Source organism: Mchenga conophoros, linkage group LG19 (genome assembly GCF_057382185.1).
Source record: "Mchenga conophoros isolate Kocher_MC1m ecotype Shallow Benthic linkage group LG19, M_conophoros_male_GT1.1, whole genome shotgun sequence".
Lineage (NCBI taxonomy): Eukaryota > Metazoa > Chordata > Actinopteri > Cichliformes > Cichlidae > Mchenga > Mchenga conophoros.
In genome coordinates, this window is record NC_140544.1 from 15200026 (window position 1) to 16350201 (window position 1150176).

Below are 1150176 nucleotides of genomic sequence, written 5' to 3' on the forward strand. Positions count from 1 at the left end.
TGCCACAATTTCAGTTTAAAAATGACACAAAGTACTTGCTCACTAGGGTTTCTTATTATTGGCTAGTGCACAAAATGAAGCTGGTTGTAATTCGTTTCAATTGTCCAAAAATGAAACTGCAGTCCCTCTAATGGCCACGTGAGGCTGGCTCCAAATGTGAGTCCATCAACAGGACAATAACTAAATAAAAGCGAATGCATGAGGGCATAACGCACTGATGCTTTCATCAACGAATAAAAGCAAGATGACAATATTCTCGAATGACGAAAACCAATCTAGAACTAATTAAGTTGTGTAGAAAGGCGGGACAAGTTTGGAAGTGGTCCAATCAGAAATAATCTCTATGTGCATTAAGGTTAGGCAGCAGCAGATTTGATCTGCTCCTGGGAAACAGTACAACAGGCCCAGTGTTTCTCATGAAAATACAACAAAATGAACATTTAAGGAAAATAAGACTCATTGTAAACCATGTGGAGCAATTGATAAAGACACAACAAACTTTACACTCACATTTAGTCTGCTATAAACTTATCATGTTTATTCGGCTAAAACTGAAAGAATTTAGATGCCTAAATTATAACTAAAACTAAATCAAAACCCCCCGGCAACCACAGGTCACTAAGAAAAAATGTGTACTCTTCGACCAGTTGCCAAGTGGTTGCTGGCGGTTGCTAGGTTGCCACGGTCACCTGCAGTCTGCGTGAGTGATGCGAACTTGTCTGCAAACACCGCTGCAGCAATCATATTTCTAAAGGAAGGGCGTTTACTTTGAAGGCGAATGATCTTTTTCCAAGGTTTGCTGCCACTCAGAGACTAGTTGGCAAGTGTTTGGAGGTAAAGTTAAGCCAATCTACTAGCAACCAAAGCAGTCACAAGGAAATAAGCCAGCAGCCACTCCCCAACCAGTCAGGGGAATACACATTTTTCCCTAGTGACCAGAAGTTGCCAGGAAGTTGTCATCCGGTTTGACTCGCTTCTGTAGTCAGCCTCTAGTGGCCACTAGAAGAAGTCCAGTTGCTGGAAGTTGCCGCAGCTAGTCTGAGGCTTTAGGAAGGGCTGAAGCAATGATGCTGAAACTCTGCACAAGATAGGAAGTGAAATGTGATGCTTTTTATTTTTTGCATGCAGCTGTGAACAAATAAAAACATGATTATGGTTCAGTGCGTTGAGTTGTTGCTTTTACAAACATTTCTTGAATGCAAATGTGCAATGTGTGTGAGAGTGTGTGTGTGTAGGGTGTCAGAGGGACTTTTCCAGATCGCCCAGAATGTCTTGTCTGCAGATGAAGAGCTGTTGCTAGGCAACAGAGCCAGAGCCAGGGACAGGATGGGCAAAACAGAACAAGAGGAGGGAGCAGAAAACTGTGGGAGCTGGAGGAAAGAGTGGGAGAAGGAATTGGAGGGGGGAGGGGGGCAAGGCTGGACTGGGACAAAAAATCGGCCCGGGCATTTTGACTAGAGACCGGCCCACCAGGATAAAGATTGAAAATGTGACGTCATTCAGGGGTAAAACCGCAAAGGATTCTGGGAACTTGTGGCAAGAGGTACTGGCGCACGCAGGCTTTCAATTGAACTCAGTTACACAGCGATAAAAAGAAACCCAAAAAATGGCAAGAAGCTGTTGTATTATTAACTGCAATAGCCGGTCACATGACAGCCACGGGAAGCCGACGGGTAAAGAGATCGTTTTTTTTTTTATCGGATTAAGTCGTTGAAGAGAAATTTTTTAAGCCATGTTTCCGAAGTAAGAGCCGACGGATGGTCTGGATATACCAAATATAACGTCTCAGAACACTCCAGCTCACATGTTAGTCTGCTCCAAGCATTCCCTCAAAGGTCAGAGTTTTGTAGTAGTTAATACGTCATTTTTCTTAACATAATTGGTGATATAGGTTACAAGCAAGTCTGGCGCTGAACAGAAATTGTTGCGCTATGCTCCTTTGTTTATTGTGTTTATTGTGCATTAATAGTGAATTGTCCTGACACAATATTGCGTTTCGCTTCTGTTATTACCGTGGTACATTGACAAAAATATATACTTTTATTCACAGGATAAAACAGTTGTTTTGTATCACTAATTGTCCAGTGCGATTACAGCATACAATATTATTGTCACTGCTACATTTCTGTAATGCTACCAGAAATTATTTCCACTACTAATTAATTACCGTTGAGCTCAAAGGTTATATTAATAAACGGTTAACGAATGTGTATCTATGAGACGATTTGTGAGACTGGTAAACTTACCTTTGTTCATACGATGGTCTTTCGTTCTACACGGTGCATTTCAAGGTCCTGTACCCATCCGTCGGTAAACTGTACCTGGGCTTGTTGCAGTGACCTGAAGTTACTAAACTTCATGAGTGCATGCACTCACTCCAAGAACCGTATAATTATAAATATGAGCGTGGTGAAAGTTGGGCAGCACGCTAACGTCTTTTGTCCACTCTGTGTGCTCGTAAGGGTCTAACCCTTTCACTCCTTTGATTTTTTCCTCGAATCTTTTCTTTGTCTTTTCGTCGAGTCTGTCTTTGTACGGACTGGCATTGTTCTCCTTTTGTTTTTGTACATTCCTTTTTGTGCGTCAAAGAAAAAACAAGAAGGCATTGGAACCGGAGAATGAACGTTTTGCGGTGCTGCAAATGCTTGCATTTGATGCGGTACTTGGATTGTTTTGCCACGAGTTCCCGGCATGCAATGCGCGAAAATCACGTGATTGCTAAACAAGGGAGAGGGTGCATCCGGCCTCCTCGGCTGTAATTGGTCCAGCCCAGAGTCGATCATGACCAATCCGGTTGTTCAGTGATGACGCGACGAATCCTACTTCCGGGTCTAAAGTTGTCTGCGTTTAATATGGCTTTTGTGTTGTTAACATGTTTAATGTTATGTATTTTCTTCTATTTGATCTCAAAAAGCTCCTAAAACAGTCAGTGATCACTGTTGACCTCCCTCGGCTTTTATTACCGCTAATCATTTATTTAAGCTCAGTTTTTAAAACCTTACGATGTAACTACAGCCCAGCCCATGCAGCAGTATATGAATGACTAACCTCGTATTGTGGATGGATTATCTCAGTTGTTCTCCTGGTTGAAGTTTGGTCCTTTTACAGCATCCTGCCATGCGATTACATTTGTTCCTGACCACCGAGAACACTCACGTTAACTTTTATCGAGTGGAAAAAAAGTTAGCTTGTTTATATTATGCTAACATAGCTGTGTCGCTAGCGGTCACGTAGCACATCATTATATACCAGCTAGCCCAACTTCAGTAACCCTACAAACGTCACTGCTGTTTAGTTTTCTGTCTTCATTTATGCTGGAAGTGATAGCAGAGCTGTACGTTTTAATTTGTTTCCAAAACCCCGCAGTCAGGACATGCTATATTGTATTTAGATAGAAGCTAGCGAGCTAACTCCCTGCTAACTTCTAACTCCGTTAAATGTCATAAATTCCGTTTTCATGGATGCCTGGATGTTAAACTCAATTGTTACACCTGGTAGAGCAGAACGCTGATCATTTTATTAAAGATGAAAGACTTTAGACAGTTTTTCAACTCTCAGTAATGCCATAGTGATCGTTTGATATATGGACCTGCAGCGGAGTTTAGACCCAGACACGGCTAGTGACGTCAGACTGAACAACAGGATTGGCCAATCCAACACCTTTCATTATATATACCCTTCCTAAAAAAAAATATAAAATCCAAAAAATCGCCAGCGGCCCACCGGGCAAATGCCCGGTATGCCCGATGGCCAGTCCAGCTATGGAGGGGGGGGGCTTGAGCCATGATGAAGACGACTTGTATGAGGAGGTCAAAATGAAAAGCTTCATCTTGAATATTTAAGACTGAGGTGGCGATTGTGGGATTGCAGAGGAGCAGACAGGGGGACGGGGAAGTGTAGGAGGTGTTGGATGTATCCTCTGTCACACACAGAGTTAGTAGCTGGAGTTATGTAACAGTCTGAAGTGTATTAATACATCTTGCTGCTCTTTGCTTGCTATTAGTGAGCTGCCACTCCAGCATTAATAACGGGCTTTCCAGTGCAGAAGATTCTCCCCTCGCCTTCAGCTCTGCTGGCTCCAGATTGCTCTCATAAATATTTCAGCCTTTCACCTGACAGCCAGAAGAATGTAGTGAGGAGCGAGTGTCTGAGGGATTTACTTATATGGGGGTACTGCAGAAGACGAAGATTTTACTCACCTACCCCTCAGATGGAGGTTTAATCATTTAGTTCCCATTTTTGATTTTGTTTGTTTTCTTAAATTTCTGCTACATTTACAGGATTATCGTGGCCAGCTGATCACAACTACTCTGTCATTACCAAAAAAACAAAACACATTTTTGCCAGGCACATCAGGCGGTGCTGTGATTTGCTCATACATAGAGGTCAGAACTGTTATTTATATGATTATTTCTGCTCCTAAGTTGGGGATTTTAACATGAGTATCTATGGTCTTGCCTTGTGCCTAGTCTATAGCCTATGGTGCCATCTGCTAATCTGAGTTACTAAAAAGGAGTGACAGTGCCCTATGAAGCATTTAGATTGGAAATGGCAAATAAAATCTCCCTATAGTACCCAGAATTGATCAGTTATGGTAAAAATAAACACAAATGTTTTGGTCAGGGCTAATACCCTCCATCCCTTAGAGTGAGATGGAGGGTATTAGCCCTCAAACATTTGGTAGTCCTCATATCAGAGCTGGCACCGGGATGGACCCTGGACAAACTGGAGAGATAACATGTGTCAGCTAGCCTGGAAACACCTCTGTATTCCCCTGGATCAGCTGAGGGAAGTAGGACCTGGCCCAAAGAACTGGTAGATGACTGAATGGATGGTTCACTAGTGGATTTGTAAAATATACATTCATTAACAGTTGATTTTCTTAGACTTTATTTACCTTCAATGGTCTGGCAATAAATGAATGTGGGTTTACTAACGAGTCAGTGAAGTAAGACTGAAACAAAACATCACAAACTGAAGCCAACAGCTGACGTGACTTTCTAGCCAATAATGGAAGTGTAAGTTGATAAACCCACCCTGTTATCGATATATGGCTCCCAAACACCATCTTTTTTTATACAGTCCATGGTTGCATCCTTTTATCACAGTCTTGTGCTTTCGCAGAAAGTAGTTTTTGTTAATCTCATCCCAAAATATGTTAGGTGGGTTTCAGAGTCTGTGCTCACAGTAAGACATCACACCGATCACCAATGAGTCATTTTAAAGCAGTACGTCCCCCACAGAGTTGCAGGAAAACACACAAGTCAGCTTTTAAAAAAAACAAAACAAAAAAACCCACACACACAAAGTGGCATCTCAGTTCATGTTTGTGTTTTTATTGGAAAAACAAAATGTAAAGACGAGCATGTACATCTTGGAATGCAGATCAACTGAACCAAACAGAACAGCTGGACTGGGCCGGGCCTCGCCGCACCCATACACACACCCACACACACACGCACGCACACGCACGCACAAACAGAAGATAGAAACACCGCAAAGCACCGACCCCCGTCCCCACTAAAGTGAACTTGTGTACACACACAGCATTTGAGGCAATGACATTTTATTCTTTCATCACTTCCTGTTAATCTAAAACCATTTGTTTACTCAATGTTGCGTCAAAAGCTGCTTGTGTATGTCGATCATCTTTAACCAACCGCCCTGAAACCCTACGACACACTCGCCGCCCAACATGGCTCAAAATCGTCACCCTGCCTTGAACAAAAGGTGAACACACGAAGGAAAAGTGACATGCCCGAAACACAAGATCTAAAATGACTTCTTATTTATTCTATTTTTATGCTTTTCTTAAAAATATCTGACTTCACTCAGGTAAGCAAACTGTGAAAGCTTCTTCCTTCGCTCAGCTAACCAACACCTCCTAGGCCGACCTGAGGACCACCGACTGCTTTCTCCTGCTGTGCTCTCGACGCTAACCCACGAAAAGCCTCATGCATGAAGAACAGAAATGAAAGAAGACAGGAAGTCGAGGAAGAAAGGCGATCGGCCGTCCCGAAACATCGCAGTGACGTCAGGAAGCCAGCTGCGCGGCGACCGCTCGGCTGTTGAGTTGAGATCTGATTGGGCAGCTCGGCGCTGAGATGGGAGAGGGGAGTGGGACGGAGAGGTGGGGGTACAAGCCAGTACATGCAGATTCAGTTAGTTTTTGTTTTTTTTCCTTTTTGTGAACTTGTTTAATATGGACAGATCTGAGATTTTGAACATTCAGTTTAAGTTGTTGATACAGAACAGTATGATTAAATGTAGATTTTTGCAATAAGAGGTAAGTGAAACTTTTGACAGATTCTTTGTCTTTAACGCGAGCCCAGTTCACTTGGCGGTCATCATCTGGACAAATTCTGTGGAGAACGAAGAGGCGGAGAAAGAAAAGCCATCAGGAATTATAACACAGCAAGCCTCAGGACCAATCAGAGCTCTGGAGCTTCTAATAACACTCATGACCAAGCTCACCTTCGTAGTTGACCTGTCCGTCCCCGTCGATGTCTGCTTCCCTGATCATCTCGTCTACTTCCTCGTCTGTCAGCTTCTCTCCCAGGTTAGTCATCACATGACGCAGCTCTGCTGCACTGATGTAGCCATTTCCATCCTGACAAAGAGATGGGGAAAAGTGATCAGACCAACACGCATGCCATTTCAGTGTTTCTCCGCATATCTACTCTGGATTTGTGAGGCAGGAGGTCAAATCCAAAAAAAGATCCCGTTTTACTCTTCACCACATCCTCCAACGAGGAGCACGCTGGATTAGTTAAGAGTCATTTACAGTGAGGAGCTGTGGCTTCATATCAGAAGTGTTGTTATGAAAAGGGAATTTTATTTTGAAAACTGACTGGCCACTTCCTTCATTCCTATTTCTGACTTCCTGCTTTGAATATGACATGAGGCGAGTCAGTTTCCCCACACAGACTTAAGTCGAGTCGTTTAAATGCTTCAAATGCATCGGGACGAGTGCTGAGAACACACCGAGGGCTCGTATGGAAGTTTTTTTTCCCACAAGAATTTACCAGCTCTTTTCTACTTTTCTTATCAACAGGACGTCTATAAAGACCTACGCAATTTCTCTTGTTTCCAGTGACTGGAAATGGCTAGGAAAAGCAGCATAGTATGCCATCTTTCATAAATTTCCAACCATCAGAAATTAGACCGCGAGTGCCACCGATTGTTGGAGTGTTCTGATACCTTGCAAAGTGCCTTGACGCAGCTGTTATACTGACTGCAGCATTCATACGTCAAAATATGTATGAAAAACACTTAAACCAGGCCCACCTTATCAAAGACTCTGAATGCCTCCCTGATCTCCTCCTCACTGTCAGTGTCCTTCATCTTCCTCGCCATCATTGTCAGGAACTCGGGGAAGTCGATGGTCCCGTTGCCTAGGAGTAGGAGGTAAATATGACTCATCATTGATAAAAGGGTTATTTAAAAAAAGACAAGTTAGACAGATGAATCCTTCCCCCGTGTCGAGGGAGGACAGCAGCGTACCATCAGCATCCACCTCGTTGATCATATCCTGGAGTTCTGCCTCGGTCGGGTTTTGACCCAGTGACCTCATGACAGTGCCCAGCTCCTTCGTGGTAATGGTACCATCTCCGTCTTTATCGAACAGGGAGAAAGCCTCCTTGAACTCTGAACAGGCAAACGAAGAGAAGAAGAAAGGACATTTACACTGCAGCTGTAAAGACGCGAATAAAATTAGAAGTGTTTTATGGCATCACCTTACCAGCAATCTGCTCTTCTGTTAGTTGGTCAGCCTAAAAAAACAAAACAAAAACACCAAAGAGTGAATTAATATGCTATGTTATTACCAAGATTGATTAAGAAAAAAAAAAAAGAAATCCAATACAATCGTTTTGGTTCAACAAACTAAGCATTTTTTTTTCTTTTAATGAGACTTGATTATCTTTTAAATTGAGATTAATCAGATCCTGCCTCATCAGGCATCACAAACAGTGGTGAGAACTGCTTCTGTAAGCACTTTGTTGTGGTCGACTTGTGACATGCAAGCTTTGCCTGACAGAACTCTTCATCTTCGGTCATCATCTTCACAGTTTACCATAGCTTACTGCTTTTACTGTCATTTAATGATCTAAAATTTCCTTATTTCGAAAGGCTCATTTTAAAACTCCAGGATTATGTTACTTTGAAAGAGAGAAAGAAAGACAAACTCCTCACAACATCAACAAAAACACTGACAAGGCTTCAAGGCTTTTGATAATGACATTAGGAAGCAAATGCGGGGATTAATCAGGGATCTCATTACTTGAATCCAACCTTTATATCATCAAAGTGGATATCTGTTAGGTCTGCCACCAGCTTCGCTGCTTTTGGTTCTGTTTTTTTCACATCCCTGCCTCCACCTCCTATTCCTCCATCCAGTCTTAACCCTCCAGGCCCTCTGCGCTGCTTCAGATCCACACCTCTTCCTGCTCCACCACCACCTCCTCCTCCAGTTTTTATGGTCAGCCCATCGAGCGCTCCCCGCACCATCACCAAGCCCTCAGCCAGGCACTCAGCCTGCTTGCTGGTCTGGACGCCCTGCTTTTTTACTTCAGCCAGCTCGGCTTTGGTTCTCTGCAGGCAGTTCCTCAGGTCCTGCATCTCTCTGACAAGGCCATCCATGCGGCTTGATGACGAGTCCATCAGCATCTGCAGGAAGGCCCTGTAGCTCCTCTCCTGCTGCTGGATCAGCTCTTTATAGTAGTGCTGCTGTTCGTCCAGGAGGTCATAAACGGTGGACAAGCTCACCAGCTCGTCTTCTGCTGGGTAGACGGCGATTTTCTTGGGCAGCATGACGAGTGGGTGATAGCAGGAAGGGCAGGAACTGGGAGGAATGGGTGGATGAAAAAAATGGTTAGACATCTATCCGTCGCTTCTGATTGGCAGAAAGGATGGAAGGAGGAGACTTTGCCATGTTTCTGAATAGTTACATATTCAGGAACATGGATTATAAGATGCTAAAAGATGTTTTTAGTTGTCCTGGATGGGCAGACGGATGCATCAGTCGTCTCGTCTTTCAGTCATTCCAGTGTAGGTGGATGACAGAAGTTTTCCCCAGAGCAGAAAGAGTCAGCAGATTGGCACTGACCAGCCAGGTTGATGGAAAAGTTGCTCCACCTGTTGACGTTTTCCTGTGTGTCAGTCTCTCAGCCAAGCTTTCTATCCAAGTGACCAGGCACTGTTCTACCCTGGCTTCAACTGCCTCCAACAACTTTGGAGAACCCCTCTCTTAGCAGTGTTTCAGCCTCCCCGACACATGGACATTCAAAACCTCCTGCGGAGGCTCAACACATGAAGAGCAGCGGAACAAAGAAATCGAGGCTGGAGGAGGTCAGTGAAACTTATCAGTAAAATTGACATTAGGTGTGTGAGAGTAACGGGGTCCAGACCAGGGGGGAGGTCATGAGAGTTCAGTGTGTGTGTGCGTCTCCACATGTATATGCTAATCTGTCACCTGTCATCTCACTGCTACATTTGCAGCTCCCAGGGAGGATCGGTTGGCTAGTCATCTGACCTCCTGCAAAGCATCATGGTTCACACCAGGTGGACCCCTCGGGAAGTTCCCCTTTCTCCACTTACTAATTTGTCCCCAAAGCAGGCCAAACTTACACCTTCTCCTCAATGCAGATGTTTGTTTTTTTTAATTTTCAGTTTGTTTCTAGATTAAATTTACTACAAAAACTGTCTAAGGTGCCAAAACTATCAAAATCTATGCAGCTTTAGGGAATTCAGTTGCACTTTTGAATCACAAGGGTCATAAATAACGATAAGAGTGCCTGTAATTGATTACTACGTCTTCTACAATGAACATGTAGCTTGCAAAGGGGGAACAACAATAGGACATGCATCCTGTTCATTTGTTTAGTTTTCCATTCCATTAATATGATACAGGTATTGGGTTAATAAGCTATAATCCTCACTGGGAAGACAATATCAAGCCTGACCTCATCATTGCTTTGCTCGTGAAAGATCTTATCATCTTTATATTTGTTTTTGGATGAACTTTATTGTGTTCATGGGAAGAAATGGTAGTTTAGATAAAAGCTATAGAAATACAAAAATATTATCATGATATTACGGCCCTAATTATTTAGCACAATTGCAGACTGGTTAACTAATTAGAAATCTATTTTTTAATAAAGTAGATTTCCTTGAACTTTGTGGATATGCTCAAAGGGAAAGCGAGAGGTCGGGCACATTAACAGCACTATCTACATGATCCTGTTTTAATAATAAAAACTGCCGGAAGCCAAACCTGAAACTGAAACTAAAATGGTAAAATGATCAATTACCTGATATCTGAATCAAAATATGCTGTGTACTCATGTGACCCAAGGGAAAGGCGGACACTAATGACGGCACTGATCTGTGTCAGGCCGAGCGATGGTTAACAAGCTGCTAACACCTCTAATATCCAGGCCAAATTCCTCTCAAGGCGCCTGGCAATAGAGCCGCGTCAAGTATGAGGGCTCTATGATTTCCTTCTACAGCACCCATGGGTATTATTCTGAAATGTAAAATTAAACTCCGTGCAGATGGCTTTGATTAAAGCCGAACACAACAGCTTCTGTTCCCTGTACTTTGACAGTTAAAGTGAACTCATGATGGACATGTCACGCAAGACAAGTCTGTCTGCTTTTAAACGAATCCTGCATATGTAAGGAAGTACAAGGAAGTACAGCTTCAGCCTACTTCCTGTGTCAACTTTCTCACGTACGTAGCTATAGCAACCACAAACTAACCACAGGGTAATTTCCCCCGCAGGAAATGGCCTTGTAAAGCAGCTTTTAGAGGTCATTATTAGGTGCGGGGACTAGATAATTAAAGTACAAACTCTGGAGCTTGAATTACATCAACCAATCAGAAGCAAGACTGAAACAAACATTAACAATGTCAAATCTAAGATAAAGCCAACAGTCTTCACTGGGGGTCATTCGACTAACTTGAACCATTCAGGACCTGAAGCGATTTCCCCCCTCAAATTCTTTCTTAGAGGGTTGATCAGCGCCAGGTGGGCAGCTTGAAATAACAGGTGTGCACCTTGAACCTGAAGGCTGTTGGTTTGTGTTCCTTTTCAGATGCAGGCATCTCTCAGATGACTAATGTTTTTGGACATGATCTCACAATGACAAAAATAAACATTATGAAGAACAGCCAGAGTAAACTATATTCTGATCTACAGGCTGAAGAACGCCAGTCAACATCTGCACGCTTGTTTCTCTATATGTCTAATACAGTAAATACACACACAGATACAGAGCTTTACATCTCCTGTGTCAAAACACTTTTTTTTAAAAAAACAAACACTACTAATTAATCCATTATGCAGCCCTAATAAAAACAAGCTGAAAAATCAAACGCTCCCCTTCTGTAAGGAGTTGTTTTTCTGCTTATTCCTACAGAAAAAAAAAAAAAAAGCCAAGTTCAGAGCCCTGTAGCCAATCCAAAAAAATTCAAATAAGAGAAGCTCCAACAACAATTATCTAACACTAACTTTAAATGTGCTACTGCAGAACAGAAATATGAAACGTAAGGCCAAGAAACACTCAAAACCGGCCCACTCAAGTAGGGCATAAACCTCTCCCAGTCGATGTGTAATGAGTTTGACTTCCCTGCTGCAGTGCTAACCAGGACAAAAGCTGCTACAACAGGTAAAGTGGAACTTTAATTACCTGGGACTGCTGTTTGCACTACTGTTAAGAGTCTGGGGTTTTTTGTTTTTTTGTTTTTTGCCCCTCACATAATTATATCATGCATATTTATATTTTTAGGCAGCAGTTTATGGTTGCATGTATTTGACTTCCTCTCTTTGAAGCCTAGACACATGCTAGCTTTATTATAGACTTTACACTGGGAAGTTCCACACCTTAATCTTATTTGTAGACATAATTTTACCTGATCGGACCGATATGTAAAGATTCACACTAGAAACTACAGCCAGAGTCATAAAAGAAAGAAATGTTTACAGTTTTATTTTAAATATGTTATTAAGTATCATCAGACTACCTGGTTAGGTTAAGGTACTGTTTTAAGGTCAGGTAGTAGTACCTGGTTAGTTACCAGTTAGGTTATGGCACTCTTAAAAACCACCTGGTGAAGTTATGACACCAAAGAGAACTCTGTTAGGTTTAGGTAATAAGGGGTATTTGGTTAGGGTATGCAGTAAAAACATAACCAGGCAAGTTACAACACTAAAAGCCACGCAGAGAGGTTTAGGTGCATTTATGTGCTTTAACCAAAAATGTTTTTTCAGTAAATGTTTTTTAAAAACATGACATCAAATACACACTGAACAAAAATATGAACTACAAAAGGATCAATTTTTATACTTAACAATAGGGTCCCGAATGTGTAAACGCAAGCAACTCCCTCCACAAGCTATAAACGACAAACCTGGGTGGGATGCTACCACTCCCCTGGAGACTGGCACAGTGCATTCATGGACACACAACCCAGGAACAGTGGTGTATGTGCGTGTTTAAATAGTATAAATAGTGTAACATGGTGATTGCAGTGTGCATCCACTGCAGATCAGACTTTTCATCTAGGATCATCAATCTGTACTTAAAAATGTGACGTCAAAACAGGTCAAACACGTTTTATTCTACGCAAAGCGTATGCATGTATGTACACCATAACCTCTGGCCTAATTAGGACTATCAGCGGCTTTTACAATGGTTGCACGTTGGACTTTGACAGCTCTTATCTACAACTGTTAAGCTAACGCCTATGATAATATGCACCCTTACATAAATGGTCTGAACATGAAGGGCAGATGTGCACCTTTATTTTACAGCTCCATGTCTCAGAATAATCAGCAGAGAGAGGCAACTCTCCTCCTGAGAAAATTAGCCATCCTTACTAAAAAACAGAAGAAAAGAAACCACCGGAAAATCAGACTATCGGCGAGGGGATCACTGTTAGCTGTGATGCTAACCAGCCAAAAGCTCCACCACAACTACCAACTGTGGCCACCTGTAACGAGTACTACCTCTCAGTTCTCAGTTTGTGAAGGTGCTTACGGCACCAAAATCTGCTGCAATTTCACAGAGTGGGCTCTTAAAGAGGGGGGGAGGAAAAAGCCGCGGTGGTAATAAACTGCTCCGCCCGCAGAGTCTCTGTCTAGTACCGCCACAGTATTAACATTCGTCCCTGAGCGCTCTACTACGGAGATATTTCAACCCCGCATCTGGCTTCCAGTCAAGTTCACACAGCTTAAATCCACACACATCTCAAGGCACGGCTGGTTAAAATACTCACCATGTCTGTGCGGAGTTCCAACAGCGGGTCTGCTAACGCTACGGGGGAACAGAGGGAAATGGACGGTCGCCACAGAGCAGGAGGGCTGGCTGCTGCTTGGGGGCGGGTACGCAGGACAAAGCACCGCCGCACAGCTCTCACGGTATTCCTCCGCAAAGACCAGTGAGTATGGCTCCCGCGCTCGCTGCACGCGTTCATACGCACCATCTTGTCATTTTTAATTTAAATCCAGAGAAGTTAGGAGTTGGAATAACCGCACTTAGTTAGAAATCAGGAAGGAAATCAAAGTGGAACTGTTTTTCAATTGAATGGTAAGGTCTATATTATTACAATGCTTGGGTAGGTTGGTGGTGTTGGGAGTACATATACTTTAGGAAAGGATGTGATACAAGAGGTCCAGGCTTCGTTTCTTTTTATTTTGCCAGGAAAATAGGAAACGGCTTCGGAAATGTAATGAAACATGTGCAAATATGCACAAAAATATAGTACACAAGTCTTGTCCTGTCTTCCTCCATTTGCCACTAGCCAGTCATGGCAGATGGCTGCCCCTCCCTGAGCATGGTTCTGCTAGTGGTTTCTTCCTGTTGAAAGGGAGTTTTTCCTTCCCAAGGTCGCTAAATGTTTGCTGATGGGGGGTAGACACTCACTGTTGTACTCTCTATTCTGTATATATTGACAAACACTCCAAAAGACCAGTTGTGTAATTTTGTTCTGTTTCTCTTCATTAAGAATAACTTCTTGACAGCCAATCTTCCACAGAGACCGTTTCTGATAACGCTTTAATGAACAGGAGATGGATCTACTGAAGCTCCAGATGCATCTCTCAGGTCCTGTGTTAGGTCTTTACTGGATTTTTTGTTCCCCTGTTTCTTAAATACTTGACTCTTGGATATGGTTCATCTGCTGTAGATATTTTTTAAGGTCGGCACTTCTTCTCTTGTCTTTGACTTGTCCCATTCTCTCATTATTTTCTAAGGAACCACAATGCTGAGATGCCTAAAGATACAAATGATCTGTAGACACAACACTGGTCTGGTTCATCCTGTGAGTGAGGTGCCTTTTCATCCTTGAATGATTCACTGCTCAGTATTGAGTGGCTTGATAAACAAGTAAAATATGTTATTTTGAAAATGGTCGGGTACAAACAGCCAATGTCCAAAGAAAACAAGAAAGATCTTCAGAAACTCTGGAGAACTATAACTTCACTGTCAATGTAAATGTGCTTTTGCAGAACATTTGCTGCTTGAGTTTCAAAATTTAAATGTAGGAATAACATAAAATGTTGCTTTTTAAATGACTATAAGGACTTTTTTTTTATGTATTTAAAACATGAATGTGAATGACAAATATGCTTTAGGCTTTAAATTTTTTAAGTGGGACACCTGGTCACCCTAGTTGCAGGAAATGTTGAGCTTTAAGTATCCATCACCTGGACATGGTATGTTATTTCACCATTTTTGACAATGTGGTGGAGTCGGGGGATCATAGCACTGAGCTTACATCATGGTGGATGACCCACTCTACCTGTTAAACCACAACCACTCATATGCTGCTCTCACACCACATTTCTTATTGTGTGACAAAAGATCACGCTCCAGGAAATAGGGGGGGAAAAATGCTACAGCCTGAAAAGAAATGGTAAACATAGATAGATGTAGCTTCCGGCTCTGCAAAGTGGTGTTCTCATGAAGTCCCCCAAAACCATTCTTTCATTATACTGGCCACCAGGGCGGGATACCTGTGATTGACTTAATATCCCATTTCGGGTCATCACTAATAAAACGTTTGGTCAATTTTTGTAAAGTTTGGTTACTCTGAAAGGAGGATTATGCAGTACATTCTCATGGACATTAGCAAAGGCAGTGCCAAAATGCCTTAAACATTTTGCAATGGTCACCTACTGGAAAAGTTAGAAACATCTTCATGGCCTCAGTTGCTTTTTTCAGGTCACAATGAAAAAAAAAAAAAGATTTTGGAAACTTTAAAGATTACCAGGATGATTATCCACAACATGAGTTTGCAGTGTACCTGGTTTACACTCATATCTACCGCTCGGGTGTCACGTCTGATTTCAACACACTAGCATGTTCAGATTACCAAGTTTAGAGGAGAAATAAACATATTTACCGCACAATACAGACCATCAAGTCTTAATTTGGGATCTAATTAATTAAATGTAATTAATTACACATGGTGAGGTTAATGTTAACTAGTGAAACCAGCAGGACTGGCCTCATGTGTCAGTCAAGCTTCACTTTCCTCCCATTAGTTATTGCTGTAATACTAAAAACATTTAAATCAGCATGTTACCTGCCCACTTTTTGCCATCGCCACCAAATACAGGTTAAGGTTTAATTATTATTTTTTTAATTGCAGTTTAAAAAAAATTACAAAATAACATTGCTCACAAGCATAGCATGGTATGTGTTTTGGTGTTGTTTATGGCCATTAATTATTTTCTGTATTTACTTTAGGGTTAGATGGAACAATGGCGCTTACTTAATTTTCCAACAGCTGGTTACGTGAATATGTGGATCTTATATCGTTTGGCTTTAAACATTAGTCTGCCCACTGCACAAAACTTGCAGTTTCACTCTGTACAATTTGACTGTTTAAGAGCATCGACAGTCCCATTAGGTTGAGGCATCAGTTGGTGAGTCAGCCCAGACATTTCAAATGTCATCTGTCGCGAGAATAATGAGAGGAGCTTTCTGAATATGGTTTGCTGTTTTCAAAATGTAAAAAAGGCTTAAAACATTAGTTTTTTCCTTTTATGCTGAAGCCACTGGAATGATTTCTACATATGGTTTTGGATTGCTCTGTATTTATTGGTCACATTAACACATATTAAAGTGATTAGGAATAGTACTGCAGGTTATGTATATGCAGAAATAATATACTTACATTTTCATCACATAATTTAGGAGCTGCCAGCCTACATTTTTGGCTTTGAGAAACTCTCTATTAAACCTTATCCAGTCTAAGTATCCATGATAAAGTATCATTTTAAATAGAGTGCTGTTACCTGTCAGCACCTGTCCACTCTCCAATTAAATAAAAACCTCTCTTTATGGCGTCCGTTCAATCTCAAGGTGGTTTCTCTTTTATATATATTTACATTTAAGGCAAAATTAATGTCATCTGGCGATCCATTGGCGTCATTATGTTTCATGACAATTAAAAATATAAAAAAATATATCAATATCAATAATTATTATGACCTCAATAACGCGACACTAACACGCTAGCGCGGCCGCGCAGAAACTGACGGACTACTTTGTGTAACGATCTTTTATACAGGCGGAAGGATACGCTCTAAACAGCGCGGCTGACGGCACTGGGTACAGTTGCAGTTTTGATTTTGAGAGCCGGATTCTGATTGGACAGCGCGGACCCGCAATGTGCTGCATGCTGTAAGGAGGCTGCTGATTGGCAGGAGGGGATCTGCAATGCGTCAAACCACAACGCGTCTCCACCGCAGTTGTAGACAGACCGGAAGGCGGGTAAGATGTGCCAGGTAGTTTACAGGTGTGTGGCAAGCAGAAATTAAGACGTGTTATCCTCTTTTTATTTAAAATTGCACTTTTAAATGTATTTGTAACAAAGTTTGTTGTACAATTGTTGAGTAATAGAATAAAACTGATATCCACCTGAAAGTTAAAACTGTCTGCATGAATGTTTTGTTTGTTTTCTGACTCTGTTTGAAAAACTAATTGCCCCCTGCTTTTAAATCATGAATTAACTGTGATTAACAACACAAGTTAAATTTTACGAACCACACTCAAGAGAAGTAGACTAAAGATGTCAAAAATATGTATTGGTGTCACTTTCCCATATATTTATCATCATGTCACATTTTAAAGAAACCAAGTAACATACATCTATCAGTCTGGAAATAGTTATAAAGTTTATAAAGTCTAAAAATTTTTGGACTCCAGCAAACGCCGGAACAAGTCTTCATAAGTTAGATAGTATCATAGATAGTATCTTAGCCCCAATATCAGGGGCTAAGACTCTGCACAGGTGCGTTTACTGCTGCTGTTGGAGTCGTTTTAAAGGTAGAAATGCCATTAGAAATCAGAAGAGAGCAGTTAATACTGAACTACTGGGACATGGTCAAGATCTTTCAACAAAAACTATTCTCCAACCCTGCTGGGAAAAAGAGAAAAGAGAATTGAAGAGCTTTGGGTGAACAGTGAGGCAGGAAGCAGCTGAACTTAATCTGAACAACATCAGCATGAATCAATCTCTACCATTACCTGTAATACCACAATGGATACTCCCTGATGCTGTAGCAGATTTCAAACTATTGGACAAAAAGAACAAGAATAGGGGTTTTATATTAAACTCGCATACAATGCAGACATACAAGTTATGTCAAAATCTACACAGATGCGTCAAGGAATTCATCCAACCAAAGCGGGACAGTATTTATTGTTCCTGAGTTTAATGTCAAAGTAAGGAAAAGGATCAGTGACGGACTATCAGTGTATAGTTTCAATACTGTTAGCTGTCCAGTGGATTGAAGATGCAAGACCACTAAGATCTGCGATATGCTCAGACTCGAATTCAAGACAGTCACTCAGCATATAGAGAAGAAGAAACAATAGAGCATGTTTTAATGCACTGTCAGAAACATGATGCCAAAAGAAGACAACTGATCAAAAACCTTGGTGATATGAAAGTGAAACTGGACTTAGTTGATTTATTTTGTAAGAAGTTGAAAAGTGAAAGTTATCAGGCCTTTTTTTTTTAAGGCAGACTAATTTGTTTGGGGGGGATTTGAATTATCGATTTTTTAAATGTTTTTTTTATATATATATTTTTATTATTTTTTTTACTTTTTCTTTCTTTTCTTTTTTTTTTACATTTTGGTCCACGCTCCACACCAAATGGTGGCGGTAATGCAACATTTTGCTGTTTGCCAACCCCCAATAAATAATATAGAGAAGAAGACTAGAAAACTTCAGTGGGATGTTTTTGTCCACAAATGGAGAAAACTTGGGACCGTGGTGAACCTTCCCAGAAGTGTCCGGTCCACCAAAATTACTCCAACATGGACAGCTAATCCAGGTGGTCACAGAAGAACCCATAGTAAAATCTGAAGAACATCTAATGGGGGAGTTTCATGGCAAAAAGCAGTGCTGACCAAAAAGAAGACAAAAATTCATCTCACATTTGCCCAAAAAGATCTTCAAAATGTACGAGACTTTGGGGAAGATATTTGGTAAAATCTGAGGTTTTTGGAATGGTTGAATCTCATTACATCAGACACAAATCTAACAAAACATTTTATCACAAGAACACAGCAACAGTCAAACATCGTGGGGATAGTTCAGTGGTCTGAGGCTACTTAAATGGTTCAGGACCTGAACAACTGAACAACTTAATTGATGGAGTCATGAATTCTGCTCTCTGCCAGAAAATCCTAAAGGAGATCATCATTTTGTTTCCTTATGCTCATAAACTGTGTTACCCTGCAAGAGTAGTAATGGGTAGATGACGTCTCATGGAGTGTATGAAACCTTACTGTGTCGACACTGTGTTAGTGTGCTGCTCAATAGCGACATCTGCTGGATATTAAAAACAATCCCATGCAGCTCGGATTCAAAGGAGCTTGCAAAGAAAGATCGGATAAAAAAGTATGGAGAGACTGAAACAGCTAACTGTAAAAGTATGTCAAATGTAGATTTTACAGAAATCTTTGTTGCAAAGAAATGTAAGTAAAAAAAAAGTGAAATAAAAGTGAGTTTTGTTGGGAAAAATACATGCTTGTGACAGTGGGAGTGGTTGTGTACTTGTAAGTGAGGGGTAAAGGCACAGTTTACACAATTTTTATTAAAAATGTGACGTTTTTGTAATATGTTGGGACCAAGGTGAAAGTGGTTATACACACTTTACATCTCTTTCTCATACCTTTCTGAAAGGGAAGGTCAAGGAGGTGAAGCAGCTTCTGAACCCCTCATCTTCTATAAAGTTATGCGGCTGACAGTATTTAATGATCATGTTCAGCACAGCCTGCTTGCTTTCTAGAAATTTAGACCCCAAAATGGAAATATATGTCTCCCAATCTACAGACTTTAAACACCATTTCTGCACACACCCTGTATCACACTCCTCTATACTCAGTTCTATGTATCAGTCCATTACAGGATAGTGGTCACCTCCTACAAACACCTGCAAGTGAATCTGACACTAATGTGTGATTGTCCTTCCAAAGAGACGCCAGATCTGCTTGACCACCTGAAGATTGATGATCTTATTAAAAAAGAAACACCAGGCATGTTGCCAAGGGACTGTAAAAGATGCCCTGGGCAACATTCAGACAATGCCTGCAGATGCTGGGGTTAATGGCATCTTTATTGGCAATCATGCCACTAGGTGGACTGCATATGAGGGAGCGTCAGAGATGGGTTACATCACTGAACCTTTGCCAAAAGCGCCACATCAGAGTGACAACAGACTGTGCCGCAGCACTTACACCACTGGAGAAATCCCACAACCAGGAAGGTGGAGACTATGCCTGTCTCATGGGCTGGAGAGCCACACATGAGGGTAGTTAAAAACAGAAATTATCTGATATATGACGCTAAAATTTACAGCAATCATTATAAACGTTAAACTTTTCTACTGTGAACAGTTGAGCAGAAGGTTTGGTTTTGACACAGAATGATCACTATATCAAATTATACTGTAATACATTAAAATACAAGTACTGATGACCAGAGTACACATATGCTACACTTTTTTAATTTGTGGTTGACATCAAGAAAAGACAACAAAAGTCACCTTGTTTTTAATTTTGATTTCTTTTTTTTTAATTTCATGATAGTGCAAATTAACTTGGATGAGTGACAAAACGTTTCTCCCACAAAACGCTACGTCCAGATGAACAGAATCAACTTTTGGAGATTTACTTTCCTGGATGATTGAAAATGCATCAAGACCAGTTTTTGGATAATTTCTGCTTCAAGATTTTGAGAGAAGCAAGGCAGTGGAAAAGTCAAGGTCTTTAGTCATCGCTGCCCTTAAAACAGCATCTGAAGGGATACATAATAGCTCTTCCCACTGCTCCAAAGAACCTGGCAATTTTGGACTTTTGTGGAGGACTTGTGAGGACACCCAAATTGATTTTCAAATGCTTCAAAATAGCCTCATCAAATGAACTATCACCTGCCCAAGCAGCATTCATGACCTGTTCTGTGGAGCCAAACTCCTTGATGAGTCCTTTAAACAATTTTTTGGTCAATTGACTCACATTCTTGTCCAGATTTGTTATAGACTCCTCAATGCTGATTTCAGGTTGCACCAAGTTCTTGACATGTTCAATAATGTCTTCTAAGTTTTTGTTAGCTAATGAAAGCAGAGGCTTTTTTAGGCTCTTTTTGTACTGAGCCATGAGTCTAGCTATTAGACACATGGCAAGGTACTCGGCTGCTGCCTGAGATGACACTGACAATTCTGAGAGCTTTTCCTCTAACTTTTCTGAGGGTTTCTCTTTAGACATTTCAGACAGTTTTTCCTCTAACTTTTCTGAGGTTTGCTCCTCAGACATTTCCGAGGGTATGTCCTCTGAGAATCTGTCCTCTGACTTTCCAGACATTTCCTCCTCCATCCTCTCGAGAACTGGTGTTGAACTTGAACAAGAGGATGTTGAGCGTTTCTCTGGTGACTTGACCTGCTTTTCCAGAGACGCTGGTCTAGAAGGACAGGGTTTTTTAGATTCTCTGCCACTTTTCTGAGAATAGTCTGATTCTGTGTCTCTTGCCCGTTTCTGTCCCTTTGCAATGACCTTTTGGATCTCTTCAACAGCATCAGACACTTTTTCGCTCTGAACAATTTCATCTATTGTTTCATCATCAACCAAAAGCAGAATATTTTGCAAAAACTTTCCAACTGCGTCTTCTATGATTACATAGAGGACTTCAGGAGAAAAGAAAACTCTCGATTCAGCTACTTGCTGTGGTGTCCTGGAGATGACGGAGTCTGATAGACTTCTACCCATAACAATTGTGGGAATTTGGTATACACGACTTATCACTAAATGGTCGTACAGTTTCTCTGTCAATTCTCTCGAGAAATTCTTCACTTTCTCGCTTATGTTAATGTTTTCGAGCCTTTCTTGGATAATGCCATGTTCTTTCTCCTTTGTGAACTCGCTGTATATGTCACTAAGTTCAGATTTGATGACATTAAAGCTAGTTGGAGTAGCAGATTTTATCATGTTTCCCAGAGTAGATGAGCTTCTAGAAGGGGCACGGACAGACATGCTAGAATTTGAACGAGGAGTTTCGCATGCTGAACCTGGGAGGCTGACACTCATACTGTCATGGGAACCTATTCTCTCAGTTTCAGGGGAGTGGGTTACCTTTGACAGACTAATAAAATAGTCTTTGCTCTTCTTTGCTGTTGTTTTCAGCTCCCCTTTCATCTTTTCAAAATGTTTTCCTGCAATCTTGGAAAAATGCAGTTTGCGTGATTTTTGCGGTGCGGAAGGAGCACGTGAGGTAAAAAACTCTCTCACTTTATCAAAGATGATTCCCCCGTTGAATCCAGATTTGGGTGAGGTACATTTCTCACTGTGACAAGAATAATCAGTGTCAGTGCACTGGAGATTGTCAAGTACAATATTGACAATGTCAGCTGCAATTTTTTCTACTCAGGTGGAATACTTTCTGCCTGCCTTTCAGCTTCTGCACATTCCCCACTTTCTGAACTTTCTTTCTTTTCTGAAAGTTGCTCTATTTTAGCGGGTGGCTCACTTTCCATATCTCTGTCATCATCCGATAATTCATCATCTGTAAAATCTGAATCTTGACACCAATTGGTCAGAATCTCACTAACCTCCTGGGTGGCTGATTTGACTGAGATGCTGGACTCAATGCTATCTTTGCTGGACTCAGACTTACTTGAATCGCTTTCCTTTCCCATGCACGGGCATTTCAGTTTACTTGCATATCTTTTCAAGCATGAGAGAGCATGGGAAACCATGACACGCAGTTTTCTAATATTACGAATTGCCCCACTGACGTAAACAGCGGGGTCTGATGGTAAATTGAAGTGCTCTCTGACCAGGGTGACTATCAATTTGACCTTATTTGAAATCTCCTCCTCAACCATCTTTGTCAGCTTTTTAGCACTGTCACATATCTGCTTTGGGATGTTGAGCAGGTTTGCAATAGTGATTGAGATGGAGTCACAAAATGATGGATTTGTTTCTATTTCTGCAGATGCATCGCTCTGAATGACGGGAAGAGCACGTCTCAAAATGTTGGCTGAGGTGATCTGTATGATTTCAGAAATCATATCAGCCAAAACTGCTTGAATATCAGAATCCCAAGCTCCATTTTCTATTAAAGTCCACTGTGCATCAGAGAGCGTGTTGAAGGCGTTATTGATAATCGGTAACAGCTCATCTGGTGATACGACCAGTGGGGTTTGAGTATTATAATCTTGTGTTGCAGACATTGTTATTTCACACGGATTCTCTCTGTGAAAATCTTCCTGAAATGCTAAACTTTCTGAATTGAAAGAGCGTGGTAAGTTTGACATGTAACTACTGTCGAGGGGGTCTCTGGTAGTGATAACGTTTTGACTTGGCTCCTATTTAAGGACTCCCGGATCAAAGGAAAACCACATTAAAGGACTTCTTTGACATAACACATCAAAATCTTCTATGACTTAAGTCGTTCAAATGCACGAGAATTCGCGCATGCGCAAACGCGTTAAGCTCTTTTTCTTTTTAACTTTATTTAACAAACAATGAGTATACAACATACGAACAGATGAAGTATACAAAACAACCGAACATGAACACAAAAAGCCAAGGGTAAAAGAAAAAGGTAACAATTATAAGAATACACGCAAAGATTCACATACATATATTGTTTTGAGAGCCTTTTCGTTGGTGGAGTCTGATATTGATTGTATGTACATTTCCACATCCTTAAAATAATGACAGAAATATGGTGTTTTGTTAGTAAATTTACATTTATGGATAAAAAATTTAGCTAAAAGTATTAACAACTTTATCATAAAAAACATTTCTCATACTTCTTGGGGAACTTAAAGAAACAGAATAAAACATTTTCCCAACGTAAAGAAAACTTCCTTAAAATATGGACAATAACAAACCTGCTAAATTCCTTCCAGAATCTCTGTGTAAAAGAACAGTACCAAAAAAGATGTGTCACAGTTTCTGGATGATCCCCACAGAAAGTACAATTAGTAGTTATGTCCCTTTTAAATTTTACCATGTAGTGACTGGCTGGATAACATTTATGTAGAATTTTAAATGAGACTTCTTTCACCTTATTTACAATCAAATATTTATGGGGGACCATCCAGACTGTCTTCCACTTGATATCTGGAACATATCGGTTCCAATAAGATGTTATATATGGGAGAGAGACGATATCTTCTTGGAATAAACTACATATTCTCTTATTGCTGTTACCAAGTTCCTGTGAAAAGCAGATTTTTCCTATTGGTGACTCAGCTGGATCAGGGAGAGTGACTGAGGTAGATATTGAGCTGTCAGTGTTTTTATATAACATTAAAGACCCTGAGGGTATGGCACCAAGCACCATTGAGAATTCCTGAACACTGATTGGAAAATGATATAGTGCAATAAAGTCGTTGTAAGCAAGTAGTTTTCCCTCTTTACTAACCAGCTGAGCCACCAATAGGATCCCATTCTGGACCCAAGTTTCCAGGAAAAGTGATTTATTTTTATATAAAATATCTCTGTTGTTCCAGATAAGCTATTTGTGAGGTGAGAAGTTGTGTTTATAAATGAGGGTCCACGCTAAGAGGACCTGCTTATGGAAGGATGAAAGCTTTACAGGGAGTTTCTCAACATTGTAATTACAATTTAAAATAAAATTAAAGCCACCAAAACGAGAGAAAATATAATATAGTATAAAGTTCCAGATAGAGGTAGGGTTTTTAAGAAAATGTTTAGCCCAATTAATTTTGAAAGTGTTATTTAAAGTAGAAAAGTCTAAGACGTTAAGCCCACCTGATTCGTACTTATTCATCACAACAGTTTTTCTAATATAATGCGTACGGTTTTTCCATATACAATTAAAGAGCATACGGTCAATATCTTTACAAATTTTCTTATCCAGATGTAAGGAGAGAGCAGCATATGTTAATCGGGATATCCCTTCTGCTTTAGTAATTAACACTCTACCTTTCAAAGACAAGTCCCTTTGCAGCCACTGGTTGAACTTTTTTAGGGTTTTCTGTATAATTGGAGTGAAGTTTGAAGAGCATCTTGATTTTTGGTCTTTGGATATTAACAGTCCCAAGTATGTGACTTCTTGTTTAACAGAGATATTACAGATAGTATTTGCAAGGCAGTCTTTAATTGCTAGTAACTCATACTTTTTTAGATTTAGGCATAAACCAGAGGCCTCAGAGAAGCCCGCGTTAAGCTCGTAACTCGGATGCGCATGGCAGAAGAAATCGCACGGAAATCCATGTTCTGTCAATGAGAAACTGTTTTTTTTTCTCAAACCTTTACTTAAACATCAGTACAATACAAAATGGAATTAAACAGTACCACAATAATGGTGTTGTATTTACAAAAGAATTGTATGCATAATAATTGAGTTAAGATACTGTACAAGTTCAAAGGAGAATACATAAAAAGAGAGATGTCGTCCTAAACATTTGGACTTGTAAATCAATGAGAAACTGATCCAGTGAGCTCTCACGTGTTCGGCTGCGGTCATGTCGGCCGCACTTTGAATTTTGTTGCTCTTTTTCTCTCCATAATACGGTTACTCGGAAACACAGCAGAGTTCGTCTTTTTTTTATCCTGCAAGTTTGTCCCCATTTACTCCGCAGTGCAGTAGATGTTTGTTAACAAAGAAAATATAATCCTTACTTGATTTATTATGATTAAAAAAAAAATATTAAAAACTCTTTAAGAGGTGGCAACATGGTAATATGCTGAGTGGCAGCATTTTCCTTTCTCACTTCCACAGAGTTTTTCTTAATAAGTTGGAATGTAACAACTTCCGGTATAAATTTTACATGTTTTATTAAGGCATGTCACATAGATCAATCTTGTATTTATTGACAATATCAAGTAAAAGAAATACAGTTTTAGTGGTTTGTTGTGGCAATTAAAGCATTTTGTGTCACTTTATACAAAAAAACCAAACAAACAAAACCCAGCTCTTTTCTCAAATTACTGCAGCTGTATATGTGTCGAGTTTGCCTTTGTGCTTGTCCTTTTCTTCCCATCAAATTTGACAATTTGAACACACACTTGAATTAAGATTGTGTGTGTGCTCAGTCTTCCAGCAGTATGTCCAATTCTTCTAAAGGCAGTCGCACTCGCAGTTCTTTCTCTGTCAACAGGTCTACAAACTCCTGCAGGTGATCGGGGAACAGCTGCGCTGCGTCCATATACAAACCCTGATCACTCACACACACACACACACACACACACACACACACACACACACACACACACAGAGAAAGAAAAGGAGGGAGAATTTTATGTACTAGCAACATACATACAGCACTGATGTTGATTTAGTTTGCAATGATGACTACATGACACAACAACAGGGCGATAAGTTTAGTTTGGTAATAATATGCTGAGCAAGGCAGCATATTGATCAAGTGGCAACATCTTTAATGAAATCATATAACAAATAGTGTTGCCTACTGTGTGGCTAATTGTACTAACTTAGTTTCACTCGTACAACAACACCTGACGACTCTGCAGGGACTCAGCACAGAACTACAAATCAAGCTTTGGGAAATATCACTTTCACAGTATATGTGTGCCTCACCTTACACCAGGGGATATTCTGTAAGGCCTTGTAGAAGATTCCTGTGGCTTTATCCACTTTTCCTTCACACACCTACAAATTCACACGTACACACGTTACACGCACAATATAAGCATGGATGATATTGGTGTATCCACATGCACAGAAGCACTTCTACACTTTTGTTTCCATGTTTAATATTTTTTTAAAAAGAGGACATTTTAGTCCTTATTCCTAAAATGCACATAATAATATTCCTAAAATGTTTTTTTTTTCCTTTTTAAAAACGACACTAAAGCTTTCAGATACAAAATTTATTTTTCTCATTCAAGCAGGATCGGGTCTCTACAATCTTCCTAAAACTTTTAGTGCTCCAGGGCAGAACAGCATCAATGTGAGTTTGTATGACTGGTCTCACCAGGAAGTAGATGTACATTCTCCAAAGTAAAGGACAATGAGCCCCAGTTTCTGTTGCTATGGCGTTTTCAAACAGTCCACGGATGCGGTTGCTGAGGCCATTCTCCGGCAGGATGGATAAGGGATCATCATGTAAACACGATCTATAAATACCGCAGACATGTACAGTTTAATGTGCAGTAAGTGCTAATTATCAGTTGATAATGTGCAAACTGTTTCTGTTTCTATAAAAGCTGCATTAAGTAAAACTAAAAGCGAGACTGCAAATCACTTAAATCTGCATTTAAACAACATTAAACACTGAAACTTTTTGAGATGCTCTTTTTTCATCATGCTACTTATGAATCGCTTTTGTGTTGTGATGTTCCATCAGATGGATTTATTAACGTTTTTGAGCATTAAACAACTTTTATACTCTTTGTTGTCCTTCACTGGACTTTTTTGAAACGAGCAATTTAAATGTAGTTTTTGTAAATACTTTTGAAATCATCACCTTCTGTTTTTATTTGTAGTTTACATGGCATTTTGCTTTTTTGGACACAAGGATGTAAATGATATGTGAACTTTGATGTGATCCTGCTGTCTAATGTTTGTGATCATCTTTTGTCGTTTTACCTCTGAGCTGCATCTACCAGCTGCTTCCTTTGCTGTTCAGCAACAATGGCAAAGAGACGCGGCACCACGCTGCTGCAGTTTCTGGTTACAGAGTGAAAAAACCGGCGTGCACGGCCAGCGGTATGGTAACGGTTCTCCACCTGAAGCACACATCACATGGAAATGTCAGTCAGGCCAAAATAAACAAATAAGGTTAGGGCTCAAAAGGCTTTGGGAAACATATCTAGAGAAGAATGGGGGAAAATGTGCTTTTATTAGCCTGACCTGTACATAAATGCTCCACAGAGGGACGCTGGTGGTCCAGACTGGGAGGGCCGATGTCAGCGTTTGCCTCAGTGTCACCAGAGGAAACACAGCGACGGTGTTGTGGTACTTGAGCAGTGCCGCCTGCTGCCAGGCCAACGCCTCACACTCAGCAGCTACTCTGCTGACACAGGGCCTGTTTGAGTCAGCGTCAGCTCTTGCGAGCTTACCCTCCTTGCTGCTGTTCAGCTGCTGTTCAGCTGTTAACGTGCGGTGTAGTTCCTCCATCTTCTCTCTAACCTGGGTGTAGACTGCGTTGGCTGCTTGCACGCTCACCGTGAGGTACTGGAAAAGAGCGTAGCAGCCAACCAGACCTCTCAACCTCAGCTTCTCTGCCATCAGGTCATCTTGGACTGGAGAAGACAGGATAAGACAAAAAGCTCAAGCACAAAAAGAGAAGGGGCTCATTTTTAACTACTCTTACATTTTCAACAAGATATATTAGTTTGGAAGATGGTTTCCACCAGAAAAGCTTGGTTCAGGTGTATCCAATAGGTAACAAGAGAGTTCACATACAGCAAAAAGCATGACCCAGTCAAGCACAACGCTCTCAGCTTTTAGGACAAGAGCAAGCTAAATGAATGAGTGAAAAAATATTTTGGTTAACTGATATGAAATAAATTTTAAAAAAAAAACCCTGGATGTTTGTTTTCTGGATATTTTTTCTGGAAATAAAAATATCCAGAAAATCTCTGATCTAGTCAAATCTGTAAACAACCAGGCGGAGGAAGCTTTGTCTCAGATATTTAAGACTTCAATGTCCAATGGAATCAATGCATTTATAGCACATCGCTTTGTCCCTGACTACTGGTTGCTACAGGCTCTGGCTGCCTATGTAACCCTCTAATGTATTTACCATCCTTTCAAATTTAAAACAATTGTATCCTCCACTCTCATTGGCAGCTCCGATGTTGAGAAAAAGTTCAACTCGGGAGCCATTTCACATTTGTTGCTTTAACTCGCTGAACGCCATTATCTTTGGTTGCTACGTTGCTTCCTGTGTTTGTCATGTTTCATTTTATTATTATTATACTGTTCTGCCCTTCTTAAGTAATGATAAATCGTCTAATAAATATGCCAAGCACTTACTAAATTAAGCAAAATGAAACACAAAAAAAATAAAGTGGAGTAAACTAAAAAGAGAAAAAATTAAAGAGAAAATACAAAATTACTACTACTCTGATTGTGCAGTGAGTGCGGATTTATAGTAAAAATGTTCACGGCAGGTCTCTGAGAAGTTAAACAGTTGGAAACGGGTCAGAAAACAAACCTTTACTGTTTTGGTCCAGTGCTGATAAACTGGCAGCCAGAGTCTGGTCGTACGATTTTCTGGCTTTCAGGATGGAAACCGTGGAGAGGGAGGATGAAGTGGACGATGCAGAGGTTCCTTCTGCTAGCCGGGTCAGTACAGACACAGCCGGGGATGCTGTTACATCAGCCGGTTGACCCCCTCGCTCTTTCGCTCCATCCTCCAACTCCAGCTGGGACCACAGCAGGCAGAGATCACACAGAGCGAGACTGCTCAGCCCTTTGGTTCCCCCAAGCGCTGTTGCAGTGGAGAACACTTTGCGGGCCTCATCCAGGTTGCCCAGTAGCCATTCCAGGTGGCCGTACTCCCGCCACAACACTAATGATGAGCGATTGTCTGGTTCTTTGAGCAGCCGCTTGGCAACTCGCTTGCTGCTCTTCCCCTGAGAACGAAGGCGCTTTTTATTTCCGCCATGCAAGCAGCGCATGACCTGACGCAAACACCAAGAACCAGAAGAGTGTAAGGGTTAGTTTGACCTCACTTTGAGTTTGAATGTAGTCAAATGAACCAACTCCTACCTTGAGTTTCTCGTACTGGATCCAGCTGAGTGACAGGAAGGCTCGGTGGTGGGGCGGAAGCACAGGCTGAAGCATATTGAACAAGTTCGTGAGGAACTTCTCACCCTGTTTCCCAAGCCCCACCCACTTCCGTGTTCCTTGGAGAGTGGTCATGTGACCGACAGAGTTAATGCCACCATCAGCTAAATCATAGGAGGTCAGAGGACGCTGGGGAGCATTACCTAGGATGGAAAAAGTTGCTTTTTTTAAGACTCCTCTCACCTCAGTGAGATTTGAAAAAATTAAAGCTTGTTTAGACTGTTTTACCTTGAGTGAGCAGAGAAAGGTTCTCCAGCAGCAAGCCAGGCTGACCTGGGGAAACCGAGAGCACTGAGTCCACAGGCAAACCCAAAAAGCTCAAGAAACGGAGAAGCAGGCGGAGATGGAGCTCTGGCGAAGACAAACAAATCAGTGACGGGCCAATGTCATCAAACAACACCTGGAATTAGAGATAGAGGTCAGCAGAGAGGTCAACCTACATGGTAAAGTTCAACAAAAAGAATATTTTGTCTTAAAACAATCAAACACATCACCTGTCTGTCAGGATCCTCACAGTCCTCCTCTGACTGGCCCTTGGCTTTGTCGGGTCTCCAGGGCAACCAGTCTGTGGCTTCACGAGATGACTCCACATCCAGCCAGATGGTACCTCTGGGCTGGGTCCTGTCCTTCACCTCCTCTTCATCCTCTTCCTCTTCTTCCTCCTCTTCTGTGGAAACAAAAAGAAAGATTAGATTAATTACATCCCCATAAAGAGAGCTTGGATCACACAAACTGCAATAACTCTTCACAGACAGAATTTGTAGGTGCAGTCATATAGCAGAGTTTCATCTTCTTTGGTCTCAGAGAGAGAGGGAGGTCTGGGGATCTCTGCTTAAACTGTTGGCTCATGAGCCAAACCCAGATAGACAGTATAAAATTGATGGATAAATGAAATGGCACGTGCACTGTAAAGTGTGTGTGTTTTACCTACCTGCAGTGGGTTGTAGCCAACCTCCTCGCTCTTGTTGGAGCATCCAGGCTTTCCAGCCTCTGGCGTCCAGCTCCCCGATCCTTGCTTCGCCGCTGTCCCAGAACGGCTCAAAGAAGTCAACCTGTGGACACAGAGGCAGAAATGTAACTACACGAGGTTAGAATTTATTTTTTTTATTATTTAAATGACCAGCCAAGGCCACTTCACTGATCATCACATTCAACTCTGAGCAACAAATACAGTGGCTTGCAAAAGTATTCGGCCCCCTTTTACTTTCTGCCCACGTGTACACCACTTTGTGTTGGCCTTTCACGTGGAATTCCAATAAAATTGATTCATGTTTGTGGCTGTAATGTGACAAAATGTGGAAAAGTTCAAGGGGGCCGAATACTTTTGCAAGCCACTGTATAACTCCTGAAATGTCACACAAGTCCTCTAAGAGTAGATTACAACATTAAAACTCAGCGAGAACATACCTGCTGCTTAGTGGACAGCTCTCGCACGCTGTCAGGCTTGAAGAAAGTAAAGTCGATCATTGCCTGAAACATGGCAGTCGACTTCTCCGAATGACCACACTGACGCAGAAAGTGACACTGCTGCATGAAGATATCTGGGCAGAAAGTAAAAGGATGTGGGATTTGTAGTCATACAAAGCAAGCAGGACTGAATAATGAATGAATCTCATGCTGAAATGTCTGTTACCCAACATATCCTCCTCTATTCCTGGCAGAGCCGGGTGAGACACCATGCTGCCGTCTCGGACAGCACTGAGCGTGCTCAGACACTTGCCGTACGCAGCGTTGACCTTGGACACGGTGAAGCTGCTGAAATAGCTCTGGGTGAAGAGCAGATACTCCCTCCACAGGGGGGTGCTGTTTGGGTGGAGAAACACCTGAAACACAACAAATAAAGAGCAACTTTGTTACTTGTATGTGACATTTATTTTTTTTGATAGAAGCAGTAAGATTCCGACACTCTTGAGGGTTTCCTCTGCATTTTAGGGACTTGTTGTGACCTTCATACATAGACATACCAGTTTCTTCCACTCTTTAGCCAGAGCAGAGGGCTCCCAGAGCTCCTGGCAGATGCGGAGTCTCTCGAGTTGCAGAGCTATGCAGAGGGGGTTGGTGGCCACGGCGCGCTCTGCAATGCTTAGCTTTTTCTCCAGCACTGCCCTGTAGGAAGACTTGCGGCGCTCAGCAGCATCACTGCCCTGCTGCTCCTCCTCGCCTTTGAACACAGCTGCACTCGCCTCATCCTAGAGGATGAAGTAGGCGATGAAGTACCCAAACCTTATCTGATAAGCCAAAGAGCATGTTGGAGGAAACTCCGTGCTTCTTGCTTTTCTGTGACTGATTGAGGGCTTTATGCACACAAGAAGACTTTGTGAAACTTGCAATGAAAATGAAATGAAAGCATATCAATTAACTAATTATGTCTGTCCCCTGTTGTGTTGATTTCCTATTGCGGCTAGTAGTGACACTGAGTTAGACTCCTGGTTTGACTTATGTGTATGATTTAACCAGCGTAACCCTTTACCAGCACATCTCTAAAACTTTAGAAGCATTTTGAACAGTTGCTGCAGGCAATTTAGATGAATGAGCCTCTGAGGAGTTCATCAAATCTACTTCTGAATTACCTAAATGGTTCTTCAGTGGATGAACGTTATTCAAGTAAATCAACCCTCTTGTACTTTCATTGCTGTTTTGGTAATAATAAAGAACGTCAAACACTAAATATTCAATCTTTGTGAGAGTGTTTTGGAGCACCAGTGTGAGGAGTGCAGTTTCAGAGATGCAGAAGGAGCCCACGCTGCAGGATTTCCTCTCGGTACAGTGAGTGATCACTTGCCTCAGAGAAACATTCCTCCTGAAAGTTCACTGGCACTTTCAGAGTCCAGGATAGGAGTAGAGGGAAGGTTCAGATGTCAGACAATAAAATGCTGTCAGTCAGAAAAAAAACATTTCCACTGTCTTGATGCATTTGATTACTGCTTCTTGTGATGTTCTCATGAGAGGTGAGCACACATCAGGAGTCCGTAAACTTTTGTTAAAAGAAAGCACGTTCTGAAGCCCTGACATTCCTGCAGCAGTATTATAAAGCAGCGTGTGTACCTGATATCGTATGAACTCTATCCACAGCTGTGTGTCTGCTGGCTGCTCTCTCAGCCGCCTGTTGAAATCTTCGGTCCTGCCACCCAAAAGTGCAGTGCCCTCCTCTGTGTGAGCGTCCTCCTTTTGCTGGTCTTGCTGTCCTTTCCCCTGCAGCCAGAGGGCCGTCGAGGAGTCATACACACCGAGGGGATTCACCGATGACGTCTGCCCTATGTGAGCTAAAAAGATAAATACATTTTTAAAAATCAGTTACATTTTAAGGAATAAATGGAATAAATGTGGCACAGTGATGTTACATCTTTTTAAGCTTAGCACATTTTATACCAGCCCGTTTATACAGATGTCCCCTAAACACATCACAAGTTTTGAAAAGAAGAAAGCTATAACAATACACTCGCTGAATATGTGAGCTTGTTTTATCATACCAGCATGACAAACAAAGGCAATTACTGGCTTTTAACACACTTTGACCAAAACATTTTGGTTTTAACAGCCTTAGTTGTTGTTTTAGTTGTTTTTATTGAGTTATTTTATTTATTTTTTTCTATATTTTACTGCATCATTATTTTACATTTTATTTGTTTTAGTGGCATTTTACATTCTTAAGCATTTTGTGCAGCATGGACTGTTTGGAAATGGGCTATAGAAAGAAACTTGACCTACTGGTTTTAGTTCATCAGAGTCTCAAAGCTACATAAAATTGAGACCATTTAATGTTTCCACACCCATTAAAGGTCTGTTTGGGGGTTAAAGGATGAGTGTTAAGCGTTTTTTTGTTTTTTGGATGATTTAACTTGGGGGTAAGAAGATTGGGACATGGATGTGCATGCAGATAAAGATCCTAACAAAGCCACACAAAAAAACCCAAAAGCATAACTGTGTGACTACTAATACATATTCTAACAGAGAAAATTATTTTAGCCAAAAATATGAGAACTGACAACAGCCAAACAACCTCAAACTCACTGAGATCTCACTCACTCAGATCTCCAAAGTTTGAGGGAGATGAGATAAACAGAAAAGTCAAAGAAATGTCAAACAGACTCATAATTTTCTCAAATTAGTGGTGCCATGGCCCGTTAAAAATGTGAAGGTCTAATCTTGTTTTCTTTCCTTGAGACAATCATCAAACGCTGCTGACATTTTCTGGATTAATCTGCTTCTTCTTGGTCACTTGCGCAAGTCTAAATGAGACTTTCAGTTCAAAAAGGATCAGCACTATAATGGCACATTAAGCATGAAGTGGCTGAATTCTTTCTTTGCCACACCCAGCTAGACCCCGTACCTTTCTCCCCTTCTTTATTGTCTGCCTCATCATCACACAGAGGGAGGAAGATTGCAGAACTGGTGCCATCGCTACCATCAAAACTCGCTGGTAATGCAGGAAGAGCAGGCGCTGCCTTCAGCAGCTGTCGACTGACTGTAGAGTAGTATCTGTCCGCTGCCTTCTTCCCGTCGCCGCCTTTCTTCTTCTTCTTATTAGTCACCTCTGAGTCCTCCCAGCTGACCCCCTGCTTGTGAAAGTCCAAACCCAGAGCCGAGCTGCCTTTCCTTCTATACCTGGAACACAAAAATAGTGCAGCTCATCTCAGATTGTAGCTTTTATTCTGTACTCAACTATACAGTCCATGTAACTTTATAATTTGGTTCAAAATAAAACCTTCAGCCAGTCATTTATAAGTAAAAAACAAACAAACGGATGAATCCCAGGTTTTGGGAGCATGGTTTAACTACAGACATTACAGTCTCAGCTCTCCTTAAACTGTATGAGGATTCCTAAAAGACACATCTGATGGACAGAGGAGAAAGGAGAGAGGAGGCTTATAGGAAGAGCACAAGTGTATCCTTTGCAGAAGTGTTTTTACCTTCAGAGTATAAAAAAAGGCATCTCACATGGCTGGAAAATACAAACCACGCCTTGAACAAAACTCTTTAAACAACTCATCCTTTTTATTCTTACACTGCTTCATTTATTGAAAGTGATCAAACTTTTTCCCCTTTTTCTTTGTGAGATTAAAAAAATAAAGTATAATGTCCTGTCATATTGCACCATGTTGGGAAACTATTCAAACGCAGTCTTAAATGTGAGCATGGCTACACCTGAGATCAATTTAAGTTAAGTTTAAAGAGTTAAGCTTTTAAAGACCAACGTGGGAAAAATCAGAAGGTGCCAGGGATATTTCAGTCCACTTAAATCCTGGAATAAATGTGACACCGTGATGTTACATCCTTTTAAGCTTAGCACATTTTTTACCAGCCCGTTGATACAGACGTCCCTTAAACACGTCACAAGTTTTGAAAAGAAGAAAGCTATGACAATAAACTCGCCGAATATGTGTGCTTGTTTTTATCATACAAGCATTACAAACAAAGGCAATTACTGGCTTTTAACACACTTTTACCAAAACATTTTGGTTTTAACAGCATTAGTTGTTGTTTTGGTTGTTTTTATTCAGTTATATTGTTTATTTATTTATTTGTTTTTTTCTATATTTTACTGCATCATTATTTTGAATTGTATTTGTTTTAGTGGGATTTTACATTGTTGAGCACTTTGTGCAGCATGGACTGTTTGGAAATGTAGACACAGTTGGGCTATAACGACACTGTTTATGATGTAATTGTGTCAAATGTTTGCATAAACGTCACTTTCTTTGTGTCTCTTCTTGTGTGCAAGTCTTTTCTGTGAAGGGCTAAAAAGAAAAAAGAGTCATGTGTCTTTTACCTGGCTACGTCTCCTCTGTACAGAGACTTGTAAGTCCAGTTGGCGGGGTCTGCTTTTCGGTCCACACAAAACAGCTGCTCTGTGGGCAACTGGAGGTCATCCAACCAAGAGAAATGGCTCGCTAACTGAGGAGCCTCCTGCCTGTTTCCCACAAACATAATTACAGAACAGAAGCGAGGTTATACTCAGTGTATAAAATTACAAGTGTATGCCTCAGTGATGTTAAAGATGTTTGTGTACCTTTTGGCTTCTTGCTCCTTTTTGAGATCACTCGGGTAGATGGTTTCAGAGTCAGATGCGCTGCTGTGCGAATACCTCCCACTCTTTTTTTTGTGCTTTTTCTTCTGTTTCTTCTTCCTTTTCTTCTTTCTGGGTGCCACACCATCCTCTCTGTCCTCTTCAGAGCTGACATCTCTGCTGACACTGGGAGTCAATGAGGAAGAGAGGAAGAGTTTGATTTGGCAGATTTTTAGAGCTGGATGCTCTTCCTGACATAACCCAAAGGAGGTTTGTGTCTCCTTCTGCGACTGAACTGGGCAGCGATGAATTTCTAAGGAAGAACCAACACATTTCACAGTTCAGTGATCAGAGTTGTGATTCTTTTACCTTGGTTCCTTCTTGTTTTGCTCCTCGCTGGTCTTCTCTAGAAATCGACCGTGAAGAGAGAGCGCATCTCCTGTCTGAAAACTCTTATTCTTCAGCCAATCAAACTCTGAAAATGAGAGCAGACAAGACATAATTACAAGATAATCAGGAGGACTTAGAAATCATGAACAATGCAATCTGTCTATCCCAAGTAGTGATACTGCACTGTGCGAAGGTTTTGGACCACAACACGTCTAACAGACATAACATGGCATTTTTGCGCCAACAACACGATTCTTCCCTAAGGGGCATTAGCTGAAAATATGGCATATCTCTGGATGTTGTGCAGGGAAAACTGAGGGCAAAACTGAGGAAACTGGACGAATGGAGAACAAAAGTAACAGGCCTAAAAAAAACTATCTGCAGATGAACTGCATTTTGCCCAGCAGTATTGAAGATCTTGTCAAAGCTGATGAAATTATGAACACAGAAGTACCATCAGATTCTCACCCACCATGTAATACAATCTGAAAAATGTATGACTGGCAACAGCTTTCTTTTTAAGCACGACAATCATCCCAAACTTACTGTGAATGCAGTTAAACTACAACTGGGTAGAAAAACACACAATGAAACACTATGAGTCATGGATTGGCTGCCCCAGAGCCAAGACCTCAATTATTGAAACAGTGTGGGGTCATCTAAACGTGGCCAACATTAAAAGAAGAGCTTTGAATGTCCTTCAAGAGGCCTGTAAAACTATTCCTAAAGGGTACTTAAAGAAATTACAAGAAAGCTACCTCAGAGACATGTTTTCTAAATGTGAACAAACTGAGTTTTTACCATATATACTGTACCTCCATGTATTTTCCCACATATTTCAAGAAATCACTCAGTCTATTTTCCATTTTTAAAGCAGAGAAATATCAAAAACCAAGTGTGGCTCAAGACTTTTATACAGTATTATAATTTTTTTTGAAATACCAACTCTGAAAATATTCATAGTAGTAAGTCAAAATTTCGTCCTCATTCATTTTTTATTCATTAAATAAAAAAAGTGAAATGAGACAAAAAAAAAAAATCCTCTAGAGAGGGGAGGGAGGGAGGCACTAAATGATTATTCATTAAATGAACCCCGAAGCTTCAATACGTCAATAAAACGTTAGTGTAATGACACGAGCAGGATGGGTAAAGAGTATCTAAAGATACTGACAAGTCGTTTAGATTATAAAGACGTAAAATCGTCGCTGTTTTAGCTAAAAGATAGCGAGTTTCTTGGACTTCCAAGAGGAACACGTATCGTGAAATGAGAGATAAAGCTAAAAGAGGTTAAGATGTTTTGTGTCATTCAGTTCCAGCGACGAGCGGCTGATCTGACATTGAATATCAGGTCGTTGTTTCGGTCAGATTTTAGTTTTCGGCAGACTGTCAGTCTAACAGAGCGTCCAGGTGACTGCTAACTGACATTAAAAACCGTGTATTACAGGAAGCCGGGATCACCTGTGGAAGAATCTCTAACTTTGTTGCTCGCCTCTTCTGCAAACGCTGGAAACAGCGCCATGATGCTGCGTCACTTAGAAACAGGGCGCAGGGATATGACGTCACAACGGCGTTTGGGCTCGCCAAAGTAAAACATAATGCTGTTTGGGGATTTTTCAAACGTTAAAAAATTAAAATCCCATTTCTGTTGAAGCGTATTATACTCACTTAATTTTTTTTGTCTTGTGTAAACATATAATACATTTGGAAATAAGAAGGAAAAACTTCGGATTTTATTTTAATGTATTATTTTCTCATTTAAAACGTTAAAAGAGCCCCTGTTGGCCTGAAAGCTCGAATTCATGACTGCGTTGGCAGCTTTGGCTATTAGTTCACAAATATAATCTCTCCTGCCCACGTGTACTTAATATAAAATAATCCAGTGGAAAATAATACTATTCAAACTACAGCACTGGCACAGATGGTTGGCAAGGGAGAGTTGATTTTTTCACTTCCTGTTACTAAATAATGTGGTAAATTATGGCTTCTCTGGCACTTCACTGAAATTGTTGCAAAGCTATTTGACAAATCATAGGCAGACTATCAATGATAAGGCATTTAACATGTGGAGTACCTAGCTGTTTGGGGAAATTATTATTTTCAGGTCGTTTTTATGAGCTTTCATTTGTTTTAAAAACTGGCTCAGATTCTTTTGTATACTGATGACTCACCAGTATATGGATCTGAAACCTCAACTGATCAATTAAGCTTATTAATGCTTAATGAGTGACTGAACGCTGTAAAAGATGCGTTTATAATATTCCTACTAAAAAAAGAGGAGGCAAAACTGTTATTATTATTAGTGTATTCGTTGCTTTTAAAATAAAATACGTATATTGATAATACTGTAAGTAAAATAGGTAAAGGTCTGTCAGTGATTAGAAGAAGTGTACAATTAATGACACCAGAGTTTATAAAGGAGGTTCTAAATGCATTAGTGTGATTATTGCTATGTAATCCGTTCCAGTGCTTCAGCAAAAGAAATTTTAAAAAATGAAATAGGTTGGCACTTTTTACAGTTTATATTGCACATCCGATAACTAAAGAAACATATTTGTTAAAATCGTATTAGCAAAATCAATATGAACTTGGCTAAAAATTGTTTGGATAGTGAAGACAGCTGACAGGCAGTCTGTAAAAAAAAATATTTGCCCCTTTCCAGATTTTTAAGTTACCAGTTTTTTTTCTTTTATTTTTTTGCATATTTGTCACATTTAAATGTTTCAAATGCTTATCCTATTTTTAATATTAGAAAAAGCTAAAACTCAGTAAATACAAAATGCAGTTTTTAAATGATCAGTTTCACTGACTCGTCTGAAACTGAGTGAAAAAAGAGCCAATGTCCAAATAAAATTTCCTCCAGAAAGCCTGGAAATGTAATGCTCAAGATGACTTTTAGAAACACACAAATGCCTGGCTCCTTGGAAGCAAAGTATAAAAAAATGAGGGATGACTCAACACCTTTCCACAGTACTGTCAAAAATAAAATTAGAAATGCTCCCACATCGTCATAAAACCTGGTATTTAAATTTGAATTACTTCCGATTGAATGACTGAATGCACATCGCACTGTAATTTTATATGTAAGCCAGAAGTTAGAAAGTGCTCTCGCTGACTCTAAAATATAACGACTATGTCACATGGTAACTACAAACGATCGCCTCGTTTGGCGTTAAGATTCAGTCTCCATATTAGGTTTCATGTCGTGAGCTCGTGTATCGGGTAGAAAATGAAGTTGATTCTGAAAAGTCTTTCCTGGGTTTGTTATTCAAACCTGAGTGACGCGCACGCAGAGCTTTTGCGCGTCTCCAAGAGACGCGTTGTGTGCTGAATGTGTGCGCCGTTCTCTCCGTGTTACCGAGGTAACGGACCTCCTGGGATCGCTATCCAATCAAAACCCGAAAGCAAGGTGTTTGGGCCAATCCGATTCCCAGTCTGTTTTGTTTGACACTTAGTTCCTCCAATTGCCTTCTCGGTGTCTCTATAGCTGGCAACTCTCCTACCTTCTCAGGTTAGTCCGTTGTTGGTTGAACGCTGGATCAGTGTCTACGCTTGGCTGTTCCGAAGTTTTTCATTTCGACCAAAAAATGAGGGAAATAGTTCATCTGCAGGCCGGCCAGTGCGGCAACCAGATCGGCGCGAAGGTGAGAGTGATAGTGGTTTTAAAGTTGAGTTTGAGTGTTTGAAGTTCGAGTACGCGGGCCACTAAATTAAATTAGCGCCAGAGCTAATCATAGCGCTGCTGAGTTTGACTGAGCCGACTGATTTAATCGTTTTATTCCGTCCCTGTGTGTGTGTTCTAGTTCTGGGAGGTTATAAGTGACGAACATGGCATCGATCCCACCGGGACTTACCACGGAGACAGCGACCTACAGCTGGAGCGAATCAACGTGTACTACAACGAGGCTACAGGTTAACTTCACACTGCACAGTCTGATCTAATTTCTGGGTGAGCTGAGGTAATTCAATAGCCAGCAGAAACCTGGTTAATACAGCCACCGTCCAGTAGGGGGGGCATTAATCAACCCCCCTTTCAGAGTCAGGGGGCTTTTTCTTGGCTCTCCTTCCTGGTTACCGTCACTCAGTTTCCAAGACAAAACAACAAAAACAAACCCTTGCCTAGCAATGGTGCCCACAAATTAGACTGTTCCCGCTTTAAGTCACACTTCGGACTGGGATAATATTATCACTAAGTTAAAGAGGCAAAGCATTGAGTATGTTCATGCAGTTTATGACAAAGTAAAGTTTTTATAGTTAAGTACAGTAAGTATGTGTATACTAGTTTCTGCAGTGGGTTTGCTCATGTCATAGTCTGGGTCATTCTACGGTGACGTCTGTCTCTGCCCCACCCCCGGCCTTTGCAGAAACATTTTAGGGTTACAGTTTGTTTCTGTGTTTAAAATAAACATGTTATTTAAACAGTTCCTGAGCTATCAGTTTGGCAGTGTTCGTTTTTAATCTGTCATAGAGTGGCCCAAGCACCACAGTCAGCTATAGCGGCTAAGCGCTGTGATTTCACATAGTTCAGAAGTGAATGAATGAATGAATAAATAAATAAGTTATACAATAGACACAATACACACATAGAAATGTAAGATATGTAGAACAAATATAAAATGTATAAAGAAAGTAATGATCCTATGAAGTTGCCTCACCGGTGTTACTGTGGAAAAACGGCCTATTATGAGTTCACTTCCTATTACTAATTTCCTTAAGCTCTGTAAAGAATTCATCATACCACCTCCCAATTTTGTGAGCACAATATGACAACGTGGATTTTATGAAAGGGACTATTAAAAACAGCCATTACTTACTCAGTAACACCAGTGGCTCCTATGTTCAGAGGAACTTTTTGCATAAACTATTTGTATTTTATGCAAATGCTAAGTTTTTTTTATCATAATGAATCCTCTTTTTGTCTGGTATGGCTTAACTGAGTAGCATGATGATTAATACGTCACTGGTGTTACCGTATGGGGTTTATTATTTCTGTCACATCAAACTGATATGATAATAATTTCACATCAATTGAATTTTGTTACAAGTAAGAGTTAAGATATAAAGGATTACATCACTTCTCATTTTTAATTGTTCTTCAAATTATTTTTATTGTTATAGCAAATAAACAATTCCACGAATGGACAAATATTGGGTCACATTTTAACAAACAAAACTGATAATAATAATAATAATGACAATACTAAGAGATAATCCCCAGATCCATTATTATTGACATTCTTCTGTCTGAAGAGAATTGGGACCAAGTATTTAATTAAAGCGTTTTAAAGCAGTCCAAAGAAATGTTCACATACCTTCAGAAAACCTGGAAAATTGAAACCGCTTTTACCAAAGTTGCTCCTTTGGCAAACACCACTTACAAAAGAATTCAAGTAGATGTAGATAAAATATATATTTTTTAAATCAACAAACTGTCTTTTGATTTTTTTTTAAATTCATAAATGAGCAAGTTCTATAATGTGGTTTAGGGTTAAATATTTTAAAATAAATCAATTTTAAGATCTTGCGCTATCTCAACATCAGACATTTCTGTAGAAGGACCCCTCTGTTTCTTTTTACTTTTTTCTTTTTTTATAAAGATTACACCAAAAGAAGCGTTTTCTGGGTTGAAGATTTGAGAAATTTAGATGGTTACTGGTAATTAAACATATCTGTCTTGATTTGAAAAAACAAATTAACAAATTGAAACTGAACATGTTTTGGTTTTTGTTAGTTTTTCTAAATCATAATATCTTCTGGTTGTTTTTGGTGTGATTTTCACCTCTTATTAAAGTTTTTTTTCCTCTGTAGTTACCTGTGATAATTTGGGCTTTTTTAGTTTTTGTATTTCTTTGCACTTCGCGTAGTTTGCTGATAGAGCTCGGAGGATTATTAAGGATTTATAACTGATATTAAACAGGTGCCCTATCCCTAAACTAATTATATAATCTTGAAGTTAAAAGTGTGGCTTTTTTTGGTCATCTGTTTTCACCAGGTGGGAAGTATGTCCCTCGTGCGGTCCTGGTGGACTTGGAGCCGGGAACAATGGACTCTGTGAGGTCCGGCCCCTTCGGTCAGGTGTTCAGACCTGACAACTTTGTCTTTGGTGAGCCTTTGAAAGCTGAACATTCATTCATTCATCATCCTGGCTTTAGAAAAGTAAAATGGAAAGTATTTTGACCAAAGGAAAAAAAAAATCTGTGTTTGTTTGTTTTAATTTGTCTGTATGTACTTATTTGTTTGTTCAAAAAAAACCCAGTGGAATAGTACGTTTTCAAGTGATGTTTCATGTTTGGCTGCTCACTGTAAGTAAATTGTGTTTTAAATATGGAAATGGAGTCAGTGGTGTCAGATGCCTATATTTGCTTGTGACACACAGGTCAGAGCGGGGCAGGGAACAACTGGGCTAAAGGCCACTACACTGAGGGGGCGGAGCTGGTGGACTCAGTCCTGGATGTGGTGAGGAAGGAGGCAGAGAGCTGCGACTGCCTCCAGGGCTTCCAACTCACGCACTCCCTGGGCGGAGGTACGGGCTCCGGCATGGGCACGCTGCTCATCAGCAAGATCCGCGAGGAATACCCGGATCGCATCATGAACACTTTCAGCGTGGTTCCCTCCCCCAAGGTCCGTATTCGACATCCACATCATTCCAGATTAACTGTGTGGGGCCCTGCCCGCCCTTAATGGCGCCTTCTCCTTCTTCAGGTGTCCGACACGGTGGTGGAACCATACAACGCCACCCTCTCCGTCCACCAGCTGGTGGAGAACACGGACGAGACTTACTGCATCGATAACGAGGCCCTGTATGACATCTGCTTCCGCACGCTGAAGCTCACAACGCCCACCTACGGCGACCTTAACCATCTCGTCTCGGCCACGATGAGCGGCGTTACCACCTGCCTCCGCTTTCCAGGCCAGCTCAACGCAGACCTGAGAAAACTGGCCGTGAACATGGTGCCGTTTCCCAGGCTGCACTTCTTCATGCCGGGCTTCGCACCCCTGACCAGCCGTGGCAGCCAGCAGTACAGGTTAGAGCAGCCGGATGCTGTTAGCAATGCCTATTTCGAGTTTGAATTATATCTCAACTAAAATATCTGTTCATTTTCCTAGGGCGTTGACCGTTCCCGAGCTAACCCAGCAGATGTTCGACGCCAAGAACATGATGGCAGCATGCGACCCACGCCACGGGCGCTATCTCACAGTTGCTGCCATCTTCCGAGGCCGCATGTCCATGAAGGAGGTGGACGAGCAGATGCTGAACGTGCAGAACAAGAACAGCAGCTACTTCGTGGAGTGGATCCCCAACAACGTCAAGACGGCCGTCTGCGACATCCCGCCGCGCGGCCTCAAGATGGCTGCCACATTCATTGGCAACAGCACGGCCATCCAGGAGCTGTTCAAGCGCATCTCTGAGCAGTTCACCGCCATGTTCCGCCGCAAGGCCTTCCTTCACTGGTGAGAGACACCCCGGTCCGTTTGTAGCCTGAGTGCATGCCCTCATGCGACGTGTTAATCACCTCACCGCTTCTGTTTCAGGTACACGGGCGAGGGCATGGACGAGATGGAGTTCACGGAGGCCGAGAGCAACATGAACGACCTGGTGTCCGAGTACCAGCAGTACCAGGAGGCCACGGCCGAGGAGGAGGGAGAGTTCGAGGAGGAGGGTGAAGAGGACATGGCCTAAAAATCAGCACGGCTCTTCTTTTTCTCCCTTTTCTTCTTTCTATGCAACAGTTTCAGGTCAATGCGGTTCAGACGTCAAGAAGTTAAACAACTTTTTTCTTTTCTTTTCTTTTTTTTAAGAACAAAAGTTGTTATATATCACCAAGTTATTTAGAGCGTACAGGTGGTCTCCATGCTTTTATGTGTTACATGTTTGCTTTTGTTCCCCATCTTTAAATATGAATGTTTTCAGCCTGTTCTTTCTTTTCTGGTTAGTATCACCTCATCATTGCGCTGTTTCTAAATGGATGGTGTTATTAAAGGGAGCCTGACGCTTATTACAGGAGGTGTGATCAAAAAAACTCCATTAAAAAAAAGATGTAGCAGTAAATAGAACACTAAATAGAACACTAAGCCCACTAAGCCCCGGGCGCCTGCTTAGTGGGCTGCCCACTGCTTCACTGAGTGAATGGGTCAAATGCAGAGAAAAACAAGTAATTTCCCCATGGGGATCAATAAAGTATCCATTATTATTATTATTATTATTATTAAATGTCCTGTTTGTGTAGATCACTTACCCTTTTGCACTGTTTGATGTCACCACAGATTTTGAACATGACCCAGCTCCAGCTTTAACATGTACTAATGAGAGAATGTAACACTGACTAATTCATGGCACTTTCTTGCGATTTTTAACACTTAACGTTTAATGTAGAATATAATTATTTTATTTTATTTTTAAGTGAAATTAAATATTTAAGATTTATTCTAAATGAAAGAAAACACTGAGAGCGTCAGGAACTCATCACTCCCACCTAACTTTGTGTGCTTGTTCTGATTTTGTAGAAGAATTTAAATAAAGTTTGTCTTTTTTTTTTTTTTTTTTGTAGAGGGGTTCAGTACAGCCATGATATTTTTACATTATCATGAGCCATCTTTCTGCTCATATCCCTTCTATCCTAGCGTGTGACATCCAAAACTTCCTCAATCTGAAATTGCGAATTCCCTGTTGGGGTTAATAAAGTTTGGTGCTACATATGGTGGATTACTTCTACTTTTGTCTTTTTGTCTACTTAAAAACAAATGAGTCAGACGTGCTCTTGGCATGATGAGTGCAGGTGTTTGTGCAGTAGTACAGTGGGGGTAAAGATGAGCCATATTTGAGTTCACTTTTAGCAAAGAAAACATTTAATATTCCGATTTTTTTTTATACACACATGGGTGCTGACTAAATTCCCCTTTTTTAAAAGGAAAAAGCTAAGTTAAATTTAAGGTCCAATGTGAAATATGTGTGTATTTGATTCTGACCTCTCTAATTACTGGTGGCTCGTTTTAAATCATAGAACTAAAAACAATGGATATATTTTACAGATAGATATATTTATGATTTAGCATTACCTTTCCCTAATTTTTAACAAATTTCATCATTTTCACAGAATGCTGGATAATTGTAGTTAAATGTTTATATCTGAATCACTGGTTAGCCTGATGTGGCCAAGTCTGCTCATCTCCTGCTGTCAAACTTAAGGGGTGGAGTGAGGAACAAAATGCAGACGGGGGAACAAAGTGGATGTAATTAAGAGGAGATGATAGCAGCAGTGAATGAGGAAAGAAGCAGAGAGCTTGGACATAACCAGAGAATGCAATGAGTTGAAAGCTCTCTATGTAACATCTTACTTAGCCTTTCCAAGGCAGAAACACCTTCCCGTCTGCTGTGCTCTGGGAGTTGGACACTCACACACATCCTGAGCTGCTATGTCAAGGCCCTTGGGGACGGTTGCTATGGGTCGCTCCCCAGCTGTGACAATAAACAGGCTCTGCTGTCCCCTTAGGAAACACGTAACATTTGTCAAAGTGGGAGAGCAACTGAAACTGCTGCAGGTCTACTTTCCATCATGAACACTGGCAGGTAATGGTAGACTTGAGCCAGGGACTTCAAAACAGATTTCTTTTGAAGCATTTCTGTCAGCAATCTGGGAAGATTGTACCGAGCAGGCGTTTCAAGAGGAAGCTGGCCAAGTACCAGGGGCTTCTGGAAGATCGCAGGAGACAGAACAACTAGAAAACCCACAGATCAAAACACCTGGTGCAGCAGGTGTAACTTAAATGAGACATTTCATCCTGTCTGTGTAAATGTGGTCAGAAGTTTATATCATGGGTGTTGAACAACTGCAGATTTTTGCATCATCAGTTCAACCAACTGTACATAATTTGATGTTATCCCTGCCATGAACTGGAAACTGCTGGAACTCCTGCATCTCTGTCCACAGAGAAGCGAGTTTAAAATCTCCATTGATGGAGAGGATGCTGGAGAAAGGTTTTATGATCAGGCGAGACAAACAGAGAGCTTTTTGGCCACTGTGCCAAGTGATATCTTTGGAGGCGTAAGTGAGGCTTTCAAATCTAAGAACACTGTGAACTGTCAGGCATGGTGGTGGTAGCATCATGCCAGTGGTACTGGTACATTACACAATAGGTATGGAATAATGAAGGAGGATTACCTTGTAATTCTTCTGTTTCACTTTAAATCAACAGCTAGAAATAAAATCTTGTTTTACATCATGTATGTTTTATAACATGTATGCTGCACAATCATTACAGAAATCTATAAAATCCCCAAAATAACACGACATTCACGCTCATGACAAGTGGATGTAAACTTCAGACCACAGCTTTATATATGTCAGTCAGTTTTGGTGCAAAAGATTTCCCTGCAACATTCAGAGGTCTTTTTTTGTTCTAAACTACGGCTTGACCCATGTTTTTAGGTGCATACTCAGATATTTTACATCAGGGGGAATTTTGCATTTGGCGATAACCTCTGGTTCAGATCTGTTCATGCAAAATAAAAGCTGCTTATGTGAAATTTGTTTCCTCGTCCTGTCCGGACATGCCACAGATTTGATCTTTATCCACCTTCATCAGTATAATGGCTACTTTCCTTTAACCTTTGTCCAGCTGCACAGCCACACAGCTAACAATAGCATGTTTTTGTGCGTGTTTGAATAAAGCTCAGTGCAAACACTCATCCATGTCGGTATTTGACTTCATCTCTCAGTCTGCTTAACCTGCTATAATTATTATGGCCAGAATAATGCACCATTGTGAAAAGTTTACAGGAAATTTTGCAGTGTGTCGGGTAAATTAGAGTAAATATAATGAAAGACTGAAGAGAACAAGACAAAATTCAGATTTGCAAACTGTTTCTTTTGAAAACTGGGGAAATCTAACTGCATTTGATCATGAGAAGATTTTACATCTAACTAATTCAAAGGGATTTATCAGAAGCCATCGGAGAGAACAAGAACCTGCCGATTGCAGATGAAGGGAAATAATCCACCATTTCTCGCTTTTCCTCTCCAAAAAATGAAATGTACACGCATGCAGAAGTTGCAGTAACAGCAGAGGGAGATATTTTATTTCAACCAACATGAAAATAATCATGAGAAAGTTTTTAAACAGACATTATTAACACATTTACATGTATATACATATTAGCCCCCGAGCTAAATCGATTCTAAAGATTAAGGATCCTGGTATGTACTTCATACTTTTCTTGCTCACTACCGACTTTGTGGATTTAAATACATTATCCTGAATATTTAAATGACAGATAACAAACAAATGTCATTATGATTGGACACTTCCTGGTCCCGTTTCTTTCCTTTACATGGAACTAAAAAAAAGAAAATCAGCAGCATGCACATCATTTACAAAGTTCTCAGCTCTCAGTCCACAAACTGCTCCCCTTTTTTCCTCTGGTGTGCCTGTAGTTTCTGCTTTTTATTCATATATACACAGGAATGATCATGAATGCTTTCAAACCTATATAAGATGATATAAAGATAAGTTAGAGCATTGTTTTTGAAGTCAAAGTAAAGCTGACTGTTTGTTATCTAATGCACTGAGTTTATTTGATCTTTTTTCCTCTCGTCTGTTTTTTTTAAATCCAGTTTTGGGATTTATCAGCCGTTAAGGTGTCTGCCTCCTCTTGAATAAAAGGAATGCCTGTTTTCCAGAAGTCATGAAACCGCGACTCCATTATGCAGCTGACCCATGACACAAGGATTTAGTAAACATTAATCGACCTTCTGTGCCTTACCTTATTTCCTGCCGTGTGTATACCAAACAAACTTGAAACAGCAGTTTCACATACAGACACTACTAGTCGTGCCTGTTTTGTTTTTCCATATAAACCACACTGATAAGCCACATATGTACGCTCACCACTCACTTTCTAGTACTTGCTTGGACACCGTTTTGCCAGGGCCACCTTAATTATTCGTGGCATAGATTCAACAACGTGCTTTTTGGTCCATGTTGGCACAACAGTGTCACACAGTTGCTGCAGACTTGTCAGCTGCTCATCCATGATGGGAATCTCCTGTTCCACCACATTCCAAAGTTTCTCTATTAGATTGAGATCTGGTGACTGCGGATGAAATTTGAGTACAGTGAACTCATTGTCATGTTGAATGAACCAGTTTGAGAGGAGTTGAGCTTGAGTTTTCCCACCGGGTGCAGCCATCAGAAGATGTGTACACTGTGGTCATAAAGGGACGGTCATGTTCAGCAGCAATACTCGGGTAGGGTGTGGCGTTTGAATGATGCTCAGCTGATACACAGCGTGCCAAGAAAATAGCATTACACCAGGCAGGATAGATCCATGCTTTCATGTTGTTCACATCAAACTCTGACCCTACTGTCTGAATCCGTCCATCCATCCAGCAGAAATCAAGACCCATCAGCTCCAGTAACATTTTTCTAATTTCCTAGAGTCCAATTTTGGTGAGGCCATGTGAAGTCTCACCTCAGCTTATATTTCTTAGCTGACAAGAGCACTGTAGCGTGGTCTTCTGCTGCTGTAGCTCATCTGCTTCAAGGTTGACGTGTTTTGTGCATCAGAGATTCTTCTGCATACTTAAGTTGAGTCGAGTTACTCCTCTGACCTCTGGCATCAACAAGAGATTTTCACCCAGAGAACCGCCTCTCACTGGGTATTTTCTCTTATACAGACCATAAAACCATGGAGACTGTAGAGCCAACACGTCCCAGCAGATCAGCTGTTTCTAAAATACTTAAATAAAAATAAAAATACTTGCATCCACCTGGGACCAACACCCAAGTCACATGTCCAAAGTCACTTAAAGAAATAAGAATAAGAAAGAAATGTGATGAAATATGATGGATTTTGTTTTATTTGTTGTCATTTTTTTTAAATACTTAATGGCAGTTCAGCATTTTGTGCATGACATAAAACATCACACCATCTTTGGGCCTCTTCTCACTGAAAAATCATGAAGAAATAAAAAGAAATAAAAAAGGAGGTTTCAGACAGCAGCTGTAATATTGAGACAGTAATATTTCATTTACACCAGCAATGGTGACAGTTATGCTCTCTGTGTGTTAATTCACCATCAGTAAACACTGTAAGTGCTGGAAAATGTCAGCGAGTGGCTAGTTTACACCGCAACATCCATCCATCCATTAACAAAAACAATATGAGTAACAACGAAGGCTGTACGAACGCAACTGCTCCCCGACGTCCACAACGAGAACGAACAAATTCATATTTTCATTAGGTCAACAGAGCAACACACCCCAGTTTATCCCAGAGGTTTTCCCTAAGTTCCTGCTCAAACAGAACTGTGAACTGCTCATGAAAGGAAGAAGCAAAATACAATCAAAACAATTGGGTTTAGGCCTAATAACGTCCAGCATGTGGGGACACGCCTGGGTGTGGCAACAAAGATAAAACAACCACAGAGTTCATTCCTCATCAAAAGTCTCTCACAGAAAACCGGAATGACTCCAAACAAAGAAAAGCACACATAGAGTTTAAAATACAGAAAACCTCTGGTTTAGGAGTTAGTAAGAGTATTGTTTTTATACTTTTGATTTGTCTGCTGCTCTTCTAAAATCTGCCAACTCCTTAAGTTGGGAACCAGCTGGTGGGAGTGAAAAACAAGAAGGACAGAGGGGATAAAGTGGAGAGGAAAGAAAGGAGACAAGGGAAAGTCAGCCTCGGGGTTTGAGAATTTAGCCGATTGTATACTCGTAGTGAGCCGTTCACTACAAGAAGGAGACAGAAAATATCAACGGATTCTCCTACAGCACGGAAAATGGAAAGTCCATAGCAGTGAAATAAGGCCACATGGGACATATATATGAATAAATAAAGAAATGGGGGAACTATATCATATCTGATAATTCATTAAAAAAAGAAGAAAAGATGAGAGGCACTGTGCATTTTTTGCTGTTAACAGAAGGATTACACTGATCAATATTAAAGGGGACCTATTGTGCTCTTATAGGGTTTTACAGTAGCGGGTTATTATTTTAACGATGGCCAGTCTGTGTGTGCAAGATTACGAACCCAGTGAGAGCAGAAAGCTCTGACACAAGCTTCTGGCTGTGAAAACAGAAACTCCGCCCACTTTCTCTTTACAAGGAGCTGCCAATGAGAAGATAGCTGGGCTAAAGGGGGAGGAGCTACTTGAGCAAGAGATGGCTTATTTCAACCTGATATCACAGTCCACCATTTCTCGCTTTTCCTCTCCAAAAAATGAAATGTACACGCATGCAGAAGTTGCAGTAACAGCAGAGGGAGATATTTTATTTCAACCAACATGAAAATAATCATGAGAAAGTTTTTAAACAGACATTATTAACACATTTACATGTATATACATATTAGCCCCCGAGCTAAATCGATTCTAAAGATTAAGGATCCTGGTATGTACTTCATACTTTTCTTGCTCACTACCGACTTTGTGGATTTAAATACATTATCTCCCCCTGCTGGTAATGCAACTTCTGCAGGTGTGTCCATTTCACATTTTGGAGAGGCAAAGCGAGAAATGATCAAGGTGGTCCAGTGTCTCTATTACATGTTTTGCTTTGAAACTGGGTTGCTTACTTTGAACCACGAATCATGCAAAGCTATTTTAGTAAAGGAGCAGAATAGGTTCACTTTAAAGTTTTAATCAGATCTCAACCATTAAGAGTCATCCACATCCAAAGTGATGGGTATGATGCGGGATTTACACTCGACATGTAATGCAGTTTAACGGATTAAAATACAAGGTGTGAGTAGAAGGTCTGTCCATAAAATATATTAAAAAAACCACACCTGACATTTGGCCCATCTGCCCTTCAAAGTTTGAATTTTGGCTTTTCTTGGATCTCTCCCTGGAAGTCCCGTTACTAGCTTTGGGAGACCTCGAAACTTTTGTGTCAAAATGAGTTGTTGAGGAGAGCTCGGTGTTCAGGTACAGCCAATTTTCAGCTGAAAAATGAACGCATCAGGTCAGGAGCGAGTTGGACTTTTTAAGGCAGAGATATTCACTGTGAACTGCGAATAGTTCACACAGCCGCTATAGACTTGTGGCGGTGTTTGCAATGGGCCTAAATTTCATTTATTTTCTCTAAATTTTGCTATTTTTAGTATAGCACATTTAGTACATTTCACAATTTCTTCTGGAAATTTTTCCATTTTTGGGACATTAGGGGCTGAAATAATGCATAAAATTAAATTTTAATCCTAATAATCACCTTTCTGTGAGTATTTGGGATGTCAAGGTAACACCTCCTAGGTGAGGTGCGCCAGGCATGTCCTATCGGGACGAGGCTGTGGGATGGACCCAGAACACGCCCCAACTCCAGTTAAGCTGGAGGAAGTGGCTGGAGAGAGGGAGGTCTGGGTTTCTCTGCTTAGGCTGTTCCCGCCACAACCCGGCCCTGGATAAGAAGAAGAACGACAGATGGCACTACAACCAGCTGCTTTGAATACGGCGAGTATGTTTTTTTTTTGTCTAGTAGCAGGTGTAAATAATTATTTTAGGGATTTAGCATGTGCACCTCCAACCAGTTTCTGTACAAATGGATAAACACTTTCCAGGTGGACTGGGACCATCTTTTTGCTGTAGATCTGTATCAGATGTGGTAAAAATATACCTCATAACGAGAAGAAACAGTTGCAGAAACTTCTGGATAAATCTGAAAGCGAGTGGCATCAATCACCAGTCACGCCAGCACAAGCTTTGCTCAGCATCCGCCCTTGTCGTCACACCCGGCGCTCTGTGACTTCATCATCTTCCTCAAAATTAAGTTGTAGGGTCACTGAGGGACAGAACGGGGCTTCCAGGGAATGATCTGGAAAAAGCAGCCCCTTTAACTGAGGGGCAGCAGTGCACAAACACACAACAGTATCTGCTCAAAATGCTGTTATCGATCATGTGACGTGTTGCCAGAAAGGCAACCTTCTGCGTCGGGTTCACTATTCTCCACAAAAAGGGTTGAAGCAAAAAAAAGGTGACACTAATAAGACAACTCAGATGGGCGTCACCTTTCACCAGTCTGTATCTGAAATAAAAAGCACATCTGACGTCCCGGGCACTGAAAGCTGTGTGAGAGATTCCTGCCTAATAACATCAGATGTTTGTAAACTCGTTGTGCGTTTCTGTGACTGCTGCTGAGGTAACAAACCCGAAGCGTCCGTTCATCGCGTCTCTGTTCGCTCCGTTTCCCTGTCAGCCTCCGTCCGATGTGACCGATGAGCACAGTTTTAATTCGCCGCTTGGCATCATTGTAAGCCGCCACATTCGGCAGGCGCAGACGAGGACGCGAGAACCACTGCTTCCTCTTCCTGCTGAACCTCTCTGACAGCCAAGATGCGAGTGAGCATGCTCTGTAGAGTGGCAGCATCCAATGGCTGAGAAGTGTACCAGTGGGGACTGTTGAGGTTAAAATGGAAATGATAAAAAACATTATTTTCACTTTACAGTGTCAACATAAAGTTTTTTCTGTTTGCTGATCTTTGTGAAATTTTATGGACAGAAAATTTCACATTTTTTCACCTCAAAAAAATTATGGGAAATGACAAGGAAATTCTGTGTCGTTAGCTTGTGTTGATCACACAGCATTGAAATGCTTGCTGAAGTGTTACTTTTGTAGAAAATACAGAAACAAAAATAACAAGACACCCATAACCAATTCAAGAAGCAACGCCTACACGAATGGTTTCACAGCTAAGCTCGGGGTAATAACGAAGCTCTGACCTGTGTGTGTGGACGTTCTGTTCGGGCTGCAGGTAAAACATGTTGGTCTTTTTCTTCACAGACTCCGGGCTGTGGTGCACAAAGAAAGTAATGCGCTCAGTTTTCATTCCTGCAGCAGTGATTGCAAGTTTGTCTGTGTGTGAGTCTCACCATCTGGAGAGGTAGAACTCATAGAGTCGGACAGGACAGTGCAGAGGGTTGGTGACGTTCTCCATCATCTCCAGGTCCCCCTCGTTCTCCGTCTGCCTTTTTCTGAGTCGTTCTGGACATAACGGGACACAAAAACCCAGCTGATCTCTACTTCTGTGCATACTTTAGTTAAAGTCATTCACATGATTTCAGTCAACGACGCCCACCTGTCTCTTCAGAGCTGGGCGCACTGGCACTGCTTCTCTGGAATTGGAGGTAGTAGACTTTGCCGGCTCGGCTGCAGGGTTTAGAGTGGCGGGTGAAGTTGGAAAAAGACAGGCGCTGGTGCTTCTCCACGGTGTTGAAGTGGAAGTATTTGGTGCAGAAGAAGAGCAACGTGTTGAGCAACACTATGGGTGAATAGGCGCCCAGCTGCTTACACTCCCACAGGTAGGACTCCTCGACACGGGAGGAAACAACGCCACCTGGAGGAAGAGAGATGTCTGGCTCTTTTTGTTTGCTGGTTGGTGCTTAAAGCAAGATAAACATACTGTAAATATGTATCAAGATAATACCCTAGAGTGAATTAATTCGTAGTTTTGCTACAATGCTATGTCCATTAAAGAAAATAGATGAGGAATAATTGAATAAAATCTATTTTATTCATCGTACCACTAGGTAGTAGTTTTGGTTTCCAGAGTTGAAGCATCCCAGAGATCTCGGAGGCAAACTGATTGTACAGCTGGTCGGTGAAGATGTTCTCTATGCGACCCATCATAAACAGATGCTGTCCAAACAGAGAGGGTGGGGGACGGAGAGGGTTGTTTTAGGAGAAAAATAAAGAAACATGATGGAAACCAGTTGTGCAGTTTTTTGTGGGCACCTGTTGTATCCCCAGACAGAGGTAGAAGATGCTGTCCGGGCTGTAGGGTGCTCCGTTGGGCCGTCGCACTTCTTTGATGAAGCAAGACAGACCGAAGCTCAGCTCAGCGGAGTTGCAGTCAAGGACGTCTTCTTTCACTTGAACTGGATCGGCTGTTACGGGGAGAATGAAGGTAAAGCGCAGGCAGTGCAGATTAAACAGAAAATTAATCAAGAACGAGGAAAAAAACTCACATTTTTGTGGCTGCTTGTTGCGTTGCTGGACCCAGCTTCTCCAGGCTTTAACCCCATACAGGTGGTTCAGTTTGGAGGTAGCAGAAAGTGCCATGGTTGTGCCACGCTCCAGAGAACCAGTCCTCCTCCGACCCTGGATAGTTGATGGGAAAAAAGCTTTTTATGGCCAAATTAGGTGCATTTTAAACATCATAACAACATAACATGGAAGTACAGGGAAGCATTCTTTGTTTTGAGTCCTGGTTTTTGGATCAGTAGGAGTTTTCAGCAACATAATCAGACAGGGTATGGGGAAATAAACCCCGCCCCCATCCTGATGGGTTCTCTGCCCAGTGCCTCCACATTTAAAACAATTCCCTAAGCACCCTTGACTGGCAATAATGGAAATAGAAGCATGGAAGATTTGTTATGCTCTTACAGTATAATTCAAAAGATAAATGATTAAACATAGCTTAGGTGATTTTTTGTTGTCTTTTAAAATATACAAGTAATAAAATAAGCTGGCAAATTCCAAAGTCCATCATAGGGGGAAAAAAGAGACTCGTGATCAATTATGTCGTACCCGTTTCCGGCCAGACGAGCCCTCTCTGGGTCTCTTCACTCCTCGCTGTGGAGCACATGACTTCTGATGCAGCGACTCTGCAAAAACAAACATTTCCAATTATCCTGCTTCTGTTGTTAGTGGATGATTTTCATCTTTCCTCTGTATTAATTCTATTCTTTTATTAATATCTATTAATCATCCACAATATCTAGTGGCTTAATGTTCACCTAACAAGCACAGGATTCCTGGTTTGAGTCTGGAAGGAGAAGCAGCTTAAAAAACATAAGAAAAAACCATCCAAAATCAAACTTATGGAGCTATCATACTGAGAATTTCTGTTTTTATATTTTATCTTGTCTGTCTGGATTTCTTCTTGAACTTAGCATATACTGCTAAAGCAAATCTGAATCAAGTATATGTTATGCTTTCTTCAGCTGACTATCAGTGATGTCACATCTCACTAGAAGGGAAGTCATTTTCCAAGTCCATCATCGGGGAGGTTGGTGGTTGATCGTCAGCACAGCTGGCAGGAGGGTCGGTTGTCATTTGGCTCGTCTCTGGCTCTGGATCAGCTGCCTCTGGATTCTTCTCTGAAGTCTGAGTAAGTGGTAGGTCAGCTCGGTCTTCTTCTTCCCTCAGAGTTTCCCCGTGATGAGGGATTGTGGGAGCGACCACTTCAGACTTCATGTCTCCACTCTCAGAGGTGTTCTGGTCTAGAGCAGTCACATACAAACCCAGAGGATCATGAAAACACTGCTGGAAGTGTTACATCTATTAAACCCAGGATCAGAACGTTCACCTGCACCGGACTCATCTCTCTGCTTTTCTTCCTCCACCAAAGAAGCCTCTGACTGGACAGCTGCATCTTTCGTGTCCTTGTTCAGTGGTGGAACCATCATGGGTACTGGAACCTTAAAGAAAAAAATGGAAAGAAGTGTTTGATTTACTGAAACGATTATTTAAACCTTATAGATTGTGAATATAAAGTAAGAGGACCTACAGGCATGGGCATAGGCAGTGGAACAGGTGTGTGCTGGGAATACATGTTCATAGGCACTGGAATGAAGACCGGCACTGGGACTGGAACCATTAACACCTTCACGTTCTCCTCTCCTGCTGCCAGAGGAGGATGAAAGGGAGATAAAGAAAGAGTTAATCTTGTTTTTATGTGAAGAAAATGATTTGAAGAAGAGGAAAATTAAAGGTGAGACACAGGGGTGGGTCACTGTGACATCACAGGTCAATTAAACAAACTTTATAAGAGACCAAAAAGTGACAGTTTGGGGTTAGCCAAGAGGAATAAAAGTGGACCCCTTAATACTTCCCAGCTCCATGTTTTTATTCCTGCACTCTACTCGAGTAGTTTTCCCATGATTCAGGGTTTGTAATAATCATTTTTAATCTTAGTCGGGGCCTCATCTTAACCAGCTGTTTGTGCTCCTGTCTGATGAAATTGATAAAAAAAGCTACCATTAATTTTTACTGTTTCCCCATACGATACTCATTGCACAACTAATAAAAATTAATCCTCTGAGATTACTGAGCTTACAGTCACAGTCAGACTCTAAGGAGCAGCTGTTATTAATTCACTCCAGAAAGGGATCAGAAGTAGGTGTATGTGTACAAAAAGGTGGCATTTATTAATAAAAACATGTGAATGAAATAAAAGGAAATCCTGCTGGTGCCAACATTACTAGCTGCTCTAGACCTAACCAAACTGTCTTTGCTACCAGCTGATCATTAGGATTATAGGTGACCCACAGAAACCAACAGCAAAAACCACCCAACTGATGGAGTCGGCTACAAAAATAACAGAGAAAATCTGGGATGTGGACACAGGGAAAAGCGGAAAGAGAGATTCCTTTCACAGTCTTATGGTAAAAGGTAAAATGCTACCAATGTGACACCAAAAGATCTGCTGTTTGCAGAGTCTTCTGATTTATTGGAACAGCAGTTTTTTGATTTTTGAACAAACATGTGGCCAGCAGATGTCGCCACTGAGATGTGACTAACTTTTCTGATGGAGTGTCAGGTCACTCCATCAGGAAAATTTGATTTCTCATCACTGCTCCTGCATTTTTGAACCATCAGGGATGGCAAATAAAGCCAGCTGCCTCATGTCAGGACTCAGCTGACATGCATTTATCATCAGACTGAAAAAAATCCCAGACAGCAATAAACCTTCACATAATCACAATAAATGTAAGACTTTAAAACCTTTCTTAATATCACTTCAATGATTAAATTGATTTGGAAATAAACATCAAATGTTCAAATGATCGTTCTTTTGGTTTCATTTCAGAAAAATGTCCAAATGTTTATATTTTTATTAAGAAAATAAGACCATCGTGAAGTCCCACCGCTTATTAAAAAAACCTCTGGCGAGCATGGTTTGCTTCACTGACATTTATCATTATTTTGGCATCCTCACATATATGCAGACTGTACTTTTTAGATGTTTAAGATGCATATTTTATCAAGACACTGTTACTGTTGATTGTTTTATACCTGAAAAACAGCCGAGAGGACCCAAATGTGCCGAAAGGACGAAAACAAGAGACCTGTAAGTCACCTGCAGCCACCTCATTAGGTGGAGAGGAGTGTAGGTATTTCACCTGAGTCAAATATCAGATGCTTTGTGGCATTTGGGCCACAAAACACCTCCTGTAACACATGTCGATCCCAGCAGAAGACTTTGGGCTCTTAAAACTATTAACTGCCTTAACTGAGCCACAATGTTAAGAGTCTGAGCTCCATCCTGATCATTTTGTCAGCATTTGTTGGCAAGAGGCCGAGGTGAGGGTCAAATATGTCTGTTATCTTAAATTTGTACATGTCAATAAAAAAAATAATAAAATAAACCATCACAACTGGGCTTTTTTTTCCTTTCGCAAATATAATTTATTTGCAGTCCTTGCTTTCAACCAAAACTTTCAAAAAACAGAGAAAATGAGGAGGAAATGAAACATGCAGTTGCACATACAGCAAAGTGGAATAAATATTAAAAATAAAACAGTGTACAATGGGTCATTAAATAAAGTTCAGTAATGTTACACACAGCTGGAATCAGTTCGACTTCAACTCAAGTCAGAATTGAAACCAAACTTGGTTCGCGAGACTGCATCAGTAGTGAGGTAATTTTCATGAATCACACATTCATATCAAACAAAGTGTAACAGGATATAAAGTTAGACTGACATCAAATAAACGAATGAATGAGGTTTGCCAGACTCGAGACCGGTCAGACATTGAAGTGAGCGCAAGTTTTACCCTCAAAGATGAACGCCTACCTGAGGTTTCAGTTGGGGATTTACTAACCTTCAACTGCTCACATACTCCAGCTGGATTTTAATAGATTTCCTCACCTGTAAAAGGGGGATCTGTTGTTTTTATAATTCAAGTATTTAATGCCAATGCTTTAAAGCAGATGGTTGTAGATTTTTACTCCGGGACTCTACCAAAGTAGCTTTGCATGATTCACAGTTGAAAATAATCCCCATTTATCTTTTACTGAGATAAAAACTGAAGTCACGGGCTGTTTTAATTGTGAGCATCCACAGTTGTTACAGTATATATAGAAAAGGGTAATAGGTCCTGTTTAATGCAGTCACCATCCTACACAATAAAACCACATGCCTCCAAATGGGGTATCATCTTCATGAGAAGCTTATTGAGAAGCTAGAAGACTTTAAAAAAAATGACCTTTCAGCTTATAAAGAAGAAAAAAAAAACTCTCACATCACAGGAAATGGAGGAATAGTAGTATGGATGAGGGGCCATCATGAATAATAATTAAAAAAATGAAATTAAATTTAATAACAGGTTTTAATCATTTGACACAATTCTTCTTCTTTCTTTTTCTTTTTTTTTTAAACAAGTAAGGTCAGTGACTTGTCTTTTGTGGATCTCTTGCAAATACCCACCATACAAACTAAATACTCATAGCGTAAAGAAAATACTCAGCCATATGATTAGGTCATAAATATTGCTGTCTTTACTTCATATAAAAATACACAGAAAGCCCCTTTAAGTGCATCGTTTCTTTGTAGTGCCAGATTACAAGTATGAATTCACAAAAGTACTGAAATGAGGTTTTTTTGCCTTTGTTCTTAAGGCTCTGGAGGTAATCATAAACAACAAAACAATATATATATGAAGTAGTGTGGAAACATCAGTTAAACCCTGTAGTTTTCAATCTGTGTCCGAGCTCGGGGGGGAAAGGGGAGGAGGCGGAGGAAGAGGAGGAGAGCGTCTCACGTTGGCAGATCAGGAGGCTGTGGAGAGAGTAGATCACTCGGGTGACACACTCGATCCTCTCAAGAAGTCAGCTAGAAAATGCAAATTCATTTCAACAAATCACGCAAGCACAACATTAACAGGTTTAAAAAAAACAAACAAACAAACAAAAAGGGCTGTAAGTTGTTGTAAGACTCACAAACATTCACACATGCTGAATGCACAAGCTTTATTCTTTACATGTTATAAAGCAGAAGGGAATTTGTGTATGCTCGGAAAACTCACCTTCAGTTTCCAGTTCGGGAATCACTTTGTAGATCAGTCGGGTGTGATAGAGCTCGAAACAGGGCACGGGGCAGAGGCTGGGCTCTCCTGAACACGTCTTACAGTAATACGACGTCTGCCTGCCCGACAGCTCGCTCCTGCTCTCACAATCTGTCTTTTCAAGCTGCTCCTCCTCCTCTTCTTCTTCTTTTTTCTCCATCTCCTCATCCTCTGCCCTCTTCTGCTTCTTCTCCGCTCCCTCTTCTTCCTCCACCCTCTTCCTCTTGTGCTGTCTGCAAACCTTGCAGTCTGAGTAAGTCTCTCTCTTGCCCAGGAAATGGCGCCCGGTTAGACGCGCTGGCAAGCCATCACACAGTTGCGTTTCTTCCTGACATTTTGGGCACGGTTGTGGTGGCGTGGAAGCTTGAGCTGACGGTTGGTCAGACTGCGAGGAGCTATCTAGCAGAGCTGGTGCAATTGTTAAAAACAGCTAATTGTGAGCAAAGATTGAAGAACAAAAAAATATCAAAAAAGAAACACCAGCTGTGGACTGCGGGAACGCTGCTGCTGAGCATAGGATTCATTTTTATTTTAGGTGCATGGTGTTTAGATGGAGCAGTGACTGATACACATAAAATGTCAACTCTTAGTGAATGATGGCACAAATGGTAGCAAGTCTATCAGAATATTAGCCCACTGAGCTAAACTTTATATAAATCTAAATAAATTAAAAACAAAGAGGAAACTATAATAGTTTTAGTCTGTCTGATGATGCTTCAGGGAAAGTGTTTGTTGAGACTTGTCTCAACGTCTACAACACTTTGAGTTTAGTGTTTTTATTATAATGTCCGTGCCGCCTCTCATACACTGAAGGACTGAAACTGAAACAATAAAAACTAAACCCAAACTAAATATTTACAACAATAAAATCTATAAGAAAATCAGCCAACCTACAGTGGCCCTGAGAGGTCGAACAGGAACTTAAGAAAACACCAGCAAACAAAAATGTTGCAAAACAACACAATACACAGAAAAAAATAGAAAAAAAATTCACATTGGGTTTTTCTATTTCCATTGTGTTTTATGTGATTTTGTGCCATTTGCTGGTGTTTTCTTAACTTGCAGTGTATTTGACGCCTCAAAGCCACTGTACGGATCCACTATCGAAAACTTGCAGAAATGAAATAAAACTGAAAGCACAAAGTCAAAAACATAAGAGTAAAAACTAATTAGAAAAAACCTTGGTGCACTCACAGTAACAGCATTAAAAGAACATGATTATTTTTAATATTGTGAATAACTTTTATATTATTTATCTTGATTCCCTTTTTTAAGTTTCACTAGGGAAAACAATTTTATTGAGTCATACTGGTTTCTCTTTTTTGTTAACATTTCCATCTTACAAAGTTGAGAAAATTAAGCTGAGACCCTGATGTTGACTTATATAAAATATTCGTTTTATGTGAGGCAGACGTTTAATACATAAAATATTGATTCTCTGTCTGTTGTTGGCTGACAGGAGGAATAATGCTGATAAATTTAACACTGGTAATGCTAATGGAACAGTTTTCCAGTAAGAAGTAAGGACACTGGGATTCATAAATATTTAAATATATGGAAAAACATCTTTTAAATTATCTAATCATTGCTGTTGATACAAACATGCAAAGCTGTGACTTGTAAAACACCCAAAATAAACAAAGACAATGTAGTAGGTTTGTGTAAAAATCAACATATGTCCATTTAAAAACTTCCAGAAATTATAATTTTTTTTTAAAGGTGCATTACCGGTACATGTTTGTTAGTGCACTGTGTATTCAGCAGGTGTTTGTAGCTGTGCTGTACTGAGTTTTACTGTCAGGAAGTTACTGAAAGTGGTGCAGCTCAGCTCCCAAATCTCACTAATCAACAGGCAAAACATGTTGAGGTGATTCCTGCAATTACCTCCTGATTCAGTGGAAGGCAGCTGGCACATGCTCTCTTGGTCCATGGTGAAGGGCCTGCAGAGAACGGACTTGTTCTTCATCTGACGCCGACGGGATGAAGGCACACGCATGGCATCGGTCTGGGTACTGGCCTGCATATTAAGTATCAAACAGTAACAATAAACGAGGCGGATCTGACTCATAATCATAAATTTGTTACAGTGGACAGTTTCTCCAACAGGAATCATTTGAATGTCAAAAAGGGTGCCATTTTTTTAGCAGTCTGTGCTGTTTGACATCAGAGATGTAAATCTTGAGGCCACCTTAATGTGAAACTGCTCTCTGCAAGTCCAAAGATCAGGTTTCAGCCTTTCTGAACTACAGCTCTATTAAGAATAACAATGGATACTGGGGCACCAGTTTAGCTCACAGGTTGAGCAGATGACCCTCTGCGTGTCTTCCCCACTCTCTCCCCCCTCTTCACTCACTGCATCATTAAGAATAGGAATGGATACTGGAGTCACTCGGACTGCATACTGACACTTAGTTGTACAGTGTGAATACATATTGTTTGATCTGTGGACTCTCTTTACACAGCATGCTTGGGTGAAGTATCTAAGATGCACCATTTGGAGAAAATCTTCAGGTAGTTTCAACAAAGCAGTTTTTATTTATTCTCTTTTAGATCTTTGAGGTCAATGAAAAATGCAAGTGACAGGTGATGTCGCCGTGGCTACGGCCATTTTTCATACAGAGTCTGCTGAGGTTAATTGCGATCTTTGCAACGTGCTCGTGAAGTTGACACTTGAGTACAGAATGCCACAGAGTAAAGAAAATAAATTAAAATGGACCCAGTAATATACACAATTGACCCTCTCTAGTAATGTCAGGCAAAATCATCCAACCCTTTGAGAACAAATACACACAGAAACAGTACATACGTGGTCGAGATTCTTGCCGTCTACATTGGAGGTCGGTAGAGCTCCTAAAACAAACAAACAAACAGACAAACAACAAAACCCCAATAATATGGTTATAATTAATAATATGATAATATGAGATCTGACATCACAAACACAAACCTAAATGACTAAATATTATCAGTTGCTTTAGCGGTAGCTATCTTTATTAAATATCTGTACTGTGTTTATTACAGAGAAAACATTTACATAAGAGAGCTTCTCACTTATTGCAAATACTCACTCTAGAAAGGATCAAATGTTTAAACACCAAATCTAAAGACACTAAATACACAAAAAATATTAGAATATTAGGACACTGGTTTTATGGATGTGTGCATGTACTAACCAGTCAGAGTGGTATCTGCTGACACGCTGGGCTGTGTGGCGGAGCCGTTGGCCAATGAAACGACGTCAGCTATGACTGGATTCATCTTTGAGGAGTGGTGGGGTTGGGTTGGAGCTGGAGCTGGAAGTAGAGAGTGAATGCAATCCCTTCACCCAGATGCTTCAGTGTTTACCACGCAGCCCTTACTTGGTTTGTTTTGATTTAAACACCATTTGAGAAGCAGCTCTGTAGCTTTCTAAATTTTTGCAGATTTGAAATAATTACTGCGCGTGTTCATGTGCAGCTTTACAGTTTTGAACACCGTTTACCATATGGTGTCTGTGGCGCCGTCCCATTACTGCTGCTGTGTTGGCTCGTCTCAAAGTGAAGGTGGCAGTACTGCTGTAGGCAGGGCAGGTTGCAGAAGTTACGCACCGAACCCAAACACTGCAGCTTCTCCGTCATGTAGCCCTGCTTCCTGCAACTGTCACACCGACCCATCTGCACCAAGACATAGGAAGACACGACCACATTCAACACGCTGCAAGAGGCATCGTGTGGTTCGGTGTATAGTGCAGTGGGGCAGCCGTATTCTCACCCCGTAGTAGAGTACAGTGTACTGGGACATGCAGTGGGGTCTGCAGAACTCCTCCAGCTTGCCTCCGTAGTGACTGTGCAGCATCTTCTGTGCAATGCCAGAGCAGTAGGTGCAGGGACGCCAGACATGCTCCTTGCTACGAGAAGTCAGGTCATGCTTGAAGAGCAGCTTACAGTCTGGAAAACACAGCAGGAGGGGTATTACCTCAGCACTACTGCAAACACAATTAAGCAATCAAATCTGGAAATTAAAACAGAGAGAAAAGCTAGAGAGAAAATTCAGATAGTTCCTAAGAGATAAGAATTATCTTGTACTTTCAAAATTACAAAAAAAATCCAAGTAGATTGTGAGTTAGAGTTTGAGGGTCAAAAATAATAACCGAGATGACCTCTGATGAGAAGGATTTGCAAAGGATCACAGCAATAGAGCGGCACATGGCTGAATTATGTTTAGTAACCAACACGACGAAACTTGACTAGCATCAACAGTGTAGAACAGGATGAAGGCCATCTTTGAGCATTACTCACTTTCACTGCAGAAGACCAGGTCCTGCTGGTTGTAGACGATGGTGTCAAAGATCACCTTATCCTGCTTACACCACTCGCACACAGCAAGGATATTTTTCTGGGTTTTATACTGCTCACAGCACATCTTACTGCAGAACACAGAAATTCGACCCTGCAGGCAAAAACAACAACTAGTATATTCCTTTTTTATGGTGCGGCACTGGTCATGCAGAAGGATATGAGTGAGTTTACTTACCTGGTGGCTGAATAATAGCGGCTTGGTGTTGAACTGTTTGCTGCACTGGTGACAGGTCAGTTTGGAGGTGTCACCTAGCCGGCCCTCTGCCAGTTTCATTGGCTGACCGGCCTGCGTTTGTCCTGGCACAGAAGGGGAGGAGGAGATGGCCGGATGGGGAGGCACTAGTGGGGGCACTGAGGTATGACTGGGATGATTGCCTGGATAGGGAACTGAGGATGGGTAATCCTGAGGGACGGGAGGGACTGAGCTGGCTCCGGCAGAAGGCCCCGGTTTGGGGGCATCTCTGACAGAGGGGTCCCTGAGAGAAGAGGCTCCATTGGTCAGGTCTGGCTGGGATATGTGGCCAGATTTCTATGAGACATTAAGGGAAAAGAAAAAAAAATTACAAGACGGCTTAGACCATCAATGTGTGCCATCTTTAAATTTATTAATGCCACTGTTACTTTACCCTAAAGATAGTCACACAGGTGTAGGAGCAGAAGTTACGTATAGTGCCATCCACCATGGCAAGGTGATACTGAGGAACGGCGGTCACTTTACACAGGGAACATGGGAATGGAGTACCTGCAAAAAAATAAAACAGTCATTAAAAACAAAAACTTGAGATTCTTCCTCCAATGGAGCCAGGAGGCTAACTAATAATTTTCTATTCTGCATGGTATCTTAATTTGTAATAAATATACTGCTGTAAACCCTGTGCTTGTGACATGACCCTGACACATGTGGACGCGTGTGTCATACCAGTGAGATTATGCTGGGGTGGTCGACTCTGTTCCACGCAGACCACAGAACAGTAAAGCTGAACTTTTCCCTTCTGGTCTCGTTCCATGATGGTTGTGGACACGACCACTGTCTTGTGACAGTACGCGCACTCTGTTGTCTTTCTACAGGTCTGTGGAGGAAACGATACGAGGGTGCCGAGCATGATTTTTCTGACATAATGAATAATGAGAACAGATGCATGCATATATGCACACAGAAGCAGCTGTGCTTGCGAGGAGAGTCTGTGCTGCTCCCATTTTGCTCAAAGAGACTGACTATAAAACATTTTGTTATGAAAAACACTTTTTTAAAACTAAGAAGTTGGATCGATTATTGTAACTCCTGTAGAAAAAACTTCACACTGCCCAGGATAGATCCCCCTTTATATGATATGACAGGGCAAACCACTGAACCACCCAAGTACGCCAAAACATCAATTCAAGTCTAGCATTCGTAAAGCATACATCTTCAAAATTCAGCAGGTTCTGATAATTTGGACACATATGAGGGGGCACAGCTGCCCCTGAGCAATAAGGTGGCAAAAAAACAAAAACAGGTTTTGTTATAAATAAACAACATGTTTCTAAAAAGTAAAATGTATAGAACTGTATCTTATTCTTATCTTATTCCAGTGTTTTTTTTCTAATTTTTCTATTTGACATTGCACTGTCCACTTTCTGCTGTAACAAAAACAAATTTCCCACGTGTGGGACTAATAAAGGTTATCTTATTTTATCTCATCTCAACTGATACAAGGATATTTATACCTGTTTGTAGGTGCTAATGCAGGTGGGACCACAGAAGTTGAGCTGAGACTTCTCGATCGTGAGCGTCTGACAGGAACCTGATTTGGTGTTACAGTAAAGACCGCAGCCTTCGCAGCAGTTCATAGCTAACTGACGTATCTTGCGCCAGGTTACAAAGCAAGCGTCGCTGCAGAGTCTGTGTAGGCGGCCTTGATGGGTGACCTCGTGCTCAATTGGCTGTAGAGATGATCACAATCAAAACGTGGAGAAGCAATAAATACAACCAAAATGAAGAGACGCTGACCTAAAATTGGATCTTTATGTTACACACGTGAAGTCTTTTACCTTGTTGGAGACTTTACAGACACTACAGAAGGGTCTGTCAGTCTGGAGCTCTGCCGGTTTCTCTGGCGGCTTCTCTGGCTTTCTCTCCACTTGTTTATCAGCCCATTTGTCAGGAACCTTGTCAGTCTGTTTCTTCTTGTGTCTAAAGACGGACAAACAGAACTGGCCGCAAAAGTGCATGAAGGTGCGGTCGTCTGCTGGGATTGTGATCATGTCCCTGGGCTGAACAATCTCCCTGCAAAGAGTAAAACAAGAACTAAAAACAACACAGACTCAAAATATCACCCATGCATGTACACTGTCATAGGGCCTGAGTAGTCCTGCCATTGTGGATTGCTAACAGAAAGTTTAAGCTGTTTTGAAGGTCAGTGCATGAGCTGGACAAAGCATACAAAATATACAAACAAATTGCATAAAATATAACAGCATTCATATGTAACCCTCAAAAACTACTGCTTATAATGCTGCAGAAAAATGAGGATTCAAAATTCTGACATGTGGATCCCTGTGCTGGTTTAAATGGAATAAATCAAATTTTTGATTCACAGGTAGCACGGGAAGCCCTTTTTTTGCCGGCTTGCTGTCCAAATCAGAACAAGGACTATCACTGCCACCTAAAATCATAGATTGAGTTTTAAGTTTATCCGATAGCTGAATGACATCAAATGAAACTGGAGTAGCAGACCCACAATGACCAATGAGACTGGACGGCGCAACAACTGAAATTTTAAAATAAAAGTGAGGGGAAAACCAGCTGCTCCAAAGCAATGTGAAAATAGAGGCAAAGGGAGAAAGTTATGCTATGCACTAAAGGGTCTCACATTTCAGCGATATTTAAAAAATTTAAAAGTAGATCATGTAAAATAAAGTAGCATTTCGTTAAGACTCTCAAGTGACCATCCGTATACGGTTTTCATAGCACCACAAGGCAGCGAGTTCATATCGATGCCCAGTGGAAACAAGTGTGTACCTGTTGCACTGGAAACAGCATCGGTTTTTAGTGGGCAGAGGAAGATGGCCCGTCAGACATACAGTGGAGCAGAAGAGCTGCGTCGATCCTTTTCTCTGGAAAGCCGTTTGACCTTTCAGCAGAACCTGAAAATGTAAAGTCACATCATTGTACATATTCTCAGCAAATAACAGCATTAATAAGTTAAATACACAGTTACGTGAAGCTTTTCAAATTGTAGTTTTCCTTTAACAATGTGCATTTTTGCATTAATACCTTAGAGCAACCGCTGCAGCGAACGCTACCAGGAACTGGGGGTTGTGGTGGGCGCGGCGGTATTGGTGTCAGAGCTGGTATTGAAGTTGGGACTGGAATTGGAGGTCTGACGGGGAGGGAAGCCATGGCTTGTATGACAGCTCCTCTACCAGGGATAAAAATGGCAGTCGGAGTCGGGGCTGGAACCGCTGCTGGCACTGAGGTGGACAAGAGGTTAACAAAGCTATCAGGCAGATTTATTAACCCTTAGATAATTCGCAGATTTTTCCTTTCTGCCACTAATCCGTGGTTTATCATTAGGTCCAATTTCAGGCCAATTTTCACACCAAGATCTTCTTTGGTTCACTGAAACTCTATGGTGCATTATTACCAGGACTAATAATAATAATAATAATAACACAATTTGAATTCTTGTTATTACAGTTAAAATCAAATAAACTACAACATAGTGTATAAGACATCACCACTAATGTTAAAACAAATGCACTCACTGGTAGGAGAGGTGAAGGTGTTGCCTCCACCTACGGAGAAGACGGAGCTGATCCTCAGCTCCTCCTGCAACAATAAAACAATAAGAAATCAGACTGCACATTTCTGTCTGTCTTTCACACTGCTATAAATCACATCAAAAAGGTCAAAAGATCATTTATTTAAAAAGACCCTCAGAATCAGCCATTTTTGGTACAATAACTTCAGTATATTTAATGAAGGCAGGTAAAATTTGATCTTCGTGCTGTGACTATATAAGAGGATGGCATATTGCTCCTATGCTCCAAAATGCTGAAAAACATGACTTAAATTTAAAAGCACACAAACTTTGAACCCACATCACTGCACTTCAAAGGCCTGCAACTGTGAAAATATTAACATGGTGTGAAAATAAAATTTGACATGTTATTGTGCAAAAGCAATCAGCTGATTCTGAGGGGACTGGGTGGGATATTTTTAAACTTGATGACCGAAATAATGAGTCTAAATTGTTTCATAACAATGCATAGTCTGTTAGCAGCTTCAATCCAAATACAGTGAGGTAATCTTTAACTTCTCTCTATACCAACCTCCTGGTGTTCGAGCTCCTCTTTGATCTGTCTGATGGAGCTCTGAGGCAATAACGCAGCATCGTAGCCTTCATCAATAGGCTCCTCTTTTATATTCACACTCGGAGAAATCGGGGGATTGCTGTCCTCCACCGGAGCTGCCTCTGACGTCTGAAATAATAGAAAGCGTCCATAACTACCCAAGCTGAAAAGGCAGTTAACTGACAGTGTTTTCCAACCCTCACCTCTCCCTGCTGACTGTCTTCTGTCTCCTCTGTTTGGTTCAGGACGCCTGCATCTGAACATGGATAGGGGAAAAAAGCAAAACAAAAAACGACATGTATTATTGTTTTCGTTATTTTTTTAGTAAACACTTTAAATAAGTTGGAACAAATATGATCTGCAGAGGAAATAGATGACAATCAAGATCCTTTCCAGATGGTATTACATCCCTTTCTGCTTTTGTAATCAGTCCCAACACCACTGTCTGACAAGCAGCCTGACGGAGCCTCCACTGTGTTTCACAGATGGCTGTAGACACTCTGCTGTACCTGTCTGATGATTTGAGCTAAAAACTTCAAATCTGGATTCATGACAGGTTCTTGTTTAACTTCTCTTCTTTCAGAATGGCTTGTTGACCGGCAGTACTTCCACTGAGAGCTTCTGTCAGTGCATTACCCGATACCAACAGATGCTAAATTCTAAGATTTTCTGAGGAAAAAAAACCAAAAAAAACAAACAAACAAACAAACAAAAAGGGAAAAAAACAAAAACAAATTGAACAATAAAATGCATGCTAAGATTTTCATTAAACCCCTGGAACTTCACAAAAATAACAAATTCTGATTCATGTGGTATTAATATTGATATTACATTAAATCGATATGTTGTTGGTCACACACAGGAACTGACTGCCACTTATTCTAATTGTAGCATGGACATGCACTTGTTAAATTAATGTTTTAGCACTTTTTTACTCTCTATAAGGTTACATTTAATTCAACTGAATTATGGCACCAAATCACAACGAGTCAGCTCCCCGGGCGCTTTATATTGTAAGGTAAAGACACAATAACACAAAGAAACAAACTCTTTTTAACAGGAAGAAAAGTCTGGCAGAACCAGGCTCAGGGAGGGGCAGCCATCTGTTGCAACGGAGTGGGTTTGATTGGAAGAAGGAATTCAGTATTCATATTTTTCATATGTACGTATTTGCACTGTGTGTACTTCACAGGGTTTTTGTTTTTAAATCTGTGACACCTTTTGAAACCATTTTCACTTTTCTTTCAGGACATGTGGAGGTTACAACTTCTAATGGCTCAGTGGATCTTAAATGATGATCCAAGCAGATGGTAAACATATTTATTTTAGTCCTTTACCTCACTGCACAGATATTTCCCAAATTCTAAATCATTTAGTAGAATTAGAAAATAAAGTGAGTCTGAGCTAACCTCATTCCTGTCTTCACATTTCTGAGGTACATCTGCAGAGCAGCTCGCCGGGATTCAAATCATTTGTCTCTTGGACTAAAAGAAGTAGGCTTCAAGGAGAACATCCTGCACTTATAAGGCTTCTCTTCATTCTGTCCTCTTTAAAGAAATAGCTGGTGTTTCACTCCTGTTAGCTGCAGACCTGCAGGCTTAACAGACTTTTCTGTGCTGGTAACAGGTAACCTCTGTTGCTTTCACCACTTTTCGGCCTCAAAAGTCCCCAAATCACTCGAAGTTAGTGAAGGTTATGAAAGTTGGCTGGTTCTACACTTGAGAAGCCCCATCCATGTGCTGTTAAAACAGTCAGTCTGCAAGTAAAATGTTTTGATTTCAAATAGTCAATCTATTAAATTTCAAATGCTGCCATTCATTCTTGTTTAATTGTCAAGTTTTGTGACGTAATCAGACAGTGCTGCCAGATTGTGAGCTTTTCCCTCCCCTTGTTATTAGAAATGTGTGTGACATGACATGAGCCTACAAATCACTGTATTTTTATTTATGTCCTTTGCTTCGACTAATATTTATATTCTTCTAAAAAGTATTTATTTAGGACTACCTTTTTAAATTTGTAATGCAAATACTACAGCCTCACTTTAATGTTACTATTTTGCTTGTTTTTTTTTTTAGGTTTCTCGTTTTTACTAAGCATACTATTTATATGGTATTTTAAATTACTGAATATTTGTTTGCTTTTCTTACTTTTTCTTCTAATCATCTGCTTATAATTGCTTCACAGATGAAAGACATCTAAACTGACCTGCATATGCAGTAATAACATATTGTTATTGTACCTTACACTATAAAGTGCCTTGAGGCGACGATTGTTGTTATCTGGCGTTCCACAGATAAAGCGGAATTAAATTGACACCATTGTGACTTCATGAGGGTTGTTTTTACTTTTATTAAGCTCCACCCTCGACTCAAAGACTGTTTTATGAGCTGAATGGTACGCTCTGTGACTAACTGTATAAAAACAGTGGAGTAGAAATTAAAAAAAAAAAAAAAAGCAAACAGATGAGTCACTAACTATCGTGTCCTTCAAAAATAAGCAGCGTTACCTCTGCTGTTGTCTTGTGACGAGTGGAAGGTGTTGGCAGAACCGGTGCTCCCTGCCCTCTCTTCTTGCTCCTCCTCCTCTTCCTCCTCCTCAGCCTCCCCTACTTTTGGCTCAGAACCAAAGGTATTGCTCGGAGCTTCGCTGTTCTCCTGCTGCCTACCTTTCCTGCCGGCCTTATCCACGTCTACATCCTCCAGGGTGCCCATGGGCAGGGCAAAGTGCCAGTCTTCATCATCTTCCTCCTGCCCAAATGAAGGAAGGCCATCCAGCGCATCATCAAAAGCCGCTGCCCCGCTTCCTCCTCGTCCACCTCCCCCTTCGCTGGTCCCCATTTTAAAAGAATCCTGTGGGTCAGAGGTGGGCGAGGCAATGCGAGGAGGTGATGACTCGCCCGCCCCTTTGTCTATCTTTTCTTCTTTCCTGCTGCTGTTGCTATCGTCCTCCTCTTCCTCCTCCTCCTCCTCCTCCTCCTCCTCCATTGGTTGTTGTTCCTCTTGTCCTGAGGTTTGGTCCACTCCCTTCGTCTCATCCTGTCCACCACTCTTGGAAGATGCATTGGAGTCCCTGGAGGAGTCGGCGAAGTCTCCCAACCCCATCACCTCGTCAAACACCCTGGACATGTGCTCCTCATGCTGCAGAGGAGAGAGATCATTATTATTTCTCATTTCACATCCATATACAACACAACTTTTGACAGATAAGGGCCAAATATGTTCAGTGGAAACATAAAATACATCCTGGATACAACCCCAAATTGGATAATTAGTTAAGAAACTTGATACACACAATCAAAGATATAATTAAGGCATCAAGTGCCATTTTAGTTTAACATACACCAGTTTTCTGACTAAAAACACATATTCTAGAGATAACCAAACACGTAGCATGACTGGCTGCTGGTGTCTTAGTCGAGTTAATGCATTTTTCTGTTATTTCTGCCAATCTTGAATAAAGCACAAAGATGTTTTTATAATTCATTAATCTAAAAACATCTAGCAGGGAGTCAGTCCCCAGAGACTCCCATGGTAAGAAAATAAACTCTTGATTATGACTTTAAAAAAAAGTATGAATTTCTGTACAATAGACAATAAAACATCCAAGCAAATAACAATCATTTTAAAGAAAAATACAAAAAAATCAACGAAAACCTGCCTAAGATGATAACACAGACACATAGGTCAAAATTAAGACCCAAAAAGCATATGGACACCCAGTGGGACCCTCAGAAAACCTGGCCATGAAATCAAAAGTTATCAGACCCGTGGAGCTGTAGCCCAAATCTGATAATTTTACCTTGTAACTGGGACGAAATGTAAAGCTTGATTTTCAGACTTCGCTGGTTTTGTTGGTAAAGACCATAAGACACTTTACAGCACCCACTGAGCCAGCAACTTCTTGACAGCAGTATCTTACATTCACCACAACCAGTGGCCTTTGTGCGCACACACAGGAGCTTCTGTTGTAGTTTGACTATGCCTCAAAGAGCTACCTATTGTATGGAAACACACATCGTCAAGGCAGCATGTCCCATTTTTAACCGAGTGTTATGGGTTTGTGGGGGAAAAAACAAAACAGCCTTCCCTGCAAGACGAGCTTAAGGACACGTGCCGTTTTATTTCAATTACATATTATCAAAACTATTTTTCGTAAAAATTTACATTTCAACTTTTTAACTAGAATCAAGAGTAAATCATTATATTCTGGAATGAGGATTATGTTGAGCACACCCTCTGCTGGGCTCCAGGCTGAATTGTGGCACATTTCTGTAAATAAAATAACAGGAACTGAAATGGCTCCCCTACACTGGCAGAGACGTTTTATCTAATCACTCTTAAAAATGCAACCTTCTCATCACTCTTTCTCTCTGAGCAGAGATTTGACTCTCTGAGGGTTTTCTTGATGTTACTCACAGTTATGGACCTTGTCCTGGTCTTTCTGGGTCTGCCCGAGCGTCTTCTGTTCTCAATAATGAGGCCATCATTTTTGAACTTTCTGATAATATATTGAATTGTGAAGGACGGGACATTGATTTGTTTGCTAATCTGACAAACAGAGTTTCCCAGTGTGTGCAAATAAACAATGCTTATTCGTTTCTCTGCGCACACCTCACTCATTTTTACCATAATTTTCTTTTTGTTAAATGGGAGTTGCTGACCAGTTTCATGGTAGTTTATAATGGATGAACAAGGCCAATTAGCACAGGGTATAAACACCTGGCTCTTGCAGAACAACCACGGGTGAAGATGATCACACTGATGATGGACCACACAAACAAAACTTGTTCAAATACTTTTTCCAAACTGAGGTCATGTTTCTTTTGTTCCTAAAAGAGGAGGAAATGTCTTAACCTTACTTTAAAGGTATTATTTAAAAGCAGTCTTAAATATTCTAAAAAAAATAAGCCTTAACAGCAGCTTTTTGAAAAAACATTTAACTACAGTAGGGGAGTTTACATCCACTCATCATGGGTGTGACTATCATGGTAATTTGGGGGATATTAATGATTTCTTATTTTTGACAGGGTTGAATAATTGTACAGCATACATCTTTAATGACTTGAATGAACAAGAACACAGAGTGCACAGTTTTGAATGAATTTTTGATTTTTTTCTTAGATACACATCCACTGGAATGTGTTTAAATGTCTCTTGGCAAGCTGCAGTTCTAGTAGATGCTTTAGGTAGTCATCCACAAGCTTTTTTATCTGACCTCTCTTCTTAGCAGAATTGGTAGAGTTAATTTAAATGTGCTGATTTGCTGGCACAAAACCTGCTTTTTAAGTGTAGTCCACAAATTTCCAATAGGATTGAGCTCAGGGCTTTGGGAAGGCCATTCCAAAGTTTAATATTAGCCAGTTTTATCAATTCTAAAACCAGTTTTGATATGTTTAGGATTGTTGTCCTGTTGGAGTTTGAGCTGTCTAGCGGTTGAGTTGAGGTGAAGTTGAAGACTTTGGAGATAGTTCTCCTCCTTCATCCACTGTTTATGTAATGTAGAAGTAACTATATAATTAATTGCCCAACAATGGTCATTATATACTGTATTTTGCAGACAGAGTTACAGGACTCTCTCCCAGACCACAGACTCATACTACAAGTCTAAGCTTTATAAAAAAAAAAAAAAAAACAACAACAAAGTGGTGTTTTCAAAATTGGAGTTAAAGTTATTTTTACTTACTTTTTACTTCCAATAGTGTTAACATACTACACAGGTCATGAACAAGATCTTTTTAAATTTTCATTGTAAGTGGGTTAAAGCACTTAAAAGTAGTCTAACATAAATGTAAATGCTGTAATTTGATTATTTTAATAAACCATGTAACTTGGTTAGATTAGATGCTGGCGTGACCACAGTGCACACGTCTACTGTTGCTCACAGTGGTCCAAGGGACCGCTCAGGGAGTTTGTGTGTTCGCTCAGACACGTGAAAAATTAGAGGGAACATCGCACCGGAGTATATTCTCGAGCATCTCACACTTCTGATAATCAGTTGTCTGCTTAATGTTTATTCAGCTGTGTAAAAACTATAACTTTAATCTGAGCCAATTTACCGATTTACTCAGGAGCAAATAAAATACTGAGAAAGCCAAACAATAACATTTTTAAGTTATCTAAGTGACTTATATATCATGTTTAACCTGAGTAGCAAAAGACAGCGGTTGGTTTGAAAACGATTTGCCGGGAGTCCGGTGTTCTCACGGCTCTAGTGAGCCTTGAACCCCGGCTAGCCATCAAGCTGGTGGGTAACAGATGTCTCCGAAAATGTCGGGGGGGCTTTTGAAAATATGTGGTGTCTTGATAAACTGAGCAGATATTTCAGGTTTACACAGCTACATTCTCGCCTGAAAATATGTTAAAAGTTTATTTTGTGACCCAGAAAGTATAATAAGAGTAATATTAAAACTAACCAGCTGCCGCTATTGTTGGAAACTGAGCAGGGCTGCGCTATGAATTCTGGGACACTGCTTCTTCTTCTTCGGGGTTTAATGGCAGCTGGCATCCTTGTGCTTTTTATTTGTTTTTGTTTCTAATGTCTCTGTAAAGCACTTTGAATCACCTTGTTGTTGAATTGTGCTATACAAATAAACTTGCCTTGCACATGCAGTGCTGCCATCTTCTGTTTTAGTCCGTTATTACACTCTTAAATCCTACTACTTATTCCTGCGTCTTTTTGGATCTTACAAAGCTTCAAACGACGTGTCGACTATTATATTAGTCGTCGACGATTTTGGTAGTCGGTGTAATCGACACACAGTTGTAGTCAATCACGTATACCAATGAGAAGTTAACAAACATTGGCCATGTCAAGATAAGAACCTTCATTTATAGAACCTTCAGCACCACTCACTTAAAAGATGGAAGTGAGTATATGTATAAATTTGACCCTGAATGGATTAGAAAAAAATCCAAAACACATTAAGCTTGTGCACCCAATTCTTGGTTTTTAAAGTCATTAAAGATGTGTGCTGTACAGTCATTACATGCTGGAAAAAGAACAGTTCAAAGAAATACTTAAAAATCCCCAAAATATCATGAAATATATGCCCATGATGAGTCTATGAAAACTTGTGACCACAATTGTATATGTGGAGTTTACAGGTTGTAGGGCTAACTTAAGTCAGCTAACTTGGGCTACATCCACGTTGGAAGCCATTTGCTCTGTGTTTGTAGTTTTGAAGCCTACGCCTGGTTGCTTGTGGACCTCCCCCTAGAGTTTGACTGATTAGGCATCCATCAAATGTAACAACCAGGTCACTCTTCAAACAGGAGTATCTTGCACTCACTGGTTGTCACTTCAATCGCTCGCCGGGAAGTTGATTTAAGTCAGTTTTGGATTGTGCCTACAACGTATAGTCAGTGGTTATTTCTCCTGCAGTCATGAATGTCATTCAAATTCCTGCTGCAAACTTCTTCCAGTTTAGACATAGCTTTAGTTAACAAGCTGCATTTATGTCATATAACTGCTAATGACCAGTTCAATAACTCTGGTTAGCTAAACCTGTTGGGTGGCTATACCCTTAACTCCAGTATCCAGGTGGAAAAATACTCTCTGTAGCACTTTCTTTATTGAGAGGCAAACTATGTACAGATGCAAAAAACCATGGAGTTCATGGCTCTTTCGAAGGCGGCCTCAAGTGGCCATTAGAGGAACTACAATTTTTGTCATGTGGCAATCAAAAAAATGTACCAGAAAATCCCCGAAGAGTACCAATGCTATAACTCTGGTACCTGTATATAAATGTAATAATATTTCCCTGCTTCTAATCTTTTAATTATACAAATATCATTAAGACTAATGTGAGTTAAACGTTAGCTTTCACGTTTTAGTGCCTTTTTAAAGGCTCCAGGCCTCATGTCTAATTATTAGTTGTATGAAAGAAGGGGGGGTCCCACCAAACTCCATTTAAAATTCAGCCATATTCTGAACTCACTCATACTTTTGAGTTCAGACACACCCCAAAAAATAATGTTGGTGATGGCTACACTCCTCACGCAAAAAACGGCTTTAATGTAGCCACAGATAATTTCAATACACCCCCCACTTCTCATTATTCTCAGCAGTCCTGGCCGATGCTACGTGGACACTGCTGCAACCCAAAAGTTGGTCTGCGGCTGGCTTAATAACAAGCTCCCGAGGTGCACATCAAAGGCTCGTGGACACAATGTTCTCAACATGTTCGTTTGCTGCTCCGCAAATTCTCGGCATGCATCAGCACTGAATAGCAAAGCAGCAAGCTAGCCGCTAACACTAGCCTGAATGTGCGAATCTCGACCGGCCCACAACAACTAAACAACACAGTGTGTAGCTGGATCAGCTAATCCGTTTAGCGTCCAGTTGAGTGCCGCTATAACTACAGCCTGGTTGTGAATGCCTTACCTTTAATCGTTTAAGTCTATATTCCTCCGAGTCCGCCATGTTTTAATTATGCTGCAGACGCCGCGCTTCGCACCCAGCCGCCTACCTCCTCTCGGGGTTATGGGTCATGTATGTATGCAGAGGATGCTGCAGTTCACCGAGGAAACGAGCGGACCGACAACAGACGCAGAGGAGTTCACTTCGTAGGGAAAAAACTTGTATATTAGGCTACTTTTAAAGTGAATCCAAAGACTACTACAGAAGAAACAAAAGTACTTTCATAGAAGAGATGTGGGTTAAGATTACCTTAATGACTAGATAAGCGTTCCCTTCTTTTTACTCCTGAAACTGTAAGCATCATAAATGTCAAGTAGCGCTGCGCAGCCTTTTCTTATAAGCACGTATTGAACTTTAGTTTTTAATACTCAAACTCACACATCAAACACTTGCTTTTTAAAAAAGCAGTCTCCATGGCCAATTTTTGTATTGCTGCTATTTTGTGGTGATTACGGTAAACCCTGTTTGTAAGTGACTATGAAATGCTGCATTTCTTACTGAAGATAAATGACAAGCGTTTGTTTCATCATTCCTACGCATCCTCCATATTCCTTTCCCCCAGTTTGGTAACACAGTGGATATTTATGTGCATGTGTCAGTATACTGTCAGGTGGGTGACAAATTAAAGAACCTGATCCTTACAGTGCAAATCAGCGCAGAGCTGTTTTGATTGATCACCTATTATTAATGGAGAATCACTCCCAGGATTACATAAACATGATGTGAATGATGTGCCACGGCCTTCAGTCTCCAGCTGTCAACCCAGTTTTACATTAATAAGAGATTTTGTTAGAAAGCCCTTTCGACCACCATCATCAAAACACCAAAAATAAGGAGATATCTGTGGAGGAATGGCGTGAAATCACTCAGATAATTCTCCACAGACTTGGACAGTCAGTCCCCAAAGGAGCACCGAGGCTTATCTGGAGGTGCACACCTTACTATAACAGTTCTCTCCTTAAAGTTGCCCTCTGCAGTTCATCCTTTCAGAGGTTGCGTCTCCTGTCCGACAGGGTCGTGCTATTTAAATGTACGACCCTACCGTAAGTATTAGTGTGTTTGCGCAAAATATATATGTAAATATATATATTTACTGCAGTAAAAATAATAACGGTCCTTCCATCTGGTAAAGAACAGCTGAGATTGTGTAGGAGTGTGATATTTTAAAGTGTGGATGTGGAGTTGTACAGTCTAATAGCCACAAGTAGAAAAGATCTCATGGGCTAGAGTGAATTGTTCGTGATGCTGAGGAGATTCTTCAGCATCCTCCGCTCAGACACCTCTACCATCTCAGCAAGGCTGGACTGGGACAAAAAATCGGCCCGGGCATTTTGACTAGAGACCGGCCCACCAGGATAAAGATTGAAAATGTGACGTCATTCAGGGGTAAAACCGCAAAGGATTCTGGGAACTTGTGGCAAGAGGTACTAGCGCATGCAGGCTTTCAATTGAACTCAGTTACACAGCGATAAAAAGAAACCCAAAAAATGGCAAGAAGCTGTTGTATTATTAACTGCAATAGCCGGTCGCATGACAGCCACGGGAAGCCGACGGGTAAAGAGATCGTTTTTTTTTATCGGATTAAGTCGTTGAAGATAAAAATTTTAAGCCATGTTTCCGAAGTAAGAGCCGACGGATGGTCTGGATATACCAAATATAACGTCTCAGAACACTCCAGCTCACATGTTAGTCTGCTCCAAGCATTCCCACAAAGGTCAGAGTTTTGTAGTAGTTAATACGTCATTTTTCTTAACATAATTGGTGATATAGGTTACAAGCAAGTCTGAACAGAAATTGTTGCGCTATGCTCCTTTGTTTATTGTGTTTATTGTGCATAAATAGTGAATTGTCCTGACACAATATTGCGTTTCGCTTCTGTTATTACCATGGTACATTGACTTTTATTCACAGGATAAAACAGTTGTTTTGTATCACTGTCCAGTACGATTACAACATACAATATTATTGTCACTGCTACATTTCTGTAATGCTACCAGAAATTATTTCCACTACTAATTAATTACCGTTGAGCTCAAAGGTTATGCTAATAAACGGTTAACGAATGTGTATCTATGAGACGATTTGTGAGACTGGTAAACTTACCTTTGTTCCTACGATGGTCTTTCGTTCTACACGGTGCATTTCAAGGTCCTGTACCCATCCGTCGGTAAACTACCTGGGCTTGTTGCAGTGACCTGAAGTTACTAAACTTCATGAGTGCATGCACTCACTCCAAGAACCGTATAATTATAAATATGAGCGTGGTGAAAGTTGGGCAGCACGCTAACGTCTTTTGTCCACTCTGTGTGCTCGTAAGGGTCTAACCCTTTCACTCCTTTGATTTTTTCCTCGTATCTTTTCTTTGTCCTTTCGTCGAGTCTGTCTTTGTACGGACCGGCATTGTTCTCCTTTTGTTTTTGTACATTCCTTTTTGTGCGTCAAAGAAAAAACAAGAAGGCATTGGAACCGGAGAATGAACGTTTTGCGGTGCTGCAAATGCTTGCATTTGATGCGGTACTTGGATTGTTTTGCCACGAGTTCCCGGCATGCAATGCGCGAAAATCACGTGATTGCTAAACAAGGGAGAGGGTGCATCCGGCCTCCTCGGCTGTAATTGGTCCAGCCCAGAGTCGATCATGACCAATTGGCCAATCCAACACCTTTCATTATATATACCCTTCCTAAAAATAAAAAAAAAAATCGCCAGCGGCCCACCGGGCAAATGCCCGGTATGCCCGATGGCCAGTCCAGCTATGCATCTCAGGTACCACTCTCAGAACTAAACCAGAACTTTCCTAATCGTTTTGTCTATGTGTACTTCTAGATTTCAACCTCCATCAGTGATACAGCCAACAACAGCAGAGCTGTCCAGAAATCTCTGTAGGTGGCACAAGTCTGATCTGTACCTTGAGTCTGAGGTGTAGTAGGTGAAGGGAAAAGGTGATTAGACAATTCTCAGTGGTGCTCCTGTGCTGTTCAGTATGTTGCCTGAGCCTACTGATGCAATCTTATTATACAAATGCATTTTTAAAGCGGTATTTATCAGGAAAACTAATAAATAAAATAACTGTAATAAATTAAATGAAAAAGAAAAGTGAGCAGAGAAAATGTTGTTTTCTGTAGCTATAACTCATGGCAAAGCCTGTAAACTTTGAAAGCATTTTAATAATTAGATCTAGCTTTTATGTCCTGGTAAGCCCCAATAAGTATCTAGAAGTTTTATTTAAAATTTTGATTTGATTATGATTTTCACTGTTGTTAATTTCTGTATTTTTAAAAGGCCAGTTCTACTATTGTTAATGTCTCGCTCACGTGGCTGTTGTCGGTAGTGTCAGGTGTCTCTTCTGTGAAGTAAATTGCGAGCAAAAAGACACGGACCAATTCTTTGTGAACACATGCTTGGTCAATAAACCTGATGCCGATTAAGAAAAATATTGTATAAAGTTCATGCGCATTTATTATAGCAGTTTCGGTATACATTGCATAGAAATATGTGAACTAGATCAGGCTCAATGCTGTCGTTTAATGGAGGTCTTCTCTGCTTGGCTGCACTTCTATGTGCGAACTTTCACCGGGGGTCAAATGGTGATCTGAACGTTTTCCGGAAGCCGTGCAGAGAGAGCTTCAGGTCGACGTTTGTTGTTGTTGTGGATTGCTTTGGATCCGCTCGCCAGCTGTCTGGGAGTAGGGTCAGCGGAGAAACGAGCAGGCTGAAGTCATTTTCCCCGTCGGATGAATGGCAGTCACGGCGGTGAGAGCGGCGGCAGCCGCGGGAGGTCCCGCGTCTTTGTCCCGCTTCAGGGGAGCGCTGGTCGCGGGTGTGCTAGGAGACTGTATCGGAGGAGAGTTTGAAGGGGCGGAGGAGGTTCCCATGGAGAGTGTGCTGCAGCACCTCAGCAGCCTGGACGACGAAACTAAAGGAACAAGTCAGTGAGAGGAGGAGGTGGTTTCATAACAAGCCCACTGCACCGTGAAGCAAAGCTGGCATGCAGAGTAGCTTAAAGGGATCAAAATGGTTTGAAACTACTAAAGAAAGAAAGAAAGGGAAAAAAAAGATCACGTCTGAAACCGGCAGGGGTCTCTCCAAGGGGGGGATGGGGAGGCACTAGCCCCCCGAAATGAAAGTTGCTCTATAAGACACATTTGCTCTTACATTGTTTTACCATGTTTCCTGTATGATTATGGTTCATAAAATAAATCCAACCTATTCTGGCTAACTTGTCAACCAATCAGCATTCAACTGATAAATAGGTCATCTGTGTCTACCAATGTGCAGTTGGAATTTTGGAGGACTGCATGAGGGCATGTTTGGGGAAGCTGTCCATGTAGAAATCTGTATGGAAACTCGCATACCCAATACCGTAAAATATGCATAAGGTACCACCAGAAGCAAGAGCCATTTCCCGCAACCTTCTATAGAATAAGAAGTCTTTTGGAAACTCCAGGTATTGCCCCTGGTGGCTGTTAAATAGAGTGCAGGGTTAAGAATGGGTTAAGGTGTCTCTTTTTAGACATGGAACCTAATCTTTGTGCAGACAGATAGGTGGTTAACTGTCAATTGAATTAGCTTGCTATCCTATCTGCTGCTTCACCATTTCATCTGTCATTACTGTGAAGATAAGGTGAAGAATGAGACTTTGAGATATTCCTCAAGCTTCTGAAACCAATAATGCATAGCTTAATTATAACAATTTTCACAAAAATCAGATCTGGACTGGCTGGGATGAGCTGGGAACAAACAAACTACAAAAATAATAATAAAAAAAAATTACAGGGTGTAAATTGTGCCGGCTAAATCTTCTTGTCCTTAGCGGGCGACCAGTGGCGGTGGTCTGCCGCGCAACCAGAATGCTGCTGTATGTAGGTGCTGCAGGTTCTCTTGCTTGACCAACGATTATCTTCCACGCTTTTTGATCTAAGGCGATGGTTCTTGCCTGCTCGAGGTCAAGTCGAAGGGCCTTCAAATCATCCTGGATTTGTTTCATCCATGTCTCTTTGGTGCATTTCGATGGGGCGGGTCAACCAGAGTAGGCCATGGGGGTAGCGGCTCGGCGGCTAAATAGTTACTTAAAAAAAAAACTTCAATGTTATACCTTGTAACATTCAGATGAATATGCTGCGGTTAGATTGGAAAAGAACACTTTAAATACCCCAGCTCCCTTCAGAAAAAGGCCTAAATGTTGGCAGACATGACTTTAATTAAATAATCTATATTTCCAGCAACAAGTGATATACACATTAATGAATCTATAATTATGATCCAGTAATATTAGATAATCAGGATCATGATGTCCACTGGATTATTTATCCTGCAGAAACTGGGGCTATTACTTTTTCTCATCATCTGTTTACAGGCACAAAAATCTTTACTACTTGATTAACGGGCTCAGCGAAGAGTGCTGAGTCCATCGACGTCTCTGCTCATCTCATCAGATCTCAGAACAAATGCTGTGTAAAGCCCCACTGATTGGGCCTTGTGATTCCTGTTTAGGCTGTTGATTGTCTCTTTAGGGAAGGAAGTGAGATGAGACCATGTTTTGCATTAAGGTATTCTCCTCAGTTTTTTTGTTGTAGTCAGGATTCTTTGAGAAAGTAGCAAAAATACATCCACACTGTATTTCTATAAATATGCTTTGTTATAGTTCATTTAAATCTTATATGAGTAACAGGGTAAATGAGTAAATTAAACTATTAATTTTTCCTGTGTAAACAATCACCATCTGTAGATATGTTCATTTTATTATCCGCAAATTATATTGGTGTCTTTGTTGGCTAAGGATTCCAGCCAGTCCACTAGATTAGGCGATAAAGTGATTACAATTTCAGGATGATTAAATTGGTGTTAGCTATTTATTTCCAGTGCGGAATTACTGTTATTATTTGTTAAAATGTGTGTATTTATGTTTTTGTGTTTTAGGTATCCTTGAATACAGTGATGACACAGCCATGGCACGCTGTGTGGCTCAGTCTCTACTCACCAGGACTGGCTTTGATGAGCACGACATGGCTCGCAGGTAGAGGAATCATCATCATCATCATCTTTATCTAAAATAAGCCTAAAATCACTTCACCATCATCTTCTTCCTTCCTTCTCCTGCATTAAGCCAACTTTCCTCTGATTGGTTGTTCCTTGTAAACCAGGGGTAGGCAACGCCAGGCCTCGACACCTGGTATCCTGCAGGTTTTAGATCTCACCCTGGGTCAACACACCTGAATCCAATGATTAGTTGATTACCAGGCCTCTGGAGAACTTTGAGAAATGTTGAGGAGGTAATTTAGCTATTTAAATCAGCTGTGTTGGATCAAGGATGCATCTAAAACCTGTAGGACACCGGCTCTCGAGGCCTGGAGTTCCCTACCCCTGTTGTAAACAAAAGGTTTAAACAGCAGAAGGGTGGGTCTTCTGTGTACACAGCCAAGAGTAGAAAAATAGTCTCACAGGCGTTATTTGTATTGCAACAAATTAATTTTTGGAAACTTTGCACATGTTTAATGTGAGGCTCCACATTTGGAGCAGTGTGTATATATGATAGAAAATAAGGAAAAGGATTTAAGGAGTTAAATATGGATCCAAAGGCTCTTTGGGTAAGCTGATGATGGTTCCTACCTCGGTGACTCACCATTTTTAGGTTTGCAAAGGAGTACAGTGCATCCCCACATCGTGGTTATGGTGCTGGAGTGATCCAGGTGTTGAAGAAGCTCTCATCCCCCCAGTTAAATGACGTGTATCAGCCAGCGAGGGACCAGTTTAACGGTCGGGGCTCCTTTGGAAATGGAGGGGCCATGAGAGCAGCTCCCTTTGCCCTGGCCTTTCCGGACTTGTCTGATGTTAAAGGGGTGAGCAGGGGTCTTTTGAATGTTGAGTTTTCTCTCTCCAATGGATCGGATAGAAACAACATCTTTAAATTTGCTCTTTTTCTCTGCAGTTTGCCCATCTGGGCGCCATGCTGACGCACTCCTGTTCGCTGGGTTATAATGGGGCGGTGCTGCAAGCGTTAGCTGTGCACCTGTCTCTGCAGGGGGCACTGGACTTGCCTCACCAGTTCATCAGCAGGCTAATTAAAGAGATGGAGGAAGTGGAAGGTGATGAGACTGCACGCAATGATGCAAGAATGTGAGTAGACTGGTCAGAGGCAGCGAAAGCAAACAGGGTTTTTCCTCCAAAGGAAAACATTGTAGTTTTTCTGTAACTTATGTTTTTTATTTGAGGTTTTATTCCCTGAAGCATAATAGACATTTATCTTACAAGTCTTTGTCATACAAGGTAACTCAGACTCAATTACTTTTTAAATTAAACTTTCACATCAAAAGGCTAATTCTGAGTCAGAAAAAACAACCGTAGGAGGGATTTATGTCTTTCAAAATGTGTTTTTAAAGGTTGAAACATCCCTTTTCATGCTGTGTGAGATGTATATATTTTTAATGTATGCTTTTGCAGTTTAAAAGAAGCAGAGAAGCCATTCTGTGAACGTCTCCACCGAATCAGAGACCTGATGGACAGGAGCAAAGTTAGCATAGAGGAAGTCATCTCTGAACTGGGTCAGTATGATTATTTATCGCTGATGAGGAGGGGTATGTGATCGAGTTTGTTTGTTTTCAGGATTACGGAAATGTTTATTTAAAGAATTCCATAAGAAAGGTTTATTGACAGATTTTGGGTTTGATCTAAAATTAGAGGTGACTTTAAGAGTCAATCTGAATCTGGATCTGGGTTTTTTTAGGAAGTGTACATGCAAAATTACATTTAGATTCATGAAGCCTGCCCAGTTTTGTTCATACCACCGTGCCCCTGTTACAGAATCAGTCATTCAAAACCACCACTCTGACTATTACTGCCATCTGCCATGCCCACAGTGAGACTGTGTTGGGAGCTGAATATCAGAGGGGGAGCAAAATTTAATACAGAGGGGTTATTACCAACTTGGTTGAATAAGCCATCATCAAATAAACACTGTAAAGACAAAGAACATGATAAAAAAAAAACCCCACCATTACTATATATTTTTAAAATTTTAGATATATTTCTCCTGATTTATTCTAAGTAAATTTCCCCATCTTATTTATCTTTTAGTATATGAGGAAGTATTAATGGGGGTTAGGGAGCAAGCCACATGTGCAATAAGGCCCCGATCCACTTCCTTTTTTACATGACATTTCCTGTTTCTCTTGACTGCCACCACAAAAACACGCCCCTCTCTTTGTGACTTTTACCAGGTAATGGCATTGCAGCTCTTCACTCCGTCCCCACTGCAATTTTCTGTGTGCTCCACTGCCTGCAACCCCGGGAATGTCTCCCAGAGAGCTACGGCGGCGTGGAGAGGACGATAGCGTACAGCCTGGCGCTGGGAGGGGACACTGATACCATAGCCTGCATGGCTGGGGCCATCGCGGGGGCCCACTACGGCATCGAGACCGTCCCTCAGTCCTGGATAAGGTGCTGTGAGGGGGTGGAGGATGCAGACCAGTATGCAGAGAGGCTTTACAAGCTGTACCACCAGTCACCACTGGGGGGCAAAGGCGAGACAGGCGAGCAGAGTGGCGAAAACAGGTCAACTGCTGCTAATGGCACAGAGAAGAAAACTGGAGTAGAGTGATGGATCAGTCAGATTGTCATTAAAAGACTTTCACACACATAAAGAACGCGTAAAAAAGACTTTAAATTTTGTTTTGTTTGGAAAAGCTTTTTTTTTTTTGGATCTTAATGGTATTAAATAATTTAAGCTTTGAGGAAGAAAGTGATTTTTCCAAACTGTCAACATGAAATTTATTAAGTATCTGAAAATTAGAGCTGAAGAAAATTTCCAGTCTTAATTTTGAGAATGTGGCTTTTACACAAACTGCCAAACTTCTCTGAACGCCAATCCAAAAGTGGTCTAAATATGAATAAACAGCATATTCATACACGCTCTCTTTTCCTTGCTTTCCCCTGATTTATGTCCTGTCTCGTGAAAGTTGCACTATAAATTGACAATGTCTTGTTTTAGCAATTTGGTGAAAAATATTTAATAAACTTTTTATTTTCTTTTTAATTCACACATCTGTACGAGTGTTCTCAGACCCAAAAAGCACATCTACTTCATGAAGATCTGCTCCATTCAGATGCTTTTGTGATGCTTATTCACGCAAACTTGTAGCGAGTACAGACGAATACAAACAGAATCTGAATATTGCAAGAAATCAGGAAATGTCAGGAGCACTAAGTTCGCTGATATGTTTGAAATACTTTATTTTTTTGTTGATTATAAAGTGACAGCAAGGTATGACTGACATGCAGTAAATGGCAGAGCTGTAAGGTCCCCTGCAATGCTGAATTATAGCGTGTTTTAGTGTTTATTGTATTAAAAAAAGATAATCAATGTTTTTCAATGACAAATATGGATTTGTGTCCCCCTGTAAATCTTAATGAATTTTGAACTTAAACATCTTGCAAACGATCTTTTACAATGAGCTTAAATGAAAGTTGCGAATTTACAATAACATCAATTTAAAAATGCAAGTAAAACACTTTAAATGCACCTTTAAATAAAACAGCAACACTGCATTATCAGATGTAATTTAACATGCAAGGATAATTCATGGAAAAAGGCTTATTTTATTGGTAGCTTTCAGTTATCTGCATGTTATCCATGTGTGTTCAGTAGAAATTACAGGTTTTTGTCTGCAGGGGCGACCTCTAAGAAGAGCTGCAAGAACACTGTTAACTTGTCCAGCACTCTTGGGCAGAGCTTGTAATGGATGAAGGGTATGTAGAGTACAATGCCACTTGAGATAAATAAAACCACGTAGAGGTACTCAATCTGAGGATTGTCTATGATGGGTGCCAGCACGAGGAATATCGCTGCAATGAGGACCAGTATAGGAATTACAATGGGAACCTGTGGGGAGAGGAATAACCAGGCGTGAGGACAAGATGTTATTGTCATGTAATGTGAAAACAATGATGACACTAACCTTGTACGACCTTGGGAGGTCCTTCTTCTTGATTTTGAGATAGATGAGCCCAGACAGGACAATGGCATAGAAAAACCAGGCACTAAAACTGAAAACGGCAGAGGAAGAGAAATTAAAGACAAACAAAAAAAGCAATGTGTGCTAAAAAAAAAAAAAAAACCCAAACAAAGTAGAAATGGAGCAGAAACAGAGTCAGCCTTCACCTGAAGTAGTTGACGATACTCTGAAAGTCTCCAGGAATCAGCACCACCAGAGAGATTATTGTGGTGAAGATCAGCGCCGGAGATGGAGTCAGTCTGTGGACGTGGGCCATGGACAGAATATCTGGCTGCAAAACCACCACTGGTCTGTGTAAAAATCTGTACGTAGCTTTATTTTAAACAGGTGTGTGTGTTCTTATAAGACAGAGAGACTGTTACCATGTGTCCTTCCCGGGCAGCAACAAAGCACACACGGCCGCCGCTGAAGAACGTCCCGTTTAGAGAACCGAAAGCTGACAAGGCTGCGGCCACAGACATGACCCAGCCCCAGCTGCCCAGCACCTTATTCCTGCATGAAAACCGTTTGTATTATAAAAAATCTTGTAGTGCATATCAATCAACCCTTTTCTATATACATTTCAGTAATTTAACAAATTAAATCAAAAACATCTTCTGTGGACATATTTAGGAATAAACCTTTTGGACAGGATGTGATGTCACCTCAATGTAATATTTGTCTTGAAAGGTGTTGAATGGGGCCTTTGCTGGTGTGACCAGGTTTAACACTACAAACATCTGTTCTGAGGCCCCTTCTGCCTATATAACAATAATAATAATAATAATGATGATAATACATTAGACTTGTAAAGCGCCTTTCAAGAAACCCAAGGACGCTTTACAAAACAGAATAAATAAAAAAGGCTTAGAGATCGAAGGTTTTATTGAAGAGGTGAATTTTGAGAAGTTTCTTGAAGGACTCCAGTGACGGGTTGTTGAGAAGTTCATATGGGAGAGAGTTCCAAAATGACACCCAGATTGCAAACGTTGAAGGAAGGCCAGATGAGGAAACCATCTATATCAGGGGTAGGCAACTCCAGGCCTCGCGTGCCTGTGTCCTGCAGGTTTTAGATCTCACCCTGGGTCAGCACACCTGAATCAAATGATTAGTTGATTACCAGGCCTCTGGAGAACTTCAAGACATGTTTAGGAGGTAATGTAGCCATTTAAATCAGTTGTGCTGGGTCAAGGACAAATTTAAAACCTGCAGGAAACTGGCACGCGAGGCCTGCAGTTGCCTACCCCTGGTCTATATCAATAAGTAGATGGCCAGTCTTCTGGAGTAGGGCTTTAGGGGCCTCAACCAAGACCTCTGTGTTATTACTGTTGAGCTTGAGTAGGTTAATTGACATCCATATTTCTATTTCATGCAGACGGTTGAGAAGTGATCGTGGGGGAGCAGGGTAGAGGGTTTAATACAGAGATAAAGTTGTGTATCATCAGCATAGGAATGGAAGCAGAGACCATGGCGGTGGATGATCTGACCAAGGAGGAACATAGAGACGGTGAAGAGAAGGGGTCCAATATCTCTTGGTATTTGTGTGACACCAGAAGTGAGCACCTAACTGTAGTGATGCTCTTTGCTGCCATTCCTTCTATGTTTGAAGTGTTTGGAGGCGACTCTTAAGTAATTTTCCTTACAGTGGATTGATGAGTCTTGCGAGAAATCACATCAACTGTGTAAGATAAGTTTCATAATTACTTGCACAGTGGGCAGATTTAAATTGCCTATTAATCACCTATTAATCCCACTGGATGATTTAATCTCTGGTATCAACATGGCAGGGAGCTAAAATGCTAATACAGAGGATTCAAAATGGAGACAGGATTGCAACATCCATCTTTAAATACAGTTTGTATTTTCAACTTACAAAAGCCCCATTTGTTTGACCATCAGTAATTTTAATGCACATATCAAATGATTGTACAGAGAAGAGGATTTCTTCAGGTTTGCTTCCTGTTCTATGGGAGAAGTAATAAAAAAAAAAAAAAGATCTTATCAGGTTGAGAACAGGTGTTGTCTTACCCCCAGGTAACTGCTACCGCGCTTGAGGAAACGAGCTCTTTAGGCGTCATTACTGCCAGATAGCTCACATTCACCAGCAGGTACAGAGTAGTCACAAGAGAAATGGCTATCAGCACCGCCCGAGGAAGATTCACCTGTACAAAAAAAAGATATGACATGAAATAAAATGTCATGACATGACATGGTTGTAAAGTTTGGCTAAACCTTGATTACACATATTAACAAAGCAGTCTCTCATGACAAAACAAAGCCTCATTGAATATTTACTTTTTTAATACTTTGCCAAACCATGGGGGGAAATGCTCCCCAAGCAACACCAAGCACCAAGTTTCATGCAGTCAGGACAAGCTGGAACTGCAATTACAACAATCCTAACAATGCCAACTCGTGTACCTCTTTAGTCACCTCAGACACTTTAAACACTGATTTAAGCATTGTAGGGGTATATGTTGGTACAAAGTCAATGAATTACCTGAAACACAAATTCAGAGTTTAGGGGGGAAAAAGGGTAAGTGGTCATTTTTCTCAGGATAGCAGCAAGAAAACAATCATATTTCCCAGCAGAATCTTTATCAAAGATTATAAGCTGTATTTTAAAAAATTTAGAATTTAGTCTGCTTGTCCAGAGTTGGTTTTTTCTTAGGTTTCACATTAACAATGAGTTATTTTAGGTTCTGCTCTATAAAACACAGTTGGAGAAACGAAAAATTCAAAATGGAAATGAAAAATTCAAAATAGAGACTATTTTGAATATTTCCAGTCTCCTGGAAATGTCCCTGCAAGCCAAGTTGATTCTTCTGGTGTCCTCAATTCTTTCTCTGGTGTTTGTTCATATTATGTATACTTGTGTCTGGATCTACGTGACCTACATGAAGATTAAAAAAACCCCCTGTACTTTCAGTAAAAGATTAGACAGGGCCTCATCTGAGTGAAGAAAGTAACAGAGTATCTGCATAACAATGTTATCAGAGGAAAGACATGACTTGACCTGGTTCTCCCTTGTGCCAGTTTAAGCAGTCCAACAGAATAACATAAAACTAAGTTGAATATTTACTTTCTTTAATGCTTTGCTAAACCATTTAGTTCTCCAAAGTTGAACTCTACTTTTAATTAAATAGGACTCGAGTCTAAAATAATAGAAAAAAACACCAAGCACCAAGTTGCAAAATGCAGTCAGTGGAAATGGGTTAATTATTATGAACTGGCATGAACAATAAGGACAATCACACTGAAGTTTTAACCATTTAAGATAAGGATAAATTAAGTTTGTCATAAGTTGAGGTATTTTTAAAGAATTCACCAAGTCTTTAAAAATATTAAATTCCTATTTAAACAGTCATATTATTATTGGTGCTGTCAGCGTTAATCTCGTTAAAATGACGTTAATGCCATAACTGCATTAACGCGGCAAATCTCCATTACCGCCGTGTGCGTGGGGCTGCATGGTGTCAAACATTAACAAGCTAACTGCACTGATTTACAGAGTGTTATAGACATCCTGTGTTAGGACAAAGTCAATAAATTACCTGAAATACAAATTCAGAGTTAAGGAAGAAAATATAGCAGCATATAGGCATCTTTTACAGTAAAGAATCAAATCATTCTGGACAGGTTTTAAGCTGTATTTGAAAAATTTAGCATGAATAAATGCTACTATTTCAGGTCACTTCAGACCCTTTCAGCCTCACCTCTGGTTTGTTCAGCTCCTCAGTCACATAATTCAAGTTGCTCCAGCCACCGTAAGACCAGAGGCCTTGAAGTAAAGCCTTTCCCAGAGTGTTCAAAGAAAACTGAGTTCCTTGAAAAGCATTCTCAATGTTAAAATTTTCCTCGATCACAGTGCTGCTCTGTATCACTTCCACTAGCCCTCCAATTACAATGAAAGTGAGTGAAAACACTTTGGCCACCAAGAAGATCACCTGCACTCTCAGAGCAAATCGGACATTCAGGATGTTGGTAATGGCAACTACCAGAATACTAAAAGCTGCAAAGCATTTCACAGCCAGCTGAGGAGGTGGGCAGCCTGGGTAAAAGGGAGCCATGACATACTGTGCAATGGTCATTGATTTTGCTGCAATGCTGGAAGGTTTCAAAAGCAGGATGAAAGTGATTGCCGCAAAGAAGGCTGGGAATGAACCATAGATCCTCAGGATGTAAGTAAATTCCCCACCGGATTCAGGAATAATGGTCCCAAGCTCAGTGTAGGAGAGAGCTGCAAGCAAAGCTACAACACCTGAAAAAAACCAGATTAACATGCTGGCCCCAGGACTTCCCACATACGCCAGGACATACTGTGGGGACATGAAGATACCGGATCCAATCATGGTTCCAGAAACTATTGCTACTCCACCAATCAATCCAATTTCTCTTTTCAGTTGCAGGCCTTCGTTTTTTGGGGTTTTGTCCGCCATGGTGAGAGAGAGCAGGGAGCACAAAACGACACGTCTACAGAGCAGACTGAGAAAGATCACAAAGAATTCAGATGCTACAAACTGCGTAGAAAAAGCTTTCAAAAGAAATCACGTGGTGTAAAATGTACTTGTTTTGCCTTCAATTAAATATTAACTCGTCAGCTTTCTAACTGTGGAAAAAGTGCTAACCACTGCACCAATGAGCCACCAGTTGGTTTGGATTATTATATCCTAAACCAATATCAGTTCTCAGGTTACTACAGTTTGTCCTGGCCTACTCATCTAAATCTGTAAGAAGATAAAAAAAATGCACAATCATGAGTGGAGACGCACAGTGTTGGCATGCTTCATCTTTATTTTGACTTTCTATAAACTACTAATAGTAAATATTGAAAATCTCACTTCTGGATGTTTCACCTCCTCGGTTAAACAATTTAAAGTGTTCCAGCCATCATACGACCACAAGCCCTGATAGAAAGCAATGCCAATGGAGCTGATCCCTGCATTGGTTCCCTCAAATGAGTCCTCAAAGTTCTCAGTGCGGCCCTGGAAAAGCATCACAATGCCTCCCAGGATGATCACCACCAGGGCCACCACCTTCACTGCCATGGTGACCACCTGGATGCCTGTGGCCAAGCGGACGCTCAGACAGTTGATTATAGCCAGCACCAAGATTGATACAGCAGCCACGAACTTCACTGCCATCTGTGAAGGAGTGCAGCCGCTGTAAAAGGGGGCCACAGCATATTCAGCAAAGATGAGAGCGACTCCTGTGCCACTAGCCGGCCTCATGACCATGATGAAGCTGAAGACGAACATGAAGGCCACCACTTTCCCTGCAGTCCGCAGTATGTAAATGTACTCAGCTCCAGACTCTGGTATGATAGTGCCCAGTTCAGCATAGCACAGACCCCCCAGCATGGCTATCAGTCCACAGCAGGACCATATAATGAAGCTGGGGGGCTGTAACTAACAAAGGGGTGAAGATTTTGCAGAGGGACACACCGGCCTCGTCTTCCCTTCTAGAAGTGCATGCTTAAATGAAGATGAATAAAGATTTTGTGAAATAACTACTGAGTTCCGGTGCCGTCTCTGGATGCCTCGACGAATAAAAGAACCGGGGTCAAACTGATTTCGCAACAGCTCCCAATAGTGGAAAGGACGTACTGGGGAGAAATGAAGATCCCAGATCCAATCATGGTTCCACCAATGAAGGAAACTGCTACTATGATCCCCACTTCCCTCTGCAGATTGAGTCCATGTGTATCATCTCCCATGTTCAGAAAGTTTTTGTCTTCCTAGAAGCAGCGGACAAGAACACCTGAAGCGTTGTTTGTTACATAAGAGGCGGAGCACACTTAATTATACAGCTACGAAATGAGGCTACTTTTAAGCAGATTTTAAGAATGTCTGCTTGTCCAGAGTTGGTTTTTTCTTAGGTTTCACGTTAACAATGATTTATTTTAGGTTCTGCTCTATAAAACACAGTTGGAGAAACGAAAAATTCAAAATAGAGACTGTTTTGAATATTTCTAGTCTACTGGAAATGTCCCCGCAAGCCAAGTTGATTCTTCTGGTGTCCTCAATTCTTTCTCTGGTGTTTGTTCATATTATGTATACTTGTGTCTGGATCTGAGTGAAGAAATGGACAGAGTATCTGCATAACAATGTTATCAGAGGAAAGCCATGACTTGACCTGGTTCTCCCTTGTGCCAGTTTAAGCAGTCCAACAGAATAACATAAAACTAAGTTGAATATTTACTTTCTTTAATGCTTTGCTAAACCATTTAGTTAAAAATGCTCTCCAAAGTTGAACTCTAACTCTAGTTGAACTTTAATTAAATAGGACTCGAATCTAAAATAATAGAAAAGAACACCAAGCACCAAGTTGCAAAATGCAGTCAGTGGAAATGGGTTAATTATTATGAACTGGCATGAACAATAAGAACAATCACACTGAAGTTTTAACCATTTAAGATAAGGATAAATTAAGTTTGTCATAGTGTGATGCCTCAAAGGCATTTATGTTATTTATCTTTAATGTTTGCTTTAAAATAATTCTTTTGTATGTATTTAAGTTAAAAAGAACAGTAAAAAGAGTTAAAAATGTTAAGAAGCTTTAATTTTGAAGGTGAACTTGCTAATAACCTCACTTCCTGGTGGTTTACCTGGTGGTTTACCTGTATTGCTTCATTTCCTGTTTAATTCCTCTTCCTGGGGAGAGGGACATGCGGTCTTGCTCTGAGGCTTATCCACAGCCATCCACTTGGGAACATTGTTCAGGCAACGCTGTAAGTGTATATATTTCATGATGAAGGTGTTAAAAAGGCATAAATAGCGGTATTTGTTAAAAATTATATTTTGTTTGTGATTCATGGAGGTTGATTTGTACATGTTAAGAAAGGCAGTTTTGATGATCATTACTGTTGCTAAAGCTAACACGAAGGTGTAAGGTCACATTTTGAGTTATTTCGTGATGCAATATTTATGTAAACGATCATTTTTGCTATTCTGTATTTCTTTTCAACTACAGTTTTCACCGCTTGTCAAATGAAGATTCTGAGTAAAAAGTCAACTCTACTCGGACTCGTGTATTCATTGACAGAGGTTTAGCTTGGTGTTTGATCAGAGTTGCTACACTCTGCAACAGAACACTACAGTGAAAAGGCGGCACTCGATGGTCCTACGTGTTCGTGATGGCAGCAAGCAACAAGTCATCGGTATCAAATACCAGGAGCAACGTGACATCAGCATCATCTGCAAGTGCGGCTCGCGCCAGAGCTAAAGCAGAAGCTGCTAAGGTACGAGCATCATATGCTAGCCAGGAGGCTAAATTAAAATTGGAAAAGGCTGCTAGAGAAGCAGAAAGGAAAACTAGAGAAGCTCAAAATCAGTTGGAAGCCGCTAGAATTGATACAGAGCTGGAAGTGCTAACATTAAATCGTGAAGCAGACGCAGCCATCGCTGAAGCACAGGTGTTAGAAGATGTAGCAGAAATGCATGGAAATGTAGAAAATGTGAAATCTGAGTCAGAAGACAGGCTTAGATTGCACCGTACTAGTGAATATGTTTGCTCTCAAAATGATCAGAATCAGTCTACCTTCGCACCAGTATCTGTCCCACCTGTTAAATCTGTAGACCGTGCAGAATCACAAGACAGTTTCAGAACATGGCATCCACCTGTAAGCTTAGCGGAATTCCAACATAGCAATAGCAAGCCCAAGCCTGAAGTGGATAATGGGACGTATCCACCCACAACAAACCTGTCTAAACTGACCAGAGCTGAATTGAAGACCGACGTCGAAAGAACAAACCCTCGCACGTATATAGGTGCTCAATCACCAGAGGTGGGACCAAGTCATTGTTTTGCAAGTCTCAAGTAAGTCTCAAGTCTTTATCCTCAAGTCTCAAGTCAAGTCTCAAGTAATGTCAGGCAAGTCAGAGTCGAGTCTCAAGTCACTGGTGTAAAAGTCCGAGTCAAGTCACAAGTCTGAAATTTTGAATTACAAGTCCTTTCGAGTCGTTAAAAAAAACGAAAAAAAGCATGTTGCAGTTATATGCTAAATGTAAATATTAGACCATGTAATTTTTAAATCTGTGTTTTTCTCAACACATGACAAAATAGTGAACTTAGAAAATATACACAAATTGTGAAATTGCACCTCTTTAAAATGCAGCTCAATTAAACCTAGCTCCAAGAATAATTTTCACCGACAGTTCTGAGATAAGCTGCATGTTATTCTTGGATGCGGTTGTAGGACCAGCTTTAAAATCGCATGACAAAAATATCATACATAAATAAATGATATTTTTTAAAAAAATATCATTTAAAAAAAAAACTGCATCACCAACGTAGCCTGGAAAACATTTGCTAGTTAGATGAAGTCAGCTATCTCATCGTAGCATATTTATATGCATATTTATAATCATATGGTTCTTGGAGTGAGTGCATACACTCATGAAGTTTAGTAACTTCAGGTCACTGCAACAAGCCCAGGTACAGTTTACCGACGGATGGGTACAGGACCTTGAAATGCACCGTGTAGAACGAAAGACCATCGTACGTATCATAAGTTTACCAGTCTCACAAATCGTCATCATAAATACACATTCGTTAACCGTTTATTAATAGGACCTTTGAGCTCAACGGTAATTAATTAGCAGTGGAAATAATTTCTGGTACCCATCACAGAAATGTAGCAGTGACAATAATATTGTATGCTGTAATCGTACTGGGCAATTAGTGATACAAAAAACCTGTTTTATCCTGTGAATAAAAGTATATGTTTTTGTCAATGTACCATAATAACAGAAGCGAAACGCAATATTGTGTCAGGACAATTTACTATTTATGCACAATAAATAAAGGAGCATAGCGTGACAATTTCTGTTCAGCGCCAGACTTGCTTGTAACCTATATCACCAATTATGTTAAGAAAAATGACGCATTAACTACAACAGCAGACTGACCTTCGTGTAAATGCTTGGAGCAGACTAACCTGTGAGCTGGAGTGTTCTGGGACGTTATATTTGATCTTTGAATGGCTGCAATCCAGGCCATCCGTCGCGTCTTTGTTACTTCGGAAACATGGCTCGAACAATTTCTCCTCAATGACGTAATCCGATAACAACTGATCTCTTTACCCGTCGGCTTCCCGTGGCTGTCATGCGACCGGCTATTTGCAGTTAATAATACAACGGCTTCTTGACATTTTTGTGTTTCTTTTTATCGCTGTGTGACTGATTTTAATTGAAAGCCTGCGTGCGCTAGTACCGCTTGCCACGAGTTCCCAGAATCCTTTGCGGTTCTACCCGTGAATGACGTCACATTTTCAATCTCTATATAATATGCATGTTAAATTTTATATTTGGGGTAAAATATCAAGTCTTTTCAAGTAAACCGGTTCAAGTCCAATTCAAGTCCCAAGTCATTGGTGTAAAAGTCCAAGTCAAGTCACAAGTCTTAGAACATTTTTTCAAGTCAAGTCTAAAGTCATAAAATTAATGACTCGAGTCTGACTCGAGTCCAAGTCATGTGACTCGAGTCCACACCTCTGTCAATCACAAACACCCCGGCATATGCGTCCAGTGAGCGTGTCACAACCACCTGACCCTCTGGCACAATATTTGGCGCGACGTGATCTCGTTACGTCAGGACTGTACCAATTTGATGATAAGCCAGAGAATTTCCGTGCATGGCGGTCCTCATTCACTAATGCTGTGGCTGAGGTTCAACTTACAGAAACACAAGAATTAGACCTCATGACCAAATGGTTAGGAAAAGAGTCTGGACAGCAAATAAGATGCATACACTCAGTGCATGTGAATAATGCTGGTTTGGCTCTGCGCAAGACATGGGAGAGGCTGAATGACTACTATGGTGCTCCTGAGATGATCAAGCAGTCACTGTTTCAGAGACTTGACAGTTTTCCAAAAATTGCAGCCAAAGATCACATCAGATTACGTGAACTTGGGGATTTGCTTATGGAGATACAAGGCGCCAAGGAGGATGGATACCTCACTGGGCTGTCATATCTAGACACCTCCAGAGGTATTGGACCCATAGTAGACAAGCTCCCATATGGGCTCCAGGAGAAGTGGGTGTCATCTGGGTCGTGGTACAAAGAAGAGAATAACGGCTGCTTCCCTCCCTTAGTTACTTTTGTAACTTTGTCTGTCATGAGGCAAAGAAGCGAAATGACCCCAGCTTTATTCGTCAAAGCAACGGCGCAAACCCCACAAAATCAGAAAGATTACCTATGAAGAGCTTTAACACCAACAAGTCTATCGCAGTTCACAAAACAGATGTCTCTACAATCAACAACGACCCTAACAAGAACTGCGCATTGCACAATAAACCTCACCCACTTAAAAAATGCAGGACATTCAGAAACAAGTCCATCGATGACAGGAAGGCCTTTCTAAAACAGAAAGGAATATGCTTCAAGTGTTGTTCTTCAACTTCACATGTTGCCAAAGACTGCAAATCTTCCGTGAAATGCTTAGAGTGTGAAAGCATCTATCATGATGCAGCTATGCACCCTGGCCCACAACCTCAACTCACCAAGGCTCCTCCACCACCACAAGAGAACGGCGGGGAGGGAGAAGATGACTCTAATGTAACTGATGTTAGAACCAGCTGCACAGAGGTTTGTGGCCCCGGCCAGTGGGGTCGTTCTTGCTCTAAGATCTGCCTTGCAAAGGTCTACCCCAAACATTCAAAACACAAAGCCATTAAAGCTTATGTAATTCTGGACGACCAGAGCAATCGCTCATTAGCCAGGCCAGAGTTCTTTGAGCCGTTTGGTGTGGAGAACAAACCACTCTTATACCATCTCAGAACATGCTCCAGCGTCATCGAAACGTATGGCAGGAAGGCAGAAGGATTCCAGATAGAGTCGTTGAACGGCAACGTTCTCATACCTCTTCCACCACTCCTTGAGTGCCCAGAAATCCCTAACAATCGAGCTGAAATCCCAACACCAGGTGCAGTTTTGCATCATCCTCATCTCCACCATATAGCCAAACACATCCCTGATCTAGACCCAGAAGCAGAGATACTCCTGCTGCTCGGGAGAGACGTGCTTAGAGCACACAAGGTCAGGCAGCAAATTAACGGGCCATACAATGCTCCCTTTGCACAACGTCTCAATCTAGGCTGGGTGGTGATAGGGGAGGTGTGCCTAGTTAATGTGCATAAGCCAACAGTTGACACATTCAAGACCCATGTGCTAGACAGCAGTCGCCATTCCATATTTCAGCCCTGTGCAAGTTTCATGCAGGTCAAAGAAACACAGCCAAGCTTCAACAAGTCTAACAAAATGCCAGAGAGGATGCTAGGACACACAGTGTTTAACCAATCTGAACATGATAACAAACCTGCCCCATCAATAGAAGACATCCTCTTCCTAGAGATCATGGATACAAATGTCTACAGAGATGACACTGGTAGTTGGGTTGCTCCATTGCCGTTCAAAGAACCACGGCAACGTTTGCCAAATAATAAAGAGCATGCGGTTAAGAGGTTTGAATCCTTGCAACGCCAATTCAGGAAGAAACCCGAGATGCAGAAGCAATATGTGGCATTCATGGAGAAGATCATTGCCAACGGTCGCGCAGAGGTGGCACCACCCTTGAGGGAAGATGAAGAGTGCTGGTTTCTTCCATCATTCGGGGTATACCACCTACAAAAGCCCAACCAAATCAGGGTGGTTTTTGATTCCAGCGCTCAGTACTGCGGGGTCTCCCTCAATGACGTGCTTCTGACTGGTCCCGACCTCAACAATTCTCTCTTGGGTGTCCTTCTACGCTTTTGAAGGGAGAGAGTAGCTATCCTCGCCGACATCCAACAAATGTTTCACTGCTTTTTGGTCCATGAAAGGCACCGCAACTTCCTCTGGTTTTTGTGGTATGAGGACAACGACCTCACCAAGGCAGTTATTGACTATCGCATGAGGGTTCATGTCTTTGGCAACTCACCATCTCCGGCTGTGGCCATCTATGGTCTGCGAAGAGCCATTGCTGAAGGTGCCCAGAAGTACGGTGCCGACACAGTGAAATTTGTGGAAAGGCACTTTTACGTGGATGATGGCTTGGTGTCTCTCCCATCTGAAGCAGAAGCAATCAACCTTCTCCAACGGACTCAGGCTTCACTTGCTGAATCAAACCTCCGCTTGCACAAGTTTGTGTCGAACAGTCCAGCAGTCACTGGAGCTTTCCCGCCAGAAGATTGTGTCCCGCTCATCAAGGATCTGGATTTGAGCGGAGAGACAGCATCCATGCAGCGCAGCCTGGGTTTGCTTTGGGAGATCAGAAAAGACACATTCACATTCTCTGCATCAACTATTATCAAACCTTTCACCCGACGTGGAGTCCTCTCTACCGTCAATAGTGTTTTTGATCCAATGGGTATGCTGGCACCCGTCACAATCCAGGGACGAGCTCTTCTTAGGGAACTTAGTTCGGAACTGACTGACTGGGATGCACCTCTCCCAGAAGACAAGCTGAAGAAATGGGAAACCTGGAGAGATTCTCTTCGAGTCCTAAAGGAGCTTCATGTGCCACGTGCATACACATCAACCTCGCTCACCAAAGCTGTGCGCACAGAGTTGTTTGTATTCTCAGATGCCTCAACTATGGCCATTGGGGCTATCGCTTACTTGAGAGCCATCCAGGAGGATGGAAAAGTGGAAGTAGGATTTACAGTGGGGCAAAAAAGTATTTAGTCAGCCACCGATTGTGCAAGTTCCCACACTTAAAATGATGACAGAGGTCAGTAATTTGCACCAGAGGTACACTTCAACTGTGAGAGACAGAATGTGAAAAAAAAATCCATGAATTCACATGGTAGGATTTGTAAAGAATTTATTCGTAAATCAGGGTGGAAAATAAGTATTTGGTCACCTCAAACAAGGAAAATCTCTGGCTCTCACAGACCTGTAACGTCTTCTGTAAGAAGCTTTTCTGTCCCCCACTCGTTACCTGTATGAATGGCACCTGTTTGAACTCATCATCTGTATAAAAGACACCTGTCCACAGCCTCAAACAGTCAGACTCCAAACTCCGCCATGGCCAAGACCAAAGAGCTTTCGAAGGACACCAGGAAAAGTATTGTAGACCTGCACCAGACTGGGAAGAGTGAATCTACAATAGGCAAGCAGCTTGGTGTGAAAAAATCAACTGTGGGAGCAATCATCAGAAAATGGAAGACATACAAGACCACTGATAATCTCCCTCGATCTGGGGCTCCACGCAAGATCTCATCCCGTGGGGTCAAAATGATCATGAGAACGGTGAGCAAAGATCCCAGAACCACACGGGGGGACCTGGTGAATGACCTGCAGAGAGCTGGGACCAAAGTAACAAAGGTCACCATCAGTAACACACTACAACGGCAGGGAATCAAATCCCGCAGTGCCAGACGTGTTCCGCTGCTGAAGCCAGTGCATGTCCAGGCCCGTCTGAAGTTTGCCAGAGAGCACATGGATGATACAGCAGAGGATTGGGAGAATGTCATGTGGTCAGATGAAACCAAAGTAGAACTTTTTGGTATAAACTCAACTCGTCGTGTTTGGAGGAAGAAGAATACTGAGTTGCATCCCAAGAACACCATACCTACTGTGAAGCATGGGGGTGGAAACATCATGCTATGGGGCTGTTTTTCTGCCAAGGGGACAGGACGACTGATCCGTGTTAAGGACAGAATGAATGGGGCCATGTATCGTGAGATTTTGAGCCAAAACCTCCTTCCATCAGTGAGAACTTTGAAGATGAAACGAGGCTGGGTCTTCCAACATGACAATGATCCAAAACACACCGCCCGGGCAACAAAGGAGTGGCTCCGTAAGAAGCATTTGAAAGTCCTGGAGTGGCCTAGCCAGTCTCCAGACCTCAACCCCATAGAAAATCTGTGGCGGGAGTTGAAAGTCCGTGTTGCTCGGCGACAGCCCCAAAACATCACTGCTCTCGAGAAGATCTGCATGGAGGAATGGGCCAAAATACCAGCTACTGTGTGTGCAAACCTGGTAAAGACCTATAGTAAACGTTTGAGCTCTGTTATTGCCAACAAAGGTTATGTTACAAAGTATTGAGTTGTATTTTTGTTATTGACCAAATACTTATTTTCCACCCTGATTTACGAATAAATTCTTTACAAATCCTACCATGTGGATTCATGGATTTTTTTTTCACATTCTGTCTCTCACAGTTGAAGTGTACCTCTGGTGCAAATTACTGACCTCTGTCATCATTTTAGGTGGGGGAACTTGCACAATCGGTGGCTGACTAAATACTTTTTTGCCCCACTGTATTATGGGCAAAGCCAAATTAGCACCCCAGTCTGAACCAACAATCCCGAGGCTCGAACTCTGCGCTGCTGTCCTTGCAGTAGAAATGGCGGATCTCATCCGGGAGGAGCTGGATCTGAAATTGGATGCTGTCAGGTTCTACACGGACAGTAAGGTGGTACTCGGGTACATTTGTAACACGACAAAACGCTTCTACACATATGTCCATAACAGAGTCCAACGTATCCGACGATCTACCAGACCAGAACAATGGCATTATGTGTGCACGGAACCAAACCCTGCGGACCATGCATCCAGATCTTTGCCTGCATCCCATCTGACACAGAGTTCTTGGTTCACCGGACCTTCATTCCTGCATCAGTTATCTGCAGAAACAACACAAACCAGTGAGACGTTTGAGCTCATCGACCCGGGAAATGACTCAGAGATTCGACCACAGGTACGCACCTACACTACTCATCTGAAGGAACCTGTACTTACCCCTGATCGCTTTCGCCGTTTCTCCACCTTTACCTCTCTACTGCGAGCAGTGGCTTTCCTTATCCATGTGGCAAGATCTCACAAACATTCAAACCAAAACAGCAGGTGTACAGGATGGCACACATGTCGCTTATCTCGTACTGTGGATGAAATAGCTCAAGTAAAACATGTCATTCTGCAAGCAGCACAAATGCCAGCCTTTGCCAAGGAACTGTCAGCCCTCCAAGCAAACAAAGTGGTGCCCACAAACAGCCCGTTGCATAAACTCAGTCCAACTTTGGAGAGTAGTCTCATCTGCGTTGGAGGCAGACTGAAACATTCTCAACTAACGTGTGAAGAAAAGAACCCAGTAATCCTACCCAAGGACAGCTACGTTTCCTTACTGCTTGTACGACATCACCATGAGCAGGTGAGACATCAGGGTCGACATCTCACAGAAGGTGCAGTAAGGGCAGCTGGACTGTGGATTTTGGGTGGGAAGCGACTAATCAATTCAGTCCTACACAAATGCGTAATCTGCCGGAAGCTGCGTGGGAGACCGGAAGAACAACGTATGGCTGACTTACTGCCGGAACGTCTCAAGGTTTGCCCTCCCTTCACATACGTGGGGCTTGACGTCTTTGGACCTTGGTCTGTTGTAACCAGACGCACCAGAGGAGGGCAGGCAGAGAGCAAACGGTGGGCCATGATGTTTAGTTGTTTGAGTTCAAGGGCCGTCCACATTGAGCTGATTGAGTCTATGGACACATCTAGCTGTATAAATGCTCTCAGGCGGTTCTTCGCTCTCAGAGGCCCTGCAAAAGGACTTCAGTCTGATTGTGGGACCAACTTCATTGGAGCTAGCAAGGAGTTGGAGATGGATAATACTGTACAGGGGTACCTCAGCAAGCAAGGATGTAGCTGGAACTTCAGACCTCCACATGCTTCCCACATGGGAGGCTCATGGGAACGGATGATAGTTCCCAAGATAGTTCTATATTGTGTATTTTGTTGTACAGTTATTTTATTTTCAACTTTAATTTATATATTTTATCTTATTCTCCCAGTTAAATTTACCCTTCATTCTAATTTGTGTCGTACAGTTATTTCATTTTTAACCTTAATTTATATTTTATTCCTTCCTAGTTAAATTTACCCTTTTTAATTTTTCATATTTATTTCCTATCTTATTCATAGCCTTTTCCTTTTTTGTTTTCTTTAGGTCACGAGCAGTTGTCCAAGCATTTCACTACATATCGTACTGTGTATGACTGTGTACGTGACAAATAAAATTTGAATTTGAATTTGAATTTGGATGATTGGTGTTGCCAGGAGAATCCTTGATTCAATGCTCTTGCAGCAAAAGAGTCGCCTGACCCATGAAGTGCTGTCAACGCTAATGGCAGAAATTACAGCCATCATCAATGCACGTCCACTCCTACCTGTGTCTACAGACCCACACCAACCTTTCATTCTTTCACCAGCCATGCTCCTCACACAGAAATCAGGAGTTCCACCTCCTCCAGGAGATTTCACAGAGAAGGACCTCTTCACAAAACAATGGAGGCAAGTTCGAGCACTCGCGAACCAGTTTTGGGCCCGTTGGAGCAAAGAATACTTACCAACCTTACAACAAAGACAAAAATGGACAGTGACACGCAGAAACCTTCAAGTTGGGGATCTGGTCCTCCTCAGGGACAAGCAGACCATCCGCAACTACTGGCCCATGGCCATAGTCACAGCAACCTTTCCTGGGAAGGATGGACATGTGAGAAAGGTTGAAGTAAAAACGACCGACCAAGGTGACACAAGAACCTTCCTTAGGCCAGTTGCAGAAGTAGTTCTTCTTCTGCCTAAGGACTGATTTAAGGACTGTTGTTTGGACTCATTCAAGTTCATAGTGGCCTCACATAGGCCAGGCGGGGAGTGTGATGCCTCAAAGGCATTTATGTTATTTATCTTTAATGTTTGCTTTAAAATAATTCTTTTGTATGTATTTAAGTTAAAAAGAACAGTAAAAAGAGTTAAAAATGTTAAGAAGGTTTAATTTTGAAGGTGAACTTGCTAATAACCTCATTTCCTGTTTAATTCCTCTTCCTGGTTGCTCTAAGAGGGAGAGGGACATGCGGTCTTGCTCTGAGGCTTATCCACAGCCATCCACTTGGGAACATTGTTCAGGCAACGCCGTAAGTGTATATATTTCATGATGAAGATGTTAAAAAGGCATAAATAGCGGTATTTGTTAAAAATTATATTTTGTTTGTGATTCATGGAGGTTAATTTGTACATGTTAAAAAAGGCAGTTTTGATGATCATTACTGTTGCTAAAGCTAACACGAAGGTGTAAGGTCACATTTTGAGTTATTTCGTGATGCAATATTTATGTAAACGATCATTTTTTCTATTCTGTATTTCTTTTCAACTACAGTTTTTACCGCTTGTCAAATGAAGATTCTGAGTAAAAAGTCAACTCTACTCGGACTCGTGTATTCATTGACAGAGGTTTAGCTTGGTGTTTGATCAGAGTTGCTACACTCTGCAACAGAACACTACACATAAGTTGAGGTATTTTTAAAGAATTTACCAAGTCTTTAAAAATATTAAATTCCTATTTAAACAGTCATATTATTATTGGTGCTGTCAGCGTTAATCTCATTAAAATGACGTTAATGCTATAACTGCATTAACGCGGCAAATCTCCGTTACCGCCGTGTGCGTGGGGCTGCATGGTGTCAAACATTAACAAGCTAACTGCACTGATTTACAGAGTGTTATAGACATCCTGTGTTAGGACAAAGTCAATAAATATACATACAGTCTTTGAGATCTAGGAGTCACACCTCATTGGACTTAGGACTGAAATGATAGCAAAGCAAACATACTCTACTCTCGTGTACATTTATTATCGCCATACAACACCTCAGACACTTTGATCACTGATTTACAGAGTGTTATATACATCCTGTGTTAGGACAAAGTCAATAAATTACCTGAGGTACAAATTCAGAGTTAAGGAAGAAAATATAGCAGCATATAGGCATCTTTTACAGTAAAGAATCAAATCATTCTGGACAGGTTTTAAGCTGTATTTGAAAAATTTAGCATGAATAAATGCTACTATTTCAGGTCACTTCAGACCCTTTCAGCCTCACCTCTGGTTTGTTCAGCTCCTCAGTCACATAATTCAAGTTGCTCCAGCCAGCGTAAGACCAGAGGCCTTGAAGTAAAGCCTTTCCCAGAGTGTTCAAAGAAAACTGAGTTCCTTGAAAAGCATTCTCAATGTTAAAATTTTCCTCGATCACAGTGCTGCTCTGTATCACTTCCACTAGCCCTCCAATTACAATGAAAGTGAGTGAAAACACTTTGGCCACCAAGAAGATCACCTGCACTCTCAGAGCAAATCGGACATTCAGGATGTTGGTAATGGCAACTACCAGAATACTAAAAGCTGCAAAGCATTTCACAGCCAGCTGAGGAGGTGGGCAGCCTGGGTAAAAGGGAGCCATGACATACTGTGCAATGGTCATTGACATTGCTGCAATGCTGGAAGGTTTCAAAAGCAGGATGAAAGTGATTGCCGCAAAGAAGGCTGGGAATGAACCATAGATCCTCAGGATGTAAGTAAATTCCCCACCAGATTCAGGAATAATGGTCCCAAGCTCAGTGTAGGAGAGAGCTGCAAGCAAAGCCACAACACCTGAAAAAAACCAGATTAACATGCTGGCCCCAGGACTTCCCACATACGCCAGGACATACTGTGGGGACATGAAGATACCGGATCCAATCATGGTTCCAGAAACTATTGCTACTCCACCAATCAATCCAATCTGCCTCTTCAGTTGCAGCCCTTCGTTTTTTGGGGTTTTGTTCGCCATGGTGAGAGAGAGCAGGGAGCACAAAACGACACGTCTACAGAGCAGACTGAGAAAGATCACAAAGAATTCAGATGCTACAAACTGCGTAGAAAAAACTTTCAAAAGAAATCACGTGGTGTAAAATGTACTTGTTTTGCCTTCAATTAAATATTAACTCTTCAGTTTTCTAACTGTGGAAAAAGTGCTAACCACTGCACCAATGAGCCACCAGTTGGTTTGGATTATTATATCCTAAACCAATATCAGTTCTCAGGTTACTACAGTTTGTCCTGGCCTACTCATCTAAATCTGTAAGAAGATAAAAAAAAATGCACAATCATGAGTGGAGACGCACAGTGTTGGCATGCTTCATCTTTATTTTGACTTTCTATAAACTACTAATAGTAAATATTGAAATTCTTACTTCTGGATGTTTCACCTCCTCGGTTAAACAATTTAAAGTGTTCCAGCCATCATACGACCACAAGCCCTGATAGAAAGCAATGCCAATGGAGCTGACCCCTGCATTGGTTCCCTCAAATGAGTCCTCAAAGTTCTCAGTGCGGCCCTGGAAAAGCATCACAATGCCTCCCAGGATGATCACCACCAGGGCCACCACCTTCACTGCCATGGTGACCACCTGGATGCCTGTGGCCAAGCGGACGCTCAGACAGTTGATTATAGCCAGCACCAAGATTGATACAGCAGCCATTAACTTCACAGCCAGCTGTGGAGGAGTGCAGCCGCTGTAAAAGGGGGCCACAGCATATTCAGCAAAGATGAGAGCGACTCCTGTGCCACTAGCCGGCCTCATGACCATGATGAAGCTGAAGCCGAACATGAAGGCCACCACTTTCCCTGCAGTCCGCAGTATGTAAATGTACTCAGCTCCAGACTCTGGTATGATAGTGCCCAGTTCAGCATAGCACAGACCCCCCAGCATGGCTATCAGTCCACAGCAGGACCATATAATGAAGCTGGCCCCTGGGCTCCCAATAGTGGAAAGGACGTACTGGGGAGAAATGAAGATCCCAGATCCAATCATGGTTCCACCAATGAAGGAAACTGCTCCTATGAGCCCCACTTCCCTCTGCAGATTGAGTCCATGTGTGTCATGTCCCATGGTCAGAAAGCTTTTGTCTTCTCTGAAGCAGCAGCGAAGAACAGACGTGCAGTTACAAAACGCTGCCTGTTGCCCAATAGGAGGAGTGCACAAAATTAAACTGCTATGAAATTAAAATGAGGCTACTTTTAAGCAGATTTTAAGAATGTCTGCTTGTCCAGAGTTGGTTTTTTCTTAGATTTCACGTTAACAATGATTTATTTTAGGTTCTGCTCTATAAAACACAGTTGGAGAAACGAAAAATTCAAAATAGAGACTATTTTGAATATTTCCAGTCTACTGGAAATGTCCCTGCAAGCCAAGTTGATTCTTCTGGTGTCCTCAATTCTTTCTCTGGTGTTTGTTCGTTTTATGTATACTTGTGTCTGGATCTACGTGACCTACATGAAGATAAAAAACAAACAAAAAAACACTGAACTTCCAGTAAAAGATTAGACAGGGCCTCATCTGAGTGAAGAAAGTAACAGAGTATCTGCATAACAATGTTATCAGAGGAAGGATGTGACTTGACCTGGTTCTCCCTTGTGCCAGTTTAAGCAGTCCAACAGAATAACATAAAACTAAGTTGAATATTTACTTTCTTTAATACTTTGCTAAACCATTTAGTTGTATGGATGTAAGTCCCAAAAAAATGAATTTTGGAGCTGAATCTGAATGATGGAAGTGAAACTGAAATTATTCGAGAGCTACACTTTTAAAGGATAAAATACAGTTTCAAAGTAAATGAATTCATTTTCAAAATATAAAATTCAATTTCAATTTAGTGACGATAATTTTCAAAACTGTACATTGAATTTCAAATTAGACTGATTCAAATTCAGTTTTAAAAAGCATTTATTCAAGTTACAATTCAGGTTCAGTTTCTGATGGCACAAAGTTCTGCCCATACTCTTCTTTTAATTAAATTGGACTCCAGTATGATATAATAGAAAAGAACACCAAGCACCAAGCTGCAAAAAGCAGTCAGTGGAAATGGGTTAATTATTATGAACCGGCGTGAACAAAAAGGGACGATCACACTGAAGTTTCAGTCATTTAAGATAAGGATAAATTAAGTTTGTCATAAGTTGAGAAATTCTTTAAAAATATTAAATTCCTATTTAAACAGTAATATTATTATATAAAATGCTGTAAGGAGCTGCAACTAAAAACAAAGTATATGTTCTGGAAAAGCTGGAGATACAGAAAAATGTTGGTCAAAATGCTTCTTGTTGTCAAAATATATTCTGATACTTGATCCTCATATATTATATTCACCAAACATCTTTATATACAGTCTTTGAGATCTAGGAGTCACACCTCATTGGAGTTAGGACTGAAATGATAGCAAAGCAAACATACTCTACTCTCGTGTACATTTATTATCGCCATACAACACCTCAGACACTTTGATCACTGATTTACAGAGTGTTATATACATCCTGTGTTAGGACAAAGTCAATAAATTACCTGAGGTACAAATTCAGAGTTAAGGAAGAAAATATAGCAGCATATAGGCATCTTTTGCACTAATGCATCAAATCATTCTTGACAGGTTTTAAGCTGTATTTAAAAAAAAATTAGCATGAATAAATGCTACTATTTCAGGTCATTTCTGACCCTTTCAGCCTCACCTCTGGTTTGTTCAGCTCCTCAGTCACATAGTTTAAGTTGTACCAGCCAGCGTAAGACCAGAGGCCTTGATAGAAAGCCATTCCCAGAGTGCCCACAGAATACTCTGTGCCTTGAAAAGCATTCTCAACATTAAAATTTTCCTCGATCACAGTGCTGCTCTGTATGACTTTCACTAGCCCTCCAATTACAATGAAAGTGAGTGAAAACACTTTGGCCACCAAGAAGATCACCTGCACTCTCAGAGCAAATCGGACATTCAGGATGTTGGTAATGGCAACTACCAGAATACTAAAAGCTGCAAAGCATTTCACAGCCAGCTGAGGAGGTGGGCAGCCTGGGTAAAAGGGAGCCATGGCATACTGTGCAATGCCCATTGCCATTGCTGCAATGCCGAAAGGTTTTACAAGCAGGATGAAAGTGATTGCTGCAAAGAAGGCTGGGAATGAACCATAGATCCTCAGGATGTAAGTAAATTCCCCACCGGATTCAGGAATAATGGTCCCAAGCTCAGTGTAGGAGAGAGCTGCAAGCAAAGCCACAACACCTGAAAAAAACCAGATTAACATGCTGGCCCCAGGACTTCCCACATACGCCAGGACATACTGTGGGGACATGAAGATACCGGATCCAATCATGGTTCCAGAAACTATTGCTACTCCACCAATCAATCCAATTTCCCTCTTCAGTTGCAGGCCTTCGTTTTTTGGGGTTTTGTCCGCCATGTTGAGAGAGAGCAGGGAGCACAAAACGACACGTCTACAGAGCAGACTGAGAAAGATCACAAAGAATTCAGATGCTACAAACTGCGTAGAAAAAACTTTTAGTGTTATCAAGGGATTGTAAAACCTAGTCGTTACCCTCATTTAAATATTAACTCTACCTTTTTTTTTTTTTGCTCTATAGCAAAAGTGCTAACCACTGAACCAAAGGGCCAACAGGCTTGGGTTATCATATCTAAAAGTAATATCAGTTTTCTTGTTACTTTGTCCAGTCCACTCATCACTCATAACAAGATAAATTATATACAATCCTGACTAAAAAGCCAAAGTCTTGGATCGATTTGTCTCCTTTTTTTGTATAATATTAAACACAAACAGTAAATGTTCAAATTCTGACTTTTTTGATGTCTTAAGAACATTTTACCTGTCATCCCTGAGGCTTCTAACGTTCTAAAAACAAAAGGTGAAGAGTTCCAGGTATTTAAACCACAGTTGTTGATCTACTATTAATCATGTGTGTCATCACATGAACCATATTGTTAAAAAAAAGTACCAGTTTTTGAAGCTCTTAAGACTACCATGACTTAGATTACTGCAAACCCACGCAGACTTACTTCTGGATGTTTCACCTCCTCAGTTAAATAATTTAAAGTGTTCCAGCCATCATACGACCACAAGCCCTGATAGAAAGCAATGCCAATGGAGCTGATCCCTGCATTGGTTCCCTCAAATGAGTCCTCAAAGTTCTCAGTGCGGCCCTGGAAAAGCATCACAATGCCTCCCAGGATGATCACCACCAGGGCCACCACCTTCACTGCCATGGTGACCACCTGGATGCCTGTGGCCAAGCGGACGCTCAGACAGTTGATTATAGCCAGCACCAAGATTGATACAGCAGCCATTAACTTCACAGCCAGCTGTGGAGGAGTGCAGCCGCTGTAAAAGGGGGCCACAGCATATTCAGCAAAGATGAGAGCGACTCCTGTGCCACTAGCCGGCCTCATGACCATGATGAAGCTGAAGACGAACATGAAGGCCACCACTTTCCCTGCAGTCCGCAGTATGTAAATGTACTCAGCTCCAGACTCTGGTATGATAGTGCCCAGTTCAGCATAGCACAGACCCCCCAGCATGGCTATCAGTCCACAGCAGGACCATATAATGAAGCTGGCCCCTGGGCTCCCAATAGTGGAAAGGACGTACTGGGGAGAAATGAAGATCCCAGATCCAATCATGGTTCCACCAATGAAGGAAACTGCTCCTATGAGCCCCACTTCCCTCTGCAGATTGAGTCCATGTGTGTCATGTCCCATGGTCAGAAAGCTTTTGTCTTCTCTGAAGCAGCAGCGAAGAACAGACGTGCAGTTACAAAACGCTGCCTGTTGCCCAATAGGAGGAGTGCACAAAATTAAACTGCTATGAAATTAAAATGAGGCTACTTTTAAGCAGATTTTAAGAATGTCTGCTTGTCCAGAGTTGGTTTTTCTTAGATTTCACGTTAACGATGATTTATTTTAGGTTCTGCTCTATAAAACACAGTTGGAGAAACGAAAAATTCAAAATAGAGACTATTTTGAATATTTCCAGTCTACTGGAAATGTCCCTGCAAGCCAAGTTGATTCTTCTGGTGTCCTCAATTCTTTCTCTGGTGTTTGTTCGTTTTATGTATACTTGTGTCTGGATCTACGTGACCTACATGAAGATTAAAAAAAAAAAAACAAAACACTGAACTTCCAGTAAAAGATTAGACAGGGCCTCATCTGAGTGAAGAAAGTAACAGAGTATCTGCATAACAATGTTATCAGAGGAAGGACGTGACTTGACCTGGTTCTCCCTTGTGCCAGTTTAAGCAGTCCAACAGAATAACATAAAACTAAGTTGAATATTTACTTTCTTTAATACTTTGCTAAACCATTTAGTTGTATGGATGTAAGTCCCAAAAAAATGAATTTTGGAGCTGAATCTGAATGATGGAAGTGAAACTGAAATTATTCGAGAGCTACACTTTTAAAGGATAAAATACAGTTTCAAAGTAAATGAATTCATTTTCAAAATATAAAATTCAATTTCAATTTAGTGACGATAATTTTCAAAACTGTACATTGAATTTCAAATTAGACTGATTCAAATTCAGTTTTAAAAAGCATTTATTCAAGTTACAATTCAGGTTCAGTTTCTGATGGCACAAAGTTCTGCCCATACTCTTCTTTTAATTAAATTGGACTCCAGTATGATATAATAGAAAAGAACACCAAGCACCAAGCTGCAAAAAGCAGTCAGTGGAAATGGGTTAATTATTATGAACCGGCGTGAACAAAAAGGGACGATCACACTGAAGTTTCAGTCATTTAAGATAAGGATAAATTAAGTTTGTCATAAGTTGAGAAATTCTTTAAAAATATTAAATTCCTATTTAAACAGTAATATTATTATATAAAATGCTGTAAGGAGCTGCAACTAAAAACAAAGTATATGTTCTGGAAAAGCTGGAGATACAGAAAAATGTTGGTCAAAATGCTTCTTGTTGTCAAAATATATTCTGATACTTGATCCTCATATATTATATTCACCAAACATCTTTATATACAGTCTTTGAGATCTAGGAGTCACACCTCATTGGAGTTAGGACTGAAATGATAGCAAAGCAAACATACTCTACTCTCGTGTACATTTATTATCGCCATACAACACCTCAGACACTTTGATCACTGATTTACAGAGTGTTATAGACATCCTGTGTTAGGACAAAGTCAATAAATTACCTGAGGTACAAATTCAGAGTTAAGGAAGAAAATATAGCAGCATATAGGCATCTTTTGCACTAATGCATCAAATCATTCTTGACAGGTTTTAAGCTGTATTTAAAAAAAAATTAGCATGAATAAATGCTACTATTTCAGGTCATTTCTGACCCTTTCAGCCTCACCTCTGGTTTGTTCAGCTCCTCAGTCACATAGTTTAAGTTGTACCAGCCAGCGTAAGACCAGAGGCCTTGATAGAAAGCCATTCCCAGAGTGCCCACAGAATACTCTGTGCCTTGAAAAGCATTCTCAACATTAAAATTTTCCTCGATCACAGTGCTGCTCTGTATGACTTTCACTAGCCCTCCAATTACAATGAAAGTGAGTGAAAACACTTTGGCCACCAAGAAGATCACCTGCACTCTCAGAGCAAATCGGACATTCAGGATGTTGGTAATGGCAACTACCAGAATACTAAAAGCTGCAAAGCATTTCACAGCCAGCTGAGGAGGTGGGCAGCCTGGGTAAAAGGGAGCCATGGCATACTGTGCAATGCCCATTGCCATTGCTGCAATGCCGAAAGGTTTTACAAGCAGGATGAAAGTGATTGCTGCAAAGAAGGCTGGGAATGAACCATAGATCCTCAGGATGTAAGTAAATTCCCCACCGGATTCAGGAATAATGGTCCCAAGCTCAGTGTAGGAGAGAGCTGCAAGCAAAGCCACAACACCTGAAAAAAACCAGATTAACATGCTGGCCCCAGGACTTCCCACATACGCCAGGACATACTGTGGGGACATGAAGATACCGGATCCAATCATGGTTCCAGAAACTATTGCTACTCCACCAATCAATCCAATTTCCCTCTTCAGTTGCAGGCCTTCGTTTTTTGGGGTTTTGTCCGCCATGTTGAGAGAGAGCAGGGAGCACAAAACGACACGTCTACAGAGCAGACTGAGAAAGATCACAAAGAATTCAGATGCTACAAACTGCGTAGAAAAAACTTTTAGTGTTATCAAGGGATTGTAAAACCTAGTCGTTACCCTCATTTAAATATTAACTCTACCTTTTTTTTTTTTTGCTCTATAGCAAAAGTGCTAACCACTGAACCAAAGGGCCAACAGGCTTGGGTTATCATATCTAAAAGTAATATCAGTTTTCTTGTTACTTTGTCCAGTCCACTCATCACTCATAACAAGATAAATTATATACAATCCTGACTAAAAAGCCAAAGTCTTGGATCGATTTGTCTCCTTTTTTTGTATAATATTAAACACAAACAGTAAATGTTCAAATTCTGACTTTTTTGATGTCTTAAGAACATTTTACCTGTCATCCCTGAGGCTTCTAACGTTCTAAAAACAAAAGGTGAAGAGTTCCAGGTATTTAAACCACAGTTGTTGATCTACTATTAATCATGTGTGTCATCACATGAACCATATTGTTAAAAAAAAGTACCAGTTTTTGAAGCTCTTAAGACTACCATGACTTAGATTACTGCAAACCCACGCAGACTTACTTCTGGATGTTTCACCTCCTCAGTTAAATAATTTAAAGTGTTCCAGCCATCATACGACCACAAGCCCTGATAGAAAGCAATGCCAATGGAGCTGATCCCTGCATTGGTTCCCTCAAATGAGTCCTCAAAGTTCTCAGTGCGGCCCTGGAAAAGCATCACAATGCCTCCCAGGATGATCACCACCAGGGCCACCACCTTCACTGCCATGGTGACCACCTGGATGCCTGTGGCCAAGCGGACGCTCAGACAGTTGATTATAGCCAGCACCAAGATTGATACAGCAGCCATTAACTTCACAGCCAGCTGTGGAGGAGTGCAGCCGCTGTAAAAGGGGGCCACAGCATATTCAGCAAAGATGAGAGCGACTCCTGTGCCACTAGCCGGCCTCATGACCATGATGAAGCTGAAGACGAACATGAAGGCCACCACTTTCCCTGCAGTCCGCAGTATGTAAATGTACTCAGCTCCAGACTCTGGTATGATAGTGCCCAGTTCAGCATAGCACAGACCCCCCAGCATGGCTATCAGTCCACAGCAGGACCATATAATGAAGCTGGCCCCTGGGCTCCCAATAGTGGAAAGGACGTACTGGGGAGAAATGAAGATCCCAGATCCAATCATGGTTCCACCAATGAAGGAAACTGCTCCTATGAGCCCCACTTCCCTCTGCAGATTGAGTCCATGTGTGTCATGTCCCATGGTCAGAAAGCTTTTGTCTTCTCTGAAGCAGCAGCGAAGAACAGACGTGCAGTTACAAAACGCTGCCTGTTGCCCAATAGGAGGAGTGCACAAAATTAAACTGCTATGAAATTAAAATGAGGCTACTTTTAAGCAGATTTTAAGAATGTCTGCTTGTCCAGAGTTGGTTTTTTCTTAGATTTCACGTTAACAATGATTTATTTTAGGTTCTGCTCTATAAAACACAGTTGGAGAAACGAAAAATTCAAAATAGAGACTATTTTGAATATTTCCAGTCTACTGGAAATGTCCCTGCAAGCCAAGTTGATTCTTCTGGTGTCCTCAATTCTTTCTCTGGTGTTTGTTCGTTTTATGTATACTTGTGTCTGGATCTACGTGACCTACATGAAGATAAAAAACAAACAAAAAAACACTGAACTTCCAGTAAAAGATTAGACAGGGCCTCATCTGAGTGAAGAAAGTAACAGAGTATCTGCATAACAATGTTATCAGAGGAAGGATGTGACTTGACCTGGTTCTCCCTTGTGCCAGTTTAAGCAGTCCAACAGAATAACATAAAACTAAGTTGAATATTTACTTTCTTTAATACTTTGCTAAACCATTTAGTTGTATGGATGTAAGTCCCAAAAAAATGAATTTTGGAGCTGAATCTGAATGATGGAAGTGAAACTGAAATTATTCGAGAGCTACACTTTTAAAGGATAAAATACAGTTTCAAAGTAAATGAATTCATTTTCAAAATATAAAATTCAATTTCAATTTAGTGACGATAATTTTCAAAACTGTACATTGAATTTCAAATTAGACTGATTCAAATTCAGTTTTAAAAAGCATTTATTCAAGTTACAATTCAGGTTCAGTTTCTGATGGCACAAAGTTCTGCCCATACTCTTCTTTTAATTAAATTGGACTCCAGTATGATATAATAGAAAAGAACACCAAGCACCAAGCTGCAAAAAGCAGTCAGTGGAAATGGGTTAATTATTATGAACCGGCGTGAACAAAAAGGGACGATCACACTGAAGTTTCAGTCATTTAAGATAAGGATAAATTAAGTTTGTCATAAGTTGAGAAATTCTTTAAAAATATTAAATTCCTATTTAAACAGTAATATTATTATATAAAATGCTGTAAGGAGCTGCAACTAAAAACAAAGTATATGTTCTGGAAAAGCTGGAGATACAGAAAAATGTTGGTCAAAATGCTTCTTGTTGTCAAAATATATTCTGATACTTGATCCTCATATATTATATTCACCAAACATCTTTATATACAGTCTTTGAGATCTAGGAGTCACACCTCATTGGAGTTAGGACTGAAATGATAGCAAAGCAAACATACTCTACTCTCGTGTACATTTATTATCGCCATACAACACCTCAGACACTTTGATCACTGATTTACAGAGTGTTATATACATCCTGTGTTAGGACAAAGTCAATAAATTACCTGAGGTACAAATTCAGAGTTAAGGAAGAAAATATAGCAGCATATAGGCATCTTTTGCACTAATGCATCAAATCATTCTTGACAGGTTTTAAGCTGTATTTAAAAAAAAATTAGCATGAATAAATGCTACTATTTCAGGTCATTTCTGACCCTTTCAGCCTCACCTCTGGTTTGTTCAGCTCCTCAGTCACATAGTTTAAGTTGTACCAGCCAGCGTAAGACCAGAGGCCTTGATAGAAAGCCATTCCCAGAGTGCCCACAGAATACTCTGTGCCTTGAAAAGCATTCTCAACATTAAAAATTTCCTCGATCACAGTGCTGCTCTGTATGACTTTCACTAGCCCTCCAATTACAATGAAAGTGAGTGAAAACACTTGGGCCACCAAGAAGATCACCTGCACTCTCAGAGCAAATCGGACATTCAGGATGTTGGTAATGGCAACTACCAGAATACTAAAAGCTGCAAAGCATTTCACAGCCAGCTGAGGAGGTGGGCAGCCTGGGTAAAAGGGAGCCATGACATACTGTGCAATGGTCGTTGACATTGCTGCAATGCTGGAAGGTTTCAAAAGCAGGATGAAAGTGATTGCCGCAAAGAAGGCTGGGAATGAACCATAGATCCTCAGGATGTAAGTAAATTCCCCACCGGATTCAGGAATAATGGTCCCAAGCTCAGTGTAGGAGAGAGCTGCAAGCAAAGCTACAACACCTGAAAAAAACCAGATTAACATGCTGGCCCCAGGACTTCCCACATACGCCAGGACATACTGTGGGGACATGAAGATACCGGATCCAATCATGGTTCCAGAAACTATTGCTACTCCACCAATCAATCCAATTTCCCTCTTCAGTTGCAGGCCTTCGTTTTTTGGGGTTTTGTCCGCCATGGTGAGAGAGAGCAGGGAGCACAAAACGACACGTCTACAGAGCAGACTGAGAAAGATCACAAAGAATTCAGATGCTACAAACTGCGTAGAAAAAGCTTTCAGTGTTATCAAGGGATTGATAACAGGGCAGCTGTGGCTACAACTGTAGCTGCCTCCACCAGTGTATGAATGTGAGAGTGAATGAATAGTGGTATTGTAAAGCGCTTTGGGTGCCTTGAAAAGCGCTATATAAATCCAATCCATTATTATTAAAACCTAGTCGTTACCCTCATTTAAATATTAACTCTACCTTTTTTTTTTTTTGCTCTATAGCAAAAGTGCTAACCACTGAACCAAAGGGCCAACAGGCTTGGGTTATCATATCTAAAAGTAGTATCAGTTTTCTTGTTACTTTGTCCAGTCCACTCATCACTCATAACAAGATAAATTATATACAATCCTGACCAAGGCTGGACTGGGACAAAAAATCGGCCCGGGCATTTTGACTAGAGACCGGCCCACCAGGATAAAGATTGAAAATGTGACGTCATTCAGGGGTAAAACCGCAAAGGATTCTGGGAACTTGTGGCAAGAGGTACTAGCGCATGCAGGCTTTCAATTGAACTCAGTTACACAGCGATAAAAAGAAACCCAAAAAATGGCAAGAAGCTGTTGTATTATTAACTGCAATAGCCGGTCGCATGACAGCCACGGGAAGCCGACGGGTAAAGAGATCGTTTTTTTTTATCGGATTAAGTCGTTGAAGATAAAAATTTTAAGCCATGTTTCCGAAGTAAGAGCCGACGGATGGTCTGGATATACCAAATATAACGTCTCAGAACACTCCAGCTCACATGTTAGTCTGCTCCAAGCATTCCCACAAAGGTCAGAGTTTTGTAGTAGTTAATACGTCATTTTTCTTAACATAATTGGTGATATAGGTTACAAGCAAGTCTGAACAGAAATTGTCGCGCTATGCTCCTTTGTTTATTGTGTTTATTGTGCATAAATAGTGAATTGTCCTGACACAATATTGCGTTTCGCTTCTGTTATTACCATGGTACATTGACTTTTATTCACAGGATAAAACAGTTGTTTTGTATCACTGTCCAGTACGATTACAGCATACAATATTATTGTCACTGCTACATTTCTGTAATGCTACCAGAAATTATTTCCACTACTAATTAATTACCGTTGAGCTCAAAGGTTATGCTAATAAACGGTTAACGAATGTGTATCTATGAGACGATTTGTGAGACTGGTAAACTTACCTTTGTTCCTACGATGGTCTTTCGTTCTACACGGTGCATTTCAAGGTCCTGTACCCATCCGTCGGTAAACTACCTGGGCTTGTTGCAGTGACCTGAAGTTACTAAACTTCATGAGTGCATGCACTCACTCCAAGAACCGTATAATTATAAATATGAGCGTGGTGAAAGTTGGGCAGCACGCTAACGTCTTTTGTCCACTCTGTGTGCTCGTAAGGGTCTAACCCTTTCACTCCTTTGATTTTTTCCTCGTATCTTTTCTTTGTCCTTTCGTCGAGTCTGTCTTTGTACGGACCGGCATTGTTCTCCTTTTGTTTTTGTACATTCCTTTTTGTGCGTCAAATAAAAAACAAGAATTTATTGGAACCGGAGAATGAACGTTTTGCGGTGCTGCAAATGCTTGCATTTGATGCGGTACTTGGATTGTTTTGCCACGAGTTCCCGGCATGCAATGCGCGAAAATCACGTGATTGCTAAACAAGGGAGAGGGTGCATCCGGCCTCCTCGGCTGTAATTGGTCCAGCCCAGAGTCGATCATGACCAATTGGCCAATCCAACACCTTTCATTATATATACCCTTCCTAAAAATAAAAAAAAAAATCGCCAGCGGCCCACCGGGCAAATGCCCGGTATGCCCGATGGCCAGTCCAGCTATGATCCTGACTAAAAAGCCAAAGTCTTGGATCGATTTGTCTCCTTTTTTTGTATAATATTAAACACAAACAGTAAATGTTCAAATTCTGACTTTTTTGATGTCTTAAGAACATTTTACCTGTCATCCCTGAGGCTTCTAACGTTCTAAAAACAAAAGGTGAAGAGTTCCAGGTATTTAAACCACAGTTGTTGATCTACTATTAATCATGTGTGTCATCACATGAACCATATTGTTAAAAAAAAGTACCAGTTTTTGAAGCTCTTAAGACTACCATGACTTAGATTACTGCAAACCCACGCAGACTTACTTCTGGATGTTTCACCTCCTCAGTTAAATAATTTAAAGTGTTCCAGCCATCATACGACCACAAGCCCTGATAGAAAGCAATGCCAATGGAGCTGATCCCTGCATTGGTTCCCTCAAATGAGTCCTCAAAGTTCTCAGTGCGGCCCTGGAAAAGCATCACAATGCCTCCCAGGATGATCACCACCAGGGCCACCACCTTCACTGCCATGGTGACCACCTGGATGCCTGTGGCCAAGCGGACGCTCAGACAGTTGATTATAGCCAGCACCAAGATTGATACAGCAGCCACGAACTTCACTGCCATCTGTGGAGGAGTGCAGCCGCTGTAAAAGGGGGCCACAGCATATTCAGCAAAGATGAGAGCGACTCCTGTGCCACTAGCCGGCCTCATGACCATGATGAAGCTGAAGCCGAACATGAAGGCCACCACTTTCCCTGCAGTCCGCAGTATGTAAATGTACTCAGCTCCAGACTCTGGTATGATAGTGCCCAGTTCAGCATAGCACAGACCCCCCAGCATGGCTATCAGTCCACAGCAGGACCATATAATGAAGCTGGCCCCTGGGCTCCCAATAGTGGAAAGGACGTACTGGGGAGAAATGAAGATCCCAGATCCAATCATGGTTCCACCAATGAAGGAAACTGCTCCTATGAGCCCCACTTCCCTCTGCAGATTGAGTCCATGTGTGTCATGTCCCATGGTCAGAAAGCTTTTGTCTTCCTAGAAGCAGCGGACAAGAAGACCTGTAGCTGTAAAGTGTTGTCTTTTACATAAGAGGCGGAGCACACTTAATTATACAGCTACGAAAGTAAGGCGAGGCTATCATCAGCATGGCTGTTTAAAGTTCTTCTTTTCTCTTAGGTTTCACGTAAGCAGTAATTTATTTTAGGTTTTTTATAAAACACTGACAGGGAAGTAAAGCATTAAAAATATACATGTTTTAAATCATTTCAGTCTTGCTTTTCTACAGTAAAAGTCCCTGCAAACCGAATGCATTCTACTAGTGTCCTCAAAGTCAGAGAAAGACTGTCTTCAGTCCTCAATATAATGTTTTCTTGTGTCTGGACCTACATGAATAGTTTGGAGAGCTGTACTGGCAGCAGAAAAATACCTAATCTGAGAGAAGACATGAACATCTGCTTAACAATGTTAACAATGTTATCATAGAAAGGACATGGCCAAGTAAAGACACCAAGTTATTCTTTGCCTCACAGCTCAGTCTGTCCTCAGTGTACTTTCAGAACTGATAAAACCTGGTCAATAAAAAGCAGAGTGCACATTTAATGCACTTACTCTGTGTTTTTTCTCTCATTACTCAACTACTTAAACATAAGCTTTTCAAAATAAAACAACTTATAAATAAAATACAGGCGGTCGGTATCACCATCTGTATATGAAGAAATGACTTCAATGTTCAGTTCTGAATTATAGGTGTTTAATTCACGTGTTTTACCTAGCTCCGCGTTATTAGGGCAGGGATAGCTCAGTAGGTAGCTTGGTGGCCCCATGATCGGAAGGTCGGGGGTTCAACTCCGCTGAACGGCTACCCTGAGGTACCCCTGAGCAAGGTACCGTCCCTACACACTGCTCCCCAGGCGCTGCATTGGTGGCTGCCCACTGCTTCACTGGGTGAATGGGTTAAATGCAGAGGAACTATTTCCCTATGGGGACTAACACATACACACATTAGTTATAGTTTCAAAAATATTTTAATAGTTACTATGTACTTTAGAAAAATATAAAAACTAACTAAATATTTTGGGGGTACAAAAATATATGTATATATACTAGAAATACCCATACATTTGTAATAAGACAGTAACATTAAATGGTAAAAATGGTAAATGGCCTGTATTTTTACAGCGCTTTACTTAGTCCCTAAGGACCCCAAAGCGCTTTACACTACATTCAGTCATTCACACACACACATTCACACACTGGTGATGGCAAGCTACACTGTAGCTTAACAAAAATAAATGTATAACTATGCAATGAATGAATAAGTGAGAATCTTAAATAACCACTCCCACTCCAGAAACTAAAAAGCTAAAAATAAAAATACGAGAAAAATAAAACTGCTTAGCAATATGCTCTCATGAACAGCACGAGCAGTTCTGCATGACTTAGCACAATCCTAACTACCAGGTTATAGCGCTGTAAAGCCTGCAAAACCACAAACTCTCCAGTGCAAACTGTGGGTTGAGATGAGATTTTTGCATTATGAACCGTTTAAAGGCACTCAATTTCTTGCTGCGAGATGCCCCAACTAACACACAAAACACCAGATTTAAAGTTGCCGTTGCACTCAAAAATATTTATTTGGGGATTTTAATCCTGAGCCACATCTTATCAGGAAACCTGATAAATATAAATATTTGTCTACTCTGGGATAAACTAGTGTGGACCAATAGATTAGGAAAATGAGTAACTATTATTCTGTTATATTCTGAAAGGGAAAAGAGATTTTCTTTTTATAGGGGAGAAATAATTATTTGATCCCCTGCTGAATGTTTAGAAAGAAAAGAACAGCCTCTAATATTGTTAGAGCAAGATTCTTGTTCATTGTCTGATGTTGTGTTAAATGTCTTTTCTATTGCTTTTGCTTGACTTGCTGTTTGGCTAACTCTGACATATTTACATAAAGATGCACTGTCCCGTTTAAATAAATACATTAAAAATATAATAGAGCCGAATAAACTAAATAGATAAATGCAAACGGATCTAAGCCTGAACACAGGAGCACAGAGTGAATCTGGACTTCAGGAGAAAAACCCAATAATCATTTAATGGGCTCATGTTACCAAATAAATGAATCGATCATTCAACATCTGGGCTACATCCATCTTTGTCAGACATTAAATCATTAAATTATTCTCAAGGTCAACTTAATAATTTATTGAAAAGCTGACTCTTAAAGGTACCAAGATTTAAAATGTGTCAGAAATGAGTAACAGCTTATAACCGTTTAAATACATAACAATGTGATACATGTACAATGTTCCTTAATAAGAGAAAAAAATATATAAAAGTGATCATATTCTTTTTCACTTAGTCTTTATTACTAAACAGAGATTAATTTGACCAAATCATTCAATCAACGCCTACTCCGACATCGTATTGCATTTACAAACTTGGGCGTCTACGTCGCCTGCCCGCCTGTGTGATGAATACCTCATCTGCATTTTATGGCTAAAAGGAAAAAAAAAAGTAGTTATACTCAAATAATGTTGTTTATTAAAATGGGTTTCAACAGAACAAGTTTTATGATAAGAAACTATTGATTTAAGTTTAGGGTCTTATTATGCTGCCGGAAGATTAGAAATAGGAAGAATATCAACAGAAAAAAAAACGTTTTTCTTTATGTGATGTTATAATGCACACTAGTAACAGATAATCTTTCTGTTAGATCTAAAATTAAACCGTTTATTTATTTATTACCTCTGTCGCTACTGTACTTCTGTGGCCTCAACATAAAAGTCTCAGTCGGTTATAGCTCAAAGTTCACGTTAAACTTTTGTAAATTTCTCAGCAATAAAAATAAATTATTTTCTCCCTGCAGAGAACCCATTACTTATTTATTCGGGGTGATTGTGTTTTACAGTCAGGGCATGGGTCAGCCTCTGAAGGCCCTCCCACTTACCTCGGGACGTTTTAACTCTTCAGTCACTGAGTTCAGATTGTTCCAGCCGTCGTATGACCACAGCCCCTGGTAGAAAGCAATTCCTATTGAATTGACGCCAACATTTGTGTTCTCAAAGGAGTTTTCAAAATTCTCAGTGTGGCCTTTGATAAGCATCACCACACCTCCTATGATAATCCCTGCCAGAGCCAAGACTTTGACTACAGTAAAGAAAACTTGGATTGACATTGCAAAGCGAACTTTCATGCAGTTCACGGTGGCGAGCGTGATAATTGCCGCTGCGGCCACGCACTTCACCACCAGCACCGGAGGGGGGCAGTCTCCGTAGAAAGGAGTCACAACATAGACAGCAAAACTCAGTCCTATGCCAGCAATGCCTGCAGGTCTCACAAAGAGCACAGAGCTAAAGATGAACATGAAGGCAAGCGCTGGACATGAAGTCCTCAGAATGTAGATGTACTCGCCCCCTGATTCTTTTATAACTGTGCCGAGCTCGGCGTAGCAGAAAGACGCCAGAATCGCCAGCAGGCCGCAAGACGCCCATATAACCAGGCTGGCACCGGGGCTCCCGATGGAGCTGATCACCGTCTGTGGGGTCATGAAGATCCCAGATCCGACCGCCGTCCCCACGATGAGGGACACGGCTCCCAGCATCCCCAGCTCCCGCTTTAGTTTGAGCTTCTGCGGCTTTTCTTCCGTCATCACTGCAGTTAAACAGCTGCCTACAACCTGACACCTTTAACAGCGGAGAAAACACTATAATAGCGTGACCAAAGTCACTATTGCATCAACACAAGGAGTTAATAATTATGTGGGCGGCTCATACAACCACCTGTTTTGCTTGGTATTCTCACACGTTTGCTGGGCTTCACTGATTGGCTGCTTCAGGGACGACAGGGATGCCCAGCACCTAAGCAGCCCTGAGTCAGAAATATGTAAATCAGACCGCAAAGACTCTCTTGTACTCCTCCATTGGCCTTGAGATGTTATGTTACCCGCTAATAACATATTATCCCAATAGAGCATATCACGATGAGACTGCAAAATAGGAGGTAGAGCCTTCCGCTTTCAGTGTCCTCTAGACAAGGGCTGGTTTCACAAACACACTCTAGATCAATTTTTAGGGTAAGACTAGACGTCATTTTGTGCATTTGTTATTCGAATGGAAGTTAGACTGTTTTACAAAAAGACCAATTCAAAGCCCTAAAATAGTCTCCTTACCCGCAGGACAGCTTAAGCCTTGGACTTATCAGCGCTTTGATCAGCTGCATTTAATAAAAAGAGGAGAAAAATGCTCATAATCTATGGTTCACCAGTATTTTTACACATTTCTGCATGCATTATCTTTTGTGTTGTCTCTTTAATGTATTGTTTCAATTAATAGTGGCCTCTATATACTCCTCCAGCTCTCTTTGGTTCCCTCATGCCCCAAACCTGATGTAATAGATTGTTACCCCTCCACTAGCCTTACTTTGCTGGGGTTTCTTGATGCTTAAAGACGGTTATTATCTCCCCACCTTTGCTTGTTTAGTAGTCATAAAACAAGAGCAAAATGGAATTAAATAAACAACCTGTAAAAATAGTGTTCACCTTCAATGACCTGTCTGAAATGGGGGTCTTCTCCTAGCTTTGAACCCTCAACATCAACATTTACATGTTGAGTTTGTGAGTTTTAGTCTCTCCACATTTATATCCATGACGATCATGGTGACATTAAGGTTTTAATCTACACTGTCCTTGTTTGAGTTTTATGAGGATTAATCTGAACTATAAATCATGCAAAGCTACTCTCGCAGGTTGTTTTGGCTTAGCTGTGGGAGAACAGGGGAGTGTCATCTGGACCTGCTATCCTTGTAGTAATAGTTTGTCTTGCACCTGACTTGCGCAAACACAGAGGTCATCTTACATATGGTTTGCCCGTCAGGGGGACAAAGGACCTCAGGAGTGAGAAGAGATGAACCCGGCCACACTGGGCTACAGGGTGTTTGTGAGGTCATTATTCTAATGACCTCATCAGGGGGAATTGTTAGATTATAATATTATTTTATGCCATGTTATACCCCTAATTAAAGATTGTGAATTATTATGTAGTTTTAGTTTGCATTATTCTCCTGAATTAGAAGAAGCTGATAACTATTGCATTAGTTAAACTGATTTGCATTACATTAAACTGCTGACTTGTTGTGAATGAATGATATTGTTTTATGATGCATTATACTGCTGAGTTATAAGAAATCTAATTTGTCTGAGTAGAAGAGAACAGAGTGTGCTGGAGTTTTCTGCCCCATTTCAGCAGGAGCAGATAAACAGGGAGCCAAGGTCGTAGCTTAGGCGCTGTGTGAGAGAAAGCATGTGAATGTTTAGGCTTTGTATGATAAGGTGGAGGCACCAGAGGCTATAAAAGTTTGAGCAATGCTCCACCATTTTGAGATTTTGAGGCTGTCTGCATCAGTGTCCATCTCCCACGCGTGTGTTCATTAAAATCATCGTTTGACTCAACCCGGCCGGACCAGTGTTGTTATTGTGGTTTTTTCTCTTGTCTCCATCCCCAATATTTTGAACCTTAACAGCTTGAAATTCTCATAAGATTACTGCATTATCACCTCATGAAAACTATTATGCAATTATTTTGGCACTTCATGGCCGTGTTAGGTCACATTTTGCTATGCATGAACTTTAATCAAGTAAAAGATAAGGAAAGTTTTTAATAATAAACATCCAACTCTTCTTATCAGTGACAAGTTAATAATCTCTTTACAAATGAAAGGAATGTTGTTGCAGGAGACCATAAAACAAAGCCAATAAACATGTTTTCTGGTGCATTTGGAAACTTTCCTGATTATTAAGCATGGTAAACACCTATGCTCAATTTACTCCAGTGGTCCTTTTCATATTCATCCAGTGTCATCACACATTTTTGTCTTCCCCTCCCGTGACAAAGAGGTGAACAGCCTTGTTGGAGTTCAGCATCTGTCCTGCTCGCTGTGCTCCGGTGATGGCAGCCAGTTTGTGAGCGTCGTAGCGCGAGTAGAGTGCCGTGCAGGTCCAGCTGGCCTCCTCCCCCTGAGTTGCTGTTGCCAGCATGTTACACACCTCGCTATAGAAGTGTGGGAAGGAGGGCAATCCATAAAATATCAGGTTCTGGATCCCTTTGATTGTGTACCTAAAAGAAGCATGTCAGAGATCAGACTCTTTTAAACCAAGGACAACATGGTCCATCATCTTCTCACGTTTTTTCCAGCTAAAAACCCTGGCTTTATACTTGGAGGAGCTGACTGTCATCCAATCTGCAAGCTGGATTTCTGATGCTGATGCAAACCAAGCTATGGTAATACAAGGACCAAATTCCCTGCAATAATAGGCCAGTTCCCTTAAAGTCCACAAAACACATGTAGACTGGTTGGATAAACTTCAACACACATTTGAATGCCCTTGAGAAGATAAAGGCCTCGTCCAGTGATGAAAAAAAAGCAGTGAAACAGTTTTACCTAGAAAGATGCCAAACTGAGGGCAACCTGGGTTAGACTAGTAAGATTTAGTAATAAGATTCTATTAAAATGAATAGTCAGCAGCTTGGATACCCAAGTTGGTGCTGATCTTTCAAAGGTTTAAAAAACAAAAAACCCGACTAACTACAGACGAGCAATTGAAGTGTTGCTAAAGGCAACGGAAAGTGCATTAAAGTAGGCCAGGTGCATTATAAAAGCATGACTAAGACATTCATTAAAAAAAAAAGAAAAAAAAGCTTAGAGCCACCAGCAGTGCTTTAAGGGAGCTGACATAGTTTCTTTTTATTGGCACATAAATTACAGTGTCATCTGCAATTAGTCCCATAGGGAAAAATAAAGAGAAATGAATTGGCCCAAGAATTAAACCCATTGGACTCCACATGCAAGAGTGGCTGAGGAAGAAGTCTGTCACCAAAACGAGCCGAGAAGGTTCTCTGTGTTTAAACGACCCTCGATGCCTTAGTGTTCTACACGGGACAAGAAACTTGTGTGGTTCACAGCATCAGAAGCATCAGTAAGATTTAAAAGCACAATAATAGTGAAGTCATGCAATTCACAAAAACATGGATGATTTTCAGAACAGACTAGAAAACTTCCAAAATACTGTGAGTGCCTAAAAAGAACTGCCGTTTTAAAAGTACAGTTTTCTCTAAAACTTTAGGTATATATGGCAGTTTTTAAATAAGTCTAAAATTAGAGAAAACCAAAGCATTAGGATTTGTGTTTTCATCGGCAGGAGTACCACAGCTTATTAACATCAGTCTGAACGGCCTATTTATTTTAAACAGTGGTCTGAACGATTGGTCCAATAGTCTTCCAGAGCTCTTTAAAACGGATCAAGGGGAGCAAATTAATGGGACAAGACACTGGCTAAAGCCGAGTGATTATTCTCTTTAAGCGAGAGGATAGAACTGATATAAACTGTCCTTTATTATCTCCTACAGCAGAGGATATACTAAACCAGTTTCTATAACAAGAAACGTTATAAGTACATGCATTGCTGATGCGATTTGACTTTTCAACAGCCTGTTTAACCCGCAGCTGAACTATCACGCCGAACGATTACACTATCACGCTGGTGTAATAAAATCTTATCAAGGTGTTACCTTGAGAGCATAGATTTATATAAGCTTCCTAAATTGAGATCGTGAGCTGTATTAATTGATCAAAGTGCATTCAAGGATTTAATGTAACTTAATTTGCTTAGTAATAACTGTTGGAGTAGCTGCAACCTTTAATTTAAATAATTTTCATTTCGGATCGGCTGGAATAAGCCATGAATGCAAGGCTCTTTTTTTTTTTTACGTTGCAGTAATTGTAAACAAGGAGGAAATTAGTTGGATAAATCTAGCAGAAAATGGCTTCATGTTTTCTTTTGAAATATTTAGGAGTTATTCCATGATTAGACATTTATGTGCTCTAAATTACAAAAAGAAAGAAAGAAAAGAAGCATCAAAGCAACAACAAGATGAAAACACCTGACAGTACTACAATTCTTCTTCTGACTGCTCCCCTAAGAGGTTACCAAAGCAGATAATCTGGCTCCATTTCAGCCCAGCCCTCTGTTACACCAAACCTCTGCATGTCCTCCTTCACTTTATTCACAATTCTTCTCGAGGTCTTCCTCTTTGCCTCCTGCCTGGCTTCTCCATCCTTTGTCGAATATATCTCATATTCTTTCTCTTCACATTTCCAAACAAGCTCAGCATTGGCTCTCTAACGTTGTTTTCAAACTGAGCTGTCCCTCAGATTACTTATTTCCACTCTTGTCCAGGTCACTCCCAATGAAAATCCTACCATCTTCAGCTCAGCCTCCTGTCTTTTTGTCAGTACCACCTCACAAACCACACATCATAGCAGCTCTCACTACCATCTTGTAAAACTTCGCTTTCACTCTTTCTGCTATTCTTCTATCAGGTATTTAAAATCTGCCTGTTCACCTCTTCACCTGTTTCCCCCAGAACAGACTAGAAAACTTCCAAAATCTCCCCCTTATTCACACACACATTCTGTCCTGTCATCTGCAGAGACTCATGCTTGACCCCGTCTGTCAACCTGTTCATCGCCAATGCAAACAACAGGGGGCTCAGAGATGATCCCTGATGCAATCCCACCCCCACATTCATGCCCTGTACCAGGCTCACATACTTCTCTGCCACTTGTGACTTCATCATACAGTACCATAGTTTCTCTCTTGGCAACTTGTCATATGCAGCTATCAGGTGAGTGCAATAAAATGGATTACAAATATATATCAGTTATCTGGTGACGTTAACTCTAAAGATTAGTGCCTTTAAAGCCTTCACAGCCGACAGAAGCGATGGATATAAGTTCTCTTACAGTTGAATCTCTAAAGTTTAGTAAAGCCAAAAGAAAAGTGTTACAAGCTGAACAGGTAATAAGCGACCAATTGGTAAAAGCTGGTACAGTCTTGTTATTGAAACTCCCACAACAGGGATGTTTTTTTGGCTTTAGATTGTGACACTTTGAGTGGGTATAAAATTTATTTGGTTGCTGTTTGAAAAAAACAAACAAACAAATTAAAAATCCAAACCAGATCTTAAATGTCTTTTTAAGGCCCCGAAAAACATGCAGATTAAACAAAGCTACATTTTGACCACCCTTTGCACCCTGAGGGTCTTTAACTTAGGAAATTCCCACCATATTTAACATACCAAAGTTATTGTACAAAATAAATCAGATGACTCAGAGGTGGTCAGGTGGGTTTTTTTTCTTCAGATTTGTTTGATTTACTATGGAAAAGGCCCACATGACAGGGCATTACAAAGAACTGACCTCTTGTAGAAGTGAAAGCGCTCCGTAAAGAGCATGAACTGTTTCTCCCCCTTTTGGAAAAAGTGGCGTGCTCGGGACACCTCGGATTTGCTGGAGTACTCGCAGACGCTGGCAAAGTTCATCTCCTCTTTCTTCATGTAGTTACGCAGCCGAACGTAGTCGAAGTAAGACGGGATGTAGATCAGAGTGTGTGACATAACCGAATCCTTGTACTGCGGCAGCACTTTGTCTATAAAGAACTGAAACCTATACACAAAATCGGAGAAAACAACCAATCAGCTGCCAGGACCTATATCGTAGAATGCTGTGAGAGAGAAAAAAAGAGCACTAATGTCAGGAGACAGTTTAGGGTGAAGGTACACGCTGGACTTTACCGAGCATCGTGGTCGATGAAGCTGGCGGAGGAAAACATCTGGAAGACATGAGGCAGCTGGACCAAGACCTGGCAGATGGAACCAGTTTTTGGTATGTTCTTTATGACAATCTGAGCCAAAAAACACACAAAGAAAACAAAAGAATTAACACCTTAGTTAAAACCAAATCAATATGAACCTGCAGATATTTCCGAGCCTTGTTCTGAAAATGTTACACGATAAAGGGTGTACATCCACCACCTCTCTCTCTCAGCAATAGTAAAGTGTGAAGTGTGGCCTACCTGTCCGCGGTAGTTGGCGCAGTGCTTGGAGAGGATGTTGTTGATCTGTGGGTCCTGAATGGAGCTGAAAACCAGCGTCTGCCTGTAGTGTCGGGCCCAGTTGTTCAGATTCCACATCCTCACTCTGGAAAAGTCGACACCGTGGGAGTCCAGCGGCTGCAGGTTCATGTGCTTCATCACATGCTGGTGACCATAACGGGGAAAAACAAAAGGAAGGAAATAATAACATTATGAGGAATTATGGAAGATAAAAGCTCAGAATTTTCCTGCTATTCATTTAAATCAGATCTGAAAAAAATACATTTAGAGGAAAGATTTCCCTGATTTCGTCGTTTTTGCTTCTCCTATTAAAAACGATGTAATGTGGATTTTTAAATGTGCTACATAAATGAATGATTATTATTGTTATTACATCCAGAGTACTTTGTAAGTAGCATCTGCTAATAGCTAATCCAACATAGTTTTAATGGTACCAACTTGTTCAAATGTTAAATACTAAGGACAGTCACCATGTTTTTCAACCATTTCCGGAATTACTATGCTACTATGTGCCAGACACTAATAAACAGAAGTGAAGAACACATTAAAAGCATTAAAATGAAAATCAGGGCTTGTATAAAGCTAAAATGTCATAACTTTATAACAGCTATACATACTGATTTAAAGTGAGGGTGCAGGGGAAGTTATGCTTAAGAACGGGTGAAAAGGTCTTAGTAAATACTAAATAACGTTGACGCCTATCCCTACATAAAGGCTTAAAAGAAAGCTTAACTCAGCTCATGAATTATTCTACAGGTTGGCATTCTCGTAATGGCTTTTGTTTCCTTTATAATCACTCAATTAGGTCTGTAAGCTTTTTGTTTCCATCAAATCTGTAAAAAAACATAATGAACTTCCTCCATTATCACACTGAAGTTTAATTATTACACTGCGCAGATAAGAAACAGGATAAAGCAAGATAATTTTCCAACTAAGATTAAAAAGTACATTTCATCACTCTGGATGGGATTTAAATTGCAGCAGTAATAATAATAATAATAATAACTCAAATGCACTTTGGACTTTGATTGTGATAAATGAGTAGAGCAGGTAGCAGTAAAAGCATGAGTGAAGTAAATCTGGTCAGAATGAGTCTTAAATGAAGCTTTCATCTCATGTTTGCATTTAAAATGCAAACATGTTTGTTGTTTATGCCCAAAATTGCTTCCTAGACAGCAGAGGGCGCTACGTTCTTACCAGCACGTGCTCCCAGTTCTGCATGAGGAAGACGTCTGCCTGATCCACCACTAGCAGTTCGATAGAGGACAAGAAATCAAAGTCTCTCTTGCGTTCTCCTTCTGCTCCCAGCACAGTGCGAAGGCCCAGAGGAGACGTGATGATGATGTCGGATGAGTAGAAGGGGGCATAGAGGCGCATGCTGCCCTTCAAAATGGAGACACCTGGAGAGGACAGAGCAGGAGAAGGTCAAAGAGACAAACTCGGGTTTTTAAAGAAGCTAGGGTTCTTTTTTCAGAGCGTACCTATCCTGAAGTGATCGTCCACGTTGCCTGTAAAGATAGCGTTATAGTCGTCTGGTCTCTGCAAATTGGGCGGCTTCTCATCCTCGTCCTCTCCAAATTCTTCCTTGAACTTCTTCTTGTTGCTCACCATCACTTTCTTGCCTTTAGTCTCCAGCAGGCTGATGAGCGTATGGACGACCTGCAGCGCGCTTCCCCGAAATGGAACGAGGATCAGGACCTGACAGATTCATCAGGGCGATGACAGCAGGTTAGCAGATACTCAGCAATACTGATATGTAAGTAAAAAGAACAAGAACAAAAAGAAGAATAAATGAACATTTCTGTGGATTACTTTTGGCCTGGTGAGTCCTTGGTCTCGGAGTTCATCCTGTGGCTCGGCTCCGGCTTTAGTCCGACTCTTCTGCTCTTTCAACTGTGAGTTATGAGCCAGGACCTGAGAATTAGCCTTCAGTACATGGTTAAGCACATGGAGGCAATATGCACTGCGCACATGTGGTCCCTGCTTGACAGGGCATGTCTCCGGGTAGTACAGATCTTTATAGGAGCCCATTAGGGCCAGCAACTCCAGCTGGAGAGGGCTGATCTCTTCGGCCTGCCCTTTATGATTGAACGTCTGGTTCAGATCCCTCCAGCGTGTCTCCACAAGTTTATGGAAAACTGGGAGGTTTGTGTCTGTCTGGGGGCCGATAGGGCCAAACTTCTCCAGGGGATTGGTGCAAAGCAGAGTTCCCAGCTTTGGCCACTAAGAAAGAGAAAGGCAAAGGCTGAAACTTTACGTTTTGTAATATGATAAGAGCGGCACTTCAATTTCAACTTTTATATTCCAATTCTTGGGAATATTTCTGGATATTTATATATTAGAGTTATTTGTATTAGAGCTATTCTTTAACGTATTATTTGTATTTTAATTTGTTTGTTAATGTTCTTATTGTCATGGAGCAACTGAGACCACACAACTTCCTCTGGGATTAATAAAGCATTTCTGATTCAGATTTTATGACCTATCATGCTTTTACTTCTTTTATGTGATATATACACGTATACAATAATGGATGCCAATATTAAACATTCCCAGAACATGTGCAAGTTGCTCCCGTGAGCCAGAACCTCAGTTTTAGGCTTCATATTTTACTTATGGCTCCGTGTGATGTCACTGAGCACAAATACGCTTAACACAATCACCTCAGGCACATGGCTTGGGACTAAAAGCACATAAAGTCCACCCCTAATCAAACCCTATGTTTTAGAGGTGGAACCAATCTGAAGAAAGTTTGGGGGGGGGGGGGGGGGGGGGGGGGGGGCCTTAAAGGAGAAGGGGCTAACACGGTTTTTGTCAGGCAGAGGAATATAAAATGAGGGGCTGCACCAAGGATCAGCAACATAAAGCTACTCTACGACTAAAAAAATGCAGCTGTCGATGAGCATTAGAAGTCTCCTTTAATGAAGATGTATTTAATGAGACTGGTGTACCGTAATCTGAGTCTTTGATTTGCAGCCCGATGTTATCTTCTGCACGTCCTCTTCGTCAAGCTCTGTGTCCAAATGCTGGACAAACATGTCTGTAAACAAAGAGCAAAACTATAAGACACACCATACTCGTATCTAGAGCTGATAAAACAAATGTACAAGAAAACATTTAAAAATCTGTTTTTTAAGATACTAAATAATTCTGCCAAAGAATTCAGGAGATCTTTTTTTCCCCTCCAACCCTTTAAGTACCTTTACTATCTTCGTCCCGTGTTTCCTCCTGTTCTCCTTTTCCCGTGAAGTTGGTCTCCAGACAGAACTGGGACTCATGCTCTTTGTCTACAAACTCATCTCCCGGCTCCTTCCTGTCATCCTCCCCATCTCCTGCTTCCATCAAAGCTTCCTCTCCATCTGCAGGTTCTCCTTCTCCCTTTTCATCTTCATCACCACCCTCACTTCCCTCCTCAGCATCAATCTCATCTGAGATGGAAAAAACACAAACACATTCAGTGAAATCCAAAGTGGTTGTTGAAATAAAGAGCTCTGGAAACAAACAGCTCACCTTCACCAAGAAGCTCCTCCTCTTCTTCCTCCTCCTCCTCCTCCTCATCATCTGTGCTGTCCTCCTCTTCGCTCTGAGCTTCACCTCTTGGTTGGCTGAGAGTTGAAAGAAGTTTCTGATAGGCTGTTTTCTGCTCTGGTTCCTCCTCTTCTTCTTCTGGTTCCAGCTCATCGGCCTCTGACTCAGATTGTTCTGGACTTGACGGCTAAAAATTAAAAAAGGTAGCTCATGAATCCATTTATTATCGCTGTGTTGATGCTGTTCACAATTATTGCTGTTCACTGAATGTGGCATCATCGCTTTGTGTATAATAGTGAATACTGAACCTAAATCTAACCTCAAAACTGGATCAAATGTGATGGTTTATGCAAGGATGGGGTGTCATAGATATTAAAAAAAGTACATTACAGATTAATTATTTTAAAAGTAACTATTTATTTACTCACTTTACTGTCTGAAGAAGGTAATTTGATACACGACATTACTTGTTCATTACTTCAGATGACCTGAGATGCTTGGAATGACAAATTAACAATGTAAACCTTAGGCTAAAGCAGCCACTCCCCAAGTCAAGAGTGTGCAGCCCACTTACTCTTGTTAAGAATGCAACAGAAATATTGTATTTCATTAAAACATGTACTCAGAACCCATAAACCACACAGGCTTTAGGTTATACAGTCATATGCGAACACTAACGCAAGTGACCCACCTGCCACTGGGACACAAACTTACTTACTTATTAAATTTAGCCTTAGGTCACAGTAATGTCACAAACTACCACCTCATACTACCAGTTTTGTTTCCCTTTTTATATAAATAAATACATTTATACAAGTCTGTAACTGAACATACTAGTAAGTAATTTCAAACTGAATTTCTGTTATTACTCTGGCCCACCTACAGTTCCTTAGGCAGCCCACCAGGGGGGCCCTAGCCCACCCTTTGGGGATCAGTACTAAAAAGCTTTGATTTTGTTCCGTGGTCTTTCCTGTTACACTTCTTTGAAGACCACCACCTGGAGCGCATGCATAGCTGATCACAAAAAACAGGCAGGCATGCAGCCGTCCGCACGGACCCTCGGGCTTGCCGTGTTACGATAAAACTTAAATCAGTCTAACCTGAGAGGACTCATCAATGTGGAAAGTATAATCAAGGCTTTTTTGGAAGACACACACAAGACATTAAGTTTTAAAACAAGTCTGACAGCAGCGTTGGTAAAAACGAGCCCAAACTGATAAAATAAGACATTTTTAAATTTCATGTATTAGAGGAGCCAAAACAATAAATACCACCTATTATTACATACTTTAAGTAAAGCATTACAGTGCAATACAATGTAAAAAAGGAAAAACAAAGGCACAAAATGAAACAGAATTTTTTTTCCAAACTGTATTTATAGAATCATATACAGGAAGTCGGGGAGGAAAAGTAGACTTTGACAAGCCACACACTTTTTACAGCACTAAACTGTTTAGGACTTTCTACTCACCAGTTCCATTACTTGAGTTTTTTCAGGTCTTTCATTAACTCTGTAAAAAAAAAAAAAAAAGACAGAGAGAAAAAGAGAGAGAAAATTAAATGAAGCTGCTCAGAAAACATATTTGTAAAAATATTGAAATTATTAGGACAAAGTAAAGCTTTGTACTAGTTTTACAACAATGATTAATAATCTGCCACTTATTGTAACCAGTAAGTGCAGTTTATTATATATATATATATATATATATATATATATATATTATCTGCATATGTAGATCAGAGATGGCACCAGAGCTGACCCACCAAAGGATAGAATTCAACCCACTGGATGGCTTTCAGAATTACATGTAAAAACAGCAGTCTGACAGCTCCCACAAGATGTGAGCTCCTCCTGCCGTCCGCATGGAGTCTTATTCACAGTTTAGGCAGAAAATAAACGAGGTCATCATTTAGAGCTTTAGCGGTGCTCCACCAGTTTCTAATCACACAGAGGAGCAGATAGCAGTGCTGTACCGGTGCCGATGCCTTTCTGCGGCTCTGTCCAGCTCTCCTTGTGTAACAGTCCATCTCCTGAGCTACCAGTAGAAAAAAGTACCACCAAATGCAAACCTATAGAACGATCAGCCAGGAGGTATTAGAAGCGACGTTGTGCTGTTGTTGCCTCTCCGGCGTACCTGCGTCACTTTCCCCAGGGTAGAAGAAACGGTTCTTACTGAAGTTAAAGTGTTAAAGTGTCCCCTTAAAATGCGCCATTCTTCTTCTCTTGTTTCGGCTTTACTAGGGGCTTAACTCACTGATAGTTTCTAATATTAAAAATCCATGTCATCAGGTAAACATCAGCACATTGCCCTCCTTAGAAAAAGTAAATTTAAGATGTTTGCTACATTTCTGTTTGTACTTTACACCGAGATAATACGGGAAAAACTACAGTTACATTTAAAAAATGGAATGAAAAACTAGAAATTAGCAGCCTTGCTAATATAAAGCAGCTTCTTCCTTTAAACCAGACCGGAAGTTGCTGTCGTTCTGCTTACACATCGTGAAAAGGATGTTCCTCTCCAAACTCCTTCAAGTGCTTCTTCTGTTTTTTGGATAAAGTAGTTAGAAACTGCTTATTTTGTTTTCTTTTGCCCATGTTGACACTCTGGTGCAGGAACACGTGTGAGGTCTGCTTCTTCCTCCTCTTGCTGTGCGCCAGCAGCGGGCGCTTCCTGCCATCTACAGGAGCGGGGTGGAATTACAGGCTGGGGACTTTATGATCCGTATATTTTATTTGGCCACGAATTTGCCCGATCCCTGCATTAGGATCAACATTAGGAAATGCACTCGCTAATGAGTTGCATGAGAAGAATGGAGAAGAACTTAACTAGTACATATTTTCCTTTGATCCTAGCAACACTTAAATGACTGGAAAGTTGTTTAGTACAATACAAAAAAAGCAAAACAAATAACAAAACCCTCACAAACACCTGATTGATGAAAAACATGGTTAGGTATAAAAACAACCTGCCAGAGAGGCTTTCAGAGGCAAAGATGAGAATTTTGTTACCATTGATAGTTTAAAGACAAGCAGCTACATTCTCAGAAAAAAATAAAAATAAAACTGCAGTTCCTGCTGTGGCCACTTGAGGCTGGCTCGAAAAGTCGATGAATCGCCACAGATTCTAATTCTAAAATAATCAACTTTGTAGTCGATATGAACATGATTACAGCCGAATAATAATAATAATAATAATAATAATAATAATAATAATAATAATAATAATAATAATAATAATAATAATAATAATCCTGGTCTCTGTGGATAGCTTCCCATCTTATTTAATAATAACATAACATAAAAAAAACTCACCATCTTCAAATCAAATCAGTTTATTTCTATAGCACATTTTAAAAGATTAGTGTAGATCAAAGTGCTTCACAATAATACCGCAATGCGGGCAGAAACAAGAAACAAATAGTACAATTTCAATTAAAATGTACAATTACATGGTGTAGTGCAGGCCAAGTGAAAGTCAAACTAATTTGCTTCAAAAGCTAAGTTGAACAGGTGGGCTTTTACAATTGAAACAATTGAATAGATTCCGATGTACGGATATCAACTAGGAGATTATTCCAGAGTCTAGATGCAGCAATAGCAAAGGCACGGTCACCTCTGGCTTTTAAACGAGACCTTGGTTGTATTAGGAGCAGTTGGCTGGAGGATCTTCGTGCTCTTTTTGGGTTATACAGGTCAAGGAGATCAGTTAAGTACCCACTAGCTAACTTGATGGTGGTAAGGCTTAAAGTTTTGCCTCTGGCTCTGTTCATTACTTTGTGTGACTTAACTGAACCTACTGTGTTTTACTCTGACAAATAAAATAGCCTGCTGCAAAGTGCAGAGGTTGCAAAAAGTTGGAAATAAAACTAGGACAAGACACAAAGGAAAAGTCAACCTTCAAAATAAAACACGAAGTAACTAAAAGGCAAACAACACTGAAACTGAAAACAAAGAAACACAACAAAACAAGCTATCACAACAAGAACCAAAATACAAAGCAATAACCTTCCACACTGACTGAAAGGACACACAGTGTATTTATGAGCATGTCATGATTTGTCATGACTCCCACTGCTGACTTGTATCAGTGGAAGCGTGAGTTACAATACAGCGGTCCTTTTCCAAGTGTAGGGAGAGAGATGAGACAGGGGTTAATCCTAGTGGTCCAGATTTTTCCAAGAAAATATTTATGAGATGAATTGAAAGAGTGAGCTTACTGAGGTTCCAGCGGAGAGGCTCTCTGGAGAACCACCATCCGTCATGCCATTTGTTCTTTCTTCATCTTGATCATGTCTACATGCCTAAATGCACTGAGCTGCTGCCATGTGATTAGCTGATTGGATATTTGTGAGCAGTTGAACAGATGCATATAATAAAGTGGCCAACACAGAAAAGAACAATCTGCCTACTTTGGTTTTCGAGTCTGCGCTCTCGTGATAACCTCGGGGTCAGACAAACAAAACGGGGGCCACAGAAAAGGTCACCGGAGGTTGTCTGGTGTTTCCTGGGTAATTCATCCTTGTTGCTGGCCCAGTCGACCATAAAGGATCACACACTTCTGTAGCTGTTTGAAAACTAACCTTGATTAATTATTGAACATGGTAATATCAGTTTACTGTTTACCTGTTTTAGCGGTTACCATGGCAGAAGCTCATTAATTATTAACCATCTGGGTGTCTAGTTTTTGTACTCAGCTCATTTTGACACATCAATGAGGATATTATTGTTTGATAATTGCGCAGCACTGAGAGAGCGCGTCTGGCTTTTCTGAATGGGATGTAAAACATGTGAGACATTCTTGTATTTCAATGGAGAGGCCAAAACTGAAACAGGAGAACGAGAAGGCTGGGAAAACAGTCAGGTTTAGAGTAGCGTCTGCCAACAGTGGCCGGGTCTTGGCGGAGGTGTTCAAGGATGAGAGAGCCTGGTGCGGCTTGGTGGAGGACTCGGTGGAGGACTCGGTGGAGTCTGACTCGACCAGCAGCCCAGAGGCAGAGCAGCAGGGCGGCTCTCTCCCCACCAGCGAGGCCAACCGCCACCTGAACGGTTTGGTGGTGGAAGCAGCCGTGGACGAGAACGGCTGTGAACCCGATGACCTACTTTTGTACGCCAGTGCCAAGAGAGAGATGCTGTTTAGCAACAAGCGGATCAATATATGCAGCAAGAATGGGACCGTGAGAGGAGTGAGGAACAAAGTGAGCGCAGGCCAAGTGCTTTTCAACAACCTCTCCAACATGTACTCCGTAAGTAGCTGAGTGCGTCATCAGAAACAATTTTAAATAAAGCTTTATCCTCTTTTATTAACATGTATGAAGTCAGACTGAAAGGTTATGGAATATATCTGATCATGAAGAGATTTCCATGCACTCATAACCCTTATTTACTTTTCCTTTTAGGGTTCCCTTCGTCACCAGAAAAGGAGACCCTGGGAAAAGTAGTGAACAGCGTGGGATTTCACACCGTGGGCACATCAGGGAGGAGCAGTCCTGAGGAAGCTTTGCCTCCACCCTGAATCCCTTTCAGTGACTTCTGTTTCTTCACGTGACGTGGAGTCATTCACGATCCCAGCCTCATATTTACATGTGCCTTCAGGATATTTTTGACCACAAATATTTTTGATTTGACTTCTTGTACTACTTTTCACAGCTGTTTATGGGCAACTAGGAAACTAAACTGGATAGAGTTAATATTTGTACAGACATTGAACACTACAAACGTTTATTTTATTGCAATTTGGAATTTATTGGTGTTTATTTCATTACAACTTGTTGAAAGTAACAACCTGTCCACATATGATTCTATCAAACAAATCTTAAGTTTTAAAAGTTTTCTGGTTTACTGACAGAGAAAAAATGTTTTGTGTGAAGAAACAAAGAAGGATTGTCCAATTAAATGCGATTTTGTTCATACAATTTCATTTTAACTCCTTTTTGCATTGAAAATGGAAAAAGTGATTGTTGAGGATTAAAAGAAAGTTTTAGTAGAGATTGATGCTTTGTTTGAATCCACCCTGTGGCCTTTCTTTGCATGTTCTCCCCGAGTCTCTGTGGGTTATTGACTGTAGGCGTGATAGTGAGGATGGTTCTATGTCTCTGTGTTAGCCCTGCGGCAGACTGGCGACCTGTCCAGGGACCCCACATGCCTTCGAATCGAATATGAGCAGAATAAAATGGATGGATGAACAGCCCTTCAAAAATGTTCCACAATTTTCCGACATGTGTTTCAGTACAGATTTAAACCAAACAGCTGATAAACAATTTTACTCACTGCTCTGAGATTTAGAGAGTTTCTGAGAAGTAAATTGTATTTTTTAAATTGTGAGTTTATTTGTGCCCTAGAATCTGACACGATTTTGATATTTCATGGAGTCTTTCATGAATGAATAGGTCTTTTCTGTTTGTAAAGATTTTGCATTCATTTCTAGATTGAATGTGCTTCATATCATCTCTGAGACCAGATTCACACAAATACAGTGAACTGTAAATATAAAAGCCTTTATAATAATTGAATGCATTTTCATACTGCAGGTTTTATGCTTGACAGTTTCTGGAAACCCTTGTTAACTAGATTTATTTTGGACTTATCAAGATTTTTGAAAACATTTGACATAATATATCATTTGCAACATAACTGATGTTACTGGTGGAATTCATGTTTAAAATTAAACAGGCAAATCAGTAAAAATGTATCTTTTACCAACTCTTTGTACTTCACTGCTCAGCAGGAAAACTTCTAGAGTTTCCAGACACAAGGAAACATGACTGTCAAAAATAACACAGGAGGTAACTAAACACAAAGGAAATGTTAAGAAAATTAAGAGTCTAAAATAAGTAACCTAAAGCAGAATCCTAAATGAAATAAGCTGAAAGTTTTAACCAAAAAATAAATATTAAATAAAATAATTAACAAAAATCCACAAACTGAAGAAACCCAAAACTTCTTTGCGGCTTTGTGTTTTCGTGGGTTTTAGACTTTTGCTGATGTAACAGACTCTTTAATAAAGATGAAAACATGACTATAAATATCCAGAGGGCTGATTAGGGAATAGAAACAGAAGAGGAGGAAATAAAACCCAAAAGAAGAGAGAAGAGGAAACTATCAATTAGAAAAAAGGAAATGACCAATCAAGGAGACATGAAACAAACATTCTAAATATTATTGAACTATTTCAGGAAGGAACATGGTAGGAAAACATCATACAGACCTACACAGGGAGAAGACAAAACAAGATTTGTTATAATTGTCACGGGTAATGGGAAAATACGGACTTAGGAGGAGCTCTGGATGCAAAGTACACAGTGCGTTTATTTACAGTGCCCAAAAACAGTTTCGAAACACAAAGTGAAGTGCAAAGTCCAACAGTGATCTTCTCCAAACTCGCAGTGGTGCGCAGGTGAGTTTCCAAAGTGATTATCCGAGTGTGTGTTCTCCTCCAATAGCTTAATCCCACGGGCTCCTTCTCTCCAACCTCCAGCTCTGCATCTCTTCCTCCTACAAACGAGCAAAAACAACAGGTGAGGAGGCTAGCCGGCTAAAGCTAAGCTGCAAGTCACAAAACACTCTTTACTACCGCGCTTCAAGTACAATCCAGCGTCGACTGCCATCTGGACACACAGTTAAATACCTCAGCCCACAACGAAGGATGATCAGTGACAGCTGGGTGGCAAATTAGGTGCAGGTGTGTCAGCCACTGGGTGGAGGAGGAGGAGAGAGAGAGAAACACACAAATACACACACAGGCAGGTCACCCCGGGAAGGACCGTCCGACCATGACAATAATGGTGGAAAACAAAAACACAGAAATCTGAAATTCACAGGATCAAAACCAAAAAACCCAATATAACAAAACTGGAAAATCATAAAGTTAAAAACAGGAAACAAAGACTTGATGATGTCTTAAACTCACTAGCAGAATAATAATAAATTTAAAAAAAAAAGAGTTTTAAAAATAAGAATTCAAATGTATTAAGAATGAAAAACTCTCAAAGAACACAAAAGCCCAAGACCGTGACTAAAAACCCCGAATCCATGAATGCAAAAACTTAAAAAAAATAAAAAAAAATAAAAAAATCCTCCACAACAGCACTGAAGTCAAAAGTCATGAATATGGAACAAAACCCTGGGACCATGACACCTTGACCAAGCGGATGAGCCGGCATATCGACAAGGAACCTTTAAGTGTCACCGGATTACTCAGTTAAAGCGAAAATCTCTGTTTTTCCTTCCCTGCATTGAAAATCAGCGGAGCTGCACATTTTAAGACTCGCTTATGGTCGGACTTTCCCTTTAAGTGATTTATGCAACAGCATCTCCCGGTACCTCAGTCTACCTCAGTCAGCACCATGGACAGCGACCCCGCCAGCTCTCCGGCCGCCTCCTGCGCACCCAGCGGGCCCCGAGGGGCAGGGCACGCTCCTTCAGTAACGACGACCAGCTAATATCTCCCATCATGTTACTGCGGCACTGACAGCTGAACCGTAGAAAGCAGGATGCGGGATTTCCCATAGAAACACCCTCGCGTATTGTTTTTCTTGTCTTAACCCGTTTCCCAGCAGCTGGAAGGTACAGATGCTCTTTTTTGGCCGATCACCGGCTGTAAATGCCTCTAAACGACAGCAGATGTGACGAGTCTCATTTGAGGGTCGCTGTGGAGCAAAGGTGGTGAAATCTCTCGCTCTTCCTCCTCCTTCACGCCCTGTCATCACTACCAGTAGCTGCCCAGCACCATGTCTTCTCCACCATCGGCTGCGACAGCGAGTGAAAGCAGCACCACCGTTTTCGAGGAGGACACCAGACAGGAGGTAGAATTTTCTGGCAATCCTTTTTTTTTTCTTTTTCTTTTTTCTTACTCTCTCTGTGTTGTTGATTTTTATTGTGTCCGCGCGCGTGCTGTGCAGGCTGTGACACGCTGCAGGTGGATGATCTGACAGGTGTCATCGGTGTAAACTTGGACACGGGAGTGCGTGAGGCAGTGGCGATTCACTCTGCTTATCCTCCTGTTTATTTAGTTTTCCACTTAAGTTTCAATTTTATTTATTAATTTGTTCATTTTATTTAAAACATGTTTTAAGTAATGTTTTCTCACAGCTTCTCGTTTTTATGAATTATTTTTGAGATATAGAAATAAATGAAATGAGAGAAAATGTAGATCAAAAAGGGTAAACATAAATACTTTTAATTTCCTATTTTGTTTTTTACAAAAAGAATTACAAAACAAATGACAGCATATTAATGTCTGTTCTCTTCAACCAAATTAATGTCTGCTTTTATGTATGTTAACTTTAAATCATAGTTTTATTACTCAAATTGAGCCATTTTTGTCCTCCATACCATGAAACTTGTCTTTACAGCAAGTACATATAGAAATACTTGTCATGTTCCTCATTTGAAACATGAAGTTTAGAGTTTTTTTAACTTTGAATTCTTCATTATTAATCTCTGTTTTTTTTTTTCTTACATTGTAGGATTATTGTGTTTTACTGTAACACCTCTGTGGCCAATTTCATTCTTTTCTAGTTCGTGTTTAGAGTCATGTTTGAGTCTTTGCTTGTTCCAGACTTCCTCTTCATCCTCTTGTATATTTTTGCCAAGTCTATTCTTCTTGGCTTTTGTGCCTTGCTTTTTAGTTTTTCTTTACCTTTACTATTCACACAGGACCACGCTCAAGTTTGTTTTTTTGCTTAATTTTGATTGGCTTTAAAAAAAAATTATATCTCATTGTTTTCACTGCCTTAATGAATTGTAAACCTACAAGGATTTCTGTTTTTTTCCCCTGTATTTTCTGTGCTATATAAATAAAATCGCCTTTATTTTTCTTACCTCGTTATCTAGATTCTGTTAACATGTGCCCAGTTTCTGCCCAGCTGTGCTCACTCCCCCTGATTAGCCCTGATTAGTGTTTTTACCCTGTAAGATACCATTGCATTACTCTGGCCAGACTGTTGTTAAGTTTGTTTGAACTTTGGACTTTTGAAGTTTGCCTACCATGCCTGGAGTAAAAGTAGGTTTTACACCTGCCAGACTCATAATCCTGCATTTCAGTCCTAAACTCTGCAATGTTGTGCAGTCTGAATGAAAATACAAACTGTTCTCTAAAAAAGCAAACCTCTCCTTCCAAAGTTGCATAATGCAGGCTGGATTAGTATTTGCAAAATGCTGAATTTTGTCCACGGGACCTGAGGACTTGTACAATACACCATGAGATTGTGGATACTAAGAGTTTAGGTGGTTATAGGATTATAAATATGTCCTGATCAGTTTTTAAAATGTTTCTTCTTATGTGTGCTTTCACTCAACAGCAAAGACCGCTGAAGCAATCTCTAAGCAAGTCCTTATGTCGGGAGAGTTTCTGGAAATGCCTACTCCTGTCCGTTCTCATGTATGGCTGCATGGGAGCCATGGTTTGGTGTCACATCACCAAAGTGACTCGTTTCACCTTCGACAGTGCCTTAAAAGGAAAATCCAAGATGTACCATGACAGCCCCTGTTCTGATGGCTACATCTACATTCCCTTGGCCGTACTGGGCATCCTCTATTTAGTCTACCTGTTGGAGTGCTGGCACTGTCACGTGAAGAATGAGTTGCTGCACAAAATGGACGTGGAGGGCATCTATGAGCACATCAAGAAGATGCAGCAGGCTAAGCCCTGCATCTGGTGGAAGGCCTTCAGCTATCACTATGTGCGCCGAACTCGACAAGTCACGCGCTACCGCCGTTATACTTGCACCCAGGTTTACCATGAGCGCCTCGACTCCCACGTGGCAGAAGCAGAATTTGACTACAGCCACTGTGGTGTCAAAGATGTTTCCAAACAGCTGCTGGGCTTGGAGAAGTCTGTGCTTACAAAGATGCGCTTCACTAAGTGCTTCAGTTTTGCCAACGTGGAGTCCGAGAATTCTTATCTCACTCAAAGGGCGAGGTTTTTCACCGACAACGAGGGCCTGGATGACTACATGGAAGCCAGAGAAGACATGAATCTAAAGAACAATGACCTGAAGGAGTATGTCTTGGTGCTCTGCGACCCAAAGCACCACCCTTGGTATCTGTCCCACTACGTCTTCTGGTTTGCCTCCTTCCTCACGTTCTCCTGGCCTCTCAGAGTCTTCACGGAGTATCGCACTGCATACGTCCACTATCGCGTTGAGAAGGTCTTCGGGCATGATTACCGACCTGTGTCGCCATGTGTTGATCGACGATACTGGTGTCGTATCCCTCGAGTTAAAAGCACTGATGTTACAGAACTGGAGTGGCACATTTGCTCCAACCAGCAGCTGCTTACCCAGAGGCTGGCCTCATGGATCTGGCCCAGCGACCGTCCAACTTCAGCGAGATTCATCAGAACTGTGAGTGCTGCCACAGAGTCATCATCTGATCCTCAGTGTTCTTTAGAAGCCCCCTCAGCATCTGCACTTGTGCCAACATTCCTTTAAAGGATCCCAACATCGACTTTGTTGTAGTTTTGTCACCGTCAAGAATCCTTTTCTGTAATTTTATGTTTCTTTAGCCTTCAGGTGACCTGTGTGGAGTCATTTATGACCCCAGCCTTATATTTATATGTGCCTTTGTGATATTTTTGACCATAGAACTATTTCTTGCCAGGATTTTTTCCACCTTCTTCTTATTTTATCGTTATAGGCTTTGATTTTATTGTGGTTTGTGACTTGTTGGTAATAATGTCATATTTACGAGTCCAATTTTGACCATTATTATTTTTAGATATTTTAGTAATCTGGGAATTTTGAGTGTTTCTGCTAAAAGAATCATATAACACATTAACACGCAGATTGAGTTTGAGCCTGGGAGTAACAAAAGATGAAAAACAAACCTCCTGACTGTGATAACTTCACTGTAATTTGTCGGTGATCAAAGTATTATTGAGTCACCATTTCATAGTTCGGTGTTAAATGATACATAATCTGCTTAAAAGTATATTACATATACTTACATACATATTTTTCTAGTGTTATTGAAACAAAGAAAATTTGTTTTGTGAGAAAAATTATAGGATTGTCTAAATAAAGTGTCATTTTATTTGTGCAACTCCTCTTTGCAGTGAAAATAGTAATAGACGAGTTATTTGAGGGTTAAAATGAAGACTATTTTACTAAAGACTGATGCTCAGTTACATTTATACAGTATCAAGTAAAGAAATAATGTACTGAAATGCTGTTAAATGTGCTGTTACATTTTAATAGCACATTTAGTCATTTAGTAACACCACAACCCTTCCAAATGACCCATAAGATTTTCCAACATCCTGCTGAACTGATGTTCTCCTTGTTTCAGTAAAGAGAAATTAGAACCAAACAGCTGAACAGGCAGCTTTAGATCATACATAACACAAACATTACTTTTGTTGTGAGTTGTAAGTTTAATTGTGACCCAGAATGTGATATAATTTTGATGTTTCATGTATCCCAATTATGTGAAGAAATGTGCTTTTTGGTAATAATGCCAGCATTAAATGTGCTTCATATCATGTATGACACATGACTCGCACACAGGATGAGCTCTACTTACAAATATCTTTATTAGACTTAAAGAAATAAGAGTTTTCATGCAGTAGATTTGATGCTTGATGGTTTCTGGAAACTTTTGCTCCCGTGTTCACTACATTTCTTGAACGCTTATTGAGGTTCTTGAAAACATTTTACACATTGTATAACAGATGTAACATTAGTAATGTGACTGATGGTATTCATATTTAAATTTAAATATGTAAATCAATAATAAAAAGTATTTTATTTTTACCATTTCTCTTTGATGACTCCAGAATAGAACAAAGAAACAGAAGTGAAAATAAAAGTGGGGAAAACCACATCAAAAAGACATAAATTAGTTAAACAGAAAAAAGAAATGCCCAGTAAAGATAAATTTAATGAAGCTGAATATACAAAAGTTGAGAAAAGCTAGAAATGGAACTAATTTCTTTTCAAAGAATGTTTAATGTTTAGAGGGTCCTGGAAAAAAGTAGGTATACACTTATATACACTAGGTTATCTACAAAGAACAATGATTAAAAATGCACAGAATAATAGTGAAACATGACACAGAGGGAAACAATCACAAAGGAGGCAAACGGCGGACACAACTACACACAGTAAAACAAGTAAAACAAGAAATAACCAAAGGAAAAATGAGACTGGATGAATAAACAGACACAGACACACTAAGGAAACAGAGGGTGTTTCAGTCTGTGTAATAAAATCTACCTCATAACCCAGAATTAGAAAACCAAGACAAGGACCCAAAACACAACATCAGAAAACATCAGGTTGAATGTAGAAGTTAGGAGCCAAATACAAACACAGAAAGCAGAATATTTGTTTAACAAAAAAAAAATCACTAATCCAAGCCAATTATAGGTTAGAAAGAGGAGGGGAACAAGACACAGGTGAGGATAATCAGACAGAGAGACACAGGGGAAAACGGTCAAAGTATAACAGGAAATGAAATAATTAGATATGAAGCATGTTGGAACTGTAATTAGGTCAAGTTGACAACTTCAAATACTGGAGTTTAATATCCCCAAACAACACAAAAACTAAAACACATCAACAGAATAACCATAAAAACAAAGCAGGAACCCAACTCAATTCAATTTTATTTATACAGAGACAAATCACAACAGGAGTTGCCTCAAGGCACTTTATATTGCAATGCTGACCATACAATAATACAACAGCGAAAACCCCAACAATCACATGACTCCCTATGAGCAAGCGCATTGGTGACAGTGGTAAGGAAAAACCCCCGTCTAACAGGAAGAAACCTCCAGCAGGACTAGGCAGAGGGGCGGCCATCTGACCGGTTTGGGTGAGGGGAGGAAGACAGGATAAAAGACATGCAGTGGAAGAGAGCCAGAGATTAATAACAAGTATGATTCAATGCAGAGAGGTCTGTTAACACATAGTGAGTGAGAAAGGTGACTAAAGAAGAAGCACTCACTGCATCATGGGACTCCCCCAGCAGCCTACACCTATTGCAGCATAACTAAGGGAGGAGTCAAGGTCACCTGATCCAGCCCCAAAAATTAAAGTTTTAAGCCTTTGGAGATTGTGTCTGTCTCCTGAATCCAAACTGGAAGCTGGTTCCACAAAAGAGGGGCGTGAAAGCTTAAGGCTCTGCCTCCAATTCTACTTTTAAATACTTTAGGAACAACAAGCAAGCCTGCAGTTTGGAGGTCAAGGCAATGCAAACCAGGGCAAGTATCTTGTTAGAGGGCATATTACTAAGATTTTCAGGGCCAAGTACAATAACCTCAGTTTTAACTGAATTTATAAGCAGAAAATTAGTGGTCACCCAGGTCTTAGTGTCTTTAAGACATTCCTGCAGTTTAACAATTTGGGGTGTGTTACTTGGCTTCATGGACAGATAAAGTCGGGTGTCATCTGCATAGCAGTGCAAATGTATACTGTCTTCTAATGATACTGCCTAAGGGAAGCATGTTTATGTGAATATAATTATACATGCTTCCCTTAGGCAGTATCATCAACAAACAACAAATCAACAAACAGGAGAATCCAAAACTTCAATAAAATCAAAAGTCATTCATAGTAAGTAACCAGAGATCACAACGTCACAACAACACTACGAACAATTAAGCCGTCCAAAGAAAACCGTTGGTTAAGCCTAAAGAGTGACCAGATTACTTTGTTAAAGTAAAAATAACTTTATTTTTGCTCCATATGTTGATAATCAGTGAGGCGGCACATTTTAGGTCGGACTTTCCCTTTAAGTGATTTATGCAACAGCATCTCCTGGTACCTCAGTCTACCTCAGTCAGCACCATGGACAGCGACCCCGCCAGCTCTCCGGCCGCCTCCTGCGCACCCAGCGGACCCCGAGGGGCAGGGCACGCTCCTTCAGTAACGACGACCAGCTAATATCTCCCATCATGTTACTGCGGCACTGACAGCTGAACCGTAGACAGCAGGAGGTGGGAGTTCCCATAGAAACACCCTCGCGTATCGATTTTCGTTTCTTAAGGAAGGTACAGATGCTCTTATTTTGTCTTTCACCGATCAGCCGGTCCCCGTCGGCTCAGCTCTAAATGCCTCTAAATGACAGCAGATGTGACGAGTCTCATTTGAGGGTCGCTGTGGAGTAAAGGCGGTGAAATCTCTCGCTCTTCCTCCTCCTCCACGCCCTGTCATCACTACCAGTAGCTGCCCAGCACCATGTCTCCTCCAGCATCGGCTGCGACAGCGAGTGAAAGCAGCACCACCACCGTTTTCGAGGAGGACACCAGAGAGGAGGTAGAATTTTCTGGCAATCCTTTTTTTTTTGGCACAGTAAATGCCTTTTGTTACGGTCTGTTTGTCAGAGCTTGTCGCGGAGCTTTAATTTGTCCATGTGCGTGCTGTGCAGGCTGTGACACGCTGCAGGTGGATAATCTGACGGGAATTTGGTGTTACAGATATGCCACTGTTCCACAGTCTGATATAGAAAGGAATTCAATAATCTTGTAGCATGCATTGATTGTTTTAGAGGAAAACTGCAGGATATGTGATTGGGAATCAGCCAGCCAGCGTCTGTACCTGTTTTTCACCTCCCGTGTGCCGCAGCGGGCCTGTGAACCTGACCACGGACGGAATATCCTGTTATTCTTATTGTTTGCAGATTGATTTTCTTTGCACAGAAATGTCTGATCCGTGTGTGTTTGACCGTTTTGGTGATACTTTTATGCAAAACATCCACAGACGTTGCAGTTATCAGTCAGCAGAGATGCAGGTCAGCTGCAAACGAGACAGTGACCTAATAACATCCATCAGTTTGGCTGGGATCCGTTTAGGGTTAGAGTTAACATCCATTCTTTCTTAAGGAATTTTCATCCAATGCAATAATTACATAATTGCAAGCCCAAATGCATGGACGCTCACAGAAATGAAAACACAAATTTCTGCCCCTAAAAGTATAATCAACACACATCTGCACCCATTAAGCTAATTATTAGACTTCAAGATAACTATATACCTTTTTAAGGATCAAAAGGGTGCAGTACTGTTTAGTGGTTGGCCCCTCAATGGTTTCTTTTTCTATTTTTGAATGTCTCAGCTCACCAAATACATTTTAATATTAGACAAAAATAACCTGGCTAAATGCAAAACGCAGTAGTTTATAGATGATGATTTTATTTATTAAGAAAAATAAGCTATCCAAACCTGCATAGCCTTGTGTGAAAACTAAATCTTATGGCTGGCTGTGCCAGCTTGGCAGAATCAAGCATTTGTGATAACTGGCAATGAGTTTTTCATATCACTGTGGAGAAATTTTGGCACTGTTGTTTTAATTCAGCCACATTGAAGGGTTGTTTGAGGTGGACTTGCTGGTCTGTTGCAAATCACTGTCATGCTGGATAACCCAACAGTGATGGAGTTTCAGGGCATGAAGTCATGGCCGGACATTCTCCTTCATCTTTTCTTGTTCCATCCATTACAACAAGTCTCGTTAGTCCAGAGAATAATTTTCCCCAAAGTCTTGGGGATCATTAATGGGTTTTTTTGTGAATGTGAAACAAGTCCTTGTGTTTTCTCAGTGCTTTTCTCCTTGGGCTCTCTCAATTTTTCCCAGTCTCTTTCTTATTGTTGATTCATGACCTCTGATCTTAACTGAGGAAAGTGAGACCTGCAGTTATTTCGATTTTCTTTTGGATTCTTTTGTGACCTCCTGGATGAGTCGTCACTGGACGCTGGAGGTTATTTTGGTATGCTGGCCACTCCTGGGAAGGTTCACCACTGTTCCAAATTCTCTCTATTTATCAATAATGGTCTTCACCGTGATTCACTGGAGTCCCAAAGCCTCAGAAATGACAATGTAACCATTTAAGACTCACACATGTCAATGATTTTTTTTCTCAGTTTCTTTAGATCGTGGCACAATGTGTTGCTTTTTGTCAACTTTTAGCCTACTTTACTTTGTTGGACAAGTTCTGTTTAAGTAAATTCTTGATGCGACAGGTTGGACAGTAATCAGGTCTGGGTGTGATGAATGAAATTTAACTCTTCTTTATGTCTTTTTTCTGTGTGTCTTACTTGGGTTATCTTTGTCTAATAATAAAATCAGATAATTTGAAACGTGCTAGTGTGACTGTTTCAGAACTAGGTGAAATATATAATTTACTCTTCCATTTTAAGATTTAAGGTTAAAGGTGCAGAATTGCAGAGGACTGTCACCTGTTCTCCCTGTTTCTGGGAGCCTTATGTGCACTTATTGACACCAGATGTGCAAAGGGTGTAAAGAAGTCTCCCCCGCACTCTGCACCTCAGAGGATAAAGCCTCAATGATAAACCTCTGTACCACTAAAAGTAAAAAGCAAAAAGGCACTTTTATTGTCTGAAAGTGTGTGGCAACATTTTCTATATCATGTAAGTGCTGCATACTTCATCTGACAATTTACATAATTATCTTGTTGTTCTTTTCAACCATAACCCCAGTGCTGCTTGCAAGGGTTTGCGACTCCTTTGTTTATTTTGGTCTAATTAAGCGAAAGATTGAACAATGTTGCAGTTATTAATCAGCAGCTGCAATCAAAGCATGCAAAAACACTGTAAAGCAGATCAACTGACAGGGGGCTACACAAAGGACTGACTGGGGGATCAAGACACAATTAGGAAACACGAAGGAGGAAAGAAGTGGAAAGGAAGGAAGGAAAAGCCACAATAATACACATGAGATAACTGAAAAAAGCACAAGCTGGCTAAAAGAGAAATAACTCACAGTGGCAACATAATTTATTTGTTGCCACACAAACCAGAAACACAAACCCAGCAGATACGGACGACGCCAGTCAGGTTCACTGAGGAACACAGTTAGAAATGATAAAGGCCAGGCTTTTACTTTATTTACACATTTTAATTTAATCGGAAATTCCTCTTTTCTAAAGCTTTTCGCCTACGATTAAAAAATTATTAACGTTTCTGATATTTAATCTAACAAAATTAGTCAGATAGCAAACGACCAAAACACAATCCTGCATTTGACAGCTACTGGTAGTCTGTGGTGTTTACATGTGGAGGACTTAAAGTTCAACATAATATTACCGTATTGTGTGTGTATAACCTCTTTTTAAGTTTTGTGGATATTATACATGGTTATGCTGAGGATATGTCGGCCAATTTCCACTGGAAATGCCTTTTGGTTAAACTGTCAGCAAGGAATTTGCATTTGCACTGTTAAATTTTTATATGACTTTAATGCACATAAAAAACAGCTGCTTGTTTAAGTGAAAATACATCGATGTTTTTTTTTTTTGCACTAATAAAGTTATGGAGTTGTAAAGTATTTTGTCTAGTGTCAATTATATCGTCAGTTATATCGTTATTGCAAATTTTCAAATGTATATCGTGATAAATATTTTTGGTCATATTGCCCTGCTCTACTGATCAGTTTTTAAAACGTTTCTTCTTATGTGTGCTTTCACTCAACAGCAAAGACCGCTGAAGCAATCTCTAAGCAAGTCCTTATGTCGGGAGAGTTTCTGGAAATGCTTCCTCCTTTCCGTTCTCATGTATGGCTGCATGGGAACCATGGTTTGGTGTCACATCACCAAGGTGACCCGCCTCACCTTCGACAGCGACTTCAAAGGGAAATCCATGATGTACCATGACAGCCCCTGTTCTGATGGCTACATCTACATTCCCTTGGCCCTACTGGGCATGCTCTATTTAGTTTACCTAGTCGAGTGCTGGCACTGTCACGTGAAGAATGAGCTGCAGCACAAAGTGGACGTGGAGGGCATCTCCGAGCGCATCCAGAGGATGCAGCAGGCTAAGCCCTGCATCTGGTGGAAGGCCATCAGCTATCACTATGTGCGCCGAACTCGACAAGTCACGCGCTACCGCAATGGAGACGCCTACACGAGCACTCAGGTTTACCATGAGCGTGTCAACACCCACGTGGCAGAAGCAGAATTTGACTACAGCCACTGTGGTGTCAAAGATGTTTCCAAACAGCTGCTTGGCTTGGAGAAGTCTGCGTTGACAAAGATGCGCTTCACTAAGTGCTTCAGTTTTGCCAACGTGGAGTCCGAGAATTCTTATCTCACACAAAGGGCGAGGTTTTTCACCGACAACGAGGGCCTGGATGACTACATGGAAGCCAGAGAGGGCATGCACCTGAAGAACATTGAACTGAAGGAGTATGTCTTGGTGCTCTGTGACCCGGAGCACCACCCTTGGTATCTGTCCCACTACGTCTTTTGGTTTGCCTCCTTCCTCACGTTTTCTTGGCCTCTCAGAGTCTTCACAGAGTATCGCACTGCATACGTCCACTATCGTGTTGAAAAGCTCTTCGGTCACGATTACCTCCCTGTTACCCCTTGTGACGATCGGCCTTATTGGCGCCGTATCCCTCGAGTTAACACCATTGACAGCACAGAATTGGAGTGGCACATTCGCTCCAACCAGCAGCTGGTTCCCAGTTACTCAGAGGCTGGCCTCATGGACCTGGCCCAGTGCCCCTCCAGCTTCAGTGGGCTTCGTCAGAACTGCGAGCGCTGCCACAGAGCCATTAGCTGCTCCTCAGTGTTCTCCAGAAGCGCCCTCAGCATCTGCACCGGTGCCAGCTCCCGCATCCCCTTCAGCAGCAGCCGCTTCTCCTTGGCCCGGCGCTATGGCTCCCAGCGCAGCTGCTTCTGGAGGAGCGGCAGCCTAGACGACCAGGTGAGCCCCAGTGAAAATACCCGCTGCCTATCGGAACGCCTCACCACAGATGACGAGGAGCCCCCGGACTACGAGGATGCACTTTGTTACCCGGTGCTCATTGTCCACTGCAGTGAGAACTGCCACAACCACAGATCTTTCCACAGAAATGGCTCCTGCGTGGAGACCTCTTTATGATATGCAGTCACAGCGGCATTTCTGTAGCATTTCAAAAACAGGGCGTAGTGGATGCTGTAAGAAACAATTGCCTGAATCCTAAATGTGTGAATCACCAAAGCAATAACAGCGGTCAGTGAGTGGAGAACAAAGTGGCATCTCATGATAAGCTCACACACACAAACAAATCATATCTGCTTGGCTTCCAGGAAAAACCAAGAAGACGCAGACTGTTACAAAGCACACCATCGCTACAGCTTTTACAGTGCATGTGAAACTAAGGCTGCAGATACCTCATAGGAACTTTCTCAGAGGTCACACATGGACAGGTTTAAACATCTCACGTTCATTTAGTGAGTCATTATGGAGCAGCTTCTACAAATTTAACTTCTAACTACAGCAATAACTGTGAAAATAAATCTCAAATGGAGGATTGCCAGTTTGTGCTGGTGCACATCCCAAAGTGGAAACCTCTGACTTCAAGTGACAATTTAAATCTTGGACATTCTCACTTACTGTTAAACCATATCTGTAAATTCTTTTTAAATCATCTGTTTTTTCCTACATTATCCAGAATGCCTTTTATTAACTCCAGACAACAGGTATAAGCTTAATTTCAGCAGACAGTGACCTAAGGATGTTAGAAAGCGTGAGGCATTTGTTCAGACTGAGAGAAGTTCAGACTCATGCCCTACTAACAGCCGGTCCTGTGGTTTCGTTGCATCCTGGTGCATCTCTGCTTCTTTTTCTTCTTCTTTAGTGGATTTCTTTGTAATTGACTGTTGGGCGTTGGTGCTATGTGGCAGCTCCAGACTGTTGTGGATGTTGAGTGACTGACACATTAACATGATGTTTACAGTTGGTGCTTTCCTTCTAACCTCGGATGTAAATGTTGGAATTAACAGTTTGGCCATCTTGAAGAAAATAAGAGAGAAAACAGAATCAGGTGGACTTTTTTTTTTTTCCTTTAGTGGCTTTAACATGCGATTAATTTGTCTTGACTGACCCAGAAAATGAAAAAATGTGGGCGCACTAACACTGTCTAGTCCTATGAGCCTTTACCTTGACAGACTAAAACGCATCATGAAAACTCAATCAAGCATTACGCATAAAATTGGACTTTTCTGCTGCCTACTGCCATGATGAAACCTGCCGGCAACTGTGGTACAAATACACATCATTACATCCATCATTGGGACATAAAAGATAGAGACTGGTTTATCACAGTACATGTGAGCAGGTGAGTGTGGATTTAGCTGCAAAAAAAGATCATAAGATCATCAAATCCATGCCTGTTTTCGCATGATTTCCTCCTGCTGAGACACTGTGGTAAAACCATATCCATGAATGTAAACCACCAGCATATACGATATACTCTGTACCATTATGTGTTGATAGTAAAGGAATAATTCTCCATTTTTCATCTGTAAAATGGTGATCTCGCTGTCCAGCATGTACTGATATGCCACCATGTTACTGAAAGACTTTGGATGTTGTCATGTGGAGGATATGTGACTCTTCTGAGTTTACAGTTAGTATATGCAAGGATGTAAATGTGCTTATGTTTACACATTATACAAACTTTATAATACATGCTTTTTTTTTTAATATAAAAAATGTTGTATTCAATGTGCCACAATACAGCTTGTTCTCTATGGAGGACCAAAACAGCCAAAAATTTAAAATAAATTACTTTTTAAATAAATTCATATGCCATTAAATGCCTCTCAAATAGCACAAGTTACTTTAAGCATTAGTTGTGTTTTTTGTTTTTTTACCCAAACGACTGTATTGTTGTATTCTCTTTTCAAATTTCTTTCCACATTTCTGCTTTCTTTTGCAAATAAGTTGGCTATGAATTAAAATCAGTCATGAGGTGAACCTTTTACCTTTGTAAATAAATGTTTAAATAAGTCTTAGTCACTAAAGATTTAAAATAGGTCAGCTAAGCCCTCTTATATGTACAATGAAGCAGAAATGCATAAAAAAATGTAAAAACACAAAATGAATGTATTTGGGGGGAAATAAACATATTAATGCATAAATTATTTTAATAAAGAAAATGTAAAATTAACATAGGATCAAATAAAAAAAAAAATCAAAAATATTAAATTTATTTTTGTGGCATTTAGTGGCATATTTACTGATTTTTAAATTTATTTATAATTTTAATCCTGTCAGTTTTGGCCCTCCATATTCATACATTGTTTTCAATAATGTAGTGACATTCATATTATTATGCACTTGATGGAAGTGACACTATAGACATTATGAATTGTAGTGGAGCTGAATGTTGGTGTAAATTACCTTGTAGAAAAAAGTGTCATAAATGTCACTATAACCAAATGGGCTGAATAAATAACTTAATTACTTTTTAGAATATGTATTTCAACTTATCTTATGCTGGAAAAATAAAAGTTGCAATAAATGTCTGGGTCATACCCATGTACAGTTAAACAAAATGTTGCTTTCTTGTATCCTCAGATCCATTTAATCCTTTGCCTGCCCCCCCTCCTAGCTGTAGAGAGACAAAACTGTGAAAAATCAAGAAAAGAAATAAGGTTTTGTTTCAATAACTACCTTCAAATCCTTTTAAAAGCTCCAGAAATAACAAATAATGAAGCTATTAACTAATTCATAAAGTGTAACAAATTGCTACTTATGTTTATCCATCCTTGTGATAAAACCCCTGTTTATTTAAAGTTGCTTCAGTTTCAATTTTATTTAATAATGTGTGAATTGCTGGCAAAGCAGACTGGCTGATAACCAAAAGATGGGCAAATTGCCGAAATGCAAAAGTTGAATCTTCAAAAATCTGGTTAACTTTAGAGAGACTACATCCACCTTGTACATACAATCACTACTACACCTGTTCAACTGCTTGTTAATGCAAATATCCAATCAACCAACCACATGACAATACCTCAGTGCATTTAGGTATGAAGACATGAAAACGACCTGCTGAAGTTCACATTGAGCAACAAAATGGCGAAGAAAGCTGATTTCATTGATTTTTACAGTAATTAGTGCCGGACAGGCTGCTCTGAGTATTCCAGAAACTGCTTATCTTTCCGCACAGTCATCTCCTGGGTTACAGAGAATGGTCTGAAAAAGAGAAAACATGCAGGAAGAAAACGCTTTGTTGGTGCCAGAAGATGGAGGACAATGGCCAAACTGCTTCGAGTTGAGAGGATGGCAACAGTGACTCAAATAACCGCTCATTGCAATAAAGGTTTGTAGAAAAGTAACTCTAAATGAACAATACATCAAAACGGATAGGCTACAGCACCATAAGACCACACTAGAAACTAAGACTAATTCACACAGAATCACCAGAACTGAACATCAAAGACGGGAAAACCTGCCTGCTCTGATGAGCCAACAACTGCAACATTATGACAATGCCTTCTATTTATAAGAGACATCTAAGTTGTTGTGGTAAATTACACATTACTGTTATATTTTAGGAGAAGCTGGAATGTCTTTTACTGTTATTATATCAAAAAAGCAACTGAGAGTGGCTTCAGGGTTGATTAAATGGAGCATAAATGTCTTCCAACATGCCCAAATTTGAGTTTTGCAAGCAGTGGTGCACAGTGTTTGGTGAGTAATCAAATCCTCATTGGCCGAATTTAGGACAGAGCTGTATGGTCTACTTTAAGAATGCCACATATCACAAAACGATGTCTATATTCTTTTTATTAAATGAATCAAACTTTAATATTTAATTAATTTCATGGTTACTCATCCCAGAGTTGTTTGCCTAAGTTTTTCATTTTTAAAATATAAATCTATAGATTCCTGAAAAAAAGGACACGTGATCTTTCCCAGATTGAACCATTTTGCGTTTAAATTCCTTCACTGCCATTTGCCTCGGCCATACATGTAATAATCCACCGGTGCCGTAGGAGGCAGTATATTTAAATCGGCGACCACACGTCTACTCCACGGCAGCGGAGACGACGAAGTACAGTAAGAAGCTATGAAAGGTTATTCCATAGGTGAGTGTCCTGCAGCGTGTTAGGAAACTCGTAGTTAAGTTTTCATTCGATAAAAACTGTTTGTGCCACGTTTGATGGTCACGAAGCTCGGGCTGGGTCACGCTTAGGTTGAAGTAATGAGTCCACGAGCTCAGCGGAGAAAAGTAAAGGGCTAACTGCGTCCGCGTATCTGCGTCCGCTTGGCTTCAACTTTAACCTCAACATTGAGCGGAGACAGCAACCGGTAACAATTATGACATAAAAGTGTGTGAAAAGCAGGAGGTGTATATAAAATGTGCCCGCTTTAGTGAGAACGTAACACATCCGAGGTCAGCAACGACCAAAGAACGTCCTTACTGAGTACTTCCGGAATAAACAAACGCATGTCGACTAAAATAGTAAAGCTTAACCATTGCTTTTAATCCGGTCAGTTAGTTCAAGAAGAAGCATTTGATCCTTTTCTTGTATTTATTAAACTAAAATAATTGAAATTATTATTATTTTTTTTTAGCCGAGCCTGAAATAAATTGATGCTTTTATTCTGAAGATTACAGTAAATCCAGCTGATCTAAACTTATGTTCAGCAGTTTAAAAAAGTGTGTGTAAAATTATGGATCAGGTGAGGAGGCAGATGTTCTGCTGTGTGAAGATGATAACACAACATATGCAGCCTGTCAGCCTCCCTAAACTTGTCATTATTCTAACTGAATTTGCAAAGATGATCCAAAACACACAAAAAATAAAGATGAATTCAAAGTGGTTCTATTTTTGTTTTCTAAATTTAATAGATGTTGTGATATCACATGATCATGAAGTAAAAAGACAGAAATCGTGAGTCCTGTTCTTGAACAGTGGCTCTTTATATTGAATCCATATTAATTAATTAACTGAACCTTTTTGTTGTTGTTGTTTTGACAATCTCCTCCTTCCTTTCAGTGACTGGGTGGAGCACAAACATGCAGAGTTTGGTGGTGCAAGCTCTTGCCATGAGGCAGCTTGGAAGGTTGAGCCCTCGCCACCTGCTAGCTACTGGATATGGTCTGAGGCAGACCGAATGGTGTCCCAGGACCATTCATACACGCCAGCTGTGCGGCTACTCGGTCTTCCCTGTGACACCTGGCTGTCACCGGCCTGCTTTCCGTGGAAGAGACGCTCTCAGGTGTTGGTCTGCTCATCATTTGAGGTTTAAAAGCAACAAGAAGAAAGGTGCTTCAAGTGCATATGATGAGGAGGAGGAAGATGAGGATGATAAAGACGCAGAGGACAGTGATTATGAAGATTCGGACCCAAATCTACCCAAGGACTATAAAGACATTGAGAAATATGTTCAGTCCTTCCGCTACGATGTCATTATAAAAGCTGGCCTGGATATGGCACGCAAGTGAGTCAGCATAAGAATCTAAGGCTGGGTGGGTGTTGATAAGTGATTAAGTTGCTGCTAAAGATAAACAGGATTTTGCCCTCTTTCCTCCATACTTCATAATCAAAACAGGAAATAAGGAAATGGCGTGGAGAATCAGTGCCAGGGTGCTCTCAGTGTGCCACAAGCTGTTCTAGTGGCACACTGTGAGCTCATCAAGAAACTTTGTTTTTCCCTTTAACCACTGTAGCAGGTTCCCCATAGTATCCACAAAGAGGGGACGACTTTAGTTCTACACAGTTAAATTTGCTTCATCGATTGCCCAGCAATTGAGCATTACTGCCACTGTGCTTCACTCTTTGTCTTCCTCCTTCTCCAGTCTCACAACTACTATATAAGAAAAGAGAATAATTGGCAGCCACACGCCAGGTGTGCCTCTCTCCCCAAACTGGTCCCCCAATCTCAACCATCCAGCTCCACCTTTCCCTCGTGCATCTGAGGCACAGACCATACCTCGATGCCACAATCGCATAGAAAGAAGGCACACGCACAAAACTGCAAACAGTAGGGACTTCACAACATTTGTCACCATTATACCAGAGTCTAACGTGCTTCTGTCTTGTCACAGTAAAATTGAAGATGCGTTCTACAACAACAAGCTCAGATTTAACGGACAGAAACTCATCAAGAAAAGTAAAACGGTGAGTGCTGCTTGCTTACGACAGTGCACGAATTAGGTAATCCAGTGTTCCTCATATTTTGTTCTTTTCTCAGGTAAAACTGGGGGACACCCTGGACCTGGTCCTGTCAGAGAACCCAGAAACAAACACTGTTACATTGATGAGAGTTATCCTCAGAAGGGTTTTTACTGACCCTGGTAACACTGAAAAGCACAAAGTTGCCATAAGGCGCTGGAAATGTCTTGAGCTTCCCAGGGAGGAGGCCTTTAAACCTTGAATCTGCCTAAGACCGTACTGACTGTAATGCCATTGGCCTGTGAGGTCAACAGCACTGAGTGGCTCTCCAATGAGGTGGATGTAGAATGGATTACAAAAATGTTGTGCAGAGCTCACAACTCTCACTGTGCTTAAATGTGTACTTCGCCCTTCTATAGTGTGACACTCCCCCAATAAAGGTGCACTGTGAGGGTTTAGACTTCACCATTTGTGTCCTGGTGGATTTTTTTTAAAAATTCTTTTGGAAAGCTGTGTGGTGTTTTTCATGGTTTCAGAACTGAAACTGCCAACACTTAATATACAGGAATAAATAAATAACTTTAAATTTCTATTAAATATCCCCAAATATTAATAAGGAAATGTTATTGTATATAATATACAATAGATATTTTTTTTTTATAAGCATGAGTAAGAAATATCCGGCTTTAATCCTATTGGCTGGAAAAAAGCACTTTATATGATTCTTAAAACAGGACCCCTTATTTGTACTTTTGGAGCTCTAATTTATTCTCTCTAACCTGAAAAAATGAGAACTAAAACTGTCTCATGCACATCTCAACATTAATTTAATGGAATAAAAGTGCAATTCATCTGATTCTCTTATGTTAATGATGGAACTAAGAGCTGGATGCCTGTGGCTCAGGAGATGGAGCACCACCTGTCGCCCACCAGTCAGAAGGTTGGTGGGCGATAAGTGGGCTGCAAATCAGTGTCCTGGGGCAATGTTGTGAACCCTAAATTGTCCCTGGTGCATCTGCATGTGATAGCACTTAAAGGTATAGAATAAAGCACTGTGTGAATGTGGCTTGCAGTAGAAAGTGCTTTTGAGTGCTAAGAGCAGAAATGCTCCATGTACCACCGTGTAGCCTGCTCAGTCCAAGACACTCAAGTCTATTAACTTATAAAGTTGACATTTTGCTAATGTTATTAATACAGCAAGTCTTTCTGACCAAAGCACTTAAAGTGCACACATTTAATAGCGCTCTCTCTCTCACACACACACACACTGCTAATTTGTCTGCAGAACTTGTGTTGCTTTCAACCTTAAATCACATTTTTATCTATAAAAATCAGTCATCTGCTAACAGACTTAAACATGTCTCCAATGTCATGTGATTGGGTTGATTTTTCAAGTTGATAATCACCTTCAAGGGACCTCTTAGCCTAACGGGTAAGTGAAACCAGATAAAGAAAGGCTATGCTCTGTATGTTGAACTTGCTCTGGTGCGATTATGTAAAACATTGTGATTGTATGTCACATTTATAACTGTGGTTTTATTAGAAACTGGTTATCATGAGCCATTGTCATGTTAAATTATCTTTATAATATAAACTTCTATAAGAAGGCTTAACATAAGCACATAGTTATTAAAACAGTGGTGGCACGATGCTACATCAGTAACTGCGATGGAAATATATCACGTCCTTGTGATTTGATTTCTGTTCATAGAGCAAATGTGTGATCTATGCTGTTAGCTACTATCATTATTATTGTTATAAGGCTACAACATTTATCAACAGAGTATGTTAGAGAAGCTATGACATGTTTGGCTTATAAATAGGAGCGGTTGTAACTTTTATCGAACAATAATAAAGACTACATAAACTAGAACATGTACTGCTGTAGCCAAAAAGGTAAAATATGAGTAAGAATACTACTAAAGAAACTCGCAACAGCTTGGCTTCTTCCTACAGAGGACAGTGTGTAGAAGTTCAACAATGCGATTTCAGCTTATATACTGTGCAACTGTTTTTATGACAGAAAGTGTTGGGTAACTGCAGAGTACTGTAACTAGGACACAGTGCTTGACCTCTTGGCCTTTTTAAGAATGTCACACTTCTTGCGATTGGGGCGCCGGCAGCGTTCGTCAATGCTTGGCACACATTCGTAGTGCCACACCTCCTCCATCTTATCCACAGGATACACGGCTTCCACGTAGTGACGGATCAGTCTCAGTCGAACAGGGTCAAGCTGCTTCTTATTGCAGGCGCCTGAATGGTTGTACTGCAGCCGCAGGTTCTCGTGGGTGAAGAGCTCGGGGAAGAGGCGCACCAGCAAGCGGGCAGCAAAGTTCCCAACAGAGAGACTCTGCTGGACAATTTCCCGTACCTCGGTATCAGAGAGTAGGTAGACGGAGGGAACAGGGAAATCTGGTTTGGACACAGTCAGCTCATCAAGGGGGATTTTGCAGAAGTCTTTGCTACTTTTCTCGGGAGGTAAAGAGGGAATATCTGGATCCTGTCTGCCGTTATCGGGATGGAGCTGGTTCAGCTGGCAGAGAAAGTCCTGCTCTGTCTCCTGACCGTACACTTTGCGCTGCTGCAGGTAGGATCTCCTCTGCTCCGTGTCACGTCTCCTGCACCGCTCGTCAAGTTTGCCAACAAATTCCAACATCCACACTCTGTCGTTCTTGGCCCGGGGGTAGACCAACTGCACGTAATGACGGATCAGGTTTACGCGAACGGGGTCGAGTTGCTTTTTCCCAAGAGAACCGCTACAGTTATACTGCTTTCTAGCGTTCTCGTAGGTAAAGAGCTCAGGAAACATGAGCACCAGCAGCCGAGAGGCAAAGTTCCCAACGGACAAGCTACATTCATAGTTGCTCTTGAGCTGTTCCCTGGACAGGATGTATTCCTGGGGAACAGTAAAGTCAGGCAGAGGAATCTCCAGATTGTCAAAATCTACAGGCGTGAGCAGCGACTTTTTAGACTTGCGACTGGGTCTTTCATATTCACTCACTTCTGGAACCTTGATAATTGAAACATCTTCAGGAAAACTGGCCAGTTCGTAGCCCTCCTCATTGATGTTGTCCGGTTCACTCCCGTTGCCATTACTGTGAGGACCCTCAAGTGCGTCTTCCATATGCTGAATGCACACCTGCAGCCAGCTGTCCTCAGGCACATCAGGGAAATTCGCTTCCATATACTTTCTAATTATGTCCATCTTGTCAGAGTCGAGAATTAGCTGTCCCACACTACTAAAATTGCCACAGTCTTCTGGTATTTTCCCCTCTTCAAAAACTTCAGGAAAGAGACGGTGAATTAGGAAAACAACAAAGTCTTCTGGGGAGGAGAACTCATCCAACTCCTCTGTGGCTTGTGTACCAAACCCGACATCTGAACCAGCCAGGCTGCCCTGTTGGTGATCTAGAGATATGTGCTCCTCCTGACCCTGTTCATTAATGAAACGAAAGGTTTGAGGCTGCTCAGCTTTTACGCCACCAGCTGTGCCCGCCTGCTTCCTGAGCAGCCGGGCACTTTCCATGTCCCTCTGCGCCCAGAAGCGATTAAAAAAGTCATTAATCTGGAGGAGGCACTCTTCCTGCCACACGCTGTTGTTTTTAACCGTGGGGTAGCACACCTCGACATAGTTTCGAATAAGCTGCAGATGTAGAGACTCCAGCGTTCTCTTGCTCGCCATGCAGTCGTGAGAGCACTCCCTTGCTTTGAACAGCTCTGGGAACAGATGCACAAGCAGTCGACAGCCCAGTTCCCCAGCACTTGACGTCTGCTCCATCAGCTGATTCAATTCATCGCTGGTTAGCAAATACTCGGGGGGAGGCTGGAACTCTGTCACCATCTCAGCCGGTTTGATCTGCTTCTTTATCCTCATGACTTCCAGCGTCAGCAAGTCCACTTTACTGTGCAGCTGCGTCATGCTTGAATTCAGAGTGTTGAGAATGAAAAACATTTTCTCAATCAGTGGATAAAGGCTGGAGTCCGCTGTGGAAGCTTGGCCTAAAGTGTCTGTGGAGGGGATGGGCTCTGCTGGGCCATTTTGCTCTGGATTTTGGAGCTTGGATGAGAGCATATTGTTGAGCTGATTCAAGCTGCCAAGACTTGCCTGCTGCTCCAGATTCGGGGTGGTCCTCTTCTCCGAGATTCGGTGGGAGATGCTGAAGAGAGGCTTTCTGTAGGAGACTCTAGATTTCTCCTGGATGCAGTCTCTCTTCTCTCCGGTTGTGGTGAGGCAAAGAGGTTCAATCCTGCTGCTCTCGTCTATCAAGTGCCGCCTCATCTAGACACAATAAATGTCAGTCAAGGATGTGTAATAACATATAAGGTATTGTTTTAATCATGAGTTGATCTTCATTTACCTCACTAGACACCCTGACTCTCTTGCTGCTAGTGGACTGGTCTGTTTCAGGTCCCATCTCTGCAGATGACCGTTTCCCAGCCTCGGCAGCTCCAGAAGATCCCCCTCCATGTACCTGAGGTTGTTCACTAATAGCAATGTCCTCTGTCTCCTCCTTACAATCTTGGACATGCTTGTGTTCTGCAAAATAATGCAGAATTTATTTTACTGCATACACTACAAAAATAAACCAAAACATACTTTGTTAATCTGTGAATTTTTATTGCTGTAGCTGCAAAGACAACAATGCAGAACTTGCCTTTTTCAAGCATTGCTTCATCTGAGATTTCCCCATGCTCACGGGAATTCATAGCCTAGATAAAAAATTCAGAAAGTTACTTAATATGCACACACTTAATACATCAATGGGAACAATGTGACAGTAATGTGTGTAATACACATATTCTTAGATTTGGATAAATTACACGGAAAGGTTATTAATGCTAAAATTAGCTAATGTACCTGTCCAACTGTTGTTCATATCTTCTCTTTACAATTAGCAACCAATCAGATAAAAGTGTACTAAAAGAGACAGGAAGATCTAAGGACAATTGTAGCTTTGCAGATGAGTAAATTGCACTGTACGATTGTTTAAACAATTTACTCATATGGGTTATCACTTTGCAAAGTCTGGAAGAAGGCCCAAACTGTCATCCACAGATGAGAGAAAATTGGTCTGGATGTTCAGGAACAACCCGGAAAACACTGATGCTTAAGCCTGCCATGAACTGCAAACACTAGCAACACTATCTACAGTGAAGCCACACGGACTGAGAGGGTGCTGAACAAGAAAGAAGCCCCTCCTCCAAAAACAGACACCTTCAAGCTTGACTGTAACTTGCAGCTGCCCAAAATATCTTCTGGAGAAAAAGTTTAATGATCCGACGAGACAAAGATTGAGCTATTTGGTCACAATGATAAGAGGTATGTTTGCAGGAGTAAAGGTGAGGCTTTCAAACCTAAGAGCACTGTACTAAATGTCAATTGGTGGTGATAGCATCATGCTGTGGGGCTGTTGTCCTGCCAGTGATACAGGTATTTCATTGAATTACAAAGTGGATGGAATAATGAAAGAGGAGGACCATCTTCCAAATTCTTCAACTTCACATTTGTGTAATGAAAATCTTTGGATTGTGCTTCAAAGCTCGGTCCATGCCAGGAAACCAGTCTAAATGACCTCTACCGATCCCGCCAAAAAGACCAGTCAAATATGCAAAACCAGAACAAAACTATGCCAGACGCATATTAGTAGTGGTGTTTTTATATATTAGAGTCTGTATATGTATACTTTTTTGTTTTGTGGGATACCATTCAAATAAATTCGAAGAAATACTTGAAAGCCCAAAATTATCACGACATTCATGCCCATGACTGGCTCTAAACTAAAGAGCAAAACCACTAAACCACTGGCTCTGTCATTAATCTGCCCATTGCAGATCTTCAGTATGTTTTGTTAAATTTAAGAAAGCACCAGAAATGCTTTTGATGCACCTAAGCCATTTACAAGCTCCCTGAAAAGTTATCATCACAAAATTGTTTTAAATACTTCAAACTCTATCTGGATGGTAAAATCCTTTAAGCTCCCTGTGGAGAAAATTAAAACAGAGGTGGTCCACGTTGGAAGAGAGCAATATTAAATGTAGTCTACTACAATGGACACTTGGTTACCTCTGCGGTTTTCTTACATGTAAACACAATGCTCTATAACTGGAGTAATTAACTATCTGTAACCGTTCTTGCACATGCTTCTTTTTTAAAAATAAAAGATTTAATGATGATTTTTTTTTGAGCTGTGAATCATGCAAAGCTATGCTAGTGGAGTCAAAGACTACAAACATGACGCCTAAAATGAGCTTGATGATTACTACTTTGATAACTGCTTTATAAACTACTGCTTTTAGTTAAAATACATACATGTTGTGGCTGGCGTATCACCCTTATAGCAAACACCATGTGACCGGTTGCAGCCTCGTAGCTAATCACACACACACACATACACACACACACACACACCTCTGGGTTTGCCTGAGTATTTTATCCCAGGCTCGTGAGGCTGATATAAACGCGTAGTTAATGCCCGCACAGCTCTGACCCCCCTGTTACCTAAAGTCAGCCCGTTTTAGGTGCATGCCTCCATACAGAGTTCCCTCCCAGCTCCCCTCCAGCGTTCATAACCCGCTACTTCCTCATTCTTCCGCCCATGAACCCTTGAACCACAACACGAGCCGAAGCCGCCGTGTGGGCCGAACTCTTCTACAAACTTGGTGTTTTTCAGAAACACTGCGCGTCTTTACGCTTCGTTTCTATAACACCGCCACATTTTGTTTGTGAATTTTAATGACGCGGCAACGTTTGCGTGGACGACTGCCTGCCTTACTGCCCCCACCTTCCCTCCTACCCCCGTCCTATTCCTCCTCCTGTGTCCCGACTCTCGCTAAATTAACCGAAAACCCGCGTGACCAGCGGTTTGAGCTCACCTTCACTAGTCCATGCCTCCCCCCGGGACCGTCAGTGACATGTCCGCGGACTATCACGGCAGTTTGTTCCGCAGGTAATAAAAGAAGGTAATTCTTCTTGTTGGTGTTTTTTTTTCTCGCTCGGCTCCTGTGCTTTCTCGCGTGACGTGACGGGCGCGCGCCTGCTGTGTCACTTCCGCACAGCTGTGGAAGAAGAGACGGGTGAAAAAAAAAGAAAAAGGACCACAGTTACAGTTTTACATTGTAAATGCACAGGGCTGCCGTTACACTCTTTGACTTGTATTTAACTGAGAGTCCTCCAGCTAAAGAAGGGTTTGAATAAATAACCGAATAATAAAAAAATAATCCTCAACATGCTGAGCAGCTGTTAGCCCACGCGAAGGACACAATCACGAAACGTTATAAAACATATCCCATGAATTAACACACACACACACACACACACACACACACACACTGGACACTTTTATTCAACTGCTCTGAACTCATATTAGTTATAATAGTTTATAATATAATATTAGTTTTGCATTTTCTAATTAGTTTTTATTTTTCATTCATTTTAATTTTTTGTTTTTACTTCAGTATAGTTTCAGTTTTGTTTCAGTTTTATTATTATTTTTTATTATTATTACTGTACGGAGGACATATGGCAGAGGGAAGATTTAGGAAAATGAGTACATGCTTACAATAAAAACACAAGTTTTTAAAGGCAGTTGTCTTGTGGAAGAAATATGCTCATTTTGCAAAATTGTTTTTGCATCTAACTTAACTTTTTAATTTAGTTTTAGTTAATTATAATAACCTTGCTAACCAGCTAATCACATAGCAGGAACTGAGTGCATTTAGACATGTAAACATGCTCAAAATGACCTATTGGAGTTCAAGCAGAGCTTGAATATGACATGGACTAGTCTGAATACTGGGATCTTCATACACAAGCATCTCCAGGGTTTCAGGAGAATGGTCTGAAAAAAGAGAAAATTGGTGTATGAAAACAAGGGATCCATCCTGACTTATTTCAAAGGCCCAGGCTGTAAGCACATACAAGAGTAGAAATACAATTACAGAGTAGAAATAGAATCTATACAATAAATACATTAAGTCATATCAAAAAAGCCACACATACAGCAAAGTACAAGGCCGAGGCTGTAGTACAATGAAGCATGAGAAAAAAGCTGCAGATTATTAATGACAGCAGTACTGATTCTTCTTTTAAAGGGATTCAGTTTAATTAAGTAAGAAATACTACAAGTTGAGCTCCTATAGAAAGCTCTTGAGTTTTCTATTTCTCAAGAGGACAATGATCACCGAGAGAGACTAATTATATAAGCACTTATAAATACATTTAAGATGAGCAAATGTAATAAAATTATAGAACCTGGCACATGTAAATTCTGAAGTGCATGGAAACAATGTGTCTCATCAGCTTCCTCTCCAGAATGTTGATTGCATGATTGTATATCATCATAAGAGGCTTGATTGTTGTAGATGCAGCTTGTGACCGAGAGGTTAGACAATAACTTAAAATGTTTAAAAAAATAAAATAAATCACAGCATGCACACAACCCTTTCTTTTATTTAAAAAAATACTTGTGAAGGCATGATTTGAAATATCCAGTTTGTAATAGCAAAGAATCCTTCAAATAGATCCTGCATCCAGAGCTGGATCAATTTATTATACAAATCTTTTCATCCAGACCAAAAAAAAAAAAAAAAAAACAAGACCGAAAGAGTAAATGAGGGGCTATTGTCAGCACCACTTTGGCCACTAACAGCATTATTTGTCTGTTTCATCTTAACATAGGCTGCTTGCTCTCAGGAACCCTTCTGTTAAAGTAGTTTATTTTACTTACTGAGATTTTTTTTTTTGATTTTTTGTGTATTTTACACTTTTGCCAAACAACAATTTTTAATGCAGGACTTTTTTGAGTAATGTTTTTTTTAAAGCCGACTGTTTCTCCTCATTAGAACAAATTATCAGCACGGCATCTCTGTGTCACTGTTAAATAACATGTGAGCACATTCTGTGATAAAGGCTGCAGCTAGCAAGAGAAGTCATGTTGTATTGAACTGTATGTTGTGGTGTCTCTTCAGTATTTTTATATTCTGTTCATAGATACATTTATTGTTCTATTCTATATTGTTCTATAGGTCAATACAAGATTTACTATTTTCATCTATCTATCTATCTATCTATCTATCTATCTATCTATCTATCTATCTATCTATCCTAATGTAACTAATCCTATATTATACTAGGGAGGGATGGTTATAGGCCTAATACTTCCTGTGTATTTGCAGTTCCTTAAGTAGCTGCCATATTGTTTTGCTAGCTATCAAAATTACTTTATGTTTAGTTCTAAAAACCTTGCCACCCATGCAGGCAGGATCTCTGTGAAAATAAAACTACAGAGCCAACATCATGTGGACAAGATCGCCCTCAAGTGGAAAAAAGCAGCAAAACCATGTGAATCCGCTCTGTGTGTAAAACAGGGGGACAACGTCATTGTTTAACTTAACATTACATTGTGTCGATGATACGGCTGCTTTCTCCTCCAAATATACTGATTTGTCTTGATTAGTCCTCCAACTTTCTTTTAAACGATTGCTGACTGTCATCTTGTGTACTCATAAATACTCTGTTTAATACCCGTTGACCTCTGATGGCTGCCATCATTCTGCATGTGATATGCACTGTGGCTTAACAATGTATGCTGGGTACACTTATGATGTCATGGAGTATACATAATATTAAAGAAATAGTGCATTATGCTGTTATTGGTTGTAATTTCCAGACAGAAAATGAGAAAAGCAATATCAATCTCTATGGCTTCTAAAAGAGCAGCTGGTTACAAGAAACAACTAAAACCAAAGGGCCAGCCTACAATTTTCCACCACATGAAGTATAAATGTCCTCAGACAGAGAGTGAAAATGTAAGAAATGTGAAAGGTGAGGAGTATCAGATGCTCTCATGCCAGACAGAAAACCATCCCTCCCTAAAAGTGAACCACCTGTTAGATTGATGTAGGAAGCAACAATGTGCTCAGCGGTCTTTAAGCGTTCAGTGTTCTCTAAGTAAGATGATGAAGCTGCTCAGACCTATCAGATGCAGTCGTAGATGTGTGGCCAGCAGATCTGCACAGCGTGTAATTATGCACCATGTTTACACGTGTGAACAGGAAATGTATTTGGACAAAAAGTGGAGTAGCACTACATGATTATAGTGGATGCTGAAACTACCGTTAGAGGAATATATTTACCCATGAAACGATAATTCGATCCACATGCTGAGCTCTTCACAACAAAGTCTCTGCTTCTCAGTTGGCACAGAGAAGAAGTCACGCCAACAAGTTTGCCCCACTTTTTGCCTCTGTGATCAGCTTCATTCTGAGCCACTGTTTGAAAAATGTCCCATGGTTTTTGTTTTTTCCCCCCTTGGTTTTGTTTCACTCAGATTCAAGCTGAAAATGGTGGAAATGCTCCCAGCCCATTGTATATAGTGTATTATCTTACTTTTTTCATTGATTGTACTTAATTGTATTTTTGTATTTCCTTCATATATCTGTACCTGAGCTGAGGTGACGCAAAATTTCCCCGTTGTGGGATCAATAAAGTCTTATCTTTATTGGGGGCAGGGATAGCTCAGTAGGTAAAGTGGTCGCCCCATGATCGGAAGGTCGGCGGTTCGAATCCACTTAACGGCTACCCTGAGGTACCCCTGAGCAAGGTACCGTCCCTACACACTGCTCCCCGGGCGCCTGCTTAGTGGGCTGCCCACTGCTTCACTGAGTGAATGGGTCAAATGCAGAGAAAAACAAGTAATTTCCCCATGGGGATCAATAAAGTATCCATTATTATCTTATCTTAAAAAGCTTGAGTGGGTGCGTCATTGCATTCATTTAGCATCACTATCCAGACTGAATTCAGTCATAACCAGAAACTCTTTTTGCACACAAGAGAAAGGGCAAATTTTATAAAAAACAAAAGCAATTCAATTCAGTTCAGTTTACATAATGCCAAATCACAAAAGTTGCCTCAAAGTACTTTTTATTGTAAGGTAAAGACCCTACAACAATACTGAGAAAACCCCAACAGTCAAATGATTCCCTCTGAGCAAGCACTTGGTGACAATGGGAAGGAAAAACTCCCTTTTAACAGAAAAGAACCTCGGAGAAAGAAGAAACCAGGAACAGGGAGGCGGCAGTTATCTGCAGTTGAAAGTCGGGTGGTTATGTTACGGTTAGAGATCGCTAGGTCTACTGTAGAGCTAACACAGTGACAGACAGCCATTCACATTTACACCTATAACCAATTTAGGGTCACCACTTAACCCACTGTGCGTGTCTTTAGATTGTTGGCGGGAGACTGATAAACCCAGCCGAACTACACTGTAGAGATGGCCTACTTGAAAAGAGAACTGATGTATGAGAACAAAATGCTGTGGTATCTAAAATACCGTTTTGCCTCATTCACTCTGTCGACCAATGAAATTCCAACAACAGTTTGTCCATCAGTAATAACAGAATCAAATGAAGGCCTGGGTTTAAGATTGCAAGGTCAAAACTGCAGAGAAATATTTGTAACACACAGCTGGTGGCAGCAGAAAGAAACTGTGGGAAATGATTAATAAGAGAGGGAAGACAAATGGAGGTATGCCATATTGTTGCAATCAGGAGAAGATTTTGATTTGTAACGGGCAGAAGCTGTTAAGCAGCACTGGCTTCCTCAGAAGTCACTCAGAGATGAACAGAAGACCTCACATAATTCTATCTTAATCATCGGCTCTTTCATGCACACAGTGGCACACAATGTTCTGTCCTCAGCCACAAATATGTCGATACCGAGATGATATAACAAGACAACGTGTGGCTGGTGTGGTTCTCATTATTCGACTAATGAGCTGTCTCCTTGGCAGTCTGATCTGTCAGCCAATGAAGCGAGTAGGCCCTGTGCAGGGGGAAGAGCACAGCCCAGGGTCAGCCAGGCGGCGGCTTGCGACGAGGGGCCGGCGTGCGGCACTTAACACGGGGAAGAGCTCGTTAAAGTGTCATTTTTGGTCAATATGCTCGTCTGTGTGGAAGAGGCCAATCAGCCATACTGTTCCCATCTCAGGAGAATGACTTTCATCCATCACCGTCAGCTATATGATGATATTAGCAGGTGTTTACTGATAGCCCATTCAGAGGAAGACAAATGGAGATTCTAACATCCTTCCACGCTTACATTCACTCAGTCATTTTACATTCAGGCTCACTCGTAATAGGGTCACATAGAATCAATCCTGGTGTGGATAAAGAAGGGAGGCAGGGAAATATTAGGTCACAATCACTGGTGTGTAGCCAGAGACTCTGACATCTATGTCTGTGAAATTGAACCCCGTACTTAGAAACATGGAGACCAAATGAAGCCAAAAAGCTTGAAATATTTATGTCATTTTTATAGTGTAAACACCTACATTCATCAGCAGTATGAAGTGTGCACAAGTATTGGTTGTTATGTTACTCTCCTTAGCATCAGGCTACTTTTTCACTGTAACAAGTGTTAGTTTTCCATTTAAAGCAATTAGTTATTTCTTCCTTTTATGGTAAAAGAGAGAAACCCAGGAGATATTTATAGCGTTTCTGTCTCCAGCTTGCTTGCAGCCATGGACAACCTGTTGTTGTCAGTCAAGTTCAATTCAATTCAATTTTTTTTATATAGCGCCAAATCACAACAAAAGTTGCCTCAAGGCACTTCATAGATACAGAGAAAAACCCAACAATCATATGACTCCCTATGAGCAAGCACTTTGGCGACAGTGGGAAGGAAAAACTCCCTTTTAACAGGAAGAAACCTCCGGCAGAACCAGGCTCAGGGAGGGGCGGGGCCATCTGCTGCGACCGGTTGGGGTGAGAGAAGGAAGACAGGATAAAAGACATGCTGTGGAAGGTTGTTAAGGTTGTTAATTTTTGCTGTGAAGATTTTGAGGATTTTAACACCTGGGTTTATTGAGACTGATTCAATTTACAGTCAACATAAAATAGGCGTTTGAAGAACTGCAGCTTTTGGCACTTCTGCAATGGCTTCATGGCTTTTAGTTCATCTAAATCTGCTGATTTTAGGGCCACTTTTAATCCTTTTTGTGGCACCGATTTGAAAAGACGTCTGAACCCTTGCTCTGAGATTTCCATCTATATAGACCAGACAGTATTACATGTGTTACAGCTTTGTTGACAGGCTCTTCCTAAATGCACATCTCTGACTTCACGCCACCGTAAAGGTAACGGAGTCTTAATGTGCTATTAGATGATGGCTACACTGTGTTCATGACGGGATAGAGATGGTCAGTAACAATACTCAGGTAGGCTGTGGTGAAAACTGGCAAAAAAACAAAAACAAAAAAAACCCTTCGAAACATTCGTTTAAGTATTGAAATATAGTACATTTGGAAAAAAAACCTGAGCTTATTGTACTGAAAACCTTTGAAACATGGTGTCTAAGCAGATATTTACTCTGGATGTCTTTAACCTGGCCTCTGGTAACACTGTCATTTATGACCAGGCTATGTCCTTCAACACTACATTAAACAAATGTGCTGGACTGCTTTCTTTCATCTGAGGAATAAAAATGAGAAACATCCTGTTTCAGTGTGAGGTTGGAAACTAGAAGCTTTTCAGGGAGATAATAAAGGATTGCAATAGTCCACACATTCGTTATTTCTAGGCTGGACTATTGCAATCCTTTATTATCTCCCTGAAAAGCTTCTAGTTGATTCAAAAATGGTGCAGCAAGAGTGCTAAGAGGCAAGTAGAGCAAATTATAGGACTTTATTTTAAAGATCATTTGATCCTTTGGATCGGCTTATTAGACATACGTTTTAATAAACAGCTATCAGGTGTAATTATTAAATTTATGTATCAGAATTTAGAAACTAATTTCCACTTTAGGCCTAATGAAGATTTTTTTATGGTCAAACTCATGAATGTACAAAGCTTTTATCGTTTTTATTAATAGGCAATGAAGCTTGTGAATTCATGACAATCAAGAATTCATTATTGTTTAAAAATGAATTAACAAGAAATTAATGTATGTTATGTACAATAGCCCAAATCATTAAAATCCAACTGAGAACAACTAAGATCAAAGAAAGAATGACCAAACCTAAAACAGCTGCTACTACACTTCCCAAGATGCATTGTCGGCTGCATCTTTAAGTAGGCCCTCACTGGTAAATACCCTAATCTTCCAAACTCTCCAGACTTGGTTTGTCACACAAGGATTGCCTTAAATGTTTAAAGGCTCCCCCACAGCTATAGCTGATGTGTTTCCCCCCACAGACTTGAATAATAATCCTCATTATAAGTAAACTGATCTTCACGTGTAAAGCAAACTCAGTTAAAAGTGTGGACGTGTGGATGTGAGAGTGTATGGTTCTCTGTATCTCTGTGATGAACTGGCAGGCTGTCCGGTCTGTGCCACGCCTCTCGTCCTGTGGTAAATGAGGCTCCAGCCTCCTGCAACCTTGAACTAAGTGATTAAGAAAATGGATGGATGGACGGTAAGAGGCAGGTTCTCTTCATCAAGTCAATGGAATTGCCTTCCCATTAAAAAAATACTGCATTTTTTTCCCCACAACAACAACTGGTTGTTGTTGTTGTAGTCTTTTAAAAATATATTTATTCTGTTATGTTTATATTTATTAAATATATTCTATCAAATTCTGACCCTACTATCTGAAAGTGGGTTTGGTTCATCTCCTGTTCTTCTAAAATGTGTAATAATGTGTCCATCTACTCTTACTTTGGAGATATCAGCTATAGAAATATCTGCCATACTTTGAATATAATGGAAATATAACGAAAAGTGCTTTTGGAAATCAAAGCACAAGGACCAATCCATCACTTTTAATCTTTTATAAAGTACAGTGAATGCAGTAATGAATAATTAACCATTAATAAGGCATTTATATGTAATAGTAGGCCTCATAATTCAGTGTTGTAATTTGAAAGTTAATTTTCTCCTGTCTTCTTGTGGCTTTAAATACTTTCCCTTCTGTTAGATTGACTCCCTCCTCCTGTTTAATTTCAGCTGTTTGATCACTTTGATCTTTCCATCAGCCAATAAAGATGCTTATGTCAACGTGCTGCATTTGAGCCTTCGCTCCAGCAATTCCTAATACTCCTAGGAATCGAAAATAAAGTTGTATTTCTTTTAACACTGCAAATCAGGGAATTTCTAATTTAACATTTATATCATGTTTTAATTATTGAATTTGGCACTTAAAAAAATCCAGAAATATGTTTTCAGACAACCGTAGATCTAACAGTCACCGTTCCCAGCTTCCACAGCAGTGTTCCAGTGTTTGAGTGTGTAATGGAAATTTGTTGGGCTGCGCTGACCTGCTCTCTCCACTGGACTCTGCTGTAATTACACCACTCGTCGCCTGGGCTGGGCACACTAAGGCCTCTCTTTCACACTTCATGTTTTGGATGTAAACTTATAGCCTTGCCAAGTCTTCCTTTTCATGAAACCCAAGACTCCCAAACTGGAAACTGTAAGCAAACATAGCGTCAAGTTGCTGCAGTGCAGGATAGAAACTTGACAAAAGCCCCTCACCTTCCTCATTCTGCTCTTTGTTTGGGCTACGAGGTATCAGAAAGATTAATACTGGCAGCAACAATGTTGTCAGGGAAGGAAAAATGCTATGATTTCTGTTCGGCATTAAACATTCAGCTTTACCACTGAAAAAAAACTTCACCCATCAAGTCTTCTTCTGCTGTGCTTGGCTGATTTCTGCTGGGAATGTCTATGCAACAGTTTCATTGCTTAGGCCAGACCTCATCCTCTGAAATAAAGTTTTGTTTAACAACTATATTTGTCATTCTGGCAGTGCCATGGCCTCTCTCCTTGTTTGGTCCTTTTAACTTTCCGTGTAACTTTCCTCATGTCTCCTCACGGCGAGGATAAATATTTCATGAAGTGCCTGAGGCTTTCCCTGGCACATGCAGTACCTCTCTGTACGCAGGAAGCCCAGGCAGCGGAAACCAAAACAGACGAGGAAGTGGACGAACAACCCAGCAACAGAAATGAGCTTGTTTTTCAAACAGTTCGCTCCACATCACCTCCTCTTGCACTTCAACCCCACCTTCTTCTTTTATATCCTATCATCTCCTATTCCCTGCTCCTCATCCACCACTCTGCTTCTTCTTCCTCACCTCAGGTCCCTTTCCCCACCAGTGCTACTCTGGTTTCAAAGCCGTTACTATCTGAAGTTTGGGATCAAATAATTACAACCAACATGTAAGCTCTAAAAAACAACACCACTCCCAGCAGGTAACCTTCGAATGTAGTTTTCTTCCCCCCACTCCAAATAGCTCACAGGTTTTTCAGATTAGACAGGACTAAATAACCATTTTCTCACTGATCACGCTGCTGTGTTGGAGTTTTTTTTCTTTTCTTTAGGGAACCATCAAAGACTTTAGTCTAGAAGCTCAGTGAGACTGTGTTTAAACACACTGGCGTGATGTTACTATATTCATATCACCGGTACCAAAACTGAGGAGCTGAAGTGTAAAAGCCAAAGGGTCCTAAAGGACATTTACAAATTCATCCTCCACAGTTATTCCCACAAAAAAACAAAAAACAAAACAAAAACAAAACTATTTTGTCTAAATTATTCATTAATTAATTTGAATGTTTTAGTTTTTGTTAGCAGAAGTAGAAAATTTGCAACATCATTATAAAACTTTGTTACCTGTACGGAGGACCAAATCTGCCAATATAAAACAAATAAATACATGTAATTATATAAATAAAACAACAAAAATAAATATAGATTAATTTATACAATTTCATTTTTTTAAATTAATATCCCATTAGTTATTTAAAGTGACAATAGACATCATGTTTGCCATTCATTTTTATTACAAAAACTGCTGTGTGTGTGTGTTGTCTTTAAAATGTTTTATATTATTAAATTCCTCATATAAAACAACAGGCATACAGACAAAAATCAATGACACTAGAACAGGGATTTTTTTTTCTGTTTACTTCCACACCAACAAATACCTCTGCTGTGATCTTCATTTCACTATGTGAAAGCAACATAAATAATGGGAAAAACAACAGCGGTGCTTATTTCATAACACACTAAAAAACTGATGACATGGATAATGCTGGTGGTTGCTTAGTTATGAGGAAAACTACGGTTGTGATTACGGTATCACAACTGGTCTTTGCCATTTCTTTTTCCCTTTAATTTTTGAGGTTGTCAATATTGGGCCTTTTTAAAAATGAATATGAATCTCTCTCTCTGCACAGCAAATCCAGCATGTCCAAATTAACACTGTCGGATTTGATTTCAACACTATTAAAGTGTCTATATGGGTCCACACCAGAGAGTGTTAATTTAACTCTTTTTGGAGAGTTGGTACGTTAACTCTGATTTAGTGTTAAACACCAAATCTGTCTGGAGTTGATAATTTAACACTTGGTGTTAAGAGTTTATATATTAACTCTCAAAGAGTATTTTAGTTTAACTACGTAAGAGTTATCTTCTAATTCATTCTAAAAAGCAGGAATTTTACTGTTCTGAACTTCTAGAAATTTCTTTTGGAAATAAACATTTACTAAAAAGATGCAATGGTTTTTAAAAAACATTTATTCTGAACTGTGCACCACAATTTCAAAACATTTTCTGAAAGATGTAACAGTGTACATGTTCTCACTTTCATTAGAATTTTGTTTATCAAAAGGTCTGACATGGTAAATGCAAATAACAGCATTCTCATCACTTATTTCTTCAATACAATATGCATGTCCTTCATTCATCCCTTTGTGGAACTTCAACGCACTTCTGCTCTCCCCCATATTCCATCTTCACAAGCATATCCTGTGCGGAGATTGAATAAAAATTAGTTGACACTAATTAACGGCCCAAATAATCCAGTAAACAATTGCAGCACAGTAAAAAAAAAAAAAAAAAGGAATCCTCTTTGAGCCATTACTTGTGTAAAGTATTTTCCCAAAAGACAAGGACACAGGCAACAGGTAATACTGAACTAAATGTAAAACCTCAACCTTTTTCATTTTTACCTAAACCGTGTGCACAAAACTCTGGAGGGATCTATGCTAACGTAGAACTCAGTCAGGACGTGTGCTATTGCTGTTTGCTCGTTTTTTTTTTTATGGGCGATCGTTTTCAGGCTTCAAGTAGCACCATTATACCAACATTTCACATTCTAGACATTGTTTTAGGTGTATTTGACCAAAAGTTTGACTGAAAATTCACATGCAAGCTTTTTTTCAAGGCTGTGGTATTTGCCCGCAAACAATACCTTTCAGCTAGCGAAAACAGAATATTATGCTATCACCGAGCAATATGGCTACTGCCTTCCACACAGCTTTGTCTCAACTCCAAAGAGCCACAGAAGTAAAAGCTCATAATAATAATTGAAACAATATTTGAAAAAATGACTTACCAAGCATGGCAAACAACTCGAATATGTAGAGCAAAATGTTCTGAAACGGCTTCACTTCAGCTTCGATTGGAGCCGTGCTGGGGGCGGAGTCTGTGAATTTACTCTGTTGGTGTCATAGCCCCTCTAGGAGTTCAGAGTTAAGAGGTCAAGAGTTAATGTTTCCATTGTAACACCTCCAGATTTGACAGAGAAACACTCATTTTTAACACTCGATTTTAACTACTATCATTTTACACCTCAGAGTTACATTAAAAGAATGTGACTCTGCTTAGAGTAAAATTAACTCTACTTTTGCAAGAAGACTATTAACACCAAAACATTTAACACTTTTGAATTTGCTGTGTGAGATTCATTTTACTAACTATCACTAATAGTAAAGTGATTTATCACCATTTCCATGACACGCGGGGTCCTCCATACAGGAATTTCACAATTTGTTTTAAATAAAATGATTTCTTGTTTAATATTTAATTAATTTAAAATATTTGTGACAGGTATATAATTCCATCAAAGTCAAAGTCAACTTTATTTGTCGATTCTGCCACATGTACAGGACATACAGAGAATAGAAATTGCGTTACTCTCAATCCCTAGATAAATAGCAAATGAACATTTAAATATATTTAAATATAAAAGTGATTAGTTGGGATTATTAAAATTCTCCTGATTCCTGAGAAGCAAAAAAGGTCCTGAAAAGATGCAGTTTACAGGCCACCATTAAATAACATCACCAACAGGACTAATAGAAAGTCTTTTATTAATGATCTTTCCTAAATATATTTTTTAATTTAAAAAATGTAAAGGATGTGACTATAATACTCCTCCCAGTGTCTTCGGGTCCTCTCACATGATACGAAATTAATTTTGAGGTGGTGTTTGCGTATTTGTTAGTTAATTTTCAATTCCTCCTCGTCACAATCTGTGTACCTTCAGCCCCCTTTCTTTCTCGTCCCGTCTTCGGCCGTCTGTCCTTCAGGTGTGGCCTCGATGTGACAGACAGCTGCCAGTGGTGGCCTGGTTTCACACCTTGGCTGCCCCCCCGCCGCCTCCCTCTGCAGACAGCAGCCTGGGAAACCACAGGCCACCAGGCTGGCGCCAGCCTGTACGGCTTAGAGCAGGGCAGCCGGCCCAATCAATACCTCTGCATTTCCTGTCCATTTGCTCAGGTCTCTTCATTAATAATTACTGCTTGGCGGAGCTTCAATGCGCTCGCTGGCTGGGCCAAGGGGAGAGGCTGGGTGACCTTTCCCCGCCCCTGGCTTGACTTGGATCACACAGACAAACACGGGGAGAGACATAATAAGGCAACACAGATGACATTACCCCTGATTCATGCCGGTTCCTCCTCTGTAGCGAAGAGCACGCCAAATGCTATTAAAAAAAATACATTTTTTTGCAGCTGTGCTTATCAGCAGTGGTACACACCAGGTAGAACATGACTTTGAGACATTTTTACAACCAGTTTGGTGCCGCTTTTCAACTTGGCAAACACCCACTAAATCCAGCAGCTATGATTTCACCATCATCTGTGCCGTGCAGCGGCAACCAGGAGGAAGCTATTCTTAAAAGTAATTTTTGAAAAAATAAGTGCCGCTCGGTGTATCATTTCCTGTTCATGGTACATTTTCCAGATGACAATAACAATTCTTCAAAACATCTTAAATTACGTTCTGCCTGGGATGTGCTTTCGCTGATAAGCAAAGCAACAATAAATGCCAGGTTTGAAACTGCAGCAGCCCGGTGTGATTATTTTCTCCAGGCATGAGAGAAAACAAAACGCATGACATGATGCTGAAGTAATGTGGGGTTTTTTAAAAAAAACTTTTTTATTTAATGATGACCAGAGAGCAGAACAGTTTCTCAGCATCTGGATCAAGTAAAACAAAGTTAATCTGTTCTCGTTCTTTGGCCTCTGCAGACAAAGACCCCTCCAGGCTGTACAGGAGTGTGTGTGTGTGTGTCCAGGTCAAAATTTGGTGACGGCAGAGGCGATGTTCTCCAAGGCGGATCGAGCCTCGGAGGAGGGGAAAGCCTGGATGGCCTCCAGAGCCTTGTTGCCATGGTAACAGCACAAGTCCATCGCCGTGCTCACGCCTTTCTCCGATTTAACCGCTGCCAAAAGCTGCAGACGGATGAAAACACGCATTAGTTTGTCATGTTTGTGTCACTCTCGTTACTATCCAGCTGTCAACACAATAAACTGTTAAGAGGCAGCGAAAGTTAGCTCGCTGTTAAAGCGGGCCCGAGGGGTAAAACGGGAGGAAAGATGCCTTTTAATAACCCCTCCCCAAAAAACCCCAATCACAATCACGTCTGTGCTGCCAGTGGTACCACTGAAGGCAGCTTCCCAAATTTAACTACAAGAGGAAATTTTCAGACTCATCACTGTGAGTTAGGCTTTAAAAATTTGGCATTTGACAATGAGAAAGGAAATGCCCTGAATCGTGTTTCTCTGCCAGTGCTAATTACGTAGCTCACAGCTTTTCTGTCTTTCCACTTTACTAATGAAGGCACCGGTTTTTCTGCACGCCAGGTAATGAACTGAACAAAGGATTTCCGTGAAGACTGTCCGTCACAAAGTCACGGATTGTTGGATTTTTTTTAACACATTGATTTCTGCTCCTATATTCCAGAGAGCACCTCATGCACCTTACACAACTTACACATTTCACGCATGAGGAAGCAGAGGCCATCAAATCAAATCAACTCTAACATCAGCTTTAAGTACACAGACTGAGTGAATTTGTGCACCTCCCTGTGCTTTACTGCTGCTGTGTTGGGACATCTTTTTGCTGGAGGCGTTTTACCTGATGAATTCTGGAGGTGGAAAACCCCGTAGGCCTTTCTTCTCTAAATCACCAGCCAGGGTGATGCTGAGTTCGACACCTGCAGTTCTTTATTATCATTTTTCTTCTTAAATTTAGAAAAGACTATATTTCCTGGAACATTTCGCGCCATCTTCTCCGTTAACCTTCTTTAATTCGGCATTAGTTTTTAACGTTTCCTCTCTCCCTCCTCTGTTTGCGCGTTATGTTTGGTTCCACATCCTGTTCTTTCTTCATGCTCCGAACAAGATTTGTCTGTCTTTGCCGCCTTGAGTCTCCTGATCTCATCAATATTCACATGCAGCACGTGAGAAAAAATTAAACAGGACAAGTGAGCATGATAGCTGACATAATTCAATAAAATATGATCAGGTTAATTCATTTTTCAAAAGTAATGTACACTGAATATATTAAACATCATTTAATAAAAGATGGAGTTAGTTTTTCATCTGAAAACGCCACTTTGTCAAGATTTAGTATGAAACGGTGAGTTACCCCCGTGTAATTAAATTAAAAGCCAATGAGAGACCCTGAGCAGCTCCTGAAGCACCTGTCCACGATATCAAGGCTTGCTCTGTGGCTCCTGATTACTGCTGCAACTTTCCACTGATTATAAGCCAGCCCATCTTCTAGAGTCCTTTTCTATGCTTTTCAGGTCCTGGTAAGTCTGTGGCACATAATGTAAATTGTGTAATGCCAAAAACATTACAATTGCTCTTGGCAACACAAAATAACTGCCCACAGGTGATACCAAGATGGCTGCTAAATGGCAAGACACTGAGGCCATGTCCACACTAATACGTTTTTGTTTGAAAACGCATCTTTTTCTCCCCGTTTTGACCTTCCGTTCACACTGAGACGGCGTTTTCGGTCAAGGAAAACGTGTTTTGAAAACACTCTCCAAAGCAGATACGTTTTCGCATCGCAGTGTGGACAGCGAACCCGGAGCCTTTTCGAAAACGATGACACAATTTAGTCATGTGATACAGTCATGTAACCAATGAAACTAAGATAGCGGAGGGCATTATACAGCAGTTGTTTTGTTTGCTCTCAATTTTGACAGCCCTATTAAAGACTAATATCAGTTTGTACATGCTCCAGATAGTTTTTCTTCAAATTTTTTAATTCTCACTCGCTTTTGCAACTTTGTACTTTTGTGTTACTCGCAGCAACAACTCCACCTCATTGTTAGTCCATTTAAAAAACTCAGTGCTTTTCCTCGACCTTGTGCCGCGACGTTTCAAAGAGCCGAAAAGTAAATAAACGGCAGACAAAAATGAGGCAGGTCGAATAGTCTTGCCTTTCACGCATCCGCAGTACTGGAACCTAAACGTTTTCGGCCGTTTCAGTGTGGACGCAGAGCGTTTTCAGACGAAAACGCCGTTTTCAAATTTATCCAGGCTAGTCTGGACGTAGCCTGAGAAACATTTAAATACTTGGAAAAATTGGAACTTACACAATAAAGTTGGTGTTTCTGCTTAATGTTTGTTTTTAATCTGGTCAAGATTTAACAACATAATAAACCCTGATCAATTTAGCAGACATGTTTAACTCTCCATATCTTCCTCCCTTGCTGCTCATCATCACTATTCAGCCAATCACACTCAAACTTTCTGCAGGGTCACCATCTAACAGCTACACAGCAATGACAAGTTATATAAAAAACAGACATTTCTTTTTATACAATCCACTGATTAAAACCTGACCATGCTTACTGAAGGTCACAATAAATTGTGCGTTGAATGGTGAGCACACATCCTGAGTAGCTGAAGCAGCTCCTCAGGCTACAGTGAGTCATCCTCACGTCTTTTCTGTACTCAGATTTTCTTAGATGATTAAAACCAAAACATAAGTGCCTACAAATAAAACTTCTGACTGATTTTGTGTGTGTAGAGCTACTGGGGAACAAAAGACTAACAGTCAACACGAAACTCTGCTTGTCATTTTTCAGTTAATTCATGCTGGTTTTAGCTATTACAGGTTCCTAACTTTGTGCTGAATCCAAACTTTAACGTTTTCTCACCCCCGTGTGCTGCTCTTAGTTTCCCTCCTTGTGTCTCCTCACCTCTCCTTCCCCTCAAACTTCTCTCCCCTTTTCAGCAGCCCTGCTGAAGGAGATTCTCTCACAATGCCACTGTCTCAGAGTCTCGGTGTCTCCTCCGCAAATAGGCCTCGGTAACTAATCCTTCCTGCTCTTGTTTCAGGCGAGACCAGATAACACCCCCCTCCTCCCCTCTTCCAACACCATCGGACCCCCCCTCCTCTGTAGCTTCGCTCTTTTTTTGCACCCCTATCGGTCCCCTTCTATGCCTCACACATTGACTTTGGAAAGCTTGTTTCCCAACTTTGATATAAGTTACAGTGAAAAGACATCCTGTTTCTCTTTGCCGTCTTTGAGGGCAGACAGTAAGGAGGTAAAAACTGTGAAATACGGCAAAGGAAAATTGTGGCCATCTAACAAACTTGTAACAAAAGTGCAACTCAAAGATAACAGAATAAAACTGAACTTTGTGTCACACTGTGAAATAACATTAAGAGTTCATATCTCACGGAACGGGCAGATTCTGGATAAAGGCATTCGTAAAGCTGTGTGCTTACCTTTGAGTAATCCAGCTGGTTTCTCAAAGTTTTTGCCTTGAAGAATAAAAGAAAAAGAGATAAAGCAGGCATGTATCTCTGGCTTCTAAGGGTAAGCTTTAGAAATTTCTCCAAGGCACAGGGAATATTTCACTGTCTATTTCCCCACCTACACCTACAATAGTCAGAGGACAAAGCGTGCTTCTTCGTTGTTACAATTTGCACAATAGCAAATACAAAATAAATGCATAAAACTAAAGCAAAGAGTCAAGCAAGCAAGTCAGATGCAATAACAACTGAAGCTGAATAGTGAAAAAGTGACACCTGGAGTAGTTGTTGCAGTATGTACTACAATAAAAACGACTTCCACTGATTCAGAGGGGGTCAGGGCAAAACTTTTTCAATAAGGAACAACCCTGAAGTCTTAACTTTCCCGATGATGCTCTGCCAGCCTCACTGCTATTGTTCTCTGCCTGTAGGGGAAGTTATTTTTACCTGAGGCCTGCAGAAGCACTAGAAGCACAGTGTTTTTAAATTATACTCAAAACAGCAGCAGTGTGAGGAGACGCTGGGGGTCTGCTTCTCTGGTTGCAAACCCTCTTTTGGCCAGGCCATCCAATCACAGTGGAGCAGGGGTGGGGTAAACACTATTCTGACCAACCATCAGGTCCTATTTGATAAGACTGCTGCGTATGGCTTTACCAAAACACATCCCCAAAACTTTTTCTGGACTCAGTGACTGAATTTGTTCATTCAGTCACTGAGTGAATGGAGGGCAGGTCAGTCGGACTGAGATCAGGTGAGTTTTGTTTCAGCAGTATGGAGAAATTTAACAGCTTTCTCTCTCACCTTTGTTTTAGACCTCAGTTTGATCTTCTTTACTCATCACAGTAACAGATACTGTGAATTATATTATAAAGTAAGATTCATTCAACTTTTCAAGTGGTTGCACGCAGCTCTTTCAGATCTGATGCAAACCTATTTAAATTAAAGCTGATACTCCTGCTAGAAACATAAAGGCAGTGAATCCAGCTGGCCCTGGTGTCATGGACCATCCTTAACGTACCTGCTGCAGCTGATGATGCCACGTCTCCCGGCCCATAATTTGACGGTGGAAAACGACCGGGGCGGCGCTCAGACTAAATGACAGCGGCTCTCCTACTCTGCTCTTCATAAACGGCTGCAGGTCAGAGTTCAGCTGCAGAAAGGCAGAGAACATTCGTCATTGCGGAGCTTCTACTTTGTAACTTTCAGCTTATCAATTAAACCAAGTCAGTGGTGAAAACAGTCAAGGTTGCATTTGCCTGCCTACACTCTGAGCTGACCCTGTTAATGAACAGACACAGCTAGCCTGATGAGGACGGTTCTCCTTCAAAGACCTCATTTTTGGTTCCTCCCATGCTGAGATTCCCTGTAGCCACTGAGGCCTGCAGGCAGGCAGCTACAGGGAGCCCCAGCAGGAGAGGACGCACTAAAGCAGCAATGAGAGTGGGATCATTATGAATGACTTCTACACCAGCGCCAATAATATTCAGCTGAAAATCTCTGAACCTTGGGAAAAATAACTGAGCAGCTGCATTATTTACATCTTAATGACATTCTAGCACATAACAAATCAACCTTCTTCCTGTTTCCACATTTTTATGCCCCTCTCTGATACAAGAATAATAAGACAGACAGGCACTTAAGTCTAATGTTTCCTATGTTTCGTTTGCACTTTTTGTAGTGCCGATAAATCACTCTGCTCCCTTTAACATCACGCTTTTATGTATCAATTCAGCTACAGTGTGAAGTATTTGATAAATAGACATAAAAACACTTTTGAAAAGAAGGGCAATTATTCATACCGAGGATGAGAGAGAAAGAAGTCAGACATTACTAGAAGCCAGATTTTTTTCTTTACTTTGAATTAACTTGATCACAGAAAGTATGTCAGTCAGGAGGTCCAAAACTTTGGCATAAAAAAAGATCAAAGACTAAATTAGAACCGCCAGAAAACCTCCACATTTTTAATTTAAGTACTGACATAACATTTTTTTTCACTGCACATAACAAAATGCAACAATCTATGTTGCCTCTTCTCTCTAAAAAGAACACGGCTGCACGGCTTAGGTTTGCAATGTTACATCTGAAAAAAGCGCAAGACTTCTGGAACGATGTCTGAACAAAATGCACAGCTCCACATTTGGCAATAACCAAACATATATCAGCACGGCGGTGGAGGAGTGACGATTTGGGCTTAGTTTGAAGCCACAGGACATGGGTACCTTGCAGTCATTCACTCAACCACAAACTCCTCTGTATACCAACATATTCTAGAATGAGTCCTTCTACCCGACAGTTAAAGTTTGGCTGAAATTGGGTCAAGCACCAGGACAGCGATCGACACATAGCATGGCTGACAAAGAAAAGAATCAAGCTGCTGCAGCAGCCCACTCGAAGTCTAGACCTCATGCCTAAAAACTTCAACATACTGACATCCTTAAGCTGCTGAATTATGGAGGACTGGGACTATGCTCCTGAACCATCCATATTCATAGAGACAAAAATCCCGGGAATTACAATATTTTTTCTGTTTCCATGGAACTAATGACAGGAGCGACTAGGATCCTTCTCTTGGCTTTTTTCTAAGACAGTCAGGCGTTTATTACATCTTTTTTTAAATCTCTTGTTTAAATTATCAAAAGAGTTTGTTCTTCTTGTATCTAATCCCTTGAAATCCAGTTGGTTTCCCGCTAAAAAAGGCATCGTGATGATACGCTGATCAACCATTATAGATTTATTGCTCAGACAACCTCCTTTCTTGTATATGTTACTTGCTGGATTCGCCTCACCTTGTGGCCCAGCGACAGGTGTTTGCCGTACTTGTAGGCCAGTCTTTGAGACTCTTTGTCGTGTTTGGCGAGCTCCATCGCAGCTTGACAGCTCTTGGCTAGCAGCGCCCCATGAGACAGGAACGTCTGCTCCTCCCACGCCGCCACGTCGATGCCGTCGGTGAGGCCGTTCTCCTGCAGAGCAAACAGAGGCAAAGAGCATGTGTGAGCAGGCCTGAGCTTCCTCCGCTTTTAAGTTCCCACAGAGCACCTCGCTGCTCCACCAAAACAAGCCTTCCTTGCTCTTTGACTTTATTTCTCAGTGTGTAATTCGTGAGGCCTCAGCGAAGAGCAGCACACAGTTATTTTCCACAAGTTCCTCAGTCATTTTAAAGGAAGAAGGAAACAGTAACAGCAGAAAAACAACTGAGAGTTTGCTTTTTTTAATTTGCAAATTTAAGTAAATCATAAGAAATATACACAAATGGAAACAGGTTGTTATTATTAGAAACTATTAAATAAATTCTAAATTTCTGGAAAATAGAGAATAAAAAGCCATTGAAACACATCAATTATGTGTATGACATTTTCTAAAATATATAAAAGTAATAAAATAAGTAAATTGTGTCAGAGTTGGAGATGTTTTTTTAAACTACCTCAAATTAACTAGTTATAAACTCAGCACATAACCCACAGATTTAGATGAGTTAAAGAAAATTGTTGCTCACTGGTACCTCTGATTACTGTGGACTATTTAGGAAAGAAAGCTGCTTATTACTATTATTAGTCTTATTCAATTATTGTTGGCCACTTTCACACAGAAGCATTACTAACCTTTCTATGCTGCTCACAGTAGGTGTTAACTATTTAATCTAAAGGCAACCAAACATATTATCTTTGGTTTCTTGAAGCTTTTAACTGAATCTGAGTAAGCTTGTTTTTGCAATAGTATATTTCTTAAAATAAGGATGCTGGTGTTACTACATGAAAAAAGTACATAACCTAAAGCATTTTTCTCTGCCTCTCAGTACTTTCTGATTTTCTGACATTATACCCAAATTTTTTCTACGGATGATTCAGACATTTCAAAAGAGGCTATATGACGTTTTTCTTTGTTCCTAAAAAGGTCATTTCCATGAAGCAGTCAGGCACTAAAGCTGTAGCAGGCATTGTATTGGTGGAGGGAACCTACCCTTAAAAGGCTAAAGGTGGGGCATACCCTGGACAGTTTGCCACTATATCATCTAGAAACACCATTCACATAATGACATAATGACCAATTATAACCTTGTGCATGTCTTTGGACTCTGGCTGGAAATGTGGGTGTTTCATGAGAAGCTACTCAGGCACACGGAGAACATGCAAACTCCACTCAGAAAGGCCCCAGCCAGTGGATTCAAACCCTGGACCTTCTTGCTATTAGGCAAATGTGCTAACAACTACACAGCCACAGCAATAGTTTACATTACTGAGCACATGTTCACCATAAACAAATTGCCAATTAACCTCTTTATTAGTAGTAAATTAACTGTTTGTGAGCAATTACAAAACCTGACCATGCTCTACTTCAACTGAGAACTTTCTGCTCAATAACCTCATAATTACTGCTTATTAATAAAGGTAGTTGCACATAAATTATGAGCTTGATGTCCTCTGCTCAGTATAGTCCTAATAATGTGGCAGTAACATAAAAACGGACTTTAGTGAGGTCTACTAGAAGAGCTTTTACTGATTCACTGTTGAGATTCTGACCTTATTTATCATTTCCTGGGCCTTGATGCTGCCCCTCAGTTCATCCTCTGTCTGAAATAAACCGTTTTAGCTCTTCAGCTCAGGTCATCGTCACTTTAAGGCCAACTTTCTTCTGATTGGCTGCCCATTGTAACCACAAGGCTTGAACAGCAGGTAGGTGGGACTTCTGTGCTCACAGACGGAGCTGTGTGGCCAAGATGAGGATAGCAAGGATATCTTCTCTATTTTAAACTTTAACCTTGTTTAAATTGGCATAAATGATTGGAATGGTAGGTCTCCCGCTGTTGAATGGCCTTCTTATGTATCTCTGGACCATTCCTAGTGCGTCAGTGTACGTTGTTTCATGTATTTGTGCCTTGTGTCTTAGCACTATGCCTCCTCCAATGTGTCAGAATTCTTCAACTTGATCTTTACTTTTGGGAAGCAGATGAAATCGCAGTGATGTAAAGCGAGCTGGGCAGGTCAAAAAAAGGTGTCATAATAATGTAATGAACTGAATGTTCTCTCAGACAGCTTAGGATGTTACAGCACAGAGAAGTTCACCCTGTCAGCGCTTACAGCCATATATCCTTCTCATCTGATCTCAGAAGCTAAGCAGGGTTGTCCCTGGATAGGACTTGGATGGGAGACCACCTGGGAATACCGGGTGGTGCGAAAATAGAGCAGGTTGGCTATTAATCGGAAGATTCCTGGTTCACCCAGTGTGCATGCCGAAGTATAGGCAAGATGCATTCATCAGCGTGTGTTTATGTCATGCATAGACAAAAAAACCCCAAACCTGTTTATGTGTGAGGAGTGCTCAAAGTGAGAAAAAAGCACCATCTAAGTACAGTCCATTTAAGCCTTGTGAACAGAGGTCTCTTCAGCAGAAAACTGCTCAGTCATCATAGCTGGAGACTCATCTCTCATCACTAGACTGAAATGGCACATGCAAGTTTCTACACTTTACAATTGCGAAATTGCAGAGCGCACAGTATGGCCAGAATGACGCTTCCACAGAGAGACCTAAACACTGCAGAGATACAGAGAAGATTACCTTGAACAGGAGATCAACCAAATTTAATTTGAGTAAGGCATTGGGATATTTCAAGGTCCAGAGAAAACGGATAAGTATGCATTGTATGGGAAGAAAAGATGTTTTACCTCTGTATTGTGGGAATTCTCATAATAGACTCCTTGAACCAAATCACCAATGGCACTGGAGATCAATTCAACGACCTGTCGAAGACAAAATGAAAGAAAAACACGTTGAAGATGTTTGTTTCAGATTAGGACCTGAAATTTTCGTATTCACGCTCATTTTACTTGATATCATTGACTCCAAAATATAATAACTGTATCAAAACAGGAATTAAAATCAACAATAAATCACTTAAAGACAGACAGGAATTTCATCAGAAAGCATGTTAAACTTTGCAAAAAAGATTTTTGATGACCAAGAAGAAAAGCACAAGAAATTCAACTGTGAAACCAAAGCTAGGACGCACAGGTGTCTGCATGCTTGGTCCCAACAGTGAAGCCTGAACCAGGAGCAGTGAAGACCTGCTTTATACTGAGTGGGATGACCTCAAATAAACCGCCAGCCGCTGTAAAGGCCATCTCACCAAGAAGCAGAGTGCTGCATCAGTTTACTGGTCCCCCACAATCACCAAACCTAAACCCAGCTGAGTTGATTAGGGATGAGCTGGATCACACAGTGAGGGAAAAGCAGCCAACAATTCCTCAGCACATGTGGGAACTCCTTTCAGTCTGCTAAAAAAAAAAAAAAAAAAGCTTCATGAAGCCGCCTGAGAGGCCAAACAAAAAGCAAAAGGTGCCAAAAGGTGCATATCTGAGCCAGAGATTACAGGTTTGATTCACACAGCGGTCAACATGTGCAGCTACTTGACCTCTTCAAGTGTCCCCAGGTCAGGTACTGCACTTAGCCTCTCCCTCCTCATAAATCACTAACGCTAACAGCGCTGATTAAACTCCTAAAATGTCGATGTAAATGAGGCTGATCACAACCGACACGCTATTCGGTTCATCTGTGACATTTGTAATTAAAAACCACAATCCCCCCCCCACACCCCCTCCCCCTTGACTGAAGAGCGAGGAAACGGTATCTGAACAGCTGGTTTGGAGAATTAATCGGAGGTGAGATGTGCTGGAAGCCAGGTGAACTGCAACTCGGCTGCTCATTTTCGCTCCGTAGGGGAGCTCCTGGCGATTTCACGAAGCACATCCAGGCTCGCCTTCGTTCATTATACTTTGTATTTATAGAGGAGTCCGGTTTGAGAGAGCCGGCTCGGGTGTCTGTCTGGTCTGAGGGGCTGAAATGGAGCTAAAAGGCAGATGGTGAGACAAAATAAGGTGGTGTCCAGAGAGCAGAGGGGTTAACAAGGTTTTGAGAGTGATGATCTGACCTCCGGGTTCTCTTTTCTCATAGTCCCTCATTATTCAAAGATTTCTTACGCTTTGTACCTCTGGGTTTGCCTCATTAGTATACAAGGTTAGGATTCTGCAAAAACATTGTGAGTCAAATGGAAAAGGAAAATGAGCCTTAAGTCTAAATAACCACTACATCTGCAATCAGTGAGCCATTAAATATGCTTTGTATACATTTTTAAAAACCAAACTAAGACAAAACTTAAAGATGAGGCTAAAATGGGCCTAAAATGGGTGTTTTGTTTGCTTAAGAGTGCAGTTGCCCATTTCCCCTTACAGGGGGCATGCATGCCTACATTTTAGCTTACAGAAACCCTACCAGCCTCTCGTCAACCACCAGATAAGAGGCTGTATCTTTTAAAGTGGTTGTTTATGTCTGGATCTATTGAATGAGTAAAAGAAAAAAAAAAAAAAAAAAAGGCAGACCATGTCTCCGTCCTTCATTCACAGCCACAGAACAGCGTGGACAGTGGAGACGGGGCCACGCCTGTTACAGTTCAGATGAATGAGGTTAAATTTAGAGCTCCTTCAGCTCATCCCAGACATCCTTGGTTCATCAGAAAAGTCTGGTGACGCTGGCTGCTCCGTCAGCCTCGCAATGTCCTTTGGGTAACTGAATCCACTAGGGGAAAATATTGAGGAAACCTGAGCTTCGCCCACAGACCTGGAAGGACAATGTGCCTACAGTATTACCAGATGTGGTGTCTCTGCCTGGCCTGCGTTGGGAAGTGGGGGCCAGTGGGGGGCTTTTTTTGGAAAGTATCAGATCATCTCTCCCCCTGCCTCCCCCTTACTCCATTCCCAAATCTAGCCAGATCGTGTTTTGCCGACAGGTCTGCGAGGGGGAAGAAACCGGAGCTCCACGGGAAGATTATTTTACAGTTTATACAAGTAGTGGCATAGGTTTTCTCTCAAGGCCACGACATATAATCTCCATCGCTCTCAGTGCCTTAAAAGAAAAAGCTGGTTTATGAGAAAAACTTTAAAAGCTACAGGAAACACTCATCTGTTACCCTGCACCTTCAATATTTAACAACAGACTCAACTGCACAGTTTAGCTGTTAAAGGGCTGTAAATATCCAGCTGTTAACAGATTTTAACGGTGAAAAGCAAAATGTCTTATAGCCTTCACTGCATTAGCCTTGGAGTAATTATAAGTTTGAAAATGCAACAGCATATTTGTTAGTTTTTTTTTCTTTCAGGTAAAACAAAGAGGATACAGGATTAAGAGTAAATCTTTACAAACTCTACAAAAAACAGGAAAAATATATGCAAAAATGAAAATGTTAGAGTGGCAATTCTCATGCCATTTTCTAGAAATACGATACTGCGTCTCTCCTGTACAACAGTTCCAACTGGGTTTTTTTTGCAAATTCCAAAAACTGCAGTTCCTCAAATGTCCTCTTGGGGCTGGCTCCAAAAGGGAGTCGATCCACATAGATTCCCATGTTAAACTGAGCACTTCGCAGCAGAAGTAGACATGATTAAAACCTGCAACAACCATAAAACAGTTTCAGCTAACTTACACTTTCATAACAAATTTATTTCATAATTCATCCATTTAAACTGTATCAGTGCTTAATGTTTGAAATTTTGGGTGTTGGGGTTACTTTAAGTGACAGGTTGGCACCGTTAGCTTTCTGCGAGGCTTTACCTCCACTCTCACCAATCTGAATTACTCAACAACGTTTGTTGCATTTGTGCCTTTTTGAGCATTTTAGTGCAGTTATCTGACAACAGCATAGCTTGCTGTTTGGTTAATTGCACTAACAGAGTGGCCAGGCAGATTAGTTCTAAAGCGTATAGTCAGATTTATATACGTGACATGAATGTTTCAGCTCCTATATGAACTCACAGCACCTGCTGCAGTTTTCCGTTAGGATTTAATGTATTATACTGTTCACGACAAGCAGTGCTGATGAACCTATTAAAAGTGGACTTGCATTTACTGTGCATCCTTCTAACTCACAGTTCTAATCATACGAATCATTTATATTATAATACAACAACTAATAACGCACAGCTGACACTAATCAACAGAGTAAATCCGCATTCATGGAATTACACAACCAAATGGTATAATGGGTATGCTAAATGGTCAAGTGATGCTCCAGAGTAACTTGCGACAAATAAAAGGAGCTGTTTCGGATTTAAAGAATGAGATTCATTTAGCTTCATTTCTTGTGCTCTCGTCCCCTCAGACTGAGGCAGCTCCTCACACACAGCGACAGGAAAGCAGGTGAGGTAAAGATAACACGTTACTCGAGGCTAACAGGTGTTTTTCCTGACAACAGAATAATTTGTGCAACAAATGCTTTAAGAATAAGTCAAAATTTAGTTTGTTTTAAAGCTGTAGCTCTGCTCTGGAAACATTAATGCTAACGAGACAGATGTTGGCTTTGTGCAACAGCTGCTGCACATCCAAATATAACAGGCAGCATTTTTTTTTTTTTTTTAAATGACATCAGAAACAGCAGTATGCGACATTACGTGATGGCAGAGCTTCAGTTCATCCTTTGTCTTTTTTTTTTTTTTTAATAAATAGGACAGGGGGAATGAATGAGAGAAAGAGGGGGAGAGAAAGAAAGAAAACCAAAGGGGAGAAGAGACGGTGAGAAGGGGGGGGAAGAGAGAGAAAAAAAAAAAAAGAACTCCTGGGTCACCTGTATGGAGAAAAAAAAAAAACCAAACAAACAAAAGAAACAAACAGAGGAGACAGCAAACAACAAAGAGCAACATAATAATAGAGAAAACAAAGCACCATCACAATAAACTAGCTAGTCATAGATATCAATATTTACTAAATAATAAACGATATTGTGCAGCACGCAAGATAGACAGCGCACAGTGTGCTTTGAGGCAGCAGCCAAGAAAGCTTTAGTCCGCGTCTGTGAATACCCATGTGTGCATACCTGTGTGGATCAGCATGCTTGCATTCCAAAGGTTTCTCCATGTAATGATCTGCTAGGGAGTGTGGGGGGGCCACAGCCCCGTCCTCCAGGGTGTGAAGCGGGTATGGAGGAGATCAAAACTCCAGACATCCAGAGGCCCCCAGAACACAAGAGACCATGGAAGACCAACAGAGGGGCAGCCGCGCCACTGTTCCAGTAGGAGCTGAGGAGAGTCCCAGATGAGGGCTCGCCCAGCAGCCGCGGAGCAGAAGTCAGGGGGAGTTGCCCGTGAGCTCCGCCGGCCCCCAGCTGCGCCTGAGTGACCGAGCCCCAGGCCGAGAGGCCGGGGGCACCCCACCTCCAAAGGGGCCCGAGCGAGCCCCAGGCCCCAGGCCCCGACAAGCGGCCGCCAAGGAGTGAGCCGGTGTGTACCCGGACGCCCACCCCCAGACACAAAGAACCACCAACACACCGACACCTGAGGGAGTCCGCCACCGGCAGGGGAAGTGGTGGTGGGTGGAGATAGGCCTCCAAACCTTGGAGGGCCTGAGGTGTCCCCAGAGAGGTGGCGTCTGATACCCAACCTGACATATAGACACAGACATACAGGCACACACAGACACAAACATCCATTCCCACCCTCATGCTCTCATATGCACTCACTCCACACTCAACCAACGTGGAGACAGACATAAAGAGACGCTGTACACACAATCACACTCCCCAAGCGTACTCTACAAACCGGGTCTAGGTACCCTTGCCCCTGGAGGGGGGAACTGCACCCAGACCCAGGTGGTGTTACCCTTTTCCCTGCGGTGGGGAGAGGCAGACCACCCCGACTCCGCAGCAGCAGGGAGGCCCCACACCCCAGACCGCAGTCGGACGGCCAACTCCTCCTACCAGCCCTCCCGCTCCAGCAGGCCGCAGAGAATGGGGGTGGGAGAAGACTCCAAACCTCCCTCCACCCGCTCATTGTAGTGTTGATGCATATGTGTTCTAAGGTGCAATTAAAACCCAGGAGGGCATGGAGCTACCTGCCAAGGAGCAGCAGGTAAGCGCATAGTCCCTCCTGCTAGCCCTCAATGACTAAGTGTATTTAAAATTGAGAGGTGGGCAACGACGTCAGGGGTGAGGTATACACCCTGATGGTAATTTGGACTCCGTGATTGTGCCCACCCCCAAGATCCTATATGTATGTGTAATGAGAGTGTGAATAATGTGAATGTCTAAGTTGTGGGATAAAATTGAGGCAGAGGCAGCCAGAAGGGGACAGGGGGGGGGGGGGGGGTAGCCTCCTCTGCACCCTGGTGACATACCCCCACTCCAAGGCCCTGCATGTGTGGGTGGTTGTGGAGGAGCGGGAAGAGGGAGGCAGCTGGAGATGGGGAGGGAAGGAAGGGAGGGGCAGGTAACCCCTCCCTGGGGCCAGCTCCCCCGCTGACCCCAGTAGGCACTCCCACCCTCCGCGACCCGCCAGGGAAGGGGGGCCCAGGCCCATCAGACCGGGGCCCAGTGCAGTAGCGCCCCCCAGCTCCACAGAGCCCTGGACAGTCCACCCAACCCCACCACAGAGAAAACTGCACCCACCCCACCATCCACACATCTTCCAGACTACATAAGACGGTAAACGCCCAGGCTGAGATCTTCCTCCACCTCTCCTGTATCTCCCCCTCCTGCAGAGAGTTCCTGAAGAGAAGAAAGCTCCTGCAAGATGTGACCATCCCCCCCACCAGTTGAAGAGCCCCCCAGGCGGCTCGACGCACCGGCGGCACCCTGCTCCAGGGCCGGGCCCCCATGCACCCACCCGCCCACAACCCCGGCAACACACCAACCAGGACCCAAGCCCCCGAGGCCCGGCCCGGGCCCCAGCCCAGAGACGGAGCGCCCCCAGAACCTCACGCCCATCCCGGACCCACCCAGGGGCAGCCAGGTTGCCAGGTCAGTAACCCACGTCCGTCAGCACAGACCCTCCCCTAGCCCCGCTGCACGCAGCCGCGAGGAAACAGTCACCTGAGAGCCAACAGAGCCCCCAACCGGACGTGACCGCTACCCCGGGTTGAGCCCCCCAAGGAAGATGCCTCCGGGGAGCCCCCCGACGCCCTAAGCCTGTCCCTACCCCCTCACCAATCACAACAGTGAAGGCGGGACCAAACTATGACCCCCCACCCCCACTAGGTGATGGAGCTGATAAAAGGGGCCCAGAGCAATTGATCTAATGTGGTGGCAGAGGCTGTGTCAAGACTAATGTAATCTAATAGATAATTTCTATATTGGTTAGAATTAAGATTATTTTTATTTTTCCAGTTCATGAGGACTGTTTTCTTGGCTATGCCTAGGGCAGTGAAGATCATATGGGCTATATTCTTTTCTGAAGTGACATTATCTAAGCTGCCCAGTAGACACACTAAGGGGGAAGTTGGAATGTTACATTTCAGACACTTTGATAAGTCTTCACATATCTCGCGCCAAAACTTTTGCACTGGTGGACAGAACCAAAGAGCGTGGATGTAATTGTCTGGTGTATTGCCTTGACAGTGTGAGCAGTTGTTGGAAGATGTAAAGCCCATCTTGAACATCCGATGACCTGTATAGTGCACTCTATGAAGTATTTTGTATTGTATTAATTGCAGACTGGGATTTTTAATTAATTTAAAAGTTTTTAAGCAAATCTGAGACCAGAAGTTTTGGTCTAGGTTGACTGATAAATCTGCTTCCCACTTTGCAGTAGGAAGGGATATTGATTCATCTAATTTAGAAAGTGTTCTGTATATTTTAGATAATAATTTGGGGGATTTAAGAGTAAGAAAATGTGCCGCACTTAGTGGTGTTTGTAATTCAACTTGACTGAGGTTAAATTTCTTTTTTACTATGGATTTAATTTGTTGATATTCTAAAAACCTTGTCTTGTTGATCCCATATTGTTCAACTAGTCTGTCAAATGGAATAAATTCTGTTCCCTCTAATATATGTTCTAAGTATTTAATTCCTTTACAACTCCATTCTGGGAAATTAATCATATTATTGTTTTGTAATATGTCAGGGTTATTCCAGATAGGTGTACGTTTGCATGGGATTAATGAAGACTCCGTTATTTTTAGAAACTCCCACCATGCTGTTAGAGAAAAGCTGATGTTGATACTTTTAAAGCATTCATGTCTTTTGATGTTTGAGCTAATAAATGGTAGGTCTGAAATCTCTAGATCCTTGCATAGTGCCTGTTCAACATCTAGCCAGGGCTCAACTAAGAAGGTATGTTTTAACCATTCTGAGATGAACTGAAGCCTGTTGGCTAAGAAGTATTGGTGAAAATTAGGCAGATCTAATCCTCCTCTATCCTTGGTTCTTTGTAGCGTTTTTAAGCTAATACGCGGGGGTTTATCTTTCCAAAGGAATTTGGAAATATATGAATCCAGAGATCTGAACCAATCTTGTGATGGTTTGTTAGGGATCATCAAAAATAAGTAATTTATTTTTGGCAAGATCATCATTTTTATAGTGGCGACCCTTCCCATGAGTGATATGGGTAAAGATTTCCATCTAGTCAGATCGCCTTCTACTTTCTTTAGAAGTGGGATGTGGTTTAGTTTAGTTAAGTCTGAAAGCTTAGGAGAGACATTAATACCTAAATATTTAATATTTCCGGATTGCAGTGGGGCAGAGGAAGAATTATGGAAGGAGCAGTTAATGGGGAGAACTGTAGATTTTGGCCAGTTAATTGAATAATCTGAAACTCTTGAAAACCAGTTTATTAAAGTAATTACCTCAGAGAGGTTGGTTTGTGTGTTTTGCAGAAAAAGCAACACATCATCCGCATAGAGACTGATTTTATGTTCTATGTTCTTACATTTTATGCCCTTAATTGTTGTAGCCTGTCTAAATGCTGCTGCTAGAGGTTCGATAAAAATTGCAAAAAGTGAAGGGGAGAGTGGGCATCCCTGTCTGGTGCCCCTCAGGAGACAGAAGCTGGAGGATGTCTGGTCATTTGTTCTGATACGAGCCGTTGGGGAATTGTATAATATTCTTATCCAGTTTATGAAAGAGTTTCCAAAACCAAATTTGTGTAAAGTTGCGAATAAAAATTTCCAATTAACTCTGTCAAATGCTTTTTCTGCATCTAGAGATAATATTATGGTTTCGATGTTTTTATCGTATGAGTAGTCTATTAAATTAAGTAATCTACGAGTGTTTGTTGAGGAGTGCCGACCTTTTATGAAACCAGTTTGGTCAGGATGAATTAAGAGGGGGGTCATTTTCTCTAATCTCTTTGAGAGAGCTTTGCAGATTATTTTAAGGTCTACATTTAAAAGAGAAATTGGACGATAGCTTGAGGGAAATAAAGGGTCTTTGCCTGGTTTTAGCAGGAGACTAATGTTGGCAGAATTCATATTTGGTGGTAGTCTGCCCTTTTCCTCGATTTCCTGCAACATGCTGTGGAATACTGGTGCCAAAATTGTCCAGAATTCTTTGTAGAATTCTGCAGGGAAGCCGTCTGGACCTGGAGCATTTTAAGTAATGCCTCTATAGGCCTGTGCCAAATATTTTATTTTTCTTAATAAAATTTGAGGGATTAGTTTTAGTTGAGTATTTTATTCATGTTTTATGTCTTTTTAAAGTATTTTGGGGGCTTTTTGTGCTTTAGGCTGACCCCGGATGTTGGATGGATTCAAACTTGGGCCTCTGCTAAAGCCTTACAGCACATGGATCACCTGCTCAACCCGATGAACTGAGCTGGCTTCTCGTTTTATGTATTTATTATGATATTAAATTACTATTTTTTAATTCTAGAGACTCTTGATACAGAAAAGTAAATGTAAACATATTTAAAGACCAATTTTGCAAAAGAAATATTTAATAATAATAATAATAATAATAATAATAATAATAATAATAATAATAATAATATGTGATATATTGTGGAACAGGTTAGCAGGAAAGACCAGACCTCCCTCTCCCTAGCCACGTCCTTCAGCCTATCTGAGGAGACAGTGACGTGCGCCCAAGCCAGCTGTGAGATCTCATGGGCTCCACCAAGTAGGAAAACCCAGAACACCTTACCAAGGAGGCCCCAGTCAGATTCCTGAACCATGTGGAGGAGTAGCAGTGACTCAGTAGTAGTAGCTCCTCCCCCTATTGCTAAGGGAGAGTCCAACAACCCTTCATAGGAAGTTCATCTGTAATCATGCTCTTTAGGTCACTATGCAACTGAGCCCTGACCTGGACCTTATTCCTGCTGCTTCACTCTCAGGTGCAAAGCAGCAAAGTATGAGGGCGTCACATGGTGAGGGCAACAGAACCACATCATCCACAAAAATGAGAGACTCGATTCTGAGGTCACCAAAGTTTCAACTTTCTACACTTGGCTACATTTGAAATTCTGCCCATAAGAATTATGCACATGGAGCAGCAAAAACCATTAAAAAATACACAGATAACACAGATTTTTCTTTTTCACCAGTGCTGATTTAATTAAGTATAATTAGGTGGACTTGGAAGTCATTTGAGTAGTAGAAACCACTCAAATAAATGCATAAAACGATGTATAAACGTAGATGCACATATGTATAAAAGTAAAACAAACAAACAAACAACAACAATCTGATATAAAAACATCAGACTAAGGATGTAAAAATTTCTTCAGGTAAAAATTACAGTCAAAGAAATTAACTGTGCTTTACTTTTCCAATAAATTAAACAGAGCAGAGCTCAACACCAAAATCCAGCCCAAACTAAACCACATTTCTGTACCTTCAGCTCAGCATTATGGACTCATCTCTGCTGTTTACAATAATCTCATTTCCACTGTGTTCCAACCAGAGAAAAAGGCTGAAAATATGAGCATCAGTGCATGCTGTGGTGTGGTTTCCCCTTGGTTCATTTTGTTTTGCTAACCTTTTCAAACATGAGTAACTGTGAGCTATCAGATGTCCATCTCCTTATTACCTCTAAAAACTTCCACTACGGGGGATGCTTCCTGTGGTTGCTTCAGATTGCAGGCTTGTTTGGGAGAAAGAAAAAAAAAAAAAAAAAAAGGTTAATACTCTCCAGCATTGCTCTGTGGTAATTTAGTGCTAGCTGAGTATGAATGGCATTGTTCTCACCTTGAAAATGAACAATGCTAAAGGAAAATGTGCTGTAAGCGTTCAGTTTAATCAATGCCAATGTGCTTGGCTTGAATGCACGCTTAATAGGATTAAATCATCGTTAGTTTGAGTCATCAGCAGATCTGCCATCATTTCATTCTCACTGTGTTTTTCTTCATCTTCCAGGGAAACAACAATATCAGTTCCATTACTGTAATTTGTAGCTTAGCCGCAGAGTGTCTATTATCTCTTAGTATTGTTACAGAGCCAATTAGCACTATTAAGGAAGCACCACACCTTTAGAATTATCTGTAACTGATCAAGGAAAGGTTGGTTTATAACTCCCTCTGTGTTTCTTATACAACAAGCACTACTGGGAACCTACAACATATGCCTGCGTGTGCTGAAAAAGAAGCATCAGGGTAGGCGGCAAGGGCTGGTCCGGTTGATGGCACGGGAGGGGGAGATGGTTATTTTGATCCACTCAGGCAACTGCATTCTGAGGCAGCAGCGTGGTGACAGCATCTGTCAACGAGGGGTTACCAGGCTACGCAGCAGATATGATCTCAGATGCTCTCACAAGGCTGCCCCCACACCAACGTCAAAAGATTAAAACTATAACTAGTTTATATGCTTGATAACCTCGTTACCAGCATGTAGCAAAGACTGACACTTGCACCTCAAATATGCTGCTAGGAAGATCCATGTTTGAAGGAGTTTGAGCATGAAAGCCCCTCCAGGTGGCCAGATGATTACCGTGTGAAACATGAAGTTATTAGAATAACAGCTGAATTGTCAAGAAAAGGGACCACCTGCTGAGAATCTAGGAACCAGGAAAAGATCAGGTCTCACCTGTGTCTCATCACACATCCTTGAATTTCAAAACTTGTCATGCTTGCCAAGCAGTGTCTGCTCACTAAAACAATGCTATGAGAAAGTGTTACCATTAGCCAAGTTGTAGTTGTAATAGAAGTTATTCCTCCACTTAAACTGCTGGAGTGCACGCCCTCTTTCTTAGCCTGCAAAAACTGAGATGAATTTCTTGAAATTTGTTGGAAAGTTGAAGGATGTGTCAAAGAAAGACAATTAAGTCATTTAATTCTGTTTCAGATCTTCAAAATGACAAAAAAGCCCCCCCCCCAAATTAGCAGTGAAGAACTGTTCTATCCCACTATGTCTGAACCAAAGCTTTGGTTTTCTAGAACCATTTAACCCCAGGGTGCCAAAAACGGCCCGCCAAAGGATCCAGTCTGGGTTTGCAGCGCTGAAAATCACAGACGGAGGAAAAAAATGTGGAAGTTTTTCCAGTACTTTGCATCATCACTAGAACGACTGAAAGACCTCACATATAGTCTGCTACACTGCACACAAGTGATGTGGTTAAGCCAAGAACCAATGCCAGTGTATTTTATTTTTAAATAACTGGAATGACTCAAAGTGGAAAAAATGCATATTGTTCAAATTGCTCTTCGTGTTTTGCAAATAAAAAACAGTTCATTAAATGTGAACATTTTCACATGGACCTTTACATTTAAACAAAAGAGGAAAATCTGAAGAAGTCTGCGGGCCCTGAACTAAAATAAATTTGACAGCCCTGATTTAACTAAAAAGGTGCCCGATGGGTAAACCACTGTCTTTACGATTATCGTTTGTGTCACGTCAAACAAACACATTGAACACATTTCATCTCACAGTTGCAAAGCTCTGATATTTGAAAATAGAACGTTCACTACACTATGCACATGTGTGCACACAAAAAAATCTAAATGAACAGTTGTTCATTTAAATGCTTGAAATCCTTAGGCATATGTCCTATGATGCAACTTGTGCTGTAGCTTGAAGTGAACTATAGAAATATAGCTTCGCATTTTGGCAACGCAACCATGACTGTGATGGATCCGCTTGCTAGTAATACGCCATGTGAGCAGTCTACTGAAAAGCAAAAGCAAAAAGCTTTTTTCCTCTCATTTCTTTTGCTCTAGCGATCTGGGTTAGATTCAATTGATTTTGAGTCGTTTCTCTCTCTCCAGCTCTTCAGTAAAAGGGAATATTCTGTAATATTTATTAGTTCCATGTCCAACATGATCTGCTCTGTTTTGTCAGCCCAGGTTCAACACAGGACTACAAATCAAGCTTTTTTCAGGACTTTTTTCCTTTCCCATTTTCTTTAGTTGACAAACTCTTCTCCGATTGGTATCTGATTCTTCAACTGATAATGCTGACATTAATCAAAAACAATATTAGGAGATGATTCAAAAGGTCTGGGATGAAGCTAGGCTTTCTAGGCTTTCAGGCCCTAACCCTGGGATAGGATGTAAAGGACTATAGGAAAGGAATTGGGAGCAGTAAGCAGGCAAAATGAAAAACATGACATTAAAGCAGATTAACACAAATAAATGAATATCAGGATTGCATCACCTTGAATAAGAATTAGCAAAACTGCTAAAAATGTGTTTTATTGAATACATTTCATGTCTACAAAGAGATGACTGAGAGAAAAGATGTTGGTATGAAGTCTGGCACTGATACGTGAGGCTCTCGGGACCTCGAAGGGCTCATACTGAGCAGCCCTTCCCCCTGAAATCAGTCATGTCAGGTCAAATATTTCTCAGGAGAAGTGTTAGTGACGGACAGGATACCTTAGTGTTGTTGAGCTGGGCCAGTCCCGTGCAAGCATTGGCCAGCAGAAAGTCGCCGCTCAGAACAGCCATCTTATTCCCAAACTGCATGTCCTTCAGCGGGCCGTCTGAGTCCGTCCACTCCTTCAAGTTAACAATCCCACGATGCACCAGGAAGGCTGTGTGGATCAACTCTGTGATTTCTGCCAGGTTCCTCTGACTGTGAGACAGAAATCCCCCCACCAAAAACAACAATAAATCTAAAAATCACAGCTTTGTCGTCAGCAGCTTTTAAAATAGGCGTTCCTGAGGTTTGACAGTTAGAGAGCTTTTTGACAGAAACATTTTTATTGTCTTCGAGTCGGCAAAGTTTGAAAACTCATTCAAGCATTACCGCAGAGGTATGCTGATCACAAAGAAATCGGTCAAAACAAAGGACTTATGGGTTTCTTGATCTTCCACGTTCAGAAAAGGAAAACCATCTATTCAACCAATAAAGCGCCAATATTCAGGAGCTGCAGTCCTTTCACTTCAATCAAACACTTATAAAAAGAGAGGGTCTCTAAAATGTGTCAAACCATTAAATGGGACGAATTTTTAAAATGTGCCATTACCCATTGATTTGGATGTGCTAAGTCCAAATAAGATGATTAAAACAACTGACTGCAGATGTTGCCCAGCACTTTCACATCTGTTGCATTTTTAATGTTATTTAAATAAAGCTGACTTGATTGGCTATTAGATGAGTTTTAATCATAAATTACAAGCATATGTTTTCTCATCTGTTCTTTATTATGTAACAAATTTAGACATTTGTGGAGAAAAATGAATAAAGCCCTATATTAGCAGTTTAGCTTAGCTTTAGATCCACTGATAAAAAACTGTACTGAATTTAATAAAGGATGTGTTTGCAGTCACCACAGTGATTGCATTGTCGGCTACGACTCTGAACTCCAATACAAAGTCAGACGGGCACCACGCAGATATTTGGTAAATTAAAAAGCCAATATACCGGCTCACATGTTTTTCCTTTCAGACACACAGAAGTTTGTTAATCATTAATCTGTACTTAGACAAATTACACTAAGAAGGTCGAATCCAAGGTCTGTGTCTTTTCTGGTTGTAGTTATGAGCTTTTGGTCTTACACCCGACCTGGTAGCACATCATGAAAACCAGAGCCAGTGGTCCAATATTAGAAATGTTTTATTACGTATATTTCTGAAACATTTTGGCTGTAGACCACCAAGATTTGAAACCCACGAGGAACTGTGGGAGATACATTTTCCCATCGGCTTCTATATTAATGGACGTTTTGGAACCATAGGAGCCCCCCTCCCCGCGCTGGTCATCAAAAACAACGCAACTTTAAGTACTTCTTTTATATACAGTCTACGTCAGAAACGAGCCTTTTCAGCCTTCTTCCTTTTCCCTTTAAGCCACTATTACCCTGATTGGTTGCCCTTTCTGTTCAGTGTGCCAGAGACGAGCAACGATATTAGGTACATCTCCCGACTTCAACAGCCTACAGATCCAAATGCAGAAAAAAAAAAAAAAAGTCTGCATACGCTGATCTTATTATATGAATCTTTGGCCATGTTTAATACGAGCATCCACTGTTGTAGCTGTATAAATATATGACATAAATTATGGATAAGTATAATAGGTCCCCTTTAAAATCGGAGTCGGTATCCTCAAGGGCATAAAGCAGCAGATATGTCAGACATTTTGCTGCACAGCACGTCAGTGGTTGTGTTAAAAAAAGAAATTAGGCTTATCATTAGCAAATAACAGCCTTTCTTGATTATGAGAGAAAAGACATAAACGTGGTCTTTGAATAGAGCCTTTCAGCGCAGCCTTGGGGAGGATATAATCAAATGTTGATTCAGTCATTGGTGGGGGATAATTAGGCCCCTCTCCATATGGAAGGAGCTCGCCATGCTGTGACAGGAGGGATCCATCCAGACAGGGTCGGGTGCACTGATAGCCACTTACGACCTTCTTTCAGCCGCCATGAGGACCTGATGAGCCGGTCGTCGGCTTTGAGCTTCAACTCCTTCCTAAAGACACACTCACACACACACACACACACTTGTAGCCAGGTAATTGCCGTGTTCGACGACGGTGAAGGAAAAGATGTGATTAAAATTCAATAATGTCATCTATTTTGCCTCTCAATCACACCCATTGTCTGGTTGGTTTCTCTGCTCGGTGACGCAGAGCAACAACACAGAATGAGAAGTTAATAAGTTCAGGGTTTAAATAAGAGGAAATTAACAGATTGACAGGCTCGTGTTCTCAAGGTGCCTTGAAGTGATGGCTACGCTCGGTGGGCTGCACGAGGAAGACTCATTGTTTCAACAAGAGGAACAAGAAAAAGAGCCGGGGCTGATTCTGGATCGCAAAAACAACAGGCTAAAATTTATTCCAAGTCATCTTACGGTGACCCTTTTCTTTGCTTTTTCACTTGAACTAAGAGAGAGCCAAGAGACCGTCTACTCAAGCTCCACAGGGATACAGCAAAATAATATACAATACCCGACAAATGGTCATTGACACAGAAAAAAAAAGCAGCCCCTTTAGCCTTGGTTAAATCAATATACAAGAGTTTCTCTGCTGAAACCGGCTTTAAAAATGTCACTTTATGATTCTCACTTCAGAGCCTATTTGGCCAACCTTAAAGTGACTTTATTTAATGAAGCAGCTCATTTTATGCTTGTTTATGAATAAAAAATCCAGACAGCAATGTCAGTTTAAGTCTACTAAGTTAAAAAACAAACAAACAACAACTTAGCAATCGAGACACATTACAGTTTTTAAACAGAGTGACATTTTTGTCAGAGCCGTTCTTTATTTTGAAAACACTGAAACAAAACTATTTATGAATTTATCATTTTTATTTCAGTGCATAATTGTTTCAAGTAAAGTAACAATCTGGGAAATTTTTATTTTATCAGATTTTCCGAAGTACACTACACAAGAAAAAAGAAAAAAAGGGGCAAAAAACAAAACAAAAAACTCCCATCATGTTAATACGTGAATAAAAATTTAAGTCTTAAGTTTTTCAGAAAAACATATTATGCTCATTTTATTTCCTAAACAGCCAGCAGGGGGCGACTCTCCTACCTAAAAAAAACAGTAAAAGGATGTAGAGGTCTGCAGGCAAAACAACCCCACTTTTTATTTTACTTCCTGATTACTTGAAGTTTATGGTCTTAATTGCTTGTCTTGCAAATTTTTTCATGATAATGCTCATTTTGAAAATCGCTGCCCTATTTAGAGTAAAAGAGCTGATTTGGGTTGTTTTTTTATTCTTCAAAAATCCACAAATATTATATCAAGCTACGGCAACATTTTCAGTACTTACCTAGAAGTCCTTCAAGTTAAATCACCTGTCAGTGGAGACCCAGACCTGGGCATGGATTGGTCCCCCACTTTGTCTCACATCCCCGCAGCAGCATTTTTCATTTCTGCTACATTGACCGTTACAAAAGGCCTCCACCAGTGGACAAGTTGCATGATGGTGCAGGTGTGAGTTTAGTGAACAAAAAGAAAAAAAATAATGTCTATAAATCATGCAGTATTTATCCAACCCAGGTATTTTCTCCAAATATTCTTGATGTTTTATTCATGGAAGTAGAGCAGTTTTTTAGTTTGTGCTTTTTTGTATTGGTTTGTTTCTGGATGCTTATTTTGATTATATACATAAAAAGGTTGCTGGAAGAAAAAACTATCTATTTATATTTTAAGGCCAAACAAGAGATCTTTGAAAAGGTGAAGGGAGTCGCTAAAAAAAGAAAAGATAAAAGATTTGAATCTGGCAGATGATCGATCAGATTGAATTAATGTAGATAATTAATTTCCCAATGTGGTTCAATGCAAAATGTTTAATTGGTGAGAATTCATTTTTTTCTTTTAGAGATAATATTATTATTATTATTTATCGTTTTAACTTCTAACAGCAGTGGAAGAAAATGAGGAAACCCAAAATGAAACTCCTGCACAAAGTACCAGAACCCCCCTGTCAGTCGAACTCCGGTGCATACAAATTCCCACTCTCCACTCTGCCAGACCTGATCAGCAGCAGTAGAGCTTGGGGAGGAAAAAGGGGGACAAGGGGGCCGATGTATAAATAGCTTTGGTGCCCAGTTGCATAGCAACCGATGCCATCTTGCAGAGGTGTAACGCCCCTCACCACGCCCCTTGTCCTGACTGTTCTGTTCAATTTCCTCCCTCCGCAGTCTGCCTCGCCATCAAACACTGCCTTGCAGATCTGTGTGCGTCCCTGTGTGCGATTTAAAGAGGTGGCCTGTCCATCACACGGCCTGCATGATGCACAGTAGCATGGTTTTCATTTGTCACAAAAAATTAAGAGGTGTGGTGGGTACAAGTTGGACTGTACATGTATGTGCCTGTGTTTCTATCCATCTATCTATCTATCATGGTGGTGCTCTGGTGAATCATCAGTGTCAGGCAGCAGAGTGGGAAATGTTTTACAAATGCTGCCTGTCAGGAGGGAGGAGACCATCCCCCGGAGGTTTCAATCACCCCCCAAACCCGCCCCACCCTGACTCCCTCCATCCTTCCATCTCGCCATCAGCAGAGGTGCTAATGAGCTCATGAGAGGTGGGGGCAGAGAAAGAGAGAGAGAGAGAGAGAGAGAGAGAAGAGGCAAAATAGTGCAAATGAGGTGATCAAGTCATGCTCTGTGTGTGTGTGTGTTTGGGTTCGGACCATCTATCACGCAAGTGAGAGAATGCAGCATGTTGGATTCGGTGATCCGGTGTCACAGGGATGTAACACGAGGTGACTGTGTAGAAACTCGCGGCCTTGCAGACCGAACGGGGCTGGGCTCGAGCTCCTCCACAACGCCTGGCTTATTTCAATTAGTTCTAATATTAGGATGTTTCTGCACAGACGCGGCTCCACTGCACACATGTGCCTGGTGCCAGCTTGCAGTAAGAAAGGAGGCTTTCAGGCTCCCAGCACATAGCCACGCCAAACACAGCAGTCACTTCTGGAAACCACTTGGCACACACCCACACCCCTGTTCTGAGCTGCATGCTGCTAGTTGGATATGTGTGTGGAAGCCTGAGAGGACTGTGGAGCACTGCCTAAAGTATTTTAGCATCAGAGCATCAACACCACATTAAACACTTTTTATTTAAATATGTAAAATAAACTGCTGTGTTAAGTTTGTGATTTTGTTGAGCCATTTTATTGCATTTACACCATATTTAGACTTAACAGTCTGCAGCTGCTCCCTGAGGCTTTATTGCTCATTTTAAAGAACTCTAAACAACTGAGACTGAACACCTCCAGTCTGGAAACCAAGGCTGAAACTCCCTCCATCTCAAAGCAGTTTGCCAGAGTAATTGATGGCATTTTGTTGAGAACATGAATATGATGATTTCAGTTTAATACGTATTTGCGAAGATATGCCAGATTCATACTCTGGGGAGCAAATTTATATGAATCGTGTACCAATCTTAGTTTAATACTAAAATTTAACTTCTAATTAATGCCGGAATTATGGACGTCTGTAACATTTTTTAAAGCTATGACACTCAAATGGCTAACAGTGGCAAACCAACCCAATGGGGATGACTGGTTAGAGTGCATACAACCTGGGTGCAAGGTGGTAAACCCAGAAGCTCCAGCAGCCAAGAGGATGGAGGATTTGGTCCAAGCGCTACTGGAATATGATATTATTATATACTACCTGGGCTGTGGCATATATAAGCCTAAAAATATAATCTTCACCTCTCATGACCAGTGACAGCGGGGAGTTTCAGCCCAACTTAATAAGCAGACATAATAGAGCTAAAACAGTAATACTGAATAATCTTTGCACCTGTTCCCTTTCTTAAAAGCTTTAAAATTATTTATAGTATTAGCTGTTCTTCTAAATTTGTTAGTCAAGTCCGGTTGTGAAAGCCTCACACCGCAAGCTCATTGGCTATAAACTGGCATTTGCTATGTTGCTAGCCAGTAAGCATACCCATAATCCTCTTTTTCTATCGAGCAATGACGAGCTGGTCCTGGTGTTTCTTTCTGGGGTTTTTTTTCCCTGGTCCTGGTGTCTCTAAACCAGGAAAGGAAGAAATAGAGATTCTGGGTTCATCCAATTCTCAGGAAGCTGTATTACGAATGCTTTTGCAATATTTCAGGATGTGTGAGCTATTGTTTGCAGAGTCTAGCTGTGTGTCCGAGGTAAACCAGTAATATTTTACTATTTCCATGTCATTGTGTGTTCAGTACCAGTACGTCTGGTCCGATTGGACAGATCTGTTTATTTGGGTTTGAAAAATTTGAAATGAGCTTGGTTTTTTAGACACACCTATTCTTATCTTAATTAATCAGTTTTTACAAATAAATTTTTTTAATTAAATTTAAAAAAATAATATTTGCACGAATTTTACGTGGCCGGTGTGTAAAGACCTTAACAATGACCTTTGTTTACATAATGGGCTTCATGGCTTTTTTTCCCCAGTACACCGTGAAAAACAAACAAACAAGAGACTAAGCCTCAAATTTACTGAGGTCACAGTTTCTCCTCAGACTTTCATACAACCAGAAATCTTATTACAACTAGTGGAGTCTCCCCCTGTTGGGCATGAACAAGAATGCAGGTTTAAGGTATTTCAGCAGCGGCTTCACTTTTCAGTCCCAGGAGCTGCGTCTCTCTTTTACACCATCTATAGTTTCAACTGATGCCTGGGAGGCCGCTGAGCTCGTGATACACTGACTGAGAAGTGATCGTGAGCCTTTACAGAATTCCCCTTCCCTTCTTTGGCTACATTTCTTGTCTATCCCTAGACCAAAAAAAAAAAAGTACTTTTTTTTATTATCAAATTTTCATCAACAAAAGTTTTCACACCTCATGTACATTTTTCAGGCTAAAATTTCTCCCTAATGTATTTCCCCTCACAATTACCCGGAATCTAAATATAACCGAATACAATACAAAACACTTGATCTTGCAACTGCGCCTGTATTGTCTCCATATTTCATCATATTCACAGGATGATGTAGTGCTTCATTTACAGGAATTGATATGGAGGATAACCACAGAGGACGAGATAGAATTACCTGACACGAGGATTTTATTTCACTGTTTATCCTTCAGCAGCCATGTAGCAGGGACAAAAGTGGCATCGCCTTTCTCGCTCGGCTTGCCACGCACATTTATGGCTCTACGATCCATCGCTACAGATGTTCACACTGCCCACTGTTTTCCCCCCGAACAGCACATACATGAAAAGTGAAAGCCTGGCTGCCTGTGTGTGGTTACAGATTTGATTTAGCAGCCATGCAACTGCAAATGAAGGTGGAACATTTAACCTTCAATGAGAAAAACAACCAGCTGCAGTTTTCATGTTATGTATTATAAAGAAAAAAAAAAAGCAGAGACGAGTGTTTTAATTGATATTTGCTAACCAAATCTAATTACTAATAAGCAGAGACATAATTATCACAACAGTATCACGATTTGAGGTGATTTACCTGGGGTAGATGCCACTGACCATGTCTTGGGCTAGGAGATCGGAGGCGGCGTGGCTTGGCCCTGCGGCTTTAGACAGCAGCAGGACAACCAGTCCCCTCATCTGAAGGTTGTTCTTACTGTCATAGACGAAGCCTCTGCAACGAAACAGCATCAGCATTAAAGCGCTGCCTCTCACATGAAGCACTCTTCATTGTGTGTAGTGACAACAAAAGCAGCAATGTTTTGGCAAAGACACAGAGTGTGAAGTCAGGACCAGCTGGAAGTCTATCACAGGGCAGACACGGAGCACAACCATTCACACCCATTTTTACACCTATGGCTAATCTAGAATCACCAATTAATACATGAATTTGGGATGAAGCCAGAGCGCTGGGAGGCCCCACGCAGGCAAAAGTACATCCAAAAAAGACCTCTGCCAACCAGCCGTGTTCAAACTCACAGGAAGATGTAGCAGGTACCACTTATGCTTACTCCACTTACTGATGTTTTGCAGACATGTGACCAATAACCACGTGATGTCAACTTGCCTTACATTTTCGACATGTGACAATGATGAGTGAAAAGCTCCGATCAGACAAGCCTAAAAACCTATCCTAAACCTAACCTATCTCTCTCTAATCCTAACCTCTGAGTTGGACACAAACCAGCTGCAGGCATGAGGCACAACTCCGCAGGTGAACCTGCTCCATTTTTGGTTTGCAACACAATTTTTCCACCTTGGATAGTAGTTAGTTTTTCTGCAAAATACTATGGGCAACTGTGGCAATCTGCTGGCAACCAAAGCAATGACTTTTGGTGCAACACCTTTGAATTCGATGCCACCCAGAGGAATCTGGCAAAGTGCACGTGGCGCCATCTGAATGACCTCAATATCTGCTTCACCACCACCTCGGTTTAATTCTTAGAAGGCAGTGAAAGCTAAAGTTAGGGAATATAAAGCATCATGTTCCACTGGCATGGGATGGTAATACTTTTATAAAGTTACAGTTAATAAACTTTTAATTTAAACAGCTAAAACAGAGCAGTAATTGTCTTATTATCTACTGTAATAAAGCAGATGTGCATGAGTCAGAATAATCAACATTTATCTTGGTATTTCTCTCAGTTCATCATTTGTCTAAAATAAGATGTTTTAGCTCCTCCTCCTTCTAAGATCACACTTCTTCTGATTGGTTGCCCTGCAAAAACAGTAGGTCTGCTCTCACATTCAGAGATGACCATATTTTTGATATCCCTACTGTTAGACACCCATACATGCAGCATATTTGTTTCTCTGATCAGAAGTGTTATTTATCCAACAAAGGAGCTTTTCAAAATATTGCACATTGCATGCAGCAGTAGTATCGCACTTCTGCATATTCATTTAATGCCATGTTAATTTATAGTTACTGCTAAACTTTATTCCTGAACACAGAAAATAACAAGAAAAAAATGATAATTTTTTTACTGCAGGACTTTTTTTCTTTTGGATTTGAAGGGTTGTGGTGATGGAGGTGGTCGTGGTATTCCCACCCCCTTCACCAACAATCTTCTGAGGTGTTCACAGAGGCACACGCACACCCACGAAGACACACACACACAAACACACAGAGGCCAGTGGTAGCTGCTTGTGTGGTGGGCAGATTAAATATCTTTTTAGTCTCTCTGGGGAGCGGTTAGACAGAGCACCTCTAATCCTGTCCCTATGGGAGCCCCTTGTGCCATGAATCACGCTCTCGTTAGGGGCTCCGAGGCAGACGAGCAGCCACGCCCCCCTCTGCTCGAAGCCCAGACAGCGGCCTTACCAACCTCGAGCCCCCACCCTCTCTGACCCACCCCTGCGCCACAGAGGGGGGGGGGGGGGGGCGGTGGTGGCGGAGGAACCCTAGACAGATAGTGGATGTGAGAGACGGAGCATGAAGAGAGGGAGGGGACGGAGGGAGATGGAGGGAATAGAGGCCAGACAGAAATGGGAAAGCGTGAAAAGATGACAGAAGAAAGAAAGAGGAGTGATTCACAGTGTTGTGCTACCAGGAGGAAAAATGCCCCCGAGCTTTGCCCCCCCCTCCAAAAAAAAAAGAAATAGAAAAAAAAAACCCAATCACATAAAACACCTCAGTTTCCAGAAATTTATGATGACACTGTGCAGGGCTGTCTTTCATCGCAGCTCAGAAGATTTATTTATGGCTACTTTAAATTTCTACCCAGTTGGAAAATAGTTGCTGAGACCGGGGCGCTGATGAACGCAGCAGCACGGCCCGTTGAGCTAAACCGACCAGAGAGCGAAAATTATGAAGCTGTGGAGTCCAGGGAAGCCTGTGGCCTGAGGGTGGCAGATGATTAATATTTATGTCACCATCCGCACCAGCATACATCAATCAATCACAAACGCCCTCCTGCAAAGGGTGCAAAGGGGGTGGGGCAAAAAGATGATGTGGTAGAAGAGAGCGGGAGCAGAAAGAGAGAAATGGGCTGCTGTCATTTTAAAAGGGTTGCGAACAGGTCACCACGCCTTCTGCTCTGCTACTGCAGCCCAGGAATTCAGGAACTTTAGCCACCGTCCAGTACCGGCAGGGATTAATGCATGCAAATGTATGACCTCACATGTGGCGTCGTATTGATCCCGTGTCTGCCTTATCCCCCCCAGTTTGCCAGGATTTAACAGATTTTATGCAATGCATCCGCCTCTACAGTGCACAGCAGATACATTAAGATGATGATATGTTTAGAGTATTGACTAACAGTTTAAACCGGTTTCCAGGATTTGACTCATATTTCCATAAAGTCAGGTGTACAGCAGGCAGTTCCTCACTGTAAAGCACAATGTGTAGCTGCTTTTAATAACACTGAAAGGATCCACTGATTCTTCGACTCTCTGTGATCCACGGTCCTTCTGCATTTAGTATTAAGAAAAAATTCTTTAAGACATAAAGTGGTTTGATCAATGTGACATTTTCAAACTATTGTGTGTATCATTTCAATCAATATGACCACCTATGCCACATGCTGAAACTACCATTTAAAGTTGAACCAAACCATAGCGTTTGAGGTTTTCTCCAATATTTTTTAAGAAAGAGTACCAATCCTTTTTCTGTTTCTTCACACCAATTTTGGCCCATCTTTATATACTTTTTAGGTCGGCACTTTTGTAAATACTCACAGTATGAAAGTGAAATATCCTAAAGCTATTGTGCAAAAACTAATAACAATACGTTTCTAAAGGGGCCAGGTAAGAGGCAGTTGTCGATGTTTTATTTTCTCTTCTCAGTAGTTTAAAATTATCATGTAGAGCAGAGAAGAATTAAAAACTGATTCTCTTGCCAAGTTATACACAACCAAACTTAATGGATAAAAATAATAAGGCAGATTTCAATGTTTTGTCACATTTCACAGCAACTAAGCGCACCATCTCATCTTCATTTTATTTGTCATTTTGCATTTATGTGTGTACATTTTAATTCATTTAAATAGTCCAAATTTGTAATTCTAAATTGACTATAGGTATGAATGTTAGTGTGAATGGTTCCCTGTGTCTATGTGTTAGGCCTGTGACAGATTGGCGACCTGTCCATGGTGTACACTTTGATAGCTGAGACAAGCTCCAGATCCCCTGTGATGCTGAATTGGATAAGTGGAAGAAAATAAATTAATTGCAGTGCTGGAACTGGATGCAGAGTGGTAACAGCATAGACTGTATATAAAAAATGGACAAAGCCTGCATAAATGCTAAAGTTGATTTTGGACTCAACGTTAGCATTTTGGGGGGTTTTTTAGAGTCAGAAATGATGGTATTTGGATGACAGAGTGAAGCTAGTGAAGCAAGTTATCAGCTAGTTTTATTAACACTATTCTTAGCCTTTCTGCTAATTTATCCCAGTGGGCACTTATGATACTGCAACAAACAGAACAGAACAGAAAAGAAAAGAAAAGAAAGTGCTGCTGCAAAACGATCAGTCACTAGTCCTTGTTTAACACATTATTCCATCGAAAATCTACAGCCTATGCAAAATGGAAACTAGCCTCTTTTTTCTAATTTAACACAAATTAAAGTCTTTTTTTATAACACATTTGAAGGTTAAACACTGGCAGCAGCTACTTGTTCACATATTTGCTATTGGGAGTGTTTTTGTCTCTTCAGCAGTTCTTGTCTTGCTCTGGACTATTCAAAAGACCTCCGCCTATCTCATCTATTCTTTTGTACACTATGTTATAACCCTTCAGTCATGCCCACTGTGGGGGCTGAAGATCACATGCAAAGAGTAGAAGCCAGTAGAAGGGAGTTCTAGTCGAAGTCAAACTCTCAAGGACTGTCCTTAAAGCAAATAAAGTTTCTTCTCTCTGGGCTGCAGGCCTCTCGCTGTAACTCCACACTTTGGGGTGAAGTTAGCTGAGCTGCAGTTTTTGAGAATGAAAGGAAAGGAAAAACCGAAACCCAACTCCACGAGGGTCTGCCTGTCTGCTATTGTGGATATTTTTATCTGCCGCGCGTCTATGGCGGAGACACAGAGGGAAATACGAACCAGCCAACCCAAGCTGACAGTGAGGAGTCAGACTGTCAAGAGGTCTGCTACACCCCTCCCCCCCCACAGCCTCCCCACCCCCTGCTGCTACAACACCCAAATGGATTGTCATATCAGATTTAGGTGTATAGGTTATTACACCCTTGGGTTCCTGTTTCCAACACACCCGTCCGCATGGCAGGATTGAGTTCGAGGACTCTTCTTGTTTTCTTTCCTTAGTGCTGTTCCTGATTTCTTTTGATAAAGCAAAGTTCAGGTAACTCCCCGGATAAAGTTCAGGGATAATAATGAGTGCCGAGCATTTTTAGTCACTTCCTCTAAAATCCTTCACTGGACGTAAATGAAGGACAAACATATTTCTGAACTTGCTTTTGCACCATATAAACTGTTGCAAAAAATAAAAAAAAGCTTTTGGACTGTGAACTGAGAATATTGTCTGCGGTTCATCTACAATAAATCTTTATTATAGACAGACACATAAAGTTGCAAATCACACAGTTGTAATTTTTGTGTCTTTATTGAATTCACTGGTTGGAAAAACAGAGTCAGTGGGTCTGAAATGTCTTGATTGAACAGCCCTCTTCAGAACAGGACTCTGATTCTTACTCTAAAAACAAGTTTCTTTTGAACTTTGGATCATTATCCTCTTTCCTCACTTAGACAACCTCTCCTAAGCTTCAGGTCATGGACCGCTTTCCTCTTCTCCTCCTTCAATAATTACAAAGCACAACACACATCAAGTAGCAAAGCTGACCCTAACCTGGATGGTTCCACCACCATGCTTCACAGTTTGGATTAAGCTTTTGTCCTGCAGTGGCATTTTTCCATCGATCCATTCGCTTCCGCTTATCCTTTTCAGGGTCACGGGGGGCCCTGGAGCCTAGATCAGCTGTCATAGGGCACGAGGAGGGGTACACCCTGGACAGGTTGCCAGTCTGTCGCAGGGCCACCACACAGAGACAGACAACCATTCGCACATTCACACCGATGGGGCAAACCCCCCCCCCCAAACCCTCCTTTGAGCAAGTGTTTTAGCAACAGTGGAAAGGAGAAACTCCCTTTTAACAGGAAGAAACCTCCAGCACAACCAGGCTCAAGCAGGGTTTCAGTGCTGTAGTTCTGTCTGTAACCAGACTGAAATTAAGCAAAGATACTGTTTCCTTCAACAATCTGAAGCTGACGAGCAACAGCTTTGGCCAAGGAGTTTGGAAATAAACAAGAGTTTGGAAATTGGCCTCGAATTATTGTTTCCCTGGATGTTTTAAAGTAATCTGGACTACAGCCAGATGAAAGGGATTGATTGATAATAGTGTGAGAATCTTCCCCAGATCTTTTGGATATAAACTGATTTGAACTTGGACAACAGAACTGGGTGAGAGACTTGGAGTGGTTGAAGAGGTACAGACTCACAACACAAACTTCTTTCTTCCTGTCTATACTCTTAAAAGTTTTTATGGAGGTGTTTGTATATAAAAAAAAATCACTCTGAGCTTTATTTATGAGCAATGTTATACCTAAAAACCTTGTAGTAATTGACTTTTTTTTGCATTTCTGATTCATGCGGTGATACATTTGTAAAAATCCTTGAATTAAACACGTTAAAAAACTGGAAAAACAACTTTTGCACCTGATTTATGTTCTACAAAATTATGTTGGTGCAATAGTTGCCCTTACAATTTTAGCAAATTTGTAATACAAAGATATATATCCTCTGTTTAGGTAACCAACCGGGGAGTTTCGGGGTGATTTCTATTAGTTTATATCTTTAACATGTTTAATTGTAGTGTTGCACCTTAAGTCATCAAAGAAATCCTGCTCATTCCAAATATTTCTTGCAACTAAATGAACCAAATTCAGCCCAAAAACACTTTTGTACAAGAACTCAATCTTTATTAAATCTCAGCCAGTGGCCCCATTCTCTTCACATACAGCAAATTTTCTGCTGAATTGTTATGAGGGTTAATTTGTTTCTTCCTGCAGAGAGCTCCACACTTCAGAGTCAAGGCTAGTGCCAAACTTCTTAGCAGAAGAGCCTACAGTTGCTATCATGTCACATGTAGCTAATACATGTTATTGTAAGACAGAACAGCAATCAGAGTAATGCATTTAGTATCGGTTTATACGTTTCCTCGCATCTGCCAGTCTTGCAGTCAAAGCTGGGAAATTAACAGGCTATTAGCTGGCTTTACTTATGATATTATAGTATTCACATCAAACTATGGACACTTTCAAACACTTGACCACAGACTAAAGTGAGTCCTCCCTGTACCCCTGCATCAAAATGTAAAGAATGAAGCACTGAAATTTACGTGTATGCACTTTTCCAAATACACATAATTAAACTCCACTCTCAACGCATCGGCTGTTGCTTGACTCAAAGAAAAAACAACAACAACAAAAAAACCCCCCCAAACAATAACTGCTGGTTGTGGTCAGCTGTTCTGTAACCTGACGGTGACAGAGTAATGAAAGGATATACGAGGATAAATGAGGTCAAGTGCAGTTGTACAGTTGGCTTGGACTGTCCTATCATTATTTCATTGCAAACTAATGAAATAAAATAAAATCTCTGGATTAGATTTAATGTCTAAGACCACAGAAGAAAGTCGAAGAGGACAACTGATGAATTTCCTTGGTTCAGAAAAACATCTTCTCAACATCTGAGTCAAGAACACTCTGGAGGACATGTCACAGTCTACATTCAAGACTACATTCATGAATGAAAACAGAGGATTTACAGCAAGGTGCAAACCACCGGTTACACGCAAGAACAGGCAAGCCATTTTAGACCTTAACAGAGAACACCTAAAAGAACCTGCACCGAGATCTGAAGCATATCACATTTGTCAAACATGGTGTAGACGTGGGCATGTATGCCTGCCAGCACCACAGGTAGAGTTTACAGAAGAGAAGCATGACCTCAGAGGTGTACAGGGCTACACTCTCTGCTCAGATTCAGCCAAATGTTGCAGACAGAGCTCCACAGGGGAAATCAATAATCAGCCGACGCACACTGCAAAAGCAACCCAAGAATGGAATATTCTTCAATGACCAAGTCAGTCACCTGATCTCAACCCAAGAGAGTATGCCTGTACAGTTATTAAATACAAAACGGAGGGCAGTGAGACCCATAAACAGGCAGTAAAGCATCTAAAGGAAGGAAATGCTGTATATGGTGATTTCTATGGGTTCTAGACTCCAGCAGGTCATTGACTGCCAAAGATACGACAAGAAAATAAACAATGCTTTTATTTAAAGGTATGTTAGTTCGTCTAAATACATCTGAGGCTCTGAAATAGCTGTAACACCTAAAGTAGTAATGCAGAATTATTTTTAAACCCCTCAAGTTAAAACTGAAAGTACGCACTTTATTCCCATATTTCCCTAAAAATCAAGTTTTTAACGTATTTTAGCTAGCTGCATTTTCTAGATGTTATTTTTTTATTTTTTGCAGTTATCTATAATAAACTCGCTATCTTTGTGTTTCTTTGTATTTATGGGGACCTGGTGAACCCGGTGTTTACCTGGCAGTGTTGAGGAGAGGGTGCTGAGTGCCGACCAACTTCCTCAGGTGCATGGCAACGTTACTGAGCTCGTCACTGAGGAGGCAGCGGAGGCTCATGAAGGAAGTCGGATATCCCACGATCTTCTCAGCATCGGAGACAACTTTGCTCCAGTTTGAGGATCCAGAGCTGGAGAACAGACTCAGCGTCCTCAGACGTCCTCGGCTGGACAAAGCCACGCAGGACAGTCGTGACCAACAAGGTGAAAACATCTTCTCTCCTACTTAAAAACACTCGAGTAGCCCACAGCTGCTTCTGACAGCAGCTACTGCAAGTTTAAACCGCTCATTCAACCGCTAATGCTGCCACATGTCATTGAGCCGAACCGCGTTTAAAAATACGTAAAAAATTATCTCGAAACTAAACAAACAGAAAGTCAAAGTCAGAATATACAGTTGTATTTCACTACCCACGACCTGCCACTGCAAGCCGCCATTTTTACACACGTGATACGTTACGTCGAAATACGTAGTTAGGGCTGTTATCACATTCCGCCACGCCCCTGCTCCGGAGAGCACGCCCAACCAAACTCCTTTTTAAAAAGGGGTATTTTAAAAGTTTGGGGCGGTGTTTTAATCGAAATATCACAAGGTGAGTATATATATCATAAAAAAAAATTTATTTTTTATTTTGACACAGTTTATTCAGCGGCAAGACCCTACATGTGACGACAGTAAAATATTAGTGACAGCGCCATATTAGAGTCACTGAATTTGTAGATATGTGAGATTTTCTTTCCCAACCTAACCGTACAAAATGAACTGTATAGAAGCTTCTGCCTCTGCCAGGCAAAGGTAACTCCAGTCAGTAATGTTTTACTTTTACGGAGTATGTTCAATTTTCAACTTCCTTTTGAGTAAGTTCAAATTCATAGAAATGTAACTCAAAATTTAGACCTAGTGAGTCAGAATTTTGAGATGCTCACCTGAAATTGGCTTATGGGCAGCAAATAAATAAATAAATAAATAATGAAAACACCAAAGGTCGGTTGCGGGAAAAAAATCCATATTGTTCATTGACTAAAAAATGTTTTCGTTTTTACTATACATGTGTTGAGATTATTTTCATTTAACACTTTTGTCTCACAAATTTGCTATTTTTATGGTAAGTTTGTCATGGTTTTTCCTCCTAAATTTAATACTTTTATTTTATATAAGCATGCAGAGGTGAGCTATTATTATTATTTTTATTATTATTATTGTTATTGTTGTTATTGTTGTTGTTATAGTGTAATTAATAAGCTAATCTTTTTTTGGTCACTTGTTAAAAACTGCTGTCAGCACCAGCTTTTTAAGAGAAAATGTTTTATAAATCAGGATCAGAAAAGCAGGTGAGTAAACCAGTAAATACAGACCTTCAGAGTGTTGGTAGGAATCAAACTGGAATGTATGCTGGCGCCAGTGAAACTGACCGACGTAAATGAATATGTTATTTAGTGTCTTTCCACAAGTCTGAATGAAGACACTGAAGCAGAATGGAGTAAAATATAAATACTGACCAAATAAGGAAAAAAATGTGTTTTTGATTTAATCAAAACTAAACTTCAACACCTAAACTAAACATCTATCGTCACTCTCCACAATGATAGCTCAATATTTTGTGGGCTGTTTAACCATAAAAGCCTCCACACACATCAATGACAACAGCACTCACCAACAGCAACAGCCTCTCAGAGCAAGACTGCAAAACATGCTCATTAATGGCTTGATGAACATATCAAAGACCACGTGGTGTTGACCCATCCACCAGATCTCCCCAGATCACATCAAACAGATGGATTTTTCTATTTGGAGGAAATCAAGCTAGTACAACCATTCCTGTTTATCTCTGGATTTTTGAAATGAAAATCCAGAGGTTACAAATGACTTAATTAGTTGAGCCTGAAACAATGTAAGATAATCTACTAATATATAGAAACAATTATTTTAAAACAAGCAAAACTGTAAACTGTCAAAATGTTAAGTTATCATTAACATGTGTTATCCAGAAGTGAGCAAAGATCAAGAAAGGTCTCTGCATAGCAGAAAGAGAAGTGTCTGTGGTCTGCTAATGTGAGGGCCCATCTGCTTTCCATTTGAGTTGGATGTTATTACATACACATTTGTAAAGCTGCTGAATGAGGGCAGCACTGCTCTGTGATTTAATGTGTTTTATATGTAATGTGTGATCATTAGAGAACATCAGTTCTCCTCAGTTTTGTAAAAAAGCAGCCCTCTTTCTTTCTTTCTTTCTTTCTTTCTTTCTTTCTTTCTTTCTTTCTTTCTTTCTTTCTAACTGACAGTGACATTATTTTGCTCCTGCTTCAAACAGCTGTGAGTTTCATATTCAGTCAGATTACAGCAACTTAAAGACATACTTCCTGAGATTTTAGGCCACTATGCACTCACTTTTGGTTAAATTGTGGTTTAGGCCTTCCCTAACTTATTATGTGTTTGTATTCAGGCAAATGTCAGATAAGAAAACCATGAATTTTAATGTCATGTCACATACTTCAACTAAGGAAAACCCCTTGAAAATATCAACTGATTTCAAACTGTAATAATGAAAAGTGAGCGTCCTCATGTTGCAGTTCATGTAACCCAATCTTTGTGACTATATAACCGTTCCACAGTGTGATAAGGTAATGCCCTCACAGCCTCAGTGGTTTAACAAAGCTTTCATTGAATCCTCCTCCATCTGCTTATAACAGGACTGCAGAGAAGTCTGTCAAGGACAGCTTACACAACATAGAGCTGCATCCTCTTTTACTGTAGCCACTTACAAAACACACACAGATACAACGTTCTTGTGTTTAGGCAGTAGGAAAACTGCACTTTGTAACTGAGCCATGTATTCCTTTTGGTGATTTTGAGCAAAGAAGGTTAGGATCAAATTTAGTTTTAGCAAATTTGTACCAGAATTCTACTGATTCATGTAAGATTGCACACTCTGAGAAAATAAAGTACATTATTGTATCTTTAGAGATGCATTTGGGCTGTACCCTCTAAGGTACTTCTCTTTTACCCTAGACAGGACTTTAAAGGACCTTGAAAAATCTGGATAAGATACTTTATCTAAATAAAAGTCTAAATGAACTAAAAGAATATGATTTAAAAAGCTGAATCTAAGACACTATGAAGTCAGTAAGTCAGTGAGCTCAGATATGAGTGGACGGTTCAGACTGATAAAGAATTAAACTTGTCAGTTGTATTAAATGTTTTTATGCATCTTAAATAAAGGTATAATTTTAAAATCCAAGACTAGAAGTTTTACAGAATTTTGGTTTACATTAGGCCAAACACAGACCAGATGTTGAAAGACCTTAAAATTATACACATGTACCCTTAAGTCCAGTAATTTGCTTTAGGGTGTACACAGGTGTGGATTTTACATGTACGATCAAAAATTCACTTCGACTGTAGCCCTTTTTCAAAGTGTTAGATTTAAATTACACTAAACCAGACTGCTGTAAACCTGGGGGAGCACATTAAAGAAAGGGCTCCTGTCATGTAGCTGAGCTGCCACTTTGCAAGGCATGGCAAGAGCATGTAACACACAAGTCATCTCACCCTGACCCCACATCACGGTTCACAGCTCCTGTTCCTGCTGATTTTCCGGCTCAAATGGGTGTCACTATGCCACAAGCAGCCTCAGCAGCAGCAGCACTCTCAGCAGCTTCCCTTATTGTAATTCCACTTTAAGGCAGAGGGATGCATGAACCTCACGGCCTTGTATTCAAAGAAATATCACAGAGTAAAGGGCAGCTGGATCAGTTTTGTATGACACAAAGAAAATGATGCATTTTAGACATGAGGAAAAAACACAATTTATAAACATTCAGTCACATTGTCTTGTTTAAAGAGCTTTGCAAGACCAGCATGTACCGGCATGAATGTACAGTATATGCGATAATGTGTATACTGAGCTGATACATGTTTTCCTCCGGAACAATCAGACTCAATCAATATGGCCTACCATGATTTATTAGGACAGATTTTTTTTTTACTGTAGAATATTGGATGGTAATGGAACAACTGCAGTAAACAGGATTGATCAGTATAGTGGAAACCACATTGTATAGATCAGCTCTGGAATTGATTTACATTTAAACTGTTGGACTCGTGCTCACAGTTGTATTGGAAAGAGAAATGTCCTGTAGGACTTCTGTAGTATCACTCTCATGAATCTTTCAAGTCTCTGCAAACAGGTGTAATCAGAATAAACCTCAAACTAAGTAAAACTCTGTGCTCATCTTGTCTTTGAGTTGCAGCACATTTCCACACTTCCCCGAGCTGGCTTCTGGCTATACCACCACTATCGCCAAGCTCTGCTTGTAGACCATCTGACCATTGGGGGGGATAACTGCTGCTTTGCTTTGCTATATCCATGCATCTATCTATCTAATTTGAATTTGAATTTGAATATTCTGGAGCATATCCCAGCTGTCAGTTAATGAGGCAATTCAAGGATATCAAAGATATATTTTAAGAATTTCCCATAAGTGCAATGGGCATTGAACACTTCTTCAGCTACCGTGCAGCTCACAGTTTGGGTTCAGGAGACAGACACTCTTTCTTCTTTTAAGATTAGGCTCCAGTCTTTCCTTTTTGATAAAGCTTAATTAGGATTGGATTTGTTTACCCTGAACCAGCTCTAATTTATGCTGCTTAGGGTTCAAGTTGCTGGCATACTTCGCATGATGCACTGAAGATTTCTCGAGCTCTCCCCATCTTTTCTTTCTTTAAGTTTGTGTTTGTGTTTTGTCCTGTTTGTTGTTTGTGGCCTCTCTCTCTTTCTCCTCACACCCCAACCAGTCGTGGCATGTGACTTCCTCCTTTGTGAGCTTGGTTCTGTTAAAGAGGAAGGGAGATCTTAATATTATAGAGTCACATTATAAGGCCTCTTGAGATGGCCACTTTTGTGAACTGTTGCTATATAAATAAAAGTAAATGGAAATGACACAGTTCGTGGCCTCAGTTGGTCCTTTGCATGTTGAGAAATTAGTGAGAAAAAGCAACACTGTGAGGGCCAGATGGAAACTTAATTTCAGGCACGCTGTACTTCCCTTCTGTCTGCACACACACACACACACACACACACACACACACACACACACACACACACACACACACACACTTTATTTATGCACCTGCTCCACACTTTTCACTAAAATTCTCTTTGCAGGGAAAATCAAAAAGACATAGTTTCACTGAACCCCTGCAACACTGGCCGACCTACTGAAGCGCCACAGAGCTCTCCACCCACTGTACTTGCTCACTTCTTCCTACGCACTGAAACTTTGATTTCGTGGTGTTAAATGATTGAAGGAGAAGGGTTGGGAACTAACAGCATGATTAAATGTTGCTATGACCAACAGCAGGCTCCCCTGAAAAGGCTGGAGGACTGTGTGGGGGCACCTGTTTGCTGGTTACAGACTGTCACCATGAGGAAGCACCGCTAAGTGGATGTGACTGCTCTGATTGCACTCCATGGGAAAGCGAGAAGAAATAGCCTACCTCTGATCATCAACGCGTCATATAATGTTTCAGCGGACGCCCCTCCCCCTGTCTCGTTTTTTCCCCTCACTCAACCTCTCCTTTGACTCACAGAGGCGGCTCACCACTGGCGCACGGACCGTGGAGGATACGGGCAGAAGATGGCTGACTTAGCCGGGCACCGCAAGCCCTCGGCGGCATCACCAGCGTCACACGGGCCGCTGAAAAGCTGCAAGACACCCGCCGTCTGGCGACTGTAAACAGCTGCCTCTCTCAACCCCTCCTCTCCCCTCCTCACCGCAAATATTGACAGAAGTATCACAGAGAAAACATGGCAGAGATGGAAAAAGAGGGCAGACCTCCGGAAAATAAAAGAAGCCGAAAACCAGCTCACCCAGTGAAAAGGGAAATAAATGAAGAGATGAAGGTAAAGGGGGATCTGTGCCCAGCTGCATGTGATTACGCGTGGAGTGGCTGTGAGGAGCGTGCATGTGTGTTGAAGCACTAGCCAGGCAGTGAAAGAAAATACGATGCACTGAAGTGCAATTGGCTGCGTGATAGTGAAACTTTAATTTATGATGTTTTGATTTATCCAAGTTCTATTGTCACATCCACGCTGAACGCCAGGCTCTAAGCGCAGCCTGCCAATACCGCCTTGCACAATGGATGCGGCACCCATTCACAGCTACTCCTCTACTATTAAGTTTTGAGTCAGTGGAGGAATACTGTCGCTTCAATTCATGGCATAATCTATCCGTTTGTGTGCCCTGCCTTTCATGGCTCACCCAGAGTTAATGGAAAATCCAGTGCGTCAGTGAAGGCGTCAACAGAGCTTCTACTATTACTATTAATACTGCTACACTACAGCGCAGGGGAGAGCGGCCAATGTGCATAATTAGTGTAAATCAATGGGGGAACACTGGTTTCCCCGCGATGCTTTTGTGGGTTTGTCTCTGACTGGAGATGTTTTTGTATGCCTGCGTTTGTGTGTGTGCTTTTGCTAGTGTGTTGACCAGCTGCCCAGAGGCGTGTGATCCAGATGTGCGTCTGTGAGCTTTACGCACCCGACAAGAGCACATTGTCTCCCGGGATCGACCTGCACGATTCTCCCCCGTCGACATTCAAACACACGTTGTTTCTATTCCTGTGTTTTCTATTTTTTTCTTCGCTCGGTACACATTGTGATATTTGAGCCGCGAGCTCCGTGTGGTTCATTATGGAGCAAAAAAAAAAGAAAAGAAAAGAAAGTGCTCGTGGCGTCTGTGTGTGTGACAGAGGCAGGCTGCGTGTCCGCTTTGTCTACATCTCCTCATTGTTTGTACACATCTGGCCGGAGACGCAGAAGCACCCGGTGTTTTCACGGTTATGGGATGAATGTGCAGGTGATCACACCGAGAATAACTGCGGCAATTGTAAATTTTTTTTCTTAGGTTGTCAGAGGAGATGCGAGGGTGCTGGCGTTGAGCGAGTCCTGAAACAACCCTGGAATAAAAATAAATAAATAAAAAAGAGCTTTTTTGTATGTAGACCCCTCCAAAATACCCCCGCGTTCACGTGTCACTGCTTCACTTATTTATTTGTTATTATTTTTAACTGTACAAAGAGGGTAATGTGCACTTTACTGATAACAAAGCAGCTGTCAAAGATGCATAAGAATGGAGCAGTAAACTGTAATAATTTTGCACAACTTCAAACCAGTGCAATCTACTGTTATTGCCAGCATTTGCTTGAACAGATGCATGCCTTCACTTTTAATTCTCAGAGTCCTTGTTTGTCAGATAAAATTCATTGTAAGCCTAGAGGAAGGAGAGTCCACGCTGTAACAGAATTTTAATTGAATGCACATTTTTTTGTGATGAAATGAGACCCATTTTCTCAGGAAGAATAAAGTTAACCCATCTTTCTCACTCACTCTCTCTCTCTCTCTCTCTCTCTTCTCTCTCTCTCTCTTTCTTTCTCTCTGTCTGGTCCTGATGGCAGAAGGGAGGGATGCAGGGTTGTGGTGGTGGTGGAGGCGGGTGGGTGGGTGGGTGGGGTGTGTGTCAGGCAGGGTTTTCTCCATGGAGAAATTTCCCTAGTTCTAGTACTAAAGGTGTTCTCAGAGGAGCTTTTAAAATGTGCCCAATGTTTCCCAGCTGCCTTTTAGGCAGAAGGAGGTGTCTTCCTGTCAAATTCTGTAGCACAAGTCTAGGTTTGATTTTTGTCAGTTCTGTCATTATTTCAGACGTCAGCTATCAGGCTAAAAATCTATTCGCAAAAGACACAAATTAAAAAAAAATCACACTGAATGTCTCATCTGATAATTTATCACTTTGACCAAGTAATTATATGATGCCAGTCATCAGTCAGAAATGATGTTTTATTTGCAGGTCTGTGTTTTGCTGTTAGATGACAGATTTTGTGACACGGGTCATCATTCAGGATTCAGCAGAATTGACATCTCTTGTATGTTTTGGAGAGGTGTCATGCCCGTTAAACATCTCATTTGAATGGCAGCAGCTTAATTTGTCATCACTTTTATTTTTTAAATTTTGAATATGTGAGCAAATAAAGCTGTCAGCAGCTTGTGGATTTTAAGATATGACAATAAATGCGTACGGCAGTGCAGTGGATACACTGTAGAGCTGTGCCGATGGTGTGGAGGGAAAAGTGATGCCGCCTCGTGACAACTCCAATATCTCCATCAATACCAGGGGAAGCTACTAAAGGGAGTAGCAGATGTGGTTAAGGTGTCAAAACACCTTTAAAAGGCTAAACAAGTTCGATTGCAGCTCCTTACACAACCTTGGATTTCAACTCTCATTACATCACACAAGCTGTTGTCTATACACAATTAATTTAAGACACTGATCCAGTGGTAGAAAGTTCCACCTGCGTGCAGCCTTCACTTTAAATACCATGATTAATAAGTGTAATTTGGCATATGCAAAACCTGGATTCAGCTTTCTGATGCTCCCTGCAGAGCTGCAGTTAATTAATATTATGCTGCAGAGTTGCATGATGGTTGCCTCCTTCAGAACACCAAGTCCTGAGTTTAAAAGTATTGATTTTCTGCAGAAAACTTTTAGGTTCTTCTGTTCAGAACAAAAACAGACCTGATTTGTTCCCGTCTCCTCTTAAGATTCCCTCATCTTCAATAATACAAACCAAAGCTGGAGGAAAACACAGAAGGAGAGAGTGAGGCACACAATGTGCCCTTTTGAGGGATCATACTCCTCTGAAAAACTAAACAGTCTGACAGTGTTTCCTTCATCTGGCTGCTTAATGTGCGCCATGGTAAAATAAGCCTCGGTGAGTAATCTAGGAGAAGGAGGAGTGGGCTTGGAGGGGATATGAAACGCTGGAGAGTGGGGTAAGAAACAGGGGAGAAAGGAATGTATACAGCACTGGGCTGGCTGAGCTGTAAAAACTGTAACCCGAGCGTCTCCGCTGTATCACATATCAAGGAAAGTAAAGGGAAATGAAAGCAGAGGAGAGGGAGCATGGGAGTGGAAAAGTGGAGAGGAAGGAGGAGGCAAAGAGGAAACTTGGCGCGTGGATTCAGGAATTTTATCATGGTGTATTGTGTCCTGCTCTGGTTTCCACCCGCAAGGTATCCAGTTTCCACCATCATCATTACCACAAGCCCTACTGACCATGTTTGGGTCTTACTGGAGGGGAAACAAGGGGGAAGACAGGCAGAAGCAGGGTCAGCTGCTGAACTTGTGACAGAGAAGTGTCAGCTTGTGAGGCGAAAGTATCAGGAGTAGGTCATCAATAAGCTGCTAATTATCCTGCAGATTTAAGTGAAAGCTTGTAAGAGTCCCTGTGAAAAGGGTATTTTACTGCAGATGGTTTCCAATTATTGACTGTATCGATCTGGGGTAGGCAATTAATTTTCCCAAGGGGCCACATGAGAAACAATAGGCCACACCAGTAGGCTTCTAGAGAACTAAAATTAATATTGAGCAGAACTAAGTTCCGCTTATTGGTGGCCTTTGGAAAATGAATTGCCCACCTCTGGTATAGATAAATACACTTAAACATCATAAACATACTGTGTGACCCATAACCTGTAGAGCACAAAGAGGACATCAGAAATGGCAAGGATTTACAAAAACATTTGGAACTGCAACTCAGACAGTGAAGCCATAAAAATCCATGACTATAGACTGTATATAAAAGATAGAAATAGCCGCCGTCACCAGTTTGTCACCATGTTATTCTTTAGTAACTATATTTGAACGAGAGGGTCGACTATTTGCTAATGCTGGCAAGCTTGGCGAGCAAGGTACCACCCGTATGCAATGCACACTTGCTAATAAGCACTACAATTTAACTTACTAAAAGCAGTTGCACTGACTCATTAGAGTGCCCATTGATACGTTTAATTGCACCTCTCTCAAATTAGCCTAGCATTTACCTGTTGGTCTTATCATCTGCATCAATTAAATTTTTAAACTGGGATTAAATGTTTGCTGTCCGTGAGTCCTCTTGGGTCTAAGTCAGCGGTTCCCAGCCTTTTTTGTACCACGGACCATTTTATGTCCAACAATATTTTCACGGACCGGCCTTTAGGGTGTCGCGGATAAATAAAACCAGTACCGGTACCAAACAGAAGAAGATTTATCCATAACACATGGGAAAAGACCCAAGGAAACCGAGTTAACGATAAAAACAGTGAAAAATAACAATATAAACTGAGAAAAACCCTGAAAACCATAAATTTCGCACCCAAGCCTCAACTCTCACGGCCCGGTACCAACGACTCACGGACCAGAACTGGTCTATGGCCCGGGGGTTAGGGACCGCTGGTCTAAGTGACATAAAAGAGTAAGCATGAGGGTTGGTGCACGTGTCTGCATGACTTCTCAGACTCATCCGTGGAGAATTTACATTACAATGCACCAGCTAAGCATGAGCCCTAGGCAGTCCAGCGGTCCGTGTCTTGTCAGGAATTGAGTATAATCTAAGCCTCAATAAAATAAAATATTCAAGTCTAAGGGTGAGTCAACCTCAAGTGGGCATTTGAGGAACTTGAATTTTTCACACGTTTTTTTTGGCTTCATTTTTTAAGCCCTCTATGTTGCAACTTGACGGGCATATAAGAAATAACCTTTAAAAACGCTCAAATCCACATCTACAGGGTCACAGTGACCCTGTAGATGCTTCAACACCTCTTTGATGGATTGTCAACTGCATATGATAAGCTTCATAAATACAGTCCTGAAGTATTAGATTGCACTGGATGAAGGTGTCTGCAGTAATGTAGTGGCCTCTCAGTGTTAGAGATGGCAAACAGTAGCATCTGCTCTGACAGCTCAGTAGAGGTGCTGTCGCTGTAAGTCACTGCGTTTACAAACAGTCTATGTTTATGTACTATTGTGCCTATTTGTGAGTTTTCATAATTTATCTTTAATGTTTCCTTAATACACTATATGGCTTTGTCTTTGTTTTATCACTCTCATGCTTCCTGCTCTCATCTGTGCTCAGAGGGTTTTGCATCTTCAGTTTTCTTTAATTGTCTATAAATGCCATCTACCTGCCTGTGACTGTAGGTGAAAATTGTCCTATATTTGCATAACCCGACTTCACTGCTCACATTAATTAACACGCACAGTACCTTTGAAATAAAATAAATGTAGACCATAAATAAACCATTTTAGGAGAAAAGTAAAGGCGAAGAGCTTGAATTAGAGAGGCAGTCAGCAAACACAAGCAATACTTACTTCTTAGAGTACTTAGTACTTGGAGTACTTAGTTCTCCACCCATCACATGTTAGCAGAGAAGGATAAAAAAAGCAAGCGTGCTTCATAGGTGTTGTATTTATACTGTATATACAAAGACATTTAGTGTTATAATCCCCCCAATGAATCATGGAAGGCTGGCTGTATCCGTTTAAATCTATGTTTTTGTTACATTTCTCATTTCTTTGTTTACTTGAAAGCGACAGAGCTCATAGATTAACAGAAAAATACCTGTAAATGAGCCAGCTTTAGACTTATGGGGTAATTTTCATTTACTGCCCTTGGTCTGTTCCTACAAGAGCAACAAGAATATCAGTGATCATTCCAAACTGGATTTATCAGGTTTTCCAGTGACTTAGCTTCTAGAGGTTGCAAGTAGCCTAGAATGGCTGTTTCTGGATTATAAGGAGATAAAGTCCATAATAGTGGAGATACATTTTACATACATACATCATTTTTTCCACAGCATTGCAGGCATTTTAAATCAGGATAATGATAAATGCTTAAATCTGAAAGCCTGCAAGTCAACAAACCGATTCAGTAAGTCAGCTTTAGCGTCTGTTCCTGTCCACAGTGGGCTGACATTAGCCACTCGTGTACTGGTCGTAGCAGACCAACTCAACTTCTTTTGGTATGAATTCAAGCCTCACTGTAAAAGAAGGGTTATTCTATTTCTTCTTTTGTTTTTAAATACAGCGTATAATTATCTTTGGTCATTTCATGGCTTTTTGAAACCGCAGTTCTAGAGCCAGCAGTCAGTCCCTGCTGTCGTTCTTTCTCTTTACTGCTTCACTGACAAAAGAGCACATGGGTAACAGCAAGTAAAGTTGTAGCTTTCACTTCACCTCTTCACCATTGCATGGAGAAACCAACACAGTGATGAATGTTCTGTCTTACCATCAGTCAGCATGAAAAAAAACATATTTCAAGGTCGATGTCGTGTGAAGGTCCCGAGACTCTGAGACATCCACAGGGCTTGTTAAGTCGGGCTGAAAGGGTGTGCTGAGGAAATTTAAAGGTACTTTTTGTCATTTCCATCACCAAATTTTGAGGAAAACTTTAACTACCAGAAGGTTAAAGGGAATAGATAATGCTACTTTCAGCTGCTCCATCATTCACGGAGGGTCGCCACAGTGGGTCACTCCACATCTTTGATTCGGCATAGTTGTTTTAATGCCACACGCCCTTAGTGAAGGCAAGACCAAACAGGGTTTGTGTCTCCTCCCGGGATCAAACCAGATGTGTTTTTCTTATTATGTGAATTTTCTCACTGCATCTTCTGCTTGTACAAATCGATATTACTTGAAAGTACCTGCTGGTCCTTGTTCAGCTTCGATTGATAGGTCTTCCGCACAATGTAAAAATAAAGTAATAGTGGTTGTTTTAGTATTGCTATAGTTTATTTAAACATTGGAATTTTAACAATAAGTTCCTTTAAACAGATAATCCACCTTATTCTTTTGCGTTTTCCCACGCAGTCAGAGGTAGTCTTCTAACTGATCAGAGGTAGTCTTCTAACTGGCTTTTACCTTCAGTTCTGCATTCATTATGTCGGGTTGCTGTGTTTGCTCTGTGGAGCTAGCCCAGTTTCACAGCACTGTTGCAGAACCTCCTGCTGCTTTCGTGTTTGATGATCCCATTGGAAAGATGCACGAAGTCCAGAAAACTTGTTCTTGACCAGGCTTTCCAGGGAGGCACCGTCCCCTCTGAATAACTCAAAACATGAGGCAAAACACATGCAGTTAGTCATTTTTTCCAGTGAAGAGCTTCTTTAAAATGAATCCATTGTTTTACTTCACCAGTGAGTAGTTTATAGTAATATCCCTCAGCAGGTTGTCTGCAAGGCATTATAAGTTATAAGTTTTTTTTAAAGGCTGTAAAAGAGAATCCACCTTAGAGAAACACCAATTTCCTCTGATTATGAGCAAAGACTTCAGCAATTGGTAACATCACAGGCATTCACAAAAGCTTTGGGAAAAAGATTTTGCAGGGACTTTAGGCTGAAGGTAGAATCGCCTTTATTTCTCTGTCTGCACTGCAAAAACTGGAGACCATCATGGTTCTTAGAGCCTCCTTTAAAAGTTCATTTTTTTACCTTTATCGTTTTACAGCATTGGCAACCACCATCAAAACCAAGTCCAAATGCTGGGTAAAGATAAGCCGTGTAAACAACATCTGTTGATGCAAAACTAGAGAAAATGAACTGACAGGGAAGTCCAAGATTTATGCAAGGGAGGGAGTAATGTGCAAGTTTGACTCCTCAGAATGAGATATGAACTTTCTTGAGCTCAGCCAAAATCAGGAAATCAGCAGGAAACACACTTTGACCTCAGTTTTGTCCAAGGCTCTCGGAAGCCTTTGTGCTTATTACAGCAGATAAACAGAGATTTTGTCCATTATGAACCAGATAAAAAGGCTATACATCCAGTGTAACATACAGATACCTGCAGCTGCCCTTCTGCCTCTTGCTCTCCGGCACATGCGGAGCCAAAGTTGGTGCCGCTGCTTTGATGAGCCGCCAACAGGGATTAGGTTCCCCTCTTAATAACGCTCCCCCTTTCTCGAAGTAGTGGGGTGACTTAGAGGACAGGATGGTAGGAAGGAAAGGGAGACACAGAGAGATGCTGTGTTTTTGTCTTGGTGATGTGGTTATTTTACAGCTACATCCGTTTACTCAGGAGTACATTCAGCTTGGGTTATGCTCCATCTCGTTTGTTCAAAAGGAGGATTTTCTCCTGGGTGATTTTGTTCCTCCCGAGGTTTCATCCTTGCAGTTGGGCTAATTGCTGCACTTGTGCCTGCCAATTTGTGCGCTTCGAGTCTGTCAGCACTCTTCCTCTTTTCAGGTTATTGTTATGTAAGTTGCCCATAAATCTTCCTCTCCATTAAGGTTTTATTAATTATTCCCATAATTTTAAAGAGGCCATAGTGGGCTGGTTTACAGCTTTTCAATTTTATTTTTAGAATTTTACTTGAATATTATAGACTTCTTAATGTTCAAAAAAACAGACATTATTTTAAAAATAATACTCTGTCGTAGGCATGTTGTAGCACAGCTTTGAGTTTGTGTAGCTAATTTTTAAAAATTGTAATATTTAAAAAAAATATCACCCTTTTAAATTCTGTAAAGGTTTATTAAGACTTCACACTAGTAGGAGAATAGCTACTTTGACAGGTGGCTTGTATTTTATTTGTATTTTCTGTGTCTTAAAATTAACATTAGATTATTTTTATACGTATCTGAGGCATGCATCCATACATAGAATAGGTACATCTTGCTAGCCATGGTTGCTAGTGTTTGTCCCAAGTCACTCAGGACTGCTCAGCAACCCCCTGACAAACACCAGTTGCTTTAGAGAAATGTGTATTCTCCTATTAGTATGCAAGTGGTTGCTGGGAGTCACTAGGTGAAACTGGTCACTAAGAAGTATACGTTGGTATATGGTGTATATGTGTGTATAGGTGTATGGTCCTAAACTGAAACTGAAATCCTTGCGATTGCTTTGGTTGCTGCTAGCAGATTACATGGAAGACAGATTTTTCTGCAAATATCTTCCAACTACTCACTAAGTGATAGTGAAACCGAAACGTATCACATGAAAATGCTTGCTTAAAGGAGCTGCTCCTTTTAAAATGTCTGTTGCAGCAGTAAGGTGAATATTCTGTGTTTCAGGATTGCGCCATACTCTTTCAGATTTCTTTCATCCAAACATGTGACCAATTTCACCTAGCTACAGCCAGCAACTTCTCACCAGCTGGTTGGGGAATACAAATTAAGAAATTAATAAAACATGTTTAGTTAAAACTTCAGGAGGCGAAATTGTGACTATTTAACGGATGTGGAATGTGTTCACAGCGTGTCTTAGTGGGTGACAACAAGGTTATGTATTTAGCTGTCAGCACCTAACTTTAGCTCTGCTCAGGACGCAGTACTAAATCTGACTCCCAGGAACCTTCAGGCAGAAAAAGCACTGCTGTCACTCATCATTGTTCAAGCATTAGCGTCGTTACATCTGCACACATGAGCTGTCCTCATTAACAGCCTTCACTGCTTTAACCACCATTTTTAAAAAGCTCTGTGGCAAAAAAAAAAAAAAAAAAAATGCAGGCTGCGATTATGAATGTTTGGATTAGACTTTAATTACTGTAAATAATCACTGCAAATCCTTTCATTGTTGATGGTGATGCTGTCTAACCTTGACGCACACAGAGCTCCAGATGTGCGCTCACATGTGCTTGCATGCTAGGCCTGCAGGTATGTCATGCACATGGATGTTGTGCTTTGACTTCACCTGTTATTGATTTAAACTGTGCCCTGCACCTTTGTGCCACGCACTACCCACTGACCACCCCACCACAGCGGTATTTAATAACAGACAGATCGATAAATACTGTCATTAATAAAGCCATCCCTACATTTTGGCTTCTTTTAACTGCCACACAGGTCTTCTTGCACAGCACTGCAGAAAAACTATAGGCTCTGTGTGAACACAGCCAAACTGAGGTGAAACTGAGCCAAGAGTGGTGCTACTACTCTGTGGTACAAATACAACACATTATGAATTTCTCCATAAAATGCTTAGAAATGGCCCAAATGTGCTGATGAAGCAGGAGAAAATCTGCCTCTGTCACTCCTGTGTGTGCCACAGTGTCTCAAATATGCATGCTACAGTGAATGTTGTGTGTGTGAGAGCTCATTCCCACTTGTTTTTTCCCATGATATAATACATATAACACCACTGTAAGCAGTATTCAAACTGCAGTTATCATTGGTGATTGAGTTTGTATTAAGTAATTAAGCCGATGCATCTACCTGTTTTCTGCAGCTCCATGCACACCAGGCCACACTGTGTCAGAAGCCATCAAAGCAGACTCTTTCTTTTCTTTTCAAGAGCTGTACAGGGTATTTTATTGTGAAAGTACACCACCCTACCTCCACCGAGATCCTCCAGATTCATTTTCTTTCCCAAATTAAATTCTACCCTTGGATACGGTCACTTTATCACCCACAAAAAAACACAAATTGATGCTGCAGAGCTGCCTCCATGCTACTCTCTCCGGATAAATCTGGACTTGCCTAACTTTCTCTGTCTGATTACTTTGGTGTGAAACAACACAGGTCAGCATAGGCTGGTCAACACGAACCAATGAGCTGCAATGAGCTGATACCTCATCTTTCTACACCACCACAGGCTGTTGGAAGTCAGATGTTATTCAAGTGCATTTTTATTCCACGTGAGCCTTTCATGTACAGCTTTGTATCGAGTCTGAATGTGTTTTCCAGATCTGTGTGCACCAAATCTTCCATATCAAAGCATTTCTTTTCTTGGTTTTGCACAGGTGGTTTAAAAAGCAACATAGTGACCTTTAAAAGGTCATTAAAATGAACTCAAGACAGACAAGTTTTATTACAAGTCACATGAACTTCAATAGTAGATGCCAACACTGCAGTATTGTTTGGCCTGTTGATATGATGCTTTTAAACCACAGCTGCATAAATGCAAAAGATTCAAGGCAGCACGATGATGCTAATTGGTAGCTGAGCTCCTGATCATGGAGGAGGACAAATAAACAAACTCACAAGACATTTCATGCATTATACTAAGATATATAATGTAGAAAAGACAGTTATTCATTTTAATATGAATGTATACGTGGACAAAAACAGAGCTCAGGCTGTGACCCATACACCGCACAGTTAGTAGCCTAATTTTCCCATAAACTACATTCCCATCCAACAAACATCTAAACAAATGAACTAAAATAATGATTGCAACACTCCTTAGTTTAGACTTAAACTTTATCATTAATATTCTCATTACTCGAGAAGAAAACAAAGTACTGATTATTAAATCCTTAGCAGTGACCCTTATGACCTTTCCAAATCTAAAGGTGACCTTTCGCCATCACGCCCCTCAGCTTTTTGAACCACCTGCCTGAGGAGATAAAGCTCCATGACTTCCTTTATATCACTTATCAAAAAATTTTTTAAAGCTTTGTTTGACTTGTCTTTTATCAGCTCTTATTTTTAAATTATTTGAGCATTTTTCTGCTATAATTACTGTATTGCTTTTATTCTTTTAATGGTATTTATTAATTATTCTGGCATTATTCCACTTTTGCTTATCTGTCAGCCTCCCTATTTACACGTGCTTCTTAAATAATATTGTTATTATTAAAAGTAGAGTTACCTCATAAGAAAGTAATGTTAAGTTAAATGCACTAATCGCACTAGCTGCTGCATTTTTTTTTCATCCATGTTGGTAACAATTGTGCATAATGTGAATTAAGGCTGGCTGTGAATGTCAGATGTGCTGGGTGGCACTGATTCACCCTGACATGATCGCCCTTGCTGTGTCGTATCGATAGGAGCTGTTTGTAATTGACATTTAACTGCTTGTTGTAGTGATTAATGAGTGACGCCTGCTGCCATGATGAAATCATATACAGAAAAATTGCAACTGACCATTAAATAATGAACCAGCACCTCTGATTGAGCATGTGGCAGTGCACCTCACAGTACTTTAAACTTTGAACTTAAAGTTTTTATTGTTATGAGAACATATGAATGCATTACCCTCACTATTTGGAAATAATCCCTTCAAAGTGCCAGCGTTCCCTCTATGCTGATAGTTTAGTGACCTGTGACTAATATCTTATCGCCAAGTCCAAAGAATTATGGCGGCTTTATTCTCGGTCACTGCTGAAGTCTGTTTCTAAAGGAAGAACATTTTCATCCATGTTTAGAGTCAATTGAAAGCTGAACCATTTACAATAGTTTACGGTTCAGTGATCAGACGCTTCTGGGACCGTTCCAGCTGAGAGGTGCATGGTGATAATGGGCTGTATGCATTAGCGGGGTTATGATTTTGTTTTGAGTATAGTGCTTATTGACTGTGTTGTGAGAGGATGTTATGGAGGAAATACTTTTTAATGTTTCACCTGCATTGAGTTTTATATATTCATATTCACACTCTCCCTGAATTACATCACAATTTGCTATGTCTGCGGTGACTGTTAGAACTTTATTGCTATGCTCAAATCAAGTTGGGTGACACTATGTCACAAGATGCAACTTATATCATTTACTGGACTGGACATTAACTGTGAAGTGTTATTTTCTGCTGTATTAATTGACTTAGTTTGTGTTTTTCCAGCACTTGGGAATGCACAGAGAATCTCCTTTGTCTATGTTGTTTGTTGTTGTTCTTTGTCTATTGTTTCAGTCTTGGATTAGCCAAAGTTTCGAATACTGAAGTCAGTGCATTTTAAAGGAATCCATTTGCTCGTTTAACACAGCGTTTAACACAATAGTGCCCTGCAGACTGTTCACAAAGCTGAGGGATCTGGGACTTAACAGCCGTCTGTGTGCATGGGTGTTGGACTTCCTCACTGGCAGAACTCAGGTGGTGAGGGTGGGCAGGTGCTTCTCCAACAGCATCACCATCAACACAGGAGCACCTCAGGGATGTGTCCTCTCGCCACTGCTCTACTCCCTCTACACTTCAGACTGTGTGGCCACCCATGGCTCCAACACCATTGTGAAGTTTGCTGACGACACAGTGGTGTTGGGTGCCATCTCCAACAATGATGAGATGGCCTACATGGATGAAGTGAAGAATCTGGCATCGTGGTGCCAGGACAACCACCTCAAGCTGAACGTCAGCAAGACCAAGGAGCTGGTGGTGGACTTCAGAAGGGGTCAGCACAGAGACTACAAGCCCATTATCATCAATGGAGCTCCAGTGGAGAGGGTGCAGTCCTTCAAGTATCTTGGTGTCCACATCTCCTCAGACCTGACATGGGCTGCCCACATTCAGGTCCAGACCAAAAAGGCTAGGCAGCGCCTGTATCACCTACGACAACTGAGGAAGTTCAGGATCTCTCCAAAGATCCTCAGGATTTTCTATACAGGCGCTGTGGAGAGCATCCTCACACAGAACATGACATCGTGGTTTGGGAACAGCTGTGTGAAGGACCAAAAAGCTCTCCAGAGAGTGAGCCTTACAGCAGAACGCTGCTGCAGGATTGCTCTCCCCCCGCTTCAGGACACCTACACCAGGAGATGCCGGACTAGAGCAGCGCAGATACTGAAGGACCCGTCCCATCCTGGCAACAAACTGTTCCAACTTCTGCAATCTGGTAGAAGGTTCTGCATCATCCGGGCAAGGACAGAGAGACTCAAGAGGAGCTTCTATCCCCAAGCCATCCGTGCCCTAAACACACACACCCGCCCTCTCACATCATCTATAATTGACTGAGACAGGACTCTTCCAGACACTAAACCAAGGCACAATGTACATTTCAATTCCTTTAATTTTAAATATGTTTATATTGTCTATCCTGTAAAATAGTCAGATGTCTATTCATATTAATGTACAGAATTCACCTGCTTGCTGCTACTACTGCACATTCACCCAGTGTATATACTACATATATATATATATATATATATATATATAATGTTTTTCCTCTACACCCCCCCCCCCCAATTTTTTTGCACATGTCGAGGAGCGTGTCAGGCTACATTTCACTGTGTGTTATACTTGTATAACTATGCATGTGACAAATAAAGAACCTTGACCTTGACCTTGCTCCAGTCTGCTTTATGTACCTGATTCGTCCTTTTCTCTGATATTGGTTTAAAATTAACTCCTTGCTATGGTCATGAGGGCTTATAAACACTAGGTTCTTTCTAGGGAAAGTGAGCTTTCAGCAGCTGGAGTTAAAATGGCTTGTTTCAGATAAAGCATTTACTAACTGGATGCCTAAAAGGTCAGCATAAGACGAGTCCATAATTAAACACATAAGAGGTGGAAATGAACATAATGGTTCTCCTTTAGCATGTAAAACAGGACTTAAAAGCTAGCCTGAAATGACAAACTCTAGCCTTTGGATTTGTAGGAAGCCCCCTGGCACTGCAACCAGCCTAGAAACATTTTTATGTATAATGTTAATAAAAACAAACCTTGTGATTTTCTGTTTTTATTGTGGAGGGGATTACTCAGAATAAATATACTGCAGGCATATATTAAGTTAGGCAAATGAACAGAATTTTTCCTAATATGTTCCTAATAGGAATTGAAAGCTGGATCACTCCTACTAGTTGCATTTCCAGATTGGGAGGTCAGAATACCTCCATCAAACTTGACTTAAAAAAAATCCAAAGTGGGTGCTTTGAGCACCAACTGTTTGAAAGATGAGTGATTTTTTTGTTTTTGTTTTAGACCTTCTTGTTCATTGAAGACTCTCTGTGAAAATGTTACTACAGCACATCAGTACTCTGTAATGTGTTGTTATCAGCTGGTATTTCTAACAATGATAACCTGGCAGCTTGGATATAACGTCATTGCCACCTCTGTTTTCAAAGTAAATGGATCACAGATTTATATTAAAACAAGCCAGTATTGATCTTCTCATCTATCTCTTGACAGGAAAGAGGATGTTAAATGTGTCCTTTATCAGTCTTTATACTCTCATGCTAAGGACCAAAACAGTGTTCAAGGGCTATAAACTATCCATCCAGTCAATTTTGAGATATGGAGCCAGCTGTCATGGGTGAGGCAGGATACACTGTGGACAGGTCGTTAGCTTGTCGCAGGGCTAATACACAGAAACTGACCATTCAGTCTCACATTCACACATCCGGTCAGTTTAGAACAACCAATTAATAATCCAATGCATGTCTTTGGGCCGTGGGAGGAAGCCAGATTACCCAGAGAGAGCCCACACAAGCATTGGGAGAACATGCAACATGCACAAAAAAAAGGCCTAAGCCTGGATTTGGACCAGGGACCTTCTTTTTACAATAAGAAGATCCACTCGGCCATTGGCTGCCAATTCTAAAAGGCGGCCTTTTCCCTAAACCAATCAAAGAGCAAGTAAAACTGTGTCTGATAACAAAAACAAGGTGAAAAAATTTAATGAAAAGGGTACTACAGAGGGCACAAACCCCAGCTTCCTGGGTTAAAGTGTTGTGACTTTAACATTCATGCCATGGATGAATGCACAGAGGTAGGCCTCTGCTGCCTCAGTCTGGGTGATAGGTTAAAACTTTCCATCTGGCTACTGTCACTCCAAAAACCAATGAGTAAGAGTGCATTTGCATTCATATGTTTCTGCAGAGCCAAAAAGAAGGAGACACAGTGTTTTGGTACTTTTTGATTTGCAAATTAATTTACCGGGTTGAAAAGGGTCGACTAAATCACCACTGCAGATATGTTTGTTGAACCCAATCAGCCTCGTAGTGCAGCACCAACAGTGATCCAGGTAAATAGGTTAAAATAAGAGACCAAGAAAGAGCAAGGGAGGTTAACATTTTGATGTGAGACTGGGTTGTTTGAGTGTAAGTGAGGTTCCTATCTCCAAGGAAGACTTATTTTTGGGTTTCTTAGCATTGAATGACATAACTGAGGGAATCAAGAGCCATTTAAGTGATGCGGGGAAGCTGTTTTAGCTGATCAGAAAATCTCAAAGACCAGCAACAGCATAAAAAAACATTAGTCTGTCCCTTATCTGCACTGTTACTGTGTCTTTACTGTACTGTACTGTTCCAGTTACTGTAAATTGATACATTTTCTATGCTGGTTACCATTCTGTGATAGGGTTCCCATTCTCTTTATTACACTCTGATAAGATCCTCCTCTTTTATTGTGCAGTGATAGGGGCTATTAGTTCAGCTGGCTGCACACTGCAGCGTTTGGACAGGAGTTTGCCCCAATTAGGTTGACCTGTACTTATGAAGAGGACATGCAGTGAAAACTCCACATTGCAGTTTTCTCTTGACACAGAGTTAAAATTTTGAGTGGGATCACAATGTCTCTCCTTAATTAGCTGAAGAAATGTGGACAAATCTAAAGAGCGAGTCAAGGTCTCAAGAGAGGCGCAAAAAAATGCAACAAAATACCAGATTGCTGCATTAGCATTTGTAACAAATGACCTCAAACCTTATTTATCTTCTTCTTGTTCCAGCTTGGGTAACATTAATATTTCATGTGAAAATTTACTTTTTTTTAAAAAAGAAAAAAAAGAAGAAGTTTCTGACCTTTAACTTGCTATTATTTGACTTTTACTATATCGCTGCTCATTAGTATTGTATCACTGTGTATAATTAAAGCGGGCTGACAATTATTTTTTAAGCCCGACTGTCCCTATATAAAGAGCTTTGTTCCTTCTCTTTGTGTTGCAGAGTTTTGCAGAGAACACCATGAATGAGCTGCTGGGCTGGTACGGTTATGACAAGGTGGAGCTGAGAGACTCTGACAGCCTGGAAATAGGGGAAACACCACAGCACATCTCTGTCCTCAAAGGTATACAGCTTTAGTGGAAAATATGATCAGATCATGTTTCATGATCTGATCATACAGGCATGTTGTTTCTGTGTTAACAGGCAAGCCTTATTATGGAGCCATCAGCAGATTTCTGTACTTACTTTTGTCCTTACTGGATTTTGGTGCCATATAAATAAAACTGAATTGAATTCAACTGAAATCTAGTCAATATAACCAATATAGCCTGAATATAAATGATGGGTGTAATCTCTGGTTTCTGTGGTCCCTTTCTAAATACCTAACTTTACTTTATTTCCTGATTTTCTGGAGAGGTCCAGTTCAGTGAGCAAACAGCTGGTGAGCAAATCACCTTACACTCAAAGTGTCTTTGCCCCTAATTCAATTCAATTCAATTCAATTTAATTCAATTCAATTCAATTCAATTCAATTCAATTCACTGCCAAATTACAACAACAGTCGCCTCAAGGTGTTTTATATTTTAAGGTAGAGACTCTACAGTAATCCAGAGAAAACCCCCAACAATCCGCTCACTCTCTATGAGCAAGCATATGGCAACAGTGGGGAGGAAAAACTCCCTTTCTATAGGAAGACACCTCTAGCAGAACCAGGCTCAGGGAGGCGTGGCCATCTGCCACAACCAATTGGGGATGAGGGGAGGGAGACAGGACAAAATACTCTTCCCTGTGGAAGAGAGCCAGAGATTAATAATAAGTAATGATTCGAATTCTGTATAAGTGAGTGAAATAGTTGAGTGAAGAAGAAACACACAGTGCATTATGGGAAGTCTCCATTAACCTAGGGCTATAGCAGCATAACTAAAAGACGATTCACCCGTGATTTGATCCAGCATTAATTATATGCTTTATAAAAAAGGAAAGTTTTAAGCCTATATAGAGTTTTACAAGGCTGTAAACAGGTTTATTTTAGCTTTCAAATCATACTTTTAAGGATTTCATCCTATTGGAACTGAGTCGCCTTTGGAGCCAGCCTCAATTGGCCACTAGAGGAACTGCAGTTTTTGGCACTTCCACTTTGGCTGCTTTTTAATGGGTTGTCATATTTACAAGATGTTTAAACTCTTTTAATGTCTTCTGAATATCTACTTGCCAAATCTTTTGTGCAGCATAATCTTTTAATCTGCTACATGTGCTCAGAGCTGAATAACTTTGTAAACTTTTAACTGCTGTTTGGTGCTGTGCAGGTTGTGCACTTTAGGTTTAATGCAGCTTGTTCAACCTGCTGCAGCCTGAAAAGAGAAATCACACTAAAACAAACATTAAAGTTGTACGTTTACAGCCAAAACAATGAGCTGAGTGATGCTACGTCAGTTGATTTCAGAGAGGTCTGGATTTAACTTAAAATCCAGTCATTTTTGAGTATTTTTGCTTCTACATTGGTGGAAAATATTGAGTCATAATTTAGGTGAATCCTGGGCATTTACACTCAGAGTATTTGCAGCAAATGCTGCTCATTAGTTGGTCAGTAAATGCTTTATTTTACTTAACTTTTCCCATCTAGAAAACTCGTTGCCAAAAATCCCAGCTTCAACAGAGAACAGTGAAGGCTCTCCGGATCGAGCCAACAGCTTTCATTCGTTGCCAGCCTCCAGGAACGGACTCACAGAGACCTCCACCACGCCGTCCACCTCCACGCCCAGCACCAAGGAGCATGGCAACCTGCCCATCATGGTCCCCATGATCCCTCCGCCACTGATCAAGCCCCCTGCAGGTACAGAGCACTAATGCCATTTTGGAGAGATTAATGCAGCAGATTAATTGATAAAGTAGTTTAGACTTGCATGTAAGTATGCATGCATGCATGTCCTTGATTTTTCAAGAGCAGTAAAACGTGATGCCTTCTAGAAATAGGAAAAAACAGTTTAAAAGTTGGCACACCAGCCACATCACAGCTTGTGTAGAAAGTTACAACTGTTTTCTGCTTTTATGTTATGAGGAAGGTTACTTATTAAATTTGCAAAAAGATCAAGGTCATTTTCAACCCATCGCTGATTGCTAATATATTCACTCAAATGCCTGAAAGCAAGCAAACACACACACACACACACACACACACACACACACACACACACACACACACACACACACACACACACACACACACACACACACACACACACACAGAACAGTTGTGTCTCCAGTCTGAAAGAAGAAATGTCATAGACTTAAACCACACCTGCTTTCCAGACAGACCGGGTTGCAATGAAGATACCTAAATGCTGATTCTCCAGCACTTAGCATGGAAACTCAGGATTTATGCAGTTATGAAGGTTTCGGTTTGTGCAATGGTCTGAAAGCCTTCGTATCAGAGCAGAGGCAGGCGACTAATGAGCTAGCTACCTGCTGTACACCTTGTTTTTCTCCACCTGCCCAAGTGTCAATATTACCCCATCAAGTCTCTGAGGAAATGTCCACGTTACTCGGCCAGACAGAGGGCTTCATTATCCCTTGCGTCTGCTGTGGACAGGAGGCTGGTACGCCCCGGCGAAGGGAGCAAGCCTCCTTGGCATCGCCCAAGAGGAGTCCCCGCTGGCCCTGCCTAGGCGGGGAAACAGATGGTGCGGTCCCACTTAAAGCCCACCAGCACCAACTAACTACCCGGCCAACACCTCCCTCAACTCCCCCACCCTCCAGCTCCACACATACACTGAATTATTCATGTGCCCCCGCAAAATCCGACAAAGGACCTTTTGAGGTGCAGGTACGGCGAATGACGGTGGCATTTAGTACGGAGGCTGCATAATTACTGGCATGTTTTTTTTCCCTGCTCATGCAGATGTGAGTGTTTTCAGATGAGCTTGTTAGGATGTGCCAGGATGTGGGAAGGCGAAAACAACTCCACCTCAAGATGTCTCTTTGTGTGAAAATGTTGAGATACTGTGAAAGATGTTGTGATTTCATATTGGCCTTCGATCCTGATCATTATGCTGCGGTGCATGCATTTTTTCGAGCAACGTACAAACCCTGATCCACCCACTCAGTCAGCTTAGAATTAAGATATTTTGTCTTTTTTCTCTAATCGCTGCAGTGGGCAGCTATTCAGATAGACACAAAAAGGCAGAGAGAGTATAGGAATGAGAGCAGAGGGGAAGCTAAGCCATAAAATATGCATGTTGGGTCTGCTATGCTGTCTTTAGTGCCCCAGGGAGTTATTCCTTTAATTGTGAGTTAGTCTTTACTTAAAATCTGATGGCCCTGTAGATCCATTAAGCTCCACAAGAGGTGAAAAGCCTGGCCAGCGTGCGATAGGGAGGTGAACAGAGGTGAAAGACTAATGGGCCTGCGTTTTTTCGCCCTCACACCCGCGTATAGTCATAATGTGATAATTGGGAGATACTGGAGGGAATCTCGGAGGATCTCTCTCATTTCAGCAGCAGCGGCACTAAAAGCCCGCAGCTCATCATCAGCAGTCACAGTTTACCGCAGAAGAGGCATTTCGCTGTCACTGAGGGTCTGTTAAAATAATTTGTTGACCACACAGCAACGCGGCAGCTGCATGCAATACAATTACATTCACGGTTAAACAAGGGAATACATTTGTTGTTGTCATAAACATGATTTCGAGAATTAAAAGGGGAATGTGAGGGGGTCAGCTGCAGCTGTACTGTTTCATTTTCCTTATTTTCTGTCATATATACTGTAACAATGCTTGGTGCTCATATTAAACACGCCAAACAGCATATATCCTGGAGTCCTATGAGCCAAAAGCTCAGGCTTCAGAATATTCTTAACCCTCCTTTTTGTTCTCTATGCTTGCATCTAAATGATGTCATAGAGATGTGATTTTTCTAATATGATTGACTGATTATGATTGATTTCTAATGATAACTGTGAATGCAGTAGCTCTACTCACCAGCAGTTCAAGTCATCAGTTTGCGAGAGGCAGCCAATCAGTAGAAAGTTAGCCTTAATGGGAAAGGAGCTAAATCAGCTTCAGCCAGAGAATGAACTAATGTGCTGCTCCGAGGCTCTGTATGAGATAAACGAGAACTATTTTGAACTATGAATTATGCAAAGCTACTCTACTAGAGTCCAAGAATAACAATACCTAGAAATTACCATAACGGGTCCCCTTTACCAGACAGATGAGCCCTGGATACCTTTTAAAAATCCTTTTTTAAAAATCTTTTTTATCCCAGAATAAGCAGAAGTCAAGATCACTATATCTCACTGTAAACTGTGGTAGGCCGTTAAATGTGGCCTAAATCCACACACTTAAAATAATACTTTATTTTTATTTATGAGTCAGTCCCAGAACAGAAATTTTCATTATGTGCTAATATAATGTAAAAATGCTGCATACTACTGTAATTATCACTATGTAGCACCTTAATTCTGCCTGTTATTTTTTATCCCCATGTGGCCTACATGTCCCTGCCTCTACTATTTGTTTTTTAGCCCCAATGGGGCTCAAACAAAACATCCTGAAACAGTCTACACTGCAAATAATAACAAAGTCAGAAAGTGAATTTCACTTGTAGCACTCAGGACAACTTACACAACTGCTATTTCAACATGAAAACTACCACTAACTAGATAAAAGGCAAATTCAATTCAGTCTCATTTATATGGCACCAAACCAGAAAAATGATCACCTCAGTGTGCTTTTTATTGTATGCTAAAGACCCTACAATATTAAAAAGGAAACCCCAACAATCAGATGACCACTTATGAGCAAGAACTTGTAACTAACGTCAGGCTCAGCTGGGGGAAGTCATCTGCCACAAACCGGTTGGGGGTGAGGAGAAAGTGAAGTGTCAAACACATGCCTGATCAAACTTCTCTACAAAGGTCAGATCTGCAGTTTATTATTTCAGCTTGTTGAATTGCAGTTATGCATCATATCTGCTGTCTGTGCAGTTAGAAAGCCTCGTCTCTAAATGAATTCTTACATGCAGTTTGTTTGCAATTGATATTGCAGTTGCTGTGATGGACGGATAGAGAAGATCCAGCCACACTCATATATGAAAAGATAAGCTCTAATCTGACCATGATTCACTGCATCGCTCACAGTTAGATCATGCGGCCTGTGGTGCAGTAAAGCATTATACAAAGCTGATTTATTTTTACATGTTTATTGACTCTTATAAAAGTCTGCTGCTGATCTCAGTAAATGGAAATGGATGTCCCCTTCCCAGTGTGGATACAAGAGGGCGACACACTGCAGACAGTGCTCTGCAGGAAATGCAGAAAAAAAGTAACATCAAACAGATTGTTTTCTTCTACTAATCTACTGTGGTGTCATTTTCATTCATTCGTCCTTTAAACTGACAGTATTTTTGTGCTGTTGCATACTAGGAATATAGCGCATATTAATGTCATTTAAAAAAATATATATTACAATGTTATTGTAAACACTGTGGTTATATTTTTAAGGGCTGAACTCCATTAGTTAAAGTGTATAAATGTTACAATGAGAGCAGTAATAAATTCTAAGTATTCCATAAGGCTTCAGAGTATGTAGGATTTTTCTGGCTCCTGAATTATTTTTCTGAGGGGGGAGAAAAAATATCCCACACACCATCCAAATGTGAACGGTGAAAGGGTTCAAAGAAGCCAAACTAGTCTTTGTTACCAGGCTGTAAGCATGTTTATTTCTCTTGTAAGGTTCAAGATTGACTCACTTCTGTGAGACATTAGAGGAACTGCACTTCCATGTTGGCTTTGTTTCTTGCGTGTCCGCTTGGAGAGAGCGTAGTCGGCAACACACATAACCCAGAAGTGGTACCTTGAATAGCGCTTTTCTACTATAAGTGAGCACTCAAAGCAAACCTTATGCATCGAGTGACACACATTCACTTTTTTCCTGTACATAAGACCAACAACCTTCTGAATGGTACCGTACTGTACAAAGTCCCAGAAGTTCCGATTTCTTCCTGTCTAGATTTCAAATGCTACACATTTCAAAATGAAGACATATCAGTGTGGATACGGCCCAAAGTGTGCCTGTTTATTTAGCAGTTAACAGACATCCTATAGCTCCAGTCTTTGCTGAAACACCATAACCTTAATCTTGTTGTGAACCTGTAATGTGAATATATGTTTATCACAGCGACTGTCCTTGTGGGCTAAATTTGTATATGTATTCAGTTTTTCCCCTCATGTTTTTTAATTTTGTTCTTTTTCTTCCTTTCCTCTGCCCTAAAAGTGCTCTCGTCATGAATAATTTGGGAATTACAAAAATAAAAATAAAGTGTGGTTTCACATTAGGTTTTACTGTTTATATGGAGACGGTGGAAATCAGGCTTGTGTAACACGGAAAACTTTTAACTCATGTGTTCCATTTGTGTGAAACACGCCTCACCAAACTTACACCTTTGATGGCACAAACTATCAAGAGGACGCTACACCTCACAGAGACTCCTGCGTCATCTTCAGCAGCAGCAGAATACATGCTTTTGTCCCTTCAAGTTCTCTAATACCCACAGAGCACAGCCATAAACAAGCATTTTCCCATATCCCAGGCTCATCCGTTGTGGCTACATTTATCCATGGCAGGGCTTCATTATAAATCCTGCAGTGGTTTTGTGGCTTGAGTCTTGAAAAGTTTTATCCAGTTGAGCAGCTGGGCTTCATCAGTGGAATTAATGCCTTTATGGTTTGTGTGTTTAATACGTGTAGTTGCATACTTTGTCCCTGCTGTGCACTTTTTACCTTCCATATAGGATAGGTTGTAATCAGTATCAGGCTCACTTTGATTACAGAATTTGAGAATTGTACCACAAGGTTATTTTATTGGACATCGTATTAGAATATAGTAAAAGCCCTTGGTGTAAAGAGCACATCATAATGCTCATTTCATTACCTCTCCTTTTCTCTGTAGACGAGGATGCGTCCAATGTGCAGATCATGTGCGCCTGGTGCCAGAAGGTCGGCGTCAAGCGCTATTCTCTGAGCATGGGGAGTGAGCTGAAGAGCTTCTGCAGTGAGAAATGCTTCGCTGCCTGCCGCAGAGCCTATTTTAAGAGAAACAAGGTAACATCCCTTCCTTGTCAACAGCTTGACTCTTTAATATGATGTATTTTAGACACTTTTCAGAGACTTTGTGTTACAAATCTACTGGTGAGACCCAGAGAAGAAAGTGAAATCCCCTCCCCCCAACAAATATCGCGATAGGTCTGCAATTGTTAGTATGATAGGAATGGTTACTGGGTATAGTGTGAATTGGTTTAATAGTGGTCATCATCTCAGAATGTGTACATGTTCCACTCTGAACAATACTGATGCTTGGTCAGGGTACCAACCCCCCCCCCTTTAGCCTCATTTTCTCACAGTATCATTTCTCCTTAAAGTGAACTAAAATTTGAAGAAAATGTGTATTTCCTGGCCAAGTGGTTGCTAGAGGTTGCTAGCAGTCACCATGAAATCTTAGACTTACCCCTATTCCTGCAGGCTTAGAGTGACATCCTTAATAACTGTTAGTCGTTAGGAAAAACAGTGTTTTTCACAGCCATTTGGCAAGTGGTTGCTGGAGGTTGTTGGTGGTCACAAAGAGATTTACTGTGCTGCACTGAAAACCTCTTCAGTAGTTTTTGCAGGTTGCATGGTAAAAGATGCCAACTTGTTTGCAAGCACTAAACTACTTGCAAGCATTAATGAAACTGCAAACTTCTTCAAAGTAAAAGTTACCCTTTTAAATTAAAACATTTTACTTTGATAGAAAATCTTCTCCATTTCAGTTTTGGTGCAGCAGTTTTTGTTACTAATTTCCCCCAGCGACTGCCAGCAACATTTTGCCAACAGGCTGAGGAATAAACACTTTTCCCTAGCAACTGGAGGTTGCCAGAAGTTTACCAACCAGTCTCCTGGCCTGTATGACTTGCAACCTAACATCTTGATTCTATTCACACATTATGTATCTGTTTTACTGTTAGAAGCAGAGTATCAGCAATTAATATGGTTCCCAAAAACTAGAATATCACCCATCAAGCCTTTCATCTTATTAACACACCATATTCTGCCGTATGTGAAAAGCTTCATCTTATCAACCTAAATTGTGACTTGGTGCAACAAAAGGTTAAATCTTGTTTAAAAATGGCACATTTTTGGCTACAAACCACATTAGCAAATATCAAAGTTGTTATTGTGTTGCCATCCCTCCCCCTCCAGTTACTGTAGTTAAATACTCTCCTTTCTCTCTTGTACCAAAGCTTGGATTTATAAGGAATTATACCGTGAGTATGATGTTTTACTCTCCTGCTTGTCTGTCCTAAAATCATTCAAACATAATCACTCTTCAAGCACTGCACTGAAGCAGGAACCATAGGGGAGCACTTAGACTACGTCTCTTCATTTCAGTTAGTGAGATTCAAATTTTTTTTTATGACACTTTTTCCCCAAAGCATGACAATCAAATTGAGCCTTGCATCTACTGTACTGTTGTATGTTTTTAATTTTTTACCTTTGACACTTCAGCTCATTTGCTTTCATAGCGAGTTTGTAGTTTTCATTGTACTGAATGTTGATTCTGTTGATGTCAAGGAGTCTGACGTGGTGAATCCTCGCAGGGGAATATGTGACAGTTACAAAAAGCTATGAGTCTTTATATCAGATCAAAACGCTTCTTTTGAACTGGTTTTATTTTGATGTCTGAGCTCCAGAGGAGGTCAGAAAAAAAGCACGTACAGGTATGTGTCACGCGGTATGCAGCAAAGTAGGCGAGGCAGCTTCATATCAATCAGAGCTCAATCAGAGAGGCTGTAAACAGGACATCAAATACAAGATTCATCGCTGTTAAGGAAGCCCCCTGCTATGAATCAGTGGGAGGGGGCCTTGTGTGAAATTATCCAGAAATGAAAGGCAGTTTATGTAAAGTGTACATATACATCAAAGAAACAGAGTTAATAGAAAATATAGTTTGCACACGCCCCATATAATACATTTTGGAGGCCTCGGTAGGTTTTGTAATTCCGGAATATCTCCTCTGTCAGACTGCTCAAAAGAAAATGTCCAAAATACAAATTTAAATCTTACTTTACACTTTGGAGGTTTATGCAAATTAGTGCATGTTTAATGAGATTAGACCACATTTGCAAATGTAACCTTCAAGTGACCAAGTGGAGTCATTTATGATCCCGGTCGTATAGTTATATGTGCTGTTGTGAAACGATTCCTGACGTGACTTTGTCAGTCTATTGTCAGCTCACTGGTGTGGCAAAGATACCGGAAAGTCGTGTGAGGTCATTTATAGCCCAGGAAATACATGCACTAAAAAAAAACTATTGTAATACTCCACTTCTGATCACTACACTGTAATCTTTTGCAGTGAACTCTGGATAACAGACTGTGAGTAGAAATATCTACAGCTGCAGGAGGAGCAGTAGATCTCCCTTGAGGTAGATAATTAATAACCAAAGCGATGTTAAAAACGGCTTAATTTTATAAAGCCTTTGCATAAAAAAGGCTGAAAATCAAAATCATTGCATTAGAACATTTTAGAGCATGAGTCATGGATAAAGTAAACAAAGGCGTGAATGAAATATAATGAGACTGTAAAATCACTCACTAATACACACTCACTGGCTACTTTGTTAGGTTGAATTGATCGTTATTGCAAATCTCTAATCAACCAATCACATGCAAGTAATTCAGTTCATTTAGGTAAGCAGACATAATCAAGACGACCTTCTGAAGTTCAGGCTGAGCATCAGAATGGGGAAGAAAGGTGATTTAAGTTACTTTAAATGTGTTAAAGCCAGGTGGGCTGGTATGATCATTTCTCATATTGGTGACTTACTGGGATTTTCCCACATGAGCATCTCTATTGTTTACAGAGGATGGACCGACGGTTTTCTGATTAATGGAGTAATGAGAAGGGAAAGGTCTCAATTCAATTCTGTTAAAACCTTTAACTCTAGTATGTTTACAAAATTAAACAATTTGGACTTCATCCAAAATGTCGATATATGTTCTGGAAAAGTACACACATCAGGTAAATGTTGGCTGTTTACGTTTCCAATATACAATATACAAGACTAATGAGCTCTGCATTACATTCTGACCTTATCAATGACATTTTTGAACAAAGCGGAGCTGAAATGTATTGTGATGTGTGTTGAGAACAAATACAAAGAAGCAGCAGTAGTCTTTCCACTTCTCTGCCAGCTCTCCCCATTAACCTGCTCCAGACTTCTGACAGAAATTTTCAAAGCATGTCGTACGAGTGCAGTGACAGCTCCTCATGCAATTAATAGTTTTAGAAAAGTTCAGACTTTAAAACTCAAAGTGAGGGGAGGGATAATATTAGTCTTGGAAAAAATCTTTTACATTACGAGTTCTCACAGTCAGCCTGTTGTTCTGCTGATGCTTCAACATGCCCTTGATTATAATAACAATACTATTATACACTAATATTGTACATTTCTACCCCTCAGCTGCAAAATGATTCATCAGTGCAATCAGTCGGCTGCTTCTTCAAAAACACTTCATGAACTCGACTGCTTGATGCGATAACATTTAATTAAGTATTCCACTTTAGCCTAACAAAGCACACAAGCCTCTTCTGATATTTGGCCTGTTAAAAATTAAAGGCATGTTTTGTATGGAAGTCAATTTCTGCCAAATGAATAACAAAAGAGGCAATATCTCAACGTCCAACTTTAAGCTTAAAGTTTAAGTTCTGCATGACTTTTAAACCCAGACTCTGCGTTATTTATTTATTGGTTTATTTTATATGATGTAACTCATATAATCAGGAACATTTAAAGCTCCCAATAATATGAAAAAACAGAATAAAAACCCCAAACAAAACAAATTTCCAAGATATTTCTCAAGAAATACCTCTGAAAGACCACAGCTTGGCCTCTACTAGCTCCTAGTTTACTACTTACAGTCCTACTTACAAGGCTATGAACTGATATTAAAGTAAAGGACAAACCAACATAAAGTGCTTTAGTAAGGTGCTGCAGCATTAAATGCTTGCAGAACAGCATCAATGCACATTGGCAATTATTATGTTTTGGGAACTCTACTACTGGAGTGCCAACCCAATATCTCTCACAGGTATTCGTTTAGATTGAGATCTTGTCTCTTCAAACTGTCCATTGAATCCTCGTGCTCTAAAGATGGGTGGCTTTGTAAGTTTGTAAGTGATGACTCAAATTGGGATAAAAATATATCATCGTAGGAAAAAAGCAATGACTCAACACTACTTTATGACCTTTTCCTTTAACACGTACTCACCACCAACGCATGGAGAGTCAGTTCACTAGCGATGCCTTTTAAGGATGCTCAAATATCATTACAGACTGCATCTAAAGAGTGCTCCTCAATTTTTTATGGTAGCCAGTTCCATAGACACCAATGCTAGTGGTTCTAACTTTGGGGTGAGTGTTTCTGTGATGGAGATCCAAGTGTGGCACTAGGTCCAATAATATTCAGCTTTTTTGTTCAGTGGAAATGTATTGTATGTTGGAGGTTATAAGTGGACCCATCCAAAACAAAATCCACTACAAGATTAAGTTGTTTCCATGAGTACTTGAGTACTAATTAGCAAAACTGAAAGTACGTGCGATGCCTGGTTAGCCAGCCTGTTTCTATAGTTTTCCAGGTAGATAAACAATAAATGTGTAGCTGTCGTCTTTTGTTTGGCAGTTAAGTAGCCAAATCTAGAAAATAAATCTTGCAGCTGTCATAGTAAAATCCAACCTAATGTAGCACGCATTATTACTTTATAAATGCTGATTTATGGATATTTTTAAATCTTAAGCTGTGCATGTCACAGTTAAGGGTTTTTGCTGAGCACTTTTCTCTTATCTTTGCAGCAGCAGAGAAAAAAATATACAAACATAGTCAGTTATGTCATGTGTAGTTTAGTGCACATCATGCGTAGTTTATGGTAATATGTTCATTTATATACATACAGCGTGTTCTCAGCCAGTCAGACATGTTGGGAAAAGGCCTGCTCTACCACAGCAGCTCAGATTCTATATTTTGTCTGGCTCTTGCACATTCATGCAGGTCATTTGTGTAAATGATACCCATGTGTTTCTTTTCTCATGCACCCACAAGGTTGGCCACAACAACACAGCCTCCAGGCTTTTTTTTCCTGCTTAAAAAAAATGTCATGGCTTGAAAAAAAAGAGTATCTTATGTCTACGTGTGCTTTGGCTGGAGGAGCGGAGACATGGGGGAAGGAGAGGGGGGATGCAGGGGGTGGGCAGCGGCTCTGGCATTATGTTGCATGAAATATCTTCAGCTGCCTCATCCATGAAACCCAATCCCCTCCTAGGGTGACTATGGCTGCTGCTTTCTCACATCTCTACATAACTCCACATTCTGTAGTGCCTATTTGAGTGTGGCGAAAGATGATTGATAGTTTAACTCGGGCTAATCACTTGTGTGCCTGTTTACTGTGCGCCTTAAGCTCCTGGATTAGTTTGTATGGAAGGTGCAGCTTCCTCCCCGCTCGCAGCACTCAATTATTCTGTCTGTCACCTCACACTGTCTGCTCACTTTCATTCTCTTTTTGACCATTCGCTATTGATTCAGAGGCACCACTTGGCTCTTTTTCTTGTTTGGTAATTCACTGCAACCTAGTCCCTTCCCCGTGCGCACATTATGGCGGTTTGCGTGGTGTACGCTGCACAAACCAAATCTGAGTGGAAAGATGCCAACCAACGGAAAAGTTCACCGAGTTTTCAGCTCCAATCTTGGACAGTTTGGAGGATTAAACTAGAATTAAGGGTGGAGTTTCAGCTGGAGGTAAAAGCTGCTTAACTGTCACACTTTTACACGCAGCTGTATGTTTTCCTACTTTATCTGACACCCACACATACGCCGATAAACAAGCTTTCTCATTGGACACAGTGCCAAGATTAAGTTAGGCAATTAGCAGTGATGGATTACGCTCCGTGAGTGTGAAAAAAGGTGGAATGAGAGCAGGCTCTGCTTTGCATGTACGCGAAACACATTGTCTACAAATCATTTAGGGCTGGATTTTGAATGCAGGAAGCTGTAACAAATGCTTTGCTGTGGCATCAACTGTGATGAAATGTTGCTTGTTGCTGTTGCAATAGCTCCAACAATCTTTTTTTTTTCTTCCATCCTCAGCTGGCTTTGAGTTTCTCAGCTTGAGCTCCTCAAAACACAGTTGGGCTTTAGTTTGTAATTTTGCATCTACTTCTTATCTTTTAATTTTGCATTTGTACAAAATAAAGAAATATTGCTCGCATGCTTGAAAGAAAGCAGGATTTTTGCTTATATGCAGGTTTATTTAAAAAGTTTAACCTATTTTAAAGCAATGAAATCATTTGATTAAACCTTAAACTGCAATATTTGCAATTTCTGTGACATTATTGTACATTTTTGAGATAATTACACCAAATTTCTAAAATAGCTGGAATTATTTGATGGATTTGCTTTTACTGTACTTATTTCTTTTGTTTTCTCTATCTCAAAGCATCAAAGTAAAATCATCAGTGTTAGGTTTCCACTTTACTGTAATCATATTACACTTTACTGTTTGACTAATGTCATACATTACTAAGTTAAATTCAGTAAATTTCATTACACTTACTAATCACACTTATAGTTCTTGTTCTTGATTGCCATTAGAAAAAACTAACATCAAATGTGCACACATCCTGTCAAGAGCTGAATTTTCAAAGGTAACAAAAGCAAGTGATTCCATTTCTGCCCATTAATGTTATTGCAGTAGAATCACTGTGGTCACAGGCCACAGCATGTTTCTGTTACGTGCTCTTTGAGCTGGTTTTCTTCATCTCGGCATTTGGCTTTGTGTTGATACCCAAACACTGAGACAAAGATCTTGTGCATTTCCTTGTTAGAATAAGGATTTGTGCCAGTGTGTGGGACTGTAGCATAAGGTTTGTATTGTTAGCTGGCAGTTATGTGACAGTGTGACTCAGGCTACCCTGCTGAGTATTGCAAAAGTAATGTAGTGAGTGCTGTAATGAATTACTTTAATCAGAGAGAAACAAGAAGCGAGTTACGGCCCAACGCTGGCAGTCAAGTTTTAGGCATGATGAGGACATTTTTTATGCGAAATTCTTGGAAAACACTTTGCTACCTGTGAAGTAATCATTCTTAGTGTTTGCAAAGGTTGTAGGGTATTAGGGTAAATGCCTAAGATCGGATATTAATTGTGTATGTCTTTTTTAAGCCATCATATGCACAATACTCCATCTAATTATCAAAATCTGCCAAACCTACAGGTTTAAGTCATGAGATATATAAAACATTTATGCAAAGCAGTTATAAAAATTTGTGAATCTGTAAGAGACAGAATGCAGGAAGTCCAGTGCTTCCCAGCACTGTTTTGTTACTGAACTACTGCACTTAATAGGTCAATTTTTTGGTTTGTGTGAGGTATTTTAGTACAAATAGTCTACGTGTTTTGTTCTTGACAGTGCTTTGCGCATTCTTTCCTTTTTGTTTCTTCTGTCTAGTGCAGTTTACTGTGATGCATGAACATATTTCCCCCTCAATATACATATGAATGTTCTCTCTTCTTTAAAAAGTAGAATTTTCCTTCCAGGCTAGAAGTCAGCATCTAAAGAGTGTTCACTTTGGTACAGAACAGCAGTCAGGCATGCTTCCACAAATAATAATCTGGTAAATAGACACTGAAAACAAGACATTGTGGAAATTAGAAGATGAGGATCAGTGTCATCCATCCATTTTCTTAACTGTTAGGGCTGTGGGAGAGCTGCAGTCTATTCCAGTGTACGCCCTGGGTAGGTGACCATTCCCTCTTACAACCATTCACTCTAGAACGATCGGTTAACCCAACAAGCATGTCTTTGGACTGTGGGATCCCCATGCAAACACCAGGAAAACATGCAAACCGGCATGTTGCTCAGTGATCATTGCACCACCATGCTGCTGGAGTGGACCATTATTCTGGCAAAATACTATATCTAAACACTTTCACCCCTCTGGTTTGCAGAAAATGAACTTTTCACTTTGGTGTCACTGACATATTCAGGTTTGAAGGTGAATTATAGCCTTTTTCAGCTTATCTATATCGCTTTTTTGAACTTATGAACTGCTTTGCGAGTTTTATCTTTAGACGTGAGAACTACAAAACTATGCATGCTACACATGCTGCACATGTCTCAACTTCTAGCAAAAAGATCCTCAGCAGAACCAAATGCAGAACATTAGGAGTATGTGGTGTATATTTTAAGGATTTATGGAAACGTGACAAAAATGCACAGCAGGTAGTTTGAAGAGCTTTCTAAATTGAGACAATTAGAAAAATAACAAATTTCTGCCAAACAAATTGAACAGGAAAAGGTTTATGAGGTTTATGGCACAGAAAACCAGAACAGCACCACAAGCAGAGAAAAGTGCATGAAAAATAAATAATCAAATAAAGAAAAAACAATGAGTGAAAGCAGTCGATTACAAGGAGCATAACCTGACACAGGTGGGGAAAAAAAGAAGGAGAAAAAGGGAAAAACGGGACGTTGGGTACTGGAGATATGCAAAGAAAGGTAATTACCAAAATAAAACCGGAGTGGATGTAAGGGAGGAAGGATAGGACAGAGGAAGGCAAAGAGACGGAAGAGCTGGAGACACATGAACATAGAAATATCAAAAAGAATAGCAGTAAAATTAAACAGGGACCAAACTCAACTGATGCGTACACTGAAGACCACGACAGCATGACACATTGCATTGAAATGTATGTTACATTATCTTTGCGTTTGTGCTGGTTTGGTTGTTTTTATGAAGGCTTCAAGCATAGGAGTGTGCAGGGTGATGGTCTGTAGAACCTGTTACTGTGTGAGATTACTTGTGAGGAATAGATCAACTAAAACTTATATTAGAAATATAAATATAAAATACAAGTTAACTTCTTTGGGTTTGCAGTGAATATTTCTTCAAGCAAAATTGAAATCATGCAGTCTTTCTTGTATATATAATTTCATTTTTTCTTTATAAGTCTTTATGAAGAAAACAGCAAAACTGCATGCACATGAGCCACATAATTCGTAAAAGCATGAAGCGGCTAGGGAGGAAGCCTCCAGTTTGTGTCACACGGGTCGTTTCTGTTGCAGTGCGAGGCTTTTTGTTCACACCATGAAATGCCCCCCCTGGAGACCCCAGACCTCCATCAGTGTCTTTCCCTGGGAGCTCCCTCCAGGCGCGAGGGGGCAGAGTGCCGCTTCATGTCAGCCCAGAAATGTCACATTCACCTCAAACACGCACACGTCTGCTTCCACACAGCCCCGTGGTTGCCTCCCCGCTCCGGCAATTTGCTTTTGCATCTCCACCGCCTGCCGAGGAGGGCACGCGCCCAGGAGAGACGCGTAGGGGGGGCGAGGGTGTGTGAGCATGCACGTGTGTGTATGTAACTGCTCCTTCTGCGTGTACGAATGCAGCTCCTTGTGGAAATTTTGAGTGCGCGATGAAGTGTGTAAAGTGTCTAGCAGTTACGAAGCCTTGAGGCCTGCCTGACACAGCTGCAGGGCACAAAGAGGAAGGTGATTATCTCATAGCTGCCAGCTATTCAGCTCAAATAAAGACAAAAGTAACTCCGACTAACTAGGAGACTAAAAGTGAAGCCACGTACATGAACTTAGAATGTGTTGGTGTCATTTCTAAAACTTGCACTCAACTCACATGAAAAGTGCAATAAAATGTACTTTGTGTTTTATTTGCAGGTACAGTGGCGATGTGCAATTTAGCATTGCACAGCTCACAGCAGATATATTAAGATGAGCATTTGCTGCATTAAAAAATAGAGATTTAGTAGAAGGAAACTGGCCTGCAACATTATATATGCAAAAGTTACATTTAGAGCCACATAAATGTTCAAGAGAGGAACATTGATGCATATGTTGCTGTAAAGAAAGTGACTGGAGGGTTTTTCTTGTTGTTGTTTTTTTAACCACTTCCCACTTGCACACCCTTGTAAAAATTTAAGTGTAAAGATCAGAGCCTCATGCATGCATAAATCTCCAGTGATGCTTTGCAAACAAAATCGAATGGTTTGTCTTTCCAAGGTGCAGAGAGTAGAGGCAAACTTGTCTTTTGATTTTGGGGGGGGGGGGGGGGGGGGTGCGCCCGTTCACTTCCTTGCCTGACATTTGCATAGTGCCAGGATTGCACCTTCATTTCAGGATTTGGGATGAGCTCTAGTGCGCGCGGCTGTGTTTGTGTTTGGATTTGGAAAAGCCTGCCTACGAGCGCCTTTCTTTGCACACACACCTGGACGTGTATGCATGCCCAGATGGAGGCTTGCGTGGTGGCAGCTGGTGTGACGTCCCGTCAGGACGGTGGAGCCGGCAGAGAGGAAATCAACGTGCGATGTCCTGCACTAACTAACTAACTATCAATCTATTTATTCGTCTATCTATCTGTCTGTCCATCTAGCCATCTATCCATGTCTATCTGTCTGTCTAGCTATCTATCTCAGTCCCATCCCCTTTATCTGTGTGGCTCCCTGTGTGTGCCTCACGCCTCGTTCGCAGTGCCAACACCTCATTAGTACAATATGCAAATGAACTGGCGCTGGGCCAGAGGGTCAGAGCACAAACTGGAGGCAGAATAATAGCACAATGGTGCATCTTTTTGTGTATCAGAGAGAGAGAGAAAGAGTGTGTGTGTGTGTGTGTGTGTGTGTGTGTGTGTGTGTGTGTGTGTGTCCAAATGCCTGCCTAAAATTATGTGATTGTTTATGTGTGGTTACCTGACTTTGAGTCAGTGCGATGTGTCCGTACCCAAACTCTGGAGCCATATGTAGGTCAGCCTACACCTCACAGCTTCTAAATAACCATGACCTCATAAACCCTGTCATGAAAGGTTGGCGAAAACAAAATCAAAGTAAAAATACCCCCCCAAAAAATGTGCCTGTTATTTTGTAAATTCTCACAAAACAAGGTTTTCTGTCAAATCTGTACACTGTGTCGTTTCTGGTACAAACAACAGCATGCTTCGTGACTCAAGACAGCAGTATCTTTGCACCAGGCTTGGAATGGGAAACCCTACCTGGAGGTGATGAAAGCAGATGGGAGTGGAGGCAAACTCAATCAGTCTCTGGACTAAAAATGTAAAATATACGCCAGAGTTGCCCTTTGGTATCATCGAGAGATGAAGAGAGCTGGAGGCCAAATTACCCATGACAAATCAAAGGTTGCAGGGAGCAATTTAAAGGGAACATAATATGAAAGAGCGCTACTCAAACCAGCGGTTCTTCTGTCAGTGCACGGGCTCAATTTGAAATGTCAGCTTCGGGGCTGCAAACGGCATGATGTACATGTCTAATCGAGGTTAAATCTCAATTTCTGATAACAGTGTCTCAGCACCCCTTGGCTGTAAAATATGAACTAATTTGATCACACTGGGGTCTACATTATATAAAAGTGCATTTCATTTAATGAAACACAATGGAGCCATTGGGCACCGTGCCAGACAAAGCTTCTCCAATAACCTCTTTGTAACAGAATTGCCCACACCTGGCACAGCAGCACTGACTGCCTCAGTTTTCACACTGCACATAATGAATGACTCACAGGGTGCAGGAGAAGGTGGCTCCTTTTCCAGCTGGCGCAAACATGTAAAGGAAGTTTGTATTTTAAAAGCATTGCCATGGAAAGTAAAAGCACAATAGCTATTCGGGCAAATTAATCACATTATCGTTATTTGAGGTTGTATAACTAATAGATAGGTTACTGTAAATCCTACAGTTTAAGCCCCAGTATCTTTCTAATCAGCTTTAGCATATTTGGAGTCTGCAGCATGTTCAGATGCATTTAACCTGAGCTAATCTGATTCATGAAGAATGTGTGCCCATAAATATGGAGTAATTTGTGTATGCACTGAATGTTTAATGCACAAATCCCAGATTCATCATATTTTATTTACGTTTATAGCATCCTCAGCTCACACACGCTCACACACAAATGAATAGCTTAAGAAAATAAGCTAAACCGCCATCATTACCGAGGGAAAACATTAGAGGTTTGCCTTTTCTGGCGTCACATCTTTCCCCCGCCGTATCCTTCAAGGTAAACGTGTTTCCTTATATAGCAAAATGTAGCCGTGACAGTATTAAAATTACACATGGAGGTTATGCTCCTGATTCTGATGGTAAGAACAGACTTGGCAGGGACACCAGTTTTTCTAAATGTTTTTTATGCCTGTTGGGAACATCTCTTTGGTTTTGTTGTCCGGTTAGAGCGTTAGCTCGTTTTTGTCGAGGTATGTTTCCGCCTATTGAAACCCGAAGATCAACAAATTATATATTTTTTATGAACTCCTGTGTGAGTCTCTGTGTCATTTTCTTCCATTCTGAGATGATTACACTTAGCTAGATTAGGAATGCTGACACCATGAGTGAAGTGAGTAGGTGGATCGTCTGCTCGGTGAAAACAAAAATAAAACTTGTAAAGTTATTTTCCATCTTTCTCGTTAGACAATTTGCAAGATGGAGGTTATGCAGATCTTTTCGCAGTTTGACACTACTTATGTTATAATTAAATCAACAATGGTAGGACTAATAAATGCTAAGTTTAGCAAACATAAATACACACAAATCACATTTTCTCAGGTCAAGTTAGTTTCATTCAGTAAAACATCTTTTTGCCTTCTTTGTTGAGTTCTGTTAACTTTTTCTGGCTTAAGGTTTATAAAAAACTAACGAGCTTGCTTTCCGCCATTAAGATTATCAGCAGAAGAGGAAAGATTGATTTCAGCCACTTGCGGGAAAAAAAGCAAAAACATATGTTCATTGAAATGCATGAACTGATATCATTAGCTAGCATAATGGCTGTGTGGGTGTGAGCAGATTGTACTTGCACGACATCTCCCTCGCTCTTTGGGTTAGTTAGCTCGTGGCACCTGTTAAGGTGGACCACCCTCCACCTTCCAGTACAGTTACGCCAACCTCATGTTATGTCATTCAGTCATTACAGCAAGCAGAGTGGAGGGAGCTCTTTGAGGTTGTCTTTGTTATCATTCCAAGCCAAATATATCAGAAACTTTAGCAAACGGCCACACCGAAATTTAACTCCCTAATGACTCAAATTATTGACACTTATTGTTCTTGCTGCCTTGGAGCAAATGTGACCACATAGTTTTCCTTGGAGTAATAAAGTATTCTGATTCTAATAGCTGGTTTTGATTTTAAGCTAAAACACTGTATATGTGCCCTAAAACCAGTGACCACAACAAGGTCACAGACCACACCTTTACTATATTAAAGTCTGGACATTACAGCTAAATTTAAAAATGTTGGATAGAAGAGTAAACCTGGGAGGAGGCAAAGGATTATTCCAGGAAAATCCAAGTAGCTGACCTGCAAGGTGAAAACAATATCAGCCTCAGTGCTGCAGTTGGCAGTATATTCAAAGGGACAAGCTATTAAGCAAGTAATGGAAGCAAGTTATTCATGTAGAAAAAGTATTGGCTGAAATGTCTTTCAGACATTTTTGGTGTTGTTGTTTTTTTTTCTTAAATTAAAAATTGGGTTAAAATGAGGTGAAATGTATGGAAGCCCGTTTCCACCACTTAGGGACAAAAAAAGGATCCATAACTCGAAATTTTGAGTTAGCACTGCCAATCAGTAATCTACGTGAATGACCTCATTTCCTTGTTACCCAGAAGCTGAAGCCCTCAGCTACAAATGCTACAGCTAAGCTACCAGTATTACATCCAGTCATGAATGCACAGATTGCTGAGTATTTTCAGCGTGGCTTCAAAAATGATGAAATCCTTGTGTTATTAGCTGAATCACATGGCGTTACTATCAGCCAACATACTCGCGAAAGAGCCAATTTGTTGCGATCCTGTTTTTAGTGCGCGTTACTCTGCGCCATATGCTTCCGGGTAACAAGAAAGTGACCTCATTCTCGTAGATTACTGATTGGCAGAGCTAACTCGAAATTTCGAGTTAATAACTCGAAATTTCAAGAAAATAACTTGAAATTTTGAGTTATGGATACATTTTTTTTGTTTCGTTGCTTTTTTAGTGGCGGAAACGGGCTTCCATAGAAATGAGACAACGCTTCAACCTTCAACAAGTCTCTGAATCTCCTGAATCATCCTTCAAGGTAGGATCAAAAGATTCTGAGAACTGAGCTCCATAAAATTTTAAAAGCTTGCCTGTTTTAAATTTGACTGATTTCCCATTCAAGGTCATCTTCTCGGGTATGTCCTGGCAGTTTTCAGCATGAGTGCTATTTCAGCATTTCTCAGTGTAAGTCCAATTTGGGCCCCTTGCAGGCTGAACAGTGTGAACATGAACTTGTGAATTTCATTTGGAAGATCATTGACAGAGCTGAAGAGTGCATAGTTTCAGATTCTAAAGGCAGAGCGTCAGGTGAGGAGCAAGACTGACGGCATGCACCCTGAATTCAAGTCCCCGGATTGAGACATCAACATGGGGTTTAGCTGTAATGTCCTGAGGTCTCAGGAAGACCAGGGAGTGAGTCCTTTTTGGCCACATGAGCACAATCCTTGCTCTCCACCTGGACATGTCACTATGATATTTGTTCACTGAAAATCAAGTTGAAGGATTACACACCAACTGGAACGGTACAGGTGTGAGGGGACACAATGGGAATAGCACTCACTGAGAGATCTAAACATAAAAGCTGAGGTGCACAAGAAGATGTTGTTGGAGGGGGGATCACCCAAAATTCAAATCAGATAAACCTTTTGATTTTCATTGACCTGTTCTCAGAACTTTTTGATCACACCTTGTATCTTAGATTGATGGGTGTTAAATAGGCACAATTGTTTGCAGCATTTTAACTGCCTAAACTAAATGTCTTGCACACGCGAACTGCACATACACACCTGCACACTCACTCGCTGTTTTGTTTCAGAGGATCCTTAACCCCTCACCCCTCGCCCGCCCATTGGTTTGATCACAAACCAATGGCTTTTCACCCATTTTACAGTCACCATTTCTGTTCATCTTTCTCATTGTTTTTTTTTCCCATTTCTGTTTCCTTGTTGCCTCTGTTCACGTGTTTATTTTGTCCATTCGTAAAAAGAAGCCATTATTTCTCCCCCCCAGGCAAGAGACGACGATGGCCTCGGTGGGAAATTACCCCTGCACAGCTTTGCTCAGGACACGCCCAGGCTTGTCTTCAAGACAAACAGCGATGTGCTTGTAAGGACCATACCCATTTAATGCCAGACAAGAGTTAAGCTTAATGGCTTCTGCACAAATATGTTTTGATGTTGTTCTTTGTTTAAAAATATGTAATTTTCAAGTCATGTCTGAAATGTGCCTGGGCTGGTTTGTGTTTGAGAATTACTGTAAAAGTAAAGCAGGCTCTTCCTCAAACCTCTCCAAACAAGATGCTGCACAAGATGCTTCACTTAAACGTTTCCATTTGTTATGTTCTGAACTTTTTTCATGCTTTACCATTTATTTTGCCCATTTTCATTTTTCATGTAGTGAGCTGTGTCAGTCTTTTTAGGAGCTGTCAGACACATGCAGTCTCACAGTTAAAGCAGGTGTATAATATTGCAATAATAGCAGTGAAGCTAAGTTGGCTTTACTGAATAATATTTATTGGAAATGTTGATATACCTGTACATTTTACAAGTACATGCCCATATCCTGCTCTGCCATAAAAGTGCCATTTCAGTCCATTGTTAGGTAATTGCCAGGCAATGTGATGGTGCCAAATATATCTTAGAGGAAGGATCATGGTCAGCAAGAACACTTAAGTTAGTTGTGACATTTAAACAATGCACAGCTAATGCTATAGAGACTCATGGGACCAGGCAACAGTTTTCCAGTCTTTTGTTGTGCCGTTGTGTTGAACCCATATGAATTGTAACTTCAGTTTCCTATTCTTGACTGACAGAAGTGGCATCAGGTGTGGTCTTCTGCTGCTGTAGCTCATCTGCTTCCTAGTTGGATGTCTTGTGCATTCAGAAATGCTATTCCTCATCCTTACCTAGATTGTAAACAGTGGTTTTTTGAGTTACTGTCACTTTCTTATCAGTTCAGGGCAACCATTCTTCCCTGACCTGGCTGGATCAGGTGACCCTGAATCCTCCCTTAGTTATGCTGCAGTAGTAGTTATGCTTCCCATGATGCACTGAGTGTTTCTTATTCACTCACAATCTGTTTATACACCTCTTTGCATTTAAACATGACTTGTTATCAATGTTCCCTCTAATTTTTCACGTGTCTGAGCGAACACACAAACTCCCTGAGAGGCCCCTTGGACCACTGTGAGCAACAGCAGACGTGTGCACTGTGGTCACGCCAGCATTGAATCCATCCACGGTTTATTAAAATAATCAAATTACAGCATTTACATTTATGTTGGACTACTTTTAATTAACTGCTTTAGCCCCACTTACAATGAAAATTTAAAAAAAATCTTGCTCATGACCTGTTTAGTATTTTAACACTATTGGAAGTTAAAATAAGAGAGTCCTGTAACTCTCTTTCTCTGCAAAATACAGTATATAATGACCAATGTTGGGCAATTAATTCTTCAAAAAAAGTATGTTATGCAAAGTAGTTTTGCAAACAACAAAGTTTTTTGCAGCTATTTACGTAAAAATGCAGCCAAGGCGTTTTTTAAAATAAACATTTCAAACTATTTACAGAACAATCAGCTGTTCTGCATCAAATCTGATGCCACACAAATGATTTGTGCCACTCCAAAAAATAATTTCTGTCCACTATGAGATAAAGGAGAACAACAGCCTGATACCTGCAGGCCTGACAACAGGAGATGTAACACCTGTAACATTCAGCAGTCATCTCATTGTTCTGACACACACAACAAAACTACTGACTACACTACACACTAACTACACAAGATTTGCGCTAAAAGTCTCAAATCTCTCATATCTCAAAACACCTCCGTCACTCCTGAAACTTCCTCCCTTCCTAAACAACTAAATGCGATGTTACCATATCATTTTTAATTGGTCGACATGGTACATTTTTCCACCAATAGGAAAGGGTGGGGTTTTTTGGTTTTGTTTTTGCTCACAGGCTTTCGAGTGTTTTCCTTATAAAATGCCGCTTTTACCGTTCCTTCCCACAGTAAATATAAACAACGACAGTATTCAGGAAGAAAACCAAACATTGCACATATTTTTATCATAACTCTGGTTTTATGTGGCCTATCAACACAATTTAAAAACTGGTATAAAGTCCACACTTTTTCTGTCAATTGTTCCGTCTGTCCTTCATTACCGTGGCTTCACTCCACATCAGCCACGCCGCTTTGCTTGCTAAAACACCGGTGTCGGCACATAAGGACGCTGTCATAGCCTGTCAACGACATTGATTAGCTGCGTGTATACGAATGTGAATCACATCATTGGCTGGACTATGGGATAAGGTGGCATCGTTCTAATCCCATACGGAAGCAGCCAGTCACTTACTGACTAACACTGCAAAACAGAATTGTTAAAGTATTAATTTTAATTTCAATTCAGGTTAGATTATTTTTTTTTTTGTGCGCAACGCAGATTTTCTGTGCACAGAGACCGTGCCAGCAGTGCGCAATTGCGCACGCGCGCAGCTTAGAGGGAACATTGCTTGTTATTAGTCTTTGTCCCTCTTCAGCAGTGCATTTTTGTCCCCTCTTCCTCCCCTCACCCCCCAACCACAACAGCTGGCTGCCCCTTCCTGAGCCTGTATCTGCCGGAGGTTTCGTCCTGTTAAAAGGGAGTTTTTCCTTCCCACTGTCACCAAGTGCTCGCTCAAAGGGCATCATTTGATTGTTAGAGTTTGCTTTCTGTTATTGTAGGGTCTTTACCTTACAATACAAAGCGCCTTGAGACGACTACTGTTGTGATTTGGCGAAATAGCAGTAAAATTGAATTGAACTGATGTCTGACATCAACTTTGTTGATGACGCCCATACAATATATTTTTCTCTTTTTCGGACCATTCTCTGTAAACCCAAGAGATTGTTGCGCGGGAAAATCATAGTAGATCAGCTGTTTCTGAAATACACAAGTGTACCTAACAAAGTGGCTGGTGAGCATATGTTGCAATATTCAAGTTTTGTGGATATAAATGAGATGTTATTATCAAAAAAAAAAAAGTAAACAAAAACTGTATGTTGTCTTCTAAAATCTTCTAAAAAATTCTGCTAAATATAAATAAAAACTATTTGTAAACTTAGTGGGCTTTCAAATTTATCACAGCTTCTGTCACAGCTTCTATATATATCTATATGTCTGTTGATAACAGTAATGTTATGTTTCTAGGCAGCTAGAGTGTACCGAGTTTGAACCTATGTGTAGAACACTGGGAGCTCCAGCTTCTTCCACAATTGAAAAGTGTGTTAGGTTAATGCCCAGGACATTGTTGCAAAGGAGATTCTTTAATCTCGAGAATTTCACGTGTTTGTAATGCGAAACAGGTGTACTCATTCATAATATTTTATTGGACAATCTTCCAGTCTCCCATTCCAGACACGTGGAATCATTTTTTAACTTTTGTATGTTCAGGTTTTGTTTCCTAACGAATTTATTTTATGTTGACCAACTAAAGGCTATAACATTTACTTTAATACAACATGCTTTTGCCTACACGACATCAGCTACTCAGTACCAAAGTCTTTGCATAGTTTATAATCAACTAAAACCAAAGGATCCAGTTACATCAGAGCAAAGTGTCCATCTGCAAGATTCAGTCTAGCGCTGATCATACAGGACTTGGTCTTCAAGACACCAAATTTTCTCTTTAAACTCTTGTTTTATAGAAGCGCCAACTGTTTATGTATCTACAATGCTGTCTGACAGACTGTCTGGAAAATGCAATATTAAATATTACTGCATCTCCACTCTCCCTCTCTGTGACAGCTGGCTTTTCCCTCCACCCCTCAGTCATTCAAAACAACCATAAGAACTTCTGACTTCAGACATGGCCAGACGTATACCTCTGAAATTGGCTTTTTGATAGGCTGATCAGCACTACTTACGCTTGCTTACCTGACGAAGAAGCTATCCTGAGTAGCTTGTTAGTTAGGCTTGAAAATGGAGGTAACAGGCAAAATAAAAGTAACTTCTCCTCACTGAGAAGCAGTCTGATGCCAGTTCTTCAGATTAGGAAGATGTTGATGTTTAGCTGTTAGATTTCGAGATGTATGCAGGGTCACCTTAAATATTTCCACTGATTAGCATTCAGTGACTACACTACATATGACTGGTGTATAAGTGTGTAATTTTCTCATGACTGAGAGGCATTCACACACTCACCATGTCGCTTACTTGGATCTCACTGTCCATAGCTGACAAGGGAAGGACTTTGAAGACATGTTTGACAAAAAAGGAGATGAATGAATCTGTGCTTGTCCAGATCCAAATGAATTTATGTATTTAAGGGTGTGGAAATGTATCTCCTGTCGGTAAACGCCTCAAAGTTAAACCTTTCCCCTGAAGAGACTCTAGTGAACTGTTCACCAACAGCTTTTTCTCCAGTTTGTTGTCTCAGTTTGCTATGTGCAGGCTCTAGCCTCAAATTCATCACACAGATATTACAGCAGTATTGATTTTTCCCAAACCCTGCAAAAAAAAAGAAGAAGCATATAACTGTGCTTTCTATGGAAAAGCACCGAGTAGATATCTCATCTCATAGATCTCCCGTCTGCTGCATTGACATTCAAACACAATCCGCCAGGTCTGCCTCGTCTCTCTTGCAGCTGAAGTTATTTTACTCGCCGTGCGTGCGTGAGCGTGCGCTGTGAAATATAGCACAATTGAGCTTCACCTGGCCAAGTGAGAATGGCCTTTGTGTGTCACATCTATAATGACTGATGGGATGGCTGGCTGTGAAAAGAGCCACCTCACAGAGAGTGCGGTTCTCCTGCGTCTTGGCTTTTAGCTGCAGTTTAAAACTTTTCATCCATTCAGGTTTTGATGGAGAAGTCAGGTACACTATGTAGTCAGTATAAAACACTGGGAGAGGATCTGTACCAAATATGTTTCCTCTTTTGTAAGCCAAGTAATTATAACCATTGCAACAATGAATGAGGCAACTGGAAACTGATAGTTTGGTTAATCATAGTAATAAGTCCACATGTTGCAGATGGTCTTTAAAGCCTTGCCAAAGTTTAATTTTCTTGTGTAAACATCAGTGTAAGCTTTACACTGTTTTCTTCTTCCAGTGGACCAGGTGCTTTAAGATGGCAGTCTGTTGCAACATGATCTAGTTTTTGGACTAAATCCACAGTACAGCCAGCTCAGTGTTTCTGTCCGCCTCTTCTCAGAATCTCTGATGAACCCAAGCCGTCACGGGTGGATACTTTGCTGCAGATTGTTTGGAGTGTAAAATAACAAAAAATCCAAGCCCTGCTTCAAGCACCTGGTTCATTTTCATGTGTTTAATCTTTGTGTTTTGCACTTTGTGATTGTGGAAGCAATGTGAGAAGTGTCAAAAGAATCGCATATCGACCTTAACAGGGCGGGATACCCAAGCCTGTCCCTTGATGCACTTTTCTTGCTTAAACCTCCTCATTTTCAGCGAACCTCTTCATCATACATATAAAACCACTTCAGGCACCACAACCTCTTATGAAACCTTACAATCTCTGCACCATCTGAAACTCTCCAGCCTCTTAACCCGCTGCCACCTCCTCCTTCGCCTTCCTCTTCATCTCCTAAATCCTACGTATCCTTAGAAATCTGAAGCCCCTGCCTTATATGGAGAATCCAAACTGCCAAAATCAATAATAATTTTTTTAAAGCCCTGGCAAAATGAAAAATTTCACAAATTATCTTTAAAAAATGTGACGTAAGTGGATATTTTTTATTTAATTTGCCTCTGTATGTGTTTTTCTTTGTATTTATTCCTTTCGTTTTAAATTTTATACATATTTCTGTTTGATGAAAGGAAAACAAAGTCAAAACAAAACCGAAACATATACAGCAATAGAAAAATGTTAAAGAGTAAATGTTAATAGAGATTAATAAGTAAATAAGTCAATAAATAACATGATAAACTAAACGAGGAAGCAAGTAAATATGAAGATTCTTACGTTAAAGATGATAATTCAATTATAAATATGTCACAGTTTATAAATTTGTGGATTTCTACATTTATTTCTAATATTTTGGTGCATTGCATAATTGCAATATATTTCTATATTTTTAATATTTCGGCAGTTTTTGTCCTCCACAGAATTAACCTTTTCTATTGGGTCATTCTCTTTGAATGCAGCAAACTAAATGCTGTTTATTTATTGCTCTAACCTCTGAGAATGTCTCAAATCCCCTCACAAATCACCTCACCTTATGTGTTCATTTTTTTCTTATGCACTAAAACATGTCGCTGACTAATGTGGGAATTCCTAAAATTCCTAAAATTCCCTAGACTCTGGATTGGGTCAGAGAGTCAGAGGAGGGAGAACATGTCGACCACTGGGGTGCTTGTTTAGAAGCCGGATAATTGTTGTAATGCAAACGGTTAAACTACACCGCCGATGCTGGTTCGTTGGCCACGATGGAAATAAATGACCATAATTACATTCAACTGCAAACATCTGTGTTCAGGAGCCGGGAGAGAGCGAGAAAGAGAAAGCACAACTCCATTAGCGTAATGCGCAGTGAAATTTCACTCACGGTGCAGAAAGTCGTTAAGTGCTCTCCATCTGTCTTTCTGAGTCGAGGAAATTTTCAGCACATTTATTATTTAAAATATCCTGGGCATACCATTATCAAACTCAACTTGTGAGAGCACCTTTTTGACTTTTACTCAGTCGTGGCTCATTGAATTAGTGAGGACTAAATGGGAAGTTAAAGCATGTAGAATTCAAGGGACTGACATCCGAGCGCTTCCAGCGCCGTGTAGTTCAGTCTCTGATCTGTTTTTGCTGCTCTCCGGCTGCTTCTCTCAAACTCGGTTCAGTTTTTAAGTTAGAGTGACACTCTCTAATGACTGTCAAATGCAGACTTTTGCCCTTTTCGTGAATGCCTCTGCTTCAACCAGTTCACCTCTGATGTAAAGCACATAATCGAGGCAAGCAACCTGATGTTTTACACATGTTGCAGTTGAAGGACAGCACACTGTGTTTTCTTTTTGAAATCCTGGCCAGTGCTGCAGTGCATCTGCCCAAAAGCCCATGTGAGTCCACTGTCTTTCAGCTGCTGCCAGACACTTTCCTGCCAAATAATCCAATGTTGCTATGCAGCTTGCAAAAGGAGTTTATCCACCTTCCGGTTGCATCCCTCGACTTATTAACATTCAGCAGGGGGGCTTAAGGGTCTGTGTGATGGATGGATGTCGTTGAAGGGTCTGACAACTGATTAATGCCTTAATTATCTCCAGCGAGGACCTGCCACTCCTCCCAGAGCTGACAGAGTGAGCTGTGTGTGGCCTGACGAGTAACTCCGTGTTCAGGGCTCGCCCACTGCTATCTGCTCTACCAGGGTCACATTCATTTTCCTCCCCTCAAAAAATCTGCACGTTTTGCACTAAAAAAGGTGTATAACGTTGATGAAACAGTGCAGCAGTGCGTTTTGGGATCTTTGCCATTGCGGTGACTAAGAAAGACAACTTTTCAATTGAGCCTCCACATGTTTGGATCCAGCCCAGGTTTGCATTCTGCATACAGAAGCAATCTCTGAAGTCGAGTCCATTTTTTGAATGTAAAATGTTACTGTTGACTTACAAGGCTTTATGCAACCAATCCACCTACTATATCAAGGAACTATTAACCCCTTTATAGCCATGTTGCCATGTTACATCAGCTCTGCTTTAATAGGTAGAAATCTCAAGTAGAGCCATTTTGGCATCTGATGCTGCTTTGTGTGAGTAAGAAAGGAGTCAAGAGAAAAGAACAAAGAGGGGAAACAAACAATACAACATAAAACACCTGACAGGAACTGGTGGCAGAAATCACAGATCAGTTACATGCAGCTCTGGAGGTACAGCAGAAGGGTCCAGGGAGAGAGGAGGATGCAAAATTATGCAGTATATAAATATAAAAAAGGCATATGAATGCATGGGTCCCAAAAGAAATACACACTTTTCACGTGTAGCCGGCTTTACTTGATTAACTGATTTTAACTGCAATCTTACTAATATTGCAGTCACTTTAAGTAAATAGTTTTCAGCAAACAACTGTGGCTTTTAGCCAAAAACCTCAGAGCTCGACTGAGAAAAATAATGTTAGAAAATGTGAACGTTTTGCACCAAGCTTCAGCCATCACCTGCAACCTATAAAGATATTTAAAGTAAAACATTTCACCACCCAAAGAACAGCACAAAATTCTGTTATTCACCCATTTACCCATTACACCAATATACAGTGGTCTTTCTACCGTTTAACCTGATTTGACTTGTTGACCCACAATTCAATACCAGTGTGAGGGAAATCGTCTTTTTGTGTTGTGCTTCAGGCGCTGGTCTTTATAGCCAACAGAAGGTGTAAATGGGCATTTCTTGTTAAGACAGAAGGTTAAAGGCAAAGTCACTTCAGCAGCTGAACGCCATTATGCGAGCATAAGATAGAACACATAAATATGTCGAAAGCAGAACTTCAATGTTAAATGTTTCTTTTTTTTTCAGCAGATCTGTAAAAGTATTTACAATCTACATCAGCTTCCTTAAAAATAATCTTTCTCTAATGAGCTTCTCTACAGATGGTGTGGAGACTAAGCGTCTTCCCCACATTTTTCAGAGAATATTTTGTAGTGGATCATCAAAAACAGATCAGGAGTCCTTTGTATGCAGGCTGACAGGTGCTTATATATGTGTGTTCCTTTTTGCAGGTGTGTGACTGGTGCAAACATATTCGCCATACTAAGGAGTACCTGGACTTTGGTGCTGGTGAGCGGAGGCTGCAGTTCTGCAGTGCCAAATGCCTGAACCAATATAAGATGGACATTTTCTATAAAGAGACCCAGGCTGCCCTTCCTGGAGCACTGTGTAACCCAGGACACGGAGCTGGAGGGGAGGGTAAGCCGGAGTGCAGTTCAGGAGTGCAGCTGCTCACTCCTGAATCCTGGGGAACGCCGCTAACGGACCTTCGACGTAAAGCTCCCTCACCTGGAGGGCCTTCCGCCACCTCAGTTTTGGCCCCTTCCACATCTTCAGCTGCCTCACCCTCAGACACTGCAGCTGTCTGCTCCCCATCCTCCTCCTCTTCAGTCAAAATCCCCACACCCAGACCCCATGAGAGCCCCTCACTTCCCCCACCACCTGTTCCTGCTCTTCACCCACCAGTCGGGGTCCCCTCTGGCAGCCCTCCCATGGTGATGACACCCCGGGGACCCATGCCCCTGCCTCTGTTCATGGAGCATCAAATGATGCAGCACATCCGCCCCCCATTTCTTCGCACCTCTGCCCACCCAGGAGGACCCAACAGCCCGCTGTCAAACCCAATCATTCCTGGTATTGGTCCACCACCACCTCCTAGGACCCTTGGTCCTGCATCAAGCCCCATGCACAGGCCTCTGCTATCTCCACATGTCCACCATTCATCTAATCCCAACCCTGGCATGATTCCCCCACACCCTGGAATCCCCATGCCGGGCCTACCGCCTTTTCCCCCAGTCAACATGATGCCCAATGGACACATCCCCCTGCCCCCAATGATGAACTTTGGCATGCCGTCCTTGGCTCCATTGGTACCTCCCCCAACTCTCTTGGTCCCTTATCCTGTCATTGTACCCCTCCCGGTCCCAATTCCTATTCCAATCCCTATCCCCTTCAACCCCAAATCCTCCAGGGACCGACCTGAGAGTACTGGTTCTGTCCGAAGTGCTCCAGAGTCCTCAGAAGCTTCAGCTTCTAGGCCCCACTCTCCAGGCTCCTCTGGAGGTGATAGAGGGAGCCAGAAGATAGAGCCAGCTGGAGGGCGTGTCTCTCCTGTGCGGTCAGAGAGAGGAAGGACAGTGGAATTGACCGTGAAGGCAGAGGACAACTCAGGCAACCTTTGTCTCAGCAGTGGCCCTGGATTGATGGATGGGGTTATTGATCTAACAGTGGGCCAAAGATCATGCCAGCAGCAGGTAATTCACAGGATTCTACCTGGTGTCCAGGTCAAAGTAGAGCCAGAGGCAGATTCAAGATCTCCACCAGCTGCTGAGCTGGGCAGGGAAGGGAAGAGCCATCGTGATGAAGGTGAAGGGGCTCTGCTCTCACAGGAACTCCTCAGTGCTGCGGAGCCAGAAGGGGCCACACACCCTAACACACTGGAATCATCAGCCCTACCTTCCAGTGCTCCCAGCAAAGCTTCAGTGAGCCAGAAGAGTCCCCACTATTCTAACCGTACAACACCACCCTCACCAAGTACAGTACGGACCCAGCCCCCATCTTTACCCCAGCACCAGACTAGCCCTGCTGCCCCATGTAATGTGATAGTCAATGGTACAGGATGGCATCCACTTCTCACGCCTGCGTTCGAATCTGACCGAAGGGGAGAGGCAGGAGAAGGAGAGGCAGAGAAGCACCCAGCTAACGGTGAGCTTGAGCGTGAGGCGCTGAAAGAGAACAATTGTTCCGTAGGTGAATGGGAGCCAGGGAAGCGGGTCTCAGCACAAGATGAGATGGGTAACACGGTGGAGGGTAAGCCAGATCCTGACTCCAACTTGGAGGAGGGTGAGCATGCCTACGCCCTACCGCTGCTGTCGACCGGAGGCTGTGTTGTCATACAGCCTGTGCCAAAGCCCGCCGCCGACAAGACAGCCATCCTCTCCTGCTCCATCAGCGCACCGCTATCAGCCGCTGGGAGTCCTGAGCTCGAGCCGCCGCTGAAGAGGAGGTGTCTGCGAATTCGCAATCAAAACAAATGAGGTGAGTGTTTTCCCACAACCGACTTGAAATATAAATTCAAACATATTTATTCAGTGACATTTCATAATTCACAGTCGGGGGTTTATCAAATTAAGAGTTGGTTTTAAAAGTCTCTTACTCCCGAGGGTGCATCTTTAAACTATTCAAAATGACTCCCTTCAGTTGAAAATGTTCTTTAACAAGCTGTTTCATATTTATAATCTTCACATCTGGAAATCTCTGGCAACCGGATTATTTTGTATTTTGTCATTTTGAAAAGACATAATAGGGTTGATCACTTAATCAGAATTTCAACAATGTGATGCTTGATTCAAGGGCAGACTCGGTGTGCCCTCGTGCAGTCACAGTGGAAAGGGTCAAACAAGCATTAGTTGAATTATTACCTCCAAAATAATGCCAGAGTGCAGGTTCCCTGGCATTAAATCCACTGTGACAGACGGACTGCAGGTGATGTATGAGATTGTCACCCGGAGGGGCACTCGCAGGGACTGGCACTGAAAAGACTCTAAAAGGGTTAGTGAAGCAGGAGGGAACCTGACACAAAGCCCATTTGTGAAAAGATTAAATGAACCAGCACACCTACAAGGTGGTGTTAGTACAAGCAGGCTGTGCACAAGGAGGGCCTTGTCCTCTTAATATACAGCCAAACCATTCTGAAATAAAACCTTAAGACTCAGCAACATCACATAAACAAATACATTTATCCTAGATGTTAGGAGCATTTGGAGTCATGTGATTAGCCAACACTCATTTACCAAACATACATTTCCACATGAGCTTGCGCCTTGATGTCATTTTACAAGAGGAATACCCGTCTTTGCTTTACTGTGACTGGCAGTATATGAGCTTCGGAGTTTGAATGAGGAGCCTTTTATGCCATTAATGCCAAATTTAATGATGCAATCCTCGAGTTATTAATTAAATGAAATTGTATTCAAGAGCAATTGAAGACCAATTCAGGTTGTGGTAACATGAGGCGAGTGCTCTGAATAAGATTAATTGGTAACGACAAAAGATGGAAATCAAGCCCCCTGCACACTCAGCGCTGCTAAACGCCAACCAGCAGCTGAAATAAACAGAAGTGATGCGCTGCAATCTGCAAGTACTGATACAGTAGCAAAAATATGGAGGATCAACAGTGCCTCCCTCGCTTGCTTTCTGGTAAATGGTTGCGCAAAATAATAACCAACAAAAAAATCATTTAAGTTCTGAAGAAAAAATGCAATCAGGTAAATCCATTATGCCTACATTTATTTTAATACTCCTTTTTTTTGTTTGTTTTTAAAAAGAATAACAAAGTACCACAAAATCTATTTATTTTACTCAATATTTATTTTCCCATTTGGTTTATTATTTATATTACTTTGATTTTGATTATTTTGTCCGTTTAATTTATTGATTCTTTTTTGGGGGAATTTAATTTCACTTATTTTTAAAGTTCCATATTTATTTCTGCATTATTTTCCCTTAGAATTTATTCTCCTCTTGTTTCTCCCAACCTAAATGAATGACTCCGTAATTAAACAGAGAAATTCCAGCAAATAAAAAATAGAAGCTAATTAAATTCTAAATATTAATTCATATATTTCTCGAATTGATTTATGCCTACAATAGTTTTTTTTATATTATTTTAGTGCACCTGATTGCATATTATTTTTAATAAAGTCATGTATTTATTTTTTATATATATTTATTATTTATCTAGAGGGTTTTGGTCCTCCATAGTGTGCAAAATGTGGAATACCATATCTCACCTTGCCTGCAACATCACAAGGCATTCATTATGAAATATTTAACACATTATGTAAAATTTATTCCAATAGAGACGCAGAAGCTGAATGTTTTATTCTTTATTTGCCCAAAAGTGTCCTCAAGCTGATTCTGATTGCTGGGAGAATAAACCACAAATTAGGAAGTGCTGTTAAAAATCTGCATGTTCCTTAATTTGGCCCTAATCAGTAGTTTTAACACCAAAACTGTCTTTGCTCTGAGCATCCTCCACTCTCCCACTTACCTTCAAATTAAAATACCTTGAATTCATGCATCAGCTTTGCCCGAAAACAGCTCTGACTCCGTCTAATTCTCCTCCCACTCTGCTTCACAGATGGATGCTCTGAGGACCGCAGTGCCATCAACGACACTCACTTGTCCACCCCCCACCTCCAAATCACACACACACACACACACACACACACACACACACACACACACACACACTGTCCTCATCCTTACCCATCGTCCAGTCTACCAGCACCACAAATCGCCTTTGATGACCGATGAGTCCAAACAAACATGATGATGTGTATCATAGCCAAGTGGACTACTGTTGTCTGTGCGACAGACACTCTGATGGCCACCAGGACCGTTTGATCCCTGAACTGAAGTCAGTATATTCCTGCAACAGGAGGAATTTACCCCACTGCTCCTCTCCTCATTTAGAGACTCTCAGCCACACTGCCCCTTTAGACTTCAACCCACCCTCCCCTATCGAACAAGTACTCTCTGTATTGTCTTTTTACTATGGAACGCACTGTAGTGTCCGATATTCAAATCTGCTGCTTGAAAATTACTGAAGGAGCCCCTAAAACTGAAACGCTTCAATCCAACTTTGTGCCACACCACAGGTATAAAATCTCTGCTCCTGTAAGTCTTATTTTTATCACTTGTCACTGAGCTGTAGAGGCATTAAAAATCAACTTGGCATTTGCTTGTTCACCAGAAATGTTTGCACATAGATGCCACACCGGTTGCTTCAGTTCATGGAATGATGAGTCAAAGCAGGCGCCATATTGCTGAGGAGGAGCCAGACTTTTTAATGCACGTATGTCTATGGAAGCAGTAGATACACAATTAAATACCAGGATGATTTAATGAAATTTCAAACTGATTTTCAAGCTATTTGATTTGTCATTTCCCCAGATTTTCTGTTGATAGTTCCAAAGTATCAGATATTAAGATTACAAATCTGCAGCTGCTTTTCTGTGATGTTCTGACTCTGAAATGTAAAAACTGATGGGATTATATCATTTTCAAGAGTTTACTGTCACCTTGAAATATGAGCTGGAGACGAGTCATTTGGCTCAAGTGCTGCTGTTCGTGAATGCCTTTTATCTTTTGGGAAGGCACACACACACAAAAAGTCATTCTGAATGCTCTGAATGCTTCTGGAATGACAATTCATGCACACTGTAAGTCAGTTTAAAAGAGAGTTGCACAAAGCAGCACAAAAGTTTTCACGTTACACAGGAATGGCTAAGAACACATAGTGAGTTCCCCCGAGCATGATGGTGGCTGCAGAGATGCATCTCTCAAGCCCAGATTTGGTATCTGTGTGTTAATGCACGTGCTTGTTCACAGCCAGCAAAAATGTCCTTGCCAACCTTGTCACAAAGTTCTGGGTGAATCCAATGGGATTAAGAAATCTGGGAAATCTTTTTTTTTTTTTTTTTATGGATGGGGGCATAAAACCACCTTCACATATGTTGAGAAATATTCTGGAGATAACCTTCACCAGCAAGTAAGTGTGTGGGTGGAATCGTGCATCTCTGCCATTTTCCGTTGGCATCTGTCTGTTTGCTCTCCACTGAATTCAGTTTTAGTGTTACACAAGGATAAGATGGAGCTGTCCTGATAATCATTCCTATTATTGACATTTTCTCTACCCTCTGGAATGCTGCCCGTGTGCTTAAACAGTAATCTTTGCTAGTAAGAGTAATAACAGAGAGCATTTCAAGGCTTACTTGCACCACCAAAAGAACTGAGATGGCATGGCAATGTGGAAGCATCCTCCAGCCTGCAGTGGGTACTCGCTTCCGCAGGCTAGTACTTAATCTTTTCTATAATACATTACCAGTGATGTTTCTGTCATGGGTTAGTTTGAGACTGACTGCACTGAATTTTGAGGGGGATGCAGGGGGAAGCCAGCTCTTTCATAAATTATTCTTGTGGGACTGAAGGGAAAACTGCTGAAGTAACACAACAGAAACATTTGAACAGTAAACACACAGAGGACAAATTCTTTATGGCAATATTTTGTCCACTAACTCTGCCAAGTTGGTTCTTTTTTTGCCAATTCTTTTTTGTTTTAAGAAAGTATTTTCAGCATTTGTAGATCCTACCGGGAAGATTGAGTAAATGCAACACAACTATCACCCATCCAGTTTGATCTGATCCAGTTACACATCGGCTGTGAGCTGGGACGCCATCAGACAAAGCCAGCATTTAGTTTACACTCCTATGGAGGAGGTGCACTGTACCAGTGTGAGACAAGGTATTATCACATGCCAAAGGCCTCTGGTGTGTTGAAACAAAACATGTCACCTAGTTTTTAGTGGAAATGGGATTTTAAACTGAACATTTGACTGGATAATTTATAGCTGCCAAAATAACAAGCACTTATTTTGAAAAAAGAAAAGAAAAGAAGACCCAAGAGAAGAGAAGTGGATGTCAAAAGCATCATTACTATTATACTCTTTTCGGTTTAGACCTGTGATATGTCACAGTAAGCGTGACATAGAATCTGTCTTAAAATGACAAAGTGATCTTCAATTATCGTTTGTCTTGCACCCTGATTTTCTTTAAACTATTAGTATAAAAGTAAAAAATTATTTTCTACACTGTAAAGACCAGACTGAGCTTTTCCTTACGCCCGTATTCACAAGCATACATACTCATGTGGCACAATGCACATAGTAAATTTAACTTTGTGTTTGTGTGTGTGGGGCAGGTGCAAGCAGAGAGCCCAGCTGAGATTACAGAGTGTTGACTCAGAATAAGCAGTGTGCAACTCTATCTGTCGCCTCTTAGTCAGGCATTTAGGCTTAGCTCGCCTCTTGCCAAGGCCCAGCTTTGGTGTCACTTTAAGCTTTTCCTCGTCTCTGCTTCAATTCTCTGCAAGCGGAGCCAGTCTTATGAAGCTCTTGTCTGCCTTTTGCTGTATTGCACTTAAAGAGACAGACTAAAATACGCATCTAGTGCTGTTATTTTTGGTGTGAGCTGCTGTAGTTTTGAATATAGTGATATAATGGAATTAAATCACATTGAGCTGCAGGAAATATAAAGGAATGCAGTTCCCGGATTGGCCACTTGAGGCTTTTTCCAAAAACAAAGAAGTTCAGTTAGCTTCCTTTGTCAAAATACATTAAAAAGAGCATACAACCATGTTTTACAGCCTGGCACAAAAACAGTTTTTGGAGTTTCATAAGAACAACACTTGGTTTAGGTGTTGGTGTCTTTTACAACATTTTTAATTATATTTTCAGACAATTAATATGCCATCTATCAGCCCACTCAAGAGGTTTGTGCTTTAATTTTGGTGAATGAATTATAATATTTTATTAGTCTGTTACTTAAAGCTCATTAGCAGGCATGTATGTGTGGTGCTTGCTAACCAAACTTACAAGTGTTAGCACCCTTTCATCCAGATATAGTCACTTATGGCTCCAGCATGGAAACCAACGTTGCGCAAATGGCCCAAACAGCCCAAGCACAAATGGTCAGTGGGTGACGGCACGGTGGCTTAGTCCATCTTAAATACACAGTCTGTGAGTGACATTTGCATGTGTGTTTAAAGTGCTAAAACAGATTTGAAAAACTCAACAGTAATGCCCATTTCCAAAATCATGATCCATTTACTCTTCCTACAGAACTACACCCGTGACTGTGCAGAAGAAACCTTTCATTTTCCCATGACAAGAGCAGACATTATTTGGAAAATAGTACATTAAAGGTTTCTGAATTAAGTGGGCCCTGCTCTGCCGAGTTTTTCAAATCCTAACCCTAACCTGTTGCACACAAATATTTAAGAGACGTTTAGTTCCATTATACCGAAGAGACGAGAAGGCAAAAATCTTTACAGCCAATACACAAGATAGGAATGGAGTGAAAGCATGGCAGGCCACAGGGAAGATGTGCAAATGTGATTTTAGGGTGACTTATTCCTTTAAGTAGAGCTACTTCTTTCTGTAATACTTTCCCAAAAAATACAGTTTACATCAGAAGAATATAAATTGAAATTGATTTAATTTCTTCCCCAGAGAATAACTCTGTTTGTTTTATTGACCTTTCCCTGACCTTTCTTGTGGCGCCTTCAGGAAAATTTAACAAATTTATTCCTAGGATGGAAAACCCCAGATATCTTAACCAGTACTTTCATACTGATTTAAAATGTTGAGAGGGCTTGATTTGATGAGGAACTTACTGCAATCCGTTGTTATGTCTGTTTTCACTCCTGCTTACATAGAGACACTTACATACAGAGACTACAGCAACATGCCCAATTGTGTCTGTTTCTAATCTGCACCATGCTGTGTTGGCGTCACAAGCAGTATACTATCTGTGCCTGAGACAGACACCGAACATGCGAAAGCCTGACTCTCGTGGGGAAAACCTGGACCACCGAGTCAGTCTTTGTGATGGCAACCCGACTCGTGACAAATATCCAGCATTCCTTTTTTGGCGATGGACTACAGGCCTGGTCAGCAGCCTTAATTATGCAATGACAACCAACTCCAAAACTGCTAAAAACAAGTGGTCCACAGGCAAAATAAAACATGATTCAACTTCATGTTACTTTTCAGAAACAACGGAGAAGTTGCCTTAACTCTTGCTTGTATAATCTCTCCAGTTAAGACAATGATGCTCGCTTGTAAAGAAGACTCTCCCTTCTTTGTACAAAATGAAATATACCAGAAACAACAACTTTGTTATCTTGCTAGTGTCAATGTATAGATGATCAGCTTTTTCTGTAGCTTGTATGGACCGTCACATTTTTGCTAAGAAGAGAACCCCCTCACCCCACCCCTTCCAGACTTTCTCGTTCCTAATCATCCAAACTGTTTTAACTCGTGGTGGACTGTCAATCTTTTTTGTGTACATTTTATAGTATTATTTATTGTTGACAAGTTTTGCATTTGCAAATAAAAAAGTAACGGTGGTTTGACCTGAGCATTTGATTCCAATGTAAATGCTTGGTGAACAGTGACATGCTTTTTCTTTTCTTTTTTTTAATCATTAAAAAGGAGGACACAGTGATATGAGGAGGCCTTTTTATTATGTAGTAACATGTACATAACATGTGGCCAAAATTGCTTTTGGAGAATGGTCATTTTTTTGTGTTGTAACAGTATTTGTTTTATTCAGTGAATTGCCCATGAAGACAAATAAATAAGAGGCACACACAACTCTGTTTCACATGTGTTATATTTGTTCTTACACACATACAATGAACAAAAAAGTGACTCAACTAAAATGAGACAAATAAACAAATTACTAATAATGCTTATCATAAATTAAATAACAAAAACTGTGGCAAGAATTGACATTTCTAAAACAAAATTAATAAAATGAATCCGGAAATTAACAATGAACACATTAAAAAGCTACAGAAATAATTAGAAGGATGTATAAGTGAATGAAAAAATTTACAAATAAATAAGGAAAGATGTAAATAAATTCATGCAAAGTCAAATGAATATTAATTCCTCCTGAGGTCTATGTGCAATGGTACAAAATAGTTAATCCCTACATTATTTTGAATAGCATTTTGGTGCATTCACAGGCATATACATTTATTGATTTTGGTAGTTTGTGTACTCTGTAGAACATTAACACTCAGAGAACTCACAACTGTGTTAATTCTTCATGACATGGATTCAACAAGGTGCTGAAAACTTGCACAGAGATTTTTGGTCCATGTCAGCTTGATAGCATCACACAGCTTTTGCAAATTTGCCAGCTGCACATCCTTGATAGTCATCGTGGAGATTGTCCGAGTACAGTGAAGCCATTGCCATGTCCAATAAACCAGTTTGAGATTATTTAAGCTTTGTGACATGGTGTGATGTCCCGCTGGAAGCAGCCATCAGGAGATGGGTGCACTGTGGTCATAAAGGGATGAACACGGTCAGCAGCAATGCTCGTGTAAGCTGTGATATTCGAACGATGCGCAGTTGATACTAAGGGACCCCAAATCTGGCAATCACACCAACTTGAACAACTTATATATATAGCAGGACAAATCAATGTTTTCATGTTGTTTACACCAAATTCTGACCCTACAATCCAAATGTTGCATCAGAAATTAAGAATCATCAAACCAGATTTTTCCAATCTTCTATTGTTCAATTTTGGTGAACCTGTGTAATCTGTAGCCTCAGTTTCCTGTTTTTCTTTGTTGACAGCTGTGGCACCTGGTGTGGTCTTCTGCTGCTGTAGCTCATCAGCATCCAGTTTTGACAAGCGGACATTCAAAAGTTCTCTCCTGTTTGGTTGTATCGAGTTGTGGTTGCCTTCCTATCAGCCTGCAGCAGCAACAGTAAGCGACAGTTCTCACAGAGACCTGCCACTCACTGGATATTTTGTCTTTTTTTGATTACTCTCTATAAAGGATATGTGGGATCAGTATTAGTAGACTAACAGTTTCTGAAATACACAGACCAGTACGTCTGGCACAAGCGACCATGCCACATTCAAAGTCACTTAAATCACCTTTCTTTCCCATTCTGATCCTCAGTTTGAACTTCAGCAGGTCGTGTTGACAAAGTTTACGTATCTAAAAGCACTGGGTGGTTGTCACATGATTGGCTGATTAGATATTCACTTTGATGAGTTGCAACTTGTTTTTGTATATATATATATATATATATATATATATATATATATATATATATATATATATATATATATATATATATATATATATATATATATATATATATATTTTAATAGCCAATATTAAACCATAAAATCTGCATGAGTGGAACATTAATTAGCAGAAAATCCACTATACAGTGGGGCAAAAAAGTATTTAGTCAGCCACCGATTGTGCAAGTTCCCCCACCTAAAATGATGACAGAGGTCAGTAATTTGCACCAGAGGTACACTTCAACTGTGAGAGACAGAATGTGAAAAAAAAAAATCCATGAATCCACATGGTAGGATTTGTAAAGAATTTATTCGTAAATCAGGGTGGAAAATAAGTATTTGGTCAATAACAAAAATACAACTCAATACTTTGTAACATAACCTTTGTTGGCAATAACAGAGGTCAAACGTTTACTATAGGTCTTTACCAGGTTTGCACACACAGTAGCTGGTATTTTGGCCCATTCCTCCATGCAGATCTTCTCGAGAGCAGTGATGTTTTGGGGCTGTCGCCGAGCAACACGGACTTTCAACTCCCGCCACAGATTTTCTATGGGGTTGAGGTCTGGAGACTGGCTAGGCCACTCCAGGACTTTCAAATGCTTCTTACGGAGCCACTCCTTTGTTGCCCGGGCGGTGTGTTTTGGATCATTGTCATGTTGGAAGACCCAGCCTCGTTTCATCTTCAAAGTTCTCACTGATGGAAGGAGGTTTTGGCTCAAAATCTCACGATACATGGCCCCATTCATTCTGTCCTTAACACGGATCAGTCGTCCTGTCCCCTTGGCAGAAAAACAGCCCCATAGCATGATGTTTCCACCCCCATGCTTCACAGTAGGTATGGTGTTCTTGGGATGCAACTCAGTATTCTTCTTCCTCCAAACACGACGAGTTGAGTTTATACCAAAAAGTTCTACTTTGGTTTCATCTGACCACATGACATTCTCCCAATCCTCTGCTGTATCATCCATGTGCTCTCTGGCAAACTTCAGACGGGCCTGGACATGCACTGGCTTCAGCAGCGGAACACGTCTGGCACCGCGGGATTTGATTCCCTGCCGTTGTAGTGTGTTACTGATGGTGACCTTTGTTACTTTGGTCCCAGCTCTCTGCAGGTCATTCACCAGGTCCCCCCGTGTGGTTCTGGGATCTTTGCTCACCGTTCTCATGATCATTTTGACCCCACGGGATGAGATCTTGCGTGGAGCCCCAGATCGAGGGAGATTATCAGTGGTCTTGTATGTCTTCCATTTTCTGATGATTGCTCCCACAGTTGATTTTTTCACACCAAGCTGCTTGCCTATTGTAGATTCACTCTTCCCAGTCTGGTGCAGGTCTACAATACTTTTCCTGGTGTCCTTCGAAAGCTCTTTGGTCTTGGCCATGGCGGAGTTTGGAGTCTGACTGTTTGAGGCTGTGGACAGGTGTCTTTTATACAGATGATGAGTTCAAACAGGTGCCATTCATACAGGTAACGAGTGGGGGACAGAAAAGCTTCTTACAGAAGACGTTACAGGTCTGTGAGAGCCAGAGATTTTCCTTGTTTGAGGTGACCAAATACTTATTTTCCACCCTAATTTACGAATAAATTCTTTACAAATCCTACCATGTGGATTCATGGATTTTCTTTTCCACATTCTGTCTCTCACAGTTGCAGTGTACCTCTGGTGCAAATTACTGACCTCTGTCATCATTTTAAGTGGGGGAACTTGCACAATCGGTGGCTGACTAAATACTTTTTTGCCCCACTGTATGACTTTTCTTATAGAATGTCCCAAACCACATCTGAAACATATGAATTTAGCTATTATTCATAAACATAGCAACATGAACTGAGTTGCAGGTGAATTTTAAAGATTTCATATTTTTCATTGAAAGCTTTTTTTAATCAATACAACCTGAAGATAAACATTGGTGGGGAAAAAAGGTTTAAAACCCAAAAGAAATGAATGTTGTGCAAATTTAATGACGAATTCGTCTTCTTTGTTTTTATGGCCTTCAATTATACATAAAGAAAGATTAGTATTACTTTGAGTAATTGTTATTGCTCTTTATGGACATGATGTAGGCTCTGTCTCTCTCTCTTCTTTTTGCCCCCATTAAAAAACAGGAATGTCATAGGTCATACCAGTCAGATATATTTATACTGACAGTCATGCTAAACTGTTTTGAATAATTAATGCAAAAGCAATAAAGAGTTTAACCACATTTTAGAACACTGAATCATTCATAAATAGCTAGGCCTTGGTTATAGTATTTCAATATCCATGAGCAGTATATGGTTGATTTTAAAAAAGGAGAGTGCAACAAGAATTAGTTCAGTAAAGAGAACTTACAGGCAATTATCTAACAGATGATGCTTTAGTAATGATAATTATGACATCTATTCATAAAAGATAAAGTGTTGCTTCCTAAACTCTGCACATGTGATATTATATGTTAAAGAAATATACAGATTTTCTAAATACTCCAACTGTTTTTAAGTGGTTTCTTTATGTCTTTTAAATCAGTCTGGCTTCCTGATGCTCGCTGATGCGCGTGTGAATTGTAGATTCAGTGGTCTCTAGCGCCATCTTATGGTTTCTGTAAGTAATGACTGACTCACTAGGCCCGGAGGTACAATAAAATTGAATAAAATAAATAGAAAAATAAAAAGTTTGATTTTCCCATAGAAGTAAAAGTAAGCAAGCAGTGACAAGAATTTTAAAATGTATCATAATATTAACAATTGTAGTTTTTCTGTTTTTTGCTTAGTGATTGGGCATTGTTTATCATCCCCTGGACAAAATAACATGAACACCCCATATAAAATGATATTTTTGTTATAGACAATACATTGTTATACCTATATTATTCTCATCACTTATGTAATGATTACAGCTAAAATATTATTTATATAACTGTCTATATTCATTTAATAACTGGGGGCACAGATAAAGTGTGTCGTCCCCAAAATTTTGCTTTTGGGTGAAATTTTAAGCACCCATTTTGTTTTTTTCTACATTTCATGGTGGAAATATCTTAATTTATGGTAATGAAGACACAAATCTTAGCCACCCGGTGACTTTAATATCTAATCATAATCAGAGAAACTTCAAGAATCCCAGAGGGAAGTTAAGTTGTCATAGCAGCAAATATACAACAAACAACAAGCACTCGTATAAAATGAGTGTAGAAACAGAGTTATGATATCAATATAATATAAATATTATGTCACTGTGTAGGAGTTTTGGGATACTGAATTGTATATTTAAGATGTTCTCTGTTTGATTCTTTGTTCATTATTTACAGAAATGTTGAGCCTTTAATTCATAGTTCTAGTTTATGTTAGTTTATTTTGTATCTTTAGTGTTTTCTATCTCATCCTCCTCTGTCTTTTCTCCCCGATGTCGTGTTTATTCATGTTCCTGTTTTACTTTGTTAGCCTTTGTAGTCATCTTCTGTGTTTTGTGTGTCATTTTTGCTGTCTCATTGTCCTTGATTCTTATCATCTGTGTCTTGTTACCCTCCTGTGTGCTGTTCCTTGATTACCCTTTCATATATAAATAGTGGTATCTTCCCCTCCGTCTTCCTCTCAGGGTCTGTTCAGCCTCCCAGTGTGTTCCCTCCCTGCTTTGGATTCAGTTTGCCTTTTGCCTGTGGATTTTTGTGTTCTGACTTTGAATCAGCCAAAATAAAGGCTTGCTTTTTTTATTTTTCCTTCTGTCTTTGAGTCTGCATTTTGGTCCTAGTTCTGCAATTTTTATGACATCTGTCCTATTCTGTGTTTGCTTGGCTGCATATGGCGGAGTTTGTGTAACAAGTAAACAGCTATGCTGATACTAGGCCACTTTTGTGTCTTTGACTTTGAGAAGTAAACTCTTTAAGTGTGATTAAAGCACCTGTTCACATCAATGACTAAGTGAACTGTTTCTTTAAAACAAGTGACCTGTGTTGTGTGATCATTTGTATGTACTGTGTACTTCTTATCCAGTTGGAAATTGCATTGTCACTGAAGTCTACACCCACTTCAGTGGAAAGGGGAATATTTTTGTCATAGTCCAAATAATGCAATTGAGGATAATTTGAGAGTCATAACTCCACTCCAAGTTATCTTATGTGTGTAATAATAAATATACTAACCGCTGTCCCGTATCAATAGACCTTCATGCTTTAGTAGACTTTTTTGACCTGTGACAACAAGAAATAAATGTGTGTAAATAAAAAAATAAAAACATATAGCTGCTTCATTCTCGGGCAGCACACTGCCAATAACACAACACAAACCAATAGTGCCTAGTTCCTAGGAATTTAAAGCTCTTTATTAAGATGATGCAGCTGCAAAACAAAGAGGTAATCCTAGCAACCACAGGTAAAGTCTGGCCATCCCACACAGCTGATAACAAAGCTCATTTGATAGCTTTTTCCATATGTACACATTCATGTAACAACTACACATATATGTAGTGAAATTAGCCTCAGGATGTTTGCAGATGAGCATCATATGACATGTTACGTGATCTGTGCATTTAAGGGAATTTATGTATGCATTAAAAATTCTTGATTTGCCTTTTGAAAGCAAAGATGATTAGATATGTGGAGCTAAATGTGAAAATGTGTGCTTAAATTATCACTTTTCATTCCAGTTTTGATATGCATGTTTGTAAAATCTGTGTTCAAATTGCTTTGGATTTGTGTGTGGTTTTGAGCACACATTTGTGGGAATTCAGAATTTACAGACAAATCATTGTACACAGCTATCTACCTTTTCAGACTAATTTCACTCCATGCACATCTTTAATTGTTATTTTCCTGAATCCCAGGTTTCGAGTTCAATTCTGCCCTGATGAATATGTTTGCTAGTGTGAAATTTACTGAGAATCTTCTCAGAGATGAGTACAGCCAGCTTGAATGCAGCTTACGTCTGATTGCTGCTTTGGGAATATTTCAGTTTAGTGTGCATCATGTCTCTCACATCCTATCATCAAAATAACAGTAAGTGGTAATTCTTATTCAATTTATAACATTACTTGAAATATCCTTAAATAGTCTCCACCTTTACACATAAACACCACCTATATCAACTAAAAACTGCCCATGTGTTTATGACTGTCATATTCAGGTGAGTGTGAGCCTCTTAAAATGTGGTCAAAATAACTGAGATCTATGTTTAGTACAAGTGAAACGGCATGGAGTTATGATTCAATAACATTTACAAAGAAGCACAAGGGTCTCAGGATGGCACATCTTAGCCTAGTGCTTTACTGTGAGTGATGAGACAAGCTTATTAAAACAAGAAGTAGATCATTTTGAGCCTGTATCGTCGCTGTTATTTTGGACTGCATTTCCCAGACATCCCCTGTCAAACAGACAATAAATCTGCTGGTATGAGTGCTGTTTCCAAGAAACATTCCTGTTTCTGCAGGTGGCGTTTGTGTGTTTATCTGCTCGCCTGTCTGTGACACTCTCATGCAAACTGACTGTTCCAAATAAAGAAAATCTAAAAAGCATCACTTCCTGCTACTGTTACTGTATGGGAAATTGCACACATACACATGCAAGAGAGAGTGGAAAAAACTTTATTGTGACATTTAGTTTGAGCAAAGTGAAGGTACATCGATGGTTCGATTGCCTCTTTATTTCTTTAAATATAATAACGCAAACACTGAGACTTATTATAATAACTGATATTGAAAAACTGATCATCAAATTAATTCTGCTATAAATAATATATTCAAGTGCTTGTTAAAGTTAAACTCTAATTAGAAGTGCTATTGTAATTTTAAGACCTGGTAAGGAGTACGTTTTTTATGTCCCGTTGAATTTTAAGGGTATACTTTCTTTCTTTTTTTTTTTACCAATATTTATTATTTATCTGTGTTTTTATATTATATTATACAGCATCTTTATTTAAGTAAAGCTCTGCCAAATTGCATAAGCAGTGTGTGACTAAACTAAGTACACCCCATGATTCAATAGCTCGTAGAAGCATGTTTAGGTAGGGCTGCTCGATTATGGCAAAAATGATAATCACGATTATTTTCACTGAAATTGAGATCACGATTATTTGACGATATTTATTTAACCCTTTAAGACCTACCATAGAACCAAGTCCTCCAGAGCTTATTTTTTTTTTTTTTTTACATGTTGTAGTGCCATTTGTGGGAGCATTTCAAGTTGCTATACATCAATACAACTGTTATAGCCCATATTTTAATAATATGTAGGGGAGACCGGGGATAGTTGTAACGTGGGTCAGTTGTAACACTTCCAATTTCTCCAATCAGGGCTAAGTTTCAAATGATGTGACTCATCCTGTGCATGCCCAATTCAGTTCTGCTATCACATGTGAAAAATCAGCACATTTTGTCAAACACAGACAATTTAACATGAAAAAAAGTAATTTGTATGCCAAAAAGTAAGTTTTTCTACTTTATTTCAATTTCTAATAGCATTACCTGCTTTGCAGTTAAACTCATCAAACTTAGATTATGTTATTTGTATGTCTATGGGGATATATTCTGTGTAGGTCTTTAGTGCTAATGTTTTAGCCGTTGCCTGTAATGTTAGCTAGTTCATGGCTATAGGAGTTCTGGGTCAGTTGTAACAGCAACAGTCTGGGTTAGTTGTAACAATAATGCAGATGTTACAACTTACCACACTATTACTTTAACTTATATTAAACAAGTTGGGGTAACGGCATCAGCAGAGAGAGGTTCACTGGTCGCATTTGTATATGCGGTAATGCCATTGGCAACACAATTCCTCCACTGTTTGTGTTCCCACACATACATTATGCAGACCACTGTGTCAGAGATGGACCAGTAGGAAGTACTGGTAGTGGAAATAAGTCAGGATGGGTGCAAGAAACAGATTTCCTCATCTTTCTGAAGCACTTTGCAAACCACACCAAGGTAAGCCATGATAAAAAGTAATGGAATTGCGATGCTGGTGAACAACTACATTTTTTCAGCTTCATTGTTATGTTCAAAATTGGTGCAAGAGTTGTAGGTTATAATGCCCACTGAGCCAATGAGGCCAAACTCAAGGAAGACCAACCAAAATTAATGAAATATTCAGTTTCAGAAAATTCCATAATTTGTCTTTTTTGGGGGGTTGGAATATGTTCAAAAGCTAGATTTCTGCATTCTGTCACACACACACAGAGCTACATAAATGGATGTAAGTGCATTCATGTGTTGAATAAACAAAGATTACATGTTAATGTTTTGTTAGTACCCTTATTTCATTGTGTTACATTTCACCCCGGGATATGTTACAACTAACCCAGACTATGGGGTTAATTGTAACATTTCACTCTTCGTGTTTGAGACCATACCATGCAATGGGTAATTGTGCTGCAGAGAAAATAACTGCACTATTTAATAGCAGAGACATGTAAATACTTTGCATTACATTTTGAATCCACTACCTTAAAAGAGCTTCAATTTACAGACAGAAATGTCAAAAATGTTACAACTATCCCCGGTCTCCCCTATGCATTAAGTCCATAGTAATTACATAAATTGCAAAAAAGTGCAATAAACTACAAAAAAATTGAAAATCGCTTTTGTTTTGTTTACATATATTTCTACTTGGAGAAATTTAAGAGGTTTATCCCTCAAAACTTTAAATACAATAAAGTTGCAAAAAAATAGTTTCCCACCACAGGAAATTTATTTTGAGTGTCTTCATAGTTTTATTTTGGAGATACAGCAATTTTTATATACTGCAGGAAAAACAAAAAACAATCCTATGATGCAAATTTGCAAAGAAAACAGCATGTGCATCATTTTACTGTGGGAAGTGTTACGAACAGCTGATCGGAACGGCAAAGCGTGTTTCTGGAATATTATGTTTTTGTTCCTGCAAGCGCTTTTTATGCAATTTTTGCAAAGCTATATGTGGAACGAAACCGTGACCGAGGACAAGCTGATGGCATAAGATGTAAGTACAACTCCTCCGGTTTCATATGCAAAACAAATTATTGCGCTAGCTTACACGGTTCAGGTTCTACAGGGATTTAAAAATAGTTACGCAAAACGGAGCGTGCTGCTCTGACCGGCTTTAAAGGGTTAACAATAACTTTTAAAAAAATAATATAAAATAGTGTGCAACACCACTGAAGTTTTTTTTTTTTTAAACTCTCTTTTCAACCAACAGCAGTCACTCTCCAAATAACTTCTGCTTAGCTTTCCGAGCTTCCCTCGGGTCCTCTTAATCAGCGGTCTCCACCCTTTTTTGCGCCACGGACCGGTTTATGCCCGACAATATTTTCACAGACGGCCTTTAAGGTGTCGCGGATAAATGAGGGAGGGGCTAATAATCGGCTCAGTCATTTTTAATGATCGTTGAAAGCCCAGATCGTAATCGTGATTAAAATTCGATTAATTGAGCAGCCCTATGTTTAGGGTCAATCTCACATCATTGTGGAGAAATTTTGGTCACTCTTTACATTTTTGTTTCAGTTCACTGAGCTTTGTTTAGTCACAGCTCTCTTAAGGCTCCACTTCAGCATTTCAGTCAGGCTGTGGTCTGGACTTTGACTGGCCCATTGCAACACTTTCATTCTTTTTGTGGTCAGTCACTCTCTTCTAGATTTGCTCGTGTGCTTGGGATCATTGACACAGTTTAAGCTAAAATTTAGCTGTCAGGCCTCACATTTGACTCTATACAGAGGAGATCATGGTTGACTCATGGCAAAGTGCCCAGATTCTGTGGCTGCAAAACAAGCCCAAATCACAAGCTCTCCACCACCATGCTGACAGTTGGTATGAGGTGTTTGTGCATTATGGCCAAACATCTCCACTTTGGTCTTGTCTGTCCAAAGGACATTGTTCCAGAGGTCTTGTGATTTGTTCATGAGCAACTCTGCAAACAAGGTACATTTGTTCAGTGTTTTTCTAATCGTGTTGTGAACTTTAACATTTAACATGGTAACTGAGTCCTGCAGAGTCCAAGATGTAGCTCTTGGGTAATTTCTTTGAGATGTGCATGCTCTGACCTTGGGGTGAATTTGCTGGGACATCCACTCCTGGGAAGACTGTCTCTATCACTGTAGAATGATGGACTTTAAATTTCTGGGAAATAGCCAGATAACCGTGCCCAGAATGATGAGCAGCAGCAACTGCTTTTCTAAGATCTGTGCAGATGTTGTATCTCTTTGATATTGTGTTTGCACACACCTGAATGGTGCAGACAAGGAAACTGCTAAAACTTCTGCTTTTATAGAGGTACTCAAAATAATCAAGTGGATTTGATTATCGGCATCAGGCATCGAATTATTTTTAATTTTTTTTTGTTATGCCAACTAACCGTGTTCGGTGCTTTCCAGAAAACAATGTATTGGAGTGCATCACGAAGTATGACATATCTGCGCGGCATGTCAATCTTTCTGTCCTGGCAAAATTAAAGTAAACTGAGGACCTCTCCATCCAATTCATTTATGAGAAACCTGTATCCTGCCAAACTTGTTACATATCCTCCATCTTGAGTGTGGACTGTCACCTTCAGATAGAAGATATAAAGTCCTAAAATGCAGACTGGATTACTTTAAAAAGGAATTTGTCATCTTATCTTATTCACTCTTTGCAAAGACAGCTTCTGTGACAGCACTAGGAATTCCCCTAAGTAGTATATTGTATTGTGTTTCAGCTTATTTTGTGCGAAATAAATAAAGACATGGTGTAATATGTCATGTTTCCCAGTTCATCTGAAGCTGTATTGCCAAATTCTAAAATCTCAGACGAGCTAGTTATTTTTATTATATAAAACCTTAGAATTTGAAAAGAGTGTACTTTCTTTTGATCATCTTTGTGGTTGTCTTGCTCGTACTTATTGTTAAAAATATAAACTTATTACAGTTATGAACTACACAAAGAATGGATACTTTTGACCTACTAAAGAGAAGAGTTAAAGTTTTTGATATTAAAAGATTACACGAGAAATTTATCTCAAGCTATATCCAGGTTGGAGGGCAGGACTGATGGATTATGGGTAATTGAGTCCTCGGTGTGTGTGTGTTGATGTCAGGGGGCGGAGAGTGCGAGAGTACAGCCTCCGTGTGTGTTGGTGTGTAGATGTGAGTGTACGGTGAGGAATTCAGCTGCTGGATGAGTTTTTTCTGCGAGAGAAACTTATTTTTTTTGGCGTCCACGTCTTGAAGCGAGGAGGACAAATGCGAAAATGCGAGAAGAAATCCAGGAAGAGGCGAGCGAGTGCTTATTAAAAATTCAGCGCGGGAGAACAGACGTTATTACCCGTTCGGAGGACTTGTGGCAGCACCGAGGATAAACTCCACTTCTAACGGGCTAAAGCGTTGTTGAATGGGGTGAAACGAAGCGGAGTTTTTCCCTCCTAAAGATAGCAAGTCCAGGAAGAAAAAAAAATCCAAGCGGTCGAAACCCAGAAGGAAAGGGGAGTAAAAAGGGGGCAAAGAAAACGCCCTGCTTTGCTGCCTGTTGCTGGTAAATTCAAACTTTATCGCCAAGTTTAAAAAATGCATCTTCCACTTAACGAGAGGTGATAGTTCAAGTCGTCATTCCTAGCTTAAAGCCGGGCGGGTTTGCTAACTGACGGCCCCCTCTCACTTGGCAAGTTTTATGTTTTTGGAAGCATTGGGAATATTTTCTCCTCGTTGTGCACACCATTCCTGTTGGAAGCGATTTGGGTGGGCTGGGAGCCCAAAGGCTGCTCCGCCAGGCCTGCGGCCATTAGCCAGGAACAAAGAGGGTTCACATGTAAACTCAAACAGTTTGGAAAAGCCTCTTCATTAGTTTTTAAAACCCAACTTTTAACCACCAACGACGGCGCAGTCATGTCGCTGGGCGCCGAGAGGAGGATGGAAACCCGGCTGAAGAAGCTGGAGGACATGATCAGAGACCCCAGATCTGCCATAAACCTGGAAAGTTTACTGGTGAGTCAAGTGGGATCCACTTCATAGGTTATTAATGATGTTGTCTGATCGCTGAATGGCTAGGCACGCATGCACGCCCTCAGGTGAGCTAATTGCATTTAAACACCTTTTCATGTTAAAACGGTGCCGTTTATGATTTAAGTGTTATCGCCTGGTGGAGACACTGTAGACAAGCCTGATTAATAGTTAAATCTGGGTGCAGACAGAGCAGTTTGGGGCTCTTTGAGGCCTGTCTACAGATTAGGATTAACTACTTGAGATAGCTCCCCTGGGTGTTTTCATGGAGACTAATATTTTTAGATAACATATGGGCCCACCAAGCCACTGTAGTCCTATCAGTCCCAGATGTAACCACAGAACCATTGCAGTCTTCAAATAGGATGTTGGCTATGGAGGACCCAGTCTGCCAAAAATCCAATAAACCATATTGGCAGCAATTAATATCAGAAAATATATATAATAACAGTGTTTAGAATTAAATTAAAAATTAAAGTAGAAGAAAATATGAAAATTTGTCTCATACTCCTGTACCACCTAACATTTATCTATTTTAATGAGAAGAAAACAATTAGTATGAAGTTGTAAAACTGCGTATCTCCTACTGTTTCAACCACTCAGGTAAATGTGTAGATTTTTATCTGAAGTTCCACTTAATTATTATTTAAATTGTATTCATCTTCCATTTGTTTTTCCCCTTTGACCTCCCGAATATAAATAAGTGACAAGATAATAAACGAGCAATAGTATTAAGGAAAACAAATATATAAGTTATTGGAAGTGTTAGGTTATATCATGTCAGTGTCATGAACAATGTGAGAATGGCTTACTTTTTTGTTTCTGGATATTGCCTAAATCGGTTCTCTATATTTGCCCACCAGCTTAATTCATTAATTTAATTAATTAATTTTACAGTTAATTAATATAGTCTTCTGGAAACTGGAATGTTGTCCCTTAGTAGTAGTAGTAGTAGTAGTAGTAGTAATGATGAAAATCATTGAAGATTAGTTTCATGATATCTTTGTAGCTGAAGGAGAAAAACTAACTTTAAAGAGGTAAAACAGTGAGTATGTGTTTAGTCTATTGTACTCTCAGCAGCTGCTATTAGATTCTGACTGGAGATCATTTTGATTTGAATATTTCTGTTTTGTAGGGTGGGATTTTAGTACGCTCTGGTGCTTACATATAGCATTGCATTTGATTAGAATTGAGAGGCATGTAAAATCTATCATGTTTGTCTTTCTCTGACAGCTATCTTACCCCCCCCCCCCCCATTTGAATATTGGCCTCAAATTTAAGATAGCCTCTGTGTGTGTGTTTATACATACATGAATGTAGCATGGGAAGAGTCATGTCTGGTCATTGTCCAAAAGAGCTTTTTCTCAGATGTAGCAAACAATGGGAGATTGTCCAAGCCAGATGTGTTCTTACTGCTGGAAATAATCTATGTAGTTTGACCATGACAACCACTCGCTTGCTGTTTTCTCTTTGGGATAATCAGACTTTTCTCGGACTTTGACCACTTGGGAGCTGACAGGGTAACCATCATTTGATGCCAACTGATTTGGGTATTTGTGGTTTAATATCTCCCTCGGGTGATATCTGCAAAAGTCTCCCTGTTCATTTCTAATAATGTGTCATTTGTCTGATCCCCTTTTCCCCCTTGCAAGCTTTTTTCTTTTTCTTCAAGTTGGGTGACTACTTCTTTATTTGCTTTAGCTTTGTTCTTTTAATAAGTGCCAAAGTGGCACCACAAGAGGAAGTGGCTGAGTAAGACCACATAAGTTGTTTTTGGATTTCAATGCCATCACAGCAAACACAGTTGCTTCGTGGTGGTCATATTGGTGCAAGTTTATGGAGATTTTTCCATTTGAAGAAAAGAAAAATGTAAATATCATAAACTTTCAATTTGCCACAGAGCTTATTTTCTGTGATAATCCAAAACCCTTGTGGTATAAATGTCAGTGCCTTTTTGTTGAGCGATCTGGGACGATGTTCCAGTTTGGCCATTGGTTCTCGAAGTTTTCCCAGCACACCCCACTTCAGAAGCCAGAAGAAGTTCACACCGCAAATTCCACATAACTAACAATAAAAAAAGGAAATTTGAACATGCTGTGTAATATCAGCACAGTAGCATCTGCATACTCTTGTTTATCTTCCCTTAAAAAAAAATCATACCAGTAATCTTTGTTTAATCTGGTTGTCCGTGTGCTGTTACATCAACACGCTGGTTCTTATTCACCTACAGCCTGGCAACCATTTCTATTTTGCTTTCCTCGGGAGAGGGGAGTGAGACGGTGCATTCCCTGAATTTTTTTCCTCAGAGGTAAAGTGGTCAGAAGTTATGAGATTGTGAACGATGTCTCAGGTCCCTGTGTTTACCCTGTGCGGGGATGAGTCAGACCTGTTTGTACAGCCGCTTATGTGACGTACAATTGAAAGATTTTTTTTTTTTTTTTTTTTTTTTTTTGGGCCAACAGACGATGGACTTGCCTGATTGCAGACCTTTCATTAACCACCCACATCTGGTGATTTCTTTAGCAGCTCAGTGATTGTCAGGGTATGGACGATGGCCCAGAAGTAATGGATGTTGAGCCAAATAAGGATAGCGTTTGCAATTATTGCCATTGATACAATCAAATAACTCTTGCTTTCTAAGTTGGCGAAGGACTGATGTATTAGAATTGAAACTGTTTAAATGTGTCTGTCTTTAAGTTTTGTGATGACCTAACGTTGCATAAGGCAGTGGAAAAATTCTTCCATTACACCAGTGTATATCACGACTTTGGGCTTAAATGGGAAAAGAGGTCTTCCGACAATTTAGATCAGCTCTGTTCTCCCAAAATAAATTTAGATCTCGGTTATTTTCTGGACCCTAGGAAAGCTGGAATCCCAAGCTATTTTCAGACCTATTAACTGTAACTTTTAGCCAACATTGTGTGATGTTGCCTACTTTAGCTTTAAAGTTAGAGGGTGGTGTTTGAATTTCTGGGGCCCCTAACTGGATGTGACAGAGTGCAAACACACTGTCAGCTCTATCTTAAAAAGCATCACCTCACCCCTTTTAATGGGCCCCTTCTGACTCAGCCCACCCCCCCTTTCCCATACATCCCTTCCCCTGGGGTTCTCCCGCCCCCCTCCATACAACTTGAGGCAATCCTGGTCAAGTCCTGAGGAAGAATTCGGCATAACTTGACCACCGGTGGTGTTTACTTCCTGCACATGAGCTGGGGAGAGAGAGGTGTTGAGTGTTTGAGACAAAAGTTGAGTGGGAAGCATGCGTAGGAGAGAACAGGCTGCGGTTTTCCATTTTTAGCAGCCTCGGTGCTGTCGCTGGGATCAAGAAGTTTTGCTGCTCGGTGTGTTCAGAAACACGCATGCACACAAACAATAAATGCTAAGATATGTCTTGTTTTTGTTTGGGTTTTGGGGGTGGGGGGGGGGGGGTTGCAGGTGAAGGAAAAACATGCATACTTAAAGTGCCTAGATAATTGCTCACAGGCTCATATTTGGTAAATAATGAATCACAAATCCCCTGTTATTGTGGCATGGCAACGGTACCAGAGGGAGCCACATTGTGTGGACCCTTTATTTATTCTTCTCACTAACAGCTTAGTGAAGGAAACTCGGTAATTAATTTCAGGTTTGTGCTTTTTTTCCCCTTTCCTTTTCTTTTTTAAGTGATCATGAAGGTAATGCATTTAAGGAGCAGTGGGCAGGCTTCCCTTAGGATAAGGAAAACTGACGTGGAGGAATGTGCAGCATCTGTCAGGGAAACTCGGTCACCTTCCTTAGTCAATCTTCAACTCTTGTGATGAGATGGGGCAGAGCTGCTGCTATCTGTAAATCCAGCCACAGAACAGCCAGGGGAAAAAATAATACTTAAATGATGCGTTAATGCCGCCCCACTCTCTGGTTATATAAACTGTAGATCACTATATTGCCTCTATCAGCACTCGATCAAGCGTAACCTCAAGTCTCAGCAACCTTCCCCTTGTGCAAACGGTAGGGATCGTTATTTGGCAGGACACCACTGCTGACTGAAGTGCAGGACTTAACTTGGCAGCTCCAAGTACAGGCAGTGATTGTTAAGGAGCAAGCACAAGATGGGGCCTTTCCCGGAATTAAAGAAAAAGACAAAACTAAAATATGGACAGGTTATTTGCAAATCACTCAAGTTTCTGCTGTCCTAAAGGAAATGACCTCACTGAGTAAATAGTTGGCAGCCATACATGGGGCTCAAAGTTCCATAGACTTCTGTCCTGCCTGCACTTTCCCCGTTCGCTTTCTAGCCTTATCTCTTTTCCCTGGCCCTACTTTTCTCTCAGCCCCTCCCCTCAGGCTTGTTAAACACACTGCAGGTATGTTAACTGTGTTTTCATACTTTTGCAGGCCCAGGGCGTGCAGATAACTTAATGCACAGCACTTATGTGTGAATGATATGGGAAATAGAGCTAAAAGCTTGTATGATGCCTTCCAGTTTATCTCTGGGGGGCAATCCCTGTCCATTTCTTTTAAGATCATTTGGAGTGATGCTCTTTTTATTCAGCATTAGTTGGGAAAGCCTTTTAATACATATGCTGTCTCTTTTGCTTAGTACTGGTTATTCACGCCCTTTTTTTCTCTCCCTATTCCTACTCGTATATGCTTCATTTTGTTTTGTTTTTTTCCATTAATTTTTTTGTCTTCTCATCTCCCATTTTCTTCAGCTTTTTTCTTTCTTCCCCTCCCCTTTAACTTATTGTCACTCCACTTCTCACCTACACTAGACTTTCTTCCTCTGTAGCTATTGGGATAAATGATATCCCCTCTTTGTCAACCTGAGTTTTGGCTTCTTCTCTGGAGTGTAGTTGAGTTGCTCTCAGGCAAACAGCAGCAGCAGACCAGACCCGGCTTCAGTGTGCTAGCTGGATAGAAACACTGCCTTATAAGGCACTGGGGATGGTGGCCCCAGCCAATTTTTTTTTTCCTTCAAAACAAGCCGGTCTCTCGGCTCCACACCACCTCTGGTGAGTCGGCCGGGCCTCCCCATGGTCTTTTTTTGGTTTTTCGCTCCACTCCAGTGAAGAAGACCCGGCGTCTTCTGGGTGTGCAAACCCTCAGCAGTCTCAAAATGTCAACCTTCACTTCAGTTATGCAGCTCCTGGTCTCCTTTAGTGGTCAGAGCTAGGAAACATGATAAGGGTTTTCCTTGTTTATTAAAGCCATACATGGCCCACCAGAGGCTTTTTTGGAAATAAAAAAACACTTAAGGCCTGTAAGAAAGAAAAAGAGTAGGGGAAATTTAAAAATGTATTTATTTAGGTCAGTATTTTAATTCTGATTATTTATTCATTGGCTTAGCAAACATCATCTAGTTGCTGAACTTAAAAGCATATGCCTTTACAGGGGATTTCCATAAACTTAAAAAATAACCTAGGAGTAGGACAAATATTGATGTAGGGAACTGGGTCGTCTGGTAGTTGAGTTCTGATTGTTAGGCGTGGTGTTTAACCGCAAAGCTCATCTTGCAAGGACACACTCTGGTCTCTGCTGGCTTTCTGCCACCGTGGGATGTCTGCAGGCGCAAATCGGGGAGTAGAGGGGTCCTCTACTTAATTATAATGTGTATGTCTTGCATTACAACACGGATGTTTGGCTGGTTGTCAATGTTGCATGTTTACCTGCAGAGATCATTAATACCATAGATCGTAGCTTAGCACAAAAGCAAAATAAGGGCAAAAACCAACACCTGCCTTTTTTACACTAATAAAGCTAACTAATTGACATGTTGCATCTCATTAATTTTGGTGATTAAAGTAATATGATGCTGGTTGTTAAAGATTTACGTGTCAGACAGGTGGTTTCCTGTCAGCTACACTCTGAGAACCCCAGGAAGTTACCCAACCTGGCCAAGAATGAACTTTTGTCCAAAATGAACCTCCTTGTTTCCTCATTTGCTGTTTCCTATACATTGGACACTCAATGGGTTGCTCTACATTTGGGAGCAAGTTTAGATTTTGGAAAAATTATTATTGTTTTGTGTTGCACAGCATGTATTTTGAATACAACTTTATACATCTGTGTGTTGATGTTCACTTCTCAGTGTTGCCCTATCACAGGTAAATTGTTTTTTGCTTATATAGTGTCCCATATACAATTTCAAACTGTTATTTTTTTTTTCACTTGCAGTTCAGATATGATATGCCCAGTGTGACCATTTTGAAACCACTGTAAACAGCGGTTCATCAAAGCAGGCAGTGGGTTGAGTCAGACTGTGTTTTTAAGCTAAATTGCAACATTAGTGCAAGAAATACAACAGAGTTGATAAAAAGTGACACAGTCATTTCCCTTAACATCATAAGTCTATAACTATATATAATATGTTCTTTGCAGTTGATGCCAGATCATATTTGAAGATGGATCTTTGCCCTCAGTACTGTAGCTAATTAATGATCACATTTGTACCCCTGCTCTTGTTTTTCTCGTGTTACAGTTTGTTGGACACATTTTTGAGAAAATCTCTAGTGAAGCGGCTGCTCTCAAGTCGAAAAGATTAGAGCTAATCTTGGACAGCAATCACCTGTTTTTCTGTAACTACTTGCAGGCAGTTCATGCAAACACTTATACTTTGTATTCCATTACTTAAATAAATTCTGATAAATCTCGAATGTTCATTTTGCTTTTCCTTAGCCAGCTGTAAAAAATTAATTACTAACTGAACAAAAATCAAAGTCCACACCTTAAAATACCCACACATTAATAAACACCTAATTCTCAGCACCTTGATTTCATGTTATATAATGCCTCAGACAAATGGAACAAGATATGAGTCAGGAGCTGTCCAACAGGGATGTGAGAAGAAAGTTTAGAATGAGGAAGAATGCAAGCACAAGAATTGACTTTCTCAAAATTTACATGGAGATTTTCCAATCGTGGCATTGGAATGACCCCCCTCTTTGCATCAAACATGAGGGCAGGAAACAGTACTAGTTTCCTGAGTTGTGTTGTGTTACAGGAACTTTGTGTTATTTTCCTGCGTTTCTGTCTTCCCTGTGTCATCATCCATGTGATTTGGCTCTTCTTCTGTGGACTTTGAGCCTACTCTAAACCAGAATTGGAAGGACTTTGACACTATGGCCACACTCAGTCAGCCTCACACACACACATAACAAAAGACGCTGGTAGTGATTGGGCCAGCATGCCAGTTTTGTCATATTTTTTGAGTCCACATTTCCCTCAGTCACCACAACAGAGAATATAAAGTTAACATGACTCTTCCAGACACAATATTTAGAAGTCTGCCAGGTTGAAATAAACCAGACTTCTCCTTAATATGACATTTGGACTAGAAGCAAAGCTGAAATCTGAGATATTGATGTGTTTACGGTGGTGTAGGGTTCTCATGTATGCACACAGAGATTTCACCTTAATCTCTTTGCTGTTTTTGTCTAGACATAAAGACTGTGGTTGATATTTTAACTTAAAGTAGGATTTGGTTATAATGCAGCACTCAGGTTCTGTGACCTTCCTGCATAGTTTTTGAATCTTACTGCTCTGCAGGAAGACTTAACTTTTGAAGAACTTTCAGTTCCCACACCGATCAAAACTGTAAAGGTCATGAACTCAGTTATGCAAATGGCTTTGTGGTTAACAGTGACGGCAAAAATCCTGTTGTTGACTTTGTTGTCATGCTGTGCAAAATCTTCCCCCGGTGGCGCGAGCATTGAGGAGTTTAATACCTGAGTCTTGGTATATTTTTAGTTTCAACTGAGGGTGTGAGTGAGAAGAGCAGAGAAGAGAACAGGAGGCTCCCACGCATAACGCACAATCCATCTGGCCTCAGCCTTATCATTCCATCACAACCTGCTGGTGAAACACAGCCTCCTACACGCATACACAAACTTTCTGTCATGCACACATGCTTATGCACAGGCTCGGGCACTCATAGATACGCATTAGTGTCCATTTTCACAAGCAAACAACATTTATTCAGTTGATCTTAGCAACACACAGCCTGCATTGTGTGTAGCCAGCAGCAACAATAGAGCTATACAGCTCATTACCAAACAGCTACAGATTGTCAGTGAGTTCACTGCCTTTAGTAAACACAAACAAGGACATTCGTATGTTCGCACTCGAGTTTAGACCGGGAGTGTTTGTGTTGAAGCTGGCAGTTATAATTGAAATGGTTTGTGTCTATACTAAAAATATTTATATACAAATGTACTCATAGACATGCCAAAGGATCGAAACAAAATCTAAGCCTAATGATGTCATCTTAGTGCTATGTTTTTGTTTTGTTTGTGTGTGTGTGTGTGTTGTAATTTAAATTTGCCTCATATTGGGTGGTATGGTTGTGCAGTGGTTAGCACAGGCAACTCGCCTCATTTGAACCCTGCTTCCTTCTGCAGTCCAAACACATGTATGGTTTGGCTGTGGGTGTGTAGTAGATTAAGTACTTGAAATGTATAGAATAACACACTTTATGCACAGCTAGAATGTAACTTGTAGCCTAAAGAGGTTAGAAAAGGCCAGAAAAGCATTTTATAAATGTGAGAACATATGGAAATAGCCACCACGTTGTCACCGGTTAGCTTCTGAAGAGCATTTTTTTCACTGTTGCCATCCTGCTGTTTCCTGCTCAAACCAGATGTGCTGAATGCGTGGTGGCTTTGACTGTCGAAAGCTGTTAGCCAGAGAACATTTTACTCAGTATGACACAAAACATTTACTACTTATAGATTTTTGTAAGTAATTTTTGCAACTGCAGGCATCACATCCTGCTGGCATTAAAAGGAATGCAGGTTAAGGAAACTTCTAAGTTGGCTTCACTTCTTAAACTAAGAAACTATGTCTGTCTTTTATACAGTCTGTGGCAATAGACTTAAAATAAAGGAATTTCTGAATTCTAAGGAAAGGGTTCGGTTTCCCTCTTGGATTGCTTAATTAGAGGAATTTTTTTCAGAGACTTGAGGCCCAACAGTTTGCTGGAAAATGGTAGCCATTAACCAGGGCAGGCTTGATGTAATCCTTGGGTTAATTGTCAGTAAAAACAACATTTTAGTATGAATTGTGACAGGTTGCCGCCAAAATGAAGTGTGCCTTGCACAAATGCAGTCTTTGTGCTCAATGGATAGAACATGACTTTAAATGTCAAACAGCAGAATGGCTGGTTGACAGAACATCGTTATTATAAGATTTGAGATTAAGTTTTTATGTGCAAGCAGTCTTCCCTTGCCCCTTTTTTCCTGGCACATTCCTCAGTGTACTTAATAATAAAGCGTGGGGAGGGCGCAGGAGCATGAGACAAAAATATGTCAAATTCAGGAGCAAGAAGTAATTGTTATTCCCAGTGGAGACATTAGCTGCGCTATTTGTGAACCCAGGATTCCTGCTGTTGTCTTTCTCGAAGAGTTTATGGGCTCTGCCTGGCAAGGTCCCCTCGCTCTGCCCGGCTGGCCAGCCCACCATTTATCCACACAACTATTTTTAAAACTGCTGGAATTCTATCAAAACATCAACTTTCTGCTCAATCCTTTTAAAGCTCAGAGCAGTGCTGCTTGTTTTCTGTTCCACATGCCTAGTGATGAGACGGTTATGAGGAGAGGAAGAGTGGTGGGGGGGAGTGGACTAAAAGTGGAGCAGAGGGAGGTTGTGACTTTTAATAGTTAGGGCTATTCCTTTTCTGCTTTTAGCTTCTTTCAGGTTAACATCATTGCATTCTTGACTGGTGGATCCACGTGGCTTTTTATAGGGTGATAAAGAATGGAAGCAGGCGAGGGGAGAACAACCGCTCTGTCAGCGGCAGGTTGGGTAAATAAAAAGGGAGAAGAATAGAATGTGCCGAAATGGCGCTCTTATAAAATGCCTGCCTCCTGCGACTTCAACCAGTCTCAGCTCTTTGTATTTTGCAGGAGTTGCTATGCGACGAGCCATAACCCACGGGCTGGATTACAGTATAGCAGAGATAAAGAGCCATCTAATAGATACATAGCAATTCATACTGATAAGCCTGACTGGGAAGATACTCCTATCAGCTCAAGGAGACTGTAAGGATGTTAATAACTCTACAAGGAAGTGTAGCCCACTATATATCAAAGTGTGCTAAAGAAACTGACTGGATAATCTGTAATTATTCACATTCATTATTACAGAAATAAACATTCCCTTTAATTTAAGCGAAGCCAACACTACATTAGTTATCCGAAAGGGCTATATATACAGAGGACCAAAACGTCCAAAATCATGAATGTAAAAAATAAACATGTATGATTTTAAATGCAGTAAATTTCCACAGCATGTCTTTTATCCTGTCTTCCTTCTCTCACCCCAACCGGTCGCAGCAGATGGCCGCCCCTCCCTGAGCCGGAGGTTTCTTCCTGTTAAAAGGGAGTTTTTCCTTCCCACTGTTGCCAAAGTGCTTGCTCATAGGGGGTCATATGATTGTTGGGTTTTTCTCTGTATCTATGAAGTGCCTTGAGGCGACTTATGTTGTGATTTGGCGCTATATAGAGCTGGGCGATAGAACGATAACGATATGTATCGCGATATAACTTTTACTCGATAGAGAAATTAAGCTATCGCGATATACCTCGCCGCTCTTGTCCTCTTTTAAAAAAAAAAAAAAAAAAAAAAAAAAAAAAAAAAGGTCAGCCAATCCAAATTAAGTAGCGCAGAGCCGAACCAATCACAGCCGCAGCGTCACGTCCGCGTGACTTGTTACGTACAGCACAAGTGCCAAGCCACACGTGTGTTTGTTTGGGAAACAGCCAGCGGGTAATGGAGCCAGCGCGTAATGGAGGAAATGAGTGTGCCGACTAGAAAAATCAACCGAGCGTGACCGAAGAGAAAACAGATGATGGTTCCAATGCCGGAGAGATTGTCGAACGGAAGAGCCATAGAAGTTCCGTAGTGTGAAGGTATTTCGGCTATTTCAAGTCTGACAAAAAACAGAGTAGCGTGCACTGTAAATTGTGCCGAAAGCAAGTCTGGAAATACAATAAACTGGTGCATGCGTCACACTGTGCGCCACGTTATTGTTTCGGTGAAATGAATTTCTACAATACTGTTACTGTTAATTCTACTCTCTGCAGTGTTTAAATGCTTACATATACACACAGTTACTGTCCCTCCACACATACGACTCGGTTCTGCTTCTGTGCCCCAGCTTTGTTTACTTTTTCCCACCGAGGCTTCTAGACTTCTGATTGGCCAACATTTCTGCACGGTTAGGAATCTAGCGCCACCTGCTGCTTTGGCATGTTCATAGCAGCGTTTTCCTTCATTTCTGCCTTTATGTGTGGACGGGATTATTTTTAAAACGAAAACGGAAAATCTCCGTTTTCAAAAATACCCGTGTACGTGTGGACGTAGCCTCAGTCTCTGACTGGAAGCGCTAATTTGTCATTCGGCTTTTGTCAGACTAAAGTAACTGTTAAAACTGTTTGAAAAGCTAAGCTATACAACAAGGAGAGATTGAGAATTTCCTTTTAGTTCTCAGTTTATTTGATATTGACAAAAGTTAGTCAGTTTTGTCTGTTCTTCTGTAAAACAAACTAAGATTTATTTTTAGAATTTATATTTTGTTTCTAAGTGGAATTGACAATTTAGTCTGTTTCGTTTGTTCTATTTTGAAACTTAAACGCTTTAGTGGCTGCCTTTTGTGTAGTTTGCAATATTTGCCTTTATCTATCTGAAAAAGTCTCATGTTCCTTAAGTACATCTACCCTGTTGAACTTATTATGGGAAATAAATATTTAAATAAAAACAAGCTGCTGATTATTTCACATTTTACTTGTGAGCAACGGCACATTTAAATCTTACAAATATAGTTATTTGGCTTATATCGTGATAGATATCGTTATCGCCTGAAATGAAAAAAACATCGTGATATGAAAAAATCTCATATCGCCCAGCTCTAGCGCTATATAAATAAAATTGAATTGAATTAAATTAAATATTAAAAATAACTTAGTGACTGCAAGGCATCAGTCACATAGCCCTAGAGGCCAGTCAATAACCCCATTGGCTACAATTGTTGCTAACAATTGTAATCACAACAACAAAAAAGACGTAACATAAACCAAATGGAGACTGTTCACCTTTACAGTAAAAGTTATGCTTTATTTCTATAACCGGGGGCTACTGTGGCAATCTCCTAGTGACCAAAGGAGTTGCAAGGATGTTTTTGGTGCATCACCCTCTTTGTGACCTTTTTTCTCAAGCAACCACTTGCCAGTCAGTCAGGATATACACATTGTGTTTTCAGGTGACCCTCCTGTGTGTGACTGAACCGTCTTCAGGACCCTTATCGGAGCTTTAGCAAATGTTATTGCAGAGACAGTAACCATTTGCCAAAAAGTTGGGGAACAAACAAATTGCCTTTGTTATTGGTGGCTGGTAGGAGGTTGCTGACTGGTTTCTAGGCCTGTGTACTGGACTTAAAACACATTCCTGTTTTAAGGGGGGGGGGAGACGACTAAATGAAGACCAGAAATGGCAGTTTATGTCACATTTTAAAGGAATGAGGAACGAGTATTGTCAGTATTTTGTGGTTTTAGTGACTGTCATTATTAGTAAGGTTATATATTTACCTGTTTATTGTTTATTGTCTCAAATTCATTGAAGTTAAAACTATTGATGCAGCTTCGTTCCCCCAGAGACTTAACCACTTATTTAATATTCAAGAAATGCTGCTTCCACAGACTTCCAGTCGCCTTTGCATTTACATTTATTTTATTTTATTTTATTTTTTTTATAGTAATGGAAGTTAATTGAAAGAGCTATTTGCAGTCATTTCCCTTGTGTAACTCCAATGCACTAAATGGCTTATTATGCATGACCTTTGAGGTTACTGCTAATCCTGCAGTGTAAGAATTACTATAAATGTGGTTCAGGAAAGCATTTTGAAGTGGACTGGTGCAATTAGCAAACAAAATAAAATAAACCAAATGCGTGTCTACCAACATAATATCACTCTCGCTGTGGAGCCTCTCATCATCACCATGGTAACATTTATTTGTACCTCCCCCACACTTGATTCATCTTATTTAAAGGAGGGATACAGAAAGGACAAGGATAAGAAAAATATATCACCATGAGGTCCAGCTTGTAAATGGGGAATGTTTGCTACGTGCCTGCAGCCAGTCCAAGCGTTACCAGTGTTTACTTTGCATTTCTCGTGGCAACTGTCAGCAAACAGCTTTTGTCAACTTTTTCATGTCCAAAGTTGGAAATCTGCAAAACTGAATTCCTTCTCCATTCGATCTTTTACGGTGTGCTGGCTTGGGTGTAGAGCTTTTTCTCTCCAGTCTTCTGTTTGAGCCGTTTCACTTTGACAATATGTGACAGGTTACTGGCAGTTAATTTCTGAACTTGTGAATGACACTTACATTCTGCTTACTTTGAAGATGTATCGTGCATGTTTGCTTTCATTGCATGGACAGGAAAAAGGATGCATCTCACGTACATTTGCTGCATGTGTGGCCTTTTCAGGCGTGTGTCCGTCTCTGGTGGAAAATGCTGAGCAGTGCTGCTTGTTTTATCATAGATAGCCGGCAGGACTGATTGTAAGTCACTTCACGGAGCCTGTCGTGGTTTTGCGGGCTGTTCTTTCGCCTTTGAAAATGACTTAAGCTATGCACACAGTACCCTAAATGAATACACTTGATTTGTTAACAGACACTAACATATTCCAGCCTGCATGCTCAGGCAACTGCCGTTATCATAAAAGTATCGTATGCAAGAAAATTATGCTTTCTGACAGTTTTGTTGAAGAATTTAAATTTGTGACAAATCTATAATCGAACAATAGGCTCATCTCAAGTGAGGCTCTTGGGGTTTGACGCTGCAGACTAGTATTACTAATGTTTATCCGGTTAACAATGGTGTGAGCTTGTCGCATGTCTCCAGCAGTTTCAGATTCTGGTTAGAGTGGCCTGACAGAGAGAATCTATCGCCAGCTGCAGTCCAGAATACAGAGTGAGTCTGTACAGTGATCGAGAGAGACTGTGCAAAGCATCAACAGTGAAAGGTGAACAAGCTGGTAGGGAATATCTGCTATCTGCAATGGCAGCCATGACTTTTAAAATAAAATCAATGGGATTGTCTTCCTGTACATCAGCCACATATGGTGTCATATTTTGTTTTGTATTTAAAAATGGTAAAAGAATTCTACAAAGCCGAATTAAAATGGCCTCAGTGAACACTTACATCATGGGAATGAATCAGTGGCCGATGGTGCATTCCAGTTGAAGTTGGAAGTTGGAATTTCCGAGATGAAGTCGGAATTTTCAACTCGGAAAGTTGGAGCCGCTCCACAAACCCCAACTTAATGGGGGCTGTGCGGCTGTGAACACAAGCGGTAGTAAAAGTGCAAAATCCGTGCCACCACTGCAGTGTGTTTGTGACTCTAAATAAATAAGCCATTTGCAAAGCATTGACTGGGTTCTATCTGTGAACGTTGTGTAGCTGTGCAATAAACAAGCACTATGCTGTTGTGTTGTTAATAATGCATCAGTGGCTCCACCTTGCTAAGGGGCAAAATAAATCCTGCTTCTTTTATTTTTGTTTGTTTGTTTGCTACATCATGTTACTATTTAAACACACTCATCTCGATGGTAATGTCACTCCGACATCCGACTTCCAAGACAAATGGAACACATCAAAAGTGCCAAGAAATTATGTTTGGTTACTCTGAAAGTGTTTTTTCAAACAAATCAGGAGTGTAATGCACAAAACTCACACACACACACACACACACACACACACACACACACACACACACACACACACACCAGTACCTGCCAGGCACGATCCCTAATAAACCCCCACTAAACGGCAAAGACTAATCTGAGAGATTTACTTTAAAAACATCAATCAGCAGAATTTCGTGATCAAGACATGTACTCGGGCAGTGTCTGATTAACTTCTGATAAATATGTGTTATATTTAAAATACTTTTTGTTTCAAAATTTGTAGTCATCTTTTTTATTATACATACAATATGGACTAAATCAAATTTACAATGTGACACAAAGACGATTTATTATATGAAAATATGCTTGGTTGTTGGATTTTTGCTGTTGATTCATTGAGCTAATTTTGGACACTGCTACTATGCATCCATTATGTGTTTTTCATTGTCTCTCACCGCCTGACGAATATAGAGCTGCAGTAGCAGCAGTAACGGTGCCTCAGAGGAAATGACTTGCACACAGGGACTGGCTTCATGACACAGTGAAATTATCTGCCAGCCCTGGGGTGGGGTGGATCATTTCCTGTATTGCCATGCTCGCGCATGTGTGCATGTAGGTATATGTACACGCACGTGCACGCACACAAACACGCACCCGACAAACCCTCTCCACCCCCACACATGTGTGTATTTTTTTCCCTTAAATAGTAGTTTTGTGAGAGGTCGGTCCTTTAATGGGGAAGTTGAGTTGATGAAACAGAGTGCTCCGCTCGCTCGACGTAAGCCGATTTCATCCGAGCGGAGAACGATGGAGAGAGGAGGACGGGCAGATAAGTCTGAGAGGCTACAGAACAAAAAAGTGGAGAAGCCTAGAAAGGAAGTGATGAAACTGATTGTATCACAACGCCTAACAGCGCAATAATGAAAGAAAAAGAAAAGAAAAAGGAAAGTGACAAGTATGCAGCGTATGCACTGCGTCGTGTTCTCATGTTCTCATTTGGCTCGGTCCAGTGTTACGAACTGCTCCTTATTGACCGTTGAGGAATGCATAGCTGACAAAAGTTGATAGATGACTTCCTTACTGTTACACGCTGTAACGATTAGAGGTTAGCAACAGTCCGTCCTTTGCTTATTTAATGGTTTCCCTGCATTGCCCTGGGTCATACTTATGAAATGTCTGCGATACTGCAGTACAGTGCCCAGCTTTTCTTCCTGTCGGGGAAAAATAAGAATATAACAGGACAACACGCATCACAGAATTTTTTTTTTTGTTTTGTTTTGTTTGAGGTAATCAGATGTCACAAGAATAACTGAAATACATCTGTGAGTAATAATGTACTGGCCACTGTTTAGTTTGGGGTAAATACTCATCAGCTGCTTTGTTTGTTGCCTGCCACACATTTTTCAGGAATGTCCATGAATCAGACTGTGTGTGTCAGAGGAAGAACAAGAATGAGTGTGTCTAATGTTGGGTTTGTTTTATTCAGCTGTTCACACACTTTCTCAAATACCTGTAAGTGGTAGAGCTGCTACACAAGATAGGCGTGTAGTGCCAGCATGGGGTGACTCCTCTTGTTCCTATTTCCTCAGAAATTTGGTTGTATAGAAGCCTATTGGAGGGGGGGACAAACCCATGCCCCCCTTACTTTATGACATTGGTAAATACTTTCCTAATGGCCTCAGTCACTGAATATACCTCTCTTTAAATTAGTCTCTCTAATTTTCTTGAAGCAACTACTCTGAGATTCTCACAGCCTTTGTCCCAACCAGTATGAACAAGAGAATATGCATATACGAACATGCAGTTAGGAGGAAAGGAACCACTTGAGAACAGAAGCATGCCACATCAGCTCTCAGATACGGTGGAAGCAAAGTTACTAGTGTTTGTGACAATGTATATACCAAAGTATATTGCAAAAACAACCAAAGAATTTCTCATTGCAAAACAATCTTCATTGGCCAAGTCAGTCATCTGTTCTCAGCCAGGAGCACATGCTTTTCAGTTACTGAACATAAAACCGAAGGCAAAGATACCCATAAACGAACACCAACTGAAGATAGCCTGACTGAACATCCAAACACTTATGTCCATGGAGTCTAGACTTAAGGAAGTCATCGGCCGCTAAGGACTTTTATCCAACTATTGGAAACGGTCCACATATTTAAAATTGTAGTCAATTTTTTAATCACAGCTGAGACTCTGTAAACAGGTATGAATTTATATACTGTAGGTTGGGATGTGTCTTTGTGTGAATTTTCAAAAAGTTGTGAAGCACTTTGTATGCTATTTACATGCTGTATGTCTGTGAGGCGATTAGAGGATCATCAGGGGGTCCTTTTGTCCCTCTGTGGGGGGTTACTCCCACTAGGTTATATCTGGGACTCTCCACCATTTGACCTTAGAACTGAAGAAGCTTCTCGGATGAAAGGTGAAACGTCTTCAAGCAACTTAAAGAAGTCCAGACGCTTTTCTTTGCAAGCTCCTTTGACTTTACATGCTGTAATAATAATAATAATAATAATAATAATCACATGCCTATAAATACTATGAGGGTGTTCAGCACTATGAGTGTGGTAAATGCAGGTCTGAGCCTATGACTGTGGCGTGTATGTGGAGGTGACTTTATCTCTGGGACCGCCTCTTTTCCAAGGGTTATAGAAACAGCGTGTTCATCATTTATCAGAAGAATATCAGAGAATCAAGAAGGCAGCTGCTGATGGAAAAATGAGTCACTGCTCCAGTCTGTCTCTCTCGAGGAACACAGCTTTCAGTTAAAACACTTTTCTTCTGTATGTAGTTGCTGTTTGTGTATCCAGTCAGTCAAGTTGAGCACTGTTGTGTTGAATGAAATGCTGAGGGGAAGTTGGCCCTTTTCATTCAGACTCGCTGGGTTGCATTGATGTGGAACTGTTTTCGTTCTGTGCAGTGGTGAGAAAATAGAACATAAACTGTCCTTAGAAAGGCGGTCAGTGGTCTGTAATGTTGAATTTGGATTTGCTTTAAGTTAGCATGTTGCCTTTATTGGAATGGAAGATGCTTGAAAAAAAATTATTTATTTATTTATTTTTAGAAGCTTTCCAAATAGGATGGATGCTCATTAGCTGCTTATTTAGGTCATGTGAGGTCCCTCTGAGGTCCCATCTCAGCCTAGCCTTTTGGTTTTGCTCCCTTAGGTTTAGTAAATGCTGTACAAATGATTTTCAGATTAATGTGCTGCTGGGAAACAAAACCATGGCTTTAAAGGGCTTACTGGACGGCCTGAAAGATACTAATATGGATCTCCTTAAAACCCTTTCCGAAGAACCTGGGAGTTATCTTTTAACACTTTTGAAGGCGAAGGAGTTTCTTTTCAGAAATTTAAAAAGTTGTTAATTAGTAGTCATCAGAGAACATGTGAACTATCCTGCAGTCAAGTTCGGTTATTATCTGTGCCGGTTAAACAAACAAATAAAAAGCCCATTGACCAAGAAAATTGTTGTTTTTGGATATTCTTTAAGTCTTTGAAAGGTCAAAAATAATTCACGAAATATGTGAAGTGGAACAAATACCCTCCTCTCTGAGAATTTCAAACAATAAAAACCAGAAAACATTGGGGAAATGGACATCCAACTTTGAGACTGTGGACTTTCACTTATTTTTATTATCTTATTTTTATTCATTTGTTTGTTGAACTCTGCTCACTATATTTACATATGCTTTTTTCTTTTTCTTTTTTTTATGGAACAAATCTCTGGAGTAATCTGCCCACAGATGTGACTCATAAGGTCTTTTTTTTTTTTTTTTTTTTTTTTTTTTTTTTTTAAAGTATAATGGACAATGGATGAAAGAGTTGCTGACCTTTATGCTGTAATGTAATATATTCCTTTTAGTTTTTTCTAACTTTATTTTTATTTATTTATTTTTTTTACATTACTCATTCTTATTTTGGTTGTTTTATGCTCCTATTGTTTAAATGTTTGTTATTTACACACAAACTCAGATGCATTGTAGCATCTCTCTGTCACAAATTTAGATTCAAAATCCAAAACAATCAAAAATACAGTTGGCTTTTGGCTTGCAGGGGAAAAAAAACATTTTTAAAGCGATTGCTGATGAATATTTTCTATTTACTATCAGTGTGGGTTACTTTTAATTTGATACATGTGTGCAAAAGCAGTTAGGCAATACTAACAATGTATCATTTCATAATGCACCCAAAACAGCATATTATTGCTAAGGAAGTAAAAAATGTAAAGCACCAAATAAAGAAAACAAAAGATACTCCATACAGGTTTTTTGTTTGTTTGTTTGTTTGTTTGTTTAAATTGCTCAGGTCCAGATTCCCTCATGAATTTATGGTCTCCCCTACATTAGATACATTTTTATTTTTTAATTTTGAAACTAGATTTCATATTTTTAATTTTGTTTTATGGTTCATCTTTCGGATTAATTCATTACCAGTGGCTGTGTCGTGATGATAAGGGGATAAAAATAAGCTGGTATTGACTGATTATGACACATTTCTTTTATAGTTCATACTTCCTTAAAATAAGTGCAGCCAAATGACTTATATCTCAGTGAGGAAAAAGAAAAAAAAAACTGGTAAATGGCAAATTATGGAAATTTTGAATGCACTTTTTGTTTTGACACCTAATCTGTGAGTGCTCACACGTCACATCATCTGCATCATGTGTGAAAAATCAGTGCTGATGCAAACAACAGACTTCCTGGCAGCTCATGACTACTTGTCTCATTTCATGCAAAAACACAGTGACTTGCTGTGTGACGCAGCCTTTTACCATCCATGCGCCGTTTATGATGGCTTGATTTGTTTTGCAACAGCACTGTGACTAATGTTTCCATAGAGGTGACAAGTTTGAAAATGCTGTTGCTGAGGGGAGGAAGGACAGACAGCATGCCACCATATCCTGAATCCTAGAGCTGGGCGATAGAACGATAACGATATGTATCGCGATATAACTTTTACTCGATAGAGAAATTAAGCTATCGCGATAGACTTCGCTGCTCTTGTCCTCAAAAAAAAAAAAAAAAAAAAAGGTCAGCCAATCCAAATTAAGTAGCGCAGAGCCGAACCAATCACAGCCGCAGCGTCACGTCCGCGTGACTTGTTACGTACAGCACAAGTGCCAAGCCGCACGTGTGTTTGTTTGGGAAGCAGCCAGCGGGTAATGGAGCCAGCGGGTAATGGAGGAAATGAGTGTGCCGACTAGAAAAATCAACCGAGCGTGACCGAAGAGAAAACAGATGATGGTTCCAATGCCGGAGAGATTGTCGAACGGAAGAGCCATAGAAGTTCCGTAGTGTGAAGGTATTTCGGCTATTTCAAGTCTGACAAAAACAGAGTAGCGTGCACTGTAAATTGTGCCGAAAGCAAGTCTGGAAATACAATAAACTGGTGCATGCGTCACACTGTGCGCCACGTTATTGTTTCGGTAAAATGGATTTCTACAATACTGTTACTGTTAATTCTACTCTCTGCAGTGTTTAAATGCTTACATATACACACAGTTACTGTCCCTCCACACATACGACTCGGTTCTGCTTCTATGCCCCAGCTTTGTTTACTTTTTCCCACCGAGGCTTCTAGACTTCTGATTGGCCAACATTTCGGCACGGTTAGGAATCTAGCTCCACCTGCTGCTTTGGCATGTTCATAGCAGCGTTTTCCTTCATTTCTGCCTTTATGTGTGGACGGGATTATTTTTTAAAACGAAAACGGAAAATCTCCGTTTTCAAAAATACCCGTGTACGTGTGGACGTAGCCTCAGTCTCTGACTGGAAGCGCTAATTCGTCATTCGGCTTTTGTCAGACTAAAGTAACTGTTAAAAGTGTTTGAAAAGCTCAGCTATACAACAAGGAGAGATTGAGAATTTCCTTTTAGTTCTCAGTTTATTTGATATTGACAAAAGTTAGTCAGTTTTGTCTGTTCTTCTGTAAAACAAACTAAGATTTATTTTTAGAATTAATATTTTGTTTCTAAGTGGAATTGACCATTTAGTCTGTTTTGTTTGTTCTATTTTGAAACTTAAACGCTTTAGTGGCTGCCTTTTGTGTAGTTTGCAATATTTGCCTTTATTTATCTGAAAAAGTCTCATGTTCCTTAAGTACATCTACCCTGTTGAACTTATTATGGGAAATAAATATTTAAATAAAAACAAGCTGCTGATTATTTCACATTTTACTTGTGAGCAACGGCACATTTAAATCTTACAAATATAGTTATTTGGCTTATATCGTGATAGATATCGTTATCGCCTGAAATGAAAAAAACATATCGTGATATGAAAAAATCTCATATCGCCCAGCTCTACTGAATCCCATCCGGTTGTTCAGTCTGACGTCACTAGCCGTGTCTGGGTCTAAACTCCACTGCAGGTCCATATATCAAACGATCACTATGGCATTACTGAGAGTTGAAAAACTGTCTAAAGTCTTTCATCTTTAATAAAATGATCAGCGTTCTGCTCTACCAGGTGTAACAATTGAGTTTAACATCCAGGCATCCATGAAAACGGAATTTATGACATTCAACGGAGTTAGAAGTTAGCAGGGAGTTAGCTCGCTAGCTTCTATCTAAATACAATATAGCATGTCCTGACTGCGGGGTTTTGGAAACAAATTAAAACGTACAGCTCTGCTATCACTTCTAACATAAATGAAGACAGAAAACTAAACAGCAGTGACGTTTGTAGGGTTACTGAAGTTGGGCTAGCTGGTATATAATGATGTGCTATGTGACCGCTAGCGACACAGCTATGTTAGCATAATATAAACAAGCTAACTTTTTTCCCACTCGATAAAAGTTAACGTGAGTGTTCTCGGTGGTCAGGAACAAATGTAATCGCATGGCAGGATGCTGTAAAAGGACCAAACTTCAGCCAGGAGAACAACTGAGATAATCCATCCACAATAGAGATTGACAGACCACGTGACTTTCGTGCATTGCATGCCGGGAACTCGTGGCAAAACAATCCAAGTACCGCATCAAATGCAAGCATTTGCAGCACCGCAAAACGTTCATTCTTCGGTTCCAATAAATTCTTGCTTTTTCTTTGCCCCCCAAAAAGGTATGTACAAAATGAAGGAGAGCAATGCCGGTCCGTACAAAGACAGACTTGATGAAAAGCCAAAGAAAAGATACGAGGGAAAAAATCAAACCAGTGAGGTTAGTCATTCATATACTGCTGCATGGGCTGGGCTGTAGTTACATCCTAAGGTTTTAAAAACTGAGCTTAAACAAATGATTAGCGGTCATAAAAGCTGAGGGAGGTCAACAGGGATCACTGACTGTTTTAGGAGCTTTTTGAGATCAAATAGAAGAAAATACAAAACATTAAACATGTTAACAACACAAAAGCCATATTAAACGCAGACTACTTTAGGCCCGGAAGTAGGATTCGTCGCATCATCACTGAACAACCGAATTGTTAATCCTCTAGATAATCATGTGACCCCCTCGAACTGCTTCAAAGCACATTAGTGCCTTTGCTGTACATTTGTTGATTTTGATTTATTTAACAGTGCAGTGTCATTGTGGTTTCATAACACCTTCCTGCAAAGCATTTCCACTGTGTTGTGGAGGGTTTTTTTATAGATCTCTTAGAGCTTATTATTAATGTTTTGGGGTTTTTTTTCTCTTTTTTTGCAGGACTCCATGAATGCGCTGGTCTTAGACTTGGGCTACCCTGCACTACGAAAGAACAAAAACATTGAGACCTTCTTAAACAGATGTGAGTAGCTTAATGAGAGATGATTATCTAGAAGGTAAACAGCTCAATTATTCAGAAAAGGCTGATTATCAAAACCAGTCAAATCATCACTTTATGTAAAAGGTTCGGTATAAAATACTGCCTCTTTGCTGTATTAATCAATAAATGCCTTCCTAATGAGTTTGTTCTTGATTGCTACTTTCAAAGGTTATTTAACATAAGATTATGTTCATTTTGTAAATTCTAGTAGTCATTAGAGTACTATTGTCTATGAAACTCGTTAGACAGAGAATAGTAAAACTGGATATACTTCACAGGGTCTATCATTTTATGGATCAGTCATTATCATGTGAATCAATGGGTGATAAAACCGTGGCTATATCTATCTTTATATATGTCTTCTGGGAAGTCTGAGCATCTCAGCTTAAATTGTTGGAACATTACCTGGATGAGTAGTAAGAAAATGGATGGATAAATATATAGAGGATGTTCACTTAAATAATTGCGTTGTATTTACAACACTAATGCACGTTCATTTCCTCTGTCCTGTCAATAAACTTTTGCTTCAGATGAGAAAGTCATTGGCCAGATTCGAGATCTGCAGATGAAGTCTGAAGACTTTGACAGAGTTAAAGTGATTGGCCGAGGAGCATTTGGTGAAGTGCAACTGGTAAGTACTGATCATATGAACAGGTAACACCGTTTTTGTTTTTATAGTTGCTTTATAAAAGCAACTATAAAAAAAACAAGTGGTATAGTCGTCCATCAAGGATCCATCATACCATCAAAACGATTCTAACTTTGGAGAAGTGCATGTCAAAAGTATCTACTGCTTGTATTGCCACAGTCATGGTTAGCACTGTTACCTCATAGCATGAATGTTCATGGTTTGAATCTCCTGCATAGTTGAATAGTTCTGTGTGGAGTTTGAATGTTCTCCCTTAGCCTATTACCTCAAGTACCCTGGCTTCCTCCCACAGTCCAAAGAAGTACATGTTATGTTTATTTGTGATTCTACATTGGCTGTGGATGTGAGGCAGATACAAGTGCTCGAAGTGCATGAATGTGCGGTTAATTGTGGCTTGTATTCTAAAAGACTTTGAGTGGTTAGTAAGATCAGAAAAGAGCTTTTTAAATGCCTGTTCACTTCCATAATCCTTTTCTCTGCATGACGAGGTTTGCTGTGCAAACTGACACCGTAAACCAGTCATCTACCTCAGCTGCTTATGCTGAAGGGAGAGTGGACGGTGAAAAGATGAACACTTAGAACCAACAACCAAAAACACAAATTATGTTCTGTAGTGGTGTCATATGAATACACGGAGAGGCAATGGGTTCCCTCTACAGCTTGAGCCTATATCAGCATAACCAAAGGATGCAACCCTACACATAAGCTTTATCAAAAAGGAAAGCTGAGTCTTTAAAGTAGAGGGCATGCCTGTATCCTGAACTCACACACTGAGCCGGTTCCACAAGAGAAACCTGATACTTGAGGCCTCTGCCCCCATTTTACTTTTGAAAACTCTACAAACCACAACTAAGCATGCACTCTGGGAATAAAAAAAAAAAAAGAGTCTACATTAATTGTATTGTAATCTGAAAGTGGCACATGTACTCATGAATTATCTGTTGTGATTGTAATTGTATCTTTTCTTGTACATTTCATCAAACTTTTCTCATAGAGTAAGATTAGACTTTGGAGAATCTCTAAACTTTATCTTCCTGTTGTTCAGGTCAGACATAAAGCCTCACAGAAGGTCTACGCAATGAAGCTGCTCAGCAAATTTGAGATGATAAAACGCTCAGACTCAGCATTCTTCTGGGAAGAGAGAGATATCATGGCTTTTTCCAACAGTCCCTGGGTTGTGCAGGTACAGCATTTAAGTTGCTGATCAGCTTTTAAAAAGCTTTCGTGTGCATTAATTGGAATATTCACTGGGAACGTGTTGCCAGTTGGATTACTTTGGATCCTTTGTTTTACTTAGAACAAAGAAATACATTTTCTGCAAAATATGTGTTTTATATGTTAATTTATTAAACCTCAAAATTGTTTTTAGTTGTGCTCTGCCTTCCAAGATGACCACTACCTCTACATGGTGATGGAGTACATGCCAGGAGGCGACCTGGTTAACCTCACCAGCACCTATGATGTACCGGAGAAGTGGGCCAAGTTCTACACAGCGGAGGTGGTGATGGCCCTGGACGCCATTCACTCCATGGGCTTCATTCACCGCGATGTGAAGCCAGACAACATGCTGCTGGACAGACTCGGACACCTGAAGCTGGCTGACTTTGGCACTTGCATGAAAATGGACTCGGTGAGTAAAAGTGTAAAACCTGAGTCTCTGCTGCCAGCAGAGTTTCCTACCAGGTTACAAACACAACAAATGCCAAACTAGAAATGCTTCAGTTTAGACAAGTAACCTCTAGATATGGCCTGAGGCTTATTGCATATGATGGAAACAAGTAACGATTCAGTAGTGTAACTACAAGGGTACCTGGATGGGGCGTGCGTCAGACAGCACAAATGAAGCTCACTTTCTGCTCCATCATACTATCACCTGCCCTTTTCTTAAGTGGAGACATTACAGCAGCTTTGCTCAGAGAGCTGGCAGGTTAAAGTCCGCTGCGACTGCATTGAACATTTTTGTTCTCACATGTGGCTCCGTGGGTGAAGCCGTGAAAGGCCCAGGGCTGCATTTGGTGCAGCTTTTTAATGATTCTGAGATGCTTATAATGATGTAGTGAAGCCCAGTTAATAAATGTTTTTTTTTGTGCATAAACCAGTATATTAGAGCAAACTATTTTGGCAAAGATAAGAGTTGGATTTATTTTGTTTTGTTTTGGTTTGGTTTTTTAGGCCCATACTTTATTTCAAAGAGGAGCTGTTGATGACTTCTCTTTTTAATGTGGTGTTGCAGTGGTAGATTATCATCATTAAAATGCTTGAAAATACTGATGTCAGTGTATGAGATGGATAGATGCTGTGCTGACACTTGGAGTAGGATAATGAATAATAATAATACAGTTTATAATAAAAAGACAGTCAAAGTGCTATAGACGCATAGTTGAGGGCTTTGTATTGTGAGAGTGCAAAAGCGTTATATATAAAACACTAATAAAAAATCCAAAGAGAAGAAATAAAGCTAAACCTCAGACTTTGGATTGCTATAAATGTTTAGCTTCAGCAGTTTTCTTTTCTTCTTCTCTCTACTCTCTATGATGTCTGTGAAAAACAATATTTTTATGTGATCATCTCAGGGACCCCCTGCTGTCCAAACTGTTTCTTTGGCTGAAGAAAGTTGGCTTAAAGAGAGAGGGGAAGGGGTTAAAATGGCTTGATTTAGCTACTCTAGTGTAGTCCAAGAATAAAAATATAACAAGTCCACTTTAATAACTAAGCTGTTACAGTGAGCTCTGCTTCTGCCTTCACCTGGAAGGATTAGTTTTTAGTAGTCTCTTAAATTTGGATCAACACTCTGCTTTAGCTTATGCCCATATAAATCAAACCATACCTGTAGGGTACTAAACATATAATGATCTCTGGATTTATGTTGCAGACCGGCATGGTGCACTGTGACACAGCTGTTGGGACTCCAGACTACATCTCGCCAGAAGTGCTAAAATCCCAGGGAGGAGATGGCTATTATGGGAGAGAATGCGACTGGTGGTCCGTAGGGGTCTTCATTTACGAGTTGCTCGTCGGTCGGTGAACATTTCATAAAATAATTTAACTCGTATGTGTTGATGTTTATGTCTCTCAATTTATTTCAGTGTTGCTTGCTCACTTTTAGGTGACACGCCGTTCTACGCAGACTCTTTGGTGGGAACATACAGTAAAATCATGGACCACAAGAACTCCCTCAATTTTCCAGATGATGTGGAGATCTCCAACAATGCCAAGAATATCATCTGTGCCTTCCTGACTGACAGGTATGATCTTACAAGAAGAAGATGTCAGGGGGTTTGACATTTTGGAAAATGCACCTGTGTATTTTCTTGGAGAGAGTAACAGGGGGAACCTCAATAGCACTCTTATGTTATCTCTCAAACTCTTCCTCTTATACACAACTGTCCATCTCCATCTGTCTGTCAACCCACAAACCACTTTGTCCTTCATGGGGATGTTTTTTTTATATATATATATATATCTAAGCTGTAGTTTCTTCATGCTGGTCCCAGACGTAAGCACAAGGTTTCTTTTTTTGTGTGGCAATACTTAGAGATTACATAATATGTTGATACAACAGCACACTTACGCTTATCTGTGTGTTTGTCTCTTAATATTTAAGGTTATAAAGGTTTGTATGACTTAGTTGATTTATTCCCAGTCACCTCTAACTAAGGACAAAGGTCCAATTCAATCAACTCATTGTTTGCTTTTGTTTTGAGGGAGGTGCGATTAGGCAGAAACGGCGTGGAGGAAATCAAGCGACATCCTTTCTTCAAAAATGACCAGTGGACCTTTGACACCATCAGAGACAGTTAGTATACAACCTTTGTTCTGCTACCTATGATCATTCATTATGATACATGTTTTAGTTTTTTCTCAATATGAAGTGTATTTCGTTTAGCACCATGTGTTTGGTGGTTGGGTAAGTGCATGCGCAGATCACATGGGTATTTTTATTTGCAAAGTACTTGTACAGAGCAGAACTAGACCTCCACCTCCTGCAGGTTCTGGCTTGCTGCAGATGTCCAGAGCAGGAGGACTGCTGTCACCAGCAGCAAGTCCAAGACTGTTGAGTTTGAGTCTGTCTGTCTGCAAGAAAAAGCAGCTTAATTGCATCAAAGGCTGCCATGACAATGAACTGCCCAGCGTGCCGGCCGTTGGGAAGTGAGAGGCTAGATGGTTAACAGCGACTGAACTTTTAAAATAAGAGCAAGTGGATTTTCCACTACTAAATTGAAGAACAGTAGAAATGAACGTAGAATATACTGTAGATGAGTGCTCAGCTTCCAGCAAAGCCCATTGTGCACTTTCCAAAACAATTTCAAAAACCATTACATTTAAATTCTGCACAATACTTTATTTTGTTCTCCTACATCTAAAATCAAATTTCACCTTTCCTTCCACTTTACTCTGTGTGCAGAGTAACACCTCTGAGTTGTTTACCTTGTGGATATCTCTTTTGGGCACAGCAGATTTTGTCTTTCTTTGGCCATACCTGCCAGAAATGCATCAAGCATACAAAATTATCATTCCTAAGTGTAATTCAGGAGAAAGTCAGAATTTGTGACCAAATATAGAACGCAGCTCCCGCAGATGAGTAATTTTTGTTGTTGTTGTTGTTGTTGTCCTGTGAGAGCTCTTAAATTTTATCAGATGTACTCCAATTTTTTTCTGGCATGCTCTACTTCAGAAGCCAAAAACGGTCACACCCTCAACTCACAGTTTTTATCAATCAAACAACATTAAAAAATATCAAAATTAGATTTAAATGAAATATAATTCAGCATAACAGCACCTGCAAACCTTTTCTTTAATCTTGATCGTCTTTAATCTAAAACTTTAGCAGGAATTCCTTCAGAACAGCAGCTGGATCAGAGAGCACATTAAAATGATTTATTAGACATATTTTTACACAGTGCTTCCTTTTTCCACCAATTCACTCTCACCTTTTTCCTGTCTCTCTCTTTATCTCTCTCTCGCCTCAGCGGTTGCCCCTGTGGTCCCAGAGCTGAGCAGTGACATAGACACCAGCAACTTTGATGAGATAGAAGACGACAAAGGCGATGTAGAAACCTTCCCCACACCTAAGGCATTTGTCGGCAATCAGTTACCCTTTGTTGGCTTCACCTACTTCAAAGAAGACCAGTAAATCATCCCATTCTCTTCATTTCCCATGATTTTAGGGACCTCCGTGGTTCCACGAAGACAATTTATAGATTTACTTTTGGCTCTAGTGTCCTTGACCTTGGGCTGATTTTATTCATTTCCTCCTTCAGGTTATTAAATGCTTCCAACAACTCAGTGGCTCATGAGAATTCAAAAGGGGAGGTAAGTACTTTGACTCCCACACGCAGTAACTGCCAGGTGCACCTTTAGCGACTGCATTAATACCGGACCGAGCTCCTCAGGAAATAAATAAGTCTGGTATCAGTTTACATGACCACACAGAAAAGGCCTGTTGACATTGTGATCAACTTCACATTGTAAGACATCAAGGATTATGATGGAAATGACTCACAGGGGGATTTCTTCCCTGATCCCATGATTTATTTGTACTTTGTTAGAATTTCAGTGTTCTCAGCCGCACACAGAGACTTAAGCAGCTTTCAGTATAAGTGGCTGAGCCGAACGCTAATCTGAAGAACTTTTATTGACTTCAGTCCTAAAAGACTGCCCCCATTACGAGGAACAAAACAAACCCTATGTTTTACTTTCGCTTTGTTTCTAATCAGTTGCCTAAATATAGGTGATTAAAGGTATAGTAAGCTGTATTTCAATACTGACCTTTAAGTGACTAATGTGGTGGTTTAAGGTTGTTGTGATACTTCTAATTGTAAGAATGTTTATAGTCCTAAAAGACTGCCCCTAAAAACTGTACACCATTAACCATGAAAATAGTTTCTGTGCTATTTTGACCAAGGACAACAACATTCAAAACATGGTTGAAGGGTGTTTCTGTCGTCTTTTCTTGACTTTTAAATTTATTTTAATTATCGGCCTTATAAAGGCCGATAGTTCCTATAAAGGAGCATCAGGCGTTCTGCCAGTGCTCAGACAGTGTGCGTGTCACTGCAAAGTCTAGCTAGCTATTGATGTTACATGTCTTCTTACCCTGTGTGTGTTAAATTCTGACTTTAGTGTATAGCGCATAAATTGGAAGTCTTTCTTTCTTTCTCTCCTTAGTCAGCAGCACTGCAGAAGAAACTTCGCCACCTAGAGATGCAGATGAATAATGACAAGCAAGTCAAAGATGATCTAGAGCAAAAATACAGGTGGGTGATCTGTAGGGAACATTGTGTATGAGGAATAAGAGCCGCATCATGTTGCTCCACTTATTTGCTTATGCGCGGTGGCCAAATTATTATTTTTAAGCATTTGTATTTTTCTGCAGGGCCACCACCACTCGTCTGGAAAAGCTCTCCAAAGAACTTGAGGAAGAGGTCAGTTAATCACAGGGAACATCCAATTACCTGAATATTTCTGTGTCTGTCCGGCGTCAATATCTGCTGGTTCACGACCCCTCTGGGATTTTAGAAGTTCTTTCTTCCTCACACATTTTAATGGGCGTTTCCCAAAAACTCTATTATTTGAGCCAGAATAATGATTCTTATTATCCACACTTGTCCACTTTCCGGTTGAATACCAGCGTCTCGTATCCAGGGAGGTTCAGCTGGAGCGCCTGCTGAATTCTAACGGCCACATTAAAATGTCTATTGTGATTGAATTTGTGTTGAAGCCCATTTGGATTCTGGGGATAATTTCTCATAAAGTGAATTATGGAATCACAGTAGCATGAAACCATCCCCGCAGGAGATGTTAAACAAAGGCGTTTATGATTGATTTTTAGGTGAGCAGCAGAAAGAACCTGGAGTCGAGTCTGAGGCAGCTGGAGAGGGAGAAGGCTCTGCTGCAGCACAAAAGCCTGGAGAGCCACCGCAAGGCTGAGAGCGAGGCCGACAGGAAGCGCTGTCTGGAGAACGAAGGTGACACGAGACACACTGGATTCTGCAGCAGAGCTGAAAAGATTTACTTCTTTTGTACAGGAAGTTAAACACCAGTTATCAACTGGAAATGATTACATTTCACAGAAAAATATATTTTCTAGCAAGAGACGTTTCTCTTAAGAGACAACTTTTAAAGCTTTTTAACTAGCTTTTAAGTAAAAAAAATACAGCGGCACACATTCTCGGTTTATTTGTGTAACATCCTTCATGCAGGTTAGCTTTGTTTAAGGTGATCGATTACATGAACTGAAAAGACAAAACATTATAATACTTCTATCATGAGTGAGAAAAATGAGGCTGATTAAATGCATTTGTTTTAAGAAACAGATTCAAACTCGACAGCAGTGATGCATTAAAGCAAGAGAATAAAATGAACACAGGAATCCAGTAAAAATCAACCCCCCTCTTCTTGTGTAAAGTCAGAAACTTCTTACGTTTTCTTTTGGCTTTGCAATGATATAAATTCATAGTGACTTTACTGAGATAAAGTGGGTAATACTGCCATCACCTGGACAAAGACACTGATACAAACACATCAGGTCTACTCTCTTCTGTGCTCTGGCTTTTTTTGTAATATTCATATTGTATAACTTTTGGTTCCAGCGTCTTTATTAAACCAAACTAAAGCTCTGTTTCCATATTTCATTTGCACAGTTTGTATATGAAGAACTTGGTGCATTTAAATAAACTTTATCAGTTTTAAATTGTGATTTCACTTCTTGAAACACACTTCATCATAATAATTGTTGTCTTGGTTCTTGGGATCTGTGCAGTCAACAGCCTCAGAGACCAGCTGGATGACATGAAGAAGCGAAACCAAAACTCTCACATTTCCAATGAGAAGAACATTCACCTCCAGAAACAGGTCGGTTACCTACCTTGATGTATGTTTGGTGAGGTTGGGGGGGTGGTCAGCATGGACGATGAGCTCTGTGACATCAGATTACAAGCATATAACATAAAAAGCCTTGAATAGACGTAAAACCAAATACATTAACAGTCACAACAGCTGAAAGTAAAAGCTAATATTTGATGTCCAGCCAGACTGAAAAGATCACTGTGATCTTGTCAAGTCACCTTGTTGGACTCGGAGTCCTTTAAAGGGAAAATATTGGTGTGATTTGTGTACGTGTTCTTCTCTTAGCTGGAAGAAGCCAACACGTTGTTGCGGGCCGAGACGGAGGCGGCGACGAGGCTCCGCAAAGCCCAAACTGAGAGCAGCAAGCAGCTGCAGCAGCTGGAGGCCAACGTGCGCGAGCTGCAGGACAAATGCTGCCTGCTGGAGCGCAGCAAGCTGAGTCTGGAGAAGGAATGCATCAGCCTGCAGGCTGCGCTAGAGACGGAGAGGAGGGAGCACAGCCAGGGCTCGGAAACCATCACTGACCTGATGGGTGGGTGAAACAGCACACGAAGATTTCTTTGTCAAGTCTGCAAACAGTTGTCATTTATGTGCGTTATTTGACTTAATAAAAGTGATACCAGGAATATTACATGTTGTATTCATCGGTGTATCTAAACAGATCTTACAGAATGGTGTTTGTAAAAAGTGAAACCTACTTCTTTACAAACCTATAAAATACTAAACCAATGAATAGGGAGTTGGAGCATCCTCAGTTTAGCAGTTTTACATGGAGCACCAAAATGTCTTGTATTAGTTTTTCGCTCATGCTCCACCAAATTTGACAAAATTCGTCTCGCAATCAGAAAAAGAAACTGCACCTCTGTTCTTGGTTCTCACCTTAGCATAAAGAAAACCAAAAGAATAGATTTGTGCAGAATTTCAGGTTGGATGTCAGTATAAGTCATAATTCTAGGCACATCTGTAGCTGCTGATATGTTTACCTGTATTTTTATGAGGTGGAAATGTAATTACATTCCTCTGAAAGAAGTTCCGTTTCTGTTTTCCTCCTGCTTGCCTTGGAGCTTATATGGCAGGTTTAATAAAGGGGCAACTAGATGAGGAACAGCAATGTGCCACCCAAATGCTGAGGGCAGTCAAGAGGCTTTTCAGGACTAAATAACTCTGTGCTGTTTGCTGAATGGATTCTGACTCCAGTTCAGTCACACTGTGTGTGTTTGAGAAAGGCTGATGTGAATTAGTAAAAATAAGTTTGTCCAGAGGTGTCAGATAAAACCTTGAACAAATATAGCTGATGTTTTGAAGACAGAAGGGTCAAAGCGGCCTGTTTGCTCCAGTGCGCCTGGACAGTTTGTAATATTTGTGTAACTGTAGGGAGTGTGCTTACATAAAGGCTAACAATTCACCCATAATCTGATTAAAAGCAGCTCTCGGGCTACTTAAGCTGTCACATAAAACCTCTTATCTGACTGCGTTAATTAGGACGTGGGCATCACAAACCATGAGTTCTGCCTTATGAATGTTTGTAGGTCTTCGGATGCAGTGACTTGAGTGTTGCATTTACAAATAAAACACAGCACAGTATAATGAGCTACTTCCTCTAGTTGGTCCAAGAGCTGAAATTCATTTGAACTATGTAAATATTTGTATTAATATAAATATTGCCCTCCGTTGCTTACTACAAGTAACTGGGGGATGTATATGTGTGTATAAATAACCCATTGTGGCACTGTTGGAACAACTAAACATACACTCTTGGTAGTTGCCCTGAACTGCCCCGAGCTTGCTGACCAGAGTCATTATATGAACAACAGGCAAGTAACTTGTATGTGTAAAGTACATTTAAATCAGAGGGAGTGCTTTTTAGTTGAGGTCAGGGGATTAACAATGCTAGTTTACAAGTAAACCTGGAATAAACAAACCAGACCTAAATTAGAAACTCAAAACATGAAAATAAATACACAAATTAAAGGACAAATAATAAAATAATAGTAACTAAAATTGAAATTACAATAGAAACAGCAGACGGACCTCAGACTGAGCTTTAATGAGGGGATAAAATTGACGTTAAGAAAGATTAAAGGACTTACGTATACAAGTTGAGACAGGAATAATGTATTGAAAATGGAAATAAAGATTCTTGACGACTGTGTACGTTTATAGGCTTTAGGGTCCTTAGGGACCAAGTAAATCGCTATACAAATACAGGCCATTTACCGTTTGCCATAGTTTGCTGTTGGGTTAAGCTTTATGTGATCTGTACGTGAAATGTAACTCTGAGGATTCTCGCGGGCTTATCTTGCAGGACGCATTTCTGGCCTAGAAGAGGAGGCCCGTCAGCAGAAACAGGCTTTATCCAAAGCTGAGACTGAGAAGAGGCAGCTTCAAGAGAAACTCACTGATCTGGAGAAGGTAAATCACAAAATCCTGACTGGAAACATTTTTTGCTTTGAGATGCAGTTCCTGGAAATTTGACTTGAGCCTCACGTGTGATCCAAATTAAGTAAAAGTTATGTTAAAAGTAGTATCATAGTGTTTCTTGGAAACATCTGCATCTGGATTTGAGGACAGCATGATTGGACTGTTTGTTCCAGGTCATTTGACATCAGTGAGAAATTATTATTTTATTAAAGCAATCGGGAAAGTCTTTTGTTTTGATTAAAGTGACAAATAATTGATTTACAGCAGCTATTTTCAAACTCAAGCCCACTGTAGGCCAAATAATTATTTTAAAAGACTGCCAAACCTTTAATCACAACTCCAGTCGACACGGGAAGATTAATACAAAGTATTTGCTTTTTGTTTTCATAGATTAATATTAAAAATTGCATAACTGCCTGCTTTTTGACTTTAAAATATCTTAGAGAAATTGAGAAGAAAGGCCTAATTTATTGCAGCACTGTAACTGACCTGTTTCAGAAACTGTGTACTTATTGATTTACTGAGTATTTCTAACTGCACTTCCTTAGAATATACATATAAATGTGAACCACCATGTAGTGACACGACTTTCTGGGCTTGGTCTCAAAGCGTTTGGTGTGAAATTTTCTGACTAGATTTTACTCTGGATGTGACATCTCTGTGTGTGTGTTTTCTACAGGAGAAGAGCAACAAGGAGATCGATTTGACCTACAAGCTGAAGGTGCTGCAGCAGGAGCTGGAACAGGAGGAGGCCTCTCATAAGGCCACCAGAGCAATGCAGGCAGACAAGAGCAAGATCAAGGTCACCATCGAGGGCGCCAAGTCAGAGTCCATGAAGGGTAAGGGCTCTGATCTTTTGTTTCCACAAGGTTGTTCTTTCACAGTTTGTACCGAGTTCAGGGTTCGAGCTATATAATTTGGGGCTGATCGACAGCTCTGAGTTCACAGATTGCGACAAGATGTACAGAATGAGAAATTTTATTGATTTTACTTTTCAGAAGGGAAATTAAATAATATAAGTGAATAACTCTCATTCAGAGTTGGAGCAGAAGCTGGCAGAGGAGCGAGCTGCCAAACTGCGGCTGGAGAACAGAATACTAGAGCTGGAGAAGCAGAGCAGCATGATGGACTGTGACAACAAACAGGCCCTGCAGAAGCTAGACGAGCTGCGCAGACACAAGGATCACCTTACTGAGGAGGTGAGCGTTTCTGTTCTGCACAGGAGACCAGTGAAGTTTGGGTTTAGCTGTCAAATGTCACCAACAGGAGCTACTTCAGCAGCTAATGTAAAGAGTGTCATATCTGAAATTGGATAGAAGGATAATGAAAAAAGAGCTGATGCGAGTAAAAAACTTTTATTAAATTCATTTTGTTCTTTCAGGTGAAGAACCTGACACTGAAGATCGAGCAGGAGACCCAGAAGCGTAACCTGACTCAGAACGACCTGAAGGCTCAAAACCAGCAGCTCAGTGCTCTGAAAACCTCCGAGAAGCAGCTCAAGCAGGAAACTAATCACCTGCTGGATATTAAGCGCAGCTTGGAGAAGCAGAACCAGGAGCTGCGCAAGTAAGTTTCATTTTGTTGTAACACTTTCCCAGCAGGCACACTGCAGGCTCCTTATGCGGTCAAATTATGAATCATCGACTCATTTTTCTTTTCACAGAGAAAGACAGGACACAGATGGACAAATGAAGGAGTTACAAGACCAGTTAGAGGCTGAGCAGTATTTCTCAGTAAGTCTGATATCTGATCACAGATGTGGATGGGAAAATGAAGACACTTTCATTTGGCATTTTAGGCTTTTTATAGTTTCATTCATCTGACTGAGCGGCCAAAAACTGCTGATTGATTTGCTACTGAATAGTCCCCTCTCTCCTTCTGGCTAAACAGCTTTTCCCTGCCGTGTCCACATTGTGTTTCACTCCTTTCAGCCTGATCAGGGCGCTGCTGTGGCAGTTTTTAAAATATTCAGCTGCCTGTGAGTCAGAGACTCATTCCAACTCTGCTGCCTATAACTGCAGGTGCTCTGAATTGTTTAGCGCTACAGTTGAAGTCCAAGCTGGAGCTTAACTCATTGTAAAGGCAACTCACTAAATGTTTCAGTTGTGTGTAGGGGTCTAGCAATTCTTACGTCCACAATATAGAGGTGCTTTGATATTTATAGAGTAGAGCTACAGGGGCTGCTCCAGACTATACTGTCAAATAACAGTCAGCTATATTACACTGGAGTGACATCTTCCCATATTGTAATGCATTGCTGTTATTTCCTAGTTCAAGCGTAATAATCCAGTAATGTTTAAAGATGATATAGGATAACAAGTAATGTATTTTCCATAATGCACTTAGAAAATAAAGTAAATAAACCGTAGCACAGTCTTATTCTATGGGAACGTAGGCTGTTAAAATCAGAGGGTTCCTTTTATTTCTGTAGCCAATGTATGTTATGCATTTCCAAGAGCTGAATGATGGTGAAGACTTCAATGGGCATCCATTAGCTAATGTTTTTGTACAATGTCAACAGTATGTATCAAAGTGTGTATGCAACATGAAGCCTGAGTGATTCTTTCCTTTACCATGTTCATTATCAGTCAGGAGGAGCAGCTTGTTGTTAGGAAACTTTCTCACCTCTCTGGCCCTCCCATTGGAGATTTCGGCATTAAAGAGTTATCTAGAGTTTTGTTGTTGATGTATTAAGTATGGAGCGTATTTGACCTGTTACCTTTTCTCCAGACTCTCTATAAGACCCAGGTTCGTGAGCTGAAGGAGGAATGTGAGGAGAGGAACAAACTCTACAAAGAAGTGCAGCAGTCTCTGCAGGAGCTGCAGGAGGAGAGGTGAGAGGTTTTTCAGTTTGAAGATACAATTTGAAATAAATTCATCCACTTTAATCTTCGAAAAATGATTAGCAGAAAAACGGTGATGATGAATGTAAGGCTCGGTTCATTTATCTCCAATAAGAGACTCGGGTGGTTTGTGTGGTGGGTTGCTCAGGCTTGCGTTTCTTTTTATTCCTCTCAGGGACTCTTTGGCAGCACAGCTGGAGATCACTCTGACAAAGGCTGACTCGGAGCAGCTGGCGCGCTCCATCGCTGAGGAGCAGTACTCCGACCTCGAGAAGGAGAAGATAATGAAGGAGCTGGAGCTGAAGGAGATGATGGCTCGCCATCGCCAGGAGCTCTCTGAGAAGGACATCACCATCAGCTCTGTGAGATTTTGAGTTTGCGTGAAATAAAGATGATCGAGTTGAGGTGAAAGTCTTTGTATCGTTAGACGTTTAAAGGCTGTTAAATAGAATAACTCGCCACAGTCCTGGAAGTATCACGACGTGTAAATGCAGTGCATCTCAAGCCCAATAAATATGCTCTGAAAATAGTGTGAGATTAGGTTGAGTTTATAGTTCCACAAAAGAGCAGATATGAAAGTATTTGCTGTCCATTGCAGCTGGAAGAAGCTAATCGGACCCTGACGAGTGATGTCGCCAATCTGGCCAATGAGAAGGAGGAACTGAACAACAAACTGAAGGAGGCAATAGAGGGTAATTAGAACATTTAAATGTTTATTACAAGAATTATATATTTTGGTGTGGGTACATAATTTATTTATTTTTGTTCTCTTCAGAAACTGAGAAGTCGAAGGACTGGGAGCAGCAGATAAGCCAGATGAAGCAGGCATTTGAGAAGCAGCTGCAGTGCGAGAGGACGCTAAAAACCCAGGTCGGTGTTTTTAAAGCAATAACTCACAAGATGAAGAGACAGACTTTCAAGACTAATCCTCCCCTTCATTTACAAAATTTTTTTTACATTTTTTCCCATCATTTTTCTTAAGTTAAGATTGAATCTTATCCCCATCCGCAGGCCGTCAATAAGCTGGCAGAGATCATGAACAGGAAGGAAGTGCGTGGCGGAGGCAGCCGCCGTGGTAACGACACAGACATGCGGCGAAAGGAGAAGGAGAACAGGAAGCTGCAGCTTGAGCTCAGGTCAGAGAAGGAAAAGCTGAACAGCACCATCATCAAATATCAGAAGGAGATCAACGAAATGCAAGCAGTAAGTGAACAGCTGAGTTTTCTTTCCCTTTCAGTGAAACGACACTCTGCTGCTGTATCTCTGACTACGACACTTACAATATGTTATTTCTTCTCATTTTAATCTATAGCAACTGGCAGATGAGAGCCAGATGCGCATTGAGATGCAGATGGCTCTGGACAGTAAGGACAGTGACATTGAGCAGCTGAGAAATCTCCTGCAGACGCTCAGTGTTCAGTCGATGGACTCCGCCAGCGTCAGCAGCGGGCCCGAGTTTGATGCTGATGATGCGTACACAGGTAAGAGCTCAGCCACTAAACAAAGAAAGTATTTCTGACAGTTTGTCTTCACCACAGCTTTAAGGTTTAAGGTCACTTACAAACATCTTCTTGTACAATGTTTACGTTCACTGGCTACGTCACAAAGTGCACCTGCTCAATTATGCCTTTAATCCTACAATCACAAGGCAACAGCTAAGTGCACTGAGGTATGTAGACACGGTTAAGACAACCTGCTGAAGTTCAAATGGAGCATCGGAAGAAAGGTCATTTGAGTGACGTGGCATGGTTGTTGGTTCCAGGTCTGCGTATTTCAGAAACTGTTGTTCTACTGGACTTTTCCCACACAAACATCTGGAAAAGAGAAAACATGCATTGTTTGTCCCTGTGTGAAAATGCCAGGTCAGAGTAATGGAATAACCCTAATTTCTGAAAGTTTCAGAAGAAAGACGCTATAATTCAGCTCAAATTAAGTACTTTCAATCCCAATACAGTCATTTTATCATTAGTGTGTTATGCACAGATTAATGACGATTGGTGATTTGATCCCTGGCTGCTCCAGCGCACATGCCAAAGCATCCTTTGGCAAGATTCTGAACCCTGAGTTGTTCTCGAATACTTTCATCAGAGTGTGAATGTGTGTGGAGGTTGGATGCAAATCACTTAGATGTAGAATAAAGAGAATGGGGGAATGAGGCGTGTTATATAAAGTGCTTAAATGCTCAAGTAGAGCATTTTTATAAAGGTGCATAATGTCTGGCTAGAATATTTCACTTTAATGTGATGTGATTTTGTTGATTTCTTCAAACCAAACCATAATGATCTAAATTCTCTTTCTGCCCTCAGAAATGAGGCTCGAGGGCTGGCTGTCTCTCCCCGTCAGAAACAATACCAAGAAGTTTGGATGGGAGCGAAAGGTAGGACTAAACCATTGAGACAGCTTTGACCCTGCAAAACAGCATGTGACCTTTTTTCTTACCACCTCTGTCCTGTCAATGCAGTACGTTGTAGTAAGCAGCAAGAAGATTCTTTTCTACAACAGCGAGCAAGACAAAGAGCAGTCCATCCCCAACATGGTGCTCGATATAGAGTGAGTATGACACCTGAAGGCACCTCTGCAAAGAAAACAGCTCAGTTTGTATTAACACGTTCTATGCTTTAAACAGAAAATAACACTCCTTTCTGTCACACAGTAAACTCTTCCATGTGAGACCTGTTACTCAGACAGATGTGTATCGAGCTGACTCCAAAGAAATTCCCAGGATATTCCAGGTCTGCCCTAGCTCTACTGAAAATGTTCTATTTCTTTGAGCATGTTGATTGTTTAAAGAGTTGTTGAAGGCTGAAAAAGTTAGATATGTCCTCTTTCCGCTCTCCAGATTCTTTATGCCAATGAAGGTGAAAGCAAAAAGGAGCCAGAGTTTCCCGTGGAGCCGCATCCCATTGGAGAAAAGTCCAATTACGTCTGCCACAAAGGCCACGAGTTCATTCCCACCCTCTACCACTTCCCCACCAACTGTGAGGCCTGCACAAAGCCACTGTGGAACATGTTCAAGCCGCCCCCTGCTCTGGAGTGCCGGCGTTGCCACATCAAGTGCCACAAGGACCACATGGACAAGAAGGAGGAGATCATCGCCCCCTGTAAAGGTAGGACGCTCCTGTTGTTTCTATGAAAGCTGTGTTTCGATCTTACTTACAATTGGTGGGTTTTTAAATGTTTGTGAATTGGAGTGTTACTGAACATTTCTCTTCTCTTCTACCACCAGTGAACTACGACATTTCTACAGCCAAGAACCTGCTCCTGCTCGCCGTGTCCCAGGAGGAGCAGCAGAAGTGGGTGAGCCGGTTGGTCAAGAAGATTCCCAAAAAGCCTCCACACCCAGAACAGTTCGCACGCTCCTCACCGCGGACCTCCATGAAGGTTCAGCCCAGCCAGTCCATGAGGAGGCCCAGTCGACAGCTCCCCACCAGCAAGAGCAGGTAGACTAAAAAGCTGATTTTATGTAATAGACACCTATAGGTGTGATTTTGGATTCATCTATGTTAGCTACGACAGTTAAAGTGGTGTGCAGGAGGTAAACAAATAACAGTTTATGGATCTCCAGGCTAGATTTCTAATGATTTGAGGTACATACAGTGTGAGTGGAGTGACCTATATAATGCAGGCTGACTAAAAAGCCTCAAAACTGAAATTTTTGTGTATTTGATTAACATACTACATCCAGAAAGTTTAATATTTATTTATAGTATTTAGTATATATTCTGCATTTTGAGTGTTGTGTGTAGGGCTGCTCGATTATGGCAAAAATGATAATCACGATTATTTTCACTGAAATTGAGATCTCGATTATTTGACGATATTTATTTAACCCTTTAAGACCTACCATAGAACCAAGCCCGTCAGAGCTTATATTATTTTTTTTTACATGCTGTAGTGCCATTTTTGGGAGCATTTCAAGTTGCTATACATCAATACAACTGTTATAGCCCATATTTTAATAATATGTATGCATTAAGTCCATAGTAACTACATTAATTGCAAAAAAGTGCAATAAACTACAAAAAAATTGAAAATCATTTTTGTTTTTTTTACATATATTTCTACTTGGGGAAATTTAAGAGGCTTATCCCTCAAAACCTTAAATACAAAAAAGTTGCAAAAAATAGTTTCCCACCACAGGAAATTTATTTTGAGTGTCTTCATAGTTTTGTTTTGGAGATACACCAATTTTTATATACTGCAGGAAAAACAAAAACAATCCTATGATGCAAATTTGCAAAGAAAACAGCATCAAAATAAACTATTTCCAGCTGTGCAGTTCGAGTTCTAAGCATCCCAGAAACTATTCAGAAAATTCAAACATGACTTATAAAAACACCAGTATAGGCTTTTAAGGCCTACAAGTAAAAAAAACAACTACATTTTCCATGAAAATGACGTCACTTCCTGTTTCGGGCAGGAAATGGCGGACATGCGATAGTTCGCGCTGACGTCTGTTTCAATGTGGGAAGTGTTACGAACAGCTGATCGGATCGGCAAAGCGTGTTTCTGGAATATTATGTTTTTGTTGCTGCAAGCACTTTTTATGCAATTTTTGCAAAGCTTTATGTGGAAGGAAACCGTGACCGAGGACAAGCTGAATGGCATAAGATGTAAGTTTCATATGCAAAAAAAATTATTGCGCTAGCTTACATGGTTCAGGTTCTACAGGGATTTAAAAATAGTTACACAAAACAGAGCGTGCTGCTCTGACTGGCTTTAAAGGGTTAACAATAACAATGTATTGAATAATGACTTTAAAAAATAATATAAAATAGTGTGCAAATACTGATAACCGTGCAAATGTTTGCAATATAAAAAATAAATAAAAAATGTAAACATTAGGGGTGCAACGATATTCGTATCGATATTGAACCGTTCGATACAGTGCTTTCGGTTCGGTATGCATATGTATCGAACAATACAACATTTGTAATTTATTTTATAAATTTTCCTTCTGACGATGCTGTCTGTGTTGAGCGCTCAGTGAATCTGTGTTCGACTACTCCGCCTAGGCTGCACTGTCGAGCGCAGATCCACTGAGCGCTCAACACAGACAGCATAGTCAGAAGGAAGAGCGCAGGGCAAGCTAGCGAGACAGAAGTTAAGCTCTACTTGCAACAGGCAAATTGAACCTCATTCAGATCTGGCGTTTGGAATTATTTTGGTTTTCATGTGACGTATGACCCTGAAGGTAAGCGAGTCATGGACTAAAGTAAAACAGTATGTTGAATGTGCCATGCAATGCTCAATTACATTGGTGTGAACTAGTGTGTTAGCGCAGTTAGCTCGTTAACGTGTTGGCCGTCTAGCCCCATGCACGGAGTGATCGGCGGTAGCTCGTTAACGGAGATTTGCCGTGTTGTGGCGTTAAGGTCATTTCAACGAGATTAACCTGAAAGCACTAGCGGGAACACAACGAATATGACTGCACATTTACGCCGACATCATCCTAGTGCAAAGACAAGTGGAAGCAGACAAAAACAACAAGCATGCTACTAACTTTAGCCGAGTCATTTAGACAGCTGTTAGCACATGATTCTCCTTATGCTGCTGAGAATATAGCCCAGAAGAAGCGGATAGTATAGCTTTTATTTTGGAAAGAGACTTTTCTCTGTAATAAACTCTCTTTTCCAAAGATGAGTGATTCCTCAATCAGATACAGGGCTTGCAATATCGCTAGCCCGACGTCCCGGAGCTAGCGATTTTTTTCAGTCGGGCTACCAAAATCTATCTCTTCCCTGCCCGTCGGGCTATTGTAGGAAAAATATATGTCAATGCTTTTGCATTCTTTCAGAAATGTAGCTGGGTAATTATGTCATTGGCATCGGTGAGCCACTGTCAATATGTGACATATTGAAGTCGCGTTTGAATTTGCGCTTGTTTTTTTGCTTTCACTTTGCAATCGCGCGAACTGTGTATAGAGAGCGACAGCACTGATCTGTGAGTGATGATAATTTGTGCACCAATTCCTCTGACATCGTCTTATTAATCGTTAGCTTACTATGCAAACATGACAAGTGAAATCTCCCGCAGCAAGCTTAAACATGTGAGAGGTTGATCGCGCAGAGAATCGCTGAGCTTATGTGAGTGCATGTGTAAAAGCATTTCAGTTCTGCTGAGCCAAATAAGACAGGTCAGAGTGAAGAAGTGACAGCCAAAGAAAAGCTTACCACAAAACGGAGAAGTTATGACAAATCAGACTATAAGGCAAAAAGAAAGTGCAGCTTTATGGTTTCATGGACAAAATAATTTCTGTGGCTGCAATATGACGAGCTAAATAACCAGGGCTGCACATAAGTGGTCCGCAGGTGCGCATTCGCTGTCAAAATAAAAAACACGCACAAGGGTTAGGGTTAAATTTAAAAACTGTACTTTTGAGTTAAAATATATATTTATAATTTTAATAAATGACAAATTAAAAATGCATGAACATTTTTTGTATCGAAAAAATATCGAACCGTGACACCAAAGTATCGAACCGAACCGAACCGTGAATTTTGTGTATCGTTGCACCCCTAGTAAACATCTATGTTTAGTGAACTTTGCAGTGTTGCTCTGTGGTGCAGCTATGACACCGTAGCAAAGTTTACACATTATGTCTACTTGATCCACGTCTGACTCCGCGAACCCATAATGTTTCCACACCACTGAAGTTTTTTTTACCTCTCTTTTCAACCAACAGCAGTCACTCTCCTCTCCAAATAACTTCTGCTTAGCTTTCCGAGCTTCCCTCGGGTCCTCTTAATTGTTGTGACGCGTGTTCGAAATGCAGAGAGGTGCGCTCGATTTGCCACACGGAGCAGCGCGAGAGTAAAGCACGAGGGAGGGGCTAATAATCGGCTCAGTCATTTTTAATGATCGTTGAAAGCCCAGATCGTAATCGTGATTAAAATTCGATTAATTGAGCAGCTCTAGTTGTGTGTCACAATTAATATGACTGTTTCTCCATAATGGCCTGCTGACTGACCACAAAAAAAACCTTTAGGCAACTCTTGCTTTAAAATCACTGACTGAAAGTCCCGTTCTGACCACTTATAATAAAGTGCCTTCAGTGCACTCTACATCTCATCCACTCTTGTCAAAACAGCACATCATGTGCACAGGCTACAAATGCAACTTCAACAAGCAATCTTAAAAAAGCGACTGATGATCTTGAAGGAGAAAAATTAGCGTATTGATTATTCAGCTTTGGTAAGAACTCTTTTTAAGGTGTATTGAGGTGTTAACCTGTGAGGCTTTGTTCTTTATGTACAATGCGTGTCCTGCAGAAGTTGAGGAACTGTTGTCATTGTCTGTCCTGGTCCAGTCCAGTTCTATGTCTCAGGATTTGCCCTCATACAACCCCACAGAACAGACTTGAGTTGTGTGCAGTAACGATTACACGGCCATGAAAACTAATCTCCCCTTTCAGATTGGAGGACTCCAGTCTCCAGGACTGGCACTGGGCGTTGGATGATATAGATGATGACTGTTCCTCTATACATTTCTGATCACCACATTTGGTAACACTGTGTGCAATGTGTGCTGTGCAGTGCCTGCCATTTAAAAAACCTTAAAAATGTCTGACCTCAGCCCTCGCAGGTCAAATGGCTTCAAAATAAAGCGAGAAGATTCCAGCAGTACCTGGTACAAATGACAGCTCCTTCCTTCTCCTCCTCCTCCTTGTTCTTCTTTTGACCAGATGTTTCCCTGTAAACATCTCAACTTCTCAGTGTGTGTATGTTTGTTTGTTTTGGGTGTCACTGAGGTGGTGCAGGTGGTGAATATACTCTGTATTATGGACCTTGAGCCACGTAGTTTGGGTGGATTTGCTCTTTTAAGAGTTGGGATCACTTGGGCACTGGGTGTTTTGAACTGGACAAAAATAAATTGACACATAAACTCAGGAGAATAAGTTCTCAGGTTTGTCTGAAGTTGCCCTTTCTCACACAACAAGAGATAAGACAGGACTTTTTCTCACGACTGAAAAAATTCAAGTTTTAGCGAGGCAGCACTCTGCTGCGACTCGCTTGAACAATTCGCTGCTGTATTCCCGCGCAGACTTTCGATTATTTAATGTTGATCTGTCCTCAGACTGTGAATAAAATATGATGACCTGAGAAGCGAAGCCAATCTTGGAACCACATCAGCTAGTCTGCCGATTTGGCCTCTTGGAATTTTGGATAATTTGTTGGGATGTCTGGTTTAGTTAGAAGAAATCCAAGCCAAGATTTTTCATTTCTCATGTTCCAGGCAGTGTCTACAAATGCAGATAAACTGGAATGAACTGAAATTAATTTGGAGCAAACCTCTTTTGCTTTCCACACAGGCTGTGCAGTGGACGACAGTAAGAAACCAAAAGGTTTTCAGGACCAAAATCATGCAGATGCTCTTCATAGAAATTAATTCAGAATTGACTTGCCGTCTGTCTCATGGCCAGCAGAGAAAATTACTAAGGCTCACGCGAACACCTCAATCAGCACTTTTTTTTGGTGAACTTATGGATCAAATCAGTGGTTTCATTTATTACAGCATGTTCTCAATTTAGATAAATATACTGGTTTAGGGTAAGACCATCTTGTGACTGACAGTTCGTCACAGGATGAGTGTGGAGTGTCGTCACCCTTAAATCATAAAATGTATAAGGAAAATAATAATTGAAAAAAACAAGATGGCAATGGCTGAAATGTTCTGCTCGGTGGCTATTTCCATCTTTTATATACAGTCTGTGGACATAGGACTTGCTTAAAATCCAAATTAGGATCATTGTATATCTTGGTAGGACTAATGCATGCTTAGCCAGTTTGTTTACTACAAAGACTTTTAAATCATTTGAGTTTTTTGCTGAGATAAAATAAATGTAGAGTAACGATTAAAAATGCAGCTTCTTACATTCGGTCTGAAAATCAGCCAGGTCCTTGATTTGGTAATTGTATGAAATGATGCCTTCGCTGTTCCATTCAAATCACAGCCCAATCTTTTAATCTTCCTGACATCTCGCTGCATATTTGCTGAGATTAACTTGCATCTGTTTCTCTCTCTCCCTCCAGTTAACCTTGCCCGGGAGTGTGGTGCATCGACGAGGTGGTGGGAAGAGTTTCTTCCTAAATCAAAGACTCTATACAAAGCTCCGTTTGCAGATCAGCACACTGGACTGGTTTCTCCACTGCCCACTCCACCCTGTCCCGTTTCAGCCTGCGAGAGTTACCAAGTCTGGCATTTTCCATTTTTATTCAGCTTGTTTCCAAGCCACTTAGCAAGCTCACCTCAGCATCTGCCGTCTTTACAGCAAGCTGGGCGTCTCATAAACATATAACCCAAGTCCTCTCCTGGGTCCTTGGCGAGAGCACTTGTGCAGCTCTTGGATGCTGGAGTAGCTTGTTCGGCTCCCACACAATGGAGGATAGCTCTTATGAGCCTGACCAAGGCTGACAAGAACAGGGGAACACTTACCTTAACAGTTCTCTCCAGGACAGACAGTTCTGTCTGATTGAAGCAGCCAGCAGGAAACCACCTCCACACCACCTTTGAGGATTCTCATGGCCAAAAGAAAAAAAAGACAATCTTGTGTTTAATGATTGTGAACAATATGAAGGGTTTAATGGGGGAACACTACACTCAGAAGAGTCTGTATTTTTGTTGGCTTATGGTGTCTGTACTTTCAAACTCTTTAACATGATTGTAGCTTCTTGCTTTTCACAGCTCTGCTTTCAGGTGCGTGTCCATGGGGAATCTTGAATAAGGTACTTAGGAACCAAATGAGCTGTGACTTCATGGAAAGTCATTAAGGCAGCAAATGAAGCCCAGCTTCCTCTCGGATATGAGCAAATAATTCTCAGAGTGCCTCTTATTCAGATTTGTGACTCATGCACACGCTGAATCATGGGTTTGACGTCAAACGACTACAAAGGGAACAGAATCCTGCTTGAAATGGCATTAGATTAAGACATGAAGTCCTCACGATCCCATAATCTCTGCAAACCTGCACTGTCAGTTCTGAGGGTTAATGTTTACTGAATTCAAAGGGGTGCACCGTTAATGCTTTCTGATCCGAGCTCGGCTCCTTCTGTTGTTTTTGAATGTACATCTGGGCTTCACCAGAGACGACACACAGGCATTGTATTATCCAAGTATACTTGACTGAAGCCGCGCCTTTCATCACAAACTACTCTGAGTGAACTTGCATGCGTTTGCTTTTTCACCCACATGCCTAGTCATTTTTAGTCAGTACCAAAAGTGAAAATGAGGGAAGTTAACCAATAAGAAGCCGAAATAATGAAGGTATCCAATCATATCCTGAAACCATGAGTGGAAATACTGAGCAGCACTATTCCATTGAAGTTTTTTCTAAAAGTGTTTGTCCTTATTTTTGTATTAAAGGAAACCAAACTCTGAGTTTGGGCACATTGTCGTATGTATGTGACTTAGTTAGCAGGTGGAGAGTAAACTGTGTGTGTGTGTGTGTGTGTGTGTGTGTGTGTGTGTGTGTGTGTGTGTGTGTGCACTCTCCTTTAACCAAGAAGCATGTTTTATACATATAAATATACACAGTATATATTTTACATGCCATACAGTGCACATTATATTATTTATACAGCCTTGTCAACTTTGTATTTAAGGGTTCTACATCCAGATTGCATGTTTGCTATCAAACAGCTCTATGATAATAACCACTTCAACAATAAAGACATGGATGTGCCTTCTGGTTTTGGATCGTTTTTCTGTTTTAAAAATGTTAGACGTTGTCATTCTGCAGAGGTGTACAACTATGGTGAACCAAAAGTGCCAAAATAAAAATGTGCCACAAAAAATATTAAATAGTAAGCAGTTTTGTATAATAAATATAAATTGTGACAAATTGATATTTTTGATTTTATTCCACTGTTTTTTGTTTTTGTTTTGTTTTTTTAGGCATATGGAATCCTCCGTATTCTGATATTGAGTCCAACACAAGCTGTCAGTCATACTCAAACTACTGAAACACGAAAGAGAAACACATTAAATAATACCGAAATCTAAAAAAGAAAATTCTTGGCCTTCAGACAATAATTCTGAGTGCTACAGTGACGGACTGGACAGGCAAAAAGAAAATTCTTTGTGGCCGAGCTGTCATTCCCAATCGCTTCTGCTTTGTCATGACGCCACTAACTGGAAATTTAGTAACAAGGAAATTTCACATCTGGACTTGTTCCACAGGTGGCATCCTGTCAAGGTACCACACCTAGGTACTTGATTTTATACACATGTAGAAGTGATAGGAACACCTGGATTCAATGATTTGGATGGCTGAGTGAATACTTTTGGCAGTAAGAAACAATTTTAAATGGCTCTACAAAGTATTATCACTTTAACCTTCCGATTACACTATTTTTCTTGAAGGATATGTCAGAGGTCAAATTTGATACTTTAAATCTTTACACAGTACTTTCTATATGTTGCAAAAATGACCACGGTAATAAGAATCATAAGTTCTAAGGGTTTTTTGTTTTGTTTTTTAAATCAGTTTTCTAACAATGAAGCACTGAGTTGACCTCGGTGAGTATAGGCCAAATTTCAATGGATTAACATGACACCAGTGACCTGGTTCCTTACATTCTCGTACCATGACAGCTCATCTGTTCTTTCTCTTTTAAATGAGACATTGAGTCTCAATGTCTACCTGACTACCTGCATAAATGAAGGTTAAATCAAATCTGTCCAAATATTTTTTTCAGAACTCTGCAGGTTCTTGTAGATGTTATCCCTTAATGTTTACGCTGGCCTTTTGATTAAGTGTCGCTGAGCTGGCAAGTTTGTTCATTTTCCTTGTGTCTCTGGTTTAATTTGGTGTATCTGGGAAATGATGGCGTCCACTCATCGTTTACTGGCGCGCAATATAAATATTATATATACATATATATCCCCTGCAAGTTTAACAGTTGCAATCAACTCCAGGTGTTTTATCCTCTTAATCTGTCATGGAATAATGAGGGAACAAGTCTCACCTGGGCATGGAACTGCTCGTTAGCTAGCTGTCCAATTAATTTTGAGCCTCTGAGAGGACCTTGAATACAAATGGCCTGAATACCAAACAGTCTCTGCAATACTTTTGTTAAACCATATTGATTAAAACTGAAAGTCTGCACTTCAGTCAAATCCTGTTTGATTTGAAATCCACCGTGGTGGTGTCACAATCACAAGAACTGTGTCTTTGTCCAGAAACATGGTGAGTTACAATAAAGTAGTGATGGCCAAATGAAGCTTTCCGAAGCACTGAAGCTTGTATTGAAAAACGGTTCATTACTCGAAGCTTTTCAACACAGTCCTCTCCGGTGACATCTGGTGGTGAAAATTTTGAAGAGCAGCTTGAATCTGCAAAATAAAACGGACTGCTCAATCATCACTGCTCACTCAAGAGTGGAGTTCTCTCTGATATTGGGCCACCGTTCCGTTGCTTTGAACATGTAATTGGTTTTGTTTTCTCGATTGGGGGGCTGAAAAAAATGTAATGTGTATTTGCGTAATACATTTTGATCAATAAACTTTCCCTATTTAAACATGCACTATGGTGTGGCCTTTCTTTGCTCATAACTCCTTGATGTTGGTAAATACAATAAGTGAGCAATATATATAATATACATATGAGAATGCACAGCACATTATGGAGTATGCCCCTGCTGTGAAGTCCTGCCTCCATCTACTTGTCGTTTAATCACTGGACAGCTGGACAGGTTCATACAAAATATTAGATGAGGCCAATTGTCCTATACATATTTTTGACCTAGGGGTGGGATTGATTGTGAACTGGAAAGGGAAAATGCTTAGGGAGCTGAGTACGGCTGCATCGTCACTGATTTGTAGAATCATTTTTGATTCGATACAGGATCCGATTCAATTTGATTGGAATCTGGAAAGTTTTGCCTCAGTCAGAAATATTACAATTCTGGTCATGTATCAGTATATATCCATAATTTCGTATCTATTAAAAGAAAGCTGACACGTGTGAGACTTAATTAGAGATGTAAACAGAGAGTTATGAAACCTGCAGCTGCAGAAGCCAGCGAAAAAAAAAGAGGCAAACACAGCGCAGACCCGACGACGCACCAAAATCTGACTTTGACGCGTCGGGTCCGCGCTCTGTGTTTACGTTTGTATGCAGAATCCGTAAACCTGCTCCCAGTTACTGTTTTAGCTGTATGGTGTTTGACGACATGTTGTGAGGTTTAACCTGAGATGCTGGCGTTTCAGGCATAATAACGTTAATTTACAAATCGACACGGGATTTTAATGAATCAATATCACTTTATTCAATTTAGCATGGATTGTAATCAGAAAGGCGATAATCAAAACCCACCCCTAATCAAGAACTTGCAAAGTAAAAACATGATCTATGTCAGGTAGCCCTTTTGTTATTTACATTTAAAAAGAGGATTAGTGTTACTGTGCGCTGGCTGAGTCTGTTTCTTTTCTTAGAAATAGTTTCTCCTGCCCTGGAGAAAATCCACTTGCATGGAACAGAAGAGGCTGTGGAGTGCAGGAACTACACTGCAAGTTGGTAGATATGCAGGTATTCCTGGGTCCTGCAGACTATCACCTAAAAACAATAAACAAAATGATTTTCTAAACTGTGTAGCAATGTAATGTACGTATAGTGTCAAATACATTGTTGTAGTCTTCATTAGCTTTAATTCACATGGAAGTGTTCCTAAAGTCATATGCTGTAATGATATTTACATTATGAAAACATGATTTTGGACATTTCAAGTTTTTCACTTCGGCAGATAAAATGAATTGAGCAAAATCAACTCAAAATATTCCCACACGCCAGAACGTCCTCTCTTCCTCGCTGGCTCCATATCTGTCAGTGGAATGATCACCTCGTCGCTATCTGTCACCATCAACACACTCCACGAATCCCGTGGATGATTCACTTCCTTATATCCGTTTGAATCAGGTACCGAAGCAGTTACGTGCGTAATGAAGCTTCGGACGTCACTGGTCACGTGACTTTTGCCAAACGAAGCAAGCCTCGACACAGTGCTTCTGAACCAGTGTGTTGTTTTTTTCGACACACGCTCCGGAGCGTCAGCTTCAAGCGGGCCATCACTACAATAAAGCAAATTAAATCACATCAATCTGAGATTGAATTTGTGGCATATTTCATGCAATGTTTTGTTTTGAATTTTGGCAGTGTTGAGCTCCCATACTCAACTTTCTATTTTAAATTAAATGACCTCACTGTAAAAAGGTAGAATTTGGTTTATTGAAACAGTTCAGAAAATAACTTTACATATACAAAAGCTTTTCCAAAACAATTTACCCGGAATAGGATCGTTTCACATATACGTGGGGTCGTGTCTAACAATAGATTTTTTTTTTTTCACAGACTGTATGGCAAAGCATTGGTCTCTCTTCCTATCAACAGATTTTTACAAACTGGAATGTTATTCAAACAAATGTGTGGCTTTAACAGGGAAGACAGACTATATAAAAAATCATCTCTCTGCTGATAGACCTCTTGTTACCCGTCAGTTTCATTTTACAGTATTGGTTGTGCCTAAAGTGACCCAGCTGTCTTTGATCTGCAGAATCAAGTGTTAAACACTTAGTCTTTCTTCTTGGAGCTGCTGCCGCGTCTCTGATAGTGGAGCACAGTGAGCAACACCCACAGGTTCAGCAGGGTCATCGCTATGAACCGCACCAGAACTGTTGCAAAGAGGAAAAGATGATCAGAAACACGGAAGCTGACAGCGACGTCTCTGAATCACACAAGGACAGCAGAGCTGGAGTTACAAATGGTGACTACTCGGAGATACTCCAGGTAAAAGATGCCTGAAATCCTTTGGTCTTATAAGAAACTGCAGGTTTCCGGTGATGTGTAAATTTGTATGACAGTCCTGTTACTGACGTTCATTATTGTAAAGAAGCAGCCCTTTAGACCTGCCAGTTTAATTAATTATGACTGAAAGTTAGCCATTAATACTAACCAGACTCCGGTTCTCCTCCTCCTATCCTTAGCATCCTCCTTGTGTCCTCCACTACATCCCCAAACCTTCTGTGTGGTCTTCCTTTTTCCCTCCTGCCTGGCAGCTCCACATTCAAAATCCTTTGTATAGTACATCCACAATCTCTGCTCTGCACACGTCCAAACCATCTCTCCTTGATATTCTCATTTCTAATCCTGTCCATTCTGGTCTCTGCCAATGAAAATCTTACCATCTCCAGCTTCACCTCCTGTCTTTTTGTCAGTGCCACCATCTTCAAACCATACATCATAGGAGGTCTCACTAATGCTTTGTAAACCCCACTTTTACTCTTGCTGAAATATAGAAGTATGATGCATTACTGATAGATTACTGAACGGGCCCGGGTGGCCTCATCCGCACTAACGTCCCTTTTTGTTTTAAAGCAGTCTAATCTAAACGAATTCGACCGCTAAGTATAAAACAAAGTCACTATTCACTTCCTTGTGGTTTTTATTTATTTAGGATATTTCCCAGAGAAGAGCACAAAAAATGCTCGTTTTAAATCTACGATGGTTATTTAGAAAACAAATCATTTTTCCTTGAAGTGTTCATTAAAAATTCTGGGATGCAACACCTCCCACAGTCATTAGTAATTCAGACAGACTTACCCTGCACGTCTCCAGTTGTCACTGTGGTGGTGTAAATCCGAGCTGAAACAAAGAGGAAGCAGAGTTAATGACATCCCTGTTACCCGACAGAGCGTCTGATCATTCATTAATGAAGCGTTGGATTGCTCATTTATTAAATTGGGGGCTGAATAAACACTACCGTGCATATTCATGAAATGAAAGAGTAGACTTGTTACTTTAGGGAGGGGGATTTATGTGAACTGATAAAAGTGCTTAACAGGATTCAGTTTGACAGCGATAGGACTGCAGTATGAAAAGTAGCAACAGTATCCTTGGCACGTTTTCATGCTGCAGTTTGTTACAATTTCTGATAATCACACCGTATTTGCTTTTTCTTTTTTTTTTTTTTAAGCTGAGTACAGAAACAAGTTTAAGTGATCTACTGAATATAGACTCAGGGCTCAGCTTTAATTTGAGGAGTTAAATTTAAAGTGATTCCAGTTGTTGTTTCTACCTTTAATTTTAAAATGCAACTCACTGGGTTTTGAATAGGTGATCGACTCGCCTACTATAGAATATTCCACTTAACTTTCAGATCCCCTTGAGGTGATTTTGCAGTAAGTCTTTGCTGCATTTGTATGAATCTGAGCAGTTTATCCCCATGAACAGCGGTTATGTAACATTTTTACAGAGTTGGATTATGAAACCTCCACATTTCTTTTCACAAGTTGATCTTTATCTATCAAAAGTCTTCTCTTGATGATGACCTTTGTGAATGGTTTCTTCTTAATCATGGAAAGGATCCTGGGATCATACACCAATATAAACTGTGTACATCCAGGTTGTAGGGCTCACTAGCTCAATTTTCCTCTCAAATCAGCATTAATGTGTTCTTGCTATCTTTTGCTTGTATTTGGCTTTCAAATAAAATTAGCAGTAGATCTTTTAATTCCTAAAGTTATTATAATTTTTGAAGAAATTGCTGAGACTTCTCCACAAAGACTACTGAATTACTTTTTAACGTATTATGAATGAATGGTAAAATCCTCAAACTTAACCTCAAAGTTTTTATTTTAAACTAAGTTATAATACTACAACTTCAATGTCGTTTGGTACACAGCTAAAAAAGAGAAAATTTTTTCAAAACTGTGCCAGTGACAGCTACGAACTTAAATGTATATCTAATCATACAGTGGGGAATGCAACAACAACAAAAAAAAACACAGCGAACGCTGTTGGCTGGTTAAACTCACCCATACACGTGTAGGTAGCTAGAGCCCAGGAGAGGGCACTAACCTGCCTGCTGTCCTTTGACCTCCACAGGCATTGCAGCTGGGCAAACTTACTGGCTGCACTAATAAATGTGCACAGGCTCTGAGAGGAGAAGGAGGTCAGATTTCATGTGATAACAAGCTGAACATGGAGCTGAATTTCAAAAAGTTTCAAACATCTTCTGCTGCTTCGGTCAAACTTTAAGAAGAAAGGATGTGGAGGGTTCGCTGCTCTCACCTATTTAAATGCAAAACGCCCTGAGACATGTTCATCTCATTAACCAACCGGGCCATTTGGCATTTATAAGGTCTGGGTGAGAAACACCGGGTGAAATGAGGTCTGTATAAGTTTCTTCTCAAAGCTCCACCTCATTGCCCCTGACTGATGACATGCCATCTCTTTGCTGACTCTGTCTCTCACGCACACACTGACTTATGATTGATTTTAAACAGGTTTATTACCATAGCCAAATCTATGATCCACTTCTCCAGAGTCAGGAGCCTCCAGCCTCCCACAAACCTGAGCACAAGTACGTTAAGGCAGGGACACAAAAGTCTAATGGGTCATTGATTTCTGCACAAATTGAACGAGCACTTTCACATCAATTGGTGCGATAAGTGAAAGGATACACCACGGCGTAGATGAGGCTCTGCCGCAGGCTGCCGTTGTAGTGAAGAATCAGGAGGAGGAGGATGACATCTGAGGACACACGGCAGGTTATAACTTGCACCATTTACAGCTCTGTTTGATTTCCATTTCAAGGGCTGCTGATATTTGCAGATGCTTCAGAGTGTATTCAGACTCCTTCTGTTTTTTCCAACTTTATTTTGCCCATCTCTCTACACTTAATGAAAAGTCTTAATTTCCTCCACCACTGCCACGGGCATGAAGTTGCCAATCATATGTGCAGCTTTACTAAACAAGATACGTTAATATGACTGAGCTCCTTTTGAATGATCTCAATAGACAGAGACTACAGAGAGCAACGCGAGGCATTTAAGACTGAATGATAAACTAATTAAGGAATCTGGATCTAAGACAAGGTTGAAAAAAAGACACTTGCGGAGATAATTATAAGCAGAGGAAATTTATGTAACAGCATAACTTACCTTGAGCAATGAGGATGGGATATTCCAAGTAGGTTGGCGGTGGGTAGTCGTAGTACATCTGATATGTTACAAAAACAATGAACCTGTAAAGCATATGGTGTCAGGTTATTAAACTGGAGGTGTTTTGTTATATTCAGTACTGATTAAAATGAGAAACAATGCTCAGGGGCAAACGAGCCAAAGAATCAGTGGCTGCTTAAAACTTGATGTTGTGGGAAGGGATTCACACGGGGAGTCAACAAGCAGTTTCTGAGCCAAGCGGCGGCATGATGATCAGTTCATTCACTCTTTTATGAGAGCAGCTCGACTCGGTGTGCTCAGCAAACACGATGAATCAACAGTGGTAGCCTTCAGCAGGAGAAGGTCTCCTCTATAGAGGGCTGAACTGACTGCAATCAAACCGTAAAGAAATCAAGATGCCATTAAATGTGCCAATAGTTGGTTTTTTAAAATCAAATGAACTAATATACACTCAACAAAAATATAAACGCAACACCTTTGTTACTGCTCCCATTCCCCATGGGATGGACGTAGAGACTTAAAATTCATTCCAGATACACAATATAACCATCCCTCCCAAACAGTGGACACAAATCAGTCCAAATGTGTGGTAGTGGGCACATCTGCTATACTGAGATAATCCATCCCACCTCACAGGTGTGCCACATCAGGATGCTGATCTGACATCATGAGTAGTGCACAGGTGTACCTCAGACTGCCCACAACAAAAGGCCACCCTGGAATGTGCAGTTTTGTCTCACAGCAAAATGCCACAGATGCCACAAGCAATGAGGGAGCGTGCAATTGGCATGCTGACAGCAGGCATGTCAACCAGATCTGTCGCCCGTGCATTGAATGTTCATTTCTCAACCATAAGCCGTCTCCACAGGCGTTTCAGAGAATATGGCAGCACATCCAACCGGCCTCACAACCGCAGACCTCGTGTAACCACACCAGCCCAGGACCTCCACATCCAGCAGGTTCACCTCCAAGATCGTCTGAGACCAGCCACCCAGACAGCTGCTGGAACAATTGGTTTGCACAACCAAACAATTTCTGCACAAACTGTCAGAAACCGTCTCAGGGACGCTCAACTGCATGCCCGTCGTCCTCATCGGGGTCTTGACCTGACTCCAGCTCGTCGCCGTAACAGACTTGTGTGGGCAAATGCTCACATTCGATGGCGTCTGGCACGTTGGAGAGGTGTGCGCTTCACGGATGAATCATGGTTCACATTGTTCAGGGCAGATGGCAGCTGAGAATGTCCCAGTTCTTGCATGGCCAGCATACTCACCGGACATGTCACCCATTGAGCATGTTCGGGATGTGCTTGACCGGCGTATACGACAGCGTGTACCAGTTCCCACGAATATCCAACAACCTCGCACAGCCATTGAAGTGGAGTGGACCAACATTCCACAGGCCACAATTGACAATCTGATAGACTCCATGCGACGATGTGTTGCACTGCATGAGGCAAATGGTGGTCACACCAGATACTGACCGGTTCTGGGTCCCCAGACCCCCAATAGCGCAAAAAACTGCACATTCCAGGGTGGCCTTTTGTTGTGGGCAGTCTGAGGTACACCTGTGCACTACTCATGATGTCAGATCAGCATCCTGATGTGGCACACCTGTGAGGTGGGATGGATTATCTCAATATAGCAGATGTGCCCACTACCACACATTTGGACTGATTTGTGACCACTGTTTGGGAGGGATGGTTATATTGTGTATCTGGAATGAATTTTAGGTCTCTACGTCCATCCCATGGGGAATGGGAGCAGTAACAAAGGTGTTGCGTTTATATTTTTGTTGAGTGTATAATTTTTTTTATAATTTGCTTCTATATTTAGCTACCTTTATATCGATTAATTTTCCATTTTGTTTATCAGTGTATTATTTTTCCCATTCAAGTATTTTCCTTTGCTTTTCCCCCTAAACATCTATTATTCCATTTTCCTTTTTTTATTTTTCATCTCTGCTAAATTATGCAAATGTGCTTGCAGATTGCAGTGGTTAGAAATGCATAAAGGAACGTAAAAAGACAAACAGAAATGTTTGCAGAGATAAATGAAGGGAAAATGAAATGGAAATAAATACAATGTCAGCGCTCATGAATGCAAAGATAGGGTGAGGAGCAAGTTAAGGCACTTTAGGAGTCTGACTTGGAAGACTTGGATTTTATAGATAAAGAAAGAGAGCTCTGTGTAGACCCAGGAACCAGGAGAGAGATTACAGCTGTCAGTTGGCTGAGGACCACACTGGCATCACCTCCTAACTAGGGAGAGGGAGGTTTGAACTCCTCTGCTTAGACTGTTGCTCTTACAGCCCAGACAGGCAGCACAAAAGCGGATGGATGGATGGATGGATGTACTGAATACATCAAAAATTTAAAAAGAAAGCAAATGAACTGAGATATTCATGCAAAGACAAGTAAATAAAAAAAGCAAGTAAAAGCATCTCAATTCATGTCCCATTTTATAAAATACATTTATACATACAGTTTACATTTGGGGCATTTGATGACATAATCCATCTTTACTTCTGCACTAATGAGTTTGTTTTGATTCTGGCAGGTTTGAGCCTCCCAGCCCTGTTATGCAAGCCACCGTACAGATGCATACATGTGCACACAGAGAGATTCCCACAGTGTTAAATAAACAGTATAACACAATAACATCATATGGTGAAATCAATAGCAGATTAACCTATCCACTCTCAGATAGGCTTTATTGTGTTGGGACTTTTTTTTTTTGTTCCTAGGAAGAGGTAGTGATCAATAAAGCCAACTGCCAGTTAATATAATCTAGAATAGAGCTATTTAATATTGGCGTGTGTGGAAATGATTTTCCACTAGTGACAAAACCGTTCATGCCGAATGACAAGAGTGCTTTTCTTTGCTGCTTTGTAGCCATGCTGTGTAGATTACTACTAACTACATAAACGTCTTCACTGTTTCAGCGTGGCATGCACAGTGACAGCAAGCTAACACTTACCAAAACAGTGGGGACATTTCAGACAGTGCAGCCACTGCCAGGCACCAAGGAGAGAGAGAAATTACGCAGACTTACAGACACGGTCTTTATCCGTCCTGCTCCAACAGTGAAGGTAACCACAACACTTCCTGTTCAATGCATAAGAAGCACTTCAAGCTCTAATCTGCTGCACTGATTCAACAGCAGACTGCACAAAGCTTCACACAGAGCCAGCCGAGGCTGACTCTTACCCCGTTTTTAATCATTTAACCAAAATCTTCAGCTGTGCAAACAAAGCACAATTGTTCAGTGTTGAGCCTTCGCAGTAGGATTATATTTTTCATTTTAAGGTACTGTAGTTTTTCAGCTGTTAGGAACACAATCTCTTTGTGTCCTATTTAAGTTTTAATCTGTAAGAAATACTCATTTCTTTTATCAAAGTGAAAGTGGTATTTATGCCAAAATGTATTGCTATACATCAGCGATTCTGTAGGAGTTTTAGGATGGGGGTGTCAAACCTGTTCTCCATGAGCTGCCCAACGGATCCAGTCTGACCCCCTGGATGGCTTTAGTCACTCAACTTTTATAATGAAATGCACTGCTAATCCTGCAATCTGGATACTATACAGGAGTAATACATCTATATAAATGGAAATACAGAGTACTATTATATTGGAGTATAACTTGTGTGTTTGGTTCCAAAAGCTTATCATCTGAAGGCAGTTTTGGTCTTTAGCAGACTTACTGTGAACAGTACAGTTGATTTCACACAAAACAGAAATATTGTTAAAATGCTAAAATATGTCTTAAAAGCTCTCAGTCCGTCTCTCCATAGATAAAACATGGACAAAAGTACATAAAGCTTAACTATGGCAAAATGTGTTGACTGCAATGCTGAGGATGTTACATGATAACCATTTTCAGGATGCTACTGAGGCCTAATGTGACAGAATTTTTTATACTGTAATGTTAGCTAATGGAGAGCACTTTGTCTGCAACAGTTTGAGGGTGTGTTGGAGTAAGAAAAGAAATTTCTTTAGGGATGAAGTTTGCACTTTTTCTCTGTACCTGCATGGGTTCCTTCCACAGTCCAAAGAAATGCAAGTAAGATAGCACTGTGTTATACTGAAAATGCAGGATAGGTATTGCCGATACTGATACTTATGACGTATAAAGGCAGCTTGTGTTGGGGAGACCAGTGTCATGATTTATGATCAATCATCAATTTGAAAATTATGTACACATCTCAATGAGCAATAAAATCAAACGTTTCGGGTTTTCATGTATTTTGAAGCTGATTTTTTTCGGGGGAGGACACCTGAAACTTGCCTCTCTCTAAAGCACTTAGTCAACTTCTGTTGTATCAATATGCTGTAGAACTAAGTATCGGTCCTATCACGCTAGTATCGAGTCAATACCAATACCAGCGATTCTATCACCTGTACTGTAGGGTTACGCGGTGATTGTAACATTCTGACTTACTGGTAACATTCAACGTTGTTAGAATGTTACCAGTAAGGTGGTAACTTTTAAACATCGTTTATCCAGCCTTTAAGGAGAAAGAATTTTGGTAACAAAGACAACACCAGAGCTTTTAGTGTTGAGCGTCTCGCAGCGTTTTCAGAAGAAGCATTTGTAGCTGCTCTCTGACAGGATGAGTCCGCCTTTACTGCTGAACACCAACCACAAGTGAGGAAGAGGAAGACGTCCCATCATCACAGCAGCTTGAAGTTACTAAATTACATGGATACTCGCACACGTGAACAGATTATGTAACAAAATTTAAGAGCAAGAAGCAACAAAAAAAATAAAAAAACATCCCAGAAGCGGGACAGCAGCCTACCCGATCAGCTCCAGCAGAAGGCTGTTGAGGCTCACTCCGGTCGTAGATTTCGCTCGCATCAGTACAAAGATCTGCGGGAACTTGAGCACCATGCACACAAACAGTGTGCTGAAATTCGCGATGTGCAACAACGTGTCGACCTGCTGCATGTTGTAAAGAGAGGGATTACAAAATGTAAACTTTAGATTGACAGATCTATGCTAATTTCTATCAAAAAACGACCCGCAGGACCCTACTGCTCTGCCTCCACAATCAGACTGCTCGAATTTACAAAATACTTCCGCTTTGAACTTTCAAAATAAAGGTGACTGTGACTATGTGGAAAGCGTTAGAACTTTTAGGCTATAGTCTGAAACTTAAAGAAAATAAACAATTATATGAATGTGTGTAAAAAGTAAAAAAAAAAACAAACGTCTAACACAAATCTATTCATAGAATGATAGAGACTTTCTTTTATTTTGAAAGTGCACCTGTTTCACCTCCTCTTCTTAGCCGTTAGCTTGGCAGGTTCTCGTCAGACGGCATCTTTTCTCACTTCCGTACATCCACTGAACGCTGATTGGACGGCACACAGCTTCGCCCGGAGTATTTGAAATCTGTACTTTCTGAGCACGGAAAATCATTTCCTCTCATGAGTCTGGGCCTGCGCTGTAGTTTTTGTTTTGTTTTTAATATTTTCATACTTTGCTTTTCTAAAAACATCACAGAAAGCACCAACGTAGGAACTGTTACCATGTTACAGGCAAACTCCTCAATTGTTGCCTTGAAATATTGAAGTTGGTGCCAAAGATTCACACCTGCACCTTGAAGCATCTTGATTCTTCAGACATTGGGGCCCCAAACAGAACAGGACGACATTAAAGAAAAGTTGAAACAGAACGTTTCCGTGCCCTTTTGGTGGGAAATCACTGTGAATCAGCTTGTCTCTGATAGCAAAAGGCATAAATTTAAGATGTTTTCAAAGGTTTACAACAGGGATGTATACAGGGTGCTTTGTTTTTAAGTGGGTGACTACAGTGATTGCATACATGATTACATTATTATAAAGATATAAATTTTTTGTCACGGTCTGTATGGTAGACCGTGGGGATGGGGGGAAGTAGGACCCAAAATGCAGGATTCCTCACAGCAAACAGCGCGTTTATTTACAGTGCAATAAATGACAATAAATCCCCGTGCTCTCCCTTGACTGCCGCATCATGTCTTCCCCAAAAAGTAAGTGTCCGTGTGCTCTCCGCACACATCCACCAGGCCTGATGATGCCTGAAACTCAGTGATTTGCCACACCCACACACACAGCCACTGATACACACAAACAAGGAACAACAGCAACACATGTCCATGAATTATTCAAGAACCCTTTTTCCCCAGACCTTTAATTCAAAAGAGAATTTTTTTTTTCTGTGAAAAAAAAAATATTTCTTACGTAATTACTTTGGTGTAGTATTAATAAGGGGGATTTGTTATCAATAAAAAAAGCTGTAAAATCAATGTAAATACAGCTAAAAGTTAAAAATCTATCTGAGATTTTATGCTTGACACCCCTGGTTTAGAAAAATCTGGAGACGGTACAAAAGCAGTCAAATAGCAATCACAGGAGGATTATTGTTCATAAGATCTTAGCCAACAATTACAGAGGAATGCATTTCAGCTGTTTGGGGCTTTTGAAAGAGGCCTGCTAAACAGAAAAGACAAGTAAGTAAAAAGATAAAGAAAAAACTAACCAGTGTTTATTTAAACTAAGGGCAATGACTGATTTCTGTGAATGATATATTACCAAAGGAATGCTTCAGTTGCGTGAATGTGTGCACTCACATATCCAATTTAAATTCATAATATTGTAGCGGGCTAGGGGGAAGGGCCACTGGCCCAAGGTCTTATGGGACTGTATACCTGATGTTAACGTGTTGTAAGTTGTAGGGTTATAACGGCAGTTACAGTTATCAGGTGTTGATTTGCCATTTTTGTGTTAGTGTGTAACATTAGTCCTGCTGTGTGTTCTGTGTTTGGTGTGGCTGGTGGAGCACAGTGAGTTAGACGGTTGTGTCCATTTACCACCTCTCACTGCTGTGTGTGTGTGAAGGGGTGTTCCTAATAAAAGATTGTGCTCCCTGTAGCTTAGTATAACAGCTAAGGCAGAAATAGCAAGTTAAAACAGAAGTTTCTGTCTCCTACTTGTCTGAGCTTGCCACAATGTTAAGATTCATCCAGAGAAAAAGAAGAGAAATCTTCTGTTCAAAACACAAAGCTTCTTTTTCAGGTGTAAGACTCTCAGTTATGCTTTCATGTTGCTTTTGTTTTTTGGCCATCAGGTTTGTACAGTAACCTGGATTTAAGACAGGAGACATTTGTTTATTTGTTCAACTTTAATAACTCTGTAAGGCTTCAGTTTATTAACATAATGAGTAAAGTGTGGACATCTCGCTTCTTTAGTCAAGAAAAATCTCACCAACTGATTCACAGTATCAGCTGTTTACAAGCAGATAATCACCAGTGATCAAAGAGGTTGTAATAATGATAATGTAAGTCTAGGTTCTTTGTCTGTACATTTATTTGAACAACTTCTGATCTATTAAAACAGAACCTAAAAAAACAAAAACAAAACTGACCCAAAAGGACAAAAGATTAAGTCAGGATAAAAAAAAGTTGTAGCAAAGACCATTAAAAAAGTATGCCTTAACATATTTCTTGAAAATATCATTAATCAAGACACTATTATAAGTCAGCATAGATAAATGCAGCACAAACATAGCAGTAAAATAGTTCTGAAATATACCCATACATGAAAACTGACTTCAAAATTAATTCTCTACTCAATAGAAAGTCTGCATTGGCATTCTGCGAACATGCATTTTAACTAACTGTCCCTTACATGACCTCTCTCTATTTGAGTTTCCTGAACTCAGCAGTATCTCCATAATCTGAAAGCCGAAATCCAGCATGAAGCGGGTGAGTGAACGTGGTCTGGACTCTGTGGAGGAGAGTCATGGTTTCAGAGACGTTATAAAAACACAGAATACCGGCACTGTGATCCAGGTACACTCCTACTCTCCCAAACTGAGGACCTGAGACAGCCTTGTGAGAATTGTTGTGCACAAATTTAAAACCATTTCGGTCACAACATAATGCCCACGATGTCCTATTGAATCCTAATCCGCATTCATTTGAGAGCAATGATCTGCTGGTACTCTTGTATGCGACTGCTATATAAACCTGTTTCCCGCTCCACTCCACCTCCCAGTAACAACGTCCAGTCAGACTCTCTACTCATGACTTGACACCATCCAGTGAATCTGTCTGGATGACTAGAATATGACTGCTGTTCTTTCACAGCTGTGGTTTTTCTACCCCCCTCACATAATAACACTGATGTGTTAGCTGTGTTCAGATCCATTCTGATTTCACGTGAATATCTTAGGAATCCAACTCTGGTCTTTGGCACTGGTTCTGACAGCAAAACATCCACCTCAGTGACTGTCAGTGAGATGTTTGTCCATTTCTCTTTCAGAACATCCTGCAGTTTATCACTGACCTCTTTCACAGCTGCTGTCAAATCCTCAAAGTACCTCAGAGGACGGATCTCGATGCTGGATGAGTCTGTAGACTCATTAAGTGCTGACAGTAAGGAGTAGCTGTGTAGAAATTGGTTGTGATCCTCTGTGCATGACAGCTGCTCCAGCTTGGCGTCATTTCTTCTCAGCTCAGCGATCTCCTGCTCCACCTTCTCCTGAAGCTCTTTGACTCGACCCACTTCAGTTTCCTGCTGGGATCTGATCTGCTGCTTCAGATCTGAGCTTCTATTCTGCATGAGACAGATGAGCTCAGCAAAGATCTTTTCATTTTCTTCCACTGCTTTATCAGCAGACTGATTGATGGACTCCACCTCCTGTTGAAGAATCGTCACGTCTTTCTCTCGGTCACGGAGTCTCTGCTTGAGTTTTTGTCGACTCATTTCCAGCTCCTTCTGCTTCTTGGTCCTTTCTGCTTCAACTGGGACTGTTTCGTGGTATTTATGGCCAATCAGTTTGCAGTGACTGCAGATATGCTGCTGATCAGTACGACAGAAAATCTTCATTGGCTCATCATGACTAGAGCAGATGTTTTCCTGGAGCTTCTTGCAGGGCTCGACAAGCTTGTGTTTCTTCAATGGAGCCGCATTATAATGATCCTGAAGGTGTTTCTCACAGTATGATGCCACACAGACTAAACAGGACTTGAAGGCTTTCAGTTTTCTCCCGGTGCATACATCACAGGGTACATCTTCAGGTCTAGCATAGCAGTGATCAGCAGGAGCAGCTTGGAGTCCAGTCTTCTTTATCTCCTTCACTAAATTTGCCAACATGGTGTTTTTCACCAGGGCAGGTCTCAGTGTGAAAGTCTTCCTACACTGTGGGCAGCTGTGCATTCTCCTCCCCTTTTCATCCCAGTGGGTTTTAATACAGTTAATGCAGTAATTGTGTCCACAGGGAATGGTCACTGGGTCCTCGAGATGATCCAGACAGATTGAACAAGAGAAGATTTCCCTGTTCAGCTGAGCTCCTTTTTGTGCCATTTCTCCTCTCACTGTCAGCCGCTGTGTGAGTTTTCACTTCTATAGAAATGAAACACGTCCAAGATCTAAACAGAAACTTAGGAACAGGTTAGAGCTTGTTGCATTTCATAGCTGGAGGAAGAGGGAGGGAGGAAGAGCTGGGCTTGAATTTCATTAATAGCAGGGAAAAGGACAGTTTGAAGCACGCAGTATTTGTTCATCACCCCGTTGTTGTTGTTGTTGTTGTTGTTGTTGTTTTGACAAAATTTAAGTAGTTGGTCATTTTCAGTTTCGTCTTGGAATCTGAGAATTTGAATGACTGCACAAACTCAAACAGTATAGAAGATCATGATCACCAAAATCAGAACTGAAATCAAATCACAATTGTCTAATAAATATACAAAACTGAAGAGAAACAAATGAAGGCTAAAATAAATGAATTAAACATGACCTCAATTAATATTTGCTTTACTATGTTTTAAACACATTCATTTTCATCAGATTTAGTTTCTTGTTTCTGCAGGGTTTTGATCCTTTTCTGTGCCTCCTGTGTTACCACATCTCCATTTGTTCCTCTTTTATTTTATAGGTCAGTTCCTCATATGGCTCACCAGTTTCCCCTCATCCATTCTTTTCCCCAACCTCATTATTATCTTTATTGACTTCACCTTTCTGTTCATGTTCTCCTCTAGTTTCCTCTTGTTGGCTGTTTACTTGAATTTCAATTTTGGGGGGGATTTTGTCAGTGCTCTCCTGGTACTCTGTATAATGCCCCAGTTATCAGTTAATAAAACTTTTTGTTTAATCCACCTATCTTCTAGATCCTATTGCATCTGGTGTAAACACATTTGGGTTTAATAGCTGATGATGTGTCCCAGCACATCCGTGAGATATACCCGTCATCTTTATGAATTTTTGCCTAGTGGTAATGAGAACCGTATCGGTACCAAAACAGAACCCTGTGGAACTCAATGAATAATTTTTATGTGTGAGGAGGATTCCTTACATTACACTTACATGAAAAAACGCGGAATCTATAGGAAAATTACAAGTGAACCTTATCAGTGAGTTTGATTAAAATATCAGGACTTTATAACAATACTGTTTCCAGAATCGTATTTTCTTTCAACAATGGCAATAGAAAAATATGAGTTAAAGTTGTATGACATCTGAAAACATGAAAATATAAAACAGACATTTAGGGGAAAAATACACAAAAAAAGCACAAAATTCTCAGCTCTTAAATTCTTTAAAAAATCCCTTTAAACATGTGCTACATTTTTTGGTTTAAGTAGCTTTATTCCTGCTTTGAAGTTGATTTGTGCTTGATTCTTCAACTCCGAGTGTCCAGAGTAGCCTAGAAAGGCAGCAGCTCTGGGTCTGGCTTTTGTTTGCGTTGGCCTGCTGGCCAGAGTGTCAGCCTTTCCTGTCTAAGCAGTTCATCTCCCAGTGGAGTGTTCAATCTGCTACCATACACTTGGTTGGTAGTGTTGGGAATGCAATCAGAGAAAACTGAAAGGTTGTTCGGAAAAGGTCCCTACAAACAAATGGGGGAGTAATGTAACAGAAGGTCACGATTCAAGCTGCTTTTTTCATAATACTGCAAAATCTTTCATACCTAGTTAATGTACCATTGTAAATGTTTCACATTTTAGTTTATCTCCGAAATTTCACAATGGTTTCGATACACTTTCTAGTTTGTTGCAGAAACATCTTTAAAATAAAAAAAAAAAAGTAAAAATCTTTTATCAAAGTTAAATCTAACAACTTCATCTTCCATAAATCACAATCAGTGGTAGTTTTTATTTGACGACCTATTAGTCCTTGTGTTCATCACTTATAACTGGTTGTGTTCAAAGCGTAAAGGGGAGTACATCTGCACTTTTTTAATACAATGTTACATTACATGCATTTTTCTTACCATGTGATGAATATCCTTGATATCCAAGGTTTCCTCCCTGTGGAACAGATTAAGTTTGTTTCACTGATTTTTGAATGAACATGATCTGCCACTACTTGTTACTGAACCAGTGGTGCAATGTAACTTAGTACTGCATATTTGTACTTTAAAAAAAATTACTTGTTATGCTACATTTTTGAAGATTCTGTGAGAACGTGTTGTGGAATATTACATAAAAGCTATGAAGCATGAATAAACGAATATGATCCAATGATACAATATACATGTGACTGTATTTCTGACGTATCATTTCGAGTTTTTCTTATTTAATGCCTCTAAATACTTGTTTCAACACTTACAGAAATGATTTAACACAGTAAACTCCAGTGCAGTGCTGATTTTCATATCATGCTTTCTGTATGAAAGTCATCCTTAATGTTTTTCCGTACACTTTTATCAATTTATTATCAAATATTCTAATCAATTTCCTGTGCCATCCCCGCCTGCTTCTTCGTGGTTCTTATTAGAAAAATCCTGGCAAACTCGCCTGATAATTTAGACTACTTTTCAAACCATGCTCACCATTCCATTGCTGATTTCCTCTCTTTCCGTACCCTCTCTTTCCACAACTGGTCCTGTTTATCGGGATGGACCCGTGTCGTGTCGGCCAGTCGCTCAGCCCCAGCAGAGGACGCAGGCCTATTGGGATTCAAGCCCATCGTGGTAGCTAGATTAAATATAAATACTGTTTTGTTGCATAAAACTGCACACAGGCCACAAGCTAATGAGAGTTAAAGCACCAGTCAGCAGAGCTTGTGAAAGAACTGCCCGGATCTAAGCGATTGTTTTCATTTCCATGGAAACAGTCCTCAATACCGGCAGAATATGTCTGAACGAAATGAATTTATGTCAGTACCCCCCCCCCCCGAAAAAAATAAATAAATAAATAAAATAACCTAACTTACTTACAATGACCAGTTCACCAGTTCAAACTGCAGCTGATCAGTGTCTGGACCTTCTCTTCATATTTTAAATAGACAGCTACTCACCTTCTTAACAAAAACAAAACAAAAACAAAAATCTCCTACTATGCGCTCTGAAATAGCTCCTCTCATTTCCAATGACATCTCATTGGTTAGGTTGCCCATAGATGTGGATATGAATGCTAGCTGTGTTAGCGCTGAGCCATACTGGCGATCTGCCCAGGGTGTACCCCACCCCAAGGTAGCTGAGATGAGCTCCTGGTGGTACCTCGGTCCAGGTTGAGGACCAAAGGAGAATTTGCTTTTGAGGCTGTTGTTCAACTGGCTTTTATTGGACTTAAGATTTGTGGACACTTTTGGTACCTTATCTTATTTGTAAAAACACGGTGTGAATGTTGTTCTCGATAAGCTCTATAAATAAGCTTACCTTATAGAAATTTATTGTTATAGATGTAGACAAACCTACACCTAAACCTTTCACCTGATTCACATGATACTTTGTGGTTTTCCAAGTAAGGTCAGACCTATGATTTGGTCACTCGCTCGCTGTTAGTCAGTCAGTCAGTCAGTCAATCTGCTGGATGTTTTCCCCAACATTTTTGGTTTCCTGTAGCTTTGTGGGAGCTGTTTAGGGAGAGCTGATTCCTGTCCTCATCATTTGAAGGAGGAAAAGCTTAATATTTTTCTGCAGCCAATCTTCCCTGCTTCCTATTGAGAACCAGTAGTTTAAAGTAAATAAAATCAAGACTAGCCTGTTTAAAAAATCTGCAGTAATGTTGCCTCACTATGCATTCATATTGTGCTTATAGTCGGTTTTTCCCATAATTCTATACTTTAAAGAGTTGGTATGACCATCAACGCAGAAAAAACATAAACACAAATTAAAAACCATTGTGTTCTAGTGCTTACACACACCATCTCATCAGCCTGTAGTTTAAGTCTCTTTTTAGTGTTACTTCCAAGTGAGTTCAGCTGTGTCTTGTTACCTTTACGTTTCCACTCTCCCTGATTGAAACCTGTGTGTATTTGAAGCCTCAGGTTGCTCATCATACTGTGTTCCAGCCTTGGTTTCTCCTGGCATGTTTCCCCTGCAGTGGTCTCTTTTGTTTTTGCCCTTCTCTATTTTATGCTCTGGATCTACAACAGCGACGATAAAGGCTTGCTTTTTTTTATTCCAAGTCTGTCTCAGCAGTCTGCAATTTGGTCCTCTTCTCCTTTATTTCATGACAGAGGCAGAAACACATGCAGAGTGCTCTTCAGGTTCAATAAACACCAGCACCCATCTCTGAGTCTTCACTAAAAGTGGCTTGTCAGTCTGAATGGACATTGGAGGAAAAGTGTCACCCTGAGAAATTACCTTCTCCTGAAAAGAAAGATGTTCAGATACAACTTCCCACACTGTGACTGCCAATGATAAGAGAGGCATTAGACTCAAAAGTGACCTCTTGCACCATCCATCTTTGTGGCAGCTTACTTTTTCTGTTTAAAAGTAAGAGGTTTGTTGTATTCGGAGGTTGGGTGCTTCAGAATAAAGCAGTGCATCAACAAAATGGGTATCCTTTTCCTATATAGCAGAATAGAGCATTTATTTTAGATGAGCAATTATGAATTCTGTAATGAAAACATGAAATGGACTTAACAGTCATGAAAGTGCTTCCGTAAGAAACTAAAGCACTGGGTTTAAACATTGCTATTTTAATTACATAAAGTAATCATAAGGTAATATAAAGTTGTTTCTCTTTTGTCGACTCTTCTACAGTTTTTTGCCCAACAAAAACAGAAAAACAAGACTCCAAATTTCTGCAACCAAAATAGTACAGTGCAATTTAGCTATTTCGAGGTATTTTCCTTCAGCAGGTTCTGGTATTCAGTTGTTGATTATTTTCATTAGTATGTGGCAAACAATCCCAGAATTGAAGGAACTTTCAGGGCAGCTAAAATAATGCCTTTTTGTAGGTTTGCCACTTTATATTATGTAACTGGATGGCAAAAACCCTCCTAACTTTATTAGTGAATTGTTGCTCAAACCCGAAAAGAATAAATGGAACATTTATTCATTCAATATATAAATGAATAATAAATACATAAAATGAACATGTGTCTTTAATGTCATGTTTATGTTGTCAAGATATTGCAGGTTAGTTTCTTTTATTTAAAAAAAAAGTGTCTTTGTTTTTTTTGTTTTTTTTTAATTTTCAAAAACAATTCAAAAGTTATTTAGTTGTATTTATTTCTTATTTTATTTTTACGGGTCGTTGTAAGACTTTTATTTTAAAATCCGGAAGTGTACATTAACCGCCTTTATTCTGAAGCCTAGATGTTGAAACAGGAAGTATTTCAGCTGTGTAACATCCAATTAGAATGGACGGAAATTAAATCCGCTATCTGACATTTTCCCTATGGGCGGATCAAAACAAGGAGGGAGGTGAAGGTAACGCTAATATTAAGCAGCCTAACATGATGCTTGTTTCTCTCTCTGCTTGCTAAGTGCATTGTAAGTAGCGCAGATGTTTTTGGCCCAGTGTTCTTGTTGGGGAACATTAACGTCAGGGAGCTAAGGTGACTGAGAGGAGGGCTCTGAGTAACTTTCACGTCTGCACGGTGAAAGCAGGGACGGCTAGCTGCTTATAGGGACTGAGCAATGTCTGCAGTGTTAGTTATATAAGGTGTGCTTCATCTGTCGCTAAGCCCGAGCCGGTTTTTGAACACATGCTAGCGAGCTAACTGTTACTGTCAGCTTGTAGCTCGATTTAAAAACACTTTTAGCTGGCAAAGTTATTTGGAAATTAATTAAATCCACGTGTGGACGTTTGAAAAGATGACATGCTATATTTACCTCTGCTAAAGGGCTACAAAAGTATGAGATGAGGAGAGAGTGTCTACTGCTAACCTCTTCGACTGTGAAGTGAGCTAACGATTTGGGGGATATAAATGAATCGGCCACACTTAAGTCACACAAACTGGTATAAACAACCACAAATAAGCCATCTCTCCAATAATTGGATGTTAGATAATAAGTTGCATAACTTTTCTCAAGCTGATTAAAGCTCAAGCGACCGAGTGTGGTCATTTAGGACTTATATTTTAGACAGGAATACTTTAACCTTTAATGGCTTTACTGTTGTTTGAGTGCATACCTGCGTCCGATTAGAGTAACAGGAACCTCTGTCTTCCATAATCAAGCTAATCCACACACCCCACCTCACATCAAACAAATGCAGGGGGTAATAGTTCATGATTTGGCCTGGTGCATGAGGCGCATAGGATGGATGGAGGTCAAGGATGCTGCCTGTGAACAAACGTTTTGGATATGTTGTTACCACTAAACATTTCATTACCACTAGACATTTAATCTTTATGGAAAAATCCAATTAAAGTTATTTATGCCACTTTTTTGTGTGTGTGAAATATCTAAATAAAAATACACATATAACACATATAATGTTTATTTCAATTTCAGCATCATAGCTGTAAAATTATTCTTTCTGCTTATGGCCTTCAAATATGCTAGTGCACGAAATGCTATCAACTTTCAAGAAAAATCAGGGTGTTTTTTGAAGCTCCATGCTCCTGAAGTTAAAGTTATTATGAGCTTAATGATGTAATTCAGATAGTTCTCTAGATATAGCATGGAACTTAAAAAGATCCACATACATTACAGTCAGCCAGAATGGGTAGCTTGCCAATGGGTGCTTAAATGGCCACAGTCATCAAAAATATGTGAGTGCTGTCTCTTCAGTAGCTGTGGGGATGGTGACATCATGTAGGTCAGGCAAACAAGAAGAGGCTTATTGCAGAAGTAGGCCATTGTCTCAAGTCATACTGCAAAGACCTAATCTCTACACAGCCAGTCAGTGACCTCAGAGAGGTTGGTAGTAGTTTTTCATCTCACTCTTTAGCAGCATGAACTATGGAAATCACAATCACTGCTAAAGCATACATCTATATACAAATGTTCTGTTTGCAACAATGAAATTACAGAATTACAAAAAATGGCGAAGAAATGATCAACAGTTACATGTTAAGACACACTCTCTTCCTCTTCAAGCATGCACGTGCACTCTTCTGTGGGGTGTGCTGTTGAGAAAGTTCAGCATAGTCATTGCTTTCTTTGCATCAGCTTGGCAAATCCTAAATTCTTTGTCAGAGATAATTTCAGTTTTTTTCTGTAACCCAGACTTTCTGACTCAGTTGAATGCTCACAAAAATAGAGTAATTAATAAGCCATTTCACTCTTCTTTTGGACAAAATGGGCCATTTAAGTGCTACCCACTTGAGTCGGAGCAATTATATGTAATAAAAAAGATTAAAGAAATGATCATCAAAAAAATTAAATGATAAAAAGCAACATTGTTTTTGCAAATATGGCAAGAGAGTAATGCTGCAGAAAATAATTTATTCTTTTGAGTTAATACATGAATGTTAGCACTCACTACAGGCTTTTATTTATTATTTCTCAAGTTTTCCTAAACATTAAATACCCCATAGACACAGTTAAACATTTTCTGCATCGTCTGCTGACTGTTTGAAACACACAGTTTGTCGCTATAATTTCACAGCTTCCTTTAATGGTAAAGTTAAAATGCAAATCAACAGGTTGTATGTATAAAACGCATTCCTTTCTTTTTAAAATTTTCTGCAAGTGCCACAATTTCATTGATTGTTTGAGTTTTCACTTTAATAGGAATACAGATTCTGTTCTGTTTGAAGAAAAATGTATTATACATTAAACCTGTTGAATCTTCTGGCACTGCCAAGTCTGCTTCACACTGCTGGAACTGCTGTGAATAAATTACTACAAAATTCAGTCAGTAAAATTAATTTTACTTAGCTCTGACTGCGCTAATGTGCACGTTAGAGAATTTTTAGACGTTATATTTTTTCTTTTTTTACTGACTTCTATCCTCTGTTCCTCTGACACTTTTTGACTGAAGTAGGTAGCACTTGATCTGTCAACTTTGTGCAGAAGATGTGTGAAATGACACATCAAACGCCCTCTTTTATAAATGTTGAGCACTCTGAGGCTGAAGCAGAAGTCTGGGATAACAGAGAATGTTGGTGACTCCTGTCTTGATGTGAGTTATCTGAATTTGCTTGTTAGTACATTGTTTCAGTTATGTGTAATTCATCCAGGTTAAAAGAAAACATCTTTGTGACTCGGAAAGTTGAGGCCAAAGTTTTCAAACTTCCTGAAAAATAATTAGTCTCTTGTCAGACCGTCACCTGAGCATGCTGTTGGAAAATCAGACTGTGAAGTGAAGTTCCACAAGCTAATCAAAAAAGGGTGCTTCAGTTTCAGGGCTCTAGAGTGGTTAATATTGTTAAGCCCCTTTTCTTATGAAATATGAGTTTTTTCTTAAAATATTTCTACAAATATCTTGCAAATTTGCTCAAATACTTTTTTTTTTTTTTTTAAAGAAATTGCTTTTATTTGATAATACAACCCTATTGTGACAGTGAGTGTTTTTTTTCTTCTTCTCCTTTACACCAAATGGATGGAGGTCATGGTGTAAAGTCACCTACCCTCTCCCTGGGGCTGATAGGTATTCAGTGTCTGTCCTATGGTTGCTTCAATAGGGCTGATGTTTGCTGTCAGGGGGAACTGGATACTGGCCTTTATGGTGAACGACAGGCCTTCTAATCAAAGCCACCACTTTCCTACCGTTTGTTTGCAGCCTACAGGCCACATTCCCTCCACTAGGGGTTACGCTCGGCTACTCTATGTCATTGAGGTCAGAGGTACACAGGACTGGAAAGTGAGAGTGACATTCCAGCTGGGAGAGTCAGACATACAAGCTCCTTGGCTTGAAAGTGTACAAGCTGTAAATAGCTGCTGGACCTGGGAGTCAGGGGATCAACAGGGTATAATCAGAGAGAGTGGGGATGTTATTGGAGATTGAGGAGGGGGGCAGTCAATGAGCTTTGGAGTTATTTTGGGAAGGATTTTGGTTAGATGTTCTACTGGACCCAGTCTGTGTCTTTTGATTTTAGCTTAGCACGACTGCTCGTATGGAGATCAACAAGAAAGAGGATAAAGGAGAAGATGACAGTGAGTGAGGGTTGGTTGGGAAGATTTTAGGCTCAATGTTGCTTTCCCAGGCTTACACCTATGTGTGTGTGTGTGTATGCTTCTAGTTCAGCCTCCAAGGTTCCTCTGTGAAAGCTTCCTGTGTCCCCATTACAGTGTCACTTTTTTGAGATTAGGCTCGTAGTTTGGTGTGTTCACCTTTGTTTTCTAATCTGCAGGCAAAGTAATCTCTCAGAGGTGCTATGAGTCAAATGCTGACATTCTTTGAAAATCCCCGTCTTGTTGGGGTGATAGCTTGAATGCGCCTTTGCCCCATATTCTTCAGGCGACACCACAGATTAAAATACCATGTTTTTTAATATTATGTTAGTTCTTTGCTTACAAGTTGCATTTCCCTGTATTGCACTGCCAGATCAAATGAAGACATCGCTGTAGCCTGTGTGCTTTTATTGAGAGATTAGACCTACTTGTGTTCTCAGAATAGGCTTTCTAATATTGTTCCAGCCGCAGGCCCTGAGGGGGAGATGACAAAGGAGGATGTTTCAGAGCCCATTGCAGGCGACACGGTCCTGGGCTGCCGCGCTAGACTCTCTTCTCATCAGCGGCCAGTGATCCACCAGGTGGCCTCTGCACCCATGCCCAGTGACTGTGGTGAGTATTCACGCTTTCTCTTTGCAGCTATGTGACATTTCAAGCTAGTTAACGCGTTCTCTTTGCAGCATCGACAGGCTGTGAAATGCCACAAGATATGAGACTGAAGAAAGGTTGATGGCTTAAATTGACACAGAGAGATGATAGTGATGCAGAGTCTCCGGGTTCTAATAATGTAGCTGGATATGTTAGTTACAAATTGAGGTTGTTCTTTTGTAGTGATTAATTCTTAAACAAGAACATGGTGACTGTTATCGTCTATATCTTGATTTACCTAATTAATCAGTAAAGCCATTTCAGCAGGTTTGATGCTGATTTGCTCTAATGTCCTTAAATACTTGGATGTTTCATTTCTTTAAGAAACTACTGTGTTGAAGTTTTTTGAGGTGAATAGAAGTCAAGTAACACTTGACTGTTCAATTACTTCTGAGGTGAGTGATGTATTTTAAAGTCTAATTTTTATGTTTAATGCCTTTTTTCCCCAAAACCCTCTGAAAGTTGAATCTTTAATCAAAGTATTTCATTTCAGATTTGCTGTAGTTGCGTACAGAGACAAAATTATGAAAAAATGTCATGCCGACTACAGTTAGTGTTAACTTTTGGCCTTTCACAGTGCAGTCCATTTGCCTTCAGCCTCAGCCGGGTCATCTAATGCCTCATTTGGTTCACGGCAGGCCATCTACTGTCACATCTGTTTTCATTTGCCTCTGCAAGGGCAGCAAGGGCATTTCCCAAGATTAGTAATTTGCTGAATCGATTGAACAGTCAGTTGCAGAAACGTAGTAAACGTCTGTGCTGCAGAGTTTCACACATGCTCTCTTCGTGTCTGTACACGGGAGAGAAATATTTCCAGTCCCACTCCTCATTATACTTAACACGTGTTACTTTTGTTCCTCTTCATTGCTTCCAGAGTTCTCCTTCTTTGACCCCAGTGAGCCGCAATGCAGGGAGGTTCTGTTGGATCCCAGCACCACCATACCAGAGCTGTTTGCTGTCCTCAGGCAGTGGGTGCCCCAGGTTCAGAAGGACATTGACCTTATCGGCAATGAGGTGACATAAAAAAATGTCCAACTGCTGCGGAATCTCACAGCGGTCCCTTCTGTAGCTGTAACGCTTTTATTTTTGTCGTAATATAATCAACTGAAGCTTCAGAGGACTTCAGATTAATATAAGTTCTGATTTATTTTTTTTCATTGTTATGGACTCTGTTCAGATACACACCAAATCCCTTCTGCCTGTGTTACACAAAGTAGCTGCATTGCAGTAAACTGTGCAGAGAAGCACTCATCTCAAGGGTAAAAGAAGGCGATCATTTTCTCTGATCACCCTTGAGAAATAAATACCTTGTTTCAATGTCAGTTTACGTAATACCTGTTGTCCAGATTTAAGTAGAGTAGAGTTATGAAAGCCTTGAATTACTTGTCATTCATCACACAATTTCCCTCTAATTTCACTTTAACCTGTTATGGAAGATTTCTGCACGCCAACACCAAGTCCTTAGTGGCACATACTGCATATCTTCTCTTTGCACAGATACTAAAGAGAGGCTGTGGTGTGAATGATCGAGACGGTCTGACAGATATGAGCCTCCTGCACTACTGCTGCAAGGCCGGAGCCCCAGGCATTGGTAAGTATTGACAGAGATGTTGAATAAGCACTCTCAGCTGCAGGGTAGAACTAAACGGACATCTACTCTGACGTATGTGTGTGTGAATTTATGTGACCACTCTACTGCTGAACATTATTCTGTATACCTCAGTAAGTGCAGCTGTTCATCAACCACTTCTTAAATACACTCTCTAGAGCTGACTTACTGTCTGTTACTACAACTCCTCTCAACTCTAACACCTGTGTTTGTGACCTGTTCTTCAGGCGATGCAGACACGGCAGCGAGCTTTGCTCAGCAGCTCCTCGCCCTGGGCGCAGATCCAAACCTTCGTTCGCGGTGGACTAACATGAGGGCTTTGCACTACGCTGCGTACTTCGATGTGCCCCAGCTTATCCGTGTGGTGCTGCAGGCATCCCAGCCTGGAGGTGAGAGCAGAGCTGCAGCTGGAGCAGAGAGATGAAAGGTCACCCTAGTAGTAAAGCGCTATATAAATACAGGCCATTTACCATTTACCCTAGCTGTAAGGACAGGCAGAGACTGTATTTTCTCAAATAAACAGCCTGTCTCAGGGATTTTCTTGGCTCAGAATGGACCTATGGGGGTGACAACTCTTGGTGTGTAAAGTGAAGGCACTGAATGTGTTGATTTCTTACAGTAAACCTGGTGGAAGATCTAAGGCAGGGTAACGGCAACCTCTTTTAAATCTCTTAAAATCTTGCTTTTTAAAACACTAATGCCTCGTTGAGACTCTTACCTGTCTCTCATTGGGCAGGATTTTTTTTTGTAATTTATTTTTTCTGTTGTTTCTGTTAAATATGAAATTCCCCTGAATTCTGTGTAATTTCTTTTTATTTTAAGTTTATTTTTTAGCACTTTGTAACTACATAAATACAAATGAAGCTGGGAAAAATAAATACTACCATCCTGCTGTTCCAGGTATCAGAATAAAGAGCCTCCAGCCTTTGAAAAAGTAGGGTCTTGAATATGAAATGGTTTCATGAAGTGTTGTTAGATGTTAATTTGGTTCTAAAAAGTTTACTAGGATGTTTCAAATTTTTATTTCTGTAAAAGAATCGAAGTTCTTTTGAAATGGAAACTGTACAGGAGCCCTGTCATTAGCTTTTCATACTGGCGGCTCATTGTCTGCTTGTACACTGGCAGCACGAGGATTGATCATCGCTCTTTTCGTACGGCTGTGATGTCCAATTTATGAAAATCGTTACTCAGCAGATAAAACCTTGTTGACTGCGTTGGATCAAATGATAACGAGAGAAGTGTCGTTCACGGCAGTGTGTCTTGAAGAAGGTGCTCGATGAAACACTTGCCTCAGTAAATGACACAGACAGAAGTGTGGTTTTCTCATCATTACACACAAATACAAACTAATCAGTAAATGGTAAAACCAGCTAGCTTACCAACTTACCCTAGCCTCAGTTTCCTGTTTTTATTTAATAGGAGTGGGACCCCAGTGTGGTCTTCTGCTGCTGTGGCCCATCTGCTTCAATGCTGGACGTATTGTGTGTTCAAAAATGCTCTTGAGTTACTGTGGTCTTGCTTTCACCTAATAACAGTCTTGCCATTCTCCTCTCACCCCTCACTGCACTCTTTCCAGACATTTTTGTAAACTTTAGAGGTGGTTGTGTGGGAAAATTCCAGCAGATCAGCTCTGTTATGCTCTATTCAGACGAGTGTGTCTGGCACTAACAACCATGCCACATTCAATGTTACTCAAGTCACCTTTCTTTCCTACTCTAATGCTCAGTTCAAATGTCATGTCTAACCCTAACTGCACTAATGTGCAGTAGACATCTGCATTAACAAGAAGTTAGCAGCAGTTGAATCTAGTTGAAAGTGTTAACAATCAGCTATAATTTGTTAATTCACTAGCAAAAATAATCTATATTCTGCTGTGGCACGTTGCACAATGTAAAAATATTCCACAAATACTTTGAGCAAAAACTGACATTCGATTATTTGACTTGTCAATGAGACACAAGGATCATATGGTCTTTGTGTGCAGTAAGCACAGTTTCCTCCTTCCTGTAAATGGTGCAGTATGTCTGACTGTTGCTGTCTGCTTTTTTTCCACCCTTAAAATACTTTATCTATTTGTTAGTCCAGAAAGATTTCTTTCTGCATACCTTACTCTTTTGGTGTAGGATGTCGGTGTAGCTGGGACCTAGATTTACCTAGATTCTCTATGAATATTAATTTTACGGCAGTTCAGAATCTCGTGTACTGTGAGAATCAGCTAAGTCTTGATAGTGCTGTGCAGTTAATGAAATCAATTTTAGCTCCACATTTAGTTCCATATTTGGTTTCCACCTATTAATAAATCAAAATAATTGACAATTTCTTTTACTTTTTTCGTTCGGTAAAAAAGCCCACTGCCATGTAGTGGCAGTTTTGATTCAGTTTGAATGTTTTTAAGTTTTATTTTCAGTTGAATTGTAAATAAACTAAATGTAACAACTTCTGCTTTTTCCCAAAGACTGTAAGCAATCATGTTAAATAATCATGAGTCCTGAGAGCAGCTGCCAAACGCTTCAGAATCATGGATGTAGGCTCCGTTTCCAGATGTGGATTTCCGGAGTTATCTGGAGTTCTGAGGTTGATACAGCAAGTCTGATGACTCAGTAAACCACATTCTCAATTCCCCTTTGTTGTCCAAACTTCTTTCATGTTAACTTATTAAAGTTTCTGGACTTCTGGTGCATTCATTATACATACTTTGAGATTTCTGCCTTCAAAAAGCTCAACAACTCTGCTGTGAAAGTGGTGCTTAATTTATTCAGACAAACCATGCAGCAGTTCTGCTCTCAGCAGTCTGCTCAAATACAAACGGTGAGGGCAATAGAACTGGTTTTACAAGAGCAGGTTAATTAGGAAATGACTTCAACAAAGGCAGGGTGTGTGTGTATGGGGCAGGTTTTCAGTTTGTCTTTTACACTTAGTTGCTTAAACAATGTTTAAACCCAGTGTTTGCATTTGAGACACCAGGTAGAAAATGATGCAAGTTAATAAAGTGTCAATTAATTCTTAACACACCCACACAAGCCATATAACTGTGTATTCCTAACCTCCCAATGGTCTTTTTATGTTGTAGATGTTGATGCCACCTGCAGTGACTTTGATTTTGGCACAGCTCTGCACATCGCCGCATCCAACCTGTGCACATCAGCTGTCAAGTGTCTCTTGGAACTGGGAGCCAATCCTGCGTTCAGAGTAAGTGCCATAGTTGTTCTGCGTATACGCACACAGCAGCAGACTCACAAGTCATCCTGTGAATTTGACAGATTGAATTCCTTCATCAAACCGACCAAAGAATTATTACATTTAATTAGGATTGCATATCGGTATTGATCTCCCTTTTCGATTTTAAGTCACAGAGACGAGAATCGATGCTTGATGAGTTGCGTTATATAAATGTTAAAAAATGAAGATCTCCTCAGAATATAGCTTGTATTATTTATTTATATATTTGTTGCTTCTACAGTCAGCAAATGATCCGCACTGTGCTTTTGTGGTTATAAATAATGATGCACTGATGGAAAATTAAAATTTCCAGTTGACTCATAGTGTTAAATTGATTTTTCTTTGCTATTGTTTTAATTATTTCCTCTTTTTACAAGTAAACAAAGAAGTCTTGTAGCTCTTGAGTGTGGGCCCGTGAACTTCTAGCTCGGGCCAAACTGATGTGACACACAGTAGTAAACGCCATCTTTGTTTTTTCTGTTTTTCTTTTTTTTTTGCCAGTATGCTGATATTGGTCAACATAAGGGGGAAAAAATGGAAACACGATAGGATTAGTAACCAAATTTGGTATTAACCATGTGTTCAGTGATTGCACTGATGTAATCTGACCATAAGCCCAACTAGTACTGGGTTATATAATAGTCATAATTTTATGCATGATATGAATTTTTAAAATATTGCTTTAACCTAGGATGAAACATCCACTTGGGCGTTCCCAGCGGTTTAAATGTATTAAATTATTGGCCACCTGATGTGCTGATGATTGTAGTGAGAGGTGACATGTAAGGGCTCTGCAGGCTTCTAATTTACAGCTGTAGTCATGTGACTGGCTTACATTTGTAAAATAGTTAACCCTAAAAAAGCAAAAAAATTAGTTTACATTATAATCCATGATGGTGGAACAACATCATGGATAGAAAGATTAGCTCTATGCAAGTTTTTCAGTTTTCAAAAATTAGGCTATCCTGCTCCTGGACTTCCTGAGCTCCTCCACAAAAAGTAATGGAGGCACAGTTTACATGCTCAAGGTTAAGAGGTGTTTTATTTGATGACAGAATCATTTGTTGTAGAAACATTAATGCTAACGAGCCACATGACTAAAAATAGCAGCCATTTAAAAAAAACGAAACAAACAAACAAAAACATTTAGCATCTAAGCTAAAAGTATAACAGCCAGTCTGTTAAGTACTGACCTTATAGTCTAGTATTGAAGTTTTGTTAGCAGACGGTAGGTTACTTATTGTATTGGTTGGTTTTCTGTTATGTTAGAGTGTTATCTTTAATGCTCCTGACAGAAGAATGACCCAAATATTAATAAGTCTTAATATGCTGAGCCCATCCTTGTAGCTGCCAAATTAACTGAACTATACATGGATACTTATGATTTGCTGGGGTTTTTTTTGTTTGTTTTTTGTTTGTTTGTTTTCCTATTCCATACTTATCCTTACTTTAAAATTTCAATGTTTTATGATGACCTCAGTGAAGGCCACAGGCTATAATCTGTCAGTCCAGCAAAGTTCTTTGAGATTCAAGTGTTGTTGGAGATTTGAGCTCTTCAGACTTTATCTGCCGTAAGGAGGTGAAAAATATGCCACATAACATGTGTAAAGCAGTTGTGCAGAATGGTTTAAATAATCTGCAGCACTTGCAAAGGTAACAATATTTAAGAGTCCTTTGCGGCTTGACTGTCAGTACCGGATGCGTCAGGTAATTGCATGGTTTTAAGATCAGTAAGACGGCTTTGTCATAGCTGAAAAAGCATATAAGTGGGTATGATGGTCATATTTCACTTAGTGCAGTCTTTTGTGCCTGTTGGCTCACTGACATACCTTAACTGCACTTAATGCAACTGACTCATCAGTAATGTTATTGATTTTTAGGTTATTTGCGCCACTTCTCCTGCTGTGACAAGTGAAAAGGTTTATTCATGTACATTCAGGTGAACATGGTGGGTTGTGGATGCATTTTTCGGGTAGCGCTTCCTGTGGATTTGGCTGACAAGGAGCGAGAGGACACATGGTCCAGATGTTTTTAATTTGAAATGTTTTTTTTTTCTCATTTCTTTTGACATGTTATTTTGACATAACATATTTAATTAGCCTTTTTTCCCCTCACTGGTAGAGGGAGGTGCCTTAGTCCCTTTGATTTAACCACCTAGCATCAGCTACCTAGCAGGAACAAATGTAATTTCTGTCAGTATTCTGACTTCTACATCTTCCTGTTTCATAGTCAGAACTAACATATTGTCAAGAAAATCCCAACTTGGCTTAAACTTTTTCTTTTTTTTTTAGTTTGTCCCCACCTCTAAATTGAAGATGACCACAGAGGTCAGCACGCCCACCCCTCCACATCTTGGTGACTTGGGGCTCCAACAGGGTTCTGCAGTAGTCTTATGCACAGCCTACAGATCGCTGTTTACTGTCACCAGGGGGCAGCGTCACAAACAACCAGTCCGAGGGTTCCTCTTGCTTGTGCTGGTCTTGGTTCTTGTGAGCCACTGAGAGGAGCAAAGCTATATTTTATAAAGAGCTGATGTGAAACGAGTATTTAAAAAACATTCTCACTGTAGCCGCTATTTAAGGCTTCTCATTCTGTGGTTTTTGACCTTTGCACTTCTGGTGTTTGAGGTGAATGCCACTATGCCCTGTTTCGATTTATGTATAGCGTCATCCTTATGGACCGTGCTATTGGGTTCCACGTGAGCTGTATGCACAACTCTTTGTGCAGACAAATCCTTATTCAAACAGACACAAACTCATTAGCACAAAACAAGCTCTGACTTGTGGTATGAACCTTGTGATGATATAAATTCACAACCTGGAAGCTTTTTGTTTGCACACATTACCTGTTAGTGCCTTTATCTTAACTTCCACCAAAAATCCATTTACTATTTACAATATACATCAGATTCACAAAAGGAAAAAATGGGACAATATCTTAATGTTCAAAAAAACTTACATCTTTCTGGAACCTGGTGCCTGGTAAGTTTTCAAAAAAATATAAACACATTTAATATTTTTCACATCAGGTATAAAAAATTCTATAAGAAAATGGATCAAATCAGAAACAGCTGTTAATGATGCTAATGATAGATAATGGAAGTCATATTCCATATATAGAAATGAACCTTTGTTTTCAGACTTAAACGAGAGATATAGAATTTAGATGAGATTTAATTTAATGTCACTGGACGACATTAGCACATTAGTTTCCTTTAGTTGGTAAAGTAAAATAAACAAGCAGTTTATTCACCCGTTTTCAATCTTTTCTTAACAGACTAATTATTTTAGCGCACCACATTGACTTAAAGCAGCCCAGTGCACCACCACCACTGTGAACTGCTCTAAAAACAGCATGCGAGTGACCCTGCTATTCACTAATGTAATCTCAACAGACCGATTGTTGTTTCGTAGCTCTTGTATTGGATTTCATTAGATTGTAGGTGGTCATGACACTGTTTTTGCCCCATGCATTTTCTCAGATGTCAGCATTCATAACTCCCGTTGAGATAGAAAATTGATTCCCACAATTTTCCCACTTTCACCTTTACAAACCTTCCTGATGCGATTCAATCTTTGCTCTTTTTGTTTACTGCTAGACCGAATTACTGCGATTTGATGGAGATCTTTGCAGAGGAAATCTGCCTGCTCAGTTTTTAAAAAAATAAAAAAATAAATGAATAAAAAAAAAAGGGACAGATCGCAATCTTTTTGGTATGAAAGTCCAGGTAATCTATCAGGTTTCCCCCCCCCCCCAATTTTAGATATTCAGTGGGGGTTTTTTGTTTGTGCACATGGACATCTTCTGACTCAGCTGTCAGCTAACACCTGAGAAGGCAGCTGCTTAGACTACAGATTTCACAGACATTTTTGAATAGATTCACTACTTCGATGTCTTGTGCTTGCTCTGTTTGCTTTCGTGCCTCTCGGTTGCATCTCAGTTTCATTTAAATCTTGATTGAGGGCTTTGCTGAACAGCCCTGATCAGCTGTTATCTTCAGCGAAAGTATATACACAGCAGGGTCCCAGTAGATAATGTTTTTGGCATGAATATATGGGCTGTCATAGCTTATGGGTTTTATTCAGAATGTTATATCTGTATTGGAACTTGCAGTGTGATTATCTTTAATATTGCACATTTTGGCTGCAGAAGTATTGAAGCTGTTTGTAAACAGGTCTAGTTCCTGGTCTTTGTAAGCACTAATTTTCCCACTGGAGGTCACCAAAGCACTGCACACCATAATTCAGTAATTTCCATTCTCAAATATGAGAGCAGAGGCTCTATATCTTACTGAGTGAATGCAATGCTTGCAAGATATATGGACTATGTGGTTAGAAATTACAAGGCTGGCTTTTTGAAACCCAAGAGGCTTTCTTGGTTTCTGTTTAGTCGTTATCTTGCCAAGCAAAAGTTAAAACGCCACAGAGGGAAGATTATTTTCTGTCTGCTTTATTATTTAAGGTTCATCACTGCTGCTGGCAGTTGGCTCTAGAGATATGCTGCATCGGCTTTTATAAGCTCCGATATTGCAATATTTTTTTCTTCTTGTAATCTTTATCACTATTTGAAAGGACCCGTGTGTTTGCCGTGACCCTGACGATGACAGTCCTTTTATTACGGAGGATTGAAATGAGATAAATAGATTCTATTAATAGTTTGTTTTTCATTTATTTTGTTGGGTTTTTATTTATTATTAGTTCTTTAGCTAGAACAGCTCAATTTACTAGCAGTGTGGTTCCAGTCACGGGGGTAGCAATCCAAGCAGAAATGCTCAGAACTACCTCTCACCAGTTCCTTGTGGGGTTCACCTAAGGATTCCCTACCCAACTGAGAGACGTAATGTCTCCAGCATCTCCTGGGTCTCGCCCGGGGCATCCTTCTGGTGAGAGATGCCTGGAACACTTCACCTAGGAGCCGTCCAGGAGGCATCCTACTCCAAACTAGGGTAGCAGAATGTTCCCGTCCTGGAATGGGCATTCCACCCTGTGTGACTGAGAAACATGGCCTCAGATTGCGAGCTGCCAGTTCTCATCCCCGCCACTTCACACTCTGCTTTAAACCACCTCAGTGGGTGAGGTTATTGCTCGATGAAGCCAACAAGAACACACCATCCACAGAAAGCAGAAACGAGATCTCGAGACCACCAAATCTGATACCCTCTCGTCCTCAGCTGCATCTAGAAATCTGTCCTAAAAAATTATGAACAGGATCAGTGACAAAGGGCAGCCCTGGTGGAGTCCAGTACCTACTGGGAGGGGATCCAGCTTTTTGCTGGCAATGTAGACCAAGCTCACAACAGGTATACAGAGACCACTGACTTATTTTAAAATAAAGAAATCAAAAATATAATGGAGAAATAAATAAGAATTTGAAATGGAGAGATTCAAAAATAAGCATCAGTTTATTAGTCATGTATTTTTTTCCCCCCATTTTTGATTTATGCAGCTTTGATCTTCTGTAAGGCGGTGCATTCGCTGTAATGTCGTCATGTTATCATTACTCAAAATTAAAGCACAACCTGGAAAAAACACACAGAGAAGGTAACATTAATTTATTACTCCCTTTAAAATGAAAAGTTGTAATAATGAGTAATTCATCACAATCAGCCACATCCTTTAGTACTATTCTTTTTTTTTCCTGCATTGACTTTTCATGTGTTTGACAAATTGTGAAATTCGCATTTGAAAAATGATGGTGTTGGCTGGCAGTGTGTTCGTGATATCAGAGCCAAGAAATTCAGTTTCTTTCTGAGTAAAGGTCAGGCATGGAAGTGGTTTAATTTGATATTTCTCTTCACTGGCACTGCAGAGATTAATCACAACAAACTGAGTATTGGAGCAATGGAAAGATTTTTTAAAAAGGATGGAAAAATAAAAATGTTGCTGGCCTTTCGTGCTTCCCTTGCTACATACCTTATGGATTGAGAGCTGTGGCAACTCATCATTTCTTGCATTAGTAAAAGAAAAAGGTTTCTGTGGTGAACTGCTCACTTATTTCTCTTTCAGTTTCAGATTAAATGTGAGCTGCTGTTGCAGATCTGTTTGCTATGTGGAGGATTTTGGGTGGGTGGATTGACATGTTTCCCTGCACATTCTGAATTTCAGCATACAGCTCATGGGAAGTTCAGCTGTTAACAATAACAGAAGGTGTTTACTTACTCAGCTTTATTTTACTTTCTCAGTAAATCTTGTTTTTGTGTTGGTTCCAGGATAAACTTTGCACAAAAATTAAAGAAATTTGTGTTTAGTCAATTATTTCTTTGTTGTAAAGATGCTTCTTGGCAATAAATCTCATACTGTTGAACAGCCTGTTCAACAGTTCCATAAAATGGGGATGTTAGAGACGGGCTACAATGTTTACATCCCAAGAAGATGACGCCACAAGGATTCGTTTCCTCACTCGGTCACACTGCATGGGGCTGCTGGGAGGTCAGGCCTAAGTGCGCTGGTGTCGGCAACATGCACACTGGAACCTGAACATACGGCAGTTGAATCACAGGGTCAAAGTGTGGAAAAGATGTGGAGAACGCTATGCTGATTCCTGCAACAGCGGTGGAATTGCAGTTATTAGCACTTTCATGTTCCTATCCCAGGATTGCAACAAAGAAAAAAGTCACTTAAATGCAATGATTCACAAATCATTTGCGAGAGTGTCAAATATGTTTCAGGTATTCTGCCTGTTGTGCATAAGCATTAAAAGCATCTTTCAAAGATCTCATAATTTAACCGTAACAAATGAAGTATGGCTGTTGTGTAGTTGTGAAAGGCATTTGTCACATGTCAGTGGGTGAGTGTGTGACAGTGCTTAAAAAATGGTTCACCGTGGGAGCTTGGCATGGTATTACATTATGGTACTTAAGTGAAATACACTGGACTTGTCTAGAGGTAATTATTGTTCTGTTTATTACCCCATCAATCTAAAGTATACATGGGGAGTTGATTAGGGTTGCCCAGCTGTTTTTAAAAAAAAAGAAAAAAGAGAGAGATTGCATGCTTTAAATGCACTCCTTTAAATATAGATATCGCCACTGAGCTAAGCATTTCTTTCCTGGAGCTAGTCCTGTGGCATGCTGCCTTCACTCTAGGCACATGAAGACAGATTGATTGTTTGGTACTTTAGCTCAGTGTTACAACATGAGAGCGACAGGCCTCAGCAATAAAAGGCAAGCTGGGTTTTGATATTTATCAAAGACCACTTGTATTGTTGCTGGAGGGGCTGGCAAATGCAAGTGTGCCCCAATTAATCCTGCGCCGTAGTGCTGGATGAGCTCCTCTCGTCTGTCACGCCTCCACAGCCGTATCCTCCTACCTCCGCTGACACTTAAGCTTGCTTAGTCTCTCTAAGCTCTCCCTGACTGTAGTTTCTTTACGTGACTAAATGCTAATGTTGTGCGCCTCTTGCCCTGACAACATGAATAAGATGCGATTAGGTGCAGCATACAGAAATGATGGTGACCATTTTGGAGATGGACATAAAAAAAAAACAAATGTTTTAAATAGTTTCTTTTGAAAGCAGTCTGTCATCAGTGATGCTTATGCTGCATTTGATTTAATTAGTATTGATCGATATTGCGAGAGCTGGCAAGCTGTCTCACTGTTGTTCTCAGCTAGTGGTATTTTTTTTTTCTGCTTTATTTCACAGTTTTTACTTTTCAACGCACAAGCCTCCTCTTTCCTCCTCCAAATGTAAACATCTAACCCGCAGGGATTAGAGTTCCAGATATAAGCCTCAGTTTGTAGGTCGAGCACTGTTGGTTCTCATTCACTGCTATAAAAACGACTGGCTAAATTCTTTCTTTACTGAGCCGTACTTCAGCATGCAATACATCCTCATTCTCAGGTACTCTTGGCCCAACTGATATTGTTGAAATAAAAAAGCACCAGTTCAAGTTCAACCAATTATTTTCTGCTCAAGTGGACTGCAAGAATTCTGTGTTTTGTCAGAAGGTTCAGCGCTTCAGTGCTCCTACCAACATGACGTCCAGTCTTGTGCTTGCAGTTGGGCAGTTTCTAATATCATATCAGTGTTCTGGTAAGTGGGATCGGTTTATTGCACACATCTCCCAGCATTAATGAGACTGTCTGGGTCACACTGTTTGCACTTAATGGATTCATAACGCATTAGTAAGTTTACACTTTTCATTTGGGATAGAAGCTTTCACACTCGTGCGTTAAAGAAACTGGCTCTTTTATTTCCTCAGTGATATTAACTGAGGGTCCATTTCTGGGGCAGATGTAATTGGTGGTTTAGTTGTTGCAGTTGCAGTGATTGGTTTAGTTGCAGGTGTGTGATGTTGAGCTAAGAGGTTTGCAGGTGTTGCCTTGACGAATTTTGCTACAGTGTTGCTGTAGATGTCATTGTTGCTGTAATTATTATGTTTGCCATATTTAGTTAAGATGCAGTGTATTTTTACTTAAAAAAATGAAAGGGTCTGTAGCAACAAAAAAGTACAGTATGGAAAAAAAACAAAACAATCAAGTAAGACTGATTTTACCTTGGCTCATTTAAATAGAAAGTAGAAAAAAAGGACATAAAATAACAGCTCAGTGAATAAATGCCTCATATATAAAAAGAGAATGTGCTGTGAGGTGGTAAGGGTTTTCTGTATCTGTCCTTGTGCCAGTGGAGCTGAAACAGATGTCAGAGAAAGTGTTCTGCTGTGTGTTCAGTTAGTGGAGCCGAGGGTGGTCCGGATTAACACCCCCTTCTTCTTCTTTTTTTTTTTTTTTTTTTTCTTCCCTTTTTTAATTTAAAACCAATCGTTTGGATGACCTCTGCAATGCAGGTGTCTTTAGTGCTCTGCTTAGTTGCAGATATAATGATTTAAATGACTGTCCTTTTTCAAAATCTCTGCTTAAAACATTCTCTTACCTGATTGGTAAAACATTCCTCTTATCTGTGTTGTTTTTTTGTTTTGTTTTTTCTCCTTGTGTCCGGTTAAAGAATGAAAAAGGGCAGTGTCCAGCAGACGTGGTGCCTGATCCCCTCGACATGCCTCTGGACATGGCTGATGCAGCAGCCATGGCCAAAGAGCTCCGGACTTTGCTGAGACAAGCGTTACCCAGACCCAGCTCCCCTCTGCCCCTCACCCTGAAAGCCCAGTCCCTCCCTGCTCTCTCTGATAAGGCCAGGCTACAGCTCGCCTCCATGGGAATCCGTCTAGGTGACCGTGTGATTATAGCTGCACAGAAGGTGAGTTGTGGCTCTGAGCAGTGATCTTCACTTTTATACAGCAGTACTTTCAGTCTTACTTAAAGCTTTTTCATATCTCAGAATGGTACAATAGAGGGAAGTTTCACAGCCCTCTAATTATGACTCAGTGATTAGCTGAATTCAAATAAGTCCACACTTCTCCAGTTTAAAATGAGCTGTCTCTTAGCAGCAGCGAGTCAGTATATTTAAACAAAGCTCACTAATGCAGGGCTCTGTCTTTGCTTTTTCAGTTTTGTGCTGGAATATGATACTAACTTTGGTTTAGGGGCTTCAGTCAGCCTTTTTTCTACTGAAATCGAGCGTCTCTTTAACACTTACTGTAATTTTTTCCCCCCTTTATCACTTTGTGAAATTTGCAGGTCACGTCTTGCCAGTATTTCATATGCTTTCACAAACTGAAGCGAAGTTGTAGCAGAAGTAATAGCTAGCTAGATTTGGTTGTATCCATCCAAGTTTGCCTGAAAATGAATACCACCAGGAAACAATTTGGAGGCCACTTGCAAGTCCACTTGGTACAATGGAAATTAAAGCCCTTGATAAGGCTTGACAGTGGGATGCTGTTTAAAACGATACGGTGCCAGTGGAGCCTTTTGTGTGTGCTGCTATTAAATTATCAGCTCCTGCTGGTCCACAGACTGGAAACGCTGGAGTATCGATGATGCCGTGTGCTGTTTTCGTCTTAATGTTGCAATAGATTTTTCACCTGCTGTTACATTGAAGTCCAAGCTTTCTGCACATACCACAACGACACTCAAGACACTTTTTATCCTGATGGTTTTAAACACGGGACCTCTGGAGACACTTTAAGCAGAGATTAAACCGTCTGCATGGTTGTGCGTGAATCCTGTATACCGAGTGAGTTTCCTGTTCCACTGGAAAAGTCTGTGCTGGATGGAGTAGTATGAAGAAACTTTGAATGATATTTTGTTTAGAGTTGGGTTATGTCATAGTCTTAAAACCAGGCAAAGCAGAAGGATGGTATTTGTGTTTGTCATGTTGATTTTTAAATGAGAGTTTGATGTAACTGTATGCTTGAGAGATGCTTGTTTTCTTTCCTCTTTGCATCCTTTTTGTTTCACTTGGTTTTACTGTGTGTGGGGAGAGCGTCCTGAAGAGTGGAGGAGAGACAGGTGAGCCATTTCATGTGGAAATAGACTGAAGGAGCTGGTAAAACTATCGGCCTAAAAAAAGAAAAAGAGTAAATTTTGAGGAACTAACAGTCACTAATTGTTCATCAATGCTCTCCTGCTGATAAAGCTTCCGTCTTTCTTTTCATGCTAGAAGCGAACAGAGTTATTATCATTTTATATTTTAAAAGTACTTTTTATCATCTTTGTGTTGGTTTTTTATGTTTTAAATTAAATTAAATTTAAATTAATTAGTTTTTTGAAAATTGTTAGAAAATGTTTTTGGGGTTTTTTTCTTCTTTTTTTTTTTTTTAAATATTTTGAGTGGTAGTGTTAGTCCTTTTTGTTTATCATTATATGTAGGGTATTTGTTAGTTTAGGAATTTAATACAGCGCTTTTTGAAGGAAGTGATATGCGGCATTCCAAGTCTGAAACGGGTGCACGAAAGCCTAATCGAGCAGGTTTTGCTGACAGATTTTATCATATTGACAAAGACTAAAACTGAAAAGAATATTTGCTTTATGTTTTTATTTCCTTTTAGTTTTGTGGGTTTACAATATCATTTCAGTTAGTTCTGTATTTTTCCTCCAAAATTATAGTTTGTATTATTACTTTTTCCCCACATCTAGTTTAGTTAGTGATGGCTATAGGGATTATGGTAAGGTTGGGCGATTTGCTCCGTAGTGCTCCATCATTTATCCAGCCCTCATAAGGTACCGTGTGTGGGTGAATGCTGAACAGCTGACGTCGTATTAAGACAAAATACTTGCTGCGTCTCTGCTTATTTACCTTTAATATATGATTCAACTATGTGATCCAGTTTTTTTTCTTCCTCTGTAAAATCTCTCACTTTTCTCTCCTGCTCTCTCCACCTGTCAGTCCCACCCACAGTATTTCATGTCAAACACCTGGTAGAAAGAGGAGTTAAGGAGACCGTAACTGAGGCTACGCCAATTATCAGCGCCCGAGAAGACATCGTGAACGCTTTCTGCCCATCCCGTGTAGATGTTAGTGAAAATGTTGGGAAGACAATGTTGGAGAAACGTGAACATTTTATTTGTACTGTATAATCTGCAGATTCTGACAGAAATCTGCAAACATCCTTTGAAGCACCGCTCCTCTAAAACAGCAATGCGGATAATTATTAGGCTATTTGTAAATAACAAAATTGGGAAACGTAAAGTCAGAAACAAGTCTTTATATTAACGGCCATCAGTCAAACAATAGTGTTTGGTCTGGGTAGAAACAGAGCGCGTCGTGTGTGACGTCTTCTTTTGTGCATGCGGGCCGCTTTGAGGGTTCACACTAGAGCGCGTTTACTGTCACATTTTATTTGTAGTGTGAACAAGCAGACAAAAAAATCAGATTTGATCAAAAAATCGGAATTGAGCATCAAGACCTGCAGTGTGAACGTAGCCTGAGTGTCTCTGCAAATGCACAGTTACATTAAGCCTTAGCTTTAAAAAATCAGTCCAGCAGTCAGAAATATCCTGCTATTTTATGATGGGTTGCTGTAGCCTCTCTACACACGCATTCATTTCAGAGCAGCACAGAAGTCGGGGTGTGAACCTGTGTGCGTACCCAGGCACACCTGTGTTGCTCGTGTGGTTTTGCAATATGTAATTATAATGAGGCAGATTCAATTTATTATAATACTCATATTAATTTAAAGCACAACTGGAGAAATTAGATTTTTAAAAATAGCCTTGACTGGCGTGCTATCGCCGCTCATTTTGAAATAAACGTCTGTCAGCAGAACCCAATTGGATGGTGCTGCTTAAGTGGATACACATTAACACAATACTACCACCACCACCCCAGTTAGTAATGGTATTGGTTATTGGAGATTTCTATGCCAATCAGAGAATAGAACAGATTGGCCAGGCCAAGGTTATTAATATCTGTGTACCAGTAATAAATGCACATATAGAATCTGTATTGCATTTACTAAGCAACATCTCCATCAATCCAACAGTCCAGGTCTTTATAGCATGGATCCTGCATCACATTAGTGCCATGCACCGGTGCCGTAGTCCATTGTAGCCAAAGTTAAGAAGCTTTGGTTACATTTTCAATCAAGACAAAATAATTTCCAGTTGCTAAGCAACACCATTTGGGAATCCATCAAGCACTCTCGGTTATGGCCATCAGATCACTCTGGCACATCATCAACATTCATCTGAGCATGTTCATCTCCGGTGCCTGGTATCAGTATTAGAAGTTTTACAAATGCATGTGCTCATGTTCTTTGTCTGTGAGTCATTCTTTTCTAATCACCGACTCTTACCCAGTCCAAGTTCACAGGCGGCAGTGTGAGCCGCACTGGCTGTTTCTTTGTAGAAGTGAGAATGTCTAATGAGTTCAACTGTAAACGTAGCAGCGCTGTAATTAAAAGCATTTATACAAAATCTGTTGACTAGTCACAGTGTAATTATACTTAGCATTTAAAAAATGCCCTGTCCTCTTTAGTTATTTTTTTGGTCATAATTCTAACACATACAGTGTAACTATAACGCAGCTATACAGCACACTGCATTAAGATAGAAAAGTATGGATGTTGAAGTGTGGGTGTGAGGAATGACAGATATATTGTGGGAAGGCATTAATTGGCAACAAATTGTCAAAGTACAGAAAAGAAAAAAAAAAACCATTGTCTTCATGATATAAAGAATATGTGGTGAAGAGTACTGTACAAGTAATGTCTAAAGGAAGAGGGGAAAAAGTGCAACAAACCACCAGTTTAGGTGATTAATAATGGCAAAGCTGTAACAGTATGACACATAACATCACTGTATAATAAGTAAAAATAAATATACGGATGCAATTAATTCTTAACCAGTTAAGTAAGGCAGTATGGCAAAGATGCATGTACAGATTTTGGTCCTAAGGGAGAGGGCAAGAGAGTAATGGCATAAAAGCTCTGAATTTCCGTATTGTTGCCATTAGCTCTGCAGTGTTACTCATTAGCCTAATCAGTAACCTTGCAGTTTTGTAAAATAGGATTCATGGTACTGTGTTGGTTTCAGTTCTCATAGCTCTTTGGTTCCTCACAGGGAGAGTCCATGGGAATTCAACATCCAAAAAGCCAGTAGCACAGCCTGACAGTGATGATGCTGTGCATAGTTGAATGTTGATTGGTTAAAAAGATGGCTTGGCTTGACCAGGTAATGCTGAAATAAAGACATATGAAACATCAAAGACCGAAAAAAGCACTGATGGTTAAAAAGGACAGTTACAGCAGTTTCAAATTGCTACAAAGAAGTCGTTTTTTCTTTTTTTGTGTGTACGCGTTTTCATACTTTGGCTCGGTCGCGAGAACAAAGTACTAAAAAAAATCCACATTTCTTTTAACATTGTACAGTCTCCCAGTGACAGCATGTGAATACGTGTGCACAGCACCTACAGACTACCAATGCAGGACCATGCTGGGACCTTAAGCCATGTGCAATCCTTTTGAAATGAATCACACTTTTATAAGAAGGGTATTTAGCCCCATAGGTTAAATACAATTCATTTTTCTAATTGAGTTCATTGCACTGTTCAGCTCTGACAATTTGCTACATGGTGTCTCTGCTCTAAAATTAAATGAGGACCCCAGAAATCTTTCTCTTTGTGCTTTGTGTTTTAATTTGAAATCATCGGGCTGACAGCATGGGCCCAGTCCACCTTATGTGACCTAACAAAGCAGGTGAAAGACACTGAGTGCAGTGCCATGGGCACAAATTACCTTACTTTATGGCAGTCATAGGTAATTCAACATCACTAATACTTAACAGCTTTTCCATTTTTCTTCCCCGAAGACAATTTTTTTTGACAGTTATGGGGTCTGCTCTGTACTTCTGGAACTGCATCCATTTCTCACACAGAGTATTTACTAAGTTTCTTTGTCCTCATGCTGAAAGAGTGTCGCGTGAAGACGACCGGAGTAATGAAAAATGGCAAACAGTGATATATCTAATAGAAGGAATTAAATTGAGCTTTGTTAAATGGAATATCCTTTTTACTGCACTAAATCTCAGGAGATCTGTTTCACAAACCATCCGTGTAAGCCATGACATTATAGCTGATGTGAGTTGCACGATTTGTAAGTTAAAACTCTTCAATTACCTCTTGCTACCTATTACTCCTTTCAGTATTACCTCTCTGCAGACACCTAACATCCAACATGATTGAAAGTAATGAAATTTAAACAGTAATGAAATTTTTGCAGTGACACCTTTGCCCTTGCACAAATAATCTTAGACTTCATAAGTAAAGTCAGTTTTATTTAAATACCCCTATACTGAATAAATGTGCCCAGTCTGTAAGGCACACGATACCCTTTATGGCCCCTTCTCATAACCCTTCCTCATCGAAGATGGAGTAATTAGTGTGCTCAGACCTCAAACTCACTGAAAAACAAACTTGGTATTTAAAGTGGTGCTGTTGAACTTTTTAAAAAATATAAATAAAAAAATGATGTAGGCCCCATTACATCAAAAAGATTTGTAGTCATTCTTTAAATAACTCCACTTTTATGAAAGATATCTTAAAAATTGACTCTTATTAGATTAGGGAGCACCTTTTCCACTCTAAGGGCTCATGAGTTAAAATTGTACAGTTTTATTAGGCCACAGGAGAGATCATGCTGAAAGAGTCGGTGTTACTGAAGTCCTAATACTTTTATGGAAGTGTGAATTTGTGAAAATAACCTGCAAACAGCCACTTGAGTCAAAGATGTCTGAATTTCTTGCATTTGTCTATGCAAGTAAACCCAAGCTTTAAGGTTTCTGACATTTACCATTTGATGAGTTAAAGTCGGTGAGTGTGGGAAGACCGTTAACATAAGTGATGTTGGCTGGCTTTAGTGCCCAGTGGTATTGATGGCAGTAGTTTATTGTGTAGTGGAGAAACATTAGAACAACGACCTCCAGCTCTTCAAACTCATGTCTCATATTTGCAAACTAAGTAACTCTACCATCCGGGATTTTACAATGTGCTTCAAAATGCATAATTTCATTTCAGTTTGCTGCTGATTTTCTGTCATGACCAGCTTCTCTGTGAACACCAGATTTATGGTTCTTCGGTCTATGATAATGCAGTGGATCTGGCAGTATACTTAATCACCTGTGGGAGCTTACTGTTTTAGGACTCAGAAGTAAAAGCATTTGATTAATCGCCTCTTCTGATATTCTTAATGTGTACACACTGATGTACACAACTAGCCACCTTCTATTGCCCCTGTTCTTCTTTTTGAAGGCTCCTACCACTATAGTGTGTGTGTTGTATGCTTTTCTCTAAGGCCGTACCAGGAAATACTTTGTGCCAAGTTGTGTGGTTTGCTAATCAAAACTCGTATCTTATCTTTAAGCCAGTGCTCAGAGCTGGTTCCAGTTCTTTTAGTGAATGTTTTGTTTCTTATTGATGTTTTCCATATTTTCTATTTGACCTCCTGTGGTACATACATTTATTAACACAGGTTGGAACTCTGCGGTTCTGCGGCAGCACCGAGTTCTCCGGTGGCCTGTGGGCCGGAGTGGAACTGGACAAACCAGAGGGAAAGAACGATGGCTCGGTAGCAGGTGTTCAGTATTTCAACTGTCGAAACAAACATGGTAGGTCGCGCCCGGTGCTTGAAAGCAAAAACAATGACACACAACTGCTCCCTTATTTAGATTAGAAACTTGGATTACCAACTGTTTAGGCTCTAAAAGTGTAGCTTTTATGTTTTGAGCCCATATTAAATAGTGTAATAGTACAAAGCAAACTTGAATGATCAAACAAGACTTTTTTTATGTGTTCTCCTGCATTCAGACATGAGCAGCAACACACTGACTGCAGTTCACATAATAGCATAATCGTTTCCTGGACCTTTTAAATTGTCTGGTCAGTTTTTCAGTGGCGTCTGATCTAACCATAGGAAATAAGATTTGACCTTTTGGCCAAATGTCAGTAAATTCATTCTGTTTTCAGCACTTAAAATGTGTCCTGGCACAGAAAATCTCTTTCATGCTGCCCTTTTATGTATTTAAATTATCCTCATTCTGTGTCTCGTCAGTGATGATATTCTTACTTGGTTATGCTTAGAGCCTTTTCTACTTTTATAGGAATTTTTGCTCCACTGTCCAAGATAAGCAAACCTTTGGAAAGACATAAAACCAGCACTACAAAGAAGTCTACACCCATGCGCCCCCCTCGTCGCATCGACCTGTCTCGGATTACTTCCAAGATTAACACAGGTGAGAAACAAGCGATAAAGTGTTACTGCTAAATTCAGATAATCAATGTTGGGTCTGCAGTGCGCTTGATCTTGTTTATACAACCTTCTAATTTGTAGATAGAAGTCACAGGAGTTGAATGACGTGTCTGTTGAGCGAGCTTTGGTTTGTTTGTATGTCGTTCTATGGTTATATGGTTTTGTTCCTACGACTGAAGTTGTGCTCAGGTCCTGACAGACCTCCTTAAACACTGCGACAAAGACAGTGATGGTAGCGTTGTTTTTGAAATTAAGTCTTACCTCAGGATTTCTGCCATAAAATACTCTAATAAAAAAGGCTTAAATTGATCAAAACCTGAACTACAAAGATGGGGAGTCTGACTAGCTGGGTGAGCCCTGGGGCAGGTATGTGTGTGTGTGTGTGTGTGTGTGTGTGTGTGTGAATGTTTATTAGAGCAGGTGAAAAAGGTTTTACAAGGGCAGGCATTTCCTCATGCCACAGGTACTAATCTACAGTCCCCTGGATACTTTATTTCATATTAAAAAAATCAACAGAACAGTGCTAACTTCATAGAAAACAAATATTTTCAAATGACAGCATTAGTCATTTACACAGTTCCAAATACATTATTACTGAAGCCACTGACATTTCGGAACCCTCTTACTTTAGGGGGTTTAGGACAGTTGAAACTGACTTCATTGCTACTCCATTGTTTCACTAAATGAAATGCACAATGTGTGATTTTGGTGATTATAATCCTTCTCTGTTATATGACTAATATCATAAACATTTAAAAGTAAAATATATTTGCAAATGGGAGTTTAATTTTTCGAAACGTAGAGGTAATAACATTCAGCAGCAGCATAATATTGCTGCTGCATTGACACTAAGCATTTATTTATTGGCAGATTTTGATCTATTAAAGACTGAAGGCAAAAACTAAATTGAATTCAATAAAGGTGAAAGACTGAGGGTAGTCAAAAAAAAAACTGCAATCAAGTCCAACAGCTCAGAGTGAAGTTTGGTTATTATAGTGTAGTTTCAGATGATGGTGCCCCTTTGTTGTGGGACCAGATGATTGCTGGTTCGTAGATGGAGCCCCTGGTTTAAATGATCCAAAAATCGAAGAAGTGGCGTTTCTGTAAAGAGAAAAAAACAGGTGAGCTTTAATGTTAGTTGTATTCATGGGTTGATTAGTCAGTTAAAGTATTTGAACATTATAGTTTTCATCACTTAAGAAAAGTCAGAGCAGAGTAGTAATAAAGAGGCACTGTCAAGTTGTCATAGTTGCCTCCATTAATATTTTCTTGCCAAAAAAGAAAAGCAATCCATATGTTTATTGGCTTTGCTTCTGTTTAGTCAAATATTTACTTGTTGTTTTGTAGATTTTGTAGTGACACACTCATTCAACATCCAAAATTGATGCCCCTACTGACGTGAGCACCTTTTAGCCTACTGTGGGAGAACTAACTCACCCCACAGTGTTCAGATGATGCCATCAGCTGCAGATATCACTTCAGCCTCTCTTTTGTGCTTAAAAAATAGTCCTTCTCAACGTTCCTACCTGGTATGAGCCATGCCACTACATGGATGGATTTATTGCATCTGTGCTTTCATAGTAATCTTATTAATCTTAATCTGAATAGCTTGAAAAATGGATTCGGAACCAGTGCCAAAGGATAAGGCAAAAATTGCTGACTGCTAACATAACTTGGTGCTCTCAGTCTTCGGATGGTTCCTTACCGTTGACATTTGCAGTAAATGCGCTACACCATTGTAAAAGCTGTGTCTTGGTATGGTTTTTGGGTTTTGCTACTCATGCGGCTTATAGCTGTATTGTTGTGGGTGGTGTAATACTCAGAGGTTTTGAAGGCCACTTGAACTGGACGTGATTGGAATTGCAGACCTGAGAGGCCTTTAGAATTCGGTGATTGATAGTCCAATTAAGCAGGATTTAATAACTATGGCATAGACAGGCTGGATAGGCTGGCAGCCATTCATCACAAAGTGCATGTGAGTGTTTTGTGTACCATGCAAGGCATGTGAGGCCATGTGTGTCTACAGCTTCATACAGCCCAGAGAACTAGACTAATTTATGACCACACACTTAGTTTTCAGGGCTTTGTCGAGCCACCTGTGTTACTGTCCCATTGGATCTGCAGTGCAGGCTGCTGGCTCGTGTTTATCTATAGATTGAACGGGTCTTTGTGGAACTGCCTTGTCTCGCTAACCTGGGGAGACAGACACGGCAGAATGCCAGGCTGGCCCCTCTTGGAGTGTGTCAACTGTAACTCAGGCCTCAAAGGGTGGTGAGAACATAGACAACTGCACAAAGCCACCTCCGCTTAATTCATAAAGCCTCAGTCTGTGCTGCAGTCTGCCACTTGAAGTGAATGCCACTATGTGTATGTGGAAGGGATAGATAGCTCTATCTACCAGGAGGTCCCTGCAAGCTAAAGGTCAAGTGACAAGAAATGTTTGGTATTCTGAGTTGGAATGTAGGCTCTTCTCTGCAGTTCAGAGGAAAGACACAAACTCTGTCTCTGAAGGGAGCATTTCCCAGCTCCCCCTAAATGTTAACTGAAATGGCAATCAATAAATACCAGGTTGATTTGAGATTTTTCTAATGACTTTTCAAAGAGCAATGTAAAACTTAAACACGGGCGTCCTGTTGGTGACTAGAAAGAAAAATGAGACAGTTTTATGTACCTGTTGAATCCTCATTAGAAATTAAATGTGTTTATGCACAGATGTTGGTTGATATTGTCTATTATAAACAAAGTCCCTCATGTTGGTAATATCCATACAGTCAGTTTTTAGTTTTAAAAGCCTGGAATTAGACTGTCAAGCCCCTGCCTTCGATTACTCCCTCATCCACAGTACACTGGATCCCTACTGTATGGCTCCTTATGCTCACAGGGGGGGTCGTCCCAAGTGGCTCATTTGAGCTGGGTTTGGCTGGGCTCAGGGGGGAAGGCCTGACCACCAGCCGGTCACCAACAAGCGCACCCTCCAGGTCTGACTCCCTGCTGGGGCTGGGGTGTGTTTCCCCTGCCCAAAGTGTCTAGTTGCCTTTTTTTTCTCCTGCATGCATGTTTATTCCTTCTGGAATCCCTAGACGAGGTTTTTCAGGTGTATCCAACTGGAAAGAGACCCCTGGACACACACAAGGACACACTAGAGGGATCATGTCTCTCAGCTGACTTAGGAATATGTTTGCATTCCCCTATCAGAGCTGAGGGTCTGGATGGGGAGGTCTGGAAATCTCTCCTTAGGCTGCCACTGTGACCCAGGCCTTGATAAGCAATAGAAAATGGATATGTGGACGGAGAGCGGTGTATTCATTATGATGATATTTTCTCAGACGGATACCACACCATAAAAATAACAAAGTGTTGAATAAAGAGCAGATATATTTAAAGTCAGCAAACGATATAAGAGGCTTAAAATTACAGTTTGTTGCTAAAAGGTTGTTAAAACACAATTACACGTACTTCTGCAGGAAATGCTGTTTTTCTGTGTTGAATCGGTCTAAGATTCCTTTTGAAGTTCTTTGGTGTTCACTGTCATTTAGGCCTTTGTGTGCACACAAGTGCTTGTCTCAGCATGTTTGTCTGTTTTTTGTTTGTTTTAAAAAAAATAATTTGATTGTGTGTTGCAGTAAATGAAAAGTCAGCTTCAGTATTCATGTATCATTTATACTCTGCAATGTCATGCTGTCCCGTATTTGCATTTCTTCACTTCCCTCCGCGTGCCTTATCTTTTCAGTGTAGCATTTTTGGCTCTGCCTTTAACGCAGTGCTGCACTGTGTGTCTTCATAGACTCCTCATTTAAAATTCTCCTCATTTAAAATGCTCCTTATTTCCTGTAATTTGTTAGACTTCATAAACTGCCCTTCTAGGGCTCAAATCAACAAAACCAAATCTTGGTCGACTGAAATCTTACCTACTCTTCAACCACTTGATTTACCATCGGTGAGGGTGGGTGAGGAAAAGTTCACGCTTGACTTTTTGGTTATTTGTTTGAACAAAGTGCAGTCACACTAGCAACCAGCAAACTAATTGACAGCTGGTGTCAGTTTGTTTGGAGCGGACTCAGAGTACACGTTCAGTTCATTTAAACACTAATTAAGCAAGTTTTGGCAAGTTCACAGTTTCAACATTGCTGCCTTTTTTTTTTTTTTTTTTTTTCTTCTCCCTTTTGCGACGGTAGATTATTCGCCCTGCTGCCAGAAGTAATGTGGGCTATTGATGCACCACTTTTCTCCACATGGAAGTAACACTGGCAGCCGAAAATGAGAATTTGGTTGGATAAGAGCATATCAACCGGTCGATCTTGAGACTACAACCCCGTGTGTTTTGCACAGGGTTTGCACAAATTGACCCGACATTTGTCCATTTGGAGGGCTGCTTTACATGCAAAGAGCTCCGACTTTGTTGACAAAGTTCCACCTATGTTGTTTTCAGTATAAGTGCTTTTTTTGGCAATCAGGTTGCTGAGGCACGCCCTTAAACGGATACAGTGTGACACCAGTGCAGATTATTCAGTCAGATTGATGGGTTCCTTAGTTCAGCCAATTTAACCTGTCTGACTAGACAATCTTACTACAATTTCCAGCTGTCAATATGGCTTTTATTTACCAACCTTGCTATCTGATGAATAATGCTCTTGTGTCTCTTTTGTGTGTGTGGGTTGAAAGGTTTGTCTCCTTCTGTTAAAAACACACCTGATAATCAAAAAAGTGCATCTGGTCCTCATCAAGACACAGAGGGCGACACCTCAATCGTAAAGACAGGTACTGGAGTTATAGCTGAGCTGGCTTTAATGCACTTCCTATCTGAGAATGTAGTGTGGGGATGTATTTGAGCTTTAGCAGAAGCTGGGGGAATTGTTCAAATCCCGCTTCCTCATCTGTGTCTGTACACCTTAATACTTGAATCCAGCATCCTAATCCATCTGTGTCAGTGTCTCTTTAAACAAAGTACTGCCCATGTGAATTAAAGCGATGCTTTTAATAAACAATTGTGTATAATGCATAAGCAAGTGCTGCATAAATTCCTCCATACAGTGTTCTCTGTGCATGAAGCATGCACACAGAAATGACAGAAACAACAACTGTCTTTTCTTTTTCTTTTCTTTTTCTCTTTTTAAAATCAGTGCTGAGACAAACTACCCAAGGCTGACAATTGAAAACAAGTTTTGGGAAAGGCTGACAAGTTTCTCTAACATTTCTTTCCAGGTTTCAATTACTTTGTAGCTGAATCTTCCCTTCTTAAAGCATTCTGGCACTGATTTAATCAATTAGCTTCCAAGAGTCGGGCACTTAATGAACTAATGGCCTGTGAAGGTCTGTGAAAGTTAAAAGCTTAATGAGGTCCAGCGTCCAAATAGCTTCTTAAGAGCGAAATCCGGCATCCTCGTCTTCCATGTCATTCCCCAGTGTTGGGCGGGGTTTAGCATGTTGCCCTTTAGTTGGAGCTTGGTAATGGTACATGCAACTGCAGAAGACTGAGCTCATTTGATGTGTGCTACCTTAGATTGATGTGACGCTGCTGCTTAGTTTTTAGGCAAAAAAAAATAAAAAAATAAAGTGGTAATTGCCAAGATCCTGCTGCTGTAGGCACTGTCACACTTGAAAGAATAAAATGGAAAATGAATAATAGACTGAGCTTCATTATCTCAGTGGCATTAGAGTTACTGATATAGGTCCAAATGGAGGGATGGTGGATTCATTATTAAGAGGAGAAGCAGGCATTTGGTGCCGTGTGATTTTTAGATAAAGTGGATAATAATGTAGACAGCTAATGTCCCAGCTAAGCCTAGATGCAACAGTTGATAAGCCATTTTGATATATGAGTAGCGTGTGTGTGGCAGTATGGCTGTCTTGGTGTGAATTAATTATTAATGTGAGCTATTGAGTTTGCTTTGGCCATTTCATTAGATTTTTTTTGAGGGGTTCCTTCTCTTATTTTCTTGTTTCTGCATTGCACCCATAGGCATCCTCTCCCGCTCTCTCTCCTCTTCGTCGTCTTCCCTGGACTCTAGACAGGGACCGGGCGCTCGACCCCGTCCGCTGCCCAGGCAACGGCTTCCTGCCAGGCAACGAAGGGAGCGTGTTTCCCCGAGTCCCAGAATAACACCTTCACCAGCCCTCCGCTCTTCTGCTGGCACCACTGCAGGTCTAATAATCTCATAGTACTGTATTTCATGATTTCCCATCATTAAGCAGACTCAGCCGCGTGAAATTGAGAGAAATGATGATCAAAGCTAACAAATGGTTTTCCTCTTCCTCGCAGGTTTTCGAAGCCGAACCCCCTCAGGTAGCAGCTCCCTGTGTGATGGCTCTGAGGTGCGCCTCGGGGAGAGGGTGCTGGTGGTCGGTCAGAGAACTGGTGTGGTCCAGTTCTACGGAAAAACCAACTTTGCTCCAGGTCGAACACATTTTCTCAAACACATGTGCTCTACATAAAAGATGGGTTTAGTTTGTATTTTGTGAGATCGCAGTTCAGCAAAATTATTAAAGGTAGATATCATTTAATACAACATTCATTGTTCGTCTTCTAAATTATAAACCTGTTAGCGTCATAATAAATGATAAAGCAGAGCATGATTTACAATGTGGCTAATTTGTAAGTGACAAGTCGCTGAGCATACAGTGTCCTTAGTTTCTCAGTCCAACCCATCCCTGGATGGAGGCTTCAAAGCAGGACTAACCAGTGGATGATGTTATGATGAGGCTATTATTCAGCGTTTGATGCTGGCATTTATCACATCAGCTGCAAAGCACATTAATCACATTCTGATATTATTAAGAAAAATGTCTTTCTCAGCTTATTAACTCATCAGCTTTATTCACAAATTGTAAGATGTAAATTAGTGTGAACTTTCCAGTGTAAATGATCAATATTCTCAATCAATGTTCCTGTGGTGCGAAATACCTTCGCTGTGTCAAAGGTGACTGGCATGGCCAGGATGCGCGCAAGATGTTGTGTGGTGACACTGCCACGACGCATTAGCTGACGCATTTTATAGAAGCCAAGTCCGCCTGTTTAGGTGGAGAGGTTGAGATGCTCGCTTTGGATTTTGGATTTAAATATAATGTCAAGGTTTTTATTTATTTATTTATTTGTTTTTTTAAACAATTGGCTTTATTTGACATGGGTCAAATGCAAAACATCACTGCAGTGACTCCAAAGGATGCCTTATTGAAAATAAAAGCTAATTAGAAAATGCAAAACTACAATAACTTGGGTGTATTGGATATAGACAGGACAGTTGATAAAAGTCTCATTATTGTGGAATTTCCTTAAAAAAGTACCTTAAGTCAGTGGCAGTGGTATTGTGCTTTATGTTGTGCAGCTTTTCTTTTCTTTCAGGCGACAACAGTAAACATTGCTACACTGGAATCCATGTATATGAATGAATTATAGCATACTGAGGAAAACGTGTGCTTGGAATTAAATAATGGAATTAAGTAGAAAAAACTTTTTGGGTACATGACACCTTGAATTTGGAAAGAACTTTAACAAAGAAATCTTAAAAGCTTTAAATATTAATGATCCTTTTAATAAATCATGTCTGTCCTTACTTTGCTGTTTTCAGGGCAGTCATAAAGAATTAAAGTTACCACAGTTTTCTTTTGTTTAATGTGCCTGTCCTGTATAGAAGTGATATTCTGGTATTTTTAGTGAGTAGTTTGGGATAAACTCATTGAAACGCAACCAAAGAAAGGACAAGAGTTGAGTGTAAACCTAACATGATGGATAAAAGACCACCTGTTCAAAAATTAAAACCAGAGTTTTGGGGTTTCACAGTGAAATAACATGAATAAATGAACCCAATCAAGATGGAGCAGTTTTGCCTTGAATTGCTGAACTTTTGGGGATCTTTTGAGAACTCATTCTCTGCAGATGACTCACATGGACAAAGATGAAGATAAATTGAAGCTCTGTTATGCTCTTGTCTTTCACCTTGGATGAACTCAGCTGCATTCTCATTCCCAACTTATTGCAGAGGGAATCCTTGAGTGCAACTGAAGATACTTGGCGGACAAAAAAAATTAGATGTGAAGAAGCTGTTGCTGAGCAAAAAGCCATTGAAACCCAAACAGAAAACAGCTCACAGTATTCATTAATATTTAGGTAGTAGTTCTGGCCCAGCACTAGTCATGTATGAATAAATAGTGATGTATCTCACAGCACCGAGGATCACGTTTGAAGGGGTTTCAGTCTTAAGTTTCCTTTGATACTCTTAAATCAGTGTTAGCGATGCGTTGTTATCTCACTGCACTGAGCGCTGCGCTTCCATACTAAAAACAACAGCAGCTGCTGGATACTTCACAGCAGGTTGACTTATTTTTAGAATTCTGGCTATACCTTCATCTGGCACTTGCGAGGTGTCTTAAGGCCCTCGTAAAGAGAAAGGAGAAACACTGTCTGAACTTTCTGGCTCACATTGAGGAGTTGCATCATTTTACAGGACAGTGATTGAATGTTTAAGAGCTAAAAAGTTATTTATTTAGGAGCTGCCTGAGATGGAAGTGAAATATCGCCTCTGCCGAATGTCCTAATTTAGGGCAAACTCTCCTATTTAGAGTTTTCCAATATATTGTTCCCAAATGGTGTACTGTGAGCTAGGTGTAGTGATTTTGTCAGTTAAATATTATTATCATTATAGCTATTAAAATGAAATAACAAAATCTTATTTTATCACATTTGTACAAGTCGGACATCCTCAGGAAGATGGATTTGTGTGGAGATAAAATCACACAAAACCAGGAGGACTTACTGTAAAGCTCCCTGTTTTATGGCGTCAGCTGAGCCAAGAATGCCACTGGGCAGTAGACTGATGTTGGGTTGAGTTAAATAATGCTAAAAGCAAATTAAAGAAACACTTGGAAACCAAATATCCTTCTTGGAGAAACCTTGGCTACTGTAAATAATTGTATTTGAACCACAGGAAGCAAGAACATTTGATTTTTAGGAAAGCGTCTGTAACAGGAGCCGAGTAACCAACTCCAGCAGAAGCAGCCTCAGGGGCAGCCAGAGAGAGAAGCTTATATCTGGTAAAAGGTCATTCAGTCATTTTTTAAGAAGTCATTTGGTGTCGCCAGTCTAAAATTATGTTTTTATTGTAAGGTGTGTTACTCATTTATTAATATGCCTCTTGACACTGTTGATTTCCGGTCTCTGTGCAGGACTCTGGTTGGGCATCGAACTGGACAAGCCGAGCGGTAAAAATGACGGGTCAGTGGGAGGAGTGAGGTACTTCACCTGCCCACCAAAACATGGAGTCTTTGCTCCTCCGTCTCGCGTTCAGAGGTGAGTCTGGAATCTTTAAGGTAGCTTTTCTTCTCAAGATTAACGGTCCCTTTTTGGTTTTTGCCAGTGGTCATTCGAGGACTAAAAACAGATTTGTCAAAGAAGAATGTTTTTCTAAATGATTAAAAACTTGAGAGCAGATTTGATGGTATGAATTTGGCAATAGACCCCAGAAACCCAGAGGTTGCATTTCATTTCTTTCATCAATACATTTGAGTGCACTAATGAGCTCCTTTGACAGTATCATTTGTGTAAGTACTGACATATTTGATTTTGCCCTCTGTGCAGCTAACAGGGCTTCTCTGAACTGGTGATTAACTCGAGTCTGAGTCGTCAAACGCGAAGCCCAAGGCCCTCTCCCTGCATGACTTCTCTGTTTAATGTTTCACCTAGTAATGAGCCAGATGCCATCATCGCTGCTTTGAAATATTGATTATGGATAATGGATATATAAAGGTGGTTATATTTACCCACCAGTTTGTTGAATGTACAAACGAGACATCGCTTTAAAATGCTGCATTTATTTAAATGCGAGGCAGGTTTTATTAGTGATGCGTTCTGACGCTAAATCCATATTTTACAGCTGAGTGGAACAAACAGAGATCACGAGTTATTTCTAAGTCATATTTAAGAATGCTGCTAAAGTGCAAATGGCCATATTGTCTGAATGTAGTTGTGGTGGAGTACATTGCATTGTTTTTACTGTCGGATAAGCAGCGTGACATGTTTAATCTTCACTTCAAAGTCAGTTGTTTTGTGACTACATGGTTTTATCCTAATGTTTGATGAGCTTTTGGAGTTGTTTGTTCTCGTACCCCTGATTGTCTTTAAAGTTATGGAACAAAGTGTGGGATTGCTGTTCAAATGATCTCACCCATCAGCTACCTCTCTGCACTGTGGGGATGGAAAAGAAAAGTTTTATGTTTTAATATTTGGCAGAGACGGAGAGCGTAAACGATAGAACTCAGTTTGACAGATGGGAGTCAAAACTGCTGCAAACTGTTTTCATTTAGATTCTCAGTTTATCTTTATTCATAAAAAATATTTTTTACAAATAACTTTTACACACAGAAAACAGGATAAAGGTCGATTATGAAAAAAAAGGTTGATGTTGAAATGATGAATTAGACGTGTATTGAGTGAGTTTGGGCTTCAGGGAGGGAGCGGCAAAGACTGCAGAATCTATCACTGTGTTGATATTTCCTATGATGTGATAATGAATGGCTTTTTGTCAGCAAGGCCACTATAACTCCAACCGTGTTGTTTTTTCTCTCTTTTTTCATATGAAAGTAAGTCTGCTGTGTCTAAAAATATTGATTCTCTGGTTACTTTTTGTTTTACGAGGATCACAAACCACAGTCTCATTAGTTGAAGTCCTCTGCTTTTTGTTGCTGAGCTGTGTTTTAATTCTATATTATAATCTCCTCCCAGACCTGGATTAGGGTATCAGTGAGCTCCTGGACATTCTGTTATACTATTTATTGATTTATTGATACATGATGTTCCAGAGATTCTCATTGGGATTCAGGACTAGGGAATGTGAGGGCTGCTCAGTAGCTTGAGTCCCTTTATATTCCAGAAACTGCCTACAAGCTCTGAGGATTTCATCGTTAACAGCAGTCGGGGAACTGTTGGCTAATGTGGAAGTCTGTGTGACCATTGATGCCTCCCCGGACCATCACTGACCCAGTGTCAAATGATGATCTTACCATATAGTCTCTTTCATGTGTGTGAAACATGTGCACAGTGTGAAGCTGCTCTCATCTATGAAAAGAGCGGGGTACTAGTGTTGGATCTGCCAGTTGTGCTGTCTCATAAGTGCTGTTTGAGCTGCAAGACGTGGGGCACAGTTCCCACTTAAGGAAATTGGTTTCTCATGCCGTGCTCACGGAGTCTGAGTGTGACAGTTTGGTCAGAAAACATGCAGGAGTCAACTGCAGGAGGTCAACTTCTCGGGCTTCCTCTGTTCCTCTTCGCACAGTGAGACTGTGCAGCGAGACACAGCAAACTGCCCGGAGCTGCACTATCTGTGCAACCTGAATGAGCTGCAGGTACTGTCTCACACCTGTAATAACAAGGACACTAGGAAAAATCAATCAGGAAAGATGAGAAGAGGACAATGGTCTGTAGTCACCACCTGCACAGCCATTCCTTTTTGGGCTATTGTCCTGTTGTTGCCTCCGCAGTCGCTTCTGTTTGCACCAAAGTAGGTGAAATTGATTCATTATGGGTTACGCTAACTGGACAGACTGATTTCCCTGAAGTGTAACTGACTCTGTGTTGTACTGTGATGATCAAGTGTTCCCTTAGTTTGTTTTGAGCAGTGATATATCTGGATCAACACATGCTCTAAAGAAAGGGAGTGCCCTGAGTTTATGATACGAGACAAAATAAGAGCATCCTTGTAAAAACAGAATATCGCACAATAATTGTTTCCTGAATCATCTTGGGAATCGTTAGGGAAAAAGTTTAATTACTCCCTCCTGAGAGCGTAAGTGTGTGTAAGGGAAAAATGTACAGCCCTTTGTGGAGCTGCTGTTGTTAAAAAGCAGCAGTGGAGTGCAGAACAAAGGCAAATGCCACTGGAGGCCTAATTATTATACACAAGATATGCTCCCTGGCATACATACACACAAACCACTGAGTTATTTACTGCGTGCATTGTTTTGTGTTTACTTCTTTTTCTTTCTTTTTTTGCAAATTGAATAAAAGCTGTTGACCTTTTTATTGGATGGCTCATTATTAGCACAGTGTGTCAAGTGTATTATGTGTGTCACAACTTGATAAAAGCCATTACACCCTAAAAAGCAGCTGGCATTGGAAATACTAAACATGTTTATTGTAAAGGAGCGGTGAGAACTCATGGACTGGTGATTAAATTAACACATTTAACCTTTCTTTCTGGGAGTAAATGCCACTTATGCTTCATCTCTATGCAGATCTACCATTCAGGATTTGATGGTTTTTTTTGCTTATTTCTTCCATTTAAAAGCTGTTTTTTGTTTTGTTTTTTTGGGAGGGATTCCAGCTGCTGTTTTTTTTCCTTGTCATCTTTTATTAATTTTCTTTTCCTTTACTTTTTTCCTCCCTAATTAACTCCAGGGTACAAAGTGTGCTCAGCTAAGCACATGCTTTCCTGCTGTCAAATCAAGAATATCACTTTGTCTCCATCCAGGAAGTTGCTTCTCCTCCTCCTTTCTTTTTCCTGTCAGCAGCTATCACAATCCATTAGGAAAACACCCCCCCCATCCCTCCTCACACACTTTTCCATTTTCCTGTTTTGCTCATGTGCTGTTTGGCACACTGATGTTTAATAGCTTCCAATATTTGAATGCCTTTATAAGTGTTATTATGGCTGTTATTATATAGTTGCTTAAGACAATCTTAATAAGCAAGGTAGTTTATCGTGTCAGGCAGCCAAAGCCTGTTTTTATTTTTATTTTCTTTCCCCATTCAACTCGTTTTGACATCAAAAGCACACCCACTAAACTGAATGTGTGCTTACATCTGAATATAACCAGTTAGATCCTGATATTTTTTTTTCGAATTTGATGTAATTTATACACTGTTACAGTCGTGTATGCCCACAATAAACATTGCCAAGTTTCAAATAATGAGGTCAGCATGTACAAGTAAACCCCAATTAGCCAAGTGTCTTGATCTGTCTGATGGCAACGAGAGCGAATATCCTTTTATACTAATTTCAGACACAAAAAGCCCCACCAAAGTCCTTCAAGAAGCAATTTTTACCACTTTTCTCTGTGTAGTTATATTGAAATCAGTATCTAAATGAATGTGGAGGAAGCCTCATCATTTTTCTTTGGCCACAGGGATATAGAAAACACATTTATGGAAATCAAACCTGATTTAGAAACACTTCAGAAGTTTGGTGACTTTCTCCCCAAAAAAGGTTAAAAAGCCATTTTGCCACCTGTAAGTTATACTTCTTCTACACACAAACAGTGTCAGCCAAGTGAGTTTTACACTTGACTATAGATTTACACGGAGCAGCAGTAGAGTACAACATATGGGCAGGTGTTTAAAATGAAGCACCTAGCCATACAGCTAGGAAAGAAAAGGTCGCCCTAAAGAGATCGCTGAATTTTTTAGCAACAATTCAGTTTGGGAAATTTCTTCCCTACTAGGTGTTCCAAAAAAATAGTAACACTGCAAAATGGAAGTTAAGGAACCACAACAACTGAGCCCTGAAGTGTTGGAAAACACAACATTACAGTTGGGTTGCAGAGTGTGGAGGCGCATATTAGCTGCAGAGCTCCAAACATCCTCTGGCATTAACATCAGCACCAGAGCTGGGAGCTTCATGCCGTGGCTTTCCATGTAGCTGTAATGTATCAGTACTCAGTACTTTTGTCCACGTAGTGTATAAATGCTTCCCACCACACAGCTGAAACTCTACCATCTGTGTCAGTGCAACAACATGGTTGCTAATTTGTTTCTGTTTCCGGATCTAGATTGGCTCTTTGTATGCTTTAGTGTTCCTGAATGATCACATCATTTCGTTTTCTGTCACTGGCTCCACCAGCCTGCTGTTTTTCTGTTTATGAGGGACAAAGTGGGCTTTAAAAGGATAGTGCCCTCAAAGGGAGAAGGGCTAAAACAGCATGTTTTAGACGGTGAATGAGCTCTGGGGGAAGGGGGCTACATCAAGCATCACTGCAAGATAAATAAGGAATGTTTTTAAATTGTGAATCACGCAATGCCACCCTAGTAGGGTCCAAGAATAAAATTAAGGAGCTGGAAACAAGCAAATTGGGGCCCATTTAATGAAAATTGTTTTTATAAACTCCAAAGGTTGTCTCATTCTGGGAAAAATCAGTTGCCTGCTTCTTTTTGCAGAATCCATGGATCTGTTGATTGCCTTTCAGAGCTCACTTCCTCGCGCCTCAGTCATCCTCTAAGTGGTAAGAATTCTGCCTTCATTACAACCTTTGAACTACACTAAATGTGACTTTGCATTTATTATTCTGTGTGTTTGTGTTGAAGCAATTGACTCCTGTTTTTGCCGTGCAGGGACAATTCGTCGCAGTTTCAGCACATCATCGGCCATCGCCACTCCGAAGGAGACGAACAGAAGAAGCCCCGTTACCAGGTGTGTCTGCCTTTCCTGCATATTCCTCGTATTATTTCCTCCCCAAGCTTTCCAGCTTTATCCGAATGCAGCAATGACTGAATCAATACTGATAAGAAGCAGTGGTATTAGTCAGCAAAAGGTTCTTTTAAATGGTGGTTATAATGAGCAAGAGCAGGAAACTGAGAATCAATCCCTCAAACACAAAGCTCCCATGAATCTCCTGTTTGCTTATGATTTATTCTGTCACACTGCCTGCCTTTTCTCATAAATCTTTCTTACTGTATTTTTTTTGCTGTTTCCACAAACAAAACAAAAATAAAATAAAATAGGAGTCGTTCCAATCCTCACCGCCGGCGTTGGAGCACCCTCAGTGGGGGCAGTGGAAGTATTCCTGGAAGCACCGCAGGCTCAAGTCCCTCTCCAAGCTCTGATGGGCAGGTCCACCTCCACGTGGGCATGCAGGTCCTGCTGAGCAGCGCCAATGAGATGGCAATCATCCGTTACCTGGGCACAGCAGACTTTGCCCCAGGCCTTTGGCTGGGTCTGGAGCTCCGAAGCCCCAAGGGCAAGAATGATGGCTCAGTGGGCGGCCGTCGCTACTTCAGCTGTCGACCCGGCCACGGTGTGCTGGTCCGCCCCAGCCGTGTCACTTATCGTGGCATCAATGGTTCACGCTTGGTGAATGAAACCAGCTGAGGTCTGTAGGACGCTTTCTGTTTATGATCTGCTCAAAGCAAAAAAATTTGGGTGTAAACTTCTCCCTCATTGCATTGTGCTCAATAATGTTTTCAGTCATGTGCTGTTGTAACAGGAATAAAACCAGTTAGTAAGTACTTATTTTTTAGGAATTAAAGGGGCCTTGAAAGCACTTTAAAAAGTTAACACTAAATTCTAAATAGAATTTGTTTTGCAAAATGGGTAGGTGGGTGAGGGGGTCTTAATAAGACATTAAACACTGCACTACTTTAAATGTAATTGCACTGACAAACATTACTAAGATAGATTAGAATAGGATAAAGTGGATGTTCCGCATGTCCGCGAGTAAAAAGGTTTTCTATACCCAAAGCTAATTTTGATCACATCAAATGAGATTTTTATCAGATAATTTAAGAGTCCACTATCTAACCAAAAGAGTGCATGCGTTTGTGTGTGTATGTGCGCATGTTAATTAAGAGCACTTTGAAACAAGAGAGAATGATTGATTTTTACCACGGTCGCTATATGGCTTACAGATAATTGGCGGATACCGAATCTAAACTGAATATTCGCTTTATGAATCAATGAGAATTAAAAAAGAGATTTAATTAAGCTCAGACCTCCATCAACCTCTGTTAAAATACAGCTGCATCAACAGGAAGTGTTTCCTCCTGTGTGCATCAGTGTCCCCCTCAGACTGTCTGACTGTGATTCCATTATGGTTGGCATCATACTGATAACACTTTTAAAGAAGTGATGGTATTTGGATAGAATATGACATGGAATCAGAAGCTGTTCTTTTAAAAAGTGCATTAACTGCAGATGGGAACACACGAGATGAGTGAAAAGCAGATTTTAAAGAGACCTTTCACAATGAAGTTTTATGTATGGTTGCTCTGGACTGTAGTGCTATTTATTCATCTTCGACGTGTCTTTAATGCTTGTTGGCCAGTTTCACAGATAATGGCTGTAAAAGTGTCTCTTAAATAGGATGGAAGTAGATGGCACTTGCCCTGTGATGCTTAAAATGTCAAATAATGTACATCTGAAAAATGCTCTTTCCAGAAATCATTCCAGAAACTGTATAGTAAGAGTCATTCATTCACCTGTTATCTGTGACAGGATGTAAACATTAATGGTGCCCTCATCAGTTAAGCCTGTAATGTTGGCTATCTGCATGCTTTCAGTGACTGGCAAATGTAGAGAAAACATAAAGTACAGCATGAGATGACGGCGAGGGTAACGTCTGTCTGTATATCTATTCCTCCACATCGATATACTGCGAGTGCTTAAAATTATTGATGATTATTTGTAAGATGTAAGACCGCGCAGTGATACATGCATACTAAATATTATCCCAACCTTTTCTTTGTTCGGGGATGTAGATCTGTACTGCAAAGACACTGAGGTTTGAGTTGGAAACGCATAATTAAAAATGGTCTCGGATGCTGCTCAACTAATGGAAGAGAATAAGAGTTAATAATATTCATGAAACTGACCAGGTGTTTGCTCATAATTATTACCGAGTGTCCGTATTTTCTTCTTTATTGATGCAGAAAAATACTGTCACGAACAGTGTGCCTCGAGTCCATAATTATACATAATGTGGTATCGCAACAAGATTTGTGAATGTTTTTTGACCTAAAAGGATATGCTTTCTGGAAAATGGTGCTGCAGATGCTTTTAGTATTAATTCCGTTGTGTTTAAGAGAACGTGGACATTTCCAAAAGAGACGCGTGCAAAAATGGCAAAAATATCACTACAGGCCACAGGAAAATGTACCTTTCTGTTCTCTCCTTCTCCTCAGCATTGTCTAGACTGGTTTTAGCTGCGCTGTGACAGATTCACATCTTTTATCCGCATTAAATCTGTCAGAGCTGTCACACTTTCAATTTGCATTATAACCCGAATGTGAAAAAGCTCATTGTGATTCTATACTTTGAGCTGACTCCTATCATTTTTGAACCGTGTAATCTGTTAATGCCAGGTGTTAAATGTGTGAGATTTAAAGAGTGTTAGCAAGTGATCTAAAAGCCCTCTTGAATGTTCCCACCTTTGGTATCTAACAGTAAAATATGATATCCTTGCATTTGTAGAGTGATGAATGGAGCGTAATTGTATTTGATGCTTAATTAAAGCAGTGTGACACAGGAAATATGCAATCATCCAGAAGCTTCAAGCGCAGAGTTTACTATCTGATTAGAGCTGTGTGAGCAGAGGAGTCAGCGGAGAACAAGCCATTGATTGTGCATGTTGAAAAACAGGCCCAGTATTCAGTAAAACACTCGTGTACCATCCAATTAGGGCGTGTATGCCACAGCAGCAGTTGTTGAATCACCAGTGCCCTTCTCTCATTGATCTGTCTGGTCAGGCCCCGTCGTGATTGAGGAGCAGTGGTGGGTAGACACAAGGTTGTCTGAAATACCCACCACGGTGGAAAATATTCCCACTGAAACATTTTCAGCGCTTACAAAAAGCTTCTCATTTATATTAAGACCACCGCTGTGGTGGTTCCTGCAACATTTCAGATCTCATCTTCAGACTGTGGGTGTTTTCTTTAACTCACTTCCCTCTACAAATGTATTTGAAGTGTGTGGCTGTGTGACACGGGGCTTTGTTCTGATGCATTTACATGTTGTGGGTAAAAAAAAAACAAACAAAACAAAAGTATTTGTAAAAATAAATAAAAGTTTCCAATTTGACCTCTTATCTCTTTCCTCTTCTGCTCTTTGCTTTTATTGAGTGTGTTTGCCTGACATTCTCAGATTGTTCACAAAGAGCTGCCTTTAGGGACCCAAAAAATGAAACTGCACAAGCACTTTGAAATGGTTACACGTCTGTTCACTTACCATCCGATTCCACCGGGGCTCATCTCCGTCAAAGCTGACGGAGATGAGCTTTGACGGTGTGGAGTGGCATTGTTTGCCAGCCTGGGCACACAAATTCAGGTTTGAATGGGAGTGACGTGCGCTATTATACTGTGATTGTGGAACAAATAGATGTTTGAATGGTTGCATGAAATTGTTTTCAGTGCTTATTGTTGCTTATTTTTATAGTCCGCACACAACAGGGGGGGGAAAAGAGGGCAAGGGAGAGGATCCAGTGAAGCAGCGTCTGCCTGTCCAAACCACTGACCGAGTGATGGTTTCAAAGGTGAGAATGAAACGAGACGCGCAGCCATTGTAACTAAATAAATAAATAAATATAGCCAAGTGGTATTGTCAGACATTTAAAAAAAAAAATACAAACTGAGTGCCAGGAAGCCACTTTAGTAAAAAATGTCACGTTTCAAATTCAGTCGTTTGTATTTATTTGGACAAGCATCTTCTATTGTGGAACTCCCATCGTGATGACTTAATCTAATATTTATCTCACGCTAATTTAAAATAATCATCGTTGTGTCTGATTTGAGGTAAATGGAGAAGTTGTCAGGTGGGGAATGAACAGTGTGCTTGTGCTTAAGACTTCAGTGGGAGAATAAGGGCATTTTTATCTTATTTAATGTCCATGAAAATGAATTGGTGGATGCAATTTTAACACATTGAATAGTTATTTTTGTCTGAAACATTGTGATGCTTTTGAATCAAAACAATGTTTGTTTTTTAATGTCGGTAAGGTTAATGGAAAGTTGCTTTTTTTGTTTGTTTTTTTGCATTGAACCACGAATGACAGAACTTGAGTTGCAAGATGCAGAATCTGCAGAGGTAAATGGATCAGCTGACAGAGAGAAGCCTGGTTATATCTGGTCTGGTGTTTAATTGCATTAGAACAATTGTTGTTCATCTGTTACCAGACCAATATTTGTAATAGATAAAAGAAACTGTGTAGTAGAATAAACACAAATAGAGCCAAAGTAAATAGAACTCATGAAAAGAGCCTCCTTCGTCACCTTAGGTCTATGGAGGGTTAATGGTCTGACTGCACTGTATTAAGTAGTTACTTCTGATCTTAAGGTTATAACTTATAACTGGTTATAGCAAACACATAACCAAATAAAGGGAACCTTAAATGGAGATAGTGCCGTATTGCTGAACCTCAACTTTATATGCATCCTGAAGGTAGACTGCGTGACAGGAGTCCTTACACCGAGGATGTCACTTTTACTAAATTCTTTATGGATTCTCTTCTGTTTTGAAAAAGGGGAACAAAGTGCACATACTGTGCTACATTATTGTTGCTATTAGTGCAAGTGCTTATGTAAATGACTTGTAAATGGAGGCACTGGAGGCAGCTTGCAGAGAGCTTCAGTTGATGGGCAAAGTTTTGAGAAATGCAGTGATGCTTCTGTTTCTAGCCTCTCTGCATGGTGATGTCTTTGTCGCCTAAAAACATTGCAGCACAAATGCTTTTCATCTTGAATATAGCCTTTTGAAATGATGAAAGGGCCTCCCTGGAGCACACAATGGCGCTGTTTAACTCATGCCCCACTGTGTGAAATACTTGGGCATTAAAGGTGCATGCTTATTTTCAGATAATGGAAAAGCATCAGAAGAATTTGATTTGACTCAGGTTATGTTTATGGAAAGGTTTACCGTTTTGGAGGGTTGTGTAAACCAGTGCAGGATGCTTTTGTTTTTTAGGATTTTGGCTGTTGTCATTTTATGTTAAGTGACATGAGAATGCAGGTTGCACAGATGCATGAGAGATTAAACTGCAGCACAAACTTCTGTGATTGGCTATTACCACAACTAATCATGCAACGAGTCATATTATTTCCCAGATAATTGCATTAAAATGCTCCACAAGACTCCAACACCACAAACACGCTTGATAGGTTGGGTTCAGAGAGTCAGATTAAGTGAGGTAGATCCCAGCAGGTAATAAATTCACTCACTTTACAGCAGTGCCAAAGGAGGAAATTACCTCCTGAGACTAAACTGTTTGCACCAGGGGGGAGGCTGGCTGCTGTAAAGTCATGCATCTTACCAATGTACACAAAAGATGGCCGGAACTACCATGATGTACCATGACATCATCCTATGTCCTTTGGGTCCTACATTTTAAGGGCTTAACATTAAGGGTTGCTTTTTTGTTTGTTTGTTTTTGTTTTGTTTTTAAACCCGTATCTGTTAATTAGTGCTTAGTAAAATTAAAATACTAGAATTTTCGTGAGACTATGAAGCGATACTTTCAAACATGATGGATCACACAACTGGCACAGCTGGCATGTAAGGAATATGATTTGCTATTACGAGCTAATGTACACTGTCAGCTGCACAGGCCTCTACAGTTGTAGGCATGTTTACACTGCAGGGATAATCCTGCTGCGGCCTCCGTGCACCCCGTCGGCTGGCTTACGTACAATAATGACCAGCTCTCTGTACATAATCCATGTTATTACACAGCTACTTTACCAATGAGTGGTAATGATTTGACACAATTTCTTTTTATTATTATTTTATATTAATCACCCAACCATTAATGTAGTCGTAGAAACACTTAGAATTAAGCAGAAAGTGCATAGTGCTAGCCTCAAATCCATGGATCTTAGTCTCATATCTCTCCTGTCTACTGACCTCATTATATCCTGGTGTTTCCTCTTTTTCATGCATGCCACGCTGCTTTTCATGCTGATTACTGCAATGCTTGAGGCTTTTTGGAGAACAGCAGCTCTGTCCTTGTGTCAAACATGGAGAACGTTTCAAACAGCGAGGTCAACATTCTCCCAAGTAATCCCTGAGAGCAAAAGCTCAGTCTTCACACTGCTCTCAACACTCAGTTTCAGAAAAGTGTTTTCTACCCTTGGCTCTGTATGATATCAATAAGTGTGCATATTCCTTGTGTTATTATTGCAGACGCATAAACCCCACCCACCTGCAGCCAGTCAGACAAGCGACTGGTTAAAATGCAAGGAATGAAGCTGAAAGGGTAGCTTCAAGATAACAACCGATTACTACAGGAGCTTTAAAGGATTTACAGTTTAGTGTTCAAGAATTCAAATATGATGCTAAAAATTAGATTAACACCTCTCTGTGTGCAGGAAATCATAACGGCAGGCACAAATCACATGGCTGCCTAGTTGAATCACAGATTAGGAGCTTTGTTCACGCTTTATCTCATGTTTTGTCTCTCTCTACATCTGTCTACTGTCACATAAAGGAAAATAAAGGCTGCGCTCCAGATTGGCTGAGCTGTGGTAAATCAGAGTGCTGTTGGTCTTTGCCAGCTGTCTTTTTGTGCAACTTCTTGAAGTAAATGCTCAGCTAATTTCTTTTTCCGGAAAACCAACCACACAGGGTGCCAGGCCTGTCAGCTCGGACAAGGAAACTGAGGCTATACAGTTCACACAGTTTCACCAAAATTGGACAAACGGAGTCTTTACTTCTACAACATCGGGATGAGGGGGTCAGAATTTGTTGTAAATGAAAGCATGGATCCATCATGATTTGTGTCAATGCTTCAAGGTCTGACTCACTATTAGCAAGATGTATCTAATGAAGTGGCCCATCGCTGTGTTTCCAGCATGTAAGAGATGCAGATTGGCCCTAGCCTCTTTGGCACGTTACTTCTGGCAATGCCTTAATTTCTAGTACTTGAGTTCAGTCTGACGTTTTTTTTTTTAAACGACTATTCACACAGGTCCAATTTTATTTTGCTATAGTGGGCGAGAATAGCAGGAATCTGTTTTACAGGACACGTTTTACTTTTTATTTTCTTGTTCAGAATTTAAACCAAACCCGTTTCTGACACTTGTGTATGTAATTAAGATGTGTGTGATGTACTGGATAGAAATGTCACGTGTCATCTTGCAGCCATCTGTGGAGTTTGTTTCCAGGACATGTTGTTGACCTTTTTGCTTTGTGATAATATTAATTGCGACTTTGAGATATTAACATATTATTGAAAGAAAATTCAGAACAGAGAGTCCAAACTGTCTGTGCCGTTTGGCGTCTTTGTCTGCCTGATGTAAGAGCTCATGGCAGCTTGTAAAAGAGTCTGTTATCTCGAAGCAAAATTCTTAAGTTACAGCATTTGTTGGAACTAAGGTCAGACTGAATGTCAGTGAAAACCAGCCTGGCATCTTTATAAGCACCATTTCATTTTCTCATGAATTGTCTGTGGAGACTTGTCTTGCCCTTTTGTTCCTCCATTTTCAGTTCTCCGGTACTCCCAAAGAAGTCTGGTTTCTTTATCAAGCCATCGCACAGCTTTTGTATTAACACAATGAACACATTTAAGATATTTCTTTTATACTGTTTGTATAGTCTGTTGATGACTTTTTAGTTGAAAGACTGTCTTTTTTTCATACCTCAAGAGCAGTAAAATCTATCCACCACTTATATGTAGCAAAATAAGTAATGTAGACCTGCCGAGTCAAAGTGGAGTCTCTGCCCTCGCTTATTAAATGTTAGTGAGAGAGACAAAAATCCATAGTCTGAAAATTTGACCACCAGCGGACTGATGGCATTGAGTTTGAGCTTTGCAGACCCACGTCTACATGTTATCACAAGAGGGAAGAGTCAAAAATATGTGAAACCACTGGTAATGTGGGCTACTGTTGTTCATGTTTCTGTTATTGTCTCTTTAGCTTAGCCTTTTTTGAACAGGAGATACAAATAAGGATATACAGCCTTGAGCCACCCTGCTTTTCTTTAGTTTTTGCTAGGAAAATGGGAAATAGTGCACTTATTTTATTGAAATGTATCCAAACATGCAGTATTCAAGGGAAAAAGTCAATGTTTGGGATGACCACCTTTAACTTTTAACACAGCCTGAAGTCTTTTGGGCAACTTTCTAGTAATTACTTTAAGGAATCTTCAAGAATAGTTCTCCAGGCTTCTTGAAGGACGTTCCAAACCTCTTTTTTTGAATGTTCTGCCTTTTGTTTCGTTTTCTTTCAAGATGATCCCACACTGCTTCAGCAATGTTGGGGTTTTCCCACACTTGGTTTGTTTCTGTCAATGGTACACTCCGCTGTGGCTGCCTTTCATGTTCAAGCCAAGTTTTTAACCAAACGGCAGTCGACGTACACCTGGTGTCATCACTGGTGAGAATTCAACCAACAAAGAGGCTACAGCTACAACAGTCCTTCTCTTTGCATAACCACAGTTCTGTGCAAACTCAGGACCGTGAATCTCAAACAAATCTTATCCCCATACAAGTCAGACGGGAGGCTTCATCACTAAGCTTAAATGGCTGAGGCCAGTGGTTAGTGCATAAATCAAGGAAACTGCAATCATTCTGCTACCCCACAGGCTGTGCAATCAGAGTAAAAATCAGATATCTAATCCATTATTTTAAAGACCTGAAATTTCAATACATTACCACTCTAATGTTTGGTGCATCATCCATAATGTGGATCATTTTAAAATATACTGCTGACTGTATTCATTCGTGAACAGTGTATTTCCACCGCGGACAGCTGACAGATTGGTGAACGCCAGGGTGAATTAATAACATTCAAATGTACCGTATAAGCAGGCTGTTTAGAGCCGATGGAAGGTATCAATAAAGATAAAAAATAAATATTTAACAAAGTCAGAAGATATTAAAATGCTGAGTCATAAACAGTTAACAACTTATTAATATTCTGCAAAGGTGTTTTTTTTTTTCATGCATCGATGCTTCTGAAAAACAGAACTTGCTTGTTTGATAGTTGCTGTGCCATAAAAGCCTTTTTTCAAATAAAAAATACCAGATTATGAGTAATCTAACCAGAAGATGGGACTGTTTCTAGTAACTAATAGTGGGTAAAATCACTTTTTTGTGCTGTCCTGCTTCATAATAGAGAACATTTCCTGCCTCATTAGTAACAAATACTTCATAGCTATGAATTTACCCTTAATTTAAGCTTTTGAAACGATGAAGAGATGAAATTTATTAGTTAATACACTTCGAAGTGTGTGAATGAGCCACTTTGAAGGCGCTGTGCAGATTGGTGACGGTTTATAGCGCTAACTAGAGATTTAAATCTGTGGTCTGCTGACTGTTTTTAATTGGCCTCTGCTCTCCAGCCCATTACTGCCAGCTTTTACCAATACTACTCAGTCAACACTTTTTCTTGTGCCAATGCCATTTACAGCTACTGCAGTCAAACTACAGGCTCTAAAGTGATAACGCTTATCTGCAAGTACATAGTGGACGTCACGTTTAATAGCCCTTGTTTTAAGCTTTACTTCATTTTTTTAATGAAGCACCATCTACTGTAAATATGAATAGAATAAAATGGTGTAAAATGGGAACTGTTGTTGGCTTTTTTTGGAGGTCATAGTTTGAAGGTCATGGGTTTGAGCCTGCTGGTTGTTCAGGGCCTTTCCGTGTGGATTTCCATGTTGTTTTTTGTGCCTTTGCCGGATTTTTACGCCACCTCTTCCCAAAGACACTGTAGGTCAGAGGCTCTGAGGAAATGTCCACATTAGTCATTGTTTTCATTTTAAAATGTATACTTTTCACGTATGTGCATATTAACACTACTCTGGGGTTTCAGGACTCCATAATCAGAGACTTTTGAAAATGCTACTGAGACAGTCGGGCGATCGTGGCTCAAGAGTTGGGAGTTCGCCTTGTAATTGGAAGTCTTGGTCGTTGTGTCCTTGGGCAAGACACTTCACCCGTTGCCTACTGGTGGTGGTCAGAGGGCCCGGTGGAGCCAGTGTTCGGCAGCCTCGCCTCTGTCAGTGCGCCCCAGGGTGGCTGTGGCTACAGTGTAGCTTGCCATCACCAGTGTGTGAATGTGTGTGTGAATGGGTGGATGACTGGATGTGTAAAGTGCTTTGGGGTCCTTTACTGTATTTGTATAGTAAAGCGCTATACAAATACAGGCCATTTACCATTTACAGTCATAGTTTAACAACTCCAGGTTTGTGTGTTCGAAGCTTTGGTAATACCTTACCAGTCACAAAAACTGAGGCTGAAACATCACAGGGTCATTCCATGAGATGCCAATCAGGGCCTCCCACCTGAGCCACCTTCCCAGGGAAACTTTCAAGGGTCATTTCACCACGTGGGACAGGTAGAAGGCTCGCTATCGCACATAAAAGGTTTCATTTTTACTTGCATTTTGACACCAGGCTCCTAACCTAGCTTTGATGCAATCACTTCTATTTCTAATACAGTTGTTTTGTAAGACTTGTCGCTTTCAGCTGTGAAATTGAGGAAAAGCTTGGTGTTAACATGTTCGACTTTCAGCCTTTTCCAAATTCTCACGTCGTTTGAGAGAAGGGTCTCAGGTGGCAACATTTCAGATTTTACTGATTTCATATGGACCATGTAGCCAGGCTGAGGTACAATTTCATGCATTGTGGAGTTTTTCAATGCTTTGATTTTTTGTAAATTCTATGAAGATCTTAGAATTCACGTTAGTTTTATACATTTTTTTTCTGCAAATGACCAGTCATCTGCTTCCAGTTTACAGATTCTAGCTGGAGGTAATTTAGACTTTTGCTAAAAGGCATTGGTGTGTATGTAGTGGACTATCTATTAGCGGAAAATGTACAGCAGCTGAACGGTGAAAGTCATGTCCTTGGAGAAATTTCAGCAAAGACCTGACACAGGACCTGAGAGATGCATCTGGCCCTTCAGCTGATCCATCTAGTGTTCACTGAAGCCTTATCAGAAACAGTCTCAGTGGAAGAGTGGCTGTCAAAAAGCCATTGTTAAGGAAGGGAAATGGGAAGAAGAGGCTGTGGTATGTCAAATTTACACAAGAAGTGGACTAAATATCCATCTGTGAAGGCTGCGTAAGCGATTGGCAAGATGACAGCCTAAACTTTCTTAAGCAGCTATGTTGACGAATAAGAGTGGTGATACCAAATCCAGCCTTTAAGCTTGTTGCACAAATTCTATTTTTGCGTTTTATCCTGTGCATCTATGTACGCATTCCCATATTTCAATTAATTGCTGCATGTATTTCAGTTTTTCCTTCCAAAACATGGCTCAAGATTTCTGCACAGTAGCGTACCTTATAAAAATTGGACAATACTGAGATCAAAATCCTGCAGGCTTCATGTCGAGGGAAACAACTGAGAAGCCTGGGAACAAAAAAAGAATGCCTTTGTCCGGTGTTTGTTTCTAATATGAATCTAAGAGCAAACCGGATGATTTGTTTTAAATGCATTTATGCTTTTGCTTCTAACCTTGAGATAGGAAAACTGATCAAAATTCAGTTATCTAATAAAAACAAAACAAAAGCTGAAGTGATTAAGTTTTGATGAGACAAAGAAAAGATTAGTGCGAGCAGGAAAGCTTTTCCTCTGGGCAGAGCCAGTTAGAAAGTGGTTTTAAAATAGTGCTTCATGCACTGTTTGACGTGTGGCACGCTGATGAATTCTCGGCAAAATCTAATCATCATCATCAGAGAGTCATGATAATCAAAAACCTAACACAAAATCACTGGAGTACTGCACGTATGAGCACACAGCTGCAGAATGAGCTGCTCAATTTTAACGCCTGAATTATGTTTGCAGAGCAAACAAGCTGCCGGACGTCTAGTTAACGCTTTTTTCTTAGAGAGGTATCTTATTTGAGTTAATTTGATTAAGTTGGCTGGCAACTTCAAAGATGGAAACAGAGAGAAAATACGGCTGTTATATAGTAATTTATTAATTTTGCCGAATGTCTTCTGAAGGGCAATGTACAGCTTTTTGCCATAGTACAATACTTCATAATTACAACATTTACAGGTGCAGTTGGGTTTGTCTTTTTACATCAAACGACGGGGATGAGCAGTGAAGGGAGCACAGAATCAATAAAATGCAGTTTAACACAGACAAAGCAAAAACAGTGTTCATTAGCCAATACCGAGCTCGCCTGCAGGAACGCATTTATCACCGAGCATCATGACACTCACACGACGGCTCGTCGTCTCTTTACAGCAGCTGGACTGACAGCCGAGTACCGGTAAGCAAAAAGCGTAAAAAAATATCGTCATTAATTCACCTAAATATCAACACACTCGTGGCATCGTTTGATAGATACGCCGAACTGAAAGGCAGATGGTAAACACAGACTATGCGGGTGAAAATGAGCGGTTCTGGGTTTCATTCACATGTGGAGCGAAAGCAGTTTGTACTTAAAACTTTTCTCTCAGACTCATTTGTATTCCACAACAGCCATCTTATAATAGAAAAGATAAAATATGCAAATTTAAGAACGTGGAGTGCCTCGCGATGGCAAATTGAAGGTTAAGATTGATTCAGCAATATCCACTGTTTCTATAGCCAGACGAAACAAAAAAGTTTGGAAGAAAAAAAAAAAAAGAAAACCAAGATGTGAATTAATTAATAAAAGGTTACTCAAAGAAGCAATAAGTAAGGAAAAGCCGCGGCTTCTCTGTCTCAAAGCGCTCGTTCGACAGAATGGAGCTGTGAACAAAAGGAGAGTTCAAAGAGCAGCGATTTCAATGAGACCGGGGGCAACGAGTAATTTCACATCTTTAGCAACAACAAAAAAGCTCAACTCCCAAATGTTGCTGAGACGGCTCATCTTCAGTCACAGTGCTTCATTTATCCAACTATTCCGCTTAAAAAGAGTCGCTGCTGTAACAAAGCTTTTAGAATATTTAGTTAACTTCTTTTTGTAAGGAGTTTCTTCAAATAAAAAAAAAAAAACTGAGAAATATCTGCTTCCAAAGGAATTTGTTTGGATCTGGAGAAGCAGTAATAATTTATAGAGCCACTTCCAAATAATAAATAAAGAGATGAATAAATAAACAAGCAGGCAAGCAAACATCAACAACCACATTTTTTCCCAGTATTATTATTATTATCATCATCATTTATTTTTTTATTTCCTTTGTAGAAATGTCTCTGGTAATCCAGCGTCAATCCTGTGATATTCTTGAAAAATAGTCTGATACAAGCAATTTACCACGCTGCATTTTTTTTTCTTTTCCCAAAGGGATGAGGAACAGTTTGAGGGCTCTGCAGAAGAATGACACATGTGGCTGGCAGCTACAGTCAAACTGATCACCAAAGGTTGAGAGTCAAAGTCTGGCAAAATATAGAGATTTATTCCTCCTCGTAGTCTGTTTCTGATAGTCGTGAAGCCTCCTCAGCAGAACATTAGTTGACCTCTCCTAGTCACAATCGTGTGGAAAGTCTTCCAGGTGATTCTCAGTTTTCTCACTCAATCGCTCCAATGTTGAAAAAATACATTTTCTTTTTTTTTTTTTTTTAATATTCTTAAAACTATGTTTGACTCTACATTTTGCCTCCCAAAGCTTTTTAGTTCTCCGATGTGCTTTAGCATCCACTGGGGTTTGAACACACCTCAAAGGTTCTGGTGTAAAAAGCCAGTTTTAGAGAGATGGGTTCTTTCCAAAATGGTGGGACGGGAGTGGTGAAAAATAGTCTCTCTCACGGCACAGTGTTTCTTGCTGTGTGACTCACAGTCTCCAAAGACGGGGCCTGAAAAAGAAGACTTTCTGCGTAGGCCTGTGGGCTAAAGCACGGTGGCGTTGTGGCCCTCCATCCTGGGCAGCCGTGGGTTCTGAACCGTCCCCATCGTAACTAGCAGTGGGCGGCTATCCTCGGATATACCTGACTGAGCCATGGACACTGACGTAGGAATGGGTCCCCCCCTCTGGTGGGCTGCTGAGGAGGGCATGCTGCCCTGCTGGGGTGGAGGTGGTGGGTTGGTGTTACTGTGACTGGACTCTATGGGGAGGCCTTGCTCCTGGTAGCCGTATCCGATGGTGCCACAGGGGAAACGTCTCAGTCTGTAGAGGGGGACTGGGGGCAAGGCGGTTGAATCTAAAAGTAGGGGAGACTGGGCAGCGGGAGGAGGTGGAGGGGGTAGCAGAGGTCTGCAAAGACCCTGCTGCTGCTGATGGTGCAGCAGTTGGAGTTGGTGCTGCTGCTGGAGCTGCTGCTGGAATTGCTTGTGCTGGTGCTGGAGACCTAATGCCCCGGCCACCTCAGCCACTGTCCGGCTCACGTGATCCTGCCCCTCTCCAGGAACCCTGCCACTACTGCTTCCTGCTCCGCCCACCCCTCCTTGCCTTTGCTGTTGCTGCTGCTGTTGCTGCTTCCTCTGCTGCTGCTGCAGGAACCACGAGCCATACGTAGGGTTCCACAGACTGCTGCTTTTCCCAGTGTGGGCGTCCTTCTCTGAGGGGTGTCCCTGGGCGAAAGCCAGGTTGATGTGTCCTCCCTCTGAGCTGGGCTGGGTGGTGACATGAGGTCCCTTGGCAGTGAGTGTGGAGGGGGCAGCAGAGGTGACTGTGTTGGTGGTCTGTGTGTGAGGGTGCTGGTGCATGTGGAGGTATGGCTGGGGCTGAGCCGATGGTTGTGCTTTGGCCTCAGACGCTGTGCTCGTCACAACAACGTGCTCCCCTCCTCTCCGGTTCTCCTCTGTGGGGTAGGCGGGAGGTGGCTGTGGAGCCTCCCCATCGGGCACCTGGGGATTCACCAGCACAGTCGGAGCTGAGGGGTCATCGGGGCCCATGGGGGCATGTTCCTCCTCCTCGGGTACTGGCCCATACTCGATAGGCAGAGCCACGTTCACCACATCGGGGTCCTGAAAGATTCAAAGATCATGGCTGTGGATGAATGGTCATAACAGTTACTTCATTGGTCTAATACTTTTGCTTGGAAAATGTCATGAGGTCGAGCAGAGAATTAACGAGAAGGATATTACGGAGAACTGCAGTGCGCTGACAGTCTGGCTGCACTAACAGTAATAAAGGGCAACAACGTCCCAGCAAGCAGATTCTAACAAAGTTGTGGAATATTCACAGTTCGCCTGTGGGTCCAGCAAACTGAAAGCTGCGCATCAACAACTTATGGCATAAGATGCAGCAGCAGTTTACATTATAATCTTAGCCACTTGTCAGCTGTACTGATTGATTCTATCGTCCTGCAGAGTGGTCGAATAGAGCAAGTAGTCCACTACTGCAGATTATGTCTTCCTCTCAGATGGAACACTCCTTTTCATGCACACATACGCTTTCTTATGCTCTGTACAAACTCGTGTTGTGTAATCAGTCTTTGCATGCCAAGAGCTTATAGTAAACAATGAGTCACAGTTAGGTTGTTTCCTCTGATTGCTCAGCCCTAATCAGTGCCTGCATGACAGTCAGGTTCCCATACGGTGCTCAGTTTAGTTACCTGTAAGCAGTAGTCGATTCTCTCCAGGATGGTTGAGAAGTTGGGCCTGTCTTCAGGCTGGTGCTGCCAACTCTGAGTCATTATACGGTACCTGAAATGCACATGAACGAGCAGAAAACACGGAGTCAAAACACTTTCTCCCACTCCATGCAGAGAAAGCAGAGACTCTCCAGCACTGTTTCTCCAGCTGATTTAATGCATGCTGGGTAAATCTCCTTTGACTAAATATTCTTAATAGCTTCTTAGCTTTTTTTAAAATTTATTTATTTATTTTATTTTGATTTTATTAGGTTTTTGTAATGCAGATTTAAAGTGTAACCTCCCACCACTGAGAGCTATTGTTAAATGGGCGATGTAAATTACAGGAGCGAGTTTTAGTGATGTTAAATCCTGAGTTATGGTTTTAATTGGTGATTAAATTTCACTGTGGCTTTCAGAAAAACTTCAGTTTGATAGAGCACTTAAGGTATCTGCCTATTCTGAGAGAACAAAAAAACCCAACAACACGTTTACAGTGAACATGAATAACAAGATTTGGGGAGGGAACTTTTTTTTAATTCACGATTTCCTGCTATACCGATTACACTAATGCGCACATCAGTGCTACGTTGCTAGGAAGATACGTCGGATACAAATTTCATTTCAAAATACATTTGCACTTCAGGGAAATTTTCTTTTTTATTATTTTTATATAGAGATAGAGATATAGACAGATGGATATATAGCTGGATAGTGGTAAGACTCCACGCCTTTGGAGCGGGAGACGCATGTTCAAGTCCAGCCTGGGGAAAACAACTGCTTTCATGGCTAGAGGTACATAGATCATTAACAAGGAGGTGATAGACAGAAGTGGTAGGGTGAAGTGTGCTGTGTACTTGTACTCTTCCTGTGAAGCATTGAGAGTCAGGATCACATGTTCAACCAGGGAGGTAAGGGGCAGAATAGAGGAGGGACTACTAATTGTCTAACTTCCTCTACTTGTAGGTTAACAAACAATTAGTAGTCATCTGGGAGACTCTTTGTGACTTGTAAAACGTTTTATTTAGCAGTAACAGCCTTTATCAGACTTGATCGATGATAGAACTCTGAACTGTGCTTTCAGCCTTGTGAAGCTTCAGGTCACCGGCTGCTCCCTCCTGTTAAATTTCGTGTTCCATCTTTGATTAGTAGCTTCAGCAAGGTCCTGAGCGACCAAGCAGCCTTGAACCATGACGTTTCCTCTCAACTTGCTTCACAGCATACACAAGGCTTGTTTTTGTTGTGCAGTTCCTGTTTTTCTTCAAAACAAACAAACAAAACAACATCATTGAGCCAGAAAATGTAAATGTTACCTCATCTCTTTTCATTTTTGAAAACAGTGGCCTCCTTTGTGGTTTTGTTGCATTAACACAATTCTTACTTTGTGTTTTTCTCACAGTGAACACAGATTGTTGTAGAGATTTTGCTGACAATTTCATGTTACTTTTGGGTTGTTTTTACCCATTTTCAGGACTGAACAATCAGAATCAGAATCAGAATACTTTATTGATCCCTGGGGGAAATTATTAACAATGCCATCTTACTGTGTTGTTTGCATGATGCTCACTCCCAGCAGAAACAAACTCCCCATTTAATGGATAGTTTGTCTTATTATTGTAGAACTCAGGGGACCCAGGTCTTCAAAAGCTCTTTTCAGCTTTGTGCACATTTAGAATTGTTTTTTCGAAAGTCCTTTGAAAGTTGCTGTGATCGAGACATGATTCACACCCACCAGTCTTACTTTAGAGGATCAGACTCTGTCAATAGAGACTCTATATGTCTTTATTTATCATGTGTGGCACCTTTCAACCTCCAATTCATCTCTCACGTCTTTAACTGGAACACCTGACTTAGAGTAGCTTTTAGAGAAGTCGTTAGCACAGAAGGTCATTTATCTTTTGCAGCCTTGATCCTGAATGGCTATAAAAACAGGAAAAGTACAATCTGCTGGTTGCTGTTTGATACGAACTATGGATAGTTTGAAGACATCTAGATCAGTTGTTCTTTCTCACAGGCAGTGCAAAGCAAGATAGTCTGCTTCAGACTAGAGATGGCACGATACCACTTTTTTATGTCCGATACCGATATCATAAATTTGGATATCTGCCGATACCGATATGAATCCGATATAGTGTGTTTTAATCAATAAAACTGTTTTTTAAATATCTTGCTGCATTTTGTATAAGTTCATACTCAAGTTTAAAACAACAACTACACTAAAGCTATTCTGTTATACCTGTATACAAAAAAAATATTTCATAGTTCAGCAATACTGATCAATCTAATAAACCTACACCATCCTCCCTATTCTGGTATTTTAAAGAGTACTTAGTGTAAATATTAAGCAACCTAACTAATAGGGTTCCAACTCCCAGCAACAACAAAAATAAATAAATAAAAAATAGGGAACCACCCCTCACGCTCCACCTCATGATGCTTAATCGACGTAATCAACCTTAATTTGATGCAGTGTGAAAAAAAATGCACAGAAATCAATTATTTTTCAAGAAATATTAAATAGATTCAACATCTTTCTTCAACAAAATTGCAGACAGCACAGATGGTACCTTCCCAAAGGAAAAAGTACTATAGCTTACTAGGGTATATATATTAGACTTAATAGTTACTATATACAGTAATTGACTTCTATTCATTTTACATCAAATTAAAACTTTGGGTGTAAGATTCGGATAATTATTTATTAAAAGCTCGACATTTTAAATGAGAATAAGAAAGAAAAGTATGTCTTTGTGCCCCCTTTTCCCTGTTCATGCCCTATCGGCCCCCCTGGCTAAACTTTGCTAGATCCGCCCCTGCACAGTTACCAGCCGTCAGCTACATAGAAAAAGATCCTCGAGTAGAAAGTAATATTAAATACATTCTAACAACAGCTGATCAAGCTTAAACGTGCTGCTGTTGTTCAGCCGCTGGTTTCCTCTTTCTGGTGCAAAGTGGACCAAAAACAAACCAGAGACACGGACTCGCGACAGAAAAGCCGATCAGCTGATCATTAAGCAGTTTCATGATTGAAGTAGCAGCGAGAAGAGGCAGTCGTTCCATATATCGCTTGTTAAGCTTAACGCAGGAATGCTTTACAAACATTCAGAGATGGACTTACACACTTGCTTTACTTCTCTCGGGGATAACTTTGTCGGAGATGAAATGCCGGGTTGCTAGCGAAGCTCCACATGCTATCCAGACCATCGACAGGTCCCGCATGCCACAGCCGCTCTATCACGTGATGCATACTGCTCCGACGTGCTAACGTTCTGAGGTGAGTTACGGCGTGTTGCAAGTTTTGTGAGGTGCTTTCGTGATATTTAATGGATCGGATTACATTTTTTATTTTTCTCCGATATCCGATCCAGTAATTTAGGTCAGTATCGGACCGATACCGATACGTAATATCGGATCGGTCCATCTCTACTTCAGACACATTCACACTGGAAATACTTTACGTGGCTAAGGTGAGTGCGCTGCATGGATAGTGTGTGCATGACACCTTCTCTCGAGTGGTAAATGCACTGGATTATCAGCTGTGATATTCCCATATCACTGCAGTCTGACTCGTATTATTATTAAAGTGGAAGGTTCAATTAAATTAAATTGTCTTTTTAAAGCACCAAATCATAAGAGCAGTTGCCTCAAGGCGACTGCTACATCCTAAGGTAGAGACCCTGAAATAATACAGAGCAATGAAAACAACCCATTTTGAGCACGCAGTTAGTGACAGCAGGAAGGAAAAACTCCCTTTTAACAGGAAGAATAATCGGGCTCAGGGAGGAGCAGCCATCTGCCTCAACCAATCGGGGTTGATGGGAGGAAAACCCGACAAAACTTTGTCTAATTTTGTATAAAACACCGAAATTCTTAAAACAGTCAGATTAGCCAAACTGTGAAAGAAGCAGAAGCTTCTAAACTAAATCTATAGTGCTGCTTTCTTACAGTGACAGTGAATTTACTGGGCTAGCTGGATAATCTGCATTTGTTTTCATATATGCCTATGTTGGGTTTAGCAGTTCAGTGCATGTGTGAAACTGGCCTGTGCAGCATTAGCTTAGTCTACAGTTGTGACTTGGATTAGATGCCATGAGCAATAAGTACAAAAAAGTTGATAAATTTAAGCTCTTTCTTACAACTGTGATCTTTCTTGTCTGTGTGATCTGCACTTACACAGGTCCAGGACAGTTTTTAGGCGGGTCCATTCTTCCCCCATTTGTTACAAACTCCAGCACTTCTTGGTTACTGCGGCTCGGATATGGCATGTAGCCCAACGAGAAGATCTCCCACAGCAGGACCCCAAATGACCTTCGAGAGGCGATTGATGAGAAAAAAAAAAAAGATTAGTTGGAGGGAGAGAAAGAAAGCTAAGGACAATCAAGTCTTAAATTACAGGCATCATCACCGCTGAAGTGGTGAAGGATGAGAGCAGAGGACAAGTATGAGACGGAGAGAAATGCAGCGAGGGTTCAGCAGGAGGTGAAAAAAACAGACAGGTGTGAAACTCTGGAGGTGAAACCAGTGTCAGTCTGAGAGATGTGTGCAGGGTTCTCACCATGTGTCTGTTTTAGATGTGAAGATGCCCTCCATGAAAGCTTCAGGTGGCATCCATTTCACCGGCAACATGGCACGCCCACCCTTCCTGTAATAGCTCGCCCTGAACACACAAACACATTTGTGAGGGACGTGCTTGCATAACCGTGTGGTTAATAACAGATCAGACACAGTATTAAAAAAAAAAAGGTGAAAACTTCTCAAATCCAGCAATTAATTCAGTGTTTTTCGGCAGCTTTATTGGCGCTCTGATCTGGTCGCTTTTTCAGCCTTCTTACATGTTGCTGTGTGAGACCTTCTAAGAACTCCTTATCTCGCAGAAAGGAACGACGCAGATTTCTCGCCGGTCTGAGCCGAGCCCCGTCTGAGCCGAGCCCCGTCTGAGCCATTTTTAATGCTGCCTTGCCCTTTGCATTGCTAGAAAAATAATCAGATGCGTGCTGTATCTGATCTTTGGTGCTGATAGAGGTCGCCGCCTGGTTTATCTCGCCCTCCCCGAGATGCACAACAAGGACAGACGTGAAGTGGCTCCCATTCGGCTCCACGTCCGCCACGGTGTCCACAAAGAAAAACGGACATGTGTCAGGATCACAGTTAAGTGGTGTCAGCTGCTGTCAGACGGGAAAACTTTATTTTTGGCACCGTTTTCTGTTGCGGAGGAGTAAATCTGTTTGCCCCCAGTAATACTGTCATAAAAATATCAGCATATTCCCTAAGCACTTGTTCATAAACATGGCAATTCTTGATAATAAATGAGACCGTGTGACTGGCTGGGTGGTTGCCAGTTCAAATCCCTGGGGCCTAAGGAATAACGCTCTTCCTCTGCTGAAAACAGCAGCTGCTCCGCTGAAGCTGCACATGGCTGCACAGGAATGAATTGTAATTACAGTGGGCAGCTCCCAGATGTAACTAGTGTTCCCTGGTCGAACACATAAACATATAGAGAAAACAAACGCATCAAAAACAAGGTGATAAAGAATAAATAGACAGTTGTAGTTTGGATAAATTATGGGACCGTCTCAGGAGCCTGAGCTTTTTCAATGCACCATCTGATACCTGTGCACTTGGCTCTATGTCCTATATTTGTCTGGACAAGTGCTCATATCCAGCTCCATATCTTCATTTTTGAAGTCAACAACAGCAGCTTTGCATGATTTACTTCAAAGCACTGACAGTTCCAAATAGAGATACTGTATCTTATCCTGGGCTTCTGAAATAAGCTAGCTTCACTGCTCTGCCTTTAAGCCAACTTTTTTCTGATTGGCTTCTGCTTGAAAGCAGACGATTTAAACAGTGTGTGTGTGCTTTTTGTGTGCCGCTCGACTATATTAAAGCTATCCTCAAGAACTGAGAGAAGAAAAAATTTTTGAACCTGAGCATTTACAGCAGCTTGACGCCTTTTGGCTCACGGGAAATACTTTTACATCCACCAGCTTCATCATTTTGAACACTGGGCCATAATTAACACCCAACATTGGAACGGCATATAAATATGTGATGGAAAATAAGAAAAGGCATAATAGTCCCGCTTTCATTTCATGCTCTCCTGGGGCAAAAATGTCCAAACTTCAGTTAAAAGCCACTGCTCTGTACCTACTGTATAACCTGGAACTGACATTTAAATTAAATCCAAAAATAATATGAGATGAGTGCCAAGAGGCTAAAACAGAAGTAAAATGTGCAATATTTATGCAGTATTAACCATCTGCAGCCAAGGCCCGGCCTCAGTTATTAAATTTTGGTCATAAAGATGGAGTTTCCTTTAATTATAAATTCAGGTGAGAGCGTTAATAGACTGCTGCATTTCCTACAGTATGAACCCAGGGCAAACAGCAAGAGCCAGCACTCATCATTTACTTTAACTTAGCTGCAGCTGCGACTCTTCAGGGGATCCATGAGCAGAGATGAATATAAATGATATGCAGACAGATAATATGGTTAAAAGGGAAATATAAACTATTGGCATAAGAAGTTACCCTTGAGGGAAATTACACATAATCAATGAAGCAGAGAAAACAATCACTAGTGAAGTCTGTTTGCTTGACAGATTAGCTGAGAGCTACACTGCAGGGCAGACACTCAGATATGCACCCAGCGACTTAATCCATCACTTAAAATAACATGCCCCAGTCAGTGATGGGAATCAGTTACCAGCCCCATTTTTAGTGCCGCAATTACAGGATTGAATCGTGCTACCATCTCATTCCCCTCTCCGTCCTCGGTACCCCTCTAATTTTCTTGTCCATCCTAATAAAGAAAACGGTGAGCGAAGTGGAGTGGCCCCTGTAAATAGATGCAGTAAGACCAAACTGCTGCAGGAGCTCCTTTTATTCTCCTAAAATGTCCTCTTTTTTTTTTAACGTATACTGCGTCCACCCTTGATGACCTCTGCAACCGAAACAAATAAATGCAGATGAACCGAACTCTAATTTTCTTCCGCCCTGTCGGTTGTCAGGCTGTTAGAGAACGGTGAATCATTCTGAGAAAGATTGAGGGACATGTAGAACACGAGACTGATAATCCCGCTATCGCTAGATCAACCTCCTTTTCAGCACAGGGTGTATGGACATATTTGTTACTCCTGCCAACACCTCCAACACTGACTGAAAGCTGAGCTGCAGATTAGGGAGGCTTAAATACAGTCTCAGGAAATCTATAGCTCAAATGGAGGTGCTTTATGTTTATGTGTGACTCTGTGTGCAAGATAGTTTTTCCCTCTAATACTGCTCTAACAGTAAGAGACAAAGGCACGGAGCGGGCTGTGCTGAATGGAAAGTAAGATAGTTGCATGCACCTAAGGACACAATGGTGGAGGCTAATGTTTGTGTCTGCGGAGCTGGATGTCTTTGTTCTGCTTTTATTGTGCGCCTGCATGTGTGCACGCCAGGCTGACTTTAATAAATACAGCCTAGAGTCGTGCTATACAGCTACTGTTATTAGACCCTATGAAAATATGGTCATTTAAGGCGAAACAGTAGATTTCTCTTCATACTGGCAGCTGTTCACCTTAGGATGACGGCTGTCTGCCAGCTATTGTCTAGCCAGCTTTTTATTTACCACCACATCACTGGTGCGCAGGCATGCGTGAAAGACTGTGTGAGTGAAATTCTGCAAGTGCAAGTATGTCTGTGGCTCTAGCGGAATATAAAAAGCTGACATTAAGCCATGTCCTGGTGCCTCACTGGGGGCACCTGTCCCCCTGTGATCGCCTCAAAAGAACCCCACGTTGCTTGTCACATAGCAGTATGGCCACATCGTGAAATGGCAAAAATAACGCACCAGCAGCCTGGTAGCCATGTGTGCAAAACAACCTGCCTCTCTCCGAATAATAAAAAGCCCCTGCACCAGAGCTTCAGGCTGAGAGATAACAACAAAATCGCAGTGAGGCACCTGAAAAACTGACATCAGCAATTAAATCAAGTGTTCCTAAAGTGGCTCCCCGGGGATATTGTGCAACAGCTTTTTCCGGATGCTCTGTGAGTGACTTTGCTCTCGTGTGACTTTTCATCGCATGATTCAAAAGCGCTGCGCTGATCTAACTGAATGTTGTGACATATTTTCCTTGCTCTAATTTCTTACCAGATGAAAGGCTTGGGAGATTTCCCTGCTGGATTGTGCGTTCATTTAAATGATGCCACGTGAAATAATGGTAGCTATATTAAAAAAAAAGGGGATGAGAACAATGACTAAAGGGGAGCTGGTCTAGATTAAAAGAAAGCTTCAGTCCAACAGTATAACAGAGGATAAAACAGCTGAGCTGCAGTATTTACTGGGTAAAAAGCCCAGGACAAAAACAGTTTCAACTCTTTTTTTGTTATAGTCACACAAGAAAGAAAAAACTTTCATGCATCTATGACCTGCATTGCACATATCAGTAAGCGAGAAGAGGTTTCTCCACCAGTGCATACAGTCTTGCTATTTGCCAATGGCATGCAGCAACTGCTTTTCCAAGCAAACGTATCCCTATTTCTAAGAGCAACGGGCATCTGAGAAGTCAGCGGCCAGTCTGCTCAATGGTAAATGGTAAATGGCCTGCATTTGTATAGCGCTTTTCTAGTCCATAGGACCCCAAAGCGCTTTACACTACATTCAGTCATCCACCCATTCACACAGACATTCACACACTGGCGATAGCAAGCTACATTGTAGCCACAGCTGCCCTGGGGCGCACTGACAGAGGCGAGGCTGCCGGACACAGGCGCCACCGGGCCCTCTGACCACCACCAGTAGGCAAACATTGGGTTAGTATCTTGCCCAAGGATATTTGGCATGCAGCGAGGATGCAGCCTGGGATCGAACCACCGACCTTCTGATTAGTGGCTGACCTGCTCTGCCACCTGAGCTACAGCCACCCCAATGATTTTCTGAAAAAAGCTACACGACTTCCTTCCAGTCCTGTCACCTGATGGAAGCAAAGCTGTGACAAGTGGTACTAGGTTAAAATCCAATGATTGCTGCTTAGGCCTTCCGGTCATCCTACTCTCTGATTTTACTTGCCATTAGGTCAGAGTCGTGGACTGTGTAAAAGAAAAGTATTCTGCCACATGTTTGTTTCTCTCTGTTTGGTGTGAGCTGCATCCCTTTGGACTTTATCTGGATTCCAGTTCAGCTATAGCTAGCCAACTGGACCAGAGTGTTCTTGCCCGCTGCCACTGAGCTGCGTTAGTATTGTACCTGTAAATGTCTCGAGCCATCCCAAAATCTCCGATCTTAGCCACTCGTCCCGGTCCTTTGCAGGTCAGAAGGCAATTCCGTGCTGCAATGTCCCTGGAAGAACAGAAAAAAAACACTTTCAGGTTATGTTGCACACATGCATGGACTCATGCTATTAGAAATCTTTACCCACGAACTTCAGGAGGATCAGGTGAGGATAGCTTTCTCACATCTAACACACAGCAGGACGCTTTACATAGTTCTCACTGCTGAAATTCTCTGTGGTTTCAACGCAGGTGCTGCCTGACCCATTGTGAATTCATCACTCAATATACAGACTTTGTGCTTGGGGTACTGGCAGGTTATAGACTGTTTCATATCCAGTCCCACTGTATTGTACATTTGTGAAAATAGCTTAAGCCTGAATTATACAGCACGACAAGGTGAATACTGATGCTCGCAAAGCTCTGCTCAGAGGTTTTCATACATTTGCATCTATAACATCTCCATGTATGAAACACCTACAGATGCTCCCTGTTGGATCTGAAGTTCACTGTAACTACCAAGCTGCTCCGGGCAAGCTGGCAAAGTGTATAGTTTCCTATGACTCTGCCCACATGGTGGATCCAAAGAAAAGATTGAAATGTATGTGCAGGCTGAGTGGGTTAGAGGAGAAAATTCATATTTGCACTGTTCTGGGCCGGTTATTCTTTGAGCAAAAATACAGTAGTTCTCACGGCGTGCTGTACTGCTGTCTGGGGAAAAAGGAGCCGAGCTCACACACTTTTCTCTGCTCCCCAGGCATCTAACTTTCTCAACATCTTAAGAAGTGACGTAGCTCACTGCTCGTCTGCACACTGCAGACAAGCGAGCACCAAAGGCCAATAAACAGCCAGACAGAATAACATCATGTGGCGGCGCTGATCTCAGACTAGATCACGAGACAGGATACGGCTGGAAACCACCAGCGATAGAAACACACAGCACCGAGCTCTGTGTGTAGACACAAACGCACACACATGTTTTGATGTTTGGCCTCCAAGCTCAGATGAGAAATGACACAATGAGGATGAAGTAATGGTTCAGACTGATTTAAACGGAGGGCTTTTTAACCACTGTACACAGCTGCCCCACTTTAGTCCACCGCAAGAGATGTAAGCTAACATTATAAAAGTATTTCATCGCGTTAGTATGAGAAACAATAAAATCCTCTCTAGGACATCAGTTCCACTTTCTCCAAGTTTCTTTTAAACTTTATATTAAAGTAGTTAAATAAGTGTTAGTGTCTATAAACTCGGTTATAAAAAACAGAGAAGAGAAACTTCCTCCATTTTCTTTTTGAGGAACAAGAGGTGAAACAATTAATCCATTTAAGGTCATCTAAGCCGCTTCAGGAAAGCTGCATAATTTCTACCGTAGCGCGACTCTAATCAGCGGGCGAGAGTCGTGAGGTGCTATTACTAAATCCAACTTGCTGTGTTTAATGGCTTGGAAGAATTCATGGAAATGATTTGCTTTTGCTTGTAGGCGAGGAAGAGTCTTGAACTGCAGCATACTGCTGTGACAGACTGTGGTCTAAAAGCTTAAGGGAAAGACACAGATGTGTTGTACGTGCAGCACAGCGATATGAGAGGAGACTGTTGTTAAAATATTATTAACCGGCCTTATAATGTGAACCTTATTTACAGTAAATTTTCACTGCAGCTTAAAGACCCATTTCATAGCAGCACTTACAGAACAATACGCGTTAGCCTATTTTAACACCTGCAGTTGCACGAAACTGCCCAACTCCTCAGTACAGTGATAATTTTCAGGTGGCTACAATTGCCAGGCCGCTTGTAAAATGAAATAACCAAAGAGCAACACTGCACCATCCACTAGCCATAAAATGGAAATAAGCAGAGAAACACACATAAGCTGGAGTAAGTCATTCTCAGATAACATCAACCCTGTGATTTAACCTCTTGGTGAACATAACAGCTCTTCATCCAACCCAGTAAGCCCCGAGAGAAAGCTGCTTTCTGTTTTTGGAGTAGCAGCCTACTTCACTCACATGCCCTTTACTCACCCCCAAGAAAACACGCTTCTATAAAAATGAAATTAGCCTCAAGGACAGCGTTGGGGGGGACTTTTAATACAGGTTTAAAGGCAGAGAATCAGGTTGAATAGAAGATCACGAGGCTCTGGAGAAGAGTCGGCCATTAGGTGGATTGATGGAGCTTTACTGTACCGCAGCAGGGCAAACAAGGTTTAATAGACCTCGTCTGTCATTGGCCAATCCCTGGGAAGTCAAAGGCAGATCTCAGGGAAGGTGGATGTGCTTTAATTGTCCTGATTTGATTGCAGAATCTATTTTGACCTTTTCTCGTATTAACACGTACTTGACTTTCCTCGTGCGCGTCCACGAAGGAGATTTTTGTAAGTCGGGTTCAAGAGAGGGCTTTTAAAAATTCTTTAGCCACATCATATGGTTCACCAGCCACTGCGAATATGAGCATAGAAGGGGCATACTCTTGACTTGCGCCTCGGATACAGAGCGTAAAAAGGCAAGCCGGCTAGCCCATCTGGCTGCTCCGATACTAAACTCATCACTTGTCCTTTCTGCTATCTCAGGGAAGGCAAAAGGCATACTCAGTCCATATGTTCTGCTTGGACAGATGCAGTCAGTTCATTATTCTGAGTAGATGCTAGATGAAGGCAGGGAACTCGGTTTGTTTGAATGCACATTTGCATGCATACCCATATGTTCTGCATATTGTTCATCTGCCAAGGCAAAAAGCCGAGGCGGGGGTTTGTGATAGGTGCTGTTTGTTTGGCTGTCAGCTAGATCACGCAAAAAAACCCCACCAAGACAAATTTCATGAAACTTGGTGGCCGGGGGAAAAGAGGGATACATTAAATTTTGATGTAGATCTGAAAACACTTTCTTTTAAATTGTGAAATACCGTACTGACCTCAGTGAATGAGCTCCCCGAATATGTCAGTCTGATCGGTTTTGCTAGGGAGACTAGAGAACCACTGAGTTCACTGTATTCGTTCATAATAATATGCTCCATTTATTTTTGCCAACGCAAATTTGTTTTTGCATAAGTGTATGCAAAATGTGCAGCCATCTGCTGAGGTACCTGTGTATAAACTGGTTCTCCTCAAGATACTGGCAGCCCTTAGCGATGTCTCTGGCCACGTTGAGGAGGTCCACCATGGTCAGGCTGGATGGTTGATCCTGATTAAACAGAGAAGAGACAGAGAAAAAACAAAAAACTGAATCTGGGGCTGAATCAGGAATAGTATCTTTAAGAGTTAATGAGCACTATATTTTATGATAACAATCCCCCTTTAGCTCGTTGCTACAAACTTACCATTCTGGTTCAACCTCACAGTAAAAAAAAAACCCTCTAATAACACAGCAAAAGAGACTAACCAACACTGCCCATCACAGATTTATCTGTATTGGCATATGGATTGTCAAAAATGAGAGATTATATAAATTACTCATCAGCCACTTTGTTCGTTAGTTGTGGCAGACGAGCTGGCCTGAGTATTTCAGAAACAGCTGATCTGCTGGGATTAACCCTCACAGCCGTCTCTGGGGTTTATAGAGACTGCTCCGAAAAAGAGAAAATATCCAGTGAGCTGCAGCTCTAGGTGAAAATGTCTTGTTGATGCCAGAGGTCAGAGGAGAATGAGCACACTGCTTCGAGCTGATAGGACAGCAAGAATCTTCTCCAAAAACTATTTGTTACAACCAAGGTAGAAGAAGATGCAGAAGTAAATCTCTGAAAACACAACATGTCAAACCTTGAAGCAGATTGACCACAGCAGAAAACCGTGCTGTGTGCCACTCCTGTCAGCTAAGGACAGAAAACTGAGCCTACAGTTTAATTACCATTGCTTTTTTTAGTCTGGAAATGTGTTCACACTGACAAGTACTCAGTTGCTGTACTTTAATAACTGCCAAAAACAGTAAAATACTTGCACAAATCAATGAAATTTTGGCCAACAGTGTAAAGTGAGGCTACATCAGCAGAGCTAATGGCAATGCTGACGCTAGCTAGCTTACAACAAAAGATTTTCTTCTTTCAGACGCTGAAATTACAGCTGTTGTGACATTGTTTGTTGTATACAGGTGTTACGTTTTCGCTCAGTGTAGAAGAAATGTGTATTAGATGAGCGGTACCAAGTGCAGCGTTCACTATTGGACGTTGCAGTCATCATGTATAGCTAGGTGTGTTCGACTTAGCTACCCTGTCAAACTTCAAGCAGTACACATAAGTGTTTAGTTTATATGGAGTCCAAAGTGAGACATGATAACGATGTTAGAGTTAAGTGGCTGCAGAGCCAGTTTGGAGATTAAAACAAGAGAATAAATGCTGGATTTCATCAGGTCAGCATGAATATAAGACCAAATCAATGCACTGCGTCATGTGATATTTAGGCGCTTAACGCATACAGTAGTACATTTGTGCATCTTACTCTCCTGAGACCCCAATTCCTCACAAAGGAGCTTCATTCTGCTCAATAAAATGTTTTAGACTTTGTTAACAATTATGAACTTTTTGTATCATCCTTTAAAATAAACCCACATCCACTATTAAAAAAATACTGTCTGTTCACAGATGTTGTTTAGTTTTTACTGTTATCAGGCCCAATCAATCCCAAACTGGGGGCTGGGTCTCAGGAGAATAAAGTGATATGTTCACTTGAGTGCCAAGCAGCAGTGTGTCTCACCAGCCGGGGTCTGGTCTCCCTCAGGAACGTCTTGAGGTCCCCTCCAGCCATCAGCTCGAGCAGGATGAACCGAGGCATAGCCTGCAGACTTACTCCTATACAGCGCACAATGTTCTGGTGGTTGAACTTGCTGCAGCGACACAGCAGAGAAACACAGGTCAGATTTCTGCTGGTGCTGTACGACAGACTGAATTTTCTTAATGCTTAAATAGCTCCTACCTGATGATTAGAGCCTCCATGAGGAAGTCCAATTCATCCTGCTCAGAACAAACTTCCGGAAGAGTCTAGTTTAAATGGAAACCAAATCTCAGTGCAACAAATGGTAATAAGCAAGCTGTAATTGGCTTCAAATGAAATTGCAGTTCTTTGTGTGGCACTTAAGGCTTCAAGCTTTACAGCTAAAAAAAAAAAAAAACTTTTTGCAGACGGGCACAAAAACTGCTTTGGTCTCTAGAGCCACTTCCCTCCCATCACGACGCCTGGGGAGAACTCCTTTTTTAAAATAACAAACCTGTTTTATCTGTATAAAGGCTAAAGGTTGGAATTATTAGTGGCCTGGACATTGTGAGTGACAAGCGGGTTCTGATTAAACCACTAGCAGTTTGCTAGGCTTCACCTCAGCTAATTGGAGTCATTGAACTGGACCTCTCGACTGCGTTTGTGCCGTTGGTGCCTTATGGAGCATTTGTAATGTAATTATCACACAAATAATATGGCTCACTGTGCGGTTAAGAGACCATCCAAGAAGAATGTGCTCCAGCTTTGGCAAGTGAAATTCTAATATTTCATAAGTCTGTTAGCGCTAATTAGCAGCAATCTGTGTATGAGTATGCAACCATCTATTAATGCATATTGCTTACCAGGCTCACTGTGTCAGCTGACAATTTAGCACGACACCCTCTCGTCCAAAAATACTTTGTTTTGGTCCAAAACAAACTATAATGCTACAAATTGTCGCTTTAGAATGGAGCTTTATAAACCAGCTGGTGGTGTCCCAATGGGTACATCCATCTTTTATAAAAAGTCTGTGGTAATAAGTGTTGCATACAGTATTTATGATATTTTGTATCTTGAGCTGAATGATGCTGAATGTGGGGCAGAGAAAATAACTGTTACAGTCGTTCTGTTACAAAGCTTTTAACGGAGTTTCAAAACAAGTCTTCAACTCTGTGATTGCCGGAGAAACGCCGCACAAACATCCATCACATGTAACCCCACTATTACTCTTGCGTCATGACTCACCTTGACTGCAACTTGCAGTGGACTTGGTTCACCTGGTATCCCCACTGCAAGACCTTCATAGACCTCACCAAAAGCACCGTGACCTAGACCCCTGCAAACAAACAAACACATAACTAGTTTTAGAGAGAACGATTTAAACAAGAACAGTGCTGACACCTCTAAACTAAAGACGCTTGAACAAGGCAGCAGAAAGACATCCTAAATAAACCTTTTGTCCAAACATCGATTACCCGAGGAGCTAAGCACGAGGTAAACGAGTGGGAGTCATGTAGTAAATCAAAAAGAGTGACTTCTTTCAAACACGGTGGTTGAGATGCTAGTCAGTATTCTAATTTAGTGGTCTGACAGCTTTTCAGCCCACAAAGAAAAATAACTCTTTAACCTGTTGCAGCAGTGAATTTTAAAATGAAAATATTTATAGTTTCCATTTTTTCCCCTTTTTTTAAAAAGTTGTTTCAGTTGACATGACTCTCGCATAACTAGATGAAATAGATGTGTCATGAAAGTTAAAAAAAAGAGAAAACTATTAATGATTTCAAATGTTTAAAAACCTCAAATGATGAACTGGCGAACTATAAACACAGAGACAAGATCATTCTGGAAAAAAATGATTTTTCAGAAGCGGTGAACACCGTGAGACGTCACACTACTAATGTTGTTTCCTCTCACGCCATTCTGCATTTTTGAGTCTAACATAAGTGGATTTCCACAACTATTTTGTAGGACTGACATCTTCAGTAATTGCACATCAGTCCATCCCTGCCCCACAGTAATGAGATTACTTGAATCTTTTACCTGGTGAGAGAAATGTTTCGCCTTGGCACTTCCTTCAGGTCGTTGACCGAGGCCGTTTTGCCAGCGAAGCAGTAGTTGGGGTTGTAGTCTGTCATGATGGTGGAGGCCCGCAGCTTACTGAGCTTGCAGTCTGGACTCTGCAGCTCCAGCTGAATGGACTGCAGCTCTGTGTGTTTACGCCGATACACTGGTGACATGAAAATAAAAGAGCAGTTTTGTTCCACTACTGAGATATCGACATAATAATAATATTAATAAAAAATAAATAAATAACAAAACATAAGTCCTTTTTGTAAAAAATTACTACTGGCAGCCAAAGCTCACAAAGCGGAAAGCTTTTCCAGTTATTACGTCTCCAAAGAACACAAAGCTGTACAGCACCAGTCACTTAGATAAAGCCCACTGTGTCCCTGAGCATCCATTCCTTTCCATCCGATCTGAGATTTGTCCAAAATATCACAAAGAGCATGTTTCAGATTTAAAGTTTTTCAACCACTGTACATGTGCACCTGTTAGATACATGAACACATATAAAGTGCATAAACAACAATGGGCCCAAAGCGTAAGACCCAAAGAGCTCACATCTTTTCCCTCAATATTGCAAATGCATGCACCTCATTGAGAACAGCATGAAGTATGAAAACTCAGCTCTTTGTTTCTCTCTCACACACCCACACACAGCAAACTTCACACTTTTTAGTGCTAGAAGCCTCAACCTGGACTGTGAACATAGTAGCTTCAGGGACAATCATTTGTGTGTGTGCTTATGTGTGTGTAGGGGAGTTATTTATTTACCAAGTGCTGTCTAATGTACGAGTGCTGTCAGCTGCTGGCTAAGCAGCCATCCATCATTAGCGTGTTTCATTCATCAGAGAGGTTGTCCCACACCACGTCTGCCCCTGCCTCGTCCACTAATGTGCGTTCAAAAGTGTAGGTGGGAGTCTGAAAATATGCGTCAGCCTGCAAGTGATGGCTCAATGAGCGTATACTGCATGTCTGGCGGTAATAGTCTGAAAGCAGGCGTGCAGAGGGATATTTGTGATGGCTACGAGGCTCACCTCCCATTCTGGAAACAGCCTGCTAAGGGCCATTTAAGATGGGCCAGGGACCACTGGAGAAGTTTCATGCAGAGTGAAAATGTGTTTTTTTCAAAATGTATAACAAACAAGAAAAAAGGGTGATCATAAAAACATCTCAAATGAAAAAAGAAATCATGTCGGGTTTACATTTGGCTTTAAGCTTGTATCCGTGAACCTCTGAACCGTATCCACCATGTAGTGAGAACAAATTCATGGCGTACAACCCTGTGGCTTGCTGACTTGAGGTGCCAACCTCAGGCTTAGACACTATAGAGGGAGGAACAATATGGCTTATTATCAGTGCTCACCAAACCGTGCATCTCAAATAGTACTAGGGTGCATTAGTGCCTATGGAATTGGCAGCTTGCTCATCTGGAAAGGCACAACCAATGCTGAAGGTATCAATGAGAGGAAAACACAAGTCTGCTCCCATCCAGACTTGATCAGGGAAGACCTTAATATTTCAGCAAGACAATGCTAAACAGCACAGTGCATCTATTCCAACAGCATGGGTTTATAGCACAATTGCCCAGTTGCTGAACTGGCTTTCCTGCAGCCCCTGAAAACATTTGGATCATCATGAAATAAAAAAAAAATGCAACAAAGACGAACAGGACTATTGCACAGCTAGAATTCTCTATCAAAAGAATGGGAGAACATTTCTCTCCCAAATGTCCAACAGCTGCTCTCCTTAGTTCCCACATGTTTATGGCCTGTTGTTAAAAGAAGAGGGGATGTTACCATGGTAAACATGTCCCTGTGGCAACTTTTTAAGACATGTTGCTGCCATTAACTTTGTATGTTCTACTGTAAATAAAATTTGGGTTTATTAGATTTATTATGCACATTTTGCACAGAGTCCCAGTGTTTTCTGGAACCCCAACCCTCTCTCACAATCTCCTAATAAAATCTGTAATATTTAATAGAGTATGTTGCGTTGTGGTACGACTGCGTATAACTTGTTCAGTGATTGGGCAAGTGTTAAAAATCACAGAGCAAAACACTTTATGTATAGCAGGAAGTACTGAATGAGTGAACAAAGGAATACACCTCCTGAAATTAGTCTCAAATTAATTATGTTGTGTCCTCCTCCACCTACAAACCCCAGCTGCAAAGCTGAGGAAGGGAGGAAAAAGTGCAATGAGAATAAAACGAGTGCAGACACTTGCTGATCCAGGCTTTTGCAGATCATGTCAATTTTCACTGTAAAAATTCTGTAAATTATCAAGCAGAATAATTTTGGCCGTTGCCGATACCAAATAATTCTTTCAAATTCATATTAGTTGCTGACAAAGATGTGTCAACACTTACTTATCATGACTCCGGACACAGCCAGCAGGAGGGCAGCAATGAGCGCCGAGGTGCCCACAGACAGACCCAGCGCCAGGTGCGAGAGAGATGGCTGCGGAGGCTGCTGGGACACTTCTGCAGGACAAGGGGAAACAACGGTGTCATACAGTTGTTATCTTCCCCCAGAGGAGTATTAACATTCACTTCACCACACTGATCCCAGACTTAATTAATGATGTGAAAGCGATGACACAACAGAGCTTAGGAGCGGCGACGGACGCTGCATGTCAATTCCTTTTTTCTGTGCGGAGGGGAGATCGTTTCGCTCGTCTAAGCCGAGGAACAAATCTGAACACCGAGAGACACCATATTGAGATTGTGACCTTTTTACGACCTAGCATCACAGAATTATCTACCGCTTGTCATTATAAAGAACAGATTTGCAAATCATCGGTTGAGGAGACAGTCTAGGTCATTAAGATATTATTGAGACGGTAAAAGCCCTGTTATTTTGCTTGAAATTATAAAGTGATACTCTGCCATATTAATTCATTTCAGATCTACATTCATAAACGTGTTATCTGCCTGAGATTACAAATCATAATTGAAGAGGCAATTCTGGGTCTGTAGGGGTTTGTCTACACCGGCTTGTTAGAGTTTAACCCAAGAAGAACGCAGTTTTCAGACATTTCTGAAAGCTGATTTTTAGTTGATGGGCCTAATGGGCAAAGCTAGCTCCATGAAGGCTCATTAAGCCCATTATGAAACACATTCACAATCCACAGTCTAATGTCACCACATCAGTACTAAGGTGAAACCTTTTATCCTTGACATCCTGAAATAAAGAGCTTTTATCTGACTGCAGCGCCAACAGTGAAACGACAGGACAGGAATCCACACAGCTATTACTGCTATGGTTACATTCATTTTCAGTGAGAGGTTAGCTTATCCTACGTATTGATAATTATTACGAATGATTGAAGCGCTATTAAAAAACATTTTCCCTGATAAAGATTCAATAAAGTACAGAGCCTTCCAGGCTTAATTACTTTTGTGGATTAATTCATTATCTGTTCTCCGAGTCGCAGCCTATTACAGGTACAATTACATTCAGCTCATTTGTGTGTTCAGATCATTTCATACGTTTGCATGGAACAGATAGAATTAGTCTGTGGTTCTTCATTACTTGAGCTCCACTACTGTTATCTCCTGTGTCATACCTGTGGCGTTGATGCAGGAAACTTCATCCGGTGCCAGGGTGAGGCCTTCATCACAAAAGCATATTGTGGAGTCTATGTCTATCTCGTGGCATTCATTGCTCTCACAGTGGCTGCAGTTCTGCACCGGGCTGATGATCACCTCGCCATCCCCCTCCATACCTGTAGGCATCCACGCACACACACACAGACACAAAAACACGGCAGAGCAGAGGTTTCTAAAGCGAACAGGATTTGATTAGATGGCTGTAGGATGTTCTCTGGTTAAATGAGCCAAAGTTCAATAACGCTCCTGATGTAATTTACAGGAAATAGTCCTGATTAAAGGCTCTATGAAAAAAAAAAAAAAAGAAAGAAAGAAAAACTTCCCAAGGTTTCACTCTCCACGCCATCGTGATCCAGCATATGGTATCCTCACTCACAGAAAGAAAGGAGACTGTGTAAGCGGTAAATAAAAACAGAAGACGGTGACCTGTAAATCAAATAACGCTTATATTAAAAGGTAAACATCAAATACTGAAAGAGAAATTTGATTGGGTCTGGAACATCATGGTGTAAATTTGAAAAACATTGGCCGAGGCGTCATATCTCATTCATGATTCCTTCAAGTTTCCCAATTTTTAGTTCTTTTTAATTAAACATATACTTTAAATAGTTTCCAAATTGCTCTATTCTGTTTGTATTTACATCTTATAACATGAAACACGGTTGCATCTTTCTCCAGTTCTTCTGTTCACAAAGCCTTGAGGTCAAGGTCACTGAGATTCAAACTTGTATTAAATTTTTAGTAGATCAATACAATTTCAAAATCCTCAGTGACTTCCTTCTTGAGTTTCAGAAGATTTTCAGAAAACCTGACCTCTGACTTTGACCCCGAGTTCAATGTCGAACTTGAGAGCTTTAAGGATGAAAGTTTAAATTTATCTAAGCAGCTCAAAGACAGCCATCCACTTTGACTGTCAATGAAACAGCTTGTTGCGGAAATGCTTCAAACACACACACTCCCCCGCAAAGACTAACATTACTTCGTTAAGGCTAACCCAGCGAGAGCTCATTATGTTAACTTGGTGCTCGTTGGTGGGCGGCTGTCGCTACGGAAATACATTTGTTTGATTGATTGAGTTGTTGTCTCTAATTTGGTAGCCAGAAATTTATATATATTTAAAAAGGTTTTCTGCAGAAAAATGATCATATTCATATTACTCTTATCTACGTGCATTTACTATCTGGCCAGTTCAAACTGCTGTAGAGCAGTTTATAGAGGCAGGTGGGTTGCTTTTGTTGCGTGGGGAACTGGGAGCTTGCAGATTTCCATTACAGCCCAGCCTTGCCTAAAATAGATGAATTCAGTGATTGTGGATGGAGGTTTGAATAATCAGAAAAAAAGATCTTCTGGCTAGAAGAAAAATCCGCAACCTCTCTGCCCTCCATAGCCCGAAAGCTTATAGCCACAAAGACCTTTAAAAGAGATTTTTTACAACATTATTTATTTTATTTCAGATTTGGGGAAACCAGTTCTCTTGATTGTGAACTACAGCAAGCAGGGACAAGGCGGTGCAGCACAGATTAGTTATTGGTTGTGAAATTCTGTACTGTTTAGCAAGCAAAGCAAATGCATTCATCTGTAGAATCTATTTTCTCTCATCATTCTGTTATCAGCTTTATACGTACAAATACATAAATCTAACCCAAAAACACAGAGACGGCTCTGAGGAGGAATACAAATGTGTCGAGAACAGCTGCTGACTGCATACTAATATCAAGGCGTGTTGTGGCTCTTTAGACACAGGCGTGCTAAGTGCTCCTTCATGTTCGTGAAGTGAAGATGGTGATGATTATTGTTACAAACATTTCTAAGACATCCTGTTGGCACACCTGACTTAGATTCTAATAATATAATATTCTAATAAAAATACCTTTATGTGCTGTGCTGCAGTTGTTTCACTATCAACGCTAGACAAGAATCCTGATAAAGAGGAGTGATTTTTCTCCTCAAAAGCTTCTTGAATAATGATTTGCTTAGTCTCTTACCATACTCATGAAAAACTGGGCACTCTCTTAACACCGGTGCATCGACAGAGACTCATTTATATACTCCTGGCTTCTAATAACATTCACGCTCTCCTCGGTGCCTCCCTGCATCTAGTGGCCAGCTGTGCAACCCTATCTGTATTACAAAGGATTTGAAGCAGTATGCCGTATTCGGTGGATTAGGAATCCGTATTGCAAACTGTTGCCTCTGTCAATATTACCAAAATCATTTTTGATCCTTTTTAGGCCTGTCAGTGCACACAGCAGGGCGATCCTGCATTACCCACTGTTTTTGTTTGAGCTCAAGAATCTCCCAGTGCAGCTCAAAGGAAATTGATGCCGTAGAGATTTGTGATTACGACTTACAGCAATGCCCTTAAACCTGACCTTTACTCGGATGATATTCTTTTTAGTTATCACATTACAGATATTACAATAAGCCATTTGTGTATTTTGATAACAATTCATGCCTTTTGGGGGATTACCCAGCTGCAATTGTTGGAAAGCATTTAAGTAACAAAGTGTTGCAGGTTACCTTTGTGGTGGCCATCTTGTTTTCCCAGTAAAGAGGAAGCCTGCCTCAATTGCAGCTCTTTTATAGGCCAGTGTGTATTAAGAAGGTGTGTCTTTAGAGTATTTAAAGGGAGCAGGAAATGGATTGGGAGCCATTTTGAGAAGTTGCTGTCTGCATGTGCATGATGTTGGCAAGAGATAATAAAACAATTACTTTAATTAAGATAGAGTGAAGTCTGATGTTTCCCTCACCGCCCCTCACTGTGTAACAGCAATTTACATCACTTTCTCTCTGTGAATCCATACAACACTTCTGCTGCAGTGGTTTCAGGAAGTGAACAGTTTAAAACTCATATGGATGGCTATAAATGCCTGTTTAATTGCATTACCTGTCACATAGGGTAACATCTCATTTGTTATAATACTGCCAAAGTGCAGCTATAGCTATCTGGTACATCCTGAAAAATGTGGCAAGTAGACACTGAAGGACAAAATATGAAACAAAATGTGAAGATGCAGACAAAATGATGAGGATTAGAGGATTCTTCCAGCAACCTTTCTTGGACACTCAGTTGTAGCTTAGGTGTGTGTGTGTGTGTATATATATATATACATATATATATATATATATACATATATATATATATACATATATATATATATACACATATATATACATATATATATATATACACATATATACACATATATATACACATATATACACATATATACATATATATACATATATATACATATATATACATATATATATATATATATATATATATATATATATATATATAAGGCTATAAAGTGTCAGAACACTTTAGCTAAACTTAAAGAAATCCAAAGTAGCATTTTGATATTTGACTTTTAGAGCCACAATGTTTGCTGTACAAACATGAAAGAAGTATAAATGTGTAGAGGTGAATTGCATAATAGTCTAGTGCAGCTGTCCCCAACCCCCGGGCCAAGGAGCGGTACAGGGCCACAAGTCGTTTGGTACCGGGACGCGAGAGTTGAAGCTCGGGTGTGAAATTTATGGTTTTCAGGGTTTTTAATCGTTAACTCGGTTTCCCTGGGTCTTTTCCCGTGTTGTAGTTGTGTGTCTTATTTTGAAAGAAATATTTATGCGTTACCATAGCGACCAGAGAGTATTAAGGAGCAGAGAGGAGGATGTTACTCTCAACGTTGTAGGCGCATTTCAGGGGGACGCTGCTAATAAAGTTACACAGTTACACAGTGAATTTGTGTTTATTATTATATTTACAAAATACCACAGTTTTTGTCGTGGTCGTATCATTTTGTTTTGTTGTATTTATCCTCCACATTTTAAAGGCCGGTCTGTGAAAATATTGTCTGCCATTAAACCGGTCCGTGGAGCAAAAAAGGCTGGGGACCGCTGGTCTAGTGCAAACTGGATATATAAAAGCCTATCAGCTGAGCCATAAGGGTTGATTCTGAGAGCAGCTGATGTGCGCTGGATTACGTCTCTAATGGTGCATTACAATTTGGAATTTTGCTGAAATTTCCTTCTGTACTTACAAAGCCAGAGTTAGAAATACAGAAGACTGAAAACGACAGATTTTTGGTTTTAAAACTGATGTTTAATGAAACAAAATTTAGCTTTTTTATTAAGGAAATTAATTTCCTTGATTTCCTTGAAAGGTTTTGACAAATTGAGACGCACCATTGTCACAAGTGACATTTCTGCAAAAGAAATAGATGAATCTGAGTCAAAACCTTTTTTTTTTCCTTCTAAATGGGAAACGCACCCTTGTTAACACTTGGTTTTAAAATGTGCCAGAATCTTGAATCTCCATTGAGACACAAAGTGATGCTGTCACTCAGACTTCACACTAAGGTGGTTTCCGGCACTTTGGACTGCATATCTTTTGTGGTGCAAAAGCAATCATGTATTGTTCCTCTTCAGGAAAACATGTCATTAATGCAGTACACGGTGTTTCTATTTACCTTTTTCCCCCCTTTTAGCAAAGACTTTTCCGCAGATGCCTCAGCTGCCCAACAAACACATAAATGGCGTATATCTCTATAAAACTGAGCAAAGATAAAGTCTTGGGTGATGTATACACATGTATAGATGTTTATTAGGGGTGCCACGATACACAAAATTCACGGTTCGGTTTGATACTTTGGGGTCATATTTTTTCGATACAAAAAAAATGTTCATGCCTTTTTAATTTGTCATTTATTAAAATTATAAATATATATTTTAACTCAAAAGTACAGTTTTTAAATTTAATGTTGCTGAAACAACAAAGTAATAAAAAAAAAAAATCTATCTGATCCAGAAATCACTCATGTTTGGAAAAGAGAGTTTATTACAGAGAAATGGCTCTTTCCAAAATAAAAGCTATACTATACGCTTCTTCTGGGCTATATTCTCAGCAGCATATTAAACATATCAGGTCCCCATGAGGAGAATCATGTGCTAACGGGTGGCTAAATAACTCGGGTACAGTTTGTAGCATCCGTGCTTGTTGTTTTTGTCTGCTTACACTTGTCTTTGCACTAGAATGATATCGGAGTAAATGTGCAGTCATATTCGTTGTGTTCCCACTATTGCTGTCAGCGTTAATCTCGTTGAAATGACGTTAACGCCACAACACGGCAAATCTCCGTTAACTAGCTACCACAGATCGCCCCATGCGTGTTAACGAGCTAACTGCGCTAACGCACTAGTTCCCACCAATGTAATTGAGCATTACATGGCACATCCCACATACTGTTTTACTTTTGTCCATGACGCGCTTACCTTCAGGGTCATACTCACATGAAAACCAAAATAGTTCCAAACGCCACATCTGAATTAGGGTGGGGGAGGTTCAATTTGCCATGTTGCAAGAAGAGCTTAACTTCTGTCTAGCTAGCTTGCCCTGGCTCAGTGAATCTGCGTTCGACTACTCCGCCTAGGCTGCACTGTCGAGCCTAGGCGGAGTAGTCGAACGCAGATCCACTGAGCGCTCAACACAGACAGCATCGTCAGAAGGAAAGTTGATAAAATAAATTAAAAATTTTGTATTGTTCATACATATGTGTACCGAACCGAAAGCACTGTATCGAACGGTTCAATATCGATACTAGTATTGTTGCACCCCTAATGTTTATACCAGAGGAGGAGCCAGACATTTGAAACACCCGGGGCTTAGCCCTAAAGGGTAGTATGCATGTGGGATTTTTTTTTTTTTTTTGAGGGGGGGGGGGGGGGGGGGGGTGTAGAAATGACTGAAAGATTAATAGGCTCTGTTTTGAGTTTTGTTCAAAAAAGAATGACTTCATATAGGGAAATATATATATCACACATGCAGGACACCTTAAACTAGTTTTTTAATTGAGCAGCAAGACAGAACGAAGTCGGGGCTGTATCAAGACACAGGGACTAAACCCCAATTCAACCAGACCCAGAACTGATCCAGAATTAAAACAGGACTACAACAGTTCAAAAGCAGGATTACTGAGGACTTAACCAAGACATAACCACAATCAGAACTAGATGATAGTAGCACTAAAAATCATCATAGACCTGCACTACACTTATTTATTTAATTCTACCAAAGTACAATATTTAGATTGAGAAAAGTTTATATAATTATTTAGCCTTGTTGTGCAAACAAGCCTGCAGAACTTAATGAATATAGAATTTGAAAAATAGCAAACCTAAAAAGAAACACTAGGTACGAGATACATGAGTACCTATGATACGGTGATACTTTTAGTAAGCAACCATTTGACTAACATGTGTGTCTCACCTGCTCTTGTTCCATCTCTGTTCTGTCCTCATTCTCCATCTCAATCTCTGTTCCTCTCTCTCCCTCTCTCTCCCTCTCTGTTCCTCTCTCTCCCTCTTTGTGCTGACAATCATCAAATATACAGTTGAAACCAGATATTTACAAACTCTTCAGATCAAAACACAAACACTTTTTTTAATTGTAACATCAAATCAGACTAAATGTTTATTTTTTTAGATTGATAAATATAAAAAACATATTTGTTAACTTTAAGAGTAAAGAGAGAAACTGTCTGTGTTTTTTAATTGCAAATGGCACCAAATTGTATTCAAATTGAGCCACACTTATGGAGCTCCACGATTCTTTTCCTGGTGTTTTGGTTGACATCTCTTAATTTTCCCATTTCAAAGAAACAGACTCTGTGTTTTGCCTTATATGTATCCACAGGTGTGCCACCAACTTACTCACATGGACTCTACTAACCTATCAGAAGCTTCTTCAGCTCAGAATGGAATCGTCTGGAGTTTTCTTATTAATTAACAATAAACTTAGTGTACATGTACTCCTAAATTTAATGAAAGTGATAAAAAATAGACAGCTCTGTCTCTCTTTATTCTGACATTTAACTAATTCAAAATATATTTCAATATTTATCTAAAACAAAAGTTTACTCTAAATTGATGTTGTACAGTAAAAATGTTTTATGTTTTCTCCCTAAAGTGTAAATATCTGGTTACAAATGTGAATATCCTGCTGTGTACTGAAATCCCTCTTGTTTTGCATAGAAATATACTGAACAACATACAAAGCATAATATATAAAATAACATTTACCTGAGTTTTTTCTTTGAAAGAACCCTCTAATGTCCATTCTTATATTTCAGTACATAACTGAAACCGATTTAGTCGGGGAGGGTAAGAACTGAAAATATGAAATAAACACACGTAAGCTAAGACTCTCTAAAAAAATAGCATTTGTTCGGCTTTTCATTTCGCCATTTGTTGATTCACTTGAAGAGCAAGTAACGTAATATTGGTCAAGTGATCAGTTTCATATCAATCTTTCGTGATGCACCGTCATATTTACATTATTTGTACGGTATGAATGATTTGCTTTGGTACCTGCTCAAACTTAAGCTCTCCTTAGTATGGCTGGCTCCGTCTCTCCAACAGCGCACTCACGGGCAGCAGCTCCCCCCGCCCCCTCGCTCAGTCGCTTAGTGCCTGAGCTTGGATCATACCAATATCAGGGGGGATTCACGCACAGTCGTAAATTCCCACAGTGTGCACTATGTGCTTCGAATATTGTGTGTACTTTTTGTTTTATACAGTTGTCAGCCAGACATCTAACTATGAAAAAATTACACTCCAAAATACCCCGGGCTTCTGACAAAACAACCCGGGCTTAAGCCCCGTAAGCCACCCCCACGCTCCGCCCCTGGTTTATACAGTCAGGCTGTACTTCACTTCATACCAGGTTCAAAAAAACAAGAAAAATCTAGCAGTGATGGATCAACAGGTTTCAACCAGATTAATTTACAGATCGGTTTATTGTCTCCATCTGGAGGCACGTTAATCAATAAAACAAAATGTTTTGTTTAAAGTGAATGCTCCAGAGTGTCCCTTTATGGAACAGCTGTCCACATCTGCAGTGTTATTTTTTAGAGGCACCTTTTTTTTTTAAATTTCGCTGAGTGAAGCATCCCGATCTCCTCTTGCTCTACACACCTCTACAAGATTCTTCTGCTTATTCTGCTGAAAGCAATCTCAATGTACCATGAAAAAAAACTAATTTAAAATGTCAATTGCAAAAACAGTTTTCTCATCGTTCTGTGAAGTACAAACACATTAACTCTCACCTACAGACACTACAAAGGCATCAAATGCTGCATGCTAATATGCTGATGATAGGTGCTGACTACTGACTAGCCTGGCTGTATGTGAATCACCTGGCATTACCTTTAAGGGGGTGGATGAAGGGTTCTCCCTTGAAGAAGGACGAGCCATCCTCACCATCATGTTTAGGGTTGTTATCTGCGGAGGTGTTACCACCTGGAAAACACAGGAGGCAAAGAAATCATTGCAATCAACACATTTTGAATATCATCCATATAAAAACTAAAGGATGGGACAAAAACAAAGGTTTTCTGTTAGTCAGACTTCCTCTGAATTTTTAAATATCAGCTTAAAGTGCTTTAAAAACTATACTTAATACAAGACGATACATATGCTACATATATATTATATATGAGGAAACTCTGATCCAGATCAATTTGCAGTCGATTGAGCAGTAAGAGGAAGAGGACATGCAGCTGTCTCTGGGATTGGGTCTGATCCCTGATCTGTATGAACTCTGCCATCCTGTCACAGTCACTATAAAAACACAGATGGCCCTACAAGATTCACATTTGGCTCGTACCTGACAGCTCAAGGCAATTTATTTATTAAAACTTTTTTTCTGTGAAATCTTCTCAAACTGACCTCTGTAGCCTCCGCCACCGCCGCCGGACATACAGCCACCTCCGCCACCTCCAAAGCCGCCACGGGTCTGCCAGAACTTTTGACAGGCTTGCCCTCCCTGTCCCCCGAGCACCAGTGGTTTGCCGCCCTGGCTGACAGGAGCGCTGTCATTCCAACCTCCTCCTCCACCTGTCGCCAAACATAACACACATTTGATAATGACAGGGAGAAAGTGCAGCGCGTGTAGAAGTGACATGTAGTGAATAAGACTGAGTTTGTGAAAGAGACAAATGATATTAAAGTACTTTTGCATGTCTACAGGCAAAGAAGACAAGATGCATACCAAGTAGAGACGGATACATTGATCAGCCACAAAACTAAAACCACTGACAAGTGAAGCGAGTAGCATTGATCATCTCGTTACAGTGCAGCGTTCTGCTAGGACACCTTGAGTCATGGATGTTAGTTTGACACGTGCAACCCAAATCTTGCATTGGCAGCTAACGAGATCAGCTGCTTTTGCCAGCAGGATATTGCATCACAAAAACTGCCCAAGGCGTTGACCCTGACTCCAACTTCAGCAGATCCCAAAATTCTCCAAGATTCAGTTGTAACACGACAGATCTACCAGGGTCCCACAAACAAGAGAAACCACTGTGAAGTAACTCTAGTTAACATGAGCATTTTGACACATTATTTAACAGGTAGATTTGACTGCAAAACCACGGACACAGCAAGATCATACTTAACTAGCCATGCCCCAAAGCAGTGGTGTCAAACTCAGTTTTGCTAAGGGTGATACTGGGAAGTTGCGATCATATTAAGTAAATGCAAAACCCTCCAAAATATCACAGATTATAATATTATTCTGTGTATTACACACGCGTATAGACTTTAGTAACTCAGCAGAAATGCACAAGGTTGTCTAGCCATCATATAGTTTATTCAAGCACTACTATTATTATTTCAGGTATTTCTTAAAGGTGATGACAATTCAATGGTTACATGGGCGTCTTTAAAATATAAAAGTTAAGAGCTTTGATCGTGTATGTCTGTGAAGGTTCTCAGTCATCCAGGTCATCGTAGTCAAAGGAGCTTGCAAAGAAAAGCGTCTGGACTTCTTTAAGTTGCTTGAAGACGTTTCACCTCTCATCCGAGAAGACCTTAGAACTGAAGAAGCTTCTCGGATGAGAGGTGAAACGTCTTCAAGCAACTTAAAGAAGTCCAGACGCTTTTCTTTGCAAGCTCCTTTGACTTTGATCGTGTAGTTTATATGTACAATAAAGCGTTTTCTTTGCGGTGTAGCAAATTAAACACCTTTTATTTGGGAAGCAAAGGTTGCTGGTTCAATTCTGGGCCGCATCAGGAATCAAATGTTCTGTAGGAATCATTTGTGACAAGGAAGCAGATAAAAGTTGCAATTTGCAACCAAAGGAGACACCCCCTGCTGGCCATTAGAAAAAGTGCCGGTTTATGGCAGTTCTGCATTGGTTTCATATACTGGATTCCAGTTTATGGCCCTAGCCTGCAATCCAAAGGACTCGAAAGACAGTCTGGACTTTATGAGTCAGGATACCCGCAGAGGTCGCATGTCTATATGCCAAAGAATCAGAGCTAATGCGAGCACTAGAGGGAGGATATAATTATGCAGGTGGCTTAAATGTTGGCCAATCGGCATACAGTATGTACATACACAGCAATCACTAACCCATTAGTTATAACAGCTGACAACAGACAATTTTATTTTTAATTTTTCCCCCAAAACCTGAGGTACAAAAAACCAACCCCAAAATCCCAGCGTCCCAGCAGCCTCCACACACAGCTAACATTTCATTTTTTTATTCACAGAGTTTCCTCCAACTGAAACCTTGGGCTTTGAGTATTTGTAAAAATCAATACCTTATATGCTTTTCGGCTGCTCCTTGAAGCACATGATTAATGAAACCTGCAGCGAGTGTGGATGTGACGTTACACCAGCAGAGCGGAGCGTGCGGTTCTGCCCAGCAAACTCGGAGGCGAGTCGTGAGGAGGGCCGCGCCGGTTTGTTTTTGTTATAACACAAATGCTGGCACACAGAGGTGGGAAGTAAACACCTTCAGGATAAACTGGTGTGTTTCCGAGGACGGGCAGACATGCAAATAAACACTTCCACTGTCGAAGCCCAATTGTAAACTTTATTATTTTGCATGCACGCAGAAGAAAACAGAACAGACACAGCCTGGCTCATCCTAGAGCGAGGAAAGATAAGCCATACACACTGCATTACTCATCTACTCTCATTATTTCAACCATTTTTATCTTGTTCTCTATAACTCAAACTCACACAGTAGATTGTCTCTCCCTGTACCCAGCTCTGTAACTCACACACACACATAACTGCAGTCACAAAGAGTGCACTTTCCCACAGGGGAACAAAGCTGTGATACATACAAATACAACCAACACTTACATCAAAGCTGTGTGTAGCATACCTGCAGCGTGTGACTTCCCATTGCGTCCAGGTTGGCTAGGGTCATAGTCCATTTGCTCCTGCTGGGTCTCTGATTGGCTGCTATATCCCCGGCCACCTCCCCCAGCAGCGATGATGAGAGGGATGTACACTTCTCTGTCCACCTGGGTCAGTATTGATAACAGTTACTTTATGTAGTGGCACAGGATTTGCTCTTCAAAGGTGTGGTTATGTTTTTTGGGAAATTCGCCTCATTCTAGTGTGTGTATGGTCCACAAACACGAGAATCGCAGCTGGTTGACCTGGGAAATCCACCGCAGTTTACGCTCACTGGACAAGGTACCTCTCATTTGTTTAATCTGTACAAACTGATGAGCCTCAAAGTGAGACTCAAGGAACCAGCAGCAAACCAAAAGAGTGTTTTTGTACAGAGTAAACTAATTAGAGTTCATTTAGTGAGCTTTATCAGTGGAGGTTTTTGTTACCTCCTCTGTTCCCTCTGGTTCCAAGCTGTCGTTCACAAGAGCAAAGTCCATCATTATCATTATACAGCAACTGAAATATCTCCCCAAGCTGAATGCTAGACTTCCTTTCTCTTGTTTGCTTATTTATTTATTTTTATTGTCTGAAAGCGTTCTGATGTACCATTCAAAAACAAGGCTTCCGGTGCAATCATAATCCTTTCAGCAGCTTTGAGAGGTTTTTCTTCCTGACACTTTGTACAATAAATACACAATTCTAAATCCAACCTGAAGGTCTTTTGTGATTATATATCAATTTTTTTTCCTGAGTTGAAAACAGGCCTTCTCTTTGAGCTTAGACTACACACACATTTTTTGTCCACAAGACGCTTCGCTTTTGACTCTTGGCAAGAAAGCAAATAAGCGTATTTTGCCTGCTTGGTTTTAAGGAGACTGGCCTACTGGTCAAATCATCTGTTCAGTGATGAGAGTAAACACATGGATATGAAGACCTGTGTCCTAGATTGGGGTGCTGGCTCTTTAAAATTATAATCTTTCATATACTGAGCAGCAGGCCAATAAAAATACCTCAATGCCAGGAATCAGATGAATGCTGCAGTGCCCTGAATGTACTATTAAAATGATATTTATTGATTTTACTGGCCGATCAATTTTGCTGGCTAAATGTAAAAAAGACAGAATAACGTGAAGCTCAAGGACTTTAAAGTACACATTTCAACAAAAGCATGATAAACAAAGAGATAAACATCTATAATGGCTCAAAATGGTACAATCAGTAAATCCCTTTATTGCACATAGTTTTTACTGGACTATCAATGGAATCAACGTCCGTATAAATGAGCAGTTGCTAAAAATAAAATCTCTGAGCACATCATCATCCCCTTCAGCTCCTTCTTACTTTGAATACATACGTAGCCCCTCCACCGCCTCCTCCCCCTCCTTTCACTTGTGTTTTGTTCACCATTGGGCCGCTCTGTTCCAGACATATCTTATTCAGCATGCCGTTAGACTGCGGGGAGAGACGCAGAGAGAGAAACATGTCAGTTTGCCACAGAATTGCCTTCGTGGATGTCGGCCGCGTATGAAAAAGCTGAGCGGTTGCCAGACCGCAGCTGTTGTGAGTCTGAGGATTATAATGGTGTGCAAATACCAAGCAGAAATATTCATATGCACACAGGAACTGAAAAGCACCAATGCTCCCCTCGCAAGACTATCTGAAAGTGACTCACATGTTTACTTATCCCATGCTGACTGTATAAAAATAATCTTGTGACTCAGTTGATAATGGTGCCGGCTCTAGGGTTGTTATTAAAAAAATAATCACACAATACCAGTGTATTTATCATAATATTTTTTTATATTTTTGCTTGTGGTTTGTCATATTTGCTTTTAAGTATGATTTGGTCTTCTTCTTTCAACTGCTCCCTCTGGGGCTCGCCACAGCGGATCTCATCCTATCCTCAGCATCCTCCTCTGTCACACCAACCCTTTGCATGTCCTCCTTCACTACATCCACAGGTCTCCCTCTCTTCCTCCTACCTGGCAGCTCCATCTTTAACAGTCTTTGTCCGGTTTATCACATGTCCAAACCAGCCTTGCCTCTCTAACTTTGTCTCCAAACTGCTCACCCTGAGCTCTCCATTTCATTTATAATCCTTAATTTTCAATCCTGGTCACTTCCAGTTAAAATCTTGGCATCTTCCACTCAGCTCCAACTCAGTCTTTTTGTTAGTGCCAAGATCTCCAGACCATACATCATAGCAGGCCTCACTGTCATTTTGCAAGCCTTTCCCTTCACTCTTGCTCTGATTCTCCTGCAATTTTATTCACGTTTACTGCAGGCTGAGTAAGTTTGAATAATTAGACATTTCCTTTTAAAGGCGTGTGAAAAACTTTTAAAGAACAGCCCATTAATTATTTGGTTTACAGCCGATTTATCACGTTACCCATTAAAGACAGCCTCTCAGTCAGCATGGTGTTGTTTCACTCTTTCTCAGCTCCCTTGAAAAAAATGAACCTGGATGTTTTGTTGGCAAATAATGTCAGAGGCAGGGACTTTGCCCCGACCGAGACCCTGTGAATTGATGTGTCTGCATGGTGTGTGCTATGATGCTGAACTGCCTGGAGCGAGTCCCACTTTAAGAGTGAGAGGGCATAGGTTTACCTCACTCGCTCTGTCTGAGTCTCATACAAACTCTCACAGTCGCTCATCGCTCTCTCTCAGCTCCCTCCATCTGTCTCAGGCAACACTCTTGAAAGCTGTCTGAAACGGAGGAAGGGGCGGGACTTTTGTGACTGTGACTGACAAGTAGACGGGGTCGAAAGGAGTGCATTCAAATGTTCTTGGGAAAGTCTTCCTCACTATTCCTTCCCTCTCAGCCATTTCTGCCTGTGCAGCTTCTCAATTTAAGTTAACTTTGTGTTTTAGAGAGAATGAGAACAGAAGGGTGTGTGTGTGTGTGTGTGTGTGGCGCAGCAAGAAAAAGACATAGTGAATAATTCTAAAGACGAGGGACATATCATCATTTCCGTCACATAAGGGAAAGCCAGGTGTGAGAAAACACTGTTCTGCAGCACAAATCACTTTCTGCACGACCCTTTGGAGAGAGCTGCTGCCTCTCGCTGTCAGAACTGGGGGAAAATAAGAGAAACCTTAAATGACTTCAGTTTCACTTTGGAACAGCCAAGTCTCTCTCAGTGCTGTCTGTACAGAGCACTTCAGAAAGCACTGTGTTAAAAACTAATAACTGGATGACAGTGGTGAGGACCTGCGGTTGAAAGGCTAGACAGGCTGCCTCGAGAGAGCAAAGCCACAAAACTCAAACAGGCACTTGGGCAGCCTCATGTCCAGCTAGTGTAAACTATCTGAGATACACGAGGTTCTCTTGCAACCCTGTTTCCAAGTTGCTTAATGCTTAAAAAAAAAAAAAAGAAAAAAAAAAGAAAAGACTTGGTGGAAAATCTCACATTTAAAAAGATTATTAAGTAACATTATTGGGTAAAGCCTGTGGGGGAAAATACTAACAGTAAAAATAATGAAGAATATTGTTTAGTGACTTCTTCATTTATGGTGAAATTTGGAAAAAGCTCTGCAGGCAAAGATGAAACCCAGTACAGTCAAAATCAGTCTGTAGGGAATCATCAATGCTGCGTTCTGCAGGCTAAAATACATTAGGGCCCATCCACCTTGTTGTTTGCTCATAGTTCAAAAGCACCAACCCTTGGTCATATCAGACAGGGTGGCAAATTTATGCACGCTGCATGGGATAACTTAAACATCTTTGAAAGCCTCATTAATTAATGCTGAACAAAATATGACAGTTTTGGAGCAACGTATGCTGTAATACTTTTAAGGGAAGGCCTGGTTTAATTCAACAACTACCAGAAAAAAACGACACATGTGCACTATTTTAGGTTTTATGGATTTGTGCAGGAGTCGTTTGTCTCTTAACTGTTTAAATCTTGTATTAAACAGCTGAATTTCTCAGTTAATGTCGGAAAATACTTTTGATCATCTCCCGGTCAAAGGGAGACAGATAGGATGCTGATGTGTTGTATTATGTAAACATTTTGAATGTAGTGTATCATCAATCATTAGAAAGTCATTTATTTTAGGGGTTTTTGTGACACGCTGGTTTTAAATGTGCTCTATAAATAAAGATTTGGGATCCTGACCTGCTGAATGGCTAAAATCCCATATCAATTAAGAATAGGAAGAAAAGCTACAAGACATTGTTACATGAAAAATAATGCAACACAGTAGCAAACCTTACCCTTTCCAAACTTTTAGAAGGCATGTTGCTTCCAATTAATCCAAAATGAGGGCATATTGAAAAAGAAAAACTCCGTAACATCACATTATTTCCTCCACTACTTTGGAAATGTGTATGCATGTCAAACACACCAGATTATGCAACGTTTTTAAACATTACTGGGTAGATGGGTGCATCTGAGTCTGGCTAAAGTGAGCCTGAGAGACACGGCGGGGCCATCACTGCAAGCTTGGAGCAGAAAGTTGAACAGTTTTTGGAGGCCATGAATTGTCTGGGTTTCCAAAGTCAGACCTCAGCGTACTTGAGGAAGGCTGCAGGGAGTTAATGATCTTGTTTTTTGGATAATGTGTAATGTGAGAATATGTTAGTCTCTCTACGGAGTGGACAGCAATATCATTCGAGCAAATTTAGAATCAACTTCAATCTTCTTACACTGACACAGTTTGGGCAATATTGGGGATCGTAGAAGGCTGCTGTATGTATTTGTGTGTCCATAAAAAAGAAATGTTGGGACTCCTCATTCATAAAGCTGATTCATTGCAGCATTTACAGCTATTTTACTCTCATTTTTTAAGTTTATCTTGCTTTTATGACACGCTGTAGACTACAGAGTCCCAGATGCAACAGTATTCCTATTTACTGCGCGATAGCTGACTTACGAAACTGCCGTGAATTATTGTAAAGACGACTCACATTGGGGCAGGCATCCTCTCCTCGTTGTCCTACAAGGACGTAAAGCAGTTCTCCTTTGTTCAGCAGGAGGTCTCCCGTCATGTAGGCACCGTGTGACCTGCTTGTTGTCAAGACACTTCTCCCGCCAGCGGCGCCATAGACGGTGACCCTGGAGTTTAATGAACATAAATGAATAACACAAAAAGTCATTAACAGGAAAATGACTCTAACGAGACAAGAAAGTGTTTTTTTTATATTTCTATTTGTGTGAAACAAGCGGCATAAAAAATATTGTGAGGCCGAGTCCTCGTGCATTCCTCCTGCGAGTTGGTGAGTGCACAACAAGTAACAGCCAAAATTCATTTGGATACACTAAAACACACTCACTCTGGGTGTTTTTAATAAAAACCATTTGACCTACTGTGGCACATTACACTGAGGGGAAAAACCATACAGAACCCAGACTGCACGGGACACACAAGCACACATGCAAACACACACCTATGTATCGGAGAACACTCATTTCAAATGCTCCAGTTTTCTTGCCAGACAAATAAAAAACAACTTGATTGGTTTTTGGGAGCACTGCGATATTTTTCTTCCCTGGTGGTCGAGCTTGATCGGGAGACAGAACATTGCCCAGTCCTCAGTAGCAGCTACCTCAGCTGTTTGCCTAATGACTTGTGGGAGATGCAGAGCGCATATTCATCTCTGTGGCCGTCTGTCAACTTCATTTAAGCGCTTTGGCAGCTGGGCCAGGCCGCATCAAGAACAATTGTACAGTTTTGAGGAGACAGAAGGTGCTTTCTGAAACTCTGGACATGTGTTCAGGCCGTCCGGTCTGTGCTGTTAGTCAGGTATTTTAAGACATGGAGGTTTTGGCTGAGCTTAGCGGTGTGTGTGCGTTTGCTTTTGTGCTGATGTGGGAGGCTTGCAGCTTTCAGAGAAATTTTTGTTCCAAGTCAAATCTAAGTTAAACGGCTCATGTTGTCATGAATGCCCACCGGAGGGATATTGATCCCTGGAAAAAAAACAAAAAAAAACAAACAGGCTTTGGATATTGCAGCATTAATCTTGGAGCAGTGTGCGGCAAGGGGTCAAGGTGCTAAAGCTGATTGCTGAGCTATTTTGAAGGCTTAAAGGCTACCAACGAAGAAGCGGAGGTGGGTATTTTTGGATTTTAGAGTCAGGTGTAAAGTGAATCACGCCATTTAGCTGCCATTACTCCAGCCTCTGCTCCTTCCTGCAAGAATCTGATAGCAATATTTCACTGCTTGCTCTGCTGCACTGAGGAGCAGAGGTGGGCGTGAGGAAGAGCCGGCATTGGAAAAATGTGAATTGCATAGAGTGCTGATGTCTAAGAAAGATAGGTTAAGTGTGTACTGTATACAGAATGTGTTGAGCTCTCAGAAGCACACATACCTAATGACTTCACAGTGAGACCCTTCAGAAAAAGATACAATTATTCCAGAGTGGGTGTTGAGTGGAAATTCAGTGTTCAAATGGCTAGCTCTGATGTTTGTGTGCTCTGAGGCTTTATAGGCTGGCAACTGTCCTACCTGTAGGAGCCGGTTTCTGGGACCCGCCACATTTGAATGCCTTTGAATGGCCCCCGGGTTCCAACTGTCACGTTGACATTGCTGTTCCTGTAGGAGTTTAGGCACTGAGTGGGAGTTGGACCTTCAGGGCCCACAGCCCCACAGGTATGAAAAATCCATTTTTTGGCTGCACATGAAGAAAAGGGAATTAAAGGAAAACATTTAGTACTTTGCAGAGCTTAGCAGTAGAGGCACATACTCTGTGTTCAGTCAGGCATGCAGCTAAGCAAAGTTAAAGATGATGAAGAGGCTGAAATTACAGTTCTATTTGTCTAACATTCATTCCACTTCAACATTCCTCACTGCTCCACTTTCACTTCAGTAAATCCAAATATAAAGATATGTAAATTATTGGAGCTTCTCATATGAGATGCTACTATCGTCACATTCGCAACAGCAGCAGGGGACTTGGTTGACGGGATCACAGGTGACAAACATTTCTCCTCATTTTCCATGTAATCCCATGTGTCTGTGCTAATTGGAGATCTTCTCACTGTAATTAGCATGAGATTAGTCTTGTCAGATGGACATAGAAGGACTTAACGCTGCAGGACTAAATCCTTACTTAAGGCTTGTGAACACAGAGCGATGAGGTAGACACCAGGGAACCTTTCTCTCTCTCTCCCTGAGACTACTTCTAATTCATTTCACAGCAGGGTTGATTATTGAAAATGTGACACTGGCTAAAGTGAAAGTCATTTCTAAGGAAGGATGAGTTGCATGTTGGCTTTCATAACCTCAAAATGGATGCTCAGTGTGAATGTAATTAGGCTTGGGGGATATTACGTATACAGAAAGAGCGCTTTGAAGTCATTTATTATCTTGTGCTGGACACAAAGGCCACCAGAGGGCAGTCTCTACAGGCAGAAGATTAAATTGAGCTCAGTGAGCTGTGAAACAAACCAAATGCAAAGTTTTTTCCCCTTAATAGAGCTGTGTGGAATATTTGGCTCTCGCCATTTGAAACTCTTTGTATTGGATATCCACAGTTTTTCCAGTGTCTGCTGAAGGAACCATGAGGAACCACTTGTACACTCACCAGCCACTTTATTAGGTACACCTCTTCAACTATTTGTTAATACAATTATTTAAAATCAGCAAATCACATGGAAGCAGTTACTTTTTTTTGCATGCAGACATGGTCAAGATGACACGCTGAAGTTCAAATCAGGTGTCAGGATGAGGAAAAAAGGTGATTTAAGTGACTTTGCTGAGGATTTTGAAAACAGCCGATCCAATGGGATGCTCATGAAACCATCTCTGGAGTTTATAGAGAATGGTCTGAAAAAGAGGAGCAGATGTCTGGGCGCAAATGCCTTGCAGATGTCAGGGGTAAGAAGAGAACGGCCAAACTGTTTTAAACTAGGAAGGCAACAGTAACTCAAATGACCACTAGTTAATAACAAAGCATGAGGAAGAGCATTCTGGTGTGAAGCAAATGGGCTATAGCAGCAAAAGACCACTTCTGTAAGCCAAGAATCTGAAACTAAGACTACAATTTGCACCTAAGCTTTGACAAGCTTGAATATCAAAATTCAAAAAGACGGTGAATGGTAAATGGCCTGCATTTGTATAGCGCTTTTCTAGTCCCAAAGGACCCCAAAGCGCTTCACACTACATTCAGTCATCCACCCATTCACACACACATTCACACACTGGTGATGGCAAGCTACATTGTAGCCACAGCTGCCCTGGGGCGCCCTGCCCTGCCGGACGGACACTGGCGCCACCGGGCCCTCTGGCCACCACCAGTAGGTGAAGTCAAAAACATTCACCTTTCAAAGCCAGAGGGCCATGGTGGAGGGCTATATCCATTTTTAATAAATAGTCTATAGTTGGACATTAATACATTTACAATACATAAAACAAACTACTAACTCTGATGCCAGATAGTGACAGTAATGGTTAAGTCATTTAATCTCTCACAGCAGCAGATAATAACTTCTACTGCCACAAGGTCAGCTCTTTAAATAAAACTAAAACACAGATAGTGTCATATACCAAAAACCTAGAAGGAAGGAAGGTATGAAAACATGAATACCACCCAAGCCTAACTGGAATGCTGCTTATACTTGTCTATGAACGGTGTAAAATCAGATAACAGTAGCAAATTTATTAAATATCAAGAGGATAAACAGGAAAGAGAAGACAAGACAAGTTTCAGAAGTGTGACTTAAAGCCACGATACTCTCACTGTAACACCTTCTGCTGTTCAAGTTCCCTGCTGTGTACTACCTATTGCAGATGAAGCCCTAGAATTGACATTCCAATATTTACCAGCATCTCTCTCTAAACTCCAGTCTCTCTGACTGAGCAGAAACTGCAGGAAGCTGTTGTTATGAGCGACTGTGTACCTGTTTGTCTGTGAACAAGCAATGTGTGAGTACACACCGATTTCTGATCAGTTATTATAAAGTGTTACAGTAAGAAACAGAGTTCTTCCAGACATGATAATTTGACTTCGTCTTTAAAACATTAATCCAGATGACCTCTTTTTGCCCCTGCCACTTCAAACGGTGGCTATTTTTACTAATGAAACCTTGCCTAGACTGCATGGTGAGCATCACATTAGTCAGCCTGCTTCTCATGAGTGGTTCGGTCCAAGGCCAACGTCCAAGCTCTGCTCTGTCTCACCACAAACATCTCTTTCGAGTTTAGCAAAGTGTTGCCAGCAGAGACTATTTCAAGGAGGCCAACGCTTTCAAAAACACTTTAAAACATCACTTTGGTAAGAGAGCGATTTGGAGTTTAGCCCAGTCTTAGCAAATGCACTCCTACTGTAAAAAACACTTGTAGTGTGACTGCAGGTTTGTCTGACTCCAGTACGAAGTAAATTGACCCATCAGGCCAGTATTTTCAACACTGTTGGAAAATAGTTAAGACTACTGGGAATAAATCCATCACTGGAGCAGAACAGCCCCAAACCCTATCTTTAGATGTAAATCTTAATATACTTAACAGGTCACTTTGAGATGTTTTGGAAGGACATGCTCAAAGAAAAAAAAAAAAAAAAAAAGGGTGAAAGTTAGATGGCCTGATTTGTTATTTTTTTCTCATTTGGAGAAATAAGCTGTTGGCTCATTGCCCACTTACAGTCAAATTTCTAAAGCCTCATTTGAAGAACACTAACTCAACCAAGGCTTTGGATGCAGAATTGGTTTATGCGCTGCACTGGCGGTTAACTGACGAGAGACGCTGGAATGTGCGCTGGAGTGATCCTCTTGTTAACAGCCATGTCTCTCCCTTCACATCCCCTTGTTGTGGGAAGTCTGTGACATGAGTGTGTGAGAGGCACGTCCCAGTTCATGCAGCATGTCCCAGTTCATGCTGTGTTACAGCGGTCGAAGGTTACCAGCTAATGAGCCAGGCGAGGGAAGAGACACGGCAAATTTAAAGGGAGTCAAATTCCAACTCTGTGAGCACGAACCAGCAGCAAACGCGGGCAAACTTCTTGAAAAGCTGCATAGAGACGAGAGAGATCAGTGAAAGGAATGCTGGGAATTTCACTTTATGTATTCCTTTGTTTATGTTCATGCATTTACATTTTGGTTCAGTTGCTGATTTGGGGGAAGCCCTTCAGATTTAAGATCCTTGTTATAGAAAACGAGCTTTTCACATGAGCACTGCTGGTACTGAACGCAGATTCCTCTCTTGTTTGTATTCTCTCTCCTGTCTCCCTTGGGTGCAGCTGGTTTCACACTTCAACCCAACTGATTGATCTTGTTGGTCCATCAACATGAATTCAGACGACCACATGTGCACATGGATTATACACCCAAACGCACTGCACAACTGGCCTAATGAGCCATTCACTAAACAAACAAAACAAGATGATAGCCTTCTCCAGTAAGTGGTTGTGCAAACTCTTCAGCCCCTTTGACTTACAAGACACACACACACACACACACACACACACACACCCACCCACCCCTAGGGAGAGTCTGGCTCTGCCTGACTATTACATGAATCTCGTTTTCTGTGAACTTTGCCACTCGTGCTATGCCATCATCATAACAAACAGTGGCCTCCATCATAGAAAGGGGCAAAGCTGCACACTTTCATCAGCGAGAAATTGTTCCAGACAAGTCGCATCAGAGGGGGAGAGAGAAACAGAGAGACCCAGCGTTGAGAAATACGTCTCTGATTGGGTTGCACCACTGACAGTAATTCCAACAGTTTTTATCCCCTCTGAACATTTTTCAAAACAACACAAACAACCTTAGGTGGTCCTGGGATATTTCACAGGGTGTTTCAGTACACACACAAAAGATTCCAGCTCCAGGAAACTCTCACCATCACTGGGAGACTTTCTGTGAGCATGCTTTCAAAGGTATAAATGCTCTAATTCTAGTATTTTTAACTTTAACTTCAGCCATAATTGGCTTATTAGGGTTCAGATCTGCTTTTTGTCCAAATGGAGAAAGGCCTTGTTCAGACCGACTGACCTTATTCTGGCTTCATTCAGACTCGCAGGTATGCTGTGAGAAAAACGAAAAAAAGCAGCCCTTTCATTTATTTGAATGGACCCAGGAGGTCAACGCAGAGTGGATGGCAACGCACAAAGAGGACTGCGTGTCAGAAAAGTTGAATACAGGTTAAGCTTTTGCTGCAAAGTAACATAACATCAACGGACAAAGTTGAAAAGTCCACGTTCGCCAACAGAAAAGCATATTTCAGCTGTTTATGGTGGCGTTTGTCGAGAAGGAAACACTTTTCCTGCATTACCCACCCACTGAGCGGAACAGCGGTGCAGTGACAGAAGAATGAACCTAACATGGCTTTGATTTCGGGAGAAAGCACTTTCTGTTTTTGTCCCCCGACCAATCATGGTGATTAAGTACAAACTCAACATAGTGAGGGCCCAGTGGCTCAAACCCAGGACCAATAAGCTTTAAGACAACAGTGCTGACCACCAGCCTGTCTGGTGTTCACTCGATCTTCATGCATCCTTTACTCAAGCCGGGCTTCCTGGATCACATTCTAAAATGCTGCCGCCTATTGTTTTTGTGCAGTTCTGTGTCAGGTCTGAGCATCGGCCTGAAAACAAGGATCTGCTTATTCCAGGGGAAAAAAAATTAACTCTGCTATCTCAGAGCTGATATTTTTGTTTTTCTTTGGGGTTCACAACGAAAAATAACTCCAGTTTTGTTATCAGTCCTCTAAAGTCAATGTTGGTTTAGCTTCATTTCCACTTCATTGCCGCGACAGCTACAATAAATTGTGAATAAACTATTTAATTTTTTTTGCAAGACTTGTTGAGCCAAATTAATCCAGCCCTGAATGGAAAAAATAAATTAAAAAACAACAACAATTGGGTCTGATTGTGAGCCTAATAGGCCATTTTTGGAACAGAACAGACCTTATTTCAGTTTTCTATTCAAAAGAAAGCTTTATCATGCTATTAAATGGCATTTTCTCCAGTACCTCCAGAAATATCCAGGCCAACAACTTTTGAAGCTACAGGAATCATCATAGACACACTGTAAGCAAAACGCAAGTACAAAGACTCTCCTCTCTTAGCATGTATCGTCCTTATTCAGTGACAGTTGTCCTCTCTGGGCCAACAATTAGAAAGATGGATCAAGGCTGGCAAGCTATGAACAAGATCTGAATGCTAAGCACAGAGCTTATGAAGTAAATGAGTCCAGTTAATTACAAGAGCCTGTTTTGCAGCCAAATTCAAATTCAAATTGTATTTGTCACACACACACACACACACACACACACACACACACACACAGTATGACATGGGGGTGAAATGCTTGTAGCTGTACAATGCCTGACCATTAAATGACAGAAGAAAAGTTTCACAATATTTACAATTTACAGTTTACTACAAAATTTACAAATTAACTTAGGAATTTACAGTAAAGAATGTGCAAATAGCAGAAGAGATTATAAAGATGATAAATTATAGGAATTATAGGATTATAGGAATACAGGAAATGTGTGGTGGTGCGTGTGGTGATGTGTGTGAGAGTCCAGTCTTATAGTGATGTGTGTGGGAGAGTCCAGTCCTACACCTGGTTCAGGCTCCGAACAGCCTGGGGGAAGAAGCTCCTCCTCATTCTCTCTGTTTTGGCCTTAAGGGAGCGGAAGCGCTTCCCAGACCTCAACAGTGAGTCCATTGTTGGGATGGGAGAGGTCCATCATAATCTTCCTAGCTTTGGACTTGCACCGCTTGGTGTAGATGGACAGCAGGTCAGGGAGCTCTGATTGAATGATGCGTTCGGCTGAGCGCACCACTCTTGGCAGATCTCGTCTGTCCTGCTCGGTGCTGTTCCCGAACCAGGTGGAGGTGTTTGCCGTCAGGACGCTCTCGACGGTGCAGGAGTAGAAGTTCTTGAGCACCTTCATCCTTATCAGTCTCAGATCTGTCTTAGTAACTAACCCCACCCTGCCAAAATATTAGCAACTAGTTAAGTGATTGCTGCAGGCTGGTGCTGATGAACAAGTAACCAATGAAGACTCCTCCTTCTCCTCTGTGCAGCTAATTAGTGAGCACAAACGGGCCAAAACTCCTTTCTGCATGAATCATTCAGGGACCAACAGCTGCTGTCAGTTACTCTCAAGAACCAATCGGGTTGCCTCAATCAGCATCCCGTCTGTCTTTGATTTAACGCCAGTTTTTTTTTTTTTTAAATCTACTACACAACTTGTTCTTGTTGTCTGCTGATGTGTGAATGAAAGTCGGACACCTAGCTCTTGAAAGGTACTGTGTTCAAAGAAGCTAATGCTTGTACACATGTATTGCAGCAGTGCATATTGTAAAGTTGTTTTATCATCTAAAGAAACCAATCTTTATCAAGCCAAACACCCACACACACACACACTCTCATAGAGCACATGGTCACAAAATAGGCCTGGAGCTCATTTTGAAGTTAGCGATGTACTTCTTTCCCATCGGACGAGGTAATCAGAGGAAGAAAGTGAAGCAAACTAATATAAGTTGACTTACTCAACCCTCATCCCCCAAAAGCAGCTGATGAGTCAGGAGTTGCGGGTGGCATACAGCACAATGGTGGTGGGAAATAAAAGTGTCTGTTGCCAGAATAGAGAGGAATCAACAGGGACCAGGGGAAAGAACAAGAAGACAGAAAAGAGTGAAGGTGAAGTCAGGGTGAAGGGGGGAGAGGGATCAGAAGGAAGAAGTGGGACAACACACAGAGATAAGAGTGAGCTCTGACAGAGAGACAGGGCGGCTGGGTGAGAAGGCAATAATGTGAACTAACAGAGACTCAATAACGGCTTTTCCGTGGCAAAAATGGGAAGCAAATCTGAAAATAAACGGGGACAAAATGTCCTGGGAGCAGATATGGCGGGAGAGTGAAGGGAGAAATGAAGGAGAGAGTGAGAGGAGACAAGAGACGTTGATGTTCGGTGGGGTTAATCATTGAGCGTGTCGGAGGAAGAGGAGAGCCGTGTTGGAGTGACAGGTCTGCTGAGCTAAAACCCTCATCAGGCTTGCCGTCCTGCCCTGGAGACGTCAAAGCATCAGCTCCAGAAGGGGTGAAGAGAGACGCCCCACGAATGCTAAGCGCTCAAGGCTGTCTTTGAAATGGCCGACATATAACCAAAGTTCAGCTTCTTTCCCCTGAGTTAATATCTATGATAATCACAAGGGCGAGAGCAGTGTGATCTCAAAGTCCCATCTTTCTCTGAGGAGATTTACTTCTGCTGCCATTTTTATTGTAACCATGCCGAGTATTACCTGTGTAAGCACATTAAAATGGCCTTTTTGTTGCTGCCTGTGCAACAAAATCCATGTAACAAACACTCTCATTTGTATAACGCTGCACTGAAATGCCATTTTTCTTGCTTAGCATTAAAGATCAACTTGATAGACTGAGTTGCTCTTGTTTGCTGACCAACCCATGCCCTCCAGTCTGCAAACATTAACAAATAATGTTAGCTGGTCAGCACTTATGTATGCAACCGTCCCTGTTTGACCCTTCAGAGATAAACAGCCTGCTCTGTGTTCACGACTGAAGAGAGACTCACATCACAGATCAGATAAGCTGCATGAAAAGTGCACAAATGAGCTCATTAGATCCTCTACACACCAATTTTTACTCAACGCTGGGTCACTTTGGGCTAAGTGTTCTTGCATCTGATCACCAGCGAAACTTTATATGTAAAAATATTTACAGCATTTGCACTTCTGGGTTGGTGAGCATCAGCGGTTCTGGGCTGAGAGCAAAGTAGTTGCATTGATCAGCTGCTATTCAGTAGATCGAATGCTCTTTGTAAAATAAGCAGCCGTCTGATCAGCTAATCAGTGAGTGATGTCACCGAATTACAGAAGCTCTTTTTTTAATATATAGCACAATGCAATGGTCTGAAACTTAATAAAAAAGCTTTCCCCGTGGTATGTTTTTAATTAGACCTACAGTATGGTCAAATTAAGTGTAAAAAAAGATATGAAAACAGAACAATGCCGGCCAACTACTGCGTTTTCTGTCTTAGCACAGAAAACCCATAAAACGGATAAGATTAATTATTTTCCTTTTACAAGCTTAGAAAGTGTTGCAGTGTGGTTAGAATGCAACAGCTTTCCCCCCAAACTACAACTAAGAAAAAAGTTGTATAAAACCAATCCACAAGTATAACAAGTGCTCATGCTTGCTCATATACGGTTTTGACAGTTATGACAAATTAAATGTTTTTGCTTTTGCAGTGCTGTGTAAAAGTCTTGAGCCACATATTCTCCTTCTAGGGAGACAGTTTTTTAAAGTGGCCTTGAGCAGTAGTTCTTGAAACTTTCTGAAGGTTTTTCAGTCCATTGCTTGTACCTGAATGTTTTCACAGAAATGTTTTTTCTTTGAGGTGGAGGGTTAGGCCATGTTGACCTGTGAATCATTCAAGCATAAAAAGAGGCCTGTGTATTTTTAGGCACTTTGTTACCAGAAGCCTCTCCAAACATCATTTTTTTCCTCTGTGAAAAAATGCCTAAAAAATATATGTTTGTACCAACAAGGTGATAACTAAAGAGCTATTAGCTAAAAACATGACAAACAGCAGATGAACAGAATCTGAAAGTCGTGTTCTTATGAAACAGATTAATAAAACCTAGCAAGACCTGACATGGGACCACAGTAATGCATCTGGCCCTTCACTTGATCCATCCACTGCTCACTGAAGCCTCATCAGAATTGGTCTGAGTGGAAATGTGGCTAAGAACTGGGCTGAAAATCAGTGGCAAAGGGTGTTCTGGAGTGATGAATCCAAATGTAAAATTTTGGTTGTAATCACCATTAATATGTACAACAAGTAATTGAGTGCCTACAGCCAATTGTAAAACTACTCAGTCATCCATGAAGACCATTTAAAGAAATAAGAAGAAAAGCTAAGAGCCTAAGAGCTCAGGCTGTACTGAAGAATAAAGCTGGCCGCACTAAATATTAACTTTCAAGCTTGTTAGCTTGTTAACAAAGTGGTGTACATGTGAGAAGTGGAACGAAAATCATACATGACTCCAAACATTTTTTTACAAATAAATAACTGTAAAGTGGGGTGTGCGTAATTATTCAGCCCCCTGAGTCAATACTTTGTAGAACCACCTTTTGCTGCAATTCCAGCTGCCAGTCTTTTAGGGTATGTCTCTACCAGCTTTGCACATCTACAGACTGAAATCCTTGCCCATTCTTCTTTGCAAAACAGCTCCAGCTCAGTCAGATTAGATGGACAGCGTTTGTGAACAGCAGTTTTCAAATCTTGCCACGGATTCTCGATTGGATTTAGATCTGGACTTTGACTGGGCCATTCTAACACATGGATATGTTTGTTTTGTTGCCCTGGCTTTATGGGTATTTAGGGTCGTTGTCCTGCTGGTGAACCTCGGCCCCAGTCTCAAGTCTTTTGCAGACTCCAAGAGGTTTTCTTCCAAGATTGCCCTGTATTTGGCTCCATCCATCTTCCCATCAACTCTGACCATCTTCCCTGTCCCTGCTGAAGAGAAGCACCCCCAGAGCATGATGCTGCCACCATCATATTTGACATTTGGGATGGTGTGTTCAGAGTGATGTGCAGTGTTAGTTTTCCGCCACACATAGCGTTTTGCATTTTGGCAAAAGTTCCATTTTGGTCTCATCTGACCAGAGCAGCTTCTTCCACATGTTTGCTGTGTCCCCCACGTGGCTTGTGGCAAACTGCAAACGGAACTTCTTATCTCTGTATAAGGACTCTGTATCTCATTGTACAACTGTATAGTGACAATAAAGGCATTCTATTCTATTCTATTCTATTATGGTTTTCTGTTAACAATGGCTTTCTTCTTACCACTCTTCCATAAAGGCCAACTTTGTGCAGTGCACAACTAATAGTTGTCCTATGGACAGATTCCCCCCACCTGAGCTGTAGATCTCTGCAGCTCGTCCAGAGTCACCATGGGCCTCTTGGCTGCATTTCTGATCAGTGCTCTCCTTGTTCGGCCTGTGAGTTTAGGTGGACGGCCTTGTCTTGGTAGGTTTACAGTTGTGCCATACTCCTTCCATTTCTGAATGATCGCTTGAACAGTGCTCCGTGGGATGTTCAAGGCCTGGGAAATCTTTTTTGTAGCCTAAGCCTGCTTTAAATTTCTCAATAACTTTATGCCTGACCAGTCTGGTGTGTTCTTTGGACTTCATGGTGTTGTTGCTCCCAATATTCTCTTAGACAACCTCTGAGGCCGTCACAGAGCAGCTGTATTTGTACTGACATTAGATTACACACAGGTGCACTCTATTTAGTCATTAGCACTCATCAGGCAATGTTACAAAGGTTACTCTTTTTTCACCTCTGCGTTATTTGCTTCTAAACTGCTTTTCTTGAGAATCTATATAAAGAAATTATCATCGTGATTAAGGCTAGTGGAAAGTTTTCTAAATACAGTGCTCCACTTTTAAATCTGAAACATTCTTCCACAAACTTAAAGACATCTAATTTAAATGTATTTACATGAATAAAAAGAGGGTCAAAAAAGTATGTCACACTTATTATCCAAGCAAATGTCTGCCCACAGTGTTTTAGTGTGAGTTGTCTAACCGGTTTCAAATACAAGATGAGTCTATATACACTACAAAATTGATTTGCTGGCTTTAACTGCATATGAATGCTATAACAGCCTTTTATGCCTCATGGGAGAGAAAACAAGATATAGATGAATCCAATTACAGTCCTAGAGTGAGAGAATGCAGCTCATACCAATCGTGTTTGGACTGGAAAAACACCTCACATGTATTTAAAATTCGTATGAAGTGTTTTGTATTCACGCTTGGTAGAAATAATTTCAGAATACAAAAGGTACCCATTCAAATAGAGGGAACATGTTCTTCACAAACAATTTTCCATCCTGTGTTTCTCCAAAGTCAAACTGCCTGATAACTTTCAGCAGAAAAACCTCAACTACTTCAGCGTGTCTCAAAGTACTTCAAAGCTTCTAGCTGAAGAAATGTGTTTCAGAACAGGTATGATATGAAAGTAACTCCAAGTTATGACTTTAAATATAGAAATTGAATCTCTTGCTTGTCTTTAACCTTTTGAAGCACAGAAGTGAGAGAGTGTGAGGTGGAAAATGTCAAGCCTGTGTAACCGACTCCATTGACATTCTCAGGAGACAAATTGGCGGATTTTACACTTCAAAACTGCCCGTCCTGCTCCATTTAATGCCAAAGGAGAGCTCTGCAGCACTCGCTCAAATGTGGATGTGGGACACACCAGTAGGGGGCACACTTACTTTGTTGCAGTCCATGCCTTGTGCCAGGCTGAGGCTTAGCACGTGTGGGGTAAGAGGGAATCAGTATTAAATGCGAGAAGCAGGGGTCTGTGTGAGTTTGATGTAGGAGGAAAAAGAAGAGAAGTGAAGAAAAAGAGACAGAAGGAGATGGAGACAGCTCTCCTGTACAGTGAAACTGCATCTGACCTGACCATCGCTCACTTTCAGCTGAATGGTAGCAATCAAACTTGCACTTACAGTAATCTGTGGTGGGGAAGATCATCGGTGGGCTCCTAATGGAAGGGGGCGGAGTCCTGATAGTTGGTCTAAACGGCAGCCCGGGTGTGGTTACCACCGGTGGAAACTCGCCATTGGCTGAAATAGAACACAATGGATTTATTGAGAAGGCTCTGTGTTGTCACACTTCATCTGCAGCAACAAAAAATAAATAAAAATCCTGTTGCTCTTATACTGAAGAAAAGTAAAAAAAGAAAAGAAAAGAAAAAAAAAGGCACAGTAACTGCAAACCTCTTGCTGGCACAGAAATGCAGACCCACCAGCAGGGGTCATTCTTTCATTTGTACCACCATTGGCCATACAGGAGGAGACGAATGCATAACAAGCGAGCCCCACTCCATCTCTGCCTGCCTCTGTCCTACTGTAGATGGGTAAGCACATTCAGTCTGGGTATTTTGTAGCAATCCATCAAGCCTCTGGCCTCACTGCATTCCCAGGACTGAGATCATAAACCTGTTGGTACCTTGATCTCTTCTGCCTCAAATTCAAACCCAGAATTAAGTCTTGAAGGCAAAACTCCCACAGATAAGGGCTCGAGACAGAGAGCAGGGACTGTTTTTTCTCCCAAAGATGTTAAAGTAAGGTAGAATTTTAACTACTAAAATGATTGGATGTTAACCTTAAAAAAAGCATGTACCCCCGTCCCCATTCTCGGGTTTTCAATAGAGATGGAGCTCCTATTGTTGTTTGACTGAATCCATGTTTTCTGATTAGGTCCATTCACTGCAATCAGTGGTACAAAAGACTGGTGTTAAAGAAATCTGTGTAGGCACCAAGAACAATCGATGTAATGCTGTCAACCGAACGTAACGCAATTCATTTACGTAATGAGAAATTCCTGGAATGATTAAAACAAATAATGTCCAACAACATCCTGCAGGACAATGCAGTGAAATCTAAAATTCAAATAGTCATTACAGAAGAGACTGCAGAGCATGCACTGGCACGAGCAAAGGTTTCACTTTATTTCAAAAGCCAGCTACGTTTCAGCTCGTACATTTGTGGCTTGAGTTCCTTTTCCAAGGAGAGGCCATGCTTCTGTTGGAGAGTTCTGCCCAGCATCTCATTTCTTTGATATACCGTTGTGCAGAATAAAACCCTCAGAGGTTTGTTACTACATGACCCCTGTGGTTTGATGTGAATGCACAGGACTCTTGTACAACTGAGATTATTTTCCAAAAATGTCAGATAAGCTTTGCTGAGATCTGTTGCTCCGATAATGCTGCTGTCACGCAACTGTACGACAACAAATAAGGGGGCGGGTTCAGATCTCGACAGCCTGCTGTTGTGCTAGCCCTGCTTCGGATATGTCACTTTACAGCAAAGGTGCACACATGCCACACAGAGACGTCAGGCTTCCCACTCGGCTTTAAAACAAAAGAAACTGTTGCAGTTTGAGCTACACAGCCAAACACTGGCAGGTTTATTTTAACACTTTCAATGTGCTCAGTGTAGATACTTGAAGCATGCAAACAATAAATCATAAATGATGCTCTTCTGTGCATATGACCTGCATATGAAGTTCTATTTTTGGTTTGCATATCGAACAGAGAGGATGATTACATGGTTACAGGGTCTATTTGCATTTCATACAGCGAGAGAAAAGAGAAGGTTTGTAGCTGCAGACTGGCCTGTCTTGCTCACCAGCAGAATGGCACACAGTTTGTTTGTACTGTAGCTGCCTGATAGTCTCTATAGGGCTGCCCTGAATGGCAAACAGCAGCAAAGGATGATTTAGAGGTTCATGAGAATTTCTCTCTCCATCTTTGCTTTTCTGAGCCACGAGTAGTACTGGAGTAAAAGCCTGCAGCTCCATATAACACTGGAAACCCACCAATGAGTCAGTGCTGTTTTCAAGATGGTGGAAAAGACGTGAATAAGAAGCTCAAATCCAACTACAACTTCACTAATTGTGACGAGCCAATAAGCTCCCCACATCGTGTCGTTCGCCTCCATGGTGAAAACAAATCAGGCCTGCTCTCTTCGTTGTCATTATGTCAGTGTCGGGGGACAAAAACAACACTTTTCATCTTTATCTCTGTAATCATTTTACCACAACAACATTCCCTCTTCTCCTCTCTGGCTCCCCTGTCACTTCAGGCTGAAGGCTCACCATTTATGACAATATGGCAGGGGACTCCCTCAACAGCTGAAAGGTTTAGAAAGCTACTATGTGCCAGAGTTGCATCTGGTCAGGAAAAAAAACCTGCTCGCTTTAACTCAGAGCAAACATCTTGACCTAAATGTTCTGTACACTTGAGCTCCACTTGAGTTCCTCTGGGTAATATGTATTATTAAAAGTTTAAATATACACCAAAGCTCTGTACTGAATCAGATAGCTTTGGTCTTGACTGAAAATGCCTCGCGGTAAAAGAATCTTGTAATTTTTGTCTTCAAAGCTTAAAAACCCTCAACACTGCTTTCTTAAAATCAGCCAGCATAAAAATCAATAGCTCATTCCCTAGCCCTGTAATCCTCAAATTAATATGACTGTCCAACTCTTCGCTGCTTGGGAGCTTTGATACGGATAGAGTTTATGTGCAGATTTGATGGATCACAGCAAGCAAGTCACTGCAATGTGTTTGATTGTGAGGGTAAGAAAAAGAAAACCTACACACCAGTGAAAGATTCTTAGAAGTGTTGCGGCACACGAGCTCAGGAACTTCTTATATTTTCAACAAAGTTGCTAATAAAGCTCACAGCATTGTTATTCTCAGCATGGTAACATGCCGCTGCAGAACTAAGGAACACACGGAGCTGCTGCACACAGCATTGGTATGCCGCTGGAGCAAGAGAAAGACTCAGCAGGTCCACCACGGAGCAGCATGAACCACAGGGCAAGGCAACAGCCAGCGTGGCTGTCACTGTTCATTAGCAGGGTGCCGTAAGCTACCTGAAGCTCACCAGAGGCCAGCCACAGAGAGAGGGTGGGGGGGTTCACCTTGTTACCTCCCAAGCACAAGCTCAAAATATCTCCAGATTGTGATAGCTCTCAGAAGTATCCACACAGACTGATCATGTTGACAGTCAGTTTCTGACGATATGGAGACTAAATCTCGTACACGTTGTCTCAAATGCTGCCCAAAAATACAAATTTTTTTCCATTTATTTCTCTGTTTACTTGTGCATGCCATATCTAAACCTTTGCTGTGAATGTTGATTGATCCGCTGCTGCAAAAATAAGAGAATAAAGCTGCTGATAAACCCGGACCTGGCCACACATGGAATGAATAAACAACACATTCTCATCTGAACGTGTCAAATAGTGCCCTTCTGTTATGATTTTCTGCTGCCACAGAGATACGACAAGCACCGGTAATCCGTGTTTGGAAGGTGGAGTGAGTCACAAGCTATCTGCCAAAAGATTGAAGTTCATGTCCTGTAGCAGAGCTTTATTTTTTTTTATTATTCCACTGCTTCCTTATTTGCTTCTTACTTTCACTCTCACTTTCTGGTAAGGTTTAGGGTCAGTAGATTAAGGAAAAGATCAGGATTTGGGGTACTGTCACAACACGACTTCAAGTAAGCCTCCATATGTAAAAGTTGGAAGTGAGATCTACACCACTGATCAAATATGGCATATTTGATGTCTAGGGAATGAAAAAGGATTTCAACTGGCACCACATGCCGTCGCTCTGAATGCATCGGGAGACTGTAGAACGTTAGCACTTGCTGGTACATGCTGTGTCATGTTTATTAACACAGACATGTGCAAGTGATAATTGCTAAAATGAACAAATTTCTGTAGTCCCTTGATACCCAAGTTACATGACAGCTACAGCCAATAAAGACATCAGTACAAAACTGGTGATTCAGCTTTCAGAACAACAATTTAACTTCATCTTTTGCAGAGGTAAACGTTTGGAGAAGTGCTATTATGACTATTCAGTGAAGTCAAGGACCGGGTACTGAGGAGGCACACTCTAATGTTTGGGGATCTCTATAGAAGCAGCTGCTTCCTCCTGTTAATGCATCTGAGTGCGTGGGAAAAGAAATTATGGCACATGCCAGAGAGAAAAGGATGAACTTCCTGCGCTGTCTAACCCAATAAACTAATTTATTGATTCTGCTGAGGATAAAATGATAAAAATGACAGTCTGGTCCAACACCTGAAGGGCAATGGATGCATCATCAAGCGCACATGCTTGCCAAACTATACATCACACAAAAGCCTGTAGAAATGTAGGAAAGAGGCCACGGGTGGCTGATCCTCTGCATAATGTGTTCGCACTATGTTTTCTCACCGAAACACATTACAAGGCTAAGCCTTCCCGTTCAGGAATCCATCATGCTAATCAGTCACTGGGATCACTCCTGGAAATCACATCTTTTGCTGAGCTTCAGCATCTCCCATCAACCAGCCTGATTGATAGGCGATAAAAAGTGACTGTGTCAAGTATAGCAGTAGGTAATAGATACTGGGTCCAGATTAAGAACTTGCCATCTGAGAAGTGAGTGCAACAGGAATGAGTGATCCTTCAGCACTGCCACACCAGTGCCTCTGCTCTGGAGGACATAACACGCAAATTGTTGTGCAAATATCTGCTGGAAAACGTAATCTCTTTAAATAAAGAGTCCGTGATCCAGAAAGCCTGTACGGCACAGGGTGAAGGTGACAAAAGCTCCAGCCTGGATCAACAACAATTTCTCAATTATATACACCAGATAAAGCTACGCTATCTGAATACATTTCAGAGTAACGGCAGTAGTGTTGAGATTATATCTCAATTTGATGAAAAAAATTAATCATCTAACGGTGATACAGCACAGAGTCTGTGTGCCATTCACATTTATTTTTTCTTTTACATTTGGATGAAAAGTGCTCCTTAAATAACATGCTTCGGTAGCTCACGCAATAACTGAATAATTTTCAACATTTTATCTTTCATTGCGTTGTTGTAATTGTATCAAAGTCATAACACTTTTGCATTACTCGTTAATTTCATTTTTGTTTCCAATTCAGTTTAGTTTACAGAGTGGGTTTGCTTGTTTCATTTTGTTATTTTATTATTGTTGAATCAAGAACATTATTAGTTCAGGTGTGATCCCAGATCATCAGCTGTTCTCAAAACCTGATCGTCTGATACAGTTCTATTAACGGGGTATAAAGAGAAGGCTGTTTAAGTTGCTTTAGCCTGCTCTACCCTGCAAGCCGCTATGCAACCCACCTCCACTACAATTCCTCCTTTTAGGCAGTTTCACTAGATCAGTGGCATATCTGTTGTCCCTGATGCCTGCGCACTTCAGTGTTGCCTCCAGCTTTCCAGCCGTGCACGGAAGATCCCAGAGGCGAGCCATGCTGCCAAATATAAATTACTGCAGATGCTAACATCAATCTCTTGTTGACTTCAGTGGTCCTGAACTAAATGGTTTTTTTCCCCACACCTAGTTTTTGACTTTTCAGTGGCTATAGCAATCATGTGTGATGCCACAAAAAGCTTTAAATTGGCCAGTGTTATAATCCGCCAACTATCACGAGATATCAAATTAAACTCAGGGAAAACAAACAACTGTCTGCCTGTGGGTACCACTCATGCCCTTGTCATTTTTGTTGTTGTTGTTTTGCCCAGGGTGAAGGCACTGTTATATTTAAATAAAGTTCACATCGTCAGAGCTATATTCAGGCAAAGGATGCTCTCACACATTACTATTCAAGTCACAGTTCAAACTGGTTCCTTCTGATAGGCACAGATGGAAGGAGGCACTGAACTCCTAACCTTTCATTCTCATTTTTACATGGTTGTCATCTCACTCGTGTTTTTATACTGATAAACCATCTCAATTATGACACAAAAATATCTGGAAAGGTGACGGAAAGCTTGACCTTTATAAGCGAGCAGTGTGACATTGGAACATAAGCCCTCATGAATCAGCAAGCACCAGTTCTGACATTTCAAGACACGTACGAGGTTCTCAAAGAAAGTGATTTAAGGAATTTACTATTACATATAATTTCCATAGAGATCTGTCAGTCTGTCTAAAGGGAAAGCAGCAGTACATTTAACGGAGAGAGCAACAGAGCAGGAATCTTTACTGAGAAGTCCAAAATAGGTCTCACGAAAAGTCTTATGCAAGCATATAGCGTGCCATATTATGGGTAGGAATGAATAAATAATGAAAAAGTAAATCCTTGATGAATTCTTCCAAAGGTTTAAATTGATGCTCACTTAAATCTCCTGTCTGTGAAACATGAACATGAGGCTGACCTGTATTGATTATTAATTGAATTGCCTTGGGTAACTTCAACTGTTTACTTAAGTTTCGCTGAAGTAGAAATTCTTTTTTAACTTTTTATCCTCCCCAGTGTTTCCTCTTTGTACATGTCATGGCCAATCAATCAATCAAGCAATCAGTCAAACAATTTCTATAATCCAGCCACAGCCTGATACGTAATTACGAAAAAAGGAAGGAGTAATGCTTTTTAAAAACACTCACATGCCAAGAAGCAGTCCATGCTGAAAGAGACGTTGTCCACAGAAATGGCAGAACCGGGTCCAGGTCCATTTTCAGTGCTGAAATAGAGAAAGAACCTGTGGAGAGGCAGAGGATTTTTAACATCTCACAACCTGTGAATAGTGAGACAGCTTCTGTCTGAAACAATGAGAGAGATAATTTATTGTGTTTTAAGAAAACTCCCACTGAGAATTGGCCTTTGAGAGTGTGCATTGTGTGTCACAAGGTTTGCTATTTAACAGACGAAAAAAAAGGGCAGTTTGACTTTTACAAAGATTAAACTCATTGACATGGTTATAGTTAAACATATATAAGAGAAGCGCTTTAATCGCAAACCTTCAAAGTGACACTTTTTCAAGGCTTTTGTTTTTCCAGATGTTAGGAGAAAAAACTGATCTCACATCTGTATGGTAAAGAGAAGAAGTTGGATCAAAGCCTGTATGTAACCACCATGATGTCACCCACTGACTCGGAAACTGTTGTTTATTGGAGACAGAATCTACCATATTTTGATGAAATGATGGAGCGCTAATGTATGAGCTAAACTGAGAAAGCTTGAACCTCATACCCTCTTATTATCCCAACAGATCACTTCGCTTCCAGACCGAAGAGTTACTTATACTTCCAAGAGTTTTCAAAAGTAGAATGGGACGCTGAGTCTTCAGTCCGTAGGCCCTCTACTACAAAACCAGCTCCCAGTTTAGATTTTGAAGACAGACACTGACTCTACTTTAAAGTTAGGATTAAAACTTAAAATTTATAATTACGCCTGGATCAGGTGACCTTGAGTCACCCCTTAGTTGTGATACAACAGGCCTAGGCGTTGCTGAGCTTCCCATGATGCACTGAGTGATTCTTCTTTGCTCATCTCTTTTCACTCCCTGTGTTTATACACACACTTCTGCATTAATCATTACCAGTTATTGCATTTTAACTCTGTCTCTCCTTTAATTTGCCCGTTGTCTTGTTTCTCTCTGTCATCTCTCTTTTCTCTCATCTCCAGCCAGTCACAGGAGATGGCTGTCCCTCCCTGAGTGTGGTTCTGCTGAAGGTTTCTTGTTGTTAAATGGGAGGTTTTCCTTTTTACTGGCACCCGGAGTGCTCACTCATACAGGGTTTTGTGGCACATGCACAGACTGTATGGCTACATTTTAGAATTATCAGTTATCTATTCATTTATTTTTGTAACAGATAACTCAGAATAGTGCTAACTAACACCCATCCTCTCAACCTCTTATCAAATTTAGGGTCAAGGTGGCCAATTTATGATCACTTATGAACCTAAGATTCATATTGGACTGTTGTGAATAAGCTTGAGTCCCTGGAGAAAACCCACAGAACCCACAGAAAACCCATCCATATGTAAAGCCCACTTTGATCTTATATTGGCCAGACCAGTAAAACTCCCCTTCTGTTGATGTAAAGAAGTTTATATACACACAAGAAAAAGAGGGGCAATTTCAACAGCATTTCTCAGTTTTTCAACATGATAAAGGAATGCTCGTTTACTAAATGAAAGAAATCTGTCAGCAAAACTCTCTGGACTTAAATAATAAGAGATCAATGTGTGTTTTGCAGAATATCCTTTAATTATAAAACAGAACGTTTTTGTTCTCTCGCAGAAAGATCCCTTTAAAATATAAACTTCTATAGTACAGTAAAAAACTAGAACTTATCTGCAATTTAATTGCTATGTTACCTAATTACTTTGGTGTAGTTTGAATGGCAATGGGAGAAGTCTTTTTCAGTAGAAAAAGCAATTAAACTTTTAAAAATACACTTAGAAGTCCAAAATTGGTGCCCTAAATCACATCTTCCAGTGGGCAAGATTGGAGTCTGCATCAGGCCAATTCTGGATCTCTGGCCTTATGTTTGATACCCCTGGTTTATAAGTTAAATATCAAATCGAGAAAATATTGACAGGGAACTAAGAGCCATTTCATAACATGTTTATCTGCGAGTATTAAAGAAGGTTTGATGGTGGATTTTGACCCCAGATCTACTGTTTCCTTCCTGAGTCTTCATGCCAAGTCAAACTAACCATATCCTGGCTCTGAGCAGAGCAATATCATTCCTGTGATCTAACTCTGCTGGAATATAGTGAATAAGTGCATTTGCTGATTGGTGCAGCAATGGCAGTTGCATAACCTGTAATAGGTAAGAGTTCTATAAATCAAGAAACAGTCACCGCTTGGTCCCGTTCAGTCAGCTGAGGTTTGTGTCACTGTGATTTATTTGGGGTTTTGTTCAGTACATTACACCATGCCAGCCCACATGTTCTGCATGTTCTTTACTTTCTGCTATACCCTGACTTCTGCCTGCACTTTAAGCTGTGTTTCTGATTCTATTTAAGCTCTACAAAGGTCAATGTGCAAAGTCTGGCAGGTTCACCTCGTGGCCACGGACATGACATTCTAATTAAGAGCACAAGCACAGCTGACTACATAACCCAGGAATCAAAAATTAATCACTCACAGGAGAGCAGGATTATCCAAGCTTGAATGGCAAAGAAACCCCCAGTCAGGCAAACAGAGATGAAATACCGTATCTGGAGTTTCTTGTGTGTGTGATTTTTTTCTTACTTTTTTCTATTTTTTATTTATTTCTCTCTTCAGTGAGGGGAAATCAGGGCCGTAGCTAATTGGAAGGCATAGCGAGTGGAGAGAGCCTTGTGTATTGATTTATCTTTTTTTCATCACAGACAAGTGGAATAAAGAGTGGATATTTTGTACAAGCGTACACATGGCAGGTCCATTGTATAAGAATGGGTTCCCTATGGGATTCATTAGTTTTATGAAACTGAGAGGAAATGTTCCCAGAAAATGGAATGAAAATGCTGAAAATCTGCATTTATAAGGAAGAACTTCTCTATCATGTTTCTTAAGACTTCTTTTGCAGCGGGAGCGCTTTAGTATTTGTGTGAGCATGTCAGAGGTTTGTTGGGATCAGAGTCGGATGACTGACGATGACTGCTCTTAAACACTTCAAAGTGGAACTGTCAGTTTGATGCCTTCAGACAGTCCAAACACGTTGCCTCGATATAATCACAGCTGCCTGACATGCGGTGAAACAGGCAAGCACTTGTCATACCAGTCTGCCAGCCCGTAAAGGGGAAGTGCGACGAGTTTCCAGCCTCTTTCAGATTTGGATTGAGTGGCTGAATGCCAGAGTTGGCGCGGCTTGTCGGGGCCTGTGCTGTTCTCCACGATCCACAGAGACAGCGCCCCCTTCTGGAAGTTCGCGAAGCACAGCCAGAATCGCACCTGTGAAAGTAGGATGGGATTTGAAATGATCACTGTGCACTACAGGTTAAAACAGAGCTGCACTGATGATTTCTGAGACATATAGCGAGTGTTAGTATAAATATAACTATAAATACACCAGCAACTTTAACGTCCTTTGAGCATTTTAGAATTGAAGGAAACCAGCCAAATGTGTTATCAGTCAAGGGGGAATGCATTTAAAATTGCACTGAGATTAATCAGTAACAGCCATCTGTTCACTTCTAATTATTCTAAGATTAATAGAATTCAATCAGGATTATAATTTGAGTTATTTTGCAGCCTGCATGCTTCATCACATATCAGCCGAACATTGTCTTTTCCAGGAGGGATATGCTGGGTCTAAACCTGCTGAAAATTAAACAACACACAGGCTGTCACGAGAATTGAACAGCAAAAGCAAGTCTCAGGATGTGACCACGTCCCTCTCCAGCGTTTCTTGAAGCCAAGAACATAATTCTTGTTTCACCATTTAAGTGGAACAGATGCTGGCTTAAGCCTGATGACTAAATTCAACACTTTTAGGATGAATGCTTGGATTGTGCCAGTGGATGGCAGGTTTTGGTTCTTATCAACTGAGAGACCACATGGTGAACATTTAAACATCAAGATTACAGGCGCCGCACCGTGCACACTGGGAATAACATGAAAGTGAAAGCGGCCTATAGCTAATACCCAAAGCTAATATCCTCAACAAAGTTGTCCAAGAGCGGACAGGCCAGGCTGAACAGCACCGGTTCAGTGTAGAGAGACAGATTTAGAGCGTTAATCTGGAATCATTGCTAATCTTTGGCTGCGCGCCAAGAAGCTGTGAGCAGCGGCGCATCACGGCCTGCATTGCTCTCCACAAACCTAAGACACCTCTGATGTGCACCTTAAGAAGCAGCAACATCACTTTTGTTGTTTTGTTTTTCTTGTTTTCCTTCCCGTCTTTTTTTCTCCTCCATCGAGTTTTTCTTCTAAAGTTGCGCTAACTTGTTCTCTTGTTTTACGACCTTTCTGACCTTTTAATCAGCTCAGCATATCCAACTTAACTTCCTCCATGTGCACAAAAGGTCAAAGGTCGCTGTGCTGAGAAATATTAATATCTGAGTAATCAAAGATGCAGCAGCATCAATCAAGATGTCAAGTACAGAAGTTGTTTTTTTTTTACCTGGAGACCTGCTCTGTGCATATCACGATCTTAATAATGCATCACTTGCGATATGTGTGAACCTGTGACTGACGAGGTCAGCCTCACTGTCTCTCAGGGTCTCACAGGAAATACAGATGGCTCAGTGCTAACCAGCTGTCGTGGCTGGTTACTGCTTGGTTTCTAAAGATGTTACTGGGATCATATTCAAGACATAAAGTAAGTCAAGGTTATATGCTGATTCAAAAACATAAAAATGCTATTTAAGTTGTGTGTATGTATCCATGACCGCTTATGTTAATGAGAGTGTGGGGAGTGAATTGGAGGGCGGGATGGGGTGGGGTGGGTTGCTTTTAACCATGTAAAGCACTTTGTGCTACATTTCTGTATGAAAAGTGCTTTATAAATAAAGATTGATTGATTGATTGAACTCATCTTACATTTTCAAAGTAAAAAGAGCCTTACATTGTGTAATATGTATTAGCTGGAATTAGCTGCCTAACAAATCCATAACAAGTGTACTGACCTGCTAAAACTTAAACTGCAAACATTAGCATATCTGCCGTGTATCATGCTTAAAGATAAAGTGTATATCATCAGGTAAGTATTGCATCATGGAGAGTTAAAGAGCTAACAATGACAGCATTCTTGTTCTCTTTTTAAAAAAAATTATTTTGGGGTTAAAATTCAGCTTTGCACTATTTCAAGCTGCTTTTAAAACAAATCAGGTGGACACACTCCAACCAAGTCCCGGGCTTTTACCTGCTGATAAAGTCTAGGGGCAGCTGTCCTTTCAGCTGAGATATGGATGATTATCAACTAGAAACAAAGCCACAATTTTTTAAAAAATCACAGCAGTTGTTGGTAGTTTGTAACATTTGCCCTTGGTTTGTTCTGAATGTGAGACTGGAAAGACAGACCGAGTGAGCAGTATGTGGAGGAACTCACGGTGCACGGAGAGTTTCTTAAAGGAGGAGGAAAGAGAGGACTCCTCAGTAATGCTGAGCCACGCTGACCTTTAGACTGGCCTCCCTCCACAGTGAATGTAGCACCTTTAACACACACACACACATCCATAACAAAGATAAGTGTCAGAAATGTAAAATCTTTTTTTATTTATTTATTTATTTATTTGCCATTTGTCTGCCAGCGAGGTTACTCAAAACCTACCTGGGTGAATTCAATAAAAAAATAATGGAGAAGAGGAACAAAGGAAAAGCTCACAGAGTATTACTTGATAGAATACTGTCATGAAACGTCAACCACAATACTCATGGTATAACAGTACATGTATTGCTAATATTATAACAAAAGGAAGATTGGAATACTGATATTTTGTCTTACAATATCTTAGTGAAAATTTAGAAAGGTGACAATAATAATCTAGTGACAGTTTTGATGGGTTTCCCCTGAATTTTCTCTATTCTGAACTATAACTGATTAAACTAAAGGCTTTAAACTCTCACCCCAAAGGTTACGATCACAGTGTAAAATTACAGTGCTCCATTTATAGATCCCCCCACACTCTACTGAGAGATCTGCAAATAGTTGAGAACAAAAACAAGCCACAGCAAAGCATGACTTTAAAATTGCATCATGAGACCCACTTGAGTCACTGCACTGATGATTAACTGGAGTCGCAAGAGTCTACATGCTTGAGCTATATCGAGATGGGCTGTGTTTTCCTTCCACGCTCACAAATTCAAGACTCAAATATTCAAAATTAAGATCAAGTGAAAAAAAAAAAGCCCCGATAACTCGTTTGAAGTCAGTTTCAATGAGGTCACACTGCTCAAACTTAAAAGAGCCTGCAAACGAGTCATCTCACAGTTGGATCGGAGCTGTGTTCGTGATGTGATAAAAGCCGTGTCTGAGCTACCTGATGATGGGCAGGTCTGTCTGGTTGCCTTGACTGGTGACTGGAGTCTTTTCCAGGAGAGACCGCGGCCTGTTATTGACTGCCAGCTACACTCGCCCTCTTCAAAAGAGCAGTAGCTGCCATTGAGAAAACGGCCTGGAGAGAGACAGGAAAGAATATATCAGGGGAGGAGAGGCAAAGAAGATAAGAAAAGAGGGGGGCACATAATGACTGGACAGGGCCAGCAGCAGGGTGAAAGAAGAAAGTGAAGTGAACACTGCCAGCCAAATTTTCAAGGAGAAAAAGGACAGGGCTAGGGTGGAGGCTGGCGATCAAGGAGATGAGCGACAGTGAAGGCAGGAAGGTTGAGAGGAGAGAAGCACAAGAGGTGCAGACTAATGGCTCACAGGACTTGATGTGTTGGAGGAAATTAAGACTGAGCTGTGGTGAAGGTGGGCTCTCAGACAGACACTAGAAACAGAAGCAGAAAATGGAAGAGCCCTGATGTGTCCAGAGGGGGAGATGGGAAAGAGTCTGAGGCGAAATGAGAAAGCTGAGATGGTGACATTTCTTTTGGGATGCCAATCAGTTCGAAATTTCGCAGAATGGCACGAGCAAAGTGAGTCTGCACATCAATAATACAGTGAAAACGTTGGAATTATTGGATTGTGTAGTGGGTACAACACAAGCCAAGAGAGGAGTGTGTCTCCCTGTTACAGTTTCATAACCAGAGCTCACAATACAGGTGCTTACCAATTACCCTTCTCTGACTGAAACATTTGTGCATACATGAAAGATAACAACTCAATTTACGATGCTATGCTGTGACATATGCTATAATAAATTCCATAATAAGTTAGTAATTTTAATAAAAAATAAATATTTAAGTAAGGCTGACACACCAGTAAGATGTTTACTGAATAAAATGTGTCAAACCCATTATGTAGTCCTGATTAACATAAATGACTGGGAGGCAACAATGTTTGGAGAAATAAATGAACTCTACTATACTGTCCTCAATTTGCATCTCCTGGGTCTTGGTGTTTCTCAAGTCATAGCTCACACTTGTTCGAGTGAGGCCAGACATTATTAGAGTTGGCATTTATCCGGTGCTGTGCAAATTTAAAGTTTGTAAAAGTACAAGCTACAAATGTGATGGTTACCCCACACAGAGAACATCATAACGTCAAGTGACTCGATTAATCTCCCCAAACATCAGTATTATTTAATCAGTATGGATTTTTTTCTCCCTCTCAGTTAATTTTAATTGAACCACACACTCTATTATACAGATATTTCTGAAGCAAGTTTCCATGGGATTATTTACTTCTCTAAAACTTCCTCAGGCCAGTAAAATGTTTTGAGAAAAATGGTTAATTCTACAATTTTCCATGGTTTTCACTGGCACACGAATCCTTCATAACAAATAAGTGCAAAACTGTTGAGTTCCAAAAGCCATTTCTCGTCTTCTGCTAAAACTGACAGAAAAAATTAGAAACAATTTTTGGTAGAGCAAGTATTTCAACACCTAGTGTTCTATCAAAGGCACATTTTTTAAATTCAATCTTTCATTATCAGGACAATTTTCTTCATCCTGTGCTTCTTTACAGAAAACAGATTTAAAAAAATAATAAAGTCAGTGAATCGCTGCAAATGCACCGTAATGACAAGAGTCAATCATACATGCTGTTATAACTTGGCCTTTTTGAGATTCTTAACCTGAAAAGTTTTACTTCTTGGCTAAACAAGGATTTTTTTAAAAAGCTACTCCGTTGGCTTTCAGACTGCATTAACTTACATCAATAAAACAAGCATACTCTGCCAATTTCACCCTTTCTACTTTAACGTTGGGCTGGCAGAAAACTGATTTGACTCTGGCACGTCAGTCTTTCACGAAATCACTCACTTCTTTCGGGTGCAACAAAATGCTCCCGGCTTAATAGACGAATCGCTCGCTGAGTCAGTTCACACCATCAAATGATGCTAAGCCCAAACAAGTCAAACTGAAGTTAGCACCGTCCTCCAAGAAGGACAATGAGATGTCCTTAGATACTTAAAGCACTGCTGAATTTTTAAACAACTTTAGCTCAAAGTTTCAAAGTTTCCTCTATAAGTTTTCTTTATGTTCCTTTCATCCCAAGTTCCTGTCTGCGAGCGCCTATTACCTGTTACAGACTGAGTGATGTGGTACCGCTATGCTTTTGGAAATAACCTCATCCAGATAATGGGAAGGAAAACTGGCTTGAGGAGAGATCATACAGCATGTATTTTTTAGGAAGCAAAACAAGGAGAAAAAATGTCTTTCTTCAAAAACATCAGCTCTGAAATGCTTTTTGTTATTGTAGAAAACACCAAAAGAGCAGTTTTACTTTTAAACACTAACAGCAACAGCAAATTCATGGGGATATTTCCTGTGATGTTTCTGAAGTAAACAAAAAGCTTCTCTGGACTTTGTGGGTAATAAGTATATTTCATGTTCTTGCCTGTCTTGTGATGAGTCAGTCCTTGTTACATAAACGCCTTAGACAGAAAGTCTGTTTATACAAAGGGAAGAGATTTAAACTCATATCATGCTTGCATAGAGGAATCTGTGATGATTTAATCTTTATCAATGTCATTCACTTTATAATGTCACTTTCATTCGAATGTCAACACGACTTCAGTGCTGTCTGTCATGGCAATTTGACAAGAAGACAGTTTATAACAATCTGCACTGATGTTTTTTGGGACACTTGTCAGGTTTTTTTTTGTAGTATAGCAACAAAAGCAAGTGGAGTGCTTTTAAAGCAGCTAATCACTACAGACACAATGCCATGCGAAGGAGTTTTGACCTGGTTGGTGCTAAAAATGCCGCACAAAAAGAAGCACAAATAAAATCTTCCTGTGTCCTTCAGTATGTGAAGCAAAGATGTCTGTGAGTACGAGCAGCGAGAATTTCATCTTATTCCTCTGAGGTGAAACTAAAACTTGATTACTTGACTTCTCCCCATTACACGGAGCCTCTGCATATGCCCGTGAGCAAATTATGAAGGTAACCCGTTGCCAGTGTTGAGGAGTAACAGAATACATGTACCGCCGTTACGTATTTAAAATACAAAATATGAGTAACTGTATTCCGTTACAGTTACCGTTTAAAAGGGTGGTATTCAGAATACAGTTACTTTGTTGAAATAAATGGATTACACTGCGGTACTTTCCTGTTTCATTTTGTCGCGGGTCAGGACTGTTTGGGTTTTGTTTGACAGCTACGTTCTGTTGTTCCAGGCGGCAGCGTTACGGTTGCCATGGTTACAGGGCGACGCTCTCTCTCTCTCTCTGCGACTGTGTGTTTCCTGGGTGAGAGAGCGCCTTTTCGTTGTTGTGCTAAGCTAACAGGCAGAATGCTACAAGCATAGCTCTAAAGAATGTAGCATCATGGCCAGTGTAGTCCGTGTTGCAGGGAGAATGGACTGCCATACACATTATGGGTCTGTGAGCGCGAGGAGGGAGAGAGAAAAAGGGGAGTGGAAAGGTAGGAGTTGTCATCGAGGAAAGACGGGAGCTGGAAGCATGTAAATATAATAATAACCACTTCAGCCAAGAAGAGTGCCTGACGAGCCCAGTTGTAAGTAAGCTATTAAGACTCGACTGTACACCGTGTTCGTGTTTTCCTCCTAAAACAATAAGTTCCGTTGGAGCAGCCTTTCAACGCCTCTCTCTGTCTGTCGCAAGAAAAGTTGACCCACACAACAAAGTAAAGCTATTTTTCGGCTACGAGCCGACAGGGACCCCGCCGTATTAGTCAGAGGTCCCTTTACTACGGTTCGGAGTTGCGGACCTTCAGTAATAGTAATAAATCACACAGCAATAGTACATTCACGTTGTTGTAAAAAGCATGATAATATATTAAGTAATCCAAAGTATTCAGAATACGTTACTGTCATTGAGTAACGTAACGGAATACGTTACAGAATACATTTTGGGGCATGTATTCTGTATTCTGTAATGGAATACATTTTAAAACTAACCTTCCCAACACTGCCCGTTGCTCCTTATCTGACTTTGTGGGCTTCATCGAATTATTACAGGCTAAAACATTTTGATTTAATGTCCATCAATGAAACCTCAACTACTGTTAACCAAGTATTTAGGGTTAAGCATCTATCTATCTATATATATATATATATATATATATATATATATATATATATATATATATATATATATATATATGGTTGTCTAATATATCAGCAATGGTTGACTACTGACTCCAATCTACTATTTTCAGTACGTTGTAGAGAAAGTCATAAAAAAAACCCCACACTTAACTTGAACTTGAGTTTCAATCTGGCTTTTGAGTCTCGACAGCCTGACTGAGATGAATATGATATGTCTAGAGGCCAACAAATGTTTTTAGTTACTTGATCAGAGGGCTGTTTCTGATACATTTGATCACCAAATTCTTTTAACTTTCACATTATATTGGTAAGGTTTTGAACCAGTTTGCCAATTAACTTTCTGGCAGATGGTTCTTTGTACCAACAGATGACTCGCTAAGCACCTTACAAAAATTAATTTTTGTGCCTTTATTTTTCTACCTCTGCCAAAGGAGGTGGGGCTTCTGTGTGTAGTTGCCATTTCTTTGTTTGCCCGTCGGCAGCATTAAGGAAAATACTGTCAGGTTGATTTGCTGTTAGAGAGGTGCAGCACAGGCAAAGGAAAAAATAAATAAATTTCAGAAATCAAAGTTTTGAGCTCTTTTGGGCTCTTCATTCTTAAATGACAGATTAGAGCAACTGTAAATGAAAGTCGAAACAAGATAAGTGATCAGATGTGTTACGGTGTAAGACTCTGGATTGAAATGTGGTGCAAGGTGGGTAGCATGGTGCAAACTTCACTTTCTGGCGAGCCAGGGGACCTGAAACAGTTTACAAAATCATTAGGGTTTAGGTGAGAACAGACACCGTAACAAGCACATTAGTAGCTTCACCTCCATTTTTCTTGGTTACAGTCCCACCCTAATGCATTATTATTCCTTATGAAAAACAACTAGCACTTCACTATGATTATTCTGCCATAAGAATGTGTCTTGAACCCGTTTAAACGATCAACCAGTATTGTTGTTTCTCTTGCGGTGTCATCAACATACACGCTAGGAGAAGAAAAGAAAATTAAAAGAAATCTGTCTTCAATTTTGCAACTTTCTACCGCATCGTGATTGCACCAGACACCTGGTGGGAGGCAACCTGTCTCCAAACATTCACGGTGTGACTCGGACTGATTGGTGAAAGTCTGGAAATAACTGCTGCGTCATTAATAAACACAGAAAGGTTGCCAACATGTTCCAAACTAGCAGAGTCAGCCTGCGCCAGTGAGCGTAATGTATCTCTTTGCAGCAGGGGACTTAAATCAAGTGGTTGCATTCTGCTGAAATATTCTTATGGAAAAACAAAGTGATCGAGCTACGTCATACTGCAATAAAATTTTTGTCCTGCAGCAACTACGTCAACATTTTTAGTGGAATTTCTGTTTCAGATCTATGAGATTCTGGCTGGACTCTGATTTGATTTGTGATTTTTTTCCAGTTTATCATCACAAACAGACTCCATCTAATAGCAAACTTGACCCCATGCAGTCACCAACTGATAGCAGACTGACTCCCAAAAAGGCAATCAAAGCTATCACAGATAAACAAGCAAAGAAAACCATCAGCACTAGCAATACTGCAGCAGAGTCTCAAACATCAGTACTGTGAATTCCTACATGGATCCAGCTTTAACAGCATTTTGAGATGGTAAACTAGTGTTGGAAAGAAGTGGGGTGTCTGCAGAATTTCAGCAGACTCAGGCCAACCAGAGGAAGTTCTCTAACAAGGAGTGTAGGATGTGTTCATGTGTAATGATGCTGAAGTAGGATGGCGAGGAAGAGCCACAGGGACTTGGTTGTTCTTATATGTCAGGAATCTTTGTGATTGACACATGCTAAGTTTGTTCCTCCGGCCTTCTTTCTGCTTTTCCCCCCGTTAATGAACTTTGAACAGCTCATGAAGGATTTAAATAGATCAAATCCAGTGACGATAACTTGTGGATATCACAGACAATACCGTATCAGAGAGGGAACGCTGTGATTTAGCCAGCAGGGGTGATTATTACAAGTGGTAGTGATGTAAATGGAGCAAATATAGAACTTAAGCTACAGTAGTAGAAAAGTGCAAGGATAGACTGAGGAATGAACATATGGATAATTAGCCCTTGTCCTTAATTAAAAAGGATAAAGACTGTTACTTTTAAAAAAGCAGAGACGGAAACAGAACCTTAATTCAGAGCAAATGACAGCTGGCCTTCATGCCTTCATGCACTCTCAGCATTACAAAAGCACAAAGTGGAAAATGTGTGCGGAAATGCACTCAGAACAATCAGCCTCTCTCTGCAGAACCCATTAGTTTGTGTCAAATATTACACATGAGTTTCCATGCTCTGTTTGTTACTGATGTACGAGTGTGCAGCCACCAGTCTGATTAATGTCTTGAAAACACAATTCAGGAATATTGCTACGACGTGTACAAACCGGCTTTGTGTTTTACTGATTGTTACTTATGCTCAGATGTCCAAGTAAATCTTATGAAATCAAAATGTTACATACACATTGTATTCAAATGGAGATTATACCCCTGAGTTAGCCCCTCAGGCCAATTAGGACTGATAAGTCCTCCTTCAGTAGAAAGAGAGACGGTGCCTGGCTGGGATTTTCACCCTCTTATCTTTCAGCTCTCATTGTTAGCAAACCTATACACACGAGGGAGCAGCCATCATTTTAATAAGCACCACATGGGAGGCTGACCTGCACTGTGGGCAAATTAATTTTGCTCAGTATAGTATGGATGAAGAACTCTGAAATCAAGCTACAACATATGTAGGGGTTAAAGATCTCAACGGCGTGGTTATAAGTCACAGAAACAACACAAATACATTCAGGTAGGACTAAAAAAAGATCCTCGGGACTCACACGCACATAGACACACACAAACAGCGAGGCCTGGGGGACTTCACTTGTGAATGAGATGTCAGCATAGTTTGGTAGTGTTCCTCCTAGGCCTCGAGAAAAGCACAAAACAAATGTGCAAAGAGATAGAAATAACAGCTACAGAATATGTCAAGGGTGAGAAATGCTCGCCAAGCTGGCTTTTTTTTATTGGCCTTTCCCTGTGCTTCTCTTTCAGGAAAAGCTCATGAAGACGCTCCGTTGCTGCTCTGCTGGGCAGGAAGCAACAGCTTCATTAAAGGAGGCTCACCACAGCTGACCGACTTCAAGTGCGCTGTTTTTATCCAAAAACACAGAAAGGGCAGCGGCCCGTGCGTAGGGTGTACTCACGACACACGTTGCCTTCGTCGTCGCCGAGCGGGCAGTCTGTACTGAAGTCACAGAGTTTGTCCAGTGGGATCTCAGGCCCGTTGTTACAGTGGTACTGGCCTTCCAGTGTGATGTTCATGCTGGGCGAGGATGCTAAACAGAGAAGAAAGAAATAGAAATTGGCATAATGGTTTGCAGGAGATATTCTAGCACTTTGGCACTGTGTGTGAAAACAAAGCATTTTCACAGCTCAGGTAGAGTTTAGGAGATGTTTTGCTTGTTGGCAGCAGAATCAAAAGAATGCACTGCAAAAAACAACAAATGACAAAAACCCCTCATCTTTGGAGAGAAGGAAAAATGTCTCCCAATTTAGGTTTAAGTTCAGACTGATGTGTTATTTATATGTTATTTTCTTGCTGACTCAGATAAATATACGGTTACGACTTAAGAGTTTATCAGTGAGTAATAACGGCTAATATAACCCCTGAGTGTAAACCTTGTGTTACATCAGCTGACTGCCAGCACCATCATGATCAACTTGGCTTACGCAGTATGAGCATCTGGCTTTGAATACAGTACACATCCATCAGACAAGGAACACAAACACCAAAGAGAAAAGAAAAAAAAACATGACCCAGATACAGTTAGCAGATACACATGGAGTGGGAGAACACACATAATAACAAAGGCACCAATTGATATCACCGGTCTCAGCAACTCAATTGTAACCAGGAGCATTTGCATATCTATGCAAATCAGAAAAGTGATATCTCACCTTCACCTTAATAATCAGAAACTGATCACAGCAAAGAGAACAAAACAGACAGGCGGAAAGAAAAAACAAAAAAACTGTACACTGATGGGAATCTTGTTTTTTTCCAACGTCTCTCATGGAGGAAAAAAAATGGGAAGTGATTCTTATCATGACTGACTGGCTGCGCCTACTGTAGTCTGCCCTTGATCTGTAATATGCAGATTTGTTCTCTGCTCAGATGAACTTGGAGTTAAAGCCTGATAACGATTTCAAGGCAGGAGAGGCAGCGTGCAGCACAGGCTGGTAGCTGAGACAACTATTCGGGCAAAATTTCATCATGAAGTTTGTAATGAATTAACTTTTTGTTTTTCCATTTTGCATTATGTTCTGCGTGACATGATGATAAAAACTTTGGCACCATTTCTGCATCACAGGCTTGCAGAAAATATGCAAGACCAAGTTAAATTGCAGGATAAATCCACTTTTATAATCCCTTACTCTTTGTTCGAATTGATTTAGGTTTATTTAGATGGCACCGAGTGACAACAATAGTTATCTCAAGGCACATTTATATAATTTATATGATAAACACGCACCAGCATAACAGACTGAAACCAAATGACACCTTATAAGCAACCACTTAGCGACAGTAGGGAGATGGAAAAAAATAAGCATTCCGTTTAAGAGCAAGAAATCTTCAACAAAGGCAGTTTTTCAGAATGCTTTTTGGACACCCTGATAATAAAGAAATGCAACAGTCCATCCTCAAAGTTGGATTTAGTGTCTCAGGGTGATACTGACTAACTCTGAGACAGGATTTTCCTCAATTTTATGCTACACTTCACTATAGGTTGAAAGAAGCGGTCACAGAAACATGTTTTGTATGTGGAGTGAAAGACATAATCTTGGCTCATAATATTACAGGAGGTCAATATAAGTAGATACATTGCAATTATTACAATAAGCCAGTTTCATTCAGGTCCACAATAATCAAACGAATATTTGAGCATGCAGTTCTTTAAATTTAAAGATATGACTTATTTCTGGAACCTCCATCTCCTTCCATGCCCATATATGGAAATCCTGAGCAGCCATCAGTGAGGACAGAAGGAGGAGCTGGGGTGGAGATGGGTTGCAAAGCAGTATGCAGATGGGCACCAGGTATGGGTCAGCTAAAGGAGGCTAAATATTGAGCCTTATATGAGATTTACTAATTGGAAGTGTAGAAGGGCATCAGCTGGGTTGTCAGTTGATGTGGACTAGTATTGATCTGCCTGAACTTTGTGGCCAGCCATAACTAATGCAATGCGGGATTTTCATCTGAAGTGAGGAGCAAGTTAGAGGTGATCCAGGGCATTAAGTCTTTAGATTATCTTTATAGTTTAATTACTTTGTATCATCCAGCATCACAGATAAGTATAGGCGGGTAACTGCGCAGCACTGGTGAGAGCATTGTTTTAATATATCACTGGCTTAAACCAGTGAAAGCCACAAGTCAATATGTATGTCAAAAGGAAACAAAGCAAACAGCAAGAAAAATGCTAAAGCTCATTCATCCACAATATTAGTATCATATTTTAATGAACTTCTTGCTTTCAGTTCTTTCAGTGCACCTTACCAATAAAGGCTAACAAAAAAACATAATTACTATAAGTGGATGCAGGCGTTGACATAAAGAACATAAAGATGTGGTAATAGATTGAATATGTCTCAGATAACATTTGGATAAGCAAACATCTAATTAGTTGCACAGGAATTACTGTCTACTTAGTGTGCAACATTTCACACTTATGCCGTATTCTCACCTCTTTTTTTTTCTCCCACATTGTGGTGGAGAAAAACTTACGGCCCAGCAGGAAACTGGCACAGTGAAGTCTTTGGCTTAGAAAGAGAGGGTGCCATTTTTATTGGACAAAACACATTAGTCAGAGGCCTCCCACAGCACACCATTGTGGTAAGAAAGTCACATTAACATGTCAGTGAGTAATCCAGTTCAAACCCCTTTAAAGCCTGGCCTGATTAAATGACTGATAACGAGTCTGCTTAATGTCAGTGTTTGTGAAGTGCATTCCTGAGCTTTGTTTTGTTTTTTTTACAAACTAAATGGAGCACATGCTTGCACACACGAAGCTGCAGACTCGCTAACATGTGAAATTCACGGAGGAACGGAGAAAAAGGCAAATACAGTATTTTATTCAAATGAGGGTAGGCGAAGTCTTGTTTGCCTAGCGCCCAGTGTGGGGGTATAGATGTGGTTTTGCTATGTGTATTCAGTCATGCTCAACACATGTATTATGCATTGCTTGTGCTCACTGGCTTCCTTTCTGTATAATGTTGACACCGCAAGCTGAGCGATTTATCAAGAAAGGGAAAAAAAAGTTACCAAGAGTACAGTGAAGCCTTCGGGCGATGTATGTAAATTCATCGATTTATCTTAGTTTGATGACAGTGGAGTAAAAAGTATCAGTATAAAAGTGGCAGTGTCACTAACTTTAAGCTCCTGAAGCAGGTAAGAGCAGCCAGATGTGGCTGCTGCACTTCTGGCCTACCGCAGTTCTTAAATCACACTTGTCAGATTGTGAAAACAAGTGGGTCAGTGAGGGATGAATTGCCTGTGGAAGTAAGTGAGTTTTGTTATCCTTGTGCTCATGGGGCTGGCTTTGCTTTGAAAGGGGAATGATGTATGGATGGCAAAAAGCTGGAGAGGTGACTGGAGAGGGCACAGCTGCTGCTGGTAAGTGACAAAACATACAGAAACCCACTTGTGGATTTTAACTGAAAATCCACAAGTGGGTTTAAGATGGTTGATCTCATAATTCAGGAAGCCACCAGCTACTGTCTGATGATCTAGCGTCTGACCCCAGAGGCTAAATGGTCAATAAGCCAGTATTTCAGGGCAGTGGAGTCGGGATATCCAGATAGCAGAAAATAATTGTCAGGTTCAAGCCTTACTATTCTGTGTGCCGGTCATTTATGAATGAATGTATTTTCTAAAAGTTAATTTTAAAAAAAGTCATTGGACACACTGACCTATGAATCATCATTCATAAAAAAAAGCCAGCATTGTGTTTACAATGTGCAGAATGTACAAAACAATAAAAAAAAAAAAACTGGAGAGGCCGAAAACACTACACAGGACCTAAGAGATGCATCTGGACCTTCAATTGATCCATCTAACGTTCACTGAAGCCTCATTAGTAATGGTCTCAATAGAAAGGCGGTTATCAAAGAAGGGGAAACAGGAGAAAAGGCCAAATTACACAGGAACTGGATTGAAAATAAGTCTTAAGGAGTGATCAGCCATCTATAAAACATGGTGAAGGTGCTGTGATGGTTTGGTGTGGAATTTCAGCCAGTGATGTTGGGGATCTTGTAAAAACTGAAATTAGAATTATAAGTGCAGAAAAGTACAGTCAGATTTTGATCCACCATGTAAAATTTGGCAAATATCTGATTGGTAGTGGCTTCATTTTTCAGTATAATGATCCCTTACCCACTGCCAGTGCAGTAAAAGCATACCTAGATAGAAAAACACACAAAGTAACACTATCAATTATGAATTGACCTCCTCAAGCCCAGACCTCAACATTATTGAAGCAGTGTGGGATCATCTGAAGGCTGCCAACATCCAAAAGGAAGCTTTGAATGGCCTTCAATAAGCCCGGAGAACTCTTCCTGTGGTCTATTTAAATAAATTACAAGAAAGCTACCTCAGAGACTTCAGGCTGTGTTGAAGAATAAAGCTCTTCATACCAAATATTGACCTTAAAGCTCACTAAAACTGTACAAACTCTATTGTATGTGTATATGCTGTATTTTCATATATGTTTGGACATTTCAATAAATTGATGCACCTGTTTCCCATAGTCCTATGAAAATATAAAGAAACAGGGGGAGTCTTGGGACTCTGGCACAGTATTGTAGTAAAAACAAAAAGAAATTAAACCCCTTAAGTCTGATTGCAACAAGTGCAAATCCCTTTAAGGCTGGGTGCAACATTTGCAAGCCTCTCAACTACGACGTTTTTGAAATGTAAGCATATAAAACTTTCTTAAATCGCGTACGGCTCTGAAAGGAAAAACACGCCGCCGTCACAGCGGGTCCTAAAGGGATATTCACTTTTATCCAGTGACAAAGCAAACCATTTCGGAGTTCAACAAAGATGCTGGATTTCTGTCACAGGAGGGGAAAAGAGCTATGGGATAAGTTTCCATAAAATTACACAAATATTCTCAAGACAGACTCATCGTCTCGAGACAATTCAGCCTTTGCTTTTTTATATCTGCACATTATATTTTCAGTGAAATTATGTAGAACATAAATGTGCAACTTCTTTTTCCAAAATAATGCTAGCGGCATCACTGACTTGTTTTCCAAGCTCGACTAGATTTCAGAGTCAGAGTCGGAGGATTGTACTGACACTGGTATCCAGAAACAGGAGAGACCGTTAGAGAACACTTTGCTGTTATATTACTTCTCAGCTATGGTGCTTTTGTGTAAGGGGAGTGTGCTGAACCCATTCTTCACAATCTAAAGCATTCAGGTTATCACAGCTGACTGTTAACAACTATTAATGGATGACTGGTGAACAATTAACAAGTAACTAGACAAGAGTCATTTAGAAAGTACAATCAATAGGCAGCGGGAGTCACTTCACTAGTCCATCATAGTTAAAAGCTGCTTCCAGAGAGAGTGTGCAGGCCTCAGTGTGTCACTATTATTTAATTACTGCTACGTGACTTGTTGGATATCCTGGAAGACCTTCTGTATCCTCTGAGGACATAGTAAACAGGGGGAACAATATTTTGTTTTTGTATGCCAATGTAAAGTCTCATTAAAACCTTTTTGATAACAGCTCTGCAATACTTTGGATCTGAGTGCTTTATCATTTCTCTAAACAGAATTAAATTAATTTCAATTTAATTAAAAATGGGGAAAAAGAGCAGCTTTTAAGTTAAATATGGTTTTTGTGCATTTCACTGCCAGTTGATCATGTTTGAGTTCAGACGTGTGCTCAGTGGAGTTTAGCGTTTCGTGTTTGTCATCTAATTATAAGCCAAGTTGTTCTATTTCTTTTAAAAAAACAACCTTTTATTCGTGCCATCTGCTTACAGGATGAAAATCGAAGAGGCTTCATCTACAAGATCAAAAGCAAAATTAATTTAGAGCACAAATTTTGAAAAAATGACTTAGATGTCCAAACATGTCTTAAATGCAGTTTCCTAAAAACCTGTTGAGGTCACTGACTGCAAAAATGTGCAATTTCTATTTATTTCTTTTAATGGTTTAAACATTGTTTGAATGTGCTGTTTGTCTCCCGACAAATGTAGACTGAATGTAGCAAAAATTTCATGAAAATGAAAAATATAGAACTTGATTAATAATGTGTAAACAAATGAATACACAAACATCTCCGGCCAACCAAAAGATGAGAAGAATAATACTTAGACAAAGTTTTAAAGTCAGAGAAAACATTTATTTGCATTGGCTCGTGCCAAAGCCAAACAATGGCTTAGGATGGGTTTTCTGGTTCAAGCATTTCCCTCATGGCAGAAACTGAAGCACCAGTGAGCTCAGCTGAAATCAATTCAACAATAGTACTTAACATTTTAGTGTTTTTGCATAACCCCAATAAAGATATCGCGTTTAGATTCCACTGATAGAGACATTACACTTGGCGAGATATCAAAAGATCTTGCAAACCAGTTTGCCTTGCCATTTGAATAAAACTTCTGACATGGTTTGGTGGATATCGCTTGTAGATTTGAATACAAACAGACGCATCCTTGTTGAAGACAAGCTGCAAAAACACAATCTGGAGTCATAGAGAGGGTAGACTCATCCAGAAATTAATATGGTTTTTGTTTTCCTACAGATGAGCAAGCACGTCAGTCACATCGTAAAATCCCTCTGTGTGCTCTAAAACAACAACAACAACAAAACCAGTCTGAAGAACCGCCTGGCTTGAGATCTGCTTGTGCTTCGTGTGGATAGAATGCCAATAAGCAGAAAAGGAAACACAACAGAAACAATATCTTTGCAGACTTGATTGAGTCTAGCAGATGATTCAGCAGTAGTTAGAAGTCATTTATCCGATTTTGGTCATTCATTACTTCGCAATCTTCCATCTTAAGTGCCATAATGGTGGCCTGTCCTCTGTCACAGGGGACAAAAATCTAAAGGAGCCCGAGCATGGGTGGTGCAACTATCTTGCCACCCCATTAAAGGCAAAATTTAACGATATTTATGGAGATTTACAGTGGCTGCAATACTCAAGATGGATGCAGCTGGGTTTCCCGCTGGACAGTCGACAGGACAAGAAGTATTCGCTCATGAATTCAATTAACTGCACACAGCCACGCTCGATTGGTCCGAGCTCTGCCCAATCACTATCACTATCTGTCATGCTCCCTGCTGGAGAGAGCCGCACACACTCGAGCAAAGACGGAGAGGGAAAAACATCTATTCTACACTCCTAAGATTTTTTTTCTTTTTTTACTGCAGAAAAATGACAGATATTGTACTGAGTGTAAAATAATACATGTGTACAATATTGTTGGATTACCCATCTGTTTTTCTTTTTTTTAATCTTATATACACACCGGACTCAAACATTGTCCATACATCTCTACTTTTTAGGTTTATTGATATTTTTACTCTGTCTGATCTAAACTATAAATGACAGATGAGATAACAGCCTCAAAACAACGAGCAAGGAAACACCGACGTTATTGAACTGGTTCTAAGAATTCTCAACTACAGCTACACAACAGAGGCCACATTGAGTTTAAGGCAATGTCACAATGTAAAACACTTGGCAACTCTTGAAAAAGTTGAAAGACAGACACAGCACTCTTGATCCGAAAAGCCAAGCATTTTGGCCTCTACCATCTTGGGTCTTTGAAGTGACTGACAAACTGGGGGACACACATATGGCAGCAAGTTCACCAGTCTCAAGATTGCATTACTGCTCTATTGTCTATTTGACTCTACACTGGGACAAATTTACAAAATGATTAACCAAATTAACATTATTATATACTCAGTCTTCAAAATCACAGATAGTAGATAGATAGATAGAGGTAGAAGGATTCTTTTTCACCCTATACACTCAATCTTTATGCAACCTTTGAAGGTTGAAGCGACTTTTGAACTGGCATGCTCTATAGTAATTATTTGCGTTATTGCAGTAAATACACACTGGACCTGGTACAGGTGCAAGGTGTGTTTTGTGTGTCACACACTGTGTCCGCTAGCTAAAGTTACAGTATTTCCCACGGAGAGAAAAGAGTGAACACTAACTTTACAGACAGAAAAAGATGTCCTCATTTCTAATCACATACTGGATCTGTATATGTCTTTTCATAAATTTTGTAATTTAATATTGTAAAACGTCTGCAAAACAAACATAAGTTATACTTAATTTCTGTAATTCAAATGTTGCATGAAAATACTGGAGTTTCTAGCAGGATAAAAAGGTTAGTTTTCTGTACTGTGATGGATTTAGAGTGAAGAACAGTGTGTTGGACTGGTGCACAATGGCTGTGGTGCTTATGGTCTGTACTCAGTTATGTAGCAGAGATTAATTTGCATTTAAGCTTATGAAGATTAGATTCATTCACTGAATTCAACCTTTATACGTTTGGTACAAAGGTAGTATAAACAGAAGGCCCGGGATCCTGAATCGGCCCAGCAAAGACTCCAGTCAGACTCACTGGACGTCTTTGGAAAATGTTAGGGAGGCAAAGATTTTAGACTTTTAATCATATTTTCTTGTATTTTACAGCTTGCCCTACTAACAAAGAGCTCGACCATGCCCATTCACACTGCACCAAAGTAATGAAGTACAAGATATACCTGTACAATTAAATGATAAACAATTAAGGTGCCTGTTTTTTTCACTACTAAAGGTCCACAGTATACAGTATATTAAAAATGCAACATTTTCTGTGGATTAACAAAAACGTTCTGCTTTATAATTCCAGTACGGTTTGGGCAGGAGGCTACCAGAAGATTTTACATCATTTTACACAGCAACTTCTTAAATTTAAACCCAGAGTGCTGACAGATTTCTCTCATTAACTACAGCAGCATTTCTTTATCATGTAGAGAAAACTGAGACTTACTATTGAAATTGCACTTCTTTTTCTTATACTGAGATATCTCAGATTGATTAAATGTGCTGTTATACTCACCCTCTACAATGAAGGCAACAGATAATAGTTATTTTTTTGAAATTCTCTTTCACTGCTTGTGTTCTTCACAACAGATTCAAGCTGAGTACATTTATTAGAACTAGAATTTAGACAGGAATAACATTTATCTTCTCGTACTAATAGTAAGGTTCATTTAACTTTACACAATGCATGGCAGAGCTGTCCGCCAATGCATTACAAAGGCTGTACTTTTTCACTTTTACTCGAGTAAGAAGTTGCTTTAGTACTTTAACATTTACTGGAGTATTTTTTAAACACAGTGTCTGGACTTCTACTTAAGTAAAGAATGTCTGTACTTTTGCCATCTCTGTAATACTTGACCTTAAAAAATGGAATATTAAAGTTTGGTTTCTGTGTAAGTACTATAAAATAAATTCTACTTGATTTGACACTCTCTATACACAAAAATGAGCGGAAAAGGTTCCTCTTGTGGTGGAACAACAGCTATACTAAACAAGCCCATTCTAAGAGCTGTCATTGAACGTAGTTCTTGCACTGTGGGCACAAAAGATAGAAGTACTTTCTACAAGTTAGTAGAAATCTCAGAAAGTTCCGGTGTGCACTGCACACGGTTGAAAAACAGGTATTTAAATATAAAACTATAATTTGCATATGTGTAACTTTGTTTTGTTGTTGACTTTCACACAGTTATAATGATGCTGTATAATTCTTAGCATTGTTTCCTCTGGTTATTTTTCTCAGTTTGGTTGCCCGTGGTCTGACTTCATAAGACATTTTATACCACCAGAAAGCTTTCAGGAAAATAATATCAACATTAGAGCCAGTGGAAAATTTCTCTCAATGTGTTTTTTTTTCTTTTATCTGCAATGTTGTGGTCATTTCCTTAAAGTATACAAAAGAGTGAAATTCACAAAGTGCATCATTGTATGACATGCTGGCTGTTCCAACTTTTGTTTCTTGCATTACCACGACTCTGCATCTACAAAGCTAAGTAAACATTGTTACCAACCAATAATACAGATCAGCTTTGACATCAAAGCGTCTTTCCCACAGTCAGGGCGACTGTGGTGAGACTGTAGCCTTTGTTTTGTTTAAAATGATCAGCATTATGCCACGGGGCTTTGATTCCACAGCACTGGCCTTGATGTTTCATATCTTTTTCAGTCTGATGAGCAGGTTTGGGTTTATTTCACGGGAGAAATCATCTCAGTGCACTAACTTTAAGGTAAAAAGTCATAACCACTATTTTTACTCCACTACAGGAAAAATGTTTGCTACCCATTGCTGACACACTGACTTCTTCAGAAGGTGATGCAATATATCAGAGGCTTTTTTAAGGACGTAAATTTTTGTTAATGCTGTTGAAATTTGTACCAGCAATAGATCAAAGTCATAAAACATCATAGAGCAATACTTTTTAGTGCACTGAACAGGATCAGTGAAATCGCTTAAAAACATAGAGCTTCCTCAAGAGTTTGAAGACATTTCAAACAGATAACCATTTAAAAATGAAATATATTGTAGGTTAGGGTTAGGTCATTGGTAGAATGAATATATATATATATATAAAAAAAAACAAAAAAAAAAAAAAAAAAACACCCAGCACGCCCCTGCGGGCGGTTTATCCTTCAAGCTCGGGTCCTCTACCAGAGGCCTGGGAGCTTGAGGGTCCTGCGCAGTATCTTAGCTGTTCCCAGGACTGCGCTCTTCTGGACAGAGATCTCCGATGTTATTCCCGGGATCTGCTGGAGCCACTCGCCTAGCTTGGGAGTCACCGCACCTAGTGCTCCGATTACCACGGGGACCACCGTTACCTTCACCCTCCACATCCTCTCGAGCTCTTCTCTGAGCCCTTGGTATTTCTCCAGCTTCTCGTGTTCCTTCTTCCTGATATTGCTGTCATTCGGAACCGCTACATCGATCACTACGGCCGTCTTCTTCTGTTTGTCTACCACCACTATGTCCGGTTGGTTAGCCACCACCATTTTGTCCGTCTGTATCTGGAAGTCCCACAGGATCTTAGCTCGGTCATTCTCCACCACCCTTGGGGGCATCTCCCATTTTGACCTCGGGACTTCCAGGTTATACTCGGCACAGATGTTCCTGTACACTATGCCGGCCACTTGGTTATGGCGTTCCATGTATGCCTTGCCTGCTAGCATCTTGCACCCTGCTGTTATGTGCTGGATTGTCTCTGGGGCATCTTTACACAGCCTGCACCTGGGGTCTTGCCTGGTGTGATAGACCCCAGCCTCTATGGATCTTGTACTCAGAGCTTGTTCTTGTGCTGCCATGATTAGTGCCTCTGTGCTGTCTTTCAGTCCAGCTTTGTCCAGCCACTGGTAGGATTTCTGGATATCAGCCACCTCCTCTATCTGCCGGTGGTACATACCGTGCAGGGGCCTGTCCTTCCATGATGGTTCCTCGTCTCCCTCCTCTTTCTTGGGTTTCTGCTGCCTGAGGTATTCACTGAGCACTCGGTCAGTTGGGGCCATCTTCCCAATGTATTCTTGGATGTTCCTTGTCTCATCCTGGACTGTGGTGCTGACACTCACCAGTCCCCGGCCCCCTTCCTTCCGCTTAGCGTACAGCCTCAGGGTGCTGGACTTGGGGTGAAACCCTCCATGCATGGTCAGGAGCTTTCTTGTCTTTATGTCAGTGGCTTCTATCTCCTCCTTTGGCCAGCCTATTACCCCAGCAGGGTACCTGATCACGGGCAGGGCGTATGTGTTGATGGCCCGGATCTTGTTCTTACCATTCAGCTGACTCCTCAGGACTTGCCTGACCCTCTGCAGGTACTTGGTGGTTGCAGCCTTTCTAGCGGCCTCTTCATGGTTCCCATTTGCCTGCGGGATCCCCAAGTACTTGTAACTGTCCTCTATGTCTGCAATGTTGCCTTCTGGTAGTTCAATCCCCTCAGTTCTGACTACCTTCCCTCTCTTTGTTACCATCTGACTACACTTCTCCAGTCCGAACGACATTCCAATGTCATTGCTGTATAGCCTGGTAGTGTGGATCAGTGAATCGATGTCTCGTTCACTCTTGGCATACAGCTTGATGTCATCCATGTACAGGAGGTGGCTGACAACTGCTCCGTTCCGTAGTCGGTATCCGTAGCCAGTCTTGTTAATGATCTCACTGAGGGGGTTCAGGCCTATGCAGAACAGCAGTGGGGACAGAGCATCTCCTTGGTAGATCCCGCACTTGATGGTAACTTGTGCTATGGGCTTGGAGTTGGCCTCTAGTGTTGTACGCCACATCCCCATTGAGTTCCTGATGAAGGCTCTTAGGGTCCCATTGATCTTGTACAATTCTAGGCATTCCAGTATCCAGCTGTGGGGCATTGAGTCATAGGCCTTCTTGTAATCAATCCAGGCAGTGCACAGGTTGGTCAGTCTGGTCTTGCAGTCTCGGCTGATTGTTCTGTCTACCAGTAGCTGGTGTTTTGCACCTCTGGTATTCTTGCCAATTCCTTTCTGTGTCCCGCTCATGTATTGACCCATGTGCCTGTTCATCTTAGCCGATATGATGCCTGACAGGAGCTTCCATGTAGTACTGAGGCAGGTTATTGGTCGGTAGTTGGAGGGGACCGGTCCCTTCTTGGGGTCCTTGGGGATCAGGACCGTCCGGCCTTCAGTTAGCCATTCCGGGTGTCTCTCGTTAACTAGCAGCTGGTTCATTTGTGCTGCCAGACGCTCGTGGAGTGCAGTCAGCTTCTTCAGCCAGTAGGCGTGAACCATGTCGGGCCCTGGTGCTGTATATATATATAAACAAGACTAACAAGACTAGTTAACAAGACTGGCTACGGATACCGACTACGGAACGGAGCAGTTGTCAGCCACCTCCTGTACATGGATGACATCAAGCTGTATGCCAAGAGTGAACGAGACATCGATTCACTGATCCACACTACCAGGCTATACAGCAATGACATTGGAATGTCGTTCGGACTGGAGAAGTGTAGTCGGATTGTAACGAAGAGAGGGAAGGTAGTCAGAACTGAGGGGATTGAACTACCAGAAGGCAACATTGCAGACATAGAGGACAGTTACAAGTACCTGGGGATCCCGCAGACGAATGGGAACCATGAAGAGGCCGCCAGAAAAGCTGCAACCACCAAGTACCTGCAGAGGGTCAGGCAAGTCCTGAGGAGTCAGCTGAATGGTAAGAACAAGATCCGGGCCATCAACACGTACGCCCTGCCCGTGATCAGGTACCCTGCTGGGGTAATAGGCTGGCCAAAGAAGGAGATAGAAGCCACTGACATAAAGACAAGAAAGCTCCTTACCATGCATGGAGGGTTTCACCCCAAGTCCAGCACCCTGAGGCTGTACACTAAGCGGAAGGAAGGGGGCCGGGGACTGGTGAGTGTCAGCACCACAGTCCAGGATGAGACAACGAACATCCAAGAATACATTGGGAAGATGGCCCCAACTGACCAAGTGCTCAGTGAATACCTCAGGCAGCAGAAACCCAAGAAAGAGGAGGGAGACGAGGAACCATCATGGAAGGACAGGCCCCTGCACGGTATGTACCACCGGCAGATAGAGGGGGTGGCTGATATCCAGAAATCCTACCAGTGGCTGGACAAAGCTGGACTGAAAGACAGCACAGAGGCACTAATCATGGCAGCACAAGAACAAGCTCTGAGCACAAGATCCATAGAGGCTGGGGTCTATCACACCAGGCAAGACCCCAGGTGCAGGCTGTGTAAAGATGCCCCAGAGACAATCCAGGGTGCAAGATGCTAGCAGGCAAGGCATACATGGAACGCCATAACCAAGTGGCCGGCATAGTGTACAGCAGGGGTGCTCAATACGTCGATCGCGATCGACCAGTCGATCGCAAAGGTAGTATTGGTAGATCGCATGGCATTAAAAAAATAGATGCCAGCCTATCATCCATCCCGTCACTTGATTGATACAGGGAAGCCAGTCAGATGACATCGGATTTTTTCTGACGCTTAGGTCGCTGCGCAAACAGCGGCGCGAAGTGTAGTAAAACTGACAAGCTAGTCAGCGAGTTAACCCCAATTTTTAGCTCTCGGTTTTTTCTAAACCTAAGAAAGGGTTAAAAATGAGTGAGGGAGCTGGACCAAGTAAGAAGACAAAAATGTATCACTTTCATACGGAATGGGAGGAGGACTTTTTTTTCACGATGTCATTTTCGAAGTGCGTTTGCCTCATCTGCCAGGCTGCCATCGCAATGCCAAAGAAGGGAAATGTGGAGCGGCATTTTCGAACTGTTCACGGAAAATACGACACTACATTCCCGCCGAAAAGCGAGCTAAGAAAGAAAAAGGTGAAGGAACTAAAATCCCAGTTGTCCGGACAGCAGTCATTTTTCACACAACAAACTTCAAAAGCGAAAGCCGCCACCGAAGCATCGTTCCGGGTAAGTCACATCATCGTTAAAAACAAGAAGTCTTTTCAAGATGGAGAGATGGTAAAAGAGGCATTCGTTGAAGCAGCTGACTCATTGTTCCGAGACTTTAAAAATAAGGCAGAAATAACATCTTCGATCAAAGCTCTCCAGCTGTCAAGAAGTACAGTTACACGGCGCTGTGAAGCCATGGCGGAGGATTTAACCCAGCAACTTTGGAAGGACATCGGAGATTGCCAGTGTTTCTCACTGCAGTTGGACGAATCTACGGACGTGAGTGACACAGCCCAGGTGTGCATTTTCATTCGTATGGTGTTTACTGATATCACTGCAAAAGAAGAGCTATTAACAGTCCTGCCCATGAAAGAACAGACGCGAGGAGAGGACATATTTCAGTCGTTCAAAAACTTTATCGAGAAAACCCAGCTCCCAGTGTACAAATTGGTGTCTATTACCACAGATTGAGCACCCGCAATGGTTGGCCGCTTGAATGGATTTATTGCCAAGTGCAGGCAGGACGATGCTTTCCCGGACTTCCTAAATTACCATTGCATAATCCACCAACAAGCGTTATGCGCTAAAATGCTCAACATGAAGGAGATCATGAATGTTGCAACGAAGATCGCCTGTTCTATTCGCGCCAGATCTCTTCAAAGACGGTTATTTCGTGCACATCTGGAGAAGGCTGACTGCGACCACTCTGAGTTGTTGCTACACACTGACGTGAGGTGGCTTAGTCGAGGGAAATTCCTGCAAAGATTTCGAGAGCTCTGTCCGGAGATTAAGGAGTTTTTCCGTGTAGCTGGACAAGCAGAATACATGCAACTTAATGACGGTCAGTGGCTATTAGACTTGGCATTTTTAACCGATCTGACAAACATGTTGAATGACCTTAATCTACAGCTGCAAGGAAAAGACAAAACAGTGATCAACATGATCAGCTCAGTTAATGCTTTCAAACGAAAGATGCAACATCTCTCTTTAAAGCTGCAGCGCCATGATTTGATAAACTTTCAAAACCTGGCGTCAGAGCTGGAGATGCAAGGGATGGCCTGTTTGCAACTTGACAGTGCACGCTACACAGAGCAGATTGACAATTGTCTGTCAGAGTTTGACAAACGCTTTCAAGACTTTTCTTTGCTCGAGCCAGTCGCTACCTTCATGTGCTATCCTTTTCGGGAAGATGCTGATGTCGATTCACTCGCATCAAAAATTGCGAAACTATTTCACCTGAACTCTTCTGGAGTGGAAGATGAGATTTTGACACTACAAGCCGACATTGAGCTGAAGTCCAGAGATCATGGACAGTTCTGGAACTTACTCACAGAAGTAAAGTACCCCAACATGAGGAAATGTGCTGCCTCTTTGACTGCATTATTCGGCTCCACTTATTTATGTGAGTCATCATTTTCCCACATGAACATCATTAAGTCCAAGTAACGTTCCACCATGACTGATGAACATTTGGAACTGTGTTTGAGGCTGGCCGTCAGCAGCTACTCTCCGGACTATGCATCCCTGGCTGATTCAATTCAGTGCAAGTCATCAGAGTAAACTCAGGTAATGACAAAAAATTTACATTGTTAATTGTGTTGTGAAATATTGGATATTGCAGTTATGCATGTATATACATTGTAGATATAAAGAATCCTCAATATATTTATAAATAAGTATATGTTTTGGATTTTTGTAGTGGGTAGATCATTTTGACTTGGTCATTTTATAAGTAGCTCACATGCGGAAAAAGTGTGAGCACCCCTGGTGTACAGGAACATCTGTGCCGAGTATAACCTGGAAGTCCCAAGGTCAAAATGGGAGATGCCCCCAAGGGTGGTGGAGAATGACCGAGCTAAGATCCTGTGGGACTTCCAGATACAGACGGACAAAATGGTGGTGGCTAACCAACCGGACATAGTGGTGGTAGACAAACAGAAGAAGACGGCCGTAGTGATCGATGTAGCGGTTCCGAATGACAGCAATATCAGGAAGAAGGAACACGAGAAGCTGGAGAAATACCAAGGACTCAGAGAAGAGCTCGAGAGGATGTGGAGGGTGAAGGTAACGGTGGTCCCCGTGGTAATCAAAGCACTAGGTGCGGTGACTCCCAAGCTAGGCGAGTGGCTCCAGCAGATCCTGGGAATAACATCGGAGATCTCTGTCCAGAAGAGCGCAGTCCTGGGAACAGCTAAGATACTGCGCAGGACCCTCAAGCTCCCAGGCCTCTGGTAGAGGACCCGAGCTTGAAGGATAAACCGCCCGCAGGGGCGTGCTGGGTGTTTTTCCATCAGGGTTTGCCAGTTACTGAAAGTGTGTGTGTGGATCTGCCTTAACTTAGTCAATATAAAACTTATAAAGTCTGATTGCTAAAGCCTCAGTCACACACACCTGGAAACTTGCAGGGAACTCCTCGCCAACCTCTTGTCGCTAGGGAAAAATATCTATTCGCCGACTCGTTTGTGAGTGGTTGCTGGCGCCAAAAGGAGCTGCACCAAAAATCTCCTTGTGATTGTTTTCATCACTAGCAGATTACCACTGTCACCCGCATGAAAGTCACAGGCTGTATCCCTCTTTGCACCCAGTTTCACCTAGCATCTGCTAGCAATCTATAGCAACCAACTGGTTGGAGAATACAAATTTATTCCCAGTGACATGAGTTTGCTGAGTGGTTTCCTAATGGTCTCTTGGCCTGCGTGACGAGAGCCTTAGCAGTTGATTTTACAGCATCTACCACCAACCTCAAGCAACCACTTGTGTATCCCTCAACCGGTTGACATTTTTCCATAGTGACTGAAGGTTGCCAAGGGGTTGCCAACCAATCCCTAAGCCTGTTTCACTGGGGCTTGAATTCCTCACAAATTCCCTTCTGTTATGTTAAGATAATACTAAGAACTGTACACATTATAGACCAATAAAAGATTTCTGTTGCTATAATCAACAACTGGTTAAGCTACTTCCCAACCCTTCTGTACCTACATAAAAATGATTACATAAAATGTGCTGTTTGATATTAAACGGATAGGAGAAACTCAATAAACAGATTCACCCCAGAAGTCTTCATCCATAAATATGCTTTACAGACTGTAATTAGATTTAATGTTGCTTTAACTTGATTGACTTTTTGTCAATACTAGTTTAAGTCCATAACATCCAGAAATTTCCTCCTCTTTGCCAGGTTTGTGCTGATTCAGACATCTGTTCCATTTGGCGTATGCATGTTGTGAACACTCTACTTGGTGCCCTGGGCCATTTAACACTTGCTCAATATCTTAAAATGAAACTGCCTGTATAGATTGCCTTGGAAAGGTGCCTGCAACAGAAACACAGTTTGGGTTGAGGGGATGCTGCTTGCAGAAAGGCCTAAGGCAAGAGATTAGAGGTAGAATGTGATAAAGCTTAGTACTGCCAGAAAGGCTCTTGTCTTGGCAAGTTGTATCTTATGTTAATTGATGAGCTTTGTTTTCCTGTTTTTAACTTTCTCGTAGTTTTTTGTCCTCGTATATTCTCTCAGTGATCCTAACATGTTTTCAAAAGACTTCAAAGTATCCTCAACAAAATACAAGATCAACAGAAATATCCATATAATTAGCTCCAGGTAAATCTCACAAATAGATGGACTTCTGATTGCCTTCAAGGCTCCTAAAGGCTTTGAACGCAAAGTAAATGATAACTTCTTTTTAATATAAGCTTAATTTATTTATGAAGTAGAGATCTGTGATCAAAAGCTGTATTTTTATAGTGCTCTTTTAAGCCAGACCGTGAGGCACAGTATAACAAGTACTCTGCTAGTAAACTCTGATACAACCAGGAGTTGAACAACCAAAACTAATTACAGGTTCATCGTATGCTTCTGAAAGTTCCTTATTAATACCAGACAATATATCATCATGTTGCCTAGCAGCCACATAACAATGGACTAAAATCTGCAGACAGGACAGTGGACCAGTGATTGCAAAATATAAAGATCACCTTATAAATATACGTTAAAGGAACTACACTGAATATTTGGGTTTTTTCATCCCTTTTAAGTGGTGTTGCCCAATCTCTCTCTCTCTCTCTCTCTCTCTCTCACACAAACAGACACACACAAACACAGTACATTATGAAGAACACTGGTATTAGATGAGCAGCTTGTGTCCTATATTTAATTAAATGTTAAACTGGAATTATGTACAAACTATATTAAATGCAGCAGACATTTTGTCTTTTCTCGTGGCCCAACAACATTATTTGACTTGATTTTATTATTTAATTTTATTTGACTTTTAGAGTGAAATTAGACACTCATTGAATCAGGAAAAAAATTATATGTCCACACGCCTAGCTAATTTGTGTCAGCCAATAAACAACCTGTAACAAAAAATGTACTACATTTAATGTATGTAACTGACACCAAACATACTGTTTAACTGCCACTGAACAACATGAACTCTATGTGGGTTAAATATCTAATCCATAGAGCATTAAATACATGTTATTTATGCTTCTTCATATTACAGTTTATGAACTGCAAGCAGACAGTATAGACATCCAACTAAATTGGTTTATTACATTAGGCATGATTAGATTGATATTAAAACAGATTAGCTGTGATTTTTGAAGCTCAGCCTGAAAGAGTTACGCATGTGGATGTGTACATTTTGTGGTTTTGTCCTTGTTAGAGGTATGGCAATATGGCAATGCATGTTGGTTGGCTGGTTAGTCGGTCTAACTCTTAATTTCCTAATCAGAGTTAAAGTAAAGTAATCAAACAAATATGAAATTCTGTAGAGACATTCATGGCCCTAACAGGTTGAAATTGTGTTTCATATCTTATTAAATAAAACACTTGATGCTTGTTTTGACTGAAAAAGGAGTATCAAGCAGAGTAGCTACTTTGTTGTTGTTGTGACCATACGGTCATGTGAAAGTTTCCACAGGACCCAAAACTAAGTACTCTCACTGCTTGCATAGAAATTATAAGGGTATTATAATTTCTATGCAAGCAGTGAGAGTACTTATTCATTTGATCATCAACAAGTATGAAAAAATACACACACAATTACTGCTTCCATAGGAATAGGAAGTAAGGATAAGCAGCAGTAAGTGCATTTGACCAACACAAGATTTGGCAGTTTGATGGTCTGGGGCATTCAAGGGTCTATTAATACAATGCAATAACCTTCCAAGAAACGGACATCATAAAATGTTAAAATAAAACAGTGACAGTAGAGTTAGAGAAAGACTGAACAAGTATGGCTTACTCGGGAATACTCCCAGGAGAAATCTCTTTACATTTTCAAAGTTGCTGCTAAAGAAAAATGAATTGTGGAATAATAACCTCATACCAACTGTTATGCACGGTGGTGGAGGGGTAATGACTTAGGTTTGTTTTGGAGCGAAAGCTTGGCTGAAATTTGGTTATGCGACAAGACAGTGATGTATCATCGAATGGCCCACCCAAATGTTCAGAGCTCAACCTGACTGACATGCTGTCATGGTACCTTAAGAAAGCTGTGCATGAATGAATGCCTGCAAACCTTAATGAACTGAAGAAACATTATAAAAAAAAAAGCATGAACCACCACATCAATCTAAAAGGCTGATAAAACTAAATTTGCACCAGACAATATGCTCAGCTTGAGGCTGCAAGAGTGAGATTCACACAACAATAGAGGATACTGTGTCTACATCATACTGGCTCCAGCAAGAGGTTAATGTTAATGAAGAATCTTAGCAACTGCATTGGAGGTTGTGAAATTTGGTATACATATTGTTTTAGAAGGAGATGACACATGTGGCATCATCAGCAGCCTAATTTTTATTTAATCCCTTTAAGGCTTAAAAACACTTTTGAAACAATAGTATTGATATTATTTGGAGCTGTGGCCTGAAAGCTGCCTAGTGCAACATTAGGGGTGTAATATACACGTATTGACACTATGTGGACTAAAATATTGGGCCACACCGCTGAGTCTTTTAATTCAGGTATTTTTAGTCCTGCTAGAGTTACATAAAATCAAGGACCTAGCCAAATGGTCTACATGGAACAAGTAGGTTTGTGAAATTTCTTACCTTGTAGATATTCAAAGAGCAACAGCAAGTGGTATTATTGCAAAGTAGAAGTCTTTAGGAACTACAGCAACTTATCTTACTGTAACTTAAGTGGCAGACAACAGAAAGTTACAGATCAGTTGCTGTTTGCTGAGGCGCCAACGCTCTGCTGACTCAATAACTGTAAAGCTCCAAACCTCTTTTGACATCGACGTTAACACAAAAACTCTCCATCAGGAGCTTCATGGCATGGGTTTCTGCGGCCGAGCAGCTCTTGTAGGTGTATTGTGTAGGTGGCCCAGTACTGTAGTCCATACGGTGCAGATATATGGCTGAGAGTTTATTTCATGCACTCAAAGAGCCAAAGTGAAATAGAAATCTAAATTAAAGCCTGATGTCCTGCTATAAAGTGAATGGTTTTTTCCATTACAAAATACCATCAACCATCCTTCCACATGTCCACACTCTGTCCACTACAGTAGCTTTCTCCAAACCCATTTCCCTCATAGCATTCTCCACAGGGCCATGTTTGATTGATGGGCCTAGGGACACTTCATGGTGCTGTGTACCTAATCGTGAAGTATAGACTTGCTGTAACGCTCCATTAATGCCCCGCGGCAGCATGGTGTAGTGGTTAAGGAAATGGACCAAGGAAGAGGAGGTCAGTGGTTCAGATTCCCTAAGGGTTCGCTGCTGCCTTCACTCTGCTCATTGTCCAATTGGAAAAATGAATTGTGACAGTTTGTGGGGTAATTCATGAGCACAAACACAGAATTATGCACTTGAGCAGATAAACATTGTTATAGACGTTAAGGCAAACGTGACCTTCTGGCTTGTCACAGAGGAAAAAGTCAAATCTGCTATTGACACAATCTGTTAATGAGCTTGTCAGTCATCACAGAAGTGTCTATTTACTCTCAGGTTAAGAGTGTTGCTGACATGTTTGCTGAGTTTGAATGATTACGTTCTCTGGACAGATATGCGACAACCATAAAGAGAAATACTGGCAGAAGGTAGGATTCTAACTTCCTGTCAGAAGGATGAGCACTGGAGATAGGCATACAGCCACACAAGTCACTTTAAGGGCACCAAATTGGATTGCTTGTTGGTCCAGTGACTGATGAGTTAATTAAAGTGGAAGGGTATGGAGAAAGAAGTCAGACACTGCTCCATTTATTTATTCTCTATTGACTATCTCCATGCACTTCACTAGCTAGAGTAATCGCTGCCTTTCTGCCCATGAAAACAACTAAAGAGGAGGAAATGGACTTTGTCAAAATTACAAATCAGGTGCAAAAGATGAAAAGGAGACGTAATTTCAACTGAATGCATCGTATTTAGATGAATTATTAGCTAAATGATTATAAATAATACATCCATTCTGCTAATACAGAATATCTCAAGGCAGACCTGCTAAAAAATCAAATAATGAGTGAATCAGTGAATTAAAACTGTCAGACTGAATCATGCGTTTCTTAAAAAAAGTCTTCCAAGTCTAAAGGAAATTGTTACGCAACCATAACAGTACCAACAGTCTGTGTCCACAGCCTCCTGTCTGCTGAAATTAAAACTTCAAACCTTTGGGACCAAATTAAACACAATTAATCACCGAAGTCTGGATCAGTCTTACAGCTATTCACCCCAAAAGCTTGATAATGGAGGTCATTAATAGTAGTAATTAGCAACTTTTCAGTGCAAGGGACTAGAACAAATAAAGCAAACGAGTGTATTTGTCAGGGATTTAGTGTGAGAGCCTTAATGGAGCACTCTGGCTTCATGTTCTGAGAAGAGAGGTAATTTGAGCTCAGGTTTGTGACAGGTGCTGGAGGAAAAAGTGGGGGAGGTTGAGAACACCACGAAACGTGGTGAGGCCACACGGCGAGCGTGCCGAGACGGATTAGGACTTTGTTTAGAAGTGGGATGTGTGTCGTGGGTGTTGCACTAGGGACCCAGGTGGTGCCCGAAGAGAGCGTGGCACGTCTGCATGCTTTTTTCTCTCTGTCTATCAGCCAGAGCTTATGCACTGTCAGGGAAGAGGAACAGGGTGAACCCAAAACAAAGAACAATTAGATACTGTTCAACTAAAGCTGGATTTGCATGAGCAGCATCATACTCTTTGTAACAGTTACACAAAGACCCACTGGAGAATCACTTCTGTTTTAAGTGAGATGGAAATTGTTTTGATTGATGTGAAGTTAGGCTAATTATATGTTTTTAAAATTTTGCACTTTCATTAGCAGCATTTGATTGAATGATTCAGTTTACAAAGAGAATTTTGGGGTAAGGGAAGACTTACCCCTAGTGAACACTAGATATGCACTGAACTGAACTGCATTTCCTCTCCTTCTCTTTCTTCCTCTCTTGTCACACTCATATACACAAATGTATTTACATAGCTGATAACCAAATACACCTTTGAACCAAACTCAAGTTTAAACACCTTATTTAAACCAAATCTGAAGACAAATCCACAAGACAAGTCTTTCCTGCGGTGCAATCTTCCTCTTTCACCTGGAGCTAAATATTGACCAAGCATAAAAGCATTTCATTGTTGCAGAGTGCAAAGAGACTCTCCCTCCATAAAAGCAGAAGGGATTACATTTGCTGGACTGTGAGCATCTCTCTGAATTTAAAAAAAGGCCCCTGGGAATGATCACCATTTTTCTTTTTTTTTTTTTAAAAGATGTGCTGTATTTTTTAATACAAAACTACAAGGTAAAGGATCACTTGACTGCATTCCAGTGCTCAGCATAACAAGCAGTCAAATATAAAGTGCAGTGCAGGTCTTTGTTCAAGTGATCCACCCAGAATCAGTGGCCAGAAATCACTACGACACAAACGTGGGAAGAACTGTTTACGTGCAGCTAAAGGTAAAATGCACATGTGTTGATTTTTTGAAGTGGAATGAAGTAAAAACAACCAGTTCAATAATGCAACAATCGTCAAATGTAAATTCACGTTACTTATAAAAACATGGCATATAATTGTAGCATGTAGAAAAGTTCAGTCAGCCTTTCACTTGTTAAATTTCAGAGCCTTCTGACTCATGACCTTAATTAGGTCCAAACTGACTTGTTTGGAGCTGTAAGATCAGATCATCTGTCAGCTGCTGACAATGAGCTTCATAAATTTTCTGACTGTTTAGGCTCCCGGGAGTAAACACTGAAGAAACTGAAGATAACTGATGCCTCGAAAGCAGAAAAAGGCATCTGAAAGATATGAGAAAGCTGCCAGCTTTTTTCCACTTTGCAAAATGTCCTTAAACGAAAATGTGAAAGTCGGGCACAATATATGGAAGACTGACTTCCCTACAAAATTCAGCACAAAAACAAAATCTTAATCATTTTAAAATCATATGCTGCAGACATTATGAATTCAAAATCTTAATCCACATTTCTGGAGGAAAGAATGACTGGAGTTTGATTAAAATAACACCTTGCATGCTGTCAAGTGTGGGTGTGGATATATTCAGATTTGGCATGTATGATAACCAATGGCACATGAAGGATTGCATGAATAGAGCCCAGATTGAATTCCTCTAATTAAAAGCAAATTATGAGTGCTATGTCATGCAGTCAGTTGAGAAGTGTGAAAGGAGGCTGGCTTTAACAATATGACAAAGCTCCAATGTAGACCTCAAAGTCCAACTTAAAGTACTTGAAGAAATTCAAGCTGAAGCTTTCAGAATGGCACTCCAGCTAAAGATCTGTGGGCAGATATTTAACATGCTGTGCCTGAAAGAATATCTCAGAGCTTGAAATGATTGGCAGAAAAAAAGTGTGTGGAAAAAGTAAAAATGGAAAGCTACTACAGCTGCCAAACGATGACACCGAGTCTTAGAAAGAAGCCCAAATTTTATAAATGCAAATTCGATTTTTTTCTTCTTTTTGTAAATTTGTTGTCTTTTAAATAAAAAAAGGTAACACTGCAGTTTGTTGCAGGGGCTCTAGTTATCACGTAATATGTGCATAAAAAGGTAACAAGAAAACGTTTTTAAAGCATCACTTGTAACAAGACCAAAGACTAGAAAAACATCAAGGGGATAAAATGGCCAGAACAGCAGTTTAAACACGAGTTTAAATAACGTGAACAAAGGTAACGTGACTCAACGAGAAAGTATAATGCTGGATTCTCATTATAAATATAATGTTGTAATACATAAATTGGCAGTGTGTTGCTGCCAATTTCAAGATTTAATTTATTTGATTACAAGAAGCTAATGGTGAACCATTTCTCTTGGTCATTCTTAACTTGATTATTGCTTTTTATGTGGGTTCTGTGGTCTCTGAGCTGGTTGGGTAAACAAGTTTTCCTAAATAAGCCTGAAACGAACCCTTGCTTTTTAAAAACTTATACTAGGAAAAATCCCACAGCTTTTGACAAAAAATGTGATTTCTTTTTTTAAATAGAGACATTTTATACATGCAGATTAAGGCATTCTCTTCCAGTAAATCAGCACCGGGTTGGTGTGACAAACAGGTGCTGATTTGCACTTTTCTGCCCGTCAAACATCTGCCAGTTAGAGGAAACAAGGAGTTTATCTGTGTTTCTACATGTTACATGTTTGAGGAAAGTCTGCTGTGCTTCTGCATCTAGTTCAGAGGAAATTGAATCAGTTTTATTAACTCAATTTTGAGGAGCTTTCGAGGTTGACAGAGAAGGATATTATTCCAGTCTAGACCAGCCTACGCATTTCATTCAACAACATGCTGTAATGAAGTTAAAAATGACTGAGTGTAACTATGCAATTTCCATTTTGACATGTTTAAGAACTCAGTCACTCTGCAGACATGTGAGACACATTTGTCCACATACGCATCTGAAAACAAGGGAACGACTGAAAACGTAAGAATCCCAAAATTTTGTTATGAGATATATTGATTTCTATCAGTTTGGAGCCATTTGTAATTAATCTTGCAGCAAATAACTTTCACTATATATTAATTTTATTACTCAGTTACTGATATAAAATGATTTACCTTCCTCACAGTATTTAATTTGTAGAGAAGTAACAGCAACTATTTTGTGATTGTTGGAAATCTCTTTTGGAATTACTGACTGACAAAAGCCACTCTTAAAAGTCTTTAACTTTAATTAATTAACTTTTACAACAGCAACGAAACACATCACACACACATCAGTGGCAGCTACTTACCCATGGTGCAGTTGGTGGTGAAGTGGGGCTCAATGGTGGCCGTATCATCCTGCGGCATCCGCTGATCGTAGCTGGCTGAGATCCGAAAAGGTGATCCTCCGTTTGTCCCCAGCGTCAGGTGGACCACTGCCCAGCTGCCAAGAAGAGAAAGCAGGAGCAGGATCAGTGCGAAGAGCAGACACCATGGCTGACAGAAAAACCTACACCGGCTGCGGTTGAGAGGAGTGAGTGTAGCTTGGGCCTGCTCAGCCTGGACGACGGAGGTGGGACTGTCCAGGGCTGCACTGGAGGCTGACATGGTAGCTGCCTCATTCCCTTCCATTTTGGGAGGGTCCCTTTCTTCCTTTGCATGGTGATGCATGGCCCACCCTTTGAGGCCACCCAGACTCTGCAGGTGTAGAGGAGGTTTTAGAGGTGGCCAGGTGTCAGGTGGCGCCCTTGTTGAAAGATTACAATAAGCGGTGTGAAGCCGGCACACGCTTACGGATTGAAGCCACAAATACAGAAAGTGTGTGGTCAAGAATCGCCAACACACTGAGGCCAAGTTCTAGTGTGTTAGTGAGCTGAAAGTCCTGCACCAAATGCTGTTTTCCCTCAAGCGCCCAGCTGGCTTTGTGCAGTTCAACTGTCCCTAATTTTATTAAGCAAATTGTGCTGATTTCTCTTTGGCTCCCAGCTCATCAACAATCTCTCTCTCTCCCTCTCTCTCCCCTCCTCCTGTCTCCTGCCCATCCCTACATACAAATCATGACAACATGTATAGTTAATGTCCTGTGAACAGCTACTTCCCTGATGAGATCGTAAATTCAAGTATGCCACACCTGCACATAGACACACCAGCACAAAGGCTACAGAAAGCTACAAAAGTTCTATATGTTGTATTATTAATACAATAGTAACAGGTGGAAAAACTACACCATGCATAGACCATACATATTTTATTAACTACATCTTTGACATGTTGCATCGACTGCAGCACATTACAATGCTCATGCTCTCACATAATGGTACATATATTTAGCTGTTATTTAATAGACGTCTGTGAATTATATACTATAGATAACATTTTTAATTAATCTTTTGTGCATCTTAATCTGCATCTAAAAAAAACTCCTGAAATAACAGAAAATACAAGTGAAAACAAAAGCAAATATGTTGTGTTTAGACTGAACTAAATTGTAATAATGTTTTTGTGATTCAAGTTTATGTCACACATAAGCCACACGCTGCCAATCCACCGACAAACACAGGATCGTGACGGCGAAAGTCAGGAGTTAATAACATTACTGAAATAATAAAACTAACACTGAAGCTAAAAAATAAGTAGAGAGGCATCCACCAACCAGGGACCGGAAATGGCGAATTGTTGGAATTCTTGGCCCTGATTTGGTAGCTGGCCGGTCAGTTTCACAAACGTCTGATTATGAGCCGGTCCCTTTCATGCATGCATAACATGCAGAGAGGGGTGCAGGCAGATAATCGCTTATATTTTACACCAAAACAGCTGATCCGAATCTTAAATCACCCTTCATCCAGTTGAACATGGACATTTTGAAGAGGCAAAACAAAGGCAGCCAGGCACAAGCCAGCAGCCTCGGTATGAGCGAAAAGAACAAAACAGTTATAAAGAATTATAAGAGAATGTCCTGCTATCACATGGCTCTGGTGAAGATATAAAAACACCGGAAAATGATGTAAGCAAATCAAAATAAATTTGTTTTGTTATATAAATCTTGCTTTTCTTTGATAAGGTCAGATGTGCCAAGTAAAGGCAGGTGTACAGAAACTCATTTTCAGCTAATTATTTGCACATCTTTGCAGCACTTTATTCGGTCAGAGAAGATGTAACTTACTGCAGTTTGGGAGGAACTGTAAAGTTTAATTATTACTTTTGTTATGAAAACAAAACAAACATTTTCAGACTCCACTGCTCGCCAATGCATTACATGTTAACTACCATGTGGTCGTGTCCTGGTGTTTTATATGGATTGCCAGCCGATAAAACCTTTTTCCCCTCCTGGATCCTCGTTCTTTGTTTTTGTCAAACACTTTTGTCCCTCTAGTTTTTCCACTTCAGCGTACATCCCCTCACATCCATTCCAATAGTTTCAGCAATCTCCTTCCAGGAATTTGATGACATTTGTGACATAACATTGTTATCCTCCCACTGATAAATTCAAAAACTGTGGGGAAACAGTACCCAGAAACGCCAAAGGGGACAGTGCTGAACATAAATCAGGTGTTAGTTGGAGGAACTACTAAAGTAAAAAGTATATCTTTATTGTAAAAATACTAAAGTTTATGCTTTTGACTATTGCATTGAGAGTCCAAGCCTAGTTTCTGTATTGTAGGTGTTTTTAGCCTCCCCAGAGCCAGAGATTGTATTTATTGACCATTTTTAAAAGGTACCCAAAGACATGGATCTGGAAAAATTATATATTTTTTCTTTTTTTCCCCTGGAAGTTTGGCTGTCCATGAAGTCTTTCATTAAATAGAAATCCGAGTCTTGTGATTTCAACTCATTGATATGAGTCTTGAGACATTTTCAGTGACCACACAAAGATTTCCTTCTTAAGACTGCTCGTTTCTAACAACTTTGAAAAATAGTTTGGTAGGTTGTGGTCAAATCTTGAGTGGTTGTGAAGAAAGTAAATGAAATACTATAGAAAATAATGCACACCTCTGGGCTAAAAAAGTAGATTTCCACCATAATAGAAGACCTTGGAGTCAATGGGAATGCATTGGTAGGAAGTCTTGTGTTTCTTTTCACAGATTTATTTCCCCACACCTAGGTAACTTAGATCTATTTCCACACAAGGATTAAGAAAACCAAACACTTTCACTGCTTTATAAAGGTTTTAAGCCTTAGACCATTAGTGATGTTATTTTGAGAGATCTCAGCAGGTCTCTAGCTTTCAATTATGACAAGTGCACTGGGTAAAAGGGAGCTGTCTGTGTTTATTTTGGGGTTTATTTTGTGCTTTGTTTGGGTAGAATCGTGCTAGTAAGAGTACAGCAAATATGAATGCGCACACAAGCCCCCACTACACAAACAGGCTCTGAGCTTTTCTGATTTCCCCAATGTCTGCGCTCGAACTCAGCAGGCTTTGCGTTGCTACTTTCACCAGCTTTCCTTCTTATGTTTTCCCCCCCTTCTTTTTTATGTTGCATTGCCTCTCCTCTGTCCTCCCTCTTTCTGGTGCTTTCACCTCTTTCCATTTACTTTTCGCTAAACCGTCTCCGCACCATCTCTCTGCCCCTCTTTTCACCCAGACACTGCTCACAGTGGAGGGAAGATGGGAAGTGATGTTACAGCACCATAGTACACCATTAGAGAACAGCTCTGCGGTATGGGACCTGCTACCTGTCATTCCCCTTAATAAGAAGGAAATGAAACCCTAGATAAGAGCTGCCACTGTCTCCTTGATAACCTTGAAATGATTTGCCAACTAAGTAATATACACATGATCTTGCTAAATTCACCACCAGCTCAGCTAAATATAGAAATGGTTTGGCTACATGATAACAATAGGTTTGTTATTGTGCAGGGATGTTTAAAATAGATCAATTCAACACTACTCAAGGCAACCTCATGTCCAGTTAGATTCATATATTCAAAGACAAAATTAGTAAAACCTATAATTTAGCATGGACGTATACTGCACCATTTCCAATGTGATCATAAGCAATTTAAGTTTTCAGCTGTTTTGCTAAGTTCTTAGTGTTTTTGGTGTTCTTGGCTAGTTAGCTAGTGGAGGACTTGACCCACTTACTTAGTTTGGCTGGTTGGACAGATTTAGGAAGACTTCTACTGGTTCCGAAGTTAGTTTATTTAAGAATGACAGACCCTATTATGTTCTTCAGTAGTAGCAAAAAGTGTCCTCAATAATGCTCAAAAGAAACACGATGGACCAGAACTCAACAGCTACAGTGATAACAAAGATCTGACTATGAATGATGATATGAATTTTCAGGGTTTTTCAGCCTTTTCACTTTAATAAAAAGGAACAAAACACTCCTAAAACAAAACTGCTTTATCAATATAGAGCACTGTCTCGAGACTGATGAGGAATTAGCTTTAAGATGTGTCTGGAAATTGCAAACTTGATTTCTGTCCAGTAACAGGATAAAATCCTGTGCAAGTCTTAGTGTACTCAATTATTTTCATGTTTTTCATGCTATGTCTGTGCTGGCACTCACGGGACTCATTAACAAACCGGTGGATACGAAAAGAGCTGCCAGAATACATCAGTCAAACATTTACATCTAATTAATAGTATACCATACGAGGCACAGTAGCCCTAAATAAAAATACAAAAAAAGATAATGGATGATAAACACCCCTCATGTGGGAAATAGATATACATGACTAATCTGAGTGCAGATGCTAATAATTATCATCATGGTCCTCTGTGTCATAAAGGCCTGCTGGTTATTTAAAATCACCTGACCTTTGTGCAGACTGCTGTTTTTTCAAAGACTCTCTCATGATGGGAATGTTTTCTTCACCACAGGAAAACAGAACAAAACAGCTCAGACTGACTAATCTTTGCTGCCAATTGACAATTCTCATTTCATAATGCTTTTCATTTATGCTCCCTTAGTGCTCTGCTCTGGCTAACGTAGCTCTTTTAATTTTCATTTGTTGTGAGTGTGTGCATGTGTGTGTTCGTAGGCTGCTTATGTCCTAACCACATTACGACTTATTTGTTATGGGTTCTGTTTTGCATTATCTGTGACTGTCATCTATCAGGACAAACAATAGACAAAGACGTGAGTTATGTTGTATGTTCTTTCAGTGTGGTAATGCTTCCCTAATGCTGTGAGGTGGACACTGCCAGAGTGAGCATACTGCACAGAGACAAGCTTTATAATTGCCTCATATACAGGACTATTGTCCATGTGTGTGGGTGATCCCGAGTTGGACTGAAGATACGGTCTAGATTAGATTTTGTTTGGTCATATGATTAAATTCAGTTGATAAAAATATAGAAAAATGATTTAAGTAGCAATATCAAGGCCTGGCAAATACTCCATTCCCTCAAATGGCCACTAGAGGCCAGCTCCAAAAGTGACAGGGGTGCCAAGACAGGAAGCTGTAGACCCAAACTGTCTGCTTGGGCCTTATTTCAGCTAACCTCTGACCCTATTAGAGCACATGTGTATACTGTTTTTACATAATTGTCCTTACAGCTTTATCCTAGATAATTAAAACACTTGGTGCAGGTGAAAAAGTTTTAAACTTTGTAACCCATAGAACTTTCTTTAAACCTAAATGTTTCATATAGTTGCTTATAAGACGTAGATGAGGGAGGATTTCGTTTTGTTTTCTTACAAATATAGGACAGACGTCCAAAGCTTACAGCAATTTGGTGATGTTTTCATTAAGTATTTTTACTCCTTTATGATGAAATGCTACATATCTGTTGTCAAAAGTGGAACGAAAGAAACACAGCTAAGCTGCATAAATATGCCAGAGAGGAGAAATTACTGCACTTTCGTCTTTTACATCAGAAATATGCTCATTCAGTAAACTAGTAAACTCAACAATATCTCCTGTTGCTTGAGCAGCTCTCTGTAGAAACCAAACGAGTCATTCTATGGCAGAAAAAATGAAACTATAATATGCCGGTAATAACAAAATGCAGCCTATAGTATTGGCAAAGCCATTTAACTTGGGTCCTCAAGTCTGAGTGCAAAGAATGGAAAAGGTTTTTCAGAGTCCAAGTACCCTGTTGAATGTATCTGCAGTAAAACCAAAGGAAGGGGAACAGAAATGGAAACTGCTTTACATGGTAATGGAATTTTTACCCCCTAAGAGACATAGGCAGTGATTTTGATCATTCTGGCTATTTTAGATCGAAGTGGTATTTTTTTTTCATGGTGGAAAGATGAGATTGATTGAAAATGATGCTCGTACAAAATAGGTAAGCATGGAGGCAACTGGGTTTAAGGACTTCAGAGGTGGGTGGGGGGGGATCTCTACTTAAGCCACATTGATTTTGACTGTCAAATGGCATAGTGCACAACAAGCTTAAGCCAATATGTCAAGAAAAGATTAGACTGAATGGCCTGACATAGCCGAGCTGAATGAATGCCACTTCTCCACGCTATGCAGGACGCTTTTGAATGGTATCTGTTATGCTGTAATGCCACTAGACTGATAGGGTGGATGAGATAAGTAGGGTTGTTTCATATTAGGGACATGTTTTTAATCTCTCTCTCAAAGATGTCTCCAAGATTTAAAAAAATAAAAAAATTGTTATGTGGGAAAAATAACTCCGTATACACCTCATTCTAGGAAGCCAAACTTTGGTATCAACAAATATATACCTTTTAGACAGTGAATAACAAAATTGCTTGATTTTGGCAGTTTGTGAACACTTTGGAAGAATGGCTTAGACGACAGTAATCACGATGCTTTCACATAATTTGCAGACTAAAACTTGGGATCGCACTCAAAGCAAGCATTAGCCATTGTACATTCAGATGAGTCACACCTGAATACAGCTATCTTGCATTTACAGTGCAGAGCAAATTATTCAGTGACTGAAAAATGAACAATCTGCCCCAAGCAAATTACAGAGGATGAAAGCAAACCCAAGCAAACAAACAACCCCAGATTAAAAGGGAAAAAAAAGAAACAGGATGCAAGTGAGTCCACCAGGGATTCATGTCAGTGTGGTATTTTCAGATGGCCTAAAAACAGAGACAAAAAAAAAAATCCAAAGGCAGACCAAGTGGGTAATCAATGGCCACACCTCTTACTGCAATGTGACTACTTCAGAAAGGTTTGTTTACAGTAATTACAGGATATGTGAATTGCAGAAGTTTTTGAAAACACATGTGCCTTTTCCCAGAAGCTCATGAATACTCAAAGATAGAACTGATGTGTTGATAACTGCACACTGACTTCTCTTTTGACCTGGCAGTTTCATTTCCATTTTGAAACCTGGATCTATGATGGATTTTCCAATAAGTTATACTCCATGAGCAATAATTAATTGTCCTCTTATCCCTTCTGTTTGGAGTCATGAAAGGTCAGAAGCAGGGAGAGCGGGACCAAGACCAAGGATAAACCACATTAGTGACAAAATATATGAAAATAATTTAGTCACAAACAGCATGAAATGGTGAAGCTGGAGTTGAGGTAAGCTGCAAAGTGGTTTGCTGGTGCTCAGCGGCTGTGGGCAGGCTAATTCGGTTTAAATAGCAAGGTGTAAAAGATATAACTGGTTGGATATGTAGCAGGGTGTTGGTTGAGCTGCTGTGCTCAGCCTGAGTTCATGGCCATGCCTGAATAAAGTATACTCAAGGTATACTCCACCTTGATTACACACAACCTAGCCAATGGGGCAAGAAGTCAAACAGTGAAGTGAAATGTAATTTTTTTAACTAAAATGTTCTTTTTTATGATGATCATTTTCAAAAAACGCGATAAAGTCTATATTGATACACACGTAAGACAAAATATGATAACTTTCAACTCTAAATTGAAGACTGAGAATGATGAACCTAATCACATTCTTCACTTTCACACACACTTTATTCCCCGTTGTCGCAACTTTACACTCTCGGCTGCAGCTTTTCAGCTGCCAGCCGCGCACATCAACAACAACAGCAACCCAGTCAGGACCGAGTTTAGTCCTTTTATATGCAGGGTAGGTGTGACGAGCCGATGCAGCTCAGGTGTGTCCACCTCCCCCCGCAGTCATGCCGCCGTCCACGCCCCGCTGCAAAGACGCATTAGCGGAGTTGGTGTTTCTATTTGGTGAAGTCGCTATTTTAGGTTCGACTCAAAGGGTCGAATTCAATTGAGCTGTTTTCAAGCACAGCAGCCAGAAAACAGCCCGGCTACTTCCTGCACCGTTTGGGAAATATTACAGATCATTTATGTAAAGATAACTCTAAGAGAAAGGACAAGCTTAAAAAATACTTGCAGTAATGCACGCTTATCTTTCTTGTATCTGCATTTCCACAACACAAAACTAAAATAAAATTTGCTACAATTAATGGTGAAACTGTACATGGAATTTTTGCTGACCATAAGTACTTTGATCTGAAATGATTTAATAGAGAACTTTAGAAAGGAACGGTGAAGGGTATGATGTGATTAAAAGATGACTGGGATATTTCTCTATTAGATGTACATGACGGCTATATATCAAAAGAATGGCAGGCCTACAGTCACCCCCATTTTCATTTTCTGAGCTTCCTTCTTCAGCTCTGTAGAGAACACATTTTGCTAATGTCCTGAGCAAGTGTTAAATCAGATCTGATAATGATTACAGTCTTGTAATGAAATGTTATCTTTGGCATCCCCTGTCGAAGATCCCGTCATCAGTAAATTGTTTTAGCACACAGGGTGGACGTTAGCTTGGAAATCATAATCCAAATGAAATGAGTTCAAACCATTGAGCACGCTGCATAAAATACACAAGATTAAAAAAGAAAACACAGTGAACCTCACGTTTTGCTGACCTTATGAACATGTTACTTAACAGTTAGAGTTAAATGATGATCTAAAAGGCTGAGCATCAGTGAGTTATGATTGAAGCCCAACTGATGTTTAGCTATTTGCTATTTGTCCATTGGTTACTGTTCTTATAATATTAAATCTCCTGGGGTTCCAGCAGACAAAGCAACACAAAAAGAATGACTTTGGTGTTATGAAGAAGAAGGTTGTGGACCCAAAAAAAAGAAAAAAAAAGCTTATGAAACAGGATTATGTATCTTGTTATTCAATGGTGACAGGCAGGTTTCGTCAGTTAACTGCCCATCTGCACTCTGATATCTCTTGCCAATTTTCGCAGGCTTCAGAATTTATTTGAAAAGTATCTGAGCTTTGCAAAAAAGAGGCACCAGTTCATTTTGTCACCATGACAGAAGAGCCTCAATAACCAGGGGCAGCCTGTCCATCTGGAGGGGCAAGAAACTCTCCCAGTGGCCCAACGGTGTGTGGGATCATACCAATGAAACACACAAAAAAGTCACATTCAGTTTGATTCTCCACTGCAGTGACCAGCTGGCTTTGTACAAGTATGTTTATGTGTGTGACTTGTTCTCTGTTTTTATGTTGCAGCTATAAATTCATCATATTTTTCTCAACACACAGTTCTTTCATTACCTTTACTTTGGCACTTGATTTACATATCAGGCTGCTAAATAAATGGCCTTTATCAGATGTAATCAGCTACTCATAATTGGTCAGTAGGCGCCCTCCTCCACCTAATACTAGGCTCAACAGGCAGATAAAATACAATGCAATCAGTGACAAACATTAAAAAACAACTCCTGTCAGAGCAGGAACTCTGACAAAACCAAACTCTTTCTGCCTGTTTTTCCCAGGTAAATAGCAGTCTTCTAACTCAAATGCCAACGGATCAAAAACTATACAACTGTTGGCTTTTGAGAAAGACTTGAGGCAAATCTTCCTACAATTTAGTGGTAAAATGGTGATTGTAGAGTGAAAATTGTGAATTTACCCATCAGTTGCAGAGAAACTTTTCAGATGAAGATTTCAAGGCTCTTCATCCTAACTTTCAACATTCTGCCTGTTTAAATAAATGTTAAAGTGTTTTGTTGGTCAAGTTGGTCATTTCAGTGGTTGAATGGTGTTTCAACAACAAACAGTGCAGGGAGATTAGGTAAAAAGTTTGTATTTCTTTTGCATAGAAAAACAATCCCATCATTATCATGCAATACCGGCTACTTAAAATGTTAAAATGAACTGCACCATTAAATCATGTGTTAATGAGCCTATTAATAGCAGGAGGAGACCTCCTACGGGCAATCTGTCCGGTAATAACTTATAAACTATCAGCGTCTGATAATCTGTTTCAAATGTTACCAGGTCACACGCTGGTATATTGTTTTTGTTTCATTTTAGGCATTATGGGCCAAAATTAAATGTATTCTTTAAATAAATTATGTATAAATAAATTGCTGCTGTGCGGTGGTTGTTTACGCTGATGTAGTGGACTGCAGTAAGGTAATTGTCTTGAATAATAAGCAGTGAGCAATGGCAAGGATAAAAGTGACACCAAAAAGCAGCAGCAGTCCAGTTGACTCAACATTTTCCACATCTGCTGACGCCATTATTCATAGCTACTTACACAGAGTGCAGCAGTAGCATCTTTATATTTCGCCAGCGTACAAAGAACCAACAATGCAAGTGTTAAGCCAAACCAAACCACAGTGTTGAGTTGATGCACGTGTCATATAATATTCTATTCAGTATATTGTTGAGAGGCACGACATGTCAGAAGCTAGCCCAGCTGCTTTCTGTCTCTGTCTTTTCCCATGTGTTATAATTTAATTTCCTATAGTTTCCTCTCTATCCGTGCAACCATTAGTTACATTGCCTCTCTCCCATTGATTTTTTTTTTTGAGCTGGTTTCTTCGTGCGGTTCTATAATCAGATGTGTTATTCCACCTACACCCTCCTGTTCAGAATAACTCAGAGGTTACAACTCAACAGCCACAGTAATGATATTGTGCTGATTGAAATATCACAGCAGTTGTAAAAGTTGGAAATATCAGAGTTGGAGGCTAAAGGAACCGCAGAGACACATTAAAATAGCTTGTAGAGAAAAAATGGAAATCACCTTCTCTTTGCGAATATAATGTAAAGTACTTTTTTGTTCAATTCAAGGAAATGCTCATGGATATTATCATGGCAAACTGATATCAGCCTTGTCATTTATTTTGCTTTTGCTGCCCATTCTCCTCTGTACATGGCTGAACCTCAGCTCATTGGTGGGTTTTTTTCTTGTCAATGTCAAATTAAACTGCATATCCAATTTAATAAGGCTGTTGCTCTACCCTGCATGGCACATAAAGCATGCAAGACCTCAATAAATTACTAATTTCTGTGATGAAAACTTGGCCTCTCAATGTAAACTGCTGCGCTATTACGAAGATGAAAGGCGTGGGGGAGAGATCACATGGCTCCTTGCACTTTTTAATTATGACCAAAATTCAATTACACTGCACCCTCGTCCTTTACAGAGCCACAGGAAATTGCTCCAATCGAGTGACAGCACTTGTGATTAAAACATGTTCACTTTGTAACATAAAAATGCTGTTAAGTTCACAGGAAATGGATGATGGCTTAAGACAAAAGAACAAAGTCACCCTCTCCTAATTGAATAATTTGTCTGTCATCAGAATTGCACGTTACCTTGCATGTTAGAACAATTTTCCCCTCACATGCACGTGCAAAGAACACATCTGCTATCTGCTATTCTCCCTGTTATCAGCACATGGGACAGATGTGCAGAAAGTTTGCCCTGGAAACTGCTCATCCAGATTCTGCTTTGTACTCCTTGGTGGAACATAAACAAGGACATGAGAGGCTTGAAGATTTTTATTCTTCAAACATTTTACTTGCATTTTTTTCACTAAGAAAGTAGCCACTTCACTAGTATCTTGTATTCATTTATAGTAGAAACCTCTGGAGGTTCCAACGAACTACCGATCAACCCAGAAGGACATGAATACAAAGACATGTGCCGCTCTTAGGGCCACGCAGTTCCAAGACGTTATCTAGAAGGACTCACTCAAAGCAAAGACCTGTATGTGACTAAACCGTGACTAAGAATGGGAATTGTGACAGAGTTTGGCGAAAACGCCGCCACATCATATTTTGCTCATTTCTTCCATTTTAGATGACAACTGACAGACTGCTGTTCGTGAAAAGCTACAACCAGTTAGAGCTGCCTGACTTGGCCATCAGCGCCCAGCCAGCGTAAGCTTTTCACGCTCACACAGGGAGGAAAATGATTGAAGAAAGAGGGAAAGAGTGTCCCTGGGCAGTCACAAAATTTTTAGTGAAAGGTTTGCCACCTTTTCTCTATGTAGAAGAACTAGATTTTCAGTAGTTTAATGCATTAGTAGATATTTGATGTATATACGAACCTGAAATTAAATCAGTTTTTAAATTCCATCTATCCATCCAGCCCTTCATTTAGCTCCAACCTTAAGTTGGTAAAGTATAACATGAACAGCTTGAGCAGTGAGCGGGGCAGCCGCATCACCTTGTGTTAACCCGTTTATGAAGAGCAACCATTTCTTTGAACCGTTTGCCATTTTAGACAGTTGATGAACTGTGGGGCACGATGGCCCAATATGAGATCAATAAGGATTATTTTTAACTATGAATGATGCAACTTTACTCCAAGACATTAGCATGAAGTCCACATTTATGGCTACAAACACAAGATCATGTGTGAGATTCCCCCGAGCTGGAAAAACTTGAGATCGTTTGTAAACTGCACAAACCAAAATAATTTATTTCAATGGCCTTTAATGGCCAGTTAACCAACAGTTTACAAGCAATCTGTCAAGGAATTACAGAAAGAATTAAAAAGCAAACAACAAACAAAACAAACTCAGTTTTAATGGTTGTCTGCATAAAAATGCGTACACAGATGGGATCTGTATGGATGCTATTTTAGGGAGGAACGCATTCCAATATCCATATGGCAAACATACTTGTCTTGTTGATTAGGATTTCAAAATAACTGAATAAATTAGGTGAGAATCAAGTCAGAAATAAATGGAACGGACCTTAGGATACTATTGCACCAGATGGCACCTGAAATATATACAGTTCATTATTTTTCTGATAATAACCTCAGTTAAGTATGTTTACCAGCTTTAAAGCTGTACGTTCTTTTGTATACACAAAACATTAATGAATAAACAATGAAAAGGGGCTACAGTACATGATGATGAATGCACTGGATTTCTATTTCATGTTTTCTTCAATGCTCAGGCTCAAATCAGGCTGCCTATATATTGTAAACTAAAAGGGAATATTTAAGTGGTGTTTACTTGTAAACCTTAGGCCCTGGGTTCTATGAAAGGAATGTTTTTTTTATGTTTAAATAGGAAGCGCAAGGGAGTGAATGCTGGGCTGTGAGCTTGGAAAGCATAAATCAATGTGAATGCGATATGATTTGCTTTTCGTGTGGAATGCTGGCTAAACCAAAAACAAGTAGTAGACGGGACTTCAAGGAACAGTACTTCCTCTATTTTCTTTCCTTTAATGCAACGTGGCCAGAGTTGACTTCCAGCACGATTCACAACGAGACGAAATGGTTTAAGCAATTGAAGTTTGAAAACTCCTTTAAAAGGCTACATGGAATTAGTTGAACTAAATATGTTTTTCTTTTACTTTACTGTAAAAGTGACAAACAAAAAAATGTTACATTTTTATACAGTTAGTGTGCTTTTACATTTCTTTAAAGATAACGCTTTTGCATAAACAAGCACTCGGTTTTTGTCTAAAAGTAATTTTGGGTATGTTTTATAGGTTAGGATGATCAAACATTGGTAAAGCTATGAGAACGAGGGCGTGCATACATGATATAGATATCATATTTCAATAAACATTTAATCCCGAATGTGTCACGTCGCTATTATTAAACCTTTTTGCACAGATGACTAATGTGCTATTCTAGTCCATGCGACGGTGTCACATTTCTCTTACCTGCAACGTGAAAAGCCTATTTTGTCAAATAAAACATGTCATTCATTAAAATGGAAATTTTTTCCACTCTTAGAAAAGCCATTAAAACACACACACACCCTTCAACGATAGCTGGCACACATTACAAAGTAATTTACAAAACTTTAAGAGAAAGAAAGCAACTACATTTTCTGAGGAGAGACAAAGTGATGCACCACGTATTGGAGCCTCAGTTGCTGCGTGGTTGAGCATTGTTTGTTGTAAATATGACTGTATTCTGCATGAATAATCACATAAGCTGCACTCATGTAGAACAAATCCATGATCAAATTTCTGCTTGCTCCTGTGAGAAAAACTCTATGTTTTATGCACAAATCCCTATTAATGTTACATCTTTCATTTTCAGTCATGAAAATGACTGAACGGTTCTATCAACATCCTTTTATGCATTTCATGAAAAATACAGTTAATTACAGTGAGTAAAGGCTGAGTCCCAGAGCTCAACTAGTTTGCAGTTATTAATAAATAACTGAATTTAGAGCTCAGAATTTGTGCTACACAGATGAGACTCACCGAGCATGGGCCTATGAAGTGACAGTGCCTGCTTTGCCTGTGACCATTCAAGCTTGGCGTGACTGGGAGTGCCTATTTAATTCGGACAGCGCAGTGCAATTTTTGTGCTCCAAAATATTCGTGCATCACTGCCTACACAGATTACATCTTAGCACAGGGGTTAGGTGTATGTATTTGGGTTTCTCAATATGACTGCGCTCATCACAAACTCCCTGCTCCAAAATCCCATGAATACATATATTGTATGAAATGTTTTCTAAGATGTTTGGAAAAAATTTCAGCCTTTGCATGTGCATTAAAACGTATGAGCACTGTGTGTAGCAAATCATACTAACGTGTTATTCTTCTGCCTTACACAGCATCTCTTTGGATTGATAAGTCCGAGTCTTTCACTTGATTAAATCTTCGCAGCCAATCTGAAGCAAGCAGGACCAGTATGTTTGTTCCAATTACAGCGCCTAATTTGAAGGATGCACTGCATATTACCAAAGCACCAAAACAGTGCCCAATTACGTCCACCTCGTGTGGGTTGCATGATTAAATTTTGTGCATTGAGGAGCTGCTGCTCGATGACGCATATAACAACTTCACGACTCGTCTGTCTTATTAAAAAATATGAAAAGGGGAAACTGAGGTAACTTACAGAAGAGACAGAAATGTGGCCGTGATGTGGCACAGCAGCCAAAACAGTCAACTTTTAGGTGAACGCTGATTATTGTGTTAGAATGCATGTGTGTGTAACTTTGACCTGTACCATTTACGGATGTGGATAATTAGTTGACTAGGCAGTTAATAGCTACTGCGCTCTCTACTGTCTTTGTAGTTGGCAGGTACCAGCATGCTCTCTGTCACTGGAAATTATAAACAAGCAAGATGGAAAGCAACACAGGCAACATCCCACTGAATCAGCGTGGTTCTGCTGTATTTTGATCTGGAAAACAGACAGTTGTCCATCTATCGTGGCTGGAGCCTACCCGAGCTGACGATAAACAAAATATGTATGTAGAACAAAACTGCACATAACTGAAGCACTGCATAAGCAACATGAGCGACTGGAAAGTGAGGCAAATCAACATGTGAAAAAAGACAAACAAAGAGCAAAACAAAAAGTTCTCGACAAGATGAAAACCAGGATCTCCTGGCTAACAAAGTAATAATTAATACCACTGCCATGACAGAATTTTGTTAGTCTCCAAACGGGGACCATTATTGTGTGGTAGCTGATACTGCTGGAGCTGGCACATTGGGACAATGGTGTCACAGGATGTGTGAGATGCTGGCGGCTTCTGAGAAAACCTCATTCAATTACAGCCACACCACAAAAACTGCCTCAGAATAACCCAAGGAAGACAGCAAAGAGCTGCAGGCACTGACTCTGGTGTCCAAACACACTACTTCATAATCGAATTAAGCATCCATGGGATGTGCAGGAACATGGCTGATCCAGGGAGGGACCTACACATTATTAGGTCGCTGATTTATATGACACAGACACTGGTGTGGTGTAGAGGCACTGCTGTTTGAGAATACTGTCTAATAGCTCAAACTAAAGCTCTGTCCTAGCTGCTCCCTGGAGTGTGCAATAAAGATCAGCAGAGTGGTCATAGAGTGATATGTCCAATCTTGCCTCATGGAAACATGGATATAGAATCACACAGTATGTGAAGGCCCTAAATATTTTAAAAATAGATTGATTTTTCTTTTCAATGTTAAAAAAAAAACCCTTTAAAAGTTAAAAAATAATAATATTAGAGCTGCTTTTTGGTAAAGAAGAAATATCATCAATTTTCAAAGAAAAAAAAGCAATAAAGGAAGACGAGTTAATCTAATGAGCTCGGAAAGAAAAGCATCTGGTTACAGTCGGGCTGCATTTGGCATCGGTGTCTGTTCTTTAAGTTTCCTTAAAGATGTTTCACCTCTCATCTGAGAAGCTTCTTCAGACCAATTGGTGGAGAGTTCCAGATTTTAATCCCTATTGCAGTGTTCGCAAGAGGGTCGTGGACACCTATTGATCCTCTACCTAATCACACAAGCCAAGGTGTGAAAACAGGTTGTGGGTTCACCCGTAACCTGTGATATACTGAGGTCAAATGGCCCAGGGTGTGAGTGGGCATTAAGACATCTGGGAAGGGATCTCAAAACTGGATTATAGATGGCAGACAGTTGGTGTCATAAGCCACCGCCTCTGTTCAAAGATGGTCATTCACAGTGGACATAGATGGCTTCTTTCACTCCTCTTTCAAACTATCTGTCTTCTTTATCCAAAATATGAACACTGGCGTCCTCGAAAGAGTGACCTTGTTCATTTAGATGCAGATAGACACCCGAGTCTTGTCCCGTAGAGGTGGCTTTTCTATGTTAATAATAATAATAATAATAATAATTATAGTTCTACAACTGTTTACAACTTGTATAGTTTCATACTTCATATTTCTGTATAGTGTTTCATATTTATATCCTGTTCATAGCCTGTACATACTTATTACGTTATAGCATATTCATAACATACCTTCATACAGTGTACACTGTAACATACCCATAACAGACCCATATTTTTGTACCCTCATACCTATAATAGACCCATTTGTGTAATATATCTATATATCTATACTATTGCTAATATATATTTTGTAATATATCTATAATATTGCTAAAGCACTTTCTGAATGGATGCAAACTGCATTTCGTTGCCTTGTACTTTTGACATGTGCAATGAAAATAAAGTTGAATTCTATTCTATTCTATGTTGTTCCATGCTTTTACGAAGTGGCTGTTTGGTCTCTCCGATGTATAGGTCTGAGCACTCCTCGCTGCACTGTACAGCATATACTACCTTGTTAAGTATGTGTTTGGGAGTTTTTTTCTTTTGGATGAGCAAGTTTGTGTCTGAGTGCGTTGCTGATTCTGAAAAACACTGGGATGTTGTGCTTGGAGAAGACTCTCCTGAGTTTCTCTGATAAACCTGCTACATAAGGGATAACAATATTGTTCTGTTTGCCCTTCTGATCCATTTGATTCACCTTTTATTGTTTATTTTATTTTCACTTACTGAATACGGGACAGACTTGACTGGGGGAAAGAAGGGGAGAAAGAAAGAGGGAAAGAGAAACAGCTGAGAAGAGGGACGGGGGAGAAGGGCAAAAGACAAAAACCAACAGAACGGGCAGAGAAAAAAAAAATGCATATATCAATCACCTGGATCACCTGCTGAGAAAGAAAAAAGAAAGCAAGCAGAAGAGAACAAGAGTAATAGAATAAACAACATCACAATGATATATGGGAATATGACAGTAAATACTAAATGTTAAACATTATTGTGCAGCACATAAGATCAACAGAACACAGTGTGCTTTGAGGTAGGAGCCAAAAAGGGTGTAGTTTGTGGGTGTGATCACCCGTGTGTACACCTGTGAGCATGGACGCGCTTGTTTTTTGTTTTTTAAAAGGTTCCTTCATGTAATAATCTGCTAGAGGGTGTGGGGGGGCCACAGCCCCGTCCTCCAGGGCGTGAAGCAGGTGTGGAGGAGATCAAAACTCCAGACATCCAGAGGCCCCCAGAACACAAGAGACCAAGGAAGACCAACAGAGGGGCAGCTGCGCCACTGTCCCGGAAAGAGCTGAGGAGAGTCCCAGATGAGGGCTCACTCAGCAGCCGCGGAGCAGAAGCCAGGGGGAGTTGCAGTGACGCGCCCGTGAGCTCCGCCGGCAGCCAGCTGTGCCTGAGTGACCGAGCCCCAGGCCGAGAGGCCGGGGGCACCCCACCTCCGAAGTGGCCCGAGCGAGCCCCAGGCTCCAGGCCCCGATAAGCGGCCGCCAAGGAGTGAGCCGGTGTGTACCTGGACGCCCATCCCCGGACACAAAGAACCACCAACGCACCGATGTCTGAGGGGGTCCGCCACTGGCAGGGGAAGTGGTGGTAGGGGGAGACAGGCCTCCAAACCTTGGAGGGCCTGAGATGTCCCCAGAGAGGTGGCGCCTGACACCCAACCTGACATATAGACACAGACATACAGGCACACACAGATACAAACATCCATTCCCACCCTCATGCTCTCATATGCACTTACTCCACACTCAACCAACGTGGAGACAGACATAAAGAGACGTTGTACACACGATCACACTCCCCAAGCGTACTCTACAAACCGGGTCTAGGTGCCCCCGCCCCTGGGGGGGGGAACTGCACCCAGACCCAGGTGGTGTTTCCCTTTTCCCTGCGGTGGGGGGAGGCAGACCGCCCCGACTCCGCAGCAGCAGGAAGGCTCCACACTCCAGACCGCAGTCGGACGGCCAACTCCTCCTCCTAGTCCTAGCCCCCCTGCTCCAGCAGGTCGCAGAGAATGGGGGTGAGAGAAGACTCCAAACCTCCCTCCACCCGCTCATTGTAATGTTGATGCATGTGTGTTCTAAGGTGCATTTAAAACCCAGGAGGGCTTGGAGCTACCTGCCAGAGAGCAGCAGGTAAGCGCATGGTCCCTCCTGCTAGCCCTCAATGTCTACGTGTATTTAAAATTGAGAGGTGGGCAACGATGCCAGGGGTGGGGTGTACACCCTGATGGTACTTTGGACTCCGTGTATCGTGCCCACCCCCAAGATCCTATATGTATGTGTAATGAGAGTGTGAGTAATGTGAATGTCTAAGTTGTGGGATAAAATTGAGGCAGAGGCAGCCAGAAGGGGACAGAGGGGGGGGGGGGGGGGTAGCCTCCTCTGCACCCTGGTGACATACCCCTACTCCAAGGCCCTGCATGTGTGGGTGGTTGTGGTGGAGCGGGAAGAGGGAGGCAGCTGGAGATGGGGAGGGAAGGAAGGGAGGGGCAAGTGACCCCTCCCTGGGGCCAGCTCCCCCGCTGACCCCAGTAGGCACCCCCATACTCCGCGACCTGCCAGGGAAAGGGGGCCCAGGCCCATCCAGACCGGGCCCAGTGCAGCAGCGCCGCCCGGCCCCACAGAGCCCGGGACAGTCCACCCAACCCCACCACAGAGAAAATTGCACCCACCCCACCATCCACTCATCTTCCAGACTACATAAGACAATAAACACCCAGGCTGAGATCTTCCTCCACCTCTCCTGTATCTCCCCCTCCTGCAGAGGGAGCTCCTGAGGAGAGGAAAGCTCCTGCAAGATGTGACAATCTCCTCCACCAGTTGAAGAGCCCCCCAGGTGGCTCGACGCACCGGCGGCACCCTGCTCCAGGGCTGGGCCCCCATGCACCCACCCGCCCACAACCCCGGCAACACACCAACCAGGACCCAAGCCCCCGAGGCCCGGTCCAGGTCCCAGCCCAGAGACGGAGCGCCCCCAGAACCTCACGCCCATCCCGGACCCACCCAGGGGCAGCCAGGCTACCAGGTCAGTAACCCACGTCCGTCAGCACAGACCCTCCCCTAGCCCCGCTGCACGCAGCCGCGAGGAAACAGTCACCTGAGAGCCAACAGAGCCCCTAACCGGACATGACCGCTACCCCGGGTTGAGCCCCCCAAGGAAGATGCCTCCGGGGAACCCCCCGACGCCCTAAGCCTGTCCCTACCCCCACACCAATCACAACAGTGAAGGCGGGACCAAACTATGACCCCCCACCCCCACTAGGTGATGGAGCTGATCAAAGGAGCCCAGAGCAATTGATCTGATGTGGTGGCAGAGGCTGTATCAAGACTAATGTAATCGAATAGATAATTTCTATATTGGTTAGAATTAAGATTATTTTTATTTTTCCAGTTCATGAGGACTGTTTTCTTGGCTATGCATAGGGCAGTGAAAACCATATGGGCGATATTCTTTTCTGAAGTGACATTATCTAAGCTGCCCAACAAACACACTAAGGGGGAAGTTGGAATGTTACATTTCAGACACTTCGATAAGTCTTCACATATCTCGCGCCAAAACTTCTGAACTGGTGGACAGAACCAAAGAGCGTGGATATAATTGTCCGGTGAATTGGTTTGGCAGTGTGAGCAGTTGTTGGTAGACGAAAAGCCCATCTTGAACATCCGATGACCTGTATAGTGCACTCTATGTAATATTTTGTATTGAATTAATTGAAGACTGGGATTTCTAATTAGATGAAAGGTTTTTAAGCAAATCTGAGACCAGAAGTTTAGGTCTAAGTTAACTGATAAATCCGCTTCCCATTTTGCAATAGGAAGTGATATTGATTCATCTGTTTTAGAAAGCATTCTGTATATTTTGGATAGTAATTTGGGGGGTTTAAGAGTAAGAAATTGAACCACACTTGGTGGTGTTTGTAGTTCAACTTGACCCGGTTTAAATTTCTTTTTTACTATGGATTTAATTTGTTGATATTCTAAAAATCTTTTCTTGTTGATCCCATATTGTGTAACTGTATCCTAAATGACACTTAAAGCGCTGCTCACTGTACCAATCATCCTAATGTTCCTAACTTTGAATAACCAATAAAGAGACTTTGAACTACTACATAAAAATGCTCATCACATTTTTTCTTATTAAAGAATATAAACTAAAATTACAGATTGACATTTGTTTAGTCCTATTACAGTTATTGCCTTAAAATTGGGCCAAGTTGCTGTTTTCCTCCCTAATCTAACTTTGGGTTGTGGTAAGAAATGTGTGATCAGCTGGCATTAAGCAACGTCACCAGTAACAATGTCAACATTTTGGTGGCCATAATAGCAAAACTCTATATCCCAAGGTTTTTAAAGAATGATGTAAGTGTTATTATTGTAGCTTCATATTTTGTGTGGGTGTAGAAAGAGCTAAAAGTAAACATATTTGAAATTAACTTTATCATATGTTTTTTTACAGATAACCAAACAAAATAATTAGATATACACACACAGTGTACAAATAAATATTCTGTGTATCTTTATCTCTCAAATTAAAATTGTTGGCGCATATCACTGCACACAAAGAACGTGCTGAGGGGGTTTCTAAAACATACATTCATTTAAAAACAGACTTATCTCTTGTTGGCATTGTGTTTTTTGTGTTATGTATTTACATTCATGAACTAAACCTCTGTGCACATCTATGTAGATTTGTTCAAACTAAACTGGCAGCTTCTTCTCACTTCAGAATCTGCCTATTACATGAAAAAAAAAGTTTAAAGCCTGAAAGACTTTAAACAAAAATGATGACATGCTCAGTGAAATGGTTTATGTATCGTTTGCTCTGCCAACAGTTCTGGGGAGCTTTGTGCAAAATGGCTTGCAATGTGGAATGAATTGTGTGGTTTGGGGATTTGGGTTTTTATTACCTTGCATCATAAAGTTCTCCGTGGTTAAAAAATTTTAGAGTAGAATTTTTATATTTTGGTAGGAGTTGTGTGCTAAGGAAGGCTTCACCAATGGTACACACTGGGGCTGATTACTGTCTACGCAAGGCAGTCAGCTTACATGAAAGGATCTGGTAAATGTTTACTTAACATTTCAAAGTCAGATTCCTAATTATCGGGCAGAATGTAGCAGCTGCTTTTTAAGGCGTAATATGAGAAGCACCCGACAGAAATGTTTCAACACCTCTATTTTGGGCAGGCAGAGTAACGGCACTAAAGGTAGCTGAGACCTACTCTGCATTTTTAAAGAATTAATTTTGCAAGTTAAGTTAACTGATTTAAATTAGGTGTTGAGCCATTATTGAATAAGCTAAAATGAATGGATGGATGGATGAAGGTAATGAAACTAGGGCAAACATTATTTGATTCCCAAACCAATGTAATATGTAAGAATTCTATGACATAAACATGAAAACTGTTAATCATTACTCTGCAATATGGTAAAATTCATTAATCAGAGAAAAGGAAGTCCAGTTGCATATTTGCAGAGAATGATTTGGCTCATTTCTGTTAACATATGCTGGATGATTTTTTCATGACTAACATAGACACTGTAAATAAAACCATGAATGCCAAACTCTGCCGTGTTCCTTCAAATCATTTAGCGTGTTTGCACTACATATCACTCAAAACGAATGAAACTGCTGTCATTCAAATGCAATGAAACTGGGCCAGGGTGACTGACATGTAGCACAGTGGAAAAGAAAACCTTGTTGTGAATAGGCAGTCGGAATCCTTTCCCATGAAAACTTTATGTAACTAGGAGGGAAGATGAACACGGTTTTGCCATATCCTTTGTCATTACAAACAACTGCTTGACAGTTTGTCTCCCTAATTTGCCTGGTGTGTTTGTAAGATTGCAGAGAGGTTTAACCCCTGCATCTCAGGAAGGCCACAGTATAGACCTTGTTATTTTTTCTCATCATCAAAGTGTGAGAAGCGTGTGTACACACTCATATGCAGGTCTATGATTCGTGATAAGAAATGTCAACCTTTGCAGTCCTTAAAAGCTTGAAAGAAATTACTTAAAGGGTGTAAAAGAAAAAGACAGTGACGATTTATCTGTGAAATAACTTCCCCCCCCCCCCCACACAGTTTAGACAGACTTGTTTAGATTTTACCATTTAAAGAGGGTATGTTGGCTACAGTTAAGAATTTTAAAGAAAACACATTTCTTTACTAGCAATTTAGAACCGTCTCTGCCATCTTCTGTGAGCATCTTTGAACCACAATTAATTGTTGTGGCCCAGATAGGAATTAAAAATTTGCCAGTTCTTAACCCTTTAAGACCTACCATAGAACCAAGTCTGCCAGAGCTTACTTTATATTTTTACATGCTGTAGTGCCATTTTTGGGAGCATTTCAAGTTGCTATACATCAATACAACTGTTATAGCCCATATTATAATAATATGTATGCATTAAGTCCATAGTAACTACATTAATTGCAAAAAAGTGCAATAAACTACCAAAAAATTGAAAATTGTTTTTGTTTTTTTTTTACATATATTTCTACTTGGGGAAATTTAGGAGGCTTATCCCCCAAACTTTAAATACAAAAAAGTTGCAAAAATAGTTTACAACAACAGGAAATTTATTTTGAGTGTCTTCATAGTTTTATTTTTGAGATACAGCAATTTTTATATACTGCAGGAAAAACGAAAAACAATCCTATGATGCAAATTTGCAAAGAAAACAGCAGGTGCATCAAAATAAACTATTTCCAGCAGTGCAATTCAAGTTCTAAGCATCCCAACAACTATTCAGAAAAGCATAAAGTCAAACATGACTTATAAAAACACCAGTATAGGCTCTTAAGGCCTACAAGTAAAAAACTACATTTTCCGCGAAAATGACGTCACTTCCGGTTTAGGGCAGGAAATGGCGGACATGCGATCGTTCGCACTGACGTCTGTTTCAATGTGGGAAGTGTTACGAACAGCTGATCAGATCGACAAAGCGTGTTTCTGGAATATTATGTTTTTGTTCCTGCAAGGGCTTTTTATGCAATTTTTGCAAAGCTCTATGTGGAAGGAAACCGTGACTTAGGACAAGCTGAGGGCATAAGATGTAAGTACAACTCCTCCGGTTTCATATACAAAAAAAATTATTGCGCTAGCTTACGCGGTTGCAGTGCTACCGGAATTTAAAAATAGTTAAGCAAAAAAGAGCGTGCCCGCTCCGACCGGCTTCAAAGGGTTAAAACTGAAACCCTATGGTAGCATTAAAACATATGTGTAATGTGCCTATAAATGTTTTTGATTTATATGTCTAAAAACAACGTAGGTTCATGACCCGGCCTCGATTATGTGGTTTCTATATACAAATGCACAGAAAAAGAAGCAGCGCTTTTTATTTGCAGTAAATGTTTTAGTTATTCAGCATATAGATGTTACAAATCCTGGCACCCTAGGTAGTTCCAAGGCTATCCCACTATTATACACCTCTCTGCATTGAATCATTACTTATTAATAATCTCTGGCTCTGCTCCACAGTAAGTCCTTTGTCCTGTCTGACTCCCCTCATCCCCAACCGGTCGCGGCAGATTGCTACCTCTCACTGACCCTGGTTTTGCTGGCAGTTTCTTCCTGTTAAAAGGGAGTTTTTCCTCCCCACTTTTGCCAAAGTGCTTGCTCGTAGGGGGTCATATGATTGTTGAATTTTTCTCTGTATGTATTATTGTAGGGTCTACCTTACAATATATAGCGCCTTGACCATGACCGTTGTTGTGATTTGGCGCCGTACAAATAAAATTGAAATGAATTGAAATAAATTAAATTTCATCAAGATTGGACCAGTTGTCTAGGAGGAGTTTGGGAATAAATATAAGCTATGATCATTATAGCATGATGGCTCAAAAATGAAAACATTTGAAACTTGTTTACTAAAATTTTGTGATATTAAAGAGCAGACAAGAGCTGCTTGCACAGCTTTCCTCCATAGTGTAAAACAGATCCTGCAGAGTTTTCATTGCCTCCTTCATGGTGCTGAAATTCAGTTGCATTTCATCAAACTTTTTTTTTCATCCCTTTTATCCCCGTTTCTACTCTGTACAACAGAAGGTAGGCTGACTGACATTGGGTAACAAAGTTGTGTTGTACAATTTTATACATAAATGGCAGTAATTTCACGCGTTAAAACCAATGGGAGTGCGAGTGCTTTTAGGTCAAAAAACTGTCTGAAGCCAGCGGCAGGTTAGGTTTTTGAAAAATACTGAGTTGCCTTTATTAAGGCAAAATGAAACAAAAAAATGTTCACTTTAAGGGACAAAAGGCCAAAGTGGCCAAAGTTCACGGACTGTTGTGATATCAATGGATATGTCTTTCATATACAGTATATTGATTGTTTTTGTTAAGAAAGACTTATTGATAAACTGAAGAAGACTTTAAACTAGCAACACTGACCATAAAACTACAGTGGTCCCTCGCCATAACGCGGTTCACCTTTCGCAGCCTCGATGTTTCGCTAATTTTTGTGTGTGCCATTTTCCATGCTTTTTTTTTTTTATATAGCGCATTGTGTTCTGCAACCTGATTGGCTGTAGACCATTGTCAATCAATCTTGCGCCGTGTCTTCTGTACAGTACAGAATGGGTTGAGCGTTTCTAATTTACAGAAATCTTCGATCGCTAGCGTGTGACTCTGAAGTGCTGTACTGTATGTTTGCAAGTTTTCTCCCCAACAAACAAAAATGTCGACAAAGTGTTTTTTTTTACCATCAAAGGCACCTGCGGGTGAAAACACTGAAGTATGACCATGTGTTAATGTTCACTCACATACATATAGTGAAAGGACTGACACACTCTGTAGCATGAGTTTCCCGGCCGGGCTCAAGAGGGCTGGATTCAGTCAGTCAGTGGGCGCCAGAAAACACGAGGCTCTCTTCAGATACTGCTCCCCATACTCAGCTGTTTTACATTCAGCTCCAGTACTACGGGAACATTCAAGCATAGTTTAGCAGTAAGAATGTGAAACCCATAAAACATGCTCAGTCTGAGAGAAGATATATGATCGCGTTCCCTCGCTGCTGCTGCCAGCAGTAGATTACATGTCGAAAGTGGCACAGCGAGCAGATATTTCAGCCAATAAGCATTGGCGGAGAGAGAGGAGGACTCGTCTCGAGAGTGATATTGCTCGGCCGCGCAGCGAGAAGGGCTCAGGCTGACCCTTGATCCTATTGTTCTTAAGAGTGATGGCTAACCATAAACCTGCCTGGCATCAGTGAGGTGAAATGTAGCAACAGGAGACGCAAAACAGATTACAGGCTTCAGGTATAAAATACTCTGAATGGAATCTTCTCAGAGCACACACAGGACTGCCAGGTAGTTTCCAACCTGTACAGTTGCATGGATTTTATCAGCCAATTGTAAGAAAAATCTGAAAGTCACACAAATCACTGCAGACAACGTTTGATTTAATGGAAAACCATTGCTCCCCAAGGCCTTGAATAAAAGTTAAAACTGGACTAACACAAACAATTTAGTCACTATTGAAACAAATGATTTTCCTCAGTGACAGACGAGCATAACCTACAGTTTAAAGGCCTTGAACTATCAGACCAATCATGACTGTCAGGGGACACAAAGAAATCCTTTTAAAAATCAACCTCCGAATCAAACTTACACAAGAGGTACACACATTAAAAGTTTTAATCATTATAATAAAATGATTACTTTATCCATATTTGAAGCACAAAATGTATAATGTGATCTACAGTAGTGTATACTTTTAGATAATACATTTAAATACATATTTTACATATGTCATAACACATTCAAAAACGCAGTGAACATGTTCTCCAGCCTCTATGTACCAAGATATCAAGCTATTAAGTGAATATATTATTATGTATTGTGTAGTGCATTTGGACTCAAAGAATTACACTGACTGTGAATTACGTGCTGGTTATAATAATACACTTTAGTACTTGCAGGTATTAAGTGGATTCAAAGAATTATTTTTACCTTACAGACACACAAAGCCTGTTTCTTTAAACATCCGGGTCTTATGAGGTACTTAAAAATGATAAAACACAGCACAGGAGCAGTGCTCACAACACTTCAGTTGGCTGAGCTTTGGGAGCAGTGACAAGGCTGCTGTTGATTATTGTCTTCACCTGTGCAAATCCTTTGGCTTGTCACTTATCATCAAAGGTAGAGGGCTCCTCGCACAAGTGATCTTTGAGGAGCTGTGCTGACTCATGCGTTGGATGTGTAGTGACAAGGCTGCAGTTATAGTTTTTCTTCTGCACGGGAGGCTCTCGTGGATATCTAAAACCTGTCAGTTCACATCGAGGAAGGAAGGACCCATGACCAAATGATCTACATGAACGACTGCTGAACCTTGTTTCTGTTGTAATAACACTGAAAATGTTGAGTCTTTCCAGCCATGCATTTTCTACTGGGAAACATAATCTCTACAACATTCCCCGGGTCTTCCCCAGCAGTCTCCCCCCAGTTGGATATGCCTGAAATACCTCACCTAGGAGGTGACCTAATCAGATGCCAAAACCATCTCGACTGGCTCCTAGATCAAGTAGTATTGGCATTTTTCTTTCATGCACAGGTCTTGATTCACCCTAACAGACCAATCTTTCAGTGAGTTTCCTGCTATATTCACTAGGGGTGCAACGATACACAAAATTCACGGTTCGGTTCGGTTCGATACTTTGGTGTCACGGTTCGATATTTTTTCGATACAAAAAAAATGTTCATGCCTTTTTAATTTGTCATTTATTAAAATTATAAATATATATTTTAACTCAAAAGTACAGTTTTTAAATTTAACCCTAACCCTTGTGCGTGTTTTTTATTTTGACAGCAAATGCGCACCTGCGGACCACTTATGTGCAGCCCTGGTTATTTAGCTCGTCATATTGCAGCCACAGAAATTATTTTGTCCATGAAACCATAAAGCTGCACTTTCTTTTTGCCTTATAGTCTGATTTGTCATAACTTCTCCTGCTGCTTTTACACACGCACTCACATAAGCTCAGCGATTCTCTGCGCGATCAACCTCTCACATGTTTAAGCTTGCTGCAGGAGATTTCACTTGTCATGTTTGCATAGTAAGCTAACGATTAATAAGACGATGTCAGAGGAATTGGTGCACAAATTATCATCACTCACAGATCAGTGCTGTCGCTCTCTATACACAGTTCGCACAATTGCAAAGTGAAAGCAAAAAAACAAGCGCAAATTCAAACGCGACTTCAATATGTCACATATTGACAGTGGCTCACCGATGCCAATGACATAATTACCCAGCTACATTTCTGAAAGAATGCAAAAGCATTGACATATATTTTTCCTACAATAGCCCGACGGGCAGGGAAGAGATAGATTTTGGTAGCCCGACTGAAAAAATCGCTAGCCCCGGGACGTCGGGCTAGCGATATTGCAAGCCCTGTATCTGATTGAGGAATCACTCATCTTTGGAAAAGAGAGTTTATTACAGAGAAATGTCTCTTTCCAAAATAAAAGCTATACTATCCGCTTCTTCTGGGCTATATTCTCAGCAGCATAAGGAGAATCATGTGCTAACAGCTGTCTAAATGACTCGGCTAAAGTTAGTAGCATGCTTGTTGTTTTTGTCTTTGCACTAGGATGATGTCGGGGTAAATGTGCAGTCATATTCGTTGTGTTCCCACTAGTGCTTTCAGGTTAATCTCGTTGAAATGACCTTAACGCCACAACACGGCAAATCTCCGTTAACGAGCTACCGCCGATCGCTCCGTGCATGGGGCTAGACGGCCAACACGTTAACGAGCTAACTGCGCTAACACACTAGTTCACACCAATGTAATTGAGCATTGCATGGCACATCCAACATACTGTTTTACTTTAGTCCATGACTCGCTTACCTTCAGGGTCATACGTCACATGAAAACCAAAATAATTCCAAACGCCAGATCTGAATGAGGGTGGGGGAGGTCCATGTTGCTGAGAGCTTAACTTCTGTCTCGCTAGCTTGCCCTGCGCTCTTCCTCCTGACTATGCTGTCTGTGTGGAGCGCTCAGTGGATCTGCGCTCGACAGTGCAGCCTAGGCGGAGTAGTCGAACACAGATTCACTGAGCGCTCAACACAGACAGCATGTCAGAAGGAAAATTGATAAAATAAATTACAAATGTTGTATTGTTCGATACATATGCGTACCGAACCGAAAGCACTGTATCGAACGGTTCAATATCGATACGAATATCGTTGCACCCCTAATATTCACCCCCCTTGGTTTTCTTTTTCCCATAAATCCAAAGCTAAGAGCCCCTCAACAAGTGCCAGCTTTCATTGTGCATTCAGATTTAAAAGCATTCTTATGCCAACCCAAGAATACGGCTTTCTTTCTTTTCTTTTCTTTTTTAAAATAATCACCCAACACAAACACAAATCATCCATATAATGAATACATCTTCTGTCACTGGGTGTTAGAGATTTTTGACATCAACAGTGTGCACAGAAATATAAAAATACCCTCCCATACACATTAGACACTTTTCAAACAGCAGGGAAAAAAGCAAACTATTTTAAATGCAGTTGCAGTGCTCTGTGCTTCTTAAACTACAACAGTTCAAACATCTTCGTACAGGTAAAAAGATAAAGATCAAAGCGATCATCCCATGCCCATGAGGTAAAGTTAACACTGATAAAACATTTCTCAAACTAAAACCAAGACTTTACAAACACAGACACCCATTAGAGACTTACACCTATATGCTGTCTAACACTTCATTTAATTCAAGTCTTAATTAAAATACACTAAGAGGGAGTGAAGCTTTGAAAGCATTTTCTTAAGGAGGGAGCTTTAAGGATTTATTACAATAATACCTCGATTTATTTTGGTGTAAACTCACATCTTGATGAAAGCTGTTGATTTGACTGAAGAGATTTGCCAGACCCTAAACGTGTTGGTTTAATTTTAACATGTCATAAATGCCATGAGCTTATCATTTTATCAATTTAGTTAATTATATTTTGTTGTATGTCTGGATTCAACACCTGTCTCTAGCAGTATGTTAAAGAAAAACTGATTATTATTAAGTTTTCTTCAGTATGTTTTATGTTAACGTGTTATGTGAATAATTCTAAAAATGTCTGGTCCTTGGTTTTAAAAGGAAATGCAAGCAGTTTAACTGCATCAAAAGCTGAAGTTATGACTTTGCCATATTCCTAAGAATCATTAAATATGATTTTATAGTCGACATTAATCTGCAAATTGCTTTGCTGTGCAATCGTTAAAACCTTTCTTGAAAAAACTGCACTTTTTGTGTTACTACATTTGAAATATTAGCTTTTAAAAATGTTTAATTAATTGCAATTTGTATGTTCTTCCAAACATCCCATTAAAAACAGTATGATAATGTCACTTGAAATGACCTGAAAAATATGGCAATAATTTGTCACTTTAATCCATATATTTATGAACCCATCATACTAATGTGTTTCAGCATAAGTCCCCATTCAGACGGCTAATGAAGCCCGTTTGTTGTTTTTGGCAGAACACCAGGCCGCAAGGTCATCCGGGGGGCATATACCCACCATAAATTCTTCATCTCATTAATGTGGACGATCCCACTTCCTATTTAGCATTACGTAGGCTAAAGCAGGATTTAACTTTGTGCTGGCAACAAAAGAAGTGATACACAGAGAGAAAAAACAATTTGTCAGTTTCAATCATGCCCCAACAGGTCCCAGGTATAATTTTATCAGTGATGGCAGGAAACACTCTGAATGCGACAATCTCTAATTCCAATGCCTGGCATTCAATCAAATGGGCTTGCTATTGTGAGAAATGGTGCATATAAAAACTTGGTTTCATGTCACTAATTTTCATTCCAGGTCCTGGACAAGATTTGATTTCACTAATGAATACAGAGCTTTTGTTTTTTGTTACATTTAAAACGAAACAAACAAAAAACTATTATATAAAGTGTCAGATGTTAAATTATATTTGAAAGTGGTTGCATGAGATTTTGAGAATAATCTCTTATGAATGAAGAGTGCCTTCACCCAGCACCGAGCTCGAGCAAGCATTGCGCTCATCTTGTTCTACTACAATAAAGCTGAGTTGTTGTTTTCTCCAAGGACAACCAACAAGTTTTTGGTTTTACACATAGCATATATTTAAGGTCAAACCTACTTGATGCTCAAGGATTCTTTCAGTGAGTTTAAGTGTCTCTCCTACCTTCTACATACTCTCCTGCATCATTATTGAAACACTGACATGCGACTTCTTCACGGCTGACTGATCTGCCTGGATTCACTACTGACCCTCAGTCTCACTCCTTACATCTTTCTCCTTCTCTTTCCAACTTTCTCACATTTTTTAAATGTACTTCTGCCTATTAGACACCTGCACAGCAGCAGCAGCGATGTAATCCAGCACAAGTTACATCAGGATGGGACTCAGTCACTCAACATGTCCAGCTGCCATTTGTCTCCTGTATAGTGAGGGACATGTGAGCCATCATCTCACATTAATTTGCAGAAACTTTACAGAGATGAAGGTCTGAGTGCTTAGTCAGCACTTGAGAACAACGCTGCATTCTCATAAACTCCAACAGTTATCTCAGAAATTAAAAAACCATTTAGGCAGATTTTTTTTTCCTGATTAGCCACTAAGATCATGGATAATAACATTAGGCTTAAAATGGGCTATTAAATGTGGGTATTGATGAAAAAGAGAGTCAAACTGAGAAGAAAATGAACCAATTGTGATGGTGTTATTTGGTGTTTAAAGCATCTCTAATGCCTTCAATTATCCAGTCAATCTAGGCAGGAAGGTGAAATTTCAGCCAAGCTACATAATGCTGTCCTGATAACCAGCTATAAGGATGTTACATAAGACAACATTCTGAGTCTGCTTGGTGCATTATTGATTAGAAAAGTTTGCTTTCTAAATTCAAGCCCAACAGCTATGTAGCTAAGTATAAATGGAAAAACAACTAGCTCTGGAAACGTGCTTAACAATACAGTACTTTCATATAAATTAAACACTGGTAGAAATCAAAGCAGATTCTGTTTTCAGTTAACAGAATAGTACATAATTGCTCAAGAATGAATTAAGTGCATAACGCAACTATGACCTTGACTGAGGCTTTGGTAAAGGCTTTAAATGCTGCATTTTTATGATTCATGATGAAATTCAGCTGCAAAGAGGTGTTATGTTTAGTATCATCATTGGGACAACAAAGAAAAATGAGTTTACTTTTCAGCTGGACATCCAACAATAATTTAAGCTTTATAAACTAAAACTGTTCTTCTAGCAGTATTACATTTCTATACTTTAATATTTATATATAGACAATGCACAATTGATGGAATGAAGATAAATTAACACATTTAGACAGTAATGCAATATGGAACTATTAAAAATTTGATTCAAAATAGTGGAGCAAGACTGCTAAAAGTGATTATCTCTACTTCCACTCTCCAGAAATAGAGAAAGCATTCCCATATTGTGTTCTCTTAACCAATCAGCTCCAAGACTGGGTCTCTACTTTTAAAATTAGGCATTGAACTTTAATTTTTGATAAAGGTGTAGTTAAGACTGGATCAGGTGACCTTGAACTATACATCAATGATGCTATCATAAGTAGTCTGACCATAGGATCCAGCTGCTGGAGGACATGATGCACTGGATCTTGAATGTCTAGTCCACTCTCTCTTTTCACTCCTATTGCATGCATATGGTACTACTACACTAACTATCACTAACTTACATGACTCCCATATTTTGTGTTTTGTCCTCGTGTCTCTATGCTCTCCTCTTTTCCCCTCATCTCCAGCTGGTCAATGGAGATACATGAGGCCTCACTGGGCCTGGTTCTGTGGGAGATCTCTTTCTGATAAAAGGGAGTTTTTCCTTTCCACTTTTGCCAAATGCAGCTTCAAAGGGGATTGTTTGATTGGCGGGGGTTCTCTCTCTAATATTGAAGGGCTCTGATGTGTCTGTTGCTGTGAACTGGAAGTGTATAAATCAAATTTAATTGTACTGAAATGAAAATTAAACTGGAAAATGGCAATGAAATAAAAATGGTCAGCATGGGAAGTGAATTTCTTGGTGCAATCTCCATATAATATAGATAATTCATACGCAAACGAGTAAGATTAAACATAACCAAAAACCCCTATAAGAATTACTGGGTGTTTGATCCATTTACACACTTGAAAGACTTTTCAAGATCTATAATGGAACTAATATGTACATGTATGGCATTTAATTTAATTTTACTCCTTCAACAAAGCTCTCAAACTGTACTGGTATTAATTTTGTACAGTTTTGTGTTATGCAAATGTTTATTTTGAAACAAATAACTGGTTATTGGTAATTGGGATGGATGTGGCTCACGTGATGGAGCGGACTGTGCAACAAATGGAAGGTTGGTGGATTGATCACCAACCCTTCCAGCTGGGATACTGAAGTATACTTTGTATAGACAAAAACGCCATATGAATGTGTGTGACTGGGTGAATGAATAGAAAGTGCTGCAAGTGCTCAATTGAGCATAATTATACAACATAAATACCAGCCCATTTACCATTTAATTGACAAAAATTAAATGGTAAATGTCCTATTCCTCAAGTGTTCTTTGATAGCTTCATGTATATATGGTGCAGAATGCACAAATTTGTACATGCTATTAGATAATGTGGTTTTATTTTTCAGAAAAAAAATGTTGTTTTTGAATAAGATATGTACAATAGCCACTCTGATTTAACAGGTACTTAATATTCTTACATTTCACAAGGTAATTGGATTCAATAATGGTCCACATTATATTAAAATATGTGGCAGCCTGTTCGTTACTGTGGGCACTCATCTTTTATTTAGCAGCAACTGAATACACCAGTAGTTCTTAGTTTATTCGGGGACACCTTATTAACAGATCTGCAGTAAGGGTAAGGGTAAAAATAAGGGTTAAAAAATTTGGCAAATTGATTCGATTGAATTGACCCATTAAAAAATGACCATGATGAAGCCACAGGTCATATGAAGCGAACCAGAACCTGTTGCCAAGTGACTATTTATAGGTTATTGAGAATTTACACGGTTTCTCTGCATATTATTTTAAGGTCTTTACCTTATAACAAAGTCCTGTTATTAAAGTCCTGTTTTTTTAAATTTGCGTAAGAATACAAACAGTAAACCAACTGAAAGCTGAAGAATACACTTGCTGGAAAAAGCTCATTGTTAACACTGAGTCAGTTCAGATCAATCAACCTGAATGTTGTGACAATACATACTAAGCTGGAACACAATTCCAAGAACTGAAACAGTCCGACTGATGCACATGGTAATTTAAGGTAATCTATCTAACTGCAAATAGAAAAAAAATATGACGTCATTAATGACATTAATGACGCCTTTGATGCACAAGGCAGTACCCAGAAAGGTTCTCCCCCAAGGTATTCATGGCCTAAAAAAATCTTGAGAATCCCTGCTACACACATAAATGTCATTTATCAACACAATGCATAGCGCAGAACAGTTGGTGCCCTTAAATTAGAAAGATACAGATAACAGGTGCAGAATACATGTTTCACATATGTTGAAAAATACTTTTTCAAGCCCCCCGGGGTGCATCAGATGAGTTGTGGTTTTTGTACTGACCCAAAGTTTTTGCATCCCACTTAAGTATTCAGAAGCAGTATCTGTTGCCCAATTCATTAGGGCACACTGCTCTTCATAGCTCATTTAGAGAAAATAAATTACACGCAGTGTACCCGTTGAATCATGGTACAGATACAGCACACCTATTTTAACTAGTGTCAGAGGGATGTCTGAATGGCAGCATGGGAAAAAATATGTTTCTGATGTTAATATTACTGTTAATATTGTAGTTCCATATCATGACTTAATTATGCCGTGGCTTCCCACAGTGTAAACAAATGACCCGTGTTCCCTGTTAAAACATGTAGAAACAATGAAAGCGGAACTGATTTTATTTCTTTGCTATACTGTCAAACACATTTTGCATACACAGGTGCAAAAATCATGAATAAAGAAGACTGAACAATACGCTGTGCTTTTATACTACAAGAAGTATAAAAGGGCAGAAGTAGCCACCATGGCACGCATTAGATAGGACAACATTGGTGTTTTGGCCACTGCCATGCTTGAGTTTTTGAAGCTCATCTTACAGATGAGGGAGAGCTATAGGTAGAAGGTATTATATTCCATATATTCCATTGACTAATTAGTGCCAAGTAACAGACCAATAAACACTTGAATTTCACTGAAGGACAAACTTCTTGGATGGTGTGTAACACACAAGGTATAATATCAACCAAATAATCAATTAAAAATGCTCCAAAACCACACAGGCCCACATCAAGGACACAACGAAGTAGATGCAAAGCATCCACTCAGATTTCTGAGGAGGAAAACTATCCATACAAAACAGTTTTTCATACCAGGCTTTTAATGCTGTGAATCTGGGGTTTAAACATGGGAGTCTATGGGACTGGCTCCTTTTTGGAAGTTTTTTGCCACTTCCATGTTGGCTTAATTTTGCAGCTCTGGAAGAAATGCGCTGTGTTTTAGGAGCGCCAGAAAATTTCACATTATTCCAAAGGTTCTTATAGAGTAAGTATTTTTTTCTATGGAGTTCCCTTAAGATGTGAAAAGAGCCTATGCATTCAGAAGAAAAGAAAGATTAAGCTTACTTCTATAAGCTATAATGAGTTCATTCATTCACAAAAATCACTGGCATATAAACTCACCCAGGATTATTATACATCTGGGACTGTTACATTTCCAGTACTGTTTATTTGTAAGAAATAGGAGCATCCTGATGATAAAAATGATAAAGTTTATTTGCTACTTTCAGGGCATTTATTGTTGTCTTGGTGGAGGTTGGGGAAGGCTAGTAATCTGAGGCTGTATGATGCTGCTGTCTTTTGTTAATACCAGCAGGAAGTTTATTGTCTTTGTTATCATCCTCGCAGCAGCATATGCAACCATAAATATGCTGGCACACAGAGTGCTTTTGGTGTAATTTTGGCTGATCAGTTCCCTCCCTGAAAAGCGTTTTAACTTGTTGCACAGCTGGGTTGAAGGTATGATCTGCAAACACGCTGGTCACTACAGACATGCCTATGACCTATCAGGAGGAATAACAAGATAGTAGAGTTTATACTGAAAACTGACTGCTCTGCTTCCTTTTTCCACTTCTTGTAATCCTACATCTATTGTGCTTTTGAAGCGCCTGACTTGCCGGAGTCTTCTTTTAAACAAGCAAGTATAAATGTTTATGGCAATCTGCTGATGAACAGTTCCTGTACGAGATGGCTACTGCGTCAGTCGTAACTGTGGCTTAGAAGTTGCCAAAGCCAGAAATGTGACAATTTGAAATCAAATACATTTAAGCTCTAGCAATCAAATCTAATAAAAGCAGTAGTACAATGGGAATTGATGAAGTTGGAGTTATAGCTCTTTCTTTGAGTGTTAAAGTGGATGTAATACATTATTGAGTGGGTCCAATTGTTCAGCATAGTCAGGCTGAACTCAAGGCAGGGGTTCTCAATATCAGCGTAGTACAATCTGTCATTATGAGACATGGTGAACAGGTGCAAAAAGCATCTCTACAGCACTCATATAAAATGACAGATGTTAAACACTTTTATATATCTCACGATAAAGGTAAAAAGTTAAATAAAAGTGCAGAGAAAAAAAGGCAATAAATAGTAATGAACTAAAGCAAAAATAATTTACTACTTTCATGATTTATGTTCACTTCAATAAACAGAAATCATTAAAGATTGAAGAAATGACCTTCCATATGAGCTAGCTTTAGTGTATTTAAATTATTTGATTAATACTACAATCAAAATAAAACTATCTCAGGCTAGTAAATGTTATATAGTGCAGACTTCAAAGTTTCTTATTACAAACTAGTCCCCTCTACAGCTCACCTATCGTTTAACTTTAAGAATAGCGAACATCTAAGCAGTGATGTGAGAAATCGATGCAACTTTTTACTTCTAAATGGTATTTGTATAGCGCTTTACTAGTCCCTAAGGACTCTAAAGCGCTTTACACTGCATTCATCATCCACCCATTCACACACACTGGTGATGGCAAGCTACATTGTAGGCACACACACTGGCGCCACCAGGCCCTCTGACCACCACCAGTAGGCAACGGGTGAAGTGTCTTGCCCAAGGACACGACGACCGAGACTGTCCAAGCCGGGGCTTGAACCGGCAACCTTCCGATTACAAGGCGAACTCCCAACTCTTGAGCCACGATCGCCCCTAAAATTATATGAACAACACAGGAGAGAAATTAAATTCTCTTGCAGACTCACCTTGACAAGAAAGCAATCCTTTCGCATAGTGACACATACGGCCATGCACCAATACACAAACCTGTCTGCGAGTCTCAAGTGACAGAATACAGCAGGAAGATGTTAATAATGGGTGACATCAAAGGCCCATTTGTTCTTATACAATGAAACTAAAGTTAAAGCTACAGCAGAGCTTTGACCTCTGAGAACAATGTTCAGACAGGTATTGCAGATCTACCTCAGGTCGTGCACAAGTCAATGCAATGACAATTCCCTCTGTGTTGTGTTATTGAATAGATTATCAAGGTGACCCATAACTGTCTCACAGAAGCATTAATGTCAGCTCATGATGCCTGGACAATATTTCTACTTAATAAAAAGGCTTACACACAGTTTTTTTTTTTTGGGGGTGGGGGTGGGGGTGGGGGGGGGGGTCACACACATAACAAGTCTTTTGCTGCACAATAATGTTTAATATTTAGTATTTACTGTCATATTCCCATATATCATTGTGATGTTGTTTATTCTATTACTCTTGTTCTCTTCTGCTTGTTTTCTTTTTTCTTTCTCAGCCGGTGATCCAGGTGATTGATATATGCATTTTTTTTTCTGCTCATTCTGTTGGTTTTTGTCTTTTGCCCTTCTCCCCCGTCCCTCTTCTCAGCTGTTTCTCTTTCCCTCTTTCTTTCTCCCCTTCTTTCCCCCAGTCAAGTCTGTCCCGTATTCAGTAAGTGAAAATAAAATAAACAATAAAAGGTGAATCAAATGGACCATTACAGGCTGGGATGGTAAATTTGGTAAAGTAAATCCGTTGGGCATCTTTCTTTGCCTTTAGACAATAATTCTGATGGCAAAAGAGCCAAACGGGACAGGCAAAAAAACAAACAAAACAAGTCTTTTGTTATTTATAGTGATTAGCCTCATAACTGAAACCACTGACACATGAAATGTCAGATCACTGATGATCTTATTCCAATGCGATGGTTCTGATGGCCAGTTCATTCAGAGCATAAAGAAGGAAGAGCCATGTGACAATTTTAACTAGGTCAAAACTGAATTCTGAGAAACAGAAACATGGGTTTGTTTGTTTAATTAAAATCTCCATTCACAGTGACTACGCTTTTCTGCCTGGGGTCCTTAAAAGCTTCACACATACACACACAAGTGTTAACCAAAAAGCTGAAATAAGCTGAAATAAAGAATAGTGGCAATAAAATGAAGAAAGAATTTACTAAAATGAAAACCAAGTTGAATGCTTGAAATGCATACTTTAGGCCCTGGCTACTTTGAAACGGATCACCTGCTTTACTACACGAAGCAAACCCAGCCAGGTGACACTACTGGACACAGCAGTAGCCTCCACAAAAAGGATGGCTGGTCCCACTGCGACACAATAACTGCTCAGGCACAGGCTAATACATGTGAAACATGTAACAAGTCTCTCCAAACTCTCAAAATGCCAGTCTAATGGAGCATCTGCAAGATGCATCAGAACAAGGCTGCTGCTCTGGCACTTTCTTTCTTTGTCATGCACACGACACAGCTCATGGTTATTTATGTAACAACATTTTTTTCTCTTTTTCAATACCATGACAACATCTCTACATACTGGTCACCAATATCAGTAACATATCATAGCGCTGCATAGCTCTGATACAGAGACAACAGAGAACCAGAATGGCATTTAGAGTACTCCCACTCACTTCTACAAATAACTCAGACTGATGTGACATCTATCAAGCAAAACAGAAAGTCGACATTTTGGTGGGGAATCTGCCAGTAACGCACTCTGATAAAGAAAAAAACAACAAACTCTAGGTACTGTAGATACGATTACAGGAAGGATTCCAAACAACAGTGATCAGTTACTCCAGCAATGTCAGTCTGACGTTTTTAAGAAAGAGCAGAACAAAGTGTAGTTGTCATTACTGAATATTGTGAGTAAGACCGCAAAATATGTGATAAGTAACTGTGAGCAAACTTTTTTTTTTTTTAAAAACTGTTGGGAATAATATCTCAGATTAATAAAAAGAGAATAAAAATAAATAAGTTACTCTTTCCTCCTGACCTGTAGCTTACAAATCATTAGTACAGATTTTTTATTTTTTTGTTTGTTTTAAATTACTGTAACTTTCTACACAATGGGGAAAAATATGACACAGCCATGCTGGAGAATATCTATTTATGGCAAAGGAAAAAAAACGTTTTCTTAAAGTTTATTTATATTTGAGCTAATGGGCAGCAAGGTGGCGCGTAGGATGATTAGCACTGGTCCCTCACAGCAAGAAGGTCCCAAGTTCAACTCCACCATCTGGCCTTTCTGTTTGTGTGGGCTTCCTCCCACAGTCCACAGTTAGTGGGGTTAGGTTAATTGATGATTCTGAGTGGTTGACTGTATAGAGCGGCAACCTGTCCAGGGTGTACACACCACAATCCTATCGCGACTAAACAACAACACCTGTTCTAAATATACAATGCATCCCTTGCAATCTATAGAAAATTTCTAACATGGAGTAGTGGGATATCAAATCAAATCACTTTTATTGTCACATCACATGTGCAGGTACATTGGTACAGTACATATGAGTGAAATTCTTGTGTGCGAGCTTCACAAGCAACAGAGTTGTGCAAAATACAATAACGTAAACAAGCAAAATATAAGAATGGCTACATCTTAAACTAATAAATATATGTACAATATATAATAGTATATGCATTTCTGGATGTGTATACTAAATGGATACTAAAGCTTCATACTTTATGAATCACACAGTTATTATGAATGCAGCAGAAATTATTCAGATGTGACTGGACATGTTAAATTTACACATCAAATAATAAAGCTGAGCTAAGCTTCCATCTGCTGCTTGATGATGCAGACGCCGTGCAGGAAGAACTTTTTTTCCCCCTGTTTAAACATAGTTAACTAGTAAAAGTGCTTGTGGCAGCTTGACCTTTTGAATCAGCCTGACGCTTGAAACGGTTTCACCTGTGATGATCCCTGGCATGCATCACTGCTTGAATACTGAGCAAGCTTCAAAAGAGCATTTGATGAGTTACAAAGGCATCCGCCAAGGGAGATATCCAGATGCCAAATATTGCTCTGAGGACAGGTGCATTTGCTTCGGTGAGGCACTGTGTAAGTAAACAAAGCAATGACAAAGAGTGTGGGAGGAGGGAGGAAACACCAGGAAGGAAGACAGTGGGTAGAAATGGGGGACAGAGAAACAGCAGGGTTGTGTGTGGCATCCTGAGGCTCTATAGAATGAAAGGCTCACTGGGGAAAGAAAATTGTATGCTCATTGAGGTGCAGCTGTTTCTAAGGTTTCAGAAGTTGAGCAGACAGGTCCTTGGCCATTTCACACAACACTGGACTTTCTTTAGCCAGCCCTGACAAGTGAGCAATGGCTAAAGGCAGGGAGCAGCATGGCTTTAAAAGAGGTCAGCGTGCGAGAACTCCAACAAGATGACTCTAAGATGGCAGGCCACTGGGGTAGTGAATGAAAAATATGGCTGGAACAATTTAGTGAATAGTGCATCATTTGTAACCCCGAAGGAATCTCTGAGTCTCTGGACTACACAAATGAACAGTGAAAGGTCTCTTGGTTCAGTAATGAATGAGGAGAGGGAGATTCCCTTGCCAGTGTCTTCGGCCAAGGCTTTTGGCCAGCCAGACCAGTCGGCGGCTAATGATAAAAAAGGTGGCAGGTATGTTCGGACAAATTGCACGTGATGAGGTTTCCGTCTCATGAAACATCTCCGTCAGAGGAATTACGCACGTAGGTAACCTAATTGAGGTAGAAACGAAGCCAACTCTGACAAAAAACAGTATTTACTGCAGGAGTCATTATGTGTCAGAGGCTGCTGAGAGGTCCATTTTTCTCAGGGCTAGGAAGCACCTTGCACTGATATCCTCCTGCTGTTTCAAATCAGCTTAATCGTATTTTGGATCCAGTGATTGGAGACAAAGCTGGTTATTCCACCATGTTTATACCGAGCTGCTGGAAGGAAGATTCACATCCCTGACCTGATGTTAACAAAAGAAAAAATATATGTGTGCTGGGTTCAAGTTCCTTCTAAGGATTGATCCCGCTAGCCTAGGGCACACTGTGTTTTGAGACCAGTAATTTTAAAGGCAGTATGCATCCGACAGCCAAAGGTAAACACCACTGTGACTAAGGTATTTTGAGAAGGAAAGCAGTGATGAAAGCTCGTTTCTGCAGGGTTGCTGTTGCTGAGGCACCTTAGCCTCAAGGCTCATTCATTGCCTGCATTTCATTCTAGGAGGAAATAACACACAGTGCAATTTTTCAGTTAAACATTTAGAGCTGTGCTTTGGATCTGTTTTTTCATATTTATATATTGTTTTTAAATCCGCTGATAGAAAAAAAATAATGCAATATATACAAAATGCACTGCTTCCTCTTTTAGAAAGCTATAAAAGATTAATCTGGTTTCATCAAAATACTTGCTTTGTTATTGTGCTTCATCTTATTCGAGAGAACAAGTAAAACCAGCCATATCATACACTGTAAGAAATGTACATAAAAATTACCATTAAATTAAAAAAGAGTAATTGATTGTAATATGGACATTACATTTCTGTAAATTGAAAAACGTTGATTTGCTTTTATTTTTACACTGTTGAAAATATATTAATGTACTGTAATATGGCACATTGTCTTGTAACATTATTTACAATTAATCACCCTACAATTTACATAATAACTCTGTATGAATGACAATCTTTCCTCCTTTTTTCATTTGAATTTATGATTTACAACTGTATATTATGAGTTTGCATATTAGGAGTTTGCATGTTCTCCCCATGTTTGCGTGGGTTCCCTCCGGGTACTCCGGCTTCCTCCCACCGTCCAAAGACATGCAGCTTGTGGGGATAGGTTAATTGGATAATCCAAATTGCCACTAGGTGTGAATGTGCGAGTGAATGTGAGTGTGAATGGTTGTCTGTCCCTATGTGTTAGCCCTGCGACAGACTGGCGACCTGTCCAGGGTGTACCCCGCCTTTCGCCCTATGACAGCTGGGATAGGCTCCGTGACCCTGAAAAGGATAAGCGGAAGCGAATGGATGGATGGATGGATGGATGGAACTGTATATTAATTACCTAAAACATACTGTACTTTTAATTTTAACAAAATGTCAAAACATTGTTAGAATTATTGTGAAAATTACGGTAAATGTTTTTAATATTAACAAGCTCAGGCTGTTTGATAAAACAGTATATGTTAACAGTACATACAAACAATTACTAATAATAAAAAAATATGTATATTTCTTTAAGTTCTAGAGTCTCACCAAGTATAGCACAGCTATTTACAATGAAAAAAAAAGTTTTGTGGTATAAGGAGGTTTAAATCATGGATTTACCACTGTTCAGTCCGTGTTCAATCTGTTTGAGTGTGATACCACCTGCTGAAATTAAAATTAATTGATCAAAATGAAATACAAAAAAATAATGAAATAATGTTTATAAACTGGTGTAGTTTGCAAGGTCAATAGCAGTCAACGAATGTATTATAAAAGCTGTAACAATCAGTTTCCTTAAAGTCCATGCATGTTTGGGAGACGTTTGCATCACGTGTCTAAACCGTCATCTATATGTATATATGTATGTATATATATAATTATACATAAAACTTAGACGAGGAGGGTACTATGTTGTAGACTTGAAACGTATACCAGCTGTAACCGTAGTTTGCTTAGTCAGTTTTATTGTTGCATTGAAAGGGTTCCTCTGTCACAGGCTTCGCCTTCAGTCCTGTTTCGTTTTCTGGAAAGTTCATGCTAATGCAGCAGGTTGAAGATTTTAGCTAGCTTTACTGTGAAACAAACACTAGTTTAATTTACCAGGAGCAGCTAAAGACAATGTTCCTTTTTAATTTCTGTGCCAAGTCAGTGAAGTCACTGAGGGTCCAAAGACATGCAGTTTGTGGGGATAGGTTAATTGATTAATCCAAATTGCCCATAGGTGTAAATGTGAGTGCGAATGGTTGTCTGTCCCTGTGTGTTAGCCCTGTGACAGACTGGTGACTTGTCCGAATGGATGGATGGATGTTAACTGTTTAATTTAATCATTGTCTCTACTGGTTTTTATTAATGTTTCTAGCAAATTATGACAAAAAGTCAAAGAATGTAAGTTTTATGCCAGTTAGCCCTATTATGTTTATTACCTCATTTGTTGGACCTTATTTTTTTTAGACAACATTCTGGCTGCAACAGCTGCCAATAATTTTGTGTAAATATGAACTTTTGAATAAAAAGCCATGTTTTGTATAATACAGCTCTTCTGTGCTTTGTCAATAGGAGACGGTAAACAAGCTTATTAAAATGCATTTTAACTGGTTTACTTTATATTAGTTTTTTATTTCAATGATTCTGATTCTGATTCTGATATAACGGTATACTTTGTTGATAAATGTAAAATTCACAATAAAGAATCATAAACCTGTTCATAGTAACCAGAATCATCAATCAGAATCAGAATACTTTATTGATCCCTGCGGGAAATTATTTTTTGTTACAGTGCTCCATTTTAAACCAACATTAAGACAAGACAGACAATACGCTAACTAAGAATAGTACAATATATACATATATATACATACATACATACATAAGTCACTCATAAATAAATAGTTGGAAAAGAAACATGTGTAGCTGTAGCAGCAAACAGTGTGTTAAGTGGATGCGTTGTACAGGGAGATGGCCACAGGCAGGAATGATTTCCTGTGTCGTTCAGTGGTGCTTTTCGGTAATCTCAGTCTCTCACTGAACGAGCTCCTGTGACTGACCAACATGTCATGGAGTGGGTGGGAGGTGTTATCCAACATTGTCTTTATCTTGGACAGCATCCGCCTCTCCGACACCACCTTGAGGGAGTCCAGCTCCATCCCCACAACATTGCTGGCCTTACGGATCAGTTTATTAAGTCTGTTGGCATCTGCGACCCTCAGCCTGCTCCCCCAGCATGCAACAGCATAGAGGATCGCACTGGCCACAACAGACTCATAGAAAATCCTCAGCATTTTCTGGCAGATGTTGAAGGACCTCAGTCGCCTCAAAAAATAGAGACGACTCTGGCCCTTCCTGTAAAGTGCTGTGGTGTTTTTAGCCCAGTCCAGTTTATTGTCAATGTGTACTCCAAGGTATTTATAGTCCTCCACAATGTCAACACTGACCCCCTGAATTGAAACAGGGGTCAAGTGTTTCCTGGTCTTCCTGAAGTCCACGATCAGTTCCTTGGTCTTTGCCACGTTGAGCTGCAGATGATTCTGCTCACACCACGTGACAAAGGAGTCGACCACAGCCCGGTACTCTGTCTCATCATCCCTGCTGATGCATCCAACCACCGCAGAGTCATCAGAAAACTTCTGAAGATGGCAGGTCTCTGTGCAGTGGCTGAAGTCTGTGGTGTAGAGGGTGAAGAGGAAGGGGGAGAGGACAGTCCCCTGTGGTGCCCCTGTGTTGCTGATCACCTTGTCAGACACACACTGTGGGAGACGTACATATTGTGGTCTTCCTGTCAGGTAATCAACAATCCAGGACACCAGAGAAGCATCCACCTGCATCGCTGCTAACTTATCACCCAGGAGGGTCGGCCTGATGGTGTTGAAAGCACTGGAAAAGTCAAAAAACATGACCCTCACAGTGCTCGCCGGCTGGTCCAGATGGGTGTAGACACGATTGAGCAGGTAGATGATGGCGTCCTCTGTTCCGAGACGAGGCTGATAAGCGAACTGAAGGGGATCCAGGTGTGGTCTTACTATGGGTCGCAGCTGGTCCAGGATGAGCCTTTCCAGGGTCTTCATGATGTGGGAGGTCAGTGCCACGGGCCTGTAATCCTGGGGGCCACTGGGACGAGGCGTCTTTGGTACAGGGACGAGGCATGATGTCTTCCACATCACCGGGACCCTCTGCAGACTCAGACTCAGCATAAACAGTTTATGAAAGACTCCACACAGCTGGGGGGCACAGGCCTTGAGGACAAGGGGACTCACTCCGTCTGGTCCAGCAGACTTGCCTGAGTGAAGTCTCCTCATTTGCATCTCAACCTGGTATTGAGTGAAGGTGATGGGTGGGGGAGGGGTGTCAGGAATCTCACAGGAGGCAACAGCGCCATGTGAAGAGAGAGGCTGGCACAGTGGTGTGGCTCTGGATTCCAGGCTGACTACAGGTGAGGTTGTGGGGGTAGGAGCAGACACTGTGGTGTCGAATCTATTGAAAAACAGATTCAACTCATTGGCTCTATTCTCACCTCCCTCAGTTCCCCTGCTGTTGGTTGGCCTGAATCCAGTGATGGTCTTCATGCCCCTCCACACCTCTCTCATGCTGTTCTGCTGGAGTTTCCACTCCAGCTTCCTCCTGTAATTGTCCTTAGCCTCTCTGATCTTGTCCTTTAGTAACACCTGGATCTTCCTCACCTCCTCTTTGTTGCCCCCTCTGAAAGCCCTCTTCTTGTTGTTGAGGAGGGCTTTGATGTCCTTAGTCACCCACGGCTTGTTATTTGGGTAACAATGAACAGTCTGAGCTGGAACAATGGAGTCGGTGCAGAAAGTTATGTAGCCTGTGATACACTCAGTAAGCCCATTGATGTCCTCGGCGTGAGGCTCACAGAGTGTTTCCCAGTCGGTCACCTCGAAACAGCCCTGTAGTTCTGCTAAGGCCTCCTCTGACCACCTCCTGACAGTCCTGGTGGTCACAGGTTCCCTCCTCACAATTGGCACATAGCGGGGGGTGAGGTGAATCAGGTTATGATCTGACCTACCAAGTGGGGGGAGGGAGGAGGAGCTGTATGCATCCTTGACGTTAGCATACAGTAAGTCTAAAGTTTTCTCTCCCCTGGTGGGACAGTCCACATATTGTTTGAATGTTGGTAGTGTATTGTCCAGTGATACATGGTTGAAGTCACCCGAGATCACAATAAAGGCACTCGGGTGCTGAGTCTGTAGCCGAGCTATGGCAGAGTGGATAGTGTCACATGCAGCTGTGGGGTTAGCAGAGGGGGGTACATAAACAGCCACCAAGATGACGTGAGAGAATTCCCTGGGTAAATAATGCGGCCTGAGTCCAACAGCACACAGTTCAGTGTCCGGGCAACAAATCCTTTCTTTGATTGTTATGTTGGCAGGGTTACACCACCGGTTGTTAACTAAAACAGCAAGCCCACCTCCTTTCCGCTTACCGCTAGCGATGCTGTCCCTGTCCGCCCGAACAGTGTGGAAGCCTTCCAAAGCCTTCCAAAGCCTTCCAAATATATTCTACATTACCACAATATGTATGTTATACTTCTTCCTACTCCATTTCAGACCTAATAATTGTCATTTCATGTCATTTAGACTCTGAGCACATACGTGTGTGTATTTACATATATATTCGTATTTGTAAATACAAGTATGTGTACTTGTGTATATATTGTTTTTTTTTTCTGTATATGTCTGAAATAAAGATACAATACAAATACAAATATTTTCCACGGTGAAATTCTGGCAACCACAGCTGCCAGTAATTTACCGTAATATTCAACTTTTTAGGTATGATACTGTATTATTTTATACAGTTTCACTATATTTAACAAAGTAAGACTGTAATCAGGTTAACGGAATGTCTGTTTTCACATGAATTTATGTTTAAATTCATTCATTTACTGTAAAAAATTTTTTATTTAAGGTTACCAAAATAGCATACCATTTACAATTTATTTTTCACGGTGAAATTCTGGCAACAACAGCTGCCAGTAATTCACCGTAAATTCTACAATATTTTTTTTACAGTGTAGGAGACGTTATCAGCTAACTCCAGCCGCTACACAAATGCAAACAGAATTGAGTTTCACATTGACAGCAGGTGAGATTTAACAGCAAATGCAGTGTTGTTTTCATCTATTCCTTTCCCTGTAGCTTACCAAGGGAAATTCATGTAATAAATTGTGCTATCAAAGGAGTTGCCATGCTTTCATCTTCACTAAAATAGGCCCTTGGGGCTGATAGGTGATGGAGGGTTAACATAGTACAGAGGGAGGTCTCAAAAGGTACATCGTGGGATGCGTAATTGTGGTGAAGAGGGCAGCAGGATACTGAGGTGATGATTCAGCGTGGAAGGAGACAGAGGCTTATGTAAAGGCCACATGGGAAGAAGCAGCCGCATGGCTCCTTCTAGAACCAGTATGTGTTTCTAAAGTTATCACTACTTTTACAAACTTTTCTACTTCTGGAAACACAGAAATAAGCCATGTTTTCTATCAACAGAAAAAAACATTGAAAAACCCAACAACAAATACTGACATGCTGTTCTGCAGACCTTTGGATCCAAAATATGACTCCTCATACACATTTTTCAACAAGAATCCTGTTGCTGGTTTACATTTGATTACAAAAAAGTGAACTAGTTAGGCAAAATGTTTTGTTCAATGTCTAAATTAAAAACTGTGGAGTGGATTAACCCATTTTATGTAAGATTAAAATTTCCACTTTATAACATTTCACTTTCTGAGTAGTCCTTACCTTTGAAAGTAATGTCATCTTTCTCACATTACTCCCACTAACTGTTAAACATTTTTCCCTCCTTTAGAAAAACAGAGACTGTACATTTAGCTAGCTGACAGCACTTTACAACAGTTTGTATGTTTGCTAACATCTGTTGAGCTGTTTAAAGTCATTCTGTCTATACTCTGTACACTGTTAAAAAAATCCGTAAATTTAGGGGTCCCTTTACCGTGGATTTGCTACGGATTCGCTCCGTTTTGCGAAATACGGAAAGTTTGCTGTTGCGCAAGGCAGAATTTTCTCCCCCAGCCAGAATATTCCGACGCCATTACTTTCAGTGCGGTCAGTGCCTACCTAAATTTCTGCAAGTCACAAGGAAAGTTGGAAACAGGTTGGTTGTGTGGAATGAGAATGAGAATGGAGTGCCACCTTGTTCCCCCTCGTACATTAAATTGGTCTCGATAGGCAGTTGGTAGTGGTATGTATGTGAGTGGACGTTTGCTGCTAGCTGCGTTAGCATTAGCCAGCCGCCTGCGCTTCGTAAGTACGTCAAAAACCATTTTTTCCCTCCCTCTTACATGAAATTTGGTCTCGATAGTCAGTTGGTAGCCATGTGTGTTTCATGGTAACATTTGAATGTGTGGGTTTTGCGTTATTTCGAAGCGTGGTTTGCCCAACTAAAGTTAACGTTAGCCCATAAGTTGGATGCGCGCGCTTGTGTGTGTGTGTGTGTGTGTGTGTGTAAATTAGCCACATGTGTGTATTGTTATAGCTCGCTGTGTTACGTTAGCATGCAACTGAACATGGTAATAATTAAAAGGGGTGATAGTTAAGTAGAATCAGATTTCATTGCAGAAAACATTGCAGCCCAAAGAGAGTGGCCCATGCAGCCCAACGCAGATTACTTATTTGAAGGTACCTGAAAAGTGAATGTGCTTCACTGTGCTGATATAAATTTATTGTTTTCATATTGATTCTGTTCTGATTCTGGCTATCCTTCAATTGGCAAATTCAATCTCTTAAAAATGTTGACTTGTAACATTTGTGGCTTTAACGCTCGGTCTTTGACTGATTACTTGAAACACTGCCGAACACACAGAAATAATAATAATGTATCTTTTTTATGTGGCCATAGGGATTGCAGAAGGAAGTTTAACACATACAGTAGCCTTGCTGTGCATATGTCACGAGCTCATGTAGACAGAAGGAGCACACAAACATGGAACCGTGATGTGTCTGTACAGTTAAGGTGCTTGTTTAATTTTTGCAGCAGTGAATATGATGATCTTAAAACTTTAAAGTGTCATTTGAGTGGTCACATAGATGAGGGTTTGACTGTAACATGTCCCTTTGATGGATGTTCTAAGACATTCAATGTAAAGTCATCCTTTTTAACGCATATTTCCAGATACCATAAAGGGTGGGATGTTACCAAGATAGCCCCAGTTCATATATGTGAACTAACAGAACGGTCTTTCCAAGGTGAAGGATCACATGTAGAACCTGAAGAACCTGAAAGTTTTAACACTGATGCAGAACAAAGTGATAATTTCTGCAGTGATCAAGTGAAAGACAACTTCACAGAGAGTCTTGCTCAGTTTTACTTGGGTTTACAGGCAAAATATTTGGTTCCAGCCTCCACAATAACAGAAATAGCAAATGAAATGAGAACTATAAGTGATATTCAACAGGAATATACTGTGGATGCACTAGCCTGTGAACTGGGGCAGTATGGTGTTCCAAAGGAGACTGTAACATCTCTTGGGAATAGTATATACGAGCAGAGCCCTATGCACAAGGCATTACATGAAAAGGGTCATTTAACTACGCAACACAAGAGGCTGAAATATTACAAGTCACACTATGACTATGTTGAACCTGTTGAAGTCTTTCTTGGACGCAATCGCAGTGGCCAGAAGAGGCACTATCATTACATCCCAATACTGGAAACCCTCAAAGTAATTCTGAAACAGCAAGGTTTAGATCAGCACAGTCCTAGTTCAAATTCTGAAGATGATGTACTGTGTGATGTCACTGATGGGTGGGCCATCAAATCCAATGCCATGTTTTCCTCAGACCCAGACAGTTTAAAGGTAATGCTCTTTCAGGATGCTTTTGAGGTGGCTAATCCACTCGGATCTGCCAAGACAAAGCATAAAGTATTGGCTGTCTACTTCACACTTGGAAATTTTCATCCACACCAACGATCAACTGTTGATCAGATACAGTTGGCATTACTCTGTGTAGAGAAAGATTGCAAATACTTTGGAATGGATAAGATTTTCAATAAGCTAGTGTCAGACTTGTGTGAGCTGGAGGAAAGGGGAATATCTTTCAATGGAAAAATATATAAAGGCACTGTTGTGTGCATAATGGGCGATAATCTGGGCTCCCACATGGTTGGTGGCTTTACAGAAAATTTCAGCACAGCTCAATATTTCTGCAGATACTGTTTGGCAACAAAAAGTGAATTTCAGTCGAACCCTCTCACAGTTTTCACTCATAGAAATCCAGCTGATCATAATGAGACTGTGCGGTTTCTGGAAAGTAACGATGAAGTACACACTCATCACGGTGTTAAATGTGACAGTGTTTTCAACAAACTGTCCAACTTTCATGTGTGTCAGCCAGGCTTACCAGCTTGTTTAGCTCATGATCTGTTTGAGGGGGTAGTAGATTATGATTTGGCATTGTTTTTGCAGAACACAAAAGTGGTTCAGTTATGAGGTTCTTAATGAAAGAATCAAATCATTTCCTGGTGAAAGCATCAACAAGCTAAACACTATTCCCACTACAGGAGCCAGGCTTGGAGGACATGCAGCCCAAAACAGGTGGCTTTTGAAATTCTTGCCTGTTTTGGTGCATGACACAATTGAAGATGCTGATAATGAAGTATGGGGACTTGTACTACTTCTGAGGGAGCTTGTTGAATTTGTCTGTGCACCTCGGCTCTCAGAGTTGCAGATTGCTTTCATGAAGGGACTGATTGAACTGTATGTGGAATTGAGGCAAGAGCTGTTTCCAAGAGTTCAACTTAGACCAAAACACCACTATCTGCTTCACTATGCACACTTGACTTTACAATTTGGCCCACTCATATATACTTGGACAATGCGCTTTGAATCAAAACATTCTTATTTTAAAAGGTGCATTAGGGCAAGTAAGAACTTCATAAATGTAACCAAGTCTCTGGCTGAACGGCACCAGTTGCTTCAGGCTTATCAGTCTTGTGGTACCTTGTTTCGTTCCCAGGTTCATGTCTCAGACTCAACACGGTTCTACCCAGAGCTCTATGACCAGAACATAAAGACAGTGGTTGGAGAATTTGATTTGAACTCAAGTAACTCAGTTGTCACAGAGAGTGTGCAGGTTAAAGGCACTACATATGCAAATGGAATGCTGGTCTTACTGAGCTACGCAAAAGGACTACTGCAGTTAGGACAAATAGCAAGCATTTTTGTAAAAAATGAAACTACTGTCCTACTTTTGCTTCGAGGGAAAACTGCCAGCTGGATACCTGAGCTTGGACTCTATGAACTTGATGAAAATGCTTCTGACCTGTTCAGTTGCCATGATTTGAACAAACTTGATGATTATCATCCACTTTATTCTTACCAGAGAGGTACTCGGTGGCTCATTCCTCTTAAACACACACCAACATGGAACTTGTGAAAAACTATGTCAAGAAAGCAATGCCATCGCTCAGTAGCGATCAGATGGATACACTCATGGCTAAACTGGAGGAATTAGGAGTTCTCTCTGTAGATGACCTGAGCCTCGTGGACCTGGAGGACATTAAAGACACTCTGCCATTCATTCAGTGCAAAAGATTCGTCAGAGCTGTCAAAGCATTGGAAGCAGGTGAGTTTTTGCCCCTCTGTTTTAATGCAAGTTTTCTGAAACTACAAAGGTTTATTCCAAAAATGCAAAAAAAAAGTTGCCATCAGCTGTACATGGCAATAATTACTCTATAATTGGTTTTCATAATTAGGTCCATTTGTATTCCTGGTTGACCCAAACTGGACATTGAGGACCAATGTATTAATTGATTTGCAACAATTGTGATGTGTTTAATTTATGGAGATGTTTGTCATGTCATTCATAGATTCACAAACTCCACCGCAGTTCACCCGGCCTGGCCCCTCATCAACACCTGAACCACAGAGGTTTCAGCTGCCCTCAACACCACCTGAGACAGCCGACTCCCCATCCCAAGACACATATTCTGTACCATGGCACAAATTTCCCTCAAAAGTCATGGATGAGTTACGTGAAAAAAAGTACATAATGGGGAAAGACAGACGAGAGATGGTTCGGATCGTCGCTGAAGATTACCTCCATAAACACCCAGGAAGACCTGGTAGACAAAAGCTGAGGGAACTCGCCAGTATGACTGTAGGACAATATCCTGCCTCCTTCAAGCTGACAGAGCCGTTTGGAAACAAACCTTTTGCAAAAGATGGTTCTGAAACTCTCTTTCGTCAGCTGGAACACAGAATTAAAAATATGAAGAGGCCACAAAGCTCACTGAAGAGGCAAGCAGGGGGTGAAAATTCAACAAAGAAAAGGCCCAGGAATTCAGATCTGTATGGATGTGTGGCGTGGGATCCAATCATTGAGGGGGCCGTGTGTAGAGAAGACCTGCTGTCTAAACGAGATGAGTTGAAACGTGCCTTTCAAACCCAGGATCTTCAGGTGGGTCTGCAATCATCCATTACAGATACAGAAAGCTTTATTAATCCTCGAAGGGCAATTCGGTTCCTACAGTCCACCATCTAGACATACAACCATTCACACAGCAATAGTATATAGCAGGAGTAATGCGATAAGGTCTGGGTCCAAGTACAATTTAGGACACATTGTGAAATTGTAGATCGTCTGTAGATCACTATGCCCATAGTCAATTGAAATTGATACCCTGTTTTATTATTTTAATTGGTTAGTTTGACTAACTGTTCGACTGTATGTCTAACTGCCTCATACAGTGGGGCAAAAAAGTATTTAGTCAGCCACCGATTGTGCAAGTTCCCCCACCTAAAATGATGACAGAGGTCAGTAATTTGCACCAGAGGTACACTTCAACTGTGAGAGACAGAATGTGGAAAAAAAAAATCCATGAATTCACATGGTAGGATTTGTAAAGAATTTATTCGTAAATTAGGGTGGAAAATAAGTATTTGGTCACCTCAAACAAGGAAAATCTCTGGCTCTCACAGACCTGTAACGTCTTCTGTAAGAAGCTTTTCTGTCCCCCACTCGTTACCTGTATGAATGGCACCTGTTTGAACTCATCATCTGTATAAAAGACACCTGTCCACAGCCTCAAACAGTCAGACTCCAAACTCCGCCATGGCCAAGACCAAAGAGCTTTCGAAGGACACCAGGAAAAGTATTGTAGACCTGCACCAGACTGGAAAGAGTGAATCTGCAATAGGCAAGCAGCTTGGTGTGAAAAAATCAACTGTGGGAGCAATCATCAGAAAATGGAAGACATAGAAGACCACTGATAATCTCCCTCGATCTGGGGCTCCACGCAAGATCTCATCAAATGATCATGAGAACGGTGAGCAAAGATCCCAGAACCACACGGGGGGACCTGGTGAATGACCTGCAGAGAGCTGGGACCAAAGTAACAAAGGTCACCATCAGTAACACACTACAACGGCAGGGAATCAAATCCCGCAGTGCCAGACGTGTTCCGCTGCTGAAGCCAATGCATGTCCAGGCCCGTCTGAAGTTTGCCAGAGAGCACATGGATGATACAGCAGAGGATTGGGAGAATGTCATGTGGTCAGATGAAACCAAAGTAGAACTTTTTGGTATAAACTCAACTCGTCGTGTTTGGAGGAAGAAGAATACTGAGTTGCATCCCAAGAACACCATACCTACTGTGAAGCATGGGGGTGGAAACATCATGCTATGGGGCTGTTTTCCTGCCAAGGGGACAGGACGACTGATCCGTGTTAAGGACAGAATGAATGGGGCCATGTATCGTGAGATTTTGAGCCAAAACCTCCTTCCATCAGCGAGAACTTTGAAGATGAAACGAGGCTGGGTCTTCCAACATGACAATAATCCAAAACACACCGCCCGGGCAACAAAGGAGTGGCTCCGTAAGAAGCATTTGAAAGTCCTGGAGTGGCCTAGCCAGTCTCCAGACCTCAACCCCATAGAAAATCTGTGGCGGGAGTTGAAAGTCGGTGTTGCTCGGCGACAGCCCCAAAACATCACTGCTCTCGAGAAGATCTGCATGGAGGAATGGGCCAAAATACCAGCTACTGTGTGTGCAAACCTGGTAAAGACCTATAGTAAACGTTTGACCTCTGTTATTGCCAACAAAGGTTATGTTACAAAGTATTGAGCTGTATTTTTGTTATTGACCAAATACTTATTTTCCACCCTGATTTACGAATAAATTCTTTACAAATCCTACCATGTGGATTCATGGATTTTTTTTTCACATTCTGTCTCTCACAGTTGAAGTGTACCTCTGGTGCAAATTACTGACCTCTGTCATCATTTTAGGTGGGGGAACTTGCACAATCGGTGGCTGACTAAATACTTTTTTGCCCCACTGTATCTTTAGGAGTCATCTGTTCGAAAATTGATGACTGAAACATATCCCATTCAGCGTGAAATCCTCAACGATGATGATACCACTATTGCCGTTGTAAAGGACGAGTGGCCGTTCCTGTTTGAAGTTCCTCACCTGTTTGATCATGCATCTAAACTCCTTGGCTTCTCTGTACAAAACAAGCTGGCACAGGTGTGTTTTTATTGTTATTATTATGATTGTGCTGTGCTGCTCCATATGGAGAGAATTTTGTCTTTATTAATCAATCAAAAAAAGATTTGCAACCAAAAAGAGAGTTGAGACCAAAAAAGATAAACTGGCAACCAATCAAATAGAATAACTTGGATGAACAATCAAATGGAATAGATTTGAGACCAAAAATCAGGAAGTGACAACCAAAAAAGCAGGACATTTGAGATCAAAACAGAACAGGTTGCAAATGAAAATGAAATAATTCATTTTTATTTTTTTCAAAATTCTCTCCATAGCTCCAAACGAAAATTAGTGTTAGTCTTATGTACTTGTACAAAATTAACACCTTGAACCTTGAACAGGAACTTTCCAAAAAAGAAAAGGGGATCAATGACTTCCTTGACTCCAAAGGGATGAAGACGGGCGAAGGTCCAATACAGCTCATCTGTGGCATTTCAAAATACTTCAAGGAAGACTCTTATAAACTCTTCCACAAAAAAGAGGTAGATGTTGTAGATTTTAAACTGTGTGCAAGATAATTATTTGCATCCAGTGGTGAACCAAGTAACCAACCACAGTAGGAAGTATAGATTCCCCTAATTGTGCTGCTGATATTCTCTATAAACTCTCTATCTATAAACTATTTACATTAATGTTTGTGCATAATGGCTACCTCTGTCTGATGAAGACACTAGCAGATAGTCAATTTGCCAGCAGGTTTGTGTGCACTGGAAACATTAATTCATGTATCATGTCTGTCACCAAAACAGATCTCTGCAGATCCTGAAGTCGAACTCCCAGTGACCCCATGCATCCTAATCAGAGGTTTGTAGTTAAATCTTTTTTTGTATCCCAGCAAGCTGTTGTTAGCTGTTGTTATAAGCTGTTGTTGTGTCATATTTATTAAAGAAATTTTTGCTTGCCTTAAAATATAGGATTTTTTTTTTTTTTGTAAATGGTACATGGTTTTTATCTGTGTTTAAGGTGACCAGCAATTCAAGATTGCTGTTGATGGGTTACTTGTCAATGACCACATCACCTCTCCCATTGTGGCCTTGAGCTACGTCTTCTCCATGTTTTATGTCTGCAACGTCCAATACCCACCGGAGATGGCTTTTACTCTCGAATTCCTGCAAAGGTAAGCACTCATTGTTTGGAAATACTTTGTAAATGTGACTTTGCCGTGCCTTTCTGCACCTGACCTGCTTTTTGTCAATCTACACTAAACCCGTTTGTCTGAGATGTACAAGCTCAAAATGTGTCGCCACATGCTGTGAGCTTTTAGATCAGCTGTTATTGGTTTATGATCCCCCTGAATATGGATTTGTTCGGAGATTTTGTAGCTCCCTGTTGAAGACTATTGTTGGAATAAATGTGTCATATCTTTTTAAAGGGCAGGTAACATGCTTTTTGCTTTAAATAGTGTCCTAAGTCAATCAATAACAAAACAAACATAACATGATTCTAGTTGGGAAATGGAGCAAAACCATATTTTTCTCAGAATGGTTTGTTCACACAAAATTCGTTTGAGCTATCTCTTTAAAACCATTAGCACCTGAGACCAGGTTATGTCAGTGGTGGTCAAACCTTTTCATGTCAAAGACACACAAACTGAAATTTATTTGGCTGCAGACCCCAAACTCAAAATATGTTGTTTCAGGGACCCCCCCCGAAGGAAAGACTAAACATATTAATTTAAAAAATACTACATAGTGGATTCATGCCCAAATGTTAATACTTGTACTGATGTGTAACGTGCACTGAATGTCACAGTTTCTCCACTCCATGTTTGAATAACCCCCAGGACAGTCCGTGTTCAAATGTGCTGTTACACCTTTTGATAGGACAATGTCAACTGTGTTTTCTATCCCCTTCTGTGTTCTGTGCATTTATAATATCCCTGCATACACATTGAGGATGCATGCTGTCATGTGTTGGTGATAAGCAGACTTCTCGCCCTTGCAAACATTTCTGTATATGCGCAGTGTGAATGCATGTGTCTTGAAAAGACAAAGGAAGAGATAAGCTTAGCCACTGGCACCAGCACCACAACAACATTGGGTTCTAGACAGATGGTCAACTAGAATGATAGAGGTTCACACATAGGGGCATATTGAAGAAAACAAATGTAGAATTTTATTGAACTGCTCCACTCCTGTCAAGCCACACTACACGTGCAAACTTTGTCTGCATATCACTATTGTTTTGTTTTTTTTCCTCAGAGTTTTCTTTGGGGTCAATCCTGAGCGAGGCTCCAAGGCAGAGAAGAAGGGGAAGAAACGGCACTTCATTCCTCCACAGGTGTGCAAGCTGGTTTCTCAGCTGAAGGAATTTGAATGCAAGCAGAAGGAATCTGAATGGGCCATTTGAGCTCTTCTCAGAGCTCAGAAAATACCTTTTTGGACTGAATGTACACACACACACACACACACACACACAAAGGCAAATCCAAAAACATGGGGCTTGGGAGTAGAAATACAGATTTTTACAGTATTAGGTGAGTTCAAATGTTTTAACTAGATGCCCACAACACACATGCTGCAGTTTCAAATCCCCCATGTTAAGGGGGAGGGAAGGTGGGTGATATTTGTCATTCCAGTTAAGCTTTTCCTGTCATTGTGGAGTTGGAGGTGTAAGTTTTAAATTTTTTTTAGTTTTAAGTTGTTTTAAGAGTTTTAAAAATCTCTTTATGGCATGTTGCACAGTCATCCTTCTAAGGTCATGGTTGTTATTGCTGCACTGATGTTTTATAGAAAAGTTGTATAATGTAATACTTCTAATGTTCTATTTGTTTTTTGTAGAAAGGTCAGCCACTGGTTGCAGAGCTCTGCCTGTCGGTGTGATATGTGGAGTTGGAGGTGTAGGTTTCTGCATCCTCCTGGAGGGGGCTCCTCATTTTGCACTGACAGGTGAGACAGCAACTGCAATGCTGGCAGTTTTATTGTCTTATTTTGTCATTGTCTTTAACAAATCAATTTGTTATTAATGCCTGTCAGCCTGTGGATGCTAAAAAGTTGCTAGATTTGGCATCTCCCTGTTAAAGGACATGGCTGTATTTCTTTGAGAGAACAGCTGGTTTATGTATGTAAAATTTCTCTGAATGTGAAGGTGATGTTCTGAATGTTTTAATGGTTGTAATGTAAATATTGTAAATCATTCACCACAAAAAGTGAAATCACTTTAAAGCACTGGCAGCTGTTAAAGGAAATAAATAATTGCTGTGATTCTACATTTGTGCTTTATTGATGGTAAACGGTATAGAGAATGGTACAGAATTAAACATTTTAGGATGACTGAAGTGTCCGTAAATGGTATGGATTGAGTACTTAAATAATACGGAATATTCCATTTTAGGTTTGATGGAACTGTCCGTAAATGGTAAAGAAAAAGTCAGGTAAATCTATGGAAATATCTGTTATAGGGTTTACGGAATTGTCTGTGCAATAACGCCGAAATTTATGGAAAATACGGAATTTTCCATTTTAGGTTTGACGGAAATGTCCGTCAATGGTACAGAAAAACTCGGGTAAATCTACAGAAATATCCGTTTTAAGGTTTACGGAAGTGCCCGTACAATAACGGAAAAAGTGCTGGTAATTAATTACCAGCACTTTTTCCGTTTTATAACGGAATTTTTTTTAACAGTGTAGTCCTGGCTAGATACGGAATTACCAGAGCTTTACTTACATCTGCACCATGAATGTAAGAGGACATGGATTATCATTAATTTCTCATTGCTGAGCAAGTGTCTGCCATCACCCTAAGTAACATCAGGGTGGATCACAGAAAAAAAAACCATTCTTTCCTCAGTACTATGCATTAAGATGCCTGCCAGATTTCAGATTTAATTGCTCATTAAATGAAGGCACCGGAATTTTGCACCAGACTGTTTTTGTCCACTTTCTTTCATCCCTGCTTAAAACTCAATGAACTGCTGTATAGTTATGGCAATTACACCGCATTATATCTATCTATCTATCTATCTATCTATCTATCTATCTATCTATCTATCTATCTATATATATATATATATATATATATATAGCAGCTGGATAGCGTAGTGGTTAAACTACACGCCTTTGGAACAGAGGATCGCAAGTTCGATTCCTGCCTGGGGCGTCTGTATCCAGTAAGGGTCCTAAGGCTAGACCCCCTATGCTAAGCAAGCCTACCGCAGACATGAGCGAGACAGATAAATATGAAGGCATGCCGGCTCGGACGTCGCCCGGATCAACAAGGTCCGCGTCAGGTGTTGAGGAACCAAGGCACCCTGACGAAAAGTGGGCTACTGGAACAAGAAGGCATCGGTGGGCAAGGGACGAAAACAGGGCGTTGTTGGAATGCTACTACGCAAGTAACCCCGGCGGAAGGGGCTACATGAATAGGATGAGGGACCTATGGATTCTTCGATACCCAACATCCACAATGACGGCGAAACAACTAGTAGCTCAGTGTTCCAACATTCGAAAGAAGGGACTGCTCTCACAGCTAGAGATTGACGAGGTACAACACAAATGCTACGGCAAGGAGGAGTCAGGACGCCAGGTCAGGGGGGAGATATCATCACCCCCACCCGAGATTGGGTACATAGCCCCAAGTGCGATAGGAGAAGGATCGTTGAGTGCGAGAGGAACTGACCTGAAAAATAGGATCATGGCCAAGCTTGAAACCTGGATCCCCCGTAGCCGGTTACCAAGATTACGTGAAGTACCCTCAGAAGGTCTGCTAGATAATGTTAATGCAGCACTACGGGCAATACCTACAACCACGATTACCGACACTAACAAGCTGATCTACAATACGGCAGCAGTGATCAGTGAGATGCTTGGCTACAAGTTGAACAGCCACAAGGGGCAGTACCCTCCATGGAGAAGGAGGCTAGAGGGCAAGATCAAAGTAGCACGGAGGGAGGTTAGCCAACTAACGGAGTTGCAGAAAGGTGCGACAAATAAGGTGCCTAAGAAATACAGCAAGCTGTCCATACCTGAGGCCTTGGAAACTGCCAAGCAAAGACTCACAGCCTTGGCCAGCCGCTTGAGGAGGTACACCAGAGAGATAGAAGGCAGGAGAATAAACCAGCTGTTCTCCACAGAACCAGCAAAGGTGTACTCTCAGTGGCAAGGGAACAATAAGAGAACAGCACCACCAAGGCTGGAGACGGAGCAATACTGGAAGAGCATATGGGAGAAGGATGCAACCCATAACGGCAATGCTCAGTGGCTAGTGGATCTGAGGGCAGACCACAGCGACCTCCCTGAACAGGGTCCAGTAACCATCACAGTGGCAGATATCCAAGAAAGGGTCTCCAGTATGAAGAGTTGGACAGCACCAGGGCCCGACATGGTTCACGCCTACTGGCTGAAGAAGCTGACTGCACTCCACGAGCGTCTGGCAGCACAAATGAACCAGCTGCTAGTTAACGAGAGACACCCGGAATGGCTAACTGAAGGCCGGACGGTCCTGATCCCCAAGGACCCCAAGAAGGGACCGGTCCCCTCCAACTACCGACCAATAACCTGCCTCAGTACTACATGGAAGCTCCTGTCAGGCATCATATCGGCTAAGATGAACAGGCACATGGGTCAATACATGAGCGGGACACAGAAAGGAATTGGCAAGAATACCAGAGGTGCAAAACACCAGCTACTGGTAGACAGAACAATCAGCCGAGACTGCAAGACCAGACTGACCAACCTGTGCACTGCCTGGATTGATTACAAGAAGGCCTATGACTCAATGCCCCACAGCTGGATACTGGAATGCCTAGAATTGTACAAGATCAATGGGACCCTAAGAGCCTTCATCAGGAACTCAATGGGGATGTGGCGTACAACACTAGAGGCCAACTCCAAGCCCATAGCACAAGTTACCATCAAGTGCGGGATCTACCAAGGAGATGCTCTGTCCCCACTGCTGTTCTGCATAGGCCTGAACCCCCTCAGTGAGATCATTAACAAGACTGGCTACGGATATCGACTACGGAATGGAGCAGTTGTCAGCCACCTCCTGTACATGGATGACATCAAGCTGTATGCCAAGAGTGAACGAGACATCGATTCACTGATCCACACTACCAGGCTATACAGCAATGACATTGGAATGTCGTTCGGACTGGAGAAGTGTAGTCGGATTGTAACGAAGAGAGGGAAGGTAGTCAGAACTGAGGGGATTGAACTACCAGAAGGCAACATTGCAGACATAGAGGACAGTTACAAGTACCTGGGGATCCCGCAGACGAATGGGAACCATGAAGAGGCCGCCAGAAAAGCTGCAACCACCAAGTACCTGCAGAGGGTCAGGCAAGTCCTGAGGAGTCAGCTGAATGGTAAGAACAAGATCCGGGCCATCAACACGTACGCCCTGCCCGTGATCAGGTACCCTGCTGGGGTAATAGGCTGGCCAAAGAAGGAGATAGAAGCCACTGACATAAAGACAAGAAAGCTCCTTACCATGCATGGAGGGTTTCACCCCAAGTCCAGCACCCTGAGGCTGTACGCTAAGCGGAAGGAAGGGGGCCGGGGACTGGTGAGTGTCAGCACCACAGTCCAGGATGAGACAACGAACATCCAAGAATACATTGGGAAGATGGCCCCAACTGACCAAGTGCTCAGTGAATACCTCAGGCAGCAGAAACCCAAGAAAGAGGAGGGAGACGAGGAACCATCATGGAAGGACAGGCCCCTGCACGGTATGTACCACCGGCAGATAGAGGGGGTGGCTGATATCCAGAAATCCTACCAGTGGCTGGACAAAGCTGGACTGAAAGACAGCACAGAGGCACTAATCATGGCAGCACAAGAACAAGCTCTGAGCACAAGATCCATAGAGGCTGGGGTCTATCACACCAGGCAAGACCCCAGGTGCAGGCTGTGTAAAGATGCCCCAGAGACAATCCAGGGTGCAAGATGCTAGCAGGCAAAGCATACATGGAACGCCATAACCAAGTGGCCGGCATAGTGTACAGCAGGGGTGCTCAATACGTCGATCGCGATCGACCAGTCGATCGCAAAGGTAGTATTGGTAAATCGCATGGCATTAAAAAAATAGATGCCAGCCTATCATCCATCCCGTCACTTGATTGATACAGGGAAGCCAGTCAGATGACATCGGATTTTTTCTGACGCTTAGGTCGCTGCGCAAACAGCGGCGCGAAGTGTAGTAAAACTGACAAGCTAGTCAGCGAGTTAACCCCAATTTTTAGCTCTCGGTTTTTTCTAAACCTAAGAAAGGGTTAAAAATGAGTGAGGGAGCTGGACCAAGTAAGAAGACAAAAACGTATCACTTTCATACGGAATGGGAGGAGGACTTTTTTTTCACGATGTCATTTTCGAAGTGCGTTTGCCTCATCTGCCAGGCTGCCATCGCAATGCCAAAGAAGGGAAATGTGGAGCGGCATTTTCGAACTGTTCACGGAAAATACGACACTACATTCCCGCCGAAAAGCGAGCTAAGAAAGAAAAAGGTGAAGGAACTAAAATCCCAGTTGTCCGGACAGCAGTCATTTTTCACACAACAAACTTCAAAAGCGAAAGCCGCCACCGAAGCATCGTTCCGGGTAAGTCACATCATCGTTAAAAACAAGAAGTCTTTTCAAGATGGAGAGATGGTAAAAGAGGCATTCGTTGAAGCAGCTGACTCATTGTTCCGAGACTTTAAAAATAAGGCAGAAATAACATCTTCGATCAAAGCTCTCCAGCTGTCAAGAAGTACAGTTACACGGCGCTGTGAAGCCATGGCGGAGGATTTAACCCAGCAACTTTGGAAGGACATCGGAGATTGCCAGTGTTTCTCACTGCAGTTGGACGAATCTACGGACGTGAGTGACACAGCCCAGGTGTGCATTTTCATTCGTATGGTGTTTACTGATATCACTGCAAAAGAAGAGCTATTAACAGTCCTGCCCATGAAAGAACAGACGCGAGGAGAGGACATATTTCAGTCGTTCAAAAACTTTATCGAGAAAACCCAGCTCCCAGTGTACAAATTGGTGTCTATTACCACAGATGGAGCACCCGCAATGGTTGGCCGCTTGAATGGATTTATTGCCAAGTGCAGGCAGGACGATGCTTTCCCGGACTTCCTAAATTACCATTGCATAATCCACCAACAAGCGTTATGCGCTAAAATGCTCAACATGAAGGAGATCATGAATGTTGCAACGAAGATCGCCTGTTCTATTCGCGCCAGATCTCTTCAAAGACGGTTATTTCGTGCACATCTGGAGAAGGCTGACTGCGACCACTCTGAGTTGTTGCTACACACTGACGTGAGGTGGCTTAGTCGAGGGAAATTCCTGCAAAGATTTCGAGAGCTCTGTCCGGAGATTAAGGAGTTTTTCCGTGTAGCTGGACAAGCAGAATACATGCAACTTAATGACGGTCAGTGGCTATTAGACTTGGCATTTTTAACCGATCTGACAAACATGTTGAATGACCTTAATCTACAGCTGCAAGGAAAAGACAAAACAGTGATCAACATGATCAGCTCAGTTAATGCTTTCAAACGAAAGATGCAACATCTCTCTTTAAAGCTGCAGCGCCATGATTTGATAAACTTTCAAAACCTGGCGTCAGAGCTGGAGATGCAAGGGATGGCCTGTTTGCAACTTGACAGTGCACGCTACACAGAGCAGATTGACAATTGTCTGTCAGAGTTTGACAAACGCTTTCAAGACTTTTCTTTGCTCGAGCCAGTCGCTACCTTCATGTGCTATCCTTTTCGGGAAGATGCTGATGTCGATTCACTCGCATCAAAAATTGCAAAACTATTTCACCTGAACTCTTCTGGAGTGGAAGATGAGATTTTGACACTACAAGCCGACATTGAGCTGAAGTCCAGAGATCATGGACAGTTCTGGAACTTACTCACAGAAGTAAAGTACCCCAACATGAGGAAATGTGCTGCCTCTTTGACTGCATTATTCGGCTCCACTTATTTATGTGAGTCATCATTTTCCCACATGAACATCATTAAGTCCAAGTACCGTTCCACCATGACTGATGAACATTTGGAACTGTGTTTGAGGCTGGCCGTCAGCAGCTACTCTCCGGACTATGCATCCCTGGCTGATTCAATTCAGTGCAAGTCATCAGAGTAAACTCAGGTAATGACAAAAAATTTACATTGTTAATTGTGTTGTGAAATATTGGATATTGCAGTTATGCATGTATATACATTGTAGATATAAAGAATCCTCAATATATTTATAAATAAGTATATGTTTTGGATTTTTGTAGTGGGTAGATCATTTTGACTTGGTCATTTTATAAGTAGCTCACATGCGGAAAAAGTGTGAGCACCCCTGGTGTACAGGAACATCTGTGCCGAGTATAACCTGGAAGTCCCGAGGTCAAAATGGGAGATGCCCCCAAGGGTGGTGGAGATTTGTAACAAAGAGAGGGAAGGTAGTCAGAACTGAGGGGATTGAACTACCAGAAGGCAACATTGCAGACATAGAGGACAGTTACAAGTACCTGGGGATCCCGCAGGCAAATGGGAACCATGAAGAGGCCGCTAGAAAGGCTGCAACCACCAAGTACCTGCAGAGGGTCAGGCAAGTCCTGAGGAGTCAGCTGAATGGTAAGAACAAGATCCGGGCCATCAACACGTACGCCCTGCCCGTGATCAGGTACCCTGCTGGGGTAATAAGCTGGCCAAAGGAGGAGATAGAAGCCACTGACATAAAGACAAGAAAGCTCCTTACCATGCATGGAGGGTTTCACCCCAAGTCCAGCACCCTGAGGCTGTACGCTAAGCGGAAGGAAGGGGGCCGGGGACTGGTGAGTGTCAGCACCACAGTCCAGGATGAGACAAGGAACATCCAAGAATACATTGGGAAGATGGCCCCAACTGACCGAGTGCTCAGTGAATACCTCAGGCAGCAGAAACCCAAGAAAGAGGAGGGAGACGAGGAACCATCATGGAAGGACAGGCCCCTGCACGGTATGTACCACCGGCAGATAGAGGAGGTGGCTGATATCCAGAAATCCTACCAGTGGCTGGACAAAGCTGGACTGAAAGACAGCACAGAGGCACTAATCATGGCAGCACAAGAACAAGCTCTGAGTACAAGATCCATAGAGGCTGGGGTCTATCACACCAGGCAAGACCCCAGGTGCAGGCTGTGTAAAGATGCCCCAGAGACAATCCAGCACATAACAGCAGGGTGCAAGATGCTAGCAGGCAAGGCATACATGGAACGCCATAACCAAGTGGCCGGCATAGTGTACAGGAACATCTGTGCCGAGTATAACCTAGAAGTCCCGAGGTCAAAATGGGAGATGCCCCCAAGGGTGGTGGAGAATGACCGAGCTAAGATCCTGTGGGACTTCCAGATACAGACGGACAAAATGGTGGTGGCTAACCAACCGGACATAGTGGTGGTAGACAAAAAGAAGAAGACGGCCGTAGTGATCGATGTAGCGGTTCCGAATGACAGCAATATCAGGAAGAAGGAACACGAGAAGCTGGAGAAATACCAAGGGCTCAGAGAAGAGCTCGAGAGGATGTGGAGGGTGAAGGTAACGGTGGTCCCCGTGGTAATCGGAGCACTAGGTGCGGTGACTCCCAAGCTAGGCGAGTGGCTCCAGCAGATCCCGGGAATAACATCGGAGATCTCTGTCCAGAAGAGCGCAGTCCTGGGAACAGCTAAGATACTGCGCAGGACCCTCAAGCTCCCAGGCCTCTGGTAGAGGACCCGAGCTTGAAGGATAAACCGCCCGCAGGGGCGTGCTGGGTGTTTTTATATATATATTTTGATAGGTAGGTAGATAGATATATAGATATATATCTATCTACCTATCAAAATATATATATCTATATCTATATATATCTATATATATCTATATCTATATATATCTATATATATATATATATATATATATCTATATAGATATATATATATATCTATATATCTATATATATATCTATATATATATATATCTATATATCTATATATCTATATATATATATATATATATATATATATATATATATATATATATGTGGTAATCAAAATATGCAGATGCGACATGTTTGTAATTTTAATCATTTCAATCTAACCTGAAGATTTTTTTTTTTTTCTAAGGGATAATATTGTGAACAATGATTTCTATTAGCCTAGGGAGACTGTATGGATTCAAAATATATTTCACATACAATTATTAAATACAATGACTTATGATGAATTATGCCTCGATATTGTGCTCTTAGCCATTAGAGGCAAACCTTTCACAAACATCAATGCTGCATCCTTCAATGGAAGCAACTTGATCTAAAAGTAATTAACATTCCCAAAACCCCGACCTCAACCCTATTGAAAATGTGTGGACTATGCTTAAAAGTTATGTCTGTGCAACTAATTTAAATGAACTCAAATGTTGCCAAAAGGAGTCGTCAGATATCCTGACAGAATTATGTCAGAAACGTGTTGGTAGCTATGAAAAGCATTTGGTGGAGGAAATCCAAAATAAGTTTGCAATTCTTGTTTTTTAAAATGATTAAAGATTCAATTAAATTTTATTTATATAGTGCCAATCACAACAACAGTTGCCTGAAAGCGCTTTTTACTGTAAGGTAAAGACTCTACAGTAACACGGAGAAAAGAGAGAGAACCCCAACAATCATTTGACCCCCTTTGAGCCGCGGCCGGTTATGGTGAGGGCAGAAAGACAGGAAAAAGACAGCCAGAGATGAATAATAACGAATAATTGAATAACTAATAATTGAATGCAGACAGTACTCTCAGTGAAAAGGGGGACTGAAGATGTATGCTGTACGATCATTGCACTCTGGAATATAACAGCTAAATCAGTAAAAGCCACAAATTACCATTGCATTCATGTCCATGGTGAGTACATATACATTTTTGACCACAACGGTAGTATTTATTTATGATACTATCTGGATTTAAATTATTCTATATTACCATTATAATTGTTACCACCTGATACGATTTTTATCTACTGACTGTGAATAAATGTTAGCTCACTCAGCCCCACAGTCAACTCATTAACGTATGGTTTTGCTCCAGTATGCCTACAGTGTGCCCACAGGATACCTGCCCCAGTATCCCTCTCTACAGGTGGGAGACATACTTTCGTTGGGGCCTCTACACGTCATCTTTACCCACTGTAGGCCTCCAGCAGCCCACTAGGAGTGTTGGTACCGTTACGCAATCTGAACTAATGACCACTATAACCCCCTAGTATCAATTAGAAGGAAATTTTGATCTGAAGGAACCAAGTACTATCAAAGCGTACCTTATAAAGTGACCACTGAATGTATATGACTTTTCCAGAGAAGCCAAATGGAGCCTTATGTTGGACCAGAGCGTGAACAAACGCCCGAGCATGAGCTTTTCGTCATCTGCCTTGGAGCATGATTCATTTGACAGTTTGGTTTTACAAAGCAACTGACATCAAAGAAACACAGAAGGAGAATGATCTTTCTTCACTCTGCAATTTTATTGATTCTTATGAACTCAAGCTGAAGGGTAATATAATGACAGCTCTTGACTCAGGAAAGGTGCTGTAATTACTAGGAAATTACAGCACCTTTCTGGGCTGGAAGTTCTTTCTTGTTAACATGAAGCAAAAGACTAAATGTAAGTTGAGCGTGTTCTCAGATAGGGAGTAATGTTTAGACAAGGAAACACTAAAAACATATCAAACTGACTCGCAGGCTGAAAATGAACGACTGAGGGAAAACATGGTGCTTCATTGTGTACTTAATCTTTCAAGTAAATAGGGTGAGCTATGCAAAACGATGCTTGTTTTCCAGCAGTGACATCAGATCGACTGTTATGATTGGTCGTGCACTTCTATTCTATTTCCTGCTTGGATTCCAGGGAATAATTTCTAAACTATCGATATTTGTAATGATTTATCTGAGTGGTGAAAAAATAAACAAATAAAATAAACTTGGGATGACCACCCGTTTCAAGCTTGTCCACTTCTGTAACTCTGGATCACTAGATTCTTCTCTCCAAGCTTCATTTTGACGCACATCTGTAATGCACGCACTTTCTCCACCTTTGTGGCAAACAGGCAACCCATTAACTTGAAGCCAATTTTTGGAGAGAGACCAGAACTGCAACAGTTTGTTGGGTGGTCACACAAACATCTGGTCATTGCACTGTTAGCATGCACGCAGTCACAGAATGACATGCATCGCCACATTTCCTGTTGGCAGGAAATATTATTGCTCAGATACCTAAGGGGTACAAATAAACAAATGTGAACGAACAGCTTTCATAATCAGTGATTAACTTTAAAAGCCATGTCAGTCTGTCACAGAGACGCAAGTTTAGAAACAGCAGCATTTCACAAGCAGAGGCAAACCCCCCCTGGAAGAGCTTTTGGCCAAATTTATATCAGATAGTTGATACAAGAGATACAAAACATTTTGTTTGTGCCTCACACGGTAGAAAAATCTATCAAAAAAATTTACTATTTTTAGATTAATAATTAATAAGTAAATTATTACACCACATTAATCATTTTTATCATTAACACTTCTAATCATAAAACACATGTCCAAGCGAAGCCAGAAACCTGGAGCTGCTTCCAGTGGTTCTGGCTGCATTTTAAATGGCATTAGGCTGAGCTGGGCTCATCCCTGTTTGTTTTTTGGAATACATGTTCCATCATTTTTTTTTTACAAAGAAGTGGAAGGCTGTAATTTTGAGGAATAAATTGTATTTGTCTGCCTTTTAAATACTAGTCAAGCTCAATCATGCTTAGCTTCTGAAATCAGATGAGACCAGGTGCACTCAGGCTTGCATGGATGTAAAACTTACTTGCTTTACTAATTTTGCAGAATGGCATTAGTTCCTGTTCCCTTCACTTCCCTTCCATTTCTGTAATTTTAGGTTTCTCTTGGTTATACTGCAAAAAATTATTGTTTCCCTGTGCATGGTGATGGTGTGTTTTTCTTCATTTCAATTTCATTTTTCATTATTAAAAAATTTCCATGACTGAAATAGCATAGTCATCTGCGATAAACAATTTTACTCAGTTCGATGATTGCCACAGATGCACATTACTTCTGCAGTGTCTCCAGTGGAAAAAAAAGCTCTGAATATGCACATCAATATAAACCTCAGGCCGTGTCATAAAGCCACTGTGTTGGAGAAGCAGAACCAGCAAAGCTCCTCAGCATGTCACCCAATTGCATCACTTCATTCAGTGCTTCCTTCCATCTGGTTTCTCTCTGAAAGCAAATCCAGTTTCCTCTCATCATGCCTGTGTTCCATTATCAGCCTTATGCCTGAAAATGTGCCACAGCAATGCAGCATGCGCCACGTCAGAAGTGAAAGCTGCTTCTGCTGCTTTCAGGTAGCCAAACCAGGCCACGCTCTAATGTGTCAAAAAGGAGTTACAGACAGCTCAGCACTGAGTGAGGGTAATTCTTGCAGGGGAGCACTGATGAGCATCTGGATGTTTTTATGCACTATTAATTACCGAAGGGCTATTATGCATCAGGGCCTTGTCTCCAATTGCCAATTTCAAGTGCTAATTAAAAGAGCTGCAATTTCAAAACCCTAAAACTGTTGAAAATACTTTTGAGAAAAGAGCCCATGGTAATACTTTAGAAATTAAATGTTTACTCCACAGGACTGTCAAGCAAATGTATAACTATTTTTACTGGTAGATAAATGCCAAAGCAAGAAACTGTTTAGTAAACAAAAAGCTTGCCAGTTCTCAAACCACAAAACCAAAAACTACAAGACTATCCACCCCAATTCCCAATACCAAACCTCTACAGGATGCTTTATAATAAACAAGCCCAATAGCCCCAGAGCACGTTGAAACAGCCAAGCTTAGATTTATGGTTTTAGTGAAGAGGAGAAAAAACAAACAAACAAGCAAAGCAATATGTGTCTAACTGCGAGAAAACTCTATAAGGCCGTATCAATTACCATTTCTAATTAACCACGGATTCATTTTCTACTGTTAAGGGAATTATTTATTGGAATTTAGATGATGGCAGTAATTGTATTGCCTTGTTTTATCCCTGACCACGATGATAGAAAAAAATAAAGCAATTTAAAAGTAATACACAATGGCAACATAACACTGCATATATATTACTTTATATGTAGAACCTGTCTTAGCGATTCATTATTTTCTACATTTTCACTTTGTTGATACAAACTACGGTGCAACTGTTTTTGAATGGCCAGACTGAGCATTAGAGACAATAATAGCTAATAAAGAAGACTGACTGCTGATATCTTTGGGCTTCAGAGAGAGCTCATTAAAGTCGCCGAGCCTCTGTGAGGATGAGTTGTCTGAACTTTGCTTTGATTTTGTGAGCACCAGAAGCTCTGAAACCATGTTTAATAATCACAAGTCCCCTTTAAGATTTTCTGCCTGTGAAATATTAAAACAGGATGTACTCCTGAAGTTTATGCCCTAGCCACATTCTTCTCTTCTTCTGTTTGTACACAGTGTCAACACAGCCGCAGAGGCAGCAAGAGATCCTTGAGAAAAACATGTTTTCTGTTGGTGGCATCATTTTCTGCAGAAAGACCAGCAAACATTTCCACCACAGCATCATCTTCCATATAAAGGTCTCTAGATTAGCTTCTGCATTGTTTCTACAGAGGGAAGTTGCAGTCTTTACTCGAATGGCTGGAAAACTACTTGAAGTCTTACAAGAACAAGGTCAGCTCGGTCAAGATAGCTACATGAGACTGATCAGTCATGACTTATCTTACTAATCTTAATTACATGCGTTTTGATCATTGTGGTATTCTTGGCTTTGTCTTTTCCATGCACGGTTCCATCTTTGTTGATCTGATGAATGGAACAAAATCCCCATTATCAGCAGCTTCAAACACATTTTAGTGCTTTAAACGGTCACTTATGGATGGCTGTAAAAGTGAGCCGCGCCCCACAGACAGATGTTTAAATGACCACAGTAAAAATGTACAAAAAGATACACAAATGGCAGAAAGAAGATTTTGTTTCCTTATGACTGTATGGGGGACAATGGGAGAGTCGTGTGAAACAAGGTTTTGACAGGAATGTCAAACTCTGATCAAAAGTCCGGATAACCAAATTCCCTTGGCCACCTCTATAAAAGCAGAGCAGTGTGCTTTGCATTCATGTGTTTTACCACAATGCCACAATCTTCCTAGGAGTTCACATCCCAGTAATTTCTCCCCAAGGTCAGATTGGGCAATGCTCAGAGAAACAGCAAAAAAAAAACCCAGAGAGCTATAGCTCAAACTCTTCAGACCTCACTTACCATGTTAAATGTTACCATTCATGACAGTACTATTAGAAAAAGACTGAAAAAGTAAGGCTTGTTTGGAAGGGCTGCCAGGACTAAGCCTCTTTTCTCTAAAAAGAACATGGCAGCGCTGCTTTGGTTTGCAAAGTTGCGTCTGAACAACTCACAAGACTTCTGAAATAATGTCCTTTGGACAGACAAGACCAAAGGGGAGATAATTGGCCATAATTCATATTACTAAATTTGAAACTGCACAAACACGGGCACCAGTTTAGCTCGGTGCACGTCTGCCCCTTCTCTTTCCGTCTGTCTTAACTGTTTCATTATGTCCAGCTCAAAGAGTACTGTCAAGCAGGGTGATGATTTGGGCTTGTTTGCCAGCAAAGTATTCTAGAGCCAGACATATGAATATCTGTTTGACAGTTAAAAGCTGGCCTAAATTTGGTCATAGAACAGGACAATGGATCCTGAGCACAGCAGCAAATCTGCAAAAGAAAAAAAATCCAGGGTGTTGCACTGTTTTGCAGATATTTGTGACTTTGCAGTGCACCATTAGTCTATGGGTACAGTTTGCTGACCTAAACACCAAGCTGATAAGTTACCCTTGATCTAAAATACACTAAATTTTGGCTTCCACATAGTGACTGATAACAATCTAAATGCTAAAAATGAGACTGCAACACATTAGGTTACATCACAATGAATATGTTCATCTTTTATATACAGCTCCTTCTGATGAATGTGAACGGTGTGGCCATATCGTTGGTGAATGAAAAAAGGCTTCTGTTCTTGCCGCTCTGATTTATTCCCGTCTGCACTAATGGTGAAAGAACTATCAGAGGTAACGATAGCATCCAGGCATTTTTTTTGTAGTGACATCTCTGTGAAACACAGCAGTCTGCACTCACAGAAGCCCCTTTGATTTCTCAGTAGGTATGTTAGCTTGTCCACCACATTGTCCAGCAATCTGATATCAACCTGGAATAGGGCTAATCTCTGTTTATTTCTCTTATCTGAACTTTTTTTTTACATCTTCCTGGGATGTCTGTTAGTTGTTCTTTGCTCCTGTGCCATCCTCAGTAAGACCAGTTGGTTCCATGCTGCAAACAAAAATGAGCAAAGGACCCCAACCAGCATATTTAGAGATGGCACAACTCTGAAAAGTGACATGCAAAAATACCCAAAAGGAAAGTTTGAGAAAAACAACGTTAAAACCCTGAATAAATTAGAGAAGGCTCAAAAGAAACTGTAATAAGATGCATGCACAGCTGGCAGAAAAAAATTAAAGGGGGAAAGAAAAAGAAGTTTATCTGCTTCCCAGCACTATTCCATGGCCATAAACTGAATTAACTATTTTCCATAATGCATTATATATATGATAAGGAACATTATATGACACCAAATGTCATTTTCAAAGCTCCACATGAAAGAGAATGACATGAAAAATATTACATACACAGCACCCCATCATCCCAACTAACTGCCTTTCTCCCCCAACTCAAACGTAATCAATGACTGATAATCAGTGAATGTTATAACCCAATGACATAGTATCTATTCCCTTTCCCTTAGAGACTGTGTCACTTCATTTACACACTAACTGGGACATTTCATCAATATGCTGGAAAAAAAGAACCACTTCATGCTCAAAGAATAATTAGTTGACACTCATCACTTTGATCCATTTGTACAGATCTAATCTGGCCCAGAAACGAATATCCTCATGCAAGGATGGCTGACGTCTGTATCTCACTTGCATCTACTGTAATAACCTCGGATGCTGGAATATCAGATTAAGTCGCTCTTTGATCCCCTCACTTTGTTCCGAGTCAGTTGGAGGCAAACTGAGCTAGTGTGCGCAGATATGCAGAAGTAAAGCATTAGTCTCATCAAGGATGACACTTAAAGGGAGAAGCAAGAACCGCAGAGATGAAAACTCCAGCTCACGAGTCCTTAATGGAAAAGAAATAACGAACGTGCGGCGAAAGGTTTGGTGATTATTTCATAAAATTGCAATCTTGCAATTTCTCATATCATAATAAATGAAAGGATGAGTAAAACACCAAATCAGACGAGTTGCTCAGTAAAACAGATTAAGGCACACCAGTTTGTACTTTTTCATTCAAAAAGGCTCAGTGGGATATGGGATGTAAAGTATACTGGCAACGCTGCAGTTTCAAACCGAGTTTAAAGCTTCTATTGCATGTTATACACTTTTATACCCTTATTTCCTTTCAATTTCCGCCGTACAAAAACAGGCATGGCAATCTCGAGTCCCTGATATTACTTTTTTAAAAACTGAAGATAAGATATTGCCCTTCCACTGCATATCTCCAAACAAATGGAACCGTTACCTGAAAAATGCTTAAATGCTTCTTGAAGTTTTGCATGTGTAATATCCTGCCCTATCCTATTACCCATGGCTCCCTGAAGGATTACAATGGCCCACAGTGCTGTCGGTTTCTTTCTTGCTATCTTTCTTTCTCTGCTACCATATCCCTGTGTAAAAAAAAAAACAAGGTAACACAGCAACGTATAACAAAATAAAGCTTTTAAGAGTGAGAAAAACTGCAAACGTCTCTCATCTATAAATAAATAAAGACCTCCCAGATGTGCAGTATTTAACTTGTGGTTTCAGTTTAAAGTCTACAGTTAACCTTGATTGTTTTTTTTTTTTTTTTGTTCAACTTGTGCTGCTCTATTTTATAGTATGTAGCAATCTGAGGCAGCTTTTGTTTGGTTGGGTATTTCTTTTATGTAGAGATCTGAGAAGAACAACACTGAAAATATCTAAATACACCACTGTAGATGACTGACTTAAAGTGTTAACTGCTATGGTTGAACTGGCTCCTCCAGTTGGTATTCATCACTATTTCCACAGATGGGCAGGTTCACTAACCTTTAGCAGTGGCACACAAGAGCTTCGGTGTGTGTAACCTACTTGTGGATGTTGTAGCACTGTATGGCACTCATAAATGTTAAATCCTCCATTCTATGTATAGTCACAACTAACCGGTAGGCAATTAAGTTTCAGTGTTTCTCACAGATTCCATTTGTAGTGTATGCATGAAAGTACCAGGAAGCACACACACAATTTTTAAAAGTCATTATTAAATGACACTGTATCTCTGCTACAAATATTTCAAAAAAATCCCATACACTGGATAACACTGGAGTATGACATAGTTCGTTTCATGGAGTCCTTTCTTTGGTGGACAGCAGGTGATATTAACCCTGCTTTTTCTCTGCAGAATTGCTTATATTAGTGCAGAGATACAAAAACCAGTTCACTAGCCAACGCAAGTCCTGATTAGAGTCTCTTGATTGCAACACATCCCTAGAGTATAGAGTATGTCCCATCATAGGATGAGATCCTCTCCAGAGAAGGAGTTGAATCTTACTGTGGACCCACAGCCTGCCAGCAAGCTAGCTGATCGGTATACAAAAAATAGGAAGAAAGAGGGCTAGCTGAAGTAGCGAGTCCATAAATCAGACTGTTCTCTCAGATGGATATTCTTTGGTTGCTGTTACTGCAGCAGCACAACACACCTACCAAAAAAAAAAAAAAGCCTACGTGTAGAAATCACTCAGTTTAATTTCAATTGATCTTTCTGCTGAATAAGAGACACTAAACGAGTCAACTGTGCATGTGCTTCTGCAGGTGTTGGAGAAGTGCAGGCAGCATGGCTTCCAGAGGCCATGTAGTAGAGGAGCAACTGAGAGCTGGGTGATAATGAACATATGTGTGAGTGCAGCGAGAGTGGCAGCTACTTGTGGGGAAGTAACCCTCAGGAAGAGGGGGCCATAACAACCATCTGTTTCTCTTCTAAATATGAGTTGGTGTGAGAATATCAATGGAAACACCCTAAAACACGAGCACTAAGAGCTGCTTACCGAACAACAAGAACAATTTAAACTGCAAGAACAAAGCAAACAAGAAGTGTACTTGTTTGAGCATTTTATATAAAAATCACATTTTACACGACAAATTTTACACACTAGAAAAAAAGGCGGAAGAAACTGACAACCTGCCAACATTATTAGTGTAGATCTATAAGAAGTTAATGTTTTGTTCTCAAAAAACCCTTTAAATTTCAGCAATATAGGTTTTAAGCTAACAAACATAACCCAAATGAATCTAAATAACTTTCGTCTTCTTTTGTTATTCAATCAGATATGGTGCATCATTTATATTTATAGAAGAAATGCTAAAAAACACCATAAGCAGTAAATTACCACCTTTATTACATCTGAACTACTGCAGTTAGGCTGGATGAATGACCTGATTGACCTGAAAAGGCCTGTCTCTCTTGGGACTCCAGTCCCATTGTGAAAATGCAGGTTTTCAACCTTTTGGAAAAAAGCCTCTAATCTTGGCTGTAGCAGCCCTCTGAGGCACTTCAATAACCAAAGTGCCATTCAACCAGATGGTAATGTTGACTGGAGGATGGCCTGATTGGAGGTGATTATACATCTGGAATGGGCCAACAAACCTGGATATCAGGCTCCCAGTGGCGGCTGTAGAGAAAAAAAACCCATTTTTTCTGAAGTGCAAAACAAAAACCTGCATGAACCATGTGTCCCCCCCTGCTGTCCTCTGATGCTTAATGGCCTTTGCAGTTATGAGAATCAAACTGGTCATCCTGAAGCAGCCGGAGCCATTGTCAAAAGTGATTGTTTTCTGTGCATCCTGTCACTACATGTCAAATATGACGTTTTAGAGCAAAATTGGCCTTCTGCTGCTCCGGCTGTGGCACAGGACGTTCGTTCTCAAAGTTTTGTGTTTAATAGTGGGGTGAAAATGTGAAAGGATGCAGATTTTCAGTTCTGCTGAGATCTAACTATCCTGAATGTCTTTTTCTTGGCACAATCCAGACTGTAAGTATTTTGGCAGTTAAACATCTTTGCACTTTAGAATTGTCAATTTCAAACGAATCCCTACGATTTACTATTTCATACTGAATGGAATAAAGTGCTAATGCTCGGCTTCAATTTAAGTCGGTATTGAAAGAAGCACTGAAGGAACTGCGTGGAAGATATAGCCTTTTTAACATAATGTATAGTGCCCAAATTGGAAGTTTCAGCTGCAATTGAACACTTATCCAAGATTTCTCCTGGTAAAGAATTGGGGGTGACTAAAACTAGACATTTTCTTCTTATGTCTGTCAAAAATGTCTGTTATGGTATGATAAATAAAAACTCAAATTACAGAACCTTCAGTCACAAGTACATGTTTCAGTTAAATAGAGTGGTGTCATTTGTCTTTTCTTCTGGCTAAAAATTCCTTTGTAAAAGAAAAGAAAAAGCAGCTAGTTAGCTAATAAATATTTCAGAGCTAAGTGTTCCTTTAAAGTATTAAACTGAAGTTGTCTACCAATGTAAAGAAAAAATGTAAGGAGAAAAATGAGGCTTAGCAATGCAGAAAAATGAATCATAGGTTCACCATAACCTGCCGTTCTCAAAGAGCATGCACAAAGAAAAGCTGGGAGAAAGCACTGGACCGTGGTCTAAAATCCTTGTGGATGACCAGAAAATAATTTGTATGGTAAAGAAAATCCCCTTCATGACTACAGAGTATGCCAGCAGGGGAATCATCACACGGTGCAAATCCCTTGAGAAAACAGAAGGTTGAAGTTTGCAAAAACATTGTGGAAATGTGCAAGAACATTTTATGGACTGGTGCAACAAAAATGAAAAAAATCAGCCTGAAGTAAAACTGATGGAAAGACGAGGAACAGTTCATGACCCAAGGTAACAACTCATCTGTCAAACATGGCGGTGCTGCTCTTATGGGTTTCTGAGTGAGTCATCTGATTGAGCTGCATTCTACCTGATGAAGACCAGACTATAGGGAGAGACTCCAAAAAGAAAAAGAAAAGAAAGCAAGAGGCCAGAGAAATGTTGAAAGCAATTTAGTCTGGACCCTGTCAGTTTGGTTAGGGTTTCCAAGGGGCATTATTGACAGGCACACACCGAAATCCTGGACAGAGTAACAGAGCAACATAGCACTGAGCGTAAAAATGTAAACACAAGACGGAGTTCAGAGATGTCCGATATCATACAAAAACCCCAGTGTATTAGATAAACGTCTCTGATTGGCCCAGTGCAAAAAAGGCCAGGTGGGAAACTGTTTAAATGGGACAAGGAGCCAGATGGATTTGGCCAGAGCAAATGAAACATGAACTCTCAGATGCATCTGCTTCTCAGGTTAGAAGGCAGCAGCAGTGAAAGCTGCTTCAACAGTTTAATGTGCCAGAGCACAGAGCCTGACGATAAAGTGTAATTCTCCAGACACTTACGTCATTTGTGAGTATTACTAATATCTATTTCTGCTCTCTGAGGACCACAAATGAGTCAGCTAATTAACTTAAAACACAGACACAAGGTGGAGACTTTGGATCTGTGCTTAAGACTCCACTTATCAGACATACATACCCAGTGCTGACTGCTGAGTGGATTTGTTTTTTTTTAATCTGGCACCAAAAAAAGAAAAGAAAAAAACAGCAGGTATAAAGTTATAATTGTTATACTGCACAGCACATGTTTAACATTTCATCTTACTCATTAAGTGGTGAATACATATGCATCAGGACATTTTAAAGTTTTATTAAAAGTCATACAGGTTTGCAAAGTTAACAATGGTGAATTTATGGTCAGGACTGCACATAAATGGTCCGCAGGTGCGCTGTCAAAATAAAAGACGCGCACCAGATAAGAAGTTGCAAAGTGCGCTTGCGTACATAAGATTTTCTGGAGGAGGACAGACAGCTGGCTTCAAACAAATGATGAACGTACAGAGATGTGGCATATTCTGCACCACATCTCTGTGCGTTCATCATTTGTTTGAAGCCAGCTCACCTCCTGCAACCACTTTTCCGAGAATACGCGCTTCATTTGCGGTTCGGACTCCTTCTGACATTTCTGTGGAGGTGGAGGAACACCAAAGTAATTGCTTAAAGGATCTTGCTTCTTCGACATCTTTAAGAGTTCTAAACAAATGTCTGTCCTCCTCCAGAAAATCTTATGTACACAAACGCGCGTCGCAACTTCTTATCTGGTGCGCGTCTTTTATTTTGACAGCACAAGCGCACCTGCGGACCACTTATGTGCAGCCCTGTTTATGGTATTACTGAACTTCAAAAGAAGAAAATACTCGAAGTTTTAAATAAAGAATGTTTTAATTGAAAAGGAAGTGAGCTAATCAGCTGAATTTCAGAGGAGCCAGTCTTGGTGAACTAACAAAAGGCCCATCACTCAGCTCTGCATGATGTGGCTGTTCTCTCTCTGTCAACATTAGCTGCACTCCTCTATAATAGCTAGCTTTTGCAGGCTGTAAACAGATTAAATGCATCATTGTGCTGAGATGAAGTGATGCAAAACGTTAAGCTGGGAGAGAAGTCAGTTAACTGTTGATAAAAAATGACCTGTGAACGACCGAGAAGAATAAAATAGTTTAGAAGTTGTATTAAGAACTTTTTTCAATACTTGAGGATGTTTTACATTAAGTGTTATGAGTTAGATAAGACCTGTATTGATATCTACATGTTAATGGGAAATTTAGTGGATATATATGAGCTGTCTATAGGTCAGGGTTTTGGTACCAAAACTATTGAGAGATCAGTCCAGACATAGAGTACAGATCCGAGGTCTGAAAAAGACTGCACAATATTTTAATCATCTATATAACTCATCCTCACAAAGCTTATCTAAGGACAGCTGCAGTTTGTCTGATGACAAAAAGAAATGTCTTTCAAAGTCTCTAAAGGGAAAAAAAATACTGAGATACTTAAGTGATGGCGTGACCCTGCTTTAGACAGGCCCAAGCCACTGCTTCAGTCTTCCACTTGTCTGGGACACAACAAGAGACAAGCTTATATTCTGTCATTAGCCAGTGAGCATACACTGTTGCCCTGCTTTCTGACTCTAACAAGGACCATAATATACAGAATGATCTTAACATTTTACTCAGTGTGTCATGAAAGTAATCAGCTAAAGTTATCAGCAACATGTTTTTTGAGCAACAGACCTTTTCTATATCAACAGTCTTCTTTTTGCAACCAGATCAGTCTCCCCCTGCCGGTCATAGCATTCAGTATATGGTGTGAGCCAGGCGTGACACTTGGGTTTATCCTTTATAAAGTTACGATGTGATGGATGGATCTCTATTCTGTATATAAAAGAATATTAAGAGTACCATGAGTCCTGGCACTCCATGGCATAAAACTATAGTCCAAGTGTCTCAAGTTGGGCTAGAGGACAGCTGACATGCTACTGTAGTTTTAAACCTTTGCATTATTAGCAATGCTGTTTCTGCAACACTAACCAACACATACATATACAACACATACAAACATATCAAATCATATCATCACTTTTCCATGCTGTTAAATACCTACAATTCAGCAAAGAAGGGCAAAATTTTGTGGGCTGTAGAGAAAAACAGACTTTTTAACAGTAACGCTGACAGTTCGAGTTCTGTGTCAGATCTTTAAGTTTTCTGATAGACACGTGTACAGACGCAAACACGCCAATGTATCCAGCACCCTTGAACAAGCTACAAGCGCAAATGTCACACACGCTGCCGCTCTACGTAACACAAAAGTGGAAACAAATTCAGCCTATTCAGAGAGTATATTTTCACCCTTTTTATATTTGACATTTTATATTTGGCTGACTTCCCACCTTCATCTGACCTACCTGATAACCCCAAAATGGCATCAACTGGCTCTAAGAACATTTTCTGAAAGATTTGAAAATGACACCAGTTATACATTTACATTAGTAGATAAGAACATTCACAAGTGTCTCTCTACAGTTATGGTTATATTTGCCGCTCTTTGTGACTATTCACACTGAAACAATACAAATATAAGCTATTACCTGCTGAATGGAACAAATATTGTTTTTGAACAACTAGGTGTCAAATTTTGTACAAATACACCGGGGACAAAGCCAGGAAATCATTGGTGATCCCTTGCCTCCACCACAATGTTGACATTTTTTGTCAGATGTTTGGACAATTACTAAATGGACTGTCACAAATTTTTGGCAAAAGTATTTATGGGCTCTAAGGTTAGAATCCTAGAGATGTTAATGAAACCATTACTTTTTCCCAGAAAAAATTATGAGGTTGTTTTTGTGGCTCAACACAAAATGCTTGGCAACTCTTTTTAATCGTTATTCACATTGGGTGAAGACTTTCATCGGTTACTTAATTCAAGTAAAGCAAAAGGATCCAAAAGGGCATTCACACAGGAAATGACATGAGTTCTTTGCCAGATACTTTATTAGCAGGAATTACAGCAACATTTTAAAATTGATGATTTATTGGTTTTTAAATCTTGAATTTTTAAATAAGGTTACACATGACATTTTCTGTCTGAGTAGTTGACATTTTTCACCTGAGTGAACACTGTATGCACACAATACACCTGAAAAAAGTGCTCTTCTCAAAACAAGCCCACAAGGAGATGAGGGCAAACAAGGAGAAGACACACTATCTCTATCTCAGCATTTTCTTTGATGCAAAACAGGAAGAGGCTTTCGTGATTTAGGTGCTAAGCTTTAGTTAATGTCTGGGCTTGAAATTTCCTTGTGCTGTTGCCAAAGGTAAAACGGAAATTCAGTATTGGCATGAAAACTAGGCCACTTATCCTTTCTTTTTCCTTTTTCCACCAAATATCACCTTCTCCTGCTATTATGAAAGGGTGTCAGAAATGTACAAGACAACTTTGGGAAAATATGATTAGAGATTCTTAGATAAGACAGAAGGTCTGTGAGCACAGTGGGAAGAGCTGGGAATAAAACCTATAGCTCCTTATGTAACCTGCCTGCAGAGAAGAAGGGGAAAATACAAAGAGTGCGCATGAGAGCGAGAAAATTGTAAAGTATGCAGGCTGATGATGACAAGACATAACTCATCTGTGGATAGACTCCTTTTTTTTTCTTTTCACAAGTGCATATATGAGCCTGAAATGTTTCATTTCTAAAGCTTTTGATGAAGTCCCACCAGAAACTGCCAAGAAAACACTACAAAGGCTCTATGATGAAATTTGTTGAGACGGAGAAAAAGTGTGTAGATGACACTAGAAGATACAAATCGCAAAAACTGTGTAGCAAAATGTTTTAAAGATCCCTCAATAAATTCCCCCCAATTTAGTTGGATATTTATATAAACCTGACTTTACTTTATTACTGTATTCTTTTATTTTCCTAGGTACAACACTGGCACCGTGTGTGTTCACAGGTCATGCTCAACATTCAAACTCAAGGAATAATATAAAAGTGGCCGCAAATATCTATAGAAAAAATTATATATTGTATTTTTATTTTTTATAATCCCTTTTCTTTGTCAAATCCACTGAAAGGACATTTTAGTATGAAGTTAAAGGAGTGGTGGAAATGGCAGACACAGAGAGGTAGAATGTTTTAGTCGGTGAAAATAATTCCACCACCTCCTTTTTTGGGAAATTCGTATAAAAGCCACCAAGAACAGTTGTGTGGCTGTTGCAATAACATGTCTCATTTACATTTGAAACAGGAGAAAAAAGCAAAGAAGGCTATCAGGAAGACAGAGAAAGACAGGGAAAGAGTATGTCAAGACACAAAAATGTATTCCTTTCAATTCCCTCTTAGTGCTGCTGCCTGAGAACTCACTCACAATGCAAAGCTTCTCCTCTTTTCTTTGATTTGGTAGTGTTCACGGCTCCATTTATCAAGGCTTCTATGGCTAAAAACTGCAGAACTAATACACATCCACTTTGCCAACTGCGTTGATGTGACATAGAGAAGTGTATCATGAAAAAATCTTGCATAATGTAATGGTCTTTGCAGCCACTGAAAGTAATTTTGTTTTTGTGTTGCATCCTTTTTTTTAAAATAGGTCAGTTTTGTCTGTAAATTAGCTGCTGAATAGACCTGGGGTTCTCAAACATTTTGGCACTGGGCACCCATTACAAGGAAGACAATTTTTCAACTTCTAATAGTCCTAATGATTTAGCTAGTTTTGGATCAGCTATCCTTTGACTGATTCAAATATTTGTCCTTGCTTACTACCCAACTAGCTGGCTAATAATCCACATGGTCCAAGAGCATGAGCATGTTATTATCTAAGGGAAATGGGAGATTTAAAAAAAAAGGATGGAATGAAAGATGTGATGTGTCACAATCATACAGTACAGTCACACCAGGTAAAACAATGTTTTAAGACTGCAATGTGACCAACTGTGTTGCCTTTGAAATGGTTGCTTCAAAAATGGGGACCAGGTACACAATTACTTATAGCCAGCTGCTTTTGCAAAGTGACTTTGGTGCATCAAGGTGGTGATAAAATTGCATTAAGTGTCAGTCTGCTGCTAGTCGCTACCAGTTTGGTAATAAATGGGGTCAAGTCAGCAACGGCAAGCAGTCTGTAATAATTGAATTAAAAACACAATTAACGTACAGAAATTCTCATTAGGCACTTAAATTCCTGACAAAATTTAAAGCAGAAATTCACATAGTAACATTGTTTCTGGAAGATGTATTTGGTATAGGAATATAACCTGATAAAACTAGTGGTGCATGAGTTGAATCAAGTCCAGTACTGCAAAGAGACACTCATAGTTGAGTTTCACTCATCAGTGCAGACTGAGTCAGACAGATTGCAATCTGCTGGAAGCTTGACTGACTTTGTAAATTAGATAGCAATTATTTGCAAACTTTCAACAGTTTAAGTTGGACCACAGCTATTCTGAGACAGACTGTCTCCCACCAGGCGACCTGTGGAAACATCCTGCGATCAGCCATAGGTTGAGGGTGTTGTACGCTCAACCTCTTGGTGACCAGTTGCTGGAGTACTACATAGTGTTTCACCAGTTCCAAATAAACTTGAAGCATCCCAGCAAAACCCGATTGATTGCCAGCAGTATTAGTCAGTAAAATTTTAATTAATTTGAGCTGTAACCCTTAGAAAAGAACCACTGACACTAATAGCTGAACTTAGATTTTAAAATGAAGTAGTTCACGTCAGGTATTGTGAAAATGATCACTCTTAAAAGGCATCAAGAACTCGGACTAAAACAGTCTAATTTGTACTTTGTTGGCTTTTTAATAACACTATAATAATAATAATAATAATAATAATGATAATAATAATAATAATGGATTGGATTTATATAGCGCTTTTCAAGGCACCCAAAGCGCTTTACAATGCCACTATTCAGTCACTCTCACATTCACACAAAGGTGGAGGCAAGCTACGGTTGTAGCCACAGCTGCCCTGGGGCAGACTGACAGAAGCGAGGCTGCCATATCGCGCCATCTGGCCAACACCAGTAGGCAGTAGGGTAAAGTGTCCTTCTGGTTACAGATGCGCTTCCCAACCCCCTGAGCCACGGTCACCCCTATTACTAACGACCATTGCCATTATTTAATCTACAGTTTACCTGTGTATAATTATACCAGACCTGTTTACAACTACCAAGTTTATCAGGTGTATAAAACTGCTTCATGATAATTTTATATGCTGTTTACAAACGTCCATGTATAGTTGTAAACCTGCCGTCATTCAGCTGCACTGTAAACTGCTGCTTACTGATGGAAGTTCCACTGTTCATCATATGGATTGTATGGCATCATGTGGATCACTATACACTGTCGGATGCTAAGATCAAAGTTACTTCAAAGCCAGTGATTTTACATATAGAGGCAGTCCACCAGCTGGAAAACAGTAGATTTTTATGTTGCAGTACACATGTCCAGCAGGATATCACAAACCATATGGCAGATTATGGCTCCATTGATGACCTTGAGACATTATGTACAATTGGTGCATAATGTCTCGAGGTACATATTAGTCCAAAAGTTCAAAATCACAGCTCTAAGCTGCCTTCTCCTCTTCTCCAAACAATTTTTAACAATTGTAACCTTCCCACTGGCAGAACTCCCAGATCCACAGCTATGAAGATCCCATCAGCTGTGGCCCTGCGGCAACTACAGTCCGGGACCTGGAGATTAGCATTTGGTGATCACTAAGTGGAGGAGTGGAGATTCCTGCCAGGCACGGATACACTGCTTTGCCAGAGAGAGGGCTTCGAGGTTACCCATCTCTCCCACTCTAGTTTAGCTTCACTCATTGAAGGACCCAGAAACATGGCTGTAAGAGACTCTTTGTGGGGTGGATGTGTCACGATTGCAGTACAGAGTTTTTACTGTACAACAGAAACACGACACTGTAAAATATAAATATAAAAGGGTACCAAGATCATTGCATAAAAACACTGTGAGGCTACAGAGGAGAACTGATGATACGCAATTACTTTTCTATATTATTTATTTGTTTTGAAACCACTGGTAATAAGTGAGCTGAGATAAAACCTAAAAGCTTGAAAAATCGAAACATTAATTATTCACCAAAGTGTCTTTATTAAATCAAAAGGGTATTAATCTATCAAACTCAAATGAAACCTGCTTAATGCACTTTGGACAACAATCCATGCCCCTTTGAAAATTATGATTAAAAAAGCAGTACAGGTTACTATACACTAACAGTTGTCATGACTACGCTTTTGTATTATCACTACTGGGAGTTAAAATATATTTTCTTCATTCTAACTTAATATGCAGTTTATATTGATTTCTTTACTTTACAAGTTAAGTAATGCAGCAGTTGGCAATAATTCAACTCGCTAAGTGTATCCACTGCAAAGACAGACACATATGATGTCAGTGTTGTGGCTGCTTCTTATTTCATTTATGGGAATGTAAATTGAATAATTAAGTTAGTCGCAAGAATAATCCCTTTCACTTACAGGGATTTAAGCTGGTTCAATTTGACATAAAAATACAGCTATTCCTTTGATTCCAGCCAGCTGTCTCTGCTGTGTGGGAACACTTTGATCAATTATAACCATGGAAACTCTTAATTGTACAAACAGATTGCATCAACTGGTAATGCTCACATTGTGTCTACAGTTTGAGCAACATGGCAGCAGTGCAGCAACAGCAGCCTCTGCATTCAATGTCTCTATAGATGATGTGTTTAAAGACAGTACTGCATGTACTAGTGAATGAAATCCTGCCACTCTGTTTGATGCTGATGGCTTCGTAGAGATATGGACAAGGTGATATCCCCCGACATCCACAGCAACATTAGACAGATAGTGATAAAGTCCACATCAGGAGAAGGACTGTAGTAAGTCACATGTTTGTCAGCCTGGAGTCTGTGGTTTGTGTCATGTTTGAGCACTTTCTGTTTAACACCTTTGGTTTGTTTTCATTCAATTTATCATTCTTTTAAATGGTAAGTACAGGGTTGGCAGGAAATAACTCTTTTTGAGTAAAAAACCCCAAAACAAAACCCTTTGAAATCAGAAAAGGGCACTGATATTGCTGCATGGAGTAAAGCTTGCTTTCCAGCAGTGACAATATCAAAATGTTCAATGCATAACCTCACACAATTTCAACAGCCTTTAGAGGACTTCTCTGCTTTATTGTCCAGTTTAAATAGTTATCAGAACTCAAATATAACACACTAAATATCTGCATCTTCATCTTATTGATGTAGAAACCGAAGCTGTTCCATTACTGATGACATTCAGTAATCTGTAGATTTTTCAGTTTCAAAATGTGCAACATTACTTGCCTATAACATGACTGAAGTGTGGTCATGACTGACGTACAGTACTATTCTGCAAAAGTATTGAGTGATTTCTTATTTCTATTCATTTTGTTATGAAAATGGACCAGCTTATTGAAAATGTTTGCAAACATACACGGAAATGAATATCTATAAGGCAAAAACTGAGTTTGTACAATTCTAATAACCTTGAAAATCAATATGTAGTATATCGAGGTCTGGGCCATGTGGAAGGCTAATCCATGGACGATAGTGTTCCATTGTGACTTTTTCTCTCCTGGTATGCTTTTACTGCATTGGCAATGTGTTTAGGATCATTTTCATGCTTCATCAATTTGACTAAATCCCCTACACCACTGGATGAAATGCAGCCCCAAACCATGACAGACCCTCCACTGTGTTTTACAGATGGCTGTAGACACTAACTGAACTAAAACTTTTCATCATTTCTTAAGACATTTCATCGCTTCTTTGCAACAGCCTCCCTTCCATTGAGACTCTTTGTGATAAGGCCTTTCAGTAATTTGCATCTCTCAGGTCCCATGCCAGGTATTTGCTGGATTTGTTCGTATTTCTCAAGGAGATGACTTTTAGTACTTTTAGATTTAGATAAGCCTCCTTTGTCCTAAATTTGTCCAGTTCCATCAGAGTTTTTAAATGACACAATGCACACCATAAGACAACTTTTCAATAGTTCTTTGGGAATCAGCTTATTGGTGCATAGATTCAACTAAAGAAATGGGAATAAATGATGTTTTTTTTAATCAGATACCTAACCATACTAATAAATCAAATTTGAAATCAGTTCTTTGCTGACTTGTCTTTTACATGCAGACTCAACACCGTTCAGCCATCAGAATTAGGGGCCTTTTTTATGTTTGAATGATAAAAAAAATCCTCTAAATACAGCCAGAGTGGACTGGACTGAAAATGAGTGAAAAAGAAGCCAATGTCCGAAGGAAAACTTTGAATACCCTTCAGAAAACCTGGAGAACAACTGCTCAAGACCGCTTTAAAAACAGGTCAGTCTCCTTGGAAACAAAATATAAAGAAATGAGGGGTAGCTCAAGACTTTTGTCCAGATCAATGTGTAGACCAAAAAGGATTTTTTCAAACGCTACTGCTGTAATAAACGTTATCATCCTACCTTATGTATTAGGAATGATTATATTATATAGCACTCCCCATAATATTCCTATTGTACATCAAAATTACCATTAACATTTGCCTCCTTTGATGCTTCCTTCCCCCACATTACATTACCTATCAATCACTTTTATGATGATCCTACTTTACTGCGGTGATTTAACCTATATCAACCATTTTTCCACACTGTCCTGCCCTATCCTCCTTTCATTAAGCAAGATATTAATGCACTTACAATTGAGGCCACTGGGTACTTGTAGTGATAATGCAGTGTAAGAGATTGGTATACACACGGCCCTTTTCTTGCAGGCATGTGCAAAGACTGTACTTCTACAGAGTTCATGTGGAGAAACACATCAACATGAGGACATTACAGTCTGAATAAATATTGGCCAGAAAACACACATCCTGTAGCTCTCATATACATGAAGACAGCTGTTCTGGAACTGGTGCTGTGAAAATACAATGTTAAGAAATCTGAGGCAGGAGGTTGATGGAAACCATAAAAAACTATAACTTTATAATTCCACTTACATACTAGTGAGAAAAAAAATCTTCCCGAGCTACGAGTCACTCAGAAAACTGCCACCTATGTTCTGTTCTGTGTGCTTTGTTCCTTCATCATTGTTTTATTTTATGTCCTTTCAGTTAGCCAAATGTTCACTTTATTCAATTAATCAGAAAAAGGACCTATTTTCACACTGCGTCACCATTGGTGCACAGTGTCAACATGATGTTGGCAACCTTGTTTTTGTATAAGAATATAACCAGAATACAGCCAGATAGCAGCCATTTAAGTGGATTCCTCTCTTGCAAAGACAATCATTGCAATGAATTGGGCTCATCAGTGCAAGCTGACTCAGATTTATTGCAATGTCTTAGAAATCTATCTGCATTTATAAAGTAGACAGCAATTATTTGCAAACCTTCATCAATCTGTTTGGTAAGTTTAGGCTGTCTCTTTCTCTGACTATGTTGTCACTCAGTGTTTGCAAAAATACACCTCAGTCAACAATGCTGTGCTGTTCCATCAGTGTTTCACAATTAGCGCTAAACTGGATAGAGAGTGCTACAGTAATTACGTGCAAAAAGCCCTCCGACCCACGGTAACGACTTATTTGGCTCTTTCTCTTAAGGTGGTTAATTTTTCATTCTTCCATAATTGGTATACTTTTTTCATTTTTTCTACAAAAAAATGTCCATACATTTATTTTTACACTGCGAAACACACTTGAAGTGGATAAAGTATTATACAAAAAGATTTCATTTTCAAAGATTTCATGTACTTGGACAACACCATCAGATGTGATGCAACATTAATGAAACTCAGACGGTCAAGCAGCTTGCAGGACTTTCAAAGCAAGCACTCTCTCCTTGGGTGAAGGCTGGAGCAAAACTTGTGTGATTGTGTTGGAGTTTGTCACAGCAACAAAATATTGCTACATGCAGAAGTTGCATAAGCTTAAAAATGTATTCTTTTATCCTTTAGTTTGACACTTCAAACGACTAATTAATTGAGAAAAATTCTGACTGCACAGTGTAAGGACTATCTACTTGTTATGTGTGATATTATTAATTTCTAGGTCCCAATTTTTCAGAAATAAAAGTGTAGTTTTGGACGGTCAGTGAAGTTATGTTATGTTATTTTAATGATTTGGCCTTTTGTGGCATTTGTGAAGCTCTAAACAATGGATAAGGGTTTAATTGTTCTTTAAAGAAGTACACAGGAAGGATCAGTTAATCACATGACAAGAATAAGATACTGGATACAGATCAAAGTCACAGCCAGTGTCTCAAGTGACACCGTGCATAACACATGGCTATTCATTATGATGTTGCTGCATGGCCTGATTTTGTTTTTCCTCCCCAAAAAGCACGATCCTGAGCACAATCTCCACAATCAAATTTTAGTTGTTCTGAAGCATTAATACTAATGTGTAAAACACTATGAACCCCAGGGGTTTGAATATACACTGAAAACTGAAACTAAGTTTAGAGACAAGAAACTAGCATGGACATGGACAGTGACATTTTTTGCCTCAGTCCTTGAACACTTATTTTGAAATCAAACAATGGAGGTTAAAGTCTATATAAAGTCCTGGTTTCAGTATGAGCATGTTAATATAGTTAATAATATATAGAAAGTTCATGGGCAGGACAGAGCAGGCACACTTTGCTCCCCCTCCCCCTCTTGTGTTTAGATGTTGCACCGTCATGTGACGTGACTTAGACGCTTTGGGCATTGTTAAGTTGTTTACATATTATTTATATTCTCACCAGTTTTTTTTTTGTTGTTGAGAATTTTAATTGTCATGTTTTTATTATAGCTTCTCAACAGTACTTGTTTGTTTTAATTTGTTTACTGGTTTGCGTGCACTCTTTATTTAAGATTTTTCAAAAAAAAATAAAAAAAATAAAGCATTTTCTATTCAATGATAAACTTTATCCTATTTATGTCCTGGTTTTAATTATTTAATAATAAAAAAAGGAAACATCACAAAGAACACATAAGGTCATGAAAAGTAATTGAGATTTAGCAATACAATGACGCATCCACCTTATTTATTGAAAAGTATTAGTATCGGTATCGGCGATACTGGCCCGTATTTACTTGATATCAGATAGATACCAAAATATGCAGTATCGCACACCACTATCTTCAGATCTTGTTTGCTGTATCTTTGTTTGACTGGGTCAGCCAAACAAAGATATTGGCTGAAAAGCGCTATCACTGCTTTCACTGTATGTTTACAATCACTCATTCTGCTGAATCTCTCTCTCTCTCTCTCTCTCTCTCTCTCACTATATATACATATACATATATATACACACACACACACACATATATATATATATATATATATATATATATATATATATACATATATATATATATATATATATATATATATGCTGAGACAATCCAGCACATAACAGCAGGGTGCAAGATGCTAGCAGGCAAGGCATACATGGAATGGGACACGCCCTCAAGGGTGGTGGAGAATGACCGAGCTAAGATCCTGTGGGACTTCCAGATACAGACAGACAAAATGGTGGTGGCTAACCAACCGGACATAGTGGTGGCAGAAAAAACAACAGAAGAAGACGGCCATAGTGATAGATGTAGTGGTTCCCAATGACAGCAACATCAGAAAGATGGAACACGAGAAGCTATATATACATACATACATACATACATACATACGCTACCGCTGATCCTTTTCAGGGTCGCGGGGGGTGCTGGAGCCAATCCCAGCTGTCATAGGGCGAGAAGCGGGGTACACCATGGACAGGTCGCCAGTCTGTCGCAGGGCTAACACACAAGGACAGACAACCATTCATACTCACATTCACACCTAGTGGCAATTTGGATTTTCCAATTAACCTATCCCCACAAACTGCATGTCTTTGGACGGTGGGAGGAAGCCGGAGTACCCGGAGGGAACCCACGCAGACACGGGGAGAACATGCAAACTCCACACAGAAAGACCCCGGCCTGATGGTGGAATTGAACTCAGGACCTTCTTGCTGTGCGGCAACAGTGCTAACCACCGTGCCGCACATTGTGTCTACAGTGTATATATATATATATATATATATATAATATATATATATATATATATATATATATATATATATATATATATATATATATATATATACACACACACCGCGTCAGGTGTTGAGGAACCAAGGCACCCTGACGAAAAGTGGGCTACTGGAACAAGAAGGCATCGGTGGGCAAGAGACGAAAACAGGGCGTTGTTGGAATGCTACTACGCAAGTAACCCCGGCGGGAGGGGCTACATGAATAGGATGAGGGACCTATGGATTCTTCGATACCCAACATCCACAATGACGGCGAAACAACTAGTAGCTCAGTGTTCCAACATTCGAAAGAAGGGACTGCTCTCACAGCTAGAGATTGACGAGGTACAACACAAATGCTACGGCAAGGAGGAGTCAGGACGCCAGGTCAGGGGGGCGATATCATCACCCCCACCCGAGATTGGGTACATAGCCCCAAGTGCGATAGGAGAAGGATTGTTGAGTGCGAGAGGAACTGACCTGAAAAATAGGATCATGGCCAAGCTTGAAACCTGGATCCCCCGTAGCCGGTTACCAAGATTACGTGAAGTACCCTCAGAAGGTCTGCTAGATGATGTTAATGCAGCACTACGGGCAATACCTACAACCACGATTACCGACACTAACAAGCTGATCTACAATACGGCAGCAGTGATCAGTGAGATGCTTGGCTACAAGTTGAACAGCCACAAGGGGCAGTACCCTCCATGGAGAAGGAGGCTAGAGGGCAAGATCAAAGTAGCACGGAGGGAGGTTAGCCAACTAACGGAGTTGCAGAAAGGTAAGACAAATAAGGTGCCTAAGAAATACAGCAAGCTGCCCATACCTGAGGCCTTGGAAACTGCCAAGCAAAGACTCACAGCCTTGGCCAGCTGCTTGAGGAGGTACACCAGAGAGATAGAAGGCAGGAGAATAAACCAGCTGTTCTCCACAGAACCAGCAAAGGTGTACTCTCAGTGGCAAGGGAACAATAAGAGAACAGCACCACCAAGGCTGGAGACGGAGCAATACTGGAAGAGCATATGGGAGAAGGATGCAACCCATAACGGCAATGCTCAGTGGCTAGAGGATCTGAGGGCAGACCACAGCGACCTCCCTGAACAGGGTCCAGTAACCATCACAGTGGCAGATATCCAAGAAAGGGTCTCCAGTATGAAGAGTTGGACAGCACCAGGGCCCGACATGGTTCACACCTACTGGCTGAAGAAGCTGACTGCACTCCACGAGCGTCTGGCAGCACAAATGAACCAGCTGCTAGTTAACGAGAGACACCCGGAATGGCTAACTGAAGGCCGGACGGTCCTGATCCCCAAGGACCCCAAGAAGGGACCGGTCCCCTCCAACTACCGACCAATAACCTGCCTCAGTACTACATGGAAGCTCCTGTCAGGCATCATATCGGCTAAGATGAACAGGCACATGGGTCAATACATGAGCGGGACACAGAAAGGAATTGGCAAGAATACCAGAGGCGCAAAACACCAGCTACTGGTAGACAGAACAATCAGCCGAGACTGCAAGACCAGACTGACCAACCTGTGCACTGCCTGGATTGATTACAAGAAGGCCTATGACTCAATGCCCCACAGCTGGATACTGGAATGCCTAGAATTGTACAAGATCAATGGGACCCTAAGAGCCTTCATCAGGAACTCAATGGGGATGTGGCGTACAACACTAGAGGCCAACTCCAAGCCCATAGCACAAGTCACCATCAAGTGCGGGATCTACCAAGGAGATGCTCTGTCCCCACTGCTGTTCTGCATAGGCCTGAACCCCCTCAGTGAGATCATTAACAAGACTGGCTACGGATACCGACTACAGAACGGAGCAGTTGTCAGCCACCTCCTGTACATGGATGACATCAAGCTGTATGCCAAGAGTGAACGAGACATCGATTCACTGATCCACACTACCAGGCTATACAGCAATGACATTGGAATGTCGTTCGGACTGGAGAAGTGTAGCCGGATGGTAACAAAGAGAGGGAAGGTAGTCAGAACTGAGGGGATTGAACTACCAGAAGGCAACATTGCAGACATAGAGGACAGTTACAAGTACTTGGGGATCCCGCAGGCGAATGGGAACCATGAAGAGGCCGCTAGAAAAGCTGCAACCACCAAGTACCTGCAGAGGGTCAGGCAAGTCCTGAGGAGTCAGCTGAATGGTAAGAACAAGATCCGGGCCATCAACACGTACGCCCTACCCGTGATCAGGTACCCTGCTGGGGTAATAGGCTGGCCAAAGGAGGAGATAGAAGCCACTGACATAAAGACAAGAAAGCTCCTGACCATGCATGGAGGGTTTCACCCCAAGTCCAGCACCCTGAGGCTGTACGCTAAGCGGAAGGAAGGGGGCCGGGGACTGGTGAGTGTCAGCACCACAGTCCAGGATGAGACAACGAACATCCAAGAATACATTGGGAAGATGGCCCCAACTGACCGAGTGCTCAGTGAATACCTCAGGCAGCAGAAACCCAAGAAAGAGGAGGGAGACGAGGAACCACCATGGAAGGACAGGCCCCTGCACGGTATGTACCACCGGCAGATAGAGGAGGTGGCTGATATCCAGAAATCCTACCAGTGGCTGGACAAAGCTGGACTGAAAGACAGCACAGAGGCACTAATCATGGCAGCACAAGAACAAGCTCTGAGCACAAGATCCATAGAGGCTGGGGTCTATCACACCAGGCAAGACCCCAGGTGCAGGCTGTGTAAAGATGCCCCAGAGACAATCCAGCACATAACAGCAGGGTGCAAGATGCTAGCAGGCAAGGCATACATGGAACGCCATAACCAAGTGGCCGGCATAGTGTACAGGAACATCTGTGCCGAGTATAACCTGGAAGTCCCGAGGTCAAAATGGGAGATGCCCCCAAGGGTGGTGGAGAATGACCGAGCTAAGATCCTGTGGGACTTCCAGATACAGACGGACAAAATGGTGGTGGCTAACCAACCAGACATAGTGGTGGTAGACAAACAGAAGAAGACGGCCGTAGTGATCGATGTAGCGGTTCCGAATGACAGCAATATCAGGAAGAAGGAACACGAGAAGCTGGAGAAATACCAAGGGCTCAGAGAAGAGCTCGAGAGGATGTGGAGGGTGAAGGTAACGGTGGTCCCCGTGGTAATCGGAGCACTAGGTGCGGTGACTCCCAAGCTAGGCGAGTGGCTCCAGCAGATCCCGGGAATAACATCGGAGATCTCTGTCCAGAAGAGCGCAGTCCTGGGAACAGCTAAGATACTGCGCAGGACCCTCAAGCTCCCAGGCCTCTGGTAGAGGACCCGAGCTTGAAGGATAAACCGCCCGCAGGGGCGTGCTGGGTGTTTTTATATATATATATATATATGCATGCTACTTCATGCCCAAATTAGCATGGAAATAATTACTTTTGAAGCCTTGGAATTTAGGATGAGATGTACATTAGTGCATTCATTTTTGTTTCTTTTTTCCCTGTATGTTAAACCTGCATTTTAATGTAGAATCCATTATTGTATTCTGAGCTGAATGTCTCCAGCTTCAGGGAAATGTAAAAAATGAATAAAAAATGAATAATGAAGCCTAATAAGATTCAAGCTACCTTGCAGTTAGAAAGACCCTGGTAAATGACTAATGTGTACAGGGATTTTTTTTTTGTTTCCTACTTGACTAACCTTGTGCTAAATGCCCAGACAACCAAATTGGGCAAACATGTCAAAACACAGCATTAAAATTCAAAGGCAAAGGCACAGATTTGCAATTAGTAACCTGACTGACTCTTCCGATGTTTGTGGGTGGCTCTTCTTGCTTTGTTTTAACCCTCTCTTTTTTTTTTTTATAATAAGAGTCTTCCCATCAGAGCAGAAATGTGGGGAGTTTAGCTGAGCGAGTCTACAATGGCAGGGATGGTGTGGGAGGATGGCAGTCTCTGACTACAAATGAGAGCGCACACAATGCACAGCCTAATCTGTCACACATGTAATGAGCACATCCCTGCTTTGCTCCCTTAAGGACACACACACACGTTAATGCACACTCCCATTCACGTGCAGCCAAAGCTGGAGGGATGCATATAGCATGATATTCATATGATCCCAGTCCCCTTAAGAGATTAGACACACAAGCACCAAGAAACCACTTCATAGAGGCAAGGTGAGCTCAGCTCTTTGTATTACCACATCCTACAGACACTTTCCCTAAAAAGAACAGATATGTTAATAAAGCCACCCATGGATATGACCACACATACCAAGTATTAAGTGGTGAAGCGGGTATTGTTATGGCCTCTGTCGCCCTGTTGCTCTCAGTGTGAAACGCAGATCTCAGAAAAGCCTTCATTGAAAAGGCAGCGTGAGGGGGCCACAGACCTGGTGTTAATTAAGGATTACTCGCACCATAAGATAATACTAACGCATTAACTTTGACTGCTGCAAAAGTAAATTACACATGGTAGTAACAAACTGCACTGCAAAAAACAGGTCTTAAAAACTAGAAGAAGAAGAAAAGAAGGAAGAAAATGATCTGTGACAGGAAAAATCCAAGTCGTGATCTCTTGACCAGAGTGATCACTGTGTACCATGCTTTCTCACAGTTATACGCAATGTTGCCAGGCCCATTTGAAAATGTGGGCCTGTGATGGTTCACTTACACTCATCCATTGTTTACAATGTATTTGAAGAAATGTTAATATTACATGGCATTTGTGCCTACTATGAGTACAAATGTGTGCTGTGAAATATACCCAGCATTCATCGCGGTTATGATACCTGTGAAAAATGTAATGAAGACAAACTCTGAATGGTTTCCATTCACAAATCTTTAGTTTTACAAAGATCATAAAGTCACTCTAAACATCACTATGTACTGTCACTGTAGCAGTAACCCACTGCACTAATGGTGTCACATCTTTACTAGGCCTACATGCAGATAAATAAAATGCAGCATTAACCATGCAACTGTAAATATAATGGAACAAACTCAAGGTTAACACAGCATAAAATCAAATTTAAAACTCTTGCTGTTATACATAAACCTGGTAAATATATCCCTCTCGCCTGCTCTAACATTGTGCTTAAAACAAAGAAATGCAGTTGTACTGCCTAACCTTCCTTTGATAAAATGGACCAATATTCAGTTTAAATACACTAAAGTACCAGGGGGAATTTCACTTTTCTATATAACTGGCCAGATTATCACATTTGTTTTTTTTCCATTAAGGTGTGTCTTGTTTACATGTGAAAGGGTAATATGCTAGAAAAGAGAAAAACATCAACAAAGCAGTTTTGTACCTGTCAGTGTTGAAACAGCAAGCGCAACAAGTTCTAAATCTTATGAATGAATAAACACAGACGCAAAAATAAATCTTTAAAATAAGTAAATGCTCCAAAATAAAATGTCCTGATAAGAAGAGATGTCAGACAAAAAACAAGCACACATTGTCTTGAATGAAGATATTTCATCTCAGCTTTTTTGAACTCCACAGTAAAACACATTTTGGTGGTTTCTAATTCCCTCAAATCATCAACAAAAATTTAATTAACCACAGAGAAAAGAATCCTAACACTTCTGCCCAATTGTAGTTGTATAGAAATGGGCTTACCCTGTGATGCGCGGGAGAGTGTCGGTTGAGAAGAGGGAGAGAGGGGACTTGTCTCGCATTATAAGCCAAACAGTGTACTGCCCACGTTGCCTGGGGTGGAAGAACACAGCCATGTCCAGGCTACAAGGACCTTGTCCCCCCCATAGCCAAGGACTGAGCACCCAGGGGCCTCCAAACGCTGAACCGTTCACCCAGAGAAACTCACCTGAGGGAGAGAGGAAAAGCAAACAAGTGTAAAACCAAGACTAGAGATTGACTAAATGCATGAGTACAAAAGCTTGAAAACGATATGGAATCTTGCATGCATGATATGATGTTGTAGCATGTATTGAGATGATTTATGGGAAGTAGAACGAGATAGTTTTAAGGCCACATCTGAGTCTAGCCCTTGAAGAAAATTAATAAAATAAAGCTGCTTTGAAAATAAGCTGTCAGTGACACCCTGTGCACAAAAAAGTCAAGCAGGGGGGAAAAGGAAAAAAAAAATCAAAGAGATTTTTTTTATAGCTTTGATATTCCATTTCACTTTCTATTAAGCTCACTCAAGGAAGAAGTTGATCAGAAGCACAAAGTTTGGTATCTGTGTGTTTGTGGCAAAGTGGCACAAAGAAACTCAACTTAAAAGGAAGAAAATCCATTTTTAACAGGCTCAGTTAAGTAAAGTATTGTTAATGAGGAGATTATTAAGAAAATTCAAACCAAAAATTTTAAATAAGAAGGAATAACTGATTTTCTGTTATTCAAGGTCAATTTTCAAAAGCACACCATTGTTTTTCTTGTGACATTACCAATAAGTTTGATGTGTCACATGGCCCTCTTCCTATTGAAAAAACAAAAGTTGTATCCAAGATGGCCGACTTCTAACTGGCCACCATGGTCACCACCCATCTTGAGGAGTTTGCCCCCTCACATATACTAATGTGCCACAAACAGGACTTTAATATCACCAACCATCCCCATTTTATTATGGTGTATCCATATAAATGGCCCACCCTGTACACAGCTTTTGTATTGGAACACATTAACAGAACAGATGTTTCTTAAAATCTTTAAAAGTGATTTCAAAGCCTAAATCTAGCTTATTTAGTCTTAACTAAGTGCCAAATGGTACAAACTGTATGAATCTGCAATTAGGTGGCACCCAAACATCTGACGCCACAAGTCAAGATGTTTCTAGTTTGCACCGAAGCCACTTTCGTTCAAACCTGAAAACGAAAGTTATCGCTGCACTATTCACAAGCATTCTGTAGTCGTGTGAGGATGTTTAGGTTTCTCAGTTATTATAAGTGTTCAGTGGCATTTGAGGTGACTGTGGAAGAAAGTAATTGTCAGTTGGTACTTGTTGATCTTTGAGGTGTGTCTTGGCTCATTATCGTGCTGCAGTATGACTCCTTGTCCATAAAGAGGCACAGCAGAAGGTGGAGCATGCCTTTCAAAAATGCAGTACTGCTTCTTCTGAGTCATAGTGTAGTACATGATTGACTATGGATAAGAAAGGTATCATCCCCTCTCTTATCTTTGTCTCCTTACATTCACCGTTCTGTTAATGCCTATAATTTCTAATATGGATTCAACAATAAATATGATCTCCTTCCATCATCTACTCATGTATCCATCCAAAGCATTTCCCTTTGTAAATCTGGTGTGATGTCTTACTCTAAAAAAGGTTTTTAAAAAACCTTGGAAAACTTCATTTCACACGGAGAGAGTCTATCTTCACTACAAGCTTTTACTTAATAATTTATCCTCACTAAAACAATGCTGCTTAGCCAGCAATGTTCTGCTGGAACCTTGAGGCACAGCCACATTTATAGCAGGTGAACAATGGCTGTAGTTGAATAAGTCTCTGGTGAGTCAGTCAAATCGACCCCAGTGCCATCCAAACGCTGCTTTATTGGAAGGATGCAAGTCAAGGGAATCAAACGTTTTGCAGAAAGCAGGGGAAATGGGCACAAACATGCTACAATTTGGCTGCTGACATAGAAATAGTGGAGAAAGCGAAATACACTTTTAAATATTTCTAAACCCTCAAACTTTGTATTTCTGGTATTAATGGCAGATACTTTTTCAAAGCTTTTTCTGTCCTTGTCAGCAAGGGAATAATTCTACTTTATGTTTATTAGAGAGGTCATAGTGGGTGGTGGTAGTGCCAACAGAATTATCCTTCTCTGATAACAAATGCCTTCCCCTATCCCATGGGGCTGTTGAAAAAAACTGGATAATTTGAAGGCCTTCACATTGGAGTGCTCCAGTTAAGCCTCATTTGCTCTGCTTTCCACATTTGAATGCTTCTTACACAGAGGGTCCAGACAATTTGGCAAGGACAGTATGAATGCTTACAACAAGTTTCAGGCAATGTGGACTGAATGCATTTTCTACACACCCAACAGCAATCTGATATAAAGGTTTTAAGACTTAGCCTGGAAGGGTTTTGGGCCCGAAGGCAGAAAACTATTAATTTTTTTTTTTTTATATACTTTTTCAACATGTTCAAAATAAAGATTCAATCAATCAAAACTCTTCTTTCCCAGTTCTAATAAGATGGAGAAATACCTGCTTGGGAGCAATTACTGGCAGGGCACAAATTATAATGGCAAAGTGCAAAGCAAAGACTGTAATTCGGTTAGTAGAGTTCAGCTTTAGCTTTACCCCTAAATACTGCTGCCTAACAGAGTTTGATAGTCTTATTTAATGCATCACAATATTCGCTTCCTCTGACTGTCTTCCCAAATTTGCATAGTGCAACATCATCATTGACAGGGTATTAAGCAGATGGGATCCCTCAACTGCTTATATTGAGAAAAAAAAAACATTAAAACATCACAACACAAAGCATTAGGCAAGATTTGTGTTTGTTTGTTACATATGTTGTTCCACTGTTGGATGCTAATATTTAAAATGAGCAGGGTGAAAAAAAATGCCTGGATCCATGAATATAAATCATGCAAAGCTAATCTAGTATGTCCAAGACTAGAAATTCTGTGTTTGTAAATTAGCATAATTAGCATTATATGCTCTTTAAATCAGCAGCAATTGCATGTTTAAACATGGAGCAGTGAACACAGCTCTTATTTGGCCTGACAATGTTAAATCATAACAAAGATAAAGTTAGTTCTCTTGAAAGATAACCTGCAATTATAAGATAAGAACTGTGATCCAACAGTCCTTTTACTCTGTTTGTTTTTCTTTCAGTATATTTCATAATTAAATTGCGTACTGACTGCCCGAGAGCTGCTTGAGTCTTCATAAACAAAGATACTGATGTGATTGTTGTGCATTCAATGTTGTCAGCGTCGGGGTAGAAAACTTGTTATCAAGTCTTTTTAAAAACACTAATTATCAACTGCAGCATGTATGCTTTTATCTGTTAGTAGCTAATAGGTATAGGAATATATCCAAGATCAAGCTATGACACTAGAAACTTGCTTTATTTATTTATTTTTTAATCAAAGTTGTACTTTTTGTACTGTTTTCTTATCCATGATCGTAATAACTTTGCATGTAAACACGCTTTTAAAATGTAAACTATTCCTCATTAGAATTTTATTCATCTAGAGTCCAAGAATAAAATATACAGGGAGTGCAGAATTATTAGGCAAATGAGTATTTTGTCCACATCATCCTCTTCTTGCATGTTGTCTTACTCCAAGCTGTATAGGCTCGAAAGCCTACTACCAATTAAGCATATTAGGTGATGTGCATCTCTGTAATGAGAAGGGGTGTGGTCTAATGACATCAACACCCTATATCAGGTGTGCATAATTATTAGGCAACGTCCTTTCCTTTGGCAAAATGGGTCAAAAGAAGGACTTGACAGGCTCAGAAAAGTCAAAAATAGTGAGATATCTTGCAGAGGGATGCAGCAGTCTCAAAATTGCAAAGCTTCTGAAGCGTGATCATCGAACAATCAAGCGTTTCATTCAAAATAGTCAACAGGGTCGCAAGAAGCGTGTAGAAAAACCAAGGCGCAAAATAACTGCCCATGAACTGAGAAAAGTCAAGCGTGCAGCTGCCAAGATGCCACTTGCCACCAGTTTGGCCATATTTCAGAGCTGCAACATCACTGGAGTGCCCAAAAGCACAAGGTGTGCAATACTCAGAGACATGGCCAAGGTAAGAAAGGCTGAAAGACGACCACCACTGAACAAGACACACAAGCTGAAACGTCAAGACTGGGCCAAGAAATATCTCAAGACTGATTTTTCTAAGGCTGTGGTTGCTGCTGCACGCAATGTTGATGGTGAACAGATCAAAACACTGACAGAATCCATGGATGGCAGGCTTTTGAGTGTCCTTGCAAAGAAAGGTGGCTATATTGGTCACTGATTTGTTTTTGTTTTGTTTTTGAATGTCAGAAATGTATATTTGTGAATGTGGAGATGTTATATTGGTTTCACTGGTAAAAATAAATAATTGAAATGGGTATATATTTGTTTTTTGTTGAGTTGCCTAATAATTATGCACAGTAATAGTCACCTGCACACACAGATATCCCCCTAAAATAGCTAAAACCAAAAACAAACTAAAAACTACTTCCAAAAACATTCAGCTTTGATATTAATGAGTTTTTTGGGTTCATTGAGAACATGGTTGTTGTTCAATAATAAAATTATTCCTCAAAAATACAACTTGCCTAATAATTCTGCACTCCCTGTATATGTCAAAATCTAACATTTAAGACTTCATGAAAATGAAAATTATAATAACTTTATGAAAATTACAACTTTTCTCAAGAGCTATTCATAATGGAAAAACAACCCTCATTCCTAAAACAACTGAAAGACTCTATAACTAGAAAGAACTCTTCAGTAACCACCAATCTATACACTTTGATTTTAACCCACACTACCACTAGTGCTCTACTTGCCCTATTATTCTTTGCAAACGGAGTTTCTTGTAGGCTATTTCTTATTTATCCGTGAAGCTCAACCTCAGTGACACCAGCTTAATCTGCAGTGCCTCTAAACTGGTACTTGATTGCTGCCCCTGCGATGAGGAAGACAAGCCCCAAAACACAGAAGCAAGAAACATTTCAATCCAAAGTGAAAGTTCTATTCTGTATCATTGAATCAAGCTGGTAAACAATTTTCTCCCTCTCTCTCTCTGTGCAGTTACCGATTCAATCAACGGAGGCTCTTGTTGACATAGCATACCAAATCCAACTGTTGGAGAGAACAGAATTCCCTCAGATAATAAAATTGCAGCTAAAGGCCTGAGAGAAGGAGGAAAACAAACAATTCAGATTGTATTCTCTGCCAAATCCTCTTATAACATAATGCATTTACCCAGGGCCAGCACAGGATTTCTGGGGTGCCAACAATTTGACTGACAAACATTTTAATTTACAACCCATTCATCTGATCAACACAGTGACACAGCTTCCACAGTAGCAAAATGGTGTTAAAGTATGTTCTGCATGCTGATAAAAAGCTATCTTGTGATAGTGTATTGTTGGTGGTTTCTTCAATAAAACTGTTTACTGCAGCAGTGATTTCAAATTGAAATCTGGTGTGCTGTTATGGTGAAAGGGGACGACATCAGTAAAATTGCAATCAGGGACTGCGATTCACTGGCAGGGCTGAAAATTCCCTCTACATCACACAAAAATTACTTACTTGACCGAGATAGCATGTGTATTGTGTTGGGTTTCTGAGAACATCAAGACAATATCTTCTCATTTTTCTACCGTATTATTATCTTTAAATGTACTATAAGGCAATATCCTGCAGTCCAGTGCCACAAACATTCCAGTCTTGTAATGGTGAAGAACCTGTTTAAAAACTTCAGCATCCAAATCTGGATCTGGATGAAACGCAGGAATACAAAAGTTAATCTTTCTAAGTTGGGCCAAGCCCCACTTCTAGTATAATGACATGTAAATCCACTCAAACAGCCTGAGTAATCTAGCTACCAAGCAAACCAGACTAATCACATAACCTCCTCCTTCCCCCAGGCAAAACTGCTTTTTAGTAATCATCATGAACCACTATAGAAAGTGTAAAAAGATGAATCACTCTGTTTTTCTTCAGGGATTTGGAAGAAGAAGCAAGAAAAAGAAGATTTTTAAACATTATTTTGGGACAAATGCGAAAAACAAACCCCACTCATACTGTGATTTCCATTGATTTTTAATTTCACCATTAAAGTTGACTTTGTTTGGTGGTCGAATAAAAGTGTACTCTACAGCATTTTCTGGTTATAGCGTGAAAGAGTTATTAAACATGTGAGTGGAATTATATGTCTATACAGTGTCTGTTTGTCTTTGTCAACTAAATGTTAATCATACTGATTTTATTGTAGGTTACCTTATAGTGCACATAACACCAATAGCTCTCTGCTCTCTTATGCAGAAACATCCCAATTGCACTTAAAGCTTTCACTGTCTTTAAAAAAAAATGCTGTTTCTGGACTGCACAGAGCTCGCATGTATGACAGACAGATTTGAATGCAAAACTGGACCAAAAATATTCAATAATGAATGATTAATAATACGACTAACCGGATGAAGACCTAATGCTTTGAAACACCAGGTGTAAACATGGTACACACACGATGTGTCCTCTCCTTTTAATAAGAATGAAAATAATGTGAGTAAAAAATAACACAAATCTGAATAAGTGAACATGAAATGTTCACAGGCATGCTGCCCATTCTGGGTGCAACTCAGTGTGAAGTTCAATGTGTGTAAAAGAACAAAAAAAACCAAAACATCATGCGTGGGAGTACAAAGCAAACCACAGTTTTGTTTTGATTTTTTTTTCCTGGGCTACATGGTTTAAAAAGGAAATGGCTTATTCTGACTATGCAACAGGGGCTGATATGGAGGGGGTGTACAGGGGCATGCAGAAAAGATGCCAATGGAATAACACGGATAGAAAACACTTGCAATTCAATTTGAGTGACTTTATTCTTATTTCAAAATGTGCGTTTGTGTGTTTTTCTTGAACAAAGTTAAAGAAAAACATTGCATTTGTTCATTACTCCAGTTTGCTGTGTGGCAAACACTAACTCCTCTGCCCTCTAAGCTACAACTAAAACATAAAAACAGTTCAGATAAGCAGTATTTATAAAGATCATCATGAGAGTGTGAAAAGGTAGATGGGATGTGAGACAGGACACAGTTTTTTTTAAATGTAAATTTTGTTAACTGTATTAGCTTCTCATTTTCTTTAGGCTTCCTTCCTTTTTGTAAAACAGGGTTATGTGTAATAACAATTTGTATAAAACAATTTGTGTTGTAACAGGATCACTACAGTCGAAAGAACGCTGCTGTTTCTCCAGACCCAGACCAAGCACAGTAGACTCCAGTGACAACTGGTATGACATTGATTTAGTCAGAAACAGCATTAAATAAGGAGGTGAGGTGGAAGTGGGTTGCAAAGCAGCTAACAAATGTGCAGACAGGCTCGAGTAGCTTAAAAATAGCACAAACTGGATGTGTAAAGTGTTGGCTGAGCCATTAGCTGATGTGAGCTGACACTCAGATGAGCTGATCTGCCAAGATTGCAGCTGAGCTTGATTTGTTGCCTGCTGGAACAGTGTGTTGAATTATTGGTGAAAGCTATCAGAAGTGCAGGACAATTAAACACACACACACACACACACACACACACACACACACACACACACACACACACACACACACACACACACACACACACACACACACACACACAAAAAATCAATATGGACAAGGTGATTTATTTCTACACCAGAACTGACTTTTCTGTTGACCAGCTGATCTTATTTGTTGGAACCAATTTGTACTAGAATGCAGTGCATTCACAAAATACCTCAATTTCATAGGCAGAACAAAATATTATATTTAAACATATAAATATTAAAATATTGCATATTGAATCCTCAAAGATATTGTAATGCTTTTGAGAAGTAAAAAGCATTTATTTATTTAAAAAATGTATTTTCTAAAATACATCTTATTATATTATATATATTAGTAATCATAATAACACAACATAATAATCACAGTCACCGTCTAACTCTGCAGAATGTCAGTGAAATTGTTATTTTGGCATCAAAAGCAATCAAAAAGATAACAGCTGATCACCTTTAATTTATAACAACAAAATTAGTCAGTGGAGAATTAATGGGGAAAAACAGCCCTCAAACTTTTGACAGAACACAGAAACTGGAAGAAGACCTCATTAACCACTGGAAACAAACATCCTTTGATCATCATAGTCAAGTGCCATGGTTTTGTCTTTTACTTTGTCATGCATATTTCAACATGATTTCCCTATAAAAATGACATAGAGAGTAAAATGTAAGAAGGAAATTATCAAGCACATGTGGCTTTTTCTCCCATAAATCTTTAATACCCTTTAAATAATCCAATATTTACTTGCAAACACGATACATATTTAACAAGTTTAATACAGTATTTTCTGTGTGTTCTGTTCACTCTTTTAAGCCCACCTCACGTATGTTTCTGTTTTAATCATCTTTGATTGAATGCAGCAATTTAATTTTGGTAAGGATTTTCACAGCATTCGAACGTGATATTTTACCTAAGCAGAGGTTATTAGGCTCCAGTTTTTGGAGTGCTATAGTTATTACCAGGAACTCTGACTTCTTTATTATTTCAAGTTGATTTGGTGTTTGGCAGAGTTTTGGTACTGGAAACGAGGATTATCAATCTAAAATTTTAGGATTCACCACTATGGACGAAAAGGCCTCTAAAAATAATCAAGAAAAGCAAGATTAAAAAAGTTAATTCTGAATATGAAATTGTTATTCTTAAGAGGGATCACTCTATAACCTGATAGTGCTGTGATGGAGACATTTTAGGGTTTTGTCTAGTGCAAAGGCTCATTTTATTCTTGATTGCATTTTAGTTACCATAATGTCTGCTGTCCAAGTAAAAGTCAATCTTTAAGGAGTGTTTGATTTAACGAGACTAATACATTAAACAGAACAATAAAATGGCCTCATAAATCTTAACAACACTGGTGTCAGAGTTGCCGCTATCCTCTAAATGTTCATTTATAATTACATCAATTCATTTATTGTTATTAATACCAGCAAACCTTCAATGTCTATAAATCTGTGTACTAATCATTGCACTAGTCATTGTCACTACTCCACTTAAAAGGTATTTGCTATTGTAGCGGGTCCACTAATCATTTAAAACTGTATTTCATATTTTTAAATATCCACAAAGCATTTAATGACAGTAAGATGTCGGGTGATGTAGATTAAGAGGATTTGATAAGCTATGGGTTGGTTTACTTCTGAGGGGGGGGGAGACGTAAGGAGGGACACCATCTGGGAATTTTTTTTGAGTGCCACGGACCTGCGATTTTTTATGTTTTCATGTTCTTTTGTTTTTTTGTTTGTTTTTTTTTTTTGTTTTTTTTTTTTTTTGTTTTTTTTTTTTTCTCGTGTTTGGTTTTGTTGTTGGTTTTGATGGTATGGTACCAATTGTCCTGTATAGACCTAATTTCTGGATCATTGGGTTGTCTCATGTTACTGGCTCTAAGAGTTGTTATATGGGTAAACGGGATATTCCTCTGGATAAATTTGTATAATAATTCGGCTCACATGGTGTTATGGAGTTATGTAAAATTGTGTCGTGGAATATAGCGGGTTGTCATAATGTTATTAAAAGGAAGAAAATCCTCACATATCTGAAACAGAAAAAGACTGATATAGCCCTGATTCAGGAGACCCATCTTGATGAGGCCGAATCATTAAAGCTTAAAAGAGACTGGGTGGCGCAGGTTTATTTTAGTGCATTTTCGGCTAGAAAAAGAGGGGTGGTCATATTGATTAGAAGAAACTTGGATTTTCAGGTCTTTAAGCATTATACAGATCAGGAGGGTAGATGGGTGGTTTTGGATGCATGTTTACAGGGGCGGAAAATGACATTGGTTAATATATATGCTCCTAATTCTCCTCAGCCACAATTTTTTCATGAACTCTGTAACATGGTGCGGACTATAGGCAACACACACATTGTAATTGGGGGAGATTTTAACCGGGTCAGGGATGTCTTATTGGATAAATCTTCTTGTACTGGACTAAGCAAGGACCCAACAAACGCTGCGGTGGACGTGATGTCAGAGGAACTGAGTCTAGTAGATATATGGAGACTTCTTCATCCTCAAGAAAGAGATTATACCTTTTTTTCGCATCCTCACTCAACCTACTCCAGGATAGATTACTTTTTGGTGTCCCGTTCTTTGGCAAGTCAAACTATTGGGTCCTCTATTGGTAACATTGCTATATCGGATCATGCTCCCATTGACCTTGTTCTTACTGACACTGATAATATTAAACCGTCACCTAGGTGGCGCTTGAATAACTCAATACTGAAGAATAAGGGTCATTGCGAATGTATAAGGGAAATGATAAAGGAGTTTTGGTTGTACAATGAGGGCTCTATTGACGACGTTGGAATGACCTGGGATGCTTTTAAGGCCTATTTGAGGGGGCGCCTTATTCAATATTGCTCCTTGATTAAAAAAGCTGAGAGGGATAAGCTGATGAAGTTGGAACAGGATATCAAGGAGCTTGAAAAACAACATATGTTGCTCCCAGAGAGGGACTTATGGAACAAATTAATTAAATTTAAATTTGAGATGAATAGCATATTGGAGAAAAAAGTGGAATATGCAATGTTTTGTCTAAATCAGAAGTACTTTGAACAAGGGGAGAGAACAGGTAAAATGTTGGCACACAGGGTTAAGCAGATAAAATCTAGTAACCTTATACCATCTATTTCTGATCCTAGTAATAATAATAAGTTGACTACTAGTAAAAAAGAAATAAATGATATTTTTACTAAATATTATCAGGAGCTGTACACTTCTAATGGACTGGTGGAGGAACAGAGGCTGTCAGATTTCTTCTCTTCTATTAAAATTCCCAGCCTGTCGGAAGATCAAAGAAGTATATTAGAAGGTAAGATTACATTAATTGAAGTTAAGCAAGCAATCGGCAGCCTTAGAGTGGGTAAATCTCCAGGTAATGATGGATTTCCATCAGATTTTTATAAGGTGTTTGTGGACGAACTAGCTCCAAGACTACTGTCGGTATATCAAGATGCGTTTCAAAGAGGGAGACTACCGTTTAGTATGCGATCGGCAGTGATCACGTTATTACATAAAAAAGGGAAAGACCCACAGCATTGTGGGAATTATCGCCCAATTTCATTAATTAATGTGGATGAAAAAATTATTTCTAAGATATTAGCTTTTAGGCTTGAAAAAGTTCTTCCGTATTTGGTGCATAGGGATCAGGTCGGTTTTGTGAAAAATAGAAGCTCTGCGGATAATCTACGTAGGTTATTGCATATACTCTGGAAGAGCAGGACTAAGCTAGACCCTGTCGTTGCCTTCTCTTTGGACGCAGAGAAAGCTTTTGATAAAGTTGAGTATCCTTTTCTGTTTCATACCTTGAAGAGATTTGGTTTCGGTCCCTTTTTTAGGCAGTGGATTCAGGTGGTATACACAGATCCAATGGCTACAGTTATTACCAATGGGATAATGTCACCCTCATTTTCGTTAAGTCGGGGTACTAGACAAGGTTCACCCTTATCACCTCTCATTTTTGCTCTGTTTTTGGAGCCTTTAGCCATAGCTTTACGTGAATGTAAGAAAATTAGAGGGGTGGATTTGGGTCAAGAAGAACATAAAACTTTTTTGTATGCAGATGATATGTTACTGATTTCAACTAACCCAGAACAGGCCGTTCCTGCAATTTCCTCAATTATTGATTCTTTCTCTGTAATCTCTGGATACACTATAAATTGGTCTAAGTCTGAAGCTATGCCTATTTCTAAATTGTGTCCGCCTGCTATGAGGAGTTCATGGCATTTCAAGTGGATGCCCGAGGGTCTGACTTATTTGGGGATTAAATTGACCCCTGGTTTAGACAACATAATGAAAGTAAATATTTCCCCAGTGATTCAAAATATCCGTTCGCTGTTGCAGAATTGGGTTAAAATAAATCTGTCCCTTTTGGGCAGAATTAATTTGGTGAAGATGATTATTGCCCCTAAACTTCAGTACTTTCTTCACATGTTACCGATAGCAGTCCCACATAATTTGCTAAAGCTTTATAATACATGTGTAGAGAGTTTTGTGTGGGCAGGTAAAAAGCCATTGTTCAATCGGTCTAAATTATATGCTGCTAAAGAGAGTGGTGGGTTGGCATTGTCTAAGATGGTCTGGTATCATTATGCTTTCTCCCTCTCTCAGTTAGTTAAGATACATAATTCCTCTACTGATAAGCCATCATGGGTTGGGATTGAGGAAAGTCTTGTGGCCCCTTCGTCTTTAGAGGCCTTCCTTACTCAGAAGGGAAGGCCAGTACCGTTTAAAGATCCAGTACTGTCTTTCATGCAAGAGACCTGGCTTAGAGCTCACCAATATACCAACAGCAGCCCTTATCTCACCGCTAGAGCCTCTATTTGGTATAATAAGAAAGTATTAATAGGTAAGAAACCGGTCTGGTGGGAGGCCTGGGCTAGGACAGGTATTAATCAGATGGGGGACCTATTTGGGCAGACTGGCATGAAATCGTTTGCAGAAATCAGACGAGAATTCAATTTGGATCCAAGGGAAATTTGGAGGTTTTTTCAAATAAGACATTGTATTAAAGCCATTTTGAAAAATAATCTAGACCCTCCATCTAGTGTTCAGAAGATGTTTGCAACCCCTGACAATAACAGAATCAGGGCATCTAAATTTTATGGGAGCTTCAGAGAGGCACACGCTCCCAGTTTGGGGGGACTGAGGCGGTGTTGGGAGAAAGATCTGGGTATCCAGATCTCAGAGGACAGTTGGAAGATGCTGATCTCATCATGGTATGTTTGCTCACCTGAAACACAGTCTCAACTTATCCAGTACAAGTTGCTTCACAGAAACTATTGGACACCCAGTAAATTAGTCAGGTTGAAGCTCGCAGATAAGGACATCTGTTGGAAATGTCAGCAGGAAGTCGGGACTCTAGTTCATATGTTGTATACATGTCGGAAAAATGATTATTTGTGGGATGGGATCATCAACTTGGTGAATGATATTTTTAAACTTAATCTTTCTAAATCTCCAGCTATATGCGTCCTGGGCCTACTACCTGACGATAACATTCTCTCAAAAAAACAGAGATTGTGGATGCGTCTGGCTTTTATAACTGGTTGCAGGGTAATTCTTAGGCATTGGAAGTCATCCAGCCCCTGTTCTTTCAAGGAATGGACCGAACAAATGTCTAGGATGGCATCATATGAACGGGTTATATATAGAATGAAGGGAAGAGAAGATATTTTTGAGCAGGTCTGGGGTCCCTTTTTGCGGTACATTGACAATGTCTCTTAGACATTATGATAAATGGTCTCTTAGAGGGATATTTCATGTGTCATTGGTATTTTGGTTGTTGTCTTTTTTTTTTTTTTTTTTTTTTTTTTTTTTTTTTTGCACCAGGGGGTTTTACCCTTATTCGTTTTTGTTTTTGCTGATGTTTTCCAGGAGGCGGTGTATCATTTTGTTTCTCCTGGGTTTTATTTATTTTATTTATTTATTTATTTATGTAATTTTTTTTTTTTTTTTTTTTTGTTTTTTTTTTTTGTTTGTTAGTGTGTTGTTTGTTTGCTTGTCTTAGTTTGTTTGTTTGTTTAGAAACGGACAGAGAACTGACAGTATGATTATTGCAGTTGTATATTTATTTATTAATGTTTCTGTCCATCCAAAAATATTAATAAAAAAAAAAAAAAAAAAAAAAAAAAAAATAATGACAGTAAGATGTACAGGTATACAAAAAAAGAAACATAGTTCACGTGGTGCATGATAAATAACCTTTGCTAAGGCAAAAAGTAGACAGCCAAACATCATCTTAATTTTTATCTAAAGCAAATCTGTCTAAACACTGAAATTTGAAGGAAATTAAGAAATGCAACAGCTCAACCTCAAAAACACACGTGTTTAAAAGTAATTTTCACAGCAGGGACTTTTAAATGGCCCATTAGTTGAGATAAAAAAAAACTTTCTACTTGCAAGTATTCAGAAGTACAGCATAAACATCTTTCTGTTCCTTAAAAACAAACAAACCAAACAAACAAACCAAAAAACTCAACAAAAAACATGAAGCAGGATTTTTTAATTTTTTTTTTTGCAGTGGGGAAGGATTTTATTTGAAGAAAAACACTTAAAAGGAAAGTCAAAAGCATAAGTGGGGAAACCAATCAAAGCACAGTGTGTTACCAAATGATAGCCTTAATGCTTCTGTTTTATTTTTTAATTTTTAAAATTTTTTTTATGATTTGCAAGCATGTTTTATTAACAGTAGAACATAAACAAATATCAAATGTTTGAACTGAGACAATGTCTCATTTTAAAACAAAAATAAGCTAATTTTGAATATGACTGGCAACATATATATTTTTTTACTTTTTTAATTTCACCTGTTGAGAATGAAAAAAGAAAACAAGCAGAAGAAAACGGGCGCAATAGAATTAACAACATCACAATGATATATGGGAATATAGCTGTAAATACTAAATGTTAAACATTATTGTGCAGCACGTAAGATCGACAGCGCACAGTGTGCTTTGAGGTAGGAGCCAAAAAGGGTGTCGTCTGTGTGTGTGAACACCCGTGTGTACACCTGTGAGCATGGACGCGCTTGTTTTTAAAAGGTTCCTTCATTTAATGATCTGCTAGAGGGTGTGGGGGGGCCACAGCCCAGTCCACCAGGGCATGAAGCAGGTATGGAGGAGATCAAAACTCCAGACATCCAGAGGCCCTCAGAACACAAGAGACCAAGGAAGACCAACAGAGGGGCAATCGTGCCACTATCCCAGAAAGAGCTGACGAGAGTCCCAGATGAGGGGTCACTCAGCAGCCGCGGAGCAGGAGCCAAGGGGAGTTGCAGTGACGTGGCCCGAGCAAGCCCCAGGCCCCAATAATCAGCCACCAAGGAGTGAGCCGGTGTGTACCTGGACGCCCATCCCCGGACACAAAGAACCACCAACACACCGATGTCTGAGGGCGTCTGCCACTGGCAGGGGAAGTGGTGGGGGAGATAGGCCTCAATACCTACATAGGCCTATATAGCAGGATTTTTAATGTAGGTAGTCCAAAATGAAAGATGTGTCTCATTAACGATAGCATGAAATGCTGTGAATGTAAACCTTTGATTAAAACAATGCATAGTTCAGGTGTCAAACACTAATCTTGGGCACCTCGCTGCATTAAAATAAGAACCGTGTAGACTTCAGTAAGTAAATAAATACAAATACAATAAATACAAATATATTTATGTATCTTTGAACCCACAAATTGATATAACGCTGCAATACTTCGGTTAGAAATGTGATATTTGTGATACCTCAGCATCAAAGAAAAAGTACCTCAACGTAGAGCAAACCCCAGCCTCTTACACTGATAAAATTTGATTAACACCTGCCACGTCACTTTTCACATCACCTTTGTTGATGACACCTCCAGCAGCCAGTACAAAACACATTAATCACAAAACTTGGAAGATTCGGCAGGTGAAGATTTGATCAATTAAATCAGAAATGTGCAAAATCAGTTTCCCCTTGGGCAAGTCAAATTCTATAACACCTGCATTACACTACTTTTATATACATTTTATATCTCTGATGATATGCTGAAGGTTCTTATACTGATAAAGCCACTCATACAATCCTTAGCAATGACTTCTGGAAGATAATCATGCTAAGTAATGAAACTGTATATCACTGACAAAAGTACATGCTCTCTACAACCACACTAAACAACAAGTAAATGCAATTAGTTGGGTAGGGAGCTACTATTGAATACACCACTATTTGGCGTATAACCATTTAACTGTGCTTAATGCAAATAGAAGGTAAAAGTGAATGTTAAGGCAACAAATAACTTTAAAGAGACAGTAAATAATCCCAATAAAATAGATGTCTGTTAACTGATTGCATAATTCAATCTCCAAACCTTTGACCGTTTTACTTTGCGTTACCAAGGATAACATGTTACCACCCAGTGAGAGAGCAGAGCTGAATCTTCCACAAGAGCTTTAACCACAGTCACAGGTTTTAGTATTTTTTTAGGCAAGACTTCCGGGCACAAAGCAGGTTCTCAAAGCTAATTTGAAAATGCAGGATGCAATTCCAAAAATGCATCTTCATGTAATAACACTGAACTTTTCATAGATTGTAGAAGTTGAGAGAATAGAATTGACGGTTATGATCTTCTGAGATTTGAAGTTTTCTGAGCAAAACAGCAAACATCTTACAGCTGCCTTAATAATATTTGCGGTGAATTATTACCAGTGTTGCTAATAATGGAATGAGCACCACAGAGACAATGAAACTGAAATAACAGCTTATTTGCAAACCACCTCAGTTCAATTGGATACACATCACAATGTTACCTTCAAAAGCAATGTAATTAGCTGGTTGAGCTATTGTAGTGTCTAAGAATAATTCAGAGTGAATGATTTCAATCATTTTAGGGTGGAGCCTTTAGTTATCAAACCCAAAGCAAAGGCTCGGTCATTAAAGAAGCAAACAACTATTTGTAGCAAAACAGATAAGATGAGAAACATGCATAACATTATTTTAGTCTCTTAACCACACAGAGGCAGTTCACCCAATGTTCAAGCACTTAAAGTAGTGTTATTCAGCACAGACATAGGAAAATCAGACCTGTACATACAGTACAAACCTTCCCTTTATTATGCAGATTTAGCACAGAGCAACATGTACCCCTCTTTTGCGAGTGGAGAACAGGTTTGTAGTCCATCACTTTCATATTTAGAGCGGTATGAATTGTGTAAAATGCTACCATTCATATCAATAGAGTAGTGGGAGGTTTATATAGCTAATAATCTCTAGTGATTAAGGCGACATTAGCTAACGTTTGCAACGTCCCTGCATTATCAGAACAGTTTGAACTTTTGCTGTATTTCAGTTAAAGGGTGTTTTAAATATGCATCACTGATTTCTGTCAAATCACCTCCTTATCTTCTTTCTGCTGCAGCAACGGAAGTCTTAATAGGCTGTGCAAGCACATTGTACCGTCACAACATTGACAACACTGGACATAAGACCAGTTTTCATTCTATCCTGTACTGCTGTCAATAGAAAAGTTAGGAAAATATAACACTGCAGTGCTCTGATGTCTAAATTTGCCTCTGACGCCAACCAAAATAAACAAGGAAGTCAACAGAAAGCCTAAGTCATGATTTAAAGAGGCTTAGCAGGGACTGCAACCTGAGGGGCTTTATATCTAGGCCCAGTGAGCTGACTGATTAAGTGGCCTTGTTTATAGATTGAGCTGATACAAACACTACCAATGGGGCTTTGCCAAATGAGTAAAGGATGCAACAGGATATTCCACGTTTCGTCAGCCACTGCTGAGCAGTGTCATTTGATACAGGTGACCAAGAAATCAGAATGACAGCACTTCACATGACAACACAGCATAAATACAGGGAGTGCAGAATTATTAGGCAAATGAGTATTTTGTCCACATCATCCTCTTCATGCATGTTGTCTTACTCCAAGCTGTATAGGCTCGAAAGCCTACTACCAATTAAGCATATTAGGTGATGTGCATCTCTGTAATGAGAAGGGGTGTGGTCTTCTTTTTTTTTTTTTTTGCCTGTCCCGTTTGGCTCTTTTGCCATCAGAATTGTTGTCTAAAGGCAAAGAAAGATGCCCAACGGATTTACTTTACCAAATTGACCATCCCAGCCTTGCCGTAATGGTCCATTTGATTCACCTTTTATTGTTTATTTTATTTTCACTTGCTGAATACGGGACAGATTTGACTGGGGGAAAGAAGGGGAGAAAGAAAGAGGGAAAGAAAAACAGCTGAGAAGAGTGACGGGGGAGAAGGGCAAAAAACAAAAACCAACAGAACGGGCAGAAAAAAAAAATGCATATATCGATCACCTGGATCACCTGTTGAGAAAGAAAAAAGAAAACAAGCAGAAGAGAACAAGAGTAATAGAATAAACAACATCACAATGATATATGGGAATATGACAGTAAATACTAAATGTTAAACATTATTGTGCAGCACATAAGATCAACAGAACACAGTGTGCTTTGAGGTAGGAGCCAAAAAGGGTGTAGTTTGTGGGTGTGATCACCCGTGTGTACACCTGTGAGCATGGATGCGCTTGTTTTTTTAAAAGGTTCCTTCATGTTATAATCTGCTAGCGGGTGTGGGGGGGCCACAGCCCCGTCCTCCAGGGCATGAAGCAGGTATGGAGGAGATCAAAACTCCAGACATCCAGAGGCCCCCAGAACACAAGAGACCAAGGAAGACCAACAGAGGGGCAGCCGCGCCACTGTCCCAGAAAGAGCTGACGAGAGTCCCAGATGAGGGCTCACTCAGCAGCCGCGGAGCAGAAGCCAGGGGGAGTTGCAGTGACGCGCCCGTGACCGAGCCCCAGGCCGAGAGGCCGGGGGCACCCCACCTCCGAAGTGACCCGAGCGAGCCCCAGGCTCCAGGCCCCGATAAGCGGCCGCCAAGGAGTGAGCCGGTGTGTACCTGGATGCCCATCCCCGGACACAAAGAACCACCAACGCACCGATGTCCGAGGGAGTCCGCCACTGGCAGGGGAAGTGGTGGTGGGGGGAGATAGGCCTCCAAACCTTGGAGGGCCTGAGATGTCCCCAGAGAGGTGGCGCCTGACACCCAACCTGACATACAGACACAAACATCCATTCCCACCCTCATGCTCTCATATGTACTTACTCCACACTCAACCAACGTGGAGACAGACATAAAGAGACGCTGTACACACGATCACACTCCCCAAGCGTTACTCTACGAACCGGGTCTAGGGGTGTGGTCTAATGACATCAACACCCTATATCAGGTGTGCATAATTATTAGGCAACGTCCTTTCCTTTGGCAAAATGGGTCAAAAGAAGGACTTGACAGGCTCAGAAAAGTCAAAAATAGTGAGATATCTTGCAGAGGGATGCAGCAGTCTCAAAATTGCAAAGCTTCTGAAGCGTGATCATCGAACAATCAAGCGTTTCATTCAAAATAGTCAACAGGGTCGCAAGAAGCGTGTAGAAAAACCAAGGCGCAAAATAACTGCCCATGAACTGAGAAAAGTCAAGCGTGCAGCTGCCAAGATGCCACTTGCCACCAGTTTGGCCATATTTCAGAGCTGCAACATCACTGGAGTGCCCAAAAGCACAAGGTGTGCAATACTCAGAGACATGGCCAAGGTAAGAAAGGCTGAAAGACGACCACCACTGAACAAGACACACAAGCTGAAACGTCAAGACTGGGCCAAGAAATATCTCAAGACTGGTTTTTCTAAGGTTTTATGGACTGATGAAATGAGAGTGAGTCTTGATGGGCCAGATGGATGGGCCCGTGGCTGGATTGGTAAAGGGCAGAGAGCTCCAGTCTGACTCAGACGCCAGCAAGGTGGAGGTGGAGTACTGGTTTGGGCTGGTATCATCAAAGATGAGCTTGTGGGGCCTTTTCGGGTTGAGGATGGAGTCAAGCTCAACTCCCAGTCCTACTGCCAGTTTCTGGAAGACACCTTCTTCAAGAGGTGGTACAGGAAGAAGTCTGCATCCTTCAAGAAAAACATGATTTTCATGCAGGACAATGCTCCATCACACGCGTCCAAGTACTCCACAGCGTGGCTGGCAAGAAAGGGTATAAAAGAAGAAAAACTAATGACATGGCCTCCTTGTTCACCTGATCTGAACCCCATTGAGAACCTGTGGTCCATCATCAAATGTGAGATTTACAAGGAGGGAAAACAGTACACCTCTCTGAACAGTGTCTGGGAGGCTGTGGTTGCTGCTGCACGCAATGTTGATGGTGAACAGATCAAAACACTGACAGGATCCATGGATGGCAGGCTTTTGAGTGTCCTTGCAAAGAAAGGTGGCTATATTGGTCGCTGATTTATTTTTGTTTTGTTTTTGAATGTCAGAAATGTATATTTGTGAATGTGGAGATGTTATATTGGTTTCACTGGTAAAAATAAATAATTGAAATGGGTATATATTTGTTTTTTGTTGAGTTGCCTAATAATTATGCACAGTAATAGTCACCTGCACACACAGATATCCCCCTAAAATAGCTAAAACCAAAAACAAACTAAAAACTACTTCCAAAAACATTCAGTTTTGATATTAATGAGTTTTTTGGGTTCATTGAGAACATGGTTGTTGTTCAATAATAAAATTATTCCTCAAAAATACAACTTGCCTAATAATTCTGCACTCCCTGTAGTTCCACTCGTGCAATAAGTAACTTTGATGACTCTATCATTTCATTTAGTTTCCTTTCCCCATCAGAGCTTTAAATTGAATACATATATATTTACCACAATCAGATGTCCCTACGTCACTTCAATACTGTAAGTTTGTTATACCTGGAATAACAGTTGCTTAATGTTACTTCTTATTTTTTTCATTTGTACAAATCAATTGATTGGTTTTCAACTAATAAAGGATGAAAAGCAACCAGCCAATCACACTTGGGCGTATCCAATTCTTAAGCTATAGACTGGGACACTGCCTAATGTGAATAGAAGAATGCAAAAATAGTGACATATGTCAACACATGTTTGAAATAATTTAATACAGCACCTATGTTATATATAAAAAAAAACATATAAAAACAACATAAAGTTGTTTATGATTTATTTTCCTCAAAATTACTTCATCAGTTTCAGTGTCCAACCTTTACATTACATAAAGAAGTGGAATACAGTAATATAGAACTTCACTGCCAGCATTTTGGAAACATAATTACAGATTAATACATACATTTGAAATCATGTAAGATAACCTAGGATATAATGCACTTCCTTTAAGATGGAGCCTTAGTTGAGCATTCACTTTGACAGTAAGTTCTGCAACCTGGTGTAAATTTTGAAGAAAATATGTAGAGTTAAATATATGTCGAGTTAACGTGGTTAAAAAACATCAAGCCAAACGTGTTTAATCATGAACATAAAGTGAATTTCTCATAAAGAAAATCATTTTTCTTTTAAGAGAAAAAAAATGAATTTGATAATTTTTTAATCAACCAGGATACCCAGTGCCGCTGAAATGGTTTTTCACAGTAATTTCTGTCCCACTGTAAAATAACAAATCCTGGAGAAAAGCAGTATGCACTCCACAATCACAGATACCTGAGTGGAAATCCTGGCAGCAACTGAGTAATGCATTCACACCAGTATTGACAGGTTGGTAGCCACTGGTGTTCAGACAAAAACTGAACCGCCGTTTCCTCACATTCATTTATGTAAATGTAGACTAAGCAGGAGGAGGTGATGACCGATTAAAAACACCTCAATCTACTCCACCCCTTCCATATTTTCAAAAATAAACCAATGGCCAATCCTATAAAAAGGCTCTACCTCTATACTGCATAATCCTCAGCCTTTTCATCTGACCACTTTAATCAGGACTTTAAACTTAGATTGTTTTTCTAGTAGCCGAGCGCAATAAAAGGGACTGTTTTATTAATGAAAAGGTATGAGTGCATCTTTCTGTAAACACATAAAAATGGAAATAGTGAAAAATTTGTGGTAAATATAAACACTACAGATGAGCAGAATCAACCTTTTAGGAGTGGTAAATGGCCTGTATTTATATAGCGCTTTACTAGTCCCTAAGGACCCCAAAGCGCTTTACATATCCAGTCATCCACCCATTCACACACTGGTGATGGCAAGCTACATTGTAGCCACAGCCACCCTGGGGCGAACTGACAGAGGCGAGGCTGCCGGACACTGGCGCCACCGGGCCCTCTGACCAACACCAGTAGGCAACGGGTGAAGTGTCTTGCCCAAGGACACAACGGCCAAGACTGTCCAAGCCGGGGCTCGAACCAGCAACCTTCCGATTACAAGGCGAACTCCCAACTCTTGAGCCACGATCGCCCCTATACACTAAGCATAAGACAGGAGAAAACAGGAAAATTAAAAACATGGAATACTGTAAATACAGGACCTGGAAAGGACATCAAGGCACTGTGCTAATGCGTCCCGTTTTCATTAACACTGTTGGTTGAGACTTTCTGCCAAATCTGAATCAATTTAATCGTGTAATTTGTTTTCTGCTTAGTACAAATCCTTTGCAGACTCTTAATTGAACCTATTTATATTTACGTTTCATCAATAATATTATGAATAAGTGAAACTCAAAGGATCCAGTTGAGAGCTATAATTTAAGAAGACAGAAACACTTTAGAGTGGCAGCCTAAATAATGTTCCAACCTGTAAAAATGAGATAAGAGAACTTAAGTCATCCTTTGAGGCATTTTTGTGCAAAAGGTATACAAAGTAAACAGCAGGAGTTAGCAAATGTTGATTCAGTATGTACTGCAATCGTTTATTAACAGGAGCGTGCTGATGTTGGCACACTGACTTACCAACTTAACATTTTTAACCGGAGATTCGGAGCCCTGAAACTAGAAGACACGATGAGCAATGGATTTACCAGAGAACAGGCACTCCGTTAGGACCGCAGCTAAAAAAACAGAGTACCACATGAATGAATATCTGCTAATGTGTTGTAAGCTGAGCCTGAATAACAGTGCAAGACGTCAGAAGTCATTCACGTGTGACTGCAGTAATCAGAAAAGCTGTAGAGTCAGTCACAAGTCAACAGAACTGATTTTTGATTAAATGTAAACTTTGTTCCTTTGCCTGACTTTCTGTACAACACAGAACTTCATAGCTAATACTGAAACAAAAGGCCCAAAGAGATCTAACGGCAATACAGATCCAACTGTTGCTTTAAACATTATCCTTGTTTGTCTGACTGTTGAAAAAACTAATAATTCTTTAGTCCATGATTGCTGATTATACTAACAAAATCATCAATAGATATTAAGACAGCAATTGCTGATAATCTACCCTTAGGTAAAAGTGAAAGCACTGAAATGAAGTACCTAATAAGAGCAAATCTCATTTTAATGTTTTTGTTTTTGTAGCATGAAGATAATTAGAACCTGCAAACGCAACTAATCAGCATTTCAAATTTTTTGTAAACTTCAATTACTAAAAACTCATCAACTGAAAAGAAATATCTCACAGTATTTAACGGTTTCAACAGTAGAAGCCTAGAGTATTCACACAGACAAGCCGTGAACAGAAGGGTTCCTCTGGCAAGATAATCCCCGATAAGCACCAGCAGCTTCACAGACAATCTACAAATATAAAATATTTTAAGGCTTTAAATATCTTCATCTATTCTTCTGTTTGGATACTCTAAAACTTTTATTTAAACGTTGTCAGAGGCCACCCTTTAATATTAAAAAGTCCACTGAGAATATATGCTGCTTTTGGTTTTTGACATACATCAGTCTTTTCTCAAACATTAAAAAAAAAAATCAACACTAAGTTCATTAAAGCCCTTAAAATAATCTCCCAGATCTGCCAATCTGCCCAGAAATGATGAATTTTTAAATTTCGTGGCCAAAAACGGACATGCGGCAAAGCTCACGTACTGACTAGACACTGACAGAAGAAAAAGAAAACTTCAGACGCACGTTGAGAGTGCAGGCAGGATTGGTTTACGGAAGTTACACGGCTTTGCCTGGGAAGTGGGCCCAACAGCTGAAAGAAAAACTGTATATAAAGAACTGGGACACGTTCTGCCTTTGTAGTCAAGACAAAAAGGAATGAATACATAAATTAGAAGTTCTTCTAAGCAGAAAAGGCACAAGAGTGTTCATTATAAAACCTTAGGCAACAGATCTCCACCCAGTGAAACTGGCTATCATGAAGTCTGGTGGAAGGTAGAAAGCTTGTTGATTACTCTCCAAGAGAACGCTGCTAGTATCTCCTGGAGTGAATCCTGAGGGCCAGGATATTATGTGACTATAAATCATTAGAGGGAGCTGGTTGTAATAACTCTATTAAAGACTTACGCCACTGTTTGTTTGCCCTTGTCTTACTTAGCCCTGTTTACACCTTCACTCTGTGAGGGAGAAGCAGAAAAGTCTCTAATGTGTATGCATACATGCTGATGTGAAAAAAGTGTACAGTCTGCATTTTGTAAGCATGTTTAATTAATTTACCTAGATTGAAATAAATGCCTTTGTGTTAGCATACACACAAAGGCACAAGGGTGGCATAGTGCCACTTAAAACAAGTTTTGCTGCTCATTGTTGGTTCAAGAGTGTGTGTTGTGGTGTGTGATACCTGATTAGGGATCGGCTTTAGACTGAGGGCCAGCCAGCTAGCTTCATCTCAGTGAGGTAAAGGGAGATGATGGATCACAATCCACTAGGGAAAGTCAACACTTCCACCCCCTGCCAACACCTTCTGCCTGGCTTTGCTGCACGGAGAAATCCCAAAGCTGCTCTCAACAAGAGAGCTGGAAGCCTTGAACAGCGTTGCGGCCAAGAACCACAAACAGGGCAAAGCAGGTAGAGTATCTATGATGTTGCACTGCTGTATGTTGCAGGCTGTTTGGATTCCATTCAGCTGTCAGAATGTGTGTCTACTACCTGTTTGTTCCGGTGGAGATATGCAAGGAAATGAAGTTAATATTAAAGTACAAAAAATACGTGATACCATTAAATTACTGAAATCCAAAACTGCCCTAATCTGAGCTTAACATAAAGCATGGGCATTATGCAAAACTACACACCTATGTGATGTCTTCAGTGTTAGCACCTTGAATCATTATAAAGTCAAGGTTTTTGACAGAAACATGCTCACTTCTGAAGGCAGTATGCTGGTCTATTAAGGAAGAGCAGCCTCTCGCTGAGTAATAAGACCTGTTTCATTCACCTGCTTTGTTGATGTTCTTGTTTGGGCATCATGATCTGAGTACTAAGTGCAATAACACATGCAACAAAAGGATTTCTCTGTACACAGCATTATCACTTCAATCAGTTTCATTCTGTGGAAACCAACTATATTTTAAGAAAACCTCATTTGCCTCACTGTCAACATTACTCATTGCCTTTAGTGTGAGTTGTCTTCCTTGTGTATCATTGTTGCTAACAAGCATGCCAACACTAAGCTCTACTTGTGAGAAAAAGCAGACTGGCTCGTACTGGAGTTCTGGTGCTGAAGCCGATTTTGAGGGAATAAACATTTTTCATATATTGATACAGCAGTGACTGTGAACACTGCACGAAATGCTCATTTCTGATTCTGCAGACAGCACTGAGCACATTGTAACAAGACACTGCTGGACAAACTATGAGGTAACAACTTCTGAAGTATCCTAAGTATCTTTTTCTTTGTGTTCTGTGAAAATAATACAAGAAAGGCTCTCTCATATTGGCGTATACTGGACAACATGTACTGCAGTACTGATGTCTCTGATAGACCAGCACGTACGGTCAGACTAAGTCACCCTGTACCTATTATAAATAAATAAATAAATAAATAAGACTCTTAGTTACAGCTGTTCAATACTTTGTAGGACAAGATATGGTTACGAGAAAATTAAATACTAACAAGAGCAGCAGCTTAGTTTTTCAAACCTGAGAAAACCGCAAACTTTATTTCAGAATTAGCTGATATTCTTTCTTCTTCTTCTTCTTCTTCTTCTTCTTTTTTTTACATCAGTCAGAATATCTAATGAAGTCATGCAAAATCTTCTCCTTCAATGCTGCAAAGTATTTCCTTCTTTCGATTTTCTTATACAAAAACAAAGAAAACCATAGTATACACAAAATGTTGTTTTTAAATGATGATTTTATTTCTTTAAAGAAAAATGCTATGCAAAAATCCCTAACCATATGTGAAAAATAACTGTCACCCCAAAACCTTCATTTGAAATAAAAGCATCATTTTACAAACTTGTTTCAGATCATCAATGTTAAGTTTAAGTGTGACAAAATGAAAAAGAAAGAAAGAAATTGGGAAGGGGGCAAATACTTTTTTCACAACACTGTACGTCTTACACTCTATCTCAGCCCAGTTAGACTGAGTGAAACTCTGTTGCCAGGCGAGTAGGTGAGAGGAAACACACACTGATAAATCCAAGAACTTCCCTTCATCTCAGTACCTTTTTTGTTGTTGTGATATTTCTAAAATATTTTATTTTTAGTTGCCAAAGGAGCAATGATACACTAAAAAGGAGTGCTAGAGGGTGTCATGAAAGTAACAGTGCTTAAGTTGGAACAGCAAAAGAAAAACAAAGAAGAGCTCATTTCTCTTGATTAACTTGCAGTTATAGTTCAATAGTTCAATAAAGATTCACATTACTTTAAGTTGTTTTCATATATGAAAAAAATGTCAGTTGAAAATCAGGTCAGGTTGTCCGAAGTTGCACTTTAGGCTAAGCCAGCAGGAGAGAAACCAGTTCTTGTATCAGTTGTTGCCAAGCAGCAGGACACTGTTCATAGTTTTTTTTTTTTTAATATAGCTAGTTTGGAAAAAATTATAAAATGTCAAACCCTAGTAACTAAGTCGCCAAGTTAGAATCAGTGACATGAGGTGAAGCAGACTGCCACTGCTCTGAGTGATAGGGATGCCCGGCAGATACGCTGAGATGGTATTTTCACATTAAAAAAAAAAAAAAAAAAGGCAAAACTGAAAAAACTGACAATCACACACCTTCATCATCTAATGCCTAGAAGAGCGTAGGGCTGCTGCTCATGCTTGAAAGCACCTTTGGCCATATTTGATAGCCTATGTCTGGTATTTGTGAGGAAATTATGGTTTTTGCAACAGTTTCACTTAAAGGCTTTTATTGCTTCACAGCTTACATCTTGATGAAAGCCTACCAAGACCATCCCAGGGGGTGTGAGGGTGCTGATAATGTGTGGTGTCCTGCAGGCGCGTTATGGTGCTGAGAAAGACAGCAAGGAGGCTGTGTTAATTTAGTGCTAGCTTCTGTCACAGACTGAAATCATGTGCAAGAGCGCTCAGTCATGCTCAGCGAGTCCCTCTGTTTACTATCAGATGGCAGTCATCACTTCACGCTATGGGTGACAAAGTCTTGGCCACATATAAACACATGAGGTGGCCTGCTGAGAGAGAAATGTGGGCTTCTTGCACATTAACACCCATTTTTTTCCCTTACATTTGATTTATAGTCAATCCCTCTTTTTTTCCTCAAATACATACATTCAGAACTCTAGTAGGATTAAACAGTGAACACATCCCCAGCACAGTTCTTCAGAGCATGCCAGACTAGATGAGAGGTCATATATCTGAGCTTGTGTTGCACATACAGTACAGATTGGCTATGGTGTCTTCTAAATATGCAGTGTTGAGATTATTTCAAGACTCACAAGAACACCACTGATCATGCAGATTCTCTGCCTGATTTCAATTAAAGTACAATAAAAGGCTATTAAAAACATACACAAATTAAAGGATTTAGTCCACCCGCCCATTTGTGAATGCACAGACCTCAAAGCACCCTCACAGACACACATACATATATTAGCGCACACAGCAAAAGCTAATTTAATTAGCTATCCTGCCAAACAGGCGCTTCTTTTAATTACTTGTGGCTGCACCCTGCAAAGTCTCTCGCAGCTTGCAGAATAAGAAACTCACCATGGATTTCATTAACTAATGACTGTGCCATATACGTCGACAATAATGGAACGTTGAAGAAGAAGACGAGTCAAAAGCAGCCTACATTGTCCCAGACAATGTGGTTCCAGAGATATATGAGGTGAAAAACAGCAAACTAATTCACCATTCCCTCTGAGTGAAGCCATGTTATTTGAACATACTTTGTTAGTGTGATGAAGAGGAGCACAATGCTTTTAGCGAGCTGGCTTTTGTGTAAATAGATCGTAAAAACATGCAGATATGAAAAATGAAGCAGTCAGGCTAGAGGCAAGAGAATATATATATATATATATATATATATATATATATATATATATGTGTATGTATATATATGTGTGTGTGCATGTGTGTGCTTGTGCGCACGCATGTGTGCCAGTGTGTGTAGTTCCTCATTGTTTGTAACACGAGTTGGTCCAATTACAGACACAAACAGGTTTCACATGATATGGCAGAATGAACAATGATTACAGGTCGACTGCCCTCAATGACGGTTACACGAGTGAAAAATATCGATTCCTCCTTATCCTTGTCAGGGCCAGTCACTGCTGCACTTAGTGCGACACAGTTGCTGCAGGCTGCACCCGAAACCCACCAAACTTTTTACAGTAATCTGTGACTTTGATTATAAAACTATGGAAGCCCAGAGAGGAGAGAAAGGAGAAAAAACATTCTGGTAAACTATTTTCTGAGCTCCATTTCTTTATTCTTGGACTTCTCTGGAGTAGGTGGAGCTTAGTGAAGCTCCTCAGTTCATCTGTCTAAAATGGGCCAACATAGCTCTCTTCAGCCTCCCTTTGAGCCAACACTCTTCTGAAACAGAAGGTTTGAACAGCAGGTTGATGGGGCTTCTGTGATCACAGCCAGAGCGATACATCTGAGGAGAACACATTAATGATATCGCTCTCCATGACATCATATAGATAGTCCGAAACAAGAATCTCCACAACAGTTCAACACAAAGACAAAGAAGTGTAAAAAAATATAAAAAATAAAAGAAACATGGATGAGAAGCACACACTATGATTATAGTGAACGGGTTTAATTTTTTATTTAAATTTGGGTTTATCATACTACACAGAAAAATGAACACAGGTAGTCAGCATTTCTGAGTGATGCACACATTTCCAACTGTGAACCAGAGTCACCACAGACAGCCACAACATTGTGGCATCACGCAGGACCCTTTACTCCCATGATAAAAACCATGAAGACTTCAACAGTGCACACTGCAGTTCAAATCTGGTTTTACCAAAAATACAAAAAGTTTCATTGCACTGATCAACTGGATGCGATGAAGCATCGTGATGAATTTGCCATACATTCAGGGTGAAGAAGTACTTTCCAGAAGTACAAAGAGTTCCTTAACATGGGTCATAAACAAGGCACTGTATGTTTTTGCATTATATCCTGTCTTTACAGGAGGCGGTATATTTCTTGATACATTAGTCGTGAGCCAAACCCAACCCTGGAGGCCTAAATCCATCTGTGTTGTACTCCGTTTTAATGTGCTCCTCAGAGAGCCACTCATCCTGCTCTCCCTCTCTGCATCTTCGCTGCAGTTGGTCCATTTCTGTTTGTGGCAAAGAGAAAGCCTGCTTCCACTGACATGGACATTGCTGGGTTGCAACCTGTGAGAACAATTCACCGTTGACAAAGCCCAGAATGTATTCAAGGGCAAAGTTCAGATTATAGGAACAAGCATCCAGCTGTCTACAATCTCTGCTGCCGTCCAATATATGCATGTAATAATTTTACTGTGATCGCTCTTCTAGAAAAAGTTATTTGACCTAAAAGTCTTAAATAACCAAGACAAAAATGCTGCTTGTAAGTACCAGGAAATGCAATGTATTACTTTCTCCAGAGACTGAAGTGCAACCTTTGTTTTAAGAACCACAAATGCTTTTTTCAGCCGCAGAATAATACCACAGCTGAGCAATTTCTGGCAAATAGAGAAAGATGTTAATTTGTTAGAATTATTCAAGCTTAGCAAAAGTCAGAGCAGGACTTGTTTAGATGTTTGTTGACATAGTAAAGAAAGACAGCTACACAAACAGAGGTCTCTAACAGAGATCTGTAGGTACTTGGTATTTTGTTAATTTTGCTCTCATGCTCACAATTCAGGAAATCCGAATGCAAAAAACTCTGTTTGTTGTACTATCCGCCATGCAGTTACATATACATGTATATGTAATGTAACTAATGACCTGCAGTTTCACATTGCAGTTTTACCTATTTCCAGTGGGTCAAGACAACTTTGGACCACCAGTGCCAACCATAAAACCAAAGCTACTTAAAAACAGCAATTTAGTTCATAGGGTTGCATTTTGCAAAAGGCAACTGGCTTGATTTTACATCAAATGTCTTCTGGCTCTCCTGCCTGCCATTTTTTGGAATGATTCTGTATTCTTGACTGTGTGTGCTATTACACCTTTGGCTCGGAGCAGCATCTCAGCTTGGCTTCAGACACAGACTGGCAGAGGCAATGTAACTAACAGGGTATAGAAGTCTCCTCTTCCTCTGGCATCCAGGCCTGTGGTATTTCCAAACAGTTACACTGTCAGTCTGGCATTTAGCACAACAGTTGATGGACACTAATAGGGGCTTGGCTGCTCCACTATTACCCTAAAGAGAATCCTTGTCAGCAAGTACGTGATCAGTTACGTGATCAAGGGTGTGCAACTATGTGCCTGATTGATCCACGATGTCTTACAAGAGCTCTGTAACACAGCTGTTTATCTGGAAAGCCACGGTTCAGATTGGCATGGACTTTAGAACATTTAGTTCAATTAAACTGAAAAATGCCCATAAAAATGCTGTAAATGGCCATAGCAGATGTTATTGCTGCAAATATAATTTTGTCTGTATTGCAATGAAGAAACATTACATCACTAAATTCAGCTTTAGCAATGGCATTTAATGCATTTCTATGTGTTAGTGAATTGATGTCCTAAGTAGTGTGGCAACTGGAGAACAGAGAAGCACATCAGTGATGGATGTGGGGTTGATCAAGGTAAAATCTATGGAAACACATTCAGAAGAATGCTATGAAATTTATAGTATATTGAATGTTTAAACTGGTTTAAAATGGTGTAGAAAGGATCAGACGTTAGAGGGAAAGCAGCACTTCACCCATGGAGTTCAACTGAAAATAGTTACTGTAATCAGGATCATAAAAACTTCACTGTATTTTCACTGTTTAGAATCAAATTCTGACTTCCTTACTGTTGGAATGATTTACAGCAGCTTCTGGTTACAGCATGACTTCCTCAGCCAGAGCACATTGAATTCAGATTTTTCAGCGACTTCAACATCTTGAAATTCTGTTCGTTACTCTCAGTGTAGAGTGTCAACTGTGTCATTATGTCAAATTGCCCTAATTTTGAGCATCAATTCAAATGGAAAGAAGAATCTGATCAGTGAAATTCTCAACTGCTTGCTGGAATGAAATCCTAAAGCTTTGTGGAGAGTCAGTGTCTCAAGGCTTGGAGGCTGACTGAGCATTCTGAGTTTGAATGATCATTATCATTTTTTATTTTTTTTTAACTGAGGGTCCAGTAATCCACAAAGAAGTGGTTCTACGTTGAAATTCATAAATTCATTGTTTGAATGAGCTTTTTTTGTAAGCTTGATAAATTCACACACACAGAAAGTAAAGCATCCATCCATCTTCTGCCATTTATCTAGGGCCGTGTCACAATGGCTCGGGGGAGGGGAGGTCCCCACCTTCAGCTCATCTGGCAACACCAAGATGAGCAGGGCAGGGCAGCTGAGAGGTGCAGTCTCAGTCTTCCCAGCGTGTCCTTGGTTAGCTCTGGGGCCTCCTCTCAGTAGGGTATGCCCAGATCACCTCTCCCCGGAGCATTAAGGAGGCATCTTAGTTACAGCCCAAACCAGCTCAGCTGGAGCTAGCTTGAAAAGGAGACATGAACGCACCTTCATGTGGGCCTACCACCCGCTGCAGGCTCCACAGGGGATAGATGAAATGTGTGTCAGGTGGAAGTCAAGGGCACAGGCCCTGGGGGTTCTGATCACTAGCTACTAAGGCTGGCTAAGATAAGATAAGATAGAACTTTATTAATCCCTCGGGTGGGTTCCTCTGGGAAATTCTTCGACTTCCAAAAAGCACAGCAACGACCGAAGTTACAGTTACAGAATTGTTATGTATATATATACACACACACACACACACACACACACACACACACACACACACACACACACACACACACACACACACACACACACACACACATATAAATAAAATATACAAAGGGGATAAATAGAATAAATAGGAATAAAAAATAAAAATACAAGTGAATTGCACATTTCAAGTATTGAGTCTATTGCACCATTGACTATTTACAAAAAGTATTGCACAAGGTATTGTACAGTGAGGTGAAGAGGCACTACAGCTTAGTTGTTCCCCCCTCCTTTGTCCTCCTGTTTCCCCTCCCTCTCCCCTCCAGAGAGGAGTTAAACAGTTTGATGGCGTGTGGGACAAAGGAGTTTTTAAGTCTGTTAGTTCTTGTCTTGGGGAGAAGCAACCTGTCACTGAACAGACTCTTCTGATTGTTTATGGCCGTGTGCAGAGGATGCCCAGCATTGTTCATAATGTCCATCAGTTTCTTTAATGTCCTTTTCTCTGCCACTGTCACCAGAGTGTCCAGCTTCATGCCGACCACAGAGCTAGCCTTCCTGATCAGTTTCTCCAGCCTGGATGAGTCCCTCTCTACTAGGAGTAAAACAAAAATAACTGTCAGTAATTTAATTTTCTTGGTGGGATTGTTTTGGTGGTTTAAAAAAAAAAAGAAGAAAAGTCGGGTCTCTACCTTACAAAATAAAGCACCATGAGGTGACTACTGTTGTGATTTGGGGATATATAAATAAAATCAGTTGAATTTCCTTTTTATTCTATTTTATTATTGTATTTTCATGTATTTTGTTATTGTCAATTAATAATTTTATGACTGTTAATTTATTGAAAACATCTTCTCTGTCTTTGTTCTAAAGTGACCTCTATTACTCCTTTAAGCCTAGTTAAAATGGGATCTGGCATTACGGAAACCAGCAACATACGACCACAATGTGTGATCTGTCTTCATTTGTAAGAAAACAATGAAGCTAAAATGCCATCTGACAATGCAACACCCAGAGCGTGTGAATAAATCCAAAGACCTTTTCCATACCAAGCAAAGGTGATTCACTTGCCAAAAACAGCTAATGACTAACCTTGTAACAGATTCAGAAAAAGCTCTGAAGGGTACACAAGTGGAAAAAGCTCGTACTACAAATTGGGATTGGATTTGATGAGTCATCTAACTGCATACTGACTAGAGTCATCAATAAGCACATGGCACGTGGAGAAATTACATTAGAATCTGTCTGTGAACTTTAATATATTATACTGACAGCCCCACACATTTGGCTAGTTTCACACAAACTATATACTGTCAGTGCAAAACAGAAAGAAAAAACAGTGTGCATTTAAATATTTAGTTTAATGTCTTTAAAATGAGAGTTTAAAAACCACAATGTGTTGGTATGGTTATGGTAAATTTCCCTCTAACAAACTTGCTAACAAGCTTGAGAACCCGCTTCTCCAAAAGCTTTCATACTAAACCAGTCTCGATGTACAGATCCTATTTGAAAATCCCTATAATCCCTGATTTGTCCTCAGATCAAAGCCTTTTTTGTACTTCCCCTGTTTAGGCCTACAATTATAGGTAACTCTACAGAGTAAGGCAAGTAACAGCAGCATAAAAATCTAGACACATTTGACACAGGCACAGGGTATGGAAAGGTGACTGGACAACAACGTATGCTAGTTCTCAGACCCTGTGAGTAATCAACTCAAAAATATTAACTTGTGCCACAAAGTAGAGCAGATTTCCTTTTGGTTGCCTTAAGATATAGCTAAATAAATGCTTAGGAATGCATTTATTAATTCTAGGCTGGACTGTTGTGTTTCTATACTATCAGGATGTTCTAAAAGCTTCCTGAAAAAAGCCTTCAGTGGATCCAGATCTTGCAGCAAGAGTACTAACTGGGATTAGAAAAATTCATACTCAGTTTTACTGTCACATCACACGTTTACAAAAGTAAAAAGTGGGTGAAAACGTTTGGTTATGGAGCTCCAGGATAGGAGAACAAGTTACACAGCAACACAAGAAACGAGAACTGAATTAAAACTGAACTGAAGTGAAACCAAAGAGAGGCAATATTTCTCCCATGTTGGCTTCTCCTCGCTGGCTCCCTGTTAAATTCAGAATTGAATTTAAAACCCTTCAATAAAATCTTTGATATTCAGGCCCTGTCAAATCTTCAAGCCCTCATTACTACGTCATTATACTAACAAAGCATTGTGCTGTCAGACTTCAGGCTAACTTGGTGTTCCTAAAGTTCCAAAGTAGACTGTAAAGCAGAGCCTTCAGCTGTCAAGGCCCTCTATGGAAACAGCTCCTAGTTTGGGTTTGGGAGACAAACACCCTCTCCACTTTTAAGTTTAGGCTTAAAACCTCCCTTTTAGATCAAGCTTATAGTTAGGGCTAGATCAGGTGACCCTGAACCCTCCTTTAGTTAGACTGCAATAGGCTCAGGCTGCTGTGGGGCTTCCCATGATGCAGCTTAACTATAGCATTTAATCTCCGTCTCCCATAGCGCGCCTTTTGTTCTGTCACTCTTTCCTCCTTTTCCCTTCACCCCCAACCGGTTGTGATTGATGGCTGACCCTCCCTGAGCCTGGTTCTGACAGAAGTTTCTTCCTGTTCAAAAGGAATTTTTTTCTTCCCATTGTCGCCAAAGTGCTTGCTCAATGGAGGCCGGGTGACTGTTGGGGTTTCTTTCTAATAGTGTACAGTCTTTACTTTACAATATAAAGCTTGTTGTGGTAATTGTTGTTGTGAATTGCCACTATACAAACAAAACAGAACTTTGTTTGTTCAAAGTCTGCAAGGGATCCATCAACTGCTTCAATTAGGTCATTTTGTCTGGTCTGAATATATACCAGCAATTACAAATGCCCAGAAAATATTAAAATGTCACAACCCCTTAGTGTACCTTAGGGTTGGTACATCTGGTATCTACTACTTGCACAGAATATTGAAGACCCCCTGTCTATAGATTTGAAGCGTATGCCTTTTCTTGTAAATAAGTACAACCATTGAGTTATTGCTGCTCAAAGGCTGTCAAGTCTCTTGTCTTTTCCCAAAAATGTATCTTTTATTGATCTTACTGAAAACCAAAGATTTTTTCTCCTACCGACTGTGTATCTTACCACCATCTCTCAGAAACTGCTTCTAGCTAAGGCTCTGCTAAATTCTGGCCCAGGTAGAAGACAACACTTCCGTTAAGGCTGTATTTTGAAATAGTCTCTTTGTCAAAAATGCTTCACTTCTTGTTTAGTGAGGACTCATTTCCACCTCTGAAATGCTGGAAAACAAACAGGTCCACACTGTCAGAGCTAATTCAGTATCCCCCGAAAGAGTATTGCTTATTGCTTGCTTGATTTTCTTTTCTTTCTACATATAATGTGCATAGGAGCCTTTCAATTTTTCTCAAATATCAGATGTAAGTAGGGCACTGACTGTTACCTGTCAAAGATGTCTTCACTTTCTATCACTGTCTTATACACTCTATACACCTCTTATTTCTGGCATCCATCTTTTCGATGCCACATATTCTCTCCCTCTAATCTCTTGTTACTCTATCAGTGCCTGTGACAATTTCTCTTACTTTCTTTTCTCATCTTTTGTCTATGAGTCTCATCCGTCTCTTACTCTCTCCTATTTCAACACATCTTTGCACCATCTCCCAGAGCCACCAATCTTTCTTTGTGTCCAATCTCTTTTTGCATCATTACTAGCTCTGCTTTTCTCCCTCTCCTCCCATCTCGCTTCTCTTCCTGTCCCACACAACTTTTATATTTGTCACTACTGGCCATCCTGTCGATCTCTACTTCGCTTTAACACCGTCTCACTTCCATTTCTCTCCCTTCTCTGCTGTTAACCAACCCGGCACGGCAGATAGCTCTTGCTGTGTCTTTGCCTTTGAAGACGGAAAGAAGAAGAAAAAAAGAAAGACCTTACTGGTACTGAAGAGATTTCTGTATTCTGTTAAGAGCGGCACAACACCAGAGGCACTTTATATTACTTCAAAGACCGAAGTAACACAATCATAAGCAGCACAGGAAAGCAAGGCAGTTTGATGCATGCAGACAGTGACACAAGGGGGAAAAGGTGCTCACGAGTAAAACTGTTTGACATATTTGCATGGTTGCCCATTAGACTGGTTGACAGCACCTTCAGATGGATGTTTAGGCCTGCTGTCCTTGAAGTCTGCCATTTTTAGAGCTTCCTGTGTTGGCTTGGTCTGCAGCATACTGAGGTACAAGGAAGTATGAATATTTAGCCAACTCAAAGGGCTTTCTTGTTTTTTTTTTTTTATTTTCCTCTGAATAACTCTGTTTTCCATCAGTTCACTTTTATGTGGGGTACACACCCATTCAACAAATTCTACATCATGTTCTTCTGCCTTAAGGCATAGACCCCCGAGCACAGGAAACAGTTGCTCATACCTCATCATCATCTTAGCACCCAGGCACCCTAGCAGACATGGACCTCTCACCCTGTGTATGCTTTCAGCTGAGGCATTACACCAGGTGCATTCATGATACATTCCACAACTTTGAACTCACCTCCTGCTTGTGCCTTCAACTTTCCGACCCCATCCTGACTATAAACAATTCTGTTTCACAATACTGCCTGTAGTGTTGAGAAGTTGCCTTTTTTTTCTACTTGCTCTCCATCTAATTAGTGTCAATGTTCAATTCCTCTTCTCCTCAACATGGCACTCGCTCTCTTCCCACCCACCATCTAAGCTCTCAGCACAATTAAGCATGTAAAGCAAGGCGAGGAGGAAAGAGAAGGGGAAAATAAAAGGCGGACGTGCAATCTTTGAAGTGCAAAGTGAGATGGGGCAGGTAACCCTCTTGCGAGAGATTAGTCAGGTTTACAGCACTGCTGGTGAGCAGAGAACAGGTACAAAGCCTGAGTCTTAACACATTTATTTGTATGGTTTTTATTTTTTGCTTTACCATACATACGAGTAACGATTAGGTGAAAAGGGCACAGAGCAGTGATTGCAAAAGTCCAGGCTACAGTGCTGGCTACTGAGTCCAAAAGATGTGATTTGAGAAGAACTGATCATTCATTCACTCCACCATCACCCTCCTGCCAGCAAAGGCCCTTTGATTAGAGGCGGCGATGTGTGTAAATGCACATTTATTCTAGTTTCCTCTAGTACTTTTCCTAGCCAAGAAAGATGGATAAAACTAGCTGCTATCAATCGGTTATCGTGATAAAGATTAGCAGATTTTAAACAGATCTGTGTGAGTTGTGCTATTTTACAGGCGTACTTTAATTTTAAATTCATTTCACTTTCACCCTTTTTTCCTTCAGAACATGCGATATTTGCATGCGCCCCTGTCTCCTTTCTCACACCAGAATGCTTTCACACCTTTCCCTCTCTCTTTGATGTAGGCAGCTCTGAATCATTTGTCAAGACAGATGTAAAATACAATAATGCCAAGCCAACCAATAGGGTCAACTCCTAAAGGGAGCAGATGAAAGAAGAAGAAAAAGTGTGGTTTCATAATCATCTGATTATTACAAAACCCTGAAATATACAGAAGTGTGTTGTGAAAACCTGAAGTATCTACACCAAGAATAGGCTTCAAGTATATCTCATGCCATATCCATTACAATATTTACAGATTCTACATATTTGATTTATGGACAGCAATGTGGAAAACTGTAAAATATAGAGCAATACTGCAATTTATGAGTTAAAGAAATCATACTAGACTAGTTATTCAGAGTACTCTATTATGACCTGAACCCCGATCCATTACACTTATTTATTAGCTCTACAGTCTTCACATTTAAAAGGTTAATAACCCCTGGCACACAGTGGAAATGCTTGAATCCGGGCTGTGTGAGTTTATCATGTAGCTGCAGATCTTGTGGTAATAATGACTGTAAACAGTAGCAAAGAATTTCAAAGACATATCTGCTTTTTGGTGTTTTTTAAAATGACGGGCTCATTTCTTCAAATTATAAGCAACTTTTCTGTCGACAGGCACCCCACCATCGAAAAAATTCTTTTTTGGGTCTGGTTCAGAATTTACAGAAATTTATACCTTGATTTGCATCTTTTGTCTCTACAAGCGACCAATCCAGATGTTATAGATATAAATACTTTCTTAAGAAAAAAACACCTAAAGTACATCCTAATTTGAGAGAGAAGAACTCCTTGGACAGTTCTATAAAATTCAATACACAATTGGCCTGAACTTGAGTTCTCAACTGAGGTGAAGGTAACAACATGAAAACCAGGAGGTCAGTGTCAGAGGAGAGAAACTAGATGAGAAAGGAAGCACAAAAAAATAACAGTGGTGATCAAGGTTGAGGAAACCCAGTGATTTTCGAAACCGTATACACAAAAATGACCAGCTAAGAGGTGATCTGAATCGCAGGAAGAGTAAACACTGCTGAGCAAGAAAGAGAAGAATGGAGAATGAATGTGGGATTAATACATTACATGAGGTTATTATACAAAGTTTTTTGTATGTATACACATGCATGTCAATGCCTGACCAACTGGGTGAGAAGTTAAACATAGTTTTCTATACATTTTCTTGGATTGTAGCAGTCTGTGTGTGCCTGTGGATGCCTGCAAGAACAAGTGAGTAACAAAGAAAAAGGTGATACTAAGTAAGTGACAAGACAAAACTACAACAGGAATAAAAGTGTAAACAGGGCTACAGGTGAGACCATGTCGTCAAAAAACTTAATATAATGGCTCAATCCTCCAACTCCTTGACCTGCTGCACAATGGTTAAACTGAACAATCTGCCAGGCGTAAAACGAACAAACAGACAAAAAAACCAAAAAACACCACCAGCCCAGGAGGGATTTTTTTCTTGGATGTCTGAAACCTAATGCCTGGTTAGTGATCCATAAAAATCAATCCTTAGGAGAGGCAGGCTCGGTACGAAAAAAGCACCTATTCACCCAGAAAAATGGCCACAATTCAAAAAGGCTGACTTTTTGAATTCACCACAAGGAATCAAACACTTAACAACAGAATTTAACAACAAAGACTTGTCATGTAGCGCACAAATGCAAAATTGTTTACTTCATTTCAGAGCAGTTAAGTGGATGAGTACTACAGGGTTGATTAGGAGCAACAAATTAGCTTAAACGATCTAAATTGTTCTCTAACAGGTTAGCACATACATACTCTGTTATCAAGTATGCTTCACAGCATTGATTATGTAATTAATGAAAGCTCTCTCTTCTGGAGCACAATTTTCTTTTAAAAGGCGGTAAACTATGATAAATAACACAAGGAAAATATCTTAAATTCCATTCAATTCAATTCAATTTTATTTATATAGCGCCAAATCACAACAAAAGTCGCCTCAAGGCGCTTCATAGATACAGAGAAAAACCCAACAATCATATGACCCCCTATGAGCAAGCACTTTGGCGACAGTGGGAAGGAAAAACTCCCTTTTAACAGGAAGAAACCTCCGACAGAACCAGGCTTAGGGAGGGGCGGGGCCATCTGCTGCGACCGGTTGGGGTGAGAGAAGGAAGACAGTATAACTGTCTTAAACTGACACAATGAACTAAAGATTAATTATTGAAGGTTTGTCTTTGTTTAAGCTGCTTCAGTTGTGGCGTGTTCAACCAAACCACGCATTGCTGCGTCTTGACTTTAGTCAAGTAATGTCTTGGACTAAAGTGATTAGCTTCAACACATGTTTGGTGATCATAGCAAAAGCAAAAGTTGTCATTTTTAGCTAATCGGGCCTTCAGACAAGTACATTTCTGTGCCTAAAATGTGTTTGAGGGGAGGAAGGGCAAGCCAACAAGCCAGATGGATGGCGGCTGGGGCGCATATGGTGGCCTGTTTGACAAAAACAACCCAGTGTGATGGTTTCTAAATGTCAATCGTCACATTAAATTAAAAAAAGAAAAGAAAAACATCAATCTACTGAGTATGTAATTGCCATGGTTTTGGATGTTGTTGGCAAGTTTAGGTTCAGGTCGTTTATTTTCTTCTTTTTTTTTTTTGGCATCCTGTCCTCATTGAGTTATTCAGTCATTTCCTCAATCAGAAACTGTAGCCTAATTGAATCTAACTGTAGTCCCAACATAGCTCTCCTGTCTGTCCATATAGAACCATATTTATTGTACAGAACAATTAAAGAAAAGGACGAATACTTACCAAACACATGAATATCCATTGTCAAAACTAAAATGGGCACATGCCAGAAGTGTTAGAGACTCCTACCTATCGGGCTTTATTAACACATTATGTAGTTCCAAGCTTCTTTTTACTCTTTCATCTACCTCACTTTACCATACCACTGATGTGTTTTACTATTGTATTAAAGTGTTATTAAATTACTGTTTGCACAAATGCAACATTTCTGCTGCTGCTTCAAATTAAAACAATCTGCAGACCAGTGAAGAGCTTTTTGTGTGATACAGGCGTCACTTTGGATCCACCAGCTTTTGGAAGTGATGCGTTTTTTTAACGCACGCCTGTACTGAGAAACAGAAAATGAGCCGCAGATGACTGGCCCTAAATGTGCTTTCAGACAGTGAGTAGATGCCGTTGTCACCTCCATTGTTTTCACTGTAAATAAACACTACGTCTGCCGTCTGAATTTATGACGGTTGAGCTTTTTCATCTTGCTGCTATGGCTCGCTGTGTCACCATGGCGACCACAGAAACTCCAAAGAGAAAAACAATGCAGGAAGCAATTTTGCAGGTACTAAGTTCTTATCTTAATGACTCACTTCTTCACAGAGACGGATAAAAAGATGGAAAATTGTATGTTTAGTAAAATCTTCTGTTTTGAGGGAGTTATATTTATGACTTATATTCACGACTATGTATCCCAGTTTGGCTTCATGGTGTAATTACACTGACAGGATATCAACAGGATGTGGTGTACAGGTTGGGAGAATCAGAAGTATTGAAACAATGCCACTGTGCTCTGCTGCCTACATTATTCAGAAGACAAAGCTTTCCAAAGTGTCAAATAATTCACAAAAGAAAAAGTCGATGTAGTAAATCAAATCAGACACCGGTGAAGCTGTTAATCATGTTCAGACGTCCAAGAGTTTTGAACAGAAGTTCACCTTCCTTTACCTTAGTTGTTTTCTAAAGGAGAGCACAAACATAAAAACTGCAGGACAATTAGCTCTAACACAAAAAGAATTATCTGTATGGCTTATCAAACAGAAATATGTGCATCAATCAAAATGTTTACTGATAAACAATCTTTAATAAATACATATATAAAGCAAGAAGGCAAGCATGACATTAAACAAACTAAACAAATTAAATTCCACTGCAGATGACCAGTGCTTGGAGAAATTAAACAGATTTATAATAGACTCCTAAAAGTTATTTACAGTTATTTAACCTGCAGCAAAGTTTGTCCCTGGAGAAATCAGTTTCTGTGATTATTATCAAATTGGCAATGTACATTACATGAAAATTTACAGGAAAATACAAAAAGTATCACAAAAACTGCCTATGTAGTCACAAACTAAACATTAGGCAATAAATAAATAAACAAAATTCAGAACGATAGTCTAGGTAGGGAATCATACCAAGTAGGTTAGCCAGATAAAGCAGAGGATCTCATCTATTGTGATTTGGTGCTATATAAATAAAACTGAATTAAATGGATTTCAACTAAAGTCTCACATTTGCCATTTCGATGATCCAAGACTTTTGGGAAAGTATTCTTAAGAGACAAAAGTCAAGCACTTTATGTGATAAACGTGATAGCAACATCAAGCAAAGTGGTAATAGTGTGATGGTCTGGGGATGCTTTGCTGCTACCAGAAACTCCTGAATATCAGGATTGCTCCCTGAAGCTTGAGTGCATTTTCATTATGCAGCAGGACAATGATCCTGTAAGTCCACCTTTAAATTGTTCCAAAAAACCCCCCCCAAACAAACAAACAAAAAAAGGTTTTTTAAGAATGACCTACTCTGGAGATGCTTTGGCATAACCTTAAACAGGCCATTCATGCTCGAAAACCCTCTAATACATTTGAATTCTGCAAAGAAGAGTAGGCCCAAATTCCTCTACAGCGAAATGTAAGACTTACTACCAGTTACCACTGCTGATTGCAGTTCTTGGTGCCAAGGCTGGCACAACCAGTTACTAGGGGGCAATTACTTTTTCACACAGGGTCAGGTAGGCTTGGATAACTTTTTTGCCCTAGTATGTGGAATTATTTAAAAACTGCATTTTGCATTTATTTGGGTTATCTATGTGTATTATGGAAATTTGTTTTATGACCTTAATCTTGTAAGTGTGAGAAATGAGCGAAACCCTGAGAAATCTGAGAGGGGCAAATACTTTTTCAAAGCACTGTAGCTTGTGGATTCGAACTTACCTAGAACGGTATTGTTGTAAGACTACAGAGACGCAAATCCCTGCGTTGGCTTTCATATAAAAATGAACAAGTTTATTGGAAAATCATGAAACCATAGTGGACACATTAAAAGTGTTATCACACATGACATCAAAAGTAGTTAATATAGATTTATTTCATGGCATACTGAGAAAACTAGTACTTGCTGACAAATGAAAATAAAGATTAGACAAAAGTGTAACATTCCAATTGCTCTGATACAGTATATGGTTTCCTGAGCCCCAGGGCAATCAATTTGCAGCAGGGAGAATTTGCTACTGTATACAACAGCCATAAATGACTGAGCCCTCCCCCACCCCCTTGATCATTGTCACACATCAGCACTTGGGTCCATAGGGAATAAAGACAGATTGAAACAATGATTCTGAGATTACCCAGGGGATTTATCTGGGAAAATTGATACATTCTGAAACTAACATTGGCTAGGAACTCTGCAACCACAACCAAAAACCACGAAAAGTTAAAACAAACATGCTGAGTCCACAAATCAAGACTTTAGCTCCACACAGTTTTGTCTCATTGATGAGATGAGATGCTATGACTTAGAAATACGAATGGCCCACAGACATTTGCACTGAGATGTGTTTTTTATTTTTTTATTTTCTCCATTCTATGAATCTAATACAGTGAGGATTAAACAGGTCATGACAATTTTACAAGTTATTGTTTTTGCTTAGGGCACAACATAATGTAAAAATCACACAATGCGAAAAATTAATAACAGCAGCATGTAAGGAACAAAATGACACAGGTCAAAAACTAAATGGAAATGCAGTAATTCTTCTAGTTTCCAACTACATAATGTAATTATTGGATAATAACACAATTCACATTACTATCTATTATTAGCCAAGGAAGGCCCCTGGTGTTATGGCTGAAGGTTGAATCACAGCAGCAGAATTTCAAACAAACACAGCTCTGGGGACTTTTAATATTACTTCAGTGCTATTGCAGTTCTTCTGAACGAGTTTTAAAGTTAAAAAAACAATGCAAACCAAAGACAAAATATTAGAAAAGTATTTTCACAGTAAATCAAACAATCTGTAATGTAGAAGGGGTCCAGATTCATCTTTTAAACCCTTTCCTCCTACACTAATGACATAATGACATAAATGCAGTGGTGAGAAAAAGTGTTTGCCCTTTTCCTGATTTCCTAGTATTTTGCATATTTGTCACAATTAAGAGTTTCAGATCATCAAACACATTTTAATGTTAGACAAAGATAACCCGAGAAAATTAAATGATTTCATTGATTAAGGGAGAAAGGGAGAAACCAAGCCTACCTGGACATGTATGAAAAAATAATTGCCCCTCTTGTTAAATCATGAATTAACTGTGATAAAGCACATTTTTTGGAGAGCTGAGTTCGGTTTCACCAAACACAATCAGGCCTGATTATACACAGACCTGTTGAATCACTTAAATAGACCCTGTCTGACAAAGTGAAGCAGGCTAAAGGATCTCAAGAAGCAACACATCATGCCATGATCTAAAGAAACAGCTGAGAAACAAAGTCACTGACATCGATCAGTCTGAAAAGGGTTACAAAGCCATTTCCAAGTCTATGGGACTCCAGTGAACCACAGTGAGAGCCATTATTCACAAATGGAGAAAACATGGAACAGTGGTAAACCTTCCCAGAAGGGACTGGACAACCAAAATTACTTTAAGAGTACATCGAATACTCATCCAGGAGGTCACAAAGGAACACAGAACAACATTAAAGAACCACAGGCTTCACGTCTCAGATAAGAGTTCATGATTCAACAATAAGAAAGAGACAGGGCAAAAATGACATCTATTGGAGAGTTCCAGGAGAAAATTCTAACAAAAATTAATTAAGTATAAGTGAAAAACTGAAAGAAAAATTCAATGTCTTTGATAGTAAGATGGCTTTAAACTAATACTGACAGTACAAGCAGTGACCTGATCCATTTATAACAACTTGCAATTGCTACCGAATGAAAAGCCTGATAATTTTTCCTCTCCTGCTGTGCAGTTTTCACCAAACTTCACCAACAAAGGCCCCCTTTACAAACCTGATTTGGTCATTGGGACACATTTAATTATGCTGATCAAGTATCTGAGATTTTAAGGCTAATTGTATGTAGAAAAAAGTTATTTGCTCTTCTTTGTTAATGCAGTTTAAGTATAATCATTGTTTTTGGATGATAAAGCAGATGGAGGTGAATATTAAACATCAGTAGCTTGCTGGCCATGTCATGTTATTTTCTTTGAGTCAGCTGCAGCTCACTAAACTGCAGACTGAAAATCAGAGCAAGCCATGAAGGCAAAAGTTATGAATGCTAAGTGTGTACAACTAGAGTTTATCAACTGATTGTAAATAACTGCAAATAACTGCAAACTAGGTGATGAAATGTAATAAAGCACGAGTATAATAAAAGAACATAATATTTCTAAATCAAAGGAGAAATCAAATCAAGCATGTAAAAAGTCTCTGTTCAGGAATGCACGCTTTCTAACTTGAGATATTTCCACATTTGCCGCGTGTCTTTCATCAAGAAAAAAGAAAAGAAAAGTCACATTTTATGACTTTGGCAGAGGATGAAAGAGTCAATAGTAAGTCTGAAAGAATCACCAAGACTGAGCTGAGAGAAACAACCTTCAAAGAGAAAAAAATCCAAGGACAAAGACAACATAATGTTTCACTGCAAAAATCACAAATTTTATACAGACCTGAAAGCTGTACTGATAAAGTCTACAAAGACACTAACTTTATAATGTAACAGTTACACATATTTGATTTGGTGAAATTAATGGAAAATGAGAAAAAGAAAACCTATCAGGACAGCTAGAGACTCGCTATGAGGAAAAGCATAGAATGTCAGTGCTGTAAAATGTATGCAAACAGTAACAATGTGGGTAGTGCATAGTAATAACAACTTTATTGCAGGAAAAGCCAATAACTATGAAGGTCACAGCAGTAAAATATGGCATTTACCGTGGTATTTGACTGCAGCTGCCTCTCACTGTATCTTCCTTTCTCTATTCTTCTGCACCAGGTGATTTTAGTCCTTCTGTCCTTTCACAGAACAACCACTGTGTGTATTGCAGTAGAGGGAGCAACGGTTAGAGCTAATCAAGTAGGAGGTCACCCATCTTTATCAAACCATCTGACACTAATGTCATTAGGTGAGATGCATAGCTATGTGAGTTCATAAAATTAAGGTTGAGCTAGTGCAGACGCTAAGGCTCCTATGCACAAGCAGTGTTATGAGATTAGCTTGATGCGCTAAGCGCTGACAGCCCTCGTCAGTTCACATCATGAGCAGCAGGACGAGCCCTCTGTGAGAAAAACCATACCACTCTTACTGGGCTTACCTTGGGGGAGGAGGGGAGGAAGGAGTTACTGAGGATGCATGTGCAATGAAAGGAGAGAGCGAGAGCGACATCCCGGCAATGCTTGCGTTCAACAATCGACATGACTCAACCTCTGCCTGGGAAGCCCAGATGTTCCACAGGCCCCTGTGCCAATGCCATTATAAGTCGAGCCAAATACACTTGCAGATTCATGTTACTGATGGCGAAGCTGATAGGTCAAATTGAGTGTTGCAATTTCCAGCAACAAACGGATGACCTGCCTCGAACACTGATTACAGCAGACAGGCATTGGAACGTGTTCTGAGGAGAGCAGACGTTTGGACTGAGCTCTGTGTTCAGGCCAACTCTGTCATTCTGGGACAGTGTGACCTTGTACAAGCAAAGCGCATTAGCGGTTGTCAAAGGGAAGGAAAAGTGCTGCTGCTAGCCAAGGCCAAGGAAGGGCCCTGGTTCTACAGTTGAAGGCTGAATCACAGCAACAGAATTTCAAACAGACACAGCTCTGGGGACTCTTAATATTACTTCAGTGCCACTGCAGTTCTTCTGCATAAGTTTTAAAGTTTAAAAAATATTGCAAACCAAAGACAAAATATTAGAAAAGTATAGAAAAGTAACAATCAGTACTGTAGTTAGGGGTCCAGATTCATGTCTTCTACACGTTTACCCCGGCTACATACAGTGGTGAGAAAAAGTGTTTGCCCTTTTCCTGATTTCCTAGTGTTTTGCATATTTGTCACAATTAAGAGTTTCAGATCATCAAACACATTTTAATATCCGACAAAGAGTAAAGACTAAACCAGATAAAATACAAAATGCAGTTTTTAAATTATGATTTCATTGATTAAAGGAGAAACGTTTTCCAAGCCTTGTCCTGTATGAAAAAATAATTGCCCCTCTTGTTAAATCATGAATTAACTATGATTAAGCACATTTTTTGGAAAGCTGAGTTCAGTTTCACTAAACACAGTCAGGCCTGATTACTCGCAGACCTGTTGAATCACTTAAATAGACCCTGTCTGACAAAGTGAAGCAGGCTAAAGGACTTTGGGACTCGAGTGAACCACAGTGAGAGCCATTATTCACAAATGGAGAAAACATGGAACAGTGGTAAACCATCCCAGGAGCGTCTAAATGACCAAAATTAATTCAAGCGTACATCGAATACTCATCCAGGAGGTCACAAAGGAACACAGAACAACATTAAAGAACCACAGGCTTCACATGTCTCAGTTAAGGTCAGAGTTTATGATTCAACAAAGAAAGAGATTGGGCAAAAATGACATCCATTGGAGAGTTCAAGTAGCAAACCATTACGACAAAAAAGGTTTGTCTCACATTGGCCGAGAAACATCTTAATGATCCTCAAGACTTTTGGGAAAACACTGAGCTGAAGAAACAAAAGCTGAAAAATTTGGAAGGTTTGAGTCCCGTACATTTGGCATAAAACTAAAATAGCATTTCAGAAAAGGAACATCATACAAACAGTAAAAATATGGTGGTGGCAGAGTGATGATCTGGAGCTCTTTAGCCGCCTGTGGACCTGGAAGACTTCCAGTGGTCAGTGGAACCATGAATTCTGGTGTCTACCAAAGCATCCTGAAGGACAATGTTCAGATATCTGTTTGTGACATCAAGCTGAAGCGCACTTGGGTTCTGCAACAGGACAATGATCCAAAACACACCAGCAAGTCCGCCTCTGAAAAACAAAATGAAGACTTTGGAGTGGCCTAGTCAAAGTCCTGACCTGAAATCGAGTATGATGCTGTGGCGTGACCTTAAAAGGGTGTTTCATGCTCAAAAACCCACCAGTGTGGCTGAATTACGACAATTCTGCAAAGATGAGTGGCCAAATTCCTCCTTGTTGCTGCTAAGGGTGACCCAAATAGTTATTAGGTTTAGGGGGCCAACCACTTTTTCACACAGGACCATGTAGCTTTAGATTTTGTCCCTTTAATAATAAAACCCTTCATATAAAAACTGCATTTTGTGTTTACTTGTATTATCTTTGTCTATCATTTGCATTTGTTTGATGATCTGAAACATTTCAGTGTGAAAAACACAACAAAACAGGGGCAAACACTATTTCACACTATTGTACAGCCTCACTGGTCATTCTTGTAAATGTAAATCATCATGTTGATTATGATAAAACTGAAATATGGTACTTCTCATTTCCATAACCACTGTACCAACAGTGACTTACAGATATAAATATGCACACATCCTTGCCTGAAAAGAAAAGCAGAAAGGTTCAAGCGCTGAAATTTCCATCTCCCTGAAGAGATTTAGCCCAAGACTGAAACTTATTACAATTTTCACCATGTAAATCCCTGAAAGATCCACAGGATTGCTGTTCAAGTTGAAAGCAGCAGCAAGAAGATTTGTATTCACCCATAAGATTCCCCTTAGGTTCCTCCTTTATTTGGACCACCTCCAGAACTGAGAGAAATCACTGGCAGAGCAAGAAGAATTTTAACCCTGACTGCTAGTGTCACTGTCTCCCTGTGGCAATTTAGACTTTTTAATTATGGGCTTATTAATGTTTAATCACTGGACAGGTAAGCTGTAGGGAAGCATCCGCCCTGAGAGGGACGATGCAAATAGACTTTTTTATAATTCAAGCTCAAATGAATGGGACCGTATGATTGTCTCACTCCTGGGTACAAAGAGCATTTTGAGGAGACAATCACTAATCAGAGTTACATTACTAACAAACCTGACTGTGCTTAAGATGGGTAGTATTTGTTGCTGAGGTTTAAGAAAACAATACCATTATTATTAGCCCGATTTAAGAAAAAACGACTTTTTGACAACACTTAATATCTATTAACTTTATAGTTTGAGAGGCACTGCTTTCAGTTAGAAGATGGGAAGGCAAACTGCTTGTGTTTGCAAAGGCCTCATTAACTCAGTAACCTTTCACACATATCTTTGGGAACCATTCGTTCTTCCAGCCAATCTAAAGACTGACTGAACTACCAAAAAACTGTGCGCCACAGTCTCTTTATCTCTCTGTCAAATGATACATGGTTGTTTCAGTAAACATGTAAACAAAGCACCCAAATCTGCCTCCTCAAAGAACAACTGCAAACTAATTTTTTTTTTTTTGCATCACTCTAAAGCAATGGCGTTAACTGCAGAGCTTGTGCTTCCTTTATTCTCTAACAAAATACATGCAATTTGCGAGTCCTGTCCCAATCCCTCTGTCTTAACAGCATTTGTTTTGAGCTTGGGATTTCCATCTAGAGAACAGAAAATTACATTAGGTTTTATAAGGAAAAGCAGAAGAAATGCCATTAAGCTCACATAGGAAGGGGAAAAAAGCCTCCATATCCATCTTTTTTCATTAATTCATTCCAAGCATCTTAGTTAGATTTCCTCATCTCTTCCACATATGCATCTTCACAGACAAGGATATGTGAATGAGGCTCTTCTGCACAGCCTGAAGCTGCTAATGACTTTCTGAGCAACAGCTGTATCCCACCTCTTCCTCTCTCAACACTGAAGGAACACTGTGAACAAATGAAGACAAACTAAAGTCCTCAGAATGAGGACTCAGCAATATGAGTGATGTTTCAGTCCACTTGTTTTGTTAGGTCAGCAGCTTGTTTTGGAGTAGGATGGTGCTGAGCAAAGCCATTGCGTTTAACTAGGTTTAGACCTGCGAGACAGGTGTGGAGCTGGTCGATAAGCCTGTAACAGGTTGACTTCTTCCTGTTGGTGCAAAAGCAGGAAGTAGAACTGAATTACCAGGATATAAATGAGACTTATTAAATCCCAGCCACATTTTTTTTGTCATTTCTTCAGTCTATCAGCATTAGAGACAATCTCTTCTATCTCCATTTCTCTTCTGCTTCCCATCTGCTCTATGTGGTCCTCTGAAGCAACTCAGGCCTGTCATATCTCTTTCCTCGACTACTCCCTACTCTATCCCTAATCCTTCTTCCAGACTTATCTCACTCAGTCTTTGACAGTGTCTCTCTTACTTTAATATTATTTTATTATCTTTTTAGCATTCTTGCTCCTCCGCTACATTCTTGGTGCCCTTTACTGATCCATCATTTTCCATCGCTATGCTGGCAGTGCTATCATGAATAATGGGGAAAAAAATCTTAGCACTGAAAAAGACCCTGATTTTGAGCTGAGTCAGCTCCCTCAGTTGGGATGGAATTTCCTCCAGTGACTACAGAGACTTGTAGGGATGTAGATGTACATTTATTCGAACATTAATAAAGATAACGCTTATAGTAATAAAAATACATTAAAGCTGATATGACTTCACTGCATGGATATTTTAACAGGTTATATCGGTGATTATATTTGTGTGGATGCACATAAAGTATTTCCCAGTTATCGCTTGTGTCTTCCTACTACAGTCTCTCTGCAGTGGGAGTATATTTAGAACAAATACAAATACATCACAGTAAGACTGATACTGCGATACCGATCTTTGGTCTTCAAAGTTTTATGGAGCTTTTTTTCTGTATTGCGGGACTTTTTTGAAGGATTTAATTTATTTCCACATTATGTTTATGAAATGTGCAGAAATAATAATCTGTGAAACAAAATAACACAGTGCTGTCTTTACAGTTTGCTTAACAAATGTTATACATACACTGTGCAAAAGTCTTGAATCTTCTTTATTTTTTGCTTCCAAGGATCCATACTTTTTCAGGGTTTTTCTTAATGACTGATTCACACTGACCTATGAATCATTCAAGCATAAAAAGGGATCTAACTCAAGGGATGAACCAATTTTACATCTACACATTACAGAAAACCTAACAAAAAAACTATTTTAAGTCACTTTATTAGTGGTTTGGTAACAACAAGGTGATTCCCAAAGAAATATTAGTTGGAAACTCAGCATGTTGTACAATGTGTTCCTATAATAATTGAGGAAAATGGATGAGTGGAGGTCGAAAAAGGCCTAAAAACAATTTACAACAGATAACGGTATCTGAAAGTCATATTCTTAAGAAATAGGAAAGAAATCACGCAAAGAACTGACAGGACCTGAGAGATGCATCTGATCCTTCAACTGATCTATCTAATGTTCACTGAAGACTCATCAGAAATGATTCTCAGTGGAAGGGTGGCTGTCAAGAAATCACTCTTAAGGAGGTATGCCACATTACACAAGAACAGGACTGGGAAAAAACAGAGATTATGGACTGATGAAGCCAAATCTGAAATTCGCAGCACAACAGCCATCTTTAAAACAGAGTGGAGGCTCTGTCATGGTTTGGAGCTGCATTTTTATGTATTACAAACATAAAAAAGCCACCTTGCGATAGTATCTGGAAAGCATCTGACTGACAACTGCTTCATTTCTTATGTACGATAACGATCCCAAGCACATTGCCAATGTAATAATAGCATACCTGGACAATGTGACGGTCAAGAAAGCTCGTCAAAGAGTTCAGGTTCAGGTGGTCATGTCAAATAGTGTCACTGGAATTATACAAACTTTGTGTTTGCCTTATAAACAGTATTTCCATGTATGTTTGCATATTTTTAATAAATCAGTGCATCTATTTGAAATTTAACTAACAAAGAAAAAATAAACGTGACATGTTTTAGGATTTTTCCACAGTACTGTATGTAGTCACGTTGTGATACATGAAAAAAATGTTTTTTGAGTAACTTGTTTTGTGTTTCTTTACATGTTTTACTTTTGCCGGTGGATGTAAATGCAAATCTGGACGAAACTGTGAATATTTGTCATTATCAAAAGCAGATTATGACAGATGCTCAAAATGAGCAACCAAAAAAAATGTTGTTCAATGGTTTCATGTATTGGCGTTAGAATCCCAAATACAAACATGTAGTCATGTTTTTCTGTGCATTTGTGTGTGCGTGGTCTGTTCCACCCAGATTAGCTGTGATCTTAACGAATCCTGTCTGATCCATGCTGCCGTGGTCTCTAAACACGCTCTCATCAGGTTTTTAGAACCAATGCGAAGGATTGCATTGACAGCAGCTGACACAATCCTGATGAATAATGTAACACAGTTCACGAAAAAACATTAACACAGTATAATCTTTAGAAAACAAAATGCATAAGAGCCATCCCTGTAAGAGTTTGTTGTTCCTGGTAGTAAAATTACTACCAGTGTTATTGAAAATCCACATAATTTTATTTAGTTTTAAATCTGAATTTTGTACTGACAATGCATCTATCCTGGGTCTCAATCAGAGCAGTATAAAAAATAAATAAAACCTCCTAGTCAAAATTAATTAATTGAAAAAGTTGTAATGTTAAAGAACTCAGCTGACAAGAATTGACAGTTTATATGGATCTAATTTAGGTTTCTGTTATTAAACACACTTTGAGTTCATGATTTCATTTATTAAGTTATTAAAAAGGTTATCCAAGCTTACATGACCCTATGTGAAAAAGTAATTGCCCCTTAAACCTAGTAAGTGGTTGCACTAACCCTGGTAACAAGAACTGCGATGTGAAAGACAATGAGTCTTTCACATCGCTGTGGAGTCATTATGGCCCTCTCTTCTTTAAAGAACTGTTTTATTTCAGCCAAATTGCACGTTTTTTCAAACATGACTGGCCTGTTTAAGATTTTTTCAAAGTATCTTAACACAATTTAAAACCTAGATTTAAACTGACTAGGCCACTTCAAAAACTTATTTGTTTTGAGCCATTCAGAAGTGGACTAGCTGGTGCATTTTGGGTCATTGCCTTGTTGGATAAACTAATTTTGCTTTTCAGGCATGAACAGATAACTGGACTTTCTCTGGAGCAGAATTCATGCTTCCCTATCATCAGTGTTGGGGAGTAACGGAATACATGTACCGCCGTTACGTATTTAAAATACAAAATATGAGTAACTGTATTCCGTTACAGTTACCGTTTAAAAAGGTGGTATTCAGAATACAGTTACTTTGTTGAAATAAATGGATTACACTGCGGTACTTTCCCGTTTCATTTTGTCGCGGGTCAGGACTGTTTGGGTTTTGTTTGACAGCTACGTTCTGTTGTTCCAGGCGGAAGCGTTACGGTTGCCATGGTTACAGGGCGACGCTCTCTCTCTCTCTCTGCGACTGTGTGTTTCCTGGGTGAGAGAGCGCCTTTTCGTTGTTGTTGTTGTTGTGCTAAGCTAACAGGCAGAATGCTACAAGCATAGCTCTAAAGAATGTAGCATCATGGGCAGTGTAGTCCGTGTTGCTGGGAGAATGGACTGCCATACACGTTATGGGTCTGTGAGCGCGAGGAGGGAGAAAAAGGGGAGTGGAAAGGTAGGAGTTGTCATCGAGGAAAAACGGGAGCTGGAAGCATGTAAATATAATAATAACCACTTCAGCCAAGAAGAGTGCCTGACGAGCCCAGTTGTAAGTAAGCTATTAAGACTCGACTGTACACCGTGTTCGTGTTTTCCTCCTAAAACAATAAGTTCCGTTGGAGCAGCCTTTCAACGCCTCTCTCTGTCTCTCGCAAGAAAAGTTGACCCACACAACAAAGTAAAGCTATTTTTCGGCTACGAGCCGACAGGGACCCCGCCGTATTAGTCAGAGGTCCCTTTACTACGGTTCGGAGTCGCGGACCTTCAGTAATAGTAATAAATCACACAGCAATAGTACATTCACGTTGTTGTAAAAAGCATGATAATATATTAAGTAATCCAAAGTATTCAGAATACGTTACTGTCATTGAGTAATGTAACGGAATACGTTACAGAATACATTTTGGGGCATGTATTCTGTAATGCAATACATTTTAAAAGTAACCTTCCCAACACTGCCTATCATACCAACATTTGTTTGACTGTTGGTATGATGCTCTTTGTATGAAATGTTGGGTTAGTTAGACGCCAGATATAACAAGACAGAAACCTTCAAAAAGGTTCTACTTTTGTCTCACCAGTCTACAGATCTTGGGGATCATTAACATGTTTCTTAGGTTAATGTGAGATGATCCCATTGATCAGCAGTGGTTTTCTCTTCTTGGAACTAGGGCTGCCACGATTAGTCGACTAGTCACGATTACGTCGACTATCAAAATCGTCGACGCCTAATTTAATAGTCGACACATCGTTTAAATGCCGTAAAATCCTGAAAGGTGCAGGAATAACAGTAAGATTTAAGAGTGTAATAACGGACTGAAACAGAAGATGGCGGAAATGCACCTACAAGGATACCGTTAAACGGCAAAGATGAAGAAGAAGAAGAAGAAGCAGCAGTCTCCGTTATCATGGCTACTCGGCAACGGAACTCGAAAGTCTGGGAGCATTTTGACCAAACAAAAGAAAAGAAGGTCCAATGCAAAACCTGCAAAATGGAACTTGCCTTCCATGGCAGTACAACGGCGATGCACGAGCATCTAAAAAGGAAGCACGTCGTGGCATCCGACGACGAAGTGGTACAGTCGTCTCGGTAAGCTAATTGGCTAGTTAGCTGCTAACATTATTGTAAACAGCAAGCTGCTAATTATTTGTGCCGTCAGTGTTAATCTCGTTAGTATGATGTTAACGCCATAACCGCATTAACGCGGCAAATCCCCGTTAGTCAGTGCCATGCAGCCCTCGCACCGCGTTTTCGTGCTAATGGGGATTTGCCGCGTTAACATCGTATCCGGTTGTTCAGTGATGACGCGACGAATCCTACTTCCGGGTCTAAAGTAGTCTGCGTTTAATATGGCTTTTGTGTTGTTAACATGTTTAATGTTATGTATTTTCTTCTATTTGATCTCAAAAAGCTCCTAAAACAGTCAGTGATCACTGTTGACCTCCCTCGGCTTTTATTACCACTAATCATTTATTTAGGCTCAGTTTTTAAAACCTTAGGATGAAACTACAGCCCAGCCCATGCAGCAGTATATGAATGACTAACCTCATATGTGGATGGATCTCAGTTGTTCTCCTGGCTGAAGTTTGGTCCTTTTACAGCATCCTGCCATGCGATTACATTTGTTCCTGACCACCGACAACACTCACATTAACTTTTATTTAGTGGAAAAAAAAGTTAGCTTGTTTATATTAAGCTAACATAGCTGTGTCGCTAGCGGTCACGTAGCACATCATTATATACCAGCTAGCCCAACTTCAGTAACCCTACAAACGTCACTGCTGTTTAGTTTTCTGTCTTCATTTATGCTGGAAGTGATAGCAGAGCTGTACGTTTTAATTTGTTTCCAAAACCCCGCAGTCAGGACATGCTATATTGTATTTAGATAGAAGCTAGCGAGCTAACTCCCTGCTAACTTCTAACTCCGTTAAATGTCATAAATTCCGTTTTCATGGATGCCTGGATGTTAAACTCAATTGTTACACCTGGTAGAGCAGAACGCTGATCATTTTATTAAAGATGAAAGACTTTAGACAGTTTTTCAACTCTCAGTAATGCCATAGTGATCGTTTGATATATGGACCTGCAGCGGAGTTTAGACCCAGACACGGCTAGTGACGTCAGACTGAACAATCGGATTGACGAGATTAACGCTGAGAGCACTACTTATTATTGCTTATATTAATAGCTGTTAACATTACAGGACTGCTAAAAAAATACGTTCGTCTTCAATGGACGACTTTGTCACCAAGCCAACAACATGTACACCTCGGCAAGCAGATGTCCTGACTGAATCAATCTTGAACATGTTGGTGACGGACATGAGACCCCTGTCTATGGTTGATGATCAAGGTTTCAAAGAGATGATCAAGCAGTTCAACCCACATTACCATGATAACTACCTACCAGGCCGATCCCACTTCACCAAATTGATGGAAAAGAAATATGATGCTACCTTTGAGAAGGTTGGTCTCTCTTTCTCTCCACTCTCTCACACCACAAAACAAAATAGCAATTTGTATTAGAATTTAATACATTTCATGATGAAATAATATAGAGCTTGCTGACTGAGGAACCAATAAATTAATCTTGGTTAAAGCATGTAATGGAAAGTTGTTGTTGTTTTTTTTTTTTTACTGATATGTTGAATGTTTATTGTTTAACATACGTAAGTGTATTTGATGTAACTGAATTATTCAATTGGTAAATTCAAATCTTAATGCATAAACTGACAAGCATTATTAATAATGAAAAAATATACTTTAATATATTTCCCTACCTTGGTGTGTCTTGCCATTTCCTGAGTGAAGATTGGAAGATGAAGAGCTTCATCCTTGATACCAAGCATCTTGAGGAGAGGCATACTGGTGCCAATATAATGACATGGATGGAAGAGGTGCTAACAAAGTTTGACATCTTGCCTGCCAAAATAAAAGCAGTAGTACATGACAGTGGTTCCAATATGGTGGCAGCAATGCGACTTCTTGAAGAAAAACATGGATGGGCCTCTATCCGCTGTGCTGGACACACACTCCAGCTCATAGTCAATACTGCTCTCAAAGAAACCACCATCAGCAGAGCACTAGGTGCTGCTAGGCAGCTAGTGGAGCACTTTAAGAGAAGCGAGCTGGCTAGTACAAGACTAAAAATGAAACAGGAGCAAATGAATGTGAAGAAAAATACACTGATCCAAGATGTCAGTACAAGATGGAATAGTACATTCCACATGATAGAAAGACTCCTCGAACAGCGCTGGCCTCTCACTGCCACTCTTTCAGATCCCGAGGTAACGCCAAGGGGGAAACACTACTTCGACTTGAAGCCAGAGCAGTGGGTGCTGCTTGAAGAACTGAAGCAAGGTTTGGCACCTTTTGAGACTGCTACTGTTTACCTTAGTGGACAGAAGTACACAACGGTTTCAGGTCTTCCACAGGTGGTCAAAGGGCTGACACGGGCTGTACACCAAAGCCAACTGGAGACGAGCTCAGGAAAATCTTTCATTGCCAGTGCAGAAAAAGGCATAACACAGAGATGGGGGAGTATATGTACTTTCTCAGCAGACAAAGAAAACTCTGTTATTCTCGCAGCTGCCTTGGACCCCAGATACAGAAAGTTGACGTTTTTGGCTCCTGAAGATGTCATCAGAGTGCAAGGGACTGTTGAAGTGCTTGCTGTCAAAGAAGCAAATGCTGGGACACATGAGCATGCAAAAGTGCAGACAGCCAATGGTTCAGGTAGAACTGAAAAGACTGCTCTGGACAACCTCCTTGAGTCTGACACAGACAGTCAGGGTGACAATGAGGAAGAAGCATCTAAGGAGGACCAAGATGTCCAAGTTGTGAGAAGTGAAGTTCAGCTGTACTTTAAAGAAGCCACAGTTTCTAAAAAGGATGATCCTCTTAAATGGTGGAGCGAAAATGAGGGACGTTTCCCCACACTATCAAAGCTAGCTAAATCTTTTCTGTGCATTCCTGCAACCTCCACCCCATCGGAGCGGATCTTCTCCACAGCAGGGAACATCTGCTCTCAAAAGAGAGCAAGCCTTTCTGCAGAACATGTAGAAAAGCTAACTTTCCTGGCTATGAACAATAATCTCGTGTAGATTGCTATACTGACTATATAGTCCCAAAGTTCAATATAGTTGTGAGGACTGAGCACAAAATGCTATTTTGTTATATTTGTTTTCGGGTGGCTTCAAACTTGAAATTTCATTAAAAGTTTAATAAACTATCATCTTGTCTTTATTTTTAGTTTCACATACCTTAAACACTTAAAGCTGTAAGCTAATGATAGTTGTATAAGAGCAGATGCATGCTGCTGCAATAATCTGTACGTTTTACGTCCAATGGATGCATAATCTGATTAGTCGACTAATCGCAAGAATAATCGGTGACTAGTCGACTATCAAAATAATCGTTTGTGGCAGCCCTACTTGGAACTCTCTCACAGATGCCACTGCTGAACCATGAACTCTGACCTTAACTGAGGCAAGTGAGCCCTGCAGTTCTTCAGATTGTATTCTAGGTTCATATGTGACCTCCAGGATGAGCCATTAATGTGCTCTTGGAGTAGTTCTAATAGACTGGCTACCAATGTTCCAAGTTTTCTCCATTTCTGAACACCGATCACCGTAGTTCGCTGGAGCCGCAAAATCTTAGAAATTTATTTTTAACCCTTTCCAGACTCATGAATGTCAATCAAAGCAGTTTCTTTAGATGGAATCATGAAGTGTTGCTTTTTAATATCTTTCAGCTGATTTCACTTTGTCAGGCAGGTTCACTAATCAGTCCTGGGTGTGTCTAGTTAAACTCAATTCAGCTTTCAAAAATATGTGATTGATCACAATTAATTCAAGATTTTAGCAGAGGATCGAATTACTTTTTCACACAGAACCAGAAAGGTTTGGATAACTTTTTTTTGAAAACTGAATTTTGTACTTGAGTTGTCTTCTTCTTATAATCAGGTTTGATTGATGATCTGAAACAATTAAGTGTGAGAAATGTGCAAAAACCTAAAAGATCAGAGAGGGCGTAAATACTTGTTCAGGGGACTGTGCTATAAGGTTGTGAGTACAGCAATCTACGGCTGGCCTTCATGTCCTTTCACAAGACCTCCCTTTCAGTTCTGTGTCCTTCAATAGATTTTTCATCCCTGAATGCCTCTGACTGAACTAAATGGCCCATATCCATTTCAGTATCTTCTTTTTTTACTTATTGTGGGAGCCTCCATCTCTGCGTCTGCTGGCTTTTCTCTCGCAGACAAAATGCTGGATAGTTAAATACAATGAAGACGAAGCACCAAGTCTATTGGGGATGTAATCATTATATCAAAGGAACATGATGTTCAAGCATGTTCAAACCAAAACACACATTTCCTTTTTTGTACCAGCAGAGTGATTACTGAGCCTGTGGCATTTTCAAATGTGCTTAAGGAAGAACACCAAACATGATTCCAGCAGCCAAGCTACAAATACTGTTTAATAATGGAAAAAATCATTGTACATTTGGATGCAATTTGTGTTTACAACATCACAATCGAGCAACACAGTTTTTATCTTCCATCTGCTTTATATTATAGTGTTTCAGGCTGCTTCACTCACCACTCAAAAAATATAAGAATCATGAAATCACTGTGTGAAGTATCCCTCACTGTTATAACCATTTTGACATAAAGTCACAAAGAAAGTATTTATATGATTTCTTTATCTAAATATCTGATTAATCTCTGCCATTAAATAACATGATTTAATACATCAAAGTAATGTGTATATTACAAGGCTCCCTCTTGCACTAAAAGATAACAACAATGGAAACAAAAAGGCTAAATACTGAATGTTCTTCCTACTGTGGGTTAGGGTTAGCAGGGATTTGTTTCACTGTCAGCTGATATTATTAATCACTTCATGCCACAATCATCGCATCAAATTGGATGATTAAACCATTTGGATCACTTTACTTTTCATTATCAGCTTGGTTGTCTCTCTTTGTCTCCTTTAGAAGTGAGGAAAGAAAATCTGTTAAGACTGCAATTAAAAGCTGACCTGATCAGACCCTACATACTACGGAAACGTGATTGTAATTCTGCTACATTGTGGGGGATTGTTAAGAATCTTATCTTAGTAATAGTACAGGGAAAAGAAGAACTATGAATTTTAATCAATACTAATGAAAAAGAAAGATTTTTGTAATAACAGTGCTGAATGGAAAGAAAGTAAAAACTTCCCTTGAGAATCCCAGTGCAGAAACAGAACAGCGTATAGCGAGCTCATGCCACAGTTTGCAGCTCATCTTCAAAAAAGGCTTGGAAAAAAAGCATTTTTTCTAAATAATTTCCTGTAACACCATTACAGCAGAGTGGCTTAAACAATTAGCAATAACATAGTGGCTCACAGTTCCAGTAAATTAAGGTCAATCATAATTATCATGCAGGAAGATTAAAATCCTTCTGAATTAATGCAGTTAAGTTTCCAGAGATTTTTTTTCAGCTCTTTTCCCTGTTAGTCATGTGATAACCATCAGTAAAACCAGTTAGCCTGACAGTGAGTTGTTTCATTTTCATTGCAGTGGACAAAAAAAAAATGGATTTAGTATTTTGGGAGAAAGTGAAAGACATAGTGGCCATGTTTGTATTTACTGATCATGAATAAATGAGAATTGATTCCAAATTCAATCATCGCTTAGCTAAAGATTCCTGACAGCTAATAAAAAAATAATAGCTTTTGAAATGTGTAATATATGATTTCCTCCCCTTCCTGGAAAGATGCGTGCAGCCTACAAACTGACTGTAAAGCACCCTAAAACTCAACATTTAATAAATGGAGACTAAAATAACTTTACAAAGTCCAAAATTAGACAGTCCAGTTTCCTTATTTTAGTTTCATTTTTAAGAGTTTAGTATGAAATTAATAAAACTCTCTCTAAAACTCTCTTCTAGCTAGATACGGTTTATCTAATACTGACAATTTAAAAAAAAAAAAAATGTATAGTTAGACGGATTGCAGCATGATGACTGAGTGAGTAGTGAGTGTCAGCCTAGTTTGAATGTAATTATTTGTTTAAAAGGTTTTATTTAGTGTCAGCACTCTATAAAGAAGTGTTTAAACCCCCTATTTAAAGCTATTGAGGAAAGCAAAGGATTACATATCCACAGATGAATGCTTTAACCCTGAAGTGCAGCAAAAGACAAAAAGCCCATGAGCCTTGGCTCAATCACAGCCACAGGCAATGGAGCCCTGTTGTCTTCCATACAGTAGAAAAAGCGTTCAAAGTACAGAAAATTAGAAATGGATTGTGAAACTTGCACAGCACAGAGGCTGCAAGGGAGACCATACTGAGAGTGGACAAGTGTTAGAGCTGGAGTTCCCTTCAAAATGTAACCTTCCACTAGTGCTGAAATGCCAGTGGCATCTTTCTTCCAGGGTTTCCTGTAATCATTGTACAGAGGGGTGCAGGTTAGTGTGATTAGCAGCACACATTTACAGTCAGTACAGTGTACAGAGTACCACTGTGCTCCAGTTGGGAACCTTGGTTTGAGGTATAGATCATTAGAGCTCTGCAGTAAAATAGGCACAGTTTACAATATAGTGCAGTGGCCTAATATTCGATCGTTCACTTGAAGCCTTAAATATTTGCTGCTACCAAATACAACCAAATTTCGGAGCCCCACCCAAAACAATGATATTCAAAATAGTACCTTTAACCCTGCTCCAGATATTCTATATCCAAATATTTTACTACTTATTTATGTTACTATACAAACATCAATTGCTGGATTCGTTTATCATCTATTAGCGTAATTTTGAGGCACTTGAGTAATGCCATCTTGTACGGCTTTTACTTGGTGGTAAGAGGAATTATGTTTTACTTTTACTGCACTGTCATAGCCATGACCTAAAGCTCTCTTTTTAATACATTCTATTTCCCTGCATTGTAAGCATTAAAGTACAGTGATTGTGTGGTTCAACCTACACCTCAATACTGCACCTGAGTACCTCCTGTTTCTAGACAGAGGGAGCTCAAGGTGCTCCTGTTGCTGTGTTAACACTAAGCCTTTTGTATTGATGTGGGGTATGATTACATTAGAATCTTCTTTCTCCACCTCTCTAATGTGTTTGTCAAGCTTGTGAAGCATCAGAAACATGGCCTTGTTCGAAAATCTCAAGAGAGGGAAAGGCACTCAGTCATGAGGTGGCAAGCTCGTCTATGACGTATCGAACTACAGTGTCCTTAGACCATTTTACTGTCACTACTGACTGGCAAAGAACAGGGTCATCTCTTTCAATTTTTTTTCCATGAGTTTATTTCAGAGTTTCATATTTCAGAATAACGTATCAACTCTGTTTGACCAATCTCCCCTTACAGCCTTTAGATCCTTAGAAGTTTAGTTCTGAGCACTTGTTTGTGAGTATTTGCAATTTCACCACTGACCTCAAACTTGGGCAACATCTGTGTAAAACTCCTCAGACACTAATGTCAAAGATCATCACTAGTGATAAGAACAGTGGAAAAGGCCACAGCACCTAAGCCCTAAGGCATGCATCAGGTCAGGACTGTGGCCAGTAGCAAGCTCATCCTTTTTTGACATTCATAGGACTGCGAACAGTAAATACTATCAACTCCGTTTGACTGGAATGTCCTGAGGCATCATAGGAGGAACACTTGGTGCAAAGGATATTAACTATGGCTTGTGCCAGCTTTGCATTGTGTGTCTTTTTCACAGGACACCGAAAAGGCAGTAGACACCAATATAACCATTGCTTACCACTGCATGTCCTACTTGCTAGATTTGGCTCCCTGCAACCTGCATCACTTTGCCTTTAAGCAGCAGAACAAGACTTGCAGATCCAAAAGTAGCAAGAGAGACGAGAGAGGCTTTTCAAGGCAAATTGTGAACACCTTCTATCTTCTATATAAGCAACATTAACTGAAAATACACCATGGTCAAATAAACCAGAAGGCTCCTTTAAAGAATGCGGCATGTGCTTTAAATCATCGGTTGAGTATGTAAATTAACAAGGTTTTACTGCAGGTGGGATTATTATAACTTCTAAGAGACTGATCAATGAACACAGAAAAACTAGAGAACTTATCAAGCTCGACTTCAGTATACTTTACAAATAGTGTTCCTCTGAGCTTGTGACTGCAGAGAATGGCCCCTTTAACACAAACAATGCGTCATAGCTTGCTTTGATTTAGGTGTTTAATACATAATCTGCAGAGGAGCTCAGAGGCTGGAAAAGCTGTCTCTAAGTAGCATTTGACTTTTTCTAGCGAAGTTGATGACAGTAAATAACAAACCAGTGAAGTATAACAAATGAGATGAGTTTCTGTACACATACACAAACAAAGGCGCATGCACACAAACTCATGATTTTAATTAATTCAACCATGACAAAGTAATTCGTCAGAGGAGGGAAGCACAGTTTTAATGCATTTTTAAAGTCAAGAGTTGTTCTTTTGTCTGTTAACTAATTTTAATCCCCTCTTTGCTTAGGCTAACACAAACAAGTAAAAAAAAAATCCATTATAACGGTGACTCTGATTCACACAAATATAATACCTTTTAAAAACAAGCAAGAAATACTAACTGAAGAATCAAATAAAGAAACTAATCATTGTACACTAGGAAATTAAAATCATTATGAGTTGCAGTTCATAGTCTGTGGAGCCAGAAAGGGCCATATTTAGCTGAGCGGGTTGAGTGCTAAGTAGTTAAAAAATGAATAGCATACAAACAAAATGCTGCTGTGCAATTTTACTCATCTAAACTGGAGCACAGTGCAACTGACCACACAGCAACCATTTGTCAGATAATTCCTGAAAACAAAAATCCTCCAAAAGACTTTGTGACCCCAATTAGATGAGTTAAGACATTAGGTCTTAATCTCAGAGGCAGCTGCTTCAACCTGTTTTGCCAACCACCTGTTAGTCACAAGAATCCTAATTATAAAAATTATAAGTTAGTATAAAAGACCATCCAACTGCAGTTGTTGGTGGTGAGGGTGGTTATTTCTCAAAGAAACCTGGCTGTAACCGTATCTATTTTGATCTTTTAACAAGGGTGTGTATGGGTGTTAATTTTGTTAATGACAAAAATGTTTGAAATGTTAAAACTGGAGCCCTTTAAACAACAGATTTTTTTTATATTATTATTAAAACAATTACTTTCTGCCCGGCTGGTGTCACAAAGGCATTCGTTATGCTGAAACTGATAGTACAATGTTTAATTATTCCGTCTATGGGTCACTTCACCAGCACATTTATTTCTTCGCTTCTGGACTGATTCTTATATGTGATAAACTCAACAGTAGTCAAAATCATTTTCTTTCATTTTTCCAGTCTTTGCATTTAATCTTACCTTCTTTACAAGCTTGATCACTTATAAAATCTGCTCTTAGTTTTGAAACATTTGTCTGTGGGGCTGTTATCTGTCTTCCCCTGCATTCCTTATCAGTGGTGTTATTACACTGTTTTCTGCACCGCGAAGGGAAAGAGAAAAGTCAGTGAATTCAAACAGTTTCAAATCACACTGCCGTGCTGCCTAAAAACAGACCATAATTTATCGGCACATTCAGTATGTGAAAAAAAAAACCAAAAAAACCTTTGGACCAGATTGTAATATCATGAAACGATGACATCCAAACAAGGCAGCATCTTTTCTTCTTTTCCCGTTTTTCTATATACAGTTTGTGACACACAAGTAGAGATAGTGAATTTTCACTCTAGTTTATAATTTTTTTTTTAAAGCTTTATTGCGATTTTTAGAGTAAGACGAGTGCAACATTTTGCTGTTGAAGATAGTAAACCAGGGATGAATAAGCTAGGCCAAGGGGTAACATTTGTCACTGAGCTTATGTGTCTTAATCTTTGCTTCGAAATGAGAAGGGAAAATATGTGAAAAGCACGAGACCTGCAAGCAAGTTTGGAAACGTAGAAAGGTCTCTGATGTGAGATGCTTCAAAAGAAACAGCAGGAGAACTAGAGCAAAGTTAGAACACTGTTCAGCGAGACACCTGTGAAGCCTTCGGGGAGTCACCATCAAGAAAGCTCAATTAATCAAAGGTAATACAGCTGCGGTGCAGGTGGAAGACTAAATTAATTCTGGCAATAACCCTACAGCCATCTAACACCCCAACATGATTTCAGCACAGACCTCCAGGAAGTTTTCTCATCTGCTGCTCACACAGTTTACCTCAACAGTATAAACTGGCAAAGCTCTAGTGCACATTTTATGTAAGTCCAGGTAATTCAATGGATGAATGAGAGACTGAGCCAGCTTTCCCCGTGTTCAGGTCAGGATCAATAAGCAGACTGATTGAGTAAGCGCAGATATCTTGGCAGCAGGCAGGATATGGGTATGGGATTGAGTATGGAAGACATCGGCCTTCAAGAAACCAATCAATCTGACTTTTAAGAATCGATGATCCACTCAATGGTAAATGAGGAGCATCTGCCAGTTAAAATAAGTAAGCCTAATATCATAGAACCTCTCTGACTTTATAGCAAATAAATAGAGGACTTACTGATTTAACGGGGCTCTGATTTTTACTTCTACTGGAAAAATGGGGGGTTCTCTAATGCTCATTAAACATGCTACCATTAATCACAGTGTTCTGAATGTTGTGGTATTAAAATAACTGCCGCCAATGTACTGACTTAACGGTCAAAGCAACCATATTATCACAAGTTTATAATGCGTATCACAAGGGGCAGTAAAGATAGATTGGCTGGATAATTTGAGGCTTCTGGTCCCTTAAGGCATTTATAATAAGAATCACAGGAGACAGGCTCAGTTACAAAACAACATACCTATAAATACGTACACAACACAACACACGTCAGGATGTCAGCCACACAACATAAGTATGCTAATTGGATAGTCCATGGACTGTATCCTAATTACATAAAAATGAATGCTGAGATAATGAGACTTTTTTTTTGTCTTTGAAAGGTACGCTGTACTTGTAATTGCTTTCTTGTGTTTTATTTGTCTTTTAACTGTAGTTCATTAAACGTGCAGGAGTGAAAGAATAGAGAATGGCAGCATCTTCTTAGCTTATGCAGGTAATTATTATCCAGGGAGATAGTTTGCCAGGAGTGCCAGCCTATGATTAAGTGAGGAACTGATGAAGTCAACAGAAGTCAACAAAGAGTGCATGAATGTTTCAACGTTTAAGGTTTCTTTTCCTTTTTCTGCCTCACAGTACTAACACGTAATAAGGCCTATTACTCTACGAATTGTTTTGCAAAAAATATCAGCTTCCCACATGGCAGCCAAGCAATTTTAAAGCCATGAAGAGGTGATGAGGTAATTTTGATGTTATAGTGGGCCAAGGTAATTAACTTGGCCAGAGCAAGAATATTCTATTGAAACAACATGTCAAGGAAAAAAATTGGTGAGCTTAATCTAGCACCGATACACTCTGTTGACCTTGCTTTTATAGAGCAGGGCAGTTCATTATAGAAGCAGGGTCGAAGGTGGGTCATTTGCTGCCATATTGACAATGACTGGAACGATTGTTGGGTTGGACATATTTGAACGTAAAGATAGAAGGGAAACGGCATACTCAGTGAACCAGGACTTCAAGGTTAACACTTAAAAAGTGGTATTTCAATGCCTCTCTGGGCTTGATGACGCAGTAAATTCTAGGTCCATAAAAGCCCTCAAGGTGTACTCATTGATGAAAACAGAAACACAACCTTGTCTAATCTTTAGCAGCTCATTAGCAGTGAGTTATCAAATAGAAAAACATGGTGGTTAAAAATGAAGCAGGCAGAAAGGACTGGAGGGGCTGGGAGGAAGACCTCTCTCCAACTTAACAGAGTTCTCTAGCCAATCCTAAGGACTGTGACATCACAGCAAAGTGGAAAAACAAAATACAGACATATAATGACAATACAAACGAAACTTCTTTCAGCTGCTTCCATTTTCGCAGCAGATGGCTCCACATCTTTGATTTGGCAGATTCCCATTTTGCACTCACATACAGAGCCAGTATCTCACACTTATTGTATGTTTCATTGTGTTTACCCTCCTATATCCAAAAAAGCCTTCTACATTTCACACATTGCCTTTCTTGTTTTGCTCAGTTAGCCATCTAGCCTGTACTCCTGAGCACAATGAGTACTGAACAACTGAACCAACAGCACAGTCCTGCCTGTACCTCACAGCTGATAGTGTTTTCACACTTGGATCTTCATGCTGTAATCATCTCTCTCCAAATTTAGACCAGCATGTCTATTATGTTTGGTATGTTTATACCAAACGATCCAGATTCAGTTATTAGGCAGTGAAAGCTACCTGTACAAAACCCTGGAAGTGTACTACTGCTAAAGATAAAACATCCATTATTCAACATTCTGCCGTTTATCACACTTTAAAGTGGTTTTCTACTGTTCCAGTCACCTTAGAAAATTGTATTTAAATCTTAAAACATGCATCTGCTTTCGTGACAGGTGAGGTGTGAATACAGAGAAGAGTGTTGAGTGTCTTCGTTATCTCATATCAAATACAAAAGAAGCATTAACACACATTAACTCTCTCTCTGTATATATACACACACTGTCTGACTCTCCCTTTCACTTTATACATTTATAAATAAGAAAAGGTAATCTGCTCCTTCTGACATTAGCCTGCTACAGTGTGCTTTGTGCTCTTTTTTGACTGCCTATTTATTCTCCATTTATTCATTAATGTTTATGTGCACAACATGAAGCATAGAGTCTAAAGAATAAAGCAAGCTGGGTTCATATATTTCATTTGATGTCACCAAGGTCCCTCTGGAAATGAGTAAGTGGCCTTGTATTGCTTTTAACTTAAACTGTTTATATCTATAGATGCTCTTGGCTCCCCAGGTGTTAGTTGCATTTTAATAGCATGCCCTGATTTTGTGAGATTAGTGGGAGTTTGGAACTTGGAGGAAAAAAAAGCTCTCTTTAATGAAGTTTTTATTAAAATTAATGAATACCATTCCAAAACTAAACTAGATGTCGAAAGATAAAGAGCCATAGAAAGGGAAAAAATGTAGTTTCCTTTCTATGCTCTTGCAAAAATGTCATTTTCCTTAAGTATTTAAAGTTCTTATAGTTACTACCTCAGTTTTGAAATGCAACAATAAACTGTCCACCAGTTTGAGGTGTGTATATTCCAGATGAACTTAAGAGCCAAGAGATTGCCATTGTGTCACGAATCAGAGCACAGGTCAAGATCATTTCCATGGTACTACACAAAACCCAGACACATCCTTTCTGCACTTCTTTGACTTTCAGAAGGCAGGATGTGTCTTTTCATACATGCATTAAAGGAGGGTTTATTAAGAACAGAAGGTCATGGGTCAGAAATGTCAGTGTCTAACAAACAGCATTCCCACTATTGATTTAATCTGCAAACTATGTGATCTAAGTTTCCTGGTCACGCGAACTTTTACTGGCAAGAAAACCGTTAAATTCTTAACACCGAGCTCTTCTTTAATTTTAGATAGAACCACACAAAAGTCTGATAGACCAAGTGTCTCGTCACAGAGGCAGACATTTTTTCATGTGCCCTGGTTTTTGCTATACTTAACAGGTCAAGCTGCAGATGGAGGGGCCAAACCCAAAGCACAGTCTTGCTTCAAATGCCAGGGCTATTACATTTCAGCTACAAAATGGATAAGTAGAACAAATTGCCTCTCATCCAAAGTAATGGTTCATAATTATTTGCTCAGAAAAGAAGGGCTCTGGGTGCAGAAAAAAGGCATTGGGTGGCTTTCCTATGTGCCTGGCAAGTGGACCATTGATGTGTATAGATGCAATCTCACTGGATAGAGGTGAAAGCAACTGTGCAATAACAAGTTTTTTCTGGCTCAATTTAAATCAAACTTTAAGAAAGTTTATATGGAGTTTCTAATAAAAAAGATCACACACACCATTCTTTACTATTTCTTATCTGGTAGACTGTGCAAGGAGCAGAGTCAACCCAGAGCTTTCGGTCTTTATGAAGAGGCTCAGGAAGGTATTCCCAGTAGGCCTCACTGAGTCATTGCAAAAAGCACTTTAAAGTTTGCGGTCAGTTATGTTCAAATGTCCTCAAGCTGCTGTCTTTCCTTTGCCACATTGCTTACGGACATTTAGCAACTAAACCAAAAGAGCTTGTTGCTAAAATGTGAATAAGGACTCAATTGCAAGCCAACCATTGGGTTATCCAGGATCACCAAAACAAAACTTCAACTAGGCAGCAATACAGAAGGATTTCAATCTTATTGTAAAAAGAAAAGGTATATTGCTACTTATGTTCCCCCTTCTCATGTCTATGGAGTTGCCTTGTGGTGTCAGGCACCAACATTTTAGCCACTATAAAGATACAGCCACTCAAAATTGCCACTTTCACCCAAAGGTCAGCCAGTATTAGTTCTCAGTATTATTGTGAGGTCTTTACCTTATAATATAAAGCACATTAAGGCCACTGATTTAATTTGGTGCTATACAAATATAACTGAATTGAATTCCACAGTCTTTTGATAGCTTTCATTGTACACCTCTTTAGCCATTAAAATTAAAAAACTTATAGGTAAGCTTTGAAAACATAAATGAAATGGATAAAACTTTACAGTGAGTTTTACCATTCAGACTTTTTGCACAGCAAATCACCAAAACTATTTCCAGTACTTCATTCATCCATTTCAGTCTAATGTAATAAACAGACACAATTTCAAGGAAAATGAAATACAGAAAAACAATACTCTTGCACACAAGCTTCCTTAAAGATCCTACACCCACTGTGGAGGTTATGTCTGAGATGGGCAGAACCTTTTTGCTGTTTGCTACGTTGTTACTTCTTCAGACCTCTGTTTGAATTATGAGCATGTTCTTCATTTTTTCTGTTAGTTTTCAACCGAATGTTTTGATTTATTCTTTAGATTTCTTAAATCTTAGAGGTCTTAAATTGTGCAAAAGTCTTGAGCGACCCACAATTTCTCTATATTTTACATAAGATAGGCCAGACTTTCACCTAGTTTTTATTCCAAGTGTTTTTCAGGCTTTATGAAGGTATTTCAAGTTGTTCTTTGGACATTGGCTGCTTTTTAAGTCATTTTCAGTCCCATCCTCGTACCTTAGAGGGGAATGTTTTTTCAAGCTCTTTTTTAATTTAAGTTAACCCGCCAGTGTTAACTTGATAGATGTGGGTGGGTGTGTAACTTATCAGCTGTTTGGGCTTTAGAAATGTAAGACAGAACCAAGCAAGCAGAAGCAAACTCGTGTTGTCTTCATCAAAACTGGACATTAGAGGACTACCAAAGAATGCAGTCTATACTACTATGTGAACTCCATAAATCTAAGGGTTTCCTACTTCATTTTTTTGTTGCTTCTGTTGAAACCTTCAATTTGTTTCAAGGAAGGAGTACATGCTCTCACAGTTACCCTAAGATAAAAAAAAAAAGACAGATATTCTGATGTTGGAGTTTTCAAGCTGAAAAGTGTTTCTCTGACTGAGCAGACCTAAATAAACTAAACAGGTATATTCTGGCTTGTCCATCCATTAAGTAAAATTACTTCTGCATATTTTTAAGTTATAGTTTGGAGATGTATTAACAACAGTTTTAGTAAATTACTCTTAACTACTTTTAAAAACAAGGTTTTAACAGTATTCAGATAAATCTTTTGTGATTAATTGTGTTAAAGCAGAAAACACATCAATGGCATTCACTAAGAGAGTTTTCCAGACAGTTTGATATGGAGGGGTTGCTGCTTGAAGGCTCGTATTTCAAAATCATTAAGAGTTTCAGTGTAATGCAAATGAAGCGCGGCAGCTGAACACCAAGCACTAAAATGAGAAAAGCAAAAAACCCTCATTTGAACTTTATAATAAAGTTGCTTGAGGGTGGTCAAAGGTGGTAGGAAATGTTTTTTTGTTCCTCTATGGCACAGCTTTGATGATTACTAGAAACTATTGTGGACAGAGGTCAGTGTGGGTACGCTGACAGGTAAGACGCAACAAAGCCCCACTACTACTATTAACTGCTACACCTGCCATTTTGGAGTTGCCAAGTCATCTAACCGTGGAAATTTTGCCCTTGTCAAAGTCAGGGAAAATAGGCAAGCTTAAGGATATGACTGCTTCCAACACACTGACGTCAAAGCACGACACTTTCTGCCCACCTCTTGACAGCTGCCATTGTCAAATAATAATCAATGTTATTCACTTCACCTGTAGGTGGTTTTAGTGTTGTGGGTGATCAGTGTACACTGACAGCGTTTCCCTTTACCTTTATATAAGATTAGGACATTGGCTTCTCTAAGCCAGAGCCAAGCTCCCACTACATTTTTGCCCATTTATCCAGAACCTTATAATGCCGAGCCCAGCTAAGGAAATTCAGATGACTTCTAGAGTTGGCAAATGACAGACAGCCTCAGGGCCACTCTATTACAAACAAACAAATCAGCTGCTCCAGCAAACAGCGTCCTACCAGATATTTCCTCCTGCCAGTCAGCTCACAGCTCCAACTCATGTTTCTCTATTCTGTGTGAGAGAGCGAGAAATCAATGTGTAATCATATTCACACTTTCTTTGGCAGGAGACATTGGGAGCAGACATGGAATTGAGACGAGCCACTCTGCACAGAAAGGGGAGGCATTCAAATCATTTTTGTCTTCGTTTCGCCTCTTCTAAAAGGGTCTCGATTTAAAATCTGTATAGTGCGCTACAGAGGTGACTCATTTTCAATCAACCCAATTAGCGTCACAGAAGAAGCATTTGGTGGAGAGAATTCTGTATGGTTTGACTGAGTGGATGTAAATACCTGTGGCTTTACCTCTCTCCACAGTTGCTGCTGCATGTCAGGACTTGTTAACCATCCACTGTGCAAAAACACAACCTTCTCACAACAGAAAGAGCTAATGTGTCAAACCAATCCATGATTAGTGCAGATTTTTCTTGATCTGTATTTGAAGGATTGTCTTTTATCTCGACTGCCCTGCCAAGTGTGCTATTGCCTCATAATGCTGTTATGTGGCCCACACTGACGCCTCAGGGGAGGAGCAGGGTGCACTGTGTTCTTGACTCACATCCCACTGATGGTGAGTAACATAATGATAATGACTATTTGCGCATTTAAGCCACGTTTCGTTTCACAAATTTACCAAAATGGAAAAAGGGGCCACTCTCCACCGAAGCCCAGCACAAACTACAATGCAAAGCAAGATTCAGACACCCATCACACTGGCCTCTCCACAGAACTGAGACACAGAGCTGTCAGTTTTTCATTTGTTTCAAGTCAAAAATATTTAGATCACCTCTCAAAAGCAGAAAAAGAAAGACAAGTGAACAAACCACAAGTTTTGGGCACTTGCCATTTACACAACGCCCACCAGAGTATTTCTATAACTAAAAGCCAGAGATGTTCCTGTCAGAGCAACACACCAGCAATGTTTTCCAATACTATCTTGTGAACAATTTTACCATTAAACTGTCACCAGGATAAAAAAAAAAAAGGGCAGACAGATCTATGTATTCTGAACTGAATGTGTCAATAATTCTGTTTTTTGGGAGGTAAATTAAATGTATCTGCATTGTCAAATAAACAAAGAATTCTAGTTAGTTAGCCTGAAAGGCTAACTCATCAGTTAGCCTTTAATGGTCAGTTTCACAGTGGTGTGGTGGTTAGCATCAATGCCTTACAGCAAGAAAATTCCCAACTGGACATCCTGACCAGCTGTGGTCTTTAGTTGCACAGAGCGTATCCTGTACAGGGTTACCCTCTGGCTATTCAAGTATCCTTCCACATTCCAAATTGGAATTGGGTTAATTTGTCATTTTAAATTGACAGAAAGCATCATGTGAGTGTGAGTGGACATCCGTTTCTCTGTGTTAGTAATGTCATGTACTGGCGATGTGCTCAGGGTGTACCCCACCTCTCACCCCATGACAGCTGGGTTAGGCTCAAACCCCAACACTCCCCTCCTAAACCCTAAATTGGATAAGTGCTTATGAAAATAACGCATAGGCCAGGTTCAAAAATGTACTTCACATTGATATTGGAGTCAGTTTTAAATATGTAGGTATATATAAAATTCACTTGATAGTTTGGCTAAACAAATGTGTAAGATGTAGGAAAGGCTCATTTCGTCCTCCATGTGGGCATTCCTGTAATGATGTGATGTAAAGTGAAGTCTGCAGTCACAGTAGGAATGTTCTAGCAGTATTATCATTTTTTTTATTCTATTTTATTCTTTGCACAACAAACAACATTAATTATTTATCACTGTATACAGCACATTGGAATATACATAGAAAAGTATTATTAACCATATTTTCAGGGTTGCTGGCCTTGGCTGCTTATAACCTCAGTGTTTCCTCATCTCGTCTCTTAACAACTTAAAGCTAAATACTAGCATCACTGGATAAAAGGCTGTGCGTTTACAAGCTTCGAAGTTTAACATCTTACAGTGGATGAATGAGGTACTGTAGAAAACAGCTCTTGCAATTCCACAGATCATAGCCATTAAGTATTCATCCCTTATTTCCATCTCTTTTAAAAAGTGCCAGTGAAATATGTGGAGACAGCAGCTCACCCAGCTCAATTATTCACAATACGCCAACTGCATTGTGGCTAACTGAGGGGTTGAACATGATTATGCACATATATTTCCTTTGTACTCTGCATTGCCTTCCTTCAATCACGATCAGCTTTGTTTACCGTTTTCTTTTGGTACATGCAAGCACAACTTAACTTTGGATGCTAAATGGGTCATGAAGACCGCTACAACGATCTGATGTCCCATTAATTATACTAAGGCGTATCATATACATTTTTAATTTAATCCCACTGATCTTTAAAGTTAACTTAAAAAGAATCATTCCAGGAAGGATGAAAACCATGTTTTGGTGATATGTTTTATAATCTAGGCCTATTAAAAATCTATTAAAGAAAATCCTGGTTGGTGAACGTTAACAGGGCTTCACCTGCTGTATTGCAAGTATCAAAAATAAACAGTAAATTAGTATCACAGTGACAGCACACATTTTGAACTGAAAAACTGGAATTCCTAAATTCTGTGTGTAAATTTAGTTTTGATTCCTTCTTTCTTTTAAAGTACTTTCAGTTTGTATGTTGGTCAAATATTTATTTCAAAGTTGAGTAAAGAAATATTTTAGAAAAGATTATTTAACCTAAAAATCACAGTTTCTATATTCTATATTTCTATATTTTATCTGTAAATAAGTTTGTAATTCTAAAAATATGAAATCAAAGATCCAATTATTGAAATTACCATCATTTTTTACAAGCGTTATTAATGTGAATAAAAATGTGACCATCATCTCACAACATCACTATCCCTTTAAAAGCATTGAATGTTTGCAAACACTCGAAAAACTAAATTCTAAACCCTGTTTATATGCATTCAGTAATGAATGATATATGAATATATAATTTTTGTAATGTCAAAGAAATAAAAATAGTAAAGTAATATGTATGTTAATAAACTATATCCTACTCTCATTTGACAAACTTTGTTTAAGTGTCTTCTGATTAGTTGAGTAAGGTGAAAAGGATTTGCAGAGCCGGTTGCTGGTTTTTACAGTATTAGTAATTAATTAATTAGTATTGTTCCATTAACCTGTGCAAAAAACTGTAACTCAGGCATGCATCTGGATAAATATGCATCAAACCACTGACAGTATTAATGATTTATTTGCCAAATGATACGCAGTAATTAGTCCTGGTTTACCAGTAACAGATATCAAAGAACCCAGTGTTATTTTTATTCACCGTCTTGTCCCGTTTCTACTATACCAACTCTAGCTTTAACCAACACATGCACTCATGCACCCTCTGCCTTCATTTACAGCTTAAGCTAGATGTACAAGACAGACATCAATCATTTCTATAGTCCACTCACTCTTACTGCTTCCTTTTATGAGTCAATACATTTCACTTTTCCAATTTCATCCAACGGTCCACCCATCTGGTCTCAGACTTGTAGCTCATCATAGGAAAAAAAAAACATTTAAGGAAATAAATAGACACTTCTGCCTCCCTCCATTTCACCATCACCTCAGGAGATAAGATGAAAGAAACTGTTTTCTCATCTTCCAAGGTATGAAAATGAATGATGCCGGAGGATATGGAAGATTTGAAGGCAAGAGCCTACAAGATGTCGCTGAATACAGGCTCAGTGAAGTGTACTCTGCTTTTTGCACCACTTATTTGTTGGGTTTAAAATATAAGATTCAAAGTGAGATCGTTTAGGTACCCGTTTAAAGGAAGATTCCAGTAAAAATCTAAGGATACATGTCATTCATAACAAACAAAACCCATAATTAAAGGTGGATAATTACATGTAGTTTATGATGTTAAACATGAGCCAAAAGTAGACAGCTAGATAAAGTTTGTTGAAAAATGAAATTCCCCTGCAACGGGGGAAGGTGATACCTTCGTTCTTACCTTCCTCCCAACCCTGGGGACTTCCTGACTTCTTAACACTTTTCTCATTTCTCTCGTCACGCAGGTCCCCTGCAGCCACAATACTCCACGTAAACTCTGGGATAGCCTCCAAGTGCTGGTCACATGCTTTGCTATGGCCAGAGCACTGGCGATCTGCTGAAATAAGAGACATTCACATTAACATATTGGCCCTAGTAACCTGTGTCATTGTTAATATCTACAAAATAGATATGAAAACATTCATGTTAATGGCGAATCTTGATGCTCGCTCTAATGTAATGTTATTAATCTAAACTCTCAAGGAAAGGAAACTGATGGACCCAGCAAAAATATTTGTGCGAGTGCTCAAATAATGAGTGGTTTGGAATATAAAACACATCAAAACACCTTATTTAGTCCGATAAGCAAATGGAACATTTAATTACACAAACCGCCAGGGGAAAAAAAACCCTTCAATGAAATAAACAGAATGTTCCTCGCTCCTCCTATATTTGTCCTTTTGTGATTTAAAATATGCACAGTTCTTAAAACCACGGTGCTGCTGCTTTACAGTAACTCGTGCATAGCCTCTAACCCTCACCCATCTCCCTGTAAAACCATTTTTAAACCAGTTTTGTTAAGGTTTAAGGTTTCTAGGTAAGATAGAGATTTTTTTGTAATAAATGAGCAAATCTTTATTTATTTTTTTCAAACCAAAAAGTAACATCCTCAATGACAGCCTCTCTTTTGGTGTAAATAGCCTTTGTCTGGCATAGAGTTGAGTGTAGTAGTACTTAAGATGCTATTGTTGTAATATCACAGAAGTCTTCTTAAAGAAATTACTCACATAGAATATTAAGGGTCAGCTCCTCTCCCACTCATCTTTCCTCTGTCTCTATCTGTCCTTCACTGCCTGTGGACAGACCACATGCGGGCTCATCCCCGTGGTTTCGAAAATCGCTTTTTCAGAGGACTTGGTCACATTCAGATGACTTTTCATACACAGTACTGGGAGATGGGAGGTAAAGTGTTGCATAACCGTTTTTGATGTTGGTTTTTTTTTATTTATTATTATTCCTACACGTTTCTACCATATTTGCTTTAAAAAAAAACACAAAAACATAAGAGTGGAAGATTGAGTCAGTCAGTACATGAAATTCATAAATTTTTATAACAATCACATCAATCCTCAGAATATCTTGTGCTTGTTTAAGACATCTAGAGCTTTTTTACCAAAACAAATAGAAAGAGAAGAGAAAAACTATGGTGCAGAGAATTGCAAAAAAAACCTAAACAAAAAAAACCCAAACACCTCGGGTAGCTGACAAGGTGTGCTAAGAAAATGGCTTCATTTAGGGAGCTTGTGGGCGATGAGAAGGACAGTGGCTGTAATGGATTTTTGGAGGTAACCCACTTATTTGGTGAGGTTCTACCATTTTGGGGAGGTCTGGAAAAGGTCAATCCTGTTAGAACCTGGATCATAATGAGCTGTCATGTTTCTGGTGCTGTTTGTTTTGGCTCTACAAGAAGGCTTAAGGAGAGCCTTTTGCTTGTTGACAACACAAAAAACATACTGTTTCCTTATCTGGAGTGCAGACGTAGAGGAAGATATATGATATATGTCCATGCCTGCTGTAACATATACTCACTTGTTCTTCTTGACATCAGGTAATATTTCATAATGCATTTATCTCAATTTCATAGCATACATCTGCATCTCTTGAAAAATTATTTCTGCACAAGGGCAAACCTGGTGTCATCTTCATTTCCATAACAATGAGAAAAAGGCAAAAAAATAAATGAGGAGTGAGCAGAGAGCAGGGGCTCTGTCATGTGTAGTGAACTATCTAAATTAACTGACTAAATGACAAAATACGTTTGTTAACAGTGTACTTTTAGTGCCCGAGTCCTACAGCAGGTTAGAGCATTTGTGGTTTAAGTTAAAAATATTAGTTTCAGCCTTTAAAAGGTAATTTTGGTAATATAATAAAAAAAAAATACAACCTTTCACTACAAAGTGGCAGTACTTCAGCAGAAGGTTTTTGTGAAGTCTCCACTTGCTTCTGACATTCAAAATCAAGTTAAAACCATATTCTGTGCTCTTCTGTCAAAATAGTAGTTTGGCTGCGTTGTTTACAACATGAATTCTGCACAAATGTTCACGTAACACCAGCTCGAGTTACCTTGGAATGTGTCATGTCACTGAGTGCAGACTGCATGCTACATTGACTTGCTACAATTCGTGATTGAAAGTGGCATTATGCAATTTGGCTTTATTTCAGCTTCATTAGAAAGTACTCTGTAACACAGTACATAGATTTATTTGATATGGATTCAGAGCTGTTGTCTTAGAATGTTTTAGAAAGTCATTTTTTATTAAGGGGAGCTTTAAAAAAGTCAAGAAAGGAGCAAAGAGTTCATGGTCAATTTCTACCAAATATATATTTTAATTGGTCATCAGCTTTGCCTGCCAGGGGTGAAATATGCATAAATCCCTGCACTCCTTTTCTTTCTTTTTTACACTAAAAGTCATGTGATCTTTGACACTCAATCCAGCAATCAAGTGATTACTTATACCATAAAATCTGAAACAGTATGGAACTCACATGCATCAAATGGACTAGTTCTTCTACGACACTTTTCTATTCTCCTTGAGGACTCAAAGCGCTTTATACTACAAGCCTCATTCACACATGCACTTATTTCTATGCCTAAGTGCTTTCTATCTAACAGCCACACTCTGAAGAACACGTCAAGAGCAACCCGACGTTCTGTATCTTGCCCAAGGGTACTTTGGCATGCAAACTGGAGCAGCCAGGGATTGAACCAAGATGCTCTATAGGAGGTCATCTACTGTGTCAACACTAGTTGAACACTAGTAACACTAGTAACACTTTACAATTTTGAGGTCTGGAGCAAATCCAAGACTGGTATTTTTTATCCACTCTATCAGTAAAAAGCTGCACAAAAAATAATAAAATAAAATAGAAAAAACACTAAATAAAAATTAAAATACTTGACTTGTTAAAGAAAAAATGCAGTCGAATACAAATGACACAATCCCTTTTAACTTCTATATTTTTGTAACATTGTCATGATTGCAATTTTATATTTTGCTTTGGGCTATTTTTTTCTATTTGCAAACTGACTGAACTGAGCATGATGATGTCATGCTGAGGTCACTTCAGCGGCTGTAACTACAAGGTTGTTCAGAGATGCAGTTACACGCCTACAATGAAGACTGGCACAAGTGAAAACACTTACTTTTCCAAAGTTATTGTACTTTTTGTAGCCTTACTGTGCTGATATGTTGGAAACTTTCCCATTTTATGCCTGTCTGTCAGATATAAGGTATACTACACATTGACCCTAGAGCAACAACATTTACTTTTTCTCTTTAAGCATTTTTGTTCAGCTAATAAAACTTAGATTCCACCTCTTTCACAGCAAAGCCTCGGTGTTAGCATCACTGCTACTTTCTGTCCAAGCCTAACAGAGTCTGTGTCACACAGAACAGCTGTATTTGTTCTTTTAGTTATACATATACAAATGAAACTAAAGCACTTCTAACGTTTCTGCATCTGCATCAGGTAGGTTGGTGGTGGCCTTTTCTTTAATGAAAACCCAACAAGCATACTCAGTCTTTGTAAGCCAGCCAGTCATGCTCAGTGGAGAGCATTTTAAAACTGCTGACAATCCACAACCTGGAAACAATGCTGAATAGCTTTTCCGAGCTTCTCTGTAAACACATTTTCATTTGGTTTTATACAGCGTTATATGACTGTGATAAGTGATGTGAAATACTGACTGTATATATGACTCTGGATGTAAAGGGAAGGTTAAAAAAATCCAAATGGCAGAAAAAATACTTCAACAACAGAGTGAAACTACACAATAGAAAGTCAAAATGCTCGACACAGTACAGAAACTGTTAATGGTGGTTGAGTGGCTAGTGCAGTACTCAACACACAGTTTGACTTTCAGCAACGACTTTTAACAATGCTGATGTTTTTCTGTGGTCAAGATCATAAATACCTTACCAACAAAAATACATTTCAATGACATCTGTTTTTTTTCTCCAAACCATGACAAAACAATAAAGCAGAATTATTTCTGGTGCCATTCTATCCATTATTTGTACGAATAATCAACAATGATTAAAATGACTGATCTGCTCATTTTCTTCCACAGTCATGTGAAAAAGAGTTTCCACAGGACTCTATGCAGCCCTGTGAAACATGAAGTACATCTCATGTTTAAGCAGCTTATAGAAGCAGTAATAACTTGCAGTAATCATTTTTCTGAGACTTGCACATTGTTCGAGAGGAATTGTGTCCACTTCTGTTCACTGAGGTTTGCTGGCATTCATTTATGCACAGCTCTCTAAAGGTCCTGCCACAGCATTTTGTTCGGGTTAAGGTCTGTAGTTTGACTGGATAATTGCAACACTTAGATTTTTTTTCTCTTCTTTTCTATCCGTTCTGTTGTAGATTTGCTGCTGTGTTTGGGATCATTGCCCTGTGGCAAGACCCAATTTCAACCAAGCTATAGCTGTCGGACAAATGGCCTCACATTTGATTCTCAAACCCTTTGGTATATAGAGGAGTTCATATTCAACTCAATAACCGCAAAGTTCCCAGGTCTCGTTCCTGAAAATAAATAAATAAGATCGGTTTCGTCTTGTCCAAAGGGCAATGTTCCTGAATTCTTTTAGACAACTCCGTAAACCTTGCTGCCTTCTTGTTCAATGCTACCTGAAACCTGAGCCAAGGATTTCTGCATTGCACAGCCAACCTCTGACCTTGGATCGAATGTTCTGGGACATATGCTGCTGAGAAGACTCTGACATTGTGTTATTACACCCCTGAATGCTCTAGACCAGCAAACAGCTAAAAATTTCTGCTAGTCAAATGTGCCTGGCTACTACTTATCTGAATTCCTATTAATCAGTAATGGTGTGCTTTTTTCCACTAGGGTTCATAGAGTCCTGTGAAAGCTCTCTTCTCACATGAATGTTTATACTGTAAGGTCTAAATATGTTATGTGTATGCAGTGAATTTGTTGTAACTGCCTGAGGCATTTTCTGTGTTTCTCCAGATGCTCCGGTTTCTTGTCACAGTCCAAAGATAGGCAAGTTAGGTTAAATCCTGAATTGAAATAGGCTGTAGGGGTGAAAGTGAATAGTTGCCTTCAGTGGTCATGATTCACCTTGAATGACCCACCCTTTGTGACCCTGGATAGTGGGTTAAGCTAGTAGGTGGATGGATGCATAGATGGCTGGATCATTTACTTTGTGGACATCACTTTAATACAAAAAATGAATGTGGCACTCCGTGGCACACCTGAATAGCAAAGGCATGCCTCTACATGGACCTAATGCTGTTTATGTAATTTACAATGAGAAAACTGACTAGGCTAGGCTATAAAGCTATAAAGCACAACTAAACAGTGTGTGAACTGTGCTTCTTTCAGCCACCTGTCTGAAGATAGCAGGATGAAAAACTCAAACAGCAGAAACAAATGCACAAACAGATATTAGCTATGAGAAAATTGTCTATGTTAAATTGTGGTGGCTTTGAAATTCTCTTAATATTCCTCCTCTTGGACAAGTCGACCTAGGTGTGACAGTGTTATTATTTCTATTTAAACGAGAAGAAAAATGTTGGGAAACCACTTTTATAACTGAGATATCCGAGAAAACAACACCTCCCTTATTAAATGTAGTTATAGAAGAAATATCATGAGATATGATGCAGATATGAGAAAATGTTACCAAAGTGGAATGATTTTGGACCTTGATAATGAAAACCATACAGAATGAAGAGGTTGGTGCCAATATTTACATTTTGTTCAATATCCAATGCGAGTCTACTTGTATATCTCTTCATATCTCACTCTTTACATGTTTTAATCTACAATCCTAACATTCAGAACACAATTGGAAGTTATAAAAGCCTTGAAATCTTAGACTGAGGACCTAAAAGGAGTTTTACCTAATGAACTGATATCAATTCATTAGGTAAGCTGAGGTGGCTGCATTAGGCTGGTCAATGCTGTCAATTAAAAGGGCAGTTGCCTGTAGAGAAATCGTGGCAGCAGTCCTTCCCAACCACTTAATGCCAGAAAGGGTAACTGCTCCCATACCTAAAATGTATAATTTGGCAAAAAAACCCACAAAACTTTGATTTTTGTACCTCACTACCTCTAGCGACCTTAAGGCCTGATGAGATGTGGAGAAACGGATAACTTCAAGGTTGTAGTGAAAACTAATTTCCTTTTCTTCAATAAATGTCTCAGTGCTAGAGTGGAGTGATGCAATGTGATCAGTAGTACCGGGCTTCACACTGATCAGCACTGTTGTTCTGACTCACATGGATCCAAACTTAAAATTCAGTGATTGGGCCATTCTCTAGAGTTTAACAAAATGATTATCAGAATATACAAATCTGCAAATGCCAGTGTGACAAAGGTGAGGTTCAGAAAGTACAAGAGCAGCGCATTACTTTCAGCATGTGACTGCTGCCACTGGGCCAAAAGAAGATGGGACATTTACACAGTGTAACCTTTTACCTTTATGTATATTTGGACCACTAGTTGCACACATCTAAGAGCACTGATAAAAGAAATAACAATACCATACACAAAACGAAACACTACTCATAGCTGCAAAGGCAGCTCCTCTTTTTCGAGAGGGACTAAAACACTCTCATAATAACTAGTTCAGAACATTTCAGGGCCTTTTGGAAATTATTCCAGGAAAACTGGCAGCATATGCAAAAGCCTTTTTTCCTAACTCTGTCCTGATTCTGGGGACAAACATTTGCAAAAACATTCATACTGAATAGAACACCAAGTCCACTTTTGGATTATGGATTATCTGAATGGCAAATAAGGGTAAATCATTAGAATTTTAAAAGTGAGCTTTCTTTTTAGCTGGTCCATAACTACATTCTCTCAAATAAGCGTACTGTGGCAACAGACAGTAAATCGCAGTCTATTTATATAACAGTCATCCTTCTGTAAGTTCATGCTTCATGCAATATATTAAACATATCATCTGCTATGCAGTATGACTCAGTAATGCACAGAATTAAACCAATAGGGACACTTAATGATTGTGGGTATAACTGAAATGCAAACTTTTTTTTAAAAATTGCATTTTTTTAAAGTCCTCACTTATTTTGGTTGAGCAGTCCCTTTAATTCTTATTTTAAGCTCATAAGGCGTAAGGAGTCAAAAGAAAATAGTGTATAAAAATGTGTTTTTGTGTCATATTTTGAGTACAACCCAATCAATGTGGACACACACAACTTGAAGAACTCATATTGCCTATTTTTGTGAATTGAAATATAGGTCATAATACTATTAATAATGGTGTCTGTAGCTATTTTATAAATACTGTTTATAAATACTGGATTGTACATTGGAAATGTACTATGAAACTGCAGTATGTTCTGATGAAAAATATTGAAATATATTCAGGCTTACATAAAATATATATAAAAATCAAAATAAAATAGAAAAACCTTTTCAGGAAAACATTTTGAACACTCAAAGTTTCAGAGCTGTCTGCTCATATCTTTTGACCATTGGATATCATACTAATATTCATGTATGCAGAAATGGATGGATGGATGGATGGATGCAGAAATACGCTTGGCACATTGACAAGCCAAGCAGCGTGTGCTGCCAATTGGGGATGAAAGATTTGATTCACCTGTGGTGAGCAAGATCTGGACCTGTCATCCAATTCCGCCCACCTCCTGCATGAGCAAAGTGATTAAGAACCGATGACTTGCCAAATCACTGTGGACGTGGCTTTAATGGTTCACTCATTCTTTGGTTTAACCAACCAACCCGCCCGTAACTATTTGAAGTTACGGCAAAGGTTATTATAAAACAAGAGCTATTTATAGAAAAGCTAAGCATCATTCACAAAATCCCTTCTCCTCCTTTCTCCCAGAGAAAAATATCTATTGTTACTTAGGAGCAGATTTGTGAGGAAAAATCTTTGTGTTAAAAAGTTCATTTTAATACTTGATTTGTCCCAGAGCACAGCATAATTGCTAGAAGTGCGGACTGAATTTGAATCAGGTGTTCAATATTAAACAGTAATATCTCAGAATTTATCTCAAGAATTTATGTGCTTAATCAGTATTTCCATTTTGGGAAAAAAAGAAAAAGAAAAAGGAAAATAACAGCTTCTCAGTCATGACTTCAAAGAGGCACAGGTTTTAAATAACTCAGGTGAAATGTATCTCTATTTCTGAAGATCACAGAAAACGTGGTAGAAGAGTGGATGCATCATAAAGGCTCGCTATCCTTAAAATATAAAAATAAATAAATAATAATAACAAATGGCCCAATATGGCAAGGCTGTGATGATCCACTTGGTAAAGTAAATCCGTTGGGCATCTTTCTTGGCCCTCGGACAATAATTCTGAAAGCTAAAGAACCAAACGTGACAGGCAAAAATAAAAAAAATTAAATTTTGGAGCCCATTTTCAATAAAAGTCATCTTGCGCATCTATAAGTGCTTAAAACAAACAGAATTAACCATCTTTATAAGTGATTATTCAGTGTGATCAAGGAATCTGTAAAGCATTTACAAATATTTGTTATGGAACAATTAAAGAATGAATTCATTCTAGCTGTCATATGTAGTGACTCAGTGAAAATACCCATAGTGCTTTATGGCATGATTAAGTAATCCAATAGTTCAGGTTGTTTTGAAGTAGAATGGAAGTTCAATCAAAACAGCTCCCATGTGCCACCACAGTTATTCCATTTCAAAAGGTTTAATTTCTATTCTCTCTGATCTACACTCCATTAAGTTCAACTTAACTGAATGTAATTAAATCGGTCATGTATCCCAGTCACAATCACAATATTATTGTCTTTTTTGTTCTTGGTTACTCAAACCTTGTATTTTGAAGGCCAGGAAGGGCTCAGGAACAAACAGGCTTTGTTGATAATTAAAGACAATCTATGAATAGCAATACCCCCGAGATTATGGGGGGATGCTTTGGATACAACAGCGTGAAGCGATAAAGCATCATGGGCTTTAAAGATGTAAATCTACAGAGAATGTTTAAAGACCGTAAATCTGTGATGCCTAAATGACCAATTAGTGCTTCTTGCATCCCACTTCTTTTTAAGAAAGATTATCAAGTTCATTCAAAGGCAGAACCAAACTACCTTGATAACCTTGAAATCCTTGAAACCACCGACTGCCATGCAAAAAAAAAAAAAAAGGGGGGGGGGGGGGGGACGTAGCACACTGCAATTAGTTTGTGGAAACTTGTGTGTTTAATGCATAAAAATCTATTGTAAGTGCAGTGAGGATTTGTTGCTATCCTCACTAGCCTGCAGTTGATTTTTTTGTGGTGTATAATATTCACATTTTGCAAATAAACAAAGCAGTCCTGCTGTTGTCTAGGAAATTACTGCTCTCCCTTCCTGTTGGAAAATGAATTTGTCCAAGCAAGATTCAAATTAAGACAAATGACAGCTACATGTTAGTGTAGTAATTGACGTATGCTATATGCACCAAATTACTGGGGCACCTATAACTCACACCTAAAGCCATAGAAATCCATCCCATGAAGCTCCCAGCTTACAGTTTTTGTGCTGATATTAATCTCAGAGAAGGAACTCCCTGTACTGTGGTTACTGAGTCAACAGAGCATTGGTGACTTTTACATTAGATGTCTCAGCATTTGGTGACCCTGCTCTGTAACTTTACTTGGGCCACGTCACCACTAGCCGGATAAATTTGAAAACGGTGTTTTCATTTTCAGCCGTTTTCACAGAGTTGTGCATCCAAATTGAAACGGCCGAAAACGCTTACTGCGCATGCGTGAGACGCAAGACGATTCAAACTACCTCATTTCTGTCTGCCATTTATTTACTTTCCGTCTCTTTGAAACATCGCAGCAAAATGTAGAGGAAAAGCACCGAGTTTTTTAAATGGACTAACAATGAGGTGGAGTTGTTGCTGCGAGTAACACACAAGTACAAAGTTGCAAAAGCGAGTGAGAATTAAAGAAATTGAAGAAAAGTTATCTGGAGCATGTACAAACTGATATTAATCATTGATAGATTGAGAGCAAACAAAACAACTGCTGTATAATGCCCTCCGCTATCTTAGTTTAATTGGTCACATGACTGCATCACATGACTAAAATGTGTCATCATTTTCAAAAAGGCTCCGGGTTCACTGTCCACACTGCAATGCGAAAACGGCATTGTCAAATGTATCCGCTTTGTAGAGCGTTTTCAGAACGCTGCGTTTTCCTTGACCAAAAACGGCGTCTCTTTGTGGACAGAAGGCTAAAACAAAGAGAAAAAGACGCGCTTTCAAACAAAAACATATTAGTGTGGACATGGCCTTGGTCTGCCACTTCATGGCTGAATTGCTATGGTTCATAAACATGTTCACTTTGCAATGATATCACATTTTATCGTGGAGTATTTCAAGTATAAAAGAAATTTCACAAATCATGCTTTTTAGAACAGGTCACTCTTTTACAAATATTTGTGAAGGCAGACTGCATGGCTCGGTGCTAGATTTTATACACTTTTATTTTATTTTACAATTATGAGGTGTGGCCCAAACTTTTTTCCACATGCTTTTTGGTAGCACTGCCAACGTTAACCACACTCAGCAAACTAATTTGCCTTTAAAATGTCAATCACCATGCAGACTTGAAAACATGATCTTTTGATTAGTCAACTGATGATTAATTTTAAATAGCTTCTAAATACACACAAGACATTTGCATTAAAATGTTATTAACCTGGAACAGTGGTTTCAGTTTTACACAGTACAAAGGGGAGTCAATTTTTTTTTCCTCCTGTTTAATCATTGAATAAATGAACTTGCACCTTTGAATGATAGGTGTAAAAAAATGAGATGCTGATGAATGACTCTAGTAAGTCACTAGTTACCCATTGTAAATTTACCTATGAGAAAGTTAAATCTTTTACGCAATGATGGCTTGACAGTGTCAAAAGAATCAATATCACTTCCTGTAATTTATTTACCCTGTAAAGGAAGTTGAGGTTATCAGAGCAAATTATGCAAGCTGGTTATAAAATCCCATACATATATAATTTAGTTTAATCAAAGTTAGGAGATCCTTGTAAACAAGGCCAGAAATTGATCTTAATGAATTTAATATGTGTGTGCTTGAATGTACTAAAGATATTTAATTAATTAAAAAAAAAAATCTAAACAGAAAAGAGTGAATCTTAGGGCTACTGGTAATCAAGCAGAGCATTCCCAGAGTTGCCAGCGGTACTGAATCTGTTAACAATGTTGTGTGACTGCTTAATGAGCCTGTCACAAAATTATGACCCTGACCTTACTTATCAAACAAAGCATGGATTCAGTGATGCTTTGTGGTACACAGCTCAAGGTCAGAGAGATGTGAGCCAACTCCGGCCTTCTTAATTTTCTATACAGATTAACTACTGAATTCCCAGCAGCGCAGCGCTATTTGATCAAATACTGGGAAAAAATATGAGATGCTGTATTTGCACAGAAGTGCAGACATCAAGCAAATTACATCTAACAATGGATGTTTCTTTGTGGCTAGAGAGCTGTAACTGTGCTGACAAATCTCCCCATGAAACCCTTTAATTGACATGATGGATATGTTTATTTCCTGATTACAATGAGATTCTGTCCGGCTGAGCTTATTTATGCATCCATTTGACTGTTTAATGGCATTTGCATTTGAAGCAAATTAATTTCCTATCAAGCAAGCAGGAGCCTTTTGTAAAATATATACATATGAATGGATGTGTGGCAAGTGATTTTTGACAAACAGAAGGTGCAACAGGGACTAGAAATAAATTAAAAATCTGTAACCCATATTGTTTATTTTTTTTCTATTTCCTAATCTGACTTGAAATCGACAAGTGCTGGTCCCAAAACAAATGAGTATTTTTCAAAGTTCTTTTTTTAACAGTAACATTTTTGATGTGACTTGCTAGGAATATGAAGGTAAAAGTGGTTAACTCATCTGTATTTCTTCGCTCAACTGCATGCGACAGTTACTGATCCCGGATTAGAAGGGATCAAAGTCAAATGTCAGTAAACCCATTCCTTGTGAACTTATTCCCTTGCTTCATCCATAGCATCCACTTTTCAAAACTACAAAGGTGACAAGCTGGCAGGGGGTCAAGAGAGGTTCTTCACAATAAACTCTCTGCAGATAGAGAAAAAAAATAGCAAAACCCAAACCCATAAAAAACCCTTTGCTTTACAGTAGATTTTTAAAATCATAACAGTTTGTGAGTTTCTCTTTTTTTTTTTTTTTTTTTTTTGGCCTGTCCCGTTTGGCTCTTTTGCCATCAGAATTGTTGTCTAAAGGCAAAGAAAGATGCCCAACGGATTTACTTTACCAAACTGACCATCCCAGCCTTGCCGTAATGGTCCATTTGATTCACCTTTTATTGTTTATTTTATTTTCACTTACTGAATACGGGACAGACTTGACTGGGGGAAAGAAGGGGAGAAAGAAAGAGGGAAAGAGAAACAGCTGAGAAGAGGGACGGGGGAGAAGGGCAAAAGACAAAAACCAACAGAACGGGCAGAGAAAAAAAAATGCATATATCAATCACCTGGATCACCTGCTGAGAAAGAAAAAAGAAAGCAAGCAGAAGAGAACAAGAGTAATAGAATAAACAACATCACAATGATATATGGGAATATGACAGTAAATACTAAATGTTAAACATTATTGTGCAGCACATAAGATCAACAGAACACAGTGTGCTTTGAGGTAGGAGCCAAAAAGGGTGTAGTTTGTGGGTGTGATCACCCGTGTGTACACCTGTGAGCATGGACGCGCTTGTTTTTTGTTTTTTTAAAAGGTTCCTTCATGTAATAATCTGCTAGAGGGTGTGGGGGGGCCACAGCCCCGTCCTCCAGGGCGTGAAGCAGGTGTGGAGGAGATCAAAACTCCAGACATCCAGAGGCCCCCAGAACACAAGAGACCAAGGAAGACCAACAGAGGGGCAGCTGCGCCACTGTCCCGGAAAGAGCTGAGGAGAGTCCCAGATGAGGGCTCACTCAGCAGCCGTGGAGCAGAAGCCAGGGGGAGTTGCAGTGACGCGCCCGTGAGCTCCGCCGGCAGCCAGCTGCGCCTGAGTGACCGAGCCCCAGGCCGAGAGGCCGGGGGCACCCCACCTCCGAAGTGGCCCGAGCGAGCCCCAGGCTCCAGGCCCCGATAAGCGGCCGCCAAGGAGTGAGCCGGTGTGTACCTGGACGCCCATCCCCGGACACAAAGAACCACCAACGCACCGATGTCTGAGGGGGTCCGCCACTGGCAGGGGAAGTGGTGGTAGGGGGAGATAGGCCTCCAAACCTTGGAGGGCCTGAGGTGTCCCCAGAGAGGTGGCGCCTGACACCCAACCTGACATATAGACACAGACATACAGGCACACACAGATACAAACATCCATTCCCACCCTCATGCTCTCATATGCACTTACTCCACACTCAACCAACGTGGAGACAGACATAAAGAGACGTTGTACACACGATCACACTCCCCAAGCGTACTCTACAAACCGGGTCTAGGTACCCCCGCCCCTGGAGGGGGGAACTGCACCCAGACCCAGGTGGTGTTTCCCTTTTCCCTGCGGTGGGGGGAGGCAGACCGCCCCGACTCCGCAGCAGCAGGAAGGCTCCACACTCCAGACCGCAGTCGGACGGCCAACTCCTCCTCCTAGTCCTAGCCCCCCTGCTCCAGCAGGTCGCAGAGAACGGGGGTGAGTTTGTGAGTTTCTCATAATTCAATAGCAAGCCAAAGCAATTGTAAACAACAGCAGCACATCCGCCAGCAAACCCTGTTAATTTGGTCATTGCATTTCCACCCATGACAGACTCCTTGTTTTTATCCACTCCAATTTTAAAATTGGTCCCATTATTTAGAGCAGCCCACAAATGACCAACCAAAAATAAAGCTGCAACAGAAGCATAGACTGCGGTCAGATGCCAGATGTGAAATACAATTTATAGCTACACATACTCATCCTTCAGAGACACAACAAGTCAATTGCCACTGACTCCCAAAAACAATACCGTAGTAACCATTTGCATATTTGCTGGTTTCTACACAACAGATGCTGAAAAGTCTTTCTGCCACAAAGCATTTAGAAATCAAGTCAGGTAAAAGGCTGCATAAAGAGTGACGGTCTTTAAGTGGATGTAACCAGCAGCATACTGTCTTAGTTGGTGGGTGTCTTTTTTTAGAAAAAAAATATTCCCCACATAAAATTGTTTTTTTTTAGTATAGCTAATACATAAAAAAACAGTAGTGCTTCAAATGTTTTTTGTTTTTGTTTTGTTTGTTTGTTTGTTTTTTTTTTTACCACAAATGGTAAATGGTAAATGGCCTGTATTTATATAGCGCTTTACTAGTCCCTAAGGACCCCAAAGCGCTTTACATATCCAGTCATCCACCCATTCACACACACATTCACACACTGGTACAAGCTATGTACCAGTTTAATATCACATAATAAATGAATCAAATAATAAATCACACTAAAACATTCTGGAGAAGGCAGCACCACAGACCACGAGGATAAATAATTTGGCAATCCCACTTGAAGTTAAAGTGTTTGAAATTTTCACCACTAAAGTCAGTAGATTCCAGTGAACTGAGTTCTGTTTTATTATCCCTCACTATTCAAGTGCCTAATCCCAGCTATGGTGGCTGCTATCTTTACCTCAGCTATTAATCCTGGGTGAGAAGACCCTAACCCTAACCCATCAGCCTTTATTTAATTTGGAAGAGGCTGTAAACCTGTGTGAACGGAGTCCAATATGGCTCAGTGCCATACTGAGGCAGGTTGTTCATCATATGCTGAGCTAACAGTAGCGCACTGTTTTTGCCGCTGTTAACTACTGTTAGCCTCTGTTAGCTTCTATTCACTGGCATAAGTGAAATGTTTTTATAAGTGCATTTATTGCCTCTGGTCTTTGATGCTGAGTAAATAAAGATGTCATAGCTCATATGTGACATATTAATTAACCATTGTGCAATATAATAATAATAATAATAATGCATTTTATTTGAGGGCGCCTTTCAGAAACCCAAGGTCACCTTACAAAAAACAAAATTAATAAAAAGAACAGTAGTCATAAAATACATAAAATAAGTTAAAATTACAAAACAGAGCTTGTAAACAGAGCTTAATATCAAACTGTTCGCCACAGGGAAAGTATGGTTTTTACAATACTCATGCATAACATTAGCTAGCATAAGGTTAGCATATAACCAATGTTGTTTAGCTGGCTCTTGTTAGTTATCCGGATATGGGAGGGTCACATTTCTAATCTGATGACATAAAAGTAATTGTAAAGATATTGAGAATAAATGAGCATGTTTGTGCACGTTTTTGTGTGACTTTTGTTCAGGAGATGAGGCATGAGGTGAGAAGTGGACACTTTTCCCTCTCATGAGTCTGAAGGTGCAGCCACAATATTAAATGGTTTTCTGGCTCTAATATAAACAGCATCCTGGTAGGTTCACTACTTCCTAGCTATTAGACACAATATCCACTTTAATAATAATAATAATAATAATAATAATAATACATTTTATTTAAGAAACCGCCTTCCAAAACACTCAAGGACACTGTACACAAGCAATAACAACAACAAACATAACCATTTACAAAATAATAAGGATAAAACATTGAGCAAATAAATAAAATAAATTAAAGTAGCAGGATGGAAAAATTTATGTGGAATAGGCTAATGTGAATAGGTGAGTTTTGAGTCTGGGCTTAAAAAGAGGGAGGAAAATGTTCAGAAAACAATGTGTGTGAGACTAATGAGGTTTTAGTCTCGTGAGGAACGTGATACTAAGAGCTGGTATTAAAGATTTGATGTGATTTTTGTATTACCTCAGTAAAACAAATTTCTAATGGGTCTTGAATGTGATACTAAACTATAGTTTTGCCTCATCCTGGAATCTACAATGTATCTAGATATCCCTTGCATGAACACTGGAGGAACTTTTTTTTTTTTAAATTTGTTTGAATGACTTCTACACCTAAACGAATGCTCAGAGGAGCCTAACTCCATGCACTTCACCACTTTAAATAGCTGTGGAAATAAAACAGCGCACCAACTAGTAGGGGTTGGAAAGGCTAAATGATATGACTCCAAGAGGCAGCCACATTTAAGCACCTGCTCCAGTGTTCTATCCTTTATAACCCTCTGCCTTTGCAAATGTGTTTTATTCCAGCGCTGTGTCTCATTACACAAGAACAGCACTACCAGCTGAGTGAGGCAGATGTTCCATTGTGGAGCACAGCAACTCCTCAAGTGGCTAGCATCCATCTGAATGCCTGTGTTACAGCTGGCAGGCACAGCTGATGCAGGACAATCCATCTCCATGAAGAGAACAGGTCTAAAGTGATAAAGACGGCATATGGGAAGGTTTTAGCAAAAGAGAATATGGCTATGGTCAGTTCCTGCTGCCATTTTTCAAAGAAGGACATAAATGTTGATGGGAAGCAGGAAAGACTTCAAGACTGAGGGCTGTGACGTTATTGACATCACTGACACAGTGGGGCAATAAAATCAGTTTACCAGCACTGAAATTCAAACAAGGAAGATGAGTTGCCCTGTATCTTCGCAGCTAAAGCTGCTAATCGAAGCAGCGATGCAGAGAGAGCGAGAGAGGGAGAGTATGGTGGCGTAGGTCCAGTCGGTCTGTGCTTTTGGCTTTTGTGGTAGGTAATAAATGCCAGCGGACAGCAGATGCTGTAGGGAGAGCAGAGATCTATCGCTGCAGCCTACAGCCAAGTTCACCGTGCCATGTTGTTGTGACTTGTCCTCTCTCAAACCTTTTCTCAGCACCCTCTGATGCTATGTTACACAATATAAAACCAGCCAATCTTTAAAAGTCCCTTGGAGATTTATCAGAAGAACCAAAGAGTCATGACTCCTTTTGGCTTTTAAAAATGTAATCTCTCCAAGAAATGAAATACAAAGAACAAATAGGAAGGAAAGAATGCCTATATACTGACAGAATACAATGCATTATAACGAGTACTAGTAAAAGTGTACATTTGTTCTTGTCTGTTCAATCAACATTTAATTTGTTTCACTGAAGCTCACCATTACTCTACATCAGCATTTGTAATCATCAAGCTTTTACTGTCCAGATGTAAGCCTTCCTGCTCCAGCCAAACTCACTTCACTAATCACCATACAGAAAAATAAAAATAAACCCTCTCTGGGCTTGTTAACATACTAGAGACAATAGGTCAGAGCTGTCATTGCATGAAATAGCAGAAAAATGTACTTGGCTGTGTCCATGACAGGCTGATTGATTCAAAAACAGTATGGCAATCTGTTGTGTAACTGACACCAGTTCAGTCAGGTTCACTGTGGACTGTCAGAGCCACGAGCAGCTGAAGCATGGTCCCAGAGATCCACTGTCAAAGATGTGTTTCATAAACAGCCGGGTGACAGTTTGGTGCTATTGGGAGTTTGAATCATCACTTACAGGATGACCTCCAACCCTCCAGGATGGCTGGAAATGGGCAAAAAAAAATCTTGCTGGAGCCGTCACCTCCGAGTGATGCGAATGGGTTGATGTGACAAAGATGCACACAAGCGCCTAAAGGGTTACACAGATGCTCACACCAAGTGATGTAATACTGAACTCTGACATCTTTAGATCACTTTTCAAAGTCACTTTTGGGTTTGCTGTCTCAGCATCAGCTTTGACTGATGCTCTAAGACAACAGCTGCAAGAAACTGTGTTTTTATTCATTCAAACATTTTACATTTAGAATGGCTTCAGCACAGAAAACCGACCTTTGAGGCCAGTGTCATTGACATGGTCTTGAAAATGACTCTTTTCTTCTTCCTCTCTTGCCATCTCTTCAGATTTGATTGGCCCACTAAAAGCTTGCTTTTGAACTATGATTAGCTAATTTTAAACATAATGCCAAAATCAACCCACTTAATTTCTTCTTGTTTACAAAACATGACTAATTAAAGTCATTAACAAGGGTCCTGAAGGATCCTTGAGAACGAATAGTGGAGTGGGTAAACCTCTTAGCCTTTTTCACACGCAGAATATGTACAAATAAAGGAATGGTTAATCAATTATGGCCCTTAAGCAGATTTACATGACATTATATTTGAGATGATTTTAAAATGTGTGTCAGGAGTTACAAAATAGTGATTGCAATTGTGTCTGTGAAATTAATTTCAAATTATCAGCTCTGAGTATATCCAATCCAGCAGCAAAGCAGTAAACTGCTTCATATGCAAGTACAATGATGTGAAAAGAGATGTTTTTGCCTTAAAACTAGTATAGAGTACACAAAGTATACTCTGTGATCAAGTGGATTGTAGAGCAACCTTCTCAACAATTTGAAGAATGGTTTTCTGTAGGACTTCACATCATTGCGGAGGAACTGGCACGTTGTTTCAGAAGCGTTGTTTCAGTTCATTGAGGTTCGTAGGTTTGCATTTATGCACAGCTCTCTGCACACTATTACAACACCTGATTCTACTGTGCCTGACAGTTGCTGAGAGGTGTTTTTGTTGATTAATGCCAAACCTCTCCATTTTGGTCTCATCTCACATTTTTTTCCAAAAATCTCTGATTTGTTTTGATGCAAGCATGCAAAATGAAGCCATGCAGTCATGTTCTTTTTAGAAAGAAGCGTTCTACCCTTCCAAATGAACCATACTTGTTTAGTCTTTTCTTATGGTACTGTTATAAACTTTAACAATTAACATGCTAATTGATCCCAAACAGAATGGTTTGATCTTTGCGTGAATTTGCTGGCTGGTGCACTCCTGTGCAAATTGTTTGCTTTGCAGTGCATTGTTTTAACATCTCAGGTGGCCACACTTTCTGATGACGAGTTAGTGAAGTTCTTGTGATTATCAACACATGGCTATTACTTACCCTCTAAGGTTCTATGGAGGCAGTAAGTGTATACTTAAGTCCAAACTGCCCTGTGAAAACTATTTTTTTTAAACAGACTGCAGATCTGTTACTAACACAGCTTTAAGGCTTAGTGATGTCTATGAAAAGATTGAATGTTTAATGCTGCTAATGACTTTAAGACATGTTCCACATCAAAAGACAAAAAAGAAAAATAGATAAAGCCATGCATTATAATATCCCATGTAAGCATATCCGTTTTATTGCATACACTATCTTAGTTGTAAGTACATAAGACTATGTCTCCTTGACTGTGTACTTGTCTTTTAAAGTTCATTTCACATGCAGCATCTGTTTTTATGTTTATTAAAGCTTCAAAGGTCTCAACAGTTTTGTCATTTTAAATAAATCTGAAAAAAAAAAAGTAATTCTTTACGCCTTGCTGCTTTCAGGATTCAAAGAGAAAGAAATTGATTTTCATTATTTGACATTGCTGTTTTATATTCAGAGCAAACTTTTTCAAAGTTCTAATTGATTTCTACACATCGAGTTCACTTATTAATAAAAACACTTTTTGGCCATTTTATGGATGGATTATTTAAAATTAAGCCTTCTTCAAAGACTCATGCTAGATATTTTAGTCCCATTTCTCTTCCATTACATTTATATGGAAGAGCATTTTACATTTTATTTTATACCAAAAAACAACCTGGCTACATGTACATTTTTACTAGAGACACACTGATTAACCAGCCAGGGTCTGGAATTAGCTTATTTCTAGTGTGCTTTTGACAAAAAAGTTTAATTTTGCTCATATATGCTATAAGATATAGTTGTTAGAAAGACAATAAGAACTGGCAAAAAATTTGAATCTGTAGGTCACACTTAGAAAAAACAAACCAAGATATTGTATCAGCCAACTGAAATTAGCACATCTCAAATAAAAAAAACAACTCTTTCCAGCTTTTTCTAGGTTTTGAACTGTCTTAATTAAACTGCTTATGTAGAACTGTATCTTTTTATATGCATTGTTTCATTTCATCTCTGCTGTAATTTCACCTGTAAGAAATGTAACACCTTACAGGTGATGCGTGTGTCTGAGTGTGTGAATTCAAGAATAAATACGTGTCTATCTTCAACAAAATCTCAATTTTGTGCCTTGTAGAGAGCAGACAAGACAGAGATTTACTGTGTGCTGAGGGAAAGCTGACGCCAGGTGTTGAGGACAACTGGGAACAGAGATCTGTGGTCTGTTTGAGGAGGGCTGACAAAACCTCACTTACCGGAAATAGGAACTGAGTCACTGGGAAAACTGAGGTTGTCCTCAGCTATCCAGGAGAAGCTCCAGTATCCTTTAGGAATCCCAGGAGCAGTCCTACCATTCAGTGGCTCACCTGCAAAAATAGCAAATCCTCATTTTACTTTCAGAGTACATGTTGCAAAGAATGACTATGTTAAGAAATTCAGTAAAATACACTTCATTGCTTTGTTTATTTAATTTCTGGCACTGATTTAGCATCCACGTTGCACTCCCTTTTCTTTATTAGTCCAGCTTAGTCATAAGTCTGCTTCCTTCATTAAAATTTGTAAACGCTGTATGATCTTGCCTTTTTAGACTAAAAAGTATTTTGATGAACCGTTTGTACAGGCTGAGTCTTTTTTTTCTAGCAGACAAGCTGAAAAGGAAAGTGAAAGTCTTATAGTTGAATCACCAACTATTACTGGAGTTTCTGCAGCAATAATAAAGTACACTGAGGCATTTCACTAAATAAATAACCATTGTAAACTTCACCACTTTTATGTCAACAAAGCATCTGCAGTTTTGGTACAGAGTGAACTGGAGTGATAGTATGAAAGTCCAAGGAGCCATATGAATTGGTTATTGGATATCAATAGACTGCATAATTACCTGTAGGCAGATTTGTCTACTTTTGTTTGACTCTGTCTTCACCTTCTAAACTCAAAGACTAATTATTGCAAGATCGAATAGAAGCATGATACTGTAAAGTAGATGCAAAAACTTTCTCTCTCATTTTATGTACCCCCTATCTTCCAACGATGCCATCACACTCACAAACACACACACACGTACGCTCTCCCTCTTTCACTTTGTCCTTAGTCCATGGATAATTACTACAAAGTCACAGACCAATACACTGCTGCCTAAAAAGGAGACCCCTGCATAAATCCTGCAGTCATTTCAAATGAGCCTTAAAGAGCGATTGATTGTATATGCTGACTTTCATTGCACTAAACAGTTTACAGTTGGCTTCAGCCAAAATGAGACCAGGAGAATATTAAACATGTTTTCTTACTTAGAAAGATTTCTACTAACATTTAAAGCAGACTGCATTAATATGAATATTGTTTAGATTTTTTGATGAGTGATGAGTGATGAGTGGTAAACTATAAAGTATCTCTGTATTTGGCTGCAGTTCACCCTTAATTCTGACTAGTCAACACACCTCTGCTACAGAGAACAATTACTGTAAGTTTAGTAGCTGCCACCACTATGCTTCATTGCAAGGACAATGATCAGAGATGATTTACAGACTCTGTTGTTCACACTACACAGTGTTCAGAATTTTGATCAGAGATGTCAATATCTTTCTCATCAGAACATAAAGTTGCTGTCATTGTGGGCTCAATGTTCTTTTAGCATTTATTGGTTCATTCCATGTGAGTTTTTATTTGCTTTTTACTCAAAAGTGTCTTCTATCTAGCCACGTAACAGAGGCCTGATAATTGACGTGATGCTTAAGTGATCCTTCTAGCATGACTCCCCACTGTGCAGAGGACTTCTGAAGTATGGGTTTATCGCTCAAAACTATATGAATATACCTTAAAACATGAAATGAAAATGATTATTGCTGAACTTTCAACAACAACAACTTTTCAAAAATCAATATACAGTAACAATTGTACTGCAAGAAGGCAACAATTTATTTCCAGTGGAGCTCAAGTTAATTTTCACTTGCAAACATGCCCTGTGTTTATTCTTTATTGCAGTCAGCATGTAGAACCACGACTCACTCTAGTCCATTTTATGAAAGGGGATTTTCTCTTTCAAAAGATTGTGCAACTGTGCATGGTACACCCGTGTCCAGTCACATAACTCAGCTGCTATAATGCCTTACCTATGCTTTATGAGCAGTAGATGTTGGTTTTTTTCCCTCCTCGCTGTGTCCTTTGATTACATGCCTCTGCTTCCAGCTTAACCTCAAACAATTCAGCAGGTGCTGACTTCCGCAATTCTGTTTTTCTTTCTTTTTATCATCCACAGAGCCACCAAAGATGCATAATTTCCCTTTTTCCCCTTCTTGTAACACTATTCCTAGGCTATATATCCTCTTTTTCCTCTATGCATGTAGTCTTTGCCCTTTTGTCAAAGCAAGTCCTTGGTTGTACTTCTAAGCGCGAAGACATTTCTGCTCTCAATAAATTCACCCTCGCTATCGTCATATTGACTGTCAATTGATTTTTGTTTCCAGAGCTAACTAGTAGCTACAGTAGCATCATGGTATAGATGGAATGAAGTGATATAATATAATAAACACTGGCTGTAATATAAAGTCAGTTCTAAAATGATCTTTTGGCCAAATTGTTATTGAGATCTACACAGACATGAAGAACAAATGTGCATGCTTTCTAAACTATGTTCAATTAATCAATAAATTTTTCTACCAGCAAAGCTCAGAAATGTTCTTTTACAGCTGAAGGCTCTGTGAAATAAAACCTCATACATAAGAAATAAGGGGTCAGAATACATTTTGAACTCACTGTAAATGAACAGAGTCATACTCTCAATTTCCAACAGAATGTCATTAAGTAAAAAAAAAAAAGAGAGCTTGCTGAAGCATTCTGAAAGTTTCATACGTTAGTCAGAACAAGGGTACAACTGTATGTCTGGCAGCTGAGTGAGTCTATGCTCTTTTTATGATTTTTTGTACATCTTTAAATAATATATCAGTTTTATAAATCTGTTTGGTCCATTTCAATTAAAATAAATTAAAATGACTGTAACGATACTATTACAAATTCCCAGAGAAAATTATTTTTGTAACCCACAAAATCAGGTGCATAACAAACACATGAACTGCAGTGCACACAGTTGGAGAACAGAACAGAGCAGAGAGATCTCAGCTCAGTGAGCAATCCAACTCTATCCCACCCACACTCTAAAATCCTTTAAATGCTTAGTGGATTTATCAATGAGGCTTGACTCAAGCTGTCAGTGAGACATGCCTATGCATAAACATACATCTCTCTTAGTTGTGTACACCCATGTTATTTCTTTTACTATTAAAATTGCAAATATCCAGAACCTTTTGTTTAACTTAACTTTTGTTTTAATGAGATTAAAGTGGGGATTCTGAAATACCTTCAAAATCCATTAATGATGGGGAACTAAAACATAGTAGAGAAACATATGGAACAGCAAACTGTTTTGAGTGAACAGTCCTGTACATGAGGTATGTGCCGCTTGTGGCCTTTGTTTCAGAGGAGTGCACGGGTCCATAAAGGCAGCCAATTACCCATGAAAAGTGGAAGCAGGATAAGCATACAGACAGTAGATCTTTGGCTCAGCCAGACCTGCAAATTGGTGTGGCCTTCACTAAAATCATCATGGTTGTGAAATGTTTGCACTCAGAAAAAATTGACAATTCCAATACGTCAGTCACACAAGGTTTTAGAGGGCTAATGTGGTCTTTGGGCGTAGTGGCAGTGCTGCTGGTGGTTCAGTCAAGTGTGATTAGTGAAACTATGTCTTAATCATCCCAAGTTTCAATGCAATTGTCCGAATGTTTGGTAATTAGGAACTTCTACAATCTTCTTGTTCTTTCAGCTGCTCACTTTAGAGGCCGTCCTATGCCTAGTATCCTCCTCTGTCACACAAACCCCCTTCTTCTTTTACTACATACAAGAAGAGACCATTTAAACATTAAACACTAAAATTGTGTAGCTCTCTGTATCTCACCACTATAGCAAAGTTAGTTTGAACAGTAAAGGCTATTATCCAGCCAGCAGGCACTGAAGACACATAAATCAGACACACCCCTTCCACATACCAATTAAAACATTCCTCCACAGATTATTAATAAGCAGAAAGTTCATGTTGCCAACTTTTTTTTGCATTGGCGATCAAGCCACTTCTTTTTTTCTCCACATCAGAATATAAGAATATAGAATTTTAATACTCTGAAATAAGTTGCGCAAAGGATTTTATGCCTATCTTTTAACTGCAAAACAAAAACAATAGCAGTTAAACTCCTGGCCATGGAAGATCTTGTCTAGAGAAGATCAAGCTAAACAAAGACATATCTAAACGTAATGCAAAACAGCTGGAGTATGAAGCACTAACAGCTAATTGAAAGGGAAATGAGAAAGCCACCCTTCTACCTTGTTGGAATTTCATGCTCTTTGGCCTTCTGCATCACAATTGTCCTCATCTTTTTGCCCATTAATTAAAGATTTACCTAGGGATACATACATTACTGCCTAAATAAATCGATTACCTGTCCAGCCCAGTGACGCGTCATTAAATGTTCGTCAAAGTCTGCCAACACCACATCAGGCAGCTGAGGCCTGGAATTGGCTGCTCTCCCTGCTACAAAAGACCACATTGATTTCCATCAGAGGAGCCCTCATGTCCACTAAGCACTCTGACTTTCATTAAGACCTTCACCGAATTCCACACACGTTTCTCGCCAATCCCAAAACGCTGTGTGTGTATACACAGTCATTCACAGACCTCTACCAACAGAGGCAAGGCAAATACTACATCCCTAATTAAACGGTCTTTAAACAGGAGTATGGCGACACTTAATTATTCTCAAATGTTTCAGCTACATTAATACAGGTGTCATGTTTTCCTAAGGCTTAAGTCTCATTCTAACAACGAGCGACAAAGGTTAAACAGGGTTAAAAAAGGAGAGACAGCTAAGTGTTCTTGTGAAAATGCCACCCACCCTGCTTGCTGTAAGCTTTAAGTGGGAGATGAGTTGTTTCTAAGAGGCTTTTTGCATTTGTCATAAGATGCTGGTACATTAATATGTTTTTGCATAAACCCTGACTTGTAAACAAGCAAGGATTTTGGTTCAACTGTTTGATCCAGCTTATTAACTTAAAGTGCTGCCAATGAAACCGACCCTTAAGACCTCCAAAAATGCAACCTCTTCTCTGGAGAGAGATCCAATCTAAATCAACTCACTTCTCCCTCTCGTCAGCTATTACTGAAAGCCAAACAGCAGCATGAATTATTACCTGCAGAGCAGAAACGACTGACATAATGACAGGCAAATCTTATAGTTAAGATTTGCCTAACTGCATTTGAAACTGAGCAGTTTAACAGATTTTTCTTAGTCTAGCTGACTGAGATCATGTGACTACAGAAATATCAAAGGTTATCTCCATTAAAAACTTGCTTTGTTCGTGTAACAAATTTAGCATTGAGCTGAGACGCTTTCACAATATGTGACGAGATACTAGCAATGCCAGACACCAAACACTGATGTACCATCAGAGGGATGCCTTCTGATGAAGATGCTCCACTCACTTGACATGTATACCGTGAAATGCGAGTAAGGTAAAGCACTGTTTTGTCTCTCAACGTGAACTTTAAAAGATTTTATCAAAGAAATGGATCACAAGCCTTCAGTGTGAAACCATTATCCCAGGGATTAAAGAGCTGCTCAATGACAATGAAGGTGTCAACTGGGCTTCCCTGATGCTCATTAAAGAAAGTGATTTTGCTGTTGTACACTGAGCCCCTTTTTTTCTTTTGAAGCTTTGCTACACTAGTCAAACATACAGCAACACCTCTGAACAGGCAGCCCAGTATTCACAAATAATGCATGAAAATGGTTTGTTCAGTCACAGAGTGGTATCTGAAGTTGGAGAAAAAGTTCTCCCCTCTCATTTGCTATGCTGGAACAGTTTGTGGCCATGAGATGAGTACTTTAATGATGAAAAGCACAAGTTTAATTATATAGACCTCTTTCCTTTATGCACATTTTACTGTACATGTAGCATTTTGCATTGAAGAAGTAAAAAAAAATGCCAGCTGTTGATTTTCAACATCAATTTGAGACATCTGGTGACACTCAGAGACATCTCAACCTTATTCTGAGAATGATTTCTTTCACACATCCCACGAGGGCTTTTCTTCTTTGTTGGTATAGCTCAAGTAGTGAGTAAATATGCCAATGTGAGGAGATGTTCCAGTGCATTAATAATTGTTTAGAACAGAAGCTTCTAAGAGAAATGTTAATGACATTATCCTGTGTGCATGGCAGAATTTGTAAAACAACATTAGGTTTAATATTGTAGTTTAGCCTGCTAATTTGGCTGCTCATAAGCACCGCAGCACAGTGGTGCAGTGGCTAGCACCTGATGATGGGTTATCCTTTACTTTACTTTATTATTCATAAAAATTCAGTGTCATTTATATCTGCCATTCTAATTTTCATTTTTTTATGTAACAAGGCAGATTTAACAGGGTTATAATTTCAAGAACAACTTGATCAAAATGTGAACATAATTTTCATTTATCAGGGCATGGAGAGAAAAGATAAACAGAAATTCTAAAGCTTACTTCTCAAAACCCAAAAAAGCAGATAAAAGATTTTTTTTCCCTACAGTTACATCCGAGGCACTAAAACACTACAGCCATTGTACCTAAACAGGCGAATGTGAACTCAGTGGACTTAACGGGATAGCTTGCTTGAGCATAATTAAATGTACCGAGGGAGGTTGCTGCAGAGGCAACATTTGTTCTGCTGACAGACAACTTTTCAAATCAGATCTCATTTTATTCTTAAGGCTGAAGCCAATTTCTGCTGCCACAATGGATACTGAAGCTACGGGCATCCTTTCAACCAGAGTTTGATAGCTGGGATGTTGTCTCGAGGAAGCAATCAGAAATGACCAAATGTGAGAGTTTCTGATTCTGCAAGCACTAGCATCCTTAGTCCTTCTGCATGAGGAGGCTAGTGCACTTCTGACCATGTGGTGGTCACAGATGGGCTCTAAGACCTTGTCAACATAGTTGCAGTATTGATAGTAGGCATAAAAAATAAAAAGAATCAAAACTGCCTTTTATTTAGCTCAGACTGATAGCTGTTTCCTCCTCAGAGTACTCTTCTCCCACAGTCCAAACCCAAGTCCGTTAGGTTTACTGGTAATGATGAACTGGACACAGGTGGAGAAGTGTGAGTGCGAGATTGTATGCCTCTCGGTGTTAGCCCTGGGATACCACCTGCACCATGGGAAGCATGATATTGCACTGGTTAGCATTGTTCCCTCACAGCAAGACCGGAACCTTCATGTATACCACTGTGCCTCCCTGTGCTGCCTCTCACAGTCCAAAGGCATTAGGTTAATGGATAAAGGCCTTAGTTGAAGGTAGATAAAGTGCATAAAATACTGTATGATTGCATGGTGATTTGTGCCTTGTGGTTTTTGTAGCACTTTGAGTGGTAAATAAGACTAGAAAAACACTATACAAGTGCCAGTCCATTTCCATGTCCAGCATGTAACCTGCCTCTCACATCCTTCCAGCTCTAGCCTGTATAATACCTTTGAGTGTTTTACCACGATGTCAGGGTTCCTATTTTGTTACATCATCAAAGCACCCAGAAAGCAAGATCTGAGTTGTTCTTATTGAGTGACACATTGATTAGTTTGTGGCTTCTCTCTTGCAGACAACTAACATGTTGAGCTGTATGATTATAATGAAATTGCTAGTTTGGTATTTCGTGTGCATATGAATCATTCATCAAAGAGCAGGTTTCAAAGCCCACTCTGAACAAGATGTGATTATCATAAAGCAGAAATTACTGTAGTTTCCCATGGATTGCACTGACTGAGCTGATTACCACTTTGTAGGGCAGAAGATCAGAGACCCTCGAGAAAAAACAATATAAAGTTGAAATTAGCACAGGACGTGGAAATTTTTACTTTTAGCTAGTGCTTTATGCACACTGAAGTACTTTAACAGAACAAGAGAACAATGCACAGTGCTCTCCTGTTGTATCTGAGCTAGCCCACAGTGGCTCTCATTCTTCACTACAAAGGGTTTTCAGCAAATCTCCCAGCAGCCAAATGTAGGGATGAACTATGTAAAAAACACAGGCTGACACACAAACACAGCCACAAACAAAATATGGCCAAGAATGCTAAACTGAAATATGTTCTACATATTCTCCCTAACCGTTAACATGTACGGAGACAACTCTCTTTTCCTCTCTGTGGAGAAGTCTGCTACTGCAAACAGTTGACAGGCAATGTTTTAAGATAAGATAAGATAAGATAACCTTTATTAGTCCCACACTTGGGAAATTTGTTTTGTCACAGCAGGAAGTGGACAGTGCAAAAGTTATGAGGCAAAAATTAGAATACAATAAGAATAAATACAGTACACAACTGTACAGAATAGAATAAAATAAAATACTATATACAGTAGAATAAAATAAAATAAATATACAATAAGATAAAAATAGAATACAAATACAAATACTATATACAACTGAGTAAAAATACAACGATGACAGAAAGGATTATTGCACTTAGTATTATTGCATATGTATGGATGTGTGTGCTTGATCAGTTAAAGTCTTTATTATGGAGTCTGACAGCAGTGGGGAGGAAAGACCTGCGAAATCTCTCCGTCCCACACCGTGGGTGCCGCAGTCTCCCACTGAAGGAGCTGCTCAGTGCTGTCACAGTCTGCTGCATGGGGTGGGAGATGTTGTCCATCAGGGATGACAGCTTAGCCGCCGTTCTCCTGTCACTCACCACCTCCACTGGGTCCAGAGGGCATCCTAGAACAGAGCTGGCCCTTCGGATCACCCTGTTCAGTCTCTTCCTGTCCCCAGCAGAGATGCTGCCGCCCCAGCAGACCACGCCATAAAAGATAGCAGAAGCCACAACAGAGTCATAGAATTTCTTCAGGAGTGGGCCCTCCACTCCAAACGACCTGAGTCTCCGCAGCAGGTACAGCCTGCTCTGCCCTTTCCTGTAGAGGGCGTCTGAGTTATGAGTCCAGTCCAGTCTATTGTTCAGATGAACACCAAGGTACCTGTAGCTGTCCACAGCCTCAATGTCCATACCTTGGATGTTCAGTGGTTGCAGTGGAGAATGCTTGTGCCTGCGGAAGTCTACCACCAGTTCCTTGGTTTTACTGGCGTTGATCTGGAGGTAGTTCAGCTGGCACCAGTCCACAAAGTCTTGGGTCAGACCTCTGTACTCCTTGTCGTCCCCATCAGTGATGAGGCCGACTATTGCAGAGTCATCAGAGAACTTCTGCAGGAAGCACTGGGTGGAATTGTGGGAGAAGTCTGCAGTGTAGATGGTGAAGAGGAACGGAGCCAGAACCGTTCCCTGTGGGGCCCCCGTACTGCAGACGACCCTGTCCGACACACAGCCCTGAGTCCTCACATACTGTGGTCGGTCGGTGAGGTAGTCCAGGATCCAGGTAGTGAGGTGATGGTCCACTCCAGAGTTCACCAGCTTGTCCTTTAGAACCGAGGGAAGAATGGTGTTGAAGGCACTGGAGAAATCAAAGAACATGATTCTCACAGTGCTTCCAGCGGTCTCCAGGTGAGCGAGGGAACGATGTAGGAGGTGAATGACGGCATCATCCGCTCCAATGCCAGGCTGGTAGGCAAACTGAAGTGGGTCCAGTGATGAGCTTATTAGGCGCCGAAGCTGAGCCAGGACCAACCGGGAATGTAAAACTACATTAAACAATAGTCACAGTCACCAATCAGTGTTAAACATTTATCGTAGTAATGAATCCTTCTGATCGTAACAAAAATATCACATCTTTATCTCATTAACCTCTTAAGCTGAAAATGGCCTTTGTGGGGGATACAGGTAAATATGTAGTTAAGGCAACAAGTCTGTGTTAACCTTACTTAACAACTGTTTAGAGCCACACAATTAATCAAATTTTAATCACGATCACACTTTGGTACTACGGATGAGGATCAGGGCCACTGGAAAAAAAACTGTGCATGTCTTTTTTTTTTTGTTCCTTTTCCAGAATTCTAAGAAAAAAGTCTTGCACTAATCCTACAACTAAATGAGCATGATCAAACACTATTAAAATCACATCCTCCACCAAACAGAATGCACAGCAAAAGCTAATCAAGCACTCCATAATCAACGACTGATCATATGCCCACATGTGCCAGTCATTGCTGTTCTCTTAACCCTTCAGTTTGAAGTTTCCTGGATGTAGTATGGATGGTAACACTACATTAAAAGGCCGGTATGAAACATGAATCAAATGTCTGGCACATGAAAAGGTGAAGCCCTTGTCCCTTTTAGCGGATCATCATTTGCTGTTTTGAAGTACTTTGAATTTAAGACAAGTGATGTTAACCAATAATGACTCATGGGCAGAGCGCTGTAGAGTTGTGTCTGTATTGCAACTAACTTATTCAACCGCTTAAAAATACCCCAAACTACAGTATAAATAATGCATGAAGGCCAAGAAAAACAATGCAGTGGTTGCTAATGTGACTCATCCAATATCATCTTAGACGTGCTGCTGCACAGCGTGTCTACATATCCATCCAGCTCACAAGGGCGCAACTGCTTTCTGTTTGGCCAAAGATATGCATGCAGTAAACACAGTGAGTAATGAAGGATTCAAAAAAACTATATGAATAACAGACTAAAGATATGTTATCCCTTTATGCAGTTTTTCTAAAGTGGCAATACCATCAAAGTATGCAAAAGCACACAGGGGAAAATGGCGAGGGATCTCACAGCTGTCAAGTATTGTGCTTCCAGTTTAATTCACATCCATCATGCAGGTACAATGAATGGAATGAAAGACTATATTTCGCTTCCAAGAGATGCACTTGGGTCAGGTGAATAAACACATCATTTGTCTGCAAAGAAGTGTTAATTAACAGAAATGTAGCACAATATAAACACAGTAAATGGTAAATGGACTGGTTCTTACATAGCGCTTTTCTACTCTACTGTAGCACTCAAAGACCTTTACATGAAAGCAGGCCGCTATTGTTTTAATTTTGTGTTAGATTTTGGTGCATTCATTGCAGATCCTGTGAATTCAGGTGGACCAAATTTTATTTTGATGCAAATAATGGTTTAAAAATGGTTACAAATTCCTTTAATTTTCCTTTATAATGGAAAGCAAAGACCTTTGTGTGCAGGAAAAAAATCCTGTTAAGACATTGACCAAATCTCTAAAACAATTACTACCTACAAAAGTAAAATGTATGGCAGAATATACTATGATACAATACAGTATACCATGTAAAAGTACCCTAATCACTGTACTACAAATCCTTGAGGCCAAGTCCATAACATGCAGCTGTTTCAATTAGATTGATTGTCATTTTAACTGATTTTTTTATTTATTTATTTATTTTTATTTGAATTTTATTGAATTTTATTTTATTTTATTTGTATTCTTTCCCTTATTGTTGCATGTGTGTTGTTGCTGCCTGTGTTTGAGTAATTTCTGTAACTGTGAGACACCTGCTGCTGCCTATCTTGGCCAGGTCTCCCTTGAAAAAGAGGTTTTTAATCTCAATGGGATTTTCCTGGTTAAATAAAGGTTAATAAATAACATCACACGCTGTGCAGTATCTTAGTACTCAGTCCCAATGTAGCAGATTTGTTTCAAAAAGTAATTAACAACAAATCTAGCAACCTTCTGAACAACCCCGTTAGCTACTTTCATGATACTTTCAGCACTACTATAATGCAAGCACAACATCCTGCTTTACGCGCACATCCTGGATTGTGATTAGGAAAGAGGAATTTAACACTACTACAGACCAGCAGTTCATAAGTGGGTTGAAAATGACCACTGGATTGTTCTTTTATTTCAGTCAATACTTCTTACCCGTTTCATTTTTGAGAAAACAGAAACATTAAAATCAGAGTGGCTCCATTGGCAGTTTAGCTTTATTAGAGAGTGGAAAATATCTATAGAAACAGACCATAGTACATAAGCCAAATCATGCCATAACTGATTTTCATTTAACAGCTCTTTGACGCCTGGTTTGTATAAAAGCTGCTTTGTTAAATTTAACTGGGTTGGAACTCACACATTTCTGCTTTTTATTTTTCTTTCTATTTCTCCCCTATAGAAACTACGACTGCATATAAACTAGAATGTTTTAACTCAGGTCCACATTGCAGGGACTACTCAAATCACCAAATCACTTATGGGATGGAATGCATTAGAGTAAAACAAGCATTTATAAAGAACAATAACTGCTTTTAGGCCACTTTGCTCAGAACTAGTTTGAACCAGTCAACTCGTGAATCATGAAAAGTAGGCAGTAGATTGAGTTGCTGGTACCTTCCTGTGTTCTTGTCCCTAACTGCTCACTAATCAATCAACTGTAGCGACAGCAGCCGATGCAACACACGTTGCAACAGAGTAAGCAGGCACACTGAACAAAGACAGAGATGCTGGTTTGCTCTTCCTCCAGTAGACACTACTAGTTATCTGATCATATTTTTTAAATGTACAGTGTTGTGAAAAAGTATTTGCTCCCTCCCTGATTTCTTATTTTTTTGCATATCTGTCACACTTAAATGTTTGAGATCATCATCATAACCAGAGTAAATAGAGAAGGCAATCTTTAAACGATAGCTTCATTTACTCAATTCAATTTCAATCACTAGCCGCACCCAGGCCTGATTACTGCCAGAGCTGTGAATCAAGAAACCACTTAAAAACAACTTGGCAAAGACTGAAAGATCTCAAAAACACATGCTGCAATCTTAGGAAACAGCTTAGAAAGGGTTACAAAGCCTTTTCTAAGGCTTTGAGACTCCATCAAACCACAGTGCGAGCCATTATCCACAAATGGAGAAAACGTCCAACAGTGGTGAACCTTCCCACCAAAATTATCTCAAGACTGCATCAACGAGTCATCCAGGAGGTCACAAGAAAACCCAGAATAACATCTAAAGAACTGCAGGCCTTACTTACCTCAGTTAAGGTCACTGTTTCTGACAATAATAATATAGAAAAAGGGCAAAAATGGTGTCCATCGGACAGTTCTAAAGAGAAAACCACTGCTGACCAAAAACAACACAAAGGCTAATTTTACATATGCCAAACAAAAATCTTGATGTTCACCAAAACTTTTGAGAAAATACTCTGTGGACGGACAAGACAGAAGTTTAACTTTTTGCAAGGTTTGTGTCCTGTTACATCTGGCGTACAGTATCATTTTAAAACTGCATTGTGTAGTTACTCTAGTTTTCTTTGCCTAACATTAAAATCAGCTTGATGAGTGTAACAAATATGCAAAACAAAGCAATCTCGAAGGAGCAAAAACTTTTTCACAGTTGTTAAAAATTTAATTCAGCGGATTCATATATAAAAACAGTTGCTCTACTGCATTATAATATACATTCATCACACTAAACACCAGGCATGGGAAATGACCACTGATTTAAAATGGCCAGTGTGATTCCTCAGTATATCTTTAAGTCTGGTATATGAAAAGATGAGAAGTCTCTTTTAAGGGCTTCTGCTTTTTCCAAAAACATGCCATTTCATTTTAATAGCTCTCCTGTCTTTTGTTTTGCAAATAAGAAATAGTGTCACAACAGCGAGGTAAGGAAACATGGGAAAAACAGCATCTCTCATGTTTTTACTGGCACTGTGTTAGACCATAATCATAGCAGCACTGACTCAATAACATGTGGGTGCAACTCTGTTAGTCCATCTGGGACATTGAACCAGTGGCAACTAATTGAAACGCAGCAACCACATATTATAATTTTCATTTTGGTAAATTATTTATGGCATTAACTTGTCATGACACATTTGATTTGTGCTGCAGCGGACGTACTTGACAATCTGGGAGCAATTTTTTTTCTTTCCTTTCCCCAGTTTCAATGAAATTCCTGATATTTTTGTTGGCATTTCTGTAAGGGTTATCTTTTCTTTAGTTTTGTGAGTTACCGGTTTAAAAATGTGAAATCACCCAATGAACAATTGCTCTTCTTTCATTGGGTAAAGCAGGAAATCATTTTAGGTGATCACTGATTTCATCAGACTTTCACATAATTTAACAAACATTTACATGTGTCCAACATGATAGCAGGCATAAGGAGGATCAGAGCAACGTTTTACGAACTGAAATGAGCTGACAGACTAATTTCATTTTAACAGCAAGTTCCAGTGGGAAATACAGCAGAAGCTATAAACATTATATGGCTGAAGGTACATGCGGGAAATATGAACTTGTCTTTATTATAGTGCCATTTTGTCAAAGCTGTTGACATCAGGGTATTTCTGAGGCTCCTCTGAACTACCACTGCTAGTGCACCAACACACTTTGTGTGCAATGCCAGCTGCAGAATTTGACACTGATTGACAATAAACTGGAAAATTCATACCTCTAATTTCTAAAACTTGGTGTAATGGAGGCATACAAAAATACCTGCAATTTAAATTAATGCAAGGTCCTACTGCTACACTAGTCTAACAAGACCTCAAAATAATTGAGTATTACTTTGATTATGTACATTATGTAAAAGTTAAAAGTTTTCTTTGTACATAAAGATGCTGAAACTCATGTATTGGAGCTCTCTGTTGTCACAAAACAAATGAGATAAGGAAATATCTATGATGAAAAGATAATATGCTACACTTTTAAACTCCGTCCTTGAAACAACTCCTGCGTTATCCCAATAATTGAGATATTTAATCTGACATTCCTGCATATTTTCATACTTTACGACATATTGTGTCAATAAAACTCAATTATAGCAAATTAAAAAAAATAAAATAATGTGCTGCCAAGCAAGACTGTCAATCTCTATACTGCAAGCTATGCATCAAGTGGAAAAAACAAACAAAAAAATACATTTTTTTAATCCCTCAGCTGACTGGCCAGGCATTAGCAGTGCCTCTAACTGCAGCAGTGTGAAGCTGCAAATCAAATCCTGCCACACAATTATAACAGACATACAGTCCATCTCTTTTTACCCACTGAAATTTAGCAATATCTTGACTATTTCAAGTGCATTCAACACAAGGCTCCACTAACAAACACAATCCATCAAGAGCAGCCACTGTATAAAAGTGGACATGATTTACCACAGCACCTCCCCACTACCCCCATAATCACTGGAGTTAATGTATTGCGGGCAGGCTTTTAAAAACTGAGACAGGACTCAATAAATTTGGTCGAACTCTTAACCTTTCTCACGTTTTAACCAGTTTTTGTTTGCCCTTTCTTTTACCCAAACTCACATGCACACACATATACCATCTCACTTTTTTCAGCTTCCTCTTAACACCAGCAGTCTCTCACTTTCTACATGAAATCTGACTATTACCTGCTCTTTACTCTGAGTGACTCTCCACCACTACAGGACAGCTATAACCAGTAAATCATCTCTGCTGTCTCTGAACAGTTTGTCACCTTGACATTTCTTCAGTGGACCTTTGTCTAAGTGGGTGTCCCACACACCCTCCTAACCACTTTAAAACATGCTTACTCTGTGCTGAGTCTTGTTTCCCACCTTTAAAACACGTTAACCTTTTTCAAAGAAACCATCCAGCCCTTTTGCAATATTTGCATGCTGAGTCGCACTGATAGTGTAGACTACTACAGTTTTCAGTGCAATATACAACATGTAACAACTGATAAAAAGACAGCCCCAACAATTAGTCTGTTTGCTCCACAATTTGAGTTCAAACTCTGAATCCATTAGCATTAGCAACGAAGTTCAACTGTGTGTTTTATAAGGTACTCTCCCACTCATAGCAACTTATATCTACATATCTATATTTGTGATCACGTCCATTTTTAAAATAAAAATAGTGATCAGTTAAATTAGGATACAAGACTGAAAAGGTTAAGATAAGCAAAGGAACATTTTCTACATATAGACTAACTGGGTGAGCCATCCTGGTATTATGATGGGATGGCTGCCCTCGTATATTTTGTGATTCATTTTTATTTTTTTGAACTATCCGAGAGAATATGGCAATAATATGAGCCAATGGCCTCTGTATAAGTTTAAATCTAGCTCTGGTCTTTCTGACTGTCATTTCACTATTGGCAAGCTGGTCAGTTTCCTTTTGTTTCAGTCCTCTATATCAGCCATCTCCAGTTCTTGAACTACAACTGGCAATGATGATGCTTGTTCTGTATTGGAGATGAGCTGCAAACTTGACTGGCACTCTAACCAAAAGCTGCAACAGGTGGAGAGCTACTGCTGCTAAAATGCTGAACTCACCGAGGCTTCAGAACAGCGACGACAGTCACCAGCTGCAGAATTATCCAAACACAGGATGAGAAAGTTCCTGGAGAGGCAGCTGATTACTGTCAATTACATGTATCCTGAAGCAAAAAAGTACAAACAGGTAGAGAAGAATATGTGTTTTTCATTCCGACTTTGCCTAGAAGGCATACACCCTGCAGTTGCCTCTTCAGCTATGTTTCAGGAGTGCTATAATGAAGGTGCCAGCAGGGGGACTCTAAGGGTTCTGTTTAACAAACAAGATTGCTGATGTACCCATCTTTTTGCTCTGTTTACCACTGGGGCCTCCCACCTTTCTTTGTTCTCCTTGCCAGTTAATATTGTTTTGAAAAAACAGTAATGTATACTTGTATAAAAATTAATTCAGTCATTTCTAAGAAGTACAAAAATCAAAAGAAAGTTATTTTCAGGGGGTCAATTTGTGACTTTAATCAAACGTTCCAGACACTCAACAAGTCTTTTCATTAATTACTTAATTAGCACAAATATTTTAGCTGTGCTTAAATGACTGGTAAAAGTTTTTTTTTTCTAATGATAAATTAGCCTTTTAATATGAAAAGTGAGAATGAGCCTCTGGACATCTGCAAAGATATTGAATCGAAATTTATGAATTATTTGGAGAGAATTAATTGAAACTCCTCTAATCAGTCTTTTACTGGAAATATTTTAATCTAAAACAAATGTACTCTCCTTTAAAAAAACACGGACATTTCAAAGAGATGCCAAACTTTTGAGTAGTGGTGTATTTACACAATACTAAATGGAATAATTAGCAATGGCATTTCTTTTAACCCTCTCAGGCTCAAATTAAATTTTTTGTTGCTAATGCACAACCGAGTCCTGCAGTGGTGCTTCTGAGTAAAAAAAACTCATAAAATATGTATGTGGGGTAATCAGGTTGTTAGTTTTTAACTGTTGCAAATCTGCAACGCCTGCCTTGAGAGGGTTAAATACAAAGCTTGCGTGAGTAATGCACTTATGATCCATATAGTCATTTGAACTGATTGCAGGCTCACAACGGCCTTTGCTTGCTACTGAATTTATGCAGCAAATCCACATTCTATTCGTATTTTGTGTTTATTTGTTTAATGTACATTATGCAGCTGCAAGCCCTACATCGTGGTTTATCTCATACTATAACAGGCAGCATAATGTAGAATAGCAGGAAGTGGTACACTACATTTCCTTGCAGCATGCTGTAAGTGATATTTAATGGAGAGTTTTTGAGTTAGTGCAATCATTTAATAGGTAGGTTGACCGTTGGAGCAGTCTCTCTAGAGTCTCTTTTATTCTTTTCACAGTGTGACTGCTCTGTTGCTGCACCTGTTTAAACTTGCAGCATGCCTTCACTCTGTATCAAATATTAATGCAAACATTCGTTTCACATGGTGACATTCTCACGGTCTGGGTCTGTCATTTGGTCTGGTTTGTGCTGCATTCTTGCTGAGCTGAGTGGGGAGTATGTCTGACGTCTATCAGGGGAGAAGAGGTTCTGCTAAAGCAGCTGAAGGGATTTGGGAGACACAGCAAACGTGATTGTGTGGGAGAATATGTGTGTTTGTTGTTGACATACTCTGATGTTAATGGATCCTTTTGCAAATTTGCATGTCGCCGTATTTGCATGTATGAAAGCCATTTCTGGAAACTGTTTTTGTGATATGTGATATTTGTGTGCAGGACTTCAAAACACCAACTAAGATCTTCAACTCCAATAAGTTCTATATTTAGTTAGCTTATAATTAAGGGGCTGCAAGGCAGAGAAAGAGCATGCAAAACTTAAATCAGGGCTTGGAGTGCAGGATTGCAGGTATTGTACACAATTTAAAACATTCCCGCAAATCTAGCCCTATAATACGGGAAATTCCCAAACACAATTACACAGATCTAATAATGTTCAGCCTAATGTTTTCACTGGTGTAGAATGACTGTCCAGAAGCGCTGCAGAGGTGGGCTGACATCTGACCTACACAACCACGGCATGCTCTCTCTCCATCTCTCTCTCTACAAGACTTCACAAAATCTTTGTGGCACACACAGACAGTCTTCAAAGACGGGAACTTAAAGGCATTAAAAACGGGTTGGTAGCCAAAATGTAAATCTACATCAACTAAATAGAAAATCGCTCAGAAAAACTATATGCACCAGCCACTAGAAGGACCAGGAGTGCAAGTGGTTAACATTAAAAATGTTAATCCTGTGACAGGTAATGCTAATGTTTGTGAAGGTGAAACAACAGGCCAAAAGCCCAAAGACATGTTTGAAAAAGTCAGTCTCTAAAAATAATGCACTTTCACAGTTTACACTGAATGCTCGCAGACAAACACGTACCATAAATCTTGAGCAGAATTTCAGGAAAATGTTGACAAAGTTTAGTTTCACCAATATGGTAACATTTTTCGCTTGTGGCCTTCATCTGAGCATCCAAGGACAGTAATATCTATGGTAACTAGCTCTCACTATATCTTTAGCTTGAACTAAGCAGTGAAGTGAGCTGCTCATTTTGTTAGGTACACCGTGCTAGAGCAGATGAGACAGAGGGCAGTGAAAGAACAGAGTGTACAGTGGGGAAAAGCTAGTCAGGGCAGAAATTACAGCAATCTTTTAGTTTGGAAAAAAAAGTCAATCTAGGGCACAATTAACGCTACGCAAGACCTGTAGTTAAGCTCACAACTATTATCTGTCCCTAAAGTGTAAAAATGCTTCCATGTGGAAAACATTTAGAGGAGAATTCCCCCAATATTAAAGTATAAATTTCAAATTAAATTTAATAAAAAAGCAGCCTCTGGCAATTATCTTCTAATCTAATTGACATAATATAATAACAACATCTTGTGAAATTTGAACCAGCACAAAGACAAGTGTCACTGTGTGTTTATACAGACACAGAGCACATGCTCAGCCTTGACCTGTGTGTTTTTACTTACCAGCCACTTTATTAGGTGAATCTCGCTAATACTGACTTGGTGTCTCTTCAGAACACCTTAATTCTTCGTGGCACGGAAGATTTTTACACATATTTACATTATAGCATGACCACCAAATGCTGAAGGTGCTCTACTAAATTGAGATCAAGTGACGGTGAGGTGACTGAACATGACATGTGACAAGTGTCATGTTCCAGAAACCAGTTTCAGGTGATCTCGGCTTTGTGAAATGACGCCTTATCCTGCTGAAACAGTCGAAACAGTCATCAGAAGATGGGTACGCAGTGGTCATAAAGGGACTGGCATGGTCAGCAATTACACTCAGGGTAGGGTGTGGTGTTGTGGTATACCGATGAGTATACACAATAGCATCTTATCCAACGCAGCTGTAAAAGGAAGAGTTTTGTGCTTTGTCTGTGCCTTCTTCAGAAACGAGGTGTATTACCTTTAGGAGGAAAAGATTCAAAAACTGATGCGTATTCCTGCTGTCATTCCATAACCTGAAAATTCACTGGGGGTGTCAAATAGATCTCTATAATTCATATATAGGCCAGTATTTTCTACATTTTTCCTACAATTAACAAGTCAAGTCCACATGAAAGTAAACAGTATTTGGATGGATGGATGGATGCCAAAACACAATTTAATGCTTCTATGCCTTAGTGCTATTGCCTTCTCTGTCTCCTTCTCTACTTCCTCTCCTGAACCGTCTGGCTGATACAAATACATATATAACACATACACCACCACACATGTGAATGGAACACACACCACACCCATAAACCCTAAACTCACTGAACACAATATTAGGTCCTACTTGCTAGTACTGGGCTGGCCCCCCTTTTTACTTTCAGAACTGTCTCAGTTCTTAATGGCATAGATTCAACAAGGTGCTGAAAACATTCCTCCTAGATTGTAGTACATTTTGACATAACAGCACATAATTGCTGCAGATTTGTTGGCTGAGCATCTGTGATTTGAACCTCCTGTTCCGCCATACCCCAAAGATGCTCTAATGGCCTGATATCACAGGGCATTTGAGTACAGTGAACTCATTGTCAGCAGCAATCAGAAAAAAGTTACACTGTGGAGATAAAGGGATGGACAAGGCATTTAAATGATGCTCAGATGCTACTAAGGGAAAGTGTGCCAAAAGATATCTCCCACTCTATCACACCACCTGAACAGCTGGTACAAGGCACATCCATGCTTTCATGCTGATGACCCTAACAAATGTCCGAGCAGGAACTGAAACTCATCAAACCAGGCAGAATTTCCACACCATTTTGATCCCTGCTCTGATATGGTGTACTTAAAGTGCTCATTGACTGTGTTATGTTTGTAGACGAAAAAGAAAGAATACATTTAATCAAGAAGTTAAGGATGATTCCTACCAACCAAGACATGACGATTTAGGAGGTATTAGCTAAAGCCACAAGTCACCAACATGAGTATGGCAAAAGTATGGGCACAGCAGGGGATTCTCAATGTAACAGAAAGAACTACCATGACAGGTAGCTCATACGTCCAACTGCAAAAAGAAGGGCATAGACAGCAGAGCAGTGTTTTGTTTTGTTGTTTTTTTTACCAGTGACGTAAGCTGGTGGCGCCTCATGTTTCCAGACGAAGAGAAAAAAAACTAGAAGAAAACTTTTTATACTTGATTCTATTTTCTATGGAACTCTAGTGCTTCTGAGCACCTTATATCAGAAAAACAAGCGCCATGCTTTTAGCTCGCTTTAGCAGCCACAGGGCCTGATGAGACGCTTTGAGTCAAGTGACTGCGCAGAGCTCCAGTATCCATACCAAGAGAATTTAGGCAGCCTTAATTTTACCTTATTATTACTGTAACTTTGGTTTATCGTTACATTCTTGCCTGTAGCGCTATTTTATTTGCATTTTTTATTTCTGAATTTTTAAATTCTGAATTACTTTTTTTAGCTTAATTGTTTTTGCGTTCTGGCCTCCACAGTGTGTTTGTCTTGCTCCTTTCATACTTTCATAAGAAATTATTACAGATGTTAAAGTGCAAACATTAACTGTATTTATTTCATATATACAGTTAAAGGTGAAAATGCCAGTTTGCATGAAGATCATGGCCATTTTTTTCAGTTTATTGAATTTTTGAAAATAATTAAATAATTTCTTCTCTGCTAATGAGCTGCTCAGAGGCTTTTAGTGCAGCTTCCACAACCACACGAAAAGATTTGGATTGGTGACATTTGCGGGTTTTTTTGAGTTTTCAGTCCTCATTTGTATGTGGCATGTTGTTGATATCATGCAGAGCAAGCCAGGCAGACTTAAAACCTCCCCTGGTTGTCAGTGAAGGTGGGAATGACACATGTCTTTACTTCTGATCATAAAGAAAACAAACTAATAAAAACATAATAGAAATTAATTCTGGATATAGCAATCATGTAAGTTAAATTGGTGTCCCTTGTGTCCCTGACATCATCAGGGGAAGTTAAGCTGATGTGGAGCTTTCAGCCCATATCTCTGTGTCGGCATGTCTGGCTAATCTAGCTGAATAGTACATCTCTTGGTCTGCCTGTGCCTTGCTTGTTTGCCAGCCACTTCAAATGCTGTGTTCTGTGACTTTGTGCCTGATTAAAGTGAGACTGGAATACAGCTACTTATTACATTTCATAAACCCCAAAAAGCAATGCTGTTTTCTGAGCTGCAGCTCGCAAAAAGATAATTGCATTGTGTGCAGATGTGCATTCATATAAGCATGCATGGCATAAAACTGCAGCTTTCCATGCATGTAAGCGGAGTCATGTGTACAGTTTTGTCTTGAGTCTGCACAGACATTAAGTGAATACCTGATTATCAAAGTGCCTTCTCTGAAGGGAAAATAGTATAATTAGCGTTTCATGATTAATACAGACCTTGTATCACACCTCGCTGGTGGAAGTAACTAAAAATATTAGCTGTGTCACAATCTAGGAAATGCTCCCTTTGTTAGATCAGAGGGTTATTTCAGTCTTTACAATTCTCTATTGATCTATAATTCCATTACCTTCTCCAAGAACTCTAGAAGAGTTGTGTGTTGTGTAAAAAGGCCTTTTCATATGTGCATGTGTGTGCGTGTCTCTGTTTGTTAATCTCTTCCACAGCCTCCTTGCTATTGATCAGTCCTGCGGCCTACGGCACTGTGCCTCTCATATTAACACTAAGTGAATACTGAGCTAAAATGATGTGGCTGCCATGGTTGTCAGGGCACAGCTGCCCCTGTATAAACTCCCCCATTAATGTCAACTGCTGTCTAAAAAACAGACATTCCAATTTTTCTGAAGGAAAAAAAAAAAGAATTGAAAAGCAAAAGGCTTATCTGTCAGTGGTAACAACAGAATTACTTCCAATCATCATTAAATTATAAGTGTGGTTTGGTATCTGCATAGCAAAGCTGCTAGCTGAAGATCTTTGGGGTTCTCACAGACGGCCAATGCCAATGCTCAAATGAAACAGAAAGAGTAGAGCTTTGTGCATGCATAGCAATTATGATTGATGAAAACTATGCATTTGTGTGTACACAAAGGAAAAACGCATGCTGTGTCCAGAAAATAGCAAAATCAGAACTTGCAATCCACACAAACAACAGGAGGCGTAAACCATGCAGTCCTGTCCAGACACACTGTGTTGTTTAAATGGTGTCCTGCTATTTCTCTAATTCCTGTGGTTCCCCTCCACCCACCTGCTGGTTAGGCGCCATGTGCAGTAACTCATCACTGAAGAGACGAGGTGGGGTGAAACACAATTACCTTGCCTCCATCTGTCTGCACGTGAGATTCTCTCTCTGTAGCTGCACACAAACACAAAGAGCAGCCACTGTCCCTATTATAACATACACAGCTACACGCACACATATCATCACACATGAAGATACAACTGCCTTTCAATATTTGTCTCTTTTCTCTCTGCCTCTTGTCACTCTGCAAATTCAGGGTGTCCCATGCCATTGCCATCATGCTGACCCCACTCGAAGCAATCTGCACCACGTCCCACATCTCTCTCTCTCTTCCTCTAAAACCCCATCACCAACATCAGACAAATCACTGCACCTGGCTGCTGATAGAGTACGGACTGAGGCTGTAATCCAGGTGTCACCAAGGGTGAACATGTTTGTTTAACTTGATTTAAGGGTGTATTCGGGTGAAGGGTGGCGACCCTATCAAACACCTGTGGCTGTAGTTGATTTCTGTTTTCCACAGATTCGCTTGCAAATTTGCACTATATAAAAAAACCCAAACTGACAGTTTTCCAAGTGTTACACAGAGTAAATTGAATCAAGGCTGTGTTAAAATGGTCCATAAACAGCATAGCACTAAAGAAACAGTTTTTGTGATTATGCTTGCAGCAGTTATCACCTCATTAAGCAGGCTAGAGGTTTGTGTTGCTGTTTTTTTCTTCTTTTTTTAGCTGCAAATCAATAAGAAACTCTTGCGTTAAGAATAATATCCTCTCTTTCAATGAGAGGCTTATTTGATTTACAGAATGTGTAAAGTTTTTGCTGTTTAACCCTTTATTGACCAACCCTTCTTATTTACCTGTAAAATGGGCCCGCCGATGGGCCCATGGTCAATAAACGAGGACATGGTTGAATTAAATCCTTTCCTCCTTCATTATTCATTACGACTTGTTATCAGTTTGTTGGTCATTATATGTACATGTAATTATTTTATTACAAATGAAAAGTCACTACAAAGACTGACATAGATCATTTTTACTTTTGAAAAGTTCCCTTGAGCTGTTTAAAAAAAAATGAATTATTTGCATTCCTTTAGGAATTGATTATAAAATGAGTCAGCATATTAGCACCATGAATTCTTTTTTATAACATCATATTTCCTACTCTTGGCACTCTGTAAAATGTGTGCCTGTGCATTTTGCTCCTCTCTCTCGTTTCGCTATATGCTAACTGCATTACACAAATGCTGCAGTAATGAGCAGTTTCACAGCTACCTCTATAAAAGCCACTTTTTCATACAGGTTTAAAGTCACATGAAAGCATGGAATTACATTGTAAACCCAAATTTGAACCCAGTGCTCAGCAGTTTCAATATGACTGCTTTGTACGAGGGATAATTGTATTCTTTTGTGAAATATTTGGGTACATTTAAACAGTTTCTTTTTTAATAATAAGAGAACACTGGGTTTGTAAAATGCCACAAAAGGTCCATGTGTTTGATCAATATCCCTCAGCTTTAGAGCTGTTAACATGGCAAAGGGTTAAATGAGCCTTGAATATAACATTTCTACTCATGCTGGTACATGAGGCGTCACACCAGAGGTTCTCTTAAACAGGGCTTTAGTGAATAAAACAAAGGCGTCACGGGCATCCTTTGATCAATTTCTTCACATGTGCCCTGAATGGGGATATTTCCAGAAGAAGACTGCCTATGATTAAATGTCTATCTACAGTATATGGCAGCATTTGTGTGTCTAAGAGAAAGATTAAGCCTGCATATTTGTGTCTTTGATGTGGATGCTTATATACAAGTGACCTAATACATCAATCAGACGCTGACATTAGCAATACTGACAAGCTGTCAGAGACAAATCCAGTGGGATTCCTCTCGTTCCCCAAAGCACAGTGAATGTGACACTGGGATGAGACTGGAGAGTAGGGGGGGGGGGGGGGGGGGTAAAATCTCCTTGCCCAAGGGTACAACCTCCAAAGATCAATATCTGTGAAAATTGATGACAAATAGTTGTGAAAAGGAACAGTGTGTGTGTGTATGTGAGTGTAGTGGCCTTGAGAAAACAGTCAGGTGGAAGATGAACAGCAGCTCCCCCTGATGGATAATAATCACTGCTGAATTTCAAAACATTAAATCCATATGAATTCAGTTAGACCTGAAAATCAAACCTCCAAATAAATGTAAGCAGTCTCTTAATAGTACTTAAGCTATAAAATTAATCAGACAAAAATACCCACATATTAGTTCTTCAACATATATATTTTTAAAAATATTCTATTTCACTATGATTCAACTTATTGAATCAAACATTTCTCTAAACACATACATATCCAAGCAGACTCTTAAGCACTGATGGTAAAACGTATTCTATTCCTTTACTCAAGCAGAAATAGCAAACTTCAATATAAAGCTGTTTAGTAATGAGTACAGGGAATTTTCTGAGGGTTATAGGATTATTATGAATGATGCGTTAATGTGGGAGGCTAGCGCCATTTTTCAGTCCAGAAATTCTAAAACCAAATTTTGCAACACATAAAAAAGACTCCATACAGTAATAAAAGTTACAGTAATAGTACTTCTAATATACAATACTATTGATTACTGGTCTTGAGCAAAAGTTCTACAAGCTTTCTTAAAGGTTTTTTTTTTTTTTTTTTTTTAAACACTGGCTGCTTTTTCACTCATTTTCAGTCCAGTCCTTGCACCTGATCATTTCCCCAGTATTTCTAGTTGATTAAGCAGTTTAAGACTGACAGAAAATTTATCAAAGAACCAATTTTAATGATCTTAGGTACCTTGTTACCAGTGTTGGTCAAGTTACTTGAAAAAAGTAATCAGTAACTAATTACTGATTACTCCCCCCAAAAAGTAATCCCGTTACTTTACTGATTACTTATTTTCAAAAGTAATTAATTACTTAGTTACTTAGTTACTTAGTTACTTTTTAAAAACACGATTTACAACCTGAAGAGGTGATAAAGTGATAGATCTTTCAGCCCAATTCTACTTTTTCTGCATAATCCATCATACAAAATGTAATCAAATGGAAAAGTCTCTTTTTTTTAACTTGTTTTATCAGTTTTAATCTTTTAACTTTATGCATCAAGCAAAACATTTAATTATATGCAACATTCTCTGACTTGAATAAATTAGTTTAACATTTAAACCTATTTTCTGCACATTCCAGCACATAAAATAAAATATTTTTTGTGTTTTCACTCAGTCTTTCAAACAGATGCAAGTAAAACACAGCAGAAAATAAATAAAGTCAAAGACTCAGCGGTCCTTTTGCTCTATTTTCACCTGTAAAGCAGGAGCAGGGTAGGCGGAGGGTTACCCTGGTGTAGGTGTGCTGCGGTCAGTTGAAGAATCCGCGCGAGTGTCTCTGTGAGTTTCCCATCACGTCGTAGCTACTCGGTGCTTGCTCGGAAGTTTAGGGGTTTTTTTCGCTGTAAAAAGAAGTTTTCTTCCCACGCACGATGGACGCTAATGTTTTTGTCACTTTTTATGGAATCAAACTCAAAGTAAGGTCAGTACTTCCACACTTTAAACGCTGCACGCTCATACTCTCTCCCGCACTCGATATATTATCCATTGTTGATCTGCACACAGCTGCTGTCACCAACGTCGCACTTGCTTACGTCACTGTCATGAGACATTCTCGCAAAAAAAAATCACGGTTTTAGTAACGCAGTAACGCAGTAACGCAGCGTTCCTACGGGAAAGTAACGGTAATCTAATTACCGATTTTGCAATAGTAATCCCTTACTTTACTCGTTACTTGAAAAAAGTAATCAGATTACAGTAACGCGTTACAAGTAACGCGTTACTGCCCATCTCTGCTTGTTACTAGCAGCCTGTCACAAAAAGCAGACCATTTATTGCAATTTCTAGTCTATGAAAAGCCTCATCAGATGTTGTCTCAGTGGAAGGATTGCAGTTAAGAAACAGCTCTTCAGGGAAACAGTTAATACCAACTAGAAAGCATCTGATTGCCAATTACATTTTCAACATGATGATGAACCTGTATGTAGAGTCAATAGAGTAAAAGCATACCTGGAACAGACCTCAGCATTATTGAAGCAGAGTGGGATCATCTTTGCAGAGAATGGAACAAAAGCCAACCAAAATCCAAACAAAAGATTTGAATGTCCTTCAGGAATCCTGGAGAACTATTCCTGAAAACCACTTAAAGAAATTACAAGAAAGCTGCCCAAGAGAGTTCCACCTGTCTTGAAGGATGATGGTGGTCATGACAAATATTGGCTTTCAAGCTTGTTAGAATTATACTATTTTTTTCTTATCTAATTTATTTCAATAAATCAATGCACCTTTTATCATTTTTCCTAACAAAATCTAAAGATTGAGGGGGTAACTCAAGACTCTTGCACAATACTGTAATCATTTACATTAAAAAGATTGTTTGTTTACAACTTCACCATTCACATAAAAGTTTGCCTCATCACTGAACAAAATCTTCCGCGTGAACTGGGGGTCCTGAGGGTGTCTTGCATTGAAATCGGCTGCAATGACCCGGTTACTGCGTTCATCAGATATCAACACAATTTCAATCCGGTCCTCACGTGTTAACCTCTTCGACATGTCAATGGCTGTGAACAAAGAGAAACTTGTAAATAACTCGTGAAAGAATAAAGTTACGTTGAAACCAAGCACACCATTGTTTTTCTTGTGACATTACCAATAAGTTTGATGTGTCACATGGCCCTCTTCCTATTGAAAAAACAAAAGTTATATCCAAGATGGCCGACTTCTAAATGGCCACCATGGTCACCACTCATCTTGAGGAGTTTGCCCCCTCACATACATTAAAGTTCATCACTTTTGCAGTTGAATTTTTGCAGGTGAATTTTTTGCAGGTGAATTTTTGCAGGTGAATTTTTTTCAGGTGAATTTTTGCAGGTGAATTTTTGCAGGTGAATTTTTTTCAGGTGAATTTTTTGCAGGTGAATATTTTTGCAGGGAAATTTGGAGGATAAAAATTCAGTGTCATAAATTCAATGTCTAAAAATACTTGAATTCTGATGATACTATATTTCTTCCATAACATATACTAATGTGCCACAAACAGGACTTTAATATCACCAACCATTCCCATGTTATTACGGTGTATCCATATAAATGGCCCACCCTGTAGAATACATTTGCTATGGCTTTGCTATTTTTTTTGTTTAAGTACAGAACAATACTTGCGCTAAATAATATGCACTACATAAAAATAAGCCCTCTTCTAATATTTTAAAATAAAGGATTCTGTTTTTTTTTCTTGTGTAGAATAATATTTAAGTGTTGGATGTGAAAAATGCTAACTTAGATTTGTAGATCGCATTAAATTACATGTTTATACGTTTTTGATTTACTATTGGAGGAAATGGAAGATTCATAGTCTTTATTGTCTCAGTTGTTTTTACTACTGTTTTTTTTCTTCATTTTCTTTAGCTTTTGAAATGTTGCACAGAGAGACTGGCTTGTGCAGGAGGTGCTAACCAGAAACAGGTAATTCAGCTGTTTGTGTGTGTGACAGTTGGTCTTGTATATAGCAAAATGGATACTGCCTGAAGAATGCTATTCACTGACAGTTTAGATGAAAACCTGATAGAACCCAGTCTGAATTTTCTTCAAAGCATTAGCATTCAATTTCTGCAAAATGTGCAATCCCCCCCCCCCCCCCTTTTTTTTTTGACCACAGACATCTTTTCCACTACAGACTTCCAGCTTGTATTTATGTTCGGGCAGCAGCCATAAAACCTCCACCCCGTCCTTGCACACCTTGGACCCAGTGATGCGTTTGATGGGTGCTGCCTTCAGTCTGACATTATTTGGCTCATTCTTCATCTTTTTCTGCTCTCCTTCTGCTCATAGCAAACACAGCTTGAGTACGTGCGAATATTTGAGAGACTGTGTAGGACTAAGAAAAGTGGAGTAAAGAACCATGTGTGTAAGCATGCATGTGTGAATGTCAGTCAAAGTCAGGGGGAGTTTAAGTATCTTGGTGTGTGAAAGCATATTTGTACATTTATCTCTGTGTAAATAAAGTATCAGAGATATTTTTCACCCAATGCAAACTGACCTAAAGTGTGACAAGTGCCCTTCTCTGCTTTCTCTAGACTGAGGGGACAGTTAAAATAACCAAGACATACTCTGACAGCACACATAAACTATCAGCTCTTACCTTAAAAAAGCAAAACAATACTGAAACCATCCACAGCTGAGAATCTAATTCTGAATGGCACTCCTGATCAAGCGCCACATTCTTAGTTCTTCTCCTCAGGTGGCAATTTTCATTGGATTGCTGTCAACAAAAGAAAAGATGCTCTGTGTGTTTGAGTGATGGACCAGTGCATCTGCAGCACAATGGGAAGGACAGCAAATTGAAATCAGGTAATCACAGACATTGGTAGTCTGTTCTATGACTCATACCCGAGAGACCAAAGTGGACAAATGGAGTGGAGGACAAGGGAAATAATAATCAAAGTCATTGTCCCTCCCTTTGCTATTAATCTGAAATGGACCTGTTCCAGAGAGGAGTCTATCAGATCAACTGCTTTATTTGTTGCAGTGGGTTGCTCTCCTCAATTCCTTTATTCATGTAGCAATCACTTTGAACTCCACACTCCTCGTCTGTCCTTATTTTTCTGTCATTGTGTGACCACTGCACCAAATTTGACCAATTTTTACCTTTTCTTTCCAATCATACACTATGATGTTGTTTCATTCGTAATTTTTTTGAGGTATTTATTTTTTCTTTTAAGAACAGAAAAGTGAACCAGACCCAAGTGCAGTGATTAAGGCCATATTAACAACTGAATTACATCCTGATTGAATGGCACGGGGGTTGGCCTTGGTTATGCTGCCTCTCAGAGTGAAAGCAATTCCCCTTAAAGATTTTTCCTGCCCATTATTTTCTCACTTCTTCTCTTTCACCAATGAATTGCAGCTTTCTTTTTTTTTTTTAAGACATCAGTCTCCAGGCATGAGGCCATTTCCCCAACTAAAGGGCATTGAAGGTTGAGTCATATAATTGTAGATTTGTCTTAGAAACAGAGGGAGACAGCATATGAATCACTTTTATGGCCCCTGGTGTGCATGAACCATTGTCGCTACAGCTGCTATAATATCTTGTCATTCACACAACGGTGAATGCCACTGCACTGCTGCCATTTTGCTGGGAGTGCTTCCATGTTCCAAGGGGAGAAAATGATGACATCCCTCCTTGCAGTAATGATAACATTTAGAACCCAGAACACGACGAAGTTGGGTGAAAGACTGTCAGCCTGGTAGCCATTGACAGTCAGCGGCTGTCACAGAGAGAGGGCAAAATGCCAGGACGTCTGATGCCCTGCTATATGCCACTCTCGGCCTGACAGCTGCCAGCCGGCCCCACAAGCCAGGCAATAGCGAGGAGGGAAAAACGATGGGGAAACGTCGTCTTTGAGGTGAACTGCCATGTCAGGGCCCAGGATGGTGACAAGGTAGGTGTGAACGAATACTCATCAACACAATATCCACTGGAAAGGAATGCTCATTGGGAGGAAAATGCTATGGAACAGCCTCAGCGCATCTCATACTGTGCCATACATATATTTTTCATCTGAAGACAGCAACCACACAGATACATAAATAAAAGGCATTCCATTAAAGTGTAATCACTGATCTTTTATAATATGACTCAACATGCCTGGCTGTAGGGCAAGAAGCTTTCGTTTAAAGCAGCAATCAAAGTTTTTCATTTGAATACATTTTTCTTAGGTCATAATCAAATGAGGTACACAGCGTTGATTTGTTCTGTGGTTCACTAATGTAAGAACGATTTATTCAGAAATGTGTTTGCGGCAATATTCCATAAAAAAAAGCTGCATTAAGTTACTGGAACACACCACAATGGGTTAACATTTTGAATTAAGATCACTTTAGTTCAGACAACTTTAAAATGTAAATTATTGCCTGATAGTAGCTTGGTGCCCCAGAAATCTTCCGCAGGATTTATTAGCTAAAGTTGACAGTTACCCTAACTAGACATGTTTCTAAATCAACCAGGAGTGAAATCTTTGAGACTGCTGCTTTAAACTCCTTCAGTTGTTGGATTGACAGAGGGTAAATGGTTTCGCTATTAGCACTCTGGGAACATTGAAGACCCTAATGCTCAGAATGAGAAAGGGTAAACAGTTGGACCTGGGTGTCAAAGAGTCTCTAAGGGATGCTTTCAGACTCACTAGACCATCTCTGAAAGCAATCAAAATCAATATTCTCTCACAAGCTCTTGTGAAGGCATGACTTTAAAGAGGAAACAGAAAAACAAAAGATCTTCTCTTCTGTGTGCTTCACACAATAAAAATATCTCCATAAACCCCATAAACAGCACAGACTGTCAACAGTTACTTTGCAAAACCATGTGTGATCTATTTTCATAATTTGTCAAGAATGGTCTCTGACAATAAAACACACATTTTTCAAAGTAGTGGATGAGGGACTATTAGATTCTGTATTCCTCTAAGTGCAATGTAGAGATTACATTATGGAAATAAATTACATTATGGCAAATGAAAGAAACCACTTTTACTGCACTATATGTGAGACAGCACATAATACAGAAAACTGAAAATATAAATTGCCCTTCCTTTGTTGAATCCCACTATCCTCATTTACTAATCCACGTGCCATCTACCTTTTGAACACATTTGTCCTGCAGCAGCTCTGAGCCTCCATCGGGTCAGCTGAAGCATAATAAAACACACGGATGTCCTTCTGTGAGGCCGTGCTTATTTTTCTCCCTTTGCCCGATTCATCATTTTATCTCACTGTGTTTTCAGGGCGTGGCACATCTATTCCAAAATCTGTGCATGTCAAGGTTTCACTGCAATGTCTTCTCAAGAGTGTGTGGATTCACTGAATGCATTATAATGAGGCAAGAAGAGCATTTAAACCAGAGCAAGAGCACGTTGAGCATGCAACAACATACAACTATTTAATGGTTACACAGCTATGTTATTTTCCTCCACATGATGAACAACAAGGTTTTAAACACTTGTTAAAGTTTATGATGGCTAAAAATGATATTAATAACCATCAGTATTGATATTTCTAGCTTTTGTCACCTAGCTGTAATCATGCATGGCATGTAAATTTATTAGATTTTCCCTTATGATTTGGTTAAAAAAATGTACAGTAACATAATCACGATATTCATTTAAAATCAAAACTGAATAAATACATAAATAATAGGATAGGATATGATAGGATAGTCATTTGTTGTCATTGTATGTGTACAACAAAATTATGGGTGCTCCACGACAACTGTGCAGGACTAGAGTATAAATAGCAAGATAGCAGGAATACATAAAAAAAAAAACAGGAGAAATATATACAATCAAGATATATATATATATACACACACACACACACACACACACACACACACACATATATATATATATACACACACACACACACATATATATATATACACACACACACACACACACACATACATATACATATATATATATATATATATATATATATATATATATGTGTGTGTGTGTGTGTGTATGTGTGTGTGTGTGCGCGTGTGTGTGTGTGTATATAAACATGAGAAAGGCACACAATGGAGACCAAAGTTGTTGCATTTAAGGGTATCGGCCAAATTCATCTGTAACTTTGTTTATCTTGTTATTTTTTTTGAAAACACAAAATGCATCTCCATGGAGATGGTCTGTGACCATGCAAATGTAAACAGAACAACTGCAAATTATTTCCAATCTGCCCCTATTTTGAATTGTATATTTCTACTTTAAGTGTCATGATGCAAGTTGTCATTACACCCACAATTCTGAGGCATCGACAGAGAAGAAGTTGTTCGTATTCTGTGGGAAAAGAGAAAAATGCCAGCAGCCGACTATAACTTGCTGGCAAACACAATGCATTGTCTGCTTCACATGTTGCAAAATCTGTTTGGGCGCATGATTTCTATCCACTGTGCTTGCAAAGCTGGCTGTTAAAACAACATGCAGATGCAGAGCTTTCACAATTTTCTAAATGGATAATTTACAAGCTCACATACTTTCTCATGAACCAACTATCGTCTGTAATTCACACATGTAAATTATGTACTGCACATACAAAAAGCTGGCAAATATCCATGTACTACTGTGGCACCAAATGCTTATCCAGCAGCAAGAATCGCTCACGATAAGAGCATAGAACATTTATCCCACCAGTGACACATTAAAACAATCATAGATTCTGTTTGAAGAAAACTCCTCCAGGACAACTTGCAACATTCCTCCCTTTGTGTATTTAAATCAAGCTAAGTGTTTATTGAAGCATGCCCAACTAACTTCCTGCTGCCCTTGGCAGCTGCAGTACTATCCCTTGGCGAGAAGTGAGCACACAATCCAGCACTCCCGATACTGCTATGCCACATCCCCAGCCGCCAGCTTCTCAGCTAGTCCTAGCTCCCACTATCTGGATGTCTTTTGAAGCAGAGACAGAGTCCACAGGCTCCATGGCGGAGACCAAATCCCAAGTTAGAATCAGAAGGTAAAGAGGTCCTGCTGTCCTTCTCTCCAGCCTCAACAATCTGACTTGTGAAACAAATTGCTCCAAGCAGCTGTTCCCCAATCTGCCTGCTGAGTTGAGTGTTGTGCGCTGCTGCCACCGCCATGCCCTAGTTCCCCCCACTGCTGTGTTTCTGCTCAGACACCATAAGGAAGGGCATACGTGTTGCACCCATCAGCAGCGAGTCACCCAGACACCAATTGACCACATTTGCAATGAAGGACCTCTATTGTTGTTCCCAAGTGCTGATGATGTGACAAAATAGGCTGCAATTCGTATGAAAATATATACCACACAGGCATTCTGTACTGTAATTTATATTGGAAAATGATACACTTCAGCTGCAGCAATTTGTGTAAATTGTACACAACGATACTGCTTTGTTTTATGATGGCAAATTGCCTGTTGCAACACAAATGAGGGGTTGTTTTGAAGATTGGAAATTGTGCATTTCAGATAATCCACCAACAAGATCAAGAACGAGAGTTAAAAGACAAATGACTATGCTGCTGCTTACCCCTTCGGACCAAAATGTTTAAACAGGGTCACGAAGTACTGCCAATAGGCAAGCAGAAGAGTCAATATTTATTCAAGCTAGACAAAGTTGTTTTTCTTTGGGGCCACACTGTCAACAACAATCATTTTCTTTACTTCTGTGGATGGATTGTGCATAAACAAAGTGATCGAGGACCTCAAAGCAAGACAGCTGCTCGGTCTCTTTCTGTCCTGGCGTGCTGAATCTAATGTATTGTCCAAATGAGTCTCAATCTGCATTTGTTGATACATTCTAATGAAGTCCCTGAAGGCTGCTATAGATGGATGACATTCCATTATACTACTCCAAAACCCCAAAGCAAATTTGCTCCTCTTAATGAACACTTTCTGTAGTTTCATGTTTTCCATTTGTATTCTGTTTTAATTGTCCTGTGTCTTATCCAACCTGACTATCGAGGCTTCGGTCTATTGTTTGTGCCCGTTTCTCATTGACCTCTTCCTCTCCACAGTACCTCTTTCCCCTCATTCATACCTTCTCTGATAACAATCCTCCACTTTCCTCTGCCCATTCCTATATCCATTCGGTCTTTCCCTCTTTCCTGCCATTCTCTTTAGTTGTAAACTGGCAACCTTTTTTCAGGAGAGTTTGTTCCTAATTGTGATGGTTTTTGGCACATAGTGGTGACTGTAAGAAGCAGATGTTTAATGCTTAGTGGTGTTTCATCTGGCAGGCTGTGGACAGAGGGGAGAAATCCACCCAGCTGATTTACTGCACCTTAGCCAGGGCTGAATAATGATGCACCAAAGAATTTCTGGCAAGGTGATCCACTATGCAGAATACTGTACCTATTTTTCTACTGAATATTTTTTGGGGACTTCTAATATCTAGAATGCAGTTGAATATTTTAATAAAATGAAATGACAATGAATGGAGGAAGGTAACAAATACATCATGCAGTGCAGTCCAGCTGATTCCAATTCTGTAGAAAAAATGGCAAGAAAAAAAGGCTCTGAGTTGAAAAGAGGGTTCTTGTTGGAGCACAAACGGTTGGACCCCATAAAGTTGTTTTACACTGACTTAAGTGACATCAGCATTTATACGTAATGCCTGTGATGAAGATGTGTGAGAAATTCAGCAACCAACTCTACAAAAACCCCACTAGAAGCCCTAGAAACTGATACTATTCTGCCCCTGAGATATGGCCTTGATGAATGAATGAACCGTGGATGATAAGTAAACAAAAAAAGAGATGCATTCACTAGTAGCTATTGCTTGCATGGAGTTGTATTAAGCAGTAGATGGGTGATAAGGTACTGTGGTAAAGTTATTTTTCTATTACTCCTAGGATTTGTTGGCGAACTTTCTCAACATGTTCCAAAGTGTCTTTGGGCTTTGGTGTGTGAGTCCGTGTGTGAATAAGAAACATTGTAAACGTCTTTGTAGAACCACTGAGATTAAAAGCCACTATACAAGTAACAGAACTTTTGCTGTTTTTTGGATCATAATGACCTGGCACACAGTACATGTTCTGATCCATGATTGGTTCTTCCGAGTACCTGTGGTGATCTTGTTGCTGAACATTCTGTATTTTATTCTGTTTGCCAGCTAGTTTTCCCTTAAAATGGAATAAGTAAAGTAGACTGACTGAAAATATTTTCACACAAGGCTTTCTCTGAAACCATTTTCACATTTTCAGTAATGGATATGAAAAAAATAAATAAATAAAAAAAGGCAGAACACTAATTATGACTCAACCCATCAGGGGCAGCAATTGCCAGCAGTTTACAGCCCATGATGTCCTACCACATTAAGTGGTTTAAAAGATCACATTGCTGTACTGAAGCAGTAGCACTTAGGCATCTTTTGCGGAGTAGCTATCCAAGAAAAAAAAGAAGCTTCCTGCACAAATTTTCAGATATTTTATTTTACTCTTTCATATATTTTTCACCTCTGGAGGGAAGAGTTCTCACTAATATCACAACGTTGTTATGAAATATTTTGGAATTGTAGTACACGCGTCAGTGATGCTATTGTCCTGATGAAAAAATAAGCTTTTTCATGGAATTTCCCTTCCTTTCTTTTAGACCATGGATCAAAAGTATTCCAGCCTGTCATTAGTTTTTAAAATGCTCAGTTTGTGTCAGGTCTGTTTTCATTCATTGCTATATAGAGATGGTATGGCAGCAGCTTCTTTGTGGCAGAAATGATGGGCTCTGTCACAATAGCTTTAAAAAGAAAAAAGTTTGACTCAGCCATTATGTTTCTCATCATTTCTTTCTTCATGCTTGTCACGCCTAACTTACCATTGGACTGTTTACTATGAGCTGCTGTTTCTTTTTAATGACAATCTACCACACTTTACTATCTACTATCTTCTATTTAAAATTGGGAGTGACAACCACAAAGTGGGCCAAAGGGAAAAGGATTAGATTAAAGACTGACAAGACAAGTTCAAACAAGCAGCTGAGAAACCACTTTGGACCTGAACTGTGCTCATCTAACAGCAAGCACAGTTCACACAGGAACAACCAGTCTATTACATCCATTTGATTTTTATTTGACTGCTCTAAATTCCCCCAGTAAATCAAGGATATTAAGATCAATTAAAAAAAAAAAGGAAAAAAAAGTTAAAATATCTATTTATGTGTGTGAACTGTCAGTCTTTGATGTAAGGAGTCCTGGGGAAGAGTAATCTGTGCTGTCATTCATGAATTTTATAGACTTGCCAATGTTAGCTGTAAACAGGAGGGATTCAGTGATGAAAATTACAACCTGGGATGCAAATAATGAATACATCAGCTGAGTGAGTGCCTTTGTAGGTCATTTATTTGTACTGTAAAATACTTCCACAATATGAATAATTCTGCAGTGTCAAATAAAACATGAACACAGACACGCAACATTTTTACATTGGTGCCTCAACAGAAGATATGCTTTGTGTTTTGAGATTTTTAAGCCCCAAACGCAATTTCATTGTTCTTGACAATGACAATAAATAAATAAATACTAATACTAAATACTTTACAGTTTCTCGGTTGAAATATAGGACTTTTCAAAGCCAATTCCAGAGTGGAACATTAGTAAAGAACTTCCAACTTGGAAGAAAAAGAAGGCAAAAAGAAAAAGAAAAAAGAAGACAAGGAAAAGAAGATTCGTGTCAGCAAAAAGCCCAAAGTCCACTTTTATTTCAGCTGTTTTAGGTTCAGTTGTTTGGTGAAAGCCGATGCTACAGCACAGTAATCCAGAAGTGTTTATAGAACTCAGCAGGGAAGCCATCAGGCAGTGAAGCTTTCTCGGACGTGTGATTAAGTGCAGCAGAGAGTTCATCTGGGTGTTTGCTTGTTCTTTAGTGAGATGTTGTACATCAATACTGTTGAGAAAGAAGCTGATGTCGTCTTGATGTGGGTGATGTCCTGCTGAATTGAGGTCAGTGAAGAACCATGGATAAAAAAGTGCCTGTATTCCTTACTTTAATAACTAAAATAGTTTATCTGTTATCTAATCTAACATGGATTTTCATTTCTGTACAATATTTCCACTATGTCTAAAAGTGCTCATCCTATAGTTTTTCTGCTGGTCTGCCGGTCTCCTTGCATTGATGTTATCTACAAGTGCTTGTTTTTACTTCCTCTCATTACAGTTTTAGTACTCCATCAGTGTATTGTTGCCAAGATTTCCAGACAATTCTTTATGTCTAAATCTCTTTTATTACAACAGCCAAATTTGTGACATTTAAGAAGTGCTGTGTTTAAGCAGCATCTGGTAGTGGGTTTATATGGATTGTTTCTATTCCAAAATGACCAACTGGGGAGTGTAAGTAATGATGCTAGCAGGGTTTATCGGAGCTCTTCGATATAAGAAAGAGAAAAAGAGACAGGCTCGCGGTCTTTTCAATGTACACTGAAAACATAATGCCAGCAAACTGATGGCTGAGATTTATTGAGTGAAGCTCAAACCCATCATATATTTTAAAGTTTGCACTCATGCCCCTATAGATGAAGTCAACAAGTTCTTAAGCAACATGTTGCTAGTGACCTCAGCAATAAAAGAGTTAGCTTGGTTATCTTTGTGGCTCTGTATTAATGCAGAATAAGTTGTCTGATATGGTGATATAACGTTATGCATGTTCCATCCTCCACAGCAGCAGTTTGTGTTTGTTCTGTTGTGCCTTACTGGTCAGAGGCCTATACTACAAAGCAGAACTTGGAGCTTATTGAGGTGAAAACATAACCTCATTGGCACTAACTCCCAGAAACTGCATTCTCTGCTGAGAGATTGTGAAGAGGTAGGAGGGAAAGATGAGATTCACTCACTGAGGATAAATAGTCTCTCCTCAGAACTGCCCTCATCACTCATTAGCCAACAAACAGGCGTGGTGGGTCATGTGAAGTGGCAAGGCCCCGGGCCAATCACTATCCCTCCTTGTGCAGTGCAGTTTGCAAGGTGGAACAACAGCAGCCATTAGACAAAAGTATTCTAATGGTGGAGGTGGGCGAATCTACAAACCTCCCAGCTGGAGTGTTGGTCCCACCTGTAGTACTACCATCTTCTGAGATGGACACTAACAGTTTCACACTTCTGCTAAGAAATGAGTCCCAAAGAGAGACTATTGTCCCCACTGGTACAGTGCTAGCTCAGGTGTACTTGGTGGACACTGTCACTGAGTTAACAAAGACCTCCGCCCAAGAAAGGTCTATTAACCCTGAACTGTTTGACTTTGGAGATTCTCCTATCCCTGAAGAGTGGAAAGCCAGGTTAGCAGCAAAGTTATCAAAAAGAGCGGATGTTTTTTCCCTGGAGGAGTGGGACGTCGGCTTAGCCAAAGGTGTCACTCACCACATAAGGCTGAGAGACCCTCGACCATTCAGGGAGAGATCTCGCAGAATCGCACCTGCTGACATTGAAGATGTCCGACGCCATCTACAAGAACTGCTGGCAGCCGGCATAATCAAAGAGTCACGCAGTCCGTATGCTTCCCCGATTGTCATAGTCAGGAAGAAGAATGGCAAGGTGCGGATGTGTATTGATTACCGTCTACTGAACTCCAGAACCATCCCAGACCAGTACACTATGCCACGCATAGATGATGCACTGGATTGTCTGACAGGAAGCAAGTGGTTTTCTGTACTGGACCTGAGAAGTGGATATTATCAAGTGGAGATGTCTGAGGCTGATAAAGAGAAAACAGCTTTTATCTGTCCTCTTGGGTTTTTCCAGTTTGAGAGGATGCCTCAAGGCATCACTGGCGCACCCGCAACCTTTCAAAGGTTAATGGAGAGAGCTGTTGGAGACATGAACCTGATTCAAGTCCTTGTGTATCTGGATGACCTTATTGTGTTTGGCAGGACACTGGAGGAGCACGAGGAACGGTTACTTAAAGTCCTGGACCGGCTGGAGGAGTGTGGTCTCAAAGTCTCCATTGACAAATGCCAATTTTGCCAACCCCAGGTGAAGTTCTTGGGACACATTGTCTCTGCCTCTGGAGTTGCCACTGATCCTGAGAAAGTGAGTGCGGTGACTCACTGGAAGAAACCCACTGATCTGAAATCCCTAAGATCTTTTCTCGGATTTTGTGGATACTACCGGCGGTTCATCGAGAACTACTCCGCCATAGTCCGCCCTTTGACAGAACTGACCAAGGGATATCCTCCTGCACAGGGTAGCAAAAGGGGTTTCACTAAAGGAAAGCAAAATAGCTACTTTCGAGTTGCCGAGCCTTTTGGTGATCGGTGGACCCCAGCTTGTGATGACGCCTTTCAGAGCATTGTTGACAAGCTCACACATGCTCCAGTCTTGGCATTTGCTGATCCAGCCAAACCATACATCCTACATGTTGATGCAAGTTTGGATGGGCTAGGAGCAGTCCTGAACCAAGAGTGCCCAGAAGGACTCCGCCTGGTAGCGTTTGCCAGCCGCAAGTTGAGTCATGCAGAACGGAACTACCCAGTTCACCAACTGGAGTTTTTGGCTCTGAAATGGGCAGTAGTGGAAAAGTTCCATGACTACCTTTATGGGGCTAAGTTCACGGTGAGAACTGATAATAACCCACTCACCTACGTCCTGACCACTGCCAGGTTGAACGCGACAGGTCATCGGTGGCTAGCAGCACTCTCCACCTATGATTTTAGCATTCAATATAAGCCCGGTCGTGAAAATGTGGATGCCGACTCACTGTCCAGGAGTCCGCAAGACACAACAGATGGATGGGTGGATATCCCACCTTCTGGGGTAAAAGCTTTGTGTCGTCGGATCACTACAGATGGTTTTCAAGAACACACCACCAGATTTGTTGATCAGCTGGGTGTTTCGCCAGACGCCATTCCAGCTTTATATGCAAACTTCACTCAGATAGAAGTGGGCCCGCTGGAACAGCTAAGCCTGAAAGAACTGTCAGAAGCCCAAGACTCTGATCCAGTTATAGGTGTGGTGAAACCTCAGGTTGAGAGAAACCAAAGTGTTTCAGCTTCCACGCATGCAAACCCAGATGTTGTGTTGCTGATACGAGAAAGATCCAAGTTAAAGGTTAAGCGTGGCCTTCTGTACAGAGTCACCACAAGACCCTCTGGTCGAGAAGTGAGTCAGATCGTCTTGCCTGCTAAGTATCGGCCAATGGTACTAAAATCAGTGCATGATGATGCTGGTCACCTGGGCACAGAAAGAACTACAGAGCTCATTAAAGACCGGTTTTACTGGCCCAGAGTGGCATCTGAAGTTGCAACATACATACAGAACTGTGGAAGGTGTGTAGCTAGGAAGTCCATCCCACAGAAAGCTGCCCCTTTACAGCACATTACCAGTAATGGCCCTCTAGACCTGGTCTGCATAGACTTTCTTTCTATTGAGCCAGACTCTAAAGGCATGGCTAATGTGCTGGTTGTCACTGATCATTACACCAGGTATGCTCAAGCATTTCCCACAAAAGATCAGAAAGCACTGACTGTCGCCAAAGTCCTTTTTGAAAAGTTCTTTGTGCATTATGGATTGCCGGCTCGCATTCACTCAGACCAGGGTAGAGATTTTGAGAGCAAGCTCATTAAGGAGCTATTGACCCTGCTGGGCATTCGTAAGTCCCGAACGTCACCTTACCACCCTCAGGGTGACCCGCAGCCTGAGCGTTTCAACCGTACTTTGCTAGCAATGTTGGGCACCCTGGATCCAGCTAAAAAGCCTAAGTGGAGCCAGCATATAAGCCAGCTAGTACATGCTTACAACACCACTAGAAATGATGCCACAGGATACTCGCCCTACTTCCTCATGTTTGGAAGAGAGGCGCGACTACCCATTGACCTGTGTTTTGGTGTGGGGTCAGATGAAGAAAATGACTTAAAGCACCACCAGTATGTGGCTAACATGAGAAAAGAACTTCAAAAAGCTTACCAGCTAGCCGCTGATGCAGCTTCCAGGAACAATGAACGAAACAAGAGACTGTATGATGCGAGAGTTCGGAATCAGACACTTGAGGAAGGTGATCGGGTGCTGGTTCGGAATCTGGGCCTCACAGGAAAGCACAAACTACAAGACAGATGGAACTCACTACCTTACATAGTGATTGCCAAGTTACCCAATCTCCCTGTGTATCGTGTAAAACCAGAGAGAGGAACTGGTATTGTGAGGACCGTGCATAGGGATCACCTGCTGCCCATTGGTTACATGGTCAGGATGTCTGCTCCATCAGAAAAGACAGCGCGACCAAAGAGACCAAGGACCAGGGCACAGCAAGTAAGGTGTGAAGATGAAAGTCAGACACAAAATCTGGAGCATCTGAGTGAAGATGATTGGTCCTCAGAGTCTGAAGAACAGTGTGTCTACTATGAACCTCCTTTAGCCTTTCGCGACAGTGTTGAACCTCGACGTGAGGAGGTTGTGAGCCTTCCTGACCATATGGAAAGTGATCATCCCAGTGTTCATGAATTGTCCGAGGTGGAGGAACAGGGGGAAGAACTCTCAGTAGTAGTAGATCAGACGGAGGAAAGTTCACAGCAACACCAAGACTTGGTGGAGGCTGAAGAGCTGGAGGACAGAGATGTTCCTACACCTAGTATCTCAGTTGGGGGTGCTGACTCACCCTATGACCTCCAAACAAAAAGGAGAGTGAGACCTGTTTTGCGCCTCAGTTATGATGAACTTGGAAGGCCCACTGACAGACCTGTGACTATTAGTTACCGAGGTATGGTAATTCAGATTTGCTACGACCCTGACTCCTAAATGTTAATGCACTAGCCAGTACTCTTTAGTGAGATTTTAACTGGCCTAATGCAAATAGGTCAGATGGGGACATTCAGACATTCAGAAGGGGGAGGGTGTAGCCCTGGCTATATAAGTAGCTCATTATTTCAATTTGTTCATTAATATTGATAGTTAATTGCAAATGTTTAATGTGTTCAAGAATGTATACAAATGCCTGCAAAGTATGTGATGTGTGTCAGTTAAATGCACAACCTTTTTATTTGTATTTTGAGGTTTATGTCATTATTTTTGATATGGTATTGATATGTACTACAGCTCCAGTGAACCCTGAAGTAGTCTCAGGTAGAGGGGTGGGAGTAAGTGGGGAGCCGTGTGCACTCTGCAGGAAGCGAGAGAGACGAGAGCTGAACAGTGTCGAGTGAACGCAGAGTTCATAGAAGGGCGACAGACGCATTTTCGGGTTGACGGATAGTTAACTGGAGTCGAGAACTGTTGTACCCTTCTGTGAGTGGAGTTGTGTGATTCAGTAGGAGGAGACGGACGTCTTGCTGGTGTGTCAGAGAGGTCCCTTCTGCTGGTGTGCTGAAGTTATGTGTTCACGTGGGAGCACGTGGAAAGGACGACTGTGAGTGCTGCTGCCGCGGCCTGCTGGTAGCCGTGACCCAGTTTCCCCGCTATCCCCTTGAACTGCCTGGAGGTGTGAGTACTGTTGTTTGCACGTGCTTTTTATTTGTACTGCTTGGCAACAAGTGAAGCGACCATATTGTTTTAGGTCCCAACGCACCCTAGCCACGACTCAGGCCTGCAACGAGGGGTTTGCTAGCAGAAAGACTGTAGCACTTGAGGTGTGTGTGTGTGTTTGGTGAGAGTGCGTGTGGGCCCACAATATTATTTGATTATTTTGTTTCTGTTGAGGTAGATACCTTATCATTGTTTAACAAACTTTATTGATTTTACTTATTTTCTTTGTGTTGTTAATTCAGCATTCACTAAAGTGGAGTTAACTTTATAATTGACCTGCTTGTGTGTGATTTATTTCCATATAGTGTAGTTTTATTGCATATTTAATACCATAAGCATTAAAAAGGGAGTATCAATAGGAAAGTAACAACAGGAACCCAGGGCCCCTCTCAATAGAACGTGGGACGGGTGTTACATGTGCATAAAGCCAGATAAGGAAAGGCTTCCTGCGTATCCTGAATTTTCTTCATAGATCAGGCCCCAGAGAGCTAGTTTTGTATTTTTTCTTTCTTATGTTTAGTTCTGCTCTTTGTTTTTATTCAAGGGAGTACACCTGCTCCTTTGTGGGGATGTTATAGATTGGTTCTTATATCACCTTTCTAATCCATCCAAGCACTCAAAGCACTTTATACAACTTACCTCATTCACTCATTCATACAAGCATCTATCTAATTTTCACACACATTCATACTCTGATGGATCAGAGAGCAGTTTGGGGTTCGTGTCTTGCCCAGACTACAGCAGCCAGGGATCATACCACCAACCTTCCTATTAGTCGACTGCCTGCTCTATCTGCTGAGCTACAGCCATCCCATTATGTTCTGTTCTTAGTGCTAATACGGCTGTATTTTTTAATTCTCAAATGTTAACCTCTGAACAGCCAGCAGATCACCAGTGAACAAATTAGGGGCAGTGTTAGGGTGAGGATGTGTCTTAGTTTCAGAAACAAGGAGATGTTACAGGTCAGTCTGGCCTTTTGCAGCAGAGGTGAAAATTCCATGAAAAGCGATGGATGTGAACCTAACCCTAAACAGGTTAATGGGGACCTGGTAAAGGGGTAAATAAATGTAAAACATGTTTGTAATGTTGAACCTCTTTTGTAGCAAGCCTTTGATTGAAACAGAAGTTGAAACATTCATATTTTCAGAAACTTTGAAGTGGACTCTGTTAAAGTGTTGCCGCAATTGGTTATTGTGAAACTTTGTTCCTGGTAGTGTGAACTTAATGTTAGGGAAAGTCATTTAACAATCTAAACTTTCTACAAGTAATGCCAAGCTCATTTAATGATATCCAGAGAGATAAAAAGTTGACACTAAAACAATTATGAATAGATGGATAAACGGTTGGTGGATCCATGTGTCTTACTCTCATTTAGCTCTTTGAACTGAATACTCTTCCATCATTGTAATGATTATTCATCATGTTATTCCATATTCCTCATCTTTCCATCAGAAGCAATAATTTTGAATCCACTGTCAAACCAGCACAGTAAAATGAAAAAAAAAATCATACAAATGTACTGTATCTCTGTCCTTTGTGTTCACATCTACCTGCACACCTTGACATGTCTGGTAATTATTTTGGCGTTATTTTTGTCCCTGCAAGGTGAGAAGATTGTGCAGTATATGCAGTAAGTAGTGTGTCATGTACAAACCAAATGAAGTTTGACCACTGTCACCCTCTATGCCCGTCAAGGAGGGCGACAGGGGCTAATGGGAAACTGAGCTACAGTGCCAGAGAGCCTCTTGTCCAGGTTTCTAGGCTAGATAATAAGGCTGCCTGCCATAAGTAATTACTGTCATCAAATCCATAAATATGGTTTTTCACACTGCAATGATGGATTATTAAAGAAATCTGTACATATAGCCAACACAAGAATAAGATTGTCATCATAGGAGTTTTTGCACTTCTTTCTTTTTCAACAAATGCCATGGCTAACAACATACTATTATTACCAATCACAACTCTGGTCACAGCAGTTCAAACACCCTACTTTTATTTTATTCATGTATGTGTTGCAAATGGATGCACAAATATTACACCTATGGTAAGGTTTCCTAAGGCAATAGAGGTTAATCTACCAAAGACACCGAAAAAGATCACAGATGTTATGATAGTTTAAAGGTAGATTCACTAGCAAGAACCAACCGAAAATGCAAATAGACAAGGTTTAATGATAGAGAGTGACGGACGGCTAGCAATGAACTAGGCTTGAAACTGTAGGCCTTACTGTAAATCCCGGGGTGAGGGTGAAAATCAAGGATTAGAAAAGGAGGGTGAGGAATGGAAATGTGAACAAGCAGGCATTTGGAGCACAAAAGCATTTATAGACGTATGACTGGAAGTATACGGAGTGGTCCTGCGCCTAAACTTCAGATAAATTATCTCCAGTTAATGTGTAAGAAAGAAATGAAAATAATTAAGATAATTACTCTGTGTAATAGAGAGGCAAATCTAATGCATTGTGAATGCGAGAGTGAATGAATAGTGGCATTGTAAAGCGCTTTGGGTGCCTTGAAAAGCGCTATATAAATCCAATCCATTAATTTAGACTCTATTGACTATATGCTGGGTATGAAAGACAGTCTGTTCATGTGTTTTATTTTGTTTTGTTGGATAGGTGTGTGCTGTGCTGGCTTCTCTTTATTAGTTCCATGCTGGTAGGAAAAGCTAGTTGTGTATGAATTCATCACCTCGTGCCACTGACTCTAGCTGCACCTCTGTTTAATCCCCATATTTAATAATGCATTTATTTGCAATGGATCAAAAGACTACATGTTCAAAAACGGTTATTCTCTATGACAAAGTCATCCTCTATGGAGTTAGCACCTGTTATTAATGCTATAATTTCACTGCTCCCACTGAACTGGTACAGTAGAAAGCTGATTTTTACAAAATAGTCTAACAAATTCTACCTGCCTGGTGTAATACATGTTGCTTTAAAGCATAAATAATACTTCTGTTTTTCTGAAGCTGGTTAGCTACGGTGATTAATATTTATGTTCGTATATTTATGTTTATACTCAAATATAATTCTTCATAGTATAACAGAATAAGTTATTTCTTGTCAGACAGATAGTCTAAGTATACACACAGATAAATCTGCCAGCTACAATAATAAACTATGCATTGACATTATTTAGAAGGGGAAAAAAAATGCTTGGACACTGCTAGCTCTTTGTCGGGAGCACGCGCTGGGCTGTTCAAATCACGGACCAACAGTATCCCACATTCTTGATTTTTAGTTCACAAACACTTCTCATAATGACTAACTACTCCTGACATTTTGGAGATGTTAGCTCTTTGAGCAGTAAAGTTACAGTGGGATCCAAATAATATCAGGCTGATCCTACCACGATTTGTCCCTGGTTCAAATCATGGACATACAGTATCCCACAGTTGTTTATGTTTTTGAACCCATTTTGCACAGAGAGGCATTTTTTGAAAAATGTATTGATAGCAATGTTGAATAGTATTACACGGGAAAAAAAACAACTACATGTAAAATAATCACACTGTGACGCCTCTGCCTTTCTAAATGGAGGGACCGTAACTGCGTGTGTATATGTAAGCGTTTAAAAACTGAAGATAGTCAGATTAACAGTAACAGCATTTTGTCTCTATCTGCCATTCTGCAATTCATCTCATGTAAACAATAACGTGGTGCACAGCGTGACGTGAAAAAAAGGCACATGCCTTTGACGTTGCGTGACGAACTCTGTATTCTTCGTCCACACCTAAACGGAAAAAAGGAGTTTAAAAAAAAAACCCTCCTTTTTCGGTGATTCGAAACCCCGTTTATGTGTGGACGAAACAGCTGCGTTTTCAAAAATACCCGTGTAGGTGTGGACGTAGCGTAACAGAGTTAGTAGTTTATTTCATTACTACCTGTAATTTATTGCAGTTTACTTGTATTAATTAATTGTCTTAATTGTTTACTAAATGTTTGAGGTGTGAAATAAACCGCAATGGAGCAAAATAGGGGCGTGTGTGGTTGGAGGATGTGTTCGCGCGCGCACGGGGGGGCATTTTTCTTGTAAAACAAAGGGGGACCTAGCAAAAAAAAACGAAACATTATTTGCTCCAAATAAGGTCAAGTTATAATGCCAACCATAAAGGTAACAAATAAAATGAAAATCCAGCCCCAACAGTGTTATGTTCTTTTAAATTAAATGACTAAAGTTTGCTTTTTAGTCTATGTTGGATTGGGGAATAAAGTGTAGTGAGAGCAAGGAGCAATAGCACACAGTAAATAGTCTGGGGCAGAACTGAACCCAGACCATGTGGACATATGGGTTTCTTGCTCAACCAGGTGAGCTATAGCAGTGCCCCAGTCTTTCATTTTTAAAGCACACTCTGTAGTTTTTAAAGGCAGCTGTGTACCACCTCTTATGGCAAATATCACATTTACAGTAACAGTGAATTTGTGGGGAACCCTTTACAATAATGGATACAAATTAGATTTCCTGATTCAATTACACACGTGTGTAATATATATATATATATATATATATATATACACACACACACACACACTTTCATATAACCTGTGTATGAAAGTTTAAAGTCTTTATAAACCCTACTCCAAAAATGTCAGGATGCTGTGTAAAGTGTGTATAAAAACAGAAAGCAATAATTTGCAAACCTCATAAACTGCCATGGCCTCGGGCAGCGCAGCATTAAAAACAGGCATGACTCTTTCTTGGAAATCACTGCATGCACTCACAACACTTTCAGCAGAACACAATTCAACGTGCCATTCACAAATACAGGTATGCGATCCAGAAACACTGCCACCTTCTGTGGGCTAAAGTTCATTTAAAATGGAGGCAAAAGAAAAACTGTTCTCTGGTTTGATGAATTGAAATTTGAAATTTCTTTTGGAAAACGTGGAGAGGGAGACCCTTTTACGAGTACTCAGTGCAAGAGCCTGCATCTCTGATGGCATAGGGGTACATTTGTGCCTGTGGAATGAAAGGCACCATCAATGCTTAAAAGTCTACACAGCTTTGAGAGAGACATATGATCGCATCCAGATGATGTCTTTTAGGCCTTGGATATTTCAGCAAGCCAATACTAAACTTCATACTGCATCTATTACAACAGCATGAATTTGTAGTGGACTGGCCTGGCGGTGGTCCAGACCTCTTACCAATGAACATATGGAACATCACGAAACAAAAAATTAAACAAAGAAAACTTTGGACTGGTGGGGATCAAAGAAGAATGGGACAACATTCCTTACCCAAACATCCAGCAGCTGGTCTCCTCATTCCCCAGACATTTATGCACTGTTGTTTACAAAAGAAGGGATGCTATCCACTGGTAAAAATGGCCCTGTGCCAACTTTTTTGAGACGTGTTCCTGTGATAAAATCGAGTTGTTTTCCTATATTCTCTTGTGAATAAAATATGGACTTATGAGATTGCATTCTGTTTTTAGTTACATTTTACACTCTATTATTGTTGTAATAAAACAGCATCGAATGTACATTTTTAAATGCTAATCTTGTTTTAAGGATAGCAATAATAGCATCATAAAAGTCTGTTTTAAAAGGAAATTACAGAAAGAGATGTGCTGTGTTCTAAATATAAATATTTAAATTTAAACATTTATTCTGTTTGTATTTATTGGACTTGTATTCTCTATTCTCTTTTACCATTTATAGAATGGTCACATATTAGATTTAAGCTGATGTAACTTTGCTTAATTTAATCCCAAAATGGTGTATTTAAAACACCAAGAAGACTCAATATATGATGTAGCAGTGTGATTATCTGCCCCTTTATTTTTTATTTTTCTCATGGTATTTTCATTGGAGTTGAAATGTTTTGAACCTGTAGCATTAAGACCAACAGGACAGTGTAGTAAATCCAGTGATTGGTGCCATGCCGCTCTGCCTTCAGTGTACTCTGCCTCGATGTTATGACAGTACTGACAGCAAAGCATTGCACAATTTACTTGGGTGTCATCTGGAGGGACATCTTGTAAACTGTTTACTCCCTTTTGACATTTCTTGCTTTGGCACACTACATGTACATGCATTAACATATCCACTACCATATGCACTACCATATGTAAAGGCAGCATTACTCTAATATTGCTTTGCAGCAGTATGGACATTTTGAAATAATATCAATCTCTTGGTCACTCTCATTACCCTCTTCTTCCTGAGCTCGCTAAAAAGCAGTGCATTTCTTGTGTTGCTTCCCCTCATCCTAAAACCTCTGGGTTTTTTTTTTTGTCATGAGAGATTTTGTCTCACTCGACTCTCTGTTTTAACTCAGAAAAACAAGTTCCTTCTCATTTGTCAGTGTTCCCTTATCTGCAGCCACACCGTGTTCTCCAAGACCTTTCTACAACTCAGGTTACTCAGGGGGGTGTGGGTAGTGAGCAAGGACTCCAATATCAATGACGCTCCTTGCATGCTACCACTTCAGAAAGCTCACACCACAGAAAATAATAGTCTTACCAGGCAGAGATGATTGAAGAGTTTCTGTGAGATATCTGTTCCTAAACAAACCTACCTAGCTGTGATCTGAAAATTGAAAACAGTTAAGCTCCTTGATACAGTTCTGTGTGAACATGCTTTACATAACTTATAAACACTTTGTCCTTGGACTTTGTTAAAGAATGACATCACAGAAGGCGCTACCTGAGCTTGATTCACTTGGCTTTCAAATCTAAGACACAGAGGCATTTCTTTCAGCTGAAACCACAATAGCATAGAGCGATGAATTAAATGTGAATTTTAAAAAAAATGCTACTTGCAGGTTTTTGCCATATTGACCATGGAAGTGCTTCTCAATTCCTCCACAGTGGGCAGACCAATATCAATATTGTACCTGCAAACCTCTGTGTGGGATGTTATTGATTACTTTACATTAATTTTACGTCATGGTTTTTACTAGATAGAGGATATTAATAGTGTCAAAGAATTAAATGCTGAAATCCAATATTTAAATTTAGAAAGGGCTTTGTGTACTCAAAAGATTGCTATAGGGCTCAATATAGCTAAGAACATACTGTCATGTCATGAAATATGTTGGTATGGGGCATGTTAACTACTTTTATTTTCTGAGTTTGCTGAGCACTGAAAATGAAAGGCACATTTTGCTTTTAGTGTCACTTTTATTGTTACTACTCAGTGGGCATTGCTAGAAGCACATGGCTAAAGGGGACAGAAGAAAAGATGACCTGAAAAACACATATTTTTATCCATGCTAGCGGCACTGGATAAAAGGATGGCAATCACTGTAATGCTACCAGGGTTGTCAGCTCTCATGCTTCTCACATGTGGCACACTCGGTCACATTCAGCTGCTCAAATCTCAGTTCAAGTATGGGGAAGTCTCACCTTTTTTCCTGTAGTTGGTGTGACAGAGGAGGATGCTAGGGAGGGTAAGACGGCCAGATGATCTATTATCGTGGCCGATAAAGGGTGCAGTCTAAAGGAGAAGTACCAACACTGGTACATAAAGATCACAGACAACACAAAATATTTTATTAAGCAGCTACAGGCCAAGAGTAACAGTTAATGGAACTGAAACCAACCAAGCAACCATTTATTTTCTTATTTCAGCTTATATTTAAATTCATTATTTGCAGTATTGGCTATTTGTCTTTAATATATACCTTCAACCTTCAACCCACTACCTGGGTGGTGGTCCCCATCTTTAAGAAGGGGGACCGGAGGGTGTGTTCCAACTACAGGGGGATCACACTCCTCAGCCTCCCTGGGAAAGTCTATGCCAGGGTGCTGGAAAGGAGAGTTCGTCCGTTAGTCGAACCTCGGATACAGGAGGAACAATGCGGTTTTCGTCCTGGTCGCGGAACACTGGACCAGCTCTTTATCCTCTCCAGGATACTTGAGGGTGCATGGGAGTTTGCCCAACCAGTCTACATGTGTTTTGTGGACTTGGAGAAGGCATTCGACCGTGTCCCTCGGGGTGTCCTGTGGGAGGTGTTGCGGGAATATGGGGTGTCTGGCCCATTGCTACGGGCTATTCGATCCCTATACAACCGTTGCAAGAGCTTGGTTCGCATTGCCGGCAATAAGTCGGACTCATTCCCGGTGGGTGATGGGCTCCGCCAGGGCTGCCCTTTGTCTCCGGTTCTGTTCATAATTTTTATGGACAGAATTTCTAGGCGCAGCCAAGTGGCGGAGGGCTTTCGCTTTGGTGGCCTCAGAATCTAATCTCTGATTTTTGCAGATGATGTGGTTCTGTTGGCTTCATCGGGTGAGGGCCTCCAGCTCGCACTGGAACGGTTCGCAGCCGAGTGTGAAGCAGCGGGAATGAGGATCAGCACCTCCAAATCTGAGGCCATGGTTCTCAGCCGGAAAAGGGTGGAGTGCCCACTCCGGGTCGGGGATGAGTTCCTGCCCCAAGTGGAGGAGTTCAAGTATCTCGGGGTCTTGTTCGCGAGTGATGGGAGAAGGGAGCCGGAGATCGACAGATGGATTGGGGCTGCAGCTGCAGTAATGCGGACGCTGCACCGGTCCGTCGTGGTGAAGAGGGAGCTGAGTGTAAAAGCGAAGCTCTCAATTTACCGGTCGATCTACGTCCCTACCCTCACCTATGGCCACGAGCTGTGGGTAGTGACCGAAAGAACGAGATCGCGGATACAAGCGGCAGAAATGAGCTTCCTCCGAAGGGTGGCTGGCCTCTCCCTTAGAGATAGGGTGAGAAGTTCGGCCATCCGGGAGGGGCTCAGAGTAGAGCAGCTGCTGCTCCACATCGAAAGGAGCCAGCTGAGGTGGTTCGAGCATCTGACAAGGATGCCCCCTGGCGCCTCCTGGGTGAGGTGTTCCAGGCATGTCCCACCGGGAGGAGGCCCCGGGGCAGACCCAGGACACGCTGGAGAGATTATATCTCTCGGCTGGCCTGGGAACGCCTTGGTATTCCCCCGGATAAGCTGGAGGAGGTGGCTGGGGAGAGGGAGGTCTGGGCCTCTTTGCTTAGGCTGCTGCCCCCGCGACCCGGCCCCGGACAAAGCGGATGAAAATGGATGGATGGATATATACCTTCATTTCTACCATAACTGCCATGATCTGTAATCAGCATCATCTTTGAGATGTCACAAACCATTGTGCTCCTTTTGTTGGTCCCAAGACTGCATCAACAGAGATTTGCATCAGGAAAGGCATCTGGTGTAAACTCTTGGCAAATCAAACCTTCGGATCTTATTTTACATATGGCAGACCCTTATTTTACCAGGTTTGTTGCTTTACTTGTCTATATCTGTGTGAAGCAATTAATCTGAATTAACATTTAATATTTATGCCACTCCCTTGACTTATTTAAAATGCTAATTACAGGGTAGATTTTGTGCATTCTTTACTTACAGTAACATGAAATATCTGGCAACAAAGAGTGCCAGTTGCAACTCTTATCTGACAAGTATGGAAAGTTTTATATACAGACAAGAAACTAACATAAGCTCCATGTCAACTCTTTTGGGTTCATGCTAATTTTGAAAGGGAAAAAAAAAGGAACTCTTTAATTTTTTATGTTGTCTTGTTGGGTGAAGTATCCTTTAATACTCAAAATAAACTTAAATGACAAGCTATTTCCTAATGGCATGACAGTTTCTAATCCTGTACTGACCTTTCCTTGGTTCTTATTTTGAGTGAGCATTTTAGTTCAGCTTTAGTCTCACAGAGATTTTTCTAAGTTGTCATTTGAACAAGCCCAAAAGCTCCTCTGGCCCAGTGGGTAATTATTCTACGACAGGCATAACCAGAAAGTCTTGCTGGTATGAAGCTGAAATCATTTTCAGTAGGACTAACACCGTCAACACATGGAAGAATAAACAGAAAGATACTGCAAAAACAAACACACACACAAAAAAGACTTTAACAAAGGGAGACTGGATTATGAAATGTGCCACTTGTGCTAACATGAACATAGAGTGTGCGGTATGCATGCCAAGCTCACAGCCATCACAAATCATCAGGTGCTGGGAGGAGTGAGAAAATAGGGAGGTGAAGAAATTGACAGAGGAGTGAGTCAGAGCAGGGGAAATGTGAGGAAAAGCTCTCGTGGCAGTCTTCACTCCATCAATACAAGAGCCACATCCAGCAGTCAGAGTATTATCAGCATAATCCAGCTATCGTTTACACCCACACATTCGCGGCTGGCCGGTAGACACATTATGGATTTACATGGAGGATTAGGTGATGATAGTTTGTGTCAGATAGTAATGACAATGGAAATTATGACAAATGCAGCAACTGTGGTTACACTATGTTAATGGTGATAAGAAATATGTGCAGTAAATATGTGTACAGATTTGATACATGGTAATCATTACACAACAATGGAACAGGAACAAAAAGCCATCATAAAAGGAAGTTTGGGCATGTAATAAAAAAAAATACATATACATATATATTTTTTTCCTTTTGGACAATTATAGCCCCTGAGACAAATATAAATCTCCAAAATAAACCTTGTTATGCTTGTCATTTTAAAATGAAGTTAATAATGGTTGTGGTCAAAAGTTTTTGTACTATTGTAACCTGTAAAACACTTTGTTACCTCAAATAACCTACCAAGCAAGCCAGAAATACCCAGATGCAGAACTTGATAAAATGTTTTTCATTAAACCAGAGAAGAAACTTCAAACAACCATGGGATCCCCCAGCCAAGTAACTGGTTATCTAAAAATCTAGCTTAGGCCTATAAAGTTGTGAATATTTGTAAAAAGGCATGAAAGCACCTTCAGCTTGCACGATGTAATTAAGAAACGACAGTTAAGGCAAACTGTCAAAATCAGGATGCGAACTCTTAAAAGCATTCCTCAAAATCAAACCGTAATCTATGCTTACATGCTGTGCTCACTACATCATACAGAATTGAATAGGTAAGTCCAGCTGTTCTGAAGGTAGGGGTCATGGCTCTTCAAAGGTAAGATCGATTAATCCTGGCATGATTAATGGGGCAGAAAAGAATGAAAAATTGAGGCTCTGCAACATAAACTAGCATAATTTGCTTACATTTTAGATTCTGTTGACATTTACTACTAACACTCACAGGCATCTGAACTATGCCTAGCGAACACTGCTTTTTACAAGAGGTAACAATCCAGAAAAGGTGGCACACTTTAATGATGTACTGTATTTGATACATTTATTTTGTCAATCCATTGTCTTCGGGTTGCCCAATTTAGAGCCTATTCCAGCTATCATAGCACAAAAGGTACACTCTGGGTCAGTCACTAGTTTATCGCAGGGCTAGCAGACAGAGACAGACAACCAGTCACACTCAAATTCACACACAGAGTTTAAAATCACCAATTAACCTAACCTCATGCATGCATATCTTTGGATTATGAGCAGAAACTGGAATACCTGGAAGAACCCTTCCCCTTATTGTTGTTTTTCAACCTTTTTCTTTTCCTGGCATGTCTCCTGATATAACAGAGGGGATCATTGTTTGGGTTCAAAAATAAACCCAAACAATGATCGTTTCTACAGTGGGGCAAAAAAGTATTTAGTCAGCCACCGATTGTGCAAGTTCCCCCACCTAAAATGATGACAGAGGTCAGTAATTTGCACCAGAGGTACACTTCAACTGTGAGAGACAGAATGTGAAAAAAAAAATCCATGAATCCACATGGTAGGATTTGTAAAGAATTTATTCGTAAATCAGGGTGGAAAATAAGTATTTGGTCAATAACAAAAATACAACTCAATACTTTGCAACATAACCTTTGTTGGCAATAACAGAGGTCAAACGTTTACTATAGGTCTTTACCAGGTTTGCACACACAGTAGCTGGTATTTTGACCCATTCCTCCATGCAGATCTTCTCGAGAGCAGTGATGTTTTGGGGCTGTCGCCGAGCAACACGGACTTTCAACTCCCGCCACAGATTTTCTATGGGGTTGAGGTCTGGAGACTGGCTAGGCCACTCCAGGACTTTCAAATGCTTCTTACGGAGCCACTCCTTTGTTGCCCGGGCGGTGTGTTTTGGATCATTGTCATGTTGGAAGACCCAGCCTCGTTTCATCTTCAAAGTTCTCACTGATGGAAGGAGGTTTTGGCTCAAAATCTCACGATACATGGCCCCATTCATTCTGTCCTTAACACGGATCAGTCGTCCTGTCCCCTTGGCAGAAAAACAGCCCCATAGCATGATGTTTCCACCCCCATGCTTCACAGTAGGTATGGTGTTCTTGGGATGCAACTCAGTATTCTTCTTCCTCCAAACACGACGAGTTGAGTTTATACCAAAAAGTTCTACTTTGGTTTCATCTGACCACATGACATTCTCCCAATCCTCTGCTGTATCATCCATGTGCTCTCTGGCAAACTTCAGACGGGCCTGGACATGCACTGGCTTCAGCAGCGGAACACGTCTGGCACTGCGGGATTTGATTCCCTGCCGTTGTAGTGTGTTACTGATGGTGACCTTTGTTACTTTGGTCCCAGCTCTCTGCAGGTCATTCACCAGGTCCCCCCGTGTGGTTCTGGGATCTTTGCTCACCGTTCTCATGATCATTTTGACCCCACGGGATGAGATCTTGCGTGGAGCCCCAGATCGAGGGAGATTATCAGTGGTCTTGTATGTCTTCCATTTTCTGATGATTGCTCCCACAGTTGATTTTTTCACACCAAGCTGCTTGCCTATTGTAGATTCACTCTTCCCAGTCTGGTGCAGGTCTACAATACTTTTCCTGGTATCCTTCGAAAGCTCTTTGGTCTTGGCCATGGCGGAGTTTGGAGTCTGACTGTTTGAGGCTGTGGACAGGTGTCTTTTATACAGATGATGAGTTCAAACAGGTGCCATTCATACAGGTAACGAGTGGGGGACAGAAAAGCTTCTTACAGAAGACGTTACAGGTCTGTGAGAGCCAGAGATCTTCCTTGTTTGAGGTGACCAAATACTTATTTTCCACCCTAATTTACGAATAAATTCTTTACAAATCCTACCATGTGAATTCATGGATTTTTTTTTCACATTCGGTCTCTCACAGTTGAAGTGTACCTCTGGTGCAAATTACTGACCTCTGTCATCATTTTAAGTGGGGGAACTTGCACAATCGGTGGCTGACTAAATACTTTTTTGCCCCACTGTATCCTCGACCAAATAGTTTTGGTGAAAAGTGGAAATGCTCATACATGTTCGGGAATTCTTACATGTGTTGCATTGTACCGAAGGTGTTCTACAAAGTGTTAACATAAAGTACAAAATGTATACAATCAAATGCCAAAAAAACAATACTTTTTTGCTTGTATTGCACATATTTTTTAAAATGCAGCTAAATTAAAAAGTTGTGAATTATTGGTTTCATAATAAGTGAAAAGAACTGATGAGGCATGTGTAATTTGCCCAATCAATTATGTAATATGGTTGGGGAATTAAAAGTTCAAACGCAATTTCAGAACATGGAGTTTTGGACATTTGGGAAATTGAATTAGTGCTGCTCAGATTATTCCCTCTGCATCTTTCTTAATGGAAAATAAAATATTAAGAAATTATACAGCAGCTATCTACAGTCTTTTTGAACACTATCTTTCATCTACTTCCACGCACTGTGAGGGGGCAACAGCTTGCAATTGTAACCAGAAAAAGACGCTTGTTTTTTCTAAGACAGGAATTGTCAACAGAGGATTGGATTAAAAAAAAGGAAACATTGTTATGTCGCACACACACTGGCTGCTGCCGTGACGACGGCATGGAAGTAACATCGTTAACCTTCTGCAGAGTGTTGGGAACCAAGAAAATGCCACAGGAAGGCAGTTCAGCAGGCACCCACATCACAGCTGCAGTCTCTTCTTCCACTTACTGCTCAAGAAGGGCCCATTGTGAGCTCCGGAAGAAGAACTGAGTGGGTAATGGTGTGTCATTAAACAACTAGGACACAAACACACACTCATAGACAGATTACTATACTTGTAAGGACCTTCATTGAAACCATTCATCCACTTACATCTAAACCACAATATCATGTTCTCACTGGAGGATTTTCTTCATATTTCTGTTCTTGTGATAAAAGAAGAAAACACTAATCTTTTGCTCCACTCCAAGATAAAGGTACACACACACACACACACACACACACACACACACACACGGCCCCAGCTGTCTAAGCGTGCAACCATTTTCGCTTGACCTTCTTTTAGTAGTTGGTCCAGTTGGGAGCAGCATATGCACAGCTGATTTACTGCTCATACCTGCAGAGACACACATAGCTGTTCATGTATACATATGTTATAATATGTATGCAGGTGCAGATAGAAGTGAGGGGACAAGCGAGTTAATGAATACAGGGTAGAGAGGTGAAAAGAAGAGCATAATGTGGATTTGGAGTGGCATGCGGCGCCACAGTGTCATACCAAGAGTGATTAAAACAACGCCTCAGGTCAGCAGTGGAATGGGACGATGGAAGGAATGGAGACAACCAATCACTGTCTGCTAAGAGTGTGCTGACTTTGCCCGCCCCAGTGGTTAAGGAGACACTCCTACAGCCCCCCGGGGTATGTGGCAGCATGTGGCCGATATTTTTAGACCTTTTACACACACGTCTGTGCGCACATTTTCAAAACACACACCTCATCAAGCGGGAGTGTGCTATTTGACGAGTGAGCTTCTTTGCTCATCAGTGTATTTGTAAGGCAGTAATTATATCAGTGTGAATGCATACATGTATGCCTGCTGTGTGGCTCTTTGCTAATTTCTACCAAGTAGGAGAAGATGGGGACACTACAGCTCATTAAAGGTTTGGAAACGAGTCCAGCTTATTTTAAAAAGATGATGAAAGGCCAATCATGTGTGTGTATAAGTGGTATGTGTATTCTAATTGAATAAATTAGGCCAAGTGTGGTCACAGTGCTGTATTTGCGGTGGACAAAATCAAATAGCAATCACTGAGTTAACATTGTAAATGGTGGCACTTCAAATGACACGGATATGGAAAGCCGCAGTCAGTTACCACATTTAGGCAGTGTCGTCCTATAAGTGGGAGGTAGGAAGTATAAAGTTTCAACTTACATTGAGGTGTGCACCACGAAAACCTGAGAGCACAGTGGGAGTTCTGTCTGAGTTGTTGTTTCAGATGAAGCAAAATCTGATTAATAATCCATTAGTAGAAGACGTGCTAGCAGAGACAAATGGCAGATGAGCAACACTTAGGTTAGGCCGAACATACTGAGGTTAGAAAAGCCTGCATGCACAATGTGTTTGTTCCAGCGGATTTGATCTTAGGCAGCCCCTCAGTGAAGAGATATTAAAAAACAGCAGGAGATGTACTTGAAAAATGTCTGTTTTTGTGATAGAAAATATCTCTGCAGAAAGCTGCAGAACTTGTGTTTGTCTGCATCAATTTATTGATTGACTGTTGATTTAATAAAGAGTTATTGTTAACGGTAATGGATCAATTTTGATTCAATCAAAACAACAGAATAGAGGATAAATTAGATAGTTATTAATTATTGCAAATTTAACACAGTGTCATTTCTACGGTCAGCAGTGAATAGAATACCCACTGACTGTTGACAACTGTTTGATTTATAGTTATGACCTGTAATAAAGCAGAGTGAACTGGTGCCAACACGAGCATGTACTCAGCATGAGACAATGGCAGGTTCCCCGTCCTGCACTGAACAAACAGAAATAAACAGCCAACCATGCACTCTTACATAATTTAATAGCTCCAATTAGCATGACATTACGTGACAAGCAGACACAAGTCAACACAGAAAAAGGCACTGCCACAAATAACAACACTTTACTGAATGATTAAAAAAAGGAATCTCCAAGTAAGTGTGACAGCTAACTTTTGAAGAGAAAGCAACAAGGTTGAAAGGGAATTTCAGGACCATGGACAGTTCATTAGTCGGATCAACTGCTGATCCAGCACCATGGACAGCTGCGCTGAACTCCTGCCTGCAGGACCACAGGAGGCAGTGTGTACTCACCAGTCACAACATCACAGTCGACTTCCAGCTGGCTCGTTACCAGTAAATCTCACTATTCTTGCATCACAACATGTCTTCACATCCCAGCACCACTTTAGTCAAAAATGTCTATTTCCAAACATTTTGAATTACATTTCAAAGGAAACTATTGTATCCCTAAACAAAACGTCACATTAGTTTGTACAGTTATTGATGTGTAACTTTTGTTTTCATTCAGCATTTAGTTGCATTGTCACTGTCAGTCTGGTTAACCTTTTACGATTATGATTTGAGGTTGAAGCCCACACAGCAAATCCAGCATGTCCAAATTAACACTGTCGGATTTGATTTCAACACTATTAAAGTGTCTATATGGGTCCACACCAGAGAGTGTTAATTTAACTCTTTTTGGAGAGTTGGTACGTTAACTCTGATTTAGTGTTAAACACCAAATCTGTTCAGGAGTTGATAATTTAACACTTGGTGTTAAGAGTTTATATATTAACTCTCAAAGAGTATTTTAGTTTAACTACGTAAGAGTTATCTTCTAATTCATTCTAAAAAGCGGGAATTTTACTGTTCTGAACTTCTAGAAATTTCTTTTGGAAATAAACATTTACTAAAAAGACGCAATGGTTTTTGAAAAACATTTATTCTGAACTGTGCACCACAATTTCAAAACATTTTCTGAAAGATGTAACAGTGTACATGTTCTCACTTTCATTAGAATTTTGTTTATCAAAAGGTCTGACATAGGTGAGCTGGTAAATGCAAATAACAGCATTCTCATCACTTATTTCTTCAATACAATATGCATGTCCTTCATTCATCCCTTTGTGGAACTTCAACGCACTTCTGCTCTCCCCCATATTCCATCTTCACAAGCATATCCTGTGCGGAGATTGAATAAAAATTAGTTGACACTAATTAATGGCACAAATAATCCAGTAAACAATTGCAGCACAGTAAAAAAAAAAAGGAATCCTCTTTGAGCCATTACTTGTGTAAAGTATTTTCCCAAAAGACAAGGACGCAGGCAACAGGTAATACTGAACTAAATGTAAAACCTCAACCTTTTTCATTTTTACCTAAACCGTGTGCACAAAACTCTGGAGGGATCTATGCTAACGTAGAATCCAGTCAGGACGTCTGCTACTGCTGTTTGCTCGTTTTTGTTTTTTTTTTATGGGCGATCGTTTTCAGGCTTCAAGTAGCACCATTATACCAACATTTCACATTCTAGACATTGTTTTAGGTGTATTTGACCAAAAGTTTGACTGAAAATTCACATGCAAGCTTTTTTTCAAGGCTGTGGTATTTGCCCGCAAACAATACCTTTCAGCTAGCTAAAACAGAATATTATGCTATCAGCGAGCAACATGGCTAATGCCTTTCACACAGCTTTGTCTCAACTCCAAAGAGCCACAGAAGTAAAAGCTCATAATAATAATTGAAACAATGTTTGAAAGAATGACTTACCAAGCATGGCAAACAACTCGAATATGTAGAGCAAAATGTTCTGAAACGGCTTCACTTCAGCTTCGATTGGAGCCGTGCTGGGGGCGGAGTCTGTGAATTTACTCTGTTGGTGTCATAGCCCCTGTAGGAGTTCAGAGTTAAGAGGTCAAGAGTTAATGTTTCCATTGTAACACCTCCAGATTTGACAGAGAAACACTCATTTTTAACACTCGATTTTAACTACTATCATTTTACACCTCAGAATTACATTAAAAGAATGTGACTCTGCTTAGAGTAAAATTAACTCTACTTTTGCAAGAAGACTATTAACACCAAAACATTTAACACTTTTGAATTTGCTGTGCATGACCTTCTTACTCTACTTAACCAGTTTCCCTCCTCTAATGGCACGTAAATAAATAGTCAAGATGTGCTGAAATATTTAAAAGAAAGTTTCCTAAAAAAATATTGTATGGGAATAAAACTTTTAAGTGATAAGCCTGATACCTGATAACTACAGTTGCTGCCAGAGATTAAAAGAACAAACCACAAGTTCTTCTTTTTGCTGCAGCCTTTGCTTGTGTTGAAAACGCTTTTAGATGGATTAAACACTAAAATCTGTAAGTTGCAGGCTGTGATAAAGGTGGTCCATTGTAAAGACTAGCCAGAGGACAAAGCTACATAGTGTCTTTTAGCGTTTTGGTACACTAATGGACCATTTACCTGTGCCCAGTTGTCTTTTACAAAAAATTGCCAACTGAGGCTCAGGGGTTGATTCAAGATCAGCTTGAATCAGCTTGGGATTGTTCGGTCTGCTTGTCAAGCAAAAGAAAGGTGTGCAGAGATGTGTGTTCATGCACCTGTTAACATGAGGACTACATGGAATGCATGCAGGCAGTTTTTTTTTTTTTTTGCTGTACAGTGGATGACAACTGTTTTTTCTTTGAAAGGGAAGAGGGATATGGCTGTAGTTGCTGTCTCTTTTTAACCAGGCTGCTCTCTGATCTGTAGAGTGCTTGGGCTGCAGTATTTTTGGGGGGCAGAGCATGAGGCCCGTCTGAATTCTGTCCACAAAGAAGCCCAGGTCTGTGAGACCTGGAGACCTGGGTGCACTATTGATTGAACTTCTGAGACACCATTTTTAAACGTGAGCAACATACTAAAAGCTGTCAGGTAAGGGAGCTATGCGAAATGAGAGAGAGAGAGAGAGAGAGAGGAGCAAATAGGTGTGGTGCAAGATGAGATGTAGCTCTGCATGCATATTGCTCAATTGCGAGCAAATGTGTGGTAGAGTTAGAGAGCAGGGGGCGGACAGAGAAAATGGGAGCTTTGTGTGTATGGGTTTAAAAAAAACAAATGGGTGTAGTGTGAGGGAAATGAAACTTAGGAGGTAGTATAAAGCAGATCATATAATGTATCACACATGCCAGTGGTCCATGAAACAAGAATCCCATTGCAGTGTGAACCACAATGCACAACATGCATGTAAACAGACTGAGGGCTGGCCTGGGTATTTAAAAAGAAATGTAACTGTTTTCAAGACATTTCCTCTTAAAACTTACACGTCAATGTTATTAAGGACTACAGAATCAAAACTGAGCACTGGAAGAGACAACTTTACTGAGCCAAGGTAAACAGATCCCTTTTCTGAAGGCTAGGGAAGGTAACTAAGGGGTCTCCTACTTTGCTGCACTTTACCAGATCAAGTGGAACAAAGAAGAAGAGGGCAGGGCACAGGAGGAAAGGGGAGTCAACGAGCAATAAAATTGAGAATAAAGAGTCGAGTTTTTTGCGGTGGAAAAATATGAAAGTGTTCTTTCCTGAGAAATCAATTTCACTTCATTGATTTTCTTCCTTTGACAGTTTTTTTTACTGTCTTTCAGTCAATGACCTCCATACCTTACAAAGGAGAACAAACCTTTACCCTGGGGTGTGTGCTATTCTCCAGATACAAAGTTTAGTGGTTGCAAAAGTGAACACGAGATATGCAGTGCTTTCTAATTAATATGCTATTAACTATTTATTTCCAAGTAGATGTCTTCCTGTTGTGGTGCCCTATTTCTTTGACTTATCACGTGTGTCATGTGCCAACAGCGTTAGTGTGCAATGTGAGCAATAAAGACAACCCTTTTATCTCTCCTTGGGACGGCTTTGCTCAAGTCTTCAGTCAGCCAAGCAGCCAAGTGCGTCAAAGAGCAAGAACACGGTAACCTAGAATGGATTTTTTTTTCTTCAAGAAGAGCAGCAGGTAGCAAAATAAGTGGCTGCAAAATTTATAGAGGCTTACGAATATGTCTTTAACCTTGTATGTTACATATCCATCCTAAAGGATTATAAGTATCTTCAGATATTCGGATTCACATTTCAAAAACACAGAGTCAGGATTCAGTGCAACATTAACTTTAAACATAAACATCCAGCATTTACGGTTAGGTTAGGGTTATATTTTAGCCACAGGCAAAAAAATAAAAGACATTACGTTTTTCTGTTATAATACTTCAATTTGGAAATGCCAAATGAGTAAAATGGGAATGCAAAGGTGTAGATATGAACCTAACACTGGCCCTAACCCCTGACAGATTGTATGCTAAGAAAAGGAAAACATATGCAGAAGGAAAGCTTTGTTTCCCATGTATCTGCTGTTGTTCTTTCACATACTGTATGCATTCACTACACACTGAGTAATGGTCTCACATAGAAAAGTGTTATTTATTCTCTATGCTGGACTGAACAGTATTGAGTTTTGTTATCATTTTGCATGATGGTTCAAATTGTACTCATTTGTGCTTACTCTCTGGCTTCAGTCTTTTGCTGTAAACACATTTTAAAACAACGCCATTTAAACTAGTGAGATAAAGAAAAACATCTTCTCCCATCTACACTTTAGTTGCTCAGTTGAAATATAAAACACTTTGAAAAGTTTGTTCTAAAAAGAAACATAAGAGGGTTTTTACACAGTAATCAGAAAAATCCTTCATCAGATAATTTATAGTGCAAATTTAAAACATCTGTACTGTGTTTTTTTTTTTTTACAGTGCTGTGAAAAACTATTTGCACCCCTCCCGATGCCTTCGTTTTTTTGCATATTTGGGACACTTAAATGTTTCAGATCAAACAGGTTTTCATATTACATTGAGACAACTGAAGTAAATATAAAATGTAGGTTTAAATTAGTTCATTTAAGGGGAGAAAGCTACTTGATCTTATGTGAGAATGTATGCAAAAAAGTAATAATTAAGAAGGGGCAAACACTTTTTTCACTGCACTAGATCTCACGTTGTACTGTGCACCACATTTACATTTGAGAAACGTCACATTTGATTGACACATTTACATTTTAGAAAAGTCCTTGCAACTCAGCAGTCATCTTGATGAAGCTCCAGGATTTCATTTCAGGTCAACAAGAAGAAACAGGCATAAATACACGATTAATCTTGCAGGCATATATAGAACCATCATTCAACTCAGATGAAAAAAACAAACAAAGAGAAAAAAAAAGTAGATTGAAGGCCATGTTGGTAGGAATGGAATTCTTTCTAGACTTTCTTTCTAGGATTATCTGCGTAACAACTTTTCCTGTTATGATAGTTGTTTTAATTACAAGAGCTTCTTATGTAACGATCCCAGAAGATACAGCATGACTTTACCTACTGTACCAAACAATAGTGGGATTACACAGGCCAGTTAACAAAGTCAAGACATTTTTGAAAGTTGAAATATATTTTCTGTAAGATGATAATGCCTTTACATACTGGAGGGAAGTCAGAATAGAAAAGGCAAGTATCTTTTGCATTTTTATAAAGCAGTGTCTTTGGCTTGCTTTGGACTTTGTTTGTTGTTGCCTGCGGCAAAAAGTACCGCAGGTCTGACACTGGAATTAATGACTCCACTTTCTAATGTTTCCCCCTCTCAAAGTGCTGTTTTTATTTTTTGCTTCCAATAGGTTCATAGAACCTTGAATTTGACAATATGAAAGCCTGATAAGCTGCTCCACTTCGGTTGACTTATCTATTTTTCTTTTTTTACTAATGTTTTTTTTTCTCAATAGTGTGTGTTGAGGAAAGAGGACATTTGGAAATTAAAGACATTCAAAATCTGAATAACTTGCTTTCGGCTTCACTGACTTATGAGTTTCCATCACTTTTATATGCACTGGAGAAGAATCCATGTATAGAAATGTAACATGTCTGACGGAGTGACAAGTCATCAGTGAACTGTGAGCTCAGGTTCTCATTGATTGATCATCTAATTTCTAGTTGCTTGGTTTGACCCACTTTGAAATATGCACTCAGCAGTATATTTATGCAGGAGTGTGACAGACAGAAAAACTGTCCCACTGGCTTGATTTTGAGGCCCTCGGATTTCATTCTCAAGGATCGATTAAGCTTCCTTTTTACCTCTCACCACCTGGTGGGACGCTAAGAATGAATGCTTAGCTTATCATCCAGTTTTCTGAGCCAAACCTTTGCTTGGAAGCAGTGAAGGTTCTCATTCGCATCCTGACTGAGGTAAATAAGCAGGTCGCTCTGTTTTGCACAGAATTTCTGATTTCCTCAGGAAGGAACTGCCAGCGCTCCGGCTCGCTCGCTGTTGCACTGATAAAAGGGAATAAAATGCATAGAAATGCACAGAATGAGGAATCTGGATTACAAGAGTTGTTCAGATCTGTTTGCCCTAGGCAGGAGATGTTTGGACAGAAGTGAATGTAAGCAACAAGGACAGATGGAGAAGATTTGAGCAGCAAAACAGAAATATGATGTAAACATTAGATATATATACATACATATTTACATGTGCTTATGTGATATTATCAGGTATTATGGCTCGAATGTCCTGGGAGGTGGTTGATAGCAAACATTTTGAGTTTGCAGAGGTGAGTAGTTTACAGTGCTCTCTGTGACATGTTAAAAAACCCCAACAACAATGTTCTGCCCTCGCACTTAACTAGGCAGACAGACAACCATCATCCCATGTAGAAAAACCACACCGTTGTTCCTTTCTGGTGGATTTATTTGATTGGATGCATAGCATGGCTTTGTCGAAATACATGAATGGATGAATGGTAAAACTGTAAACAAACACAAAATATCCCATGTGAGCTAATATAAGCAAACATTCTTACAATTAGAAGATGCTATGACCTGTTACTATGCAAAGCAAAGCAGAACGAAACAAGCTAACAAGCTAACGTTAGCGGTTAACTAGCGCTAATTAGCGTTTAGGCTAATGACTAATAAAGCACATCATTGAGTCAATTTACTTTCTCAAAATATCACAAACAACACATGGCAGTTAGTGCTAAACATTCACCGGTAAAACACAACATTACTGCCAACTTACAGACTGTGCTGGCTTAAGAGGCAGCATAGGCAGGCACAGGAGTAGCAAACTGTCCTTCTGCCGTTAGACAGGAAGTAATGAGAAGTAGCACTTCCGGTAGAATGTCAAAATAAAATGAACAGTTTGCCAGAAACGAATAAAGATTGCATGAACTTGTATAACACTACATAACATGAGTGGTGACTCTTAAGGAGCCAGAACAAACAATATGCAGCAAACAATATTTAAACCTTCAAATTAATAAAAGAAACTGGGGCAAACTATGCCTGTGTATTTGCCTTAACCTGCTAAATTGCTTTGATGTTAACTGTAACATAATGCTAACAATGTTACCTCAGGCAGACCAAATCACAGAAAATAAGCATGTAAAAAAAGTATTGTAATATTAAGGGACAAGTGCAAAAGTGCACACTGACATTGTCACAGATATTGGTTAATTCTGAAATGTATAATTAAAGGTTCTTTTAAGGTTAGATATGCAGATGCGTAAGAGACCCACACACATCCATAATTCAGTTTAGGAATTAGCAACTGTTAGCACATTAACATGAAACTTTAAAGGCTGTGGCAAATGTGCACGCAAATGTTAGCTGTGCTATTTTGCTCAAGGTATAACTGCACATAAATTATTAGCTGTAAAATCAAAAAAATTATAACTACGGGTGAAGGCGTATAGTAGCTTTAATAGCTTTGTAAAAAAAAAAAGGTGCAATTTAGGCTAAAAGCAAAAGTCAGCAAGCTTATATTTTGAAAGGGGATTACACATATAAAAGCATGGTAATCTTTAACAGGAAGAATATTCAATATTCATGTAATGTTCAAATTCTTAAATTCTAGTGTCCTAAATATCACCACAATGGAATGAGAAAAAGCCGCATGTATAAAATGTGTCTGCAGAAATCCCGACTGGATCTCGGCAGGTTGTTATTTCAAGTCAGCAAGACAAAACAGGCACAATATTTGCTTAGTCTCCCGAGCATATATAGAACCATGACTCAAATTTGATTTAATAAACAAACAAATAAAAGTTTGGTAACTGAAGGCTTAAATCTCTTTTCCACCACAAAGTTACATTGAGAATGCTCATGTTTGTGCAAAAATTTATAGGTTGGTCCAGAGTGCCAGCAGCTGTCTGTGTGATCACATGACTGGTTCATTTGGCTGGCTCGTGCTCAGATTCTTAAACTCTAGTGCCCCAATCACTACAATGGAGTGGAAAAAGCAGCATGTATTTGTCTGAAGAATTTCCTACAGCGCCTAATGCAGAGGGTCTCAGTGCATGGCATTTACAGTTAGCATAAGTAATCAAACCCCTCTTAACGTACAGGGTATTGACTATTTCCTATATAAGGAAGAGTTTTTATAAGTGGACATAAATTGGGTTTTTCAGTTGATGCAAAAACCAAAGACTTGTAACTGAATGTGTTCCAGTGCATTGTTATTTTTGTTTTACCTACTTACTGCCTATTGTGTGTTGTGTTATGACTGTCACTAATAAATACTTAACTGCCCACTCTCCCAGAAATCTTTCTCTCTAGGGCACTGCTTTTGATTATTGCATAAAACCCCAAAAGAAACTTGAGTCAATCAAACACGGAATGTTTTCTTCTTAGCCAGAACTAAATCTATAAATTATAGACAGCACAATAAAAACATTGAGGTCATGCATTTCAAGAAACAGCCCTCTCAATGACAGTGAAGCCACTGAATTTCTGCTCTAAAATCTCAATTACCATTTATAAAACTGGGTCAAGCAAAAAAGGGTCACATGCCAGGCACTTTGAAAAAAATCTAATTTGTGTAGGCCTCCTCATGTCAGAATCTGCTGTATCAATGTCAAACTGCCAATATTACCGTGTGCTCGCAGTGGTGCTACAGAGAAGAAAACACATGCACAGTTGGTGGAGGCATGCCTATTAAATCCAACTCCTTCCTATACTGACTTCCTTGTTTGAAGTAGTAGCCAGCCAGAGGAAAGACGTGCTGGGAGGAAAAGGCTCCCCGTGATAGATCTTGGCTAAGTTGATTACAGCTCAACCTACTTCTGTACATAAAAACACAGACTCAAGTTTGGAGCAAGCAACAGTAAGACGGAAAATGTTCATGTGCAATTGTGGAAGTAAACGATGGCCTCATTCATGTCTTGTGATGGACCCAGGGGCACTCTCTCTTCACACACCACTACATTTTTTTGGTGGATAACATCAACGCGTATGTGCCAACGCAGACAGATGGAGGAGGAACGAGAGGACGATGGGTAGAGGAAAAAGAAACAGAGAGAGAGAGAGAAGCTAATCGTAGGAGGCTGGCTCATGGGGTTGCTGCTGTCTGCCTTTGCTGGCAAACACATTTGTCCTGATGGGAAGGTAAAAGACTGGCAAAAGAAGGCAGAACGAAGCCTGTTGGTTGTGGTTACCAGGCAGCAGTGATTTGATTTCATGGGCATTCAACAAATGGTAAGAGGGGTGTTTCAAAAGAGGCTGTGGAGTTTTACAGGCTTTGGAAAACAAAGGAGGAATTGCTCATCGATGCTCATAACCAAAGCTCAAACTTTGTTTTCTTAATGATTGAGGATCCTTTTGTAACAGTACAACAAAAACACAGTCATAAAATGTCTCATTTTAGTGTATTTCCAGGCAGCACCTGACCGAGATCTGTTTGTGCAATTGCTTGCTGCAATAAATCCCTGAGAAACAAGCTAATTATTTGCTAGCTTTTATTGTGCAGTAGTGATGCCATAATAGAAATATAATTTCTGGAAGATGATGCAGATAAACAATAAACTTCTTGTAGCGACACTAAAGATAAACTATTGATTATTGCAGACAGCCGTGGTTTGCATTTCACAGTTAATTTTCTTTCCCATCATGTTCTTGAATAATTTACTGAACAAACGGACCATATGTTTGTAAAACTCTTAAGCCAATAAAATGTGAAACACTGCTTAGGAAACAATCTCTCCCTACATAAAGTTTATGCTGTGCCAGTAATGAGCTGGTCCAACTTTTTCACCTTTGACCCAGTGGACTGGGATACTGTTTAGACACATCAAACAATCTAATTACTCGAGAAGCTTTATCAGGGCTGAACACAACTGCAATATGTTCTCTCGGCTTCCCACTTGTCCATAACTCATGTTAAATTATCTCAGATTGAGATGAAGTATTTCCCTGACAGATGTCAGTCTAATTGAGTGTTGCAGCTCCAGTTGGTGGGATTGCTGCTTGGCCCTGTGCCTATCTCTGCTTCGATGCCTTGTGTGACGCTGCAAAGTGCTCGACTCAGATACACACAATGTCTTTGTCTTTGTCTTATTTGGTTTCTTCTAGATGCATCAGCCTCTAACAGTTTCTCACAACAGTTAATGGTTGAGCATCTCCTGGATGCTCTGTGTTGCACATATTTTGTATGGATGCGACTACAGTGCATCTGCTGTCACCACACTCATCACTGTCCACTGATCCGATTACTGTGTTGAACTCCACAAATGCCAGTATTGCTGGTGTATCTATTAGATCCTATCAGGAACCATTTTCATCACACACACTAGAGTTCCACAGAGTGATGCCATTCATAGCATAGCATTTGTTGCATTTTCATGATACACACATGGCTGATTCCTCTTTTTTGTTTATTATGACCAACTGACTGAACATCTGACATTGATCCAAGGTGATTTGTAGCCAAGTTTTCCAGGAATGTCTTGAACACGTGTTGTTGATCTTGAGTCTAACCTGATGCTTAAAAACATCTTTATCAGAAATGTTTGAAAATTATAGCACATAATTACTTTTCATGCAAATTTAGCTGAGGCATAAAATGGCATCCTTAGCACTCCCTTTGTTCTATGTTTTGGTCGCTCATCTTGCTGAGCATGCATGGTAATGCATTTCTTTATTGGACTGGGCTGCATTTATTAGGCACTTTCTCCGCTTTCTCAATGAGTTGGAATTTGTGTGTGAGCGTTTTTTTCTCAACAATTTGGCTATTCACATATACACTCAAAGTACTTTAAGCATGATGTAGCTTCCTCTGCAGCAAAGTCTGGTTTCCAGTGTTGCAAAATATGATTAAAAAGAAAATTACATCTTTTGTCTATACAAAGACCATGGCTGATAAACAGCACAAGTGTCCTACTGAAAATGTTATTGAACAATATAATTGAACCTTTCTTTAATATTACTAAAAACAGTTCCCAGCTCTTGCTGAAAATATGTAGCGACCCATTTTTAAGGATTCTCACTGATCAACCGTAGCATTGTTTTAAACCAAGCCCACACCCTGAGGAAGTGGCCTATTCCAGCAGGACGATGTGCCCAGAAAAACTGCACAGCAATAACTCAATCAACTCATTATAGAGCACCAGCTCAAATCCAAATGAGTATCTGTGGGATGCACTGGAATACTGACAGTGGGTACTTTGGGTCCTCTGGATTGTGGAGCAGGGCCACTGTGGATTAAACCCTAGAGGACACTGCCAGAGTTTATGTGTCAGAACTGTGATGGAAGTTAACTGTTGCATGAAGAGGCTCTACAGGAAAATAGGCAAGTGGTTATGATGTGACCAAACTATTCCATCTCCAAAATGAATAAAATAACTGGACAACATGAATGTCACTAATAGGAACAAACATATGTGTCCTTCACCAGATGTTGTTGATAAATCTCTTTTGATTGATATACAGTAAATGTTTATCATTTTAATTCATGGCCAGATTTCAGAAACAGTTCTTTCAGGTTTGTCTGAACATGTCAAAATATTTTTCACACATTTGGACTTGTCACTGCAGATGGATAATAACAATGACTGTGTGCGAGTCTGTTCCAGGGTCATGATGTTGTGCATGCTGGCTCACCATCATTTTTCTTGTACAGTTTTAATAATAATAAATTTGTTTTAGCTGTGCTTCTTGTTCAACGAGAAGCACACCTATTTTTCATCAAAGTGATGCATTCATGGATATATTTTTCTCTAATTATAGGAGTCTAAATTGCTGAAAAGAGGTCCCAGGGGGCACACACAGCAAACAGCCAGACAATCAGGCAGGTTGTAAACAAACCTTATTTAGCAAGAAGGACAATTACCACTTATTCATCCATTGCCTGTTTACAGGCCTGTTTACAGGCCAACTTTCTGACTCAAACTTGACTTATTTTATGTATTCACGTGCAATTTTTTCTGTGCAATGAGGGCCTATTATCGTATGCTGGAAATGATTATAAAGAAACCTAATAAAGCTGCTGGAGCCTATTTTGCCTCAGTCACAGCACAATTCTGCAGTTTCAGGAATCGATAATCATCTCCACTCTGTATGTAATATCATATATATTTGTTGTTTTGATGAGCTGATCTCATCATTGGACTCTGTTCATCATAGAATCCCATTCTTCAAACCACAATTACAACGTCTAGACGAAGACATTGTAGATGTCTCGATTGGTTTAACCCCTCAGCATTCACTCCCAAGATTACAACCCTAATATTTGGCTGCTGTGTTTTAATCTTGTGACTCCGAATCAAATTTGTCAAACAATGCATCACCGAAAGCACAAAACCACATGGTTTAAATGGTGTAAATCATTCAGAGACTAAAGCAACAACAGTGCATATGCAGCAAAACAGTATTTTGTAACTTTCTCATCTCTAGGGAGATATACTTGTTGAATCATCATGCTCTGTATAGTATATTCCTGTGTGCATTTGCTTCTAAGCTTCATTAAAAAAAGTTTTTAGTGAAAAAATGGGGGGGGAATGCTGAGCAGTGGTTCTCTCCTTTCTGGGAAAACTCAGACTGTTTGTTGCTGATGGCATTCAGACTTACCATCATTAGTGGATTGCCACAGGACAATAAAAACTCTTTCCTATTCAGTATTTCAGTATCCTTTACTTTCCCCTTTTTTGGCATATGACACAATTTTTTTATGCCCCCGGCTCCACCTTAGGCCTGTCTCTGAATTGTCTTCAGTCTGCATTGGATGATTTCCATTTATCACTAAATAACCACAGGCTTGCTTCCTCCAACTCCACCAGTGATTCTGGCTATCCAACCATCAAAGCACTGCTCATGCTGAGACTGTCATTCAAGATCTGAGTCTAACTTTTTATTAAATAATTCAAGCCAGATTTTTTAGTTTCCTATAGATTCTTTTTTTAAAAACTTAAAATGACCCAATCCAGCATCTACCTTACCTCAGATGTCATTATCCCCCTCCACTCACCACCCTAACCTTGGCAGAAGTGGATTCAGTTCACAGTTGGAAGCCTACTGAGAATCCCTAGAACTGGCATTCTGTACTATTTGTGGATTTATCTCCCATGTCCCTGGACATGCGCTACCGGATATAGTCAACAATAAGAAAGAATGGTGACTCAGCCTGGCTAATGCCTCAGGGCATCAGAGACAGCAGATTTTAGCCATCTATGATCTCCTCCTTCTGTAACACCAGGCTAACAACTACCTGCACCAGCCTCTCACAGACAACTGTCAGTCCCGTACAAAGTATAATTTGATTTGAATAGGCACCTGCTTTGAAATGAGATAATAAAAGAATATGTCTTAATGCATTTGAGGTGAAAAAAATTGAGTTGCCACATCAGATACAATTTAAATGCTAGGTGACAGGTGGCTCTGGGATAAATGGTGAAGGTTTCTATTCTCCTGTGGACGTCTGGACAGCGCACATTTGACAGGTAGCAAAAGGCTCTCATTATTTTTGGTCTAGTAATCTTTGCCTGCTGGTCGGACACAAATTCAAGTCTACCATTTATGACAGGAAATGAAAACTGCAGCAGAGTTGGAATTGCACTTGAGAATATCCTTCTGATTGAAGCATGAAAATGTAACTGCATTTTATAAGACACAGTAAGAGGAGGCGGGGTGTGTATGGTGGTGGTGGTGGTTGGGGGGGGGGGGGGGGGGGGTCAATTTTCTTTGGAAAATAAGCATATAACCTTTACTGTGAGAGAAAACTACCATATTGCTTTTTTTCAGACCAGTTCGATGTGAGCAATGTCCTGATCTTTTACACTCCATGAGGAATATAGGAAAATGCTCATTTTACTAAACTTTTGAATCTGACATGGAAATAATTTCTTTTTGATTTCATGTCTTGACTTCACTTGTCTGGTCACTGGAAGCATTGCAAACATGACACAAGATGATAAAATGTATCTTTTTTGGTGCAAACAGAAATAAATTGCACTTTCCTGTGTAGCAGTGGACTGACCGCTTAGAGGATGTATTTCCTTTTCTTTTGCAGTACAGACCTGCAGGTTACAACCCAAACAAGCTTCCTCACCTATGATCTGCTACTATAGGTCAAATAAATGCATTGCTAGTCCAGCGGTAACAATGTGGTACCATTCAAAATTATGTAGTTAGTAATGCAAGGGAAACAAAGCTCAGTAGTCAAATTTGGAGCCATATTGATCCATTTGAGGTGCAGCAATTTAGGTGCTTCCATGTTGGCTTAATATTTTACCCTCATGGGTTGTCGCTTGATCACAACATGACTTAATGAATAACATCATTATGTATAATGTTTCGTGAAGCAATATACATTACTTATTATGTAGAGAGTACTTAAAACATTTGCCAGTGTTGTGTCCAAATAAAGCAGAAATTAGTATTAAGAGGCTCATTGAGATACAGTTGGTGGTGTCATTTATCCAGTTTGGTGCCATTAAACTATTCAAGAAGTTGGCAGAAAATGATTAAAGAACACCATTCAAGCCTGAAATGGTGAAAACTCATAAATAAAAAAAGAACAATGAGGAGGTTCTCCTCATTGCTTTACACAGATCGGATTTGCGCCAAACTTTGGCACATTTTGCATTTATCAGCTTTGGATTTTACACCTCATACCGGTAGGTTTTTATAGTTTGGAGTCTTCTATTGACTTTCACTTCTCTTCCCAAATTGAAAATGCCCTGTGTGTCAGCTCTTGAGTTGTGTAATTGCTTGTGACACCATAACCACAGCGCCCAGTGGCAACGACATTGCACCAATCAAATTAACACAGTAAGCAGAGGGGACACTAAACTTGAAATTCTTGTTTTTGGCAATCAGGTTAGCGAACAACTCAAAACTCAAGTGCATTTGAATAAATGGAGTGACACAACTGATTAATACATCTGCATGACAGTAGTAGTTTTTGTATTTTACGCCTCCCTGTGGTATATCAATCTAATTCTTAATACAATCATAGCTATTGTTTTATTCGGTCCAACTTTTACACTGCATGCTGTGTTTAATAGCTACGGACAGAAACAACCAACTAGTGCCACAATATCTCAGCTACACAACAATCTGTTGGGATATAAAAGTAATACAATCATGTGGGTGGCTGCACAGCACTCAAAGTCTTATCTACAATACTGAGAATCCATTTGGTATATTGCCCCGTCCCTCCCTCTGCTGCCCTGTCTTTGACCTTGTCATATAATTGAGTGGTGCCGTCTTGTCATTTAGAATTGGACAACATCTGTCCTTTATGGTGCCGCTGCCTGCCTATGTTGAGTAATCTCACGCCTTTGAGTGCTTGTGTCATCCACCTGACTGCCTTTGGTAACATCACAGTGGGACAGTGGAAAAAATGATCTTACAGCAGCAGTGACTCCCACACTAGCATGAAAACAAAGGATCTCCATCCAAGTCAAGTGCAGAGGAGGAAGCTTCCTCCTAATATTATTCAATAATTGTTATTTAAAGGCATTAGGAGCAGTGGTGTAAATTCAGTCAATTTTTCATGTAACTGTTTTCTGAGTAGGTGATAAAAACCAACCATCCACACAACTGAGCTGATAATAGCCCAAGTAATTTGCAAACACTGAGACAAAATTCTCCTATTTTACAAGATTTTTTTTTCAGGACAAAATGTGTACATAGATTATCTGATGCTTCTCTTCAGTAGAGACTTTAAGACATCTTTGGAACTTTTTACATGTCTCAAAAGCCAGAAAGCCAACTGTGCAATGACTCAGTGATGGCTGAATCCAGAGGCCAGGGTAAGACAAAAAAGAAAACCCAAACAAGTTTCTTACAACAGCCCATCTCTTGCCCAGAAAATCTGCTTCTGCCCTTGACTTTTGCACAACAATTAGTCTTTAATAAATATAAATGACTTTGGCTCGCCTCAGGAAATAACCATCCCTAAAATTAACCTCAGTGTAGTAAAATCAGACAGACCCAGCCTGTCACATCTTTGCTCTGCTTTAGAGTCAAAAGCTCTGAAGGATTTTCACTCTGCTGCCTTGAATTGAAAATTTTGGAAGCAAGCCATAAGAGCAACATGACATGTAAGATTAAATTTGTTTGATTATTTTGTAAGCAGCAAATGGTTTGTGTGGAGAGGGAAAAGAGGTTAAAAGATGCGTATTCCTAAAAATGAGCAGCTGTAACATTAAAACTCATCTAAAAGCCCTGAAATAATTTCAAAATAATACAAAATGTGATGAACAGGAAATTTCTTATGTCTTTGTGATTGTGCACGCCACCATAAGTTCCATGTGCACGTATACACAGCAAGACATCAAAAGGAAACAATAGTTTGTAGGTATCTTTTGAAAAATCATACTGCACTTCTTTTCCCCGAGCTTCAAGGACCCCCAACAGCTCAAGCTCTGACCTCTATTTCTTGCAGACTAGTTTCTCTGAAGCATAAAAAGTAATTTTCTCAATCATGGAATGAGTTTCGTCCTAACTGTCAAAATCTTTTTGACTTTGTATTAGGCAATATATGGAGCATTATATTAATACACGCTTTTCTGGACAGGACAAAAGAAATGGATGATTGTGAAAAGTGGGGCAATTAGACTGATCTTGCGCACTAGCCCATGCTAAGAGATGTTGGCTGCAGAGAGAACACTTCTGGAATTTGACAGTGTATGCCAAATGAATTGAGAATTTAAGGACTTTTAATTACAGAAGAAGGGGACCATTCGACAGGAAACAGTTTGATATTTTTCTAGCCTTTTGAATGAAACACAAAGACCAGATTTTAAATGGATGGAAATATGCAATTTGTGAGGGGGGGGGTGAAGTTTTTTAATAACTCAGGCTCACTTAAGTATGGTCACTGTGACTGACAGGAGTGCTGATGCAAGCCAATGTACCTGCTAGCTGCCTGCTTGGACTCCCCCTCCCTAAATAGATTCACAGAACTAGACCTCTCCACCTCTGCTTATGGTGCCTTTTAGATTTTTCTTTTTTAAAATGATCATTATTTTACAGTTACTTGATAAAATGGGTTGCTGTGTGGTACAGACCATCCAAGAAGCTTACGCTTCAATTTCAGTCATTTTGTTAACATGCCTAAAATTAAATTGCAGGTTGTTGCACTCAGGTTGGGAATGCAGCTTACAAACCAGGTTTGCTAGCCTACAGTGAAAATTAACACTGGCGTAGTTTAGGGATTCAAATAAATGTAAACTAAACGGAAATAGCGAAAGTGCTAAAGAGGAGGTTTCAAAATGCAGTGTTGACCAAAAAAAAAACAAAAAACAAAAAATGCTAATGGCATGGTGGCCATGTCCATCCTTTATATACAGTATATTGTTATTTTACTCTGCTAACCTGGCAAAGCTAACTTTACACTGTAATTGCAGAGTATATAGAAAATATGGTCATAAGTACATTTTTTCTGTAGTTCTGTCTTAATGGTATTGGTTTCATTTCAGTGGCATAAAATCAAATAAAGCATCTTTAACAGCATTGGGGAAGTTTTAATCAATAACCATTTTAAGTGGATGAATTTATCCCATAATGCTTTATCCTTAATAAGAGCACATTTTTCTTTTGATTGACAGATGCAAAGCTTCCATAATCTAAATCATCATTTTATACCGACCATGTCAACGATTCAAATGCAAAAGTGGAGTCCATATTAGTTCTGTTGTTGCTGTTGCTGCTGATACTCAGAAATAAGTGCATTGGTATCTGATAAATAACAGCTGCTGAGTAGTATGAGTCCTGCAGCAATTAGATTATTTTTGGCCTCATGGTTGTTATGTAAGTGGCGTTCTGACGTCTCCTGTAAATGGTGAAAATATCTTCTAAAAGCATCTTCCAGGTTATTCATGTAAAGTTCCTACGTTGCAATATTTTTGTCTGAAACTGAATGCAGCAGCATGAATAAATGCAACTTTATCACCTTAAACTTAGATTAAAATACAGTCTCTGACAGCAAAATCAATAAATTAATGAAGTTCCCACTCTGTATCAGAAAACATATTCTGTGGTCTTCTGCTTAGTGTATGGAAATCAACCAGATATATTACAGAAAGGATGTCTTTGGATTGTAATGAGCAGTGCAGTGAGCAACTTATAAAACCTAAGAGGGATTTTACCAGCTCCCTACAACGGAGCCCACATTTGGCAAGAAAACAAAGCCTTTTTGGTGTGAAAATAATTAGTCTGGTCTCACATTTTTATAAGGATAGAAACACATTGCTTCCTAACATTCTCCCACACGGTGTGTTTCTAAATCATTTTTAATTCATTTTGTCTTTATGCTGCTGCTGGAAATTTAATGTCCAAGTCTTTCAGAGGATTCTTTGCCTGAAAAACAAACCAGACATTAAGAATTTAGAGCAAAGGTTAAAAGTACTATTTAGCTACAATCTACTGTACTGTATATATGGCAACAAAAAAAGCTTTTATCACTTAAACATTTGAATATTGAGAAGGTATGCCAACATCAACTATAATAGTCACTTTTTATTGGAGCTTTTTTTTTTGCTTTGTTTACTCTCCAATATTGACCATTATTTTTGAAAAGCTCTAGCTGACTCTGCTACCAGCCCGTCCTTCATCCAGCTGGGGAAATTCCACAAGTCCCCATGCACTCAGAAGTGTCACAGTCAGTCTGTTGTAAAAAAAAAAAAAAAAAAAAAAGAAAATCTAAGAGAAGAATGAAATGAAGAATGTTTTGAAGACATTTGCAGTATCCTGTTCCCAATTACAGCACAATTTAAATCAGCTTCTGAATAATTTTTCGCAGACAGCGCAGAGCTCTTGGTGATAAAATATGCATCGTCTTCCCACGGCCCAGTCTCTGGGAAAGCCTGAGATGGGTCGAGTAACCTCCACAAAACTGTGTGTGACATCAGGCCGAGTCTGACTCGGTGCCAGAACTACAACTCTCAAGGGAAATCATTTAGTCGAGAACTTGGGCCCAAGCGCCGCCTGCTCAATGCTGATAAAGGGGTCATCCCGTGCTTGGGTCCTGTCCTGCACCCTCCCCACATCCTGTTTCTAAAAGCCATCAGCCATATGATGATTAACTCCGAGGGAAAAAAAGATTAAAGAAGAAGAATATGAAATAGTGAGAGGCAGGGGTGTGCAGTGTCTATGTAATCACACAAAATGCCACAATCTTACTGACTGGGATATAATGGCTGCCTTTGAAGGCGCAGCAACAGGCTGCCGCTTTGATGTAGGACCTCCATATAGTGTCACTTTTCGGTTTTTAAGCTATTTTCCTTATAGTCATGGTTATACCTATCACAAGTCATTTCTGCCTGGCAGAGAGTACGTTCATTATATTTATTCTGGAGGATGGAAATAATAAGCCTATCCTGTTAAAGCGTGTGATGCCAGGCAGCATGTCAGTTTGCGCCATGTTGAAACTAATTAAGCTTTAAACATTGTCATGCTAAAGATAGCCTCCTCCATTTGGTCATTTATTAAAAATATGTTGCAATTAAGATGATCCATTATGAGCTTAATTACAGCATTAATGCTGACAAATCCACCCTCTGCAGCAGGATAAAAAATGGAGCCTCTTCAAAATCATAGCAAAAGCAGAGGCGACGCTATGACCACTTTGATGTGAGACAGCTGATAATCAGCTGTGTCACACTCGTGCTGAAGCAGGCATGGTAAAACACGCCTACGATGTATCCAGGGAGCGATGATACATCGATTACTATTGTGAGGAAGTGAAACAGCACCGGTTTTCAGCGTTATTTGTTTTGCAGTCAGTGATAATAAAAAAAACCCCATCAATTAAATGATAACCTGTCATTTTTTGTATGACAGAAGAAAAGCAACCTGCAGGGTTAAAATAAATGAATTCACCACGGAAGTGACAAAAACTGCACTTCCTCTAAAGGCCACTTGAGAGTGGCTCTAAAACCTGGTCAGTCCCCATAGACTCAAAGGTTCAAATGCCCAACTTCAGCCACAAATGTAACACATTTTCTTAATGTAATTATCCTCTTAACCACAACTTTATGTAATTATTTTCTCAATAACTCATCAATTTGGATATGTTTTATAAATTGGGGCTGATTTTGTTGTTGTTGCATATCTGCTAAGTTCAAAACCCATCAGCGATGTCACAGTGGCTATATCCTTCCTCTACATACAGTCTATGGGTAGACTGACATGAGACACAAGCCCGGGTTAATGATCTAATTCCATGATGGAAAGAGAGGAGCACAGACACACAACTAATTAAAAAGGATAATGTAATGCTGGTGAGGCGAACAAGATGGGTTAAACCTGTGGAGCAAAATCAAGAAGTGGTAAAGTGCTTAAACAGATTGTTTATTGTTTACATCCATTTGCAGCTGCCTCTATTTATGCTGTTAACCCCCACACAGAAATAATGAGCCTCCTCCGGGTTTATTCCACGGCATGCTTTTGTTCTCGCAGCAGAGAAGTCATTTCTGTCCCCAAGTTTGCTTCACTTGTTTGGATCATTACAGAAAGGTAGCCTTGACATTAGTAAGAATGCATAAAAATAAAAATATGTAAAAATACAATTATATATCAGTGGAGAAATCAGTTTGATTGTAGCTAAGGCTAGTTTGAAGAAAAATTAGGATTTCCTGAAGTGTCTGGCTACAATGAGTTCTCACTAAGTGAACAGCATTTAATAGGGTAAAATTGGTGTTTTTGATTTTGAACAGGACAGACATGCAAAGGCCCTCAGATTAAAAAAAAATTGCTTTTCAAATTATCCAACAAAAGAATTAACAACATTTATTTTACTTGCTGCTTAACCCTCTGACCCATTATTACAACTGCACTTTGAATCTTTTAGTCAAGGTTACAGCAAAAACAAAAAAGGAAAGGAAATCAAAATAAAATAAAACAAAACAAAAGATAAAATAAACAGATCTAGTCATGGTTTTTCATTCAAGGCAAATTTATGTAACTTAACAAGGAGGTGATTTTTGGGTCAGAGGTGACAAACAAATTAAATAATGTTTGAACTAGACAATGTGGGAAATGTTGTGAATTCTGAGAGATGGTCTGGAATTTTACTGTATTCAACTTCAAAATAAACCACATAAATTGTGCAGGTTAGAAGTTTTGCATTTAGCAAATATATTCCATTTCAAGGCCATATTTTATTTATTACTTGCTTCACATATTTCATTCTCTTGCTAAGCAAGTACGATAAACACAAAAGGAAGCTGAAGTTTGTTCTTATGCTCTTATGCGATAGTCTTCTTACACACACATTCTCTTTTTTATCCCAATAACTGTTAAATTTGTTATTTCAGCTGCTGTTCTCTCTGGTTTCATCTTCGACACATTTCTTTTTGAGCCACATCCTTCTTGTGAGACTTGAGCACTGTGTCACGTCACATCATTTTTCTTCCCAAGGAACATAGTTTCCCAGTCTGCTGTACTGGTGCATACCAATTTTGGCCAAATACAGTATGATGCATTTTTTTCACATTCCACCTAAATCTCCATGGTAACTTGTGATGTAATGATGGAAATTGTGTCCCTGATGGGGTAGCGTGGGGTTGTAAAAGACAGTGACAGATTAACCTGATTGATCCTTGATGGCAGTGTTTCCTGCTTTAGTTTTTTTTTTTTTTTAAGACCAATAGACCAAAGAAAACAGTATTTCCTGCAGTGTTGACTTTTGAAAACTAGAATCAGGCAAAATGTGGGATGAGGGCAAGGGATAAAAGTGGTGTGCGGTCACATAAATTGGAGACACTGCTTACACCACCCGGTGTGGTAGGACTGGTAGCTTATAGTGGCCATTGCTAATTTTAGCAAACTGTTTTACAAAAGTTACAGGGGATACATTAATCACAATTATTGCCCAAGACCCCTGTCTTGTAGTCTCATTTTACTTGATAGTGGAATGACTTTGAATGGATTGATTGAACACTTTAATAAATGAATAATGCAAAACTATTACCCTTAAGAAAATTTCACTAATAGATGAGGTGATTTGTTAGGCTGTTCTTCCTCTTTCTCAACAACCGTTCTTCTGATCTACTTTGCACTTGGCAGGTTTATTGTTGGAGACTGGGTGCTATGTTTTGGTCATTCAGATGCGCAGCCTTCTCCCTGTTGCAAAGCAAGATAATCAAAGGTATTGTGGCGTTATCTCCGTCCCAAAAGAGGACATTGAAATGTAGGAAAATGAAACGTGTCCTTATCAGGTAGCAAAAGTGTGTGGAAAAAATAGCTGTCTAGCATTATATAGGGCTCATCCCGAGGATGTTGGATTTTGCTGGTTGTTTTGGTGGGTCTGCTCTGGTGCACAGTGCAGATGCTCAATTGAATTAGGATACATGAATGCCAGTGCCCAAGGTGTCCTAGCAGAACATTGCACTGTAACAGGATCATTCATCAGTTATTTCATTCCTCTTTAATGTTTTATATATTTTTTAAGGCTTTTAATTTTTTTAAACCCCTAATTTCTGCATCCATTCGTTTTATATTGTCATTCAAGTTTAAAAGTTCCCAAGGAAACATTTTTTAAATAGTTTTTTAATATACAATTATAGACAAATGTTTATGAAAATATTTAATAGCTCTTAAATAAACATCAACTACATTCTATCAGAATGTAAAAGTACCAAGTGGGGCTAAAGCATGTCCTCTCTGTAAACTCATGTTGTCATTGTCCACAACATAAAGTAGCTGTGACTAAACAATTATCATTGTGTTACAGTTAGAACAGTGTTATGCTGTATTAATGTCAGAATAACTTTCATTACAATTAATTATTCACTAATTAAAATAATTTTACACCATGGACTAGTGACACAAGGATTAGCTGCTTGTGTTGTCACGGTTCATGAATTTGCTACTCAGGTGGCAGATTACAGAGTTTGCAAAAACATCCTCTACTTGTTATTACCTCTTGACAGTCTCCCCAGTCAGCAGCTTGTATTTACGGAATACAAGGCGTGCAGTGAATGCAGCATTAGAAGACTTGAGCAGTTCAGCTAGTGCTTGTTAAAATGACATATCCAATACTGGAATGTGCTCCGGCTTCAGGCAATGGATAATTGAAAATCGGTTGAAGCCAGGTCTTATTCTTCTGTGATTATTATTTTGTTGGAAGGACGCGATTTAATCCATTTTTAGGGTCTGAGTGCTGAAAAGGCTCTGTAAAGGTGTATCAAACTCTACGGTGATGTATTGATTATTTTTTTAAAAGATCAATTTGGCGTGATCGCAAAAAGTTACAAAAAATCCCATTGAGGTAAAAATAACCTTCAAGGATGAAATCGCCAACTAAAGAAAGCTACACAATGCTGAAAGGAGTTAGAACTGAAACTTGGTTTCAGTTCACCAATAGTTCTGAGCAGTTTCAATTAAACAGATCATTGTCACAGCATTTCATTTGGGCTAAGGTCAGGTCTCTCACTTGGCCTTTCCCCAGTAATAATTCCTTTCTTTGTCTTTGTCATTCTGTTGTTGACTTTCCTGTATGCTTATTGTCTGGTTCCATCAGTTCTGTGGTCTTCAAATTCTACTGTAAAATTTCTTTATGTAGTATTGATTAATAATTCCTTCAAAGAAACCAGAAACTGGGGTAACAACGCAGCCCCAAACCATGATACTCTCTCCAATATCCTGCACATTTTGATGTGGAGTGCTCCTTTTTTCCCAACCACTTTTTAGTTCATGTTATGATCCATGATCATGTGCCTTGATCACATGTGTTGCTCCTTTTATTTGAGTCTGTCTTGCAGTGTGCAGCTGACAGTCACCTCACCCTTCTGCTTGCCTGCTCTGCAATCAACAATTAGTTTGCTAGTAACATTGAATGTTTGTGTGAGAAACTTGATTAGAGGCTAAGAGTTGAATCTCAAATATATTCCGATGTCTGTCTTATTAGCCGAGGGCCCTGTGTAAACAGTCTTTATAAATAGTGAATTGCAAGTACTTTTACACTGTGCATATAGAGCACCAGGTTTCAGTTAGCTGGAGTAAGAAGACCATTTTTGTTGCTATCCTCGTTCTCTTGTTTATTTGTGATGAGTATAGATTAGAGAATTGTCTTCTGTTTGCCTTTTACGTATGATAAGATAGATTAGGGGTCATTACAAATATTTGTTTGTTGCTCTGGCTTTGTGCCGAAGGCTTCTTCTCGAGAGCGATAAGAGTGGGGAGGCAGACATCATGTTATGTCTAGGCCACTTCTGTAATGTATTTCCACCACGGTCTTTTCCATTAACACCATTCTTATTCTGTGTCTTCCTATATTGGACACAAAGAAAGATTATGACAGGTTGCAGAGAAGGCTTTAGAAATGCTTCACAGCCTTATGCAGCACTTTACATCTCTATAATGCTTTCTCTGAGGTCTTGTGAATGCTGTGATCAAGGCAAGGTTCATACAAGCCAGTCTTTAGAAGAGCAGACTTCAGTCAGTAAACAGACTTTGTATGCCTTTAATTATAGGAAAAGGCTCCTTTATGACCCACCCTTTTAGTCCAATAACCTAAGCTCCTGACTCCAAGTAGACGTCATTATTATAAGAAAAAAAAAAAAGTTCACATCCTTTTTCCAGACTTGACAATGACAACTCAGCTGGTTGTGTGTTCTTAGCCTAGTCTGATTTAGTCGTCTGTAATGTGACTTTGATAAAAAATAGTCCCACCTGCAAGTGTATGATGTTATTAATAAGCATTTTATGACTAATCAATGCTGAAATCCTACTTACTCCAAAACAAACTTCTTCTTTTGATCATGATTGTTCTGCGTACACCTTCCTGTGATATACAGTTTGAGTTTCACCTCATTGCTTCCTGTTGTGCATGTATGAATTCTATGTAATTATGAGGCCGCTGTTTTGTTTAATCAAGAACCAGTGAAGCAATAAGGTGGAAAAAGTGGTCTTGTTTACATGACCTTACTCTTGGCTGCTTTGGCCCCTATCTGCCCCTGGCAGATATCCTAATCATGGCAACCTGGGAGTGTGTTAATGTCATCAGATCATGGCAAGAAGACATAATAAGAACATAAAGCCTCAAACGTCTTGCCTGACAAAGGCTTCCTACTTGGGATGCTGGCAGCCTTCATTTGTTGCTATAATGTTCCAGCTTTTACGTTAAGTGTCTGTATGAACAAAGACTAGTTATTTGAGAAGGAGAAGAAAAAGATGAGGTATGGAAACCCATAAAAGCTGATGGTGTGATGAGGCAAGACTTGCACTGCAGTAAATAACACTACTCCATATCTACAGCTACTTATTTTCCACTTTCACATTTGAACTCCATCTGGTCTCTTTCTGTTTACTCCTGAATCATCCATGAACTTGTGTACAATCAGTCAATTTAAAATCCTTTCATTTGCGAACCCCCTTATGCAAACTGACAGGCTAATGCATTACTGCTATTCACCAGCGGGAGGAGGCAGGTAGGGATCCGACAACACAGGTCTGCAACCAAAAAACCTCATACGATTTTTTGACTGTTTCTTATTTAGATTTTTACTCACTTAAACTGGAAAATATATTTTAAAAATTCTGTCTCGTCAGGTTTTGGTTTTTTTGTGTGCAAAACTCCTGTTTTTAGTTTATTAAGTGTACAATTTCCCCTTTCCCAGTTTCCCGAAACAACATATCCAATAATGATCTCTTACCTTAATTGTAAGGGTAATAAAATGTAAAACATCGCTGCTGTGCCTTTTTCAACATAAACTCTTCATGTTTTGCAAAAAAACTATACGTGATGGAGGGAAATTGAGATCGTTTTTAGATTCAGCATCCTAAAAAATATAAAATTTACCAAAAACATCCCATGCGGCTTTTTTTTTTTTTTTTTTTTGCAGACCTACGTATGTGCATTTTGAGAATGAGAATTTAAACTAATGCGTCCTGTATGCATTTATATCAGTACTCAGAGCTCTCCACTTCTAGTATTGACATCTGAAAATGTATTTTAATACAAAATGAAACTAAATTCAACCAAAATTATTCTTCAGTTGTAAAGATATGGGCATATTTGTCTGTAAAATACCGGCATGTTAATCGACTGTGAAAATAAATAATAAGTGATCATAACCTTCTTTCTCAACTAGGAAATTCCCATTTCTCCTGCCAAAAAGCACAATGGAATGGGGCAACCTTTCCACCTTTTCAATTCAGATAATCAAACTGATTGCAAAAGATTTCTCTAGAAGCCCGCTATGTTTCATGCACAATATTTGTATTTAGTGTCCCACAGCAAACCGCTTGTGAAAAAAAATGCATCAACTTCTAAAGATGAATTAAAATATTGGACCAACAATTTAAAACACCAGATGTGCTCTAACATTTTGTTCTACAGTGTGCTGATTTAATCAGCACTAACTGTGGTTTGTAACCTGTTTATTATCCTGCAGAAGCACCTTACATTCATGTGACCTGTTTGCTGCCACAGAGGAGATGTATTTATAATAATTGATAACAAGTCTGTCCTGCAGAAATGAACCATGAGCTGAGAAAGTCTTTCAAACAGTCAAATTACTGCTGTCACAGATGATGAACACAAAAAGACATCTTGAAAAAAATGACAGGGGGAGAGTGTGAGCCTGTAACTGATAGACAAGCCACAATATTGGGGGGTTGACAAAATATTTCATGTTCCACTTTAATGACGATGACTGGTATTTTAGATCAAATGATTTTAGGTAAACTTTTAACAAGATGAGTGTAAAAAGATCTAAAAAAGAGGTACCCTACTCAGCATGACCTATCATCCCATTCAAGGCTTTATTGTATTTAGCCATTAACTATTTAAACTAAAATTGATGCAGTCTGGCTGATTACGCAGTCACTTTCCATGTTTATTGCATCAAGCTAAGTTGTACTATCAATCATCCTTTTGGATTTATCAATAATGTCTTATGTCCAGACACTTTTCAAAGAGAAAAAGGTCTGCCTTTAATAATTTTACTACACTGACTCTACGATGCTGTTGTTCAGCAGTTTATAGTCAGCTAAATACCTCATTTATGTACCAATTTACACACCTCCTCCTTTGGTTGTTGCTGATTAAATAATTAAAGAAGTGAGAACAATATTTAATGGCTACAAGGCTATATAAACTCCACTGGCACTGGATATTCAATAACATTAATAAAACATACTGACAGCTGTTATAAACTAAGATTAGAGTTCTTAGAGAACAGAGATGATTCAGAGAAGGCTGAGTAAAAACATTACTGTCACACCTCAGGCACTGTGATGCACAGAGAAGATGTGCAGATGGAAATATATTACAGTATCCAGGAGAAATACAGTTAAAACAAAACGGGGAGTCACCAGTGCAGCAGCAATTAGAGGCAGCCTGCAGAATCATGCGTCCTCATGTAAGGATTGACAGACAGATAAACAGAAACATTAAGAGACAAACTGATCTTTTTACACAATTAATATTTAATCTTACAAGGTATGGCTTATTTTGTTGCAAAAGAGTTATGGTGTGCTGTAACTGTGCATGTTAAAAACTCTGTATTAATAGATAAGTTAAAGATGCACAAACTTAAATAGAGGTGAATGGAGCATTTACACTCGAAATTCCAGCTTATTTTGTAGACAGCATACTTTTGGTTTAATGCCTAAAGCTCACCCAACCATGTGAGAACATACAACGTGCAAGTCTGTGTAACACTTCCAGCTCTTCAAGAATCACAGACGCTCAGAAGGGTTGGCTTTTCACAGTTTACTTCTGCAGAAGACATAAAACACATTCAACAGGTGTCTTCTGGTGGTACCGGCAATTGTAGCTCCCTCACAGTGCAAGCGCGCGCTGTGTGAACAGACTTACAATTAACTTTTTAATAAAGAAAAGGTGGAAAATAATAATTTCTCCCATTTTACAGTCTGTCATACTGAGCTTGTATACAAAAGAAATCTTATGACTAATAAAATACATTCCACAATCGTATAAAACAAAATAACAGGATAAACATAAATACCACCGACTAAACATTTCCCTCTAGTGGACAAATTAACAATAGCGCATTACATCTTCACTTGCTTGTGCTTTACAGACAAAATGGCTGTTAACAAGCTCACATACCTGCAGAAGACATAAAACACATTCAACAGGTGTCTTCTGGTGGTACCGGCAATTGTAGCTCCTACAATGTAAAGCAACATCACAAAAAGCACAGAAAAACGGTAAATCCAAACACATTTCCTGCTATGCGCAGCAACCACTAGGGGGCTGACAAAGACTAACTGCCAAAGAGCATAAATACGGCAGAAACACTATTTAACAGCAACCCGCCTTTGTTTCAGTTACACAGAAACTTTCTAATATCAATATGAACCTATATACATCGACATATATAACTTATGTAACAACATTCACACCAGAAACCATAAAAATGCCAGAGCCTTTCATTACCGGACTTACCCTCACAGTGCAAGCGCGCGCTGTGAGGAGCGGAAGCCTTAGCAGCTTCTAAACGTTAGGGTGAGATCCGGTTTCTGGGTTTTCAAAATAAAATACAATAAAAAAAAATGATAAAATTCACACTTAAAATGATAATTAAGAACAGGTAAGTGCATGTTTTTCATATGTATTATTAACTCTGTTACACTCACCCCCACTGAATTTTATCAAATTTGAGCCCCAGGTACCCACACTAGTATGCACCAACCAACCAGAGGTCAAAAATCACAAACACCAACTAAACGTATCCCTAAGGATGAAGTGGGGTCGGAGCAGCGCCAAACTCCCAACCCAGCAACTGGCAGCAGGGTGCCCGAAATACACCCTACTAATAACCCCTTACAAGGTGTGTACCATGGCTCAACAGAAAGAAAAAAAAATGTAGAGTACATAACAGCAAGTACAAATCCTATCATTCAGGTAGGCATATAAACAGAACATTTAGTTAGAGAAGGACGGGATCAAGGACTTACAAACTGACTTCACGTCAAACCTGTCACGAACCACGACTTGATTTGACATTGTCTGGATCAGTCTATTCACAGGTTTGACAAGTCGCCCAAGTCTGGTTCTGATCTGGGAACCATTCCCGGTTTGGCTATAGTCAACCATTGGGGACTGAGCAGCAATGGCAGGAGCAACTACATCCACCACTACGTCAGGTGTAGTAGAGCATACTTGTACACCCCCCCCACAGCTCGTAGCAATATTGACCTCCTGGGACGCCATGCTAGAACCGGTTTGGTCAAAGTTCACTTCAACAGACAAGGCCGATGCGGCTGGCAAGACTGAATCCACGCTTGAAACATCAGTAACATCTCCCTGAGACCGGCTGGACTCCGTCAACTGCGACACCCATGCAACTGTCCTCTCTCCAGGGTCCAGAGGTTCAGAGATAACCTCCAGGTCAGCTGTCCCACCCATGGCATTGGGTGAGCGGTTACCATGAGCATCAACACAGCTCACAGCAGGGGCATTCAAATCCCCCTCCCCAGACGCAGCCCCATCATCATCTTCAGGCGCCGTGTTTACATCCCACGTAGAGGAGACGTGATCCAAGGTTCCAGCATCATCCTCCAGGGGCAGGAAATTCGCCACCAACAGCAGATTCCGGTGGACCACTCTCTCTCGTCCGGAAACAGAATCACGGATCTTGAAAGTGTGAGTATCATGGTTCACATCGATCACGGTGTAGACCGTTGACTCCCACCGATCAGCAACCTTCTTCTTTCCCCTCTCTTTCTTGTTAGCAACCAGGACTCTGTCACCAACCTCAATCCTGGAACCCTTCACTCTCCTGTTATAGAGTTGCGAGTGACGACGCTTCTCCTGCGTAGCTCGGGTGCGTGCAATGACCATTGCTTCCTTCACATCTTCCCTGAGGGAAACCACATACCTGTCATAACAGGTAACAGCAGGATCGCTCAGGACAGAGCGGAACAGAATGTCAACAGGCAACCGGGGCGTGCGACCAAACATTAGGTAAAAGGGTGCGAATCCAGTTGTCTCATGTGCGGTGCAGTTGTACATGAACGTCAGAGTCTGTAGCCGACGTGGCCAGTCCACTTTCGAGTCTGGTGGTAGGGCACGAATCATTCCACCCAGAGTCCGGTTGAAGCGCTCCACACTGCCGTTCCCCATCGGGTGGTAAGGTGTCGTGTGTGTCTTCTTCACACCAGAGACTCTGAGGAGCTCACTTATCAATTGGCTCTCAAAATTAGCACCCTGGTCGCTGTGTATCCTTTCCGGAAACCCGAACACACAGAAGTACCTGTCCCAGAGAAGCCTTGCAACCTGTTTGGCCGACTGGTCCTTGCATGGGAAGGCCTGCGCCCAGCCAGTGAAGTGGTCTGTGATGACCAAGACGTTGACGGACTTGTTGTGTGAGGCCTCAGCCGACCAAAAGTCGATGCAGACCAACTCCAACGGTCTGGACGAGGACACGCTGACCAAAGGAGCACGTCCCTCCGGTTCGATAGTTTTACTGACTACACAGCGCTGGCATCCCCGTACATGGTCTCTCACATCACGCCCAAGGTTCAACCAGAAAAATCTCTTTCTAGCCAGGTCTAAACTCCTGAACTGGCCCTGGTGACCGGCATCATCATGGATTCCTCGGAGGACCTCAGCCTTCAACGAGTCAGGAACCACGAACTGCAGTCGTCTGTTACCTGATATCTGGTCTCTGGAAACTCTGTACAACACGCCGTTGTTGAGGACCAGCTTCTCCCAGTGGCTCAGGTATCTTTTAACAAGGATTAGGTCCCCTACCCGCTCTCTCCTCGAGGGTCTCCTGTGTCTCTCAACGTAGAAGACGACGCGGGAAAGCACTGCATCCTTGCATCCTGCAGCTGTGCGTCCCTAAGTTCTCTCTCTGAATGGGCAGGTAAGGCCTCCAGACCGGGGGACACCATCTGTGGCAGGTGATGTAAAGCCTCTATTGCTCTCCCTCTTGGGCCGACATCCCACTCGACATGTGACTGCAAAACAGCTGTGACAGCATCTTCAGCCAGAACCAAGGGATGCAGACTCTGCGTGCCTTGGGACATGATGGAAGCTCCACCACCGGATCCACCATTCACCTTGCAGTCGGTGGACCACCGAAACGCCCCCTGGATTGATGCATGTGAAACATCTTTTGCCTCATTAAGGAAGTCTGCATATCTCTCAGCCAGCAGTCTGTCACTTACATTATCCTTCACAAAAGGCAATCGGCTCAGGGCATCTGCCACAATGTTCTGACGGCCTGGGACATATTTAATGTCAAAGTCATAGCTTGCAAGTTTAGCCACCCAGCGTTGCTCACAACAGTCCAGCTTTGGCTTGGTTAAAATGTGGGTCAAGGGGTTGTTATCAGTCCAGACGGTGAACTTGTGACCTTTGAGCCAATGACTGAACTTGTCGCAGACCGACCACTTTAACGCCAGAAACTCCAACCTGTGTGCTGGATAGTTTCTTTGAGACTGAGACAGGGATTTGCTGGCAAAAGCAATCGGTCTGGGCTTGGTTCCACCGTCCTGGATTTGAGCCAACACTGCTCCAATGCCATCCAGTGATGCGTCTGTCGAAAGCAAGAAGGGGCGAGAGAAGTCTGGGTGAGCCAAAACGACTGTATTTAACATCAAGCTCTTGAGCTTCTCAAAAGCCTCCTCTTCTCTGGATGTCCAATCCGAAGCACTCAACTTCCTGCATGGCCGCCTCACCTTAGTTGTTCCCTTGCCCTTCTTCACAGCACCTCTCAGGAGCTCAAACAGAGGTCTGGCAACAGCAGAGTACATGGGGACAAAGTGTTGGTAGTAATTAATCATCCCCAAAAATGATCTGACCTTTCGTTGGGAAGGAGTCACTCCATCAGTGTCCATGAGGTCCACGCTCCTCATGTTTGCGATAACTTCGACTTTGGATGGGTCTGTTGATACCCCATTTTGATCGATGATGTGACCGAGGAACTTCACAGATTTCCTCAGGAAGAAGCACTTTCTGGGGGCCAGCTTCAAGTTATGCCCGCGCAGCCTCTCAAACACCATTTCCAGGCGCTGCAAGGCAGTGTCCTCGTCTGGAGCAAACACCAGGAGATCGTCCAGGTAACACAACAGGCTCAAATAATTCTGGTCACCAAAGATGCTGGTCATCATGCGCATGAAGCTTGCAGGGCTGTTGCACAGACCCTGCGGCAGCCGATTATACTCATATAGACCCATGGGCGTGGTGAAGGCAGAATATTTCCTATCATCTTCATGCAGCGTCATGTTGTAGAAGCCAGATGTCAAGTCCATGGTACTGAACAGGCTGTTTCCCCCCAAAGCAGCCAGACAATCTGCTTGATGTGGAAGAGGATGGGCATCCTTCAGGGTTCTCTTGTTGAGCCACCGGAAATCGTTGCAAATGCGTAGATCACCATTCTTCTTCCACACGAGCACCAATGGTGATGCATACTCACTGGTCGATTTCCTGATGATATCCCTCTCCTCCATCTCAGTCAACACTTGTCTCAGCTTCTGGTACTGGCTTGGGGGCACACGCCTGTAGGGAAGTCTGAAAGGTCTGTTATCTGAGAGGCGGATGCGATGCACAAAGTTTTTGGCTTCCCCACAGTCGAGATGATGGCGGGAAAAGACATCCTCGTACTGCAAAACCAGGTCAGCCATCCTCTCTTTACACTGTCCCGATGTCTCACAGGACTCTATGTCAACATCACCAAGCCCAACAAGTTTGAGTTTCTCCGTCATGGAGGTGGGCGTGACTTGTGGCGACATGGCCGACTGATGGCTGCTAGCCAGAGTTGTCTCCTGGAGCGCTGAAGCATCAAAGTCCTCGAGCGCCACACAGGAGTACACATCTGCTAGTTTGGCGTTACGTCGCAGATGTAAAGGCTGCTCAGACATATTGATCAGTTTCAATGGGACCCATCTATCACCCCACAAGGGAGTAACCAATCTAGCAACCAAAATCCCTCTGGGTGCTGAGCGGGATGACGAGGGCTCTGTCATCACTGTACTGCCAGGGGAGACATTGATGTTCTTTGGTAGTTTTCCCCATACCAGATATTCGCGACCCGGTTCAAGGGACACAGCTGAGTTACACCTAACCGTGCCCACTTTGTCCGGGACGTCCGAATCTTTCCATGGGGTCAAACCAGAAAGCATAGACAGAAAGTTTTCAGTCTCAAGGTTGGTCTTAGAGCAATTACTGAAGACCGTGTTCCAGTAGGGCTCACAACGTTTAGACTGGTGTAATATGTGCTTAATGACGTTCGTCCCCAGTATCAGGTCATCAAGCTGCCCTTGAACCACCAGGATGGGAACTATCATTCTGCAGCCACACACCTCCATCTCCACATTGAGGGCATACTTAGGCTTCACACGTAGTCCTCCACACCCAACAAGGGTCACATCCACTTTGATAACATCTTGATCAGATATCAGTCCAGACTCACGCAGAGTCACCTCGGCTGCTTCATTCATGCTGCAGGCCATGGATCCACTGTCCAGCATACCACCCATTTTCAAAAGCCCACCGAAAGTGACGGGAGTGTAGAAAAGACTGTCACTATTGCCGACTTTGTGAACGTTTTGGAAGATAACTTCAGAATCTTTGCATTTTTGTCTTGCCTCCTCATACACTGACTCCGCATCACAGGTATCAGCAGTTTGGGAGTTTCCTGTAAGACCTGCACTGCCTCCCACCGAATACAGGTCGGTTAGTTTCCCTCCGGCTGGACCTGGGTAGACGTACTAGCCGGGCAAGACAAACGAACATGGCCAGGAGCAAAGCATGAAAAGCACAGTTTGTCAGATAGGCAGTGTGATACTGTGGTATGTCTTGGATCACTGCAGACTTTGCAGGCATCCTCCCTCCTCCGTCTATTTCGCGAGAACTGATTAAACGCCCCTCTCCTTGGTGTCTGAGTGTTGTGGTGCTGCATTCTCTCCATCATGGCCTGAAACATATCCACCATCTGACCCATGAGCCTTTCCTCTGACTGTTGAAGATTTTGACTCACCGCAGTCGAAGGGGAGAAACTCAGACTTCCGACGAGGGGATCTCGTGTTGCAGTGGTGGAGGGGAACGAGTCCACTAACCCCTGAAAACCTGAGGATGGGGGCGAGAAGCTTCGGGAGCGTCCCTCCGGCACAGCAGCTGCAGGTGAGGCGTTCGGGTGTACGGTGGTGATCGTAGAATTATAGCCCTTCAACTGTGCAGCGCCGCTGGCTCTACCATTAGCACTCACCTCCCTTTGATAATCATCAATCCTTTGTTGTACGTCTCGAGCAGTCCACTCATGGACAGGCTTGCACTTGAAGACATAAGACAACTCGGGGTCAGGACAATGTTTCACAAACATACATGCTACTTCATGAGTTAAAGGGGTCGCTGTCTGCCCCTGTCTGCGTAGCCCCTCTATGGCTAGTTCAGCAGCCTTGTTCAGTCTTATCCAATAATCTACCGGGTTTTCACCCCTGGTAGGGAGCGTTGCATAAAAGTCAGCAAGAGGGAGGCACGATGAAGAATCACTGAAGTAATGGCGAAGGACACCAAAGACCAGATCAGGTTTCTGTTTGACATCAAGACCTGGGTCACTACGAAGAGCCACTCTGACCACATCTCTGGCCTTCCCCATTAAGTGGCTAATAATTTCGTCAGCCTGGCCATGAATGGGGACCTCTTGCTTCCACAGGTAGGTTGTTGCCATGTCAATCCAGTCCTGAACAGAACATCTGTCTGTGCCATCACCCCTAAAAATTTGAAGCTCCCTATTGGGCTTAACATGGACAGTTACATGTGGTACATCTCGAGCGGTACTGCTACATTGCTCAGTTTGAGTCTTAGAGTCACCAATCAGGTTCACAACGCCAGCTGACAACAGTTTAGTAACAATGGATTCACCAATCTGGGCTCCTATTTTCTCAACCATGTCAGTAAAACTGTGTACAGTATCACTGTCTCTAATTGGAGTGGAAACCTGGGGCATATCACCCACGCCCCTACCGATGGGAATAAAACTCGGGCTTTGGCCTAGCCCAGTGTCACTGCTCACAGGACCAAACTGTGTGACATTACTGGCGTCAACTGCATGAACTAGTCCGGCACCTCTACCCTTAGGTAGTACTGGAGTGACAAATTTATCCATCGTCAAATCACACACTTAAGATAATAACTGCATGTGCACTCCGTTAGGGAGAGAAAAACAAACAAACCCAGAGATAAAAATAAGAAAAATAACAGTATAACAGTAGCAAAACGAGGGAAAGAAAAAAAAAAATTATAATAATAATGTCCAAATAATTTGAGTGTATAACCACACGTTGTATATCAAAACACAGACACTTTCACCCTTGTCTTATTTCAGTCACACCCCTCACCTTTTTGTTTGTTTTTTTTTTTTTTTGGGGGGGGTTTCGCTTGTTTGGGTTTTTCTTTTGTCTAAACTCACTTGGTTACAACAACCCACATTCAACTTGTGAACAGCAGGGGAGCAGAACAGCAGCCACGGCGATGAGCATCAAGCTGATCTGAAGATCCGAATGGTCACGGCACCAGTGTAACACTTCCAGCTCTTCAAGAATCACAGACGCTCAGAAGGGTTGGCTTTTCACAGTTTACTTCTGCAGAAGACATAAAACACATTCAACAGGTGTCTTCTGGTGGTACCAGCAATTGTAGCTCCCTCACAGTGCAAGCGCGCGCTGTGTGAACAGACTTACAATTAACTTTTTAATAAAGAAAAGGTGGAAAATAATAATTTCTCCCATTTTACAGTCTGTCATACTGAGCTTGTATACAAAAGAAATCTTATGACTAATAAAATACATTCCACAATCGTATAAAACAAAATAACAGGATAAACATAAATACCACCGACTAAACATTTCCCTCTAGTGGACAAATTAACAATAGCGCATTACATCTTCACTTGCTTGTGCTTTACAGACAAAATGGCTGTTAACAAGCTCACATACCTGCAGAAGACATAAAACACATTCAACAGGTGTCTTCTGGTGGTACCGGCAATTGTAGCTCCTACAATGTAAAACAACATCACAAAAAGCACAGAAAAACGGTAAATCCAAACACATTTCCTGCTATGCGCAGCAACCACTAGGGGGCTGACAAAGACTAACTGCCAAAGAGCATAAATACGGCAGAAACACTATTTAACAGCAACCCGCCTTTGTTTCAGTTACACAGAAACTTTCTAATATCAATATGAACCTATATACATCGACATATATAACTTATGTAACAACATTCACACCAGAAACCATAAAAATGCCAGAGCCTTTCATTACCGGACTTACCCTCACAGTGCAAGCGCGCGCTGTGAGGAGCGGAAGCCTTAGCAGCTTCTAAACGTTAGGGTGAGATCCGGTTTCTGGGTTTTCAAAATAAAATACAATTTAAAAAAATGATAAAATTCACACTTAAAATGATAATTAAGAACAGGTAAGTGCATGTTTTTCATATGTATTATTAACTCTGTTACATCTGCAAACAGAAACGGCAGCTCCGGGGCTTTAACCTGAGTCCTTAATGCTTGAAGTCAACACTGCTAAACTCCCTGACCGCCGCCAGGCATTAATGATTCAGTTTTCCAGATTTTCCCAGCTGGTCCAGAGCGTATAGCTTGACTGATATGCATTTCATGCAAAAGAAAAAAAAGGAGTGCTGTTCTCCAGCCTGTGTAGAAGGTGAAAAGTCTCTAAAAAAACTCCAAAGAAGCCCACTCTAATGAAACTCTGCAGAGACTACATACCCTTCTTCATCTATTTGACAGAAAGAGGAACTCTGGGAATCATTAAACCTTTAAATAAAGAATTAAAGCACTAAAAACATTATTAAGCGCTATATTGAAATGAATAAATCAGGAGTAGGATAAGAGAAGATGCAGTCTAAGACATTGCACATTAGGTAGCTTTGGGGAAAGACTGTCAAAGCTGGACAATAAAATTGATCAATAGTCAATAACAAATGTAATCAAGGATTCAAAGTGTGACATTTAGGCTACACACCTAGTAATCCAACCTTTAGGATCTAGGCAAAAATTGCATTGGCCGTGATTCAAAGTTAAAGCGACGAAATTATTTTAATCAAAACGGCAATAAATAAATAAAAGGATCCATGTGATTTTACTCTGTTGCTTGTTGAGCCGATTCAAAGGTCAACTCAATTTTCTGTCTATAGCCGATGAAGAGATGAACATTGTAGGAATCATCATAATCTCATGAATATTATTAATGTTATTTTTGTACTGTTTGCATAATCGGATCTGCAGAGCGTTTGCTGTGCTGTAGTTTCACAAGAACAGATATTTGACCCCCAAATTGATTTCCTCCACAATATTAAAAAGATATTAAAATCAGCAATGCACACATGCACACGCTCGCACACCCGTAGATGGATAAACAAAGAACCAGAAATAACGACAAAATCAATGTGACTTGATTCCTAGCTAATATCCCACAAGAGAGATATAATGAGACATTTAATGGAAATCCTTAGGATGACGCTTGTTTTGGAGCCCTAATGAAATGAAATAACATCCGTAAGGTAAGCAGCAAAAAACTCACACAAGGAATGAAAAGAACGATGTTATTAAAAGATAGCAAGCTGAAGAATTCCCTCCATCTTCAGCTTCAATGAAAATAATGTTGCTGGAGCAATAAGGATGATGAGGTTTTAATGCTTCTAGATATTTCCCCGTGCCTGTTTTCTGCTGACTTGCACACTAATTTTGTGTATTTATGAATCTGTGATTACAGTAATACCACTGTAGGCCATTGTGTACACTGCACTAAAATATTGTATATTGTATTGCATCTTCCAGTACCTGATGCATAAAAAATTAGTATGCTTAGTAGCAGGCTGAAGCCACTGGATAATCAGTAGCGCAAAGGTTAACATCAACCAAAACCAAGCTGCCAGACCTTATTGTCTCAGCTTTCTTGACCCTTAAGTACACTGAAGATGTAAACTTTGCCGCAGAGTGTTCTCCAAGTGTGATTAATGACACTTGATGAGGAAACATTAGCAGCCTATCAGAGCCCATGAAGTTTTTTTTTCTTGAGTAGATGAGACTGCAATTTAATGAGCAGTGAGGAAGAAACACAACAACAGGGACATGATCGAGATGGAGCCAATTTGCCCGTCGATGGCAGCGTGTGCCCCTGTAACGAGAACCAAAACGGACATAGATGAAGGGAGGGGGAGAGGAGCAGGAAGCCGGAACAATTTCCATGTTTAATTAAACTGACCCTTAACAAACAGTAGCTCATGGATAAGTTGGCTAATTGAGTGACTTATTGATCAGCAAATGGAACTATTATGCTGTGGTAGCTGGTGAAAACACACACTCCAGCTGCTCATTATCTTTGCGGGGGCTGTTTTGCCCGACTTGCTGAGCGTGCGGTCCCAAATTCTTTTTGACAGGGATTTCAGGGCTATCCTCAAAAGGCCAGCGCATATCTGTTCTGCATGCGGCTACCTGCGCTCTCATGCTTCAGTAACATAGTTAATAGGAGCTTTAGCTTCACCAGATGAGAAGTGATATGTAAAAGACTGTGTGGTCATGGTGGTGCAAACAGACCATACTCATCACTGGGCCGACTGCTGAGTAAATCCCTCTACCGTCGATATTTGACTTTTTTTTCCACACCGTGTGGAGCCTGTTTTTAAGGAATTCTTGGGTAGTATGTGCATTACACAGTATATGGAATAGCACACATACATACTGTACATAATTATATATGGATTTACAATTAGGTAAGTCTACTGTGGTGATAAAACAGCAAATGCGATTTTTTTAATTTTCTTTTGCTCTCTGAATGCTTTTTCACTTATATTTAAGTTCATAGTTTATAACCTAGATGAGGAAACTATAGCTTCATGGTCTGCTGGATGTACAACTGACTGGAAAATTTTGTTCAGGCTAAAGCATCTAATACTGGTTATGGCATCTAATATCTGCAGCTATCAATCAAACTGAAATCAAACTCAGTGTCTGAATAAAGAGGTGCCCATTAGTACTGAAATAATGAGATGGTCTTAGGAGTGGATTTACTAAGGGAACACTTCAAATACAAGTTTATCAAAACTGGATTTTGACAGCTTTTCACTCGCTTTCCCTAACTGACCTTGAGACATGTAGAACGTATAGATCCTCGAACAACAAAGGCATATTACTTAGTGCAAGATCTATTGATTTAATAGATGTTTATGACCATCATCCAGTGGCTAAATACATCCCCGTTTCTTTTAACAGCAACTGTAAATCTAGTTTTGCAAGGCCACCAAGTTATTGGATTTACTCGACAAACATTCTGACACTGAATGGCTATTGTTTGAAGGACCATTGAAAATACTGAGTTGAGGCCGGAAAATGTTTCCAAAATTGTATTTGTGCTTGATGTGTGCTGGGTAGTATTAGTAGCAGTTGGTGCATTGAACCAGCATAAAAAACACACCTTGTGCATAATAGTGAGATACAGTTGGCATTAACACAATAACCTTATTTGCATTGGAATATTGCTTCTATCATTTTTCTGGAATGGTAGATGTCACGGGTAGGGAGAGGACTCAGGTCCAGAGTGGAATTCAAAGTTCAACACAGCACTTTATTTACACAACACTACGTGGAATATATATATACACATGTGGGAGGAAAGATCCAGATGATTTTTGTATCACTTTTCTTCTTTGCAACACTGAAAATGGCTTCAAGAAGAATTCACACATTGTTCATCAGTAGACCAAAGATCATGGCATACCCACCAGCTTTAATGTAACAGCAGGCTTTTTACTCTGCCTTAGTGTGTAATCTTTTTAGGTTTAGATGTGGTGAAATGAAATGTTTAAAATTTTGTTTCAGTGGGTCTCAGCTTCAAGTGCAGCATCCCACCATCAGAACAGCTTAAAAAAATAGAAGCAAAGCAAGTCCTCTTAAGATTTCATTGCCTTAGGCAATTGCATGTGTCTATATATTCTGGATCATTTATTAAAAAGTATTAAGCGCTATTCTTAAACATAATATGCAAAAGGTTTCAGTTACTGTCAGAAGAAACCTTTTTCTAGTCACACTAAACATTTTTAAAAAGTTCTCTCCCTTGTTACTCTGAATGATTTCAGGTACATGATGAACCTTACGAATCCTTTCATGAGAGGGGAAAGAAAGACAGCAAAGAGAAGAACACCAAAGGATGCTGAAGTGAGACAATGTTGCTCATAAACCATTCAGTTCCTCAAAATCTCACCTCAAATTAGCTCACTGGGGACAAAGCTGGATAAATCCTACAGCAACCCGCTTGGCTCATGTTTCTTGCACCCTTCACTCCACTGGCACAACTTTCTGGACAGTGAATACACCTGACACACATACACTCGACTGCCAAAAGACAGAGTGAAGGGAGGAATACAGGAGGGGTAAAAGGAATCTGACAGGGACAGGAAATGCTGAAAGCAATCTATCTGTCATCAGAGATGTTAAAAAAATGGCAAGGAGATGATTGCGTGGAGTAGTGAGGAAGAAAGAATGCAAACTAATCGGCCTCTGTCTATTCATCCTTGACATGCTGCTTAACCAGACTTGACAAGTTTGAAGAGGAGAAGGCGAGTGAGAATGCCTCAAAAACATGCCTAGTTTGCATAAAGGTTTTTTGGTTTTTTGCATAGATTGTGAGAATGCACTTGGCTGCGTCTGTGTTTGTGTATTCTGAGCTCAGGTGTGCTGTAGCTCTCTATCTGCCCTGAGGCCCTTAGCCACATTGCAAAACCAGGAGCTCATAAATGAGAGCCTCTAACAAGACTGGTGTCTAACGCAAAATGTAGAGCATGTACAATCCAAAGCATTGCTCCCAACCCCCAGGACATCACAGATTCAGCCAGAAGGTCTGGCTATTCTAACATCCCTCTCTCTTGTAGTTTTGTTCATTTGTAGAATATTCACACTACAAAAAGATGCATGAAGCAAAACTATAATTTTCCCAGTAAAGAAAAAACTCACAGCACATGAGAAGGGACACGTAAAAGGAACGACACATTCGCAGATGGTCATTAGGCTGAATGGAATACAGATCTGTGCAAGCAGTCAAAGAAAAACATTGAGAAAATGGCAAGTCTATGTCAAGAAGCGCAGTCCCTAAAATGGAGATCAGGGAAGCAAGGGAATGCTTTGAATTCTGACACCATCTGTATGTGCACTGTGGGTTTCCAGCATCCATCAGATGGGAAAGTTTGTGCCTATGATTGATTGGCAAGTATTTCAGATAAGGGCTGTATCTGGCTAGAGTGTTGGCTGGCAGTGATGAGGCAATCACGGCTCTCGCCTTGAAGCAGACAGAAAATGCTTTGGCATAATTTAGTTGCTGGACCGACTGAAGATGAGAAGAGCTTCAGAGGCCAAAAGGTTTGGTCGTTTATTGACACGAGCAACGGTCAGCACAAATTAACACGGAGAGCCTCGCTGTTACCACTGCGCTTTAAGAATCACTTTCACTGACTTTATTAGGGAAAGTGCTTATTTAGTTGATTTCAGAAAACAATAGACAACACTATTAAGTTACAATCAAAAGAAAAAAACAATGACGAGAGGTATTTATTATCGTGCATTAAGACTAGTTTCTATCTATCATATATAATGTTTTCCACAAGGATCTAGTTTTTGGTTTTTGGGCATATATATATTAATATATTTTGCTTTTCTTTTTTTCTGATAGCTACAGATGACACAGCAGTTATGAAAAATGGGACACTGACAACTGTAAAAACTGCAAAAATAAATAAATGAAAACAGAGTGCAATGATTTTGACATGACTAAAAACACAAAAAATATTGGATGTAGTCCATAAATAATATATCCTACTAGTTGAAACAGGGAAAATGCGTTATTTCTGGAAAGTACGCTCATTTTGACTTTGATTCAGGTAACAAAATTTTGCTGTTGTTGTTGTTTTGGTTTGTTTTTATATATAGTGTATGAGGTGCTCAGTAGTTAAACGCCCATGTTTCCATATTGAAAAGGCACTAATGGCACCTCCATACCATCACAAAAGCTGGTGTTTGAACTGTGCACTGCGGTGGATGGTCCCTCTTCTCTTTTGCAGAAATCATATTTTGACAAAGCAATTTATATTTTGATTAGTCAGAACACAGTGCATTTCCCCCCCCATCAAAACGTAGCTGAGGCCCAGAGAAGACAAGGTTGTTTTAGCATGTTATTTATGTGTTTTTTTGCATGTAGAATTGCAGAGTTTTAACTTAACTGCAAAGATTAACTGTGCTCACACACAGTGGTTGTCAGAAGTGCTCTTCAGTCTGGGCAGTTATTTCCACCACAGAATTAGGTTGTGTTTTTGACACAGTGCTGCTTGAGGACCTGGAAATCACCACCAGTTAATTGGTTTTCTAGCCTCATATAATGAGACTTCTCTGATTACCTGAATCTTTTAATTATATGTACCAAAGATGAAAGCTGTAATTTCCTTTACAATTTCAGTCTTTTACAGAGAGGTGAAGCCCTCTATCTTTTTTTCTAAAAGACATGATGCTCTTTATACCCAGTTATGTTACTGACCTGTGGGCAGTTATTAGCTGTGCGATGATGAAGCTTGTGTGGAAATTCAAATTTCTCACTTTTGGCATTTGATTTGTTTTTTTTTTCCTTTTTTCTATTTTCAATTAAATATGGAGTTAAATGGTTTGCAAATCATAGCATTCGTGTTTTCTTTTGTACAAAGCATACCAACATTTCCAGAGAGACAGTTGTACAAATTATATAAGAATAAACAAGATGAAAATGTTTCCCTCACCAACTACATTTCAGAGCCTCATGCTGTACTAGCTGTAACTAATGACAGCTCATGGATTTTTGCACCAGTGGCCAGCTGAGGTATATTCATTTTCCACAGAAAATAAGATTATTCTGTAAAATGTCAAGGCAAGACTGAACCAGCTATTCTGCAGTTCTTAAAATAAAGAATGCGATTTTATAAAAGCAAATACGTGATTTCACCAAGGAAAATAAAATAACTTTTCCACCCCAATCAGCGTGTGTGAAGGAGGAAAGTATATCCAATAACTTCTCTTTAACTTTGACTACGCTGGCTTTTTAAAAACCTGAACCAAGGTGCTTTCACTTACAGAAAAACGTGATTGCTTCATTTAAACACTGATAGCTTTAATTCATGCTATTGTTGCACAATTCAATTACGGGTTGCAAAATAAACAACGCTGAATTGCATTTGATTTTGCACTCATTTAATGGAACTTAATGGGCTGTGTTCAGTCTTCAGGAAGCAATATCAGCAGCATGCTGAATTGAGCTTTGCTTTGTGCATGAGTGTGTGTTTGTATAGGTGTGTGTGTGTGTGTGTGTGTGTGTGTGTGTGTGTGTGTGTGTGTGTGTGTGAAAGTTAGCTAGACAATTTCTGCAGAATTTGGAGGTTTGTGATGTTTATCTCAGAATAACGCACTATGAGCAGGACAAAGATCACTCCAGGAAATTAAACTTTTGTGCGTTGTTCAAATACCAGAAGAGACATTAAAAATAGATTTCTCTTCAGATATCTGTTCCTCAAAGAAAAAAACAAATCAATTAAAGGTGAAGGCTTTCTACCAACTTACTTCTTGGACTTCAACTCTTCATTCTTTTTGGTGTAACACGTCGAATTTAGGTCACAGATGTTTTTGTAGCCAAAACCAGCCCAGCTAATCTGCACGGGCACAGGAGAGACAAATCCACAAAAAAGAAGAAAAAAGACGGTTATGGCTGTGCACAGAATTCGATTTGGGCTTCCTCACTTGCCCCGATGCCATGCTGCTTTTTATAACTCCGACTTATGTTCAGCCAATGCTCAAATAGCCTTTTTGTCAGCGATTCCCTGTGTCTAAACATTCAAACCTGAGCGGTCACAACATGAGCATGACTGTGGGGCTGATCTGCAAAGACATCACTTTGTGTCACTGACAGCAACATGTCAGCTCCCGCTTTCCCCATGCACCTTTCAAAGCAAGGTACAACAGTGCGGATGGCAGATTTCGTACGCTTCACGTCCTATTCTGCCATCATCAATGTTTCCAGAAAGCAGTAAAGACATGCCAACCGAACCCAAAAAAATCTAAAAGTCAAAGTTATAAACAGAAAACAGACAGATGAGGGCATGCCAGTGAAGTGTTTATTTAAATAAAAGAGGATGGCGATGCTGTGAAACAGAATTGGTATGGATGAAAGCACGACTTTGGCTGACAAGCCTGCCTGGGTCCTCATCATTAAAAATATACAGTAGATGCCTTTGCAACCTAGTTCTGCAAACTAGGCTGTACCTTGCGCAGAATGACATACAGAACAAGAAGAGGGTAAAAGGGAAATGGGGGAAGGGGAAGAACCAGTAGTACTAAGCTGGATTTTAATTGGCTGTATGCTTTTCATCAGTCCCAGAAGAGACAATATTTATGAGTTTGATCTTTCTACGTTGCTCCAAAGTAACAAGACTGTGGGGTATAATGTGACATGCAATGAATCCTCTTCTTTTTTCTTGCAGTGCATGATATTTTGCATGCTCTGCTGGATTTATTCTGAAGTCTTTTTTCTTTAAATTATTTCAAGGTTAGCCTGGATTCCATAAGACGTGTGATGAGTGATGTATCATCAGCTGTCGTTGCAGCATCACAGATCTGAACAGCGATGGTATCTGTTAGAGAAATGGCTGTTGTCAATAAAAAGTTAGAAAACATTTAATAATCTGCGGTGAGGAGCGCTGTGTCCCGACTTGCTGGTATTTGCTAAGTTTTGATCTCACAACCGTACTTTAGAAGAAAATAGAAGCACTCAGCTGCAGTTATTTGGAACTGAACAAAAAGGAAAGCGCTATCCTGCCTAAACTATCATCATTTGCATTCATTTAACTGTATAATGAGCAGCAGGGCCAGGTGGAGACAGACAGAAATGTTTAACCAAACAATGGGAATCAGATTAAGATATCTGTGGAAATAACTTGCATAATAGAAAACCCAGACAGATAAGCCATGCTATGGAATTATTGATGAGGTTTTGCAGCCCTGATGCAAATGTTTGCTTAACCTGACCTTGGGTTAATCAAAATTTGAGAGATGCCACTGTGAGGGATAAGTCACTGTGCTTACCTCTCAGTGTAAAGCTGATGATTCCCACAGTAGCATACCTGAAATACATCCAATACAACCTTAGTGCTAAGAATATATGCAGCTGCTATTAAAATACCAATAAGAATCTGTCTGAGGCAATGTTGAAATGCCATCTGTTTATAAAGAAAACCTAATATTTTCTAATATATAAAGACAAAAAAAAAAAAAAACGGTGAGCGGCGTTTACTTGATAGTTAATCACATCTTCTTGTAAATGCAAAATTATTCTTACTTATAAAAAAATACTCAGACGTTCTGTCTCAACTATCCTTTAAGCAGATAACTTTGGACAAAAAAAATCAGGTAGTTTTTCTTACTATTGATGTTAAAAAAAAAAAAAAGACTCACAGAGTGAAAGAACTGGCAAATATCCTCCCACACATCTACCCACTTGAGCACCTTAAGATGCCCACGAACACCGTGATGCATGGTCTTCAGCAGACTCTCTGATTTAACTCAATAACACTTGACCTGCACAGAGGGTTCAGCTCACATGTGCAAAACAAAAAGTTGGACTTGGCAGCATGTGGTCATTAAGATGTGCATTGCCAATAATGCGAGGGAATGAGGGAAATCACAAGCCGATATATACGCCCACTTCCTAAACACTTAGCTGCCCAAAAGCACACATGCACGTGCACCCAGAAGAACCTAGGCAATTCTAAATGGTTTGACTTTTATAAAGTAACAGCTGAATTTGCGCTGTCCAAGAGAAGGGCCTTGATGCAAGCCCAGAGGAAGCGCAGATAGTTCGGTTAATCTTGCATGCTCCCACTCGGCCACGGCATAAAAGACTTTTCCTCTGGGCAACTTTACCTGAATTTCCCCTTCCCACACAGCAGAACAGCAGCAGCCCCTCCAGTGCCTGATTCCAGCCTCCCTACATCCATACAAACAGGGCAGCACTTCAGGCAGGACTCTGGCTTTACTTCCAAGTTTATACGTCAGTCTCACAAAAGTTTCAATCCACTTCCCTGAGGCAGCATGAGAGTGAATATGATATGCTTTAAAAAATAAAAATAAAAAAATGGGCAGCACACTGTGAGAGACCAGACAGAATGAGTTGTAGTGTTCATGTGTAGCACTGGAAGCATTTTATGTGATTTGAGCGAGAGAAGCAGTAACTGTGGGAAGTTTTAAAATGAAACTGCTGCAACTGAATGGAAAAGAAGCTCCTTTGATTATGAGCTCAACCAGTTTGCATGCAATGTGACAAAAATTCCCCAACCTTTCTTTTCCAAGCCACTGACTATATGCTTAGACATTTCTCAGGCCAGATACCTTGAACAGTTACCTCAGTTAAAGTATTTAGGGTATTGTTGTTAGAACCTCGTCAGCTTTATGTTAATATTAGATTGCGGTCTCAATCTGATGCAAAGCCAAAGTAAATTATGCAATATAGACTACTGCAGGATGAACACAGTCTGGATGCTACAAAGTAGGCCCACACAACTAATTTTGATAACCTGGTGTCTCCAACCTCTAATCCTATTGAGGCCTTAGGAAAAAATCTCAAGCAGAAAATACCAACGAGAGTGGAGTTACAGAATTGTGGGAATTCAGATACCCACAAAATTAAGTTGTCCACTATCGTTCTCCACTCCAACTTCCACTTTCCATCACTGCCACAATCCCATTGGACACAAGTTGTTGAGGTCAACACATATTTGGGTCAAAAATGTAATTTATTTTAAGTTGTGCTTCACAGCCTGTCAGAAAATCAGTGTAGTGTTCACAACTATGAATGTTGCCTCTGCCCCAAGTGGAAATATTGGATTTGCTGTGCTCAGTGTTGAACTTGTGATTGTTGTGTGTTCGCTGCCGTGCCTGGTTGTAGTTTCAAATAACACCAGTTCTGAAGCAACGACGCGAGGAACAGCTGTGAGCTGTGAGGTGAGGGTCACATGGTGGGGAGAGCTGAGGCAGCAGCAGCACCGGAACAGTAGCACCTGAAGTAAGTTGGTGGTTTTAGAGACGTATTACAGGCCATTAAGGTGTGTTTCTTTTTTGGGAGGGCAGGTTTTGGGCAGTTGGCAAGCTAGCAAAAAAGTTTGGATGATCAAATTGCATGCTGGTCCAGTGCTGAGTGGCAGTGTGTGAGCATGTTTATACGCAACGTACAGAAGGAAATCAAGAAGGATTATCTTGTGTTATACTTTCACATTTTAATATAGATAAGTATAGATAAATTATACTTAAATGATATTTTTGACAATGCTTAGTGCAGTCAGTGCTCCATTAAAGCATTAGTGTTTGTGCTCTGGCGTTGTCTAATGAGAGATACTTCTCAATAAAAAATGAATCTAATAAAGCCCAATTACATAATGAGTTCCAAGATTGAACTCTAAATTTTCTATCAGTTATAGCTATGCCAAAGTTGCCTAAGGTGTCATATTATGTTGAATTCCTCAGTCGTACCCAAGTAATTGCCATTCTGAATATGAATCTTGATATCAAACATATGTTAAACGCTGTCCACACACATTCTGCGAGGACACAGGTGGAGGTGCTAATGACATCTGTAAAAGCTGTGATGGCGCGATAGTCTTCAATGCAGCTTTCAATCATCAAAGACATGTTACTGAAACTGCTGAGCAGCCTGAGATCAACACTGAGCTTGTTGCACTCCCAGAGAGCTCCAGGGCACCTGTGTGCTGTCCTGCTCTCCGTCAGGTGTGATCACACACGCATGCTGGGAGCATGAGAGTCGGGTGAACAGGGGTGATTGTGGCAATAAAAGAGACTCACATTGAGGCCTCTGTGTGCACTGCCTCTCTAAGCCGCTTTGGTCTGCAGCTTTGCACTTTTTCAAAGTGCTGGCTTGTGCCATGGATTCTAAGCTTGCCACTCTGGGGCCAGCAGGCAGTCAAGGGATATACAGAGTCAGAAAGAGATGGAGAGAGACAGATGGACAGACGCACAGAGACGTAGGTATGAAGGGGTGATAGAAGGGAGATAACAAGTACCTCAGATAGCCAAGGGGCATGTGTGCGTTTATGAAACACTCAGGTTCACATAAACAAATGGAACACACACACACACGCTCCTCATCTCCCAGATCCCCTCTGGCAAAATCTCCCTAGTGTTCTTAATTTGATTTCAGATCCGTGCCACAGCATTCACTGTGCATATGGGTGAGGAGAACGAGCAGCAGTTCTTGCTCTTTCCCATGTTCTGGCTGTCCAGATCGCTCACATTATTCCAAACTTTGCTCTCTCCTGATGCTGATGAGATTGAAAGTGCAGGCCTATTCTTATTTTGTCATGGAGCCTCTCAGTTCTTCCTCTTTATCGTCTCTGTTTGCAGCACACAAGGCTACGCTCTCATCCTCTTTTCTCAAAGGATTAGACATGCTGAGTGTTGAGGGCCACTGCATACAGAACAGCTGGGGATAAGAAGAAAGCAACCTTAGTGTGGACTCCAGGATGCTGATTGGGTACCAAATTTAACAGGAAGTGAAAGACAACAGATAGAAGAGGGGGGGGGGGCATTTAGCTGCTCATTGGTTGAATATTGGCATATAAGGGGATTTTTCAAAACTGTAGGTAACATTCCATTGCAATTAATGAACAGTGTGTACTCTGCAGTTTCAACAGCTGCTCATTAAAGGACACTAAAATCTCATCCCCTGTAATGTGTATTAATCATTACAAAGCTGCTAATGCAGGACTAGGTAGAAATAATTCCCCTCGTTCATTGATCTCTGCACAAACATTTCATATGGAAATTAAGCAGCAGCTAAAACACCCTGAGGGTGAAACTTATGCAGGAGACGATGGTGTGGAACTCCACTGACCACTACTAGATGCAAACTCCAACTAAGTGCCATTCAAAAAGGCTCATCTACTTTTCAACAAGACATTAAGTATTCATCCTAGAGTTACTTATTGTTCCTCAGGTATTTAAAAGTAAAATGGAAGGCAAAATCTTCAGCTTTCAGGCCCCTCTTCCGTGGAAGCAGTTCCCCTTTTGGGAAGTTCTTTTAATATTAGGTTTAAAACTTTCCTTTCTGAAAAACTTGTTCATAGGATTGCCATCTGATTGTTGGGGCTTTCTCTATATTATCTGTATACTCTGTATTGTAATTACCTTACAATATAAGCACCATGAGGTAAGAATCGAATTGAACAGAATTGAATTGGCCTCTTATTATGGATGCAGATTTATAGGCTCGTGAAGTATAAAGTATGAATGTATGATATAAATCTGCTGCTCCTTGACCTTTATCCTAAGTTTGTTATTAGGCATTCACAGGATGTCTACAAAATTGCTAGCTCTTGTTTTACACAAGTAAGATGAGGGGTTTATAGAAAATGAACATTCTCCATTTCTTAGATGAAAGGTCCTGTCTCCAAATGTGAAGCCATTTCATATAATAATGCATGAGTAAACTTGAATCATATACTCCTCTGTGGACCCACAACAGTGCTGAAATATTGCCAGCTCGCATTTAGACTACATCAAAGACAACATATTAAGATACTTTACACATAACTTAATTTCCTCTATGTCTTTGCCACCTGCAGCGAATGCCAGAAAATGTGACAGAAGACGCTTTAGCTATTCCATTTCTCTGGGGTTGTTGCCACAACAACCCCAGAGGTTTTTGAATGACTGCTACCCTGTAGCCTTAGCATTGTCAGTAATGAAAGTGTTTGGGAAAACAATTTATAAAGCTATCCTCTGGAAGACTGAAAACACCTTGGCTTCCTTGCTGTTGGCAACACGGAGGTGGAGAGTGGCACTTTAAACCCTTTGAGCTACCACTGCAAAAACCCAGAGGGACTGAAGACTTATGCAAACCTGTTGCGTATACGCATTATTTTCATATTATACCAACTTTAGCATCTCTGATGGGCACTAAGCTCATCATTCAGATTTCAGCACATCTGTAGACGGTCTCTTTACTGTGTAGTTCTCACATGAATGACTGCATAGGCATTTCAAGGACAGCTGTATTATTAAGATCACAGATGAACCAGTTACCCTGATAATCATGTAAGCCTATAGAAAAGGATTTTCTTAACTGGTGTGGGAATTCTTTTCAGCTGGAGAACCTAAACATGGATAGTTAAGCAAATGACTTTAGGAGTGTTTGACCTCACCCAGCTGTCAGCACAGTCAAGAGACAGCCACCATATACTGCTCAGGAATTACTACTGGAATTACTGATTCCTCTTTGGAGTTATTATACTTATTCTGTACTACACATACACATATTATCCACCTCCCCATTTTTTTCCACTGTATTTTTATATTTTAAAGTATAAATTTGCATACAGGGACTGCACTGTCGGGCAATTTTGTGGTGTGGTCTTAATAAGTTAATGGTTAGAATGTCAAGTACAGGACATCGTTAACACAAGTCTGAGTGAGTGCGAGTGACTGAGTGTGGAAAGAGATACAGAAAGAGCTGATGGAGTCATTAAAATGCAACGTTAATAGCACACTCTTCGTGTGATATAGGTTAAGTCTTTTATGAGAGCAAATTAGTTGTAACAAATTTGAAATATTATAGCAAGCCAGAAAAGCAGACTGTGGGAGAAAGAGGTTAAACATTACATTCTTTTTTTTTTCTGTTGGTAATGTATGAATATTGATGAGCTTTGATATGATTGGCAGGTGTTTTTTTGTGTGTTAGTGTTAAAACACCACACCATGCCAATGACTGCTTAGCGCCTAATGCACGTCCAAAAAACATGAAGCAGCATTTGAATTTGGAGATAAGATTAGATGTCATCAAGCGCAAACATGTTTATATATGGAGATATATGACATGCTGTGTCAGTGCACAGTTCTTTTGCTTTTTAAATTACTCACTTCTTTTTCTTATACTATTGAGTTATCTTGAGTATTAGTCTTGTCATTCTCATGAACACACTACCAGTACTTGGATGGTACTCATTACATACGAAAAACCAAGTGTGTAACACTATACTAGTGATCTTGGCTTGAAAAAGAGGGACAGTCAGCCAATTTTCTGCCAACACAAGAAGAATAAATCTTCAGCACCAATGGTGATATCAGTGTTAGGTAGCTAGTTAGCAGTGGCACCTTTTGTTTGAGGCATTGCAGTGTTTTGTGTTTATGCATGGTGCAGTGTCATTTTCAGTACAGACGTGTGGAATTTTGGTACGTGCTTGATGTGTTCTATATAAAAGTATCTACATTACTATGTATATTGCCTCCAATAACATATAACTTGAGTAAATGTGTTGTCTCCTACTACTGGCATGAGCACAGTGAAAAGCGTTTAATTTGGTGTAACAGGTTAAATTAAAACACACAAATTGGCTGCTGAAGATTTCGCACACACAAACAGTTGTTGTGTATGCCGGGCCAAGGCTCCAGGCTAAAGCATGCTTCTCTAGGCAGTACAAAAGTAAAAAAAGTAAGCAGGTGTTTCAAATGTTAATACAGTTCTTCTCTGTTTCAAGCTCTCCACCTGAATTGAGTTGGATCAACAACAGGGAAGCTTGGCATGCAGATCTGCAATCCACGTTGCCGGTTTTGTGTGGTGTGCAAGTCAGCTGCCCCATGTATTTTGTGAGAGGAACGAAGCTACACCAGCCGGCTGTGAACTAAGACACATACAACATAACCTATACAAATTAGTTCATTCTCAGAGATCATACAATTAGCAAATCAAACCTTCCTGTGCACCTGTGAGTCTTTTCCCCCCAACCTTTTCCTCACCAGGTGCTTTTGAACACCTGTAAGAGCAGTATCTGAAGCCCTACTGGATTAACATAAATAAATAAGAAGCAGGCATTTATAAAACGTTTTGTGTTAACTAACAGATGCAGCTGGCGTGACTTGAAATTTAGAGTGTGATCAGTAAACAGTAGTACATGTGATATTCATCAAATCTCTTCTCCTCCTGAATATTTTCATATTTTTAAAAAAATGGCTGAATTATTGTGCTGAAATAATGAGAACGAGAGGAGAACGGAAGCTGGTTTGCAATGCATGCATGATTCTGACATCAGAATATTGGGATGACTATTTTTTGCATCCTCTAATTTCATCATGCTCCACTTTTGTCTTCCATTATGTATTTATTTGGAAGTTCAAAGGGCCAGTTTTATACTTAATGCATTCTTTTTCCTTTGGACATTTAATGGCTCCTGAAATGCCAAAATGAATTAACTTCTTTGTCTAAACGTACAGTGCATTTTCTCATACCCATCTGTTTTTTCCCCCCATAGACAGTTTCCAATTATCTCTGCTTAATGCGTCATAACATCTTTCTATTGGTTGGTGCTCCAGCCCCCGATGCTTAAATCACTCAATTCAGCTCTGGTTTCAGCTTTTTAAATGACAGCACTCTGTTTAATGCCTCTTTTCAGGAATAAAAAGTCAAAATGGGGAAAAGCGTAGGTGGAAAAGAATTCTATTTCTTAAATTTCATCTGTATTGTTATAATATTTGTAATGCTGCAAATATTTCCTATGTGCTACACCTCATGTACTACTGCTGTTTTTTTCTTGGTCCAGTATCTTGTGTGTCAAAGGCTGAAAAGCGGCTAAAGAGATTATAGAACACGCTGCCTTGAGCCTGCAGTCTAAAGCTCAGTCTATATTCACAGAAAGCATCCAGACAAAGACACTGCCGCTCTAATGATATCACAACACTGAGGGATATGTTAGATCTGAATCAGCAAACAGTGGGAAGAGTGGCAATAAATTACAGTATGTGCTCTCTGTGCTTCATATGTATGGCTAGACTTACTGAACATATCAGCCAAGAAAAATGCTTTGGTGATAGCAGAAGATTAAGTCATGCATAAATCACGGTGTGGCCAGAATGGATCCATATAATCCAAATAATTGGTCTGATTTTGACACTGAGGTAATCATCTTACCGTTGCTACAGTACAATCAGAGGCATCAGTGTTAATGCATGAATGCATGAATGATGGCATGGGTTGCTTGGCTTAATCAGCGTCACTTTAAAAATCTGAAATGTGAGATCCATCATTCGAGATCATGACTACGGCAATATAACATCCCGCTATCAGATGAATGAATGAACTGACAGAAACTGGTCCATAGCACAGCACCAATGAAATCAGGTAACACATGATGACAAGTACATAAACGGAAGAACAAGACCTACACTCCACGGCATTTCCACCTTGACCTTTTTATTCCCTCTCAGCCTCCAAGCTGCTGCCAGTGTAGAGTAAGTACTCAGGCACTGATCCCAGTGTTGTAGGGCACAGCCTGTGAGCATTTCTGAGTAGCAGTACACAATTCCCCTTCAAAGGGATATTCCTACCATAAAAATGTTGAAAACTTGTGAGTGCAACTGCTTTTTATTCCTGTGGGCACCATTTACAAGCCATCCAAGCAGCATCAAACAAAGAACTGTAATGAGCTCGTGCAGAAGAAATGGAAGAAGGTAATGGCTGTGCAGCCAAGACGGCATACATTTAAAAATTATCCTATTTAACGGGAGATGAATTGTTATTTTTATGGAATCTGGAAACTAATGTTGTTTGTAATTGAACTTCACCATGTTTACAAAGGGCTGTACGACAGGTTAGAGTAAAGAGAAGTTGTGTTACACCAGCAAACACATCCTTCCAAATTTCGTGCAAACAACAACGAAGCTTGCGGCAAAGGAGCATAATTGTGTGATCTGATCTGTGACTCAGTATTCTGGGAGAAGTTGTCCCTTACCCTTGAAACCAAAGCAGACATTTCTGGCTCAACTTTTACCCTTTCTCTGTCTTTTGGAAAGCATTGATCTGCTGACCTTCTCTCATAATGCAATTGCAAAAAGAGACTCCATACACAGCCAGATCGTAATACTACTACAATCACAACTAGCTCTTCAGAGAACAACTTTAGAAACACAAGACTGAGTAATGCCTTTAAATACTGCTGTCACATTAGCTGAAACCATATATTACACCAATGCCATGCTGCGACTTCCGTAAAACATCACACTTTGTTTCGCAGCTGGAAAATCTGTGAGTTTTTAATGGTTTGCAGGGAAACCATGGATTATCAGCTTTGCAGGTTGGCTGTTAATTCCAGAGCAACAGATGTAGGAAATTAGGAAATCTGATTCAAATCAGCTCAGGGGTTTTTATAGCAAAATGAAAAATGGAAGTGTAATAGAATTAAAATGAGTTGTTGGTGTTGCATATGCCCCAAAAATGTAATGAATGTTTTGTTGTACTGTGAACCATTGCCTCTGTAAATCAATTAAGACAGGTCATTTTTCCTCTCCTAGTGTCTCATTTGGGGCTAAATATAGATATAGATGGTAATAAGAAATTATCTCTTTCACCCACAATCGCAGGATGCCCTTCAAAAACTATCTCTCAACAACTCCACTTTGCAATCAGACAGCTGTCAAAATCATCTTCCAGCGAGCATCAAATGATCGGCCCTCAGTGAAGCTTTGCCAGCACCAACAATAAAGTGGCTTTTAATTTCAAAGAAAGCAAATGCTTTGTGACTCTATGATTGTTTTCCCTCACACAGCCAATCACTGTTTTTTTCTTCTCACCTCTCAGCTCCTCTGAATACAAATCACTTAGGACTTTTGAGACTGATTTGTTTACTCAGAATAAGTGAAGGGCGACATCTGCAAAGCAGGATCATCATAATTTTAGCACCTCTTTTCTGCAAAAGGTTCTTTTTGGAAAAAAGACTTGTTTTAAGAGAACATCAGTTGTTTTTTTCTTCTTAGCAATGCTAATAAGAATTGCTTGCATTTATTTAGTGCCTATCACTTATTAAAATTATCAGTATTACCACTACTTTGGGGTGTAATGTAGATGCTTATGTCTAAACTGGCATAATCAAGTGCTAAATATAATGCTTTTCGTCCGTTTTGTGTTGTGATTATATATTCTTATGTGATACAAAATAAATAAATAAAATAAAGCAGTGTTTCTTTAGTGAAATTAAAACAGTAAGAAGAGGTAAGTGGTAACAGAATTAGACACTGATTGGCAGATAGCACCTTACCCCACTCTTACACTGGAACTGATGAAAGCACGATTTGTTTGGATGACATTCAGCTTGTTGAACTGAACACCTCAACAGCATTAAATCTGACAGTTGCATTTCTGTACCACTGGAGAGAAATGGGCCAATTTAATCACATCCTGTTGACAGCATCACCCATCCAAAACTAAGTGATTGATCCCGAGAAAATTTAGGTCAGTAATTAATTTTTTCTCAGAGACTGTCACTAAATTAGGAATCCTCAACAACACATTCAGCACTAAACCATACCTTAGGCAATTTCTTTGAAGAATAAAATTTCGATTTTACTATCTATATGCCATTTTACTCAAACAAAGCACAGTTATGAGATTATGCGTGACTGACAAAGGCTATAATTGAGGCCACGATGGCTGACTGTGAAACCAAGTCAGACTCAAAAAGACTTCCAGAGGCTTTTTGTGCTCAGGGGAATGTGGCCACAGTGATTGGAAACAAGGGGAGAGCTTCTATTGTCTGTTGACTGCTGGACAGGAAATTAGGCTTGGCATCAAAATCTGCATGTTAGGATGTTAATTGTCTCCCTCTACACTCAGAATAAAAAGTGATTTTCAGAGAATTAGTAGCCTTGTTACAGATCATATATCCATCCTCGTATTAAATGAGGATTGGTTGCAGTGGCAGGGTTCCCAGCCTGCATTGAACATGACAGGATTGTCTAGGCACTGAGCCAGCAGTGTAATATTGTTTGGTATGGACATAGGGAGGTCATGTCTTACCTGTAACATTCAATTTAATTAAATCACCAGCCCCATTTCCATCGGACAAACTGATGTTTATGAGTACTGTTGCGCTTGTTCTCACACTTTACGGAGCAGATAAGTCAAAATGAGGTTGCTAGTTGCCAAGAAATTCCCCAAAGGTGCTCGTGCCACTCTCTAATCGTGTCTGTGCAATCTGTTCCATTTACTGAGGGATTGAAAGTTAGAGCTCAGTTTTTTTCCCCTTGGCTTTTATTTGGACTAAATGTGTGCACTAACAAGTCAGAGGCACATCTAATGGTCAGGCTTAGCTTATATTTGTATAATATACAAATATTGCTTTGTGTATCAAACTGGCTTACGGTTTGCTAATTCAGAGCCAAATGAGTGTTTCACTGTGTTACATGTCTATTGCTGCACCATGTGAAATAAATTAAAAAGAAAAAAAAAAGCAGACAATGCCAACTGTTTGATAATAATAACTGAATTGTGTGCTATCCATTTGTGCATTTATGTGCCTATAAACGGTAAATGTTCCTCCGCTGAGGCTTCTGCTGTCACAACTTAGTTAGCTGGAAACTGATCATATGCAGCTTGATTGTGGCAAAAATCATAATGTGGATGCCCTTGAATTTTAATTAGAACTTTACTAAAAACGAATAAAAATAAATAAATTGATCCAAACACAAAATCAAAGCACTGTGAATACAGCAATCGGAATTGCTTCAATTGTTTTAGTAAAAATTATTGGAAGCCAGAGCTGTAATTATAATTAAAATTCAATAAGTGCCCATCTCCAGCTGATCAAGGTGTAATTTCATACTATATTCCCATTAGTTGTTTAGTAGATAAAGGTCATAGTAGTCACAATGTGAAATGGTAATCCAAAACTTTCTTCCTTCCTTCCTTCCTTCCTTCCTTCCTTCCTTCCTTCCTTCCTTCCTTCCTTCCTTCCTTCTTATCCTAATGACCTTAAGTATTTTTTCCCCCAAAAATCTATCTTTTGCAAATGAGGCAGTTGAAATTCTCTGGAATATCTTCTCTAACATTTGCCAGTGGTTCTAGGTCAGCTTGACCTGGGGCAAGAGGACACTTGGTGAAAATGTTAAGTGTATACAAGTGTTCCACCATTGTTGTCTCATTGCCAAATTAGTCTGGGTCTCCTCAGGCGGACGGGAGTTACTTTTGTGATTACTGAAGAGGTCCTCCTAAAATAGGCTTGGGCTGCGGATCATCTATCATCCAACCTTTGACCTTTTGGCTGTTTTTTTTTTAATCAAGTATTGCTTTCCTCCTCTTTCCCCAAATTAGACTTTCTGAAGGACTCATTATCATCTTTGTAATCAAGTGACTCCTTTCCTTACTGAAGGAGCATATTAGTGGTAGTGATGGCTTGCTCAACTCAAGAAACTTGAACTCACTAGATGGGAAATCTATGATCTGTGATCTTAAACCACTTGATGCTAACAGAGGATCTGAATTACACTTCAGGAAGTCCAGGGTGGCACAACTTATCTAGTAACGTGAGTTGATAACAAGGTTTGGACTTGTGTTTAAAGTTCCAAGTTGTATTACTTAACCCCTATTTTTTGTTACAGCGTTACAATCCCAATAAAAGGCTTTAAACAGTTCTATTTATTTGCACTGATATGAAGCACTGCAGTACTGTCCTCTTGGTGCTACTACTAGGCCAAAAGGTGCATAATCATTCTAAACACTGACAAACTTAAGGTAACCCACATTCCATTGCTTAATGCTTTAATGCTAATATGGTTTCTAAAATCTGTTTGCATAAAGAACTGATAATATTCTAAACCTGTCCTTACAGCAGAAATGCTTGCTGTCTTCCCAGCATGCACATCACCGATTCACTCAGCAAATGTACTAGTTTTTTCTTTTTCTCCTTTTCAGCTAGAGGCCCATAACAGCAGTAGAAACCTGGGGTTGTTTGCGTCTGTGTTCACACATGTAAAGAAATTCTTGGGTGACTGCCGACAGCCTGGATGTTGTCTCTTCAAGGCACAGTATCTCTTTTCACTGAGAAAGGGACACTAATAGTAATGACAGAGCAGGAAGCATGCCGGGGAGGAAGGGACATAAGCTGCACAAGAACAGATTTCTGTTCTACCAATGTTCTCTACCATATAATTCCTATGTGTACTGTCAGTGAGTCACATAGTATCTCCCAAAGATCAAGGTCTGATAAAGGGAATATAACATAACATGATATTATTAAGGTATTCAAAAAACAAAAAAAATAAATAAATAAAAAAAATAAAACAGACCAACTGGGAAACTTAATTATCTGTCGTGCGACATTTGGCCAGCCTGATTTTAAAGCCTTCGAGGCAAAACCACTAATCAGTCCTCTCTCTTCAGACGGTTTAGGTATGTCTTCAAAAGGCTGTACTTGTGCTATCACATTACAATCTAGGGCTCTAAAACTAAAACAACTGCAGTGCAGTTCCACATATGATACATATTAGACTTAATGAAGCCAAGTGGGAATATGTCAGTAACTCCAAAACCCCTTCTAGGAACATGAAGGAAGTAGCAGAGATTTCATAATAGCTATGATTACAAATATCGCTGAGAATTATTCAAATTCTATCTGGGGGTACCTTAAGATTTGCATGACTATTAGATGACACACACCTCTGGGCCTCATGATTGTTGATCTATTCTAAGCCAAAGTCAAGTGATGTTTCTCCTGTACAGGCAAGATAAAACCTTATTGAATTCCACAGATGAACGTCACTTATCTGCTTTGGAGAAGAAACACTAATGTTTTGCCCTGAGTTTCCAGATGACCCTGACCAAATACATCCAAAATACTTCGAGGGTTGACGGGTGTGCTGGGATTTTGTGATGGGATTTCATGCCCCAGTGGGAATATTTCCATAAGCTTCAAGAAATGCATATGGAAAGCACAAGGGCTGATCAATTCGTGTTCCCCGGTGACTCAGCACAGAGGTGGAGATAAACACAAGGGTTCATTTGGAGGAGCTTCCAGATGAGAACAGCCACTGCAGAACAGGTCAGCCGAGTGGCCTTGCCTTTAGCTAACAGAGTGATTGTCAGTGCTTTTGAAACACACACACACACACACACACACACACACACACACACACAGAGGCAGGCAGGCAGACATTCTGAGGTTACTTTGCACAAAAAAGGAACATGAGTGCATGTTTGTGAAAACCAAAATTGATTATTCACTGCACTTAGCTCTACCATTACGCGGCACAAATACTTTCTCCGTCCTGCAAGCTTATTACATATAAATCAATAAAAGAGACATCTCATTCCAGTTTTGCCAGGAATCTTTTGGATTTCCACACTACACCATGACCCAGATACCAGAAATCTTACATCATTACCCGTGACAAATGATTCTGTTGCACTTACTGAAACTGTTGGATTTTTCTCCATTCGACTGTTTATCACTAGCCACCAGCTTGAGGTGCCACCTATTAGAAATCTTTACTCACCTGCCACAGGCAGTAAGTAAGACGGAGCAACCAACAGGAACCATATCATAGTATCTGTATTGATAATCAGGCCATGTGGGGTTTATTGATATGTATTGTTTTCCTACTTTCTAGAGTGTGATACTGAAAGCTAATTCCCTTGCCTGAATAGAGCTGATAGAAAACACTTAATGCATTTGCTTTCCTAATTAGGAAACAGATAAGTGAGTGGCCACTGATGATTCGGGTATTCTGCGAGCACCTGTCTATCTGCAGATCTCCAGACGGCACCGGTACAATGGCTGGTTTAACAGCCATTTAACGTTGCAATCACTACACACCCTAGACGATAATAAAAGGCACTGTGCATTTACTTTGAAATCGACTGAAATCATCTGCTTTTGAAGATGGTGAAAGAGGAACGAGGAAACCAGGGGAAATAACATTAAGGAGAATGGGCATCAGACTCCTCCTCTGTCATTTTATAACCTTTTGAGAGAGATGCAGTGATGAAAGACAAAGAAGGGGCACAGCAGGTGAGGGCATTTCAACCTGTGCAGCTGTCATCAAGTAAACAAAGTATGAAGATTGTTTTTTTCTTTCCCTGAATGTATTGATCTAAATGTCAACAATATTTAATATATTACTGCTATTGTTGAGTCCTCATATTTTACAAACTGCACCACTACCCCATAACGGCAATTTTATTATGAATTATGAGGTAAGAAATTGGCAAAAATTAATTGAAACAATATACCCGATAGCATAATGAGTGTAAAATCATTGTAAGTGCAGTGAAAAACAACGTTTTAATAAATGCACGGTGAGATTGAAAGCTCTGCGCAATCCTGAGCACACTTTGATTTTATACAACTACGGGTGAGGCTAAATATCCAGGTCACTCTCACTGTAGGGAAGACTATTACAAATAAACAAAACTGAGTGGATCTTCTTATTTAGTTGGTATATGAAAATATTTGATTTGCGATCAATGGCCAAAGCTTTTGAGCCATTAGATCTGGGGTCAAAAATGGGGAGGGGGAAGTAGGGGATGAATGTTGCATGAGGCGTTCATTTATTAGAGCCATTTGTCTGTGCAACAGGAGACAACTGTGACTTTCTGGAAGAGTGAGACTATTTACAGCTATTGGCAGTCTGCTGCAAACACCCTCTCTCTCTCCCGCAGGGCGTCTGTCTGGTAATCCTCCCAATGCATCGCCTTACCTGTGACAAAAGGAGACTGACTGCATCAAGCTGCAGAACAGTGTGCGCCTGCCAAATGCTAATTTACATGCATTTCTTCATTACCTGAACACATGCGTGTCACAATCACACAGAATTATGTTCTCTAAATACTCTGTTACATTTTGAGGAAAGTGTTTTCCCCAACAAAATACCATGAAATTTAACAGGCTAATAAATTATGGTTTAAGAAGGCATAATCCAGGAGAATAGGGATTCATTTCACTATGGGTTTTACATTATTATTATTATTTTTTTTTGTTTCATTTTCACTGTTACTGGTTAGTTTCATAAAAAGATCATAGTTTGTGTTTTAACATGACAGAGGGTTCCCTGCTATTTTCTGTGGTCACAAACTGGCTCAAAGTGGGTTACAAGGAGGGAGTCCACACAAGACATTTACTTAAATACAAATTGATTTATTAAACATAACCCGACAAAGGCAAAAAGGTCACCAATAGGTTGACGTCAGGTCGAGTGGAAGAAAAAGGATGAAAAAGGCTTTTATAGCCTGCAACACACTGCATTAACTGACAAACCTCTCATGCAAGCCAATCAAGAACAGCAAGTGTGGGTGTGGCTTGGCTGTAACACTATGTTACTTCCATATCTAATATATGCCTGATAAGGAGCAATAGCTGAGCACGAAGAAAATCAACAAAAAAAACCACAACAAATCAATGCAATTCTGAAAAAAAACCCCACCCTAAATATAAATGGTGATAGATTTTAGTTGTATGGGAATATCAAATAAATGTAAATATGTAGACAAAATGACATTCATTCACAATTTAAAGGCCACCTCAAATGCAAGGCATTACTTTGATGTAGAATCTCTTCTACAAGCAGCAGCAATTGCAATGTGCAAATGGAGCCCTGATGAACCAATGAAAGTGAGTAAGCAAATCAGAAACGCATTGCTTACACCTTCTGAGTTGATTTTATGGGCTATACTTTACGGGGCCAGCCAGAATTTGCTTTGTTTTATTATCATCGTTGCCAGAAAGCAGTGTCCTGTCAGTCCATCACATCAGTCGCCCCCTCCCACCTGTTGTATGCCATCATTATCAGTCTGGATCGCCTCTTTTTCACAGCAACTAACAGCACCGTTTTGATTTAGTGCTGTTGTTTATTCCCGTGTAATTAGATACTGCCATATTTGGCAGTAGGATTTACTGTTTGAGCCCACACATGTCTGAGATGTTATACTATAATTATATAGGCTTCTAAGCTGTTGATCCTCTATGCATTTAAGTGCAGCTTAAGAATTACATATTACACATATAAGCATAGAAGCAACGTGTAAACACTGCTGTTTTTGTTATATTGTTAAAATGAAGATCATTATCTTTGTTTCCAGGAGACTGAACATCTTTCACTTCCTGTGTATAGCCATATTTGAATGCTGTGCTTGACTTTAGCCTTGCATCTTTGTGGACTCTTCTCTTTGCAGTTCTTTGTGGTGGAGAGTAGGTTAAGTGGCATCTGGATGTCCTGCTAGATCTACTCTTCATCTACATTGCAACCATCTTCAAACTGAGCATGTCATTGTTACATTATAAACTGATTTTTTTAAATGCCTTTCCGCACTGGAAAAGTGAGCTCTGTTTAGTTTTTTTAAAGCTGAGTACGTAAAACTAATGCAAGTGTTATCAAACTAAAACTGGCATTATTTTGTCATGTATTTGTCATGTGTTTTTACTTACTGCTTTTACTTTTTTTTATCAGCATTCTTCTCATGCTACAAGCAGGGTGAGAGAGCACAGTAGACACTTTCTTTTTGTCAAATCACTGTGATGAATGCTCACATTAAACAGATCGATATTGTGCCCGATGGGATTTTCTGAGAAGTGACATTTGGGAGCAGCACTACTACTTATCACTAATGTTTTCTTGTGGATCACTGTTACTAATACATGCATACACAGTTGGTGATGGACACCAGACATGGTGTTGGTACACAGCGTGTCTCCTGATCAGTAGGCCATGGAGATCCCACAGCTCCCACATAAAAAAACATACAAACATTGAGGCTATACTATAACAATTTAATATGAGTCACAAGCTTATCATAGTGTATAGTTGCCCCATTATCATGTATTAATGGTGGAAAGTAAACGAAGCAGTGCATCTGTTTTCAGGATTAGCGTATCTCTTGATAACACGTGAAGATGAAGAGATGAAACCTGCCGGTGACTGTCCACAGCTTACAGCAGCAACATAATGGACTAATCACTGCCTACAGCTGTTTTTTTTTTTTTGCTTTTTTGGTTTGTGTCTTGAAAACTCTTCTTGAAGAAAGCCGGGCATCCTCCCAAATGCGCCTGCCTCACTTTTGTTGCTGTTGATGTGATCTAGCTCAAAAAAACCAGAGGGAATGAAGGAAAAGGTCTCTTATCGTAAACTAATTAAAAACTAGCTCAGGACACAGGGAGCGCCTGACAGAGTGCCATCCGTTTTAATCAGACACGCAGCTCCACTATAAAGACATCACCTCAACAGATGCCCCACTTTCTGAAGGAGGGTGTCTGCAGAGATGACAGGTGTTATTTATTTTTCTGTTTCAAATAGATTTCTGCTTTCGCAATTCGCTGAGATAACAAGGGAAGAGGGTAGTTTTGCATGGGTATGCAAGTGTCTGTGAAAAGGATAACTTTTGTCTTTCCTTTTTTTCCCAGTTGAACAGGAGGCAAATAAGAGTAACTGGCAGCGTGATAAGGAGTACACCTTCAGTGCTAGCTTGCAAACAAAGCTGATGTGCTTTTGGAAGAAAGCTGTGTTAATATTACTAAGTGTAAATACATGCATCATGAGCTGCCAGGACGCCTAATATTTTTGGATGGCTCAACTGCTATTTCTTTACTGCTGCGCGGTTCTGGCTGCTACCAATGACGAGAATGTTTTGAATAAATTCAATTTAGCGAGTGGAAAAGCACAGCTGAATTAGACCTTTTAATTTATGAGTGGTTTTGTGGTTTAGCATTACAGGGCCATAACACTGCATTTAATTGAATTAAGCTAACTTCAGGTCACATCATGAAGCATCGCTAGACTGATGTGGCACCAGCAGGGATAGGAAAAACTGCAGCATCGACTCAAATGTACAGCAGAGCAAACAGCAGCCACAAACACATTCGTCATCTGCTTTTATCCCACAGTGGTTGCCTACATTATCATAAAATTTCATTGTGTTTGTAGTGGTCCATCAAACGGCAGAGAACGTTTCTGCTCATGAAACCTGGCTTTTGGTACAATTCTAGATCAAACCTTTGGCCTGAAAATGTTCACATTTTTCAAACTTATTGTCTCTCTCTCTCACTCACACACTTCTTTTCAATGGCACATTTCTCACTTTAACCTATTCTGTTTAGCAGATAAAATGCTACTGCTTTCAGTCTTTGAGACAGCCTCTCTCAGTCCTCTGACATGTTCACATTCACATTTTCTGTGCTTTCACCACTATGAATAGACTTTTAAAGTACTTCCAAACACATATTTCCATTTGTCCATAACATAATTTAAGTTTACAGGCTTGAAATGGTGTATTGCTGCTGCACATGAAAGCTGCTAATGAGCCTAAAATACACACACTACCATGCTAATCCTCCATATTTTTTTTTAGGTGGCACCAGTGACTCAGTGTCAGCATATATTCACCTGGTGGTATTTGCACAGCTCTTGGTCTCCAGACTGCTTTTATTGGTGCAAGGACAGGTCTCACTTTACCAATATTCATGTCTTTGAAAATGTATGGGTTACTGCTGAAATATGGGCAGTTTGACGAACACACATTTACCACTAATGCCATTCCCCTTATTAGATCTGGAGGTCTGTCTTCTTTTTTTTCATTTAGATTTTTTTTTCTCCCCCCCCATCAATTTACTGGTGCGGCAGAGGACAGCTGTGCAAGCCAGTGATGCATGGGTCCCGCTTACAGTCCGAAAAAAACAGTAGCAAGCATGTGTGTGTACATCTGATAGAGTGGATGTTGCCTCCCCAGAGAGGGAGCCCAACAACCACATTTCTACAATGATCATGATTATCAGTATAATTTCATTAAGTTATTTACATACATTACAGGAACTGCAATTAATATTTAGATTTTCATGAAGTCTTGCTGCAGTTGTTGCTGATAGAGCAGATTGTCATGACTCTTCTTCACCACCGGTTTGGCGGCAACATAAATCATTTCCTGTCTGTCACCTGCTGTGGTCACATTGCGCATCCTGTATCCCCCTTATCCCCCCTTGAGATTTGTACAATCTTTCTACAAGCAAGACTAGAGGCATATACAAACTATTTTCAGAGTGTGCTGCATACCATAATGGCAATGCTAACACTCTTCCAGTGAATTTCATTTTCATGAAATAGTTGAATCAGTGTGTTCTCCAAAACTGGATAAAACTTTCTGGACATACTAACACTAGACTTAAGGATAGCACTTTTGTTTATGACTTCAGCAATCTAATCAGCTATATGACTGATCCATCAATCAGTTATATAGCTTCTGCATGTAGCACTTTTTATTATTCCCCATAACTAATGTGTAATTCCCCTGAATTAAAGTGGAATTTGTATGTATTTTTCTGATACTAAGGCACAATGTGATTTACTTGCAAATAGTTATCAAAAGGTACAGTAGAAAAACAATGTAGCAACGGAGTAACAAAAGAGGATTAACAATTTAGGTTTTTACAGGAAAGGAAGAAAGTTATACTGTAAGTAATTGTAAGTTGTATGTAACTTCAGGTATGCTACAGGAAAGCAGATAAAAATTACACTGTAAGATTTTTTAAGTATGTTAGTGGAAAAAATAAACAATATTTCTGTGCACTTTAGGTTTAGGAGCTGTCTTATGCGTAACTTAGTATGGATGGATGGCTGTTTCACGATTCAACGGCCGTCTTATATAACAAATACAAATGTGACAAGGACTGTTCTACAATTCCCGCTTACAAAAAATAAAATAAAATAAAATAAAATAAAATATAGCTTTAAACTTTTTAGGCATGCCAATGTGATCTTATAATGATGGAGCTAAGTCTACTTTTTCTTTGACAAACACTGTTCAAAGAGAAGTTTCAAAAGGACTAAGAAAGCTGTACTGACCAAATTGTAGAAAGACTCCAAATAGAATAATTAGTTTTTTAAAATATGCAAAACCAAAAGTGAACACAATAGAACTAACAAGAAACCCTTCTTATCACATATGAATACAGAAGAAAATAAAAAATATATATTTGTATGGTTTAATTATTTATTTGATTTCTTCTTTTTTTCCCCCATTTGTGAGGAAGATTAATGTGAGGAACAATTTTCCAAGCTGAGTAATAAGTGGATCCTTATGCCTAATTACAAGTACAGAGCTGTTTAAAACATACAGTTAAAACATTTTGGAATGACACATCACATGCATACAATGCTGTACTCATAAACATCGAAACAATGAGATTTTGATCTCTGCAGGTTTAAGGCTCCAGCTTCATTTTTTAGAGCTGAAGGTTATGTTCATCTCTTATAACATTCTATAGCTGACATGAAGAAAATATGTTTTTGCTGTCTAAGATGTTCTAAATCCTTAAGGCTCCCCAACAAATCTTATGCACGAGTCGGCCCCAACATTTAAACCCTTGCTCATGACATTCGTGTGGTTGGTACTTTATTTATTAGTCAATAAAGTATTGTTTAGTCCAGACGATATTGATGAGTCGAGATGATTTATTAAGCTTGTTGACTGTTTAGACATCAAATGAGATTAGCTTGACTGTGCGCTCTGAAAATAAAATTAATGAACTGCCATGAACTCAGTGTTATTGCTCATTGTGAAAAACATTGGTACTTATTAAGTAATAATGACACATAGCACACACCAAACTGTTTTCCCTGCACAGATAATTGCTCTTGTGGACAGACTTTACACTATGTTGAATGACTAATGTGAAAAAATGAGAATTTGTGGCAGCTCTAATGCTAAATGGCGAGTTGTTTTAAATGATATATGGCCCAGTCTGGCAGTTTTTCTGTGGGAGGTAGAATTCATGCATTTTATAGAACGTGAATGACTGAGGAAAAAAAGGAGGAGAGAAAAAGTCACAGCACAGCCTGGTACCTACCATTATTCCAAACATTATTAGCTGCAATAATACATCTCAGCCTTTGGACTTTGAACAAGCAAGAAGACACTTAAATGCTCTCATCATTGTTTTTTCTCTTATTCAGATAAGAACTAGTTTTCTTTTGAGGAGGAAGTTGATCAATAGATGGATTCCTTTTGAGAAACTAAATTCTTCACCATACATACATATGCGGACATATGGCCAGTAGCCATATGTCCGCCTAATGTGCCCCAAAGAAAAACAAATCCACCTTGATGGCATTTTCACAGAACATGCATGCAGAAAACAGCCACCAGCACCACTTTTTGTCATCTCAATTACCTTGTGTTGTGCAGGATCAAATGTCACGCCTGGTTCTTTTCACCCCCCTCTAGTCAGACAGAGCAGGAAATGAGGGAATTGAAGATAAATGCTATCAAAAATTATTACATCCTACTTCACTGCATATGCTCAACCTGTGTGAGTACTGATAACATTTAATAGCCCCGCCTTGCTGCTAATCTGAGTTGAAATGGTGTATGAATGTTCCAAAAGGTCAAAATGATCAAAAACCCAAAAGTCGTCCAGAGTGTTTGAAAGAGCTTGCTAAAAGAGAAGTGCCATGAAAGTTGGAAGTAGAAATGGCTTTACATTTATGGCAAAATTTGATCTACTCATTTTGAATATACTGGCACAGTTCAGTACCTCAAACATAATTAACTTTGGTCTTACTGTTAAGGAAAAATTATGTATTCAGCATCCCAAATGGAAAAGAAAAGGAACTTCAGACACTGTCAAAACACAAATGCCTTTTTTACCCTTTATTGAGGAGAAGTAACTGGTGCCTAAAATACATTTAGATTCCCTGAACTCAAGCTGCTGAGGCCTCCTAAGCTTTCATCTAAGTATATTCTCCCTTTGCACTCACATCAGGGTGCTCACCTAACCACCTCCCCGCCTACACAGATAGAGGCTGTCAAAACTAAAATCATCATGCCTGCTCATTGTTTCCTCTCCACACCACTGAGCAACTCTGTGATGTTAACAAAGTTAGCACTTTCCTTTCTCTCATCCACGTATTTATTCTTTGGCAAGAAGAAATTATTTTCACACGCAGCAGTGGATAATAAACATGTGCAAATGATTTGTACCTAAATATTACTGCATCAGTGTGCATGCCAAGCAAATATCAAGGTCGCCAAGTCTCATGCTACTGGCTGATGACACACGTTTTCAAGGCAAATATAGAAGCCCCCGGCTATAAAAAAACAAAACAGGATAAATGGGCAGAACATCCCTTTTTTCAGCATCCACACATTTCTATAAACTTTACAGAGAACACAAGAGACAGTTTATGTGTTTAAGTTGCTAGAAATGCACACAGAGACTTATCAGAGATTATAAATGAGGCACTGTGTCATTAGATCCCTTCTTCGTAGGTTCAAGTTCCAGTGACGTGAAAGAGCAGCATGTGTTTTCTTACATGGTCACAACTTCATTAACTATTCTTCTGCTTTTGGCTGCCCCTCTCTACAGTGGGACACAGGTGGAGGCAAGCATCCTCCTCTGCTACATCAGCAATCTGCATATATCCTCTCACTAACTCCTATTCTCTGTGGTCTTCCTGTTTTTCTCCTGCATGCCAGCTCCATCTTCAATATTCTTCAATGCCATCCATCCATCCGTCCGTCCATCCGCCAATCCGATTCAGGGTTGAAAGGGGTCAGGAGCTTTTGCCAGCTGTTATAGGTAAGGTGAGGTACACCCTCGACAAGTTGCGAGTCTGTCACAGGATTACCACACATAGAAAAACATTCATGCTCACATTCACAGTTGTGGCTTATTTAGAATGACCAGTTAAACTCATGCATGTTTGGTCTGTGGGGAGAAGCTGGAGTACTCAGAGAGAATCCATGCAAGCACAGGGAGAGCATGAAAACTCCACACAAAAAGGCTCCACCCAGCTGGTGGATTCAAACCCAGGACCTTCATCTGTGAGGCAACAGTGCAAACCACTGTACCACCATACTGCTATCTTTCTGTCCAAAACTACCTCAGACACTTGTCTACATCCAGTCCACCCTGTCTCCATCCTCTTCTTCACCTCTGTTGTGCACTGTTTGTTACATTGGAAGGCTGACCCGAGGCTTTTAACTCAAATAGCTTCATTACCTCTGCCCCATGCATCTTCACCTTTCTACGTGTCTCTCTCTCACACACATTTTCTGTCAAGGTTCTACCGATTGTCATCTCTCTCCTCTCCAGTGCATACCTCCACCTCTCCAGATGCTTCTGTTTCCTACTCTCACTCCAAATTATAAAATCATCTGCAAACATCTTAGTCCATGGAGACCCCTGCCTGACCTCATCTGTCAGCTTGTAAATCACTATTGCAAACAAAAAGAGGCTCAGAGCTTATCCCTGTAATTGCACCGTTATAAATTATTCTGGACAGAGAGAATCAGAATTTAAGGTATGTATTTTGTATTTAATATTTATAATAAATGTATTCTTATTATTCTATTATGCATAGATTTACAGCATTAGAGCTACATTTGTTGCTAAGCAGCTATTGTTTAATTATCTGCCATTTAGGAAAGTTGCAAAATCTGCAAATATATTAAAACTGTTTGGTTTTTTTTGTTCTATGACGTTTCTGTGAAATGTTACCCTTTTCACATTCTATTTATTGGAAAGATTTCAAACTGTTATGAACCCAGTGAACAGAAACAGCTACAGGGAAGTATTTTCAGATATTTTGTTGTTCACCTTGGTGGAGAATACTGCTGAGCTGTGGCTGATGGTGAAACATTTGGTGAAACATTTGGAGCGACTACATGCTGAACAATATGCTGTGTTTCAGCAGTGGGCTTTGTGCACTCTCTGGAGTCCCTGCACTGTGCTTGCTAAAGCTAGCATGACCTTTAAACATCATTAACGTTAACTTGGGGTTATGTTGTACCTGCATTTGTAATGAAGAGCTGTGTGCGCAGACTCACCTTAATGCTCTGCAAAAGACAGGGAAATGGGGACGCAGCTTATAAACAAACACACACACGGACACACAAATCTTTTTCTCAGTGAGGAGCCAAATCGATACCAAACACACCACACTGATTCTATTTGCATGGCTTTGATGTCAAACCGAAGGTCTCCGGAGAGCCTCCTTTCCCTCTGTAATGCTTGAACCCGCACACAAACACACATTTGCAAATTATGGAATCACACAAAATGCTGCGCGCACAAGTGCACACACTCATGAAACCTAGAATGGTGAATTAATAGGTTTGCATTTATTCCCAACAGTCAATACAAAGCAGATTGTCCTGAGGTAAAACAGCCAGTCAGTGAAGCTATGAAGGTGTTTCAGTTTAACAGCGGCAATACTTTCTAGCAAGTAGGTGTTGGAAATGTCTGTGTATCCCTCTCTCTCTCTCTGTGTGTGTGTGTGTGTGGGGGGGGGGGGGGGGGGGGGGGATCTAGAAGACAAATCCTCAAAGACAAGAACCAATAAACAACAGAAATAATGGTGCCCCAGAGTATTTTTGAAAGCTGCTCTATGTTGCACTTTAGTATAAGTAAACCAGTACCAGATAACTCACAATTAATACACAGAAGGTATCACTGACAAGACCAATATACAACATGGGGAATTTCTTGGACTGAATGTCAGAGTACATCATATGATTTAAGATACTTTAGCTTGCTTATTCTCTTACTATCTATTATTGTCTATTACTTCTTGCTACTGTGGGACATTTAAAAAAAACTACTTCACGGGTTTAAAATTTGTTAAAGAAAAATTATTCATGTGGCTATTTCCTGTGACCACCCCCTCCTCCTCCTCCTCCATAGTCTAAATGTGTTCCAGATAATTCATCAATGTCTCACCTTATGGTTGAGAAGCATTTAAAAAATGTCTACACCAGCTGTAGATGAAGACCATGTGAAATGACTTAAAGCTAATAGCAGCTCAGTGGCCCATGAGACGAAATTGTTTTGTCAGCTGTCGTTTCAAAGGTCAAGAAGCAACTTTAAATCTTCAATTCCTGCCACTGTGTGCCAAATTCTCCCATACGGTTTATCTGGCATTTGAAGTTGTACTGTTGCACCTAAAATCACCGAGTATATCAGTTTATCCAAATCAGAGGTTTGTTTTATACATCTACTTAAAATTATTTTTAAAGGTCAGGATTTACGAAACCATACACACTTTAGCTTATTTAAGATTATTGCTATCTGGCTCTTTATTTTGGTTTTGTTTCATATGTTCTATGCGTTTGTATATTTACACCTATTTTAATAGGAGATGTTTTTTTCTTTGCAATTTTTAACTGTGCGCTTAAAAAGTAATAAATAAGAGAAGGCAGACAAAAAAAATAACAATAAATAAATTAAAAAAAGGTCTTCAAGGTCAAATGACCTTGAATATTAAAATTATGTGTGACCAAAATATGGATGCTTCTGATAGTTAATGTCTTGACTATCTTTACTTATTTTTGCTTCCATTTCATTAATAAATAATTCTTAAACAAACTGCCCAGATGGTCAGTATCAGAATTCGCAGATATTCTTCAAAACACATGTCAGAAAAACTGCATTATAATGGCATAATTATAAACCGAATACATTTCTTTGAAATTCTCCACATTTTCTGTTTGTAAAAACCAGTGGGAGGATTGTGATGCCTGTGAGTAGATGCAAGCTCCCCCAGTGCCTCCTGGTTATTGTTGAGTTTTAAAGCAGTGCTTGAAGCACAAACAAAACACCCCAGGTGTTTTTAAGGGCACTCCCCTCATTCTGTTTATAAAGGCTTTAGAACCTAATGGCTTTGTGAAGTTTTGCCTGTGTAGTTATGGTAGCTGTAACCTAAAGACAATTTGGCTGTGTAGATGACTTCATTTTTATGATCACATTTTCAAAGACTGCATGTTATGCTTTGCTTCTTAAATCTTTCCACCAATATGCCCTGTGTCATAAAAAGGTGCGCCTCTCCACTCCCATGTCATAAAAACATAGAGACTTTACTTTTATGTCTTGAAGGACAATTATTGGGTTCGAGGAGAGAAGGGTGAGGATAACTGCTGCTAATCATAGACGAGCTTTCTTTCAAACAACTAATCTTTAATCATAAACTGACTTCTTAAATATGGTGTCATGCTTGTTTGCAGAATAAATAATAAGAATAATTCAATAAATATATTAATTTATTGCAGAGAAATTAGGTTTGTTGACATGACAAACAGCAAAAAGGGTGCAAATTACAGGCAAGTGAGAGTTATACATTCATTTATTTCCTCATAAACTGGTGATCAGCCCAGTTTTGCATTAAAAAATAGGGATAAGAAATATTTTCATAGAGGAAGAATCAATAGACCGCATGACAATGTATTTTATAGTGTCATATTTCCAGAAAATCCTCTGTGGGATGCTTCGGAACCCCCTTTGAGTTGCAAAAGTAAACTGGTCAGGAAATTGATTGTGTTCTTGATTCTTGCAACACGTTAGAGAAATCATTTCCTTAAAATACAGCAAATTAGTTTAAAATGCTCTTTTGGTGGTCCTGGGGCAACATTTAACAACTACAGCAGTTCCTGTTCCTCCCGACTCTTAAATTGAGCTGATGCCCCTCAAACATTGCTCTGTTTTTCAATCTAACACTAACAGTTGGTGTTCATAGTCTCCTACATGCAGACAGCCTTTGAAATCATATTTCTTATGGTTTGAAAAGAATCTCTAAAATGTTCAATAGCATCTCAATAGTTTTTCTCTGGCACTGAAATCTGTTTTTAACGCAACACATGTCTTCATATTTAGAAACTGCACCAAGTGTGTGAAACTGTGAGAGTACGTCAAAGACCACAGCATGTAATCAGCATAACTGGCAAAAGCGTTGCATAAAAATAGTTCACAGAGTTAAAAGCCACGAAATATGCTGACTGATTTTTTTATGCTGTCAAACATCAAAGTTTAAACGACTGCAAATGAAATGAATCTCTGCCCACATGTGTAGTGTTCGACCCCAAACACTCTTGCAATTATTCACCTGTGCACTGACATGTCTGCGTGTGCATGAAAGACTTTTGCACACAGAGCATGGACTCACTTGGCCATGTTCAGCTATCTGCCAGGTGACAAAATGTATCTGCCCCAATGTGCATGCGTGTCCATTCTCCGTCTTAGATCAATTAGACCCCGTGTGCCAGGAAGCAGAGGAAATTGTAATTATGCTTGCAGATGTCTGTGGCATGGTACAGCGGCTGTCAGTTGGCTGAGAAAGCTCTAGAGACACGCACTATATTTAAGAAGACTCTCTTAGTCCATGATACAGGCATTAGGCTGTGTGGTGTCAGGACAGGAGAGAGAGAGAGAGGCTGGAGCTGCAATCAAGCCACAGAGATGTTAATGGAGCATCACACTGACACAGAAAAGACTAAATATCACCTGACTTTTAGATTTTAGAAATTAAAAAGTGAAAATGTTACGCAAAATGCTTTCTGACAGCTATAAATCATAACAAAAATTTGCAATATTGGGACTAAGCATTAACATTGGCTGTTTTCTGATTATTATAATAGGCCTAATTAAGTCATCATTAGTAAAGTGTCCCCATTTTACATTTGTAAATACCATAGATTGGGAATTTTACAGCAACATGATGCACTTTGCATTTTCTTGTAACAAACCATTTATTTTATACTAATTAGCATTTGCACTGTACTAATTTTAATTGCCCACTAAATAAATAAAAGGAAAAGCATAATATAAATTGAGAAATTTGCTTTGAATCATTAAAAATTGAAAATGAAAATCTGGTAAAGTTCACGTTGCGAGAGTTGTGTGAAAGGATGATGCAGGTTGTTGTGGTTTGGGTATGTGCTTTGCCTTTTGAAGCAGTACTTACTGATTCACAGCTGCCCTATTTGGATAGAGGATCTCCCCAGAGGAAGGCAAAATTAGCAAAATAACGCTTGCCTTATTATCGTGGTTGGATACAAGGTACGCTGAGGTACTGCCAAGAATGTCTGGCAAGCCTCATTGTACAAAGATATAAAAGCGTTCACTTAAAACTGAGGATGCATAAGTGGCTGGAAAGTTTTAATTCCACCAGTCTGTGGAGAATTGCTGTGTTTGTGGCTTTTGTTTATAATGGCCAGAGGGAATAAGGCTAGCTTAGCTTCCCAGACACGCCACACACACATACATTCACACAGTGAATGCACACAGCCTGACTGCACAAAAACAATCTAGGTCATCTTTCATCATCTGGTTCTCCTGCTCAGGCAGAGGGATGAGCTTGGAGTTAAGTGGACACAAAGCATGTGCAGAAAGTCAGTGTGTAGTCTGAAAATGTGAAATCCAACTAGTGGGTCTAGCTAATGACAGTGCTTGGCAATGATTCCAATTATCTGCCATATTTTAGCATGGGAAAAGAGACACAGCTGGGAAAGACACAATTCAGTATCTATGCAAGATGCAGGTGATTTGTTTTTAACATTTATGTTATGGCAACTGGCAAAATGGCAGCTTTTTCTGACTTGAGCAGAAAAACAGCCCATTGCCCATCATGTCCACCTCCCTGTTTTATTTTGCACTCCCCACTCGCTCATAATCTTATGTATTTCTTATTTTCTAATATAAATCTATTAGTAATTAGTATATATTCCTTTTATGTGTATTTTTTTTCAATATTTTATTATGTTTTCTGAATGCATTATTGCTGACAATATTGTAACACTGATGTGGCAACAAATTTGGTATCAAACCTACTGATTTGTGTTTTTGAGCTATAGAGTTTCAATGTTTCATGGAAAAGATATTGATAATGTTAGTATTGGCTGAGTTTTGACTTTTCTCACTCTTTGGCTTAAAACTTATGACTTAATAAACATTTTAAGAGAATGTGGAACAATGTGCATGAGGTCAATTTTAACTGTTTTTACAAAGATTTTTCCTGCATCACACCTTTCACAATCAGGTGAGGAGCTGCTGAGATGCTTTTTGGTGCAAGCAATGTATTTTAACAGAGGATAAAGGCATGTTTACCACTATGTTGCATCACCACTAACAACACTATACATTTGGGAACTGAAGAGACCGGTACTGTAGTTTTAAAAACGTACTGATTCTGAGACCTGACATTTTTTCGTGTGAGTCTGAGACCTGACAACTTTTCTCCTGAGACCTGACGATGTCCTAAAATGTACACCGTACAGCTGGTTGTATCTGTTTATACTACCAAGCGTCTATTCATGTTTGCAGTTAAATCACCTGCACCATCATCCTGCACCAACTATGGGACTTTCTGTTTCACGTCTATGAAGTTCAGGCTGAACCTTGAGTGTAAGTAGTTAATTGCAGTAAACTGGTATACAAACATCTTTTTGCTATTTGATCATCATCTTGACTCAAAGTAACTCTTAAGATGAAGTAAAGAACTTGAAAAGTCCAGTAAGTATATATATGCAAGTCCAGTCACTTTCTTTTCAAGCGACTTAGACTACCATGATCTGGATAACTGGAAGCGTACACAGACACTCTGAGGATGGCAGCTGATTGTGGTCACTGATCTTGTTCCCATCTTTAAAGTTACCATTTCAAAGGTAAGGAAATTCATTACACTTAGTTGCAATAATTTTGGTAGTACAACCGTTATTATTAGGTCATTAGTTTTCATGCTACGACACAGCCTAAATACAATTAGTCAACAGGTCAATGTATCATAATATAGCATACTTATAGTTTCTGCCATTGAAGTAGAGACACAGTGTTGGAAAAAAGACTTGGGTCTGTCTGTCACCATCTTTCACTTTCCACTGGTTTCTAATATAGAAATAGTTACAGAACTGAATGCTGATCTTGGACTACATGTTCTTTGCTCATACAGCAGTGAGGGAAGCCAAACACAATCTGTAACCTTGTCACAGTGAAGGCACAGTAATCCAATATAGTAAATTAAACATTTGATACAAAATTTCACAGTGCAAATAAGTTTTCAGGGGAAAAAAAAAATCTCCTGGCATCTGCTCTGTACATTTCTGATGAAATCTCTAGTTATATAAATTCACAGTTTAATTCATTCTGTTCCCATCAGAAAATGGTGAACAGAAAATATGATGGTTTATATTAACTAAATTAGTGTGATATTCAAGAATTTTAATTCACAATAAAGACATGACAGGTACTATATCTTCACATTTTACCAAAAAACAAACAAACAGACAAACAAAAAAAACCAAATAAATCGTCGAAATGTTTAATATAATTAAGGTAAAATCTTAGATTTCTTTTTAAGTTCAACCATTAAGTGTCTGAAGGAGATTTTTTCTCAGTTTCCAGCTATAGCTCAGCCAGTTCATTTAAAAGTGACTTTTTCCAGCAACAGCAATAAATACATGGCATGATAAACACTTTGTAAAAAAAGTTTCAAGTAAATTGAAAACCACTGCAACAAGGATGAATTCTATTAAAATTCTTGCCAGTTATCAGCATTTGTCACACTCCCATGTGCCCTACATACTTCATGATATTTTATATTGTGACTACAGCTAGACTTTGTTAGTGAAGCGTGTCTGTTTGTCGGGCTATTTTTTGTGATTACCCAGACAGTTCCACGTGTCAGATTATATAAATCAGCAGTTTTATTTTAGACTGTTGCACCTGCAGTGTGGACACAGCTGATCTTGCCTTGTTCAAACTGTGGTTCTTTGTTGCTCGTATGAAAAATCATCTGTTTTTCAGACCTGACACATGTGGCAAAGTGGCATTCAATCTTATGTGACCCACATTCTGAGCTTTGTTTGTATGCCATGAATACTACAGAACAAATATGTTGTTTGAATTCTTTCCCTACTCCCTCACTTTGTTATACACTACAGTCTTAGTAAAGCATTGCAATATTCTCACAGTTACATGTACCAAGAGCCACTGGTGCAGAGAAACAGATACTTTAAAGCTTCAGCGTGCATAGCGTCTGTCTGAGAAAGCAGCACGGCTGCCACACTCGTGGTTTTCAGTTGAATGACTATTACATGAATGCTGCGCTCTCCTGGGTGCAAACAGGCGAAGGCCCAGGGAGTGTCTGGGGGGAAATTACATATTGGTTTTTCTGTGCAATGGTGCCTCATTGATTCAATACTCAGAGACACATTGAGGCAAGCAACGAGCTATATCAAAGCCTGGACACTTTCTTGCCATGCCTCCCCAGACACTGCGTCTCCAGCATGTTTGTTTCTAAAGTTCTGGGTTTTCCTTTGAGTATAACTAACTTAAAACACTATGGGGTATATAGGAAGATTGAGACCTTTATCATTGATTTCCTAATGATTTCAAGGCTTCTGTTATGCTTGCTGTGACACTACCTTTATTTTTTATTAATTTTCTTTTAGGATTTATTTATGATCTACTTGATTAATTTACAGTTAATTAAACTCATGAGACCTTGGATCCAGGAGAAAGTGTAAACCTGGGAATTTTCCCCTGAACGCCTTGCATTTTTCCCCCATCTGCTCAGCTGTTGCAGTTACAGTAGCGAAATGACAAGTGTGTCTTTTATTGTGCTTAATGTACTGCAGAGGAAGACAAATTGACTAAAATTATTCTAGCCTCTGATGAAATTACTTACATGGACTCATAGGTCACACAGTCTATAACCTACAGAAGAGTATGCTTTTATCTGTCTCTGCTGTGGCTGAAAAAGCACGGACAAAAAAAGCTTCCACACTTGACAGTAGTGGATTATAAAAGCACAAAAGACCATCCAATTGTTAATTTCATGCTAAAGCACTAAATGATCATTTACTGCCATGGCTGGGGCCTCACTACCCCTCTATGCCATTTGTTTGTAAAAAAAAAAATTAAAAAAATCAAAAGGCATAGAGGGGTAGTTTGAGCCTAATCCTAATTTTGTCAAAGCCAGTGTATGCAATCACATAATTTGTACAACTATAAGATATGCAGGATAAAAAAAAATAAATTTGTTAAGATTTGTGGGGTGTATTTGAAATATAATAAATTAACATTTGGTTTTAGTATGCTGATGACTTTAAATGATCGATTAAGAACAACATGTTAACTTGATTTCTTCTAATCTTCTACTTGAAGCATTTAGAGCTTATCATAAATATTGAAAATAGCTGAAAAAGGTAATAAATTCTATCTAACAGCACATAAAAAAAAAATCTAACTAGCACAATATAAAATGTATATATTTAAAAAAAATGTATTCCCAAGAAAGCTTTGGATATTTTTTTATACTAAAACAAAGCAAATTTGTTTATACTGGTCAGAGACTGTGTCCAGTTTCTCTGCTAAAGGCCCACATTATATCAGGATGACTGTCTCTGCAGAATGAATGTGGCTTTATTGAGGTCCAACTTAAAAATTAGCTGGTTCAAGTATGTTTCTCTGTGTTTTCAAAAGGAGTCAGTAAAATGGATTTTCAAGTAGCAGAGCTTCATTTGAGACTTTTTAAAACTGTTGTTTCATTGTGATTTCTGCCTTTTACCCTTCAAGTATGAGGGTTCATGCAGCATTGTGACGCTTCATAATATAATCAAAGCAATAATTCAAGTAGCTTCAAACACTTGTCACGCTTATGAAAGAAACTGGTGGAATCTTTTTTGATAGTGGTCTGTTGGATTGATCAGTCCTGTTAATTTTTGCATCAACATTTTCCTTTAACAAAAAAGAGAGTAATGTTCACCGAAAGGTACGAAAAAGCAAAAATTAAACAATTAATGAACCTGAAAATGTGCGCTCTTAACAGGCACCTCACCGGTCTGGTCTGAGATTTACATTCTGCTTTTCTCTCAGCAAACACAAAAGAAAAGGAAGATGAGCGATGTATATTTTGTCACAGTTTTTGAAGTTTTGCTTTGAGGCCACATGAATAACTCAACAGTGTTCGTTCAACTAAGGATCAAATATCTCCTTCTACTCTCTCTTCTCCCTCTCTCTTCATCCTCCAATCTCACGCTCTTTCTTTTATCTCCCTCTTCTTCAGCACCTGTTTATTTAACTATCGTCTACAGCTCACTGCTCGTTTAGAGACCATCTTCTCTCAATTCTCATTAAACAAGACTGCCACTGCAGCTGAGAAGAGGGCATGTGAGTGTTTACATTGGTATATAGTGTGTACTTTGAAGCAGCATCAAACTGAAGCATGCCAAACACAGCATGTGTTGTATCGAGCGACAGCGCACACAGGGGCAGTTTGGACGAGTTTTCATCTGACGTGCGGTTAAATGAAGTGACAGTTTGTCACACGAGAGACAACTTGAGGTGAAACAGAGTATCAGGTACAGCATTTACAGCTTCTTTCCTCCAGCCTTTCATCCTTAAAGGGGGACCATTTTCTAAGAAATATATCCGTCCTCTTTCAATACACCACTATGCAAAAGTCTTTTGTTGCCACTCATTTTGTTATATTTTGCTTCCAAGGAGCAAATTCTTTTAAAGTGGTTTTGAGCAGTCGTTCTCCAGGCTTTCTGAAGGTCTTTTAAAGTTTTTCTTTGGACATTTTCAGAGGAATATTCATATTTGTTTGTTTTTGTTTGTGAAACCAGTGAACAATGACCTATATTTGGAGTATAAAAACAACAAACAACTCAAGAATTGAACCAGCGTTGTTTCTATACATTACAGACAACTTTGCAAAGAAACTATTTTAACTTTTATCTTTGGACAGCCCTTGAGAAAAGTACAATTTGTTCCCATTTCATTTCAAATACCAAAAATAACTAATAATAGTATTTTTGTACCAGTGAGGTGATTTCTAAAGACCTATTAGCTGAAAACAAGTGGAGGATAAAAGAAGAAGCGGCAGGCCTGAAAACTATTTCCAGCAAATGAAAAGTATCTGAAAGTTACATCCCAAGGAAATAGAAACACGGGACCTGAGAGTTGCATCTGGTCCTTCATTTCTGATGAGACCTTTCACTGAAGCCTCATCAGAAAGTGTTTCGGTGGCTGTCAAGAAGCTATTGCTATAGAAGAGGAAAAAGGCAGAAAAGGCTCAGCTATACTGAATTATGTAACAACTGGCCTGAAACACACTGAAAACAGGTCTGATGGAGTAATGAAACGTTCTGAAAGTTCTGGTTTAAATCATTATCAATATGATATGGTAAAACTGTGCCTTTTAGCCTGTGGCATTGAGGATCTTGTCAACATATACAGAATTATGAACACTGAAAGGTACAGTCAGATTTCGATCCACCATGCAATAACATCTGGAAAGTGTCTGCCAACAACTTTGTTTGTCAGCACAGCAGTTATCTTAAACATACTGTCAATATAGCAAAAGCATACCTGGATAGAAAAACACACAGTGAAACATTATCAGTCATGGAGCCCAGATCTCAACATTACTGAAGTATGAGAATTAAAAATGGAACAAAACGCTGCAAACAACCAAAGGAGAGCTTTAAAATGTCCTTCAAGAAATCTGGAGAATAATTCCTGAAGACTGAAAGAAATGAAAAAAAAAAAAAGAGTGCAGGCCGTGTTGTTGCTTTTCTGCACAATATCAAGAAGTTATAGGTGACCTGAGACTTTTGCACAGTGCTGTACAAGTTTTTTCATAGTTCAATACACTCAAGGCTAAGCATTGAGTCCCTATCAGATGACTGAAAAGTAGAGCAGCTTCCCACCCCAGTTGGGGTGGTTTGGGAATGTGACAAGCATTCCTCCTGGCGAGGTGTTTCAGGCTTGTCCCATTGGGAGCAGGCCCCAGGGTGGACCAAGGACACGCTGGATAGATTACATCTCTCTGCTGGCCTGGGAATGCCTCGGTGTTCCCCTGGATGAGCTGAAAGAGGTGGGTGGGGAGAGGGAGGTCTGGGTGTCCTTGTTTAGGCAGCTGCCCTCACGACCCAGCCACGAATAAGCAGATGGAAATCGATGGATGGAAAACACTCAGTAGCTTTGCTGCTGTAGTCCTGGTCTGTAATGAGCAGAAACTTAAACTTAAATAATGCCGATAAACTCATGTTAGTGACTGCTGTGTAAATGATGATTTGATTTGATTTGCTAACTTTATGAAAGATTGTTTTGTGAGAAGTGTTACAGTTAGGGCTTGATCAGGTGACCCTGAACCATTGCTTAGTTATGCTGCATTAAGCCTAGGCTGCTGACTATACATAAAAAAAGTGAATAGCATCTCAGTGATGTCGTTCAGTGTTTTACAGAATTTGGCAAGATTGTGGAGTTCTAAATTTTCAGCTAAAGCTTGTTTAGCAAACTGTATCCACAGACTGTATGAGTGCATAGCACAGACACAAAAAAATGGTCATTAGTGCTAGGTAACAAACAAAAAAGCAATACCAGAAAAATGAAACCTGTAACTCTACTCATATTATTCTTTGTCAGATAACATATGCCTGCTCTAAATTGGAGCATTTTAACATGAGACAGTTGTGACTGACTTGCTTTTACAGCCACCCTCAAGTGGCCATTAGAGGAATTTCACTGTTTAGATTTTTCAGCCACAATTGGTATAGCTTATTAAACATAACTTAACTGTTTCTTCCCAGCAAAGTGAAAAAGTCTTAAATAAATTTTTCAAGTTCAAAGCTCAAGTCAAACAGTCCATAAACTGTTTGTCTTAACTCAATTCTAAGAATACCCTGAGGTCTAATAGCTTTGCTGTCTATGCAGATGGGGAAATGCACTGCTAATGTATGTGTTAATAAGAAAATCATTTCAGTTATTGCAGAAAATGGCTCAAATTATTGCACTTTTAGTAGCAAAAGACCCTACTACAGAAATGGTAGCAGTTTGAATAGTCATTCATCCTGGGGAGATAAGTAACCCTGCCAGATGGAAGACAATGCATGAAGATGTAATTAATCACTGTGTTCCCGCTGGGTCAAAAAAAAAAAGAAGAAAAAGGACTAGATTTTCACTTTTACTGCTCAGTGTTCAAAAAGGGTAGAGGAAGACACAAGACGTGAGGCTGTAACTCATTTAAACGAGGCTGTGAAGTGTTTGAATCTTCCTATACATCGATTTCTCATCATTTTTGCTTGGACATACTTTGACCGTTTGTGCGTTGTTAAAGATTTTTGTTTCTTCAGGATTCAAGTGTTCATCATCATTAGCAGGATCCCCACCCAAACCTGTTTCTTTTGTCGTGGCTCTGTTCCCATATCGCTGATGGAACATGTGAGTCCCAATGATTTGACTCCTATCCTGCACTAAATGTGCTGGCATGGCAGTGAAGCTGGAGTGAGAGAGAGAGCCAGAGGACACGCTTAACAGCCCCCTCAAGAGGGTTTATGACCTTTTAGTGATAAGAGGCTTGTCTTAGTGCCCAGGAAATTTATGAGTGGAGAGAAAAAGCATTTTCAAATATTACTTGGATTCTGTTTCTTTATCCACTACATCTATGTAATAGAGGTACCACATCAACTGAAGAGGGATTGTATGTTAATTAAGTCTCATCTGACTTATTTGAACACTGATCGGTCCAATGTGATAATTAAGCTGAAATTACTGGTAAGGGCCAGGAATATTCACATTGCTGATCTAAAATCAAGGTTAGTGGTTAACTGTTTCAGCAGGGGTCAAGTTTTAAAAGGACATACGCAAAAGTGTATAGACTGCTTAAAATAACTCGTCTAAATTATACAGCACCGAAATACTGCATGCTTTATGTCTTTTGTCTCGAGTTATCTTTCATGTCCTATTGAATGAGACTATGTCATTCAAAGTAAAAAATTATACCTCATTCCTCTAGTTAGCTCTTGATTACATCCCATTTCCTTCCTTCCAATCATCTCCCATTTGCCTTCTTCCTCATTAGTAATTCAAACTGCCTCTTCATTCTCCTACAGATGTCCCTTGTGGATCACGACCCCCGGTCTATTCTTCATGGAGACATACTGACTCTGTTGATGGTCTCATGCCACTGCAAAAATATTCCCTCCATTTTTATTCAAATGACAGAGTCTGTGGGGAGGGCCAGAGTGTGGATCAATGTGCAAATCTCAACAATCTCTCCCCAGCTGCACATGTGTCAAACAGTGTGTCGTGGGGAGATTACACTGCTCTCGAAAGCCCAGTCTGTCTTTTTTTTTTTTTTTTTAAGCTTGCCAAGACTGCAGGATGCATGGTGAAAATCGATCATTACACTTTGGTTGGTGGCAGGGACCTCAGCATCCCGCCTTTGGCTTAAAAATTGCTGGCATCCAGAGAGATGAACCAGATGGCAGGTACCTAGGGCAGTGAGCTTTGAAACCAAACAGACATGGCATGCATTTTACAATGAAGAGCGAAATCTTTCAAAGTGACACAACTTTCTAAGTGCATCACATTAATGCTGAATAAATGATTGTTTGTGTTTCACAGTTGGAAATCTTTGCAAATATGTTACGATTATTCTTTCTCTCTGTTTTTCCAATTTTTCAATACTTTAGTTACTTATGGAGACTACAGAATAATTAAACATTAAGCAGTCACTTGATAAGGTTACAGAAAGAATGCAGTCTCCTGTAATATTTAATATTGTTTACTCTTAAAACATCATTATGATATTTTCCTAACCCTAACCCGAAATACTTTTGCTGCCTTATCCTTAGCACATACAGGTAAATGTTATCCGCCCCTTCTGAAAATTTTGTTTTGCCGAGCCACCATCCACCCTAGTCATCTTCACCTTCAGGATGACTGCATGCCCAGCTTTATGTGGGACTGCACATAGCTCCAGCTTTCAAAGTTTCACACTATAAACAGCCACCGGATAAAAGTCTGGCTTGTATCCAGAGGCTATCCAAGAAAGCAGGGAAGGCTTTCAATATGGCTCAGATGCATTTTTTTTGCCAAAATTAACTAAAAGTTATAAGCGATGGGGAAACAATAGAAACAACCATCAAGAAAAGGAAACCTGAGCTACAATACAGACTGAGAAATGCCTTCACTTTGACACAAGGAGTTAATCAGAGGAGCTTTCTGTCAGAGACATTTTCCAATCTCACACAGGGGAGAATGTGACATGAAGTGGCAGTACATGAGTCTCACAAGACATGTGTTGCTAAAAAAAGAAATGTGCAGATCTTTGGATGTAACCCTGCTGGAATCCAAAGGTGATAACCAGACAGAACAGCAGTTGAAATAACAGTTCTAAGTTAGGATAGAAAATTGGAAGTGTGTGAAGGCTTTTGCACAAGACTGTGAGAACAAACTTTAACTTCTTTTAGTGCTTATTGTATTTACTTGGTGAGGGAGTGACATTTATCAGAAAGTCCCACTGTGCACCATATGAACATACTCTTCCAGTGTGTATATATAACTATGCAGTACTTTACTGATTAATAAATGTTGTATCTGAGTGTCAATGACTCTATTGCACAACAGTTTAACTGATGAAACCACCATGAACATGTATAGAAAATTACTTCTGAGTTATATTAACAAAGCCGTGTCATCAAAAACACCCTGACCAATAACACAGTGTCTGTGCTGTGCCGTGGTTTTTTTGCCTTTAGCTGTTTGTATGCAGCTTCTCTCACAATTCTTCTTTTGTACAGACTGAAAGCTATTCTCCTTTCACTCAGCTTGACCAAACATATCCTCTGTGCAGGTCAAGAGACCAAAACCTCTCCGCACTGACATGCCTTTCTTTAGAGAAAGAAACACAGATTGCAACAAAGCCAATACAATCTATCTCTAATGGCTTCCTTTCCTCTGATGGCCCTGATGTTTAATCAGAGTAAGAGCTGGGTTTTGCCTCCCCTCTGCTGGCATCCATTAATTTGGCTTCTCTTTTTCATTTGTTTGTGTTTTTCTTTTAATGCTCCAACAGCCAGCTGGCATTCATCGGTGCCCTGATTGAGTCCTGTTCAATACGAAAGCAGTAACTGGGTTGAAGACAAATGACTCACAGCCACAACTGCACAACTGGTCAATGCTGACACTCGTTGGTCCAAACACACAGGCGGGGCTTGCCATCTTATTTCCAAGTGCTTTATCAGAAGGTTGATTCTGCTCCACCCACTTTTTCATTTTTAAATTAACTATCATTTTTTCCCCATAGCTTAGTCATGCATGAGTTTATTTGTTTTCACTACAGCGTCTTCAATCTTTGCTGTCACTGCAAAGTCATTACAGACCTTTCACTCTGGATATATTTCAACCCGGTGGAGAAGCCAGGACAATTTCTTTACACAAACCACATTACAGTGATGTCAAAAGTTAAAAAGATATTAGGTTGGCTTTTCTACCCCAAACAAGGTGTCCATTAATTTAGCAAATGTACTAGTAATTTTCATCATCATGTTTGGCACTGTTCCCAAATATGTTTGCCGTATATGATTCCAAGGAACTATCCAGATTTGACTTGTTTACTACAAGATACAATGGCATATGCGACATAAATCATTGGGATTTTTTGTTTACTTTATTTTTTTTTAAGTGCTTGTACTGCTATAACAGACCAAGAAGGAAAGAGATTAATCTTGTGTGAGCAGGCAAAGAACAGAAATTGGCCAGTGTCACTCCATTCTTTAATTCAATAATAGCTACATGCTGTGTAGACTTTAATGTATTGTACTGTCTATGAAAAATGTACTTCAGCTTTGTCATGAGAGTGCAGACAGCCGTCATGAAAGATGAATGAAATGATAAATTTACAGTGGTAAATGGAGAAGGAAATGAGGAAGAATCACAGATGGACAGCAACACGCTTGGGTATTTGATGATTTGCTATGACAAACATTACAATAATTTTTATATAGACTAATCAGCATTAAATTTGTTGTTTACAAGTGGCAACATTTGGGGTTAGCATGCCAAAAGTTCCTGGAGCAGCCACTTGATACTGTTTAAAGAGCAAGTTAATAGCCTGGTATCATCCCCTTACCACGAGGAAAGCTATACAAGCTAAAACTCAAGGAATTAAATATACACTATAACTCTAGCCACAACACAAACTAGACTGCAGACAGCAGCTGTGTGTGTGCACTGTACCAGTTCAGTTTAAGGATGAACTCTATGAAATAATCTCCTTTCCCTGAATATGCCAGTTCCGCATATTATATTTTGATATGTCACAGTAGAAAAAGTATGTGACAACTGAACCCAATGACAGTTAGCAGTGTTAATACTTTGGCAGGAGGTTTAATTATAAATTCTATATAAAACATACTTAAGGTTGCATGAGTCACAAGGCAATATGCAAAACTGCACAGATTTCCATTTAGATACATTAAACTTGTTTCAAGACAGGACCTGCAGACCCTCCACCCCAAATGTTTCCACCGTCTCTATAATGAAAATCATGCCCTCCCTGATAAATCAGAGCACAGACATTTGTGGTGCTGCAGAGAAATGTGAACTTTTTTCATCATCATTTCAACTCTTTTTAGTTGCAAATATGTTTGTTCCTGCAGAGCCATTAATGAGCACTCTGCAGTAAATATTGCATAGCTAAATGAGGATGGCTCCTCATCAGTGAATACAGTGTCTGGGGCAAAAGGAAAATGAGTTAGACTGCGTTTCAAGATACGCCAAATCAAGAAGCTGCCAACCTCTACTCGCCGAGGAAAAACACTCTGCCTTTCTCTCTAGGTCATTAGCTCCTGCTGGTCTCCCCTCCACACCGGCCTTTTCTAAATGGGCCAGTGCCCTGACCACATGAACGCTGCTCTGGGACCATGTCGAAGCCGTCACACTACACAGAGCCACGCCATCAGATCCAAGGCTGAGTCAACGGAGCTAGTCCATTACGTGACTTGTCATTGCTGTGAAAAGCTAGACCCAGTCACTTGTGTTATTTCACGGCACCCCATGGTATTTCTGCTCAGAAAAAAGAAGAGTTGTGAAAACTATACCAACGCCTTTGTACAAAGCCAAATCTCTGGTGTTCCATTTTATTCTTCTTTGATATGTTGGAGCTTGATCCATGTCACATTATGGCTACAAGATCCACAAGTCTGAAAGATAAAGGAGAGACAAAAATGACTGTGTCCAAGTTCACTTTTGTATCTCTTACATAATGTGTCCTAAAGCTTGTATTATTTACCCAGGCAGGCTCAAGGCAGCTGCATTCACCATCATTCCTGTGATAGTGCAGTAGCCAAGCATTTTTATAATGAAATGCCTGTAAGGTGACAGATAAGGCCCCTCTCATACTTGTCAGTCAGTGGCTTTGCCCCGTGGAAACTTAAAGCATGAATCTAGAGAACATGACAGTTGAGTCAGGCTTTTCTTTAGAACAGCAGGAGAGAATGAAAGATGGAATCGTAAGTTTCTCAAAGTGCTTGTGTCACTATAGTAGGATTATTTATTGGCCAACTCACGAACCCTGACATCCACACACGTTGCATCTAACATCGCTTCATGTTGTATTTGACATTAACATTCTAACAGTCTTCGCTAGAGGATGGCGGAAGGAAATATGACGGCTACAGTCAAAAGTCTGACCCCGACTTCTTTGCCTATACAGTATGATACCAAACTGACTATGTAGATGTCTGTATAGTTTAAAGAAAAAATAGTAAACTCATAATGTAACTCTGCACTTGGCTAATCACAGTTACTTTGTGTCTAATTTAGAGATGCACACCAAAAGGCAAACAACAGAAGGGGCATTTTAGACATAATTGGACTGACAAACCGATGCTATTTTAGCTCACAATTTACTGTGGCACCTTCGTGATGAGCCTCCATGCAGACTTACACAGCTTCACCAATGCCGACTCACAGTAACTGCTTGCATCATGGTTAATTATTTCCAAATAAGAGAGGGGTCTTATCTCCAATGTATTTGCAGGTCAGCAAAACCTTCACATTTGCGATAAGCAAGCTCCTGCACTGCAATTGACAGCAGTACCACCCAGAGTGTGAAGCATTCCCCTCACTTGGCCAAACTGCCAGCAGCGCTACTTTGTTTTGCGCAACTTTATGTTGTCTTTTTACTTAACAGCACAAAAAACAACTGCCAAGGTCAGGCTGCAGTTGTACTATGTGGTTGAAAAAGTGTGTGCAAGTAGAGAGGAAATGTGTGTTGGAGTTGAGGGTTTTGAGGCCAGGGATGTGGTTTGATTTCGTGGACTCTGTGCAAGCATGGCAAGGTCAACCTGATGTCATCCAGTTGGCACCAAGCAAAAAAATCTGAGGTGCTGATCTTTTTTTTTTTTCCTCCCATGTTGCACTGCGGATGGGGCTGCTAGCTGCTGGCTCCAGCTCACTGTCCTATCAGGATCAGACAGAGGAGGAGGAGAGTTTGTGTTGTCTGAAAGCACCCCAGTGCTCCCTAGTGGACATGCACACATGGATGAATGCACACACACAAACACATATGCGCACGCATGTGAACATGGCATACATCAAGCACATGCAAGATGAACCTCACACACATATTCAAACAGTGGCGAGTTGCACGTGTGCGAGTACAAACGCAATTGAAATGCTGATGCCTGAAGACAAGAGAGATGGGAAATCTGCCAGACCTTTCAACCCTGCACAATTCATACACAAAAGAGGAAGTACAGTGCAAAGCTCAACGTCCGCCATCAGTCTTTCATCTGAAATTAGCTGTTGTGTTTAAATGCAGACACAGTATTCGCCAATGCTGGTTACACAACAAGGTTAATATACAATGGACACAATGGCAAAAAAAAAAGGCTACAGGAAAACAGCACGGTTCTGGTGAAGGTCAGGATCCCTTAGGTAACGAGAGCCCCCTGACATGCCATTATATGTACAGGGAAAATGGGGAAGGAAAATAGATTAAATCAACCACATCAAAGGTCCTTGAACATTTAGGTGAAAGGATTAAACCAAAAGTTGTAATAAAGACTAAAAAGGTGTTTGAGAGGAAACTGTCAGAATGGAAAGTTACACAAAACTCATATTATTTCAATAGTTTAAAGCTATCATGGACCCATTTATACTTGATTCCCAGCAGAAGAAGCTACTTTTGGACGCTCCCTTGTTTACAAGGGGTCAGGCGCGTTGCTTTGACGTAATCGGTCTACAAATGCGGCCTCAGGAGGATGCAGCCCATGAATTTGGAACCAGACCCTAAAGGGAGTTGTAGCTCCTCCTGGTCTCAAACCAAGGATCTGCTGCATATTAGGCAAATGTGTGAATTACCATTCTGTGGAGCCACTGACTCACAGCAACAACTTGTTAAAAGGATAGGTTTACAAGCCATGTGTACTACAACAAGAGAGCTATTGGGCACTGTTGTTATGTACAGCCATGAATAGTAAACCAAGGATGCACTGAGAGAAATGGGGGGGGGGTTCCACAGTCCGTTAAAGAAAGTATGAGTTCAGGTAAAGCTAACCTCTATAGGCAGCTCTAAACATGAACATATAGAATTGGTTGGGAAAGGAACAAGGTTGTTTTGAACTGGAAGCTTTCTATTTACCATTAGTAATTTGTTTATCAGTAGTATTCAAAGGTAGAGATTAACATGGTGGCTGAAATGCACTGCTGAAACAACTGGCTACCACCTAACAGAAGCTTACTATTTAAGTAAGTTAGAACTTTCTATTCATGCTTTCTATACCAAAACACCAGCTGATTTCCACTGACTATTTTTTGGATGATCAATACATTTTAACAAATTAAACAGATATGGATTCTGATAGAGCAGACTCTATGATACCCCAACCTTTAAATGAACAAATATATTTTAAAAATACAGATTCCTACATTTCCTACAATGCAATTAAATTATAAAACAACTTGTCAGAGTCTAACAACTTTAAAATGTAGAGTATCCCCTTGAGATTTAATATTAATAATAAATGGTTTACATAATTATTCTTTCTAAATGCAAGTTTTTTGATGGTTAGCATGCGAGAGGCTTGTTTTAAAAAGCTAAATCAGATGATTTTTTGAAAGCTGAGATATCTTGTGCACTCAAGCTGAGAAGATAAGCCATCTTGAGACACTGGTGAGCTCTAAAAAAGTTCCAGCACATCGCTGTATTCATTTCAGCAGCTAAGCAAGTTGCAATTCCATCTTTTGAGCTGCTCCAGGCCTCTGAGCATGCTCTGGATTTGATAAGCCACAAACACTGTGTCTCATGGCACTGATGCTCTGACTCTTTGTCTGTACAACACCCAAACATAAAATCTGTATGTGTCACGAGAATAGGAGTACTGATGTCAGAATTTGGGTGCCAGCCTCCTACGGGAGAAATAGATGTGGAGGTGGGGATATGGACGTTTTAAGGGATAAGTGGGTTCAGTGAGAAACTGCTCTTCCTCGCCCTTTCATGGCGAATCATATCCCATTAGGTGGGTTTTGTCCTGTGATGAGGATGCTGCTGGCGCTCCTCAACAATCCCATTAGAGATCATAAAGGGAGCTGGGGATGTGGCCTGAGAGCACTCAGGCTGCTCCTCTCAAACTGACTGACTTCTTGTGTATGGCAACTGCACCATATCTGGTAATGGCTTTTTTACTCCTGGTGAATGTTGGGTTTTTCTCTTCAAAGTGTCCATGTTCCTCTCTGATGCTTCATAGTTCACTGCTTAGTGTCACACAGATTGGTTTGATTTAGTTCAAATATAAGTCTGACTTAAGATGTGTGAACACCCAAGGACAATCTGACAACAGAGAAAAGCTTAGTGGCAGGGCTTCACTAGACTGGAAAGACCATGGATGTATTAGACTATTCTTAACATGTAACCTTCCTACCTCCTTTATACATCCACTTTTCCTTTGCCACCCTGTCATATGCCCGAATATTTTAATGATTTAAAAACCTTTTCTGGGACATACAACAATATCACATGTATATATATTTTAATCATACCATTAAAGCTGCTCTAATCAATATGTTTATATTATATTCCATTAATCTATGAAAGGGGCCACTTGTAGTGAGGGGCCTTCTTCTATATTGTAGCCATTTCATTGAAGACACCAGCTTATTGGTGAGGACCAATACAGAGCTACAAGAAAGTGAAATATTGCACTTGTTTTCCCAGAAGACTAGAAATACAACTCCAAGTGGTTATTAATTCAAAACTTAAAACAAAGTACTAATGTATGATTATATACATCTGTCTTCAATTCAGTCTTCATATTCATTTCCTTCAGGTTAAGTAATGGCAGGAAACAAGTGAGGAAAGACAGGAAATAAGCCATGAGAAACATGTCCATCAATGAAACATAGTTTATCTGGTATATATGAACATAGTTCTTCTTTGTCAGAATCACAAAAGCATAAAAGCAAGGATGCAATTTAAAGACAAAATGAGATGAACACTTTCTTTCAACAGTACATTTCCTTGTTGTTCTCACTGTAAAAAAAATACACAGCTAAACTGGTAGTGAATTGTAGGGATTCCTTTTTTGCAATAATTAGTTTAGTTATTTTTAATTAGTTTGTAATAATAAAATCAATACTGTAGTTTTAAGTGGAAGTCAAGAGTGTGTAATGCATAATGTATTATGCATAATGCATGTCAGGAAAGTGTAAATTTACAATAAATCCTTTTAAAAGGACTTCATATATACAGTCATACATTCAATCCTAGACTTTGACCATTTAATTACCAACACTGGCGGATTTTTACTTCGACTCACATTTGTAGGAATTTGATTAAACTGACTGTTTTAAACAAATCAATGCTCAGTGCAGAATATAAAAGTTGGAGCGTGACCTAGTGCACCTCTACTTCTCTGGACCTACTTATGCAAGTGTGATCTTAGTCAAGCACCCCCAACTGGCTGTTAATATTAATTTAAGCCCTTTGAAGAATCATTTTACTGCTGATGGTTAGTGAGACTAACAAAGTACCCATCTTATCATGTTTTCTGTATACACAAGCATAACAAGCAGCATTTTTCACAAGTGAGAGACGTTTGGTTTCAGGCCTTTCTAAGAGAAAGGCTTCTGGAAGTCTGGAGACGAATGCAGAAGGGTGAACAACAAAGTCCACATCCTCCTTTAAACTTTTGACTCCTTTTTTTATATTCTTCAGGAATAGGCACTAAAAAGACTTGGTTAGATTTAGGAAAAGGTTATTTACACTTTACAGCGTACACTTTACTTAGTTGTTTGGAAGGATTTTGGTTGGAAAGCCTTTACTGATAACTTTTTGCATGTTTTCCAGCCATTGGCTTGTTTTAATAGTAAAATTAATTTAATGCAAATTTAATGTAAAATATATTCTGTCTAATAAATGGCAAGGACAAATATAAAATGAGCTATACACATAGGGTAGTATACAGTGCACAATTTCAAGCACAGTATGACCACTGATTATGCACATTATTTACATTTCCCATTATGAAAGTGGAGCATCTCAGGATGTGAGCTTCACATGCAGCTCGTGTACAGTATGTGTTCAACTCTACATCCAGCTCTAAGCTAAACTCTAGTGCTGAGGCCTCTCGCAAGCATAACCATTAATCAAACAGGCAGCTTTTTTGAAAAAAAAAAAAAAAGAGAGAGAAAAAAACTGAAAAACACAAGTGGCATAAATAAGTAAAACATCAGGGGAAAGAAGAAAAGAGACAGTGCTGCTGAACAAGGAATGAAAAAGGAATCACAGCCAAAGTCACCTTGAGCCCAGCTAATTTACAAAACTGACATAAGCATTAACTACAATCAGGGTGATTAATATCATAAAGGGCATTAGCTGCTGTTTACACTGTCAAGGTGTTTATCTGTAGCTACCAATTTGGCAAGCTTGCCATTTTCATATTTTATTTGAAGTATGGCTGCCTACAGAATGCTAACAGCTTGTGTTTTGGGCAACAGTTGCGGTCTGTGAGCTTTTGAGATGGAGCCAACTAATGTGAGGGCCGCTTCACAGGCCGTACAAGTCACCAGCTCAGGCAGCTAAATTAATGATTTCTTCACTTTCTTTAAGCCCAGAAAAATCAGCCGTCTCATTACGCTGACAGCAGACCTGTTCAATGTGTGACTGTCATAAATGAATCTGAGCAGATTCAAGGGCTATCTCATTAAAATGCATTAAGTTTTCACTGGGCATAGTGACACAGAACTGGTGTTTTCTTAAATCAGAACAGAAACTACTATGTTTGCAATACTTCAAATGGGTTTACATGGAAATGCGCACGTGTTGACAGTGTATAGTGCTAATGATATCCCTGCACTTAGTTCAGTCAAGCTACACAGACATTTGAGCACCAAGTTTGTATTGCCAGTGCTCTGAATCAGAGGACTCAGCCAATGTATTACATTAACACAGACTGGCGAACTACGGCAGGGCAAGCTCTTCTATTTATGTTGAATTCTTTTCTTTGTCCTATATAGTGACACTATATCTGCAAGCACGCCATCACCAAATGAAGACTAGTTTGAAGCCAACACTGAGACACATGCACTTGATCATGCTCAGTGTAATGTGCAGTATCGATCAGGTGTACAGGGTGTCATGGGTCCACTGGGGTGTCACAACACTGCTGACTTTTTGAGTGAATTGATCATAGAAATGTATAAATAATAAAGTGGCCTGTCATTCTGACTTCCTATTGATTTTACCATTAGCAGTTGATTGATACAAGTTTAAATGTCAGGAGTCCCATTGATTACCATGAATCCACACTTGCAATGTCATGTCACTTTTCCTGTGGCACTGCGGGTTTCCACCTGGAAGGACTAAATTAAAGGTCAACAGGTGCAGTGTGCCATCGAGCTCCATTTAAACTGCAGTCCCACCAAAGTATTTACATTTTAAATTCAGCTTAAGAATGACGCCACTTCACTTTTTCCATAGAAAATGTCCATAGACTGTACATAAAAGATGACAGCTGCTATTTCAAAATGTTTCAAGTCAAATGATGTGCATTTTTTTCAGTAATGCATATAGTTTTTGATATTCTTTTCAATTACATTACAGCTACTAGCCTGCAACTTTTTTTCCCCCCACTTCCTTTTCCCGTATTTTGCGGTGATTCAAACAAAATTCATTCACAGATACAAATTCTGGTGAACGTTAAGTCACTTGTCACGAATGGACAATGTACATTGAATGTGATATTTTAAACAAACAAAAGGAGAACATAACATCACATTTACAGATTATAATTAATTAATATAATATGTACAAAAATCAAAAGAATTGGGGTTAATAATTAAATCTTTTTTAAAAAAAAAAAAAAACATACAGATGTCAGTAATTGCTGTATGTGCAGTGATATTTGTGCAAAGTTTAGCCGACTCATTAAGTAGGCGAATATATGGGGTATATACAGACATATATACAGATGCATACTATGATTGTTATAATGATATTAATCCCAGTAATCCAGTTGGAGGTTCAACTTTCTCTCTTACTTGGAGTTTGCCATCACTTTTCATCTGTATACTGATGTGGAAAATGGTGGCTGCTTGTAGTGTATGCCTGTGTGTAGATTCAGGAGTCACTTCTTTTTAGGTGGTGGTTGGGTAACTGCACCTGTGAAGTCAGGACTTGTGCATTTGTGTGCAGGCAGGTAAACAAAGCTGGCGACGGGATGTTCAGCAAATCGTTTCAAATTGTAGGACTGCCTGCTGCTTGAACTGCAAATCTTGTTTTCTTCTTCTACATGTATAAAAAGGTGCAGCCTGTATGTGTGAAGAATTTGGATTTTTTTAAAAAGCTCATCTGGCTGAGCTGTGCTGGGTAACAAAAGTAAATGAACATATTTTTTGCCACAAGGTAATTAGTAGTAAATGGTCTCTTTTTAATGTGGTAATTAGTCAAACTTATACTGTACATTATATGATTCAGCATGATTTGTTTCCAGTGTTGAGGCTGTTCCTTTATTTAGATTTTTTGAATGAATCTCTTTTGGTAAAGTTTGCAATTAGAAGATATTTTCATTAGGCACATTTGGAATTTTTTCATGTAACTTTTGGAGCAAGTCCGATCATTTTGAAATGTCTGCAGTGGGAATTATCACAGTTCTGCTCTGCTCCTACTAAAGAGTAAGCGATTCAAACATACACTTGGCAGCGACTGTATTAAAACAACAAACATATGAACACTAGCAGAGACGATACACATGTTGAATGACGTCGGCCTAACACAACACAATAAAACAGCATGCAGAGAAATTAAGCGATGATAAATTCCAGGCTTTACTAAGCATATATGCGGTGGTGGAAACGTACTCTGAGAATGCTGACGCATTCTTTTTTTTTTTAAAAGAAAGCAAGAGACCTCAAAACAGCCAAAGCAAGTCTGAATTGGTGTGGTTTAATTAACATTATCAGTGACCACAAAACAACAAGCTGGTTATGCAGGCAAAGAAAAACATTTGACACTCTGGCTTTTGGAGTATATCATCAGTGGTTCGAGGCGCTGAAGTCTGCCAGAGGAACCTTCTGTCAGAGACTGATGGCTTGTTTCAAATTTCATGACATATAACAAAAACAGCCACCGGTCTTTTTTTGATATAGACCGGTGCATTGTATTAATATCACAGTGCAAATTCACGCATGCACTTTTTAGCATAAAACCAGTGTCACACAACAACAGCTTCACTAACAGCATCTTCCAACTTAAAATTCATGTAGGTGGAGTGAATGTAATCAGGAAAAATGGTTCTTGGAGGTTTATGGTTCTCATAGGAGCACCCTTGTGCACCCTCAGGCAGTCCCCAGAAATGTTCGTTCTTAACTTACCTAGTGTTTATTAGTCTGCCATATAATTGTGTATTACATACACTAATCTATCATGCAGTAGCTCATGCTGGGCAACGGGAAATGGCGTGTCACAGGATGAACAAAAACTTATTCATCCGCATCCTTATTTCCTGTGTTTCTGTATCTTCTGCAAACTACAATGCCATCTCTTTAATCAGAAGTTAACATAAAACAAATGAAACTTTAGTCCACACAAAATACAAGTTTTAAGTTGTAACTCTTGAAGCAAAAAGGTCACCCATTTCTTCTTGTTGCTTAATAGTTTGCTTTGAAATCTGCCACAACAACCAAACACTTCCAGTATCGAGAAATCAGGCTTTCACATTACTGTGGTGGAATATTTTTTGAGAAATTTAGAGGTTTGGGATTTCTCAAATTCTTGGGATCATTATGTTTCACATTAGTGTTTCAGTTACAGCTAACAGACTAATAACTGATTTTCTGTCCAAGAGCTGAACTTATGATTCACTCAATAATTGCAAGTCACCCTAAAGCAGTAAATCACTGACATATTGACATCTTCATGCTTGGCTGTAGCTATTATTTTTCTTTTAGTGAATGTCTATATTTGGTTTAAGCCAAATTAAAGGGATATAAATGGATCTCTTGACTTCTGAACAGTACAACTTTCTTCTCATCTGTTTCCCCAGAAGCTTCATCAAAGAGTGAAAGGTTTGAGCCAGATTCAACCAGGAAGGTGAACATTATTATATTTTGCAGTGCCAGCTTGTCTTCAAATCAGGAAGGTTACAAAGTAACGTGTTTCAGTAATGCGGTAATACATACTGTGCTAAACTCAGTAATTACTACCTTTTTCTACCTGTGCTACAATTAACTGATTTCAGTAAGTCCGCGGGAGGACAAAAATGTTGGCACAAAACAGCTTTTGAGGAGATAAGTTGTCGACATTACTTTTATTTTTATTGCACAAAAGAAAAAACTGCAATGGTAATGAGGAAACTGCATCTAAGACAGAAACAACCAGATTATACTGCATACAGAACTTTGCAAGCATCTGCACAGACAGCATGCTGACAGAAAGCTAGCTAAGAGACCAGAGTGATTTTCAAGCTGAGTGAGCAGTCAGACTTGCAGCCTTTATTTCTACCTGTTCATGTTTCTAAAGTAGAATAACTGTGGAAATGGCTTTGAAGTCTCTTTGGGCTGGTTTTCATCTTTGATCTGTAGTATTGACTTTGTGTTCATATGTAAAAACTAAAAGAAAGAGCGTATGTGTGTCCTCATTAGGATAGAGATTTGTTGCTGTGCGGCTCTGTTGCCTATATTGTTAACTGATAATTATGTAACAATTTGTTCAAGACATTTTATGGAGTAATGGGAAAGTAATGTAACAAGTGGTGTATCAGTTACTTTCTCCGGTGAGTAATTACGTAACGTACTCCATTACTTAAAAAAAAACAAATAACGAGTTATGTGTAATATATTACTTTTCTTGAGACACTGCTTATGAATAAATTGACATGGATGAGGTGAGTGATCCATGCTTTCCATGGATCCTTTGTGACTTTCTGAAGGATCTTAAAGGAATTTTTAAAATTCTGCAAAGGTTAACTATCATTCTGAGCCTTCAGTGTATTTGTTCTGTTCCTTTTTATTATTTATAGAGTTTAACTTCTTATGTTTTCACTATCTTTGGTTAGAAAAGTGTTTATAAACACCCTTATCAGAGGGCTATGTACTTCCTAGGTGATATCCTTAAAGGCTAGAGAAATGTGCTTGCCATTGCCCCTAGAAGCTAAAGAAAATGATGCATTTAATTAGCGTAGTACATCTGTGGTGAGTGAAGCTATAATTGCTCTGTTTGGTGTCTTAGTATCTCTACACCCTGAAGAAGGTGCAAGCCGATACATGTCAGTGTATTTTTAAGGTCTTTAGCCCTGCAAAATGAAGACTTTTTACTACTTTTTTAAACCCACCCTGAATGCCTGCAACCCTTCAGAGGCCTGCACGCTTGAAAACAGTTATCAGTGTACTATGGTCATTTTTTAAATTTTCATTTTCTGGAGATCAAGATGGTATTAGATAATCTTTTAGCTTTTATACAGATCATTATTTTGAAAACTTAAATTTTTTATTGTCACAGGCTGTGTGTTTGTGTTATATTAGAGTTTGTTCTAGGTTAGGCTCAGTTTGGTATCAGATACATTTTCACAACACATCCAGTGAGCTTCTGAATGCTCACTTGAAGGTGTATTTTGAACATTTCTGTATCATGCTATCATTTCACCATTAACGGCAAACTTGTGTAAAAAAAAAAACATTAACAGGTATATAAGAAATACTAAGGATCGTCGCTGGTAAGTAGAGCAGTTTTCAGTAACAAAAAAAAAATCAACTATTTCCAATCCCAAATGCAGGGATTTCTCTTGTTTAATTCGGGAGATTCTGCACATGAATTTGCCTCCTTGGGCGAGACTGTCAATGCAAAGTTCTGCTGCAGCATCTTGAGGCATCTGAGAGAGAATACTCAGCAGCAGTGATCTGAATTGTGGAGCATGTCGACACAGAACACATTAATAACATCTTTTGGCCACACTAACACAGTCTGCTCACCATCTGGACCACTTACCAGATTTGCCTCCCCATGACTTTGTCCACTTACTGAAAATGAAAATCAAGTTGAAGGATCACCGTTTTGACACATTTGAGATCCAGCACACACTGCAGATGCACACGTGCAATTAGACCAAACAGGACTATCGAGCGATTCAAAAGTAGGAGTCTTGCTGAAAATAATCTAGAGGTCCACAAGAAAATTGCCTTGAACAGAAAATAAGCCAAAATTACTACAAGTGAGGTTTTTGATTCTTATAGGCCCAATCTCAGAACATCTTCATTTTGGTCTTAACCCTCCTCTCGTGTTAGGGTCGGCACCGACCCATTTTAAATTTCAAATGCATAAAAAAATCACATACATTTGTTTATTGTTTCAAGGCTTTTTGACTTTGTCAGGAACCTCTATTTCTACAAAATAAAACCAAAAAAAATATTTTCACAAAATTATAAAATGCCCTAGTTGAAATTATGACCTTTGTGTTGTTAGGGTCGGCTTCGACCCAGGTATAATATTATGAGTATAAAGCAATAATTAAAGCCAAAACTGAAATCATAAGTGCACTGTCAGCTAAAACACTTACAGCAAGCGCCTCTCCTAATCATATGAGCTTTAGGGGATTCTTATTTTGCATGTTTTTTGCATTATACCTGCACAAAAACAGAACAAAATAAACACGGGCATGTGAGGTGAATTCACTATTTGAGTGGCCATTTGACTTCCAGAGTGCACATTTACAATTTGCAGCATACAAAAAATGAGAAGAAGATTCACAGTGAGCTAAGTTCAGGATCATATTTTTGGTGAAAATGAAGGAGAGGACACAGAGCAGCATAGCGATTCAGATGGGCAGGTTTCTAAGGAGGAAGACAATGTGGACTATCATCCAGAAGACACAGACACATCTGATCAGAGGTGGAGGTCGCTGGTGCTGAAGCTACTCCTGCTGAAAGATTCAAGTCCAAAAATGGTAAGATCTTTTGGAGCTCAGTACCTCATGATGTACATGGCAGGGCAGCTGCTGCAAATGTCATCAAAATGACCCCTGGAATCACAAGGTTTGCTCTGACCAAAGTCAGTGACATCAAGAGATGTTTTGAGATATTTATGCCATTGTCACTAGAAAGAATCATCATTACTATGATAAACCTTGAAGGAAAAAAAAGTCCATGGCGACATGATGAGGAATACCTGGATGCTTTTATTGTTCTTGCTGGAGTGTACAGATGCTGCAATGAGGCCACTGATCGTCTATGGGATGCATCGACAGGCAGAAACATTTTCTGGGCAACGATGTCACTTCACACATTTGATATCATTTTGATTCAAGAGTCCTCAGATTTGACAACAGAGAGACCAGACCGAGGTCTGACAAGCTTGCTCCCATCAGGGATGTCTGGGAGAGATGGGTGCAGCTTCTTCCACTGATGTTCATCCCAGGGCCAGAGGTGACAGTGGATGAACGTCTTGTCCACTTTTTGAGGAAAATGCCCCTACCGGCAATATATACCCAGTAAGCCAGGGAAAAACGGCAGAAAAATCTGGGAAGCCTGTGATGCAAAAACCAACTATGCCTGGAATGTACAGATTTTCACAGTCAAAGCTGTGAGTGGCACCCCTGAGAAGAAACAATGAAAATGTGTGGTCCTCCATATGACCACTGGACTGCAGGATCACAATATCAGCTGTGATATTTTATTTTATACCAGATATGACCTCGGACAAGAACTTCACAAAGGAAACTGAGGTGAAGCTGTATCATTGGGAAGTGATAAAAAGCCCACAATTACCCACGGCTATAACCAAAACAAAGGAGGAGTGGACTTTTTCTTTTTTTCAGTTTATATCAAAGGTCTACTGCTGAAAAAAACACTTTTTTTGTCTTTTCTTGATGTAAATGTCTATGGGTCGGAATTGACCCGTAACACCATAGATGTCATTTTAGTTATTAATCTTAAAATGAAAAAAATCAATAAAACAGATTTATTTAAGAGATGTGTCCTATACCCCTCAGTAATACTCAGGTAACACAGAAACCTTTTATTTATTAATATGATTCTCTTGAGGTTAATTTTACAATTTTTTTTAATTGAAATCGAGGGGTATAGTGACAAAAAAAGACCCAGAGGCCCACGCCAAAAGTATTAAAACCAACATTTTCATGGATAAGGAAGCCTAACAAGGTAACCAAGAGATGAGAAACAAATTGGATGATAACTTATTGTTTTTAGTATATTTTATAGCTGATTTAATTCACGGGTCAAAACCGACCCGCTAACATAAGAGATGATAACAGAAAGCTAACACGAGAGGAAGGTTAAATAAACACAAAAAAGTGCCGGAACTAGTAAATAACTTTTAAATTACCTGTTTATTTATTCTCATATTTGTCCTAAAAACCATCTGAAATGTCTGAAACTCAAAGCTGTTCTATTGTAACACAGAAGAAAGGCAACGACAAATGTGCTAGAAGCTAGAGCCTGGCAATGTTTGGCATATTGTGGAAATAATTGTGACTCATAAATTAAAAGACTAATCTTCTCAGCTCGAGTGGTGATTGGGCCTGTGAGTTGGCGGGATCGTAATCACAGAAATCCTGCCTTCAAATTCACATTAGCATGTTTTTCATTGGCATGAATACACATAATTATTACTGCAAAAACAAGTCAATCACGTTTAGCTATGAAGTTAATGACAATGCGACAAAACAATTCAAATGACAATAATTACTTAAAAAATGAAGACGAATAATGATAAAATTAATTGAGTGTGTCTGTGAACGCTTGTTTACAAATGACTGTAATTATGCTGGGTGAACAGTAACTTTTGTCGGACCGACTACACTCTCTAGCGCCATAGATTAAACTTCTCTCGAGGCTACTACACCAGCTACTTCGTCAGGAGACAAAGGAAAAGCTTTTGAAAATTACGTTGTTTTTCCATCTTCCAAAGAGAAATCCCTTCCAGAAGGGCCACAGACAACACAAGGTAAACAAAGTGCTGAGTATGTAATGTACTGTTTGCTTCCTTTATGATTCAGAAGGAATTACTGAGTTTGCTTAACGCGTAAAACATCCACACACTAGGATTCAATTTTGAGGCTCTCCAAGGAAATGGCATACTGGTGACGCTCAATAGAAAATCATGTGTTTGGATTTGAGGCTGAGCTGAATGGCAAATATGGCAAGAAATGCTCTAACATGCACAGCTGCTCCTTTCAAGCATGATGGTAGCAGTCTTTTACTTTAGGGCTTCAATCAAATTCTGTTAAGTGTGTTCATGAAGACACTCTTTGCTAATGGAGCGACGAGAAACATCAGCTTCCCAACGAGCTCTGAGGAAGGTATATGCAGCTTAATGAGGCGGAAGCTCGACTTCTTCCAGCTTCCAACGCTGAAATCATTTAAAGATTCTTTTGCAACCTATTTATGGCACCACTTGGTAAACATAACAAAGGTTAATAAAGTGGAGGCCATATCTTTATCACACCTGCAGAGCATTGTTTCCCTTCTCTTATATTGTAACTGGTAGAAGTATTTCTTATTAATGGTGTCCCCAGAGTTTAATGCCTTGATTCCCGCAGGCATGCTTCCCTGATTGTCAAATTATTCTGGGTGCCATGGCGGGTATTTATTTCATGCTAATAGCCAGCGTCTTTCTGGAGGCTGGAAAAACAAGTGTAGCATGTACATTACACAGAAAAATGCCAAACATTGGTGAGTCAGGGGCGTAAAAATGCTGAAAAAGTGAGACAATACTCATTGGAGCCTAGTGTTGAGGCATTTTGTACGGAGGAGGGAGTTCGTGACAACAGAAAGACACGGAGGGAGGACAGGTGTGTGTGTGCGTGTGTGAAATGTTCAGAGCTCATGTCTTTCTGTGGATCAGCAGCAAGTAAACACAGTTTTGCTTTGCAGAAACACACAATGTAATCATCACTTATGACAATAACTGTGGCTCTGCAAACAGGCAACAGAGTAATCAAGTCGAAGGCACTGAGCATACAATGTGAGGCTTATAGTGTCAGTGGAGTCCACCCATGTTGTGAATACTTCTGTCATTTCTTACCCATGATCATTCATGATAATTCCCTTTTGTTTAGAAGTGAATTTAACCAGCATCACATAAACTGTGATTTGGCAAATCTATTCAAAATCCCATACAAAATATTCAGTCTCACAATGTATGATCTGGCAAGGGTTATGTGACGATAACCAGAGGTAGAGGTAAACCACATGCAATCATGGGAAAAAGGGTTTTCACAGTACTCTGTATAGTCCTGTAAAAAAAAAAAAACATAATGCCAATATTTCCAGAGCCACCTTTAGCAGAAAGAGCTTGAAGTAACTTTCTGACTTTAATTTTATCAGTTTGAGACAAAATTTAAACACAACAATATGACACTCTTCTTTACAGTGTTGACCTTAGCCTCCTTGGGTTCCCACCACTACATTTCAGTTGGGTTGAGGTGTGATCTTTGAATGGGCCCTTCCAACACTTTGATTATTTTCTTTTTCAATCATTCTGTGTTGATCTGATTTGCTGCTGTTGACCCAGTTTGGGCCAAGCTTTAGCTGTCTGATAGATGGCCTCGGATTAGTCTCTAAAACACTTTGATATAGACTTTAATGGTTTGACTCAATGACACCAAGGTGCTCGGGTCCTGTGGCTGCAAAACGAGCCCAAATCATCACTCTTCACCACTGTGCTAAGGAGTTCATGGGAGGTGTTCGTGCTCATATGCTGTGTTTAGTTTCTATCAAACATGAGCGCTGTGCATTACTGCAAATGTATCCACTTTGGTCTCATCTGTCCACAGGACATTGTTTTGGACGTCCTGTGAATGGCACGTTTCCAAGCCATTGTTCCAGTTTATCCGATTGTACTATCATGAACTTTAACATTCAACATGCAACACCTCTGCTTTTATAGAGATACTCGTCCTTGATGATTAGTTAATGAAGTCGACAGTGGTTGTCCAGCATTTGTTGAGCTAATCTGCAACCACATAGTTGAGGCTGGATAGTTTTCATTTGGCCTGTAGCCACATCTCCCTGTCTTCATGGTAAAGGTGTTGATGAGTACACTACATCCACAGCATGAATTAGCATGCAGTTTGTTCAGTGCTCTGGTGGGAGGAGCCTGTCATGTAAAGTTTCACATGTGTAGTAGAAGTGTAATGTGTGGGTGATTCGGTTGGTACTGAGATCTGCTCTAAAATTAAGAAAAAAATGTTAATGAAAACAAAAAGGTGTTGTTTGACAGTATAGTATCAAGGTCAGCAAGAACCACGCCAGACTATATTATCTGCAGGAATTGTCATATTCTGACACCAGGCAAACAGCAGCACACTCCTTTTATAGGTCAGTGCCCTTTCCCAAGTGAACTTATTCATACCGACAACACATTCACACCCAGACTGACACCTACATCTAATTATACAGTTGGCAGTTCACCTGACCTGTATCATAATGTGCTGTGTGAGGTGAGATCGTTAACCCTAATCAGTATACCTTGAAGATCAGGTTAAAATATGTCACAAAAAGGTAGCTTCATGTTTTTATGACTTTGAAGCTAATAGATTTTAACTGGAATTTACCTTTTGTCGGTGCTGGGTGAATTCAGTGGGATGAGCTGGTGAATTTTGAGCATTCTCTGACAAATGCTAAAGAAATATTACGCGTGTTGTTGTTGTTTGTTTTGGTTTTTTTGAAGACAACACATGATTTATTGTTTTAACAACCCAACGCAAAAACCTAAAACACTAAAATAGGCTAACTTCATTACCTCCTTGTAGCATATGCAGACCAAAACTGGCCACTGTGTAACACTATGTGCAGTCCCACTTGTATACAGTAGGTAGAAAAATGAAAGCACTGAGATCAGAGGCAAAATCTCCTTAGAGGGCTTAGCTAGTTATCTATGGTAACTTTATATTGTTGTTCTTGGATTTCTTATACTAGGCCTTGGTGCCTCTTATTTGATAAGAATGTGTTTTAGCTCCCTTCTACTCCACTTTCAGTGTTGTTGCGACTGGTAGTGACCAGGAGGGCTGCTGTGCTCACAGCTAGAACTTTGGGCATCAGGGAGATTTCCACAATCACTAACATCACACAGAGGCAACAGTAGAACACTCTTAAACTACAGTGTATGGTTCTGAGCCTGGTTCTGCCGGAGGTTTCTTCCTGTTAAAAGGGAGTTTTTCCTTCCCACTGTCGCCAAAGTGCTTGCTCATAGGGGGTCATATGATTGTTGGGTTTTTCTCTGTATCTATGAAGCGCCTTGAGGCGACTTTTGTTGTGATTTGGCGCTATATAAATAAAATTGAATTGAATTGAATAGTCAGACCCACCCCTTTCTTCACATCCAGTTTCAAAACAAGACAATGGTGACGGAGAAAATACTCCTCAAGCCTTCTAAGTAGGACTTCAGGAACCGCTGGGTGATGTCACGGCATCTATGCTCCTCTTTCATGCTGTCTATGGTCTGTCAACTTGAATCATAAAAAGTGTGTACTTTTACTGGCAACACATCCAGTTTTCTATTAGTGTAAGGAAAATAGGTTTCAGCATGCCTCTAAGATGTGTATATATATATGTGTGTGTGTGTGTTTGAGAGAGAAAACAATAATATTATATGTTCTGTCATACGTTGACATTGTGCTTAGATTCCTGCTTTCTTATTTCATACAGTAGGAGAAAAATGAGCTAGTGTGTGAAAGAACAGTCCTTTTACTATTTTCCTTTTCTACTTTGATGCTTAGCTCTCACTGCATCCCCCTACCAACAGATTTGAAATGAAAGGATACGCCTATATCTTCTCGCCGAAGCTTCGTATACGAAGCGCCTCTGAGCAGCACTCTTCCTGAATGATTAAATATGTGATCAATTTTAGGGTTATGTAAGGATGCGGCATAGAGGCGAAATGAGAAATGATCATGGAGGTAATAAACAATGGACAGTAGTCTATTTATTCCAATCAAATCCTGTAAGTGCTCATTGAAGTCTATATTTCCAGTTTTTTGCTGTTCTTTGGTTTTACATAAGTGCAGCACACATAAACCTAGTTTGCTGAAGTGTGAATGTCATCTTCTCCTCAAAATTAAACGAATAAATAATAAATGTATTGCTTAAAGATGTCATGGTCCCCCAGAATGATACATAGGAGGAGCTTCAGCTGATTTAAATCCCTGTCAGCTGGACAAATATGTCAGAGAGAGTGTTGGGCAAATAAAACAATTTTGATATGACACAGTTGTGGTTAAGGTTTGGCTTCACATGTACGAAAATGGCCTCTTGGTGGTTTTTAAAGTGAAAGAAAGTGGTGCTCTCAAAAAAATCCAGCTGAGTCCCCCAGGGGAAAGAAAAAACATCCCCTGCTGGCTTCCCACCTGCGAACACTCAAAACTGTTTTGGGCAGAAAGCCTGCCGGGAGCCGACATATTACCTCCATTTCAATTAAAAAGAAGCTGGGTGTTAAAAAATGCTTATATAAGCACACCGCTGATGTGAGCATTTTTATGACTTTTGGGTTTGTTTTGGTACACAAGCTGGTTTGGGAAAATCATAGTTTCTGCAACAGACCATGGTTATCATGAAGGCGTGTCAAAAGCATAATGACAAGTGAAAGGAAACATCCTTTGCCAAAGTCCAAAATTTTGCTGACCCATCCAGGTGCTCTGACTTCCTCCCTGTGCAGATGTCACATTGTTTCTGTACCTGTTGTTTTTTTACAGTCACACAATAGCAACCATCCTGATCTGCAACAGAGCTGCTGGAAGTTGTAGGCTTCAGTGTTTTTCTCAAGTATTGCTTAAATGTCACAATGTGAAAGGGGTGCTTTTAAAAAATAAACTAAAAATGATGTGTTTACTGCAAAAACCATATCATAGCATCAACGCAAGATGGGTTCCCACCTGTTAACACCACCAGCTGTGTTGCTGGAATCCCTGCCGGGAGCTGCACGGGTAGTCCACTCAGATGCCTCTCTACTACAGTCTCAGATGTGTGCGTGTGACATACTGAAGTGTTTCATCTCTACTTGTAATAACAGCATATGTCAAATGAAATCCTAACGTGGCAACCAGCACTGACAATAACTTACTGCATATTGTACAGTCATGGCTTTCTTAGTTTCACTGTGTATTTTGCATACATTTCTATGTGTACACAGTCCTTGAGGGGAAAAGGTGGTCGAGGTGGTGATGGGTGTCTTCTTTCCAGCCTAGCCAGCCTCTTCTTTTGTCTGATGGATTCCCTTGCATTTTTCTGGGCCAGCCTCCCTCATCAAAGTGATTAAGCAATTACACTGATTGTGCCGATGCTCAGAAGAACAGGGGAAGGACCCTTGAGTATTGAGTGCTAAAGCTTTCTTAGAGATAATGGCTTAATTTGTGCCTAATCAAAATAAAACCTGTTTTCTCAAATCTCCACCCTACCTGTAGTACAGGTTAGCTTGGGGAATTGAGAAGGTGTCTTTAAGAAGAAGCCAGTGGAGTTAAAAAATAAATCCCTGATGGGGCCTTTCCAACTTAAGCATCATTGCATACCCTATAGTCATCCTTATGCAGTATAGATGTGTTATTATAAAGCAATGAGGCCTCTCTTCAAATGAAATAATAATTATCATCTCAGAACTGATTACATAGAATCCTCTAAAGATGCTGCATATACATATCATGGATACCAAGTGGAAATAATCAAAGTGTTTGGAAATTAAATCAGCATTCAGTTCATCTCTCAGAGCTGCTCTGGGCATCAATAATAAAACAGGGGTCTGGTGAGCCCTCTGAATCAGAGCAACAGAACTAAATGTATGAAATCCTCCTGTATTTTCTTCTCGCGCACACACACGCACACACGTAGTTATACCTCAGTCATCATTTTCCCATCAGAGCAGTCCAAATAACAGATCTTCCTCCGTGTGCTATCATTTCTTTACCACAATTGAAGCCAGCCAAAGCACACCCAGCGCGCAACTTCAAGCGCGCTGGATTCGGCATCAAAAATTAATCACATCAGAACTTAAATCACAACCGTGAGCGAGTTGCATCTGGGGGTGTGGGGGAACCGCATGGCAAAAGAGTGAGAGCAAAACGCGAAGGGAGGGTGGAAGAGAGGGACTCACCCGCGGAGGATATCTGGAGGTAGAGGCGGGGGTCTGAAGCTCGAATGGCCGCTGTGTACCGATCCTCAATCCCTGGCACCTGCGCCTTTTTCTCGGGCATAAGCCGGACCCTGAGCCGCCCCCCCTCAGCGCCGAGCCACCACTCCAGAATAGTTGTGAGGTCCATTTCCAGGATGTACACCGGGGCCTCCTCGTACACAGACAGCCCCCCGCATCCCGTCCTGACTAAATCCTCTCCTATTTCCACCACAACTTGGTTAGATTTCCTGCTCGCCTTCGTCAAGCCCAATTTCAGAACTTTGGTCAGCGGTCGCTTGTAGAAGGAGGGGAACTGTCCATCAGCAGACGCGTTCCTCAGTGCTGATTCCGCTGCAGACTTAAGGTCCACAAAAGTAGAAATGGTTTTCTGTAAAGGTATGCATTGCATTTTTAAGTTTGCGCGCACCGTGTAACATCCGCTAAAAGTCTGGCAGTCGCCGTTTAAGGGTCTCTTTATGAACTCCGCCAGATAATAGCGCAACAGAGAGGGGACCGCAAAATCCACGGCCAGTGTTTTCCTCTTGTTCCTGGAGATTTGGGTTTGGTTCGAGTCTTTTTTGCCGCCGCTTTCCCCGCTGATGTTGCTGATGTTGCTGAAGCCGATAGCGGGCAGATCCGTCCTCGATGTGGTCCTTGGCGAGGCGCAGTGCAGCTCAGCGAGAAATGCCGCAGAAGAAACAAGCAAAAATAATATCCTGGCGTCCATGGTTTGAGAATTTGAGTGTTTAGTTTAGGAGACGCACGCCTTAATCCCACCGTTCACCGTTTCCTCTCCGCTCTTGTCACATAGGTTACGCAGCGCAAAAATCACAAAGTGCGAATCGATGATCCTGCGTGTCCTGCGCCTCTTTGCCGGTGCGCACCCGTGGCAAGACGACGGGGAACTGGCTTTTACATTCGTTTGCCACCTACTATTGCTATCCTCCGGTTTGCAAGCGGGAAAAGTGCCATATCCCCTCTCTGTTCCCGGCACACAGACCTCTGAGACAATACCTTTTATTACCAGTGCGAACCTAGCGAGTCGCTCTCCGGGACGCTGATTGATATGCCGGTCGGGTCCGCTCCGGTGGCTTTCAAAGACTCCCTGTCTCTTGGCACAGTTGTGACGGCGGTACAAGTGGTCTCTCTGTCAGAAGCGGGATGCAGCGTCCCTCTCTCCCCTCACAACTAAATGAATTCACAATGAGTTTGGAGGAGTCGAGCCGCCATTAAAGTTTCAAATAAAATCTCACAGTCCTGGCTAATTGGAAACCTCTTGGACAGCCTCACTGGTTTACAGTCTACTGAAGATCTCGGTGCTCCTTTGGTCAGAACTGGCAGCTCTGATCGCTGCTGTCATGCCTGCACATGCGGTAAAGTCATTCACACATCCATTTGACGTCAATAAAAACCGTTTTCTCTGAACACGACTCCCTTGTGCGAAAAGCGTCGTTATGGACACATGTGATGCGCTCTCAGCGCAGCCGTAACTCTGCCTATTTCTTTATTGAAATTAGAAACGCCAGGAGGTGTAGCTGCACAGCTCGGCACATTGTCTTTGGTGATTTTTTTCAATGAATCACCGAGCCTTTTACGTGTCCGGAAATTGGATTGGATTAGTCGCACTCTCCCGGACCGGTTGTGTGCAAATCAAATAGTTTCAGAGGGAGGCTATTTGGGCTGTAGCCCATGCGGTTCTGTTATGTCTCACGTGCAGAGGCTAATAGCCTTCTTCTTTAAAAGATCAGGGAGCTGTGTTGCCATCTTGCCAGTTCATTTGCCACACAGGCTGTGTCCTTAATTGGGAATTAAGGGGTAGGTGATTGGAGCAGGAGATTAAAAAAATACCAGAAGATACTCAGTCACCTCTCTTCTTCTCCCTCCCTCACATTAACAGTCTCTTCGCTGACTTTAAAAGTTGATCAGAGAAGACACCCACTAGATGGCGTCATCACATGCTGCAGATCATTTGCACTCTTCAGTTTCACTGACAAATCCATTAAGGCTCTAATTGCTCTGGAATTTTTACAGTCTGATTAGAGTGTTATCTGTGGAAGAGGATTAGGGCAATATGTGAAAATTTTATGAGTCGAGGAATCACAGTCTCCAAAGTCAGAACTGTGAAGTCTTTTTTTTTTTAAGTATAAAATTCTGGCTCAACTTTTTAACATTAATCTATCAGGTAGATATGGTACTCCAAAATAAAGTTTTTTTGATTTTTTCATATAATAAAAAATAAAATGACGTTGTTACATGTTACATTTGTGTGAACAATGAGGGCTGGAGTGGATATTTTTATTAAACTGACTGTTTAATTTCTTTTAATTTCTGTAGACATATGCTATAAGCTGTTCTGGGTTGGAAATGCAAATCTTTAATATTACCTTTTGTTAGAAATAAATATTATTTGCAGTATGTTTTAGTTTATATCTTTGGTAATTTAGACAATGGAGACATGCACATAATTAAACTAGGCCATGCTATTGAAATGCATAACAGGAAGCAGATGAGAAGGAAACTATGTACTAATGGAATTGTCTTTGTATATGAGTTGTGTTTAGCATTGTAGCTGTTGTCATGTTTGTTTTCCATGCTCCCAAACTGACCATACTTGGTCAAGAAAGCGAAATGCTATGTTATCTGCTTAATCCAATTCACCAAGACTTTAGTCTTTTATTACAGTTGCATTTCCATGAACCGGATGAGTCTGATAACTACATCTTTAAAAGGAACACCAAAACCTAGGTCCAGAGATCCATTTCAGTGACTAATTGGCCAAACTGACACCGACAGACATCTAGGAGCACAAACCTATCACTTAAATTGCCCACACCCCTTATAATCAGTGTTGGGCAAGTTACTTTGACAAAGTAATTAATTTTAGTTTCTAGTTACTTCTTCAAAAAACTAACTGAGTTAGTAATGAGTTACAATATTCTAAAAGTAATTAATTACTTGAAAAGTAACTATTGCATTACTTTAAAAAAAATGTTTAACCCTCTGGGGTCCAGGGTATAATTGGCCATTTTTGACTACTTTTGATTTGACCTCTACATTTCACCTTTAAAAACTATTTACTTTGCCTTGTTTGGTATCATTCTTTTCAGCACAACCTCACGTGTCTGAATTTACAGTTATGTTTTCATTTTGACATACTGTATTAACACACTGATCTAAAATCAGACAAAAAAACATGAAATCCGAGTAGAAAGTTATGTTTTTTACTGTAACAACCACAAACATGTTCACTGAATCATATTTTATAACTGCAAATGCAAATATAAATTGTGAATTTTAAAATCATATCCACAAGTTTTGCAAACAAAAGTTATTTGCAACCATTTACCTTTTAGTATAACCATTTCAAACTATTTACAAAACAATCAGCTGTTCTGCATTCAATAAGATGCCACACAAATTATTTGTGCCACTCCAAAAAAATAATTTCTGTCCAGGCCTGACAGCAGCAGGTGTATCACTCATGTTTTCATTCAGCAGTTGCCTCATTGTTTTGACACACAACACAAAACTATCCACAACACTACACACTAACTACACAAGACAACACATTAACTACACACTCCAAACACGCTAAAAGTCACAAATCTCTCACATCTCAAAACTCACTCTCTCTCTCTCTCTTTTTCTGCTGTCTTTCTTTCTCTCTCTCTCGCCGTCACTCCTCAAACTTCCCCTTCTTCTTAAACAACCAAATGCCATGTTGTCATATCATTTTTGATTGGTCGACATGGTGCATTTTTCCACGAACGGGCTGTTTTTTGTTTTGTTTTTTGCTCATAAGCAGAGAGATCTTGCTAGTGCTGTCCTTAGACAGTAAACGTGACAAAACTATTGAGGGAAAAACGCCTCGTTTAAATATTGTTTATCATGACTCTGGTTTTACGTGGCCTATCGACACAATTTAAAAACTGGTAAAAGCTGTAGCGCCCAGATTACTTACCTAGACAGCTACTTGCGTGCAACTGAAATAAGATGCGGTAAACTGAACACAGCTTTAGCCGTCTGTTTTTTGAAAAATAGTAACGCCACCGCACTGCATTTTCTTGTTAGTAACGGTAAAGGCGTTGTAACGATAGGAATAGTAATTAGATTACTCGTTACTGAAAAAAGTAACGCCGTTATTCCCATCACTGCTTATAATGCATAACTTTAAGTTTGCATAGCTACAGAGACCGACCAAAAACAAACAAGCAAAAAAAACCATTTATAAATCCAGCTGATTATATTGTTCTAAAGTTTAAAATTTTGATTGTCTTTTTGTTGGAAGCGTACCTCACGTGGCACAGGTTTTCTCATGTTGGGCTGGAGACTGGTCAGTAATACCCTGCCAAAAACTGTTTGGCAGGAAAAACTATTTCAAGACTGGTTGTTGAGTAGATTTGGGAGATTACTTGCTGTAGCTAGGAGAATTTGGTTGCAGAAGGGTATATACAGTAGTGTTATACCAAGAACTGCATTGTGACTGCTTTGGTTGCTACCAGGCCATTGTGGTCCCTATATTTTGCAGGCAAGACGCAGACTTTTCTGCAAACAAAAACAAAGCAAACACAAGCTGGTTTTTGGTGCAGAACCCTCTTTGCCATTGATTTCTCTCTGAGAAAGCCAGCAGTCACTCACCAGCTGGTCGGGGAATACACATTTTTCCCTAGCGACAGAGTTTGCCAGTGGGTCACTGACTGGTCTCAAGGCTTGTGTGGCTGAGGCCTTAATTATCGAAACCCAGAGCTTTGTTTCATTATGACTGGAGTGTCCTGGTTATAATGTTAAAGTTTATAAACTTCCAGGTTTTATAAACCTAAATAATGCCCAAGTTCAGTTTGGAGAACTTCAGTTCTGTACTACAGAGCAGGCTTATAGGCTTAGCAGGATAACTTCACTTTTAACCTTAGGTTTTCAGTAATAAGAAAATGGTTTACTTATTACGGATCTACATCAATATGGCAACTTCTGCTGCAGCCCTAACCTGGTTCAGAGTGCTTTTGTCCTACCTGATGAACATCAATAGGAAATACAGCTGCTTCCTTGCTTTTTATTTTTTTCTGCTGGCTGGCTTTAAAAAGTATTTTATTTTTCTACAACCCTTAATATAATGATGCAATCAAAAAAAGATCACTAAAGCATTGTACCTAATGACCTTGTATAAAATTTGTACATGGCTGAGCTCACTTATAGAATAAAGTATTTTTATTTGCTCCCTGACCATTTAACACTGCTGGGACTGCAGCTGAAAGAATAGGGCTACAACTGTCATGCAAATTAAACAACATATCTTACATATGCAATTGTAATAACTGTCTTAATTGTTCAGCTGTGATATCGATACACTGATAATTCTATTAACTTCCTAAATCATAATTTTAAAGCTTTTATAATTAGATGATCTTTGTCAAAAATATCTTTGTCTGTTGCCAGAACACCTATCCATGTTTGCATTTAGTTATATGCTGCCACTCTTCCCTCTTTTATCTGAATGAACACATAGCTAGAGTTGAAGTATCCAATTCATAGCCATATTTTTGTAACTACTAAGTAGGATTCCCATAGGGTAAGTGAATGCCATATAGCAGAAAGCTATATATGCCCATGTTGAACTTGCTCTGTCATAATGATAGAAACAGTGATTTGTAGGTGGAGATGGATTTGTATACAATGTATCCAGGTTTTGGAATCTTTATTGTTCAAAGAAAAAATGATGACAAATGAAGACAACTGCACAAAGATACTGTTAAGCTCATGTATACATCAATGTGGTTAATGAGATTTCTCATGTGTCCACTAAATGCCATAGATCAAATGTTCAGTGACTTTGGGGGCACTTGGAAAAACACAGGCAAAAAAAAGTTGGTGCAAATCTCACTACATAGTGACCACTGATGTTTTCCTCCATTTATTCCAAACAAACAACTACTGCTGCTTTAAGTATAAAACACTAACAATTCCAAGGCATCGGGGGATTTCTCAGAGGAAGGCAGTCCAGACCAGAGTTGCGTGCAGTAAATGCACAAGCATCAATGAACTGATTGCAGCAGAGAGGAAGGGGAAAAAAAATCACTGCTGTGTTATAAACAACAGACAGTAGAAACATTTGTATGACAAGACAGATTATTACATGCCTGCTACATTTACTCCCATCATACCACAGTTGAGCAGTCTGCACTGCAGCTGTGCTTTTACCCACTTTATTTCTGCCACTCCATTGATACACAGTGTTAGTGTGTGATATAATCCCATATTCAGTGTTACGTCTGATTTTTCCCTGCTTAATGCAGCGGTCTGCTGATTGCACAACTGCAACCTGTGTTTAATTCACAAGGTATATACACACCCATTGTGATTAATTAATAACATTAAAAAAAATTAACTCTGTTGTATTAGCAAGCAAGCAAGCAAGCAAGCAATTTATTTATATAGCGCTTTCAGATCAGCCACGAGCTGAACACAAAGTGCTGTACACTTGACATGCCAAACATGATACATTGAGCATGTTAAAAAAAATGAGAAAAATAATAATAATAATATAAGATAAGTAATATATATATGAACACATTTAAAACAATAAAATCAGCACATTAGATTAAAACAATAAAATCAGGGTCAGACTGTGTCATAAGCCAAAGAGTAAAAATGAGTTTTAAGACGTGTTTTAAAAGTGGACAGTGAAGGGGCCTCTCTAATGTGCTGGGAAAGATTGTTCCACAGATTAGGAGCAGCAATAGAGAAGGCCCTGTCCCCTCTGAGCTTCCTCTTGGACCTGGGTACCTCCAGGAGCAGCTTGTCAGCTGACCTGAGAGACCTGGGGGTGAGTAAGGATGCAGAAGCTCAGAGAGGTAAGTTGGGGCAAGACCATTTAAACATTTAAACACAAACATGAGAATTTTAAAGTGAACTCTAAGATATACAGGCAGCCAATGGAGCATTGCCTACAAGTACTTTCTTCTCCCGTTTGAGAAACAACTTGTTCTCCTTCTTAGGGGTTAATTGAGGTGCACTTGTGGTAAGTGAATTATAAATATATTTCTTATTGATCGATCATTGCCTTGTGTCTGTATAATTGCTTCCCAATAATGGAGGTGTCCTTTTGAAAGGCTCTTCTTTACCATTCTTCTTTTTCCTTTTTCCTTAATTTGCACTGTATTGGACAAGGAAGTATTAACTTATTTGTGATGGGTTTGGACACATGCATAAATTTGTGATTAACTGTGGTAACAAACTTAAAATTCAAGGTTTGTGAGCCAAACCTGAAGCAGAACTAGCTGTACTATCATCAGCTCCTTCTCTTGTTTTACAAATTTCCATTTTCCCTTTCCACGCCATACACATCTCTCATGTAAATTTATACGAACAACTTAAAATAGATGAGTACGATCTTCAGTCAGTTTGGATCTCCCGCCCTAACCTCGTGGAAGAGAAGAGAAAGTCGGAGGCACATTGGTGAGAAACTTTCTTTATTCATCGTACATTCTACCTCATACCTGAAGACATTATTCAAGACAAGTTGTTTTATTCATATTCAGACAAGGTGAGGAATCATAAATGGTGTGGGAGGAAGTGAATAAGGCTGGGACGGTGCGAGAGACGAAAAAGGATAAAGTAGACACTGAAAATTCATTCAATATCTAATCTGCATTGCTGTACTCGCAAGCGTCACGGTGCTCTTACAGCGTTACACTGGTCGCTCAATTTCTATGCATAATATTGCACATCAATACTAGAGAATTTGCCTGGTAATTGCTTCAGTCAAGGTGAGCTTGTGCGACCAGCTAAAGCGAGGCTAAATGCAAGTTTGATCATTTGAGTGCAGAGGCGAATGGACTGTGGAAACAGCAGAAGCATTCACTGAAACAAGATGCTATTTGGGGTTATTAATAATCGATTAAACACATTGGTTATGTTAGCCAAATTTATTTTTAACTAGCAAATCTCTGAATGAGGAATTTTGGTTGAAGTTCCATTTTTCACTTTAAAATTATTTCGATGAACAGTTATTTACGTGCATAATTGTGATCTATATTTATTCATCTGGAGCACTACAGGCTAAAGTAAGAGAAGAGTGAAGCGTGTATGGGCTGAGATGAACGGCTCTTTGTTATTGCTGTATTCTTGCACTTTGAAAGCCATTTACCAGACCGCCAATGTGAGCTTAATTACTTTCTGAGTGATCACTCTTTCCACTTTTTGGTCGTTATTGAGTAAAATGAAACAAATACTAGATATCCATTACCCACGAGCTCTAGTGTACTCACCAGCTACATTGTCCATTATGTTTGCACCATGGCTTGTATCCAGCTCACAAACGAGTCAATGGAAGAAGGTCGGTGGGGGAGTGGTAGTGTGATAAATTACAGAAAGTTAAGTTTCTACAAAGACCCTTCCCCCCTTGCCTGCCACTTTTCACAGCATGCAGTAAACCTCATAAATCAGCACCAGAGTCTCCACTGCTGGAGACTGTTTCAGCCAGAATCATCAGACTTCATGGCCCGATCCATTCACTTCCTGCATCTCTCAGTGTTGCAAAGTTGGTCACAGTAGAGGCAGAGGAGAATGTTTGATCACAGAGAGGAGAAAAGATCCCAATGCACTCCTCTGGAGTTGTCAATCAGCATATTTTCCTCCTTTCTCGTAGCTTCAAAGTCATTTTTATCTTTGTCAGTTTTTGCTTTCGTGTATTCACAACACGCAGCCGCGATGATTGAGGAAGGATGTGCAGAGTCTCACGCAGCAAAGCTGTGCATTCTACAACGTGGAGGCAACAGTCCTGCTTCCTTTAGCATTCCAACCTCATGACATTTTTCATTTTAGTTCCATAAATCAAACACCAGAGACCTGCCGCGTTGAAGAAAAGCAATAAGTCTTCTTTTTTTTTTTAAATGAAGAAAAAAGATGATTTTGCACAGAAAGTGTTCAAGATTTGGAGTTTCCCTTTGACAGCTGTAAAAAGAGTTTGGGGGTGGTCATCTCTTACATTCCATGCTCACAGGTGCAGTGGGTAAACATTTGATAAAAGGCAATTCTGTGTGTAGTGAACTTGAAAAATGTCATCCTTTTAGCTGTGGTCCACAGAGCACCGAGCATGACCAACGCTCACATTAATCACTGCACTGGAGCGGTTTAGCCCTGACTTTAGCTAGTTAGCATGTCAGAAGCAATGCTGATTTAGACTCCTGTATCCTAAAAGCGTGACTTTTAATCAGATTCAGATGACAAAAACAAAAACAGCAAAAAACATCTAGAACATTTTGCCAAGGCAGTGTTAATTGCAATAATGGGACAAATGACTGAAGCCTGCCTCGCCTTTGCACAAACAGTTTAACCTGCCAAGCATCTGATAATAAAATCTACGATTCCCTGTGTAACCGGAAATTTAATTCAGACAGTTATGAAAAGTGGCTACAGTTAGTTAGTCTAATGGGACCCATTAGACTCTATAAAAGCTGTGTTCATGTGCCACCTTTTATTTGATCAAGGTGTGAAAAAATGATTTCAGATTAACACAAAGTGGATACTAAATAAAGTTTGCAAGAGGACACGCGCTTCAGTGTGGGCGCAGTTCAGTATTCAGCTGGATTCTTCTGACCTGAACTCAGCTCTAGACTTTTCTGAAACAAGTCGACTTGTTTGAAAATTGTCTTTAATTTGAAGTGCGCTCATGTCTGCCAAATTCTCTCTTCTAAGCAACACATAAGGCAGACTGCTCTTCTGTCTGCCTCTAACCATATGGTAATGCATACATGCAGATCCCAAGATAATTTCTAATTACCGTTTGTGTATAAAGAAAGATTTTTAACCTGAATTCTATTATTGTATAAAACGAAGCATTCAAATAGACATTTATCGGATTTTACATGTCGAAGTCAATACACTGATCATGTGTGAGATATATTACATGTGTAAACAGGTAAACAAATGGAACCTGCCAGAGCTGAGGGAGTTACAAACGCGATCACTTTGGGATGCAGAACGAACATTTCATTGATGCATGTTGCCAAATTATAAATGTGTCTTATTTTAGCATTTTTTGGAAAACTGAGTGAGGTTTTTGATGAAAAATGCATACATTATATAATTAAATGTTTCAAGACATCTATACGTTTTACGTCTTAAGAAATGCATAACACATAACAAAATACATCACTTTCAGTGAAAAATATAGAGCACATATGCTGGGTTTTCCTTATTTTCTCTCAAATATGTACATTGCTTTAAATAATAATAATAATAATAATAATAATAATAATAATAATAATAATAATAGATTGCATTTATATAGCACTTTTCTAGACACTCAAAGCGCTTTACAATTCCACTATTCATTCAATCACTGGTAGAGACAAACCACAGTTGTAGCCACAGCTGCCCTGGGGCAGACTGACAGAAGCGAGGCTGCCATATTGCGCCATCAGCCCCTCTGACCAACACCAGTAGGCGGTGGGGTGAAGTGTCTCACCTAAAGACACAACAACCAGGACCGACATAGCTGGGGAACGAACTGGCAACCTTCCGGTTACAAGATGAGCTTCCCAACCCCCTGGAACACGGTCGCCCAAGCAATTGTGACTGAGCTAATTGTGAACCTGACCAAACTTTAAAATGATGAGGTGATTTTTTTGTTCTACTCTTGGATCTGTATGATTTCATGCAGACTGGATGTACTTAATATGGTTTTCTCTTCACTTGACCACATCACCAGGATCCAACTGCCTTGGAAAGTTTCTATTACGCTCTGTTCCTGACGACTCTTCATGTTTTGAGGTTTACAAGGATATCGCTTTTATCGTGACACTTTTAATGCCACACACACACACTGCCCAGTAAAAAGCAGACTTTTAATTAGACTAACGCTAAAAATCTTTGGGTTCCATCTAGTCAGTCTTTTATAAGAAATCTTGTTCTGTTGGAACTGCAAATTTTAAGCAGCTTGATATCGCTGAAATGTTTGGCTTGTATTGATAATTGGGCTGAGTGGCTTATGATTAAGGTTTCAGTAAAGACAGTGGCTAAGCTGTTCTATAATTTTACTTTACATGTGTGTTGAGTAATAAGCGATAGCACCTCACAGTGCAGCATGTGCAATCCCTTATTACTGAATATAAAGGATGGGAGCCACAGCAGTTTGTGTCAGACAGTGGATGAACTTTCTTGAACTGTGAGTCACACACAGCTATTCTTGTAGAGGCTGAGAAGTAGTCATGCCCATATATACTTGTGCCTTTTTACTTGCCATTATCATTAACTTTCTTCATTATTATTATAATTTTTGAAACAATGTTTTAAAAAGGTGGTGAAGAGTCCACTGTAGTGGTTAATGACAATAGCCTCGTTTATGATGAACTGCACCTCATTTGGAAAGTGGACAAGAGCTAATTGAGAGGAGGGGCAGAGACAAAAAAAAGCTGCTGTCTAGACAGTTTTAAATGCCCCTTCACTATGTACAGGAAGAAGGATTAACGGATACTAAGGCTAGATTGAACGTGCTATTAGAGTCAGGTTTTATCAAATGTTAACAGTTCAATCAGATTATAGTTTTATATCATTATGTACATACTAATAACAGTTTTAGTGATATTCCTGTGTGTGGCAATTAAAATATTAACATTTAGAAGCAATCTGATCTTCATAAGAGCATTAATGGTTTAAGCTACATATAACAATTATTCTACATGAAAATATGGATTCTACTAGGTTTGCTAGTTCAGCTGAGTTTGGGGCATGGGTGATTTTTTTGTGTAATTCAGTGGCACAGTAGTGACTTAAAACCCTTAACATGGGAGCCTGATACACAAATACACACCAAACACACTAGTGATTAAATAAATAAAATCTTAAAAAGGAATGAGACGGGGGGGCAAATGGGATGTACATGTAGCATTACTCTTAAGGACAACTTGACCACTTTTATTCAGAAATGTGGTGCTCCTTCTATATTAATTGCCAATAAACTCTATTTTTGCAGATTGCCTGATTATTAACTAAGTAGACTGAAATTGATACAGTTAAGCTTTTCATTATTTCAGCGTAATTCCCCATTTCTTTACACAAACCATCTCCCTTGAAGCTCAGAGGGAGGGAAGCTGGAATAAGTTTGTGTTTGCCTTATCATTTTATCCTGTTGGCTGGGAAGCTCATAATGAATTCATTGCCTTAGTTCGTTCCACTACTTTCAGGCGTTATCAAAAATGTTTAAAAATTGACAAGCTGACCACTTGCAAAGAAATCAATCTTTTCCTGAAAATGAATTTCTACAACCACAGGCTTTTTGAAATAATGAAAAGCATGCAGGTTAAAATGGGAAGTAGCACAGGCACTTGGAGGCTCTTAAGAAAAAAAGAAAAAAGCAAGCAAATACACATGTATGTGCACACACAAATGCACACAACCCAGGGTCCTTATCATCAGGTGTATGATTAGATCTCTATGGTTTAATATGCTTAAAGCTTTCAAATGCAGTTTTCTTCATCTTAAGGCTTATCCTTCGATCAAAAGAAAACACACACAAAAACAACAAAAAAAAACAAGAACCCACGTTTCTCAAAGGACTCTAACTTCTACAGTATTCTAATATCAGTGAGTACAGTCTTGCCTGTATACACTGGAATGTGCACAGCTCCAGGATCATTCACCACCTTTCTGGAAACTGCTGATGTGTGACTGTGCTCACCTGGAGATCACCTGAAATCCTTTAAGCTACCAGAAGACAGGTGTTTCTTTTACTCACCCTTATCAAAGGTGCATCCACAGTAAAAGTCTTATCCATCATGATTCATTACATCAATACCAAACACATTCAATGCATCAGTCATCCAGGTCAGTTGAGGGAGCACGAACAGAGTCTGGGTTTTTGACTGATCATTCTATCTCACTTATGGATTGGATGGATTGGCGAAGAAGTTGCTGTTGGAGCTCCTCTCAATTAGTTAAGCATCGACCTGCTGGAGCCTAATGGGCCATTGCTGGTCAACTTTAGTGCCACATCTGATGAATTTCAACTCTGGGACCAGAGACAGGGCAATTTGGTGGCCAGATGGTGAGCACAGTGTCAACCACCTTCCCAGATCCCGCTTCTTGAGAAAAAGATAGGACCAGAGGAGGTGCTAACCGGGGTCGCTGGGTGATTTTTCACTGGTCTCTTGTCAATATTAGCCAGTGCTGTGCTGCAGGACGTTAAGGTTTAAGATGATATATTGCCCAGAGGGACCAGGGTGCAGGGCATGCCCAGTACTTGACTCTGTGACATACATCACAGGGGAGAGGTTAGAGGTGCATTAATAGTGAATTATCTGGTGTCACGGGAGCAGTGGAAGGGCCTTCGCAAGCGAGAATACAGCAAGAAGCATCCAAGCACAACACAGAGTCTGCTCAATTGTTATGCCTTTGGAAAGAACAAACCTTGCATCAGTGACTCAAGTTGTAAGAAAAAGAAAATCTCAGAACAGGGTGGCATAAAAGCCAAAAATAGACCACAGCAGTGGTACTTGACTGTGTATCTTCAATGCACAGTCTTCCTTCTCATTTTGGGAGAAGCATCAGTTTCTTTTCCCTCTTCCCCTCCTTTTTATCTGTCTCTCTCACCCGTTTCCTGGTAACAGACGTGCATGTGAAGCACCCTGGTCGTCCATAGGAATATAAAATCACAGAATTTGTTCAGTATGAATATCTAGGAGTTTGCATTTCTCCCCCTACCCAAAAACAACAGCAGCTCATCAACAGGATCACACACACACACACACACACACACACGCAATATTTTAAAATGCAGTTACAGCTGGTCTTGCGCTGAAACAGGGACAAGCAGGCACATACAGGATGTGTTGACCATTGAGAGCTAGCCAAAAAGGAATTGCCCACATCTCAGTATCTTGTTTTCTCCAAATTGCTACTAGTAAAAGCAGATGTGGCCCCCAAATCAACTTGCCGTGTGTTCCAATGTTTCAATTTCTTTTAGGTTTATAATCATCTTGGCTCCTACAACTCCCTTCCTCTGCGCTTTCCTCAATCTCGCTCTCTGTGTCCTTAACCTGCTGGGTAGAGTACGCATTTGGCTCTGACCTACATGTAGGAGTTTTTCTCCGACAACTCTTTGAGCAAAAATATACACGTGCTTTTATTTCACACAAAAACATGTAAGAGGCATTGGTTTTCTCATTTTTTGGCAATACTAACATTTCTCAAATAATCATCCTTCTTTACTATAATAAAATATCAGTATTCTGAAAAAAAAAATGCTATAATATTGTGATCCATGGCTTCTCATTAGAGAAAAATCATTTGCAAACAGGCACAGCTGCGGGAATTTCTCTAAAAGTCTAATTAAATGTTCTTTGGTCCAAAGTCTGGGCAAGGTATTGTTCTGACAAGGAGCATCTTTTCCTCAGCTTTGCCTCAAGCTGACCACCTGGTTGGCATATCGCATTACTTGCCATTTTCTTTAGTTGTGTGCATGAGCCATTCAAAATAAAAAAAATAAAAATAAAAAAATAAAAAAATCCAGCAAATCTTCTGTTAATACACCACAAATCCTATCATTACTTTACAAATTAAGCAAAGTACCGCAAGTCTTAATGAACCAATGATCCGGCTGTCTTCTCTGAAATAATTAGCAAAGGGATTACAATTCAACTGACATTGCATTAAGCTGCTTAGTCGACATCATGTTCCGATGCATTTTTTTTTTCTTTTTTTTTTTAATTTGGTAATATTATCACAGGTATTTCTTTCTGTTTTGTGCATAATGTGTCTGTGTTTAAGAGCATATCAGCTTAGTGCAGCAAAGCCTCTGAATGAGGTCTGGCTTAATGAAAGGCTAAAAAAGGCAAATGATTTGCGTTTACGTTAACATTAATATCCTTAAAATTTGTGTTTTTTGGGTTTTTTTTTTAATGATGTGATTTGGTCATAAAATTTACCATGTAGCTGAAAAAGAAATTTAACCTGAAACTCCTTTTAAAGTTTACTCAGATCATGGGATATTGCTCAACAAGATTAAAAATGCTATGGAAGAACAGTGTTTTCGTGTGGGCATTTTATTAGGAAGCATAATGCGCGCATACGTCATTCGTCTCAGTTGCTCCTGCTTTTTCCCCATAACTTTGACTTACTTTTCATACTTGTTTCTTTGTCTTTTACTTACTATTAGTGTTATTTTTTTTAAAAACATAATTTCCTTAGGGATTAATAAAGATTCTGATGATTCAGATAATGCAAGGAAAACAATGAAAGAGTTCACAAATTTTTTCAAAATTATTGTGTGAAAAAGAGGAAAGCATTCATGAAGTATTTAGGATCACTAACATCTTCGTGTTTATGATGGTTTTCCCAATAGAAGAGACAACATGGGGAATTAAATTCAGCAACTGCTAATTCATTTGCATAAATTATATTTTACTTTCACCTCATTCTGGCACCTGTTCTTTAAACCCACTGTAATCAAGAACTTAGCACTGACTATGGATCAAATGACTGTGTGATGTAAAAGTGTTAAAGTCTCTGCACACAGTTGCGATCCCACAGAGAGAATTCTTGCTCTCCCGGCTTTATTATGCATTGTTTTGAAGAAAACAAAACCCTCATAGTTTAAGTAAGTAAGTAAAAGTAAGTAAATAAAATTTTATTTATATAGCACCTTTCAAGATAAAAATCACAAAGTGCTTCACAGAGACTAAAACCTAAAAATAAAAATAAACCAAAAGCAAGTTTAAAAAGATGTTTTTAGCTGTTTTTTTTTTTTTTTTAAAGCGACCACAGAGTCCACAGATCTCAGGCTCAAAGGGAGAGAGGTCCCTGGTCACATGACCTCAGGGACCTGCTGGGAATGTATGGATGTAAAACTTCACTTATATATGTTGGTGCTTGTCCATGCAGAGCCCTGAAAGTCAAGGTCAAAACCTTAAAGTGGATTCTGAATTTAATGGGGAGCCAGTGCAGCTGAATCAGCGGGGGTGTGACATGGGAGTACTTGGAGGACTTGGTCAGAAGCTTTGCAGCAGCGTTCTGAACAACTTGCAGATGCTCCAAAGAGGCTTTACAAAAACAAGTAAACAAAGAATTACAATAATCCAGACGAGATGAAACAAATGCATGAATGACAATTTCTAATTCGGAGCCCGATACAATGGGACACAGCTTAGCAATGTTTCTCAAGTGATAAAAACAGGAGCGAACCAGAGATTTTACATGGGCATCCAAAGTCAGAGATGAGTCAATAATAACACCAAGGTTCCTGATAGACTGTTTGGCAAATGTAGCAAGTGGACCCAAGTTTTCCATAACACTAGGTACAAAATTTTTAGGCTTCAGTCTTCTCCTCATTTAGTTGAAGAAAGTTTCCAGCCATCCAGTTTATCACAGGGTGTGACTTTGTAGTATAACCTAAGCCTAACGCGCACACATGCACAATTTCCATTTTCTTCAAGTGCCAAAAAACAATTGTTATTAAATTTTGGAAGCAACTTATAAGCTAACTAATTTCAATTTCCAAAAATTTACTGAAGCAGATCTACATATGCATATTTTTTTCTGTAGTCGATGACTCATCATGAAATACTCATCCGTTTTTAAGGCAATGAAATAAAGTTACCACTTGACATAATGACAGTGGATTGGTAGAGATACAGACACAATATAGATGAACTGTACAGATTCAATTTGTAATTTAGACTCGCATGTGATATATATTCTCATTTTTTCTCACTTTTGATGATATAAATGTTCTTGGCATGAAACAGATGGCTATATGTTGGAGCAGTGTTTTGCCCTCCAGTTCTCTAGACAAGTCACGCAGTATTCTGTACTTGCACACATCAAGTTTATTTTTGTGTAGATTGTGAACAATTATTTCGTTCCACTTCTTTGGGTAAAATTTCAATATTTCTGCCTTTCCTCTGTGTTTTCTGACCATATGTTGTCAAGCTGTTCTGTAATAATAACAACGAAGAAGATACCCAGTGTCTGTAAGATAAAATAGAATGGGTGTTCCAGCAGGCAAGAAGCAGACTTCTGCTGCTGTCACACAAATGAAATACACTCTTTACTGTAATCATGACAAATCTAGCAGACAACGCATTTCTGTTGTTTAGCATAGCTGATTTATTGAGTGGAAAGCCAAGCAGCACTGGGCCCATCATAAGACACTGAAACACTAGAACTACTGCAAGTAATAACATTACAGGTCAAGGATTTCATCTCAAAAACTAGCCTAGTATTGATTTTTCATCCATCTGTCCACTTTTAATCGTGCATTGTGACACATTGGACTAGAGATACTTTTAGCTTACAGTGGGTCACAGCTTTTCACAGACTGCCAATTACACAAAGGCACACATCACACTTGCATATAGATGCAGTTGTGACAGTGGATAATACAACCAGTTACAGTTGTGCATTTTACTCTATAATATAGGTAAAATTTTTAGTCAATCTATATGAAATAATCACCCTCACACTCAAACTTGTTATCACGGAGGCAGATCACTGTGACTGAAGACAGAAGGTTTGCCAAAGTAACAGATTTCTGCATTTTTCTCTTATTACAGCTTGAAAATTGTGACGTTAGATGATTTCTTTAATTATGGAAAAAGAAATTGCATTGAAGAAAATTGACTTTTGTTCATAAACGCTGTCAATTATCTCTCTCAGAAAAATGTACTGACATTTATATACTTCTTGTCTACTCTTACTGAACTTTTATACTTTACAGGAGAAACACCTTACACGACAAGCAACATTCATCTATTCATACATTCATGAATATATCGGGGGCAATTTGGAGTTCAGCGTTTTTGTCGAAGGACACTTTGACATGCAGAACAAATCGCCAAGCCCCTGCTTAGTGGACAACAAGGTCTTCCTCCTGAGCCACAGCCAAATGCTGTTTCCTAACAGACAAAGGCACTGCTGTGCTGTGTACATGTCCCTGTTACAAAGAAATAAGTAATGGTGTTTGGTACAGTAACATTTTAATTATAAATCTTTAAGTAACACTTCTGAATTTTCTCCAACAAATGAATGACCTATACTAAGCATTAAGCATACAGTATGTACTGTGAATTCTAAAAAATATACACAGTACTAATTACTGTCATCGTATTAACTACAACTAAATGTCATAACAGTCAGTCTCACTGTGGTATACTTAGCATACTAAATAGCAGGCAAATAGCAAGCAGCATCTCTGAAAGCATTACATCTTCCCACCTACCCGAGTAAAAAATAAAACTGGTCTGTAGCCACTCCACTTTTGGAATTAGCTTTGCTGTTACTTGATCTGTTGACAGTGAAGAAAGAGGGATGAAATGTAACAGAGGTCCAAGGCCAGATTCAAGGGCATTGTGCTTACATGGTGTATATATCTATGCTGGACGCTCCCCTCCCACCACCACTCCACCCACCCTCACACCCACACATCCTGAGAAAAATTGCCTCATAAAACTGCCACAACACATAGCACAACACAACTACAGCATAAATACTACTGCAGGAATTTCTTATAAGTACAAGAGGACAATAAAAAGATAGCCGTGGCGCTGCAGAGCTGCTGGATTGTTTGTGTGCTTCACCAAAGAAGGCACCCTAGCTGGGTTACTAATTGCCCTCTTTTCCTCGCCTGCTCTTCCAATCCTTCTAATCCTCACCTCACCCGGTCAATCTAATGAAGCTTTCCAGTCAGGAGATATAGTGGTTAAAGTGTCTTGTGCTCCTTGTTAGCTCCTGGCAAGCACACACTTACATCAAGAGGGGAGTAAACGGGGAAAACACCACTCCTGCTTAACCCCTCTGTGCCATCACTATTCCTTTGTGTACTTGGAACTGCCAACGGAAGTAAATCACAAGAGGCCAGCATGAGATTTAAATGAGCCGATTAATCCCTGTGCTAATAATCGCTCTATAAAGAACGGTGGAGAAATGAATAAAGCGTGTGGAAGGCTCTCTGCACCATGTTTCATCATACTGGGTTTCAGTGAAACACCCATGGGAGCATGTGATATAATATACAGTGAAAGAGTAACTGTTTCATGATGGATGATGAGGCCATACTTTAGAAGCTAAGGAAAAACTGAAGAGAATATGATGGATTTTTTTTAACATGTAAAAGTAAGGAGCTTTAGTGCCTCGTTTTTAAGTTGTGGGTTTTCACTCTGGAGGAAGTTGATTCATCTTTGTTTGCAGTGATATACCTCTCAGTGATATTCGTTTGCCTCGGGGTCTGTGCCATAATCCTGTTTACTTGTGTTTCCCTCTCAGCATCTAATTTTTGGCCCTCTAACGTGACTCATGGTTTTCTTCGCGAGTTAGTCTGCTCCTCTCTGTCCCACCGCTGTAATTCTTACTTTGTGGGACTTAATATGCAAAATCAGATCATTCATAGAGTCATATGTTTTATTTCCTTTAATGCTAAATATAAACCAAGCCAGAGGTCAGAGCTCCACACGGCGCTGCATTTATTCCGACTCCTTTGCCATTAATTCTGCTCTTCGGCTGCTGTTACATCTTCAAAAGCAGTCTGATACAACAACGCTCATGCGGAGAATTGAAGAAGGTTACAGACTCCATTAGAGACTCTTACATAATTTGGTTATGTCATCATTTAATTATATTTACATGCTACTTTGCAAATGGACGGCAGAGCACTTGGCAGACATCTCGCCCGAGTTGTTCGTGATAAATAGCAAACGTGGAAAGCTGCCACCATAAGAAATGCTCGGCCACACTCGCAGCGTTGTTGGCTTTATAATTGGCCTCGAATGAATCATGCTCATAGAAGTTTAGCAGACTGGGTGGTGGCTGTTGCATGCCTTTCAGTGTATGAAGTAGATTTATTGTGGGTTTAAATCTCTAACAGTGACTTAAAGCATGTCCTTGGATGCACATTAAACTGAATTATTAATGGTTTGCTAATAACTACTTTCCCCTCTTCCTTAAAAACTGTCATGTGTGACTTGAGTGAGGGGAGATGGGGTGACGAGTGAGCCAGCACAAAGGAGGTTTATCAACTAGCAGTTCACACAAATAATGCACACCATGTTTAATGGAGCATCAAAGGTTTGACACTAATTTTCAGAGCTTTAAGAAGTATTTAGGTTGCTTACTTAAAGGGGCACGCAATTTATTTTTTGAAGGTGAGTTTACAGAACAAATTCTCATTTCCAGCTCTTCAAAAACACAAACTGATTTGGAAACTTGCATTGCATTTGAATGCATTGAGCGCTTCTTTTATCAATACATATTCCAGGGACCTGGTACAGAATAAAAATTTGCTGGATGAGGGGAAACAAATGTCCACAAGGGACCTGACTGGGTCTCGTATACAAGTTAGGTTTACTTTTGATTTGGATTTTTCCCCTGCACTCTGTTCGGCTAGGTTTAGGATCCATTGATCCATCCAGGTTAAGGAGAGATGCCCAGAACTACCTCTTTACAACTACGCCCTCCAGCTCCCTGGAGAGACATACTTAGGCATTCAACAGCAAACAGAGAAATGTAGTCCCTCCATCTTTTACTGGGTCGTCCTAGTTGGACACACCTAAAACTGGTTCTAGTTAGATACCAGAACGACCTCAACTGTATACTTTTAAGCAGAGCAGCGGCTCTATTCAGAGATCATCCTGAATTACAAGTCTTCTCACCCCCATCTCCAAGGGTGACTCCAGACACCTTCTCTTCCCCGTTTATAAGAAGAGTACACCATCACTTCAGTTTGCCAATCCAAAAGGCACCGTCCCAAGCCCCACCAAGTGTTTGAGAGGTCCATCAACCAGGACAGCCCAAAAACATCCTGAGCTGAGAGATTTTCACTAATGCACTGACCTCAACCTTAGTGATGGATCATTCCTTTTAGTTGAATTCAGGAGATCCTTAAAGAAGTCCTCCCACTCCCTGACCTATTTCCAGTTGAGTTCAGGAGCACCACATTCTCATTGTGCAAGCTTATGTTCAATAACCTTGCTGAGGCTGATCTACAGTCTTGTTTCATGGCTTCACTGAACTCTTGTTATAAGTTTTTGCTTTGGCAACCACCAAAGCCAAAGACTGTACCACAAACTACCAAGTTCAATAAATCTGTTTGACCACATTTAAAGCGAGCTTGACAGTTCCCTTTAACAGTGGTGTGCAGCATGTGATTTTAGGCTTTCTGCTGTGGCAGACACCAGCAACATTATGGTTGGCTAAAACCCTGTATAGCCACCTTAACAATGGAGACGTGGAACATGCCCCACTCTGGCCTCTGGTTTCTTTCAGAATACTGTGGAGGCTGTGCCAGAGGGAGGAGTTTGAGATCTTCCACTGTGGGAACTCTCCCAGATACTTCCAATACAACCTGATCATGTGTCAGGGTTCGCCAGGCCTATCAGCCATCCACTCCCAGAATCTTATCCAACTCACTATCAGGTGGTAATCAGCTGACAGTTTAGCTGCTCTCTTTATAATGGTTCAAAGTATGAACTCACAGGTCATATAATATGATTACAAAATCAGTCATTGACTCATGATCTAGGGTATCTAGAGAGACCCCAAACTAGGGACCGTCTAGCTTGCTATCCAGGGATTTCAAGACTGCCATTTAGTGTTGGCTGTAACAAGACCAGTGTTCAGTGCATAGGCACAAGCAGTGACAGTGAGTAACCAATTCATGAAATTGAATTGCACTCAGTAATGTTGAAATTGTTCATTTTGAAGAACACAGAATAAAGCAGATATAAATCGGAACATAAAATCAGCATATTTAGGTGAATAAAATTAATGAAATGATAGGATTGCTTTCATTTTATGTCCAAATATATCACATACACGTTCCATATGTCCTGTCTTCAAATGTTATTCACAAATGTCAAGCTGTGCTGAGAATGCACAAATAACATGGCTACATTCATACAGTTTCTAGAGCAATTAACCATCAGTCTAGCTCATGGAAATAGCTTCAATATTTAGGGGAGAAATGAACTATCATCATTAAGTGCCAACCAGTGGTGGAACTGGACATCTCTGAGAATCTTGCCATTTTTCCCCCCTACACGGCTGAAAGTGAGCATCATATACTCAGAACTTAAAACTGTCCTTTGACTGTTATTTCTGTATTGGATCATAGGTACACAACAGAAAAAGACTGCAAAAACACAAGGTTACCTGTTAAATCAAATCGCTCCATGACAAAACACTCAATCTTTAGTACATTTTGATCCACAATATGCACAGTGGTGAAATAAATTAAATTGTTTAGAAATTCATTGTGTTTTGATGTACTCTGTTTAACTGTCAAGCTTATTTCCCACTTTAGATTGTATTATTATGCAGGGCCACTCTTCCTTTCAAAGCCTCACCACAAAGGATTTGAAATCTTTGAAGAATACATCAGCACACTGCTTTTACAGGGATTTAAAAAAAAAAAAAAAAAATCAAAAACATTCTATGCTTCCATTGTCATATTTGTACGATAAATGCTTAATATTACAAGGTGAATGTATCGAATGTTTTAGTGCAGGGAATAGAACATTTGTAGTCCTTGTAGACATTGTACCAGGAAAAATGTCTGCTTTGTATATCAACCTTAAAATGTTCATTTATAAGGAAAGTATGAATAACTGTTTGGGGTCTAAACTTAATTTTACTCTTTATCCTTCAGGCTCTTATCCCACAATGGTGACTTTCCATGGTCAGAGAGATTTTATAGCCGAGCAGAAAGGAGAACTTTTCATTTTAACTGATACCGATGTCACCAATGTACAGTACAATGAATTTAGATAGCAGATGGTCACTCGCTTAGTTTTAAATCATTTGGTTTTCCCCCAAGACCCTCCACTTAAGCTTCCCTATGGGCTGCTGTACATACAAACCAACACTGCGTAGTGAGAGCAAGATCTACAGACTTTACAAGGCTCCGACGCCGAGTCTGCACTTCTCCCCTGTGCTTTCACCTACAGAGCAGTCACATTGTAGCATGATCTTCCCTAGTCCTAACACCTCAGCCACCTCCTAATTCACATCATGCCCTCCATCCCATGGGGTGTCTGTAAACAAGCCTTCAGCATCACTCCATGCATTGCAAAAAAGGAAGACAGCTGCCATTTACCAAGGGAAGAAAAGGAAAAATGACAGACTGTAGATACACCACCATCTCCAGCAACCTTTCACAAGCTGCCGTTTGCAGATCAAAGATAAGACCTTTACACGGGCATGGACTCTACACAGTGGCAATGAAGGCACACCTCTCACATTATGAAGATGCAAAAAGGAACAAGTGATTTGCTTGATCCTATTTATGCAAGCCCGTCACTTTGAAGTCAATCAGTCACTAACCTTTTTGTGGAGAGGTGTTTGTGTTGAAAGTCTTCCAGGTCCCCCACAATGTGACTAGAAAAATAAGAAACTATGAAATCAGTGTCCACACCAAATGTTCATTTTAATCTGCTCCAAAACAAGTTCAGCTTTGAAAATTTTCAGCTATTGGGAGAGGGCAATGGTAGATTTGTACATCTGGGAGCAATTTGTCTTGACATGTTACCTCACTAGCATACATGCCTCTCACCTCCATCACACTAGTCCTTTCAGTCTGCTTCATTACAGCTACCTTACCTTGTATTCCACAAAGGGACACTGATTGATTCTTGTAGAAGAGCAGGTCTTAGCTTTCAAAGCCTTTTTGTGGCACGTTATCATTTATTTTTATGCTTTCTGTATCTTCTCAGTGATTCAAAAAGGTTATTTTTAATATTAACCAAATCATTATCACAAACTATTACAAAAGCCTTTCAAAATGTAGAAGTCAAGACAGACGCATATGTGTTAGGCTCAAATACAAAAAACAACATGAGGCCTGACCCCTTAGATCTTTGTGCTGCCCTACTTTAGACATGAGCCCAAGGTTCTTAGCTTTATAAAAATGGCACACCTTCTGTCCCATTTTCTCCTGTTTGTTATTATTAATGACATGTCAGGTGCAGTTGCAACTTAAACTCTGATGCAGAATTTCATGTAACTAACAACCATAACCATCAAAGAAGATACAAGGAGCTCCAAGATGGACTTCTCATATAAAAGCATAACAAACTCTGTCATCAGTACCAGTCCAGATGTGGCCTTAGCTAACCTCTAGGATGAAGTCTTGGACCACATTGGAATTAAAATTTAATTAAGTTGTCAAAGGAGCTTGCAAAGAAAAGCGTCTGCACTTCTTTAAGTTTCACATCCTGGGCCATCTGACCTCAGGAATTCGCATGATAAGGTGGGGCCAGGTTTCACAATGAACACACCCGAAACTCTGGCTGATTGGGACCCACACCCAGTTTCACACCTTGGCTCAGGCGATTAGAGGATCATCAGGGGGTCCTTTTGTCCCTCTGTGGGGGGAAACTCCCACTAGGTTTATATCTGGGACTCTCCACCATTTGACCTTAGAACTGAAGAAGCTTCTCGGATGAGAGGTGAAACATCTTCAAGCAACTTAAAGAAGTCCAGACGCTTTTCTTTGGAAGCTCCTTTGACTACGATGACCTGGATGACTGAGAACCTTCATAGACTTAATTAAGTTGTATTTATATTATACTGAAACACAACAACAGTCACCTCAAGATACATAACATTGTATCCTACAATAATACAAACATGCGGATGTCCTGGGTACTCAATCTGCCCATCTTAAGGAATGTAACAAGTCATCAAACTGGAAATTATATTACCAGATTCTCATGTTACGTCTTATTTAAAACATTAATATTTGGATAATCAAATACAAGTTCACTTGAAGTTAAACATTAAAATTGCATTTTTTGCTGTTAATAGTCTTATTACCAGCAGTAAGACAATGCCTCCCTTTGTGTGTTATTTGCATGTTTTTTCCAAGACAAACAGGGGCTTTCATATTTCCTCACATAAACAACAAAGAAAAACAGGGCTTCTATAAATGAATGACAATCGTTTTATTTTTGTGAATATAACCTTCCTTTGATGGAAGCTAAATATTTAATCAAAAGCATTTCTTGTGGTCACTCATATACACTAAGTATACATGCGAAAAATAAATGCAGTCCTATGCAAAACTGAAGATACCCCATAACTTTGTTACTCCAGTTCAGGTTATTGCTGCTAAATGTGGTTCTAAAAGTGACTGTTTTCTGTATGATTTTATCAGTCACATACATTCTCTGATTAAATATCTTTTGTCCATTTTTCTTCTTTACAATGTTGTTCAACTCATTGAGATTTATAGGCATTTGTTGATGCACAGCTTCCCATCACAGCATTTCAATTAGGCTGAGGTCTGGGTTTTAACTTGGGGCGATCGTGGCTCAAGAGTTAGGAGTTCGCCTTGTAATCGGAAGGTTGCCGGTTCGAGCCCCGGCTTGGACAGTCTTGGTCGTTGTGTCCTTGGGCAAGACACTTCACCCGTTGCCTACTGGTGGTGGTCAGAGGGCCTGGTGGCGCCAGTGTCCGGCAGCCTCGCCTCTGTCAGTGCGCCCCAGGGTGGCTGTGGCTACAATGTAGCTTGCCATCACCAGTGTGTGAATGTGTGTGTGAATGGGTGGATGACTGGATATGTAAAGCGCTTTGGGGTCCTTAGGGACTAGAAAAGCGCTATATAAATACAGGCCATTTACCATTTAACTTGGGCCATTACAACACCTTGATTCTATTCTTTTCAGACATTTTGTTATTGATTTGCTGCTCAGTTCCCACCAGTGGAACTGATCACAGCCACAGAAACAGCAATTCAGAACAACAACATTGAAGATGTGAAAGCAGAGCAATTGCGAAGAAGAGTTTCAGCCTGCCTCAGTAATGCCAACCCCCCAACATCCAACATCAACATGGAGAAGAGGAAGGCACTCACACAGCTTAGTAATGACAACAACATTATCATCGGGCAGACAAGGGTAGGTGCACAGTTTTGCAAAACAAGAAAGACTAACATGAGAAAATTATTTCACTGCTCAATGACAAAAATATTTATGAGCCCCTGAAACAAGACCCAGGAAGTGGTTGCACGAAGAGAGTGTAAGAGATTACATGACTTATTTACACCTACAGGCCAGTGGCCATTCCTTATACTATGAGGATATTCTGGACAGGGATGAGCACTGGTTTGAGCGGGAGAGATGCCATTTATGTGAAAAGGGACAGACCGTCTCTGAATCGAGGAGGGGGCCTAAGGGTCCATCTTTCACCATCTTACAATGCCGTGATTGCAGCCATTCCCCAACTCTCTGTGAATGGTACTCATGGCCACTGAGCAATTGCCATTGATGGTTTATGATCAGTGGTTGTTGATCAATAGTAATGACAATTTGAATATTAATCATCAAGAAACTGACCTCACAGCCCATTGTTCATCAGTGGTCCTGCTTTCAGTCGTTATGCAAATGTACTGTTTATAGGATTGGGGAAAGCTGCAGTCAGCTGAAACTGAAGTCACCTGGATGAGTGACTAAACATTTCTCCCTATAAAAATGCTACGTCCAGATGAACAGAATCAACTATTTGTGATTTGCTGCTGTGCTTAGGAGTGTTTTTATGTCCTTGCATGACCCATTTCTGTCCAAGTGTTGTCCGTCTCAGAAACAGCCATACATTTCAGTCCAGAATACTTTGCATCATTTAGACCATGAACTCCTCAGTATAACAATGACAGCAAGGTGCCCAATTCCTGTGGCTGTAAAACAAGCCTAAATCATCATACCACCACCACTGTGCTGGGTAGTTGGTATAAGATGCTCCTACTGATCAGCTGATCCTCCAAATAGGATTCAGTGTGTTGGGGAAAAAACATCTCATCTGTCCAAAGGACATTGTTCCAGAAGTCTTCACTTGTAATTTTACAAACCTAAGCTGTGCTGCCATGTTCCTTTTTAAGAAAGAGGTTTTTCCTTGTCTTCTTCTACTTTTACTGTTATGAACTTTAATATTTTACATGCCAATTGTGGCCTACAGAGATGTAGGTATTGGATGTTTTGGAATTGCTAATGTCTTTCCTTCTTGGTATTAGTTTAACACACACCTAAATGCTCCAGACAAGTGCGTTTATTCGAAAACACAAATGTGTTAATAGTTATGGTTATCCTGTTTGTGTTTAGCCTTTAGTTTGTTTGTTTTTTGGCAAAACTGAATTTCTCCAAAATTCCACATTTAGCTTTTCATGTTACTGGCTGCTTCAGGTAACTTTCCCCACTTCATTAAACTCGATACATAACTCAGCGCATATTGCTCTCCAACATTGTGTTTTCATCTCTGAACATTTCTGGTTTCACAGAAGGCAGCAGAAACAAAGACCACATTAAAACATACCTTTCCATGATTTTGTGCTGCTCTTCTTTTATTCTTTTATACAACTTGATGGCCTTGTGTATCTGTCTGCATTCTGCATGGACATTTTCACCTTTTTGCACTGCTTCCTCACTGAAGAAATGCCCAGATGAACAGAATCAACTATTTGTGACTATTTGTAAAAGAACTGCAAAAAAGAACTGAAATACAGAAAAACGCTAGAGAAAACTCAGGCACTTAAAGAACTTAGGAAGTCATAAACACAAGAGACTAAACCCACGGAAACACTAAATCAAAGCCTATTGAATAATCACAACATAAACACCTGGTCACCAGACGCACAACCGTGACAAGTGGTATATTAACAAAATGCTAGCTGAAACTGTACTTGTTCAGCATCTGTTTATCAAATCAGACATGGGAAGAAATTATTATAAACGTCTATAAAGTAAATTCTAATTCTGGTGGTAACTAAGAGAAAGCTTATCTGTTAAGATGACAGATTTCAAAGTGGGAGTTTACTTGCTGATGCTACCTCCGTTTCCATAAACATGCAGAAAGGTAACTGATCTAAGAGCAGTGAAACCAGAGCCAATGGCAGCTTGTCTTCTATGCTTATCTCCCATCAGCCTTGACAAGCTCAAGTCATTGTTAATAGAACATGGACATGCACAGGGTAAACAACAAACACTACGGATTCCAATAGAATCTGAGTGAAATGAAGCCACAAGATAGCAGAAATTTAAAAGATGGATGCAAACAGGAGATATTTTATGACAGAATGTTATTTGATATGTACAGAGACAGATCACTTTACTTTGAATGAATTAAAACAGTTTTCAATTGATGTGTCATTTCAGATTACATTGGACAAATACTGGTGCTTTGCTTGCCCTGATGGAACTAGTTCGTTTTCATGTTTTAATGTGTGTATGTTTGTTAATATAATAAAAAAAAAAAAAAAAAGGGCAGCACGGTGGTCAGCACTGTTGCCGCACAGCAAGAAGGTCCTGAGTTCAATTCCAACATCAGGCCGGGGTCTTTCTGTGTGGAGTTTGCATGTTCCCCCGTGTTTGCATGGGTTCCCCCCGGGTACTCCAGCTTCCTCCCACCGTCCAGAGACATGCAGTTTGTGGGGATAGGTTAATTGATTAATTCAAAATTGCCCGTAGGTGTGAATGCATGAGTGAATGTGAGCGCGAATGGTTGTCTGTCTCTATGTGTTAGCCCTGTGACGGACTGGCGACCTGTCCAGGGTGTACCCCGCCTTTCGCCCTATGACAGCTGGGATAGGCTCCAGCACCCCTTGCAACCCTGAAAATGGATGGATGTTTGTAAATATTATAGTATTGTGTTGTTGTTAGTTTAGTTAACAAATGTTAGAGTGCGTGTTTTAAGTTCAGCAGCGCTGTTGTTTGTTCACTACATATAACTTGTACTCTTTGGATCACTGCTACCTAGCTCTCATGATAATTTCCCCCCCTTCAGTGTCACTTTAAAACTCTTCTTGACTGCCTATCAAGGAAAGTAATTACAAGTCATTACTATAACCATATGAAACTATCTCAGAGGGCAAATAGCCAAGTTATGATTTCTAATAATAGCATCTAATCAGTTTAGAAAATACTTAATACAACATAATTTCCCCACACCGACTTCCCCCTTGTGGATCCAAATCAATCTGATAATGAAGGATGGCTGTCACTTTAACCTCCCTGTCAAAAGCTGCCTGTAGAGCCACATTATGTTACCCTGATTGGATTGTTTGTATTACCGTGCATATCAGAATAATCAAAAAGATAACTAAAGAGATTGTACTCGCATTTTCAGATACTATGTCAAGATGCTTTATGAAGACATTTTGGTTCTTCAAATGATTTGCAGTTTAGGTGTGTTCTGCACTAATCACCCTGTCTGTTGTGTGTTGTAAACTGCTGACTACCCTCATAGGTGTTGCCGTTTGGGACAGTTATTAGTATCTGTAGAATGAGATCTCAGAATATGTAGCATCAACATTTCTGTCCTCTGCTCACTCTGTAAAACAACAGCTGCTTTGTCCTGTTTGACAAGCAGAGCGCTGATTAGCTTTTATCTCTCCCATATATTGCAAGAGTGGAAAGGTAATGACTAACTCATCTGTTTTTCTCCCTTTTTTACACCACAGATGCTGCTGTTATACCGTACCTGACAGAGGAACAGTAGAATGTAAGGTTTGATTTTATTTCTATACATAATCCATCTGTAGCTAGACATGAAAGGCTTTCTCTTGTGTGGTTGTGAACTTTTGATTTTGTGATCTTTGCCCTCGTTTCTGATTCTGTTGTTTATTTCCCCCCCAATAACTCTTCATTTTTTTTCCCACAACATCAAAATATCTGGCCAGTGAGTTTTGACTACATTTCTTCACCCAATCAGACCTTTAAAAATAACTTTTTTTCCTATTATTTTTGCCTTTAAGACTAGAATTTGCTCAACCAACATTCTTCCAATTACCTGTTAATCCTTAAGGTATCTACGGCACTCCCATACCTTCACTGGCCTACTCAAGTTTCACATACCCACATAATTACCCAATTCTTCTTTTTCTGTCAATCTTGAAATGTTTATGAACTTTCTGATGTTTCTCCTGTTCCAGCAACACAATAATAACTTAGCTTTCTTATTTCTTCTATACACTTAATTCAGCATGTAGACAGCAAACACAGATTTACTACTTCAATATAGTCAATGAACTGAACTACCTGCTCAACGTCTAGTCATTTTCTTCATTCTCTCAATAGAGCAAATACTTTTTATTCACGCTGCATAACATTTTGGGTTTGTCTCATTATGCCAAACAGTGTTTTGCAGCACTTTTGAACTAGATGTTCAAACAATACTAATTTTGAAAATATATCAAGTCATTCCAAATAGAAATTTTATCCTATAGGTTTTAATGCCTCACTTTCTTCACCGGGGGTTAATACCTTCTTTCTTCTATAGTGGATTGCAGGAAGATGATAGATGGTATACTGCAGCAGCAGCTGAACAGCACTGTTGAAGATTTTCTTTTGAACAGACACCTAAATCCTTGTTTCGATATACTGCTGTGTGCTTGTCAAGAGTAAAGGTGGAAGCCAGTCTCACTATTGTGGCCTCTACTTGTGCATTACACGGAATTTCTTGTAATCATTGCTTTTAAAGGAAAAATAATTTGTTTTGTTTCTTTCCATTTCTTCAGGATCAACAATATTGGAATTCCTAAGATTAGCCTTTATCTTCTGCATATGCACGTCATGTATGAACACTGGGTTCCACTATCCAATGCTTTAATTGGTATGTGAGGAGGAGTATTGTAGCTGAGAGATATTCTTGCCACTGAAGTGAGTGAGCCAACAATTCAGAACCTTACTATAATTTCCCCAGCCTATTCCCTAGGATTGCAGAATGAATCCCACCGTCCTTCACTCTCCTTACTGAAACGTGCAGAATTCAGCCCTGCCCTGTCTGACCAAGCTGTAATTGTTCACACTTCCTACTTCCATTAATCGATGCCTCTTTCTCCACAGACTGACAAGCCCACCCACGCAACCTCCCATTTCAGGATTTCACCCCATCTCGCCAGCACCATATACTAGATATGAAAAATTCATTAACCACCTGGCAAGAAGCAAGGTGAGTCTATATTGCAAGTTGTTATAAAGAGAAAAGAGTGGGAGCAAAGGAGGCGATGGAAGAGATCTAGAACCAGATCAACATAGTTGGCCTGGATTAGAGACGGGTAATGGCCGTCTGACAGTGAATCTTACAGGGCAACAGGGACTTTCCCCCATCTTTATAACAAGTGAACCCAGTGGGTCTTGTGAGGCTTTTTATAGCAATAAATCACTGCAAAGTGGACCAGCATGCAGTGTCGCTCCTAAAATACCTGAGAAAAAAAAAAAAAGAGCCTTTTAAAAAAAAAAAAAAAAAAAAAAGTCTGCCTGTGCAATCCACTTTAGTGCATTTTATGTTTTATTCTTCAATGCTATGACTCAAAAAGTATAATAACAGATCTGCCAGCTTTTATTTCCTAAAAGACAGTTTTCTTTGGATTATGTCATTCATCCTCCAAGGGTAAACACTGTCACTGTGCAAGTGAACAACTGTCTAGGACTTTAAACATTGACATTTAGAAATAAACCAAAACTATTGTTGGCTGATTGTTGGTTGTGTTCTCTTTCAAGGCGATCCCACAGTGTTTCAATAATGCTGAGTTCTGGGCTCTGAGAGGGCCATTCCATGACTGAGTGTTTCATTGTGTTTTCCTATCCAGGCATGCTTTTATTGCATTGGCAATGTTTTATCATCATTGTCATGCTGATAAATGAAAACCGATGCTTTGTATTTCATGGCAGATCAAAATCTTGTCTGTGCTCTTCATTCCATCAGTTTTGCCCAATACCACTGGCTGAAATGCAGCTACAAACGATAGAGCTCTCACTATGTTTTACAGATGCCTGTAGACACTCAGTTGTTCCTCTCTCCTCTCTTCCATACATAATGACATTTACCAAAATCACCCCATAAAACTGATTTCAATTCAGGTCTTGTGAACTTTGTGTTACGGCTGCCGTCGTGGCTTGGGATTATGACATGCAAATGTGAGTGTGCAGGTGTGCCTCTAGGAGTGGTGGATCCTGAAGATGGTACGCCAGGACTGGATGCTGCTCTGGAGGCGGAGTATAGGACGGCAATCATCCATCCTCTGTTTTAACCCAACCGGCTGGGGCTGCGACATGCTCGGTGTTGCTTTGCTGGTCCAGGAGGAAGTAGGGGTGGCTCGCCTTTTCAGTTGGGTACAGTTTTCTCATGTTTAGTTAGTCAGGGCGGTACAGTAAGTGATTGTTGTTTGGTAATGTTTCTTTGGGGCTAGGTAAGCAATTGCTCCGAGTTAGTTTCCCTTTTTGTTTGTTATTTTGGCGTGGGTCCACCCCGAAGCCTGAGTGATTCCTGTGAACATATTTTTCGTTTCGTGTTTGTAAATAAACCATTTCATGTTTTAACTTATGGTGTGATGTGCTGCTTGGGGTGAAGCAGGGGATGGATTACTCTTGTTGCGATCGGGTTTTCCTAGACCGGCCATAACATTTGGCATTTCTCACCCTTTCGCCTCTGTAAGAATGGCTCTTGACAGCCACCCTTCTACTGGGACCATTTCTGATGAAGCTTCAGTGAACAGTAGATCAGGGATCTCAAACTCGTGGGCCAGGCGTCACTTGCGGACCATCTCAACCCTACTTGCGGCCCATATATTGACTTGACGAAATGTAATACAATTTGGATCAACTGAAGGTCCAGTGTCGGGTTTCTGTGTCTTAAGGTCATTACTTTCTGATACTGTTGACACTTATTTTGTTTTTGCAGTTTCCTCAGATTTTTTTTTTCAGGAGACACTGCACACCATGCTGATATTTACTAAGTTTTCAGACAATAGCTCTTTGAGAATCATCTTCTTGGTGCAAAAATACTACTTTATCAAATCAAATCACTTTTATTGTCACATCACATGTGCAGGTACATTGGTACAGCACATGTGAGTGAAATTCTTGTGTGCGAGCTTCACAAGCAACAGAGTTGTGCAAAATACAATAATGTAAACAAGCAAAATACAAGAATGGCTACATCTGAAACTAATATATGCACAATATATAATAGTATATGCATTTCTGGATGTGTATACTAAATATTTTTCTACGTGTGTGTGTGTGTGTGTGTGTGTGTGTGTGTGTGTGTGTGTGTGTGTGTGTGTGTGTACACATATTTTACAAATTAAATAGAGTAAACAATAAATAAAATATATAAAATAAAATATACAGAGTGAGACATGTGCAAAACAGTGGCGTTAATGTACAGTATGGAGTGCATAATGTTAAAGTTCCAGTAGTGAAGCTGAGGTGTCTATGACGTGTTCAGCAGTCTGATGGCCTGATGGAAAAAGCTGTCTCTCAGTCTGCTGGTACGGGACCGGATGCTACAGAACCTCCTTCCTGATGGAAGTAGTCTGAACAGTTTATGGCTGGGGTGACTGTAGTCCTTGATGATCCTCCCCGCTTTCCTCAGGCACCGCTTCCTGTAGATGTCTTGGAGGGAGGGAAGCTCACCTCCAATTATCCGTTCAGAGCACCGCACTACTCGCTGGAGAGCTTTGCAGTTGTAGGCGGTGCTGTTGCCATACCAGGTGGTGATGCATCCAGTGAGGATGCTCTCAATGGCACAGTGATAGAAGGTCCTGAGGATGCGGGGGCTCATGCCGAATCTTTTCAGTCTCCTGAGAAAGAAGAGGTGCTGCTGCGCCTTCTTCACTGTTTTGTTTGTGTGTACTGACCACGTAAGATCCTCAGCCAGATGTACACCAAGGAACCGGAAGCTGCTCACTCTCTCCACAGCAGCGCCGTTGATGGTGATGGGGGTGTGTACTTCTCTGCACCTCCGGAAGTCCACTATCAACTCCTTTGTCTTTGCGACGTTGAGGGTGAGATGGTTGACTTGACACCAGTGGGTCAGGGCGCTGACCTCCTCCCTGTAAGCTGTCTCATCACTGTTGGTGATAAGAACCACCACTGTAGTGTCGTCCGCAAACTTCACAATGATGTTGGAGTTGTTAGTGGCCGTGCAGTCGTAGGTGTAGAGTGAGTACAGGAGAGGGCTCAGTACACACCCCTGTGGAGCACCAGTGTTCAGTGTGACGGGGGATGAGGTGATGCTGCCCAGTCTGACCACTTGGCGTCTGTCAGACAGGAAGCTAAGGATCCAGCTGCAGAGGGAGCTGCTCAGTCCTAGATCCTGCAGTTACCTGTCCAGCTTCGAGGGTACGATGGTATTGAATGCTGAGCTGTAATCTACAAACAGCATTCTCACATACGTGTCTCTCTTCTCCAGGTGTGACAGGGCAGTGTGTAGTGTCAGGGCTATGGCATCATCAGTGGACCTGTTGTGGCGGTATGCGAACTGTAGAGGGTCCAGTGAGTCGGGTAGTGCAGAGCAGATGAAGTCCCTGACCAGCTTCTCGAAGCATTTGCTTACGATGGGGGTCAGGGCTACAGGTCGCCAGTCGTTCAATGAGGAGATGGTGGAGGATTTGGGTACAGGGACGATGGTGGCCATTTTGAAGCAGGCTGGGACTACAGACAGAGAGAGGGAAAGGTTGAAGATGTGCGTGAACACTCCAGCCAGCTGAGCCGCGCATGACTTGAGGACGCGGCCGGGAATCCCGTCCGGACCAGTAGCTTTGCGTGCGTTCACCTTCCTGAAGCACCTCCGCACATCCTGTGTGCGCACTGACGTCATCCGCGGTGCGCACACTGTCCGGTCTCATGGTGTTCGCTGTGTCGAATCTAGCGTAGAATACGTTTAGATCCTCACACAGAGAGGCCGTGGTCTGCGGTGTGCTGGTTTTCCCTCTAAAGTCTGTGATCGTGTTTAGTCCCTGCCACATACTCCGAGGGTTGTCAAACTGTTGCTCCACCCTGTCCCTGTACTCACGTTTGGCTGCTTTGATCGTCTTCCGGAGTTGGTAATGTGCGTGTTTGTAGTCCGATGTGTTCGCGGAGGCAAAGGCGGTGCTCCGTGCCGCGCGAACATCTCCGTTAATCCAGGGTTTTTGATTTGGGAAGGACTGTTCTGGATGGGACGACATCTTCACGCATTTCCTGATAAATCCGCAGACTGAGTCTGTGTATTCATCAATGTCCCTAGCAGCCACGTGAAACATTTCCCAGTCCGCGTGATCAAAACAGTCCCGCAGCGCAGACTCCGATTGGTCTGTCCAACAGTGCACCGCCCTCCGGGTTGGAGCTTCCTGTTTCAGCTTCTGCCTGTAGGCGGGCAGGAGCAGGATGGAGCGGTGATCTGATTGGCCGAATGGGGCGCGGGGGAGGGCTTTGTACGCATCCCGGAAAGAGGTGTAGCAGTGGTCGAGTAGCCGATCTCCACGAGTGTTAAAATGGATGTGTTGTTGGAGTTTGGGTGAGACTTTCTTCAGGTTTCCCTTATTAAAGTCTCCGGCTGTGATAAACGCTGCCTCTGGGTGTGCGGTTTCCTCGCTGCTGATCGCGCTGTACAGTTCCCTGAGTGCACGGTCAGTGTCGGCTTGTGGGGGAATGTAAACAGCCGTAATAATCACTGCTGTAAATTCCCTCGGTAGCCAGAATGGCCGGCACTTAATCATCAGGTACTCCAGGTCCGGTGAGCAGAAGGATTTGACCGGGTGCACGTTCGCATAATCACACCAGCTGTTGTTGATCATGAAACACACACCACCGCCTCTGCTTTTCCCAGTAAGATCCTGTGACCTGTCCGCGCGATGCACGGAGAACCCCGGTAGTTGTATTGCGGAGTCCGGTACCTTGTCCGATAGCCAGGTTTCTGTGAGGCAGATCACGCAGCAGTCCCGCATCTCTCGCTGGAATGAGATCCGTGCCCGAAGCTCGCACAGCTTGTTCTCCAGAGAGTGCACATTAGCCAGTAATAAACTGGGTAACGGTGGTCTGTTAGTGCGCCGTCTCAGTCGAACCAGAATGCCAGATCTTCTCCCTCTGCGTCGGCGTTTGCGGCCTCCAGGGCCAGAGAACAAAGGCGTCTCAGGTGAGATGAATGGGGGGTCTGCAAACGGAGCGTCCGTGTTGCAAAACTTGAACTCCGGAAAGTTATAAGAAAGACCGTCTTTTATGTCCAGTAAGGTTTGTCGGTCGTACACAAGGAGACATGTGCTACTCGCGAAAAAATGAAGGAAAAGTAAAATTAAACACAGAAAAAGCTGTTGCTTGGGGGAGCTCGCGACAAGGCTGCCATACTCGGCGCCTCAAACTGTTATCGTTGGCACTTTTTCATAGACTCAGCAAAAGAAATGTGAACAATTCTTTTGTGACCAGTAACCACATTAATGTACAATCAAAACTGCTCCCAACAATCATAGATGTTTACATCTGTGCTGGAACTGCAATAATTTAATCAACCGATTCGCACTACAACCTGGGTTTGCCTCTTATCTGTAGTTAATTTTATTTAATTTAATAACTGTACAGTACTCTTTTTATAGTAACCATTGTCCTTGATGTAAATATGTAAGAAAAATGTGTATGTTTCTGTTCTGTGTACTGTTTGTTTGTATATGTGTCTTTCTGGCTGCTGTTACAACCAAATTTCCCTTTGTGGGACAATTAAAGGATTATTCTATTCTATTATCTTTGGACAAATAGCAAATTTATCAGGTAAGTAACATAACAAGCACAGAGACCTGAGAGATACTACTTCTCACTGCAGCTTAACATCCAAACAAAGTGTAGAGTAGAGAACAGGGGGTTATGTAGTGCTATCTAATGTTGTTTTGATGCCTGGCAAAGTCATCTTTCAGATGTTTTCAGAGACTTTCTGCCTTTGTGAGTTATCGTGACTCTGATTTGTTTTATATCAACTTAATGTGCAAATCAATTTATTTGCTGTTAACCATGTTCACTGAGAAAGTGCAATACAACATTTACTTATACCCACAACATCAATATTCTGCTTTTTATGGTCATGTTCAGGCATTTGCTGCACTTCATTAAGGTTATGAAAAAGTTGTGATCTGCCTTAATATAAAAAAAAAAACAAAAAAAAAAACTTAAAATACAATGTCTTCATTTGCATTTTAACAATACTACAATCTTTCTCATTTCACCCCCAAGACATTTGCCTTTGTTGCCTAAACCAAGGCACAGATGGAAGTCTACACGCAACTCCCAGTTTCTGGTGTGAGAGCTTTGCCTTTTGTGTGACTACTGCCTACCCCAACCACCTGCCAACTCTGATGCTGTTGATGGATGTACTACTTTATTGAGAGAGGGTTGGTTCTGAATCTAATCCAGCTAGTTTTATCTTGTAAAAGAGAGAACAAACAAGCAACACAGGAACAAAATTTCTTGGCAATGCTACTGGACCAAAGGGCCTATGTATGAAGTGCCCTTTTTTTTTTAAGAAGATAACAAAAACTTCAAAAGGGTCTCACAAGACAATAGAAAATACCAAACTGAGAAAATGAAATTGGATTGTAAAAACTGAAAGATTTGGTCTCAAGTTGTTGGGACAGAGCCGTGTTTGTGACAGTGTAGGATCCAGTCTTCTTTAAACAGTCCAGAAACTGGGAACTGAGGAAATCAGTTGCTGGACTTTTGGGAGACTGCTATAGATCCATTTGTTTCTGATAAAGGATTTACCTGCTCAGCACTCCTGGGTCTCCTTTGTTGCGCACAGAACAGTTAGCCACTTTGCCAGTGCATTTTAAATTAGCTTAGGCCAAGAAAAGATGGCTGTGTTTGGATTATGTTTACATATGGATATGGCATCTTCTTTGCATGATAGAGCTTTAGCCTGCATTTGTAGACAGTGGTGTGTTCACAAACCCATGCTGTGATTTTTATTATACACTGAACGAAAATATAAACGCAGCACTTTTGTTTTTGCTCCCATTTTTCATGAGGTGAACTTAAAGATCTGAAACATTTTCTACATACACAAATGACCCATTACCATCAAATAATGTTCACAAATCTGTCTAAATCTTATTTGCTGAGATAATCCATCCCACCTCACAGGTGTGGCATGTCAAGGTGCTGATTAGACAGCATGGATATTGCACAGGTGTGCCTTAGACTGCCCACAATAAAAGACCACTCTGAAATATGCAGTTTGATCAGACAGCACAATGCTACAGATGCTTTTGAGCGAGTGTGCAATTGGCATGCTGACTGCAGGAATGTCTACCAGAACTGTTGCCGGTGAAATTAATGTTCATTTCTCTGCCATAAGCCATCTTCAAAGGCGTTTCAGAGAATTTGGCAGTACATCCAACTGGCCTCTCAATCGCAGACCACATGTAACCACACCAGCCCAGGACCTCCACATCCAGCATGTTCACCTCCAGGATGGTCGACTAGGTGGAGACCAGCCACCCGGACAGCTGCAGCAACAATCGGTTTGCATAACCAAAGAATTTCTGCAAAAACTGTCAGAAACCGTCTCAGGGAAGCTCATCTGCATGCTCGTGGTCCTCATCGGGTCTGGACCTGACTGCAGTTCGTCACTTTAACCAACTTGAGTGGGAAAATGCTCACATTCGATGGCGTCTGGCACGTTGGAGAGGTGTTCTGATGACAGATGTTTTTACTGTTCAGGGCAGACGGAAGACAGCTTTTGTTGCGTCATGTAGATGAGCAGTTTGCTAACGTCCACATTGTGGATTGAGTAGCTGCCATCAAATTCAAAATGAGCTAATGTTGTTCTCAAAATGGTCCATTTTCTCAGTTTAAACATTTGATACATTTTAAATGCTCTATGAATAAAATATGGGTCTATTCCAAATCACATTCGGTTATTATTTACATTTTATACATACCAATTTTTGTTGTTTTTGGTCTTGGAGTTGTATTTATTAAAGATTAATTTTAATTTGAAGCACACAAACTCTTCTTCCCATTCCACATACATAATATTACATATTTCCGCAAACAGACAAAACTGCATGGGCTAGAATAAACTATTTTTTGGCCAGACTGTAAGAGATTCAAATATTCTACAAGGGCTTCAAACAAAGACACTTTCAAAAACCAGACAGACAGACAGATATAGATAGTGTCTGGATGTCCTGCTCTTATGTTGTGTCTGTACATGTATATACATATAAATATATTTTGCCTGGCTCCTGAGAAAACTCCTTCAGACCTGTTACTTAATCTGCCGCGGCATGAGTGGAGGAGAGTACAGCACTGAAACAATAACGCTAATAGCAGCATATGAATCATACCTTTGAAAAGCTTTTCTTTCAGTAAAACAGTGAGTTTTATCTCTAGCGTGAAAAACATATAGCTTGAGTAAAGTTTTATGTGGGATGTCATCCATGTTACATCAACATGTAAGATCCAAAAGTGAATCAGAGTGCAAGAAAGCCCTGTCACGTCTCTTTTTCATAGTTCATATTGGCAATATCAGCTTGAGTCAAAACTGAAGACCTTGAATTGTCTTTGTTGCATTTATTGGTACATTTATTAGTACAATGTTTGATTAAATGCATTCCAAGTGCCTGTAAGGAAGGTCAAGAAATTTACAGGATGTTTTAGCTGCTGCACGGTGCTGTAGGTACCACATAGGCAACAAGTCTGAAACAATCAAGAAATCTGGACAAAGATAAGTGACTTAGTGACAAGAACACGCACGCACGAGTTTAGGCCAGGAGATTAAAGTTGCTTGGTTAGACTTAGGAAAGATAATAAATCCACCCTTTTATATGGCAGATTATTATATTATAAGCCTACCAGAAAGATGTGACAATGTGTCTGAGGGTCAGGAACAATGAAAAACAGATTACTCTAATTTCTGATCCGTTTTTGCTTAAAATGTAAATGTATAGCAAGGTGGTCCTAAAACCTCTGAAAAAGAAAAAAAAATTTATATGCAATTAAACTCAGCCTTGAACATTTCAGCATGCTTGTGGAAGTTAAAATATTTTCTCAAGTTTGTCATTAATGTGCAAAGCTGTCATCAAGTCAATGTTTCAAATCAATTAATAAAATTGTTTTTTTTACCTGGTAGGTGAACTTCTCTAAAAAGTTTATTTGTAGAGTTTCGTTCCATGTTCATTTGTAAAGAGACTGCAAATAATTCAGTTCAAGCAAGAGCTGAAAGAAACAGCAGTTTATCATTACTTCAGAGTTACTACATCAAAAGTACTAACCTCAGAAATAAATGAGAAAGAGAGCCTCAAACTAAAACTCAGATCAGTGCTATTGCTATCTCATCCCTGGTCATGAAATACTAATTTTCTGAATCTGCTGATTTTCCGCAAATAGTATATGCGGTGGCTCAGGAGGTAGAGCATGTCGTCCACTAAGTGGAAGGTTGGTGGTTCAGTCCCTGGATACCTCAGCCTGGATGTTGAAATATCCTTGGGCAAGATACTAAACCCCAGGTTTTCTCTGAAGCAAATGTGTGATTCAATCCCCAACTAGCCTTATATCATATATCCATAAGCTCAGCCTGTCACGGTTCGTGAGGTGAGCCATATGGAATTATTAAAAGACCCAAGATGCGGCACAACTGAGGTGAGGAAGCTTTATCGATGGAGTGTGCTCATACAACAAAGGCGAGGGTGATGAAAAACAGAACTGAGTAAACCTAAACTGGGAAAACTAAACATAGAAAACAAACCTGAAACCTAGAGATGCAAACTGAGATGCAGGGAGACGTAGACAGATGCAGGAAAACCACTGTTTGCCGGAGGGGAAAAACACAGACGAACCAGCCACTAACAGAGGCAGACACAAGGCTTAAATACATAGAGAGATAACGAGGGAATGAGGCAAAGAAGGAGGGCACAGCTGGGAGTTTTCAGACAAGACAAGGCAGAGGAAATGCAAACTAAATACACTGACATGAGACAGATCTCCACAACAAAACAGGAAACTCAAAACACACGCGAAGACAGACTCAGAGACGCGGGCTTAACAGAGGGACCTGACTACACTAGAGGGGATACACAGGTAGGGAAGACACCGAACAGATGGAGCACAGAATAAACACTGCGAAACCCAATAACAAAACCTAAAAACTAGAACTTAGGAAGTACTACAAAACTAGGGCGCTAGAAATACTAGGACAGAAACCAAAACACAAACAGTCATAATTCATAATAAAATCAAACGTGAAAGTACAAAAACCAAAAACATTGGGTCACTGACCCAGGACCGTGACACAGCCCTTCTTTGCTGGCCCTCCACTTGTCCACATCCAATATATTTATCCACACAGATTTTTTCTATATCTTTTTTCCGTGCAATAACACAACTGATTAAATTGATGGGTAGGTACTATTGGGTATACTGGACAAATGACTGGTTGCATAGAATTTTTCCTATTAGGAGTTCTTTTTCCTACTCAACCAGGTATGCTTTTAAAATGCTTTCTGTATTACAGTTCTTGATGGGCCCAATGAAGGCCACAGACTGAAATACAGTGATCAGGTAATTAAGCTATTCTTTGTACTACAAGTATTGTTGGAGCTTTGAACCCTTTAAACCAGCAGTTCCCAACCCCCGGGCCATGGACCAGTACTGGTCCGTGAGTCGTTTGGTACCAGCCTGCGAGAGTTGAAGCTCGGGTGAGAAATTTATGGTTTTCAGGGTTTTTAGTAACTTTCTATCGTTATTTTTGTAATCGTTTTTATTGTTAACTCAGTTTCCTTGGGTCTTTTCCCGTTTGTTATGAATAAATCTTTGTTTTGGTACCGGTACCGTTTTTATTTTGTTGTATTTATCCGTGACACCTTAAAGGCCAATCCGAAAATATTGTCAGACATAAACCGGTCCGTGGCGCAAAGAAGGTTGGGGACCGCTACTTTAAACTATTGTTCTTCTCTGAGCACCTTGAAAGTAGGTGAAGTTGTGCCACAGAATTCCATTTTATATTTAAATGTAAAGAACCCTTTTGGTGTTACAAGTACACATATGAGAGAATGGAATACTTATGATTTGGAAACCCCTCTCAGTATTGACATAATCAGGTGCATCATAGCACCAAGGTCGAATCTGCATTGGTGAACTGGCAGTGTCTGATCCCCTGGGAATGAAAATGGACTATAAAAAGCTTTTTAAGACTTCAAATCAAATCAAATCAAATCACTTTTTATTGTCACATCACATGTGCAGGCACACTGGCACAGCACATGCGAGTGAAATTCTTGTGTGCGAGCCCCACAAGCAACAGAGATGTGCAAACACAACAACACAAACGAGCAAAATACAAGAATGGCCAACCTGAAACTAATAAATATATGTACAATATATACAGTGGGGCAAAAAAGTATTTAGTCAGCCACCGATTGTGCAAGTTCCCCCACTTAAAATGATGACAGAGGTCAGTAATTTGCACCAGAGGTACACTTCAACTGTGAGAGACAGAATGTGAAAAAAAAATCCATGAATTCACATGGTAGGATTTGTAAAGAATTTATTCGTAAATTAGGGTGGAAAATAAGTATTTGGTCACCTCAAACAAGGAAAATCTCTGGCTCTCACAGACCTGTAACGTCTCCTGTAAGAAGCTTTTCTGTCCCCACTCGTTACCTGTATGAATGGCACCTGTTTGAACTCATCATCTGTATAAAAGACACCTGTCCACAGCCTCAAACAGTCAGACTCCAAACTCCGAAAGCTCTTTGGTCTTGGCCATGGCGAAGGACACCAGGAAAAGTATTGTAGACCTGCACCAGACTGGGAAGAGTGAATCTACAATAGGCAAGCAGCTTGGTGTGAAAAAAATCAACTGTGGGAGCAATCATCAGAAAATGGAAGACATACAAGACCACTGATAATCTCCCTCGATCTGGGGCTCCACGCAAGATCTCATCCCGTGGGGTCAAAATGATCATGAGAACGGTGAGCAAAGATCCCAGAACCACACGGGGGGACCTGGTGAATGACCTGCAGAGAGCTGGGACCAAAGTAACAAAGGTCACCATCAGTAACACACTACAACGGCAGGGAATCAAATCCCGCGGTGCCAGACGTGTTCCGCTGCTGAAGCCAGTGCATGTCCAGGCCCGTCTGAAGTTTGCCAGAGAGCACATGGATGATACAGCAGAGGATTGGGAGAATGTCATGTGGTCAGATGAAACCAAAGTAGAACTTTTTGGTATAAACTCAACTCGTTGTGTTTGGAGGAAGAAGAATACTGAGTTGCATCCCAAGAACACCATACCTACTGTGAAGCATGGGGGTGGAAACATCATGCTATGGGGCTGTTTTTCTGCCAAGGGGACAGGACGACTGATCCGTGTTAAGGACAGAATGAATGGGGCCATGTATCGGGAGATTTTGAGCCAAAACCTCCTTCCATCAGTGAGAACTTTGAAGATGAAACGAGGCTGGGTCTTCCAACATGACAATGATCCAAAACACACCGCCCAGGCAACAAAGGAGTGGCTCCGTAAGAAGCATTTGAAAGTCCTGGAGTGGCCTAGCCAGTCTCCAGACCTCAACCCCATAGAAAATCTGTGGCGGGAGTTGAAAGTTGCTCGGCGACAGCCCCAAAACATCACTGCTCTCGAGAAGATCTGCATGGAGGAATGGGCCAAAATACCAGCTACTGTGTGTGCAAACCTGGTAAAGACCTATAGTAAACGTTTGACCTCTGTTATTGCCAACAAAGGTTATGTTACAAAGTATTGAGTTGTATTTTTGTTATTGACCAAATACTTATTTTCCACCCTGATTTACGAATAAATTCTTTACAAATCCTACCATGTGGATTCATGGATTTTTTTTTCCACATTCTGTCTCTCACAGTTGAAGTGTACCTCTGGTGCAAATTACTGACCTCTGTCATCATTTTAGGTGGGGGAACTTGCACAATCGGTGGCTGACTAAATACTTTTTTGCCCCACTGTAATAGTGTATGCATTTCTGGATGTGTATACTAAATATTTTCCTACGTGTGTGTGTGTGTGTGTGTGTGTGTGTGTGTGTGTGTGTGTGTGTGTGTGTGTGTGTGTGTGTGTGTGTACACATTTTTACAAATTAAATAGTAAAAAAATAAAATAAAATAATAATAATAATAATAATAATAATAATAATAAAATATATAAAATATACAGAGTTGAATATGTGCAAAACAAGTGGCATTTATATACAGTGTGGAGTGCATAATGTTGAAGTTCCAGTAGTGAAGCTGAGGTGTCTATGACGTGTTCAGCAGTCTGATGGCCTGATGGAAAAAGCTGTCTCTCAGTCTGCTGGTACGGGACCGAATGCTGCAGAACCTCCTTCCTGATGGAAGCAGTCTGAACAGTTTATGGCTGGGGTGACTGGAGTCCTTGATGATCCTCCCCGCTTTCCTCAGGCACCGCTTCCTGTAGATGTCTTTGAGGGAGGGAAGCTCACCTCCAATTATCCGTTCAGAGCACCGCACTACTCGCTGGAGAGCTTTGCAGTTGTAGGCGGTGCTGTTGCCATACCAGGTGGTGATGCATCCAGTGAGGATGCTCTCAATGGCACAGTGATAGAAGGTCCTGAGGATGCGGGGGCTCATGCCGAATCTTTTCAGTCTCCTGAGAAAGAAGAGGCGCTGCTGGGCCTTCTTCACTGTTTTGTTTGTGTGTACTGACCACGTAAGATCCTCAGCCAGGTGTACGCCAAGGAACCGGAAGCTGCTCACTCTCTCCACAGCAGCGCCGTTGATGGTGATGGGGGTGTGTACTTCTCTGCACCTCCGGAAGTCCACTATCAACTCCTTTGTCTTTGCGACGTTGAGGGTGAGATGGTTGTCTTGACACCAGTGGGTCAGGGCGCTGACCTCCTCCCTGTAAGCTGTCTCATCACCGTTGGTGATAAGACCCACCACTGTAGTGTCGTCCGCAAACTTCACAATGATGTTGGAGCTGTTAGTGGCTGTGCAGTCGTAGGTGTAGAGTGAGTACAGGAGAGGGCTCAGTACACACCCCTGTGGAGCACCAGTGTTCAGTGTGATGGGGGATGAGGTGATGCTGCCCAGTCTGACCACCTGGCGTCTGTCAGACAGGAAGCTAAGGATCCAGCTGCAGAGGGAGCTGCTCAGTCCTAGATCCTGCAGTTTCCTGTCCAGCTTCGAGGGAACGATGGTATTGAATGCTGAGCTGTAATCTACAAACAGCATCCTCACATACGTGTCTCTCTTCTCCAGGTGTGACAGGGCAGTGTGTAGTGTCAGGGCTATGGCATCATCAGTGGACCTGTTGTGGCGGTATGCAAACTGTAGAGGGTCCAGTGAGTCGGGTAGTGCAGAGCAGATGAAGTCCCTGACCAGCTTCTCGAAGCATTTGCTTACGATGGGGGTCAGGGCTACAGGTCGCCGCGCATGACCTGAGGACGCGGCCGGGAATCCCGTCCGGACCAGTAGCTTTGCGTGCGTTCACCTTCCTGAAGCACTTCCGCACATCCTCCTCAGACACAGTGTGCGCACTGACGTCATCCGCGGTGCGCACACTGTCCGGTCTCATGGTGTTCGCTGTGTCGAATCTAGCGTAGAATACGTTTAGATCCTCACACAGAGAGGCCGTGGTCTGCGGTGTGCTGGTTTTCCCTCTAAAGTCTGTGATCGTGTTTAGTCCCTGCCACATACTCCGAGGGTTGTCAAACTGTTGTTCCACCCTGTCCCTGTACTCACGTTTGGCTGCTTTGATCGTCTTCCGGAGTTGGTAATGTGCGTGTTTGTAGTCCGATGTGTTCGCGGAGGCAAAGGCGGTGTTCCGTGCTGCCAGTGCCGCGCGAACATCTCCGTTAATCCAGGGTTTTTGATTTGGGAAGGATTTGACTGTTCTGGATGGGACGACATCTTCCACGCATTTCCTGATAAATCCACAGACTGAGTCTGTGTATTCATCAATGTCTCTGGCGGCCACGTGAAACATTTCCCAGTCCGTGTGATCAAAACAGTCCCGCAGCGCAGACTCCGATTGGTCCGTCCAACAGTGCACCGCCCTCCGGGTTGGAGCTTCCTGTTTCAGCTTCTGCCTGTAGGCGGGCAGGAGCAGGATGGAGCAGTGATCTGATTGGCCGAATGGGGCGCGGGGGAGGGCTTTGTACGCAACAGATCATACCAGGCACTGCTGGGAAAAGACTGTGGCCACATAGCCCTGATTCCCAAACTACAGCAAAGAAATTGCTATCCGGTTGTTCAGTCTGACGTCACTAGCCGTGTCTGGTCCTAAACTCCGCTGCAGGTCAATGTATCAAACAACCACTATGGCATTACTGAGAGTTGAAAAAACTGTCTAAAGTCTTTCATCTTTAATAAAATTATCAGCGTTCTGCTCTACCAGGTGTAACAACTGAGTTTAACATCCAGGCATCCATGAAAACTGAATTTATGACTAGAGATGGGCCGATCCGATATTACGTATCGGTCCGATACTGACCTAAATTACTGGATCGGATATCGGAGAAAAATAAAAAATGTAATCCGATCCATTAAATATCACGAAAGCAGCTCACAAAACTTGCAACACGCCGTAACTCGCCTCAGAACGTTAGCACGTCGGAGCAGTATGCATCACGTGATAGAGCGGCTGTGGCATGCGGGACCTGTCGGTGGTCTGGATAGCATTTGGAGCTTCGCTAGCAACCCGGCATTTCATCTCCAACAAAGTTATCCCCGAGAGAAGTAAAGCAAGTGTGTAAGTCCATCTCTGAATGTTTGTAAGGCATTCCTGCGTTAAGCTTAACAAGCGATATATGGAGCGACTGCCTCTTCTTGCTGCTACTTCAATCATGAAACTGCTTAATGATCAGCTGATCGGCTTTTCTGTCGTGAGTCCGTCTCTCTTGTTTGTTTTTGGCCCACTTTGCACCAGAAAGAGGAAACCAGCAGCTGAACAACAGCAGCACGTTTAAGCTTGATCAGCTGTTGTTAGAATTTATTTAATATTACTTTCTACTCGAGGATCTTTTTCTACGTAGCTGACGCTGGTCACTGTGCAGGGGCGGATCTAGCAAAGTTTAGCAAGGGGGGCCGATAGGGCATTAACAGGGAAAAAGGGGGCACAAAGACATACTTTTCTTTCTTATTCTCATTTAAAATGTCAAGCTTTTAATAAATAATTATCTGACACCCAAAGTTTTAATTTGATGTAAAATGAATAGAAGTCAATTACTGTATATAGTAACTATTAAGTCTAATATATATACCCTAGTAAGCTATAGTATTTTTTCCTTTGGGAAGGTACCATCTGTGCAGCCTGCAATTTTGTTGAAGAAAGATGTTGAATCTAATATTTCTTGAAAAATAATTGATTTCTGTGCATTTTTTTTCCCCCCCACACTGCATCAAATTAAGGTTGATTACGTCGATTAAGCATCATGAGGTGGAGCGTGAGGGGTGGGTCCCTATTTTTTATTTATTTATTTTTGTTGATGCTGGGAGTTGGAACCCTATTAGTTAGGTTGCTTAATATTTACGCTAAGTACTCTTTAAAATACCAGAATAGGGAGAATGGTGTAGTTGGTTTTTTTTTATGACTCAAACTCTATTAGATTTAAATATACACAAAAAAAAAAAAAAAAAAAAAAAAAAACCCCAGACCCCCTCCCAAAAAAAAAAAAAAACACCCAAAAAAAATAGCAGAATGGACATTCAACAACAACAGAACAAATTGAGCATCAATGCATATTTCCATCCCAAACAAAAAAAAGAAAGAAAAAAAAAAAAAAAAAAAAAAAAAAAAAAAAAAGGTGATGCCAACATTTCACATAGACCAGATTACAGCTATCCTATTTAGTCCGAACTTAACTACTTTAGCCGGATACGTCACTGAACTGTATGTAAAAAGTAATTAGCCCACTTATCATTATAGTCGTCCAGTCTATTTAGCAGTCTATATGATAATCTTTCGTAAGCTGCCACTTGTCCCAAAGAGATATACCACTGAGAGAAGTTAGGAGTCGAAGAGGCCTTCCACTCTTTCACCAGCAGCTTCCTCCCCAGCATAATCGCCCTTTGTACCCAATGAGCAAGAGAAGTGGATAAGTGACTCAAAGCTGAAGGGTCTCCTAATACATAAAGACTGTTCATAAATGGGACCCCTTGATCTACAACCTTCTCTACTACAGTGTGAATATGAATCCAATAATCTTGGACTTTGGAGCAACCCCAAAGCAAATGTAAAAGTGAGCCACTTCCTTGCTGGCTTTTCCAGCATGCATCATCAGTCGCTAGACCCACCCTATGCAACCGTGAGGGTGTCCAGTATACTCTATTTAAAATCTTAAATTGAACCAATCTTGAACGTAATTCGCGTGACATTTTTTTCAGATTCCTGAGGATGCCATTCCATTCCTCCACTGTAAAGTTGAGATTTAAGTCCATTTTCCACGTTCTTTTGAGGGACAGTGTGTTAGGATCAGAAGCTAATAAAAGCATTTTGTAATAAGCTGATGCCTCTTGTCCACGCCCAAAGATTTTTTTTTTTTTTTTTTTTTTTTTTTTTTTTTTTTATTTCCTCTAGAAAGTCGCAGCTTAAAGGGAACTTTGCGAATGAACCACATGTATTGGTCATCAAATGTCTTAGTTGCAGATATTTCCAAAATTCCTGTCTAGGTAAATCGAATTCTTCTGCAAGTTTTCCATATGATTTAAATATACTATTTTCATAAAGATCCCCCAACACTGTTATACCTCTCTGAAACCAGAGCTTCCAAAAGAAGGGTAGTTTAGCAATAGAAAGTTTGAGGTTATACCAAATATCAGCAGATTGGTTTAGATATGGATCAAATTTGAATAATTTGGACAATCTTTTCCATACTTCTTTCAAATGAGAAAATACTTGATGTGATTGGATACGGGGGGACAAATTAGTTGATAAGCTATATAATGGTGTAAATGGCGAGCAAGCAGTACTTTCAATGGAAAACCAAGGAGGCGCTTTCTCAGGGGGTAAGAACCAATGTGCCAAATGCCGAAGAGAAAAAGCATAATGATATAAAAGTAGATTAGGCATCCCTAACCTACCTCTGTCCACTGGTTTCTGCAGTTTTCTCAGATTCAATCTAGGCTTTTTATTATTCCATATAAATGACTTACAGAGCTGGTCAAACTGTCAAACAAAGGATGGTGTAGGTTTAAGTTTATTAGATTGATCAGTATTGCTGAACTATGAAATTTTTTTTTTTTTTTTTTTTGCATACAGGTATAACAGAATAGCTTTAGTGTAGTTGTCGTTTTAAACTTGAGTATGAACTTACACAAAATGCAGCAAGATATTTAAAAAAAAAAACACTATATCGGATTCATATCGGTATCGGCAGATATCCAAATTTATGATATCGGTATCGGACATAAAAAAGTGGTATTGTGCCATCTCTATTTATGACATTTAACGGAGTTAGAAGTTAGCAGGGAGATAGCTCGCTAGCTTCTATCTAAATACAATATAGCATGTCCTGACTGCGGGGTTTTGGAAACAAATTAAAACGTACAGCTCTGTTATCACTGCCAGCATAAATGAAGACAGAAAACTAAAAAGCAGTGACGTTTATAGGGTTACTGAAGTTTGGCTAGCTGATATATAATGATGTGCTACGTGACCGCTAGCGACACAGCTATGTTAGCATAATATAAACAAGCTAACTTTTTTTCCACTTGATAAAAGTTAACTGAGTGTTCTCGGTGGTCAGGAACAAATGTAATCGCATGGCAGGATACTGTAAAAGGACCAAACTTCAGCCAGGAGAACAACTGAGATAATCCATCCACAATACGAGGTTAGTCATTCATATGCTGCTGCATGGGCTGGGCTGTAGTTGCATCCTAAGGTTTTAAAGACTGAGCTTAAATAAATGATTAGTGGTAATAAAAGCCGAGTGAGGTCAACAGTGATTACTGACTGTTTTAGGAGCTTTTTGAGATCAAATAGAAGAAAATACATAACATTAAACATGTTAACAACACAAAAGCCATATTAAACGCAGACTACTTTAGGCCCGGAAGTAGGATTCGTCGTGTCATCACTGAACAACCGGATAGAGGTTGACTGAGAAGAAAAACTGTGGGGAGCATTAAAAATTTGGACTTTGGTTTGAACAGATGGTACCTTCATGTGTGGCTCCCACCACGGAGCATGGAGGAGGTGCGATAGTGTTTTGGGGGCTTTGCTGGTGACACTGCTGGTGATTTATGCAGAAAATAAATCTCCAACATCCTGTAGCGACACACCATCCACTCCCGGCTGAGCTTCGTGGGACAATCATTTGTTTATCAGCAGGACAATGAGCCTGAACACCCCCCCCAAAAAAAGCTCTGTAAGGGCTATTTGACTGAGAAGAACAGTGATCACCTAACTGAGATCATTTGGCACGAGCGGGACCACACAGCAAAAGAGAAAGAGCCAACAAGTGTTCAGCAATCAGATATCTTTTCATTGTTTTAGCAGAGAGAAAAAAAAAAAAAGGGGGGGGGGGAATTTTGGATTGAAGATATTTCCAAATGTTTGACTAGTGCTAAATGTAATAGGTGAAGTATGTTGGATGCAATCATAAGATTCTTGCTTGAGACTTGTGTAAAATATCAGAATTCTACATTGTTTGCTGTAACGAGGCACTTTAAACTGCAGCATTGGCTGCAGTTTATAGTTTTTCCTTCAGCTTATCCTTAAAATCAATTCTGCACACATTTCAAATTGTGCTTAGGTCAGTTACTCATTTAAAAATATTGATTAGCATTAGTCATACTTTAAAGTGCTTCTTTTGATATGAACAGCAATTGTCCGGCTGAATAGATAAGAGGTGGCATACATTATTTATCTGATCTCACCATCTACAGTCATCCTTTTCAAAGAGGATTTTTGTTACATTTCTCAAGTCTAGCAGAGGGAAATGGGGTTTTTTTGTTGTTTTTGTTAAACAATAAGTGAAGCAAACTAGCACCCAGAGCCTCTGGCTCATCCAGTTTGGGAACATTTCAGTCTCTTCTCACAGCCCAGACAGCGCCGATGTCAAAATCTGCCATTGGGACCTTGGTGGAAATTCAGTCTGTGTTTGCTGTGAGATCACACTAATCCAACGTCTGCTATCCATGTCAGTGTGAGTGTGTGAGTCGTGAGTTGCAGTTACATGCCCCACTGCCTCAAAATCAGGGCACCGCTTCTTTCTGTTCTTTTCGATGTGTGTGCGCTGCCTCCTACTTAAAGCTGATGTGCTTGCTGCTTGTGAATATGTGTGTCCTGAATCACATCCCCATCACAGCGCCTCTTCCTGACAATAACACTCAGAGAAGGTGGCACTGGCCAAAATCCTGTCTGCCCTATTTAAGAATATGAGGCTGTGAAATCATGTCCAGCAAGGATTTTCTGCCATGTTGATGCAATAATTTATACTTCTTGTATTTCATAACTCCTTTGTCTACTTAAAGACCTTTGGGGAATGCTTGTGACAAAAAAAAAAAAAAAAAAAAGAATAATAGTATTTCTGTAAAATTGTCACATCTGTGTAGTGTGGAAAATTCAAGCACAGCAATTAGTTAGAAAGTGATTTTTAAGAGCTACCCCTCTATCCCAAACTGCTTGAGGTCTGAAGAAAACCAAGAAGCTGATAACAAATTAAAAGTTGGATTTATTAGAGCAGACTGAAGAAAACTCTGGAGAATTTCTGCCAGGTATTGAATCATCTAATTATAAGCTGAAATTGTTGACATGCATCATATAGGATTGAGCATGCACACACACACACACACACACACACACACACACACCCCTGATGTTGGTATTCTCCAGCAGTAGGAGCTCTGATGTTCGCTCAGTGCGGAAAACAAAAATTGATGCCCATACCGTATCAGGTAATGATGCAATTTCTTCTGATACATTTATATAACTGCTCTTGCACCCTCTCGAGCCAGGTAGTTCATGGTACACTTTTCTGCTGTACATCTATACTGCTCGTTTAACACTGTGTTGTTATATGTCAACTATGTGATTTGATTGTTATTTTTTGATTCTTAAGTAGTGTGACATAAACTGGGATAGGGATTTTTTTTAATCTTCAATGTTTTTTACTTTACAGACCACAGTTTGGCAGAAATGTGCTTTTATAATCAAAATAATGTATCATCATTAACCATTATACTCTTTTTTTTTGTGTGTATATTTAGTCCCATTTTTAGCCCCACTAGTTATGTAACTAGCTGTAGTGATGGCCATGTTGGCCTGAAAATTGCTTGACTGCACAGGCGTGCTGTTATCTACAGAAATTCAAAGTCTGCAAGATGATAAATTCTAATCACTTTACTTTCTGCTCCTCCAGGAGGTTAAAATCTGTGGTATCAAGTAAATATGTGATCGACTGTTGGATGGTTTGCCTGTAATTTGGTCAGATATTCAAGTCCTTGTGTTATGCCGTTACTTTCATCCGACACCATTTAATGACATTCCCGACAGCATCAGCTGTGCTTTATGTTTATGCTTATCACTTCTGCGTGTCCATTAGGGTCAGCATTATGGAAATTATCCACCCATGTGTGTATGAAGGCAGCTTGGTGGACATCTATTACAGTCCAACAGCTGAGACTGCATCGAATGTTTGCACAGCATTCGTGCTGACTTTACATGTGCCAGAAAAGTATTGTTGTGTAAAGTGTACATGTCGTTATGTGTGCACTGTACTTGCACGTCCTTGTCTCTATTCTGCTATTTCTAGAACAAAAACAAAGCAACTCTTCTTGCTGTGGGGGTCGCTATCATGTTCTCTAACAGGGGCATCAGGATTGTTCTGTATTGACAATAACAGATTTTAAAAAATAAAATATCAGTATTGTGTCTAATTCACATGACGTATGATAATACTGTAAATTGCATTTTGGTGTGAATAATGTGCCAAATAGGCAAAAATGTTTTAGAGGGATTGGACTGATATTTAAGATCACAAACTGTTGTCGTTTTGATTTCTTTCTTCCTTCTTTCTTTGTCGACTTACCACAAGAATCATGAAATGAAATCTCTTATGCTCTCTTATAGAAATACAAAAAAAAAAAAAAAAAAAAAAAAAAAAAAAAAAAAATCACAGTACAAGTATACAATTGCACTGGGAAAAAGTTTCCCCTTTAGCATGCTGATACACTAGATGGAGGAACCCAAACTGACTTTTTTAAACTTTTTAAAGCCCAATGACACATCTTCTAAAATCCAAATCTGTGTCTTTCACATTAAGGTAAGCTAATAAACATCCTGAGGCTGCTTGCATTACTGCTGACTTCAACATAGCAAATTTTATTGCAATGTTACCTGATTAAATACCAGTTATGTAGCTTTAGATTGCACTGCTAAATGAACCAATAAATAATCTATGGATACTTAAATAATCTCATAGATAATATGAATGTATGCAAATCTCTGTATAATATAGACCCAGCAGGTCTTTTAAATGCATTTATATTGTAAATTAAAGTCAATAGTGTCATTGTCTCATATATCTATCCATCTCTTTATCTATATCAATGCAGACCCACACATTGCTCCTGAATGATAAACTATTAATGTACTCAGGTGTCATTTCTTATTAAGCAAAATGAGGTTATCATCTGTGGAGAGACTCTAGTCATCAAATAATGACACAACCCTTGATGAATGCTTAAGAAACACCACTAGTCTGTAAACCAGTGCCTTATTTAAACACAGCTGCATCAGTGTAAGGAGGAGTCTGGACTATAACGAATGAGAAAACAAGCCAACCTCTCTCACCCCTGGTGGAGTTTAGGTATACTGCGGCAGAACCAGGGTTGCACATCTACATGTGTTATGATAAAATTCAAACCCAGTGAGAACTGCTTTATTGTGTTGTGGTACATTTCATTCAAGCCCTGTGTAATGATAAAATATGCAAGAACTGCATGGTCTTTTCACAAAGGATTTATTAAGTCCCACTCTTTACAGAGACTACAATACAAAAGCTGCATATAAAGAAAAACTTGGGGGTTTTAGCTCTGCTCCTTTCCCCCCTTCCTCCTCCTCTCAGCAGCACTGTGCAAGCATCGTTTGCGTGATGAAGACTTTTTGCAGATGATAAAAGGACACCAGCATCAAAGAGGTATTCACTTATAAAGCTTGGTATAGGAAATGGCACATCATTTGACTTTGTGGTAGGTTGTCTGTGTGAGCTGTATTAACTTGTTTCTATAAACAGTGGAAGTCGGGACTCATGCCCAGGAAGATAAAGCTGCAGTAAACACGTAGTTCAGTAATTCAGCAAAAAGAATAAAGGAAAATTTAACAGGTGGCTGTTCTGTATCTAGTGACTGCAGCTCACTGTGTTTTAAAGGAAGGACAAGACCAGAGGGTCTAAAGATAACACACTTTGCCGAGTCCACTACCTCATCAGCCTTCTGTTTTTTCTGAAAGAGCCTGAAGCCACACAATGCTCCTTATTGAGGTCTCTTAGTCTATGCTTGGCCCAGTTGCTATATATTTAGATATTATTTGCAAATCTCCAGTGGACCTCCATATGACACGCACAGATATGGCCAGGAGACTTTATGCTGAATTAGGCATTAGAGGCTACTTTGTGTTTTCCAGCTTGCTTGTGGCTCACTGGTGACATCAATGCTTAAAAGATGATGGATACATCTTCGTAGTCAAATTTATTGAGCAGTTACTGCTGGAATTTTTTTATGACATAGTTTAGTCTAAAATAAAAACTCTGAATGGTTATATCATGCCTCTGCAAACTGCAATATTACTGAGTGACAGCCGTTTCAGAGTAATATTTCTTCTTTTATCACGCTAAGTATTCCTCTCAACAGGCAAATCAATGAAGACCTTGCTGTATGCTGATCATCTTTTTTTTGGGGGGGGGGATTCTAATAATGTTCCCCGGGAAGTCCTTACGTGACAGTGGGATGCCATTTTATTGACAGCATGACCCAAATACTGCAATTATTGCACAAGTGTGAAATCGGAGGGAAGAGAGGCAGTGAGAGGCGATGAAAAAGAAACAATATTCAGTAATGTGAAGTCGGGTTGACACATTTGGAAAGTCTAGCAAATTAACAGCTGTGGCACCAGATCAGAGAATTTTTCAGATGAATCAAGCATTAGATAGACGATCACATTACCCAGTAGAACTGTGACATAGTTCAGGCTATAATCTATATGCTAATACTCTACAGCTTTTTTCGCTGCGGCCTTTATGGGTCAGTTAGAATGTTAGCAAAGGACAGCTCTAACATTTCTCACAGGGGTGAGTTCGCCAACCTTCATGCATTTAATATTGGTCTCCTTTACATTATTGACAATGCATGCCGCTTTTCTGTGTTCCAAATCATCACTGCTGCAGTTTGATCTCCTCGCTGCACTTCCTTGAGCTCTGCCTAATAAATGTTAATGTAAGACCAAATGAATAGGTAGGCGGCTTTTTCTTTTTGCTCTGTCAAACTTTGTGTCGATAAGTAAAAGTTACGCTACTGCAGTGTCAAGGATGACACTATCGCACTGTCTCTTGAAAATGTAAATGTTTGAGACACTTTGAGCAAGAAGTAGGAAATCAAGCAGTATTAATGATTCATGGTTTACAAGTTAGCCTCTTCACTGAAATGCTTATCCAAAATGAGGATTTGTTTGGTGCACCAAGTACAGCCATAAATGAGGTCAACATAAGTGACTCGCATGCAAAAAGAAATGAATTGCTAGGCCGCTACAATTACTGCTACTACCACATAGGACTACTACAATTACAGTATTGTAGGATCCAAGGTCATAGTAAGTTTCCATACTCAGTATTAATTTAGTGTTCCCAGTCTGAGGAATATGTCAAAGACCATGCTATAACCACATCCCATTGGACCAATATGTGGGACCATAGAATTTTATGAGGTGTTATTTTATGTTAGGTTTTACTTTGCACATGATAGGTAGAAGAGATTACATGAAAATGCATACAGAATATAGAATAAACCAGAAATCAAATCACCCATGCTCCAATTACTGAGCCACCTGCGCTGTCGCTGTGGTGCTGCCAACAAAGCAAACACTATACTTATTTCCTAAAGGTGTAATACTTGGTTTACTGTTTTTGCATGACTATTTCCATCCTTGTCTTTTCTCCACCTGTGATGTCCTCTATTTTCTCTGTGCATATCACTATGGGTAGCTGGGTTTTAGCAGTGACTACATCCTTATAAATGACCAAGTCCCAATTCTCATAGACTGTGGAGTTGCAGGCAATAAGGCATGTGTGTCTCCAGTTCAAGGGACAAACAGATTTCTGCAAAATCCAGAAAAGAAAAAAAAAAAATTACACAAAAGTTATAAATTGATTTTCATGTCACTGAGTGAAACAAATATTCGATCCACTACAACGCAGTCACAGCACAGTGTGGTGGTAGTTAACACTGTTGCCTCACAGCAACAAGGTCCTTATTTCGACTCCACCATTTGGCCAGTGTGGAGTTTGCACATTTTCCCTGTGTTTGTGTGGGTTCTCTGTGTTTGGACTTGCTCCTACAGTCCAAGACCTAAATGATGATTCCAAGTTGCCCATAGGTGTAAATGTGCAAATGTGAATGGTTGTCTGTCTCTCATAGGCCCTCTGACAGGCCCCAGGCCACCCACAACCCTGACAAGGATAAGTAGAAGAGAATGCATGGATGGATGGACAGCCCAGTCATAATTTTGGCTCTGACACACTAGCTGTAGGATCATAGCACACAGATTACAAGCAATCATACCTGTCCACTTAATCAATTTCTTCCATTCCAACCTGCCCACCACAGTAGCTAAGCTGTCAAAGGATGTCAGGGTCAAGACTATAGACCTGCACAAGGCAGGAAAAGGCTACAAGACCATAAAGCAAGGTAACACAATATGCTGTAGTGGGTTGAAATCTTACAGTGCTCACATGGCTCCCCTGCTCAAGCAGGAACATGTACAGGGCCATCCTTAGTTTGCCAGTGAACATCTAAAGGATTCAGAGAAGGCTTTGGAGAAAGTGCTGTGGTCAGATAAAACAAAAATCAAGCTCATTGCCATCAACTTGACCTCCTGGGTTTGGAGGAAGAGAAATGCTGAGTTTGACCCAAAGAACATCTCTACAGTCCAACACAGTGGTGGAAACATGTTTGGGGCAGTTTTTCTGCTAAGACTACAGGACGATGTCACTGCATTAAAGGGCCAATGGATGGAGCCATGTATCATATATGAGAATCTGCTTCCCTTGGCCAGAATACTGAAGATGGGTCATACATAGGTCTTCCAGCTCAGAGATTCCACAAAAGCAAAAAGTAGCTAAAGATGAAGCACATTAGGTTCATAGTGATCTAGCCAGTCTCCAGGCCTCAAGGCTATAGAAAGTTATTTATGAGCAAACTTACAAATTCAACAGGGGAAGTTTTTCTGGGGTGATTATCGTGCGGGTGATTTTAGCCATAAAAACTGGGTGGTGTTGCTCATATTCAGAAGTGATCATTTTATCAGGAACAGGAGTCAATCTGGACCCGCTTTGTGTGAACAACGGGAAGTAAATAACACAGCACAATCAGTAATAGTTTAAATAAAGTGCCATGTGGATCTTACATCACTCATGACATTATTTGCTTTACTCCATACAAGGTCTCTATAAATGCTTTCAAAGCTTGGTAATGCAAGCTTAGAGGTAACAAGATAAAATACAATGATGAGAGTATAATGAGTGGCAAGAAATGGCAGCCACTGCCAAGCTAATTCAAGCATGTCCTTAACCACACTTTCAGGTGTGAACAATTAGCAGTTAAGCCTATGTACCACCAGAACATTATTATTGCCACTGCAGGGTCAGTTGGGGGTGCAATGGGCCAAAAATAAACACCTAAGCATGTTACACTACTGAAGTGCAAAACGCACACTTCATGGAAAAGCAGATTTTCAGCACTATAAACACATGCAGACTTGAATGATCCCTGATTACTCAAGTTAACAGACGTTTACAAACTGTGAAGCCACCATTTACAGATGCCAGAAATTATTGGAAACAAACCCATAGTTACCCATGGGAGGGAGGAGTGAGCAGGGAGGGTGAATCCACAGTCTGGCACAGGTGTTGATGGCTCTAATTAGAATATGAATAGGAGCAGGTTCTTCCAGCATTGTTGGAAACCAGCTTTAAAAATAAAAAATAAAAAACCACCAACATTTTTTTTGGTTAGTAGATCCGTCTGTAAATCCTGCCCTTCTATGTAATGAGCTTAAATATTAGGAAAAAAAACTTCTTAAAACTACATACGTCATCAGTTTATATGATATTTTTATATGCAACTCATCTTTTGGGTTAAACTATAATAATTATTATTGTAGTTTTTATTATAGGAGCGAGAGCCCCGTTTCCACCACTTAAAAAAAAAAAAAAGAAAAAAGAAAAAAAAAGTATCCAGTATCCATAACTCAAAATTTTGAGAAAAGTAGCTTGAAATTTCAAGTGAATGATGTCATTTCCTTGTTACCCAGAAGCTGAAGCCCTCAGCTACAAATGCTATAGCTAAGCTACCAGTATTACAGCCAGTCACGAATGCACAAATTGCTGATTATTTTCAGTGTGGCTGAAGTCACACTGTGCTACGGAAATGCCACTATAAGTTGAGTAACACCCTGTGCATCCACTGATTGATCGATGGATTGATTTGCTTTGTCTTTGCAATGCATGCCAGCAAAACAATGAAACTATTTGACAAATAACCATTAATATTAAGTTTTAAATGCTGATTTCAATAATAATAGTAATAATGATGATGATTAATTTGGTTGTTTTTTTTGATTGGAGGCATCTTATTTATCTCCAGGACACCTTTGTGTAAAGCAATCAGTCAGTACTTTTCACAAATATGGTGCACATGGGTTTATTCTAATAAATTCTAATTTGTTCAAAGAATATGAAGTTTACTGATGCATGCTCAATCACCCAGGTAAGGAAATCCCTAAAAATAGATTCTGTTCATCTAGATGTGCCGTTTTCAGTGGAAGAAACCTTTCGTCACTCATTCAAATGGCTTCTTGAGTCTGACAAATTCACTTGGGTGGCACTTGTACGACTTCAACATCCAGCTACAGTGGTTGCCGTTTGAAACAACAAATATCAATTTTAGTTTCTGTCTCCAGTAAGACCCCAACTCTCCAATTAGAATCCAACTTGCACAATAGTTCCCTTGATAGAATGAAAATGTGTGTTTCTTTGAAACCTCAGGCAAAGCAATGATAACAGTGACTCATTGGAAAAGTAGAAATGGTAATTTCCTCTGTTGCACTGAACTCATTGACGTTGGTCCCCATCTAATTATCACCTAGGCTCCGGCACGTACAGATATACCTAATTTAATTTTTCAGTTTCTGTAATTGTGTCCTTTGTGTTTGCTCTTAGCGTCACTTATTTTCGCAAAGCTTGCTATCTCTATGGCCATGGGAAAAATCAATGAAATATAACCAAAGATTAATTCTTATGTTATGTTCATTAGTTCCTTAGTCATTTTCAAATCGTTGCTGTGTTGCAACGCAATTGTTCCTAAGTGCAAGGTAATTATGGCAGGATATTAACATGACGATGACTCAAATTGGAAAAAGTTAAGTCTTTCCTTTATTAAAAATGAGCCAGGTTTAGTTTCATAAGAACACAACGAAGCATAAAGGCCATTTGCAGAGCTTCAGGGTGCTTATCTAGAGCGTTCATACTTTCATGCTAAAAGAAGTGTTTAAACTGTGACACGGACCAGCCAGTCACCCGTGGCTGGATTTGACGCGGTGTCAGTCCAAACTGTAAATTACACTAATAATAAAAGTATCAGGCAGCATGTCAGGGGAGCAACATATTCTGAATTAATCCTCTTTCCTTTCTGTGTCTCCAGAGTGCTATTTGTTATGTTTCCGCCTCCTTTAACAGACCTCCACTTTCAGCCGTCACTCTCTCACTAAAAACAGAAACCGGGGAACCAAGTTGGACCAATCACAGCAGATAATGCGCTTAAATCAGCAAGTGGGTGTGAAAGCTGACCACTTGGGTTTCAGCTCCTCACTTCAAAGCTTCCAAATTTGCCCGACTCTCCTCATTAACTCTGAAGTATATACTACAAATACTGCTTTCAGTGGTTAATCAATCGCATAATGAAAGCCTTAATGCCTTCTTGTGCCTCTGGGCGGCCTGGTACTTGTTTGACGCGGGTGCCAGAGAAAAAAATAAATAAATACCGTATTTTCACGACCATAAGGCGCACTTAAAAGTCTTAGATTTTCTTCAAAAAGTACGGCGCACCCTATAGCGCAGTGCACCCTTTGTGTTGTAAGGAGGACGTAGTAGAGAACACCATGAGAACGCTAAAGGGTGAAGTGTGTGCGTTGACTTTATTGCACATACCTGTATAAAAGAACAGGTATGTGCGTTATGCAGGACACCGTTGTTTTAACAACCCTGAAAATGGCAAAGAGACACGCTTACGAAGCACAGTTTAAACTGAAGGCCATCAGCTACGCGGAGGAACATGGAAATCGAGCAGCGGCGAGAGAATTTAAGATTAATGAATCGATGGTTCGCAAGTGGAGGAAGCTGGAAAACAAGCTCCGACAGGTCAAGAAAACGCAGCTGAGTTTCCGCGGACATAAGGCGATCATCGAGCAAAGAACGAGCGGGAGAAGCGTTTCGAAGGTCACCATTCGGCTAAAAGCAGTTTCACTTTCACTTTTTATGAAACGGTGCCATTTTTCCATCCGGACCAGGACTACGGTAGCGCAGCAACTTCCAGCGGATTATAAGGAAAAGCTGGCCATCTTCCGCTCCTACTGCAGCAAACACATCGGCGACAAACACATCCAGCGATGGATGACCGATGGAGACCACAGTTTCACCAAGAGTGGAAGGCAGCGCCGGGCGAGTTACGCCACAATTTGCCAATGGATTGTAGATGCTTGGGCTAACATGGCTGCTGGCACTGTTGTTCGAGCTTTCGCAAAAGCCGGCATCATTTCCGAGGAGCCGCATGGCACGGAAAGTGACTCTGACAGTGAAGAAAGTGAACCTGGCATGTTTGATGGAGATTTAGCGCAGCTGTTCAATTCAGACACAGAGGATGAGGACTTCGATGGGTTTGATGATAAAAATGTGAGTACCAAACTTTGTTTTGCTCCTGCTTTATTTTTAAATACGCACACTTGTATGCTTGTGTGTTGTTGATCATGACGATTACTGGTAATAAAAATGTGAGTAAGGTACCGAACTCAGGTTTGCTCCCGCTTTATTTTTAAATACGCATACGGTACTTGTATGCGCCCTATGATCCAGTGCGCCTTATGTGTGTGTTAAATACAGTAAGGGCACACATAACTGAGACTGCGCCTTTTAGCACAGTGCGTCTTATGGTCGTGAAAATACGGTAAAAGAAATGGGGGGGGGGGGCACCAAAACGTCAGCTTTGTAAAATGCATTTATGCTTTTCCCTTCACTCTGAAAGCAGATAATGGAGTGGCTTCACCAGAAATGTACTCTAGGTGTTGTCACAGTATTCTCATTTCCATCTGATACACATCATGGGGATATCACACATTATATTAGTTTTACGCCTCCAAGCCGGCAACAGCTGTGGCCAGAGGCATTATATTTTTTGTCTGTCCTCCCTCTCTGGCCCTTTCTTGTGAAACGTATCAGGAACACAACAGATCTGCCAAAAGACCACTTGAATTCAAGGATGACCCAGTTACAATTTGGTGGTCAAAGGTCACTGTAATCTCACAAAACACATTAAATGGTATATTTTGTAAAGTCTGACAAACAGACAAAAATAATCAATTATCAGCTAATCTGTGACAAAATGATGTTCTGAAAAACAAGAAAACACAAAAGCTTCTGAGCTTTTTTCAAGTCCAGTACTCAAAAACATAACGGTGGGCTATGATTGTAGTTCATATTGGACTTTTCATGAAACCAGCAACACTACGGTTGCATTTTCACCTAAACTGTGGTGATTTATAGCTCTTCAGGGCTGTCATGTTGCACAAGTATGTGACAGCTATATTGAATAATTGGTGCTTCTAAATTAGCAATCATCATGGATGCAAGTCTGAATGGTTGTCTTTGTGTGTTAAAGACTGGCAACCTGTCTAGTCTGCAGAGCGAAAGTTGGGATAAGCTGCAGTCAAGCCACATGAAATGGATAAGCAGTTAAGTGGATGGATGGAAGTGGATATTGTGGTTTAACGTGTTAAGTATGAACCTTTTAAGCCTATATGACCGAGGCCTTATTCACTTGACCCTACGTTGTCACCATTAGTTAACAAGTTAGCACCACACGATTATTAGTCAGGTGTCTTACTTAGTGCCTGCAAGATATAGGTCTTTGGCCTCAGGTCTTTGGATAAAAAGAAACATGTGGGACTTTTGAAATACAATAAATTATTAGTCCCAGTTATAATTCTCTTAATAAAATTTTTAAATTAAATAACACAGTTATTGCTGCTCAGTGAACAATAATGTTATTTAACCTGGTCCAGAAATTCTCAGCAGCTGCTGATGCAAAAGAAATGAAACATTAAAAAAAAAAAAAAAAAAAAAAAAAAAAAAAAAAAAAAGCTGCATTTATTTTAGTTGTGCCAGATCTCATTACGGTTGCATGTCTTCTGACATTGCTGGAAGGTTTGCATTTAACCATCAGGTTGATCCTGGTTTAACTTCCTACTTTTGGTTTTCAACCTGCAGCTGTTTTAATTTAGCCTTTCCAAAGAGAGGAGGAGAAAAAAAAACAAAAAAAAAAACCCCACAACACACACACACACACACACACACACACACACACACACACCCCTCTATAAACTAGAGAATGGTGCCTGCCAAGAACAGAACAGAGCCTTTCTCATGAGTTCTGTTGTCATGTGCAGGCTTGTGTGGTATCCCAGAATGCATTTTGCAACTCTACAGGGATTTTGAACCAGAAACTATTAGATGCTTTGTCCTAGTGCTGTTTTTAGGTCACTTTTTTTAAATCAGTGCTATCACTATATAGCCAGCAGCTCATCCAAATGACAACTATTGGACATCTGGAATAAAACAATAAAAAAAAAAAAAAACCAAAAAAAACAACTGAATAATGGTGTTACGACATACTAAGAAATATTATATGACATAAGCAATATTAGACTTGGACACAGACCATCAGTAATACATTTAACTCAATCAGTGCTGCTGTTTGTCCAAAACTTTAGGACGCAAAAATAAAGTTCTGAATTAAAGATATGTCCAAAATGAAAAAAAAAAAAAAAAAACACTATTAAAACATTGTTTATCATATTTTAAAGATCCTACAAGCATCAGACTTCATAATATATACACTTGTAATATTTTAACTGGGCTGATGTGTGATGATTTTATGTGTAATGTTGATGTTAATGTGTTAAATGTATAAAGTGAGATATGCCACTGTTTAAAAGCTTCACTAAGAAATTATTATTTAAATCAAAACGAAATGGATCAAAATTATAAACTTACATTTCTCCTGTGTGAGATTATGTTAAAAGGCTGATTGTTATTCTAGCAATGCATTTGGCTCATTGACCTGCCACATCAGCCTTTCTTGGTCTGATTATAGTCTATGATCAAAAGAATCTTTCTGAAGTTTTTATGTGCCATAAATATGAGGGCTTTTTCCATTCAGAAAATTCACAAAAAATAGGAGACTTCACAAAACTACTCACTTTACAGAACAGCACCAACTGGCTTTAACCAGAATAGAAAGAGAAGTGGGAGGCACTGGTGCACAACTGAGCAAGAGAACAGTTTGTGAAAGCAGTGCTTGAAGTCCTTAACTGGCATTAAATAGTACATATAAAAGCCACTTTGTGCTAGCTAAAAAAGCTATTTTAAAATAAATAAATAAAATAATAATAATAATTAAAAAAAAAAAAAAGGTATAAAATCTTCAGTTTTCTGGAATTCTTCCAATAACACAGGATTTATTTCTTGAAACATAAATACTAATTGGCTACACAATAAGATTATAGAGAGGAGTTTAGAGATTATGAAACCTAAGAGGCCCTTCTTTAACTAGCAAAAGAGTTTCTTTGGCTGGTAACATTACTGGTTAACCACTGACATTATAGGTAACAGGATGTGAGATTGGAACATTGGTTGGTCAAAACAGTTGTCATACACCTTCATTAGAATGTCATTAAAATCAGTATTTATAATGAAATATCCCATTAAACTTACTATTTTTTTAAACAACATTTTTATCATTATTTTTGTTTCAAGGCACACCAAACATTTAAGCAGTTTCTGCCAATACTAACTTTTTAAAATAAACAATCTTGATGGACATCCCTTGAATTTGTGATGGTTTCATTACCACATTTTACACCTGAAAGGCGTTGCTGATTTATTGTTTTAGTTTTAAAATGTAAATAAACAAAATATGCATCAAATATATATTGTTTGCCTATATCTTCAGACCAGACCTGCAAATTCAATATAATAGAAAAGCAATTGGCTCCGAGACCAATTGCTTGGATGAATGGATGGCTTGTTTCTTGCCACTTGTATAGACTTTTAGAATTGCTGGCAATGATTTAGTGCAATAGACACTGATTGTTTGAAACAGGACTCAGGACAGAAGAAGCACATTTAACATAAACACCAAAGGGTGCAAGGACTTTGGCTGGCATTTTATATCATATCATTTCAGACGTTCATATGCTCCCATACAAAATAAAATTAGGGTGAACTTTGCTTCCCACTGTGTTCTGTGGGTTTTTACCATGAATGAAGACAGCTGTAATATGTGGTTAACTCAGTGATGTGCGGTGACTTTTACAGCACAGGATGCTACCCACCCCCATGCACACACAAAAGAAATACAAAACACTATTTCTCCACTATGTAGAAACTCAACATAAACATGATGAGATTAACACATACTATTTTGGACTGTCTGCCTGCACTTTGCATGGTGCACCTTTATGACCAAAATTAATTACCGTTAGTTGACAGTGACAAGTTAATAGGGCTTCGGAGTTGACGTCACGCCGCAATGCATTGTGGGAGCGCGGCGGCATTTTCGGGGTCTACGAATCAAATCAAACACACTGTGTTGGAACGACGATTACAAGATGCTTAAAAGCAGCTTAAAAGAGAATGGACTGTATAGAGACCGATTGCGTCCAGAGGCGAAGCGGCGGTACTTGCAGAAAATAGCGTGCATTGGAAATGTGGACCCGTATGAAATACGGCCGTGGAGTAGAAACCCTGAAGACCAACCGCTATTGACGTAGCCTGATATATTTCATACCTTATCTGTGGAGTCAGCGCGTACAAGTCGTCATTCAATCAAAGGTAAGTCAGCTCGAGTACAGCGAGTGAAATGCGTTTGATTTCCCTGCAAACATTCAGATTAGTGCAGCATAAATTCATTCATGAGGGGAAATGACAGTGAGAACATGTGGAGACTGTTAGGTGGATAACATAGTGAGTTCAGTGCATTGATGAGACACTGTCCTGAAGGATTTAGTTATTCTCTATGGTTAAAGAAATTGCAATGATTTATTAATGTTTATTATAAATAATTCTAATTATACATCTTGCTTCCATATTTGTATCTTGTGTCACTAAAAATACATTTTATTTTAGTTTTATACTTTGATCAATGACCTGCAGAATCTCCTTAACATATTAAGTGATTCATAATTGTCACTTTATGCTTTCGCCATCTCTAAAGTGATGACATCCTTGCATTACATCCTTTAGGTTCATTTTCTGCAGGCAGGTTTCTGACAGAGAACAGGCAGATTTAGAATATAACATACAGCGTTCTATAGATGGACACATAAAGAAATGAAAAATTACATGTATGTGCTAACTTTCTAAACACTTTGTTACATTTATGATAAAGTAGATAAAACACATTTACGTCGGCCTTGGCTCATAGTTCTTGTCTTTAAATGAACTTTGTCTGTGTGTGTTTCAGGTGCTGCACTCTAAGACTGAATGAACCAGCATTGCAGCCATGGGTCACTGTGAGCATCACAGGGAAGGTTGAAGCCGCCCACTGCACCTGTATGGCCGGAGTCGCAGAGACCTGCAGCCATGTCGCTGCTCTTCTGTTTAATGTAGAAGCAACAGTGTTGATCTGTGGCACAAGGACTGTTACAGATGAACCTGCATACTGGGTTTTGCCTGGTAATAATACCAAGATACACCCAGAGGTTGGCCATAAGATAGACGACTTCTCTTCAGCTGCCCAAAAAAAGGCTCTTGATCAAAACATACACAGACCATCTGTAGTGACAGGTAAAAGGAGCTGTCCTCAAAAAAGAAAAACCCCACCTGCTACTGTGGAGGAGTTGTCACTGCTATAATGCCATCATGTTTTATCTAGGGGTCTAGATGTATGCCTGTAGTGCACTGCTGTGTAAATAATTTGCATTTACTGAATATGTACTGACTGAGTCCCACTGTTCAAAAGTTGAATAAAGAAACTAAATTATTTTGCCTTTTTTTTTTTATTAAAACCACTTTATAGAACATCACATCAGTAACAGTGTAGAATCCATGTCATTTACAGTTTACAAATGACAAAATGTTTACACCAAATCATGAGTGTTTACATGATATCACCCACTACTAACATTATTTACTGTATCTTTTGAAAAAAATAACAGCACAAGACTTAAGAACATTTAACAGGAGCAGGTTTCATTCTTCTCTGGTTTTATTATCACACTGTTCACCAAACGCAGCAAACCTTCACCATCTTATCCAGAAGGGTCACCTCTTCACCCTCACATGGAAGAAGTAATCTGATTGGCATGGTGGTTTGTTTGAAGCAGGTCCCTTGTGTAGCGCTGGAACCCAGTCACGATGTTTCATCCATTTCATAGGCTGGTTTGCTGCAATAATGCCAAATAATTAGCAACTCTATAAATAGACGGTAGTTCTGCAAAATCACTCAGTAGGATGTTTGTTCTAATTTGCTATGAGCTCAGAGCGCATCGAAAATAATGAAACTAATAGGCTATAAAGAGAGATATGAACATATTTAGAACTTACCGGAATGAAAATGTCTGGAGCACCAACAGATATTTGGAGATGGAAGAGAACTGCACGTCAGCTCATCTCACAGCTGCTATCCAGGCTAGACGCCTTCGTTTGGTAACATCGATACACGAGCTGCCTCATGTCGCTTCCAGGTTGGGAAAGCATAAAAAGACAATCCAACCTTATTCCCGTGCCGGTCGTAAGATCGAACATTGCAGCCGAGCACACAGCAAGTACGAACCATGGCTATGCTATCGCTCCTAGCTTAGACCCCCAAAATGGTGAATCGCCCACCCCTGTGACATCACGCTCCGAAGCCCTATAGGGGGGGTTTACAAAATATTTCTTTTGGAAAAGAATCAAGAAAACACGTCAGTACACATGCAACTGTATTTCAGGAAAAAAAAATCTGTGTAAAGTATCAAAAGTAAAAATTCTGCAGAAGATGTTCCCCATAAGTGTTAAACAGGTAACATTGATATAATAGATAATATTACTGCAGCATATGTTAAAGTTTGAGCTCATTTGAAATACTTTACATTCTGTCTACCTTACAATATAAAGCTCCTTGAGGTGACTGTTGTTGTGATTTGGCGCTATATAAATAAAATTGAATTGAACTGTTTAATGTCCAGCATCATAGTCTATAGATTTGTAGTGCCTGTCCTGTGAGGATCACATATCTCTGAAGCAAACAAACAAAAAAAGGCGTTAATGAGTTCCAAAACTTTAAAATGTGTAGAAAATTTCCAGTCAACCAGTCAAAGATGTATTTTGATTAGTGCTAACTAACAGTTATCCGTGACCACATCTCCCTATCTAGGTTTTCTAGAATTAGTTGATAACTTAGTGCTTCCTCGTAGCAAACACAGCTACCTCTGGATGATATGATGACAGCAACCTGACTGGCCACTTGCAAAGATAAAGGATGCAAGTAGATTATAAACCATGACCAATCAGCAATAACTCCATATTGAGTATTCACTCTTAATGTTATGAAAAGTTCTCTTCCATTAAAAAGAATTTATTAAATCTATAAAAACTTGAGACTTCACCGAGCTTTCTAACGCCACCGAAGGAGCCTTCAGATGACTCTCATCGGGATTAGAAAAACTAAATGACTGAACTTCTTACAGTAAATGTGTAAGACCCCCAATTAGTATTCAAAGCAGAGTATTTATAGGGCAAGACAGCAACATTTCACTGATATGGTTTTATGATTTGCCACACTAACTGCTTAGAATAGCTGGAGATGAAGAAAATCAATGACACATTTGTGCCTTTAGAATAGATTTGCCTCTGAGACTTGTTTGTGTAGCTAAAACTCCAATCTGCTAACAAACTGGCACGATTACAATTCACTACAAAAATGACACACTGCCACATAGAGAGAAGCATGTTTCAAGGCATGTCTGGTTGGCAAAACAAAGGTTCTTGGCCAAAATGCCGCAAGTCATTTTGAATATCCGAGAAAACTGACACTGGATTAAGTGTTGTGGATATTTCACTTGCTAACTAGAAGCAGTGTGACTTAAGGTATAAACTGTAATAAAAGCAATGAACAGCAAGACTGTGCGCTCGTCTTTATGAGAACTCTTTGTTTTACTGTTTGTCTTTTTTTATGTGCGGCAGCTAGGGGATTCCCTATTGTTATAGCTACAGTTGCCTAATTTGTTAGCATTAACGACTGTCATTTAAAATGTAAATTGGGATCACAGGAAGGCTACGCCGCTGTAGTGAATGAATTAAAGATGAGTTTGCATGTTAAAGACGAGTCAGTGCTTCAAAAGAATGCAGCGTGGAAGGCTGTGATATTCTATTACTATGACATTTGTTTCATTACATTTTCATGGAAATGACTTTTCTGTCGTTTTTCACTTGATAGCAAAATAGCAAGAAATACTGAGCTTCTTGCCAACGGAGGAAATATTTTGGCACAGAATCAAAAGGTGCCATCTGCCTGAGAGCCTTGTGTCAGCAGTTTAGCTATATCACACTATCTACTGCATCTCTCTGATCAAGACATGGCTGCACCTCAAATGTTCTCCCAGAGTGATGGCTGGGACAGAAACAGTGGGCGGAGAAAGATGCAATCTCAGCTTAGCGAGGGCTTTGATGTGAGCCAAGGCGTATGCCGATTACATCGGACCGTCCCTTTGTGGTTGGAATGGTTTAGTGCCATTGGGGATACACCCTGCAGAAACCAGCTGCTGAAGAAAAATATGCATATTTTGTAGGACAATAGGGCTAGACATATTTCTGCCCATGTATTTGATGGCATGTTTGTGGAAGTGGGAGTCAATATTCTGAATACACAGTATAAATCACGTACCTTCTCTGTAACTGATGACGCTCTAGGCCGTCTGCCATTTCACTGCCTGTATTATTACTGTGAGTGGGCATAATGAGAAATTTGCATACGAACAAACAAAAGATAATTATTTATATCTATATAGTCGGTTTGGTAAGTCTGAGAAAAATGTGTCATATGGGTCTGCAATGAGCAAATACATCACCACATATTAGTGACATTGAACATGTTAATTCCTTTGTGTAAAACGACAGATTTCCTTCAGCTGGATCCTTTAATTGAAGCATCATTCAGCTGGCATTCATTAGAGATTAACCAACCAAGTGTTTGGTCTCTGATCCTTGAAAGGAATACACATGCAAGATCCAGAAGTGTTTGGATTTACAAGGATCTGTACACAGCAGGAACTAGAATGCATTTTTTTTAATGTATAAAAGTCATCATTAAATTAGTGTTTAAGCTAACCTATTTGGGTAATAAAGAAAGGGTAGTCTTAGAGGTACTGACGCATTGAGATTGCTTCAGATTAACTTCAGCATCCCAGTAACACCATCTCCTATCATGAAGCATCTGTAGTTTGTATACTAGATCAAGACTTGCTAAATAAAGAACAAGAATCCAATCAGCATAAAGAATAGTAGCAACGTCAGAACCTCCTCATCTCAGAGATTGAGTAGTGCCTCGAAACCACTTCTCAGGAGGGGAAAACACTCCCAGGCTGGCCTCACATATACCAGCATTTCACAGTGGATGATGGAAAAAACTAAAGTGCTGAGAATGATGACTGATAAATCCCAGTAAGCAATTATTGATAAGAGCAGAAGGGTGAATGATACACAGTGGGTAGACCCCACATTGAAACATGGTAGTAGGAATACCTCAAGTGGTGTCCAAGCAATGTAAATTTTGTCACTCACTGGAGGGCAAACACAAGGTTCCCTGCAAGTATCCATGTGCCTGCACAATTTCCAAAAACAGTGCAGCAACTACTCATGCTTCCTACAAACAGACTTAACACAGGCTAGAAGGAAGTATAATAAGACTACGTAATTGGCCTTGATGTCTGCAGCTGTCCATGTCTATATAATTTTGGGCTTAAAGATTTTTTTTTTCATATTTTTCGACGGTTCACTTTTTTACTCTAAGCTGATATTTGCATTCGTTATGAAACATTTTGAATTGGATTTATAATTCATCTAAAACAAGTACCTACACCATCTTCACTTCTGTTTGTTATATTAAATATTTCCTGTCACAATACCCTTGCACACTGACAGAAATGAGATGGCCTGAGAAGAAAACTATGTTACAGGCACACTTCATATTTACCACCAACAGTGACAGCACCGCCTGGGGAAACATTTGTCCCCGTTAAATACAGTTAGTCGTCTAGAAAAGCAACATAGAGCATGTTATTACATTTTCCTTCAGAGCCAACACACGACACTGACAAAGACTACAGTTTTTCCCCCCACACGTAACGGCCGACTCAAGTGAACATAAATTATGCTTTGAATGAGTAAGTTGCTGCTGTGTTCTCCAGCTTTTACCACCCCAACCAAGTCAATTACTGCACCAACGACGGGTGTTTGTGTGTGCGCGAGCATGCGGTGTGTGTGTCGAGGGGTGGTTTTGTGCAGAATTCCCAGGGGGGAAACCTTAAATCATTGCGGTTAATCCTGTCAGAGGCATTTGGGATAAGCACATTATATTTAATTTCACTATGTGAAAAGAGATGCCACACTGCCTTCACATCTTCATATCTGCTTCAGCTCATGTTCAATTCAACTTTATTAATCCCCATGGAGGAAATTGATTTAAAGGCAAGAAGAGTGCCTCAGACAACAAGATAAGGACATAAAAAACTGAGTCATGGTGGGAGAGTGGGTAGGAGAGAGTGCAGCATGTGCATTTTACAAAACTTTGTATCTTCATTAAGAGGGCTATTTTCAAGGATGCAAAAATGCTTTCTGGCATAAACAAAGGTTCATTTCAGTTACATCTAGACAGAGATATAGAATGTGCATGTGTGTTCTATTGAATTACTAGAATATGGTGAATTCAGTGTGTTCATGGGGTGGAGGATTTAAAAAAAAAACAAAAAAAAAAAAAAACACCCCACACGTTAAACAACAGATTTGTTTCACTTCAAGTTGTGTTTTCTGCCTTTTGCTTTCTTTCCCAGTCCTGAAATCATAGCTCTTAATAGAAGCTCTTGTCTCTTACTTTCTTCACCACTTTTCACTCTTGTGTAAACTAGGAAGAAGAAGGAGGAAAAAAAAAAAAAAAAAAAAAAAGACACTACGTGTTAGAGAGCATTATTGTGGGAGTGAAGTGTGCCCTCGATAAGTACTCCTTTAGATAACGTAGTGTCCAAAATAAAATTAAGTGTACAGAGAGAAAATCAAGGTTTATGTATTATTACTGTACTTAAACATTCTGACTGCAGATAATTAACTTTTGAACTTTGACAAAAAAAAAAAAAAAAAAAGGAAATTGTAGCCCACTTGCTAAATTGTTTGTAATTTGTTGCTTAAGAGTGTATTGTGCAATTTTTAATTTTGTTTATTTATTCATCTACTTTTTTGGGGGGGGGGGGGGGGGAAGGGGGGGGTCAAACTGATGATCTAGAAGGAGAATAAAACAGGAAAGCATTTTCTGTGTTGGGTATATGAAAACTTTAATTTATTTTGTTTTATTTTTGAACAACTTTATTATAGAGAGATGTTTTGAGATAAAAGGACAAACAAGAAATCAAAAACAAATGAATTCATATGAGTCGGCGCACTGGAGAAGTCAGCATAACATTTTAACCCTTAAAAACAATTTTTTCTGTTCAGGAGTGTGTGATTTGCCACCTTAATCTAAAAATATTACTGCGTTTTGATATTTTTTTTCCTCCTTTTTAAAAAAAAAAAAAAAAAAAAAGGTCATTGATAACAATAACAATGAAGCTTGTGCATAAATAAGTTCTGTAAGGAAGATCAGTAGTCACATCTGTCTGCTTCTCAGGTGTTAATCTAAGTGATGTTAATCTAAACTTTACATCACATCCAATTTCTCACGCTGTCAAGCTCGCTGTGACTTAATTGGTCTCATCCAATCATCTTTCTGCACAATTTTTTCAGGCAAATCAGCCTACACTCCCCGTACTGTAAAATCTCAAGCTCATATGTCATTCATCCTTACAGATGCCTTTGTGCAACCCACTGCCTTCCCATCTCAACCGCTCCCCTTTTTACTCATGTTCCATTCATCTCCACCATCAGCACCTAGACTCCCGGGGGGGGGGGGGGGCGCTGCCCTAATCCCTATCACTACTGGGATTCTTTTCAGCTGTGATGGCCCACTGCAGTCTAATCGCCAAATACCTCAATTGAATTCTGCATATCAATGAATCATGTTCAATTCCTTTTAATGATCGCTCCTTTATAGGCTTGGAGAAACTTTTGCACAAACCAACAGTTTTAATTTAAGACAGTAATGGCATAAACCTTAGTGGTCTAATACATTTGACAAGCACTGTAAACATAATTTTTCACCACTTTGGGAGTTCAATGACCTAAATCTATTCATTTCTGCTCCCTAAGGGTGAAAGAAAAATTTAAAACACAACAACATACAAAACTTTATCTGAAAACACTGGCAAACAACCAGATTCTTCTGCACATCACTATAAGAAATGTGGATTTACTTTCACAAAGAGCCAAATCTGGCCTTGATATATTTTGCTTGTTGACTGTAGTCATAACACACAAACATGAGCCCATATTTTTGGTTATTTAAATAAAGCAAGCTTTGATTTTCTTTTTCAAAGAAAAAGAGACAGTTTAGACGTATTGAAGGAATTATATTCTTTATTCATTTGAAAATTAATATTTCCTGTAACAAAGCTACCAAATTTACACACTTGAAGCTTATCTGGAAGATTTCTCAGATTTTGTTGTTGTTTTTTTTCCTGTTCAGTGTCTTTCATCACTTTACTTTTGCCCCAGTCTAAATAATTGAATTTTTAGTTTAAATGGTACTACAATGGTCTCCTCAAGCTATTCAGTCCTTAGTTTTCTATTCTTTAAATTCATTCATTAAAATTCATTCACTGTGACTCTGCTTTAAATGTCTCCTCCTCCCTATATCTATTTCAGCCATGCTGTATTAAACTCTTCAAGTCAACATTAAAACATTATGCTTATGCAGTGAATTTAAATGTGATGCCAAGGGCTCCTTTACAAGGATCCATATTTGGTGAGCTAGGAATTACTTACCCATCTTATTATTCCCCAAGTCCAGTGCATTATAGAACAGACAACTAAAGACACCGGCCCTCATTCATATACAGTGTGCAAATGTGCAGATCTGTGCTTAAACTGTGTGCGTATATTGCATAGCAAGAACTATTTAAAAGAAACAGAAAAAAATAAAAATAAATAAAATAAATAAAAACACAAAACAAAAGGGGGGGGGGGGGGCACACAGTTGTGCTACCGTCAATCCCACTTTTCTGATAAGCATTTGGAATCTTTGGATATCAGTGCCTTGATGCCTCATGTAAACAAAACAAAACAGTGAAAAACACACTTTTTTGGGGGGGGAAACCCACCCCGAAACAAAAACCAGACAAACTTGCGTTAAAACTCAGGAACCAACTTTTAAGAAATAAGACCTGCAGCTTTGACAGAGGTACAAGCACTGCTGCAGTTAGCATCAACTGTTACGTTTTACAGCTTCATTCAAAAGCAGGCCCAATGCTGACACAAAGCAATGCCAGCTGGCAGGTGGAAAACTGAAGCAATTACTTTAATGGGACTTATGAAAGAATGCTGAAAGCAGGATAAATCCAAGCCAAGTTCAACAGCCAGTTAAACAAGCAAACAAGGTAAATATAAAACGGGAATTAAAACAAAAAACAAAACGAACAAAGATTTAGTGAAGACACACAAACTAAATACATATCAGGAAAAGAACAAAGAACAGATCCAGAAAAACAAAACACATGAGTACCTGACCTTCAAAATAAAACAGGAAGTAACCTAACCGAAAGACAGACATGGAACAAACACATTGAGGTAGACTAACATATATTACATGTGGCAACTGCAATAATTTAAAGTTTTAACTGGTCTGTGGTGGAAAACAATGTAACAGAAAGACATTTTCTACATTTCCGTGTTTTCTATTTCTACTGTAATTTTTGATAAAACAGGTTTGTGGATTCACTCGAAATTCTCCACTGGTTGTCCTTTTTTTTTTTTTTTTTTTTTTCCTCTCTCCATCTTTTTGACTTGCTTCTGACTTTCTTTATTCACCGTCAAATGTCAAAAAACAAGAAACCCTTACTGCCGCCATAGGAGGGCAAGTAGCAGCCAGCTGCTGCTTTGATTTAATCACATTGATCAATTGATCATAACCAAGTGTGAGGACTTCTATAAAAGCAGAGGTTTTGGTAGTTTGCTAATCTGAAGCATTCAGGTGCATGTTAACACAATGCCAAGGAGGGAAGACTTATTATAGAGCTGCAATGGTTAGTGCAGCTTGGTAAGGTTTAGAAGACCATTTCCAAAACAACTTTAAGTCCATCATTCTGCATTGAAAATGATTATTCATAAGTGGAAAACATTCAAGACAATGCCAATCGTCCCAGCAAATCAATCCCAAGGTCAGACCTTTCAATGCTCAGAAATTGAAAAGAAAAATTCAAGAGCTACACTTGAGACTCTGTGGGCCTCAGTTAGCATGTTAAATGTGAATGTTCATGACAGAAAATTAGAAAGAGTCTGAAAAAGTATGGCTTGTGTGGAATGGTTGTGAGGAGAAAGTCTATTCTCTATAAAAAGAACATGTCAGTGCAACTTGAGTTAGAAAAGTTGTATCTGCAAAAAGAACAAGAGTTGAGGGATAATGTGCTTTGGCTAGACAAGACCAAAGTTAGATGTTTTGCATTAATGCACAACAGGTTTGGTGAACCTCTGCCACTAGGTTGACCAAGAATTCCTTTGCATACCAAAATCTAGAGTCAAATGCGAGGAAACACAAAAAAAAAAAAAAAAAAAAACCATGAAAAAGCAAGCTGGGTCATAAAATAGGACAATGATTTCAAGCACATCAGTACATCTACATTTACAGGGAGCAGGGAGAGAAAAAAAAGGGGGGGGGGGGGATTCAAGGTGCTGCAATGGCCTAGTTCAAATCTGACTGAAATACTGTGGTAGTACATTCAGAGAGCTGTGCATAAACAAATGCCCATGAGCATCAATAAATTAAGGCAACACTGTAAATAAAAGTCAGAGACATAAGAATTTATTCAAGGTATTGCTGCAAAATCTTGTTCTACAAGTGGTTGAATTGTGGGGTAAACTTTTTTTCCTCTCACATTCACTTGTTTTCAGTAAATAGATAAAGATGAGGTACAATATATAATGTGTTATTGTTCATCTGAGGTTGTATTTACCCACTTTTAACACCTGGCAAGCATAAGGGGATTTTTTTTTTTGGTGTGTAAAAACCTAAAGCAGGTGTGCTTTCTTTGACACATGCGAGTACAGAGTGTCACAGTTTTTCCTTGCAGCAATGAATCGCTAACATTTCACTTGCAGTCAGTCCCTGTGTTACTTCCAAATAAAACTGCCTGAACCTTTGGCCTCTTTCAGCTCTGTCAGGTTGTCTGATTTCTTGTTTTGTCAGACTCCAGTGCAACAATATTGCAATGTCTCCAAATATCAGCAGTTCCTTTGTTGAGTACACTAAAAGAAAGGGTGGATAAAGCAAAAGCCAAATTGCAGTAAAAGTATACGGTTTGTCTTTTTTTTTTTTAAGCTGAAAATCCTTGTTTGCAAGCAGAAGCATATCAAATATACAATGTGACACGATGAAGCACTTTCTGATTTATTAACTGGCTTTAATGACAGCTTACTGGCACATGACCCGTGTCGGAGTCCTCTGTGTGACGCACCAGTGGCTGTGTGGTTTTTAGCCTCAGTCCTGTGGAGATCTCCGACCTATCTGCTCCCTCTGGATAGCTGCTGTCTGTTCTTTTATGTGACTTCATCAATCTTTGGTGTTAAGCTCAAAGCTGTGTCCACTTTCACAATGAGGAAAGGTCTTTGTCTGGGATGATGTTTATCATCATCATGGTAGGCAATTATTCACACAGACATGTGCTTCTGAATACGCTCAGAGCAAGACCGACCCATGGCACTGTATCGGGGATTAAAAGGCCTGACCCACTGCTGCACTGACTGTCACCACCTGGAGACACAAATTTGCTACCTGAAGTCTACTTCAGGTCTTAGAAATCAGAAATGCACTGGCTCAATGCAGCAACTGTAAAAGCATTTTACTGTTTGTCACTGGGGCAGATATAAAAGCAGCAGCTGTGTCCCATTTCAGGAAGCTCCTCATTAGAAGGACTGAAAGCTTGTAGACTGAACCCTCACAGAGATCATCAATCAGATCATTTAGATTGATGACGGCAGCTCTAAGGGCTTTTCTGTCAGCAGCTACAGTTGTTTGCCGGGGAAAACATGTCCTGCGTTTACTGTGAAGCCCACCAGTGATTTCTTTTTTCTTAAGAACTTTCCAAACTGCCTTACTTGACATTTTCATTTCCTGTGGTCTTTAATTACTCTTATCCCCTCCTCTAACAGATTAGCATTTTATGTCATGGTCATATTCCCTTTATTCAAATTTGTTTCCTATGGCTCCGGTTCCAATCAAATTAACTAAAAATGAAGACTAAACAGCTAGTGCACTTTTAGAGAAGTTACTTCCATCATTCAGTAGTTGTGCATAAAATCATCATTAATTTCAAGATAAGATCTTTTATTTAAAATACAAAGGCATTATGTCAATAGAAAGACCAAATATTACTCTATACTTAAGATATTTTTGAGGCATTAACCCCAGGTACTGAAAGCTGTCACCATAGTGGAACAAGTAATGTATCACTAATTATACTCCGCTCTGAATTTGGGAACATACAGTGTGAATACAGTACTAGAGCCTGCTTTTGTGAAAATGGAGGCAGTGACTGCACCTGTCGCTGACTGTTGCGACAGACGATGAGGAGGATTCTCCTGCTGTGCCTGGCCCTGCAGTTTTGTTTGGGAGGATTTGACTGTGTCATGCATATTCAAGATCACCTGTTTGCATTGCAGTGATAAACATTCACACAAGTGAGATGATCTATTATTCTTTCATGCCACATTAAAGAGCAAAATGTAACGTTAAAAGCAGCTATCATCTAAGCGACAGTTTTTCTTTGGAGCACCGTGAAAGTGGAGTTTTTTCTGCTCTGCCAGGATTTTACCACAGCTGCCCTCGGCCTTCAGTTGTCTTCAGGAACTGAAAAGCATTCACTTCACAATTGAAGCATATTTCATTTCTTTGCCCTGAACTCTAAGGTTGCTTTTGCAGAATGTTTTTGGTTATTTTCAAAGTGAAGGGCTGTCCAATCAGTTTTGCAGCAGTTAGCTGAACCTGAGCAAAAGTACAGTCCCGCATGTTTGAATTCATCCTGCTACATTCATTCTCCTGTTTATCGTCAATAAACAGTAGTGGTCCAATTCCACTGCCAGCCATTCATAATGTTGCTTCCACCATATTTCACCAAATTTAACAGATGATGCGGTATGCCCCCGATCACAAGCTGTTCCCTTCCTTTCTCCATACACAACACAGCATTGTGTTAGGTGTAAAAATTCTGTGGACCCAAATGCACTGAATAAAGCAAGCTTTTTCTTAATTGCCGATTTAAAACTCCAAAGGTAAAATTCCAAGATAACAATTTACTTTGTCCTGTGATTATGTCTCTGAATAACGATTAGCTAATTTTGTGCTGAAACTATGTTAAGAGTTTCATCAAAAGCCCCTTTTTATGTTTAAAAGAAATGCATCCGGATCTGAGCCTAAAACAAAAAACCACCACGCATTGAAATAATCAGTAGCTTGCACACTGCAGTTTTCTCCACTGTAATACATCGTGGCAGTTATTATAGTTTTGTATTTTCTAATTTGTTTATTTTTATTTCACTTTGACTTTTTGATTTTTAAATTACTTTGTTTCCTGGGTGGATTTACTTGTTTCAGTTTAATTTTTATTGTTTAAAAATGTTTAGTTGAAGTTTTTATAAGGTAGTTTTAGTCTTAAATTATTTTGGTCTGGAGGGCATATGTCAGAGGCAAGATTTAGGAAACTCAATACAGATATTACAACAAAAGCAAAGCAGTTAACATACAGTCTCAAAGATTCCAGAGTTTAAAAAAAAAAATACCTTCACCAAATACTTCACAAGCTCTAATCGCATTTTTACCCAACTAACAATTACTAAAACATATTAAACATACTAAAGTACTGCTGTGCACTATAGCTTCACTAAATTTGTGATAAATTAAACAGCACCTTTATTAAAAAAAAGGTATCACAATTACAACTAATTTCTGAGATTTGAAATGTCTTTATAAGCAGGACTTGGGGATTAGCTGATCCATCAGGAAGTGTGCACACACACACACACACACACACACACACACTACCAAACAAAGACTGCCATTCTTCCCCCAGTTCTTTTGTATTCACACAATGGCATGACATCATTGCAACAACAAATAGTCCTCCTCAGGAAATGTCATTTGTAAATTGAGTTATAAACAATATACAGTGCATGTTGGGACAATATGTCCACATCTGTTGCTACAAGACGTAGTGACATTTGCTTGAGTATTGAGCAACAGTAATTTGTATATTTTGCTACACGTCTCCATTGTGTGTGATATCTATATTGTCTATATTGTGTGATATTTATGCAGTTGACACACTTACATAGGTGCTGTCAGTTTATGAAATCTCTTGCCTACCTTAAAAGCTAATTTCTCCAGACAGAGAGAAATATTCTTTATTGTATCTATAAAATGATGAGCAACAGTAACCCCGGGTTTATATTGTGTAGGCCCTCCTCATTCTGACAAAACAGCTCAGTGGATGGGCACAGGGGGTGTCTAGTGGCGTTTGGCACCAAGGCATAGCAGCAGATTGCTTGGGTCATGTGGATGCAGGGTGAAGCCTCCATAGACTACATGATGATCTTAGAAATGGAAAAAAATAGCATGCTGCTTCAAGCACAGTTTGACATTTTAACAGTTTAACATTTATGTTTGTACTTTTTATGCCATGACTGGTAGTATTAAATTACTTGCCAAGTGGTAAGGGTTAGGCTAAGCTCAGCTTTACGCAGTGTTAAAAGGTGTATAATGATGCATTAAAGTAAAAAGAAAATTGTGTTGACATGAGTGAAATCACTTAAAGAAATTGTGTTACTTGTGCCTTTTCAAGATCCATCAGTCTATAAAATTACACTTTTATGGACTGGTTTTGAAATGTCGTCATCTTTTAATATCCTTTTTGCTTTTCTTATGTAACCCTTGTCACTGGTCTTGTATTTTTGTTATAATAGTGTTTTTACTTTTATTATTCATTAATGATATTGACAGTTTGTGGTTTGTGTTTTTGTGCTATGTTTTCTTATATTGTTTATCATGAAACCCCTGGTCAGCAAATTACAGTGAGGTTCAAACAATCAAATTGCCAAACCCAATGTTTTCCAGCCAAGCATTACACTTTAACAATACAATTAGTGTTAGCATAAGCCCGTTGAAAAATAAATTCTTATATTTGTAACTTATATTTTGATATTGCACAGTGGAGGTTATGACCTCTAATGCGCCATGTGCATTTAGTATTCAAGTATAAGCTTTTACAAAACTGTTTAAAGCCCTGCTTTAGAGTTTGGAGGAGAACGTTTTATCTTTCATGTCATGTTTAATGCACCAAACTCAGTTCCAGTCATGCATTTATTGAATCATTACTTTTATCATTTCTGATATGAAATGAAGCTCAGTAGAAATGCTTCTTTCCTAAATCTACACAGTATGCCTCACAGTCATTGTCAGTTCAGGTTTTGTCTCCTGACACAGCTGTCAACATCACCCGGTCCTGAGAGGCTTGTTCATGTTTTAAAAATACTGACAAAACCTTTACACATTCCACTTCCAGTAGGATTTCCCCTCTTCAAAGTCATATTTTGTTCCAAATCATGAATGCAGAGCAGTGGATGTGGTTCCCCACCCTGCTTAACCTCGCTGGGAGCTGATCTCCATATCAGCTCCTTCATGTTCTGCTTGCTGTTGTGATCCAGAAGTTTTCAGGCTGTAAAGGAGGGATGAGCAGTGAGAGGCTTATTCCCCATTCCTGTTGCTCTACATGGGGGCCTGTCAAACTTAGTTTACAGGCTTGGCAATGAGGTTTAGCCTAAAGCCAATAAAGCATCTACAAAACCTTCATGAATTTATAATTTGCCTCCCGACTCCCAGTGCTTAAACCCATCACCTTGTTTGGTTAAATGAGAACTTCTTCTGTTGTCCAGTGGAGTTTTGTTTAATAGTTTCACTTGTCAAGTGTTGCACAGAGGCCTCTTCTTAAATTAAACATGGATGTGCTGAGCTGTTCACTGCTGGGCAAATATGAGTGACCTTAAGGTTGATGCCATTTTGTTGAAGTGCACTTTAAAATGTAGCAGACGGTTTTTCTCTTCTATAAATACCAATGTGGCTTCACACGCCTCTCCTTGTTCGCATCCACCATCATACATCTCAAAATAATGAAGCTATAATTAAATTAGTGGATGAATCGACTAATTATCTCACTCAATATGTGAATATTATGTTGGACCTGATGTTAAATTGAACCATTGAACGCAAACTATATGTTCCCTAAAAAAAAAAAAAAAAAAAAACAACACACACACACGTTTTAAAATAATTTCATATATATCAGTATCAAGTTAACTTTACGCTAAAGGTGGTGTTAATGAAGGATTTTACACCTGAATTAAGTTCATTTCTTGATTTATTGACTGGCATTGAACTGAAAAGTAATCAGCATCTAGTAATCAACAAATTTTCCACAGGGACCAGGGAATTATCCTTGTTTTTGGTGATTGAATGCCTAATATTCTTAGGGTTTGTGCTGCTGGCTGGAGAACAAAAGCAAACAAAAATCTATAGATTACCTGAGGGTGTCTGATTTTAAAAGATCTTTTGATTTTGAAGCTCCAAGATGCATCAAATAAACAAGAAAAAAAAAAAAAATTCTAATCATGAACCTAAAAACATAATTTAGAAGTACACAGCATGCCTTGAAAGTAACGCCTGTTCCCATATCTTCTCAATACATACACAAATAGAAATGATAAATTAAACAAGAAATAGGGAAAAAGAATACAGCAAATGCTTCTACAGTAGCCCCAAGAAAGATACAGACAACCGAGGAAATCACTCTGCATTTGCTTCTGCTGTATCCTAGAGCTTAAATACTGCTGCCTTCTGTAAATCTGTCTGATGGGACAAAAAATCCCTTCTTTAGACTGTCTTTTACCATATGGACTTAATCATGTTTTCAGTGAAGCACCAGTTACCCTGCTTCAAAAATCCAGCTCAATACCCATTAAAAAAAAAAAAAAAAAAAAATTGCTGCCATTTAAGTTTTTATATATACACTTTGCTTCATAAATGCTAACACTGAGGCTTCACAACAAGAGTTCACAAACCTCTTAGTAACATCACTGCACCTATCCAACACATGCAGTCTGTACATGCGAAAAATGTTTGTGTCATGGTCTCACCTGTATTCCAGGTGCTGGCCTGAATTCTGTCTGCCTCTCCTTCTACGGTTTGCTCTGTCTCTCCTCTGTTTGTGTGAATGGGTGTGAAAAACTAACTGTTTTTCAGGAGCGGGTGTGGCCCAGGAGGCTCAAGTAGGTGCACCTGTTCTCCATTTTGCAATCACTGAGAGTACTCGAACCCAGCACTCACCAATACCCACTGCCAGACTGTTAACCTCTTTCATGTGATAATGTTGTGCAGCTGACAGCAATGGGCAAAGCAACGTTTTGGAAAACACTGAAATGTTTGAAGCAGTTTTGCTGGGATTACATTGACAACAATCTCCACAGTGACACCTATTGGCCACATTTTGCTATCATCACTACTGTAGATACTGTAGACGCTATTCTGTGAAACAGTTATACTGTCAACTATTGTACAGTTCTAACAAGGTTACATATTATACCAGAAAATCAGACATGATCATCACTGAAATAATTTGGTGAATTCTTCAAACAATACTGCAAGAAAAACTCTGAGGCTGTTTAAGAAGCAGCAAGTAGCCCACCTATCGCAAGTGGGATGAAACGCACCAGAACCAAAATTAGCTGCATGTGCTCACATAATGTGGGTGTTTTGAACCACTCTTGGGTATTCCATAAACTCAGTGCCAAAATATCATTATGGAGTATTCCTTCTCTACATACTGATTGCAATTGTTTCATGATCTGCTCACCTATTTGACATCCTTCCTGTTTTGGTATTGTTGTACCTGCCTGAGCCATTCTCCCACTCACTCCCAGGGAGACAAACCTGCCTCGGAAACTTGGAAACAAAGAGTTGAGCCTCTATCAAGGAAGTGCAATGAAAGACTCCCCAGGCTAAGTAATAAGCTACTAACCTGAACATTCTACATTAAAGAAAGACACAGCTGTTCAAGTAGTGAATTGCTCAGCTGTATTAAATATCTCTCCCTGAGAAAACTATAAAAGACTTGCAAGCTTTTGTGATAAGCAACTCACCCGAGTATCCCAATCTTCAAAATGAACCAGATTTTGGCACACAACTATCTGGTAGATTCAAGGAAAGACAAAGGTAAGTTCGCTTAGCAAGAAGCACATGGACCTTGCAGAACAGTGCTCCTGTTGAAAGACTGTCAGACTCAGTTCCAATCTGGTGACATTCAGAGTCATACTGTATAATTTATATACTTTTCAAACTCATCAGACTTTTCAACCCTTCATGTCTGCATTTGTCATGTTTGTCCTGTCACTCTGGTTTTTCTCTTGTAGTTTGTCACCAAGGTGAAATTTTTTGGTCCAGAAAGAGACAAAAGAAAGAACTGATGCATGCCAAACCCATCTCGAGGCTATAGTGCCACTTTTCGCTCTTATTTATTTATTTTTTAACATTTTGTTCTCTGGTATCTGTCCCAATCCTGAGTACTTCTGACATCCATCACTTCTGTGGCACATTACAACATCAAAGTGGGAGGTTACTGTCTTTATTTATGCAATTCATTCATTCCCACTCAGCACCCCCAGCCTTCGCCACCCTGTAAAAGCCGAGCATGATAGCTGCCAGCAGCTCTCCTCAGAAGTAATTTTGTTTGAACTAATGAGCGAAGAGAGAGGATCCCGCTCTGCGTTTGCTTTTAAACACCTTTGATGAATGACTCCTGTCCCAGTGGCTTGTGCTGTCATTAGCTTGACACCAGATAGAAGTGAAGTCCTAAAAGAAAATGGAAAATTGATTTACCTCAATTTTCATCCGGAGCAAACAGTTCATCCCCGTAATCCCACGCGACGGTGCGCAGAGCGATTAGAAAACTGCCGGCGTGTGCTTCCTGTCGTACTCATGTGGAAAAGCACCATTCTAATCAGCAGTTATGCCATCGTTTCACTGTGCTGCACCACTATTAATGTGATATAAAAGACAGTCACCCAAGCTGGAGTTTAATTTCAGCAACAATTCAATGGGACTTATTTTGAAAGCTCGTTCTACTCTAATTGTATTATATTTGAGCATGTGTTCTGGGCCTCGGTTAGAGAAACATTTGGGGATTCATGAAAAGGCTGAATATTTGATTGAACCTAGACAAAATACCTGTATGAATACATGACTGTTTCACTTATGCAAAGTCTTGCTCATGTAATTAAATTATAGAAAACAGCAGTATGAGTTTCTGTTACAATCAGTGATAGAACTCGGGTCTTTTATCCTGGGTGCCTTGCTCAGAGAAAAATGCAACTTTCAAACCAATTCAAAGTGCCATGCATGCACGGTGCAATAAAACAAAAAATAGCCCATCTATCCATCCATCACCCACCTTACTCCGATGTTTTTTTTCTACAACTACAGCACCCTTTTTGATGTTGTAGATGTCTGTAGACTCTGGAACAGTCTTCACATTGATAAGCTCATGGACTAAAGAGGCTCAGGAAAAGACTCTGGCTTTCCCTTCCTGTTGCTTTAAATTTCAGACATCAGAGAATTAAATGTCTGAATCATTGTGTGAGGAAGTGTTCTACAATTGGTGTCTTTATATTTGTATGATTGTATAAAAAAATGCTGGAACAAATCAGTTTATGTAGGTTTTAAACAACGCCCAATTTTAATAAGAAACATTATGAGCAGGGGCATAAAGGGGCCTGGAATAATCTAGAAAATGAATCCACCTCCATCAGGTAATCAGTAAATAAATCTGATAATATAAACTACTATTACTATGAACTACTATTAAATAAGATCTTTCTCTTATTTATGAAAGTTCATTTAGACAGCTCTTTAAATAACTGCCAATATAAGTGACCGTGTGTGTTTAAATATAGCTTCAGAGTAACAGGACTTGCTTCTGTTAACCTGGGAAATGTCACCTTTGTATTAGTTTTTTACTGGTTGGCGGCTGGAAAGCAGGTATAATGTCAAGCACATGTGAATGTTTTCTACAGTCGTCGGTTTATAAATTGCAGAATGTTGTGACTAAATCTGTAGAGAGCACCAGCACAGCTCAGCTGACCATGGCCTGTTCACAAGAAAACAAATCTACTGGAGCTCACAGCAGAAATTATTACGTGACTTATTTCTGAGTGAGTTATTTTCCCCTGCTGCACTGCTACAAAGAAACTTAGGGATCCTCCACCAGCCAAATCCCACTTTAACCCCTGGCTCTATCCCTATCAAAGACACTGTCACAAACAGCAGCTCTGAAGCTTATAGGTTCACTACACACCTAAACAGGCAGAGCGAAACAGCCACAGTTATTCTGTATAAAACTGTTTGATTTGTTGCAAAAGTTTTCTATGAAGTGGGGTATGTATATGGACAGCAGAACACGAAAACAAAACCGTTGGAAACACAAAAACAGTGAAGCTAAATGAACAGGGGATAAGAGCTATCCAAAATATGGCAAACATCACCATTGTTTCTTTCTTTATTGCAAATTGACTGTTTTCACCATCTGCTTCTTCTTCTCTGCTATGACTTTATGGATTATTGTTAGTGCAGCCTGAGGCCAAATGCCATTTCAATTCAGACAGCTCATCAAGACAAGTGACAAGAGTTGAGGTGTGAATGTGTTGCAATGTGAAGTTGTTGAACTCTCACTTTAAAGAGCAGCCATGCCCCTATATAGCATTTTAGGGATTGTTATCCTGTAGCCCTCCAAATTTTAACATCTCCAGTCCATCCTCATCCCCGTCAGTGTCATTCTTACAGTCTTCTTTTTGAACAGAATCAAGCCAAACCAGTAAAAATCAGTAATTCCCTTTTGAAAGCCTGAAAAGTTTAAAGCAAGAAGTTTCTATCGTCAAGAATAAATAGCTGGTCCATTCATTAAGCTCCCATTCATTTAGGCTGCCCACTCTTCTGTTTCATGTCTTTTCTTAAGCAGAAATTGTCTCAGGCACTGTTTTGTCACAAAAACAGCCACCATAAAAAGCTTAAAATGTGGCAGTGGGGTGTGGTTTTTGGCACACCTGTAGGATAGAGAGGCAAGCGAGGAGGAGAGTGGCATCTTGCATGCATCTATTGACTAACTTCTTCTTTTATATGATAAGTACAGGGTTGGACACACACACACACACACACACACACAGACTAGGCTACAGCACAGCAGGCACTGAAAGAAGGTCTGGAAAGAGTTGCAACATTAAGTGGATAGCAAAACGTGTGCTACAAGGCATAAAGGCAAATGTTTATTGCTTATGCTACCATATATAAAGGTTCCCACAACTAAGCCGTGTGTTCAGTTCTTCATAATGATAAAATGAATCCCTTGCTCATATATCCTCCTGCCTCCAGCCAGCCATCAGTTATAGCACACATCATCACATTATCATTGTGTTTGTTGGTTTATCAGGGCTAAAATAGAGAATCCATTATCATACACTCTCTGAGTTTACGACGAGCTCGGATTCTGTTCTTATGGATTTGTTTTTCAATGAGCAATTTAAAATAGCAACTTAACACATGCTTATGTGTGGGATCACGTACAAAGCAATTTTTTTTTCTGATCTTTTTCATTAAATTGCCTCATTTTTGACAGCAGAGGTGATGAAACACGAGGCAATTTGTTCTGTGCATAAACAGGAATGTGAAAATAGTCTAAAATGCTAATAATTACCTATCAAAATATAGAGCTACAGGTTTTATTGACTTACCTTACTACAAATTGATATCTACAGTCAGATGCTCTATAACATGGCACTTGTATCCATTTGTGGCTGGTGACACAAGTAGACCTACTCACAGAATTTCCAGCTAATGAGCTGCTGGGCAGACGAAGAAGAAAAAGCATATTGAAGAGAAAGCAAGCACAAGGAATTTTCAGTCACATATGGCGAACAATAATATTTTGAAGTACAAAAATATTGAAGTACAAATTTTATGTGTAACATATTTAAGCATATTTAAGCACCCGGCATTAGACAGCCTCTGATTTTTTTTTTTAACGATACACTACAGTTAACACGAAGTACCAGGAAACATCATTCGAAGGAGATGTAATGTCTTTCACCAGGTATGGATGTTGGGTGAAATGTAGGGGTGAAGACCCAGATGCAGTATGGAAGAGGTTGTCTTACAATTAAAAAGGTGAGCTTTTAAGGTGGACATCTCATTCTTAATCCATAAGGTTTAATATGATGTCAGCCTACCCAAACTTAAAATCAACCGAACACATTTGAAACTTAAAGGGGTTTTTATGTCACAGGACGATAGTGTCAGGGAGATTTAATGTGTGATAGCTTAGTAAAGTTAGTAATATATTAATTGATCGGCTAGTGAGAGACCGTATTAATTGAGTTTATGAGAAACAGACTGTGATAGTTACATTATATTGCAGTGCATTTCACTGAATTACCAATGAAATGTTAATACAACAGAGGAAAATTTGCATTTTAAACACATTACATTCACAGCTTGCCATCTTTAACAATCTCACAGTTTTTTCTTGCTTTGTTGTTTGGGGGTTTCTCCAAATCATGTTGATGATCATAATTACTGTTTCACAAAACCTCACTTTGCCCATCTCTAACTGCGACAAGGACTGAGGGAAAAACTGGAAAAACTGAACTATTTATATACAGGGAACTGCTTAGGGAATAAGACACAGGAGAAAGTAACCACACACATGTTAAGATAATCAGGATAATTAGAGGTAGAGAGACATGAGACAGAACTAAGGCATGCCATGACAATCCATCCATCCATCCTCAGGGTTGCAGAGGAGGGACCTATTCCACCTGCCAGAGGGTAAGGGGCGAGGTGCTCCCTGGACAGGTTTGTTTCAGAGAAAAGAAACCTACAAGAAAAATATTAAAGTGTCACGGTGACGGAGGGAGCGCGGACGGCAGAGGTGAATGTTTAACAAAAGGTGAGCCTTTACTGTTGATTGCAAAAACACAAGGGAAACAGGGAACTGAGGAATACAAAGAAAACCCTAAACTGGAAATGACTAAACATGAAACTGGAAACAGAACTGCAAAAAACCTGGAAAAGCAGGGGGGAGCTACACGGGGCTGATGACCAGAAGTAACACAGGGGAAACCACAGATGATCCGACGCAGGACAGGGGGAAACACACGCTATATATACATACACAAGGCAACGAGGGAAATGCACAACAGGAGGGAGACACAGCAGAACCTAATTAGACATGACGAGACACGGAGGAAGCAAAACAGAATACAATGACATAAGACACAGACTGTCAAAGTAAAACAGGAAACAACAGAGACGCAGATACCTGACAATTCTACTTAAGTACAGTAACAAAGTATTTTTTCTTCATTACCTCCCACCTCTGACCTTAGCACACAAGAACATCAAAAGATAAACATAAAGAACAAAATAAAACAGAACAAAATAATATACCTATCACCTGTCTATCAAATTTCCCTGTTTCATTTATAGTGTATGAGTTCACCACAAGTGCTCTCGAGGCACTTTATATTGCAAATTAAACCCCTTCAGCCTTAAAGAGAGAAATCCAGCAATTAGACATTTCCCTAAGAATAGCACTAGGCAATGGTGGGAACAGGAAGAGACTTCTGGCATAACGAGGCTCAGGAAACGGCAGTCAACGGCTGTGACTTGTTGGGGGGATACTGGGAAAAGATAGAAAAAAAGAGAACCTACAGAGTTAAAAAAAAACAAAAAAAAACAAATGAGCACAAAATACACAAGAGAGGAGATAAAAGTTAATGGCATTCAATAGCAGCATATAAACACAATTATAATGAAAATAGCTAAATGAAAAAAGTAATGTTCACTGCACTTTGGGAACTAGCAGATTGTTCAGGTTCACTAGATGCAGTCTTATCAAAAATTAAGGTTGTTTTCAAATTTTCAAAGTAGAGAGAGTCTGTGTCCTAAACCCAAACTAGGAGGTGGTGCAAAAGGAGAGGGGCTTGAAATCTTTGGAACCACCAGTAGGCCTGAAGTCTGATGGCTGAGTTCTCTATTAGGATAATATGGTACTATGAGGTCTTAAAGGTAAGGCTTCCTTGAGAAGGGCTTAAAAATTAGTTTCAAATTTAGCAGGGAGCCAGTGAAGAGACAGTGATATAGAATATGATGTCTCTTTCTAGTCCCTGTTAGTACTCTGTGATGTGAAATCTTAGGACAGTCTGTTAATAAGGAATTACAATATCCTAACATAGAAGTAGCAAACTGATGAACTAATTTTTCAGCATCACTCTAAAACAGAGTGTTTGTTTGAAAAGTAGCTTCAGGTTTCCACACACTAATGCTAAAAGCAAAGCCATTCAGAGTGTCTATCTAGTTAGTTTCTGATCCAATTACCTCACTTTTGTCAGAATTTAGAGGTAGAACATTTTAGGTCATTTAGGAATGGCTTTAAGACATTTCTGTAGTTTATCTAATTGATTTGTATCTTGCTTCATAGATAAATATTACTGAGCATCATCTGTATAGCAATGGAAATATATTCTGGGGTGTTTTTTTAGCAATACTGCATCAGGGAAGCAGGTATAAAGAGGAATATTGGTCATAGAACCTTGTGGAAATCTTTTGTGTGTCAGGAAGCAGAAATTAAACACAACCAAAATGAGTAATGGATTCAATATCGAATTATTAAGAAATTTAGTTTCCATCAAACCTATATATCAGCAGCTGCTGATTAAGAATTAGGCTATTGATTAAGATTATGAAAACAGGGCTTGTTATTTTTAATGCATCAGGACACTCTTTCTTGAACATTCAAATTGGAAAACGTAAAAACTGGATCTCAGCCGAATGAGGTTTTTACTGAAAGAATTTCTGACACCTGACAGTTCTGCCTTCAAGAAATATTTCTACAAGCTGTTTGTTTTCCTGGATGACACAATCGGCCCATCCTGTCTGTAAGAGCAAGTGAGATGGCAGTTCTTCTGTGTGGCATTTATCACACATACACATATTATAGTTCATATACACACACACACACAAATACATACTGATGCAGTTCACTGAGTCTCTGTACATTTATTTGCACTCCTCCCTTCTCTGTCTTCTGTCCCTGTTCTCCTGTGGCAAGTTGAAGGGATCAACAAACAAATCAGACTACAAGATCGCACAGACCTTCAACCCATCCTCCTCTTTCCACCTGCATGCTACTAATTTGTTTTTGTTTTGTTTTTTTGCTTTACTCTTAGGACACAGTATTTTACACCAGTAAGTTTTCACTATGACTATGGCCACCTTAGCTAGTCAGCCAGGCAGCTAGCTAACCAACTTTTGTAGAGCAAGCTTCCATGTCAGTACAACGCAGTTGCAGTGTTTGAACTACACAGAGTTCAAAGTGTATGTAGCTGACATCAGTATTGTGACTTTGCCTGGCAGTTAGCGTTTCCACAATATAAAAGTTTTGGTTTGGGAACTGTCAAAATGAGATAACACTGCCACCACAAGCCCAAATTGTTAATTACAACATTTAACTTTAACTTTGAGCACTCGTTTTTCAAGCATTCATTATAAAAATAAATAAATCAAAAGAAGCTCTTAAATATGAATTTCATGTCTACATACATCATGTTAAGACTGAAACAAGAGTTAAATGTTCGGGGTATGCAGAAAGCAAATTAAAGAAACTGCACTGGTTTTCCAATGCAGTGCAGACTAATTAGTCTTACTTTTTTTTTAAGCTTGTATAATAAGCTTGGTGAGCTCAGACTCTTTCATTTTAATGTAACCTTGTGTGCATGTGGTTTCAGTATTAGGTTTCTCTTCAGAAACAACTTGTATACACAAAATTCTCTTGTGTAACTTTGGCTTGAGGGCAAATTTCAATAAATTCAGTATAGTGCACTTTGTACACTACACCTAAACTTTTATACTAAACTAACGAGCGAGTGTTCTTGAGAGGAGTGAAGAAATGGTGAACTAGTCTGTCCTTTAAATATGTCAAAGTAAAAATCGCCTGCAGGTGCAATAGAATAAATCCATTATCTGACAAAAATAACAAAGTAAAAGTCATATCAGCATTTTCTGCTTAATTTCCACTCTATTGTTATTTTCCCATTAGCCTGACAAAGCACTGGAACTGAAAATTCTCTTTTCCTTTAACAAGAAAACAAGTCTTTTGCCCTCATTCGTCTCTCTGTGTGCATTTCACCCAGGTATCTGCACTAATTGGGATAAGACAAACATGAATTTGACATAATGAATATATTCATTTTGGTGACCCCGAGACTTTTAATGTAGTCCCATCATCTGTCCAAATGTACATGTCTTCATGCATTATTCATTCATCCCTGACCCATTCCTTTTAAATGAACAAAATTCTATGCACAGTCATGGCTGCAGAAAGACATTTTAAAAAGAAACATCAAACATTTCTGTCTCTTTGCAGGAATCAAAGATGATAAAGTCTGTTTTTTAGATTATTTACTTTTGAAAAATCCTTGGGGCATGAACAAGGACTTGTTGATGTACTTTTGATGGAGGTTCCTTACTATATTTAATGTGTGATATTACAGTGGTTTGGACTAATTATTTCTATTTTTGTATTATAGTTAACTCATTTTCCTTCTCTTCTTCTAATGTATATTTTGTAGTTTATTTTATATATATTTATTATATACATTTATTAAGGATGTGCATGACTAGTTGATTAGATGTTTAAACATTAACTCACTAAAATGTGTTGCAGCCATCCTCCATTAGGCAGGGCTGCAGTGCTGGCACACGCCCGCACCCCTGCAGCGTTCTCTCTCTCTGTGTGATGGAAAGTTGAACACAAAGACAAAGTGGAAAGTAAGACAGATTACAGCAGTAATGAACGATTGTATTTAGCCTTTGTCAGAGCAAACTGTTACATAGCCAGGCATGTGGACATGAACCTGCATAGGAAGAAGGGTGCTGGGACTAGCATTGCTGTTGCAGCTCTGAAATATGGCCAAACTGGTGGCACTTTTCTCAGTTCATGGGCAGTTATTTTGCGCCTTGGTTTTTTCACACGCTTCTTGCGACCCTGTTGACTATTTTGAATGAAACGCTTGATTGTTCGATGATCATGCTTCAGAAGCTTTGCAATTTTGAGACTGCTGCATCCCTCTGCAAGATATCTCACTATTTTTGACTTTTCTGAGCCTGCCAAGTCCTTCTTTTGACCCATTTTGCCAAAGGAAAGGACGTTGCCTAATAATTCTGCACACCTGATATAGGGTGTTGATGTCATTAGACCACACCCCTTCTCATTACAGAGATGCACATCACCTAATATGCTTAATTGGTAGTAGGCTTTCGAGCCTATACAGCTTGGAGTAAGACAACATGCATGAAGAGGATGATGTGGACAAAATACTCATTTGCTTAATAATTCTGCACTCCCTGTATTTAGTGTTCAGTAATAACCGCTGTCACCGGCCAAATAGAGGGCTACACCAAGAAAAGGCAAGGTTACTGAGCTCCAACAACTGACTCAAAAAAAAAGACATGTGCGCACTCATCACACACATCAAAATACTGACGGTAGAGACATGTTGCTGTAGCTATCCTCGGGCAGCTCATGCAGAGAATCTTTCAATTCTGGTCACTCTGTAACTTGACCTTCTGCATTGTGGCAGCTGGCTTTATTTGAATGAAATGGCCCTGGGTATTCCAGTGCGACTGTCACATAATGCTGCAAACAATTCAAATTAATAAACAATATTCATTAAAACTGAGTAAAGTTCCAATCCCAGGGAATTATGCACATTAAAAAACTAAACAATATTGACATCTAGTGGTTTAATTTTAATTAATTTACTGTCAATTGCAATTTAGAAAAGTCATTTATAATATAATTAGCACACAGTTTGGCCTGGATGTGATTGGAGAAAATTTAGGCAGGAAAAAAAACAAAAATATGATGTGTCAGAATAAAACCTTCATCCATCCATTTTCTTAATCACTTATTCAACCAGGGTTCAGTGGGACTGGAACACAGCTGACATTGGGCAAGTAGTGGAGCGCCCTTTGGACAAGTTGACAGCCCATGAAAAGGCTAACACAAGTATTTCTATTCATCCCAAATAGAGCTGTTTAAATATATGACAACTAAACAACAATTACTATTACACATAATTAAAATCTTCTACAGTAAAAATTACAGAAATTATGTTAGCTGACATCTGGCAGCATATCCTCCTTCTACTCATGTGATGTAAATGCATTTCTGCACACACATATCAAGTCTTTTACAGGAATGTAACTAACAGCTGAGGCTGATAGTAATACCACCAATTAAGTAAGAAAGCAATAAGTAAAGTTATTTTTGATAGTGTTTTTACACAGTAGTCACAAGGTGCTGTATAATCAAAAGATAAAAATGTAGGAATAATTACAATGCAATTAATAGAGAATTTAAATTCAGTTAGTAGCAATACAAAAAAAAAGTTAAAATACAGAACAATACAGAATATAATAAACCTGAAAACAGTTAACATCAGCAACAATCTAACAATCAATTTAACTGATTTTTAATTGAGTCAGCTAAGCGAGTGCTGGAGTGGGAAACTGTTGGTGCCACTGACTGAAAGGCTCTGCATCCCCAGTTCTCACTCTTGCATGAGGAACAACCAAATCAGAGGAGATAAATAGTCTGAAACTTTTCCATTTAGTGCTCTATATTTAAGTACAATAATTTTAAAACCAATTCCAAAATCTACTAAAAGAAAAGGAGTAATGTGAGCGTGCTTAGTATCATGTGTATGGGTCTTGCACCAGCATATTTTTATAGCTTGGAAACATAAGAGATGATCTAACTACACTGGTATATAGAGCATTACAGTAATCTAGGCGTGATGACACAAATGCATAAACAATTGTCTTCCGTTCAGCTGACTATAGCTGGCTGCTTAGAAATGTTCCAGAAGTTTGACTAATTCTAGATTGTAGTTCAGGAGGAACTACAAGACCAAGACAATACCAAGACCAGAGGGTATTGAGACCAAGACCAAGACAGACTGAGTCAAGACCAAGACAAAGTCGAGGCGAGACCAAGACTGAGACAAAAAAGTCTTTAAACTGCAGCCAGATGGCTGTCAGGCATATTTATGTGTTTTTGAATTATGTGTTTTCAAATTCGATACAACCTGAGTTGTTGACATTGTATCAAATTTGCATATAGACCAAGCCTACATTTGAATTCTGTTTTTATATTTCATCTTTACTTGCTATAGATTGTTTAAAACCACAGATGCTGCAGCTGAAAGATCGAAAAATCTTAATGAAATACTCGATTATAATCCATCCGAATCTCCCATGTCTTAATAATAGATTTGTGATATTGATCAGTCTGTTAACTCACACAATCTACATTTTGCCATTTCTTTTGTGCCTTCAAATAGACTAGACTTTATTATTACTCTGATTCTTGGCCATTCCAACAAGTTGATCCTGTTCATCTGGACGTAGTATTTTCAGTGGCAGAAATGTTTCTTCGCTCATCCAAGTCACTTCTTCACTCTCAGCTTATTGCCAGTTCTAGATCTTGGCCAGTTTTACTGACCAAAAGCGCTTAAAGTGCACACGCTTTCTTCCCATACACACTCATGCTGCTGATTTCTCTGTAGCAGTTGTCTTACTTTTAGCCTGTATTATGCATTTATCCTAATACTTTCTAATATTATAAGTCAGTACACTTACCATTATTTGTGATTGCTCAGATCCTGTCATTGCCATCACATTCACAAGAACTGGAGGAAATCCGAGACTTTTGAAGTTGATTCAGCCACTGAAAAAATAAAATAAAAGTAAAAATCTTTGTTAGTACCGCTGCATGCTCCTCTAACCAATAGAATAAAACCTGAATCTTCTGGTTGAAGTAGTAATCACTGTTCCACCATGTTGCCCAAGCATGTGGGAACAACAGTTTTTACTGCCCAGAACTGCCTGAGTGAAAAGGCTCACCAAGCAACACACAATGAAAAATAACCTCACCAATACATTCATCCAATCACCAGCATGAGTTCCATTAATTCATTTAAAATGCTAAGTATGCACAGCACCTGCAAAAGGCTTACCAGACTGCAGCCATCGTTAGTGTTCAGTTAATCAGCTGTTCCTTTTCTTCTTTGACCTTGAAAAGGAATTCCCATTAGTTGACAGCTTCAGTTTAAATCTTAATAAATAAAGTTGATGATTTAAGGCACAGCTAATAAAATGCTTAGTTTGATTACCTTCTTTCTTTAAATATGAGATGATACATAATATGAACTGAAGTAAATAAGAGCAAAGGTCTCGATGTGAAGCGGGAAATGTATTATTTTTAGATATACAGCTTTATTAACATGACAGCACTTCCTCAACAGTGTTAGATTACTTTAAAAAGTAGTGTTAAATTCTACTATGGTATCTCAGTGTACAAATTAAGGCCTTGCACTGTACTAATTAATGGATTTTTAAAATGTCACTGTGACAAATACTGAAAAAGGATCGTGCCTTCAGAGTGGTTTGAAGTGTAAAATCACAGTAATTTCTGTGTCACCAAAATGCTCCAGCTCAAGCTGCCATCGCTGAAGATTTCCTTTAACATGCACAAACCTGCTGTGCGATGCTGTAAACACTTCTAAAAGCTAAGAAAGTGTTTACTGTTGCAGGAAATGACTTCGGGTGACATTTAGCACCTATAAAAAAAGCTAATAAATTGGACAGTTCTGAGTGAAAACCCAGAAGTACAGCATATTTGTAGGGATTTCAGACTAAAATGTAAAATATGGAATTAAAGGAGGACAATTATTCCTGCCCCTGACAGCGTAGAGTGATGTAAATAATAAGTGGGATGTTGAGATGTCAGACTGAAAGTAAATAATGTAACACCTTTCCTGTTTATGACTCTTGATGTTGACTGAATTACCTGAGAGATGCAATGAAATATGTAATATACTCTTGTCAAAATGTCTTCAAGCACTAGATGAGACATTTCTCAGGTAGCAGGAGGCTCTTTCTCACGTCACGCATAATTCCCTATGGATGGGGGTGAGGTAAGTTTGCTGCAGCCGCCATCGCTTGTCAAGACACTCAAGAGGCTATTTGTTATTCCTTGTCTGTGAGAGGGACTGACATTTCCCATTGGCAGTTGGAGCACATCTAGCAGCGCCCTCTGCCCCCTTCATCTCTTGTGGTTTGCTCAGCTGAAATGGGACGAAGCTTGCAGGGGCTTATAGAAATTCACCGGGGAACTCTGGCAGGACCACATCCATGGATTTCATGACAGATGTGCTTTGGTATTGTTGTGCTATGATCGCCTCCGGACACTAGTGGATCACCTTATTACATACATTTACACAGGAAATGGAAGCATGAAGATAATATTTGAGCCCAGCGAGCAAGTTAAAACTTCTCCATGCTTCCATTCCATGCATGGACAGAAGCTGGGAAAAAAGAGCAGTAGGTACAGTTTGGATATTGCTGTATGGATTGATGCTTTTCTGGGCTTTATTATTGAATGGGAACGTTCTCTAGTGGCATGATGTATTTCTTTTTTATTGTGTTACTGAATACCTATTTTACCTGTGTTACTTCAACAGATGTGTTAAGACTGATAGACCAAAAATAGAAAACATCAGGTAGAGCTAATCAGAATAAGCATAATGTATACATGCTAAGTGCACAAATGTACTTTTATGATTTTTTTAGTGGTTGCACTTGGCTCTCTCTCATTACAGTTATATTTTAGAAATTGTATCTGCTGTGGCAAAATGTACATGAAGTGAAGTAGACCATGCATTCACATACAGACCAGGGGTTAGTAATACAGGAACCTACTGCAAAGATATGTGGGCTGCAGTTTTTGTATAGATGGAAGAAAGACCACTCAAGGCTACCAGAAAGCACCACTCTGCCAAACAGAAATTGAACAAATCACTACATTCATAAACAGCCTTCGAGTCAGTCGAAAGTTGTTGCGGTCACCGGAGGGAGTTTAGACATGCAGAGCGAGATATACAGCCTGATCTGCTAGATGCAAAATAAGAAGTTGCATGAATCTGACACACTTCAAGCATTAGCGTATGAGAACTGCAAGTTTAGTTTCCAGATAGGCACCGGGTGTGGTCTTCTGCTTCAAGGTCTTTGTCACACTTTCAGAGATCCTATAGCATGTAAATAAGGGAGCTAACAAAAACCTGTTGGCAACATTTTAATGATGTAATAGTTCTTCAGCCAGAGCAGGCAGAGTCAAAAGTAGTTAGAAGTGGGGTCACAGGCTAAAATTTAATTGATCCATTTTCTTTTAAAGTTTTAAAATTCCTCAAATCCGGTCAATCCCAATTCTCAGCAGACACCTCATACCTAACACAAACAATTTCATTATTTTCATGATATGAATTTCTTTAACAGACCAAATCTATGTTTTCCCACCGAGTTCTATTCAAAACCTTCTCCACATATTTCTACATAACATACAGGTCAGTTCAAGTGGTTGACCAACCTCTCTTCTCTTACCTTGGTGGAGCAGATGCAACACAGTGGGTGGACTGGTACTTTTGCTCTTTGATTCCTGCATACCATTTGCATCATGTCAAGAGCCCTGACTCCAGGTCAGCGCCCACGGTGCCTGTAAAAGCAGGTTTGTCGGTACACCTTTCCCAAAGTCTGTAACAGTGGGAGATAATGAGATGACAAAACACTGGCTGCCTGGTTTTCATTGCTTAAAATGTTGCTGTGCTGTTAAAAAGTTTGAACTATTGTAGCTATGAATTATGCATGTTATTCATTATTAATGCACACTCATAAATACATTATTCAGTGTGCAGAAAGCCTAGTGTTCATTCACACAATTAAAGCATTAGTGGAACAATGACATTTTATATAACATTTCATGAATGGTTAACCACTAGTACTGATGACTCCGGGTAACCAGCAATCAACGATCACTGAGAGGAGGACGGGGTTTTCTCTTTCCCCAGCTGCAACCATCTACAGTTCAACCACAAGCTCTGTTAATGAGCTAACATCTCCTCTCTGAATTATCTACACTCTTATAGGCCTGAAGTGGTGTCAATACCACGACAGGAAGACGTCTCTCTTGGGAGCTTTTAATGAACAGACTGAACAGCTCTCCCACATCTTAGAGACCCTGCGGATAAAGCAGTGTGGCTACTAACCAGTAAATCTGGGAAAAAAAAGAATCACATGAACCCATGGTGACTTCCACCAAGATGGATTTTGCTTTAATGAACAGAAAAAACTAAATTATAGTTAAAGTTTAGTATATTTTAAGAGATAAGAGAGATAAGATAGAACTTTATTAATCCCTCGGGTGGGTTCCTCTGGGAAATTCGACTTCCAAAAAAAGCACAGCAACGACCGAAGTTACAGTTACAGAATTGTTATATATATATATATATATATATATATATATATATATATATATATATATATATATATATATATATATATATATATATATATATATATATATATACACACATACACACACATAAATACAGAAACAAATATAAATAAAATATACAAAGGGGATAAATAGAATAAATAGGAATAAAAAATAAAAATACAAGTGAATCGCACATTTCAAGTATTGAGTCTATTGCACTGTTGACTATTTACAAAAAGTATTGCACAAGGTATTGTACAGTGAGGTGAAGAGGCACTACAGCTTAGTTGTTCCCCCCTCCTTTGTCCTCCTGTTTCCCCTCCCTCTCCCCTCCAGAGAGGAGTTAAACAGTCTGATGGCGTGTGGGACAAAGGAGTTTTTAAGTCTGTTAGTTCTTGTCTTGGGGAGAAGCAACCTGTCACTGAACAGACTCTTCTGATTGTTTATGGCCGTGTGCAGAGGATGCCCAGCATTGTTCATAATGTCCAGCAGTTTCTTTAATGTCCTTTTCTCTGCCACTGTCACCAGAGTGTCCAGCTTCATGCCGACCACAGAGCTAGCCTTCCTGATCAGTTTCTCCAGCCTGGATGAGTCCCTCTTTGCTGTGCTGCTCCCCCAGCACACCACAGCATAGAAAAGTACTCCAGCAACCACCGACTGGTAAAACATCCTCAGGAGCTTCCTGCAGATGTTAAAAGACCTCAGCCTCCTGAGGAAGTACAGTCGGCTTTGGGCTTTTTTATACAGGTGCTCTGTGTTGCATGACCAGTCCAGTTTATTGTCCACCCACAGCCCGAGGTACTTGTACTTGTTGACCACCTCCACCTCCTCCCCCTCTATCTGAACCGGCAGATTCTTTAACCCCATCTTTGTGACTATTATGGTTCCTTCCCAAAAACTCACCTTGGTTCCTCTTGCTCTTGGTTCCTCAGAGGACCCTGTGCTTTCTCTTGTGTTGCTCCTGGGTTCTAAAACAGTTCTCTCTAATAATGGCTGACAATGTTTTCAGTTTTAAATACACACATATTTTATAGGTTAATATTTTTGCTGTCAATATTTTTGTATTACTGTACACTTCTTGTGTTGATTTGTTTTTGTTTTCTAATTTATTTGGTTTTTTCTTTTCAAAATTCATTTTCAAACTGGAAATTTGCCCAATTACGCATGATGAGCCTAAGTGTAGAATGATGAATATAATGTTATTATTATACTATTATAACTACTGTATACACTCGCCAGACACTTCATTAGGTACATGCATTTAGTCACTCATTAACACAATTATCTGATCATGTTGCAACTACTTACTGCTGAAATACAAACTGAGATGAATGAGAAAGAAACACAACTAAGTCTTGATGCTTTCATGCTCAATCATCCAGGTTCATCTGTTCATCTGAATGTGGCGTTTTCAGTCGGAGAAACACTATGTTCTGATGAACAGCATCAGGTTTTTGGGAAATGCAACTAAAGATCTGTGTTTTATTCTCATTCTGCTGAGAATAAAAATTATCTGACATTCGCGATTTTATGCAGTTAAAACAATTCTGTACAGATAAAACTTTAGAAACACACTGAGATTTAAAGATAGTGATATAAAGCTGAATATCATCAGCATAACAATGATTTTTAAAAAAAGCCAGCAAATTCTTTTAACAACAGTAGACTGACACAATGTTGCATTTCACACAGGCTGACAAAAACTGGACAACAGAAGAAAGGAAGAAAATCGCCTGGTTTTGGTGAGTCTCGATTTCATTGTGACATTTGGATGCCAGGCTCAGAATTTCGTGTAAACAACACTCAACATAGTGTGATGGTTTGGGGAATATTTTCTCGGCATACTTTGGGTCCATTAATATAAACTGAGCATTGTTTTAATTCTACAGCCTACTTAAGCAGGCTGACCAGTCACAAGTTGGTCACCAGTATAGCAACCAGTTGCTGACCATATCCAACCCTTTATGACCAGAATGTACCCATCTTTTAATGGCTATTTCGAGCAGGATAACACACCATGACACAAAACTCAGATGATCTAAAACTGGTTTCTTGAACACAAAAATGAATAAACTGTTATCAAATAGCCTCCACTGTCCTCAGATCTCAATTCAGTTTGAGGGGACTAGAAATTCCCATCATGGATGTGCAGCCAAAAAATAAGGAGCAACTGCAGGATGCTATCATGTCAGTACATACAAACATCTGTTGTTTCCAGCACCTTGAATTTGTGTCAAAAAGAATTAGAGCAGTTCAGATGGCAAAAGCAGACCCAACCTTGTACTTGTACTAATGAAGTCACTGGTGAGTATAAATAAAAGTGTCTACCTGTAGTAAACATGTTATTCCACCTTTCCTTAGCTGGAAAGGTCATTTGCGGCAACAGAAAACACACATCTCAATAAATGAAAGAGCCCAAATAAATAAATGTGAAGGAGAAGGTGAATTTTTATTTTTTAGAGGACTCTGGTAGATGGTCCATTGAGTTTTAAGATACATTTAATAATGTGATAAATCCAAATGTAATAATTCCAGACTAACAAGCACAAACCACCACCATGGCAGCTGACTCTCACTCAGTCTTTACTTTTAAGGGAAAAATATGATATTTTCTAAATATACATTTTGTTTTCTTTGTTCCTTTCAGACGTACTTTACGAGGTCTGTAGTGCAATAAAATAACACATTTTGGGATCAACTTTAACAAAAGGCATATTTTAAATGTCAAAGTGAGATCAGGTCAAATGTGACATAATATTTGGATGTAAATTATAGTGTGATATTTAGAATCCCATCTACCAGTATCATTCTTAAATGTTACCAGTACAAATAAAAGCAACAGAAGTCTGAGCAGAGTTTTAAAAACAAAAGACATTTTATGAAAGTTTGACCTTTTATTCTGAAAGACTTGATGCTGTTTCCCACAACCACTAGAAGCTGCTTAAAAATTAAGCATAATGGTGGATTATGGATTGTTAATGAGCTGCTAGTTTAAACAATCTAATGGTGCCTTTTTCTTTTTTTTTATTGAGAGGAGTCTTTACAACAGCAAGATTCTCTCTGCCTAATCAAAGGCTCCTTCACTGAAAGGATAAGACCTGACCTGTATCCAACAAAAGACATGGCTGCACTTTCTCATATTCGGTTTTGTGCTTATACAGGCTATATACAGTACAGTATGCAGCTCAAAGCCTGTTCACAGAAGAACTAAAAACACCAGGTGAATTTATGATGGATAGTCCTCCCGTGGTGTACAATATGACCAAGACAAAAGAGGCACTTTGGGGGACTTTCAGAGCATCCCACCTGTCTTGTCGGCTTAAATCACAAAGTGACTGCGGCAATAGAGAGCGTCCTCCACTTCAGACATCATAAATTCACTCCATTTTCCAAATTAAACTCTGATATTGTACACAGTCTCTAAAAGGGAGGTACATTTAGAAGAAACAGAGAGATAAAACTTAGGAATAAAAAAGAAATAAGAGCAAAATGAAGGCCAACAAAAATGCAAAACAGGTACACGTATCCAAACCATGTGATCTGTCGGCTTATAAATATTTAAGATACCACTTTTTATTTCACCGTTGATTTATTTGATGTTATAATACAACCACGACAATAAATCGGAAGGTTTTTATGAGATTAAACCACTTCCTTCTTGCTTTCCCTGAAACTTCTTTGGACAACTGTTGTTCCTCCAGGCCTAATTTAATGAAACTTGCTGGAAAGGTAGAGCATGAGTAGGCCAAAGGAAGAAGCGGTTAAAGTCTGGCACAATCAGATGGCTCACTCTCTTTATTGTACCTTAGGGCCACAAGAGAAGACCACAGAGACCTCTTTCTGGTTGTTACTGTAAACCAATATAGCCAAACAAATAACAGACGTGCTTCTCAGCTGTCTCACTTTTACCAGAAGTAATCAGGAGGAACACTAACAGGTGGAGTAAATAATAATAATAATAGTAATGACAAATTAGTAATCTGAAATGAGTAAATGAGATTCTGTTTTTAAAAAATGCAGATTTACTCTTGAGTTTAAGTCAAACCTATTTTGAGTACACTATACATTATTTCCAGTGTTTTAAAGTAATAAGACACTTTGTTTAAGCCAACCTTTTTCCAGCTCCCCTCACAAACAGAAGTGCTTTGTGGCTAAAAGCACCATATTAATGATATCCTTAATATGGTGAGATCCCTATGACGTCATACAGACTGAAGAGAAGAAAAATTGGAAGTTGAGCACTCACAGTAGTTAGAATAGAATGAATAGAATACTTTTATTTGTCAATTTCTTCAAATGTACTTGCCATACAAAGGAATTGAAATTACGTTTCACACTGTCCCATGCGTAGACATTGACAACAATAAGGTGCAGATGCACAACAAAAACAGCCCTAACAATAAAGTAATAAATAGTAATATAATAATATAAATAGTGCTAAAAGAAATACTAAAAATATATATATAGTTGCAGGTGTGTGCAATTGCAATGCAAGTCAGGAATGTTTTCAGTTCTTGGTTCAGAGAGTGTTTCTTTGTTGGAGAGTGTGCGTGGGTGAGGGGGAGTAGAGTCCAATCTGTCTTCCTATACTTCTGCCAATCTGGTGATTCTGCTGGCTGGGAGTCGGGAGGGAAGAGAGTTCAGCAGTCTCACAGCCTGGTGGATGAAGCTGTTGGTGAGCCTGGTAGTGCGGGAGTGGAGACTTCTGTATCTCTTTCCAGAGGGCAGGAGGCTGAACAGACAGTGCGCGGGGTGGGTTGCATCGTTGACAATTGTGATGGCTTTGCGGGTGAGGCGAGTGGTGTAATAGGTAGAAGTTTCCAGAGGTGAAAGTTATCCATTCTCATAAGGTTAGTCATGCTGTAGTAGTTTGGTTTTACCTGTCCAAATAGAGGAGAACCAGGATATCTTTATAGCCCTGATATTCCTTATTCCATTCATACTGCAAGGGGCCATGGTGATATGAACAGTACACTGTAAGTGTAAACATGTGACCCACTAAAACATCTCTATCTTTATAACACTTCAGGTTATATTAGGCCACTGTGAACAGGGCGGTGGAACTACCTCGGGGCAACTGTCAACTGTCATTCTTTCTTGAGAGAAGTAAAGATCTCCTTCAGATATTCACTTCAATGGATTAGCCAAAAAATATACCAGATCATGAAATTTTTTAAATATTTATAAAAGTATAAATACATCAATTTTGAAATTTTAGACAGGATAGGATGTTTCTCAACATCACATACTCCAACTGCGAACCACCGAGCTAAGGACTGGACATAAAGAGGATGTAGCCAGTGTGATGTCATTTGTTTGTGAAGTCTTGTTTTGTGGCCTCAAGCTCAGTATTATAGCCATCCTGTTGCTTTGAAAGCAGACCTCATAGGTCAGTTAGATGTGACTGAGGTGCTAAGAACACTAAACACACAGTAGTGTCTGTTCACAAAGTAACCACAGCATCTTGCTGATCATGATCTTAATGATCATAGTGTATGTATATATGCATTCTATCTCCTCTGTAATGGGTGGAGGGAGCTCAACAAAAATTAGCATCGTCACACATACTACAACTATTAACATTTTTTTTTTTAAACAAATCCCAAATCTTTAGATTTTCAGATGTATAGTAAATTGCATCATGCCTCTGCAAATGTGATGTTCTGCATTTGTTTCAGGTGTCATATTCATTGTCAGTCATCCACATGTACCTTTAGCACCACAAAAATTTCTATCCGCAAGAAGATCTTGAAAAAAAAAACACCACAGCCCTGCCAGTACAGACAAAACACACAAGAGCAGTAGTGGGGCAGGAGGTAGGGTACACCCTGGACAATCCACCAGCCTGTAGCACTTCCAAATCATTTATACTTTGTGACCATAAATAAAGGCATATCAACTTTCTCCAGTAAGTTTCTCATTACGTGGAAAAGCTTGAACTCCGCTGTCTATAATTGTGGTTTGCATTGTCAGACCTTGTTCTGCAGCATCTGTGAGCTACACATGAAACAGTTCTCCACCTGCTGCAGGTTCTGGAGTCACCCTCCAGTTCACAGTAGATCTCTCCACAACAGAAGAAACACCGTCATCAGCTGTAGGCCAGTGGTGTAGCTGAACTCTGTTACACGGCAGGGTAAGAGCCTTTGGGGATTTCTACGATAGTGACATAATCAGGATACCAGTAGTGAAATAGAGAAGGGGGAGGGGTTACTAGGTAATTAGTTGTGGGTGAGATTTTAAAATAAGGGCACAGGAATTTTCCAGTGGGAATTAAAATCTATCATGTACCATAGCTTTTAATGATGTAGGTTTGTAGTGATGGTATCACGTGTGATAGTTACTCTCACTGAGCGAAACCGATCTCAGATGATTCATGATCCAGGCCTTTTTTTCCTTTTTCTTTTGAAGCACTTTTTTGGCAATCAAAATGAATTGCTTTGTCTTGTTTCTGCAGTCTGTGTCATGTTTCTATTTATTCAATGTGTAGCTCTTCATTTACTTTCTGGTCCTCTTAAAAAAAAAAAAAGAAAAGAAACCTGTCTATAACCCTGGCCTAACACATACTTGTGAATTCTTCTTTAAACTGGGAGAGTAAGCATGTACTGATGGTTTACCGTAAGTCTTTTCTGTAGCTGCTCTGGTTTGTGCGCCCCGGGCCATTTGCTGCTCGTCATTCCCTCACTTTCTTCCCACTTTCAAATAAATGTCAAACAAATGCCTTAAAAGGCAAAAATAAATTATGTTGTATTCAATAAGACTTGAAACTAGCGACTGAGACCGTAAACCCATCAGAAAATTTTTACTTGGGTCATAAATCAAGTGAGCTGTAGGACCGTTTTCTCTTAGACTTTTACAGAATCAGACAATTTTCTGTAACCGGAGCTGCTGCCCCCCCTCTAGGCTGGCCATTAGAAAAAAAATAAATAAATAAATGCAAGTTTAAGGCACTTCCATATTTGCTTCATTTTACAGAAATAGAGGCTACATCAATCTTTTCTTAATGAGTGTCTATAAAAGATACCCATCTCAACTCTGAAGCTGCCTACATTTCTAAAATATGTCCATGACCCTGGAAACCACAAGCCACTTTGAAAACCCATTTATTCACCCACTCGAGCAAAGTTCACAATTTCTTGTCCTCTGTTGCCCCTGTCACTATGGGTGGTAGGCAGTGGACATAAAGACATGTCCTGATATTAAACACAAAAAGAACACATTTAAAAACGAGAAGGCTGCAAATCTGAAACAAATCTGAAGGCGGTAAAAAAACAAAAAAGAAAAAATAAACAGCATTTAGGAGACTTTACAGGAGTTCATTTAATCCCAAGGTTTTCTGGGGGTGGCTGTAGAGGGAAGAGCTCATACAAACACTTCACTGTACATACAGATTTACATTGCGGGGGACATGATGTATGGTCCTGCCTGGCAATGCCACCTCTGGTATGCTGCACAAACACAGACCCCGGGATGGGGGGAGCTACATCCAAACTCCACTCCTGCTCCGTGTTTGCATTTCTGCAGGTGTTTCAAATAGCCTACAGAGTTGAGTTAAAATAAACCGATCGCACAGTGCTGTAAATGAAAAGCTGAACATGCATACTTATACCATTTTAACATTATGACATCAAATTTGGAATGCAGGTTCAAGAACGTAGGTCAACTAAACACAACCAAATTAGCCTGGCAGTCAATGCAAACACATCGGGGTGTAAAGTCGGAGTGCAGATGGACGAAATCAGTCGAGGAACTTTCAGTTTTTAGAGACAAGCTCGACAATTCCAAACCCACGGCTGAATCGAGCTGCAGCGAGGCAGGGGGGCCATCTGGCCTCGTTTCAATGTGTCCCTTGATTCTGCAAAACTGCATTCTATTCCAATAATAAAATCAAATGCATGAAAATAAAATGAAAGTATATGTAACTCTTTCAGGTCCGTTTTATGTTTGATTGGTGTTTGTGTTCTCATTCTTCTTCACTCTCGTTTTCATGCTCCATATCCTCCTCGCCGTTTGCTTTGGATTCTGTTCTGCTGCCGGGATCCTCGTCTTCCAATTCCTCCTGGTTGTCTTCTGTCATCGCCTCATCCTCCTCCCAGTGCTGAGGACACAAATATAAGACTTCAGCTTAACTCAGAAATGGACAGCCTGACAGCATGAGGGGTACTAATCTACTTGTTTTCCTTCCCAGCACCAGTGTTGCCTAATATCTGCAAAGCTTCTACAAAGTCATAGATGGCACTGGCTGATATTTGTTTGCTGTGTCTCATCAAATTTACACTGCCTTAATGTGCAAAAATAGCACGAGGAAGAGCTGGAAAAACAGTTCATTAAGAATGTAAATTTCTAGTCTAACTTACATCAGAGTCTTCATCGGGAAGACCTTCATCACCAGATGCCTCATCTTCATCAGATGACTCTGAAAAGCGCAGGCAAAGGAAAACAAATCATTCAGCTGACAAAGCCAAACAAGTTTTTATTCCACACAAACACAAACCTTCCACAAAGGTAATAAAGAAAGAAAGGAAGGAAAGAAGGAAGGAAGTGTTTCATGCTTCAGTTCTTTACATTTCATACAGAGTGAAGGAAGGTATTTGCATTTCAACACTACAGCAGGGCCATTTAGTTGTGACAACAATATGAACTTTATGATGCAGGAGTGTTGGAGGTCATTATGATTTGATGGTTCTATCTGTCCCATTATATCAGCCAGCCACTGTCTGCTGCCTGCACACTGACCAGCCAGGCTTGGTTACAGACCTCGCTAAACACTCTGCTGCTATATGTCATAACTGTAAATATGCTTACATGCTGTCCAACAGTAAAACCAGGCAGGAGTAATCACCGTGAATATATGGGACACTGCGAGGGCGACATCATAAAGAGGGTTGCTGCCTCATTTTAAAAAACAAAAATCGATGCTTTTTAAAGCCTCGGTAAGTAAAAATTACAACAGCACAATGTCAACATGGTTACATCAAGTTATATTCAGGATTTTATAAAATAAGCCATTAAATGCTTTTACAGTATGTAAGTGTTCAACAGCGCAAGACAGCATCTGACACTCTCCTGCAATTCACAATGCGATGAGATGAGATGCTGCACAGTTACACAGCAAAGTCTGCATTATTGAAGAATTTGATTAATGGTTTCAAATACCTTTGTTTAGCCGTCCATCAAAGGGTTCTCAAATGGGCAGCATACCCGACTTTATCCTCCTATTTGACTCAATTACCATATTTTAAAAGATAAACATTCCGTTTCATGAACTGAAATGAACAACTCAGACCATAAACTGGTCAGAAAAGATATCACTGAGGTCAGATTAAGTAAGATAAAGTTCAAGAGCCATTGTCCCCAGCTGCCCAGAACAAAGGGTTAAGGCAATTCAGTACTGCAGCATTTTTCTTAGCTTCATCCATCTTTTATGTACAGTCTAAAAGGCCAAGTAGTGAGAGAAGCTGGTCAGTTCTTCGGTAATGACGCCAGCTGACATTAAAGAAAGCTCCATTTTACAAACCATGTAAAGAAAAGTGGACACAAATTGAAGTGCACGATCATCCTTGTAAGATGCTCTTAGCCAACGGTCTCCAACCCCTGGGCCGTTTGGTACCGGGCCGCGAGAGTTGAGGCTCGGGTGTGAAATGTATGGTTTTCAGGGTTTTTATTGGTTTTTAGCGTTACTTTGTTATCGTTTTTTATCGTTAACTCTGTTTTCCTGGGTCTTTTCACGTGTGTTATGAATAAATCTTATTTTTTTCTGCACCAGTACTAGTTTTATTTTGTTGTATTTATCCGCGACACCTAAAGCGTTTTATACAGTACGGTAATGAGAAATGAGAGCGAACAGAGCGGGGCCTTGTTGTTCCCTCAAAGGGGAGGATCTGAACGCTGCCGGTCAGGTTGCCAGGCAACAGGAGTCATGTTTCCGTGCAATGCATTGCCAAGAGTGGCTGCATGATGGCCAACGCTGTTTTCATAAATCTTAACCGATTCAGCGCAGTCTTCAGCCAGAGTCCCAGATGAGTTGAGGTGAAATGACAAGATAATGAATGCCAGTCAAAATAATGAGAAGACAATAGTGTAGCAGTGCGGAGACTCAAGCAGGGCATCGATGTGACCTGTTGCACTCCATCACCTTCAAGAAGTCAATCCAGTCAATCACCCATTGAAAATGTACAAGAGATAGAGTACAGGCTGAAAAAACAATGATTATTTTAATACAGCTAGCTACCACACCCTCTGCTCGATGGACTGCATTATTCACAGGTAACAATGATCTGCATGAAATCTGAAGGAACTGATGCCACAAGAGAGGTAAGTTTGAGAGGAGAAAGGTGGGATTGGGGAGGTTAGTGAAACTAAACAGAAGAACAAACACTTACCGTCTTCATAGACCAGCTTAGCTGTGTGGTCAACATCTGAAACCACGTTGCTGCTGTCACTTGTCGCCATCTGGTGGTGAAAGGGAAAACAGTTTTAGATACAGCACAAGACTTTTTTTTTCAACTCAACATTAAAAACATGACTAAAAATACATGGTTGAAACATGTTTTCTTGTTCTATCTGCAAGAAAAATGTTTTTTCACTTAAACAGTTTTCAATATCACATACTTATACAGCATTACTATGTGTGCAGTTTGTAATTACAACTAGACAAAAAAAAGGGGAGGGGGGGGGTTTATTGGTTTTACTAAAGAAACAAAACTAAAAGAACCAAACACACCCAGCACCAGAAACCTACAAACTAAACTCAAATCAGTGTGTGCACATGTTTTTGCCACATTGGGATTTATACCCTTCCATTTCAGCTCATAAAGAAACTGCCATAATGAGCAAACGTCATCTTATTACTGAAAGTGTACACTGCCAGAGTGCTCATTATATACTTTCAGGAGCTATTATGGATACAAATAGCATAAACTGTTCTGGTGTATCCAAGATCAGACTGCTTGATTGGCTGTGTCTGAGAGAAATGTCACACTGCTATGGATATATTTATCTCAACTATATGCAACCTATTCTTATACTACCTTACAGTTGGCTGATTATTTACTAGACTGTGAAAAATAGCCTTAAAGGATGCAATTTTTTCACATCTGCATAAAATTGTACATGCATAGTGTGACATCTGTTTGTTACAGTGTAGTTACACAGTCTAATCTGTCTGCTTTCTTATCTTGTTTGGGTAATTTAAGTTCCGGGATTTTTGGTTTGCATTTAAGGCTGCTGTGGCAAAATAATTTCTCCTGAGGGATAAATAGAGCATCTTTCACGATCAAACGCTGAACAATACAAAGCCGAGTTCAGTTTTACAAAACCGATCACCTGGAGCTCTCAAAGCAGTCACCAAATGTTTAGAAACAACATTCAAACTTTTCTGCCTGCGTCTTCACAGCCTCACAGCTCCTAGGTGTGTACGAGCAGAAGTGGGGAGAAGACAATGACATGCGTTCTTTGTGTGATAAAGAAAGCTCCTGTGAAGTCAGACTGTCGTCCTCAAACACTGATTTGAATGATGCGTCGCATTTCTAATGTATGTATAAGGAAAGACCCTTTGTTTTGGACAGCCTAGTCTCCATTTTATCATGTCATTTTTGTTACTACAGTTACATGTTTCCAATGTTTAAAGCTTTTTTACAAATCTACACACAAATGTTGTGCAGCTACTCAATAATAGGTTGAAACATAACACAATCATTCTGCATACATCGGCACATTTGTTATTTATACACAGCCTATTTAAAGAAGTCTTTCCCTCAAGGAGTAAGCTGTAATATTTACTAGTAAAATGGATCTTCATTATGTACACATTACTGGAAGAACATAATGTAAAACTGACATTGCCTACAGGAGTATAACTGCAGGAAAGGGGGAAAAAAAACCCCCACTCCATTCAAACTTTCCTCTCTAAATAAATCTAAACAGAAAAGCATTAGGCTTTTATTGTTTTGACACAATTCACTATATTCATCCTTTACTTGTCCTCAAATACAAACCATGCCTCTATCTCACACCGGATCCTGGATTTGATGTATTTCACAGTTAAACGTCAAACAAGAGTGAGCGGGGAGGACATTCTGCATTTTAAGGGTGCCGCTAAACACAGCAGCTTCGTGAGGGAAGCCATCCAAGTCGTCCCTGACACACGACTCACCCCTCGAACACTCAAAATCCAGTCATTTGAAAATACTTAAAGCTAATGATACTGTGCACAACACTGCATATGTTGGCACTTACCTGTGTCATTAGGAGATAAAGCTTCCCATCCAGCTTTGTTAGCTTGTGGAACATCTTCACTCTGCTCTCAATCATGTGATAAAGGACTCCCAGCTGGGTAACAAGGTCTGGCAGCTGTTGGATACACAGATAGATCAGCTGAAGGTAAAAACATTTCAGCAGACAACAAGAAAGCACCCAAAGTGGCTTCTGCCAAAGCTTTGTCTCCTCTGCTAACCATTCCTTTCAGGTGATATTTACATGAAGCAAGCCAGGCTTCAGCTTACATTTAAAATTATAATGACATTCCAGCTGTTTTGTGGAAGCAGAAGGGTCAACAAAAAGCTAGTTTTCCTCTTGTTTAGAGTGGTATGAACAGCAGGTTGGAAAGCTGAATGTCAATCAAAGCACCTCCTGCTTGTGAGGATATTTTTAGTCAGAGCCACACTGATGGTCAGACAACACGAATCTACATCCCAATATGCATTCATTAAATATGAATGGCTGCTTTCTGGCCTTATGCATCAATAAGCACTGTTGGCGTGTGTCACTACACAAATGACAGTGCAGGAATTAAAGCGAGTGCAGGCAGAGTGAACTCACCGATGCTAGGTATGATGTGTGGTGCATAAGTACAGCCTTGAGCCACCGTACCATTAAGGCTGCCCTGTAAGAAAGAACAAATGTATATGCTGTCAAGCAAAGGGAGCAGGCCAGCTTCATACTCGGAGTGAGGCAGGGACAGTGATTTTTGTTCACCTTTCAGTTAGTTAGCAATTCTTCCACAAGCTCTGTGGGATACTAAGGTTTCACTTGAATATTTTGTTCAGCAGGATAATCTACAAACATTTTTGAAGCATAAATGTAAAATGCCAATGTTATGCTATAATCAAAATACTTCAACCTCCATATAACTCTCCCAACAGTTTTCCATAGTTTCATTTAGATGTTTGATAGCAAACACCTTTAATGTATTACACCTTAACTTTAAAATTCACATGGGAGGAATTACTTGTGCATTCTGTGTATTGTAGCACAAAAGCAAAAATGTCTTAAGCTTGTGTTGATCATCTAATGAAATGTTTAATGAGACCAACACAGTTCCAAGATGTTAGCTCACTTCTTAGTTTTGGCCTCATTCTTGCAGCACTCACTATGATGCCATATGCCAGAGGCACGCAGAATAAAAAGCAGCGGTACAAATAACTGCATCAGTGACTAATGTCTGATGTGGACAAACACTGAACTCAAGCTAATTAAATGCCGAGCTGATCCGTCAAGCTTTCACTTACGTAAACGGGTGCCCTTGGAGCCTCTTCGTGAGCTGCAGAGGAGATACGGGGTTTATTAAAAACTCCAGTTAACATGAGTTTACTTACAAATCCTGACAACAGGACAAAACATAGATGCAGGTTAATGTAGCTTTGTAGTAGGAATGGGAAGTTCAAGACTCTTAGCTCTTAGATGCTACGGCACAAAGATTAAAAAAAAAACAAAAAACTGAGAGCCAAAAACTTCTAATATGCCACACAGGTTGTGCAACATTTGTCTAGTTTTTGTATTTTGATTGTGGAGCCTAATATGTACTACCAGGTGCTGATATAAATGTTAAAAAGTTGATGAAAGCTGAAAAATCCTGACCATCCCATCCCTTCACAGGAACACAAAATGTTGCTTTTTGACCATAAAGGGGACACTTACTTCTTCCACTAATGGTAGAACTGCAGAGAGGGGTAACCGAGCCACCGTCTTCTTTATTACCATCTCTTTGCGAGTCTGGAAAACTTTCTTTAGGAGCAAAGGGGGGAAAAGAAGTTTGCACAGAACAAGTTAATGTAAAACCCAAGACGTGCCAGAAGAATTGGCTCCATTTATTTTCACCTCGCATTACTGTGGGAAGCTGATCAAAGTCAACACTTTCACAGATGGTTTCAAAGATTTTTTTGAAAGATGTTTTGGGGATTGATATTGAATTTTATCACCGGAATCAACTGAGATTGTTTTCAACCTCAAAGTTTTAAGCCTTTCATCAGACTCTGTAAGGAGAACTTACGTTCAGGATGCTAGCATCATTGCTCTCCAGGCCCTGCACCAGCAGAACTGCAAAATTGTCTGTCGTTAACGAAGCCGTCCCTTTAGATGCTCCTTTCTCAGAGACTGTAGACAGATCAATTTCACCAAGTCGCTCTGCTATTGACATCTGCAGAGAAGCAGAGTTATCTTTTAGCCAGGGGGGTTGCAAACTTCAAAACAGAGTTTAGTACCAAAACTACATCAAAAACAGAAACATCTATAACACTTAAAATACCACATATGCATAAATTTTAGTGTGATTAATCTTTGAGAGAGTTTCTGAACCTTTCAAATGAATGAACAATGTCGAATGAGGAAGCAAAACTTTAAGAAAAAACAAAGAAACCCTCTACTGCAGAATGATAAATGATCAGATGCAAACAGGCTTTTGAGTGGGTTGGATGAGGATGTATGCACTTTCACTGTAACAATGTCCTTCTCATAATAAATCACCTGTTAACATATGGGCTCAAATTGTGGTCATAAATATTTTGTACTTGTGAATCAGGATTTGTATGTGTAAAAAGAATTTGTGTGTGCGTAAAAAAAAAAAAGATTTGTGTGTGGACTTAGCCAAAAAATACGTGTGAAACGTTGTTTCAAGTACAAATTTTGACACTATTTTTCTTCCTTTCTTCTGATTGGCCAATGTCATGTCAATCACAAATTTAACAATCCAATCAGAGAACAGATGGGTTTGGCTATTGGAGGGGTGCTTTATGGAGCTTCAGGTCCTGAGGGAATAAATGCCCTTTTACATCCCAGCCCAGCGTTTTCCTTCATCACCACGAAGGAAAACAGTCTGTGGTGGTCCGAGTTTTTATTTTTATTGAACATTTGAAGGTTAAAAAAAAAAAAAAAAAAAAAAACTCCCACAAACTCTTGTAGAGGACATAAAGTCAGAGATAAAAACGACAAGGAGCAGGTGCATGTAGTACAGGTAGTGCTGCCGCAAAAACCCACAGAGCCCAGCAGCCAGCGCAACAAATTCTGGATCCTTGGCTTTTAGTTAGCAGTTAGCATTAGCAGCACATGCTGCGTCCGATGTGAAAGTACCTTTATGCTGCGCACTGTGACTCACAGCAATGGTCGCGGGTCAGCCCTGACTTTGTGTTAAACTAATCCTAAAGTAATAATGGTATTTCTAACCACTGATATACCACAACTTTATCCTTTCAACAGCTACTGAAAGTTAGGGGACCTAGCTGCTATCGGATATTTATACAGAGATCATCCAGCTTCAAACTGTATTACCCTTCAAGGACCTGCAGTTCAAAAAAGCGCCCCATCGACAGCCAAACCCATCTGTTCTCTGATTGGACAGTTAAATTTGTGATTGACATGACATTGACCAATGTCAAAATTTGTACTTGTAACTTGAAACTTGAGAGCAGAGTTTCACACGTATGTTTTGGCTAAGTCCACACACAAATCTTTTTTATGCACACAAATTCTTTTTACACATACAAATCCTGATTCACAAGTACAAAACTGATTTACAAGTACAAAATATTTATGACCACAATTTGAGCCCATATTAACAGCCTCTCTTGACTGATTGGTGTGTGACTAATCACTGAGCCAACAATGTGGTGGAGACATTAATGCTCATTTAGTCGTTTTGGGGCCGAAGCCAAAAAGCTGTCAGAATTAGAGAGACTGACAGATGCACTCATCCGGAGGCTGAGCCTACCTCTTTGGTGTCTGTGTCTTTTTTCCTCTTCTCTGATCCCTGTGAGGTTCCTTTAAGTGGGGCTTTGTGACCAGGAAGTCCTGGGACCAGCACTTTGCTCTTGGCATTCACAATTGGAGTTTTCACCTGGAAGAAGCAATTTCATAATTTTTTTTTTTCACCCTCCACTTCTGTGGCTCGAACTGTTGGGAGTTTATCTAGAGTGCACATGGACTGGCAAATAACCTGTCCAGACCAGTCTTCTTGACATAGTGAAGAAAATGAAGACTTGATTGTTACCTTGGAGACTGTGGTTTCCATGGAAAGGGACAAAGTGGTCTGAACATCCCGGGTCAAACACACATGTCTCTCTGCTGTGTTGATCTCCTGCACAGATGAGAGGAAAGAAGGTTGACAGGTAAGTGTGAGCAAACCTGATGAATATTACGGACAAAAACAACACTGTATTATTTATCAGCTGTACACTGTCAGGCGCTCATCACCTCCAAGTCCTTTTTTCAGACGTGAGATATGCAGTAATCTGTTAAATCAGTGGTCTGTCATTTATATGTTATCTCTTAATTAACAAAATGTGCCAGTGTATGAGGTACATGCTACCGGCAGCCTTATCAGCCTAAAGGACTTATAAACAAAGATAAAAGGCAATTACTTGGATTGTATTAAATCATTTGAACATCACATTTTAGAATGAAATGATAACCAGAGACATGTGTGCACCCGCCTATAATTACATCAAATGGTGATAGCAGCACATGAAATATTAATGAATAGCTTATGGACTTCATGTCATGAACAAAAATAAACAATTCTAATCAATAAATCATTTTTTTATTTTAAATGAGAGAACACTGATCATCCAGCTTAATGTTGCCATAACTAATACTTTCATTGGACCCTAGAGCCGGACGAGATGTGCCTTGCTGCCTTTTTGCAAAGTTTACTCCAGCTGTTTGGCCAGCCTTTTTAAGAGAACGCAGCCACACAGATGTTCTCTTTGAAGATGACGGCGTTTGTAATTTGAGCTCACTACTTAAGAATTAACATTCTCTATTTGTAGAAAGACGCAATGAAATTCTGTTTGGAGAGAATCAACCAACAGCAAAGGATAAAAGTAGTTCTAAAAGAAACTAAAAATGGTAATAAGAAAAGCAACTATAAAATCACGACAAAAAGCTCTCTACTGTGCTCCTAAAGAAATTCACCCGGTGAGTGCACAGCCTGATGCAGCTTCCTCAGAGAGAACAGTTGGATGTAAACACACAAATATTTGATAAATGATGAAGAGGTGAAAATCGTGTTATGTAAAGTGTGGATTTTGTGGCCTTTGCAGATCTTAAGGGCACAATGACATATTTAGTCTTAGGGCTATTCAGCATAAGTTTATCTTTCACTACACTACTCTGTGAGACATTTAACCTCCTCGTCGTTGGACAAATGTGTAGTAAATGTTCAAATGAACCAAATCAGCCCTAGCAGTCTCCTGTTGATGGACAAAGCCCAAATCTGTTTCCACAGGTGCTCCGTTCTTGCGCTGCCAAAGAATTATTGACCAACCCTGTAAGGCTAATGATGCCATGCTTTTCTTCTTCTGAAACTAATCCTAGTGATTGTCTGACCAATGAGAATTTGGCCAATCTTGAGACTACGGCTTTAGAAGGTATAGACACCAAGCTTGACCTACCCATGTCCCTCACATACACTTTATGAAAGTGAAGGACCAAACTTGGAATTAATGAAATGCATCACAGTGCAAATTAGAAACAGAGCTGTCAACATATAATGGTATTTGTAGAGGTTATTGGTCTTAATGGCCCTATTCAAAACAAGCACCGTTTTTAGTGTTAAAGAAACTTTGTTGTAGAGACACTAGGCAGGTACTGACATGTGTGTATCTGTTAATTCTAGTACATGTATTCATACTGATGTAGTCTTTAAAGTAATATTTTAATATAGTTTAATGGGGTCCAATAAGAATGCTACCATGACTCTTGTTCAAGTGATCAAGGCGCTCATTAAAACATGCAGCTCGTATCAGGTTACTGGTAGCCACGCATGACTGTGGTGTTAATGTGAGTTTCTGTATAGTGGTTTACGTGTTTGCCTAATAAACGAGAGATCCCCAACTTGATCCTTAGAGGAGACACAAATCTCTTTGGGGCTGTGCCAGGAAGGGCACCCAGTGTAGATTTAAAAAAAAAAAAAAAAGTATCTTTTATTAATTATACTGTACAAGATGATATACCAGGACATCTACTTACTTCATTAAATTTCCCAGATTAAATAAAGACTGTAAATTAGTTGAAATTTTTCCTGTATAAGAGGAAAGAACTGTCCTATTGGCTATTAAAACAAACAAACAAAAAACACACACAAAAAGAAAACACATGACTGTCCAGGTTACTTATTATATAACATTGTGTATTTCGGTTTCCTTCAGAAGACTCACCACTTTCTCCATTACTGGCTGTAGGTGGTTGCCGTACGCCAGCATCACAGTTCGAGTATCCGCTCCAAGCACCGCTGCTAGCAGTGGGATTGGGATCGGGGACTCCTTTGTGTCTGACATCTGCACCGTACATGATGGTGACAAGGGCTTCTTACAGGGGCTGAGGGGACAAACCAACCATTAGCATAGACAGCATTAGGGCTGAACGATATATCGCATTTGCGATAATATCGCGACATGATCAAGTGCAATTTTCTAACCGCAAAGGCTGCGATTATACTCTGGACATGTCCAAATTCATGGGCTGCATCCTCCTGAGGCCGCATTTGTAGACCGATTACGTCACAGCGACGCGCCGAAGGCTGTCCAAATTACTACCATATCCCAGAATTCATAGCGCGGCCCAGCCAAACTCCAGTTTCCAGCAATGGCGGCCGCTACTAAGTTTTAAAATTACTCATACTAATCTTTCTGGGTCACAAAATAAACTTTTAACATATTTTCAGGCGAGAAAGTAGTTGTGTAAACATCAAATATCTGCTCGGTTTATCAAGATATTCCATATTTGCAAAAGTGCTTCGACGTTTTCAGAGGCGTCTGCTACCCACCAGCTCGACAGCTAGCCGGGAGCTCGAGGATTACTGATGCGGCCGAGAACGGCACAACTCCCGGCACATCATTTTCAGATCACCGCGGAGTTTCGCTGCTCGGGTTAAACGTAATATATAAGTCACTTAGACAACCTAAAAATGTTATTGTTGGGCTTTTTTCAGTGTTTTGTTTGTTCGTGAGTAAATCGGTTTGGCTGAGATTAAAGTTATTAGATTAGATAAAATAAAACTTTATTAATCCCCCGGGTGGGTTCCTCCTTGGTTTTCACACAGCTGACTAAACGTCAAACAGAAAACTTATTAAACAGAAGTATGAGACAGTCGAGAATTTACACCAGTGTCTGGTTATATTTTAGATAGCAAGAAGCAGACGGCCGAGTTTATTAAACTCCACCGAGACAGCGGTGACGCTAATCAGAACTAGACCGTCCAATTTCACGCCTTTAAATTTTAAAGGCGTGTTTGTGTGTGTGTTTATACAATTGCTATTATTTTTGCACTTTATGTGTAATGTTACTGACTGCAGAGATCAGTAAGATGTGTGTATTTTTTATTTATTAGTTTTATTTATTTAATATTATTTTTTAATTGAATGACTGTCTAGTAGTTCACAGATGTCGAAAAACTGAGTGTGGTAAAGCCACTGATTTTTTTTATGTATATTTCTGCAATCTGCACATTGTACTGACTTTCATTTTAATGTTTACACCAGGGTTCCTTGTCAGCACTTTATGCTCAGATGTTTGTAAGCTAAAAATAAACTATTGTGTATGTTCAAATATACTGTTGTGATTGAAGAAGTTAAATAAAAATGTCAGTCGTCAATTCATGCATCACCTCATGTCATCATAACAGAGGTCTGTCTTCCAGGAAAGAACAGTTTAAAATTAATGTAATATAGTATTGGCCATACTATATGATGTATTGCTTGTCTTTGTTTAATAATACAGAAGACAAAGACCTTAAAAAATAATCGCATCGCAATCGCAATATTGGGGCAAAAAAATCGCAATTAGATTATTTTCCATAATCGTTCAGCCCTAGACAGCATACAAAATTGCTGAACATGTACTTGGTGGTATTTAATATATACAACCTGAAATCCATGTGACATACATTTTAAATTTTGTAGTACTGCGATTAGATTTTTTTGTGAAGTCTCCCGACTCATTGAGCGGTGCCAATGACCAACCAATCGGTGGCGTGCTGTCTGACGACGTCACATTTTAGTACCTGCTCAGGTCACTTGGAACCCTGGCCGAGCAGGTACTATTTTAGTACCTGGTACAGGTATTATGACCTAATGGAAAACCCTGAAAACCTTGGCAAGTAGGTACTAATGGAAAAGGGGCTCCTCAGCTACAAATGCACCAATTTTCAGGGTTCTAGACTAATTTTTCAAAAGGATGGCACTGGTGCCACAAAGTCTAGATAAAGTGGAACAGCAGTCTGTTTTCTATTGAAAGGGCCATTTAGGCAGTCTGGCTTGCTTGCTGTAGGATCTCTTTTAGATGTGGTCCTTTTGAGGGACCTTGAAAAACTGCAGGGTGGAGATTGACGCTGACGGGTGTAACTGAACAATTAGCAACAGAAGTTACACAAAGTCCTCTGTGAGCCAGTCTTCTCTCAAACATCACAACCAATGACTTGGACAAAAACAAGTTGCAAGAAAGCAACCGGCTTTTGGAGGGTTACTTGGACACTTAATGTTGAGATTACAGTAAATCCATTCATTGTTGTGCTCGTTTTAGTGAACAATAAAAGCTCTTGTAAAACTGACACCTTGTGGGCTGGTGGATCCTTGATAGATCCTTGAAAGTAAAAGTCAAGTTCATCCACCACGGAGTGACTAACTGCTTTTTTGATGACTATTAGCAGAAAGGGGGCCGAGACAATGTGAGCTCTCCTGTGATGGCCAGAAGGAAAAACTGAACAAATGTATGTATTGTATCGTTTAAGAATTTCTGATCGGAAACATTTAAAACACATCTTTCTAAAGAGTAGAATTTAATGTTTTTTATGCTTAAATTTTGCTTGGCAGCTCTCCAGTTTGCACTATTTGTGCAGTGCAACTCATTCTTCTCTTTATTGCTTTCAGCCAAGGACACTCTGCTACCTGCTCGTGTCAAAACACACATTTATTTATTAATTTTTCATGCTGCCCTTCCGTTTCACCCTGTTCTCTCTTGCTTTCTCTGCATCATTTTGGATCATTTTATTTTTGGCTGTCTCACTTTTACTAGCTTTTTAATCTCAGTGCTAGTGTTAATGCACATGCAAATGTTGGTCTTATTACGCTGCAGTCAGTCCATACTTTCCTGCCTACCCATGGCTCTACTGCAGTCTATGGTTTGATAAATGCAGTCAGGATTTTTTTTTAACCTGTCCACTTTGCATTTGTATAAGATCAAAGATTGTAGGAAGCCACTTGGATGTAATAAACAATGTTATAAACAATGAAAAGTGCAACACAGCCTCTCTTGAGCAGAAGATGAATGCTTATTGCCGAAATATTTCATCCCATTACCCTGCACTGCCGTACATTGTCTTGTATAAAACTAGTGTTTTAGAAACCTACCCATTTAAAAAGTGCTCAAAGAGGTGCAACTGCCCATCCTTACACACCACTGCCAGCCTCACTGCCTGTAAAACACACAAAAAAGCCCAAAATGTTCACACACGAGAACTAACATGAAAAAATATTTAAGAACAAAAGTTCTAACAGAAACGCAGTACAGAAGACACGTTTTAGCAAATGCTTTGAATCATTAAATTCTAAGCGTTTGCTAAAAAAAACGTATGAATATTTTCTCATTTCCTAATTAAGAAAATTATCAACATAGAGCCTACGACTCTGTTTCAAGTTATTATCTTTTACCCTGTTAAAGACCGACTGCAAGTAATTTAACATACAGGAGAAGTAATGCATTACCTCTTCCTTGCTGTTGGATGTAACGAGGTCAATGTGCTGCGGCTCATCCGTCAGTGTGAAGGACACCACTGAGTTCTTGTCTTTTCCATCTTCTCGTACTTGCCTTCAGTAAGATAGCTTTGAATTAAGTCATGCAAATCTGACTGCAGTGCATTTTCATACATGCACTTAATTACACAACATCAAACATACTAAAATCAACTCTGCACTTACCATACACTGAGCAGTCGATCATGGGCAGCACCTGACAGAAAGTAGAGGCCATTGCTGTCAGGGGGTCGTGTGGTGGCAAAGCGCAGGGTCGTCACAGCCGTGGAGTGGCCTGTGAACTTCTGCAAGGAAAAAGACAAAAACAAAAAAAAACAGCTGAGTTCAGGTCTAAGTAAAGCACTATTATAACACTATAATACAATACTGACTCTTCTGGAGTGTGACTAACATATCTGCATTAAAACCAAGTTTATTAGGTGACTTATGTCTAATAATAATTTTTTTTTTTTTTTAAAGAATCTGGAATTTAGCTCACCCTGTAAACTTCCTTGGTGTCCAAGTCCCACATCTTTATTATGTGTCCAGCTGACAGCAGCAGTTTACCATCAGGGCTCACACACAAACTGGTCACCGCTGCATGGTCTGCCTTCCACTTACTGTGAGAGAGACGATGACAATTTTAGGTTCACTACTAGCTTTTCCCATAAAACAACTTAATCGGGGCAGGCTTCCATGATATATTAACATCTACCACACACATCTAGTGGCTCATTTTGGCACTCCCCCCTCCATTTCTTAGACTTTTTGTTTTGTAGCTGTCCTCATTCAGCTGCTTCTCCAGAGAGAATCTTGTCCTGCAGTCATACATATTTCAAGTCCCGTATTTAGGACTACATCTTCTAGTTCTCAATCCACTCTGGAGAGCCACTGTGAGCAAGGCCACTAACCAGAACCTGCATGAGGCAGAGTACTGTCATGTGTGAGTATGTGAAGCTCGCTGAAGAGAAGAACAAGACCAACTGCAGTCCAAGGCAGTGAAGCTTGAGCTCATCTGCAGGGTGAAAGACTCATTGGAGAGGCAGCTGACTACATCTCCTAAGTTTAAGTTTTTTTCATGCTTTCTTTTTGATGTCATAGAAACCACATTAAAGCACTTTCCTCTCCTCTTTCCTCGTGATCAGCTTTAAATATCAGCAGCCCATTCAACCTTTTAAAAACAGCAAGAAAAAAACAACAACACCCTTTTCTTATCCCTTAAATCACAAACTGCTCTAGTGAGCACAGAGTGAAAAACCATTTAAGTCTGAATGAAATTGAAGTCTTTTTAAGGTTAGCAAAGATCGATGTGGAAAGCTGGACCTGAATGGCACTTGCACCACTTTGACAACCTTCAGACAGCTGGCCACACAACAACCAAAGTAGAACTCGTTTGGTTGATGCAAGCAGTTAAACGAAATGCTCCACTAACTGCACCAACAAAAATAAGATAATGACTTGTGAAGTGTGATGTGTGAGAAACACCTTGGTGTTTTCTATCACTGCATTATTCTTTCTCCTACTGAAGTGATGAACCTAAAAAGTTTATGGCCAACAGCATACTATTTACTGGTGCTCTCTCCTAATAACAGCAAGAAACAAACACTCTCCAACCCACTTTGTGCACCTCGAATGGGCTTTACTGAGCATCAAGTGAAGATTCATGGTGGCATTAGTGCTCATGATTGTTGCTGCTGACTGTGCCTGTGTAGCTAATATATCTGTCACCAGACAAGAGGCTTTCATGATGAAATATAGTGATAGTAAATGTCTGATGGTATAACGTTCAATGATGCTGGTGTATTTTAGGCCTTGGTGGGTCTGTGAAAGACAGGCATGCTTAAGCTGGAACCACATTCTTACTTTTCTCACCACCAGTGTTGTTTCTACAGGTAGAAAAACAAGAAAACAATGTCCTTTTGGAAAGAGTGCAATTTTAAGAGGTAATATTACAATATACGCTCTATGTGAAGGATAGTTTAGTGTCAAAAATATAAACACTTTAAGAAGGACATGATTTATACCCAGAATGTGACATCCTTTTTGAAAAACAGATTTTCAGGTGTGAACTCTTCAAGTGTTTCTCACAAACAAACTTGCAATGTCACATAGATGTATTTAGAACTTCTCTTAACATTCAAGTGTTTAGAGATGTCTTTTTATGCTTCTAAAGTACTGTCTTGTTTAAATGTAGGAAGCACTTCAAGTCCAAATGTGTTAAAGAAGCCTGTGACAGTGAGCATGACACCGTCCACCACCGTGTTGGACTGTTCTTTTCTAACAGTTCTGGCTGCACAAAGACAATTTCTGACAAATACATTACTAGATAACATTGTGTGACTTTAAAGGGATATCTATTAAACAACCTAAAACAGGTTTTTATAAAACAATGGCAACTAATTGTATTATAGCTGAAAAAACTGTGTTGCAGCATGAACAAATAAAGAGAGCCTAAATAGCAAATATCAGAAATAATTTTCAGGCTAACAAACCAGTTTTTAACCAGTTATCATTACAGGAAATGTATTGATCAGTGATTGGTCATTTGTTCTTGGTTTAAACAAACTATCCCAAAGAGAAAGTAGTTACTGACCTTCTTGTCTTGCCAGTCTGCAAGTCCCACTCTACAATGTTTGTGTCATCTGAACCACTGTATAATAAGCTTTCTTCAGGGTGCCACTGGACACAGTTCACTCCTCCACTGTGGGCTCCATCCTGGCACACAAATTGCACAGTTAGCAACTGTAAACAACTAGTCCTATTATATTGGAAAAAAAAGTGAGTGTAACACTAAAAAAAATATTAACTCTGACAAAAGACAAAAATACAAAGAAAAACATAACATTTTTCATCCTGCATAAGGTTGCAAAGAAGCGATTCTTTGCAAACCATGTAAGGTCCCAAACTTACCAGGGTGCAATGCAATGCTCCCTTTGCTGTACTATAGATGAGCACAGTTCCAGCTGCTGTGCCCATGGCCAACAGGTCTGCCTTCTCCTCCACCTGCACCGCCTCCGATTTCCTCTTCTTCCTCTGAGGCCCCTCCTGACACAAAGCATATTTAAGGTGATGATATTATACATAATGTAAAGCAATTAGAATTAATAGAATTTCTTTCAGGTTCTGGTATCAAGTCAACACTAACATATAATCAAAGCCAGGAATCTGTATGGGGACTGAAAACAGGACCAGTGCATCACTGAATACGGCGGCATTAGTGCCTAGTACTAACGTTCCACATATTAAACCAATTCTACGGCAGCACAGTGACTGCTAAAAGAATAACTGCAAACAATTTCTCGTCTTAATGACATTTAAAAGAATCATAAAACTGAATCCGAGAACAGAAAACAGTTTTCTAATCTCAGTTATCATCCGTGGATTTAAAACTGCAGTACTTTCAGCGCCCAATTTATGTTTACTTTGGCCTCGTAACAAACTTTTAACAAACTACCCCTCGATAAACTGAGGTACAGCTAGCGGACCCTGCTTCTAGAAGTGTCATGGTGGCACGCTCCGCTGAGCTGATGCTAACTTCAATAACTCGTTAATTCACCATAATAACCATTTAAAAACAAAGAAAAACATCTTTTTTAGTTAAAGTCGCCACTTTCAGAGTTTTTCAGACTAACTTCGCCATAATATACGAAATTAAGACATGCTCGTCATTTGCTTGGACCACCATGTGGGACTAACATGTGCGTTCTTCGCAGCTGTGGAAAACTAGCGAGCTGCTAACGTGGCTCCGCCGCTAACCACGTCTGTCAGCTCCGTAAAGCATTTCAAACGGCAAACGCCAGGGCCTTCCGCGCTGAGTAAAAACTTCACTCTTTGAAAAGTAACACTTCTCTCGATTTAACAACTGCTCCTTTATATCACGTTGTCAAATGCGGCTTTATTCGGGCCTCGCTAGCTGCTGACGCTAACAACAGCCTCACGTACCTTGACTGTCCGGCATGGTCCCCAGGCTATGCACGTACAGGTGGCACTCAGATGAGCTGAAGGCACGTATTCCTGGTGAAGTGTTTTACTATCTGTGTTCCAAATTCGAAGTCTGCCATCCTGGGCACACAGCGCTAAGAACTGTCGTGATTTAGGTGAAAAAACGCAGGGTAGCTGCAGCGAAGAACTGCCACCGTCAGCCGCCATTTCTGAAGCGCTACTTGCGTCTGCGTGCGTGCGCCGTGGTGTACACAACCCACGTGTGGCCCTCTGAGCACATGCGCACTTTGTCCCAGCACCTCCCACTCGCTTCGTATTACGTTCTTCTTTGGGTTTTCCCGGCAGCAGGTAACATTTCAGGTTGCGTTACTGCCTCCTAGTCGTCAATAACTAACTGTTCACACTTTATGATTTCTTACAGTGCAGCAATTAGCCCGAAAAAACACTTCTCATCAGCCGAGTCTCCACAGTCAAGTAGACCTTTAACCCTGTTCTTATCGACCTAATCTTTGCAGCTAACCACTGCTCTGTTCAACAGTCATTTCTCTTGCCAAATATCAGTGCAAGAGCCAGCAATAGTCAGGATCTATCCGCTAGAATTCCTTGCTGTTTCGTGTCGGTTTCCTGTTTCCTCTTACTACTCTTTATTTTGTATTTCATGTGTCTTAGTGGTACTAATCAAGTATTTTTTTTCGATTTCGTGCGTATAAAATGATCAAAGATAAAACAGAAATGTTGCTGTGAGACAAACCACGGTAGCATTGTGCTGTATTATTAATACAGCATGTTCAACATTAAAAAAAGTGACATATATACATATATACATATATACATATATACACTGGGATAACTATTTTGTTTCAGTTTATAATTAAAAAAAGAATATATCTCTTCCTTTTTTAATCAATGGTAAATAGAATAAAAATGAATTAAATGTATGATTTTAAATAATAGCTCTTTCTTTTTTTTAGCCACCACATATCTGTAGGGCAGCGTAAATACAGAAATCTTGTTCCTTCCAGACAACAAGCAGGTTGATTTATGCTGTGTTCATGTTTCCCTCCAAAGCAAGCATATCCTTAGTTGTAAATATCAGCCTTTACAATCGGTCAATGCATTTACTTGTACTGACAAAATAGGTCGTAACTTGGGTGTTCCCATTTATTTTACAACTACCTATAAATAACACAATTTGTAGGGTACTTATCTCTGTATCATCCTATAGGATCCTCATATCCCCACACTGTAAATTTCTCCCAAGGCTCTTGAATGCATCACCAACAAATGAACTCATCCAGTGTACATGTCCACATTCAGGTTTATATATGCAAGTTCATAAATAATAATAATGATACAGCTTTTTTGCTGTAAATAACATAAACTCAACACAAATTTTCAAAATATTAATGTCATATGAAATTAAATGTCAAGAAGACAGAAATTTTCCTTTTAGACGTGTTACTGTTTGAAGTTATTTTCACCTTAAAAGTTGTTCCAAATTTGCAAATTCTACAACTGACAGCTCTCAAGCACTCAGTTTTATATTCTCAGCTGTAGAACAGGCTGTCCAATGATGTTAATGTTTTAGGTTATTACTTAAAACATTAAATTACTAACTTACGTCTTTTAATTTTTTCTTATGAGTACTAAAATACTAAAGTCAAGCGTTGTATTTTCATTAAATAATTATTTTAAGTTTCATTGTTTGCCCATTTTTCCTCCTTTTATTGTGCTGAACATCATGTGTATTCAAAAATTAACAACAAATGGCAGATTATTTCGCACCGACCAATAACACAGGCTAATATATAATAAGTAAATTCAAAGATAAAAACCCAAAATAGATTCAACTTGTACAAAGCAATAAACCAGTAAAAGGGGTCAGAGCTAAACTAAAAATACATTTTTAATTCGTTTTTAAGAGAATAATTTGTGGGATGCTTCATTTTAGACTAAACAGCTTTAAATAACTTATCAAGTAGTGCTGATCACGCATCTGTGTGACTTATAAACTTGAAATTTTGAGATACCCAACTCCAAATATCAAGTTATGGATTGCATCCCCTCGTGGCAGAAACAAATTTCCATACTATACACATCATTGACAAACCTACATTTGTGAATTATTTTTTTTCCAAATAAAACAAAATTGTTAACGTAAGTTCAACTTTTCTATTCATTAACATGATTCTCGTTCTCCATTTAAATAAATCTCCTGTTGTTGAAAACATTTTTATTGTGAAATTTAGTGTGAAATTAATTATGCTTGTAAAGTAGAGCGAAAACTGTCGATGGAAACGGTTTGAAAGATAATCCAAAGAGTTCAAAGTCACACCGTAATAAAAAGTCTATTCATCGAAAAGTTTGGAATATTAAATTAGGCGTGATGATACAAAATTACATTTTATTTTACATTTTTAAATCATAGTTGAATGAGGCATATAAGTTACAACATCGCCCTCTGCCGGTAGATTTTAATCATTACAGCAGTCGCCTAATTGTGACGTTGTACACATGTCAGTGTCCAGCATGGTGTCCTCCTTGAGTCTGTAAACAGCCTGGTTATCGAGAAACGGATGTAAACTGATTGAAAGCTTTTACAGCGTAAGTTCCATTTAAGCAGCCTTTAATGTTTCTTTGCTCTGGCTTTTAATCCGCAGGTCTACACGCTGTTTGTGTCATTCTAGGTTTTTCTGCTTTCTTTACTGGATGGGATCGACACCACAGCTTCCACCTTGTCACTTTTTTGAATGTCGCAATGGCTTTGAAAGTCGCGCTCCACAGACTTGTGTTTACGCACAGAACGCTGACAATTTGGGCATCCAGTCAGAGACACAGCCGGCACAGGGATTTACTTGTGAATCTCAGTGAAAGTGTCAGAGACACAAGAACTTTTTCAGGTGCTGCTGTGAAGCGTAACGATAATAAGGAGGGCACCTCCGACTATTCACGCCTGAGTACCAAGGTGACATCCAGGAAGAGGAGACCTCTGTCCCCGCTGGAGAGGATCAGTGGCCTGCTGCCCCAGGACGCATTGAGCCCTGAGGTGATGCAGCTGAGAGAGCAGGAGTCAGATAAGGGGGCAGAGATCCAAGGATCAGTCCCAAATCGCACGCAGGTAGAAGTTGGGGATGAGGATATCGTTAAAAAGTCTGAACATGAGGCTCACAGTCCACCTGTTGGAGCAGAAGAGTTGGACACCGGCTCAGTTCATCACCGGGAAAAGCAGGTGTGGGCGGCTCTGCCCGGGGAAAGGTTGCTTACCTGTGGAGAGCTGCTTGTTGCAGAGTATCGCAGAAAGAAGCGCGTGGAATTCAGGAAGATGTTCCAGCTGCAGACAGGGGCCCGTCTGGAGAGCAGCTGGGGGGTCATACTGCACAATGACATTGCAGGGCAGCCAGCAGGGCTGTTTCTGAAGACCCACCGGGGGGTCCCCATCTTTATAAGGCGAGCTAGTTTGGAGGATTATGTGCTGTGTATGAAGCGGGGACCTGCAATTGCCTACCCTAAGGTAGAGAGCAGTAAATGAATGATATATGTACACAGTTGCCTTTCAGCTTCAGAGTTTTCTGACAGATAATCTATTGAATGTTTTTCTTTCCTCAGGATGCAGCTTCTATGTTAATGATGATGGACGTCACAGAGGGAGACTGTGTCCTGGAGTCAGGATCTGGATCGGGGGCCATGTCTCTATTCCTGTCAAAAGCAGGTTTGAACTCGTATATGGAAGCACGATCACCAGTTTCGCTACACACAGAAGTTGATAGCAGATTGTTTTTCTCTTCCATTTGACATATCTGGATATGCAGGCAGGTGATAAAATGAAAGAATTTCACTCAATTTCACTAGCCGGGACCACACCCTCAAATATGATTGGGCAAAATTTTTTGAAAGAGAATGGAAGTTGGAGTGAGCAAAGAACTCAGTGAGGGTCTGGTTCCGATAAGAGAAGGTGAAAACTAAGAAAGGCGTGGGGAGGGTGGGATTTGGAAATGAAAGCAAACCGGAATGTGAATTAATGATCTCCCAAAAGTGTCTGTTTTTATAAATTCAAAGTGGCTTTACTTAAAATAAATCAACAACATAAGCTACAGTTATTATTCGAATTCTTTTATCCCCCCACATAAACAGACTAAATGTTCAAATGGTTAAATAATTTAGCTACATCTCAAATTTAAGCAAAATAAGCCCATTCATTACACTAATCACAAGAGGATATAAACTGTACATTTCTGCTCAAAACCCCAAAATAAAAAAAATAAAAAAAAAGTAGAAAAAAAGTAAACACAATGGCCTTGTGCTTCCATAAGGTAAAAATTAATAGAAGATTTACAGCAGACTGACACATTAAATGAACACAAAGCACATATTAAATGAACAGTTTTATGTGAACTGATTTTATAATAAGGCAAAGATGAAGGGTGACAGCGTGGATCAAATTTCCATTTGAACTGCTGTCCAGGGAACGACTCAACTTCTCAAGTGCTGACTGTCCTCATTAATCTTTATGAAAACCAATAAAAGTCAAATCTGTGATGTGAAGGAAAGTGGTGGATGTCACATTTCCTCAGGGAAAAAATCATTTAGACAAAGTGTAACTGCTTGCTGTGGAGCCTGATTATGTTTTTGTTTTCCCCAGTCGGCTCTAAGGGCAGCGTGCTGAGCGTAGAAGTCAGGGAGGATCATCACAGGAGAGCTGTGCTTAACTACAACCGCTGGAGGACATCATGGAGTCTGCGACGAGGGGAGGAGTGGCCCGATAACGTCCAGTTTCACAAGGCTGACCTCTGCACAGCCTCTTCGCTCCTTGCTGGTCGGGGATTTCATGCGGTCAGTGTCGGGTTGAAATGTTCCTCATTTGTAACATTTTTTGTCCTTCTATCAGTACAACACCACCTGAACACATCATTGGTTAGACGTAGATCTGATTATCAAGTGGATAATTTCTACTGCAGGTTGCTCTTGATCTGATCAACCCTCACCTGGTTTTACCCACTGTGATTCCACATCTCCACCCCGGAGCTGTGTGTGCCGTCTACCTCGCCAAGTATGAAGCTCGACCGTGTCATTTTCTACTTATAAACTAAATGTAGTTTATTCCTCTCACCCCAGCAGATTTAGACATTTTTTTTCGTCACTATGTAATATTACCTGCTTGGTTACATTTTCTAGAGAAGTGGAAAACTTGCAAAAGAAGAAAAATTTGTTGTAGATCCAGATTTCTATAGTTTAGCTGTGAAACTGGCCTTAGCACAAGAAGGGCCCATTGGAAACAGCTATTTGCTTTCTGAAGCGAAACACTTTTCTCTTGGCTGAAATTAGATGAAGACAATACTACTATTGTTATATCGGTATGTTTCATATCAAGTCAGAACCAGGAGAATGTTAGCTTGGCACAAAGAATAGACACAGGAGAAAACAGCCCGCCTTGATCTGTCTGAAGGTACCAAAGCTAACCTGCTAGTATTTCCAGCACACATTAGCTAATTTATTGGAGACCAAATACGCTACAGCTTCTGTGCCATGAGGAAAAAATAACCTTTCAGAAATTAAAAATATTGGTCTTTTCTGCTCTGTTAACTGTGTCTATATACCACAGCATAACTCAAGTCACCGACCTGCTGGAAGGAGTTCGATGTTCAACACTCCCTTTACTGTGTGAACGCGTCATAGAGCTTCCACTCCGGGAATGGGTGGTGGCTCCAGCTCTTCAGAAGGATGGACAATACTGCAACAAGAAAGCCCAAATCCTGGATGAAAACCTAAGTCAGGACGGCGAGGCATCGGAGGAGAGTGACAAAGGTGATTAAAAGTAACACGGCAGAGTCTCACAGAGTCCCCTTGAGTATTTCCACTCAAGTTTGATTGTCATTTCAGAAGACCCCGAACCACCTTTTGGGAGTATCCCTTACATTGCTCGACCTCACCCTGAACAAATGAGCCACACAGGTCAGATGTTACCACGCATCTAGTCCCAGTATCAGTTATTGTATGATGATATAATTAAAAATATTAAATGTGTAATTTTTGCCTTTTTTCAGCTTTCCTGGTGAAACTGAGGAAGTGTGTGCAGTAACATTTCTACCTGTGGGGAAACCCTGAACACAGATTGTTACACATCAAATAAACTGTCTTAAAGAAGATAATAAAAAGTCAAAACTGATTTGTCCTTTAATGCAAAATTTGCCTTCTTAGTGAAAATGGCTCTGTGGCATAGTGAATATACAGAATCTGTGTGTGAGTAAAGAGCAACAGAACAGTTTAGTGTACTGAAGCAGGTTGCAATGAAGACTATGAAAATTCAAAAGTCTTGGATCATCAAACAGCACACTGGCAACACAACACCAATACAAACTACAAACAAACCCTTCTGTGTAACTGACAGCATCCAGTGCTTAACTCATTTACATCTGTGAAAAATAGTATGTGACAGAGTCCACAATAAGTTAAATAAATAAATAAATACCAACACAGGGCGACTTTTGAGGCGACTGACAAACTGGGGATTCAGACTTTTACTTCAGAGTAAAGTGCTATTAAATCCAGTAAAGGAAGCATTAACTGCTTGGTTGATTTAAACAGGAAGTCGCTGATGCTCTACTCATTAATCCAGTCCATGAAGGTGTTCAATGTCGACTTGCAGGAAGAGTCATTCCCTAAGAAAAAAAGATGGAAACATGTAGTTAGGTATGAGTTTAAATCTTAACTGCAGAGCTTTATCTGTATACATACGAGCACTGTAAATACGTGTCCTGTGTTCCTTATATTGTGGCTGAGTTGCTGTCGTTCCCAGTCGTTTCCACTTTGTTATAAAGCCACTAAAAGTTGACTATATAATATTTAGTAGCGAGGAAACTTCACAGCTGGACTTGTTGCACAGGTGGCATCCTATCACAGTACTACTTCACTGAGCTCCTGAGAGTGACCCATTCTTTCACAAATGTTTATAGAAGCAGTCTGCATGCCTGGGGCTATTGATTTTATGCAGCTCAAAGTCAAAGTCAAAGTCAACTTTATTGTCAATTCTGCCACATGTACAGGACATACAGAGAATAGAAACTTCGTTACTCTCAATCCCTAGATAAAATAGAAAATGAACATTTAAATATAAGAGTGATTAAAAATGCAAGTAAAATATTTTAAAGTAAAAAACATTAAATAATATAATACAATTTTACATATAACAAGAAAGCTGTAGCAATAGAAGTGATTGGAACATCTGAATTCAGTTATTTGGATGAGTGAGTGAATGATCCCACTAATCCACTTAGTGGGACAATAGGTTCAAGTGCAAAAAATACTAACATTATGCGTTTGTGTTGAAGAGGAAATTATTTCTGCAGTTTGGATTGCAGGGCTTCTTGAACGTTGGTTTTAAACTTAACTGGGCATCCTATACTGACCAGCTCTTTACACTATAAACCACACAATAAACAGAGACACCAGCATTAGTTATATATACTTGGTACCTCCTTTGGGATTTGCACAGCTGAGCCTCTGGAGGGAGGAGGTGTGGCCTATTCTGGTGTCACGCTTACATAGGGAACAGGACACAGGTGAGGCATAGGGCCCACGGGGAAAACGGACACGGTCGCCATCATTATACTGCCGCTGGGCACCGCCATGGTGATCGGAACGCTGCCGCTGCCACACGAAATGAGAGGACACAATGGCCATCACCTGGAAGACAGGTCGAAGAAATAAATACAGCTCAAACAGAAAAAAATAACAAAATAAATAAATCACATCACTGCAAAACACACTCACAGACACTAGAGATGGAATGTCTGGCATTAAACCCAAGCAATAAAAATGGCACTGCGCAGCAAAAACAAGACCCTTAAAAATTCCCAGAGAAGCACCATTTATCAGTCTCCTCAGGCAATTATACTTGTGTGTACCTCTTCACAGCAGCGCCTGCTGACAGCAGCTCTGTACTCTATGCGAGCCCACAGCTTGTCTCGCTGCTCAAGGAAGCGGGGAAACAGTTTTTTCCAGTTCTTGCCCAGTGCCCACGGAAAAATTTCATACTTGCTCTCCTCCTCATCCTCCTCCATGGTGTTGGCAAGATACCTACAGGAGGAGAGCGAAAGCCGAGTTCAGGGCTGTAGGTTTGCCAAGAAATATCACATATAAAAGCAGAAGCAAACAAAGTTTCCTTTTCATGACAGAATATAATACAGAAGCAGGATTTTCAGGCTTTTCTCTGAACTTACAGTGCAATGAAAAAATTCTTTCTGGTGTATTCAGTACTAGTGAAGCAGGCCCTTTTGAAGTACACAAAGGTCATGGCTAGGAGGTACTGATGAAATAGAGGGAAAAGATGGTGTCACTTTAAAGCATAACAAAGTTTTGTAGCTTTCATCAAAGTAATAACTTTACCTTGTCTGTCAATTTATAGCAACCATCCACCCTTAGAAAGTCTTTTATCAGGTCATCCTCTGTAGACAAAGAGATGTTAATATATGAGAATTTAAACCAAATTTCACATTTTCTTGAGCGCATCCTGCTTTCTTGTTAGATCTACCTACCAAAAAGATGGAAATATGCTGCCATTTCCTGCCGCTGGACAACAGTTGACTGAGGCACTTTGGTAAAATACAGGTCACCCTGGTTTGACTGGATACTCCACACCACACCCCGGGTGTTCTGACCACGGTGTCTGCTGAGGCTGAGGTTTCTTCTGATTGGGCGAACATTTTTGCGTTTGACCCGAAGGGTAACAGAGGGAGGAGTTTTCATCATGCTTCAGCTTGAATCATCTGCAGAAAGGAGTCCTCTGGTATGTTATCACTGCAAATGAGAGAAAAAGTATGAGCAGTGAGCATCATCACTATAGACTGTCACTTTTTTTGGAGGGGAGGGGTCAAAGGGGTCCACTAAATTGTGCCAAATTCGAGTTTCTTACCATCATTTGCCCTCAAGACACATTTAAAGAGCTAAATGTTTCTCTCTTTTCAGACATTTTTCAAGAGGCAATGTAAAAATTAAATTATCTCAAAAATTACTTTAACTAAGGCCTTGGGGAGGGGTCTGCTATAGTGTCTCTATCAATACGAACTTTCACGAGCGTGACTAAAGCAAAACTAGAATGACACGTATGCTTAATTTCCCTAAATGATTTGGATTACCGCGTAGAAAAATGGGAACATTATTTAATAATGAATTTTTCCGAATAAGTTTAAAGTGTTTAAAGTTAGGCAGGTTATCTGTACGTCATTAACAATAGGCAGTAAAAGAAAGAGAAAGCCCGCAGCTCTTCAGCAACACGAGCTATCAGCTAGCTAGAAAACTGACTAAAAAAAAAAAAAAAAAAAAAATCACTCAATTTAAGTGACGACTGTTTTTAGCGGCACAAAGAGACGCTAAAAAATTAAATAAGTATTGTTCTTATGAGAAGCTTAACTCTCATACTAACCAGCAACACGTTTTATAGGATGAAAGTGAGTATAAAGCAGTCGCTTCAGGACGCTGACCAGACGAGATAGTAGTTTGCTGTTGGCAGCTCTGGCAGTTTCTGGAGCGCGCTTCGAGATCTGTGCCAGCGGTGCACCTGCGCGCGAGGACGAGCACGCACTGGCGCCACGTTTTCTTTGCTTATGGCGATCTCTGTGTGGAGTTATTATTAACAAGCCAAACAATTTAAATATGAAGAATACTATATTAAAAACACACCAAGCACTTAGAGTGTAAAAATCACATATCAGTTTCTAATGACTTTTTCTCTTAATGAGATATTTGTTTTGTTATATTTCATTTTATTTTGTTGAAATAGACAACAAAGGCTACCAATCTACTTATTTATGCTATTTTTCTGTGTATTGTGGTTGTTTATTGTGTTTGAGTTACATTCAAGGTGCTGTAACAAATGATTATTTTACGTTGGGGATAACTGATCTTATATAAGGGAAACTTTTGCAAGTTAATTTGTAGGAGGCAAAATCGCAAAGGAGTAAATCATGAACTTTATTTACTCTTACTTTATTTATTTAGTGTAGTAGTTAGTTTTGGTGGTTTGTTCTCACTTCATTTGATTGTTTAAGAAAGTGGCTGAAGGAAAGATGTGTAATACGCAACTATATTTGATTTAATGTTGTCAAATGTGGATAAAATAGAATCAGTGTAGCACATTTTCTAATTCTGATGAAAACAAAATGCTGTGTTTTTCTTTCTGTTTTTTTCTATTGGCTAAGTTAGGATGTATTGTTTTGCAGGCTATAAAAAACCCACCTGAAGCCAGCCTTCATTACCCAAATGAGCTTAAGTTCTTAGAAGTAGGTGAGTTTTATATGACTTAACGTGACATATGTGCAGGCTGAGGAGTTCACTGAAAGACTCACTAATCCTTTCAGCTGCTTGTCCTTCATAAGGTGCAGAGGGATGTTTTTTTTCCGAACATGCTCCAAGGAAATTTTATTAAACATGGCCACCAAACTGTGGATTTATTCTGTCTGTCTGTGACAGTTGGAAGCAATTCGTAAAATGGATTTATCCACGTTTTGTTTTGGCAGTCTACTTGCGGAAAGGGATCTTACTCAACGAGTCAACGACATTAGCCATCTGAAAATGACAGCTGGTGGCTAAGAATCTTTGCTATTTTTTTACACAATTGACTGCACTGTCTGTATTAGTGTTATCTAGGGAGAAGAGAGAAAAAAACACCCTGTACAGCAGAAATGGGTTGCTCACCATCTAAAGGTAACAATTTTGGCACTCTGGGTGCTATGAGGAAGGGGAGAATGCTACCCCCTGCACCTCAAGACAACCCCAGAGATCCACAGTTTGAAGATGAGGAAAATCATGTTTCATCTGGAGCTACAAATGGAGCTACAAAGGAAAAGAAGACAGGTGGACAAACCCAGGTACTTCAGAAAGAGTCACACATGACACCACAGAAAAAGAGGCTTGATACTGAGCAAGTGAATATGGAAGCAGTTAACATAGATAAGCTGGGGAATCAAGCAACAGAAAAAAGCACAGTATCACAGAGGAAAGAGAAACACAATGACAAACAGGATGTGGCAGACAAAAGGCTTAACAGGAAACCAAAGAAAAATGCCAAAGGTGCAAAAGTTCTTAAAAAGAAGGACAAAGACAAGCTATCTGAAGAGCACAAAGTGGACTTTCCAGAACCCTTGGTAAAAGCTCACCAAGCTGCGTATGCCTTTTTGAATCCTAGCATAAACAAATATGATGTTTTGCTTGGACTCTTAGAACAAGCAGCTGAAACTCAGGTTTCTGTTCAGCCTATGGTTGCCTTCATGGCTCTACGTTACGAGGAAATAATTCAGGGACTAGAAGACATGGTGGAGGAGGGAGAAAAAATTTTAAAAGAAAATGGCGAACATCTTGCTTGGCCAAGCCAAATGAAAAATCTCTCATCCTCTACCCCTCTGAAGTCTGGCTCTCCCAATATCGAACCCCCACCGGATTTGTTGCAGCAGCTGCTTCAGTACACCACACAGAGAATGAGAAATGTGAGCCAGACTGTTGGAAGAATTGGGGACTGTGCTTTAGAAGAGGCAGTGGAGTATTTTGCCTCCGTTTCAGAGCTTTTAGAGGAGAAACTTAAAGTCAAACGTGCAACAGAGAGTAGGTTAATGCAACTCTTATCCCGCATTGAAATGGCCTCTCTGCACAAGCCTGGCCCAGAGGATTCAGCTCTCTTTAGTGAGGACAGTGGAATTGGGGCTGAGAATGAATCCCTTGCTGGATCTGAGAGACGCCAAAGACGAGAGAGTTGTGAGTCTACCGGGACAAATAGAGCTACTCCTGTCAGTCCTCTGCGAAGAGTGTCAAGGAGAAAGCTTCGGGGTCAAATAAGTCCTAGTGTGTCCCTTACCTCACTCAACTCACTAGGTTCTACATGTACCATAATGGCTAATGACCAAAGAGACTCATTGCTCGGATCTGTCTCCACAGAGTACGGGGAAGAGGATGTCAATGATTATGATGAGGTGGACAGAGATATAGGAGATATCCAAGAAGCAGTTCAAAAGCAATTTAATTGTTCTCCTGTAGACTGTAAGCTACAAGAACCTCGACGTTTACCCCCAAAGAGGATAGAAAATCCTCAAAATCTAGAAATGACTATGAAAATGAAAAATGCAATAAGTGGTAGGATACAGTTTGTATCGTCACAAAACCCTAGTTCTAAAACAAAGGCATCAACGAGCACAAAAACTAGCACACAGGATTGGACAGATGATGAGGTACGATCTCCAAGGAGGCCTCAAACAGCAGCAGCTGTACGAAAGGCACAAGTGAAAAAGACCCCGGTGAACAGGGGTCAGCGTTCCCGGTCAGCAGATTCCCTTCGGAGCAAAGGGGAAGATCCTACTCTTCTTGAACTAGAAAGGACCCAGAAAGATTTAAACCGGAGATTGCAGAGCATAAATAAAAGCAAAGAAGAAAGAAAAACAAGGACTGATCCTTTAAAACGAAACCAAGGAAACTCACCAGCACAATCTCCAGCAATAAATCAGAGACAGCCTTCATTAGAAAAGAAAAACAACCCCCAACCACCTAAAGACAAGGCAAGTCCTACAAAGTCCAATAGTAAAAAACAGGAGGCAACCAGTGAAGTTGATGATGATAAACAAAAAGACAAGAATATACCCAAGGGTCTTATAAAAGCCACTCCACCTCCTAGCCCCCCTTTATCACCCCAACCATCTTCTGGCCTTCACAGAGGTAGGAATTCAGTCAAAAAACTGATTGATACATTCAGTCAAGGAATAGAGGAACTAGAAGGTCCCAAAGTCCTGGGGCCTCTCAAAGGTGTGCGAAAATGTGGTGTTCCAGTGTTACCCGGTTTAGGAAATGTAGAAGCTGTGCTGACTGCTGGGATAACTAGCTGTAGGTCTGAATCTACAACATGTGAGAAAACAGATTTAGACCTGGATAGTCTTCCTCCACCAGCAATGGAAGTATTATTGGACAATTCCTTTGAAAGCGTTCAGAGTACATCAACTAGTGTAGCAGCAGATGGTGCAACAAAAGTAGGAAGATCACCTTTGTTGAAAAGGGGTTTAATATCACAACGATTGAAGGCCTCAGTTCAGTCAGTGACGGTACTGCCAAGCAAAGGAGGCTTACCACAAACCTCCAAACACATTTCCCCTGTTAGAGTGGAACAACAAGAGACATTTCCTCTGTCTAAGGTCAATCAACCAGATTCGGAAATCAAAAAGGATTCCTTATATCAGCAACTCAGAAAGAACATACAACTAAAACCCTCTTCAAACTCTCAGTCAGAGAAATTGTCAACAAGTTACGTAGGACCGTGTGTCACTCAAACAGAATTGAGAGACATACAAGATGGTGGTAACATTTCAGTGCCTGGATTCAACACCACAGCATCTTCTGTGCCTGCTTCGGTAGAGACTAGCCAAACACCTGCCACCCCACCTGTGTCTAGAGGGCGAATGTTGCCTTCCACACCTTCTACTCCAAGCAGCTTACATCGAAGACTTCCCAGTCCCCACAATTTCAAAAATCAGCCTACTCCACCCTCTTCATCTAGCCCCTCTCTTAACAGAACACTTCCTACACCACCTGCTCTTCAGAGGAGACTCCCCAGCCCACCCGTATCAAAGCAGAACATTTCGAGCTCAAACTCAGTCGCTTCATACCCTTTCAAAGCACCATCTCCCCCAGCTTCGCCAAAAGTACAAAGATGGTCAAGGGAAAATAGCAGTGAAGACTCATCAAGTGCTAGGACAATTAGTAATGCACGTTCAGTCTTCTGTCCCGTTTCTCTGTCCATGTTTGAAGCCCAGCCTTGTTCAGTAAGCAAGCCCCCGCAAGCATGGACCTCAACCAAAGTTTCATTCCTCTTACATACTTTTGAGACACGTGGGAGGACTCCTGTATCTGTCCATGGGCCACGACCCTTTATCAGACGTAGCCATTCAGACCGGAGGCAGAGTCTAAGTCTACCACAACAATCACAACGCATCTCAGTGGCTGAGACTTGTGGGAGTGAACCAGCGATATATTCACAGGGGTGAGATTTTACCACATTTGTACTTCTCTTAAATGATTATTCATGACTTTTGTTTGTTTTTTTGTTTGTTTTTTTTACCTTAAATTTATATAACGTTCTGAGAGAAATTCTGGACAAATGCCCCTCTTTGGTAGGAGCTACCCTATTTTATTTTAAAAACACCTACTTGGTTATGGTTTTGGAAAGAAAACAGTATTAATAACATACATAACAATTAAGTGGCATGGGGTCCACTTGGGAAGCAATTAAAAGATTTTTGAATATCACAATATAATAAAAGCAGGGTGACAAGATTTCCTTGCACAGGATTTCTTTTCTTTGTCCTCCTGTCCCACACCTTGAAACAATGTTCCCTATTTTGAATGTTTTTGGAGGATATGCACTTTTCTAAATCATGGCTTTTACCTAATCCATGTACAGGGACAGCTTTTTATTCAAGTTAAATGATGGTCTATCTAATTCTGTAACCGTCAGGAAAAGTTAGACATGACCAAAGATTCACAAGCGTTGCAGATTTTGGTGATTCAGATAGAAACTGCTACAAAGAAAATTAAGCAGCAACATATATAATGACAGAGTTTTTGTCTTTTTTGGTAGACTTATTTTTCAGTTCATAGAGATTTTCTGATATGAAGTGATGCCACTCTTAGGCTACATTATCACTTAAAGAGTAATTATATTAAATATAAAAAATGCTTACATTGTAGGTGTCTCTCAAACAGAAGCTCATTCTCACGATACATTATGCAACAAATAACTCTCTGTACTTAATGCTACGCTCCAACCTCCCACTGATTTTCCCCTGCTGTTATTACTGTATTACGTTAGATTTATATAAAACATTTAATCTCTCGTACTTCACGAGTCAGTATTGCACCAAGTGACTCGGACTCACCTGGCCCAGTTACCTAATTGCTAATGACAACATTTTCTGTTCTTTCTTTTAGGCTAAACTATGAACCAACCAGAGATGATGACTCATGGGGTAGCCAATCAGACCTCAGAACGACAACACGCTCTGCATCACACCCAGACCTGTGTGTTGTTGGACGTGCCTTGCACAAGGACTAAAGGGGCCAATGCAGAGCCAGGAGGATTATGGATTAGCAGGCCTTACTGAGGATTTAAGTCGATGCTGTTTATTCCACTTGGAAGAGCTAATTCTATCCACTCTTCTGCTGTAACACACCTCCACAGTGTTTATAATTATATGTATTTCAGGTTTTATTAGTTGTAATTCTTTCATTGGTGTTTTTCACTGCATTCATGTCTGCACTGTATCTGAAAAAAAAAAAACATGCTCCTGAGCTTCATGTTTACATCACAATTTAGTCTTCCTCTTTTTTTATAGATTGTCTTCCCACTAATGACTAAGTTTTTGGTATTTAATCACAAAGTATTCACAAATTGACCTTAAGTTCATTTCGGCATCAAAATTCATAAATAAAAAGTATGTTCATGTTTTTTTTAAACTGTAGTATTATTATTCTGTCTTTTATTTTTTATTGTTTTGTAATAAAAATAATTCCATCCCAACTTTGCATGTACTATCAATAACAACTGTCATAATGCTGCATTTAGGTGTTTCATGATCCCTGAAAATGACTTAGGATACTGTATTTCTTGCTAACATCATTATGCTATTATGCTCACAGTGGTGATGCCAGCATTTTATCTTTAGGGGGCAAATTATGTTTATGTGTAATTTGAAATTAATGTCCTGTAATTAATGGAAAAGTAGAAGTTGCGACCTGGTGAACTTAATGGGAATGCAACTAAGAATAAGAGAAATGGTTGGACCTAACGTTACAGCGTCTTACACTCTCGGCATCTATTACATTAATCCTCACTGTATTCAGAAAAGATCAACAAGTTACAAATCTTTTCTTATAGTTATGAATTACTTTCTAATTATAAGGAGATTTCAAGGTTCCAGTTTCATATTTTTATTATTAAAGAATGTTAAATCAAGTTCTCAAAATAATGAGAAAAAAGATAAATCGAATGCTACATATTTCTTCCCCAGTAACTATATACTAAATATACATTGTAGTTACATTGTAACTACAATGTATATTTAGTTTTTCTTCTATGTATGTTAACACTTTAGAAAACTAAAAATGCCAAATTAGCTATTAAAAATGTCCTATTTTCCCCTACACATTTTTCTCTTTTTCCATAATCCTGGCTAGAAATGGAACATATACCTTTACTGAAAAAAATCCTCTGTTTTCTTAACTGATAATTAAGTAAAGCTTTCATGTAAGGATAAAAGAAAAGAGAATAGGGAAAGAATACTTTTTGTATACTTTTGTAATCATATCTCATCAGGAAAAAAACAGCCTATTTTAATGTTGAGGGAAAAAATACAGATGGGAACCACAAGAAAAAAAATGTATAGACATTTATTTTTCCATCCATGAGTCAGAAGGGTTTTTTTGTTGTTTTTTCTTTCATTGCAACACGTTCATTTCATTTACATTTAGCATACAAGCATCCTGTAGAAATGGTCTTTTAATGATCTTTTAAGAAAATATTGTCCTTGTCGTATTTGTGTGCTTCATCCAGCCTCCACAATCTAACTGGACTGAAACAAGCATGAGCAAAGTGCAACAAGGGAAAGTAATCCAGGTAATGACCTCATGAATCTGGTTAAAATAATGTCACGATTTTCTTAAAACCAACCTCAAGTGAAACTGTGACTTCTTTCAGAAATCTTTCTTTTTTTCAATATGTTTTCTTATTTAGGCTTTGTTATCTTCAGTGTTGATTTGCAATGCTATACACAGTAAACAGGCTTGACTTGTACAGCACAGCATAAAATTGCTAAAATGTAAGTAGAGATGGTATAAAAGTTACATACTGTATATGTATGTAATGTATATGTATATATGTCAGTATATACCCAAGAAAACTGATCTTGCTTTGAGTTCAGCGAGGGGGAGAAATGCCTTGTAAATTAAAGTAGAGGAGGCAGTAGTTCAAATAACCACTCACTGCAATCAAGGTATATGGAAGAGCATCTCTGAATGCACAATACATCGAACAGCTTAGAACAGAAAATTGAGGTTGAGATGTTTTCTTTATTATATTATATTATATTATATTATATTATATTATATTATATTATATTATATTATATTATATTATATTATATTATATCCTTAGTACCAACTGAGCATTGTTTAAACACCATAGCTTTCCCAAGTATTGTTGTTGCACATCCGATCATGATTACCACAGTGATGGGTGTTTATAGCAGGATATTGCAGCATGTCACAAAGCTCAGATATTCTCAAGCTGTTTTCTTCAACATGACAATGAGCTCACTGTACTCAAATGGCCTCACCAGATCTCAATATAACAGAGCAACCTTAGAATGTGGTGGAAACTCATGGATGTGCAGCCAGCAAATCAGCAGAATGTCTCCGGTCTCTTGGTGATTTTATGCCACAAAGAACTGAGACCAAAAAAGGGTTTAATCAGGACTTAACTAATGAAATGGCTGTTGAGTGCAATTCCATGTATGTTTTTTTTTTCATGATTGAAACATTTTAAGATTTTTACAATTTTCTGATAAGACTTTGAAGGGGTGTAACGTGGGGTCATGTCAACAATCCATTAATATTCATCTTACATCCACGAAGGTCTTCAAGGCTAACGTAATGACTTGTTTGTTTGAAAATTGGCAAAAAGCGTAAACGAATGGTTACAGGGTGAGTGGGGAATATACATTAGAGACGTTTGATTTTACAGCACAGTATAAAATAGAATATCTATAAAATTGAATTACTGTATTATAATATATTGCTATATTACTAAGATCAATTATTCTCAAACATTGTTATAGGATGTACATTTTTTTTACTGTTTTATAAAATCTTGGGCAGTAACACAAAATCTACAATTCTGTTTTTTCTTTAGTAGATATAGAAAATAACTGATGTAAAATATCCAAATTAAAGTTATGTTTAAACAGTACAAAGGGCCACTGCATATGTCTGTGTAATAATCATTTTCTTTACACTTTACTAAAGGAAATGTTCTCTTTAACGAGCTGCAGTAATCTGATTGGTGGATTAGTAGCTCTCTGTCCTCTCACTTGCTATCAAGGACAGGCTACATGAAGTCATGCCTGCAATGACATCTGTTCTCCACCAGAGGAGCATCTCGCCTCACAATCTGTCTCCCATCAGGCTGCACTTCCTGTGCAATCAAGTGGAAACTGGTTATGATTCAAAGACACAGATGGAAGCATAATCTCCCCATTGTTTGTTTTGCTTAGATTATGAGTTATCAGTGAATGCTCTAATGTGTTAGACAATACAATGAATGACTTATACAGTCTCTGAAGCATAATTTCCCAGTAGAGAAAATATACAGAGAACACAGAGGACTGTGTTAAATGTGCTACATCCAATTCATTCCCGCCTCTCTGAAGGAACTTGAATACAAACTTGCAGATTATACCAAAGGATATAGACTAAATAAAACAATCTTCATGTTGATAAGCAAACACTGACATAAGAATAGTTGATTTATTCATAATGGTGTTGTTTATATCCTCTTAGTCTTCATTGTCCTACTCCAATGAATCTTTCAGTAATCCCTCAGAAAGTGAGACACAGTGCTTTTAGATATATGCTGTGTTACTCTTTTATGTAAGATTTATTTCAAATAATGTAGCAATGCACCCACCAGCTTTGTGTATAAATGATGCCTAATAATACAAATAAACTAATATCCGATAAGACAATAGGGATCAGTGAAAATATGGTATAGTTTAATACTGCTGTTGATTTGATGTATACTATTGTGTATTCCCTGGCTTTTACATTTTACATGGCTTTTACAGTGAAGCATTGTCATAAAACGACCTCATGTGGCCTTGACTTATTGCTTATTGCCAAAAAATAATGCTGAAGGAGGATGATATAAAACAAGTGGTGGGAGTCTAACTGTCCTAATGTCTGTGTGAATTATGAATAATAATCCCACTCTGATTTTTCTTTCTTTAAAGACAGCTTTTGAAATCAACATGCAAAATGAATAAATCTCCTCATGCAACCAAGACACCCACTTTCCTTAAAACTACTATCAGGAACTCTGTGAACATACTCTGTATATAAAAAAAATCTAAAATACCATTCAGTGGTTTGTAGATCCACTCTGTACACCTTGTGTTGAATGTTTTTGCTGTCTTGGGTGAATCTGGCTGAGAAACACTGAACGCTCAGTCAGTAGGGCTTTGGGGCGTGATGTCACGGGGGGTGGGCGTGGAAAGGATTTTGGCCCGATCCGCCATTTTGGGGGTCTAGCGCAAGTGAAAAGGGAGCGAAGTCACACACAACACCGGCAAGAGAATAAGGTTGAAAATGGTTTATCTTTTCATTCTTTCCCAACCTGGAAGCAACATGAGGCAGCTCGTGTATCGATGTTACCAAACGAAGGCGTCTAGCCTGGATAGCAGCTGTGAGACGAGCTGACGTGCAGTTCTCTTCCATCTCCAAATATCTGTTGGTGCTCCAGACATTTTCATTCCGGTAAGTTCTAAATATGTTCATATCTCTCTTTATAGCCTATTAGTTTTATTTTCGATGCGCTCTGAGGTCATAGCAAATTAGAACAAACATCCTACTGAGTGATTTTGCAGAACTACCTTCTATCTATACAGATGCTAATTATTTGGCATTATTGCAGCAAACCAGCCTATGAAATGGATGAAACATCGTGACTGGGTTCCAGCGCTACACAAGGGACCTGCTGCAAACATACCACCATGCCAATCAGATTACTTCTTCCATGTGAGGGTGAAGAGGTGACCCTTCTGGATAAGATGGTGAAGGTTTGCTGCCGTTTTGATGAACAGTGTGATAATAAAACCAGGGAAGAATGAAACCTGCTCCTGTTAAATATTCTTAAGGATTGTGCTGTTAAAATAGCTGTATTTTTTCAAAAGATACAGTAAATAATGTTAGTAGTGGGTGATGTCATGTAAACACTCATGATTTTGTGTAAACATTTTGTCATTTGTAAACTATAAATTACATGGATTCTACATTGTAACTGATGTGATGTTCTATAAGGTGGTTTCAATAAAAAAAAAAGAGGCAAAAATTAGTTTGTTTCTTTATTCAACTTTTGAACAGTGGGACTCAGTCAGTATATATTCAGTAAATGCAAATTATTTACATGACAGTGCACTACAGGCATAAATCTAGACCCCTAGATAAAACATTATGGGTCATTCCCACAACCCACAGCTTTACTGTGTTCCAGCAAAGTATCCAATAGCAGTGACAACTCCTCCACAGTAGCAGGTGGGATTTTTCTGTTTTGAGGACCCCTCCTTTTACCTGTCACTACAGATGGTCTGTTTATGTTTTGATCAAGAGCCTTTTTTTTGGGCAGCTGAAGAGAAGTCGTCTATCTTATGGCCAACCTCTGGCTGTATCTTGGTAATATTACCCAGCAAAACCCAGTATGCAGGTTCATCTGTAACAGTCCTTGTGCCACGGATCAACACTGTTGCTTCTACATTAAACAGAAGAGCAGCGACATGGCTGCAGGTCTCTGCGACTCCGGCCATACAGGTGCAGTGGGCGGCTTCAACCTTCCCTGTGATGCTCACAGTGACCCATGGCTGCAATGCTGGTTCATTCAGTCTTTGAGAGTGCAGGACCTGAAACATACACAGACAAAGTTCATTTAAAGACAAGAACTAATGAGCCAAGGCCGACGTAAATGTGTTTTATCTACTTTATCATAAATGTAACAAAGTGTTTAGAAAGTTAGCACATACATGTAATTTTTCATTTTTTTTATGTATCCATCTATAGAACGCTGCATGTTATATTCTAAATCTGCCTGTTCTCTGTCAGAAACCTGCCTGCAGAAAATGAACCTAAAGGATGTAATGCAAGGATGTCATCACTTTAGAGATGGAGAAAGCATAAAGTGACAATTATGAATCACTTAATATGATAAGGAGATTCTGCAGGTCATTGATCAATATATAAAATTAAAATAAAATGTATTTTTAGTGACACAAGATACAAACATGGAAGCAAGATGTATAATAAGGATTATTTATAATAAACATTAATAAATTAGTGCAATTTCTTTAACCATAAAGAATAACAATCCTTCAGGACAGTGTCACATCAGTGCACTGAACTCATTATGTTATCCCTCTAACAGCCTCCACATGTTCTCACTGTCATTTCCCCTCATGAATGAATTTATGCTGCACTAATCTGAATGTTTGCAGGGAAATCAAACGCATTTCACTCGCAGTACTCAAGCTGACTTACCTTTGCTTGAATGACGACTTGTACGCGCTGACTCCACAGACAAGGTACGAGAATATGTCAGGCTACGTCAATAGCGGTTGGTCTTCAGGGTTTCTACTCCACGGCCTTATTTCATACGGGTCCACATTTCCAATGCACGCTATTTTCTGCAAGTACCGCCGCTTCGCCTCTGAATGAAATCGGTCTCTATACAGTTCATTCTCTTTTGAGCTGCTTTTAAGCATCTTTCTTGTAGTCGTCGTTCCAACACAGTGTGTTTGGTTTGATTCGTAGACCCCGAAAATGGCGCTGCGCTCCCATAATGCATTGCGGTGTGACGTCAACTCCAAAGCCCTGTAGTTACTCCTTCTTTAGATTCTAAAAGAAATCAGAATTTACATAATAAACACCATTTTGCATTCAATAAGATTTAAAACTAGTGACTAAAAATATAAACTAACCAGATGTTTCTGCTAAGGTCTTTAGGTCATTTTGTCATCCAGCGGCTTCTTTTCGCAGAGTCATTGCCTTCTGCTGCGCATAAAAATGAATGTAGATTTAAGGAAATGGCAACGCAGTGGTGCAGTGGTTAGCACTTTTAGCTCACAGCAAGGTCCTTAGTTTGACTGCACTACTTGTCCAGAGCCTTTCTATGTGGAATTTGCATGTTCTTCCAGTGTCTGCCCAGGTTGTCTTCACGTACTCTAGCTTCCTCCCACAGTCCACAGTGCACTTAATGGGGATATGTTAATTGGTGATTCCAAAATGCCCATAGGTGTGAATGGTTGTCTGTCTCTCGCCCTATAATAGCTGGGATAAGCTTCAGGCTATACCTGATTAGCTGGTTCCAGACTCTCAGGATGGTGTTATATCAGTTGATATGATACATTTTAACAATTCCTAAATAGTATCTCAAAGTCAAGAGATGAAGAATACACTAGACCTTTAAGAAACCCTGGTAAATTTTCTTTAAACACAGTAAATTTACCATTTAAGTTCATGTCAGGGATACAAAATGAAGTTTATTAATTTCCTTATAGCTTTTGAACAGTATAAATGTAAATAATGAAGCCGTAGCTAAACAGCATCCATTAAAAGCATAATTATTAGTTATGGAAAAATAACAAATGCTGCCATTGTGTAAGAACACAACTTTGGAAAACTCACAAGTTTGGAGTCTTCACACACCCCCGTTCTCTGCGGCCTGCTGGAGCGGGGGGGGGGCTGGGAGGAGAAGTTGGCCGAATGGGGTCTGGAATGTGGGGCCTCCCTGCTGCTGCCGAGTCGGGGCGGTCTGCTTCTCTCTTAGAGTACGCTTGGGGAGTGTGATTGTGTGTACAGTGTCTCTTTATGTCTGTCTCCACGTTGGGAGAGTGTTGAGTAATTGCATATGAGAGCACGAGGGTGGGAATGGATGTTTGTATCTGTGTGTGCTTGTATGTCTGTGTCTATATGTCAGTTTGGGTGTCAGACGCCACCTCTCTAGGGACATCTCAGGCCCTCCAAGGTTTGGAGGCCTATCTCCCCCACCACTTCCCCTGCCGGTGGTTCTTTGTGTCCGGGGATGGGCGTCCAGGTACACACCGGCTCACTCCTTGGTGGCTGCTTATCGGGGCCTGGAGCCTGGGGCTCACTCGGGCCACTTTGGGGGTGGGATGCCCTCGGCCTCTCGGCCTGGGGCTCGGTCACTCTGGCACAGCTGGCTGCCAGAGTGACCGAACTGGCAGAGCTCACTGGCCTCTGCTCCGCGGCCACTGAGTGACCCCTCATCTGGGGCTCTCCTCAGCTCTTTCTGGGACAGTGGCGCGGCTGCCCCTCTGTTGGTCTTCCTTGGTCTCCTGTGTTCTGGGGGCCTCTGGATGTCTGGAGTTTTGATCTCCTCCATACCTGCTTCATGCCCTGGAGGACGGGGCAGTGGCTCCCCCATACCCTCTAGCAGATCATTACATGAAGGAACCTTTTAAATACAAGTGCGCTCATGCTCACAGGTGTACACACGGGGACTCACACACACAAACTACACCCTTTTTGGCTCCTACCTCAAACCACACTGCGCTGTCGATCTTACGTGCTGCACAATAATGTTTAATATTTAGCATTTACTGTTACATTCCCATAGATCATCGTGATGTTGTTTATTATCTTGCTCTTTTTTTTCTTTCGTCTGCTTGTTTTCTTTTTTCTTTCTCAACAGGTGATCCAGGTGATTGATATATGTATTTTTTGTCTGCTTATTTTGCTGTTTTTTTTGTTTTTTGCCCTTTATCCCCGTCCCTCTTCTCCGCTGTTTTTCTTTCCCTCTTTCTTTCTCCCCTTTCTTTTCCACAGTCTGTCCCGTATTTAACAAGTAAAAATTTGGTAAAGCAAATACGTTGGGCATCTTTCTTCGCCTTTAGACAATAATTCTGATGTCAAAAGAGCCAAACGGGACAGGCAAAAAAACCAAAAAACTCACAAGAGAACTAACAATATCTAGACCAGTACAATGTGAACATCAAGAATCCATAAGTTGATTGAAAGGAGTATCCATTTTGTTTCATGGCTTATGAATACAGAAGAAGGGAAGTTACTTACTGGGACAGTGGGCCTATATGCAAGAACCTGAAATGACAGGTCAAAGTAAAAGTGCAACACTTTCTTTAACAACAAGTCTTAAAGAACATGTTGACTCACCATAGTTACAGTCATGGGACAGATTTTCATGTAGAAATACAGTTAACAATGGGAGAACTATTTTGTTTGTTTCCACTCAGCTGGCTTATATTAGTTACAGTTCAGCAGCATAATTCAAACTCATGTCTCTCTCACTCGTTATCTTAGATTCTGAGTTTTACAATACAACAACAGACATTGCAAATTTGCTTAGAGCACAAATGATTTGGTGTGTGCCATGATTCATGTTTCAGGGATTTCCATATAGAAGTGAACATAAAGATAGAAGGGACTAGCATAGCTTTGTTACAGAAAGTTCAATAATCTTGCACACGTTCAGCAACATTAAGTTTGCCAAGCAATTGTTGTAAAATAACTAGCAAAAAAATAGTATTTGGTAATAGTAAAAAAATAAGTAAATATTATAAAATGTGTTAGCTCTTGTACACTGTGGTATAATGATAACAGTGTTTGTCACTGTGTTATAGATCTAGATATTGAGACGAGTTGAGAATTCATACCATAGAACTACTGTGATGCTGTAGTAAACATGTGTCTATGAAGTAAGCTGTCCTCAGTATAGTTACAGGAGTAGTAGCTCATGTGTGGTAGTTTGTTGACTGATTAAGAGCAGTCACTGCACTGGGAAAAAACTATTGTCAGTCTGGAGGTGCATGCAAAGAAGGCTTTACACTTATGCCTTCCTGCTGCAGTGCAAGACATAGATGAACTAACTGAGCTGAACCCAACTGTTTTCCTTTTGCAGGACAAGACTGTAAAAAGCTTTCTTATCAGGTGCTGTGTGGCTCACTTGTTAGGATGCACTCTACAGTGCTGAATTGTGCCAGACATGGTTTCTTCAGCTACCTCAAGAAAAGCTGCTCTTCTTTCTAGACTGAAACAGTGTTGGTAGACTGCGTGAGACCCTGTGAGATGTGTTAGGCATTCTCTTTACACTGTCTCTTCTGACGAAAAGGCCTTCTCTGACATTCTATAGTTAATATAAGCCACTTGGCATTTGTTTTAATAAAGAACATGTTGTTCTCCAAGCACCAGCTCTTCATGTTCTGTACCTCCGCTCTGTAGGCTGACTCATTTATGTTGGACATAAGCCCAGTTACTGTTGCATCACCTGCAAAGTTAACAATGGTTAATGTAAATGTAGGGACAAAAACAACTGTTCTGCGAAGAAGCCAGGCATAGAGTATGAATTTGTCAAAATCAAATACACTCACTGGCCACTTTGTTAGTTACACCTCGCTTGTAGTCCCTCTTTTGCCTTCACAAGTGCCTTAAGTCTTCATGGCATAGATTCAACAAGACGCTGGAGATGGTGTTCAGAAGCCCCAATGCAGGTCTTCTGTTGCTTTCAAGGTTAAGCATGCTGTGTTTCAAGAGACTCCTTTCTTCATACCTTAGTTATAATGAGTGGTTATTTCAGTTGCCATTGGCTTCCTATCAGCTCAAAACAGTCTGGCTATTCTCCTCTAATCAACAAGACATTTTTAATCACTGGCTTTAATTTGTGCTATGAATTTTTTATTTTAACTGATTTTAACTTTTTATTAGAGAAAATTACCTCCCCCCAACAATCGATGAAGGCATGGGTTGATGTATAATTTTCACCAGCATCAAATTGATTGCTTCATGCACATAGATTTACAGTAAGAGTACAGTAAGTACATTCCACCTGCATGCAGTGAAACTTGTTTTAAATAACATATTGTATACACAATGAGCTCCAGTGTTGTAACTATAAATTAAAGTTATATAGAATATTAGAAATCCATCCATCCATTCGCTTCCGCTTATCCTTTTCAGGGTCGCGGGGGGCGCTGGAGCCTATCCCAGCTGTCATAGGGCGAGAGGCAGGGTACATCCTGGACAGGTCGCCAGTCTGTCGCAGGGCCAACACACAGGGACAGACAACCATTCACACTCACATTCACTCGCACATTCACACCTAGTGGCAATTTGGATTATCCAATTAACCTATCCCCACAAGTTTAGAAATCATATATAAATAAATATACTGTAGACAAAGTGGATTTGCATTCTGTTCACGTGCTATCACACGTAATGAGAAAATCCATGACAACAAATGTCACAGCAGTATATTTAGCAAATAGGCAATGCGCTGTTACAAAGCTGTTCTTTTTAGCTAGCCTGGAAGACTCAAATGAGCACCTGAATGTTTAACAGTTCTTATCTCTTGTGGGCGATGACAGAGAGGGGATGTTAAACACACACTGCCAGTGCACCCGGTGTTTTCTAGATCTGAAAATAAATGTGTGGGCAGCTTTCCTCTGCTGAGAAAACCAGGTACAGACAGTACCTTTTGTTGCTGAAGCTGCTGTGTTGAAAGACCGACACGCCGGTTCTCCTTCCAGCGCAAAAACAATGTGGAATCTGGCAAGTTAAGCACTGGAGGTTAATGATGAGTTAAACAATCTATTAATGTTGTTCAACATTGTGGTTTATTCCTCTGTTAATGAGATGGAGCTAAAGTGATATTTACTGAATGAGTTCCCATCATAATTACCTACTCCATATTGTTATTGCATGTTTGCTCAGCCCGTCAGGAAGGGAAATCAACATTTGCCCTGCTCTCCAGCTCTTCAGTGGGTGTCACGGTTCCAGCAATGGCATTTGATGTCTTCATCTGACTGGCTCACATCACCTCACATAGGGCTGCACCCACGCTGGCTAAACAAGTAGAGGACAGACAGTAAGTAGACACACTCAGAAATATCCATTAATGATGTCATCTATCTGAAAATTAATTCTGATAGTTGTAGAACTAAACAGTTATACAATTAATATGTAAAACAAGAAAGCTGTTGGGGGATTAAATGCCTTCTGGCAACCATTGTGTAAGATGGTTCATGAATGTAAATGGCTAATAAGGTGCAGTTCTACTGAATCCATCATGAGAATGAGCCCTCCAACCTAAACAATAAGTCTATTACTACTTTGCAAAATGACCTCTATGACCTCTTCCAGTGCTATTCTTCATTCTTCAACTGATTGAATTTCAAATGACTGCTTTTAGCAAAAGTTTAGAAAAATAAATTGTATCTTTAATGTTTGATGTATCTCTGAACAGCACATACACAGCTTTGATTAAGATAATCAATTATTAACACCATTAACATGCTGTAGTTGGTTCATTTTAAATTAGCATGCGATGCAGCTCAAAGCACCTTTCCAGGCCTATAAGTATTAGAACACATTATATGCAAGCACAGTTTTTTCTTATCATCTCTGTTATGCATACAGCACCCAGATCTATGTCCCACTGGAAAACAGTGATTAAAGCAACCTCCAGGAGCTAATGTCTGCTCTTTCAGAAATCAAGTACTAGATGTCCCACAGCTCCCTCCAGCAAAATGGAAATAAATCTGATACAATTATTTCCTGCCCTCTGCCCATATCCTCTCTGCAAAACAACTCGGGTCCCTGTCTATAAAATCTCAGCCCAGCAGCCAAAAGGCTAGGTGTGTTTGAGGACAGCGATGTCTCTTTTAGCTAGAGGTGAGCAGGCTTTTTTCAGTCAGTGCCCATCAGCTCTGAAACTTTCTTCTTCATCATTTGCAACTTCTTAAAATATAACATAAAACTTATGTTTAAAATGAGGCACATTACTTTTCTTTGCTCTCCAATATGCTGCATCTTTTCTAATTGATTATTTAACCATCTGTCTGTGAACTTTACAATCTATGCTGAGTTTTATTTCCCCTCCTTACGTTCAGGTACCTGAATTAAAAATCACTTCATATTAAAGATAATTGGTGGGTGCAGCTTCATAGTTCCCCTAAGATGGAAAAGTACAACCTTGCCTGAGGTTATTCTTGGTTAATTACTTTACATACAGGCACCACACAATTAAAGTAGTTTTATAAAACATATCCATCCATCCATCCATCCCCTTAGCTGTTTATTCAATTCAGGGTCACTAGGTGATGGAGAAGCTTTATATCTTTATAAAATGTACATTTCGATAAATAAACTCAGTATAATTATGGACAAGTTTTTCAGAGAGGTTTTTGCACATGCAGATATCTGGAAGTCCTGCCCTCTTTATCAGTTGGCAATCCAAGTCTTTTCATGGCGGCTGTGTTCTAGGAGGTAGAATGTGTTGTCTAATATTAACAACAACAACAACAACAACAACAACAATAATAATAATAATAATAATAATAATAATAATAATGACAAAGTAACAAGTCAAAGCCCCAAAGCTTGAATAACTATTATTTCAACTACTTTTTGGAAAATGTCCACAGATCGAGTTCTGGTGATCTCAGAGGAAAGCCTTTTCTAGAGAGTCAGGACAACAGCACTGACATCTTTGTCCCCCAAAATTTAATGTGAGGGATGGAGAGTCAGTCTTTATCTGTGGAATAGAGAATCTGGGATGGGGATTAGGGAGGAGAACAGTAAAAAATACTGGAGAGCAAGAGAATGAAGGAACTGTGAGAAGATGAGACCGTCAGTATTTTGATCCCTGTTTCCTCCTCTGCCAGAGGTCTGGGAGTTTGCAGTGTCTTAGCTGTTCCTAGGACTGCACTCTTCTGGACAGAGTTCTCGGATGTCGTTCCTGGAACCTGCTGGAGTCACTCTACCAGTTCAGCCCCGAGGGCTCCAATTATTACTGTTGGCTTCCCCTTTCGTATCCTTTCTAGCTCCTCCACCCACCCTTGGTATTTCTAATTTTACATCACTTAATGGCTTGATGCCTAAAAATATTAGATTAAATATTAAATATCAAATATTATACATGATTAAAATATTAGTCTTTAGTTTATATAATAGGTTTTTTTTTTTTTTTTGGTAATTTTTATATCAGTTAACAGTTTTTGCAATAGTGAAAATAGCCACGAGTGTTATAAGACAGGACTTGCAGTATCCGTCGAATGTCTGGTCACATGGGCGAGCAGGTCCATTTTCTGACTGTTACAGTAGTTGTAGTTTCAACCTGAATATTTACAGACTGCACATTTTTTTAATATCGTTTGCTTGCTTTCAGCAGCTTTGATCGAGCATAAAAGTTCTAAAAAAAAACCATCAGTGCCAGTTGCCAAACAAAGCAACAGACACACACTGTTATGTGATGGCTGTGTGCAGGCAGGAAAAGGACCCAAGGTGCAGACTCCAGAAACAAAACTTGAACTCAAAACAGCTCAACTTAAAAAGGGTAACAAAACTGAGACTACAAAATAACCTTACACAGAACACACAACAAGATAAGGGTAGATCACGACAATGACAAACTGCAACACAGGGCTTAAATACATAGAGGGAGCAATCAGGGAATGGACAACAGGAGGGAAACACAGCTGGGGAAAATCAGAACTGACGAGACAAGGAAGCATAAACTGAGCGCACTGAGATAAGACAGAGACCTTCAAAGTAAAACAGGAAACACATAACACAGACTGAACAAAGACACAGACTCACATGCAGGCACTACAACAGAGGGAACAGAGACGTGGGACCAGGGCAGACACAGACACTGACTGGACACGGGGATATAACGGACAGGGGAGACAGCAACTAAGGATTACACAGAGACAAACCATAAGACATGACTCTAACAAAAACCCAAAGACTAGAAATTATAAATAATATAATAAACTCAAAAACCCTGGGTCAACGACCCAGGCATCCTAACACACACAGCTATACATCTGCTAGCTAGTGAACAACGAGGAATTTAGCACGGATAGAGCTGAACTTTCGGAGTCGGAGCTATATCAATTTAGTAGCTTGAAACATGGGTTGAAATGAATACTAATGGAAATGAATGCTCGCACACAAGCAAAATTTGCCAACTGCTACAAAATCATAGCTCAGATGTAGGCTAAAGAATGAGAACCTTCCAGATTGTGGGACCAATACAATACAGTGTGGTACAAAAACAGTCAAAACAGGAATTTTTAAAACAATTATAACTGTAAAATATTTGAAACTACAAGTATTTCTGTAATCCATCTGCTATTGGAGGTTTGTTGAACGAACAACAAACAAAAATGAATGGTATTTTTACTTTTAATTTAGTTTTAATGTCACATACAGTCCTGCCAGGCAACTCTACACTCATGACACATTAGTACTCCAAGATGGCACCAGCTGTTGTACCAGCAAACCCACTATCATGATTTAAAGCTCTTACTATCTTGCTGAACTGGCCTCAGAGCCTAATCATTATACAAAATTCTAGACCAAAGCAAATACATAGGTCAACAGAGTTTCTCTTTATCCAGTTTACACAGGCTGCCTCCTCCACCTGGCTTACAACTACAGAACACTCTGGTCCGGTGGGGCTCAAGAAAAAACACGACCCACCAACTGCCATGGATGCCTCTTATCAGACCTTGTATGTGCTCAGTGCTCGTCTGGACATGGCAATTCCATGATAATACTATCTGATAACCGTCTGTGTCAAACGGCCTTAACCTGAAGGTTAGATCAAGCTGCGACGCACCGATGCAGATGCAGAGATGTAGAAAACATGGTCTAATGGGAGAGCATGAGCGTGACAAGCGTGCAGAGATTTGTGGCAAGACGGCTCACTGAGACATCTCATCTGCATGCCTGAATCACTGACTAATAGCAGGCACAGGCAATGTTGCTGCTGTTATTGGCATTTTAAGAAAGATGAATGTGGTTTCTCACATTTTAGGCAAACGGATGCAAATATACGTTCTGCAAAAATGCAGCTACAGCTGAAAAATAACTCCTATATATACTTGAGTATCTGCACTTGCTGCACAATGCAACTAGTCAGACTATGATATATGGTTGTATATGATGTCATCTCCAGCCTATTTCACGGATATGTTATTGCATAAAAATGTTGCTGTATGATAAATAATAGCTGTTAACCTCCTAAAATAAAAATCACCTTACCTTTACACTTTGTTTTTTTGAACTGCTTGGAAGTGCAAGTGAACTAATTAAGAGGTTTTGAACAGATTAAATATTTTTCTAAATCTTTTGAGATTTCTTTACAAGCCCGTGTAGCACCACCTGACTGACATGGATGTAGCATTGTTATGTTAGGCATTGTAATTACTAAACCATTTATAATTTGATTAAGCAGATGAGACATGTTAGTTTAAATTTTCTTTCTTCTAAATTTCACTCTTGCTAAACTGTAGTTACATAATCATATGATTATTAGGGCCTGTTACACTGCTAAAAGCCACTATAGTACTGCATTTATCCTTAGATTATTCCTCAAAGTTGGAGGAAACCATATGTACGCTCAAGATTAGTGGTATAAGCCATATATATATACACATTATTAGAGTTACCTGAATGGGTATCTATTTGAACATGAGCATTACATTGTTGACATATTGGCTGCTGTTAGCTTTGCAATGTAAAAAAGACACAAGAGAGAAGCTACTGTAGCTACTGTACATCAGCTGCTCCTTCCTATCTAATCTGTGTCGCCTCAGACTGATTCTTTTTCACTGATCAACAGTGGCACTTACAGCAAGTCTCGCAATGTTCATTTCTTCATCATCAGTTTCCACATGTTGACATTTATGTAAATACCTTCATTATCAGATTTATTTCTTGCAAGGACCAGGTGTCAGAAAAAGGCAGAGCAAATGAGAGTTTTAATAGTGTTGGAAAGCAAAAACAAGTTATTAGACTGACTGGAATATGCATAACTTTTCAGTGTTGACCATATATTTGGACATTTCTAATCTTACTAATGTACATATTGGTGCCTAGGGTGCAAACATTAACTTGATTAACTTATTACTGTTTATATTAGAGAATATTGTGGTAAACAGTAGCTAGATTTGGAGACATAAGGCATTTGCAATTAAAATTTGGAACTATGTTACTTATATACCCTGTAATCTGGGTTTGGGATATTAGTTGACAGAATACAGAAAAAAATCTTAATGTCTTAATTAGCTTTCTCTTTCTGTACCAGATACAACATTAAAATGTCTTATACTTGACTCCACTCAAATGAGTTTGTACAGTCCCTTAACTGCACTGGGCCACTTTAGAGTTTTCATTCTGAACAATTTATCCTCAAGTCCATTAAGAAAGCTCCATCACTGTAAAGCCAAAATGAACAAATCTGGGCTGTATGGATAAGGAAAAGTCAGAAAACAAACAAACAAGCAAAAGCAACAAAACAAAATAAAAAAACCCCCACGTTTCCTTTCCTTGTCCACATCATCAGAGCACCAGGATGAGGGTTGCTGTTTTACTTCTGAAGCTGTAATATACTACACTACTACTACTTAATCTGATCCTCTAGAATAACTGAAGCTGGTATAATCACACCAGCGCTAGACAATCACTCTATTAAATCAAAGTAGTCTTCTAAAAATAGCTTGGTTTGCATTTTAATAAAGATACATCCTGGTTCTAAATACACAAATCTCAAACATGATGATGACACTAAACCATTTTGAATTAAGTCTATGTGAGCACATGTTATCCTGTTATATGAATTTGATTCTCTTGAATCTTCTGCATTTGTATCCGACATCTAACATAATTGCTTTTATGAAGCCTCATGAAAGTTTGAAATCAGAACACTAAACTCCATTAAACGTTACTTACCTCATTCCTATTTGAGAGTTGATCATGTGGAAGATTTGCATGCTGTTCTGCTATGTGCTGTATAAGAAAATCGATAGCCTTGGGAAACACGCAGCTGCTGGGAGAGAACGCGAGGCTGTGCACATTCAGCAACTAGGCAACTGTAAACACACATACACACTATGTGTTGAATGGATTGGTGCTGAAAATTGTTATTACAGTTATCCAAGGCTGCTGCAAATAAATACCCCCCCCTACAAAGCTTCTTTATAACTTACCGAATATGTGACTTGGTTTTTTAATAGATGATATTGAGTTACACAGGTTCCCAACAAAAGCCTGCAAAATACGAGCTGTGGTCGAATTTCACACATCATTTGCATATAGATAGCGCAATCAAAGATCTGCAACAATGTGAGAGTTAGAATTTTCAGATTGCTTAAGTGTCTGAGCGATGATTGGATGAAAACTGATGATTAACAGGAACAGGCTCAATCAGATGTCGTTGTAATAACAAGCAATAATGAAAATAAAATAATAAAAATAAGACATAGAGGAGAAAGAGAAGGGCAAACAGGTCACTGTTATAGGGATTGGGTGAGCAAAGAAGGAAATATAGATCTTTAAGCTTCAAGATGCCCAAGCATCTCTTAAGACAAATAGTGGGTTTATATGTTATAGAAAGAACTATGAGTTCAGCGCGTGTGTATACATGTCAGGGCTTTGCTCACTGCAAGAAGGCTGGAGTCCCTGCACAGTGCGGACATGCACTGCATTCTAATAGTACCATTAGCATTCAAGGTCTGTAAACTCTGCTGGACTGAGAATATCAACAAACTAGGAGCAGACTTGATTAGATAAATGCAGTTAAAAGTCTTTTATTGTGTAATGTTTGCAGTAGCTCTCATATAAGGAATGAATAAAGTCACTTCAGTTTGGCACTATGAAGGAGCTGCATTAGCATTTAGGCACTGATACTGAGAAAAATAGCAGTAAATAGCTGCAGCTGTTCTTCTGCACACTGGGTGGCAGTGTTACCAAAGGCATTCTTGTCGCGATACCTTACGTCTCATAAAGGTTTGCAATTATTTACAGGAAGCTCAAATTTACCATCGCTGTTGTTATGCTGCAATAAGAGGCACAATTTAATCTAATGCTAGAGATGTGAAGATGGATATTTTGCTTGTTTATATATAATACCTTCACTCATCCATGTTTATAGTTGAAGATTAGAATGCACCTGTCTGCAAGTGGAGAATTAAAGAAGCACATCTCTTAGACCTGCAAAATCATTACACCCTTTAGCAAGAGCGCAAATTGAGTTCAGGATTGTGTCGGCCACAAATGCAGTCGAGGGCAACTCCTGTGACACAGTGTTGCTGAAGCCTTTGTGAAAGGTCAGCAAAAAAGCGGCGGCACTGTTCGTCTCGCCAAATGTCACAATGTCGCACAGGTTGATGCGACTGACAGAGGACCTTATCTGGTGGGATAATGCCACTAGTGGTGGAGGACTGGGCAAGGGTCATTGGTCCTGGAGTGAGAGATAACAGGATCTAGAGAAGTATGGACTAAACATAGCCTCAAGTTGGTGGCATACTTCTTTAGTAAATTTGAACTGCAGTCTAAGAGATATTGATGGAAAGCTCCTACTTTGTAGGAGATGTCTACGAGTTAGACAGAAACACTAATACATTACCATTTTTCCAGCGAGCCCAATGTGGGGAACATTAAAGCCCATGCAGAGTATATGCTAACTAGCTTCTAGTCTTTGCAGAGTGACAAGTGATGTTAATATGGAAGTATGAAGGAGGAATATATGTTGTTAATGTCTGACTCGTTGTGTCTGTCTGACAGAAGCAGCACAAAGAGTCAGTGGGCTATTCAACTATTTTTGGACATATATAAAGGATGGACATAACTCCATGGATCTGGGATTTAAAGCCATCTTCTAAACTATGCTTCAGGGCCTGGCTGTTAATGACAAATTGCAGTATCCTTAGTCTGTCAGTCAAAACCACAACACATTTTCATTCTTGTCTGAGTGTTATAGAAACAAGATGATGATGTCTACAATACGTCTACAATTTCCATCCACCTATTTCCTTCTGCTTATCAAATTCAGTTTTGCGGGAGGGCTGGAGCTTATCTCTGTGGGTGCGAAACAACGTACAGCCTGGACGGGCTGGCATTCTGTCACAGGGCTAACACAGAGACAGACCACCATTCATACAGCCTTCTTACAGACCTGCTTGCTGTGAGGCAACAGTGCACCACTGTGCCTCCTGCAGTATTCAACGTATAGCTTGAAATTGGAACTTTACGATTATACGAACCCAATCAGGTTATTCAGGTTAACTTTCACTCACACTTTTGGTACAGATCTTCATTTTGACCCGTGCTGTGCAGCTATCTTTAGAAGATCCCATTAAAACATCTATAAAGCTCAACAACTCACCCTCAAATACAAATTCATCATTTCAAAAATACCCTGACAGGAAACAGGAGTTTATAAAGTGACTTTTTCATTCATCAGCTAAACTCTTTTGTTGTTCCAGTCTTCTAGGCTCAGTTACTTTAATTCTGTACCTGTCAATGTTGAAGCATTTACATTCTTATTTCTTCACAGAAAGCTCAGAATAAGACCAGGAGTCTTTGTGATGATAACTGGAAATGGTTGTCTTGTATTATCCCAGGATTACAAGGTCTGGTATTAACTACTTTTCTCCTCCTCCTCTACTTTGGGTTTTGGCAGCAGAAACAGTGTGACATGACATTTTTTTCTTTTCAGTAAATCACATTTGTTCATTATTAGCCTTTTCTAATAACTCTAGCACTCTATTTATATCCTAAATATTCGGAAATTAGGTCTCCGGTTTCTGCATCTTCTTCTGTTCTCATTATGTGAAATTTGCAACAAACTTGCTCAAAGAAAGTGACAAAAAGGAGCTGACCCAAAAGATTTATTTAAATAAAACAGACTTTATTAAACAAAATAACTAACAAGAAAGACTACTGTCTGAGCCAACAGCTCTCCTCCTGGAGTATCACTTTCAATATAACTAAAGTCAAGCTTAATTAACCTGTACTATCACTCATGGTTCTGATGTTGACTCTTCATGCTTTCCAACAACTCCTCCACATTAACATGAAAATGCTCAAAACCCAATCAATACACCCAGAGTTTACAAGCAGCTTCACAAGAATCAGTGAAGCCAGATAATCTCAGACTTAAAGATGGAATGAGTGAATATCTGTTCATGTTAACAGCTTCTCCTAATACACATTTTTGTGAATACATCAGGTTTGACCAAGTACATACTAAAATCAAACGAGATATGTTAATTACATTAAAAACTAAACATTTAAGCAGAATTGCAAATGAAATTCAACATGTAGCAAAACACAAAAGCTTAAATCTGCATATCTGTAATCTTACATTTTCCCCATGTAATCCAGAGAGTTACCCACTGAAAGACCTGATGCTACAAAGAATTTCATTATTATAGATTCGAATAGAGTTTCAATGGCCTCTGGTGTACATTTGCAGATTGCGTTAATGAAGTCAGCATATCCTATTTTTCCCTCCTCCTCCTCCTTCAGCTTGTCTTTTTTTAGCCTTGCTGTAGCTCTTGACCCTTTGTGCTTCTTTTGCTTCCTCTTGTCTGTAGTGGCTCTATTAAAACAATGTTCCACTACATGACTTCGCTTCTCTGTCCCCCCTGCATTCCCTAGGCAGATTCGATGGTATCCATTTAAACCAAGTCTACTTTAAGGACTGGATATCTCTAGGTAGGTGAAAGAGAGATAAAAATGTGTAAGTAGGAAAATAAAAAGGAATAACACTGTGGTGGTACCTACCCTCAGGGCATTTAATTAATACAAATCTGTTGGGAGGTATACAGCCTTCATTGTCAAGTGTGCACTCTGTGTGGTAATAATCGACGATAGCTGCAAGGCATACACTGTCAGTTGCTTTCACTACATACAGTTAATCTGGATGGAAAGCAACCTACTGTCATGGACAAGAGAGCCTAGTTACCACAGGCAGCATAAATGATGGACACAGTCATTGTGACATCACCCACTGGTTTCTGAAGCTGCTGAAGGCTCAAGATTTTTTTTGCAATCGTTGCCATTTAGTTAAAAAAAAAAAGATGTGATGAGAGATGAGCAGGTCTGACTGTGAAACCACGCGCTTATTGGCTAAAGGCGCGTGATTAACACGTCGTTATCCAATGAGCATGCAGTTTCATACCAAAAATAAATGAGTCAGTATGACCCATAATGTGTGAGTGAGCCCATGAACTCAGCAGGAAGACAGAAAGCCATTTTCCTATAGACTTTGAAATGACTGGAAGGGTTTTTGTATTTATGCTTAAAAAATAAAATTAATATCCTATAGCTGCTTTTCAGTTATGTTACCATTATGCTCATGACTTCAACATATTTAAGAAAAGGATTAACTTCACATTCTCTTTCCACTCCCAAAGCTTTGTTTCTATCCAGAGGTCAGTGATCTGACCCCACCGCACCTTCAAACCTTTCTCTGACTGAACCAAAACTTTTAATTAGAATTGGATTACTGTATAATACACTGCAGTGAAGTACTAAGTGCTGTGCCTTAAATACATTCCATGGTGTTGTTTTTCTTTATTTTTCATCAATCATTTTGGCAACATTGCAATTTCCCCAGAGATTGATATTTGCCTGGAAAACAGCCCTTTCTTTGTTCTACGTATGCAAGCGCAAGTCTGAAACAATACGTCCCTGTAGACCCCAAAATAAAAAGGGAAAAAAAGTGTTTTAAGAAAACTTTAAAGAACATGTTTGCAGATGAACATTGACAGAATAAACAATTCCCTGTAGGCAAGCCTATCATATTTCTAACCAGTGTCAAGAACTACTATTGGCATCGACATCAAATATTGTTGAGATTATTGGATGAATGGAAAAATGTAGAATTGTCAGATTTTAATAATCAAACTATTAAATGTTGGATGTTGAAGATCACATGAAAGAAAATGTAAAACATGATAAGGGAACAAGTTACAGTCCATTTCTTGATATTTTTGGTAATTCTGCAGCCAAATAACTTCAGGAAACACAAAAAGTCAGCCAAAAATCAATATAAAAATGAATTTAAATACCTCCCTGTTTTACACAGTCTGGTGAGGTATGTTTGGTGAGATTCCCTCTTATGCATATGGGTGTAAACACCATGATATGAGTATAAAGCACCATTTAAGCTGCAGTGAGAATTGCATTGTGACGTCCAGGGTGAGAAACTGGTAGCACTCCACCCTGTAGGTTGCCTCCCCAAGTGGCCTGTCTTTAACTGTATTAACTAATTATTGTGTTGAACTGCTATTTTAGCTAGAGCAACATGGTGGCAGTGAATCATGCTGTTTGTAAACCAGTGTCTGGTAATAAAGTGTTTTAATTACATGTATTGTGGTATTGTAAATCCTGCCATCATCTTCATCTTTGTTCCCAGATCCTTAAGAATTATCTCCTTTCAAATATCTCTTCAATTATAACGTCTTGGAAGGTCTTTATATAAAACATGATCTGTCAAGCATACAAATGTTTTCAAAACAAACAGGAGTGGAGCTACTTAAAAGTAAAAAGTAAAAAATGGCCTTAACTGCATATCATGCATTATCTTAGAATATTTTGTAAATAAAAGAATTCATTAAATCGAAAACTTAAACGTAAAGTAAGATTAACAGCAGCAAATTAAATCAGAATATTGATTATACAATAATTATGCAGATTGTGCTTATGGAATTTAAAAAGTATGCCACGCATTTAATCAGTGTTTAAATGTGATTTTTATTTGGTTTGTTTTTGGCAGTAAACTGCTCAAATGACCCAACTCCTGGTGTGTATTCACAAGAGATTATTGTTTGGATATTTGCATCACAATACAAGCAGATTTGTTTTCAGTTCAGTTGATGTGCAGTTTATCAGCGTCAAGCAAACGATTCTGTTTTAATTTTAGGTCATAGTTGTTTTGGGTTTTTTTTTTTCCATGAGTTGCAAAGAATTTTAAAGCATAATACTGTGAAAGTAGACCATCTTTAGTGCGTTCTTCTCAGCTTGTCTTCAGCTCTGAAAGAGCCACCATATAAGCAGGAATGACAGAGGGCGGTGTAGCCTTCCCCAGGGCACAGCGTTGTGGAACACACACGTCAACACACTGGAAGTTTTGAAGCTCTATTTGACTCGAAGCTTAACTTAGATGTGTTTGGTCAATGAATTGACACCTACTGTTCTGCAGTTTTGTCAACTACATGCCTGGAAGATATAAGCATTTGCTGTTTGTTTGCTGTCCATAGGGATATTACTTGTGTTGGTGCAGCCGCCTGTGAGTAAGTGGTAGTTTGCAGATGAAAGAAGGCTTGAAATCTTAGATGAAAATTGGAATCAAAGAGTAAGTGAGAACAAACACTGGGATTAATATTTGTATTCATTTACATTTTAAATATGACATTTAGAACGCACTTTGACAGAAGCAAAAATACCTGGGATCTCTCCTCGAGCTGCTGTCATCAAAAAGCATTGTCTTGCATGTACTAGCTTTGACGTTATTCCTCTTGCAGTGCTGTTTCAGGTCCAAATGTTTTAACATCCACACTTAAGTTAGTTACACCACTATAACAAACGCAGCCTGTAACAACTTGTGACCCCCTGCACAGCCTTTTTGTAACTCTATAAATTCAAATAATTTGTAAAAACATTTGAAATGTGCCTCATTTTTACTCGGGCAGGATTTTGTCATACCTCTCACTGTACACTACAAGCAGGGGCATTTTACGTTACATGACCTCAAATCATGTACAAATGTAACTGCTGAGCACAGTGCTGTCAGTGTAGGTTAATTTCCTCACTCATATGCTGCTGTTGCTTCACTCCCAGCTAACACTGGGATGCTTTGTGGTTCAGTAATGCAGATTACTGACAGCCACGGCACAAAAGGATTTGCAGTATACTGTGCGTAAATGTGTGTGTAGTTGTGTGTGTTTGAAACAGAGGGGAGGGCAGGGTGAAGGTGGACTAGTAGTCACAGCCTAGAGTATTCCAATGTTTTCTGTTTTTTATAACCCATAACCCTTGAGACCTGCAAGTTATGGGCTGACCCACGCATCACTAATGAGCAGAGTTTCACCCTGCCTGTGGATGCAATACAGCAGAAAGCCCAGTCATAGATGTCAGATAATCCCATAGCTGAGATGGACTGTATTAGTTACAGATAACATGCTTCATTTCTCAGTTTGGCACCATGTACCGATGGCTGAGAGAAAAGGACTGGCACGCTCTGATGGCAGGAGCTGCCAAAATGACTTCCCATGTGACCTCACTATGTGAGACAAACAACTGCTGCCAAACCCAAGGCTCAAGAAGGGTAGTGGAGGCAGCAATAGCAATAGAGGCATCAGCAGATACAGGCTAATAACACAGTTACATAGCTCTAAATGTTCGCTTTAAATGTTATTTATTCAAGATTCAGCAGTTTGCTTTGGCTTCAGTTAAATATCAAAAACATATATGCATACAAAAGATGGTTGCAGCCACTGTGATGTCACCCAAAGATTTCTATGGAGTTCATCATGAAACCTTGATTTTTGCAATATGCCAATGCCAGCTAGCAAGCACGCTAGAGTTGTTATGAATTAGCTATACACAGCAAACTATTTTCTGTACCAGGCTGTTTATTCTTTAATAAGCTGGGCACTGTAAGATGTGAGTCCAAGAGGAATGACTTTTTGGCCCCAGCCTTAAGGTGCTAGTATTTGACACTAGCTCCAAGTGGAAACCTAGATGTTGCCAATGAATTGAGGGCAAAATAAACTTAAACATTACATATTACGTTAATAAATAGTAATGAATCACAAATGAGTAAGTTATTTATAATGAGGGCTTGACCCTTGATGCTCTTTATATGTGTAAAATTGCTGACACATGTTGACTTTATTAAAACCTCTAAAAACCTGTTTGAACTTGACTTTTTCTCTACTTTTTTTTCTTACCAGAATAACAATAATAATAATAACAGATACATGCAGAGCAAACAGTAAATGTTCTCAATTTGAAGCCCTGGTTGAATGATCGATTAAGCATGAAGCAGATTAACACAGAATTATAAACTACATGCTGCCCCTTAATGTTTTGTCTTTCCTCAGTGCGATCCCAGTTAAGATGAACTCTGTATTCTTCCAATCAACTGTGGAGAGATCCGACTCAGAGGGTGGCATACAGCATTGAAATGCATTTGGAATGCATAAAAGCTGACTGAGACAAACACCAAAATGGCACAACAGTGCTATATGTAGTATCAGTTAAAAAAAAACAACCAAAAACTAAATCCACGTGCAATTTCAAAACTATAGGGACAAATTACATTTAAAAAGAAAAATGTATATAATGAGGATGTAGACATTATAGCAGAGCTCCAGTCAGCTTTTTCTCTGTGCTGCCAAAGCTGTCAAGCTAGTGTGTCCCTCCCTTTTCTGCACCCACAGCCCATGGCCATCAGTGGACTAATGAACAGAACGCAGGAACACAAAAAATCTTCTTAGAGGCTTGATAAGTTATGGCAACTCTGCAGCAGCATCGCAAATGTCCAAGTACCCATGGCTGTCTTTATCATTGAGGTCCAGGGGAAAAGTAGATGTGTTTGAATAAAGGGTAAATATGTCAGTGTAGCCAGTTCTACATAAGATACCGACTGTACTGACCTGCAGCTAGGAATTCCATCCATATTGGGGATTTTCACACCTCACAGTCCAAAATCAATTTTCAGTGCCAGTGGAGGAAGTAGAGCACTCTTTATGTAGCCAGAAGGAAAGTGAGAGTGTTCACTTTGGGGATGTTTTGCCAGTTGATGATGATGCTAAGGTTGTAGTGTCGTAGTTTTTCGATTTTACTGGATGGACAGATTTGTATATACTCACGGATGGATAGCTTAAGAAAATAAACCTCAAGTAATTTAGAACAATACAGACACACACTGCATTAACAAAAGAAAAAAATCTAAAGTATTGTGTCGAAAAAAACAAACACCTAATATTTAATTTAAGCTTATATTCGTTGCAGTAAATCATGCAGCAACACCACCCGCCCATTGGCAACTACCTCAACCTTTTCTTATAATTACAAGCCCTTCCACTTGTGAAATATTTTCTAGTAATTAAAGTCATAATGATGATGAGATAAGCTCTCCTGATTTCTTTGTCAACGCAAAGCACTTTAATCCAAAAAATCCTCAGTTAAAAGGTTTTTTGAGAAGAGTCTTAAAAGAAGACTGATTCAGAAACTTTATCTTCTTGAGCACTTTAGGCATCAGGGCCCAGGCAACATAACCTCCAACTTTTTTAGTTTTCAGCCAGGACTTTTAGAAGAAACACAGATTTCTACCAGAGCAGCAAATATCATCCAATATCAATCACGCTTCAGTACATGACCCTGCTGCCAGACAAGAACATTAGAGCAGACATCTCTATGAGAACGCAGATCTCTTCCAAGAAACTCAGAATACCCATCCACAAGCCTGACCTCCACAGACAGCCTTACTTTCTGACTGAACACAAAAAAGGCATATTGCTGCTTCAACAATGCATCCCGGATGCCACCCGCTAGTTCGTAAAGCCTCAATTTGAGCAATTTGGCAGTTGCCATCTCAGCTTCTGCAACCCAGACAAGCACAGGGTGTTTCTGACTGAGAAACCACTGAAGCTGCAGGCTTATACAATCACAAAAAAAGCCACACCCTTTATCACTCACTGCTTTATTGTTTATTATACTGTAAATAAGTTCATAATTTACAAAATGAGAGAGTTTCCATTTGAAAGAATGCATGTTCCAGGCATTAACATCAATTTTCAGATTAAATGGCAAAATCATTTCTAATTGTCTATTGCTATTAGCAAAGCATATGAGCAAAACGATTACAAATTAATTACTAAGGATGTTCAGGATCTTGTTCACAAGTGCGTGTATAATGAAGTGATCTTAACACCCACACCTGCTCTCATGAGCTCAGAGACAGAGACTCCCTATTATAAAAAAGACACATTTTCTTCCCCCGAGTTAGGAACATTTGAGAGGAAGTTGCTTTACAGCCACCTTGAAAGATGTAAAGGCTTGTGCAGCTGACTAGGATACCTTGGATCCTCCTATACAGTATGCATCTGAAAGATATTGGGTAGATATTTATAATATCAGAGAGTCAAAGCAGCTGAGAAAGCATTTTCCATCTGACCTAGAAATATTTTAAGGAGATCCAGGATGCTTGGGGACTAAGATGAGGACAAACACACTTGGACTACCAATAGCATCATAGGTGGTGAGAAAGGATGATGTTCACCACATTTCCCCTTACAAACACATCACCAATACTGATATCAGACACTTTGTTACTTCACTGGAATAAGCCCTCCACTGTATATCCTTTTCTTATGCACTGTTACACTCAGAAGGATTTGGGAATTGAACCAATGACCTGACATGCCTAAAGACCATGATCATTGAAACACTGGAAAGGATGTTCATCATTTTTCCTTTAGAACGGTCTTAACTCTTCAAGGCATAGATTCAACAGGGTTCTGGAACATTCCTGACTTTTCTGACATGGCGTGTTATCTTGCTGGAAGATGTTTACCCATCTTCTGATAGTTCTAAAGCTGGGCATCATCAGCAACAATACAGAGGAAGGCTGTGGTATTTAAACAATGCTAATTTCGTATTAATGGTTGCAAGATGCGCCAAGAAAATATCTTCCACATCATTACACCTCCACCAACAGGTTTGACTATTGAGACACCACATTTTGACCCTAACATCTGAATGTAGCAGCACAAATCGAAACTGATCGGACAAGGTAACGAGGTTGAATTACTTTTGCCTTCCTAACAGCTCGAACCTCGATATCAGCTAAATATTTTTTTTGTCCAGAGAGCTGTTGTTCATTTTTCTCTTCTTCAGGCAGTTTTCTACAAACCCTCACGATGGTTTTGTGGGAAAATCCCAGTAGACCAGTTTTTTAAAAACACCGTCCTGTCCTGGCACCAACAACCATGCTACTTTCAAAGTCACTCAAATGACCTTTCTTCCCCATTTTGATGATCAGTTTGAACTTCAGCAGGTGCTCTTGGCCATGTCTACATGTCGAAATGCATTTTAAGTAACTGCTTTATTATGAGCTGAGTATTAGCAGAAGGGATGTATATAACAACATGGCCAGTGAGGATATTTTACTTTAATAACTCAAACTTAAGACATTTGCTTTTTAGCTCAACACTGATGCATTGTTGATCCATTGTGGGCACCTGGAGACAACTTGATTGTGCTGACTTATTCTGTGTGTGCAGATGTTTTGTATTCTTTTTAAGTACGGAAGTAAGTCACTACTTCAGGGTTGTTACGGTTTTGCAAGCATGCAGTTTTTGTTGTGCTTATTCTTTGCTTTGCTAGTGGTGAATCAATAAATCCACTCCTATTGCTTGAACAAGTCACCAGATAAATACAGATTTTAAATGTATGTTTGGCCCTGTTTGTTTGACAGACCTGTCGGGTTGTATCCAGTGGCCTGTAAAACTGATCTAGAATACACCAGAATATTGTTAAACTCATTCAAGTCTTGGTGAATTACTGTGTATTACGGAAATCTACTGTGTATTAACTTCAGCATATTACATATATACAGTTTTTTACATATATACTCGAAATGTCTTGACATTTTGCGGCTTCTGAAACTTTGAAATGTCATTGTATTGAAGTAATAACTAAAGATGGAACCATAAGGGAAATAAAGTTGAACCATCAACACTTCCACTCTGAAAGTCATTAAGTGGCAGCTCATCCATCAAAGGAGAAGAAATATTGACGTTTTCCTTTATCATTTTGGGTGTCAGTAAAGCATAGGTTTTGTTCATCCATGTATTACAGTAATAATAAACTTCACAGCCTTCTATAAGCTATAAAACTCGAAGGCAAAGCGAAAATGCTAAAAGCAGTGAAGGTTCAAGTGAAAACATGAAACACTGAAAGAATTGTAATGGTTGAATTTCTGTAGGTAGTTGGTTTTAGGTTAAGAATGACTGTGTCTGAAGTTTCTGGAACTAAAATGACAGCTAATTATATGCACTGAAAGTAGCCGAGGTGCTACATTTGATCTGGCACAACTATAACAGCTGAATGGAGAGTAATTTGGTAGTCAAAGCTGTTAACGCTTCTAAAAGGTGTTAGTTTCTCTAAACTGTGTCTACTCTGTTTTCAAATTCTTCTACACACTCAATCACTAGCAAAATGTAGGATTAAAAAAAAAATCATCAAATCAATAATATTTGTCCTTGTAGGCATGCTACAGTATGTAGTACAGTACAGTATATATGTTATATTTGAAATGCTACTGGAATATTAAATGTTAATGATTGATTTAAAATCCACTGTTGTGGTGTGCACAAATGGACCTAATAACTATATGTAGCATAGGTAAATTAAGTAAAGTCTACTTGAGTCCAGAAAGTGGAGACTTCGGCACTTCTCACCTCCAGTTCTCCTGCTTACCCAGTGAGAGCTGACTTCTAGCTATATTGGAACTAAATTGGCACCTGGAATTAAAGACCTGTCACTTGGCGTGGGCCTCTAAAGAAAGCTGGAAGCATCCAAATCACTGGTAGACAAGCGGGGGATTAAGAATCCCTGCCGGGTTAAAAGATAAGCCCGAGGGGTCATGAGATGAGTAACGGAAGAGAAATGATCATATTTTAGCTTCACCGAATTATCATGTATCAGCTTTGCTTTTTCTCTGGTACTGAGTCACTTTGAGCCTCCAGGTCTAATTAATCAAATGAAACATTCTTAGGAGAGTGAATCATTCCTCACCACTCGCTTCCACTTTCAGGGTGTCATGTGAGGTTGTGTGTGGAGATTTTCTTTAGGAAGTTATAGCATCTACAAAGACACATCTCATTTTGTCACAGGAAGTTATAGCGCTATTATATTGGAATCCTGTTAGCTCACTTTTTTATTATTTTCATCTACAGAGCAGCTGAAGTAAGCTCAAAATTAATTCATCTCTGATTTATGAGCCTTCTCGTATAATGTGATTTTGAAACCTATTAGAAAAAGATTTGCTTGGTTAATGCACATTTTTCCAATTCATTCCAATGCCCAATTCGTCACTTAAGCTACTGACAACAGGTTAGGACCTTCTTTTCACATTTTAATGCATTGGTCACCTCCTTGGCTTTGAGCTGCAAGATAGTGCTCCACTAATGTATTTTGCATTGAGTGACAACAGACATAACTCTGACCAAAGAGGGTGGCAGGATGGAAATGATATACAGGAGCACTTCCAATTAGAAAGGCAGTGTGTTCAAACTTGACACCTTGGGGTCTTGACCAAACATCAATAAGTAACAAGGTGGGAGAGAGAATAGGTTAATCTTTTCTCCTTGGTTTGTATGCTAACAAAGGGAAGATTTACAAGATACTAGTGAGGCTGACTATGAGATTTGGAGTCAGTGACACTAACAAAGAGACACGCCAGAAGAGCAGGAGGTGGCAGTGATGAAGATGCTGACATTTTCATTGAGAGTGACCAGATGGGGCAGGATTAGAAATGAGTGAGAGAGACACCTTGGGCTGAGTTTGGAGACAAAGTTAGAGGTAAAACAGTTTTAAAATAATGGTCACTCCTGGACCTTTCAAGCACGACCATCATCATCATAGTTTCATGTATGAGCATCCTGACTTGAACATTTTCACAAGGTTATCCCTAAGTACAGCCCTGCTGAGCTGCTAGGATGGCTTGAACTTGTTGAATGAATATCACAGGAGTGGACCGGCTACATATTTGACAAAGAGTGAAATAAATCCTGAGTGTGGAGGTGCACTTGAAAACTGAGGAAAATATTAGAAATACCAAAACTCCAGAGTGCTAAAACTCATTGTCATTTAAGAGGGCATGGAAGTAAATATAACTACAATCATGAGTCACACATTTAAAAAAGATGCTTTCAACTATTGGTGTTGGCACTGTGCTTGTTGTGAAAGATTAAAAAAAAAAAAAAAAAAAGAAGCCTTTTCTGCTTTCAAATGCAGCGAGTATCTTGACAGAACTTTTTTTGGACTGGAAGTTTCTAAACAAGCTGTCTACAATTAAAGTTGAGAGAAATGTCATGGCTGGAGGCAAATGACTTCATATCAAATCTAACATTTCCTCAAAAACTTTAAAAGAGTCTGGATTTGTAACAAATTCCAAGAGCAGGTAAGAAGAACATATCTCTGACTCACTTATAGCAGCTTCATTATTTTGGGATATTTTCAGAAATAACTAATCTAATAGTTTCATCTTACTTCTGTTTCCAGAAGTTTGGGCTGTGACTTGAAGACTGAATGCACAGTCTGCGTATGTGAGACTGTTTGAGGTATTTCAGGAAAGGGACGTCTGAAACATCGACGGATGTCACACAATCCTCCTTTATTCTGGCGCCATCAAAGCACAGCTTGCTTCACACTGTCTTACCACATAGGAAGATGTGCATGTGGAAAAAGTAAAAAAACAAACAAACAAACCAGATCTTGGTCAAAAAAGTGAAAAAAAAAACCCACCTGTTTTTTTTAAAGCCTCTTTGTTGTTGTGATGCTCTTGACTTGTCCTTCATATAATATTTGATATGTGGGAAGAGTACACGTCCCCTTCAGAAAATGAAATATTGTTTTACTGGAGGGTTTTCGAGCATGAATGGAATGTTAGATGTCATGCCAAGCATCTCAATTACATTCATTTAGAGGTAGACCGACTGGTGTGTTCCGGATAACTACCCTTCTGCATAACCCAAGTTACGCGGCAGGGCATAACTTGGTTTAAAAGAGGCGTAAGTAAGCCCTGCCATGTCATTACAACTACATGTGGAATAGCTACTCTCCTTACATGTGCATTGCAACTCACACTAATATCCTTATTTATACAGTAATACTATAGACAGGAGGCACGTGTTGTATTCGTTCAGCAATATCCTTCCCATCTGAGGTATGGGAGCTTTGCGGCAGCCTATCGCACTCATAACCCCAATTAAAAATCAAATACTCAAAGCAAAATACAATTCTGACCATACATTTGTCACAACAGCAATATAGAACTCAAGGAGAGTGGGTGGTAAAAGGTGTACATAACTTCAGTTAAACTCATATTTTTGACAACAACAAAAGGCTCGGGTAACTGGTAAAAAACAAAAGAGACGAACAAAAGAACATAAAAAAATTAAATGCACAAAACAGACACACAAGGAAAGAAAATAGATTGGAAACAATCAACGAGACAAAACCTAAACCCCCAGATAATAGATATCACCACAGTGCTTATCAACTTTCTTTATTAAGACAGGCTTTCATCTTCAGCTGTGCATGCTCACATGAAAGATGATATTTGGGTACTGTTATTTAACTCCTATTCTGCACAAAAACAAATCAGCCACACCTAGTCCAATCAGGACATTAGAACAACAGATGATACAGCTCTACAAAGAATGACAAATGATATGAAAGTAAAATACAACACGTTTGCTGCAAATAAGACGAGAAAGTAATGTTGGAGAAAATCAGTTGTGTATTTTAAACTTACAGAACGATAAAATAAATGTACTCAAGTCATTATATTTATTTTAGCACTCAGTGCGCTCTCAGATCTGCTACTTAATTCGAATGTGATTGCAGGCCAGAGTTGTAAAACCTTAAACTGCACACATAGAAAAATTACAGGTTCCTCAGTGTGTTCAGGTTGGACTGCAGCATCAGCATTAAAGAGGAGCTCCAGGAGTTCTGGCCCATGCAAAAAGCTTACTGTGCCTCCTCAGCTGAATTCTTCTGAAATACTTTACAACTTTAAGTACAATTAAAATAACACAATTTAGTCATGAAAAACTTAAACACGCACACAGATTACTGCAGTAACAACAAAGCTCATTATTGTTAATGATTCTCTTAACAGCAGCATAGCACATCTGCAGCACCTGCTGTAGTTTGACTTGATTTAGACTTTCAGAAGTACTGTTCATACATCTCGTTGGAAGTAAAAGGAGGTCATTCATCAATTCACACAACAGCATGATCTCACTTAAAAATGACCAAAGAAGTTATTATTAGCAATTTCATTCTCTCAGCATTTTTTTCCAAGGCTACACCTGCATTAAGAAAAAAAAGCATGCATAATATTAGAATGTATTTGACGCTCGCAGTGGGTGATAAATAAAGTAGGATGTTTATGCTTGAATGTGTTGTTTAGCTTGTAAAGGAGGCACGGTATATAGGGTTAGAATTATGGTACTTGTAACAGCCACTATGGTGTAGTGTCCCTTTAAGACACCCAAGTCGAGGGTTGATGGTGTCATCAGTGTGTGCCACTGGTCTCTCTGCTCTCTCTCTCTGTGATGGTGTGGACATGTGCTTGCACGCTAGTACATGAGGAGGGACGGATTTTATGTTTTACCTCTCCAGACACCTTTGTTTGCAACGTTATGGGTTGTACGAACACTGTGCGCTATGTTTGTTAAGCTGCAGCCGTTCAACCGGGCTTATATGGTTGATGAAGAGAAGGTATATTAAAGAACACACTGTGGAATCCCCAACGCCAGCGTGAGTGTGTATTCTTTTGGCTACCCTGCTAGGTGTTTTGCCGCCTCCTCTCAACCACTAAACGCAACCCGACGTTACATACTCTTGTGGTACCATTTTACATTTACATTTAAGGTTTGTTTTTTAATGATATCACAAATGAGTTGAGCCAAACGTCCACTGTCAAAGCTGGTTGACCATCAAGTCAAAAAGCCCAGGCAATTTAAAACCAAAACTTTGAACACAACCTGTGTTCAGCATAAATTACCGCAGTGCTTTAGATGGGTAAAAAGAAAGCCCCCTTCATGACACTGATAACTCTAACTCAATAATCCTGCTTTGTAGTGCATTACCCAGCAAGCATAAAACAGACACAAACAAGCTGATAAAGGAAAGAGGAGAACACAGGCTCAGTACACTGGGATGGGAAAAGAAATGAGGTGCAGTGAAAACAATGGTTGTAAAACAAACTGAGACAACGAGTGAAGCAACCAAAGACGCACAAAGAAAATTCACTTTAACAAAGCAGAAAAAACCCACGAATAAATACACCAAAATTTAAGAAATACTTTTGCAAGAACTGGACACCAGAGTGGTCGCCTTCACCACAACATGTGATGTAGTTTTTTAAAGTAGCCTGAAAAACCATTGAAGTTATTGAAATTTCTCTTTTTGTTCCATGACGCCTTGAGTGGTTGGTGGACTGCTGTTCCTCCATAATTAGTAGTTTAGTTACACAGGTGTAGCAACAGAACATACCTGGTTCAAATGCATTAAGAAGGCAGAATATCCCATCAACAAACTTGTAACAGTGGTTTTCTGCTAAAATGTATTTCAAGTTACCGCCTCATGAAGCTGATGAAGATGTTATAGACCAGGGGTCGGCAACCCTGGGCACGCGTCCCACAGCTGGCACACGAAGGGTTAACTGATGGCACGACCATAGCTGGACTGGCCATCGGGCATACTGGGCATGTGCCTGATGGCCGATGGCGATTTTTCGTTTTTTATGGGCCGATGATTTTTTTTTTTTTGTAACGGTATAAACAGTGAAGGGTGGTGGATTGGCCAGATGCTGACAGATGTTAAAAATAACTCAGTTGTTTGGTCGTGGCAATGGCGGAGCTTCCACAGAGGCCAGCAGGTGGATGAGGGAAAGGAGAGGCAGTAGGACGAGTATCAGGTGAACTGAACTTCAGGTAAGAAGTTATGACCTGCAGTCTATCTGGTCAGATATAAACCAAGTTTAGGTGGAGTTTATTTTTGTAGTGCTGACTTTTTACAGTCAGTTACAATAACTCATACTGTGTACTAGCTAGCATGACGGAGTTTCTATACAGCTGGGCGGGTGCTTTGAAGTTACTGATAGTGAACTTTATTTTATTCATAAGGTTAGTTAGTAGAGTTGCCAACCGTCCCGTAAAAAGACGGAATTGTCCCGTATTCAGAGAAAATATTACGCGTTTCGAAGTGAGAAGGAACGGAATCTTACAACCAAAGTTTTTGTCTGATGTAAAATGAATAGATATCATACATATACCAACAAGACAGAGTACATCACTGTCACAACAGTGTTTGTTTTCATTCAAAGGCTTTATGGCTTTAATACCTGGTGGGCCGGTCTCTAGTCAAAATGCCCGGGCCGATTTTTTTGTCCCAGTCCAGCCCTGGGCACGACACGCAGTGAATTCATCTGAGAAGGTGCATTAAAAATTAAATGGCCAGGCCAGCGGTGCACATCGCAAATTAGCTCACATAGACACATTAGTTACTGTATGACGCTTCTTAATGACGGTATCTTAGCTAACAACCCCAAATACCAGATTCAACTTGTAATTGGCTAAAAATCACTTAGCCTACCGGTGAGAGGGACGTTGCTAGCTGGAAGTTTTTTCAAGCGATGTTGAAATTTCGACATTCCGACACTTCAAATGCTTCAGGAGCTGTCCGCTCAGCGCAGCATCAGCACCACGGAAATACACGGATACATCCGTAGACTCGAGACAGAATTCACAATGCATTTTCAGGACTTTCAGGTGTATGGACCAATGTTTTCTTTTCTGATCAAACCAGAAAGCTTTAATGAGCAGCTGGGTTTGTCTCGCATTAACTGGCTGGACACAGAGGACATTGGAATGCAGCTGAATGAACTGAAAAGCTCGAGTCTGTGGGGGTCAAAGTTTGCAGAACTACAGACGCAGCTGGAATCCACAGCTGTGCGTGTTCATGGAGCTTACATTTTCACCTGCTGGACATCACTACCTGACAAGGTTAACTGTCTTCAGAACATTGCAGAGGCCTTATTTACAGTTACATTTGGCTCTACATGTCTGTGTGAGCAGATTTTCTGTCACATGAGTGTCCTCAGGTAGCCGTCCAAATGCTGGACACTTGGAGACCTGTGTCTCTGAGTGGGAGACCAGAGATCAGATTAACATGTGTATTAACAAACATGCCATATTGGCCCAGTTTATTTTTCTTATCATTGATGTGAGGAGACCATAGATAGCATTTACATTTTCTGTTGTACAGTTCATTTGCTGTTATGGAGTTCTTGTTATGGATAAAAAGTGTATTTTTTTTGTTTTGTTTCAAAATAGCTGATAACTATTCGCTGATAGCTGCCGACATCTGCGAACACATATAATTCTATAAAGTTGTTCTATATAGTGTGTAACTGTTAATATAGAGCGTTATTAAATTTACTGCTAATGCAATCATATGGCACATTGACTTCTGAGGAGATTTTAGATGGCACTCATCATCAGAAAGGTTGCCGACCCCTGTTATAGACAATGTGAAAAAATTGTTGGTAAGATTTAGATTAAAGTTTTTACAACAGTAATTCATATGTGTTATTCAAACACCGAATGAGCAGAGGCGTCTCAGCCTTTGACTGGTACTATAGTACATGTACCAGAAAGCGATGCATTATTCTAATGTACCACTTTGAATAGAATAAGGTCAGGTATGTTAAGGGACAGCTTTTCTGAGTCTGGCATACTCTGCGAAGGTCATAATGAGATCAGAAGATCATCAAGAGGGAGGGAAACCCACTGCCCGGTGTCACATAGCTCAGGTGTGGGTCATTGTTCCTCCTACAAGGTAATGGCTGGAAACATGCATTTAAAAGCAGTGGGAATGGAAAGACATGGCTGGAGAAATCCTGAAAATTAAAAATAAAGCAGCATGTCTGTTCTATTGAATCATAAAATGTAAAATGGTGAATGACAGCTACCTCAGTTTTAGCTTAATTCAAGGAAAATATTCTTGTTTTGGAAGCATGTCTACTCAACCAAAATCTAAATCCTACTTAAGCCGCCTTCTGAAGACATTATTGGAATATCCAATCGAGGAATAATGGCAGTGAACATTCAGGTAATGGATCATGCAAAATTTCTGCATAATGAATTATGCCAATGCTCACTCTGCCTGTCACACAAATCAGCGCTCACTCTGAGCTGGAGTCAGTTACTGAATTCACAACAGTCCATGGCATAATGCTCTCTGCTGCAGAGCGACATGGCTTTCATTTCTGTCAGGTGGCATCTGCCTAGCTGTGCTACTTTCAAGCCAACATGTGCATCTGCTTCTCTGTTTTGCTTTTCCTCACTGCACTCTGGGTCATAAAATGTGCTTTGACTCACACAACATGATGCAAAATAAAAAATAATTCTCACTGTCCTCTGGCCACATATACTTGGAGTCGTTTTAGCTTCACCCACACTGGCTCCTCTAGATCATGAAAGTTGAGTAGGAAACAGTTTTCTCTTGCATCAGTCTGCCAGAGGTTTCGTGCATTTACCGACATCAAATCAAATAAGCACGACAGAACTCAACTGGATCACACATAATCTATTTCCCTACTGTAATAGACACAAAACTGAAACTCCATAAAGATTTTGAGAAACTCCATTCCTTGTTTAAATTCTACTTTTATTCCCCCTGTGCAACACAGCATCAGATTGTCAGTTGGAGTTTACCACTTAAAAACACTGACGACTGTAAATATAGAACGCTGGGATCTCTGCCAACTCTCAACAGGGACTCCAGCTCATTGCTGTGTTGCTACAAGCCCCTAGCTATGTAGGCGCTGCACACAAGTGTAGGTATACAATCTTTATGATGTCAGCTGGGTATATTTGGTCAGTTAGAGTGAAAAATTGATTGCTGATATTTCTTGGTTATTTGATATTTCTTCAACACACTAAAAGGATTTCATGTTTAAAAGTAAAAGAGAGAAACATACACGTACAGTACACAAAATGTACATGAAAAGGCTGGTTGTCCTCCTACAGAGGACTTTGATGAAGGTAACTTTCTTGCAGTCTTATAGAACAAATCTCTTTTAAGTTACATATCATTGTTTTATATATATTTGTGTTTCTTCAGTATATGTATGTTATATGTAATACATTACTTATATTGTTATACTGGCCCTCACTGGATTCGCTACCAGTCATAGTTTAACTCAAAGGTTGTTTGCTAAACATATAAAACCATTGCAGAAATGCACAAGTATCTGTGCAAAAATCATTGCAACTCTGTGCAATAAACATGTGACTGGTGCTTTTGGAATCTGTCCTTCAAATACTGAGACTGGGTCTGCAACCAGTTGTAGTCAGTTGCCATCTTCAACATGAAACAAGACTGAATTAGCTTGTGATTGAATCGGGTTAAGTTGGCAATTATGCCTACTCTTTGTGTGGTAACTGTGATATTTGCAAACCTTGGCTAGTGTGTCTGAGAGTGACTGCAGTCTGTCTTAATTGGACTGTGATTGTTTGGAGAAAGAAACTATAAAACCGCCTTGAGATCAAGTTTGTTGATATATCACACTTGTCTTATAAGATAGTCATTTACTACAAATACTTGCAACTGCTTACCGACATAATAATAAACAAATACATGAAAATCAATGCAATCCAGGCAATGATCTATTTTTTCCTACCTGAAAGAAGGTTGCTGTCCTATTTAAGGTTAAGGTTAAGGTTCTTTATTTGTCACATGCATAGTTATACAAGTATAACACACAGTGAAATGTAGCCTGACACGCTTTTTACTCTAGTATAACTGAGTCACAAAAGAGCAGTTGAAAAGCTCAATCGTATACATTTTGAATAACTATCTAATCTAGTTTAGATAGTTATTCAATCTGCCCCTGTGTTTTCTTCCTTTCTGTTTCTATGCTCATCTCTCTGTGTTTCATTCATTTGTGTTTATTCCCAGTCCTTGTCTCAAGTTCCCGTGTCACAGTCTGCGTCTCAGTGTGTGTGTTACTTCCTCTTTTATTTTGATATTCTCATCTCGTGTGTGTTTTGTTGAGGTTTGTTTCCTTTATCTTATTAGCTATGATTGAGTTCAGCTGTGTTCCCATGTGTCTCCGCTCTCCTTAATCACCCGCATGTGTGTACATTGTCTGTATGTGAGCTATGTCAGTAAGTTCTGTCAGTTCCTACCCTGCCTAGTCACTGTTTGCTGTCATTTTCTCTGCTGTTTTTACAAGCGTTAATAAAGCTGAGATTTTGAGTCTGTCTAATGAGTTCTGCATCTGGTTCCACTCCCTGCTTGCCACTTGCCCATATGTGACAGTTAAACGGCAACTCGAACTAGATTAGCAACAAACTCTGCCACTGTCACCAGAGTGACAGTGGCAGAGAAAAGGACACTAAAGAAACTGCTGGACATTATGAACAATGCTGGGCATCCTCTGCACACGGCCATAAACAACCAGAAGAGTCTGTTCAGTGACAGGTTGCTTCTCCCCAAGACAAGAACTAACAGACTTAAAAACTCCTTTGTCCCACACGCCATCAAACTGTTTAACTCCTCTCTGGAGGGGAGAGGGAGGGGAAACAGGAGGACAAAGGAGGGGGGAACAACTAAGCTGTAGTGCCTCTTCACCTCACTGTACAATACCTTGTGCAATACTTTTGTAAATAGTCAACAGTGCAATAGACTCAATACTTGAAATGTGCAATTCACTTGTATTTTTATTTTTTATTCCTATTTATTCTATTTATCCCCTTTGTATATTTTATTTATATTTGTCTCTGTATTTATATATGTGTGTGTGTGTGTGTGTGTGTGTGTGTGTGTGTGTGTGTGTGTGTGTATGTATATATATATATATATATAACAATTCTGTAACTGTAACTTCGGTCGTTGCTGTGCTTTTTTTGGAAATCGAATTTCCCAGAGGAACCCACCCGAGGGATTAATAAAGTTCTATCTTATCTTATCTTATCTTAAACCAATTAATCAAAAAGATTTTCTCACCAAAAATCTCGTCTCTTGCATACATATTCTGTACAAAGATTTGTTTATAGAATAAAATTTTGGGTAACAATAGTAGCTGTCTTTTCAAACTCAGCCCACTTATACTGATCATATTAAGTTAATTTCACCTTTATATCATCCTGATAACTCACTGTGTATTTTACTGGTTGGCTGGTTTTACATCTTCGTTGGTTGTAGGACTAGCCTTACTCAGGGCAGATACTCATGGAGACACAACCAGGTCCTCAGGTGTCTAGCCAAGACAGTTGAGTGCAAAAGAAAATCCATCAACGCTCAACCTTTCACGAACCAAGAGGAGCGTCAGCTTTCATCAACATTTGTCCGGGAGGGAGACAAGTCGAGGACAAGCCCCTCAACCCCGTACCTGGGCCTGCTGAAGGTTGCCAGTGATTGTCAGATGCAAGTGCACTTGGATCAGAGGCTAATTTTTCCCACAGAGATCGTAACAACTACTACAGACCTCGTCCTTTGGTCTAACTCCCCAAAACTTGCGTACGCCGTTGAGCTGACGGTACCATGGAAGGAAGCAATTGAGGAAGCATTTGAGCGTAAGAAGCTGTTGTATGCCAACTTGGCAGCTGAGGCAGAGGACAGAGACTGGAAGATCAAGGTGCGCCCGGTGGAATTGGGGTGCAGGGGCTTTGTTGCCAGTACAACAGCAAAACTGCTTAGAGAGGTTGGGATCAGAGGACAGGCGCAACGGCAGGCTATAAGAGAATTAGCTAACACTGCTGAGAGGACCAGTCACTGGCTATGGTTAAAAAGGGCTGACATCACTTGGGCAGCTAAGACAGTCAGCTAACCACACGAGAAAAGAAAATATTCCTCTTCTTCCCTCTGCTCTTCTTCCCTTTTCTGGGAGGCAGTGGGAGGTAGAGCGTACAGCCCGATCTGACGGGGAGGTGTGGGAAGCTCAGATCGGGCTCCCCCCTTCCGGCTCTCCTCTCTGCTCTCTCCTATCTTGTCCCTTTTGTCTTACTTCTCTGAAGAAGCGAGGCTCCATAAATGCTAAAGAGGTAAGTACTATATCTCAGTTGCAGTGAATAGATAGGAGAAAATAAACTGTAGAAAACTAAACAGAAGAAAGTTGTTATTTCTCTTCTTCTTAAGATAAACCAGTGACATACTCCGGGGCCTGATCAACCCTGGGAGGGCCTCCTTGGATGAGGGTGTCTAGTGATCCAAAATCTTGATATGGTAATCTAGATCAGATCTCTAATCCCAAAAAATGGCAGATTATCTTGGGTAAAAGATCGAAAGTTGAGGCACACAACGATGTGTGCTGCTGGTAAAGTTTCTGGGCTGCCTTTCCTCATAACAGCCATCCCTCAAGATTCTCTCCATTTAAAGCAATGCAAATTAGGGAATATACCATCTAGTCCTTTTACTGAATTTACTGGAAGGATACTGGTTATTACACTGTAATTTTTTCCATTAATTTTTCATCAATTTTTGCGTCTGAGAGAATATGAGAACAGCACTACTATTTTAATTCATGTTTGCTAGCATGCTTGTTTTATTCGCTAGCGTACATTTTCACTAGTGTCATGCTAGGTGTCTTTTCAGTCTGATTAATGCAGATTGAAAATGAGAAGTCCAGTTTCACGTTTTAATTCAAATATCATTACATCCAAAGAAAACTGCAGGAATATTCAATATTTTCACATTAAAATTGTTGAAAGAGGAATTCCTTCTTGTTACAGCCAAGTACTACTTGCTGCTGGACAGCTGACAACATTTATCCCCAATATGATTTTAAGCAAACTCTATCAATCAAAAAAGCTAATTACAGCACAATAGATTTATTTTTGTATCAAAATGCAGCCGTTGCTATGGTAGACCAGTTCAAGCAGCAGTTGTTTGCTAATATTACTTCACCACCGCCTTCCATTGCAAACCGAATGTGTAATCATATTTTGTGTGACAACTATAGCAGCAAAGCCATTCCACACTCATAACTGCACAGGACTGCAAAGTTCAAAGTCATGGTGTCCTTACCATTTTCTGTGAGCACTGAACTGCTGCATAAGTGAAACTACCAGGAAAAGGAAATAAGAGCAACGGTAAGAGCAGAAAAAGATATTTTTGAGAGGGATTAGAGTGTGCAGAGGTGAGATGAATGGACCGAGTGAGACTGATGTGTGGTACTTGTTGTGGTACTTCTTAACCTAAAATGGGTGAGAGGGGCTAACGCCACTGTTCTGACTGAAAAAGACAGAGTTAGTTCAACACTGGGCAGCCAATATGTCACAGAGTGATGATGTAAAGGCAGGTGTGCAGGAAGAGAGGAGCTAAATCTCTAGTGGTGGCAGAACATTTGAGGATCAAAAGTGAAATGTTCTTTACTTTAGTCTTTTTTTTAAATGCTGAGAAACTTGAAAAAATAGATAGAAAAGCAGCTTGACAGTAAATGTGTATATGTGTGTGTGTGTGTGTGTGTGTCTGTGTGTGTACACATGTCAGTATTGCTGCCCTTGGTATCTTTTGAATGAGTGACTGAGGATATTGAGATCAAGGTTTACCTAATATAGTAGTTTTCGAACTGCTGGGCAAACCCTGTTGGTGGGGTGTGTGAATGTAGAGCAGAAAAGCAACAAAGGAGACTACTATGATTTGGATTTTTAAAGGGAAAACAGACAATTTGTGCTAAAAATTATTTTACTGAATTTAGTTTAAATTTTTTTAAATACTGATAAAAATCATGGAATGTTGAACAGATACTCTTTCCCTCCGTTGTTCTGATTGATTGGCCGTCATAGCCAAAAGATTTGAACAGCAGGTTGATCGGGGCTTCTGTCCTCCCAGCTTGGACTGTGTTAGTCAGCGCAGATATCAGTGATGTCATACAGAGCCAAATGTAGAAAAAAACTAGTGCCACAAGTCTTTTTTGAGTCACATAGAGAAAGGAATTTGAAGAAAATGACAACTGATGTACAGAGTCTGAAGCAGAAGCTACAGTGTTACGAAAAGGTGTTCATCCCCTTTCCCGATTTCTTCTTCTTATTTTTATAATACTTATACGTTTCAGATCAAACAAATTCTATTAATAGACAAAATTAACCAGAGTAAAACCAAAATATAGTTTTGTTTTTACTCAGGGGGAAAAGCTATCTAAACCTATCATGACAGAGCTGTGATTAATTCATGGTAGTTCCTAAAAAACTTTTCTGGAGTTTTAGTGTTCTGTGTATTGCAGTAGTAAAGTTATATGTGATCAAGCTAACAGCTGACAGGAAAGGAGTTTTGATTGTATTGTATTGTATTGTATCTTTATTTGTTTCAGACATATAAAACAAAAAACAATATATACACACTACATATATTTTCATTTACAGATACGAATATATATGTAGATATACACACACACACGTATGTGTTCAGATAAACAAAAAATATATAATGAAATAAAACAAAATCGTCTGACATAATGTAACAATGTTTGGTCTGAAAAGGAGTAGGAAGAAGTATGAACATACTTATTAATTCCTACCCCTGCTCAACATCTTATTGATCCCACATAATTCACCTAATTCCCATCATCACATACTCCACACGATACACGAGGAGAACCTATATAAACTTGGCTACCGTGACTGATATAATTTGGATATAATTTGATATTTTTTATACATACAATGGGTGATCATCTTTATCGGTATCATATTCTTCCAAAATCAGTTTTCGAAGTATTTTCATGAACTTACTAATTCCTGAGCATTGCTGTAGATCTATAGTAAAACTATTCCACAGTTTTACCCCATAAATAGTGACACAAAAGGTTTTAACCTTTGACCGTGCTTTAAGAATCCTTAGATTCAATTTCCCCCTCAATTCATAGTCTCCTTCTCTGTCATAGAACATCCTCTGTATATTTCCTGGTAACATATTGTATCTGGCCTTGTACATAATTTTTGCAGTTTTATATTTTATAAGATCCATAAACTTCAGTATTTTTAATTTCAAAAACATGATGTTAGTATGGTCTCTAAATCCTGCTTTATTAATCATCCTGATTGCTTTTTTTTGAATTTTACATATTGGTTGAAGTGCAGTTTTATATGTGTTTCCCCAAATTTCCACACAGTATTCCAAATATGGCAATATAAGTGAACAATAAAGTACCCGGAGTGATTTGGAAGGCAAAAAATATTTAACTTTACTTAGTACGGAGATGCTTCTTGACAGTTTGGCTTGTATATGCTTTATGTGAGGTTTCCAGCAGATTTTGTTATCTATTATCACACCCAGAAATTTTGTATCCGAAACTTGCTCTATTTCAACATTGTTTACTAATAATTTTGCTCCTGCATCTTTTTTACAATTTCCGAATAACATAAATGTAGTTTTTTCCAAATTTAATGATAGCTTATTTCTATCAAACCATGTTTTCAGTTTAATCATTTCTTGTGTGACAATTTCCAAAAGCTGATGTAAGTTCTCTCCAGCACAAAAAATATTTGTATCATCTGCAAATAGAATAAACTGTAGTATATCTGATGTTCTGCATATATCATTGATATAGAGGATAAACAGCTTTGGTCCCAATACTGACCCCTGCGGAACTCCACAAACAATGTCCATACACTCTGATTGATATTCCCCAATTTTCACAAATTGCTGCCTGTCTCTCAAATAACTCTTTACCCATTCTAACACCACTCCTCTAATGCCGTAGTACTCCAGTTTATCAAGTAATATGTCATGATTAATTGTGTCAAAAGCTTTTTTTAGGTCAATGAATACACTAACTATACATTGTCTTTTATCTATATTGTTGGTGATATTTTCGATCAGTTCCATTAATGCCAATGATGTTGATCTATTTGATCTGAAACCATACTGACTATCCGTTATTATTTTGTGTTTATCTATAAATTTGTCAAGTCTATTACTAAAGACTTTTTCCAGTATTTTTGAAAATTGAGAAAGTAGAGAGACAGGCCTATAATTTGTGAATTGGTGTCTGTCACCATTTTTAAACAGTGGTGTTACTTTAGCTGTTTTCATTTGTTTTGGGAATGCACCAGTTTGTAAGGACAAATTGCAAATGTGTGTTAAGGGTTTGGAAATGCCCTCTATCACTCTCTTAACGATTTCCATATCAATGTCGTCAGAGTCTGTAGAGTTTTTTGTTTGTGATTTCCCAACAATATCAATGATTTCCATTTCTTCCACCACCGTTAAGAACATTGAATGAGGATTGCGGTCAATGATGCTCATGGTGGCAGAGGTGAAGCAAGTGGAGGGTGATTCTTTAAGTAATCAGGATGCAGTGTAGATGGGGAGGAGGCAGGTCAGTCTGAAAGGGAGGACGGCAATAGGTACTAGGATTTAAAACTAATGGAACAGAGACTGACTGGCACACAGAAGGTGGTTGAGAAAGTGACTTAGAGAGGTGGCTACAGAACTGACAGCTTAGGGACGAGGAAGTGGTGATAACGAACCGAGCCCAAATGCTCATGAATGCAAGCAGACAGGTGCAGATGTTCCTTATCAAATTGCCACTAAGCTGCATTATTTGAAACTTTGGCATATTATATCCCTAATTTCCTTCGGGATTAATAAAGTATTCTGGTTCTGATATTAAAAATCAGCATCACCAATGTAATAAACACACACATACACATACAAACTTTTCAGGGAATTCTGGATTTGCATGAATAATAGGCCAGTGAAAAAGAAAAACAGTAACTCTTGTTTTCAGCTGCCTGGAATGCCATTTTGACAAAGACATTAGGGATCTTAATATAGGATGTCTCCCAAAACCTAAATGCGGCCCCTGGAGTCCCCATGAACAGTATTTTACAGCTGGCAAATATGCTATATGGGCAGGGTAGTACAAAACTTGTTTTTAACCCAAACTTGTGATCAGAGCTTGTCCAACATGCTGTTAGCCTGAAGAGAGAGTGTCAAAGCTAAAATATAAAGTGGAGATCTGAAGGTGTAAATCCTCTCAAAGCCTTTAACATCACTGAGGTTTAGACTGAGCAGCCACAGGCCATCATAGAAGGAGCTTTAAATGTAAGAGTGAGATAAGATAATTCATGAAGGAAGGAGGGAATGTGACCTGCAAAGGTCTCAATGAGCCGCAGGTGAGCATTTCAGGTGGCAATTGCACTTTAGATTGAAGATGACCAAAGCTAGAGGTGCAGGGCCAAGTGTTTGATGATTAGATTTTGTCTGCACTCTACCTCATAACAAACACTTGCCTGTGGGAGCATCAGTCATTGTAGAGTGATGCCATGCATCCCAACATTGTTTGAACTCACAAAACAAGTTTCCAAATATGTCAGGCCTATAAAATATATATTAAATGATGTATTGTGTATTTAGAAATTTCCAGTGTGTGAAATTACTTATTTCTTCTTCTTTTTTTGTTGTTGTCCCGTTTGGATCTTTAGCTATCAGAATTGTTGTCTTGACGATAAAAATGATAACAAAATAACGCTGAAAACCGATAAAAACCCTGAAAACCACACATTTCACACTTGAGCCTCAACTCTCGCGGCCCAGTACCAAACGACTCACGGACCGGTACCGGTCCGAGGCCCGGGGGTTGGGGACCGCTGAGATAGAGGATGGTTTAAAACAAATTACAGGGAAGTGAAATGGGAAAGATGCGCAGGATTAGTCAAAAGATTGGTCGCTCTTGCTGACAAAAATGAAGACATCAAAAGTATAAAGTAACAAATAGGAGAGTATTAATAATTAGGAATCAAAATACTATAAACAAAGAACAAACATTTTATGTTATGTTTGTTCACTCCTCATCCTTCCAGTCAGCTTTATGTCATGTATAAGGTGGGCTTTTCCAACAGTCCTGAAGGTGTTTCCACATCCTGTACACAGAGAACTTGTTGGCTGCTTTTCTTTTAATGAGATGACACTGAAATTTGTGGTAGCTATGGATTATGACTAAATCACTGAAACACATTTAATACTTAACCAAAAACACACTAAAATTATAACTGGGCATGCTAATTTTCACTCCCTATAATGACCGCCGCAGTTGTTGCCTCTACTAACGTCTTTAAAAAGACAATCTGTTCCAGGTAACCATTGCTCAAACATCATTCAGTCAGTACTGGGTTTGAAAAGACTGAAATAAAAACTGTTGGCCTTTGCAGTAGGTTTAAAATGTGAGGCTGTAACCCAAATGGCTACCATCTTTATCTGTATTTAAAGCTGTTTATTTGGGTCATGAAGTCCAATTAACGTCTGATTTCTGATGCTTGTAACTAGTACAAACATGTTCTGAAACAATAGAAACTCTTCTTCCAGTCTTCAGTCATCATTGTTTTTCAAACTGTCCTACTTTCATGTTCTAAAGTACTGCAGTGGGAACCTGTATATTGTACATCTTGTCCAATGCCAGCTGCAATAGGCTCCAACTATCCTCCACCAAAATGGTTGGATGAGTGTTATAGAAAAGTAACAGACACATTTCTTTTTACTTGACTTTTCTGAGACATTCTTGTCATATTCTCGCAACTGTGTCAGTCTCGCAGCTGTGCAAGTCTCTGAGCACTGTGTGAGTTGCTACAATTCATATGTCAATAGAATAATTTACTAACCCACAGAGGTGACAGTAGAGACACTTGGGATTCGCCATCATCAATCTGTACAACCATTAAACAGGAAGACCATTCAGCGGTCTCAGAGTGAAGAGTGTGAGTGGATGCTGCTATGTCACAGGGGTCTTCACAGATGTTTTATTGAATTAGACCCTTGACACTTCTACTATGGGCTCAACTGTGATTTCTGGCACTCCAGAAAGACAGCAACGATGCAATGAAATAGAGTGAAGCTGTTTGAGACTAGAGACGATATGGGGGTAGCTGTGATATTGTCAGAGCTGATCAAAGGAGTTTGGTTTCAAAGAGAAAGGAATAATATGATGGGATAGATGTAAAGCCTTGTTTCAGAAGTTTTAGCACGGTCCTCGATATATAGTTTTCGTAATATATATTTTTTTAATACATTTAGGTAATACATTACCTACATTTTGTACAGACAAACACTAAGATAGACCACACAGAAGGACAAGTTTTACTATTCTTTTTGTACCTATGGTAACACAGCAGTTGGGTTCGGAAAACCATAGAAAAGGCCTTCATGTTGAAGGTACTAAAGTGTGTGTGTGTGTGTGTGTGTGTGTGTGTGTGTGTGTGTGTGTGTGTGTGTGTGTGTGTGTGTGTGTGTGTGTGACAAGACAGGAATAAATAGCTTGAACTTGACTGAACTATGCAATCCAATCAGCTGAGAAAAATAGTGAGAAATAGTGAGACTGTATTAAATACAATATTTTAACACAGACATTACGATAACTGGGCAGGAGGGTGGCATGGTGGTTTCAACTGTTGCCTCACAGTGAGAATAGTGGAGTTCAAATCCACCATCTGGCCTGGTCTTTCTGTGTGGAGTTTGCATGTTCTCTCTGTGTTTGCGTGGGTTCACTCCAGATACTTCGACTTCCTCCCAAAGTCCAAACACTGTGCTAAATTAGCCTAACAAAGTGGGGTTAGGGTAACTGGAGATTCCAAATTGCCATTAGGTGTGAGTGTGAATATTTGTCTGTCTTTATGTATTAGCCCTGTGACAGACTGGTGACCTGTGCAGAGTGTACCATGCCTCTCGGCCTGTGGTGGCTGGAAAAGGCTCCAGCCCCTCCATGACTCTGATAAGGAAAAGTGGAAGTGGAGGAATGGATTACAATAACTAAAATGCCAGTTCTGCAATGACAAAGTTCTCTAAGACACAGCAGTCAAAATTACAATAAGCTTATCTGTAGTTATCACAGCTAACTAGAATCTATCCAAGCATACAGATTTTACTCAGCCTGAGGGCCAATTTTGCACAGTGTATAACATAGTCATGTACCCCTTTGCAGCAAAGATAGACTGTGAAATTTCTGCTTAATGATAATAATAGGCCAAAGCATTACCTTCATTTTATTTCAACAATACAATACTCCAAATGTGATTTGGCACTCAGAGGTTTAGATGATAAATTTCCTCAAGAGGTGCACTGAGAAAATTGTTCCAAGTGTTCAAAATGTCTGTGAGGGCATTCATCAGGGATAGGTGCACAAGTGTATTTTCCTTCACTGGGGTGCTGTAACCACTTTTTAATGGAGGATGATCATTCAGAGGAGGCCAGTGCAGGGACGACTGGCAGCAATGAATTCATAGTTTGAGAATAAAACACTACAAAGTGTTAGTATTATTCAGAAATCAGAAAGTGCATTTCTGTAAGAGATGGCAACGGTGTTTAAATGCATAGATATTATTTGTTGGACAAGCTGCTTCAGTGTCCATTAAACTCAAAATAACATACAACATCATCATTTTGCTAAATGAAGAGTGCCCTTCATATTGTATGTTTGCTCCAACAGTTAAAACTCACTCGGTTCACTAAAAGGTAATCAGGAGGTGCTGTCTAAGGGAACAGCAAAACCCTTTCAAAGTAAATGTAATTCCAGTTAGGAAAGCTGTGTGCTGCTGAGTTGGATCATTTGAGATGACCAGCTGGATAGTGCAGTATGCCAAGTGGGATGCATGGCGTGTCCAGCTGGATGAGTGGTGTTGTGTTTGGTCAAGCTTTTGAACTGTTTTGCCTCCCATACAAATCAACAGAGCAAAGCCATGTTGGCCAATCAGAAGCTTGAAAAAGGACAAAATTAAATGATTTTAAAATTCGCTTTTCCTATTTCTAAGTTACACAAACATATTTCTAATGTTCATATTGCTCTTGCCAAAACGCATTAAAATAAACCAAGGTGTCACCATAAAATGCAGAAGAGAGGCTGACAGGAGCAAAAACTGGCACTACAAAGTGGGCCCAGCCTCTTTGGGCAGTTCTGGCACAGTTATAACTACCGTGATGTCACCCACTCTTTTTCAGACAAAACCATGTTCTTTTTGTAGCATCAGAGTTTAACATATTTACGTGGGAAGCTGGAGCTGTTAGTTGTGAGCTACCACTTGCAGGCTTGTTAGCAAGGTGCGTATGGGTGCATCACACAGACATAGATGTCTACTGTTGTACAATCAACCACACAACAAGCACATTTGCATTAACATGATCCAAAAGGCATAAAAACAACTCCAAAGGCAGCTTTATTTCTGCTCTAAAGTTTCTCATTTTAACATTGGTAAGTGAAGCCAACGCTATTGGATTCACATTTCAGCCTCAGGAACTGCCACGTGATATTACCTGACTGGCAATTAGACCACCTCTGTAGGTCTTACTTTGGCAGACTTCTTTGATTAAATCATCAGTTTAAAAGATTAATAATTGCATTAAACATAAATGCATTTCAGCAAGGATCACAGTCTGTGAGAAAGCTGCAGCTTAAATCAGTTGACTCTGATGACGAGTCTACAAAGTGATTCACTTTGTAATATATCCAGCCCTGCAGAAATATGACAACGTCAAAATATTATACCGCTTTCTAAATATTTTAATTAACAATGTTTCATTAATACATAAATAGAAAAGATAATCTAGCTGCAATTATGTTTTCTTCAAAAAATAGTTTGCTCCAATTTCATTGCAAAGCTTTATCAGCTTCCAGTCATTGTTTTCTCTTAATGATGTGATATGCGCTAAATGCAGGTGCTTTGAAATATTCTAGATGAAACAAGTAGCAGAAGCAACAAAGTTAAAGGTTAACAGCTTTAATGTCAACAACCTTCTTCTCGAAAAAAAAAAAATAATCAAAGTGACAAAGAGAGAAAAGGGTCCAGGTTAGATGCACTAGATAGAGTGGAAAAACAGCACCAATACCAAGAGAGAAGAGCAGAACAGACCAAGAGAAAGAGGTCAGCTGACAAGCCAGGCTTGTGTCACTTTCTTTTAACTGTTTTCAACCTTGTGTTACAGACTCCCAGGGCAGGTGTGGAGACAGATGGAAAGGTCTACATGAACACAGAGAGGAGAGGGTGGGGAAGAGGGAGACCAAATGTTATGCCCTGTGGTGATGGCATGAAGGTAGACAGTCAAGAACGCTTATTAGCGAGGGGATTGGGGAAGAAAATCAGCTGCGTGCAAAGAAAACTAAAATGGTACAGCTGCAGAGAAGCCCAGGAAGAAGTGGCCCTCATTTAAACTGTTTTAACAGAACTAACACACACACACACGCCAGGAAACATCACTGCTTCAGAGCTGTGCACATTCATTATTTTGTTTATTTTAGGATTTCATAATAGCTGTGTTTTCACTCAGACATGACATAAATTGGATTTTTCTCCCGAACAAAATAATGTGCTCATTATTTGTTTTTGCTTGCTTTCCTGAGATGAAAAATCACATCTCTTTGTGAGATGCTTCTTGATTGTTTGGGGAATTACTTCATTTGTGCAACGGATTTGATTTGAACCCCCACCTTTCTTTTGGTAATCTGAATTGAGACTCAATGCAAAAAAGGCATCATAGTGTAGAGAAAGTATTCCTTTAACATTGATACAGATTGGATCCATCTTTATTAAGCAGCCTTCTTGTGATCTCACTGAAGCAAGCAGTTAACAAATCAGAAGTGTAGGTAAGAACTGCTTTGACTAAATTTCATGGTATAAATCAGTCCTTAGGAAAAAACATTACTTTGCATGAAGGTGAAAAGGATTAAAAGGTAATCTCAAGGAGTTTAGATATTAAGTACTTTTTGTAGATGTGGAAACCAGATTCAAAAGAAAACATCTCTGTTCTTGAGTCTACCATGAATCGTGGATCTTGCATAAACATCATGCATCATGAGCAATGGTTGCATCATGGTTTTCCAAATACCACCTTGCCACTTGGGAAATACTGCGTCACATTTATATCGCATGTAGGAGCCTAGATGCAGTTTATGGAATTTATATCTCGCCTCTGTCAGTGCGCCCCAGGGTGGCTGTGGCTACAATGTAGCTTGCCATCACCAGTGTGTGAATGGGTGGATGACTGGATATGTAAAGCGCTTTGGGGTCCTTAGGGACTAGTAAAGCGCTATATAAATACAGGCCATATGATTAACACAATTTGGGTTAATTATTAAAACTATAAAGTTATGACTTAATTGCTTAGAGTTGTATTATATTGGAAGGAATGCTTGCAGATTGACATATTAAGAATAATGGAATATGTTCATAGTTTGATTGCTTGTACTTGAAATGTATGCTTTTATTTTGATGGTCTGGGAGAGAAAAGAAGTTAGGTGAGAGGGGAGTGGAGCTACACAGTTTTTTGACCTCTCAATTACTCTGCATCCGTTTGAACTTTCTAAGTCTTTGATAATTCTGGATTCAGTTATCCTGTACCAATCTTTGGACATTTGTAAGTAACTTAAAACTATATCAAAGACGTCCGCGGATTTTTGGAAAAGGAAAAGACAGACAAAGAGGAGCATCAAGCTAAGCCTTCATTCACTGGAAAGGTACTTTACACTTCTCTAGTCTTACTGATCAGTCAAAATGCTTTTAACTACAAGATGCACCTGTACATATGACAGTACATAAGCACTTTATCTACTGCACATCCATGGCCAATAACAAACCATTAACCAATCATGTATGTCTCTGGAAAAACTCCACTTTACATACTCTAGACCTGGTTAGACATTCAAACTCCACACAGAAAGACCCCAGCCAGGATACAAACAGAATCCTTCTATCATTCATATGTCACTTCTATGCTTTATTTGGGAATTTGCAGGAACCTCGCAGTTACGTGACAGGAACACAAACAGTTCTCTTAACAGTGTCAAGAGCCACTGGAAAGGATAACAAACATTACAACAAAGCGAAGAGAGCACTATTTATACACACTTGGGTAATCACATAATTGAACGCAGCTGAACAAAAAACAGGTGAAAGCAATCAGGGAAAATGAAAAATAGGAAGTGAAACTAGAGACTAGTCAGAAGAAAAACCCTAACAAAGTAAAACAGGAAGTTACAAATAAACAGTGAGGCAAAGTAAGACATGCACTAAGAAGTACTGGGGAAGGTTAGGGAAATAACTCAAAATACCAAAAAATACAGATCATGAATCACTAAATCATTTTTTCAGGGATTTTCAGTGGTTTTATAGAGCATGATAAGGATTTTCAGCAATCTATGCAATATCTGAGGATATGTTTTCAAGTTCAATGTATGACTGAAAAAATTTATTTATGCACCAAGTCTTTCCCCTATAATTTAGCATTGTACCAAATGATTTGGCCACTTAAGACTCATTCTGAAATTCTCAAAGAATGCAAACCATGATTAATCCTATAGTGGAAACTTCCAGGAATACCACTGCATTTTATAATTCTAAATTAAAGCTATTGCTCGAGATTTAAGTTGTGTTGTCATCCCATATTTGAAAATCAGCATTTTACAAAGCAACATGTTACTCATGTGGATGTGATATGCAAGCGTGGCTACTATACATTTTATACCCTCCTCAATGACAGCTGAAGCCTCTGTTCAGCAATTTCCAACCAGAGAATATTCAGCCATCACATTCTGTTTTCCATATGAGAGAAAGTTTTAAAAAAAAGCACAGAGCGATTTTAAGGCTTTAAGACTGGATCAGCACCATGACAAGATAAAGACATCCTTGTACAAAAGTGCTGAATTATGTACATGCTCAGATTTTGAACGGCGCTCATCAGAACTTTTGAGCCCTACCACAGCGCATCCATGACAGATCCACATGAGACGCAACAAGCCCCCTGGGTGGCAGGGAGTGGGTGGGGGAATAGGGGAGCTTAGAGGAACCGTTGAGTCATGAGGGATGTACTCGTCTCTCACCTGCTATTAGCATGCAGAGAGACTGCCTAGTCGAGGCAGAGGTTTGTGGGTGATGTGGGAGGATGTGTGAGGGGACAGCAGGCCATTTGACCCTTTGCCTCAAAAGGATCTGTGCTTTTCACATCCTGCTGGGTGAAGGGAAGGAAATATACATCATGATGCTGCTCTGGGCCCTGTGGGGAATACAAGCTCTTGAAATACCAGCTCATGGCTTGAAACTGTGTGTGTGCGGATGTGTATGGGTGATTTGTTGTGTCCCTTGGCGTGAGTCTCCCGAAGCATCATGGAATACAAATGGCAGTCATCATTCCACCAACCACAGAGACCACACAGACACAAGCACACCACCACAGCTACACTTGCTGCCTCCCTGCCCCTGAACTGCTCTGCTGCTTTCCCACACATACACACAATGGGATTAACTAACACTTCGTCTGGCCTGAGGGCTTGTCACCAGAGGGGAATCATGAGCTCAGCCCCCAATTTACTGTGCTGCTTTTCCACAGCTGCCACATGCTGCCTCTAGTAAATGACTAAGGAAGGTCTTGAGGAAAGAGCGGGAGAAAAATAAGCCTCCTGCTTCTATTCTTGTGTTCTCCAGCTGAATACCTGAACATGGACAAATCTGCGCTCTGTCACATGTGCAGATATCAGTCTCTGTCACTCAGTGTCCCCAGTTCAGCTTACTGACAAAGGGAAAAATAAACACCTGAGGGCTGTTGAACAGTTTGTAGAATGCTAACTGCAGGTGGTTGGAGTCATAGGGGATCCAGAAATGAATGGATACACAGGTGCCAAACAGGTGTCTGTGCGCTTGGGGGGAAACACAGATTTTAAATTATTTTTCTTTACCAAATCCACTGTGTTTTGAAAAACCATGCCTTGTGAAGGATGTAGAAATGGCGGAGAAACTGTCACAAGTGTGTGATTAAAAATGACTCACATTTTAGCGAGTGGGCATATAGAAACAGCAAATCCAAAACTTGTAAACAAGCAAAGAAATTGCAGATAAATGACAATAAGAAAGGGAAAAACCCCTGAGAACATAGGAACATCTATATAGAGAGAGACCACATGATAAATAAGAAGCAGGGGAGGACCATGCAGTTTACATTTCCTCCACATCATGCATAATTCAAGCTACTTGCTTGCCGAGATTCCTGGCTCCAGTAAATATAAATACATTTCTGGCCTAGGAAATGTATTTTCTAGGTGAGATTTCAGTCAACAGTTTCCTGCGCTCTCATTGGTAGTCACTTAAAAAAAAAAAAAAAAGCTGCTGGGAAGTTGAAAAAGGTTTAGTTTGGATCACCGTCACCAGCAGTTCACCTGTGGTCTCTCTATGCTCTCCGGTCGTCATGTCACAGTAAGTCGCTTTCAGTGTAAATGCAGCTTTACCTACATTTTTACATGTTTTCAATTAAACAGGTACCAACATCTATAGGGCTCCTGGTTGATGTCAAAGAATTCCCCTTTTTGTTGACAGATTTGATGGAAGGTAAGCCAGTTCATCATCTTGGTTCCAATTATCTAAATAAGCTGCTTGAAAAATAAAAATAATGTTTCTTGCTGCTTGTTTACCACATGGTGATCACAGGTTAGATTCTTGTGAGTGACATTGCATTTCACAAATACCAGATTGCAGCCCTTTCCCTTTCACTCAGGGTCCATTTACACATACGTTGACATTCCACAAGCTGCTTTTAATACAGGTTCAGATACAAATCATGGCACAAGAAAAATGAATAAGTTTGCCATTAAAGGAGCAGAAGGAAACGGATTTGCTATTCTCAAAACACATACCTGCTCCTGCACCAGTTTCACCTCAGCAAGTATTTCTGTCAAGTTGTGCTGACACATACGTGATTTATCTGACTAAGTGAGCCCTTTATCTTCAACCCGAACTTCATTTTATGAAAAGGAATAGTTTTGGTCAAAAGTCATTAATTCAACCCAGTAGCACTAGCAAACTTTTCCATCCCTGTAGGCAATTTGTGACACAGAAGTGGATGTGCAGCAGCTGAAGAGAGGTGACAGCAGACAGAACCTTTACATCTGTTGTTGAGATGCCTCACACATGACCTAATGACATGTTTCCTAAAATGACTCTACAGGGCCTTCACACTGCTGAAAGACTGCACTCAAACATAAGGCAACTTACAATTTTAAACTGAAGGAGACTCTTGCCTACTTAAATTTTGGTATTGTATATAGTATTAAAGTGCAGTTACACTTGTATGTGACGCTGAATTGCTGAATTGAGTCTCACTGCCTTTAAAAATAGTTCTCGGGATGTGCTTATATGATTATACTATAGTGCAGATAGGCAAGAATAATAATAGTAATGGCTTTTTCTTTTTCTAACATGTGCATTGATCAGTGTTGGTGGGCGTGGCTTCCCTGACTTTCTTTTTGCCCACGGCTCAGATTAGTCAACAAATATTGTCCACACTTATTGAGCGTTTCAGACAGATTGTAGAGCCTATGACACAACCAACACAAAGGTTGAACAGAATTGATCTGTTACTCCGTTTTAAACACATGAAGATGAAGCTAAATTAGCTGATCTCCTGGTTCTAAAAAGATATCCTATCTGCTTAATGATTCAGCAAAACATTTAAAAAAAAATCTGATGTTTATACGTTTTGTTTTTTGATGTCATACAAGCATGCATTCTCCTCTTGGGACTAATTGGAAAGTTCAGTTCAGTTTGGTTCAGCTTTGGCACAACTAACAACTTTTAAGTCAGCCTCATATGCGTTTTGTTGCCTGCTGTGTCTAAATCAGCATCACAGAGCCTCAAGCAAGACTGTAAACTCCGATAGGAATTTGCAGCCTTTCTACACTTTTGACAGTCAATCAGCATTTTTCCTTATTTGTTGACAGTGTTGGGATTTTATGCATATCAAATAAATTGCCACCACTAAACAATCCTTGTCTGTTCTTCTGCAGTAAGTATTTTCATGCACAAAATGTGTGAGGGAGGGCTGAACATTTATTCAAACAGTTGTCTGATTCATTACTCCAGACTGACCACTGTGGCAGGAACAGAGAGAAACACAAATCCGCATTATAAAGTTGACAAGGGTTCACTCGAGGATACAATTAAACACAGCAGAACAAAAATCTAACAAGCTGCTACCTTTTACACACCTTTAAGTTTTTGTTTCTATCAGCCACCTCCTGCCAGAACATGCTTTTTATTTTTAACAGAGGCTCACAGGAGGTTCCAGTTTAGTGAAGCATAACTGGAGTCACTTATATCTGCTTACTTTTTACAATTTTAATATAGCACTTTACATTTAATTATTTATTTATATTTATATCTTAAGTTATTCATTCATTTTCTTGGTGAGTTTATGGCATCAGTGTACTTAACAAAAAAAAGTCATTTTCTTTTTGTGGCATGTGTGCAGCTCTATCCACCAGTGCTCAGTATTCAAGTTGAACAGCAGAAAACATTAGTCATGCACTTTTTGACACTTTATGCAAATCAAATGAGCTGCGGTTGGTTTCATTTACATTTTCAGCCTAAGTAAAATCACTCTAAATTGAAAAAAAGTCTTGTTAATGAAAAATTCTGCTTCTGTTTTCACTCGCCTTCATGCACATTGGAAAAAACTTACAACCCCCCCCCCCCCCCCCAACACTGTAATATGCTATATTCATAAAAAAAAATAAATAAAAAAATAAAAAAATAAAAAATAGAAAGAATTACTTCCTAATTTAAGAGGAATGGTTGTTTTTGAATATTTACATAGTCATTAAGTTTATGTGACCATGTCTGCTCTTAAAATATATATTATAAATCGGTCCCCAGAGAGAGACAGTCATCTTTTTCAACTGTTTGGAGGTTGGTGAAAGAAAAGAGAATTATACCAAGCCAGGAAGCGAAAACAAATAAAATGTTACAGAAAGCAACACAAAACTCCCACATGTAATAAAATAGTAGTTTCCTTGCTGCCAAACTTGACTTATTCCGGTCATCCTTCCAGGTTTCCAAATGCCAGATCTTTAAAACATGGCCACTATTCCACTGTTACAGGTAGTACACATCAGAAGCACCAGCTTCGAATTACATCTAACAAAAACGGACTATATGATTCCCTAAGAACGTGTTGGTCTTAACCAGAATAATGTGGAAAAATGCAGGAGTTTGCCTAACAGGAGACCTGTGTGACATTTAGAATGTAGGCTGACACACTATGCAATGTAATTTCCTTTGATTTAGTCCATGACTGCTTTTTGAGAACATGAACATTATTGGCTGAAAGAACTTTCATTCTATTAAATTATTATTTCTTAAAAGACAAACTTGTGAGAGAACTGAGATCCAAAAAAAGAGAAAAAAGCCGAATGCCTGTGGAGACCGGAATAAAAATCCCAGATGAAGAGGAGATCAGCAGCTCTCATAAAAGACTCAGGACTGAAGGCCACTGAGATCATTATTTCTGTAAGAACAGCAAGTTTTCTCATCAAAGCCATTTTCAATCCAAAAGTGATGAAAAAGCATGTAATTACAATTATGCCATCCACAGTGAGACTTCACTAATCAGACTGAGAAGTGCCCTGAGTGGACTTCTCCTGTCCATCAACAACAGCAGCTCAGTGAGCCAGAGGTTTCCCCCCGAAGAAGCACATCTGTCTGCTTGTTATGGATGAACTAAGAGGCTCTCACTCATGTTTCTCATGTTTCACGACTTCAATAACACAAATACAGGCAAATAAAATGACAGATTTAGAGCAGATGAGAAAACGGCAGTAAATCTATTAAGACAGATGCATTCTAAGGGTGCAGTTTTTCATTAAAAAATTATTATTTAAAGTGACAGTTTAAATGTAAACATACTTAACTGTACACCATTGAAGATTTTGATGGATATTTGGCAATTAGGCATGTGATGACTTCATCCGCTGCCGAACCCCGAGAATTCACAGGGTCCATGGGATGGCTTTTCACATTTGGTGTTGTTCCACCCTTTGCACAACTTCAAGTTAGACCAAGCCCTTCCAATGTGAAGTTTATAGACTGCGTCAATTTCTTGAATTAAAAATTGACTAGATTCCTGCATCTGTTCTACTCTTACACAACCACATTTTGTGCCAAACTCACAGTAGTTTGTCTTTGTGTTTGTTATTATCAATGAATTATGTTTAATAGTCTCATAGACCTTCCATTTGCAATTAAGACTCCTGCAAAATACTTCACATCTGTGAAAGAAAAAAAATGCACCAGGTCAAATGTGCAAAAGAAAACATTCTTAATTATATAAAATGAATAATTTTAAATGACAAGTGCCCTGAAAAACGTCTAAAAAAATAACCCAACTAAAGGCCTGAACATATGGCAAGAAGAAGGAATATACCATGGAAAAAGTCTACCAAATGATAACCACTGAGGGAAGCTTCCAAAAACAATATCATCTGAAATGATATCAACAATACCCAGAAATGAAAGATTGCTTTCTAAGAATTTCAAACACAACTGTCAATCTCTTCCATTTTTCTTTTTCCCCTGCTCAAAGCACTCTTTTCCTGCCATCAAGTCTTTTACCAGAGGAGCTGTGCAGGAGAACAAGGGTAAACAAAAGTAAGCAAAATGGAAACTGCTGTGAGTGATCCAGGAACATAAGGCCGACTTTAAAAACTAGATAAAGCCATTTGTGAGATGACATAACCATGTATAACCAGCTGCTTCTACTGAAACAGTACTGTTGAAGTTAATTCAGGCTGGCGTTGACAATATATGTTTTGAAAAGATAAAAACAAATTTTTGTTTTATTTCATGAAAATCAGAGGTTTCATTTAAAACTCTCTGGCAGTCCAGGCTGCTGAGTGGACCAGCAGTTGGGGCACACAGTTAATGGTAAAGACTGAGGAGAAAGGCACTACCACATGAAGTTAAACTGTGAAAGAAACAAATAAACAAAAAACTGATACACTACCAACATTAAATCACATTACCCAGAGTGCAGAGAACTGTAGAAAATGTGCCTTCCGGCCATATTGTACATTACTTTTACAATACATATTTAATTAGTATCATCTATTGAAAGGTTTTACACATTTAAACAGGTGCAGAGGATGGTGCCCTACTTTCCCATATTAACCTACGTTCACTGATTTGTATGTGTGAAATATTAGGACTCTTCATGCGACTACCTTTACAAAATGAATGGGTGGTGGAACCTGCGTGGTGGGGCTGACAAACAGGTTGCCCGAGATAGTCGTACCAAATGCCCTGCAAACACTAATGTGAAACTGAGCATTTCCTCGTCTTCTGCGTGGCTGCTTAACCACAACCCCAACTGTGACCATTTTATCACTGTTAATTATAATTTGAAGGGGCCAAAGAACTGAAGCAAGACAACAGTTGTCGGTTAGGATGAAATAGTTGTAAGATTCTATAGAACTATAGAACTGATTATAAGCAATGGATTGGACAAAATGCATCTTCTGGCCAGCCTGTGAATTTCAAGTTTTACATTTAATTCTAAATAAGGAAGAAAAAGGGAAACAAAATGTGAAGGCACTAAAGGAAAAATTAGGGTATCAATAATTTTCTGTAAGTCCATCTCACCTTCACCTGCCTCCCTAAGCCTCTGTATAAACCATAGAAAGAAAGGAAATCAAAGTGTAAGCAGCAGCTACTAGCAGCTTGTAATGTCGGGTGTTTTCTGACTTTGTTGTTACTCATTATCTGAGCAAATTTGAATTAGTTAACACACCCTAAATATCAATACACAACGCTGTTCAACCAATTTGTTTTTATTAGCTGCCTTGCATAGGGTATGCTATACTGAAGATTTGATTATACAAAGTGTGGATGTTCCATTTCCTCACTTGGAGGGTAAAAAGGGGGCAGAACTTGATTCCAGCCCATAAGCAGCCCATATGCCAACTTCGTGATGTTTTTCTTGAGAAATTCTTAGCCCTCTTATAAGTACCACTCACCACTCCTAGTAGTAGCCTACCGTATGAGCATAAATTTTCATATTAGTTCTAACTTTGAGGTAAAATTCTTAGAAAATGTAATTATTATTGAAAAATTGTGAAGAATGTAATTTCTAGCAGCAATTCTTAATAATAGGAAACCTAGGTCTGTTATTGTGGTCCTTGAACCCTTTCTGAACATTTTTTCAGAGTAACAAGGAGCACTGACAAATCCTGTTGCCACAGTTGGGTGTGCAACAATATTTAGGTAGCTGATATGTGTCAAATATCAACAACTATAAAACACTGACCAGTGTTACTCACTTCACCTGTGAGTGGTTTTGATGCTGGGACTAATGGGTGTACATCAAGCAGCATCAAAGCCATGGCAAATGGATGTCATTCCTAAATCTGCAAACCTTTGTGGGCAAAACACAAAAGATTTTAGCAGTGGAAGAAGAGAAATCATGTAGTGTAGTTGGCTCTTTGTTACTAGTTGAAATGAAATTGTCTTTTTTTGGACATGTAAAACAGCTCCCACCTCCATTAATTTATCTGTTAATTTTTCATTTACTTTAAACCACAATGGATAACTCAGTTATGGCACTTTACCTGTAATGCTTAGAATAAATGCAGGAACAGAACTTGCACTAACCAAGTAACAAACCCACAGCTTGCATGTGTGAAATTTTTCCAAACAATGGAATCCTGTCTTAACTCAGTGATTTATTGATTTGTTTATGTTGCCCACAGAGTTACCAGTTGTGTAAAGAAAGTTTTTACTGTCATAGTTGCAAATTGCACAAGAAAGAGCATGCATCAAGACATGCACAAGAAAGCTGCTTTGTAAGGGGTAGAAGGCAAAGCCACAGAGAGATGGAGAATGCAAAAGACATTTTTCATACTGCTCCAGGTTGTTGTACACATACAGCTACCAGCATTGTACTGTGTATGTAAAGGTTGGCATGTCGGAGCAATGGAGAATTCATAAGCACTTATTTTTAAAAGAGATCTTAATCTGCAGTGACTCCCAAAAACAAGAACTTTGGATGCAGTATTCTAAGTGTTAACCACAACATAAGGCCAGCAGACACTGATCTAGCTATGTTGTGGACAGGAATTAGCCTACTGTGCGCAGCTTGAAATACCAAGTGCCACCATACAGTGACTGAGAAGAGAGAAGAAGAACAAAAACATTTTTAGTGTGCAGATGGTTTACCTTTGAACTGCCTGTGAGCTGAAGTGCAGCATGAGATCCTTGAACACTGAGTGAAAGTCTACATTTAAGTATTTATTCTGCTGTTGTCACACCCTGCTGGAGGAGGTATGAAAAACTTCCAGTTTGATGGTACAGAGAACCACTCTATAAAATGCTTTAAATGCTTACACATTGATATAATTCATACAGAGTAAGTAGTACAGAACATATCCAATATCAGCAAACCAGAGTTTGACTAATCAACTACTTGGACACCCCTGGTGATGGCGATGTAGCTGGTCTTGGATGAGTATCTGAGTAAATAGGATGAGGTGAAAATGGGGAGGAGGGAGGTCCCACTATTAAGAATCTGAAAGGCAGAATGACAGAATGTTACTGACACTGTAGCACAGGTAACTAAGACTGACTGGGTTGGAGAACGCAGGCAAGAAAACTATTGGACCGGTGTGATGACCACAGAATTGAGTTTGACAGTGCGATAAAGCGGAAGTGACAAAAAGAATAGACTAGGAAGAATAAGCAGCCCATATGCCAAGGAATGCAGGCAGGGAAGTGAATACTGGTATTCCTAAAGGAAAAGCTTAATTTAAACGTAGTATTTCCACCTTAGGATAACATAAACTTGAGCACAGCACTAACTGAATGAATGCGATGACTTGAAGCTTGAATAATAATTTAGGTGCCTTGAAAAATTATAGGCTAAATTATTGTTTTCTTGTAATTTTGAAAAAATTGGTGGCTGCCCAGTGATCACATTGAGTTTTTTTTTTCCACAATTGGGGACTGACTGCAAGTAGCTGCAACAACCAGTTGGTCACCCAGAGACTGAGCACGCAACACCATCAACTTCAAGCTTGTTTTACAGATGCATTTCTTGAACAGTACAGAAATTTGCATGCATGTAAAACCACAACATGATAATAACAATTTCAAAAATCAGTCTGTCAGAATGCATTTATATACACTAGAAGCAAAACAGCTTTTTACAACCAAGCAACCTACAACTTGAAACTTCTAAAGAAACCCAACTCTGCATAAAAGCGATTTCTTTTTGAAAGTTCCATGTTTCACACGCGTGTTAACAGAAAGGAAGCTATAGACTTCACAGTCTCCAAGGTAAAAACAAGAAACAAAAACACCTAACCACAGATTTACTCAGACACTGGGTATGCAGGGGAAAAAAGCATTGCCCTGGATGAGTGTGGCTTTTATGCAGTTTACTAATGAGGAAGTGACTTCAGCTGTGCATCAAGGCGTGGCAGCAGGCCTGCAAACAAACAGTAGAAGAAAAGAAAAAACCTTCTTGTAGTAAATAGAGCCCCTAGAGGACAAATGGATGTAATACAGCTTGACAAAAAAAAAAAGAAACAAAAAACCCTTAAAAATAAAAAAGAACAACCACAAAAGCAAGCACTTCACAGTTATTAAAAAGAATAAAACCTTTGCAGAAAATTAATAAGCCACATGATTTTTAATGTACACCACTGACTTGGTCTGTTCGATAACGATTCTTTCACAGGTCATAGCATATGAGCAACGACTACATCTTCACTATCTTTAGGAGCGGTGGGGAAGGAGCAGCTGGTATTTGAAGACCTCAGGGCTTGTACAAAAAATGTGTGGATATAAAGTTAAAGCCAAGCATTGATTTTAAAGTTCTGAAAACCAAAGAATGGATTTTAAAATCAATGTTAAATGCTGTAAGGAGCTAATGTAATGAAAAATGAATGCTTCAATGCTTTTCTGCTTTGTAATTTATATGATAGGAAGATGTGCTAACGGGGCTCCACAGAGTGTGTCTGACTGTATCATGATAAAATGTAGTTTGGTGATCTTAAGGACAGTTATAATTTCAAATGCAACATTCTGCTGTAAAACCTTGGGTCCTGGCATATCCATCCACCTGAACAGAAGAAGATCCACACCAGTACTCCCTGATGGAATCATCTTCACCCAGTGGAAGTGGAAGTACTCACAAAATTCCACTTGACAAAGTATTCAGGAATGACTTCACACAATAAAGAGCTAAGTGCAACTGTGAGGCTGTTACTTGGGGTTGCCATGTTATCGCTACTTACCGTACTGTAGATACACTTCATTGGGGGTTTAGCTTCACTTGTGACCTTGGCAATTCTGCTCCACTTTTCAGCTGTTAAAAATAACTAAAAAACCCCAAAGGCAGCAGGCTGCACTGGAAATTATGGCTTCTTAAAACTGCCCTTATGAATGGCCATAAACATAACCTCCGTCTGAACAAATAAGCCTTGCTGAGGGCTACAGCAGAGCTGCCATTAAACAGGAGTCCCCTGTAGCTCAGATTAGTTTTTGCGCGGTCAGCCTGCCAAGAATAAAACTCAGTCTATATAGTGAAGGGTTGTAACGACCATGAACCAGACGACTCCCCTCGGTCTTTAACGGCGCCCTCAGTGAATGGAGTATGAATCAGGAGACTAACATGCAAGTCAAGAGTAACGGTGCGGACAGGGATATCACAAGGCCCAGCTCAGACAGCAGCAATAATGCAGCCCTCCAAATCCTATTATCATTGTAATGGAACGGATGGTGTGGGAGGACAGAAGATGGGTGTGTGGGAGGGGGAGAGAGACGAGGTGTAAGGGTGCTCCATCTCTCCGTCTTTCTTTGTCTCAAGAAAATGTGTGTGCTTGTACATACACGTAGACAGAGACACACATAGTCTTCTATCTTATTGCCAGTCTAGCGGAAAGCTCCAGGGTGACACCTGCGTGTCAAATAAATTCCTCCCTAAAGAAGAAAAATATCAAGAGATGTGGAGATTTCTGACGTATTTCCGGACTTTAACTGAAAACATCTTATAGGATTCCGGCAGGAACAAGATAGCCAGAAAAACCTGAAAGCAGATGAGGAATGCGTAACATAAAAGAGGCTGTGATATAAGGCAGAATACATACAGGCAAAAATAGACAAATGATAAACAATGCAATGAACCCTTATCACATTTCACTCAATTCATCATAAGAAGACTGCACAGAAAAGGTGTCTAAGCTGATGATTACCTCCAAAAACTCGAGTCCTAACAGCCATGTGAAATAATGAATAAGAAAAGCAATGAACCCCATCTGGATTTAATACTCATTAAGTCTTCAAATAAAAGCACAGCATTTTTCAAAAGTAATTGAGATGGTCCAGAGGGCAATAAATGGCTGTCTGGCACTGGTATATGGATTATGGATACCTTAATGAGACCCATGCCATTTGCAGAGATAAAACCCTGTGACCCATTTGGACAGGTATAAAAACAGCCGAGAGACCGCCAACTCACAGGAGTTCATATAATGATGCATCTTTGTACAGTAGGTATTACTCCATGTGCTAATTACTCGTTCTATTTACTATGAAAAACATAGCCCCATAGCTTCCTTTGATCTGTGTATATATACAGTATATGTTAAAGCTTCCATGAGAAGTAATTCATGTTATTGTGATGATAAAACCATTACGTGCATAAATAAACCTCCTTTTATGTAGCTCGGGATAGCTGTTTTCTTGCTTGTAGTTTCAGGGTTTATTCTGCATCTTACATTTAATGAAAACCTGGAATTGGGGTCTAAGAATAGAGAATAAGGTCAAAAACACAAATGTAGATGTTTACACTATGTTATTAAGCGACACATCTTCACACACGGTTGCTTCAAACACACAAACAGGCAGCAAGCTTGAATTTTCTGAAGAGTTAAATTGGAAAAAAATTAACATATCAGATATTTATGTGAAATTTTGCCATATCATATGAATCCTTGACGTTTGGTTAAAACCATCCTTGGTGAGGTCCAGCTTGCATATACATCCATCACCTGTTTATTACCTGATTTAAAAAGTCTTATTCCTTCAGTTTCTTGACTTTGTTCTGTCGTCCCCTCTCCTAGTCATTCTTTTAGTTTGATCCCCACCTGGACTCAGAAAGAACCTGCAAGACCTGAATACTTTGAGGTGTTTTCCTCTGCAAAGGAAAACTCACCTTGTTATTCCAAGACAGTCATCTCTTCTAAAAAGAGAAACTTTTCACCACCAGGGGTCATGCATTGTACTCCTTTTATTTCGGCATTATAACAAGTGCAGATGGAAAAAACTGCTGCTGGTGCATAGGCAAGGTTACCTGGCTCATGAAAACCCCCCAAAACTCACTAATCAGGAAAGGCAGTAAAAGAAAAGCATATTGACCCAAGAGGTTTGGTCACTTGGACTATGGACTATATTCCATCAGAAACTCATGTGTCTGTGTCTTACTGTCTTTTGTTATATGTGCATATGTGATGTTAATGTTAGGTTTAGCAAGCAGTGGGCCATCATCAAGGCTGTTGTAACCATTATGTTTACAAGTATTGATCCTGAAGCTACAGTATGTAGCGTATGAGGGACAAGGTTTGCAACTAAGAATTAGGATTTCTGTCTTCTAAGCCCATCTTCCCTACACAGTATTCAACAAATAACTTTATGGCTTTGGATGATTTATTAATATTATTTATTCTCAATTTCCTCCTTAATGCACTTAAGATTTCAGTCTATGTGGGGCAATGGGCATGAATAAAGTTTCTGGTGCTACAGCACTGAGGCACTTAGAAAAGTGAATGGGCGCCAGTGCATTTATGAATGTATGGATGAAGCTGGTTGCACCTTATCCAAGATAAGTATCCAAGATCCTCATGTTAGGACCTTTGGATATAAAAGTATTAGAACTGCATTGGAAGACAGAGAACAGGACCTGCCATGAACAACCATTGTTCTCTATTTATGTTGTCAGCATCTCCAAATGCTGGCCTCAGTGCAAACCATTCTACACTAACAGACTTTTTTTTGCTGCTATTCCATTAACCCAGACAAATCAGTGCTCATTTCTAAAGCTTCTCGAGACCTCACAATAGACTGGATTGCACTGGAATTTTTCTGCCATCTTTTGAGCCAGCATGGATGTAAAATAGGCCTTAAATTGTATTCATAATTGTCATAAAAGTCTTAAATTCAAATTGTTAAAAGTTGAAGCAACTCTAAAATAGCAGATTTTCCAGAGGTAAAATTCGGTTTGCTCTACTGCCAGCAAATAAGCCACAAAAGAATAATGTGCTTCCTTGTGCCACATTTTTTTTTCTATAACTGAAAATGACGACGACGCTTTCAACACCTCATTTCCTTGTGATAATGTGGATGCTGACATAGTGTTTACTCTTGAACCAGCAAAATGCTCCTCACACGTTTGTACAATGGAAGAGACTTTCATTATGCAGCCATAGCAGAGCGCATGCAGCATTTCACAGATAAAATACAGAACATACTGTGTTGTGGAAAACAGACCATCAATTTAGCAGTGCAATTTTCAGTGAAAACATGCAATACACACAGATCTGATTGCAATGACAAATAGTGTTGGAAAGGGGTATGAATAGAGGATAAAGAAGACTCATGGGCTTAATGTAGTGAATGCATAAATAAAAGACAAGACTGCAAGTGGCAAAGGGTGGATACTGAGACATTTGTTTTATTTGACAAAGGACACAAGCTGGGCAATGATAGAACTGGAAAGGTTAGCAGACACTGGGTGCAGAAAGTGGAGGAATTTAGATTTGCTATAAGTGGAAACACTAAATTTTGCAGTGACAAGAACCAGCTGCAGTCTGGCCAAGTGACATTTATATTCATGGTTAAGTTAGTGTTGTAAACAACCTATTCCTATTCAGTCGCAAAGTTATGAGAAGGAATCGTGTAAGGAGATGGAGAAAACCATGTAAAAGCATCACATAACCTCCCAGAGCAGTTGTCAAAGCTTTAGCTGGGCATCAGAGCATGCACTGGATCGCTTCAATATCTTCTCATCCTGTGCAGAATCAAAAATCCCAGTGAGAATGTAAAGCTGTGTTCTAGCCATTAAATACTGCATGAAAGTAGTGAGTGCAAGTAAAACAAGTAAGACAGAGATGTACATTGATGATCCCCATAGGATACACAATGCAAAGAGACATTGCGGAGTCTAGATTTCAGCACTGTGATTTCAGGAATTTATTTTAAGGCGCTCCTACATTAATGAATTTAAAAACATGTAACATTTAATATATAACATATGTTAAGCACAGGGCACAAGGGCAACTGACTTAACTGGAAGATTACTGAAGAATAATGGATGAAGATGTACTTGGGACCTTGGATTCATTTATGCCGTCTGAAGCCTTTCAAGCCTCTTTCTGAATCTATTTATGGTGAACTTCTGAACATTGCTAAAAATATAAGCAAAATTCATGAGATACATCTGAAATCTGTTGGTTTACAGCGTTTTAAAATTTCTCTTTAGTTTTTGAGACATTCGCTCTCTTCTTTTACCTACCATACTGGCTGTTTGTGACAAAATAATGTATGTCAGTATAATAACTGCAAATATGGTCAAGTCACGAATAAACAGACAGATGTTTTGCAGTGATTTCATGATCAGGCAATGGAAGACAAATTCAGAGCAAGGGGCATGTTGAATTAAAAATGTTATTACAAAACAAGTTGGACAAGTTAGAGATCTTGAGCTTGTGAAGAGAGAAGGGAAGTCAGCGAAAGGTACTGAAGTATATGTTGGAAAATGGGCAAGCAGGCAAATTAGATGATTTGAAGCTGGAAAAGAAAAATATGAGGCTGGCAGGGAGACAGCTGAGTTACAATAAGGAAAATCCTAACACAGAAGCAGAAACACAAGCCTAAGATGATCGGATTAGTTGATAGAGTCAAGGTGTCTGATAAGGGACCAGTAGAAACTGGTGGATGCATCATGCATCCTGAGGTCAGACAAAAACAACAAGCCAGTTCCACATTTGCACTGCATCCTGACAGAGGTTATCACATCCAATACACCCCCAGAAATGTTTAGGTTAAATTCCATTTGGTTACAGAGCACCTTTGATCAGATGTCTCTAGCAAGCATATTTAAATTAAGAATAATTCCACCTTCTTGAAGGACAATCCACATTAAACTTTAATATCACGAGATCCCTCAACCTGTGATATGAGTAATCCAGATGACACTGGTAGGATAGTAAATCAAACTGTGCACAATTTAATTCTGTGAGGAAATCCTATCATAGATGGAAGAGTTCAGTGACAAATCTGAATGGTGTTAAGATGCAGAGATCCTCCTGCATGAAACAGATACCTGCCAGCCAATGTTTACTGCAAGGCAATGTTTTAAACTGGCTGCTTTGCATTTGCATGGCTGCACAGAGGAAAGGAGACAGATGCAAGGTTCCGGGATGAGGTCATTAAGATAGAAGACAACATGGATAGGTAGGAAATATAAGAAGGCTGGATTGAGAAGAAAGCAGAGGAGCTGCTGAAAAATCCTGAAGGCCCCATTTACAAAACTGGTTCTCGATGATGACCGCTGATACTTAGAAAAGCCTACTGATGTGGACACTGAGCACCAGGATGTGAAAGGTTAGTTTCTACACCCTTATGGTTCAAATGTTCACATGAAGGGATGTCCGTTTCTGTCCACTCTGTTGAATCTAGCAGGGAGGTTGTCTCCACTCACATCAAGCTGGAAAAAAGGGAGCTCTGAAGCATGGCCCCCGATGTAATTGACTTCATAGAGAGCACTCACTTCTGCAGCCTGCTTCCCAGTGGTCATACAGGTCAGATGGAAATTAACTGTTAAGAAATTCATCTTAATTCAAACAGGGCTGCAGAACAGACTGAGCAAAACCACAGGCAGAGAAGAGTCAAACAGACTGAAACCAGAGGTGGTAAAAACCAAACCAAACAAACGAGCTGAAAACATGGGCACCAAAATAGACCATAGACACAACAAAACAGAAAAAATAGGAACATCAAGATGCTGGTGAAACCAAGAAGGTTGGGCCCACCTTTGGAAAAAATATTACTTTGCTAATTTACTGAGAAATATCTTTAGGTAATTAAAAACTTTACTCTCATGCTGGATTTGCCAACATGATATTAGTGTTTAATAGAAATGAAACAAAGTGGAACTGATAATTCAATTCAAATAATTCAATTTTCAAAAAGTGTTATTAAAAAATTTATTTCATAAATGCTATTTTTATGACATCTTTGTCTTCAAATACACTCATGTGTGACTTTACGCCTGTTTATCTGCTTATTATTTTTCAGTTGCAGTGAATAGAAAATAAACTGTAGGAAACTAAACAGAACAAAGAAGAAGAGAAATAACAAGTTAACATAAACCAGTGACACACTCCAGGGCCTGATCAACCCTGGCAGGGCCTCCTTGGATGAGGGTGTCTAGTGATAATGGCTGAAACACCCGATGAATCCAAGGTCCACTACTGACAATGTGTCCCAAACTGGTAGAGTGTCTGGGCTGCCTTTCCTCATAACAGCCATCCCTCAAGATATTCTCCATTTAAAGCAATGCATTATAAGTGACTGTAACATCTAGTCCTTTTTATTGAATCAGCCAGTCATATAACAGCACCCCAGTGCAGTTAGACATGTAGACATGGTCTAGATGACCTGCTGAAGTTCAAACCGAGCATCAGAAGGGGGACAAAGGTGATTTAAGTGACTAGTTTCATGAATTGCTGACCATTCCCTCTCTTTATTACCAGAGTGTACCCATCTACTGATGGCTGTTTCCAGCAGGATCATGTGTCATGTCACAAAGCTCAAAACATCTCAGTGTGGGTTTTTGAACCACAGTCACTAGATTTCAGTCTTACAGAGCACCTTCGGGAAGTGATGGAATGAACGACTTGCATCGATGATGTACAGTTGACAAAAGTGCAGCAGCTGCATGATGCTGTGCTGTAAATATAGACCAAAATCTCAGAGGAATGTTTCCAGGATCTTGTTGAATCTATGCCACGTAGCATTAATGCAACTCTGGAAGGGGTGTAACCCTGGACTAGCAAGGTGTACCTAATAAAGCGACTTTGAGTGTGTTATCTCAAATACAATAAATTAAAAGGTTCATAATTGCATTTTTACAAACACTAATGGAGTTTTTCGGACTAATCTAGTCATTGTTCAGATTAAAACATATGGAGTGATTTATGTAATGCATTTTTAATTCTTAAAAGACACTTAGTACTTTAAATTGGATATTTACACACACCTGGAAACGACTGCCTTCAAACTGACTCCAAAGTAATTAGAGCAATTGGATTTACAAACTGTTTATTTAATGGTGTGTAATTAACTGCATACTTTATATAGTTTATATATTACACGTACAAGAAAGTCCTCTGATGAGACTACATTTACTTCTACATGCCGCCGATTAATGAAGTGAACAGCAAACAGCAGCTCTGCCAATATGTTTCTTGTCATTATGTCATCCAGGCAAAACATTACTCTCATTTGTACAAATATCTTGTCAAAGCAGTTTAGAGGAGATAAAACACTGCAGAAAGTAAATCTGTTGGTTTGGAACAGTGGGGCGAAGGGTCATAACCAAGGGCAAGTCTAGCAGTGCGTGAAATTGCAGCACTGAAAATAAAAATATCTGTTGTGGTAATAACAGGTTTGGAGTAGCTCCAGTATATTTTATTGAACAGTTAATGAATCCCTGCTGTATTAATTTTGACACTTAAGATGGCATGAAATTAAGCCTTTTGTGGCAGGTGTTACATTACTGCTAACACTCTAAAGGGACTTTTACATAAGTAAATGACATATCATACTAAATAACATTGAGCATTTAGTGAAAAGTAAGCAAATATTTACAGCTGCTGAAGCATTTCACCTAGACACACAATTCATATTACAACTAAACCAAGAAACCCACATCCTCGATCACCACTTACCACCAACCATTAAGACCGTTCTCTAGATCTATAAATCATAGTCCCAGACTAGCGAGTCCAACTCAAAGCTAATTAAAGGATTTCAGCCTTCTTACTTCTGCCTTGAAATCTACAATCTTAAGCCTGTCCCTTTCGAGAGGTTGTCTATTGATCACTGCTCCCTTTGTCGAGTGTAGAGCTGTACGGCCGATGCAATCAGTTTTGATATAATGGGCCCATGCGTTTAATTGGGCTTGGCCTCGGCATTCTTCTCTATTGATTAAAATCTCCAGACTAAACCCCTAATCAAGCTCCAACATCGGTCAGACAATCGCTTCCTGACAATAACCATGCAAGAGGATTTGTACAAGAATCCTGTCACATTAAGTTGAAGCTCTATAGTATTTAAAGGACACATTATTTCTCGACACAGTGCTAAACTTTGTACGATGACATGTTTGAAACTTAATGCACTGTAGTTTGGTCATAGGATGGGCAAAATGAAATATGCATGATATGAGGGATGGACATGATAATGTGGATAATTTCTGCCAGGAAAGTCTGACAGCACACCAGAAACGATATATATTAAAGAAAAAAAAAGATAGCTACCACAGGAAACTGTATGAAAACCGATCCAGCCAAAACAAGCATAAGAATAAAGACACCAGTGCAGAGTGACAACAAATTGACCTGCTAGTGTCCAGAAACTTGGCATTAGTGATTACTCAGCAGAGTACTGGTGAACTGCTGACTGTGAATAGTTCTCAACATTTACTGAGTGTATAGACACCTAACTGGCTCAGCAATTTCATAGTTGTGTGGAGAAAAACAAAAAACAAAAAAAAAGTTTGGTATTACTTTTACAAAACTAATACTTTAATATTATGTGATGAGGCTTCACTGGGCAGTAGATGGATCAACTGAATGACCAGATGCATAGATTTTGACTAATTACTCTTTGGGAATCATCTTGCTGGTATGAAAATACTTTTCATGCTTACCAAACTGTGTTCTCTTTGCCATTTTTGTATTTTAACAAAAGAAATGGGAAGAAATTACATGTTTTTGCAGTGCATCCAATTCAACTGATGCCTCACTGGCTGAGGATCTAAACCGTTTCTTCGCCCGCTTTGAGACGACCAAGCCCTCAGCTGCCACACCACTTCCACCCGCCCCCAGCACTGGCACACTAACACTTAGGGAGCACCAAGTGAGGTGTGTTCTAAGGTCAGTGAATCCCAGGAAGGCGGCAGGTCCTGATGGAATACATGGAAAGGTTCTCAGAGCATGTGCTGACGAACTGACCGGAGTCTTCACTAAAATCTTCAACCTTTCCTTGTCATCAAACACCGTCCCGCCCTGCCTCAAAACCTCCACCATCATCCCCATCGCCAAGAAGACAGCTGTGGCCAGCCCAAATGACTACAGGCCTGTTGCACTTACGCCTGTAGTGATGAAGTGCTTTGAGAGACTGGTCTGTCAGCACATCAGGGCCGGTCTGCCTCCCACTCTGGACCCCCACCAATTTGCCTACAGGACAAATCGTTCCACCGAGGACGCTATCACCATAGCGCTCCACACTGCGCTGAGTCACCTGGAGCACCGAGGAAGCTATGTGAGAATGCTCTTTCTGGACTTCAGCTCAGCATTCAATCATATCATCCCGGAGATCCTGGTCCAGAAACTGTCTCACCTGGGACTCTCCACCCCCATCTGCCTCTGGATCAAGGACTTCCTGACAAATAGACCACAGTCTGTCAGACTCGGCCCCCACCGGTCCAGCACCATCACACTCAGCACCGGGTCTCCACAAGGATGTGTTTTGAGTCCCCTCCTGTTTACGCTCTACACATCCGACTGCTCCCCTACCCATCTCTCAAACACCATCATAAAGTTCGCGGATGACACCACAGTGGTTGGACTCATCTCAAGGGGGGATGAGTCGGACTACAGAGATGAGGTCAACAGACTGACTGAGTGGTGTTCAGTTAACAACCTCCAACTGAACACCACGAAAACTAAAGAACTTATCTTGGACTTCAGGAAGGGCAGAGCAGACCCGGCCCCACTTTACATTCACGGGAGCTGTTTGGAGAGGGTACACTCCATGAGGTTTCTGGGCGTGCAGATATCTGATGACCTCTCCTGGACTGCAAATACTACAGCGGTGGTTAAAAAGGCCCAGCAGCGTCTCCACTTTCTGAGAGTGCTCAGGAGGAACAACCTGGAGGAGAGGCTGCTGGTGACATTTTACAGAGCCACCATAGAGAGCATCCTAACGTACGGCATAACAACATGGTATGCAGGGTGCTCAGCTGCAGACAGGAAAGTACTGCAGAGGGTCATCAACACAGCCCAGAAGATCACTGGCTGCTCTCTGCCCAGCCTGGAGGTCACTGCAAACTCTCGGTACCTCAGCAGAGCTGGCAATATCATCAAGGACCACTCTCACCCCAGCAACCAACTGTTTGAACTATTACCGTCAGGCCGACGGTACAGGTCACATAAAACCAGGACAAACAGATTCAGGGATAGCTTCTTTCCCAGAGCTATCACCGTAGTAAATAAGCACAAAAACAATTGAACCTATTCCATACCGTCACTGTCATTATATTATGCTGCTATTCATACTGTCATTATATTAATGCTGCTATCCTGTATATATTGTACATACTATTGTTTGAGTACTTACGATTGTTTTTTTTGTACTTTTTATATTTTACATTTATATTTATTATTGAAACTTGCACCAAGGGAGTGGCACTCCAATTTCGTTGTACTCTGTACAATGACAATAAAGGCTATTCTATTCTATTCTATTCTATTCTATTCTATTCTATTCAACGTTCCAGGGAGATTGGATACACCCTGGTCAGTTCGCCAGCCTGTCGTGGGGCTAACACATGGACATACAGATTCACACCTATGGGAAATTTAGAGTAACCAGTTAACCTAAACCCACTAACTGTGTTTCTTTGGACTGTGAGAGGAAGCTGGAGTGCCCGGAGAGAAACCCATACCATTCATCAGAAAATGTTCAGACGTAAGAAGAAACTCTGGCTCCGTGAAGCAAAACATAAAAGAGGGGTTGCTCCACTTTTGCAGTCACTTACAGTCCAGTCCATTATCAAATTACAATTAACTGAGAATGGGCACCATGTTTACAACCATAAGCAAAATTCCATGAGTAACATTAATAATGTCTACAAAGTGAGGTGAAGCCTCATTGTGCATCATTGGTTCGTTGACACATTGCATTAAGGTCACCCATGAATCAGAAAACTCCAGGCAGTCAGTTTTGCTGAGTACAGCAATGTCTCCAAAAGATAATAGCAAAATATATGATATGACATGATTATCGATCCCGTCCACTACTCTGAGATCCAAGGGGACAGCTGATGACATCAAAACAAGTTTTATCTTTTGCCATTTCCTTTTTTTTTTAATTCATATTTTTATTAAGGTTTCAAAAGCAGGCATTCACAGTATGTACATCATGTAAGCATTCTTCATACTTAGGTTATCTGCCTTAAATACTGAAATAGTATTTTAATTTACATCCAAGTCATAAGGGAAGAATACTTACAACGATAGAAGTAATTGAAACCATCACATAATCCGAAAATCAAAAAACAAAAAACAAAACTAACAAACCTAAGAAAAAAAAAAAAAAAAAAAAAAAAAAGAAACAAAAATCAAAAAAAAAAAAACAAAACTAACAAACCTAAGAAAAGAGAGAAAAAAAAAAAAAACACGGATGTGTTGGTATGGGGTGATCCTATAAATATATATACATACATCATAATTATTGGTTTGTAATAGTAAAATCTGGCCTATGAGGCGTGATATATTTAACCCAGTTTTCCCAATATGATGTAAATTTCTCCAGCTTGTGGTTAACAGAAGCTGTTATCTTTTCCATGTTATAAATTTCCATTGTGATTTCCATCCATGTACTTATGTTTGGGCTCTCTGGGGATAACCATTTTCTGGTGATATTCTTTTTACAGGCCACCAATAAAATATTTATTAAATGTTTATCATATTTAGGCCATTCCTGAGGTATATATCCAAAGAACATAGTCTTACTCTCGAGAGGTATTTCACGTTTAAAGATATCCTGTAAGGCATTATGTATTTCTCTCCAATAATCCCTCAAGATTGAACAGTCCCAGAAAATATGGTAATGATTTGCACTTTGATTTCCACAGTTCCTCCAACAAGCAGGGGGGTTATCATCATAATGAGACTTCTGAGAAGGTGTTATAAAGTATCTAATTAGGCACTTCCAGCCAAATTCCCTCCACTTTTGTGAGCTGGTACACATCCACTGATATCTCCATATTGCCGTCCATTCTTCCTCTAATATTTTTATCCCTCCTTCCTTCTCCCATTTTGTTCTAATATATGAAGTCGAATGTGGTTTCAAATCCATTAGACCCTTATAGAGACATGATACAATTCTATCAATAGTTTCTGAGTTATAGCTTTTTATAAACAGTTCCATCAAGCGTGTGTTTATCATTGTTACGTTTCTCATCTTCGTGTCGGCATAGTGCCTTAACTGCAGATATCGATAGAAGTCTTCTTTTTCTAATGAAAATGTTTTTCTAAGCATGTCAAAGCTGAACAATTTTCCATCCTTCATTATACTGCACAGGGCTGTTATGCCCTTACCTGTCCAGTCCTTGAATCTAGAATCCAGTTCATTAGGTTTGAACTCTGAGTCGTAAGCACACCATTTAAGAACTGTAATATTGGTCTCGAGTTTATATTCCTTTATAATAGTTCTCCATGTTTTAAGGGTCCTTTTCACCCACATGTTATCAGTATTTTTTATATAGGTTTGTAAGTTATTGTCAGCTAGAGTTGCCTGAATAGGTATAGACAGCATTTGTTCCTCAATGGTTTTCCATTGGGCAGTGTATGATTGGTTACACCAGCATATTATTGCTCTCATCTGCGCTGCAAAATAATAATATCTGAGGTCAGGGAGGCCCCATCCTCCCTTTTGCTTAGCCAGCTGTAGTGTTTTAAGGCGAACCCTTGGTCTTTTACCTTGCCATATATATCTAGATAACATTTTATCCCACTCATTAAATTGACTTTGGTTAATCTCTATTGGTAGGGTTTGAAATAGATACAAAAATCTTGGCAATACATTCATTTTAATAGAATCAATTCTTGAATTAAAACTAAAGAAAGGAATTAAATTCCATCTTACTATATCTTCCTTTATTTTTTTGTATAAGGGTAGGTAGTTCTGTTCGAATAGTTTTGTAAGGTCTTTCGGTAAATTTATGCCTAAATATTTAAAACACTCCGTTTGCCATACCAGAGAGTAGCTACATTTTATTTATATCTTTTGCCATTTCCAAAGTCTTTTTATCTTGATTGTTCAGTTTACTACCATGGGGACACATCATTGTCCAGTCTGAACATAACTGCCACCAGTGCACAAGCTAATAATGAAAAAAACAAAAGCAAAACACACGACTCACAAAACCTGCTTGTTTATCGAGCATAGAAGGCAATTACCACACCGCTTGCAACTAGGTAGCCATATGCTCGGCGTACGCTTTGTACAGAAAGTGTATCTAGCTTTCATTAAATACATGCTTTTACTAGTTTATATATTCATTACTCCGTGTAAGCTCTTTTTGCCTGGAGTACCCTAATGGAACATTTTAATGGTCTTAGTAAATCACGATGAAATTCTTGTAAATGTTTGCTTGGTATATATGCTTGTATTATCAGAGAATGCAGAATGAGACTTACCATTGGGAACGTAACAAGTGAAAAACAAACAAGACGTAATATGAAAAAAATATGACAGTCTGCATGATTTAGAGGCAGAACAAACAAGCAGTAATATTGTTTTATTCCACTCTGGACACTCACATCAAACAGAAGTAGCTGTGTTGCACTTCCACGTCAATTATTCATCAGTACATTGGAGTATATAATCATAAATGGCTTTGCTGAAGAGGAATTCAAAGAATGTAGCATTTGTATGTTTGATGAGCCACCCACTACATATTTATTTTTTAGACCTTGTGACTTAATGTTGGGTATTGCAAAGAATTAAGCATGATAAATAAGCAGCTGATGAAAGGAGTAAATCAAAGTTACTACTACTATTATGTTTGCTTTTATAACATTTATCTTCCATCTCCAGCCCCATATGTCACCAAGACCCCATTTTAAAATTGAGTAACAAAATCAATACTTCAATAAATCAAGAGATATGGCTTGGTGCACCTGGTAATTATTTCTTTCATTCAGGTGGACACATCTCAGGTCAGCGTTTTATGAGCTGTCATGGACTTTGAGGGCTTCTAAGAGCAATTTCTTATCATAAGGTTGCATCTCAAAAATACATTAAGGCTGGCATTTTTTCCTCATTAACTATGTTGACACTTTCCATCAGACATCTTTACATAAATCAACTTGGGAAGCTGTCCTAGCCTGTCGAGCTTGTGAAACATTTTTGTGTTGTGCAAGACCTTGAAACCTGCATACAGCCAACAAACATCAGAAGCCTTTTGTACAGCAATGAGAATAATGAGAGTTTTAAAAAAATGAAATTCGGGATGAAATAGTGTGGAGCAAAGAAAATGCAACAGAGGCATGTTTTATCAAAGTGTAAGAGACATTACTTTGAAGTCACCCTTGAACTTGAACTAAGGAGTGTACTTCTCAGACAGACCACTTCTGTGATTTTCTTTGGAAATTCTGCTGTCAGATCAAGTACAGGAAGGACAAAGAGTGAAAGAGAGAAAGCTACTGGTCAAGGAGAGGTCTCTGTATTCAGGGATTCAAATTATCTCCTAGAGCTGCTCTCTGACAGCGCTTTGACTGCAGCAGTGAAGTCAGTCTGGACATATTGTCATGATATAGTTTTCTGCTGCCATGCTAGAGAGAAAAGCTTTCTGACTGCAGCCATCATTTCAATTTTTGATTGGTTTACTACAGCTTACACTTTTTGGCTGTGCTGTGCCATTCTATTGCTGTTTTGGGCACCAAATGAAATTGTGAGTAATAGTTTTCTTAGGCCACCATAATTATATATTCAGGAAATTCTACATGTCTGTAGCTGGGAGCAGCACAGAAACAGAGATTGCTTCAATATCCAAAAGTTCCTTCCTTGAAGTTTAATCTTTTTCTTGATTTAAGACTGTTGGTGTATGATGCATAGACCATATATATTGTAACAGGAGGGGAGTCATCCACATTATAGCATCCATGAGTATTACTTTGTGACCTCCAGCTCCAAAGCAATATCAAACTAATGTTTTTAACATAAGTGAACAGCTTTTACCAACTTCTATTTTGATATCAGTGAATATACAGTGACTTCCAAAGGTCTTGAGCCATCCCTCATTTCTTTATACATTGGACAGAGACTTTTTTTTAAAGTGGTTTTTGAACAGTTATTCCCCAGGCTTTCTGAAAGTCTTCCAAAGTGTTTCTTTGGACACCGGGTGCTTTCTCACCCATTTTAATCCAGTCCTGTACCTGTACCATTGTCAAATAAAAAACATGTAAGAAACCAGCGTATCAGTCTACACATAACAGACAACGGGCATTAGCTTGTTGCAAAAACACACAAATTTTTCAGATTCATGTAGCTGAATCTATGAAAAATATCAGAGACAACACATGCGGATAGGTATTAAACAGTCATGTTTGTGCCAGCAAGGTGATACCCAAAGGGCTATTAGCGGAAAAACTTGCCAGGATAGCTCAGCATGGTGTGCAGTGTGTTCTTAAAAAAACTGAGGATACTTAAACAGGTGGAGGACAAAAGAAAAGGTAGCAGACAGAGAAAGATATCTAAAGCAGTTAAATAGTAATTGAAAGTCATGTCCTTAAGAAATAGGCAAAAAAAAATCCAGATCTGACAGAGGACCTGAAAGATGCGTCTGGTGGCTGGCAAGAAGCCATTCTTTAGAAAGGGAGGAAGGGGGAGAAGGCTGACATTGGCCAAATCGCACTAGAACTGGACTGAAAATCAGGGGCAACACAAACCTTGTGGAGAAATGAATCCAAATTTGAAGTTTTTGTTTCAAATTGTTGTCATTTTTTATTGAGGAGATCAAGAGAGGTACAGCAGTGAGTGTCTACAGCATCTATAAAACATGGTGGAGGCATGATGTTGGAGATCTTGTCCGAAGTGGTGGATCTGCAAAAATACACTATCAGATTTTGTTCCATCATTCAATGCCATCATATTTTATCATGAAATTGATTGAAAACACATTGCAAATAAAGTAAAATCAAGAAACCTGGGGAACTATTCTCCTACTGGAGACTGCTTAAAGAAGTTACATGCCAGACAGCAGTGTTATTAGAAATTCTGAGAAAGCTTGCTTTGAAAAATAAAAGTGGTCAAACCAAATATATCTTGTTAGAACTGTGCAAAAACAAATAAATCGCTGCACCTATTTCCCATTTAACGAGAAAAATAAAAGAACTGAAAAGTAGCGGCAGCCTTTTACACATTACTGTTCACTACCACCCATTCACCTTACAAATCTAACGCTTGAACTCAAAACACTAAAGCAAAATTTTCTTCTGGTCTAGTGTCTATTCCTCGTGTATCTTCTAATTGGTCTCCCTTAGTACTGTTTTTACCCACCATGAAGGCCTGATTTATGCAGTCTGCCCTGAACATTTGCTCTTGAGATCTATCGGCTCCTTGAAATCTGGAAAACATTGATGGGGGTTCTGTGCTGAGGGGCCAGCTCTGAGGTTGGTTTATATTTAATAAACTTTTAGAAAACACTTTCCTTTCCTAAGGCATTTTTCCTAGAAAACATGTTTGACGATTTTTTCTACGACACTTAAAGTTATTGAAATGTTTTTGACTGGCTGACCTTCATGCCTAAAGGACTGCTGTTGAGGTGCTCAGATCATTATTTAGATATTTACTAGATTTTAATGGCACAGGTGAATACATTATCAAGGTAATAATTTCTTTGAACAAGGCTTATCTATGAAAATATCATCAACAGTGTTCCTGTGGATGAAGCATGAAGCTAAGAAACCAGTGTATATTACTTCCTTCTGTTGCCAAATAATTCCATATTGACCAGTATGCTCTACAATATAGTAGATGGTAAAAAAAATAAAATAAAGAACAAACCTTGAAAAAATATCAAATGTTTGACTGGTACTGTGCATGTAATGATCGTGTTCTATACTGACAGTTCCAACCTCCCATATTCACAAGTACATGCCTCAACCATCTCTGCATAATCTGTTGACACATTGTCTGTAGCTTAACACGGCCTCAGAGATGGAGGTCACAATAAAGGCCGTAGAGTTGTCTCTTTGATGTGTGACAAAAAACTGATTCTTTATACTTTTTTATTCAGCTCAATGTGCTTTAAATAGTGCCTTTTCTGTTTGATGACCCATCCTGTGGACTACTAGCAGGAAAAGAAGAGAACCTGCTTGTTGGACAGGTTACAACAGTTATTCAGTGACAACATTAAAAGGTGGAATATAGATATGCCTTTGATTAAACCATATAACACTTTAAATGATTCATCTCTTTGTTAATAACTTGTACAATGGAAGAATTTAAACATCAATCATGTTCTTTAAGAGCTAAAATGTAATTTTAACAATAACGCTATGGATTGGCATAAATTACTCAATAGCTCTACCACACAGTATTCCTTTAATGCTCATTACGCCCCAACCATTTGTGCTCTAATCTGTTCTTCTTCTTGATATCTGTGTCTTTTTCTCATAGCTGCACTTAATCAGAGAAGACAGGTTAATAGTCAGTGGCCTGTAGTAGCCGTAATAGCTTCACATACATGAAGAGCCATCGTAATGACTACATCTTCATGCCTATTAGGTTTAGACATTTTACTAATAACCTTCCACTTTAAGCTTCCTGATTCTTTAAGGTTGATGCTTTAGGGTTGCAGTGGTTCCAGCGTACATAAAGAGTGACAAAGGAGAATGCAAAGAGCATTCATGAGCATCGGCTGTAATGTAATTAATAAATAAATATATATAAGTTTAAAAATTCAATTAGAAGAGGTCAGGCTTTCGCATATCAGCAGGCACTGAGCTCATCTACTGTTAATTGGGGTGCTAAAAGGTAGATCTGGCTCAAGAAGACTTTGATTTTCATTATATTGTATTTATTGTGGACTCTCCAGTTTAAAATATCTTTACATATATTTCCTAAACTGAATGAAAACATATTTCTCAGTGCAGAAACTGCAAATGTATTTTTTCTCATTAAGATTAAATTAATAGTATTTGGTTTTGAGTTATACACCGAAGCATGCTCTTTTCATGTAGACTATTCAAAATAAAAGGCCTGTTCTGGCCAATTGCTATGAAATTGCACCCTTAAATCAGATGTGAACAACAGGACGACCTGAACTTGAACAATAAATGCTTCCAAAGCATACACTTCTGGAAGGAGGGTGTGACGAATAAGCACAAGTGGAATCTCATTTTTTCTGACTCTGTTATGTCAGAGTGTAGGCACAGCATAGAAATTAGACCTATATAAAGACAAATGACCCGGTGCTTTTAATCTACATTATTACAGCTCAGTCCTAACTATGATAGAGGAGGTTTGGGCAGAGGTGCAGCCAATGTGGTTTACAGTAGCAATTTCTTCTTTAAACGTCCGACTCCCGTTTCATGTTATAATTTTCATGCTTTCTGTCAGAAAGCATCACATTTGGCACATTCGAGCTAAAAGGAAGGGAGGGTTGGAGGTGAGGTGTTTATGTGTATGTATGTATGTGTGTGTGTACCATATCTATCAAACCGTATTTTGTTCTTTGAGGCCTTTGCTTCAGCACTTTGAACACTCTGAAACCAATAATGGACACCACATGAAAGTACCTAATGGGTAGGTGTTCTCTTTCTATGAAGGTATTATTTACTTATTTATATATTGTATCCTGAAGAGTATTCAATTCAAACAGTGATTTTTAAACTAATCAGTTAAATAAAACATTTATTGGGAAATACTTTGCAGTTGATGGCTGGCATCTTTTACTGAGCAGCTGATTGAAATAAGAGCTCACTGAGAATACTCCCCCTATTCACCATGAAAAGGTTGATTGCTTTCGTTATAGGCTAGCTTTAGTTATTGCATGTACCCAATGGGTCTGAAGCATTAAGCTAATGGCTCCAAAGTAAAAACTCCTTTAAATCTGTATTCATCAGCAACATTTATTAATTAGTGTTGTCGAGTTGTGCCCATTCCAGCAGCAGCCATAGACATTCAAAAGAGAGAGTGATTGTTGTACCTGACAGTGGTCGGTACCTTGGGTCATGAGCTTCTAGGCCATACTCTTCTACACTTCTCATCAGTGCCATTGTGCAGGTTGATTTTATTTGATCAAGTCCATAAAAGTTTTTCCAGAACTTTTGTAAACTGCAGTCTGCCCTCTCAGCTGTTCAGCTGTTCGTACCATGGCTTGGAAATTGTGCTGAATTCTCTGAGCTTCTCTTTCATATGCAGTCGTGATTTCCCACATCCTCACATTTTTAAGCAGTTTTTAACTCATCATGCAAATGAAAAAACAAAACAAAAAAATAAATGAATAAATTAAAAAATAGAAAGTATCAGAAGTAACTCGGGTTATTAAAAGAAAATGCCACGATATGTTGTTAATTAATCAGTGATTTTGGCATGCACTTTGTGCATGAGTGCTAGCATGGTGAGTTAGGTACTGTTTAATAGAAAAGCAAAAAATAGATCCCAGCACCATGCAGATTAGGAGGAGAGTTGTAATTTCTAAATTCCTGTGGGAGTGGAGTGTGCTTTTATACTGGGAACTCTAGGCCCAGGTGTTTAAAATCACTGACAACCTGAGCACACTCACAGGGCATCGGCAATACAGATAATTTGTGCTTCCTCATCTACTCTCTTTTCAGTTAATAGTACACCATGTTGAAGGATATCTTAATTCCTGGAAAGCATCTGGGGAACAAAGGAATGAGGTGGCTTACCTAAGGAACTGCAATTGGCATGCACATGTATGTGTACTTCAGAAGTATTTTTATGCTTAACAACTGAAGAAATAAATAAAGGTGTGGCAACAAAACCAAGGCAGGATTAAGTTAAGTTGTATCAAGTATTCAAGATGATCAAATTTCTGCTTACATCTGATTAAGTGAGGTATGAGATATTATCACAACTTTTTAAAAGATGCCATTCAAAAGAAAGTGCCATGTTATAAATTTAACACACATCATGTCTTGTTACATCTGAGAGCACGAAGATAAAAAAAGCAGTAGTCGGGCTATAACAAAACAGTTTATGATGCACTTATGCCACAAATCATTTTTGGTTGACTCTACTTCAAAATGAGGCTACGAGGCGAAGATATCTCATTTTGTCAAGATGCTTGCTGTCTGTCTGCTCTCTCTTCCTCGCCTATGAAAGAGGCAATCTTCCTCTCCTCTTTCACTTGCGTCACTGGTTAACAGACTAAAAAGGAAGGAGAATTTGAGAATTAAGATAAGGGGGAAAAAGACAACCTGCCAGCCCAGCAGCCAAAAAAGAGGCAGGTTGTCACAGATTTTAGCTTTAATAAAATCTGTGCTGACATATATTTTTGTCTATTGTCTGAGTCTCATTATTACATCCTTCCCTTGCATAGTTCCCCTTTACTCTTCATACTGACAGTCAGCTCAGCCTCAATCTAGAAGGGAATCCTCAGTCACTTATGTGCCACATGAGAGGTTGTTTGGATACTAAATGAAAGTTTTTGCTTGTTTAAGTTGAAGTCGTGTCTTGTTTTTCTAATACTTTGGATTTCCTTCCCATGATTTACTATATTGTCTCCTATATCGATGAAAAGTGAGTATTTTATTAAATATAATTTCATAGATTTTTATCAGGATCAAAAGAATAAAGCCGTATCTGCTGGTATCTCATGCACTCTTTCTACATCACATCAGATACAATATTAGCTTGTTTTCCTGCAGCATGGGGCTGCACTAAAAACCTCACTGGGAATATTCATTAAGTCATACAGTGTATAGGGTCAAGGTCATCCTTGGTTTAGCAGTGGGGGAAGAAATAAAAGGGAAGTGAGATACACTACAAGAGAGCAGTATCGATTCATCCTCTGCTGCCTCGCTCTTTCTGTTCATATATCTATTCAGCATGGAGGTTTAATATTTTAAATGTCAGCCTTTACACAGCCAACTACACGTATAGCTCATTTAGAATTAACAGGAGAAAACAGGCACAGGAACTGAGGTAGCATTGAAATGACTGTATAAAATTAGAAACATTGTTCAAAACGACTTCAAATTAAATGTACGTGAATATTGTCAAGCTGTTGACTTGAAGTTGTCTTAGCTACCGAAGGCAAGAAAAAGAAAGAAAAAATAAAAAATTAAATTATTTAATCATTTTTCCTTGTTTCCTGTTTTGTCAATCTTGGGGAATGACAGACCTGTATAGCAAATGTTGAGCAGGAATCCCACAAAAATTGAATAATCTAAGGGTTCTCTCACTTTCGTAGCAGGTGGTGATGACAAAAAAGAAAAACCTTCATTGCTGCACTGGAAAAATGCATTATGCAAATGTTACCATTTTTACTGCCTACATGTGTGGCAAAAAATAAGACATAGACAGATCAGGCTATCCGTATCACCTTTGGCTCCTCAGTGAACAATATCCTCGGGTAGAGGAAAACAAATGAGCCCCCATCATAGAGTGTGGCGGTAGGCCCGTAACAGCAGGTGGAGATAAGGAGGATGTTGAGGGTGGATGGCTGAGACGCATTGTCTGAGAAAACAACCAAGTAAACGCTCAATACCCAGAGCCCAGATTCTCAGAGAGTGCCTATTAATGAATGTTCTCCTGATAATATTCTGCAGTGGATACACTCATTTTATGAGAGCGCAGAGGTTTCACCAAATTACACTGGCCTGTATTATGCATGCGAAGCAACAAAGGCCAGATGACTAAAAATGAACTCTAGTGTGGAGTCTCTCTATCTCTCTAACCTGCAGTGGTTCCCATGTAGAAATAACGTATACAGATACAGGGAGTGCAGAATGATTAGGAAAGTTGTATTTTTGAGGAATAATTTTATTATTGAACAACAACCATGTTCGCAATGAACCCAAAAAACTCATTAATATCAAAGCTGAATGTTTTTGGAAGTAGTTTTTAGTTTTAGCTATTTTAGGGGGATATCTGTGTGTGCAGGTGACTATTACTGTGCATAATTATTAGGCAACTTAACAAAAAACAAATATATACCCATTTCAATTATTTATTTTTACCAGTGAAACCAATATAACATCTCCACATTCACAAATATACATTTCTGACATTCAAAAACAAAACAAAAACAAATCAGCGACCAATATAGCCACCTTTCTTTGCAAGGACACTCAAAAGCCTGCCATCCATGGATTCTGTCAGTGTTTTGATCTGTTCACCATCAACATTGCGTGCAGCAGCAACCACAGCCTCCCAGACACTGTTCAGAGAGGTGTACTGTTTTCCCTCCTTGTAAATCTCACATTTGATGATGGACCACAGGTTCTCAATGGGGTTCAGATCAGGTGAACAAGGTGGCCATGTCATTAGTTTTTCTTCTTTTATACCCTTTCTTGCCAGCCACGCTGTGGAGTACTTGGACGCGTGTGATGGAGCATTGTCCTGCATGAAAATCATGTTTTTCTTGAAGGATGTAGACTTCTTCCTGTACCACTGCTTGAAGAAGGTGTCTTCCAGAAACTGGCAGTAGGACTGGGAGTTGAGCTTGACTCCATCCTCAACCCGAAAAGGCCCCACAAGCTCATCTTTGATGATACCAGCCCAAACCAGTACTCCACCTCCACCTTGCTGGCGTCTGAGTCGGACTGGAGCTCTCTGCCCTTTACCAATCCAGCCATGGGCCCATCCATCTGGCCCATCAAGACTCACTCTCATTTCATCAGTCCATAAAACCTTAGAAAAACCAGTCTTGAGATATTTCTTGGCCCAGTCTTGACGTTTCAGCTTGTGTGTCTTGTTCAGTGGTGGTCGTCTTTCAGCCTTTCTTACCTTGGCCATGTCTCTGAGTATTGCACACCTTGTGTTTTTGGGCACTCCAGTGATGTTGCAGCTCTGAAATATGGCCAAACTGGTGGCAAGTGGCATCTTGGCAGCTGCACGCTTGACTTTTCTCAGTTCATGGGCAGTTATTTTGCGCCTTGGTTTTTCCACACGCTTCTTGCGACCCTGTTGACTATTTTGAATGAAACGCTTGATTGTTCGATGATCACGCTTCAGAAGCTTTGCAATTTTGAGACTGCTGCATCCCTCTGCAAGATATCTCACTATTTTTGACTTTTCTGAGCCTGTCAAGTCCTTCTTTTGACCCATTTTGCCAAAGGAAAGGAAGTTGCCTAATAATTATGCACACCTGATATAGGGTGTTGATGTCATTAGACCACACCCCTTCTCATTACAGAGATGCACATCACCTAATATGCTTAATTGGTAGTAGGCTTTCGAGCCTATACAGCTTGGAGTAAGACAACATGCATGAAGAGGATGATGTGGACAAAATACTCATTTGCCTAATAATTCTGCACTCCCTGTATGGACTCCCCATATTTATAGCATTTGTTCCCTCAGCTACACTGTGCCATGTATATATATATATATACACACACACATATACACACACACACATATACATACATACTATGTGTTTCTTCTTCTTTTTGCTGGTTCATCACAGCCAGGGCAGATATGTTTGTGGAGCACAGGTGTTTTTAACTAGGCCACTAACTTAATCAAAGTCAAAGCTTTCTAGGTTGTTTGAGACTAAAAATGATATGTGGTCAACTTTGTCCAACAGTGAGGAATATGGACAGGGTGTCAGTAAAAACCAATGGAAGCTGGTTCATAGAAGCAGAAGATACTACTATTCAATGAATGTAAGAGTTCTGAATATTTTTTTAATGCTACTGATTGATGTAAAGTATTATTAAAACTCAATTTTAAGTAAATATTGATTAAATATATAAAATAAGAACAATATTTCAAGGACTAATCTAACACGTCTGTCACACACGCTTAGAGACAAGTGGGTGAACCCGGTCAGTGGGGGTTGCTGGCTTTTGCTGGGTGAAAACTGTCACGAATAAGGTGCTGCAACATAAACTTCCTGGTTTTGGTCACACTGTACAGTTTAGTACTTAATGAGTGTTTGCAGATTGGTTGAGGTCTTCTATGCAAAACATGGGTGATTGTGGCAATTTGCTAGCAACCAAAGCAACTGGAAGCAGGTTTTTGGTGCAGCATCATATCATTCTTTGCTTAGCAAGAGCACGAAACACGAAGTAGAACAGCAACCCAATGCTGTTGCATTTACTGTCAGATTTTACAGCAGTGCATTTTCTTACTATGAATTCCCAAATCTTTCAGTGTTGTTCATGAAATGTTTCATTTCATTGTAAAGAATCAACAAATGGCATATCTTCTTTCATCCCGCTGTTTTCTGAGGTATCTTTAGATTCTCTGGCAGCCAGAGAACACTTGCCCTAGACATAGGACAACCGTTTACACCAGTTCAAAGCTTGATTTTTGCTTTTTAATTTGAAGTAATATTGGCTTGTTTTCTACTTTCTCTTTTTACAGTTAGTTAAAACTGGTGTAGACAACATTGTCCAGGAATCCAACCTGAAAGGTCTGACAAATTTTTCACAGAGAAATTGCTAAATTTATTAACTTCTTTAATTTCTCTTAAGAACTTAATAAACTTAATAAAAAATACACAAAATACACTGTAGAGGGAGAGCTGACTGTAAACTCTGTGGGTCAGCATTTTGGTGTAAACCTACTAGTATATTTTAATTGTAGCTGGCATCTTCACTGCAAGGAAAACACTGGTGTGCACAAATGGGCTGCTGACCTGTCACATTACTACCACATCTGTGTGGAGAAGATACTAATCCCCTTAAGGTGGGTAAGTCTTATCTGCCTACTGATCACAGTAGTGGCTCTTCATTACAGCCACCTGAAGCAAATAGGTATCTGCTGAGCAGCCTCTAAGTCTTGTTTGGTTGTAAAATATCTAGCAGCTACAGCTATAAGACAAATGTATTTACATAAAAGAAATACAATATCATCCTCTGAAATGTAGCTCTGCTTAGAGAGAAAGATGCATGCTATTAAAATAGGCTAGTAAAGTACAAATAGCTCTAACTGTAGGATTGCAAGTACATTAATTTTGTTATTTCATGTGTTACAGATCACTAATTTAGTCATTTGCATCACACTGTGAAATAAAAGTCTCGCATGTTAAAGAAGCAGGCTGAGTCTAAAGGCAAAGATAAATTAGTGACGAGTAGCTTCACTCCAAACACCTTGACCTTACCTGTACTCAACATCTATTAGTACAACAGTCTACTCATCTATGGAACTTTGCATTTACACTTAAGCTTACACCTACTTAACAGTCAAACACAAATGGCAGTGAGTCAGAACCTCTCCATAATGATTAAGTGAAAACACTTTTACTCCACAGGACCTTTACATGCAATTGCTACAAATCCAGCCCAGTACTAGAAACTGCAAGTGTACTAATTCACAACAACTTCTCACATCATTGTCCGAACAATCTGTTTTACCTACTCTTCTCACCTGCAGCATAAATATACACAAATGCATCAGTTTGCAACAAAGTGAAGTTATCCTTTAACACATTTTATTTTTATTAACAACTAAGATCTTGGTTACAGTTCCTCAAAAACACTGTTAAGGCAAACTACCTGCAATTAAAAATAGGAATGTTGCCATGCTATGATTTCCTTATCCAACCTACAGGGAGTGCAGAATTATTAGGCAAATGAGTATTTTGTCCACATCATCCTCTTCTTGCATGTTGTCTTACTCCAAGCTGTATAGGCTCGAAAGCCTACTACCAATTAAGCATATTAGGTGATGTGCATCTCTGTAATGAGAAGGGGTGTGGTCTAATGACATCAACACCCTATATCAGGTGTGCATAATTATTAGGCAACTTCCTTTCCTTTGGCAAAATGGGTCAAAAGAAGGACTTGACAGGCTCAGAAAAGTCAAAAATAGTGAGATATCTTGCAGAGGGATGCAGCAGTCTCAAAATTGCAAAGCTTCTGAAGCGTGATCATCGAACAATCAAGCGTTTCATTCAAAGTAGTCAACAGGGTCGCAAGAAGCGTGTGGAAAAACCAAGGCGCAAAATAACTGCCCATGAACTGAGAAAAGTCAAGCGTGCAGCTGCCAAGATGCCACTTGCCACCAGTTTGGCCATATTTCAGAGCTGCAACATCACTGGAGTGCCCAAAAGCACAAGGTGTGCAATACTCAGAGACATGGCCAAGGTAAGAAAGGCTGAAAGACGACCACCACTGAACAAGACACACAAGCTGAAACATCAAGACTGGGCCAAGAAATATCTCAAGACTGGTTTTTCTAAGGTTTTATGGACTGATGAAATGAGAGTGAGTCTTGATGGGCCAGATGGATGGGCCCGTGGCTGGATTGGTAAAGGGCAGAGAGCTCCAGTCCGACTCAGACGCCAGCAAGGTGGAGGTGGAGTACTGGTTTGGGCTGGTATCATCAAAGATGAGCTTGTGGGGCCTTTTCGGGTTGAGGATGGAGTCAAGCTCAACTCCCAGTCCTACTGCCAGTTTCTGGAAGACACCTTCTTCAAGCAGTGGTACAGGAAGAAGTCTGCATCCTTCAAGAAAAACATGATTTTCATGCAGGACAATGCTCCATCACACACGTCCAAGTACTCCACAGCGTGGCTGGCAAGAAAGGGTATAAAAGAAGAAAAACTAATGACATGGCCTCCTTGTTCACCTGATCTGAACCCCATTGAGAACCTGTGGTCCATCATCAAATGTGAGATTTACAAGGAGGGAAAACAGTACACCTCTCTGAACAGTGTCTGGGAGGCTGTGGTTGCTGCTGCACGCAATGTTGATGGTGAACAGATCAAAACACTGACAGAATCCATGGATGGCAGGCTTTTGAGTGTCCTTGCAAAGAAAGGTGGCTATATTGGTAGCTGATTTGTTTTTGTTTTTGAATGTCAGAAATGTATATTTGTGAATGTGGAGATGTTATATTGGTTTCACTGGTAAAAATAAATAATTGAAAAGGGTATATATTTGTTTTTTGTTAAGTTGCCTAATAATTATGCACAGTAATAGTCACCTGCACACACAGATATCCCCCTAAAATAGCTAAAACTAAAAACTACTTCCAAAAACATTCAGCTTTGATATTAATGAGTTTTTTGGGTTCATTGCGAACATGGTTGTTGTTCAATAATAAAATTATTCCTCAAAAATACAACTTGCCGAATAATTCTGCACTCCCTGTATTCCTTATCCTATTAAGGATTTTGACACTTTCCTCTGAAATGCTGCTGGGATGAGTTTATACTGTTAACTCTTTACATTTTAGCTGCCTCTCCACCCTGTTAAGGCATATTTAGAATGTTACTTCTAGAGTAAAAGCACAGCTGTTCTTAATAGTATTTTAGTTCTTTAGACATACAGTATAAATTCATTTTTAAATTCCTTCTTTCCAGTTTGAGTTCATGTCCTTAGACCCCTGGGAGGCAATTAGAAATTGTAAGCCTTTACCTGATTGCTCTTTAATTAGCCCCTCTGAGTGCATTTCCTCGTAAATGAGCCAATAGCAGCTAGTCACCACTTTGACTGTGTTCACATGACAATAGTTGCCTGACTCACATACTAGAAATCTGTAACGATTCACTTTTATCACTCTCGTCTTACTGGTAGATTTTACCCATAACTTACTCCGATGGTGAGCCTGTCTTGAGAATTTTTTGACTGACTTGTTTAGGTCAAAATTATGAAAAAGGAAAACTGCTGTGTTGTTATGACACACAATCTAGATGCTGTTTTACAGAAACAGGCCTTCTGCATAGATCCTTTGAGCAAGGGGTAGAAAGAAACATTGCACAATGCAGGTTAAAGCTAACAGTCCAAAAGTGGGTGATTGTGCTTCTCTCCTGTTCCAAATTATAGACAGAGCTTACAGTTCAGAAACTGTAAATGAACAGTCAGAAAGAGTGCGACATCAATCTGCACTCAACCTCCAACGATTTCACCTTAAACACTGTGATGCCTTCGTCTTGCACCACTTTTCAAACCTGCTTTCTAAAAGTTTGCAAATGTATTTCTACTGTTGAATTCAATAGAGAAATGTGTCTGCTGATTAAGATTGACGTGTTAGAGGTTGAGGGAGAAAACTAATAACCACCTAACCGAGGACACTCAGTGAGAATTATTGATCCTATCATGGATTTTTTTTGCCCCCAAAAGTCACTTCCACATGTCAAACATTTTCTTTCATTTATTAAACTCCTAAAAATCTACCCATGATCATCAAAACTACATCTTTGATGGTTTTGTTGTCTTTGACTGGAGACGTATCAATGTATCGTTGTACCATTGCCTATGATTTATATGGCGCCAATTCACAACAATCAGTCGTTACAAGGGATTTTATATTTTTAAATGCGGTAATATGCACAGAGCTGTGAACATGTAGATAAGTTACTGTTGGTTTTGTTAAACAGAGGAGGAAAATCCATTGGAAGCCTTTAAATGAATTACAACATATTGGGGCCAGCATTGGGTCTTTTATTGCCCTTATAGTAACATAACATAATATGAAAAACATTGTAAAATGCTTCGTCAGAAGACAATATACATGTGAGAATTACTGGATAATTTGCCACTAGTTCATCTCAGCTAAAGTAAGCTGCCTTTCTATTTAGCTGTCTTTAAACTGGTCCAACAAAGACACCTTATGTGGGGGTACAGGTGCAAAGGGCCAAAGCACTTTCTTTAAGGTAACGCCATTTTAAAGGTTTATTATATGTTGCAAATGTCATTCACTGACATTTGAGTCTTTAAATGACTCTTCATCTTCCTCGGCTCCTGCTAAGCATGAACACTTACATGAAGAAAAAAAAGTATAATTTTAAAAAAAAGTTACACTTTTAGCAAATTTTAGAATCACTGCAGTAAAGGGTACTTTCATGAATGTGTGTGGCAATGGGCTTGCCATGTCTGCATTCACTGAAAAAGATGGAAGACCTGTCATCTGACAGAACAGCTGCATTTCTATTTTTATCACTCCAGCTGTTTAGTATCTTTCACTGCATCTTACAGCTTGTTGGCCTGCGCGTGCTCCACAAACTCAGGTGACCTACTGCTGACCCAAACGTCACCTTTTTAGACACTGATAAGCACCAAGACTGCTGCTCTGGTTCTCGCACTACTGCCTCTGCAGTAAGGAAATACAGCTTAAAAGCCTACCGCTTTGTATTTGGGATATAATTAGTTTTGTTCGTAACCAAAGTATTAAAGGGTGATGATGATATATTGAGAGATCAGGAAATCCTTGGTGTTATTTTAACATTATGTTGGGAGCATGAATGTTCAAATAACATGACAATTACTGTTCATATATTTCCTTCTGAGCTAAAATAACAGCCTGCTGGTTGTGCTGGATGAAAAGCCTGAAGCTAGTTGCACCAGCTGTTTATTAGTTCAAACTATGCTATATGTAACTATAGATGATGTATCACTGCTTCAGTGCAAATCCATTTGGTGCTATTACCTTTGAATAATTTTATACGAAATAAACAGACGAAACATTACCTGGCAAAACGTTGTGTATCTATTTCTATTATGTGATTATTTTTAAGAAAATTGTGAGAAAATTGGACATTTTATGCAATATTTTTTTTAAATAACATTAAATTGTAACTAAAAAAAAAAAAAAATTGGGAGACATTGTTGACATGTTTTGTTTCCAAGAAAATTATCTAGACTGAATTATCCCCCTGTATATAGGGACTCAAATTATGTTCATGATGGCATATGACATAGGCAACGTCCTTTCCTTTGGCAAAATGGGTCAATAGAAGGACTTGACAGGCTCAGAAAAGTCAAAAATAGTGAGATATCTTGCAGAGGGATGCAGCAGTCTCAAAATTGCAAAGCTTCTGAAGCGTGATCATCGAACAATCAAGCGTTTCATTCAAAGTAGTCAACAGGGTCGCAAGAAGCGTGTGGAAAAACCAAGGCGCAAAATAACTGCCCATGAACTGAGAAAAGTCAAGCGTGCAGCTGCCAAGATGCCACTTGCCACCAGTTTGGCCATATTTCAGAGCTGCAACATCACTGGAGTGCCCAAAAGCACAAGGTGTGCAATACTCAGAGACATGGCCAAGGTAAGAAAGGCTGAAAGACGACCACCACTGAACAAGACACACAAGCTGAAACGTCAAGACTGGGCCAAGAAATATCTCAAGACTGTTTTTTCTAAGGTTTTATGGACTGATGAAATGAGAGTGAGTCTTGATGGGCCAGATGGATGGGCCCGTGGCTGGATTGGTAAAGGGCAAGAGCTCCAGTCCGACTCAGACGCCAGCAAGGTGGAGGTGGAGTACTGGTTTGGGCTGGTATCATCAAAGATGAGCTTGTGGGGCCTTTTCGGGTTGAGGATGGAGTCAAGCTCAACTCCCAGTCCTACTGCCAGTTTCTGGAAGACACCTTCTTCAAGCAGTGGTACAGGAAGAAGTCTGCATCCTTCAAGAAAAACATGATTTTCATGCAGGACAATGCTCCATCACACGCGTCCAAGTACTCCACAGCGTGGCTGGCAAGAAAGGGTATAAAAGAAGAAAAACTAATGACATGGCCACCTTGTTCACCTGATCTGAACCCCATTGAGAACCTGTGGTCCATCATCAAATGTGAGATTTACAAGGAGGGAAAACAGTACACCACTCTGAACAGTGTCTGGGAGGCTGTGGTTGCTGCTGCACGCAATGTTGATGGTGAACAGATCAAAACACTGACAGAATCCATGGATGGCAGGCTTTTGAGTGTCCTTGCAAAGAAAGGTGGCTATATTGGTCGCTGATTTGTTTTTGTTTTGTTTTTGAATGTCAGAAATGTATATTTGTGAATGTGGAGATGTTATATTGGTGTCACTGGTAAAAAATAAATAATTGAAATGGGTATATATTTGTTTTTTGTTAAGTTGCCTAATAATTATGCACAGTAATAGTCACCTGCACACACAGATATCCCCCTAAAATAGCTAAAACTAAAAACTACTTCCAAAAATATTCAGCTTTGATATTAATGAGTTTTTTTGGGTTCATTGAGAACATGGTTGTTGTTCAATAATAAAATTATTCCTCAAAAATACAACTTGCCTAATAATTCTGCACTCCCTGTATGTTATGTGTAATTTTTTTTTATACATATATGTTTCTATCCATACATACGTATATACACATACGCACATATACACATTTACAATAACCCCATTAACACCTCAAGGATACACAACATATACATACATGTATGTATGTATGTATGTATGTATGTGTGTATATAAAACAAACAACACCCAGCACGCCCCTGCGGGCGGTTTATCCTTCAAGCTCGGGTCCTCTACCAGAGGCCTGGGAGCTTGAGGGTCCTGCGCAGTATCTTAGCTGTTCCCAGGACTGCGCTCTTCTGGACAGAGATCTCCGATGTTATTCCCGGGATCTGCTGGAGCCACTCGCCTAGCTTGGGAGTCACCGCACCTAGTGCTCCGATTACCACGGGGACCACCGTTACCTTCACCCTCCACATCCTCTCGAGCTCTTCTCTGAGCCCTTGGTATTTCTCCAGCTGAATATATATATAGTATATATATATATATATATATATATATATATATATATATACTATATATACAGTGGGGCAAAAAAGTATTTAGTCAGCCACCGATTGTGCAAGTTCCCCCACCTAAAATGATGACAGAGGTCAGTAATTTGCACCAGAGGTACACTTCAACTGTGAGAGACAGAATGTGAAAAAAAAATCCATGAATCCACATGGTAGGATTTGTAAAGAATTTATTCGTAAATCAGGGTGGAAAATAAGTATTTGGTCAATAACAAAAATACAACTCAATACTTTGTAACATAACCTTTGTTGGCAATAACAGAGGTCAAACGTTTACTATAGGTCTTTACCAGGTTTGCACACACAGTAGCTGGTATTTTGGCCCATTCCTCCATGCAGATCTTCTCGAGAGCAGTGATGTTTTGGGGCTGTCGCCGAGCAACACGGACTTTCAACTCCCGCCACAGATTTTCTATGGGGTTGAGGTCTGGAGACTGGCTAGGCCACTCCAGGACTTTCAAATGCTTCTTACGGAGCCACTCCTTTGTTGCCCGGGCGGTGTGTTTTGGATCATTGTCATGTTGCAAGACCCAGCCTCGTTTCATCTTCAAAGTTCTCACTGATGGAAGGAGGTTTTGGCTCAAAATCTCACGATACATGGCCCCATTCATTCTGTCCTTAACACAGATCAGTCGTCCTGTCCCCTTGGCAGAAAAACAGCCCCATAGCATGATGTTTCCACCCCCATGCTTCACAGTAGGTATGGTGTTCTTGGGATGCAACTCAGTATTCGTCTTCCTCCAAACACGACGAGTTGAGTTTATACCAAAAAGTTCTACTTTGGTTTCATCTGACCACATGACATTCTCCCAATCCTCTGCTGTATCATCCATGTGCTCTCTGGCAAACTTCAGATGGGCCTGGACATGCACTGGCTTCAGCAGCGGAACACGTCTGGCACTGCGGGATTTGATTCCCTGCCGTTGTAGTGTGTTACTGATGGTGACCTTTGTTACTTTGGTCCCAGCTCTCTGCAGGTCATTCACCAGGTCCCCCCGTGTGGTCCTGGGATCTTTGCTCACCGTTCTCATGATCATTTTGACCCCACGGGATGAGATCTTGCGTGGAGCCCCAGATCGAGGGAAATTATCAGTGGTCTTGTATGTCTTCCATTTTCTGATGATTGCTCCCACAGTTGATTTTTTCACACCAAGCTGCTTGCCTATTGTAGATTCACTCTTCCCAGTCTGGTGCAGGTCTACAATACTTTTCCTGGTGTCCTTCGAAAGCTCTTTGGTCTTGGCCATGGCGGAGTTTGGAGTCTGACCGTTTGAGGCTGTGGACAGGTGTCTTTTATACAGATGATGAGTTCAAACAGGTGCCATTCATACAGGTAACGAGTGGGGGACAGAAAAGCTTCTTACAGAAGACGTTACAGGTCTGTGAGAGCCAGAGATTTTCTTTGTTTGAGGTGACCAAATACTTGTTTTCCACCCTAATTTACAAATAAATTCTTTACAAATCCTACCATGTGAATTCATGGATTTTTTTTTCACATTCTGTCTCTCACAGTTGAAGTGTACCTCTGGTGCAAATTACTGACCTCTGTCATCATTTTAAGTGGGGGAACTTGCACAATCGGTGGCTGACTAAATACTTTTTTGCCCCACTGTGTATATATATATATATATATAGACTATATATTCTATATATCCAACATTCGAAAGAAGGGACTGCTCTCACAGCTAGAGATTGACGAGGTACAACACAAATGCTACGGCAAGGAGGAGTCAGGACGCCAGGTCAGGGGGGAGATATCATCACCCCCACCCGAGATTGGGTATATAGCCCCAAGTGCGATAGGAGAAGGATCGTTGAGTGCGAGAGGAACTGACCTGAAAAATAGGATCATGGCCAAGCTTGAAACCTGGATCCCCCGTAGCCGGTTACCAAGATTACGTGAAGTACCCTCAGAAGGTCTGCTAGATGATGTTAATGCAGCACTACGGGCAATACCTACAACCACGATTACCGACACTAACAAGCTGATCTACAATACGGCAGCAGTGATCAGTGAGATGCTTGGCTACAAGTTGAACAGCAACAAGGGGCAGTACCCTCCATGGAGAAGGAGGCTAGAGGGCAAGATCAAAGTAGCACGGAGGGAGGTTAGCCAACTAACGGAGTTGCAGAAAGGTGCGACAAATAAGGTGCCTAAGAAATACAGCAAGCTGTCCATACCTGAGGCCTTGGAAACTGCCAAGCAAAGACTCACCGCCTTGGCCAGCCGCTTGAGGAGGTACACCAGAGAGATAGAAGGCAGGAGAATAAACCAGCTGTTCTCCACAGAACCAGCAAAGGTGTACTCTCAGTGGCAAGTGAACAATAAGAGAACAGCACCACCAAGGCTGGAGACGGAGCAATACTGGAAGAGCAAATGGGAGAAGGATGCAACCCATAACGGCAATGCTCAGTGGCTAGAGGATCTGAGGGCTGACCACAGCGACCTCCCTGAACAGGGTCCAGTAACCATCACAGTGGCAGATATCCAAGAAAGGGTCTCCAGTATGAAGAGTTGGACAGCACCAGGGCCCGACATGGTTCACGCCTACTGGCTGAAGAAGCTGATTTAACCAAGCCAGCTACTGGTAGACAGAACAATCAGCCGAGACTGCAAGACCAGACTGACCAACCTGTGCACTGCCTGGATTGATTACAAGAAGGCCTATGACTCAATGCCCCACAGCTGGATACTGGAATGCCTAGAATTGTACAAGATCAATGGGACCCTAAGAGCCTTCATCAGGAACTCAATGGGGATGTGGCATACAACACTAGAGGCCAACTCCAAGCCCATAGCACAAGTCACCATCAAGTGCGGGATCTACCAAGGAGATGCTCTGTCCCCACTGCTGTTCTGCATAGGCCTGAACCCCCTCAGTGAGATCATTAACAAGACTGGCTACGGATACCGACTACGGAACGGAGCAGTTGTCAGCCACCTCCTGTACATGGATGACATCAAGCTGTATGCCAAGAGTGAACGAGACATCGATTCACTGAACCACACTACCAGGCTATAAAGCAATGACATTGGAATGTCGTTCGGACTGGAGAAGTGTAGTCGGATGGTAACAAAGAGAGGGAAGGTAGTCAGAACTGAGGGGATTGAACTACCAGAAGGCAACATTGCAGACATAGAGGACGGTTACAAGTACTTGGGGATCCCGCAGGCGAATGGGAACCATGAAGAGGCCGCTAGAAAAGCTGCAACCACCAAGTACCTGCAGAGGGTCAGGCAAGTCCTGAGGAGTCAGCTGAATGGTAAGAACAAGATCCGGGCCATCAACACGTACGCCCTGCCCGTGATCAGGTACCCTGCTGGGGTAATAGGCTGGCCAAAGGAGGAGATAGAAGCCACTGACATAAAGACAAGAAAGCTCCTTACCATGCATGGAGGGTTTCACCCCAAGTCCAGCACCCTGAGGCTGTACGCTAAGCGGAAGGAAGGGGGCCGGGGACTGGTGAGTGTCAGCACCACAGTCCAGGATGAGACAACGAACATCCAAGAATACATTGGGAAGATGGCCCCAACTGACCGAGTGCTCAGTGAATACCTCAGGCAGCAGAAACCCAAGAAAGAGGAGGGAGACGAGGAACCATCATGGAAGGACAGGCCCCTGCACGGTATGTACCACCGGCAGATAGAGGAGGTGGCTGATATCCAGAAATCCTACCAGTGGCTGGACAAAGCTGGACTGAAAGACAGCACAGAGGCACTAATTATGGCAGCACAAGAACAAGCTCTGAGCACAAGATCCATAGAGGCTGGGGTCTATCACACCAGGCAAGACCCCAGGTGCAGGCTGTGTAAAGATGCCCCAGAGACAATCCAGCACATAACAGCAGGGTGCAAGATGCTCGCAGGCAAGGCATACATGGAACGCCATAACCAAGTGGCCGGCATAGTGTACAGGAACATCTGTGCCGAGTATAACCTGGAAGTCCCGAGGTCAAAATGGGAGATGCCCCCAAAGGTGGTGGAGAATGACCGAGCTAAGATTCTGTGGGACTTCCAGATACAGACGGACAAAATGGTGGTGGCTAACCAACCGGACATAGTGGTGGTAGACAAACAGAAGAAGACGGCCGTAGTGATCGATGTAGCGGTTCCGAATGACAGCAATATCAGGAAGAAGGAACACGAGAAGCTGGAGAAATACCAAGGGCTCAGAGAAGAGCTCGAGAGGATGTGGAGGGTGAAGGTAACGGTGGTCCCCGTGGTAATCGGAGCACTAGGTGCGGTGACTCCCAAGCTAGGCGAGTGGCTCCAGCAGATCCCGGGAACAACATCGGAGATCTCTGTCCAGAAGAGCGCAGTCCTGGGAACAGCTAAGATACTGCGCAGGACCCTCAAGCTCCCAGGCCTCTGGTAGAGGACCCGAGCTTGAAGGATAAACCGCCCGCAGGGGCGTGCTGGGTGTTTATATATACATACATACATACATACATACATACATACATACATACATACATACATACATACATACATACATGTATCAGAATCAGAATGGGTTTATTGCCAGATGTTGAGGTTTACAACATTAGGAATTTGCTGCGGTGCTTCAGTGCAAACAATAAGAATTAAAGTGCTATGTAGAAAGAAAGATATGTGCATGAGATATACATGAGATATATACATGAGAATAAGAATTAAGAGTGCTACGTAGAAAGATATATACATGAGTGCAGGTGGTGATCAGTGCCAGACATGAAATGATGCAGTGACACAGCGTAGTGTCATGTGTTAGTGGCGGGGACAGTCATGTGGTTATTGTTCATGTGTCCAACAGCAGAGGGGAAGAAACTGTTCTTGTGGCGAGAGGTTCTGGTGCGAATGGACCGGAGCCTCCTGCCTGAGGGGAGCAGGTCAAACAGACTGTGTCCAGGGTGAGAAGGGTCAGCTGAGATCCGGGCTGCACGCCGCAGTGTCCTGGAGGTGTACAGGTCCTGCAGAGATGGGAGTCTGCAGCCAATCACCTTCTCAGCAGAGCGCACAACACGCTGCAGTCTCTGTTTGTCCCTGATAGTGGCTCCAGCGTACCACACGGTGATGGAGGAGGTGAGGATGGACTCGATGATTGCAGTGTAGAATTGCATCATCGTCCGTGTTGGCAGGTTGAATTTCTTCAGCTGCCTCAGGAGCAGGAGTATGTACATATATGTATGTACATATATGTATGTACATATATGTATGTATATACACACCCATACCAACATACCCGTTCACCCGCACACACATGGAAATATTACACATATTATTAACTCGTAGCCCACTGGCATTGCCCTTGCCCAGCAGCACAATGGGCCCCACCTTACTGCATAAACTGCTCAGGAAGTCATCAGTGCCTGAGGCACTGACCCAGCCACGAAAAATCCTAAAATCCCAGTATACCAGAGCAACAGCAAAATGTGTTGGAACAAGCCCAAGGTCTCACTTTGAAATACACAGTACCCAAAGGTGGCAGACACCCCAATTACCACAGTTCCATGTCCATATCCTGGTAGGTCAGAGTTGTTACCCAGGTGTTTTAGTGGCTGAGCAATTGTAAATACAAAAGCCAGCAAATATTTGTAATCCCCATTTGCGCATAACCCCCACTCAACAAACCTCTTTTCACAGTTCCCATTCTGTTTCTTCTTTAATCGTCAAAATGCAGTCAAAGTAGTAGTCATAAATAATTTAATTAGGTTTTGTGGAGGTAAATCAGATATTTTTTTCCATCTAGAAATTAAAAACAGAACTATAATTAAAATGACTGACAGTGGAAAAGATGTATAATTACAGGGCGTCTCAAAGAGGAGCAGGTACAGGACTGTACCTGGTAAAAAAAAAAAAAAAAAAAAAAAACATTCCTGGAAAGAATCTAAGTAGTACATATTAAGTAATTATTCCTCAGCAGTTTATGAAGAACACCACTCCTTTCATCTGTACGTTCACATTCAGGACTGATTTTGAGCAATTGCCTGTCAAAAGAAGTAGTTTCTGCATAAAGAGACTGTGTACTGTCAGCAGCTACAGTGAATGTTCACTGGGAGCTGTGGGAAGAATGTATGCTTCCTAAACTAGATATGACAGGAAAGAACAACTCTTCTTTCCCTGAATTGTTTGAGTGAAGTTCAAATAGCAAATCTGTGTCTGTATATATGAATGTGAATTTCACCAGGCGCTTTCATGCCTCAGGACGTCAGTGAACCAATTAATCTAGCCCATAATAGAGTGAATGCGTGTGGATTATTTTACTGATTGGAAGTTTCAGACGGCAGCAGTTAATTAGGTTTAAAGGGTTTGACTGACGTCTGCGTCTCTCTTAACTCCCTAATTTAATTGTCAGTCCTAATATAATAATCATACGGACCCAATTATTGATTGGCTGCAGGTATGCTGACATTTAATTGGGGGACAGCTACGTCATTCCTGCCACTAATTTCGCACTTTTCTTTTTTTTAAACACATGAAATAACAGCTGTTCCTGTCTGTCCACATACTAATAAAACAACAACAGCAAAAAAACTGACATGAAGACAGGATCCGTGTTGTATGAGGCAAAAAAAGGAAGTAGACAGGGTGTCTGTCAGTGTTTTGATCTGTTCACCATCAACATTGCGTGCAGCAGCAACCACAGCCTCCCAGACACTGTTCAGAGTGGTGTACTGTTTTCCCTCCTTGTAAATCTCACATTTGATGATGGACCACAGGTTCTCAATGGGGTTCAGATCAGATGAACAAGGTGGCCATGTCATTAGTTTTTCTTCTTTTATAGCCTTTCTTGCCAGCCACGCTGTGGAGTACTTGGACGTGTGTGATGGAGCATTGTCCTGCATGAAAATCATGTTTTTCTTGAAGGATGCAGACTTCTTCCTGTACCACTGCTTGAAGAAGGTGTCTTCCAGAAACTGGCAGTAGGACTGGGAGTTGAGCTTGACTCCATCCTCAACCCGAAATGGCCCCACAAGCTCATCTTTGATGATACCAGCCCAAACCAGTACTCCACCTCCACCATGCTGGCGTCTGAGTCGGACTGGAGCTCTCTGCCCTTTACCAATCCAGCCACGGGCCCATCCATCTGGCCCATCAAGACTCACTCTCACTCTCATTTCATCAGTCCATAAAACCTTAGAAAAACCAGTCTTGAGATATTTCTTGGCCCAGTCTTGATGTTTCAGCTTGTGTGTCTTGTTCAGTGGTGGTCGTCTTTCAGCCTTTCTTACCTTGGCCATGTCTCTGAGTATTGCACACCTTGTGCTTTTGGGCACTCCAGTGATGTTGCAGCTCTGAAATATGGCCAAACTGGTGGCAAGTGGCATCTTGGCAGCTGCACGCTTGACTTTTCTCAGTTCATGGGCAGTTATTTTGCGCCTTGGTTTTTCCACACGCTTCTTGCGACCCTGTTGACTACTTTGAATGAAACGCTTGATTGTTCGATGATCACGCTTCAGAAGCTTTGCAATTTTGAGACTGCTGCATCCCTCTGCAAGATATCTCACTATTTTTGACTTTTCTGAGCCTGTCAAGTCCTTCTTTTGACCCATTTTGCCAAAGGAAAGGACGTTGCCTAATAATTATGCACACCTGATATAGGGTGTTGATGTCATTAGACCACACCCCTTCTCATTAGAGAGATGCACATCACCTAATATGCTTAATTGGTAGTAGGCTTTCGAGCCTATACAGCTTGGAGTAAGACAACATGCAAGAAGAGGATGATGTGGACAAAATACTCATTTGCCTAATAATTCTGCACTCCCTGTATAATGTAATTGCAAGGAGGTATTTCTGTAGTCTATTGATACTAGATAGTGGAAAAGGGGTGGGATTAAATAAGCTTATGCTTCTTCCTGCTCCTTTTTGAACATGAACGTTATTTGGAGTTGTGGTTGCTCGTTTTCCTTTTGTTTTGCTTTGTTCATTTGTCTCTTTTAATTCTATTTTGTTGTACTTTTTCAACATATTCAAAATAAAGAATCAATCACTCAAACCTGCAACAATGTTTAGGTGGCTCATATATTGCAGTAACAACATGAACACCACAGCATAAATTATCTCAGTCAATCATTGCTTTGCAATGATATGACGAATGCTATTATCTGTCAGTAGTTTTAATGAAATGACATACAAACCAGCAACATTTTAGGACCAGCTTGAGCCTCTACTCTCTGCCAGATCTTTACTGTCTATGTGTTGGTAAACAGGCCTCTGATGGTTACCTGTTGCTCCTACAGTATTTTCCCTTCTATTAGTGAAGCATGCTTTCCTTTTGTGAATCCAACTCGCCTGCAAATCTCAAGATAATAATCAAGAATTAACCTAAACCTACTAACTGTATGTCTTTGAACTGTGGGAGTACCCGGACAGAATCCACGTAAACATGGAGTCAACAAAAAGTCCCTGGGCAGATGGTGGAGTCAAACTAACACCTTCTTGCTGTGAGGCAACAATGCTAACCACCATGTCACCATGCTGTAAATTATCTACCAGTAATAATAATTGGAGATATTAGCTTCAACTGCCATATCATAGTCCTGCTCAATTTTGTTTTCTGAGTCAACATCATGTTTATATGTTTCATATATTTTACCAGCTCATCCACATGCACCGGATGTGTCTGTATTTGTCTGAGAAGCTCTTCTTTCCAATCCATCCAATCCAACTTTATTTATATAGCACTTTTAAAAACAACAAAGTTGACCAAAGTGCTTTCCAATAATAAAACAGAGATAGCAGTTAAAAACCATACCTTAAGCATACAATGAAATCAATAAACAAAATAAATATATAATTGAAAAAGAAGATAAAAATAAATCAGTGTATATATTAAATATCAAAACATGAGTAGAATAACAATAAGATATACAATGAATAAGATTAACAAAGTAAAAAGATTAAGAATGACCAACAGCTGACTAAAAACTGACTACAAACTGACTCTGATAATACTCCTAGAAAGCCTTTGAAAAAAAAAGTGTTTTTAAAAGTGATTTAAACATTTCAAGTGTTGGGGCCAGCCTAATATGGAGGGGCAGTTTGTTCCATAGTTTGGGGGCCACAACAGCGAAAGCTCGGTCCCCTCGGTGTTTCAGTCTCGACATGGGGACAGCAAGGAGTGACTGGTCAGATGATCTGAGAGACCTTTGTGGAGTTTAGTGGTGTAAAAGGTCTGACAGGTAAGAAGGAGCCAGGCCATTTAAGACTTTAAAAGCAAGCAATAAAATTTTAAAATGAATTCTAAAATGGACAGGCAACCAGTGTAAGGAGGCAAGAACAGGGGTAATGTGCTCATGTTTGCGTGTCCCTGTCAACAGGCGAGCAGCAGCATTCTGGACCATTTGCAAGCGTGATAGTGAAGCCTGATCAATACCAATATAAAGTCCATTACAATAATCAAGGCGCGTGGTCACAAATGCGTGCAAAACTTTCTCCAAGTCACAAAAAGAAATCAAAGGTTTTACTTTAGAGAGCTGCCTCAACTGAAAAAAGCTTTTTCTCACCACTGTATTTACTTGTTTGTCCATTTTAAGAGCTGTGTCAAATTTTACTCCAAGGTTGGTGACAATTGATTTGACACACGATGTAAGAGGACCCAAGTCAGATGGAGGGACACCAGGTCCATTCGGCCCAAATATAATGACTTCAGTCTTCTTTTCATTAAAGTTTAAAAAATTCAGAGCCAGCCATGCTCTGATATCCTTAAGACATTCTAAAATAGGTCTGAGGGGGTTAAGGTCATTGTGTTTCAGCGGTAGCTAAATTTGACAATCATCTGCATAAAAAGTGTTCAGAGTTTTCTTTGGAAAACTCTGAACACTCATGGGCTAAAGAGCTGACTGAACTGCCATATTGTCTGGGTCCTCGATGATTAGGGTCATGAGTGTTCGTTCACTTTTAGAACAGACGGATTATTGCCTAGCTGAACAACATCTAAAATTCCCTGCCTTTTCACATGTCATAAAGCAATTTTCACTCTCTTCCCAAGGGCGTTTCGATTACTTGTTGAAGAAAATTGCAGGAAGAGAATTTGGTTTTAGTCAATGCTCTTAACCAGCAGCATTTGGAGCTTGACTACATGTAAAAAAAATGCATCAGTGGAGAAGTTCTGAGAACACAGCTTCTAGAAACTTTGTCCACAAGCATTATCCAATTTTTTCTTCTCTGTTTATCCAAAAGAAAGCTGTGAAAATAATATTGCCTGTGCTGTTTACTTCCAGCTTAAAATCACAACTCAAAGCAGAGCAGTATGTCATATTTCAGACACTGCATACTTGAGGCCATTAGAAAAAGCAGCTTTATAGCCTCCTTAGTCAGTGTTCCTTTAAACAAATGTTGAAATGCATTTAACTTAGTATTAATAAACATGAATAATTCAAAGGGTTAAAACAGCTGTGCCAAATACTGGTCAAGTTTTTAAAATTATTATCATAATTCAAAATGCAGTGAACTATGTATGCATACCACACATACAGGACATTGCTCTTTGAAATTGTGTTGTAAACTTTAAGTCTGAAGGATGGTGCATAATCCCTATAGCTGGCTATGGGAGGATGCATTACAGGATATATTCTTAAACAAAAAAGAATAAATTAAAAAATATGAAATATGATAAAGGCCTACTGTGGCATGCAATATTATATTCTAGTTGCAGAATTCATTTCAGGTGCCTTTCATTAATGCTTAAATGTTCAGTATTATGAAGAAACCTGAGTGTCATTCCCATCCCGCTATATTAATCCTAAATCTTATTCAGTACAACAAAGATATTACAAAGGCACAGAGGAAATGTAATTTTAAATGTAAATGTAAAAGACTTTCTATCCTCTTGTGCTGCATTGTTGAATGCGATTTAGGTAAACAACTCGGAACAGGACACAAAGCAGCGAGGGATGAGGTTGGACTGTAAATGACCTGCTGATAGCGACTGTTGCTAACAGATGAAAACAAGCTCATTACATTTCCCATGGCAAAGTGTGCTGTGATTAAAAGGATTACACAATGAATTCAGGGCACCTCAAACACTTAGGCAGAAAATAAATGGGCACATATGATGACGCCTCAGACTGCCTACAGTGGCTTGTCTGTCACATATGAGCAACACCCTCACATGATGGGAATTACCATGCATCTAGAAGGGTTTGCCCTGAACAAATTGCATTTTTCCAGTCAAGACCTTTCTCCGTCTTCACTCCCAGTGAGGTCACCAGTTGTTGCATTCAGCCGTTTCCTCTCGAGGACCCACAGTGATCCTATTTCATTCGTTGGATGCCTCGTTATTAATCCAGGAACACAACTAGTGGTATTTTCACCTCTCTGTCCAAGTATTTTCTCTCCTCTGCTGCTGTGCTGAGGTAGTCTTTATCTAATAACTGCTCTACATTCTCATATCTCAGACTGGGATGTACAGTTTCAGAAACAATAACCTGAAGAAATGTTTTAACCCTTACTCAATTCCCCCTCTTTCTTGCTGTGATAATCGTTTCAACCATGGTGGCCCTTCATAGCTTTTATGACATCTCCATGATTTTTTCTCTCTCTGCTGTGCTGTGTTCTCTTCATTTTCAAAGATTCTATTACATGATTTTGGTATGTGCTGGGAGGTCTTGAGTGGTTATCTCCTCTTTTTCGTGCTAAAGTCATGTGATTCTACCCAGTGTAATATGCTCAATTGATATTAAACTCCATCCTCTTTTTTTCTCTTTTCTTGGGAGTAAATCTACCCAAACCACACAGCTCAGCTAAAGTTCTGTGTGCCACAATGACCCTACAATCTGTGCCACAGCATCCTTCTCTTTCAGTGGGTGGCTACAGCTGAAGCTCTGGCCAAAAACTGAAAGCTGGAAAACCACTTTGGGCTGCTCCCCTTAAGGCACAATTACAAACGAGAAGAAGAAAAGTAGCTGTGGGTAGAAGGGCCTTGGGTTATGCTCAGCTTGGACCATCTGTTCCCTCTACAGGAGATTCTTGATCTATTATATCAGAGGGGAAAAATAATGGAGCCGGGGGGGGGGGGTCAGTGGCCCTATCAGAGAGTAGCTCTAATACAATGGGAAGAATGTTTGCGTTACACTGCTGTCTCCTGACTCTGCAGGTTTCAGCTGACCTCTGCATGACATAGTGTAAGACTGCAGTCTTAAGCAAGAAGCACAAGGTCTTCTTGGGAGAATGCTTAGTATTGCTGGTGAGATGAATAATGTGGACAAAATAAAGTCAGCACATTATGTTCTTGTGAGGGCAACATAATCTTCATCAGACACAATTTCATCCCAGAAGATGAAAACACAGTGAACAGCTTGATCGAGACGTGGCTTTCTCCCAACTCAGCTTTACTCAAACCTAACCAAGTAGATTTGCTGTCTTGAAACCATGAAAACCAATCGAGGCTAAGTGATGAAACAAAACTTCCGCTTCTTAAAGTGTGAGCACAAATATCAAAGAAATTTGATTTAATTCATTTCAATTCAATTTTATTTGTACAGCACCAAACTCCCAGGAAGAAACCTCCGGCAGAACCAGGCTCAGGGCAGGGAGGAGCGCCCATCTGCCACAACCGGTTGGGGAGGGAGAAGGAATAATTAAGAGTTAATTAAGAGAAGAGATGGAAAAATGAAGGTACTCTAATTCAGTAAGAACCAAGGGGTGGAGCCTCTTCTTTCCCACACATTCAATGGTGAATCCCATTTGACTAAGCACATACTCTTAGAACTAGAGTTACATGTATGAACTGACATGAAAAAGCTGAAGCCCCCTCATCACCTGGGAAGCCACACAGAAGGCGAAAGAATTAGGCTTTCTGAAGTCCTCTCAAAACATGCGTTAGATTTTTTAATTACAGCAAAGCACAAATCTAAACTAAATATAATTTAAATAAGAATAGAACATATTTTGATGAAAGACTTTCGCAGACAAACCTTGAAATAAGACAAAAAATGTCTCTAATTTTGTATATACAGCTACAGCCATCTTGATTCTCCACCAGACATGTGTCTGAATGGAAGCAAAAGCAGAGTTGTACTATCTTAAAAATTAATATTTGGTATGATCATCTTTATTTCTCACCTCAAGTCTGAACTTTCTTAGGCAAGTTTTTGTCCATAGCAGATGACCATCAAAATTAATCTCACGAGCTGATGTCATCAGTGGCAAATTTGAGTATTTTAAAGGGGTTTAAAAGCTTTTGGAAAATTAGTCGTATTAGTAGTTACTATTATTTTATAATGCTTTATAGGACTGTGTTGGAGACTGCTCCCTTATGTGAATATAAGCTTAATGCTCCCTGGTCGATCCAGTGGGATAGTACGGGACTATTCCCTTTCTCTTGTCCCTTTCATATTTATGTCCCAGGAGACTAATTGATTAACTCCTGATTTCTTCGTGCATGGCCAACCTGATAATAAAAATAGATCCATTACAGACACACTGGGGGGAAAAAAGAACAGAGAAAAAAAATACACTTGTGATATTGTCTAACTTTCCAATCAGCTAGAGAAGATTTACCATTAATGGAATTCAATCCTGTTATTAATAAAACTATATCACTGTAGGGATTACAGTCCACCTTCACATTTGTGGAATCTAGAATCCATATAAGCAATGATTTTCCTGTATATTCTACAGTACCACCTTTTTATGTACAGCAGATGTAAAACAGTATGCTGTATATTTTTGGATCTACATTAGCCTATGTCTATAGCAGTCTTTTTCCATTTTCCTCCTGCTTGCCAACAAAGATAAAACTATCAGGGCTGCATCAGTTTCCAGCAATATGGAATAATGTTTTTTTCAGGTGCAATAAACAAATTCTCACCACAGGACAGCAGGCTGAAACAAGGTTGTTCAAAAATGTACCTGCCACAGCAGGGCGGTCCTGGGATCTGGTAATACTGTATGCCAGACTAAGACAGCATCATGCACTTCTATAATACATCTGGGGTTGTCACAAGAGATGCATTCTGTCTATGTGAATGTCATGCATGAGCTCTCAGGGTGAAATTAAGAGATAGCAATGCAGGAAAATAATGTCTGAATGATGTTTAATAGATGTAGTCAAACTTGATCTCCTAAGGTGCGGTTCACCACGAAGAGTTCCACCAACTGCTTGACAAACAGCAGGGAGCCTTCGTCAGTGCACTACTTAATTACGTCAACACCACCCAGATTCCACTCTTGTCTGCACACTCCCACCCTTTTTGCAAACAAAGCATGTTCTGTAGTCAAGGTGAGTCCTTCAGAGGTGGTATATTTGCATCTGGTGCTACAGCAAATTAACATGATCCTCTCTTATCCTCAATGCTGTGTCACCTGGTCCATTCCCTGTCATTATGACAGCTATGAGCTGTGGCCTCCTTGTAATGGGATTATCCCACATGTTCACTATAGAAGATGTGTAGGCTGCTTGGAATGTTATCTTCTGTGTACTCTGTGACTGCATCTGTGTGCACCGTCATTTCACAGACCTCCTTTCCAGTGAAAGACTGTCTATGTTCTAGCATAACAGGCTAGTATGACTCGAACATTCTGTGCCTCATGATTCCACCAAGCTAGAAAAGAAGTTTTGTGCATGCACCTGAACTACTGTCTAGCTTTGCATGGATGGAGTGGAAGTGAATAAATGATGATGGAGGTATCATAAGTTTTATTGAACTTTTTATATGAAGAAAAAAATAAATGAAAATAAATGTTAACTGTGTAGTTAATTTAGGTTTTAGCCTTAATTCGGGGCTGGTTAAAAGTTTTGATAATATAGGCAAAGACTTTGTCCAATATTGCAGTCACCAAATGAATTGACGGAGTAATTTTTTTTTTTTTTTTTTTTATTAAGTCAACAGTCTGTTATAAAGATAGAAAATATAGAGCTTTACTAACTCTGCCAATGTAAATAGTGGCACAAATTAAATGGAACGCTAGTCCCCATATATTTAATGATCCTACCACAGTTAAGGAGGTCAAAATGGTGGATATATGCAGTTTTTTAGGGTTCCGATTTCAAAGATTTGCATTTAATATTCAACTTCTGGACAGCCATTATTACAATTTCTTTGTGATCCTAATTAAAAAATAATAATCTTTGCTTATTTCATTTATTCCTGCTTCTCATTAATGTGGCTACCATGTGGGATTAGGGTTAGAGTCATGTTAACACCAACTCTATGGGTCATATTAACTTTGCGCACTCCACTGTCTTTTTGCAGAGATTCTGGGAATTGATGAGATGCACAAAATGCTGCATAGCTCCTGTTTCATGTAATTAAATTTATACTCAGGTCATTTTAAATAGAAACTGGCAGACACAAATTTATTTTCACAAAGGAAAGAAACCCATCATTAATGACGTGATCACATTTGGAGATTAATATGAAATGGGATTACATAATATAACTACAGAAACTAGCTAAATTTATATACTTACTTACTTCAATGTACATGTACACTGTTTTCCCAAGTCATGACCAATAGAATTACAATGGGAAACACAATAGGTTCCAACAGAATATTCTTAAACAGTGCGTTTAGGAAATATTTCAGTTCTGTTTTTACAGTGCATCCAGAACGTATTCACAGCACTTCACTTCTCATGTTGCACTCATAAAAGTGCCCACAAATAAGTGTGCATCATACTCAAAAAGACTTGACTATGTAATTACTGCCAAAGGTGTTCCCATAAACTGCCCAGCAAAGTATGTATATACTTATGTGCGTATTGTATTTCAATTTTTTATTTAAAAACAAAAACAAAAAACAACTGTAAGAATTTCAAGCTTTTTTCCCCCACTTTTTGGGGCAGTCTGTGTAGAATTCTGTGTGGGTGAAAAATTAATTTAATCACTTTGGAATAAAGGTGTAATCTGACAAAACACAAGTGAAGTGCTGTAAGTATGTTCTGGATGCGTTGTAAGTAACAGCTTGCATTTCACTTGTGTTTCACACTTGTTTATCACAAGTGAAATACACATATTTTATGTGTGTATGCATTCCTTAGTAGAATGTGGCAGAAAACTGAAGCTTCTGATCTACTGAATTTAAGTAGAAAGTCTCAGCTCACAGCAGTACTGCATATTTTTGACAGTTGATGGTATATAGGAATAAATGTAGAGGAATAAGTGATCAGTGGCAGCATCATTTTATCATTTTTTCCAAATGTTTGGGACCATTTTCAGCCGTGGGTTTACTCACAATATGTACTGTGGTAAAGATTTAGGACAACAGGATGACAAATGTGTTTTGAATGGGACTAAACTACAGTGTGTGCGTGTGCACGTTCATTGTTTTGTCTGTGTAATGGTGGGGCTATATTTTAATAGTTTTTATACATCAGTGAAGCTCTATGGGTAATAAAAAATGTATATCAGGGATGGAAACAGATGTTATGACCCTGCTTAAACTTCTGAAACACAATTCTGTTAAACCACAGGTGAGAAATGGAAAACTCTGAACCACTAACACTGGTACACTGGTATCAGTCAACAACATAGCAAACCTTTGCAGATAGTTTACAGTCATTTTCTGGAAAACTTGTATTCATAGCCTTCTTTATACACAATTCACCAAGCAGCTTGTCACAGAAAAATAATCTGACAGCCACACAAGTGTTTTCTGAATATTTGAAGGACTTGTTGCTTGTATTCTTGTCACACCATGTTGAACTTGGTCTGTCTTGCAGGTGCAAAGTGGCCCTGCTGTCTCACTTCACTTTTATTTAGTATTCCAGCGGTCATGCGGGCAACTTGAGCTCATCTGCAACATTCTTGTCTCTGGCTGCAACAAAGGAGGTTTTAATGTCAGGGGATGGAACAGGCAGTGACAGAATCTCCCCAATGACTCTTTATGGAGTCTTCCTGAAAAACAAAGTCAATAAGACTTGGAACGCCGAGCCACGGGTATTGATTATCTGTCTCTGACTATGAGGCATGAGGGGTGATATAGTGAGGATGAAGGGAAAGGGGAGTGAGAGTAAGGCGCGGTCAGGGATATGAATAGAGAGTGAGAAATGGGAAAAAAATAAGGATGGGGATGCTTTTGGGATTTGTAGACATCAGTGAGATGCAGGGGGAGGCTGGTGAGTTGAATGAAGTATAAATGAGATATGCTCTTACAAATTAAAGCAAAAGTGCAGAAAGTGCAAAGAAGGTGCAAAGTGCCATTAAAAACAAAAATAATGAGACAGTAATCCACTACATCGCTACATGTTGTGTAGATATCAGAGATGAATATAATAGCTGGAAGATGTGAGAAGTACATTTAGTAATTCAAATTGAAAATCTGAGCTGAAAAATTCTGCTAATTAAATTCATATACATGCTTACGTTTATCTGCAAAAACCAAACAAAATAAAAACTTTTCTCCCTTTTTTTTTTTTTTTTGCTGAATAAAAATAACTGCACTGTTAGCACAAGTTGTAGTTACCTTGTTGCCAAGGGGGTCAAAATGATCCCCTTCGTGGTTCTAATGCTAACTATTAATATGAATAAATTAAAGCCATTTATTCTGATTAGATAATAATCTAACGTAATATCCACTAACACATCAGGCACATCATTGTATTTACGGGCTCAAGAGTGGTTCCGAGTATTAAAAAAAAAAATAAATTAAAAAATATTTTAAAAAAAAGTTTGTTTGCAGCACTTAAACCACTAACTAGTGTATCTGAACTGCTGCTGAGGGCAGTGTCCAAGAGACCCACACTGTTTGCCTGATAAATCATCTCATGAAGTGCAATAACAAAATATGATAGCTCAGCACAGCAGAGGTCAGCACTAAACAGCACAGCATCATGCCGTTTCTTCCTAAGATCCAACCTTGGAGACAGAAACAGGCTCTGAAGCTCCTCCGCCACATCGGGGTCACCACAGCAGGTAGCTCCACATATTTGATTTTTACATCGGGTGCCCTTCCCAGTGCAACCCCCAGTGGATTTATCTCTCCACCTAAACCAGAGACTTTTCACTTGTTTTGAAACCTTACAAGCTTTAAGTTAGCATTTTCCCTAGAATTAAAAGTAGATTAATTGGACGATAATGTACTATAAAAAGTCATTATGCCTGTTTCTAGGCACATGTTTTACTTAAATTACTTAAGTAGCACTAGTAGTTAACAATCAATCAGTCAGTATTGGTACTTATCAGGATTTGTCTTCTACATTTTCTCCTACTGTGCTAGAAGTGTTCATCAGCAGCATCCACCAGAACAGCTGACAGCATGGGCTTCTCCATAAGAAAGGATAAAATCAGTCTTATCTGTTTAGTAATAACATGCAAAGTTTTTTTTGTTTTTTTTTCATGCTTATAAAGTTGTTAACATTTTTATATCGGCCACTGCTCTGTAATTCCAGACAGTCAGCTGAAACTGACAGGAACAAATAAGAGTGTAAGAGAGGGGGGAAAACTGTTACCCTAGAAAATGTGAGATCAAATAAATAAATGACAAGAAGTCCTCCTACATTCATGTACTGCAGAATGACTGGAAAGAAGCATTAAGGCAGTAGAAAAAAAGAAAACAAGCCTGTCATGTGGTTTTTATCTAAACCTAGATGACCTACTAAACCTATTGTCTCCCCTTTTGACAATATATCACAGTTGAGAGTGGCTGCTTGAGAGGTCAGGCTCCAATAACATAACTCAGAAAATAATAGGTAAGGGTGTGACAAGCAAAAGCTCGACATAACTCCAGTCCACTGGGAGGGTTACAAAGCTCTGATTAAAAAGCAGACTTCCTCTCATCTCTGGAAATGCAGTGCTAAAAAAAGAAGAAGAAGGAGGAGGAGGAGGTGTGAAACAAGAGTCAGGTGAGATCGAAAAAGTGAACTGATGAGGACAGAGAGGGCAGGAGGGTGAGATAGATCCTGCTCACTGACTCCTTGCATTATTAACCTGTAAAGCCCAGATATGATAAATTTACATGCTGTAGCATGACTTAGTGGTAGACATCTCACAGTACAAGATAATAAAAGGGTACTCAAGAACCAACAATGCATTTCATATTTTATGTGATAAGAAAATAGTACTGCAAGCTTATCTAAATAAAAGATATTGAAAAACTTGACCTGACCTGGGAGTGAGAGTTATTTATTTGTTCAGATGTATCTGCTGCTCCAAGGAAATCTTTATTTCTGATTGGAAGATACTGACATGACTAATACTGTTATATGAATTAACAAATTGAACTGTGTGTTAAACAAGTGTAAAGAGTGACAAGTAACAAATGGCAATGGGGATCAGGAAACACTACAAAAAAAGAAAAAAAAACATTAGTGGTGAACACCAAGTCTTGCTCTTGGTAGAGCAAGACTACCAAGAGCAAGAGGGCAATTTAAAACCTGACACAGGTGTGAAAAAGGGCACAGGTGAGGACAATGAAACACAGGGAAAAACAAAGATGTGGCGCAACGGAGGGAAGACAAAGACAAGAACAAAAACAAAACACATGAGAAACCAATGTAAAACAGGATGTGGAGGACATTTAAAGACAGAAAAATCAAAATGAGCACAGACCACAATGAAAAATACTTCTTTGCCTACTCCAATCAGAGACGTTATCAGACACTGGTGATAACGAAGAGAAAATGGTGATTGAAAGTCTCTACAGAACGTAATATAACAATAAAAATGCAATACAGCTACAAATGAGACAAATTATTATATCTGCAGAAAGTGGTTAACCGAGGGATTTATCACACAGAGAAGCAAAATAAACATTTTAATTTTAACTAGAAAAATTTGCATTTCCTGCGAAAATGCAGTGTGGATGCTTAAAGCTGAAGCTGTATGCAAAAAGTAGCTGAAAAAGCTGAAAAGTTGCAGAAATTGTAAAAACTTTGCAGAAGCAAAAGAAGTTTGCTAAAATGGAATAACTTAGCAGAACTGCAATATCTTAGAGGAAACATAATACTTGGCAGAAATACAATAGCATAGCAGAATTTAGCAGAAATATTGTAACTTACCAGAAACATGATAACTTCTCAAAAATACAAGAATTTAGGAGAAATAGTATAAGATAACAGAAAGAATATATTTAGCCAAAAATACTTAAACATTACAGAAACACTATGATTTAGAAAAATAGTACAACAGAGCAGAAATATTGTGATTTACCAGAGACACTGTGATGAACTATGAATATTGTAATTTTAAATTAAGACTATGTTTTAGCACAAATATTATAATTTGGCAGAAATACTATAATTTAGCAGAAATACTATATTAAGCACAAATCCTATAAAAAGCAGAAATGGTATGATTAAGCATAAATACTACATTTAGTAGAAATACTTTGTTTTAGCACAAATCCCATAAAAAGCAGAAATACTGTACTATGATTTAGTAGAAAGACTATAATTAATCAGAAATACTAAATTTAGCAGAAATACTATATTAAGCACAAATCCTATGAAAAGCAGAAATAGTATGATTAAGCATAAATACTACATTTAGCAGAAATACTATATTAAGCACAAATCTTATAAAAAGCAGAAATACTATATTAAGCACAAATCCTATAAAAGCAGAAATAGTATATTAAGCACAAATCTTATAAAATAGCAGAAATAGTGTTATTTAGCACAATAGTAATAAGTTAAACAGAAAAATTGGAAAAGCAAAATGGACAGCTGAAAAAAATGCTGAACATGCTGAGGTTCCCTCAGATATACTTGTTAAATGACAAAAATCAGCAAAAAAATTTATGACTGCCACACAATTACAAATATGTACACATGAGGAAACACACATGCACAGAGAGACACACACACAAGATCCAATTCAGGCAACCAGTCTAAATATATTGAATTTGAATCTTACAATGGGATCATCCCATTAAAAGGCTTTCTCTCTCTCTCTCTCTCTCTCCCACTAAACACACACACACACACACACACACACACACACACACACACACACACACACAGGGAGAGAGAAGTAAGTTTCTTGGTCAGCCTGGGAGCTGGTGAATTTGAATCCACCAATCAGAGAGGCTGTGCACTTTTCCCCACCAAAACAGGTGCATCTGTTTACACACGCAGCAGCACAGAGAGACACAGGATTTTTGCAGTCTATTTCTCATAGTGACGACTCCCCTCAAACAAATGACCGTAATTTCCTAACCGTAGGGGCTAGAACGGTCATTCTTACACCGTTTTGTTCAGAAGAGATGGGGGAATCTTCAAGTGTTGACAATTTAATATTAAAATATGAATTTTTAGAGATATATGACTTGGATGACTTGTTGACTTAGAAGCCACGAATTCCCCAATATGCAAATTTGAATGCCTGAGACCACATATGTGATTGGCTGGCTGGGAAGCCGTGCAGGCCCTGATTTGTGGATTTGAATTCCTCAGCCCTCAGATATGATTGGCTGGCTTAGAAGCCACGAAGGCCCCAATATGCAAATTTGAATGCCTCAGGACACTTATTTGATTGGCTGGGAAACTGTGCAGGCCCTGATTTGAAAATTTGAATGTCTCAGTCCTCACAGAGGATTGGCTGCCTGGGGACCTGGCAGAAATATATAGAAATACTATTATTAAGCATAAATACTACATTTAGTAGAAATACTATGTTTTAGCACAAATATTATAAAAAGAAGAAAAACTATAATTTAGCAGAAATACTATATTAAGCACAAATCCTATAAAAAGCAGAAATACTATAATTTAGAACAAATAGTATAAAAAGCAGAAATACTATAATTTAGCAGAAATACTATGTTAGGCACAAATCCTATAAAAAGCAGAAATACTACAATTTAGCAGAAATACTATGTTAGGCACAAATCCTATAAAAAGCAGAAATACTATAATTTAGCAGAAATACTATATTAGGCATAAATCCTATGAAAAGCAGAAATAGTATGATTTAGCAGAAATACTGTATTTAGCACAAGTACCGAAAAGTACCAGAAATACTATGATTTAGCAGAATAGTAATAACTTATTGAAACACAAATGCACAGAGGGACACACAAACACAGGCTCTAATCCAGTCAACCAGTCTAACTATGTTCAATTTAAATCCTACAATGACATGCTGTCAAATAAGGGCAGGGTCCTCTCTCTCCCACTAAACACACACACACACACACACACACACACACACACACACACACACACACACACACACACACACACACACAGAGGGAGAGAGCTGCCGAATTTAAATCCACCAATCAGAGTGGCTGTTTACGTTTTCCCGCCAAAACAGGTGCATCTTTTTACACACGCAGCAGCACAGAGAGGCACAGGATTATTGCAGCCTATTTCTCATAGTGAGGACTCCCCTCAAACAAATGACCATAATTTCCTAACCGTAGGGGCTAGAGCGGTCATTCTTACACTGTTTTGTTCAGAAGAGATGGGGGAATCTTCCAGTGTTAACAATTTATCATTAAAATGTGATTTTTTAGAGATATATGACATGGATGACTTGTTGACTTAGAAGCCACGAATTCCCCAATATGCAAATATGAATGCCTGAGACCACATATATGATTGGCTGGCTGGGAAGCCGTGCAGGCCCTGATTTGTGGATTTGAATTCCTCAGCCCTCAGATATGATTGGCTGGCTTAGAAGCCATGAAGGCCCCAATATGCAAATTTGCATGCCTCAGGACACATATATGATTGGCTGGGAAGCCGTGCAGGCCCTGATTTGAAAATTTGAATTTCTCAGTCCTCACAGAGGATTGGCTGCCTGGGGACCTGGCAGAAATATATAGAAATACTATGATTAAGCATAAATACTACATTTAGTAGAAATACTATGTTTTAGCACAAATACTATAAAAAGCAGAAATACTATAATTTAGCAGAAATACTATATTAAGCACAAATCCTATAAAAAGCAGAAATAGGATGATTAAGCATAAACACTACATTTAGTAGAAATACTATGTTTGAGCAAAAATCCTATAAAAAGCAGAAATACTATATTAGGCACAAATCCCATAAAAAGCAGAAATAGTATGATTAAGCATAAATACTACATTTAGTAGAAATACTATGTTTTAGCACAAATAGTATAAAAAGCAGAAATATTGTAATTTAGCAGAAATTCTATATTAGGCACAAATCTTATAAAATAGCAGAAATAGTATTATTTAGCACAATAGTAATAAGTTAAACAGAAAAATTGGAAAAGCAAAATGGACAGCTGAAAAAATGCTGAACATGCTGAGGGTCCCTCAAATATACTTGTTAAATGAAAAAATCAGCAAAAAAATGCACAGGGAGAGAGAAGTAAGTTTCTAGGTCAGCCTGGGAGCTGCTGAATTTGAATCCACCAATCAGAGAGCCTGTGTACTTTTTCCCGCCAAAACATGTGCCTCTTTTTACACACGCAGCACAGAGAGGCACAGGATTATTGCAGCCTATTTCTCATAGTGAGGACTCCCCTCAAACAAATGACCATAATTTCCAAACCGTAGGGGCTAGAGCGGTCATTCTTACACCGTTTTGTTCAGAAGAGATGGGGGAATCTTCCAGTGTTTACAATTTATCATTAAAATATGAATTATTAAAGATATTTGACTTCTAATGCACCATAACTGAGTAGAGCGAAGCAAAAACTGCCTTGACTTGCCCTCAAACAACGCCTTCTAACTCTAAATCTATTTGGAGTATCGATATCATTCTTTCACCGTAAGAGACAGCAGGCTTTGGTGAACAATCATGGAAATTTTCAGGTCTCTGTGGAAATCCAACAAAAAGTTATGACGAGAGAAAAAAGTGGTTCATTTCCACAGTTTGAAATCTGAAGAAATCTGAGCGAAGGACGAATTTCCTACCTTCAAACAAGTCCAACTCATTTCAGAACGGTAATAGGTGAGAAAGAAATTCTTGAATTGTGAGCGTCGGGGGTGTCTGAAGATATTCGGGGACAAGCCTCATGTCTTAACTTTGCTTCGTTAAGGAGATATGACGATTCGAATATGCCTCTCATTACAGAAATCCAGCGGTGATTTTGAACAAGCTCTCCATTCACTTTATATGGAGAGTTTTCTGACCTTGTGTTAGTCTGAGGAGATTTGCAAAAATTCTATAAATCCCACAACAATGATGGTGACATTTTCTGAAAGCCAGCAAAAATACCTACGTTTTGATGTATAATTTGTGGAAGTTGAGTGAAAATTGAGCAAGTAGCAGGAAGTTGTTCGGACATGAAGTGAAAATTGCAAAACCTTCAGTGGCACACTGGAAGCCAAGAGCATAGCAACCATAACAACACATGTATTTTGTGAAAAATCACAATTTTGCAACTCAAAACTTTAAGAGGCATAAAAGTAAAACAGTAAAAGATTTGAAAAAGCTGAATCATACCTGAATAGCCCAATAATTTGTGAACATTTTAAAGTTTGAATGGTTGTTCTAGGTGAAAATATGAGGAAGTAGTTAAGTTTCAAAAACAAGCAAATTTTAGCAGAATTGCTGAAGTTTCCCATTCATTTCAATGGGACAAATTAAAGGAAAAAAGCTTAATATTTTAAAAAGTATAATAGCAAAAAATAGCAAAAGTCATAGCGCACATTAGCAGAAATAGCAGAATAGTTTAAAATTTGAACGGTGAAAATCGGCTGAAAATTGTGGAAGTAGTTAAGTGCCAAAAAGTGTACGGAAGCAACTAGAACTAGAAAAATTTGCATTTCCTGCGAAAATGCAGTGTGGATGCTTAAAGCTGAAGCTGTATGCAAAAAGTAGCTGAAAAAGCTGAAAAGTTGCAGAAATTGTAAAAACTTTGCAGAAGCAAAGGAACATTGCTAAAATGTAATAATTTAGCAGAACTGCAATATCTTAGAGGAAACATAATACTTGGCAGAAATACAATAGCATAGCAGAACTTAGCAGAAATATTGTAACTTACCAGAAACATAACTTCTCAAAAATACAAGAATTTAGGAGAAATAGTATAAGATAACAGAAAGAATATATTTAGCCAAAAATACTTAAACATTACAGAAACACTATGATTTAGAAAAATAGTACAACATAGCAGAAATATTGTGATTTACCAGAGACACTGTGATGACCTATGAATATTGTAATTTTAAATTAAGACTATGTTTTAGCACAAATATTATAATTTGGCAGAAATACAATTATATAGCAGAAATGCTATATTTAGAAAGAAAAATATAATATAGTAGAAATACAATGATTTAGCAGAAATACTACAATATAGCATAATAACAATGATTTAGAACAAATACTATGATTGAGCAGAATAGCAATAACTGAAGTAGAAATATTGGAAAAGTTAAATGACAAGATGAAAAAAAAAACAGAATATGGTTAAGTTCCCTCAAAACTAATTGTTGTTCACATGTGGAAAAAAAATAAATTAAAATAAATTAAAAAACAAGAAGGAACAGCCAACAATTACACATAAAATCAAATATGTATACACAAATGCACAGAGAGAGAGACACACAGAGGGTCTATGCCAGTCAACCAGTCTAAATATATTATATGTTTTTCCAACAATGAGATGCTGCCCTAAAGTTGGTCTCTCTCTCTCTCTCTCTCTGTCACACACACACACACACACACACACACACACACACACACACACAGAGTGAGAGAAGTAAGTTTCTAGCTCAGTCAAGCAGCCTGGGAGCTGCTGAATTTGAATCCACCAATCAGAGTGGCTGTGTACTTTTTCCCGCCAAAACAGGTGCTTCTGTTTACACACACAGCACAGAGAGACACTGGATTATTGCAGTCTATTTCTCATAGTGACAACTTCCCTCAAACAAATGACCATAATTTCCTAACCGTAGAGGCTAGAAAGGTCATTCTTACACCGTTTTGTTCAGAAGTGATTGGGGAATCTTCAAGTGTTGACAATTTATCATTAAAATATGAATTTTTAGAGATATATGACATGGATGACTTGTTGACTTAGAAGCCACGAATTCCCCAATATGCAAATTTGAATGCCTGAGCCCACATATATGATTGGCTGCCTGGGAAGCTGTGTAGGCCCTGATTTGTGGATTTGAATTCCTCAGCCTAAATATATTGAATTTGAATCTTACAATGAGATCATCCCATTAAAAGGCTTTCTCTGTCTCTCTCTCTCTCTCTCTCTCTGTCACACACACACGCACACACACACGCACACGCACACACACACACACACACACACACACCACTTAGCACAATAGTAATAAGTTAAACAGAAAAATTGGAAAAGCAAAATGGACAGCTGAAAAAATGCTGAACATGCTGAGGGTCCCTCAAATATACTTGTTAAATGAAAAAAAAATCAGCAAAAAAATATATAACAGCCACACAATCACAAATATGGACACATATGGAAACACACATGCACAGAGAGACACACACACAAGATCCAATTCAGTCAACCAGTCTAAATATATTGAATTTGAATCTTACAATGAGATCATCCCGTAAAAAGGCTTCCTCTCCCTCTCTCTCTCTCTCTCACACACACACACACACACACACACACACACACACACACACACACACACACACACACACACACAGAGAAGTAAGCTTCTAGCTCAGTCAAGCAGCCTTGGAGCTGCTGAATTTGAATCCACCAATCAGAGAGCCTGTGCACTTTTTCCCGCCAAAACAGGTGCACGCAGCACAGAGAGACAGGATTTTTGCAGTCTATTTCTCATAATGACGACTCCCCTCAAACAAATGACCATAATTTCCTAACCGTAGGGGCTAGAACGGTCATTCTTACACCGTTTTGTTCAGAAGAGATGGGGGAATCTTAAAGTGTTGACAATTTATCATTAAAATATGAATTATTAAAGATAATTGACTTCTAATGCACCATAACTGAGTAGAGCAAAGCAAAAACTGCCTTGACTTGCCCTCAAACAACGCTTTCTAACTCTAAATCTATTTGGAGTATCAATATCATTCTTTCACCGTAAGAGACAGCACGCTTTGGTGAACAATCATGGAAATTTTCAGGTCTCTGTGGAAATCCATTAAAAAGATATGACGAGAGAAAAAAGTGGTTCATTTCCAGAGTTTGAAATCTGAAGAAATCTGAGCGAAGGACGAATTTCCTACCCTCAAACAAGTCTAACTCATTTCAGAACGGTAATAGGTGAGAAAATAATTCTTGAATTGTGAGCGTCAGGAGTGTCTGAAGATATACCAGGACAAGCCTTATGTCTTAACTTTGCTTCGTTAAGGAGATATGACGATTCGAATATGCCTCTCATTACAGAAATCAAGCGGTGATTTTGAACAAGCTCTCCATTGACTTTCTATGGAGAGTTTTGCGACTTTGTGTTGGTCTGAGGAGATTTGCCAAAATTCTATAAATCCCACAACAATGATAGTGACATTTTCGGAAACCCAGCAAAAATACCTACGTTTTGATGTATAATTTGTGGAAGTTGAGTGAAGATTGAGCAAGTAGCAAGAAGTTGTTCGGACATGAAGAGAAGACTGCAAAACCTTCAGTGGCAGACTGGAAGCCAAGTGCATAGCAACCATAACAACGCATGTATTTTGTGAAAAATCACAATTTTGCAACTCAAAACTTTAAGAGGCATAAAGGTAAAACGGTAAAAGATTTGAAAAAGCTGAATCATACCTGAATAGCCCAATAATTTGAGAACATTTTAAAGTTTGAATGGTTGTTCTACGTGAAAATATGAGGAAGTAGTTAAGTTTCAGAAACAAGCAAATTTTAGCAGAATTGTAGAAGTTTCCCATTCATTTCAATGGGACAAATTAAGCTTAATATTTTAAAAAGTATAATAGTGAAAAATACCAAAAGACATAGCAGGAATTAGCAGAAATAGCAGAATATTTTAAAATTTGAACGGTGAAAATCGGCTGAAAATTGTGGAAGTAGTTAAGTGCCAAAAAGTGTACGGAAGTCCCAAGAGGAACTCAATAGTGTGGATGCTTAAAGCATCCACACAATAATAAAGAATAAAGAGAAACAGGAACTCAATAGTGTGGATGCTTAAAGCATCCACACAATTAATTACATTATTGCTGATCACTCTCAGTCCTGCTGTTTAATTGTGTGGATGCCTTAATAGGCATCCACACTATTGAGTTCCTGTTTCTCTTTATTCTTTATTATTCCGGGTGTTTCCGTACACTTTTCGCCGTGGATCTACTTCCACAATTTTTGTGCTATTTTCACCGTTCAAACTCTAAACTGTTCTGCTCTTTCTGCTAATGCCGGCTATGACTTTTGGTGTTTATTGCTATTATACTTTTTAAAATATTACACTTTTTTCCTTTAATTTGTCCCATTGAAATGAATGGGAAACTTCCACAATTCTGCTAAAACGTTCTTGTCTTTGAAACTTAACTACTTCCTCATACTTTCACCTAGAAACTCCATTCAAACTTTAAAACGTTCTCAAATGATTGGGCTATTCCTGTGTGATTCAGCTTTTTCAGATCTTCTACCGTTTTCATCTTATCTCTCTTTAAGTCTTCAGTTGCAAAATTGTGATTTTTCAGAAAATACATGCGTTGCTATGGTTGCTATGCAATTAAGTCAGAGGGGACAGTGAAACTGTTTGAATTTTCTCTTCATGTCCAAACAACTTCTTGCTGCTCGCTCAATTTCCACTCAAGCCCCACAAATTATACATCAAAACGTAGGTATTTTTGCTGGCTTTCAGAAAATGTCCCTATCATTGTTGTGGGACTCATAGATATTTTGCAAATCTCCTCAGAGTAACACAAAGTGTGAAAACTCTCCATATAAACTCAATGGAGAGTTTGTTCAAAATCACCGCTGGATTTCTGTAATGAGAGGCATTTTCAAATTGTCATATCTCCTTAACGAAGCAAAGTTAAGACATGATGCTTGTCCCCGTATATCTTCAGACACTCCTGACGCTCACAATTCAAGAATTTCTTTCTCACCTATTACCGTTCTGAAATGAGTTGGACTTGTTTGAGGGTAGGAAATTTGTCCCTCGCTCAGATTTCATCAGATTTCAATCTCTGGAAATGAACCACTTTTTTCTCTCGTCATATCTTTTTGATGGATTTCCACAGAGCCCTGAAAATTTCCATGACTGTTCACCAAAGCCTGCTGTTTCTTACGGGGAAAGAATGATTTTGATGCTCCATATAGATTTAGAGTTACCAAAGGTTGTTTGAGAGCAAGTCAAGGCAGTTTTTGATTCGCCTCTACTCAGTTACAGTGTATTACAAGTCATATATCTTTAATAATTTATATTTTATCTCTGAATTATGAAGACCTGAAGATTCCCCCATCTCTTCTGAATAAAACAATGTCTGAATGACCGTTCTAGCCTCTACGGTTAGGAAATTATGGCCATTTGTTCGAGGGGAATCCTGAATGTCAGAAATACACTGAAGAAAACTCACACCTCTCTCTGTCTCTGTGTGTGTAAGGGCTGACTACAGCAGGTGCAGCTAATTTAACTGACCTACATATACCAAGCCCAGACTCTCAACAGCTCCTGTTCCCTTTACTCTCTGTGTATGTGTGTCTGTGTATCAATATTTCTCCTATGTTTAGGTATTACTCCTCAATCATAGTATTTCTGCTAAAACAAAGTACTTCTGCTACATCTTAGTACTTCTGCTAAATCATAGTATTTTTGAAAAATCATAGTATTTTTGCAAAATCATGGTATTTGTGCAAAATCATGGTTTTGGGGCCAAATCATAATATTTCTGTTATTTTATAATATATGTGCTGAATATATTATATGTGCCAAATCATAGTATTTATCCCAAATTATAGTATTTATGCCAAATTACAGTATTTCTGCTTAAAAGCAGAAATAGTACCTTTTAGCAGGAATTTCTACCAAAAGATAGTACTTCTGCCAAATCATAGTATTTGTACTGAAACATAGTACTTCTGCCCCATCATAGTATTTGTACTAAATCATAGTACTTGTGCCAAATCATAGTATTTGTGCCAAAGCATCGTATTTGTATGGAGTCATAGTATTTCTTCTAAATCATAGTATTTCAATCAAATCTCAGTAGTTGTTGTTAAAACGCAGTATTATTGCCAAATCATAGTATTTGTACCCAATCATAGTATTTCTGCTAAATCATAGCATTTGTGCCAAATCATGGTATTTGTGCAATAACATAGTATGTCTGCAAAACCATAGTATATCTCTTATGTTATAGTATTACTACTAAGGCATAGTATTTCTGCCAAATCATAGTATTTTGTACTAAATCATAGTACTTGTGCCAAATCATAGTATTTGTTGCACATCATAGTATTGGAACCAAAACATAGTATTTCTTCCAAAGCATCGTATTTGTATGGAGTAATAGTATTTCTTCTAAATCATAGTATTTCAATCAAATCTCAGTAGTTGTGTTAAAATGCAGTATTATTGCCAAATCATAGTAGTTGTACCCAATCATAGTATTTTTGCCATGTCATCGTATTTGTGTCGAATCATGGTATTTTTGCCAAATCGTGGTATTTGTGCCCAATTAATAATTCTGTTATGTTATATTATTACTACTAAGTCGTAGAATATCTGTTATGTTATAGTGTATCTGCGGAATATAGTATGTGTGCCAAATCGTAGTATTTGTGCTAAAACATAGTATTTCTGCCATATTGTGGCATTTGTGCAAGAACATTGAACTGTTATGTTATAGTATTACTACTAAGTCATAGTATTTCTGCGTTGTTATAGTATTTGTGCTAAAACGTATTATCTCTGCCAAGTCATAGAATTACTGCAATTTCATAGTTTTTTTAGGAAATCTGTTATGTTATAGTATTACTACTAAGGCATAGTATTTCTGCCAAAACATAGTATTTGTCCCAAAGCATCGTATTTGTATGGAGTAATAGTATTTCTTCTAAATCATAGTATTTCAATCAAATCTCAGTAGTTGTGTTAAAATGCAGTATTATTGCCAAATCATAGTATTTGTACCCAATCATAGTATTTTTGCCAAATTGTGGTATTTGTGCCCAATTAATAATTCTGTTATGTTATAGTATTACTACTAAGTCGTAGAATATCTGTTATGTTATAGTGTATCTGCGGAATATAGTATGTGTGCCAAATCGTAGTATTTATACCAAATCACAGTATTTATGCTAAAACATAGTATTTCTGCCATATTGTGGTATTTGTGCAAGAACATTGAACTGTTATGTTATAGTATTACTACTAAGTCATAGTATTTCTGCCAAATCATAGTATTTGTGTGAATTTGTATACTGTAATATCACTGTAGTATGTAGTGGCTAAGTAGGGGGTGTTTACAGTGTAAATAGGTCATCTCTTGTGTTGGAGTGCCCTCTTGTGGCGCATTTTGGGTAGTGCCTTAGTAAACGTGAACCCTGTAAGAAGTGGTATCAGACTGATTTGTAGTGGAGGAATTTGTTGCCAGTTTTCTTAATCATAGAAACCACACCATATCACCTCTCCACATCCTCCTACTGTATGCCATGCCTCCCTGTACCATCCATCTGACCGCCAATAAACTCCACCTGTGGTAATCTAATCCCTGGATGTCAGCCTCTCCTTCTGACCGAGGATAGTTACTATTGCAGCACCACCCAGCATTAAACTGACGTACACCATTCTGTACAATAGTATTTGTGCTAAAAAGTAGTATTTCTGCCAAATCATAGTATTACTGCTATTTCATACTATTTAAGCGAAATTACAGTGTTTCTGCAAAAACATGTTTGAGGGGTGGAAATCTGTCCTCCTCTCATTTTTCAAACTCCGAAAATTAAGCCATTTCTTCTCTCGTCATGTCTCCGCCACGGAGATACAAAGAGCTATGTAAATCGCAGTCAAAGTACACCAAAGTCCGCTGATTCACCCAGTGCAAGAATTATGCTTCTATCCCACCTAGTTTTTGAGTACAAATTTATACACTATCACAGACCGGTAATTCATATTGATAATTTATTACAATTCTGCAAAGTTTAATGATTTTAGCAGCTTTTCTAATATGGACCTCAGATTCTTGTTAACAGTCTATGGCAGAAACACATACAAGTACACAGCCTGATGAAGCAGACAGAAGCAGTACCTCTGATTCGTTCAGCATTTTCACCTCTTATCAGCACAAATCTCAGCCTCTTCTGCTGTTTTCATTAGAATTGTAAGCTTTTCCACCTTTTTTCAGTTACGTGAGAACCAGTTTGGCTCAATGAGTAGCTGAAAAATATCAGCCTCTTCTGCTGTTTTAGCAGGATTTCAGAGTTCAGCTTTTTCACTTGTTTTAAGCACAAATTTCAGTTTCTTTACCTCATTTCACAACAAAGTTCTTCCTCTTCACCTCTTTTCTGCTAATTTGAGCTTCTGCTCCACAGTGCACATTGTCCCTCTCATCATATCTTTGCTTGTGACCAGAACTCATTTGGCTCAGAGGGTAGGGCATCTGCCGTGAGACCCGGTGGCAGAGGTTTGAATCCTACCTGTGACAGTTGCTACACATGTTCCCTGCTTGCATGCGCTCTGCTTTCTTGTGTGTCGCTGCTCTCCAGTGTGTCATTACACATACAGCCATCTTCAGCAAGCACTTCTGCTTCTACACCTCTTTTCAGCTCATCTTTTTGCTTCTTTGCCTCTTTTCAGCAGAAATTCTTCTGATTCACCTCTTTTCTGCCAAATGTTTAGCTTTTTCACCTCTTATCAGCACAATTCTAAGCAGCTTCTGCTAATTTCACCACAATTGTCACTCTCTCCACCTGTTCTTTGTGTGAATGAGTTTGGTGCAGTGAGGCGAATCGCTGCCTCTAGACCAGAAGGGCCAGGTTCAAATCCTGCTCAGGGCAATGTTTTTTGTTTTGTTTTTCAACTTTTTCAGCTTTTTTCAGCAGACATCTTCAGCGTTAAGGCATCCACACAGCATTTTCGCAGGAAATGCAAATTTTTCTAGTTTTCAGTTGTGGCTGCACATCAGAGCTCTGAAACTTTAAAGTGGATCCATTTAGATAATAAATGCTACTGCCCCACAGCCTAACAAAGCATTCATGGAAATCCCTTTAGTTTGTCAGCAGATCAAAGTGAAGCTCTTTATTAATTGAACAGGTATCATTGGTGTGTTTTCTGCATTCTAGCAGCTACAACTCAAGCTTTGTAAAAAAAAGACTTAGCAGCAGATTCAGAATACACTTCATTCAGTTGTTTTAGTAAAGTATAGCTTAACAGCGTGCATATAAAAAGCGTATTCGCCCAAGATAGTCTCTGCATGTAAAACATGCACTTCTACAAATCCGCTGGGTGAATGTTAGCTCATTTAAAAATCTATGCAAAGGTTATTTCAGGATTTTGTTGTACTATTTTACTAAGTATGACTGTGCACAGACAATAAAGAGTTATTTTAATGTGAAGAGACATCAGCAAGGAAAGAGGATGCAGAACTTTGGAGGATGGTCACTGCTATTGAAGGACCCTGCGACCATTTGGGATTTTTTTTTTAAATTAAGTCTGCTATTTTGACGGTATCTCATCCTCCTTTTATCTTGTCTTTACATGCTTTCAGTGAATCATTGCAAGATGGACTGAAGAAGATTATCTTAGTTTGGTTCTTTGGTTTTTTAAGACAGAAAACTGCAGCTGCGTACTGTGGCCTCAGTTTGTTTCTCTGCTGCATTTATATAAATTATCAAAAATATTTCTTGGGCTAAATCAAATTTGTAATGAACAAAGTCTCTAACAGATTAAGATTTTTTTTCTTTCCATCTTATAAGGATATTTCATATTTTTTATTTACAAACCTTTCTTTTATTTTTTATGAGATCCAATTTATGTGAAATATGCAGAAGCCACAATAATTCTACCTCATTGTCCTTTCTTACCTCTTTGTTTGCAATGGTAAGCATTTCCTTGTTGACATTCAATAAAAACCTTCACTCTGTGCTGTCCTTGCATTTCTGCACCTGTGTGACTTGACCTTTTCTTAACAAGTTAAATAACACACCTGGGAGATTCGGTATATGGAAAAAGCAATATATTTTCCCCTACTGAACCATTACTAGGCATAGCTTAGAGAAAGCTTTAGCCTGCAGTTCAATTTATTCTTACTTCATAAAAAGAAGTGGTGGGGGAGCGCGCCTTGGAGGATGAAAAAACACTCAGCGCTGGTTGATCTGGGGGGTTCAGCGCTGCGGGGATCATAAACAGATGCTAAGACACTCAGAGGGAAGGTTTTCTTCTCTTTTGTTTGACGCCCTGTGTCGCTCCTTCAACAGCAAGTAGCTCTGTCGATGGACTTCTGTAAACATTCACCCTCAGTTGCTTAGTGCATTTCATCTTTTCTATATCCCTTAAAACAATAAAATGTTCACTATTCAGCTCAGTAACTGCTGAGAACCCATGGAGAAATCATTTGAAATAAAACAGCAATATAGTTTATCTGCTGCCATGTAGAACAAAGTTCAATATATCTTTTTGCAATGTAACAAAACCCCCCATTTTGATGCTTAGCTTACATAAATGCACAAGTAACACACACGCTTTTGCTGTATTTTCAAAATGTACGTTTTACTTGCAATAAGAGAGACTTTTATGAGTTCTGCATTTGACCAGTTAATACCCTCTCCCATTAAGAGTCAGGCAGATGGTTTGAAATAATGACAAACTAATTTAACATGCATACATTAGATTACATCCATCTATAGGTAGATGGACATTGTCCATAAAAAATGTCAGTGCAGTGAAAGTGTTCCAGACACATTTGTTTTGTTTCTTCAGTCTTTAATCCGTCTCTTTATGAAAAGGCAACTTAAGCACCACGGTAAAACTGCACCAAGTGTGAGGATAAACTCTGCCTTAAATACTAACTCTTTATATAAGCCCACGCAGCTTCATCACTCACATAGATACAAAAAAATATGAAGTCAACACATTAGTGCACTTTTAAACTTTGTCAAGAGAAGAGAACAAGAAAATACTGCCAAGATTACAGATAGTTGTTTCAAGAGACAAATCTCCAGAAGGAGACAGTAATAGACATGACATGCTGGTAAGTGGTGGAGCAATTATTCAGGCTTAGGAAACAGTGACATTGCATCATGATCGTATATATGCTAATATATAAAAAGTCAGCAGTTTTCCCTTGTGAGTGCTTTGCTATATGATTGGGTCTTTACTGCTGTTGAATAAAAGTGCAGACAGCATTTTACTGCTGTACTTTATCAAAGGAGATCTGGTTTAAACTCATTTATATGGATTTTGGCAGTAAAATCTGGGTGAGTGCTTATATATCATCAGCTTATATGTGTAAAAGCTTAATTGAAAAAAGGAAATGGCTGAAAAATAAATGCAGTGGACTATGTAGTGCTACATCTCCCTTTGGACTGTTGTAAAGTATAAAGTTGATCAAAAGTGGAAATACTCAATGCATTCCAGTCTGTCTTTAGTGACTGATTACCTGCTGACTTTTAAATTTGTTACTTACTTAGACCACTCTAGCTGCTCTGTTGAAGAATTGACTGTTTTGTTTAACAAACCCAAAATATATGCTAATTTGACATTGATTGTATTAAGCACCCCTCAGATGAATGTTTCGATTGACCTTTTCATAAATGACTTAGCTCACAGAGGTAAGTGGAATAATTTAGAACTGAGATTTGTCACTTTTTCACAATTTATTTTCCTGTGTCGCTCGTCATATACCAAAATATCACTTTTCTCTCCATTCGTCCTAGTTCTGTCAGCATGTGCTGAACTTTAACTTGAGAGCATAATGCCTGAGCAAAGATTTTAAACTTCAGAATGTGACCTGCTCCTTTTTCGTTTGGAGAAAAGTTGACTCAGTTATTTGAAATAACCTACTATTTTATGCATCACTGAAAATTGGCGGAGGGAAAAATGTTGCTTTTCAGTTGCTTTGTAAAACGTAGATACCACAAGCACATTCGCAGGGAAAAAAAGAAAAAAAAAAGCACATTAGAGTGCTGTGTGACAAAGCTTCACAATAAAGGCACTCAATATCCCGCAGCCCCCTGTCATTCCAGCCTTTCACAATTTTGCCAGCATGGACCATTAATGCTTGGTCGCCTGGGACTGGTTCCAGAGGAAAAGGGGAATGAAGAGATGATGCGTACATGTGAGTGATACACATTCTAATGCTGCCATTAGTGCTGTCAGTAAGTAATTTAACATTTGAATTTTGGAATGGAAAGCTTGTAAGACATTTTCATCACACTTTGTTTTTTGGCATTCTAGCACTTAGATATTGCGAAACAGAAAACTGGCAACAGCAGCTGACTTATTTGAAATTGCTGCCAGCAGGACATCATTTTTGTTTTCTTTTTCTGTGTAGTGGTAGGTCAGCTGATGTTAGCAAGCTTCCCTGCATACTATTGGTGAATTCCCGGGGCACAGATATATGGTGGTAACACAGAAATAAACCATTTTACTCACTGGGGTACATATTTCTTGGGCTGTCTTTTGTTGCAATTAACGACACTTTGTCAGAAAATGATAAATTAAAAATGTTCCAAATGTCAACAACACCACAAACATAGTCAGGTGGTCCACAGCTTTATCAAACAAACTGCTGTACTACATGTGGATAAGCCATATCTGTGCTGTCCAGTTGATTATATAGTTGTGAAAATGTAAGCTATAACATTGATTCACTTGCTAATTCTAACTCCTCACATTACTCTTCAGATCTTTAGAGCAGTAGTTCTAGTTTAAACATAGCATATCTCGTGTTAATATGTTTGCTTTCAATCAATATATTCTATCCATCCATCTTCTTTCACTTGTCCGGAGTCAGGTAGCAGGGGCAGCAGCCTAAGCAGTGAAGCCAAGATCTCCCAGTAACCTCAGGCAGGGAACATTGGGGCATTCCCAGGCCATCTGAGAGGTATAATATCTCCAGCGTGTCATGGGTCTACGCCGGGGCCTCCTCACCTCACCGGGAGGCATCTTTTTTAGATGCCGGAAACCACCTCAGCTGGCTCCTTTCGATGTGGAGCAGTAGTGGCTAAGCCTGTCCAGGATGGCTGAGCTCCTCACCCTATTTCCAAGGGAGAGGCCAGCCACCCTTTGGAGAAAGCTCACTTCCACCGCTTGTATCCTGATCTCATTCTTTCGGTCACTACCCAGAGCTTGCGACCACTGGTGAGGGTAAAGACAAATATCGACTGGTAAATCAAGAGTTTCACTTCTATGCTAAGCTCACTCTTCACCACAACAGACTTGTACAGCGACCATATCACTGGAGCCGTAGCCCTAATCTGTCTGTCGAATCCCCGGTCCACTCTCCCCTCACTCATGAACTAGACCCAGAGAAACTCCTCTACTTGGAGGGCAGCACCTCATCCCTCACCCAGAGGGGCACTCCAACCTTTTCCAGCTGAAGACTGTGGCCTCAGACTTGGAGGTCCTTATTATAATTCCCGCTACTTCACACTCAGTTGCGAACCAATCCAATGTGACCTGGAGGCCAGTACCTACTGGTGCCATCAGAACCACATCATCTGCGAAAAGCAGAGATGAGATTCTAAGACCACAATTTTAATTTATTCAGCATGACCAGAGGGTATGCTTTCAGGACATAGTAGAGCAAGCTTTTCTCAAACCCCTAGTTTGAGAAAATTACATAAATTACTTATTACTTATAAAATACTTCACTAAAATATAACACAGACATCTTTTTTACATCAGATTTTTTCCATCCAGGCAGTTACTTGAGTCATTGTTGTTGATTAGCACATCTCAGCTCAAACAAAGGTGAATCATTGTTATTTTGTTCCTGGAGCAGAAATGATTTTTGTTATTGTCCCTTTTAAAGAGATAAAGATCGTACAGAAAACAATTCAAACATGACCTGGATGCACTACTTTAAAAAAAACTTGCCTTTTTAAATAAACTCCATCCTTCTTAGGTCCAGTGCTATTCACGTATAGAACAACCTGAAAAGGGGCCACATTTTGTAAAAGCACAAATATGCATGTTTGGCATCAGTAATGAGAAATTATATGCAAAAACCTTTCCTCAGAGGATCTCTGTAGACCTTGTGTACTGTTTCCCTGACTTATGTGTTTGTTAGCAGATTCCTAAGGTAGTCCAGGGGGATTTCAGGCATGACCGGAGGGTATGCTTTCAGGACATAGCTAGTGGAGCCAGCTTTTCTCAAACCCTAGTTGCACAGATGTCTAGGACACACTGTTCTAAGCCCTGCTACTGTCTCAGGGGAACAGAAAATCTGAGTTGATAAAGGATATACACTGGCTGGTAAGTCTTTGCTCATTCAATCTTTAAAAATTCAAGCATCCGTTTTCTTTTAGATTAATAATTTTTTGCTTCAGAAAAATTGCCCCATTGGTGTTCTGAAGAAATCACCAGCTTTTTCAACCTAAGAAGTTAATGTGCTTAATGCACGCACATAAGTATCACAGCGCCAATCACCTATATGTACTGGATAGATGCTTGCTTCAGATAAATGCTAAAGGTTAATGATGTGAAAAACAGCACTAAGCAACAACCAGATGGAGCTGCTGAGTGTGTTAATCTCCTTCTGTCTTTATTTCTTTGCCACACAGAGAACAACACATTATTGCACCTTGAAAGATTTTTCATGAGCGTTCATGGTGTTGTGTAAAGAAATGGATCATTAGTTATTGTTTGGGTTTATATCATTACCTCTCAGCACTGTTAGCATAAATTATGCATTATTGGGAAATGCAGATGCAACATATAAACAGTTTATACTTTTTTGTCAATATTCATTTATTGTGCCTGGTTTGAAAGAGAAAAGCAAGGGTCACAGTGTTCTCTGATGTATTCAGCTCAATGAAAAGAAGTAGTAATTATGTCAAGAGGAAATTAAAAGGGTTTAGATTTGAAAACTTTTACACGGGTACAAGGGTAACCTGACAAAACTTTAGTTTCTTCCTTTCGTGCTTTTTTTCAGGAAGAGTTTAGGCTAATTAAAACAGAATAATGGCTTGCAGAGAGTCAACAGAAATAGAGGACAGACAAAACAGTGCATGTACAAAGCAATGCAATGCAACAGACTGATAATTTAACAAATAGAAGAAGAAAAAGGTGCAAAGTTACAAACAAGTGTTGTGACAGGCTGGGAAATTGGAAACAGGTGGAGTGGGAAGGTGGGTGTGTGAGTCAGGTCACTTCAAACATTAAGAAACATGCAGCACTGATGATATGTGATAAAAGGTTTTCTAATATATCACACGAACCACTGAATAAACTTAATTGACCTATTCTTAAATATCTGTGTAACATATTAAACCATATAATTTTTGAAAAGTTGTAATGCCATGTAACAATTTAATTTAAATCAATATTTTATTCAAAATAGAACTGGGAAAGTCTATCAAATGTTAAACTGTGACAGCAACATGTATTATCAAAGTTGGGATCAGGGCAACAAAAAGGCTGCAAAAGTGGAACTTGAAGGGAAACAGCTGGAGGAACACTTTGCAACTAATTAGGCTAATTGGCAACAGGTCATGATGATGTCTGTGAAGGTTCTCAGTCATCCAGGTCATCGTAGTCAAAGGAGCTTGCAAAGAAAAGCGTCTGGACTTCTTTAAGTTACTTGAAGACGTTTCACCTCTCATCCGAGAAGCTTCTTCAGTTCTTCTTCGTGCTTGGAGAGTTTTCTCCAAGCACGACATCCCAGTGTATTTCAGACCCAGCAACACGCTCAGACAAAAACTGGTTCACCTGAAAGACAAAACACCAAAACACAGACTTAACAATGTGGTGTATGCTGTACAGTGCAGCGAGGAATGCTCAGACCTCTACATTGGAGAGACCAAACAGCCACTTCACAAGCGCATGGCACAACACAGAAGAGCCACCTCCACAGGAAAAGACTCAGCAGTCCATCTGCATCTTAAGGGTAAAGGACACTCTTTCGAGGATGCCAATGTTCACATTTTAGACAGAGAGGACAGATGGTTTGAAAGAGTGAAAGAAGCCATCTATGTCCACTGTGAGCGACCATCCTTGAACAGAGGCGGGGGTTTACGACACCAACTCTCTGCCATCTATAATCCAGTTTTGAGATCCCTTCCCAGACGCCTTAACGCCCACTCACATCCTGGGCCATCTGATCTCAGGAATTCGCATGATAAGGTGGGGCCAGGTTTCACAATGAACTCACCCGAAACTCTGGCTGATTGGGACCCACACCCAGTTTCACACCTTGGCTCAGGGGATTAGAGGATCATCAGGGGGTCCTTTTGTCCCTCTGTGGGGGGGATACTCCCACTAGGTTTATATCTGGGACTCTCCACCATTTGACCTTAGAACTGAAGAAGCTTCTCGGATGAGAGGTGAAACGTCTTCAAGCAACTTAAAGAAGTCCAGACGCTTTTCTTTGGAAGCTCCTTTGACTAGGTCATGATGATGTAGCCCTCATTTACTCAATACCATTAAATAAATGGGCTTTGGGTTCTTTTTCTAGTGTACTCTCGTACGATGTTTTAAATTAACTTCTCTTTTGTTTCTGGGATCAATGAAGCTTATTCCTTAACAGTAGCACTACACGCGAAAATTAACACTAGTGTCTATAGTGCAGTAAATCATGTCATACACCATGTAAAGTAGAGCATTGCAACCCTCCTTTAATTTACCAAACAATGAAAACAAGAAAATAATAAAATGGCAGATTTCAGTATTCAGGCAAACCAAAAACACACACAGCAATTTACCCACTGTACACAGAATCTCCACACATACAGTGTAAACCACCAGTGATAAAACAATTATAGTCCCAAACTAAACCTAAAGCCAGCAGAGATAAACCCTACGTTGCAGGCCTGTATTGCTCCAGTATAAATCCAAAACGATCTCCCAACCGGAAGTTCTTCACTCAACGAGCAAAAGATAAATAAATAAACTCAGTACCTTGTGAAACGTGCAATTCCCACCAGCTTAATCCAGGTAACAAGTTGTCTTCAGCTCCGTCAGAAACACTCCGCTCTGAATGCAGTAGCACAAAGATGAGGAAGGTCCGTGATCTCCACGTGCTCCACAAGCTACCTGTTTTAGCTTCCCACGTTGCCAGAGGTACTCTGAGTGACGCGGGCACTCAGAGTGACTATCTGGGGTGTGTCCGTCGTTATCCAGTTCGGTAACGATCCTCTGCAGCTTGTTACGTTCCACAACTATAGCGAAACGGCAGCCTACAGTAGTCCTTATTAGCGAACGGCTGGGTTAGCCTCACTTTAACTTAATGCGTGCACAGCCGCAAGAAACAAAGCACACAGTCCAGCAGACTCACGCTGAAACTTTACGTGTTATGTCACTAGCTTACCGACACTGTGACTTATCTGTCCGAAAAGTCAAAACACACTTACTCTTAGTACATAAAAAACAAGCTAACTTCTCCGGATGCTCCGTGTAACTCACGCACCACCTCTTCTCGCGCTCTCGTCTCTTTTTCCCTTTTCCTTCTCCACCCTGTGTTACCTTCACCGACCTTATCCCCGTAGGAAATTACAGTTCTCACAAACAATTCACAAGAAAAGAAAGATAACTTATTTTAAACAATGCAAACATGTTTTTAATAATTTTACATGAACTTTTACCTTTTTAATAAACAAGAAAATTTAAATAAATGAACTCTTTGATATTTATATTCTCAGACTTCACTTATCTTTTACTATTTATGCATCTTTTAAACCCGGGTTACAATGATGTAAATGGTTTAAACAGAGCGTCTTAGAGAGTTTCTCAGAAGTAAAGGTGGGCAGAGGTTCACCGATTTTTACATAACTGAGGCTAAAGGTAATGGAACAATTTCAAAACATGTTTGTCAAAGTAAAATTACGAAGACTTTCAAAAGATTCCTTAATCTTTTGATGATATTGAAGCCTGGTTCCAAAGCCTGAATCTCTGATGAAGTATGGTGTGTATGAGTCTTTCTAAAAGTGGCAGCTTTTCCACATGGTAAGACATTATCAGTGCTCTGATGTACATAGGAACATATGCTACTAAACCTATCAAAATGATGAATTTTCAGGGATGGTCTTGCATATTTACACATGCTAAGCTATATACAGCATCTCTTATAACAGCATGGCTTTATAGTAGAAAAGTCTGGATGCTAAACATGCCTGCCTGACTGCATGTTTGTATTGCTGCCATCAAATTCCAAATGAGCTAATATTTTTTAAGTAATCATACATTTTCTCAGCTTAAACATTTGGTATTCTTTCTGTGTTTTATTGTGAATACAATAAGAGTTTGAGATCTGCAAATTATTATTCTGTTAGTCACATTTTACAGTGTCACAACTTTTTTTAAAAGCAGGTTTAGATAAAATTGTCATCAATGTAGGACTCAAACGCAGGACTCGTACATAGAATGAAACTTACAGTCTTCTTGCTGGGAAGACTTCCCTATAAAAATAAACTTAATAAAAAACAAACCAAAACCTCGAGCATGAAATCCAGAAACTAAAAACACAACCTAGGAAACCAAACCAGGGACTGAGAACTAGAATTTCATCAGGACCACGCAGGGAGAAACACAGCACAGTGAGGGTACGACGCAACAAAGGGAAACACGGGGCTTAAATGCACTGGGAAGACAACGAGAGGATGGAGAACAGGTGGGAACACAGCTGGGACAAATCAGACTAACGAGATATAGAAAACAAAGCAGAATACATTGACAATGATTCAGACTGCCAAAATAAAACAGGAATCATAACACAGAGACACGGACTTGACACAGAGACAGACTCTGAAACAGCGGGAATATGAAGCAGAGAGACAAGAGTCAAAGGATGTGGGACACTGGGAAGACATAAAGACAGAAAACTAAGACTAAACATACAACACACGGAGAACAGAATTAGACCTTCACCAGGAACACAGAGGAGGCACAGGAACAGAAAACCTCTAACCAGAAACTATAAATATAAGACAAACAGAAAACCATAATTCAAACACAAACACTGGGTCACCAGACCCAGTGCCATGACAAAAATATAGGCACATTTATTACAGAAATTCTTTATTGCAGAAAAAAAAAAAAAAGGTAAATGGCCTGTATTTGTATAGCACCTTACTTAGCCCCTATGGACCCCAAAGCGCTTTACACTACATTCAGTCATCCACCCACTGGTGATGGCAAGCTACAATTTAGCCACAGCTGACAGAGGCGAGGCTGCTTCCGACCCCCACCAGTAGGCAACGGGTGAAGTGTCTTGCCCAAGGACACGACGACCAAGACTGTCGGAGCCAGGGCTCGAACCGGCAACCTTCCGATTACAAGGCGAACTGCCAGCTCTTGAGCCATGATCGCCCCAAGTTAATCTTTCATATCCCTGTCCAGATAAAGAACTCAGAAACCTTATTTGAAACAAAGCAAACAGCCTGAAAATCAATGGTAAATTAAGTTTCCTGCTATGGCAGACAAATGAATAGGGACGATTGATGTATTTAAATCTAATCCACTTGGTCCCATAACTCTACACTGTAACAGTACTACATAATTTGAATTACTTTATTTTAGCACATTCATGCAAGTGCCAACCAGAGGTCAGTTTGTCCATGCTGTTTGTGTGCTGGACTGAGAAGGATAATGAGCATGCTCTCTAGGTCACTGTACACTTAACATTTGGATTCTTCATGAAGTGGCATATGTACAACTCGCCAGCTTTCACTGGAAGGAGATCAACTATAGATTTTGGCTTTACAGGACACAAGCCCAACAAATCCTGATAATCTACTGTGAAAAAGGCAATGACTCAACAGTGAAACACTCAACAAGAGTTTAAAATGAGCTGCATAGTGTACACAGTCATAATGTGTTTGAACCGAGCACACATCTAACACGCTGCTTCAAATGAATTCTTCCTGCACATTTTAATCTTTAAGAAATATATGAAAACACCAGAATGAAAGTGAAAGTGCCACTGGTGTCCATGTAATCTCCACACTGGTGAAAGCAAACAAAATAGATATAACCAGAAAAGACTCACCTGGCAGATGGGCCTGAGAAAATAGCATTTCAGTTAATATGATTTGTGGATGGAACTTATTTCCGGGACCATTTGCACACTTGAAAGTGTGCCATAAAATATTCATAATGCTTGTAGCAGAGAAAGAAAATCTGTCTCTTCAATTACAGAGGCAATTTTTATGCATGAGATTTGCAAACAAGTTTACCACATACCTGCTACAGTTGGATACAATGATTTAGTCCCATTCATCATCCCAACCATCTGGATGACATGGGGGTGGAGGACGTAGCACCGGGGACGGGAGCCGCCAAGAGGAAGGGTTTGAGGTTATACACACTTCTATGCTCTATTTACTGAGTGACATTTACACAATGTTTTACAAAAGGGTGAGCTGAGGTGAGCTACTGAGATGCATCATGCTGTGCTTCAGATGTCATGCAGAGCTTCGTTATGTGGTGCTCACTGTTTGAGCATAAACTCAAACATGAATCAATAGGTAGAACTAGCTTTTTCTTTCAAATGAAACTTTGGACCATTTATTAGTGGACCAACTTGTGATTTTTTGGTATATGTTCCAGTGATCAGATGGGTACAAAATTATGATTATATGAGCATAATCCTGTTATGAGACGTGACACATTTCATATGTCATGCCTTAAGACATGGCATGGGAAAAACAGGCTAAAGACACAGACCTAGAACGGATCTCCATCCATTATCCATCCAGCTCAGGGATGTGGGGTCTATCCTAATGTCACTGGGTAAGAAACAAATACTGTATATAGTTTAGTTTGCACATTTCCTCATCCCTCTCCTCATGTCTTAGTCCATCTACAAAGGAGGAGGAGACAAAAAGGAGAGAGAGGAGGCAACTAATATTTAACAAAATGAGACAGCCTTGCTTTGAAACCTAGTTTTAAAGAGGCGTCAAATCAATATGAAATTTGGCACAGATGCTTCATAAACTGTTTTGTCATAGCCAAAAAATGTTCTGTTTTATCATCTCAGATGTAACAGTTTTTACCATCCTAACAGTGACACTTTTTGCCCTATATTTAAGGCTGGTTTTATTAAATTCACAGCATTTGCCATCTGACAGCAAATCTTACAGTTTTGGTCATCTTATATAACAGATGTAAGTAATGGATACAAAGTTTAAGGGAATATAAGGCAATATACAAACTCCCATCACAGTTTGTATATTGCTGATGTGTGCTATGACTCTTTTACACAATGAAGGTAAAAAACTTTTCCACAAAGGATAAGTCTATGAATCCTTGATTATAGCTCCTCTGTCAAGCCTTTTCTCTCTTTTTCTGATGCATTTTAGGAAGTCAGACACCTATCAGCAGAGCGTATTGAGACTGATTTCCAGGACATAGACAGGAAGACAGAGAACAGAGGAAAAAAGAAGGCACACATTCAAGAAATTCCTATCGAGACAACCATTCACACTCACATTCACATCTACAGTCGATTTAGAATCAGCAATTAACTGAACAGGCACAGCCTTTAAGGGGAAGCTCGAATACCTGGAGAGAACCCACAGAGTAAAGAACACGCTGCACACAGGAAGCCCCAAAACCAGGACATTCTTGCTGTGAGGCAACAGTGAGCACTGTTATGATGTTAGTACTTTGTGCATGGTTCATTTTAGTCAACAGAACATATTCATGTTACATTTATTAAGGTTATATCTTATATTTGATATTTTACATAATATAATCACAGGTTATTATACATCTTTTATGTCTTTTAAACATTTTGACACAACTCCTGCCATCTTTGTGCACAGTTGCCATTGTTCCTACTGTTATTTTTTTATCTTTTGCAAGGTTAGTGGAAACTCTGCAGTGTTACCACAGACTATCACCAGTAAGAGTCTGTAAATTCCAGTTAAATCATCAGTAAATCCAGGTAAGTCACTTCTAAACTCTGACTAAATTCTCTGGTATTACCTACCCGATCTTACCACTGAATTGTAACTCATTCAGGAGAGGCTTCTATTACTTGTTCGCTGAAGTATTTTCTGTCTGGTTTCAGCTTTAGTAGCGACACTAAATCTTTAGATAACATTAATAAAGTGATGTTTCTTCAGCCAGCAGTCAAAGGATGATTTAGACCGCCACCATTAATGGAGCTTATTTGCTTCTCCTGACAGCAAAACAAAAGCTGTCCATCTGAAAGTCGCATGTGCTTTTGTGTAATTTGTCTCCTTTGTTTCCACCTCATCTCTGGCAAATGTGTAGATAACTCCAATTATCTTATTTTTCTTCCAATAACCTACAATGTCATACATTACTGACAAACATATATTGTTAATTAATGCTGCTGGCACTTCTTGTTATCACTGATACAACAGCAGTGAGACACAATATAGGCCTGTTAAGGAAAGGCAGACGAACATTATTGATCAGGAGCTGCAGTATGTAATTCTACTGATGCTGTGGGTCACTAAATTAGATTTTGCATTATTGCAGTGATAGCTACAGTCAGCAGTAATCTTAACTTATCTTATATACTGACATTAATTCTCACCTCGAGTTGTTATTTAATTTGGTTGCAATTTATTTTTTTGTTTTGTTTTTTTGGGCGCGAGCCTACTAAAAAAGGAACCAGTTGGTCAGAAACATTTAGAGTTTGCTGTTGGGCAGATTTGACAAGAAGCCATAATTGCTATTATGCTATAGAAGACACAACATTAGTTTGAATCACCTGATGATTTTGGGGTCAGTGTGTGCCTCCTGAAACACTTGGGGGAACAACTGTCTGTTATGCTTGCTAGCTCTGCTGTGTTCACTGGCTAGCTGGCACTGCAGTTTGGTGAAGGGCATAGAAATTGTAAGATGACTGCATCCATAGCATTTTATTGTTTTATCAACCACTCATCTTGATTAACACAAAGTTATATTCACCCCTTCAAACATACATTCACACAAAGCCTGTATTTTGTATGTTTGTACATCACATTTTCTTGTGCCTAGTCTATGATTCAGTTTCTTGCTTAAACACACTTTGAAATGTGGAGTGGAGGAGCCTGGGAGCGAACCCCTTTCACCTTCCAATTAGTGGATTCCACACTCTACCTCTGGATCTGTCGCCCACATGCTGTGAGATTTTATTTAATTTAATTTTTTCCCACCAAACAGTTCCATCCAATCCATTAGCCGAGACACGCAAAAACAAAATAGACCTTAAAGTGCACATCAAAATCAGATGACTGTTTCCTATAGGTTCATTATACCAACAGTCATTTAATCATTTACCAAATATAAAAAGAGATTAACTGGTGCAGCTAAGACATTTAACAGCAAACAGTTGCTTCTTCTTTTTTTTTTTTTTTTTGTTAGCGATTTTTCTCCCGTGTCAATGTTCTGGGTTATTAAATCTTACTTTTTTTTTTTTTTTTTTTTTTTTTTTTTTTGGCCTGTCCCGTTTGGCTCTTTTGCCATCAGAATTGTTGTCTAAAGGCAAAGAAAGATGCCCAACGGATTTACTTTACCAAACTGACCATCCCAGCCTTGCCGTAATGGTCCATTTGATTCACCTTTTATTGTTTATTTTATTTTCACTTACTGAATACGGGACAGACTTGACTGGGGGAAAGAAGGGGAGAAAGAAAGAGGGAAAGAGAAACAGCTGAGAAGAGGGACGGGGGAGAAGGGCAAAAGACAAAAACCAACAGAATGGGCAGAGAAAAAAAAATGCATATATCAATCACCTGGATCACCTGCTGAGAAAGAAAAAAGAAAGCAAGCAGAAGAGAACAAGAGTAATAGAATAAACAACATCACAATGATATATGGGAATATGACAGTAAATACTAAATGTTAAACATTATTGTGCAGCACATAAGATCAACAGAACACAGTGTGCTTTGAGGTAGGAGCCAAAAAGGGTGTAGTTTGTGGGTGTGATCACCCGTGTGTACACCTGTGAGCATGGACGCGCTTGTTTTTTGTTTTTTTAAAAGGTTCCTTCATGTAATAATCTGCTAGAGGGTGTGGGGGTGTGAAGCAGGTGTGAAGCAGGTGTGGAGGAGATCAAAACTCCAGACATCCAGAGGCCCCCAGAACACAAGTTGCTTCTTCTGTCATTAGAAAAAATGTATTAAACTTCTGCTCAGATCATCGCAGATTTTTGAATAATAAAAAAATCAGTCTGTCAACCAACTGATTCGAGCTGTCAAACTGCTGCATCGCTTCTAACAGTCAGTTAGAAATTCCATCATGACAGATTTTACATTTCTGTTCCAGAGCTTTTTTTCAGTCTGCAAGGCAGCAATTACATTTTAGAGCTCAAAGTTTTATTCTCCTGGGTACATTCAGTAAACACAACTTTATCTAAGCTTTTCTTTAGTAAGTTTGTGATTAACTGTCAGCTGAATGAAGCATTGCTTAAGCGCTTATAGGTTGAGTTTGCACAGATAAGGTTGAAAAGCCTTCATAGACTTACTTTAATTTATAGAAATGTGTGTCTGTTGATAACACTATTTGACAGGGGAGATTTAGTTCGTTTTTCTCTCTCTTTTTTTTTTTTTAAATTGATGATTGAGGTTTACCCCTTTTTTGCTTGTGACCTTCACGCGTTAGTATTGACATGCTCACTTAACAGGGCTATCGACAGCATACAGGGGTGATTTCAGTGCCAAATCTCACATCGCATATTACATCATACTCTGAATAGCACATGAGTTCTTGAGCTGAAAGATGAAAAAATGGAGGTGTTGAAAAAATAATCAGTGGAGGTGGAGAAGTACTGATGCAACGCAGGGCACGCATTGACTGGTTATTTGGAAACTTAGCGCAGCTCCCATGCAGGGAAAGTTTAGGGGAACACAGACATTGTGTAGGTGCATCACAGGAGGCCAGCTCCAGTTGATTGTGAAAACTCACAAAAAACTTAAATGTAAAATAAATAGAAAAAAAATATTTCAATATGTAAAGGAGTGAAGTTATTCTTTTTATTATTCTCCCATTTGCGTAGGTATTTGCCTACACAGAAGAATGCTGAGCCCTTAATACAACACCATACTCTCTACCTACTAGCTGTCTGCTGTGTATAGAGTTATGTGAAGCCTGCATGCCTGCTGTATTGGGAAATTAATGTAAATGAACGGACTGAATCTTTTACATCTTCTTTCAGATGCTTCCTTTGGGGCCACCACAGAGGATTATCTCCCCCATGCTTCTTGTGTCAGACCAGCCCTCTGCATGTTCTCCTTCACTATAGCCATAAAACTTCTCTTTAGTCTTCCTCTTTTCCTCTGCTGCTCAGAGGTCCAATTGTTCAATTTATTCATTATCCCACCTCAGGTATCTCAGCCTTATTTCTCTAACTTTGTCTCCAAACTGCTGAATCTGAATAAATTATATAGATTAGTGAAGTTTTACTCTACAATTGTTAATGATTTTCTTCAGCCAGTCATTACTACATCTGCTGAAATAACTAGACGTTGGTAAAATTATTCAAGGAATAAATACTTCATAAAATCATGTTAGGTATGGCAGACATGAAAATATCAAGACTGGAATTAATAGAAATATGAGCCCATCATGAAGAAACTGTAGAAATGACAGTTAATGTAATAATGGGGTGATGTAATTGCATTTTCTATCCATCCAGAGAAGCATTTTATTGCAGTTTGACTATTATTACACTATTATACAGGTTTCACTTAATTGCTTGTTACAGAGAGAGAGTCAGAGTGACAGCTAATGTGATACTTATTAAGCCAGATAGAAAGCAGACCGACTCGGAGAAGAGGCAAAATTGCATCTGGCAGGCACAAATTTTAAACTTTCCCTGCCCAGACAACTTTGTCTCAGGAATAAACAAACCCCACGCTGAGTTAGTGTGTCCCTTAGGAGCTATTAATAATAGGGTTATTAATATAGCATTCAAGGAATACAGGAACACCATGAATGTAGTGATGAGGGCGATGATAGATAAGGCTTGGTTTCAAAAAGCATGTTGGACATGAAAACCTTTATTCATGACCTCCAATAAAATCTGCTTTGACTCTATAAAAAGACAAAACAGACTGCTGCGGGCCACGCTCAGGCATCCTAGAAGATGGATAGATGCATTGTGGGTCTGCTAGCGTGCAAAAGCTGCATTAAAGTAACTGTTTAAAAAAATCAGACAGCCTAAACGGGGTTACTGCCCTGCAAAATAAAACTTAAGTAGTAGTTTCTGGAGTAAAGCACTGAGAGTGAAAGTCAAAGATGAAAGCAGATCAAGATAATTAGGATGAACGCGCCTACTGGGTAGCACAGCCAAAGAAACAATGATAGTCAACAAATCTTGCCTGCTTTTTCTCTATTCATCAAAACTTTGCTGTTAACAAAGTGCTTATTTCGTATCCTAGCTGGCACAAATCAGAACACTTATTCCACTCAAGTGAGGAAGCTGAATCTGCATATACTGCCGTGTGTGTGTGTGTGTGTGTGTGTGTGTGTGGAGACTCCTGGCATATCATTAGCCCTAGTGCTAATGATATGGAGTTAAACTGAATTATTTATATTTGTGTAGGGAATGAAAGTTTTAAGCTTGTGTGGAGGCCAATGTCATTTTCAATTCTGCTTATTGTTAGGATTTATTTCGGGTTAGCTTATTTATCCGAGGTAAATTTTTCTGTGGGGAAAAATCAGAAATCTGCTTAACGTTATGCATTAGTCGAGGTGGTTGTAGTCTAAGGGCTGTGTTGGGGAGTGGGGAACTACATGTAATTAAACAAATAGAATATGTATATGTAAACCCCAGGTGTAGCTTTTGGGTCTCAATTAACACTTTCCTAAAAACTTAGATGCTTTCTTTATTTTCAGGTTAATTAAAAAAAAGTTTGTTTTGTAAATTATGGTCTCTGTGATATCATGACTGACACCATCTGATGCTTTACCTTTCCAAAGGACATGCATGCAGAAATTGCAGTAAGTTGCTGTAACAAAAGAGGGAGATGTTTTATTTCAA

At 40.0% G+C, this 1150176-nt stretch overlaps 30 protein-coding genes, 2 long non-coding RNA genes and 5 pseudogenes across 55 annotated transcripts; 14 read left to right on the forward strand and 23 right to left on the reverse strand.

Annotated features, from left to right (window-relative positions):
- Positions 1-5316: 5316 nt before the first annotated feature.
- Positions 5317-13500, reverse strand: calm1a (calmodulin 1a). Its single transcript, XM_085256250.1, has 6 exons — positions 13279-13500; positions 7742-7772; positions 7504-7647; positions 7288-7394; positions 6475-6610; positions 5317-6362 (listed from the first exon to the last, which is right to left on the reverse strand). Exons 1-6 carry the CDS (start codon positions 13483-13485, stop codon positions 6334-6336), a joined length of 654 nt encoding a protein of 217 aa, XP_085112376.1. The 5' UTR covers positions 13486-13500; the 3' UTR covers positions 5317-6333.
- On the reverse strand, positions 7781-13269 carry LOC146551926 (uncharacterized). The gene has a single exon (XM_085256251.1). It carries the CDS (start codon positions 8878-8880, stop codon positions 8278-8280), a length of 603 nt encoding a protein of 200 aa, XP_085112377.1. The 5' UTR covers positions 8881-13269; the 3' UTR covers positions 7781-8277.
- On the forward strand, positions 13365-16941 carry LOC146551927 (uncharacterized). Its single transcript, XR_014889870.1, has 2 exons — positions 13365-14322; positions 16579-16941. It is a non-coding gene; the product is annotated as an uncharacterized LOC146551927 (long non-coding RNA).
- Positions 16942-19795: 2854 nt separating this feature from the next.
- Positions 19796-22746, reverse strand: LOC146551928 (uncharacterized). Its single transcript, XM_085258281.1, has 3 exons — positions 22041-22746; positions 20537-21183; positions 19796-19813 (listed from the first exon to the last, which is right to left on the reverse strand). The coding sequence occupies exons 1-3, from the start codon at positions 22744-22746 to the stop codon at positions 19796-19798; spliced, it is 1371 nt and encodes a 456-aa protein (XP_085114407.1).
- A 2044-nt stretch (positions 22747-24790) lies between these two features.
- nrde2 (NRDE-2, necessary for RNA interference, domain containing) lies at positions 24791-37251 on the reverse strand. Its single transcript, XM_085257648.1, has 19 exons — positions 37165-37251; positions 35686-35791; positions 35320-35502; positions 35080-35220; positions 33640-33914; positions 32355-32572; positions 31274-31498; positions 30943-31132; positions 30717-30850; positions 30241-30361; positions 29804-29976; positions 29538-29709; positions 29232-29452; positions 28675-29143; positions 27366-27757; positions 27102-27241; positions 26488-26629; positions 26091-26162; positions 24791-25707 (listed from the first exon to the last, which is right to left on the reverse strand). The coding sequence occupies exons 1-19, from the start codon at positions 37223-37225 to the stop codon at positions 25582-25584; spliced, it is 3561 nt and encodes a 1186-aa protein (XP_085113774.1). The 5' UTR covers positions 37226-37251; the 3' UTR covers positions 24791-25581.
- A 1881-nt stretch (positions 37252-39132) lies between these two features.
- Positions 39133-44400, forward strand: LOC146551930 (tubulin beta-4B chain). The gene is made up of 7 exons (XM_085257620.1): positions 39133-39347; positions 39507-39615; positions 41696-41806; positions 42080-42324; positions 42406-42728; positions 42811-43155; positions 43237-44400. The coding sequence occupies exons 1-7, from the start codon at positions 39291-39293 to the stop codon at positions 43382-43384; spliced, it is 1338 nt and encodes a 445-aa protein (XP_085113746.1). The 5' UTR covers positions 39133-39290; the 3' UTR covers positions 43385-44400.
- Positions 44401-46752: 2352 nt separating this feature from the next.
- LOC146551931 (zinc finger MYM-type protein 4-like) lies at positions 46753-76091 on the reverse strand. 2 transcript variants are annotated; one of them, XM_085257619.1, is made up of 29 exons: positions 75825-76091; positions 69949-70579; positions 67646-67698; positions 67422-67571; positions 66855-66918; positions 66364-66560; positions 66109-66233; positions 65139-65373; positions 64815-65030; positions 64027-64177; positions 63734-63849; positions 63283-63636; positions 63048-63198; positions 62521-62696; positions 62252-62423; positions 61944-62063; positions 61577-61620; positions 60655-60787; positions 55211-55323; positions 55010-55121; positions 54672-54923; positions 54229-54305; positions 53667-53799; positions 53434-53585; positions 53223-53337; positions 52778-53035; positions 52572-52683; positions 52422-52490; positions 46753-52097 (listed from the first exon to the last, which is right to left on the reverse strand). In XM_085257619.1, the coding sequence occupies exons 1-29, from the start codon at positions 75861-75863 to the stop codon at positions 51947-51949; spliced, it is 4671 nt and encodes a 1556-aa protein (XP_085113745.1). In that variant the 5' UTR covers positions 75864-76091; the 3' UTR covers positions 46753-51946. The 2 variants fall into 2 exon arrangements, with proteins under 2 accessions (XP_085113745.1, XP_085113744.1); XM_085257618.1 differs by having other exon boundaries at positions 55211-55326.
- A 3505-nt stretch (positions 76092-79596) lies between these two features.
- adprs (ADP-ribosylserine hydrolase) lies at positions 79597-84761 on the forward strand. Its single transcript, XM_085258214.1, has 6 exons — positions 79597-79786; positions 81778-81874; positions 82490-82697; positions 82787-82974; positions 83299-83399; positions 84075-84761. Exons 1-6 carry the CDS (start codon positions 79597-79599, stop codon positions 84452-84454), a joined length of 1164 nt encoding a protein of 387 aa, XP_085114340.1. The 3' UTR covers positions 84455-84761.
- Positions 84762-85069: 308 nt separating this feature from the next.
- LOC146551933 (b(0,+)-type amino acid transporter 1-like) lies at positions 85070-122788 on the reverse strand. Of its 5 annotated transcripts, XM_085258213.1 has the most exons (7): positions 91422-92083; positions 90689-91245; positions 87876-88009; positions 86231-86360; positions 86015-86139; positions 85812-85899; positions 85070-85735 (listed from the first exon to the last, which is right to left on the reverse strand). In XM_085258213.1, the coding sequence occupies exons 1-7, from the start codon at positions 91561-91563 to the stop codon at positions 85505-85507; spliced, it is 1407 nt and encodes a 468-aa protein (XP_085114339.1). In that variant the 5' UTR covers positions 91564-92083; the 3' UTR covers positions 85070-85504. The 5 variants fall into 5 exon arrangements, with proteins under 5 accessions (XP_085114339.1, XP_085114337.1, XP_085114338.1 ...); XM_085258211.1 differs by lacking the exons at positions 90689-91245; positions 91422-92083 and adding an exon at positions 121009-122788; XM_085258212.1 differs by lacking the exons at positions 90689-91245; positions 91422-92083 and adding an exon at positions 108476-109549.
- LOC146551934 (b(0,+)-type amino acid transporter 1 pseudogene) lies at positions 103584-104441 on the reverse strand (annotated as a pseudogene).
- On the reverse strand, positions 104596-107123 carry LOC146551935 (b(0,+)-type amino acid transporter 1 pseudogene; annotated as a pseudogene).
- Positions 109821-112190, reverse strand: LOC146551936 (b(0,+)-type amino acid transporter 1 pseudogene; annotated as a pseudogene).
- On the reverse strand, positions 111530-113354 carry LOC146551937 (b(0,+)-type amino acid transporter 1-like). The gene is made up of 2 exons (XM_085258216.1): positions 112122-113354; positions 111530-111556 (listed from the first exon to the last, which is right to left on the reverse strand). Exons 1-2 carry the CDS (start codon positions 112818-112820, stop codon positions 111545-111547), a joined length of 711 nt encoding a protein of 236 aa, XP_085114342.1. The 5' UTR covers positions 112821-113354; the 3' UTR covers positions 111530-111544.
- LOC146551938 (b(0,+)-type amino acid transporter 1 pseudogene) lies at positions 114389-115414 on the reverse strand (annotated as a pseudogene).
- LOC146551939 (b(0,+)-type amino acid transporter 1 pseudogene) lies at positions 117177-118192 on the reverse strand (annotated as a pseudogene).
- Positions 122789-123695: 907 nt separating the features above from the next.
- On the reverse strand, positions 123696-134206 carry utp25 (UTP25 small subunit processor component). 3 transcript variants are annotated; one of them, XM_085258205.1, is made up of 12 exons: positions 134031-134206; positions 133007-133046; positions 131518-131722; positions 131208-131435; positions 130959-131047; positions 129820-130230; positions 129489-129705; positions 129205-129407; positions 127969-128151; positions 127688-127797; positions 127314-127559; positions 123696-124171 (listed from the first exon to the last, which is right to left on the reverse strand). In XM_085258205.1, exons 1-12 carry the CDS (start codon positions 134129-134131, stop codon positions 123916-123918), a joined length of 2289 nt encoding a protein of 762 aa, XP_085114331.1. In that variant the 5' UTR covers positions 134132-134206; the 3' UTR covers positions 123696-123915. The 3 variants fall into 3 exon arrangements, with proteins under 3 accessions (XP_085114331.1, XP_085114333.1, XP_085114332.1); XM_085258207.1 differs by lacking the exon at positions 134031-134206 and adding an exon at positions 133510-133991; XM_085258206.1 differs by lacking the exon at positions 134031-134206 and adding an exon at positions 133300-133403.
- Positions 134207-136315: 2109 nt separating this feature from the next.
- On the forward strand, positions 136316-137332 carry grxcr1b (glutaredoxin and cysteine rich domain containing 1 b). Its single transcript, XM_085257762.1, has 2 exons — positions 136316-136779; positions 136933-137332. The coding sequence occupies exons 1-2, from the start codon at positions 136345-136347 to the stop codon at positions 136972-136974; spliced, it is 477 nt and encodes a 158-aa protein (XP_085113888.1). The 5' UTR covers positions 136316-136344; the 3' UTR covers positions 136975-137332.
- A 5-nt stretch (positions 137333-137337) lies between these two features.
- Positions 137338-139634, reverse strand: LOC146551942 (uncharacterized). The gene is made up of 2 exons (XR_014890010.1): positions 139107-139634; positions 137338-139027 (listed from the first exon to the last, which is right to left on the reverse strand). It is a non-coding gene; the product is annotated as an uncharacterized LOC146551942 (long non-coding RNA).
- Positions 139635-140197: 563 nt separating this feature from the next.
- On the forward strand, positions 140198-144285 carry LOC146551943 (transmembrane protein 151B-like). The gene is made up of 2 exons (XM_085257760.1): positions 140198-140337; positions 141835-144285. Exons 1-2 carry the CDS (start codon positions 140263-140265, stop codon positions 142963-142965), a joined length of 1206 nt encoding a protein of 401 aa, XP_085113886.1. The 5' UTR covers positions 140198-140262; the 3' UTR covers positions 142966-144285.
- A 2009-nt stretch (positions 144286-146294) lies between these two features.
- On the forward strand, positions 146295-153815 carry LOC146551944 (transmembrane protein 151B-like). The gene is made up of 3 exons (XM_085257755.1): positions 146295-146474; positions 146564-146793; positions 149965-153815. The coding sequence occupies exons 2-3, from the start codon at positions 146716-146718 to the stop codon at positions 151372-151374; spliced, it is 1488 nt and encodes a 495-aa protein (XP_085113881.1). The 5' UTR covers positions 146295-146474; positions 146564-146715; the 3' UTR covers positions 151375-153815.
- A 1437-nt stretch (positions 153816-155252) lies between these two features.
- On the forward strand, positions 155253-157853 carry mtres1 (mitochondrial transcription rescue factor 1). The gene is made up of 4 exons (XM_085258106.1): positions 155253-155354; positions 156270-156714; positions 157322-157394; positions 157468-157853. Exons 1-4 carry the CDS (start codon positions 155336-155338, stop codon positions 157648-157650), a joined length of 720 nt encoding a protein of 239 aa, XP_085114232.1. The 5' UTR covers positions 155253-155335; the 3' UTR covers positions 157651-157853.
- A 1044-nt stretch (positions 157854-158897) lies between these two features.
- Positions 158898-164444, reverse strand: bend3 (BEN domain containing 3). The gene is made up of 4 exons (XM_085258104.1): positions 164262-164444; positions 162044-162098; positions 161747-161925; positions 158898-161667 (listed from the first exon to the last, which is right to left on the reverse strand). Exons 2-4 carry the CDS (start codon positions 162093-162095, stop codon positions 159442-159444), a joined length of 2457 nt encoding a protein of 818 aa, XP_085114230.1. The 5' UTR covers positions 162096-162098; positions 164262-164444; the 3' UTR covers positions 158898-159441.
- A 13081-nt stretch (positions 164445-177525) lies between these two features.
- On the reverse strand, positions 177526-215740 carry pdss2 (prenyl (decaprenyl) diphosphate synthase, subunit 2). 2 transcript variants are annotated; one of them, XR_014890048.1, is made up of 9 exons: positions 215233-215740; positions 207209-207343; positions 199726-199924; positions 186832-186906; positions 183958-184131; positions 182190-182321; positions 181145-181180; positions 178529-178824; positions 177708-177843 (listed from the first exon to the last, which is right to left on the reverse strand). XR_014890048.1 is itself a non-coding variant. In XM_085258105.1 (8 exons), exons 1-8 carry the CDS (start codon positions 215481-215483, stop codon positions 177688-177690), a joined length of 1158 nt encoding a protein of 385 aa, XP_085114231.1. In that variant the 5' UTR covers positions 215484-215739; the 3' UTR covers positions 177526-177687. The 2 variants fall into 2 exon arrangements, 1 of the variants encoding a protein (XP_085114231.1); XM_085258105.1 differs by lacking the exon at positions 178529-178824 and having other exon boundaries at positions 177526-177843; positions 215233-215739.
- sobpa (sine oculis binding protein homolog (Drosophila) a) lies at positions 215346-278773 on the forward strand. 6 transcript variants are annotated; one of them, XR_014890046.1, is made up of 10 exons: positions 215348-215473; positions 220860-221172; positions 237661-237781; positions 239282-239491; positions 244604-244755; positions 258720-258800; positions 259772-259867; positions 268459-270484; positions 272589-273305; positions 278665-278773. XR_014890046.1 is itself a non-coding variant. In XM_085258099.1 (9 exons), exons 2-8 carry the CDS (start codon positions 221077-221079, stop codon positions 270481-270483), a joined length of 2781 nt encoding a protein of 926 aa, XP_085114225.1. In that variant the 5' UTR covers positions 215348-215473; positions 220860-221076; the 3' UTR covers position 270484; positions 272589-277665. The 6 variants fall into 6 exon arrangements, 4 of the variants coding, with proteins under 4 accessions (XP_085114228.1, XP_085114225.1, XP_085114227.1 ...); XR_014890047.1 differs by lacking the exon at positions 278665-278773 and having other exon boundaries at positions 272589-273108; positions 273204-277665; XM_085258099.1 differs by lacking the exon at positions 278665-278773 and having other exon boundaries at positions 272589-277665.
- Positions 278774-289145: 10372 nt separating this feature from the next.
- Positions 289146-337006, forward strand: rock2a (rho-associated, coiled-coil containing protein kinase 2a). 3 transcript variants are annotated; one of them, XM_085256963.1, is made up of 33 exons: positions 289146-290021; positions 312346-312427; positions 312976-313076; positions 314140-314277; positions 314464-314724; positions 315967-316111; positions 316201-316339; positions 316799-316890; positions 318065-318224; positions 318356-318407; positions 319263-319351; positions 319471-319519; positions 319927-320062; positions 320857-320948; positions 321228-321474; positions 323248-323354; positions 324043-324202; positions 324402-324562; positions 324745-324929; positions 325027-325096; positions 326094-326197; positions 326382-326568; positions 326805-326898; positions 326982-327076; positions 327218-327409; positions 327519-327687; positions 328513-328583; positions 328668-328756; positions 328860-328938; positions 329046-329313; positions 329433-329646; positions 333782-333922; positions 335239-337006. In XM_085256963.1, the coding sequence occupies exons 1-32, from the start codon at positions 289923-289925 to the stop codon at positions 333843-333845; spliced, it is 4191 nt and encodes a 1396-aa protein (XP_085113089.1). In that variant the 5' UTR covers positions 289146-289922; the 3' UTR covers positions 333846-333922; positions 335239-337006. The 3 variants fall into 3 exon arrangements, with proteins under 3 accessions (XP_085113089.1, XP_085113090.1, XP_085113091.1); XM_085256964.1 differs by having other exon boundaries at positions 333782-333835; XM_085256965.1 differs by lacking the exon at positions 333782-333922.
- A 3402-nt stretch (positions 337007-340408) lies between these two features.
- On the reverse strand, positions 340409-349467 carry slc66a3 (solute carrier family 66 member 3). Its single transcript, XM_085256970.1, has 7 exons — positions 348965-349467; positions 344144-344226; positions 343664-343733; positions 343496-343553; positions 343016-343136; positions 341802-341843; positions 340409-340873 (listed from the first exon to the last, which is right to left on the reverse strand). The coding sequence occupies exons 1-7, from the start codon at positions 349111-349113 to the stop codon at positions 340773-340775; spliced, it is 624 nt and encodes a 207-aa protein (XP_085113096.1). The 5' UTR covers positions 349114-349467; the 3' UTR covers positions 340409-340772.
- Positions 349468-351343: 1876 nt separating this feature from the next.
- Positions 351344-353737, reverse strand: LOC146551951 (tripartite motif-containing protein 16-like). Its single transcript, XM_085257432.1, has 2 exons — positions 352497-353737; positions 351344-351935 (listed from the first exon to the last, which is right to left on the reverse strand). The coding sequence occupies exons 1-2, from the start codon at positions 353514-353516 to the stop codon at positions 351867-351869; spliced, it is 1089 nt and encodes a 362-aa protein (XP_085113558.1). The 5' UTR covers positions 353517-353737; the 3' UTR covers positions 351344-351866.
- A 1036-nt stretch (positions 353738-354773) lies between these two features.
- On the reverse strand, positions 354774-356260 carry cimip5 (ciliary microtubule inner protein 5). The gene is made up of 3 exons (XM_085256972.1): positions 355978-356260; positions 355417-355453; positions 354774-355032 (listed from the first exon to the last, which is right to left on the reverse strand). The coding sequence occupies exons 1-3, from the start codon at positions 356112-356114 to the stop codon at positions 354853-354855; spliced, it is 354 nt and encodes a 117-aa protein (XP_085113098.1). The 5' UTR covers positions 356115-356260; the 3' UTR covers positions 354774-354852.
- Positions 356261-358528: 2268 nt separating this feature from the next.
- Positions 358529-402278, forward strand: LOC146551953 (CAP-Gly domain-containing linker protein 4). 3 transcript variants are annotated; one of them, XM_085256968.1, is made up of 16 exons: positions 358529-358809; positions 362911-363057; positions 363968-364107; positions 364591-364684; positions 364930-365091; positions 367773-367891; positions 376865-377113; positions 383721-383856; positions 384349-384480; positions 389160-389255; positions 390457-390639; positions 390757-390891; positions 393657-393780; positions 398638-398702; positions 398812-398890; positions 399202-402278. In XM_085256968.1, exons 2-16 carry the CDS (start codon positions 362931-362933, stop codon positions 399566-399568), a joined length of 2208 nt encoding a protein of 735 aa, XP_085113094.1. In that variant the 5' UTR covers positions 358529-358809; positions 362911-362930; the 3' UTR covers positions 399569-402278. The 3 variants fall into 3 exon arrangements, with proteins under 3 accessions (XP_085113094.1, XP_085113093.1, XP_085113095.1); XM_085256967.1 differs by lacking the exon at positions 358529-358809 and adding an exon at positions 362245-362427; XM_085256969.1 differs by lacking the exons at positions 358529-358809; positions 389160-389255 and adding an exon at positions 362250-362427.
- Positions 402279-411092: 8814 nt separating this feature from the next.
- alk (ALK receptor tyrosine kinase) lies at positions 411093-865767 on the reverse strand. 3 transcript variants are annotated; one of them, XM_085258181.1, is made up of 29 exons: positions 864349-865767; positions 698856-698966; positions 678641-678805; positions 604544-604748; positions 509462-509595; positions 483985-484116; positions 476656-476790; positions 475725-475828; positions 473454-473626; positions 470346-470440; positions 463872-463988; positions 451883-452048; positions 450345-450492; positions 446777-446887; positions 445419-445560; positions 442969-443136; positions 442447-442539; positions 434196-434354; positions 432997-433110; positions 430607-430793; positions 429812-429902; positions 428789-428853; positions 428570-428699; positions 426967-427064; positions 423863-423955; positions 419190-419291; positions 418808-418942; positions 414617-414707; positions 411093-414026 (listed from the first exon to the last, which is right to left on the reverse strand). In XM_085258181.1, exons 1-29 carry the CDS (start codon positions 865091-865093, stop codon positions 412950-412952), a joined length of 5286 nt encoding a protein of 1761 aa, XP_085114307.1. In that variant the 5' UTR covers positions 865094-865767; the 3' UTR covers positions 411093-412949. The 3 variants fall into 3 exon arrangements, with proteins under 3 accessions (XP_085114307.1, XP_085114308.1, XP_085114306.1); XM_085258182.1 differs by having other exon boundaries at positions 678653-678808; XM_085258180.1 differs by having other exon boundaries at positions 678641-678808.
- On the forward strand, positions 560269-566489 carry LOC146551955 (uncharacterized). 2 transcript variants are annotated; one of them, XM_085258188.1, is made up of 7 exons: positions 560269-560470; positions 560715-561304; positions 563196-563375; positions 563738-563878; positions 564146-564200; positions 564360-564513; positions 565598-565745. In XM_085258188.1, exons 1-7 carry the CDS (start codon positions 560269-560271, stop codon positions 565743-565745), a joined length of 1470 nt encoding a protein of 489 aa, XP_085114314.1. The 2 variants fall into 2 exon arrangements, with proteins under 2 accessions (XP_085114314.1, XP_085114315.1); XM_085258189.1 differs by lacking the exon at positions 560269-560470 and adding an exon at positions 566177-566489 and having other exon boundaries at positions 560867-561304; positions 565598-565676.
- On the forward strand, positions 658208-661419 carry LOC146551956 (E3 SUMO-protein ligase ZBED1-like). Its single transcript, XM_085258190.1, has 3 exons — positions 658208-658320; positions 659435-659697; positions 659961-661419. The coding sequence occupies exons 1-3, from the start codon at positions 658223-658225 to the stop codon at positions 661331-661333; spliced, it is 1734 nt and encodes a 577-aa protein (XP_085114316.1). The 5' UTR covers positions 658208-658222; the 3' UTR covers positions 661334-661419.
- LOC146551957 (uncharacterized) lies at positions 791038-793652 on the reverse strand. Its single transcript, XM_085258187.1, has 2 exons — positions 793637-793652; positions 791038-793358 (listed from the first exon to the last, which is right to left on the reverse strand). The coding sequence occupies exon 2, from the start codon at positions 792466-792468 to the stop codon at positions 791038-791040; it is 1431 nt and encodes a 476-aa protein (XP_085114313.1). The 5' UTR covers positions 792469-793358; positions 793637-793652.
- Positions 865768-969527: 103760 nt separating the features above from the next.
- wdr43 (WD repeat domain 43) lies at positions 969528-988644 on the reverse strand. The gene is made up of 18 exons (XM_085256226.1): positions 988381-988644; positions 987349-987483; positions 987032-987153; positions 984938-985058; positions 984625-984743; positions 984412-984514; positions 984058-984122; positions 980869-981028; positions 978702-978788; positions 978423-978548; positions 976710-976856; positions 976358-976444; positions 975949-975980; positions 975260-975323; positions 974678-974791; positions 972823-972892; positions 970798-970856; positions 969528-970538 (listed from the first exon to the last, which is right to left on the reverse strand). The coding sequence occupies exons 1-18, from the start codon at positions 988585-988587 to the stop codon at positions 970404-970406; spliced, it is 1953 nt and encodes a 650-aa protein (XP_085112352.1). The 5' UTR covers positions 988588-988644; the 3' UTR covers positions 969528-970403.
- trmt61b (tRNA methyltransferase 61B) lies at positions 978751-994562 on the forward strand. 4 transcript variants are annotated; one of them, XM_085256228.1, is made up of 8 exons: positions 978751-978819; positions 991041-991891; positions 991987-992089; positions 993020-993210; positions 993336-993427; positions 993980-994182; positions 994258-994329; positions 994422-994562. In XM_085256228.1, exons 2-8 carry the CDS (start codon positions 991139-991141, stop codon positions 994454-994456), a joined length of 1449 nt encoding a protein of 482 aa, XP_085112354.1. In that variant the 5' UTR covers positions 978751-978819; positions 991041-991138; the 3' UTR covers positions 994457-994562. The 4 variants fall into 4 exon arrangements, with proteins under 4 accessions (XP_085112354.1, XP_085112355.1, XP_085112353.1 ...); XM_085256229.1 differs by lacking the exon at positions 978751-978819 and adding an exon at positions 988713-988728; XM_085256227.1 differs by lacking the exon at positions 978751-978819 and adding an exon at positions 990865-990984 and having other exon boundaries at positions 991068-991891.
- Positions 994534-997955, reverse strand: spdya (speedy/RINGO cell cycle regulator family member A). The gene is made up of 7 exons (XM_085256231.1): positions 997799-997955; positions 996912-997173; positions 996763-996821; positions 996597-996682; positions 996282-996453; positions 995850-996060; positions 994534-995036 (listed from the first exon to the last, which is right to left on the reverse strand). Exons 2-7 carry the CDS (start codon positions 997123-997125, stop codon positions 994978-994980), a joined length of 801 nt encoding a protein of 266 aa, XP_085112357.1. The 5' UTR covers positions 997126-997173; positions 997799-997955; the 3' UTR covers positions 994534-994977.
- A 710-nt stretch (positions 997956-998665) lies between these two features.
- On the forward strand, positions 998666-1004224 carry pcare1 (photoreceptor cilium actin regulator 1). The gene is made up of 2 exons (XM_085256225.1): positions 998666-1002388; positions 1003336-1004224. The coding sequence occupies exons 1-2, from the start codon at positions 999057-999059 to the stop codon at positions 1003457-1003459; spliced, it is 3456 nt and encodes a 1151-aa protein (XP_085112351.1). The 5' UTR covers positions 998666-999056; the 3' UTR covers positions 1003460-1004224.
- The last annotated feature ends 145952 nt before the right edge of the window (positions 1004225-1150176 follow it).

What these genes read in the sequence shown, in the direction of transcription:
- calm1a (XM_085256250.1), bottom strand. Translation starts at nt 13,485, where the DNA reads ATGGTGCGTATGAACGCGTGCAGCGAGCGCGGGAGCCATACTCACTGG. An exon ending in AACAGAAGAGCAGATTGCTG is followed by an intron (nt 7,648 to 7,741) that starts GTAAGGTGATGC and finishes TTGCCTGTTCAG; the next exon opens with AGTTCAAGGAGGCTTTCTCC. An exon ending in CATTCAGAGTCTTTGATAAG is followed by an intron (nt 6,611 to 7,287) that starts GTGGGCCTGGTT and finishes TCTCTTTGTCAG; the next exon opens with GATGGAAATGGCTACATCAG.
- spdya (XM_085256231.1), bottom strand. Translation starts at nt 997,125, where the DNA reads ATGATGAAAACTCCTCCCTCTGTTACCCTTCGGGTCAAACGCAAAAAT. An exon ending in AGCATATTTCCATCTTTTTG is followed by an intron (nt 996,822 to 996,911) that starts GTAGGTAGATCT and finishes CTTTGTCTACAG; the next exon opens with AGGATGACCTGATAAAAGAC. An exon ending in GCTATAAATTGACAGACAAG is followed by an intron (nt 996,683 to 996,762) that starts GTAAAGTTATTA and finishes CTATTTCATCAG; the next exon opens with TACCTCCTAGCCATGACCTT.
- LOC146551937 (XM_085258216.1), bottom strand. Translation starts at nt 112,820, where the DNA reads ATGGGACATGACACACATGGACTCAATCTGCAGAGGGAAGTGGGGCTC.
- utp25 (XM_085258205.1), bottom strand. Translation starts at nt 134,131, where the DNA reads ATGGGCAAAAGAAAACAAAATAAGCAGTTTCTAACTACTTTATCCAAA. An exon ending in AAACTCAAGTAATGGAACTG is followed by an intron (nt 131,723 to 133,006) that starts GTGAGTAGAAAG and finishes TTTAATTTTTAG; the next exon opens with CCGTCAAGTCCAGAACAATC. An exon ending in GCGCCAACTACCGCGGACAG is followed by an intron (nt 127,798 to 127,968) that starts GTAGGCCACACT and finishes TTTTTGGCTCAG; the next exon opens with ATTGTCATAAAGAACATACC.
- alk (XM_085258180.1), bottom strand. Translation starts at nt 865,093, where the DNA reads ATGGACGCCAGGATATTATTTTTGCTTGTTTCTTCTGCGGCATTTCTC. An exon ending in CCTCCAGATATCCTCCGCGG is followed by an intron (nt 698,967 to 864,348) that starts GTGAGTCCCTCT and finishes CTATTTTTGCAG; the next exon opens with GTGAGCCACTGAATGGTAGG. An exon ending in ACTCTCCCGCGCATCACAGG is followed by an intron (nt 509,596 to 604,543) that starts GTAAGCCCATTT and finishes TCTTCTTGGCAG; the next exon opens with CTGGGCAGTGGTCCACCTGA.
- grxcr1b (XM_085257762.1), top strand. Translation starts at nt 136,345, where the DNA reads ATGGAGAGGCCAAAACTGAAACAGGAGAACGAGAAGGCTGGGAAAACA. An exon ending in ACCTCTCCAACATGTACTCC is followed by an intron (nt 136,780 to 136,932) that starts GTAAGTAGCTGA and finishes TTTTCCTTTTAG; the next exon opens with GGTTCCCTTCGTCACCAGAA.
- trmt61b (XM_085256228.1), top strand. Translation starts at nt 991,139, where the DNA reads ATGGCTTTGAAAGTCGCGCTCCACAGACTTGTGTTTACGCACAGAACG. An exon ending in CTGGTCGGGGATTTCATGCG is followed by an intron (nt 993,211 to 993,335) that starts GTCAGTGTCGGG and finishes TTTCTACTGCAG; the next exon opens with GTTGCTCTTGATCTGATCAA. An exon ending in ATCGGAGGAGAGTGACAAAG is followed by an intron (nt 994,183 to 994,257) that starts GTGATTAAAAGT and finishes TTGTCATTTCAG; the next exon opens with AAGACCCCGAACCACCTTTT.
- pcare1 (XM_085256225.1), top strand. Translation starts at nt 999,057, where the DNA reads ATGGGTTGCTCACCATCTAAAGGTAACAATTTTGGCACTCTGGGTGCT. An exon ending in CCAGCGATATATTCACAGGG is followed by an intron (nt 1,002,389 to 1,003,335) that starts GTGAGATTTTAC and finishes TCTTTCTTTTAG; the next exon opens with GCTAAACTATGAACCAACCA.
- LOC146551956 (XM_085258190.1), top strand. Translation starts at nt 658,223, where the DNA reads ATGGAACTTGCCTTCCATGGCAGTACAACGGCGATGCACGAGCATCTA. An exon ending in GAAGTGGTACAGTCGTCTCG is followed by an intron (nt 658,321 to 659,434) that starts GTAAGCTAATTG and finishes TTAACATTACAG; the next exon opens with GACTGCTAAAAAAATACGTT. An exon ending in TGATGCTACCTTTGAGAAGG is followed by an intron (nt 659,698 to 659,960) that starts TTGGTCTCTCTT and finishes TAATGCATAAAC; the next exon opens with TGACAAGCATTATTAATAAT.
- cimip5 (XM_085256972.1), bottom strand. Translation starts at nt 356,114, where the DNA reads ATGGGCTTGAATCCCAATAGGCCTGCGTCCTCTGCTGGGGCTGAGCGA. An exon ending in AGGAAATCAGCAATGGAATG is followed by an intron (nt 355,454 to 355,977) that starts GTGAGCATGGTT and finishes TCTGTTCCACAG; the next exon opens with GGAGGAAACCTTGGATATCA. An exon ending in TCAAGGATATTCATCACATG is followed by an intron (nt 355,033 to 355,416) that starts GTAAGAAAAATG and finishes ATTTGTTTGTAG; the next exon opens with GGACCTTTTCCGAACAACCT.
- LOC146551953 (XM_085256967.1), top strand. Translation starts at nt 362,388, where the DNA reads ATGGAGATCAACAAGAAAGAGGATAAAGGAGAAGATGACA. An exon ending in TTGACCTTATCGGCAATGAG is followed by an intron (nt 364,108 to 364,590) that starts GTGACATAAAAA and finishes CTCTTTGCACAG; the next exon opens with ATACTAAAGAGAGGCTGTGG. An exon ending in AAAAACCAACTTTGCTCCAG is followed by an intron (nt 390,892 to 393,656) that starts GTCGAACACATT and finishes GTCTCTGTGCAG; the next exon opens with GACTCTGGTTGGGCATCGAA.
- LOC146551930 (XM_085257620.1), top strand. Translation starts at nt 39,291, where the DNA reads ATGAGGGAAATAGTTCATCTGCAGGCCGGCCAGTGCGGCAACCAGATC. An exon ending in GTACTACAACGAGGCTACAG is followed by an intron (nt 39,616 to 41,695) that starts GTTAACTTCACA and finishes TGTTTTCACCAG; the next exon opens with GTGGGAAGTATGTCCCTCGT. An exon ending in CGTGGCAGCCAGCAGTACAG is followed by an intron (nt 42,729 to 42,810) that starts GTTAGAGCAGCC and finishes TCATTTTCCTAG; the next exon opens with GGCGTTGACCGTTCCCGAGC.
- LOC146551944 (XM_085257755.1), top strand. Translation starts at nt 146,716, where the DNA reads ATGTCTCCTCCAGCATCGGCTGCGACAGCGAGTGAAAGCAGCACCACC. An exon ending in AGGAGGACACCAGAGAGGAG is followed by an intron (nt 146,794 to 149,964) that starts GTAGAATTTTCT and finishes TTCACTCAACAG; the next exon opens with CAAAGACCGCTGAAGCAATC.
- LOC146551951 (XM_085257432.1), bottom strand. Translation starts at nt 353,516, where the DNA reads ATGGCACAAAAAGGAGCTCAGCTGAACAGGGAAATCTTCTCTTGTTCA. An exon ending in TGACAGCAGCTGTGAAAGAG is followed by an intron (nt 351,936 to 352,496) that starts GTCAGTGATAAA and finishes TCTCCTCCACAG; the next exon opens with AGTCCAGACCACGTTCACTC.
- LOC146551943 (XM_085257760.1), top strand. Translation starts at nt 140,263, where the DNA reads ATGTCTTCTCCACCATCGGCTGCGACAGCGAGTGAAAGCAGCACCACC. An exon ending in AGGAGGACACCAGACAGGAG is followed by an intron (nt 140,338 to 141,834) that starts GTAGAATTTTCT and finishes TTCACTCAACAG; the next exon opens with CAAAGACCGCTGAAGCAATC.
- mtres1 (XM_085258106.1), top strand. An exon ending in GGCCTGGATATGGCACGCAA is followed by an intron (nt 156,715 to 157,321) that starts GTGAGTCAGCAT and finishes GTCTTGTCACAG; the next exon opens with TAAAATTGAAGATGCGTTCT. An exon ending in TCATCAAGAAAAGTAAAACG is followed by an intron (nt 157,395 to 157,467) that starts GTGAGTGCTGCT and finishes TTCTTTTCTCAG; the next exon opens with GTAAAACTGGGGGACACCCT.
- LOC146551957 (XM_085258187.1), bottom strand. Translation starts at nt 792,468, where the DNA reads ATGGATAAATTTGTCACTCCAGTACTACCTAAGGGTAGAGGTGCCGGA.
- LOC146551926 (XM_085256251.1), bottom strand. Translation starts at nt 8,880, where the DNA reads ATGTCTAACCATTTTTTTCATCCACCCATTCCTCCCAGTTCCTGCCCT.
- LOC146551931 (XM_085257618.1), bottom strand. Translation starts at nt 75,863, where the DNA reads ATGGCGGACTCGGAGGAATATAGACTTAAACGATTAAAG. An exon ending in CACCTTCACCTCTCCTACCA is followed by an intron (nt 66,561 to 66,854) that starts GTGAGTGCATTT and finishes TGTCCACCTCAG; the next exon opens with TGCCAGCAGCGGTTCCAGCC. An exon ending in GGCGCCACAGACACCATATG is followed by an intron (nt 62,064 to 62,251) that starts GTAAACGGTGTT and finishes CTCTACTTCCAG; the next exon opens with CTCCAGCTCCAACCCAACCC.
- wdr43 (XM_085256226.1), bottom strand. Translation starts at nt 988,587, where the DNA reads ATGGCGGCTGACGGTGGCAGTTCTTCGCTGCAGCTACCCTGCGTTTTT. An exon ending in ATGATGCTAGCATCCTGAAC is followed by an intron (nt 976,445 to 976,709) that starts GTAAGTTCTCCT and finishes TTGCTCCTAAAG; the next exon opens with AAAGTTTTCCAGACTCGCAA. An exon ending in TTCCCGATGAAGACTCTGAT is followed by an intron (nt 970,539 to 970,797) that starts GTAAGTTAGACT and finishes TTGTGTCCTCAG; the next exon opens with CACTGGGAGGAGGATGAGGC.
- pdss2 (XM_085258105.1), bottom strand. Translation starts at nt 215,483, where the DNA reads ATGTTTTCACCTTGTTGGTCACGACTGTCCTGCGTGGCTTTGTCCAGC. An exon ending in GGCATCATCAGCTGCAGCAG is followed by an intron (nt 181,181 to 182,189) that starts GTACGTTAAGGA and finishes TTATTCTTCAAG; the next exon opens with GCAAAAACTTTGAGAAACCA. An exon ending in ACCAGCTGGATTACTCAAAG is followed by an intron (nt 177,844 to 181,144) that starts GTAAGCACACAG and finishes ATCCGTCTGCAG; the next exon opens with CTTTTGGCAGCGGTTAAATC.
- LOC146551928 (XM_085258281.1), bottom strand. Translation starts at nt 22,746, where the DNA reads ATGTCTGCAACACAAGATTATAATACTCAAACCCCACTGGTCGTATCA. An exon ending in TGATGACAGAGATATGGAAA is followed by an intron (nt 21,184 to 22,040) that starts GTGAGCCACCCG and finishes ATGTAATCATAG; the next exon opens with AAGACGCAGTTGGAAAGTTT.
- sobpa (XM_085258099.1), top strand. Translation starts at nt 221,077, where the DNA reads ATGGCAGAGATGGAAAAAGAGGGCAGACCTCCGGAAAATAAAAGAAGC. An exon ending in GCACATCTCTGTCCTCAAAG is followed by an intron (nt 237,782 to 239,281) that starts GTATACAGCTTT and finishes TTTCCCATCTAG; the next exon opens with AAAACTCGTTGCCAAAAATC. An exon ending in ACTGATCAAGCCCCCTGCAG is followed by an intron (nt 239,492 to 244,603) that starts GTACAGAGCACT and finishes TTTTCTCTGTAG; the next exon opens with ACGAGGATGCGTCCAATGTG.
- LOC146551933 (XM_085258208.1), bottom strand. Translation starts at nt 108,005, where the DNA reads ATGAGGGTAACGACTAGGTTTTACAATCCCTTGATAACACTAAAAGTT. An exon ending in AGGAGCTGAACAAACCAGAG is followed by an intron (nt 88,010 to 107,141) that starts GTGAGGCTGAAA and finishes TTTTTTGTACAG; the next exon opens with GTGAATCTTCCTCGGGCGGT. An exon ending in CTGCCCGGGAAGGACACATG is followed by an intron (nt 86,140 to 86,230) that starts GTAACAGTCTCT and finishes GTGGTTTTGCAG; the next exon opens with CCAGATATTCTGTCCATGGC.
- LOC146551955 (XM_085258188.1), top strand. Translation starts at nt 560,269, where the DNA reads ATGGAACTTGTGAAAAACTATGTCAAGAAAGCAATGCCATCGCTCAGT. An exon ending in TTCAAACCCAGGATCTTCAG is followed by an intron (nt 561,305 to 563,195) that starts GTGGGTCTGCAA and finishes CTGTATCTTTAG; the next exon opens with GAGTCATCTGTTCGAAAATT. An exon ending in ACTCTCGAATTCCTGCAAAG is followed by an intron (nt 564,514 to 565,597) that starts GTAAGCACTCAT and finishes TTTTTTCCTCAG; the next exon opens with AGTTTTCTTTGGGGTCAATC.
- nrde2 (XM_085257648.1), bottom strand. Translation starts at nt 37,225, where the DNA reads ATGGCGCTGTTTCCAGCGTTTGCAGAAGAGGCGAGCAACAAAGTTAGA. An exon ending in AAGGAGCAAGAAGCCAAAAG is followed by an intron (nt 35,221 to 35,319) that starts GTACACAAACAT and finishes TGTGGGAAACAG; the next exon opens with GCAGGAGGCTCCTCAGTTAG. An exon ending in ACTGGACCAAAACAGTAAAG is followed by an intron (nt 27,758 to 28,674) that starts GTTTGTTTTCTG and finishes TGTCTTCTCCAG; the next exon opens with TCCAAGATGACCTGATGGCA.
- slc66a3 (XM_085256970.1), bottom strand. Translation starts at nt 349,113, where the DNA reads ATGCAGCAGGTCGACACGTTGTTGCACATCGCGAATTTCAGCACACTG. An exon ending in CTTCTGCTGGAGCTGATCGG is followed by an intron (nt 344,227 to 348,964) that starts GTAGGCTGCTGT and finishes TATGCTTTACAG; the next exon opens with GTTCATTGTTTTTGTAACAT. An exon ending in AGCTACCTACACGTGTATGG is followed by an intron (nt 341,844 to 343,015) that starts GTGAGTTTAACC and finishes TCTTTGTTTCAG; the next exon opens with CTCGGATTTACACCACCACA.
- rock2a (XM_085256963.1), top strand. Translation starts at nt 289,923, where the DNA reads ATGTCGCTGGGCGCCGAGAGGAGGATGGAAACCCGGCTGAAGAAGCTG. An exon ending in CAGAACCAGGAGCTGCGCAA is followed by an intron (nt 324,930 to 325,026) that starts GTAAGTTTCATT and finishes TTCTTTTCACAG; the next exon opens with AGAAAGACAGGACACAGATG. An exon ending in CAGGAGCTGCAGGAGGAGAG is followed by an intron (nt 326,198 to 326,381) that starts GTGAGAGGTTTT and finishes TATTCCTCTCAG; the next exon opens with GGACTCTTTGGCAGCACAGC.
- bend3 (XM_085258104.1), bottom strand. Translation starts at nt 162,095, where the DNA reads ATGAATTCCCGTGAGCATGGGGAAATCTCAGATGAAGCAATGCTTGAA. An exon ending in TGAAGCAATGCTTGAAAAAG is followed by an intron (nt 161,926 to 162,043) that starts GCAAGTTCTGCA and finishes ATTATTTTGCAG; the next exon opens with AACACAAGCATGTCCAAGAT. An exon ending in GAGTCAGGGTGTCTAGTGAG is followed by an intron (nt 161,668 to 161,746) that starts GTAAATGAAGAT and finishes TATTGTGTCTAG; the next exon opens with ATGAGGCGGCACTTGATAGA.
- adprs (XM_085258214.1), top strand. Translation starts at nt 79,597, where the DNA reads ATGGCAGTCACGGCGGTGAGAGCGGCGGCAGCCGCGGGAGGTCCCGCG. An exon ending in GCACGCAATGATGCAAGAAT is followed by an intron (nt 82,975 to 83,298) that starts GTGAGTAGACTG and finishes ATGCTTTTGCAG; the next exon opens with TTTAAAAGAAGCAGAGAAGC. An exon ending in GGAAGTCATCTCTGAACTGG is followed by an intron (nt 83,400 to 84,074) that starts GTCAGTATGATT and finishes GACTTTTACCAG; the next exon opens with GTAATGGCATTGCAGCTCTT.